The sequence below is a fragment of the Schistocerca piceifrons genome, chromosome 8 (assembly GCF_021461385.2).
Source record: "Schistocerca piceifrons isolate TAMUIC-IGC-003096 chromosome 8, iqSchPice1.1, whole genome shotgun sequence".
Classification (NCBI taxonomy): Eukaryota; Metazoa; Arthropoda; class Insecta; order Orthoptera; family Acrididae; genus Schistocerca; species Schistocerca piceifrons.
Window position 1 is genome coordinate 61957198 of NC_060145.1, and position 1153433 is coordinate 63110630.

Sequence of the window (1153433 nt, forward strand, 5' to 3'; positions counted from 1 at the left end):
TCAATATTTGTCTAGTTCGACAATTGCCACAGGTCTCAGATTATGGCTTCCTTGGAGCTGACTGATGGTATCACCAAACTCCACCCAAATTGAAGAATTCCGACCCATTAGATTGGTAATTAGTTGGTGATCAGTCTTTTTTAAATTTTCTTTTGTATTTCAGGAAGTCTGATTAAAACTAATCAACTCTTTCTGAAAGAAAGAAAAAAAACAGCTCTTTTGACCTCATCAACAATTTTCTGTATTGATTTTTATATTGCTTGTTGCACAACAAGATGCAAAGAATGTGCAAAGCTTGAGACATTTGGAAGGTTCAGAAGCATGGCAGCTGATTTCATGTTGCATTGTCTGTTATAATGGCATTGATTTTAAAATTGGTGTTATATTTTGTGATAACAGCTTTTATTCAGTTACTGATGACGCTGTGGAAGAAGTAAAGAAAATGACTCTTGAAAATCATGAATCACCATCAGAGTGGTAGCTGAAGATGTCGGTATGTGCTTTGGCTCATACCAAGCAATTTTTTTGGATGTTTTGGATAAGAACATGTAGCAGCAGGGTTTGTCCTGAAGTAGTTGAATTTTGATCAAAAACAAGGTCATGCAGACATCCCTCAGGAATTTCTAAATAAAGTCGTGGGTATGGGGAGCCAAGAGTGAAAAAAATTCTACAATTCTGCTCAGATGTGAAGGTTCTTCCCACTGTTTTCTCCAATTACAATGGGATAATGCATCATGAGTTCCTGCCTTATGGTTGTAAGGTCAATAAGGAATGCTACCTGAAAGTTATACACTGTTTGCATGAAGCAATCTGAAGAAAAACCACTCGTGACAAAACCACTCATGAAAACTGCACCACGATAATGCTTCCACTCACCCTCAATATTTGTTCATGATTATTTGACAAAAACAAAACTGTTATGTTGCTTCAGCCACTGTATTTGCCAGTCATGGCCCACCTGAGACTTCTTTATATTCCCGAGGCTGAAGAGAACCATGGAAGGACATTGTTTTGCCACCAATGTTGAGAGAAAAACAGTTTTGCTGAAGGAACTGACCACCGTAATGAAAAATGAGTTCCAGAAATGCTCCCAAAATTGGAAAAAAGTGATGGCACAAGTGTGTGATATCTGAGGAGGACTCCTTTGAAGGGGATAAAGTTGATGCTGACAAATAAATAAAAATTCTTAAAGAAAACCAAAAATTCCCATTACCTTCTGGGCACAACTCATATCTGATGCCATAATTATTTAGTGTGGTTGGCTTTATAACACTGACATATTTACTCAAGGGTTGTCACAAATGAAAATCGTTTGGGGTGACAGCATCACAGAAGAAAATAAATCAAGATCTTTTGTTCAAACAAATTTCGGGCTTGCAGCCGGTCGTCGTTCAATACTTCGCACGATATTTCAACTGGGCACCTGCCAGTCATCTTCAGGTGAATTTTAAAATTCACATCAAATCAAGATCTTGTCCAGAACCACACTGCAGTGGCAGGCTGGACACAGATTTGGACTCGTTTTGACTTCCTGGAAGGAGAACTTCATCTGAAGTCAAAGCAGACTTTACTGAGGATGATTTGCAAGAAACAATTTTCAAATTTATCTAGAAGCAGCATCGACTGAGTACAGTCTTGTTCAGCTTCCTGACCCATACCATTCCAAAGGTGCTGTTGTACACTTGGACTATACACGTCTATTCAAGTTTGGTGATGAGTCAGAACAACGAGAAGTTACCTACTGGCAGTAACAGCATTTTCCTTTTTCTTATCCAGTTTGGTAAAGTGATATCAAATATCACATTAAGCTCATTTAGGTGAAGATGATGTGATTGACTTATGTCCTACAGTGTTGAAAAGTATGCTATATGGAAATATGAAAACTTGTAATGTTTAGATGAACTTGCTATATTGTATAAACTTAAAATGAGGACAAATGTGCCTCCAGTGTATTCTATAATCTATAAATGCATACATAACTGTATAATTTAATTATGTAATAGTCATTATTATTTCTCTTTCCTGTCTCAGACATTATTATTATTATTATTATTATTATTATTATTATTATGCTGAACAGTAACTCCAGTGAGCTTAGCTCGAACAGAGAGTACTGTGTCAAGAAGGAATTGGACTGGATTGCAAACTGAATCAGTAAATGAGTCCAGAGCACTGCTGAATCAGTGCGTGAGCTGAGAGCACAAAGTGTGTGGTCACTCCTGAGTCACCTTGCAATGTACTCTGTGTGTAGTAGAGCAGTAGGAGAGTGGTGAGTGATTACTGGGAAGTAGCTCACCTGCAATCTACTCCGTGTGAAGTCAGGAGCAGTAGGCGAGTGGTGAGAAGAGAGAGCCCTCACGAATCAGTTCTTCTCACAGTGAACTGTCGAGTGAGGCAACATGGCAGTTCCCTGCAAGTTGTCTTTTCAAATTGAGAACAAGAATAAAAGGCAAGATATTGTTTTCTGCATTAAAGAACTCCTCTTTCTCCACTTTCTGTTCTTTTCTTGGCTCTAAAAGCTGCTCACAACAGAAAGGTGTATGAATATGTACATACATGCAGCTTGGCAGATGTTCCTGAATAGAATGGCGTATCTCATAGTGTCTAATTCAGCATGCTGCTTTATACACTGTTAAGGCAGCTGCTTTGGAATCTTCATTTCATCCACTGACATCAATGGGGAGACATTTTAGGTTCAAAGAGCTACCACTCTTTCTTTCCAAGTCACTGATCACTTACTCTGTAGAAGGTTCTAGCTCTTTTTTAATTAGTTCAGGAGAGGAACACCCATCTCTGACTGTAACTGTATTTATTCTGCAGTTCTTTCAAATGGAATTGCTCTAAAACTACACCCAAGAACACATTGGAAATCAGTGGGATGGGGTTGATACTGCTTTGGACAGACTGGGTGCTTCTGGCAATTAGCTATTTAAGTAGCCTCTTACTACACACATTGAGGCGCAAACTATGTCGCATATGATGTCACTGAGTTAGGATTGATGCATCAGTCACATCAATGTTTGAATGCTCCTCTTGCCTGAGTGATTTTCTAAGCTCTAAATTAATACTTTGACAGAGCACTACTATACATCCAGTGCTCGTCATACTACTCAAAGGATGACACAATCTACACACTAGCATGAGGAATATTCTCAGCAATGTGTGTGATGCTGTTCCCAATTGTACATTCTATCTTGCTCTCTTTCTCCTCTCCCCCCCCCCCCCCCCCCCCTCTCTCTCTCTCTCTCTCTCTCTCTCTCTCTCTCTCTCTCTCTCTCTCTCTCTCTTCAAATTGTTTTGTGCAAATCATCCTCAGTAATGTCTGCTTTCACTTCAGATGAAATTCTTCTTCCAGGAAGTCAAAGTGATTCTAGACTGTAATGCAGTTCTGCCACTGTAATGTAGTTCTGGACAAGATCCTGATTTATTTTCTTTTGTGCTACCCTCACCCCAAATGATTTGCAACAACCCATAAGTAAATATGTCAGTGTTGTAAAGCCGATCACACCACTAATTATTATCTGAATAAGATGGAAATTGGTAGATGTGATGTACATGTATAGCAAACAAACAATTACAATTTCATAAAAATCACATGATTTGTTCAAAAGAAACAGCTTCACAGATTGAGCAAGTCAATAACTCATGGGTCCACCTGTGGCCCTTATGCAAGCAGTTATTCAGCTTGGCATTAACTGATAGTTGGATGTCCTCCTGAGGGATATCATGCCAAATTTTGTCCAATTGGCACATTAGATTGTCAGAATCCTGAGCTGGTCGGAGGACCCTGCCCATAATGCTCTGAACATTTTCCATTGAGGGAAGATCCGCTAACCTCACTAGACGAGGGAGCATTTGGTAAGCGTGAAGACGTGCAATAGATCTCTCTGCTGTTTGTGGACAGGTATTAGCCTGCTGAAATGCAAGACTAGGATGGCTTACTGTGAAGGGAAACAAAACGGGGCATAAAATATTGTTGATGTACCATTGTGCTGTAAGGGTGCTATGAATGACAACCAAAGGGCTCCTCCTGTGAAAAGAAATGGGACTCCAGAGGATCACTGCTGGTTGTAGGGCCATTTGGGAGGCAACAGTGAGGTTGGTATCCTGCCACTGTCCAGAGCATCTCCTGACACACCTTCGCTGATCCCTGGTTAGATTAGATTGGATTAATACTAGTTCCATGGATCATGAATACGATATTTCGTAATGATGTGGAACGAGTCAAATTTTCCAATACATGACATAATTAAGTTAATTTAACAACTTGTTTATTTTTTGTTTTTTTATTTTTATTTTTTATCTTTTATTTTTTAATATTTTTTCTTTTTTTCTTAATTTATATCTAAAAATTCCTCTATGGAGTAGAAGGAGTTGTCATTCAGAAATTCTTTTAATTTCTTCTTAAATACTTGTTGGTTATCTGTCAGACTTTTGATACTATTTGGTAAGTGACCAAAGACTTTAGTGCCAGTGTAATTCACCCCTTTCTGTGCCAAAGTTAGATTTAATCTTGAATAGTGAAGATCATCCTTTCTCCTAGTATTGTAGTTATGCACACTGCTATTACTTTTGAATTGGGTTTGGTTGTTAATAACAAATTTCATAAGAGAGTATATATACTGAGAAGCTACTGTGAATATCCCTAGATCCTTAAATAAATGTCTGCAGGATGATCTTGGGTGGACTTCAGCTATTATTCTGATTACACGCTTTTGTGCAATAAATACTTTATTCCTCAGTGGTGAATTACCCCAAAAGATGACGCCATATGAAAGTAATGAGTGAAAATAGGCGTAGTAAGCTAATTTACTAAGATGTTTATCACCAAAATTTGCAATAACCCTAATAGCATAAGTAGCTGAACTCAAACGTTTCAGCAGATCATCAATGTGTTTCTTCCAATTTAATCTCTCATCAATGGACACACCTAAAAATTTGGAATATTCTACCTTAGCTATATGCTTCTGATTAAGGTCTATATTTATTAATGGCGTCATACCATTCACTGTACGGAACTGTATGTACTGTGTCTTATCAAAATTCAGTGAGAGTCCGTTTGCAAGGAACCACTCAGTAATTTTCTGAAAGACAGTATTGACAATTTCATCAGTTAATTCTTGTTTGTCAGGTGTGATTACTCTACTTGTATCATCAGCAAAGAGAACTAACTTTGCCTCTTCATGAATATAGAATGGCAAGTCATTAATATATATTAAGAACAACAAAGGACCCAAGACTGATCCTTGTGGAACCCCATTCTTGATAGTTCCCCAGTTTGAGGAATGTGCTGATCTTTGCATGTTATGAGAACTACTTATTTCAACTTTCTGCACTCTTCCAGTTAGGTACGAATTAAACTATTTGTGCACTGCCCCACTCATGCCACAATACTTGAGCTTGTCTAGCAGAATTTCATGATTTACACAATCAAAAGCCTTTGAGAGATCACAAAAAATCCCAATGGGTGGTGTTCGGTTATTCAGATCATTCAAAATTTGATTGGTGAAAGCATATATGGCATTTTCTGTTGAAAAACCTTTCTGGAGCTCAATTCAAAGTGAGACTCATCACTGAAGGTAATTCTTACCCCAGTCAATGAGATTCCATGCCGAATACAATCTGAAGATGACCTGGACAGTGGTGGGATACCACATATGCACGAGTAATACCATCTGTAGGTCAGCACAGTGAAAGAGATTTCTAAGTGCAAATCAGGCAGAGTTGAGCTTTTTGACTATTTTATCTAAGCATGGGTGCCATCTAAGCTATTCACTTGTAAGCTCAGAAAGTTCACACACAGTGTTTCATTTAGCTTGTGCCTGTGGGCAATTATTATTTGTTTGGAATAACCTAAAGTGAGTTTTGAGACAAAAGAGTTAAACTGTTTGCTATCAACGAGTTGTAAGTCTTTTTCAATATCCTCCTGGCTTTGTGTGGCTCAGATGTATTTGGGCCTTGTGGTTTTCTAGAGATGCTGGTTACAAATATTGTTTTGCTACACAGTTTTATCTCTGTCAGTAACTTGCAACAGATATTATGTCATAAATGTCTAATGCATGAAAATTGCAAAATTTTTGTTTTCAAAGCCAATGTGTTGCCTCTGAGAAGGTTCTGTACTTAAACAGTTATATAAAACTCACAGTGTGAGAATTCTCATCAGCTGGTGCAGTCAGGAACAGTGAAACTCACTGCTTACTTATTAATTTTCGTTTGTGCTTTATTGAAATTAATGTAGTTTCATATGCCACAGTATAGAATTGAATGTATTGTGTTTTATCCAAGTTAAGCAGACCTACCCAATATTTCCAAGAATATATAATTTGTCACTAAATAGCTGAATTACATTCTGCTCACACTAGGAATAACAAAAGTAATTTGAAATTGAGAAAAATAAAGTATATGTAACAAGAATGTGGTTTAGTGCTTTAAAATGTAAAGATCTCATTTACAAGCAATTACACAAAAGCTTTCCATCCTGCAAATGAATTTACAACAAACCGTGATTTCTCTGGAAGAGGTACAGGTAATTTCTGATGTGAAAATAGTTATAAACATCACACAAATATCTTCTTACGGATTCAAAAGTTTTCCTCCAGGCTCCTATGTGCAGCAGCCTCTATTTCCTCAGAACTTTGTGGATGTTACTGTTAAATCAGTACTTTCCATTCTGTAATACTCTACTTGGGATGCCTTTGTTGGGAGCACAGTGTTCTGGGAGATAAAACTCTACACACATCCATGATTTTAGTTCTGTTTGTTGGAATGTCTGCAAAATACTGACTCAAATTATTTACAGAAGAATGTAAAAGTTTGTAGAAGCCATCCACTGTTTTATTAATATTGTTAACACATGACAACAATATGAACACATATACTGGAGATTGTAAGTGAAATTTTTTATGACTATGACTGTGGTTATATGACCTTGCTTTTCTTTTTAACAAGAGTAACTACTCATACCGCAATCTTGAGGAAGGGTGCTGATAACAACACTGATCGGCATCCAACAATTTTAAAGCCGTCCACCCAACCTCATGACCAATCAGTTTTGATTTCAGTGAAATGTAAGAACATGTGAGGCAATACTGACCGTACAACTGATCTTACAAGATAGGTTAAGAAAGGCAAACCTACTTCCATAGCATTTGTACACTTAGAGCAAACTCTTGACAGTGTTGACTCTGACACTCTGAAATTCTGAAGGTAGCAGGGGTAAAGTACAGGGAGTGAAAGTCTTTCTTTAACTGGTACAGAAGCCAGATTGCAGTTTGTAATGCTATTTTTGGGAAACAACATGATTACCATTTTAGTACACAAGACGGCACCTTAATGTTTTGCTATTTATAACCTGAAAGTCGTTTATATGAAGTACACTTATGTATAAATATGGAATGCTCTTGTGAGTTGTACTTGCTTCTAATTAATGTTAATTCATAATATTATGAAAAGGATAGTTCTACTCACCATACAGCAGACATGCTGAGTTGCAGATAGGAACAACAAAAAGACTCTGACACAATAAGCTTTCGGCCATTAAGGCCTTTGTCAAAAATAGATAAAACACACACACACACACACAACCTAGTATTTTTACTATGTGGTGAGCACCAACTACCCTTTTCATGATGATGTTACTTTCCATTCTGGATTTTCCGTTGTTTAATGTTAATTCATGAATGTTTTGGATACAATTCACAAATATTTTGTATATATTCTCATTTCTTTATATACAGGGCTATTACAAATGATTGAAGCGATTTCATAAATTCACTGTAGCTCCATTCATTGACATATGGTCACGACACACTACAGATACGTAGAAAAACTCATAAAGTTTTGTTCGGCTGAAGCCGCACTTCAGGTTTCTGCCGCCAGAGCGCTCGAGAGCACAGTGAGACAAAATGGCGACAGGAGCCAAGAAAGCGTATGTCGTGCTTGAAATGCACTCACATCAGTCAATTATAACAGTGCAACGACACTTCAGGACAAAGTTCAACAAAGATCCACCAACTGCTAACTCCATTCGGCGATGGTATGCGCAGTTTAAAGCTTGTGGATGCCTCTGTAAGGGGAAATCAACGGGTCGGCCTGCAGTGAGCGAAGAAACGGTTGAACGCATGCGGGCAAGTTTCACGTGTAGCCCGCGGAAGTCGACGAATAAAGTGAGCAGGGAGCTAAACGTACCACAGCCGACGGTTTGGAAAATCTTATGGAAAAGGCTAAAGCAGAAGCATTTCTTAAACAGGAGATTGGAAAACCGATGGATCGGTCGTGGTGGAGATCATGATCAACAATTCATATCATGGCCTCCACGCTCTCCCGACTTAACCCCATGCGATTTCTTTCTGTGGGGTTATGTGAAAGATTCAGTGTTTAAACCTCCTCTACCAAGAAACGTGCCAGAACTGCGAGCTCGAATCAACGATGCTTTCGAACTCATTGATGGGGACATGCTGCGCCGAGTGTGGGAGGAACTTGATTATCGGCTTGATGTCTGCCGAATCACTAAAGGGGCACATATCGAACATTTGTAAATGCCTAAAAAAACTTTTTGAGTTTTTGTATGTGTGTGCAAAGCATTGAGAAAATATCTCAAATAATAAAGTTATTGTAGAGCTGTGAAATCGCTTCAATCATTTATAATAACCCTGTATTTTATAGCTTTCGAAAATTTCTTCATTATAATACATCTGTAGCTAATATTTAGAGTGCTGAAACATTTGTGACAGGTATCATGAAAATATGTTACGTAGGTGAAAGTGGTTTGCTTCCATTAAAATGTTGGCATTGAGACTAGTGGAATAACTTTGTGTTGTATTGTATTGTATGTTAACCGGGGACCTAGAAACAATGGAGAGGCTCCGTCCCCGCCACAGCCACAGTTGTCCTCAACCCCACAACTACCACAATCCACTTGACCCCTCCGCCGCCCCACTCCGAACCCAGGGTTATTGTTCAGTTCGGCCCCCAGTGGACGCCCCAGGGAACATCTCACACCAGACGAGTGTAACCCCTATGTTTATGTGGTAGAGTAATGGTGGTGTATGCATACGTGGAGAACTTGTTTGCGCAACAATCGCCGACATAGTGTAACTGAGGCGGAATAGGGGGATCCAGCCTGCATTCGCCGAGGCAGATGGAAAACCACCTATAAACCATCCACAGACTGGCTGGTTCACCGGACCTCGACACAAATCTGCTGGGCGGATTTGTGCCGGGGACCAGGCGCTCCTTCCCGCCCGGAAAGCCGTGTGTTAGACCGCACGGCCAACCGGGCAGGCTCGGAATAACTTTAGTGTAAGGTCTGTGGTTGGTTGGTTATTTGTTTATTCATCCATAGGTCATTTACATAACAATATCAGACATGAGATCTTAATAGAAAAAGGAAAAAAAATTAAAAATTAACTAATGCAAGCGTATAGTAACGTTATCTTACCAACAAATGCTTTTACACTCCTCATTTGTATCACATGTCAGTTCCCACACCACACTACAATGCACTGCATGCACCCCCCCCCCCCCCCTCTCCACACACACACCACACACACACACACACACACACACACACACGTGCGCCAAACAGTGTCCCAAATTCTTCATGTTGTCTCGTTGGTCCATTTGAAAATCCAAGACACCGCCTTTCCACAGTGAATGGGATGTTGAGCTCAAGAAAACTGAAAGAAGTTCAAATTTTCCATCACATATCTTAGGTATAGGATTTCACAGTAAGAGCCATTAAACTATGATAGTTGTCTATTATTAAATGATGTTTTGATTGAGTTTTTAAATATTTGGATCTTAGTTGTCTCTTTAAGCTACATGGAGTAATTTACTGCATAATTTTATTCTCTTGCAGATAATGCAGTATATTTTTTTACTCTTGGTAAAAGTCAGTGCAGTTAGAATCCCAGTTGTTTAAGCAGATCATTACAGGGAGCTCAGTAACTACTTATTATTCTCATTGCCCTTTTCTGTCATTTGAAGACTGTCCATGTTTTGTGGAAGGGATTGCCGAAAAAGATTTCTTGGTTAAAGATGAAACGCATATAGGAACTGAAAGCGACTATAAGACACTGTCTGTTACACCTTGATGAAAGGCTCTAAGGGCACGGGACACTGATGACATTTGTTTTGTTAGTGTATTTGTGAGTTCATTCCACTTCAGGTGACTCTATATTAATTCATAAAAATTTTGTTTTTGCTATACCCTCTACAAAACTTTCATCCACATTTACTTTTACAGAATTATTTTCCTTGTCTAAGCAGAAATTCATGCTGATTATTTTCTTTATATTCAGTATAAGTTTATTCCATGGTGACCAATCATAAACATTCTTTAGGCTTCCATTTGCTTTCTCCGTTAGAAGTTTTGGTGTTAGTTTTTGATCCATGGGAGGATACAGAACAAAAGAGGCCTTATGTCTGAAAATGCATGGTTTCTTTGCTAGAGACCATTTATTCAGTCATACTTTGCTGCATAGACTGTGATCTAATGCGTGCTGTACCATGCAGCTAGCTACAGTATGTATGGTTTCCTCCTAGAGGGTGATACTTTTCCCCATACGTCATGCCCTAGTGCCCTTTCCTGCCATAGTAATTGGTAATGTTGTGTCAGATTCACTTCTCTTGCCGACTAACCTTGTAGTGGATGTGATACAGTGTTGTACACAAGGTTCTGTATTTGAATTGAGGGCTTGCCGATATAGTATTTACTTACAGAAAGGCAAATGGCAAAGGGCAGTGGAGCAAGGTTGTATCAGGAGACCTATCCTCACAGACAACAACCACAACAGTCAGTGTTTGCAACAGTGTTTCACCGTTCGTCTGAGACAGGGTCATTTCAGGAAGCAGAAAATCATGAAGGACGTACTCGAAATGTTCAGACAGCAGACTTGGAGGAAAATGTGATTAACATTGTGGAGGGCAACCACCATGTCAGTACCAGAGCCAGATGACTGTGTGGAACATTCTCCATGACAATTGTTACTACCCTTATCACCTACTGTGTGTGCAGGGCTTGCTAGTGACAGAGTTTCCACGTCAGGAGCAGTTTTATCACTAGTTTGATCATCAGAAAACCACAATTCCAGGATCTGTCTCATCCATCCTATTCACAAATAAGGCCACCTTTACATGGAGTGTTACCTTCACCTTCCATTACAGTCATCTTTGGGGTAGTATGCAGGACCCCTGCGGTATGGTGACAGTGAATCATCAGCATTGGTGTAGCTGGAATGTGTGGGCCGAGATAATTGGCAACTGTATTTTGGGACCAGTCTTCATTTCACGTTGTCTAACAGGCTGGAACTATTGGCGTTTCTTACGGGTGATTTTTCCTCCCCTGTTGGAAGAAGTGCCGTTGGTGTTTCGAAGGGTTTTGTGGCTGTCACATGATGGTGCTCCAGCCCACTTCGCCATTAACATCTGGACGCTTCTCAATCGTGTCTTCTCTGGTCGATGGATCAGACGAGGGTGTCCAGTTGCATGGCCTGCTCATTCATAGGATATCAACCTGTGCAATATCTGGTTATGGGGATGTCTCAAAAGCATTGTGTCTGCAGAGTCCATTCTAGAGCAGCGTATTCATGCTGCCTTCGACACTGTTTGGATGCACCCTGGCTGATGTGAATGTGTGCACGTACACACATGCGTTGAGGCACATGGAAACCATTTTCAACACATACTGAACTGTGGCTGCATGGTACAATACATGTTAGACTGCACTCTCTGTAACAACCTATGATTGAGTAAATGGTTTCTAGCATGGAAACGATGAATTTCTGGACATAAGTTCATCAGACCTTTCTTGTTACATATCCTGTCTTTGATCAGTCCCTAGAGTTTGTACATGGTGGAAAAAATCACCCAGTATATATTGCTATCATCAGCAAAAAGAATTTTTTCTCCATGCCTAACATTGTCCCGAAATTTATTAATGTACATCAGAAACAATATAGATCCTAAGGTGCTGTCTTGAGGGCCTCCTATGTTAATATAATTTGGATCTGATAAATGCTAAATACTAAAAGGTATCAGATAGATTATATAATGGTAAGACAGAGATTTAGGAACCAGGTTTTAAATTGTAAATTTTAAATTGTAAGACATTTCCAGGGGCAGATGTGGACTCTGACCACAATCTATTGGTTATGACCTGTAGATTAAAACTGAAGAAACTGCAAAAAGGTGGGAATTTAAGGAGATGGGACCTGGATAAACTAAAAGAACCAGAGGTTGTACAGAGATTCAGGGAGAGCATAAGGGAGCAATTGACAGGAATGGGGGAAATAAATACAGTAGAAGAAGAATGGGTAGCTTTGAGGGATGAAGTAGTGAAGGCAGCAGAGGATCAAGTAGGTAAAAAGACGAGGGCTAGTAGAAATCCTTGGGTAACAGAAGAAATATTGAATTTAATTGATGAAAGGAGAAAATATAAAAATGCAGTAAGTGAAACAGGCAAAAAGGAATACAAACGTCTCAAAAATGAGATCGTCAGGAAGTGCAAAATGGCTAAGCAGGGATGGCTAGAGGACAAATGTAAGAATGTAGAGGCCTATCTCACTAGGGGTAAGATAGATACCGCCTACAGGAAAATTAAAGAGACCTTTGGAGATAAGAGAACGACTTGTATGAATATCAAGAGCTCAGATGGAAACCCAGTTCTAAGCAAAGAAGGGAAAGCAGAAAGGTGGAAGGAGTATATAGAGGGTCTATACAAGGGTGATGTACTTGAGGACAATATTATGGAAATGGAAGAGGATGTAGATGAAGATGAAATGGGAGATATGATACTGCGTGAAGAGTTTGACAGAGCACTGAAAGACCTGAGTCGAAACAAGACCCCCGGAGTAGACAATATTCCATTGGAACTACTGATGGCCGTGGGAGAGCCAGTCCTGACAAAACTCTACCATCTGGTGAGCAAGATGTATGAAACAGGCGAAATACCCTCAGACTTCAAGAAGAATATAATAATTCCAATCCCAAAGAAAGCAGGTGTTGACAGATGTGAAAATTACCGAACTATCAGCTTAATAAGTCACAGCTGCAAAATACTAACACGAATTCTTTACAGACGAATGGAAAAACTAGTAGAAGCCAACCTCGGGGAAGATCAGTTTGGATTCCGTAGAAACACTGGAACACGTGAGGCAATACTGACCTTACGACTTATCTTAGAAGAAAGATTAAGGAAAGGCAAACCTACGTTTCTAGCATTTGTAGACTTAGAGAAAGCTTTTGACAATGTTGACTGGAATACTCTCTTTCAAATTCTAAAGGTGGCAGGGGTAAAATGCAGGGAGCGAAAAGCTATTTACAATTTGTACAGAAAGCAGATGGCAGTTATAAGAGTCGAGGGACATGAAAGGGAAGCAGTGGTTGGGAAGGGAGTAAGACAGGGTTGTAGCCTCTCCCCGATGTTGTTCAATCTGTATATTGAGCAAGCAGTAAAGGAAACAAAAGAAAAATTCGGAGTAGGTATTAAAATTCATGGAGAAGAAATAAAAACTTTGAGGTTCGCCGATGACATTGTAATTCTGTCAGAGACAGCAAAGGACTTGGAAGAGCAGTTGAACGGAATGGACAGTGTCTTGAAAGGAGGATATAAGATGAACATCAACAAAAGCAAAACAAGGATAATGGAATGTAGTCTAATTAAGTCGGGTGATGCTGATGGAATTAGATTAGGAAATGAGGCACTTAAAGTAGTAAAGGAGTTTTGCTATTTGGGGAGCAAAATAACTGATGATGGTCGAAGTAGAGAGGATATAAAATGTAGGCTGGCAATGGCAAGGAAAGCGTTTCTGAAGAAGAGAAATTTGTTAACATCCAGTATTGATTTAAGTGTCAGGAAGTCATTTCTGAAATTATTCGTATGGAGTGTAGCCATGTATGGAAGTGAAACATGGACGATAAATAGTTTGGACAAGAAGAGAATAGAAGCTTTCGAAATGTGGTGCTACAGAAGAATGCTGAAGATTAGATGGGTAGATCACATAACTAATGAGGAAGTATTGAATAGGATTGGGGAGAAGAGAAGTTTGTGGCACAACTTGACCAGAAGAAGGGATCGGTTGGTAGGACATGTTCTGAGGCATCAAGGGATCACCAATTTAGTATTAGAGGGCAGCGTGGAGGGTAAAAATCGTAGAGGGAGACCAAGAGATGAATACACTAAGCAGATTCAGAAGGATGTAGGTTGCAGTAGGTACTGGGAGATGAAAAAGCTTGCACAGGATAGAGTAGCATGGAGAGCTGCATCAAACCAGTCTCAGGACTGAAGACCACAACAACAACAACAAATGCTTCCATAAAAATTTTGCTTTATTTGAAATCTGTACTACCTCTACCCTTTGTACCCTGTTTTTCATATGTGACTGAAACCAGTCATTGGCAGTTCCTATTGTTCCAGATGATTGTATTGTTTTTAGTAGAATCTGATTGGCAACAGTATCAATGGCCTTTTGGCAACATTAGTTTAGGTTAGATTTCACAATGTTTTGATGCTTTAAAGAATTACTGTGATGATGTGCTGGTGCTACGGCCAGTTCCACCATGTTGCCCAGACAACAATTGTACTGGGATTATGGAACCACCAAATTTATTTCTCCGAAACTACAGTTTTATTAAGATACAGTAATTGCTTTGGAAGTGTCTGTCTGCGTGCTGTGCACTCAAGTTCAGTGAGCTAGTTTTCTTACAGCGACTTGCACTTTTCATTTTGCGACAGGATGTGATTATGCACACAAGGGGCGGAGGTTGCTAGATACCAGGGTCTCCAAAGTTAGGCATGTTATGGAGCACTGAGAGAAATAATGACCGGGGCTGAAAAGAAGTTCAGTGTACATCACCTACAGTGCCACATAAAAGACACCAAATCTAATTTTTGTTTTCTTGTTAGTATTTCACATATATCATAATTTTCATAGTATAGATTTACACCTCTCACAGTGTCAAAGTCGGGTAGTTTGAATGTTGTAGAGTAGCCAGATGGCAGACAACAGCACTTGTTTTCATCCATTTTGTTTACCTTTTATTTTCATTCTAATTTTAGTAGTAGGATGTATAGGGAGTGTGCATGCTGTGTGAGGTGGCAGGAGGAGCTAGCCCTGGTTCATGAATAGCTGAAGATGCTGCTGGCTGCTGTCAGCTGTCTGTGGGCTTCCGCCTGAAGGTGTAGTAGTGGCGGAGAAACTGGTGCTTTGCATGAGACACCTCGGTATGGCTCGTTTCATCCAAGAGCTCTGCTGCCAAGACACCTTAAAGTGCACCCAGTGTGGCGAATCTGTGTTTGCCACAAAGTGAGTGGCCTGTTGTAACACATTCACATGTGAGGACCGGCTATATGGCCTTGCCCATTCATCTTGTGAAAGGACAAGTGGCCACCCCTTCAGCAGGATGTGATTAGGCACACAAGGGGCGGAGGTTGCTAGATACCAGGGTCTCCAAAGTTAGGCATGTTATGGAGCACTGAGAGAAATAATGACCGGGGCTGGAAAGAAGTTCAGTGTACATAAATGATTTGGTGGGCAGCAATCTGCAGTTGTCTGTTGATGATGCTGTGGTGTATGGTAAGTGGTTGATGTTGAGTGACTGTAGGAGGATACAAGATGACTTAGATAAAATTTCTAGATGGTATGATGGATGGCAGCTACCTGTAAAAGTAGAAAAATGTAAGTTAATGCAGATGAGTAGGAGAAACAAACCCGTAATGTTCGGATATAGAATTAGTCCTACTTGATACAGTCACATCATTTAAATATCTGGGTTTAACATTGCAAAACTGTAGCAAATGAAACAAGCATGTGAGGTTTGTAGTAGGGAAGGCAAAAGCTGGACTTCGGTTCATTGGGAGAATTTTAGGGTAGTGATTCACCCGTAAAGGACACAGCATGTAGGACACTGGTACGACCTATTCTTGAGTACTGCTCGAGTGTTTGGTATATGAACCAGAGTGGATTGAAGGAAGACACTGAAGCAATTCAGAGGCAGGCTGCTAGATTTGTTACTAGTAGGTTTAAACATCACGCAAGTGTTACGGAGATGCTTCGGGAACTCAAATGGGAATCCCTGGATGGAAGGTGATGTTCTTTTTGAGTAACACTGTCTAGAAAATGTAGAGAAATTGCATTTGAAGCTGACTGCAGAATGATTCTGTAGCCTCCAATATACATTGCACTTAAGGACCACGAAATTAAAAATATGAGAAATTAGGGCTCATATGGAGATATATAGACAGAAGTTTTTACCTCATTCTGTTTGCGACGGGAACAGGAAAGGAAATGACTAGTAGTGGTACAACACGCTGTAAGATGGATTGCAGAGTATCGATGTATATGTAAGCCCAGTATGCTGGTCATGGACCCTACCAGAATGTGGAGGCGGCCCTGCATGTGACTATCAAGGATGTAGGGTGCAATCATCTTCAAGTTGTAGTTCACGTCAGCACCAATGTTGCTTATCACTTGGGTTCTGAGTGTATACTCAGTTTGTACAGGCAGCTGGCAGAAGTGGTGAAGACTCACGAATTTGCAATATCATACTTGCTTACTTACTTACTTTACGCGATCAGGCCCAATGGACCACACACTGCTTTGAGAGATTGCCTCCACTTCAGCCTGTCTTCAGCTCATTTCTGCCATCCTTCCAGAAGTTCCACTCTCTGAAGGTCTTTGGATATGCAGTCACTCCGTCGAGTTGTAGGTCTTCCTACAGGCCTTCTGCCAGTTGGCTTGGTGTTGAGTACAATTTTCAGCCATCGGTTGTCCTGCATTCGAGCAACATGCCCTGCCCACTGGAGCCATCGTGTCTTCATTATAACCACAATGTTTGGCTCTTTGTAAATATCATACAACTTTGTATTGTAACGAATCCTCCATTTTTCACTCTCATCATCGTAAACTGCTCCAAAAATCTTCCGAAGGACTTTCCTTTCAAATATCATCAGTCTGTTCAGATCTTGCTTGGTTGTACTCCAGGTGGCACATCCATATAGTACTGCTGGCTGTAGGTGTGTTTTGTAGATGTTTATTTTGAAATGTCTTGACAAACTTCTGGTATTGAGGAGAGCATTAAGGCCATAGGCGATAGTTTGAGATCTTCAGATGAACACTTGCCGTTTGATACACAGAGAGTGAAATCAGACTGCATACAGTGTAAAGACACTTTGAATGTCAAAATTTTAACAGTAAATTGCCAAAGCATTCTTAACAAAAAAGTTCCTGAATTTACTGCCCTCCAAGAAAGCTATCATACTCAAATTATATGCTGAACTGAGAGCTGGATGAAACTCAAAAGTAGAAAGCTCCATAATATTTAATGAGGAATAGAACGTGTATCAAAAAGGCAGATGGAGGGGAAGTGTTCATTGCTGTTGACAAAAATATTGTGTCAATCGAGTTTGAACTTGAGTCTGACTGTGAAATTATCTGCACATGAGTAATCAGCCTAGATGAACTCAAGTTACTCATCAGATGTTTTTACTTTCCATTTGATTTTGCTTTAACTGTTATAGAATCATTCACAGAAAGTCTGCACTAAATAGCTTGGAAGTACCCTGATCATGCAATATTAGTTTGAGGTGACTTTAACCCAGCGAGTATAGACTAGTACGTCTATGGATTCATTGCAAGTGGTATGGACAGCTTAAGATTTAAGTGTAGGGAAGTCGTTTCTGAAAGTATTTGTATGGAGTGTAGCCATGTATGAAAGTGAAACATGGTAGTTCAGACAAGAAGAGAATAGAAGCTTTCGAAATGTGGTGCTACAGAAGAATGCTGAAGATTAGATGGATAGATCACATAACTAATGAGGAGGTATTGAATAGAATTGGGGAGAAGAGGAGTTTGTGGCACAACTTGACTAGAAGAAGGGATCAGTTGGTAGGACATGTTCTGAGACATCAAGGGAACACCAATTTAGTATTGGAGGGTAAAAATCACAGAGGGAGACCAAGAGATGAATACACCAAGCAGATTCAGAACGATGTAGGTTGCAGTAGGTACTGGGAGATGTAGAAGCTTGCACAGAATAGAGTAGCATGGAGAGCTGCATCAAACCAGTCTCTGGACTGAAGACCACAACAACAACAGCAACAACAACAATGACCAGACAGTCTTGTGAAGTAGTTCTGAACATGTTTTCTGAAAACTGTATTGAGCAGGTAGCTTAACAACCCACATGCAATGGAAATATTTTAGACCTTGTAGCTGTAAACAAGTTTAACCTTATCAACAGTGTCATTATAAAGAGAGGCATTAGCAATCATGATGTCACCATAGCAACAATGGTTACCAAAGTTAAAAAATATATCAAAGATGCTAGGAGAGTATTTTTATTAGAAAAAGCACCCTTCTTAGGCAATGAGTAGACATTACTTAGTGCCAATATGATGGACATAAATTATGGGCAAAGTTTCTTTCCTGGTGTGCATGCTTCTTTCACCGCTCTTGGGTGTAGTGCCATATCAAATCATTCAAAAGCCACAATATTTTGGCAGACAATTGTTCTGCCAACATCAGAGGGTTTTGATGGAATGAAGTGTCTGCTGCCAGCTTGGGGTTTTTATACAATGCCAGCCCAGACTTCAGGCCTCATCAGCCCTGCACTGAGCTTGGTGGTGAGGGTGCATGTGGCTGATGGTGGAAGGGAGAGTCTCAGTTTCCTTACACCCACTGTCCATGTTGCATCTCTTGTCCAGGTGTTGCGTTTTTCTTTGATGGAGATTAATTTTGGCTCCAATGGCTTGCTCAGTTAGAAACTAGTGACTCTGTTGATTAAATTATTAGTCACATGAAGTTCAATTGCTTCTTTGAAAATGCAATCTGAGATTGAGCGTACCATGTGTACTAGAGTGTTTACCACATTGTTTTTCTGTGAGGGATGGTGGGAGCTGGAGGCATGGAGATATAAATCTATATGTGTTGGCTTGTGGCATGCACTGTGGTCAAGTGAGCTGTCAGGCACTAATCACTCACCCAGTGCAGAGTCACTAGTGACTGGAAGAAAACTCGGGTGTCTGTTGTATATAAGATGGGTAAAAGAACAGACCCGCAAAATTACATTCCAATATACATAACATTGATTTGCTGCATAATTGTTGAGCATACTTTAAGTTTGAATGTCATAAATTTCCCTGAGACGGAAAAGCTTCTATCCACAAATCAGGTCAAATTTAGACAGCATTGCTCATGCAAAATACGGCTTGTCCTTTTCTCATGATATGTCCTGCAAACCATGGATGATGAGTGACGGATATGCTGTATTCCTAGATTCCCAAAAAGCATTTGATGCAGTGCTTGCTGCACCACAGACTGTTGACAAATGTACAAGCATATGGTATAGGTTCCCAGACTCTGATTGATTCAAAGGCTCCTTAAGTCATACAACCCAGTATGTTGTTCTGGACATCGAGTGTTCATCAGAAACAAGGTTATCATCAGGAGTACTTCAGGAAAATGTGGCAGGACCACTCTTGTTCTCTCTCTATACATATAAATGATCTTATGGGTAGGATGAACAGCAACTGCAACTGTTTGTTGGAGATGCTGTAATGTACAGGAAAGTGTCCCTATGGAGTGACTGGAGAAGAAGCACTGGATGACATAAAGAGAATTTCTGTTTGGTGTGACGAATGACAGCTTGCTCTAAATGCAGAAAAATATACATTAATACAGATTAGTATGAAAAACAATCCTGTAATGTTTGAATACACTGTTAGTTTTGTGCTTCTTGATGCAGTCACATTGATTAAGTATCAAGGTGTAAAGTCGAAAAGTGATATGGAATGGAGCAAGAACACATAATGTTGATTGTAGGGAAGGTGAATTGTCAACTTAGATTGGGAGTATTTTAGGAAACTGGGCCAGCCGCTGTGGTCGAGCAGTTCTAGGTGCTTCAGTCCAGAACCGCACTGCTGCCTATGGTCACAGGTTCGAATCCTGCCTTGGGCATGGATGTGTGTGATGTCCTTAGGTTAGTTAGGTTTAAGTAGTTCTAAGTCTAGGGGACTGATGACCTCAGGTGTTAAGTCCCATAGTGCTTAGAGCCTTTTGAACCATTTCAGAAACTGGAACTCATGATTCTACTGCCACAAATATACATTTCACATAAAGACTACATGAACAAGATATGCAGGCATATAGATAGTCTTTTTCTGACACTCCATTTGCAAGTAAAACAGGAAAGAAAAGTAGTGGTACAAGGTACCCTCCACCATGCACCATATGTGGAGTATAAATGTTGATGTAGGTACAGAGATAAATAGGAGGATATACGATGAACATTAACAAAAGCAAAATGAGGATAATGGAATGTAGTCAAATTAAATAAGATGATGCTGAGGGAACTAGATTAGCAAATGAGACACTTAAAGTAGTAAAGGAGTTTTGCTATTTGGGGAGCAAAACAACTGATTATGGGTGAGGTAGAGAGCATATAAAATATAGACTGGCTATGGCAAGGAAAGCATTTCTGAAAAAGAGAAATTTGTTAACATCAAGTATAGATTTAAGTGTCAGGAAGCCTTTTCTGAAAGTATTTGTATGGAGTGTAGCCATGTATGGAAGTGAAACATGGATTATAAACAGTGGAGACAAGAAGAAAATGGAAGCTTTCAAAATGTGGTGCTACAGAAGATTGCTGAAGATTAGATGGGTAGATCACCTAACTAATGAGGAGGTACTGAATAGAATTTGGGAGAAGGGCGTTTTAAGGTATGCGTGATGGTACAGTTCGCGGTGCTGTAAACCGTTCCGTGGCATACAACTCGCAACCACAGTGCGAGCTGATCAGTGTGCCAGTGACAGACGAGGTGGGACAGCAGGAATAGCTGCAGATGCAGCAACAACAGCAGCATCCGGGGCAGCAGCAAGCATACCAGGCTGCACACTACAGCAATAGGAATGTCATGACTGGAAGAAGGGATTATTCAGTAGGACATGTTCTGAGGCATCAAGGGATCACCAATTTAGTTTTGGAAGGAAGTGTGGGGGGTTAAAATCGCAGAGGGAGACCAAGAGATGAGTACACTAAGCAGATTCAGAAGGATGTAACTTGCAGTAGTTATTCAAAGATGAAGAGGCTTTCACAGGATAGTGTACCATGGCAAGCTGCATCAAACCAGTCTCTGGACTGAAGACCACAACAACAATGACAAGCACAGAGAGACAGTGGAAGTTCAAAATCACAAAAACAACTTTTAACAGAAAATAATAAGTATTGAAATTAGACAAGCTGTGGGCCTTAGTGCTATATAAAATAAACAGTGCCAACTGTTCTCCACTACAAAATTCATAACAGACATTGATGCAACTCTCTGATATTTGGTAGCAGTTGGATGATGTCACAAACTGACTGTTGTGTGGATATGTAGTTTGGCTTGCTGAGCTAGTTTGAAATGGTAATTGCTTTTCTTAGTGGTTATAGCCTCTGGTAATGTGTCGAGTATTGGAAGAAGAAATATCAGGCAGAGAAATGTGCCTTGGGCAACAGCCAATTTTCCATAAAACAAAAATAAGCAACAAAGCGTATACTGGTCATGAAAGATTGCACTGAATGAATTCACACTGTTATAGATGAGAATATGCGAGATAACGGACTATGGTGTGCAAATTACTGGACAGAACTGAAATTTAGTGATGCAGTGAGTGCAATATTTGTTTGAAAAGTAAAGAAAAATCAACCTTAGAGCAGGAATGTTACTCAAAGGTGGACTAACCTGTCTATTTGGTTGCAAAGTGACAACTTTTACATGTCCAACAGGAGTAGGTCAAAAATGTAAATTTATCTGTAACCTACTTGAGTTTTGTTAAGTCTATGTAATGTCATAAAAGAACTGTATATTTCACATACTTCTATTTTCTCATCATGAAGGAAAGACAACGGCTCAACTACAGCCAACTGAGGTGTGGCACAATGAACCACACAAACTGAAAATAGTACTTACATGAGCTTCTGAACTCTTTCTCTTCCTACTAGAACTACACACGTTCACCTTCACACATACAGCCACAGACATACCCAAACATACACACCCATGGCTGCTACGAGACTTACTGTTGGTTATTGACAGCAGTTAACTCAGCAGATGGAGGTGGGAAGTAGGTAGGAGGGAGACATGAGGCAAGGAGGGGGGAGCAGGATAGTGCTTGGCAGGTCTTTCAACAGATGAGTGAGCAGCTGCACAACAAAGGAGTTCGGAGGATAGATAATATATGAGGTACAGGGAGGGAGAGGGAAAAAGGAGGGGGGGGGGGGGGGAATTGGAGGTGAGAAAAGCAGAGGAAGGTGAAGATAGGAGAAAAAAGAGGGCCGGAAAAGAAAGAGAGGAGGAGGAGGAGGAGGACAAGGAGAGAATGCCTGCTTTCAGGGGGAGGGGGGGGGGGGGGGAGAAGAGTGGTGTGGGAAGACAGTACGCAATCTGGGTGGAGAAGAAGTGGTGTGGGGGAAGAGTGGTGAGGGAAGACAGTACGCAATCTGGATGGAGAAGAAGTGGTGTGGACAAAGAGAAGGGGAAAGGTAACTGTGGCTGTGGGAAACAGGTTAGCAGAGATTTTGGCCAGGAATATTGTGAGATTGCAGGATATGGTGGACAGACAATTCCCACCTGCATAATTCAGAGAAACTTGTGCCGGAAGGGAGTATCCAAATGGTTTGCATAGTGAAGCAACTGTTGAAGTTACTTGTATTGTGCTGCACAGCATGTTCAGCAACTGGATGATTGAGTTTGGCATTCGCCTCAGTTTATCGTTGGCCTTTCATGTAAGTTGACACTTGGTTACTTGTCATGCCTGCATAGAATGATGCAAAGTAATTGCAGCATAGGTGGTATATAACAAGACTGGAGTGCAGTAGGAAGTGGTATGTTGGTGTACGGGACAGGTCTTGCACCTGGCTTGACCACAAGGGAATGGCCCATAGGATGCGGGATTGGGAGCAATATTGGAAAAAGGATGGACAAGGCATTATACTGTGGGAATGTTGTCTACTCCAGGGGCCTTGTTTCCAGTTCAGTCTTTTATTGCTCTGTCAAATTATTCTCACAGGATCACATCCCCCATCTCATCTTCAGCTTTTTCCTCTTCCCTTTCTATAATATTGCCTTAAAGTTCATCTCCCTTGTATAGCCGCTCTATATACTCCTGTAACATATTCACTTTTCACTCATACATTTTACATGCCAAATAAAATAAAACACATGGTATGTTACAAGAGAAAATAATGACAGTCCAAACTTTAACCAGTGATGTATCACATGTAAACTGCCTGAGTTAGGAAGCTGTAGCGTAACAGGGATATGTGGAACTAGTGAATAGTAGACCTGTCTTTTTGATTCTGCATCTTCAAAGTCCAACCACACCACCCTCCCCTGTCAGACTTTCCTACCTAAAGAACAGTTAATGGCATGTTGCTCACCAGCATGTGAATGCTGAGGATGAATGTGCTAAGAAAATGACATTCTGGGGAAGTTAATAAACCCATAAACAAATCATAGACAAATCTGGTAAAAGCTTGATATATTGCCGGAGCCCAGTGTCCTCCAATTTTTGTGTGTATATATATTACAATAACTGCACAAAGTTCCAGATGCTTTGATCAGAATTCACAGCACTCTCATGAACTTATCTTCAGCCTCTGAGCCCAACACTGTGAGTATAAAGTTACTTGCATCAGAACACTAGAACATTCAATAACAATCATCCATTATTCTACACTGCTTGAAACTGTACCTGCCATATGAGTCTTTTTGCCATACTGCCAGAATTGTTTAGGAAATGATGGCACTTTTTCAACAAACACAAAATAACTGCATTCTCTCACTGTTGCAACCAAATGGTCATCAGTGACAATAAATTCATGACAGTAAGGAAGTACACATTGGAGCAGTAAAGCCACCCAGCTTATATACATGCATTGTAAAAATGGCATCACGACTGGCAAAGCTTTGCGCACTCAAACTTGTCATTAGTCAAAAATATTTATAATCACCAAATAAAGTTACATCCTAAACAACTTGACTTGTAAAGACATTATTTATGCAATATCCTCAAACTTGCAACATGTCACTCGCTTCAGGCTCCAGGCATGTCTTCCCCACTACTGCCCAACTGGAGTGACAATGATGCCACACCTTCGTCTTTAGGAAATGATAATATTTTGGATACTGGAACACCTTCCTTCGATAGCTCTAAGTGATACCCTTGTAGAATGGATATCTGCCAGAATTTTACCCCTCTCCTGACTATTACAATTCCTAACTTAAGAACTGAGAAGGGAGTGAGACAGGGTTATAGTCTATCATCAATGTTATTCAATCTGTATATTGAGCAAGCACTAAAGGAAACAAACGAAAAATTTGGAGTAGGAGTTAAAGTCCAGGGAGAAGACATAAAAACTTTGAGATATGCCAATGACATTGTAATTCTGTCAGAGACAGCAAAAGACTTGGAAGAGCAGTTAAACAGAATGGACAATATCTTGAAAGGAGGATATAAGATGAACATCAACAAAAGCAAAATGAGGAAAATGGAATGTAGTCAAGTTAAACCAGATGATGCTAAGGGAATTAGATTAGAAAATGAGACACTTAAGGTAGTGAGTGAGTTTTGCTATTTGGGACGCAAAATAACTGATCATGGCCAAAGTATGGAGGATATAAAATCTAGAGTGCCAATGGCAAGAAAAGCATTTCTGAAGAAGAAAAATTTGTTATCATCGAGTATAGATTTAAGTGTCAGAAAGTATTTTCTGAAAGTATTTGTATAGAGTGTAGCCATGTATGATAGTGAAACATGGACAATAAACAGTTTAGACAAGAAGAGAATAGAAGCTTTAGAAATGTGGTTCTAGAAAAGAATGCTGAAGATTAGATGGGTAGATCGTGTAACTAATGAGGAGGTACTGAATAGAATTGGGGAGAAGGGAAATTTGTGGTACAACTTGACTAAAAAAAGGGATCAGTTTGTAGGACACAATCTGAGGCATCAAGGGATCACCAGTCACCAATTTAGTACCAGAGGGAAGCGCAGAAAGGGAGGGGGGGGAGTAAAAATTGTAGAGGGATACCAAGAGAAGAAAACAGTAAACAGATTCAGAGGGATGTAGGTTGCAGTAGTTACTCGGAGATGAAGAAGTTTGAACAGGATAGAGTAGTGTGAAGAGATGCATCAAACCAATCTTTGGACTGAAGATCACAACTACTTTATCATGCCCTATTTTTGCTCTGTCTTTTATGGAAGTTGTACTGTTCCACCTGTTTGGAACGAAGGGATGTCACTGCAGCAAAGTATGCAGTATTTTTGCTTAGGAGACAGTTTGTATCGATCCACCAACCTTAAAAACTTTCCCAACATCATGGCTTTACCTGTGTCCCCATGACCTGCATTTCCTCAGCCAACTCTACTCCACTCTGTGATAATGGCCGACCCTTCTCACTTCTGGCACTCACAAATCGCGATTGATCTGCTGGATTTAAACTTGAATATCTCGTAACTTGCTACTCACATCATGTTGCGATCACATCATATCACTCTAATAAAATTCTCTATGCAATTATAGAGGCTAATACTTGCTCAGTACTTTCTTTCATTATTTTAATTCATCCAGTCATGCCTGAGGAGGACAATGAAGATGGACAGTGGACAGACAACAATGCCATGTTTAACTTCTTCCACCTTTCATCTTCCCCTTCTTTGCATTATACTGGTTTTCCATCTGAGCTCTTGATATTTGTACAGCTGCTCCTCTTTTCTCCAGAGGCCTGTAGGTGGTATCTAACTTCCCCCTAGTGAAATATGCTTCTAAATCATTACTTTTGTCCTCTGGCCATTCCCATTTACCCATGTTTCACTTGCTGCATTTTTATATTTTCTCCTTTCATCATTTAAGTTCAGGATCTTCTGTGATAGCCAATGATTTCTGCCATGCCTTGTCTTTTACCCTATTTAATCCACTGTTACCTTCACTATTTTGTAACATCTCAAATACCGACAGTTGGGATCATGGCCAAGCAACCGAAATGAAACCACAGTATCTGGCCAATGCTATGCCAGCTCATCAGAATCAGCAGAAAGGACTTCCATAGTTGATGCTTCCGTGTGAACAGCATCATGCAGACTCCCATCACACGATCTACTGATTATGCCACACCAGGCCATCAACCCTGCTCCAGATGTTTTGACACAGCCTTCATACAGTGGGCCTTCTGCAACTAACAGCATTGGAAATGGGATTGAAACCATCAAGACTAGCCAGTCACAGCTGATCCATCTAATGACACATGCCTCTGTAGGGCCGTGAATTGACAACCGTTGCCTGTGTGTCCATCCTCAGCACAGAGACACTGCCTCACTGCTGCATCACCACCCTGCAGTCATCAGCCATCATACGTCATGGTAAGCTGAATTCAGTATCCAATATTATTTTTATAATTAATCCAAACACAATAAAAAAAACATGGGCATAAGAAACAAACTATTTACTAAGTCACAGTATGACAGCTTAAGTACAATACAGTTTAGAGAGCATACACAAGACTGCCAGCTGGAGCCAGTATATTACTACATGCGAAACATTTGCCTGCCAGGGGCTGCTTGGTATTGGCTGCTGGTGATAGAGTCACTGGACACACGTCGGCAGCCTCTGGAGTGGGTTGGAGCAGCCGAACGGTGCACTGCTCACATGTGCACACGTTTTGACATTTGCTGCGGTAGAGGTGGCAGAGGTGCAACAATGTGCAGGTTACTACAATTTTACTCAACATTGTGACAGTGCTCGACTCTCATGAATTATGGTGCAAATACTTAAAATTTGAAATACTGCATGGTACAGAGCAAGTCAAAAATATAGTTTGCAGACCACTGTCTTGATCAAATTGTTGCCTCATATCAATCATCACCCAGGACTTATCTTTTTCCATGTTTCTAGTTGGTGATCTCTATCATCGTAGGGTTCCTGATCCATTAATTAAATTGTTTCTCTCTGCCATTTGAGTATCATCATACATTTAACTCTTATTAATATGCAGGTGAAGTGATATTCGCTTCTCATGAAAGCAAAATGTAGAAACCAGAATTCTGGAAGATTTTCCTCAACATTATATGCTCCAAATAGTATGTAGTTGAATACCCTTACTTTGAGAAAGGCTTCATCAAATAAGGAGTTAAAAAACACACACACATTGTCACAAGCAGTACTGCATGTTCCGAGAGATCTAGAGTTCTAGACTCTCTAGCCGGATTTTCAGTACTGTTCACATAAATACCAATATTGGAAGTGATATCAATGAAGCAGTACTACCATCTGATATAGCAAAGAGAACAATGCTTTAAATGTGCCCTTATGTTTGTGGAATTCTGGAACATTTCTTACTGGATATTTGATCACATATTCCCCATCGATTGCAATGATGTTTGGATAACTCCCATGCAATTCTTCATTGCATTCTTCAGTTCATTTTCAGTCTGAGGCCCATGTAATAGACAGTGGATTATTTACCCAAACACTGTGCCTCATAATGATAACACCAAACCCTCATCATGTATACTTCAGCTTCATTTGTAACATTCAAATTCTCTCCATTTCAGGATTTCCACGAGATCCGTACTTGTCAAAAAATGAATACCAGAGGCTTTAACAACTTTGCCACAACCACCCACAAAGAACACTTGAAGTGAAACTACTGGAGACGAATGAGCACAGTTCAACCTCAATACCACCAAGATTGAGTGGGAAGAGGAAAGAATCTACTAATAATAAAAGTTCCATTTCTGCATTTGAAAAATGGATAGGTGCTTTCAGAGTAAAATCAAGCCAACCTGAAGAGGCTTAAAGCATAGCAAGGTAGGGGGAGCTCTCTTGCTACAATTCTACTCCATAAATACGATTTTTTACTCTCTTTTTTTTCCATTATGTTTGTAATATGTACACAATATGGGTAATTTCTTATTTAACCTGTAGTTCAAAAAACTTAATTAGTTATTAAATAATGTCATTATTTCTATCAAGAAATAATTAGTTTATGTGAAAACAATTTATTTGAAAGATTACTAAGCAATTTCAATCTCTACATAACACTTGGCATTAAGATTGTCAATGAACAAACAGCTAATTGTTTATAAAATAACATAACTTGGTCAAAAGCCCTAATTTCCCTTTTTTAGGTAAATGTTTTCCTTTTCCTGAGAAGTTATTAACTAGAAACTTATTTGTAATTAACTTTCCACACACCAGAAAATACTTCCATTAGTTTGATTTTTTGACATATTTAATTCCAATAACTAAATCTCTTGATTTTGTTGCCCAAATTTTTCTGACCTATAGAATACCTTTGGTTATTGGAAAAATCTGTTAATAGATAAATTAAGTTTATTAGAAAGAACTTGTAACATTTCTATGAAGCTTGGTAAATCCTCATGGTAGTATACGAGGTGCATTCAAGTTCTAAGGTCTCCGATTTTTTTTCTCCGGACTGGAAAGAGATAGAAACATGCGCATTGTTTTAAAATGAGGCCGTGTTCATTGTCAATACGTCCCAGAGATGGCAGCACCGCCAGCGGCGAGAATGAGAACTGTTTTAAATACTTAAAATGGTGACGTTTTCCTTACTTGAACAGTGTGCAAGCATTCGTTTTCTGAATTTGCGTGGTGTGAAACCAATTGAAATTCATCGACAGTTGAAGGAGACATGTGGTGATGGAGTTATGGATGTGTCAAAAGTGCGTTCGTGGGTGCGATAGTTTAATGAAGGAGAACATCATGTGACAACAAACCGAAACAACCTCGGGCTTGCACAAGCCGGTCTGACGACATGATCGAGAAAGTGGAGAAAATTGTTTTGGGGGATTGCCGAATGACTGTTGAACAGATCGCCTCCAGAGTTGGCATTTCTGTGGGTTCTGTGCACACAATCTTGCATGACAACCTGAAAATGCAAAAAGTGTCATCCAGGTGGGTGCCACGAATGCTGACGGATGACCACATGGCTGCCCGTGTGGCATGTTGCCAAGCAATGTTGACACGCAACGACAGCATGAATGGGACTTTCTTTTCGTCGGTTGTGACAATGGATGAGACATGGATGCCATTTTTCAATCCAGAAACAAAACGCCAGTCAGCTCAATGGAAGCACACAGATTCACCGCCACCAAAAAAATTTTGGGTAACCGCCAGTGCTGAAAAAATGATGGTGTCCATGTTCTGGGACAGCGAGGGCATAATCCTTACCCATTGTGTTCCAAAGGGCACTACGGTAACAGGTGCATCCTACGAAAATGTTTTGAAGAACAAATTCCTTCCTGCACTGCAACAAAAACGTCCGGGAAGGGCTGCACGTGTGCTGTTTCACCAAGACAACGCACCCGCACATCGAGCTACGTTACGCAACAGTTTCTTCATGATAACAACTTTGAAGTGATTCCTCATGCTCCCTACTCACCTGACCTGGCTCCTAGTGACTTTTGGCTTTTTCCAACAATGAAAGTCACTCTCCGTGGCCGCACATTCACCAGCTGTACTGCTATTGCCTCAGCGATTTTCCAGTGGTCAAAACAGACTCCTAAAGAAGCCTCCACCGCTGCCATGGAATCATGGCGTCAGCGTTGTGAAAAATGTGTACGTCTGCAGGGCGTCGAGAAGTAACGCCAGTTTCATCGATTTCGGGTGAGTAGTTAATTAGAAAAAAAATCTGAGGCCTTAGTACTTGAATGCACCTCGTACAGTATAGACACAACATAGCTACTATTATTTTGTTAATTTTCTCATCAAACAAACCATACTTAACCAAACTTGTAATTTTTCTCAGTGTAATTGTGTATCCTTTAAATTTGCTCTCTTTTATGTCAATAACCAATGTGTACATCAATGTTTGAGGTTTATTCTTACATGTGTATATAAATGTGAGTAATGGACAATACCACAGGCAGTCTGTGGTTGGTAATCATTACATCAATGCCACAGTGTCAGAGTTAGCACCCTCCAGTTAACTTGTGAAACTCTCTGTACCAACGTCAGCAAAACTGTGAACACTTACTTGTTGGTCAGTGCGAGTGTAAATGTCTTTATGGAAGTTATTCGAGTCAGCATACTGGTGGGTAATGTGAACAATGATGCTGCAGGTATTTCATTAATAGTATGCAGCTGATTAATGATGAAAAGTGAATAGTTTGAGATGTGGCAATGATCTGCTATCTCATTGGCCACATTCATTTCTTAACACTGAAGTTACATAATCTAGTCAGCAGAATAAGACAAGAAATGATAGTGGAACATATGTTGACTGGTGCGTAACACACTTTAATCTGACCTTTAGATCGGTAGACATCTGGATCTTCATTTTTGGGGAGACAGCGAATTGTAAACCTATTTCAAGCAGTGTTACTGGAGAGTTGGTACTTAGTAACTTGTGTGCAGCCTTATCATATCTAAATTGTGTGTTAGGGAAAAAGACTTTTCTGACATTAAAAGCAGCTAAAAAGATATAAATAGGGGCTTCCAGGCCCTCATTTCTTCACCTTGTGTAGACAATGACAAAATATGAACTGTCACATAAGAAGTGACTTTAATATGTGTTTTGAAGTTATATTTGTAACTATGACAATAATATGAAATGAAATGTCATGTGACTAGGGCCTCCCATTGAGTAGACTGTTCGCCGGTTGCAAGTCTTTCGATTTGACGCCATTTCATGCGACTTGCGCGTCGATGGGGATGAAATGATGATGATTATGACAACACAACACCAAGTCCCTGAGCGGAGAAAATCTCCGACCCAGCCGGGAATCAAACCCGAGCCCTTAGGTTTCGCATTCCGTCACGCTGACCACTCAGCTGCCAGGGGCAGACGACAGTAATATGAAAAGGCTTAGATGAGATTAGATTAGTTTTTCATTCCATAGACCCGTGCTGAGGAGATCCTCGTGGATGTGGAACATGTCAACCTTTTTTTTTTTAGTTTTTTTAGTTTTTGGACAAAAGAGTAGGCCTGACTCCAGAATGCCAGGCTGTGCTTGTATCTGTTGTGAGCAGCAATCTGGGGTGGATGGTAGGGTAAGCAAGAGGAATGGTGCAGAGAGTGGGGGGACGGGGGATAGCAGGGTAGGGGTGGAGGAAGATGATGTGCTGCTTGTGGGAGCATGCAGGGATGTGGTGAAGACAAGATGCACAGTTGGGGGGCTGTGCTTGGACAGGGGGAACAGGAAATGAGAGAGGAGAGACAAAGAAGGTGAAAAGACTAGTAGATGTTTTGATGGAGTAGAAGTCACATGTAGGGCTGAAATGGGGGCAGCAACAGGGTGGGGGACAGGGACTGGTGAAGGTTGAGACAAGTGACATTATGGGACTGTAAGATATATTGCAGGAAGAGTTACCAGCTGCACAGCTCAAAAAAACTGTTGTTTGCTAGTAGGATTCAGATGTCGCAGGCTGTGAAGCAGTCATTGAAGAGAAGAACATTGTACTGGGCGGCATGTTCAGCAACTGGGTGGCTTTCTCTTGGCCACAGGCTGTCAGTGGTCATTCCTGCAGACAGGCAGCTCATTAGTTGTCATGCCCAAGTAGAATGCATTACAGTGGTTGCACCTTAGTTTGTAGATTACATGACTGATTTCACAGATAGCCCTGCCTTTGACTGGATAGGAAAAGGCTGTGACCTGACTGGGGTAGGTAGTGATGAAAGGATGTATGGTACAGGTCTTGGATGAGATGAGCCATAAGGCATGGGGTTGGGAGCAGGGATGGAGTAGGGATGGATAAGGATATTGCGTAGGTTCAGTAGGTGACAGAATACTAGTGTAGAAAGGGTGGTGAGGATGGTGGGTAGGATAGCCCTCATTTCAGGGTATGGAGAGGCAATCAAATTCCTGGCAGAGAAAGTGATTCAGCTGCTCTAATCCTGAGTGGTACTGAGTAATGAGAGACTCCTACGGGGCCGGACAGTGCATAATTGGAGAGACAAGGCACAGGAGATCTGTTTTTGGACAAGGTTGAGAGGGTAATTACATTCTGTGAAGGCCTTAGCAAGACCCTAGTCATATTTGGAGAGGAACTGCTTGCCACTACAGATGCGATGACCACGAGTGACTGACCCGTTTGGAAGAGATGTCTTGGTATGGTGTGGATGGCAGCTGTCGAAGTGGAGGTAATGCTGTTGGTTGGTGGGTTTGACATGGATGGAGGTACTGATTTAGCCATCCTTGAAATGAAGGTCAACATCAGGGAGGATGGATTGTTTGACTGAGAAGGACCAGGTAAAGTGAATGGGGCAGAAGATGTTGACATTCTGGAGAAATGTGGACAGGGTGTTCTCAACCTCTGTCTAGATCATGTAGATGAATTTACCTGATGTTGCTCATAGTTTAGGTAGCTGGTTTACGCACGGCTTTGTTTAAAAAGAATAGCTCAGTGTGGTTATGGGTTGAGCTGCAAATTTTTGCTTTCATGCCCAGCACCTAACTTGCTGCAAATAATCTGCAACTGTGATCCTACAGTCAAATAGTTTATGCATTAGCTAGAATTGTGAATTAATAAAGTCACACAAACAGAAACTAAAGGATTAATTAATAATTTAATAAAAAAGAGTTCTATTATAATGTATATACTTGATGCAGATGACAGAGATTTATGTTCAATAATGTTTATTCAATAATGGACATCCCAAATAAAAGGACAGTGGTCCTACAATAACCACTTAAAATCCAGACAGAAAATACCCTTATCAAATGCACTAGGGTTATGTCGAGAGTGTTACAAGAATCCCCAAAACTAAACAGTCACCAAAGATATGAGAAAACTAAGTCCATTTCATGATCAAAATACGCAGAATGTTCACTAGATCCAGTGTTCGTCATGATTATTTACAAATTTAACACACTGCAGTTGGAAAAAGAGTGTCATAGTGGCCGTTCACCACCCAGAATCAGTTACCAACACACTCAAATAAATATACTATATCAGCAACAAGTCTGCCTTCTTCAAGAACCAACATAAAAAGTGAGCTCTTCACTTGAAAAAATGTCTCTTTCTGCTTTCTGTTGTCTGTAGGCTGTCTCCCACAAAAATACATCTTTCTTAAGTTCTACAGACACGATTTGATTCACCTTGACCACTTCCTGAACTTCACTAATATATTTTGAAAATATTTAAATAAAGAAATGTTATAATCATTCAGTCGCACTCAGATCCTTTACAATAATTATAAATAAAGATTTGTTCATAAATAAATAAGCCAACATTCTCGTGCAAGTGCACTCATTATAAATGACAACAGATGTCATTAAATATTGTATAAACAGTTATTTATGTCTGCTTGACAGAAGCGTCTTTTTGCCCTCTTTTCAAAGGTGGTGTCAGGTGACACATGCTACTGACCACTTATTAGATTACCATGATCTTGTATTAAAATGTGTAATGTATACATTAAATAAATACACAAGTATGACCAGATAAGAGGAATTCATGCTGCATTCATTTGTGGATAACACGATGTTCTGACAAACATTTGCATAATGAAAAGATATTACTCACATAATAAATCAAGAAATAAAATAGATACAGATACGTTGCTTTCAGTGGTGATAGCTATATCATTTGTTGAAATCACATGAAGTGTTTAAAAGTTCAGATGTTCATTGTGAAAATGTTTAGTCACTGAAAAATATTAACTTTCATAATTTTAAAGATACTGAAAATATTGTTGTGTCATTTGATGTGTCTCATTTTTCTGAGATTGCAGATGTATTCAGATTTGCTTTATTATTTGACTGTGATTTATTGTTGAATTTCTAAGAGCTATAAGTAGCCATCTTTCAGCTTGTCTGAAAGTCCACCATTGCTCTTGTATTCCACACTTGCTAAGTGAGCGACCATTGTCCATCCCCCTTCTCAGATTGTCCCCATTTCTGGCCATGCCGCTCATCTTTGCACCTGGCTTGTTGGTACCTGTCACCTAGCTGGGCTGACTGCAGCGTGCGGTGAGCCCTGAACCTGTTAGCGTTCAGCCATACAAAAAATTCACGTTACCCCATACAATTCTAGGCAGCCGATTAGTGTGACTACATACGCACAACATTACAGTGTGCTTCATCCAATTCATATCTGTGTGAGCTGCAACATGTTTGACCATGAGTTTCACTGCATAAAGTGTTCTCGTGAACAATGTTCACATACACCTGGACCAAAAGCCGTGGTGTCCTGTATGACCTCTGGTACAGCCATTACACTTGCAAGGAGATCGTCCTGTGACTTCACAGGAGTCTTGTAAACAATACTCTTCACGTACCCTGACAGGAAGAAGTCCAGAAGTGTTAAATCGAGTGATCGTGATGACCAATGGTGAACGTGCTGATGGACATCATGTGAAAAGTCGGCTGGTGTGCCATCATGTTGGAACACACCGTCCAATCGATAAACAATGGCACATCCTCCAAATACTATGCCAGTATGTCTTGCAGGAAGGCCACATAGCTGTGACCCTTCAGATGCGGCAATAAAATACGTGGGTCATTCAAACAACCATTGATAATATCAGCTCACATATAAATACTGAAATGATGTTGAAATCTATAGGTGTGTGGCATGAGGCTTTTCATCATCCCAAATGTGGCTGTTACTATGGTTCAGCAGACCTGTTTTTGTGAAGTCTGTGAAAAGAATGATCTAAGGAAAGTCTGGAATTTCAACACACTGGTGTAGGAACCACGCGCAGTAATCAACATGTGGCAGAAAATCAGCTGGACCCATTACCTGCACCCTTTGGAGGTGTTGTGGGTAAAGTTGCTGTTCACAGAGAACTCCCAGATGCTACTCTGGGATACATCCACAGAACCTGCAATGTTGCAGGTACTCGTCTACTGGTTATGGTTGGTCAGTTGGAGGACTTCCTCTTCCACATCAACAGTGTGGCACATCAGGCCATGACCCAATTGGCCCTATTAGCCTTGAAGATGCTGGTTTCTTGAAGGTGTTGTCCCAATCTTGCAAAAATGGCATGTAATGGACAGGCATTGTGCTAATTGACCATTCCATCTACTTTCACTGTAAATGAGCAACACATCATTGTACTCAGAAAATGTGTACTCTGCCATTCTGTAATGCTCCGTCTTTCTTGATCACTCAGTAGCACCTGATGTACATGCACTTTAATTTATTGTGTTGTTCTCTGATGACACTTGACATGATGCCACACAAGATATCACGTGACCTGAGACACCAAATTATGTCAATGTGTACTGCCTCCCATTATTTGAAGTCTTTTACCTGCTAAACAACACCTTTCAGACATGAGTTTATTACCAAATATTGCTGTCCTGAGACCCATCTACAACACCTGTAACTGTATTTTAGAAATTTTGAATCGCCCTTTAAAGGAGGGTAGATTATGGGTAACAGGCTGAAGGCATCGGTCCATGAGAGCAGAGGTTCTCGCAGTGGGGCACAGTGATTGGCCACAGTGAAGTGCCCCGAGTGATTGGGTTCATGGACTTTAAAAAGGAGTGTGCTGAGGGGTGAAGGTGTGGAGAGACAGAGAGTGAGAGCGAGAGAGAGAGAGAGAGAGAGAGAGAGAGAGAGAGAGAGAGAGAGAGAGAGAGAGAGAGAGAGAGACTCTGGAGAGAAGTTGTAGGATGGATCTAAGGATTTTGGGTGGGAGATCTTGCTGGGTTTCTGGAATGGGTCACTATGGCTGAGTTGGTATGTGGATGTATCTGACAGCTAGTGGAGACCCTCTACCAGGTAATGCCTGCAATTCATATCCACAGTGGTGGGGTCCATGTTGGCAGGTAGGTTTATAAGGCTGAGATCAGGTTTTAGGTGGTGGAGTCCAGTTCTTTTTTTGTAGTTGTAGTGTTGGTTTCCAAGTTGAGAGATTTGGGCAATGATAGTGAGGAAGCGAGGTTTGGGGTTAGGAAATTCTGAAGTGTTAATGGGGGGTGATTTTAGGGAAGTGGGGGTAGGTCATCATTACATGGAGGAGTGAATTGAGTTAGGCAGGATTCAACATTGGCTCTGGGTTGAGTCTGATTGTTACAGTTGATGGCAAAAAAGTGTTTCTACTGTAAGGACTGGGGGAAGGAGAGAAGGTCTTTAACAAGGCCAGCATAATTACGTTTGGAAGCAGGGCACAATGTAAGGTCTTTGGAAGGACTGATACTTCTGTGGAACTAAGGCTTTTGGAGGACAGGTTCATAACAGTGTTTCAGACCTTATATCTTCTGGATTTTGCATGGTGGGGGGAAGGATCATCTGAGAGTGTGGTAAATGTTGTAGGTCTGAAAGCCACAGTTTGTCAACTGTTAGGGGATACAGGGGAGATTTGTAGACTCATGTAAAGGTGGTAGATAGTGTTAGTCCAAGGCAGGTGTAGGAGGTGAAACTGTTGGAGAGCTTTTTGAGACAGCCCTGGAGGGCAAGAGTTTCAGTGTGAGAAATGGGACTAAGGAATTTGGGATTGAAGAGTAGGATAATTTTATGGATGGAGGGGGGATATTGCAAGGAGGTTTGGGTCTAATTTATATGTTTTTGGAGGACTAGGTTTGTGAGGGCTGTTGGCTAATGGAATGTGAGCAGACAGAAGTCATTGTGGAATGAGGGGTTCCAGCTAAAGATGGGTAATTTGATGGTCAGGCCATTTGGGGTAGATTCCATAAACTAGGCATCAATGTCGGAACAGTATATGGGACTGAGTTCTGGCTAGTGATAAAAAACTTTTCTATATTGGCACAGATGGAAGAAGCAAGAATCCATAGTGAAGGATGAGTGAGTACGTGGGAAAAATCACAAAAAAGATGAAACAATGAGGCATGTGAAAAAAAGGTGAGACCTTAGGGAGCAGGGCCAATAGTAAAAGATGAAAACAAACTAAAAATAATGTAAAAAGAAAAAGAATTAAAAACATGACAATAATTGGATGCTGGTCAGTGGGTGGATATGTGTGAAGAAAGGTGGCAGCAAGTGTAACTGGATTAGGTGGGTCAGTATGTGTGTGCTAGACATAATAAGAGAAAAGAGTACGAGGGTGGGAGTCATTAGGTATGTACTTCAACGAAGTATGTGTGGCACAGAAAGCTTTTTTTTCTCCTAATGCTTCATTAAGGAATTATGAGACTCTGTATCTGCATTTTGTCTTTGTTTTAATGTTGAGGTTGACTTGTGATGGAGGGACACTGCATTTCTGCAAGCTGGGACGACAATAAACATTGAACCACATTTGCTGTACCTGCTGGCTGGGTGGTTTATTCTGTGTCGCTGGTTCCTACCTTGGAGATACAGTGTATGCCATAGAGGAAGAGTAGCTGTGACGACACCTATAATATCACGGGGAACAAGAGAAAACTTGTTATGTGGGTCCACTCAATTGAAACCTGTTAATTAAGACAAAAGGTTTTTGGACTTTGTCCTTATCGATGTTTTCACAGTATTCTGAATAATGTAACAGCTTTTTAATTATCAGTTATTATAAACAAGAGTACAATATATGAGAAATTTTTAATGAGAAGCCTCAAATTTATTTCAAAAGTTGGATGTTGGACTTGTACCCTTAACTTCCAGCAGTAACTGCAGCACTTCGAGAAAATAAGTTTGATCAGAAGAGGATGGCAAGTGTGCTGAAATAGTGATATGAGCAAGCTTGAATAATAGGAAGTCTTAGCTCTCAATCAGACTTTACTTCGCCACTCAATAGCATGGTAAAGAACAGCAGAACATTGCACAGGTAAATTCCAGGATCATTCCTTTGAAAAGAGCATACCCAGTTCCTTTCCCATCCATTCGTTATCTACATGTAAATCTACAAGTCTATTCTGAAATTCAGAGGGTTCATGAAACCTAATTCACACTATTTTTTAATGTTCCACTCTCGAATAGTGCATGGGAAAAAATGAACACTTAAATCTTTCCGTGTGAGCTCTGATCATTTCTCCCTATGAAGGTGCACATCAAAAAAATATTTTCACATTCAGAGGCATATGATGGTGACTGAAATTTTGTGAAAAGATCTCACCGCCGTGAGAAACACCTTTGATTCAATGTTCGCCACCCCAACTCACGTAACGTATCCATGACATTCTCTCCCCTATTTTGCAATAATGAAAAGATGCTGCCCTTCTTTGAACTTTTTTGATTTCTTCTGTCAGTCCAACTACACACCAATATCCCAGAAGAGGACAGACAAGCACGATGTAGGCAGTCTCTTTAGTAGACCTGTTGCACCTTCTAAGTGTTCTGACAGTAAAATGTAGTCTTTGGTTTACCTTCTCCACAACATGTTCCATGTGATCATTCCAATTTAAGCTGTCTGTAATTGTAATTCCTAAGTATTTAATTGAATCTACAGCCTTCAAATTTGTGTGGTTTAATGTGTAACTGAAACTTAGTGGATTCTTTTTACAACTCATGTTGATGATGTCACACATTTCATTATTTAGGGTCAATTGCCACTTTATGCACTATGTAGACATCTTGCTTAAATCATTCTGCAGTTGGATTTGATCTTCTGATGGCTATACTAGATGGTAAATGACAGCATCTTCTGCACACAGTCTAAGATGGCTTCTCAAGATAGTCTCCTAAATTGTTATGCAAATCAGCAACAGCATAGGGTCTATAACACTTCCTTGGGGAATGGCAGATATTATTTCTGTTTTATTTGATGGTTTTCCTTCAGTTACTATGAACTGTGACCTTTCTGACATGAAGTCATGTATCCAGTTGCACAACTGAGACAATACTCCATAGGCGCACAATTTGGTTAGAAGTTGCTTGTGGGGAACAGTATCAAAAGCCTTCTGTAAATCTAGAAATATGGAATCAGTTTTATAGCACTCATGAGAATAAAGAGCTAGCTGTGTTTCACAAGAATGATACTTTCCAAATCCATGCTCACCGTGTGCCAGCAGATCATTTTCCTCGAGGTAATTCATAATCGAACTTGTGCTCTGTCTCTAAGGAATTCGCTGTCAGTGGGATGTTAAACTCTTGTCTTCCTTCCTCCCTTCTTTACAAGCATTTGACAATCCACGTTCAGACCAACTGTTCAAGAAGAATGCCATATGAGCATTGACACAAAAATGAGAAGTAGCCATTTCCAGGCCTTAGTCATAGTTGATAAATAGTAAGATTTTACATAATTCCAATGCTTATTTATAAGGTGCCAGCATGGAGATCTCCTAATTGGGAGGCCAAGAAGGCAAGGATCAACATTGCAGTTTTCTTTTTCAAGTAAAATATTGACAGTGGCCGAAAGAAACTACAGCACGGCTGAACAAGAAGTGATAGCCATCGTATATGGTTTACAAAAGTTTGAGGGGCACTTATTAGGAAATCATACAGTGGTACTGACTAACCATAAGGTGCTTAATTTTCTGAAGAGATGCCAACTACTACATCTTCGGCTGGCCCACTGGGCTTTGTATCTACAACAATTTTAAATGGAAATCAGGTATCTAGATGTTAGAGATAATATTATTGCAGGTGCTCTCTTCTGATTGCTGGCTGAGGGACTGCAGAAGGAGTCTGGTCTAATTTCAGAATGTATACATGTCTTTTATATGAAAGGTGTGAGAAAAAAAAACTTCAGTTTGGTGAATAAGCAGAGAAATGAGTTGAGATCAGAACTAGGATGATTGTCTCAAATATGTCAACTAATATTAGGTTTCCACAAACATCATACAGGAAAGGTTTATTACAACATACAACACTTTATCCTCTTCCACCAAAGAAAAATTTTGTTGCAAATCAGCTTTTGTGGTTCACAGTTTTGCCAAAGAAAACATCATCCATGAACTTCATTGTACCATAGTTTTTGGAAGCTACCATTGGCCTTGCACAACCTACAAGCAATTTTAGTAAATCAGCATTCGTGATTTAGTTACTTATCAGATTTCTAACTAACATATTGTGCTACATGTATTTCTCCCTTAAAAGAGGAGTAGCCCTTTATATTGTCTGCATTTGTCATAAATTAACTCTGTTTTTGGGTTTCCCTGACAACTATAATTAACCTCAAAACATTCTAGAAAACCAGTAGTTTTTACCAAAGATTTTTGTATTGCCTTAATAGAAATCTCATTTTATGTATTTGCTTCAATTAGCAACTTTTTAACTCAACAGATTGAAAGATAATCTGTGGTCTTAATTTAAAGTTATTTGTTCACTGCCTTGTAATACATTGCTGCAACCAAGATGCAGTTTCACTGTGAATGCTGTTCTCAAACAAGGGATGGGTCGGTTGGCGTTCGTAAGCAGCTGGAAATCACCTCGACTGCCATTAAACAGTTGGCAGCTGCTGCGAATTGGTATGTTGGGAGAGCTTCCAAGAGTAATGTACTTGTGATACCTGTACCAGAGGTACCTCAAGTACTATCCTCTCCCTCGGATCCTGTCTTCTCTGCAGAAAGTACAGGATCTGTTATTACTCGTCCACTTGACTGCGAGTGGCATGTCAATGGCAGATCTAGGCATCCTGTACAAGGTGCACGGGGACCACGGAAGACTCAGGGTGTTGTAACGATCCCCTTAACCACAAAGTTTGAGATGCTGTCTAACTAAAACTGAGGCAGTGGGACTCACTTAACCTGTTTTGGGGAAACCCGTTTTGTCCAGTGTCACGAGGAGGCAGTCGCAAAAGGGTAGGTTTCTATTAATTGTCGGCAATTCAAATGTATAGTGAATGATGGTACCCTTAGGGAAATGGCAGCAAGAGGCAGGAAAGGACACCAGGTGCACTCAGTGGTGTATGCCTGGCAGCCTCATTCGACAAGTTGAAGAGACTATTCCAGCAGCCACTGAGGGAACACGGTGCAACCAACTGCAGATTGTGGCGCACATTGGAACAAATGATGCCTGTTGTCTGGGCTCGGATGTCATTCTTGGGTCATTCCAGTGACTGGCAGAGAAGGTTGAGATGACCAGCCTTGTACATGGAGTTTCAACGAAGCTCAGAATTTGCAGCATTGTCCCCAGAACTGATTGTGGCCCTTTGGTTCTGAGTCAAGTGGAAGGACTGAACCAGAGACTTCAAAAGCTCTGTGGCAAGCTAGGTTGCGACTTCCTGGACTTGCACCATAGGGTTAAGAACTGTAGGATCCCACTAAATGGCTTGAGTGAGGTGTGCACTACACATCAGAGGCTGCCACTCAGGTAGCTGACTGTGTGTGGGGTGCACACAAGGGTTTTTAGATTAGGTGACTCTCCATCTATTCCAGGTAATGATGGCTGTAGGAAAACCTGAAGTATCAATGTAAGTTCGAAAGAAATGCCTCCCACAGGTGACAGTATTAAAATCCTAGTGGAAAACTGCTGAAGCTTTCGTCAACAAAATGCCTTTCCTTTTACAAAGGAAAGCCCAGGGAAATTGCCCCCAATTTAATCCTCGTACCACTGAAAAGATGAATGACATAAGCATTGGTGTCAGTGGTGTAGAAAACAACACTCCAGGGCTCGATGGAATTCCTGTCAGATTCTGTAGTGAATTTGTGGTTAAGTTTGTGCCTCTTCTAACAGTATTCTATTGTAGATCCCTCAAACAAAAAACTGTGCCCAGTTCTTGGAAAAAGGCACATGTCACACCTGTCTAGAAGAAGAGTAGTAGAAGTGATCCACAAAACTACCATCCAATATCATTGACAATGATTTGTTGCAGAATCGTAGAACATATTCTGAACTCAAATATAATGAGGTATCTTGAACAGAAAGACCCCCACAATGCCAACCATCAATGATTTCAAAAACATCAGTCATGTGAAACCCAACTAACACTTTTCTCACGGCGTACTGAAAGCTTTGGTCAAGGCAATCGGGTAGATGCTGTATTTATTGATTTCCAAAAAACATTTGCCTCAGTACCACATCTACGCTTATTGTCAAAAGTAGATCATATAGGGTATCAAGCAAGTTTTGTGACTAGAGTGAGGATTTTTTAGGGAGGATGCAGCATATTATCTAGGATGGAGAATGATTGTCAGATGTAGAAGTAACTTCAGATGTGCTCCAGGAAGTGTAGTGGGACCCTTCCTGTACATGTTTTATATTAATGACCTTGCAGACAACACTGATAGTAAAAGCATGCTTTTTGTAGATGATACAGTTATCTATAATGAAGTTCTATCTGAAACAAGCTGCATCAGTATTAAGCAGGAACTTGATGATGTTGCTGTTGTTGTTGTTGTTGTTGTTGTTGTGGTGGTGGTGGTGGTGGTCTTCAGTCCTGAGACTGGTTTGATGCAGCTCTCCATACTACTCTATCCTGTGCAAGCTTCTTCATCTCCCAGTACCTACTGCAGCCTTCCTTCTGAATCTGCTTAATGTATTCATCTCTTAGTCTCCCTCTACAATTTTTACCCTCCAAGCTGCCCTCCAATGCTAAATTTGTGATCCCTTGATGCCTCAGAACATGTCCTACCAACCGATCCCTTCTTCTAATCAAGTTGTGCCACAAGCTCCTCTTCTCCCCAATTCTATTCAATACCTCCTCATTAGTTATGTGATCTACCCACCTTATCTTCAGCATTCTTCTGTAGCACCGCATTTCAAAAGCTTCTATTCTCTTCTTCTCTAAACTATTTATTGTCCATGTTTCACTTCCGTACATGGCCACACTCCATACAAATACTTTCAGAAACGACTTCCTGATACTTAAAACAATACTCGATGCTAACAAATTGCTCTTCTTCAGAAACGCTTTCCTTGCCATTGCCAGTCTACATTTTATATCCTCTCTGCTTCGACAATCATCAGTTATTTTGCTCCCCAAACAGCAAAACTCCTTTACTACTTTAAGTGACTCATTTCCTAATCTAATTCCCTCAGCATCACCTGACTTAATTCGACTACATTCCATTATCCTCATTTTGCTTTTGTTGGTGTTCATCTTATACCCTCCTTTCAAGAAACTGTCCATTCCATTCAACTGCTCTTCCAAGTCCTTTGCTGTCTCCGACAGAATTACAATGTCATCAGTGAACCTCAAAGTTTTTATTTCTTCTCCATGGATTTTAATGCCTACTCTGAACTTTTCTTTTGTTTGCTTTACTGCCTGCTCAATATACAGATTTAATAGCATCAGGGAGAGGCTACAACCCTGTCTCACTCCCTTCCCAACTGCTGCTTCCCTTTCACATCCCTTGACTCTTACAACTGCCATCTGCTTTCTGTACAAATTGTAAATAGCCTTTCGCTCCCTGTATTTTACCCCTGCCAACTTCAGAATTTGAAAGAGAGTATTCCAGTCAACATTGTCAAAAGCTTTCTCTAAGTCTACAAATGCTAGAAACGTAGGTTTGCGTTTCCTTAATCCTTCTTCTAAGATAAGTCGTAGTGTCAGTATTGCCTCACGTGTTCCAAATTTCTATGCAATCCAAACTGATCTTCCCCGAAGTCGGCTTCTACCAGTTTTTCCATTCGTCTGTAAAGAATTCGTGTTAGTATTTTGCAGCTGTGACTTATTAAACTGATAGTTCGGTAATTTTCACATCTGTCAACACCTGCTTTCTTTGGGATTGGAATAATTATATTCTTCTTGAAGTCTGAGGGGATTTCGCGTTTCTCATACATCTTGCTCACCAGATGGTAGAGTTTTGTCAGGACTGGCTCTCCCAAGGCTGTCAGTAGTTCTAATGGAATGTTCTCAACGGCCGGGGCCTTGTTTCGACTCAGGTCTTTCAGTGCTCTGTCAAACTCTTCGCGCAGTATCGTATCTCCCATTTCATCTTCATCTACATCCTCTTCCGTTTCCATAATATTGTCCTCAAGAACATCACCCTTGTATAGACCCTCTATATACTCCTTCCACCTTTCTGCTTTCCCTTCTTTGCTTAGAACTGGATTTCCATCTGAGCTCTTGATATTCATACAAGTGGCTCTTTTTCCTCCAAAGGTCTCTTTAATTTTCCTGTAGGCAGTATCTATCTTACCCCCCTTGAGATAACCCTCTACATCCTTACATTTGTCCTCTAGCCATCCCTGCTTAGCCATTTTGCACTTCCTGTCGATCTCATTTTTGAGACGTTTGTATTCCTTTTTGCCTGCTTCACTTGCTGCATTTTTGTATTTTCTCCTTTCATCAATTAAATTCAGTATCTCTTCTGTTACCCAAGGATTTCTACTAGCCCTCGTCTTTTTACCTACTTGATCCTCTGCTGCCTTCACTACTTCATCCCTCAAAGCTACCCATTCTTCTTCTACTGTATTTTCTTCCCCCATTCCTGTCAATTGTTCCCTTATGCTCTCCCTGGAACTCTGTACAACCTCTGGTTCTTTCAGTTTATCCATATTTCGAAATGGTGCAGAGATTGGCAGCTTGCTTTAAATGTTCAGAAATGTAAAATTATGCACTTCACAAAATAAAAAAAAAACATTGTATCCTTTGACTGTAATATCAATGAGTCACTGTTGGAATTGGCCAACTCATACAAATACCTGGATGGAACACTTTTTAGGGATATGAAATGGAATGATCACATAGGTTCAATGGTGGCTAAAGCAGGTGGTATATTTTGGTTTATTGGTGGAATACTGGGGAAAGGAGATTGCTTACCAATCACTCGTGCAACTGGTTCTAGAATATTGCTCAAGTGTGTGAGACCCAGACCAGATAGGACTAACAGAGGGTATTGAACGTATACAGAGAAGAGATGCCTGAATGCCCACAGGTTTGTGTAGTCTGTGTGAGTGTATCACAGAGATACTGTAGGAACTGAACTAGAAGACTCTTGAAGATAGACGTAAACTATCCCGAGAAAGTCTATTAACAAAGTTTCAAGAACCAGCTTTAAATGGTGACTCTAGGAATATCTTACAACACCCTACATATCACTCACATAGGGATTGTGAGGCCAAGATTAGAATAATCACTGCATGCACAGAGGCATCCAGACAATCATTCTTCCCATCCTCCATATGTGAATAGAACAGGAAGAAACCCTAATAACTCATATAATGGGCATACCCTCTGCCATGCACCTCACTGTTGTTTGCAGAGTATAGTTGTAGATAGTGTTTGTTACATAGAAGTGTTTAATAATAATGATAATATGTGGTATCCGCTCTAAAATGCCTTGTACACAGCCCTTCAAACAGTGCTGCATAGTGACAACAGCCTCACAGCACACTGACTGTCTTACGAAGTTTGTTGTCAACAATACCACAGCTCGGAAACAAGAGTAACATTCACAAATACAATAATAGCAGGAGAAGCGATTTACATCATTCAGCCTTAGTGTAGCACAGTAAGAAGTGTGGTATTTTGCTACAAAAACCTTTGACCATCTGTAATATAGAAATTTAATAGATAATAAAATTAACTTCAGACCCAAACTGAAATCGTATCTGCTTGACAACACCATCTCCTCCATAGAATAATTTCTGAGTGTGTGTAATATGGTGTGCTGGGTTGGTTTGTTTTCTTTTTTTAAGAAAGGGGGAGAAACTGGACATAGTTAAGTACACATCACTGCTTACGTCAAAAATCATGTTGCCTTATTCCCCTCTGAGAATGTGTACTATAACTGTAAAACTGACTCATTGCACATATTAGTTAGCAGTCATAATTATGATCCATGGAACATGCAAATAGTTAACAAACAAACAATGAATTGTGTGTTAAGAGGAGAATATATCAGTGGAAGGCTATGAGGAGGAATCACAGTTTATTTGTAACACAGCTCTTTATTTTATTTCATTACCATTTGCTTTACAGAGTTATGAACATACATTCTTCCAGTGTACCCATGTTCTTGTGTACTCTTGTCTCACTTTTATTCCTTTACTATTTATTGTTCATTTCAATTAATTTTTAAAATTATGTGCACAGATCAAAAGAAATGTTGACATAACCTGTACTTAAAATAATAACTGAAAGAATTGTCAGACCTCACATATGCTGTTCCTTTTTATAACGGAAAGAAATTCTGCTCAAACACATAACCTTTTAGTAAAATATTAATGTTGTGTCAACCTCAGAATCATGAAATTACTTTTACATAAATGTACAAAATTTCTAAAACTAATAGGTTTTTACAGTTATATAAGCTCATTGAACAATCACTAGTATATCCAACTGTAAATTTAGTAATGTATAAAAGGAACTTCCAGTCTCTCTATTTACAAAATATTTTGCAAATCTGTGGGATCAGGAAAAACATGCAAAAGATATATTGCACAAACATACTGTTTTGCTTCTGTAACACATTAATAAGATACCTGCAACAGCAATAAAGAAAGTTTATATTTGTCTTCAGCTAACCTGAGAAATGAACACAGTTACAGAATGTCAGAACTATATTTTACAAATACATAGTACACAATGAGTTACACTGAACTTGTGGATCAAATTAATAAAATGAAAATGAAAAATACAAGTTGAGACTTTGTCGGTAAAAATATGAAATTTTCACCTGCACAGTTTTATACCCTGTCAGACCTGTGGAAACATCCACAATGTCGTACAGAAAACTTGACTAAATATTGGGAGGAAGGTGTAATTTCCAAAGGAGAATAGTGATGTAAAAAGCTTTATTTTTTTCCTTTTTTCTTTCTTTTTTTGCAAAGTGTGCTTCCTAAAAGAGCTGTGTAAATATGTCTGTATTCTGACTGCACCAAGTTTCGTAATACAGCACCTGCACATCATTGTGAGAGGTGGGCTTATCTGTCTACTGACTGCACTGTGAGAGTCAATTAAACTTTTGGTTTAACAAATTAACTGTGGACAGTTTCAATAATTAAATAAAAGAAAGAATACATCTTCAAAGTAATATCTAAACATTCCACAACATTGTTTACATTTGTTAAGAAATTTGCAAAATACTTTTAATGTTGCAATTTTTATGCTGTTTTGACAATAAGAGAGAGAGAAGGGGGGAGGGAAGTGTGGGGGAGGGGTGGGGTGAGGGGGGGGGGATGGGTCAGACAGAAAGAAAGACACTGTCTACTGCCTTCAGTGCACATATTCATTCAACAATTGGTCATTATGATAATGTAGCAGTTAAATGTAGGGTCTGCCACTTTGAATTTTAATGTACAATTTGTATTAAACATTATATTACTCGTATTACAATGAAAGAAGAATGTCTGATAAGATAAGGACTACACAAGTGTGTTTTACTGTAAGCAAGCAGTTACTCATTATGAGAAAAATCTTATTCAGATGGAAGTGCAACAGGATAACACATTCAAGATATGGCAACTCAGCATCATAGCAGCTGGTCAACCAGTTATAATGGCAAACTGTTTGGTATTCTCTTTATTAAACTGAAACAATTTCTCATGAGCCATACAGCCACGATTTTTGAAAGAATTTTACTAAATCGAATAAGTGAAAAGATAGAAAAGGAGCTGAGTGAAGAACAGCATGGGTTTAGGAAAGGAAGGAGCACGATCGACCTGATATTTTCTATCTGCCAACTGATGGAAAAAAGTTGGGAGTATAACAAGAGGGTGATAATGGTTTTTATAGACATAGAAAAGCCATATGACTCAGTTAACAGGGAAAGACTCTGGGATGAACTGAAGAAGATAGATATAGAAGATGGATACATTAATGTTATAAATACAATGTACAGAGGCCAAAATTGTAGAATTAGAACACCATTGGGGAACTCTGAATACTTCGAAATAAGACAAGGACTTAAGCAAGGAAGTATTCTATCTCCTGCACTTTTTAATGTTGTGATGGAGGGAGTGAATAGGGCAGTTAAAGATATAGTAAAAGAAAAAGACAAAAAGATGATTTTTGCAGATGATATGGTAATAAGGGGTGATAAAGAGGTAGATGTACAGTTACAGCTTGATGCATGGAAGGAAATGATGACAAGGTATGGATTAAAAATAAATAAAGATAAGAGTGAAGTAATGGTATCTGGAAGCGAGAAAGGAATCAACGGAAATATTATCTTGAATGGAGAACTCCTCAAAGTGGTAGAAAGTTTCACTTACTTAGGGAGTGAAATATCTAGGGATGGAAGAATAACTAACGAAATTAATAGGAGGTTACAGAAGGGAGGCAATTTCTACCAAACAATAAAACATCTGATTTGGAATAATGAAGTTTCAGAAAGAGCAAAACTCCTTATGTATAAGAATTATTACATCCCTATTGTCACCTATGGTGGAGAAACATGGACAATGACAGAAAGGGACTGGAGCAGACTGCAAGCAGGGGAAATGAAATTTCTCAGAGCAGTTAAGGGAAAAACAAGAATGGACAGAGTAAGGAATGTAGAGATTAGAAAGGACCTCAAACAAAAAAGTATGAGAGAAGAAATTGAAAGAAAGAGATTAAGATGGTATGGGCATGTTAAGAGGATGCATGGGCAGAGACTCCCCAAAATTATGGAAGAACTAAAGATGGATGGGAAAAGACCTAGAGGGCACCCAAGAACACGGTGGAAAATGGGAGTGAGAATGTCTGTAGAAAGGAGAGGTGTGACCTGGCAGCAAGTGGAGGAAGAAAAGTGGTGGGAGGACCAAGCCAAATGGAGAGGACTCGTCAGCACCCAGACCTGGCAGTAGCTGGAGCAGGATTCAGATATAGATAGAATTTCTAAGTTACATGTTGTGTGGAATTATCTTTCAACAGCCTGCATGTAGCACTGAGTGAAGCCAACATGTACGTGCACAGTCTTAGCCAGCAGATTTTATAATTATGCATCTTCTGTTCCATGTGGGTTTGGGGTGCACAATCTATTATAGTGGTATAGCATGTTATCTGGTGGAATATTTACTTCTGTGTAACAGATTTTATTTATATCTCATTAACATGAATGTGGAAGTTGAACTGGATTTTATGAACATACAGTTCCTCAAAGGTTTATTTTCAAGTGACATTGTCAAACAAAACTGAATGTATCTTCTGCCACTTTGTGACCATTACAGTACCATGCAGGTTTCCACGTGGATGTGTTGTCCTTAGCAGTTAATGGGAAAAACAAAGAGGATGTACCATAATTTAGTACGTAATTAAGTTATATGATAACAGGAATATAGGAGGTTATCTAACAGAAAAATCAAACAATGTTTAAATGGAATTCAGTAGTGAAAGGTTCAGTGCATTGTGCCCCTGACACTTTCATTTCTTTGCAATTTCATCTTGTAGAAAAGGGTAACGATGCACTTTCTGTAAGACAAGATATATTATACATGACAAATGTAATTTAGTGTTTATGTAGGATAAAGCAACAGTATTGATGAAAGCCTCAACTATAAGCAATTAATAAGGCACAGACTACTCAAGTAGTCAACATTCATTGTGCCTGAGAGGTGACCTAAAGATAAGGTATCAGTTTGAGTCACCTTTCCTTTCATTTTCTTGGTATTGTAACAACACCTTTTATGAAAATGAGATGTATATGAACTGCTTTAATGTCATATATTGTTACTGTCAAATTAAAATGAGATCAGATGTAACAGTGAAACCTAAACCAATTGATCAAAATAAAAACCAGAAAGTGAATGACAAGAATTAATATTAACTCTTCAACAATTAAGAAGTTACATTATTCCAGTATGGCAGTTTCATTTTATTTCTTCCACAATTTAATCAGTCTGCATTAATTTTACACAATGTATTACACACACACATTCTAATGCTATAAGAAATAAGCATTAGATAAAATAGATATTAATGTATATGAAAAATTTTTTTTAAAAAACTGAGATTATCACAAAGCTACCTACTGCTTTGCTCTTTTCCATGTACACTTAACAAACCCAAGTGTACAGGAATCCGTTTTGTAATTCATAAGATATATTAACAATTTGTGCATTTGAAGAAGGGAAGGAAATAACCATTTTGAAGAAAGTTGAGCTGAATGCATTTTACATAGTTTAGTGACTTTTCTTGTAGTTTTAAAATTGTTTTTACAAATATTTTCAGAATAGCTACAACATGCTAAATAGCAAATTTAGACATACCATGTTTTATGTTTTAGAAATCTTAATTTAAAATCTTGGCACTAGCTTTTGCATGCAGTTAGTTGGCTCGTTTTATTATTTTTAAATCAATTAGCAAAATACTCTATTGGCTAATATAGATAATGCTTCACTGAGAGATCACTTGCTCCTCTTTATTACTGAATGAGAATTTCAAAAGATTTTGTTTTAAGGAAACTCTTAGGTTGATTTTTTGTTAATATATGTTTATTAAATGTATAAATGCTTGTTATATAACTATAGAAACTTAGATTGCAAGTAAAAGCACTAAACTCAAAATTACAAATTAATAAGCAGATTAAAATTAATTTATATGTTAGTACAAATTACAAACTAGAAAAAGAAATAAAACTTCATTTCAATAGCTCTGTATTACAAAGAGTAGTATTAGGGGCCTGATTATGTACAATGCAGCCAGTTTCTCTGTGCCATCTAAATTGTAAATCCATTGAAAAAAGGTTTCGATACGAGGGTCTCTGCTTTGGTGAAATATCAAATCTGTTACAGCTACTGATTGTCTAATTTTCAGTGTTCAGAAGCAACATTTCAACTCATTCAGTACTGCAAAAATCTGCACTTTCCTCCCTTTTCTACAATTCATATTAATAGCTGTGAATACACTGATACAAAAGTATCTTACACCTAAATGTACATTCCACATGCTCACAGATGACTCACATTTTGTACAAGTTTAAAAATATGTAAAAGGAAGATTTTTTTATGCTGATAGCTCATTATACAAAGATACATAATCAGGACCTCAGATACCTATTCAACCATGTTCCTACCCATAATTACATATCAAACTTACACAAAGGATGAAAGTAGGAAATTCTTCAGGTGCAACAAATTAAAAAACTAAATTCACATTCTTGTATGATTAATCCTTGTGATGGAAAACAAAGCACACACAATTTGTGCAACCAGTTAAATATTAATTTTTACAAAGCACTTTATTAGCTACAGCAATAAGTAGCATTATGGCGGCTACATAAGGCATCTAAATGTACTGCAGCGAATTCAACTCTACTACTCTGCTGCAATGCTTGTGATATGTACTGCTCTGCTTGTTTACTACATAACAACGGTGTCACATTGGTTACCTTGTTAGGAATGTATAGCTGAGGAAATATGTTGTGCTGTAGGCAGATTTTGATTGAAGACAGTTGTAACAGTACAAAAGACATAATTTCATTCCCTTTCTTTATATTGTAAAACTTATGATTAAATATCAGAAATCAGTCACGAATATTTTGCAGTTTTACAGTTTCAGTACGTATCTGTTTGTGAGGTGGACCAGCAACAGGCTGAGGAAATTGAAGCAAAAAGGGGGAACACTGGGTGGCAGAAATCTTATGTAAGTGAATTTCTCTAGCAATGTTGCAGTATATAGAAAAATAACTGTGTGAAATATTTCTCTCTGCACTCAGTCCTGTAATGAACATCTTTCTCGATGCCGGGCCACATAAAACTTTATCGCTTGGTAGGCTCCTATTTTAGCAACTTACATTCTGGAAATGCGATGAAGCATGCAAATCTAAATAAAAGTAGTTTCAATTAGAACAGGAAATAGGTCACCCAATCCGGACATAAATGATATTAGGACCTCATACGCCAAGTTCCGATTATAACTTGCAATCTTGGACATCAGCTTTAATTTGTATAAGAATTTGAATGTATATGTAAAGAGATGAATACTTCACAGTATCATTCTGCAGTAACAGGACATAATGACGAGTGCACAAGAACAGGACATAATGACGAGTGCACAAGAGCAGCTGTCTGATGCTATTGAACTACTTTAGCTACCTCAGTTTCACCTGCCAAACCATTATTACAGTCAACACCTGCCTTCCATGTGAAATTATACAAAACATAATGCTTGAAATGAGTATATTTCACACAGCTTATTACTTCTGGTAACCAAGTGCAGCCATATACTAAAAATCAGAAAATATATTCTCTCTCAAAAGTTGGAGATAGCAGAGCTTAGCAACACAATATTTCATCACAGTCTTAGCACTCAGTATGTTACCAACTGAACAGCCACTATACAATCTCCAACCAATATTCAAGTAACTACATCTCCACAAATTACCTTATTTTAATTGTACATTTGGCTGCTTTGTAGGAAGCACCATGTTGACATAACCACAGTACAATAAAGCTAACAACAAGAGTAAAAAAGGTTGCACTGTAATCTGTATCTATAATCATCTTAGCCTGTCTGGTAACTGTAGATAATAGCTCTTTCAGTAATATTTTAGCTGAAAGAACGGAACTAGTTCTGGCAATTTAAAATGAAATAAAGAAACTTGTCTTCGGGCACGAAGAACCAGTCTATTCCTGACAGCGACGAGGAAACTGGTTTACTGTTTTACACACTAGAATCTACAGCTTCTCCACGAAAGTAATTCGCACGTGCATCTCGACTCTCTATAGACTTCACTCGAGGCACATCCATTCAATTAGACCAGTCTTCGAAACTCGACGATCTGCTTTTTAAATTGAAAGCACAATACAGTTACATAACAATTACAATACTTTAACCTGACATTCGCTCGAAATCGGAACACATTAATTCGATGCCACACACCATTTCATACAGAGCTATTATGCAAAAGTTATATTCCGGCTTTTTAATGACTCAGCAGAGCGCAGAAATGTTAAGTTTCCCTACAAAATATCCCAATTTTAATAACAGCTCTCTCAGTTTCTTCATGCAGAGAAACTGGAGAAATGTCAGACCGTTAGGCAGGTTTCTTTAAAGGGCATACAAAACTGACACTACTGTCAAAATTTGTTACCTCTACCGAGGTCACATTCTAGATACAAAACAAAGATTCTCAAGATTTAGGTAGAACCCAGAGAAGCGACGTTCGATATTAAGTAATCGTTTCCTAAGTACAATGCGGCAAACGTCCGTGTGGGTGGACAACAAAATTTCGAGCGCAAGGAAGGTTACTAGCAGTCCGTGCTGCGACATACTCGCTAGGCCCTCGGCAGCTACAGTTAGTGTTTATTTTTCTTCACAGACACCTTCAGTTTGAGCACGTATTATTTCTCACAAACCACAGAATACTCAGAATTTTGGGTCGGTTAATATTTGAATAAGACCATCTCAGGAACCCCACTTTGTACACGCCAGTTCGAACTGCAAAGGTATCTGGTAGAAAAACATTAGAGAACAGACAGCAGAACGCGGTTACGTGGACCCCCTCGTGGCACTCCTGCCGCGCTGCAGGAGGCTACGTATGTGCGCCTGGGCACGCTCGAGGGGAGAGCGCGGCTCGGCGGCATCCGCACCGGTGCCCGGCCGTGACCGTGCCGACGACAGGTGGTGGGGGGGCAGGTGCAGCTGCAGGGGATCACGCAGCCGGCGCAGGTCCGCTTCCAGCTGAGCAATGCTGTCCTTGAGCTGGTTGTAGCGGCCCAGATCCAATCCCACTTTTCGGGCACGCTTGTGTAGGATGATGAGGTGCTGGCGGTCCTTCACATCTGGAAGGAGGTACTCCTGAAAAATAAGCAGAGAGCAAAATAACCCATGTAGAAAAAAGAATGAGGTATGTCTACAGTGTATAAACAAATATAGCTTATTTTTTTGTTTAAAAAGTTACAAATACAGAACACACATTATTAATAGATTCACTGTAATATTGGTTCAACACAAAACTCGATTGTAGTATATACAACATTTCCATCCCTGCTGACACTTGCAGTATTGCAGGTAGGTGCAGTAAGAAAAATCAGGCATGGTGGAGCACACTCACTGTGAGAGGTCTACTAAATAATAATTCCATATTCTCAGATTTCCAAAAAGCAACTGACAGAGTGCCCCACTGCAAAGGTAGGACTGTACAGGGTAGCTTCCCAGATATGCAAGTGGCTCAAAGACTTCCTAACTCTAAAGTCCCAGTAAGTTGTCCTTGATGACGAGTGTTCATCAGAGATAAGGGTATTGTCAGGAGTGCTCCAGGGAAATGTAATAGGGCTGCTGTAATTCTCTATATACATAAATAATATGACAGACAGGATGAGCAGCAATTTACGGGTGTTTGCTGATGATGCTGTGGTGTATGAGAGGGTGGCATTGTTAAGTGACTATAGGAGGATACAAGGTGACTTAAACAAACTTTCTAGTTGGTGTGATGATAGGGTCTTGTTATTGGAAGAATTTTAGGAAAGTTTGTGTTATCTGTAAAGGAGACTGCATGTAGAACACTACTACAGACCATTCTTGAGGGCTGCTTGGGTGTTTGGATCTCCACCAGCAATATTAAATGAAGACATTGAAGCAATTCAGAAGCAGGCTGCTAGATTTGTTACCGGTAGGTTCAATTAACACGCTAGTATTACAGAGATGCTTCGGCAACTTGAATGGCAATCCCTGGAGGAAAGGTAGCATCTTCTTTGAGGAATATCATTCAGAAAATTTAGAGAACCGACATTTGAAACTGACGGCAGAAAACTTCTGCTTTTATCTGTTCAGGGAAGCTACAGAAACTGATAAACAAGACACTAGCTTTAACAAGGAAGAAGAAAGTATCAAAGGATATGGGTCCTGCATTCCCATGCTGAAGCAAATGACCACTGTCAACAGCAAAAGGAGGACTACAGTGGTAATGAAATGGGAAAAGCCCTCGGAAGTTGGCACACCAGCTACATAAACACTGATCAGGCAGAACATTATGACCACTGATCTACTATCAGTATAAATCCATCTAGGCAATAGCAGTGTCACTTGGCAAGGAATGACTACTAGTCAGACACATCACAGTGCATGCAGTATCGGTGAAAATACTGTCCTTGTGTAGAATGGGGAAGGCGTGCGATCTATTTGAGTTCGACCGAAGGCAGACTGCAATGGCTTGGGAGCTTGGCACAAGCATTTCAGGAACTGCATGGTTCGAGGAGGAGGATGAGATTAGTGTTGAATGTACCATCGACAATGAGCTCATTAGAGATGGTTGGGTGTTCGAGGAGTGTTGTGGTGAGTGTCTTCAACATGTGGTGAAACCAAGTCCAGACGTCGCAGGGTTGTGCGGCCACCCCTCATTACAGATGTTGGACATCGTAGATTTGGCAACTGGTAAAACAGGACAGGTGGCAAACTGTGGCGGAACTAACATCAGACTGTAATCCTTGGCAGAGTACAAGTGTGTCCGAATACACAGTGCACCAGACACTTCTAACGATGCACTTTCACTGCTGATGACCCATGTATGTGCCAATGTTGACACTACAACACTGGCAGCTATGACTGCAATAGTGTGCTGCTGTTTAGTAAACACTTTTTATTAATCTTGATGAATTCTCTAGCATTCAGTAGCCTGACTGCAATATTTTGCATGTCTGAACACCACTTGCATCTCTCAACTTTTTGTTTATTTTTCATACAGTAGCCTTAAAACCCGTTTTCAGTGCCCTGTAAAAAAATATTTTATAAACACAGTAATAATTCCTCAGTTGATGTATCAGTTTTTACACCAATCAATAAAATAATTTTGTATTACACTCGGGACTTAGTTAACCCTACTGCTGATACTCTGAGGGGCAGTCTTGAACTTACACAAGATACAGAAGCCAAATTCCCAAAAGATAGCACATGTTAAGGCAACAATGCTTTTTCAGATTTCGCAGCAGCTCAAGGTATTGCTACCCCATTTTAAATGCTGCAATGATACTATAATCATACATTACAGCTGCACCTAGTAAATATCAAAACCTAAGATTCAGAAGAGTCAAGGAAGAACATAAAACACTGGTGTAACACAAATAGGTTGGCTCCAAACTATTTTATGTTGATGTGTCTGAATACTGAGTTGCACAACCAGGCGTTTTTATTTCCTACTCAAATGTATGGATACAGAATCTGTAGAAAATTCCTGACTTCCTCAAACAGTGTGTAAGATGTATAATCAAGTGCAGACTCCTTTTCTGACATACATTTGCGTGGGAATGCTGCAAAAATTTTAGACAAATAAATGTCTTTAAGAGTAAATGCAGCACCTGCATACATATGCATATATTTAGACCTCTGTATTTGAAATAAAGACTTCAAGTTCAATTGTGCATTGTAGAATTCTCTCGTACCTTATTTCTCTGGAAGAAAAAGAAAATTTATTAATCAATACAGATTCTACAATTGTACCATAAAACAGTATCACTAACTAGTCAGCGTCATTAGCTGCAGGTGAGAGTCTGATGGTAAAAGGCCAACAAATGGTTTCTTTGCCATAGTCTCTGAAGTACGTAATGGGCACTTTCTTATTTTTTTAGTGTTATCATTTTCGCATTTACTCCTCCATTACAGCAAAAGTTTCCTCATTATTCTGTAATTTGCTTGGCAACTGGCAGCACTGTCCTCCCACCCACCCCCCTCAACCCTCCCACATACAAATACACCCCAAAAATACATACCTGTCTGGTCAATACAAAGTAGGCATAGGCAGCCATAGCCGTTCCATAGGTCACGAAGTAAGTGACAGGCTCCATGATGTCCCAGGAGTACTCCCACCAGGTGAGCCGTGCCAGGATGCCAAACTGCACTGACATAAGGCCAAGGCCAACCCACGTCAAGATGTTGGTTCGGCGGGAAGCTATCTGTTCCAGTTCCTGTCGCTTCTGTATGGAGCAGAGAACAGAACATTTTTCGTATTTACACAATACCCGTTTTTATTATAAACAGAGAATTTATTTATTGTAGGAATTTGTATTACTAACCCAAAAATATTTCTGAAATGAAAGTGGTGACAAACATTATTGTGTTTATAGATTATATTTTCTGGCCAATATGGGGGACTCCAAATAGAGGGTGCAGAAGAAATAACTCTTGAGTTTTACGCTTATATAACACAACAGTGCAAAATGACAGATCCACACAATTATAGACCTATATCGTTGATGTCAATCTGTTGTAGAATTATAGGACATGTTTTATGATCAAGAATTATGATGTTTGTGGAAAATGAACAGCTACTCTATAAAAATCAACATGGATTCCACAAACAGAGATCGTGCAAAACTCAGCTCGCTCTGTCCTCCACGAGATCCACAGCAAAGTGGACAACGGGGCTCAGGCTGATGCTGTGTGCCTTGATTTCAGTAAGGCATTTGACACTGTCCCGCATTGCCTTTTCATAAAAAAAATACTAGCTTACAGAGTATCAGAGCAGACTTGCGATTGGATTCAAGACTTTCTTGCAGATAGACTCCAACACGTCGCTCTTAATGGAACTAAAACGACAGAGGTAAACATAATATCCAAAGTACCACAAATATATAAATGTTCTAGTAGAAAGCATTGGATGCTCTTTAAGGCTATTCACAGATGATGCAGTTGTTAATACCAAAGTAGTAACACCAGAAGATAGTAACAATTTGCAGAATGACCTGCAGAAAACTGATGAATGGTGCAGACTCTGGTAGTTGACCATGAACATAAAGATATGTAACATATTAAGCATACATAGGAAAAGAAAGCCACTACTGTATAGCTACACTATTGATGACAAACAGCTGGAGACAGAATCTGCCATAAAATATCTAGGCGCAACTATCCAGAGCAACCTTAAGTGGAATGAACACACAAAACAGATAGTGGGAAAAGCAGATACAAGACTCAGATTCATTGGAAGAATCTTAAGGAAATGCAACTCATCCACGAAAGAAGTGGCTTATAAGGCACCTGTCCGCCCGTTTCTTGATTACTGTTCATCTCTCTGGGATCCCTGTGAGGTATTACTGATAGAGGAGATCCAACAAATGGCGGCATGTTTCGTCACAGGATCGTTTAGCTGGTGAGAGAGCGTTACGGAGATGCTAAACAAACTCCACTGGCAGATGTTACAAGACAGACGTTGTGTATCACGGAGAGCAGCACTTTTCAGGAGGAGTCAGACAACATATTACTTACCCCCACATACATCTCGCATATTGACCACGAGGAGAAAATTTGAGAAACTAGGGCCAATACACAGTCTTACTGACCATCATTCTTCCCACGCAATATTCGTGAGTGGAACAGGTTTGGAGAGATCAAATAGTGGTACCGAAAGTACCCTCCACCACACTTCATTAGGTGGCATGCGGAGTATGATGTAGATATAGACAAATGACAATCATAAATTTAATGCACAGTTTGAAAGAGACGTGTTTGCCATTTACAACACACACACACACACACACACACACACACACACACACACACACACTCTTTAGGTTTTGAAAATGATATCATCCAGACCGACAGGAAGTGCAAAATGGCTAAGATAGATGCCACCTACAGGAAAACTAAAGAGACCTTTAGAGAAAAGAGAACCACATGTATGAATATCAAGAGCTCAGAGGGAAAACCAGTCCTGAGCAAAGAATGGAAAGCAGAAAGGTGGAAGGAGTATATAGAGGGTCTATACAAGGGTGATGTGCTTGAGGGCAATATTATAGAAATGGAAGAGGACGTAAATGAAGATGAGAAGGAATATATGTGTAATGAATTTGACAGAGCACTGAATGACCCAAGTTGAAACAAGGCCCCAGGAGTAGACAACATTCCGTCAGAACTACTGATAGCCTTGGGAGAGCCAGCCATACCAAAACTCTACTATCTGGTGAGCAAGATGTGCAAGACAGAGGAAATACCTGCAGACTTCAAGAATAATATAATAATTCCAATCCCAAAGAAAGCAGGCACTGACAGGTGTGGCAATTACTGAACTATCTTTTTAATAAGACACAGTTGCAAAATACTAACATGAATTATATATAGACGAACGGAAGAACGGAAGAACCGGTAGAAGCCAAACTCAGGGAGTATCAGTTTGAATCCTGTAGAAATGTAGAAACATGCGAGGCAATACAGACCCTATGACTTATCTTAGAAGAGTTGTTAAGGAAAGACTAATCTATATTTATAGCAATTGTAGACTTAGAGAAATTGTTTGAAAATGCTGACTGACATATTCTCTTTCAAATTCTGAAGAGGCAGGGGTAAAATACGGGGAGCAAAAGGCTATTTACAATGTGTACAGAAACCAGATGACAATTATAAGATTTGAGGGGCATGAAGGGAAGCAGTGGTTGAGAAGGGAGTGAGACATGGTCGTAGCCTATCCCCAATGTTATTCAATCTGTATAATGAGCAAGCAGTAAAGCAAAAAAAAATTTTGGAGTAGAAATTAAAATCAAGGGAGAAAAAATAAACACATTGAGATTTGCCGATGATATTGTAACTCTGTCAGAGACAGCAAAGGACACGGAAGAGCAGTCAAACGGAATGGACAGTGTCAACATGTACACAAAAAAAGCAGAACTAGAATAATGGAATGTTGTCAAATCAAATCAGGTGCTGCAGACAGAAGCGTGCCTCGTCAGTAAAGACAACGTCATTCCATTCTGCCGTCCACATCCGTCTGTCATCACACCATTGGCGACGGAGACGTCTGTGGTTCTGCGTCAATGGTAGACGAAGCAATGGACGTCTTGCGGACAGACCACTCTGCTGTAAACGGCGTCGAATGGTACGCGCAGACACTGGATGATGCTTTACAGACGCAATGTGCTGTGCTATGGTTTGGGATGTCACTGAGCGATCCGTCACTGCCATGCGCACAATTTGCTTATCAGCACGTGCAGTGGTGCACCGAGGTGAATGCGATCGAACACGTCGGTCCGTCGTACCCTCCTGCATCCAACGGTCACATATCCTCATTACAGTTGTTTGGTTTCGTCCAACACGACTAGCGATTTCTCTGTATGACAATCCACAATCTCGGTAAGCCACTATCCTTCCTCTGTCGAACTCAGATACTTGATCAAAAGATGTTTGCTGTTGTCTACGAGGCATAACTGATCGTCTTGTGAAACAACCACAAGGTAAACACACGTGCCAAACGTACACTCGTCGAAATCGCCAAGCCTTAAATGGCGCTATGAGGTGGTGCCACAGGTGCGCGTGATGTGCATCTGCGCTGAAATTCAAATCAGTTGCATATCTCATCGCTGCAAACTCATGGTGTAAATTTCACTTGATTCGGTTGCTTCCTTCAGGGTGTTGCATTTACGGTGGCCAGCAGTGTATATTTACAATGAATGCCTGACACTGTTACAGGCTGCATAGATTTCCCCTCCACACTTCTGAGACACAGCTCATAACACCTAAATTTAATCTAAAACATCTACAAACTTACATTATTGAACTACAGTGTTCACATGAATAGCAAAATGTGTGCAATACATTACCTGTATCTAAACCTAATGCTAATTAAGTCTGTCTTATAATATGGCATACTGTTGTGTGTGTACCTATATCTAATTGTTTAGTGAAATTAATTAAGTGATTAAAATCTTCATCAGTCCTTCATGTTTGCCAGCTAAATAAATATGTAAACAATAATGATCATGGCATATTCTGGTAGCTAATGCAATGAGCTATCCAATCACACCACACACAGGATCTTTTATCTTTTCATTGCACTGCAGTTATTAATTCTCATACAATTATCACATTTCCATAGCACTGCCCTTACCAGTGTATTACGTATACAGGTCTTCAAACTATGCATTGTGGCTTCAAGAGCCATCATAGCATCGGTTTAAGGTCGTCTCAGTGGTTTCATGAAAATAATAATTTGTTTTATTTGTGTTCTGAGTAAAAGAACAATATGTGAGCTAGTAGTGATTTTTAGCATGCCGACAACTCAGTGTCATTACTGTGGCAGTGTGGTAGATGGCAGTCTAGTATTGTGGAAGGAGGTGCTGAATGATAAAGGTATGCATCACACTGTACCCAGTCTTCACTCGGTTTTAAAAGACAATGACTTTAAGTTGACTGAAGAACTGAAGTCTGTGTTTGTGGATCAGTGATCAGTGATTATTTCTGATGTGCTTTCGAGAAAAAGTTTATCAACAGATGTGGATCAAAGGTATTTTCAGTAGAGAACGTCCCTCACACTTATCACCAAAGAACAAAAGCAATTTATTATATTTCTTCATACTCCACATTTAAATTGAAGTTCATTTCCTCATCACTGCTTAAGTTTTGAAGCTTAGTGAAGCAGGATATCCCCAAGTAGGTAACAATGCCCTATGAATGTTGATATTTCTTGCACCACCCTACTTGCACGAGGCAGAATTTTCAGCATTGGCAGTCATGAACATGAAACATAGGTCGCAAATGAATGTTGGAGATGACAGTGGTAATTTCCAATCAAGTGCTGAGATTTGAAGAACTGATGATGAAGAAGTAAGCTCATCCTTTCCATTGATTTTATTACAAAAATAATGTGTAAAAATACAAAGTTGATTATAATGTATTGTATCAACAGGTGGCCCGCCCGGTTGGCCATGTGGTCTAACGCACGGCTTTCCTGGCGGGAAGGAGCGCCTGGTCCCCGGCACGAATCCGCCCAGCGGATTTGTGTCAAGGTCCGGTGAACCGGCCAGTCTGTGGATGGTTTTTAGGTGGTTTTCCATCTGCCTCAGCGAATGCAGACTGGTTCCCCTTATTCCACCTCAGTTACACTACATTGGCGATTGCTACGCAAACAAGTTCTCCACGTACGCGTACACCACCATTACTCTATCACGCAAACATAGGGGTTACACTCGTCTGGTGTGAGATGTTCCCTGGGGGGGGGTCCACCGGGGGCCAAACTGCACAATAACCCTGGGTTCGGTGTGGGGCGGCGGAGGGGTGAAGTGGACTGCGGTAGTCGTCGTGGAGTTGTGGACCACTGCGGCTGTGGCGGGGACAGAGCCTCTCCGTCGTTTCTAGGTCCCCGGTTAACATACAATACAATACATAAAATCAACAGTTAAGAATGATGTAACTACTCTTTTTTTATTTTTTGGAAACTTTAGTTTATTTACCACATACTTTAATATTAAATGTGAAAGGAGCCATGGGTGTTTATGTTCATTTTAAGGGAACCGTAGATCCAAAAAGTTTGAGCTCTAAAGCATAATACATACAGTGAAGGCCATATTATTCATAATTCTGTGATAACATTGTCTCTAGAAAAGTTTGTCTGGATTTTGTGTAGAACTACTGCTTGTATGTGTATCCTTCCTGTAATACATGAACATAGTGATATTTCACCATCTGTGGCTGCTCAACTGAGTCAGCCATTAAAGACTCGCACTACGGCTGGGATTCCCTGTCAGCCCACTTGTCTTCTGCACTGTCCCTCTCCTCTCTCACTGGACGTGTGCGACGTTCACACTCTGAAGTGCACCCAGGGGTTAGAATTTATGGAGATACCCTAATGTCCTAATTAGCAGCCAGTGATATCTGTACTGTGCACCACTGGCAATGGTTATGCACATTTCCTATGGATGTGCAAACACAAGCAAGAAGTCAGCTGTTACGGGCAACTGAGACTGCAGTCATGTGTGTGAGTTGCGTTTGTGTGTGTGTGTGTGTGTGTGTGTGTGTGTGTGTGTGTGTGTGTGTGTGTGTGTGTGTGTGTGTGCGCGCGTGTGCGCTTATGGGTGTCTATTGCTGACAAAGGCCACTGGCCGAAAGCTTTAAGTGTGAAAATCTTTTTGTTCTGCCTATCTGCGACTCAGCATCTCTGTTATATGGTGAGCAGCAATTTTCCTTCTCTTAATACTGATTCTTCTTGAATGTTACTTAAGTACTGTGTTCAAGTTGTTAATGCTTCTGCGGAATAAAGTTGTGTTTAGTCTAAAGGTCATACGTACTTACACCAAACTACAGCATGACTGGTAAGTGTGGTTGTGTTATCTGCAGTACTTGCTACTCTGGTTGGTCCTCTGTTTATGCTGACTGTGTTATGGAGGACATTTCACGTCAGTTGGTTGAACAGCAAGAATCATTCACCATGGCATTGCAACACCAATCACATGTGTTGGACAATCAAACTCAGATACTTCAATCACTGGCTTCTGTTTTGTCTAGTCGGCACACTCCTCAGGCCATGTTGCCTGTCGCTTTGCCCTCCAGCCCCCATTGTTTATCCACCTCCCTTTTCTACAAACGATGAGTCCACTGAGGAATGGGATGCATACAAAAAATGTCTGTGACAACACTTTCAAGCTTTTGGGATTACTGACGCTATTTTATGCCATGACTTGTTCCTTTCATGGATATTGCCAAGAATGTATCAAGTCCTATGCTAACTCGCCCCTTTTCAGGATCCATCTTCTTTCACGTTTGACCAAATGTCTGAACTTCTGTCAAAATACTGTTGCAAGCACATTCATATCATTGCATCCCGGGTTGAGTTTTACCACTGTAGGAAGCATCCACATCAATCCTATCGAGCTTAAGTGGCTGAACCCCAGGGGTTAAGTTGTCATCATCATCTTGTCTGATGTCCATAATGAGCAGTATGCTGATCAGACAGTGACAGATGCTATCATTCGTTTAGCTCCCCCTGAAGTGCGAGAGCATGTCCTCCAGTGTGAAAATCCATCCCTCTCAAGAGGTTTCAGCTATTGCACAGTTGTTCAAGGTGTCATGAGCTGCAGATAACCAAATTCAATCATGGTGTGAAGTATCAGCAATCCAACTCTCTTTCATTAACCCTGAGGGCCCACAGACTGGTCAAAATGCTCGGCTACCTGTCATAATTGCCACAAAATAAGTCACACTGCTTCTGTTTCTAATGCAAAAATTCAGCACAAAGATCCTGATGCAGATATGGATGTAAACATTGTATCTGCTATTTCTGTTGCACCAAACAAAGTTTTCACTGATGTGTTTTTTTTTTAATTCTGCACATGCAAATGGATACAAGAACTCACTGCAAATGGATACAGGAACTCTGGTAGCCTTGTTAAACTCACAAACTCATACAGATCTGGGCTCCTCCTTGCTTATTCTTGTGTCATGAAAGTTGCTAAATTACAATAAAGAGAGTATTCCATTTCTCAGCCGATTCTCTGCCCTGTGACCTGCAAGTCAGTATCTAGTCACTTACATTTCTTGTTGCAGATAATGTATGTATGGAGAATCTTTTTTGGATTAGATACTTTTAAGTTGTTTGGTTTTTATCATTTCAGATGAAGTGAATTTAGTGTCAGAACAAGTGCCGTATATGTAGCTAGATGCATTATGTTCTGAGTTTTTCTCTTTGTTCTTTCCTGGACTGAGGTGTTTCAATGATTTTCAAGTGCACAATACCATGGAACCTTCTGCTCAGTCTCATTTTTTCCAGATCCGTCCGATCCCAGTGCCACCCAGGGAACAAGACAAAGATTAATTAGATTGCCTCATGGAATCCAGTATTGTTTGGCCTATTGCATCAAGTGAATGGTCTACCCCATTAGTTATAGCAAAGAAACCGTTGGACTGGTAACGCCTCTGTGGCAATTTTAAAAGTTTCTATGGACACACAATGTGTAGTGCATACTTACCGGATACCGCACTAAGATGAACTCTTTGTGAAGTTATCAGGTCGTCAACATTTCTCAGAAATTAACTTGTCGGATGCCTATTTACAATTCCCTTTACATACAGAGTTACAACTTATGTTAGCTGTCAATACCCCTTTTGGACCGTATCAATACTTTCAGTTGTCTTTTGGAGCTGCCAGTGATCCCGCTGTTTTTCAATGTTTTTGTGACAACTTAAACCATCTGTGCCGGTTGTGCAAACTATTTGGATGACATTGTGGTTTCTGGTCCCTCCACTGAGGAGCATCTACATCTACAAAATCTCCGTACTCTTTTTTTTTTTTTTTCTGTCCTCCAAGCGGCCGGGTTGAGATGTAATTTAGAAAAATGTCAATTTTTTTCAACCATCTATCATTTATCTCGGTTTTGAAGTTTCTCATGAGAGTCTCAAACCCCTGCATCAACATATTTCTGCTATTGTGTTGCTTCCACACCCTATGTCAGTCAAAGAAATTCAGGTTTTTCCAGGAAAAGTCACCTACTACCATAAATTTTTGACTGGGGCAGTGACAATCGTCACCCATTACATGCGTTGCTGTACAAAGGGACTCAGTTTGCTGGCTGCTGGCCTGTGAAACCACGTTTTCCACCCTAAGATCATGTTGCATTCTGCGCCCTGCTTAGTGGCATACTAACCAGGCCTCCACTTGGTCCTTGCGATGGCCGCTTCACAGTACAGGATGGAGGTGGTACTGGCTAATAGATATCCCTGTGGCTATGAACAGCCTATTGTTTGCGCCTAAAAAATGCTGACTCCTGCTCAAAACAGGTACTCTCAGATAGAAAAGGAAGCTTTGGCCATTGTATATGCTGTGAAGAAATTCCATGTTTTTCTCTATGGTACCAAATTCCACCTGGTCATCAATCACAAACCATTGATATCAATATTCAGTCCTTCTGTGACATTACCAGATAAAGTGGCACATTGCATTCAACATTGGACTCTTTTCCTTTTGCATCGAACAACGAAATTCATTTCCGCCCTACGAATCAGCACGCAAATGCTGATGCTTTGTCTCACCTGCAGGCCAGCCTGGACCCAAGATTTGATGAGGAGGAATTGTTTTGTTTCCTCATTGATGTCAGCACACAGCAGATGGTTGATGGTTTTCCTGGAACTACAACACAGATCGTGAAGGCATTAGCTTTGGGTCCCATTATGTGGAAGGTCATAACATTCATACAACGTGGTTGGCCAGATTGACCACCTTCTTGTGCATTCGACTCCTCCATAATTATTACATCTTTTGACATCGATTCTTTGTTCACTTGTAGGCATGGATCACATGGCTTCTGAAGTATTGATCCCCTCAGTGCTTTGTTCGGAGTTCTCCATTTATTACATGCAGATCACTGTGGTGTCTCACGCACAAAAGCGTTCACAGTATGTGACATATGAAGCAGATCCCCAGGCATCATTGTCTACTTGGCAAACACCATCACTTGCATGGAACCGTATACATCTACATCAACATCTACATTTACATACATACTCCACAATCCACCATACGGTGCGTGGCAGAGGGTACCTCGTACCACAACTAGCGTTTTCTCTCCCTGTTCCGCTCCCAAACAGAATGAGGGAAAAATGACTGCCTATACACCTCTGTATGAGCCCTAATCTATCTTATCTTATCTTTGTGGTCTTTCCGTGAAATGTAAGTTGGCGGCAGTAAAATTGTGCTGCAGTCAGCCTCAAATGCTGGTTCTCTAAATTTCCTCAGTAGCGATTCACGAAAAGAATGCCTCCTTTCCTCTAGAGACTCCCACCCGAGTTCCTGTAGCATTTCCATAATACTTGCGTAACGATCATACCTACCAGTAACAAATTTAGCAGCCCGCCTCTGAATTGCTTCCATCTCCTCCCCCAATCTGACCTGATAGGGATCCCAAACGCTCAAGCAGTACTCAAGAATAGGTCGCACAAGCGTTCTATAAGCGATCTCCTTTACAGATGAATCACATCTTCCCAGAATTCTACCAATGAACCGAAGACAACCACCTGCATTCCCCACAACTGCCATTACATGCTTGTCCCACTTCATATTGCTCTGCAATGTTATGCCCAAATATTTAATCGACGTGACTGTGTCAAGCGCTACACTACTAATGGAGTATTCAAACATTACAGGATTCTTTTTCCTATTCATCTGCATTAATTTACATTTATCTATATTTAGACTTAGCTGCCATTCTTTACACCAATCACAAATCCTGTCCAAGTCATCTTGTATCATCCTACAGTCACTCAACGACGACACCTTCCCATACACCACAGCATCATCAATAAACAGCCACACATTGCTATCCACCCTATCCAAAAGATCATTTATGTAGATAGAAAACAACAGCGGACCTACCACACTTCCCTGGGGCACTCCAGATGATACCCCCACTTATGATGAACACTCACCATTGAGGACAATGTACTGGGTTCTATTACTTAAGAAGTGAATTTCACTGGCTTCTTTCTCAATGATTATTGGCTGTTTCGTGTTGATGCATATTCTCATTTTCCATATGTTGTTCATTGTGCTTCCATATCCACAACTGCCACCGTTGCAGCCTTGTCCAGAGTTTTTGCACTCAAAAGCTTGCCCACGATGTTAGTGTCCAATAATGGTCCACAATTTTCATCGCAAGAGTTTGCGGCATTTTGCAAATCCTGTGATATCCATCACATCCTCACCCACCATTCCATCCTCTGTCTAATAGTGAGACACAATGTCTAGTGCAAACGTTGAAAATTCAGATGAGACAGAATGTTGCCAACTCTTTGTCCAACATTGCCTTAGATCAGGTTCTCTCATTGTGCCGTTTCACACCATTTGGTGAAATGAGCCCAGTGGAGCAACTCCATTGGTGCCAGCTGAGGACACTGCTACACCTCCTGCATCCTGCACGCGGGCATCAACCTGTGTGGCCACTGCACTTCTTGCAGTGGGTGTGACTGTCTGGGCACATGGTTCCGGACATCATACTAAACAGATTCCGGCTGTCATCACCAGATCCTGGGGGCAGTGTCTCTGCAACATCTGCACAGAGGATGGCCTCTGCTCGAGACATCATGATCAGCTTTGCCTTCGCACGGATGGCAGGCATCCCCTGATGTCACACCTTCACCTCCGAGTCTGTCCACATCAGGCATCACATTACCTGCTGCAAGCGAGGGCATCTGTCTTTGGTAGCTGAACCAGCAGTTCCTCTATTGCTTCCAACACCATCATCAGAGATTCTGTCATTTGTTGGTACCAGTATCATCAGCACCGCGAGTACTGTCACCAGAGCAGATGACCGAGGTTGACATGGAAACAGCCCTGGTGTTGCCATATGGTTAGACTTAGGAAGGTGGGTGCAGAATGTATCTGCACCCAAAGTGCTTCAGACCAGGTTAACCAAGCTACACTTGGCCTCAGTTCTCTATGTGTATTGTTACAGCTCTTAGTGTATGTAATTGGTTCCTGCTGAATGTTACTTAAATGCTGTGTTCGTATCGCTAATGCTTCTGTGGAATAAAGTTGTGTTCGGTTTACTGGTTATGTCTTCTTATGCCTAATTACAACAAGAAGGATAATTTAAGTGTACAACATATTTGTTGTTGAAATTTCTTTTTACAGACGTCATAACTGTATAGTGATTGCAATATTAAAAATACAAATTTCTGATATGTGCATCAATGATTGTAATGGTAAGTTACAAACAGGACTGAAGTACGTATTCCTGGTCATGCAGAACTGAAAATCGGTATTGGTAGTGTAGAATGATCTAAATGTTCTTAGAAGGGAAAAAAGTGTTGTGTATGAGAGACAAAGAAAGACAGTATCTGACATTATATGAACTTTTTTTTATTTTAGTAGGAATGGTTAAAAATGTGGAATGTTGTTGTGTTCCTCCAACTGAAAAGTGTCACTTTCGTACAGACTTCCTGAAAATCATACATTTTGGCAGTGAATGGAAGGACCTTGTGCCATTTTTATTGCGAACAACTACAGCTTATAGGGGGACTTCAATCGAAACAGAAATAAAACAATTAGCTGTTTTACCACAATGTGGTCGACACTGAATAAATGAAATTTTACATTAACAAGTTAGGTTGTCAACCATCTGATGCTGAGTATTCTAGTACATCTATGCAAATTAATAAATTTATGTCGCCCACTGGATTTTTCTGTCTCTATGTGAAGGCTAATTTCAGGAACTACTATATGGATTTAGATACTGTTTTCACTAATAGACTTATTCATGAGAAATGTTTGTGTGTGTAATTTACAATTACAATAATGATGAGTATGTAATACATGGATTGTTACCTGTTCCATACTTATTTGGGGTGTGGAGTGACATCTTGTGGTAACGATGGGAGGTACGAGCTGGTTAGTTACAAAGAAGGCTGTATCTAGTGGCAAAACAGTAAGGTAAACAGTCACTGCAACTCCAGAGAGCAGCAAAGCTGGACCAGAATCTATATGTATTATAAATTTGAGAGTCCACTGTATTTTCCTGTCTCCATGTGAAGGCTAATCTCAGCAACTACTGTAGAAATTTTGATTTATTTTCACTAATAGATATACCGATGAGGAAAGTTTATGCTTACAATTTATTACCGCTATGCCAGGCACGTTTTCTGACTGAAGATGTTTAGCACTACCCATGCGAAGCCTGGGCAGGACATTAGTTGCACTTAACACGTAATCAGACGTGACGGTCAGTTCACTGACATTATCCTCAGAGGCCAAGCTGCACACAAGACTGTAACCAAAAGACCTACATTTCTTGTGTTGGCAAGATGGTGGACAACGGCGACCCCCCCCCCCCTCCACCCACCTCATCCTATAGCCGACTGCTGCTATCAGGATATGTAAAGCCATCTCACTATATTCTAATCTCACTGACAACACATACTTCTGTGCTCACAGGCACGAGAGACTGGTGTTTGGCACCGTAAAACAAACAGTTGCGAGCAGGATACAACTGACAGAAATGAGATGGCACCAGAGTAGGAGCTCAAAACCCGTGGTGAGACCCAACCCTTTGGGCAGCAAGTAGACACAGAATAAGAGAGCACTATCTTTAACTACGTGGACATTCCATTACGATATTTATCAATTTCAACACCTAAATACATAACCGAGGAACATTGCTTCAACCGTCGGAAAGCTGTTTGTCGTCGCGAATATGTGGTCCGGAATTTGCACCACTGTGTTACTCGGCACATAAGCTCACCTGCTCCATCGGTTCCAGCTCGACCTTGAGCTCCTCGAGCTGCGAGCACAGCTCCCTCTCCTTGTGCAGCTGATGCTCCTCCACGTTCAGGGCTTCGTACATCTGGTTCACCAAGTTCCGGACATCTGACAGCCGCTGCAGTTCTTCCTGCAAAACAGAACGTGTGCCTAGTAACCAGGAGACTGTCATCTGCCATGTGTATTTCTGACAACAACTTCAGCAGGTGTAGGAAGAGTTGCTACAAAGCAATGTGAGGGTTGTCAAAGTATTAATTACCACCTCGAAGAAATACAGTTATATGTGGCTCCGTAAACTTTCCCGGCAGAATAGTCGGTTGTATTCGTGTCGGGTCTCCAGCCGGAACATACCATCATCTGGATACATCCGGATGACGATATGTTCCAGCTGGAGACATGACACGAATGTAATACAGTTACATAAATATTTTTTGTATCTTCTTCTCTGCTGAGCCAGCAGCTTGCATAAGGTCATAACAGACATCTTCTTACACTTCAGACAATATTAGCTGAAAACTGTTTGTTTATTGCTGACGACACAAGTTCACAACAAGCTTGTTTCAGCATATGTACCATCTAGATGGAATGACATCCATAAATAATTTTGGTACACAAGTTCTTTTACAGTGATCAGCCAGAACATTATAACCACCTACATCATAGCTGGTACATCCACCTGCGGCACGGATAACAGCGGCATTGTATCGTGGCACAGAAGCAATGAGGACTTAGTAGGTTACTGAAGGGAGTTGGCACCACATCTGTGCACACGAGACACCTAATTCCTGTAAATTTTGGTGGAGGGTTGGGGAAGGGGGGGGGGGGGGGGGGGTGATGAGCTCTGACACCATGTTCAATCACATCCCACACGTGTTCGATTGGGTTTTCAGACCTGGCGAATTGGAGGATCAGCGCATCAACTGGAACTCACCACTGTTTTTCTCAAACCACTCCATCACAATCCAGACCTTGTGAGAAGACACATTTTCTTGTTGAAAATGCCACTGCCATTGGGAAATGATCACCATGAAGGGGTGTACGTGGTCTGCAACTGGTGTACGGTACTCCTCGGCCATCCTTTTGCCTTGCACGATCTCCATGGGACCCTGGGTATTCGTATGAATGTTACCTGGAGCATAATGGAGCTACCGTCAGCTTATCTCCATCCCACAGTACAGGTGTTGAGGAGCTGTTCCCCTGGAAGACAACAGTGTTGAAGACAGTCATCACAGCTCTCCTTGAACACCCAACAATTTGTTCAGATTCTGAAATGCTCATGCCAAGACTCTGGCTCACCACAACCTTCCCTCAGTCAAACACAGATAGATCGAATGCCTTCTCCATTCTACACACAAACAAGACACTCACTGATGCTCTGTGCATCGTGCGTGTGTCCGACTAGTAGTCATCCCTCACCAGGTGATGCTGGTATTGCTTGGATGGGTTTATACCGATAGTAGGTTGGTGGTCATAATATTCTGGCTGATCAGGGTATGTACTGTGTTGTTAACATAGGTCATGTATTTACACTGCCTAGATGAAGTGACATTCATAAATCACGTTAGAACATAAATTCTTTTGTGCACTATGCTGGTATTTTCTGTGCCCTATCTAAGGCACTTTGCTCTGTGTATCACAGTATTCTTCTAGGTAAATTGAATTTTTATGCAATTAATGGCATAGTCAACCAATGGATAATGTCATATCCAACCAAAAGAATGCAGAAAGTTGTACTTAGTAATTCAGTCAACATAGTCTGGGGACGTAATCCCGACTTGAGAGAAATCACATATGGGGCTCACATATGCAGATTAATTTTACTTCTACTATTGTTCCTCACATACACAAATAATCTTCTGCCTAAGACACAACAAGCAGAATTACTTCTTTTTGCAGATGATGCTAGTACAGTAATCAGTCCAATGGTACATACAGGAACAGAAGAAACAGTAAACAATGTTCTTAAAAGTATCATTGACTGGTTTTCTGTGAATTTTAAAAAGACACAGAATATTCAGTTGTGCACTTCTAGGGGTACTACACCAATGATATGTATAATACTTGGTGAAGAAACAAATAAATATAATGGAAGCTTCAAAATTCTTAGGTGTTCATACTGATGAGAATTCAAATTGGAGAAAGCACATTTTGGAACTCCTACAAAACTTAGTTCAGCCTCATTAGGACTTAGAGTCATTACAAACCTTGGGAAGAGACAAATCAGTAAATTGGCATCTTTTCCACATTTTCATTCAATAATGTCGTGCGGCATAATGTCGTGGGTAAGTCATCTTTACGAAAGAAACTCTCTATTGCTCAAAAATATGTTGTAAGAATAATATGTGGTGTCCATCCACCTTCATCTTATAGACATCTGTTTAAGGAGTTGGGGATTCTGACTACTGCTTCACAGCACATTTATTCCCTCATGAAGTGTGTTGTAAATTGTCCACTACAGTTCAAAAGAGGCAGTGATGTACATAACTCCAGGGGAAAAGTGACATTCATTACTCCACATTAAAGTTGTCTTTAGCACACAATGGGTGCACAATACCCCAACTAAAATTTTTGATCATTTGCCCAGCGATATAGGATATCTGACAGACAGCAAAGTAAAATTTGAAAACAAACTGCGAAAGTTTCTCCTTGACAACTTCTTCCATTCTTTGGAGGGATTTCTATTATTGTAATGTGTAAAAGGTGGCGAGCAGTTATTACTAACTCACATCGGCATTGTAATACATAAAAACTTATAAATGTCATCTGGTAGTTTTTTCACAAATTAATTTGTAATGTGAATGTAAAATGGGTTGTACCACATCTTTGTGATTCATCGTACAAAATGGTCCATGGAACGTGAAAATAAGTAACTAATATAGATCACATACTGTATTTACTTTCTGCAGAAATTTCGTGTTATTTTTTGACTGTTGTAAAATGATAGGTCGTACACACAAGGCATCATTGGAATCATCTGTCATTTTGCAACTGTCAGGAAAATAACACGAAATTTCTGTAGAAAGTAAATACCTGACCTTTGTTAACAACGCAGGTACATAAAAGAACTTATGTTCCAAGATGATTTATGGACGTCACTCCATATAGAATCTAGAGGAAACTTGATACAGATGCACATATGCGGGAAAAAGCTTGTCGTGAAATCATGTAGTTAACAAGAATTTAACAATTTGCAGCTATTTTTGTCAAAAGTGCAAGGAAAATATTTTTCTGGGTATAATTTAGTTCTGCCGTTGAAACCACAAGAGAAAGCGTGGTTTTTTTTTTTCACCAGACGCGCTTCGTTTTATTGAGGTATAGCGAAAAAAAGGGAAAAAAGGACACGCATTTCCATGTAGTTTTAACGACGGAACGAAAATACCCTCAGAAATTGTGAAGCAACTACGGACAATATGGCCACACAAATGCAGAACATTTTTTCGTTTGTTTGCAGACGGAAACCTGTAGTCCCGGTAAACGACGAGATCATCTTAGCCCAGTACAAACAGCACTGAAAAGGGGGTTGAGTTGTAAAAGGTGGAGTGAGTTTGATTTTCAGATATGGTGCCTGTATTAACCCAAGTTTCAGATCTCTCCTTTGTACGTTATCCATCATCTCGAGAAAAACCGACAAGAAATGTCACTTTTTTCAGTTTTTTCTCAGTAACTCACTCCCAGTGTATTTTACGCTACAATATGTCATTATCAGTTTTAAAGAGCGATAAATTTCCTGCAAGTTTCATATACAGGGTGTTCGGAAATTCCCATGTACACAATATTTCGAATTGGAACCCATGCCAGGAAACGTACCGCTTCCGTGGTACAGTCGTTTGAAAACATTATTTTTTAGTAGGTACGTATGCAACAGGATTGTCAAGGGGGGTACATCCGATGCCAGTGCCAATGAATAAAGAACCAGCTCCATAGACATTGTTGTGCATGATTTCAAGCCAATGAAGAAAGTACTTAGGCAACTAATGCAGCTGCAAAAACGGCGGGACTTCGATGCTCCATTGCATTTTTCAATGTAGATTCGAATTATACGGCAATGCACCAGAAGTTGAATTCATCATGGAAGAAGACGAGTTCGCCGATCCACTGCGTACTGGTCGAAGTGGTGAACTGTACACGTCTGAGGCAAAACAACACAAATTGTTCAATTTTTAGCTTAAAATCTTGTATATATATCATTAAAATAAACTGTAATTTCTATTTTTAAATTGTAATTTGTTCAAATATACGTATATGTAAAAGAGTTGAAAATTGGTGTTTTTCAGAAGAGTTTATTCCCCAGAAATTACGTGAATCTTCTAAATTACATGCACATATTGCACACATAACGGCTAAGGATGACATTACTTTTAGGAAGACTATTTTTTGAGGATGTGTGGCGTAACAAGTGCTGTATCATTTGAGAGATACAGAGCCGAGAGAGTGTACCAGGGGGTTGCTCCAGTTCATGTCATCATAACGCGCCTATGCGTAGCATACAAATATTACATCATAATCTAAGAACGAAATTAAAAATTAAAGTACTTTTCCAAACTTTGTCAGTGTATACTTCAGTATATTAATGTTTAAACTGTTAAATCTCAGTATGACCAGATGAATATGTTTCCCTAAATAGACGGTAGAAAGCCAAAAATTATTCAGGATGTGCAAATGTATTTCACAATCAACTGTTACGGATCTCAACTTGATGGGTGCAATATTTTCGTCAAAATCAGTGCTTTTACGAAAAACTTAATGCGCTAAATATTAGACTGGAAAGATCTGAATAGGGTAAAGTAGCCTAAATCGCACCACTTTTCATAAAAACTGCTGTAAAAGCCTTAAAATGTTCTATTTTAGTTACATAAATAAACAGAAATGAATATTTGTGTTTTGGGTACAAAAAGCATTTACAAGAAATTTTTGCCATAATATAAAAATTTATTTTTGACAGTTTTGTAAAACTGCAATTGGTGCCATTTGGGCTAATGGTTTCCTAAATTGCTCCACGGGGTACCAAAATCGCTCTGGTTCCTACTATTATGCGGTTTTTGGTTGAAAATTTGTTTTTAAATTTAAGGGTATACTCCATATAATTAATTATTTATTTATTTCACTGAATATCTCACACAAATAGCCTTTAAAATATTCGTAATAATGCTTTGCTGTTATTGAAAAAAAGAAAATAAATTTATCATTGTTCAGATACAGTTTAACTTATGTACAAACTCACACTGAAAGGTCATTTCATGTTTTAGAACACCAGCACAGGTTTCATGAGCCCATTTTCTGCAAATTGAGCATTGCAGCATATCCTCCACCACACTTTCTTCACAAATCAATTTCAACCTGAATATTTTCGAGAGATGATTACGATGAACCAGTGTTATTTTCGTTGCGTCTCTGCTTCTTCCTTTTGAAGGTCCAAGCCCATTAGTTGATTTCAACACTTTTTTTGCAACATGAAGTGATTTTTTGTCCCTAATATCTTGCAATGTATTCGTATGCTTCAAGTCAACATTTCAGCTTTTTGAGCGCCTATCTTTCGTCTTTTTCGTTGTCTGGTAGGCCTAACCGGTTTTGACAAAGGACTCATTTCATGGACGATCACAGCAAGACTTCATGAGGGACTAGTTTGAAGTGGTTGCTATATCTTTGTATTTGCTCCGTTGGAGAGGCCTTCTTCAGCTTCTTGACGCCCATTCTCAGCTCTGTCATTGGGAAGCGTTAGGCACATTGGCGTCTCTTCAGGTTGATTTGTGTTGCTTTTCTGTGAATGGTTAATGGCTGGAACAAAGTCAGCATCGCGACAGACATTTCTGTCTACAGGCCAGATTCCAGGGGTTCTGAAACCATTCATTGCATTGATGAAGGTCGCTGCTCGGATGTACGCTTCGGAAAGCGGAGAACAAACCTCGAACTGAGCCACAGGAGGCTCATTAGCTCGCAGCCATTTCCACAGCGCTTCATGATAATAGGAACGGTGTGTAGTGTGCCCAGCAAGTTTTAAGAGTAAAACACCATGCGATCTTGCAAATTTAATAGCATCAAGATTCATGAAGTGTGTCGAGTGTCCAACCAACACAAGAAGAACTTGCTCTCTGCGATGGTTTCACTTAAGCAATAAAATGCGCCAGCCATTTAATGTGTCTGAAATTTCCACAAGAGCGCCTGGCGGAGCACCAGTTTTCAGGGAAGGATGCATCCTAAGCCTCTTACATATTATGGGGGGGGGGGGGGGGGGGGGGGGCATAACTACCACTAGCACTCGTACAGCAGACAATTGTAGGGTTAGTTCCTCTTTCGGCACTAGAAACACTACCCACTTGATGTTTCCCCTTCTGTGCCAATATCTTAGGAGATTTCTTTTGTACAGTTGAGAAACCCGATTCGTCGACATTGAAAATGGGCTGTCCATTTAGTTTATGCTCCTCTACATTTTTTTCCAGATTGTCAAAAGACTTGTTAACATTTTCTTTATTAAACCCTCCAGCCCTAGCAATAGATACATTTTCAGGCTGTCGTAAAGTTAGTGTCGGATGACGTTTCACAAAAGCGTATAACCATTTCTTACCAGCCATTTTTTTCCTCTTTACTGAATGGATTGTCAAGATGGGGATTAGCCTCAATTATTTGAAAAGCTAACTTCCTTACTTCAGTTATTCGTAAGACCGAACAGATTCTCTTCGAATTCTAAAATGACATTAACAAGTTCTTCTACAGCTGAAAGTGGTAATGCTGTTTGTTTTCCATTCACTGCCCCATTGTTGCCACGGTTGACTCCCCGTATAACTTCACCTTAAATATGTCTTAGAAAAGTTTTCTTTGGTATTTCTTTTTTTTTGTGCAACATTCGTTGTTTTAATTTCCGTTGTTTAAAATCTTCTCTAAAATCCTCCAATGCACGTGTCATACTTTCTGGAGACCACTTCGCAGCCATCGTAATGGAAATCTGCAATGAAGAAGGTGAAATACCTGAATAATACCTGTTATGAAACAACTTTCACGATCACCGCGAAATTATTTTTCTTAGTTTGGCAATATTAGACTCCATAAATGTATTCAAGTATTTAGCCTAAATGGCTTTCATTACTAAGGTTCTTAAATCGCACTGGTGCTATTTAGGCAACTCAGCAGTGGTGCGATTTCGGCAACCACGCCATTTTGTGAGTTTGTCATGCTGTAAGCTAAACAATTTATTGAATGACAATTATAACGATGTCAAAGAGTAGTTAAATATATCTTAATTATATGTAATAGATGTGAATGAAATTATGTTTTGTACCTTAGTTGCAGGCTCCTAACAAAAAGTACACAAATCTTACATTAAAATCGTCACTTTTCTTGTAAACCAAATACAACACAAACTACCGCAGCCACTGAAACCGAACTATTGTCGCATCATGGGAGTGTTCCCTAGTTCAAACTACTTTCGTTAGGTGGTGCGAAAGTATCACCGGTAAATCTAAAAACGTGGTGGTGTGATTTGAAAGCCGTTGGGATACAGGCTACTTTCCCCTACAGCACTTGATTACATCCGTTAAATAATGAAACTATAACAAGTTTCAAGACTTTGATGTAAATACCAATCAATACAAGGTCTCTTACGGATGTAGCTCAGAGGTCATGTTCAACTGTCGGTCCCGTTTTAAAAATTCTAGCCGGCTCGAACTTAATGCAGTCGAGCTAAAACGTTTTCTGTAATTAAAGCCAATCTAAATCCATTCATATAAAAATAACGAAGATTGTAAATTGATTCATAACCGACTTCCTAAATAATAAATGTCAGAGAAAGTGGCCAATTAGATGCTACTACCTCGGTATTCAGCAGATGACGGCAGATGTTCCCTTCGGCCGTCCGCTGTGCCCTTATATACAAAAACGGCCTGAGAACCCATTGACGACCAAGAAGACGAGCCAAACCGAGAAGACAACGAATACACTGCGACTCACCGAACCGCACAATAACCCTGGATTCGGTGCGGGGCGGCGGTGGGGTGAGTGGACTGCTGTAGCCTGTAGTGGGGTTATGAACCACTGAGGGCTACGGCGCGGACGAAGCCTCTCCATCGTTTGTAGGTCCCCGGTTCAATACACACAATATACACAACATACCTGAAAATCTAAATTACTCCACCATTTGCAATCAAAAATGCTATCTCTGTTGGCTTATCTCGCCGCTAGAGGAGCTAAACAAAATGGTGAACTCCATTGACAGAGTGGAGCACCATGCGGTATTTAGTTTTCTGCATTTGAAGGGGAACAACACTGCAATAACCCGTGCTGAGTCAGTGGAAGGGTAAAAGAAGGATGGACCACCGTATGACACGCTTTTATTGTTGTCAGACAACTCCGAATGACGAAGAGTTATGCGCCAGACCACTCCTACGTGAGTAAGTGGTAACCACCAAGGAAGTGGACGCCCTGGTGCTGGAAGACCTGTCGATCACAATCGAGGCGATAGCAGAAAAAGTGAAAATCACTCTCTGAGCAGATCTCAACATCCTTCACGACATTCTGAACACGAAAAATTTCACCGCCCGCTGAATTCTGTGACCGCTCAACCCCATTAAGAGAAGCCTGCCGAACCGAGACATCAGCCGAAGTGTTGCAGCTGTATCAGGCCTATCCAGATGGCTTCTCAAGCTGCCTAATCATTGTGGACGAGTGCTTGGCTTATCACTATGACCCCAAGACAAAAAAGTGAAAGCAAATGGATTCACAACCACGCCGAAAACAACGAGCACCCAGCCATCAGCGCAGTACGAAGAGTCACAGGTTCTTCGGCCTTGAAATTCAGATTCTGTCTCTAAACCAGCTCCCCCCCCCCCTCCCCCGTTTTCTGCTGACATGGTACCCAATGACTTCTTCCTGTTGCGTGGCGGCATTTCCAGAATGATTACTACAGCCAACATCTCTGCCGCGTCAGCCCCTGATGGTGAAAAATGTGTCAAATGGCTCTGAGCACTATGGGACTTAACTGCTGAGGTCATCAGTCCCCTAGAACTTAGAACTACTTAAACCTAACTAACCTAAGGACATCACAACATCCTTGCCCGAGACAGGATTCGAACCTGCGACCGTAGAGCAGTAGCGCGGTTCCGGACTGAGCGCCTAGAACCGCTCGGCCACCGCGGCTGGCTAAAAATGTGTCACATTGAAAGGTGAACACAGACACAAATAGCATCACCAAGTTTCACCGGCAATGGCGCAGCTTGATCATTAAGAGGTGATAATTAAAACATGGTGACTGCCCCTTGCATTCAACGTATCCAACACGACAATAAACAAATAAAATGAAAGCAAAAACGGTCCAAACAAAGATTGTTTTGTTTCCCAAGCCCTGTGTGTTTGCTTACACTACTGAAAATCGTTTGAAAACACATTGTACATAAATCCCAGTGTTCAGTACCAGTTTTTTTTTTTTTTAATGTTTCCGTGTCTCAATATGTAAAAGTGGAACCTTTACGGTACCGCTTTATTGTTCGTGTGCCTGTCCGACTGTTAAGAATCCTTTTTATCAGGAACGAGTACAGGTATCAAGTTCAAATGTATGTCACATATTAGGGTATATGGTCCCATGGCGGTGTAAAAATTTTAAGCTTCTACGTCAATTCAGTCAAAAGATATGACCGTTTATGTTACATATTTTGATACTCGCAAACTGACTCACCAAAACCCACAGAGTACCTCTCGTTGACCTATATTTATGAAATCTGGTAAGAAGCAAGGTTCCAGACTACGACTAAAGGGAAAAATCCGAAATTGTTAATTTGTAATTACATCGACGAAAAAAATTTTCTTTTGTCATTTGTTATCCGACATAAAATTGAAATTAAAACATTCTCTAAAGTCTTTGAATCCTTGGAACGGACGTCTTACCAGTATCAAAGTCTGTAGCAGGCAGAAGTGATAGAGATTCTCGCTTCCAGAAATGTATGAACTGTCTACATTCACAATTAAAACCGCTCAAAAGAGGAAAGGCCGCTGGACCTGATGGGATACCAATTCGATTTTACACAGAGTACGCGAAGGAACTTGACCACCTTCTTGCAGCGGTGTACCGTAGGTCTCTAGAAGAGGATTGGAAAAGGGCACAGGTCATCCCCGTTTTCAAGAAGGGACGTCGAACATATGTGCAGAACTATAGACCTATATCTCTAACGTCCATCAGCTGTAGAATTTTCGAACTCGTATTATGTTCGAGTATAATGACTTTTCTGGAAACGAGAAATCTACTCTGTAGGAATCAGCATGGGTTCCCAAAAAGACGATCGTGTGAAACCCAGCTCGCGCTATTCGTCCACGAGACTCAGAGGGCCATACACACGGGTTCCCAGGTAGATGCCGTGTTTCTTGACTTCCGCAAGGCGTTCGATACAGTTCCCCACAGTCGTTTAATGAACAAAGTAAGAGCATATGGACTATCAGAGCAATTGTGTGATTGGATGATGCGTTCCTAGATAACAGAACGCAGCATGTCATTCTCAATGGAGAGAAGTCTTCCGAAGTAAGAGTGATTTCAGGTGTGCCGCAGGGGAGTGTCGTAGGACCGTTGCTATTCACAATATACATAAATGACCTTGTCGATGACATCGGAAGTTCACTGAGGCTTTTTGCGGATGATGCTGTGGTATATCGAGAGGTTGTAACAATGGGAAATTTTACTGAAATGCAGAAGGATCTGCAGCGAATTGACGCATGGTGCAGGGAATGGCAATTGAATCTCAATGTAGACAAGTGTAATGTGCTGCAAATACATAGAAAGAAAGATCCCATATCATTTAGCTACAATATAGCAAGTCAGCAACTGGAAGCAGTTAATTCCATAAATTATTTGGGAGTACGCATTAGGAGTGATTTAAAATGGAATGATCATATAAAGTTGATCGTCGGTAAAGCAGATGGCAGACTGAGATTCACTGGAAGAATCCTAAGGAAATGCAATCCGAAAACAAAGTAAATAGGTTACAGTACGCTTGTTCGCCCACTGCTTGAATACTGCTCAGCAGTGTGGGATCCGTACCAGATAGGGCTGATAGAGAAGATCCAACCGAGAGCAGCGCGCTTCGTTACAGGATCATTTAGTAATCGCGAAAGCGTTACGGAGATGATAGATAAACTCCAGTGGAAGACTCTGCAGGAGAGACGCTCATTAGCTCGGAACTGCCTTTTGTTGAAGTTTCGAGAACATACCTTCACCATGAGGATAAAATCAGAGAGATTAGAGCCCACACAGAGGCATACCGACACTCCTTCTTTCCGCGAACAATACGAGACTGGAATAGAAGGGAGAACTGATAGAGGTACTCGAGGTACCCTCCGCCACACACCGTCAGGTGGCTTGCGGAGTATGGATGTAGATGTAGAATTAAGTTTTTACGGAATCCTGAGTGCGCGAGTCCTACTGGCACCTGTCTATTTTTTTTAAATTGGACTACTGTTTTCTTTTTTTTTTTTGTTTTTTTGTTTTTTTTGTTTTTGTACCAAGAGACATCTGAGACAAAAGCTGTTTTGTAGATCACAGAAGGCAACACGAAGTAACAGCACAATGGATATGGGAATTCTTATGCTGTTGTGGCAAGCCTCCCGGTAGCTTGTTCCACTACTATACGTTGAGAGAAGCCTATATTATATTATATTAGATTAGATTAGATTTACATCTACACGGACACACTGCAAATCACATTTAAGTGCCTGGCAGAAGGTTCATCGAACCACATTCAGAATTTTCTATTATTCGAATCTCGTATAGCGCGCGGAAAGAACGAGCACCTATTATCTTTCCGTACGAGTTCTGATTTCCCTTATTTCATCGTGGTGATGGTTTCTTCCTATGTAGATCGGCGTCAACAAAATATTTTCGCATTCGGAGGAGAAAGTTGGTGATTGGAATTTCGTGAGAAGATTCCGTCGCAACGAAATGATGTCCAGCCCAAATCCTGTATCATTTCAATGATACTGTCTCCCACATTTCGCGATAATACAAAATGTGCTGCCTTCTTTGAACTTTTTCTATGTACTCCGTCAGTCCTATCTGGTAATGATCCCACACCGCGCAGCAGTATTCTAAAAGAGGACGGACAAGTGTAGTGTAGGCAGTCTCCTTAGTACGAGTAGGTCTGTTGCAGTTTCTAAGTGTCCTGCCAATAAAACCCAGTCTTTGGTTAGCCTTCCCCACAACATTTTCTTTGTGTTCCTTCCAATTTAAGTTGTTCGTAATTGTAACTCCTAGGTAGTTAGTTGATTTTACGGGCTTAGATTTGATTAATTTATCGTGTAACCAGTTTAACGAATTCCTTTTGGCACTCATGTGAATGACCTCACACTTTTCGTTGTTTATGGTCAACTGCCATTTGTCGCACCATTCAGATATCTTTTCTAAATCGTTTTGCAGTTTGTTTCGATCTTCCGATTACTTCATTTGTCGATAAACGACAGCGTCATCTGCAAACAACCTAAGAAGGCTGCTCAGATTGTCTCCCAAATCGTTTATATAGATAAGGAAGCAAATGGCCTCTGACACTTCCCTGGGGAACGCCAGAGATCTCTTTTGTTTTAGTCGATGACTTCCCGTCAGTTAGTACGAACTGTGACCTCTCTCATAGGAAATCACAAAAGTACGCAATTTCACTACAATCCGCTTGTGTTGTACAGTGTCAAAAGCCTTCCGGATATTCAGAAATACGGAATCGATCTGAAATCCCTTGCCAAAAGCACTTAACACTTCATGCGAATAATGCATCCTGTGAGCCACTGTAAAACCAAGTGTAACGACATACTGTGTTTATTTGTGTACATAGCTTAATAATGCACGCTATAAGAAGCAATCTGATGTGCATACCACAAGGCAATAGTAGGGGGGCAAGGGGGGCATCACCCCAGACCAGGACGTCGCGTCAAAGTACCGTTAGCCCTTTGACGTCACAGACACCCCCCCCCCCCCAGACGGCGGCCATGACGTTACATAATGCCACAAGTACCGTTACACCTGTGATGTCACAGACACACTGATTGGGCTCCCACCACAAAGTAGGTCACCCCAAGGGCCAGCGTCACTCCAAAGTAGATCACCCCAGACCAGGACGTCGCCCCAAAATACCGTTATCCAATATGGCGGCCGTGAAGTCACAGACACACCCCCGACATGGTGGCGATGACGTCGCCCCAAAGTAGGTCACCCCAGACCAGGACGTCGCCCCAAAGTACCGTTACCCAAGATGGCGGCCGTGACGTCACAGACACACACCCCCGAGATGACGACGATGACTTCGCCCCAAAGCAGATCACCCCAGACCAGGACGTCGCCCCAAAATACCGTTATCCAAGATGTCGGCCGTGACGTCACAGACACACCCCCTAGATGGTGGCGATGACGTCGCCCCAAAGTAGGTCACCCCAGACCAGGACGTCACCCCAAAGTACTGTTATCCAAAATGGCGGCCGTGACGTCACAGACACACCCCCGAGATGGTGGCGATGACGTCGCCCCAAAGTAGATCACCCCAGCCCAGGACATCGCCCCAAAGTACCGTTACCCAAGATGGCGGCCGTGACGTCAAAGACACACACCCCCGAGATGATGGCGATTACTTCACCCCAAAGTAGGTCACCCCAGACCAGGACGTCGCCTCAAAATACCGTTATCCAAGATGGCGACCGTCACGTCACTGACACACCCCTGAGATGGTGGTGATGACGTCGCCCCAAAGTAGGTCACCCCAGACCAGGATGTCGCCCCAAAATACCGTTATCCAAGATGGCGGCCGTTACGTCACAGACACACCCCCGAGATGGTGGCGATGACGTTGCCCCAAAGTAGGTCACCCCAGACCAGGACGTCACCCCAAAGTACTGTTATCCAAAATGGCGGCTGTGACGTCACAGACACACCCCTGAGATGGTGGTGATGACGTCGCCCCAAAGTAGGTCACCCCAGACCAGGACGTCGCCTCAAAATACTGTTATCCAAGATGGCGGCCGTGAAGTCACAGACACACCCCTGAGATGGTGGTGATGACTTCGCCCCAAAGTAGGTCACCCCAGACCAGGATGTCGCCCCAAAATACCGTTATCCAAGATGGCGGCCGTTACGTCACAGACACACCCCCGAGATGGTGGCGATGACGTTGCCCCAAAGTAGGTCACCCCAGACCAGGACGTCACCCCAAAGTACTGTTATCCAAAATGGCGGCTGTGACGTCACAGACACACCCCCGAGATGGTGGCGATGACGTTGCCCCAAAGTAGGTCACCCCAGACCAGGACGTCGCCCCAAAATACCGTTATCCAAGATGGCGGCCGTTACGTCACAGACACGCCCCCGAGATGGTGGCGATGACGTCGCCCCAAAGTAGGTCACTCCAGACCAGGACGTCACCCCAAAGTACTGTTATCCAAAATGGCGACTGTGACGTCACAGACACACCCCCGAGATGGTGGCGATGACGTCGCCCCAAAGTAGGTCACCCCAGACCAGGATGACGCCTCAAAATACCGTTATCCAAGATGGCGGCCGTCACTTCACAGAGACACCCCTGAGACGGTGGCGATGACGTCGCTCCAAAGTAGGTCACCCCAGACCAGTACGTCACCCCAAAGTAGGCCACCCCAGATGACGTCGGTGACGTCACTGATGACGCACGTGCCACACCTCCTGATGGGAAGTTTGAATCTTGTCAGATTTTCGCGATTGCCACGCCCACCTGGACTTGGAACGAATTGGTTAAAGTCTCCACCATGATGACCAACCGACCGCCACGCCCCCCAACCAACCCATGTTGGCTGTATATATTATTATGATTTTTGGAAAATGTACAACATCAACAGCAAGGATCCCAACATAATTCCCATGGGGAAGTGTGCAGTTAGATCTACAACTATCGATTCAAGACGACACGCTGTGTCCTCGCTACTAAGAAAGCTCACGAGTTTTCTTTGATACCCAATACACCCCACTTTCGCTAATAAACGTTGGATTATTACCGAGTCAAATGTTTCCCGGCAGTCGACAATTACTGCACCCACCTGACTGCCTTGATTCTTGGTTTTCAGGATGTAATGTGACAGATGTGCAAGTTAGACTTCACATGACCGACGTTTTCCGAATCCATGCTGGCTGCTACGGGGGAGGACTTCTGTTCGAAATATCTCATTACATAATTATGAAAAGCTCTGCTTTGAACACGCACAAATTACTTTTTTTTTAACATACAAAAATGTTTCGCTGAAGTTGCACCATAGCCAGTACGTTCATTTATTCTCTTAGTATCACATATTGACGTTTTTGTGGCCGTCTGTCATTTCCAGTTCAGTTCCAATTTGTCATTTTTGTTGCTTCAATTTTTTCATGTCTATAAGTAAAATTCACTGTCTGGCATGCACTGTGTTGTCATGGTTTATTAGATTTACTCTGTTCCATTCTGTCACGCCAGTGCATTTAATCCATTTCACATGTATTCCTCGTGGCAGGCAAGCCAAGGTACTCCACTGAGAATGTTCTCCCAGTGTGTACGATTATGATATATCTCACGTACTAGATTGTACGAATGCATGCTTTCACGACGATATCGTTAATAAAACATTCATGGGTTTCAAGCCGCGTCAAGTGGTTTACTGCCCACGAGCTTTCGGCAGAGATCTCCTCTGCCATTATCAAGTGGATGTCCACTTGACAATGGCACAGGAGATCTCTGCCGAAAGCTCGTGGGGAGTAAACCACTCGACGCGGCTTGAAACCCGAGAATGTTTTATTTACGTACTAAATTTGTTCATTATATTCAGTGTCCAAGTATGGTACAACCTTATAAAGCTCTACATTGACCAGAGAACAACGAGTCGTCTCGTCGTGAAAAGACAAGTAAAACAACGTTGGGGACCGCTGCGATGCTTGTAGGCAGACAGTCCAAGCAGTAACGAGGTAGCATCACTGAACTCCACACTACAGGAACTATTTACGGTCTTAAAAACTTTGCGAATGTTGAAAGCTACGCCAGAATTCAAAAACTCGATGGGAAGATACGCAATAAGGACTGTGATGACGTTCACTGTTAAAGCAACAGAATAACAATAGAACGCAGTACTGTTCCCACTTTTGAGTGGTGAAATCTAGTAATCGCGTGGATGGTAATCTCTTAAACCATCGACAGTCGATGCCATTTTGAAGATCCACGCTGAACGTCGTAAATGAGTCAGTATATAACTCGAACGCTGAGAGTTTTTCTTTTTTTTTATCAGCTCTATTCTATAACAAAGGAGAGCCAACAAGGCCCGTTCCTTTTATTCCAACGAAGAATTATGAATTTTGTAACGGAAAAGGTAGGGAAGCTACGGAATGCAGGAGGCTGCTGAAGACATCGAGACAGCAGAGCAGTTCCAACGATAACATCGGACAGTGAGTACTGCCACCGTACCTTAAGAAGACCTCCGACAAGTGCCCAATTGGTTGCTTGTGTTTTCAAATCACTTAAAGAAGCATTATTTGACTAGAGATACGTTTTTTGCTGTCCTTACATGAGTACGTTGAGAAGTATGTTTGGTAGTGAGTTCAGTAATAATTTTAAATAATGTTTTGCCGTCAATATTGTGATATTTCTGAGGTGAAAATTGTTAATCAAGTTTGGAATAACCAACAATAAACACTGAATCATCGAAGATCGTCAAGAAATCCGAGGGGACGTCGCAAGCGGCGCTATTCCCACATACGCTTTGGGAGAGACTCTGGTGGTAGTGTTCGGAAATGGGTTGGGTTGTTTTGGGGAAGGAGACCAGACAGCGAGGTCATCGGTCTCATCGGATTAGGGAAGGACGGGGAAGGAAGTCGGCCGTGCCCTTTGAAAGGAACCATCCCGTTATTTGCCTGGAGCGATTTAGGGAAATCACGGAAAACCTAAATCAGGATGGCCGGACGCGGGATTGAACCGTCGTTCTCCCGAATGCGAGTCCAGTGTTTAACCACTGCGCCACCTCGCTCGGTGTTCGGAAATCGTAGGTGGAAACATCATCGGTGACAATGGAAGTTTGAGTCAGACCTTCTGATATAATTTAAGTAATCGACCGTCGATTACTGAAGCAAACTGGATTGCGACACCTTCCAACAGAGTCTTTGCCCCGAGCCTAAAACGATATTTTGTAAATTGTATTTTTGTTATACATAAGACGTGTTTTTAATAACAGCACGACATTGCTGATCGTTTGCTGATTCCTTAGATGCCGTACAATCTATCCGAAATCGTATTTCTAGATCCCTTTAAAAAATACATAATTCGAATGTTGAAACCAGATAAATTAATTACCTCATATTTTGCTACCATGACAACTAAAGATCACGATAGGATAATAGGTTTCACAAGAGACCTATTCCTTTGGATAATTACAAAACTGAATCACGTATTGACAAATGGATCAGTTACGCAATATCAAAATTCAATGAAAGGATGTTCTCAGAAGTCAAGTTCATTCAACAAATGTTGGAGGACTAAAGACAAAGCATTACACACACACCTGGGTTCCAACCGAATCAGGTTAAATAACATTAATAAAACAGTAGCCACATTATTAAATTATGCTTAACTTTGGAAACGCTGCCAACTCGCAAAATCTAAGATCTTTCGGAATCAGTATAACGATTCCTTTAAGATGAGACTTTACACATCATTTCAAAGTCACTCTGAAGATCGTTGGCAGAAAGAGTTGTAGAAGGAACAAACGAATCAAATATTGTTGCTGCCAGTTTGTATACATTCTGACTTAATATACAACTAGCTTGGCGCTTGCTACTTCGATCACGTAGACTATATGGTATGCATAGATTTCTTTGTTTTTTCTTAATCGAATTTTTGTATTGTTCACAAATAGCAAAATCTTTTAAACTTTTCGCGCTAATTACGGCCATAAAAACATGATCTTTCCGGAATGTACTTCTGATAAAGAAAGCAATTCTGGTAGCTAGTCTGAGGTCTTTGTTAATCCTGCCTTTTGAGTTCTTGTGATGATATTTCCACAAAAACTTTCATCTCCTTACACATACATCTTTAGAAATCAAATAAATACCAATTTTCATAGATTTATCTTTACGTATGTTTAATATAAGCCCTTAGGGGGTTGTATTTCCGAAAAAGACAATTTTTTTTTTGTCAACCGAGAAGCCAAATACAAATCTTCAGAGATTTAGCGTCTAAAATGCTTTCGTAATGAAATATTTCCGCCAAAGCTTTCATCCACTCTTTTATTCCCTAATGGTTTGTATTAAGAAAAAGCTCTGAAACACACATTTTTTTTAAAAAAAATTCTAACCGAGAAGATAAATGCCAATTTTATGTAGCTTTAAACACGCTTTAGTAGTACTTTAAGAATGATTTATTTTTAAAAACGGTTCATCCATGATTTCACCACCATAGGGATTAAAACTCCAAAACCGCTGAAACTTGTACTTCTTTATTTCCGACCGAGAAACCAAATACCTATTTTCGTAGTTCTAGCTTTAAAATTGCCTTAATGGTGACATATTTTCAAAAAACTTCCATCCCTAACGACACCTACACTCCCACCAGAATTCAAGTTTCTGTCCTTAGCGGTTTGGGCTGGGCGGTGATGAGTGAGTGAGTCACGACATTTCCTTTTATACATAAAGATGACGATCTACTGTTAGTTAAAAGTACTATACGTTTAAATAATGCTTGCTGTCAGGCAGTTCTAAGTGATTTGTTGATGAGGTACACCACTGAGACCTCCAGCCTTTTTTTTGTGTGTGTATGTAGGCCTGCTTAAGTTAAACATGGCCGATGGTTGTTACTGTCACCTCTGTGAACATGCAATTTGAATAAATATTTTGAGTTATTGTTTGGTATGTGGCACACAGCTCCGTTAGCACAACTGGAATCTGGTGCCAATCTTCTGGAATCCATGTTAGGATTTGTGGCGTAATTTACGGGGGCTCAGAATTTAACTGTCTTTAGACATCTAGTGATAGGTGACGCCACAACCTTGAGGTGTACTGATATAAGGTAATGGTTAAGGAGACAGCTCACAAAAGATAAGAACTGTGGGTTCGAGCCCCGATCCGGACAAAATGTTCTAAATTATATTTGGAACATATTCATTTCTTTTCATTTTAGCTGTATTTGAACTCTATCCTCCAAATAAATAAGCTCCGAGTGCCTTAATTAAACTTGCGATCTATAATATATCGTGTGATTATAATTAAACTTTCGCTACTTCAGAAAAATGAGTGAGCGTAGGAGAAATAAACTTCGTGGAAAAATTTTTAAGGACATGCGGAAGAGAAATAGCGAATAAACCTTTGAAAGAAACACATTTTAATTTCCTCTTGAGAGGGGTAACATTAGGTAATTGCGTTCCATGCTTACGTTCCAGGTTGCAACCGTTCCTCAATTTGACGATAATTGCATCCACGACAACCTGGAACCGCACAAGAGATAGCTCTACTGATGCCGGAGAAATCTCAGGTGGAATGTTGGCCACCTCCCTCGCTATTCTCATCTGCAACCTCCAACTTATGTTAGTGTCCCGTTGATAGACCCTGTCGTTCAGGTATCCCCACAAACAGAAACAAATGGTTCAAATGGCTCTGAGCACTATGGGACTCAACTGCTGTGGTCATAAGTCCCCTAGAACGTAGAACTACTTAAACCTAACTAACCTAAGGACATCACACACATCCATGCCCCAGGCAGGGTTCGAACCTGCGACCGTAGCGGTCGTGCGGTCCCAGACTGTAGCGCCTTTAACCGCTCGGCCACTCCGGCCGGTAAAACAGAAACAACATGGGTTCAAATCTGATGATCTTGGTGCCCACACAGTCTCTAACGATCGGCCAAAGATTCGGTTTTCTTCAAACGTGTTACGGAGTAACCGACTGACCTCACCAGCAATGTGAGGTGAAGCTCCATCGTACATCAAAACAATTGAGTCCAAAGGACTTCCCTCCCTTACAGCAAGTATCACATTTTGGCGAAGCACAATATACATAAATGACCTTGTGGATGACATCGGAAGTTCACTGAGGCTTTTTGCGGATGATGCTGTGGTATATCGAGAGGTTGTAACAATGGAAAATTGTACTGAAATGCAGGAGGATCTGCGGCGAATTGACGCATGGTGCAGGGAATGGCAATTGAATCTAAATGTAGACAAGTGAAATGTGCTGCAAATACATAGAAAGAAAGATCCGTTATCATTTAGCTACACTATAGCACGTCAGCAACTGGAAGCAGTTAATTCCATAAATTATCTGGGAGGTAGCAAAGGAAGTAGGTTACAGTACGCTTGTTCGCCCACTGCTTGAATACTGCTCAGCAGTGTGGGATCCGTGCCAGATAGGGTTGATGGAGGAGATAGAGAAGATCCAACGGAGAGCAGCGCGCTTCGTTACAGGATCATTTAGTAATCGTGAAAGCGTTACGGAGAAGATAGATAAACTCCAGTGCAAGACTCTGCAGGAGAGACGCTCAGTAGCTCGGTACGGGCTTTTGTTGAAGTTTCGAGAACATACCTTCACCGAGGAGTCAAGCAGTAGATTGCTCCCTCCTACGTATATCTCGCGAAGAGACCATGAGGATAAAATCGGAGAGATTAGAGCCCACACAGAGGTATACCGACAATCTTTCTTTCCACGAACAATACGAGACTGGAATAGAAGGAAGAACCGATAGAGGTACTCAAGGTACCCTCCGCCACACACCGTCAGATGGCTTGCGGAGTACGGATGTAGATGTAGATGAAGCAGATCACAGTAATGTACGTCGTCCACGCTGCAGATCCTTGGTCCTTGGGTTCAGATTTCGTCAAAGAAACTTGAACGATCCATGAACTGTGCCGTGAAGCCACACCATGCAGAAATGCGTTCACTATGCAGGGAAACCTCGTGGACATTCATTGGTGGTGAAGATTCCCAAATACGAAAATTGTTGATGTTCACTTCTCCAGTGAGCGTGAAGTGTACTTCATCACTCCGCAAAATGTACCAGGGTCACATGTCAACTTCAAACATTGCTAGAAACATAACAGGAAGTCTACTCTGATGTCTGCATCAAGTGGCAAAACTTGGCTGGTAATGTGAAGTTTGTACAGATACCATACCACAACTGTTCACAGCGCTTTTCGGACTTTGGACTGTGGAACGTTTAGCTGTTGTGACACAGTTCGTGTACCGCTTCAAGATTGCACATTGCGTCCAGCATTCTCAGCCAGGCGAACTTAACTTCCCCAACAATTTGTGGCGCAATTGCCTGTCGGCCTCTCCCAGCAGTAGTGGAAGAGATTTGTTTCACAGTATCGAAGATGAAAAATTGCTCGTAGCTCTTAAGGTATGCATTTTCGACCCTATGTTTACTGAGACTTTTTTGCTTCTAGTATCGTGTACTTTCAACTGTATGCGTTTACGCCATTAATTATGATACAACCTGTATATGATGCATTACGACAGAGAAAGCAGCCAGTCACCACTGGAGGTCTCCTATTTTAGTTGTTTTATTTTCGCATTCACGTTTAGCGTTTAGTCAAAAACCTCCCCACATGCGTATTCTGAAGTAGTGTTTCGGTTCTTCACTAGACATAGCCACAGGTTATCTCAAAGTCTTAACTCCATTTGATGATGGAGGATTAAACCTTGAAATGCGTTGTGGATATCATAAACAGTGATTGGTAACAGTAAACTTGTTGTTTCATTCGATGTCAGTACCCAAGCCTGACTTTCTTCGTCGTCATTCCACCTGACAAGGGAACCTCCACATCGCACCCCCCTCAGATTTAGTTATAAGTTGGCACAGCCTTAAAAAACTGAACACAGATCAATTGAGAAAACAGGAAGAAGTTGTGTGGAACTATGCAAAAAATAAGCAAAATATACGAACTGAGTAGTCCTATGTGCAAGATTGGCAACTTCAAGGATAGTTTAAGCTCAGTACCGAGCGAGGTGGCGCAGTGGTTAGCACACTGGACTCGCATTCGGGAGGACGACGGTTCAATCCCGCGTCCGGCCATCCTGATTTAGGTTTTCCGTGATTTCCCTAGATCACTTCAGGCAAATGCCGAGATGGTTCCTTCGAAAGGGCACGGCCGATTTCCTTCCCCATCAATCCCTAATCCGAGCTTGTGCTCCGTCTCTAATCAGCTCGTTGTCGACGGGACGTTAAACGCTAATCTCCTCCTCCTCCTCCTCCTCCTTTAAGCTCAGTAGTGTTGTGGTACCGTGGTTAGCGTGAGCAGCTGCGCAACGAGAGGTCCTTCGTTCAAGTCTTCCCTCGAATGAAAAGTACTTTCTTTATTTTCAGACAATTATTATCTGTCCGTCCGTGTCAATTATTAAAGTTCAGGCACTCACACATAATCAACTTCGCTCTCCAAAATTCCAGAACATGTTCAGATTTGCTTGGACATATGCAGGATTTGACGGTGTACACACGGAAAAAATTGAAAACGTTAAAAACATATGTTTTGACAGAGCACAGGGAAAACTGTGCGACTGTGAAACTGTTGCAATCATTTGTTGCAGTTTATATGAAAAACTCTTATGTTTTCATCACTTTTTTGGGAGTGATTACAACATCCACAAGAAAACCTAAATCGGGCAAGGTAGAAGAATCTTTTTACCCATTCGCCAAGTGTACAAGTTAGGTGGGTCGACAACATATTCCTGTCGTGTGACGCACATGCCGTCACCAGTGTCGTATAGAATATATCAGACGTGTTTTCCTGTGGAGCAATCGGTTGACCTATGTCCTTGCGATCAAATGTTTTCGGTTCCCATTGGCAAATGTTTTCGGTTCCCATTGGAGAGGCACGTCCTTTCGTCTACTAATTGCACAGTTTTGCGGTGCGGTCGCAAAACACAGACACTAAACTTATTACAGTGAACAGAGACGTCAATGAACGAACGGACAGATCATAACTTTGCGAAAATAAAGAAAGTAAACTTTTCACTCGAGGGAAGACTTGAACCAAGGACCTCTCGTTTCTCAGCTGCTCACGCTAACCACAGGACCACGGTGCTCCTAAGCTCACATTATCCTTGATGTTGCCTATCTTGCGCGTGGACAACTCAGTTTGCATATTTCCTTATTTTTTCATAGTTCCACACAACTTCTTCCTGTTTTCTCGATTGATCGATGTTCAGTTTTTCAAGGCCTATCCACTGTGCCAACTTAAAACTAAATCTGTGGGGGGGGGGGGGGGGGGGGTGCGATGGGGAGGTGTAGTGTAGTGTAGTGTAGTGTAGTGCAGTGTAGTGTAGTGTAGTGTAGTATAGTCGGCAGTGTATTAAACTGAAGCTTTCTCAGAAACGTATGCTTTTCACATTTAAAAGAATTTCGAGTGGCTGTAAGGGGGAAAAGTCACAAAATGCTGTTTTGGCTTTAAAGAAATGAGAATTTGCTACCAAGAACCGAGGGATGTGTTTATTCAGTAATCAAATGATGTACAACAGAGCAGTAACTAGTTACTCCCAATGGTGACTTGCAGCAAGACTTGCAAACATTTGCCTCCAACAAGGTTCTGAGGAGACCATGTATACTGTCGCTACACGCCACCGTCTGCACTACATCTGTGCCCAATATCTACTTCGTTCTCTGGGGGAAAAAAATGTGTGATGTGCTATTTTTTGCATAGCTTAATAATATTCTGAGTAAGATTTATGAACTGATCAATAGGGTCCTCCACTGGAGACAGTAACTCTACAATGAGTTGACAAAAGTCATGGGATAGCACTATGTACATCCACAAATGGCGGTAGTATTGCGTACCCAAGGTATAATGGGGCAGTGTTTTAGCGGAGGCGTCATTTGTATTCAGGTGATTCATGTGAAAGTGTGTCCGAATGATTATGGCTGCACGAAGGGAATTAACAGACTTTGGATGCGGAATCGTGGTTAGAGCTAGACGCATAGGATATCCATTCTGTTTCGGAAATCGTTAGGGTATTCAGTACTCTGAGATCCACAGTGACAACAGGGTGCGAAAATATCACATTTCAGGCGTTACCTCTCACCACGAACAACGCAGTGGCTGACGGCTTTCACTTAACAACCAGGAGCAGCAGCGTTTGCATAAACATGTCAGTACTGACAGACAAGCAACACTGCACGAAAGCCGCAGAAATCAATGTGGAACGAACGTATTCGACAGGACGGTGCGGCGAAATCTGACGTTAACGGGGAATGGCAGCAAACGACCGACGCGAGAGCCTTTGCTGACAGCAATATATTGAAATTACAGGGTGATTCAAAACGAATACCACAACTTTAGGAATTTAAAAATCTGCAACGACAAAAGGCAGAGCTAAGCACTATCTGTCGGCGAATTAAGGGAGCTATAAAGTTTCATTTAGCTGTACATTTGTTCGCTTGAGGCGCTGTTGACTAGGCGTCAGCGTCAGTTGATGCTAAGATGGCGACCGCTCAACAGAAAGCTTTTTGTGTTATTGAGTACGGCAGAAGTGAATCGACGACAGTTGTTCAGCGTGCATTTCGAACGAAGTATGGTGTTAAACCTCCTGATAGGTGGTGTATTAAACGTTGGTATAAACAGTTTACAGATAATGGGTGTTTGTGCAAAGGGAAAAGTTCCGGAAGGCCGAGAACGAGTGATGGAAATGTAGCACGCATCCAGCAAGCATTTGTTCGCAGCCCAGGAAAATCGACTCGCAGAGCTAGCAGAGAGCTGCAAATTCCACAATCAACTGTATGGAGAGTCCTACGAAAAAGGTTAGTTATGAAACCTTATCGTCTGAAATTGGTTCAAGCACTGTCTACAGCTGATAAGATTAAAAGAATCGATTTCTGTGATTTTATCCTTGCTCAAATGGAAACAGATGAATCTTTCGTTTCAAAGATTGTGTTTAGTGATGAAGCAACTTTCCACACTAACGGGAAAGTCAACCGTCACACTGTCTGTATATGGGGCACTGAGAATCCGCGGGAAACAACTCAGTATGAACGTGACTCGCCTAAGGTGAACATTTTCTGTGCCATTTCAGCCAATAAAGTTTTTGGTCCCTTTTTCTTCGAAGGTGCTACTGTAACTGGACTACAGTATCTGGAGATGTTAGAGAATTGGCTGTTGCCTCAGCTCGAACAAGAAGCACAACAATTCATATTTCAGCAGGATGGAGCGCCACCACATTGGCACTTATCTGTCCATAACTACCTGAACGTCAACTACCCGAGGCGATGGATCGGCCGCCAGGCAGCCCGTGACAGAGCACTTCATCACTGGCCTCCAAGAAGCCCTGATCTTACCCCCTGCGATTTTTTCTTATGGGGGTATGTTAAGGATATGGTGTTTCGGCCACCTCTCCCAGCCACCATTGATGATTTGAAACGAGAAATAACAGCAGCTATCCAAACTGTTACGCCTGATATGCTACAGAGAGTGTGGAACGAGTTGGAGTATCGGGTTGATATTGCTCGAGTGTCTGGAGGGGCCATATTGAACATCTCTGAACTTGTTTTTGAGTGAAAAAAAACCTTTTTAAATACTCTTTGTAATGATGTATAACAGAAGGTTATATTATGTTTCTTTCATTAAATACACATTTTTAAAGTTGTGGTATTCTTTTTGAATCACCCTGTACAATGAAGTGAACACCCTTGCCTGCTTACAGGCGTTGACATACGTCAACGGGGACAGATGAAAATGTGTGCCCCGACCGGGACTCGAACCCGGGATCTCCTGCTTACATGGTCACCGATGGTATCTGTTCTTTCGGACATGTCCGAAAGAACAGATGCCATCTTAGTATATATATATATATATATATATATATATATATATATATATATATATATAAGGCTCACCGGCCGCTTGACCATCTTCTTCTTCTGTGCGAATGCACAAACAGTGCCCGAACTCTTACGGAAATCGGCAACGCGCCGCGAGTAATGACTATAATGGGCGGTGGCACTACGAACGTAGTGCGTGACAATACTTTGAGAATGTGGGTTTCGCGGGAGGCGTGCCAGAGATAAATCCCTGCAGTCGCGCTATCGTCTGTGTCCTCGGTGGCTCAGATACATAGAGCGTCTGCCATGTAAGCAGGAGATCCTGGGTTCGAGCGCCGGGCGGGGCACACATGTTCATCTGTCCCCGTTGACGTATGTCAACGCCTGTAAGCAGCTAAGGGTGTTCATTTCATTGTAATTTCATTCTAACGAGCTGCATGGTCACCGATGGTATCTGTTCTTTCGGCCATGCCCGAAAGAACAGATACCATCTTAGTATATATAGCAATATATTGGTTGGATCCTAGACGGCTGGAGAACTGTGGCCTGGTATGAGCTGATGGTAGGATTCGAGTGTGGCGCAGACCCCACGAATCCGTCAACAAGGCACTGTAAAGCTGGTGGTGGCTACATTATGGTACGGGCTGCGTTTACATTAAATGGGCCGAGTCCTCTGGTCCAGCTGAACCGATCATTGACTGGAAATGCTATGTTAGGCTACTTGGAGACCATCTGTAGCCGTTCATGTAATTCATATTCTCAAACAACAATGGAATTTTTATGGATGGCAATGCCCCATGTCACCGGGCCACAGCTGTTCGTTACTGGTCTGAAGTACCGGGTGATCAAAAAGTCAGTATAAATTTGAAAACTGATTAAATCACGGAATAATGTAGATAGAGAGGTACAAATTGACACACATGCTTGGAATGACATGGGGTTTTATTAGAACCAAAAAAATACAAACGTTCAAAAAATGTCCGACAGATGGCGCTTCATCTGATCAGAATAGCAATAATTAGCATAACAAAGTAAGACAAAGCAAAGATGATGTTCTTTACAGGAAATGCTCAATATGTCCACCATCGTTCATCAACAATAGCTGTAGTCGAGGAATAATGTTGTTAACAGCACTGTAAAGCATGTCAGGAGTTATGGTGAGGCATTGGCGTCGGATGTTGTCTTTCAGCATCCCTAGAGATGTCGGTCGATCACGATACACTTGCGACTTCAGGTAACCCCAAAGCCAATAATCGCACGGACGGAGGTATGGGGACCTGGGAGGCCAAGCATGAAAGTGGCGGCTGAGCACACGATCATCACCAAACGACGCGCGCAAGAGATTTTCACGCGTCTAGCAATATGGGGTGGAGCGCCATCCTGCATAAACATCGTACGTTCCAGCAGGTGTTTATCAGCTAGGCTGGGGATGATGCGATTCTGTAACATATCGGCGTACCTCTCACCCGTCACGGTAGCAGTTACAAAACCAGAATCACGTATTTCCTCGAAGAAAAAAGGCCCGAAACGGTAGATGTGGTAAATCCAACCCATACCGTGAGTTTCTCGTCGTGCAATGGAGTTTCCACGACAGTTCTAGGATTTTCGGTAGCCCAAATTCTGCAGTCGTTGGCGTTGACAGACCCTCGGAGCGTGAAATGAGCTTCGTCGGTCCAATTGTCATCTTCCACCATCTTTTGAAACGCCCACACCGCAAATGCCCTCCGCTTCCCTAAATCGCCAGGTAGCAGTTCATGATGCCGATGGATTTTGTACGGATAGCATCGGAGGGTACGCCTAAGTGCCAACCAAACAGTAGTGTATGGAATGCCGGTGCGACGTGCGACTGCACGAGCGCTGACTTCCCCGTGCATAGACGAACCCGCTACAGTCTCCATTTCTTCCTGAACTGTCTCAGCAGCATTACGCCTTGTGCTCGGTCGGCCACTACGGGGTGTATCGTCTAAACAACCCGTGGCTTCGAAATCATTTTCGCCACAGCTGCATTTGTCAACGGACCTCTACCCGTTCGAATCCTCTTCCTATGGCCCGTTCGAATCCTCTTCCTATGGCGATAGGATCGTAACGCTGAACTAGCACATTCCCTATTCTGATAATAACGCTTCACTAAAAGCGCCTTTTCAGGTAACGTCAGCATGCTGCGACTGCTGGCGCATCTGATTCTCTCTCTCATTACAGCTCCTTTTATACACGATTGTCATGTGCAGTCACTGACGTTTTGTTGTCCAGGGCCATCTTTCGGACATTTTGTGAACCTAGTTTTTTTGTTCTAATAAAACCCCATGTCATTCCAAGCATGTGTGTCAATCTTTACCTCTCTATCTACATTATTCCGTGGTTTATTAAGTTTTTATATTTATACCGACTTTTTGATCACCCGGTACATTCTAGACAATTACAATTTGGTCACGCCGATCGCGCGACATGGATCCCATCGAACATCGAGAGGTCAGTCCGAGCAAAAAAAATCCTGTACCGCAACTATGCATGGCTATAGCGGCAGCATGGCTCAATATTTCTACAGAGAACTTCCAACAACTTGTTTTGTCCGTGCCCCGTCGAGTTGCTGCACTACGCCAAATGAGGTCCGACACGATATTAGGAGGTATCCCAGGACTTTTGTCATCTCAGATATTCGTGAAACGAAATTAATATCCAATTAATCAACTGGTGTGCTGTGTTACTGGCACAATTCTGACTTTTCATTACCTCTATTTCGCCAGTATTTAGACCGCGCAGCCGGCCCGTGCGCCTCTCGGTGTCGGAATCGCTACCCGCATCGGAGTCGCTATCTGCGTCGGAATGTGTCTCTTCGCTCGACGTGGCCTGCTCCCTCTCACACACCTGCAACAATCCGCGTCTCTCCTCAATCGCCGCGTCTCCCCTCCACCGTCCCGCCTCCCCTCAATCGTCGTCCTCAAACCTCGCGCCCCTCCCTCTCCTCCTCTATCTTCTCGCCGGCGATAGCTGTTTGACAATCTTAGGCCGGTATTACACTATCAAATTGCTTTGTCAAAGATTCGATCAAAGATCTGATCAAATATTCGTCAAATATATTTGACAAAGATCTTTGACGTGGCGCTAAAAAGGGATATTATCACAGTCTAACATAACAGTCGCGACACTGCTGTAAAAGTTGTTACCGTTTGACAGGTGGAGCGACACTAGCGCTCCAAGTGGCAGGTAAGGTGAACGTCAGACGCGTCGTAAGCATAATGTTTGTTTGCATCCATCTCCTAAGTAATTCCCGAATTATTCGAGTTATTTTCTTGCCTCCAAGAGTTTGTGTAGTATCAGAACGCATATATGTTTCTAAAATAAGCGCAAGTATGGACAAAAACCATGAATAGAGTGGCGTGCTACAACACATTCGTGAAGAAACACTTGTGACATTGGACAGAATTGCAGCTTACCACGTTGATATCAAAAGAGTATAAACACACATATTCAAATGTGAGAAGCACAGACATGTACCTCTACATGTAAAAGCGATCGACAGCTCGTTTATCGTTCTGTAGGCCTACTGTGTGTGTCATTGCCGCCTGTTAACACAAGTACGACCTTCACCTCTATATTATTCTAACAAGGGAACCTCGCCATCGCACCCCCCTCGGATTTAGTTATAAGTTGGCACAGTGGATAGGCCTTGAAAAACTGAACACAGATCAATCGAGAAAACAGGAAGAAGTTGTGTGGAACTATGAAAAAAAAGCAAAATATACAAACTGAGTAGTCCATGTGTAAGATAGGCAACATCAAGGATGGAGTAGGCTCAGGAGCGCTGTGGTCCCGTGGTTAGCATTAGCAGCTGCGGAACGAGAGGTCCTTTGTTCAAGCCTTTCCTCCAGTAAAAAGTTTAATTTTTTATTTTCAGACAATTATCAAAGTTCAGGCACTCACACATAATCAACTTCGCTCTCCAAAATTCAAGGACATGTTCAGGTCTGCTTGGACATATGCAGGAGGAGGAGGAGGATATCAGTGTTTAACGTCCCGTCGACAACGAGGTCATTAGAGACGGAGCGCAAGCTCGGGTGAGGGAAGGATGGGGAAGGAAATCGGCCGTGCCCTTTCAAAGGAACCATCCCGGCATTTGCCTGAAGCGATTTAGGGAAATCACGAAAAACCTAAATCAGGATCGCCGGAGACGGGATTGAACCGTCGTCCTCCCGATTGCGAGTCCAGTGTGCTAACCACTGCGCCACCTCGCTCGGTGGACATATGCAGGATTTGACGGTCTACACAAGGAAAAATTTGAAAACGTTAAAAACATATGTTTTGACAGAGCACAGTGAAAACTGTGCGACTGTGAAACTGTTCAACTCATTTGTTGCAGTTTATGTGACAAGCTCTTACGTTTTCATCACTTTTTGGGATTTATTATCATATCCACAAGAAAACCTAAATCAGGCAAGGTAGAAGAATCTTTTTACCCATTCGCCAAGTGTACAAGTTAGGTGGGTCGACAACATATTACTGTCATGTGACGCACATGCCGTCACCAGTGTCGTATGGAATATATCAGACGTGTTTTCCTGTGGAGGAATCGGTTGACCTACGACCTTGCGATCAAATGTTTTCGGTTCCCATATGAGAGGTACATCCTTTCACCTACTAATCGCACGGTTTTGCGGTGCGGTCACAAAACACAGACACTAAACTTATTACAGTGAACAGAGACGTCAATGAACGAACGGACAGATCATAACTTTGCGAAAATAAAGAAAGTACTTTTCACTCGAGGGAAGACTTGAACCAAGGACCTCTCGTTCCGCAGCTGCTCACGCTAACCACGGGACCACGGCGCTCCTGAGCCCACACTATCCTTGATGTTGCCTATCTTGCGCATAGACTACTAAGTTTGTATATTTTGCTTTTTTTTCATAGTTCCACACAACTTCTTCCTGTTTTCTCGACTGATCTGTGTTCAGTTTTTCAAGGCCTATCCACCGTGCCAACTTATAACTAAATCTGAGGGGGGTGCGGTGGGGAGGTTCCCTTGTAAGTGGGACAAGCAACTGCCAAATAGTGGGAGAAATATGCTGAAAACATTATAATGAGCTGATTACATTACATTTCACGAAAAACTACATATTCGAATAATTTTCAAACAATCTGTCTGTAGGCACTTTCCTTGTCCCGTAATAGTTTCGCTCGATCTGTACATTCTGACCCTTCACACGCTTTTATAAGACACGAACAGCTGCACTTATTCTGACCACTTCATCGCCAAAGCAGGTCTGTGTTGATGTTCACACGAATCTGGCGCTGATACATGGAGAGTTGAACTGGCTGCTTCTGTGTCATAGGACTGTTTTACAGCTTTAGATTGAATGTCGAATCTTTGTGGCAGTTTCCTCTTCATTGTCAATTGAGGTGGCTTATTTGGAATGTCAAACAGTGTGGGTACTGCATCCCACACGAGTTTGTTATTGTCTGCGTTCATGAACTGGTTTTGTTCGAAATGTAGCAGACAAAACTTAATATTATTGTACAGGTAAACTGGGTCTTTCTTCATAAGGTCTTCTCGTCTGCTATTAACTAGCCATTTTCTGCTCCTAAAACGAAACATTCATCATTTATACACATATAGTTTGCAAGTGAATCCTGACAATACAGTTTAATAACTTGATGGTATATACCTCTCAGGATCCTTAGGAAACCTAAAAAAAGACAGCTGTGGTGTCTTCTTCCTGTTGTTGCTGCAATTTATTGCGCTACAAACGCTCCCGATGGTAAAAACCATTGTATAAATCAAAATAAATAATCACTATTCGCTTTCACGATCGCGCCGAACTCACAGTTCAACCTACCGGCCGCTTGGGGCGCTGCAGGCAACAAAATCGAGGGGAAGTGTCCCGACTGTTATTACACTGTCATCATATTTTTCGCCAAAGTTCAAGATGGCTGACAACAACAACTTGTTATTAACTGCAACAGTTGCGTGTACCACAATTGCACTGTGTGCATCTGCGGAAGAGAAGCGGGGAAAAAAAAGGAAACGTACCTGGGTGAAGCCGTGGGTTTTACGAAGACACAATATAAGCATTCATCAAAACTTGTTACCTGAGCTTATAGTGGAGGACGTCAAGTCGTACATCAATTACTTAAGCATGGATGAGCATACATTTCTGTATGTGCTCAGTGAAGTGTATCCTCATATCACAATGCACAATACTCACTTAAGAACTGCTATATCTGCAAAAGACAGGCTCACTGTAACACTCCGATTCCTTGCTACAGGAGAGGGTTATGTCAGGACAGGTCTCCAATCTTCTTAATCTATTTTTGTATTCAGGTTGCCTCACGTTGTAAAGCGCCTCATCAGCTTTATACATCTCTATTAATTTTGTAGTTGTCGGCACACACCAATTGTATTTACTGGCAATGTTTATAAAAACTCTACAGATAACAGAAGCTGTAGCGATGCTAGCGCTCCACGTGGTAACATGTCACATTACAGTGAACAGAAGACAAGCGACTTCTTTGATCAAATCTACAGCGAGGTCCCAGATTTGATCAAATATTGGACGACATTTGACAAAATTCCCTATTACACCATCAAATTTCTTTGACATAAATATTTGACAAAGAAATTTGATAGTGTAATACCGGCCTTAAACCTCACAAGCAGCGCAGCAATAGGCGTGCAGACGATGGTAGCACACTGTCACTATCGCCTAGAGGGAACCGCAAGGCTGACACCCTGGATCTTCAAGGCGTCAATGAATTTCGAATACTGTTCTGAGGAGTCGCAAGCTAATGTGTGCTGTTTGACAATCACACGTAATATCGCTGTCTGCCCTGCGCCAGTTCTTGTAATCGCCTCTCCGGAGAGCGCAGTAGCTGAGAATCTTGATTCAGTTTGCGCGATGCGTGCCAAGTGCAATGCCAACGTCACGGCAGCAAAACCAGAGTTAGGTATTTTGATTAAGTAAGTCTTTACCGCTGAAGTAGTTGCTTTACATCAGTGTTGGCTGCTCGGTTTTAAGCGAATTATTTGAGTGGCGAAACTTTCGAACTCGTGAGTCATGCCGGGAGTCAACAATCAGCCGCCACGTGACCCTTGTGCTACCAACAGCGTCAACTTGATCAAATCTGAGTGGGTATTTTAAGTGGAAGAGAGACATATAATCCGTCGGACTAAATTTCACGAGTGGAATTACTTTTCGTTCGCTTATCGTGCTGCAAATTCTTCATCACCCGCGTCACCAACAATCGTGCGCACGCTGGTGAAAACAATTGGTATCACTGCTAAGAGGAATAATTGATAATTTCTGAGAACAGTGCCACCCATCAAAACCTATAATACCCTATTAGAACATGAAATGTTACACGATTGTGCTTCAAATAATCGAACTAACACTTCGACGTCAGCATACTTCTAACAGACTACGTGGTCGACTGCCAATTAATGATTACGGACAGGATATGAAAATATCAGATGTGAACAGTTCGGCGAAATTCACAGAGTTTCGGTAACAGAATATACCTGTATCACACAGGGTAATTTTGGACTTCATTGGGTGAGTGCTTCCCAAACACACGAGTAATAAATGAACTTTACAGGATTGGCTCCAGATGGCGCGACAGCAGCAACAGTATAACAGCCAGTGGGGAAAGAGGCACGGGCAATTTAGGCGAGCGGTCGTAATGTATTCAATCCAAGTGCCTGTGTTTTATGTGACTTCGTGCAGCATCAGTGTGAGAGAATTTATTTAGTTTGATTCACAGAGGTGTTACATCCCGTTTTCATGAGCAGTTATATGGCATTTTGACTGCAATTTCTTATGAGCATACCGATTTCGTATTCAAGTAGCGGACATCTTGATAGCCGGCAAACGGAATTTGTAGGTTCTCCTTCCTCAACCCTGAGTCCGCTTGCCTATTCATTCCTTGAAGCAGAACACATTTTCCCCAGACATCCACCTCATTAAACTAGCGATGCAAAAGTAATCAAAATGGGAAAAAAATTACAGGGTTGGCATAAATGACTTCAAAGCGCTGTTTACCGACAAGTATACGACGTGCAAAGAAGGGTGATACATGAAAAGACAGATTCACTCACCAAGCTTATAAAGTCCGCGTCATGTCTCGCGTGCAAGTTGGATGGCAGATCTGTGACAGCACTCTTCAAGCTGACGGTAGTACATTTTGTGTGTTACGAGGGGCATTCAGTAAGTAATGAAACATATTTTTATCTGAAAGCAGGTTCGTTTTATTCAGAATTCCATTCAGCCATCTTATTTTCACCTCTTTCTACAAAACCCTGTTTTTCAACATAATCTCTGTTCAGTGCGGCAGCCTTACACAAACTTACTGGCAGAGCCAGTATGTCCATGTGATATCATTCTACTGATCGACGTGGGATCCAACATCCTGCTGCATCACTAACCTCCCCATTATCCACGTACTACACTACTGGCCATTAAAATTGCTACGCCAAAAAGAAATGCAGATAGTAAACGGGTATTCATTGGACAAATATATTATACTAGAACTCACATGTGGTTACATTTTCACGCAATTTGGGTGCATAGATCCTGAGAAATCAGTACCCGGATCAACCACCTCTGGCCGTAATAACGGCCTTGATACGCCTGGGCATTGAGTCAAACAGAGCTTGGATGGCGTGTACAGGTACAGCTGCCCATGCAGCTTCAACACGATACCACAGTTCATCAAAAGTAGTGACTGGCGTATTATGAAGAGCCAGTAGCTCATCCACCATTGACCAGACGTTTTCAATTGGTGAGAGATCTGGAGAATGTGCTAGCCAGGGCAGCAGTCGAACATTTTCTGTATCCAGAAAGGCCCGTAGAGGACCTGCAACATGTGGTCGTGCATTATGCTGCTGAAATGTAGGGTTTCGCGGGGGTCGAATGAAGGGTAGAGCCACGGGTCGTAACACATCTGAAATGTAACGTCCACCTTTCAAAGTGCCGTCAATGCGAACAAGAGGTGACCGAGATATGTAACCAATGGCACCCCATACCATCACGCCGCGAGATACGCCAGAATGGCAATGACGAATACACGCTTCCAATGTGCGTTCAGCGCGATGTCGCCAAACACGGATGCGACCATCATGATGCTGTACACAGAACCTGGATTCATCCGAAAAAAAGGACGTTTCGCCATTCGTGCACCCAGGTTCGTCGTTGAGTACACCATCGCAGGCGCTCCTGCCTGTGATGCGGCATCAAGGGTAACCGCAACCATGGTCTCCGAGCTGATAGTCCATGCTGCTGCAAACGTCGTCGAACTGTTCGTGCAGATGGTTGTCGTCTTGCAAACATCCCCATCTGTTGGCTCAGGGATCGAGACGTGGCTGCACGATCCGTTATAGCCATGCGGATAAGATGCCTGTCATCTCGACTGCTAGTGATACGACGCCGTTGTGATCCAGCACAGCGTTCCGTGTTACCCTCCTGAACCCACCGATTCCATATTCTGCTAACAGTCATTGGATCTCGACCAACGCGAGCAGCAATGTAGCGATACGTTTAACCGCAATCGCGATAGGCTACAATCCGACCATTATCAAAGTCGGAAACGTGATGGTACGCATTTCTCCTCCTTACACGAGGCATCACAACAACGTTTCACCAGGAAACGCCGGTCAACTGCTGTTTGTGTATGAGAAATCGGTTGGAAACTTTCCTCATGTCAGCACGTTGTAGGTGTCAGCACCGGCGCCAACCTTGTGTGAATGCTCTGAAAAGCTAATCATTTACATATCACAGCATCTTCTCCCTGTCGGTTAAATTTCGCGTCTGTAGCACGTCATCTTCGTGGTGTAGAAATTTTAATGGCCAATAGTGTATTTCCTGCGGAGTGAATCCTTAATTGGGTCGTAGAGATGGAAGTCGGAAGGTGCGAGAGCCGAGGAACCCACCGGGCACAAACCTTTGAGTACCCCATCTGGTGGACACGTGTCAACACTACCAACAGAGACGTACAGTTGTGCAGCGATGTGTTTGTTAGTGATTCAAATGGTTCAAATGGCTCTGAGCACTAAGGGACTTAACATCTACGGTCATCAGTCCCCTAGAACTTTGAACTACTTCAACCTAACTAACCTAAGGACATCACACACATCCATGCCCGAGGCAGGATTCGAACCTGCGACCGTAGCAGTCGCGCGGCTCCGGACTGAGCGCCTAGAACCGCTAGACCACCGCGACCGGCGTTTGTTAGTGATCCATCGATTACTTCGAATGAGAGTGTCCACACGTTCCAGCACTGCAGGAGTCCCAGCAGTCAGTGTGCGGCCAGCCGGTACGCCGGAGATAGGGCAGGTTTGGGCGACCTTATTCGGATAATGACAGTCGCCTTGCCCAACCTCACTGTGCTTTTGTTCACTTCCAGGTCTCAAAAAAATGGTTCAAATGGCTCTGAGCACTATGGGACTTTACATCTTTGGTCATCAGTCCCCTAGAACTTAGAACTACTTAAACCTAACTAACCTAAGGACAGCACACACATCCATGTCCACGGCAAGGATTCGAACCTGCGACCGTAGCGGTCGCGCGGTTCCGGACTGGAGCGCCTAGAACCGCTAGAACCACCGCGGCCGGCTTCCACGTCTCCGTAGACGTTCTGCAAGCGTCTATAAATATCTGTGCTACTTTAGTTTGCCGCCAAAAGAAACTCAATGACAGCTCTTTGCCTCAGTTGCAGACGCCATTTTGAAGGCTACGTATAGCTAGGGTGACCAGATGCAGTTGTTTAAAAAGGAGGACAAACAGCTTCAAAAGGAGGACAAAGGAAGAAAAAAAGAGGACACATCAAACGGGTCAACTGCAGATGAGGATACCACCCGTCAGCTTTGGACAAGTCACGTGACTGCCGGGAATTACCGGTAAAACTAGTAGTTAACTGTTACTGATGGTCAGGTGGTGGTTAACTGAGCGATACAAAAATAATTAAAAACATTGATTGTGGGACAGTGTGGCGTCAATTGTTTTGTATGTCAACAACAAGAAATTGTTTACAAAGCGAAAAACGTAAGACCATTCACCTTCCTTCATTCGACGCACCACTACCAACATCTACAATTCTAGAAGCAGTTGACGACATGTAAACTGCACTTTAACCTTCCGAATACAAATAAATTGAATGACTATGAAACAATGAAATAAAACCATGACAGTTAATCTGTCGAGTTATTTCTTACCTCCACTGGCCACTGAGACGTACGTTTCAGCTCCACATATCTTACATTCCGCTTCAAATTCATTTCTCCCTTTGTTAAAGCCGGATATTTGCAGGAAATTACATCAGAAAATGGACACTTTCGTTTAGGCATAGCCAAATATTTACGTAACTCACTCGGTTAAAAATTCCACTCACAAATTACACGTGCACTACAGGAAGCCAAGCCAATACAAAGCGTAGATACGAAACGAAAATTTTAAATAATTGATATTTGCATTCGCTTATAGGTAGATCAACGATAACATCGACGATCCTTGTGGCACCTACTAACACCGCCCTTCGTGCGTGTTTATCACGAAGGCTGTGCCAATAGTCAATAGTTAAAGTATTTAAGAAAATAGCAAGAGAACGGGATGAATTGTAAATTTAACTGTATTACGCTCAACTTTGCGAAAAAGCCGGACACTGTAAAAATCCGCCCGGACCCCGGACAAAGAGCTAAAAAGGGAGGACATGTCCGGATTAATCCGGGACGTCTGGTCACCCCTACGTGTAGCACCGCCACCAATCGGAACTACAAGAAACTACAGAGGTTGGTTGACTCGGGGAGGGGACCAAATAACGTGGTCATCGGTTTCATTAGATTAGGGAAGGATGGGGAAAGAAGTCGGCCGTTCCCCTGTAAAGAAACCGTCCCGGCATTTGCCTCAAACGATTTAGGGAAATCACGGAAAAACCTAAATCAGGATGGCCGGGACGCGGCGCTCGGTAAACTGCAGAGGCTGAAGCGGGAATATTCCAACACGTACCACAACAAATTCCCCTTTTTTTTCACCCGAAATTGGTCGAGAAAAAATTTGTTGCATTACTTATAGAACGCCCCTCGCAGAACATGCTAAGTGTTCGTCGGTTACGAGCTTTCATCGTGCATCCGTACGCAAATATGGAAAAGCTGCATCCGGTCACCAGAGCATTTTGCGTTGGTTTTCGCCGGTTTTGTGATACTGGTTGTCTGTGTAATGGGGAAAATCACGGAACGACCGTGTGTCCTCAGAAGAAATCGTGGAGCGCGTCAGAGTGAGAAATTTGCGCCCAGCCGACAAAAACGAATCGTTGGTGCAACTCGTGAACTGGTCATTCCGCAGAAAACAATGTGGAATGTTTCGCAGCGGTGTTTTGCATTTCAAACCGTTTCCGTTTTGCAAACTGTTACGGCACCTGACTTCAGTTGAATGTGCCCGCCGATAGGAGCTCTGTACCCGAATGCAGCAAGCTAAGGAAGATGACGATTTCGCGGGGACATTAATATTCAGCGGCGAGGCGACTTTTCATCTGTCGGGAAATGTGAGCAGTCACAGTGTGAGAGTGCGGGGTACTGAATATCCGTATTTCCAAGTTGATATGAATGGGGCTCTCTAAAAAAGTGAACAGCTTCAGTGCCGTATCCAAGACAAAAGTGTATGGTTCTATGGTTCCGATTTCTTCATCGAGCACAAGGTGATTGGTCCTACGTACCTGGAAATGTTGCAGTTATGTTGTTGTCGCAACTGACTGCTGACTCTTCGAGTGTCAAACTGGACGGGGCTCCACTTCACTGGAGCATAACTGTCCGCACCTCTGTCAACAGAGAACTGTCACGTCGCTGGATAGGCGCGCTGAACTGGTTGATGTTCCTCTGTTCTCATGGCCCCTCCAGGCCGCCACATCATATGTATGTGCTTTCCTCCTTTGAGGCCATGTTAAGGGCAAGTTTGTGGACTCCCAGTGCCAAAAAACTCCGCGAGAGTTACAGGAACGCATCAATGCAGCTGAGACGAACATTACTGAAAACATGGTAGCGAACGTATGGGCGGAACTGGATTACCTTTTGGATGTGTGCCGGGTATCCAAGGGTGCACTCATTGTACCTCACCTGGTGAGTGACGTGTCTTTTCATGTATCGCTCGTCTTTCTACGTCGTCTGCTTTTAAATAAACTCTATTTTGAACCCGACGAATCATTTAGGCTAACATGTATTACTGTACCTCTTTTCTTTGTTTCATTGTCACGGAAAGGTAATTGATACACAGGGTGTTACAAAAAGGTACGGCCAAACTTTTGGGAAACATTCCTCACACGCAAAGAAAGAAAATATGTTATGTGGACACGTGCCCGGAAAACGCTTACTTTCCATGTTAGAGCTCATTTTATAACTTCTCTTCAAATCACATTAATCATGGAATGGAAACACACAGCAACAGAACGTACCAACGTGACTTCAAACACTTTGTTGCAGGAAAATGTTCAAAATGTCCTCCGTTAGCGAGGATACATGCATCCCACCCTCCGTCGCATGGAATCCCTGATGCGCTGATGCAGCCCTGGCGAATGGCGTATTGTGTCACAGCCGTCCATAATACGAGCACGAAGAGTCTCTACATTTGGTACCGGGGTTGCGTAGACAAGAGCTTTCAAATGCCCCCATAAATGAAAGTCAAGAGGGTTGAGGTCAGGAGAGCGTGGAGGGACCATGGAATTGGTCCGCCTCTACCAATCCATCGGTCACCGAATCTGTTGTTGAGAAGCGTACGAACACTTCGGACTGAAATGTGCAGGAGCTCCATCGTGCATGAACCACATGTTGTGTAGTACTTGTAAAGGCACATGTTTCTAGCAGCACAGGTAGAGTATCCCGCATGAAATCATGATAACGTGCTCCATTGAGCGTAGGTGGTAGAACATGGAGTCCAATCAAGACATCACCAACAATGCCTGCCCAAACGTTTATAGAAAATCTGTGTCGATGACGTGATTGCACAATTGCGTGCGGATTCTCGTCAGCCCACACATGTTGATTGTGAAAATTTACAATTTGATCACGTTGGAATGAAGCCCTCATCCGTAAAGAGAACATTTGCACTGAAATGAGGATTGACACATTTTTGGATGAACCATTCGCAGAAGTATACCCGTGGAGGCCAATCAGCTGCTGATAGTGCCTGCAGACCGCTGTACATGGTACGGAAACAAACTGGTTCTCCCGCAGCACTCTCCATACAGTGACGTGGTCAACGTTACCTTGTACAGCGGCAACTTCTCTGACGCTGACATTAGGGTTATCGTCAACTGCACGAAGAATTGCCTCGTCCATTACAGGTGTCCTCGTCGATCTAGGTCTTCCCCAGTCGCGAGTTTATAGGCTGGAATGTTCCGTGCTCCCCTAAGGACGCCGAGCAATTGCTCCAAAAGTCTTCCTGTCGGGACACCTTCGTTCTGGAAATCTGTCTCAATACAAACGTACCGCGTCACGGCTATTGCCCCGTGCTAAATCCAATACATCAAATGGGGCATCTGCCAACTCCGCATTTTTAAACATTGCACTGACTGCAAAACCACGTTTCGTGATGAACACTAACCTGTTGATGCTACGTACTGATGTGCTTGATGCTAGTACTGTAGAGCAATGGGTCGCATGTCAACACAAGCACCGAAGGTCAACATTACCTTCCTTCAACTGGGCCAACTGGCGGTGAATCGAGGAAGTACAGTACGTACTGACGAAACTAAAATGAGCTCTAACATGGAAATTAAGCGTTTCCGGACACATGTCCACATAACATCTTTTCTTTATTTGTGCGTGAGGAATGTTTCCTGAAAGTTTGGCCGTACCTTTTTGTAACACCCTGTATCTTTCCTCAGATCTGATCGACAATTTAACCTCTCCTACCCATGTATGGTGCGCAGTCTCAAATGTAAAAAAAAAAAGAAAAAAAACACCGAGTGGGTGGGTGTTGCATTGTAATAGTCGTCTTCTGGAGCGGTATTTGGCGGAGTGGACCGTAACTGTCAATGCAGCGGTTGAGGGAGGGTTGGCTAAGGTAAACAGTGACCGGGTGGACGCGAGAATTTTCTCCGCGGGTCCATGAAGAAATGACTGAGGAATCAGACAAGACACACTGGGGAGGGGAGGGGGGGGAGGGGGGGTTACAATGAACGAAACATAAGATACCAAAATTGAATTTTCATGGAAACTACGCTACATACAAACGTGATGCGTTAAAACCAAACACCATAAAAATCATATCTATGGTGTGAGCTGCTTGTATCTTAGCATGTTTGTGCGTTAAGTATTAAGAAAGTTACAACTGTTTTTCAAAAAAGGTTCAAATGGCTCTGAGCACTATGGGACTCAACTGCTGAGGTCATTAGTCCCCTAGAACTTAGAACTAGTTAAACCTAACTAACCTAAGGACATCACAAACATCCATGCCCGAGGCAGGATTCGAACCTGCGACCGTAGCGGTCTTGCGGTTCCAGACTGCAGCGCCTTTAACCGCACGGCCACTTCGGCCGGCCTCAACTGTTTTTAATTACGAATATTATGCTGGACAATAGAAAATAATAACAATTACACAGTTGGAGAGATCATATCGCGTGAAGTATCAAATGAAAGTTGTCCACAACAGCAAACACAACAGCCCACTTCCCAAATCCTGATTGTATCTCAAAAGTTGCAGACAGATCGATAAAAGATCGAGATGAAAATATGCCACAGCCATAAATCCTCCGCAAGTCACACGTCATATGAAGGAACCATGAGTTACCTAGTTCCTCCAATAATCATACCAGGTAATGACTACCTACAATTAGCTTTTAGATATACTTTAAATGAGTATTTGTGAAAATGGTCATTAACGAAAGTTATATAAAACATGAATAACAAAATTATCCAGGCGTGACTAGGACTCGCGCGCTCAAGAATTCCGCACAAACTTAATTACGTATACCGACAATTCATGTATTCTGAGAATCGAGAATCTCGGCGATTTTTGTCTGTTATCGACATTAATAGTGACAAGATATCGGTTCAAGGCATTCCACCACTTTAGAGAATGTTTTAATTTCAAGTCTGAAGTCGAGTACCAAGTGACAAAACAGATGTTCTTTTCGTGTGATATAATTACAAATTAAAAATTCTCTCATTTTTACCTTTACTTTTACTGTGAAATCTATTTTCTCCCCACATTTAATGATTCTACATCAAGGGGAAGTAACCTATAGATTTTAATGAGCGAGTTAGCGAGTATCAAAAGACGTGACATGAATGGCAGCATCTCTCGACTGCACTGACTTAAGAAGCTTAACAATTTTTACACCAGCAAAGGACTGTAGACTATAGACATTTCAACTTGATACGTCGACCTGTTTTTGAGAAAAAAAGGGTTTAACAGACGGACGAACAGACAGACAGACTGATAACAAAAACTTTTTCCCTGTGGTATAATTACAAATTGACAATTTTCGAATTTTTTTCCTTTTGCTTGTACAATGAAACCTTACTCCATGCCACATTTCATGATTCTAGATCAACGGGAAGAACCCTGTTGGTCCTGAAGGGTGAGTCTGCGAGTATTACATTTTCTGTAACGCAAATGGCCGTATTTTTTGGCTGCATTGACTTAGTAGCTTCACATTTTTAACATTGCCAAGGGGCCGCAGACGATAATATGTGACATAACTTTCAGACTGATACCTCTACGCGTTCCTGTGAAGAAGGGTTCTAACAGTCGGACAGACAGACGAGAGACATACGGGCAATAAGGTGATCCTATAATGGTTCACGTTTTACCAACTGACATACGGAACCAAGAAAACTAAAACGCAAATGTCAACTGAGATGTATCTAGACGGTAGAAGGACCCTCTTTCTTCAGGCTGGCCCAATGTATTTTGCAATTTTAATGTAATTACCTCCTATTTGTTACAGACGTAAGCACGTTTATGAATTCTGCTAATAACATACGTAAATACTATGTTGTTTTTGCGATGAGAAGTCCCAAATGACCGTAATAATTGTAGGTGTCCCACGAGGGATGGTGAATATTCAGGAATATGACAAGAACGATCATTCTAAGCAAGAGAGCCCAACAAACATGGGCTGAAGAACGCATACCTGAAGACCTATCAGCACTTGTTCTGCTTCGATCCTCTGAAACACATCTCTTCTTCTGCAGGCTCTTTACCTACTATATTTCCAGGGGCGGTAGTACGGACCAAAACAAGAAAAAAACTGTCCAGTAAACATGGGCTGCAAAGTGCATAAGTTACGAGCTATGAGCACTTGTCCATCTTCGTTACTGTGGCACGCATCTTTTTTACTAGGTAAGTGCTCATACTGCTTACGGTATTCATCTCAGAGCCATATTTGCTAGACACTTTTTTCTTGTTTTGGTCCATACTACCTCCTAAAATATGGAAACCAAAGAGCGAACTACCTGAAGTGCCAGCTCCTTCGCATGAAACCCGCATTGACGACATTAACCTCTTAAGGACCGACGTGTTACAGCTGAATATACAGCAAAAACAGTTGCAGTAAGTGTTGGCACAGTTTACAACGTTATCAGTGAAAAGCTCAAGTACAGCAAAACAAGTGGAAGGTGGGTACTTAAAAAGTTGCCGCAAAACACAAGGAAATAAGAGGAGGAGGAGAAGATTATTGTTTAACGTCCCGTCGACAACGAGGTCATTAGAGACGGAGCGCAAGCTCGGGTGAGGGAAGGATGGGGAAGGAAATCGGCCGTGCCCTTTCAACGGAACCATCCCGGCATTTGCCTGAAGCGATTTAGGGAAATCACGGAAAACCTAAATCAGGATGGCCGGAGACGGGATTGAACCGTCGTCCTCCCGAATGCGAGTCCAGTGTGCTAACCACTGCGCCACCTCGCTCGATGGAAATAAGACCCGGAGTGTCTACAGACTTGAAAGAACGCTGTGAAATGTAAGGTGACCCTTTTCCATACAAGATTTTAACGTGTGATGGAACTTGGGTTCATCGTTTTGAGTCCAATAGACAAAGCATGGAAAGGAAGCAAAGGAATTCATAATACAACCATCAGCGGCAAAAGGCATGTTGACCGTCTTTTTAATTATTTGGAAGATCGGCATACAAGAAACAGTCTCTACTACCCAGACATGCAGATGAACAAAATAAAACTAGCAATGAGAGAAAATCGTCGCGGATAAAAAAAGGGTTGATATTTACTAAACGACAATACTCGCCCTCACACTGCCCAGCTGAACCCCGGAAACCACTGGAAAAATGTGTTGGAAGGTGCTGCTTCATCCTCCCTACAGCTCAGATTTCACTTCCTCGGATTTTCATTTCTTTGGTCCACTCAAGGAGGAAAAATGTTCAGCAACAACGAGGAGGCCACAGAATTTGTGGGAAAAGTGGTTCGAACAACAAGACAAATACTTCTTCGCATCATGCATAAAAATTCATTGTTGAGACAACTATATTAATATTGGCCGGGGTGAGAAGTAGTAAAAGTTTCATTTTGTACCAATCCACAGTTTTTTTCTATATCAATTTGTCTCTTTAATTACTGAATGTCCCTGTTAACTGAAGAAGGGACGAAGAGATCAAGAGCAAATGAAGACATTAAAAAGTACACCAACATGTATTGGCTCAAATGGCTCTGAGCACTATGAGACTTAACATTTGAGGTAATCAGTCCCCTAGACTTAGAACTACTTAAACCTAACTAACCTAAGGACATCACACACATCCATGCCCGAGGCAAATTCGAACCTGCGACCGTAGCGGTCGCGCGGTTCCAGACTGAAGCGCCTAGAACCGCTCGGCCAAACCGGACGTCCCAACATGTGTTTGAATATGAAAAAAACGCAGGTTGAAGTTAAATGGGCGTATTAAAAGAAAGGAACAACTTGATTAACGAGACATGTTGTGGAATTCTCTGGAAATCACAGTAAACCAAAAGACGAAACAATACAACGGAACGGCTTACTAAAAAAAAATAAATCAATAAATAAATAGATAAAATAAAAAAGACTTTACAGCTGCCGGGCGATACGGGACAGAGTTGCTGCGTTACGTGAGCAACTCTTGTTTGTACGTCTGTAGCCGTCTGCCAATACACAAGCAACGAGCAGGCGGCTCCGCTATTTTTAACACTGAACTAAAGCTACCGGAGTCACAGAGGCGGTAACACTACGTAGCATCAATTACTCAGTTTACACTCAAAACCACGCCTTGCTTACGTCAAAACGCTTAGCAAAACCAAGCTCTCAGAATCTTTTGATCAACACTTTGTGCAACTTGGGATAAAGAAACACGGAGTTATCGTTGGAGAGTGACTCACCACTCCCAGAGGTCGTGCAGAAGTGTGTGCAGAGACATGCTGTACTTACTTTGGTTAGTCTCTCCTGCCGGGGCGTGTTCACCACGTAGACGCTGTCGTTGACGATGAGTTTGAAGTCGTTTTCCATCAGCACTTCTATGGTGTTGGACGAGGCTATCCGGACGTCATCTGCGCAGATACAGAAAATATGCTGACTCATCTGTTCATCTACGCCGAAAAATTAGCTATACTGAAGATTGGTGGTAGTTGCACCAGCACCAGCAGCATCAACATCAACAGCAACAACACAGGGCGAGTAATGCCACTGGAGCGAAAGCGGACCCCATGCTCAAATGGCTCTAAGCACTGTGGGACTTAACATCTGAGATCATCAGTCCCCTGGACTTAGAACTACTTAAACCAACAACCTAAGGACACCACATACATCCATGCCCGAAGCATGATTCGAACTTGCGACCGTAGCAGCAACGCGGTTCCGGACTGAAGAGCCTAGAACCGCTCGGCCACAACGGCCCGCTCGGATCCCATGTTCTGGTTGGGCTCTGCCTCTGCGACACCCCATCTGGTTCACAGCAGCTCTTCTGCAAAACATGCAGAACTAGCACTCCTGAAAGGAAGAATATTGCGGAGACATGGCTTAGCCACAACCTGGGGTATGTTTCCAGAATGAGATTTTCATTCTGCAGCGGAGTGTGCGCTGATATGAAACTTCCTGGCAGATTAAAACTGTGTGCCGGACCGAGACGCGAACCCGTGACCTTTGCCTTTCGCAGGCAAGTGCTCTACCATCTTCAACTTTCGCAGAAGAGTTTCTGTGAAGTTTGGAAGGTAGGAGACGGGGTACTGGCAGAACTGAAGCTGTGAGGACGGGTCGTGAGTCGTGCTTGGGTAGCTCAGATGGTAGAGCAGTTGCCTGCGAAAGGCAAAGGTCCCAAGTTCGATTCTCAGTCCGGCACACAGTTTTAATCTGCCAGGAAGTTTCAAACGGAAACTTATTGATCACCTCTTATAAAAGTATTTCGTGATTTACACAGTCAAATGTATCTGACAGGTCAGTAAATACAAAATAAACGGGACACTGTGTAATCTACTAGGTCTACAACTTTGCTTCCGCCGTTTTCTCTCGAAGTCCGGGGCTTTGTTGTGAAAAACTTACAACAAAATTATGATTCATAGTACTGCCAATCACTGGCCACTGCATTCCTCCATCTTTTGGATAGCACACGAATCCCGTGGCCGAAGAAATGGGCGTCTTTTGTGGGGATCCATGAATCGATTCCATTTTGCACTTGTTCATATGATCGGAAGTGCTGCTCAAGCCAGACTGTATGCCACTGGCCGAGGAAGGGGGTAGTCAGAGAGAGCAACATATGGAGAATACGGCGGCAGGGATAGGACTTCTCATTTCAACGTTCCATGTATATTTTGACGGGTTTTGCGACTTGGGGTCGAGCACTGACCTGCTGCAAAATTGCCTTTACGTGTCTATCGCTGTATAGTGGGCGTTTGTGTTTCAGTGCTGGGCTCGAACGCATCACCTGCTTTCGATAGTGATGTCCTATGACTGTATCGTCTGTTTCAGTAGCTACGAAAGCGTTCTGTCTTCCACCGCCATGCCAGTCTTCGACATCGAAATCACCGTTCTTAGGCGTTGAAAACTTTCTATGCATGTACTTGCACTAATAGTTCCATTACCATTGGTCTTACCCGCATTTTAAGAGCCTCACCCGCAGATTTCTTCATGTTAAAGCAGAAAATTAAAACTTCCCGCAAATGGCGAGAAATCGGTACGTAAGTTGACGTACTTAATCGAGAATACCCTTATGATGCAATCACAAATCGACTAATATTTTTATGACATTATGTTTACAGATGGCTAAGCTTATTGTATTACACCTATGACCAACCACCTGAACACCACTTGGCGCTACTGCCGCCTATTTCAAAACGACGGAAGCAAAGTTGTAGACCTAATATATTTAAATTGTAAGTAGGCTGTTTAGGTTTTTTAATTGGTAACGCGACGTAGCGCTCTGTATGAAAATCACTGGCTGTGCTGTATGCAGTCTGTGGCTGATTTGCATTGTTGTTTGCTATTGTAGTGTTGGGCAGTTGGCTGTTAACAGCGCGTAGCGTTGCGCAGTTGGAGGTGAGCCGCCCGCAGTGATGGATGTGGGGAGTGAAATGGCGGAGTTTTGAGAGCGGATGATCTGGACGTGTGTCCATCAGAGACAGTAAATTTGTACCACTGTTGGTCATGAACCGCTATATATATTATGACTTTTGAACACTATTAAGGTAAATACATTGTTTGTTCTCTATCGAAATCTTTCATTTGCTAACTATGCCTATCAGCAGTTAGTGCCTTCAGTAGTTTGAATCTTTTATTTAGCTGGCAGTAGTGGCGCTCGCTGTATTGCAGTAGTTCGAGTAACGAAGATTTTTGTGGGGTAAGTGATTTGTGAAAGGTATAGGTTAATGTTAGTCAGGGCCATTCTTTTGTAGGGATTATTGAAAGTCAGATTGCGTTGCGCTAAAAATATTGTGTGTCAGTTTAGTGTTGATCAGAATAAGTAAAGAGAGAAATGTCTGAGTACGTTCAGTTTTGCTCTGCTGTTTGAAAATCAAATAACGTAAGGGGTTTATCAGCACAGTAATTCATTAATTTTTTTAAGGGGACGTTTCATAAAATCTGTCAAGTGTCGTGAGAGTTAATAACTTAAGTGGAGATGGGAGACAGGCGGCAGGACAGTGATGAGTGCAGGGACGTGAACAGTGAATGCAAAGTAGAGGAAGGGTGGTTGGTATTTAGATGGAAAAGGGGCAGAGGGAGGGGGGCGGGGGAGAGGGAGAGGGAGGGAGGGAGAGAGGATATAACAAAGAGCGGATCTTTTTGTCACGGATTTGTTTAGCACACGCTAGAGCACTGTGGTGACGCTACAAAAGAGGCGTACAGACGCAGCAGGCTGGGTACTGACCGAGGCTGGAGACGGCGACGCGGTCGATGCCGTGGTCCTCGTGTCGCAGCATGGCCAGGAAGTCGCCCACCGTGTTGGAGACGGGCCGCAGCGTGAAGCGGCAACGCTCGCGCCGCGACGGTAGCGGCACCGTCACCTGCGGCAGGCCGCGGTAGTACTCCACAGTCACCTCGCCGGCTGCAACACACAGCGGAGGGGGCGCATTTGACTAGGGCGCAGCCAGTGGGGGCAGCCCGGCTAGAGCGGGCACAAAATACCGGCTGCCAGACAACACTCCGTTACAACTACTGACGGCCTTGGGGGAGCCAGTCCTGGCAAAACTCTACCATCTGGTGAGCAAGATGTATGAGACAGACGAAATAACCTCAGACTCCAAGAATAATACAATAATTCCAATCCCAAACAAAGCAGGTGTTGACAGATGTGAAAATCACCGAACAATCAGTTTAATAAGTCACGGGTGCAAAATACTAACGCGAATTCTTTATAGACGAATGGAAAAACTGGCAGAAGCCGACCTCGGGGAAGATCAGTTTGGATTCCGTAGAAATATTGGAACACGTGAAGCAATACTGACCCTACAACTTATTTTAGAAGCTAGATTAAGGAAAGGCAAACCTACGTTTGAAGCATTTGTAGACTTAGAGAAAGCTTTTGACGATGTTGACTGGAATACTCTCTTTCAAATTCTGAAGATGGCAGGGGTAAAATACAGGGAGCGAAAGGCTATTTACAATTTGTACAGAAACCAGATGGTAGTTATAAGAGTCGAAGAGCATGAAGGGGAAGCAATGGCTGGGAAGGGAGTGAGACAGGGTTGTAGCCTCTCCCCGACGCTATTCAATCTGTATATTGAGCAGGCAGTAAAGGAAACAAAAGAAAAGTTCGGAGTAGGTATTAAAATGCACGGAGAAGAAATAAAAACTTTGAGGTTCGCCGATGACATTGTAATTCTGTCAGAGACAGCAAAGGACTTGGAAGAGCAGTTGAACGGAATGGATAGTGTCTTGAAAGGAGGGTATAAGATAAACATCAACAAAAGCAAAACGAGGATAATGGAATGTAGTCGAATCAAGTCGGGTGATGCTGAGGGAATTAGATTAGGAAATGAGACACTTGAAGTAGTAAAGGAGTTTTGCTATTTGGGGAGCAAAATAACTGATGATGGTCGAAATAGAGAGGATATAAAATGTAGACTGGCAATGACAAGGAAACCGTTTCTGAGGAAGAGAAATTTGTTAACATCGAGTATAGATTTAAGTGTCAGGAAATCGTTTCTGAAAGTAATTCTATGGAGCGTAGCCATGTGTGGAAGTGAAACGTGGACGATAAATAGTTTGGACAAGAAGAGAATAGAAGCTTTCGAAATGTGGTGCTACAGAAGAATGCTGAAGATTATATGGGTAGATCACGTAACTAATGAGGAGGTATTATAGGATTGGGGAGAAGAGACGTTTGTGGCACAACATGACTAGCAGAAGGGATCGGTTGGTAGGACATGTTCTGAGGCATCAAGGGATCCCCAATTTAGTATTGGAGGGAAGCGTGGAGGGTAAAAATCGTAGAGGGAGACCAAGAAATGAATACACTAAACAGATTCAGAATGATGTAGGTTGCAGTAGGTACTGGGAGATGAAGAAGCTTGCACAGGATAGAGTAGCATGGAGAGCTGCATCAAACCAGTCCCAGGACTGAAGACCACAACAACAACAACAACAGTACCACAGAAAAATCTCTCTGAGAAAGACTGAGACATCGACGACAACAGCAGCTGTTCTGCGAGCTGAATAGTACGAGGGTCACTCCAAAAGAAATGCACACTATTTTTGTAAAAATAGAGTTTTCATTCTGCATGTGTGAAAGTTTTACAGTGTGTTGATACATCCTTCCCGCTTGTTTTCAAACTTAGTTCAACCTGCCCCCCCCCCCCCCCCCCCCCTTGAGTGGCACCGTCACAGCTTGTCTTCAAGATGGGTGCCACACTTGACGTTCGTCAGAAGCAACGTGCAGTCATAGAACTCCTCTGCTGTGAAAACGAGACAGTGGGAAACATCCGCAAGAGGTTTGAAAAAGGTGTATGGAGATGCTGCTGTAGATCGCAGTACAGTTAGTCGGTGGGCAAGCAGGTTACGTGACGAAAGCAGGCACGGCAATATTGAGGATTCTCCTCGCAGTGGCAGGCCTCGTACTGCACAAGCTGCAGACAATGTGCAGAGAGTTAACGAATTGGTGACTGCTGACAGACGCATCACAGTGAACGAATTGTCACGCTACGTTGGGATAGGAGTACGAAGTGTTTGCAGAATACTGAAAGTGTTGGCGTTAAAAAAGGTTTGTGCCAGGTGGGTTCCTAGGATGCTGTCAGTGGCTCACAAAGAAACAAGACAAATGGTATGCAACGAACTTTTAGAACAGTACGTGAATGGTGGAGATGAATTTATTGGAAGAACTGTGACAGGTGATGAAACATGGCTCCATCATTTTTCACCAGAGACTAAGAGGCAATCAATGGAGTGGCATAATGCAAATTAACCAAGAAAAAAGAATTCAGAACCGCACCTTCTGTTGGAAAAGTTATGGCTACTGTGTTTTTCGATTCCGAAGGACTCTTGCTTGTGGACATCATGCCAAGTGGAATCATCATAAATTCTGATGCATATGTGACAACACTGACTGAGTCGTGTTCGACCACATCGGCAAAAGCAGGATTTTTTGCTGTTACACGACAATGCACGGCCACATGTCACTCAAAAAACCATGGAAGTGATCACAAAACTCGGATGGACAACACTGAAACAGCCGCCTTACAGTCCTGACCTGGCTCCGTGTGACTATCATCTCTTTGGGAAACTGAAAGACTCTCTTCGTGGAACAAGGTTTGAAGGTGATGACTCCATTGTGCATATGCTGCCAAACAGTGGCTCCAACAGGTTTGTCCAAAATTTTACCGTGTTTGGTTCCAAGACGGTGTAAGGCAGTTGAGAGGCATGGAAATTATGCGGAGAAATGAAAATATTGTTCCTAAAGGATGTATCCACACACTGTAAAACTTTGAAACATGTAGAATAAAAGATGGATTTTTTAAAAAAATAGTGTGCATTTCTTTTGGAGTGACCCTTGTACATGTTTAACATACTCTGTGTAACACCGAAAATGCACCTGCTACTGATATGTATCTTTTTTCTGAATTTATGTAAATACACTCCTGGAAATGGAAAAAAGAACACATTGACACCGGTGTGTCAGACCCACCATACTTGCTCCGGACACTGCGAGAGGGCTGTACAAGCAATGATCACACGCACGGCACAGCGGACACACCAGGAACCGCGGTGTTGGCCGTCGAATGGCGCTAGCTGCGCAGCATTTGTGCACCGCCGCCGTCAGTGTCAGCCAGTTTGCCGTGGCATACGGAGCTCCATCGCAGTCTTTAACACTGGTAGCATGCCGCGACAGCGTGGACGTGAACCGTATGTGCAGTTGACGGACTTTGAGCGAGGGCGTATAGTGGGCATGCGGGAGGCCGGGTGGACGTACCGCCGAATTGCTCAACACGTGGGGCGTGAGGTCTCCACAGTACATCGATGTTGTCGCCAGTGGTCGGCGGAAGGTGCACGTGCCCGTCGACCTGGGACCGGACCGCAGCGACGCACGGATGCATGCCAAGACCGTAGGATCCTACGCAGTGCCGTAGGGGACCGCACCGCCACTTCCCAGCAAATTAGGACACTGTTGCTTCTGGGGTATCGGCGAGGACCATTCGCAACCGTCTCCATGAAGCTGGGCTACGGTCCCGCACACCGTTAGGCCGTCTTCCGCTCACGCCCCAACATCGTGCAGCCCGCCTCCAGTGGTGTCGCGACAGGCGTGAATGGAGAGACGAATGGAGACGTGTCGTCTTCAGCGATGAGAGTCGCTTCTGCCTTGGTACCAATGATGGTCGTATGCGTGTTTGGCGCCGTGCAGGTGAGCGCCACAATCAGGACTGCATACGACCGAGGCACACAGGGCCAACACCCGGCATCATGGTGTGGGGAGCGATCTCCTACACTGGCCGTACACCACTGGTGATCGTCGAGGGGACACTGAATAGTGCACGGTACATCCAAACCGTCATCGAACCCATCGTTCTACCATTCCTAGACCGGCAAGGGAACTTGCTGTTCCAACAGGACAATGCACGTCCGCATGTATCCCGTGCCACCCAACGTGCTCTAGAAGGTGTAAGTCAACTACCCTGGCCAGCAAGATCTCCGGATCTGTCCCCCATTGAGCATGTTTGGGACTGGATGAAGCGTCGTCTCACGCGGCCTGCACGTCCAGCACGAACGCTGGTCCAACTGAGGCGCCAGGTGGAAATGGCATGGCAAGCCGTTCCACAGGACTACATCCAGCATCTCTACGATCGTCTCCATGGGAGAATAGCAGCCTGCATTGCTGCGAAAGGTGGATATACACTGTACTAGTGCCGACATTGTGCATGCTCTGTTGCCTGTGTCTATGTGCCTGTGGTTCTGTCAGTGTGATCATGTGATGTATCTGACCCCAGGAATGTGTCAATAAAGTTTCCCCTTCCTGGGACAATGAATTCACGGTGTTCTTATTTCAATTTCCAGGAGTGTATTTGTAATTTAAATGCTTTCTTTTAATAAGTAAGGACATTGCTTCACTGTACGTGTACACTTAGGTAGAAGTCTGTTGACGTTTCATTGTATTTATCTGTGTTTTACTGTTTAAACTCAGGGCGATTGTGTCCTCATTTACCCCAGACATTGTTACCAAGCAGGATCCTTGTTCCTTTCTTTTTCCTAATATGCTAACTGAGTGTCATAAGAAAGAAATTGAATAGTTACAGCCAGTTTGTTAATGAATAATTTCTCTTTTAAGAATTTTAGCCTCAGTCTACTTTCAATTAACTGTTGTACAACAGAGGTTTCAGTATTTGACTAAAAGTAAAGCAATTTCTTTTTTCAAGTTTCAGAATCAATCACTAGAAAAAATCCAAATATAAAGAAACGCACAAATTAAGAGTGCAGAAGTTTTACTTATTTTACATATAGCTTGGAGCACATGGCTGTTTGGTTTGGTTCGTATTCTAGTGTTTAATTCTGTTCAAGCCAGTGAAAAAAAAACCCTCAGTTGTTCAGTCAATAATACGAAATCCAATTTGCAAAATAACTAACGGCAAAGTAAAAAGTGCTGCTTTTTATTTCTTTGATAACGTTATGCTGAGGTCACTGAAAGTCATTGTTCACGTAACGACATTCAGTACTAACATACAGTTTAATTGCATATTTTCAAATCATTACTCGATTGCCTTTTTCAAAGTTTAATGCCAAACATAATGTAAGAGTGACTTCTCAGTTTTCTTTATCATTACATACGCACTTAAAATTAGTGTAAAAAAAATGGCAACCTTACTTGCCACGTCAGTGCTTAATAATACACGTTTTTCTTTCCCATCATCTTGTACAGGATTTTGGGTGTAAATTGCCCTAGTGGGCTGGCGACCGTTAATTACTTCCTTTTCGTTCATTAGTGTAACTTTTGGATTCATGATCAGTGGTACCCCTTTCTGTCCAGTGTTGTTTGTGAGTGTATGAACAAAATAAATTTCATTTTCCAAATTATAGCCCTGTTCGGTTTAATTACGTTTAATTTTAGTAGACTTTCCATCAGAAGGGTCGGTTGTACGCTTTCCTCCTACTCATCGATAGCCTTCCAGAATTAGAAAAAATCCATTAGGTATTCACGCGATCCACGGTCATATTTTATATCGCAAGCAGGGTAGGCCGTTTAGAAAGAGGGAGGTTACAACTGCCGCAAAAAAATTAGTACACTTGGAAGGACGACGTCGATTTTGATCCAGTGATGGCAAATGCCACCTCAGTGATAGTAAGTGCACTGATAATGATTTCAAAATTCGCCCCCCCCCCTCCCCAACAGATAGCATAGTGGCATAGTTACCAGAGCGCTCACTGTTGTGCAAACATGTCAAGCAAGGAGACAACGATGTAATTAACACGCACTTACGCTTCCTACAGCCAACTCAGCGAGTGTCATCATCATCAGTTATCTGCTATATTAGCAGGTCCTTTGCCTCTCCATTTTCTGCGATCCATTGCTTCCTTCTTAAAGCTGCTGTATGTTGTACCGTCCGTCATGTCATCCAGTATCTGGAATCTCTTCCTTCCTCACTTCCTTTTCCCTTCTACATAACCTTCTAAAACTGTTTTTATCAGTCCGTCATTCTTTCTTAATATATGCCCAATCCAATTTCTTTTTCTTCTCTTTATTACATCTAGTAGCTGTCTTTCCTCTCCCACTCTTCTCAGTACCTCTTCATTTTTTACTCTGTCCATCCAACTTATTCTTTCCATCCTCCGCCATGTCCAGATCTCAAAAGCCTCCAGCCTTTCTCTGTCTTTTTTCCTCATAGGCCACGTTTCAGCGCCATATTGAAGAACACTCCATACAAGCCATTTTATGAGTCTCTTTCTGAGTTCTCGGCCCAGACCGCTGCAGAAAATTCTCCTTCTCTTATAAAACGCCTCTTTTGCCATTGCTATCCTTGTTTTAATTTCTGTGGTGCACTTCCAGTCAGTGTCTATCCTGCTTCCAAGATACTTAAAATTTTGCACCTGTTCTAGTGTTTCTCCATTCAGCATAATTTTTATTTCCTTATTTCCTCCTAGTGCCAATACTTTTGTTTTATTTGTGTTAATTTTCATTCCATATTTTTTTCCATTAGTTGCAATGATGTCCGCCAAATCCTGTAATTCTTTTTCCCCTGTGGCTAAAAGGACCATGTCATCAGCAAACCTCAAACACTCTACTCTTCTTCGTCCAATTTCTACTCCTTTGTCATCTAATGAGCATTGGTCAATCATATTTTCCAAGTAGAGGTTGAAAAGAGTAGGTGATAGACAGCATCCTTGTCTTACTCCTTTTCCTAGTCTGATCCAGTTTGTACTTTCTCCTCTCACTTTAACTGAAACTTTTTGATTAAGATATAATGAGTTTATAAGTCTTCTGGTTTTCCAGTCTACTCTCTTTTCGCTCATTATAGTCGCCAGCTTGTCCCAAACCACATTGTCAAATGCCTTTTCTAGATCGATGAAGCACATATATAGGTCTCTTCCTTTTTCAATAAACCTTTTCCCCAAGATTCGTAGGAGCCCTATTGCATCTCTGGTGCCCGTATTCCGTCTAAAGCCGAACTGCTCCTCGCCAAGATTCTCCTCCATTACTTTTTCAAGTCTTTTATTAATTATTTTTAACATCACTTTGGCTGCATGCGAAATGAGGCTGATTGTCCTGTGCTCGCTGCATTTCTTGGTTCCTTGATTTTTCGGTAATGGAATCATTACTGTTGTCAGAAAGTCCTCAGGCCATTCACCACTGTCGTATATTTTATTACATAACCTCAATATTTCTCTTATTCCATCTTGGTTCAAGCATTTTAGTATTTCTCCCGGTATTGTATCTGTACCTATCGCTTTGCCATTTTTCATTGCAGCTATGGCAGACTTTACTTCTTCCATTATGATGGTTGGTCCTTTCTCGTCATCACTTACACTGTTGTGTGATTCAGGCGAGTGTAAAAGGGGTCAAATCGTAGCTTCCACAGTGGCGCGAAGATCCTTTTCGAGAACTGTCACACATGTTGAACATGCTGCGTCATTGTGAAACAGTGCTATCAGTGGTCACGTGAACATTGGCACCCTCGCACTCGAAGTTCTGGGCGTGCACGCAGCCCAGACGCCCGCCAGGTTCGTCGTCTTGTAGGAGCAACAGTGGCAGATCGCACAGCTACCACGGCACAGACAAGAGTGCTTGTGAGCCCAGATGTGTCAACACAAGCTGTTACAAACCGGTTAATAGTTGTGGGACTATGTACAATCATGGACAAAACGAGCGAGACCCCCTCGTCTTTTCGTTATTCTGATCCGCACAGCTTTAATGTCTGCTACACAGCATAACAGGCAAGGCGACCAAGTGCTACCAACATACAGGGCTATTACAAATGATTGAAGCGATTTCATAAATTCACTGTAGCTCCATTCATTGACATATGGTCACGACACACTACAGATACGTAGAAAAACTCATAAAGTTTTGTTCGGCTGAAGCCGCACTTCAGGTTTCTGCCGCCAGAGCGCTCGAGAGCGCAGTGAGACAAAATGGCTACAGGAGCCGAGAAAGCGTATGTCGTGCTTGAAATGCACTCACATCAGTCAGTCATAACAGTGCAACGACACTTCAGGACGAAGTTCAACAAATATCCACCAACTGCTAACTCCATTCGGCGATGGTATGCGCAGTTTAAAGCTTCTGGATGCCTCTGTAAGGGGAAATCAACGGGTCGGCCTGCAGTGAGCGAAGAAACGGTTGAACGCGTGCGGGCAAGTTTCACGCGTAGCCGCGGAAGTCGACGAATAAAGCAAGCAGGGAGCTAAACGTACCACAGCCGACGGTTTGGAAAATCTTACGGAAAAGGCTAAACCAGAAGCATTTCTTAAACAGGAGAATGGAAAACCGATGGATCGGTCGTGGTGGAGATCATGATAAGCAATTCATGTCATGGCCTCCACGCTCTCCCGACTTCACCCCATGCGATTTCTTTCTGTGGGGTTATGTGAAAGATTCAGTGTTTAAACCTCCTCTACCAAGAAACGTGCCAGAACTGCGAGCTCGCATCAACGATGCTTTCGAACTCACTGATGGGGACATGCTGCGCCGAGTGTGGGAGGAACTTGATTATCGGCTAGATGGCTGCCGAATCACTAAAGGGGCACATATCGAACATTTGTGAATGCCTAAAAAAACTTTTTGAGTTTTTGTATGTGTGTGCAAAGCATTGTGAAAATATCTCAAATAATAAAGTTATTGTAGAGCTGTGAAATCGCTTCAATCATTTGTAATAACCCTGGACTACGCACAGGCGTGAAATTGAAAAACTATACGAACTTTGTCAGACTGGTTTCAATAATGTGTATGACTATGCTGATTAGTGTGTTAAACACAACACTTAAATATAACATGTAAATGAAAGAAGAAACGCTAGTTAGTATGAACTGCACTAATAAAAATGAATATCAGTTTATCGAGACAACATAACTGTTTTAGTAAGACAAAGTACCCCAGATCATTACGAATTAGCAAAATATTATGCGTATTCGGCTGCGAAACGGTCTGTGTCAACGTTCAGACCAGTCATACTGGATTACGTTCCTGACCTACCATGAAACGTGCAAATTTAGTAATTGCATGAAGATTCATAACGAAATTCAGTCAAAAATCATTCAGTGCCACACGTAAGTCAATTCAGTTACTGACAGAAGCGGAAAAAGTAATCAGTAAGAAGTATGAAATTCTACAAGATCTTCATATTTACATCCACAGGACGCCAGTACAGAATAAAGGTAGCAATAAAACGTTTGGGGGCGCGTGAATTTCTTAAAATTGCTTACTGCCAATCTACCTGCCTCCATCGAGACTAGAACCGAAAACAAACCAGACCTCCCTTGCAGTAGCAAACACCTTTCACTACGCTAGCAGACAACCCAGGCAAACTGCCCTCTATTATTACCCCAGGAACCGCTACGGTCGCAGGTTCGAATCCTGCCTCGGGCATGGATGTGTGTGATGTCCTTAGCTTAGTTAGGTTTAAGTGGTTCTAAGTTCTAGGGGATTGATGACCTCAGATGTTAAGTCCCATAGTGCCCAGAGCCATTTTTTTACCCCAGACTTGAATAAGCTGGCAATTTCGCAGTGAAAATGGCACAATGATCTGCAGTTTCCGTTGCACAGAGCTTTCTGTACTCAAAAACAAGAATTTTGTACCTTTATGTGACCGCTTATGTGACAATCATTCGGGATGTTTATCGAAATAACAAAATACGGTTATTAGCGAGTAAATTTAGTAGGATAATTCTGCACCACCTGAGGACAAACAGCTACATAGCTGCCAAACGTATTCTACAATGTTTCGATTTCTCCATTAGACTCGCCACAGCCAGAAGACGTTCATTAGCCGAAGTGTTTCTTAAGCTACCTGGCAATGGGAATGCTCGCACTTCTAAAACGCGGTGGCATTAATACTGGGATCTGAATTACCATGTGTATAGGCAAATGTATTTTATTTGCATTCCTGTAAACGTGATTTGGATCGAAAGCATAGCTACGAGTAATATGCTGATGTATCGACTGCAACTAGAACATTTCCAATAAAGAGTAGGGGGGGGGGGGTTATTTATGTGGCCCTGATCTTCAGCAACTGTCGTAGCTATTTTCGTTTTAGGATTTCGTCACCTAAATCGGGAAAAATGGAACCCTACTAGTCTCACTTTCTTGACTGTTTGTCTGTCGGCCTAGCCAGCCCTTAAGACCCGTTTTGCTAATTCGTAACGATCTGGGGTACTTTGTCTTACTAAAACAGTTATGTTATCTCGACAAGCTGACATTTATTTTTATTAGTACAGTTCGTACTGCCGGCCGGTGTGGCCGTGCGGTTCTAGGCGCTTCAGTCTGGAACCGCGTGACCGCTACGGTCGCAGGTTCGAATCCTGCCTCGGGCATGGATGTATGTGATGTCCTTAGCTTAGTTAGGTTTAAGTAGTTCTAAGTTCTAGGGGACTGATGACCACAGATGTTAAGTCCCATAGTGCTCAGAGCCATTTGAACAGTTCATACTAATTAGCGTTTCTTCTTTCATTTATAACTTCTATTTACGTATTGTGTTTAACACACTAATCAGCATTAATATAGTCATACATATGATTGAAACAGTCTGAGAAAATTTGGATAGTTCGTCAATTTCACGGCTGTGCGTAGTATATTGGTAGCACTTGGTCGCCTTGCCTGTTATGCTGTGTAGCAGACTTAAAAGCTGTGCGGATCAGCATAACGAAAAGGCGAGGGGTCTCGCTCGTTTTGTCCACGACTCTACATGCACATCTCTAGCTCGTCTTCGACTCACGTCACAGCGCTGACGTGCACGGTTCGACTGGAGCTACCAGCAGGTCACTCGAGGGATTGAACGGTGAGCCGTGGTCATCAGCGAAGACAGGAGATTCAGCCTGGATGCAAGTGATGGTCGTTTTCGCATATGATGTAGACCTAGTGCATTCATCCAAGACACACAAGCTCCATCCAAGGCTTTATAGTTTTGACTTCCAATAAGCTAGAAATCTTTTTCACCTTTGGTGTTTCTGGAGGGAACGCTAACCAGCCCTCAGTATGTCCAGAACGTTGTCAGACCTGTTCTCGTTCCGTTCTTGCAACAGGAAGGTGGTGTGTTGTTCCAACAGTACGAGGTGCATTCAAGTTCTAAGGCCTCCGATTTTTTTTCTAATTAACTACTCACCCGACATCGATGAAACTGGCGTTACTTCTCGCCGTAATCGCCCTGCAGACGTACACATGTTTCACAATGCTAACGCCATGATTCCATGGCAGCGGCGAAGGCTTCTTTAGGATCTGTTTTGACCACTGGAAAATCGCTGAGGCAACAGCAGCACGGCTGGTGAATGTGCGGCCACGGAGAGTGTCTTTCGTTATTGGAAACACCAAAAGTCACTAGGAGCCAGGTCAGGTGAGTAGGGAGCATGAGGAATCACTTCAAAGTTGTTATCACGAAGAAACTGTTGCGTAACGTTAGTTCGATGTGCGGGTGCGTTGTCTTGGTGAAACAGCACACGCGCAGCCCTTCCCGGACGTTTTTGTTGCAGTGCAGGAAGGAATTTGTTCTTCAAAACATTTTCGTAGGATGCACCTGTTGCCGTAGTGCCCTTTGGAATGCAATGGGTAAGGATTATGCCCTCGCTGTCCCAGAACATGGACACCATCATTTTTTCAGCACTGGCGGTTACCCAAAATTTTTTTGGTGACGGTGAATCTGTGTGCTTCCATTGAGCTGACTGGCGCTTTGTTTCTGGATTGAAAAATGTCATTGGTCGTCCGTCAGCATTCGTGGCACCCACCTGGATGACACCTTTCGCATTTTCAGGTCGTCGTGCAGGATTGTGTACACAGGACCCACAGAAATGCCAACTCTGGAGGCGATCTGTTCAACAGTCATTCGGCGATCCCCCAAAACAGTTCTCTCTACTTTCTCGATCATGTCGTCAGACCGGCTTGTGCGAGCCCGAGGTGGTTTCGGTTTGTTGTCACATGATGTTCTGCCTTCATTAAACTGTCGCACCCACGAACGCACTTTCGACACATCCATAACTCCATCACCACATGTCTCCTTCAACTGTCGATGAATTTCAATTGGTTTCACACCACGCGAATTCAGAAAACGAATTATTGCACGCTGTTCAGGTAAGAAAAACGTCGCCATTTTAAGTATTTAAAACAGTTCTCATTCTCGCTGCTGGCGGTAAAATTCCATCTGCCGTACGGTGCTGCCATCTCTGGGACGTATTGACAATGAACGCGGCCTCATTTTAAAACAATGCGCATGTTTCTATCTCTTTCCAGTCCGGAGAAAAAAAATCGGAGGCCTTGGAACTTGAATGCACCTCGTATAATGCTCGACCACACACTGCCCATGAACCTCAACGTGCAGCAATATCCCTCGCCGGCACGACCTCTAGACTTGCCTCCAGTTGAGTAAGTGTGGGATATGATGGGACGAGAACTGACTTGTGCAACCCGTCAGCCAACAACTAGTACAGAACTGTGTGAACAGGTTGAGCGGGCCTGGCATAACATATCCCAGGGCAGTATTCATCGTCTGTACAATCGGCTGGAAGTCGGAGTCAGTGCCTGCCTTGCCGCTCATGGAGGCTACATCGTGCACCAATACGGGTATTTCAGCATGGTTAGGTACCTGGAACCTCAGAACCGTTTGTGCTACTGACCTGTAACTGTAGCCATCTCATGTAATCTGTGGTGTCACCGCCAGACACCACACTTACCAGGTGGTAGCCTTTAAATCGGCCGCGGTCCGTTAGTATACGTCGGACCCGCGTGTCGCCACTATCAGTGATCGCAGACCGTGCGCCGCCACACGGCAGGTCTAGTCTAGAGAGACTTCCTAGCACTCGCCCCAGTTGTACAGCCGACTTTGCAGAGATGACAGTTTAGCATAGCCTTCAGCTACGTCATTTGCTACGACCTAGCAAGGCGCCATATTCAGTTACTATGAACAGATAATATTGTGAATCATGTACCGTCAAGAGCGACGTTCATCATTAATGGATTAAAGTATCAAACTAATTATGTCCGCTTTCTGAATTCTCATTCCTTGTCATGTTCCAGTCCTCACGTCAGTATAGTTCTTCCCTCTTCACGCCAGCCTGCGTGAGCTAAAACGCGTGCATTTCGGCCTCCACTCGTAACACGGTGTTGGCTCTTCTGCTAACACAAAATAATCCATATGCACTGTAGCAAGAATAAATCTTGGGTGAAATGGAAACCTCTAAAAGATTGTACAAACTTTTCTTCCAGCTGATTTTGGAAAGCTAGTACCACACTATGACAATGATCTGATGCGTAGCGGTGAAGGTGTAGCTAAATGTTGCAAATAAAACATTTTTAATTGGTTTTCACTTCACGACCGATCATAGGTTGAAAAAAATTAGCCCTGGTATATTTTCTTATTACATTTTGAAACCATTCACTTTATGTCTGCTGCAGTGTTTTTCTAAAATTACAAAAATTGTAAGTAGGCTGTTTAGGTTTATATGCTGGTAACGCCACGTAGCGCTCTATATGAAAATCACTGGCTGTGCTGTGTGCAGTCTGCGGCTGGTTGGCATTGTTAGAACATTCGCTATTGTAGTGTTGGGCAGTTGGATGTGAACAGCGCGTACCGTTGCGCAGTTGGAGCTGAGCCGCCAGCAGTGGAGGATGTGGGGAGAGAAATGGCGGAGTTTTGAGAGGGGATGATCAGGACGTGTGTCCATCAGAGACAGTAAATTTGTAAGACTGGATGTCATGAATTGATATAAATGTTATGACTTTTGAACACTATTAAGGTAAATACATTGTTTGTTCTCTATCAAAATCTTTCATTTGCTAACTATGCCTATCAGCAGCTAGTGCCTTCAGTAGTTAGAATCTTTTATTTAGCTGGCAGTATTGGCGCTCGCTGTATTGCAGTAATTCGAGTAACAAAGATTTTTGTGAGGTAAGTGATTCATGAAAGGTATAGCTTATTGTTAGTCAGGGCCATTCTTTTGTAGGGATTATTGAAAGTCAGATTGCGTTGCGCTAAAAATATTGTGTGTCAGTTTAGCGTTGATCAGAATAAGTAAAGAGAGAAATGGCTGAGTACGTTCAGTTCTACTCAGCTGTTTGAAAATCAAATAACGTAAGGGGTTTACCAGCACAGTAATTCATAAATTTTTCTAAGGGGACGTTTCAAATTTAATACAGAAAAGTAGGATTTTTTCCAAATGTGAAAAACAGTTCGAGAGCACAACATGGTTCATGTACCTATGAGCAAATATTCTACTCAGATTTAAAAGTGTTGCAACCGACTAAATCTCGTCAGTATAGTATTTAATAATCTGTGTGTTACGTTATTAATCTACTACACATCAATAATGAATAAGTGAAATAAAATTAAGAAGAAATAAAATCAAAAATCATTTACAAGTTAAAAACATTCTGAAATAGAAGCTACTGGCAACTAACATAAATTTCCATTTTAAAAACAGGGAAAATTGTTAAGACCTTAAAGAAACTCAGTTCGTTTGCAAATGTCATGCGTGCCTTGGTAGAAGTATTTCTGTTTTAAAGAACAAGATGGTGCACTACCCTCGAAGTACGGCTTATTAGCCCACATATTATGTAACTAATTTTAAAGATCTACAGAATTTTATCCATCATAAAGCACTGTAATTGAAGAATGAACGATGTCCTCCAAATGGCATTCATTGTAAGTCTGACACAGGACTTAAATGTGTCGAACTTAGAATATTTACAAAGGCTGACACAAAACACAAACTCATGTCACACAATAACAAAACAGTAGAGAACGCCAGATACTGCCGATGGTGATTTCTAGTTCGCATTTCTTCATGTGATTCTAACATAAGTCACTAGAGGGAAACACCAGAAGGAAACATCTCATATGCTGTATAATTAATTGTTTTAAGAAATATAGCACCACGATTTTATATACTGAATTTTGATGGGAATAAAAGTAAACTCTCTTAAGTCGCAACACGAAGTGCAGCAGGCCAGCGAACATGGTATAAATTACGAGCACTTCTTATACTCTTCTGTAACGGGGCATTAAAAACATTATCTCCCACACGAAATTCAAAAGTCATCAATACAGAAAAGATAAATTCGCAAATGGGTGATCACAACAATCACAATGTCTTCATTCACATAAATGTTTACTATTTAGGACTTAAATTCTGAATTTTTCTTTTTCTTTTACAATTCTTTCAACATTTTAACTCTTAAGGTGCAGCATAAATTACGCTTAAGCTATCGTAACTTCTGTATTTCGTTTGGCAGATGTCATGAGGATATCCTGCCGACGTCAATATATATTTCTTTAAACAATAATCCCTCTGTTGTTTTTAAGTGACCCATTATAGTGGTGTATAAGAAGTGCGCATAAAACTAAATTCTACACGATTATGTCCTAACGAATAATTACTTAATATATGTGGATTATTGTCGAAGGTCAACATATAAGCAGAAATGTAATGTGTAACTGATATGAAAAAAAATCATGTAATCGTAGCAAAATACATATGTTAAATTAATAAAATAGTGTAAAAGTATTAGTTATGAAACGATTTATGACGAAATGTACCTAATACCTGAGCAGCTTTGTAAAATATTTCTAAAGGAATAAATAAACTGTAATTGCATTTCCAGAATTGAAACATTTGAGTTAATTGTTCAAAAAACATAAATAACGGATGGCGATGGCTGTGAGATTTTTGTTTTTGGGTTTATTGTTCATGTATTGCTGTTCTTATGAATTAAAATTACATAATAAAAAGTGCCTTATTTTATAAAAATTACCAACCTGTAGACCATCAAATATTTTCTCAGATAAACATTAATTATGGTTGACTTACTGTCACGAAAGATGCCACAACTCAATAATTCTTTTTGAAATATTTATATTGTGACAGTCAGTCGTGATTAGTCACAATTGATAACTAGTTACGATCAGTCAATGATCGTCTTCACATCACATCTATATCTACATCTACATGGCTACTCTGAAAAGTCCATGGCAGAGGGTTCATCGAACCAGCTTCACGCAAAGTCTGTATTATTCCACCCTCGAAAATCGCGTGGAAGAAAATAACACCTTTCCGTGCGAGCTCTGATTTCCCTTATTTTATTAAGATGATCGCTTCTCCCTACGTAGGTCGACGTCAACAAAATGTTTTCACATTCGAAGTAGGAAGTTGATGATCCCGCCGCAACGAAAAACGCCCTTTTTTTAGTGATGGCCACCCCAAATCCTTTATCATGTCCGTGACACTCTCTAACCTACTTTTAGATAATACAAAACGTGCTGCCCTTCTTTGAACCTTCTCGATGTACCTCGTTAATCCTATTTGTTAAGGACCTCACACTGCGCAGCAGTACTCCAAAAGAGGACGAACAAGCGTAGTGTAGACATCAGATCAGACATCAGAATTATGACTTGTGAAAATTCTTTGAAAATAACAGTCATAAGCTGTACAATATTGCGTGGCATCTACCAATTTGTCTACGCACAGCACTGTATGATGCAAAGTAGGTTTAGTAAAATGCTAGATGCCACAAGTGCGCTGTAATGCCATATAACATCCACGATATATATATATCATTACGAGTGGAATATGAACGTGTGGATAATATTCATTCAATTATGTAATTATTTCTTGAAAAGATGATAATTATGTAAAACAGAGACAATATTTGTCTCACATTCTTTGTTAATCTATGTCATTCTTTTCTTTTCTTTTGTACCCTTTTGTCGTCTTCTTCTGGTGTACATCGCCGACGCAAGACGCGAATCGATTTGAGGTCTGTTAAATGAAAAACATTTAATGTAAAATTATTGTACTTATATGTTCATTTGTTGGTAAAAACAAATAGAGCCAAATGCGTTAAAACTATTTCTGATTATTTATTGAAAATTCACTTCCTCTTTTAATTATAATTTTGTATTAATTGTTTTATCATAGCTGCAAGAAGCGCAGCCATTGTTAGTTGCGATTATATAGCAACTTCGTCTGTACTTCTAGCTGAAAATAGCATGGGTTTGTGTTTAACTAATTTTCAAAACAACTTAATAATTTTTTATTGGTGGCATCAATTTAAATGATTTATTGGGAAAAGGAAAATCTTAATTAAAAAAGAAATGCTCTATCTTTTGTTGGCCACCATCTTACCTTTTATTACAGCAGCAAATTTAAGTTACCTGAAACTGCAAACTTTCAATATTCCGATGTGTAAGAAATAAATGTGCACCGGTGGTACTGAACTCTATTTATAAAAGAAAAAATTAATCGAATCAGACTGCATTTTCTAAGAACAGTGCTGATGGTATTTATTGTTGAACAAGATTTCATTGCTGATGTATGTGGCCAAAATTAAACTATGCACGAATCAAGGAGAAAAATATTTCTGGTAGCATACGTCAGTGTTGTGTGCGGGTGGTATTCTGTGGTTCCTTTTCATGATCAGTTTGCTAAGAATAATTAAATCCATCGAAGACAAAAAAAATTACAAAAGCTCTGATGTACGATCTGTAATTTTAGTGATATGAGCACGGCATACAGTCAACATTATTACACTACGTCAGGTGGAATTCTTGTGCAATTTCAACAAAATAATTATCCAGGAGAAGTTGTAGTTTGAATAATGCATTATATATGTGTATAATATTGTCTGTATCATTTACAAAATCAAATCAATGCAACTGCTATAAAAAAACAGAGTGAATTCAAACCGCAGAATACCATAGAGTATCGTATCATCCATATTCATTGCACTTGTCGATGTTGATGATACACAAAAACCGCCACAGCTATTCCTTTTACTGTACAGCTTATGGCTACGGTCTTATCAGAGAATTTTGATTGAAGATGTTCATTAAATGTAATCGAAACTTGTTATAGCCCAGCAGACGGGCAGTAGACTGCCGATATGATGTGCCGAACGACAGGAATTGTAAAGGCAGGACTATAGGCTGTCAGGCCGTCAGTCTGAAACAGTGGACCATCATAAAAATACGGACTGAAACTTCTTCGCAAGCTTTGTTTATCTACACAAACTTGCAGAAGCCGTTGCTCTGCCACGTTTGCAACAGCTGTGGCAACCCGCGGCTTCTGCGCAGGCGTGATATCGCCACACTGAGACGTGTCGTAGCCATTCCAATATCTACATCTACGCTTCGCACGTCACCGCATGGTGTATGGAGGAGGGTACCTTGCGTGCAACTGTCGTGGAAGCCGCTCTCCCACCACCATTCCTGCTCCAGTTGTGAATGATGCGCGCGAAGATCTACTGTCGCTAGAGCTCCCACATGCAGAGGCGCATTGTCGATCCCACCCATCTGTTCCAAAGGTGTGGTCGCCTCAGACTGCTGTCGCCTGCTGAGCTGTGAGCTTCGTCTTTTATACAAGCTGATAATTGGCCCATTTGTAGACTCGCTAGCTGCAACTTTGCCAGCCGTGCTTGTGAGTAGGCTACAAGTGCTGGACGGCGCCTCTCCTGCCACGCAGTGGCCGCTCTCAGCAGGACCCCCACCACTACCGCTGACCCCACGACTACTGCATCTGGCTACGCATTTATGGGTCAGAGCGCACTGTAGGCTTCCGTGTGTGACCTAATCTGGCTAATTTTACTTTCACGTATGTAAGAGGAAACAACAGATTGGTTGACTCTTCTAGGAAAAGAACGATCTCGGAATTCCACCAGTAAAGCACACTGTGATCCTCAGTGCCTCTCTTTTAGCATCTGCCACTGCAGTTGGCTGAAACCCTCCATTACTTTTATTCTTACTACACGAACCTATAACGAAACGCGCGGCCCTTTCATTGAATATGTGGACACTTGTGGGTTCCTCCTCTAGCCACGCTACCTGGTAAAGGATGGGTTCAAATGGCTCTGAGCACTATGGGACTTAACATCTGAGGTCATCAGTACCCTAGCGGTCGCGCGGTTCCGGACTGAAGCGCCTAGAACCGCTTGGCCACCGCGGCCGACACCTGGTAAAGGACAAACTGTTCTTGACACCAGGCTTTACGGGTTCTCCTGTGACCAGGGGTCAGTGGAATGCACCTTGCAGGTCTCCGGGCGAATTAACTTTGTCTGATCAGTTGTCTGTAGACTATGTGTCTGGAGACAACTGTTCCAGTGGCTGCGGTAAGGTCCCGAGCAAGGCTACTTGCAGTACTCCGTGACCGTCTGCGGGCACTGATGGTGGGATATCGGTCTTCTTGTGGTGTTATATACTGTGGACGTCCCTTACTGTAGCGCCTGGACACGTTTCCTGTCTGTTCGAGTCGTTGCCATAATCTTGAGATGGCAGTTTGTGGCACACGGAGGGCCCGTACTACGACCTGCTGTGATTGACCAGCCTCCAATCGCCCTAGTATTCTACCCCTCATAACGTCATCAATATGTGTTCTTTGAGCCGTTTTCAACACACAGTGACCATTGGCACGTCTGAAAACGTCTGCACACTTACTCGCTGCACCGTTCTCTGACATGCACCAACGCACCTCTGCGTATGTGGACTGCTGCCAGCGCCACCGTGCGGCGACCGCAGGTCAAATGCACTGCATGGTCATACCCCGAGGTGATTTAAACCCGCAAACCGACCACCAGAGCGTTGTTTCACCATGTATCAGCGTTATCCTTAATTTATGAGCATGAGTGTACAAAACTGGCCATTATAATTGCTACAACAAGAAGAAACGCAGATGATAAACGGGTATTCATTGAACCAATATATTATACTATAGCTGACACGTGATTACATTTGCACGGAGTTTGGGTGCATAAATCCTTAGAAATCAGTACCCAGAACAACCACCTCTGGCCGTAACAACGGCCTTGATACGCCTGGGCATTGAGTCAAACACAGCTTGGATGGCGTGTACAGGTACAGCTGGCCATGCAGCTTCAACACGATACTACAGTTCATCAACAGTAGTGACTGGCGTATTGTGACGAGCCAGTTGCTCGGCCACCATTGACAAGACGTTTTCAATTGGTGAGAGATCTGGAGAATGTGCTGGCCAAGCAGCAGTCGAACATTTTCTGTATCCAGAAAGGCCCGTACAGGACCTGCAACATGCGGTCGTGCATTATCCTGTTGAAATGTAGGGTTTCGCAAGGATCGAATGAAGGGTAGATCCACGGGTCGTAACACATCTGAAATGTAACGTCCACTGTTCAAAGCGCCGTCAATGCGAACAAGAGGTGACCGAGATATGTAACCAATGGCACCCCATACCATCACGCCGCGAGATACGCCAGAATGGCGATGACGAATACACGCTTCCAATTTGCGTTCACCGTGGTATCGCCAAACAGAACCTGGATTCATCCCAAAAATTGACGTTTTGGCATTCGTGCACCCAGGTTCGTCGTTGAATACACCATCGCAGGCACTCCTGTCTGTGATGCAGCGTCAAGGGTAACCGCAGCCACGGTCTCCGAGCTAATAGTCCATGCTGCTGCAGACGTCGTCGAACAGTTCGTGCAGATGGTTGTTGTCTCGCAAACGTCCCCATCTGTTGACTCAGGGATCGAGACGTGGCTGCACGATCCGTTACAGCCATGCGGATAAGATGCCTGTCATCTCGACTGCTAGTGATACGAGGCCGTTGGATCCAGCGCGGCGTTCCGTATTACCCTCCTGAACCCACCGATGCATATTCTGCTAACAGTTATTGGATCTCGACCAACGCTAACAGCAATGTCGTGATACGATAAACCGCAATCGCGATAGGCTACAATTCGACCTTTATCAAAGTCGGAAGCGTGATGGTACGCATTTCTCCTCCTTACACGAGGCCTCACAACGACATTTCACCAGGCAATGCCGGTCAACAGCTGTTTGTGTATGATAAATCGGTTGGAAACTTTCCTCATGTCAGCACGTTTTAGGTGTTGCCACCGGCGCCAACCTTGTGTGAATGCTCTGAAAAGCTAATCATTTGCATATCACAGAATCTTCTTCCTGTCGGTTAAATTTCGCGTCTGTAGCTCATCATCTTCGTGGTGTAGCAATTTTAATGGCCAGTAGTGTAGATTCCACACCTGTCTTCTGTATACCATCTCCCCCCCCCCCCCCCAATGGTTCCATCGATTAGTACCAATCATTATTCTTGCCACGTCCAGGTGCACTACATTTCCTTGTGGCCTTATGGCATCAGTAGCGCTAGCAACGAGCGTTGCAAATAATTTCCAAACATGTGTTATATAAATCTAAACATGTGTTATATAAATATCGGATACACGTGGCTTGAGACATGGTGTTTACTACAGTTGTATATGGCAGAATGAAACTGGAAAATAAAAACAAATACGCCTCGACCCAGAATCGAACCCCTGACTTTCTGCAGGCCAAATCGCTATCCACTGTACGAACTGCACAGCACTGATAAAATGTGCTGATAAAGGTAGTTACCGTACTTGTGATTACAGCGTTGCCAGACTGACAATCTTTAACGTCCATTTACTGCCGGAAATATGCGTAGGACGAAATTTTGAGAGACATTTTTGTATTGTTAGTATGTGAGGAATTGGGCTGCGAGGTCCGAGTGCGCGAATTTTACTTCGCCCAATGAGACGACTGCACTTTTGCGGTATTCTATCAATAAAACCATCGTAGGCAGAGAGTAGTGTTTGTTGTGAGCCTACGAGATAATGTCCATGGTTAGAACTCTCGTGGTCTCTCGGTCGCGTTCTCCCTTCCCGAGCAAGGGATCCCGGGTTCGATTCCCGGCGGGGTCAGGGATTCTCACCTGCCTCGAGATGACTGGGTGTTTGTGTTGTCATTGACTGAGCAAAGGTTGGTAATTTGTACGGACGCTGATAACCGCGCAGTTGAGCGCCCCACAAACCAAACATCATCATCATCATCATGGTGCGGACTACAAGTGACAACTTCAAACCGGCATTTATTTTAGCCATATTTCAAGGCACACGTATGCGGGACCAGAGGCATACAGATCATAACAATCCACTTCTTATAGGATGCAATTAGCTGTAACAGTTTTTGAAAATCAGTTCCTCCGTTTCACATAACGCAGTCGTAGTCAGTGCAGTCTCCATCGGTCGCTGGTGGCCGTTCTGGCTTTTACGGTGGGAGGTAGGTAGTAGGGGCATTATAAAGATTTTCACCACATTTTCATGAATTTTTGATAAAGAATTTGGTAAGTAATTATTATCATATGCTATAAATTGCTGTCAGTTTATCTGACTAAACCAGAGGTTGTACAGAGATTCAGGGAGAGCATAAGGGAACAATTGACAGGAATGGGGGAAAGAAATACAGTAGAAGAAGAATGGGTAGCTCTGAGGGATGAAGTTGTGAAGGCAGCAGAGGATCAAGGAGGTAAAAAGACGAGGGCTAGTAGAAATCCTTGGGTAACAGAAGAAATATTAAATTTAATTGATGAAAGAAGAAAATAAAAAATGCAGTAAATGAAGCAGGCAAAAAGGAATACAAACGTCGTAAAAATGAGATAAACAGGAAGTGCAAAATGGCTAAGCAGGCTAAGCAGGTCAGAGGACAAATGTAAGGATGTAGAGGCTTATCTCACTAGGGGTAAGATAGATACTGCCTACAGGAAAATTAAAGAGACCTTTGGAGAAAAGAGAGCCACTTGTATGAATATCAAGAGCTCAGATGGAAATCCAGTTCTAAGCAAAGAAGTGAAAGCAGAAAGGTGGAAGGAGTATATAGAGGGTCTATACAGGGGCGATGTACTCGAGGACAATATTATGGAAATAGAAGAGGATGTAGATGAAGAGGAAATGGGAGGTATGATACTGCGTGAAGAGTTTGACAGAGCACTGGAAGACCTGAGTCGAAACAAGGCCCCGGGAGTAGACAACATTCCGTTAGAACTACTGACGGCCTTGGGAGAGCCAGTCCTGACAAAACTCTACCATCTGGTGAGCAAGATGTATGAGACAGGCGAAATACCCTCAGACTTCAAGAAGAATATAATAATTCCAATCCCAAAGAAAGCAGGTGTTGACAGATGTGAAAATTACCGAACTATCAGTTTAATAAGTCACAGCTGCAAAATACTAACGCTTTTTCTTTACAGACGAATGGAAAAACCGGTAGAAGCCGACTTCGGGGAAGATCAGTTTGGATTCCGTAGAAATGTTGGAACGCGTGAGGCAATACTGACCCTACGACTTATCTTAGAAGAAAGATTAAGGAAAGGCAAACCTACGTTTCTAGCGTTTGTAGACTTAGAGAAAGCTTTTGACAATGTTGACTGGAATACTCTCTTTCAAATTCTAAATGTGGCAGGGGTAAAATACAGGGAGCGAAAGTCTATTTACAATTTGTACAGAAACCAGATGGCAGTTATAAGAGTCGAGGGACATGAAAGGGAAGCAGTGGTTGGGAAGGGAGTGAGACAGGGTTGTAGCCTCTCCCCGATGTTATTCAATCTGTATATTGAGCAAGCAGTAAAGGAAACAAAACAAAAAAAAGTCGGTGTAGGTATTAAAATCCATGGAGAAGAAATACAAACTTTGAGGTTCGCCGATGACATTGTAATTCTGTCAGAGACAGCAAAGGACTTGGAAGAGCAGTTGAACGGAATGGACAGTGTCTTGAAAGGAGGGTATAAGATAAACATCAACAAAAGCAAAACGAGGATAATGGAATGTAGTCGAATTAAGTCGGGTGATGCTGAGGGAATTAGATTAGGAAATGAGACACTTGAAGTAGTAAAGGAGTTTTGCTATTTGGGGAGCAAAATAACTGATGATGGTCGAAGTAGGGAGGATATAAAATGTAGACTGGCAATGGCAAGGAAACCGTTTCTGAGGAAGAGAAATTTGTTAACATCGAGTATAGATTTGTCAGGAAGTCGTTTCTGAAAGCATTTCTATGGAGCGTAGCCATGTGTGGAAGTGAAACATGGACGATAAATAGGTTGGACAAGAAGAGAATAGAAGCTTTCGAAATGTGATGCTACAGAAGAATGCTGAAGATTAGATGGGTATATCACATAACTAATGAGGAGGTATTGAATAGAATTGGGGAGAAGAGGATTTTGTGGGACAACTTGACTAGAAGAAGGGTTGGTAGGACATCTGAGGCATCAAGGGACCACAAATTTAGCATTGGGGAACAGCGTGGAGGGTAAAAATCGTAGAGGGTGACCAAGAGATGAATACATTAAGCAGATTCAGAAGGATGTAGGCTGCAGTAGGTACTGGGAGATGAAGAAGCTTGCACAGGATACAGTAGCATGGAGAGCTGCATCAAGCCAGTCTCAGGACTGAAGACAACAACAACCTAAGATGATGAACATCGAACATACCTTCTTAACACGGAGTTGCCTGCAGATATATTTTCAGGTCTACCATTCACCAACGCAATCGTTGTGCTTGTCAGTAATTTGGTGCGTTTCTCTCTGTGGTACGTAGGGGCACGTTCGGTTGCTCGTGTTGTTATCTGCTTTGTTAGGACAGGTGATGTTTCCACACAGTTTGTCACGTGCAGTACTTGTAGCACACCAATGGTGCGTACTCCCGTGATCGGACACAGGGTTTCACGGTCGTTGGCTCAAGTTTGCCTGTTCCGAGCAGGGTTCTACCTCATCGCGAATCACGCTGCTGCAATGTTTCACTATCTTTCGTTGCAGTATTTACCGCTACCGCCGCTCTGCACTATTAGTGTTTGTTAGTAGTGGGTCCATGGTGGGGCTCTCTCCTAGATGTGGGGATGTGGGCTGCGCCAGCCGGCGGATCTAAGTAGCCCGCCAGAGGGCGGAACTATGCGGCCGCCGGTTCCAGTTGCTTCCGCTGCCGTGAAGGTCGCCCGGCCAGAGACTTCTCGGAAAGAAGCGTGTGTCCGCGTCTCTGGCGTGTGCAGGCGACTGGGGCACACAACACGGCCCCCACGGCACGGCCAGTGTTCAAAACGAAACTAATCTGATACAATCGCCATCCACTGTTCTACAGAGTGTCTTCAAAAAGGACCCCTTCTTCTATCCCGGAGTGTATCGTATTGAGTGCGATAAAAACCAGTAGTGTAAGCATAGAGTAAATATCTCTGGAGTGAGCATTACGTTCTGCGCATGTTGTCAACATTAAACCAGGGTTGTCACGTGTTCTTGGGACTTCGCTGTGCGTGTGTGCTTTCCGCAGGGTTTGAAGTTTATAATATCAAGAGTTTTTGTTGTGTTTCACCGTTTATTGATAGTGTAATAGCGATGGTGAATTACTGTTGTTACTACGGATGCAAAGAAAAATATATGAAGGGGGGATAGTGACTTTTCATGGGTACATACCATGTAGCTCTAATTATAGTTATATTAGTAAGAGACACCGTATATGTTAAAAATTTCGAGACGCGTTATAATTAAGGCTTGATTCTTTAGACCTATTTTTCTACGATTTTATGACTATATAATTGATATTACGGCTCGTACAAAAGGTTACAAACAATCGCTTCCTCTCGTAAATTTGCTAGAGGAACAGGAAAGGAAATGGTTAGTTGTTTCAGCAGGTACTATCCTCCATGCATTTATCAGTGACTTGTCGATTATGTATATAGATTACTCAGTCTACTATTTATTTAATAAACTGGGAGCAAGTACGTAAAATGCGTTAAATAAATACTTCAAAGTGTCACCAGTAAGAAAAATTGTTCTTCAAGTCGCAAAAACGAGAAAATAAATACGCAGAAGTAGTAGGAAAAAAAGGACGAATTGTCAGGGATATAATCGCTAATGTGTCGCAAATTCGGTGTTTTTCGGACACTTGCAAAAGTACTAGCGTACTGTGAACTCGTTTTGCAAGACTATTAGTGCGAAAATGTACGTCAGGCTCTGTAATACTACAAAGTGCCGTATCATACCGAAAACTGCCAAAAATCGAGTCCTTCTGAACTGTGACACCTATCGCAAAGAAGCAGAATGCAATATCACTTGCCCTTAAAAGTTACGTAGCTGGTTTATTCCCCGTATCAAATGGATACTGTTAAAATGTCTGCGCAACGTATCTAAATAATCCACGGCACGCACGAAAAGAATCCGTCTGTACTAGGGATGTAGTGACATTCTAAATATACAGGGCGTTATACGGACAAACACACGACGTCCCGAGAACACGTGACCAGGCCGGCAATGTAAGCTGACAACACAAAATCTGTTCTGCGCATGTGAATGCTCACTCCAGAGATATTTACTCTATGAGTGTAAGAGCAGGTACACTGACCAGTCAGGCAGGAATTTTTATACGAGAATTGTAAATGTAAATGCCTTGTGGCTAGGGCCTCCCGTAGGGTAGACCGTTCTCCTGGTGCAAGTCTTTCGAGTTGACGCCACTTCGGCGACTTCCGTGTCCATGGGAATGAAATGATCATGAGAAGGACAACACAACACCCAGTCGCTGAGCGGAGAAAATCTCCGACCCAGCCGGGAATCGAACCCGGGCCGTTAGGTATGGCATTCCGTCGCGCTGACCACTCAGCTACCAGGAGCGGACATACGAGAATCAAAGAACACAAAGACCAGACCAATTCCAAGACAGCTCTGACAATACATTTGATTCAAAACCAAATGTTCCGGAAGAAATTGAAATCTTACGAAGTCTTCATTCCCATCCTGTCAATAGAATTAATGAGCGAACAAACCTGAATCACACAAATACTTTAGTTAATTATGACATAACCCAGGTAGATTAAGCTGTCCATATAAAGTTATATTTTTCCTTCTTTCTTAAAATGTGCAGGTTCTCTTCTCTCTCAATTTTGCGATGGTTTCGTCTCCTTTCTGCTCTTACTTCCCGCTTTTCTACTTCAAACAAACCGCGCCTGCGCATGGTTCGTGTGTGTCTTCAGTACTCACCGCCAGTACTTACTATTACATAATTTTCCTGTTTGTGTTCCCGGTCAGGCAGCACGAGGCAACGGTTGTTATGAACTTTTTGTTAGTAATTTTACGCTATTTGTGATTTCCCTCTCCCCCCTCCCATTTTATTCCATTTTACATGTTTCATTATTTTGGCAACTTTTGGGGTCCGGTCAAAATGTCCGCTTTTTCGGGTTTTTTTTTTTAGGTCCGTTTTATCCTTTCGAGCCGGCCGCGGTGGCCGTGCGGTTCTAGGCGCTGCAGTCCGGAACCGCGGGACTGCTACGGTCGCAGGTTCGAATCCTGCCTCGGGCATGGATGTGTGTGATGTCTTTAGGTTAGTTAGGTTTAAGTAGTTCTAAGTTCTAGGGGACTGATGACCTAAGATGTTAAGTCCCATAGTGCTCAGAGCCATTTTTTTATCCTTTCGACACGGAACGTTTGGTTTCATGACAGCGGGGTGAGGATGACCTCAGATGATTAAGTGATTTTATTTTTTAGTAACTTCTTGTTCTCTCTTTTAATTTGTCTTAATTGAGAAATTTGAGTCTCACAGTTGCTTATCTGATATTTCAGACTGCAGGATACCCTTCCATTCGCGTGTAACATAATTTTTTTTTTTTTTTACTACAGTTTACACCAGATGATGGAATTTAAGCGTTCCGAAACCGATCGTGTATACAATAAAAGATTATGGATTAAGCAACTGCTATGTGGTTTCCTCATTTTTGCAAAACTTGTAGAGTTGCGGCCGCCCCACAAGAAGAACTATCTTTTCTGGTTTCGGCTCTCGAGGAAGAATGAAATGCCATTCCCCTACAGACATTTCAGAAACCTCACTGAAAGTAGCCCCAGCACTGTTTAGCCGCCATAAAGGCGAAAGGTGAACACACCCCATATTAATGCCTACTAATAGGCGTCCTGATATTTTTATCACATACTAATATTCGTGGTGCCAAACAGATATCTGCGATGACAGTACAATGGTCAATGGTACAGTGTGGTTCAAATGGCTCTGAGCACTATGGGACTCAACTGCTGAGGTCATTAGTCCCCTAGAACTTGGAACTAGTTAAACCTAACTAACCTAAGGACATCACAAACATCCATGCCCGAGGCAGGATTCGAACCTGCGACCGTAGCGGTCTTGCGGTTCCAGACTGCAGCGCCTTTAACCGCACGGCCACTTCGGCCGGCGGTACAGTGTGTAACGCCTTTGGAGTGATGCGGGAAAGCTGGAAGAAAGCAAGAAGAGTAGTGTACTAAGGAGAGGCGCTGTGTTGTGGAAAGGGGCTGTGTTGTGGTCAGCGGCTGCCACGGTCCGCTGGCCCCACGTGTGTGTGTGTGTGTGTGTGTGTGTGTGTGTGTACGCGCGCGCTCAGCTTTCGCAGCTCAGCCCTGCTAACGAGGCAAGCTCTACCACACAAGTGGGTCACCTGAGGGGCACAAGCAGAGGCCGATACTGCCGCAGCCAGCAGCCTCAAGGTCACAGCTCAAAGTCTCCATCTACCATGCGCTCACTATAACGAGACTCTTCGCGAGGTGCCTGGTGCAAGTGGAAGAATCGATAGAAACAGAATGTCTACCAACTTACGTCGCAAACCACGCTTCGTTTAATGCGCCTAATGTAGTAAACACTAGTATTTCAGACTAAATTACACATAACGTTTCACCAATAGTTAATTCAGTGTGTCGCTTGCGCTTTTGTAGACACAGGCGTACTGGACAACTGTCGATGCAGTTAACTCCATCAGCCACCTCGCCGACAGTGTGTAATGCAATAAAAGACAAATTAAAACAATGGTCTGTGTCACTCCTTTTTCAATTCTCCCACGACACACTTACAGCCTCAGCGTACGGTGGTCCAGCGGATTACATTAAATTTTTCATTGCTGGATGTAGCCAGTTGTCTTCATTTCGAAGATGCTCCAGCAGAAAGAACCCAGATATTCGTTAGAAATACACTTAAGCGTCCGCAGCTCGTGGTCGTGCGGTAGCGTTCTCGCTTCCCACGCCCGGGTTCCCGGGTTCGATTCCCGGCGGGGTCAGGGAGTTTCTCTGCCTCGTGATGACTGGGTGTTGTGTGATGTCCTTAGGTTAGTTAGGTTTAAGTATTTCTAAGTTCTGGGGGACTGATGACCATAGCTGTTAAGTCCCATAGTGCTCAGAGCCATTTGAACCATTTGAACACTTAAGTGACAAACGTCATGGGACACCTCCTAACATCGTCTCGTACCTCCTTTTGCCCAGTGTAACGTAGCAATTCGACGGTGCATGGGCTCAACAAGTCGTTCGAAGTCCCCTGCTGAAATATTGAGCCATGCTGCCTATATAGCAGTTCATAATTGCGAAAGTGTTGCCGCTGCAGGATTTTCTGCACGAATTGATCTCTCAGTTGTGGGTCATAAATGTCCGATGGGGCCGGTGTTGGGCGATCTGGGAGGCCAAATCCTTCGCTCGAATTGTCCAGAGTGTTCTTCAAATCAATCGCAAAAAATTATGGCCTGGTGACGCGGCACATCATCGTCTATAAAAATTCCATCAGTGTTTGGGAACATGAAGTCCATGAATGGCTGAAAATGGTCTCCAAGTGCCGGAAATAACCATTTCCGGTCAATGATCGGTTCAGTTAGACCAGAGGACCCAGTCCGTTCCATGTAAACACGGCCCACACCATCATGGAGCCACCACCAACTTGCGCGTGCCTTGTTGACAACTTGGGTCAGTGGCTTCGGGAGGTCAGCGCCACACTCGAACCTAACCATCAGCTCTTACCGACTCATATCGGGACTCATGCGATGACCCCTGTAGTGTCGGTAGCTGGACCGACACCGTGATGTGGATTGCTGAAAAGGAATGCTAAACTAACGCTGTGGCCGATAGTGCACGCTCGGCATAACGCAGACGGGCGTGAAGTCTGGAACATGAGAACTTATGAATGAATAAGAAGAAAAGTATGTAGATGCTTTTTACTTAACTTTTATTGATTCCTTGGAATACATCTCTCTTGAATACTCGTACGCTATAGGCACTGATACAAATGGCTCCTTGCTAGTTCGTAGCCATTAACTTCTGATGGCTATTCTGTCTCTCGGCTAATGAGAGAGAAAGGCTTCATACAACTGGGCGATAGCTAGGTTCGCGTACAACTGGGCGGTAGCTTGGTTCTCGTACAACTGGGGCGAGTCCACTCTCGTATCACGAGACCTGCCTAGGTGGTGGCGCTAGGTCTGCGATCACAGTGGCGACACGCGGGTCCGACATGTACTACATGGACCGCGGCCGATTTAAACTACCACCTAGCAAGTGTGGTGTCTGGCGGTGACACCACAACCCCACGGTTTTCCAGTAGTCTAGGGTCCAAACGATATGATCGCGAGCCCAGGAGAGGAGCCGCAGACGACGTCGTGCTAACCCATTAACGCCAAATTTTGCCCAACTGTCCTAACGGATACTTTCGTAGTAAGTTCTAAATCGATTTCTGTGGGTATTTCACGGCGTTTTGCTTGGCTGTTAGCATTGACAACTCTACGTAAACGACGTTGGTCTCGATCGTTAAGTGATAGCTGTCAGCCACTGTGTTGTCCGTGGTGAGAGGTAATGCCTGAAATTTGGTATTCTCGGCACACTCTTGACACTGAGGGTCTCGGGATATTGAATTCGCTAACGATTTCCGACATGGAATGCCCCATGATTAGATTAGATTAATACTTGTTCCATAGATCATCAATACGACACTTCGTAATGATATGGAAGGTGTCAGGTTAATAAAAGATGTCTGTACAAGATATTACTTTACATAAAATATTGCATGACACTAATGTTTAAGTTGTTTTGTTTTTTTTATTTTTTATTTTTTTCCCCTTAATTTATATCTAAAAATTCAGCCAATGAGTAGAAGGAGTTGTCATCTAGAAATTCTTTTAATTTATTTTTAAATGTTAGTTGGCTATCTGTCAGGCTTTTGATGCTGTTTGGTAGGTGACCAAAGACTTTTGTGGCAGCATAATTTACCCCTTTCTGTGTCAAAGTCAGATTTAACCCTACATAGTGAAGATCATCCTTTCTCCTGGTGTTATAGCTATGCACACTGCTATTACTTTTGAACTGAGTTGGATTATTAACAACAAATTTCATAAGTGAATATATATACTGTGAGGATCCCTAGATCCTTAAATAGATGTCTGCAGGATGACCGTGGGTGGGCTTCAGCAATTATTCTGATTACACGTTTTTGAGCAATGAATACTTTTCTACTCAACGATGAATTACCCCTGAATATGATGCCATACGAAAGCAGTGAATGAAAGTAGGCATAGAAAGCTAATTTACTGAGATTCTTATCACCAAAATTTGCAATAACCCTAATAGCATACGTAGCTGAACTCTGACGTTTCAGCAGACCATCAATGTGTTGCTTCATGCGACTGGCTCACCTACCATTCCGCTTTTAAAGTTCGTTGACTCCCTTCGGGTTGGCACAGTCACGGCGGTAACCTTTTCACATGAATCACCTGAGAACAAATGATAGCTTCGCCAATGCTCTGCCCGTTTATACCTTGTGTACGCGATAATAGCGCCATCTGTACATGTGCATATCGCTGTCCCACGACTTTTGTCACGTCAGTGTATGCATCTTCAACATACACACAGACTGAGACAGACAGACACACACACACACACACACACACACACACACACACACACACACACACACACACACACAACAGACACAAACTATGATGTATCATGCAGCGTAACTTGCTGTGACAGTGCGAGAGAGAGAGAGAGAGAGAGAGAGAGAGACAAAGATATTGTTTATTACTCTGTGGCGGTCAGCGCTCACATAAATATTCTTAGGATATACAGATTTTGTTCTCATTAAGAGTAATTTTTACACGAAGAGAGCCTTTCTTGTGATGTAAGAACCGACGCCATTGCGAGTTTTTGATTCACATTGTAAAATATATGTGTATATGGAAGGAAATCAGTTAATAGAACAATAAAATATTTTTCATTTCAAGAATGTACGTGTTATTCTACACCCAGCGTTTACTTCTATTGTGATTTAATAATAAATACCAGCTTGAGAACAGTTCCGACGGGAGCGTTCAGTTCTAGTGAAATAGTTCGATGATTTCTTCGGAAAAGAAGTCACTTCATGGATCATTCAAATCCACAATTGTACCTGGACATTTCTCAGAACTGAAAGCAATCTGACTGCTATGCAACAGAGCCCCGAAGAATATTTCTCCGTACTTTGGTTACCACTTTCAGCTCAACACGGTATCTGCAGCACTGGAGCAGATTTCTACAACAGCGGAAGTGTGTAATCGCTAACAGTTTCACACATCGCCCTGTGTACGCTGTATGTATTTACCCACAACAGTGAACATACAGTTACTCACACACATAGAAAGACAATACAAGGTGGTGTGGCAAACATTTCAGTATAAAGGTCCTGGAGAGCTAAACAGTAAGTAGCCTGGTAGGAGTAGGAGTAGTAGTAGTAGTAAACAAATTTAATTTTTTTCAAAGGAGCCTTTATAAAACACACACACACACACACACACACACACACACACACACACACACACACACACATGAAGCAACAACACAAACAGTCCAGAATGTCAAATTTCTTCGTGTCTGTGTGTCATATAATAATGAATATGTTTTTTTCACAAGGAACTCTGAGTTCTGCTATATTTCTTCATTGTTGTTTGATATAACGGAAATTAGCGGCAGTTACACCGGGATTGTTACCACCTCAGTGTGTGCGCTTGAGGAGACAATAATACGATGGCAATTAAGTTATTAACTCCGAATTTGTTTTCATATTTTAATATGTTGCCACGATAATTTTTGAACGTTAATGTTTGTCTGTGTTTCCTGTCGTGAGCAGTCGCACTGCGCCGATGGTAACATCATCGTCGGTGCTGCGAGAAATCACAAGCCGATGAGCAGAGCAGAGAAGATCCTGCCGGCGACTTTTGCCCATCTCAGCCCTCAACTGAATTACTCACGAAAAATACTGTAATTGAAAAATAACGAATATAGCATGTAAGGAGATTATGTTTCAGTATGCTGACTGAAGTCTTAATGTCAATACCTGCTCCGCATTTTTGTGTAATGAATTCCATAAGAAATGAAAATTAATTGTACGTGTACGACTTACCATTCAAGAAGTATACAGTTGTTGATTATTCACAATATCAAACAGAAAGTTATCCTAAACTGAAAATTATTGTGGAGAATCGAAAATACAGGGTGATTCAAAAAGAGTACCACAACTTTAGGAATTTAAAACTCTGCAACGGCAAAAGGCAGAGCTAAGCACTATCTGTCGGCGAATTAAGGGAGCTATAAAGTTTCATTTAGTTGTACATTTGTTCGCTTGAGGCGCTGTTGACTAGGCGTCAGCGTCAGTTGATGCTAAGATGGTGCTACTGTAACTGGACTACAGTATCTGGAGATGTTAGAGAATTGGCTGTTCCCTCAGCTCGAACAAGAAGCACAACAATTCATATTTCAGCAGGATGGAGCGCCACCACATTGGCACTTATCTGTCCGTAACTACCTGAACGTCAACTACCCGAGGCGATGGATCGGCCGCCAGGCAGCCCGTGACAGAGCACTTCATCACTGGCCTCCAAGAAGCCCTGATCTTACCCCCTGCGATTTTTTCTTATGGGGGTATGTTAAGGATATGGTGTTTCGGCCATCTCTCCCAGCCACCATCGATGATTTGAAACGAGAAATAACAGCAGCTATCCAAACTGTTACACCTGATATGCTACAGAGAGTGTGGAACGAGTTGGAGTATCGGGTTGATATTGCTCGAGTGTCTGGAGGGGGCCATATTGAACATCTCTGAACTTGTTTTTGAGTGAAAAAAAACCTTTTTAAATACTCTTTGTAATGATGTATAACAGAAGGTTATATTATGTTTCTTTCATTAAATACACATTTTTAAAGTTGTGGTATTCTTTTTGAATCACCCTGTAGTTTGAGACTGATGATTTACGAAAATATGAAACCTCAGACAGAGATTAGTTACGGCGCTGCCCGTTCCAGAGATAGGATTTATCACTGATAATTTGGGATAAGTTACCATCTTCAAAAGGAAAATCGAAGTGCTTTTGTTCAAGATGGAGTCTTTCAACGTTCTAATCTGCTAACTGCTTATCAGAAACTTCCAAAATTTAGTTTTTGTCGACATCCTGGTTAACAGACTTGACATACAGGGTGAAAAGTATTTAAACCGACAAACTCTGGGAGGCTGTAGGGGACATCAAAACAAATATTTTTCCCTAATGTCATTTTTTCCTATGAGGAGTATTTAAACCGGTAGAGGAAGATTTCTCTGGCGGCAAATTAATTAAAGCAACAAACACTTTTCCATTTTTTTATGACCAAGAGACAACACATTAACACAACCCTATTTAAATTACAGTAGATTCTCAACAATGCCTCCATTGACACGTAAACAAAGGTTACACCGTCGGATCATGTTCTGTCTGACAAGGGCAAAAACCCCAGGAGTATCCTGAATTGTTCCTGCTGCTGCTGCTACTATCCGGGCAACCAGATTCTCTTCTGATGCAACAGGAGTTGCGTAAACAAGGTTGTGCATCGTTCCCCACACAAAAAAGTCCAGAGGGCACATATCTGGGGATCGAGCAGGCCATGGTACAGTACCACCCCTGCCAATCCACGTTTCTGGGAACCGTCGGTCCAGGAATCGACGCACACGACGACTGAAATGTGCCGGCGCCCCGTCATGTTGGAACCACATGCGTTGCCTTGTAGGGAGCGGGACGTCTTCAAGCAATTCTGGCAATGCTCTGGCGAGAAAATTGTAATAGTGCCTGCCATTTAATGGCCTAGGTAGCAGATATGGCCCAATTAAACAGTCCCCAACAACACCGACCCACACATTAACGAAGAACCGCACTTGACGAGCGCTAGTTACAGTGGCATGTGGGTTATCCTCACTCCAAAAAAATGGTTCAAATGGCTCTGAGCACTATGCGACTTAACATCTCTGGTCATTAGTCCCCTAGAACTTAGAACTACTTAAACCTAACTAACCTAAGGACATCACACACATCCATGCCCGAGGCAGGATTCGAACCTGCGACCGTAGCAGTCGCGCGGTTCCGGACTGAGCGCCTAGAACCGCTAGACCACCGCGGCCGGCGTATCCTCACTCCAAACATGTGAATTGTGCATGTTGAAGACTCCACCACGCCCGAACGTTGCTTCATCGGTAAACAACACAGAGGATGGAAATGTAGGATGCACTTCACACTCTTCCAGGTACCACTGCGAAAACTGTGCTCTGGGTGGATAATCAACTGGTTCCAGGTTGTGGACACGCTGTAAGTGAAATGGACGTAACAACTGCTCCCGAAGGACTGTTCTTACATTCGTCTGATTCGTCCCCATGTGAAGTGCAATTGCACGAGTGCTGATTGAAGGATCCCGCTTCACATGCTGCATGACAGCTTCCTCAAATTGCAGCGTTCTTACCGTGCGACGGTGCCCCTGTCCAGGTAATGTGCTAAATGACCCGGTCTCACGGAGGCGTTGGTACACAGCAGGAAAAGTCGTATGTTGCGGGATACGGCGATTAGGATATTGTTGTTGATAATCTGCTGTGCAGCTCGTCCGTTGTGGTGCGCTACGTAGTGCGCACCAACCATATCAGTGTACTCACTCCAGGTGTATCGCTCCATTAGTAAACAGAAACATTGCACTACTACATTGGTGGACAGCAGTTGCCTAGAAGTGGAGAGCGTAATACGCCCTCTGACAACTGAAGAGCGTAATACGGCCTCCACCGGTTTAAATAATCCTCACAGGAGAAAATTTGGGAAAAATATTTGTTTTGATGTCCCCTACAACCTCCCAGAGTTTGTCGGTTTAAATACTTTTCACCCTGTAGATTAAATTAAATATTCTATTCTTGTATATTATGCTATTCTTGTATATCAGAACCAGGTGCCGTAATGCCGCATTCGGTGACCGTGACAGGTCATGTGAACGCAAAACCTCACGAGCGATGCCCACAGAACGTCTGAGAGACGAAGAGATACTGGGGTAGCGTCGCGCGGGATTAGCCGAACGGTCTCGGGCGCTGCAGTCATGGACTGTGCGGCTGGTCCCGGCGGAGGTTCGAGTCCTCCCTCGGGCATGGGTGTGTGTGTTTGTCCTTACGATAATTTAGGTTAAGTAGTGTGTAAGTTTAGGGACTAATTACCTTAGCAGTTAAGTCCTATAAGATTTCACACACATTTGAACGTACTGGGGTAGCCATTCACGGACGCTCAACTGAGCTGATTGAGAAAGAGTGCGGAGCAGTGTCCCGCATTCAAGAGCAACCTCGTAGACGACGACAACGAGACGTTGCGTTGCGGTGGTGGCAGCCGCGCGCTGTCTTCGAGGAGACTTTTTGGGGCCCGGTGCTGGTAGACGGGGAGTTATTGCATGAGCGTTGCACCATAACGCTAAGTTCCAGCCAGCTGTCAACAGTTATCATTTCCCGGCGAATTCATTTCTTGTTGACAGTGAAAAGGAGTACTGAGATTCATGACGTAATTAAAAGATAGATAGTAAGAGTAGTTAATGTGTTCTAGTAACCAAATATATATAAACACACGTCAAAAAAAGGGTTCTAGGAGTTACCGGCTCTTTAGATAAAAATGGAATAGAGATACAAAAACAACATTTCAGTTCTCTTTATAGTTCATGAAAACAAAAAATTGCAAGTTGTAAAATAATGATCTAGACTTTCTGAATTTGTTCTCCAGACGGCAGCATACGTTAGTACTTCTAATACCCGGTAACACGTCCTCTTGCATTGATTTATTTTATTTATTTATTTACACGTCAAGTTCCGTAGGACCAAATTGAGGCGCAAATCTCCAAGGTCATGGAACGTGTCAGTACATGAACTTACAACATAAAAGTAATAACAGATAAAAATAAATGTTCATGAACCTGAAAACAAGTCAGTCCACAAGTTTAAGTAAACGCTATCAGCAATACAATAAGAATAAGCTTAATTTTTCAAGGAACTCCTCGACAGAATAGAAGGAGTGACCCATGAGGAGACTCTTCGGTTTCGATTTGAAAGCGCGTGGATTACTGCTAAGATTTTTGAATTCTTGTGGTAGCTTATTGAAAATGAATGCAGCAGTATACTGCACACCATTTTGCACAAGAGTTAAGGAAGTCCGATCCAAATGGAGGTTTGATTTCTGCCGAGTATTAACCGAGTGAAAGCTGCTTATTCTTGGAAATAAACTAATATTGGTAACAAGAAACGACAATAAGGAATATACATATCGAGAGGCCAATGTCAAAATACCCAGACTCTCGAAAAAAATACCCAGACTCTCGAACAGAGGTCGACAAGAGGTTCATGCGGTTCTAGGCGCTGCAGTCAGGAACCGCGGGACTGCTACGGTCGCAGGTTCGAATCCTGCCTCGGGCATGGATGTGTGTGATGTCCTTAGGTTAGTTAAGTTTAAGTAGTTCTAAGTTCTAGGGGACTGATGACCTAAGATATTAAGTCCCATAGTGCTCAGAGCCATTTGAACCATTTTTTTGACAAGAGGTTCGTGAACTCACATCACTTATTGCCCGAACCGCCCGTTTCTGAGCCAAAAATATCCTTCTATAATTGGAAGAGTTACCCCAAAACATAATACCATACGACATAAGTGAATGAAAATAAGCAAAGTAGACTAATTTATGTGTCGAAGTATCACTCACTTTTGATACCGTTCGAATAGTGAAAATGGCAGTATTAAGTCTTTGAACAAGATCCTGATCGTGGGCTTTCCACGACAGCTTACTCTCTATCTGAAATTTGAACTTTTCAGTTTCATTAATCATATGCCCGTTCTGCGAGATTAAAACGTCAGGTTTTGTTGAATTGTGCGTTAGAAACTCTAAAAACTGAGTCTTACTGTGATTTAACGTTAGTTTATTTTCTACAAGCCATGAACTGAGGTCATGTACCCTTGTAGTCGTTGTGGCATTTTGTGCATTAGACCATAAAGACAATCTTGGTTCAGACTGCCCTGCACCTCAACGGCAATTCGGCGTAGATATTTCAGATCATCTCGTCAAAAATCAGTTCTTTTCACTGTATCCCAGGCATGTTCGTTGGGTTCATGTCTGGAGGACATGCTGGACATTGTAATTCAGTCTATTTATGCCCATCTTTTCACAGATGGTTGCACAACCTCAGCTGTTCAGTACTCAATGTCAAATCAAACACTTTTCAAGGCCTCTAAATTTCCATATTGTTATTTTATTGGGCTCCCAGTTTCGGAGCTATATTACACGTCCTCAGGTCCCTTTGATCCAGTCGAAATAGGGGCGAGCATTCAAAGACTGTAGATTTTCTGAGACAGCGATCACTTCAAAGAACAACTCAAATATCTATGCATACTAGTCTTTGAATGCTGGTCCCTATTTCGACTGTACCCGAGGGACCTGAAGATGGAATAATATATCGCCGAAACTTGTAGCCCAATAATATAACAATACGGAAATTTAGACGGCTGAAAGGTGTTTGATTTGACTTCTATTCTAATCTAGCGATTTCGTTATTATTACGGAACGCATTCACAAGATGTGCACGAAGAGCGCGAGAATTGTCATCCATTAAGACGAATCCCTCTCTGAAATGCTGCCGGTATAGTTGCACTATTGGCGGAGGATGTCATCCCTGTGTCGCATAGCCCTTTGATTCCCTTCAGTGACCACCAGAGGCGTACGTAGGCCCCACATAATGCCGCCCCAAAATATGACCGAGTTATCGCCTTGCTGCACTCGCTGGACTGTGTGTCCAAGATGCTCAGGCTGATCAGCCTGCCTCCAGAAACGTCTGCGACGATTGCCTGGTTCAAAATGGATCAAATGGTTCTGAGCACTGTGGGACTTAACTTCTGAGGTCATCAGTCTCCTAGAACTTAGAAGTACTTAAAACTAACTAACCTAAGGACATCACACACATCCACGCCCGAGGCAGGATTCGAACCTGCGACCGTAGCAGTCACGCGGTTCCAAACTGAAGCGCCTAGAATCGGCCGGCTCGATTACCTGGTTCAAGCCATAAAAGAGTCTCATCTGTGAATATAACTTGATGCCAGTTCTGACGAGTCTATTCAGGATGTTGTTGGGCACGTCTGTACCGCGCTGCATGGTCTCTTGGAGTCAAAGTAGGACCTCGCCATGGACGTCGGGAGTGAAGTTGCACATCATGCAGCCTATTGCGCAGAGTTTGGTTCCTCCGAGCCATAAGCCGTAGGTAGCGGTCATCCACTGCAGTAGTAGCCCTTGGGCGGCCTGAGCGAGGCATGTCATTTCCTGAACCTCTGTACTTCTCCATGTCCGAACAACATGGCTTCGGTTCACTTTGAGATGCCTGGAAACTTTCCTTGATGAGAGCCCTCCTTGAGACTACGTAACAATGCAGATGCGATCAAACTTCGGAACTGACCTACGCGTGGCGGAACTACAGACAACACAAGTAGTGTACTTCCTTCCTGGTGTTACGACTGGAACAGATCAGCTGTCTTACCCACTCTGTCACATAGGCACTGCGCAAGATGTGTCATTGATGTAATACACACAATCAACGTTAGGGTTCAGGAGAGCCTGGAACCGAGTTGCTGTAACACTTTTTTTTAGATACCTGCATGTTATAACAGGGACAAGCGCAGATATTTCTATTGGAGGTTAAGGACAGTGAACTGAACATCGTATGTTTTTAAGCTGGTTAGTACGTCCAAATATATGCGTCAAGAGCAAGCCATTAATGCTTATTTTCCCCCGATAGCACGTCAGGTGATGAAGTTTGGACGCAAAATGGTTAGTCTAGGCGTAGACCACTTCGCGGACCAGATGCGACCATGCAGAAGACATCAGTTGGTGACGTGTTTGTGAGAAGACTGTTCGACGCACAGAAAAAAGACCAACACACAGATGTGTGTATATACCGGGTGATCAAAAAGTCAGTATAAAGTTGAAAACTTAATAAACCACGGAATAATGTAGATAGAGAGGTAAAAATTGACACACATGCTTGGAATGACATGGGGTTTTATTAGAACCGAAAAAAAACAAAGTTCACAAAGTGTCCGACGGATGGCGCTGGACAGCAAAACGTCAGTGACTGCGCATGACAATAGTGTATAGAAGGAGCTGTAATAAGAGAAAGAATCAGATGCGCCAGCAGTCGCAGCATGTTGACGTCACCTGAAAAGGCGCTTTTAGTGAAGCTGTATTGTCAGAATCGGGAATGTGCTAGTTCAGCGTTACGATCCTATCGCCATAGGAAGGGGATTGGCTCTGAGCACTATGGGACTCAACTGCTGAGGTCATTAGTCCCCTAGAACGTAGAACTAGTTAAACCTAACTAACCTAAGGACATCACAAACATCCATGCCCTAGGCAGGATTCGAACCTGCGACCGTAGCGGTCTTGAGGAAGGGGATTCGAACGGGTAAAGGTCCGTTGACTAATGCAGCTGTGGCGAGAACGATTTCGAAGTTCGAAGCCACGGGTTGTTTAGACGATAGACCCCGCAGTGGCCGACCGAGCACAAGGCGGAATGCTGCTGAAACAGTTCAGGAAGAAATGGAGACTACAGTGGGTTCGCCTATGCACGGGGAAGTCAGCGCTCGTGCAGTCGCACGCCGCACCGGCATTCCATACACGACTGTTTGGTTGGCACCTAGGCGTACCCTCCGATGCTATCCGTACAAAATCCATCGACATCATGAACTGTTACCTGGCGATTTAGCGAAGCGGAGGCATTTTGCTCGACTACAGCTATTGTTGAGGAATGATGGTGGACATGTTGAGCATTTCCTGTAAAGAACATCATCTTTGCTTTGTCTTACTTTGTTATGCTAATTATTGCTATTCTGATCAGATGAAGCGCCATCTGTCGGACATTTTTTGAACTTTTGTATTTTTTTGGTTCTAATAAAACCCCATGTCATTCCAAGCATGTGTGTCAATTTGTACCTCTCTACCTACATTATTCCGTGCTTTATTCAAGTTTTCAAATTTATACTGACTTTTTGATCACCCGGTATTACGATACCACATATAAATATCTCTGAACTTATACCCTGCATATAGGGCGCTGGCCAGGCACATGACAATGGCGAGACTGAGGGGTTCTGATGAGAGCATGAACCCGTGACTCCGGCAGCTAAGAAAAATCTATGTCTGGGAAGAGGCACGCATACAGCCTCACAATTCACTGGTGTCTTTTCCGCCTAAGTGGCGACAGGTAAATAGCCACATTTTAGTGTGTTACGGTTATTACATTTCAATTTATTCATGCAAAGGTGTCATTCTTTGTACCGTGTGGAGTTAAACTTTTCGGTTGACACGGATCTCCACAGCGCCAGATAACGCGACGCCGAGATGGTCGCCACATCTTATGAGATATCTATTGCTCTTTGTTGAAAAAAAAAGTCTACTCACTGCAATGTAACTCTGCAATGTAATACAATCGAAAATTTAGTGTTTGTCAGTCGGAGAATGCAATCGATTTTTCATTACTTTAAGGCTGGTTACCATACTGTTCGCAATGAGCGTCATTAAAACTTGATAGAATACCATTCATTCAAAGAAAAATCTGTTCGAACAAAAGGTTTATAATTTTCTGAAACAAATGTATTTATTTCATGAAACTAGAATTACAATACCGAAGAAGAAGACGAAGGCAAGAGAAACTTGTGGAAAATAATCGATCTGAAATTTTTCTTGATTACAAATCAAAAAGAATACACTTACAATTTTTCGTAGAAACGAGTGGCAACTGTTTTAAATGACAACTTAAGAAATATTTCTACCTAAGAAAAAAAATCATTTAGGAGTCTTCTGCCTTCTGTATCAACAAAAATGACATTAACTCAAAATTCAAGGAAAAAAAAGGATGCAAATAGCACAAGGGAGTTGTTTAATGCGACCCGCCAAGAATTCTTCCACTGAGCCATATTTTCATCTCAGAGTACTACATTCCCTATTATTTGCTAGATGCATTCCAATCTCTGTCTTCCTCAACAGTTTCTCATCTTCTACGGCTCCCTCTAGTACCAAGGAAGTTATTCCCTGATGTCTTAACAGATGTCCTATCATCCTGTCCCCCCTCCTTGTCAGTGTTTTCCATTCACTCATTTCCTCGCCAATACTGTACAGATCCTCTTCATTTCTTACATTATCAGTCCACATAATTCTCAACATATGTCTGTAGCATCACATCTCAATGCTGTACTCAAACGTACATTTTCAGAAGTTTCTCCCTGAAATTAAGGCCTGTGTTTAATACAAACAGACTACTCTCGACCAGGAACGCCCCTTTGGGAATTCCTAGTCTGCTTTTCATGTCCTCTTTGCTCCGTCCATCATGTGTTATTTTGCTGCCTAGGCAGCAGAATTCCGCAACTTCATCTATTTCGTGATAACCAATCCTCATATTAAGCTTCTCACTGTTCTCATTTCTGCTATTTCTAATTACTTCGTCTTTCTTTGATTTACTCTAAATCGATACTCTGTACTCATTAGACTATTTATTCCATTCAACAGATCCTGTAATTCATCCACACTTCCACTGGGGATAGAAATGCCCTCAGCGAATCTTATCACTGATATCCTTTCACCTAGAATTTTAAGCCCACTTTCGAATTTTTCTATTATTTCCGTTACTGCTTCCTCGATTATAGATTTTCAATCCATGGACTTCGTTCTTGGTCTTCACGTCTTATTAATTCCTCTTGGCTCTTGTACGTTTTGTATAGTACTCGTCTTTCCGTATAGCTTATCCCTATTTTTCTCAGAATTTCGGACATCTTGCACGATTTTACATTGTTCAACTCTTTTTTGCGAGTCGATAAATCCTATGAACGTGTCATGATTTTTCTTTAGTCCTGCTTCCATTGTCAACTGCAGCGTCAAAACTGCCTCTCTCGCAGTTTACCTTTCGGAAAGCCAAATTGATCGTCATCTAACAAATGGTCAGTTTTGTTTTCTATTCCTCTGTAAGTTATTCTTGTCAGCACTTGACGGCTTTCGTTATCTTCGGAATTGTGTGGATTATGTTTTTCCGAATAGTCGTTTTGTTGCCACTTCCCCCGATGACTTTAGAAGTTCTGATTGTATCTTATCTATCCCTTCTACTTATTTGAACGTAATTCTCCAAAAGATCTTTTAAATTCTGATTCTAATACTGGATCCTCTATCTGTTTCCTGTAGTCTCCTTGGTTCAAAATGGCTCTGAGCACTATGGGACTTAACTTCTGAGGTCATCAGTCCCCTAGAACTTAGAACTACTTAAACCTAACTAACCTAAGGACAGCACACATATCCATGCCCGAGGCAGGATTCGAACCTGCGACCGTAGCGGTTGCGTGGTTCCAGACGGAAGCGCCTAGAACCGCTCGGCCACACCGGCTGGCTGTAGTCTCCTATTTCTTCTTCTATCACGTCATCAAACAAGTCTTCCCTTATAGACGCTTTCACTGCACTCCTTCCATCTATTCGCTCTCTCCTCTGCACTGCACTGTAAATGTTACCATCCTTGCATTTAATTTCACCAGAGGTTGTTTTTGCTTTTTCTATATTCTGAGGCAGTCCTTCCGAAAATATGTTTTTCAATTTCTTCACATTATTCATGCAGCCATTTCACCTTAGCTTCCTCTCATTTTGTTTACTTCATTCCTGAGTGACTTGTATTTCCGTATTCCTGAATCCTCCACCCATGAACCATGGGACTTGCCGTTGGTGTGGAGGCTTGCGTGCCTCAGCGATACAGATGGCCGTACCGTAGGTGCAACCACAACGGAGGTATATCTGTTGAGAGGACAGACAACGTGTGGCTCCTGAAGAGGGCCAGCAGCCTTTAAATGCTGATGACGTCCTCTTGGGTAAAATATTCCGGAGGTAAAATAGTCCCCCATTCGGATCTCCGGGCGGGGACTACTCAGGAGGGCGTCGTTATCAGGAGAAAGAGAACTGGCATTCTACGGATCGGAGCGTGGAATGTCAGATCCCTTAATCGGGCAGGTAGGTTAGAAAATATAAAAAGGGAAATGGATAGGTTAAAGTTAGATATAGCGAGAATTAGTGAAGTTCAGTGGCAGGAGGAACAAGACTTTTGGTCAGGTGAATACAGGGTTATAAATACAAAATCAAATAGGGGTAATGCAGGAGTAGGTTTAACAATGAATAAAAAAATAGGAGTGCGGGTAAGCTACTACAAACAGAATAGTGAACGCATTATTATGGCCAAGATAGACACGAAGCCCACGCCAACTACAGTAGTACAAGTTTATATCCAAACTAGCTCTGCAGATGATGAAGAAATTGATGAAATGTATGATGAGATAAAAGAAATTATTCAGGGAGTGAAGGGAGACGAAAATTTAATAGTCATGTGTGACTGGAATTCGAGAGTAGGAAAAGGGAGAGAAGGAAACATAGTAGGTGAATATGGATTGGTGGTAAGAAATGAAAGAGGAAGCCGTCTGGTAGAATTTTGCACAGAGCATAACTTAATCATAGCTAACACTTGGTTCAAGAATCATAAAAGAAGGTTGTATACATGGAAGAATCCTGGAGATACTAGAAGGTATCAGATAGATTATCTAATGGTAAGACAGAGATTTAGGAACCAGGTTTTAAACTGTAAGAAATTCCCAGGGGCAGATGTGGACTCTGACCACAATCAATTGGTTATGAACTGTAGATTAAAACTGAAGAAACTGCAAAAAGGTGGGAATTTAAGGAGATGGGACCTGGATAAACTGACTAAATCAGAGGTTGTACAGAGTTTCAGGGAGAGCATAAGGGAACAACTGACAGGAATGGGGGAAAGAAATACAGTAGAAGAAGAATAGGTAGCTCTGAGGGATGAAGCAGTGAAGGCAGCAGAAGATCAAGTAGGTAAAAAGACGAGGGCTAGTAGAAATCTTTGGGTAACAGAAGAGATACTGAATTTAATTGATAAAAGGAGAAAATATAAAAATGCAGTAAATGAAGCAGGCAAAAAGGAATACAAACGTCTCAAAAATGAGATCGACAGAAAGTGCAAAATGGCTAAGCAGGGATGGCTAGAGGACAAATGTAAGGATCTAGAGGCTTATCTCACTAGGGGTAAGATAGATACTGCCTACAGAAAAATTAAAGAGACCTTTGGAGAAAAGAGAACCACTTGTATGAATATCAAGAGCTGAGACGGAAACCCAGTTCTAAGCAAAGAAGGGAAAGCAGAAAGGTGGATGGAGTATATAGAGGGTCAATACAAGGGCGATGTTCTTGAGGACAATATTATGGAAATGGAAGAAGATGTAGATGAAGATGAAATGGGAGATACGATATTGTGTGAAGAATTTGACAGAGCACTGAAAGACTTAAGTCGAAACAAGGCCCCGGGAGTAGACAACACTCCATTAGAACTACTGACGGCCTTGGGAGAGCCAGTCCTGACAAAACTCTAACATCTGGTGAGCAAGATGTATGAGACAGGCGAAATACCCTCAGACTTCAAGAAGAATATAATAATCCCAATCCCAAAGAAAGCAGGTGTTGACAGATGCGGAAATTACCGAACTATCAGTTTAATAAGTCACAGCTGCAAAATACTAACGCGAATTCATTACAGACGAATGGAAAAACTGGTAGAAGCCGACCTCGGGGAAGATCCATTTGGATTCCGTAGAAATGTTGGAACACGTGAGGCAATACTGACATTACGACTCATCTTAGAAGAAAGATTAAGGAAAGGCAAACCTACGTTTCCAGCATTTGTAGACTTAGCGAAAGCTTTTGACAATGTTGACTGAATACTCTCTTTCAAATTCTAAAAGTGGCAGGGGTAAAATACAGGGAGCGAAAGTCTATTTACAATTTGTACAGAAACCAGATGGCAATTATAAGAGTCGAGGAACATGAAAGGGAAGCAGTAGTTGGAAAGAGAGTGAGACAGGGTTGTAGTCTCTCCCCAATGTTATACAATCTGTATATTGAACAAGCAGTATAGGAAACAAAAGAAAAATTCGGAGTAGGTGTTAAAATCCATGGAGAAGAAATAAAAACTTTGAGGTTCGGCAATGACATTGTAATTCATTCAGAGACAGCAAAGGACTTGGAAGAGCAGTTGAACGGAATGGAAAGTGTCTTGAAAGGAGGATATAAGATGAACATCAACAAAAGGAAAACGAAGATAATGGAATGTAGTCGAATTAAGTCGGGTGACGCTGAGGAAATTAAATTTGGAAATGAGACACTTAAAGTAGTAAAGGAGTTTTGCTATTTGGGGAGCAAAATAACTTATGATGGTCGAAGTAGAGAGGATATAAAATATAGACTGGCAACGACAAGGAAAGCGTTTCTGAAGAAGAGAAATTTGTTAACATCGAGTAGAAATTTAAGTGTCAGGAAGTCGTTTCTGAAAGTGTTTGTATGGAGTGTGGCCATGTATAAATAGTTTGGACAAGAAGAGAACAGAAGCTTTCGAAATCTGGTGCTACAGAAGAAAGTTGAAGACTAGATGGGTAGATCACGTAACTAATGAGGAGGTATTGAATAGGATTGGGGAGAAGAGGAGTTTGTGGCACAGCTTGACAAAAGGGACCGGTTGGTAGGACATGTTCTGAAGCATCAAGGGATCATAAATTTAGTACTGGAGGGCAGCGTGGAGGGTAAAAGTCGTATAGGGAGACCAAGAGATGAATACACTAAGCAGATTCAGAAAGATGTAGGTTGCAGTAAGTACTGGGAGATGAAGAAGCTTGCACAGGATAGAGTACCATGGAGAGCTGCATCAAACCAGTCTCAGGACTGAAGACCACAACAACAACAACAACATTCCTGAATTTCGCTTAACGTTTTTGTACTAGCTTCTGTTGTCGATCAACTGAACAATTTCTTCTGTAACCCATGGTTTCTTCGCAGTTACCGTCCTTTTACCTATGCTTTTCTTTGTAGATTCTATGGTTGCCCTTTTTATAGATGTCCATCCCTCTTAGCTACTAAGCTATTCATCATCATCATCATAGCACTTACGGCCTCAGAGAATTTCACCTTATCTCTTCATTCCTTATACTTCCATATAGCATTTCTTTGCGCATTGATTCTTCCTGACTACTGTCTTAAACTTCAGCCTCCTCTTCAGCACTGCTAAATTGTGATCTGAGTCTGTATCTGCTTCCGGGTACGCATTACAGTCCAATATATGATCTCGGAATCTCTGCCTGACCATGGTGTAATCTAACCGGAATCTTTCCACATCTCCGGGCTGTTTCCAAGTGTACCTACTCCACTTGTGATTCAAAAGAGCATTCGCTATTACTAGCTGAAAGTTATTGAAGAAGTCAATTATTCTGTCTCTTCTCTCATTCGTAATACCAAAACCCATATTCACCCGTAACCCTTTCTTCTACTCCCTTCCCTACACTGCATTCCAGTTGGCCATGATACTAGATTTTCACCTCCCTTTACGTAGTGGATTACTCGTTCAATATCCTCATATACTTTTTCTACGTCTTCATCTTCCGCTTGCGACGTTGACATGTATACCTAACTATTGTTGTCAATGTTGGTTTGCTTTTGATTCTGCTGAGAACAACCATATCACTGAACTGCTCATAACAACTCACTCTCTGCCTACTTTCCTATTTCTAACGAGTCCTACTTGCATTATACTATTTTTTGGCGCTGTTGGTATTACCCTATACTCTTCTGACTATAAATAATTGCCTTCTTTCCATTTCACTTCACTGGCACCTCTGTAGCTACACTACTGGTCATTAAAATTGCTACATCACGAAGATGATGAGCTACAGACGCGAAATTTAACCGACAGGAAGCAGATGTTGTGATATGCAAATGATTAGCTTTTCAGAGAATTCACACAAGGTTGGCGCCGGTGGCGACACCTACAACGTGCTGACATGAGGAAAGTTTCCAAACGATTTCTCATACACAAACAGCTGTTGACCGGCGTTGCCTGATGAAACGTTGTTTTGATGCCTCGTGTAAGGAGGAGAAATGCGTACCATCACGTTTCCGACTTTGATAAAGGTCGGATTGTAGCCTATCGCGATTGCGGTTTATCGTATCGCGATATTGCTGCTCGCGTTGGTCGAGATCCAATGACTGTTAGCAGAATATGGAATCGGTGGGTTCAAGAGAATAAAACGGAACGTCGTGCTGGATGCCAACGGCCTCGTATCACTAGCAGTCGAGATGACAGGCACCTTATCCGCATGACTGTAACGGATCGTGCAGCCACGTCTCGATCCCTGAGTCAAGAGATGGGGACGTTTGCGAAACAACCATCTGCACGAACAGTTCGACGACGTTTGCAGCAGCATGGACTATCAGCTCGGAGACCAAGGCTGCGGTTACCCTTGACGCTGCATCACAGACAGGAGCGCCTGTGATGGTGTACTCAACGACGAACCTGGGTGCACGAATGCCAAAACGTCATTTTTTCGGATGAATCCAGGTTCTGTTTGGCGACATCGCGGTGAACGCACATTGTAATCGTGTATTCGTCCTCGCCATACTGTCGTATCACCCGGCGTGATGGTATGGGGTGCCATTGGTTACACCTCTCGGTCACCTCTTGTTCGCATTGACGGCCTTTGAACAGTGGACGTTATATTTCAGATGTGTTACGACCCGTGGCTCTACCCTTTATTCCATCCCTGCGAAACCCTACATTTGGTTCAAATGGCTCTGAGCACTATGGGACTTAACATCTATGGTCATCAGTCCCCTAGAACTTAGAACTACTTAAACCTAACTAACCTAAGGAAATCACACAACACGCAGTCATCACGAGGCAGAGAAAATCCCTGACCCCGCCGGGAATAGAACCCGGGAACCCGGGCGTGGGAAGCGAGAACGCTACCACACGACCACTAGCTGTGGCAAACCCTACATTTCAGCAGGATAATGCACGACCGCATGTTGCAGGTCCTGTACGGGCCTTTCTGGATACAGAAAATGTTCGACTGCTGCCCGGGCCAGCACATTCTCCAGACCTCTCACCAATTGAAAATGTCTGGTCAATGGTGGCCGAGCAACTGGCTCGTCACAATACGCCAGTCACTACTCTTGATGAACTGTGGTATCGTGTTGAAGCTGCGTGGACAGATGTACCTGTACACGCCATCCAAGCTCTGTTTGACTCAATGGCGAGGCGTATCAAGGCAGTTATTACGGCCAGAGGTGGTTGTTCTGGGTACTGATTTCTCAGGATCTATGCACCCAAATTGCGCGAAAATGTAATCACATGTCAGTTCTAGTATAATATATTTTGGCCAATGAATGCCCGTTTATCATCTGCGTTTCTCCTTGGTGTAGCAATTTTAATGGCCAGTAGTGTAGATTGAGCCTTAGCATTTCCCTTTCCAGCATCCTTATCACGCTCGAAGTTCTGACTTTCTACGCCCCGATTCGAAGAACGTCACCCTTTCGTTGGTTACTCATGTTTTTTCTCACTTGTCACCTCTGCCGTGGCAGTCCCCTCCCTGAGATCCGAGTGGGGAACTAGTCCGGAAGCTTTTGCAATGGGAGACCATCATGACACACTCTCAGTTACATGCCACATGTCTTGTGGGTACATGTTATGCGTCTTTAATGCAGTGGTTTCAGTAGCTTTCCGCATCCTCCTGCCTTTTATCACTGCGGATTATTCCGCCTTTTAGGGGCAGTTTCCCAACTCCAAGGCCAAGAGAGATCCCTGAACTGTTTGCTTCTCCGCCCCCTTTGACAAGGCCTTTGGTGGAATGAGCGTGACGTCTTATGCCGGAAGTCTTCGGCCGCCATTGCTGATGATTTTTATTCAAAGTTTAAGCATTGGTGAGGTTCGAACCCGGGACCCAGGACGTTTTACTTACCAGTAAACTGACGCTACCTCTAGAGCACGGCTACATAAGATACAGCCAGATAAATGTCGACATATCCCTGCAACAGTACGGTAGAGCTCACGCACACGCGATTAACTCGGTGGTACGTGGGCTAATAAAACTGTGCCGTGGCGTACACTAACGAGTGTGAGCTGCTGTTTCGTCAGCCAGATGCTAGCTCGTCACACAGCAGCTGTCTTGTATTGCTCGACCCGGGGAGGCTGCAGATGTTTAATAATTCCTTTAGTCCCATGGGTCGGGGCTTCCGTGACGTCCCGTGGTGATACACTCGCAGTAGCGGTCTGAATCCACGCACTACTAGTAGTAGTAGTAGTAGTAGTAGTAGTAGTAATGGCTAGCAGTAGCATTAGTAGTAGTAGGGACTTGTATTAGTAAGGGCTAGTCGCAGTACTTATTATTATTATTATTTCTCTCCTTTCTCAGACGTTATGTCTGGTTAAAAATGGAAAGTGACGCGGACCTTGATCAAGCGTGACTTGCTTTTAACTGTACGGTATATGTTACATTGCATTTAGGAACTTTCGGGTAATTGAACATGTATCAATAATTACAGATTTCTGTAGTTGTATGTATGCGTTTGGATGTAGCTGTATTGCGTTGATGTACTGGTGGATGTCGTGTTGTATGACTCCTGTAGGTGATAGTATAATTGGTATAATGTCAACTTTATCCTGATGCCACATGTCCTTGACTTCCTCAGCCAGTTGGATGTATTTTTCAATTTTTTCTCCTGTTTTCTTCTGTATATTTGTTGTATTGGGTATGGATATTTCGATTAGTTGTGTTGATTTCTTCTTTTTATTGGTGAGTATGATGTCAGGTTTGTTATGTGGTGTTGTTTTATCTGTTATAATGGTTCTGTTCCAGTATAATTTGTATTCATCATTCTCCAGTACATTTTGTGGTGCATACTTGTATGTGGGAACGTGTTGTTTTATTAGTTTATGTTTATAGCAAGTTGTTGATGTATTATTTTTGCTACATTGTCATGTCCTCTGGTGTATTCTGTATTTGCTAGTATTGTACATCCGCTTGTGATGTGATCTACTGTTTCTATTTGTTGTTTGCAAAGTCTGCATTTATCTGTTGTGGTATTGGGATCTTTAATAATATGCTTGCTGTAATGTCTGGTGTTTATTGTTTGATCCTGTATTGCAATAATGAATCCTTTCGTCTCACTGTATATATTGCCTTTTCTTAGCTACGTGTTGGATGCGTCTTGATCGATGTGTGGCTGTGTTAGATGATACGGGTGCTTGCCATGTAGTTTTTTCTTTTTCCAATTTACGTCCTTTGTATCTGTTGATGTTATGTGATCTAAAGGGTTGTAGAAGTGGTTATGAAATTGCAGTGGTGTAGCCGATGTATTTATATGAGTGATTGCTTTGTGTATTTTTCTAGTTTCTGCTCGTTCTATAAAGAATTTTCTTAAATTGTCTACCTGTCCATAATGTAGGTTTTTTTTATGTCGATAAATCCCCTTCCTTTCTGCTTAATGTGAATCTTTCTGTTGCTGAATGTATGTGATGTATTCCATATTTGTGGCATTGTGATCGTGTAAGTGTATTGAGTGCTTCTAGGTCTGTGTTACTCCATTTCACTGCTCCAAATGAGTAGTTCAATATTGGTATAGCATAAGTATTTATAGCTTTTGTCTTGTTTCTTGCTGTCAATTCTGTTTTCAGTATTTTTGTTAGTCTTTGTCTATATTTTTCTTTTAGTTCTTCTTTAATATTTGTATTATCTATTCCTATTTTTTGTCTGTATCCTAGATATTTATAGGCATCTGTTTTTTCCATCGCTTCTATGCAGTCGCTGTGGTTATCCAATAAGTAATCTTCTTGTTTAGTGTGTTTTCCCTTGACTATGCTATTTTTCTTACATTTGTCTGTTCCATTATTATTATTTTTACTATTATTATTATTATTATTATTATTAGTAGTAGTAGTAGTAGTAGTAGTAGATTAAGTCCTAGCACTTGAAGTGAGGCTCCACGTTGCAGCTTGCGCCATGGGACGCCGAAATGATTTCTGATTGGCCAAAGCAGGTCGCACTCAGATAAATCTCCTGGGGAAACAGCACCGCAGCTATCACCCGCAAAACATGCGAAGTTCCCGACAAGTGTAAATCCTTCCGTTTATTCTGATCTTTTTTTTATTAATGACAGTTCACTCTATTTTAGTGACAATCTGACTACCACCACAGTAGGCCCTCGTTATTTCGGAATCGGATAAATCGAAAACTCGGTTTTAACCCATACTAGCTGTACGGTTCCTGCCGAATCGCATCGATAAATCTACCCCTTAAATTTCGGATAATTTGTATTACAAACTAAAAAAAATTGGTCCCCACCTGACATATTCCGTATCTCACTTTTCGTTTAAACTTAAAAGATATACTATGTAATCAAAAGTATCCGGACACCTGGCTGAAAATGACTTACAAGTTCGTGGCGCCCTCCATTGGTAACGCTGGAATTCAATATGGTGTTGGCCCATCCTTAGCCTTGATGACAGCTTCCACTCTCGCAGGCATACGTTCGGTCAAGTGCTGGAAGGTTCCTTGGGGAATGGCAACCCAGTCTGCACGGAGTTCTGCACTGAGGAGAGGTATCAATGTCGGTCTGTAGGGTCTGGCACAAAGTCGGTGTTCCAAAACGTTCCAAAGGTGTTCTACAGGATTCAGGTCAGGACTCTGTGCAGGCCAGTCCATTACAGGAATGTTATTGTCATGTAATCACTCCGCCACAGGTCGTGCATTATGAACAGGTGCTCGATCGTGTTGAAAGATGCAGTCGCCAACCACGAATTGCTCTTCAACAGTGGGAAGCAAGAAGGTGCTTAAAACATCAATGTAGGCCTGTGACATTGCCACGCAAAACAACAAGGAGTACAAGCCCCCTCCATGAAAAACACGACCACACCATAACACCACCGCCTCCGAATTTTACTGTTGGCACTACAAACGCTGGCAGATGACGCTCACCAAACCCACACCCTGCCATCGGAGCGCCACATTGTGCACCGTGATTCGTCCCTCCACACAACGTTTTTCCACTGTTCAGTCGTCCAAGGTTTACGCCTCTTACATCAAGCGAGGCGCCATTCGGCATTTACCAGCGTGATGTGTGGCTTGTGAGCAGCCGCTCGACCATGAAAACTAAGTTTTCTTACCTCCCGCATAACTGTCATAGTACTTGCAGTGGATCCTGATGCACTTTGGAATTCCTGTGTGATGGTCTGGATAGATGTCTGCCTATTACACATTACGACCCTCTTCAACTGTCGGCGGTCGCTGTCAGTAAACAGACAAGGTCGACCTGTACGCTTTTGTGCTGTACGTGTCCTTTCACGTTTCCACTTCACTATCACATCGGAAACAGTGGACCCAGGGATATTTAGGAGTGTGGAAGTCTCGCCTACAGACATATGGCACAAGTGACACCCAATCACCTGGCCACGTTCGAAGTCCATGAGTTCCTTGGAGCGCCCCATTCTGCTCTATCACGATGTCTAATGACTACTGAGGTCGCTGATATGGAGTACCTGTCAGTAGGTGGCAGCACAATGCACCTAATATGAAAAACGTATGTTCTTGGGGGTGTCCGGATACTTTTGATCACATAATGTATGTACACATGTAGTGCTGGCACTACGGTATTTTCCGTTATGAATTTCCAATTTTTTTCTCAATAATGTACTGTAGTGTAATTTCGCAATAATAGCTTGATCGCTTGCTTCGGCTTAACATCCAAGGGTGAGGGAAGAGAGGGGTTGATCAAGAGACGCACACTGCGCGCGACACGTAACATTCCAGAGCGTTCCCTGTCTCTGTTTGTGAATGGTGATTGTGTTTTTTTTCCTTTCGCTCCATTACTCGCAATATGCCGCCGAAATAGGAAAGAGCTTATGCTGCTCCGACGCTAAAACAGAAGCCACAAATTTTGCATTATGGTCGACAGTGGGCAGAAGACTAAAACACTGGTCGCAGAACATTTTCAGATTCCGAAGTCTGCTCTCTTATCGACAATAAGTGCAAGAAAGAAAATACAGACAAATCTGGCGCTTGAGGACAGCTAGACATGAACAAATGGAGGATTTGCAGTTTCAGTGGTTCTCATACATGCGCTCACAGCAAATCCTGTTATACTTCAAGAAAAGGCTCGTGAAATCACCCAGAAAAAGGGAATTTCTGGGTTTGTGTGTTCTGTGGACTGGCTATGGTTCTTTTCAGAAGAGCCATAAAATCAGTATTGTCTGTTTCTGTGGGGACGCACATAAATGATGAAGATGTCAATGAGTGGGTGCGGCAATTTCAGTCCCATGTCTCTCACTTGCATCACGGAATAGATGTATTTAATATGGATAAAGCCAGCGTTTTCTGTAATTTGATGCTCGGAAAAAAAAAAAGGAACACCACATTTCAAGGGCGAAAGATGTCATGGAGGAAAATGCAGCAGGGAGAGAATCGGTCGTCTTGGGTTGTAATTCAGACGGTTCTGAGATGCTCAAACCATTACTGACTGGAAGTACGAAACTTCAGTCTGCCATGCCACTACAAAAATAACAATAACGCTTGGATGACCAAATCACTCTTCCATTGCTGGTTCTTGAAGGTTCAACAACAAATGGGTGAGAGGAAGAGAAATATTTTGCTAACTTTGGATCACTGCTCGACACATCAATTCGAAGACCTGGAACTTCCGCACATAGGTCTTATTATCAGCTATCACCACCACCCGTCTAGAGGCATTCGATCAAGAAATAATCGCCTCAATGAAGCGTAATAACATGTAAAGAGAAAAGTGAACTCAATAGTTGCATATTTTTACAAGAAAACACGTTAATTCAAACTTCGTTTAACCGAATTGGATATTTTTCGGTCCCTTGAAATTTGTTTAAACGTGGTCTACTACTACTACTACTACTACTACTAGCACTTAGTACTTTCATTCATCCGTACATCACTTTTCCAAGGATATTGGACATGCCATGGTATTACAATTTAAGAACAACAAAGTAACATATTCATATATACAGACACTTACATACTTACACGTGTGGTTCGTCAATATCCCTCTATAGGCGGGGGAGATGCTCAGATCAGATAGAGCATAAGTTGTTAATATTATAATGGGTGTATCAAAAAGAATCATCCGATTTAAGGGAATTATAGCTATTACGTTATTTGAGATATGTGCGTGAACAACGTACTGTTGCAAATAACAAACTCTCGAGTTTCACACGGTTCCCGCCAGGTAGCAGCAGTGCGCGCCCACTTCAGTTCTAGTCAAATGGTGTCAGGATAACAGAAAGCGTTTTTTCTTCTATGTTTTCCGCAATACGGGTCACTAATAACTGTTTCGCGTGACTTCCGCACTAGGTATGGCGTGGAGCATAAGATGTTGGTATGAATAATTCCGAGAAACAGGATGTTTGTGTAAAGCAAATCGCCGAGCCGTCCCCGAGTGTCTGACACAGACGTCGAATGCATCCACCATAGTTTCACAAGGAGTCCGCAGAAATCCGTTCGACATACAGCTCGACAGCTCAGCATGCCCCCGATGTCCGTCTGGCATGTGTTGCGTCCACGTTTACACATGAAACCATACAAAATTCAGCTACTGCAAGCTCTTCGAGAAGGTGACAAACAACAACGTGTGGATTTCTGTAATTTCGTTCTTGGCAAAACAGAGGGTAACAGTTTTCTTCCATGCATAGTGTTTAGTGACGAGGCAACATTCCATTTAAATGGAAAGGTGAGCCGGCCGCGGTGGCCGAGCGGTTCTAGGCGCTTCAGTCCGGAACCGCGCGACTGCTACGGTCGCAGGTTTGAATCCCGCCTCGGGCATGGATGTGTGTGATGTCCTTAGGTTAGTTAGGTTTAAGTAGTTCTAAGTTCTAGGGGACTGATGACCTCAGCTGTTAAGTCCCATAGAGTTCAGAGCGATTTGAACCATTTGGAAAGGTGAACCGTCATAATGTGAGAATATGGGGTACGGAACAACCACATGAAGTTGGACAACATGAGACACTCTCCAAACTTTAATGCGTTTTGTGCAGTTTCACGGGAAAAGGTGTATGGTCCATTTTTCTTTGCCGAGAACACTGTTACAGGAAGCACATATCTCGATATGCTTGAGAACTTTCTTTTCCCATAGTTGGAGACCGATTTAAACGACTTCATTTAACAGGAGGATGGGGCAGCGTCACACTGACATCTGAAAGCGCCGGACTTTTTAAATCAGAGGATTACTGAACGATGGGTCGCTCGCACTGGACCAAATGATTCAGCTTTACATTACTGGCCTCCAAGGACACCGGACCTGACTGTACGTGATTATTTCTTGTGGGGGTTTATAAAAGTCTCTGTTTATGTGCCTCCGTTACCAACAACAATGAATGAACTGAGGCATCGCATAACAGCAGCTGTGGAAGCCAAAACATGCTCGCTGCAGTGGCGGGAAAAATTTGAATACTGCACTGACATATGCCGTTCATCTCAAGGGAGGAATATTGAACACTTATGAAAAGGAATGGAAAAAAAACTTTTTGAGCATGCCGTTCATCCAAAAAACAAAATTCATTGTACATATTTATTAGTTTCAGAAATGTAGACATGCCAAATCGGATGATTTTTTTTGACACACCCTGTACATTTGTAAGTAGGCTGTTTAGGTTTTTATGTCGGTAATGCCACGTAGCGCTCTGTATGAAAATCACTGACTGTGCTGTGTGCAGTCTGTGGCTGATTTGCATTGTTGGAATATTTTTATTGTAGTGTTGGACAGTTGGATGTGAACAGTGCGTAGCGTTGCGCAGTTGGAGGTGAGCCGCCAGCAGTGGTGGATGTGGGGGGAGAGATGGCAGAATTCTGAGAGTGAACGATCTGGACGTGTGTCCACCAGAAAGAGTAAATTTGTAATACTGTAATCATGAACTGATATATATATATATATATATATATATATATATATATGATTACTTTTGGATATTATTAAGGTAAATACGTTGTTTGTTCTCTATCAAAATATTTCATTTGCTAACAGTGCCTATCAGTAGTTAGTGCCTTCAGTAGTTTGAATCTTTTATTTAGCTGGCAGTATTGGCGCTCGCCGTGTTGCAGTAGTTCGAGTAACGAAGATTTTTGTGAGGTAAGTGGTTCATGAAACGTGTAGGTTATTGTCAGTCAGGGCCATTCTTTAGTAGGGATTATTGAAAGTCAGATTGCGTTGCGCTAAAAATATTGTGTGTCAGTTTAGTGTTGATCAGAATAAGTAAAGAGAGAAATGCCTGAGTACGTTCAGTTCTGCTCAGCTGTTTGAAAATCAAATAACGTAAGAAGTTTATCAGCACAGTAATTCATTAATTTTTCTAAGGGGATGTTTCACATTGTAGATCTTTGAGTGTAAGGTTTTGTAAACAAGAAGAAAAATGTGAAAGTCTCATGTGAAGTTATAAAAAAAAAAAATTGTTCAAATGGCTCTGAGCACTATGGGGCTTAACATCGGAGGTCATCAGTCTCCTAGAACTACTTAAACCTAACTAACCTAAGGACATGACACACATCCATGCGCGAGGCAGGATTCGAACCTGCGACAGTAGCGGTCGCGCGGTTCCAGATTGAAGCGCCTAGAACCGCTTTTTTTTTTTTAATCTCATTTTGTTCGTTGTTGTTCGTTGAATCTGATCGGAGCGGATGTCCTAAGACACCCTTTTAAGTTCGTTGTTGATCTATTAACTCAGTTTTTTTATTACAACCCTCTGGCCGAACACGCTGAGCTACCGTGCCGGCAACCGCTCGGCCACATCGGCCGGCGTGACATTATACATCCGCATTTCGATTTATTTTAAAGCATCTTCAGTTGTCACTGTAAGAATGCTGGTTTTTTTCTCTTACACTTTTGTTTGCCAGGATCACGAATAGTTCACACTGTTTACTTACTACCACAAAGTGTTAATTCTTATCGTTACTCGCTGCTTTTTGTTGTTTACGTTATTCTTCCTGTTCTTCCTCATTTACGTCTGAGATTTCAGCACACAGTTCTTTCACTGCAATAAATACATTCACGTTTCTGTGTCCTCTCGCCGTTTCGTGTGTTCAGTGTATCTATGCTATTGTGGGATGCGTTCGTCTTTTGTTTTGGTAGTGGTTGCTATTTCTCTCTCTCTCTCTCTCTCTCTCTCTCTCTCTCTCTCTCTGTGTGTGTGTGTGTGTGTGTGTGTGTGTGTACACAAAAATGTCCTAGTTATTTTGTGTAATTTTTTTTTGTATAAATAATGTCTGGCTGCTGAATGTTTGTCTGGTTATTTATTGTATGTTTCTCCTCTGTTACTGCTCTTTGAATTTCGATGTTCTCTTGTAGGTTTAGGAGATGTTTCTTGTACCGTATCATCATGTCCTTTTCTGTCGCGGTAAGGTGTTCATGGTACAAGCAACCATAAATGTAATAGGTAAACCCCGTATTGTTACAGTGACCGTGAAGATGCTATAGAATAAAATGAAACGTGTTTGGTCTTAGGGACTTTAATTATAGTTGAAAATGACGGCATTTAACCAACAAAACTTGTATACCTGCAACTGTGGAAAAAAATGCCGAAATAAAAAACAGGCAACATTGAATTATAGATTTATTATTGTCATTGACTCGTTTTACGTTTTATACGAAATTCGTTGCCCGAACTGTTACCTGCGTAATCCTGCACTGTGTACTGCTTAGCAGGTACTTTCTACCTGTCTTTTTAAATAACTTTGTTTAAGTAGTCTCCTTGGGATTTTATTGTACACTTTTATTCTTTGCTAGAAAATGCCGTGTTGAGCTTTATGTTAATTCCCCTTAGTCTAGTTTGTCTACAATACTGCAGATGTCGTCACAGTGAAGACAGCCTTATTGCTTTACATTACACGTATGGGGAGGAGTTATGCCTAAATACCTTTAAGGTATCTGTTATTCCAACAAACACGTGCACATTAAACGGACACTTTGCCAGCAAACAACCTGCCGCACAGCTCACCTCTCACCGCGTCACGGCTTCGGCAGCCGAGCTGGCCGTCCATGCTCCCTACCAGCCAACAGGCGTCCGTGTCCGCAAGCAAACTTGCGGAAAAACTTGCTCCGGGTGACGCGGGCCTTGGCGCACAGCGCCCAACACAAAGCCGAGCCCAAAGTCAGTCCGGCGGAAACAATCACAGGCCGCCCGGAACTGGAGGGGGTTCGGGTGCAACTAGCGAGCTGAGGGGACGTGGACAAACACGGCCCGAACGAGGCAACGCAGACACGTGCGGTCATTTACATGCAAATGAAACGTACGGCGCATTAGCGCCAATGAGTTTCGCCTAGTGGAAAACCGCATGCAACTGTTTGCACGGTGTCCTGCCAGGTGCGCCGGGTGTTTGCAGTGTGAGGTGTGACGGAGGCCACTGCACACACGTATAATGGGGTCCGGGTGAGCAGAGTCGAGTGTTGATGCCAGCACCATCTCCTTTTTCTTCTTCTTTTGCCTAAGGCCGGTATTACACTATCAAATTTCTTTGTCAAACATTTGATCAAAGATGTGATCAAATATTCCGTCAAATATATTAAAGGTCAAGATGGCTGACAACAACTTGTTATTAACCGCAGCAGTTGTATATACCGCAATTACATTGTGTGCACATGCGGAAAAGAAGTGGGGGGGGGGGGGGAAGGGAACCATACATACGAGGTTGACAGTCTTAAATTCCTGGGATTACAACTTGATAATAAATTCAGTAGGGAGGAGCACACCACAGAACTGCAGAAACGCCTCAACAAAACTGTATTTGCAATTCGAGTGTTAGCAGACATAGGCAACATAAAAATGAAAAAGCTTGCATACTTTGCCTACTTTCATTCCATAATGTCATATGGTATAATATTTTGGGGTAACTCTTCAAGTCAAACAAAAGTTTTCAGAGTCCAAAAGCGTGTAATATGTATTATTTGTGAAGTAAATACACGGACGTCCTGCAGAAACCTCTTCAAAAAACTGGGAATACTAACTACTGCCTCTCAGTATATTGACTCCTTAATGAAATTTGTCCTAAATAATATATCTCTTTTTCCAACAAACAACTCAGTTCATACATACAATACCGGGAACAAAAATGATCTGCACAAGGACTTAAAAGCACTTACTTCAGTTCAAAAAGGGGTCCACTACTCAGGAACACTCATCTTCAATAGTCTGCCAGCAAACATAAAAAATTTAGTTACAAATAAAGATCAGTTTAAAAGGAGCCTGAAAGATTTACTAGTGGCCAACTCCTACTCCATTGACGAAATTTTTAACAGAAACAAATGATGTATTGTATTTATTCGGACTATTAGTATTGTTATTTCAGCTTAAAAAAAATTGACATGTTCCACATCCACGAGGATCTCCTCAGCATGGATCTATGGAACGAAAAACTAATCTAATCCGGGTGAAGCCGTGGGTTTTACGACGACACGATAAAAGCATTCAACAAAACTTGTTACTTGAGTTTACAGTGGAAGACATCAAGTCGTACATCAATTACTTAAGAATGGATGAGCATACATTTCTGTATGTGCTCAGTGAAGTGTATCCTCATATCACAAAGCACAATATTCACTTAAGAACTGCTACATCTTCAGAAGACAGGTTCACTGTAACACTCCGATTCCTTGCTGCAGGAGAGGGTTATGTTATGTTATTTTATGTTAGGTTAGGTCAGGTCAGGTCTCCGATCGTCTTAATCTATTTTTGTATTCAGGGTGCCTAACTTTGTAAAGCGTCTCATCAGCTTCATACATCTCTATTAATTTTGTAGTTGCCGGCACACACCAATTGTATTTACCGGCAATGTTTATAAAAACACTACAGACGACAGAACGCTGCAGCGATGCTAGCGCTCCATGTGGTAACATGTCACATTGCAGTGAACAGAAAGCAAGAGATTTCTTTGATCAAATCTACTGCGAGGCACTAGATTTAATCAAATATTGGACGACATTTGACAAAGTTCCTATTACACCATCAAATATCTTTGACAAAGAAATTTGCTAGTGTAATACCGGCCTAACCATTAAAGGATGTTGTCGACCATACGACGCATCTTTATTCTATGAACTGAAGTATGAAGTGATTGGTCTGCACTTGGCAATACTGTCCATGGCTTTGTTCGCCCTTTTCGCTTTTGTCCTCGATATTCCCTTCTATCATGCACTGTAAAAGCACAAATTTGATGTTCCGTAATACAAAAAAATAGCTCTGAACACTATGGGACTTAACTTCTAAGGTCATCAGTCCCCTAACTAACCTAAGGACATCACACACATCCATGCCCGAGGCAGGATTCGAACCTGCGACCGTAGTGGTCGCGCGGTTCCAGACTTGTAGCGCCTATAACCGCTCGGCCAACCGGGCCGGCGTTCCGTAATACAGTTTTTCTTCGTTTAAACGTTGTTAATATTTCTCGCTGTTCGTGTTTCTTCGCAATATTTCGGTGTTATTCTTGATTTCTACAGCATTCTGAGGTACATCGATATTTCAAAGGCCTCGACCTTCATTGCTATTGGCATACTTGCTGTCCATCCTTCAAGAACATACAGAAGTAAAAACCAGGTTTAGCATCTTACAAATCTAACTCGAAGATTCGGGTCTACGACTAAACTTGTGAAGATGTAAGTTAACTATGAATAACATCAACGTCTACCGTAGCACGCTCCATCGATATACGAGCACTGATACCCGACGTGTCACCGTCGCTTGACAACACGACGATATTTAGTGGCCACGATACATATTAGTCTACCACAATATTATTGCCACTGGGAGTGAGAGTACGGTGACACACTGACCCACTCGACAGTAGAATAGTAGATGCACAGCTGTCTTGAAATCATTCACAACGCGATGCATTTTCCTAAGTTACCAACGTATTTGTTTACTGCAACATCATCGCGTATTTCCGATAACAGACAAGTGGGGGGGGGGGGGGGGGCACGGCGACGACGACGACGACGACGACGACACAAGTGCCAATAATATCGTGGTCGGGTAGTCTCCTCTGGCGCTATCACGTTGCCACTTATGTCTATATTATCGCTGTTTTCTGTGTTGCCTTCCAACGACCCATACAAATGATCTGTATACGTTTGGACTGCCGCTATCCGCGTATGCCCTATCGACCAGCTACGTAATTGCTTTCCACAGTCTTTTTCATGTCCTTTCTGACGCTGCCGTAGCTCTCGGATTCTTCCCTCTTCACTGGGCATTATTTTATAATTTTCAATTTCATACTGATTTTCACTTATATTCCCACGAATATTTTTATTGTCACACTTTGTTCCTATTAGTGATCCGCACGTTCTGTACAATGAAACCTAAACAATGTCCTATCTAAAAAAAATTTTAAATTTGTGGTAAGATCTTATGGGACCAAGCTGCCTAGGTCCTCGGCCCCTAAGGTTACACACTACTTGATCGAACTTAACTTACGCTATGGACAACATCCACACCCACGCCCGAGGGAGGACTCGAACCTCCGACGGGGTGAGCGGCGCGGTCCGTGACAAGACGCCTTAGACCGCGCGGCTACCCCGCGCGGCAATGTCCTATCTAAACTCGTTTCTACGCTATACCAATTTATACACTGAAGCGCCAAAGAAAATGGTATAGACATTAGGCTTCAAATACAGAGATATATAAACAGGCACAATACGGCGATGCGGTCGGCAACGCCTACATAAGACAACAAGTGTCTGGCGCAGTTGTTAAATCGGTCACTACTGCTACAATGGCAGGTTATGAAGATTTAAGTGAGTCTGAACGTCGTGTTATAGTTGGCGCACGAGCGATGGGACACAGCGATGAAGTGGGGATTTTCCCGTACGACAATTTCACGAGTGTAGCGTGAATATCAGGAATCCAGTAAGACTTCAAATCTCCGACATCGCTGCGGCCGGAAAAAGATCGTGCAAGACCAATTACGACTGAAGAGAATCGTTCAACGTGACAGAAGTACAGCCCTTCCGCAGATTGCTGCAGATTTCAGTGCCGGGCCATCAACAAGTGTCAGCGTGTGAACCATTCAACGAAGCATCATCGATATGGGCTTTCGGAGTCGAAGGCCCACTCCTGTACCATTCGCAAGTGCAAGACACAAAGCTTTAGGCCTCGCCTGGGCCTGTCAACACCTACATTGGACTGTTGATGACCGGAAACATGTTGCCTGGTCGGACGAGTTTCGTTTCAAATTGTATCGAGCGGATGGACTTGTACGGGTATGGAGACAACCTCATGAATTCATGAATCCTGCATGTCAGCAGGGGACTGTTCAAGCTGGTGGGGGCTCTGTAATGGTGTGGGTCGTGTGATACGACTTTCACGGGTGACAACTACATAAGCATCCTATCTGATCACCTGCATCCTTTCATGTCCATTGTGCATTCCGACGGACTTGGGAAATTCCAGCAGGACAGTGCGACACCCCACCCGTCCAGAACTGCTACAGAGTGCCGAGAATTCTTCCGGGTTGTATGACCGTGGTCCATGGAACTCTTCAATCCCTGACATTTCGTCCAAAGCTGTCGACTGCACAGCACAACCAGGAGCACTTCCAAAGATGTCCAACATAGCTTTGGACGAAACGTCAGGGATAGAAAAGTTCCATGGACCACGGCCATACAACCCGGAAGAATTCTCGGCAGCTGAAACATCCGGTCCTGAAAGCCTTTACTGTATGCTACAGAGTGGCTCCATCCACCCGCTCATACTCTTGCGGATTTATGGACAGCCTTGCAGAATTCATGGTGTCAATTCCCTCCGTACTACTTCAGACATTAGGCAGTTCTATGCCACGTCGTGTTGCGGCACGTCCGCGTGCCTGCGGGAGCCCTACGCAATATAAGCAAGTGTACCAGTTTCTTTGGCTCTTCAGCGTACCTTTACACAAGGCTAATTCCTACGAATGACGTGCATGCGGCTACACTGGTACGATATCAGTGATGTGCCATCAGTTTTGTCTTACTGCAAATACCACATCTACGTTGATGACCTCCAGTTCTATCCAGGGTCAATAAGGTAAGTTTATTATCATTCCTTATTGATTTACTTACCTTATTAACCTTCCTATCCCTATAAACTGAGATATGGAAAAATACAAACGAAAAGAATAACATCCGCTACGTTCCTTCGAGATTCGAACCCGGGTTTTCCGATTTCCAGCCAGTTACCCTGGCCGTTGCGCTATCGGTGCTGTCGGCGAAAAGCTTTTACCATGTGGCTGCAGAAGCGGCAGTTGTAAAAGTTTCTTACTTCGATTTCTGAATAAGTATGCATTTTCGGACCCTTCGTTTTAGGTTGTACACAAGCGACCTGCCAAATTTGAGCCGAATCGATTGGCCGTGTCTGAGGCCTTCCCTTGTGAGATGCAGAAGGGAAACGGGTTGCATCGTGTCGGCATCCATCAACCACTCCCTGAGACTTGGCGAGCAGCGCTGCAGGAAGAATGGGAGTTATTGGCTCAACATGAGACTGATGACACCATTCACAGCTCGCCTCGCCGTTTGTCAGGCCGGTATTGCTGCCACAGGTGGTCACACACCATACTGAGCACATTAACCAGTTGTCGGAGTGTGTGCGTGTAAATCCGTTAAGTTAGAAAAAAGGAAGAACATTTTTGTCTGCCGCTATGCACGTTGCAGTTGTTTACGGTTGGTTTGTGAGATTGAAGGGACCAGACTGCGATGGTCATCGATCCCTTCTTCCAGAACTGCAAACAATCACACAGAGTAAAAACGAAGAATGGAGACGACAACAGACGACACAGGACAAGAAAGACGCAGACAGAGATCAGATAAAACGAATTAAAATCACACAGAGTGTGACAGTGGTTGGCCGACCATAGAGATAAAAAAGGAAAAGCCAACCACCGAGAAACAAACTAAAACTCAGTCTAAAATCGTAGGCCAAAGGGCAGGCTCAAAACAAAAAACATAACTAACACTCAGATTACGTGATAAAAAAAACTGCCCGAATAAAACGCAAAACTAAGCCTTCCATGGCAGTGTCATTTGTTAAAAGGGCAGGGAGCGTGTCAGGCAGCACGAACGTCTGCCTGAGCACAGCTAAAAAGGGGCACTCCAACAAAATGCGGACCACCGTCAAAACGGATCCGCAGCGACATAGAGGTGGATCCTCACGTCGCAATAGGTGGCCGTGCGTCAGCCGAGTGTGCCCAATGCGCAGCCGGCAGAGGACAACAGACTCCTTGCGAGAGACCCGCATGGATGACCGCCACACAGTCGTCGTGTCCTTGATAGGACGGAGTTTGTATGGCGTGGTCAGGTTGCGCCATTCAGTGTCCCAAAGTTGGAAAACTTTGCGGTGTAAGATCGCTCGCAAATCAGTCTCCGGGAGGCCAATTTCCAGAGATAGTTTACTGGTGGCCTGTTTGGCCAGGCTGTCAACATGTTCATTGCCGGGTATCCCAACATGGCCCGGGGTCCACACAAAGAGCACAGAGCGGCCGCAACGGGCATGAGTATGGAGGGACTCCTGGACAGCCATCACCAGACGAGAGCGAGGGAAGCACTGACCGACAGCTCGTAAACTGCTCAGGGAGTCGCTACAGATAACGAAGGACTCACCTGAGCAGGAGCGGATATACTCTAGGGCAACGAAAGACGGCGACCAGCTCGGCAGTGAAAACGCCGCAGCCAGCTGGCAATGAATGTTGTTTGTAGTGGTTCCGTAGAGTCAGAGCATAACCGACACGACCAGCAACCATCGAATCGTCAGTGTAAACAACGCCAGATACGTGGCAAGAAGGGAAAGAAAGCGGCGGCGGAAGGCCTCCGGAGGGACTGAGTCCTTCGGGCCCTGTGCCAATTCGAGCCGAAGGCGTGGGCGAGGCACACACCACGGGGGTGTACGCAGAGGGGCCCGGAAAGGAAGTGGAAGAGGGAAAACCCCAAGCCCTGAGAGAAGCTCTCTGACGCGGACCGCGATCGTACAACCCCACCTGGGCCAACGTTCAGGGAGGTGGACGACCGACTGTGGGAACAGAAGACGATAATTAGGATACCCGGGCAAGCTACAAACATGTGCAGCATAGGCGGCCAGTAAACGTTGGCGCCGTAACCGCAGTGGAGGGACACCTGCCTCCACAAGTATGCTGTCCACAGGGCTGGTCCGGAAAGCACCAGTGGCAAGTCGGATCCCGCTGTGAAGGATTGGGTCCAGCACCCGCAACGCAGAAGGGGATGCTGAACCATAAGCCATGCTCCCATAATTCAGACTGGACTGGATTAACGCCTGGTAGAGCCGTAAGAGGGTAGATCGGTCGCCGCCCCAGCTGGTGTGGCTCAAGCATCACAGAGCATTAAGACGCCGCCAAAACATCTGTTTAAGCTGCCGAATATGTGGGAGCCAAGTCAACCGGGCATCAAAAACAAGGCCCAAAAACCGATGTGTCTCCACCACAGCTAGAAGTTCGCCAGCAAGATAAAGCTGCGGCCCATGGTGAACTGTTCGTCAGCGGCAGAAATGCATAACGCAGGTCTTGGCAGCCGAAAACTGGAAGCCATGCGCGACAGCCCAAGACTGCACCTTGCGGATAGCGCCCTGCAGCTGACGTTCAGCAGCTGCAATGCCAATGGAGCTATAGTACAGGCAGAAGTCGTCAGCATACAAGGAAGCTGAGAGAGACGTTCGTGCAGCCGCAGCGAGCCCGTTCATTGCAATTAAAAACAGGCAGACACTTAGGACAGATCCCTGTGGTACCCCGTTCTCCTGAACTCGGGAGGAACTATGGGAGGTTGCGACTCGCACGCGGAATGTACGATGCAGTCGTTTACGTTCTGTGTTGTTTCTACTTTACTATAACCTGGTTATAAATTGCGGCTGTTGCTTTAATTTTGGACACCAGTGTACAACCGGCCGAGTTAAATGGGGCGTCGGATGAAAGGCGACGCACAGTGCGGTGCAGAGTGTGTGTGTGTGTGTGTGTGTGTGTGTGTGTGTGTGTGTGTAGCTTTCCTGTACACAGCACAGGTGGGCAGGTCCCGCTGCACAGCTGCTGCACGCTCACGGGCTGTGTCGGCCCACATTCCCCCTCCCGCTCGCCGGACAGCCTGCGGCTGAGAGCGCGCGGCACGCAGCACACGGCAGACAGAGCCGAGAGCCGCGATGGGCAGCGTACACTCCTCCGGCGCCGAAGAGCCCGCGGACGCGGCCGCCCTCTGCAGGCCCGGCGGCTTCTGGCTGGAGCAGACAGCCGCCGAGAGGCGGCAGCGGCAGCGTCAGCGGCTAGCCAGGTCAGTCCACACCACCACCTGCTGCTCTCCCGCCACCTCTGTCATCCGCAGCAGCCCACTGTACTAAGCTTGTGATTCCGGGTGTTCTGCCGAGCTGTGTTCATCAACATCTGCATGTCTACTCTGCGAATCACACTTAAGTGCCTGGCAGTGGGTTCATCGAACCACCTTCACAATGTTGTTGTGGTCTTCAGCCCTGAGACTGGTTTGATGCAGCTCTCCATGCTACCCTATCCTGTGCAAGCTTCTTCATCTCCCAGTACCTACTGCAACCTACATCCTTCAGAATCTGCTTACTGTATTCATTTCTTGGTCTCCCTCTACGATTTTTATCAAAAATGGTTCAAATGGCTCTGAGCACTATGGGACTCAACTGCTGAGGTCATTAGTCCCCTAGAACTTAGAACTAGTTAAACCTAACTAACCTAAGGACATCACAAACATCCATGACCGAGGCAGGATTCGAACCTGCGACCGTAGCGGTCTTGCGGTTCCGGACTGCAGCGCCTTCAACCGCACGGCCACTTCGGCCGGCGCGATTTTTATCCTCCACGTTGTCCCCCAATGCTAAATTTGTGATCCCTTGATTCCTCAGAACATGTCCTACCAACCGGTCCCTTCTTTTTGTCAAGTTGCGCCAGAAACTCCTCTTCTCCCCAATTCCATTCAATACTTCACCATTAGTTATGTGATCTACCCATCTAACTTTCAGCATTCTTCTGTAGCACCACAGTTCGAAAGCTTCTATTCTCTTCTTGTCTAAACTATTTATCGTCCGTGTTTCACTTCCATACATGGCTACACTCCATACAAGTACTTTCAGAAACGACTTCCTGACACTTAAATCTATACTCGATGTTAACAAATTTCTCTTTTTCAAAAACGCTTTCCTTGTCATTGCCAATCTACATTTTATATCTTCTCTACTTCGACCATCATCAGTTATTTTGCTCCCCAAATAGTAAAACTCCGGTTTTCATGGAGGGGGCTTAAACCCTTTGTTGTTATGCTTGGGCATATAAAAAAAATGGTTCAAATGGCTCTGAGCACTATGGGACTTAACATCTATGGTCATCAGTCCCCTAGAACTTAGAACTACTTAAACCAAACTAACCTAAGGACATTACACAACACCCAGCCATCACGAGGCAGAGAAAATCCCTGACCCCGCCGGGAATCGAACCCGGGAACCCGGGCGTGGGAGCCGGCCGGTGTGGCCGTGCGGTTAAAGGCGCTTCAGTCTGGAACCGCGTGACCGCTACGGTCGCAGGTTCGAATCCTGCCTCGGGCATGGATGTGTGTGATGTCCTTAGGTTAGTTAGATTTAATTAGTTCTAAGTTCTAGGCGACTGATGACCTCAGAAGTTAAGTCGCATAGTGCTCAGAGCCATTTGAACCATTTTTGAACCGGGCGTGGGAAGCGAGAACGCTACCGCACGACCACGAGATGCGGGCGGGAATATCACAGCACAGGCCTACATTGATGTTTTAAGCACCTTCTTGCTTCCCACTGTTGAAGAGCAGTTCGGGGATGGCGATTGTATCTTTAAAAACGATCGAGCACCTGTTCATAATGCAAGGCCTGTGGCGGAGAGGTTACACGACAGTAACATCCCTGTAATGGACTGGCCTGCACAGAGTCCTCGCCTGAATCCTATAGAACACCTCTGGGATGTCTTGGAACGACTTCTTCGTGCTAGGGCTCACCGACCGACATCGATACCTTTCCTCAGTGCAGCACTCCCGTCAAGAAGGGCTGCCATTCCCCAAGAAACCTTCCAACACCTGAATGAAAGTATGCCTGCGAAGGGTAGAAGCTGTCATCAGGGCTAAGGGTGGGCCAACACTGTATTGAATTCCAGCTTTACCGATGAAGGGCGCCACGAACTTTTAAGTCATTTTCACCTACGTGTCCGTATACATTTGATCACTTAGTGTAAGTTAGAGCTGTGGCTTTGAAAAATTAAAATCATGGATTATGTTCACAAAATCACTGCAACAGTCTTCCCCTGTATCAATACACAGCTGAAATCTTTTTAAAAGTGTTTCGAAACAGTCACTGTACCCCTTTTCTGGAACAGCATTTAGTGGTCCAGTGCAACTTTCTTGGCCGTCCTTAATAGCGTTGTATCAGTGTCCGTTCATTGCCAGCTTCAATTTGAACAACTTGAAACTGGCTTGGGCCAAATCCAGCGAATACGGCCGGTGATCCAGACTGTGATCCGTTTGCTGCCCAAAACCTCACGCACGATCTTCATTTTGTGGGCTGGGGTACTGTCGTGGAGGAACAGCCAGGTACCTGCCACTCTGTACTCGGGTCAAATTCGACCCATTCTCGCCCACACACACAAAACCTAACGTTGCCTCGCTGCTCCACCGTCAGACACGTACTTTACATTCGCGACCAGGGCGCATTCTGCAGCGATGCTGATCTTCTATACAGCAGTTGTTGAAACTTCAAGGATGATAACACCGCAGCTCATCATAAGATGACACTGCAGTCTGGAACTATACACATGCAGTCCTAAAGGAGCTCTGATACACTGTGTACGTAGAGAGAAAAGATTTAATAAATATTTTTATCTACTTACTAAACATGACTAAAAGTTACATTTTATGTTTGCATGCAGAAATATATTTCTGTAATTCTTTTGTCGGGGAATGAACTCAATATAAGTTATAATGGCAAAAAGATCTTAATGTGTTATAATTAGAAATTAACTATTTTCGGATTTTTTCCCTTTACTTGTACTGTGGAACGTGTTTCTTGCCAAATTTTATGATTCTGGGCCAGCGGGAGTAGCCTTTAGGTGTTAGTGAGTCAGTCTGCGAGTATCAAAAGATGTGACATAAATGGCCGTATTTTTTAGAAGTTTAAATTTTCCACACCGTTAGGGACCATAGTCTTTCATATGGCCGGCCGGTTGTGCCGAGCGGTTCTAGGCGCTACACTCTGGAACCACACGAACGCTACGGTCGCAGGTTCGAATTCTGCCTCGGGCATCGATGTGTGTGATGTCCTTAGGTTAGTTGGGTTTAAGTAGTTCTAAGTTCTAGGGGACTGATGACCTCAGCAGTCCCATAGTGCTCAGAGCCATTTGAACCATTTGAGACTGGAAAGAAAGCTATGAAAGTGAGGTTAACCCGTTTCTAAACAAGATTTTAAGTGAGATGAAACTTGGGTCCACCACATTGAACCAGTGTCGAAAATATAAAGCATGGACTGGAAGCATGCCAACTCATATGTCCAACAGAAATTCAGAATGCAAGCATCAAGGGGTAAAGCCATGTTGACCTCGTTTTGGGATGTCCAGAGTGTCGTCTTTTGGGATTATTTGGAAGACCTTACAATATACAGCGCCTACTACTCAGAAATGATGACAAACAAAGTAAAGCCAGCAATAAGAGAAAAACGTCGAGGATCTCAGTGAAAAGGCATGACATTGATACATGACATGCTCGCCCTCACACAGCCATTCTGACCCAAGAAAATATTGATAAATAAGTTAGGAGATAGTACCTCATTCTCAGCATAGTCCAAATGTGGTTCCCTCGTATTTTTATTTGTTTGTTCCACTCAAGAAGGCATTACGTGGTAAAAAGTACAGCAACAACGAGGAAGTCAAAGAATTTGTGGTAGTGTGTCTGAAACAACAACACAAAGACTTCTTTGCATAAAGTATAAAAAAACTAGTTTATCGTTGGGACGAGCGTATTAATGTTGGTGGGGATTATGTTGAGAAGTAGTAAAAGTTTCATTTTGGAAAAATAAACACTTTTAGATTTCTGTGCCTCAATCCGTAAAAACGGAACGCTTGTAGGATCTTCGTTGCCTGTCCGACTATTAAGAACGTTCTCAGGATCCGTAGACATATCAAGTTGAAATTTTTATGGCAGATACTAAGGTCTATGGTCTTTTGGAGGTGTAAAACATTTAATCTTCTAAGTCAATGCAGTCAAAAAAACATGGCCAACAAATTAACTAAACCGTTTGTATTGTTGAGGGCCCCCTCACTCGCTCAATATTTATTGCACAGTAATGAGCGTCGCGCATTAAAAATGACAACCTGAGAACAATATTGACTGTTTGCGCAGTATATTGAACAACACTCCGGAGCTTTAGAAATGTTGAAGTTCGATACCGTACTGCCTAAGAGTGCTATTGCGCAATACACACCAGTTCCTACCAAGACCGAGAGAAATTGAAATCGCTGTGAACGAGTTTCCGCAAAGAACTGAAAAAGTAAAGGACAAAAGATCAGAGAGTGGGCTCGAAGATGTACACTCTAAGACAAAAAAACTGTTCGAATGGGACGAAAATCGGTAGATGTGATGTACATACACAGAAAAACAAATGATTACAATTTCAGAAAAAATGGATGATTTGTACAAGAGAAAGAGGTTCACAAAGAGATCAAGCCAATGAGGCGTTGGTCATCTCTGCCCCTTATGCCAGCAGATGCTCGGTTTGGAACTGGTTGATAGTGCTGCTGGGTGTCCTCCTGAGGTTTGGTTCGAATGGCTCTGAGCACTGTGGGACTTAACATCTGAGGTCATCAGTCCCCTAGAACGTGGAACTACTTAAACCTAACTAACCTAAGGACATCACACACATCCATGCCCGAGGCAAGATTTGAACCTGCGACTATAGCCCTCCTGAGGGATATCGAGCCAAATTCTGTCCAACTGGCGCGTTAGATCGTCAAAACGCCGGTATGGTAGAGGGTCCTGCGCTTAATGCTCCAAACGTTCTTAACTGGATAAAGATCCAGCGTCCTTGGTGGCCAAGGAAGGCTTTGGCAAGCACGAAGACAAGCAGTGTGTGGGCGGGCATTATCTTGCTGAAATGTAAGCCTAGAATGGCTTGCCATGAAGGGCATCAAAACGAGGCGTGGAATATCGTCGAAATACCGCTGTACTATAAAGGTGCCGCGGATGACAAGAAAAGTGATCCTGCTATGAAAAGAACTGTCACCCCAGGCCATCTTTCCTGGTTGTCGAGCCGTATGTGGCTACGGGGGGTTTCCTATCGTGGGGTTTCCTACAAGGGTGCAACAGGTAGCGAAGCTGTCCAGAGCAACCGGTTCCCTAATGAGGTGTTTGCGAACTGAGCCTCCCGCACTGCTTGTCTACCCCAGTCGCTCACCCTCAGTGCAGGTGTTGTCGCCGTTTCTCAGACAGCGTCGTCGTCGATCAGCATCAATAATTTCGAAAAGTTCTGGAGTTTCTTCATATATGTTGTACGAAACTAATTATTTGTATTTGGCGGATCTCATTCACAAAAGTACGCTTTTAACGGTATTTGTAAAGTTCTAATAGACAATCTGGTATTTATTGAATTTTTATGTCAACAAAACTGAAATTTTACTTGGTAAATTTCTTACAAACATGGTCATTCGTCCTGTGAAGCTTCCAGAATTTTTGGTGAGGAAGGCGGAATGAGGACTCAGCCAGCTGGTTGCCCACTTTTCTGTCAGAGACTTTTAAACACGAACATATTTGCCTTTATTGTGCTCCAACAGGAGCATTTTTCAGCTGATTATAATGTAGCTCATTTTATAAAGATGAAATTCCAACTAGATGAACTTTTGTGGAGTCATCTATATTAAGCAACGAATTTTATCATCTGTAGACATCAAGAACAACACTCTAGTTATCGAGACTTTATACACCGCATCTAACCATAGGGAAATATTCCGTAATTTTTTTCAGATGAACACGCCCATTGTAGCGTAAATCTTTATCTAATTACTAACTGTAAACACGGCGTTGCCCGGATATTTATTCATCGCAGTTTTATGTCAGTTCATCCCCTCTTCCCTCATCTCTCTTGTCCATTTAGTCCTATCTCGTCTCTCTATCCACCTCCTCCTTCCGCCCATCCGCCTCTCTTTCCATCGCCTCCATCTGCCCCCCTCTCTCCTCCTCTCCATCCATCTTCCCTTCTCTGTCCACCTCCTCCTCCGCTTTTTCTAATAGTACATCAAATTCACAATAACACCCCTAATTTATGTATTTATTACAGAGTTCCATTAGTCATTCATCACCTTCCCCCTTTCTCTGTTTACCTGCTGCTCCCTCTCTCTTTTAATCTGCTTCTTTCACTTCTCTGGATGCACCTCCTCCCCCCTCCCCGCCCCCATCACGTTCTCCTCTCTCCGTATATCTCCTCCTCCGCTCCGTCATGCCATCTCCTCTTTCCCCATCTATGAAAAAATACGTATATCTGCCAACTTTCATGCTGATTAACGAGAAGATGTTGAATTTATTTAAAGGTAGGCCAACCATCCGCCATCCAGCATACGTTGGCTTGTGTAAATGCCTTCACCACGAAAACATACATAAATGAGCCAACTCCCAAGCTGATCAGTCAGATGGTGTGTAATTCTGTTGTAAGGCACCCTCCGCCATACACCGTATGAAACTTCACGTAGACGGCGAGGTTCCCCTTGTTTTGAAGATCAAATGTACAAAATTTCATCAAGATCGGAGCAACACTGTGGCTTTTGTTGAAATCCGTAAGTAAAGTACCCTCCACTATGCACTGAACGAAGTTTTATGTAGACAGTGACCTTCCTCTTGGTTTAGGAAATGTGAATTCATTTTTGTACACCCCGCTCGCTCTATGCCGATTTAGTTGCGAAACATAATAGATTCGAACAACACAAATCATGTAATTATTTCTGTCGTATAAGGGGCAACATAGCTATTAAATAATAGTAACGAGATTACGAGAGCATTCACTTTCAGTGTTACGTAAAGTAACGTTATACCTTGTAAATTATCACGACACAAAATGAAGATGATAAGCAATGTGGGACTTCCTTCCGTTTGCGTTTGAAACTCTCGGAGAAATCCTGTGTGGTGAGGGGGGTGGGAGGGGGCAGCAAGGAGAGCCTCGATTTGTTTTGCCGGCCCGGGCCTCTGACAGGTTTAGTGTGCCACTGCTCGTAGGAAACCACACGCTAGGAAACCCCACGACACCCCGTATGGCGTGCGACCATCAGGTTGGTACCCCACCGCTGTCCTAGGTAACTCCAGGTACGTCTATGCTGGTCATCGGGGCTTAGTTCGATGCGGGACTCATCACTGAATACAATCCTATTCCAGTCAACGAGATTCCAGGCCGAAGACACGTCTGCAGACGCCCCACACAGCGGTGAGCTACTAACCTATCTGTCGCTCGCCATACAGCCTGACAGAGAGGAGTGATGGTCTTCTTTTCATAGCTGGACACCTTTGGTTCTCACCCACCGCACCCTTACAGCACAGCGGTACGTCGACGACATTCTACGCCCCGTCTAGTTGCCCTACATCTACAGGGCAATTACAAATGATTGAAGCGATTTCATAAATTCACTGTAGCTCCATTCATTGACATATGGTCACGACACACTACAGATACGTAGAAAAACTCATAAAGTTTTGTTCGGCTGAAGCCGCACTTCAGGTTTCTGCCGCCAGAGCGCTCGAGAGCGCAGTGAGACAAAATGGCGACAGGAGCCGAGAAAGCGTATGTCGTGCTTGAAATGCACTCACATCAGTCAATCATAACAGTACAACGACACTTCAGGACGAAGTTCAACAAAGATCCACCAACTGCTAACTCCATTCGGCGATGGTATGCGCAGTTTAAAGCTTCTAGATGCCTCTGTAAGGGGAAATCAACGGGTCGGCCTGCAGTGAGCGAAGAAACGGTTGAACGCGTACGGGCAAGTTTCACGCGTAGCCCGCGGAAGTCGACGAATAAAGCAAGCAGGGAGCTAAACGTACCACAGCCGACGGTTTGGAAAATCTTACGGAAAAGGCTAAAGCAGAAGCCTTGCCGTTTACAATTGCTTCAAGCCCTGACACCCGATGACAAAGTCAAACGCTTTGAATTTTCGGCGCGGTTGCAACAGCTCATGGAAGAGGATGCGTTCAGTGCGAAACTTGTTTTCAGTGATGAAGCAACATTTTTTATTAATGGTGAAGTGAACAGACAAAATGTGCGAATCTGGGCGGTAGAGAATCCTCACGCATTCGTGCAGCAAATTCGCAATTCACCAAAAGTTAACGTGTTTTGTGCAATCTCACGGTTTAAAGTTTGTGGCCCCTTTTTCTTCTGCGAAAAAAACGTTACAGGACACGTGTATCTGGACATGCTGGAAAATTGGCTCATGGCACAACTGGAGACCGACAGCGCCGACTTCATCTTTCAACAGGATGGTGCTCCACCACACTTCCATCATGATGTTCGGCATTTCTTAAACAGGAGATTGGAAAACCGATGGATCGGTCGTGGTGGAGATCATGATCAGCAATTCATGTCATGGCCTCCACGCTCTCCCGACTTAACCCCATGCGATTTCTTTCTGTCGGGATATGTGAAAGATTCAGTGTTTGAACCTCCTCTACCAAGAAACGAGCCAGAACTGCGAGCTCGCATCAACGATGCTTTCGAACTCATTGATGGGGACATGCTGCGCCGAGTGTGGGAGAAACTTGATTATCGGCTTGATGTCTGCCGAATCACTAAAGGAGCACATATCGAACATTTGTGAACGCCTAAAAAAACTTTTTGAGTTTTTGTATGTGTGTGCAAAGCATTGTGAAAATATCTCAAATAATAAAGATATTGTAGAGCTGTGAAATCGCTTCAATCATTTGTAATAACCTTGTACATTTATACTCCGCAAGCCACCCAACGGTGTGTGGCGGAGCGCACTTTACGTGCCACTGTCATTACCTGCCTTTTCTGTTCCAGTCGCGTATGGTTCGCGGGAAGAACGACTGCCGGAATGCCTCCGTACGCGCTCGAATCTCTCTAATTTTATATTCGTGATCTCCTCGGGAGGTATAAGTAGGGGGAAGCAATGTATTCGATACCTCATCCAGAAACGCACCCTCTCGAAACCTGGACAGCAAGCTACACCGCGATGCAGAGCGCCTCTCTTGCAGAGTCTGCCACTTGAGTTTGCTAAACATCTCTGTAACGCTATCACGCTTACCAAATAACCCTGTGACGAAACGCCCCGCTCTTCTTTGGATCTTCTCTATCTCCTCCGTCAACCCGATCTGGTACGGATCCCACACTGATGAGCAATACTCAAGTATAGGTCAAACGAGTGTTTTGCAAGCCACCTCCTTTGTTGATGGACTACATTTTCTAAGGACTCTCCCAATGAATCTCAGCCTGGTACCCGCCTTACCAACAATTAATTTTATATGATCATTCCACTTCAGATCGTTCCGCACGCATACTCCCAGATGTTTTACAGAAGTCAATGCTACCAGAGTTTGTTCCGCTATCATATAATCATACAATAAAGGATCCTTCTTTCTATGTATTCGAAATACATTACATTTGTCTATGTTAAGGGTAAGTTGCCACTCCCTGCACCAAGCGCCTATCCACTGCAGGTCTTCCTGCATTTCGCTGCAATTTTCTAATGCTGCAACTTCTCTGTATGCTACAGCATCATCCGCGAAAAGCCGCATGGAACTTCCGACACTATCTACTAGGTCATTTATATATATATTGTGAAAAGCAATGGGCCCATAACACTCCCCTGTGGCACGCCAGAGGTTACTTTAACGTCTGTAGACGTCTCTCCATTGAGAACAACATGCTGTGTTCTGTTTGCTAAAAACTCTTCAATACAGCCACACAGCTGGTCTGAAATTCCGTAGGCTCTTACTTTGTTTATCAGGCGACAGTGCGTAACTGTATCGAACGCCTTCCAGAAGTCAAGGAAAACAGCATCTACCTGTGAGCCTGTATCTAATATTTTCTGGGTCTCATGAACAAATAAAGCGGTTTGGGTCTCACACGATCGCTGTTTCCGGAATCCATGTTGATTCGTACAGAGTAGATTCTGGGTTTCCAGAAACGACATGATACGCGAGAAAAAAACATGTTCTAAAATTGTACAACAGATCGACGTCAGAGATATAGGTCTATAGTTTTGCGCATCTGCTCGACGACCCTTCTTGAAAACTGGGACTATCTGTGCTCTTTTCCAATCATTTGGAACCTTCCGTTCCTCTAGAGACTTGCGGTACACGGCTCCATGGCGAGCCATTCTGAGCTTACTTTTCAGCAGGATAACGCCCGCCTGCACACGGCGGGTGTTTCTGCCGCTTGTCTTCGTGCTCGCTCAACCCTACCTTGGCCTGCAAAGTCTCCGGATTACTCCCCAGCTGAGAACGTTTGGAACGTTGTGGGCAGTCCCCTTCAACCAGCCGGGGAGTTTCACGATCTAACGCTCCAGTTGGACAGAATCAGGGACGATATCCCTCGGAAGGATCCCAACAACTCTGTCATTCAATGTTAAGTCGAATAACTTCTTGTATATGGACCAGAGGTGGAGCAACGCATTACTGTTGTTGTTGTGGTCTTCAGTCCTGAGACTGGTTTGATGCAGCTCACCATGCTACCCTATCCTGTGCAAGCTTCTTCATCTACCAGTACCTACTGCAACCTACATCCTTCTGAATCTGCTTGGTGTATTGATCTCTTGGTCTCCCTCTACGATTTTTACCCTCCACGCTGCCCTCCAATGCTAAATTTGTGATCCCTTGATGCCTCAGAACATGTCCTACCAACCGATCCCTTCTTCTAGTCAAGTTGTGCCACAAACTTCTCTTCTCCCCAATCCTATTCAATACCTCCTCATTAGTTACGTGATCTATCCACCTTATCTTCAGCATTCTTCTGTAACACCACATTTCGAAAGCTTCTATTCTCTTCTTGTCCAAACTGGTTATCGTCCATGTTTCACTTCCATACATGGCTACACTCCATACAAATACTTTCAGAAACGACTTCCTGACACTTAAATCTATACTCGATGTTAACAAATTTCTCTTCTTCAGAAACGCTTTCCTTGCCATTGCCAGTCTACATTTTATATCCTCTCTACTTCGACCATCATCAATTATTTTACTCCGTAATAGCAAAACTCCTTTACTACTTTAAGTGTCTCATTTCCTAATCTAATCCCCTCAGCATCACCCGATTTAATTTGACTACATTCCATTATTCTCGTTTTGCTTTTGTTGATGTTCATCTTATATCCTCCTTTCAAGACACTGTCCATTCCGTTCAACTGCTCTTCGAAGTCCTTTGCTGTCTCTGACAGATTTACAATGTCATCGGCGAACCTCAAAGTTTTTACTTCTTCTCCATGAATTTTAATACCTATGTTGCTCAATTCGTGCTCTTTCTCTTGAACAAATCGAATTTGTCTGAAACTGTAATCATGTGTTTGTCTGTACATGTATATCACATCTACCGATTTCCGTCCCATTCGTATAATTTCTTCGTGGCACGCCTTTTTTCCCCTTTAGAGTGCGTATAAAAGCACTATGTGGTACTAAAATCAGGAAACGCAGGTAAGTCACTGCCTGCATTAGCAAGGGAGACGGGAGATAATGGTGTCATGATAGCTGAAGCCTATATTGTAACAGCTCACAGAATAGTCAAATGAGATCAGGTCAGTTACCCAGTGAGCGTACATGTTTAATTTTCATTCAATAGTTGCCACAGTAAATACATAACACCAACTAACTTTTCATTCAGCGCGGTTGTTTTATTTCGTTTGTAACAGTAATTACAGTTCAGAAATACATAAAAATAGTATATGTACACAATTTATACAGCTCACTAGTGTAATTTGTAATTAGTTTTTACTGTCGTGGTTTACAGATCTTTGCTGTCATTAAATACCACCTGATCCAATGAAATATTCACATAATGCCTCTCGGGCTTACCTTGCTTGTTCTGCATAATTTCTGCTTGTGTTTACCAATGCAAGCATCTTAGTCGCAATACGCGCGAGTTGCGGATCGTCGAGAGCTCTTATATGCAGCTCAACAGTAGAGTGCCGTTCTTGGCATCGCACTTCCGCGCAATGCATTGGAACATTATTGCTGTGTGAACAATATTGAGCGTGATACGACTGCTTTGGATGAATCAATTCCTTTTTACGATTTACATAAACGATCAGGTTGATGGTATTGACAGCGGCCTGAGACTGTTTGGCGATGGTGCTGTAGTCTACAGGAAAGTAGTAACATACGAAAGTTGTGAACAAATCAATGAGGATTTGCAGAAAATAAATGCGTGATGTAATGACTGGCTGTTATCTCTCAATATTAGTAAGTGTAACCTACTGCGTATAACTAGGCGAAAATCCCCATTAATATACGAGTAAAAAATAAATGCCCAGTCTTTGGAAGCGGTAGCGTCCGTCAAGTGTCTGGGTGTGACTATTGGAAATGATCTCAAATGGAATGATCAAATTCCACAAGTAACGGGTAAGGCGAACTCTAGATTGCGGTTTATTGGTAGAATCCTGAAGCGATGCAGTTCTTCAACAAGGAAATAGCTTATAATACGTTAGTTCGTTCAGTGTTGCAGTATTGTTCGTATGCATGGGACCCTTACCAGTTGGGTCTGATTCAAGAGATTGAGAAGGTCCAAAGAAGAGCGGCAAGATTTGTGACTGGTACATTTAGCCATCGCGAGAGCGTTACAAATCTCATAGAAATATTGAAGTGGCACACTACAGATAGACGGCGCGCCAAACAGAAGGGGCTGCTCACTAAATTCCGAAATCCAATCTTCACCGAGGATGTAGAGCATATATTACTACCACCAACTTTCAAATAGCGCAATGATCACCATTCAAAGATAAGGGAAATAAGAGCTCGTACTGAGGCGTTCAGACAGTCGTTTTTCCATCGCGCGATCCGCGAGTGGAACAGAGGGGGAGGGGGGGGGGAATATGACTTTGGCGCGAATTGTGCTCTCCGCCACACACCGCTTGATGGCTAGCGGAGTATATATGTAGATGCAGAAACAATGTAGCCAGCTCTGGGAGAAGAATGTAAGATGAAGGTTCTCCGTAATGGGAAATAATTCCACTTTGTAATTGCTTGCGTAGGGGATAGCCAACATGACTGGATTTTGCTACCCGACCGGCTGCAGAAAACATTCCACTCAACTAAAAGCGCCCATCCCATCCGGACCTGCTGACAACAAGAAACCAGACACGTTCGCAGTCCAAGGAAGTTTAATGAGGTGAGACAGAGGGGGGAACATCTTCCATTACGAAAATGATAACAGAACGAATAACCTTTCCCAAACGTAGGCGCAAACTACCGGAACGAACAGCATCCTGCCATTTACACTTTCTCATGTCTGTAGCGCGCAGAGCTGTATTCACGTTGGCATTCCTAAGTGAAAACTGAAAAACGTGAGCGCACACTTCGAAATTTAAACGAGCAAATTATGACGTTGCCAAAAGTGTGAAATTCTGCTGCTGCTGCTGTTGTTGTTGTTGTTATTGTTGTGGTCTTCAGTCCTGAGACTGGTCTGATGCAGCTCTCCATGCTACTCTATCCTGTGCAAACTTCTTCATCTCCCAGTACTTACTGCAACCTACATCCTTCTGAATCTGCTTATTGTATTTATCCCTTGGTCCCCCGCTACGATTTTTACCCTCCACGATGCCCTCCAGTACTAAATTGGTGATCCCTTGATGCCTCATAACATGTCCTACCAACTGACCCCTTCTTCTAGTCAAGTTGTGCCACAAACTCCTCTTCTCCCCAATCCTATTCAATACCTCCTTATTATTTATGTGATCTACCCATCTAATCTTCAGCATTCTTCTGTAGCACCACATTTCGAAAGCTTCTATTCTCTTCTTGTCCAAACTATTTATCGCCCAAGATTCACTTCCATACATGTCATCGGCGAACCTCAAAGTTTTTATTTCTTCTCCATGGATTTTAATACCTACTCCGAACTTTTTTTTTGTTTCCTTTACTGCTTGGTCAATATACAGATTGAATAGCATCGGGGATAGGCTACAACCCTGTCTCACTCCCTTCCCAACCACTGCTTCTCTTTCATACCCCTCGACTCTTATAACTGCCATCTGCTTTCTGTACAAATTGTAAATAGCCTTCCGCTCCCTGTATTTTACCCCTTCCACCTTCAGAATTTGAGTGAGAGTATTCCACTCAACATTGTCAAAAGCTTTCTCTAAGTCTGCAACGTAGGTTTGCCTTTCCTTAATCTTTCTTCTAAGATAAGTCGTAGGGTCAGTATTGCCTCACGTGTTCCAACATTTCTACGGAATCCAAACTGATCTTCCCCGAGGTCGGCTTCTACCAGTTTTTCCATTCGTCTGTAAAGAATTCGTGTTAGTATTTTGCAGCTGTGACTTATTAAACTGATAGTTCGGTAATTTTCACATCTGTCAACACCTGCTTTCTTTGGGATTGGAATGATTATATTCTTCTTGAAGTCTGAGGGAATTTCGCCTGTCCATAGATCTTGCTCACCAGTTGGTACAGTTTTGTCAGGACTGGCTCTCCCAAGGCTGTCAGTAGTTCTAATGGAATGTTGTCTACTCCTGGGGTCTTGTTTCGACTTAGGTCTTTCAGTGCTCTGTCAAACTCTTGACGCAGTATCGTATCTCCCATTTCATCTTCATCTACTGCTATAGGTTCTAAATCGACGGCATGACTCGTGAGTATCTCAAATTTTGCGACTAGTACTTTCCAAATGATGTATTTCTCTGAATTTTACTTTCTTTGAAGTTTTGCTACGGCGGTTTTCGAAACACTGAATGAAATATATAACTGTAGTAAATCTTATTAGGTGCTTTGTTGTTATTTTTTTTAATTAAAGTTTTAGGCATCTGTGGCATTTTAAAACCTGAGGATATGCAAAGTTATATAGGCTGTTCGAAACAGTATTCCATATTTTGAGAGGTCGACGTATGGACCAAAACAAGACAAAAATGTCCAGTAAGAACGGGCTTTAAAGTGCATACATTAACAGTTATGACAACTTGCTAATCTTCGCTGCTGTGGGACGCACCTCTTGTACTGCTAGCTGTTTTCTATCACGATCTAATCAATGTATAAAACAAATGAGGGCACATTGCTCTGTTATTGTCCATGGCAACTAATCAGTAAACATCTGTTAGTGTTGTTACTGTAAACCGTATTCACAGTTCTGGGCAAGTGCAACGCATACGTTAGTTGTAATGGTACCAATTTGTATTTTTATAAGTTGCTGAAACGCTTCTACATTGCACTTTTATCTTTACGCTTAGCAGCATAATGGTAGCATTAGCAATATAAGGGACACGGGCTCGATGGTTGCTTCCATTGGCTAGACCATGGCACATCATATCTGCCACTTCTCGTATGGAATAATAAGCTTCCACTTTGCTAGCAAGAAACTTACCGATCCACGACCAATGTTTGTGATGCGCATAAAGTTCCTGGTTTGATAGCAGTGTTGCAATGTCTTACTTTTACATTATGTGATAGGCATTATGTATTGTACATGTTGCCAGCTCCAGAATAATCTAGTCATCTCTTGATTTCTCTGTTCAAGAGCTGCTTTCTCTATTCCATTTGCCTGTATCATCTCCCTCAAATACTTGAATTAGTGAACTCTCTTCTCGCCAAATTTAGTTGTGATCTTTTGTGGTGCATATTTTTGGTCTCACGCGTATTCTGTTTTCTCGAAAGAGATCTGCATTCCGATCTTATCAGGCTTCTCTTTCAATACCGCAGTTTGCTTCACTGCGTTTCTGTGTTATTGCTAGTACAGTAGAGTCTCGATAGTTCGAGTTTCCAATAATCCGAGCCTTTTTTTCAAAGGTTACAACAATCTACTTTCTTTTTTTTTTACTGACACGATAAATAATGAAAACATCATTGCAAAAGATAGATAGGGAGAGTACAGCTCAGTGACAAAGCAGACAACAATGCAATCAACACCGACGATTAGCTCGCTGCCCTGTTGCACGAACATCTATTGTCAGTATGGCACGAAATACGCAGGCTGCTACCGATCAAAACTGGGGAGTTCATACGCTGCTGTAGTTCCCAGTACATGTACTGTACAGCGTTGTGTGTCGTTTTGTTTGTTGACTGGGTGTTCAGTTGTACACCTTACAAAGATGAATGTTGTAACAAAAAAGAGGAAATTTGTGCCTTTGCATCTAAAATTAGAAGCACTAAGACGACTTGACAAAGGAGAAACGATAAAAAAACTTGCTCTCGAATATGGTGTCGGTGAAGTTACTGTTGGTGACTGGCGAAGAAACAGAATTAAATTGGAACAGTTTCCTTCACAGAAATGCTCACACGAATCTCTCAGTCGAAGAAGTATAAAGAAGTCAGACTTCGAAAAAACAAGTGAGGCATTGTTCATGTGGTTTAACCAACAGAGACAGAAGGTTGCTCCGATTTCTGGCGCAATCTTGCAAGAAAAGGCTTTGTTTTTCAGAAACCAGCTGCAGGAAGGAGATGACAATTTCGCCGCTAGTGTGGGGTGGCTCGACAAGTGGAAGAAGAAGTATGGAGTGCGTCAACTAGACGTATGTGAAGAAAAACTCTCTGGTGACGCTCAGGCCGTTTCAAAATTTATCGTCGAGTTTAAAAAAATCATAACTGACGAAAATTTGTCTAATGAACAAATATATAACTGTGACGATACTGAGCTAAATTTTAAAACGTTACCAGCGAGAACACTTGCTTCTCGTGAAGCAAAAAGTGCTCCTGGGCACAAAAAAGCAAAGAGCGGCTCACAGTTACGGCAGCTTCAAATGCAACTGGAAACCACAAACTAAAACTAGTTGTGATTGGGAAGTCTGCCAAGGCAAGAGCATTCAAGAATGTATCCGTCTCAGTTCTTCCAGTTGTCTATACACATCCGAATAATGCCTGGATGAATCAGGAAATCTTCAAGTACTCGTTTTCTAGCTCATCTGTACCTGACTGCAAGAATTTTTTAAATGAAAGGGGACTGCCATGCAAAGCAATTTTGCTCATGGATAATGCGTCCTCACATCAAAATGCAGGAGAGCTGCAGTGCGACGGTATCCGCGCCTTGTTTTTCCCACCAAACGTTACCTGTCTCATTCAGCCCATGGCTCGGGGCGTTCTGGAATGTCTAAAAAAAAGTGTCTACGGCGATTGCTACAGTCCGGCATTCCGAAGACAACGAAAGCATTGTAGGAGCTTTGGAGAAAGTGACTTTGAAGGACGTCGTCGTGTACTGGATTAGCGAATCTTGGAGCGAAATAAAGTCTGACACAATTTCTAAGTCATGGAAGAAAATTCTACAGGAAAGTATGCCAGACACAGAAAGTGAAGATTTAGCAGATGAGAACGATCAACCACTATGTAATTTAATCAGAAGATTGCCAAGTGTGAAGAAGTGGAAGTATGCGAGTGGTTAAATTCGGACGAACAGTTGGAAGTGACAGACTCTTCTATAATTCACATGGTTAACATTTCATCGCAGTGTGAGAGTGACGAGGATGACGAGGCAGAGGCTGCACCGATGATGAGTCACACCGATGGCTACGCTGCTCTCGAGGCCGCCATATGCTACGTGGAACAACAGCCTGAGGCGACACCAACTGACATACTGCTCCTGAGACGGTGGCGTGACATTGCCGCGAGGAAACGTGGCAGCTTCGCCAAACAAAAGACACTTCACTATTACTTGTCTAAATAAATAATTATTGTTATTCTGCTAATGCAAATGCATGTGTAAATACTTTTATTTTAATAAAGTTCAGATTTTGACCTGTATTACTTAAAACATCATAATATTTCTTTTTCCCATTTAAATTTCGATAGTCCGAGTTTTCGATAGTTCGAGGTGGTTCCGGTCCCGTTCACCTCGAACTATCGAGACTCTACTGTATTGAGAGATCAGCAGTGAAAGCCAGAGAGCGAATATCTCGTCCTCTGGTTTTCTTTCCTAGCCTGATTGCTTCATAAATTCCCCGTGGCCTCAGTTTTTTCCCATTTCCTGACAATTTTGTCGAATAGTATATTGAACAATAGTTCAACTTATTTCTGTATAAAACATTTTTATATAGACTGACGTGACGAAAGTCATGGTATAGCGGTATGCGCATATACAGATGGCGGTAGCATCGCGCACACAAAATAAAAGGGCATTGTATTTGCGGAGCTGTCATTCGTACTCCGGCCATCCATGTGGAACTGTTTCCGACGTTATTATGGCCGCACGACGGGTTTAACAGACTTTGAAAGCGGAATGGTAGTTGGAGCTAGACACATGGGGCATTTCATTTCGGAAATCGTTAGGGAATTCAGTATTCCGAGATCGGCAGTGTCAAGAGTGTGCTCATAATACCAAATTTCAGGCATTATCTCTCAGAGTTTGATAGAGCACTGAAAGACCTGCGTCGAAACAAGGCCCCGGGAGTAGACAACATTCCATTAGAACTACTGACAGCCTTGGGAGAGCCAGTCCTGACAAAACTCTACCATCTGGTGAGCAAGATGTATGAGACAGGCGGAATACCCTCAGACTTCAAGAAGAATATAATAATTCCAATCCCAAAGAAAGCAGGTGTTGACAGATGTGAAAATTACCGAACTATCAGTTTAATAAGTCACGGCTGCAAAATACTAACGCGAATTCTTTACAGACGAATGGAAAAACTGGTAGAAGCCGACCTCGGGGAAGATCAGTTTGGATTCCGTAGAAATATGGGAACACGTGAGGCAATACTGACCCTACGACTTATTTTAGAAGCTAGATTAAGAAAAGGCAAACATACGTTTCTAGCATTTGTAGACTTAGAGAAAGCTTTTGACAATGTTGACTATAATACTCTCTTTCAAATTCTGAAGGTGGCAGGGGTAAAATACAGGGAGCGAAAGGCTATTTACAACTTGTACAGAAACCAGAAGGCAGTTATAAGAGTCGAGGGAGATGAAAGGGAAGCAGTGGTTGGGAAGGAAGTGAGACAGGGTTGTAGCCTCTCCCCGATATGGTTCAATCTGTACATTGAGCAAACAGTAAAGGAAACAAAAGAAAAATTCGGAGTAGGTATTAAAATCCGTGGAGAAGAAATAAAAACATTAAGGTTCGCCGAAGACATTGTATTTCTGTCAGAGACAGCAAAGGACTTGAAAGAGCAGTTGAACGGACAATGTCTTGAAAGGAGGGTATAAGATGAACATCAACAAAAGCAAAACGAGGATAATGGAATGTAGTTGAATTAAGTCGGGTGATGCTGAGGGAATTAGATTAGGAAATGAGTCACTTAAAGTAGTAAAGGAGTTTTGCTATTTGGGGAGCAAAATAACTGATGATGGTCGAAGTAGAGAGGATATAAAATGTAGACTGGCAGTGGCAAGGAAAGCGTTTCTGAAGAAGAGAAATTTGTTAACATCGAGTATAGATTTAAGTGTCAGGAAGTCGTTTCTAAAAGTATATGTATGGAGTGTAGCCATGTATGGAAGTGAAACATGGATGATAACTAGTTTTGACAAGAAGAGAATAGAAGCTTTCGAAATGTGATGTTACAGAAGAATGCTGAAGATTAGCTGGGTTGATCACATAACTAATGAGGAGGTAATGAATAGGATTGGGGAGAAGAAAAGTTTGTGGCACAACTTCACTAGAAGAAGGGATCGGTTGGTAGGACATGTTCTGAGACATCGAGGGATCACCAATTTAGTATTGGAGGACAGCGTGGAGGGTAAAAATCATAGAGGGAGCCCAAGAGATGAATACACTAAGCAGATTCAGAGGGATGTAGGCCGCAGTAGGTACTGGGAGATGAAGAAGCTTGCACAGGATAGAGTAGCGTGGAGAGCTGCATCAAACCAGCCTCAGGACTGAAGACCACAACAACAACAACCTCTCACCACGGAAAACGGAGTGGCCGACGGCCTTCACTTAACGAGCGAGAGATGCTACGTTTGCGAGGAGTTGTCAATGCTAACATACAAGCAACACTGCAGAAATCGATGAGACGCACGACGAACGTATCCCTTAGGAGAGTGCGACGAAATTTTGTCGTTAATGGGCTATGGCAGCAGACGATAGACACGTGTATCTTTGCTAATAGCACGATATTGCCTTGAGCGCCTCCCACGGGCTCGTCACCATATCGGCTGGACTCTAGACAACTGGAAAACCGTCGACAGGTCAGATGAGTCTCGATTTCAGTTGGGAACAGCTGATGATAGGGTTCGAGCCATGGACCCAAGTTGTCAACAAGGCACCGTGCAAATTGTGGTGGGTGCATAATGGTGTGGGGTGTGTTTCCATAGAACGGATTGGGTCCTCTGGTTCATCTGAACCGATCATTGACTGGAAATGGTTATATTTGGCTATTGGAGACGAATTGCAGTCATTCATGGACTTCATATTCCCAAATAACGATGGAATTTTTATGGATGACAATGTACGAAGTCAACTGGTCACGGTTATTTGCGATTGGTTTGAAGAATATTGTACACAGTTCGAGCGAATGATTTGACCACCCAGATCGCCCGACATGAATCCTGTTATTTACAGGACGTAATAGAGAGGCCAGTATGTGCACAAAGTCCTGCACTGCCAACACTTCAACACTTTCGCAATTATGGACGGCTGCAGAACCAACATGGCTCAGTATTTCTGCAGTGGACTTCCAACGATTTGTGAGTCCATGCGACATTGAGTTGCTGCACTAAGCCGGGCAAAAATAGGACCGACACGATATTAGGAGGTATTGTATGACTTAGGACACCTCAGTGCATATTATTCTTATTATCGTTAAAATCCTAGACGCAACCGTGGTACGTTAAGAAGTAGGCGTGACAACAAATTATTTTTTCCAGTCGAGGGGGGGAGGGGAGGGGGGCGGTAGGAGAGAGGTAAGGGGGAGCAGAAAGTAAGAAATTGTATCCCTGCAGAACCCAACCCTGGATTCGTGCATGCGTATGATTGCATTTATGCACATTTATAGCGAGATGACTGTCGTTACAGGGATTGGTGGGAATGTTGCAAGTACACACATCAAAAAAAGTTTTACATCACGTTGGTTCCGAGAGTTCCGGAACCTGTACAGAAAATTGGAATAGAGATCAATATAAAAATCGTTTCCGTCCTTTTTATTGCTCATGAAAAGCACACATTGCATATTGTACCACCATACAGCGAGACATTCAGAGGTGGTGGTCCAGATTGCTGTACACACCGGTACCTCTAATACTCAGTTAGCACGTCCTCTTGTACTGATGCATGCCTGTATTCGTGGTGGCATACTATCCATAAGTTCAAGGCACTTTTGGTTCACATTGTCCCACTCCTCGACGGTGATTCGGCGTAGATCCATCAGAGTGGTTGGTGGGTCAAGTCGGCCATAAACAGCCCCTTTCAATCTATCCTAGGCACGTTCGATAGGGTTCCTGTCTGGAGAACATGCTGGCCACTCTAGTCGAGCGATGTCGTTATCCTGAAGAAAGTCCTTCACAAGATGTGCACGATGGGGGCGCGAATTGTCGTCCATGAAGACGAATGCCTCGCCAATATGCTGACAATATGGTTGCACTATCGGTCGGAGGATGGCATTCACGTATCCTACAGCCGTTACGGCGCCTTCAATGAGCACGAGCAGCGTACGTCGGCCCCACACAATGGCACTCCAAAACGATTGTCTGGTTGAGGACATTTGTGCAACTCATCGGTGTACAGATTCCCGTATGGAGGACATGGTGATAGACATCCGTGGGGTTGTGAAGCAGTTGAATAGGTTGAAAATAAATAAATCGCCAGGTCTTGATGGGATTACAATTCGGTTTTACAGAGACTACTCTACTGCATTGGCTCCTTACATAGCTTGCATTTATCGCGAATTTCTTGCCCAACGTAAAGTACCGAGCGACTGAAAAAAAGCGCAGGTGACGCCTGTATATAAGAAGGGTAGAAGGACGGACCCTCAAAATTACAGACCAATATCCTTAACATCAGTTTGTTGCAGGATTCTCGAACATATTCTCAGTTCGAATATAATGAATTTCCTTGAGACAGGGAAGTTGCTGCCCATGCATCAGCACGGCTTTAGAAAGCATCGTTCCTGCGAAACGCAACTCGCCCTTTTTTCACATGATATCTTGCGAACCATGGATGAAGGGTATCAGACGGATGCCATATTCCTTGACTTCCGGAAAGCGTTTGACTCGGTGCCTCACTGCAGTCTCCTAACTAAGGTACCAGCATATGGGATTGGTTCCCAAGTATGTAAGTGGCTCGAAGACTTCTAAAGTAATAGAACCCAGTACATTGTCCTCGATGGTGAGTGTTCATCGGAGGTGAGGGTATCATCTGGAGTGCCCCAGGGAAGTGTGGTAGGTCCGCTGTTGTTTTCTATTTACATAAATGATCTTTTGGATAGGGTGGACAGCAATGTGCGGCTGTTTGCTGATGTTGCTGTGGTGTACGGGAAGGTGTCGTCGTTGAGTGACTGTAGGAGGATACAAGATGACTTGTACAGGATTTGTGATTGGTGTAAAGAATGGCAGCTAACTCTAAATATAGATAAATGTAAATTAATGCAGATGAATAGGAAAAAGAATCCTGTAATGTCTGAATACTCCATTAGTAGTGTAGCGCTTGACACAGTCACGTCGATTAAATATTTGGGCGTAACATTACAGAGCGATATGAAGTGAGAGAAGCATGTAATGGCAGTTGTAGAGAAGGCGGATGGTCGTCTTCGGTTCATTGGTAGAATTTTGGGAAGATGTGGTTCATCTGTAAAGGATACCGCTTATAAAACACTAATACGACCTATTCTTGAGTACTGCTCGAGCGTTTGGGAACCCTGTAAGGTCGGATTGAGAGAGGACATAGAAGCAATTCAGAGGCGGGCTACTAGATTTGTTACTGGTAGGTTTGATCATCACGCGAGTGTTACGGAAATGCTTCAGGAACTCGGGTGGGAGTCTCTAGAGGAAAGGAGGTGGTCTTCTCGTGAATCGCTACTGAGGAAATTTAGAGAACCAGCATTCGAGGTTGACTGCAGTACAATTTTACTGCCGCCAACTTACATTTCGCGGAAAGACCACAAAGATAAGAAGAGAGATCAGGGCTCGTACAGAGGCATATAGGCAGTCATTTTTCCCTCGTTCTGTTTGTGAGTGGAACAGGGAGAGAAGATGCTAGTTGTGGTACGTGGTACCCTCCGCCACGCACCGTATGGTGGATTGCGGAGTATGTATGTAGATGTAGATGCCAATCCTGAGCGGTTCATTCGGCATGTTGTTGGCCCCATCTGTACCGCGCTGCACGTGTCGTGGTTGCAAAGATGGACCTCGAGAGTGAAGTTGCGCATCATGCAGCCTATTGCGCGCAGTTTGAGTCGTAACACGACATCCTGTGGCTGCACGTAAAGCATTATTTAACATGGTGGCGTTGCTGTCAGGTTTCCTCCGAGACATAATCCGTAGGTAGCGGTCATCCAATGCAGTAGTAGCCCTTGGGCGGCCTGAGCGAGGCATGTCATCGACAGTTCCTCTCTCTCTGTATCTCCTCCATGTCCGAACAACATCGCTTTGGTTCACTCCGAGACGCCTGGACACTTCCCTTGCTGAGAGCCCTTCCTGGCACAAAGTAACAATGCGGACGCGATCGAACCGCGGTATTGGCCTTCTAGGCATGGTTGAACTACAGACGTGCTGTCTGTAGTTCAACCACTCCTGGACGGTCAATACCGTGAACCTACTTCCTGATGGAACGACTGGAACTGATCGGTTGTCGGACCTCCTCCGTCTAATAGGCGCTGCTCATGCATGGTTGTTTACATCTTTGGGCGGCTTTAATAACATCTTTGAACAGCCAAAGGGACTTTGTCTGTGAAACAATATCGACACTGAACGTCTATCTTCAGGAGTTCTGGGAACTGGGATGACGCGAAACTTTTTTTGACGTGTGTAAATGCACTTCGTGGTGTCGGTGTATGGAGCCCAGCCGAGGCCCGCGTGGGAGATAGGCCGCGGTGCGTACATCGTGTCACGTGACACTGCAGGTGTTACGAGTGCCAGCAGCTCTCTGGCGTGGTGCGAGTAACTTTTACAAACGAGTTTAATAATTCTTGAACGCGCGTTTAAATGCATGCAAGCTCTCGACAGCACACGAGACAGTTAAGACCGTTAGTGGGTACCTTTTCAATTACATATCAATATCCTGTGGTTCTGCACGGACCCGAGTGTTTGCGAAGTGCGGCGGAGTCCGTATTTCTCGTGGGCGGTTTGCCCAGCGGTGCGACGAGAAGCACGCTTTCCGAAAGAGCCTCTCACCCAGCGGCCGCGATTGCGACCGTGACCGGCGAGAGCGCGCGAAACGCCTAGTTAGCGACGCCACGACCACCTGAGCAGGCGCGTGCGCGCGCTCCATATAAACGAAGGAAACGCAGCGCCGGAGTGGGATCCCGCTGCACGCGGTGCCCCTGCGTACGGCGGGTTGCCGCTGCTGCAGGCGAGGCGTAGCTTAAACAAGACTGCTGTTTCCTCCACGGAATCCGCCCATCCCAGCCACATTCCGACCCTCTAGCACGACCCTGCAATGTCTTTCCTTGGGTAGCTTTACTGTTTGTCTTTAATGTAGTCTGAGAAGGACACCCATACAGGGTGTCCAGCGAAGGGGACCCTAATTTTACAATAAAATATCTTCACAACTGAGATCGATAGACTGAAACAAGCCGCACGTTTATTGTGAAAGCTGTAAGAATTTTATACATAAGTTTGCAAATAGTTCGAAAAACGGCTAACAGACGACGCTGTAATCGCAATATGTAGTGCCTATCAAGAGTGAGCCGATGCTCAGAGCGATGAGTTTCACCACTGAAACGTGAAAGCGGATTAGCCTACCGAAGGAAGAGGCTGAAATCATGTATTGCCGGTCGCGGTGGCCGAGCGGTTCTAAGCGCTTCAGTCCGGAACCGCGCGACTGCTACGGTCGCAGGTTCGAATCCTGCCTCGGGCACGGATGTGTGTGATGTCCTTAGGTGAGTTAGGTTTAAGTAGTTCTAAGTCTAAGGGACAGATGTTAAGTCCCACAGTGCTCAGAGCCATTTGAGTGATTTTTGAAGTCATGTATTCCTTTGAACAACGTGCTTTCCTGGTACTGAAATACCACAGGATAGAGTACAGTACTACAGCAACAAGGTGCAGTTTTCAAACACGATTTCATGTTACAAAAGAACCTGGCGCGAAAAACGTTTGCAAGCTCTTCGCCAAATCCCAACGTACAGGCAGCGTGGTTGACGATCTGGAAGAGAACGTTGGCCCGAGGCAAACTGTAATTTCTCCTGAAAATTTCGCCACAATTTCTGTAATTGTCCGTGGGAGGAATTGCAGCAGAGACTGGTTTGAAGAGTTACAGCACGCAGAAAATACAGAGGTAGAGCCTATATGTGTTTCCATTCAAAATCCAAAGCCACGAGGCCACACCTGCACGAGCTACGTGCTGACTTTACGAACCAGACTCTCACAATGACTGATAATGAAGGATTCGATGTTGGCTGCATCAGATTCACAGATGAAGCACACTTTTACCTGAATGGAACAGTGAATAAACGTAACTGGCGAGTTTGGGGTTCCGAAAATCTCCATTTGTGTGAAGCGAAATCATTGTGTTCTCCCAAAGTTACTGTTTGGGCTGCGGTATGCAGTAGAGGCATTATTGGCCCTTTTTTCATGCGAGAAACGATCACTAGTGATCATTACGTTGGAATTTTGGAACAATATGTCGCCACACAGCGTCGGAGGCTCGACCAGGCATTGAGTCGTTCATGCAAGTAGCGGCCACACGACATCGTACTGAAGAGGTGTTTCGCTTCCTTGATGAATACTTGGAGAACAGAGTCATTGCGTTCGATTATGGCAAATTTACTGGCGCACAAATGGACAGGCCTCCGTAGTCGTTCAATGTGACTCCTTCTGACTCCTTTTTCTGGAGCACGTTGAAAGACGCTGTCCGCTGAAACGCAGGAAGAGATTGACTCTGAATCCATTTCCGTTGAGACGCCGCATGATGTCATGGCACATCTCACATTTCATTTTGAGTTTGGGCAGCCTCCGTATTGCGAGTGGTGGACGTTTCGGAAAGACTGCGACATGCCTGCAAAGGGTGCTTCCAGAGGACGAGTTTAATTATGCGACCTGATACTGTACGAACTGTACAGCGTACAGCGCCATTTGTTAGCAACTTTTCGAACTATTTCGAAACTTCCGTATAAAATTCTAAGTTTTTAGTTGCACTCGCGTACAGAACAAAGTTTTCGAGATATTTAATTTGAAAATCGAGGACTCGTCAGCTGGTCACCCTGTACGTACTCGCAGTTTACTGCTAACGGAATTTATTTTATTTATTTACACGTTAAGTTCCGTAGGACCAAATTGAGGAGCAAATCTCCAAGGTCGTGGAACGTGTCAGTACATGAACTTACAACATAAAAGTAATAACAGATAAAAATAAATGTTTATGAACCTGAAAGAAATTCAGTCCATAAGTTTGAGTAAACGCTATCAGCGATACAATAAGAATCAGCTTAATTTTTCAAGGAACTCCTCGACAGAATAGAAGGAGTGACCCATGAGGAAACTCTTCAGTTTCGATTTGAAAGCGCGTGGATTACTTCTAAGATTTTTGAATTCCAGTGGCAGCTTATTGAAAATGGATGCAGCAGTATGCTGCACACCTTTTTGCACAGGAGTTAAGGAAGTCCGATCCAAATGGAGGTTTGATTTCTGCCGAGTATTAACCGAGTGAAAACTGCTTATTCTTGGAAATAAACTAATATTGGTAACAAGAAACGACAATAAGGAATATACATATTGAGAGGCCAATGTCAAAATACCCAGACTCGTGAACAGAGGTCGACAAGAGGTTCGCGAACTCACATCACTTATTGCCCGAACCGCACATTTCTGAGATAAAAATATCCTTCTAGAATGGGAAGAGTTACCCCAAAACATAACACCATACGATATAAGAGAATGAAAATAAGCAAAGTAGACTAATTTACGTGTCGAAGTATCACTGACTTTTGATACCGTTCGAATAGTGAAAATGGCAGTATTAAGTCTTTGAACGAGATCCTGAACGTGGGCTTTCCACGACAGCTTACTATCTATCGGAACACCTAGAAATTTGAACTGTTCAGTTTCACTAATCATATGCCCGTTCTGGGAGATTAAAACGTCAGGTTTTGTTGAATTGTGTGTTAGAAACTGTAAAAACTGAGTCTTACTGTGATTTAACGTTAGTTTATTTTCTACAAGCCATGAACTGAGGTCATGTGCTGCACTACTTGAAACCGAGTCAATGTTGCACATAACATCGTTTACTCGCAAGCTAGTGTCATCAGCAATCAGAAATATTTTAGAGTTACCCATAATACTAGAGGACATATCATTTATATAAATAATGTGTCTAGTTTCCCTCTACATTCCGTACCAGATCGGTCACTCTCTTCCGTATAAAATTCTAAGTTTTTAGTTGCATTCGCGTACAGAATTTAGTTTTCGAAATATTTAATTTTGAAATCTAGGACTCCTTCGCCGGACACCCTGTACAAACTCGCAGTTAACTACTAACGAAATGTGTCTAGTTTGTCTCTACATTCCGTACCAACTGGGTCACTCTGTCTCCAGACAGCAAGGCGATGGACCCGACAGTTTGGTAGGTTATACACAAGAAACAATTAACAAAATCTTAATTTACATAAATTCGACATCACCAATTAAGTCTGAGATAGCATTTCCTTTACGGGAGCCAACAATCCGAAAATACAATTTATCAATGAAAATAGCCCTGTTACACACGGGAAAATTTTGCAACCGGGAAAGCATTACAGAGATAGGAAAGTTTGTTTGCTTCAACCTGTAGCATGTTACGACTGAACGGCAAGATATACTGGAGAAATTATGCAGAAAAAGATTGAGAGTTGTTAAGTAGCCACTAGCGTTGTAGGGATTCTTAGCAAGCAGCGGCATAGACAGTAGCGTCTATGCGAGGTGTGCGTAGTGTCTACTCAGGCGGCACCTGCCGATGCCGTATTCTCGCAACGTGACGGTCTTCACTGAGTCGCAGAGTGCAGCCTTGCTAAGGTATTGGATATCAGAGCATGTCGTTGTCTAGCATGGCGGCAGACTCCTGCGGCAATGTTAACAAAGAACGAATAAACCGCGGTAAACGAACGGGAAACGACTGAGGCAAGACGGGGCAACGAATGAGGGAGGAGGGTGGTGTCTCCGATCATTTCATAACCTTGCTAGTGTACTTCCCGCCTAAAACACAGTCCGCGTTGCCAACCCTGCGGGGAAGCTGCACTGACCTACACCTGTTACGGCTTTATGACGGGGGCGAAGACGTTTTTGGCTGTAGGGTTGCCCCCTTCACGTGGTGCAAACGCGAGGATACGTAGCTTAACGTATCCGTCCGCAGCCGAACGGGCCACAAATAAAATTTGAATGGAATCAGCTTTTCCTTACTGACTTTTTTTTGTTTATAAAAGGGATTTATGTTCATCACACAATTATTTTGAAATCACTTGAGATGTAGCAACATGGGGATGGCTCCACTTGCTTCGTTAAATACATATATTTTTTCTGTTTTTCTATTATGTACGCAATACATATATACTTATACAGTCAGGTCAAAGAGGTACACAGTCAAGTCAAAGTGGTACTCAAGGTACCCTCCGCCACACACCGTCAGGTGGTTTGCGGAGTGTAGATGTAGAAACGTGTGTGAAATCCTAAGGGACCAAACTGCTTAGGTCATGGTCTCTAGACTTACTTAAACTAACTTATGCTAAGAACAACACACACACACACACCCATGCATACACACCCACGCCCGAGGGAGGACTCGAACCTTGTAGGAGGGGCCGCGCAGTCCGTGACATGACGCCTCAAACAGCACGGCCACTCCGCGCGGCATGTTCTGTTTTGTCTGAAGAAGAGTGTACTTTGGTACTCGCAAACTCACTCATCAAAATCTATAGGGTACTTCCTGTTGACGTAGAATCACGACATTTGGTAAGAAGCAAGGTTTCACAATACAAGTAGGAGAAAAAATCCCAAAAAATGTTAATTTTTAATTATATCACAAGAAACAAACTTTTTGTCATTTGTTATCCGACTCTCTGTCTGTCCCTATGTTAAAATTCCTTTTCCTCAGGAACGGGTAGACATATCAAGTAGAAATTTATATCACATACGTAGGTCTACGGTCCCTTGGCGGTGTAAAAATTTTAAGCTTCTACGTCAATGCTGTCAAAAGATGCCGCCATTTATTTCACATGTTTTGGTGCCTGCAAACTCATCAAATTACAACACATACGAAACTACACAAAAACATTAAATTTAAAACTAAACTTTCTCCAAACTTTTGCAATTCCCCGGACTGATATGTTCCTAACATCGATATCGATAACAGGCAAAAATCGTCAAGATTCTAGATTCCCAGGATAGATAAACTTTCTATATACGTTTTTTGTACGGAACCCTGAGAGGGGGAGTCGTACTTTCACTTCGATTTTTTTTATTTCGACAATCATATTCATGCTAAGTATTTGTAAAGAAGGAAAAAACAATGTAATGAGACTCGATACCGAAAGTAACGAGTAACGATTATTCTGTGACGGGACTGTGCCTCTACAGCAGAGAACAATTGTACAAAAGGTAGCCGCTCGTATGGCCGTGGCTGCGTGAAGCCCGCGTCTGCGCTGCCCGGTTGCCTAACCTGCCGGCGCGCTGCCCTCTGCATCGTCTCCGTTCTTCCCAGCAACGCTCTCTCCACTATCATTCCTCTGCCTCACAAATTCCTACGCTTGGGACGCTCGTTCTGTGGCTAACAGATTTCGAAGACTGAAAAATCTTCAAGACTGGCGATGTTTTACAGAAGCTAGAAATTTACCACCGACTTCAATGCGAGATTCTGTCCTGAAATCTACAAAAAGAAGAAAGAAAACATTCAAAGAGATTCTGATCCTGTGTAACGTGCACCAGCGGCAAGACACAATCAATACCTTCACTACGTGATACCACTGGTAATATTACCGATGACAGTGCCACTGAAGCGGAGTTAACAAAAACGATTCTCCGAAATTCCCTGGATGTGTAGGGTGTCGCATTGTCCATCTAGAACTGCCCAAGTCCGTTGGAATGCACAATGGACATGAATGAATGCACGTGATCAGACAGGATACTTACGTAGCTGTCACCCGTCAAACTCGTATCTAGACGTATAGGGATCCTATATCACTCCAACTGCACACACCCCACTCCATTAGAGAACCTCCAGCAGCTTGAACAGTCCTCTGCTGACATGTAGGATTCATGAGGTTGTCTCCATACCCGTACACGTCCATCCGCTCGATACAATTTGAAACTAGAATGAGTTTGGAAGGTAGGAGATGAGGTACTGGCAGAAGTAAAGCTGTGAGTACCGGGCGTGAGTCGTGCTTCGGTAGCTCAGATGGTAGAGCACTTGCCCGCGAAAGGCAAAGGTCCCGAGTTCGAGTCTCGGTCGGGCGCACAGTTTTAATCTGCCAGGAAGTTTCAATTTGAAACTAGACTCGTCCGACCAGGCAACATATTTCTAGTCAACAGTCCAATGTCGATGTTGACGGGCCCAGGAGAGGCGTAAAGCTTTGTATCGTGCAGTCATCAATTGTACACGAGTGGGCCTTCGGCTCCGGAAGCCCATATCGATGATGTTTCGTTGAATGGTTTGCACGCTGACCCTTGTTGATAGCCCAGCACTGAAATCTGCAGCAATCTGCGGAAGGGTTGTACTTCTGTCACGTTGAACGATTCTCTTCAGTCGTAGTTGCAGGATCTTTTTTCGGCCTCACCGATGTCGGAGATTTGATGTTTAACCGGATTCCTGATATTCACGGTACACTCGTGAAAAAGTCATACGGGGTAATCCTCACTTCATCGCTATCTCGGAGGTGCTGTACCCCATCGCTCCTGCGTCGACTATAATACCACATTCAAACTCACTTAAATCGTGACAACTTGCCACTGTAGCAGCAGCAATCGATCTGACAGCTGCGCGAGACACTTGTTGCCGATCGCAGCGCCTGTTTACATATCTGTGTATTTGAATACGCATGCGTATACCAGTTTTTTTGACGCTTCAGCTCCATACGTAGCAATCATATACAACTGCATACTCGGCAGAAGATCCGTACCTAAAATCTGAAAGTTCCACAGCTCACATCAGTACTCAAGAAAGAAAATAAGAGTAATCGGATGAATTACAGACCCATATGACTGGCGTCGATTTAGTGTAGGTTTTAGTAACATATACCGTATTCGAATATTATCTGCTACCCCGAAGAACACGATTTATTGACACGTAGCAAGGATTCAGAAAATATGGATCTTGTAAAATTCAGCTACCTTATTCACACGAAGTAACGAGTGCTATCGACGGGATCTCACATTGAGTCCGTATTTCTAGATTTCCAAAAGGCTTTTGACACAGTTCCTCACAAATGGCTTCCAGTCAGATTGCGCGTCTGTGCAAAATCGTCGCAGTTGTGCGACTGGATTGATGATTTCCTGTCACTTAGGTCACAGTTCGTAGTTATTGACGTAAAGTCATCGGGTAAAACCCAAGTGATATCTGGCCTTACGTAAGGAAGTGTTACATCTCTCTGCTTTTATAAAAATACATAATCCATTTTGGAGCCAATCTGAGCAGCCCTCTTGGACTTTTTGCATACGATGACGTCGTTTACCGTCTAGTAAAGTCATCAGATGATCAAAACGAATTGCAAAATGATGTAGATACAAATCTGTACGTTGCAAAACGTGACAGTTAACTATAAACTATAAACATTCTGGCGGTGTGTGAGCGAGGCACACACGTGACGTCATGCGGTGCCACCAGCCGCTAGAGCTCGCTCTGCCCGCGCCTCCTTCCGAACCTAGCTCGAGGAGTTTCGACGACTCTCATTATTTGCGACACTGTCCCTAAAGATGCTTTTAGTCGCTTCCACAGCGAAGAAACCCTGCCTCGAAAGCTGGCAGAAGTTCCAAAGCGATTCTGGTCGTGCGTGAAGTGCACCAGCGGAAAGACACAATCAGTACTTTTACTGTGCGATAGCAATGGTGATGTTACTGATGAAGTTCCACTGAAGCAAAGTTACTAAACACGGTTCTTGGAAAGTCCTTCACAAAAGAGGACGAAATAAAAATTCCTTAATTCGAGTCAAGAACTGCTGCCAAAGCAAGTAACTTAGAAACAGAAATCCTTGGTGTAGCGACGCAACAAAACTCATTTAATAAATGCAAGTATTTCGGTCCAGAATGTATAACAATTAGGTTGTTTTCAGAGTATGCTGACACAATACCTCCATACCACTCATATACAACTGGTCGCACGACGGAAGATCCGTACCTAGAGACTGGAAAGTGGCGCACATCACACCAATACTCAAGGAAGGAAATAGAAGTAATCCGTTCAATTACATACCCATATCACTGGCGTCGACTTAAGGGAGGTAGGACGTCAAACGGCCGACTTGGAGCAGGAGAGGCATCACAGGACATTTTAATTTCCAGTGTCTATACTTTTACAAATAAATTCATAAAACTTTGTCAGCATGACCAGGAAGGATTCAGGATTCGCACTCGTAGCGGCAGAAGTTCAAAAACATAACAAAAAATCTTTTTACATGTGAAATTTCATCATTTTTTCACTTACTATTGGCTGCATTTGTTGCTATAGGTACACTTTTCTTCATAAGTAAGAGAGACCGTTCGATGAATTTTGCACAGCATACAAACCATACTTACAGGTGTCTGAAACTCTAGAATCTATTTAATTTATGAAAAAATGAATGAGCTGTTACGTTTTAAACTTTATGTTTAGAAAAAAATCAAATTTTGTAGTTATTATCACAATTTTTACCACAGTTTTTAATAGATTTGGAAAATTCTAGAGTTTCATACACCTGTAAGTACGGTTTGTATGCTGTGCAAAATTCATCAAAGCATCTCTCTTACTTGTGAAGAAAAATGTACCTATAGCAACAAATGCAGCCAAAAGTAAGTGAAAAAAAAGATGAAATTCATATCTAAAAAAAAATTGTTTTGGTATGTTTTTGCACTTCCACTCCTATGAGTGTGAATCCTGAATCCTTCCTGGTCATGCTGACAAAGTTTTATGAATTTATTTGTAGAAGTACAGACAGTAGAACATTAAATGTCCTGTGGTGCCTCTCCTGCTCCAAGTCGGCCCGTTTGACGTCCTGTCCCCCTTAAAGCAAGACTTTGGAACATATTCGGTGCTCGAACATTGTGAATTACCTCGGAGAAACGATCTACTGATGCAGTCAGTAAACATTGCTCATGTGCAACACATCTAGGACTTAATCCACACGAGGTGTTAACGACAAAGGATCTCAAATTGAATACATATTTCTAGACTTCCAGAAGGCTTTTGATACCGATCCTCGCAGTTGGCTTCTAGTCAGACTGTGCGCCCATGGAGAATCGTCGCAGTTGTGTCACTGGATTCGTGATTCCCTGCCAGAGGGGTCACAGTTCGAAGTAACTGACGGAAAGTAATGGAGAGAAAGACAAGCGGCAACTGGCGTTCCCCGTTTGCATCTCTAAACACGTAATTCATTTAGGAAACAATCTGAGCAGTCCTCTTAGAATGTTTGCGTGTGATGCCGACGTTTACCGTCTAGTAAAGTCATCAGACGATCAAAACGAATTACAAAATGAATTAGGTAAGACGTCTGTACTATGCAAAAAGTGAAACTTCCTGGCAGATTAAAACTGTGTGCCCAACCGAGACTCGAACTCGGGACCTTTGCCTTTCGCGGGCAAGTGCTCTACCAACTGAGCTACCGAAGCACGACTCACGCACGGTACTCACAGCTTTACTTCTGCCAGTACCTCGTCTCCTACCTTCCAAACTTTACAGAAGCTCTCCTGCGAACCTTGCAGAACTAGCACTCCTGAAAGAAAGGATACTGCGGAGACATGGCTTAGCCACAGCCTGGGGGATGTTTCCAGAATGAGATTTTCACTCTGCAGCGGAGTGTGCGCTGATATGAATCTTCCTGGCAGATTAAAACTGTGTGCCCAACCGAGACTCGAACTCGGGACCTTTGCCTTTCGCGGGCAAGTGCTCTACCAACTGAGCTACCGAAGCACGACTCACGGCCGGTACTCACAGCTTTACTTCTGCCAGTACCTCGTCTCCTACCTTCCAAACTTTACAGAAGCTCTCCTGCGAACCTTGCAGAACTAGCACTCCTGAAAGAAAGGATATTGCGGAGACATGGCTTAGCCACAGCCTGGGGGATGTTTCCAGAATGAGATTTTCACTCTGCAGCGGAGTGGCAGAAGTAAAGCTGTGAGTACCGGGCGTGAGTCGTGCTTCGGTAGCTCAGTTGGTAGAGCACTTGCCCGCGAAAGGCAAAGGTTCCGAGTTCGAGTCTCGGTTGGGCACACAGTTTTAATCTGCCAGGAAGTTTCATATCAGCGCACACTCCGCTGCAGAGTGAAAATCTCATTGTGCAAAAAGTCTCTAAACTATAAAAACCCTGAGATCGTCAACGTGAGTACTAAAAGGAATCAAATTTCGGTTACATGATAAATGACATAAGCCTAAAGGCTGTCAATTCAACTAAATACCTAGGGATAACAGTTATGAACAACATAAACTGGAACGATCACATAGCAAATGTTCTGGGGAGGGCGAACCAAAGACTGCGATTTAGTGGCAGAACCCTTAGAAGATGCAACAGGCCTACTGAAGGGACTGCCTACACTACGCATGTCCGACCTGTTCTGGTGCGCTATATTGGGTCGATAACGGCCTGATAGGATTGACGGAGGACATCGAAAAAGCTCAGAGAAGGGTAGCTCGTTTTGTATTCCCGCGAAATAGGAGAAAGAGTGCAACAAAATGTATACGTGAGTTGTGGTGGCAATCGTTAAAACAGAGCCGTTTCGAATTTCAATCACCTACTTTAGGGGAAACTACAGTCGTAATTTTTCCCGAGGGCATGCAGCTTTACTGTATTTGTACAGAAAGCAGATGGCAGTTATAAGAGTCGAGGGGTATGAAAGAGAAGCAGTGGTTGGGAATGGAGTGAGACAGGGTTGTAGCCTATCCCCGATGTTATTCAATCTGTATATTGAGCAAGCAGTAAAGGAAACAAAAGAAAAGTTCGGAGTAGGCATTAAAATCCATGGAGAAGAAATAAAAACTTTGAGGTTCACTGATGACATTGTAATTCTGTCAGAGACAGCAAAGAACTTGGAAGAGCAGTTGAACGGAATGGACAGTGTCTTGAAAGGAGGGTATAAGATGAACACCAACAAAAGCAAAACGAAGATAATGGAATGTAGTCGAATTAAGTCGGGTGATGCTGAGGGAATTACATTAGGAAATGAGTCACTTACAGTGGTAAAGGAGTTTTGCTATTTGGGGAGCAGAATAACTGATGATTGTCGAAGCAGAGAGGATATAAAATGTAAACTGTCAATGGCAAGGAAAGCGTTTCTGAGGAAGAGAAATTTGTTAACATCGAGTACAGATTTAAATGTCGGGAAGTTGTTTCTGAAAGTACTTGTATGGAGTGTAGCCATGTATGGAAGTGAATCTTGGACGATAAATAGTTTAGACAAGAAGAGAATAGAAGCATTCGAAATCTGGTGCTACAGAAGAATGCTGAAGATTCGACGGATAGAGGAGGTATTGAATAGAATTGGGGAGAAGAGGATTTTGTGGCACAACTTGACCAGAAGAAGCGATCGGTTGGTAGGACATGTTCTGAGACATCTTGGGATCACCAATTTATTACTGGAGGGCAGCGTGGAGGGTAAAAATCGTAGAGGGAGCCCAAGAGATGAATACACAAAGCAGATACAGAAGGATGTAGGCTGTAGTAGGTGCTGGGAGATGAAGATAGAGTAGCATGGAGAGCTGCATCAAACCAATCTCAGGACTGAAGACCACAACAACAACAACAAACTTTTTCCTACGATTGCGAAAATATTTTGTTGATCCCCTCTTAAATAGGAAGATACGATCAGTGTAACGAATCAGAGATCGCAAGGAAAGATTTGAGTGTTTGCTTTTCCGAATGGCTATTCGTGAGTGGAACGGTCGAGAAATAGTCTGAAGTAGTTACGAGCTTAGGTGTGAATTGCAAAAGAATTATGTAGATATAGAGGTTGATGAACAGCCATATCTAAGGGCCGCGCACTATAATTTTTGCTAAAGTGCAGGATAACACGAATAAATTTTGATTCAAACAGAAAGGAAGTCACCAATCAATCGCAATTCAGTCTGTGTTTTATTGCACATCCTGACTTCAGCTACAGTACAGCTATCATTCATGCGTTTGAAGTGAGTCGTTATGGACAGTACTGACTTGTAAATGGACATCATATTCCACTGCTGCAACATGAATATAGCTTACTTTGAACAAAAATAGGGAGCACGCGGCATTTGAAAAGTAAGACGTCAGAAGCTAATACCTAAATCCTGACATTTTGACAAACTAATCAACACAAACTACAATTGTGACAGATTGAACTAATCGGAACTTGGTTCACATGGCTCTGAGCACTATGCGACTTAACTTCTGAGGTCATCAGTCGCCTAGAACTTAGAACTAATTAAACCTAACTAACCTAAGGACATCACACACATCCATGCCCGAGGCAGGATTCGAACCTGCGACCGTAGCGGTCGCTCGGCTCCAGACTGTAGCGCCCAGAACCGCACGGCCACTCCGGCCGGCTAATCGGAACTACAAGAAATTTTCTCGAAGAGGATTCGTAGGCAAGTGACCGTCAGAATGATCGCGGGATCCACGGGTGTAAATAACGTTGCGGCGGTGATCAGGTAATTTCTCCACTCTCAGAGTCCAAAGCAGGCTCGCTCTACCTGTTTGTTTCTAAATTTTTTCACAGGTCTATTCTTCTTCTCTTCTTCAGTAGCGCTACAGCCCTTGGTGAGCCTTGGCTTCTTCAACAATCTTCCTCCACACTTCTCGGTTATTTGCTGCTCTTTTCCACCCCCGGACTCCCATATTGGTGATATCTATTATTACCTCGTCGATCCATCTTCTTCTAGGTCTCCATTTTCGCCTAACTGAATGGATCGTACCTTTCATCATTTTCTTTGGGATTCTATCCTCTGCCATCGTCTCCAAGTGTCCTAGCCATCGTATTCGCTGTGATTTCACAAATTTTACTATGTCCCTGCCCTGTATTAACTCTCGAAAGTCGGCATTGTAGCGTATTCTCCAGCCTTCTTCCTCCGGCTCAGAGGTATGGACGTTGACAGAACACGATAAAAGTGCACTAAGAAGCATTGAGCGGAAAATACTAGGAAAAATCTGTTGGTCACAGGTCTGTTCCAGCACCCATTGTTGCCTTACACACACACACACACACACACACACACACACACACACACACACACAGAGAGAGAGAGAGAGAGAGAGAGAGAGAGAGAGAGAGAGAGAGAGAGAGAGAGATTTCGACAGTCTGCTGGCGCCCGCCTGGTTACGTCACGTCACGTCACACGGCGCCTACTCGATCTGATCTCCCGGGCCCGTGTAACAGTAATCCCGGTGGAAACCCGATAGCCTGAGTGCCGGCCGCGACTCTCGTGACACCACCTGTGCCGTTTGCAAGACGTGACGCGTCTGGCGAACTTGTGGAAATGCCCCATATTGGCAGGCAGTGCCGTGTGGCGCACTGGAGGCAATGTGGTGAAGAGTATCGAGACTGTCAATGTTGACTGGAATACTCTCTTTCAAACTCTGAAGGTGGCAGGGGTAAAATACAGCGAGGGCAAAGACTATTTACAATTTGTACAGAAACCAGATGGCAGTTATAAGAGTCGAGGGACATGAAAGGGAAGCAGTGGTTGGGAAGGGAGTGAGACAGGGTTGTAGCCTATCCCCGATGTTATTCAATGTGTATATTGAGGAAGCAAAAAAGGAAACAAAAGAAAAGTTCGGAGTAGGTATTAAAATCCATGGAGAAGAAATAAAAACTTTAAGGTTCGCCGAAGACACTGTATTTCTGTCAGAGACAGCAAAGGACCTCGAAGAGCAGCTGAACGGAATGGACAGTGTCTTGAAAGGAGGATATAAGATGAACATCAACAAAAGCAAAACGAGGATAATGGAATGTAGTCGAATTAAGTCGGGTGATGCTGAGGGAATTAGATTAGGAAATGAGACACTTAAAGTAGTAAAGGAGTTTTGCTATCTGGGGAGCAAAATAACTGATGATGGTCGAAGTAGAGAGGATATAAAATGTAGACTGGAAATGGCAAGGAAAGCGTTTCTGAAGAAGAAAAATTTGTTAAAATCGAGCATAGATTTAAATATCTGGAAGTCGTTTCTGAAAGTATTTGTATGGAGTGTAGCCATTTATGGAAGTGGAACATGGACGATAAATAGTTTGGACAAGAAGAGAATAGAAGCTTTCGAAATGTGGTGCTACAGAAGAATGCTGAAGATTAGATGGGTAGATCAGAATAGAACTGGGGAGAAGAGGAGCTTGTGGCACAACTTGACTAGAAGAAGGGATCGGTTGGTAGGACATGTTCTGAGACACCGAGGGATCACCAATTTAGTATTTGAGGGCTGCGTGAAGAGTAAAAATCGTAGAGGTAGACCAAGAGATGAATACACTAAGCAGATTTAGAAGGATGTAGGCTGCAGTAGGTACTGGGAGATGAAGAAGTTTGCACAGGATAGAGTAGCATGGAGAGCTGCATCAAACCAGTCTCAGGACTGAAGACAACAACAACAACAACATCAAGACTGTATGAGGTTGAAGCTAACTGTGAACACTATAAGGTCCTGAGGAAGGATCCAACCGGCGGGTCGATGCGTCGATCGCGTATGAAATTTGCAGTGTACCCTCAATGACCGCAAATGTGTGCAGAGGTAGACGACTTCGTGAGATGCCTGTCCTCTATGACGCAGCACTGCTGCGATAATGTCGGGGTATGCAGAGCGTTAGGGGTGGGGGTGGGGGGTGGGTGTTATTAAAGTGCGCGTCATTTACGACGGCGGCCGAGTTTAGGTTCGTTCTACGCATCTGACGTCACACAACGCAGTCAGCCAATGAACAGAGAACGACGTTGCCAGAGCTCGACTGCAGTGCAGAGCACAGACGAGCGTCTTCAGTTTTAGAAACGTTCAGTCATAAATAAAGTAATTGAACGAAAGCAATGTCTTGATAGCAGACTTTCTCTTATAGAACGTTTGGAAAAAGCATTCTTTATACCAATTGCTTCATATTGTATTAATTAATTAAAACAAACAAGCAATAAGCCTCCAATTCAGACGATTGCAAGGAAAGGTGTTTGTATCATTCTCACTAACCGCTTTTTCGCAATAAAGAACAGCGGTAATTGTTTATTTCCTATTGTACTTCGACGAAACGTAATTCATAGTCATACCAGCAGTGTTTGTCGGTATTTTGCGTGATATTTTAAAGTGCTGCGGGAGGTTTATTCAATGAAGAGCTGCGTTAGCGTAATGGTTAAAGTGTTTGGCTGCTAAGCGAAAGGTTGTGAGCTCAAATCTTGTTCGATGCTTAATATTTTATTTATTTAAAAACAATATCGAAGTGTCTTACTTCATGAATTTTATTCGTTTGAATGTAAGTTTTTGAAATTTCTAGTGGCAACTAAAATCGACCATACAGAAAGTATACGCTATGGACTTTTACCTCTGCAAACTCTTCAAAATTTCGTGCAATGGTTTACTACATCTAATGCTGCACAATAACTGCGTTGAACATCGAAACAAAATTAAGTCATTTATGGGGGGAAGGTATCAGTCAAGAAGATGTGTAAAAATCAAATTATTGGGACAAATATTTTTTGTGAAATCGAATGATAAGTGTGTCAAAGCAGTCGGAACACCATGTGTCTGCACAGGCGAGCAGTGCAGTGATGACAAAATCGCGCACAGCCCGAAATGCGGGGAGCACGTCTCTCTAGCAGCGAAAGGGTTAATGCGACCGTGGTGGCTTTACTTGATAAACTGCGCGCTCCCCCCTAAACGTAAGTTTGCGAAGTATACTATAGCGCTGTTCTCCTGGCGCGTGCAACTGGCAACGCAGGAATCTCCCGCTTCTGGCGGGCATACGCGAACCGCCAAGATAAAAGAATTCAACTATACACGCTGTGAGGAGCCCAGCCATGTCTCACGGTCAGTGTCAGTATGAATAAATGTGTGCTAGAGCGAAAACCTCGAGTTGTGTCCTTGCGTGTTTCGTAAGATCACTCACATGGCGATTTTATCTACAAAGCCCCGATGTATCCTCCGATCTTCTTGTCATTCCCTGCCTTACACCTTTTCTCTAGGCCAGGGGCGGCCAAGATTTCGGCTCGCGAGCCTCATCCGAGCACGAGTGACTACCATTACCCCCACTGCCGCGCCGTGCTGTCTGAGCGCGAGGTGGGGGAAGAGGGGAAACTGCGAACGTGCCGCATTTAAATGGTACACCAATCGCACTGCATACAACGTGGTTTTATATTCACATTTATCAACAAGATAGATTAAAAAAAACAATTTTTCCATTACACCATGTAGGTTCCGCCTTTTGTCCTGAAACACTGTTTTTTCTTGTCACCCAAACATGTTTCGCCACCTCTGTGCCATCATCATCAGTGGGCTTTGTTTATTGAAAACTGTAAAAAATTAACATATTTTAGGTTGTAACTGATCTAACAAAGTGAGGCCTATAGAAGGCTTTCGTTCGCTTTTCTTATTACTGTGATTTTATATTACATGGCTTTGCAGGACCATCTGTATGGTAAAAATGGAAATGAGAGTATGGCATCGTTGGCCGGGAGGCCCCTATACGGGGAAGTTCGGCCGCCAAGCGCAAGTCTTATTTCATTCGACGCCACATTTGGCGACTTTCGCGACGTTGATGAGGATGAAATTATGATGAGGACAACACAACACCCAGTCCCCGAGCGGAGAAAATCTCCAACCCAGGGGGAATCTAACCCGGGACCGCTTGCATGGGAGGCGAGCACGTTACCACTCATCCCTTTTTTCTTTTCTTTTTTTTTTTTACTCTTGTTGTTCGATATAGTTCGTTGCGTTTGCTTGGGGCGGACGTCAGAAGACATCCATTCAAGTTGATCGTTGGTTCCTTAACTCAGTTTTTTTTATTACAGAGAGCACGCAGCCCTCTGACCGAACACGCTGAGCTACCGTGCCGGCAGCTAAGCAGGCGCACCTCTGTATCGTGTCCTGTACTGACAGCTTATCATCTGCAAAGCAAACGATGTAAATGTGAATTCCACTGGCGAGTCAACACATCCCTTGATTATTTTTTTAAAAAACGTGATTTTTGCTGTGGCAACATGTTTTGCGTATATATTTGTTATTACTCACTTTTCGTTGTGATTGATCCTCCTCTTTTTGCGTTCTGAGGGCACTGCACACACATATTAAAGAACTTCGTGTAACTTCGTTGTTATAAACGCCTTTTCACTTCGCAAAAGGCGGTAAGCACTGTTTTCTTGTGTTCCAGTATCATGTAATTATTTGTATCGCCCTGAAGACATAACTTTTATCTGGTACAAACCGTCGGCATATGGTCAGACGCTGATAATTTCACAGAGTTTCACACTCAAGTTTTCGCATAATCGTGACTTATTGAGTTCAATAATCTAAAAAAAGTTCTTTCACACATGTATGTCTATAGAAATATTGTAGCACTTTTGCAACCTTATTATGGAGACTTGGAACGCTACCTAAGGAAAGCAATATACACTGCATCGACAGTTTTAATGTAAAAACATTTGATATTAGAACTTGAATTACCTTGCAGGTCAGTCAGTTACATCTGCGCATGCAAACAGGAGCTTTCAACTGAATGTGACAAACGATCTAGAAAACAGCTCGGAAACATATGTGAAATTCTCAGAGTCCCCAAAAAGCTTTATAAAACTATTCTTGAACTTCTTTCAAGGCGACACTGAGTTCTTGAAACCTCGCGTTTTCTTAAACACCAGTGAGCTTAGGGAATTGGACTGTCTTTCTCAGAATGTGGCCCCCTTTTAAATGCATTCCAAAATCAGAAAAAAAGTTAACTTGCAGTGTCTTAGTGTTTGCAGTGTGCAGTCAAGTCCATTTAAAACGCAAAGTCCTCAATCCATTCCGCATGTTCTAATTTTCGCTCCTGCCCTCCTTTTTCCTTCTTAAATTCCAGGATAGCGAGTTTCAAATCCAAAAATCGTTCCCGGCATGCCCCTTGACTTAACCAACGTACTGCGCAGTCATATATGAAGACTCCATACTCTTCGTTCAATTCCACTGAAAGCTGTTGCAACAGCTTTTACTGGAATAATGCGTGCGACATCAGAAATTTTACTATTCGTACTACTAATTTCTTCTCGTGCTCCATGCCTGCAAATTTAGCACAAAGTACTTTTTGATGTACAGAACAATGAATCCTGATCGTCGATCGTTGTAATATTTTGCTGTTTAATTATCAACTAAATCTCTAAATTCTTTCTGTATGGTATTGTGATGATTCACAGCAAATATGCAGTACCTTTCGCTTATGCAAATAGATAATTCTCATCCCTTTCTTCCGTCATTGGCAATCATTTTAAAGGATTGTGATGAAGATCGCTAGACTGCTTCTTTTGGTGCATACAGCCATAGGACCTGTGAACGTTCTTTATACGACGAACAAACAGCAAAGGGTAAACGACGCTGAAGCCAAGATTTTGCCGAACTCAGAGTTGTGCCGAACGAAAAGTGCCACGCCGCAATGCTAGATGAAATGTGGCGCTGTTTCGTGTACTTGCGAGAAGAACCGGGCAAAGTCACAGTGTGAGGGCTCAGTTCAAAGCAGAAAATCATGTCGTTAGTGACGCAGGCAGCCACTGCACCCTTGTCTTTAGTGACAGTGCCGCCAATACATAAACAAATCGTTGTATCTCAGCCCTTTTAATGTCGCTTTCACGTTACCTCAAGTGCGATACGCTTTTGAGGTGCCACTCCAGTTTCTCAAGACAACCCACCTACCATAGCTGCAGTGAATGTATCACCGAGACCAATAACCTGAGTATGAAGTGACTAGATGACAAAAGGTGAACAACAATGGAAGACTCCCAGAGCACATGCAGCAATATGCTCACCCCATACTGAATCCGTCCAAATCAAATTAAAGTAACCACTAAATAGAAATCATAGTCTGTATTTTATATGTGCGCATTAAGAATAGCAAGCGATGCCACTGAAACATTAAATACCGGGTGATCAAAAAGTCAGTATAAATTTGAAAACTGAGTAAATCACGGAATAATGTCGATAGAGAGGTACAAATTGACACACATGCTTGGAATGACATGAACCAAAAATATACAAAAGTTCAAAAAATGTCCAACAGATGGCGCTTGATCTGATCAGAGTAGCAATAATTAGCATAACAAAGTAAGACAAAGCAAAGATGATGTTCTTTACAGGAAATGCTCAATATGTCCACCACCATTCCTCAACAATAGCTGTAGTCGAGGAATAATGTTGTGAACAGCACTGTAAAGCATGTCCGCAGTTATGGCGAGTCATTGGCGTCGGATGTTGTCTTTCAGCATCCCTAGAGATGTTGGTCGATCACGATACACTTGCGACTTCAGGTAACCCCAAAGCCAATAATCGCACGGACGGAGGTCTGGGGACCTGGGAGGCCAAGCTTGACGAAAGTGGCGGCTGAGCACACGATGATCACCAAACGACGTGCGCAAGAGATCTTTCACGCGTCTAGCAATACTTTTTTTTTGTTCTAATAAAACCCCATGTCATTCCAAGCATGTGTGTCAATTTTTACCTCTCTATCCACATTATTCCGTGGTTTGGTTCAAATGGCTCTGAGCACTATGGGACTTAACTTCTGAGGTCATCAGTCCCCTAGAACTTAGAACTACTTAAACCTATCTAACCTAAGGACATCATAAACATCCATGCCCGAGGCAGGATTCGAACCTGCGACCGTAGCGGTCGCGCGGTTCCAAACTGTAGCGCCTAGAACCGCTCGGCTACCACGGCCGGCTATTCCGTGGTTTATTAAGTTTTCAAATTTATACTGACTTTTTGATCGCCCGGTAAAATAAAAATCACCAGAACAGCAGCCACTGTGTAATGCAGCGGGTTCTGTACTGTACAGTGCCGCCACTGTTGTGTATTTAGTGCAGCGTTAGTCACAGGGCGTTGAATAATCAGTAGTCTTAGTTGCTAGCATTTATAATGTTGCCTCTTTGCTGCTGCTGCTGCTGCTGCTGCTGCAAGGACGTGATGCCTGAAATACGTCGCACCTACGAAGATATTACAGAAGAGTTACACAACCAAAGTGCAGTCATTTGATTTATCTATTAATGTGGCGGCTGTGCATCCACGAAAAGAGCCCGTTGAATTGTCCACTGTCTATTACGTTACACGTGTGAGCCGAAGTTCCAGCATGAGCGTTTTACAATTGTTATGGGGGATAGGTCTTGGAATGGCGTGGGTAGCGGAGGGTGTTAACGCACTGCTTTAGAGATCCGTCAAGACGAGCTGGCCAGTCAGCCTCGATGTGGTTTTTAGGCGGTTTGCACATCCAGCTAGATGAAAAGAGGGTCGGTGCCCACTTGCCGCCTCTGTTGCTCGCTACGCAAACATTTAGAAAAAGTTCTCACTCTTGGACATGAGATTTCTCTGGACGGCCACGGCGGGCTGAACTTCTCGCATGCCTCCCAGTGGTCCAACTGCTGACTACCCAGAGCCCCAACCTCTGCACTAACAGAGTTCCAATCGCTTCCCTTCCAGTGCTGGAAGTTCTACCCATCCAGTGTACCAAGTTCCACCCATCCAGTGTCCCAAGCTCCACCCTTCCAGTGTCCCAAGTTCCACCTGTCCAGTGTCCCAAGTTCCACCCTTCCAGTGGCCCCCAACAACTGTCCTCTTAATGTCTCAACTGATTTGTACCTCATTTGGTATAAAGAATGAAGAAGGGTGTGAGCAGACTGTAAGCTGAGCCCGTGAAAATTTGTATGAATCTGGGAAAGACTCAAGCCCTAGCCTTGTGAATGCAGGACATGTCACCTATGGTGTGAGTCATGAAAATCTGCCATACAGCATCAAGCTGCCCTGATGTTCACAGCCATGTTTGTATCATCATTGTGACTGTCTACACCAGTGATAATCAATTTGGTCGTAATGCCCACTAGCAGGTGTTCCAGCTTTCACGGGGTTTTTAAAAACATTTTCATTAACTTTTCATAAACTTTTGACAAACAATTTGGTAAGTAATTATTATTATTATTATTTCTTTCTTATCTCAGACGTTATGCCTGGTCAAAAATGGATTGTGACGCAGACCTTGATCAAGCGTGACTTACTTTTAACTGTACGGTATATGTTATACTGCATTTAGGAACTTTCGGATTATTGATCATGTATCAATAATTACGGATTTCTGTAGTTGTATATATAAGTTTGGATGTAGCTGTATTGCATTGATGTACTGGTGGATATTGTGTGGTATGACTCCTGTAGTTGATAGTATAATTGGTATATGTCAACTTTATCCTGATGCCACATGTCCTTGACTTCCTCAGCCAGTTGGATTTATTTTTCAATTTTTTCTCCTGTTTTCTTTTGTATATTTGTTGTATTGGGTGTGGATATTTCGATTAGTTGTGTTGATTTCTTCTTTTTATTGGTGAGTATGATGTCAGGTTTGTTATGTGGTGTTGTTTCATCTGTTATAATGGTTCTGTTCCAGTATAATTTGTATTCATCATTCTCCAGTACATTTTGTGGTGCATACTTGTATGTGGGAACATGTTTTATAAGTTTATGTTGTAAGGCAAGCTGTTGATGTATTATTTTTGCTACATTGTCATGTCTTCTGGTGTATTCTGTATTTGCTAGTTTGTACATCCGCTTGTGATGTGATCTACTGTTTTTATTTGTTGTTTGCAAAGTCTGCATTTACCTGTTGCGGTATTGGGATCTTTAATAATATGCTTGCTGTAACATCTGGTGTTAATTGTTTGATCCTGTATTGCAATCATGAATCCTTCCGTCTCACTGTATATATTGCCTTTTCTTAGCCATGTGTTGGATGCGTCTTGATCGACGTGTGGCTGTGTTAGAAGATACGGGTGCTTGCCATGTAGTGTTTTCTTTTTCCAATTTACTTTCTTCGTATCTGTTGATGTTATGTGATCTAAAGGGTTGTAGAAGTGGTTATGAAATTGCAGTGGTGTGGCTGATGTATTTATATGATTGATTGCTTTGTGTATTTTGCTAGTTTCTGCTCGTTCTAGAAAGAATTTGCTTAAATTGTCTACCTGTCCATAATGTAGGTTTTTTATGTCGATAAATCCCCTTTCCTCCTTCCTTTCTGCTTAATGTGAATCTTTCTGTTGCTGAATGTATGTGATGTATCCTATATTTGTGGCATTGTGATCGTGTAAGTGTATTGAGTGCTTCTAGATCTGTGTTACTCCATTTCACTACTCCAAATGAGTAGGTCAATATTGGTATAGCATAAGTATTTATAGCTTTCGTCTTGTTTCTTGCTGTCAATTCTGTTTTCAGTATTTTTGTTAGTCTTTCTCTATATTTTTCTTTTAGTTCTTCTTTAATATTTGTATTATCTATTCCTATTTTTTGTCTGTATCCTAGACATTTATAGGCATCTGTTTTTTCCATCGCTTCTATGCAGTCGCTGTGGTTATCCAATATGTAATCTTCTTGTTTAGTGTGTTTTCCCTTGACTATTATTATTATTATTATTATTATTATTATTATTATACGCTTCAACTTGCTGTAACTCTTCTTCATTAATTTTATGAACTAAAGTTACTTCCCTACTTCATAAACCACCATTACTGTGGAACCCGTGGGTGGTTAGAAGATTTTACTAACAGAGATATGAAAGTGGGCAGTAGCTAAAAAAGGATGACTATCCCTGGCTTACACAAACAGGCTATCAACTAAATTAATACTCACTACTTAAACCGGCTGTACAGCGTAAAGTTTCAAACTTTACGAATGCAAAATATAAATAAAACAAATAGTGTTTTACTTCAAGACGAAGCCATGAATCCCATGTTAACCTTTTTCCGCCGCCGATTTCCAAATCACACAGACACTTTGGTAAAAACAGCGTAAGAAACACGAATCCACAACAGCGCACAGGGACATTGCAGTATGACAAATCTTAAGATAGAATTTTGATCCGATATTTTCATATATCACACAAAGTTTTTCAATGTGCGGCAGTGCATAACATCCCACGCAAAAGCACCCAACCTGCATCAGACAAAAGAGATATTCTCTCGAAAGCTAAATCAGTTTTTAACTTCATAACTTTGGAAAATAGCGTAATTCTTTTCCACTAGCTGGAAAACGCAGATACACGTTATTCTGCGCTGTACTTACAATTCCTCACTAGAGACGGCAGGACGAGAGTCTTACCTGAAACAAAGAACAAAATTTAATTTGGAACTATACGAGACATTGAAAGAAAAAAGTTAGTCAATGTTATCAGAAAATGCAAGTAATTTGGAGTGACAGTCAACGTACGGTCGGTCAGCGTCAGCCTACAGCCCTCCCTCTCTCTCTCTCTCTCTCTCTCTCTCTCTCTGAGTGAGTGTGTGTGTGTGTGTGTGTGTGTGTGTGTGTGTGCGTGTGACTCTCAGTCTGTTTATAGATATTTCAAAAAAATCATCCGACTTCACGAAACTATATCTTTGGGCGCTGGTGATCTCCTCATTGAGCGCCTCTAGAACACATGCACACAAGATTATGTTTTCTACATGAATGAAAATAGAAGGTTGGGATAAATTATAGCATATGCCTAGGACTAGAAAGTTTTCATTTTCGAAAGATGCATCCAATCTCACAAGAGTTCACGATTTGATCAAAAGTATCAAGACGCCTATTAGTGGACACTGATGTGGGGTGTATCCACCCTTTGCATTATGACTGCCTGAACTTTGCTGGGAACACTTTCAGTGAGGTGTCTGAGTGTCTGTGGAGGAAGCGGCAGTAAATAGAGTCTACCTGGTCTTCGTTTCCACTTCACAAACACATCACCAACTGCCGACTTGTTGTTGTTGTTGTTGTGGTGGTGGTCTTCAGTCCTGAGACTGGTTTGATGCAGCTCTCCATGCTACTCTATCCTGTGCAAGATGCTTCATCTCTGAGTACTTACTGCAACCTACATCCTTCTGAGTCTGCTTAGTGTATTCATCTCTTGGTCTCCCTCTACGGTTTTTACCCTCCACGCTGCCCTCCAATGCTAAATTTGTGATCCCTTGATGCCTCAGAACATATCCTGCCAACCGGTCCCTTCTTTTTGTCAAGTGGTGCCACAAACTCTTCTCCCCAATTCCATTCAATACCTCCTCATCAGTTACGTGATCTACCCATCTAATCTTAAGCATTCTTCTGTAGCACCACATTTCGAAAGCTTCTATTCTCTTCTTGTCCAAATTATTTATCGTCCATGTTTCACTTCCATACATGGCTACACTCGATACAAATGCTTTCAGAAACGACTTCCTGACACTTAAATCTATACTAGATGTTAACAAATTCCTCTTCTTCAGAAACACTTTCCTTGCCATTGCCAGTCTACATATGATATCCTCTCTGCTTCGACCATCATCAGTTATTTTACTCCCCAAATAGCAAAACTTCTTTACTACTTTAAGTGTCTCATTTCCTAATCTAATTCCGTCAGCATCACCCGACGTAATTCGACTACATTCCATTATCCTCGTCTTGCTTTTGTTGATGCGTTCACTATGCTGTTTGTAGTAGCTTACCCGCGCTCCTATTTTTTTATTCATTATTAAACCTACTCCTGCATTACCCCTATTTGATTTTGTATTTATAACCCTGTATTCACCTGACCAAAAGTCTTGTTCCTCTTGCCACCGAACTTCGCTAATTCCCACTATATCTAACTTTAACCTATCCATTTCCCTTTTTAAATTTTCCAACTTACCTGTCGACTTAGGCAGTTTTAATGGTGCTGAAATGTTGTGATCGATTTGATATTCAGGTGTCATTCAATGACTAGCCTACTTTCGAAGTTATTGTGTCTCCTGACCAGCATATTGCGGTGTTACTGCTCCTCTACAGACAACACAATATTTCCCACCTCTCGTGACACATATTAAGGGGACCACACCGTGGTTCAGGTCGGTTTTCATCATATTCCGATTGATTAACGTTTGATTTAAGTGTTCTGAAAAGTATTTTGCTGGATTTTTTTTCCAGCATTTAAAGAGCATTTTCCTACCACGTGTGTTTATGTGCCACGCCCACTTTTCTGTCACCCACTTTTCTGCATATATTTTAGATCTTTATGTCCCCTACATTGCACGTTAGGGATTTTTTTTAACTCACGAGTCTGTTGGCTATCCTTGGAACACAACGGTCGGTATTCTTTTGTTTCAGCTGTTTGTAAAAAACACGCTTTGAAACATGCGGTTAGTTTTGTTCAACTGTTGATTGCGGGTAGTTGTTATAGAAAACTTGCAGGTATACTTTGGACAGGCAATTTGGAGAAATAAAGGAAATCTGGAGGCAATGAAGAGAGATGTTTGGGCCATATTCTTCCATAAGTTCTCTACAGATGATAAGCCATGTCATCGATTCTGTCCATCAGGAGAAAATTCGTGGTGCAAATACATTAGGGCTCAGGCAACTGGAGAATCTTATTCTCACCAGCATTTTATTCCTGCTGCTGTTACTAAAGCAACTGAACCTATTTTCAGAGACTTGGCTCATCCTGACCTTCTAAGGAAATGTCTGCATGGGGAGACACAGAACGCAAATGAATGTTTCAACAGCATAATTTGGAACCACCTTCCTAAAATTGTATTTGTAGGCATGCATACAATGAGACTAGGAATTCATGATACTGTTATTACAACCAATGGTGGTAATAATGGAAAGTGTTTGGTACTGAGAAACCTGGGAATTAATCCTGGTGAAAATATGATCACTGGGCTGCAACATTCCGATAAAATGAGGACAGCCGATGCAGACAGGTCTGCATCTAATATGGCCGAGAAAAACATCCAGGAAGCTTGAAGACCTGCTAGAGGCCAAAGAAGGGCCATCATATGCAGGAGGACAGTTTTAATTAACTGTAAGTAACAAATTTCAAAGGTTTTTTCTTTAACGTCGATTTCCCACGAACTAAAATTTTCAGTACATATGGCGCATTATATCAGGAACTATCATAGATAAATGAATGAAATTTTCAGAGACTCTGCATAACATGAAAAGCTACCTCTGGTACTACATTCATTAATACACTACTGGCCATTAAAATTGCTACACCAAGAAGAAATGCAGATGATAAACGGGTATTCATTGGACAAATATATTATACTAGAACTGACATGTGATTACATTTTCACGCAATTTGGGTGCATAGATCCTGAGAAATCAGTACCCAGAACAGCCACTTCTGGCCGTAATAACGGCCTTAATACGCCTGGGCATTGAGTCAAACAGAGCTTGGATGGCGTCTACAGGTACAGCTGCCCGTGCAGCTTCAACAAGATACCACAGTTAATCAAGAGTGGTGACTGGCGTATTGTGACGAGCCAGTTGCTCGGCCACCATTGACCAGACGTTTTCAATTGGTGAGGGATCTGGAGAATGTGCTGGCCAGGGCAGCAGTCGAACATCTTCTGTATCCAGAAAGGCCCGTACAGGACCTGCAACTTGCGGTCGTGCATTATCCTGCTGAAATGTAGGGTTTCGCAGGGATCGAATGAAGGCTAGAGCCACGGGTCGTAACACATCTGAAATGTAACGTCCACTGTTCAAAGTGCCGTCAATGCGAACAAGAGGGGACCGAGACGTGTAACCTATAGCACCCCATACCATCACGCCGGGTGATACGCCAGTATGGCGATGACGAATTCACGCTCCCAATGTGCGTTCACCGCGATGTCGCCAAACACGGATGCGACCATCATGATGCTGTAAACAGAACTTGGATTCATCCGAAAAAATGACGTTGTGCTATTCGTGCACCCAGGTTCCTCATTGAGTACACCATCGCAGGTGCTCCTGTCTGTGATGCAGCGTCAAGGGTAACCGCAGCCATGGTCTCCGAGCTGCTGCAAACATCGTCGAACTGTTCGTGCAGATGGTTGTTGTCTTGCAAACGTCCCCATCTGTTGACTCATGGATCGAGACGTGGCTACACGATCCGTTACAGCCATGCGGATAAGATACTTGTCATCTCGACTGCTAGTGATACGAGGCCGTTGGGATCCAGCACGGAGTTCCGTATTATCCTCCTGAACCCACCGATTCCATATTCTGTTAACAGTCATTGGATCTCGACCAACGCGAGCAGCAATGTCGCGATACGATAAACCGCAATCGCGATAGGCTACAATCCGACCTTTATCAAAGTCGGAAACCTGATGGTACGCATTTCTCCTCCTTACACGAGGCAACGCCCGTCAACTGCTGTTTGTGTGTGAGAAATCGGTTGGAAACTTTCCTCATGTCAGCACGTTGTAGGTGTCGCCACCGGCGTCAACCTTGCGTGAATGCTCTGAAAAGCTAATCAAAAATGGCTCTGAGCACTATGCGACTTAACTTCGAGGTCATCAGTCGCCTAGAACTTAGAACTAATTAAACCTAAGGACATCACACACATCCATGCCCGAGGCAGGATTAGAACCTGCGACCATAGCGGTCGTTCGGTTCCAGACTGTAGCGCCTAGAACCGCACGGCCACTCCGGCCGGCAAAAGCTAATCATTTGCATATCACAACATCTTCTTCCTGTCCGCTAAATTTCGCGTCTGTAGCTCGTCATCTTCGTGGTGTAGCAATTTTAATGGCCAGTAGTGTATTCCCCCATTAGGAGGTTCACAAAAAAATATTTTCTGCAGAAAAAACTTAGTATTTTTTGTTAAGAAATTTAAAAAAGTATTTCCTAAAAACTATAAACTGGATAAAGTAGATTTTAGTACAGTTGACTCTATTAGCAACATGTAACATACGGTAAAATTATTAAGGTCCTGCATCAAATAGTTTTTTTTCAGAAATGGGTCAAATACTTGCCTAAATTAACATGGGTTAGATAGGCAGGGTGTGGTCCCCTTAAATTCAGCATTACATAAACGCATCCAGATGATTTTTGACTAGACGGTGTATGTAGATATAGGGGACGCTTGACGAGGAGTTACGTGGAGTCGCGCTTACGTCACGTCACGTGACCGTGTCCTCGCCGGAGAAGATACGGCCCGTAGCTTCCGGCGGCTGTCGGCAGTGCTCAGCCTGCAGTCAAGGCCATGGGAAGCACGGAGGGCGCCTCTGCTCAGCCCACGGCCAGCCAGACATGAACGTCTTTCACGTTCCGGGAACATGTCGCCCACTCTGCTGTGGAGAGCGCACTGCTTTGAAACTTGCTGGCGGACTGAAGCTGTGTCCCGGCCTCTGACTCGTACCCAGAGCCTCCCCATTTGTGAGCAGCCTTCTTACCGTACGTGCTGCCCAGGCAGACTCACCAAACAATCTCTCAGTTTGGGTTCCACCAGGCAAACATCAGTAGAATTTGCTGAGATGTTCTTCCGGGAGAAAACAGATTGTTGACAGACTCGGCATGAACCAAATGGGACTAGAAATGAAACCCACTTCATTTCATTATTCAACTAGCAACCCACCCCAGCTTCGCAGTGAGTACTGCATTCAAACTAATGATACAATATCATCCCTACGATACCAGGGAGAGTCAATATCTTCGTAAACATAAAAATAACATTACACAAATACATGGTCATTAAAACTAAATATTTCGTGTTTAAACAGACACATTCTACATATCTGAATTAGACTGTAACATTTTACTGAAAATTCTGTAAACTTATTTTGTTAATAATTGTAAAGATGTATGAGCGAATGCTATTGTCAGAAATGTACACTCTTTGTTTTATGTGTAACAGCTCTGTTCTGATTTAGTTGTGGGCAGTCTTGATAAGAGATGCAGGTGGAGCTGTGTGCTCTGTGGAACTGCTGAACGTACACGTATTTAATGCTGCCAGATCAAGTATGAAATTTTTTTTAGACATCAGTCTTCTGACTGGTTTGATGCGGCCTGCAACGAATTTCCATCCTGTGCCAAACTTTTCATCTCAGAGCAGCGTTTGCAATCTACGTCCTCAAATATAGTAGTAGTAGTAGTAGTAGCAGCAGCAGCTTTATTCATCTGTAGATCTCTTTTTACTAGCATACAGGACATGTCAAAGTATATACGAGTTTAGACCAATTTAAAATAAGCTAATTCGTATACACATATATTTACAGACTTCTAGTTAGACATAATCATTAGATTTACTCCTGGTATACAATACTTTTTTACAAATAACTTATTAAAGTAATGTAATGCCACAACGTTCACTCATATCTCACTATTAGTCACTGCACACACATTGTTTCGTAACACTTCACTCACTGCGCGCGCGCACACACACACACACACACACACACACACACACACACACACACACACACACACACACACACGCTGGTGATCTCTGGGCCATTTTCTGTACCGCAACTTCCCATTTCCTATCCTGAAAAACTGAGTCAGCATCCCTCCATAATGAGTGAGATGTTGAGCTCAAAAAAAGGAAGAGGTGTTAGTATTGTGCTATGCATAGCTTGGGGGTAAGAATTTCTAGAAAGGAAATAAGAAGGAAAAAAACAAAGTGAGTGTGTTATGTGGAATGTTGGATGTTTTATAATTATTATTATTATTATTATTAATAGTTATTTGTACAAATTTTTTAACAAACCCCTACTCTGCTTTATCTAAGTAACCCTACAATGTATAAAATGTATTGAGTAACAGGTACTTTTTAGCTGACTTTTTAACTAAGTGTATTTTTGAAATTTATTTAATCTCTTTTTACTGCACAGTTTTATCCCTTGGTAGAAAATGGTGTTTTGAGTTTTATCTTTATTTTTTCTTGGTAAATGTAAGTTGAGTCTATCTCTTGTTGCATGGTCATGGACAGAGCTGTTTGTGCAGTAATTACCAATGTTATTTTTGATGTGTATAACTGATTGGTAAATTTATTCACTTGGAGCAGTTAAAATCCCCAGTGTTTTGAACAGATCTTTACAATTTGCTGGATGTATTCCTGTCTCTGTCTTCCTCTACAGTTTTTACCCTCTGTAGTTCCTTCTAGTACCACGCAAATTATTACGTGATGTCTTAACAGATGTCCCACCAATCTGTCTCCTCCTCTTGTCAGTGTTTTCCATATATTGCTATCCTCGCCGGTTCTCCTGAGAACCTCCTCATTCCTTACCTTATCAGTGTACCCAATTTTCAACATTATTGTGTTGCAACACATCTCAAATGTTCCTATTCTCTTCTGCTCCGGTTTTCCCACAGTCCATGTTTCACTACTATACAACGCTGTTCTCCAAAAGTACATTATTACTCACATTAAGCCCTATGTCTGATACTTACAGACTTCTCTCGGCCAGGAATGCCCTTTTTGCCAGTGCTAGTCTGCTTTTTTACATCCTCCTTGCTCCGTCTATTATCATGACTCATTTTATTGCCTAGGTAGCAGAATTCCTTAACTTCATCTACTTCGTGATCAGCAATCCAGATGTTAAATTTCTCGCTGTCCTTATTTCTGCTACTTCTCATTACCTTCGTCTTTCTTCGATTTACTCTCGGTCACCATCCTGTACAAATTAGACTGTTCATTCCGTTCACTAGAACCTGTAATTCTTCGTCAGTTTCTTTCACCTTGAATTTTAATTTTACTGTTGAAACTTTATTTCATTCAGTACTCATGAGAAACCACGTGAATATCCCAATCCATTCATCAGTTAGTGTTTCTTCATACGGGAATAGGGTCCACGACTAGCATCGAAGGATGTAATCAACTAAGATATAACATATTGTTAGAATTTTACATGAGGATGCGTGATTCGATGCAACTTCAAAATAATGATCAGTGTCTGGTTCGATGACAGATGTTGAATACTATGCACTGAAGAGGCGTACTACAACAAGTACTCGTAGAATTGGTCATAATATGTAGTGATGTAGGTTATCTGACAAGAATGGGAGTATTTTTTTTGCTTTTTAAATATATAGTGTTGATGGTAAACACTTAAACATACAGGTCTCCGTTTTGTGTACTTGGATTTGACAAAAATGAAACTAGAATGCAAAAATTTAAAGTAAATGAAAATAAGTTTTCCGAACTGAATATAAATTCGAAGCCTCCTGATCCTTCCAAGCAGACACTTTCTTCGGGCCCTCCTTTGGCACCCTGTCATATTTTAATTGTAGTAAAGTTGATTCAAATAAAATTTAAGGAATTTAAGGATTAACTGCTGCCGCGAGGAGTGGTCGCGCGGTTTGAGGCGTCATGTCACGGATTGCACGGCCGCTCCCGTTGGAGGTTCGAGTCCTCCCCCCGGGCATGGGCGTTTTTTTTGTTCTTAGTATAAGTTAGTTTAAGTTAGCTTAAGTAGTGTGTAAGTCTAGGGACCGATGACCTCAGCAGTCTAGACCCCTAGGAATTCACACACTTTTGAACTTTTTTTTTTTTTTATTAAATGCAAACTCGCTTTAAACAAATTCTGTCAGTCGTTAAAATTAGAGAACACGTATCGTCTTTTTCCCTACTGGACGTGGTTTGAAATTCTTAAAGCCTTATTAACGTCCGATGAAGCAAGGCCGTTGAAATATATTCCTCGTGAATCAGTCTATTCCTTAATGAAAACCGTATCAAACGAAGAGCCTGCACATACAGAAAAAGAAAAGTGGCGCGAGACTTTAAGGTATGATATGGATCGGTAAAGTAACTGTTCACAACGTGACAGTCGTAGACAACTTCACAACTGCCAGTGACCATACTCGACTAAGACGCAAAGTGAAAAACAGATGCAAAGAGAAATATGAATAGTTATCAGGTGGGTAGTCATAAGCTTGCATCATGAAAATTAATTTAGGATAAATAGATACAGCAGGTTACGTTACGCAACAAAAAATATGTTGCAGGTATGAAACGAAATGAAAATTCGAACTGAAAGTGACAGCTGAAAGTAAACAACAGCTATCCACATTAATTGCAAACTTAGCGTTTCACACCCATCGAAGTTCGTTTTGAGAACTCTATGCAGTATGTACCAGACACACTGTAATGTATTTTTACTCTTTCTGCCCATCTAGTACTTGTCTTCCATTGCCCTTAAAAGCCACATCGACTGGCTCTTCTGTTACTTAAGACTGAAATTTATACTATTTTCTTTTCTTTATTTTTGTAACATATGTAATTTTTCTCTTATTATATATCAAGTTCACGCCTTATTATATATAATGTTTCTATTAAATAATTCATTCTTATTTTCACACTTATTTCATTTGCATCTACAGAGTTTCATTTCTTCGCAATAGTCTAGATTTTTCCCCTTCCGTTTAACCCGACTGATAGACATCCGTTTCGTTTGAGGTATACTAACAACAGCAAAAGATTGTTGTTTGGAGAAAAATTACTGTCGCTGGCAACTTACACCGCGCGACTTCACAGACAAGCGCAACTTCACTGACAGCAACGTCAATGTTAACGTCGTGTGGCGTTATCTTTGGCTAGAAACACGGTGACAAAGTTATTGGCTAGCTGCAGTAGCCTACTCGTTGTCGCGACCTGGTTCATGCACTGAACAACACAAATAATAGACAGATTACGCTTCACACTTTTAACATATTCCAAGACAACTAAAAACAGGAGTGAAATACCAGCAGGTCGTTTACGGCGTTTCTGCGAGTGATTCCTGTGGTGTCACCGCCAGACACCACACTTGCTAGGTGGTAGCCTTTAAATCGGCGGCGGTCAATTAGTATACGTCGGACTCGCGTGTCGCCACTGTCAGTGATTGCAGACCGAGCGCCGCCACACGGCAGGTCTAGAGAGACGTTCTAGCACTCGCCCCAGTTGTACAGCCGACATTGCTAGGAATGGTTCACTGACAAATACGCTCTCATTTGCCGAGACGATAGTTAGCATAGCCTTCAGCTACGTCATTTGCTACGACCTAGCAAGGCGCCATTACCAGTTTATATTCAGTGTAATAATGTCTAACAAGAGCGATGATCTCCAATTGTGGAATAAAGTTAAGTATTCCAAGAACTACGTTCTTTTCTTAATAGGATAATTACTTTACCTTGTTCCAGACCTCACGCCAATCTGCATGAGCTTAACGCGTGCCTTTCGGCTACCTCCGAGTGGCTTGGCTGTCTGGCCACGCCACTACAATTCCTTCTCATCCTCACACCCCCATCACTAGGGCAGTAGGGATAGGTTACTCCCACGGTATTTTTTATACAAAAGCTGTGTCACGGATGTGCTACCGGCAGAGTGTCAAATCAAGGTATCATGTAGAATGCCTAGAACATTTTGGCATGGTATTTGATTTAATGTTATACTTTTCCTGGGAAATGTGTTAAATGCCTCCGTATTTTATAAAACGCGAAATGGACAGAAGCAAAGTATAAAATTACAATGAAATTATACGTTCAACTAAAAATTTAGATATGAAACTTCCTGGCAGATCAAAACTGTGTGCCCGACCGAGACTCGAACTCGGGACCTTTGCCTTTCGCGGGCAAGTGCTCTACCATCTGAGCTACCGAAGCACGACTCACGCCCGGTACTCCCAGCTTTACTTCTGCCAGTACCTCGTCTCCTACCTTCCAAACTTTATAGAAGCTCTCCTGCGAACCTAGCAGAACTAGCACTCCTGAAAGAAGGGATATTGCGGAGACATGGCCTAGCCACAGCCTGGGGGATGTTTCCAGAATAAGATTTTCACTCTGCAGCGGAGTGAGCGCTGATATGAAACTTCCTGGCGGATTAAAACCGTGTGCCCGACCGAGACTCGAACTCGGGACCTTTGCCTTTCGCGGGCAAGTGCTCTACCATCTGAACTACCGAATCACGACTCACGTCCGTTACTCACAGCTTTATTTCTGCTAGGAAGTTTCATATTAGCGCACACTCCGCTGCAGAGTGAAAATCTCATTCTGAAAACATCCCCCAGGCTGTGGCTAAGCCATGTCTCCGCAATATCCTTTCTTTCAGGAGTGCTAGTTCTGCTAGGTTCGCAGGAGAGCTTCTGTAAAGTTTGGAAGGTAGGAGACGAGGTACTGGCAGAAGTAAAGCTGTGAGTGCCGGGCGTGAGTCGTGCTTCGGTAGCTCAGTTGGTAGAGCACTTGCCCGCGAAAGGCAAAGGTCCCGAGTTCGAGTCTCGGTCGGGCACACAGTTTTAATCTGCCAGGAAGTTTCATATCAGCGCACACTCCGCTGCAGAGTGAAAGTCTCATTCTGGAAAAATTTAGATATTTAATGAGAGTTGAATAAAAGTACGAAAGTTATCACAATTCTAAGTTCTGAAAATTGCCTGTTCCTGAAGTAGATGTGTTTCAATAACTTTTTTTAACTATTATTAATATGTAATAAAAAATTAAAAAACAGTTTTTAAAGTCATTACAACTGTACAGTGTAATTAGAAATGAATGGGACAAAAAAAAGTACTCCTGTGGCTACAGTACGGACATCATTTCAGAAATTTATGTACAAAATGAAAAGTTAACTCTCACATTTCCTATGCACATATGATAGACGTGGGTTTCATTTGTAAGACGGCAGATGTCTATCCGGATCAGCATTTCCTGCCAGACTCATTCCAAAGTAGCCCGATCAAGGGAATTAATCGCGCCCACCATCCACTGCCTTAGCAGCTGTCAAGTCCTGCGGAAACGGCGGTTCGGAAATGATGCTCCCGCAAGAAAAAATCCTTTTGTGTAATGTCAGGCGATCTGGAGTGCGGGATGGGGCACAACATGAATGGCACATCATTCGGCCCAACACGACCAATCAAGTGCAGCTGAAGTTGTTCGCTGAGGCTCCGACCTGCAGGTAAATGAAGTTTGGTCCCTCTTCTATCAACTAAGGCAAGAGCCACAGAGAAATCATTGGTTATGGCGCAGAAAGCATTAAGTTTCAGAGAATCACCTTAATGTTCAAGGGAGGCATGCGTGTTTTGCGTACTCCATATTCTCAAATTTTGTTTGTTCACTTTGTCACTTAAATGAAATTTCGGCGTACGAATGCTATTCCACCACTTCACTCTCGTCGGATGGGCGCCCTGTGATTCTTTCCCTTGAATATGCAGTGGCGGCTCGAACGTATAAAAATTTTTAAATTCAGATACATATGGCCGGCCGCTGTGGCCGAGCGAGCGGTTCTAGGCGCTTCAGTCTGGAACCGCGCGACCGCTACGGTCGCAGGTTCGAATCCTGCCTCGGGCATGGATGTATGTGATGTCCTTAGGTTAGTTAGGTTTAAGAAGCTCCAAGATCTAGGGGACTGATGACCTCAGATTTCAAGTCCCATAGGGCTCAGATCCATTTGAAGATAAATATGAGAGTGCGAAATTAATAGCATCTCCCATTTAACAGTTATGCTCATCAACATATTTATACAACTTCAGCAGCTGTCAACACTAATACTACTACTATTATTATTAATAATAATAATAATAATATGCATAACGTGTCTGGAAAAACGAAGAACTGTTGAGTGGAATTTTGCTGTTTTGTACACAATAAAGTTCAGTTTATCGCAAGAACGAAATAATATTTAAGCTTTCACAACTCTCCGTTCCGCATTATTGTGTAAGTGAAAGTTTTGGTGCTTTTTTTTCGGACAAATGTACAAGATCCCTAATTCATGTATTAGTTAACGAATTAACTTCTGGGCTGAAAATCAGGCATTCATACTTTGCATCCACGTATTATACATTTCTTTGTTAAATGTTCGCTTGCACCTACGCTTATTTGATTTCGTCACTTACTCAGACAACAGATCTCGTCTGGAATACCCTAGTTTCTTTGCGGCTAACTTTTCCTGGTAATTTTCTTTTCTGTTAGCACTTAAAACATACTCAACAGAGTTCATACTGACACTGCACAGGATTACCGATTCCTGTACCGTAAACAACCAACTTCAAACACAAACTGCCGCTTGCGAAAATGATTACATTCAAGTAGTATGTGGGCCTACAATAGAGATAAACCTGACCCAGATGTGAGAAGCATGAATAAATGCTACAGTCTCACGATAGATGATGATGTGCTTTATGGTTATCAGCGCCTCAAGTCGATTACTCTACGATAAAATTCAAAACTTGATGTACTGTATCTCATTCAGAATCCCACAAATTAAGTTTTTCTATCAATATAACTACAACATATACCGATGTCCGATCTAATTTTACTATGTAGTGAGTGAATTCGCATGTGTGTGGAGTGTGCTACCGCCTAGCCCAGGGCCGGCCAAACGCTGCACAGTGTGCAGACGTGCGGAAGTGCTGCACATGTGCGCACGTGTGCGACAGCGAGCGACAGCGAGCGACAGCGACATCTGTTATTAGACATGTGTCCTAAATGAACGGCGGCGGCTCCACTTCCCTGTTTATGTGGTACAAGCAAGAGCGCAACATATCCGGTCTCGTTTACCCCTGGTGACCGTAACCTTAACCTTAACAGAGAAGTACTGAGAAATGGCAGATACTGTGAAAAAGCAAAGGACGGCAGATCTATGTTCTCGGTCGTTTCGATCAAGCATCAGTGATGAAAATCTCCCGCAATTGCTTGCGTTTGTCAATGAGCCGTGCTTTTGTGTCCGATATTAACTATATCATTTCGCATGACCAGTGATAAACGTGTTTGGATTTATTCCTTTCATAATTAAAAATTATTGTTTAGTAACTGTGCATTATTGCCTCATTCTGCTCCATGTTACATTATTATCAGGAAAACTGGTCATTAAACCGATTGTTGTATACTTACATTTAGGTTTTTTTTTTTAATGTGTGAAGGGCTACGCTCAGTTGAAGTCGATAAAACATTAATCTAATTGTCGGTTATTACGCAGATTTCAGACGGAACTGATGAAAGATATAGCAATAATGGTACAGGTGATCATCTAGAGGTCAGCGAGACAGAAATTATGTGGGTGTAACTGAGGGCACCGAGAATTAGTTATAGGAAACCTTGCATTGATTTAATGTTATTTGAAATCATGAAGTTGGAAGTCGCTAAGTGCTCTCTTTCTTAAATACTAGATCAAAAACATTAGGTGTATTTACGTGCCGTCAGTCAAGCTGCCTTAATAAAAACCCACGGTTGTTAACCGTATTACTTGTCTTACTGGGTTAAACTGCTAACATAAAAGTAGACGTCTCAATGAGTAGACTGTGACAGTATTTTAAATCCTTAATACGCGAAATACCTTCCCATGGTTGGCTTGCAAGCTGTGGAAAGAGCACTAGAATGCGCCGTACAGAGTATCTCAGCAAGTGGATAAAGCGACATCTGTGCGTAGAAACATGCACTACATCAACACTGACGGCTGCGGCGTGCCCGCTGTGACCCGGAAGTTGCACATGTGCAGGAGCACCGCACGCGTGCAGAATTTCTGGCCGGCCCTGGCCTAGCCGGATTTATGCAGTAGAACATAGATAAAAGTCTGCTGCAGAGTGCTACCACCTGGTGGCACTAATGCAAACTTGTAGTTGAGTGGTAAGGACTATCAGTGCACGCAGTGAACCGTGCAAATTTGTTTATCAAATCCGTATGTATTTGGCCCGTAAGGCAATTACGTCACGCCAGTTGCGCATTCGCAGAAGCTCCTTAAAACGTGCGCTAGTGAAGTTGTGCTCGCGTCCCTGATGCCAAGTCTAGAGGAGCAATATGTACCACAACGCGGTAGATTCAGTGCCGTGTGTATCAGAGTACCCCATCTACACTACGTTCAACAGCATTCAAAGAAAAACAACTAATAAACCCGGAAGGTGCCACAAGTTAGGTATTCATATGCTCATGTGCTCTCACACAACAGCCATCACTGGGCTCCTCGAATTGCTCTGCACTTCTAGCAGTGCGGTGACGAGATGGTGCCACTTAACCAAACTTGTTCCTAAAAGGTCTTCCAGCAACGACTATTGATGACGTTCTAGCGTATTTTATGACACAATACGCCTTTGTCTTTCGCGGACGCCACCATTTTGAATACTAACGCGAACGGTGAGCAACAACGGCGAATTTCCATTGTTCCATTGTTGCCATCTTAAATTCTGAGAGTTAGTATCTATGTCAGTCTATATGTATATTTCTGAAATAAAGTCTTTACTCTAGTCACAGGAATACTTCCTTTTCGTCCCATTCATTTTGAATCACCCTGTACAATAAACAATAACTGAATCTAAACTTTCAGTTTTTATGTATTTCGAAGCTGTACGTCTTTTATACTTCGTTTACTGGCGCAGGCACAAAGGAAATAACATTCTGAATTGCAAATAACATCTTTTCCACAGTCTTAACCGTACTCACGTTCCTTATTATTTCTTTATAACGATAGTCTGTTAGAAAGACATTGTGTAAAATCTTTCTTTCATTGTATTTGCACGATCATGAACCACAAGATTTTCACAGACGTCATATGCAGCACCCGTTTCAGTGGAAGCGACACACTGCCAGAACGAACTGGACTAAAACTCTTGCAACCATGGCGTCTGTGGATTTTGTTACTGTCAAGATATTTAAATTATCTTTCCTTCGTATTTTGTCTTAAACATAACAGGCATTCTATTAAGTGTTTTTGGCAAAGTATTCCATAAGATGTATTTCATTCCCTGCCTCATAATTTCTGGTATTCTATGTAAAGCCTAGGCATTCCATAAAATGCCAGATTTCATAATTTGGCCGTGACATATATACTAAATTTAGTTGCAATTGCTCCAGGTGTTCCTGAGTTACACTTCTGTCTCACTCTCCTTTCACTCCACCCAAACTCCTCTAGAAGGTAGGTAGTTCTTACTTTGTGAATAAAACCACCTCTATCGTTTAATAAATTTCTTTATTACACCTTTTCGGCCACTGTCGTCAGCAGGTATCAAAAACTATGAACTTAATAAAAACAGCCGTGTCAGTAGTAAAACCTATGCCTAAATGGGGTGAAAACGAGGTTAGAGAAGTTAGTTGACGCTCTGATTTGGTAGAGGGGTTTTCTACTGACACAAATTTTTTCCCCTTTCTACGTTTCTGATACCTGATGATCCAAGTGGCCGAAATGGCGTAATAAATGAAGAAGTTTATTAAGCCTTCTAAACGATTTTATTCAAAAAATATTCGCAATGATCGCGGACTCTTAGAGGAAATATCTTTCTTTTATTAATTACCACCACACTGCTTACTTCCACGTAGTAAGCGATATGTGTATCAAATTGGTCGTAATTGATGGAAAGGTTCAGGAGGCGATGTGGAACTTAATATAGACACAAAATAAAGAGAAAGTGTGCTCACCTTTCACTACAGGTATGCTTGTGTGTTTTTTTTATTTTATTGTTCTACGAGTACTTACAGCACTACAGGAACATGTCAGCACAACACACAAATGGTACAGTACCCTTTCACAGCGGTTTGACCTGTGAAGGTCAAACGCTATGTGGTGACTATTTGTGGGTGTGTGTAATGTATTTATTCACTTGCACACCGACCTAAGTTGAAAATACTTGGTACGGTGTTACCAGCACCTTAGCATTGACAAGACGACCATAGTGAGGACAAATGGCTCTGAGCACTATGGGAGGTCATCAGTCCCCTAGAACTTAGAACTACTTAAAACTAACTAACATAAGGACATCACACACATCCATGTCCGAGGCAGGATTCGAACCTGCGACGGTAGCGGTCGCGCAGTTCCAGACTGAAGCGCCTAGAACCGCTTGGTCACTTCGGCCGGCCGTAGTGAGAACAGATGTGTGTATTTCTCGTTCAGCACAACCAGTGACGTCATTGTGGCGAAGTTGCCCTGACGACAGCAGCGTCATGTACTAACGACGTCGCCCGTCAGTTGCATACAAAGAGGACGTTTGTTTTCTAGCAAAGAAGCTCTTAACGATGAAAGGCCACTTGGGTGCTGGAAGGCAGGCTCGTAGGCTTGTAGTAAAATCACGGAGCATGATTTTGACATGTTGGTGAGGAATTTTGGGTGCTGCATCCTCGAGAATTTCCCCAAAAGTTGTCCAGTTTTTCTGAGTTTCTGTTGTTACTTTCATTTATAGGAGCATGCGCATTGACAACGCAGGACGCTGTGTTTCCATACTTTCTCTTTTCTGATGGAAACTTAAATCTGATGATGTATTCAGTTATGTTCTTCTTGACTAAAAAGTATGTTCTTAGAATAGTTACGTAAAGCTAATTTTCATTTACCTTATCGTACTGCAGCTTTGTGAATCTACTGGCTGCTCATCTTGGTATCTGGCCTCAGGCAAAGCTAATACGAGGCGTATTCCGAAAGTAAGGTCCGATCGGTCGCGAAATGGAAACCACAGTGAAAATCAAGTGTTTTATTTGCAGTAGTTAGGCACACCTTCCAGCAACGTCTCTACATAGTCGCCGCTTCGTCCGAGACATTTTTCATAGCTTTGTACCAGCTTTCCAATACCCTCGTCATAGAAGGCAGCCGCCTGCACTTTTCACCGATTCTCTAAGATGAACTGCAGTTCGTTGTCTGTGCCAAGACGTTGACTACATAGGCAGAGGTTCATATCAGCAGAGATGAAAATCAGAGGGAGGAAAGTCTGTGCTGTATGGAGGGCGATCAATCGCTTCCCATCCCATCGAAAACGCTGCAGGTGAGTCCTCATTGCCGCTGCAGAGTACGACCCATATCGGTCATGAAGTACGTAATGCATGACAGTTATGCTGTGTGGACTGCATCAAATCAGGCGAAATCTCTCACAGGCCCTCAAACTTGGCGGGAGACACTGTTTTTCTATGCCTCTTTACGTGCTCACTGAAAAGACAGACGTGACGCGATCAACGGTTATAATAGAGACCCTATCCAACACACTTACGCAAAATGAAATTATCATTCTGCAGCGGAGTGTGCGCTGATATGAAACTGCCTGGCAGATTAAAATTGTGAGTCAGACTGAGACTCGAACTCGGGACTTTTGCCTTTCGCGGGCAAGTGCTCTACCAAGTGAGCTATCCAAGCACGACTCACGCCCCGTCCTCACAGCTTTAATTCCGTCAGGCAAAAGTCCCGAGTTTGACTCTCGGTCCGGCACACAGTTTTAATCTGCCAGGAAGTTTCACACTTATGCAGAGCTTTATCGGATTTTCATTGTGGTTTCCATTTCGCGACCGATCGGACCTTACTTTCGGAATACGTTTCGTTTATAGTAATCTATTCCTCTCTCCAAAACATTGGTCAGTTGCTTTTATTTTCCTGTTTTCAGGAGCGTATTGATGTTCAGGGTTCTGACAAGGGAACCTTCCCATCGCACCCCCCTCAGATTTAGTTATAAGTTGGCACAGTGGATAGGCCTTGAAAAACTGAACACAGATCAATCGAGAAAACAGGAAGAAGTTGTGTGGAACTATGAAAAAAATTAACAAATATACAAACTGAGTAGTCCATGCGAACGTAGGCAACATGAAGGAGAATGAGAGCTCAGGAGCGTCGTGGTCCCGTGGTTACCGTGAATAGCTGTGGAACGAGAGGTCCTTGGTTCAAGTCCTCCCTCGACTGAAAATTTTACTTTCTTTATTTTCGCAAAGTTATGATCTGTCCGTTCGTTCTTTGACGTCTCTGTTCACTGCAATAAGTTTAGTGTCTGTGTTTTGCGACCGCACCGCAAAACCGTGCGATTAGTAGACGAAAGGACGTGCCTCTCCAATGGGAACCGAAAACATTTGATCGCAAGGTCATAGGTCAACCGATTCCTACATGATGCTCCAGGCTCTCCTAGAATCTGACAGCCTGTTTGCACCGTTCATGGTGTTGGAGGATTTCCTTTTCTGGTTATCTCCTGGAACGGTTCTTACCGAACGTTGTGTTGGCTGAAGAGCCAACACCGTGTTACTAGAGGAGGCCGAAACACACGCGTTTTGGCTCACGCAGGCTGGCGTGAGGAGGGAAGAACTATTCTGACGTGAGGTCTGGAACATGACAAGGAATTAGAATTCAGAAAGCGGACGGGATTAGTTTCATACTTAACTTTCATCCATTAATGATGAACGTCGCTCTTGACGGTACATGAGTCACAATATTATCTGTTCAGAAGATATGACTTGTAGTAACTGAATATGGCGCCTTGCTAGGTCGTAGCAAATGACGTAGCTGAAGGCTATGCTAAACTGTCGTCTCGGCAAATGAGAGCGTATGTAGACAGTGAACCACCGCTAGCAAAGTCGGCTGTACAACTGGGGCGAGTGCTAGGGAGTCTCTCTAGACTAGACCTGCCGTGTGGCGGCGCTCGGTCTGCAAAAACTGATAGTGGGGACACGCGGGTCCGACGTATACTAACAGACCGCGGCCGATTTAAAGGCTACCACCTAGCAAGTGTGGTGTCTGGCGGTGACACCACACCGAAAGTGTTACCATCATGCCTTAAGTTGAAGATAGTTGAGAGGATTATTACACAAGTAAACAAATACGTCAATGAATACAAAATACAGCACAGTTACAGAACATACGTAAATATTTGTACACCAATTTTCAGTATTTTTTCGGGATGTGTGCGTGCATTGGTACCCTGAGCATACGGCAGGCACGATTCCGAACATAAACCCAGAAATTGTGTGGCCTTCAAACCCTCTCGCACTCATAACAACTGCAGAATGCCTATACAAAATGTAGCGACTAAACAGTACAGCGTGGCGCCGCACGGAGCGCTGAATAGCCTGCCACAGCCTCTCTTTGTATTCTGCCCAAATGGGCAGAACTGATGCGCGACCCGGGTCCGTCAGTCGGGGAAGGGTGGGAGGGAGGGGCGGCATTGAGGGGCGTAGCAGGAACAGCAGGTAGCCAGCAGGTAGAACACGCGACAGCGGCAGTAGCGCGCCGCCATCCGCATCGGCCAGAGCGGGGCTGTGAGCTGTGATCCGTGCACGCCGCGTCACACGGGGGATTCACCGGCGCAGTCGCAGTCAGGTACTGTGGTAAGCACGGGCAGCGAACAGCAACTGACCGACCCTCGTCACTCGCGACTATCTTCAGTAGATGAGTTCAGCCAATCTCTCGCACGCGCTGTACACAGCGTGACATCGTCCTGTTACCAGGCTCTGTACCCGGCTTAGAGCAACAAAGTGATACGATGGGAAAAACAAAGGCAAACAATCGATTCAGTCGGTACTAGATTTACGGACTTGTTGGATTACTGTTCTACATCTACATCCATACTCCGCAAGCCACCTGACGGTGTGTGGCGGAGGGTACCTTGAGTACCTCTATCGGTTCTCCCTTCTGTTCCAGTCTCGTATTGTTTGTGGAAAGAAGGATTGTAGGTATGCTTCTGTGTGGGCTCTAATCTCTCTGGTTTTATCCTCATGGTCTCTTAGCGAGATATAAGTAGGAGGGAGCAATATACTGCTTGACTCTTCGGTGAAGGTATGTTACCGAAACTTTAACAAAAGCCTGTACCGAGCTACTGAGCGTCTCTCCTGCAGAGTCTTCCACAGTTTATCTATCATCTCCGTAACGCTTTCGCTATTACTAAATGTTCCTGTAACGAAGCGCGCTGCTCTGCGTTGGATCTCCTCTATCTCTTCTATCAACCGTATCTGGTACGGATCCCACACCGCTGAGCAGTATTCAAGCAATGGCCGAACAAGTGTACTGTAACCTGCTTCCTTTGTTTTCGGATTGCATTTCCTTAGGACTCTTCCAATGAATCTCAGTCTGGCATCTGCTTTACCGACGATCAACTTTATATGATCATTCCATTTTAAATCACTTCTAATGCGTACTCCCAGATAATTTATGGAATTAACTGCTTCCAGTTGCTGACCTGCTATTTTGTAGCTAAATGATAAGGGATCTATCTTTCTATGTATTCGCAGCACATTACACTTGTCTACATTGAGATTCAATTGCCATTCCCTGCACCATGCGTCAATTCGCTGCAGATCCTCCTGCATTTCAGTACAATTTTCCATTGTTACAACCTCTCGATACACCGCAGCATCATCCGCAAAAAGCCTCAGTGAACTTCCGATGTCATCCACAAGGTCATTTATGTATATTGTGAATAGCAACGGCCGTATGACACTCCCCTTCGGCACACCTGAAATCACTCTTACTTCAGAAGACTTCTCTCCATTGAGAATGACATACTGTTCATTAACTCCTTTCGATTCAAATCAGTCTGTGGGAGCGACCAAATGAACACAATCGATATAGTGTCTTGTTTTTAACATTGACTGAATTATCAAGTGGCCGTGAGGTTTGAGGCGCCACGTCACGAACTGCGCGGCCCCTCCCGCCGGAGGTCCGAGTCCTCCCTCGGCGGTGTGTGTGGGTGTGTGTTGTTCTTAGCATAAGTTGGTTTAAGTAGTATGTAAGTCTAGGGACCGATGACCTCAGCAGCTTGGTCCCAAAGGAATTCACACACATTTGAACATTTGAATCATGAAGTCTTTCTGTTGCTGCTAATGGCCAGACTGAGTATGGTGATTAGGCGGTTTTCCCACACTCCTCTACCCAAATGCTGGGCTGGTTATCCATCCAAATAATACTAACAAATCATGAAAAAATTTTTCATTCGTTTGGATATCAATACGTGTTAAAGCCCAGCTCCCGACGGGTTAATGATTAGAGTCGATGTGCCGGCCAGCCTGTGGAAATGGTTTTTAGGCGGTTTCCCACATCCCACTGGGTGAAAACTGGGCTGGTGCCCAAGTCTCGCTGAGTTTCACAACTCTAACACTACAGACAGACAGACAGTTGGGGTGCACATATTCCGCATCAGGTAGGGCGGGGATAATGGGGTAGTGGCAGGAAGGGCATCCGGCCAGCTCTTAAATTAACCATGTCACATCCGTTAATAACAATGCCGACTCTGTCTCGATGCGGGACAAAGGCACGAGAAAAGGAGATGATGACAAATATTTCTCGCGATAAAATACTTCCAAAAAGTAGCAGTATATGCTTAAGAAGAGAGTGATTGGGTAAAAAAAATTGTCCTCTATGTTTCTACTGACGCCACCTCAGATTTACTGAAAGAGTACAATTATCGGGTGCAAACCAGAGGGAAGAGCTCCTATAAATTGACAATGTAGCACCAGTGATTAAACTTTTAAAAACCACGAAAATATTGATATTTAATTCAAGAAGTACGCAGAATTCCTACGTAAGAAAATGAATACATGAATACTGAAAATTCTTCATTTATAGAAATAAACTTTTTATTTACCTCTCTTTGAAATAAAATATTTGTCTCTAAAAAGAGTTGGCAACCCTACACACGATTCATGTCTGCACAAGTACGCAAGCGAAAACGCCCCTACCGGGAGACTGAGTGAAAACATTCATACAAAGGACGCGACAGTCAAGAGACTTGGCTCAGCTGATTCTCTCACAGTAAGTGTACCACTCAAACCAGAGAGTGAGTGGAAAACACCCACATAACGGACGTGACCGCAGGCACTAGTTCCGTTCGGTTGTTCCTTTCGACTGAAAAAATCGACAGAACGAAAAAACAGTCGGTTGTTAAAACCAGTCGGTTGTCCCATCACTACAAAGTGGGTACAGCTGAAGTGGAAGAGGGCGATGCTGTATGTCTAATGGTGGCAACAGTTGCTGTGTTCTCAGCTCGATAAGTTCGCACTTTCCTTCTCAGTCTGAATTACTGAGTTCACTTTGCACTACATAGTGCTGCGCTTGATCAAAACTCTAAATGGCCCACTACACGATCAAATAAAATGTCAAACTTTACTATGTTTGCCAAACATTTGGCCGTGTACAGTCTTGACGAATTTGTCAAGCAAATAATCGTGTTTAATGTGGTTGCGAGAAATCTTGATTGACGGAAAGTTTGACAAGATGGCGGACTTTGTTTGTATCGATGTTTCGCCGCCTATGTATAGTGAAAAATAGTTTTACTACAATTTATCTTGTCTTATCGTGAGTTTCCACAGAAATGGAAACTATGGTCAAGGATAAAACCAAAACAACACTGACAATTACCGAAATACTAGCGGTGTCGCATCTTTTCCAGTCATACATTACAGAGGAAGAGGTACAGATTAAAATCAATATTCTACTTGTAACAAATAAGCTGGTGTGCAACGAAATTTTTAAAAAAAATCTGAGTTCTCTGGTTCTTCCACGGACGATGTAGGCTGAATGTTTCCCCGTTGAGGTATTTTAATGAACGGTCATTAGAGGGCCAAATAGAAGAGAATAAATTTTTCGCATACTTGTGTTTCCCTTTGTAGTGTGAGGGCGAAGCAACTCTAAGCAAGTTATTAAAAATTTCACTGTCCATCCACAAGAAGTGGATGGAATCATCGCGTTCTGAGAGTAACATTTCCTTTAACAGTATTTCATGTGCACATTTCTCTCTCATGGTCCAGCGTCTTTTACTCTTTCTTCTTTAAACACAGTGTCAGAGTCAAGATTAGAAATGCTTTATATGCATTTCTAGCCATTCCTGCTGGCGTCAAAATACAGCATAACCAGAAAGGTTAAATTGACAAACTTTGTTGGCGCGTGTACAGAATTGTTTGACAAATCCGCGGCTTGACAAAAACGAAATGACAACCAAGATTGACCTTTTACGATGACCTTAACATATTATTTAAAGTTTCATTGTCCAATCGGAGAAAGCTGATGAAATCATCGGGTTCTGAGAGTAATGTTTCCTTTGATGAGTTTCAGGGGCAAATCTCTCTCTAATTGCAAGTCATTCTGCGGACCAGCGTCTTGGTTCCTTCTCCTGCTTTAAACACAGTGACACGGTTTATGCCAGAACTACTTTGTCTGCATTTGTGGCCGTTCTCACTACTGTCAAAATTCGAACACGGCGTCTACTTCAGAGTGAGATTAAACTGACAAACTTTGTTTGTATGTGTACAACACCCAGTCCTTGCACGGAGAAAATTCCCCGACCCAGCCGGGAATCGAACCCGGGCCCAGAGGATTGACAATCCGTCACGCTGTCCATTCAGCTACCGGGGGTGGACTTCAGATGGAAACGTTGCACAGAGATGAAAAGGATGTGATTATGAACGTTCTAGAAGAAACAGAGATTTATCCAAATGGGATTACTCATGCAGAAGAAGTTCTCAGTGAGCCGGTGGAACTGAAAAACAAAAGTTTTTTAAATAATTTCATTGACAGTTTCAAATATTTGAATTTATGCCCTCCGCCCCCCCCCTTTCCATTTTATCTGGGCGCCCCCTCCCTACCCCCATTCGACGATTTTGCTTTACAGAAATTCGGTTGGGAACCATGATGTTTACGGTAGCCGGCTTCTGCTGAGTGCAGACGGGTTGTCGGAAAGCGCCACGAGAGCGAAAGCGACCCACTGACTGCCTTCTTCCCGTTACGCGCTTCAAGGTAGGAAAACTGGCGCATCATTACCTTCTGGAAGTTCCTTTCGGCAGACCGAACTGTCACGGTGACATAGCATAGCGTCTGTGGGGACAGATCCCTCAGTCGGGTGTCGCGTCTGTAGGGGTAGATTCTTAGTCGAGATTTTGGTGGGCTGCTGCTTGCATACGGCAAGCTCGCCTGCGCTCCCGGTCCAGAGCGCGACGGATCTGCAGACTTGCACACTTCTACAGGTTCGTACATCAAATTTCACACTGGAACCCATGTCCGGAAACGGTTCATTTCCGTGTTACGAAGAAAACAAAGAGCTACTCAATAGCACGCTATAGTTTCTTACGTAGCTTACTGTAATGATGGACTACCCACATTCATGAATGGTACGACGGCGCGATGTCACGCGATGTCTTCTGTTTCCATTTCGCTTGTTTTCATGCTTCCTGGTGATGAGTCAGTTGACATTACGGAGACTAGCACTGCAGTAACAGGATGCCTGAGTACACGTTGGCAGAGTGTAACACTGCGCTCGTGCACACGGTACTCTTTAAAGCCTGTACTATAGTAAGTTGACGGGCTTCACCTTATAAGAAAGGATTTTGGTATATATGTTGACCGCGTGTACCTGAATGGAGGCAAAATCAGACTTACACCCATTCAGTAACAACAATGATACGTCAAGCAAGTCTGAAGTGCAACTACACGTTAGGACGGACAAGAAACAACACAGCAGATGCTACCAAATTGTTAATAATACGGTCGCCAGCCTAATTAGGCATTAACTGAGTTTCTTCCCTGTACAAGTTGATGTATGTTCATGCACAACCACACGTAATAACACTGCATAATATGGTAAATTTTAGAACCAGAAAATCTACTGAACTAATAATTTCACTTTCTGTACTAATATGGACAAGCCATAAATACACAACATCACACTATAATGTTTACTACAAACTTTGTACTGTCTATTGATCTGATTAAATTCGGGCATAGGTTACCCTAGAAATAGCACTTTCGAAACACACATACAATGTCAATTTTGAAAAGGGTAAAACACTGATAAATTTAGGTTTTATATTGACTTTAACTTTGCTGGTCAAATCAGTTCAGTACACTTCAGAATTCAAATGAATAGAAAAGAAAAAAAAGGGGGGGGGGAGACCCTGAAACTGTTATGATCACTGTATTGAAAATTTTGATTATTGGAAGCATTAAGCACTCAAGATTTCCAATAGATGAGTTACTACTCTTTTTAGCTTATTTCCTGCTCATTTAATTACCATTATATCTGCCTCAAAATAATTAAACTTCATTACTAAACCAATTTCAACATTATCTTCCAACTTTGTCAGACTTATATTATTTACCTATATATTCATTAGCAACAAAGTTCTTTAAACATCATTCTAACATAGATAGGTCTGCAGGTAATTGTTATTAACATAAACTTTAAATCTTCATTTCGGGACACTCGGATTGCACAACATGTGGAAAGGACCCTGTCTAGGTTAGTTCAAAAAGTGGCTCTGAGCACTATGGGACTTAACTTCTGTGGTCATCAGTCCCCTAGAACTTAGAACTACTTAAACCTAACTAACCTAAGGACATCACACACATCCATGCCCGAGGCAGGATTCGAACCTGCGACCGTAGCAGTCGCGCGGTTCCGGACGGAGCGCCTTAACCGCGAGACCACCGCGGCCGGCTCTAGGTTAGTTGTGAGCATAATTAACTGATAGGACAGTTCTGGTAAAATTTAAGTTGTTATTGAACAGTATGTAACAAAAGTAACACTGGTCCACACGAATACAGTACTAAAAGTTTCAACCTGTTCGTATCGATGAGGCGGTCGGCGGGCGGCGAGATGGCGAGGCGCAGAGCACACATACAAGCACAGCAATGGCTCTTGAAGTATCGGCACTTTACTTCTTCATAGCGTCGCAATACTTTTCCTTTTAGTGCCTATGGAATATTGCCATGCTGTATAGGCGTCGGAAACGGCACATCCGAGGCTCAACGAAATCACGTTTTCCAGGAGAGCCTCCTCGTTCCAGAACGTGTTTCTCAGACCGATGCCCAACTCCGACTACTACTGCTGAGCCCGTTATGCCGTGCAGCGCCCGTGTGCATTTTCCCGCGCTCGCCTGCCATCCACCTTTTACCGCTCCCCTACAGACAGGGTATTCACCAAAGGTTTTGCATTCTCTATATCCTAATACATTGCCTACGTATGGACCAGACGCACAATTACAACTTTAACATCTTACAACAGTTTCAACATTTCTTACATTTCAATTTTGTTATAATATTGCTTGCAATTTGACATAAACATTAATATTCACATGGAAAATTGTTTACAGTTTCTTTAACATAATGACAAGAAAAGAAAAAGAAACGAAATCAGAACATCGATTACGCAAATTTATCAAAATTCAGAAGAAAAAATTATTATATGTACAATAGTATAACGTCGTTGTTGTTACAAGAGTATATCTGTATGTTGTTAATTTACGGTGAAGCTCGCCATAATGGAAGACAAGCTCAACGTCCGTACCACGAGTACTTTCTAAATACTTTGATTCCACTTCATGACATGTTTGCCAAAGTAGAACAACGGCTGCGGGAAAGTGAGATATTCACAAGTGATAGAGCAAACTGTGATGCTCCGAGAAGGCGGCACACTGTCGTATTGGAAAAGGAAGTGATTCATCAAGTTGAAGAGGACCCATGGACGACTACTACAGCCATCGCACGTGGCTTACATGTGTCTCGCTCGTCTGTCTGGGGTTTCAAATGGCTCTGAACACTATGGGACTCAACATCTGAGGTCCTCAGTCCCCTAGACTTAGAACTACTTAAACCTAACTAAACTAAGGTCATCACACACATCCACGCCCGAGGCAGGATTCGAACCTGCTACCGTAGCATCAGCGCGGTTACGGACTGAAGCGCATAGAACCGCTCGGCCACCGCGGCCTGCGGTATATAAGGGGGCTTGCGTAATAGCACCAGATGATGACTGATCACTGAAGAACACGAAGATGCTGGGTACTCGAGTGAGATAGCGACATCAGCAACTGGTTCAAATGGCTCTGAGCACTATGGGACTCAACTGCTGTGGTCATAAGTCCCCTGGAACTTAGAACTACTTAAACCTAACTAACCTAAGGACATCACACACATCCATGCCCGAGGCAGGATTCGAACCTGCGGTCGTGCGGTTCCAGACTGAAGCGCCTTTAACCGCTCGGCCACTCCGGCCGGCCATCAGCAACTGACTGAGTTTTAAAAATGGGGCTCATTGTGGGCCTCCATTTGGCCAACTAGTCGAATCGAGCAATATCCAGATTTGTGGGGCATTCGGACGTAACACGGGCCGCATGATGGACAGCATGGAGAGTTGAGGGCATGAATACTCGTCGTCAAGGTTGCAGGCGACGAAGTCTGACCACCACGATAGAGTATCGGTGTAATGCTCGCCAAGCACACTCTAACACTTCCACGTCTGTGTCTGCCATCGGAGAACAGGTAATGGACTCCGTACAACATTCTGAGTCGTCCGGTACTATTGGTCAGAGTGTAGCAGTAGACGGATTAGGATATTACCGTCGCAGGCTGAGGTTGGGACAGTGCAAACGGTTTGGAGTGCTGGCGTGAGTGGGGAGCATATACTGCCGACGAATGGCATAGCACTGTGCTGAGCAATGGATCGTGGTTCTGCACTACCCAGGATGACAATCTTCAGCGAGTATGACATCGAGCCTGGGAGAGGTTCCATTCCTCCAGTGGAACAGCGGTGCATCCTCTAGCGCCATGATGCGGGAACCCTCTGGTGAGAGCGAGGTGGCGCAGTGGTTAGACACTGGACTCGCATTCAGAAGGACGACGGTTCAATCCCGCGTCCGGCCATCCTGATTTAGGTTTTCCGTGATTTCCCTAAATCACTCCAGGCAAATGCCGGGATGGTTCCTCTGAAAGGGCACGGCCGACTTCCTTCCCCATCCTTCCCTATTCCGATGAGACCGATGACCACGCTGTCTGGTCTCCTTCCCCAAACCAACCAGCCAACCCTCTGGTGAGACTTCTGGTCACGGCTGATAGTGCGTGAGGGAAATCTGACGGCATAACGGTACATCACAGTCACGCTCGCGTGTTACCTCTCATGCGATAGCATCTCGGTGCCATTTTTCAATGCTCGTGTCTATGTACGGGTGGTGCTGTGGTACTGCCGTGGCCCACAAGATCCTCAGATCTGTCCCCCACAGAACTTGTGTGGGTCGAGCTCGAACGTCCACTCCGTCCGAGCGCCAGAATCCAGGATACCGTGGACTAGTTGCAACAGGTGTGGGCCAGCTTACCTCAGGAGAGGCACATCATCTCGATTACACCCTTCCCAACCGACTCAGTAGGCGCTTCCAGACGAGACGGTGTGTAACGTCGTACTGATCACTAGACTCATACTCCTAAGGTCTTTGTAATTGTGACTCCATTTTGTAATCGCCAAAAATAAAATCACATAGCTACTGACTCTGGTGGTTCACTTTTACACGCAGTGTACGACACAAAATGGATCCAGGTCAACACACATTTTAAGTTTTACATACACTCCTGGAAATGGAAAAAAGAACACATTGACACCGGTGTGTCAGACCCACCATACTTGCTCCGGACACTGCGAGAGGGCTGTACAAGCAATGATCACACGCACGGCACAGCGGACACACCAGGAACCGCGGTGTTGGCCGTCGAATGGCGCTAGCTGCGCAGCATTTGTGCACCGCCGCCGTCAGTGTCAGCCAGTTTGCCGTGGCATACGGAGCTCCATCGCAGTCTTTAACACTGGTAGCATGCCGCGACAGCGTGGACGTGAACCGTATGTGCAGTTGACGGACTTTGAGCGAGGGCGTATAGTGGGCATGCGGGAGGCCGGGTGGACGTACCGCCGAATTGCTCAACACGTGGGGCGTGAGGTCTCCACAGTACATCGATGTTGTCGCCAGTGGTCGGCGGAAGGTGCACGTGCCCGTCGACCTGGGACCGGACCGCAGCGACGCACGGATGCACGCCAAGACTGTAGGATCCTACGCAGTGCCGTAGGGGACCGCACCGCCACTTCCCAGCAAATTAGGGACACTGTTGCTCCTGGGGTATCGGCGAGGACCATTCGCAACCGTCTCCATGAAGCTGGGCTACGGTCCCGCACACCGTTAGGCCGTCTTCCGCTCGCGCCCCAACATCGTGCAGCCCGCCTCCAGTGGTGTCGCGACAGGCGTGAATGGAGGGACGAATGGAGACGTGTCGTCTTCAGCGATGAGAGTCGCTTCTGCCTTGGTGCCAATGATGGTCGTATGCGTGTTTGGCGCCGTGCAGGTGAGCGCCACAATCAGGACTGCATACGACCGAGGCACACAGGGCCAACACCCGGCATCATGGTGTGGGGAGCGATCTCCTACACTGGCCGTACACCACTGGTGATCGTCGAGGGGACACTGAATAGTGCACGGTACATCCAAACCGTCATCGAACCCATCGTTCTACCATTCCTAGACCGGCAAGGGAACTTGCTGTTCCAACAGGACAATGCACGTCCGCATGTATCCCGTGCCACCCAACGTGCTCTAGAAGGTGTAAGTCAACTACCCTGGCCAGCAAGATCTCCGGATCTGTCCCCCATTGAGCATGTTTGGGACTGGATGAAGCGTCGTCTCACGCGGTCTGCACGTCCAGCACGAACGCTGGTCCAACTGAGGCGCCAGGTGGAAATGGCATGGCAAGCCGTTCCACAGGACTACATCCAGCATCTCTACGATCGTCTCCATGGGAGAATAGCAGCCTGCATTGCTGCGAAAGGTGGATATACACTGTACTGGTGCCGACATTGTGCATGCTCTGTTGCCTGTGTCTATGTGCCTGTGGTTCTGTCAGTGTGATCATGTGATGTATCTGACCCCAGGAATGTGTCAATAAAGTTTCCCCTTCCTGGGACAATGAATTCACGGTGTTCTTATTTCAATTTCCAGGAGTGTATATAGATTCAACTAACAGTGAAGAAACGTTCCAGAGTTGAAATACAATAGGTTGAACAATTTCTAATAAAATGAGTGATTTTTAGTTACAAATGCACCGTGAGATGGTGGCGATATTCGTTCCCCTTCTCAGACCTCTTGTACCATTTTCAGCCGATCCTCTAGGATTTCATTTTTTCTTTTTTTCCATGTCCACTCACAAAACCCTTTTGGCAGTTGATTCTGCGGACTCTTATAGGATTTAAAGCACCCTGACGCTATCGCTTATTCCCCTACGTAAGGTGATACAGCATCGTAAGTCCTTAATTTCACTCACTATTTCATACGTAGGGCAACCACAGTGGCGCTTTTGCTATGTACTTTAATTATTTTTATTTTAAATTATTTTAATAGCTACTGCATTCTTACTTCAACGTTTTACCGTGTTCTGTTCTAGGTTGGGGATGGACTTAGCTCCCAATATATTTTATCATAGACGGTCGTAAATCCGCGATTTAAAAGTTTTAAATACCTGGATATAAATGTTGGTAATGAGACTATCCGGTTAAATAGAACCTTTAATTGGTTGGTTGGTTGCTTGCTTTGGGGAAGGAGACCAGACTGCGAGGTCATCGGTCTCATCGGATTAGGGAAGGGCGGGGAAGGAAGTCGGCCGTGCCCTTTGAAAAGAACCATCCCGGCATTTGCCTGGAGCGATTTAGGGAAATCACAGAAAACCTAAATCAGGATGGCCGGACGCGGGATTGAACCGTCGTCCTACCGAATGCGAGTCCAGTGTCTAACCACTGCGCAGAACCTTTAATCTTATGACTGTAAGTACACATAGACCTTATTGCTTTTAGTTGTCCGTTTCTTGGGATGGCTGGATTTTGGTAAGTTCTTTTATTAAAATGTGCAAATGTGTGTGAAATCTTATGGGACTTAACTGCTAAGGTCATCAGTCCCTAAGCTTACACACTACTTAACCCAAATTATCCTAAGGACAAACACACACACTCATGCCCGAGGGAGGACTCGAACCTCCGCCGGGAACAGCCGCACAGGTTCTTTTATCCCTTTGGATACAGTGAAGCACCCGATGACACAAATTTACTTTGCGAAACCGGTCGTGTTCTCCAACAAAGAATGCTAACAGTCGCAGCGGTCTTGTTTATTCAAATAACTTAATTTTACCGCCTTCAAGCGAATAAAAACACACGTTGGTGGGAGGGTTCTGTGAACACACATGTGGCACTCTTCCGCGCAAAAGTTAAAGTTAAAAAATGGAAATCCTTTATAACAGACGTCGCTTCGAAACCCAAGTAACATCTAGAACAAGTCAGTGGACAGTACCAGTTGACAGTAAGGTAACAGTACGAACTGCAGGCTTTGCAAAAACCGGCAGCTCACCCAAAAAGTAGTTCGGAAATATATCAGGCCAAGTCGGTGGAAACGTTGTTTCAACAGACAGCAGGCACACAAGAGAAAAGGGATAGCATCAATAAGGAATTATTCGGTTCCATTCAGCAATATACGACATTTTTTTTTTAATTGTGAGTTGTATGGTCTGTTTAAGCTTGGTACAATTCAGATGCTGCGACGAGCATGCAACAGCAAGACACTTAAGAAGTGACACTCTAACAGTTTATCACTGGGTAGTGATGCTTAGGAGGGGGAGGGGGAGAGACTCTGAAGGCCGTGACCTCGTGTTTTGGTTTCTAATTATCAACAATGTGGCTGCACAGAACCTTGGAAGTAAGATTTTTTAAAAAAAATGAAAGAGAACACCGTCCTCCAAGCTGCCAGCTGGCTCGTGAAAGCAGGTCAACCGGCACGGCCGTGCCGCCTTCGTTAAACGTGAATTAGCGTCGCAGCTGCTCAGCTCATCCTGAACGAGATCTCGCATTGTGTTACCAGGGAAGTCGGGTACCGCCAAGGCGACGGCAGTTTCGCAGGCATTCCTCGTCGGTGAAGTGTTCCTGTGTCAGTAACGTTGAGACCCTGTAGAAAACACGGCGCGCTTCATTTTCTTTGGAGGATAAACCAACCGCAAAACAAACGACGGTGATAAGTGATCGTCGGTATCACAGGTTCGGAAGAAATGGTTTATTTTTCGCCCCTTACATTGAATTTACTTTCCTGTCCAGTAGACAACCGTGTCACGAGCTACCGATTTCCTTGGATCTTTAGACATACACCGTCCGTCCAAAAAGCTCGAGATTGGTTTCATTCTTGGCGTATAAAGCCCGTCTCACACGGAGCAAGATTCGCTGTACGTTTCCTTGCTGGCTCGCGCGACGGCTACCTGGCGGGCTCCGTCGTCTGCTAGCGGGCTACCTTTCTGGGAACCTCGTAAGATTTCCAGGATAGGTCCGGTGCTATTTTTCTTGTAAGGTTCCCTGCGTGCTACCTGCGTTGGCCAATCATGAGACGTTTCGTTTGTGACGTCAAACGCGGAAAGCTTGGGCGGGAAGCCTTTGTTGATAGTCGCTTTTCTGCTGTTGTGAGGTGCGGCAGGAAGTTCTTATAATTATTAAATAATGGCACCGCAGTGGTCCAAGGAAGCGACTGAAGCATTGATATGTACTTATAGGGAAGAACAGTGTCTGTATGTCGTGAAAAGCGCAAACTATTATAATAAACACTTGCGTGCAGAAGCACTCGAAAGAGTTGCAAGTGCCGTGTGTCTTGTTCGACCATATAAATCCATTCGCATAAAATTTGAAAAGGATGCACGATCTTTTATCCTATAAAATAAAGTCGTATATAACAGTCATTATTGGTATATTTATAAAGTCAAACAGTAATGAAATGGTGATACTTTTCAAACAAAAGAAGGTGTTACGCGAACTAACCTCAACCCTTGATGAAGCATGAAGAGCACACCTTTTCCAGCGTTCCTCCTCTTAATCCAGTTTTTCGTCCATTCTTTCTTTCTTCTTCTCTCATTAGCATGCATTTCTGCATCGTTTAGCACCAAAACAGCTAATAACGCCAGTTTGCTCTGAACATCTTAACCTGAAGCAGCCATCTTCGTTCGACACAACATGCAGCCAATCAAAACACAACTAGCTGCCGATCTCGCACCATGGGAGAGCTTCGGCATGGAAGATAGCCGGCTGCTTTCCCTGCAAGCCGGCAGGCACGCACGCCATCTCGCAAACTTGCGGCGAACCTTGCTCCGTGTGAGACGGGCTTAAGAGACGTCAGTGCAGTAACTACGCTAGCACTTTAAGTTAACAACAGTAAACAAAAGATGTGCATTCGATCAGTCAGTTGTAACCCAGTATTAGGTAGTGGACGTGCAGCGGTTAGCGTGTCAACGTTATTGTGTTAGAAATCGCAACGGAGCAACGTCTCTGAATCAAGAGTTCAAGATATTCTCCAGAATGTTTTGAAGAAGAAGAAAATTTTATGTGAAGTTTGTGCCACACTCGTTGACTTCCAAACAAAAACGATGACGCCTGCTGCAACTAGATAGAAATGAAAACCGCGCAGACAATTGTTTTTTGGAAACAATCATCAAGGTTGAGAAGATTTTACGAGGGTTGGAACTTTAATAGTGGCAACTATTTATTTACAGCTCGTACAAAATGGATACGTGTTTCAAACTTTTACTGACCTTCAAAGTAGTCATCAGCATTGTAGCATTGTGTATAACCCGTTTCCAGCGATGTGGAAGTCGTAGGATACTCTTAGCAGTGCCAGTTGTGTTGACAGTTCGAGCGGCGCGGTCTATAGCCAGACGAAGTTGTAGCAGTTCTGAAGCGAAGGCCGTGAAGCGTTCCCTTCAGTTTAGAAATCGAGTTGAACTCACGAGGGCTTAAGTCCGGGGAGTGCAGTAGGTGGTATAGCACTTAGCAGCCGCATCAGTCAAACAAATCAGTAACAGCCTGCACTGTACGTGCTTGAGCATTGTCCTGCAAAATGATGGTCAGGTCCTGCAAAAAGTGTCATCAATTCTGCCTCTAAGTTGGTCGTAGGTTGTGTTCCAAAAATGAACAGCATAGAGACAGAAGTGATGACATTTTCTGCAGGACCTGACCATCATTTTGCAGGACAATGCTCAAACACGTACAGTGGAAGCTGTTACTGATTTGTTTGACTGATGCGGCTGCTAAGTGCTATACCACCTACTGCACTCCCCTGACTTAAGCCCTTGTGAGCTCAACTAGATTTCTAAACTGAAGGAAGCACTTCACTGCATTCGCTTCAGAACTGCTACAAATTCGTTGGGCAACAGGCCGCGCCGCTCCCACTGTCAACACAACTGGCACTGCTAAGAGTATCCTACGACTTCCACATCGCTGGCAACGGGTTATACACAATGCTGGTGACTACTCTGAAGGTCAGTAAAACTTTGAAACACGTATATATTTTGTACGAACTGCAAATAAATAGTTGCCACTATTAAAGTTCCATAGCTCGTATGTTATCAGTACGAACCTATCTCAAAACGATAGAGTGCAGAACGCGTCTTCATGGTTTACCAAGATCGAAAAAGGTGTGAAAGTGGTGCGTGAGTAAAACATCGCAAAGGACGTTTCTGAGACTTTCACATAGTTGTACGAAAGTACTGCACGTTGCACTCGAGTTGGGGGGAGGGGGGAGGGGGCGGCGACTGACTAGACCACCTGAAACATTGAAATCACCATCTAAACGTTTCTCTATTTTTTTTTTTTATTTACCCAGTCTCGAAACTTTTTGGATTCACGGGATATGTTTATTGCGTGCATGTGTTATACTTACAATTTTTATTTCACCCTACCCGTTACGGTGGTGGTGGTGGTTAGTGTTTAACGTCCCATCGACAACGAGGTCAGTAGAGACGGAGCGCAAGCTCGGGTTAGGGAAGGATTGGGAAGGAAATCGGCCGTGCCCTTTCAAAGGAACCATCCCGGCATTTGCCTGAAACGATTTAGGGAAATCACGGAAAACCTAAATCAGGATGGCCGGAGACGGGATTGAACCGTCGTCCTCCCGAATGCGAGTCCAGTGTGCTAACCACTGCGCCACCTCGCTCGGTGTTACCCGTTACGGAAATGAATAAATTTACAACTGTGCATAACGGTTCGATGATAAATATCAGAGGGGCAGTCAGACCAAAATGCCCCCTTATTAACGCACAATGCGTTTTGAAGCACTGCGTGCTCATTACGGGGCGGTATTTGCAGTGAACGTACTTCCCTACCTGCTGTTGACGGTTTCTACTGCAATATTACTAGGTTACTACACTGGTTGGAGCAATTTAAAACATGGTTTACAAATACAAGGGTTGGACAAAAATATGGAAACCCCGCGATAAATACGAGATCGAACAAAAACGCAGATGCTAACCAAGCCTGCAGGTTGTGCTGCTGTACACACATCAAAAGAAGTCTTGCATCACCTTAGTTGCGAGAGTTCCGGAACCTGTACAGAAAATTGGAATAGATATCAACTTCAACATCATTTCCGCCCCTTTTATTGCTCATGAAAACCACACATTGCATGTTGTTCCACCATACAGCGAGACCTTCAGAGGTGGTGTTCCAGATTGCTGTACACACCGATACCTCTAATACCCGTAGCACGTCCTCTTGCATTGATGCATTCCAGTATTCGTCGTGGCATACTATCCACAAGTTCATCAAGGCACTGTTGGTCCAGATTGTCCCACTCCTCAACGGCGATTCGGCGTAGATCATTCACAGTGGTTGGTGCGTCACGTCGTCCATAAACAGCCCTTTTCCATCAATCTCAGGCATGTTCAATAGGGTTCATCTCTGGAGAACATGCTGGCCACTCTAATCGAGCGGTGTCGTTATCCCGAAGGAAGTCATTCACAAGATGTGCACGATGGGGACACGAATTGTGGTCCAATAAGATGAATGCCTCGCCAATACGCTGACGATATGGTTGCACTATTGGTCGGACGTACAGCAGAGTACATCGGCCCCACATAATGCCACCCCAAACCAGCAGGGAACCTCCACCTTGCTGCACTCGCTGGACAGTGTGTCTAAGGAGCTCAGCCTGACCGGGTTGCCCCCAAACACGTCTCCGACGCTACGACATTCATCGGTGAAGAGAAAGTGATGCCAATCCTAAGCGGTCCATTCGGCATGTTGTTGGGCTCATCTCTACCGCACTGCACGGTGTCGTGGTTGCGAAGATGGACCTCGCCACGGACGTCAGGAGTGAAGCTGCGCATCATGCAGCCTATTGCGCACAGTTTGAGTCGTAACACGACGTCCTGTGGCTGCATGGAAAGCATTATTCAACATGGTGGCGTTGCTGTCAGGGTTCCTCCGATCCATAATCTGTAGATAGCGGTCAGCCACTGCAGTAGTAGCCTTTGGGCGGCCTGAGCGAGGCATGGCATCGACAGTTCCTGTCTCTCTGTATCTCTTCCATGTCCGAACAACATCGCTTTGGTTCACTCCGAGACGCCTGGACACTTCCCTTGTTGAGAGCCCTTTCTGGCACAAGGTAACAATACGGACGCGATCGAACCACGTATTGACCGTGTAGGCATGGTTGACAACATGAGCCGTGTACCTCCTTCCTGGTGGAATGAATGGAACAGATATGCTGTCGAACGCCCTCCGTCTAATAGGCGCTGCTCATGCATGGTTGTTTACATCTTTGGGCGGTTTTAGTGACATCTCTGAACAGTCAAAGGGACTGTGTCTGTGATACAATATCCACAGTCAACGTCAGTCTTCACGATGTCTGGGAACCGGCGTGATGCAAAACTTTTTTTGACGCTAACGAAGCGCGTGCAATGTCCCTATTGCGTTGAAATTGTCAGTTGTCGTGAAAACGGTGTTCTGTGTAGCTGCGAGTGCATTAGGTCGGAGCTAAGTGAATTCGTAGTCAACTTGCTGGTGCTTGTAACGCGTGCGCTTCCGTAACCGAGACAGCCGGAGTGTTTGCTGTTTCAAGAGGCAGCTAATCGATGGTCTATACCGCGTGTAGGGAAAGCGGAAAAACGTAGTCCGCGAAGTCACAACGCGGACGATAGCGTGTGCTGAGTGATCATGGAAAGCGGTCATTGAAAATGACTGTCTGTGACGAAAAATAAGTGGACGGCAGCTGCAAAAGTCACTGCAAATTACAGGCCGACATTTACTGAACTATTTAAAAAAAAAAACGTTAATTAGTTACCAACTTATGGCGTGCACGCACTTTATTCAATATGTAAACGTCACTACAGATATTCGGATCTAGATCATTCTATGTTCGACATGCTTTCCATCATCGGCGATGAAGTGGCGCAGACGAATAGGGAAATTTTGCATGACCCGCTGAAGTGTCGGAATATCGATGATGTCGATGAGCTTCAGAATGACTGTTTTCAGCTCTGCAATGGTTTTGCTGTACACCCTCTATTTAACAGAGCCCCACAAAAAGGAGTCGCAGATGTTCATATCCGGAGAATATGGCGGCCAATCGAGGTCCATGCCAGTGGTCTCTGGGTACCCCAGAGCCAGAATGCGGTCCCCAAAGTGCTCCTCCAGGACATCAAACACTCTCCTCGATGGGGTCGAGCTCCGTCTTGCATGAACCACATCTTGTCGGAATCAGGGTCACTTTGGATAGTGGGGATGAAGCCATCTTCCAAAACGTCCACGTACCGTTCGGTAGACACCGTGCCATAAAGGAATATCACACCAATTATTCCGCGACTGGACACTGCACACCACAGAGTCACCCGGTGAGTCGAGACTTTTCGTTCGCGAAATGCGGATTCTCAGTCCCCCGAATGTGCCAGTTTCACTTATCGACGAACTAATCCAAATGAAAGTGGGCTTCGCCGCTAAATCAAACCATACCATTCCCATCATGCCCCACGGGCAAGCGCGTAGTCTGAATGTCCTAATGCAAACCGTTCAGCCGGCCGGAGAGTCCGAGCGGTTCTAGACGCTACGGTCTGGAACCACGCGACCGCTACGGTCGCAGGTTCGAACCCTGTCTTGGGCATGGATGTGTGTGATGTCCTTAGGTTAGTTATGTTCAAGTAGTTCTAAGTTCTAGGGGACTGATGACCTCAGAAGTTAAGTCCCATTATGCTCAGAGTCATTTGAACCAGTCAAACCGTTCACAAGTTTAATGCAGCCCAGTAATTGTCATCTTGTAAATGTTCCACTCGCGAAGCCTGTCAGCAGCAAAACAAAACTAAACGAGCTCTACGAGCAGGGAATTGCTCGGCGAGCTCCAATTCCGAAACCACTCATCGGTGACGTCAATGCCCGTAACAGGAAAACGTGGTATCGAAGCCGTTTGGTCGGATGGTCTTGTTTCGCACTGTTTCCAGCTTCGGGCCGAGTTTACGTCCCATGACTGAAACAAAGCTGGGGTTCAGAGATAGGATTGAAGAGTTCCTAGATAACAGAACGCAGCATGTCATTCACAATGGAGAGAAGTCTTCCGAAGTAAGAGTGATTTCAGGTGTGCCGAAGGGGAGTGTCGTAGGACCGTTGCTATTCACAATATACATAAATGACCTTGTGGATGACATCGGGAGTTCACTGAGGCTTTTTGCAGATGATGCTGTGGTATATCGAGAGGTTGTAACAATGGAAAATTGTACTGAAATGCAGGAGGATCTGCAGCGAATTGACGCATGGTGCAGGGAATGGCAATTGAATCTAAATGTAGACAAGTGCGAATACATAGAAAGATAGATCCCTTATCATTTAGCTACAAAATAGCAGGTCAGCTACTGGAAACAGTTAATTCCATAAATTATCTGACAGTACGCATTAGGAGTGATTTAAAATGGAATGATCATATAAAGTTGATCGTCGGTAAAGCAGATGCCAGACTGAGATTCATTGGAAGAGTCCTAAGGAAATGCAATCCGAAAACAAAGGAAGTAGGTTACAGTACGCTTGTTCGCCCACTGCTTGAATACTGCTCGGCAGTGTGGGATCCGTACCAGATAGGGTTGATAGAAGAGATAGAGAAGATCTAACGGAGAGCAGCGCGCTTCGTTACAGGATCATTTAGAAATCGCGAAAGCATTACGGAGATGGTAAAACTCCAGTGGAAGACTTTGCAGGAGAGAGGCTCAGTAGCTAGGTACGGGCTTTTGTTGAAGTTTCGAGAACTTACCTTCACCGAGGAGTCAAGCAGTATGTTGCTCCCTCCTACTTATATCTCGCGAAGGGATTAGAGCCCACACATATGCAAACCGACAATCCTCCTTTCCACGAACAATACGAGACTGGAATAGAAGGGAGAACCGATAGAGGTACTCAAGGTACCCTGCGCCACACACCGTCAGGTGGGTTGCGGAGTATGGATGTAGATGTAGATTCTTTGGACAGTCATATCGTGGTATTCCGTGGGCCCTACGGCTGCCCTGCCAGATCGCAATACTGGCAAGGATTATGTGACCATTTTGGCTGATCACGTCCATCCCGTTTGTTACTCAATGGTGACGCTGCGTTCTCACACGGTCCCTATTCACACAGCTCGCAACGTCGAGGACTGGTTCTGTTAGCGGGAAGGTGCACTGTCGCACCTTCCCTGGTTACCACAGCTACCTATTATCGAGGCTTTGTGATCGACTTTGGATAGATGGGTGCGTCATTGATATTCACCTCCATCAGCATTACCCGAACTTGCCATTATTTTGCAGGAAGAACGGTATAAGATTCCCTTGAAAACCGTACAGGACGTATATTTATCCTTATCGGGAGGGCGGGAAGGTGTTTTGAATGTCAACGGATTTCCTACATCGTGTAAGGCGAAGTAATGTGTTCTTTTTATGGGCTTCTTCCATACTTTTGTCCAACAACAGCGTCCTTCGTGGCAGGCTAAGCCATGGATCTCCAGCGATTCCTTTCGCCCAGTAATGTTGTTCCCACACACCAAGCGAGATAATAATAATAATAATAATAGCAACATACATTCAGCAACAGAAAGATTCACATTAATCAGAAAGGAAGGAGGAAATGGACAGGTAAACAATTTAAGAAAATTCTTTCTAGAACGAGCAGAAACTAGCAAAATACACAAAGCAATCACTCATATAAATACATCGGCTACACCACTGCAATTTCATAACCACTTCTACAACCCTTTAGATCACATAACACCAACAGATACGAAGAAAGTAAATTGGAAAAAGAAAACACTACATGGCAAGCACCCGTATCATCTAGCACAGCCACACATCGAACAAACCACATCCAACACATGGCTAAGGAAAGGCAATATATACAGTGAGACGGAAGGATTCATGATAGCAATACATGATCAAACAATAAACACCAGATATTACACCAAGCATATTATTAAAGATCCCAATACCACAACAGGTAAATGCAGACTTTGCAAACAACAAATAGAAACAGTAGATCACATCGCAAGCGGATGTACAATACTAGCAAATACAGAATACACCAGAGGACATGACAGTGTAGCAAAAATAATTCACCAACAACTCGCCATACAATATAAACTGAATAACACGTTCCCACATACAAGTATGCACCACAAAATGTACTGGAGAATGATGAATACAAATTATACTGGAACAGAACCATTATAACAGATAAAACACCACCACATAACAAACCTGACATCATACTCACCAATAAAAAGAAGAAATTAACACAACTAATCGAAATACCCATACCCAATACAACAAATATACAAAAGAAAACAGGAGAAAAAATTGAAAAATACATCCAACTGGCTGAGGAAGTCAAGGACATGTGGCATTAGGATAAAGTTGACATTATACCAATTATACTACCAACTACAGGAGTCATACAGCACAATATCCACCAGTACATCAACGCAATACAGCTACATCCAAACGTATATATACAACTACAGAAATCTGTAATTATTGATACATGTTCAATTACCCGAAAGTTCCTAAATGCAATGTAACATATACCGTACAGTTAGAAGGAAGTTACGCTTGATCAAGGTCCGCGTCACTTTCCATTTTTAACCAGACATAACGTCTGAGAAAGGAAAGAAATAATAATAATAAATTTGGTTCATCTACATCTACATTTATACTCCGCAAGCCACTCAGCGGTGTGTGGCGGAGGGCAGTTTACGTGCCACTGTCATTACCTCCCTATCCTGTTCCAGTCGCGTATGGTCCGCGGGAAGAACGACTGCCGGAAAGCCTCCGCGAATCTCTCTAATTTTACATTCGTGATCTGCTCGGGAGGTATAAGTAGGGGAAAGCAATATATTCGATACCTCATCCAGAAACGCACCCTCTCGAAACCTGGACAGCAAGCTACACCGCGATGCAGATCGCCTCTCTTGCAGAGTCTCCCACCTGAGTTCGCTAACATCTCCGTAACGCTATCACGCTTATCAAATAACCCTATGACGAAACGCGTCGCTCTTCTTTGGATCTTCTCTACCTCCTCTGTCATCCCGACCTGGTACGGATCCCACGCTGATGAGCAATACTCAAGTATAGGTCGAACGGGTGTTTTGTAAGCCACCTCCTTTGTTGATTGACTACATTTTCTAAGGACTCTCCCAATGAATCACAACCTGCCACCCGCCTTACCAACAATTAATTTTATATGATCATTCCACTTCAAATGTTCCGCACGCATACTCCAAGATATTTTACAGAAGTAACTGCTACAAGTGTTTGTTCTGCTATCATATAGTCATACAATAAAGGATCCTTCTTTCTATGTATTCGCAATACATTACATTTGTCTATGTCAAGGGTCAGTTGCCACTCCCTTCACCAAGTGCCTATTCGCTGCAGATCTTCCTGCATTTCGCTTCAATTTTCTAATGCTGCAACTTCTCTGTATACTACAGCATCATCCGCGAAAAGCCGCATGGAACTTCCGACTCTCTCTACTAGGTCATTTATATATATTGTGAAGAGCAATGGCCCCGTAACACTGGGGCACTGAACGGCGTGGCTATTAGCGCCCGTGTAAATCCCCAATCTTTTCATTTTCGTATGGCCATTTTCTTGAATGATGATGGAATGACGAGGAAAACACAGTCCATGGGCGGAGAAAATCCTTGACCCAGTCGGCAATCGAACCCGGGACCCCGCGATCCAGGGGCAGCAACGCTAGCCACTAGCCCACGAGCTGCGGACACCACATGAAAGAACCTCTGGTTTTATAGTGATTGGAAGTAGTAATAGGAAACTATCAGTGACAATGAAAGTGTTACGCCTCGAGGTGTGTTGGGACGCCTGAAGGATAACCCAACGTAACCGCGAAAGGCATATATTCATGGCTTGCGCTTTGCTTGTATAACATGTCGGGCAACAACGATGACACTAGACTAATTTCGCCTAGGCTCTGGATGAGTTTTCCAGTGGAACATCCTCTCTCTGCGTGTGCCGTGAAACCTCTGGGGACGGAGAGGGAGAGAGAGAGAGAGAGAGAGAGAGAGAGAGAGAGAGAGAGCTGATCTGTTGAGTGCCGTGTTGCAGTTAGAGGGCCCCCTGCTGCGTTCGCCCGTCTCGGATCTCTTGCTCCACGGCTCCTGCTGACTGAAATGTGGGTCTCAGGTTCTGGACCTCTGCTCTTTCGAACATACTGCGCTTCAGTTTCTACCCCGGCGTCCAACTGTGCACACCAAAACAAACAACAGTACACCGGGAAAAATCACCGTATACGTAACATGAATGCTTATTTTTTTGCGTTCTACTCGAAACATAGTGCATAAAAACAGAATGCGAGGAAGATGCCAGCCAATTGTAACGTGCAGCGGTTAGAGCGAAACCTACCTGTTAATACCAGTCGCGGTCGTAAGCAGCCCAGCGTCGTTACAGACAACTACTGAGAAAATTTAGAAAATCGGCATTTGAAGCTGACTGCCGAACCATTCTACTGCCGCCAACATAAATACTGCGCGTAAGAACCACGAAGATAAGATACGAGAAATTAGGGCTTATACAAAGGCATATACCCAAGGAAATTCTGGTCTTACGTAAAATCGGAAAGCGGGTCGAAGGCTTCCATCCAGTCACTCACTGATCTGTCTGGCCTGGCAACGGAAGACAGCAAAACGAGAGCTGAAATTTTAAATTTAGCATTTGAGGAATCTGTCATGCAGGAGGACCGTACAAACATACCACCGTTCGAGTCTCGTACAGATTCCTGTATGGAGGACATAGACATCCCAGGGGTTGCGAAGCAGCTGAATGAGTTGAAAATAAATAAATCGCCAGGTCCTGATGGGATTCCTATTCGGTTTTACAGAGAGTACTCTACTGCATTGGCTCCTTACTTAGCTTGCATTTATCTCGAATCTCTTGCCCAACGTAAAGTCTCGAGCGACTGGAAAAAAGCGCATGTGACGCTTGTATATAAGAAGGGTAGAACGACGGATCCTCAAAATTACAGACCAATATCCTTAACATCGGTTTGTTCCAGGATTCTCGAACATATTTCCTTGAGACAGAGAAGTTGCTGTCCATGCATCATCACGGCTTTAGAAAGCATCGCTCCTGCGAAACGCAACTCACCCTTTTTTCACATGATATCTCGCGAACCATGGATGAAGGGTATCAGACAGATGCCATATTTCTTGACTTCCGGAAAGCGTTTGACTCGGTGCCCCACTGCAGACTCCTAACTAAGGTACGGGCATATGGGATTGGTTCCCAAATATGTGAGAGGCTCGAAGACCTCGTAAGTAATAGATCCCAGTACGTTGTCCTCGATGGTGAGTGTTCATCGGAGGTGAGGGTATCATCTGGAGTGCCCCAGGGAAGCGTGGTAGGAGCGCTGTTGTTTTGTATTTATATAAATGATCTTTTGGATAGGGTGGACAGCAATGTGCGGTTGTTTGCTGATGATGCTGTGGTGTACGGGAAGGTGTCGTCGTTGAGTGACTGTAGGAGGATACAAGGTGACTTAGACAGGATTTGTGAATGGTGTAAAGAATGGCAGCTAACTCTAAATATGATGAATAGGAAAAAGAATCCCGTAATGTTTGAATACTCCATTAGTAGTGTAGCGCTTGACACAGTCACGTCGATTAAATATTTGGGCGTAACACTGCAGAGAGATATGAAGCGGGACAAGCATGTAATGGCAGTTGTGGGGAAGGCGGATAGTCATCTTCGGTTCATTGGTATAATTTTGGGAAGATGTGGTTCATCTCTAAAGGAGACCGCTTATAAAACACTAATACGACCTATTCTTGAGTACTGCCCGAGCGTTTGGGATCCCTATCAGGTCGGATTGAGGGAGGACATAGAAGCAATTCAGAGGCGGGCTGCTAGATTTGTTACATCACGCGAGTGTTACGGAAATGCTTTAGGAACTCGAGTTGTAGTCTCTGGAGGAAAGGAGGCGTTCTTTTCGTGAATCGCTACTGAGGAAATTTAGAGAACCAGCATTTGATGTTGACTGCAGTACAATTTTAATGCCGCCAACTTATATTTCGCGGAAAGACCACAAAGATAAGATAAGAGAGATTAGGGCTCGTACGGAGGGATATAGACAGTCATTTTTCCCTCGTTCTGTTGGGGAGTGGAACAGGGAGAGAAGATGCTAGTTGCGATATCAGGTACCCTCCGCCACGCACCGTATGGTGGATTGCGGAGTATGTATATAGATGTAGATATACTCTGAAGCGCCAAAGAATCTGGTATAGGCATGCGTATTCAAATACAGGGATATCTAAACAGGCAGAACACGGCGCTGCGGTCGCCAACACCTATTAAGACACCAAGTGTCTGGCGCAGTTGTTAGGTCGGCTACTGCTGCTACAATGGCAGGTCATCGAGATTTTAGTGAGTTTGAACATGGTGTCATAATCGCGCACGAGCGATGGGACAGAGCATCTCCGAGGTAGCGATGAAGTGGGGATTTTCCCGTACGACCATTTCACGAGTGTACCGTGAATATCAGGAATTCGGTAAAACATCAAATCTCCGACAACGCTGCTGCCGGAAAAGATACTGCAAGAACGGGACCGACGACGACTGAAGAGAATCGTTCCACGTGACAGAAGTGCAACCCTTCCGCAAATTGCTGCAGATATCACTGCTGGGCCATCAACAAGTGTCAGCGTGCGAACCAGTCAACGAAACATCTACATCTATCTACATCTACATCTATATGGATACTCTGCAAATCACATTTAAGTGCCTGGCGGAGGGTTCATCGAACCACCTTCACAAGTCTCTATTATTCCAATCTCGTATAGCGCGCAGGAAGAATGAACAACTATATCTTTCCGTACAAGCTTTGATTTCCTTTATTTTATCGTGGTGATCGTTCCGCCGTATGTAGGTCGGTGTCAACAAAATGTTTTCGCATTCGGAGCAGAAAGTTGGTGATTGGAATTTCGTGAGAAGATCCCGTCGCAACGAAAAACGCGTTTCTTTTAATGATGTCTATCCCAAATCCTGTATCATTTCTGTGACACTGTCTCCCATATTTCGCGATAATACAAAACGTGCTGCCTTTCTATGAACTTTTTCGATGTACTCAGACAATCCTATCTGGTAAGGATCCCACACCGCGCAAGAGTATTCTAAAAGAGGACGGACAAGCGTAGTGTAGGCAGTCTCCTTAGTAGGTCTGTTGCAGTTTCTAAGTGTCCTGCCAATGAAACGCAGTCTTTGGTTAGCCTTCCCCACAAGATTTTTTGTGTGTTCCTACCAATTTAAATTATTCGTAATTGTAACTCCTAGGTATTTAGTTGAATTTACGGGTTTCAGATTAGACTGATTTACCGTGTAACCGAAGTTTAACGCGTTCTTTTTAGCACTCATGTGGATAACCTCACACTTTTCGTTATTTAAGATCAACCGCCACTTTTAGCACCATTTCGCTATTTCTTCTAAATCGTTTTGCAGTGTGTTTTGATCTTCCGATGACTTTATTAGTCGATAAACGACTGCGTCATCTGCAAACAACCGAAGACGGCTGCTCAGATTGTCTCCCAAATCGTTTATATAGATAAGGAACAGCAAAGGGCCTATAACACTACCTTGCGGAACGCCAGAAATCACTTCTGTTTTACTCTATGACTTTCCGTCAATTACAACGAACTGTGACCTCTCTGACAGGAAATCGCAAATCCAGCCACATAGCTGAGACGATATTCCATAAGCACGCAATTTCACTACGAGCCACTTGTGTGGTACAGTGTCAAAAGCCTTCCGGAAATCCAGAAATACGGAATCGATCGGAAATCCCTTGTCAATAGCACTCAGCACTTCATGTTAATAAAGAGCTAGTTGTGTTTCACAAGAACGATGTTTTCTAAACCCATGTTGACTGTGTGTCAGTAGACCGTTTTCTTCGAGTTAATTCATTACGTTCGAACACAATATATGTTCTAAAAGCCTGCTGCATATCGACGTTAACGATATGGGCCTGTAATTTAGTGGATTACTCCTACTACCTTTGCTGAATATTGGTGTGACCTGTGCAACTTTTCAGTCCTTGGGTACGGATCTTTCGTTGAGCGAACGGTTGTACATGATTGTTCAGTATGGAGCTAATGCATCAGTATACTCCGAAAGGAATCGATCATCGATGTGGGCTTTCGGAGCCGAAGGCCCACTGGTGTACCCTTGACGACTGCACGGCACAAAGATTTACGCTTTGCCTGGGCCCGTCAACACCGATATTGGACTGTTAATGACTGGAAACATGTTGCCTGGTCGGACGAACCTCGTTTGAAATTGCATCGAGCGGATGGGCGTGTATGGGTATGGAGACAACCTCATGAATCCATGGAACCTGCATGTCAGCAGGGGACTGGTCAAGCTAGTGGGGGCTCTGTAATGGCGTGAACCGTGTGCAGCTGGAGTGATATGGGACCCCTGATACGTCTAGATATGATTCTGACAGATATGACTGACGCGTATGTAAGCAGCATGGCATTCCGACGGTCTTGGGTAATTCCAGCAGGTCAATGCGAACCACCACACGTCCAGAATTGCTACAGAGTCGCTCCAGGAACACACTTCTGAGTTTAAACATTTCCGCTGTCCACAAAACTCACAAGACATTAAAATCATTGAGCATATCTGGGATGCCTTGCAACGAGCTGTTCAGACGAGATCTCCACCCCCTCGTACTCTTATGGATTTGTGGACAGCCCTGCAGGAGTCAGGGTGTAATTTTCCTCTAGCACTACTTCAGACATCAGTCGAGTCCATGCCGCTTCGTGTTGCAGCAGTCTTGCGTGCTCACGAGGGCCTACACGTTATTAGGCAGGCGTACTAGATGTAGATATCTATAGGGACAAGCTCTGGTATGTGGTGAACGCAAAAGGGATAGATGAAGAGATAACACGAAAAGTCAGAAAAATGTATGAGGGAAGTGAGAGTTGTGTGAAAGTGGGGAGGGAACGTACTGCATGGTTCAAGCTGGAAAATGGGCTGCGACAAGGAAGTGCACTTTCGCCTTTATTGTTTATTATTGTTATGGATGAAATCCTACAGCAAGTATCAGATGCAATTGGAGATCATAAAATGAAAGCAGTGCTTTTTGCCGATGACCTGATGTTATGGGGAAATTGCGAGAAGGAGGTGCAAGAGCAGTTGGATGTATGGGAGGCAACGGCAGCACAATATGGAATGCATTTCTCTGCAAAGAAAAGTGAAATAATTGTCACAACAAGGAAGAAGAATAGGCCAAATGTGGATATAGCTTGTGGAGGGGAAAAACTACAAGTGGTAGAGAACTTCAAGTACCTGGGAAGCATGATTGAAAGTAAGGGGGGAAACGCAATGGAAATAAATGAAAGGTGCAGAAAAGCAGGGCAGTTCTTCAAATGCATTAGGGGGCTTATTTGGAGCAAGGAGGTGCCACAGAAATCCAAGGGAATTATATACCGAACCTACTTTGTCTCCATATTGGCATACGGAAGTGAGACATGGGTAATGCACAAAAGCGACAAAAGTAGAATACAAGCCAGTGAAATGAAGTTCCAGAGGAGCAGGTTGAGTGTAACAAGACGAGACAGATTGCGAAATGTGTATGTGAGGGAAAGACTAAAGGAGGAACCAGTACACGACAGGATAGAAAAATCAAGACTGCAGTGGTATGGACACATGAAGAGAATGGATGAGGGAAGAATTCCAAAGAGGATGTTTGATCTGCAACTGGAGGGGAAGAGGCCCAGGGGAAGACCAAGAGATAGATGGGTGAAGGGAGTGAAGGAATGTGTGACGAGAAGAGGAGAGAACTGGACGAAGGTGGAAGAGGGGGAATGGTGGAAAGACAGAACACAATGGAGAGGCTTGTGTTCCCGACAGACCCAGCCAGTGGCTGGAAACTGTCCAAGATGATGATGATGACTAGATGTAGAGACCCTCTTTCGCGCGCCTTCAGTTATCAACAGACTGATAAAGTGATACAACTGGAACAGACTGAAGGCGCAGTAATTGGTCGCGGGAGGTGTCCAAGTAGTGGCCGTTGTCTGTCGAATGAACGAGTGGTTGGTGATGTGGGAAGCGTCAGTCTTCGGGAGAAACTGCACCGTGAGCACACTGCGATGCAGGTGGGCGCGGAGAGCTCTGCTGTACGGGAGTGCTTGCCTGTGGCCGAGTGGGTGCGCCAGCTGCCGCAGTGACGCCGTCTACCGTGACCGACCGGAACTAACGGTGCTTCCGGCGCACGGGTGACGCACGCGCTACGTCTATACTCTGCGCAACACCGAAGTGCATGGCAGAGGGTACATCTTATTCCGCCAGTTATTAGGGTGTCTTCCCGCTCCATTCATTTACAGGGGGCGCGATGAACGGTTGCTTGAGCGCATCTGTGCGGTCTGTGATCAGTCTAACTTCCTCTTTTTCAGACCATGATGCAGAAATTTTAGCACTAAAAGGCTTTTGTACTCAAACAAATGTCACATATAATTACAAACTATGTAGCAAAGTTAATCCAACAGCAATAAAGAGTTTTTTAAACCTTGCCAAGGAACAAGGTGGCAGGATGTTTATAGTGGTGATAACATAGATAATTCTTTCCTTAACACATTTCTCATGCTCTTTGAGAGTTGATTTCCATTAGAACGTTCTAAACGGGGTACTAGCAGTAATAGGCAGCCCGGGTGGCTGACTAGTGGGATAAGCATGTCTTGTAGAACAAAGAGGGAATTATATCAAAATCTTAGAAGTGGTCACAATCAAGCTACAGTAGCCCATTACAAACAGTATTGTAAGATGCTTAAAATGTTATTAGGAACGCAAAGAATACGCGGTATGCAAATAGAATAGCTAAATCACAGCATAAAATTAAAACCATATGGTCAGTTGTGAAAGAAGTGTCCGGTCAGCAGCACAGGTTCGACGATATAAAGTTAGTTCGCAGTAAAAATATTTCCGTTACTGATAAATCAGATATATTTACAGCATTTAACAATCATTTTCCGAGTATTGCTGGGGAATTAAATAAAAATTTAGTTTCTACAGGGAATCATATAACTTTCTTGGCAAATGCCTTTCCGAGATTGATGTCTTAGACTAAGGACTCTTATGGTTATGATGCAGTGTCTAGCAGAATATTGAAGTACTGTGCTGCACATGTTAGCCCTGTATTTAGCCATATTTTTAATTTTTCCTTTAGGAATGGTCGGTTTCCCCTGAACGATTAAAGTACTCAGTAGTAAAGGCGCTTTATAAAAAGGAATAAAGGGATAATGTAGATAATTTTAGACCTATTTCTACGCTACCAGTGTTTGCGAAAGCTATTGAAAAGGCTGTGTATGAAAGGTTAATTGATCATTTTATATCACGCGATTTGCTATCAAATGTACAGTTTGGCTTTAGAAGTCGTTTAACAACTGAAAATACTACATTATCTTTCCTCTGTGTGTACTGCATGGGTTAAACAAAAGGTTTAGAACGCATTTTTTTTTATTTAACTAAGGCGTTTGATTGTGCCGATCACAAAATATTCCTCTAAAAGCTGGACCATTATGGAATATAGGGAGTAGCTCACAATTGGTTCACACATTACTTTAGCAACAGACAGTAAAAGGTCATTATTCACAATGTTGATAATATTTGTGATGTGGGGTATGGTCAAGTGGGGGGTGCCCCAGGAATCAGTATTGGGACCACTCATGTTCCTTATTTATATAAATGATATGCCTCTAGTATTACGGGTAACTCTAAAATATTTCTGTTTGCTGATGACATTAGCTAGGTAGTAAACGATGTTGTGTGCAACACTGACCCGGTTTCAAATAGTACACTTCATGACCTTAGTTCATGGCTTGTAGAAAATAAAGTAACGCTAAATCACATTGAGACTCAGTTTGTAAAGTTCCTAATACACAATTCAACAAAACCCAACGTTTTAATTTCACAGAATGGGCATATGATTAGTGGAGCTGGAAAGTTCAAATTTATAGGTATTCAGATAGATAGTAAACTGTCGTGGAAAGCCCACGTTCAGGATCATGTTCAAAGACTTAATGCTGCCATTTTTAATATTCTAACGGTATATGAAGTGAGTGATCGTTCGACACGAAAATTAGTCTACTTAGCTTATTTTCACTCGTTTATGTCGTATGGTATTATATTTTGGGGTAACTCTTCCCATTATAAAAGGGATATATTTTTGGCTCAGAATCGGGAGGGGTCGGGCAATAAGTAGTGTAATTTCGCCGGTCGCTGTGGCCGAGCGGTTCTAGGCGCTTCAGCCCGGAACCGCGCTGTTGTTACGGTCGCAGGTTCGAATCCTCCCTCAGGCATGGATATGTGTGATGTCCTTAGGTTAGTTAGGTTTATTTACTTCTAAGTCTAGGGGACTGATGATATATATTTTACTGTCGTTTCTTGTTGCATATATCAGCTTACCCCTAAGAATAAGCAGCTTTCACTCAGTTAATACTCGACAGAGATCCAACCTACCTTTCGATCGGACTTCCTTAACTCTTGTGCAGAAAGGTGTGCAGTATACTGCTGCGTCCATTTTCAATAAGCTAACATACGAATTCAAACGTCTTAGCAGTAATCCACGCGCTGTCAAATCGAAACCGAAAAGTTTCCTCATGGCTCACTTCTTCTACTCTGTCGATGAGTTCATTGAAAAATTAAGCTGATTCTAGTTGTATTCTTGATTGCGTTTACTTAAACTTATGGACTGACTTTTTTCAGGTTAATAAACATTTATTTTTATCTGTTATTACTTTTATGTTGTAAGTTCATATACTGACACGTTCCATGACCTTGGAGATTTGCTCCTCAATTTGGTTCTACGGAACTTGACGTGTAAACAGATAAATAAATAAAATTTATAGAATCGGGATTTGAAGCTGACTGTCGAACGATTCCACTGCCCCCAACATACATTACGCGTAAGGACCACGAAAACATACGAGAAATTAGGGCTCATACGGAGGTATATAGACAGTCGTTTTTCCTTTGCTCTATTTGCGAGTGGAACGGGAAAGGAAATGATAAGCAGTCGTTCACTATACCCTCCGCCACGCACAATAATGTGGCTTGTGGAGTATCGATTTAGAGGTAGAAATAATAAATTTGATAGCAATAATCTGCGATACGCTGAAAGTGGGACCGACGTCATGTTATTTAGAAGGGATAGGGACATAATAACAAACTCGCCGTCCCTTGCTCCCCACTCTGTCTCCCTCCACACCTGCGACTCACTATGTTTTGCTCGTGTATCATGTCATTTCTGGAAACCCAGAATCTACTCTGTACGAATCAACATGGATTCCGGGAACAGCGATCGTGTGAGACACAACTCGCTTTATTTGTTCATGAGACCAGAAAATATTAGATACAGGCTCCCAGGTAGATGCCATTTTCTTGACTTCCGGAAGGCGTTCGATACAGTTCCGCACTGTCGCCTGATAAACAAAGTGAGAGCCTACGGAATATCAGACCAGCTGTGTGGCTGGATTGAAGAGTTTTAAGCAAACAGAACACAGCATGTTGTTGTCAATGCAGAGACGTCTACAGACGTTAAAATAACCTCTGGCGTGCCACAGGGGAGTGTTATGGGATCATTGCTTTTTACAATAAATATAAATGACCGAGTAGATAGTGGCGGAAGTTCCATGCGGCTTTTCGCGGATGATGCTGTAGTACACAGAGAAGTTGCAGCATTAGAAAATTGCAGCGAAATGCAGGAGGACCTGCAGCGGATAGGCACTAGGTGCAGGGAGTGGCAACTAACCCTTAACATAGACAAATGTAATGTATTGCGAATGCATAGAAAGAAGGATCCTTTATTGTATGATTATATGATAGCGGAACAAACACTGGTAGCAGTTACTTCTGTAAAATATCTGGGAGTATGCGTGCGGAACGATTTGAAATGGAATCATCATATAAAATTAATTGTTGGTAAGGTGGGTACCAGGTTGAGATTCATTGGGAGAGTCCTTAAAAATGTAGCTCATCAACAAAGGAGGTGGCTTACAAAACACTCGTTCGACCTATACTTGAGTATTGCTCATCAGTGTGGGATCCGCACCAGGTCGGGTTGACAGAGGAGATAGAGAAGATCCAAAGAAGGGCGGCGCGTTTCGTCACAGGGTTATGTGGTAAGCGTTACGGAGATGTTTAGCAAACTCAAGTGGCAGACTCTGCAAGAGAGGCGCTCTGCGTCGCGGTGTAGCTTGCTGTCCAGGTTTCGAGAGGGTGCGTTTCTGGATGAGGTATCGAATATATTGCTTCCACCTACTTATACCTCCCGGGGAGATCACGAATGTAAAATTAGAGAGATTCGAGCGCGCACGGAGGCTTTCCGGCAGTCGTTCTTCCCGCGAACCATACGCGACTGGAACAGGAAAGGGAGGTAATGACAGTGGCACGAAAAGTGCCCTCCGCCACACACCGTTTGGTGGCTTGCGGAGTATAAATGTAGATGTAGATGTTACTGGGGGGGGGGGGGAGACTGGTAGTCAGACACAACCGCAGCAGCACCAGAGCACGACCCTCGGAGCACCCTGAGAAGCGGTGGGCGTGACTTGTGGTGTCCACGACTGCAGGGCAGGGACTGCTGGTACCGCCTGTACATCATACTGCGGCAGGTGGTCCAGCCGGCGGGTTGTTTGGCGGAAGCGGCGGCGACACGGCCCAGCGGCCTGCGCCCATTGTGTGCCCCGGCCTCGCTGCTACACTCGCTACACTCTACACACCACACTGGCTGCTCTCACTCCGCCTCAAGGCGCTACTCGTCACACACTGCAGCGCCCGAGGCCGCTAGCCAAGGCCGCAGCTGCAGGAGGCGTGCCAAACAGACACGGCTGCAGGGAAGATGCGGGTGACCTCCTTACACTCGGTTGTCCCACCTCCTCCCTCCCCTCCTCTACCAGCATGGGGTCACACACGACGGATCTCTAGTGTCGACGACACATGTTTCGGTCGCGGGGCCCATGAGAAAGAAGGCCTTGGCGCGTGCTTGGCAGTACGTGACACGGGAGGTGTTACTCGTGCCAGCAGACGTCTCCGGCGGGGAGCGAGTAGCTATTTCAGACGACAACAACGACGACGACGACGACGACGACGCTTATGATGATGACGATGATTTTAAATGAGGGACGTTAAATATCATGGTCACCAGCGCCCTGATGAAAAGCCAGAACGCCAACCCCATGGGTGGCGACGAAGGCTTTCCCCGCATGCAGAGCAGTTTGTTTTATTTATTTATTTATTTATTTATTCACTGTTCCGTGGGACCAAATCAAGGAGAAGCCTCCATGGTCATGGAACGATTCAATACATGAAATTATAACACGATAGTAGAAACAGATAAAATGAAATACAAGAAACGTATTCAGGCGACAATTCGTAAATTTAAATAAAGAAAATCAACAATGTAACACTAGAATTTGCTTAATTTTTCAGCTCTTCAAGGAGCTCCTCGACAGAATAGAAGGAGTGAGCCATGAGGAAACTCTTCAGTTTAGACTTAAAAGTGTTTGGGCTACTGCTAAGATTTTTGAGTTCTTGTGGTAGCTTATTGAAAATGGATGTAGCAGAACAGTGCACTCCTTTCTGCACAAGAGTCAAGGAAGTGCATTCCACATGCAGATTTGATTTCTGCCTAGTATTAACTGAGTGAAAGCTCCTAACTCTTGGGAATCAGCTAATATTGCTAACAACAAACGACATTAAAGAAAATATATACTGTGAGGGCAATGTCAGAATTCCCGGACTATTGAATAGGGGTCGACAAGAGGTTCTCGAACTTACACCACATATACTCAAACAGCCCGTTTTTGAGCCAAAAATACCCTTTTTGAATCAGAAGAATTACCGCAAAAAGTAATACTATATGACATAAGCGTATGAAAATACGCGAAGTAGACTACTTTTCGTGTTGAAGTGTCACTTATTTCAGAGACTGTTCTAATGGTAAATAAAGCAGCATATAGTTTCTGAACAAGATCCTGAACATGGGCTTTCCACAACAGCATACTATCTATCCGAACGCCTCGGAACTTGAACTGTTCCGTCTCGCTTATATATGCCCATTCTGTCTGATCAAAATATCGGTTCTTGTTAAATTTTGAGTTATGAACTATAAAAACTGAGTCTTACTGTGATTTAGCATCAAATTATTTTCCACAAGCCACGAACTTATTTCATGAACTACGTTATTTGATAATGTTTCAATATTACACACAAGATCCTTCACTACCAAGCTGGTGTCATCAGAAAACAGTCTTAAAGTCCGCCTCCCTTCCGCACCAATTTAGGGATGAGGCCTGACTGTTCACAAAACTACACCACTCTGTGTAACACTGAAATAAGGCGAGGATGGTGGGCAGATCTCTATCGAGACTAGGGGCTGCCCAGATATCAGCATATAAGGTACACGCTGCCAAAATACGCTGAACTGAAACCACCAACTTCACACAGCGGCGGACCCTCCAGTCGGGGGAGGAAGATATGTGTTAAAGGGCTGTGTCCGGTGCGCAGTCTCGTAAGCAGAACCTCCTTCCAGCAGTGGGGCTGACGTGAAGTCAGCCAAGCCTGTTTGGTCGAATTGAGCACCGGCTGTTGTTTTCTGTCACCTGCAACCATTCAGTCTCCCACTGATGCATGATGCGTTTGTCAGAAAATGACCTAACGGCGTGCAACGGGTTGGGACATTGATGGACAGCACCTCACGACACGCTTCAAAATGGCTCTGAGCACTATGGGACTAAACATCTGAGGTCATCAGTCCCCTAGAACTTAGAACTACTTAAACCTAACTAAGGACATCACACACATCCATGCCCGAGGCAGGAGTCGAACCTGCGACCGTAGCCGTCTCGCGGTTCCAAACTGAAGCGCCTAGAACCGCACGGCCACACCGGCCGGCCCACGACACGCTTCCTTGGCTGCTTTGTCGGCCGTGTCGTTTCCCTAATCCCGATGTGGTCACGCACCCAGGAAAAATCAACTCCTTGGAAATTGGAAATTTGTGGTAAGGTCTTATGGGACCAAACTACTTAGGTCATGGGTCCCTAAGCCTACACACTACTTAATCGAACTTAAACTGACTTAGGCTATGGACAACACATACACACCCATGCCCGAGGGAGGACTCGAGCCTCCGAAGGGGGGAGCCGCTCTCACCTCTACATCTACATCTACATTTATACTCCGCAAGCCACCAAACGGTGTGCGGCGGAGGACACTTTTCGTGCCACTGTCATTACTTCCCTTTCTGTTCCACTCGTGTATGGTTCGCGGGAAGAACGACTGCCGGAAAGCCTCCGTGCGCACTCGAATCTCTCTAATTTCACATTCGTGATCTCCTCGGGAGGTATAAGTAGGGGGAAACAATATATTCGATACCTCATCCAGAAACGCACCCTCTCGAAACCTGGACTGCAAGCTACACCGCGATGCAGAGAGCCTCTCTTGCAGAGTCTGCCACTTGAATTTGCTAAACATCTCCGTAAAGCTATCACGCTTACCAAATAACCCTGTGACGAAACGCCCCGCTCTTCTTTGGATTTTCTCTATCTCCTCTGTCAACCCGACCTGGTACGGATCCCACACTGATGAGCAATACTCAAGTATAGGTGGAACTAGTGTTTTGTAAGCAACTTCCTTTGTTGATGGACTACATTTTCTAAGGACTCTCCCAATGAATACCAACCTGGCACCCGCATTACCAACAATTAATTTTATATGATCATTCCACTTCAAATCGTTCCCTACGCATACTCCCAGATATTTTAGAGAAGTAACTGCTACCAGTGTTTGTTCTGCTATCATATAATCATACAATAAAGGATCCTTCTTTCTATGCATTCGCAATACATTACATTAGTCTATGTTAAGGGTCAGTTGCCACTCCCTGCACCAACTGCTTATCCGCTGCAGATCTTCCTGCATTACGCTGCAATTTTCTAATGCTGCAACTTCTCTGTATACTACAGCATCATCCGCGAAAAGCCGCATGGAACTTGATAACACTCCCCAGTGGCACGCCAGAGGTTACTTTAACGTCTGTACACGTCTCTCCATTGATAACGACATGCTGTGTTCTGTTTGCTAAAAACTTTTCAATCCAGCCACACAGCTGGTCTGATATTCCGTAGGCTCTTACTTTGTTTATCAGGCGACAGTGCGGAACTGTATCGAACACCTTCCGGAAGTCAAGGAAAATGGCATCTACCTGTGAGCCTGTATCTAATATTTTCTGGGTCTCATGAACAAATAAAGCGGTTTGGGTCTCATACGATCGCTGTTTCCGGAATCCATGATGATTCCTACAGAGTAGATTCTGGGTTTCCAGCGAGCAAAAAACATGTTCTAATATTCTACAACAGATCGATGTTAGAGATATAGGCCTATAGTTTTGCGCAACTGCTCGACGACTCTTCTTGAAAACTGGGGCTACCTGTGCTCTTTTCCAATCATTTGGAACCTTCCGTTCCTCTAGAGACTTGCGGTACACGGCTGTTAGAAGGGGGGCAAGTTCTTTCGCGTACTCTGTGTAGAACCGAATTGGTATCCCGTCAGGTCCAGTGGACTATCCTCTGTTGAGTGATTTCAGTTGCTTTTCTATTCCTTGGACACTTATTTCGATGTCAGCCATTTTTTCGTCCGTGCGAGGATTTAGAGAAGGAACTGCAGTGCGGTCTTCCTCTGTGAAACAGCTTAGGAAAAAGGTGTTGAGTATTTCAGCTTTACGCGTGTCATCCCCTGTTTCAATGCGATCATCATCCCAGAGTGTCTGGATATGCTGTTTCCAGCCACTTACTGATTTAACGCAAGTCCAGAACTTCCTAGGATTTTCTGTCAAGTGTTGGAGCCGCTGTAAGGATTCATGCGTCAGCTAAATCAACTGGTCTACTCGATGCATTTGGTTTGCTTGTAGCGCACTAAGTGAGTCGGAGCAGACGAGAAACCTTGTATGCTGATGTCTGCGAATCCTCTCCAGTGCCATCATGTGTTCATATTTCAGACGAGTTTAGCAACTCTTGACAAAGGTAAGACCTTTAGTGATCTTCGGTGGGCCCTGTACGGAGCCGAGCATTTGCGAAGTGTAGCGTACAAAAAACCGCCTAGTGTGACATCACACGTTCATTGCGAGGGGCCCGTATTCCACAAAGGCACCATTACCGTAGAGAAAACGAAAACATTCAAGTACTTATTGCTTCAGTGGCTCAAGTTTCCTTGGAGATTGAAGGACTATTAGCTGTCACGTTGGGCGGAGTCAGGTTGTCAGTAGAGAAACAGTAACAGCAGACTGGGTTGGCCAGAAGAGTTCGTTGACCTCTAATGTCAACTGTAGTCTGATGAAAATCGCTTGATAGTCGACACTTCACGTGTTGGAGGAGTGTTCCCCCGATAAGAGCGATCTACGCCACGCCAGAACTTTCGCTGTTGCCAAAATGCCACAACGAACGGCCTAATTCCTTCCCTGCCTTTTTTCCTTGTTGTGTTTGGATCCTAAATTTTGGACCCCGCCCTGCCATTTCGCATTTAATCACACATGATAAAGACACCGGCCGCACCGGCCGGCCGATGTGGCCGTGCTGTTCTAAGCGCTTCAGTTTGGAACCGCGTGACCGCTACGGTCGCAGGTTCGAATCCTGCCTCGGGAATGGATGTGTGTGATGTCCTTAGGTTAGTTAGGTTTAAGTAGTTTTAAGTTCTAGGGGACTGATGACCACAGATGTTAAGTCCCATAGTGCTCAGAGCCATTTGAACCATTTTGATAAAGACACCCAAAACAACAAACACAAAACGGCGATAATGAAATTCGCACACTTCGTACAGACCACTAACCAAAGACTGTTGGGTTCTTTCGCACAAGACACGAATCGGCTTCACACGTTCAGCCATCACAGAGATCGGTCTAACAGTAGGTAAACTTTAGACGGGACGGCGTAAAACCGAAGTTCTTCAAGGTAGCAAATGGTCGTTGCAACTGGTTGTATAGATTCTACGAGTAACAACCCTACCACAACAAAGGCCAAAATTAATTATGATTGTAGTGTTGCTCACGCTGCTAAATATTGCATTTTCGCGCAACAACAAAGTTATATTATGTGGCAGGTGTCATTAGAGCACAGTTAATAGAGTCATTTCTTGAAATAATGGATAAACTAGGCACTCATCTTTTCGTGTGTCCCACGCTGGTCTCGTTGTGAACTCATGGCTCAATCGTCGAAAATCTAGGTAGTGATGATTCCAAGCTCGGATGCAAAGAGGCCTAGGTGTTATTCTGCGATATTCAAAAGTTTTATAGATGTGTTTCATAAACCATTCTTGAAGATTAAACTTTTGCAAGTTAAGACAATGGTGATGTAAAAAAGTAATCAGCACTCTGAATTTAAGTTACACTTCTTTTTTATTAATTTTGTTGCAACATCACTTCACAATATAAAATATACTTGAAAATATCTTCCTCACTGTTAAAGTTCACATTTCATAAACTGACTACAATTTGCGTCTTTTCAACATGACGACCAAGACTTGACTCTCTAATAACCGGTTACGCGCCCAAAAAATCAGAGTTACAAGTACGTCAAAGGTCATAGTGACAAAAGAAAGAGTACACATAAGAATAATATCATTGCAATATAAACATATCGATGTATCGAAGTACCTCTACATTAATGAAATCAAATCTGAATGTTGTCACAGAAATACGTTAACTATTTTACAGAAACACAGTAGAATATTGCTGGTATCGAGAGGCTGAGGTGAGGTGCCGTAATTGTTACGTAATTCAAGTACCATTACAAGATACATAAATATATCCGAATGTTTACCAAAGCGCAGTTGTAGCGATGCAGTGTGATACAGAAAGTCGTGAGTTTGAAAATCGTCGGGTGGTAACACACTTTTTTTTCTTAAATTTTTTGTCAAAAAATGTCTGAACCGTAGAAGACGAAGACACATTAAGCCCAGACGGAAAGAAAGCAGAAAACAGGGACTTCGAGAAAGTTCCACAAAATACGCCACAGAGAAACGGAGGTCCTGAACTAAAGATTAAATGTCCTTCGCCATAATGCTATGACGGATAAAAAGCAGCTGGCCGCTGTGGCCGAGAGGTTCTAGGCGCTTCAGTCCGGAACCACGGCATGGATGTGTGTGATGTCCTTAGGTTCGTTAGGTTTAAGTAGTTCTAAGTCTAGGGGACTGATGAACTCAGACGTTACGCCCATAGTGCTTAGAGCCATTTGAACCTTTTTTTTTGGTTATAAAAAGCAAAACACGGTCGACAGCCCTCTCGTCGTTCGCTAAAACGGCCGATAACTCAGACGGCAAACACAAACGAGAACGTAAGCACCACTTAACAAACGGCGATGGCCAGAAAGACAGTACCCAATACGAAGCCTAGTTAACATGATCTCCTCACGGCGAGAGGGCCGAGAGGAGGCCGTCCAAGCTGTTGGGAGAGGCTTAATTCCGAGGAGCTTGTTCCCATGGAGGGAGGACCGGTGGTGATGCGAAAGTGACGCCACCTGCTGACAGACGGTAACACAGAGGGAATGGAAGAACAAGCGGGTGAGGTATGAGGACTGCAGCCTTGGCAGCGGCGTCAGCGGCCTCATTTCCCGTCTGACCGACGTGACCAGGGACCCACAGAAACATCACAGTGGCTCCATCAGTAGTGAGCAATTGACAACTTTCCTGGACCCGCTGCACCAAGGGATGGTCGGTTTACATACAGCACACAGAGGCTCAGGGGAGCACTGAGATTTTTTTTTTTTTTTTTTTTTGGCGGGGTTTTAGGGCGCTCAACTACCAAGATCAGTAGCGCCTAGTCACAAATGGTTCAAATGGCTCTGAGCACTATGGGACTCAACTGCTGAGGTCATTAGTCCCCTAGAACTTAGAACTAGTTAAACCTAACTAACCTAAGGACATCACAAACATCCATGCCCGAGGCAGGATTCGAACCTGCGACCGTAGCGGTCTCGCGGTTCCAGACTGCAGCGCCTTTAACCGCACGGCCACTTCGGCCGGCCTAGTCACAAATGTAAGTGCACATATAATCTGGTAAAACTCAAGGGGGGGGGGGGGGAGGGAACACCAGAAAGTTCTTACAAAGACGCAGATAAAATAATTAAAAGAGTTAGATGTCTTTGGACAAGTCCGTCAAAGTAATAAAACGAAGAACACGAGCAGCTGCTCGAGCGTCATCAGCTAAAATTTCCTGTAGGGTAGAGGGTAGAGACAGGACAACACGAGATTGATTAAAACGGGGACACGACAATAAAACATGGCGCACTGACAATGCATGACCACAAGGGCACTGCGGGGCGGGGTCACCGGATAGCAGATAGCGGTGGCTAAACCGGCAATGCCCAATCCGCAACCTGGCCAAAATGACCACCTCTCGCCGAAATGGTCGGGAGGAGGTTGTCCGAGCTGTTGGGAACGGTTTTATGGCCCGGAGCTTATTTTCTTGAAGTGACGACCAAGTATCCCACCATAATGGCACAAGCCTCTTACAAACAACCCCACTAATGTCAGACGATGGGACACAAAGGGAGGCTGGCCGAGGCAGGAGGACTGCAGCCTTGGCCGCAGCATCAGCAGCCTCATTCCCAGGCACTCCTACGTCGCCTGGAACCCACATAAAGCTAACAGGAGAGCCATCATCAGCAAAAGAATGGAGGGATTGCTGGATCCGTTGCACCAAGGGATGGACCGGATATGGAGCTCCGAGGCTCTGAAGAGCACCGAGTGAATCAGAGCAGGGTACATACGGAGAATGGCGGTGGCGAGCACTGAGAGAGTCGGATCAGATGAAACAATTGAACAGCCTGTGTTGCCGGATACACTGCGTGGCCTGATACAGGGCGAAGAGCTCCACTGTGAACACTTAGCATTGTTCGAGAAGCCGATGCCGAAAAACGTCGGTAGCAATGACGAGGATATACCCGCCACCACGGTCAGTCCGAGAGCCATTAGCGTGCGAAGCTAGGGACTGATGACCATTGCAGTTAAGTCCCATAAGATTTCACACACATTTGAACATTTTGTACGAAGTGGAGCAAACAGAGGTGCGACTGAGGCCCCACCGACGATGTCAAACGTTCTACACTGACGTTATCAACAAACTGGTCTCACGTTGGGAGAAATGTGTTCGTAGCCACGGTGAGTACGTTGAGAAATAAATACATAGACATGCAGAGTAAAGATGTAGAATGTTTATTTTAATTAGAAAGCTTTAACAGTTTTCACATAAAAAATTCGGAGGCATTTTCCAACAAGGCCTCGTATACTTTTCTGTGTTAAATAATCTTGTGTTTTGGGGACCAAACCAATAATTCAGTTGCTTATTATCCAACACTTACTTCGTCACGGTTACGAATCCCGTAAAAGTGCTACACCAATTTGCTGTTAAAGTGATACAGTAAAAGGATGTTATAAGCCTACGTGAAAAGCAGCTGACAGATCAACCATTTTCGTCAGCAATATTTTTTGTTTCTCTGTGCTTGCGCCGCTGTTCTTTTCCAAATGTCCAGCTAGACGCCGTATTGTATTGTATTGTATTGTATTGTATTGTATGTTAACCGGGGACGTAGAAGCTGGCCGTAGTGGCCGTGGGGTTCTAGGCGCTACAGTCTGGAACCGCGAGACCGCTACGGTCGCAGGTTCGAATCCTGCCTCGGGAATGGATATGTGTGTTGTCCTTAGGTTACTTAGGTTTAAGTAGTTCTAAGTTCTAGGGGACTGATGACCTCAGAAGTTGAGTCCCATAGTGCTCAGAGCCATTTGAACCATTTTTGGGGACCTAGAAACGACGGAGAGGCTCCAACCCCTCTGCAGCGGCAGTGGTCCACAACCCCACGACGACTACCGCAGTCAACTTCACGCCTCCGCCGCCCCACACAGAATCCAGGGTTATGGTGCGGTTCGGTCCCCGGTGGACCCCCTAAGGAACGTCTCACACCAGACGAGTGTAACCCCTATGTCTGCGTGGTAGAGCAATGGTGGTGTACGCGTACGTGGAGAACTCGTTTGCGCAGCAATCGCCGACATAGTGTAACTGAGGCGGAATAAGGGGAACCAGCCCGCATTCGCCGAGGCAGATGGAAAATCGCCTAAAAACCATCCACAGACTGGCCGGTTCACCGGACCTCGACACAAATCCGCCGGGTGGATTCGTGCTGGGGACCAGGCGCTCCTTTCGGCCCGGAAAGCCGTGCGTCAGACCGCACGGCCAACCGGGCGGGCGATAGACGCCGTGGTCTACTTGGTGACACCTTGCTCTAATCCCTTTCTCTTTGCAAGGCTATTACACACAACATTCTCTGTTATCTGCCTCGCGTGTTCCAGCCTCTTAGAATTTCTCCCAGTTCGGTACTTCCTGTTCCTAATTAGTAAGGCAGTACATGTTCCGGTAACTTAACCTATCTTCCGGTCTAAATCTCTTCTCTCTCCTGCTCTACTGCTCATACTAACCTCCCGCTTAGTTTTTAACAACAGCGCCTCACTGCCGTTGTGCTACACACACACACACACACACACACACACACACACACACACACACACAATGTTCCCTGTCAGTATATGAGGGCAACAGAGATCGTCTGATAAAGAAATCTCTCTTCGTCTTCGTCAATTAACGTGCTAATATTTCTTACTTCAACGAATCTGTACCGTCATGTTTCCAAGGTAGGACTATTGCTTCACTACCCTTACTGCTGTGTTCTCCCCAATTGTAATGTTCTGTAAGTCACTATATACGCTTCTACTACAGGTTTTCATTTTGACCTTAATTTTGCGTGTTCTTGTGCCACCTCCCCTGCTACAAGCTCCGCCCCATTGACAGTTCTGGTAACATTACCCATCTTCTGGCATAAGTATCTTCTGCTCCACTGTTCCTCCTACCACTTGAGTGAGACACAACTTCTAGTTTGTGCGCCGAGCGGCAGCTTGCTTTGAATATAGAGAAACGTAAGTTAATGCGCACGACTAGGAAAAACAATCATGTAACGTCCGAACACAGCTATAGTAGCTTGCTACTTGACACAATCACATCGATTAAATATATAGGCGTACCGTTGCAAAGCTATATCCAATGGAATTAGCGAATAAGGTCGGCCGGCCGGAGTGGCCGAGCGGTTCTAGGCGCTACGGTCTGGAGCCGAGCGACCGCTACGGTCGCAGGTTCGAATCCTGCCTCGGGCATGGATGTCTGTGATGTTCAAAATGGTTCAAATGGCTCTGAGCACTATGGAACTTAACTTCTAAGGTCATCAGTCCCCTAGAACTTAGAACTACTTAAACCTAACTAACCTAAGGACATCACACACATCCATGCCCGAGGCAGGATTCGAAACTGCGACCGTAGCGGTCGTGCAGTTCCAGACTGTAGCGCCTAGAACCGCTCGGCCACCCCGGCCGGCTATGTGTGTGATGTCCTTAGGTTAGTTAGGTTTAATTAGTTCTAAGTTCTAGGCGACTGATGACCTCAGAAGTTAAGTCGCGTAGTGCTCAGAGCCATGTGAACCATTTTTGAATAAGGTCGGTAGCAGGGAAGCCGAATGCTCGGCTTTGTTTTATTGGGAGAATTTCAGAAAACTGTAGCTCATTTGTAATGGAGACGGCGTCTAGAACGTTAATACGACCCATTCTTTATTACTGTTCGAGTTTTTTGGGATCCCCACCATGTTCAATTAAAGCAGTTAAAAGCTGTGCTGCTAGATTTGTTCTCGGCAGGTTCGATCAACACGCAAATATAACGTGCGCTTCGTGAAAAAGGGGAAGCCCTGGAGGGAAGACGAAGTTCTCTTCGCGAGGTGCTATTGCGGAAATTTAGAGAACTGCCATTTGAAGCCGACTGCGGATCGATTCCAATGCCGCCAACGTACATTTCGCGCAATGACCACGAAGACAAGATGAGAGAAATTAGGGCTCATACTGAGGCATACAGGCAACGGTTTTTCCTTCACTGTGTTTGCGAGTGGAACAGGAAAGGAAATTACTAGTGGTGGTACTGGACACTTTGCGCCATGCACCGTATTAGTGGCTTGAGAAGTGTACATGTAGATGTAGATGTAGAAAATCTACATTTATACTCCACAAGCCAGCAAGCCACCTTCCCCTCCTTCCACCCTCCCCTCCTCCCCCTGTCACCCTTTCCTGACTCTTCGTGAGCGGTGCGGGGAAGAATGAGTGTCGGTAATCCGGTTCAAGAAGTCTAATGTCTCTGATTTTCTCGTCGTGGTCATTTCGTTAGATGTTTGCGGGAGAAGTATAAGGGGTTCAAATGGCTCTGAGCACTGTGGGACTTAACATCTGAGGTCATCAGTCCCCTAGAACTGAGAACTACTTAAATCTAACTAACTATCTATAAGCATAATGAAGCTAATACGGAATCCTCAGTGCGTGAGCCCTGCCCACACTTGGAAAATTTGGTTTTGTTTTTTCCCCGACAGCGATGTGTATTTTTAATTATTGAATGTACCTAGTAGATGTAAAACTAGCATCATCAGGTACAAGAACAGAAAATCCGGACCGGGCGTTATATTCAGCCGGACATTTTGCCGTAAAAGCTGGAATACGTGTTTTTAAGTCAGTTCAGTACTTTCAGCCGTTCGTTAATAATCAGTTACAGTCATTTTCTGAGAGATCAACCTTAAATGTGCTTAAACTAAGAAAGATTTTTAATCAATAAACAGCCTTATAATTTGGTAAGTATGATAGCGGTTAGAAAGTCATTCGAACTGCTCAGTGTTCTTTCTAAGATAACCTTACATCAAAATAAACTAGTAGTTCTTCAATAAACATATAACCTGTCCTTGTGTGACAGAAGACGTAAAGCTATTCAATAACTTTCGTCATTTCAATTAGTCTTGTACAGAAATAACAATAATCTGTAGTTAGGTATTAATGTTTCTCATCTGAACCAACATTAACAAGCACGTTAGTTTTTTTGGAAAAGATTTCGTGCAACTCTCGACAAGATAATTTTAAATTACACAACAACCTCCTGTTTGTAATTGCGTCGGCGTGCAATTTATTCCGCTTCTATGTCCACTGGCCACTGATGAATGGTTCAAATGGCTCTAAGCACTAAGGGAATTGACATCTGAGGTCATCAGTCCCCTAGACTTAGAAACTACTTAAACCTAACTAACCTAAGGACATCACACACATCCATGCCCGAGGCAGGATTCGAACCTGCGACCGCAGCAGACGCGCGGTTCCAGACTGAGGCGCCTAGAACCGCTCGGCCACAACAGCCGGCAAGTTTAAGGGGAAATGAAAAAGTTTCCGGTTGAGAGTATTGCTGCAGCGAATATGCAAACCAACACTTGGGAAAACCGTGAGTGTGGCCTTCGAGCGGAAACTTTTCTATCACCCCTTATGATTTGTACACTGGCTGTTGTTTTGCACGTACTCCCACGGTATTTTAACAGTTGTATCCTCCCCACAAAATTTTCAAAGACAATATTTAAATGTTAATGAGAATAGAGCCCAAGTGTAACCTCCCCGTAAAAATATGAAAATGAAAAGAATTGAATAGAATTGCAAATAGTGCCAAATGTTAGCTTCCCACAGTAATAAAAAATCAATGATAATAAAAATGTGCATAAATGTCAAGTCCCCATAAAATTAAAGTTAAGATGAACCTGATAAATTTTATAAGGGCAGCTGCGCTGACCTTAGGCCCTGTGCAATAATTAACCTGAAAAATTGATTCTGCGAGGAAAAGAATAGGAAATATTGTTTCAATTAGAATGATTCTTTTCTTAAAAACGATTGCTTTGAAAACAAAATTATTGTTGGGGCATTTCTTGAACAAATTAATTACAATTAATATACATTACATTATCAGATGTGCGCAATGCTGCTTCATTACCTTATTTAACAATATACCTCGTCCCGAACCTTGACCAGAGACCCATGTCGACGCCCGCCAACTCCTCACACACAACTCCGACTCGCAACTGCCAACTCGCAACTTAACCACATGCTCTCGCGACTCGCTACGTACAACAACTGCACTCACGCGCGGTCAAGCGCAGACTAGCAACGATAAAAAACTCTCTGGTCAGAGATTCTGTCATGCCTCGCCATCGCTGGTACTGAATACGTACGCGTTTCACAGTGCACCTCTCCGTGATACACATGCCTTGTGTTGTAGCTTCTGCCACTGGAGTCAGTTTCACAAGCACCTCTGTTATGCTGTCGCGCTTACTGAAAAACGAAATGATCTAAAGCAGGGGTCTCCAAACTTTTTAGTCCGCGGGCCACATTGACTCCTCCACGAAGTCATAAGGGCCAAGATCTACCTAGTGGGATTAAAGCACCCTAGCACTCCATGATCGTAATGTAAGGCTAAAGGAAAGATGAAACCGCAAAAATCTAAGGTTGTGGGAATACCTAGCAGTAAAACGAACTGCGATTATTATTTACTTACATAATTTTGATTGGTGGGCGTACCTGACCGAAATTCTGGCGTATTTTATTCTGGCGAATTTCACCGACAAAAAAGTATGTCACTGCACATTCTTCACGAAAGCGTCCTGCAAAGTTACCGAAATCTCAAAATCATTGTTAGCAACACTATTACTGCAAGCCGTAACAGAGGTAGTGTATGTCAACCCATTGTTATTTCAAGAGGCGCAACAACAAGTTTAGTTATGTAGTCTCGTAGCGAGTAGCAGAGCCAGAGCATATATGTGATAGTTCTGTTGCGTGATTTGTGTCTATGTTGCGAGTGTCTCACTAGTTTTTTTTAGTGTTTTATGCGCTGTACTAGTAGGTGAGACGACGAAATGTGGGACAATTCAAAGTTTGAATTCGAAGAGACAAGGAAACCTAAAAATCTAAATACGTATACCACAACTTGAGTAGTTTTTCACTGTATTTTTTAGTGGAACTACAGTGTAATTGTGAGTATTTAATTTAGTAATTAAAATACCTTAAAATAAATGCATTGCAGTTTGTTTAGGCAGACTACTCCCTAGTTTTATTAGTATTAAATAGCACAATTTTATTTTCAGGTTACAATCTTTTGTGAAGTTCTGTGCAAATATGGAAAAGAAACGAAAGGTTGACAGTGAATGTAGAATTTTTAAAGAGCAGTGGGGATGTCAATATTTCGTGGTGGAGTCAAGCAACAAGCCAATGTGTATTATTTGGATAGCCACAAGTTTAACCATGACCTTCCGCTTTGTAAAGATAGAACTCCGACAATGTCGCGGTGTATTGGTCGCGATAGGCCTCGAAACTCAATTGTTGGCAGTATAGGTACCACCTCGAATATTTGGCGGGCCGGATACCGGGGATGTCCGGCCAGCTAACGCGGGCCGGTTTGCAGGCCCTCGCGGTCCTGTTTCGGCCCGCGGGCCGTAGTATGGAGACCCCTGATCTAAAGGCGTTATTGGGGCTGTTCGGCCGCTTGGTCCAAGCCTTCGTATGTGGCTGCACTTGGGCGATTTGCGGGTCGATGAAGATGAGATGGAATGAAACGACTAGGATAACACAAACACCCTGACTAGGGCATCACGAACACACAAGCTCCGAGCGGCCACGAATCGAGCTCAGGACGCCGCAAATTTGAGGCAGTGCGCAGCTACCGACGCCTCTAGAAGACTCTTTTCACGCCTCTGGAAGGCCTCCTAATTTTTTCCCGCTCTTAATGAGGTAGCTCTCGCTCTCGCTCTCTCTCTCTTTCTCTCTCTCTCTCTCTCTCTCTCTCTCTCTCTCTGACAGGGCGCCTGCCTGTCAGAGGCGGCAAACGTGTTTGTCCGAGTGTGAGGGGGGGGGGGGGGGGGCATAATTGCCTGCGTTTCGTTTCTCTCCGCATAAGTGGAAAGGCTGTTACAGACAAGAGCCTGTAATGAGGGGACGTCTATCTGAGTGCATCTCAGTCACTTCTTTTCTTCTTTCACTTAGTCATCTTTACGGTATTCGGAAGTCGTCTCCCTCTCTCCTCCCCCCTCCTCACTCTCTCTCTTTCTTTCTTTTCCTCTTCTAAAAAGTGTAGCTCATGTTTTGCTGCCCAGGTATCACTGTACCTTTCTTTTACCTTTAGCACACGTCCGTAATTGCAAAAAATGGTTCAAGTGGCTCTGAGCACTGTGTGACTTAACATCTGAGGTCATCAGTCCCCTAAGAACTACTTAAACCTAACTAACCTAAGAACATCACACACGTCCATGCCCGAGGCAGGATTCGAACCTGCGACCGTAGCGGTCGCGCGGTTCCAGACTGAAGCGCCTAGAACCGCTCGGCCACCAGCGGCCGGCCCGTAATTGCACTCTGAAATTTGATGTAGTAGTTTAATTTCCGTCCCTGACTCAAGAAGTACGGTCAGACATTCCTCCTCCTCTCCCCCCCCCCCTCCCCCCGCCGCCAGACGTACTAATATCTACTATATCAGTTCTTGATCTTTAGGACTTTTCACGCTGCCTATTTCGAACATGATTTTGGTCAAGTAGCAAGAGTAGCGCACACAAATCATTCAAACAGCTGACTGGGAAACTTTGTCGTGAGGACAAAAAAGCTCAATTACTTTCGCTTATCAACATTGGCTGACGCTGCTCTTGAAGTACGTGCTGGATCGCTGACAAGGAGCTACGTGGTGGTTGGCCAGCGCTTCACTGTACAGAATAAAGCTCTACACAGGGCAAGTAAGGTCAGCTAGCCTGCGGCGGTCACATTGGCCTATCGCGCTGCTGCTAATACGCTGTAGTGTTTTTAGCCGTTTTTATTCAAGAAGCGATCTCAGGTGTGTGACGCATTGCTAAAGTACAGCACAAGTGTCAAACTGAATGTCTCAAATTTTCAACAACAAAAAATAGAAGCATAATGAGCTCAAAAAATATATTTTCCGACAAGGTCAAACTCCAGTACTCGTCATGCTAACATTTATTTACACGAACAGCAACAGATTTCGTTGTTTATATTACAGCGGCAAGTCCAAATATTTAGCGGTGTCGTAATTATCTGTAGCTTTTCATATCGAAGCCTGAGAAGGAGAAAAAAGGTAACCAGTTTTAGGTCGCAAAACACCGTTTTTACGAGGTAAATTCAAAGTTGCGGGACAGACATCAGAATTCTGAAGCACTTCCCATGACAATTTAAAAAGAGACTAGAGGAGACAAACCATATACTGATACAGCTGCCAGGCTTCTCGGGCAGCTAAGTTTAGACAACAGAGCAGGATGCAGATTTTCTGCAGCAAGGTATTTTATTACATAGCTTTAATAATTGCTCATTTATTATCAAGACATGGTCACAGTACATTATACTCTGTTGTATGTACTAAGAATTTTGTATTTTTGACAAGGATTTCTGAGTCTAGCAAAGTATTGTGCAAAACAAATGCATTATGGGGAATGGGGAAAACGATTAACAATAACCTTCTAGCAGCTGTATCACACCACAGGATGAAGCACTCACAACATCCTTGCTTGACAGCTAACAGAACACACGTGCATATCTTGACTACAGAAATTGAGGCGCTGGGATAAAAACCGCGACTTATCATTTTTGAGGTATGTGAGGTATTACTGTAGTTTTTCTTTTCACACGATTCTGCATCTGTTGGTTCTAAAGCAGTGTTGCAATTTCGTTTCGTGCAATGAGAGGACTTGTCACAGAGACAAGTGGTACGAAAGAAACTAACACGTGATGGCAGCAGTGTAGCAGGATACAATAAACAGCTGTGAGATTTCAAAATGGCTGCGGTGATGGAACCGTCAGATGTGTCCGGAGACGATTTACAGGAATTTAGAAGGAAGAAACGACGCCCTGAATAGTGGAAGAGAAATGTGATAAAACAACAGAAGGTGATGGTTTGGGAGCATACCAACTGGATAGGAAACCTTGTTGCTAAAGGGGAAACAGGAGCAGATTGCACGTAAATAGTCATCTTCTTTACATAAAAAACTGACAAAAATGTCGCAACACCAAAAAATAATTAATCAAGAGTAATTAAATTCCGGGAATACATCTGTCTACGTAAAATCTTTTTAAGTGATTAACGTTGCAAGATCGCAGGTTAATGTAAGCGAGAGATAAGCCACTGAAATGTGAAATGCTGGTACATTAAAAAAAAAAAAAATGTTGAGTGCTGAGTCTGCAAGTAATGATCGAAAGGATCGATTTGTTAAAGAGATGTCTACGGATACCGGTGACTGTATGCTGGCCCCTATTTCGATTGTACAAAAGGTGGGATCCTTCCTACACATAAGTCACGGGAGCTTGTGTGTGGAGGGGGCTGAAGATGGCGCGGTGTACGCTGAAACTGGTAGCAAAAATAAAATAAAACTGGAAATTTAGACGGCTGAAGGTGTTGTGATTTGTCATTTTGACTCTCTCATGTTACAAGCCAAGGCACTAAAATGGATATTAACTTACATTACATCGTCTATTTTGATATGAATTGTTTAATTGTGAATGTTAAAGTAACAGAAATGTCTCAGAACATGTTGAAATGACTAAAAACAATATCTAGTTTGAAAATGTATTTTTTTTTAGTCACATGATGTTTATGATAAAATGAGTGTTGTTTAAATCAAAATGGGATATATCAGTCATTTCATATTACCATTTTCTGCCGTTTGCCTTTATTCTACGATTACAGTTTTTGAGATAATGTTGTATTCTTCCTGATGAGCATATGGGAGTAGCTGTAAGGTTTGGAAATAATACTATTCACGATCATACAGTTTTTTTCAATACGTCTCAAAACTACTGTTGAGTGATATGTACTACTCCTGATATGAACACCTCAGTTGATATGTCTGTACTCATGCTCTGAACTTTCTGCATATATCGCGCTACCTACATATGCTACTTGCACACAGTAAACTAGTGTGTAGAGCTGCACCAAACTAGTCTTCGGACTGAAGATCACAAGAACAACACTACCATTAAAATGCATAGGGCATTATGTACGTCATTCACCGATCACATGATGTACTGCATAGGCTCTTGGACGATGTGCCACTGCATGTGCGTCGAAACATGGTTCCAGCGAGTTTGGTAACAGTGCGTAGGTCGTGGTGGTCTGATTACTTGGCCTGCACATTTCCTCGACTTGAATCTGCTAGACTGCTAACTGCCAGGTCACATGAAATCTTAATTTACGAGGGCCCTGGGGCATCTGATGAATACCTACTGGCGTGGGTTTGGGCTGTGGCCTATGCTGGAGGATCAGGTACCATATCTTTCTTGACGTCGGTGGTCGTCACACTGACCCCTACTGGAAGTGGTCCCAGATGACAAGCGGCAGGAGTCACACAGCAAGCGTGTAGCGGGAAAGTTGTACGTTTCCGCACATGAGCTTCTGTGCTAAACTTGACAGTCTCCCCAGAATGAAATTTTCACTCTGCAGTGGAGTGTGCGCTGCTATGAAACTTCCTGGCAGATTAAAACTGTGTGTCGGACCGAGACTATAACTCAGGACCTTCGCATTTTGTAGGCAAGTGCTCTACCATCTGAGCTACCCTAGCACAACTCACGACCCGTCCTTACAGCATCAATTCCGCCAGTACCTCGTCTCCTACCTTCCAAACTTCACAGGTGGTCGGCAGGAGAGCTTCTGTAAAGTTTGGAAGGTAGGAGACGAGGTACTGGCAGAAGTAAAGCTGTGAGGACGGGGTGTGAGTCGTGCTTGGGTAGCTCAGTTGGTAGAGCACTTGCCTACAAAATGCGAAGGTCCCGAGTCCGAGTCTCGGTCCGGCACACAGTTTTAATCTGCCAGGAAGTTTCATATCAGCGCACACTCCGCTGCAGGGTGAAAATCTCATTCTGGATTTCGTACTAGTATTGCAAAAATTATGTCCTGTTCCATTTGCATATCTGACGAAGGAACAGACACACACTAGCATGTGTGTCCCGGCATACGTGCTGATGTATCTTACCTTATTCTGATGATCCGTAAGCGAAAAGTACGATGGATCCAAATGAACATTTTATATACTTCCAAAGCCTTGCAAACGCGAAAATATTTCGTTGACACCCAGATACATAGGGATAAATGATCACAGTAGTGAAATAAAAGGATCAGACCTCGCACGGAAGATTCAAGTGTTCGTTTTTTCAGCGAGTTGTTCGTGACTGGAACAGTAGAGAAGTAGCTTAAAGGTGGTTCGATGAATACTCTGCCGGCCGTGTAAGTGTGAACTATAGGGCATTCAGGTAGAGGGAGATGTAGAAATCAAAGTCAGTAAACGCAAAGGTGTCAATTCACGAACTACAGTGTGGCAGATTTTTTATTATGCATACGATGACGAAGAAACGATGACGACGATGAAAGTAATGCAACGAGTCATAAAAGACACACAATGGCTGTCAGAGGCTCGTTAAGCTACGACGTCCATGAAACAATTCGATGTGTTAGCTAGCACACACAGCGTCAGTATGTAAGAAGTTTAACCTTAATAATCCAAACCAGAACAGTGCAATCCAATCATCTGCAAACAACGAGCAAATTTCGCGAGTTGTAAATGCGCTGAACTGTACATCACGTTCGGCCAGAGCGTTCAGATATGACTCCGCGGTACGCGAAGCAGGCTTTTATCAACGAGGGAAATTTTTTAAGAGCTGAAAAGCTTGCAATCGGCAGAGGGAGGTAGGAAAATGCAGCGAACCGCGTTCTGTTCTTTCATCCGCGCTTAACGAGCTCTGAACTGGGACTGGGTGATGGAGAAGGGAAGAGAGAGAGAGAGAGAGAGAGAGAGAGAGAGAGAGAGAGAGAGCTGGGAACAGAAATTACAGCTCCATATAGAACTCCAGCCTCCAGCCTTACTGTGCAAACGTCGATACCAGCGGGAGGGGGTGGGATGAGGGGGGTGGGAGGGGTGCCTGGAGCTCTCAGAAATTAGGCGATGCGCGAAAGGGGAGGTCAGACTGAGAACCAAGAAAGCGGAAAATTGTACCAGTCTGGGTGAAGCGCGTCGTTTCATTTCATAAGAGCTGCCGGACAAATGGCAGTCGACGGCATGGCTATCTCTTCGGTAGAAAAGCCACGGCTGCATTAAACAAGCGGAATTAGTTGGAAAGCTTTCCGCTTAATATCACGCTGCAGTCTTTCTTTCCTTCCTTTTCCTCTTTATCTTAAGGTGCGTCTGCTGTCTATCGTTAACTGCAGTGTCAAAAATTTTGCGAAGCAACCAGAACGGCAGGAGGAAGCGAAATGACACATCACGGTTTGAGATGGTATGTAATATTTCAGTGATTACATAATGGAGTCAAATGTGTTCTATGACACAAGGATTAACAACGCTGTGCCTCTCCAAAACACTGGAAGAATGGAACCTTTCCTCAGCTCACCGCCACAATCGCCAAGCTAGTTAGTTAGTTAGATAGATACACGTTGCATACATCATGTGAACGATCCTTTTATCGAAAGATGTAGAACGAGTCAGTTTACAGGATATTTATACATGATTAGTGTTAACATTAATGAACACTTTATTATTTTCAATCCTAGACATCCAACTATACTTAATTTTATTTATTTTTCAATTTTTTACTTTTTTCCTGGCTACCAGTTGTCGAGTAGGAATTCGTCAACGGAATAGGAGTATTTGTCCAGGAGAAATGATTTAGATTTAAAACCTGTTTCGCTACCTGTCAGACATTTTGTGTTATTGGGAAAATGATCAAAAAATTTTATTGCTACATACGGAGCTCCTTTCTGTGCCATGACAGCTTTAACAATGGGTATTAGAGGTCTAGCGTTGTAGGTATGGACATCAGCGTTCTTCTCAAATTGTGATGGATTATTTATTGCGAATTTCATAAGCGAAAATATGTATCGTGACGGCGGAGTTAAAATGCCTAGTTCCTTGAAGAGATAGCTTCATGACCTTCGTGTGTGAACACCACATACGTCCTTTGTTTTCGGACTGCATTTCCTTAGGATTCTTCCAATGAATCTCAGTCTGGCATCTGCTTTACCGACGATTAATTTTATATGGTCATTCCATTTTAGATCACTCCTAATGCCTTCCTACTGATCACTTTTATGCGATCAATACTTTCTTTCTAAGTGATGAGTTGCCCAAGAAAATTATACCACAAGGGGTTATTGAGTGGAAACAGGCAAAATATGTCATGAGGTTGATACGTTTGTTTGCAAGATTAGCAATTATACGAGGAGCAAAAGTACCTGAACTTAACTCTCTGAAAAGCTCAGTAATATGCTTGTTCCATTTCAAGATTTCGTGAATTACCCAAAAATTTTGAGCATTTTGCCTTACTTAATGACTCCTGCTCTTCAATTATATCAATTGTCGGTATTACTGTTTGTTGTGCAGATCTAAATGTAGTGAGCTTTTTTTTTTTTAATTTAGAGAGAGTTCATTCTCTGAGAACCACTCGATAATTCTTTGGTGAATATAATTTACTAACTCTTCTGTTGCTTTTCTTCTAATGGGATTTATTATAACACTCGTATCGTCTGCAAAAAGCACAAATTTTGCTAGTTGACGGTTACATGGGAGGTTATTCACGTATATAAGGAATAAGAGAAGAGCCAAAGTTGAACCCTGTGGGTCTCCATTCGTGATGAGCTTTTGTTTTTTAGAATTTTTGTAACTGTATTAATTTCGGTGAAGCGTGTTGGCGCTAGTTCTGACTGCTTAAAATTTTGCAGAATGGCATTATTAATATATCCCCTTGCTTGTCCTGCTGAACCATTCAATCCTACATTTGCTGCTACGTTTAGAACGTGATTCTTACAAGTACTTGCAACTTGTTAATTATCAGTCGCAACATTGTCATTTACTTTAATTGCTTTATTCTTATTTCCGGTCTCGAAAACTGACATTCGGCCAGGAGAGCGGTGTGCTGACCATATGTCCCTCCATATCCGCATCCAGTGACGCCTATGAGCTGAGGATGACACGGCGGCCGGTCAGTACCGCTGGGCCTTCGTGGCCTGTTTGGGAGGAGTTTTTAGTTTAGTTTTAGTTTTATTCTTATTATATGCAACATTTATTTCTGTCAGGACCTGCATATTTCTGGGCACTTTAATGACTTTCCTTAAAATACTACACTATTTTTTTCACAGTGCTAGTGCGTAACCGCGATTTATCATTCAATACAGTGCTACTCGATTCACCAGCAGCCCATGCTTCGCAGTCGCATCGCCACTCCAAACACAGCTGTCTGTGTTGTGACGTCGCCGGCACTATACGCCTGGGACGGCAGTTACCTGGTCTGCCTGCTGCTAATCTCCGACTAATGGTGCGAGGTGACAAAGAATGATTCAGGGAGCCCATTAACTGTTCTCGAACGGCAGGCGCAGATATAAAGGGTTTATGTTGTAATGGCTGCATAATCCTGTGAGCTTCCCTTGTGCTGGACAGACTTTATCAAAAGGAATCTTGCCAACAAGTGAGGCTGCCCTCGCTTTCCCATGAAGTGCAACATCGGGCCAACGTCACATCAGAATGCCACAAAGACCCAGGTATTGCACGACTCGACCATCTGGCAAATGGACACCCAGAATGAGATCCCTTTCAGACTCTGTCAGATACTCATAATAAAATTTTCCTCGAGATATTTGAGTCTCATCTTTATCTTAGGTTAATGATGGAAAGTGAAGACATGAATTAAAATTAGTTCCACGGCCTCTTGCTTCCGAGGCAGGAATGCCAGACATAACAACAGCGCAGCACTATAGCTATCACTGCTGCACTGACTGCTCCCCAACACAAACATCAGTTCACACCTTCTGTTTATTTTCCACTTCTTAGACCTTCATTACTGCAGGAGAGCCTCGGCGATAGTGACGATCTAAGAAGGGGAAAATAAACTGAAGATGTGAACTAAAGTTCGTGTTGGGGAGGACATAGGACTTGGGCAGTCCGTGCAGCAATGTTAGCTATAGTGCTGCGGCGGTGTAATTTGCTAGCACTCCTGCCTTGGAAGCAAGGAGACCTAGGTTGAAGCCCCAGCTGTGGCACAAATTTTAATCCGGTTTCCATCATTACCGTAAATACTCATAACCCTGTCTCACTTGAGTATGCAGTATGTCCATGTCCTTCACAGTAATCGCTGAACATCTTACGCTTGTCCAGAAAGTAAGTTCCGATCGGTCGCGAAATGGACACCACAATGAAAACCCAATGAAGCCTTGTGCAGATGTGTTGGGTAGTGCCTCTAGTATGACTGTCGATCGCATCAAGACGCTCTTTTCAGTTGTGAGCGCACTGTGAGTGAGTAAAGCTGCCTAGAACAACGATGTCTCCCGCCAAGAAGGAGTGCCCGCTGAGAGGCTTCGCCTTAATGAATGCAGCCCACCTAACACAACTGCCACGCACTCTCTTCTTCATGTCAATTCTCAGCCGCACTCTGCAGGGGCAGTGAAGACGATCCTGCGGCCTTATCGATGAGAAGTGTTCGATCACCCATAACACAGCCCTAATTAGCTCGTCCTGAGTATCATCTCTGTTCACATGAAACGCTGGATATGAAGAAAACACGTGGGCGCAGGCTACGCGCTATAGACCAGCGTAGAGAATTATCGGGAAGCACAGGCGGCTGCTTTCTATGACGATGGTGTTGGAAGTTTGGTATAACGCTCCGACAAACGTCTAAGTCGAGGCGGCGGCTATGTAGAGAAGTATCTGGAAAGTGTAGCTAACTCTTGCTAGTAAAATGTTTCTGATTTTCACTGTGGTTTCCATTTAGCGACCGATCGGAACTTAATTTCTGGACAACCCTTGTATAGTCTACCAGGCCTGATAACAACATTGAACTCTGCATCAGATGAGACAGACAGAATCACAGATTTAGATCCGCCCTGCCGGTTCTGCGGCTGTTACAGCGTCGAATACGGAGGGACACACGTCTCATTTGCTACAACAAAAACGAGCACAACAGCTGCGTCCAGGCACAGCCGACAAATTAGATGTCGCATCTGTGTGTGGTAAATGTTTTCTCGCAGTCAGCTCTACTTTCGAAGCGACCTTTAGCCACAGACACTCCGATTCTGTGCAGTCAGCCGCTTGTACACGTCGATCAACGACACACGTCGGACCAAAGTTCGGCTGTCATCCATTTGTGACTGTTAAAAATTATGCTTTCACCTGTATTTTATAGTACTCTATGCGGATTAAACAGCAGAGAACAAACTTTATACCGGTCCAGAAACAAACTTACCACGAATACTTTCAGTTTCAGACCATTCCCTTCCTGTGACAAGTACAGAACCGGAGTAACGGGATACCCAAGGTTTTACAGATTTTGTAAAATAAGGGAACGCAAGAAAACACTTCTTGAAGGTATAAAAGGTAAAAGGTCACCTTATAGTATAAGCTAATGTAACTTACATGAAAAATGTCTTAAAACTGTACTTTTATATTGTTTCAAGAAATACTAGCGAATTTCCTGATCTGTCCCACCCACAGAGCAGAACCGGATAAGGTAATGTCTTGTGAAGTTATTGTGTAATCGTTGAAATTACTGCTTAAAATTATTATGAGTATCACCTTCCAACTAAGACATAAAGTTATTTTATGAACAATGTAGACTGTGAAATAAGGTATCTTCGAAAAATTCGTTGTGAAGAAAAAGAAAATATTTTAACGTCATTTTGAAAAATGTACAGTTACTATTAATGCTTAATAATCTTGAAACTAATAACTAGCAGTCTTTCTGGCGGTATTCACAAAAAAACTTTCTTCCTCCTCCTCACTGTCTATTCCAACATACGGATTGTCCGCCCACGTGACACACTTCTAGTATGCGACCCAGCTCTCAGACAGGAGGATAAGTCCTCACAGTACAGCTATTCAGTTTCATCTCCCTCTGATTATCTCTCCCCAACCATTTTCTTCGTTTTATTCTTCTTAAGGTCTGTCATCGCCTCTCTTTCCTTGTTTTTGTGTGCGTTTATTTATTTTTAGTTTTTCTTTCTTTCTTCTATGCTTGCAACACCATTCTGCAGTTCATTCCTGTAACGATAATCCATTAATACGACAGCTGCTCTGCACTGAAAATATTTTTAAACTTCCCATCTGATTCGAGAACCCTTCGAACACATTTTTACACTTCCCATCTAATTTGCCAACTCTGTGGTCAGATTATTTGAAGCTTTACAAACATATCCTTCCAACACTCATCTGGTTATCTCAAACTCCTTGTTGTTGTTGTTGTTGTTGTTGTTGTTGTTGTTGTGGGCTTCAGTCCTGAGACTGGTTTGATGGAGCTCTCCATGTTACCCTATCCTGTGCAAGCTTCATCTCTGAGCAACCTACATCCTCCTGAATCTGTTGAGTGTATTCATCTCTTGGTCTCCCTCTACGATTTTTCCCTCCACGCTTCCCTCCAATACTAAACTGACGATCCCTTGATGCCTCAGAACGTGTCCTACCAACCGATCCCTTCTTCTACTCACGTTGAGCCACAAATTCCTCTTCTCCTCAATTCTTTCAGTATCTCCTCATTAGTTACGAGATCTACCCATCTAATTTTCAGCATTCTTCTGTAGCACCACATTTCTCTTCTTGTCTAAACTACTTATCGTCCATGTTTCACTTCCATACACGGCTACACTCCATACAAATACTTTTAGAAAAGACTTCCTGACAATTAAATCAAAACTCGATGTTAACAAATATTTCTTTTTCAGAAACGCTTTCGTTGCCAGTGCAGGTATATATTATATATCCTACTTCGAGCATCATCAGTTATATTTCCCCCCAAATAGCAAAACACAATTACTACTTTAAGTGTCTCATTTCCTAATCTAATTCCCTCAGCATCACTTTATTTAATTTGACTACATTCTGATATCCTTGACTTTTGCTTTTGTCAACATTCATCTTATACCCTCCTTTCAAGACACTGTCCATTCCGTTCAACTTCTCTTCCACGTCCTTTGCTGTCTCTGGCAGAATTACAACGCCGTCGGCAAACCTCATAGTTTCTATTTCTTCTCCATGGATTTTAGTTCCTACGCCAAATTTCTCCTTTTGTTTCCTTTACTGCTTGCTCAATATACAGATTGAATAACACCGGGGAGAGGCTACAACCCTGTCTCACTCCCTTCTCAACCACTGCTTGCCTTTCGTTCAAATGGCTCTGAGCACTATGGGACTTAACATCTATGGTCATCAGTCCCCTAGAACTTAGAAGTACTTAAACCTAACTAACCTAAGGACATCACACACATCCATGCCCGAGGCAGGATTCGAACCTGCGACCGTAGCAGTCGCGCGGCTCCGGACTGAGCGCTTAGAACCGCTAGACCACCGCGGCCGGCTTGCCTTTCGTGCCCCTCGACTCTCGTGAGTGCCATCTGGTTTGTGTGCAAATTGTAAATAGCCTTTCAAAATGGTTCAAATGGCTCTGAGCACTATGGGACTTAACATCTGAGGTCATCAGTCCCCTAGAACTTAGAACTACTTAAACCGAACTATCCTAAGCACATCACACACACCCATGCCTGAGGCAGGATTCGAACCTGCGGCCGTGGCGGTCGCGCGGTTCCAGACTGAAGCGCCTAGAACCGCTCGGTCACTACGGCCGGTTAAATAGCCTTTCACTCCCTATGTTTGACCCCTGCCAACTTCAGAATTTGAAAGAGAATATTGCAGTCAACACTGTTAGAAGTTTTCTCCAAGTCTACAAATGTTAGAAACGTACTTTTGCCTTTCCTTAATCTGTCTTCTAAGATAAGTCGCAGGGTCAGTATTGCCTCACGTGTTCCAATATTTCTACGGAATCCAAACTGATCTTCCCCGAGGTCGGCTTCTGCCAGTTTTTCCATTCGTCTGTAAAGAATTAATGTTAGTATTTTGCAGCCGTGACTTATTAAACGCATTGTTCGATAATTTACAGACCTGTCAACATCTGCTACCTTTGGGATTGGAATTATTATATTCTTCTTGAAGTCTGAGGGTATTCCATCTGTCTCATACATCTCGCTCACCAGGTGGTAGAGGTTTGTTACGGCTGGCTGTCTCAAGGCTATCAGTAGTTCTAAACTCATTATATCCTTTAAAAATGCTATTTTCAGGAGATAAAACGGCTGAAACTGACGTTTCCATTGATTTAACAGCCAATTTCTGTCTACCTGTCTTTCTACTATAATTGTGATACATTGGGAAAAGCAATAAAAAAGCATATGGTTCTAAACACACTTGCATTCAAAACTAAAGGAGCATAACGAGACACTACCCCATTCTGGCCAGTCCTGTGCCGCCCGAAAAGTGGTTTTCAGGTTAACAAACTTCTACGGGGCATAATATCTGACGGATTTAAACGTATTGGGTGACTACCGCATAGCGAATTTCATGCACTTTAAGATTACAAGTAATTTAAGAGTGGACAGTTAACAATTAACGGTCTAGCTCGCCGAAAGTTATAAAAGCGCAAATGGAAATGTGAAAGGCAACCCATCACTTACATGTTGCACCCCGAACTAAGTTAAAAAGGTTAGCGCGCCTTCCCTTCCACTCACAGACGTCGTTACATGCCACCACAAGAGGCTGCAGCAATCTGCAGTCTAGAAAAGGGCACAATGCCATCGTGCGTCCTGCTGCTTTCTGCAGGGGTTCCCCTACGTGACAAAAAGCACTGCTCCGGGTGACAACGACAAAGCGCTTAAGTTTGCTGTTGTTCACATGCGACAAGAGCGACTACGGTCGCAAGTGTCGGCTTATGAAGCTTGTTTACTGACACACAGAAACACACTCCATTTACACTGCTCGGCGCCGGATTAATGCGCCCTCATTTTACGCGGGAGAAACGATCGCGCGGCCTAATAATGGATGGCAGTGTGTATGACGCTGCGTTCTACTCGTGGGGCTTAACGTAAATCTCTATCGACGACCCACGCTTCAGTTCAGTCGACACAGGCAACGCCCCGTCATCTGACAAAAACTGTCGGTTTATATTTGAAAAATAATAGCAGACTTAACGCCGGACACCACGTTCGAATGGGCGAATTTTACAACACCGCACTAACTGTAGCGGTAACGTGTCTCCAAAATGTATTGCAATTTCTCTGCTAACTGGCCGCACGCAGAGATTGTGGTGTCACCGCCAGACACCACACTTGCTAGGTGGTAGCCTTTAAATCGGCCGCGGTCCGTTAGTATACGTCGGACCCGCGTGTCGCCACTATCAGTGATTGCAGACCGAGCGCCGACACACGGCAGGTCTAGTCTAGAGAGAGACTCCCTAGCACTCGCCCCAGTTTTACAGCCGACTTTGCTAGCGATGGTTCACTGTTTACATACGCTCTCATTTGCAGAGACGACAGTTTAGCCTAGCCTTCAGCTACGTCATTTGGTACGACCTAGCAAGGCGCCATGTTCAGTTACTATAATTACTATCTTCAAGAATGTATTCTGAACAGATAATATTGTGAATCATGTACCGTCAAGAGCGACGTTCATCATTAATGGATTAAAGTTAAGTATCAAACTAATTACGTCCGCTTTCTGAATTCTCATTCCTTGTCATGTTCCAGACTTCACGTCAGTATAGTTCTTCCCTCCTCACGCCAGCCTGCGTGAGCTAAAGCGAGTGCATTTCGGCCTCCACTCGTAACACGGCGTTGGCTCTTCTGCTAACACAAAATGTACACTGAAGCGCCAAAGAAACTGGTATAGGTACGCGTATTCAAATACAGGGATGTGTAAACAGGCGGAATATGGCGCTGCGGTCTGCAACGCCTATATAAGACAACAAGTGTCTGAAGCAGTTTTTAGGTGGGTTACTGCTGCTACAATGGCAGGTAATCAAGATTTAAATGAGTCTGAACGTGGTGTTATAGTCGGCGCCCAAGCGATGGGACACAGTATCTCCGAAGTAGCGATGAAGTGGAGACTGTCCCGTACGACAATTTCACGAGTATACCGTGAATATAAGGAATCCGGTAAAACCTCAAATCTCCGATATCGCTGCGGCTGGAAAAAGACCCTGCACGGACGAGACCAACGACGACTAAAGAGAATCGTTGAACATGACAAAAGTGTAACCCTTCCGCAAATTGCTGCAGATTGCAATGCTGGGCCATCAACAAGTGTCAGCGTGCGAACTATTCAACGAAACATAATCGATATGTGCTTTCGGAGACAAAAGCGCACTCGAATACCCATGATGACTGCACGACTCAAAGCTTTACGCCTCGCCTGGGCCCGTCAACAGCGACGTTGGACAGCTGATGACTGGAAAAATGTTGCCTGCTCGGATGAGTTTCACTTCAAATTGTATCGAGTGGATGGACGTGTACGGGTATGGAGACAACCTCATGAATCCGTGGACCCTCCATGTGAGCAGGAGACTGTTCACGCTGGTGGAGGGTCTGTAAGGGTGTGGGGCACGTGCAGTTGGAGTGATACGGGACCCCTGATACGTCTAAAGACGACTCTGACAGGTGACACGTAAGTAAGCATCATGTCTGATCACCTGCATTTCACGAGTGTACCGTGAATATCAGGTATCCGGTAAAACATCACATCTCCGACATCGCTGCGGCCGGAAAATATCCTGCTAGAACGGGACCAACGACGACTGAACAGAATCGTTCAACGTGACAGGAGTGTAACGCTTCCGCAAATTGCTGCAGATTTCAGTGCTGGGCCATCAACAAGTGACAGCACGTGAAACATTCAACGAAACAGTGTCGATATAGGCTTTCGGAGCCGAAGGTACACTCGTGTACCTTTGATGACACAATGCTCTACGCCTCGCCAGGGCCATCAAGATCATCATCATCATCATCATCATCATCATCATCATCATCATCATCATCATCATCAACAACAACATCAACATTGGACTGTTGATGACTGTAGATATGTTGCCTGATCTGACGAGTCTCGTTTCAAATTGTATCGAGCGGATGGAGGTGTAGGGGTGTGGAGACAACCTCATGAATCTATGGACCTTGAATGTCACCAGGGGTCTGTTCCAGCTGGTGGAGTTTCTGTAATGGGCGTATGTAGTTGGGTTGATATGGGGCCCCTGATACGTCTAGATACGACTCTGACAGGAAACACGTACGTAAGCGTCCTGTCTGATCATCTGCATCCATTCATGTCCACTGAGCATTTCGACGGACTTGGGCAATTCCAGCAGGACAATGCGACACCCCACACGCCCAGAATTGCTACAGAGTGACTCCAGGAACACTCTTGGGAGATTAAACACTCCCGCTGGCCGCTGAACTCCCCAGACTTGAACATTACTGAGAATATCTGGGATGCCTTGCAACGTGCTGTTCAGAAGAGATCTCCACCCTCTCTTACTCTTACGGATTTCTGGACAGCCCTGCAGCATTCATGGTGTCAGTTCCCTCCAGCACTACTTCAGACAATAGTCGAGTCCATACCACGTCGTGTAGTGGAACTTCTGCGTGCTCGTGGGGGCCCTACACGATGTTAGGTAGGCGTACCAGTTTCTTTCGCTCTTCAGTGTAGCTGCCGCCCGCAATAATTTTAGTAATTAAAGAGTGCAATTAAAATGTCACTGGACAAAATACGGTGACTGGTCGAGTGAGCGGGGTGGTTTATGATAACGACATGTAGCATAAAAGTAGTATAAAAGTAGTAGCGACTCTGTAGGAATCAGCATGGGTTTCTAAAAAGACGATCGTGTGAAACCCAGCTCGCCCTATTCGTCCACGAGACTCAGAGGGTCATAAACACGGGTTCCCAGGTAGATGCTGTGTTTCTTGACTTCCGCAAGGCGTTCAATACAGTTCCCCTCAGTCGTTTAATGAACAAAGTAAGAGCATACGGACTATCATACCAATTGTGTGATTGGATTGAAGAGTTCCTAGATAACAGAACGCAGCATGCCATTCTCAATGGAGAGAAGTCCTCCGAATTAAGACTGATTTCAGGGGAGTGTCGTAGGACCGTTGTTATTCACAATATACATAAATGACCTTGTGAATGACATCGGAAGTTCACTGAGGCTTTTTGCAGATGATGCTGTGGTGTATCGAGAGGTTGTAACAATGGAAAATTGTACTGAAATTCAGGAGGATCTGCAGCGAATTGACGCATGGTGCAGGGAATGGCAATTGAATCTCAATGTAGACAAGTGTAACGTGCTGCGAATATATAGAAAGAAAGATCCCATATCATTTAGCTACAATATAGCAGGTCAGCAACTGGAAGCAGTTAATTCCATAAATTATCTGGGAGTACGCATTAGGAGTGATTTAAAATGGAATGATCATATAAAGTTGATCGTCGGTAATGCAGATGCCAGACTGAGATTCATTGGAAGAAGCCTAAGGAAATGCAGTCTGAAAATAAAGGAAGTAGGTTACAGTACGCTTGTTCGCTCACTGCTTGAATACTGCTCAGCAGTGTGGGATCCGTACCAGATAGGGTTGATAGAAGAGAGAGAGAAGATCCAACGGAGCAGCGCGCTTCGTTACAGGCTCATTTAGTAATCGCGAAAGCGTTATGGAGATGATAGATAAACTCCAGTGGAAGACTCTGCAGGACAGACGCTCAGTAGCTCGGTACGGACTTTTGTTGAAGTTTCGAGAACATACCTTAACCGAGGAGTCGAGCAGTATATTGCTGCCTCCTACGTATATCTCGCTAAGAGACCATGAGGATAAAATCAGAGAAATTAGAGCCCACAAAGAGGCATACCGACAATCCTCCTTTCCACGAACAATACGAGACTGGAATAGAAGGGAGAACCGATAGAGGTACTCAAGGTACCCTCCGCCACACACCGTCAGGTGGCTTGCGGAGTATGGATGTAGATGCGTCCCGTTTGCTCAAAGGAGGTCTTGTAACAAAACTTCAGTTTCGCAGAAAGAGAAGCACTTACTACTGATTTTAAGGTCTAGTCTATGGGGCTAATCACTCGTACAGTATTAAGAACCACTCATTCCAAAATCTACCATTAAAATAAGCTTCTCTGCCTGGAAGTCAGCGTTCGCAGACTTTCACGAATCGCTGTTTCACAGGACAACGTTCAGATTCCTTTTCTCAAACTTTAGTAAGACATACGCTCGCGTAACAAAGAAAGATTTCTCGCCATTACCGGAATGATTCGGAATGGCTTCCACACATACGGGATTGTGTCACTCTAAACTACTGTTCTCGGAAGACTGAATGTACGCCAAGCTTATCGAAACGAAATTACTTCGGCGAACAATCGTCAGAGAAGCTGTTTCCACACTGGTTGACAAAAGGAATGGGTACTGTTTTTCACTGTAACGTGCTTTATCTCGGCCAAGCTCCCCGGCAATTGCAGCCGCGCCTGGGCCAAGTTCCGAGGAATCCACTATCGGCAACGCGCAACAACCACAGGGCTGGCACCTCGACTTCCGCTAGCGCCGTGAACGTTGCGGAAGGCAAACGGTGACTGCCTCTTCTCTGGGATTCGGCTGCCTTGCCTGTCGCCGTTGAGCGAGTACCGACTGCGGCGCCCTTGCAGTTCAGGGTGTATACATGGACAAGGAAAAAAAATTCCTCCCAGTTTCCCGGTTGAAAATATACTTTCTCCCGGTTGAAAATACTCTTTTTCCGTGTTAAGTGACAGTACACTTTTCCTCGGCACTGTAAAACTAATCAATCCTTAGAATGTTCACGATTTTCTACACAGACGTAGAATTTGCCGGCACTATAGAAAACGAAACCCAGGGGGGGAAAAAAACCACGTTTTGGAAAGATCTGTGATGTGCAGCAACATGTACGCTGCATTTTTTTCTTGTTACGGAGGTATAACTTCGAATTCCACCAAACACTGCATGTTACTTTCCGAAGCAATGAAATCGAAATTGCGACGCTTTTGTAAGCCAGTCATAGCTCATGTCACGTGATATCGCCAGCTGATGACAGCATAGGACACGTGTTGTATTCAACCAATAGCAAGATCACTCTTAAGTAGCGCGAACACTCAAAAAAGAAAAGTTAATGGTGGAAATCAATAGACATAGTGTTGCTACAAGAAAAACAAAGCTTTCACAAATAATATTCGTCTCGAAGATTAATAAGCTGCAAGAGAAGCTAAGCTTCTACATATAATGCTGATCTTTTTGCGCGTGTTATCCTTTAAGAAACATCACACAAATGTGCGAGTAAAATTTTTAATAACGACGTAAATGTCTGACCTTCTGGGCTCGAAATTCTTCTAGATGGTCGTCCTCAAAGAGTAGATTTTTGAATGAGAGTCAAACGCTCTCTGATCTAAGAAATGCATCGTACATTCTCGCACATAGTTCATCTTGCGTAAAAGGAAATTTACTTTGAAAGTAACACTTTTCAAACCACCATTCCCAATATTTTCCCGTGACCTGCTAGAAATTGGTTCGTTTCAGCAGTTGCCAGAGAGCGCCAGATAGCAGGGGTCACTGCGCCTGCGCAGCTACGATGACGCAGGAAGCCCGCATGTTCGTACGTGTAAAACATTAAAAGATCTTGCATTATGTCATAAAAGAAACAGGACATCAAAGGCTAAAAATGGTTCAAATGGCTCTGAGCACTATGGGACTTAACATCTATGATCATCAGTCCCCTAGAACTTAGAACTACTTAAACCTAACTAACCTAAGGGCATCACACAACACCCAGTCATCACGAGGCAGAGAAAATCCCTGACCCAGCCGGGAATCGAACCGGGGAACCCGGGCGTGGGAAGCGAGAACGCTACCGCACGACCACGAGCTGCGGACCATCAAAGGCTACTTCAAGAGAATCGGAATTTCGTGAACAATACTAAAATGCATAATTCGGCTTAAAGTGCACAATCGTATGTCCAGGTTGGGATGTAAATTTTCTTGAGTGCCAGTACTCTTATTATCTCATGTTTGGTTCATTATTATGGCATAATGCCATACGAGCTAGAAAATGGAAAACGTGCACTTGAAATGCAGCGAACAGTTGAAACTAGCCAACAGTGTTAAATTAAACACTTCGTTTCAAATAAATTGACTGCCTTAGCGCAAAAGATTAATGAAAGCAAAATCTTTTTAGCAAACAGGCAAAAATAACTTCATTGTTCTGCAAGGCGATTAATGCTTAACTGTCAGAAAGGTGGAAATAAAACCTGAAACTAATAACATATTTTAGCCTTCCGTAATTATGCGAACGTATTTCAATTCATTTGGTATCTCCCGGCCACAGAAATACTTTTTGTTTTAATTTAATGTGAGAGCAATAACCGAAGAGGAAACAGCAAAATCACTAAACGTAAACACAGGTCACATGGACACTACCCACCTCCCCACTACAACTCAGACTGCTCTGTGCATCAGCCCCGGATCTACGATTTCCAAACAGGAGCAATTTAGATAGTGGCGCCAAGCCACACATCTGTAGCCAGAAGCGGGAGAAGGTACTACCCCAGATCACATAAGATCTTACGTGATCTGGGGTACTACTCACACGCGACTCAACTGCGCACGCGCAAGAGCCCGCTTGCATCTGCTTAAATGAGTCTAATGTAAACAGCTGACACGTTACGCTCATCGGAGCCAATTTGTTTTTAGGATGCACTGCATATTCTTCCTAAAGCGTTTGACACACTTTGGTTGGCAGACGCTTGTATGAGCACAGTGTGTTGTTGCTGTATACGGCGCATTTCCTTTGCGACTTAAGCCTTATTTTCCTTTTTTTTCTCTCTCGTTCATGTTTTATTGCTTCAGTGTTATTCTGCAAAAGTGGTATACAGTAATATCCTTCGTTAGAGTATTGGTTCTTATCAGTCTGAATCACAAAAACTTAACAGATAACTAAAACAATCAAAAATTCCCGGAATTCTAAAAAATTCCCGGGTTTTTCCCGGTTTTCTCCCGGTCGAAAAAATTCCCGGGTTTTTCCCGAATCTCCCGGCTGTCCCGTGTCGTATACACCCTGAGTGTCGGTACTGTCGAGGGTGTTTGCTGAGTGGAGGCACTCTGTCTGGGAACCGCAGCTACGAGGCAGACTAGTCCTACAGAATCCAAAATGGAAATTTCTGCACGCTTTACTTCCGATGTGACCAGGGAACGCCAGGAATTCGAAGTTCCACAGTAGTTAACTTGGTGTGCCCTATCTGTTTTAATGGCGTATTACTCTGTTATCCCAATGTTTCCTTGACGGCAGTTCCCATCACTGGTAAATGGTTATTAATGGTTGGTTGATTTGTGGGAGGAGACCAAACAGCGAAGTCATCAGTCCCGTGAGCTTACGGAAGGGTGGGGAAGGAATTCGCCCGTGACCTTTCAACGGAACCATCCCGGCATTTGCCTGAAGCGACTTACGGAAATCACGGAAAACCTGCCGGCCGGGGTGGCCGAGCGGTTCTAGGCGCTACAGTCTGGAACCGCGCGACCGCTACGGTCGCAGGTTCGAATCCTGCCTCGGGCATGGATGTGTGTGATGTCCTTAGATTAGTTAGGTTTAAGTAGTTCTAAGTTCCAGGGGACTGATGACCTCAGAAGTCCCTTAGTGCTCAGACCCATTTGAACCAACCACGGAAAACCTAAATCATGATAGCCGGACGAGGGTTTGAACCGTCGTCCTCCCGAATGCGAATCCAGTGTGCTAACCACCGCGCCACCTCGTCCGGTGGTTATTAACAGGTCAATGGTTATCTGCAGAGTGATTTGCAAACAGAAACTGGAGGAAGCTAGCCAGTGTGGAAGTCTGCAGTCAACTGCAAGTTTCGTGTGCCACAAAATTTTTCTGTGGTCGTCACCCAATTAAAAATCAAATTGGGAAAATTTAATATATGAACTGAATTCATCACTGAACTGGTAAGCATAACTCACGTGTTAATGCTAATAAAAAGATCCAAGTGAATATATGGAATCAGCATATGGGAACAATTTAAATACAAACGTTAAATCAAATAATTCCAAGTAAGTAGGAGCTTAAGCCTCAACAAAGAGAATAAGATAGACAAAAGTCTACAAATATAAGGCCTGCCTTTTGCGCTTCGGAAACGCTAGGTAGGAGGTATTAAAAATAATCATACAAAATGGGCCGGGTTTGTGTGAGAAAAAAAAATGGTTCAAATGGCTCTGAGCACTATGGGACTTAACTTCTGAGGTCATCAGTCCCCTAGTACTTAGAACTACTCAATTATTGTGATGTTATACAATAATTTTAACAGGAAAGAAGAAGGCTTGAAGCTAGATAAGATATGGCGATCGACTCTGTACCAAAGATGTGACAATCGACTACCTTCGATCGAGAGTAATGACGCCAGCCAGAGATAGTTTTACTGTCGACAACACGTGACGAGTGGTGGCGCCCTCTACGCGCTCTATATAAACAGGACCTCCGCAGCCAGTCGTAGACTCACCTCAGATGATGTTGCCCGCAGCTGGCAACGAAACGTCAGGGAGAAGTATTTCGACTATTGGACCACGGCCTCTCAGCCCGGAAGTTTTAATTACGGAATGCATAAGTTCGGAATAATGTTCACCAATGTGCAGTCTTCTATAGTAGAAGTCCCCTGCGCAGAAAACAGCACGCACGTCGTGAATCCGTTATCTTGAGGCTGCAATAAACTGCTAGCAACAAGCTAGTATTGTGTACATACTTAAATTTTGATTTACTTTGTTTGAAACGGATGCTACTTGCTTTTTATTAGCAGAATACGAGAAACTGCTCGGTTTTAGTCCACTTTGTGAATCACAAATAATTTCCATTCGCCACACTTTCACAGAGAATAAACAAAATAATTAACTGCGTGTTTGCGTAATTACTATCAAATTAGTTCTCAATTACACGTCCAAAAACCCAGAGATTGCTAAAACCATCTCATCCGCCCTCCACATTAGGCGCGACCCGAAAATACCCGAAGTGCTTCGTCTGCCTTTTCGTTTAGCAGTTGTTTATTATTCTGCTGATAATTAGCATTTTTGAAATAATGGAATGATAGCCTGCTATTGAGAAATGCATTTACATGAGACGAAAGTAAATTCACTGTTTAGTTTTTCTAATATTACTAACAAAAGTTTAGCATTCTGGGGACTACTTCCGAACACAGCATCCAATCACGAGGAAGGACCACAATTTAGGCGGTCTTTCTCACGATACACGTACCGAATATACCATCTGTCACCTGTACCTCACACCAAATTACGTCATCTTCCAACAGTTGCTTTGTCAACTGCTCTAACAAGGGAACCTCCCCATCGCACCCCCCTCAGATTTAGTTATAAGTTGGTACAGTGGATAGGCCTTGAAAAACTGAACACAGATCAATCGAGAAAACAGGAAGAAGTTGTGTGGAACTATGAAAAAAATAAGCAAAATATACAAACTGAGTAGTCAATGTGCAATATAGGCAACATAAAGGATAGGGTGAGCTCAGGAGCGCCGTGGTCCCGTGGTTAGCGTGAGCAGCTGCGGAACGAAAGGGGCTTTGGTTGGTCTTCCGTTTAATTTTTTATTTTCAGACAATTTTAGTGTGGGAGTAGACGTGATTACCATTCCTCCAAGTTGTACACCTCTTGTGCAACCGTTAGATGTGTTTGGTTTTCGGCAAGTGAAATAGTTTGTGAAAAGATTCTATGATTTTGCGAAGCTGCACAGGTACACAGAGCAGTATTGTTTACGTGATCGTGTGTCAATTATCAGAGTTCAGGCACTCACACATAATCAACTTCGCTGTACAAAATTCCAGGACAAGTTCAGATTTGCTTGGACATATGCGGGATTTGACGGCCTACACACGGAAAAATTTGAAAACGTTAAAAACATATGTTTTGACAGAGCACAGGGAAAACTGTGCGACTGTTGCATTCATTTGTTGCAGTTTATGCGACAAACTCTTATATTTTCATCACTTTTTTGGGAGTGATTATCACATACACAAGAAAAACCTAATTCGGGCAAGGTAGAAGAATCTTTTTACCCATTCGCCAAGTGTACAAGTTAGGTGGGTCGACAACATATTCCTGTCACGTGACGCACATGCCGTCACCAGTGTCGTATAGAATATATCTGCCGTGTTTTCCCGTGGAGGGATCGGTTGACCTTTGACCTTGCGATCAAATGTTTTCGGTTCCCATTGGAGAGGCACGTCCTTTCTTCTACTAATCGCACGGTTTTGCGGTGCGGTCGCAAAACACAGACACTAAACTTATTACGGTAAACAGAGACATCAATGAACGAACGGACATATCATAACTTTGCGAAAATAAAGAAAGTAAACTTTTCACTCGAGAGAAGACTTGAACCAAGGACCTCTCGTTCCACAGCTAACCACGGGACCACGGCGCTCCTAAGCTCATCCTATCCTTGATGGTGCCTATCTTGCGCATAGACTACTCAGTTTGTATATTTTGCTTATTTTTTTCATAGTTCCACACAACTTCTTCCTGTTTTCTCGATTGGTCTGTGTTCAGTTTTTCAAGGCCTATCCACTGTGCCAACTTATAACTAAATCTGCGGCGGGTGCGATGGGGAGGTTCCCTTGTAAGAAGAGCTTCTTCTAGCTGAATATGATGACTGTAAAGCCAGGGCCCCTGCAGTTGAAGGAGAAGGTTATCATGATCTTGCAGGAACTTGTGTGAACAGCTTGGATTTCTTTGATGGCGGGTGACGTGCGAGGTTTCCGCTATCGGCTCTGCCGTTTGCCCTCAGGCTGTCGGAATGTTGCCGGTCGGCATCATACTGCCGCACGATAATGCCTGCCCTCACACTACCAATCTGACCAAAACTACGCTTCGGCGGTTTGCTTCGAAAGCACTGCAACATCTTCTGTAGAGCTTGGACCTTCCACCGCGTGATTTTCACATATTTGACGACATGAAGAAAGACATGAGTGGACATTAGTTTCAGTTGGACAATTAGGGGCGAGAGTGGGTGCAGTTGTTGACCTGTCAGCGGCCGATCGCTTTCTACGAAACTTTTATTGATCGTCTAGTCTCTCAGTGGAATAAAAGTCTTGACGTGTGTGTTGAATGGAAGCATTCCAAGGTACCGTTGCTGCGGGTGTTCAGTTTTCGTTCGACTGCTCCTGGTACAGCGAGACTTAGGAGGCGCCGTATTTTGTTGCAGAGAACAGCAGCAACAGCAGCAGGCGGAGGTTGAGCTGCAGGAGGTTGGGCAGCTGCAGGAGGCGGGACAGCAGCTGCACCTGCAGCGCCGCAGACAGCTGATCCCCAGGGCGAGACTCGCCACCAGCTGGGCCAGCCGCCACCAGCGCCACCACCACCATCACCACCACCTGCACGACCAGTACCAGTACCACCTCCAGGGGTGAGTGCTGCAGCCCGTACGCATCCTCCCATCTCAAAACATTCCTGTTTTATCACAACTACATGTGCAGTGTCTGTTCTTTGGGAAATGTCCGAAAGAATGGACAGTGGAATGCAGGCACGTTTTTGAAGGAAGCACTTCAAAAACGAATTCACATCCAGAAACGTAAACGTATGGCCCCAGTATGCCGATATCGATTATTTTTGAGAGTTGCATATGGGGCCTGAAGATGTTGTTGTTGTTGTTGTTGTGGTCTTCAGTCCTGAGACTGGTTTGATGCAGCTCTCCATGCTACCCTATCCTGTGCAATCTTCTTCATCTCCCAGTACGTACTGCAGCATACATCCTTCTGAATCCGCTTAGTGTATTCATCTCTTGGTCTACCCTCCACGCTGCCCTCCAATACTAAACTGGTGATCCCTTGATGCCTCAGAACGTGTCCTACCAACCGATCCCTTCTTCTAGTCAAGTTGTGCCACAAACTCATCTTCTCTCCAATTCTATTCAATACGTCCTCATTAGTTATGTGATCTACCCATCTAATCTTCAGCATTCTTCTGTAGCACCACATTTCGAAAACTTCTATTCTCTTCTTGTCCAACCTATTTATCGTCCATGTTTCACTTCCATACATGGCTACACTCCATACAAATACTTTCAGAAACGACTTCTTGACATTTAAATCAATACTCGATGTTAACAAATCTCTCTTCTTCAGAAACGCTTTCCTTTCCATTGCCAGTCTACATTTTATATCCTCTCTACTTCGACCATCATCAGTTATTTTGCTCCCCAAATAGCAAAACTTCTTTACTACTTTAAGTGTCTCATTTCATAATCTAATTCCCTCAGCCTCACCCGACTTAATTCGACTACATTGCACTATCCTCGTTTTGCTTTGAAGACACTGTCCATTCCGTTCAACTGCTCTTCCAAGTCCTTTGCTGTCTCTGACAGAATTACAATGTCATCGGCGAAACTCGAAGTTTTTATTTCTTCTCCATGGATTTTAATACCTACTCAAATTTTTCTTTTGTTTCCTTTACTGCTTACTCAATATACAGCTTGAATAACATCGGGGAGACTACAACCCTGTCTCACTCCCTTCCCAACCACTGCTTCCCTTCCGTGCCCCTCGACTCTTATAACTGCCATCTGGTTTCTGTACAAATTGTAAATAGCCTTTCGCTCCCTGTATTTTATCCCTGCCACCTTTAGAATTTAAAAGAGAGTATTCCAGTCAAAATTGTCAAAAGCGGCCTGAAGGTAACGCAAGGAGTTGCCGAAACTGCTAGCGAAAATAAAATAGCTTCCTAATTGCGCTGCTGTTTGGCGAATTTCATTGTTAAATATTTCACCAGCCGCTGTCCCATGGCCACAATGGATCAACAGAGACTTGTCAAAACCTTTCTCAAATTCTAAAATTGCTACAAACGTAGGTTTTTCTTTGTGCAGGTAAGTCGATAGCCAGTATGGCATTGTCCAATCTTATAAAACACTACCTGATCAGAAATATCCGGACACCTATTAGTAGATATTAATATGGGGTATGTCCACCCTTTGCGTTTATGACGCCTTGATCCCTGTGGAGGACGCATTCAGTGGAGTGTCTGAAAGTGCGTAGAGGAGTGGCAGACATTCTTCCTCAAGTACCTAAACCAGAGAAGCTAGTGATGATGGACGCTGTGTTATGTAGCGAAGTCGACGCTGTAACTTTTTCCAGCAATTTTCCGTTAAGTTCAAGTATGGATTCTGGGCAGGCAAATCCATTGCGAGAATGTTATTGTCCATGAAACATTGTCGCAAAAATTATGCTTCATGATACGATGTGTGGTGTGCGTACTGTAAGACCTTCAGTACACACACCATCAGATTATTTGACTTGTCGCTCTAATGAAGTAGGCGAGTGTCAGCAATATGTCTCGTAGTCTTATTGTGGCGTGTTTATCTTCTGCCGTTAGGTCAGATGATAGAAATGGCACTTGCACGTTTAGAGTAGCAGATTGACGGTGACCAACTTTAAACAGAACTTGATTAATTTTCACACACATTTGTTAAAATAATAAAAAGCATAGATATTACGTAACTTGATTCTGGATGCTGTTTACAATTGGCAATCTGAAGTTCCTTTGGTCTTGGTACGTTAATCTTATTCTCACATATCTCTGATACTTGACAAAGTGTCTATACATTTATCTTCATGGCTATGTACAGGAATATGGTAACATTATTACGCGCAGACGGAAACTTGACTATAGACTGGTACAGACTAATGCAGACTAGTACAGACTAATGCAGACTGACTAATCGGAGGTCTGTATACTCGTTGTAATACCTCGAGCGTTCAGGTATCACTGCGCGAGTGTGATCCGCGAGGAGAAAAGGTTCTACGTTAGCAGCAATCTCATTGGCTGCGTTACATACGTATACGTGGATCGGCGGAAGCAGAATTTGGTCCGTCTCTAAGGCAGCACCATCTCGCAGTGCGGAGACGGACGAGCGCTGCGCCTGCGCTGTTGTGCTTAGCGGGGCGCGCTCTAGTCGGAAAGCTGTGTACGCGCTGACTACGCGGAACTATGTACACAACACGATGCATTGTCATGCTGATACAATAAATGGACTTCGAACTTTTCCCCTACTGTACGTGGTACACAATGCTATAAAGTGTTCTCATATCCTTCCACGTTTAGTGTTTTCTGAAGCACAGTAAGGGGACCACCCCCTAACCACGAGAAACACCCTCCTATCGTATCAGCACTTCTTCCGGTCTACACTATAGGCACTTCGCATGATGGCAGGTAAAGTTCTGTAGGTGCTCGCCTAACGCAAAGCCTTCCATCGGTTTGCTACGTGGTATAAACTGATTCACGACTCCAAATCGCTTGTTTCCAGTCATTCAAGGCGAGGGACTGATGGTCCTGCAGTTTGGACCCCTTTCTCATCAAACAAACCAACCAATCGGCAAACTAGTCAACCAACCAACAAACCAACCAAGCAACCAACCATCAATCCATGGCGCCAAGGCGTAACACTTTACATCGCCTCAGGCGCTGCCTAGCATTTTCACTACAGAAATGTGTGGCTTATGGTGAGTTCTCGACCACTGTAGCCCAACTTCCAAAGCACAGTCATCGTGTCAGCTGGACCGCTGCTACCATTTTGGAACTCACGAGTGATTCCTTCTGTTGGTTTCACGCGATTTTTTTACAACAATCCTCCTGAATGCTCGACGATCTGGATGATTTTGGTTTAGCTGTGGCTGTTCGTTCGCGTTTCCAATCCAGAATCACATTACCAACAGTCGACTAGGCGAACTTTATACGTGTTGAAATGTTCCTGATGGATTTGTTACTAGTGTGACATGCAGTCACTAGTTCATGTTCGAAGTCGCTGACATCTCCTGACCGAACCATGGTGCTGTTACTGCTTTTTAGGATTTTGTACCTCAATGAGTACAAACGGAACTCTTATAACATCACTCTGTTGTCCGTCTATCTGTGTGCCTGGCCGACTGTTAAAAGCTCCTTTTCTCTGGAACGGACGGAAGCATCAAGTTGAAATTTATTCACTGAGGTGAATGACTCTTTGCCAGAGTAAAATATAGAAACTTCTAAGTAATTCCATTCAAAAGATGCCGCCATTTATCTCACACATTTTAGAAAATGTACAGAGTACTTCCCGTTGGTCTAGAATCACGAAATTTGGCAAAAACGAATGTTTTATAGTACAACAGAAGGAAAAAATCCGAAAGCGGCAAATTTCTAATAACATCACACGAATAAAAATTGTTTGTCGTTTCTTATCTGACTCTGTTCGTCCATCGCTTAAGACCCCTTTTTCTGGGCAGACGTATCAAGTTGAAATTTACGCTACATACTACAGCCTAAAGTCCCTCGGCGGTGTGAAAAATCGAAGTTTCTAAGTCAACCCAGTCGAAAGACACGGTCATTTGTGTTAAATATTTTCATTCTAGCAAACGCATTCACCAAGACATATAGGGTCTTTTCCGTTGGACTGGAATGATGAAATTTGGGAAAACGCAAGGCTTCACGGTACAAGTAAAGGAAAAAAAACCGAAAACCGTTAATTTTTAATTATCTGACACGAAAAAAGAATTTCTTTTGTCCCTGGTTATCCGATGTCAAATTTGAAATTAAAGCAATCGGTAGCTCTGCTTTCAGGCTGACTGTGTCGCAATGGCAAAAGCCATACATCAGGGGAGGAATCACTGTACTGCTCACATGACGCGTTTCAGAATTTATTCATCGTCTGATATCCAGGAGCGACTACTGCGCGTATATACGGCATTTCCGGTTGTATGTGAAACAAACATTCACAGAGTAGTTCAAATGGCTCTAGGCACTATGGGACTTAACATCTGAGGTCATCAGCCCCTAGACGTAGAACTACTTAAACCTAACTAACCTAACATCACACACATTCATGCCCGAGGCAGGATTCGAACCTGCGATCGTAGTAGCAGCGCGGTTCCGGACTTAAGCCCCTAGAACCGCTCGGCCACAGCGGCCGGCGCAGATTAGTTACGTGCGGTAATCGCTCATGGATATCTCATGATGGATAAATTCCGAAACTCGTCATATCAGCAATAAAGTCAGTCCTTGCCTGATGTTTGACTTTTACCATTGCGACCTCGTCAGACTGAATGAGGAACTACTGATTATTATAGTTATGGTCGCCTGTATCCTACATGACTTTGTGTCACATTTATATTATTGAAATTAAGCCCTCATCGGAAATCTTGGACTCGCCGGGTCCGATATCTTGCCAGTATCAATGTCGAAACAGGCAAAAATGGTCGTGATTCTTGATTCCCGGAGTCGATGAAGTCCGTTTACGTAGTTAAGTTTATACGAAACACTAAGTGCAGGAGTCCTACTCGCAACTAGCCAGTAATTTTAACCTTAAAACACAATACTCCCAGCGTCCTTTTATACTGGTGGGTCAGACAATCGTGACATCCATTGGTCAGTTCCACGTTACATAAGGCGTCCCGCCATTGCTGATGAGATGGACATAGACATCCGTCATCGTTATCCCCCCGCCCCTGGTTCACAATGACAAAAAATTAGCTTTCATAAATGTAAAATCACGTTAAAAGGGTGTAGTATAGTCGGGTTAGGTCTAACGATAGAGTAGAAACGAAGCTATTTTATTTTTTTACGTGAGGGCTGTTAGGGGAAGGCGCGAGGATTGTGGGCTGTTGATATTTTTAAAAATATCGGGTATCCAATACATCGATATTTATATAGTATCATTATGCGGTTGCCGACATGTCGAAGAAAAGTGTCGAAGAAAAGTGTCGATGTATCATTATATCGACAGAACAAATATCGAAGACCCGGCCTATAAAAATATCGGATGCACATTGTAAATATGCCGCCGGTTCTAGAGCTGTATATTTAAGTAATTGATTTATTACTAGATATTCTGTACATCAACAAGCTAGTAGCCTGCTTATCTCCCTTAGAGCAAGAATTGAAACAAAAACGATGCGCATTCAGGCTTGGCGATATCGATTATGTTAACAATGGTAACTGAATGTAAGTGGCACAATAATATATCCGATGGGTCCGTCGTTCGGTTTCGTCACGTACTGGATTTGTGCAGAACACTTCATGTTGACTTCCCTGTTTTTTTCATTTTTGCAAATGCCAGAGACCTAGCAGTTTTAGTGTCAAAATTACATGGTGAAGTTAAACCATCCAGTTTCTGTTAACAGATTACATCAACATTTCCCCTCACGCGTCTTCGCCCACAACAAAGACCAATTTGTCATTTATATTTTTGTTCATCATTTCCAGCAGCTGTTTTTGAAGAATGTCGGTGAGAAGAAATAGCATACTTGTTGCGATAAAACTTTCTAGTGCAATTGGTGCTATTTTTTCTCATCGGAAATCTTGTTGTCCCATTCACACCGCCACTCCCCAATGCAGTCAGACTACTTCTCTGTGCCACCTTTAAATCTACATCTACATGATTACTCTGCAATACACATTCAAGTGCTTGGCAGAGGGTTCATCGAACCACAATCATACTATCTCTCTACCATTCCACTCCCGAACAGCGCGCGGGAAAAACGAACACCTAAACCTTTCTGTTCGAGCTCTGATTTCTCTTATTTTATTTTGATGATCATTCCTACCTATGTAGGTTGGGCTCAACAAAATATTTTTGCATTCGGAAGAGAAAGTTGGTGACTGAATTTTCGTAAATAGATCTCACCGCAACGAAAAACGTCTTTGCTGTAATGACTTCCATCCCAACTCGGGTATCATATCTGCCACACACTCTCTCCTATTTCGTTATAATACAAAACGATCTGCCCTTTTTTGCACCCTTTCGATGTCCTCCGTCAACCCCGCCTGGTAAGGATCCCACACCGCGCAACAATATTCTAACAGAGGACGAACGAGTGTAGTATAAGCTGTCTCTTTAGTGGACTTGTTGCATCTTCTAAGTGTCCTGCCAATGGAACGCAACCATCGGCTCGCCTTCCCCACAATATTATCTACGTGGTCTTTCCAACTGAAGTTGTTCGTAATTTTTACACCCAGGTACTTTGCTGAATTGACAGCCTTGAGAATTGTACTATTTATCGAGTAATCGAATTCCAACGGATTTCTTTTGGAACTCATGTGGATCACCTCACACTTTTCGTTATTTAGCGTCAACTGCCACCTGACACACCATACGGCAATCTTTTCTAAATCGCTTTGCAACTGATACTGGTCTTCGGATGACCTTACTAGACGGTAAATTACAGCATCATCTGCGAACAACCTAAGAGAACTGCTCAGATTGTCACCCAGGTCATTTATATAGGTCAGGAACAGCAGAGGTCCCAGGACACTTCCCTGGGAAACACCTGATATCACTTCAGTTTCACTCGATGGTTTGCCGCTTATTACTACGAACTGCGACCTTCCTGACACAGTCAAAGAGAAATACTGAAAGCGATGAAAGCTCAAAAGTAGTAAGACTCTTTCAGTGGAAGGAAAATTATATCCTACTACATTTGCAACATAATAGTTTCAAATATTTACCGAACATTGCGAAAAAATATAACATAAAATAAAAATATTGTCCCTCGATATTGCAGTTTTGATATCTAAATCGATATATCGGGGAGAAATATGTATGTATAACGATGTCATTTGCGTGAAATATCGGTACATCGATATTTTATCAATAGCCCTAGTTAAAGAAGCCGTGAGAGGCGACATGTAGCGGTGTCGAATTTAGAAATCTTGCCGTGATATACCAGGTGTACAGATATGAAACGAGCGTTAAGATACAAATGTGTCGATAGGGAACATTTGTTGTGAACGAGCCTTAATTTTTTTGTTTCGTTGGTATGACATCTGTCAAAGATATTTACTATACATCAAGTCACGGAACAAACAACATCATATGTTTTCATCGTGTTAACAATGTCGAATTTTGTACCAGAAAGTGATGATTTGCGGAAAGCATTAATTTTTTGTTTTCATTTGAAAAAAAAGTGCTGCAGAGTCGCATCGAATGCTTGTCGAGGCATATGGTGATCATGCTCTATCAGAATCAACATGTAAAAGATGGTTTCAACGATTCAGAAATAATGATTTTGATGTAAGAAATGAAGAACGTGGAAGACCACCAAAAAAGTTCGAAGACGCTGAATTGCAAGTAATATTGGATGAAGATGATACTCTGAGTCAGAAGCAAATGGCAGCAACGCTAAATGTTGCACAACAAACAATTTGAAAGCTATGGGAAAGATCCAAAAGTGTGGAAAATGGGTGCCACATGAATTGAATGAAAGACAGATGAAAAACCGAAAAACCATTTTGCTTCAAAGACATGAAAGATAATCAGTTTTGCATCGAATTGCTACTGGCGATGAAAAATGGATTTATTTTAAGAATCCTAAACGGGAAAAATCATGGGTTAATCCGGGACAACCATCAACATCGACTGCAAAACCAGATCGATTCGGCAAGAAGACAATGCTCTGTGTTTGGTGGGATCAGAAAGGTGTGGTGTTCCATGAGCTCCTGAACCCGGTGAAACTGTGAATACTAGTCGCTACAGACAACAAACGATCAATCTGAATTATGCATTGATCGAAAAAAGACCAGAATTGGCGAGAAGAGATGGCAAAGAAATTTTTTACAGGACAATGCACCTGTACACAAAGCAAAACTGGTTCAGGAAAGAATCAAAACACTTGGCTGGGAGCTGCTACCCCAGCCGCCGTATTCACCAGACTTGGCCCCTTCCGACTACCATTTGTTTTCATCAATAGGACACGCTTTGGCTGAGGGACACTTCGATTCCTACGAAGAAGTCGAAAATTGGGATTGACGGAGGACATCGAAAGGGTGCAAAAAAGGGCAGCTCGTTTTGTATTATCACGTAGTAGGGGAGAGAGTGTGGCAGATATGATACGCGAGTTGGGATGGAAGTCATTACAGCAGCGAGATCTATTTACGAAATTTCAGTCACCAACTTTCTCTTCCGGATGCGAAAATATTTTCTTGAGCCCAACCTACATAGGTAGGAATGATCATCAAAATAAAATAAGAGAAATCAGAGCTCGAACAGAAAGGTTTAGGTGTTCGTTTTTCCCGCGCGCTGTTCGGGAGTGGAATGGTAGAGAGATAGTATGATTGTGTGTTCGACGAACCCTCTCCCAAGCACTTAAATGTGAATGCAGAGTAGTCACGTAGATGTAGATGTAGACTGGGTGTCTGATTGGTTTGCTTCAAAAGACGAACATTTCTATTGGCGTGTTGTCCACAAATTGCCAGAAAGGTGGTCAAAATGTGTAGAAAGCAATGGTCAGTACTTTGAATAAAATATTTTTACTTTTCAATTCAAACTTAGTGTTTCATGTTCACAAAAAAAAAACGGTCATTTCATACCGATACACCCGGTTCATCAACCTTGTGATATCGACAAACTGTGTGGTGCAACGCTCTGACCTCACCTGTTCGACACGTCTTTTCCCTCGTAATCTAAACGATGTCGACACAGACAGCGAGACCCGGCGAACGCAACTGACTCGCGGAACGTAGACGAGATAAGAGCGGCCGCTGAGTGCCCAGACACAGGTCGGCTACCAGCTGACCTCTGGACAGGACAGCGGCCTGGGAGTGCGCTTTGCTGTCGGCAGACGCGACAAGGTGGACGAGGTCGGCTCCGCTGGACGCACACACGCGGTCTGGGAGCGAGGCACACGTCTGACGTCGCTCGGTGCCAACAGCCTATGCGCTAGCGTCCGTCGCCTGCCCTCTCGCCTCGCAGCCGCTTCCTTTCGTCGCCTGACAGATCACTTGCAAACAAGCCTAGCCCGTGGAGTTTCGACGAAGCTCACAATTTGCATCATTGTCGCTAATGCCGCTTTCACTAGTTTCTAGAACCAAAAGATATCGGAAGTTGGCAGAAAACTCAAAGAGATTCTGCTCTGTAAGTACAACAGCGGCAAGACACGATCATTACTGAACTGCGCAATACCAATGGTAATACACGGTTGCGCTACGGTCGCAGGTTCGAATCCTGCCTCGGGCATGGATGTGTGTGCTGTCCTTAGGTTAGTTAGGTTTAAGTAGTTATAAGTTCTAGGCGACTGATGACCAAAGATGTAAAGTCCCATAGTGCTCAGAGCCATTTGAACCATTTTGTAATACACGGTTGGATTGGGTTGTTTGGGGGAGGAGACAAGACAGGTCATCAGACTCATCGGATTAGGGAAGGACGAGGAAGGAAGTCGGCCGTACACTTTGAAAGGAACCATCTCGGCATTTGCCTGGAGCGATTTAAGGCAATCGCGGAAAACCTAAATCAGGATGGCCGGACGCGGGATTGAACCGTCGCCCTCCCGAATGCGAGTCCAGTGTGCTAGCCAAAGCGCCACCTCGCTCAGTAATAAACGATGTTTCAAAATATATATATATTTCGAACGCAGCTATCTACACTACTGACCATTAAAATTGCTACTCCAAGAAGAAATGCAGATGATAAACGCGTATTCATTGGACAAATATATTATACTAGAACTCACATGTGATTACATTTTCACGCAGTTTGGGTGCGTAGACCCTGAGAAATCAGTACCCAGAACAACCACTTCTGGCCGTAATAACGGCCTTGATACGCCTGGGCATTGAGTCAAACAGAGCTTGGATGGCGTGTACAGGTACAGCTGCCCGTGCAGCTTCAACACGATACCACAGTTCATCAAGAGTGGTGACTGGCGTATTGTGACAAGCCAGTTGCTCGGCCACCATTGACCAGACGTTTTCAATTGGTGAGAGATCTGCAGAATGTGCTGGCCAGGGCAGCAGTCGAACATTTTCTGTATCCAGAAAGGCCCGTACAGGACCTGCAACTTGCGGTCGTGCATTATCCTGCTGAAATGTAGGGTTTCGCAGGGATCGAATGGAGGGTAGAGCCACGGGTCGTAACACATCTGAAATGTAACGTCCACTGTTCAAAGTGCCGTCAATGCGAACAAGAGGTGACGGAGACGTGTAACCAATGGCACCCCATACCATCACGCCGGGTGATACGCCAGTATGGCGATGTCGAATACACGCTTCCTATGTGCGCTCACCGCGATGACGCCAAACACGGATGCGACCATCATGACGCTGTAAACAGAACCTGGATTCATCCGAAAAAATGACGTTTTGCCATTCGTGCATCCAGGTTCGTCGTCGAGCACACCATCGCAGGCGCTCCTGTCTGTGATGCAGCGTCAAGGGTAACCGCAGCCATGGTCTCCGAGCTGATAGTCCATGCTGCTGCAAACGTCGTCGAACTGTTCGTGCAGATGGTTGTCGTCTTGCAAACGTCCCCATCTGTTAACTCAGGGATCGAGACGTGGCTGCACGATCCGTTACAACCATGCGGATAAGATGCCTGTCATCTCGACTGCTAGTGATACGAGGCCGTTGGGATCCAGCACGGCGTTCCGTATTACCCTCCTGAACCCACCGATTCCATATTCTGCTAACAGTCATTGGATCTCGACCAACGCGAGCAGCAATGTCGCGATACGATAAACCGCAATCGCGATAGGCTACAATCCCGCCTTTATCAAAGTGGGAAACGTGATGGTACGCATTTCTCGTCCTTACACGAGGCATCACAAGAACGTTTCACCAGGCAACGCCGGTCAACTGCTGTTTGTGTATGAGAAATCGGTTGGAAACTTTCCTCATGCCAGCACGTTGTAGGTGTCGCCACTGGCGCCAACCTTGTGTGAATGCTCTGAAAAGCTAATCATTTGCATATCGCAGCATCTTCTTCGTGTCGGTTAAATTTCGCTTCTGCAGCACGTCATCTTCGTGGTGTAGCAATTTTAATGGCCAGTAGTGTATTAAACTGTAAGACATACAACTATGAAACTTGGGACACTTATTTACGAGTCCCTCAAGTTTAGATTGCAGATATGTCCTTCAACAGCGACACGAACAGTATATCACATCGATAGTCGAATTCCTCCCGTACTTGGGTAAGCACGTATGGTGTTATGGCAGTACGGATTCGATTCTCCTACTCTTCTAGGTTCTGTGGTAATGTTGGTGCATAAACGTTATCCTTAATGACGAAGTCACAGAGCGTCAAATCCGGTGACAGTGGACGCCAGCTGGAAAGTGCCGTGTCGCCGGCTGTTTGACGGCGATCCAATGGCTCGGCAGAGTTTGATTCATTCATTTGGCGACTCCAGTGAAGGGGTGCCCCGTCTTGTTGACGAATGAAACTGTCCTCGTTCGTCATGACACTACTGACCGTTAACCGTGTTTCTATCAAAGAAGAATGGGCCGTAAACGGATGAATGGAATATCGCAAAAACATATTGACTTTCGGTGAATCCTGTACATGTTCGGTGCGTGCATGTGGGTTGTGTGTGTCCAGAATTCTAACACTGCTTGTTTACTTTCCCACTAAGGTGGAAAATTTCTACATTACTGAACACGATGCGTTGTGCGTGAGAGTTATCATTGTCAATAAGGATCAGAAACTCGTCAGAAAATGCCAGACGGTTGCGTTTGTCGTCGGGACGTAGAGCCTGTAACAGTTGTACCTTGTAATGCTTCATAATCAGTCGTCGTCTCAAAAACACGCCACATTATTGTTTTAGCCGGTTGTAGCGCCCGACTGACACGGCGAGTTAATTTTGTAGGACTATGTTGGAAAGCGGTTTGAATTCGTACGACATTTTCATCGGAAATGCCGGCCGGTGTGGCCAAGCGGTTCCAGGAGCGTCAGTCTGGAACCACGCGACCGCTACGGTCGCAGGTTCGAATCCTGCCTCGGGGATGGATGTGTGTGATGTCTTTAGGGTAGTTAGGTTTAAGTAGTTCTAATTTCTAGGGGACTGATGACCTCAGATGTTAAGTCCCATAGTGCTCAGAGCCATTTTTTTTCATCGGAAATATGGAGGAGGCGAGTAATCTTTCCTTCACATACACATCCTGCATCTACAAGCTAACGATACCATCTGCGAATTTGCCATTCATTCGGAGGGGCAGTTTTGTACCTAAGCCTGAAACGTCTTATCACTGTAATCACGGATTTACACTTCCCCAACTCGAGAACACAAAAATGATTTCTGCAGCAATTTATGATGGTAACCAAGCAAATAGAAGACAACCGTCGTCTGTTGTTGTTGTTGTTGTCTTCAGTCCTGAGACAGGTTCGATGCAGCTCTCCATGCTACTCTATCCTGTGCAAGCTGCTTCATCTCCCAGTTCTTACTGCAACCTACATGCTTCTGAATCTGCTTAGTGTATTCATCTCTTGGTCTCCCTCTACGATTTTTACCCTCCACGCTGCCCTCCAATGCTAAATTTGTGATCCCTTGATGCACCCAGAACATGTCCTACCAACCGGTCCCTTCTTCCTGTCAAGTTGTGCCACAAGCTCCTCTTCTCCCCAATTCTATTCAATACCTCCTCATTAGTTATGTGATCTACCCTATTCAATACCTCCTCATTAGTTATGTGATCTACCCATCTAATCTTCAGCATTCTTCTGTAGCACCACATTTCGAAAGCTTCTATTCTCTTCTTCTCCAAACTATTTATCGTCCATGTTTCACTTCCATACATGGCTACACTCCATACAAATAGTTTCAGAAACGACTTCTTCACAATTAAATCAATACTCGATGTTCACAAATTTCTCTTCTTCAGAAACGCTTTCCTTGCCATTGCCAGTCTACATTTTATATCCTCTCTACTTCGACCACCATCAGTTATTTTGCTCCCCAAATAGCAAAACTCCTTTACTACTTTAAGTGTCTCATTTCCTAATCTAATTCCCTCAGCATCACCCGACTTAATTCGACTACATTCCATTATCCTCGTTTTGCTTTTGTTGATGTTTATCTTATATCCTTTCAAAACACTGTCCATTCCGTTCAACTGCTCTTCCAAGTGCTTGCTGTCTCTGACAGAATTACAATGTCATCGTGGAACCTCAACGTTTTTATTTCTTTGCCATGGACCGCCATCTAGCGCCAACGAATATAAACGAAACAATGTAGTCGTTCCTCTAATAACAGGAGCCGTGGGGCAGCAGTCTATAGTTTCGCAATATAATACTTTCTAACACATACATTGTTTTTGGAACACCCTGAATTACAGATAATAGTACCACTAAAGCAGAGTTACTAAACACGGTTTTCCTGTACCAAAGAAGACGAAGTTAATATTCCAGAATTTGAATGAACAGCAGCTGGTTCAAATGGCTCTGAGCACTATGGGACTTAACATCTGAGGTCATCAGTCCCCTAGACTTAGAACTACGTAAACCTAACTAACCTAAGGTCATCACACACATCCATGCCCGAGGCAGGATTCGAACGTGCGACCGTAGCAGCCGCGTGGTTCCGGACTAAAGCGCCTAGAACCGGTCCGCCACAGCGGCCGGCCAACAGGAGCTGCTAAGATGAGTAACTTAGATCTCTTCGGTGTGGCGAAGCAGTATAAGTCACTTACAAAGTCAGGTTCCTTTTGGAGTATGCTGCTACAATAAATTAATACTTAACACTCATATATAGCCCCTCGCTTGTCGAAAGATCCATACCAAAGACTGGAAAGCTCCACAGGTCACACCAACACTGAAGAAGGGAAATAGAAGTAATCGGATGTATTACAGACCCATATCGCTGGCTTAAATTTACAGTTGCGTTTTTGAACACATACTGTACTAGAAGATTATGAATTAGCTCGAAAAAATTGACACAATCAGCACGGATTCAGAAAATACTGTTCCTGTGAAACACAGCTTGCACTTCATTCACACGAAGTAACTAGTGCTATCGACGGGTTCGCATATCGGTCCCATATTTCTAGGTTTTAAAGGACTTTATGCTGTTCCCCAGAAGCAGATCGTAATCAAACTGTGTCACAAGGTTGGTTGGTTGGTTTTGGGGAAGGAGACCAGACAGCGTGGTCATCGGTCTCATCGGATTAGGGAAGGATGGGGAAGGAAGTCGGCCGTGCCCTTTCAGAGGAACCATCCCGGCATTTGCCTGGAGCGATTTAGGGAAATCACGGAAAACCTAAATCAGGATGGCCGGACGCGGGATTGAACCGTCGTCCTCCCGAATGCGAGTCCAGTGTCTAACCACTGCGCCACCCCGCTCGGTGTGTCACAAGGTATGTGTGTGGTGCGAAAAGTGATAATTGACTTTAAACAATAAAAAGTGTGAGGTAATCCGCGTGAGTACTGAAAGCAATTTGTTAAATTTCGGTTACACGATAAATCATGTAATTCAACTACAATGAAGAGCCAATGAAACTGGTACACCTGTCTAATGTCGTGGAGGGCCCCCGTGAGCACGCAGAAGCGCCACAACACGACGTGGCATGGACTCGACAAATGTCTGACGTAGTGCTGGAGGGAACTGACACCATGACCATGAATCCTGCAGGCCTGTCCATAGATCCGTAATAGAACGTGGGGTTGGAGATTTCTTCTTTACCGTACGTTGCAAGGCATCCCAGATGTGCTCAATAATGTTCGTATCTGGGGATAGTGGTGGCCAGCGGAAGTGTTTATACCCAGAAGAGTGTTCCTGGAGCCACTTTGTAGCAATTCTGGACGTGTAGGGTGTCGCACTGTCCTGCTGGTATTGCCTCAGTCCGTCGGAATGCACAATGGACGTGAATGGATGCAGGTGATCAGACAGGATGCTTACGTACAGGTCACCTGTCAGAGTCTTATCCAGACATATCAGGGTTCCCGTATCACATAAACTGCACACGCCCCACACTATTACAGAGCCTCCACCAGCTTGAACAGTCCCCTGTTGACATGTACGGTCCATGGGTTCATGAGGTTGTCTCCATACCCGTACCAATCCGCTCGATACAATTTGAAACGAGACTCGTCCGAAAAGGCATCAACAGTCCAATATCGGTGTTGACGGACCCAGGAAAGGCGTAAAGCTTTGTGTCGTGCAGTCATCAAGGGCACACGAGTGGGCCTTCGGCTCCAAAAGCCCATATCGATGATATTTCGTTGAATGGTTCGCACACTGACACTTATAGAACACTTCTTAATGGTCCAGCACTGAAATTTGCGGAAGGGTTGCACTTTTGTCACACTGAACAATTCTCTTCGGTCGTCGTTGGCCCTGTTCTTGTAAAATCTTTTTCCGGCCGCAGCGATGTCGGAGATTTGATGTTTCACCGGATTCGTGATATTCACGGTACACTCGCGAAATGGTCGTACGGGAAAATCCCAACTTAATCGCTGCCTCGGAGATGGCTGTGTACCATCGCTTAACATCACGTTCAAATTTACTTAAATTTTGATAAGCTGCCACCGTAGCAGCAGTAACCGTTCTAACAACTGCGTCAGACACTTATTGTCTTATATAGGCGTTGCCGACCGCAGCGCCGTACTCTGACTGTTTACATGTATCTGTATTTGAATACGCATGCCTATACCAGTTTCTTTAGCGCTTCAGTGTAAATACCTACGGATTACAGTTACGAACAAATTAAATTCGGACCATGACACAGAAAATGTTATTGGGAAGGCGAACTTAAGACTGCACTTTACTGGCGTAACATTTAGAGGATAGCACTGTTGCGCGGTATGGGTTCCGCATCAGATAGGACTGATGGAGGACATCGTGAAAGTTCAAAGAAGGGCAGTCCGCTTTTTACTATCAACAAATAGCAAATAGGGGAGAGAGAGAGAGAGAGAGAGAGAGAGAGAGAGAGAGAGAGAGAGAGCGCGTCGCGGACATGATAAGCGGATTGGAGTGGCACTCACTAAAACAAAGGCGTTTTACGCTGCAGCGAGATCTTTTCACGAAATTATGATCACCGACGTTCTCCTCCGAATATGGAAATACTTTGTAGACGCGCCCATCTACATATGGAGATAATAAAGTAAGAGAAATCGGAGCCCGCACGAAAAATAGTCTGGAGGTTGTTCGAGGAGGAGGAGGAGATTAACGTCCCGTCGACAACGAGGTCATTAGAGACGGAGCGCAAGCTCGGGTGAGGGAACGATGGGGAAGGAAATCGGCCGTGCCCTTTCAAAGGAACCATCCCGGGATTTGCCTGAAGCGATTTAGGGAAATCACGGAAAACCTAAATCAGGATGGCCGGAGACGGGATTGAACCGTCGTCCTCCCGAATGCGAGTCCAGTGTGCTAACCACTGCGCCACCTCACTCGGTAGGTTGTTCGATGAGCCCTTTGCCAGGCACTTAAGTGTGAACTGCAGGGTCGTCATGTAGATGTAAAAACGACCGTGTTCTCTGGTTCTGATTGGAGGTTAAATGACTGTTCCACTCATCGCCAGCTTCAGCTGATGGAGCTGTCTGAAGATGACCTTCAACAGGCCGAAACCGGTCATTTTAATAAAGTAACCATCTCGATCAAGACCGTTTTTTCACTGATTTCATATATAGAGTACAAGATCGCTGTTTTCAAAAATATGTTACCAGAATTTCTGCATGCCTGTCAGTTTCTGAGAAACTGTATTATTTTTTACTGGTTAGAGCCTTTCTTTTGCTATTAAATCTCTCTACTGTGGTCGTAATAAACCTCTGGTGTTATTTACCCGTGTTTTATCACTGCTTATCAAACGTCTCCCCGTGGGAGATACAGTAAGGAAAACTTCATTCTTACAAACAATGTGGATTTCTCGGCTCGAGATTACTCTACGTGGCTTCTCCCTTCGGAAACCCTCCCACCACGGCATGAATATGGGGGCCAGTTACCTGTCTTCGTTCTGCGATTGGAAAATCTAGTAATAACCTCGGGAAAATCACTTGTCCGTCGCTTTCAGCAACTGTGGCTGCGGAGAGCCACAGATCATGCAGCACCTACCGCATTGTCAACTGCGGCTTGCATTATGCACAAAAAAGGTCTTCCGCCGTCGATTCCGAGCGCAATTGAAATTATAGGAGTTTGGTGAACAGTAGTATAACTTCATTCTTTCCTCAGTTTGCTTTTACGGTAATAACCATGTCAAGACAATAGTTATAGAGTGTACAATCATTCCCAGTAAAGAGCCAGACTTTGAAGGACTATTAAGAACCTGTTAAGAGGAGGTAGGGGGGGGGGGGAGGGGGGGGGAGAAATATTACTCTACAAGCTCCGAGGCATATGAGGTACTCTAAACATATCAATAGGCAAGACAATTAGGAATTGAGTCTGTATGTGAAATGATTTGATCACAAACAAAAATCACCACAGGTGTAGATCAGGAGTCTCCAAACTACGGCCCGCGGGCCGAAACCGGTCCGCGTTAGCTGGCCTGACATCCCCGGTATCCGGCCCGCCAAATATTTGAGGTGCTACCTAGACTGCCAACAATTGAGTTTCGAGGCCTATCGCGACCAATACACCGCGACATTGTCGGAGCTCTATCTTTACAAAGCGGAAGGTCATGGTTAAACTTGTGGCTATCCAAATAATACACATTGGTTTGTTGCTTGACTCCACCACGAAAACCGAGCGAGGTGGCGCAGTGGTTAGACACCGGACTCGCATTCGGGAGGACGACGGTTCAATCCCGCCTCCGGCCATCCTGATTTAGGTTTTCCGCGATTTCCCTAAATCGCTCCAGGCAAATGCCAGAATGGTTCCTTTCAAAGGGCACGGCCGACTTCCTCCCCCATCCTTCACTAATCCGATGAGACCGATAACCTCGCTGTCTGGTCTTCTTCCCCAAAACAACCCAACCCACCACGAAATACTGACATCCCCACTGCTCTTTAAAAATTCTACATTCATTGTGCTATTTAATACTAATAAAGGGAGTAGTCTGCCTAAACAAACTGCAATGAATTTATTTTTAAGGTACTTTAATTACTAAATTAAACACAATTACACTGTAGTTCCACTAAAAAATACAGTGAAAAAATACTCAAGCTGTGCTATACGTAATTCGATTTTCAGATTTTCCTTGTCTCTTCGAATTCAAACTTTGAATTGTCGACGGCCGCGGTGGTCTCGCGGTTAATGCGTTCAGTCCGGAACCGCGCGACTATTACGGTCGCAGGTTCGAATCCTGCCTCGGGCATGGATGTGTGTGATGTCCTTAGGTTAGTTAGGTTTAAGTAGTTCTAAGTTCTAGGGGACTGATGACCACAGAAGTTAAGTCCCATAGTGCTCAGAGCCATTTGAACCATTTTTGAATTGTTCCACACTTCGTCGTCTCACCTACTAGTACAGAGCATAAAACACTAAAAAAACTCGTGAGACACTAGCAACATAGACACAATCACGCAACAGAACTATCAAATATATGCTCTGGCTCCGCTACTCGCTACGAGACTACATAACTGAACTTATTGTTGCGCCGCTTGAAATAACAATGCGTTGACATACACTACCTCTGTTACGTCTTGCAGTAATAGTGTTGTTAACAATGATTTTGAGATTTCGTTAACTTTGCAGGACGCTTTCGTGAAGAATGTGCAGTGACATAATTTTTTGTCGGTGAAATTCGCCAGAATAAAATACGCCAGAATTTCAGTCAGGTACGCCCACCAATCAAAATATAAAAATCGCAGTTCGTTTTACTGCTAGGTATTCCCACAACCTTAGATTTTTGCAGTTTCATCTTTCCTTTAGCCTTACATTACGGTGATCATGGAGTACTAGGGTGCTTTAATCCCACTAGGTAGATCTTGGCCCTTATGACTTCGTGGAGGAGTCAGTGTGGCCCGCGGACTAAAAAGTTTGGAGACCCCTGGTGCAGATAATCTGCGTTATGTAATGCTTGCGGTTGACGGAGGGCAGGAGCATACACTTTCCGGCCAGGAAGTTCAGAGACTTATTTTATTTCTGGCGCATAAGCGAAGTCAGCGCAGTAACTACTGTGACAGATTGAGCTAACAACTTTAAGAAACAGGTGTCATTCGACCAGGCACTTGTCAGCAGTCAGAGATAAGCAGCAGACGTGTGGCCGTAGTGCCTCCGTGTTTTTGTGTCACGGAGCAACGAGCAGTGATTCCGTTTCACTTTTGGTCGGTAAAACTGCTTCGGAGTCATGTGTTTCTACGAAAAAGGTTTATGGCGATAATAGTTTAAGTCGTGCAAGAGTGTCTCAGTCGTTTAAACGTTTTAAAGGACACACGTCGCTCGAGGACGAGAGGTCAGGCAGTCCATATGGAAACACTGAGAAAATTTGTGATCGTTTGAAAACCGACCGTCAGTCCCTCATGCCAACTATCGCTGAAGAACTGTACATTTCTGACTCGAGTGTTCAAAGCAAAAAAAAAAAAAAAAAAAAAAAAAAAAGTTCAGATGGCTCTGAGCACCATGGGACTTAACTTCTGAGGTCATCAGTCCCCTAGAACGTAGAACTACTTAAACCTAACTAACCTAAGGACATCACACACATCCATGCCCGAGGCAGGATTCGAACCTGCGACCGTAGCGGTCACGCGGTTCCAGACTGAAGCGCCTAGAACCGCACGGTCACACCGGCCGGCTTCAAGACAATCTCCAGAATTTTTTGAAGAAGAGAAACATGCATGGAAAAAGCGTTCCACACTACTTGACTATCGAACAAAGACAAAGACGCACGCCTGCCACTACTTGATTGGAATGAAAAACGAGGCAGTTCCTTTCTCAAAGAAATCCTCACGGGTGACAAGACATGATGTTATCAATACGATCCTGCCACAAAACGACAACGTGCAGAATGGGCCTCCGATGGTTCGCCTAGGACTTGAAGAAGGTGCGAAAGACAAAATCGAAAGTTAAGACAATGCTCGTCGCCTTTTTTGACGCTCACGGCATTCGTTCCCGTTGGCGCTACTGAAAATTCCCAGTACTTTGTGTGTGTCATGGATCGGTTTTGGAAGGCGATTCAGAAGGTTCGTCCGCAACAATGGTAGGGGAAGGATTTCTTCTTGCTCAAAGACAATGCGCCCGCTCACTCAGCTACCGTGTCTGGCGAAAAAACAAGTGCCACTCTCAGTCACCTCCCATATTCACCCACTTTGGCACCGAGTGACTGTGTTTTATTCCTGAAAGTAAAAAATCATGTCGATGGTCAACGTTCAGACGACATTATTGACTTAGGATACAGTGTCACGCACGGGTTGTTTATATTCAGAAGGAAGAACTTTTCGGACAGTTTTAAGTGACTGTATAACCGTGCTGAGCGTTGTACTCGACAGGACACACTGAGATGACAAAAGTCGTGGACACACCTCCTAGTACCAGTGTAGTGCAGCAACTCAGCGTCGCATGGACTCAACAATTCGCTGGAAGTCCTCTACAGAAATACTGAGCAATGCTGCCTCTATAGCCCTCCATAATTGCAAAGTGTTGCCGTTGCAGAATTTTGTGCACGAACTGACCTCTCCATTATGTCCCGTATACGTTCGAGGGGTTCACTTCGGGTGATCTGGGTGACCGAACCATTCGCTCGAATTATCCAGAACGTTCTTCAAACCAACTCGGAACAACTGTGCCCCGGTGACATGGCGCGTTGTCATCCATAAAAATTCAATCGTTGTTTGGCTGCAAATGAACTCCAATTAGCTGAATATAACCGTTTCTAGTCGATGATCGGTTCATTTGGAACAGTCGCCCCAATCCATTCCATGCAAACACAGCAGAGACCATTATGGAGCACCATCAGCTTGCACAGCGCCCTGTTGACAACTTGGATTCACAGCTTCGTGGGGTCTGCGCCACATTCTAATCCTACCTTCAGCTCTGAGCAACTGCAATAGAACCTCACCTGACCAGGTCACAGTTTTCCAGTCGTCTAGGGTCCAATCGATGTGGTCACGAGCCCCGAGAAGCGTTTAAGGCAATGTCGTGCTGTTAGCACAGGCATTTGCGTCGGTTGTCTGCTTCCATAGCCCATTAACGCCAAATTTCGCCGCACTGTCTGAACGCATACCTTCGCCGTACGTCCCACATTCATTTCTGCGGTTATTTGAGGCAGTATTGCTTGTCTGTTAGCACTGACAACTCTATGCAAACGTCGCTGCTTTCGATCGTTAAGAGAAGGCCGTCGCCCACTGTTTTGTCCGTGGTGAGAGGTAATGCCTGAAATTTGGTATTCTCGGTGCAACCTTTAGATTAGATTGGATTTACTTTCCTTCCAATTGGTCCATAGTGAGGAGGTCCTCCAGGATGTAGAACATGTCAGAAAAACAATAATACATGACAAATATATACAAGTGAAACAAATAAGCTAATGTGTCCCTCCACAGGTCCCAAGTGGAATGATTACTTTTTTTTAATGAACACTATATGAAAGAATCATTTTATAAACACTCATTTACTAAGATCGCATCAATGCAATGAATTTAATATTTAAAAAATTTATTTATAAGGTAATAAACATATAACAGAACTACTACAATACTTATTTACAATAAACACAATACTGCACTGAAATGGTGCAGAAGTCAGATCAGTTGGTTCTACTGAGAAATTCATCAATGGAGAAGAAGGAGTTGGCGACCAACAAATCTTTTAGGCTTCTCTTAAACTGAATTTCATTGGTTGTTAAGCTTTTTATGGCTGCTGGCAAGTTATTAAAAATGTGTGTTCCTGAATAATGCACACCTTTTTCTGCTAGACTAAGTGACTTTAAATCCTTGTGAAGATTATTCTTATTTCTAGTACTGATTCCATGAATTGAGCTGTTGGTTTGAAAAAGTGATATATTTTTAATGACAAATTTCATTAAGGAATAAATATATTGGGAAGCAGTAGTTAGTAACTCTAGTTCCCTAAACAGGCTTATGCAGGGTGTTCCTGAGTTCACACCACATATAACTCTTACTGCACGTTTTTGTGTCGGAAAAACTTTACCTTCGCTTGATGAATTACCCCAAAAAATAATCGCATGTGGCATTATGTAGTGAAAGTAAGCCTTGTATGCCAGCTTTTTCATTTTTATATCACCTATGTCTGACACAATTCGCATTGCAAATAGAGATCTGTTAAGACGCTTCAGCAGTTCTGTGGTGTGCTCCTCCCAGTTGAATTTATTATCAAGCTGTAATCCCAAGAATTTAACACTGTTCACTTCTTCTATCTGCTTGTCATCGTATGCAAGGCATATACTCGTGGGACACCCCTTACAAGTTCTGAAATGCATCTAGTGTGTTTTTTCAAAGTTTAGTGACAAAGAATTGGGTAGGAACCAGTGATTAATGTCCACAAATATTTTACTAGCCGATCTTTCTAAGACTACACTTGATTTGGTATTTATTGCAATGTTTGTATCATCGGCAGACAAAACAAACTTGGCATCTGGTAATGTCACTGATGAAAGGTCATAGATATACACAAGAAAAGTAAGGGCCGTAAGATGGAACCTTGTGGAACCCCTCATGTAATTAATTCCCTATATATATGGCTCTGAGCACTATGGGACTTAACATCTGAGGTCATCAGTCCCCTAGAACTGAGAAATACTTAAACCTAACTAACCTAAGCACATCACACACATCCATTCCCGAGGCAGGATTCGAACCTGCGACCGTAGCAGTCACGCGGTTCCGGACTGACGCGCCTAGAACCGCACGGCCACCGCGGCCGGCGGCAAGACCCAGTCAATACCTTCGCTGCGCAGTGCCGATGGTACTGTTACCGACGACTGTGCCGCTAAAGCGGAGTTATTGAACGCAGTTTTCCGAAATTCCTTCACCAGGGAAGACGAATAGAATATTCCAGAATTTGAAACACGAACAGCTGCTAGCATGAGTTTCTTAGGGGTTGCGAAGCAACTCAAATCGCTTGATACGGACAAGTCTTCAGGTCCAGGTTGTATACCGATTAGGTTCCTTTCAGATTACGCTGATACAATAGCTCCCTACTTAGCAATCATATACAACCCATCGCTCACCGATAGATCTGCACCTACAGATTGGAAAATTGCACAGGTCGCACCATTGTTTAAGAAGGGCAGTAGGAGTAATCCATCGAACTACAGACCTATATCACTGACGTCGGTTTGCAGTAGGGTTTTGGAACATATACTGTATTCAAACATTATGAATCACCTCGAAGGGAACGATCTATTGATACTTAATCAGCATGGTTTCAGAAAACATCGTTCTTGTGCAACGCAGCTAGCTCTTTATTCGCACGAAGTAATGGCCGCTATCGACAGGGGATCTCAAGTTGATTCCGTATTTCTAGATTTCCGGAAAGCTTTTGACACCGTTCCTCACAAGCGACTTCTAATCAAGCTGCGGCCCTATGGGGCATCGTCTCAGTTGTGCGACTGGATTCGTGATTTCCTGTCAGGAAGGTCGCAGTTCGTAGTAATAGTCGGCAAATCATCGAGTAAAACTGAAGTGATATCAGGTGTTCCCCAGGGAAGCATCCTGGGACCTCTGCTGTTACTGATCTATAGAAATGACCTGAGTGACAATCTGAGCGGTTCTCTTAGGTTGTTCGCAGATGATGCTGTAATTTACCGTCTAGTAAGGTCATCCGAAGACCAGTATCAGTTGCAAAGCGATTTAGAAAAGATTGCTGTATGGTGTGGCAGGTGGCTGTTGACGCAAAATAACTGAAAGTGTGAGGTGATCCACATGAGCTCCAAAAGAAATCCGTTGGAATTAGATTACTCGATAAATAGTACAATTCTCAAGGCTGTCAATTCAACTAAGTACCTGGGTGTTAAAATTACGAACAACTTCAGTTGGAAAGACCACATAGATAATATTGTGGGGAAGGCGAGCCAATGGTTGCGTTTCATTGGCAGGACACTTAGAAGATGCAACAAGTCCACTAAAGAGACAGCTTACACTACACTCGTTCGTCCTCTGTTAGAACATTGCTGCGCGGTGTGGGATCCTTACCAGGTGGGATTGACGGATGACATTGAAAGGGTGCAAAAAAGGGCAGCCCGTTTTGTATTATCAAGTAATAGGGGAGAGAGTGTGGCAGATATGATACGCGAGTTGGGATGGAAGTCATTACAGCAAAGACGTTTTTCGTCGCGGCGAGATCTATTTACGAAATTTCAGTCACCAACTTTCTCTTCCGAATGCGAAAATATTTTGTTGAGCCCAACCTACATAGGTAGGAATGATCATCAAAATAAAATAAGAGAAATCAGAGATCGAACAGAAAGGTTTAGGTGTTCGTTTTTCCCGCGCGCTGTTCGGGAGTGGAGTGGTAGAGAGATAGTATGATTGTGGTTCGATGAACCCTCTGCCAAGCACTTAAATGTGAATTGCAGAGTAATCATGTAAATGTAGATGTAGATGTGGCTGTACAGGTACGAACATCCCTTGGAGGCTCGTCTTCACTCATTCCTTTTAAATATTTTGTGACTAAAGCCCTTCTGGTCTGTTATTTATTTTATAAGTGACCTGTAAGTACTGTCTCCGTCTTGTATTGTTAGTCAGTACTTACACTTTTTTATATAAAATAAATTTTCCTTCCCATAAATTTGTAATTATGTTATAGACCACTTTAAATGTCTAAATTCTGATGAAGGCACTCAGAAAAGTGTTGAAACCTGGTTAATAAGACTAAAAAATTGTAACCGAGGGCTCATTTCTTTCAACTTTCCCAAGCATCTTTGTTACGCATTCGTATGGCCTATACCAACCTGTAACGACTTTGGTAGTGCGGCTCTCAATCCGCCCATTGTCTTCCGTCATGCCTACTCGAAAAAAGCTTTTAAACGCTGCGGCAACACTCCGGAAATGGTTGTACTAGCGTCTCGTTTGCGATGTCCTTTGCCTCGAAAACGTACGAGTTTTGTGCTTCCTTGCGCGTAGCTGGTTCGGGATTCAATTCCCTGACAGGTCATCCTGATTTTTGTTTTCCATACTCTCCACAAACCACACATTTAAGAAACAGCGTAAACAGGAAATCTTTCAGTAGCGTACACAAGTGCTGATAGAAAATAAATGGCGATAGAGTCAGTTAAGGAGGAAACATTAACTGTAGTGAAAGAACTACTTACAACTCGGCGGCTCGCCATGTGCTGGCGATTAAGCTGCGACTTACCTGAAAAGAGAAAGAAAACAGGTCAAAAACTCGCCAGAAACAAATCTACGAATAATGTAGCAATGTACGAACGTTCAGTGTAACGGACAGTGCAAGTAACACCAAGAGAGGATGTTCGGCATGTATCTGGGAATTCAGAAGTCGCCACAGCTCTGGCAAATACCCGCGTCGGTGGTAATTACCAATAGAGCAGTGTTCTCGTAGCAACACACCGCCAGTACAGCCACAACTGAGTCGGAGCTTCCCCTTAGCCGCCTCTTGAGGCGTTGTTCATACACTACTGAACACCAACGGCATTAGACCAATTTGCTTGAAAGTTTCTGTTTTTCCTCTACACCAGGAATTAACGCAATCCGTCCCACTACGCTATGATAAACTCAGCAAGTCGTTAACCTCGAACTGTACTGGCAGAATGCTGCTACAACCGAAATACGAAGAAAACAAAAATGCCCTTATTGGGATTTCAAGCAACATTTCCCTACTGGAAATTATTCGTGCTCTCTCTCTCTCTCTCTCTCTCTCTCTCTCTCTCTCTCCCCCCTCCCCCCATGTGTGTGTGTGTGTGTGTGTGTGTGTGTGTGTGTGTGTGTGTGTGTGTGTGTGTGGTTGTATACCACCCCCCTGCTTCCCGGGATTTGCGAAATTACTAGTTGACAATGTCCGTGAAATATGAATTTTGACCCGCGTCGGGATAAGGCATCCGAATCCGAAGTAAATAATGATTATTCCGCGGGAAACAGGAGACGTTATAACTTGATCGTTATTGAATGAGTAATTTCATTCAATAACGATCGGTAAATGAAATAATGGAAACAATTTGGAAATACATTTTGCCAGTGGAAATTTTGCCGAAAGAAATGATTAAGTTATAAAAGCAATTAAAAAATCGGTCGCCAGGTCAACTGATGAGCAACAGTACTGTTGAGTACGTGAATAATTGTGTCAGAAATAAAGTTTACCTGTTTGTAGCGCAGCAGGTGGAACAAGTGCTGTGTCAGGCTCAGTAGTCATATAAAATAATGTCATAACAATCTAACTACACTTAAACATCAATGGTTAACTTTCAATAAGTATTTTGAGAACTATTTTGTTCATAATTTGTGAGCTAAGTGCAATGCTAACAACACAGATAATTATCTATGGAGATTTTGAATAATGGACTGTCATTCTGTCTTTAAAATTAGATAATTTGCACAGTTTAATCTACTGATAATGAAATATATTGTCAATAATTGATTAACTATGTTAATTGGGGGGATTGTCAGGTGGAATAAGCTTTATAGTTTCATGAAATATCCTTGAACTAACTTCAGCTGAATATGCATTGAAATAAATCTTAATAATCAAATTTATTACTTCAATCTATTATTAAGTTACTACGGTTGGTGTAAGCTTATTAAGTGCAACAATTAACTACGATAACCAGTCTGAATTTTACTCTTCACCGTCTATGCAAATAACTTGATAATTAACATATTTTCTCTTGATAATGGCGTGACACACTCGGTTCAATAAGGTAAGGATTGGAAGGAACCTACTTGGTGTTATTGTCGGGTGGAATGTAACTGCAACACTTCGATTATAAAGTGTTTGTTATTAATTGTTCAACTTCAGAGAAAAGCACAGTCACTGGCAAGCCTTCTACAATTTTATCCTACGTAAATTACGTAGATCTTGCTTCCCTCGTTGTCGGCGGATCGACGAAAGTCCACGGCAGCGACACAATGTGGCAGCGGGCTTTTACTGTTGCGACTTGGGCCCACAGTGCGCTTCACATTTAAGCCCTCGTTTCTTCAGCACTGTGCCCATTAATCCATAACAACTTGCCCGGCCATGCTTCCAGATATGCCGACCATTACTTTCCCGACGTACTTAGATCCACACACTAGCCGTTAGATGTAACACAGCTAGGACTAGCAGCACTCGACTGTACGTCTTACTCCGAGCACGGCGTCACTGCTACTACTGCCCGCTGGCGCGCTCCCGCGCCCAGAGGCGCGACAAAACAATCTTTCTGACTAAATATGCCCTGACTTGTCAGTGTTAAATATTACATAATTTAAACATAGTATTTACGATACATATGTACACTAGACGATACGTCGTATACAAACTGCTTCATGTGTTAAGTAAGCGAAAAAATTCATAGCAAGGACTGCGTTGTAGCGTCACAGTGTGTGTGTAATTTTTTTTTTTTTTTTTTTTTTTTTTTTTTTTTTTTTTTTTTTTTTTTTTTTGATGAATCTCAACGTTAACGCTGTAAGCGAGTTTCTAACCGCAAAAACACGTGCCTCCATTTCGAAGAGTTCGTCCACACATACACATGGAGCACCCTCTGCTGCAGAATGATAATGGCCAGGCCACACACGAGTGCAATAATCCAAAGCCTTGAGTTCTCCGTCACCGGTCATCGCCGGCCGGAGTGGTCGAGCGGTTCTAGGCGCTACAGTCTGGAACCGCGTGGCCGCTACGGTCGCAGGTTCGAATCCTGCCTCGGGCATGGATGTGTGTGTTGTCCTTAGGTTAGTTAGGTTTAAGTAGTTCTAAGTTCTAGGGGACTGATGACCACAGTAGTTAAGTCCCATAGTGCTCAGAGCCATTTGAACCATCACCGGTCATCCTCTACACAGTTCCGACTTGTCCCATCCGATTTTCATCTTCTTCCAAAACTTGAACGACACCTTCGAGGACTTCACTTTGATAATGATGAAGCGGTACAAGCAGAGGTGAGATTGTGGCTTTGTGGCTTCGACAACAAAGTCAAACGTTCTACACTGATGGTATCAACAAACTGGTCTCTCCTTGGGAGAATTGCCTTTCTCGCCACATTGACTGTAATGAGAAATAAATATGTAGACATGAATAATATTTTCGTGGAATGTTCATGTAGTTTGTTTTATTTAAAAAGCTTTAAGTGTTTTACATGGAAATTTCGGAGGGATTACTTTTGGGCACACACTCTTAATTTATTAATGACGAAAGCAAAATTTATAGCGTATGTTGTTGTCAAAGGTCTTTTGATAAATTCTCTAGACTCCTGAGAGCGGAAAGAATAGATACATTCATTTGCTCGGGAAAATATACACATACAAACACAACACATCAGACAGTATCTACCGGGTGATCAAAAAGTCAGTATAAATTTTAAAACTGAATAAATCACGGAATAATGCACATAGAGAGGTACAAATTGACACACATGCTTGGAATGACATGGGGTTTTATTAGAACCAAAAGAATTCAAACATTCAAAATATGTCCTACAGATGGCGCTTCATCTGATCAGAACAGCAATAATTAGCATAACAAAGTAAGACAAAGCAAAGATGATGTTCTTTACAGGAAATGCTCAATATGCCCACCATCATTCCTCATCAATAGCTGTAGTCGAGGAATAATGTTGTGAACAGCACTATAAAGCATGTTCGGAGTTACGGTGAGGCATTGGCGTCGGATGTTTTCTTTCAGCATCCCTAGAGATGTCGCTCGATCACGATACATTTGCGACTTCAGCTAACCCCAAAGCCAGTAATCGCACGGACTGAGGTCTGGAGACCTGGGAGGCCAAGCATGACTAAAGTGGTGGCTGAGCACACGATCACCACGAAACGACGCGCGCAAGAGATCTTTCACGCGTCTAGCAATAGGGGGGTGGTTCTAATAAAACCCCATGTCATTACAAGCATGTGTGTCAATTTTTACCTCTCAATCTACATTATGCTGCGGTTTATTAAGTTCCCAAATTTATACTGACTTTTTGATCCCCCGGTATATCTCTTTCGACCAAGACCTAACAAAAAATTCCTGGTGTCGTATTCTTGTTCTTCGAATTCAGTTTAGTTGGGACTGACAATTTTTGTAAAGGGTAGAGACAACTTTGATGTTTTCGTCGACCAGTTTTTACAGACTCGCGTCCAAGCATCGGCGCCTCGGATGAAACCGCCAATGTGCTGTCCGCAGGTGGCCGGAGGCAGAGGAGCGTCGCGCGCCCGTGGACTGGGGCAGCGGCAGGGACACGCCAGCCTCCAGCGGCAGCGGCAGTGGGGCGGCCAGCCTCGTGGGCGGCGGGGGCGGCACGTACCGCGTGCTGGGGCGGCGCCTCAGCTGGCAGCAGCAGCAGCGCAGGCACCGCTCCGTGGGCGACCTCAGCGGACCCTCGAGGTCGCTGCCGCTGCCGCTGGACGCGGACTTCCGCAGCATCCCGGACCTGAGCGCCGGCGCCGGCTGGCGCAGCGAGGCCCACCTCTGCCCGCAGCCGACCCCGCCGCCCACGCCGCCCCCGGCCCAGCTGCGGCGGGCCAGGGCCAAGCGTCTCCACCGACAGTTCGGTCTCTACCAGGTCACCCCGGCCGACAACAACTTCGACTACCTGCGCAGGTACGCCTACTCCGCTCTCCTTTGCTTTACTTTTCTTTCCTTCGTAATCGAACAGGCTGCTAACACGGGTTGACAATTATTGAACTATATGAAAAAAAACGTTAATTAGTTACAAACTACGGCGTTCACACACTTTATTCAACACGTAAGCGTTACTAAAGATATTCGGACATAGGTTATGATACACTACAGGCCATTAAAATTGCTACACCACGAAGAAATGCAGATGATACACGGGTATTCATTGCAGGAATATATTGTACTAGAACGTACATATGATTACATTTTCACCCAATTTCGGTGCATAGATCCTGAGAAATCAGTACCCAGAACAACCATCTCTGGCCGTATGATACGCCTGGGCATTGAGTCAAACAGAGCTTCGATGGCATGTACAGGTACAGCTGCCCATGCAGCTTCAACACGATACCACAGTTCATCAAGAGTAGTGACTGGCGTATTGTGACGAGCCAGTTGTTCGGCCACCATTGACCAGACTTTTTCAGTTGGTGAGAGATCTCGAGAATGTGCTGGCCAGGGCAGCAGTCCAACATTTTCTGTATCCAGAAAGGCCCGTACAGGACCTGCAACATGCAGTCGTGCATTTTCCTGCTGAAATGTAGGGTTTCGCAGGGATCTAACGGAGGGTAGAGCCACGGGTCGTAACACATCTGAAATGTAACGCCCACTGTTCAAAGTGCCGTCAATGCCAACAAGAGGTGACCGAGACGTGTAACCAATGGCACCCCATACCATCACGCCGGGTGATACGCCAGTATGGCGATGCCGAATACACGCTTCCAACGTGCGTTCACCGCGATGTCGCCAAACACGGATGCGACCATCATGATGCTGTAAACAGAACCTGGATTGATCCGAAAAAATTACGTTTTGCCAGTCGTGCACCCAGGTTTGTGATGCAGCGTCAAGGGTAACCGCAGCCATGGTCTCCGAGCTGATAGTCCATGCTGCTCCAAACGTCGTCGAACTGTTCGTGCAGATGGTTATTGTCCTGCAAACGTCCCCATCTGTTGACTCAGGGATAGAGACGCGGCTGCACGATCCGTTACAGCCATATGGATAAGATGCCTGTCATCTCGACTTCTAGTGATGCGAGGCCGTTGGGATCCAGCACGGAGTTCCGTATTACCCTCCTGAACCCACCGATTCTATATTCTGTTAACAGTCATTGGATCTCGACCAACGCGAGCAGCAATGCCGCGATACGATAAACCCCAATCGCGATAAGCTACAATCCGATCTTTATCAAAGTCGGAAACGTGATGGTACGCATTTCTCCTCCTTACACGAGGCATCACAACAACGTTTCACCAGGCAACGCCAGTCAACTGCTGTTTGTGTATGAGAAATCGGTTGGAAACTTTCCTCATGCCAGCACGTTGCAGGTGTCGCCACCGGCGCCAACCTTGTGTGAATGCTCTGAAAAGCTAATCATTTGCATATCACAGCATCTTCTTCCTGTCGGTTAAATTTCTCGTCTGTAGCACGCCATTTTCGTGGTGTAGCAATTTTAATGGCCAGTAGTGTATGTTTGATTTGCCTGCCATCATTGGCGATGATGTGGCGCAGGCGAATAGAGAAAGTCTGCATGACACGCTGAAGCGTTGGAACATTGATGTAGTCGACGATCTCCTGAAGGGCTGTTTTCATCTCAGCAATGGTTTTGGGGTTATTGCTGTACACCTTGTCTTTAATTTAGCCCCACAAAAAGGTGTCGCACGTGTTCAGATCCGGAGAACATGGCGACCAACCGAGGCCCATGCCAGTGGCCTCTGGGTACCTCTGAGCCGGAATGCGGTCCTGAAAGCGCTCCTCCACGACATCAAACACTCTCCTGCTTCGATGGGGTCGAGCTCCGTCTTGCATGAACCACAAGTTGTCGAAATCAGAGTCACTTTTGATAAAGGGGATGAAATCATCTTCGAAAACCTTCACGTACTGTTCAGTAGTCATCGTCCCATTAATGAATATCACACAGATTATTCCGTGACTGGACGTTGCACACCACACAGTCACCCGCGGAGGGCGAAGAGACTTCTCGATCTCGAAATGCGGATTCTCAGTCCCCCAAATGCGCCAGTTTTGCTTACTGACGAACCCATCCAAATGAAAGTGGGCTGCGTGGCTAAACCAACCCACATCCACATCACATCAAATTCGTCAATTCACTGGGCAATAGTGTTGGCGAAACACTACTTCTGTTCCATGGCCCTAGGGCTAATGGCTGATGGGACTGAGTTTTGTATGGTAAATATGAAGGTCTTCAACAACAATTTGTCGCAGTATCTCCCGGCTGATTGTGCAGCTTTCCTGATCGATTTCCTGGTCTGGTTTTAAACACAGCGCTTGTCTTCTCGATGTTTTCAGGCGTTTTCACCCATTTTGGATGACCGACAATGTCAACACTGTCATTACGAACACTACCCGTTCTCTCAAACTTCCGAATCAAATTCTTGAATGTCATCAGACTTGGACCGATTGCTTTCAGCTTGAACTCGGTCACAAACTCCCTTTGAGCCGCAATAGGGCTGTTATTGCTTGCATGGTAGGACTTCACAAGCGTTCTACGTTCAGGCACATTTTCACGTGTAAATGGACGACAACAACAAGCCACGTGCGTACACGCGGACTAATTCACATCATGCCCCGCGGCCAAGCATCCAGTTTGAACGTCCTAACGCAAACCTGTCAGAAGTTACGATGATTGTATTTCATATAGTTCGATAACAATCACGCTGTACACAGTTTTGACCTGCACGTCAGTAGGTGACAGGAAAAGTTTGTTCCTCGACCGTGGCCTTTACCACCCACCTGAAGCTTCAGCACAGACTGTTCTTTCCTCCGCTACACTGTCACAATAGATGTAGCCCACTAAAATAACAATTTTGTTGTAGTGGCCATTTTAACAACACCTGAATGTATAATGCGATAGTTTACGAGAGAAACGCCCTTTGCATGCTCCACATCAATTTTTTTTTTATTTTGCTTGTGCACCCAGACGCGTCTCCCCTTTTTAACAAGGTATCATCAGTGGCGTGTACTGGGGTATCATCAGTGGGGTGCACTGGAATATTAGAAGATTTTTTTCGTTGTCAGATATATACATTTACAAGCACTCCACGGAATTATTTTTTACAACCAAATGGAAAGGTACTTACAGATCAGTGGGTAATTCATTATTTGTAAACCAAGCAACTTTCCTTCAGTTGGAAAATCGGTTGAAAGCTTCCAATTTTTCGTGTAGCCACACTATTTTCGTAACATAACACTGTAACTGCCATTTTCTGTGTCTGGTGTACCACTTGGTAAGTGCTGCCAACTTTCCATGTTTTTTTCTTTCATTTGTCTTTTATTAGACTATATATATCTTGATGTAAGTTCGCTCTATTACACAGGGTAGTTCACTAATCGTGACCGGGCCAAATATCTCACGAAATAAGCGTCAACCAAAAAAACTACAAAGAACGAAAGTTTTCTACCTTGAAGGGGGAAACCAGATGGCGCTATGGTTGTCCCGCTAGATGGCGCTGTCATATGTCAAACGGATATCAACTGCGTTTTTAAATAGGAAACCCCATTTTTTATTACATATTCGTGTAGTACGTAAAGAAATATGAATGTTTGTGTTGGGCCACTTTTTTCTCTTTGTGATAGATGGCGCTGTTATAGTCACAGACATATGGCTCACAATTATAGACGAACAGTTGGTAACAGGTAGGTTTTTTTAAAATTAAAATACAGAACGTAGGTACGTTTGAACATTTTATTTCGGTTGTTCCAATGTGATACATGTATCTTTGTGAACTTGTCATTTCTGAGAACGCATGCTGTTACAGCGTGATTACCGGTAAATACCACACTAATGCAATAAATGCTCAATGCATTTGGTAATACGTGTAACGACATTCCTCTCAACAGCGAGTAGTTCGCCTTCCGTAATGTTCGCACATGCAATGACAACGCGCCGACGCATGTTGTCAGGCGTTGTCGGTGGATCACGATAGCAAATATCCTTCAACTTCCCCCACAGAAAGAAATCCGGGGACGTCAGATCCGGTGAACGTGCGGGCCACGGTATGGTGCTTCGACGACCAATCCACCTGTCATGGACTATGCTACTCAACATTAGGCACCCGACATTTTCCCATTGCTTACATCCACCGATAGTTATGCCGATAGGGAAAGACCTGTACGGGACGCACTAGTGTGGAGGGCTATATCAAACAAGTCATCGGACAGAAAACAACAACAAGAACAGTAACAATAAGAGGGGGGGGGGGGGGGGGGAGCAGAGTAATAGTGTACGCTGGTGTGTCAGGTTCCACAGCAGTGGGGAGGTGGCGTCTGCCGGCGGCGTGGACGAGGCTCGCCTGCCGCCCCCCGACGACTGCTCGGCCACGTCCGCCTCCACGTCCGCCTCCACCTACAGCGGCAGCGGCAGAAGCGACCTCTTGGACCCTGCGGAGGAGGAGGAGGAGGAGGAGGAGGGGCAGCAGAGCGCCTGGTGCGCCTCCAAGGCCGCCGCCAGGGGGCAGGACTGCGGCAGCGGCAGCAGCAGAGCCCTCAGCAGAGCCGCGAGCAGCGCCAGTAGCAGCGGCAGCAGCAGCGGAGCCGCGGGTCACTACGCGGTGCAATCCTCAGACGGCGAGCAGCAGGACGCCAGCGGCGGCTACGTCACCGTCTGCCAGGTGCGTGCTCCCCGTGTTACCCTGCTGTGCCACACGTCGCCCAGGATCTCAGCGGATCAAGCTCTGCGAGTTCTTCCCTCGACCACTATCGCGGTACCTGTGCGCGTGCTTCATCGCGACGCAACTTCTCGTCGGTCCTTGTCAGCATCGAATTTTCTTATTAGGAGAAGACAGAAGGAGCGATGTTCTCCTTCCTAAAAACATTCTAAGGCAAGGATCGCGCGAGTATTTCTTCATTTAAATCAACCGACAGACTTTGCTGTCATCTTCAGGTCTTAAAGAATCTTTTGGTCATGAAACCTGTTCATTTAAAGTTGAACCTCGCGCCAAATTGAAATTTTTGAATGTTTAGAATATGCCCAGCTTATGTATACTGTGTTTTAGTGACGTAACAATCATCTCTGAGTGGTTTTAGCCATTGCCACAAGGTGCTTTATGTTTTTAAATAGTCTACTAAGGACATTGTAATTCTGTCAGAGACAGCAAAGGACTTAGAAGAGCAGTTGAACGGAATGGACAGTGTCTTGAAAGGAGGATATAAGATGGACATCAACACAGGCAAAACAAGGATAATGGAATGTAGTCGAATTAAGTCGGGTGATACTGAAGGAATTAGATTAGGAAATAAGACACTTAAAGTAGTAAAGGAGTTTTGCTGTTTGAGGAGCAAAATAACTGATGATGGTCGAGCCGGCCAGAGTGGCCGAGCGGTTCTAGGCGCTACAGTCTGGAACCGCGCGACCGCTACGGTTGCAGGTTCGAATCCTGCCTCGGGCATGGATGTGTGTGATGTCCGTAGGTTAGTTACGTTTAAGTAGTTCTAAGTTCTAGGGGACTGATGACCTCAGAAGTTAAGTCCCATAGTGCTCAGAAACATTTGAACCATTTGATGATGGTCGAAGTAGAGAGGATATAAAATGTAAGCTGGCAATGGCAAGGAAAGCGTTTCTGAAGAAGAGAAGTTTGTTAACATCAAGTAGAGTCGTTTCTGAAAGTATTTGTATGGAGTGTAGCCATGTATGGAAGTGAAACGTGGACGATAAATAGTTCAGACAAGAAGAGAGTGGAAGCTTTCGAAATGTGGTGCTACAGAAGAATGCTGAAGATTAGATGGGTAGATCACATAACTAATGAGGAGATATTGAATAGGACTGGGGAGAAGAGAAGTTTGTGGCACAACTTGACTAGAAGAAGGGATCGGTTCGTAGGACATGTTCTGAGGCATCAAGGGATCACCAATTTGGTATTGGAGGGCATCGTGGAGGGTAAAAATCGTAGAGGGAGACCAAGAGATGAATACACTAAACAGATAGAGAAGGATGTAGGTTGCAGTAGGTACTGGGAGATAAAGAAGCTTGTACAGCATAGGGTAGCATGGAGAGCTGCATCAAACCAGTCTCAGGACTGAAGACCACCACAACAACAAGGACAAACTTTCCATAATGTGCTGTTTTTTATCCACATAACAACACTGGCGGAGGTCCAACTTATAATGCAAACGTTTCGCAAGAAAAATATTTTTTAAGACCTGATCGTGACAGCAAAGTCTCTCGAAACCGGGTAATTTATATACCGAAATATTTATACGATCTTAGCTTTAAAATGTTTTTAGCTTGTCAGCATCCTCTGCAAGTGAACCCGCTGTTCGTTTGGTAGCCCCTCTCTTCTTCTACTTCATAACCTTCTATTCGTGGTGGCCAACTGCCTCAAGTCTTCCCGTACTAGGACACCGTCTGTCGCGGACCGCTCTGAACAGATTCCTCGCCACTCGAGCCGGCTGGTGTTCACCTCTCCACGTCACTCACCACTGCTGTCCGTCCGGTGGTGTTTGTTGTTGTTGTTGTTGTTGTTGTGGTCTCTGCCCTATTTCCTGAGTGACAACGTGCCTGCAACTTCGGGAATCGCACCTGGAACCTTCCCTCCACTGCAGAATCGAACAGCAACTTTGGTGTTCCAAATTGTTGAGCCTTTTTTGGCCACTTGTTGACCTATTGCCTCTTGGCCTTCGTCTCAGGATCTTCGGCCGACGTTCGTTTAACGATTTTCCCGATGCTTCAACAGCACGAGCGGCTGTCTCTATCGAAGGTTCATCCTCTGGTTCGCCACCAGCAGTGATGGGTAAACCTTTGACAATGCCAGCCCTAAGTGCTCCCGAAACGTCACAAAAAATCGTTAAAAAATGTCGGTGGAAGAGCCTGACACAAAAGCCTAGAGGCAATACGTTAAGGGGGGTAGGACGTCAAACGGGCCGACTTGGAGCAGGAGAGGTACCACGCGACATTTTAATTTCCACTGTCTATACTTTGGCAAATAAAAATCATAAAACTTTGTCAACACGACCAGGAAGGATTCAGTATTCAAACTCATAGCAATGTAAGTTCAAAAGTATAACAAAATAATTTTTTTTACGTGTGAAATTTCATCATTTTTTCACTTACTATTGGCTGCATTTGTTGCTAAAGGTACACTTTTCTTCACAAGTAAGAGAGATTCTTCGATGAATTTTGCACAGCATACAAACCATACCTACAGGTGTATGAAACTCTAGAATTTATTTAATTAATGAAAAAATGAATGAACTGTTACATTTCAAACTTCATGTTTAGAAAAAACTCAAGTTTTATGGTTAATTACCTCAATTTTTAGCACAGTTTTTAATAGATTTGGAAAATTCTAGAGTTTCATACACCTGTAAGTATGGTTTGTATGCTGTGCAAAATTCATCGAAGAATCTCCCTTACTTATCAAGGAAAGTGTACCTATAGCAACGAATGCAGCCAATAGTAAGTGAAAAAATGATGACATTTCACATGTAAAAAAAATATATTTTGTTATATTTTTTGAACTTGCACTGCTATGAGTGTGAATCCTGAAACCTTCCTGGTCATGCTGACAAAGTTTCATGAATTTATTGGTAAAAGTATAGACAGTGGAAATTAAAATGTCCTGTGGTGCCTCTCCTGCTCCAAGTCGCCCCCCCCCCCCTTAACTCTGCAGGTGTCAGTCCTTGTAACTTTACGTCTATGGAGACTGCAAAAGTCGTCGCACAGCAGACTATTTGACCGCGCTCCTGCCTTCCACATTCAAGTTTCTTCCAATTTCCCATAAATCAGTCAAGGTGAATGCTGCGATGTTTCTCTGAAGAAGACACTGCCCCTTTATTGCGCCATCGTCGCCTCCAGCCCCAGCTTTTGCTCTTTAATTACCGAACTAGTCGTCGACGGGGCGTTAATGCTTATTCTTTGTCCTCAATGTTAGAAACTGTGCTTGCTTTCTTGCTCACTTGCGTGTCTACCCTGCAACGAGGCGTCGACAATGAGATCACTACTTTCCGATTAAAACATGTGATACAGTAAAAGCAATGGAGTCTTTGTGTCGACGAGAGTGGAAAAGAGCAAGCAACAGCAGTCGCAGTAATACATCGTCAATCTTCAGCGTCAAATAGCAGATTCATTAGAAATTAAAAATCTGCTCGTCGATAAAGAGACGCATATAGTCATAAATGATATCGCTGGTGAATTTCCCACCTGTAGTGCGCCTATATCCAAGTTTTCTACTGCTTATGTACAATTGAAGAGGCTAAGACATTCGGTATTGTTACTCGGTGCGAGAGAGATCACAGCACGGTAAGAGAAGCAGACACGGCGCTTGCGTTCCTCCGAGTATTCAGTGTTTTCGCAGGCGCGGGTTTCTGAAGGTCAGTGCGCAGACTCGGAATACGTACTGCTGGGTGGGCGTGGTCGTCGCTTCCCCCGCTGTCGCGCAGGCCTGTACAAACGCCAGCGGGGCGCTCTCACTTACCTTACGTGTTTTGTTTCTATATTACGCGCGTTCCAATGCGTCACTTCTCCAACTGCCGTTCAGAATTCTTACCACCGATGTAAGGTTGCGTTTCAACATCCATTGTTTCAACACAGAATGTTGCTCCAGCCCAGCATATGAGCGTTAACTACCCTGGTATGTCCATACAGCCAGAAAATTTTCTGCGGTTTCCGCCTGAAACACTTGCACGCGTAAGTTCGCTATCTTCAGTCCGGAACCACGTGGCTGCTACGGTCGCAGGTTCGAATCCTGCTTTGGGCATGGATGTGTGTGATGTCCTTAGGTTAGTTAGGTTTACGTAGTTCTAAGTCTAGGGGACTGATGACCTCAGATGTTAAGTCCCATAGTGCTTAGAGCCATTTGAACCACTTTTGAAGACATAAAATTACTAAATAAGCAGCAACCAGTCGCAAAATCATGTTTTCTTTATTTACTTTTCCAAATCGATTTCAACTGATTAACAGCCATCATCGGTGCTACAAATACAAGAATAAAAACAATTAACAACAGTGACCAAATGAATAAATGTACATAAAGCAACGTAAAACCAATTAAATGTACATAGACGCATTAAATCATTTAAAATGCACATACAACTTTACCTTTCAACGTATATGTTCCATGAGTAGTAACAGTGTCTTAAGCACAGGTCAAACCTAAAGTGATACATAGAGAATTGACTATGACAACGAGAAACCATACGGGGGTGCTGCAAAGCAAACCCGCCCTCTATGCGAAAAGATACAGCTAAAATAAAAATGAGAAGAAGAAATGACATACAAAGTGCGGTAAAATATAATGATAAAATACTGAAAAATTTAAAAAATGGATACATTGACAAAGATTCTGTCAACCATAAAGTACAGTTATATACGCCAAAAAGCGATTGTACAAATTAGTAAAAAAGGAACAAACATAGGTGAGAAGCACATCATAGAAAAATTTTTAAAAACTTTTTTAAAAAATTTAAAATTATTTATCATATTATCGAAGAGCAAAAGTTAATCATAATGCCAAAACGTAAAAACGGTGTTGGCATCCATCTAGCGTACAGTTAATGATATTCAGGAAGATGGGATTTTTTTCGGCAGATGGCGCCACATTGCTGAATGCACATATAAAGTAAACTAAGTTGAGATAAGAAAATTACGGACACGAACGAAACAAACGTATTAAGGAAACAAGACAAAATGCAGAAATAAAGTGCTAGCACACTTCATACGTGGGAAAATTAATACAGGCTTGATAGGATGAACTGAGAACTCGTAAGGGCTCTTACAGTGTGCTCATATATCATGAGACATAAATACACCATATGTCTGTTGGTGCAGCCGACGAAGACGGCAAAAGCCCAGTTTAAAGAGCGTTAACGGAAACTTAGTCACAATAACATAATTAATATCATTAATCTATTTGTCTCCCCCCCCCCCCCACCTTTCACTCTTCCCTTTTACTAATTTGGACAATCGCTTTTTGGCGTATATAACTGTACTATGTGGTTGACAAAGTCTTTGTGAATGGATACATTTTTGTAAATTTTTCAGTATTTTATCATTATATTTTACCGCACTTTGTATGTCATTTCTTCTTCTCATTTTTCTTTTAGCTGTATCTTTTCGCATAGAGGGCGGGTTTGCTTAGCAGCGCCCCCGTATAGTTTCTCCTTGTCATAGTCAATTTTCTATGTATCACTTTAGGTTTGACCTGTGCTTAAGACACTGTTACTACTCAGGGAACATATACGTTGAAAGGTAAAGTTGTATGTGCATTTTAAATGGTTTAATGCGTCTATGTACATTTAATTGATTTTGCTTTCTGTACATTTATTCATTTGGTCACTGTTTTTAATTAATTTTATTCTTGTATTTGTAGCACCGATGATGGCTGTTAATCAGTTGAAATCGATTTGGAAAAGTAAACAAAGAAAACATGATTTTGCGACTGGTTGCTGCTTATTTGGTAATTTTATGGTTTACGGCCACTGCACAACTTGGGAACCATATGGAGCCCACCATTCAGATTTTTGAATACTTCTTAATATCGTGTCAGACCTCGTTTCGCTCTGCGGAGTGCAGGATCTCGATGAGCCATGGACTCCACAAGTCGTTGGAAGTCCCCTGCAGAAATATTTAGCCCTGCTGCCTCCATAGCCGTCTATAATCGAGAAAGGGTTGCCGATGCAGTACTTTGTGCACGAACTGACCTCCCGATTATGTCCCATAAATGGTCTATGGAATTCGTGTCGGGCGATCTGGGTGACCAAATCATTCGCTCGAACTGTTCAGAATGTGACATGGCGTAGTGTCATTCATAAAAATTACAACGTTGTTTAGGAACATGAAGTCCATGAATGGCTGCAAATGGTCTCCAAGCAGCCGAACGTAATCTTTTCAGGTCAGTGATCGGTTCAGTTGGACCAGAGCACCCTGAACATTCCATGTAAACACTGCCCACATCATAACAGAGCCACCACCAGCTTGCACGTGGATTGTTGACAGCTTGTGTTCATGGCTTCGCGTGGTCTGCGTCACACCCGATCTCTACCATCAACTCTGAAATCGGGACTCATCTGACCAGTACACGGTTTTCCAGTCGTCTAATGTGCAACCGATTTGGTCACAAGCTCAGGGGAGCCGATGCCATAGCCCATTAACGCCAAATCGTCCTAACGGATACATTCGTTGTAGATGCCACATTGATTTCTGCGGTCACTTCACGCAGTGTTGCTTGTCTGTTAGCACTGACAACTCTACGCAAACGCCACTGCTCTCGCTCGCTAAGTGAAGACCGCCGGCCACTGCGTTGCTCGTGGTGAGAGGTAATGCCTCCAGTTTGGTATACTAGGCACACTCGTGACGCTGTGTATTTCGGAATATTGAACTGCTAAACGATTTCCGAAATGATAATTAATTGAAACCGTCAGCTGCCGACAGGTATACCTCAATGGGGACAGCTGAAAATGTGTGCCCCGACCGGGACTCGAACCCGGGATCTGCTGCTTACATGGCAGACGCTCTATCCATCTGAGCCACCGAGGACACAGATGAATAGCGGGGCTGCAGGGACTTTTCCCTTGCACGCTTCCCGTGAGACCCACATTCGCAACTGTCCAAAATCTATATACGTAATGTATGAGGTGCATTCAAGTTCTAAGGCCTCCGATTTTTTTTCTAATTAACTACTCACCCGAAATCGATGAAACTGGCGTTACTTCTCGACGTAATCGCCCTGCAGACGTACACATTTTTCACAACGCTGACGCCATGATTCCATGGCAGCGGCGAAGGCTTCTTTAGGAGTCTGTTTTGACCACTGGAAAATCGCTGAGGCAATAGCAGCACAGCTGGTGAATGTGCGGCCACGGAGAGTGTCTTTCGTTGTTGGAAAGAGCCAAAAGTCACTAGGAGCCAGGTCAGGTGAGTAGGGAGCATGAGGAATCACTTCAAAGTTGTTATCACGAAGAAACTGTTGCGTAACGTTAGCTCGATGTGCGGGTGCATTGCCTTGGTGAAACAGCACATGCGCAGCCCTTCCCGGACGTTTTTGTTGCAGTGCAGGAAGGATTTTGTTTTTCAAAACATTTTCGTAGGATGCAACTGTTACCGTAGTGCCCTTTGGAACGCAATGGGTAATGATTACGCCCTCGCTGTCCCAGAACATGGACACCATCATTTTTTCAGCACTGGCGGTTACCCGAAATTTTTTTGGTGGCGGTGAATCTGTGTGCTTCCATTGAGCTGACTGGCGCTTTGTTTCTGGATTCAAAAATGGCATCCACGTCTCATCCATTGTCACAACCGACGAAACGAAAGTCCCATTCATGCTGTCGTTGCGCGTCAACATTGCTTGGCAACACGCCACACGGGCAGCCATGTGGTCGTCCGTCAGCATTCGTGGCACCCACCTGGATGACACTTTTCGCATTTTCAGGTCGTCATGCAGGATTGTGTGCACAGAACCCACAGAAATGCCAACTCTGGAGGCGACCTGTTCAACAGTCATTCGGCGATCCCCAAAAACAATTCTCTCCACTTTCTCGATCATGTCGTCAGACCGGCTTGTGCGAGCCCGAGGTTGTTTCGGTTTGTTGTCACACAATGTTCTGCCTTCATTAAACTGTCGCACCCACGAACGCACTTTTGACACATCCATAACTCCATCACCACATGTCTCCTTCAACTGTCGATGAATTTCAATTGGTTTCACACCACACAAATTCAGAAAACGAATGATTGCACGCTGTTCAAGTAAGGAAAACGTCGCCATTTTAAGTATTTAAAACAGTTCTCATTCTCGCCGCTGGCGGTAAAATTCCATCTGCCGTACGGTGCTGCCATCTCTGGGATGTATTGACAATGAACACGGCCTCATTTTAAAACAATGCGCATGTTTCTATCTCTTTTCAGTCCAGAGAAATAAATCGGAGGCCTTAGAACTTGAATGCACCTCATACCTAAAAGATATTTGCCCATCCACTCATTACTCGTGGACACTAAGGTGACGATTCCCGTAAGAGTTTGGGCAACCTGTGCGCATTCGCACAGATTAAGGTCAATGGCTGGGTAGCATATATATATATATATATATATATATATATATATATATATATATATATATATATATATATATATATATATATATATATATATACTGGGTGATCAAAAAGTCAGTATAAATTTGAAAACTTAATAAACCATGGAATAATGTAGATAGAGAGGTAAAAGTTGACACACATGCTTGGAATGACAAGGGGTTTTATTAGAACAAAAAAAAAAATCAAAGTACTGCTAGAGGCGCGAATGATCTCTTGCGCGCGTTGTTTGGTGATGACCGTGTGCTCAGCCGCCACTTTCGTCATGCTTGGCCTCCCAGGTCCCCAGACCTCAGTCCGTGCGATTATTGGCTTTGGGGTTACCTGAAGTCGCAAGTATATTGTGATCGAACGACATCTCTAGGGATGCTGAAAGACAACATCCGACGCCACTGCCTCGCCGTAGCTCCAGACATTCTTTACAGTGCTGTTCGCAACATTATTCCTCGACTACAGCTATTGTTGAGGAATGATGGTGGAAATATTGAGCATTTACCGTAAAGAACATCATCTTTGCTTTGTCTTACTTTGTAATGCTAATTATTGCTATTTTGATCAGATGAAGCGCCATCTGTCGGACATTTTTTGAACTTTTTATTTTTTTGGTTCTAGTAAAACCCCATGCCATTCCAAGCATGTGTGTCAACTTGTACCTCTCTATCTACATTATTCCGTGATTTATTCAGTTTTCAAAGTTATACTGACTTTTTGATCACATGGTATATATGAAGACAGTAACTGTTCTCGAAAGAACACATAGCATTGATGACCGTGAAGCTTCTCTAGAATAAATGATAATTAATTGAAACCCTCAGCTGCTGACAGGTGTCTGTACACATTTTCAGCTGTCCCTATCGAGGTATATCAACGACACCTGTCGGCAGCTGAGGGTTTCAATTAATTATCATTTATTCTAGACAAGCTGCACGGTCAACAATGGTATGTGTTCTTTCGAGAACAGTTCCTATCTTCATATAGAGACTTCTGAAATGGAATATCCCAAACGTATAGCTCCAACTACCATTCTGCGTTCAAAGTCTGTTACTTTCCGTCGAGCGCCCAAAAACACATCGGAAACCTTTTCACATGAATCACCTGAGTACAAATGGCAGCTCCGCCAATGAAAAGCCCTTTTACACTCTGTGTACGCGATAGTACTGCCATCTGTATACATGGATATCGCTATCCACACTTTTCTCACCAGAATGTAAGTTCGTTAATATCTAGCCGTAGCACAACACAACACACAGTTCGTGTAAGTCCAACACATTTCGATGAAACACAGGCCGTAATCACAGTCCGCACTATCACAGTTCGTACCTGCAAATGCTAATTATACAGTGGCAGATCAAACTTATCCGGACATACAGCGTATTACAAAAAGGTACGGCCAAACTTTCAGGAAACATTCCTCACACACAAATAAAAAAAAAAAAAGATGTTATGTGGACATGTGTCCGCAAACGCTTAATTTCCATGTTAGAGCTCATTTTAGTTTCGTCAGTATGTACTGTACTTCCTCGATTCACAGCCATTGGCCCAATTGAAGGAAGGTAATGTTGACTTCGGTGCTTGTGTTGACATGCGACTCATTGCTCTACAGTACTAGCATCAAGCACATCAGTACGTAGCAACAACAGGTTAGTGTTCATCACGAACGAGGTTTTGCAGTCAGTGCAATGTTTACAAATGCGGAGTTGGCAGATGCCCATTTGATGTATGGATTAGCACCGGGCAATAGCCGTGGCGCGGTACGTTTGTATCGAGACAGATTTCCAGAACGAAGGTGTCCCGACAGGAAGACGTTCGAAGCAATTGATCGGCGTCTTAGGGAGCACGGAACGTTCCAGCCTATGACTCGCAACTGGGGAAGACCTAGAACAACGAGGACACCTGCAATGGACGAGGCAATTCTTCGTGCCGTTGACGATAACCCTAATGTCAGCGTCAGAGAAGTTGCTGCTGTACAAGATAACGTTGACCACGTCACTATATGGAGAGTGTTGACCACATCACTGTATGGAGAGTGCTACGGGAGAACCAGTTGTTTCCGTACCATGTACAGCGTGTGCAGGCACTATCAGCAGCTGATTGGCCTCCACGGGTACACTTCTGCGAATGGTTCATCCAACAATTTGTCAATCCTCATTTCAGTGCGAATGTTCTCTTTACGGATGAGGCTTCATTCCAACGTGATCAAATTGTAAATTTTCACAATCGACATGTGTGGGCTGACGAGAAACGGCACGCAATTGTGCAATCACGTCATCAACACAGATTTTCTGTGAACGTTTGGGAAGGCATTGTTGGTGATGTCTTGATTGGGCCCCATGTTCTTCCACCTACGCTAAATGGAGCACGTTATCAAGATTTCATACGGGATACTCTACCTGTGCTGCTAGAACATGTGCCTTTACAAGTACGACACAACATGTGGTTCATGTACGCTTCTCAACAACAGATTCGGTGACCGGTGAATTGGTAGAGGCGGACCAATTCCATGGACTCCACGCTCTCCTGACCCCAGCCCTCTTGACTTTCATTTATGGGGGCATTTGAAAGCTCTTGTCTACGCAACCGCGGTACCAAATGTAGAGACTCTTCGTGCTCGTATTGTGGACGGTTGTGATACAATACGCCATTCTCCAGGGCTGCTTCAGCGCATCAGGGATTCCATGCGACGGAGTGTGGATGCATGTATCCTCGCTAACGGAGGACATTTTGAACATTTCCTGTGACAAAGTGTTTGAAGTCACGCTGGTACGTTCTGTTGCTGTGTGTTTCCATTCCATGATTAATGTGATTTGAAGAGAAGTAATAAAATGAGCTCTAACATGGAAAGTAAGCGTTTCCGGACACATGTTCACATACCATATTTTCTTTCTTTGTGTGTGTGGAATGTTTCCTGAAAGTTTGGCCGCACCTTTTTGTAACAGCCTGTATATTAGTGGTCACTTTTGTTGGGGGTGTCCCTCTCCCGCTGTTACTTAAAACGTTAAACCAGAAGCTGGTTTTGTAGCAGCAGCAGCTTATCGCGATGGCACTTTCAGAACCTGCAGGCGGACAGCGACTCTGAAGCAGAGCCAGAACCAGCAGCAGAGGCAGCAGAAGGGCATGAGGCCGCCGGCGGAGGCTGCTGCACTCTGACCAGGAGCAGGGCGAGAACCAGGAGCTCTGCCAGCAGAAGCAGAAGTAGCAGCAGCAGCAGGGGGCAGCGCGGGACAGCCGACCGCTGCGGCGGCGGAGCTCAGCAGCAGCCGCAACAACAACAACAACAACAACAACAACAAGACGCAGAAGACATGTCGCGCCGGCCACAGGTACATGTACACACACTCGCACAGCAACAACCACCACCGGGGAAGATGTTATCTGCACGGCGGAGATGCCAGCCCACTTAGACCAAGGGTTCTCAAACGTATTACGTGGCACCCCCTCCTTCTGAAACATGAATTACCCTCTTCCTCTCCGAGTCTTCTCCTTTGTCACAATTCTCATACTTGGCACGAAAACGGCCCACGATGTACAGGGCGAACATTAATAAAACCGACAGACAGCAGGGACGAACACCTGACTGGAAATGAAGGAAAGGAAGCCCTATGAACATGTTTCCGAAAACGCACGGAGTATGTGCAACGACAATAAATCGTCCCGAACGTAATACAGAGCTACATCGCATCCTTGTCACAACAGATGTTCGAGGTGGCCTCCATGGGTGAACCGAGATTTATTTTCAAAGAATATTCTTAAGAATTTATTTTATTTACTAGCGATTCATCAAGAACATTAACACATTTAATCACACTATGTAAGCATGGAAGTAGTTGCCAGGGAGTAACTTATGAAATCATAACCAAATTCCTTTTACCACATGGGAATTTTATTCACTTTAATACTGCCTACAAGCTTTTTTCCCTAAAGAAACAGATTACAAAATATAATCAGAAAGCACCCTCTAAATATCAAAGTTACAATTTATTCAGAGGCAGAAAGAAACAAGTTTTGACTGTATAGCTTTCGGGCAGAGAACCTTGCTACTCCCTTTTGACATGGCCGTAGTTACGACCGCTCACAACAGCCTCTGAAAAACTACACTGGTGCAAATTTGCAACACACCAGGTAACTAAACTAAGAGTTTTAACAATTTACACAAACAAACTATGCACCCCCCGTAGGAGGGATGGAAATGGTACAAAACACTAACAATTAAAATATTAACCTTGCCACCGAAGGTGCAACTTGGTTCAAAAAAATGGCTCTGAGCACTATGAGACTTAACTGCTGAGGACATCAGTCCCCTACAACTTAGAACTACTTAAACCTAACTAACCTAAGGACAACACACACATCCATGCCCGAAGCAGGATTCGAACATGCGACCGTAGCGGTCGCGCGGTTCCAGACTGTAGCGCCTAGAACCGCTCGGCCACTCAGGCCGGCAAGGTGAAACTCGATTTTAACTTCTAAGAATAGTCTTACGATGAAAGGGTGGCAACTTCATATACTACAATGATCATTTGAATAAAAGCCCATGAAATGCAATGTTATATAAAATGCTACAAGGTTGGCCAAACAATAGTTAAGATGCTCTACAGTACACAGATACCGCCTCTCAAGATCATAGGCAATAATATTAAAGTTTCCAAAGGTAAAAACATATTTCAGGTATTAGGCCGTTACACTCCAAGCAATAAATTCGTTAACACACCAAATCCGACAAACATGACAGAGGCAGCTACTAACGCACGGTAGATTGATAGGGAGATTACCGAACAACACGAACCGCAGGTTGCTCTAACCCGCCCCTACTCCACAAGGGAAAAACAGACCACCCAATTTATAAACAACCACCTTCCCGCGGGTGGGCAAACGGAGAAGAATGTTGGGACGACCCCAAAGCAAAACGGCTCATGACCTCACCAAGAAAACAAGTAGAATTTAAGAAGAATAAATCAAACAACATATCACCAATCACTTAACTTCTATTAAACTGCGATTTCTCGAGAAGACCTTGCGCAGCACCCTGAAATCGCTCTCCCAAACTGTCCGCTGCCAGCCCCTTCAACGGACGCAGAAAGTAATTGCTTTGGTTACATAGAAGCGCAGAATTTACGCGATTAAGTAATTCTTATTACTTGTAAAATTCAGTTTATATTCTGTAAGGGTATAAAATACGCTGTGGACTAACACTGAATGATGTGCGGGTCTAACCAACAAAACAAAAAACAAAAAAAAAGACAAAAAAGGAATAAAAAACGAAGGGAAATCTTCGGCTCCCATTTTCTCTATTACACATTCAATTATGTTTCTTCCCTACCAATTCTACCGCTATACCTTTTACTACGTTATTTATGTAGTGTAGCGAAGCTGCCGAACAACAGTCTTGGCAGAGCGCAACTCTCATCGTAACACGTGCGGTGTGTGCTGGGCGCAGGTGCTGCGGGTGACGGATTCTGCCAACTCGGTGCTGACGCCGCGCAGGTCCCCGGGCACGCCCCCGACGCCGCCCCCGGCGCCGGCCGTCGTCGCGACGCTCACCACGTGCCCCGCGGCGGCGGCGCCGCCTCTCGACGCCAAGGCGATGCGCCTCCACCAAGAGGCCGCGCTCTCTGACGCCTCCTTCAGGCAAGTAGCCACCAGCCGGCAGTCACGGTCTGTCCTGCAGAGAGCTTAAGCACAGCCTTCTAGATACAGGGTGTTTCAAAAATGACCGGTATATATGAAACGGCAATAAAAACTAAACGAGCAGCGATAGAAATACACCGTTTGTTGCAATATGCTTGGGACAACAGTACATTTTCAGGCGGACAGACTTTCGAAATTACAGTAGTTACAATTTTCAACAACAGATGGCGCTGCAAGTGATGTGAAAGATATAGAAGACAACGCAGTCTGTGGGTGCGCCATTCTGTACGTCGTCTTTCTGCTGTAAGCGTGTGCTGTTCACAACGTGCAAGTGTGCTGTAGACAACATGGTTTATTCCTTAGAACAGAGGATTTTTCTGGTGTTGGAATTCCACCGCCTAGAACACAGTATTGTTGCAACAAGACGAAGTTTTCAACGGAGGTTTAATGTAACCAAAGGACCGAAAAGCGATACAATAAAGGATCTGTTTGAAAAATTTCAACGGACTGGGAACGTGACGGATGAACGTGCAGGAAAGGTAGGGCGACCGCGTACGGCAACCACAGAGGGCAACGCGCAGCTAGTGCAGCAGGTGATCCAACAGCGGCCTCGGGTTTCCGTTCGCCGTGTTGCAGCTGCGGTCCAAATGACGCCAACGTCCACGTATCGTCTCATGCGCCATAGTTTACACCTCGATCCATACAGAATTCAAACGCGGCAACCCCTCAGCGCCGCTACCATTGCCGCACGAGAGACATTCGCTAACGATATAGTGCACAGGATTGATGACGGCGATATGCACGTGGGCAGCATTTGGTTTACTGACGAAGCTTATTTTTACCTGGACGGCTTCGTCAATAAACAGAACTGGCGCATATGGGGAACCGAAAAGCCCCATGTTACAGTCGCATCGTCCCTGCAACCTCAAAAAGTACTGGTCTGGGCCGCCATTTCTTCCAAAGGAATCATTGGCCCATTTTTCAGATCCGAAACGATTACTGCATCACGCTATCTGGACATTCTTCGTGAATTTGTGGCGGTACAAACTGCCTTAGACGACACTGCGAACACCTCGTGGTTTATGCAAGATGGTGCCAGGCCACATCGCACGGCCGACGTCTTTAATTTCCTGAATGAATATTTCGCTGATCGTGTGATTGCTTTGGGCTATCCGAAACATACAGGAGGCGGTGTGGATTGGCCTCCCTATTCGCCAGACATGAACCCCTGTGACTTCTTTCTGTGGGGACACTTGAAAGACCAGGTGTACCGCCAGAATCCAGAAACAATTGAACAGCTGAAGCAGTAGATCTCATCTGCATGTGAAGCCATTCCGCCAGACACGTTGTCAAAGGTTTCGGGTAATTTCATTCAGAGACTACGCCATATTATTGCTACGCATGGTGGATATGTGGAAAATATCGCACTGTAGAGTTTCCCAGACCGCAGCGCCATCTGTTGTTGAAAATTGTAACTACTGTAATTTCGAAAGTTTGTCTGCCTGAAAATGTACTGTTGTCCCAAGCATATTGCAACAAACTGTGTATTTCTATCGCTGCTCGTTTAGTTTTTATTGCCGTTTCAAATATACCGGTCATTTTTGAAACACCCTGTACGAGGCCTACGTACAGCGGCCATATTGGCACGTGACGTCACAAACTGTTGGCCATCTTCAGTCGGCAATCCTGTTGGCGTGTATGCTGTGTTGAAAGTGTGTGACACGTGAAAGTGGTATACAGGGTATTACAAAAAGGTACGGCCAAACTTTCAGGAAACATTCCTCACACACAAATAAAGAAAAGATGTTGTGTGGACATGTGTCCGGAAACGCTTAATTTCCATGTTAGAGCTCATTTTAGTTTCGTCAGTACGTACTGTACTTCCTCGATTCACCGCCAGTTGGCCCAATTGAAGGAAGGTAATGTTGACTTCGGTGCTTGTGTTGACAAGCGACTCATTGCTCTACAGTACTAGCATTAAGCACATCAGTACGTGGCATCAACAGGTTAGTGTTCATCACGAATGTGGTTTTGCAGTCAGTGCAATGTTTACATCTCTCTCATTAAAACTCTCAAGACCAGGTACACTAGAAACTCCGCTACCACCCCTTACTATAGCAACGGTCAACCATCCATTTCCATGTGAGAAAGTGTCGTATATATTCAAGCTAAAATTAAGAGAACATCCAAGGAATACACAAGGTCCATCGACGAGGGCGTGGGCTGCAACACTCTTCACTGGAATGCGATTTTCCTTGTCTCCTGAAGTTATTGTAAGTTCTATATTTTCTATGGTTTTGTAGACTGTTGTGCGGGTACGAAGATACCTCCTGTAGGGCATGTTGGTGGCGTTCAATGCAGTTGCCTGTGCAGCAGCAAGACACAGACTGAGCGTAAAGCGCGAACGGAGTCGTTTATATACTGTGTGAGGACTTTGGCCTTAGATAAGGACTTAGCGTTTTCGCAGTGGCCAGCGGAACGTTATCCCGGACGCGTGCTGTAGTCTCTTTAGCAGCACGCGTCTCCGCTGGCGCGCCGCCAACACCAAACGATAAGAGTGTTTACATAACAAAACTGTGGCATCCTTGAGCCTTCGGTTCTAGATGTACCCTTGTCCGGTTAGTGGCTGACGCTACAGATCTTCATTTATGAAAATACATGTCCGCATAACATATTTTCTTTCTTTGTGTGTGAGGAACGTTTCCTGAAAGTTTGGCCGTACCTTTTTGTAACACCCTGTATATTTCATACAGTATTCGGCTACAGTTCTTCGAAGTATGGGATACAAGTGCTGCTTTCCCTTCTGCCAGGGAAATTATAAATCCCGAAAAGGTATGAAAGTGCACATGTTTCGATTTCCCAAATGTGTGAAGTTGAGAAATCGCTGAATTGCAGCTATTCCCAGACAGGAATTAGTGTCTACGCATCATTCAAGGGTAAGTAAATAACAAAAAAAATTTGAAGCGTGTTATTTGTTTCGATTGCACCACATTTGCCAATTGTTTTTAAAAGCAGTTATGTATCATGTACCAGTATCATTTCTTTCTTAATTCTGGACCATTGCTCCGAGGTTAATACGAAGCTGGCTGTGAAATGTCTCTCATATTTCCAACTATTGTCACACAGAATAGTTATATTAATTAGTGTGAGTCGAAAATGTTTAGTATTCCTCATCATTCCTACCAGGTTATTGAGTTTCCAGTACTATTATTTGGAAGAGCTACAGAATGATTTTGTTCAGTTTTACGTATACAGCTATTCGGAAATAATTTCAATTTGAGTAAACTACCTTAGAAAATTGCTTCAATGAATTCAGTGTTCGACAGATTAAGCAGTATAGAGAGCAGAATTTCGAGGTAAGTGCATTATGATTAAATTAACAGCACTCTGTGACACGAATTTCAATCAAGGATATAGGAGAAACAATCTTTTCATGTTTAAGGTTCTAAAGTTCTGGAGAAACATGAAAATAAAATATTTTTTCGGGCTTTTTGATTTCTTAAACATCATGTCAGAAGATGCTCCATTTCGTCGAATGATTTGAGTTTTGTGTGAGGTCAGCAAATTTTGAAGTGGAGAGGAAAATTCACGAAAATAACCAGCGAAACAAATTCTTAAACTCTGTAAGAGCTCCAGCTGCTTTATTTAAAACCCAAAACGTCTGCTTGTTGTTGTATTTTGCCGATTTATTACTGCAAGAAAGCATAGCTCCTGAGGTAAAAGACAGAATTTAAAATCACAGTTTGTATTCAAGCCTAGAAACGCGTATTTAAGGCAAATCGTCAAAACAATTTCACATCTTGAAATAACATATGGCAGTTTGTTCAGTTACTTTACGCAATGATATAAATTTCCATACTTTCATTACAAGGGCACGTAGAAGAGGAAAGCACGAGAATCCCTATGTGGTTTCAGCTCTAAAACTCGTAAAGTTCGTATAGATGGAGAGTGCTTAAAAGGAGCGTTCCGATACAGACCCGGCCATCAGTATGTGACGTCACAAGCGTGCGCGCAGGCCTGTAGTCTAGGTGGTGTTGGCTTAAGCCGCCGTATCACGGGACGAGGAGCTGGTGACGTCACAGCGTGGAGTTCGAGGCCCACGAGAAACACAGACCGCGATGCGTACGCCACAGCACGTGACACTGCACGTCTTACGTGTGCCAGTAGCCATATCCGGCGGGGAGCGAGTAACTGTTTCAGACGACTTTAATAATTCTTGACTACGCGTTTAAATTTACCTCTCCGTCGAGAATACCGATATTATGCAGATTCTGACTCGTATGGTGAGCATACATGCATTATGACATTTATGTACCGCAACTGTGTGATGCATGTTTGCTAATTTTAGGTAACTGTCAATCCCGCCTCAGTAGGTCAGACTTGAGAATGAGCTAATCGCCAAAATACAGATGGGTCAAAAAAAAAATGTATCCACTGTTTAAAAGTCCTTAACTGGCAAACTAATTGACGGAGTTGTCTCATCTTTGGTAATGTAATAGTTTGTAGTTCCGGCAGTCGCCACACAAGCGTTGTATTGCGTTGTTTTGTTTTGTCAGATGACAGTCGCCAGATAGTCAGTGTTTTGTTCTTAGTTGCACCTAGTTACTGGAGTAAACATGGCTGGCGCATGGCTTATATTCGATGAAAGGAAGTCAGTTTTGGAGTGGTATTTTAAGTACAAAAACATTAATCAGGTTCAACGGCAATGGCGAAATCAGTATCAAACAGAGCCACCGACACGTTTAACGATTCGTCGCATTCGAGACAAATTTGAAGCCGAAGGCTGTGTTAAACTATCTGGACGACCTGTAACAGAAACAAGTCCAGCTAACTCCCGTCGTGTTTTACAATTCACTCGCTCACCACAGAAGTCTGTGAGACAGTTGAAACGTCCCCTTAGAAAAATTAGTGAATTATTGTGCTGATAAACCCCTTACGTTATTTGATTTTCAAACAGCTGAGCAGAACTGAACATACTCAGACATTTCGCTCTTTACTTTTTCTGATCAACACTAAACTAACACACAATATTTTTAGCGCAACGCAATCTGACCTTCAATAATCCCTACAAAAGAATGGCCCTGACCAACAATAACCTATACTGCCAGCTAAATAAAAGATTCCAACTACTGAAGACACTAACTACTGATAGGCACAGTCACCAAATGAAAGATTTTGATAAAGAACAAACAATGTATTTACCTTAATAGTGTTCAAAAGTTATGTATCTCAGTTCGTGACATCCAGTCTTACAAATTTACTGTCTCTGATGGACACACGTCCAGATCATCCGCTCTCAAAACTCCGCCATCTCTCTCCCCACATCCACCACTGCTGGCGTCTCACCTCCAACTGGGCAACGCTACGCGCTGTTCACATCCAACTGCCCAACACTAGAATATTCCAACAATGCAAACCAGCCACAGACTGCACACAGCACAGTCAGTGATTTTCATACAGAGCGCTACGTGGCGTTACCAACATAAAAACCAAAACAGCCTACTTACACAGTGTGTCTGTGAAACTGGAGTGAGTCGCTCAAGTGTTCGGCGAATTTTGAAGACAGCAAAGTGGATGTGCTACATCCCACGATTGCTACATGCAATGAACGAGGACGGCCCAAATCGTAGAATGGAGTACTGCGAGTGGTTTACTAACATGATGCGCAACGATGAAGAGTTTGTAGAGACGATTGTGTGGTCTGATGAGGCACAGTTCAAACACAATGGTACAGTAAATCGCCACAATTGCATCTACTGGGCCGCCGAAAATCCGAACGTTCATGTAGACAAAGCCCGTGAATCTGCCAGGAGTAAATGTGTGGTGTGGGTTGTCTTACCGGGGCTTGATTGGGCCATTCTTCTTTGACGGCACAGTTACCGGTGAGGTGTACCTTCAGAAGCTTCAGACATCCATTTTACCTGCCATCCCAGACTTGTATGGAGACGGAAGAGTTTACTTTCAACAGGATGGTGCCCCAGCCCACTGCCAAAATCGTGTTGGGGCGTATCTCGACGAAAATCTACCAGGAAGATGGATAGGCCGTAGAGGTACTGTGCAGTATCCACCACGTTCCCCAGACCTAACTCCTCTGGACTTTTACCTGCGGGGAACACTAAAGGACGTCATTTATCGACAAAAGCCACGCACATTGGATGAACTTCGAGAATCCATCGTACATTCATGTGCAAATATCAAACTATTGCTGCAGTTCGGCGGCATTGTTTGAGCGTGGATGTTAATGGTGACCATTTCGAACACCTACAGTGATATCTTTAAGTTGGACTTTAAGCTACACTTTCACCAAAAATGAGACAATTCCGTCAATTAGTTTGCAAGTTATGGACTTTTAAAAAGTGGATACATTTTTTTGGATCCCTGTGTATATGTACTGCACCTGTGACACATTTGTAATGAACACTTCATGAAGTAAAAGTGTTAGCTGTCCTACATCAACAGAACGCTGAAACTCCAAAATTCTAAATACTGTTTGATTCATTTGACGTGCGGTAGCGTTCTCGCTTCCCACGCCCGGGTTCCCGGGTTCGATTCCCGGCGGGGTCAGGGATTTTCTCTGCCTCGTGATGACTGGGTGTTGTGTGATGTCCTTAGGTTAGTTAGGTTTAAGTAGTTCTAAGTTCTAGGGGACTGATGACCATAGATGTTAAGTCCCATAGTGCTCAGAGCCATTTGAACCATTTTTGATTAATTTGTAAACATATATTTTTTTCTAGCAAATTAACTTATATATTTGAAACGTCTGCACGAAACTTTTGCTACTCTTACAATTGTCAGGAGTATGAAGAATTTACGATACAACCACTTTGAATTTTCCTTTCGTCATTAATAAACTCAGTTATTATTGCTTGTTCCTACATTCTGTTACTGTAGTACGATTTTTATCGTAAAAGGAATCATCCCTCGTATCCTCCCCTCCACCGTCCATGTGCCCAGCTGCACAGCAGATACGCCTCACAACACACACTATTTTGGCGCTGACGGGCAAACGAAGCGACAACTTGTGACGCGCAAGACTTCGTACAGGAATAAAACCCCAGGGGCGCTGCTGTTGACTCACTTGCCATGAGTAGTCTACTGAGAAAACAAATGGGCTTAGAGCCGACCTCACACGGGACGAGAAAGTTGACGGCGTGCATGCAGACGTGAAATCCAACCGCACGTGATACAGCGCCCGCGTCACACGGGACGGGCCGGTTAACGTGATTTGCGACTGCAGCTCTCGCCAGGAGCACTTGTCGGCTGTACCTGGCTAGCCAACCATACAGTTGCATTACGAAAATGGTCGAGCGTAAAACTCCTACGTTTGCTCTGTCAAAACGCACATTTCCTGCCCTGCCCATATGTTAGTCACTTTATGCTGTTTGTAGTATACATAAATAAAAACTTTAATATCCATGAATGTGTTATAAGAGGAAAACACGCCAGGGTAGCCGAGAGCGCTAATGCGCTGCTTCGGGTAGGCGCGCCACCCGGTGGATTCACGACGAGGGCCAGTATGCCGGCCAGCCTGAATGTGGTTTTTAGGCGGTTTTCCACATCCCACTAGGTGAATACCGCGCTGGTCCCCAAGTTCCGCCTCAGTTACACGACTCACAGACATTTGAAAACGTTCGCACTATTTCATGACTTCCACTAGACGCAGACAGCTGGAGTACACTGCTTCCATGCCAGGGGGTTCGGGGTGGTGACAGGAAGGGCATCCGGCCACCCTCTGCCATTAACACTGCCAAATCCGTCATAACAAAGCCGACCCCGCGTTGGAGCGGGACAAAGGCCCCGAGAAAGGAAGGAAGAAAGAAACAAAGATGTTATAAGAGAAAAACAAAGTTCCATATCTAGTCAGTGAAGACATCGGTTTAGGAAAGTTCACAATATCGAACGAGTCGTTCCTGAGAGGTAGCGCACTTATGCTCACGTAACATCGTATATTACAGAAAATGTTTCAATTAATCTAATATCAAAGTCCCACAACCTTTTATAAAACGCGAATTCGCCAGGTGTGAGAAGGACTCACGCACTGAGGGTTCCGTACAGATTTAATTATGTATGTAGGCAGTTCATCCATTCTGGGAACCGAGAATCTCAACGATTTTTGTCTGTTACCGCTACATTCATCGTGGCAAGATGTCGGTCCCATGAAATCCAAGACTTTCGAGAATTTTATTAATTTTAAGTTTGAAGTCTGATAACAAAAGAGAAAGAAATATTTTTCTCTTGAGATATATTTACAAATTAAGTTTTCTGATGTTTTTCCTTTGCTTGTAGTGTGACACCTCGCTTCTTGCCAAATTTCATCATTCTACGTCAACTGGAGGTAGAGGTGCCCTATAGGTCTCAATGAGTGAAAATGCGGTTATCAAAATATTTGACATAAATGGCCGTATCTTCTAATTGCACTGACTTAGAAGCTTCAATTTTTTTACATCGCCAAGGGACCGTAGACCTCAGTAAATGACGTAAATTTTAACTTGACACGTCAATCTGTTCCTGAGAAAAGGATTTTTTAACAATCGGGTGGACAGACAGAGAGCAAGTGACCCTATGGTTTCCGTTTTTACTGATTCCGCTATGGAGCCCTGCAAAGCAGCAAGATGCGAGCCCGCTACACATTCCTTCATAACTTTTCGTTACTGGGCGCTTCTATCCACTATGCTACGCTGAACACACAACTGCCTGAAGCCTTTTGTTGCCAATATGCTATTAACTAACATTTCATTATAACAAATCGTACCAAGAACCATGCGTTGATGATTAATCTGTAATGCCCCTTTGTCTTAAAATGGCATGATTTCGTAACAAGCAAGTTATTGTACGAAAATAACTATATACGAATATTCTTTAACCACCAACATGACATTTCCCGTCCTTTTATTACAACAAAATGCACCAATAACGATGTGTTTCTGAGAGACACTAAACATTCTGATTCTTTAAAACAAGCTATAAGAATAGGACATAACCCAGCAAATATGCCCTTCAACTGGAAACGACGGAATCCCGTAAGGTGTCTTCCCAGGTTCTGCTTGTGACGCAGAGAGTCCTTGCTTCTCAGTGGCTGAAACTTCCGTAACATGTTGTCGAAACATCGCACAACTTACTCTGTGTTCCACGGGCGGCAATGCCCCCTCAACGCGAAATAACTGTAAATGACGTCACAAAACTTTTACAGCTCCACTTGAACATGAGCTTAATGGCCCTTTACACGCTCATATTTGTCTGAGCAGACCATGTTCGCAATGACTGTCTGCGCATCTGGTCTTCAGTGTTCATTGCGATGCGTACACCATCCAACACAATGCAACTTTCGCACAGTCCTGAATCAGTGGACCGAGAGAGGAGAGTATTTTCTGGCCATGACCAAATTAATTAAATTTGCTTATATTATTCTGTCTAGTGCTATTATTTCGGATCTTAGAAAATGAAACAGGTCAGTTCGGAGAGGATGCACAAAGGGGTGGCTTCTAATTCGTGCAGCGCTTCCGTCTGTTAATCTTTTGAAGAGCTAAATATTGAAAAAGAGGACTGGGTTACCTACCTAGGACGGAGAGACATTCTTTGTGTTATTACGGTGTATTACACCGTACATAACGAGAAATGACACTCTACTGTGCTAATGGATGAAGTGGTTAGGGAAAACTTATGGTAACATTGAGGTGCTTGGTAAGTGGCAGGAGTTACGCTTTTCAGAAATTTTCTGCTTCGATAGCACCTCCACGGTTGAGCCACACCATTCCGGAAACACGTAGTGGCGTATTTGAAGTACTAAAGCAATTCTTTTGGTCTGCACACCCGGGCTGCTTCGCTTCAAGCGTTGCCGAACTTCGCAGAGGCCGAACGCATAACAGAGACAAATTTTTCGGTCGGTGATTCATTCACACGCAACGATTTGTCTGTGTAAATACGGTCTGTACATATAAGTCGGTGCGAATATCTGAGCGTGTAAAGGGTCCTTAACTCTACCCGTGTGTGCGGCCTGCTTAACAGCACAGCAAAGCCCAAACTGCCGCTGTGCCCTTCGAAACAAACGGGTTGTTGTTGTTGTTGTTGTTGTTGTTGTTGTGGTCTTCAGTCCTGAGATTTGTTTGATGCAGCTCTCCATGCTACTCCATACTGTGCAAGCTTCTTCATCTCCCAGTACCTACTGCAACTTATATCCTTCTGAATCTGCTTAGTGTGTTCATCTCTTGGTCTCCCTCCGCGATTTTTACCCTCCACGCTGCCCTCCAATGCTAAATTTGTTATCCCTTGATGCCTCAGAACATGTCCTACCAACCGGTCCCTTCTTCTTGTCAAGTTGTGCCACAAACTCCTCTTCTCGCCAATTCTATTCAATACGTCCTCATTAGTTATGTGATCTACCCATCTAATCTTCAGCATTCTTCTGTAGCACCACATTTCGAAAGCTTCTATTCTCTTCTTGTCCAAACTATTTAACGTCCATGTTTCACTTCCATACATGGCCACACTCCATACAAACACTTTCAGAAACGACTTCCTGACACTTAAATCTATACTCGATGTTAACAAATTTCTCTTCTTCAGAATCGCCTTCCTTGCCATTGCCAGTCTACATTTTATATCCTTTCTACTTCGACCATCATCAGCAAAACTCCTTTGCTACTTTAAGCTTCTCAGTTCCTAATCTAATTCCTGCAGCATGACCCAATTTAACTGGACTACATTCCATTATCCCCGTTTTGCTTTTGTTGATGTTCATCTTATACCCTCCTTTCAAGACTGTCCATTCCGTTCAACTGCTCTTCCAAGTCCTTTACTGTCTCTGACAGAATTACAATGTCATCAGTGAACCTCAAAGTTTTTATTTCTTCTCCATGGATTTTAATGCCTACTCCGAATTTATCTTTTGTTTCCTTTATTGCTTGCTCAATATACAGATTGAATAACATCGGGTATAGGCTACAACCCTGTCTCACTCCCTTCCCAACCACTGCTTCCCTTTCGTGTCCCTCGACTCCTGTAACTGCCATCTGGTTTCTGTACAAATTGTAAATAGCCTTTCGCTCCTTGTATTTTACCCCTGCCACATTTAGAATTTGATAGAGAGTATTTCAGTCAACATTGTCAAAAGCTTTCTCTAACAACGGGAGGCCACGACGTTTGGAACGCAGATTTACTGTAAACTTCGTACACTCGTAGTACTCCATTAGGACAACAAAGTGTGTAAGCAGTAGCGCGTACTTCTCAAGCGTTATTGAGCAAATCGCAAGATAATTTCGGTCGTCGAATATATATATATATATATATATATATATATATATATATATATATATATATATATATATATATATGTATGTGTGTGTGTGTGTGTGTGTGTGTGTGTGTGTGTGTGCGTGGCCATTTTAACCACGAAGCGGCTGCAGCCGAGTGGTGACGCACGGTAGCTCAGCGTGTTCGGTCAGAGCGTTAGCTACCATTTACAATAAAAAAAAAGTGAACGAATGGATCATCGACAAACTGAATCGGTGTCATTGCACGTCCGCCCTGAAAAAATTCAACGAACAATATAGAACAATTTTTTTTAAGTGTTTGGCATTCAAGCCGCTGGATCGAGTTGCGTTCGTCTGTTTTTTTATTACCAACACAGTCATTTTCTTTATTATTTATATTACAACTGATATAATGGGGAAAGTACGTGTAATATGTAATCGAATGGAATTTTATTAAATTTACAATGTTATTTGGCAGTCTACTAATTTTTATTATCACAAATAATGTAATATTCATAACTATCGACTAGTAAACGACCAAATGCACAAAGTCATACTAAAAATGTATGCTTGTCTGTGATTTGAGATATCCCTTATACCTGGAAGGAGCCAGAAACGACTTGTTACCTCCACGTTTTTACCGGCACAGACGGTTTTCGAAAGAGGTACAACTACAAAATTGTTGAGGCTTTCGTGGCCACTTGTTGACAAACTGCCTATTGGCTTCTGTCTCGGGTTCTTCGCCCGACGTTCATCTAATGATTTTTCTGACGTTTTGCCAGCACGAGTGGCTTGCATTGTCAAAGCTTCACCCTCCATTGCCATCGACAGTTCACCGCCGGCAATGGAGGGTGAAGCTTTGACAATGCCAGCCACTCGTGCTGACGAAACGTCAGAAAAATCATTAGATGAACGTCGGCCGAAGAACCCGGGACAGAAGCCAATAGGCAGTTTGTCGATGTACAACTAATCGTCGCTTTCGACATTACGAGTACAAGTTGCAGGATGATATTTTTCCTAAAAACATGGAAAAAATAAAGTTAAACGGCACCAACTCCATTGAATAAATGCTATGTTTCCGCATACGCAAGGTCTTTTGACGTTTTCTGTGGAAAAACAAACCTTGTTAACATTTTCAAAAACCTCTCTTTCAGACGATAGTTTGAAAGCAAACCATGTATAACGCAGTATTTCCTTAAAAATCAGCGCTGATAATTGGTTATGCAGTATCGAGTGTATTTTAATAGCGTCGTACTTTTAAAAAAAAAACATTTTGTTTTACATTGTTCGCTGAATTTGTTCAGGGCGGACGTCCGATTACAGCCGTTCAGTTTGTTCGTTCATCTGTTCGCTCAGTTATTTTATTAAAAAGGGAAGCTAACGCTCTGACCGAACACGCTGTTTTTTATTTTTTTTAATCTCATTTTGTTCGTTTTTGATCGTTGTATCTGCTCGGGGCGGACGTCGCAAGACACCCGTTTCAGTTCGTCGTTGATCCGTTAACTCAGTTTATTATTATTATTATTATTATTATTATTATTATTATTATTACTATTATTACAGAGCGAACACGCTGAGGCACCGTGCCGTCACCACTCGGCTGCACCCGCTTCGTGGTTAAAATGGCCACGCACAGATATATATACATATTCGACGACCAAAATTATCTTGCGATTTGCTCAATAACGCTTGAGAAGTACGCGCTACTGCTTACACACTTTGTTGTCCTCATGTAGAACTACGAGTGTAGGAATCTTACAGTAAATCCGCGTTCCAAACGTCGTGGCCTCCCCTTGTAAGTCTACAAATGCTGAAAACGTAGGTTTGCCTTTCCTTAATCTTTCTTCTAAGATAAGTGGTAGGGTCAGTATTGCCTCACGTGTTCCAACATTTCTACGGAATCCAAACTGATCTTCCCCGAGGTCGGGTTCTACCAGTTTTTCCATTCGTCTGTAAAGAATTCGCGTTAGTATTTTGCAGCTGTGACTTATTAAACTGATTGTTCGGTAATTTTCACATCTGTCAACACCTGCTTTCTTTGGGATTGGAATTCTTATATCCTTGAAACTTCCCGACAGTTTAAAACTGTGCGCCGGACCGAGACTCTAACTCGGGACCTTTGCCTTTCGCGGGCAAGTGCTCTACCATCTGAGCTACCCAAGCACGACTCACAGTTTTACTTCTGCCAGTACCTCGTCTCCTACTTTCCAAACTTTACAGAAGCTCTCTTGCGAACCTTGCAGAACTAGCACTCCTGAAAGGAAGGATACGGCGGAGACATGGCTTAGCCACAGCCTTGGGGATGTTTCCAGAATGAGATTTTCACTCTGCAGCGGAGTGCGCGCTGATATGAAACTTCCTGACAGATTTAAACTGTGTGCCGGAGCGTATACAGGGTAAGTAAAACCTGTGCTTGCGCAACTGCTTACACGGATTTCGTATTGTGGAAGTCGCGCGAGAAGTACAGGGTGATTCAAAAAGAATACCACAACTTTAGGAATTTAAAACTCTGCAACGACAAAAGGCAGAGCTAAGCACTATCTGTCGGCGAATTAAGGGAGCTATAAAGTTTCATTTAGTTGTACATTTGTTCGCTTGAGGCGCTGTTGACTAGGCGTCAGCGTCAGTTGATGCTAAGATGGCGACCGCTCAACAGAAAGCTTTCCACACTAACGGGAAAGTCAACCGTCACAATGTCTGTATATGGGGCACTGAGAATCCGCGGGAAACAACTCAGTATGAACGTGACTCGCCTAAGGTGAACGTTTTCTGTGCCATTTCAGCCAATAGAGTTTTTGGTCCCTTTTTCTTCGAAGGTGCTACTGTAACTGGACTACAGTATCTGGAGATGCTAGAGAATTGGCTGTTCCCTCAGATCGAAGAAGAAGCACAACAATTCATATTTCAGCACGATGGAGCGCCACCACATTGGCACTTATCTGTCCGTAACTACCTGAACGTCAACTACCCGAGGCGATGGATCGGCCGCCAGGCAGCCCGTGACAGAGCACTTCATCACTGGCCTCCAAGAAGCCCTGATCTTACCCCCTGCGATTTTTTCTTATGGGGGTATGTAAAGGATATGGTGTTTCGGCCACCTCTCCCAGCCACCATTGATGATTTGAAACGAGAAATAACAGCAGCTATCCAAGCTGTTACGCCTGATATGCTACAGAGAGTGTGGAACGAGTTGGAGCATCGGGTTGATATTGCTCGAGTGTCTGGAGGGGGCCATATTGAACATCTCTGAACTTGTTTTTGAGTGAAAAAAAACCTTTTTAAATACTCTTTGTAATGATGTATAACAGAAGGTTATATTATGTTTCTTTCATTAAATACACATTTTTAAAGTTGTGGTATTCTTTTTGAATCACCCTGTATTATTACCGCCCCTTCCACCTCATATCGACGTGCGCGCGCACTGACGTGTGATGACGTATGTGCACGCAGGGCGCTGAGCTGCAAGGACGGCGAGTCTCCCGCGCACGCGCAGTCGCAGTGCCACTCGCTGGAGCGCGGCGCGCGCTTCGGACTGCACAGGTCGGTGCCGGGGCGGCTGGACGCGCACAGCCAGGGCGACCACGACCAGGGGGGGACGGACAGCCAGCAGCAGCAGGAGCCTCTGGAGGCGGCGCTGGACGGGCTGGCGCGCTACCTGCAGTCCAACAGGCAGGGGCTGCGCGACCTGCTGCTCACCAGCGGCCTCGTCGTCGTCGAGCCGCTGCCGGCGCGCGCGCGCACCTGCCGCATCGCCGGCGCCACCGTCAAGGCCGCCTCCGCGCACGGGCCGCCTCCGCCGGGGGCGGCTGCGGGAGACGGGGGCGGCGCCGCCGTGGAGCGCGCCAAGAGCTACACCATCCCGCGCACGCTACGCTTCTTCCACCCCAAGCGGCACAACAGGTCAGCGCACACCCTACACGTCTCTCTCTCTCTCTCTCTCTCTCTCTCTACTACTACTACTGCTGCTACTACACGTGTGCCCGCAGGGAGCTGCTGGACGAGGAGCTGCCAGACCCGGACACGGTGCGCCGCGTGCGGCAGGTGTTCGAGGCGACGCTGGCCGCCGGGGGCGGCCTCGGAGGCGGAGGCGCCGCCCCGACGCCCCCTGCCTCCGTGAGGCGAGCGCTGTCCGCCCCTGGCCGCCGCTGGACGGACTGCGGCAGCGTCTCGTCCGGAGTCTCCAGTGACCTCAGCAGCTCGTACGAGGCGCGCAGCTCCAGGGGGTCGGACTCTGACCGCGGCAGCGGCGACGACGATGACGACGACGAAGACGTGAGTAGAGAGCAGAAATCGCAGTGGAGTAGGGGAGGGGGGCAGGGCACTCAGGCTGTGCTCCCTTCACACACCACACACTGGGCGCCTTCTAAGGTCGAGGTTACTGAACAACGGAGTCTCAGTCCCCACAGATCACGCCACAAATCCGGCATTCGGATTTCATAACACGATGTATCAATAAAACTGGATGCAGTCCAATCCAAAACGTTTGCTCCCAGAGTTCATTTACGCTGGCCCCGAGTTCCATCTACCGAGCAATAAGTCAAAAAGCGTCTCCACAGAGTTACATTTATTATGCAGAGGTCATATACACTGTCACAATATCAACAGCCATCGGCCACGTTTTTGCACGGTCGCCATTCTAATTTTGGGAGGTCACAGTGACCTGCCTCTACATCAGCTTTTACTGAACTGCATGTGTCGTTTCTTCAAAATCTGCATACAGCGTGATTCAGCTGCCCCTACCGCTGAGTTTTATGCAACCTGTAACACCTTCAAATACCTTGCACAAGATAATCATATTCTCTCGCTCGCCATGCACAAACTATTGATCCTACAGGAAAAATGAACAGGACCTTTTTCTAAGAAATTTAATGTAGTTTAATTTCGCTCTGGGACGTGTTTTCAATAGAGGCCGCAGTTTTACGATTAATCAAGAAATGCGTACAAAAGTGACCTTAGAACGCGTTTTTCTTGAGCAATTTGAAAACTATGGCCTCCAGCGAGAAAGTATCCTGGTGTAAAATGTAACTCCGTTAAATTAGCTGTGAAGTTTGGAAGGTAGGAGACGAGGTACTGGCGGAAGTAAAGCTGTGAGGACGGGGCGTGAGTCGTGCTTGGGTAGTTCAGTTGGTAGAGCACTTGCCAGCAAAAGGCAAAGGTTCCAAGTTCGAGTTTGGGTCCGGCACACAGTTTTAATCTGCCAGGAAGTTTCGACAATGTTGTTGTTTGAAGAAAAAAAAAATTAAAACTTTGGTACATAAAAGATCAGTCTCATTACTTTTCTCAGGCAGCTCGTTCTCCATGCCTCTTACTACATTGGCGGGTCTGCCTCTCGTGACGCCAGTAGCGCTGTCCAGATACTTTTGACCAGATTTATATATCATCTACGATCTAACAATGGAATGGTCAGACTTGTCATGTCGAAACCTGTGTTGCTTTTTTTACCACTGTGAGTTAACATTGCAAGAAGTCTGTATGCAGAATTTTAGTTGCTGACATAACCTGGAAGTCTGTAAACAATTTTATGAAGTAAGACATTATTGTCGCATGGTTTCCGCGCTTATAACTGCCTCTTGTACAACACTGACCTCTATCGCTACGTTATAAAATGGCTCTGAGCCTATGGGACTTAACATCTGTGGTCATCAGTCCCCTAGAACTTAGAACTACTTAAACCTAACTAACCTAAGGACATCACACACATCCATGCCCGAGGCAGGATTCGAACCTGCGACCGTAGCGGTCACGCGGTTCCAGATTGAAGCGCCTAGAACCGCACGGCCACACCGGCCGGCTATCGCTACGTTATACCCACGCCGCTCTCTTGCCACAACAATGACATGCGGTTCAAGATTGAAGCGCCTAGAACCGCACGGCCACACCGGCCGGCTATCGCTACGTTATACCCACGCCGCTCTCTTGCCACAACAGTGAGAGAGCTGATTCCCCCAGTGAAAGCGATCGCATGATAATTAATCATTCGTTGACAAATATGGCTGATATGTTATCTACAACATTCTTTCCAAATTGCTCTGAAATAGACACAGATAAATATACGGTTTAGAACACGTCCAAATTTTATTTCTTGTAATTACCGCAAAAATGCGAAATATTGATACAATGTTCAAAACATAGGTTTTTTGTGCACCAAGAACATACAAGCAAAGACGACATATGACAGCCCCGCGAATCACAGACGTTGTTAGATGTCCGTAGACAAAACTGGGCTGGTGTTAGGAATGAATCAGGCCTAGTATCAGTATATTTCGAGGAGTGCCACGCATATTTAATCAAATTCTGAAACCGTGGGGAGGAAAAATGATAATGTACTACCGATTGCAGCTTGAGAATATTGTCACGGTGATAGACAGGAAATTGCAGTGATCTGCACACAATTTTCTCTGTTAGTTTTCTATTAAATGCCTTCCACCGACGGAAAAATTCTCTGTCTAAAGGTTGAATTACGTTCGTCGTGCCGGGTGGAATCTGAAGTATGTCTACTTCTTTGTCAGGGTGGGCTCGAAGTACAGCTTTTAATGAATCAGACCTTTTATGACCTGACCACGAATCTAGAAGGAGAAGAGATTTGTTCCCGCAGAACGGAAGAAAAGTATAACGCATGAAAAGTGTAACGTTTTCATTTCCCATTTTTCCAGACTTCGATGCGTCTACCACAAGATTGTTTGCGTAGAACATTGTTCTTTTGACACGTGGTCCAAAACGTCCAGTTGGTTCTTGAAGACACACATATAGTTTAGGCAGCAATGAACCATCCAGACTAATTATGGGCATTATAGTGTATGAATGGGTGAGTGTAATCGTGGACTGAGCAATCGCCTCAATATGTTTTTCCCCTTCGAATAACAGTGTTCTTTTCGCACGCACTTCTTTTTGAAAACCTGACTGATCTGCATTGTACACGTACGATTCACTAAAACTAGCGATCTTATTTTTTGCATTCGTAAGAAAAGCTATTATTTCGATTTGTGTCACTTGATTTTCCGACCTGTTTCTCGATACAAATTTTGTTATTTTTCTTGCCACAATTTTATGTGATCTTTTGAAGCGACTAATCCAACTTTGAGAAGCTGTAAATTCTTTAGCGCCTATCGCGTTGGCAATCTCTAACGCACAATCACGCAAAGTTGTATCGCTGACACTAAATGACTCTTGTCTGGCATCGGTAAATAGCTCAAAAACTCGCGCATTTATCTCCGTCGCAATTTCCAGTCGACTCTTACGTCGTCCATCGACTTCCTTTTACCATCTATACAATTCACGTTCAGAACGGACAAAGCGATACTTCTTTTGAACAGTACTGACACGTAGGCGTTTCTTACCACTTTCGTTCAACCAATACGTCACCGCTTTTTCTTTGTCTGATAAGGTACTTGTAGTTGCTGTTGTTACTTTCGGAGATAATTGATGATGGTACGTGGCACTATTACTCGAAGAGTCTTCATGAGTGCAACTTTCGTCGGTGCCTTCGCCGTCTGTAGATTCACAATTTGCAATATCGAGAGTTTCAGTTGTTTCTAGCCACATGTCTGCGCCATTTACATGGTCGTCTAGGAATTTAACAACCATGTCGCACAACTCATAGTCTTCACGCGTGTTTTCTGTTGATTGCTTCATTTGGCGTCTGTTGTATACCTCCATGACAAGCAATAAAACATTTACAGGGTTCGCCATCACCTGTGAGGGGAGATTGAATGATCACCGTTCAGTGGCTTGCGGAGTATAGATGAACATGTACAGAACATCTTTCACATCCCTAACCAGTTTCAGGATGGTATGTTTCGAAATACGTTGTTGTTGTTGTTGTTGTTGTTGTTGTCTTCAGTCCTGAGACTGGTTTGATGCAGCTCTCCATGCTACTCTATCCTGTACAAGCTTCATCATCTCCCAGTACTTACTGCAACCTACATCATTCTGAATCTGCTTAGTGTATTCATCTCTTGGTCTCCCTCTGCGATTTTTACCCTCCACGCTGCCCTCCAATGCTAAATTTGTGATCCCTTGATGCCTCAGAACATGTCCTACCAACCGATCCCTTCTTCTGGTCAAGTTGTGCCACAAACTCCTCTTCTCCCCAATTCTGTTCAATGCCTCCTCATTAGTTATGTGATCTACCCATCTAATCTTCAGCACACAAAATAGCTTCATACATCGGCTGCTGAGCTTAAACTTTTTTAAACACGCACATTAGAAAAGATAAATATTCCCCTCTTGCAACTGGAAGGAGAAAGTTTGTAAGATAAAAAAAATTTATTTGATAAAACAAGTGTGTCTCTTTTGCCTCTTCTTCTGTCTCCCACCCCCTCCACCAACGCGTACAATCGCAAGATATTTCATTAACATTCAGTGCTCCTCACCCCATAGTCAACCAAGGTAGCTAAAGAAGAGCACCAATATGTTCACAGTTTCTTGTAAAAGCAACCCAGTACAAACGTAACTTCCTCAGATTTGCAAATGAGGTAAAGAAGCACGAATTCTGTTGCTGCTGGACCATGATGTTGTATTTGTATGTCAACCCTTAAAACAGGTGGAAATTTAAGTTCAGGAGTACACTATTTGTTAAGAAGTGTAATGAACTGCACAATTAATTGATTGCAGAAGTCTCTCAGAACAATGTGTGTCGGTCAACTACCGCCAATAGTTTCACATTTTCCTGTGTCAGAGAGGGAGACACCACCATTATGCCTGCAACAGACCTGGCGTTCGCCGTGCCTAGGTGGCGTGACGTCACGAACAAGCGCCGAGGCCTTCCTTTGAGTCGGCGTTGTCGCGACTCGCCATTTCCAGGAGTGGTCAGCCGTCACTGCAAGCGCCAAGCAGAAAATACAGCCATGTTCGTGATTTTTTTTTTTAGGTGACTTCCAGTTCATGTCAGCAGCTACAATTTTGCATACGGACCATTTGCACAGTTAAATAACAGTGCTAAAAAAAGCGATACATGTTTCGGCATGACAAGTCTGACCATTCCCTTGTAAGATAAAGCGCACGTCTGTTCCGGCGATGTGCGAGCAGGCTGGTATTTCTTTGGGCCTAACACGCAGCCGTGTGGCACTGTGGACAGGAGGAGGACGCGGGCCGCGGCGGCAGCCCCGCTGGAGAGGCGCGCGTGTCTGGAGAGGTGCTGGAGCGCATCCGCGCGCGCGGCCTCAGCGTCACCTACTACGGAGGGCGGGTGGTGGCGCGCACCCCCGCGCCGCCCCCGGTCGCCGCAGTGCTCAGCGAGATCGGCGGCGGCGGCGGCGGCGCGGGCTTCCGCCTCGTCAAGAGCCACAGCTGCGGCTCCAGGCTGCAGCTGGCGGCCGACGTGGGCAGCAGCCCCAGTCCCAGCGGCGACGGGCTGGTCTTCACCTCCACCCTGGGAGACGTCTCGCTGCGGCCGCCGCCGGCCCAGGAGGAGCAGAAGAGCAGGAAGAGCGGCAAGGAGGCGGCCGACAGCCGGCTGGCCGCCTACTGCGGCGGGGGCGTGGCCGCCCAGCCCCGGCGCTACCCCGACATGGAGTTCGAGGAGTTCCAGGTGCTGGAGGACGGCGCTGGAGTCCAGGGCCAGAGGGGCGCCGTCTGCGGGGCCGCCTGACACCGAGCGCGCGCCCTAGGTTAGCTGGCGTGGGCTCCACACGTGTTCCCGGCTACCTGTCACTTGTACCTGCAGGCACGTGGCGTCCCAACACCGTGGTGTCCCCTTTACTTGGTAGGCTCGCTAACTACTTCACAAAATCAGTTGACCACATCACAGCGGCAGATGTTATACATTGTACATTCCAGTTGTTGTTGTTGTGGTCTTCAGTCCTGAGACTGGTTTGATGCAGCTCTCCATGCTACTCTATCCTGTGCAAGCTTCTCCATCTCCCACTACGTACTACAGCCTACATTTTTCTGAATCTGCTTAGTGTATTCATCTCTTGGTCTCCCTCTACGATTTTTACCCTCCACGCTAAATTGGTGATCCCTTGACGGCTCAGAACATGTCTTACCAACCGATCCCTTCTTCTAGTCAAGTTGTGCCACAAACTCCTCTTCTCCCCAATTCTATTCAATACCTCTTCATTAGTTATGTGATCTACCCATCTAATCTTCAGCATTCTTCTGTAACACCACATTTGGAAAGCTTCTATTCTCTTCTTGTCCCAACTATTCATCGTCCATGTTTCACTTCCATACATGGCTACACTCCATACAAATACTTTCAGAAAAGACTTCCTGACACTTAAATCTATACTCGATGTTAACAAATTTCTCCTCTTCAGAAACGCTTTCCTTGCCATTGCCAGTCTACATTTTATATCCTCTCTACTTCGACCATCATCAGTTATTTTGCTCCCTAAACAGCAAAACTCCTTTACTACTTTAAGTGTCTCATTTCCTAATCTAATTCCCTCAGCATAACTCGACTACATTCCATTATCCTCGTTTTGCTTTTGTTGATGTTCATCTTGTATCCTCCTTTCGACACACAGTCCCTTCCGTTCAACTGCTCTTCCAAGTCCTTTGCTGTCTCTGACAGAATTACAATGTCATCGGCGAACCTCAAAGTTTTTATTTCTTCTCCATGGATTTTAATACCTACTCCGAATTTTTCTTTTGTTTCCTATACTGCTTGCTCAATATACTGATTGAATAACATCGGGGAGAGGCTACAACCCTGTCCCACTCCCTCCCCAACCACTGCTTCCCTTTCATGTCCCTCGACTCTTTTTAACTGCCATCTGGTTTCTGTACAAATTGTAAATAGCCTTTCGCTCCCTGTATTTCCAGTTAGTGATCGCAAAACTTCTTTGCATCAGGTAATTAATTTCAGTCCGTAATGAGCTTTTAAGGTCTTGACTGTCACTGTACATCTCTCTATGACCACTATCTTACTCTAGAACAATACGCTTAAGTCTACTCAGGAATTTCTTAATAAAGGAATGCCAAATAACTGATTCTCTCCACAGACTGAAAATGTCAACTTGACAGTTCTCGATACGGCAGCAGAATGAAAATATTTTTAAATGTCCATCTGTTTCTTTCCTTCGCTATCGACACTGGCGACAGTGGGATTTTGCTGCAGGGCCTACGTTCTTCTCGGCCTGGGTTCGTGCAGCTACTTGCTCTCGCGACGCTAATGCGATCGTCGTCACACAACGAAGACGTAAGCCGTCCCTCGAGATGATCCAAAATATACAACAAATCCGCACGACAGTTACCCTCTACTAAATACTAAGTCACCATGTCGTCATTATAGTTCGCGAGAACCATTCACCAGAAACGTAGGCTTAGGATCGTGCTCACTCTTCTGGAGTGATACGTGAACACCACCCTGTGCAGGTACAGCTGACAGGTAAACAGGAACCTGTGTGGCGTGGCGTGCCGCCCTTTTAGACAGCAGGAGACTGATGGCCCTAGTGCCGAGGGCACGGCAGGGCTACCATCAACACGCAAGTAGGCGCGGTCGGCACACCGTTGCGCCCATCAACAAACTGAGCTCCACGTCGACAGCTTGCAGACGCGCACTTCAAGCTTGTAAATACACATCTAATGTTAAATCTCTATCTGGTAAGCAGTGTTCACCAAAGTCCTATCGTAGCAGCATCGTCTCTGGAGTGCAACCTTTTGCTCTGGATTCCTTCTTTTCATTACTTTCGACTCACATTCTGTACCGCACACTGTAGTAAATACAATGCAGCCCCCCAAGCACATAAATATTCCTGGGGCTGTGTAGCTGTGTCTGTGTGACTGGGCAGCCATCGTAGCGTCAACGGGACAGAGTCGAGAACTTGAAACCAAAGACTGCTCTTTCCAAAGACAACAAAAGTCCCCCGTGTTGTTGAGAACATCACCAGTTGCCGTTACGAGGCAGATCCCTAAAAAATGACGAGTGACAGCTTCGTATTTCCGCAAGCACTACATGGCAGACCGCACGTAAAAAATCTGGTTCGAAAAGCATGCAACTCGTTTCATCACTGCACAGTGCTCAAATGCGCCGTATTACTAAATGGAAACAGAGCTATACCGGTTGTGAAGATTAGGCATGGATCAAGTCAGATACTGCTACTGCATGTCCTTGTCAGGTTTGGAAGAAGTGAGGTCAAGAATGTGTGAAGTACTGTAATACAGCAGCAAACTAAAGCAAAGAATGAGTGAGTGAGACAGAGAAAGAGAGATTACACAGAGTGTAACGGTGTAAGTGCAGGTATTTCTGTTGGTGGCTGAGGACGGTGTATGGAACAACATCAATATTTATGTCATGTGCAGACTAATAACTATAGCTATTACAACTTGTATGTTTTTAGGTTCGGTAGTATCTCTTCGTAGGTGTGGCACAAGCAAGCCATTAATGTCTATTTTCCCCTGGGCAGCAGGTCAGGCAGCAAAATGTGGATTCGTGGAGGCAGAAGGGTAGCCTATACTGACAATTATGGTGCAGTTAAGACCGTGCAGAAAACATCAGGTCGTAAAGTTTGTGATGCGTTTTCGGGAAGATTGCTCGATTCAGATAAAAAGAACGGACACACTGATGTTTATACATATTAAATTATACCTGTTACACCCTGTATATGTGGGACAGGGAAAGGGGGGGAGCAGCGAGCCCTCGGCATGTGTAATGTCCGAGAGACACGCGGGCTGAAGGGCTGACTCCCAGACAAGGAGATGAGGGCTAGTGTGTAGCAGCAGGGTCCGTGAGGTTCTGTCTACCTGTAATTGTATCTTGTATCTACAATATGTATGTAATTTAGAGCAATAAAGACATGTACCCCACGCAAATGTGACTACGATGTTTTACAGCAAATCCCTTCGTGCGTGTGTGTGTGTGTGTGTGTGTGTGTGTGTGTGTGTGTGTGTGTGCGTGCAATAAAGACATGTACCCCACGCAAATGTGACTACGATGTTTTACAGCAAATCCCTTCGTGTGTGTGTGTGTGTGTGTGTGTGTGTGTGTGTGTGTGTGTGTGTGTGTGTGCGTGTAATAAAGACATGTACCCCACGCAAATGTGACTACGATGTTTTACAGCAAATCCCTTCGTGCGTGTGTGTGTGTGTGTGTGTGTGTGCGTGCGTGCAATAAAGACATGTGCCCCACGCAAATGTGACTACGATGTTTTACAGCAAATCCCTTCGTGTGTGTGTGTGTGTGTGTGTGTGTGTGTGTGTGTGTGTGTGTGTGTGTCTCATCTCGCCAGACACCCACTGGAGGAGCTACTTGGAAGCGCCAAATGGATACAACAGAGATCGCCTCCCATACAGGCAGTCAAACTGTGTACACATCTTACAAATGAATGGACCAATCCGACATGTCGTAACCCACACTTACATTTTTCGCACAGGAAGAATAGACCGAAAGAAATGTAGTTTCGGCTGCTGCGGCGCACTGCAAATACGTTTTTTTTTAAATGTTAAAGTTACTCATTCTTTCCTCACGAAGAACCACGTATAACAGCAGTTCTTACAGCCCTTCGTGTCTAGTGCGCGAATAGGCAAATTAGCAGACGCACCGCTTAGCGTAAAGCCTAAAGTGCACACATGTGAATTTTATGCACTTAAACCATACCAAAAATGTCTCACATCATTAAGTTTTTGAATAGCTCGCGGTTTATATGAACAGCTAAATTGTTACAGATGTAATTATTACGCAAATGGCTAGCAGAGGAAAGAAAATCAAGGCAGTGTATGGTATTACATCAATAGCGATCTCAATTTGATCACAGTACATATTGTATTACACTTCCTGTAGCATATTACTTACAATAATTTTTGAATAATGTATATTTTACTAATACCGGAACAGTTCCTGGTTGATTTCAGGTAGTTGTCACAAAAAATGCGCAGTGTCTATTGCGTGAAGGGAAAAAAATTCCTTACGCGAGGCACTCCTGATAAAGGAAAAATTAATTGCATTGAGACACTTCACAGTCATTAGTAGTTTTGTTTAGACGTAACTAGAAATGAGTAGGAAATAGTCGTGGCCGTTGTTTTGAATGTTGTGCTGCAGACGATGCATATTTGACCAAATTCGTAAAAATTGGTGATGCAAACTAACAATGCAGGAGTGACTGACGTTTAACAATACGGTCTGCTGAAATACCTGAAATGACAACGTGCTATAGGAAATTATATTGTCCAACAAGTTTCTGAAGAGTGCTGTAAGCTGTTGAAAATTTCTTTATAGAGAGATTGGCTTACACTATCATTTCCTGGTGGTATCCGAATTTCTTTTCGTCGTCGTCCTAAAGACAGAAGCATCATTATGCCCTGGCCAAGAGTCCAACAAAAGCGATGAATTTACTTTTTTGCAAATGGTAAGAATACCTTTCAAATGAAACATTAAATATTGTTCTTTCCCAATTTTTCTTCAGCTTTTGCCGTTTCGATTACAAAACTTTTGCAAGTAAACTGGAACTTAAAAAAAAATTGGGTCCTGGTAAGTCTTGCCTGTCTGAAAACAGAGATAAAGCTGCGGGAACAGCAATCCACTGATACTTATCATTGTCATTGTTGTGTACGAATGAGCCATAGCATTCAATCGACTGCACAAGCAACTCTTGTCTTGTTTTCACTTGAAATGAAAAACTGAAAACTGCAATTTGCACGAAACCTGACTGATTGGCTTTATACACAGAGGATAACAAGAAGCTTCGTCTTATGTCAGTGACGAATTTCTTTATAGTATTACCTATCAATTACATATTTACGCATTTATTTGAGGTAAACTTCGTAATTTCTTTTCTGTATAATTTCGTGAATTTGTTTAACCTGATCGCAAAAGCATGGAAATCAGTAATGTTTCTATCATTTGGAATGGAATTCAGAGTTGCTAGTCTTGTAGATCCCCCTCGGTAACGGTACATTTACTCTTATCAGCAGTTCTAAATCTTTCGAATAGTTTCTCTTTCACACTTTTGCGAGTCTCATATTGGCGCTTATTTTGTACTTAGAGTAAATCTTTCCTCCATTTATACAACACATGTCCAGGTTTTACGAAACGAAACAAGCGTTGGAAAAAAAGGGGTTCAAATGGCTCTGAGCACTATGGGATTTAAGATCGGAGGTCATCAGTCCCCTACAACTTAGAACTAATTAAACCTAACTAACCTAAGGACATCACACACATACACTCCTGGAAATGGAAAAAAGAACACATTGACACCGATGTGTCAGACCCACCATACTTGCTCCGGACACTGCGAGAGGGCTGTACAAGCAATGATCACACGCACGGCACAGCGGACACACCAGGAACCGCGGTGTTGGCCGTCGAATGGCGCTCGCTGCGCAGCATTTGTGCACCGCCGCCGTCAGTGTCAGCCAGTTTGCCGTGGCATACGGAGCTCCATCGCAGTCTTTAACACTGGTAGCATGCCGCGACAGCGTGGACGTGAACCGTATGTGCAGTTGACGGACTTTGAGCGAGGGCGTATAGTGGGCATGCGGGAGGCCGGGTGGACGTACCGCCGAATTGCTCAACACGTGGGGCGTGAGGTCTCCACAGTACATCGACGTTGTCGCCAGTGGTCGGCGGAAGGTGCACGTGCCCGTCGACCTGGGACCGGACCGCAGCGACGCACGGATGCACGCCAAGACCGTAGGATCCTACGCAGTGCCGTAGGGGACCGCACCGCCACTTCCCAGCAAATTAGGGACACTGTTGCTCCTGGGGTATCGGCGAGGACCATTCACAACCGTCTCCATGAAGCTGGGCTACGGTCCCGCACACCGTTAGGCCGTCTTCCGCTCACGCCCCAACATCGTGCAGCCCGCCTCCAGTGGTGTCGCGACAGGCGTGAATGGAGGGACGAATGGAGACGTGTCGTCTTCAGCGATGAGAGTCGCTTCTGCCTTGGTGCCAATGATGGTCGTATGCGTGTTTGGCGCCGTGCAGGTGAGCGCCACAATCAGGACTGCATACGACCGAGGCACACAGGGCCAACAACCGGCATCATGGTGTGGGGAGCGATCTCCTACACTGGCCGTACACCACTGGTGATCGTCGAGGGGACACTGAATAGTGCACGGTACATCCAAACCGTCATCGAACCCATCGTTCTACCATTCCTAGACCGGCAAGGGAACTTGCTGTTCCAACAGGACAATGCACGTCCGCATGTATCCCGTGCCACCCAACGTGCTCTAGAAGGTGTAAGTCAACTACCCTGGCCAGCAAGATCTCCGGATCTGTCCCCCATTGAGCATGTTTGGGACTGGATGAAGCGTCGTCTCACGCGGTCTGCACGTCCAGCACGAACGCTGGTCCAACTGAGGCGCCAGGTGGAAATGGCATGGCAAGCCGTTCCACAGGACTACATCCAGCATCTCTACGATCGTCTCCATGGGAGAATAGCAGCCTGCATTGCTGCGAAAGGTGGATATACACTGTACTAGTGCCGACATTGTGCATGCTCTGTTGCCTGTGTCTATGTGCCTGTGGTTCTGTCAGTGTGATCATGTGAGGTATCTGACCCCAGGAATGTGTCAATAAAGTTTCCCCTTCCTGGGACAATGAATTCACGGTGTTCTTATTTCAATTTCCAGGAGTGTACATGCCCGAGGCAGGATTCGAACCTGCGACCGTAGCAGTCGCGTGGATCCAGGTTAAAGCGCCTAGAACCGCTCGGCCACGTCGGCCGGCACCGGCTTTGCACACTGCTTAAGTTCAGGCGTTTTCTCCCTCCTTAGTTGGACCAAAAACTTTACAGCCATTTCTTTCTCACTGAAAACTACTACTGTACTTGTTTTCTTTGGGCGTGTAAGGTACCCCATTTTTGTTCTGGACATTAATTATCACGCCAACGTTCGAACTACGTTTCACGGAATCGTCAGAGTTATTTGCTGTTACTTCTAATGTTGCCACAATTTCTAAGCAAAAGTCGACGTCATTCAAACAAATGTACAAGACATTAATTAATAAATAACACACAAGCAAATGATTTCGACTGCATACCAGCTTCTACTTATTTTATCTGCCGGCCGTGGTGGCCGTGGGATTCTAGGCGCTTCAGTCTGGAACCGCGTGACCGCTGCGGTCGCAGGTTCGAATCCTGCCTCGGGCATGGATGTGTGTGATGTGCTTAGGTTAGTTAGGTTTACGTAGTTCTAAGTTCTAGCGGACTGATTACCTCACATGTGCTCAGAGCCATTTGAACCATTAGCCATATTTTATCTTATCAAGGGTGAAAATATTAACTGGATTCCACATTGCTGTGAAACTCTGGAACCTGCACAAAGAAAGATGCTATTAGCAAGCGTATACGAAGAAATTACATGTAAAATTAATTCAGTTTTATCTCCGTTGTTAATACTTAGTGATACCTCAAAGTCAAATGCTAATTATTATAGATTCTAAATGAGTCGCACATTCGCGCGAATAGTAGCTGTCAACAATTTATTGTGCCAGAGAAACGATCAACGGTTACTGAAATCCACTTTACTAATTTCGAACGCGTTATGCTACGTTATCTGTTTATAGCTATGGCAGGGGTGTACATTTCTCCAGTCGCATGGTAAGCTGCGATATTGCCAATTGTCAACATTTCGTAAAACATAATTTCAGTGTGTCTTAGCAGGTAAAATTTTGACTTCGTGTTTCTTTCCGTGTATAATAAAACTTCAGGGCGGGTTTTGTCATGTCGGATTAGAGATTCCCTTGTTACGTAAGTAAACAGAGGTATAGACTGGCAAACGTAGGAAAAGCATTCCTGAAAAAGAAAAACATGCTAACGTCAAACACAGATTTGTGTTAGAACTATTTCTGAAAGAATTCTGGAAGGAAGGCGGGGAAGTGTTTTGATGTTACATATGCGATTATGCCTTAATTATATAGCTGAAATGAGTCACTTGGGCAAAACATATTAAGTAATATAGTAAAGTGGAGAGCTGTTGTATCTTCAATAAATCAACGGATAAATTTTGGGAATATCTATCTGAAACCTTTTTGCTTCCAGTGGAGGCAAGTAATTTGAGGGTGAGGCACCATGCTACGATTAAACTCCTTAACAAAGAAGAAGAAAAACGTCTGACCACCAATACATACGACACACACAGCAAGGAACAAAAGGGGAATCGGAGAAACGTGAACCTGGTCTGACATCTCACAGCGAACAACTTTGACGAGAAAATTTACCATGATTCGAACAATGCTGAATACATAAGCAAGACGCAGTGTTCACCAAGTAGCAGAATTTAATAAAAAAAGTAGTCGTTTTGTGACATTTCTCCAGCGGACCAACCACACGGCGTCTTCTCCTCTCCAACGGCAGGCGCCTAGAGCTAACAGAAATGGAGACGCTCAATTATCGAACAGCCCGACACATGCCTCTACGGTCACGCTGCCCATTTCTGTTAGCTCCAGGCGCCTGTTCTCTGAAGTGCCAAAAAGGCTGAACGAAGCTGAGCAGCTGTGTCCCCTGTTTTCCTAATCGCCCCAGAATGTCGAACAAAGGCGAACAGGCAGAGATAAAGACCTCACTCTTCAAGTGGTTGAAAGTTAATATTCGACAAGGTGTGTCAGAATCACTCGCAACAGCCAACAGCCGAAGCATAACAGTGAAACTCGGAGATGGTTTACGTGAGATGCCATAAAGCATATAGAAATTGTTAAATAGCACTAGAACAGAGGTGTACAGACTTGCTGTTACCGCGGGCCGCAAATTTCTCAGTTGCTTAAGTCAGTGGAAAAAAAGCGTAATTTGTTCTCTTCATTTGTTTCACATACCGGGTGATCAAAAAGACAGTATAAATTTGAAAACTGAATAAATCACGGAATAATGTAGATAGAGAGGTACAATTTGACACAAATGCTTGGAATGACATGGGGTTTTATTAGAACCAAAAAAATAGGAAAGTCCAAAAAATGTCCGACAGATGGCGCTTCATCTGATCAGAATAGCAATAATTAGCATAACAAAGTAAGACAAAGCAAAGATGATTTTCTTTACAGGAACTGCTCAATATGTCCACCATCATTCCTCAACAATAACTGTAGTCGAGGAATAATGCTGTGAACAGCACTGTAAAGCATGTCCGGATTTATGGTGAGGCATTGGCGTCGGATGTTTTCTTTCAGCATCCCTAGAGATGTCGGTCGATCACGATACACTTGTGACTTCAGGCAACCCCAAAGCCAATAATCGCACGAACTGAGGTCTGGGGACCTGGGAGGCCAAGCATGACGGAAGTGGCGGCTGTGCACACGATCATCACCAAACGACGCGCGCGAGAGATCTTTCACGCGTCTAGCAATATGGGGTGATTCTAATAAAACCCCTTGTCATTCCAAGTATGTGTGTCAATTTCTACCTTTCTATCTACATTATTCCGTGGTTTATTAAGTTTTCAAATTTATACTGACTTTTTGATCACCCGGTATATTAACCTGCTGGTATAAGCCATTTCGTCATTTCGTATCCTTCCCGGTAGGCAATGAAAGATGTCAAAAAAAATAAAATAAATGATAGAAAGAATGTTGAGGGGCGGGCTGTGGGCCACGGTTTATGTATCCCTGCTCTGGAGTGTAGCCTTGTAGGGAAGTGAAACCTGAGCGACAAACAGTACAGACAAGAACGGAATGGGAGCTTTTGAAATGTGCTACTTCGGAAGAATGCTAGATTATATCGGTACGTCGAGTTTAAGAATTCGTTCACGCAGGAGAATCATACTAATATACAGTCGTCTGATCACCATACACACGTCCGTATGGAGGACATAGTAATAGGTATCCCTGGCGTAGAAAACCAACTGAAAGAGTTGATAACACACAATCCGCCAGGTCTGGGTGGAATCACAATTCATTTTTACGAAGAATACTCTACGGCATTGGACCCTTACTTGCGTGCACCGCGAACCTCTCGCCTAGCGCAAAGTTCCAAGCGACTGGAAAACAGCGCAGGTGACTCGTGTATATAAGAAGGGTAAAAGAACGGACCTGCAAAATTACAGCCCGACATCCTTAACATCAGTTTGCTGCAGAATTCTTGAACATAACCTCACTTCGAATATAGTAAAGTTCCTCGAGATGGGAAACACACTGTCCACGATTCAGAGCGGTTTTAAAATGCATGGCTCGTGCGAAATTCAGGTTGCCTTATTCTTACATGTCGAGTGAACCAGATTTCAGAAAAGTATTTGACAGTATGCCCCACTGTGAACTGTTAACGAAGGCACGAGCGTACGGAATAGGTGCCCAAGTACGTAAGTGCCTCGAAAACTTCTTCAGTTAACTGAACCCAATACATTTTCCTCACTGGCGAATGTTCATCAGAGACAAGGGTATCGTCAGGAATGCTCCAGGGAAGTGTGATAGGATGCTGTTACTATACAGGGTGTTACAAAAAGGTACGGCCAAACTTTCAGGAAACATTCCTCACACACAAATAAAGAAAACGTGTTATGTGGACATGTGTCCGGAAACGCTTACTTCCAATTTAGAGCTCATTTTATTACTTCTCTTCAAATCACATTAATCATGGAATGGAAACACACAGCAACAGAACGTACGACCGTGACTTCAAACACTTTGTTGCAGGAAATGTTCAAAATGTCCTCCGTTAGCGAGGATACATGCATCCACCCTCCGTCGCATGGAATCTCTGATGCGCTGATGCAGCCCTAGAGAATGGCGTATTGTATCACAGCCGTCCACAATACGAGCACGAAGAGTCTCTACATTTGGTACCGGGGTTGCGTAGACAAGAGATTTCAAATGCCCCCATAAATGAAAGTCAAGAGGGTTGAGGTCAGGAGAGCGTGGAGGCCATGGAATGGGTCCGCCTCTACCAATCCATCGGTCACCGAATCTGTTGTTGAGAAGCGTACGAACACTTCGACTGAAATGTGCAGGAGCTCCATCGTGCATGAACCACATGTTGCGTCGTACTTGTAAAGGCACATGTTCTAGCAGCACAGGTAGAGTATCCCGTATGAAATCATGATAACGTGCTCCATTGAGCGTAGGTGGAAGAACATGGGGCCCAATCAAGACATCACCAACAATGCCTGCCCAAACCTTCACAGAAAATCTGTGTTGATGACGTGATTGCACAATTGCGTGCGGATTCTCGTCAGCCCACACATGTCGATTGTGAAAATTTACAATTTGATCACGTTGGAATGAAGCCTCATCCGTAAAGAGAACATTTGCACTGAAATGAGGATTGACACATTGTTGGATGAACCATTCGCAGAAGTGTACCCGTGGAGGCTAATCAGCTGCTGATAGTGCCTGCACACGCTGTACATCGTACGGAAACAACTGGTTCTCCCGTAGCACTCTCCATACAGTGACGTGGTCAACGTTACTTTGTACAGCAGCAACTTCTCTGACGCTGACACTAGGGTTATCGTCAACTGCACGAAGAATTGCCTCGTCCATTGCAGGTGTCCTCGTCGTTCTAGGTCTTCCCCAGTCGCGAGTCATAGGCTGGAATGTTCCGTGCTCCCTAAGACGCCGATCAATTGCTTCGAACGTCTTCCTGTCGGGACACCTTCGTTCTGGAAATCTGTCTCGATACAAACGTACCAGGCCACGGCTAGTGCCCCGTGCTAATCCATACATCAAATGGGCATCTGCCAACTCCGCATTTGTAAACATAGCTCTGACTGCAAAACCACGTTTGTGATGAACACTAACCTGTTGATGCTACGTACTGACGTGCTTGATGCTAGTACTGTAGAGCAATGAGTCGCATTTCAACACAAGCAACGAAGTCAACATTACCTTCCCTCAATTGGGCCAACTGGCAGTGAATCGAGGAAGTACAGTGCATACTGACGAAACTAAAATGAGCTCTAACATGGAAATTAAGCGTTTCCGGACACATGTCCACATAACATCTTTTCTTTATTTGTGTGTGAGGAATGTTTCCTGAAAGTTTGGCCGTACCTTTTTGTAACACCCTGTATAAACAATGACATAGACGAATAAATATATTTATAAGCATGCTGCTACGGTTTTTCCGTGTCACTGTGGAGTACTTATGGCCCGATGCGATTAATAGTAATCAACCACTTTGACCTCCAATAACTCTTGTACGATTCACGTTACATGCCTGTAATTCATACCAATTTAGGTTTACACTAACAGCTTTCTAAAGACACGTCGATCGTCAAAATCGGATGAACCGTTTAGATTTTGAAAATTCGTTGTCGCATGTTACTTGTATAATTTATCGTCAGATACGTAACTTGAAACTAATAAAGATATTGAAAACCTGGTTACACCATCAGAATCGCCGTGCAAATAATGGTAAGGTACTTGTTTCTTTTTGAGGTATCACGATTCATCTGGCTACTATTAATTTCAATACGAACTGTGAAATGTCTGCCATTAAGGTTTCACAAAGTCGGCCATTTTGGCACTCCCGGCATGTCTCCTTCATCGACACAGCGTCACCACGGAATTCCCAGCCACGCGGCCCTATGCACCACGTGGTCCGGCCGTTGTGCGGCATCACGCACTTGCTGACGTGCCGCGTCCAGCCCAGCTGCCAGAGCGGTGCCCGCCAACTGTGAACTTAGAATATTTCCAGGGCGCCACAAGTCGCCCGTTACCTCACAAACTGCGACAGACACTTGTTTTATACTGTATAGGCGTTGCCGACCGCGCTGCCGTATTCTGCCTGTGTACCTGCCTCTGTATTTCTTTGGCCCTGTAGTGTATATTATGTACACTACTGGCCATTAAAATTGCTACACCAAAAAGAAATGCAGATGATAATCGGGTATTCGTTGGACAAATATATTATACTAGAACTGACGTGTGATTACATTTTCACGCAATTTGGGTGCATAGATCCTGAGAAATCAGTACCCAGAATAACCACCTCTGGCCGTAATAACGGAGTTGAAACGCCTGGGCATTGAGTCAAACAGAGCTTGGATGGCGTGTACAGGTACAGCTGCCCATGGAGCTTCAACACGACACCACAGTTCATCCAGAGTAGTGACTGGCGTATTGTGACGAGCCAGTTGCTCGGCCACCATTGACCAGACGTTTTCAGTTGGTGAGACATCTGGAGAATGTGCTGGCCAGGGCAGCAGCAGAACATTTCCTGTATCCAGAAAGGCCCGTACAGGACCTGTAACATTCGGTCGTGCATTATCCTGCTGATATGTGGGGTTTCGCAGGGGGTCGAACGAAGGGCAGAGCCACGGGTCGTAACACATCTGAAATGTAACGTCCACTGTTCAAAGTGCCGTCAATGCGAACAAGAGGTGCCCGAGACGAGTAACCAATGGCATCCCATACCATCACGCCAGGTGATACGCCAGTATGGCGATGACGAATACATGCTTCCAACGTGCGTTCACCGCGATGTCGCCAAACACGGATGCGACCATCATGATGCTGTAAACAGATCCTGGATTCATCCGAAAAAATGACGCTTTGCCATTCGTCCACCCAGGTTCCTCGCTGAGTACACCATCGTAGGCGCTCCTGTCTGTGATGCAGCGACGGTAACCGCAGCCATGGTCTCCGAGCTGTTAGTCCATGCTGTTGCAAACGTCGTCGAACTGTTCGTGCAGATGGTTGTTGTCTTGCAAACGTCCCCATCTGTTGACTCAGGGATCGAGACGTGGCTGCACGATCCGTTACAGCCATGCAGATAAGATGCCTGTCATCTCGACTGCTAGTGATACGAGGCCGTTGGGATCCAGCGCGGCTTTCCGTATTATCCTCCTGAACCACCGAGTCCATATTCTGCTAACAGTCGTCGGATCTCGACCAACGCGAGCAGCAATGTCGCGATACGATAAGCCGCTATCGCGATAGGCTACAATCCGACCTTTATCAAAGTCGGAAACGTGATGGTACGCATTTCTCGTCCTTACACGAGGCATCACAACAACGTTTCACCAGGCAACACCGATCAACTGGTGTTTGTGTATGGGTAATCGGTTGGAAACTTTCCTCATCTCAGCACGTTGTAGGGGTCGCCACCGGTGCCAACCTTGTGTGAATGCTCCGAAAGGCTAATCATTTGCATATCAGAGCATCTTCTTCCTGTCGGTTAAATTTCGCGTGTGTAGCACGTCATCTTCGTGGTGTAGCAATTTTAATGGCCAGTAGTGTATGTACCCACGATAGGCAACAGAGTGGAACTGTAACAAAGGCTCTTCAGACATCGTGAAACAGGTACTGTAGCGCCGATGTCAATTCTACGTCTCACGAACAGCGACTTTGTCGGTATACCCGGTAAGTGTCTGCGCAATCTACGCTGGTTGTTGTGGGTGCTAGTACGTCCAATGGTTCAAATGGCTCTGAGCACTATGGGACTTAACTGCTGTGGTCATCAGTCCCCTAGAACTTAGAACTACTTAAACCTAACTAACCTAAGCACATCACACACATCCATGCCCGAGGCAGGATTCGAACCTGCGCCCGTAGTAGTCGCACGGTTCCGGACTGCGCGCCTAGAACCGCGAGACCACCGCGGCGGGCAGTACGTCCAATGCAATGCACTACTGTCCACTTGGTGTATGTGAAGGGTCGCTGAGAAGGCCAGTGGGCTCTTAGACAGTGGTGTACAGAACGCGCATTGGCGCTGGTGTCGCGTCCCCACAATGAACGTGATAGAAACCGCCATTTGCAGGGAAACAATGCGTAAACATTGTTCGTTCGTGTGCCGCTTTTAATTGTAACAGTAGGAATGGAAGCAAAGACGAAGACGGAAACAATGTTACGTTTCACAGGATAGTCATTCCTGGTTGTTTGTCACTTTCTATTACTTATATATAGTATTTTCATGGAGAAATAATACATCATGAGCGTTTGTTTTTGCTTAGATTTCCCCTTACAAATGATTTTCTAAATCGGAAATGGATTGTTGCTACTCGGAGAGAGAAGTTCCAACCGACAGCAAATCATTTGCTGTGCTCTCTTCATTTTGAAGAGAACTGTTACATGGAAAATTATGTAAATAGACGTCAACTGAAGGACGATGCTATACCGACACTATTTGGATTTCCAGCTCATTTGCAAAAGGTATAGTGTTTGCAAAGCCAATTAATGCAAATGCTAAATGTAGGTGACAGCAGATTGTTCTATAGATTGACCTGATGTCTATATTTACACCTTATACTGTATCTAATAAACTTTCTGCTACAAAAATTGCAAGCTACATAGGGAAAAAATTGCATTGTTAGATGACAAAGGTACTTATATTGTATTTGCACATAAATTACTAAGAATACTAACAGGGTTAATGTACTAAGTTGAACTGAATGAGGAACTAGGCACATGATAGGTACTTAGATTTTTAATCAAATATATATTACGTATGAATCAGAGGTAGGCCGAATAATTGCGTTTAGATACTTAACATGTGTTGTCAGGTGGTGTTTATACTTCGTAAATGGTCAAATATTTGATCAAATATTGCAAAACGCAACCACTTTCAGAGGTGCTAACGGTGTTAAAAACTAATGTGCGAATGAAATTCCTACGGTATTTAAAATCATATGGGTTATTACAATTAATCATACAAAAATTCGAGTGTAGACAATACTGTGTTAAACAAAAGTAACCGTGCAAAATGTACACAGTAGTCGGCAAAAAGAAAACAGGACCTGACAGGAAAATTATGTGAATTAAATAATAATCATACTGTCTGCTACTTTAAAAGTTTCATGTAATTATCTAATGCAAATAGCTCGATGTAAACTCGCTCCACCTTGTCAGGAAAGAGCCTTACATTCTTAAATTTCGCATCTCTATGCAGATGTATTTCGGAAATTAGTAAACTTCATTCACTTAAGTATACTTTTAAAATAGACTCGAATACTCAGTATTTTTTTAAACAAACATGTGTTTAATTTGTGCTTCAAATGGCTCTTGTTGCGACTCATATACTTCAAATCACAGCCCCAGCACTGGGATTCATCCTTGGAAATGGCAGCGATCAGCTGCTTCAATTGAGGGACAGTTGCCTCGCTTCTCCGCTACGGCGTGGTAAGGGCTTGAGCCGGGGCTGTCCCACTCAGCTGTCTGTGGGCGCGCGCGCCAGCTGCAGGTGACCGCATGCTGTGACGTCACCAGGGGCTTGCGGCCAAGGCCGGGCCGCGGGGAAGCACGAGGCATGGAGATGCGACGGGCGCGGCTCGGATCCACTGGCTCTCCAGCTGGATACTTGTCCGTCACAGCAAAAGGAAGGAACTCTGTCCACAGTCTGTTTCCTACTATTTTAGCATGTCATCTCCCTCACTCCTTCCTCGAATCGTAAGCTCACCGAACACTCTATTAAGTCATATGTGTACTGTTCCATTAAGTTTCGGGTGTGCAGCCGCAAGAAATCTCCTTCTAATATTTCGGCTGTATACCGTCCAGCCATCTTCAGAGTGAGTCGCAAGACTGCCGCTCGAGTGCCACATATGCTTCCTGCCATATGTGGGTAGCCTCTCATCAAAAATACGACGGATTCTCGGCAGACACAAAGTAAAAGTGATTTTTCGTCCTCCACCCAAGACAGCTGCACCCATGGGCTCCGTCAAAGATGATTTGCTGCTCCGAAAATCTGGAGTTTACAAAATTCCATGCGAATGTGGCCTTTCTTACATCGGACAAACAACTCGCACTGTCCAAGAAAGATGAACAGAACACCTGAGGTACACACGACTTTTACAACCTAACAAGTCGGCAATGGCAGAGCACTGTATTGATAATGGTCACAGTATATTGTATGATAACGTCGAAATTTTGGCAACTACATCATCCTTTTGGGACTCGATAGTGAAGGAGGCAATTGAAATTCGCTTGACGACGAATTTAATTAATAGAGACAGTGGTTTCTGTTGTGTCTTGTCAAGACAGCCAAGCCACTATGAGGAAGCCGAAAGGCACGCGTTTGAGCTCACGCAGGCTGGCGTGAAGTCTGGAACAGGTCAGGGATGTGAGACTAGCAAAAATAGTACGTATCTGTTGGAATACTTAACTTTAATCCATAATTGGTGAACATCGCTCTTGACGGTACATGTTTTACAGCATCAATAGTAACTGGTAATGGCGCCTTGCTAGGTCGTAGCAAATGACGTAGCTGAAGGCTATGCTAAATATCGTCTCGGCAAATGAGAGTGTAATTTGTCAGTGAACCATCGCTAGCAAAGTCGGCTGTCTAACTGGGGCGAGTGCTAGGAAGTCTCTCTAGACCTGCCGTGTGGCGGCGCTCGGTCTGCAATCACTGATAGTGCCGACACGCGGGTCCGACGTATACTAACGGACCGCGGCCGATTTAAAGGCTACCACCTAGCAAGTGTGGTGTCTGGCGGTGACACCACAGTTTCAATCTTGATAAATCATGGAATCCGGCACTTGCTGTAATAAACTCACAAAGACGTCGTCACAGTGCAGCTCACAATGATGTATCGATATGCCAACACAGATCGACTGCGGAGTCATAGATAAAACTCGCGCATTATGCACGTCTCTGCCGCCGACCAACGTCTCTGGCGCATTTGCATCTGTGGCCGCATGCGCAGCCGCGCGGTACACGAGTGTAAAGGGACGAAGCGAGCACTGGAGCAGCAGTCTTGCGACTCACTCTGAAGATGGCTGGACGGTATACAGCCGAAATATTAGAAGAAGAAGAAGAAGACGAAGAAGAAGATTTCTTGCGGCTGCACACCCGAAACTTAATGGAACAGTTTTTGCGCCGCCAAAACCTGTACTGTTCGGTTGGACTTTCTCCTTGTGTGTTAAAATTATGCTTACTTGCAGTCACATTCCCCACTGTCTAAAACAGGGCTGCCTTGCCCCTGACGTAATTGTCTCCGTAGGTTCTAATTCCTGTGCACACAGTACTACTGAAATTGCTCAGGCTTTCCAGGAATATTTGTCATGAAAGTCAGTAAATTACGTAACAGATAGTATTTTTCACTACAGATATTTCGTTCGTTCCAAGCAAGTGTCAATTCGTGACGTCATCATCCAGACACGAGTTGACAGCAATCTGAATCCGTTTTAGCAGACTAATAGTTTCTTTCACGGGATAAAATTTTATGGATTATGAAATACAAGTTCTTGAAGTTTATTTAGAACAGGAAATGTTTACTTAGTAATTGCATGCCATAATTTATCTGTTTAATATAAAGGTGTTTTTATTTTTGTTTGCATGTAAAAAGTGCGAATTATGTGCGGCTTTTACTCTTAGACGAGTTACCACTTAGAGTGCTAAAGGTGCGCGTGTACAGTTCGATGACGTGAGCGGTGAATTTCATTTTGTGATTTTGAGGCGAATAGAGACAAATGCAGTTTCATTTAGACTTTACGTGAGACAGACACATCACTTTATTACAAAGAGTCGTTTAGCCCATCAGGGAAAATTGAAACCTGCGCGCTCGATTCGAAACTCGTTACACGCTAGCGCTTGATTGACCTTTCCATTAAATCGCGTATAATAATTGCAAACGTGAGTGGACTTAATGCACGAAGTTTGAAATTACTCTTCGAGATAAATACTGATTTTTGATAAAAACGACCCGATAATTTATTCAAAATATCGAGATTCTGTTTTAATTAGGACACATACCATCTTTTTTGATCACGTTGCTTAGCAACACTGTAATGGGAATCAATTAATTAATTAGAACGATTTGCGACGTAGTAAGTCCCATTACACATACAAACTGTTACAAGGAATTTGCTGATCGAATGAGAGTACAAGAGCGTTATTTTGTAGAATTGATATTAAACCAGCGGTTTGAAAAATTAAATTATCTACTGTTGTGTAACTTCATTGATATTACGTTTCACTGACGAACACTATTCTTACTGATAAATGAACATAAATTGCAAGTAGATCTTGAATACTCACCAATACTGCCACGCAGCAGTTAACATCACAGCCAGTAATAAATGCCAATATAACTGAACGGGCATTACTTCATTAAAACAGAGCAATCAGCTTCCAATTCTAGGATAAACTGTACCAAGGGGAATCATTAAAATCTTGTGGAAGTGTAACAAGGTTTATCTGAACATTTCTATCATACACCATTATTTCACATTAACTGGATAGATTATTAGTCGGAAACGAATTCACCCACAACAGATTGTCCCACGTCACTACTAAACTTTTATCGTGACTCCTCACAAGAGATCTCCAGAAACCGGGATCAAAAAACAAGAAAAGAAGAGACATCGGTACACAGTCTCAGTCCCCCCCCCCACCACCACCACCACCCTCGCTCTCTCTCTCTCTCTCTCTCTCTCTCTCTCTCTCCCTCACACACACACACACACACACACACACACACACACACACACACACACACACACAGAGAGAGAGAGAGAGAGAGAGAGAGACACACACACACACACACACACACACACACACACACACACACACACACACAGAGAGAGAGAGAGAGAGAGAGAGAGAGAGAGAGAGAGTGTGTTTATTATAATGTATAACATTGGACCGGATTGCTACACAACGTTAGGTCAAACGCGAGAGGGGGGAACGGGAATCACGCGCATAATCACAACAAACCACAACAAGACCTTTTTTTGGTGTAGTGTCACTTTTTCAGCTATGTCTATTTTAAAAATTACAGTGAGAGATTAGTGCCACTGTTATCCACAAGGATAGGAAAAGATGCTGCGTTTCACATACCAGGAAATAGATTTGATCGTGATAAACCTAAGGTCCAACATGATACAAGTATTGGACAGACGGCGCCTAAGCAAATACAGGTAGATCCCTTTATACGCTGGTGTCGTTACTCTCGTTTTCGCATATACGTGTTTTTAGTTTTGGCTTACGCTATATTAAAATGACAATAGAGGCAGCTGCAGCAGATGAAGTTGGCGCTGAGGGTTTTAAAAAGAGGGTTAAAGAAATTTACACAAAAAGACTACGCCGTTTTGCAAATTTTCAACCTTACGAAATCGACTTATTTGGAAACGAACGTCCATTTAAGGCTGCCAAGGACTGATGCACTCTTCTTTTCGGAGGAAATATTGCAGGGATTACAAATTAAAGTCCCTTATTACTTACCACTCTCATAACCCCTGGGGCATCAAAGGGTTGTGACAAGAGAAGGTTGGGATGGAGTAAAATAGAGGCTGGAAAACTTCTGTTGTTTTCAGTAACTTTTCTGTTAATGAAATAAATACAGAACTGGACGTCTATTGTGGGAAAGAAAAATTCCATTTCAAAATTCTTATCCTCTTTCGTAACGTTTCCAGTCAGCCTGCGGCGGCGCGGTTCTTTCCGTCCCTTTACGACGGACCTGCACCTACCTGTGAACATTGTCTCAGCAGATCATCAGTAGGAAAGCCGAGTGAAACCTACTGTACTTCGACGTGAACCAGGCTGCAATTAGTCACTAATCTACGTTTCGGGAGAAAGTTTTCATATGAAATGAAAGGTCGGAAATTTTGTCCTCGATTAATATATTCTGAAACTTAGGTGAACAAGCATCACTGCCAAGCCCGTGCTAGTCTTAACACAGTCACTCACAATCCCTTTCACTCTCGTTAGCAAGTTTGTGGTGTTGCATTTCCCGGAAACGTAATAGCTACAAAAATACTGATTGTTCGAGATCGATAATGCTCACCAAATATTAAGTCTGTCGGTACCAAATGCAGTCACAGTTTTTAGCCACCGACCTGCTCAATACGCCACGCGGAATATATGTGTTTTCTCGTCACAAAATTCACTTAAAAATTCCGAAATTTCTACACACGCATCGGAATAATTATGCCGGCATTTTACCACACATCTGATGTATGGAACACTGCTAGATCCGGCAACTTATCGTTTCCATCGGAACTACTACTACTACTATTACTACTACTACTACACGTCCGAACCGTTTCATGGCTAGGGTCCCACTCTCCTCTAGAATACTCTCAGTCTTCTCTACCAGCAGAGAAAGGCGCGCGAAGAACATTGCTTTACCATTGGTCAGTTCACTCAACAGCCAATAGCAAAACAACATTTCCCGCGTCAATCCGCGCTTTTCATCAATAACTAATCGCAAAATAGTAAACCTAACGACTGCACTTTTTACCGACGTAATTATCTAATATGCTCAAGTTTTGCTTATGCATAAAGTTATTTACTATTGTTATTTATACCTGAATTAACTTTCTCTTTACCATAAACTTACTTTAAAAATCTATTCTACAAAAATCCCCTTTGTTCATATCCATACTACACTGAAATGTTCCCTCACTAAATCCTACTACACAACTCGTTAAACAATTATCTTCATATTAACCTTAAACCACACTCACGCATCATCCATACTACTAAAACACATTTATAACATTTTACATACACAAAAGGACATAATAACACTTTGTGAAAATACTAGAACAGTTTATGAAAAACATTCTATTACTTTAGTGCACTCTAGTCCCCGAGGTCGGCTTCTACCACTTTTTCCATTCGTCTGTAAAGAATTCGCGTTAGTATTTTGCAGCTGTGACTTATTAAACTGATAGTTCGGTAATTTTCACATCTGTCAACACCTGCTTTCTTTGGGATTGGAATTATTATATTCTTCTTAAAGCCTGTCTCATACATCTAGCTGTAGTAGGAAAGAATAATAAATAATAAATACTAAGCAGCTAAAAGGAATTAACTGTTCGTTGAAATCATCATCGAAAAGTATCCCTGCACCTGCGGAGCGCGGAAACTACGGCACCTTGCTATGTAGCAAAGAGATACCACTGCAAATGCTCGGAGTGTGCAGGGCAGCCGGCCGGTGTGGCCGAGCGGTTAAAGGCGCTACAGTCTGGAACCGCACGACCGCTACGGTCGCAGGTTCGAATCCTGCCTCGGGCATGGGTGTGTGTGATGTCCTTAGGTTAGTTAGGTTTAAGTAGTTCTAAGTTCTAGGCGACTGACGACCTCAGAAGTTAAGTCGCATAGTGCTCAGAGCCATTTTTTCTGTGCAGGGCAGCAGGAGACAGTCAAATAACGTCGCCACCCTTCGGAACAAACAGGCGGCCTCGCACAGAGCTCAAGGTGGGAATGTGTTTCTGAGCAGGGGCCGTGTTATTTTGCGCGAGGCTACTGAACTGCCGATGATACAAGTATAGCTATCACACCCAACAGACAAGAATTAACTGGTGAAATTGTAAAAGATGTTTTTCAAAAAAATCATTAAGTCGTTCTTTACAAATAGGCTCCCATTAAACTTTGACAAAACACAGTACATACAGTTCCACACAGTAAATGGACTGACACCATTAGTAAATATAGACTTCGATCAGAGATCGGTATCTAAGGTAGAATATTGAAAATTTCTAGGTGTATGCATTGATGAGGGGTCGAACTGGAAAACACACACTGAAGATCTGCTAAAACGTTTGAGTTCAGCTACTTATGCTAATAGGTTCATTGCAAATTTTGGCGTTATACATCTCAGTAAATTATCTTACCACGCCTATTTTCATTCTCTGCTTTCGTATGGCATCATATTCTGGGGTAACTCATCATTGAGTAAAAGAGTGTTCATTGCACAAAAGCGTGTAATCAGAATAATTGCTGGAGCTTATCCAAGATCATCCTGCAGACACTTATTTAAAGAGCTAGAGATCTTCACTGTAGCCTCACAATATATATATATTCACTTACGAAATTTGTTATTAACAATCCGAACGAATTCAAAAGTAACAGCAGTGTACGTGGTTACAACACTAGGAGAAAGGATGATCTTCACTACTCAAGGTTAAATCTAACTTTGGCTCAGAAGGGGGTAAATTATGCTGCCGTAAAAGTATTTGGTCACTTACCTAATAGCATCAAAAGTCTGACAGATAGCCATATAGCATTTAAAAGGAAATTAAAAGAATTTCTGAATGGTAACTCCTTCTACTCATTATATGAATTTTTGGATATAGTAAGTGGGTAATTCCCGCCCGCCCCCCCCCCCCCCACAAAAAAGATTAAAAATATTACGTATGTGTAATGTAATCTCTTGTATGGACACCTTTTATTAACCTGACACGTTCCACATCATTACGAAGTGTCGTATTCATAATCTATGGAACAAGTACTAATCTAACCTAATGTTACAGACTCATACTTCCTCTTCCTCCCGTATCTACACCATTAACAATGACACCTCAGCGCAAATGCAATTCCTATACTCTTTTCCATCTCGTGAGCTGTACTATAATCCGTTCATCATAAGAATAAACCTGAGGTAAACAAACACAAACGCGATGATTGGTCAGAAGCCGTAGCACATGTACACTGGTGTTGTTACGCTCTTGACAGTAGGTCCTACTTATGTATTAGATATCTTATTACTAAGTTACGTTAAACGAAACTTTAAGATATTCAAATGTTTTAACAGCCATCGACGTGTTTCTTAATCACGCTTTAGGTGCGTAGCTTTTATTTCAAAAATCGTGTACAGTCACAGCCTCTGCAGTGTTGTGGTCTGACTGTCGCGCTGTTAACACGCAGTATAAAATTGGCTGGGGCTGCTTTCTGTTCTGTAGTGAAACATTCGCGTGGAACACGGTTAAAAAGTGCTGAGAAATAGGCTGTTCTTGATGTTTTTCATAAATTTACGGAGATAATCGGCTTAGAAGTTTTCCCAGCGTTGTATGTAGTGCACTTGAAATTCGTTCTCACATTGAATGTGTAGCGCAGTTGCTAGCTTGATGTATTATAAACCCAATGCGGTTATGCGTGCGTTGGTTGACATCTCAAAAGTGTCAGTTTTTTTCACGTTCAATTTGAAATACCCACATCTCGTAGTTCTACAACTCACTACCATTTTTTATGAATACTGAACGTCTTCTTGATTCTAATTACATATTGGACGCTAAATTCCTGTTTCCATTTCAAATACGAATTCTTAATTATCGATGTTTTATGAAAGACTGTTGGTAAAAGTTTAGAAATGCTTCAAATGGCTCTGAGCACTATGGGACTCAACTTCTGAGGTCATCAGTCCCCTAGAACTTAGAACTACTTAAACCTAACTAACCTAAGGACATCACATACATCCATGCCCGAGGCAGGATCCGAACCTGCGACCGTAGAGTCGCGCGGTTCCAGACTGTAGCGCCTAGAAGCGCTCGGCCACTTCGGCCGGCTCGTAAAAGTTGTTCATATTAAGAATACATAACAATGTAATTTTTTAAGACACAAATCAAAAACCAAATCCTGTTTATCTGGACTATGTCCATCGTTTTATACCACAGAGGTAGATTAGTATCGTAGAAACATGAGAAACAATCATTTTCACAACATCAAGCACATCATACAAATGATGCATTTTCACATTTGCCATTTTACCATTACAATATGAACCCAACAGAACTGATCTGGAGCCAAGCTGCGGGATTTGGCATGAGAAGCAGCAAGACTGTTAAGCTGCCACACTGTACTGGAACTCAGGCTAAAAAGGATAACATGTTGCGGTTTTCGTCTAGTCGTCTAAGGAGCGTATTGTGGGAGATTTGCAGTGTATTATCCCATTCTGCTTACAAATTAAATGACATTCGAAGCTCTATTGCTCCTCTGCTCGTCTCTTTTTACGCGTGAACTGCAGGTGGCCCCGTCACTGCAGGCTATCTGTACCAGCTGACCGGCCAGTGCTGTCCAGGTTAAATGCGCCGCTACAGCTGTTGTCCCGTATTATCGCTAATGTGCGCGTAACGCACAGCACAAAACGTACCCTTATTATCGCACTTGACAGTACTCGAGACAGCTTGGCTGCAGTCCCACGTGAAACGGAAATCCAACGAGGTTCCAGCAAACGCGGAAGAATACATAGTGAAATGTTTACATCAGGTTTGCCGGCCGCTGTGGCCGAGCAGTTGTAGGTGCTTCAGTCCGGAACCGCGCTGCCGCTACGGTGGCAGGTTCGAACCTGTCTCGGCTATGGATGTGTATGATGTCCTTAGGTTAGTTAGGTTTAAGTAGTTCTAAGTCTAGGGGACTGATGACCTCAGATGTTAAGTCCCATAGGGCTTAGAGCGAATTCAACCATTTTTTTTACATCAAGTTTATTCTTATGATGAACGGATTGTATCTACAGTAACCACGCATGCAGGGTGCGACATCACAAGTGTCTCACAGCTTCCATACCCAGGCTAACGACGTTAGTCTCACAGGGAAGCTGTTCAAAGCGACAACCGCCATTCAGAATGGAACTTGAGTCCCGCCACAGGCAGCACACGTCGACTCGCCTCTGGTATTACCTCCTCTCTTTTGCCCAAAGTGGAGACTGTACTAGTTAATGATTACATTAAAAAGGGAATCTCCCCATCGCACCCCCCCCCCCCCCCCCGATTTAGTTATAAGTTGGCACTGTGGATAGGCCTTGAAAAACTGAACACAGATCAATAGAGAAAACAGGAAGAAGTTGTGTGGAACTATGGAAAAAATAAGCAAAATATACAAACTGAGAAGTCCATTTGCAAGATAGGCAACATCAAGGACATGTGAGCTTAGGAGCGCCATGGTCCCGTGGTTAGCGTGAGCAGCGGCGGAACGAGAGGTCCTTGGTTCAAGGCTACCTTCGAGTGAAAACTTTAATTTTTTGTTTTCAGACAATTATTATCTGTCCGTCCGTCCGTCCGATGTGAGGTAACTGCGCCGTAGTATTGGGACGCTACACCTAAACCGAAAAATTTGAAAACGCTAAAAACATATGTTTTGACAGAGCACAGGGAAAACTGTGCGACTGTGAAACTGTTGCATTCATTTATTGCAGTTTACGTGACAAACTTTCATGTTTTCATCACTCTTTTGGGAGTGATTATCACATCAACAAGAAAACCTAAATCGGGCAAGGTAGAAGAATCTTTTTACCATTCGCCAAGTGTACAAGTTAGGTGGGTCGACAACATATTCCTGTCATGTGACGCACATGCCGTCACCAGTGTCGTATATAATATATCAGACGTGTTTTCCTGTGGAGGAATCGGTTGACCTAAGACCTTGCGATCAAATGTTTTCGGTTCCTCATTGAATGCCGGCACGGTAACTCAGCGTGTTCGGTCAGAGGGTTAGCTGCCCTCTGTAATAAAAAAACTGAGTTAATGGATCAACAACGAACTAAAATGGGTATCTTGCGACGTCCGCACCGAGCAGATGAAACGAACAAAAACGAACAAAATGGGATTAAAAAAAAATTGGAGAGGCAGGTCCTTTCGTCTACTAAATCGCACGGTTTTGCGGTGCGGTCGCAAAACACAGACACTAAACTTATTACAGTGAACAGAGACGTGAATGAACGCACGGACAGATCATAACTTTGCGAAAATAAAAAAAGTAAACTTTTCACTCGAGGGAAGACTTGAACCAAGGACCTCTGGTTCCACAGTTGCACACGCTAACCACGGGACCACGGCGCTCCTGAGTTCGCTTCATCCTTGATGTTGCTTATCTTGCGCATGGGCTACTCAGTTGTAAATTTTGCTTATTTTTTCCATAGTTCCACACAACTTCTTCCTGTTTTCTCGATTGATCTGTGTTCAGTTTTTCAAGGCCTATCCACTGTGCCAACTTCTAACTAAATCTGAGGGGAGTGCGATGGGGAGCTTCCCTTGTAAGTGGCGGGTTGACATGGAGCTTATTACACGATTATATCGAAACCTGCATAACCACTGAATCCTCACATCCCTGGCCGGACAGCACGGGGCAACTAATCGACTACTCAGTCGCACACACTGTCACGGATCAGGGCTACCACTAAAGGTGCAACGTGTATGGCACAGGCTTGTGACCGGGCCATGGCGTGGACCACTCTTCCACAGGTCTGCCGCCACTGCGTGTTCGTTTTAACAGATAGTCTCAAGTGCAGCATCGTACAAAAACTTACTTGATTGAGAAGTAGCGGCTCCGGTGTCGTAAACCGACATACGGCCGTGAGAGCGGTGTGGTGACCACATGCCCCTCCACATCCGCATCCAGTGACGCCTGTGGGCTGAAGATGGCACGGCGGCCGGCCGGCATAGTTGGGCCTTTTCGGGCGGAGTTTATCTTTTTTGCCGCCCTGTTCTGAGTAAGGCTACCAAGAAAATTGTATGTGCGGCCACTGCGTGGGGTGGAATTTAACATAGAGATTGTCAACATTTCTATGAATGTCACCTCATCGTGACTGAGCGACCACACGTAGGAACACTGCTACGTCGAATCACTGTTGTAGCCCCAATGTGCTGAAGAAAAAAAATGTATGTTTTCATACCTACACATCCGTCAAAAAAGTTCCAAATTTTACTCCCGCCGTATAAGCGACAGCAACGCAGTAACTACGGCGGCAGCGTGAACTGACAATTGTAAACTACAGACGTGTGGCCGTAGCGTGTCAACGTTGTTGCGTCACAAATCACAATGGACCAACATGTCTAAGACGTTCTCCAGAGTGCTTCAAAGAATAGAAAACTGTGTGCAAAGCGCATCCCGCACACCTAGATTCCCGAACAACATTTCGTGGACGTCTGCAGCGATTTGACCGAAATGTAAAATGCGGGCAATTCCTTCCTGGGACAAATCACCACAGGTGACGAAAGGTGGTGTCATCAATACGAACCTTCCACAAAACGACGAAGTGCAGAAATTCACATGAAGAGTCAACGCTTTGACGACGTAACCGACATTTAATCCAATGTGACGCGCGATGTAAACAGGATGCAAAAGACGAACTTTCCTGACAGCCTGAGCTGGTTGTTATCACGTTTGTACTCAGGTGGGGGGGGGGGGGGGGGCGCAAGACTATATGCAGCACCTGAAGCATTAAAACCGCCATTTTAACTTTTCTCTACTTTTTTAATATTCCTATCTGTGACGCGTTAGGAGTCTGAATAAATTTTCTTAAACTCTAGTTTGTGCTGAAGAACAGATCACAAATACGAAATCGTACATCACTTGGAATGAAGGATTGAGTGTAAAGTAAAGAGATACCAGTTAGTACTTCAAATAAAGACATCTACCGCTATAAAGCAGTCCTTGCTCTTAAAATACTTTTTTTTTCCGAACAGTTTACGGGAATGCAGCCTGGTGACATCGTCGACAACCACCGATATTTCGGCAGGAGATCATTCCGTCATTTTCAAGGCAAAATTGCAGTAAGTCGTGTACAATGTAATTTAAAACTTCGGTTTTTAGAGCAATTCCGGGTACAGATGTTATTGTATCATTATACCGGCATTCACCATAATCGATAAACAAGCCGCCAAGTCGTTGCTAGCCTGTTTACAATGACGGCGGCTTTGCAGAAACGAGCTGGCGCAGGAATTACTGGCGTGAGTCACACATGCAGACGCTGGCCGCGCCACCTGTAAACAGCCTTCCGCACTCGCGGCCGCCGTAATCTTCCACAGTGGACTTCCGCCTCGCAGCGGTCGAGGAAAAACACCGCCTCCTCTCCGACTAACAGGCAGCAGGAAGACGCCGCCGTCAAATGACGCCACGGCTGTAAAAAGTTACTGCCCTGGCACCTTCAACAAATTTTGTTCTTACAGTGCACAAATCGTCTCGTAACTTCAGTGCACTGATATTCCTGTCGTTTCCTTCACATTACTGCTGACACTTAACGCCAAACAACACCAACACGATTTTTATGCCGCTATTAAACTCTTTGACGCAAGGAGACGTCTTTCGCAACTTCAGAGTTAGCTGGTCATATAAACGTAATTCGGACTTGAAGGGACGTGATAAGTTACGGCAAGAAGCGCCAACCGTGCTGAGTTCTTACACATTAGTAAGAAATAATAGACTCTGCGCTACGGTGCGGCTATCAGACAATGAATTAGCTACTACCTTAGTTTATCCGGCCGCCTATCGTGGCTTAGGACGACCTTGTTCAAGGAATAGCTGTTTACACGTAAGTGCTTAACATGCAGCAAACTGAAAGTCATTGGCAAGACTGAGACAATAAATGGAGCGAAAACTGCGGAATACAAAACGAACTTAAGCGGACTGTCAGCAGTTGGGAATGCCTTAGACCTCAGCGCCTACAGCTAAAGCGGTCTTATCCTCTCAAAATTTTCCTGAAATGCGTAAAGAATATGCCTTGACGGTTCTTCTGGAAAGGACTCCACCGATTTCCTGTCCCGAGTGCAATCCGTGTCTGAGTCAATAGACACTGCTTACACCACGCTTGTCCGCTCTATCCTGGACTATTGCTGTGCGGTGCGGGATCCGTATCAGGAGGGACTAATGGATGACATCGAGAAAGTTCAAAGAAGGGCAGCTCGTTTTTTATTACCGCGAAATAGGGGAGATAGTGCCACACACAAGATACGTGACAATCATTGAATCAAAGGCGTTTTTCGTTGCGACGGGATCTCCTCATGAAATTTCTATCACCAGTTTTCTCCTCCGATTGCGAAAACATTCTGTTGGCACCCACCTACATTGGGAGAAATGATTATCACGATAAAATAAGAGAAATCAAGGCTCGCACAGAAAAATTTAAGTGCTTGTTTATCCCGCGAGCTGTTCGACTGGAACGGTAGAGAGACAGCTTGTAGGTGGTTCATTGAACCCGCTGCCAGGCACTTTTTTGTGAATAGCAGAGTAATCACGTAGACGCAGACGTTGTGCATTTTTCCCTTAACTGAGTACTCGTCCCAGAAACTCCATCACCATCAAATTCGATCACTTGCTAATGTGGCCTCTTTCAGTCGGCACGCAACGCAGGATCCCAGCTTCCTTGAGCTTCCTGCTGCCAATTCAATCCGGCTGTCTAAGTATGTTTACGTCCCTGTCCCATGGTCTCCTCTTGGTCTTTTTCGGTAACTTGGTCTCCAAACTCGTACCTGTTTTGACCACTGCCATCATTTCTCCGAGCGACGTGACCAGCCCAATGCCATTTATAGGTTTTCACTCCTTCCATTGTGCTACTGTCCTATGCTGTCCGTCTAATATCAGCTGCTTCCTTTCGGTTTTTGTGTAGCCCAACATCGATCTTTCCATTCCTCTTTGGGTTACTATTAGTTTTCTCACAAACAATTCATTTAATATCTGTATCTCACAGCCGTAAGTTATTACTGGCAGTATACATGGGTCAAAAACTATTTTCTTCAGCTCAGCCGACATCTTAGCCTCCGAAACTAAAAAATATCTTCCATAAGCTCACCAGACGAATTTCATACATCGAAATATTTCCTATTTTAGGTCTCCTTTCATAATTACAAACTGACCCAGACAGCCATAATACACGACTCTTCGCAGTTGCGTACTCTCAAGAGATATATTTCTCTCCTGGTCATGCTGATAAAGTTTTATGGATTTATTTGTAAAAGTATAGACCTTAGAAAATAAAACGTCCTGTGGTGCCTCTCCTGCTCCAAGTCGGCCCGTTTGACGTCCTACCCCCCTTAAAGCATCTCTCAACAGCGTTCTATCATTGCATTACTTCACAAGTATTAACGACCAGCAGAATAATAAATGGTTGCTAAACGAAAAGGCAGACGAAGCACTTCGGACCGCGCGTAACTTGGATGGCGGGCGAAGTGGTTCGGCTGTAAGATCAGAGCTGGTTCGGCAGTCTTGGAGGACAGACATTTCTGCCGCGGTCGGTGTCAGTTAAGATCTGATTAGCAATTTCTGGTTATTTGGACATGCAAATGAGAATAGTGAGATAGTAAGTACAGTAATATGCAGTTCATTATTTTGTTGAAGAATGGGGGTTATTTGTGACTACAAAGTTGAATGTAACTGTGCAGTTTCTCGTGTTCCGCTAATAAAGAGCGAGTGGCATCCCGCATAAACAAACTAATTGGAGATTTAATTATTTCTTAAATACCTGTTTCTCGCTAAGAGTTTATTACAGCTTCAAGACAACGAATTCACGACCTACGTGCTGTTTGCTGCGCAGGGGCAACAACTTGAGAAGACTGTAGGATGGTGAACATTAATAAGAACTTAATGTATTCTAATCAGAGCGGAGGAGGCAAATAGGCACCTCGCGTGTACTGCAGTCTTAGTGCAAACGACATCAGTGACAGAGGAGGTATGAAGGAGAGAAACTGTCGAGGGAAGGGGTTTATCTCTCATACGTATACATTCTCTCTCTCTCTCTCTCTCTCTCTCTCTCTCTCTCTCTCTCTCTCAGCTTGTCGTAGCCTCCACGCGACGCTGGGATCGCCGAAAATTTTCCTAGATCAGACGTCGCCCTCTGAGAACCACAGAATCTCCCGTAACTGATCACTCCGCGAATAGCCCATTCACAGCTGCACGTTAAGCGCTCTCTCCTTCTGGCCACGAAAATGGAATCCTATCGCACTTTTACGTCCCGAAAAGACCATGATGAGAAATAGAGAGTATTAATTTTAATTTTAATAATCAACAGCCTCAGTCGCACCGTTTACCTAGGATTTACCTAGGTTTCAGTCGGGATAACCCAACCTTCTTCAGAATAACAGTAACTACCATTTATCGATAGTGGACATCGTCAAGCTAAAACTACAAATCCATAAATTATCGTCAGACTGTAAAACTTATCTGGAACTGCTTCGGCCCCATTTCGCGACCGTGATGCGGCAGCCACGAGCGCTGTACTGGAACTAGGTAAACGGTGTGCAACTGAGGCTGTTGATTATTAAAATTAATATTTATACAGTTGCTGACAGGGCCGCGAAATGTTGAACATATTTAAATATAGAGTAATTACAGTTTACGCCTGGGCTTTCCGTCACTAGTTGCCCGGCCATCACGTACAGATGGAACGGTGGGGACGGATAGACTGGAATCAGACGTAGCGGAGTGTGGAAGTAGTAGCAGATATAGCTGCAGCGACTGGACAGCATGTTGGTGCCGGAACAGATGAACGCTTCGGTCACGTGGGAGGGATGCCGTCAGGTACACAGCCCAAGGACGCAAGCGGCACGATGGGATGGGTTAGCATCCTCTAGCTTCGCACGATGCTTACGCGAGCTTAGACAATGTTATAATTATAAGCGCAGCTCCTGTAATACTTCAGCCTTTTATAGTACTGGGGAAAATTGTTACACCATGAAGTAAGGATTGGACAGTATGAAGCTGATAACAAATGCACTACTACAGGTACTAATGTAATTACCGCAGGCAGCTACTTATGTTTTATGTTCTTCATTTACAATGCATAACTAATTTCGAGTGGCTGACAACTAATTTTCAGATGCTATGGATTTGTGTTAATCTAATTACCGTAATGAATGTACTGGCCTTTGCGAATCATGTAGGATTAATCGCTGAAAATGCTGACGACCTGAAAGTTCTGACAAGTAAGCTATTTCGTAAAGCTAACGATGTTGCTTTAGAGGTAAGTGACGTGAAAACAAAATGCATGAGGGTGGGAAGAAATTACAAGACAAAAACACAGGGGACCTTACTGATTGATAACCATGTGCTTCAAGAAGCAAAAGAGTCATGGATCGCAATGAATAACAGAAATTATGAGAAATAATAGAAGCGAGAATAAAATCGCATCCAGAGCATGACATTCACTCAATAAACTACCATCATCCAAAATTTTATCAAGAGGATCTAAAATAAGGTTATATAAAACCACAATCACTGCAGTATTACTATACGGAGAAGAAATATGGAGAATTAATTTATTTTATTATTTTTTTTATTTGTCCTATCCAAGACATCACTATTACTAAATCTTAAAGATTACAATAAAGAGAAAACATAAAGCAATACAATACATGGTAGCGAGAGACGTGAAGACAAAATAAAGTAAAATACAAAAACACAGAAAACAATGTTCATTTAAAAGAGCTGGTATGATTCTGTCTCGGATTACAATCTTTACATCCCATGCGAAGCCCGGTACGTTGCAGCTTGTACGGCCTTGACATTTGCTGTTGGTAGGTCGTGTATCGTGCAAGGTTCGCCAAATTTCCTGCAGACTAGTACGTGTTGTGGGTCTACATTCGTAGAGCTTGTATGTACTGATATAGACTATTTCTTCAGGTTTACTTTGCATCGTGGTACACCCGACCTTAATCTGTTCAAGGCTTTCCAGATCGTGTATGGAAATTCGAAGCAGTCTGTAGGTTCTTCCTTCGCGCTATTCCCTGTTCTTCCTGGTTCCCAGTTTCGCCACAGTTCTCCTCGACGTGCTTTAGACGGTAAAGGGATTGGATCAGTTGTTTGGTTCAAATGGCTTTGAGCACTATAGGACTTAACTTCTGAGGTCGTCAGTCCCCTAGAACTTAGTACTACTTAAAAATAACTAACCTAAGGACATCACACACATCCATGACCGTAGCGGTCGCGCGGTTCCAGACTGTAGCGCCTAGAACCGCTCGGCCACTCCGGCCGGCAGTTGTTTGTAGAAAACTCTTCTTTGATATAAGTCTTTTAGGTTAGGGGTAGTGTCCATACATTGGACTGCTGGGATCTGTTTGTGGTTTTTGTTTCTCGATTTCTGCATCTGCTGTTCTTCTGATGTCTGGAGGGGCTATGTCCATACGTTGGTGCCGCTGGTTTGTGGAAGCTGGGCGGAGGCAGTCTGTAATGATGCATCCTGTCTCATTCATTTGTTTGTTTTGCATGGGTGGATTTTTGCCACCCAGATGCCGAGTACTCCGCAGCGGAGAAACATAACGCTAGAGCTGACGTACGGAGAACTGTGGGTTGTGCTCCCCACCTACTACTTCTAAGCTTAAGAATGATGATGTTCCTGGCACTCACTTTTATTTTATGTCCAAACAGTGATTCTTGAAGGTGAGAGGGCGGTCGAATTTGACTCCAAGATGTGTCGCAGTGAGAGAGGCGCTGTCCCCACCAGGTTATGTTGAGTTTTCTCCTGGTCTCTCTACTACGTAGGTGAAAAGCGCAGACCCGGGTTTTTGCTGGTTTTGGCTTGAGGTGGTTAACGTCGTAGTCACATTCTCAAGCACTGTTGAGAGTTTTGTTTCCACCTCTTCAAATGTTTTGGTCTGAGCGGCAGTGACTGTATCATATGGGTAGCAGAAGGAGCGAGCATCTGTACTAATTAGCTGGTCACTGGTCCATTTTTCTAGGTCCGCCCTCTGCAGTGTAACAAAGTGGCGTCTGGTCTGCAGCAGGCACTGGATGAATTGCGCCAGTCGTAATCCTTCGTGGTGTTACAAATTTTTGACATTAGCTTATTATTGTTAATGGTGTCACAGGCGACTGTTAGGTTGATAAAAGGTGCACCTGTGATTTGTTTCCGTCCGTAGCCATCTTCTATGTACTGTGTGAGGTTCAAATTCTGTCCACAGCATGACTCAGGGCAGAACCCTGCTTATGGTCTACACGCGCGGAGATGCGGTTGAGGGTCTTTCTTTCTAGTACTTTATAAAGCTGGTAGAGGAAGGAAATAGGCCGAAAATTTTTGGGATCTGTGGGGCTCCATCCAGGTTTTGGTATTGCTACTATCTTTGCCTTACGCCAGATCTTGGATATGGAGAAAAGGTAAACATACAGGGAGAAAAACAAAGGTTTTCGAAAATTAAATCCTGCAGAACATATTTGTATCAGTTTATGAGGGAGGAGAACGGCGAAGAAGAATAAACAGAGAGCTCAAGCATTTGTATAATGAGCCAGATATGATTGCGGAAGCCTAGACAAGGAGGCTGATATGGGCTGGGCACATCTATAGCATAGAAGATCGATCAAGACTGACGGAAGTGTTGGAGAAGAAACCCGCAGGGCGAAGACCTTTGGGCAGGCCGAAAATATGATGGAGAAACCAGGTGGCCAAGGATCTTCAGATACTTGGAGCAAGGGAAGACGATACCAAGGACAGGGTGCTGTGGAGGACGCTGCTTCACGAGCCCAAAAACCAGCTGCGGTTTGTGGGGCCAGGAGTGTAAGAGTAAACACCGCAACCAGAAACTTCAGGTTGTCGTCGTCGTGTGTTTACAACGTATATTTTCCAGTACGTAACAATTATTCTTCACATGCTCGGAATATATGTACCTCTCTCCCCTTAATGAAAATGGAAATGCATTGTGGCTAGGGCCTCCCGTCGGGTAGACCGTTCGCCTGGTGCAAGACTTTCGAGATGACGCCACTTCGGCGACTTGCATGTCGATGGGGATGAAATGATGATGATGATGATGATGATGATGATGATGACAACACAACACCCAGTCGCTGAGCGCATAAATCTCCGACCCAGCCGGGAACCGAACCCGGGCCGTTAGGTAAGACATTCCGTCGCGCTGACCACTCAGCTAACAGGGGCGGACTCTCCCCCAATAAAGTTGTCCAAAGGACTCGAGCTAATGGTCATCCACCTCTCGAGCTAATGGTCATCCACCTAGAAGCAAATAGGGCTAAAGCGTCAGTCTCTATAAATTACAGTGTAACAACAACTGTGAAAAACAAACGCGTCACATGTTCTCAGGTGTACGGTTCAGAAACGTTGCATAACCACTGGCCAATACGACAAAGAATGCTGTCCGATAGCGTTGCAGTCACGTCACGCGGTAAGACAAGTATACAGGGTGAGCATTTATAAAACTGACGAACTGCAGGGACAGATTCGTGACTGGAAACTGAGTAAAAACGGTCATATTAACGTGTGTCCGGAAGATTATCGCTGTCACGATAGATGGCGCCGACGAATAAAGGTCCTCTGGCCACTTACTAACTATTCCTTCTGTGATGCAGGCTGTGCGATTGACGCAACGTACTGCCGGCCATCCACGTGGAGCACGTGCTGATCTCACCGCGGACTTCTAGACTGAGCCACACGCAACTGATTTCAGCAACGTGTACGGGCCTGAAGATGGCGTTGACGCAACGCCGAAACTAGTAGCGAAGTAAATAAAAAATCGTAAGTACAGCTGGAGGAATTGCATTTTAATAAAATTAATTAAATTCGAATTTCAGTTGCTTCCGGCTTGAAACGTCTTCGCAGCAAGAAACTGTTATTCGACAAAGATTTCGACGACGCTACGATGATGGTTTTAACTAAAGGACTGAACTTTGCACCCATGCCGAAGGTTTTACCAATACCAGCTTTCATCAGTGCCGCAGCCGTAGGAGTACCTTCGATACTGTGAAACAAACCTCTTGTACTGCAATGTCTTTGCTTTCCGTATTTTGAGAGGTGGTAAAACAAGAACAAAATATTCGGTAACCATGGACTCAGAAGTGGAACACATCTCTTCTACTAAACAAGTGCTCACAGGTCTTAAGGTATTCATTTTAGAGCCAACGTTTAATAGACTTTTTTTGCTTTGAATGATCGTTCCTGTCATGTCCCTGAATATTGACCATTCATCCTGGAACAACGTGTATATATTATGAAGCTAATATGCCCAACAGTTTGAAGAGGTTGTTACAACGTGAATACGATCAGCACCATACACTGCCCTCCGTAAGTTTGGAAACAGCATGCTACGTATTACAACAGAGCAAGATGGAAGTGATCTATGTGACTTACTGGTTAGAATACGGAATAGCAAGCTCAAATAAACGTTAATAAAGACACGTACAGTATTGTACACTTAATTATTGTACATATACGTACGTATTGGAACATACTATTATTGCTCCGTTTTATGTAAACCGACGTTACCTGTCCAAGCAGTTTTACTATACACGCGAGGTGGCAGGAGTAGACCGCATGGCTATGTAGAGGTACGTTATTTAAATTTCTGTTTACTTGTAGCTGCGTTTGCATAAAAGTATAACACGCCACGAAAGTAATTGAAAATGGCCCCACAGTGCCAGTTTCCTCATTAATCACGGGTAATGATAATCACTTAGCACCAAGAAGGCAATAGTGTCCTACAAACAGCAAAGAAACTGATGATTTCCATCAGCGGAATTGTCGAAACCATACACCGGCATCGAAGAACAGGCTCCTATGGAGATTGTGCTCGTTCAGGAGCACCCAGGAAAATATCAGAACACCAGGAAAAGTATTTAGTAGTGACCAGTAGACGTAACAGATTAAAAACTGTCCGTGAATTGACTGCTGAACTAAACGCAACGAGTGATACACCGGAGGGTGAGTCAATAGTGAGGCGACGCCTGGCAGACAACAACCTCCGAGGTTATGTAGCAACAAGGAAACCACTGCTGTGCCTTTTTAACAAGAAGAAAAGGCTTCAGTGGGCTAAGACACACCAACATTGGACAGCGGGGGATTGGGAATGAGTCTTATTCACTGATGAATCCAAGTTCGAAATATTTGGAAGTAAACGCTATCAATTTGTACGCCGTTACCCCATGAACGCTTGAATCCTCAGCGCGTAATTCCAACTGTAAAGCATGGAGGGGGTTTAGTGATGGTATTCGGATCCTTTGGAGATTTGGTGAAAATAGATAGAAAAATGAATCAAAAGGATTACCATGCCATTCTCCAGCGACATGCTAAGACATCTGGTTTGCGTCTGATGTGCAAAGGGTTTGTCTTGCAGCAAGCCAACGACCCGAAACATACGTCTCGCTTGTGTCAGAACTATGTGAAGTCTCCAGAGGTTCGTAAAATGTTGAAAAACACGGAATGGCCGACCCAATCCCCTCATTGTAACCCAATCGAGCTGCTATGGGATGAATTGGACAGGAGGATCCGAAAATGGGAGCTCATGAGTGGGTCACAATTGTGGGAGGCCCTGCAGCAAGAATGGAGATTAATTCCAACTGAAACCTGGGCAGACCTGACGCAGCGCATGCCGAGAGTGTGCAAGGCAGTGACGAAAGCGAAGGCTGGCTATTTTCAGGAATCGAAAATTTAGTTGTTGTGTCTTCCTGTGTATTTTTAGAGCTTAATAAACATTTGGAAAACAACAAAATGCATTTTTATACTATATTTCCTATCCATTCTCTATAATTACTAGGTGTTTCCAAACTTATGGAGGGTAGTTTACATTCTTGCTGTTGTTGTTGTTGTTGTTGTTGTTGTTCTTCTTCTTCTTCTAATATACGAGGTTTGTCCGGAAAATACGTATAAAACTTGAATAACAACTTTATTTTACAATTATTCAGGTATTACAATATGGTCTCCTTCAAACTACTCGCCCTGAGACGCGACACACTTCTGCCAACGCCGTTTCCACTGTTGATAACATTGCTGAAAGTCTTCAGTTGTGATGTTGTTCAGTTGCCGTGTCGTTTCCGCCTTGATGGCTTCCACATCTCCCAAGTGCCACCCCCGAAGCACCATTTTGCATTTCGGGAACATTAAGAAGTCACACGGGGCTAAATCGGGTGAATAAGGCGGGTGGTCTGTCACGGTGATTGAGCTTCGGGCCAAAAACTCGCGCACAACGAGCGACGTGTGAGCGGGCGCATTGTCTTGATGAAGGATCCATCTGCCCCCTTTTGCCAACTCCGGTCGAACTCGGGCCACGCGAGCTCTGAGACGTGTCAGAACTTCAGCGTAAAAATTTCCGTTCACTCTCTGGCCGGGAGGGACAAATTCCTTGAGAATAATGCCCCTAGAATCAAAGAAAACAATCAACATTGTCTTCCCATTGGACCTTGATTTTCGCGACTTTTTTGTTCTCGGTTCTCCTGCTAGTTTCCATTCCTTGCTTTGAGATTTGAGCTCCACATCGAATTCATAAAAACAGGACTCGTCTCCAGTGATGACTCGGTTGAGAAAGTCCCCTCGTTCCTCTGCTTCCAACCAATCCCCACAGCACTCAACCCTCTTTGCTTTCTGTTCTGGCGTCAAGAGCTTCGGTACGATTTTCGCACACAATTTCTTCATTTCAAGTTTTTGTGTCAGGATTTCAGGAACGATTGTTTTGGGGGTTGACAGCTCGTCAGCAATCATTCTGACCGTCAATCTACGGTCTTTAAGAACACAAGCCCAAATTCGTTCTACATTTGCATCGGAACTCGATGTCGACGGGCGTCCTGGGCGAGGGTCATCGTTCACTTCTTCTCGGCCATCCCGGAACCTTTTAACCACTTGTTCACGGTTGGTTCCTTCAGAGAATTGTCTCCGTAAACCTGTTTCAAACACTCCAGAATCTCACGGCCATTCTTGCCTAGCTTTGCAAGAGACTTGATGTTGACGCGCTGTTCCTCAATCAGAGAGAGCTCCATGCTATCAACAAGCTGCCGCACACTCCCACCTTCACGCAGAGTGCTCTGACTCGAACTGAGCGTTGATGGGATTGATTACAGCAGTAGTCCCACCTGGCGGTGACTGCAACTTGTAACATAAAGACATTATTCAACTTTTATACGTATTTTCCGGGCAAACCTTGTATAAGGAGGCTGATTGTTTCCAAGACTAGCAATTACACGAATAAAAAAAGCAGCTCACTAGAACGCTTCGTCCAGTTCAAGTTTTCATCAAAAGATATCGCAACTTTTCGTTACTTCAAGGGCATAACTTTACATTTATGCACGGAAACCAAAGTCGTTTTCCAGTTATTGCACGTTCCGAGATGTTCCTTCCAAGAGTGTGTTGGCGCTAGGCCGGTGGACGCCCAGAGCAGGCACACCTAGCAAGCAACCAGCCCGCGTCTGCTTGCGTCACCTCGGCTTTGTCGTGGCGGCCTGGCCTTGGTTACTTCGCTCGAATGCGTCGAATGATTTCTCTCAGGATCTGCGCAGTTCGCACTCGATTTCCAGGCCCTTGTACACAGGTAGTGATTCACAGCTTCTGCCCGCGCAGCCTCTGTAGCGTCTGGCGGGGTTCCGCTCCCGGAGGCCACGAACTGGAGCGCCGTGAGGTGCCCGAGACAAACCACGCGGCGGTCTGCTCAGCGGGCTTCCTCCGAAACGTTTGTTGGTGGACCTGAATACCCTCTATGCACTGTTACACATCCGCTGAGGCGACAGAAGTCATGGGGTACCTACTAATATCCTGTCAGACCTCCTTCGCTCGGCATAGTGCAGAAACTCGGCGTGGTATAGACGCATCAAGTCGTCGGAAGTATCCTGCAGAAATACTGAACCTTGCTACCTCTACTGCCGCCCATAATTACGAAAGCGTTGCTGGCGCAGGATCTTAAGCACAGAGTGACTTCTCCATTATATCCCATAAATGTTTCGATAGCATTCATGTCGGGCGATCTGGGTCGCCAAATGATTCGTTCGAATTGTCCAGAATATCCTTCAAACCAATCGCGAACAATTGTGGCCCAGTGACATGGCACGCTGTCATCCATAAAAATCCATCATTTCGGAACATGATGTCTGTCACGTAATCTCCACCGCACACCCTTTTTACTTTATATGCAGTTTATATGGCATAATATTTTAATTAATTTTATATTGCTTATTGTTGCGAGCACGACAGATAAAATACCATTCTTACTTTTAGTTTTTGCAGTTGAAAATATTTTCACTTCATGCACTTTGACCTATTATGTGGGAATATGCACAATACTGAAAGATTTCCTGCTGTGGACGTACGATCTTTAATTTGCAAACTATTTTTATACAGGGTGAAAAGTATTTAAACCGACAAACTCTGGGAGGTTGTAGGGGACATCAAAACAAATATTTTTCCCTAATGTCATTTTTTCCTATGAGGAGTATTTAAACCGGTAGAGGAAGATTTATCTGGAGGCAAATTAATTAAACCAACAAACACTTTTCCATTTTTTATGACCAAGAGACAACACATTAACACAACCCAATCTCAATTACAGTAGATTTTCAAAAATGGTTCCATTGACACGTAAACAAACGTTAAACCGTCGGATCATGTTCTGTCTTGACACGGGCAAAAACCCCAGGAGTATCTTGAATTGTTCCTGCTGCTGCTACTATCCGGGCAACCAGATCCTCTTCTGATGCGGCAGTAGTTGCCTAAACAAGGTTGCGCATATCTCCCCACACAAAAAAGTGCAGAGGGGACAAATCTGGGGAAGGCCGTGATACAGGACCACCTCTGCCAATCCACGTTTCTGGGAACCGTCGGTCCAGGAATCGACGCACACGACGACTGAAATGTGCCGACGCCCCGTCATGTTGGAACCACATGTGTTGTCTTGCAACGAGCGGGACGTTTTCCAGCAACTTCTTCACATTGCAGCGTTCTTGTCGTGCGACGGCGTACCTATCCAGGTAAACTGCTAAATGACCCGGTCTCACGCAGACGTTGGTACACAGCAGCAAAGGTCGTATGATGCGGGATACGGCGATTAGGATATTGTTGTTGATAAACCCGCTGTGCAGCTCGTCCGTTGTGGTGCGGTACGTAGTACTCACCAACCATATCAGTGTACTCACTACAGGTGTATCGATCCATTAGTAAACAGAGACAGTGCACTGCTACACTGGTGGACAGCAGTTGCCTACATCTGAAGAGCGTAATACGCCCTCTAACAACCGTAATACGGCCTCTAACAACTGAAGAGCGTAATATGACCTCCACTGGTTTAAATAATCCTCATAGGAAAAAATGACAATATGGAAAATATTTGTTTTGATGTCCCCTACAACCTCCCAGAGATTGTCGGTTTAAGTACTTTTCACCCTGTATAACACTGATGTGGCTCGTTAGATATGGAACATGGTATCATTACTGTAACTAATTATGGAATAAAAAAATGCCCTTCGCTACTTTCATCTCTTGAATCCACTGAAAATTACTCTGATTACCTGTACGGAAGTTACCGTATGTTATGTTCGCTAAACGTAAAAGCTGCAGTGCGTTTTTAATATATGATCACTACTAACTGCCACGACTAACATGAGTGCATGAAACTAAAAAAAGATGAAATTTGATTTTTATGTTATTAGCCAGACCAGTTTTTGCACAACAGTCTTTGACTACACACAAGTAAAATTTTATCACTCACGAATTATTTACGTAACTGATAACATAACAGCAGCTGCCCATGTCCACCTGAAAATGACACAATAAAATCCACAATTTCCCTCTCAAGTCTCCAGGAAGCTGAAAGAGATAATTTTAATGTTACCTGCCCGCTATATTGCGGGAATACTGCTTTCATTCAATTAAATTTGAATTTGCCGTAGCAGTGGTTCCCGCGATCGCTCTGGGTCATGAAAAATTCCGAATATGCTGAAAACGGCTAAGAATGAAATCTTGGGCAAGCTAGCAATAAATTATAACAGGTAATAATTTTAACAATTTCTATATTCAAAAAATCAACATAAATTGAAACTACACACCTTTTACAATTATCAACCTCCAATGGCGTCTTTCTCGATCAAAGGACAAACCTAACCGTTCAAGCGAGCATCACAGGCTCTTACAACTTCAACGGTTACAAGAAGACAGAGACAATAATGTTTTAACCTCCACTATTTATAGGCAATTTAATATGCATCTTTGTAATTATATCTAATTATCATTGTCTGTTGCCGGCCAGGTTGACCGAGCGGTTCTAGGCGCTTCAGTCCGGAACCGCGCAAGTGCTACGGTCGCAGACTCGAATCCTACCTTTGGCATGGATGTGTATGATGTCCTTATGTTAGTCAGGTTTAATTAGTCCTAAGTTCTAGGGGACTGATGACCTCAGATCTTAAGTCCCATAGTGCTCAGAGCCATATGAAACAAACAAATACCGAACAATACTAGTTATTCGGAACCAGAATGCTGGTATCGGTTTTTCCCGTCCCTAGAAGAATTACCGCGTAAGTTCCAGCGACCGACTGACGCTGGACAGACCTCGCAGGTGCCCTAGGCGGAGCCTGCAAAGGGTCAATTAGCGGGCGAGCACGGCGGAGGAAGGCCAAGCGCTGCTCGCGGAGTGTTCTTTTGCACCGGAGTTCGAACTGGGCCCCTCCAGGAGGAACGGCACAGCGCAGTGCAAGAAGAAGCGACTCGCACAGCACACGCGTGTGAGGACGAGGCTGGACACACTTGTATAGCGCGGCCGCGGCCTCGCGTCGTGGTGACGTAAGCGCCTTTGTTTAGAGGCGTAATGAGCTGGCTGCTGGCCGCTCTGCCTGGGTCGTTTCCGGCCCTTGTCTCACTGCCCCTGTGCTTACCTCCAGGGACTGGCGGAACGCCGTGCACGTCACCGCCGGCAGGTGCATCGTCCCTTGGGTAGCGAATTCAATAAATTATGGATAGAGTATAGAAAAAGTTACACCAAAAATTAACAAACAATATTTTTAAAGTGCACTACTGGCCATTAAAATTGCTACACCATGAAGAAATGCAGATGATAAACGGGTATTCATTGGTTAGGTATATTATACTAGAACTGACATGTGATTACATGTTCACGCAATTTGGTGCATAGATCCTGAGAAATCAGTACCCAGAACAACCACATTTGGCCGTAATAACGGTCTTGATACTGGCCATTGAGCCAAACAGAGCTTGGATGGCGTGTACAGGTACAGCTGCCCATGCAGCTTCAACGCGATACCACAGTTCATCAAGAGTAGTGACTCGCGTATCGTGACGAGCCAGTTGCTCGTCCACCATTGACCAGACGTTTTCAATTGGTGAGGGATCTGGAGAATGTGCTGGCCAGGGCAACAGCCGAACATCTTCTGTATCCAGAAAGGCCCGCACAGGACCTGTAACATGCGACCGTGCATTATTCTGTTGAAATGTAAGGTTTCGCAGATATCTAATGAATGGTAGAGCCACGGGTCGTAACACATCTGAAATGTAACGTCCACTGTTCAAAGTGCCGTCGGTGCGAACAAGACGTGACCGAGACGTGTAACCAATGGCACCCCCTACAATCACGCCGGGTGATACGCCGGTATGACGATGACGAATACACGCTTCCAATATGCGTTCACCGTGATGTCGCCATACACGGATGCGACCATCATGATGCTGTAAACAGAACATGGATTCATCCGAAAAAATGACGTTCTGCCATTCGTGCACCCAGGTTCGTCGTTGAGTACACTATCGCAGGCGCTCCTGTCCGTGATGCAGCGTCAAGGGTAACCCCAGCCATGGTTTCCGAGCTGATAGTCGGTGCTGCTGCAAACGTCGTCGAACTGTTCGTGCAGTTGGTTCTTGTCTTGCAAACGTCCCCATCTGTTGACTCAGGGGTCGAGACGTGGCTCCACAACTCGTTACAGCCGTGCGGATAAGATGCCTGTCATCTCGACTGCTAGTGATACGAGGCACTGAAGCGCATATTCTGCTAACAGTCATTGGATCTCGACCATCGCCAGCAGCAATGTCTCGATACGATAAACCGCAATCGCGATAGGCTACAATCCGACCTTTATCGAAGTCGGAAACGTGATGGTACGCATTTCTCCTTCTTACAAGAGGCATCACAACAACGTTTCGCCAGGCAACGCCGGTCAACTGATGTTTGTGTATGAGAAATCGGGTGGAAACTTTCCTCATGTCCGCACGTTGTAGGTGTCGCCACCGACGCCAACCTTTTGTGAATGCTCTGAAAAGCTAATCATTTGCATATCACAGCATCTTTTTCCTGTCGGTTAAATTTCGCGTCTGTAGCACGTCATCTTCGTGGTGTAGCAATGTTAATGACCAGTAGTGTATAAAAATGAATGAATTCCGAAGTTTTTGTGTAATTGTGTCAGATTATGGAACACAGTCAAAGACATGTAGATGCAAGCAGACACATTAGATTCGTTCCATTCTAAATAGTATGTAAATGCACTGAAGCGCCAAAGAACCAGGTATAGGAATGCGTATTCAAATACAGAGAGATGTAAACAGGCAGAATACGGCGCTGCGGTCGGCAACGCCTATATAACACAAGTGTCTGGCGCAGTTGTATCGGTACCTGGTGCTACAGTGCCAGGTTATCAAGATTTAACTGAGTTTCAACGTGGTGTTATAGTACGGATACAGCATCTCCAAGGTAGCGATGAAGTGGGGATTTTCCCGTACGACCATTTCACAAGTGTACCGTGAATATCAGGAATCCGGTAAAATATCAAATCTCCGACATCCGATGACTGAAAAGAATGATTCGATGTGACAGAAGTGCAACCTGTCCGGAAATTGCTGCACATTTCAAGGCTGCGCCATCAACAAGCGAATGGGTGCAAACCATTCAACGAAACATCATCGATATGGGCTTTCGGAGGCGAAGGTCCACTCGTACCCTCGGTGACTGCACGACCGGATTCTTCACGCCTCGCTTGGGCCCGTCAACACCGACATTAAACTATTGATCACTGAAAACATGTTGCCTAGTCGGACGAGCCTGGTTTCAAATTGGATCGAGCGGACGGACGTGTGCGGGTAGAGAGATAACTTCATAAATACACTCCTGGAAACGGAAAAAAGAACACATTGACACCGGTGTGTCAGACCCACCATACTTGCTCCGGACACTGCGAGAGGGCTGTACAAGCAATGATCACACGCACGGCACAGCGGACACACCAGGAACCGCGGTGTTGGCCGTCGAATGGCGCTAGCTGCGCAGCATTTGTGCACCGCCGCCGTCAGTGTCAGCCAGTTTGCCGTGGCATACGGAGCTCCATCGCAGTCTTTAACACTGGTAGCATGCCGCGACAGCGTGGACGTGAACCGTATGTGCAGTTGACGGACTTTGAGCGAGGGCGTATAGTGGGCATGCAGGAGGCCGGGTGGACGTACCGCCGAATTGCTCAACACGTGGGGCGTGAGGTCTCCACAGTACATCGATGTTGTCGCCAGTGGTCGGCGGAAGGTGCACGTGCCCGTCGACCTGGGACCGGACCGCAGCGACGCACGGATGCACGCCAAGACCGTAGGATCCTACGCAGTGCCGTAGGGGACCGCACCGCCACTTCCCAGCAAATTAGGGACACTGTTGCTCCTGGGGTATCGGCGAGGACCATTCGCAACCGTCTGCATGAAGCTGGGCTACGGTCCCGCACACCGTTAGGCCGTCTTCCGCTCACGCCCCAACATCGTGCAGCCCGCCTCCAGTGGTGTCGCGACAGGCGTGAATGGAGGGACGAATGGAGACGTGTCGTCTTCAGCGATGAGAGTCGCTTCTGCCTTGGTGCCAATGATGGTCGTATGCGTGTTTGGCGCCGTGCAGGTGAGCGCCACAATCAGGACTGCATACGACCGAGGCACACAGGGCCAACACCCGGCATCATGGCGTGGGGAGCGATCTCCTACACTGGCCGTACACCACTGGTGATCGTCGAGGGGACACTGAATAGTGCACGGTACATCCAAACCGTCATCGAACCCATCGTTCTACCATTCCTAGACCGGCAAGGGAACTTGCTGTTCCAACAGGACAATACACGTCCACATGTATCCCGTGCCACCCAACGTGCTCTAGAAGGTGTAAGTCAACTATCCTGGCCAGCAAGATCTCCGGATCTGTCCCCCATTGAGCATGTTTGGGACTGGATGAAGCGTCGTCTCACGCGGTCTGCACGTCCAGCACGAACGCTGGTCCAACTGAGGCGCCAGGTGGAAATGGCATGGCAAGCCGTTCCACAGGACTACATCCAGCATCTCTACGATCGTCTGCATGGGAGAATAGCAGCCTGCATTGCTGCGAAAGGTGGATATACACTGTACTAGTGCCGACATTGTGCATGCTCTGTTACCTAACACTACTTATTGGTTCTTTGGGCTATTAGACCCATCTAAACTAATAAGCAGAATCCTGAAACTTTAAATTACGATATCCTTTTTTCCGTTATCTGATTTTCATCTACATCCAAATCATATCCTGCAAGCCAAGTAAAGAAGTGTGGCAGAGGGTACTTCTGGTACCACTAACAGATCCCCCCTTTATCCTGTTCCACTCGCGAATGGCGCGTGGGAAGAATGAGTGTCGAAAATCCTCTGTATTGGCTATAATTTCTAGAATTTTCTGTCCTGGTCATTTCGCGACATATATGTGCGAGGAAGTAATATATTATCTGACTCTTCCCCGGAAGTGCTCTTTCGAAATTTCAATAGTGAGTCCCTACGTATTGTATCACGCCTCTCTTGTAACGTCTGCCAGTGGAACGAGTTGATCGTTTCGGCAACGCTCTCACGCCGACTAAACGACCTTGCGACGAAACGCGCCGCTCCTCGTTGGATCCTCTCTGCCTCTTTTATCAGTCCTACCTGCTAAGGATTCCATATTGATGAACAATACTCAAGAATCGGTCGGACAAGCACCTTATAAGCCACTTCGTAAGATTTTGATGTCATAAACCCTATACTTGCCTGTGAAAAAACCAAGAAATCTTGGAGTTTAACCAAATAAGACAGACAGACACTATGGTTTTACAGTTTTATCATCAGTACAGATGTCTATATGTCTATTTCCCAGCATAGTCACTTAACGACAAACACAGCTCTCACAGTTTGTTGATAATGTTACTGTAGTATATCTGACTTTGTTGCGGAGCCACAACCTGACCTCTGCTTCCATCGCTTCATCACTAACAAAGTCAAGTCCTCGAGCGTGTTCTTTATGTTTGAATGTACATGATTCTGGACTCCGGCCTCTGTCACATACTCTGAGCTCAGCAAGAACGTTTCCTTCATTACGACCACGAACGACACAACAGCGCACATTATTACCGTCGATACACTTATCTCCGTACACAGATTTCATTCTTCTAAGGATTTCAGTGACAGGCACGTTTTTTGCGGTTAGAATCTCCATTACAGTACGAATTTTCTCACGCACTTACATAGTTACGTTGCACACACAGCCATGTTACGTGCAACAATTCCGAGTCCTCTAGCGGCAGAGGACTGGAACTTGAGTCAGCGAAGCGGGGACAGCCGACCGAGCAACATGCACGACACGTAATACCTCAATCGATATTGTGAAGACAATAAAAATGTCGGAGTCATTACTTTTCAGCACGCACTCGTGCATAACTGAAGGACTCATTCGCAAATGTTCCTTTCAAAGACCCTAGCTGCGACAGTCCTCAAGGTTGTGGATCAAGTCAAAGATTTTCTATATTTTTTAAGTTACGCATTTATTGCCCGCCCGGTTGCCCGTGCGGTCTGACGCACGGCTTTCTGGGCGGGAAGGAGCGTCTGGTCCCCGGCACGAATCCGCCCGGTGAACCGGCCAGTCTGTGGATGGTTTTTAGGCGGCTTTCCATCTGCCTCGGCGAATGCCGGCTGGTTCCCCTGATTCCGCCTCAGCTGCTCTATGTCGGCGATTGCTGCGCAAGCCGGCCGCGGTAGCCGAGCGGTTCTAGGCGCTTCAGTCCGGAACCGCGCTGCTGCTGCGGTCGCAGTTTCGAATCCTGCCTCGGGCATTGACGTGTGTGATGTCGTTAGGTTTAAGTAGTTCTAAGTTTAGGGGACTGATGACCTCAGCTGTTAAGTCCCATAGTACTTAGAGCCATTTGAGCCATTGCTGCGCAAACAAGTTCTCCACGTACGCGTGCACCACCATTATTCTAGCACGCAAACGTAGGGGTTACACTCGTCTAGTGTGAGACATTCCCTGGGGGTCCACCGAAGGCCGAACTGCACAATAACCCTGGGTTCGGTGTGGGGCGGTGGACGGGTGAATTGGACTGCGGTAGTCGTCGTGGGGTTGTGGACCACTGCGGCTGCGACGGGGACGGAGCCTCTCCGTCTTTTCTAGGTCCCCGGTTAACAAAAAAAATGGCTCTGAGCACTATGGGACTCAACTGCTGTGGTCATAAGTCCCCTAGAACTTAGAACTACTTAAACCTAACTAACCTAAGGACATCACACACATCCATGCCCGAGGCAGGATTCGAACCTGCGACCGTAGCGGTCGTGCGGTTCCAGACTGTAGCGCCTTTAACCGCTCGGCCACTCTGGCCGACCCCCGGTTAACATACAATACACATTAAAAAGCTTACTAAAATATAAATGTAAATATGTGACGGCTTGTCTCCACTCCTCTTCAACCTTGTCTTAGACAAAGTCATCCGAGAATGGGAAAAAGAACTGAAGAATCAAAATTACTGGAAGCCTATACAACTAGGAAGATCTAAAGATGGTATTAAAATTTCATGCTTGGCATTTGCAGATGACGTGGCCATTCTAGCAGAAAACGAGACCACAGCAATTGAACAGATAGACATTCTCAAAGAATGCGCCGAAAAAGTTGGGCTACAAATTTCCTTCCAAAAAACCAAATTCATCTGCTCAAAATTTGAAACTCAAAAACTGACTACAAAATATGGACAAATTGAGAGAGTTCCATTCTTTAAATACTTAGGCGAGGTCCTAGAACCCACAGGGGGAGAGAAAACTGCACAAAAAGTTCGACTGCAAAAACTGAGAAGAGCATACTGGAAAACCCACAACATCTACAATAAAAAGTGTCTCTCCATTCACTCAAAAATACGACACTACAATACAGTAATCAAGCCCGAAGCACTATATGCCAGCGAAACACTCACACTCCATAGAAAAGGCGACCTGGAAGGCATCCTGAAAGAGGAACGCAAAATTATCAGAAAGATTCTTGGCCCAAAAAGAACGGAAGATGGATACAGGTTACAGTCTCGGAAAACTACAGAAAAATTATCTAACCTCGCCGCAGACATCCGGAAAAGAAGACTAAAATTTTACGGTCATATCCACAGACTCCCAACACCCAGACTCTCCCACAAAATTTTAATATACATTGAAAAATTGAAAACCATACCCTGGATGCAAGAAACCAAAACAGATCTAGCAAATGCACAAATAAATTCTTCAGAAGTTATAAACAGAAATGTATACAGGCAAAAAATCAATAGTTGGAAAGTACAACCCGATAATGAAGTTTGCAAGAGACAGGGGACAAAATAGACATAGGAAAGAAAGAGAATTCATGGGGAAAGAATGAGAGAAGTTTGGAGAATTAAAAAATTGAATCGGAAAAGCTTTGCGTGATCCGTATGGGTCCAATCGCACATAATAATAATAAATGTAAATATAGTAAAGCGAATAAGATATCCATCATTATTGCAGTCGAACACCGTAAAAGCAGAAACAGTTTTCAAGGTCTGCTGCCGACTCAAGGCGTTTTTATCCACTGCCATCTCTACAATCGTCGTTCGCAGTTTTCTTCGCACACCTTCGAGAGTCGATAGTAAAGATAATGCAACATTTTACGCTCGTCCATTTCGGAAGTAAAATCCGTATGACTCGCGCATAAGACGAAGTCGACAATTAGCACCGTTTCCATTTGATCTTGACAGATCATAAGCGACTCTGACCCTCACACTACTAATGCGACTCTGTAACTCCAAGATAGGAGCGAACAAATATTAGCTGTCCTATCTTTTCCTTGTTACTGCGTTCCTTAACTCTGAGTCATAAAATGAACCTCGACGTCGTAAAGAAGAAAAAAAAAACCAACTTACCTGACCTTTGGTTTTGACAGAGGTAAGACAGGTACTGAACTTAAAACTCTTTTGATTTTTTGCATACATTTTTAAGAAATTTACCTAACACAATATGTGAAAAAATTAGATTATAGATGAATATGTTTTCTTCGTGGCTGCTGTAAGGAGAGAACGGATTAGATGCAAGATGAGTTGGCGGTCAGGAGTTTCCGGTACTCAGAGAATAGCAGACAAAGTCGGAGAAAACTGGTTAACTCGCGATGAAGACTCCGTATCTCGTGGCAGCTAAAATACTCACAGTCGCCGTAAGATTTCCTGGAAACACTTTCAGAATGAAAAGGTTGAACAACAGTGGTACTATTTTATCTTGTGACTAACAAACCGGTCGCTTAGGGAACGTCTTGAACATACCAACTGACAGCGAAATATTTCGCGTCGTTCGGACCGTGTTAGTAGCAGATTCGCCCAGTGATATTAATTCGCTAAGAAATCACTATGCACTGTATTGCTAAACACACTAATAGTCTTTATGAAGGTCCGGGGATTCAACACAGAGTAAAAGTTCGTAAACGATATATACTTTCTTTTTCACAAATTAAATTTTTTATTCTTGATGATTGCGGTTACTAGTTGAGTCTCCGTTGCACTTTAAAATTACTTGTATATGCAAACTTATCTGATCTCAAAAAAAAAGTCCAATCGGCATTCCTTATCTCCAACAATTTTCCGCAGCAAAGAGCGTTGTCGTCACTGCAAAGAGTGTTGTCTCAATTACGGTAGCGCATCACCTCTGGTACTCGCAGCCGGAATATTACAATAATATTACGTAAGAACTGCCCCAGAAAATACCTAAATCAATCACAAACGCCACACGAACACAATATTTCGGGTACAGAATGTTGTTTCGCTGAACTGTGATGGCTCGTATCAAACCGTCTGGTGAAGAAATTATCGTTTCAAATCAGTCACAAACGCCACACCAACACAATAATTCGGGTACAGAATGTTGTTTCGCTGAACTGTGATGGCTCCTATCAAACCGTCTGGTGAAGAAATTATCATTTCAAATCAGTCACAAACGCCACACCAACACAATATTCCGGGTACAGAATGTTGTTTCGCTGAACTGTGATGGCTCCTATCAAACCGTCTGGTGACGAAATTATCGTTTCATCGCGAGAGCTACCGAAGACTCATGGGAAAGGGTTTGTCAGAATGTGGAGTTGAAGGAGGAAATATTCGTCGAACGCTAGCACCATTACTGAAAAGGAACACTTCACTCAGTCATTTTCATGTATCAATCAAGCGTATCTTACTAGTCATAGCTCATACGACATACAACTGAAACAGCGAGAGTTATATGCGGTTTTTTAACTCTCTTGCCGATTTTGAATTTTCACAACGTTTGCCATCGCCGTCAGCTGCCGGTGTCTCCATGCAGTGACGTCACTCAGAGAAGTCCAACCTCAAATCGTGCAGGGATGTATTTAAGCTACACAATCCAACGGAAAGGCTAATTAGCTAATTGGGTAATTAGGCAGAGATTGGTTGGTTTGTGGATTTAGGCAGAGATTCATAATCAAGTCGATGATTATGAAGACCAATACCAACAAAGCTACGAAAGTTTAGCGTGTTGTCTTTATGGTATGAAGTAGGTTGATGCGGTACAGATGCAAGAAAATACTAGCAACTGCCAGAGCTTAGAACTTAAACACGGGCACCAGAGTAAAAAACCTCCCGAACAGGTCAAAGATGAGGACTGTGTGTTGAATGACTTAATTTTCCACCTAAAATGACATCAATCTGAAGGTGGCGTAAAGGGAAAGTGGTTTGTTACCCAAAGTAGAAAAGGAGAAGCGTTGAAGGTTACGAAAACTTAACCTAACCTAACCTAACCCAACCCTTATTATTACAGCTACACAGTTCTAAACGGACAAAGGAATCACAGATACTCCTGACACACACTTGGCAGTGAAGAAATAGGTCTACCGACTTGGCTACTTCTGTGACTTGCTGATCAGGCGAACCAAATGGCCATAACACGAAATCAGCTTTAGACAAGATGGACGCAGCAGAAATGAGCTGTGAATGTAATGGCGTGTCCAGAGCGACCAGCAGCTAACGCGCTGAAGCGACAACCTCTGACGTCAACATCGCAGTCAACGCGCCGGTTTCCGGCGGCATCTGCAACCGTGACTCCGGAGATTGAGTCGCCATCAGGTTCTGCCGCGAGTGGCTCAAACAACAGAAGAGCGATTTTACGCTCCTGCCGTGTCGCAAGGAGACTTCGCGTCGAAGCATTACGACTGCCTTCTCGGAACGTGCATTTTCTTCGCGCAGACAACAGGACGAGACACGGAGGTGACGTCACGGCTACGGGGCCACAAAGGTCACGGCGACCCCGTGGACCCCTGTACCCCTCAATTCTTCCGTCAGCGCCTCGGCTGACATCTTGCCGACTCGTCGGCCGATAGATTTTCGATGTGGAACGGTGCTGTATGAAAGGCAGCGTGTGGCTCAGACAGTCTGACAGAAGCCTGACCCACAGGCGTTGGTTTGACCTTGACCGACACTGATGACCCACATCTAGAACATTAAGACCACTGCCAACCGCGACGCTAAATACGCCTCGCGTCGACGTGGTAACGAATGTACAGGGTGTTCATCAAATCCTTAAGATCTTATTTCTCAGAAATAATGGATGCATTTATGTAACACTGTACTTTAAGAACAGAAAGCAGAAGGTAATTCTCCGCAGTATTGAGAGTGGAAGTGATGTTCAATCCCAATGGGGCACTGTTAAGAGGGCCGTTCCCCAAGGGTCGGTGCTGGAGCCACTGCTGTTTCTTATTTATATAAATGATATGCCTTCTAGTATTACAGGTGATTCAAAAATATTTCTGTCTGCTGATGACACCAGCTTGGTAGTGAAGGATCTTGTGTGTAATATTGAAACATTATCAAATAATGTAGTTCATGAAACAAGTTCGTGGCTTGTGGAAAATAATTTGATGCTAAATCACAGTAAGACTCGGTTTTTACAGTTTCTAACTCACAATTCAACAAGAACCGATATTTTGATCAGACAGAATAGGCATATTATAAGTGAGACGGAACAGTTCAAGTTCCTAGGCGTTCGGGTAGATAGTAAGCTGTTGCGGAAAGCCCACGTTCAGGATCTTGCTCGGAAACTAAATGCTCCTTTATTTACCGTTAGAACAGTATCTGAAATAAGTGACAGTTCAACACGAAAAGTAGTCTACTTCGCATATTTTCATGCGCTTATGTCATATGGTATTATTTTTTGGGGTAATTCTTCTGATTCAAAAAGGGTATTTTTGGCTCAAAAACGGGCTGTTCGAGCTATGTGTGGTGTAAGTTCGAGAACCTCTTGTCGACACCTATTCAATAGTCTGGGAATTCTGACATTGCCCTCACAGTATATATTTTCTTTAATGTCGTTTGTTGTTAGCAATATTAGCTGATTCCCAGGAATTAGCAGCTTTCACTCAGTTAATACTAGGCAGAAATCAAATCTGCATGTGGAAGGCACTTCCTTGACTCTTGTGCAGAAAGGAGTGCACTATTCTGCTGTATCCATTTTCAATAAGCTACTACAAGAACTCAAAAATCTTAGCAGCAGCCCAAACTCTTTTAAGTCTAAACTGAAGAGTTTCCTCATGGCTCACTCCTTCTATTCTGTCGAGGAGTTCCTCGAAGAGCTGAAAAATTAAGCAAATTCCAGTGTTACATTGTTGATTTTCTTTATTTAAACTTACGAATTGTCGCCTGAATATGTTTCTTATATTTCATTTTATCTGTTTTTACTATCGTATTATAATTTCATGTATTGACTCGTTCCATGACCATGGAGGCTTCTCCTTAATTTGGTCCCACGAACAATAAAAAAATAAATAAATATAGAAAATAAAAAAAACACCCATATATCTGTATTGCTAATCCATACAGGACGTTTCTCCCAAGGGTCATCAGGCGCATTTTCCCTGGTGCTTCGGCAGATATTTGCATTTCGTTTTTGCATTCTGTAGCTGGAGACAGGCCAAAGATAGAGCGCTCATTACGTCTTTCAAGACGGTAAGCGTCTATTTGTTTCCCGTTATGAACGGAATGCTTTTAAAATCGGAATTTTACGTGGCCATTCGATAGATTGGTCCCAGATTTTTCTAGTGCAAATATCTGTTTTACCGATATGTATTAACAGGGACATCAAAACTCTAAGAATACTCAGTACACCAGCAGCGAAAGGCTTGCGTTGATGCATGCGGCGCTGCTGAGTCGCTGTAATTCTTCATGTTTTACTGACCCTGTTAATACATTCCGATTAAACAAATATCCAGCTAGACTAATCTGGGACCTCTTTGCCGAATGGCTACGTAAAATTTCGCTTTAAAAACTATTTTGTTCGTTGTTGTTGTTGTGGTCTTCAGTCATGAGTTTGGTTTGATGCAGGTCTACATGCTACTCTATCCTGTGCAAGCTCCTTCATCTCCCAATACCTACTGCAACCTACATCCTTCTGAATCTGCTTAGTGTATTCATCTCTTGGTCTCCCTCTACGATTTTTACCCTCCACGCTGACCTCCAATACTGAATTGGTGATCCCTCGATGTCTCAGAACATGTCCTACCAACCGATCCCTTCTTCTAGTCAAGTTGTGCCACAAACTTCTCTTCTCCCCAATCCTATTCAATACCTTCTCATTAGTTACGTGATCTACCCACCTAATCTTCAACATTGTTCTGTAGCACCACATTTCGAAAGCTGCTATTCTCTTCTTGTCCAAACTATTTATCGTCCATGTTTCACTTCCATATATGGCTACACTCCATACAAATACTTTCAGAAACTACTTCCTGACAGTTAAATCTATACTCGATGTTAACAAATTTCTTCAGAAACGCTTTCCTTGCCATTGCAGGCCGGCCGCTAGGGGCCGAGCGGTTCTAGACGCTTCAGTCTGGAACCGCGCGACCGCTACGGTCGCAGGTTCGAATCCTGCCTCGGGCATGGATGTGTGTGATGTCCTTAGGTTAGTTAGGTTTAAGTAGTTCTAAGTTCTAGGGGACTGATGACCTTAGAGGTTAAGACCCTTAGTGCTCAGAGCCATTGCCAGTCTACATTTTATATCCTCTCTACTTCGACCATCATCAGTTATTTTGCTCCCCAAATAGCCAAACTCCTTTACTACTTTAAGTGGCTCATTTCCTAATCTAATTCCCTCAGCATCACCCGACTTAATTTGACCACATTCCATTATCCTCGTTTTGCTTTTGTTGATGTTCATCGTATCCCCTCCTTTCAAGACACTGTCCATTCCGTTCAACTGCTCTTCCAAGTCCTTTGCTGTCTCTGACAGAATTACAATGTCATCGGCGAACCTCAAAGTTTGTATTACTTCTCCCTGGATTTTAATTCCTACTCCAAATTTTTCTTTTGTTTCCTTTACTGCTTGCTCAATATACAGATTGAATAACATCGGGAAGAGGCTACAACCCTGTATCACTCCCTTCCCAACCACTGCTTCCCTTTCATGTCCCTCGACTCTTATAACTGCCATCTGGTTTCTGTACAAATGTTCGTAATGGGAAACAAACCGACGCTTACCGTCACATTACAGACGTAATGAGCGTTATTTGTTTGGGCCGACTCCAGCTACACAGGGCAAAAATAAAATTACAAATATCTGTTGAAACACCAGGGAAACTGCGCCTGCAGGACCTTAGGAGAGACACCCTGTATACACATTTTAATCGCACTTCAACACGGCCTCCGTCCATTACGAAACATCGCTTGTATCACTGAAGCGCAGACCTAAATTTGTTCTGAAGCATATCTTGTAAAGCAGCCGGCGCTCCGTCTCGGTTCCGAGTTCTTATATCCTGAAGAACGCTTACTTTTGTTTTGTAGTCCTTTGACTTTATGTACCCACGAAGCGAAGGATCCAAGGGAATTTCTCATCAGTAAACAACATCTGGCGTTCGGTGTGTCCAGCTTCTATCAAATCTTAACACGCAGCTTGGCGAGCACGTAATTTGTGAAGCATCTGAATCTAGTACGGACTTCTTTCGACTGCGTATTTGATACACTGAACAGTCTCTTGCGGTACAGGAGGTCTCCTGGAACGTGATTCTTCGCGAACACTTCCAATTCTTTGGAAATTGTTGGAAGAACAGCATATTTGCTCTTGTCGCTGCTGGCTTGTGAAATATTCCAGTGAACTCGTTGCACCTCCAGATAAACTGTGCAATAATGCACTAACAACAACGACACATTCTTTTACGTAAGAATTTTTCTTGATTATTCTGGGCAAAAAGGCGATAGGCCTACGTTACCACGAGCGTATAATATAATTAAGTATTATGTAAAACTATAAAGTATTTGTTAGAAACGGATCGAGACATCATGGCCACCTCGTATTTAAACGGAGGCGAATGGGGAATCATCTTGGCAACGATACGGGTCGCGAAAGGGAACTAACGTAAGCAGCGACAAGGTGAAATACAGGGTTATCACAAATGATTGAAGCTATTTCACAGCTCTACAATAACTTCATTATTTGAGATATTTTCACAATGCTTTGCACACACATACAAAAACTCAAAAAGTTTTTTTAGGCATTCACAAATGTTCGATATGTGCCCCTTTAGTGATTCGGCAGACATCAAGCCGATAATCAAGTTCCTCCCACACTCGGCGCAGCATGTCCCCATCAATGAGTTCGAAAGCATCGTTGATGCGAGCTCGCAGTTCTGGCACGTTTCTTGGTAGAGGAGGTTTAAACACTGAATCTTTCACATAACCCCACAGAAAGAAATTGCATGGGGTTAAGTCGGGAGAGCGTGGAGGCCATGACATGAATTGCTGATCATGATCTCCACCACGACCGATCCATCGGTTTTCCAATCTCCTGTTTAAGAAATGCTGAACATCATGATGGAAGTGCGGTGGAGCACCATCCTGTTGAAAGATGAAGTTGGCGCTGTCGGTCTCCAGTTGTGGCATGAGCCAATTTTCCAGCATGTCCAGATACACGTGTCCTGTAACGTATTTTTCGCAGAAGAAAAAGGGGCCGTAAACTTTAAACCATGAGATTGCACAAAACACGTTAACTTTTGGTGAATTGCGAATTTGCTGCACGAATGCGTGAGGATTCTCTACCGCCCAGATTCGCACATTGTGTCTGTTCACTTCACCATTAAGAAAAAATGTTGCTTCATCACTGAAAACAAGTTTCGCACTGAACGCATCCTCTTCCATGAGCTGTTGCAACCGCGCCGAAAATTCAAAGCGTTTGACTTTGTCATCGGGTGTCAGGGCTTGTAGCAATTGTAAACGGTAAGGCTTCTGCTTTAGCCTTTTCCGTAAGACTTTCCAAACCGTCGGCTGTGGTACGTTTAGCTCCCTCCTTGCTTTATTCGTCGACTTCCGCGGGCTACACGTGAAACTTGCCCGCACGCGTTCAACCGTTTCTTCGCTCACTGCAGGCCGACCCTTTGATTTCCCCTTACAGAGGCATCCAGAAGCTTTAAACTGCGCATACCATCGCCGAATGGAGTTAGCAGTTGGTGGATCTTTGTTGAACTTCGTCCTGAAGTGTCGTTGCACTGTTATGACTGACTGATGTGAGTGCATTTCAAGCACGACATACGCTTTCTCGGCTCCTGTCGCCATTTTGTCTCACTGCGCTCTCGAGCGCTCTGGCGGCAGAAACCTGAAGTGCGGCTTCAGCCGAACAAAACTTTATGAGTTTTTCTACGTATCTGTAGTGTGTCGTGACCATATGTCAATGAATGGAGCTACAGTGAATTTATGAAATCGCTTCAATCATTTGTAATAGCCCGGTACCTCGAGGAAAACTACACTCCTGGAAATTGAAATAAGAACACCGTGAATTCATTGTCCCAGGAAGGGGAAACTTTATTGACACATTCCTGGGATCAGATACATCACATGATCACACTGACAGAACCACAGGCACATAGACACAGGCAACAGAGCATGCACAATGTCGGCACTAGTACAGTGTATATCCACCTTTCGCAGCAATGCAGGCTGCTATTCTCCCATGGAGACGATCGTAGAGATGCTGGATGTAGTCCTGTGGAACGGCTTGCCATGCCATTTCCACCTGGCGCCTCAGTTGGACCAGCGTTCGTGCTGGACGTGCAGACCGCGTGAGACGACGCTTCATCCAGTCCCAAACATGCTCAATGGGGGACAGATCCGGAGATCTTGCTGGCCAGGGTACTTGACTTACACCTTCTAGAGCACGTTGGGTGGCACGGGATACATGCGGACGTGCATTGTCCTGTTGGAACAGCAAGTTCCCTTGCCGGTCTAGGAATGGTAGAACGATGGGTTCGATGACGGTTTGGATGTACCTTGCACTATTCAGTGTCCCCTCGACGATCACCAGTGGTGTATGGCCAGTGTAGGAGATCGCTCCCCACACCATGATGCCGGGTGTTGGCCCTGTGTGCCTCGGTCGTATGCAGTCCTGATTGTGGCGCTCACCTGCACGGCGCCAAACACGCATACGACCATCATTGGCACCAAGGCAGAAGCGACTCTCATCGCTGAAGACGACACGTCTCCATTCGTCCCTCCATTCACGCCTGTCGCGACACCACTGGAGGCGGGCTGCACGATGTTGGGGCGTGAGCGGAAGACGGCCTAACGGTGTACGGGACCGTAGCCCAGCTTCATGGAGACGGTTGTGAATGGTCCTCGCCGATACCCCAGCAGCAACAGTGTCCCTAATTTGCTGGGAAGTGGCGGTGCGGTCCCCTACGGCACTGCGTAGGATCCTACGGTCTTGGCGTGCATCCGTGCGTCGCTGCGGTCCGGTCCCAGGTCGACGGGCACGTGCACCTTCCGCCGACCACTGGCGACAACATCGATGTACTGTGGAGACCTCACGCCCCACGTGTTGAGCAATTCGGCGGTACGTCCACCCGGCCTCCCGCATGCCCACTATACGCCCTCGTTCAAAGTCCGTCAACTGCACATACGGTTCACGTCCACGCTGTCGCGGCATGCTACCAGTGTTAAAGACTGCGATGGAGCTCCGTATGCCACGGCAAACTGGCTGACACTGACGGCGGCGGTGCACAAATGCTGCGCAGCTAGCGCCATTCGACGGCCAACACCGCGGTTCCTGGTGTGTCCGCTGTGCCGTGCGTGTGATCATTGCTTGTACAGCCCTCTCGCAGTGTCCGGAGCAAGTATGGTGGGTCTGACACACCGGTGTCAATGTGTTCTTTTTTCCATTTCCAGGAGTGTATTTACTGACACACAGCCAGCATCCCTTCCCGCGCCCGGGTTCGATTCCCGGCGGGGTCAGGGATTCTCTCTGCCTCGTGATGACTGGGTGTTGTGTGATGTCCTTAGGTTAGTTTGGTTTAAGTAGTTCTAAGTTCTAGGGGACAGATGACCATAGCTGTTAAGTCCCATAGTGCTCAGAGTCATTTGATTTGAACAGCCAGTATAGGCCCAGAAAATATCGTTCTTGTGAAACACGAGTGGCCCGTTATCCACACGAAGTAATGAGTGCTATTGACAGTGGACCTCAAGTTGATTCCGTATTTCCACATTTCCAGAAGGAATTTGACACCGTTCCTCACAAGCGACTCCTAATCAAATTGCGTGCTTAAGGATTATCATCTCAGTTGTGTGACTGGATTCCTGTCAGAAAGGGTACAGTTCGTGGTAAGAGATAGAAAGCTATCGAGTGAAACAGAAGAGTTATCAGGTGTTTCCCAAAGAAGAGTTGTAGACCCTCTGCTTTTCCTGACCTATATAAAAGATTTGGAAGGAAATACGAATAGCCGTCTCGGATTGTTTGCAGATGATGCAGTCGCTTACCGCCTAGTAAAGTCAACAGAAGATCAACACGTATTGCAAAATGATAATACAAGACGTCTGCATGGTGCGAAAGTCGCAATGGCGGCGAAAAATAAAAAGCACCAAGTTCTCACATGAGTACTAAAAAGAATTCGTTAAATTTCGGTTACACGATAAATAATACATTTTTAAATTTTGTCGATTCAACGAAATACTTAAGAACAACAATTACGAACATCATCTCATGGAAAATGTTGTGGGGACGGAGACCCAAAGAAGGCATTTTGTTGGCAGAATACTTAGAAGATGCAACAGGACTGCTAAAGAAACTGCCTAAACAACACTTGTCCGTCCTGTCATGGAGTAGTGCTGTGTGGTATGGGATCCTTACCTGATAAGACTGAAATTGGATATCTAGAGAGTTCAATGAAGGGTATCTCGTTTTGTACCAGGTGTACCGGTATGAAATGAGCGTTAAGATACAAATGTGACGATAGGGAACATTCGTTGTGAACGAGCCTTAATTTTTTTTTGTTTGGTTGGTATGACATCTGTCAAAGATATTTAGTATACATCAAGTCACGGAACAAACATCATATGTTTTCATCGTGTTAACAATGTCAAATTTTGTACCAGAAAGTGATGTTTTGCGGAAAGTATTAATTTTTTGTTCTCATTTGAGGAAAAGTGCTGCACAGTCGCAATGCTTGTCGAGGCAAATGGTGATCATGCTCTATCAGAAGCAACATGCAAAAGATGGTTTCAACAGTTCAGAAATAATAATTTTTATGTAAGAAGTGAGGAACGTGGAAGACCACAAAAAGGTTGGAAGACGCCGAATTGCAAGCAATATTGGATGAAGATGATACTTTGAGTCAGACGCAAATGGCAGCAATGCTAAATGTTGTACATCAAACAGTTTCTGGCCATTTGAAAGCTATGGGAAAGATCCAAAAGTGTGAAAAATGGGTGCCACATAAATTGAATGAAAGACAGATGGAAAACCGAAAAACGATTTGTAAAATTTTGCTTCAAAGACACGAAAGAAAATCAATTTTGCATCGAATTGCTACTGGCGATGAAAAATGGATTTATTTTAAGAATCCTAAGCGGGAAAAAACATGGATTAATCCTGGACAACCATCAACATCGACTGCAAAACCAGATCGATTCGGCAAGAAGACAATGCTCTGTGTTTGGTGGGATCAGAAAGGTCTGCTGTATCACGACTTTCTAATACCCCGTGAAACTGTGAATACTAATAGCTACAGACAACAAATGATCAATTTGAACTATGCATTGATCGAAAAAAGACCAGAATGGGCGAGAAGACACGGCAAAGTAATTTTTTTACAGGACAATGCACCTGCACACAAAGCAAAACTGATTCAGGATACAATCAAAATACTTGGCTGGGAGCTGCTACCCCACGCGCCGTATTCACCATTATTCCGACTACCATTTGTTTTCATCAATGGGACACGCATTGGCTGAGGAACACTTCGATTCCTACGAAGAAGTCGAAAATTGGGTGTCTGATTGGTTTGCTTCAAAAGACGAACATTTCTATAGGCGTGGTGTCCACAAACTGCCAGAAAGGTGGTCAAAATGTATAGAAAGCAATGGTTAGTACTTTGAATAAAATGTTTTTACTTTTCAATTCAAAATTTGTGTTTCATTTTCACAAAAAACGCTGATTTCATACCGGTACACCTGGTATTACCGTGAAGCAGGAGGGAGAGTGTCACGCATATAATACGCGAGCTCTGGTGACCAGGCCTTTTTCGTTGCGGCGGGATTGTTTCATAAAATTTCAGTCACCGACTTCCTCCTCCGAATGCGAAAATAGTTTGTTGGCTTCCACCCACACAGACAGAAATGACCATCGTAATAAAATAAGGCACCAGAAATCGCATAGGAACATTTACGTGTTCCTTTTTCCCACGTCCCGTTCAAGTGTGGAATGATCGAGAAACAGTCAACGTGATTCTGTAAACTGTATCTGAAGCTCTTGGATGTAAACTGCACAGTAGTGATGTAGCGATAGATGTAGATTTAAGTGTGGGACGTCTACACCTCATCACAGAACGTGCAGATCTGAGGCTTGCCCACTCTGTCAAGCAGGACGGGTCACGATCTCTGGCAGACCTGACGACGAAATTCTACGCTGGTGGAGACACAAGTGTTTCAAAGAACTCCGTTCAGTGCACACTGTTGAACACGGGGCTCTGCAACATACGACCCATACGTGTTCCCATTTTGCCCCAGAGTCTTGGTCAGTTACGACTGCATTGGGCACAGGATCATGGAGCCAGAACCGTGGAACCGTGAGAAGGTATCACCCGTACAGTTAAATCACATTTCTCACTACACAAGGTCGATGGTTACTTCCGGGTACGCTATCGTCCAAAGGAACTGCAGCTCGGAACGTGCACTGCGCCGCAAACGCAAGCCAGTGGTTGTATAAGGGGCATTCAAATGAAACCCGGTCACTAGTGTAAAGTACCGGTAACGATTTTGTTAACTCAAAAATTTAGTACTAAACATACTCAAAGATAGTCACCAAATCTGTTGGCACATTTATCCCATTGCGACACTAGCGGGTCAATTCCATCCTTGAAGAAGCTACACTACTGGCCATTAAAATTGCTACACCACGAAGATGACGTGCTACACACGCGAAATTTAACCGACAGGAAGAAGATGCTGTGATATGCAAATGATTAGTTTTTCACAGCATTCGCACAAGGTTGAAGCCGGTGGCGACACCTACAACGTGCTGACGTGACGAAAGTTTCAAACCGATTTCTCATACACAAACAGCAGTTGACCGGCGATGCCTGGTGTAAGGAGGAGAAATGCGTACCATCACGTTTCCGACTTTGATAAAGGTCGGATTGTTGCCTATGGCGATTGCGGTTTATCGTATAGCGACACTGATGCTCGCGTTGGTCGAGATCCAATGACTGTTAGCAGAATATGGAATCGGTGGGTTCAGGAGGGTAATACGGAACGCCGTGCTGGATCCAATCGGCCTCATATCACTAGCAGTCGAGATGACAGGCATCTTATCCGCATGGCTGTAACGGATCGTGCAGCCACGTCTCGATCCCTGAGTCAACAGATGGGGACGTTTGCAAGACAACAATCATCTGCACGAACAGTTCGACGAGGTTTGCAGCATGGACTACCAGCTAGGAGACAACGGCTGCGGTTACCCTTGACGCTGCATCACAGACAGGAGCGCCTGCGATGGTGTACTCAACGACGAACCTGGGTGCACGAATGGCAAAACGTCATTTTTTCGGATGAATCCAGGTTCTGTTTACAGCATCATGTTGGTCGCATCCGTGTTTGGAGACATCGCGGTGAACGCACATTGGAAGCGTGTATTTGTCATCGCCATACTGGCGTATCACCCGGCGTAATGATATGGGGTGCCATTGGTTCCACGTCTCGGTCACCTTTTGTTTGCAATGACGGCACTTTGAACAGTGGACGTTACATTTCAGATGGGTGACGACCCGTGGCTCTACCCTTCATTCGAACCCTACATTTCAGCAAAAAAATGGTTCAAATGGCTCTGAGCATCTATGGTCATCAGTCCCCTAGAACTTAGAACTACTTAAACCTAACTAACCTAAGGACATCACACAACACCCAATCATCACGAGGCAGAGAAAATCCCTGACCCCGCCGGGAATCGAACCCGGGAACCCGGGTGCGGGAAGCGAGAACGCAACCGCACGACCACGAGCTGCGGACACACTTCAGCAGGATAATGCACGACCGCATGTTGCAGGTCCTGTACGCGACTTTCTGGATACAGAAAATGTTCGACTGCTGCCCTGGCCAGCACATTCTCCAGATCTCTCACCAATTGAAAACGTCTGGTCAATGGTGGCCGAGCAACTGGCTCGTCACAATACGCCAGTCAGTACTTTTGATGAACTGTGATATCCTGTTGAAGCTGCATGGGCAACTGTACCTGTACACGCCATCCAAGCTCTGTTTGACTCAATGACCAGGCGTATCAAGGCCGTTATTACGGCCAGAGGTGGTTGTTCTGGGTACTGATTTCTCAGGATCTATGCACCCAAATTGCGTGAAAATGTAATCACATGTCAGTTCTAGTATAATATATTTGTTTATTTATTGTTCTGTGGGACCAAATTAAGGAGAAGTCTCCATGGTCATGGAACGAGTCAATACATGACATTATAACGCGATATTAGAAACAGATAAAATGTAATATAAAAAAACATATTCAGGTGACAAGTCGTAAGTTTAGATGAAGAAAATCAACAATGTAACACTGGAATTTGCTTAATTTTTTAGCTCTTCCAGGAGCTCCTCGACAGAATAGAAGGAGTGAGCCATGAGGAAACTCTTCAGTTTAGACTTAAAAGAGTTTGGGCTACTGCTAAGATTTTTGAGTTCTTGTGGTAGCTTATTGAAATGGATGCAGCAGATTACTGCACTCCTTTCTGCACAAGAGTCAAGGAAGTGCATTCTACATGCAGATTTGATTTCTGCCTAGTATTAACTGAGTGAAAGCTGCTAACTCTTGGGAATAAGCTAATATTGGTAACAACAAACGACATTAAAGAAAATATATACTGTGAGGGCAACGTCAGATTTTTGAATAGGGGTCGACAAGAGGTTCTCGAACGTACACCACATATAGCTCGAACAGCACGTTTTTGAGCCAAAAATACCCTTTTTGAATCAGAAGAATTACCCCAAAAAATAATACCATACGACATAAGCGTATGAAAATATGCGAAGTAGACTACTTTTCGTGTTGAAGTGTCACGTATTTCAGATACTGTTCTAATGGTAAATAAAGCAGCATTTAGCTTCTGAACAAGATCCTGGACATGGGCTTTCCACAACAGCTTACCATCTATCCGAACACCTAGGAACTTGAACTGTTCCGTCTCGCTTATAATATGCCTATTCTGTCTGATCAAAATATCGGTTCTTGTTGAATTGTGAGTTAGAAACTGTAAAAACTGAGTCTTACTGTGATTTAGCATCAAATTATTTTCCACAAGCCACGAACTTATTTCATGAACTACATTATTTGTTACTGTTTCAATATTACACACAAGATCCTTCACTACCAAGCTGGTGTCATCAGCAAACAGAAATATTTTTGAATCACCTGTAATACTAGAAGGCATATCATTTATATAAATAAGAAACAGCAGTGGCCCCAGCACCGACCCGTGGGGAACGCCCCACTTAACAGTGCCCCATTGGGACTGAACATCACTACCACTCTCAATATTGCGGAGAATTACCCTCTGCTTTCTGTTCTTAAAGTAAGAGGCGAACCAATTGTTAGCTACTCCCCTTACTCCATAATGGTCCAACTTCTGCAGTAATATTTTGTGGCCAACACAGTCAAAAGCCTTCGTTAAATCAAAGAAAACACCAAGCGTTCGCAACCTTTTATTTAATCCGTCCAAAACCTCACAGAGAAAAGAGAATATAGCATTTTCAGTTGTTAAACCATTTCTAAAACCAAACTGAACATTTGACAGCAAATTATGTGAATTTAAATGCTCCAGTAACCTTGTATATACAACCTTCTCGATAACTTTAGCAAACACCGATGGCATAGAAATAGGTCTAAAATTGTCAACATTATCAATGTCTCCCTTTTTATAAAGTGGCTTCACTACCGAGTACTTTAATCGGTCAGGAAACCGACCACTCCTAAAGGAAAAGTTACAGATATGGCTGAGAACTGGGCTAACATACATAGAACAATACTTCAGTATTCTGCTAGATACCCCGTCATATCCATGAGAGTTCTTGGTCTTTAGTGATTTAATTATTAACTCAATCTCCCTCTTGTCAGTATCATGGAGGAGCATTTCAGGTAACAGTCTCGGAACACTTTTTTCTAAGAGCGCTATATGATTCCCTGTTGGGACTAGGTTTCTATTTAGTTCACCTGCTATATTCAGAAAGTGATTATTAAATACTGTACATATATGCGACTTATCAGTAACACGGACATTCCCACTACGCAATGATTCTATATCCTCGACCTGTCTCTGCAGACCAGCAACTTCCTTTACGACTGACCATATGGTTTTAATTTTATTCTGAGACTTGGCTATTCTCTCTGCATACCACATACTTTTTGCCTTCCTAATAACATTTTTAAGCACCTTACAATACTGTTTGTAATGGGCTGCTGCATTTAGATTTTGACTGTTTCTAACGTTTTGATATAATTGCCACTTTGTTCTACAAGATATTCTTATCCCTCTAGTCAGCCACCCAGGTTGCCTGTTTGTGCTAGTTCCCTGTTTTAAACGTTCTAACGGAAAGCAACTTTCAAAGAGCATGAGAAAAGTCTTGAGAAAAGCATTATATTTATCGTCTACTGTATCAGCGCTATAAACATCTTGCCACTCTTGTTCCTTTATAAGGTTTACAAAGGTCTCTACAGCAACTGGATCAGCTTTCTTGAAGAGCTGATGACTATATTTAACACGTGTTGCAGCACAAAAATCTTTTAAAGTTAAAATTTGTGCATCATGATCTGAAAGGCCATTCACCTTTTTGCTAACAGAATGCCCTTCTAGTAATGATGAATGAACAAAAATGTTGTCTATGGTTGTTCTACTGTTCCCTTGCACTCTCGTTGGAAAGAATACGGTTTGCATAAGATTATATCAATTAAAGAGGTCTACCAGCATCCTCTTCCTTGCACAATCACTTATACAATTAATACTGAAGTCACCACATATAACTAACTTTTTGTATTTCCAATCAAGTGAATCAAGAACCTCCTCTAGCTTTAGCAAAAATGTTGTGAAATCGGAGTCTGGGGATCTATAAATAACAACAGTTAGAAGTTTAGCTCCGTTAAATTTAACCACACCTGCACAACATTCAAACACCTTTTCAGTGCAGTACTTTGAAACATCAATTGACTCAAATGGGATGTCGTTTTTCACATACATGGCTACTCCCCCACACCGCAAAGAGCTCCTCGAAAAGCTGCCAGCCAACCTGTATCCTGGTAAAGGAAGCCTCTGAATTCTTATTCTCACTCATGTTAAAATTTTACTTTTTCTAAGTTCCGCTACTACAATAAGAAGATGTTAAAAACCTGACTACAATAATCACAAACTTACTCTACAAGGGAAGTAACTACTATTATTAACAGTATTAATAAACAACAAATGAGAATATAACAAAAGACTAATACAGAAAGAGAATCAAACGTCTAATGACACAGCTGAAAACAGTTCCCTAAAGGTTCTTCTGAAATTATTTCACCAGAAAACACCAAGAACACCGGTTGAAGACTACTAAAGTTCCTAAATAAACCACTATACACAAACAATTAATTAGTACTTAGCTTTCGATCCGCTGCTACAGCTGCAACTGCACACACTTCACGTAGCATATCGTACAAAAGTGAAGTAGGTTACAAGCAGCGGATCGTACAGTATGTACCATTCCCGTGGGAGAGTCCACCAATTGTACTGAACTTCCTTCTTCTGATTGGTCGGCACATTCGGGTGTTAGGCGCCAAAACGCCTAACTCCTCTTATTAATCATTTGTACACTTTTCATTGTTATTAACCCAGTTTTCAGTATGACAATCTCTCATGGTTACCCTGCGAGTCTACCGTTGTTGTTTATTAAATTTCACTAGTTTTGAGAAACATAAGAGTAACGATATTACAATCGAAGTGGTTTGCACACCTTCGCGTCGCTTTGGTGCGCCTGGGAGACGAAGTACTTCGGCTGCGCTAGTCAGACATTTCGGGTGTTCCTTAGAGCCGGACATGTAGCTCTGTTTCGGACGGACAAGTCGTACTCTATATCGTAAGTTGTCAGAAAAGTTACCGTACTTTTGAGAAAGCTATGTCAAGTGTCGTAGATGGCAGTGTAAAAAGTGATTACTTAAAATATAAACAATCAAAATACATTATTAAGAAGTGTCGCCTACCATCATTGTCAGTACTACAGATCTTGCCCTCTGTAGATGCGGAGACGAACCTGGAGAGGTGGCATCCCACAAAAAAAAAAAAGCACAAACGCAGGTTCAAGTTCGAGATGACAGCATAGCAGCCTCCGCCGAAGAAGATCCCACGACCGACGAGCTGTCTTCTGCGCTGGGGACACAACTTTGGAAGACGTCAGGTTAGTGGAAAGAACGGTTAGCGACTCTTATTCAATCTCTACAGATCTCTCCAACTTGCAAGATCCGATTTCCAACACGACAACGAATTATTTATATTACCCTCGGAAACATACCAAGGATTTGTCGCCTCCATTCGGAGCAGAATCGCTGCTATTTTGCCCTACAAACGTGGACCCACGCCCTATTAAGCAGATGGTAGTAATGTTTTGGCTAATCTATGTTTTCCTCTCTATATCTGCTATTGCTCCGAGACACCGGTCCGCCAGTGTGTACCGTGCCGGCCATCTAGGACAAGTTTTCTATGCGAACTTGGTAAAACAGTCAGGAACACTAGTGGCTACCAGCTCAACTGAAAGCACAACCAAGTTGCACATACAACAGTTCAATAAAGAGAATTGCTGTGTCTAAAGAGAGACGAAGACTACAAAAGTGACTCAGAACGTTACGAAAACAGTATAAAAAAACAGAGCTGCGCTGTCACAAAATCTACACCGCAGGGAGCGTAAGGATAAGGGCACGGAAAGCGTCTTGAAGAGTCTGAAATGAAATGGTTTACATGGTGTTCAGCGCGTCCTATTGGAAGATAACTAGTACTCATGTAGGTGAGACTATTCTCTCAATGGCGCAAGTATTGTTCTAGACAGCTGCCGTATACTAGAATACCTACTTGCCATACGACTATTCGCGGACGTAGACGTTTGTAGGCAGGGAAGTGGCAACGCTATAAAAAGATAGCTAAACACGGGATGATGTATGGAGGAGTTATGCTTGGTACAGGGGCTGGCGATAAACCCCCAACATACATAAATGTTACTTACTGCGCCCCAGTACGGCAAAGACATGTAATTGTTCCATTACTCTACTGCTGATCGTTCGCTGGAAGTGACAAACTTGCCTATTTACGAGTATGCGCCCGGGGCGACATAAAATGGAACGACCGCGTAAAACTATTTGGAGGAAAAGCAAACGACTGGCTGAGACCCAGTGCAAGGATCCTAAAGAAATTTAACTCACCCACGAACGAAGTAGCTTCCAAAACCTCCGTGCAGTCATACAAGATCTGCAGTTTCCAGCGGAAAAAGTATCGCTTCAGCAATATTAAGAAGGCACGGTATCGAGACAGTATTTACTCCAATAAGAAAGTTGTGGGAGTGTTTGACAACTGCAAAGGACATACACACGATCAACGCTTGTCATGGCAGGAAATACAGGATTTCTTGCACATGCGATCAAGTGTACATACCATTAAAATACAAAAAAATTGAAAAATCGGTCGTTTCGAGAAATGGTTTGTAAGAAATAAGGTCGATTATAAAAAGATCTGATGCGCCACATTCGCTGTACATGACTTTGTGCGTCATTGAAACGCGCGTCAAATGTTTCACTAAACTATTTTATTTCTTACTTTTACACGAACTATTTCACAGAACATTTGGCCGATTTTCTTTCAATTTATTTTTAATTTTCAAGTTTGTTCAGAAACCACGATCTTATTGACACTTCATTTGCTTACATAGCGTCTATTCGAAATATCCTGAACTTAGTTCCTGATTCGAAGGAGGCCATTTTAAAAATAAAATATGACATCACTGCGACTTTTAAACGCAAAATGAAGAAATGAACTTTTTCATACTTCTTTTACTAGCAGTATCTGTTCGTGGAATAGATCAATTTCTTTGCCCCCAAATCGCAAAGTTGTTTTTTGTTAATTACCCTGAATACTTTCACGCAAGTATTTTTGCAAAATTTACCTATTTCCTGCTGTTCGTTTGGTTAAGAAAATTGGACGGAAAATAATTGTACGATTTTCCCTCGTTTTCCTTAATTACCATGATTACTTTAAAGCAATTTTTCTGCAGAACTATGCTTCACGCTGGTTAGTTTGATACCACATTTGTCCATTTCCCCCTCATAGTTTGACTATGCAAATTCGGACAATAACCTATGGCGTAACTTATAGATAGTCTTGTTTTCTTTCCGCTCGTACACTGGACCGAAAGGAAGTATCAGCATGCGGCTTGAACAACACAAAAGCAATTGTCCGTGCAACATGCGTAAATCGGCTGCAGCAGAACATGCACTGCGGCCCGGGTCTCACGTAATTCCATTCTCTTACACTTCGGCTTTACCGAGGTCCGATCACTGCTGTGCTAGGTGTACAGAGTGGTGAAAAGAACATAAACAACTTTGACGTAACAGGAGGATTTAAATGAGCTGAGTAGTTGGCCTTGGTGCTAATTACAGTAAACAATGCCAACTTTTCCGCAGTGCAAGCTCCATAATACAGACGTTCCGCGGTTACGTGCAAATAATTTTGTCTGAGGAGCTTCTTCATCTTCGAAAATCAAGTAATGAAGGCTTTATAGCCTCTGAGGATGACTCCAGCACTAGCAGGCGAAATGGTAGGCACAGAAATGTCCCTCAGACCGCGACCTACTGCCCATACAACTAAAGTCACCTAGGGTGCAACTACACGTTCTGTGCCTCTCATTTCGTTCTCGTTTGTCGATGTCTGCCAACCGCCATGTACGAGGCTGAGCATTCTACCCAATAGCGGCGACACAGAGTAGTAAGTCACCTTCCGGAGTTGCCGTCTCAGATATCTCTCGACAATGTTTGATCCAGCCCCTACCAATGTACGACCCTCGACATTTCTTTCCCATCCGGCTACAGCAACTGCAAATACACTCCTGGAAATGGAAAAAAGAACACATTGACACCGGTGTGTCAGACCCACCATACTTGCTCCGGACACTGCGAGAGGGCTGTACAAGCAATGATCACACGCGCGGCACAGCGGACACACCAGGAACCGCGGTGTTGGCCGTCGAATGGCGCTAGCTGCGCAGCATTTGTGCACCGCCGCCGTCAGTGTCAGCCAGTTTGCCGTGGCATACGGAGCTCCATCGCAGTCTTTAACACTGGTAGCATGCCGCGACAGCGTGGACGTGAACCGTATGTGCAGTTGACGGACTTTGAGCGAGGGCGTATAGTGGGCATGCGGGAGGCCGGGTGGACGTACCGCCGAATTGCTCAACACGTGGGGCGTGAGGTCTCCACAGTACATCGATGTTGTCGCCAGTGGTCGGCGGAAAGTGCACGTGCCCGTCGACCTGGGACCGGACCGCAGCGACGCACGGATGCACGCCAAGACCGTAGGATCCTACGCAGTGCCGTAGGGGACCGCACCGCCACTTCCCAGCAAATTAGGGACACTGTTGCTCCTGGGGTATCGGCGAGGACCATTCGCAACCGTCTCCATGAAGCTGGGCTACGGTCCCGCACACCGTTAGGCCGTCTTCCGCTCACGCCCCAACATCGTGCAGCCCGCCTCCAGTGGTGTCGCGACAGGCGTGAATGGAGGGACGAATGGAGACGTGTCGTCTTCAGCGATGAGAGTCGCTTCTGCCTTGGTGCCAATGATGGTCGTATGCGTGTTTGGCGCCGTGCAGGTGAGCGCCACAATCAGGACTGCATACGACCGAGGCACACAGGGCCAACACCCGGCATCATGGTGTGGGGAGCGATCTCCTACACTGGCCGTACACCACTGGTGATCGTCGAGGGGACACTGAATAGTGCACGGTACATCCAAACCGTCATCGAACCCATCGTTCTACCATTCCTAGATCGGCAAGGGAACTTGCTGTTCCAACAGGACAATGCACGTCCGCATGTATCCCGTGCCACCCAACGTGCTCTAGAAGGTGTAAGTCAACTACCCTGGCCAGCAAGATCTCCGGATCTGTCCCCCATTGAGCATGTTTGGGACTGGATGAAGCGTCGTCTCACGCGGTCTGCACGTCCAGCACGAACGCTGGTCCAACTGAGGCGCCAGGTGGAAATGGCATGGCAAGCCGTTCCACAGGACTACATCCAGCATCTCTACGATCGTCTCCATGGGAGAATAGCAGCCTGCATTGCTGCGAAAGGTGGATATACAGTGTACTAGTGCCGACATTGTGCATGCTCTGTTGCCTGTGTCTATGTGCCTGTGGTTCTGTCAGTGTGATCATGTGATGTATCTGACCCCAGGAGTGTGTCAATAAAGTTTCCCCTTCCTGGGACAATGAATTCACGGTGTTCTTATTTCAATTTCCAGGAGTGTATTTTCATTCAATACACTGCTTAAGTCTAAAGTGTCTCTCTGATCGTCCCCAATACCTCGTTGCATTTCTATCTCGAGCAGATACAGGCCTGTTTTGCATTTACAATTTACTGGCTGACAACTACAATTACTCAACAGCCATCTGCAGTAAGTAGTCTACCTGTTTATGTCGTAACCATATCCACCTAAGAGCAATTCTTGTGTAAGCGACTAGAATTTAGCATCTGAAAGAGCCCTGAGATAGAGATATGTAACACCTAGTAGTGCTGTGTCTAAAGGTCGTATTGTATGCCACTGGTTGCAGTGTAAGAGACTTCTACAAACCCCTGCAGTGTTCCATTAGCCGGCCAACACTTGAGGCACTTACGAATTCAGCTTACCCTTGGGGGTAGGCTACACTCACTCGCTCAGTCTCTACCCAAAAAGCGTGCACAGTGGTAATGACGTCAAACCAAACATTTCTTAAACACTACACCTATGTGATCAAGTGTAGTAGAGTATCGACAGAGGCTGTTGTAGTGGTACAAGCAGCAATAAGATAAAGGATGGTGAAGTAGTAAAAAGAAAGAGAAACGGCGTAAGTAGAACTTAAGATGAAAAAGACGAATGGCATGACAAAAAGAAATGAAATAAGTGGCACAACTGGAGAGACGCTTAAGCAGTTAGCCGACCGCGGTGGCCGAGCGGTTCTAGGCGCTTCAGTCCGGAACCGCGCGACTGCTACGGTCGCAGGTTCGAATCCTGCCTCGGGCATGGATGTGTGTGATGTCCTTAGGTTGTTAGGTTTAAGTAGTTCTAAGTTCTAGGGGACTGATGACCTCAGATGTTAAGTCCCATAGTGTTCAGAGCTATTTGAACCATTTGCGCAAGCAGTTAAGTAAAGGGAGGCAACGGTGTAAGAAATCAAGAAGACTGCTTTGCAGCTGCTACCACACCGTTGGCAGAAATCTATCTGAATGCTTCTCCATGTGGGTAGCTACAGTAGAAGGATACCGAAAAAAGAAGTGGTGTTATACGTGCATACAGCCAAGATATTCGACATGAAACATCGCATACTACAGTTAATGGTGGATGGCATCTTGTTATATTAATTTAATGGCTCGCTTACGAAGAGCTAAACCTCATTGCCTTTAAAAAGCAATTTTCAGTATTTAATCGTAAACTATTTACAAAGTGCTCCAATTGGAAAGGTTATATGACAAGAATGCTCTCTGTAACTCCTACTCTTCAAAATATACATCGAAGAAGCAACGACGGAAATAAAAGGAAGATTCAAGAGCGGAATTAATATTTAGGGTGAAAGACTATCAATAATAGGATTCGCTGATGACATGGCTATTCTCAGTGAAAATGCAGAACAACAAGGGGAGATACTGAATAGAATAAACAGTCTAATGAATACAGAATACGGACAAGAGTACATCGAATAAACGCGAAAGTAATCAGGAGGACATACGTGACCAGAGGTAAACTTCACACAAAAATTCGGGATCACGAAATAGTCGCAGTTAAGGATGTCTGCTACCATCTAAACAAAATGGCGCATGGCAGACGAAGGAGGGTGTAACACCCCAAATATAGAACCCACAATTACCACCCTTTTGTTGCAAAAGAAATAGCAAAATTAGCCATCCTGACAGTGACGGCAGCTTCTGATAACAAAATTTACACTATTGTTAGTTTGATTAACAGGGATGTTATATAAATACTAATGATTGTCATAAAGAAAGGACTGAATGAAAGAATACCATGTGATACAAAAAAGAAACTTTAAAGAAAGAATTCAAAAATTATTATTTACGAAGATTAAAGCCCAGACTATAAATCGACCAAACGTAACATTTATCCTAGAACAGAGTTGTAGTCGCATCGAGATGTATGTTCGCTGTGACTACAATGTACCTCGGCAATGGAGATGTTAACTTTACTTCTCTCTTGTACTCTGGCAACAGTAGTACGCTTGTTAAGCGCTACTAGATTGTTTTAAAACCGATCTGAAGTTTAAAGTTTTACGACACAGACTGGAAATACTACTCAGAAATCGGACTACAGTAGGATCATCTTTACCGTTAGACAAATAACGGGATTTTTACGTATGTGAAAGAAAAATGAATCGTGCGATTACTGATTTGTGATGAGACTTATCCTTCGTGATACTTAATAGTCACGAATATCTAAGGAATGATCGCCGACATAAACTCGGTTATTAGACTTGGGTAGGCTACAACTAAACGCAATCACGAAGAAATTACAATTTCTCCGTCTTGTCAGAAGTTGACGTCAAGGTCAGAATTACTGATGTTAACTTACGCAATACCCTGAATGACATATCGGTGTGTGCGCTCGGCTTAGGGACAAACAATAATTACGAAAGACAATAAACCTTAATTCAAATTAATTCTTCTTGTCGCCTACATTATTTAATGGACATTTCAAAAAATGATTCAAATGGCTCTGAAGACTATGGGACTTAACTACTGTGGTCATCAGTGCCCTAGAACTTAGAACTACTTAAACCTAACTAACCTAAGGAAACCATACACATCCATGCCCGAGGCAGGATTCGAATCTGAGTCCGAAGCGGTCGCGCGGTTCCAGACTGTAGCGCCTAGAACCGCTCGGCCACTCCGGCCGGCAATGGACATTTAAAGCATATTTGTGGAATTGACTGAGTCTTCGGATAACATAAAAGTGCCAAGTGAATTAGTGATAATTTAAATGTGAACAGCAATAACTGTACAACAAAATTACGACGCATTGCTCAATGGTATGTTATCTCTGGAATTACGTCGTGTACTTGTAGAATACCCGACGTAGCGACGCCTTAACGACGGAATAATAACTAACAACTTAATATCCTCGCAAAATTCATAATGTGGCCTCGGCTTGGGTGATGGAATGATGATTGAAGACACTATTTTTTAACATTCGAGTAACCATTCTCAACCCGGGCATACGAACTATAGTCACAAAGTTCGCGTAAACTGGAGGGTCTGTCGCGAACACGCAACGGACTTTGGCTATTTCAGGTCAATGGAGGCATCGCGTTATCGAGTGGTGCAGTCGCTACATTTATAAGTGAAGTAGATCGACAGACAATGAACACAACTGCTTTCATTACAAGCAAGGGCGGCGCACACACTCCAGTGTGCTGCTCCATCGAGACAGTCATATCATTTTCCAGATACAATATCTGAAAATAACGAAACGACGCGAGGAGTTTGTTCGTTTTCTAACAATTACAGATTGGCGTTGTGGTGATCGACGGCCGCCGTCCCACGTCATCTCGACTGGGACAACCATCACCATCGAGACGAGAGAGAACAGCGCCACAATGGGGAACATAAAAAGCAAGCCAATGCACACAAATAGGGTATTCTTGATCAAAAAAAACCTACAGGTACCAAACTTAGTCTTTGAGGTGAGGAAGAAATTTCTGAGAATGAACGTTTGGAGCACTGCATAGCATGGTAAAGAACGTGGACTGTGGGAAACCCGGAAAAGGAGAGAGTCGAACGTTTCATATGTGAGGCTATAGCAGGAAGTTGAAAATTACGTGCACAGATAAGACTGAAAATGAGAAGGTTTTGCACAGGACCGGCGAAGAGGGGGACATGTGGAAAGCATTGTCAGGAAGGAGGGACGGGGTGATAAGACATGTATTAAGACAACACGGGATAACTTCCATGGTACATGAGGGAAATATAGAGGGTAAAAACTGTATGTTGTTGTGGTCTTCAGTCCAGAGATTGGTTTGATGCAGCTCTCCATGCTACTCTATCCTGTGCGAACCTCTTCATCTCCGAACAACTACCGCAGCCTAAACCCTTCTGAATCTGCTTAGTGTATTCATCCCTCAGTCTCCTTATGCTATTTTTATCCTCCATACTTCCTTCCAATACTAAATTGGTGATCCCTCGGTGCCTCAGAACGTGTCCTACCACCCGATCCCTCCTTTTAGTCAAGTTGTGCCACAAACTCCTCTTCCCCCCAATTCTATTCAATACCTCCTCAGTAGTTATGTTATCTACCCATCTAATCTGCAGCCTTCATCTGTAGCACCACATTTCTAAAGCTTCTATTCTCGTCTTGTCTAAACTATTTATGGTCCATGTGTTACTTCTATACGTGGCTACACTCCATACAAATAATTTCAGAAAGGATTTCCTGAAACTTAAATCTATACTCCTGTTAACAAATTTCTCTTCTCCAGAAACGCTTTCCTTACCACACACAGCCAGTCCACATTTTATATCCTCTCTATTTTGGCCACCATCACTTATTTTTCTTCCCAATTAGCAAAACTCGTCTACTACTTTAAGTGTCTGATTCCCTAATATAATTCCCTCAGCATCACCTGATTTAATGCTTCTACATTCCATCATCCTCGTTTTACTTTTGTTGATGCTCATCTTATATCCTCCTTTCAAGACATTGTCCAATCCGTTCAGCTGCTCTTCGAGGTGATTTACTGTCTCTGAGAGAATTACAATGTCATCGGAAAATCACAAAATTGTATTTCTTCTCTATTGATTTTAATTCATACTCCAAATTTTTCTTGTTCAATATGCGGAATGAATAACATCGGGGATAGGCTGCAACCCTGTCTAACTCCCTTCCCAACCACTGCTTCCCTTCAGTGCACCTCGGTTCTTATAACTGCTATCTGGTTTCTGCATAAATGGTAAATAGCCTTTCGCTCCCTGTATTTTACCCCTGCCACCTTCAGAATTTGAAAGAGAGTATTCCAGCCAACATTGTCAAAAGCTTCCTCTAAGTCTACAAATGCTATAAACATAGATTTACCTTTCGTTAATCTATCTTCTGGGATAACTTGTAGAGTCGGCATTGCCTCGGCTGTTCAAAACTGACCTTCCCCGAGATCGGCTTCTACCGGTTTTCCATTCGTCTGTAAGGAATTCATGTTAGCATTTTGCAACCGTGACTTATGAAATTGATAGTTTCGTAATATTCTCACCTGTCAACATCTACTTTCTTTGGGATTGGAATTATTATATTCCTCCTAAAGCCGGAGGGTATGTCGCCTGTCTCTTTCACCTTGCTCACCAGATGGAAGAGTTTTGTCTTAGCTGGCTCATCTAAGGCTATCAGTAGCTCTAATAATGGAACAATGTCTACTCCCAGAGCCTTGTTAAAAAACGAAAAATGTTCAACTGTGTGTGAAATCTTATGGGACTTAACTGGTAAGATCAACAGTCCCTAAGCTTACACCCTACTTAACCTAAACTATCCTAAGGACAAACACACACACCCAAGGCCGAGGGAGGACTCGAACCTCCGCCGGGACCAGCTGCAAAGTCCATGACTGCAGCGCCCTAGACCGCTCGGCTAAGGCCTTGTTTCGACTTCCGTCTTTCAGTGCTGTGTCAAATTCTTCACGCAGTCTCATATCTTACATTTCATCTTCATATACGTCCTCTTTCATTTCCGTAATATTGCCCTCAAGTACATCGACCTTGTATAGACCCTCAATATACTCCTTCCACCTTTCTGCTTTCGCTTCTTTGCTAGGACTGGTTTTCCATCTGCGCTCTCGATGTTCATACAGGTGATTCTCCTTTCTCCAAAGGCCTCGCTAATTTCCCTGTAGGCAGTATCTATCTTACCCCTAGCAATTAATGCTTATACATCCTTACATTTGTTCTCTAGCCATCCCTGCTTAGCCATTTTGCACTTCCTCTCGATCTCATTTTTGAGACGTTTGCAATCCTTTTCGCCTGCTTCATTTACTGCATTTTTACATTTTCTCCTTGTATCAATTAAATTCAATATATCTTCTGTTACCCAAGGATTTCTACTAGCCTTCGTATTTTTACCTACTTGATCCTCTGCTGCCTTCATCTCTCAAAGCTACCCTTTCTTCTCCTAACGTATTTCTTTCCCCCGTTCTTGTCAGTCATCCCCTAATGCTCTGTTACTCTCTACAACCTACGGTTTTTCGGTTTAATCAGGATCCATCTCCTTAAATTCCCACCTTTTTGCAGTTCCTTTAGTTTTAATCTATAGTCCATAAACAATAAATTGTGGTCAGAGTCCACATCTACCATTGGAAATGTCTTACAAATTAAAACCTGGTTTCTAAATCTCTGTCGTACCATTATATAATCTGTCTGAAACCTTCCAGTGTCTCCCGGCATCTTCCACGTATACAACCTTCTTTTATGATTCTTGAACCAAGTTTAGCTATGATTAAGTTATGCTCTGTCCAAAATTCTACCAGGCGGCTTCCTCTTTCATTTATTACCCCCATTCCATATTCACCTACTACGTTTCCTTCTCTTCCTTTTCCTACTATCGAATTCCAGTCCTCCATGACTATTAAATTTTCGTCTCCCTAAACTATCTGAATAACTTCTTTTATAGCATGACATATTTCTCCAATCTCTTCATCATCTACGGATCTAGTTGGCATATAAAGTTGTACAAAGGCTATGGTATGCATGGACTTCGTGTCTAACTTGGCTACGATAATGCATTTACTACGCTGTTCGTAGTAGCTTATCCGTGTTCCTATTTTCTTCCATTTATTATTAAACCTACTCCTGCATTACTCCTATCTGATTTTGTATTTGTAAACCTGTATTCACCTGAGCAAAAGTCTTGTTCCTCCTGCCACCGAGCTTGACTAATTCCCACTGTATCTAACTTTAACCTATCCATTTCTCTTTTTAAATTTTCTAACCTACCTTCCCATTAAGAGATCTGACATTTCGTGCTCTGATCCGTAGAACGCCAGTTTTGTTTCTCCTGATAAGATGTCGTCCTAAGTAGTCCCCGCCCGCCTGCCGTTGTGGCCGAGCGGTTCTAGGATCTTCAGTCCGGAACCGCGCTGCTGCTACGGTCGGAGGTTCGAATCCTGCCTCGGGCATGGACGTGCGTGATGTCCTTAGGTTAGTTAGGTTTAGGTAGTTCTAAGTCTAGGGGACTGATGACCTCAGATGTTAAGTCCCTTAGTGCTTGGAGCCATTTGAACCATTTTGAAGTCCCGCCCCGAGATCCGAATGGGGGACTAGTTTACTCCGGAATATTTTACCCAAGAGGACGCCATCATTTAACGATAAAGCTGCATGCCCTTGGGAAAAATTACGGCTGCAGTTTCCCCTTGCTTTTAGTCGTTCGCAGTACGAGCACAGCAAGGCCGTTTTGGTTGATGTCACAAGGCCAGATCAGTCAGTCATCCAGACTGTTGCCGCTGCAACTACTGACAAGGCAGCCGCCCCTCTTCAGGAACCACACGTTTTTCTGGTCTCTCAACACATACCCTTTCGTTGTGGTTACATCTATGGTACGGGTATCTGTATCGCTGAACCGCAGGCAAGCCTCCTCACCAACGGCAAGGTCCATAGTTCATGGGAGGGGGGGGGGAGGGGGAGGGGGAGAGGAGAGAGAGATTAGAATATACCCAACAAATAATTGAAGGCATTGGATGCAAGTGCTAATAAATGAAACGGCTAGAAATAACAAGTTGCGTATCATATTACTAAACATGAGCAACACCCGAATATTATTGCTGTACTATGTTTTCGAAAATCAACCTGTAGGTTTAGTTCCGAAATGGGATCAGAAATTAAGTAGTTTTATCAGCTGTTGCAAGTAGGACGCAGTAAGAAGTGACTGAACTGTGCTTTTACATTCGTCATCCATTCGTATCTTCACACAGCTTATCAAGTGAACTTCTCAAGCAAGCATTGTGATTAAAAGACGAAGAATTGCTGGGGACCGAAAAATAAAAGAATGCACAGCTTTGCGTGCTGCTCAGATCGGCGACGTGGGCGTCGGCGTGGCTAAATCTAAACCTAAATCCACAACTCCATGTACTTCCTACCATCAGCCGCTATATGCTCGGCATTAGCAATCAAGCAGGCATGCGTTAACGTACCGTTTCTGTGTAAACATTTGCGAAGTCTGTGTTCTATACGCGAATGGGGTATTAAAACACAAGTGTAGTGTTTGTGTTAAATATTGTAGCGCCACGACAATGTACCGAGTGGCGGCTAACATTGTTAGCACATAGTAACATACTGTAGCTAAATGCAGCTTACTTTACTAGCACACGATACATTGCAATTGCGTCAACAAGTAAATTTCCGAAAGTCATTCGACACTGTGCCACATTGTCGCTAACAAGCATAAAACACTATCACCCGTAGAATCTTCAAAGATATGAGATTACTGTTGTTGTTGTTGTTGTCTTCAGTCCTGAGACTGGTTTGATGCAGCTCTCCATGCTGTTCTATCCTGTGCAAGCTTCTTGATCTCCCAGTACTTACTGCAGCCTACATCCCTCTGAATATGCTTAGTATATTCATCTCTTGGTCTCCCTCTACGATTTTTACCCTCCACGCTGCCCTCCAATACTAAATTGGTGATCCCTTGATGCCTCAGAACATGTCCTACCTACCGATCCCTTCTTCTAGTCAAGTTGTGCCACAAACTCCTTTTCTCCCCAATTCTACTTAATACCTCCTCATTAGTTATGTGATCTACCCATCTAATCTTCAGCATTCTTCTGTAGCACCACATTTCGAAAGCTTCTATTCTCTTCTTGTCCAAACTATTTATCGTCCATGTTTCACTTCCATACATGGCTACACTCCATAAGAATACTTTCAGAAAAGACTTCCTGACACTTAAATCTATACTCGATGTTAACAAATTTCTCTTCTTCAGAAACGCTTTCCTTGCCATTGCCAGTCTACATTTTATATCCTCTCTACTTCGACCATCATCAGTTATTTTGCTCCCCAAATAACAAAACTCCTTTACTACTTTAAGTGTCTCATTTCCTAATCTAATTCCCTCAGCATCACCCGACTTCATTCGACTACATTCCATTATCCTCGTTTTGCTTTTGTTGATGTTCATCTTATATCCTCCTTTCAAGACACTATCCATTCCGTTCAACTGCTCTTCCAAGTCCTTTGCTGTCTCTGACAGAATTACAATGTCATCGGCGAACCTCAAAGTTTTTATTTCTTGTCCATGGATTTTAATACCTACTCCGAATTTTTCTTTTGAGATTACCCGGAATAATTTTTTCAAGTAATAGAATGCAATACGCTATATTGAACGGAGAATGTCCAGCATAAGCGAAAGCAACAAACATCGTGTGTGCCACAGGGAAGCGTTTTATCAAACAGTGTGAGCGGCACTACAGGGTTTTTCACCAACGATGCTGCTGCCCGCAGAAAGGTATGGAGAGTTGCCAGTTTTTAAGGAGACGCGGAAGGCCTCTGACAAAATGTGTTACTGGTGCAAGCATTGGCACTGGGACAGTTCGCCTCACAAGTCTTCAGACATTTCATGCCTTTGTATTAGTTTTCTTTCAAGTTAGGTTGGAACGCGATACGCATTATTGTGTCTCCTAATTAGGGCATACGAAGATGTCACAGTTGAGAAGCGGCGACCGACCGATGCCACAGACAGGCGGAAAACGCTACGACTGGTACAGCGGGTCGTCCTGTGGCACAGAGCTGTGTGGTGGGGCCAATAGAGGTCGTGAGGGAAGCACTGAACGACGGCAGATGCCCGCTGTTCAACACCCAAAGCGATGATAGTAACAAATAGCTGTGTCAGCAAATGGCCACAAATGAGGACCGAAGCACAAATATCCTCGTACGCTTATTGCTTATTTTTATACCACTGTTTTGAAGTGTCTTCAAAGAGCTGATACGCCAAAATCAAAAGTGCAGAAGGTCTCACGAACGCTTACGGAAATATTCAACTGAAATCTAGTGTATTGCGAAGTCCATCGGCTCTAGAGCCTCGCAGGGGTAACTCAGCGTACCACTTCTGTTTCAGGAACACGTGCGAGTATTTATAGCAAAGGTGAGCGCCTAGATCTCTTGGTTGTCATACCACGTGGCATTTAATATGACGTCGTATGAGTACAGCATCTATGAGTCACAACTAAAATCAGTCAACCTTTACGTGGGTGTAATAATTTTTAAGTATATGAAGTGGAATGAACACACAGGTTCAGTCGCATGTAAAGTAGGTTGCAGACCCTGGTTCATTGGTGGTGTACTGGGAAAAAGCAATGATCCGACAAAGGATTGCTTACAACACACTGGTGCGATCCGTCCTAGAAAACAGCTTAATACAAAATTGTTAGGGCTTTCCTGGCCACTTGTTGACAAACTTCCTGTTGGCTTCTGTCTCGGGCTCTTCGGCCGACGTTCGTCTGCTGATTTTTCTGACGTTTCACCAGCACATGTGGCTGGTACTGTCAAAGCTTCGCCCTTCAGTCCACCACCAGCAATGAAGGGTGAAGCTTTGACAATGGTAGCCACATGTGCTGGTGAAACGTCAGAAAAATCATAAGACGAACGTCGGCCGAAGAGCCCGAGACAGAAGCCAACAGGCAGTTTGTCAATACAGCTTAAGTTTGCCGCGGCCCTTACAAATATAAATAGCTGGGGATATTGGACGTGTGCAAAGAAGGACAACATGAACGGTAAGAGCGCTGTCGAAATGCTGATCAATGTGATCTGGGAGGTGCTTGAAGAGAGAGGAAGTCTGCAAAAACCTGCAAATCAAGTTCCAAGGAAACAGTTATGTGAGGAATCCAGGTGTATATATAGGGTCATACGTAAGTACCTCGAGGGTTTCAGAAGAGGACTACGCGAAAACTGCAAACTATACAGAAAACAGACACACATCAGTTGGCAGCGCATCTCTCTAAGTTTTTAGCCCACCCAAGTGCTCAGTATGGGCACTGGGCACCATTCGTGATGCGGCAGACGTCAATACATTATTGCTATTCAGTCAAGTCAAAGTAATCCAATCAAAGAACCAAAAATAAGGAAAAAACCGTAAAGTGGCAAATTTTTGTACAGTGGTAGGTGGGAATGTCATGAACAACATACTGTAACTCCTGACCAGTGGGGTGTGAGCTTTGGGGGGGGGGGGGAGGGGGGGGCGGCTTTTAAAGGTAACTTTTTATATTTTTTGTGGAATAACTCGAAGACAGCGGTTCCTAAGGAAAATGTTTCTCAGTACAAGATTAAACTACATTGACTTTCCTACGAAATTTTTCCGCGTTGCAAGGGATGGAAAGTAGCGCATTATCAAAAACAGTGCTTTAATGGTATAAAATTAATATTTACTTTTACATGAAGTGGGTTAAGAACCAGTATTAAATGTGTGCACCATGTCTAACCCCAGTAGAGCCGTATCAAGGGATAAATTAAGTTCTGGTAGCATAACGCGGCGGAGCGTAGGGGCGCGGAGGAAGGTACGTCGCCAGATTGTGTTCATGCACCTCCCTCCTCCGTAAGTCTGCGAACTGAACAGCGTGCAGCTTATTCCCCGCTCTACCCCACAACGTCACAAGAAGCAACTGCAAAGTGTTTCACAAAGTTAGAACGACCCTCCGCAGCCGCTTTCTGAAGCATCGGCAACGCAACGAGAAAACGTGCTCGGAGATGTTTATTTTCCACAAAGTGCATAGATTACGGATGTGAGTTACTAAAAATACGAGTGCAAGAAACACATATGGGGACATTCTACATACAAATCTGCACACTTTGTAGTATTCTTCTCGAAAGGCTACTTTCCCCGCCAGGAGCGCTACTCACTTTTAATTATGCAGACAAACTCTACCCCCCTTCCTCCGCCCCCAAGGCAAGATTCGTTTAGTTATGTGCTGGGATACATTTTCACAAGGAACCTAGGTTTTCGAGTTACTGAAAAAATGGGGAAGTGCCCTTTAAATGTCACCCTCGACCCTTCCCCGTCACAACGCTCACATCCCACTGGTCCCACTTTTTAGTACGTTGTTCACGACACTTCCTCCTGCCACTGACTACATGATTTTTCCCCTATTCCGCCTTTTTTGGTCTTCGTTGGCTGGGCCATAGCAGCAACGACAAAAACCGGTCTGTTCATTGTGTTGCCTATCTGCACCTGCGAACTAATACGATGCGACAATACGGAGCAGATGATTGGTCTGACCTGCCTCGTAGTGGCGTGCTACTGCGCCATGGGGCATATTAAGTATCGAAATTCTGAGAGCTGCTCTATAAACACATGAGCGTCATTTTCACGCTTCCGTACCTCAATCGGTAAAAACGGAACCCTTTGTTGCCCGTTTGTCTATTTGTCTGTCTGTCCGACTGTTAAGACCCGTTTTTGTCTGGAACGGCGGGAGGTGTCTAGTTGAAATTTATATTAAATACTAAGGTCCATGTTTCCTTAGCGGTTTTACCGAGCGAGGTGGCGCAGTGCTTAGACACTGGACTCGCATTCGGGAGGACGACGGTTCAATCCCGTCTCCAGCCATCCTGATTTAGGTTTTCCGTGATTTCCCTAAATCGCTCCAGGCAAATGCCGGGATGGTTCCTTTCAAAGGGCACGGCCGACTTCCTTCCTCGTCCTTCCCTAATCCGATGAGACCGATGACCCCCGAAACAACCAACCAACCTTAGCGGTTTAAAAAATTTAAGCTTCTAAGTCAGCGCAGCCGAAAGATACGGCCATATATGGCATATATTTTGATGCTCGCAAACTCAGTCATGAAAGCCAGTAGATGAACTATCTCTATATCTGTTGCGCCTGGTGGTCTAGTTCCGTATGGCTTGTAGTTTCGGCACAGTCATCTTCTGAAACCCCAGGGGTACTTACGAATAGCCCCATACTACAGTCTTACAAGTACCGATCCCATAAGGCACGCTAAGACAAAATTCGACGACCTGCAACGTGCACAGAGGCATTGAAACAGTCATTCTACCCGTACGGCACGCGTGAATGTCCCGGGTAGGAATCCTAACTTGAAGACGCAATAGGAAGCGTCCACTAGGATGCACTTCACAGCGATTTGCAGAGCAGACTACAAGTGCTTATTTTATGTGGGACAAGAAAACTAAACTGGTATGTTGCAACAACCAGCTCAGGAATCACTACAAGTAAGTGCTTTATCCACACATGGGCTTTCTGTGTTGAGTGACAGTCAGAGCAATTCTATGTTGGCGCCAGCAAAGCCTGGGGATAAAGTGGTTCGACAGGTTTGTGACCAAACAGAGAAGCAACAAGTAGAGCCCCTCTTATGATAACGACAAATGAAAGGTAACGTCATACCAATGAGAAAGAGTCCGACAGCACGTTCCGCCGCTTCCTTTGGACACAAAATTGAAAATATAAAATAGTATCCAAAGCTCAATAAAAGCCCCAAAATCCAAGATCCAAATTTCAAGTCCCACTGGAATAGCATCACTTGAATGGTAGCAAATGTATAGAAAAGAGATCCAGTATAAAGTGACTTAATGTTTTGAAAACGGAAAGAAAAGAACTAGAATCAATTAGTTTCAAATTAAAATAATAGTAGATCGCAAAGTAGTGTACTTATAGATCGCGGAATGAGTGAACTCAAAGAATACTCCCTGCGAGTACTCTTTGAGGACACTGCGTCATACAGAAGAGAAAAGTCATTGTTAATGTGCTGCTAGCGCTTGCTGGATCATGCCGTATCTCAACGTGTGTTCTTGTACGTAGGCGCGGCCAGATAGTTTTTTCTGCATTTTTGGAAATTTTGCGATCTCCTAGGAATCATTGGGGGAAGTGGCAACAGAACGACTATTCACGTTGGTGTGTAGAATATTTGAGTCTGGCGATATACCATCTGACTTTCGGAAAAGCATCATCCACACAATCCCTAAGACGGAAAGAGCTGACAAGTGCGAGAATTATCGAACAGCTCATGCGTCGAAGCTGCTTACAAGAATAATATACAGAAGAATGGAAAACAAAATTGAGAATGCGCTAGGTGACGATCAGTTTGGCTTTAAGAAAAGTAAAGGGACGAGAGAGGCAATTCTGACGTTACGGCTAATAATGGAAGCAAGGCTAAAGAAAAATCAGGACACTTTCATAGGATTTGTCGACCTGGAAAAAGCGTTCGACAATATAAAATGGTGCAAGCTGTTCGAGATTCTGAAAAAAGTAGGGGTAATCTATAGGGAGAGACGGGTCATATACATTATGTACAACAACCAAGACGGAATAATAAGAGTGGACGATCAAGAACGAAGTGCTCGTATTAAGAAGGGTGTAAGACAAGGCTGTAGCCTTTCGCCCTTACTCTTCAATCTGCACATCGAGGAAGCAATGATGGAAATAAAAGAAAGGTTCAGGAGTGGAATTAAAATACAAGGTGAAAGGATATCAATGATACGATTCGCTGATGACATTGCTATCCTGAGTGAAAGTGAAGAAGAATTAAATGATCTGCTGAACGGAATGAACAGTCTAATGAGTACACAGTATGGTTTGAGAGTAAATCGGAGAAAGACGAAGGTAATGAGCAGTAGTAGAAATGAGAACAGCGAGAAACTTAACATCAGGATTGATGGTCACGAAGTCAATCAAGTTAAGGAATTCTGCTACGTAGGCAGTAAAATAACCAATGACGGACGGAGCAAGGAGGACATCAAAAGCAGACTCGCTATGGCAAAAAAGGCATTTCTGGCCAAGAGACGTCTACTAATATCAAATACCGGCCTTAATTTGAGGAAGAAATTTCTGAGGATGTACGTCTGGAGTACAGCATTGTATGGTAGTGAAACATGGACTGTGGGAAAACCGAAACAAAAGAGAATCGAAGCATTTGAGATGTGGTGCTATAGACGAATGTTGAAAATTAGGTGGACTGATAAGATAAAGAATGAGGAGGTTCTACGCAGAATCGGAGACGAAGGGGATATGTGGAAAACACTGATAAGGAGAAGGGACAGGATGATAGGACATCTGCTAAGACATGAGGGAACGACTTCCATGGTACTAGAGGGAGCTGTAGAGGGCAAAAACTGTGTAGGAAGGCAGAGATTGGAATACGTCAAGCAAATAATTGAGAACGTAGGTTGCAAGTGCTACTCTGAGATGAAGAGGTTAGCACAGGAAAGGAATTCGTGGCGGGCCGCATCAAACCAGTCAGTAGACTGATGACAAAAAAAAATCATTAACCTTGCAGTAGATAGATCAGCAACCTTGAGTATATCTTTACGTAAAGCCAAGACAGGAAAAGACCCGAACTTGTCTTAATTGATTATCATACAGGGAAGACTGAACTTTGTCCAAAACTGTTAGTAATTTACCGACATATGAAGTGAACATTGGTATTGAATTGTGAGAAAGTACTGAAGTTTCGTTAAAGTAGGAAAAGTTACTTCCTTAATACAATGATAGGACGTGAATAGTATAGAATAAACCAGCATATAGTGGATTCACTGTGTGACATTTCTTTCAACCCTTTTAATATTGTGTGTTTAAGAAATATTTATTTGTGCGACGACATAGATTAATAAGAGAGCGCAGCATACATAAATATTCTTTGCCGCGTTAGACAGTTATTGTACCGATTCGAACTATTAAGCTTACGTAAACTGAAAACTTTAGGGGAGAAACTATTGCCGTACATGGACTGTAGCCATAATTAGCACAAGGATAGCCACTGGTGTGCAACTACAGGTAGCTGTGCTCGAACACGTCGGGGAGCAAATAATTATTTGAACTGGTCTGTATCATTGATACGCACTCGGCGTGAATACAGTGCAGCAGGACAGATTTTTTTCTGTGTAATGTTCCTTATAAGAATATATATATATATATATATATATATATATATATATATATATATATATATATATATATATATTTATTCTACCGCTAGTTGGTTGGAGCATGAATTTCATCAACGAACATTTCCAATATATCTTAAGGGGCTCCGGAACGCCCTATACTTGCAATGTTAAAGTAACGCTTATAAATTACATCTTTCCTCACAAAGTATTTCAGGTAGGAAGTTGAACTTTTTACAGATTATTTATTGGAATATGGGCTACAACTTAACACAGGGATTTTACAAAATTTTTGTTCAGTTATTAAAGATGATTTTTTTTTTCAATTGTCCACGCCCGGGTTCCCGGGTTCGATTCCCGGCGGGGTCACGGATTTTCTCTGCCTCGTGATGGCTGGGTGTTGTGTGCTGTCCTTAGGTTAGTTAGGTTTAAGTAGTTCTAAGTTCTAGGGGACTGATGACCATAGATGTTAACTCCCATAGTGCTCAGAGCCATTTGAACCATTTGAATTTTTTCAATTGTAATGAAAATTCACAACATTTTTTTTTGCAATTTTTTATTTATATATTCAAAAATATACAGTTTTTTTGGAAAAAGGCTGTGTTAAATTATGCAGAAGGTACTGTGTAACATTTACTGAAAGTTTGAAACAAATATGTTTGGAAGATCCTTACAAAGGAACCTCCCCATCGCACCCCCCTCAGATTTAGTTATAAGTTGGCACAGTGGATAGGCCTTGAAAAACTGAACACAGATCAATCGAGAAAACAGGAAGAAGTTGTGTGGAACTATGAAAAAAAATAAGCAAAATATAGAAACTGAGTAGTCCATGCGGAACATAGGCAACAACAACAAGATTGTGGGCTCAGGAGCGCCGTGGTCCTGTGGTTAGTGTGAGCAGTTACGGAGCGAGAGGTCCTTATTTCAAGTCTTCCCTCGGGTGATAATTTTAATTTTTTTATTTTCAGACAGTTATTATCTGTCCGTTCGTCTGTCCGATGCGAGATAACTGCGCCGTAGTATGCGGACGCTACACCTAAACAAACATCGAAACACACGACGTCAGTCGACTACAGCGTACGGAAGAGAGAATATTCCTGCTAACGAGGCTCCCTGGCTGGCAGTTGACTGTTCGCTACTTTTGACGAGAGTGCATTAAATACGTGAGGTGTATTCCGCGGGCAGTGTGAGTCCAGCAAATACAGCTCGCGACTTCATTGGAGAGGCACCTCATTTCGTCTATTAATCGCACTATTTTGCGGTGCGGTCGCAAAACACAGACACTAAACTTATTACAGTGAACATTGGCGTCAATGAACGAACGGACAGATCATAACTTTGCGAAAATAAAGAAAGTAAACTTTTCACTCAAGGGAAGCCTTGAACCAAGGACTACTCGATGCGCAGTTGCTCACGCTAACCACGGGACCACGGTGCTCCTGAACTTACACTATCCTTGATGTTGCCCATCTTGCGCATGGACTACTCAGTTTCTATATTTTGCTTATTTTTTTCATAGTTCCACACAACTTCTTCCTGTTTACTCGATTGATCTGTGTTCAGTTTTTCAAGGCCTATCCACTGTGCCAACTTATAAATAAATCTGAGGGGGGTGCGATGGGGAGGTTCCCTTGTTAGAAAACATGTAATTAGTATGAGAAAATAAATGTTTTGGGAATCGAGCGACAAAGATTGGATTAACTTTTTAGTGCATTCCAGGTCCATAGGATGGATTATCTTCATCCTCTGCAAACTCCTCCTCCAGCTTCCTCTTGTTCCTCCTCCTGTTTACTCTTGCTTGTATTTCTAGACTCTTTACAGCCCTGTCTGCAGCCCGAAGGCGTTCCTTGTCTAAAGCAAGCATCTCTCGTACCATGTTAGAACCTATCTTGATTCCCATATTTCTAAATACCTTGCACCTTACAATGTTGCCATCATTGAAAGTCGCAACAGCATCATACACACCAAAGTGAAGTGTTTCTATTCCAACAAATACAGTCTTGGGGATTCTCGACCATATAACACTATTTACACTTTCATTGGGGTTTTGAGTTTTTCCGTGAATACACTTTTTCAACAGTTCAGGTGCTGCTAAGTCTCTGAAAATAGGTTTTATCACCTCCATTACTGCATGAGGCAGACTATGCTTATGAGTGTACACTTCACCAGTTAGCAATCCTTTGTTATATTTACACCAACTGTCTTCTCCTTTGGGACACAAGCTATGTTGGGGATTTTCATCGGTTGAAGAAGTATGAAAAAAAAAGAGCCCAAACAGCCTTCTTCATTTCGTCGACACTTTGTGTATTTTGCCTAATAGCCATTCCATAATAGTTCTGTATTTTGTCAGTTACACTGTCAATTACCCTTCCCTTCCCATCCAACCCTTTACCATCACTGAGTTTTTGTCTTTTGTACGAAGCCTTCAGTCGCCGAAGTCTTGTTCCCATTCGCTTCTGTACGTGTCCAATACACTCAAATTTCTGCACTACAACATCATCACCATAGGGCTTCAGTCCTTGAACATGTTTGAAACTTTTAAAATCACCGTCACCAAGGTAATTAACATATCGCACTTTATCACACGCCTCAGAACGCTGGAATATACTGGCAACACCAGCCACTTCCATTCCTCCACTACTGCCACTATAGTTAGCTTTGCAATTATTTTCATGTGTACCTTTATATTTTTGTGGACATCTAAAATACTTTGATATTACTGCTACATCTAAAACTTTCCCTGTATACGTACTGGTGGCAGATACTACACCATGAAGAGATGTGTGTCCCCGTTTATGCCAGGTACCATCGAACGCTGCAATCAAATCTCTGTTACCATTATTTTCCATTACTGCCTCTTCCACAGCGTTCTTCATAAATTCTATACAGACATCTTCTACATTAGACCCTATTAATTTATTATAGGTCGTAAACTTGGTTGGGGGATTTGGAAGATTCATGATGCCACAGAAAATTGCACCTGCAGTGGCACCCTTACCAACTGAACGCAAGGAATAAACAAATCTAATGTTGTGTTCGTAGATTTTGCTACCATTTTCTTCAGTTGCAGTTACCGCAACACTGTTCCAAAAGGTGATCATGTATGAACACTTATCACATTTCAGTTGTATTTCACTAGCACGCCCTACGTGCTTTATTATGGAGAGTTCCAGACCAACTTCACTACAATGAATACATCTTACACAGTTTGAAAAAATTCCTTTGAGAACCGACATATCAAATATTTCATTCACATCCGATTCGCCCATAAAACATTCATAGTTTTCACTCATTGAACCAAGCTGCTTCTGTGAAGTATTTTCTTTCCCACTTTGACTGCTATGGGCAGGTGTACTTGAGAGGTTAGGTTCACTCACTTGGTTATCGTCTTTATTGTTTACAGTAATAACACATACCTTTGGCTTTCCAACATTTCTCCTTTTCTTAAAAGCCTTCAGAGGATTTCTAATAACTTTACTTTTACTCATTATTATACTTCAACAAAACAGAGACTCAAGAAACAGAATTAATTACGAATATTTTCGAGATAACGACAGAGTAAATAAACATGAAACAATCGACAATCACACCAGCGATATATATTGAACCATCACAGGTTAGCCACAACACATACTTTATCTCAAATCACTAAAATGTACCTGATGAACACGGACGTTAATAATAACACCATTTGACAGCAGTTTAACAGCGCCACAGTGGGTCACGCCCATGTAGAACACATTTCAAAAAAAATTTAAAAATAGTTGTAGTCTTCGGAATTGAATCAATTATATATCTATTAAAAGGTAATAGTCTGCAGATTCAGAAAACGCAAAAAAGTAAAAATTGAACTTTTCATGATTTTGAGCCTTTCCGGAGCCCCTTAAGAGGAGCAGTTACAAGCATCAGATGAAGATGGTGAACTACACTCATACATTAGATATTTAAGGTTAATATTAAGAGTGAGTATGACAGGGCATGAAAACGTCAAGTTGGTATCAGGGAAAGCATGGTGATTACTGGAGTGTGTGGAACATACATAAAAGGAAGCGAATACGAGACATTAGTGCGATCAGATGCACACTACTGCTCCAGCATTTGGAATCCTTATCAGGTAGGCATCACAGCAGACGTTCGATGAACCTTCTACCAGGCACTTCACTGCGAATCGCAGAGTAAAGATATAGATGTAGAATTTAGAATCATAAGTCTAGGATCCTAATAGATTGGTGCTGCCTATGTGAAGATATAACAGAGATACAGTTGGAAAGTAAATGTGATCTGCAAGAAAAGCGACGTTTAGGCGAAGCCCTGCAGGGTAAATTTAGTGTTTCAGAATTCGAGGAAGATTCTACAGGTAGGCACCGTGCGAGTAAGATGAAAGAGATAAGGGTGCGTACCGGATAGAGTTCATAAACGTAGCGAGTATGTGTCTAATGCTGAGGGTTGCATATTTTACGAATCAAGGCGCCGCTGTTAGTGCTACATTGGCTTCTTCTTTCCCGGTAGGGTTCTGCGAAAATGACAAATGACGAGTCTGAGAACGTGGCCACTGTGGTTGCTTCCTATTGGTCGATTTGTTCTCTCCTACTGAAGTGTGCAGGTTTGAAAGACTAGTCGTGACGAAATACGGAAGCTGAATGCACGATCGTGCCGTTGCAAAGAGCCACCGACAAGACGAAAATCACCGATTCTCGGGATCAGATGGCCTCTAACGAAGCTGTGTTTGTGCAACTGTGGACGGTGTGAGACGAAAATTAAGTGACGCACTTTATACAACTGCACATGGGCTCCACGAGACGAAGAGTGATCTCCTCTGAAAGTTCTATTCTATACTTCACGCTTCAGACAAAAATATACGAAGATCGTCCAAGGCAAAGACGATGGTTGTATTCTGGATTATTCCTTCTCCATTAAGAGAAAGCATATTAGCTCAGTCAAGCAAAAACAGGGTGCACGCAACTTCAATTTGTAGGCTAATAGCGATTTCTCTAAATTATCATTCAGTTCTGTAACGTTTTCGAAGGCTGCTGCAAATTTACGATGGCTATTCGGAAAGTAAGGAAAGATAGGTCGCGAAATGGAAACCACCGTGTAAATCAAAACCGTTTTATTTGCAGCAGTTAGCTACAACTTCCAGCTACTAATTTCCACGGTCGCCGATCCGACTTGGACGTTTTTCGCAGCGTTATACCAAGTTTCCAATACTCTCGTTATAGAAGGCAGCCGCCAGCGCTCTCCGCCAATTCTCTACGCTGGCCTACAGCTTGTTGTCTGTGCCAAAATGTTGCCTTCATAGCAGAGATGAAACTCAAAGGGAGACAATTACGGGCTGTACTGTGGGTAATCAAAGATTTCCAATTGAAAACGATTCCGGAGCATCTTCATTGCCCCTTCATTCTTGCGGCTGAGAATTGTCTTGAAGAAGAAAGCGCACGACAATTATGTAATGTCAGCTGCGTAGCTTCAGGCGAAATTTCTCACCAGGCCCTCGTACTTGGCGGGCGACACTATTGTTCTAGATATCTTTATGTTCTCCCTGTGTGCTCAGAACTAAAAAGAATGACGTAACGCAATCGACGGGCATACTTAGAGCCACTGTCTAACACACCTGTGCAAAACTTAATCGGATTTCCACTGTGGTTTCCATTTCGCGACCGACAGTTCCTTACTTTCCCAATAACCCTCGTATTTTAATACTTGACCACGATTTAGGGAACACACTTCATCCTAGTATTCCGTTTTCTTGTAATGTTGTCACAGACTCAGTAACGCGTCGAAAGTGTGTGTATATACATCAACGAAATTCTTAGAAATTCTCTGGACAGAGGTTAAATACAGACATGCTCATAAATTAAGGATAATGCTGATACATGGTGAAACAACGCTCTGGTGAGCGGCTTGTGGGTTTAAATCACCTCGGGGTATGACCATGTGGTGCATTTGACCTGCGGTCGTCGCACGGGGGCGCTAGCAGCAGTCCACATTAGAGATGGGGGATCCGCTCTTGAACTAATTCATAGAGTTGAATCTTTCAAAGGAGTGAACAATTAGTGATTCAGAAAAAAAGAACGGTAGCTCCAAACGTTTCCCACGGCAGAGAGAGAGAGAGAGAGAGAGAGAGAGAGAGAGAGAGAGAGAGAGACGGAGCATATCAGCAGCACCACTGCTGGTCAGAGCACAGTGCACGCCACACAACACAGCCAGCGCCGGCCTCTGCCCTGCTTCTACCTTGGCTGCCTGCATTGTGCAGTGCCCCATTGGATTTTGTGTTTCACATATGCCGTGCCGTCTCTGTGCGTCGTCTGCCGCGTGCAGCCAGTGTCTGGCGCAGCTTAACTTCGCATCGCACTCTGTCGGCGATCGTTTCAGTCGCACGTCCTGCCCTCTGGGCAGTTGATGCGAGCAACAGGACAGAGAGCCACCTAGCGGATAACATAAGGAACTACTTGCAACAACCTGCTCGCAAGAGAACGGACGATTTGTCTCGGAGCGGGTGAGTTCACCGCTCCCCCCACCCTCGGAACTCGCCCGCTCAACGCTCACCCCACCGTTCTCGACTCTAGCCAGAGCGTTGAGCAAAGCGACTCAGGTGTCACTCTGGTCTCTGCGGTCTCAGCTCACGCAGTAATACAGCTCGCTGCTCGACCTGCTCGACTCAGCGCCTCTGCATCGGAGTTCGTCCCTACTGGATATTGTTCTTCGTAGTAATACCGCTATGTATATTACATTATTATGTTATGTATACATCAATTGTTTTTATTTTATTTTTATTTGTTTAAACTGAATAGATTAGGTTCCTGATGACTCCTCTTACTATAGGATTTTTATTATGGACACTCTTTAATTACGAGCGAACCGATAAACGTATCGCAAAATGTGATACACCAATATTTTCCTTGTTTTATTCTGCGTAAGGCTATATGCAGCACTTTCGTTTTACAGTCAAATTTATATTTTTTTTTCTTATTCTGGTACGGATTTTGCGATTTTAGACGTCTTCGGAAGGAAACGTTCACATTAAAAATATATGGCTTGCGATGTATTTGTATGAGGTTAATGAAATTTTAATACATTATAGCCAAATATATTGTTAATGTAAATCTCAAGTTACAACATTTTCCGATCACCCAAAAAACCACAATAGTGCAAAATAAATCAATAATCATAAACTTTGTCATATCGTGGAAATTTCAATAAACAATACAAAATTCTTACTCATTATGTGTGTTACTTCAAAATAGGATCAAATAATATCAAAATACAGGTATAATACTGGAATAAACCAAGTTTAAAGGGCAATGTGCCTTCCATTTATTTTCTATTGTAAATGAGTGGTGAGTCATGAAAAAGAGCTAATTCATTTCAGGGAGTGAACAGTTCTGATCCAATCTCTGAAAAGAACAGTTTTGCCCATCTCTAGTCCACATACGCAGAGGTGTGTTGGTGGATTTCAAAGTACGGCGCAGCGAGTAAGTGTGCAAACGTTTTCAGACGAGCTAATGGTGACAGTGTGTTGAAAATGGCTCAAAGAACACATATTAATGACACTATAAGTGTTAGAATACTAGGGCGACTGGAGGCTGGTGAAAAACAGCAGGTCGTAGCAAAGGCCCTCCGTGTGCCACAAAGTGTGATCTCAAGATTATGGCAACGATTCCAGCAGACAGGAAACGTGTCCAGGCGCTACAGTACGGGGCGTCCACAGTGTACAAAACCACAAGGAAACCAATATCTCACCATCAGTGCCCGCAGACGACAACGGGGTACGGCAGGTAGCCTTGCTCGGGACCTTACCGCAGCCACTGGAACAGTTATCTCCAGACACACAGTCTACAGACGACTGAACAGACACGGTTTATTCGCTCGGAGATCTGCAAGGTGCATTCCACTGACCCCCCCCCCCCCCCCCCCCCCGTCACAGGAGAGCCCGTAAAGCCTAGTGTCAAGAACACTGTACACGGTCATTGGAACAGTGGTCCCAGGGTATGTTCACGGACGAGTTCAAGTATAGTCTGAACAGTGATTATCGCCGGGTTTTCATTTGGCGTGAACCAGGAACCAGATACCAACCCCTCAATGTCCTTGAAAGGGACATGTATGGAGGTCGTGATTGATGGTGTGGGGTGGGATTATGATTGGTGCACGTACACCCCTGCACGTCTTTGACAGAGGAACTGTAACAGGTCAGGTGCATCGGGACGTCATTTTGCACCAGTATGTCCGCCTTTTCAGGGGTGCAGTGGGTTCCACCTTCCTCCTGATGGATGATAACGCACGGCCCCACCGAGCTGCCTTCGTGGAGGAGTACCTTGAAAGGATATCAGGCGAACGGAATGGCCTGCCTGTTCTCCAGTCCTAAACCCATCGAGCACGTCTGGGATGCTCTCGGTCGACATATCGCTGCACGTCTTCAAACCCCTACGACACTTCAGGCGCTCCGACAGGCACTGGTGCAAGAATGGCAGGCTATACCCCAGCAGCTGCTCGACCATCTAATCCAGAGTATGCCAACCCATTGTGCGGCCTGTGTACGTGTGCATGGTGATCATATCCCATACTGATGTCGGGGTACATGCACAGGAACAGTGGCGTTTTGTAGCACACGTGTTTCGGGACGGTTTTCTCAACTTATCACTAATACCGTGGACTTACAGATCTGTGTCGTGTGTGTTCCCTATGTGCCTATGCTATTAGCACCAGTTTCGTGTAGCGACACGTTGTGTGGCACCACATTCTGCAATTATCCTTAATTTTCGAGCATGAGTGTGTAAGGGGCGATCAAAAAGTTTCCGTTCGGAGGTTGTGCGATCCAGAATCAATGCCCTAATAAGGCAAATTGCCTTGAGCATTGCGGCAAACATCCCACCGACGTAACAGGTTGAAGATACCCGTTTGGTAAAATACCGTGTCTTCTTGCGTGAAGAAGTCCGTAGCTGCCTGCTGCACATCCTTGTCCGACAAGAATCATCGACCCTTCAAGGGCTTTTTAAAGGGACCGTAGGCGTGATAACCGCATGGTGAGAGACCAGTGTTATAGGGTGGGCGCTCGAGTCTCTCCCACTGGAGTTGCCGTAACTTTTGCGTTACGGCATTAGCGCTATGTGGACGCCTTGTGTCGAATAGCGATCAGCACAGAACTTCGCGCACGTCTCCACAAGGGTGGTGTGCGACAGGTGCATGTCTACCGGTGTTTGTCCTTCGGCTGGCAAGAAATCAACAACAGTGCGTAGGTTCTGTTTGGACGCATTTGGTAGTAACGTCGTCATAGTCCGCTTTTTCGGTTTTACTGAAAACGTGTCAAGACGACACGAACGCCACACTAGTCCCTCGCCTACATGTCGGTGCTTAAGAGATGAATACACTAAGCAGATTCAGAAAGATGTAGGTTGCAGTAGGTACTGGGAGATGAAAAAGCTTGCACAGGATAGAGTAGCATGGAGAGCTGCATCAAACCAGTCTCATGACTGAAGACCACAACAACAACATACAACGGAACTGGAGTCGTGCTACGTTGCACATACGCTGCAGCGACACCATCAAAGCGAAAATTTTTGATCGTCCCTTATATTAAAGTAAATTTACAGCAGTCTTCGAAACAGTTTATACATACGTCGGTACATACAAACACGCAACCTCACGCAAGCACGCACACAATATATATACTACATTATTCGCTGCTAAGTCATGGCATTGTTTTGACATACGAGCGCAGTTCGATAAGTAATGCAACACACTTTTTTTCTCGGCCAATTTTGGTTGAAAAAACCGAAAATTTCTTGTGGAATATTTTCAAACATTCCCGCTTCGTCTCGTATAGTTTCATTGACTTCCGACAGGTGGCAGCGCTGTACGGAGCTGTTAAAATGGCGTCTGTAACGGATGTGCGTTGCAGACAACGGGCAGTGATCGAGTTTCTTTTGGCGGAAAACCAGGGCATCTCAGATATTCATAGGCGCTTGCAGAATGTCTACGGTGATCTGGCAGTGGACAAAAGCACGGTGAGTCGTTGGGCAAAGCGTGTGTCATCATCGCCGCAAGGTCAAGCAAGACTGTCTGATCTCCCGCGTGCGGGCCGGCCGTGCACAGCTGTGACTCCTGCAATGGCGGAGCGTGCGAACACACTCGTTCGAGATGATCGACGGATCACCATCAAACAACTCAGTGCTCAACTTGACATCTCTGTTGGTAGTGCTGTCACAATTGTTCACCAGTTGGGATATTCAAAGGTTTGTTTCCGCTGGGTCCCTCGTTGTCTAACCGAACACCATAAAGAGCAAAGGAGAACCATCTGTGCGGAATTGCTTGCTCGTCATGTGGCTGAGGGTGACAATTTCTTGTCAAAGATTGTTACAAGCGATGAAACATGGGTTCATCACTTCGAACCTGAAACAAAACGGCAATCAATGGAGTGGCGCCACACCCACTCCCCTACCAAGAAAAAGTTTAAAGCCATACCCTCCGTCGGTAAAGTCATGGTTACAGTCTTCTGGGACGCTGAAGGGGTTATTCTGTTCGATGTCCTTCCCCGTGCTCAAACGATCAACTCTGAAGTGTATTGTGCTACTCTTCAGAAATTGAAGAAAAGACTTCAGCGTGTTCGTAGGCACAAAAATCTGAACGAACTTCTCCTTCTTCATGACAACGCAAGACCTCACACAAGTCTTCGCACCCGAGAGGAGCTCACAAAACTTCAGTGGACTGTTCTTCCTCATGCACCCTACAGCCCCGATCTCGCACCGTCGGATTTCCATATGTTTGGCCCAATGAAGGACGCAATCCGTGGGAGGCACTACGCGGATGATGAAGAAGTTATTGATGCAGTACGACGTTGGCTCCGACTTCGACCAGTGGAATGGTACCGTGCAGGCATACAGGCCCTCATTTCAAGGTGGCGTAAGGCCGTAGCATTGAATGGAGATTACGTTGAAAAATAGTGTTGTGTAGCTAAAAGATTGGGGAATAACCTGGTGTATTTCAATGCTGAATAAAACAACCCCTGTTTCAGAAAAAAAAGTGTTGCATTACTTATTGAACTGCCCTCGTATATAACAGTCGTCGTGCCAAACATTGCGTATGTAGCAGCGGTACCACGAGTCTGTTTACATTTGCGAACTCTTATACTCTCTCTCATTTCTGCGATAGTACAGTCCACTCGTACCCAACAACAGACTCAGGTGACGAGTTGTTTTTTTTTTTTTTTTTTTTTTTTTCCTTAAGTTGCGGGCAGCGTGGTGGACAGAGGAGGCAAGTCTCGGAGCGCATGCAGACGGTGAGTTCGAAGATGACGTCACAGGACCCGCAAGCGAGTGCAGAGGCATGTAGACGGCCGTTTTGTTTCTCGCTGAGTACGTTCTACATCTACATCCACGTGATTACTCTGCTTTTCACAATAAAGTGCCTGGCAGAGGGTTTAATGAACCACCTTCAAGCTGTCTCTCTACGGTTCCACTCTCGAACGGCACGCGGGAAAAACGACCACTTAAATTTTTCTGTGCGAGCCCTGATTTCTCTTATTTTATCGTGATGATCATTCCTCCCCATGTAGGTGGGTGCCAACAGAATGTTTTCGCAATCTGCGGAGAAAACTGGTGATTGGAATTTCATGAGAAGATCCCGTCGCAACAAAAAACGCCTTAGTTTTAATGATTGACACTCCAATTCCGGTATCATGTCTGTGACACTATCTCCCCTATTTCAGGATAATACAAAACGGGCTGCCCTTCTTTGTACTTTTTCGATGTCATCCGTCAGTCCTACCTGATGCGGATCCCACACCGCACTGAAATATTCCAGAATAGGGCGGACAAGAGTGGTGTAAGAAGTCTCTTTGGTAGACCTGTTGCACCTTTTAAGTGTTCTACCAATGAATCGCAGTCTTTGGTTTGCTCTACCCACAATATTATTTATGTGATCGTTCCAATTTAGGTTATTTGTGACTGTAATCCCTAAGTATTTAGTTGAATTTACAGTCTTCAGATCTGTGTGACTTACCGCGTAATCGAAATTTAGCTGATTTCTTTTAGTACTCATGCGAGTAACTTCACACTTTTGCTTATTCAGGGTCAATTGCCACTTTTCGCACCATACAGATATCTTATCAAAATCATTTTGCAAGTCGTTTTGATCATCTGATGACTTTACAAGGCAAACAATCTAAGACGGCTATTCAGATTGTATATATACTAAAATGGTATCTGTTCTTTCGGACATGTCCGAAAGAACAGATACCATCTTAGCATATATATAGTTCAGACTCACCGGCCACTTGACCATCTTCTTCTTCTGTGCGAATGCACAAACAGTGCCGGAACTCTAACGGAAATCGGCAACGCGCCGCGAGTAATGAGTATAATGGGCGGGGGCACTACGAATGTAGTGCGGGACAATACGTTGAGAATGTGGGTTTCGCAGGAGGCGTGCCAGAGATAAATCCCTGCAGTCGCGCTATCCTCTGTTTGCTCGGTGGCTCAGATGGACAGAGCGTCTGCCATGTAAGCAGGAGATCCCGGGTTCGAGTCCCGGTCGGGGCACATATTTTCATCTGTCCCTGTTGACGTATGTCAACGCCTGTAAGCAGCTAACGGTGTTCATTTCATTGTGATTTTATTCAGATTGTCTCCTATGTCGTTAATATAGATCAGGAACAATAGAGAGCCTATAACTCTTGGGGAACGACGGATATTACTTCTGTTTTACTCGATGACTTCCATCTATTACTACGAACTGTGACCTTTCTGACAGGAAATCACGAATCCAGTCGCAAAACTGAGGCGATACTCCGAAGGCACGCAGTTTCGTTAGAAGACGCTTGTGAGGAACGGTGTCGAAAGCCTTCTGGAAATCTAAAAATATGGAATCAATTTGACATCCCCTGTCGATAGCACTTACTACTTCATGAGTATAAAGAGCTAGTTGTGTTTCACAAGAACGATATTTTCTGAAACCGTACTGACTATGTGTCAATAAATCGTTTGCTTCCAGGTACTTAGTCCGCAGCTCGTGGTCGTGCGGTAGCGTTCTCGCTTCCCGCGCCCGGGTTACCGGGTTCGATTCCCGGCAGGGGCAGGGATTTTCTCTGCCTCGTGATGACTGGGTGTTGTGTGATGTCCTTAGGTTAGTTAGGTTTAAGTAGTTCTAAGTTCTAGGGGACTGATGACCATAGATGTTACGTCCCATAGTGCTCAGAGCCATTTGAAGCCTTCCAGGTACTTAATAATGTTCGAATACAGTATACGTTAATGTAGGACAGAATGCGGCTATAATCGGTGCGAAGTTCCCTCCGCCAAAAGCGGACAGTGTAGATGTAGATCTGTACGTTTAACTACAGACATACCGTGGGAGTCTGACGTTTGGGAAGCGCCACCGGCGAGGTCGTACCGGCAGTGGGTTTCTCACGCGCCATCGTGTCAAGGGCGCGTCATGAGAGATACGGCGGCCAATCCATGCAACGCCAGAGGCAACAGCCGTCGCGGTCGCCGTCAGCTGCTGTCGCGAAATGTTTATGCAGCCCCCCCCCCCCTCCTTCTTGCAGCGGTGTACCGTAGGTCTCTAGAAGAGCGTAGCGTTCCAGAACATTGGAAAAGAGCACAGGTCAGCCCCGTTTTCAAGAAGGGACGTCGAACAGATGTGCAGAACGATAGACGTATATCTCTAAGGTCGATCAGTTGTAGAATTTTGAAACACGTATTATGTTCGAGTGTAATGACTTTTCTGGAGACTAGAAATCTACTCTGTAGGAATCAGCATGGGCTTCGAAAAAGACGATCGTGTGAAACCCAGCTCGAGCTATTCGTCCACGAGACTCAGAGGGCCATAGACACGTGTTCCCCGGTAGATGCCGTGTTTTTTGACTTCCGCAAGGCGTTCGATACAGTTCCCCACAGTCGTTTAATGAACAAAGTAAGAGCATATGGACTATCAGATCAATTGTGTGATTGGATTGAAGAGTTCCTAGATAACAGAACGCAGCATGTCATTCTCAATGGAGAGAAGTCCTCCGAAGTAAGAGTGATTTCAGGTGTGCCGCAGGGGAGTGTCGTAGGTCCATTGCTATTCAAAATATACATAAATGACCTTTTGGATGACACCGGTAGTTCACTGAGGCTTTTTGCGGATGGTGCTGTGGTATATCGAGAGATTGTAACAATGGAAAATTGTATTGAAATGCAGGAGGATCTGCAGCGAATTGACGCATGGTGCAGGGAATGGCAATTGAATCTCAATGTAGACAAGTGTAATGTGCTGAGAATACATAGAAAGAAAGATCCCTTATCATTTAGCTACAATATAGCAGGTCAGCAACTGGAAGCAGTTAATTCCAAAATTATCTGGGAGTACGCATTAGGAGTGATTTAAAATGGAATGCTCATATAAAGTGGATCATCTGTAAAGCAGATGCCAGACTGAGATTCATTGGAAGAATCCTAAGGAAATGCAATCCGAAAACGAAGGAAGTAGGTTACAGTACACTTATTCGCCCACTGCTTGAATACTGCTCAGCAGTGTGGGATCCGTACCAGATAGGGTTGATGGAAGAGAGAGAGAAGATCCAACGGAGAGCAGCGCGCTTCGTTACGGGATCATTTAGTAAACGCGAAAGCGTTGCGGAGATGATAGATAAACTCCAGTGGAAGACTCTACAGGAGAGACGCTCAGTAGCTCGGTACGCGCTTTTGTTGAAGCTTCGAGAACATACCTTCACCGAGGAGTCAAGAAGCAGTATATTGCTCCCTCCTACGTATATCTCGCGAAGAGACCATGAGGATAAAATCAAAGAGATTAGAGCCCACACAGAGGCACACCGACAATCCTTCGTTCCACGAACAATACGAGACTGGAATAGAAGGGAGAACCGATAAGGTACTGCAGGTGCCCTCCGCCACACACCGTGAAGTGGCTTGCGGAGTATGGATGTAGATGTAGAACAATACCACTTACAATGATCAGCCAGAACGTTACTATCATATACCTAACAGTTGGAATGTCCGTCTTTGGCATGGACGTGCCGTGTCGTGGCATGGAAGCAATGAGCCCTTGGTAGGTCGCTGGAGAGAGCGTGCACCATATCTACACATACAAGTCACCCACATTCCGTAATTTTCGGGGAGGGGGGAGGAGGGGATGAATTCTGACGCCACGTTCAATCCCAACTCCATGTGTTTCATCGGGTGCAGATCAGGCAGGTTGGATGGCTAGCACATCAATTGGAACTCGCCAATGTGTTCCACGAACCACTCCATCACACTCCTGGTATTCTGACATGGCGCATTGTCTTGCTGGAAAATGCCACTGCCGTTGGGCAACTTCATCGTCATGAGAGGGTGTAAGTGATCTGCAACCACTGTACGGTACGTCTTGGCCGTCATGGTGCTTTGCACGAGCTCCACTGGACGCATGAATGCCCACGTGAGCGTTCCCCAGGGCACAATGCAGCCACCGCCAGGTTGTTTCCGTCCCACCGTACAGATGTAAACGAGTTGATCCTGTGGAAGACGACGGATTCGCGCCCTCCCATTGGCACGATGTAGAAGGTATCGGGATTCATCAGGACGTGCAATGCTCTGCCACTGTGCCAACGTCCAGTGTCCAGCGTCGATGGTCACGTACCCATTTCAGTCGTATTGGCTTATGTCGTAATGTTAACATTGGCACATGCGTGGGTCGTCGGCCGCGCAGCCCCATCGTCAAATGTGTTCGGTACAATATGTGTGCAGACACACTTGTACTCTGCCTAGCATTAAAGTCAGACGTTAGTTCTGCCGCAGTTTGCAACCTACGACGTCCGACATCTGTAATGAGGCGATAATTAAATCAAGACCCTACGCTGTCGACAGGCGTTGATATACATCAACGGGGACAGTTGAAAATCTGTGCCCCGACCAGGACTCGAACCCGGGATCTCCTGCTTACATGGCAGACGCTCTATCCATCTGAGCCACCGAGAGCACAGAGGATAGTGCGACTGTAGGGATTTATCCCTTGCACGCTCCTCGTGAGACCCACATTCCCAACTTAATGTCCACACAATACATTTCATTCTAAGAGAGCTGCATGGTCACCGATGGTATCTGTTCTTCGGACATGTCCGAAAGAACAGATTTCATCTTCATATAGTGAAGGCTAACCGGCCATTGAGTTCCTTCTTCTGTGCGGATGCACACATATTGCCCGAACTCTTACGGGACTCGGTAAGATTGTCTGCCGCGAGTAATGAGTGTAATGGTTCAAATGGCTCTGAGCACTATGGGACTCAACATCTGAGGTCATCAGTCCCCTAGAACTTAGAACTACTTAAACCTAACTAACCTAAGGACATCACACACATCCATGCCCGAGGCAGGATTCGAACCTGCGACCGTAGCGGTCGCGCCGTTCCAGACTGAAGCGCCTAGAACCGCTCGGCCACGCCGGCCGGCAATGAGTGTAATGATCAGGGGCACTACGAATGTAGTGTGTGGGCATTAAGTTGGAAATGTGGGTCTCACGGGGAGCATGCAAGGGATAAATCCCTGCAGTCGCACTATCCTCTGTGCCCTCGGTGGCTCAGGTTGATAGAGTATCTGCCATGTAAGCAGGAGATTCCGGGTTCGAGTCCCAGCCGGGGTACACATTTTCAACTCTCACCGTTGATGTATATCAACGCCTGTCGACAGCGCAGGGTCTTGATTTAATTATCATTTCATTCTAGAGCGCTTCATGGTCACTGATGGTATCTGTTCATTCGGACATGCCCGAAAGAACAGATACCATCTTCATATATCTATACTGAGGGGTGACCGTCCAGCCCCACCACATCTGGGCGTGGTTCCACATTGGTTTCGAGACGTGTTGAAGACACTCACCACAGCCTCCTCGAACACTCCACTTTTTTTTCTTTTTTTTTCCCACTAGCTGCTTATATTTTATGACCCACCGTCTAACTTCTTATGGTGGGTCGTATGTTGCCACTTAGCCGCTGTGACTGGGTCCGGGGTCCGGAGTGACTGAAAGTAACACCACCCCGGCTCCCGTCCCCAATCACACCGTTGCCCGTGTCCCGCCACGTGGAGGCGGGCTCTATTTGTTTGGATCCATTTGATATCTTTTTTTTGTGCAGCATTAAAAAAACTTATAACTAATACAAAATCAAGTAAGATAATAATAAACAAAACGAAATTAAATATTTAGAAAGAAAGAAGGGAGAGAACTGAATAGAGAAGGGATAGGTATAATATTGCCCGCCACCTGGTTGTGGGCGGCGGCCCGGGTCTTGGAATGACCCTCAAGACGCTGGCCGTCGCTCACCATGCCTTTAACATCTACCATCCTGAAAACTAACTTAACTAGAAGAGATTAGAGTACGCTAAAGCTAGACTAAGACCTCCATGTCCAGCCTGCTAAACTATTTACGATATACAATAGAGAGGTAACTGATTTTGTGCTTGGCTCAAAGTTGCTAATGAAAGGGTACTTGTGGTAAAAGTAATAAGGTAATGACGCTAACGGTTTGTGTTGAGCCTACAAGGCTCCTAGTATAGTACATCAGGCGCAAGCACCTCCCGGCCCCGCCGACAACACGACCTGAACACCCGACAAGTCGTGCAGTTTCCGAAATATGCGTGCCGAGCCTCCGGGCCTTCACAATCTACCCACTGTCAAACTCGGATAGACCGCGCGCCTTCCACATTCTACACACGGGCAACACTATTACTGATACACAAACAGCGTGCGTGTCTGATTAGCAGTCATTCCTCGTCAGGTCAGGGATTTTCACCTGCCTTGAGATGTTGTGTTGTCATTATTTCATCATCACTCATGAAAGAGGCGAGATTGGACTGAGCAAAGGTTGGGAATTTGTACGGGCGATGATAACCGCGCAGTTGAGCGCCCACAAACCAGACATCATCATCCTCGTCAGGTGACGCTGCTATCGCTTGGACGGGCTTACGTTGATAGCGAGTCGGTTCAAAAATGGTTCAAATGGCTCTGAGCACTATAGGACTTGACTACTGACGTCATCAGTCCCCTAGAACTTAGGACTACTTAAACCTAACTAACCTAAGGCCATCACATACATCCATACCCGAGGCATTATTCGAACCTGCGACCGTAGCGGTCGCGCGGTTCCAGATTGTAGCGCCTAGAACCGCTCGGCCACCCCGGCCGGCTAGCGGGTCGGTGGCCACAGCGTTCTGTCTGATCATTGTTTTTATTGATCAGAATCTCGCGATCCAGTCATGGAAAAGCTTTCACCAGAAAAGCAGAATTCGGACCAGGCTGCGGTTGCTGCGATCAGGAGCTCGCACTAACGCCTTACCTAGGGACCGGTCTTCAACAGAAACTGGAAATCCCCACGGTATTTACACTCCTGGAAATGGAAAAAAGAACACATTGACACCGGTGTGTCAGACCCACCATACTTGCTCCGGACACTGCGAGAGGGCTGTACAAGCAATGATCACACGCACGGCACAGCGGACACACCAGGAACCGCGGTGTTGGCCGTCGAATGGCGCTAGCTGCGCAGCATTTGTGCACCGCCGCCGTCAGTGTCAGCCAGTTTGCCGTGGCATACGGAGCTCCATCGCAGTCTTTAACACTGGTAGCATGCCGCGACAGCGTGGACGTGAACCGTATGTGCAGTTGACGGACTTTGAGCGAGGGCGTATAGTGGGCATGCGGGAGGCCGGGTGGACGTACCGCCGAATTGCTCAACACGTGGGGCGTGAGGTCTCCACAGTACATCGATGTTGTCGCCAGTGGTCGGCGGAAGGTGCACGTGCCCGTCGACCTGGGACCGGACCGCAGCGACGCACGGATGCACGCCAAGACCGTAGGATCCTACGCAGTGCCGTAGGGGACCGCACCGCCACTTCTCAGCAAATTAGGGACACTGTTGCTCCTGGGGTATCGGCGAGGACCATTCGCAACCGTCTCCATGAAGCTGGGCTACGGTCCCGCACACCGTTAGGCCGTCTTCCGCTCACGCCCCAACATCGTGCAGCCCGCCTCCAGTGGTGTCGCGACAGGCGTGAATGGAGGGACGAATGGAGACGTGTCGTCTTCAGCGATGAGAGTCGCTTCTGCCTTGGTGCCAATGATGGTCGTATGCGTGTTTGGCGCCGTGGAGGTGAGCGCCACAATCAGGACTGCATACGACCGAGGCACACAGGGCCAACACCCGGCATCATGGTGTGGGGAGCGATCTCCTACACTGGCCGTACACCACTGGTGATCATCGAGGGGACACTAAATAGTGCACGGTACATCCAAACCGTCATCGAACCCATCGTTCTACCATTCCTAGACCGACAAGGGAACTTGCTGTTCCAACAGGACAATGCACGTCCGCATGTATCCCGTGCCACCCAACGTGCTCTAGAAGGTGTAAGTCAACTACCTTGGCCAGCAAGATCTCCGGATCTGTCCCCCATTGAGCATGTTTGGCACTGGATGAAGCGTCGTCTCACGCGGTCTGCACGTCCAGCACGAACGCTGGTCCAACTGAGGCGCCAGGTGGAAATGGCATGGCAAGCCGTTCCACAGGACTACATCCAGCATCTCTACGATCGTCTCCATGGGAGAATAGCAGCCTGCATTGCTGTGAAAGGTGGATATACACTGCACTAGTGCCGACATCGTGCATGCTCTGTTGCCTGTGTCTATGTGCCTGTGGTTCTGTCAGTGTGATCATGTGATGTATCTGACCCCAGGAATGTGTCAATAATGTTTCCCCTTCCTGGGACAATGAATTCACGGTGTTCTTATTTCAATTTCCAGGAGTGTATTTTCCAGTGGGCACGTAATGCATACACTACGTCGATTCAAAATTTGGACATCTTATTCATGCAACATTTCACTAAACTTCGTTATTCACAGAACAGTTTACCGAAAGACGATGACAATAGTGTATATAGCTCACGCAGAAACACTTTATTTAAAAAATACTGATAACTTTACGACACCTCTAAATCATGTGCAAGCCAAAATTCAACTGTGTTAAAAGTGCGTTCGTTTTAAAACTGCCATAGATTATCTTTAGCACACATTTTCCTGTTTAATACACACTGCAGGAAAGCTTGGAGAGACATATTGGTCACATTCACCGCTTATAAATAAACGCGCGTCTCATCCACAAGTATTCATTATATTTCTTCAATCCTTACACGTTTCAGCGTCAAGTAATTTCAAAACTTAATGAAAAGAAAAAGGGTACATTGAGAAAAACATGAACAACAAATGGTTCAAATGGCTCTGAGCACTATGGGACTTAACAGCTGAGGTCATCAGTCCCCTAGAACTTAGAACTACTTAAACCAAACTAACCTAAGGACATCACACATATTCATGCCCGAGGCAGGATTCGAACCTGCGACCGGCATGAACAACATCAAATGAACACAGTATGTTCACACACACTACACTGTGTACGATATGTACACAGCAGAATAAGCACATACTGCAATTCTATTGGTACCAACTACACCGTCAAAGTTAGTCACATGAAGTGAAAACTGGTTTAAGTGTGGCCACGGAACGTTGAAGAGAACACTCTGCAAGATGGCGACAACGCACAAAAATGGCATTCTTTTACAACGAATATACATGTTCTGTACTTGCCAAAATAGTAATTGTACATTTTACAATCATATTAGCACAATAATGTGTGGTTCATGGTGTGGGTTCTTGTAGTCATGTCCTAGTTCATGAACCACGGGCAACGTATGAGTGGCCAAGTAAGTGGTCCCGACAGGCGGGATACCAGTTCCTTTGGAATAAGGCTGGGCATCTCGGACATATTCTGAGTCGTGGTCACCTTTGTGCTCAGACGGCAAAGACTACCAAATCCACCGGTTAGTCCCTCAACCGTTGGGGGTAAAACTCAATGGGACCCGGGGCAAGTAAGGCTAGCAACCTGCTTCCCTGGTACTTTAAATATGATGCTGGCAACAATCAGAGCAAAATGCCTCTGACCTTTGGAGGTGACGGAGTCCCACCTCTAACTGACAAACCAGGGACTCCTAAGACACGACGTGGCAAACAAATGGTCATGAGATGGGGAGCTATTAATATCAATGGGGGCTACTCTGGGAAGAAGGTAGAGCTGGCAGAGGCTGCAAGTAAGATGGGGCTGGACGTTTTAGCTGTTAGTGACATTCGAGTAAGGGGTGAGAAAGAAGAGGAAGTGGGAGAATACAAGGTCTACCTGTCAGGAGTCAAAGCAGCAATAGCACAATTGGGGTGTAGGGCTTTACATCAGGAAAGAAATGGAACCCAGCGTAGTTGCAATAAGGTATGTAAACGAACGACTGATGTGGATAGATTTGACAGTGTCTAGCAAGAAAATTAGGATTGTGTCAATATATTCGCACTGTGAAGGGACAGATCAAGATAAGATGGATAGTTTTTATGAGCCACTCAGTGATATAGTTGTTAGAGTAAAGGAAAAGGACAGTGTTCTGATCATGAGTGATTTTAATGCCAGGATTGGAAACCGAACAGAAGGGTATGAAAAGGTTATGGGTAAATTTGGAGAGGATATGGAGGCCAACAGGAACGGGAAACAACTCTTGGATTTCTGTGCCAGTATGGGCTTAGTAATCACAAACTCCTTTTTTAAACATAAGAACATTCACCGGTATACTTGGGAAGGCAGGGGAACCAGATCTGTCATTGACTATATAATAACAGATCAGGAATTCAGGAAGGCTGTGAGGGACACACGTGTATTCAGGGGATTCTTTGATGACACTGATCATTATTTAATCTGCAGTGAAATTGGGATTGTGAGGCCGAAAGTGCAGGAGGTCAGGTCCATATGTAGGAGGATAAGAGTGGAGAAACTTCAGGATAGGGAAATCAGGCACAGGTACATAACAATGATCTCAGAAAGGTACCAGTTAGTTGAATGTAGTCAATTACAGTCATTGGAAAAGGAATGGACAAGGTACAGGGACACAGTACTAGAAGTAGCTAAAGAATGTCTTGGAACAGTAGTTTGTAAAGGTAAAATGAAGCAAACAGCTTGGTGGAATGACACAGTCAAGGCAGCCTGTAAAAGGAAAAAGAAGGCGTATCAAAAATGGCTACATACTAGAACTCAGGTAGACAGAGAAAGTTATGTTGAAGAAAGAAACAAAGCCAAACAGATAATTGCAGCATCCAAGAAGAAATCATGGGAAGACTTTGGAAACAGGTTGGAGACTATGGGTCAAGCTGTGGAACACCATTTTGGAGTGTAATTAGCGATCTTCGAAAGGGAGGTAAGAAGGAAATGACAAGTATTTTGGACAGGTCAGGAAAACTGCTGGTGAATCCTGTGGATTGCTTGGCCAGATGGAGGGAATATTTTGAAGAGTTGCTCAATGTAGGTGAAAATACGATCAGTAATGTTTCAGATTTCGAAGTGCAATGGGATAGGAATGATGATGGAAATAGAATCACATTTGAGGAAGTGGAGAAAATGGTCAATAGATTGCAGTGCAATAAAGCAGCTGGGGTGGATGAAATTAAGTCGGAACTCATCAAATACAGTGGAATGTCAGGTCTTAAATGGCTACACAGGATAACTGAAATGGCCTGGGAGTCGGGACAGGTTCCATCAGACTGGACAAAAGCAGTAATCACACCAATCTTTAAACATGGAAACAGAAAAGATTGTAACTACAGAGGTATCTCTTTAATCAGCGTTGTGGGTAAAATCTTCTCAGGTATTGTTGAAAGGAAAGTGCGAGTATTAGTTGAGGACCAATTGGATGAAAATCATTGTGGGTTTAGGCCTCTTAGAGATTGTCAGGACCAAATCTTTAGCTTACGGCAAATAATGGAGAAGTGTTACGAGTGGAACAGGGAATTGTATCTATGCTTTATAGATCTAGAAAAGGCATATGACCGGGTTCCTAGGAGGAAGCTATTGTCTGTTCTACGAGATTATGGAATAGGAGGCAAACTTTTGCAAGCAATTAAAGGTCTTTACATGGATAGTCAGGCAGCAGTTACAGTTGACGGTAAATTGAGTTCATGGTTCAGAGTAGTTTCAGGAGTAAGACAAGGCTGCAACCTGTCTCCACTGTTGTTCATATTATTTATGGATCATATGTTGAAAACAATAGACTGGCTGGGTGAGATTAAGATATGTGAACACAAAATAAGCAGTCTTGCATATGCGGATGACTTAGTTGTGATGGCAGATTCGATTGAAAGTTTGGAAAGTAATATTTCAGAGCTAGATCAGAAATGTAAGGACTATGGTATGAAGATTAGCATCTCCAAAAAGAAAGTAATGTCAGTGGGAAAGAAATATAAACGGATTGGGTGCCAAATAGGAGGAACAAAGTTAGAACAGGTGGACGGTTTCAAGTACTTAGGATGCATATTCTCACAGGATGGCAACATAGTGAAAGAACTGGAAGCGAGGTGTAGCAAAGCTAATGCAGTGAGCGCTCAGCTACGATCTACTCTCTTCTGCAAGAAGGAAGTCAGTACCAAGACAAATTTATCTGTGCACCGTTCAATCTTTCGACCAACTTTGTTGTATGGGAGCGAAAGCTGGGTGGATTCAGGTTACCTTATCAACAAGGTTGAGGTTACGGATATGAAAGTAGGTAGGATGATTGCAGGTACTAGTAGATGGGAACCAATGGCAAGAGGGTGTCCACAATGAGGAAATCAAAGAAAAACTGGGAATGAACTCTATAGATATAGCAGTCAGGGCGAACAGGTTTAGATGGTGGGGTCATGTTACACGCATGGGAGAAGTAAGGTTACCCAAGAGACTCATGGGTTCAGCAGTAGAGGGTAGGAGGAGTCGGAGCAGACCAAGGAGAAGGTACCTGGATTCGGTTGAGAACGATTTTGAAGCAATAGGCTTAACATCAGACACACTGAATAGGGGATCATGGAGGAATTATATACGGGGGCCTATGCTCCGGACTGAACGCTGAAAGGCATAATCCGTCTCAAATGATGATGATGATGATGATTAGCACAATAATGTATATGCATACACTTCGTGTCTATGGAAGAACAAAAGATATTGCATGAAACAGACATTTTGCTATCGATTACCTCTTGTGCAAATTACGCACAAAATAGAAAAAAAAATATAAATGCTATGGAAAGTATAAAATCATCTATAAACAGAGGAGAAGTCAGTCTATATGACAGGTGGGAAGCACTATGGGTGTTCCAGGAGAACTTTAGGAATGTTGTTGCTGTCGCCTTCAGTCCTGAGACTGGTTTGATGCAGCTCTCCATGCTAGTCTATCCTGTGCAAGCTTCTTCATCTCCCAGTACTTACTGCAACCTACGTTCTTCTGAATCTGCCTAGTGTATTCATTTCTTGGTCTCCCTCTACGATTTTTACCCTCCACGCTACCCTCCAATGCTAAATTTGTGATACCTTCACGCCTGAGAACATGTCCTACCATCCGGTCCCTTCTTCTTGTCAATTTGTGCTACAAACTCCTCTTCTCCCCAATTCTATTCAATACCTTCTCATTAGTTATGTTATCTACCCATCTAATCTTGAGCATTCTTCTGTAGCACCACATTTCGAAAGCTTCTATTCTCTTTTTGTCTAAACTATTTATCGTCCATTTTTCACTTCCATACATGGCTACACTCCATACAAATACTTTCAGAAACGACTTCCTGACACTGAAATCTATACTCGATGTTAACAAATTTCTCTTCTTCAGAAACGCTTTCCTTGCCATTGCCAGTCTACATTTTATATCCTCTCTACTTCGACCTTCATCAGTTATTTTGCTCCCCAAATAGCAAAACTCCTTTACTACTTTAAGTGTCTCATTTCCTAATTCCCTCAGCATCACCTGATTTAATTCGACTACATTCCATTATCCTTGTTTTGCTTTTGTTGATGTTCATCTTATATCCTCCTTTCAAGACGCTATCCATTCCATTCAACTGCTCTTCCAAGTCCTTTGCTGTCTCTGACAGAATTACAATGTCATCGGCGAACCTCAAAGTTTTTATTTCTTCTCCGTGGATTTTAATACCTACTCCGAATTTTTCTTTTGTTTCCTTTACTGCTTGCTCAACTTTAGGAAGCCCCGTTAAAATTCTATCTCTCATACATACTCTTATACAACTACTGCTAAAACAAATTTACTTCACTGCCTGTAGCACATTTGTATTCTTCGTTTTTTTCTGTATTTTATGATAACATGTAAAATATAATAGCCCTGTATTTGTCCGTTTGTAATTTCTGTAATACGCGCGTCTATAAAAGAGGAGCATGCGCAAAGCAGTAGTCAGTCAGTGCCCAGTAACCGACAGCTTGGCGATGACCCTGTAACGTAAACATGTAAGTCAGTCAGCCAGCCAGCAGGTCATCGGAACTCACTTCGAAGCGGGACTCTGCACCGTAGACTGTTCTACCCCAGTCAACATGGTTCCAGGTGGAAGACGTCTCTGGACACTCCTCGAACAGAGGTGGCGTACCAATCTGACTGTCACCCGCTATCCAGGCCGACAACCAGAGGTTATGGACTGGGGTTTCATTTCATTCCATAGGAGGACCCCTCTGTTTGTCATCCGAGGCACACCTACAGCACAGCGGTACGTCGACGATATTCTAGGTGCCGTTTCTTTGGCCTTCATGGCAAGCCATCGTGGGGTTATATTTCCACAAGATAATGCCCACCCACAGACGGCGAGAGTTTCTATTGCGTGTCTTCATGGTTGGCAAATCCTGCCTTGACCAGCAAGGTCACCGGGTCTCTTCCCACTTGAGAACGTTCGGAGCATTATGGGCAGTGCCCTCCAGACAGATGTGCATTTTGACAGTCTAAACGCACCAATTGGATAGAATTTGGCACCATATGCCTCAGAAGGGCAACCAACAACTGTGTCAATCAGTGCAAGGCCGAATAACTGCTTGCATAAGGGACGGAAGTCGACCAACGGCCGGCCAGAGTGGCCGAGCGCTTCTAGGCACTCAGTCAGGAATCGCGCGACCGCTACGGTCGCAGGTTCGAATCCTGCCTCGGGCATGGATGTGTGTGATGTCATTAGGTTAGTTAGGTTTAAGTAATTGTAAGTTCTAGGGGACTGATGACCTCAGAAGTAAAGTCCCATAGTGTTCAAAGCCATTTAAACCATTTCGACCAACGTGTTATAGACTTTTTCAATTTGGGAAGCTTTCTCTCCTCAATAAATCGTCCATTTTTTCTGAAATTGTATTGACTCGTCTGTCTATACACGTACACTACACCCACCGATTTTCGTCGGGTACGGATAATTCCTTAGTGCTACGTCTTTTTTGTTTGTTTGTTTAGAGTATATGTAGGCCTTTTGCATCCTATGTTTCGAAGCCATTATGGTCACAGCGTGTGTCTGGACAGATAGCTGTCTCTGATTTGCTCATTGATTTAACAGAAGACCAAAACTTGTTAGTATTTCTGTCAGGTCGGATAAAATTTTAATTTCGAATGCTTCACGAACCACGTCCACATGTTAATAAAGCAGCAGCTGTAGTGAACTGCATTCGGTGAACGTCTCACTGCCTTGGGGGACATTCTGGTGCGCATTGAACTGAGCGTTTCTCGCCCTTACTTTTAGGTTGGTGCTAAAGTTCTTAGCGTTTTTCCGTAATTGTAATAAACACAACAGATACATATAACACAGACTCTATAACGGAGTCATCAATAATAGACTACTGGCCATTAAAATTGCTACACCAAGAATGAATGCAGATGATAAACGGGTATTCATTGGACAAATATATTATACTAGAACTGACATGTGATTACATTTTCACGCAGTTTGGGTTCATAGATCCTGAGAAATCAGTACCCAGAACAACCACCTCTGGCCGTAACAACGGCCTTGATACGCCTGGGCATTGAGTCAAACAGAGCATGGATGGCGTGTACCGTACAGCTGCCCATGCAGCTTCAACAGGATACCACAGTTCATCGAGAGTAGTGACTGGCGTATAGTAACGAGCCAGTTGCTCGGCCACCATTGACCAGACGTTTTCAATTGGTGAGAGATCTGGAGAATCTGCTGGACAGGGCAGCATTCGAACATTTTCTGTATCCAGAAAGCCCCGTACAGCACCTGCAACATGCGGTCGTGCATTATCCTGCTGAAATGTAGAGTGTTGCAGGGATCGAATGAAGGGTAGAACCACGGGTCGTACACATCTGAAATATAACTTCCACTGTTCAAAGTGCCGCCAATGCGAACAAGAGGTGACAGAGACGTGTAACCAATGGCACTCCATACCATCACGCCGGGTGATGTGCCAGTATGGCGATAACGAATACACGCTTCCAACGTGTGTTCACCGCGATGTCGCCAAACACGGATGCGACCATCATGATGCTGTAAACAGAACCTGGACTCATCCGAAAAAATGACGCTTTGCCATTCGTGCACCCACGTTTGTCGTTGAGTACACCATCGCAGGCGCTCCTGTCTGTGATGCAGCGTCAAGGGTAACCGCAGCCATGTCTCCGAGCTGATAGTCCATGCTGCTGCAAACGTCGTCGAACTGTTCGTGCAGATGGTTGTTGTCTTGGAAACGTCCCCATCTGTTGACTCAGGGATCGAGACGTGGCTGCACGATCCGTTACAGCCATGCGGATAAGATGCCTGTCATCTCGACTGCTTGTGATACGAGACCGTTGGGATCCAGCACGGAGTTCCGTATTACCCTCCTGAACCCACCGATTCCATATTCTGCTAACAGTCATTGGATCTCGACCAACGCGAGCAGCAGTGTCGCGATACGATAAAGCGCAATCGCGATAGGCTACAATCCGACCTTTATCAAAGTCGGATACGTGATGGTACGCATTTCTCCTCCTTACACGAAGCATTACAACAACGTTTCACCAGGCAACGCCGGTCAACTGCTGTTTGTGTATGAGAAATCGGTTGGAAACTTTCCTCATGTCAGCACTTTTAGGTGTCGCCACTGGCGCCAACCTTGTCTGAATGCTCTGTAAAGCTAATCATTTGCACATCACAGCATCCTCTTCCTGTCGGTTAAATTTCGCGTCTGTAGCACGTCATCTTCGTGGTGTAGCAATTTTAATGGCCAGCAGTGTATATTCTCCTTCACTATTTGCAGTAGCCGTCTGCCAATACTGGGGTAACTTCTCGATTTCGCGACTGTAGAAATTATGTGCTTTTGAGGCGAAGAACTCGTCGAGTCATCTGAGCGTATTTTCGTCTGGAAGAAAACTTACTAGAAGGTTGTTCGGCAGACGGCGGAATAGGTGAAAATCTGAGGGCGAAGATCAGGCGAATAAGGTGGGTATCCTCTATACTGCTTTTTGTCCGTGTATGAGAATGCGGGCGGGTGTCATCGTTGAGTAGCATTTCACGATGTCATCCTGGTCGTTGTTCTCGGACTGCGTCTGCAAGGCGTCTCAGTTGTTGACAGTAAATGTCAGCAGTGACGGTTACAGCTCAGGGAAACAATTCGTAACGCACCACACCGCCGCTGTTCCACTTGATGTGTAACATTATCTTTTGTGGATTCTCGCAGGTCTTCCTGACGAGGCGTTGCTGCTTTGTTTCGACTCAACCACTCCTTTCTTGTCCTGATGTTAGCACAAAGACAATGTTTCTCGTCACGATTCAGTACTGGAATTTTCGGTGTTCTTCACGAACCAACTGGTGGCGAGCAAGCAGGTATGCACATATGGCCACACGCTGATTTTTGTGATTTTGGAATAGAGCATGCGGTATCCAATTTTTGGAACCTTCCCGGTTGCCTGCAAAGGTCACACAATGGTGGAATATTCGAAGTTCATCACATTTGCCAGTTCTCCAGCGCACTAATAGGGATCATTGTGGATTAATACGTTTGACTGATCTTCATCAAACCCCGAAGGTCTTCCTGAACGTGGAGACCCACTAATGTCAAAGCGACCCTCCTTAAAACGAGAAAACCGTTTTCTTGCCGTGCTCTGTCCAGTGGCTTTATCCCCATACACGATGCATATGTTCCTGGCTGCCCCCGCTGCTGTCACCCCTCTATTGAAAGCAAACAGGGGAATACGTCGGAAATGTTCCCATTTCCCCACTTGCCACTCCATTTCCTAGTGTCCACAGCTCCACTCACTATCTACAAACGACAGTGTATATACTCAAACAGTAACAGTGAGATACAAATAAAAAAATAACAATTGATACATAAACCCATAGCAGCCGAAATACCAACGAGAAAAACACAAATCCTACGAACTTAGGCACCTACATAACACAATAACCGTGACCGCACTACCTCCACTGCCTCACCTCTGGATGAATTGCGGCTGCGCCGCCCGTCACCGGCGCAGTCTGGCCACGAACTCTGCGCGGTCGCACGGTTGGCTGCTGCACAGCCAGAAACCACAAGTCAAGGTCGCGGTTCTGCGAGTTCAGTGGGCGCGAAACGAAAATACGAGGGCGGCCTTCAAAGGTGCGTGCTTACGCAGGTCGTCTGTGTTTCAGTGATGCCTTTCGCAAGAAAATAATTGGACAGTATCTCTGCTGAAAATGAAGTCTGTGAAGATATACTATGGGTCAACGTCACAATATATACATGCCGGGACCACATGCTACAACATATCCTCTGAACAGAGTGGATGTTCTAATAACTTGTGCTTCAAATATATCTGTTGTCCCACTGCCAGAGAAATGGTGCAGCGAGCTGATGACACATGATTTACTTCAAGTCTGCCAGCCTCTAGTTCCGTATCTTTTTCATCTTCGATGGACGCTCAATAAGTAACGCAACATTTTCTTTATCAAAAAAATTGTTCAAACGGCTCTGAGCACTATGGGACTTAACATCTGTGGTCATCAGTCCCCTACAACTTAGAACTACTTAAACCTAACTAACCTAAGGACATCACACACATCCATGCCCGAGGCAGGATTCGAACCTGCGACCGCAGCGGCCGCGTGGTTCCAGACTGTAGCGCCTAGAACCGCACGGCCACTCCGACCGGCTGTGCTGGATCCCAACGGCCTCCCATCACTAGCAGTCGAGATGACAGGCATCTTATCCTCATGGCTGTAACGGATCGTGCAGCCACGTCTCGATCCCTGAGACAACAGATGGGGACGTTTGCAAGACAACAACCATTTGCACAAACGGTTCGACCACGTTTGCAGCAGCATGGACTCATGGACTATTAGCTCGGTGACCGTGGCTGCAGTTACCCTTGACGCTGCATCCAGACAGGAGCGCCTGCGATGGTGTACTCAATGACGAACCTGGGTGCACGAATGGCAAAACGTCATTTTTTCGGATGAATCCAGGTTCTGTTTACAGCATCATGATGGTCGCATCCGTATTTGGTGTCATCGCGGTGAACGCACATTGGAAGCGTGTATTCGTCATCGCCTTACTGGCGTATCACCCGGCGTGATGGTATGGGGTGCCATTGGTTACACGTCTTGGTCACCTCTTGTTCGCATTGACGGCACTTTGAACAGTGGACGTTACATTTCAGATGTGTTACGACCCGTGGCTCTACTCTTCATTCGATCCCTACGAAACCCTACATTTCAGCAGGATAATTCAGGACCGCATGTTGCAGGTCCTGTACGGTCCTTTCTGGATACAGAAAATGTTCGACTGCTGCCCTGGCCAGCACATTTTCCAGATCTCTCACCAATTGAAAACGTCTGGTCAATGGTGGCCGAGCAACTGGTCCGTCACAATACGCCAGTCACTACTCTTGATGAACTGTGGTATCGTGTTGAAGCTGCATGGGCAGCTGTACCTGTACACGCCATCCAAGCTCTGTTTGACTCAATGCCCAGGCGTATCAAGGCTGTTGTTACGGCCAGAGGTGGTTGTTCTGGGTACTGATTTCTCAGGATCTATGCTCCCAAATTGCGTGAAAATGTAATCACATGTGAGTTCTAGTATAATATATTTGTCCAATGTATACCCGTTCATCATCTGCATTTCTTTTTGGTGTAGTAATTTTAATGGTCAGTAGTGTATTCAACAGGTTTTTTTTCAGCATTTTCACTGTGATCGACTAGAATAATTTAACGGATAAAAATAATCTATTTAGAAATGCACCGGCCGTATTCTTTCAGGCGGATGAATTCAAATTTTTAATTTTTTGTGGACTACCACTGCTCTCCAGCTACAAAAATGATAGCTTCTAGTTTAGATGACTGTAAATCAGCGAAATAAACATTGCATCTGAAAAGGATATACTGCGATACAACGAATAATATTTTCAACGGTCATTGATCTGTGAAGTTAAAGGAAATGAACGATTATGAAACTACATTGATGTCTTTGTTCATTATTTATGTAGAACGATGTAATGTACAAAAAGCCTATTCCTAGCTTATAATGTTTACTATGCTGTTGGAGAGAACATTGAAAGAAATTGTGTAGAAATGCGCTTTCCGCTTGTGGAATTTTCCGTCACGCTCTCGCAGACATTATTTCAATAATGTCAAAACATAAAATTAATCGGATGAACACAGTATTACATCGTGTCAGCGCTCAGTTTTTCTTCACGTGTAAGTGACGTCTTTCGACTCTATTTGCAAACAAATAAACAACTAAATCACCTTTTCAGATTCTACACTGATGGTAAATGGTTGATTTGAAAACAGTGAATCACTTCATTGCCAAAGTTTTCTTTCCCCGTTGCTAGTCAAAGCCGTACACGAAAATGTAAATGTAACAGACATTTTTTATTTTACATTTTACTCGATTGTGATTTATAAGGCGCTCTGACATGGATTCGAGCCACAGATATGAAGTCGCAGGTTCTGGTCTCTAATATATTTCAAATCAGTAAGCCACCGCCTCCGATTATTTAAAGAATCGAAGTTCCTTGTATGAAACAGCTTCAAACGTCTGATTACAAATGAGTTAATGTATCGCATATTTGATGTTAAGCCGGGTAATTTGCACTCCGTTTTTCAGCGAAAGTTAGATTTTCACGCATGTCAATGTTTATGACGTCATGTCTCCGAAACTGTGAGTGGTACAATGATATCACTTTGCAGATACTTTCAGTGGTATATGTGGACAGTGTCTGAAAAATGTATTGCGAATAGAATTTGGAGTAAAGAATTTATTTATTAAAACGCCATGTCTGATGCGGCAGTTTTACGGCATGAACAGCAGAAAAGTAATAACCGATAAACTTGTTTGCTTTCATCATTTTGTGTGTGGTATTAGCGAGAAAGTGTTTCTTAAAGTCTTGAGAGTGTGTTTACTGTTTGTTGGAAGTCGGTAAGTTGCATGTGCTCTGGGTTACTTGTGCGGCGTGAGCTAAAATGTCTCAAGACACTTAGACAACAGTTGCCCTACAGTGTTGAATGTTTAACACAAGCTCTTACCTCGTAATGAGTAGCTAATGACAGCATTTTAAATCCAGCCGGTAATTATGCGAAAAATTGAAAAACAAATTTTTGTTGCCACTGGATGCCTTTAGATAAGCAACATGGAAATGGGATGTACAAAGATGGTATCTGTTCTTTCGGACATGTCCGAAAGAACAGATACCATCGGTGAACATGCAGCTGACTTAGAATGAAATGATGATTAAATCAAGACCCTAAGCTGTCGACAGCCGTTGATATACATCAACGAGGGAATGTGGGTCTCATGGGGAGCGTGCAAGGGATAAATCCCTGCAGTCGCAGTGCTTGGTTCATGTTTGAGCTAGGAACACGGAGTAAAATGTTTTTGCTTTAGCCCGGACCGTTCGTACAATCATTCGAACGCCTGCCTTACTGCAGCTATTAGCTATGTTGTAGTATATTAAGCAAGCTTTGAACGACTAACCGGACCTGGCACCCATGTAAATTGTACGAATCGATTAATTCCTTTTGCAAAATATCTTAATTGGGCTGAAATTAAAGATCAGCTAAAGTAACTATTTTTGTATCCACCGTTCGAATCTTACGTGCAAAAATAGTCACCCTCGTTCGGACCTTACTGCAAAAACATAGACGCTTAACTGTGTATTTGAGTGAGAAAGATGGTTTTATACGATTTCTTAACAAGCACAGAGTTTTAGTCGCCATTACGTGTTGTGACCATAGTGTTCATTTGTTTTGCGGTGTGTTTGTTTAGGATGTGGCGCGCGGGTTTGAAGTGTTCTACATCTACATCCATACTCCGCAAGCTACCTGACGGTGTGTGGCGGAGGGTACGGTGAGAAGTATTCAAGCAGTGGACGAACAAGTGTACTGTAACCTGCTTCCTATGTTTTCCGACTTCATTTCCTTAGGATTCTTCCAATGAATCTCAGTCTGGCATCTGCTTTACCAACGATTAATTTTATATGGTCATTCCATTTTAAATCACTCCTAATGCCTACTCCCAGATAATTTATAGAATTAAGTGCTTCCAGTTGCTGACCTGCTATATTGTAGCTAAATGTTAAAGAATCTTTCTTTCTATGTATTCCCAGCACATTACACTTGTCTACATTGAGATTCAATTGCAATTCCCTGCACCACGCGTCATTTCGTTGCAGATCCTCCCGCATTTCAGTACAATTATCCATTGTTACTGCCTCTCGATATACTACAGTATCATCCACAAAAAGCCTCAGTGAATTTCTAATGTTATCCACAAGGTCATTTATATATATTGTGAATAGCAACGGTCCTACGACACTCCCCTGCGGCACAACTAAAGAAATGTTCAAATGTGTGTGAAATCTTATGGGACTTAACTGCTAAGGTCACCAGTCCCTAAACTTACACACTACTTAACCTAAATTATCCTAAGGACAAACACACACACACTCATGCCCGAGGGAGGACTTGAACCTCCGCCGGGACCAGCCGCACAATCCATGACTGCAGCGCCTTGGACCGCTCGGCTAATCCCGCGCGACGCGGCACAACTGAAATCACTCTTACTTCGGAAGACTTTTCTCCATTGAGAATGACACGCTGCGTTCTGTTATCTAGGAACTCTTCTATCCAATCACACAATTGGTCTGATAGTCCATATGCTCTTACTTTGTCCATAAACGACTGTGGGGAACTGTATCAAAGGCCTTGCGAAAGTCAAGAAACACGGCATCTACCTGGGAACACGTGTCTATGGCCCTCTGAGCCTCGTGGACGAATAGCGCGAGCTGGGTTTCACACGATCGTCTTTTTCGAAACCCATGCTGATTCCTACAGAGTAGATTTCTAGTCTCCAGAAAAGTCGTTACACTCGAACATAATACGTGTTTCAAAATTCTACAACTGATCGACGTTAGAGATATAGGTCTATAGTTCTGCACATCTATTCGACGTCCCTTCTTGAAAACGGGGATGACCTGTGCCCTTTTCCAATCTCTTGGAACGCTACGCTGTTCTAGAGACCTACGGTACACCGCTGCTAGAAGAGGGCAAGTTCCTTCGCGTAATCTGTATAAAATCGAACTGGAACCCATCAGGTCCAGCGGCCTTTCCTCTTTTGAGTGATTTTAATTGTTTGTCTATCCCTCTGTCGTCTATTTCGGTATCTACCATTTTGTCATCTGTACGACAATCTAGAGAAGGAACTACAGTGCAGTCTTCCTCTGTGAAACAGCTCTGGAAAAAGACATTTAGTATTTTGGCCTTTAGTCTGTCATCCTCTGTTTCAGTACCATTTTGGTCACAGAGTGTCTGGACATTTTGTTTTGATCCACCTACCGCTTTGACATAAGACCAAAATTTCTTAGGGTTTTCTTCCAAGTCAGTACATAGAACTTTACTTTCGAATTCATTGAACGCCTCTCGCATAGCCCTCCTCACACTACATTTCGCTTCGCGTAATTTTTGTTTGTCTGCAAGGCTTTGGCTATGTTTATGTTTGCTGTGAAGTTCCCTTTGCTTCCGCAGCAGTTTTCCAACTCGGTTGTTGTACCACGGTGGCTCTTTTCCATCGCTCTTTTCTATCTCTTACGATCTTGCTTGGCACATACTCATCTAACGCATATTGTACGATGGTTTTGAACTTTGTCCACTGATCCTCAGAACACTATCTGTACTTGAGACAAAACTTTTGTGTTGAGCCGTCAGGTACTCTGTAATCTGCTTTTAGTCAATTTTGGTAAACAGAAAAATCTTCCTACCTTTTTTAATATTTCTATTTACGGCTGAAACCATCGATGCAGTAACCGCTTTATGATCGCTGATTCCCTGTTCTGCGTTAACTGTTTCAAATAGTTCGGGTCTGTTTGTCACCAGAAGGTCTAATATGTTATCGCCACGAGTCGGTTCTCTGTTTAACTGCTCAAGGTAGTTTTCAGATAAAGCACTTTAAAAAAATTCACTGGATTCTTTGTCCCTGCCAGCCGTTATGAACGTTTGAGTCTCCCAGTCTATATCCGGCAAATTAAAATCTCCACCCAGAACTATAACATGGTGGGACTTCACTGCAGAGGTCATCAGTCCCCTAGAACTTAGAACAACTTAAAGCTAACTAACCTAAGAACATCACACACATCCATGCCCGAGGCAGGATTCGAACCTGCGACCGTAGCAGTCGCGCGGTTCGAGACTGTAGCGCCTAGAGCCGCTCGGCCACCCCGGCCGGCTCTGTGTGTGTGTGTGTGTGTGTGTGTGTGTGTGTGTGTGTGTGTGTGTGTGGCATCTCGGCTTCCAGAGTCCAGATGGCCCATCAGAAATCGATACCTGTACCCTACTGCGTGTGACTCCAGTTATCAGCGCAACCTAAGCCACGTCGCCCCCCGGTACCGGCTCCCGCTCAATTATAAAGTGCGTGCAAATGAGCTGAGGCGACTCTCCGTAATGGTGCGGTGGCCGGTGATAAGCCCGCTCAAGGTCGCGCCCAGCAGAGCGCTGGCGGAGGCAGTGGGAGCTTCCAGGTGGTGACGAGGCCGTGTGTCGTAACCCAGGCGGTCCCTGGCCTGGCCTCAACGGGCCGCAGCCGCAGCTGGTGGACTTCATGAATGGCGAACGCAGAAAGCGAGACCAGTTGTCTGGGCGGTGGTTCGCGCTGTTACAGCTCACCCGCAGCACAGACAGGCTCCTACAGTACTGAACTCCGTCCCGCTCACATCCCACCCACCACCAACACACCTGGAGTGGAGCGTTTTGCGTCATTGGCCGGGAGGCCCCTTACGAGGCAGGTCCGGCCGACTTGGTGCGGGTCTTATTACACTACTGCCCATTAAAATTGCTACATCAAGAAGAAATGCAGATGATAAACACGAATTCATTGGACAAATATATTATACTAGAACTGACATGTGATTACATTTTCACGCAATTTGGGTGCAAAGATCCTGAGAAATCAGTACCCAGAACAACCACCTCTGGCCGTAATAACGGCCTTGATACGCCAGTCAAACAGAGCTTGGATTGCGTGTACAGGTACATGCAGCTTCAACACGATACCACAGGTCATCAAGAGTAGTCACTTGCGTATTGTGACGAGCCAGTTGCTCAGCCACCATTGACCAGACGTTTCCAATTGGTGAGAGATGTGGAGAATGTGCTGGCCAGGGCAGGAGTCGAACATTTTCTGTATCCAGAAAGGCCCGCACAGGACCTGCAACATGCGGTCCTGCATTATCCTGCTGAAATGTAATGTTTCCCAGGGATCGAATGAAGGGTACAGCCACGTGTCGTAACACATCTGAAATGTAACGTCCACTATTCAAAGTGCCGTCACTGCGAACAAGAGATGACCGAGACGTGTAACCAATGGCACCCCATACCATCACGCCGGGTGATACGCCAGTATGGCGATGACGAATACACGCTTCCAATGTGCGTTCACGGATGCGACCATCATGATGCTGTAAACAGAACCTGGATTCATCCGAAAAAATGACGTTTTGCCACTTGTGCACCCAGGTTTGTCGTCGAGTACACCATCGCAGGCGCTCCTGTCTGTGATGCAGCGTCAAGGGTAACCGTAGCCATGGTCTCCGAGCTGCTGCAAATGTCGTCGAACTGTTCGTGGAGATGGTTGTTGTCTTGGAAACGTCCCCATCTGTTGACTCAGGGATCGAGACGTGTCTGTACGATCCGTTACAGCCATGCGGATGAGATGCCTGTCATCTCGACCGCTAGTTATACGAGGCCGTTGGGATCCAGCACGGCGTTCCGTATAACCCTACTGAACCCACCGATTCCATATTCTACTAACAGTCGTTGGATATCGATCAACGCGAGCAGCAATGTCGCGATACGATAAACCGCAATCGCGATAGGCTACAAACCGACCTTTATCAAAGTCGGAAACTTGATGGTACGCATTTCTCCTCCCTACACGAGGCATCACAACAACGTTTCACCAGGAAACGTCGGTCAACTGCTGTTTGTGTATGAGAAATCGGTTGGAAACTTTCCTCATGTCAGCACGTTATAGGTTTCGCCACCGGCGCCAATCTTGTGTGAATGCTCTGAAAAGCTAATCATTTGCATATCACAGCACCTTCTTCCTGTCGGTTAAATTTCGCGTCTGTAACACGTCATCTTCGTGGTGTAGCAATTTTAATGGCCAGTAGTGTACATTCGACGCCACATTGGGCGACCTGCGCGGCAGATGAGGATGAAATGATGATGAAGACAGCACAACACTCAGTTCCTGAGCGGAGAAAATTCCCAACCCAGCCGGGAATCGAACCCGGGCCTAAAGCCCAACGAAAAAAGAGGTCTGACCATGCCAGAAGACAAACCTTCAGAAACCGGTCGTGCAATAAAAGAGACTAATTACATACAAAGGAAGTGGAGTTTTTATTCCAGTAATAGTTTATTCCGAAGATAGCAGGAGGCGACAACTGCGAGAACTATCACACAATCAGCTTAACAACTTATGCGTTGAAGTCGGTGAAAGGAATAATGTACAGAGATGGAAAGCCGGCCGGAGTGGCCGAGCGGTTCTAGACGCTACAGTCTGGAACCGCGCGCCCGCTACGGTTGCAGGTTCGAATCCTGCCTCGGGCATGGATGTGTGTGGTGCCCTTAGGTTACTTAGGTTTAAATAGTTCTAAGTAGGGGACTGATGACCTCAGAAGCTAAGTCCCATAGTGCTCAGAGCCATGTGAACCAGAAATGGAAATGAAAACTGAGGATTCGTTAGATGACGACCAGAGGTGCAATTCTAACGTAGCGGTTGATAGTGGACGGAAGATTGAAAAGAAATCGTCACACGTTCATTAGATTTGTCGACCTGGAAAAAGCGTTCGACAATGTCAGATGGTGCAAGACGTTCGGAATTCTGAGAAAAAGAGAGGTAAGCTATAGGAAAAGACGGGTAATATACAATATGTGCAAGAACCAAGAGGGAACAGTAAGGCTGGAAGACCAAGAACGAAGTGCTCGGATTGAAAAGGGTGTAAGATAGGGATGTAGTCTTTCGTCCCTACTATTCAATTTATTCATCGAAGAATCAATAATGGAATGAAAGTAACTTTCAAGAGAGGAATTAAAATTCGATGTGTAAAGATATCTATGGTAAGATTTGCTGATGAGATGGTCATTCTCAGTGAAAGTCAAGAAGAGTTACAGGATGTGTCGCATGGAATTAACAGTATAATGAGTACAGGTGATCAGGAAGTAGATGAAGTTGAGGAACTCTGATTAGACAGTTAAATAACCCAGGACGAACGGAGGAAAGAGGACGTGAAAAAGCAGACGAGCACTGGCAAGAGGGGCATTCCTGGTCAATAAAAATCTACTAGTATCAAACATAGGCCTTAATTTGAGGAAGAATTTTCTGAGAATGTACGTTTCGAGCGCAGCACTGTATGGTAGTGAGACATGGACTGTGCGAAAAGCGGAACAGAAGAGAATCGAAACCTTCGAGACGTGGTGCTACGAAAGACTGTTGAAAATTAGCTGGACTGGTAAGGAATGAGGTGGTTTTCCACAGAATCGGCTAGGAAAGGAAGATATGCAAAACACTAACAAGAAGATGGAATAGAATGATAGTGCATCTGTTAAGACATCAGGGAATAACTTCCATGGTACTACAGGGAACTGTAGGAGGTAAAAACTGTACAGGAAGGCAGAGAGTGGAATACTTCAAGCAAATAATCGAAGACGTAGGTTGCAACTGCTACTCTGAGATGAAGAGATTGACTTGGGCGAGGAATTCGTGGCCGGCCGCATCGAACCAGTCAGAAGCCTGAAACTCAAATAAATAATATGTTTAGCTGTGCTCGATTGACAATCATTTTGTTATTTTGAGCCCGGCTTTGGTCGCTCGCTCCAGCTGTACCGAACACCCTATTTGCATTCACAATGCTGGCGAAGTAGGCGGTGACGTTGAGGCGTAGCGCCTTCGCATCGCTCCTGCCACTTGTTAGGACGATATCTTATAGGCATGAGTCATCGACAGATGTCACCAGCTGACATGGACCTGAGTTACAGAGCTGCACGTAGTTGTACTAGTAGGCGGCAGAGGTCAGCAGTTGACGGACAGTGCTAGCAGTCGTAGTCAAAATAATGTTGTAAACTTACGTTTGATTAATATTTAATGTATTTGCATAATTATAATTGTTTTATATGTGTAGTAATTAGCAGTGTGAGTGTTGTATGAGTGAAGAAGAACAGAAGTGAATGAAAATTGTTTTGTTTATACACGAAGTACCAGTTAAACTATACAGGGGATTTACTATAATTCAATGTGCAGTGAGTTTATGGTACTAATAAATAGTGAGTAGAACACAAATTAATTGGTAATTTCAGTGGGAGTAATTTTATATTTGATACTTTTCGAAATTTATTTATTTAGCAATAGCCATAGAAAGAAATGTTTTACTGTGATTGGTCATTGAAGGAAAGGGCGGGTTAGCGCGGGATAATACTGCAACCTGATTTGCTGTTTGTGATATCAGCCAATCAGAAAAATGCAGGCTCGCGCCAATCTATGCTGGGAACAAAGCCTTTGGTGTGATCTGGGGAGGTCGGGGCTGAGATTTCGAACTAGTAACATCTCATTGAAAGCAGCTCCGACGAAAGTACTGTAAAATCGCGGAAAAATGCTAATTACGAGTTCGCGAAGTAGTACAAAGTGTATTTACGTGAACGGTATAGTGGAAGTCGTGTGGAATTTCGGACGGAATATCAAAATTACTGCTTTTGACTGTTCGTTAAAACCGCGTGGCGTGTTGTGCGATCTAAGACTGGAGCGGGTATTACGTGTAGAGCAGAGCGTACAACATTTGAGCGAGCATTTTCATAACTAAACGATCCGGTGAACTCTACTAACTTCGGTAACGGGGGTAAGTAGCATAAACTGGCTACGTGTGTGATTGTGGTGTGCGTGTGAACTTTACATTGTGTTACCACTTAGTACGGACTTGGCAGTGTTAACTGTGTTCTTTATCGTAAAAATACACCTGAAAATTTACATTGCCAAGTTTAAACTTATATTTCAGTAGGCCGCTATTACATTATCAAATTTCTTTGTCCAATATCTTTGTCAAAGATATTTGATGGTGTAATAGGGACTTTGTCAAATGTCGTCCAATATTTGATCAAATCTAGGGCCTCGCTGTAGATTTGATCAAAGAAATCGCTTGTCTTCTGTTCACTGCAATGTGAAATGTTACCACATGGAGCGCTAGCATCGCTGCAGCGTTCTGTCGTCTGTACTGTTTTTATAACCATTGCCTGTAAATACAATTGGTGTGTGCCGACAACTACAAAATTAATAGAGATGTCTGAAGCTGATGAGGCGCTTTACAACGTGAGGCACCCTCAATGCAAAAATAGATTAAGAAGATTGGAGACCTGACCTGACCTGATCTAGCCTAACATAACCCTCTCCTCTCTCCTGTAGCAAGGAATGGGAGTGTTAAGTGAGCCTGTCTTCTGAAGATGTAGCAGTTCTTAAGTGAATATTGTGCTTTGTGATATGAGGATACACTTCACTGAGCACATACAGAAATGTATGCTCATCCATTCTTAAGTAATTGATGTACGACTTGACGTCTTCCACTATAAGCTCACGTAACAAGTTTTGTTGAATGCTTTTATCGTGTCGTCGTAAAACCCACGGCTTCACCCAGATTAGATTAGATTAGTTTTTCGTTCCATAGATCTGTGCTGAGGAGAGCCTCGTGGATGTGGAACATGTCAATTTTTTTAAGCTGAAATAACAATACTAATAGTATGAATAAATATACTACATCATTTGTTTCTATTAAAATTTACGCCAATGGAGTATCCTCGGAGTTGGCCACTAAAAAGTCTTTCAGGCTCCTTTTCAACTGATCTTTATTTATAACTAATTTTTTTATGTTTGCTGGCAAATTATTGAAGATGAGTGTTCCTGAGTAGTGGACCCCTTTTTGAACTAAAGTAAGTGCTTTTAAGTCCTTGTGCAGATCATTTTTGTTCCCGGTATTGTATGTATGAACTGAGTTGTTCGTTGGAAAAAGAGATATATTATTTACGACAAATTTCATTAAGGAGTAAATATACTGAGAGGCAGTAGTTAGTATACCCACTTCTTTGTCCGCAGCTCGTGGTCGTGCGGTAGCGTTCTCGCTTCCCACGCCCGGGTTCCCGGGTTCGATTCCCGGCGGGGTCAGGGATTTTCTCTGCCTCGTGATGACTGGGTGTTGTGTGCTGTCCTTAGGTTAGTTAGGTTTAAGTAGTTCTAAGTTCTAGGGGACTGATGACCATAGCTGTTAAGTCCCATAGTGCTCAGAACCATTTGAACCATTTTTGAACCCAGTTCTTTGAAGAGGTTTCTGCAGGACGTCCGTGAATTTACTCCACAAATAACACGTATTACACACTTTTGGACTCTGAAAACTTTTGTTTGACTTGAAGATTTACCCCAAAATATTATCCCATATGACATTATGGAATGAAAGTAGGCAAAGTATGCAAGCTTTTTCGTTTTTATGTTGCCTATGTCTGCTAACACTCGAACTGCAAATACACATTTCTTAAGGCGATTCTGCTGTTCTCTGGTGTGCTCCTCACAACTGAATGTATCATCAAGTTGTAATACCAGGAATTTAAGACTGTCAACCTCTTATGTATGGTTCCTTTTTTCCCCCACTTCTTTTCCGCATGTGCACACAATGCAATTGCGGTACGTGCAACAGCTGCGGTTAATAACAAGTTGTTGTTGTCAGCCGTCTTGAACTTTGACGAAAAATTTGATGACAGTGTAATACCCCTTCTAGCGCTACGTCAAAGATCTTTGTCAAATATATTTGACGGAATATTTGATCACATCTTTGATTAAATCTTCGACAAAGAAATTTGATAGTGTAATACCGGCCGTAGCTAGCCACATCCCGTTTACCGAACAATTCTATGTATGTTGCGACCTGCAATACACAGTAGTGGTCTAGTATTTTCTACTACAGCTTTTTGCTAGACCAGGGCTTCCCAACCTTTTCAGCTGGCGGACCCCTTCTTCAGTCGAAAATCCATGGCGGAACCCTAGTCAGTCAAGAGCACAGTAAATTTAAATTTCAGAGCGAAACGCATGGGAACTGAAAGCTTCTTAATGCTAGTGCCATGTTCCCAGTGACCCTCCCCTTCTCCCCGAAGTATCAATGGTCTTTGGTTTAGAGATGAATGAAAACGACTTGAAATTAACGATCCAATTTGAATTCCCACTTTATCCAGACACTTACTAGTGGATTTACTCCCTTTGTTCAACACACTATAGCCTTATTAAAATTATTTGGTAATTGAAATTTCACACGATGGAGCTGTCTTCCTCCAAGAGCAATCAACGTCACGTCCAAACTGTTCGCTGTTGAAAAGCTGCCGCTTATGGTCTGTTCGCTTCCACTATTTGGCTACTGTTGTGTAAGGAGCATGCATATTTCGTAACAGTCGTGTGTGTGTGTGTGTGTGTGTGTGTGTGTGTGTGTTTGTGTGTGTCGTTTTTCGTGAAATCCGAAGATAAATGTTCAAATGTATGTAAAGTCTTCCTTTGACTTCCTTTGTTGTGAAGGCGATGGAGAAACTGCACCATTCTTCAATGATCCTGACTTCAGCCACCGATCCATGTTTGAAGTAATCAACTGGTTAAAAATCGACTTATGAAATAGGTAGTGCACTGACAAAGTAAGTTTAACATTTAATGATGCCTGGGGCCGCATACGTGCCAGCGAGCGCTGTGATTGGTCGACAAAGCTCGCTCCGCGCACGCGTAAAAGGTTTCACCGCATCTAGCGCCGTGAGCCGGGGCACAAATGACCCCCGTACTGTTGCTAAACAGTCGATCAGAGAAGCAGCATTCCCCGGCACTAAATTGTGTACACGTTCTCGCTTAGGACTCGCAAAGGCTGTTTGGCGATACGACCTGAAGTAAAAGTGCACATGTTTTTCACACGAAAAAAAAGTTATGAATTTGATTTTCACATTTTTATTCAATAATTTTACTCATTATTTTACACGATTTGGTGGAAGGTGGCCGCGGACCCCCTAGAAAGCGCCGGCGGACCCCTAAGGGGTCCGCGGACCACAGGTTGGGAAGCCCTGAGCTAGACAAATAAACATTGCTGGACACTGGCAGGGCGGTAAAAAGAAACGTGCCGCGCCGCAACGTGACACGGAGGGCAACGGGGCCCACGCAGTGTCGCTTTGGAGTACAATTTATATGTGGTGGAATGAATTACATTGCTAGCTGTTACACGCCAGGATTCAGTGGCTACGGACATGTAATCGTGGAATAAGGTCGTGAGACTCTTTTTCTGAAGACTGCTCAATAACAGGGCGAGCCAAGACTGCCCCTGGACAGACGGCCGGTCGAGCACGAGACGTTAGTGGCTCCTGCAGGAAAAACGCCAGTCCGCTGCCGCCTCAGTGGGCTGCCCGACTACCCGAAAGACGAGCCCGGCGGCATCAAGAAGACTAACCCCTCACCGAAGAACAGTGACACGCTTTTTCTGTGCGCCAGCGCGTCTCGTTGGGAGAATCCTCTTCATCAGCGAGTAGCGGTGATGTATGGACCGGGGCTTTTGAAGACCCTGCTCTTACAGTTCACGACGCGTAATTTGTCACCAAGCGCGGGGAGGGGGAACTGGAGGAGGGATGGAGCTGCGTGTCGCGCAATTAATCAGCAGGCGAGGAAAACTTTGGTCTGATGGCTGGCGTCGCCTGGAGCCAGCAGCTACCTATCTACCTGCTTCCGGAACTCGGCCGCTAGCGTGAACTTTGGAGTAATCAATAGCCAAGTAGCCTACCTGGTGACTTTATAATGGCAGGCGGGGGCTATCAAACACTGCCGCACTTAGCGCCCGCCGGAGAGAGCGAAGACACTGAGGATCACGTTGGCGAGAGGGGCCGAAAACGGATGACGTCAGCGCGCGCGCACGTGCGTGCGTGCGTCTGTCTCGTTTATGGACTTTCAAAGTCGGAGTCATCAGCGTCCGTACGGAAACTGTAGGAACGGTTGTGGTTAAAACGACTAAAATGTCATAAGCCAAGTAAAAGTAAGTCTTATACCGCACGACCGTTACGGTCGCAGGTTCGAATCCTGCCTCCCGCATGGATGTGTGTGATGTCCTTAGGTTAGTTAAGTTTAAGTATTTCTAAGTTCTAGGGGGATTGATGACCTCAGAAGTTAAGTATCATAGTGCTCAGAGCCATTTGAACCATTCTCCCAACATCACTGACTGTCACTTCCACATCACAGAATGTAACACCCTTTAGCATAGCGTAAAACTGGCACAATATTCCGAACCTGTCAATTGAAAGACGAGTAGTACAAAAAGAAGGGCAAAATTATAACGCAGGGACATGTGGCAGGCTAATAACCTACAAAAAACACGGATGAGCCCACAATCTTGAAAACGAATTAAGAACTTGTCCCTAAAATTCCAATGTTTCACTCAGTTATTAACTGAATTTAAAGAAATTAAAATGCTTTCATAATTTACTCATTAAAGGGGGTAGTAGGACCTCAAACGGGCCGACCTGTAGCAGGAGAGGCACCACAGGACATTTTAATTTCAACTGTATATACTTTTACAAATAAATTCATAAAACTTTGTCACCATGACCAGGAAGGATTCAGGATTCACACTCATCGTAGTGAACGTTCAAAAACATAACAAAATAATTTTTTTTACATGTGAAATTTCATGATATTTTCAGTTACTATTGCCTGCATTTGTTGCTACAGGTACACTTTCCTTCATAAGTAAGAGAGATTCTTCGGCATACAAACCACACCTACAGATGTATGAAACTCTAGAATTTGTTTAATTTCTGAAAAATCAATGAGCTGTTACATTTTAAACTTAATGTTGAGAAAAAACTCAAATTTTTTACTTAATTATCTCAATCTTTACCACAGTTTTTATAGATTTGGAAAATTCTACATTTTTATAGTAAGTATGGTTTGTGTGCTGTCCACAATTCATCGAAAAATCTCTCTTACTTATGAAGAAAAGTTGGGTTGGGTTGTTGGGGGGGGGGGGGGGGGGGGGAAAGAGACCAAACTACGAGGTCATCGGTCTCATCGTATTTTGAAGGACGGGGACGGAAGTCTGCCGTGCCCTTTCAAAGGAGCCATCCCGGAATTTCCCTGGAACGATTTAGGGAAATCATGGGAAACCTAAATCAGGACGGCCGGACGCAGGATTGAAGCGTCGTCCTCCCGAGTGCGAGTCCAGTGTGAAGAAAAGTCAACCTATAGCAACAAATGCAGTCCATAGTAAGTGAAAAAAATGATGAAATTTCACATGTAAAAAAATTATTTTCTTATGTTTTTGAACTTCCACTGCTATGAGTATGAATAGTGAATCCTTCTTCGTTATGCTGAAAAAGTTTAATGAATTTATTTGTAAAAGTGTCGACTATGGAAATTAAAACGTCCTGTTGTGCCTCTCCTGCTCCAAGTCGGCCCGTTTGACGTCCTAGCCCCCTTAAGGGCTTTAATGTTATGATAAAGGGCTAACACAGTAAGCCAAGTGTTAACAGTTAGAAATTGTCTATGCGTCTTGGAGCAACATAACTGTTTAGCATCATCCAGAATTTGAGAAGGAGAGCACATAGCAACTTCCGATAAACTTTACACATAATTTCAAATTCTCACCAAGTTTTTTCACGCTGACATCCCTGCCCACCTACCCTCCCCCACTAAAGAATGAAGAGAAAAAAGTTTATCGCTTACTACATTTTCGATGTTCACGCCTCTTTAATACTAACGGTATTCTCAATAGATTTTGCAGACTGTCAGCACGTACACGAAAGAACGTACGCTGATAAGCCAAAACATCATGACCACTGCACATCGCGATGTCGGATGCCGTCTGGTGGCGTTGCGGGCACGTGACGCGGAAACAAAAGTACCGGGTGATCAAAAAGTCAGTATAAATTTGAAAACTGAATAAATCACGGAATAATGTAGATAGAGACGTACAAAGTGACACACATGCTTGGAATGACATGGGGTTTTATTAGAACAAAAAAAAAGTTCAAAAAATGTCCGACAGATGGCGCTTCATCTGATCAGAATAGCAATAATTAGCCTAACAAAGTAAGACAAAGCAAAGATTATGTTCTTTACAGGAAATGCTCAATATGTCCACCATCATTCCTCAAAACAATAGCTGTAGTCGAGGAATAATGTTGTGAACAGCACTGTAAAGCATGTCCGGAGTTATGGTGAGGCATTGGCGTCGGATGTTGCCTTTCAGCATCCCTAGAGATGTCGGTCGATCACGATACACTTCCGACTGCACGTAACCCCAAAGCCAATAATCGCACGAACTGAGGTCTGGGGACCTGGGAGGCCAAGCATGACGAAAGTGGCGGCTGAGCACACGATCACCACCAAACGACGCGCGCAAGAGTTCTTTAACGTGCCTAGCAATATGCGGTGGTTCTAATAAAACCCCATGTCATTCCAAGCATATGTGTCAATTTTTACCTCTCTATCTACATTACTCCGTGGTTTATTAAGTTTTCAAATTTATACTGACTTTTTGATCACCCGGTACGTAAGCGGAGCAGACACAGACAGGTGATCACGCTAGCGAAGATATCGGCTGCAAATGGAAAATCCGTTGAGATAAGTGACTTTGACAAAGAGTAGATTATTATTATTATTATTATTATTATTATTATTACGTCATAGAGCCTGTGAATGAGTATCTCGAAAACGGCGAAACTGGTAGAGTGTTCACGTGCTACTATCGTGACCCTCTCCGGAAAGAGGTAGGAGAGTGGAAATACCATTAGACGTTAAATGTTTGGACGTCCACGACTGTTCACAAAACACGGGGTCGGAGGCTTGTCTGCTCTGTACAATAGGACAAATGGTGATCTGTGGCATTTCTACCGACAGAGCACAATGCTGGTGCACCCACAAGTGTCTCAGAGCACACCGTTCATCTTACATAGTTGAACATGGAGCTCCGCAGCAGACCATCCCTACATGTTCATATGTTTATCAAACGAGACCGTCAATTACGTTTGCAGTGGGCACGAGATCATCGGGATTCGATCGTCGATCAATGGAAACGTGTCGGCTCTTCTGTGATTCACATTTTTTCTACACTAGGTCTGAGGTCACCTCCACAAACGCCGTCATCGAGGTGAACGGCGGCCCGAAATGTGCAGCGCGCCACGGACACAGGCTGATGGGACCAGTATTATGCTATGAGAGACATTCTCCTGCGCTGTCACGGGATCTGCGGCAGTAATCGAAGACACGCTAACGGCTGTGAACCACCTGCATCCCTTCATGCTTCATGTCTTCCTCGACGGGGATGTCACCTTTGTTCAAATGTGTGTGAAATCTTATGGGACTGCCAAGGTCATCAGTCCCGAAGCTTACACACTACTTAACTTAAATTAGCCTAAGGACAAACACACACACCCATGCCCAAGGGAGGACTCGAACCTCCGCAGTGGACCAGCCGCACAGTCCATGACTGCAGCGCCTAGACGGCTCGGATAATCCCGCGCGGCGATTTTTGTTTTTTTTTTTTTGTTTGGGGTTTAAGGGCGCTCAACTACTGAGGTCATTAGCGCCCAGTCACAATTGTTAGAGGACATAGAATCTAGTAAAAGTCAAGGGGGGGGGACACCAAAAAGTTCTTACAAAGATGCAGATAAAATAAGTGAAAGAGTTAGATGTCTTCGGACAAGCCAGTCAAAGCAATGAAACGAAGAACACGAGCAGCTGCTCGAGCGTCATCAGCTAAAATATCCTGTAAAGTAGATGGCAGAGACAGGACAACACGAGATTGACTAAAACGGGGACACGACAATAAAACATGGCGCACTGTTAATGCATGACCACAAGGGCACTGCGGGGCTGGGACACCGGAGAGCAGGTAGCGGTGGCTAAACCGGCAATGCCCAATCCGCAACCTGGTCAGAAGGACCTCTTCTCGCCGAGATGGTCGGGAGGAGGTTGTCCCAGCAGTTGGGAACGGTTTTACTGCCCGGAGCTTGTTTCCTTGAAGTGATGACCAAGTATCCCACCACAATGACACAAGCCTCTTACAAACAACCCCCACTAACGTCAGATGACGGGACACAATGGGAGGCTGGCCGAGGCAGGAGGACTGCAGCCTTGCCTGCAGCATCAGCAGCCTCATTCCCAGGCACTCCTACATGGCCGGGAACCCACAGAAAGCTGACAGGAGAGCCATCATCAGCAAAAGAATGGAGGAACTGCTTGATCCGTTGCACTAAGGGATGGACCGGATATGGAGCTCCAAGGCTCTGAAGAGCACTGAGTGAATCAGAGCAGAGTACAAACGATGAATGGCGGTGGGCATACTGAACGGCCTGATGGAGAGCAAAAAGCTCGGCCGTAAAGCTGGAACACTGGTCGAGGAGCCGGTATTTAAAGGTGACGTACCCGACGACAAAGGCACAGCCGACACCATCGTCAGTTTTGGAGCCATCAGTGTAAATAAAGGTGTGACTGGCAAGTCGCGCACGAAGTTCGACAAACCGTGAGCAATACACTGCAGCCGGAGTACCCTCCTTCGGGAGCGAGCTGAGGTCGAGATAAATATGAACCGAAGCCTGGAGCCAAGGTGGTGTCGGGCTCTCACCCTCTCTGAAGGTGGTAGGGAGGGCAAAATCCAATTGTCGAAGCAGGCGACGAAAGCGGACTCCAGGGGGCAGCAGGGCAGACACATACAACCCATACTGACGGTCGAGAGAATCGGCGAAGAATGACTGATAAGAGGGGTGGTCGGGCATTGACAACAGCCGGCAGGCATACCGACAAAGCAGTACGTCGCGCCGGTAGGTCAATGGTAATTCGGCAGCTTCAGCATAAAGACTCTTGACGGGACTAGTGTAGGATGCTCCAGTCGCAAGACGTAACCCCCAATGGTGGATGGAGCTGAGACGGCGTAAGAGGGATGGCCGAGCAGACTAGTAGACGAGGCTCCCATAATCCAGCTTCGATCGGACTATGGACCGATACAAGCGAAGCAGGACAGTGCGATCCGCTCCCCAAGATGAACCACTAAGAACTCAGAGGACATTAAGGGAACGTGTACAACGGGCAGCCAAATAAGAGACGTGCGGAGACCAACAAAGTTTTCTGTCCAGTGTGAGCCCTAGAAACTTAGTTGTTTCCACGAATGGGAGAACAACGGGACCGAGATGTAAGGATGGCGGAAGGAACGCTTTATATCGCCAAAAGTTGATGCAAACCGTCTTCTCTTCAGAGAACCGGAAGCCATTTGCCACACTCTATGAGTATAGGCTGTCTAGACAACGCTGAAGGCAGCGCTCCAGGAGGCATGTTCTCTGGGCACTGCAGTAGATCGCGAAGTCATCGACAAAAAGAGAGCCTGAGACATTAGGTGGAATGCAATCCATAATTGGATTGATCGCTATGGCAAAAGGGGCTACGCTCAAGACGGAGCGCTGACGCACTCCGTTCTCCTGGAGGAAGACGTCGGACAATACGGAACCCACACGTACCCTAAACTTTCGATCCGTTAAAAAGGAATCAATAAAAAGGGGCAGGCGACCGCGTAGGCCCCACCTGTGCGTAGTGCGGAGGATACCTCCTCTCAAACAGGTATCATAAGCCTTCTCCAAATCGAAGAACACGGCTACCGTTTGGCGCTTTCGCAAAAAGTTGGTCATGATGATTGTCGACAAGGTCACAAGGTGGTCAACAGCGGAGCGGCCGCGACGAAAGCCGCATTGAACATTAGTAAGTAGCCGTCGAGATTCAAGAATCCAAACAAACTGAGCGTTAACCATGCGCTCCATCACCTTACAGACACAGCTTGTAAGAGAAATGGGGCGGTAACTAGAAGGAAGGTGTCTATCCTTCCTGGGTTTGGGTAGAGGAACAACGACGGCGTCACGCCAACGCATGGGGACTTGACCTTCGGTCCACACGCGATTGTAGGTACGAAGAAGGAAGCTTTTGCCTGCCGGAGAAAGGTGTGCCAGCATCTGAACGTGAATGGCATCTGGCCCTGGAGCAGAGGACCGGGACAGTGCAAGTGCACGTTCGAGTTCCCGCATAGTAAAGGGGGCATTATAAGTTTCCAGATTCAGCGAGTGGAAGGAAGGTCGCCGAGCCTCTTCTGCCTCTTTCCTGGGAAGGAAGGCAGGGTGGTAATGGGCGGAGCTTGAAACCTCCGCGAAAAAGCGGCCGAAGGCATTGGAGACATCCACAGGATGAACAAGGACCTCATTACCTGAAGTCAGGCCAGGTACCGAGGAGTGAGCCTTAATGCCCGACAGTCGGCGCAGGCCACCCCAGACGACAGGAGAGGGAGTAAAACTGTTAAAGGAGCTGGTGAAAGAGGCCCAACAAGCTTTTTTGCTGTCTTTGATGACTCTACGGCATTGCGCTCGGAGTCGTTTGTATCCAATACAATTCGCCAACGTAGGATGGCGGCGAAAGGTGCGTAAAGCACGTCGTCGAGCACGGATAGCGTCTCTACAAGCCTCATTCCACCAGGGGACGGAAACGCGACGTGAAGAAGAGGTAGTACGAGGAATGGAACGTTCGGCGGCATTGATGATAACAGCCGTGAGGTATTCGACCTGACTGTCACAACTGAGAAAATCGTGGTCCGGAAAGGTCGCCAGGGAGGAGTAAAGTCCCCAGTCAGCTTTCAGTATGTTCCAGCTCAAAGGACGTGGGGATGGGGTGTGGTGCAGGAGACGAACGACACAGGGGAAGTGGTCGCTCGAATAGGTGTCAGAAAGGACATACCATTCGAACCGACAGGCAAGAGTGGTAGAACAGATCGAGAGTTCCAAGTGGGAGTAGGTATGAGTAGAGTGCGAGAGGAAAGTCGGGGCACCAGTATTGAGGCAGACAAGATTAAGATGGTTGAAGACATCCGCCAAGAGGGAGCCTCTCTGACAGGATGCAGGAGAGCCCCAAAGGGGATGATGGGCATTGAAGTCGCCAAACAATAAAAACGGCGTAGGAAGCTGAACAATCAGGTGCATCATGTCGGCCCGACTAACTGCGGATGACGATGGAGTGTAGACGGTACAAACAGAAAAAGTAAAGGCAGAAACAGTAATACGGACAGCTATTGCTTGGAGTCGGGTGGTCAATGGGATGGGATGGTAATAGACATCGTCCCGAACGAGCAACATGGCCCCACCATGAACTGTAATACCGTCCACAGGGGTGAGATCAGACCGCTCCGAGGTATAGTGGGTAAAAGCAATACGGTCAGATGGGCGCAACTTGGTTTCCTGGAGACCAAGGACGAGCGGACAGTGCAGGCAGAGGAGCAGTTGTAATTCCTCCCGATTAGATCGAATACCTCTTATGTTCCAATGTAACAAAGCCATTGCTAGTCAGAAAAAAGGGGGAAACGGGTGAAGAGCTGGTCACCTCGACGGCCGCGGAGAGCCAGGTTTCGAGGGAACAACGCTACAACCGGCGGGAGGCGGATCCTGTTCCATCGAGTCGTCGCCAGCTGCGGCCACCTTCCCGGGTTGCATAGGAGGGGCAGCATAATTCGCCGACGAGAGGCCAGCTGAGCGCCTGGCAGCAGAGCGTCCCGGCGAAACCGAGGACGGCCGAAAGCAGCAACTCAAGGATGGAGCGTCAGACGAAACGCGCCGGGGTGGAGAGGAGGATAAAGACTTCTTCTTGGAGGCCTTCTTGGAAGTCCGATGAGGCACGGGGATGGTGGGCTGGACCCGAAGAAGGTCCTCACGCACGGGGTCCGTTTTGGAACGCCGGACCTCAGAAGCCGGGGTCCGGAACGTTTCCCCGATAGACGCCTGAGAAGAGGATCACTTCTCAGGCGGCAGAGGGGGAGGAGGAGGAAGGGTAGCCCCTGGGGCAGGGGCTGTGAGGGAGGAGGATTTGGAAGGGAGGGATTTGGGAGGCGGAGGCAGAGACCCGGATGGGGTGAGGAGGTGGAGGGGGGACAGGAGAGGGGTGAGGATACTGTGGAAGGAGTGGACATGACTCAGGCAAACGAAGTTGTCAACGTCACGGGATGGAGGCGGTCATACTTCTTCCTGGCCTCAGAATAAGAGAGACGATCCAAAGTTTTTAATTCTTGAATCTTCTTCTCCATATGATACGTGGGGCAGTCTAAATATCTAGGCGAGTGGATGCCAGGACAATTGACGCACCGAGGTGGTGGGGTGCATGTATGTTCCTCACGAAGAGGACGTCCACAATCGCCACAAAGGGGCTCAGCCTCACACCGTGACGACATGTGCCCAAAGCGCAAACACTGAAAGCAGAGCATAGGAGACAGGACGTAAGGTCGCACGTCGCACCGGTAGCACATCACCTTTACCTTCTCTGGGAGAACGTCCCCCTCGAAGGCGAGGATAAAGGCCCCGGTGTCGATGCAACGGTCTTTGGGGCCGCGCTGGACTCGCCGGACGAAATGCACGCCTCGGCGCTCCAGGTTGGCCCTGAGCTCCTCATCAGATTGCAGCAGGAGGTCCCGATGAAAAATAACCCCCTGCATTCTATTCAGTGCCAGATGCGGGACAATGGACACTGGGATGTCCCCTAGTCGGTCGCACGCCTGGAGAGCCGCCGACTGTGTGGCGGAGGTGGTCTTTATAAGAACGGACCCCGAACGCATTTTACTGAGAGCCTCGATTTCCCTGAAGATGTCCTCGATGTTCTGGACAAAGAACATGGGCTTGGAGGTGGCGAACGTCCCCCCATCGGTCCGAGAACAGACTAAATAGCGGGGGAAGTACTTCGCCCCAGGGAGTGGCCAAGGTGGAAAGGGCAGGAGAACCAGAACCAGAGACAGTACCTTTCTTTTTAAAAGACTCGGCCGCAGATCGACCTGATACATGTTGACGTTTCATCTGCGAAACGTCCGCCCCGATACCACCCACTCCGACCAGGGGCTCTCCCCACGGGCGCCACCCAGCCTCAGCAAGGGCCACTTGGCAGGATGACCGTTGCCGGGAGTCCTGATGCCCCAAGGAGACGGGCATCTACTCCTTGGCCGACGTGGGGAGGGTGCAGCTCAGGTATCGGCAGTACGATCCCTGTGTTGTCAGGGGGCTACAACCTAGAGGGTACATGACGACCCCACCACAATGGGCTGGCTACCGTGCTGGAGACGGGCATCTACTCCTTGGCCGACGTGGGGAGGGTGCAGCTCAGGTATCGGCAGTACGATCCCTGTGTTGTCAGGGGGCTACAACCTAGAGGGTACATGACGACCCCACCACAACGGGCTGGCTACCGTGCTGGATTTCGGGTGCCATGGAAAGTCCATCATGATCGTAGGTGCAGATGGGGACGCACTATGGGCGTAACTTGTACAACCCATCAGGTGTTTAGGCCCAATTTCAGGAATAGTGGGTGTGGTTACAACGCCGTTACAATGCTGAGTGCCAAGGTCTTAGTGCACTGAGGACCAGTGGTACACCACGTAAGGCGTCCTTCCCCAAAAGGCTCGTACTTCTGTAGAATTTTGAAAAATGGAGGCCAACCCCAAACGGGACCATCACATGGAAGGCCGAAACGGTTGAAACTCCTTTTAGTCGCCTCTTACGACAGGCAGGAATACCTCGGGCCTATTCTTACCCGGACCGGCAGGGGGGCCGCGCGGCGATGTCATCTTTCAGCAGTATAATTGTTAACCATGGTGCAGTAGTTTGAGGAGCACTAGTATGAACTCACGTTGATGTCTCGGTGACGTAAATCCCATGGAACGCACCTGGATCGCTATCGGATGCCGTCTCCGCGTTCGAAAATCAGCAAGTTACATGACTTCTGCGCAGATATCTACTGCCCCATACCTCCACAAACCTAGCAACGAAGTATCGGATCCCTGACTCATAGAATCAGTGATGTGCTTCGTTTCAAAGACGGACAAAGAAACTATCATGCAGGTGGTCGTAATGTTCTAGCTTATCGATGTACCCTCAAAATTATACAGGGTGTTACAAAAAGGTACGGCCAAACTTTCACGAAACATTCCTCACACACAAATAAATAAAAGAAGTTATGTGGACATGTGTCCGGAAACGCTCAATGTCCATGTTAGAGCTCATTTTAGTTTCGTTAGTATGTACTGTACTTCCTCAATTCACCGCCAGTTGGCCCAATTGAAGGAAGGTAATGTTGACTTCGGTGCCTGTGTTGACATGCGACTCATTGCTCTACAGTATTAGCATCAAGCACATCAGTACGTAGCATCAACAGGATAGTGTTCATAACGAACGTGGTTTTGCAGTCGGTGCAATGTTTACTAATGCGGAGTTGGCAGATGCCCATTTGATGTATGGATTAGTACGAGGCAATAGCCGTGGCGCGGTACGTTTGTATCGAGACAGATTTCCAGAACGAAGGTGTCCCGACAGGAAGACGTTCGAAGCAATTGATCGGCGTCTTAGGGAGCACGGAACATTCCAGCCTATGACTCGCGACTGGGGAAGACCTAGAACGACGAGGACACCTGCAATGGACGAGGCAATTCTTCGTGCAGTCGACGATAACCCTAATGCCAGCGTCAGAGAAGTTGCTGTTGTACAAGGTAACGTCGACCACGTCACTGTATGGAGAGAGCTACGGGAGAACCAGTTGTTTCCGTACCATGTAAAGCGTGTGCAGGCACTATCAGCAGCAGATTGGCCTCCACGGGTACACATCTGCGAATGGTTCATCCAACAATGTGTCAATCATTTCAGTGCAAATGTTCTCTTTACGGATGAGGCTTCATTCCAACGTGATCAAATTGTAAATTTTCACAATCGACATGTGTGGGCTGACGAGAATCTGCTGGCAATTGTGCAATTACGTCATCAACACAAATTTTCTGTGAACGTTTGGGAAGGCATTGTTGGTGATGTCTTTGATTGGGCCCCATGTTCTTCCAACTACGCTCAATGGAGCACGTTATCATGATTTCATATGGGATACTGTACCTGTGCTGCTAGAACATGCGCCTTTACATGTACGACACGACATGTGGTTCATGCACGATGGAGCTCCTGCACATTTCAGTCGAAGTGTTCATACGCTTCTCAACAACAGGTTCGGTGACCGATGGATTGGTAGAGGCGGACCACTTCCATGGCCTCCACGCTCTCCTGACCTCAACCATCTTGACTTTCAGTTATGGGGGCATTTGAAAGCCTTTGTCTACGCAACCCCGGTACCAAATATAGAGACTCTTCGTGCTCGTATTGTGGACGGCTGTGATACAACACGCCATTCTCCAGGGCTGCATCAGCTCATCAGGGATTCCATGCGACGGAGGTTGGATGCGTGTATCCTCGCTAACGGAGGACATTTTGAACATTTCCTGTAACAAAGTGTTTGAAGTCACGCTGGTACGTTCTGTTGCTGTGTGTTTCCATTCCATGATTAATGTGATTTGAAGAGAAGTAACAAAATGAGCTCTAACATGGAAAGTAAGCGTTTCCGGACACATGTCCACATAACATATTTTCTTTCTTTGTGTGTGAGGAATGTTTGCTGAAAGTTTGGCCGTACCTTTTTGTAACACCCTGTATAATTGTGCGACTCATAGTTCGGAAGATATGATACAGTTATACAGGACGTGGCTGCCATACAGAGAGGAAAGAGACGGTGCGCACAAATGAGGTTGCTGGCGCTAAACAGCCGATAGGCAAACGCGAAGTGTTGGGGCGCTGCGTCACCGCTTTGCAAACAACGTCTAGGAGGCGCTAACGCGACGAAGCGACATTGCTAGCACTCTGACGTAAGTCACGGACGCCGGGATATTCAGGCGCTGGGTGTTCACTTTACTCAAGTTGAGAATTACGAGCAGGAGTAATCGTTAAAAGAAAAGCGAAGAAGACAACTGCTCCGTTTCCTAGAGACAGGACTTTAGCTTTCGTGTTCTCTGACTGTAAGGCCAGTCGTGGAACGACACTCAACACGTCAGAGCGTCTAGTGCGGCATTCAGCCACGGGAACAATGTACACGCAAACGTCGATGGTGGGCGATCACGGCTGTGGACTGTTAAAGGCGAAATGGCACACGTGTCGTTCACAGAAGTTTACTCAAATTAATAGTGGAGCGTAAGTACTGTCGGCAAATCTACGCTATCGAAAGTGTACGGACACTCCCATATATTGCGAAACTGACCACCGGATGTCACGAGTGGCGGACTCGTCGGTATTAAAGGAAGCAGGAAGAATTGTAGCGTCAGTAGGGAAGCACTAAGCGAAGAACTGGTCCGTCTTGAGAACTAACTAACTTTGAACGGGAACTAGTCATTTGATATCATCTGCGTGAAACTCACGGCCTTTTCAGCTCTTCTAAAGTTGCCCAAATCGACTGTGGGTGACGTGCCTGAAGTGGAAAGGCGAAGGAAAAGGTAAGGTAAACCTGTACCAGGCAGGCCTCATGTTTGTGTCAGTTATTAAGTGTTAAGTTCCACAAGTATACACCACTGCAAACGTGCTAATGTACAGCACGTTTATAGGGATTATGTTAAGACAGATCCTTGTAACAGTTTGTGTTTTACGTTTGGCCGCACTGTCGTGTTTGACGAAAATTATTTTTAATCCATTGATGTATACTGTGGAAGTATCACAGCATTAAAAACCTTTTTGATCCCCCTCCCCCCCCCCCCCTTGCCCATCCTACAGGCTGGCTGTATATACAGGGTTTTATCGAAAGCGCCGGCCGCGGTGGGGGAGCGGCTCTAGGCGCTCAGTCCGGAACTGCGCGACTGCTACGGTCGCAGGTTCGAATCCTGCCTCGGGCATGGATGTGTGTGATGTCCTTAGGTTAGTTAGGTTTAAGTAGTTCTAAGTTCTAGGGGACTGATGACCTCAGAAGTTAAGTCCCATAGTGCTCAGAGCCATTTGAACCATTTTGAGCCATTATCGAAAGAGCGTGCAAAAATGTAACAGGACGTAGAGAATGCTCCACTGAACAATATGAGGTAGGGAAGCTTGGGTCGGAGAAGCCAGCTTAAGGGAAAGTTCACTATGTTTTGGTTCAAAAAATCTATTTTTTAAAAAAATGCATTTTTGGATCCATAAAAGTGTTTAGAATCCACCCCTAAAACGGTTTTTCCGAATGTTGTTGTTGTTGTTGTTGTGGTCTTCAGTCCTGAGACTGGTTTGATACAGCTCTCCATGCTACTCTATCCTGTGCAAGCTTCTTCATCTCCCAGTACCTACTGCAACCTACATCCTTCTGAATCTGCTAAGTGTATTCATCTCTTGGTCTCCCCCTATGATTTTTCCCCTCCACGCTGCCCTCCAATACTAAATTGGTGATCCCTTGATGCCTCAGAACATGTCCTACCAACCGATCCCTTCTTCTGGTCAAGTTGTGCCACAAACTTCTCTTCTCCCAAATCCTATTCAATACTTCCTCATTAGTTATGTGATCTACCCATCTAATCTTCAGCATTCTTCTGTAACACCACATTTCGAAAGCTTCTATTCTCTTCTTGTCCAAACTATTTACCGTCCATGTTTCACTTCCATACATGGCTACACTCCATACGAATACTTTCAGAAATAACTTCCTGACACTTAAATCTATACTCGATGTTAACAAATTTCTCTTCTTCAGAAACGCTTTCCTTGCCATTGCCAGTGTACATTTTATATCCTCTCTACTTCGACCATCATCAGTTATTTTGCTCCCCAAATAGCAAAACTCCTTTACTACTTTAAGTGTCTCATTTCCTAATCTAATACCCTCAGCATCACCCGACTTAATTCGACTACATTCCATTATCCTCGTTTTGCTTTTGTTGATGTTCATCTTATATCCTCCCTTCAAGACACAATCCATTCCGTTCAACTGCTCTTCCAAGTCCTTTGCTGTCTCTGACAGAATTACAATGTCATCGGCGAACCTCAAAGTTTTTATTTCTTCTCCATGGATTTTAATACCTACTCCAAATTTTTCCGAATACGGAGCGGAAATGTTTGTTATTCGCGGTTGAACAAAAAAAAATGCACCTGATTGAAATCGGCCTTTTTTACGCACCAGTTTATTTCTTTCGGAGGACGAGTTATTGAACCGGTGCTTGGGAGGAAACACACAAAATTCAAATGAGAGTTTGAATGCTTGTGTTTGGAAGTTAGCCCCCAAGCATCTACATTCTGGTGCGAAGACTGTGGAGATTGCGACTTTCCTGGCAATGAGCAGCTTCAACGAAGGCTATTCAGCAAATCTGAAGACCATGACAACGATGGACGTCACCCTGGGACTCTATTCGATGCACTTCGCCAAGCCTTCGGACGACCACCGGATTCGAGCGGCCGAAAACCGCTTGTCACCGGCCGTACGAGGGCTCTGGAGCAGCGCAGGATGGCCCAGATCGAGCAGAACGCCCTCTATGAGGAAGAGGAAGAACTAGTTTATGGACCCGGAATAGCAGATTGAACGTAAGTTGCATAATATTGCATTTATATGTAGTCAAAACTTCAAACGCGTTTTTTTCGAAATGACTTTTTTTATTGCGCGGTATGGTAACTTCAAATCTACTGCACCGATTGACATGATTCTTTGTTTCCGACGAAGCTAACTAAATTGTCTAGGAGTTGTACTACTTTTATTCCGATCCATCAGCTATAAATATTTTTACTTGGCCGACGAAGTCCAAAAATCGATGAAAAATCCCTATTTTTTCAAATGGCAGCCATTTTGTTTCCTATGGCCAAAATAAGCGAGGTAAAACTCCTAAAGAATCTTATATATTTCGCTAACGTCAACTCAATTTTGATTTCAGACGAGCCGGCTGACCTGTGACATACCGCGCGTGGAGGTCTACATCGAAATTTTGTTTCGTTCCGACGGCACTTCCACCTTTGCGCTTCGACATTTCCGGGCAAAAAAAATTCCAGTTTGTAGAGGAAATATCAATAAACATTTTGAGCAAATTTGACATTGATATCTATAACACATCCCGAGAAAAAATTCTCAAAGAACATGCTTTTTTCGGGCCAAAGATAGTACACCTCCCCTTAAGGAGATATGGAAGTAAACTTGTCTACCGCTTTGTCTACCATTCGTGTTCTCCACCTTATTTATAACGAACATGCGTGTGAGTTTACACATAATGGCCGTTTGTTTACATGTACATTCTTTCCTGAAAGGAAACAAAGAAGATGGGCCTGATTACTAAAAGTCATGATGCAGGTTTTGTTTACTTTACTTGTCCATAAGTTGGCTCTGTTGTATGGTATTTACATTGTCCAATGACAGAACATGCTATCAATCAACGAAAGACCAATTCATTACTCATTGCTATTCAAAGACGTACAGCTCAATACGATGGAGCAGTTGTTCAAATAGCTCTGAGCACTATGGGACTTAACATCTGAGGTCATCAGTCCCCTAGAACTTAGAACTACTTAAACCTAACTAACCTAAGGACATCACACACATCCATGCCCGAGGCAGGGATTCGAACCTGCGACCGTAGCGGTCGCGGGGTTCCAGACTGTAGCGCCTAGAACCGCTCGGCTACTCGGGCCGGCCGATGGAGCAGTACAGGTAGAGTTTCTCAGAAGTCACTGACCTGCACCCTGTGTTTGGGGAAATACGCTGCAATGCTCTCGCTGCTGAAAGACTGTACAGGGAACGATTTCTTAACAAGCATCATCTGTCACGACGAGTGTTATTTCTCTTGAACGAAGAATGCGGGAGACTGGTTCACAGGAAAGAAGAAACGAGGGACCTGACAACACGAGGACCACTAGCACACCCCGTTCTGGAGATGTTCGCCGATGCCATGCTTGCACTGGCGTTGATGGCCGTCAGTTTCAGCACCTTTTGTAAGATGCAGTACAGATGGCACGTTCATTGTGTCAATGATAATCTTTGCAGGTAATTGTAACCAACGTAAATAAAAAAAAGTAGGCAGTAATGCGATTTTATTCGTGTATCTCCTTAAGCTGGCGTCTCTGAGCCTAGGTCCTCTACCTCAAATCGTTCAACGAAGCATCCTCTATGTCCTGTTTTTCACGCTCTTACGGAACCTCTTTTTTTACCTTAAAGTTTTCTCCTGTGAAGGTTTATTTATTGATTTATTTAACCTGGCAAGATTAGGACCATCAGGCCCTCTCTTACATCTAACCAGGCATTCTACTTATTTTACTTTCATATGTTTTAGTAGTCATGTTGAACTACATCTAGTACAAAAAGTGGATAAACAATTACAACGGCACATTTGGAAAAATACATACGTGTACAGATTATATTCGTAGATGATAAGTACTGCTATAATTAGACATTACGATAGAGACAGATTTTAGGTAGGAGTGCTAGCAGCATAGGGTACGAGGGAGACTGATGGTGGAGAGAGGAGAATAGGGACATGATGAAACATAATTAAGGAAATATAAAGGAAAAGAAGATTGCGGAGCTAATGGAGATATTTGAAGAGGAAGAAGAGGAAGGAGCAAGATAGGAGACACTAGCTTTGCTACTTGACAGAGGGGAGTATTGGTTCAAAAATGGTTCAAATGGCTCTGAGCACTATGGGACTTAACATCTGAGGTCATCAGTCCCGTAGAACTTAGATCTACTCAAACCTAACTAACCTAAGGACATCACACACACATCCATGCTCGAGGCAGCATTCGAACCTGCGACCGTAGCACTCGCGCGATTCCGGACTGCAGCGCCTAGAACCGCGTGGCCACCCCGGTCGGCGGGGAGTATTGGCCTTGTACATTAATTTAGTGGAAAACGTTATGAAGATGATAGCAGGAAATGCTTCAACTTCTCCTTAAAAGCTGGAGGGGATTGAATTTTGCGCAAGGTAAGGGGCAGGTTGTTCCAGAGACGGACAGCGGTAACTGAGGAGTAGTTAGAAAAAGTTTTTGTTTTGTGAGTGGGCACAGTTAGGATACCAAATAACAGTGACCTCGTGTTTCGATTATGATGGCATGAAAGGTGTTTAATCACTGAAGCAAGGTACTGAGGTGCTTGCCCGACGAGGAGCCGGTGAAGTAGACATCGAGTGTGGTAGTCACGCAATTTGTCCGGCCGCAGCTACCCTAACTGGGAGTATGAAGCAGTAACATGATCATATCGGCGAATGTTGCATGTGTAACGCACACAGGCAGTCGTGGTTAGTTCTAACCGTCTTTTGTTTTCACTACTCACGCCTTGTTGAATTACATCACAATAGTGGAGGTTCGGTAGAATGAGTGCTTGCACTAGCAGGCGTTTCACGTCCTGTGGAAATACGTTCCGAAACTTTTTGAGAGCGTAGAGGCAAGCGGACGTCCTCCGGAACACTGCGACTGTATTTTGCCCAGTTGAGATGCTCATCCAAAGTTACACCAAAGTTCTTAACTGTTTTCTTATATGGTACTGGAATACCATCGTGCGGAACAGGAGGCAGCCGTTCGCGGAATCTGAACTTATCAATTTCTGATGAGCTATTAAGATTACTTGTGTCTTTTTTGCATTGCACAAGACGGTTGTTAAGACTGAAATCGATACTAAGTATACAGGGTGTTATAAAAAGGTACGGCCAAACTTTCATGAAACATTACTCACACACAAATAAAGAAAAGATGTTATGTGGACATGTGTCCGGAAACGCTTGATTTCCATGTTAGAGCTCATTTTAGTTTCGTCAGTATGTACTGTACTTCCTCGATTCACCGCCAGTTGGCCCAATTGAAGGAAGGTAATGTTGACTTCGGTGCTTGTGTTGACATGCGACTCATTGCTCTACAGTATTAGCATCAAGCACATCAGTACGTAGCATCAACAAGTTAGTGTTCATCACGAACGTGGTTTTGCAGTCAGTGCAATGTTTATAAATGCGGAGTTGGCAGATGCCCATTTGATGTATGGATTAGCACTGGGCAATTGCCGTGGAGCGGTACGTTTGTATCGAGACAAATTTCCAGAACGAAGGTGTCCCGACAGGAAGACGTTCGAAGCAATTGATCGGTGTCTTAGGGAGCACGGAACATTCCAGCCTATGACTCGCGACTAGGGAAGACCTAGAACGACGAGGACACCTGCAATGGACGAGGCAATCCTTCGTGCAGTCGACGATAACCCTAATGTCAGCGTCAGAGAAATTGCTGTTGTACAAGGTAAAGTTGACCACGTCACTGTATGGAGAGTGCTACGGGAGAACCAGTTGTTCCCGTACCATGTACAGCGTGTGCAGGCACTATCAACACCTGATTGGCCCCCATGGGTACACTTCTGCGAATGGTTCATCCAACAATGTGTCAATCCTCATTTCAGTGCAAATGTTCTCTTTACGGATAAGGCTTCATTCCAACGTGATCAAATTGTAAATTTTCACAATCAACATGTGTGCGCTGACGAGAATCCGCACGCAATTGTGCATTCACGTCATCAACACGGATTTTCTGTGAACGTTTGGGCAGGCATTGTTGGTGATGTCTTTGATTGGGCCCATGTTCTTCCACCTACGCTCAATGGAGCACGTTATCATGATTTCATACGGGATACTCTACCTGTGCTGCTAGAACATGTGCCTTTACAAGTACGACACAACATGTGGTTCATGCACGATGGAGCTCCTGCACATTTCAGTAGAAGTGTTCGTACGCTTCTCAACAACGGATTCGGTGACCGATGGATTGGTAGTTTGGGACCAATGCCATGGCCTCCACGCTCTCCTGTCCTCAACCCTCTTGACTTTCATTTATGGGGACATTTGAAAGCTCTTGTCTACGCAACCCCGGTACCAAATTTAGAGACTCTTCGTGCTCATATTGTGGACGGCTGTGATACAATACGCCATTCTCCAGGGCTGCATCAGCGCATCAGGGATTCCATGCGACGGAGGGTGGATGAATGTATCCTCGCTAACGGAGGACATTTTGAACATTTCCTGTAACAAAGTGTTTGAAGTCACGCTGGTACGTTCTGTTGCTGTGTGTTTCCATTCCATGATTAATGTGATTTGAAGAGAAGGAATAAAATGAGCTCTAACATGGAAAGTAAGCGTTTCCGGACACATGTCCACATAACATATTTTCTTTCTTTGTGTGTGAGGAATGTTTCCTGAAAGTTTGGCCGTACCTTTTTGTAACACCCTGTGGAATTGTACAGCTGATGGCGCAAATATTTTTTTTGTCAATATACTTAGCAGCCAATAGCCGTAGACAGTCATGTAAGGAAAGTTTTATAGACTTCATATACCGCCGGACAGGTCTGGTCGAGCACTGCGTAGGGTAGTAGGGTAGTTGTAAAAAAAAATCGTAAGAAATCAGCGGAAAGAGTCACTCGTGAATTCCCAAGTGCTACCAGCAGTCCAGCTGGGGCAATGACCATTCGCAGCGTCTTAAAAAGAAATCGCTATAGTGGTCCAACAGCTCATTATAATCCACACATTTCTGCAGTCAATACTACGCGACGCTGCAGGTGGTGTAAAGTGCGACACCAGTGGAAAATGGAAACAACTGATTTAGAATGAGGAGTTACGCTATGCCCTGTGGCAATTCAATGAAACGATTTGTGGTCTCCTGACCTTCATTGCTGACATATTCCGCCCTCACAATCATATTCCGCACATCAAGACGCTTCATTCGAACCTGAACTCGATAACATAAAGTCAATGTTGTATGAATTCATGTAAACGATATGCAAATAACAAGTAAGCGCACCGTGGTTGAAATACTCGAGGCTGGCGTACACACATACATTCCAGACACGACGGTCACAGGAGCTTTTAGTTCGAGATAGGTAGACCACACACCGGGAGGCCGTTCCCTTCAGAGGACGACCCAGCCTATGTCGGCCGTGGAGCCCGTGGAGCGGACAGCGTGGGCCCGAGTGAAAAGGGGGAACGAACCCGTGTTCGGCTTAAAAGCAAATTCCGCTACATTGTGTGGGAGCGGCCAGCCTATGCATTCTTTACACATAGCATGCAGTTTCAGAGATTTTCACAGTGAGACAGCAAACACCAAACGCCAATGCTACAGGTTTCCGGACTGGTCGCCTTAAACGAAACGTCATTCTCCCGTTTTAGAAGAGCAATGCTGATTGGCAGGCGACATTTCTGACGCCTTGAGCTGAAGATATACCCCTTCACGCCTGGTGTGGTGGGGGGGGGGGGGGGGGGTCCGTTGCTGCTCTTGGAGCGAGGAACAAATCTCTCCTCAGTATTTCACTGGGAGAGCACCTCTGTCGAGAGCGAATCGAAGTGCTACTCTATATTGAGTCCTAGCGATTAAGCGTTGTTCACTGTGTTGGCCGACACACTTATTGTGCAGTGTGAACGGACGGAGTTATAGTTAAACGCCTGGAAGCGAATTTTGAGTGACATCACGGTGGCCTGATTATCTGACCGGTGTACCACGCCAATAGTTAGACTAGGGGCGAATAGGAATCCTTGCCTTCATCAAGGCATAGGGAGAGTTTGATTGGCGAAGGTCAATCCAGAAAGAACGAGAGTTATCTTATTTGGCAGCAGCGAGCGGCGCAGACAGCAGTCTTCGCAACTTACTGTATTGTGCGCTACAGCTATTACGAGCCCCATATTTCCTCCACAACAGTACACTTCACTGCATTTCACACGCGACAGCCTCGACTGTACCTAGGTACATTCTAAAGGATAATTATTCAAGTTGAGTAGGCGCGCCTCTCAGCCATTCTGCCAAGTCAACAATCATCTTAAACTTTGTATACAAATTTCATTAGCGAATCCTATCCTTGAGAGGTAACTTCACATTCCGAAAAGAACCAGGATATAACTTCTTCAATTCATAACTAAATGTGCCATTGTGATTTCTCAGAATTTATGCAAAATAAATAATAATTTTCGTTAGTTTCATGTTTTTCTTACACTAACTAGTACAACTCCAGTACCCAAGTATCCCACTAGTTACGTAAGAAATTCTGTGAATTTTTGTGTCATTTCCTTACAGCGGACGACTCCAGAAGATATTTATTGCTGAAAGTTTTTCAGGCATTTCTCTTTAGAACGTTAGGAGCGTCTGTCTGACTTCTATAGTAGTGTGGGGGTGGAAATTACATCTTGCAGGAGCCACAGGGTAAAGGGTAGATCTCAGATTAATCCGTTGCGCAGAATAACAGATCAACCCCGTTCACCTCAGAATGTGTAGCGTCAACAGCGAAATACAGAGGCCGTGGTATTACAGTAGGGAGGGGGGGAGGGGCTGTACATGATTAGGCGTTTAAGAAAATGCTAAATGCCGGAGGATATGAACACGTTTCGCAGCATTGTGTACATTGCACAGTAGAGGGACAATGCGGAGATGACTGTGTCAGCATGGCGACGTATCCTGTTACAGAGCAACATCTGTGAGGCAGTGGTTTGTGGACAATAACATTCCTGAAACGGACTAATCTGCCCAGAGTTCGGACCTGAAACCAATGGAACACCTTTGGGATGAGTCAGAACGACGACTTCGCTTCATATTTCAGTGTCCAACAGCACTACCTTGTCTAGTTTCGGTTCTTGAATAAGAAATGACTGTCATTCCTCCACAGATATTCAGAAACGTCATTGAAAGGTGAAGGGTGACCACACGCCCCCATGTTATTGTTCACTAATAGGTGTCTGGATACTTTTGAGTAAGCAGTGTACATTCAGTTCTCTCCAGATTACCTGACAATAATTTGGAGCAAAAGGTAAAGATAATCATTTCGTGGTCGATGCTCTTTCCTTGCTTACGTTTGCTTCCTAATAAATAAGAAGTAAATGTGGTTCTGCCTTGAGCAAACACAATTTTTCTTGTTTTACTACCCATACGTGTTTCGGAGAAATTTCTCCATGTTCAGTGGGTTTTATTTATTATCTGTCGAACAGTATGCACAGGATTTAGGCGTTATGCTTTTTATCAGTTACTTGATGTTACAGTATTCACATTACTGTAAGTATTGACAGAAATGTTAACATGATGAACGTAGCACAGCTACACTTATTGCCTTCCAGTATGTCTTCTGCAATGAATAAGCGTTTATCATTGCTTTGTTACGTAACTTCTCACAACTTTATAATGCGTAAAATGATATTATTTTTCTTCTATGGCGCTACTATCATTATATTACGTTGTTTTATAAACGAAGATTGGCTATGTTACTCTTTGAGTAGCGTTTTTTATATAAGAGTAATAGATTTTGAAAAATGTGTTGGAATGTATGATCTACAAAAACTAAGTACACACATTTACATACACAGTCTTCTTCTCCTCCCGAACCAACATATCATAAAGGCTAATCACAATCAGCACACATTCGAATACATTATTCGAAAAATAGTACTGTAACGTAAACACTGGTAGTCAGAGTGAAACAGAGAATCTTTGTTTGCAGAACAACAAAGTATAAAGCTGCTGCGAATTTTTCCGGGTTGTATGGCCGTGGTCCATGGAACTCTTCAATCCCTGACGTTTCGTCCAAGGTTACGTTGGACATCTTCGGAGATGCTCTTGGTTGTGCCGAGTCTTTCCAACAACCAGGAGCGCCTCCGAAGATGTCCAACGTAGCCTTGGACGAAACGTCAGGGATTGAAGAGTTCCTTGGACCATGGCCATATAACCCGGAAAAATTCTCAGCAGCTGAAGCATCCGGTCGTGAAAGCCTTCATTGTATGAACAAAGTATAAAGACAACAGTGCTATAGAAGAAAAACAATATCATTTTAGGCCTTAAAAAGTTGGTGAGAAGCTACGTAACAAAACAATGATAAACGCTTATTAATTGCAGATGACGTACTGGGTGGCAATAGTTATAGCTGTGCTGCGAATACCAAACAGACTTATGAACACCAATATGTAACTTTAAGGTATATATTTACTCGTCATGTTAATATTTCTGTCAATACGTACGGTAATGTGAATATTGTAATATCAAACAAGTGATAAATATCATAATCCCCAAGTCGTATGTTTATTGTCTACCAGATAATAAATAAAACTCACTGAAGATCAAGAAACTTCCCCGAATCATGTACGGGTAGTAAAACAAGAAAAATTGCGTTTGCTCAAGGCAGAACCACATTTCCGTATTACATAAAAGGTAAAGAATTACGGAGAAAGTGAACCAGAGGAGACGCTAACGTAGCAAACAAGGTCTTCAATACTGCAAACTGCATAATCCGACGACATAAACAAGCTGGGATAAATGGATCGATACGTAATGCGTGGGCTATTGCATGAAGAGGTACGCGGCGCAGAATATGAAGAGAGTGGAGACGGAAGGTCTGGTGCCGCAGCGGCATTCACTTCCGTAGCCGACGTGACGGGGAGGAGTCTGGAAGCTGGAGCTGGAGGCGGCTTTTGATTCACGGCACAGCGCCGGAGTTTCCAGGTCACAGCGCGACCGCTGGACAGCTTCCAGAAGCCATCGCGCGCAGGCGGCGCCACTACCGCTTCCGACGGCCGTTCCACGCAACTGTTACTGCCTGGAGGCGGAAGCCGCTGCCCGCAAGCACCACCGCCCACTGGCCGATGAACCCTCTGAGGGCGGAAAACCAAACACTCGCCGCTACTGCTGGCTGCAGGGGATGCGAGCGAAAATGTTCGTATCATCTTGTCTCCATGACAGTGACGGCAGGTGACTCGAAACATCAGTTAACCAATACGGATAGTCTTTGAGAAAAAAATGAAAACGCGCGGGTAGGACTCGCGCAATGAGTTTTCCGTACAAACTTGTTTATGTATACAGAGTGAACATTAATACAACCTACAAACTGCAGGGGCAGATTCCTGACTAGAAGTGGAAGAAAGGATGTCCTATGAACATGTTTCCGGAAGTGCACCGTAGCCACGGTAGATGGTGCTGATTGCATGCTGTGTCTGTAGCCCACAGATGACGATAATGCAGACAGAATGAGATTTTTCACTCTGCAATGGAGTTTGCGCTGATATGAAACTTCGTAGCAGATTAAAACTGTGTGCCGGACCGACACTCGAACTCGGGACCTTTGCCTTTCGCTCGCAAGTGCTCTACCATCTGAGCTACCCAAGCACCACTCACGTCCCGTACTCACAGCTCTACTTCTGCCAGTACCTCGTCTCCTACCTTCCAAACTTTACGGAAGCTCTCCTGCGAACCTTGTTGAACTAGCACTACTGAAAGAAAGGATATTGCGGAGACATGGCTCAGCCACAGCCTGAGGGATGTTTCCAGAAGGTTTTTTTCACTTTGCAGCGGAGTGTGCGCTGATATGAAACTTCCTGGCAGATGAAAACTGTGTGCCGGACCGAGACTCGAACTCGTCCGGTCGGTCCGGCACACAGTTTTAATCTGCCAGGAAGTTTCAGACTGATGATGCCAGTTCTGGTAAAGGTTGCTTCGTCGGTAAAGAGGCCTAATGACAGAAATCGCGTAACTGCCATGGTCTGGTGCAAAAACCATCGACAAAATCCTTCCTGTAGAGGGATATACACTGCTGGCAATCCTTGCATTCTCTGGATATGATAGGGACAATAGCGATTGCCATGCAAGATACGCACAACCGTACTTTGACTTACACCATGTAGGCGGGCCACTTTCTTGGAGTTTGTACTAGGCTTCGTCTCAGTATCCTGTAGAATCCAGTCCTCCATATCTGGTGTACGCACAATCCGCAGCCTCGTCTGTCTGAAAGGACCCATCTACATGAATACTCTGCAAATGACATTTAAGTGCCTGGCAGAGGGTTCATCGAACCACCATCACAATTCTCTACTATTCCAATCTCGTATAGTGCGCGGAAAGAATGAACACCTATATCTTTCCGTACGAGCTCTGATTTCCCTTATTTTATCGTAGTGATCGTTCCGCCATATGTAGGTCGGTGTCAACAAAATATTTTCGCATTCGGAGGAGAAAGTTGGTGATTGGAATTTCGTGAGAAGATTCCGTCGCAACGAAAAACGGCTTTCTTTTAATGACTTCCAGCCCAAATCCTGTATCATTTCTGTGACACTATCTCCCGTATTTCAATATAATACAAAACGTGCTGCCCTTCTTTGAACTTTTTCGATGTACTCCGTCAGTCCTACCTGGTAAGGATCCCACACCGCGCAGCAGTATTCTAAAAGAGGTCGGACAAGCGTAGTGTAGCCAATCTCCTTAGTAGGTCTGTTACATTTTCTAAGTGTCCTGCCAATAAAAAGCAGCCTTTGGTTAGCCTTCCCCACAACAATTTCCATGTGTTCTTCCCAATTTAAGTTGTTCGCAATTGTAATACCTAGGAATTTAGTTGAATATACGGCTTTTAGATTAGACTGATTTATCGTGTAACCGAAGTTTAACGAGTTCATTTTAGCACTCACGTGGATGACCTCACACTTTACGTTATTTAAGGTCAACTACCACTTTTCGCACCATTCCGATTTTTCTTCTAAATCGTTTTGCAGTTTGTTTTGATCTTCTGATGACTTTATTAGTCGATAAACGGAAGCGTCATCTGGAAACAACCGAAGACGGCTGCTCAGATAGTCTCCCAAATCGTTTATATAGGTAAGGAACAGCTAACGGCCTATAACACTACTTTGGGGAACGCCAGAAATCACTTCTGTTTTACTCGATGACTTTCCGTCAGTTACTACGAACTGTGATCTCTCTGACAGGAAATCGCAAATCCAGTCACATAAATGAGACGATATTCCATAAGCACGCAATTTTAATACGAGCCGCTTGAGTGGTACAGTGTCAAAAACCTTCCGGAAATCCAGGAATACGGACTCGATCTGAAATCCCTTGTCAATAGCACTCAACACTTCATGCGAATAAAGAGCGAGTTGTGTTTCACAGGAACGATGTTTTCTAAACCCATGTTGACTGTGATCACACAAACGCCAAAACTGGCTTGAAATGTTGTGTGATGTCGTTGGTGTCTGTAAGGGTGCTTGTTTTGGTATAGCCGTGCTGCATCTCGACCATTTACTTGACCGTACACAAACACCGTCTCGGCTTCTTCCCGATACGAATACCGGATTATTCTGGTGCTTACAGCACGCTGTGTCAATGATACTGCCCGCAACTCACAAGGAACGCACGGTACATGGTCAGAGGAACTTTCATCCGTCAGCGCCATCTACCGTGGCAACGATGCGTTTCCAGACATGTTCATGGGACCTTTTCTCCTCGATTTGCACTCAGGAATACGTCCCTGCAGTTTGTCGGTTTTATTATGTTCACCTTGCATGGACGGTTCATTCAGTTTGTGAATCGAGAAGCTCGAAGACTTTTGCCGGTTATCGACATCGACGCTGCCAAGATATTGGTCCCTGGAATTGTAAGATTTTCGAGACTGGTTTTGTTTCAAGTTTGAAGTAGGACATCAAATGGCAAAAGAATTTTTTTTTCATGTGGTTTAATTACAAACTGACAATTACCTGATTATTTTCCTTTACTTGTACTGTGAAACTTTTCTTCTTTCCAAATGCCAAGATTCTACGACGACGGAACTTACCTTGAGGTTTTAATGAGTGAGTCTGCGAGTGTCAAAATATGTAACATACATGGCTGTAGCTTCTGGATGCAGTGATTTAGGAGCTTAAAATCTTTTACACCATCAAACGACTTTAGACCTCGGTATGCGACAAATTTCAACTTGATACGTTCACGCGTTCCGTCCAAACAGACGGCGAGACAGACAGACAATCGAATAACAAATGTGAAAAAAAATTTGTGTGATATAATTACAAATTAACAATTTCGGACTTTTCCCTTTACTTCCACTGTGAAACTTTTCTTCTTACCAAATTTCATGCTTCTAAACCAAAGGGAAGTACCGTGCAGGTTTTGACGAGTGAATTAGCGAGTATTTTTGCATTGACTTAGAAGCTTACATTTATTACACAATCGGTGACTATAGCCCTAAGTATGTGACTTAAATTTCAGTTCGGTACGTCTAATCGTCCCTGAGAAAAAGGAGGCTTAACAGACCGACGGACAATCACGTAACATACGACAATTTTTTTTTTCGTATGATGTTATTACAAATTCACAGTTTTCGATTTTTTCTTTACTTGTACAGTGAAACCTTGCTTCTTGCCAGATTTCATGATTCTAGGCCAATAGCAAGTACCCTACAGGTTTTGATGAGCGAGTTTGCGAATATCGAAATGTGTGACACAAATGGCCGTACATTTTGACTGCATTGACGTAGAAGGTAACACATCAAGAGACGACAGGGCTTAGTAAGTGGCATAAATTTCAACTCGATACGTTTACCCGCTCCTGAGAAAAAGGCAGTCAGTCTGATAACAAAGGACAAAACATTGGAAATTGAAATAATTTTCGGATTTTTTCGTTTGGAACATTGCTTTTTGGCAAATTACATGATTGTAGGTCAACAGGAAGTACTCTATAGGTTTTGATGGGTGAGTTTGCGAGTGTCAAAATATTTGACATAAATGATTATATCTTTGGATTGCATCGACTCAAAAACTTCGCTTTTGTACATCGCCAAGGAGTCCTAGACCTTACTGCGTAACATATTTCAATTTGATATTTCTCCCCTTTCCCGAGAAAAAGGGCTTTGGACAGTCAGACAGTCAGATACCTAAATTGATAGAGAGATGGATTACGAAGTGATCCTGTAAGAGTTCCTTTTTTAACGACTGAGGTATGGGACCCTAAAAAAGGGTATAAGATGAACACAAAACGAACGTAAAAGAAGGATAACGGAGCGTAGTCGAAGTAAACCAGGCGATGCTGAGCGATAAAATCCTGGCGGGGTTCCGCATCCCAAATATGCTCACTGAAACGATTAGAGTATATATAGAGTGAATCGAGAGCGTTACAAAGAACTGGCAGAGAATACTCCCATCCTTTCCCCATAAGAACTCGATGAAGACAGGGAGATGCACTATCACGCGTACTCTTTAATCTGACAACACTGGGGAATGTCGTGTGTGTGTGTGTGTGTGTGTGTGTGTGTGTGTGTGTGTGTGTGTGTGAGAGAGAGAGAGAGAGAGAGAGAGAGAGAGAGAGAGAGAGAGAGACTGTAATGTCCTACGAATGAAAGGGGACAGGTTTCAGATATTGGCTTACGCAGAAGGCATAGTGCAAGTGAGTGAGTACGACCAAGATCTTGCTGAGTTGGACAAAAGGTTTGTCGCAGCAGCAACTAAAGCAGGTCTACTCATCAAAAAACAAAAAACAGAACATACGCAGGTAGGCAGAACTAATAATACAAACAACATTTCACAGTTAACGGAGCCACGTTCAAGTCCCTGGGAAGTTGGTATAACTGTTATAACGAAATACGCACTGCTATAACTGAAAGAATTTTTGCTGGCAACAGATATCTAAATGCCCTCAGAGATTCTTTAAAGTCTACAGCTGTATTACTAAAGATATATGATGCCGTTGTACGCCCCCCTTGTCCTTTGTAACGCTATTTTTTATTTTTTGTAATCGAAAACTCCAAATAGCATACCACGGTATAAGCTTATTCTATCGTCGTGCTATACGAAAAGAAATAGCAGACACAACAGAAGATTCAGAGAGGTCTAAGAACAGTTATCTTGTAACTCGTAGTAAATAATTTATCTCTTTTTTTTGTAGACAAAAGGTTTAATGTCTGTTTTATCGTATATTATTGTTTCGTTGGATGTCGGCTAGACTGGACGTGAATTATATGAATTGTTTTCTTAAATGAATAATAATCCGTTTCAAAAGTGACTGCGTCGGAAAACGTATTCAGAATTACCTTATGTAAAAATTAATAAGAGGCACAATCAAGTGATGTTAAATGTGGCCGTCTTTAAAAAGGAATCAGTTCGTTTCGTGCGATTATTCGAATGTCATTTGGCCCCAGTTTAATAACTATTTTAAAAACGGAACCTGCAAAATTAAGAGACTAAGGCTGAATATTACATTACATGACATTTTCAGTGAAAATATTGTTTAATAGTCTAGCCGTCGCGCAGTTATTAAACGGATCGATTCCATAAAGATTATGAGCCTAGCTGAAATTTTCTCCTTCCATTGAAAGGGAATGAAAACCCCATTGACATTTAATGGAGGAATAACCGCTACACTCATTGCACTTAGACTTTTAGTGAAGCCAAAGATTAATTTATTTTTTTCTTTAATATGGTTTGCTCAAGCTGTCACACTTTCTAATTGAGGAAGGGTGGGAGTATTGATTCATTGGACATTAATTAAAATGGAGATGCAAAAGCTTTAACATTTGGAAGAAATGTGATGATGAGAATCTGGGGCCCAGTGAGAGACGGAGGTACGTGGAGAGCGAGAAAGAATAATGAAATTTATGACATCATGAACCACTACTAACTACTGCTAAATTAGCAATACACCGATGACGTTACTCCTGCGACAGTATTTTAAATTTTGGCCGTGACTGTGTATAATGGAATGATATTGGATTGTTTTTCGTCTCTCGATAGACACCTATTGAAAGGAAACAATATCAAAACAAACGCGAATCGAACCAAGGATACTAGTAATAAACTGCAATTACGCAAAAGGAAACAGTCGCCAGCCTAATTAGGCGAAGTTGTACCACGTACTAGCACGATTCATAAAGAAAGTTGACTATTGTGATTGAATTTACTTGATACTGAACTTACGTTTTGCGGATAAGACACCAAGCAGTAGCGCAATTTATCAAATTATGTGGCGTTATTTTAGCATGAACAACACAGAAGAAATATTAAGCGTTTTTGCAACAGCTGGGTCTGAAAGAACGCTATCTGTATATTAAAGCAGAAAGCTAATGATCTTTGTAAGTAAATGATTTATTGATGGTGGGGCGCTACTGACTTGGACATGTAGGTTCTTTTATCAGTTTAATTGCTGGGAAATACTATAGTATTTCTGGTGATTCTTATTTGTATTCTCAAGGAGCATTCACTTCCTTATGCTACTTAGCTCAAACAGGATGTGTGGTACGGCTTGGATGTAGTGTCCTTTTAATAGCTGCAGCTATTCGCTTACTATAGTACACACTAGTTATAAAAGTGAAAATTTTACTTCTAGAGTACTGTTACTGTTATATGAAATTTAAATCTGGCTCAATTATAGGCATGGGGACGCAGACACTAATCTATCAGTAGACTTAGATTTTAATCAGAACACAATATGAGGAACACATTTAACTACATACACATCACATTATAAAAACTGTTACTTCCAAACCTGCACAGTAGTTAATCCTTAGGCCGGCCCTTCAAAGCCTACAGGCCACTATCACAGATTTTGCAGCTAACTGTAATACTGAATTGAGATTTCAATAAAAACACTCTTTAAGCTGAATACTTGATATCTTTTCTTGGCGATTGTACTTTTGTGATAAACACGAGTACCACTTCAAAACTTATCCTCACTGAATAATTCTGAAATTTACTACTCCACAAAGTTTATTAACTGTAGTGAAAATTTACTCAAATGGCTTTCCAGCTCACTAAAATAGGAAATATCGTAGCACTTGGGATAAGACCCTGCCTAGGTAAATGATTAAGGATAAATACAGGTGCTCATCACAAAGTTTAAAGAACACAAACTGATTATTGAAGAAACCTCATATAACTGGTAGACGCAGTTATACAGTACTCAACTGATTCTTTGAGATGAAGGTGGTCAGTCTCCCGTGGCTATTCAAAGAAAGGCGCCAAAAGTATCCACGGCTATTGTTGTGATACAAGCTCTGAAAAGTCTCTTCTTAGCGTCGGGTTTTCATAGTACAGAACTAACCAAAGTATTCTATGAATAATAAGCCAAATTATGTCCACGTTCGAGACTATACAATACAATCTTCCTTTTCTTCTTGCCCCGCTCAGTTCAGAAGATGCGAACACTTTGCCTGGCTAGCCACCACCTAGCTCTTGACACAAAAGAGTCTTTCAGTTGGAGCGCCAGATCCACCTTTTCTGTTCACGCCAAGACAGTTTTGTTACAGAATGGTTTCCCCTCCATGTTTTACACAATCACAAACCTACATGTCCTATGCATTGACCAATATTACAAGTAAAGTTTCATTTAGATTCTTTCACTGCATATTACTTCTGAAGTTATAATCATAGATTACTAAATGAAAAGCACCAGTTTGCTTTTGTTCTATAATACTACTTTTATTGTTAACCGGTTTTCGGCTTACAAGGCCATCTTCAGACATTTACTGATTATTATCACCAAAGAAGTTAAATGTTAGCAGACAACGTTGGAAGAGAAGGAACACATCTAGACTGATGTAGAAACATACAGTAAGTAACATCTTTGCAGTGAAAAAGTAAAAACTGAACTGTACATGAATAACAATTGATTAGACAGGAAACCTTTAGCACAAAATAGGAATAGCATACCTACATAACAGTATCTATCAATAAACAAAACTAATAAAATAAAATAAAATAAAATTAGTACTAGACAAGGTTTCATCAGGAGGTATGAAACAGGGAGAGTGATACACAACAAATTAAAAGAAGAGACAGTTATCAATGTAAATGCAGAATACATAAGGAACTTAAGCAATATCAGTAAGATAAACAGAAATAAATAAATGCAAGAAAACGGAGGTGTTTGAGGTAACCTACAGTCTAAGAGTGTGGTGATACTGCATTTTAACATTAACATTATAATCAAAGCAGTGGCTGTGTAACACTTTTCATTAAAGAAATGAGCAAAGTAAAATATGAACAGTATTTGATATTGCATAAGTTCCTTATGTATTCTGCATTTACATTGACAACTGTCTCTTCTTTTAATTTGTGGTGTATCACTCTCCCTGTTTCATTCCTCCTGATGAAGCCTTGTCTAGTACTAATTTTATTTTATTTTATTAGTTTTGTTTATTAATAGATACTGTTATGTAGGCATGCTATTCCTATTTTGTGCTAAAAGTTTTCCTGTCTACTCCATTGTTATTCATGTACAGTTCAGTTTTTACTTTTTCATTGCAAGCGGATTGGATTGCAAGCGGAGACTAAAGCTCGCACGTAGTGATAAAAGGTGTGTAGGGTTCAGGAAACAACTAAAGAGACTTGCAAGGGCTAGAGTAGCATGGAGAGCTGCATCAAACCAGTCTCCAGACTGCAGACCGCAACAAGAACTTAATGCATCATTTTCAGTAGGCATAAAGTTACAGTAGTTTAACAAATATGCATAAGAAATACCCTGTGCCAATGATGAAACAGAAGTAGCTTACTGAAACAATCCATTTATGAAAAGCACTAACAACACTGCGCGAGATACTTCTCGTCGATGAATTCTTTTTTTCTTCCGTAAAAGACTAAATTTTCGACTATTGCACATAATGCTGTATCGTGGCTTTAGGTTCTCGCTTCCCGCTTTTGAAATTTTAGAGATTCTAGAAAGGTCCTTGTGATTTTTATCCATCTTGCGATAGTGAAATCACAAAATGGTCAATCACAAAGGCGTATTTAGGGTGGCGCAAAATAGGCGTTACGAAGTTTTTGTCTTCTGCAACATAATATGAGGGGGTAGATTCTGGTTACGAAATTTGTGCTGTAGCAAACAGTCTGGAATTTAATAGAAAGGATTTTCGAAGTGTTTTTCCTCCTGCGACAGTGAGTGTGCCGAGTCCTGAATTGATCTCCGATGAATGACTGAAGATCACAATTTTCGACTGCACGGATCTTCCTGGTAATTGCAGTACGATGGTCCTGGAGTGTTGCAGATGCATCGTCCGAGACACTGTCCTTTAGATAATCAAAAAAGAAATAAACATTGAAACATGTATGTAACGCAGCAGCGATGGCGAGGCATTGCAGCATCTCTGACCAGAGGGTCTGCGCTTGACCGCGCGAGTGTTGCGAGCAGTTCGCTAGTTGTCTCTATGCAGATCAGTACTCTGTCTGTAGTCGTGGCAGTCTGTAGCTCGATTTAGTTACGAGCAGTCGGTCAGTAGTAGTCATGTAGTGCAGTACGCTAATAGTCGTCATGCAGAGCAGTCGGTCAGTAGTAGCAGCCCAGTGCGGTTGTGTGATGTAGGCGGTCGGCAACACTGGTCAAGATGGTCAATAAGGTATACTGTTAAATAATTTAATCATTAGATAATGTAAACATTTATTTATTGTAATTATTCTCCAACAAGTCCCTCAATAATAATTTTTATTTCAAAAGCATTTTCTCAAAAATTTAATTTTTTATTGAACTAAAGATTTCGTTGCACTTCCCATTTCATTCCACTTCTTTTGAAGAAAAATTTCACTAAAATCACAAAAAAAGAGAATATTATTATTTGCAATGCAGTTCCTCCAAGCGGTGCGCAACAACAAGAGCAGAAATGTGACATCCATTTATTCTGAGGTAAGACTTTAATTCTGATTGTTTTACACAGGGCCAAAGACCGATATTTCGGTTTAATTAAATTTTCTTATCACTGAATGGACTTTAATTTTTCATGAGGAATTTATATTTGAGTCAGATTGCGAATTTCACATTTTTGTTGCCATTGTCAGTACATTTCATTGTGGGCAGGTTACGCTTAGCGCAATGTCCATTGGCATTCTTAAATAATATTTCTGTCTTGTAAATTTTTGTGGGGAGGTTACACTTGGCGACCCTGCCAGGATCGTATTTCGTTGAGAGTCTTTTGAAAAACAGTCAGATATCTGCTCTTATTTGCTTAGATATAATTAGGATTTGGCACTACGCTTTTACTAATCTTGTGACTTTATTTCTACAGGTCAACGGCAATTCGTTGCTCTGTTGTATTTGTGTGTTGCTTTTGCATTGTGCTTATTTATTTTGGAAAAATTTTGACTATTGTAAAAATGCCGCGAAAGACTGTGAATAGTGTATCGCGAGGTATTTTGAATGAAATTACCGACTTAAACAGCGTGACCGATAGTAATTGTGACACGCAGTGTAATGATGACAATCCTGCGTTCACTAACAGTCAGTGCATTCCAACCACTAGTGATGACTTTTACCCTGATAATGAACAAACGAACTCAATTGTCTCGTTTGTTAATTTGACGACAATTGATGACGCAGAACGCTCTATTGTAATGAGCGCTGCCCGGCTTAACACACCCGATTTGGAAAACTCAAGTAACGAACAGACAAATTTATCTAATGAAAATGAACAGATCACACAAAGTACGACGGATTTATTTAATTCCGAAATAGTGTCTGACAGTGTACATCCGACTGATAATCCTTTGTGTAAATTACGGAATGACCAAATGGTCACACAGAGCGTGACAATTGCATGTACTCCATCACAGAGCACTGAGAATGCAACTGCTACTTTTGATTTGAATCAATTTATGGCGATAATGCTACAGTTTAAGAACGACCTTACTGTAAATTGGAAACAACTTAGTGAAGAATTCAAACAACTTACGAAAAAACAAGACGACTTTTACAAACAACTTAGCGAAACAATGAATGAAAGTTTCAAACTGACGAACGAAAAACAAGACAACCTTAACGAACGGAACAGACAAGTTAGTGAACAGAATACAGCTGTTACCGTGCAATGCCAGGACATTAAAGAACAATTACGTGTGGATACTAAGACTTGTGCTAATAACAGTAATGAAGAAGTTGGCACTGTTGCACAAGAATTAAGTAGGACACGTGTAGACACAACAGAATCACATAAAGACGAAGTTGATGCAGTCACTGAACAATGTTCAGCAAACGTAACACTGATACACGAAATTAATGCAGTCACTGAACAATGCCCTAAAAACGCAGTACAGATTCGCGACGAAGTTAATTTAGAGTCAGTGGAAGTTTCACACACTGTGAATACGGAAATTGTTAATAAAAGTGAACGACACAACAACCAAATTGACGAAAGTATTAAAGTAACAGAGTTGAAAACTATTTCAGTCACCAATACGTCACAGAATCCGCCACATTGCGAACATTTGTCTGACTCACGCAGCGCGTATAACTTAAGCAATTTATTGAGACTACGAGACGTAAAATCCGAAAAGCCACGCGACTTGAAATCCGAAATGACGCAGACGAACAGATTCACACACAAACCTGAACGTGTTCTCAAATTCAGTAACGAGAACGTTGATAATAAGCAATTTGTATTTGTAAGAAAATGTAAAGAATTTAATAACGACAGAACACAGGTACACGCTTTGAGCTGTATACGACAATTTATCTTTGTACATTCACCGCTATTGCCTGTAATGCAGAAGCTAGCTTTGAACCTGATGCGACAATTTGCTATTGCATTTTCATCAGCGTTGCGCGTAATGAGGAAACTTGAATTAACGTGCTTACAACAATTTACTTTTGGAATTTTACCGCTATTGCTTGCAACGCAAAAGCTAAAATTTATTTGCAGTGCGTAATTGACCTCAGGGGATTCATTACGCTTTAATGAATATGTGCCGTAGCGAGCATAGGGCCCCGAGCTGTAGTAGTGCTGTTTCATCTTTAGTTTTCTGCACTGCTGCCTTCTCTTCTACTATCCTTTATATCTATCAAAACTGCTCTTTAACTATTGCTCTACCTAGTATTAAGAAACATGTAATGAAAACCGGATATGACAAATATTTTACCGAATGTGACAATATTCAGTAGGCACTCCCGTAATGACAACTACCGCCGTAATTTTAGTAACAGATAAAATCGTAATCATCAGTATGTGTAAAATTATTAGTAACAGTAACTACATTTTTGTAACAATAGATGTTTTTCACCGCAACAGCATGAAACTCAGCCGCTTAGCATACCTAACCAACAATGCAGTCTACAAGGTCAACCAAACTTTAATGTTTCGCCGCGTGCACGTATAGTCCCAGCTTCAACAAATAGTAACGCATGGCAGCAAAGAAATAACTATGTACAGACAACACACTATTTCAACTCGCATCGCAATGCGCCGTATAGAAATTACTATCAGGACAGACGTAAAAAAAAAATAACGAGCACAATTTTCAGCGTACATTTAATAACAGTCGATCTTTTCAGCAGCAAGAACATCAGCAACAACATATTATGATGAATGAAACAGACAATAGGTGTCATCTATAGCGTAACACGTCAGTAAGAAACAACAGAACAGTTCATATAGTGGATATGCCACAGCATCCTCCCGTAAAATAAATAACGGCACCTACGATAGATTTTAACCAGATACAGCACAGATTGCATATTACAGTAACGCAAACATTACTTTTGACACGCAGAATTTTGTTCACGAGAATGTTATTTGAAACATGCTTTGTTGAATGCTCCACTTTTATCGCACCCAGATCTTACTAGAAATTTTTCCATTGCTACCGACAGTTCCAACACCGCTTTAGGCGTACATATTTTCCAGGAAATTGAAGAAGATGGTTCAATAGTAATTAAAAACATCGCATTTGCAAGTCGCATTCTGTCACCTGCTGAGCGAAATTATTCTGTTACAGAACTTGAAACATTATGTGTTGTATGGGCTTTCACGAGATTTAGGCATTTTCTTTATGGCAGACATACCACCGTTTACACAGACCGCAGAGCGATAAAATTTTTACTTTTGGCCAAATTCACTCACGATAGATTAAGTAGATGGAAACTGTATTTACAGGAATTTAATTTTACAATAGTTCACATTCCCGGCACACAAAATGTTATAGCAGATGCACTATCGCGTTCTCTCAGCAACAATCAGCAAGACGTAGCAACCAACTTCTGCAAAGCAAATTTCAGTGTCGTGTACATTCAGCAAGTTGCATTTGAAAACTTTATTTCATCGTCATTACAGGACATAGCACAAGAGCAAAATAAAGACAATGTGTGGAAAGAAATTAAACACCTTTGGCAAGATAAGAATAATGTTACGATTAGAAACCATTACACAGTGCGCAATGACATTCTGTTTCGCCGCTCTCATGCTGACAGCAACAATTGGTTATTATGCATTCCTGACGAACTGATTAACAAATTAATTTGGTACACTCATTTAAGCTACGCACATTACGGAGCAAGAAAATGTTTTCTTATACTGAGACAGAACTGTTATTTTACTAATATGGAGAAACGTATACGACGAGTTTTAGCGTCTTGTAAAATTTGCCAGAAAGCTAAATCAGACACCACTTCACATATTCCTCCATTATATCCCATTATACCTGTTAAATTAAGACATATGGCCGCAGTAGATATTTTTGGTCCGATTCCGAGAACTAACAGAGGGTTTTGCTACATCTTTGTCGCTGTTGAGCTCACTTCAAAATTTGTTACTTTCACTCCATTACGCAAAGCTACTGCTAAAACTGTTTCGAAAGCATTTGTAAAACATTTTCTATCTCATGTAGGGCATGTAATGAAAGTAATTTCTGACAATGGATCTCAATTTCGTAGTAGCGTATGGACACGCATGTTACGAGCCAGAAACATTTCTCCGATTTATATATCCAAGTACCACGCTTCTTCGAACCCTTGTGAAAGATTAATGAAAGAAATTGGTAAACTGTGCCGAATATACTGCCACAAAAGGCATATTGATTGGGACACACACATATTCTCATTCCAAGATGTAATTAATTCCATTCCAAATGAATCCACTATGCTATCTCCGTCTGTTATACTGAAAAATGCCGAACCACCTAACAAAATTAAAGAATTAATAACATTTCCTACATCTCGTCGATTACGACACCACGAAATAATTGACATTGCGCTGAACAACATCAAACGTGCCGCAGAGCGCCGGAGAAGACAGCAAAAACAGGTTTGTACACGCCGCGACTTTCACGTTGGACAGAAGATACTAATACGTACACACTATTTATCCAGCAAATTAAAAGGTAAGTGCAGTAAATTTGAACTTCTATACGCAGGTCCATATCGGATTCGCAGCATCCCTCACCCCAATGTTGTACACGTCGAAACTTTGAGAACCAGAAAATCGAAAGGCAATCACCATATCTCAAACATTAAACCGTTTATTGAATGAAGACACTTTATGATTCAACACACTATGATGCCATTTACTAATGCAATTATTTCACCTGACTAATTACTGATGATTATCGTATTTTTTCTTGGCAAGTGCCCGGCAAGGTAAGGTTAGCAGGTCGCTTTTCTTGTCGTTACACATCAGACCGTGCACATTTTCCATTTTTTTTGTGTATTTGATTGTATTCCATTTTTGTTTGTATGCACTGTGCAATAGTTAAGATATAACACACACCAGTCGACTTGACTTTTTTTTTTTTTGCCTTATGACATCTCAACATTGTGACTGTTTTACATTTTTTTTTTTTTTTTGCTGCTGCTTTGTGATATTCTCTGTACATTTTCGCATCTGAACACTGTCAATGTCTTTGACATATTACGTTTTCTGTCATGTTATGCTGTATGCTTAATTGTGTCACAATAAACCAGTCATTATTTAGTGGGTATATGATTTAAATGCAAGACATTAATCTTTGTTCATGAATTTCAGAAAGAAATGATGCGTGTAAGAAATAAATTCAACAGAAATGGGAATTTCACCTAGGGAATAAACAAAAGAAGATGCAATAACTTTATGAGGAAGAGTAAATGGATCAGGATTGGCAGGCATTAACAAGAATATACTATACTCATCATAGAATAGCAGTCTTAACTAATTTTTTCTTTCAGAATACAAGGTAATTGATGCAGGCTGTCAGACTGAACTACACATCTTAGTTTTAGTGATGAAATATGCTAGAGATAAGGAATAGTTGTGTAATGAGTAATGAAGTGATTTTTTGCAGATGATAATGAATACTGATGAATAATGATGAAGGAAATGGTATTATGAATAATGAAGTTTTTCTTTACAGGTGATGATAATAGTGAAGTTATGATGATATGGATAATGAAGTTTTCTTTACAGATGAGGATAATGTTGAAGTTATGTATTTATGCTACGTAGTTATTTAAGTATTTGTTGCAGTTTGCTTTGACAGCAGGTGTTACATTGCGTAGTAGGATGACAGAAAGTTTTGGAAAGGACAGCTATGGAACACATTTTTATACACACTTCACTGCCTGTTAATTCGAAGTTCACTACTTTTCAGCATAGTGTGCGTTTCTTCTTTCAGGTCAATAATCCGTTTTTGTATTTTTTCCAGGAGAAGCTTTTCATGATACTTACTAAACCTGTTAGTTATTATACCTGTTCTAGTACTTGCATTTTTATTTTTTACCCATTTGTGTTTATCATTTATAAATGTGATCACATATAATGCCTTGTTCCATAATCTTGCTACAGTTGACTCATGACGAATGACGTTACCTATCCTCATTTGCAGCAATAGGTCAAAAGCAAATAGTGTTATGCCTCAGCAATTAATTATCGATCCCAACGCAATGCATTGCTAACAAAAAAATGTATTACCAGTCCCAAGTAGTGATACCAGTTTGAGAAAATTCTGAATAATACTGATTAGCTCTGAATAGTATGTCACTTGAGTAATGACTTCTTAATGAGACAAAAAAAAAGTATATATTTAAGATAATGCTTTGTCACTAGCTAATAACTGCCACTGTTTATTGTAATGAGACTACTTATAATGCCCATGATTATTAATGCTATGACTGTAATTAACTGATTTTAATAATGACTTTGTAATGATCTGAATACTACTGAAGGAGAAACACTGTTTATTGTAATGAGACTACTTATAATGCCTGTGATTATTAATGCTATGTAATTAACTGATTTTTAATAATGACTTCGTAATAATCTGAATAATACTGAATGATGATTCTATTCAATACTTGCTGGCCACTGAGTGCCAATAATTAATGTCACTTGAAGAATTGTTATTAATTATGCCATTAATTAGCCCTTTTTTTCCATGTTGAGTTTTCATGTTTTGGTTAATGGCCAATGAGTGCCAATAATTTGTATCACTCAATGTATTATGTTAATGCTAGGCCAATAATTGACTCTCCTTTTCAACTAAGACTTCTGATGAACATTATTCTGTCATACTAAATATACTTTGTAACTGGCCAAGGACCGCCACTGTTTATTGTAATACGATTACCCATGATGCCAGCTAATGATTCTTAATAGATTGGAATGACACATAATTAATTAACTATGCTACTGTTTAATAATGCTTTGTAATTAGGAGAAGACTAATGATTCTTACTATATTGAAATGACAAATGATGCTATGCTCTGTAATTAGAAGGCTAATGAATCTTAATGACTGTTTAATAATGCTTTATAATTAGGAAAAGGCTAATGATTCTTACTATTGGAATGACAAATGATTAATTAACGACAACTGATTAATTAACTGTAATTAGGAGAAGGTTAATGATTCTTAATTACACTCTGTAACTGAAAAGAATGCGATTATTTAATAATGCTTTGTAACCAGGAAAAGAAGGCTACTGATTCCATGTAAAACAATTCATGAACATTTTTCTGTAATACTACATACTTGGTACAGAAATGTTCAATAACTGGGCTATGAATGCCACAAACTACTAATTAAGTATGTAATTGTCAATATTATGTGACTTGATGTCCTTCACCTCATGAGCTAACTACCCTGAATTACTGCAATGTCCATTTTGTCCTGTTTATCCCAGTGATCATGGAGCACTATTTTTGGTTTTGCACTAATTCTACGTTGGTGTGCCTTGTAAGAGCATGGTGTTGACACGACATGCTGTCCACCACCGTGAGCGATGAAGACATTATTATGGTCCCACTGTTTGGTGTACCTAATGTACTGCCAAAATGAAAACATGGAACATTACTACGACAGTTCAGTGTCTTGGCTACACTGATAAATACTGATGGGAAAAGAACTTCAAGTTGTGTCACTTGGTGTTGTACTTCTGTGGAAAGATATGGACTTTCAGAACAGCTGTGTGCAATCTAAAGTACTACAACCATGATGCAATCCTTCCCTTTCCTATCCTAATTCTTGTCACATAGTGAAAATCATTATTTTGGTAACATCATTTATGTTCATGGCTATACAATTTTTTTCGATTCGCTGAACTCCAGTGCGAGTACACTTATGTCACTGGTCGACATGATGTTTGCCATTATGTTTATTTGTTGTGAAAATGCTTAAGACATTTTTCAGTGCGTGTGCACTTTGGACATGATTTTTTTTTTTTTGCCATTATGTTTATTTATTGCGAAAATACTAAAGACATTTTTTTTTATTTGTTCTGAAGTACAGTATATGTACACTCTTGTCTTTTATATTGTATATACATTTTTATTGTAATGATATGTTCTGAACTACAGTGCATGTGCACTTATGTTAGGTGTTAATATGTTTTCTACTGAACTTCAGTGCCTGTGCACTTTTCTCATTTTTCAATATGATTTGTACTATTCTGTATATTCAATACTTCAATGCGTATGCACTTATGTCATTTGTTACTAATTGTATATACATTTCATCATTTGCTGATATGTTCTCAACTGCAGTGCATGTGCACTCATGTCACTTTTCAACATAATATTTTTTGCCAGTCTGTTCATTTGTTCTGAATATGCTAAAGAATTTTTTCAGTGCCTGTGCACTTTGTTATCTGTCAAATAATTTGTACATACTTTTTTCTGATTTGTTACTATGTTTTGTACTCACATTTTGTCTTTGTCTGATATATTTTGTACTTAGTGCGTGTGCACAACATTTACTTTATGTACTACATCTAAATATTCTGTAAATTGTAGAAGTTTATTAATTAGGAAAAAATTTTGCCGCGATTGGCAAGTCCAAATGACTCACCATCGCTGCCAAATTTTTGCCCCCCCAGTGGAGGGTTATGAAACATGTATGTAACGCAGCAGCGATGGCGAGGCATTGCAGCATCTCTGACCAGAGGGTCTGCGCTTGACCGCGCGAGTGTTGCGAGCAGTTCGCTAGTTGTCTCTATGCAGATCAGTACTCTGTCTGTAGTCGTGGCAGTCTGTAGCTCGATTTAGTTACGAGCAGTCGGTCAGTAGTAGTCATGTAGTGCAGTACGCTAATAGTCGTCATGCAGAGCAGTCGGTCAGTAGTAGCAGCCCAGTGCGGTTGTGTGATGTAGGCGGTCGGCAACACTGGTCAAGATGGTCAATAAGGTATACTGTTAAATAATTTAATCATTAGATAATGTAAACATTTATTTATTGTAATTATTCTCCAACAAGTCCCTCAATAATAATTTTTATTTCAAAAGCATTTTCTCAAAAATTTAATTTTTTATTGAACTAAAGATTTCGTTGCACTTCCCATTTCATTCCACTTCTTTTGAAGAAAAATTTCACTAAAATCACAAAAAAAGAGAATATTATTATTTGCAATGCAGTTCCTCCAAGCGGTGCGCAACAACAAGAGCAGAAATGTGACATCCATTTATTCTGAGGTAAGACTTTAATTCTGATTGTTTTACACAGGGCCAAAGACCGATATTTCGGTTTAATTAAATTTTCTTATCACTGAATGGACTTTAATTTTTCATGAGGAATTTATATTTGAGTCAGATTGCGAATTTCACATTTTTGTTGCCATTGTCAGTACATTTCATTGTGGGCAGGTTACGCTTAGCGCAATGTCCATTGGCATTCTTAAATAATATTTCTGTCTTGTAAATTTTTGTGGGGAGGTTACAACATACGGGTTGAGGTCGGGGCTCTAAGGGGTCCATTCCACACCATGTCCAGAAGCTTGAAAGTGGGGATTATACTGAACGTGATCCTTAACGACTGTTCCGTTTTCTGATGCCTGTCATCTCATTTCCAGAAGAATATCGTTGCTTCACGTCATTGACCTTCAAAGGTATGGCACAGTTTAATAAGTGTGCTGGAAAAGGTTAAGTTTCTGTTTCATTATACTCAGAGACAGAGTCGTGATATCGTGAGATTGCTGAACGTCTTCTTCATGTGATGGGCTTCTCGCGGAATAGGGTTGTTCGCACTCGTTCCACGTTCTCCAGGAATTCAGCTGACGCTGGTCGTCCTGAGCGGCCCTTTCTTGAGTCATGTAGGGATCCAACCTTTTCAAAAAGTTTCATCAACCTGTACAAAAAAACAGGGAAAACACTACACAAAATCCGTGACACAGGGTGCTTAAGTTTTGTCATCGCAATTGGACTTCCCTTCAGCACTGTAATCTCACGGACAAGTGGCGATTCTAGCTGGTGCTATTCTTGAATCAAATATGCTGTTGAATAAGCGTCTCACTATACCAGTACATCCAGAATTCGTGTAAAATGCCTTGACGATAAAGAAAAGCTGTGTCATTGTTCGTGCTTCCATTCTGAAAAGTGAGGCGTTTTTGTGTGTGCTACAGAATTTTCAGAGCTACAACAATATCACAAGGAGACACTCTTATGCCACACTGTTAAACCACAGTAGACAAACACTTTATAACACCTATTTTGCGCCATCCTGTAAGTAGTTCGCCGGCCGGGGTGGCCGAGCGGTTCTAGGTGCTACAGTCTGGAACCGCGCGACCGCTACGGTCGCAGGTTCGAATCCTGCCTGGGGCATGGATGTGTGTGATGTCCTTAGGTTAGTTAGGTTTAAGCAGTGCTAAGTTCTAGGGGACTGATGACCTCAGACGTTAAGTCCCATAGTGCTCAGAGCCATTTCCATGTATGACTTTCCATGATGTCGGAGTCCGACGTAGTATCGGAGCAAAGGAAACGACCCCCCCCCCCCTTTTTTTTTATCTGATCTCATGACGACTGCTTGGACAGAAATTGCTGTAAATAAAACTTTGAACATCGCTGCTAAGGTTCAGTGACCGTGTCAGAATTATATTGTAACAAATAAGCCCTCGGTCACAAATATTAAGTCAAAAATTGACCTGGTTTCGACGCTACTATGAGCGTCGTCTTCAGAATTAGACTAACTGTACTAAAACATTAGGAATATAGCACATTAATAGCTCCCTCCCTGACACAGGAAAATGTGAAACTATTGGCGGTAGTTGACCAACACACCTTGTTCTGAGAGATTTCTGCAATCAATTAATTGTGCAATTCATTACACTTCTTAACAAATAGCGTACTCCTGAACTTAAATTTCCACCTGTTTTAAGGATTGACATACAAAAAGAACTTCATGGTACAGCAGCAACAGAATTCGTGCTTCTTTACCTCATTTGCAAATCTGAGGAAGTTACGTTTGTACTGGGTTGCTTTTACAAGAAACTGTGAACATATTGGTGCTCTTCTTTAGGTACCTTGGTTGACTATGGGGTGAGGAGCACTGAACGTTAATGAAAAATTTTGCGATTGTACGCGTTGGGGGAGAGTGTGGGGGACAGAAGAAGAGGCAAACAGAGATACTTGCTTTATCAAATAAATTTTTTTTATCTTATAAAGTTTCTCCTTTCAGTTGCAAGAGGGGAATATTTATCTTTTCTAACGTGCATGTTTAAAAAAGTTTAAGCTCAGCAGTATTTTCGATGTATGAATCTATTTTGTTTCCTGTTTAGAACTCCTTTCGTTGAAAACGACTGTGGTCTAATGACTGGCAACAGTTGCACATTTACACATGTAAATTAGTTCACAATCCAGTGACGATGTCAAACGAAAATAAATAAATAAATAAATAAAAGAAACGAGCTCATTGTAGGGGGGTTGGGGTAAGTTTCGATAACAAAATGGATCAAGTAAATATAGTTACTTGAATGTAGAATTTTCGAAGCTTGCTATGGGGCAAAGCGTCTTCTCATATTGATCTACGTGTGATTCGTCAGGATTCATTAATACAGAACTATGATCTTCATTTGTAGCTTTACGATAGTAAGAAAATCTTTCACCTAAATAAAACTGCAGAATCCAAAACAATACCAACCATTTTGTCCAAAAATAAGAGATTTATAGTGATAAGCACGCCCAGGCGTTTCTGCCTGCAACAGACCTGGCGTTCGCCGTGCCTAGCTGACGTGACGTCACCAAAAGCGCCGAGGCCTTCCTTTGAGTCGGTGTTGCAGAACACCGCCACTGGCTCTCCAAATCATTGAACTCGGCCACCTGGACTGACGAGTTGTTGCAAGTCAGAGATTCAGCAAAGCGATACGTCCTGCTTGCCATCGGGGCATCTCATCTCGCCTCTCTGGCACGGGATCAATGGGGCCTCGCCCTTGATACATCTACCGATGTGTCCCAGCGGCCAACGACACGGTAACCTAGTGTATGGCGCCGAGAGCCCCCGTCTGTTGGCCCCGTCTGTCTCTGGCCGACTGCTCTAGGGTGCCAAGCCGTCTACATCTACATGGATACTCTGCAAATCACATTTAAGTGCCTGTCGGAGGGTTCATCGAACCACCTTCTCAGTTCTCTAATATTCCAATCTCGTATAGCGCGCGGAAAGAATGAACACCTATATCTTTCCGTACGAGCTCTGATTTCCCTTATTTTATCGTGGTGATCGTTTCTCCCTATGTAGGTTGGTGTCAACAAAATATTTTCGCATTCGGAGGAGAAAGTTGGTGATTGGAATTTCGTGAGAAGATTCCGTCGCAACGAAAAACGCCTTTCTTTTAATGATTTCCAGCCCAAATCCTGTATCATTTCTGTGACACTCTCTCCCATATATCGCGATAATACAAAAACGTGCTGCCTTTTTCGATGTACTCCGTCAGTCCTACCTGGTAAGTATCCTACACCGCGCAGCAGTATTCTAAAAGAGGACGGACAAGCGTAGTGTAGGCAGTCTCCTTAGTAGGTCTGTTGCATTTTCTAAGTGTCCTGCCAGTAAAACGTAGTCTTTGGTTAGCCTTCCCCACAAGATTTTCTGTGTGTTCTTTCCAATTTAAGTTGTTCGCAATTGTAATACCTAGGTACTTAGTTGAATATACGGCTTTTAGATTAGACTGATTTATCGTGTAACCGAAGTTTAACGACTTCCTTTTAGCACTCATGTGGATGACCTCAAAATTTTCGTTATTTAGGGTCAACTGCCACTTTTCGCACCATTGAGATATTTTTTCTAAATCGTTTTGGAGTGTGTTTTGATCTTCTGATGACTTTATTAGTCGATAAACGACAGCGTCATCTGCAAACAACCGAAGATGGCTGCTCAGATTGTCTCCCAAATCGTTTACACTACCTTGAGGAACGCCTGAAATCACTTCTCTTTTACTCGATTACTTTCCGTCAATTACTACGAACTGTGACCTCTCTGACAGTAAATCGCAAATCCAGTCACATAACTGAGACGATATTCCACAAGCATGCAATTTCACTATGAACCGCTTGTGTGGTACAGTGGCAAAAGCCTTCCGGAAATCCAAGAATACGGACTCGATCTGAAATCCCTTGTCAATAGTTCTCAGCACTTCATGTGAATAAAGAGCTAGTTGTGTTTCACAGGAACGATGTTTTCTAACCCGATGTTGACTGTGCGTCAATAGACCGTTTCCTTCGAGGTAATTCTTAATGTTCGAACACATAATCCTGCTGCATATCGACGTTAACGATATGGGCCTGTAATTTAGTGGATTACTCCTACTACCTTTCTTGAATATTGGTGTGACCTGTGCAACTTTCCATTCTTTGGGTACGGATCTTTCGTCGAGCGAACGGTTGTATATGATTGTTAAGTATGGAGCTGATGCATCAGCATACTCCGAAAGGTTCAAATGGCTCTGAGCACTATGGGACTCAACTGCTGAGGTCATCAGTCCCCTAGAACTTAGAACTAGTTAAACCTAACTAACCTAAGGACATCACAAACATCCATGCCCGAGGCAGGATTCGAACCTGCGACCGTAGCGGTCTTGCGGTTCCAGACTGCAGCGCCTTTAACCGCACGGTACTCCGAAAGGAACCTAATTGGTATACAGTCTGGACCAGAAGACTTGCTTTTATTAAGTGATGTGAGTTGGTTCACTACACCGAGGATATTTACTTCTACGTTACTCATGTTGGCAGCTGTTCTCGATTCGAATTCTGGAATATTTACTTCGGCTTCTTTTGTGAAGTCCTCACACGGTACCTGAAAGCATTCGTGGATGAGGATCTGGTCCAGTTTTGTGATGTCACAGCGTGGAATCTAACGTTCCACAGCATTCCGTAGCTTGAAAGAGTGAATAAGACAAAGATTTTCGGTTCGTGCGAAGGAACGTGGCCAATGAGGTGCAAGAGAGCGTTTACGTCAACAAGCAAAAGTTGGGACACGCCATATTTGAATCCCGTATTTTGTGGGTTTTGCCTTATAAGTTAAGTCCTAGGCATTTACTCTGTTTTTAGACACCACCACACTGATGGTCAGCCGAGCGAGGTGGCGCAGTGGTTAGCACACTGGACTCGCATTCGGGAGGACGACGGTACAATCCCGTCTCCGGCCATCCTGATTTAGGTTTTCCGTGATTTCCCTAAATCGTTTCAGGCAAATGCCGGGATGGTTCCTTTGAAAGGGCACGGTCGATTTCCTTCCCAATCCTTCCTTAAACCGAGCTTACGCTCCGTCTCTAATGACCTCGTTGTCGACGGGACGTTAAACACTAACCACCACCACCACCACCACTGATGGTCTCTCGAAAACGCGTCGTTATTGGTAGGATTTGTCGTTGTAAAATGATGAACATCATATTGGTCGTTAAAGTTCTTTCGTGTCCAGTTGTTCTCGTGTTTTAAGTCGGTATTAGGAAAGTATACAGTGTCAGGACAGCGGCGCACTGAATACTTATCACAAATACGTTGCTCTTGGTACGATTTCTTGTGCTTAAGTGGCAGTTAACGTGTCGGCGATTAAAGCATTGAGGCGCTTATAGCAAAAAGACAAGGTCACATGTTAAACAAGTGCAACATAGTGTAGTGGATCCATACGCAGAGTTACGATGTGAAGTTAGTTCATATTCTGCGCGCGCGCGCACACACACACACACACACACACACACACACACACACACACACACACACACACAACTCACTTCCGTGTTTTCTAAAAGGGTGTGGCAGTTTATCAGTTTATTAGAAATATGTTCTATAATATTCGATGTTATGTGAACATAAGAGCATTTTGACATAAAGGTTTTTTGGGAGTGGTACCGTGCCAAAACGTATAAAACCACTGCTGCTGGATGATATCCAACGTTCCGACCACATTTGCAGCGGCCTTCTTCTGGGTCTACTGGTGCGTTCTAGCTATGCATTGTTGGCCGAAACGTTGGTTTTCATCCAGCAGCAGAAGTTTTATACATTATGACGCTGAACCATACCCAGAAAACAGAACATTTATCAGTTTTGAATGAAATAATGGATGCTGTTTCGGCCATCACCCACGTTCTCCTCCTCCTCCTCCTCCTCCTCCTCCTCCTCCTCCTTCTTCACGTCACGCAGTAGGCCTCTTGCCTGTTCCGATCACAGTACAGCCATCTCTTCCGTGGTCTAGCAACTCGTTTCCCTTTTACTCTGTAGTCCAGTGCTTGTTTCGATAGACTTTCTTCTGGCATCCGTTCGGTATGTTCTAGCCTTTTACTCTCTTTTGTTTTGTTAATATATTAACCGAATAAATTTCCAACTCGACTTCAGTTTCTTCATTCCTTATCCGAGCCTCCCGCATGCAGCCTCTCCTGCTCCTCATGAACTTCATTTATTCCTTTCGGAATTTCCGCTGTTTGTTGAAACACGTGTAGCCACTAATTTATACAATTTTATTTTTCTTTTCCTTCAGTCCTTTGTTTTCTAGCAGTTCTTTGTATTATACCTCACATCACCAAGAAAGCTATTTATTTATGCTGTGTGTCATTTGCAACCTTGTAGCTAAAGTTGCAACCTAAGAAGGTAAAATGCGAAACTTGTTACAAATACAGTATGACAAATTAACACTATTTTGTAATGTAAATAGTATTTACAATTGAAGCGATGATCTTAGTGCTCTTGTGAGGAATATCAAAATTGTAGTACTTGCATATCTGGTGTACATAATATATTGATCCTCGCAGTTCATATTCGCGCTCTTGCAAAATTATTTGGTGGTCAACGAACACCATGGGTTTTTCCATTCATCTGGTCTTACTTTAATGCCTCTGCGAACATTGTCCAACAATGTCGTCAACCTATATACACTCCTGGAAATGGAAAAAAGAACACATTGACACCGGTGTGTCAGACCCACCATACTTGCTCCGGACACTGCGAGAGGGCTGTACAAGCAATGATCACACGCACGGCACAGCGCACACACCAGGAACCGCGGTGTTGGCCGTCGAATGGCGCTAGCTGCGCAGCATTTGTGCACCGCCGCCGTCAGTGTCAGCCAGTTTGCCGTGGCATACGGAGCTCCATCGCAGTCTTTAACACTGGTAGCATGCCGCGACAGCGTGGACGTGAACCGTATGTGCAGCTGACGGACTTTGAGCGAGGGCGTATAGTGGGCATGCGGGAGGCCGGGTGGACGTACCGCCGAATTGCTCAACACGTGGGGCGTGAGGTCTCCACAGTACATCGATGTTGTCGCCAGTGGTCGGCGGAAGGTGCACGTGACCGTCGACCTGGGACCGGACCGCAGCGACGCACGGATGCACGCCAAGACCGTAGGATCCTACGCAGTGCCGTAGGGGACCGCACCGCCAGTTCCCAGCAAATTAGGGACACTGTTGCTCCTGGGGTATCGGCGAGGACTATTCGCAACCGTCTCCATGAAGCTGGGCTACGGTCCCGCACACCGTTAGGCCGTCTTCCGCTCACGCCCCAACATCGTGCAGCCCGCCTCCAGTGGTGTCGCGACAGGCGTGAATGGAGGGACGAATGGAGACGTGTCGTCTTCAGCGATGAGAGTCGCTTCTGCCTTGGTGCCAATGATGGTCGTATGCGTGTTTGGCGCCGTGCAGGTGAGCGCCACAATCAGGACTGCATACGACCGAGGCACACAGGGCCAACACCCGGCATCATGGTGTGGGGAGCGATCTCCTACACTGGCCGTACACCACTGGTGATCGTCGAGGGGACACTGAATAGTGCACGGTACATCCAAACCGTCATCGAACCCATCGTTCTACCATTCCTAGACCGGCAAGGGAACTTGCTGTTCCAACAGGACAATGCACGTCCGCATGTATCCCATGCCACCCAACGTGCTCTAGAAGGTGTAAGTCAACTACCCTGGCCAGCAAGATCTCCGGATCTGTCCCCCATTGAGCGTGTTTGGGACTGGATGAAGCGTCGTCTCACGCGGTCTGCACGTCCAGCACGAACGCTGGTCCAAGTGAGGCGCCAGGTGGAAATGGCATGGCAAGCCGTTCCACAGGACTACATCCAGCATCTCTACGATCGTCTCCATGGGAGAATAGCAGCCTGCATTGCTGCGAAAGGTGGATATACACTGTACTAGTGCCGACATTGTGCATGCTCTGTTGCCTGTGTCTATGTGCCTGTGGTTCTGTCAGTGTGATCATGTGATGTATCTGACCCCAGGAATGTGTCAATAAAGTTTCCCCTTCCTGGGACAATGAATTCACGGTGTTCTTATTTCAATTTCCAGGAGTGTATTAAATAAATCTGGAAAACGTAATCTGTACCTCGCAGCTAACGAAAATTCATCACTAATAGTTGAAATTCCCGTCAAAGTACAGTGAACATAACTCTTAACCGAAACATACCGCTCTAATATACAAGACAGAAAATTTGACAAAATTTATTCGAGTTTAAGATTAAGGTTTGAATGTTACTTTTTGAGGTGTTTATGAAGGAGAGGTTCAGTGCTGCTGAACTACTTACAAATATTCAGGAGGGCGACCCCCATGTGAGTAACCAACGTCAGACTTACCTGAAAAAAGTGAAAAAAAAGATTAGTAAAAATCTCTTCTAAAAAAAAAGGCTAATGGCAATGTATTATGTTGAAGTACATAACATAATATAAGCGTGGTTACACGAGAGAAACATGCAGTTTTTACAGAAACGTGAGTACCAAGAGACGTGAAGAAAATTAAGGTCTAGGGAATTTGTCGTCCAGAACCGGCTCTCGTATGTACTCTTACAGCGTTAGTTTGACTCCTAATTTATCAATTTACGAGACAAAATATGACCCCTGATCCACGCACGAGGGGTTGGCGACACTGGAAGCAAAGTGCAGGGCTAATCAGCCCTCAGCGTCAGCGATCGGACTGCCTGCTGGACACCAACCACCCGCCACCAGCTTCCTATTACCACGTATCCACTGACAACCTATAACACCACAGTATGCTACTGCTATACCATAACTATAAAGTTAGAGACAGGTTGTGAAATAAAACTATCTTGTTAAAGCAATTATGGTATAACGCAACAGAGCAGTGTTACCCTCTGAGAGGAATTTTGTTATATTGACAGCGTTGTACCTAACGGAAGTGGCTTATAGGAAGTGAAAGTCAGAATTACTTAAATATTCATCAGTAACAAATATTTTACCTAGCTACACTGTTTAAAGAATAAAGGAAACCGTCGCCAGCCTAATTAGGCAAGAGAATGATTAACATTCTTGTTTAAGAAAACAGTTATTAGTAACTTTAACGGACAAACACAACCTATATTTTACGTCACACAAGTGCAATGAACTCTGACACCTGCATATGTTCACGGTTTAAGATTGGAAGCTGACAGAGCAGGCCAGACTATTTGCATGAATATAACAGATAACGGAACACACTATTACTTTCAAGGCTTATTCAAACCGAATAAGCTTTATAACATTACTATTAACATTCACTGCAGAATGTTAAATTGGACATAGGTTAAGTCTCTCTCAGTTAAATACTTTACTACTTAAAATGAAAATTAATTGGAATCCACTAACAGGTTGCTTCTCACTATCTTTTGAATAAGGAAATTATTGCTTTCATAAATAATCTCCCCGTTACTTGTTAACTAGCATTAGCACAACAGACAAACAGTGGATCCTGTTATACTATTAATATGCACTTCCAATACACAAGAGATACAAACACTTAGCAAACATGAATATAAAACTATCCACTATCGCAGTTTTCCACTTTTACTACAGTGAAACATAATGTTGCCAAATTTGCAAGAAACTGACTCACCTTTTTAAAATATACTACAGGTAGCACTATTATAAACCTCAGTTTTAAGAGCTTTTAACCTTTAAAAGAAACTGCAAATTGTCTTTATTACCATAGTCCTCTACTTTCAAGTAAATGATTAAATAGGTGACTTAGAAACTCCACAAAACTTTAAATTAGACTGTTTCCATCCCTGGGAGGCTTTCACAAGCCTACATTTACTACCTCCCACAATTTCACTAAATCCACAGCAAATCTGAACACTCCCTTCTTACAGAAGATCAAACAACATTATTCAATGTTCTGAGGCTTTCATTTTTTTTTCACAAACTAGGACACTCGGTAATCACAGTTTAAATGGAGGGGAACCTGAGAGGTGTTGTGATAGGGAAAAATTCGAGGTAGGTACATGAATATAATTATAAGTTACCTTATATTTGAGCACACTAACACATCCAATAAGCTGATCCTTCACTGTACATTATTATAGTATTCTGTTACAGTGATTGCGCAATGTGGTAGCAACTGCATGTTGGTAGGTGAATTTGCAGGCTGAATTGCTGCACTCTGTCCCTTCTTGGTGGCGATGATAGATACCAATTCCAGAATAGTTCCAGCCATTTATCCATCCATCCGAGGCATTGGTAAGCGGCAGGATAAGCCTCTCTCGGAACCAGCACAATATATAACTTTTACTTAGGCAGTGTACAGTTTGGTACCTCGTCCCCGACAGATTCTTGGTTCCACCTTTTCTACCTAGGCCAACCACAATTTGCGCGCGTTACACAGTTCCGTTCCCGAGGGGAACCACTCTATCTTTCCATACAGAATAACTAAGAATCCTAAGTGAAGGTCAGCAGTATACATAACAAAGAACAATCATTTTAAACAAAACATATAATTTGCACATATAGTTAGTTCTGAACAAAATTATTTAAACAAATTCCAAATATATACAGTAAGTTTTGTCTCCCTCCAATTGGGACAAAGAATTTAAATGACAGATATACTACATTGCAGAGAATCAAACCACGACATCAAAGTTTTAACAAAGAAAGGAGTATACAATCTTGTGTTATCGATTCAAACACATTTACAGAAGCTCAAAGATGTAACATTAAATAAAACCAAAGACAAAAATAAATCTATAGAGTATTAGAGCAATGGTGTTACAAACCCACAAAGTACCGCAACTTAATAAGTTTCCTTTAATTCACGTCTATGGTCACAATCTTTTCTGTTTAACAGATTACCAGTATCTGTCTTTAATGACCATCATCAGATCTGTTTCATAAAAACAAAGTCCTAATGTACTGCAGCCATAGGACTTTGTTTTTACGAAACAGATCTGATGATGGTCATTAAAGGCCGAAACAGGTAATCTGTTAAACAGAAAAGATTGTGACCATAGACGTAAATTAAAGGAAACTTATTACATATACGGGTCACTGTGTTTTTTTTTGCGACGATGTCGCAGCTTGTGAAACCGCAACTTAATGCAAGATATGAGAATCACAAACGACATAAAAACAGATATCTCTTCACTTTCCAAGAAAACTACCGCAACGCGAAGCACTAACGTGACATAATATATATTGGACACCAGTACTATACAAAATCATCGAACAAATCACATAAAAAGACCAGTTCATCCATCTCTCTCTCTCTCTCTCTCTCTCTCTCTCTCTCGCGACCCCTTTCAAACACTTCCCCTCCCCAACCAATTCCAACTCACCGTTTACATCTACAACTACTGCACTACTACTTCATTTCATTTACATATTTTTTAAAAAAATACAAATTGTAATGTTGTTGCATTAATTTGTTCTGAAAGCGGTGCTGATATTCAAGACAATAAAAGCGGGTTAAAAGCTGTGAGTTATCTGGGGAAGTTAACCTTGCATTACTGAGCAACTGTTTCACCAGGTATCCAGTCTAGCTTACCAAATTCCCAACCAGACTAACATTAATTATAATCTTTCAGTAGTCATCTTACGATAACCGGTGATATATATATGAAAAGACAATTTAAATAAAAAGAAATAAATGAGTTTATATTTGGACATTTATTTTAACATTGATCATTATTCCGTTAAAATTTCAGCATATTAAACTTGATTCATAAATAAACTGGTGCCATATTTAGGATTGTGAAAATGTGAGTTTGTAATCTTACGGAACACATCAAATATGGAGCCAAGATTGGGAGACTGCACACAACACTGCATTCATAAAATAACACACGAATAATGTTGAAACATATGCAAAAGGAAATTAACCATAACCAACCGATTAATTTTCACCCAAAGAAGTTACGTTTGTAGCGCAATCCTGTCCATCATGAAATTACCACACACTGGTATACTAAATTCATACTAACTCTCTGTGAAATCTTCCCAAAAAGAATAGCTGAGGCCTACTTTAATGATTACACTACATGCTTCACGTGGTCAACTTGGTTTACACAAAGGGTGTAACTCCGCAATAATTTTGATAATTAAAATAAATTACATCGAAGCGCAATTTACAAAAGAAAAACCTCGAACTGGTTACTATCGTCTTACTATTAACCTGATGGGTCAAACAATTGTATAAGCACAAGGTACTGGTCTCACTAAGTACAACCCACGTGAGTTGAACATAAGGAAAGTTGCTATATTGAAAAGTATTGTCAAGACGAGACGTTATAATCTCACGCACATTCGCATTTAAAATTGATGATCTTAGTTAGAGTTACGGACCATCAACATGTGGTTCCACTTTACTCACAAAGTAGTGACAAAGCAACTACTGGAAGATATTCTGAACTTCACACTCGAATTACTCTGCGTTACAATTTAAGATAACATAAGATATTTTAGATCTAAACCTGAAATAAAGGTGATTAAATTTTCAGTTAGGCTGAACTTAAGAAATCCATTGTCCTACGGACTTAGCAGAGACGCGCTTAGCCGGAGATCTTACCACTTCAGACGCTCGCCACGGTCCCACAGCAACTGCCTACTGCCCAGTGTGCTTCCTGAGGGTGGCTCACAAAGACAAACGGAAGTGGCCAGAGGGGCAGCTTCCTATACCAACATGACAACGGACGGACAGAACCATACTAAGGATAGAAACCTCTATGCTTTTAGAAAGCGTAGCTACCTGTTCCGACGTTGGTCCTACTGTTCTCTAGCAGACAGGCTTGTCTGCTACCATCGAGCATGCAACTAGAAATACATTTGCTCATTCATCCTCTCACACAGAAGGGAATGGGGATGACAGTATCTTATCATATACAGTATATAAAAGAAAGCGGATGTAGGCTCCGTATGAGACTGTGTGACATGAATTACATATAAACTGTGTGACAGATCGTTCTTGATTATGTGTAAAAGTAACACGTTCCACTGCTCAGTCTCCTCCCAGATAGTCAGAAACACCACAGTAAATTTAGAAATGGAATGTATGCCATAAGTGACAACAGTTTTAAAAAATTAACATGAAAGGAATCCAACAGACAGCTTTCAAAATTAATATGATTACAGTGACTGATCATGAGGGACTTTCAATAAGTAATGCAACACATTTTTTTTCTGAAAGCAGGTTGGTTTTATCCAGGATTCCAATACACCATATTATTCCCCACTCTTTTGGCTACAGTAGCCTATTTTTCTACATTATCTCCGTTAAGTGCGACGGCCTTACGCCACCTTACTGGGATGACTTGTATGCCCAGGTGGTACAGCTCTATTGGTCGACGTCGGAGCCAACGCCTTGGCCCCATTAATAACCACCCCCCCCCCCTCGCATCATCCACGTACTGCTTCCCGCGGAGTGTATCCTTCATGGGGCCAAACAGATGGAAGCCGCAACAAGGGAGGTCCCGGCTGTAGGGTGGTTGAAGAACAGTCAAATGAAGTTTTGTGAGCTCCTCTCTGTGCCTTGTTATGGAGAAGGAGAATTTCGATTGCATCCATCTGTCACCTCGATCGAGGGTGTCCTCACGTTCGAACATTCCAGGGATCACAGCTCTTGGCAACCGGCCGTCAAACGGGAGATCGGAGAGGTTTGCATGACATTGTCGCGAAGATGACATACGCCTCGCTGTGCTTTTGTTCACTGTCAGGTCTCCGCAGACATTTTGCAGGCGCCTAGGAATATCTGCGAAGTTCTGGTTTGCTGCCAAAAGAAACTCAATGACAGCTCTCTGCGTGGAACGCAACCCCGTCACAGACGCCACTTTGAAAGCCACGTACAGCGCCGCCAGCTATCGGAACTTCATGAAATCACAGGATCTGAAGTGGTAATATTTGACGACGTCCCATAGCAAAATCACCATTTTTTGAAGCGAAATTGGCTGAGAAGAAAATGTGTTGCATTACTGATTGAACGCCCCTGGTATACATATGACAAACCACATACGAAGAGAACATCTTAAGCCCTTGGCCAACAATCACGAGAGAGACTCGTGGCATGGAAGTTGGGCCATAAGCAATAATCACAAACCTGCCTCCTGTTATTTGTTGCGGACTGTTGTTGTTGTTCTTGTTCTGGTCTTCAGTCCTGCGACTGGTTTGATGCAGCTCTCCATGCTACTCTATCCTATGCAAGCTTCTTCATCACCCAGTACCTAGTGCAACCTACATCCTCCTTAATCTGTTTAGTGTATTCCTCTCTCAGTCTCCCTCTAAGATTTTTAGCCTCCACGCTGCCCTCCAATACTAAATTGGTGATCCCTTGATGCCTCAGAATATGCCCTACCAGCCGATCCCTTCTTCTAGTCAAGTTGTGCCACAAACTCATCTTCTCCCCAATCCTATTCAATACCTCCTCATTAGTTATGTGATCTACCCATCTAATCTTCAGCATTCTTCTGTCGCATCACATTTCGAAAGCTCCTATTCTCTTCTTGTCTAAACTATTTCTTTTCTTCAGAAACGCTTTCCTTGACATTGCCAGTCTACATTTTTATCCTCTCTACTTCAACCATCATCAGTTATTTTGCTCCCCAAATAGCAAAACTCCTTTGCTACTTTAAGTGCCTCATTTCCTAATCTAATTCCCTCAGCATCACCCGACTTAATTAGACTACATTCCATTATCCTTGTTTTGCTTTTGTTGATGTTCATCTTATATCCTCCTTTCAAGACACTGTCCATTCCATTCAACTGCTCTTCCAAGTCCTTTGCTGTCTCTGACAGAATTACAATGTCATCGGCGAACCTCAAAGTTTTTATTTCTTCTCCATGAATTTTAATACCTACTCCGAATTTTTCTTTGTTTCCTTTACTGCTTGCTCAATATACAGATTGAACAACATCGGGGAGAGGCTACAACCCTGTCTTACTCCCTTCCCAACCACTGCTTCACTTTCATGTCCCTCGACTCTTATAGCTGCCATCTGGTTTCTGTACAAATTGTAAATAGCCTTTCGCTCCCTGTATTTTACGCCTGCCACCTTCAGAATTTGAAAGAGAGTACTCCAGTCAACGTTGCCAAAATCTTGCGGACTATACGCAAAAAAAAAGAGCCTGCCTCGTGGCATGTCATTCCTGACAAACAACACAACGTGTCGGACACGTGGTTCAACATTTATCGATATTCCCTTACCTCAGCTGCCTGTATTCCCTCGTTGCGTTCACACGTGTCGATTATAGTTCCGTAAAGGAATTAAACAACCCATGTGCATATGATGTCTAATACTGAGGACAGCCGCGACCCAGTACGGAAACGTCCAAGAAGATTAATATTGAAAATGACACCGATGATGAAGACAATATCAGTCATGAGGCCAATGGGTTTGGAAAGAAGAAAATAACAAGCAAGAAATCCGGGAGGACACAGATCCCTGAATTTATCTTTTTAAATTTTATTTTACTTCTGAGTGGTCAACCTTCTGGCTTGTTTGATGCGACACGCCGCGAATTTCTGTCCTGCGCTAACATGTTCATCTCAGATTTGCACTTGCACCCTAGGTCCTCAATTATTTGTTGGACCGCTGGACAAGAGAACGGATTCTGTAGCGGTTAGGGGGGGAAGTACAAAAGAGTTAGACCTTTTTATGCAATGTGCGATAAAGTATTTTGGAATAATGGTGTCACGGGGAAGACGGTAAGCAGAACAAACAATGACAAATGACACAACAAGAATGAAAACTGATGAGCCATAGATTCCTGTCAGTTACAATGAAATTAAGATATAATTTGCATTATGCATAACAATGGCTCAATTCGGATGTACTGGTCTAGAAGAACCATCGGAGAAACACCGATACTCAGGAAAACTGTGCCACTGAAAGGATTTTTACAAAACATTAGGTTTTTACGTTTTTCAAATAATGATGGGACTGATCTGATGGATAAATTATGTAAAGTCACACATACGATAAACTGATTTACTAAAAAATAAAGATACGTTTATTTAATGTAGAGTTATCGCTGTCGGGAATTAATCCCACGAACAGGGCGAGATTTGGGATAAAATTTGGTGAACTCAGCAAGTCAGCATCGGAGTATTGCCATAATCTTAAAATATATTGAGGAAACGATAACACAGATTGCTGTGTCGTCGGGACAAGACACAGCCAGGGCAAAAGCACCACAGGCGCAAAGAAGAGAGCTGGTGCCAGTACCATAGTGACTCGCGAGTTCCACCAGCGACACGGGCGACGCTGAGGACGAAGATATCGACTTGGCCTCGGCCAATTACCGGCCGAGTACAATCCGCCAGTGACTGGACGTCAACGGACAGACGAAAACAGAAGAGCATGTCTGAAAGAACAGATACCATCTTCATATATATATAAAATGGTGTTACAAAAGGTACGGCCAAACTTTCATGAAACATTCCTCACACCCAAAGAAAGAAAATATGTTATGTGGACATGTGTCCGGAAATGCTTAATTTCCATGTTAGAGCTCGATTTATTACTGCTCTTCAAATCACATTAATCATGGAATGGAAACACACAGCAACAGAACGTACCAGCGTGACTTCAAACACTTTGTTACAGGAAATATTCAAAATGTCCTCCGTTAGCGAGGATACATGCATCCACCCTCCGCCGCATGGAATCCCTGATACGCTGGTGCAGCCCTGGAGAATGGCGTATTGTATCACAGCCGTCCACAATACGAGCACGAAGAGTCTCTAGATTTGGTACCGGGGTTGCGTAGACAAGAGCTTTCAAATGCCCCCATAAATGAAAGTCAAGAGGGTTGAGGTCAGGAGAGCGTGGAAGCGATGGAATTGGTCCGCCTCTACCAATCCACCGGTCACCGAATCTGTTGTTGAGAAGCGTACGAAAACTTCGACTGAAATGTGCAGAAGCTCCATCGTGCATGAACCACATGTTGTGTCGTACTTGTAAAGGCACATGTTCTAGCAGCACAGATAGATTATCCCGTATGAAATCATGATAACGTGCTCCATTGAGGGTAGGTGGAAGAACATGGGGCCCAATCGAGACATCACCAACAATGCCTGCCAAAACGTTCACAGAAAATCTGTGTTAATGACGTGATTGCACAATTGCGTGCGGATTCTCGTCAGCCCACACATGCCGATTGTGAAAATTTACAATTTGATCACGTTGGAATGAAGCCTCATCCGTAAAGAGAACATTTGCACTGAAATGAGGATTGACACATTGTTGGATGAACCATTCGCAGAAGTGTACCCGTGGACGCCTGTCAGTTGCTGATAGTGCCTCCACACGCTGTACATGGTACGGAAACAACTGGTTCTCCCGTAGCACTCTCCATACAGTGACGTGGTCAACGTTACCTCGTACAGCGGCAACTTCTCTGACGCTGACATTAGGGTTATCGTCAACTGCACGAAGAATTGCCTCGTCCATTGCAGGTGTCCTCGTCGTTGTAGGTCTTCCCCAGTCGCGAGTCATAGGCTGGAATGTTCCGTGCTCCCTAAGACGCCGATCAATTGCTTCGAACGTCTTCCTGTCGGGACACCTTCGTTCTGGAAATCTGTCTCGATACAAACGTACCGCGCCACGGCTATTGCCCCGTGCTAATCCATACATCAAATGGGCATCTGCCAACTCCAGATTGGTAAACATTGCACTGGTTGCAAAACCACGTTCTTGATGAACACTAACCTGTTGATGCTACGTACTGATGTGTTTGATGCTAGTACTGTAGAGCAATCAGTCGCATGTCAACACAAGCACCGATGTCAATATTACCTTCCTTCAATTGGACCAACTGGCGGTGAATCGAAGAAGTACAGTACATACTGACGAAACTAAAATGAGCTCTAACATAGAAATTAAGCGTTTCCGGACACATATCCACATAACATATTTTCTTTATTTGTGTGTGAGGAATGTTTCCTGAAAGTTTGGACGTACCTTTTTGTAACATCCTGTATATGAACATAAGAACCCAGATGGGATGCGAGCACTACGCAAAGAAGGAAAAGGTGAAACGTGGAAGGATTGTACAGGGAGTCTATACAAAGGGGCACACTTGAGGATAATTCTATAGAAAGCAAGAGATATGTGTGAAACAAAATTGAGAGAAGTGATAAACAAGTAACTGGGGACCAGTGTGCGTTTGCTGCTTCTCGTCAGCCTGTGAGAGATAAGGCGTCGTGTCGTGGCGATATCAGCGGGGGTGGGAGGGAGAGGGAGAGGGAGAGGGGAGGAGAGAGAGAGAGAGAGAGAGAGAGAGAGAGAGAGAGAGAGAGACCGGAAATGACGAGCAGCAAAGCAGATAGGGTGCGCCTAATGGCGGCAGTGATTCACGGGGGCGGACACCCACACCCCCACCCCCACCCTCAGCAGCACCGCGGTGGCCGCCTGCCAGGCTGCATTAGCTATGCAGGCTGGCACCGCATCTGCCCCCGCCTCCTCCAGACGCCGAAAATTACCGTAGAGATCGTCTAAAAACGCGAGCAGGACGCCAGGGGGCAAATTCTGCCAGGCGAACCAACCACTCTCATGATATCGTATCGCGCGATTCCCGCAATGCTCCTACTAGGCTACAGCTCGCTATCTTCAGGTGGAACCTCCCCAAAGGTAGGTTATTACTACTGCACAGGCGATCCCGTGAACACGAGAGCCATCCGAGGCTCTCTCAAAAAAATGCACGGACTTGTCTAACTTCGAGGGCTGTGTGCGTGGAAATGACGCCACTTTTGTTGTACTACCACCGCACTCGGAGAAAGAAGCCATTCAGTACGGAAAACGTATAACAGTTAGTGAAGAAATTCAACTGGAGCATACAGAATGATCACTGAGTCCCACTGCCTCTTAAGTACACTACTGGCCATTAAAGTTGCTACACCACGAAGATGAAGTGCTACAGACGCGAAATTTAAGCAACAGGAAGAAGATGCTGTGATATGCAAGTGATTAGCTTTTCAGAGCATTCACACAAGGTTGGCGCCGGTGGCGACACCTACAATATGCTGACATGAGGAAAGTTTCCAACCGATTTCTCATACACAAACAGCAGTTGACGGGCATTGCCTGGTGAAACGTTGTCGTGATGCCTCGTGTAAGGAGGAGAAATGCGTACCATCACGTTTCCGACTTTGATAAAGGTCGCATTGTAGCCTATCGCGATTGTGGTTTATCGTATCGCGACATTGCTGCCCGCGTTGGCCGAGATCCAATGGCTATTAGCAGAATATGGAATCGGTGGGTTCAGGAGGGTAATACGGAACGCCGTGCTGGAACCCAACGGCCTATCAGTCGAGATGACAGGCATCTTATCCGCATGGCTGTAACGGATCGTGCAGCCACGTCTCGATCCCTGAGTCAACAGATGGGGACGTTTGCAAGACAACAACCATCTGCACGAACAGTTCGACGACGTTTGCAGCAGCATTGACTACCAGCTCGGAGACCATGGCTGCGGTTACCCTTGACGCTACATCACAGACAGGAGCGCCTGCGATGGTGTACTCAACGACGAAGCTGGGTGCACGAATGGCAAAGATGAGTCCAGGTTCTGTTCACAGCATCATGATGGTCGCATCCGTGTTTGGTGTCATCGCGGTCAACGCACATTGGAAGCGTGTATTCGCATCGCCAGACTGGCGTATCACCCGGCGTGATGGTATGGGGTGCCATGTGCTACACGTCTCGGTCACCTCTTGTTCGCATTGACGGCACTTTGAACAGTGGACGTTACATTTTAGATGTGTTGCGACCCATGGCTCTACCCTCCATTCGACCCCTGCGAAACCCTACATTTCAGCAGGATAATGCACGACCGCATGTTGCAGGTCCTGTACGCGCCTTTCTGGATACAGAAAATGTTCGACTGCTGCACTGGCCAGCACATTCTCCAGATCGCTCACCAACTGAAAACGTGTGGTCAATGGTGGGTGAGTAACTGGCTCGTCGCAGTACGCCAGTCACTACTCTTGATGAACTGTAGTATCGTGTTAAAGCTGCATGGGCAGCTGTACCCGTACACGCCATCCAAGCTCTGTTTGACTCAATGGCCAGGCGTATCAAGACCGTTATTACGGCCAGAGGTGGTTGTTCTGCGTACTGATTTCGCAGGATCTATGCACCCAAATTGCGTGAAAATGTAATCACATGTCAGTTCTAGTATAATGTATTTATCCAATGAATACCCGTTTATCATCTGCATTTCTTCTTGGTGTAGCAATTTTAATGGCCAGTAGTGTATTACACAGATGTAATAGACTTCTGTTTATTACTATTGCACGTGCTGATACACATCTAAATTATGGCTGATGAATCAACTAACACTGTGGGGGGACGGATCGTATGGACTCACGAACTACCCCGTAATGGACAAAACAAAGAGACGTACTCAGCATGATTTCACTGTAATGCTTCAGAAACCAAAACCAACAAAACCATAGTAGGAGAAAAAGCTCTTTGCAGCGGGTACCGTAAAAGATAAGTGCCACTGAGGACGACCACCAACATGACTGGAAACGTGTGTGGCGGCTGCGGCGTCTGTTGAACATTCGTCAAAAAAAGTCCATTCTTAAGCGTCACAGGAAGTGGGAGTTCCAGACTCGACATTACAAAAATATATGAAGAATGATTTGAAGTTAAAGGCATTTAAAGATTCGTTTCCAAACGAACTGAATGATAATAACACACAAATCGTCATCAGGACTGTGGGCGAATACTCGAAGTGAAGTTTTTACAAGTCTTTCTTCAACGGGGAAACTGTTTTAGCGGATGACTGTGTAATATATCGCAACCCACTTGTCTGCAACCCACTTCGTAGATCCTTATTTCTTTGACTGCGCTGCGAATCGCATTGAGAATCTCACCATGTTATGTGATTGATTTATTCCACATCTGCAAGACTGGAGACGCCTCGGTCGTGCATGGTTCCAGCAGGATGGAGCATCAGACCATTATGCTATTGCCGTTAGCGACTATCTCAGTGAGGTATTTCCTGATAAATGAATTGGACGTGGTGTAGTCCCATAAGGAGGAGGATTACAATGCAGGCTTATTTTCAGGCTGTCGATCGCTGACTTTTTATTTCAGAATCGGTTTGGGTAATGGTTCAAATGGCTCTGAGCAATATGGGACTCAACATCTGTGGTCATCAGTCCCCTAGAACTTAGAACTACTTAAACCTAACTAACCTAAGGACATCACACACATCCATGCCCGAGGCAGGATTCGAACCTGCGACCGTAGCGGTCACGCGGTTCCAGGCTGACGCGCCTAGAACCGCACGGCCACACCGGCCGGCTCGGTTTGGGTAATGTCGACCACCTCCAGATCATATGTAGTTACAGAGTAACCCGTCGCAATGGAACTATAAATTCATTAACACCCCACAACCTAGACAACTGATCTAATGAATCGTACGATACCAGTTTTAGACCAGGTCTCAAATCAAGCATCGATACACGAATAACGTAAATTTCAGGTTTGTTTACCAAGTTCGACAACCAACATAAAGTCACAAGATAAGAAGCATCTTATTAATTACACACTAAAACAGTCCAAGTGCGTAATTTTAAAGAACATTTGTATACTAAAAACATGTAAGTTAATTTCAGTTATTAATTTTTATTTTCAAAGAAACCACGTGTATGTACGAATTTCCAAATTTAGTTGCGTAATACATTCAGAAATATTTTATTGTTCAGTAGTTAACATACGATTGCCTGATTGTAAAAAAGTACGTAAATTCACTCAAAATTTTGTCACATGCATAAAATGCAATTTTGTAATGGTTCACATGGCTCTGAGCACTATGTGACTTAAAATCTGAGGTCATCAGTCCCCTATGACTTAGAACTACTTAAACGTAACTAACCTAAGGACATCACACACATCCATGCCCGAAGCAGGATTCGAACCTGCGACCGTAGGAGTCGCGCGGTTCCGGCTTGAAGCGCCTAGAACCGCTCGGCCACCGCGGACGGCAAAGTGGTTCCGGTGCAGAACTTTGTGCACGAACGCATCTCTCGATTATGTCCCATAAATGTTCGATGGGATTCATATTGGGCGATTTGGGTGACCAAATCATTTGCTAGAGCTGTTCAGAGCGTCCTTCAAACCAATTGCCAATAACTGTGATCCGATGAAATGGCGCAGTTTCATCCATATAAATCCCATCGTTGTTTGGGCACATAAATGAATGACTGCAATTGACCTCCAAGTAGCCGGCAGTAACCATTTCCAGTCAATGATCGGTTTAGCTGGACTATAGGACCCAGTCCATTACGTGGAAACGCAACCCACACCATTACGCAGCAAACATCAAATTGCTCAGTGCCTTGTTGACATCTTGGGTCCATAGTTTCGTGAGGTCTGCGCCATAATCGAACCCTACCACCTGCTATTAGCAACTGAAACCGGGACTCATCTGAGCAGGCCACGCTTCTCCAACAGTCTAGGGTCCAGCCGATATGGTCACGAGGGCGGGAGAGGCCTCGCAGGTGATGTCGTGCTGTTATGTTAGCAAAGGCACTCGCGTCGGTCTTCTGCCGCCATAGCCTACTAGTGCCAAATTTTGCCACACTATCCTAATGGATACTTCCGTCGTAGGTCCCAGATTATTTTCTGTGGTTATTTCACACAGTGTTGCTTGTCTGCTACCACTGACAATTCTACGCAAACGACGTTGGTCTCGGTCGCTAAGTGAGAACTGTCAGCCACTGTGTTGTCCATGTTGAGAGGTAATGCCTGAAATTTGGTATTCTCGGCACACTCTTAGCACCGTGCACCTCTGAATATTGAATTCCCTGATGATTTTCTAAATGTAATTTCCCATGCGTCTAGGTCCAACCACTATTCCGCGTTCAGCATCAGCTAATTCCCGTCGCGTGGTCACAATAACGTCGAAAACCTTTTCACATGAATCAGTACTTGAGTGCAAATTACAGCTTCGCCAATGCAGTGCCCTTTTATATCTTGTGTACGCGACTCTACCACCATCTGTATATGTACGTGTTACTATCCTACCACTTTTGTTACCTCAGTGTATAGCTGGAGGAGGCATACTTCGGAACGTTACAAAATTATGTTGTAAACTAGGAAGTTGCGATGTCGGCAGCTCATCAATGCTGACATCGATGACCGAGAATAATCAACCCCAAAATATCGATGTCATTAATACCAACGTTAAGTGATGAATTTATAAAATGGCGTAAAAAGCAACATACAAATACATCTGATACACTTATTAATCAATACACGCAGCAACAACTAACATTACATACTGACAACTTTTTGTTCACATAGCTTGAGAAACAACATTTTGAAACAACATTTTTGAGAGAAGTTTCTATTTCAGTCTCTTTGGTGTGTTGATAGAGAGCATATCCGACTTTTAAGAAGTCTTTCAGAACGTGTGGCTATATTGCTCCAACACATCAGCGCAGCTTTTTGCAGTTATGAATACGTAGTACGGACGATGTAATTCCGTTCTTCTAATGCATCTTGTTCAAGATCTAGAAGGCGATCTTTCAGACAGTATCTGAACTTTGACTGTATTCCAGTTTGCGTTCCAGTCTGCAAATTATTCTTTTCTTGCGCTACTTTATAATGTTCTCCCCATAAATCAAATTTAGTCTCTCTGTTTTCCAATAATATACTGACGTATTGTCCGCCATAATAGAGTCGTTTCAGCAGTTGTTAGCAAATCGTTGATGATTGTGACTGCGTTCGAACATGCTAAGGCATCTTGAATATGAATGTTCTTGAATCGAAGACCGAGAAACGTTGGTATGGCTAATATGCGAACATTTTGAGTTGTTAGTAAGCGCTTTTTGGCTTTTGTTACGCTGTTAGTCTTCAGACACTATCCAATAGTCTGTGTTGATTGCTTGTCTACTATTGAAATTACTTTACTACCATCAACCCCCTTTTACCAGAAAATACCACTTCTAAGAATGTCAAAGCCGACTGTGGGCTCTACAATATTCTGCCGCTGTTTGCACGAATGGTGCACTAGCATGGCATGATATTATTAATCACTGAACACAGGTGCAAAAATCTTTCAGTCATGTAGAACGTTGAATTCCATCTGGTGGATGGTTCTTGAAGTCTGTTGTGATCTTCATTCTTCTCTTATGGCATCACCTGTTGCTACACTTTGAACCAGATTACAAATCTTTTCACAGCAATAATCAACTCAGGCCGTTTGTCTTTTCAACAGATTTATTTTTAGCTTTGCTACCACACAGAGCGAACACCATCTACGTTTTCTTTTCCAATAGCTATTTCTACACTTGTAACCATTGCACTCACGTCATTATAATCATTATAAGACATGTTTAGAAAAAAATCCTTTAAATTATGAAAAAAATATTTACGCTGGTAACAAGTAGCCTTGCATCTTGTTCCTTTTTTTCCCAGCGTCTAAGGTCGAATTTCATATTTCATATGGATGTAACACTGTTTCAGAGACTTCTGTACGGACATTGAAATATCGATTTTTAAACTGTCAACATCGATATTTTTAAAGATATGCCCATCGAACATTGCGGTTCTGAATTTCAAATGGCTCAAATGGTTCAAATGGCTCTGAACACTGAGGGACTTAACATCTGAGGTCATCAGTCCCCTAGAAGTTAGAACTACTCAAACCTAACTAACCTAAGGACACCACACATATCCATGCCCGAGGCAGGATTCGAACCTGCGACCGTAGCGCCTAGAACCGCTTGGCCACAGTGGCTGGCAATTTCATGCGCTTGATACGCTGGGAATAATGAGAAATAGTGGCCTGGCTGCAACAGCTGGGACCGACAAATCCGGCAGCCCTTCAGGCTTGACCCAAGTCGAGAAAGCCGAACTCTTACGTTAGATCTCAAGTGCCTACAACGATGTACCGCCCTTAAGGAAAATCACGAAAAGGCACTGTTTCTCTGGACACGCCGCTGCCGTCGTATTTACTTGGCCGCCTCCTCAGACGCCTTATCGCCCAGGAAGGAAAAGTACGCCACCCAGTGGTCGATCCGGCGCCTCGCACTGTTGCCCGCAAAATGGTTCAAATGGCTCTGAGCACTATGGGACTCAACTGCTGTGGTCATAAGTCCCCTAGAACTTAGAACTACTTAAACCTAACGACAGCACACAACACCCAGCCATCACGAGGCAGAGAAAATCCCTGACCCCGCCGGGAATCGAACCCGGGAACCCGGGCGTGGGAAGCGAGAACGCTACCGCACGACCACGAGATGCGGGCACTGTTGCCCGCATATCGTGTCCTGCGTGAAGCTGCTTGTTGGATGTGAGTGTACATCGCGGTAACTGCGAATGGGTTGTACGCTAACGCCTGTGACACTTGTTGTACCAAGACCGGCATGGTCTTTGTCATGGACGTTGAACCACAGTATACGCCGGGTGGCTATAATTAAAATTCAGCTACTCACGGCCTATTATAGGCTGAAATTATCGTATGGCAGCGAAACTTGGTAGATATGCTAATGCGTTAATGAGGAACCTATTTACGCTGAAAAAATTAGTTCCAATTTTGGCCACCAGGTGCAAATTTGGCACTGTACACTGTTTGTGAGCTGTATGACATCCATGCTGTCAGTACGGCTGTCAGGAAGAGAGACCGTGCGCTGTTGGTCACACAAGATCTGAAGAGAGACCCAATATCACTAAATGGTTCAAAGAAGATGGTAATGAAATTCGAAAACACGGGTGAGTTTGTTGCGGCACCTGGAAGACGAAGACGTCCTATTGCGGAGGAAATTATTGACGAGGTTGCTGTTGCTGAGACTGACCACACAGTTCGTGCCCTGGATAGTGCCAGAGCACGTGCAGGGCCAGGAGAATTGTTCATCCCATGGTCAACAAATGTTCAGATGTGTGAAATCTTATGGAACTTAACTGCGAAGGTCATCAGTCCCTAAGCTTACACACTACTTAATCTAAATTATCCTGAGAACAAACACACACACACACACACACACACACACACACACACCCGAGGGAAGACTCGAACCTCCGCCGGGACAAGCCGAACAGTCCATGAATGCAGCGCATGGTCAACAATTCGGAAAGTTTTGCCATCGACATTTCAGTGGTGGTTGTTGTTGTTGTTGTTGTTGTGGTCTTCAGTCCTGAGACTGGTTTGATGCAGCTCTCCATGCTACTCTATCCTGTGCAAGCTTCTTCATCTCCCAATGCCTACTGCAACCTGCATCCTTCTCAATCTGCTAAGTGTATTCATCTCTTGGTCTCCCTCTACGATTTTTACCCTCCACGCTGCCCTCCAATACTAAATTGGTGATCGCTTGATGCCTCAGAACATGTCCTACCAGCCGATCCCTTCTTCTAGTCAAGTTGTGCCACAAACTCCTCTTCTCCCCAATTCTGTTCAATACCTCCTCATTAGTTAAGTGATCTACCCATCTAATCTTCAGCATTCTTCTGTAGTACCACATTTCGAAAGCTTCTATTCTCTTCTTGTCTAAACTATTTATCGTCCACGTTTCACTTCCATCATCAGTTATTTTGCTCCCCAAATAGCAAAACTCCTTTACTACTTTAAAGTGTCCCATTTCCTAATTTAATTCCCTCAGCATCACCCGACTTAATTAGACTACATTCCATTATCCTTGTTTTGCTTTTGTTGATGTTCATCTTATACCCTCCTTTCAAGACACTGTCCATTCCGTTCAACTGCTCGTTCAAGTCCTTTGCTCTGTATGACAGAATTACAATGTCATCGGCGGACCTCAAAGTTTTGATTTCTTCTCCATGGATTTTAATACCTACTCCGAACTTTTCTTTTGATTCCTTTACTGCTCGCTCAATATACAGATTGAATAGCATCGGGGAGAGGCTACAACCCTGTCTCACCCCCTTCCCAACCACTGCTTCGCTTTCATGTCCCTCGACTCTTATAACTGCCATCTGGTTTCTGTACAAGTTGTAAATAGCCTTTCGCTCTCTGTATTTTACCCCTGCCACCTTCAGAGTTTGAAAGAGAGTATTCCAGTCAACATCGTCAAAAGCTTTCTCTAAGCCTACAAATGCTAGAAACGTAGGTTTGCCTTTCCTTAATCTTTCTTCTAAGATAAATTGTAGGGTCAGTATTGCCTCACGTGTTCCAACATTTCTACGGAATCCAAACTGATCTTCCCCGAGGTCGGCTTCTACCAGTTTTTCCATTCGTCTGTAAAGAATTCGCGTATTTCACACAAGAGGACGCCATCATCATTTAATCATACAGTAAATCTGCATGCCCTCGGGAAAAATTACGGTTGTAGTTTCCCATTGCTTTCAGCCGTTCGCAGCAGTACCAGCACAGCAAGGCCGTTTTGGTTAGTGTTACAAGGCCAGGTGAGTCAATCATCCAGACTGTTGCCCCTGCAACTACTGAAAAGGCTGCTGCCCCTCTTCAGGAACCACACGTTTGTCTGGCCTCTCAACAGATACCCCTCCGTTATGGTTGCACCTACGGTACGGCTATCTGTATCGTTGAGGCACGCAAGCCTCCCCACCAACGGCAAGGTCCATGGTTCATTAGGGGGGGGGGGGGGGGGGTTCAGTGGTACCCGTACAAAACCCAGATGGTGCAGCAGCTGAAACCTCACGATTCGCAGAAACGTTCTGAATTTACTCTTCGGTTTCTGCCGTGGACAGACATGTAACCGGGAAATATTCTATAGACTGACTAGTCACCTAGAACTGGCGAATTTGGGGTAGCCCTAAAGCGCATGTTGTGCACGAAGAGCCACTGCACGCGCCGTACGTAACTGTGCGCTGAGGATTCACAAGCACCTTCAGTCCCGATCCGTTCTTCTTTGAAAAGAGTACACCCAGAGGGCCTGTCAGTTGTACCGCAACGTCTCCCTGTACAGCATGTGAGTCTTGCTTTGGAAGAGCGCAGCTATGTGGAAATCAGTTTTTTCATGCTGGATGGGAAGCACCTTGTGTCGCTCGTCCAGGGAAAGATCTGCTCATTGCAACCTTCCACGAACGTGTTATTACCAGAGGTTTTGATCACATCGTTCTAATGATTCAGCATCTCTATGACGTCTCCGGTGCTTGAGCCGTGCCGGCTCGTATCGATTGATCGTCCGGGTCGGCATGGTGTGATCTTTGTGATCGGCCGTTTGACGTGGCTTTTGGCCGCGACGGGCGTGTGGCGCTAGAGAGGGACAGCCGGAGAACCGCGCGGTGCGTGAGAATCGGAGACGAGCGTGGTTGAGCATGCTGGGGCACGACGCAGAGGTTGTGGTGTGTTTGACACGTTTGCAAGACCGAACCTGGCTTGTAGTGTGGGAACTGGACTCGGCCATATTACCCAAATCGAGTCGTGCGGCCCTGATTTTGATCTGTAAAGGATTTCATAAAAGATTTGGTGAGAATTGCTTGTCATGATTTTGGTGCGCATATTATACTGATCCTTGCTTCCCAAGTATCGGCACCATGACCGGAAACTGTTGTCTTGCCAACCAAAAGATCCCCTCTGTTTGGTGCTGTTTAAGTAAACACGTGTTATTGTGTTTGGTTAAAGGTCTATCTGGACTTTGTGATGTGATACAGTCCGAGCAAGCGAGGTGTATTAATTGGTACTGTTGCTGTTCGGAGTGACGGACGGCGTAAGCCGGTATGGTGAAACTGTAATATTTTTCCTGGTACAGTGAGCTGTGTGGACGTTGTTATAGTTGGTTCAAAGCACAGGCGTAACACTGAATCTGTAGGTTCTGTGTTATCTAATTGCATTACTTGTTCTCTCGTAAACAGCGAAATGGTAGCCTTACTTGACTGTTTAAGTTTATCAGTATCCTGTTAAGGGGTAATTTAAGTGAGCTCCCCGGTATCAGCGAGTGTATGTTAACCTACTAGTGTAGTTTAAATTCCTAAGCTGACTTGGTATTATGCTATTCGCCCTCGTCCTTTAAGGTTACGTCAAAGGCGTTAGTTATTGATTCACCCTTGACTATTTTATTTCAATGTTCGTGAAATAGGTTCAAAATGGTTCAAATGGCTCTGAGCACTATGGGACTCAACTGCTGAGGTCATTAGTCCCCTAGAACTTAGAACTAGTTAAACCTAACTAACCTAAGGACATCACAAACATCCATGCCCGAGGCAGGATTCGAACCTGCGACCGTAGCGGTCTTGCGGTTCCAGACTGCAGCGCCTTTAACCGCACGGCCACTTCGGCCGGCCGTGAAATAGGCTATCATTTTATACATCGTAGTTATTTTACGTTTGAGGAATTAATGTTTGCCGTTTTCTCTCCCCCCATTGCTCTGAAATTGTATAGTAGAACGGGCTCTAAGACCTTTTTTCAGCGTGTTATAGCGCGGCACCCTGTCCAGCTCGCCCCCTTGCTGTGGGTTCTTGGTCTAGCCGCCTCTGGTCTGGGTCCAGTGGGCCCCCCTTCTGCTACTTGAATTAGCCCGTTCCTATGTGACGTCACCTGTTTTGAAAATGTGTCACGAAGGGGCGTATCTGTTTGCATTTTATTTTGCGTTAAAAAAAATTGTGATATAGCTTATTGGTTAAAGTTTATCTCATTATTGTAGTCTCCTTTTGGGAGCTTTACTGTGTACAGGATTCAATTAACTTGCGAGTCACTTTAATGGTTGTTTAAAGATTAATGTTGTTGTTGTTTTTGTTGTTGTTTGAATAGGGCGGTTGCCCGTGCTTGTAAGGATTTTTGCTAACTTACCTTGTCACAAAAATTTTAAAGATGAAATTTTATTTTGCCAAAGAAAAGTTTAATAAAAGTGTTGTTGTTATAAACTGAGAATATTGCCTATGTGGCCCAGCCTTCCTGCTCATCAGCAATTGCCTGATTAGGGTGAACTGACCACCACAGTGCTCATATTGAACAAATTTTGTAAGCAGCGTTTAGTAGTAAAATCAACATTATGCGTTTCTCACTTGTTTGAGGCTTTCTGATCACGTCCCATTCCAAATCCATTACATATGGAAACGTTTCTATACTTCTTCCTTGCGTTCTCAGCGCCAGATTTAGACCTGGTGGCCAAAATTGGAACTAATTTGTTTCAGAGTAAATTGGTTCCGAATTAACGCATTCGCATATCTACCAAGTCTCCCCGCCGTACGATCATTACGGCCGTCACTGGACTTCCGTGAGTAGGTGCACTTACAGTGCGCACGACACCAGGCACAAAATTCAATATGGCGTGTATAGCGTCCCCAGTGCTATATTACGAAAAGACTTAAAAAATAGTATTTATAAAGAAGAGACATTTAAAAATTGAATAATATATTTTTATCATGTAGCCGTAAAACAATAATTTCTCTGTGGAGAAATGCAAGAAAATGCAATGCAAAGAAATAATTTATAACAAAATGATCTAAAGAGACGACAAGATACGCTCTTTTGTTAATTTTTTTAGTCGACTTCACTTCTTCACTTGTCTTGATGATTTACAGACGGACATCTTGCGCATGCTGGCAAGTGTAAGCATATTTGTATGAGTTAAGCATATAATATACTGATTTAATATTATTGTGCACTTTTAATTTGTAAGAGGTGATCCCGATTTCATGTCCGCCTTCCTTGAATTCACCTGCATTCAAGTAATTTACGGTTCAACAATCGCAGCGGCCGATGCAGCCAACGACGCCATTACGTGGCGATATTAACTTATGAAAAATTAGCGAAAGCGGAAAACTCGCCCGCACGAAGTTGCAGAAATACGTAGCTTCAAGATTTTTATTTTCAGTACCATAGCCGAGACCCAGAGCCAGGACTCCGACTAAAATACAATGGTTAACAGAGGAAAGAAAAATACTCTCGCGCGTGTGTGGGCCGCAATTGTAATTAATAACTAAAGATCTTTTGCTTTAAAGTGAGCTGACTAGCCGAGGATATTAATATGAAAAGTTTATTACATTGATCAACTTGTATGCTCATGTTTTAAGATTCAGCGAGTCTAACATTCATTAACGTAACAAATAATTTGAGTTTAATATTGTTAAAACGTCAGGGAAGCATTTAATCGTAAAATCGAAATAAAATGAAATATCATTTTTATTAAGGCCCACCACGTAAGTCAGCAACAATCAAAAAATAATAACAATAATAATAATATATTAAATTACGACGGCCGACGGACGCGAGACGTGACTGCTAAACACGCTGCAATCGCGGCTCGTAGGACATCGAGGCGTGAAATCGGAAAGACGCCACGGGTGTGTCCTGCGAGGCTGGGTCTCTTTCAGCGTCCACACGGCAGCTATTGGAGGGAAGCAATCAACAATAGTACGATCATCCATAGCCTCGACCTGTTCCACGAACGACGCGGAGAACCTATCCGAGGAAGGCTCACAGATCACTTACTAGAAGTGGTTGGGCATTGTCTTGCTGAAATACGACACGAGGAGCTGGCGAAAGGAGTGGATTGTGGGAAGCATGCAGTTTCTAGGGCTCTGAAAAACCTCACTCACCGCCTTCACACGTGACACCGTGGAATGACTCGACAAGGACTTTGCCAGCCTGATCAAAAACATGCACGTTGCAATCGACCACAGTGGTGTGGGCGAAGTTGAGTTGAACAATTTGATCTAGGACTCTTGTGGTATACCCGGCCAGGGCACTACCACAAATTGGCCTGCGTAAGTCACTTAAGCAAAAAGTGCATGAGCGCCGAGGGAGACTTTACACAGGTCATCGGAAATTCCCGTTACCGACTTCTAGGACTTGTAGATGGGAGTGAGTAAATAACATCCTGAATGGGAACTCGTGTTCGGAAATGTCATCCAACAACGCTACAGGGCGTCAGAGTTGTAGGTACCAGCGCCTGTAAATGTATGTATATATAGGGTGATTCCGTCATGATGTTACAAGCTTTCTAGAGAGAAGGATAAATCTATCAGTTTGAGTTGAGGGTCCCTGTACGAGAAACGAACGAGTCTAAAGTTATCAGCGATAGCCGGCCAGTGTGGCCGAGCGGTTCTAGGCACTTCAGTCCGGAACCGCGCTGCTGCTACGGTCGCAGGTTCGAATCCTGCCGCGGGCATGGATGTGTGTGATGTCCCTAGGTTAGTTAGGTTTAAGTAGTTCTAAGTATAGGGGACTGATGATCTCAGATGTTAAGTCTCATAGTGCTCAGAGCCATTTGAACCATTTTTATAAGCGATAACCTTTCTGATACTTCCGGCAGTGGAATACGTGTGCTGGCACAGTCGTTGCTAACACTGTAGGGTAGGCAACGTTTAGAGGCGGCAGTATGTATCGAAGCACAGAAAAAATGTCCACGAAAGATGGACTCTAAAATGCATACCTGAGGAGCTACTGGCACCTGCTAATCTTCGCTACTGTGAAAACACACCATCTGTATTCAAGAAGCACTCACAGCTCTTAAGGTACGCACTTTAGAACCCGTGTTTATTAGACATTTTTTCTCATTTTGGTCCATACTACCACCTCCGAAAGTTGCCTGCCCTACAATCTTAGCTATTAAAGTACACGTATTTCATTGACAGGGATATCAGAACGATTGTCGCTTACAGCTTTCGACTTGTTCGTTTCCGGTACAGGGACCCTTATCTCAAATTGATACATTCATCCCTCTCCATCATCCTAGAAAGTTTGTAACATCACCTTGTATTTACAAAAATTTACAGGCGCAGGCACCTGTATCTCTAACGTCCTGTAGCGTCGTTGGATGACGTTTCTGCAGATTGTTATTCAGAAAATTATGTACTCGCTCCCCTCTACAATTCCTAGAAGTTTGTAACGTGAATTTCCGAACATCCTGTATAAGCCCTCACACTCTAAAGCCATCGGCTTAGTCGGTCACACTTTTGGTATTTTTGTTTTTCGTTAATATCAGTAATTTAAAATCTTCTGTGAGAGTAATGAAAGAAAAAACACTCTTGTAGCTGTTATGCAAAAACTACTTACGTTTACAGTTCTGTCTGCAATTCACCTTACGAGCGTCTCATATGCAAAAAGGCCAGAGAAACAAAACGATTTCATCAATGTTTCGCTGTTAAAATTCACAAAATTTTTAGGTACAATTAACAGGAATGCGAATTTTACAATTCGTAGGTGCAATATCAATAGAAATTTATGCATTACGCAGCATTTTCTGAAGGTATTTGTCTGAAGTGGAAAGTGGAGGATAAGTAGATGAAACATTCCCGAATAAATTCTGTCGATTGTTAAAAACCGAGGAGCAGCCTAACTTTAATTTTGAAGTGCCTGTGACCAAATAGATGAGTGCTATTCGGGTTTAGTTGCTTCGGGAGTCGTTTCTAATCAGAATGTGGCTGCTAAGCAATGTTATACACAATGAAGAGGGGTTTTTGCAACGATCGTGGTCAAGATATTTTGCACTGTTTGATCGGCATATTCTCTTTAGACACAATTTGAAGCAGACACTACTGTCGTCTATCGCTTCTAATTGCGGCTACTCTCAACACAGGTATTTCGTCATGCGTTATAACTATAATTAGCACATTAACGATCTTCAATGCAATCCAGTGTGCTGTCGGCGTCAACATTTATTTTCAAAGACTCTATAAACTTTTTGGACAACTGGTGATATCACTTGTCACGATTCGCTATAATATTTTACTAAGGGTGAACCCACTCAGACGGTATTACGCCACGAGTCGCTCCCGGTCCAGTCCAATCTACCGACTTATCACGTACACTCACTTGGCGCTCGCGACACTTGACAATCGATTCTGCCTGCTGTTGCTCTGGATGGGTCTACCTCTGAGTAAGGGACAGTCGACCACTTACACAGTTCAGAGTAGAAGAGAATGTCATTATTTGAGATGTGGTGCTGTAGAAGAATGCTTAAGGTTAGAACAACAGGTCGAATAACAAATGAGGTGGTAGTGAATCGAATTGAGGAAAAAATAAATTTATGGCAGAAATCAACTAAAAGAAGCGGTCTGTTGATAGGACACATCCTGAGGCATATAAGATTGCTGAGCTTGGTAATGGAAGGAAGTGTGGAGGGCAAAAATTGTAGTGGGAGACCAAGGCATGAACACAGTAAGCAGGTTCAAATTTGCGCAGGCTGGAGTAGTTATTCAGAGAGGAAGGGGCCAGTACAGGATGGAACTAGTATGGAAGCTGCATCAAACCTGTCTTCGGACTGAAGACTACTACAACAACAATAACAAGCGCAAGAACAAGTGTGTTTAATATTCAAGGACGATTTTAACTAGAAAAAGAAATTAACTTGGAACGGTTAAGATAAGTTTACAGGAAAGCGTAATAACGCGAAAGAATACTCAAAATCTCTCTGGCAGCATATGCGCTGTAGCTGCGGTGAATTTCGAAGGCCAATTTGTCGTTATTTTCCGGCTTGGTAGAGCGCAAGTGACATATACAGGGTGTTACAAAAAGGTACGGCCAAACTTTCAGGAAACATTCCTCACACACAAAGAAAGAAAATGTGTTATGTGGACATGTGTCCGGAAACGCTTACTTTCCATGTTAGAGCTCATTTTATTCCTTCTCTTCAAATCACATTAATCATGGAATGGAAACACACAGCAACAGAACGTACCAGCGTGACTTCAAACACTTTGTTACAGGAAATGTTCAAAATGTCCTCTGTTGCCGAGGATACATGCATCCACCCTCCGTCGCATGGAATCCCTGATGCGCTGATGCAGCCCTGGAGAATGGCGTATTATATCACAGCCGTCCACAATATGAGCACGAAGAGTCTCTAAATTTGGTAGTGGGATTGCGTAGACAAGGGCTTTCAAATGCCCCCATAAATGAAAGTCAAGAGGGTTGAGGTCAGGAGAGCGTGGAGGCCATGGAATTGGTCCCAAACTACTAATCCATCGGTCACCGAATCTGTTGTTGAGAAGCGTACGAACACTTCGACTTAAATGTGCAGGAGCTGCATCGTGCATGAACCACATGTTGTGTCGTACTTGTAAAGGCACATGTTCTAGCAGCACAGGTAGAGTATCCCGTACGAAATCATGACAACGTGCTCTATTGAGCGCAGGTGGAAGAACATGGGGCCCAATCAAAGACATCACCAACAATGCCTGCCCAAATGTTCACAGAAAAACTGTGTTGATGACGTGATTGCACAACTGCGTGCGGATTCTCGTCAGCCCACACATGTTGATTGTGAAAATTTACAATTTGATCACGTTGGAATGAAGCCTCGTCCGTAAAGAGAACATTTGCACTGAGATGAGGATTGACACATAGTTGGATGAACCACTCGCAGAAGTGTACCCGTGGAGGCCAATCAGCTGCTGATAGTGCCTGCACACGCTGTACATGGTACGGAAACAACTGGTTCTCCCGTAGCACTCTCCATACAGCGACGTGGTCAACGTTACCTTGTACAGCAGCAACTCCTCTGACGCTGACATTAGGGTTATCGTCAACTGCACGAAGAATTGCCTGGTCCATTGCAGGTGTCCTCGTCGTTGTAGGTCTTCCCCAGTCGCGAGTCATAGGCTGGAATGTTCCGTGCTCCCTAAGACGCCGATCAATTGCTTCGGACGTCTTCCTGTCGGGACATCTTCGTTCTGGAAATCTGTCTCGATACAAGCGTACCGCGCCACAGCTATTGCTCCGTGCTAATCCATACATCAAATGGGCATCTGCTAACTTCGCATTTGTATACACTGCACTGACTGCAAAACCACGTTCGTGATGAACACTAACCTGTTGATGCTGCGTACTGGTGTGCTTGATGCTAGTACTGTAGAGCAATGAGTCGCATGTCAACACAAGCACCGAAGTCAACATTACCTTCCTTCAATTGGGCCAACTGGCGGTGAATCGAGGAAGTACAGTACATACTGACGAAACTAAAATGAGCTTTAACATGGAAATTATGCGTTTCCGGACACATATCCACATAACATCTTTTCTTTATTTGTGTGTGAGGAATGTTTCCTGAAAGTTTGGCCGTACCTTTTTGTAACACCCTGTTCATGAACATGAGAACCCAGATGGGATGCGAGCACTACGCAAAGAAGGGAAAGGTGAAACGTGGAAGGATTATATAGGGAGTCTATGCAAAGGGGCACACTTGAGGATAATTCTATAGAAAGCAATAGAAATGTTGTGAAACAAAATAAAAAGAGTGATAAACAAGTAACTGGCGACCAGTGTGTGTTTGCTGCTTCTTGTCAACCTGCGAGAGATAAGGTGTCGTGTCGTGCCGATATTAGCGGGGGTGGGAGGGGGAGGGAGAGGGAGAGGGAGAGGGGAGGAGAGAGAGAGAGAGAGAGAGAGAGAGAGAGAGAGAGAGAGAGAGAGAGACCGGAAATGACGAGCAGCAAAGCAGATAGGGTGCGCCTAATGGCGGCAGTGATTCACGGGGGCGGACACCCACACCCCCACCCCCATCCTCAGCAGCACCGCGGTGGCCGCCTGCCAGGCTGCATTAGCTATGCAGGCTAGCACCGCATCTGCCCCCGCCTGCTCCAGACGCCGAAAATTACCGTAGAGATCGTCTAAAAACGCGAGCAGGACGCCAGGGGGCAAATTCTGCCAGGCGAACCAACCACTCTCATGATATCGTATCGCGCGATTCCCGCATTGCTCCTACGAGGCTACAGCTCGCTATCTTCAGGTGGAAGCTCCCCAAAGGTAGGTTGTTACTACTGCACAGTGCGATCCCGTGAACACGAGAGCCATCCGAGGCTCTCTCAAAAAATGCACGGACTTGTCTAACTTCGAGGGCTGTGTGCGTGGAAATGGCGCCAGTTTTGTTTTACTACCACCGCACTCGGAGAAAGAAGGCATTTAGTACGGAAAACGTATAACAGTTTGTGAAGAAATTCAACTGGAGCGTACAGAATGATCACTGACCAGGAAAGTACTTGGGCTCGAACAAACAGATCTGTATGAACGTTTGGTTACTGGGCCTTTATGTACCTCTGAGGAAGTACAGTACATACTGACGAAACTAAAATGAGCTTTAACATGGAAATTAAGCGTTTCCGGACACATGTGCACATAACATTTTTTCTTTATTTGTGTGTGAGGATAGTTTCCTGTAAGTTTGGCCGTACCTTTCTGTAACACCCTGTATAAAACTCTTCATCTCTTCTTCCTCTCCACTACCGTGCTACGCTGTAAACAGTTTCTGTTCACATCCTGCATACTGTGGAAAGCAATGTTTCTGTAACACCACCTTGGGATACGCACCAAGCAACGAGGCATGTTCAGAAAATAAACGCACTAGATTTTTATATATATATATTTTGAGAAAGAGTATTTGAAAAAAATTACAGGATATTGTTGACACACTTGCTGACTGATTTTCCACACAAGCGCCATCCCGCTCAATGCATGTGGTGAGCGGTGCACCACCTAGAAGAACACTCACGCTTGCCGCTTCCGCCATTTCAGAACCTCTTCCCGCACCAGCTCGTCAGTTGAAAATTTAATTCCACTCGTGTCTGCCTTGAGGGAGGTGAAAAGATGATAAGCTGAAGGTGCCAAGTCAGGGGAATACGGACAGTGGTTCAAAACATTCCAACGAAATGAATACAGAAGCGCCTTGGTGGCTACGGCTGTGTGAGGACAAAGCTCATTCCTCTCCTCAGCATTCCCCTCCTTTTGTTTCGAATGCTCCTTTTGACTTTTTTAGCGTCTCACAATATCGTTGGGTATTGCTGCTCTCCCGGTGAAGCAGATATTCGACCAAAATGATGCCGATTATTTCTTTTTTGCCCGAAATTGTGGTTTTGAATTTTTTGGCAGAGGGGGAATTGGTGTGACACCACCGTGGCGACTGTCTTTTTGTAACAGGCGTGTAATGAGCCACCCGAGTTTCATCTCCAGTCACGATAATGCTCGGAAGGGAAACTCCCCATCGCATCCCCATCTGATTTAGTGGTAAGATGGTACGGTGGATGGCCCATCAAAAACTGAACACAGAACAGGCATGAAAACAAGGCGAAGGTGTACTGAAATCTGAAAAGAGCAAAATAGAAACAGTAAACGGTCAAAGCACAATAAGTACAGTACAGAGCAGCTTGGAAGAGCTATGACGCCCTGGTAAATTGGTCACGATACTGGCTGCTGAGCGCGCAAGCCGTATTCAAAGCTCACTCGCGCCAATTTATTTATTTATTTTTTTGCTGTTCTATTCAAATTTGTGTCTGTGTAATGTGTAACGTCCGTTTGCAACAGTGAGATATAAGGAAGGGACATGTAATTGATTCTGCACAGCTACTCTATTAGCAACCGAAAGGAAGTTGCTTTCGAATGGGAACCGCAAACGTTTGATGACAAGGTGACAAGTCAATCAAATCTTCCACCAGAAAACGCGTCACGGCATTGGTGTGAGTATGCGTGTCATATGATACGAATCTCTTATCGAAGCATGTAATTTGTACGGCTGGTGAGTGAGATATACCTCGTTGCCCGATTTAGGTGTTCGTGTGAATGTGACAGTGATCACTCCCAAGGAAACGATGAAAGCATAACAGTTTGTCACATAAGCTGCAACAAATGACCGCAAAAATTTCACAATCACACGTTTCTCTGTACTCAGTCAAAACACATGTTTTTGATGCTGCGTTCCGTTTTGGAATCCTTTGTTGTAACGAAGTTCATACCCGTTTATTTGTTGTTTTCATTTCTGTGAGACGTCTATGTGGTATATAGCCTGCTCTCACTATTCATCACATTTACTTGCGAGGGTAACGTATTCTTACCACAAGACTCAGATTCTATAGCCACTGGATAGTATGAAAACTGCCAAGATTGCAGAAAGAGAACAAATATTCCAATGGCCTGACGTACAGTTCATAATGTTGTGAGAAAAAAAAAGTGGCACAGGAGAGTTTTGAAACCAGCTCGTTCGCCTTGCAGTCTGTTACCGTGATCACTGACCCACGACGCCGTGGCTCTTCATGTTTACGCGATGTTGCACTTGTTGAGACTAGACCGTTCACAGTTTCTATTTTTTTTTTTACCATAGTTCAGTACACGTTCTTCCTGTTTTCATGCTTGACCTGTGTTCAGCTTTTGACGGGTTATCCACTGGACCATCTTACCACTAAACCTGAGAGGGTGGGGGGGGGGGGGGGTGCGATTGGGAGCTTCCCTTGTCAGAAAATCCTCACTTTCCAATTCAAGTTGCTCAAGAACCTCGTGGGTGCTACTGGCCCGATTTTTCTTGTGTTGCCCTGTCAGCCGTTTTGGTACCAATCTTGTGCATAATTTCCGTATTCCAACGTTTCTGCGAGTGTCTCACATAAGACAGTTTCGAGGAATAGTGCAAACATCGCAGAAATTTCGTCCACTGTCAATCGGCGGTCTTTATAAACAGTTTTCTCATTTTTTTGCACCAACTCTTCAGACAGAATGGAAGATCATCTACTCCTCTGTTCGTCATCAACATTTGGTTCAAATGGCTCTGAGCACTATGGGACTCAACTGCTGAGGTCATTAGTCCCCTAGAACTTAGAACTAGTTAAACCTAACTAACCTAAGGACATCACAAATATCCATGCCCGAGGCAGGATTCGAACCTGCGACCGTAGCGGTCTTGCGGTTCCAGACTGCAGCGTCTTTAACCGCATGGCCACTTCGGCCGGCTATCAACATTTGTTCTGCCTCCTCTAAACTTCTTATACCACTTAATCACAGCCGGCCGCGGTGGCCGTGCGGTTCTAGGCGCTTCAGTCCGGAACCGCGGGACTGCTACGGTCGCAGGTTCGAATCCTGCCCCGGGCATGGATGTGTGTGATGTCCTTAGGTTAGTTAGGTTTAAGTAGTTCTAAGTTCTAGGGGACTCATGACCTGAGATGTTAAGTCCCATAGTGTTCAGGGCCATTTGAACCATTTTGAACTTAATCACACTCGTTCTGTTCATAACACTTTCGCCGTAAACCGTTACGATTCGATTCGTGAAAAAACTTCGGCTGGTGTTATTCCTTCTGCAAGTAACCACACCACATGGCTCGCACATGACGGCATTTTATACAGACATCTTTCACACAATTGGACACTAAAACGCGAGTTTACGTACTACCGTGTCCCTGCGATGTTCGTCAACCACTCAGTGTTACCAACCCTCAAAAAACAGAAAACCACAGCGCGATACTTACTTTCTAAATACGCCTCGTACTTTTGCGTCTGAAGAGTTCTCTCCGTCAACAGTGACATCCTGTGTTATGTTTGCAAGGAACTCTTGATTCCAGTCACAAAGCTGGTCTCATTCCATACGATCGTATTTTGTTCAGTAGGTGGCGGTGCGCAACTGCATCGAACGTCTTCTGGAAATCAACGAACACGACATCTAGCAGGGCGCCGGTATCTACCTCACTCTGACGGCCGTTGTGGCCGAGCGGTTCTAGGCGCTTCAGTCCGGAGCCGCGCTGCTGCTACGGTCACAGGTTCGGCATGGATGTGTGTGATGTCTTTAGGTTAGTTAGGTTTAAGTAGTTCTAAGTGTAGGGGACTGATGACCTCAGATGTTAAGTCCCATAGTGCTTAGAGCCATTTGAACTAATCTACCTCACTCTGGGTCTCGTGGACGTCCAGCGCGAGTTGGATTTCACACGAGTGTTGTTTGCGTACTAAATGCCGATTCCTACAGAAAAGAGTTTTCGGTCTGCGAGCGTAAACCGTAATGTAAAATTTTACATCAAAATGACGTCAGTAATACGGTCATGTAGTTGAGCTGCTAGAAGAGGAGCAAACCCGATCCTATGTGGAATCATATTGTAACGCTGGAAACGCATATCCTCCTATTTCCATCTATTGTACTATTATTTTTTTCCCTTGTTTTGTTACCTCAAGATATGACATTTCTGTCTCTTTGTATATTGTAATTGTTTTACTGTTTGTATATATATATATATATATATATATATATATATATATATATGAATTTATGTCGATGTATAATTGGTTTGTCTTGTGAATATTATTTATATTTTACGCTGGGTCTTGCCTAGGGAAAACTGCTATCGAACGATTACATCGATAGGTCGTGTGAAGAATCAAAGTGTGTAGGATCTTTGGTAGTGTTAACTCTGTCGCGTGGAGCGCGGGGAGAGAGAGGGTCTGGCTGGAGTAGCGAGTGGAGCAGGTGTGTTGTGTGTAGCTCCCGCGAGTTGCCGCGCTTTCGGGGTTTGGCAGCATGTAATTGCGCTCGACTAGCGGTAATAGTTTCTGACATGGTGTCGCGGACGGGAAGCATTAGCTGGCGCACATCAAGAGCCCGTTTCGTCTGGTGACCGTGTCGAGAAGAAGGCGCGCCAACATCCAGCTTCTGCAACAGCGACGGCCGACAATGAGTGACTGTCGCCACCTCCTCGATCGACGGCTTCAAACCTTCAATCAACCAACAAGGAAGACTGGAAGCACGTAAAGTTTTAGAACTGTATGGCAGACCTCAGCTTTTCAAACTTTTAAAATTGTTGCATCACAAAATTACAGCTACTTAGCATGAATCTTTGTTGCTCATTGTCCCAATTGCATTACCAAGCAGGGTCCCTTCCTTTTCCGAAATGAACCCGAGTGTCATTGAAATTCAAACGCTAGCATAATTCCATTTCACTGCTTTAATTTCAAAGTTCAGTTTAAGTATTCATAGCTGGCTACAATACTTAGATTACACAAGCACAAATTAAGAGTGCGAGTTTTGTTACCGTATTTTAGCTTACCTGTGACTGCAGCTCAGCTTGGTACGTACTAAATTTTACTATTGTTAATTGTTCAGAATCATTTAATTTAAGTTCAAAGCTAAATCTCTTATTTCTAAATTGCGTAGATTCAAGTAGCTTTTGAAATGATTGTTGAAGTAGCCCAAGACTAACCGTATTTTACTGAATTTCGATGTGCTTAAGAAAGAAAGCTTCTTATTAATTTCAGTCACTAAATTAACTTTCAGTTTTCCGGTTTTATTAATTCTTTTGCTAAATTAAGTCAGAGTGCAGCGAAAGTTATTACTTCTGACAAACTTTCAGTTTTCACACTACACGTGTCAACCTTCAGTTGCCACGCTTCTAGTGCTATTTTTCAGTTACTATAGTAATTGTCCTTAGGACTGGCGACCGTAATTTCCCCCAAATCTCAAATATCTAATTACCGCTAGTTAATTGTTAATGTAACGGCCGCACATTTACTTTCTTTATTAACTTTACCCCTTTTCAAAATTAATTTCCACCAGTTTCATTTGCATTTTTCCTTTCATTTAGATGTAACCCTTTCCTTCCTCTTTACCGACAGATTAACTTCGGTGACGATTGCTTTTCTCAAGTTTCCATTAGGTACACGCGGTTTAATTTTTCACTGTCATTAAGGTCGATAAGTGAGGGGGAGGTTACAATATTTTTATCCTCCAAGGTCCAGGGCCCTTTCCCATGTTGAGCGATTTCATTCGACTCCCGTGACGCCAACTTGATTACGGTGTAATTGTGCTAACACCACTTCTCCGAACAGGTGACACGTGACTTGGCTGTGGCGTGCGCGTGTGACGTATCCCCAGCAAGCGCCTGGAGCAGACGGCAAGGTGGTTAGCGAGTGCCTGCTACTTGCCGGTTGTGTAAGACCGGGCTGGAGTTTCTACAAACAGCGGCCGCTGCAAGCAGACCTGAGGAGGAAACAGTGTGCAGGGTGCACAGTATGGCTGAGCAAGAGATCACCTCTCATAGAAATCACCAGTGACTGGAAAGTCACAGTTTTTACAGTAAGGAGTAAGTACTCAGCATCTGGCTGCTATTTCAGTCACAACCAGAAGCCAAAAATAACGACTTTAAGCAGCATTATAACGTTCAACACCGTGTGCCATCAGCTGTCCAACATTCCTTCTCCGTTCTATGAACCTTGTGTCCTACGCTATCGATATTTAACCTACCTATTGTCGGAGACCTCGGGGAAGATCAGTTTGGATTCCGTAGAAATATTGGAACACGTGAGTCAATACTGACCCTACGACTTATCTTAGAAGCTAGATTAAGGAAAGGCAAACCTACGTTTCTAACATTTGTAGACTTAGAGAAAGTTTTTGACAATGTTGACTGGAATACTCTCTTTCGAATTCTGAAGGTGACAGGGGTAAAATACAGGGAGCGAAATGCTATTTACAATTTGTACAGAAACCAGATGGCAGTTGTAAGTGTTGAGGGGCATGAAATGGAAGCAGTGGTTGGGAAGGGAGTGAGACAGGGTTGTAGCCTCTCCCCGATGCTATTCAATCTGTATATTGAGTAAGCAGTAAAGGAAACAAAAGAAAAATTTGGAGTCGGTATTAAAATCCATGGAGAAGAAATAAAAACTTTGAGGTTCGCCGATGACATTGTAATTCTGTCAGAGACAGCAAAGGACTTGGAAGAGCAGTTGAACGGAATGGACAGTGTCTTGAAAGGAGGATATAAGGTGAAAATCAAGAAAAGCAAAACGAGGATAATGGAATGTAGTCGAATTAAGTCGGGTGATGCAGAGGGAATTAGATTAGGAAATGAGACACTTAAAGTAGTAAAGGAGTTCTGCTATTTAGGGAGCAAAGTAACTGATGATAGTCGAAGTAGAGAGGATATAAAATGTAGACTGGCAATGGCAAGGAAAGCGTTTCTGAAGAAGAGAAGTATATATTTTAGTGTCAGGAAGTCGTTTCTGAAAGTATTTGTATGGACTGTAGCCATGAATGGAAGTGAAACGTGGACGATAAACAGTTTGGACAAGAAGAGAATAGAAGCTTTCGAAATGTGGTGCTACAGAAGAATGCTGAAGATTAGATGAGTAGATCACATAACTAATGAGGAGGTATTGAATAGAACTTGGGAGAAGAGAAATTCGTGGCACAACTTGACTAGAAGAAGGGACTGGTAAGTAGGACATGTTCTAAGGCATTAAGGGGTCACCAATTTAGTATTGGAGGGCAGCGTGGAGGGTAAAAATCGTGGAGGGAGACAAAGAGATGAATACAGTAAACAGATACAGAAGGATGTAGGTTGCAGTAGGTACTGGGAGATGAAGAAGCTTGCATAGGATAGAGTAGCATGGAGAGCTGCATCAAACCAGTCTCAGGACTGAAGACCACAACAACAACATCGTCGAAGAAGTGAACCTAGAAGTTAATTTGCTCTGAGAAAAATTTCCACTTAGTGGTTCACCTGGCAGCAGCACAGAAATGTATGGCTAGGCGTGCGATATTTGGTCGTCCCCCTCCCCTCCCCCCAGAAATCTTGCATGTCCTGACAACCCGACGTTTTAATTAGGTAAAAATTTGGTTGTGACTTGGCTAACCCAATGAATGTATAAGCCATATAAAGTTTGCGACAACACACTAACCTTTAGCGAAGCCTAATATTTATACTGTGGGTCAAATTTTTTCGATCACATGTCCAAGCCATAAATTTATGGTTAATACAGGGATTTAGTTTTGATTATTCTATCATATCACCGTCCTATTAATAAAACAAGTATAAACATGTAAAGACTTAGCTCCTGTTTCGTGTATTTGATTAGTAATTTGCATAGAGGAGCGCTGATGAGTATCCACAACAAGACAGACGTACCCTTACATAAGACGGTTCCACTGGAATAGTCCTCATTCCTTCAGCGTAACAATCAGTTCGCAATAATTTGCAGTACACTGTCTGCATCTCGATGGGTGTTTGTCTACCTATTCAGGTTCATACCATAATACTTGCTAATGAGATGAAAGTAGGAGACTGGAATGTTCTTTTCACAGATGAGTCCCGATTTGGTTTGGGTAATGATTCTCGACGGATTCGCATCTAGAGGGCACGTGGAACACGATTCCGGGATCCAAACATTGTGGAAAGAGACCGATCTCGAGGAGGGTCCCTAATTGTGTGGACAGGGATTACGTTGACCACTCGAACACCTCTTCATGACATTGTATGAGTAAATCGCCAAGGTTTAACTGCTGTCAGGAACCGGATCGGTTGGTAGGACATGTTTTGAGGCATCGAGGGATCACAAATTTAGCATTGGAGGGCAGCGTGGAGGGTAAAAATCGTAGAGGGAGACCAAGAGATGAATACACTAAGCAGATTCAGAAGGATGTAGGTTGCAGTAGGTACTGGGAGATGAAGAAGCTTGCACAGGATAGAGTAGCATGGAGAGCTGCATCAAACCAGTCTCAGGACTGAAGACCACAACAACAACAACAGGAACCGCGAGGAGATCTTGGGATGTCATGCGCGGTTGTTGCGAGGTGCTGTGGGCCCAGACTTCGTATTGATGGACGATAATGCTCGACCTCATAGAGCACGGGTGGTTGGTTGTTTTTGGAAACCGAAGATAGTGCAAGCGTGGCGTGGCCTGCTCGCTCTCCCGATTTGAATCCTATACCGTCCCCAGTGAAATACTAAGAAAAGACTTAAAAACAGTATTTACAAAGAAGGGACATTTAGAAATTGAATAATAAGTGGACACTAGCCGCTCAGGCTAACCTGTATTTTTCTCATGTATCCGTATTGTAAAAATTTCTCTGTGTAAGTTTCTAGGGCAAAGAAATATAAACACGCACTCGAAACAAAATGATCTAAAGGGACAAGATGCGCTCTTTTGTTAATTTTTTAGTCGTCTTCACTTCTTCTCTTGTCTTGGTTGCGTGTAGACGGACATCTTGCGAGTGCTGGCAAATGTAAGCATATTTGTACTAATTAAGGAGATAATATATTGATTTAATATTACTGTTCACTTTTTATTTGTAAGAGGTGATCCCCCGATTTCATGCCCGCCTTCCTTTGAATTAACCTGAATTCGAGTGATTTACAGTGCAACAATCGCAGCGGCCGATGCAGCCAACGACGCCATTACGTGGCGATAATAACTTATAAAAATTAGCGGAAGCGAAAAACTCGCCCGCTGTTAACATAATATACATTTTTCTCCACAGCCGCCCGACGTTGCACAAAATACGTAGCTTTAAGATCCTTATTTTCAGTACAACAGCCGAGAGCCAGAACCAGCACTCCGACTACAATGCAATGGTTAACGGAGGTAAGAAAAAATACGCTCGCGGATGTGTGGGCCGCGATTGTAATTAATAACTAAAGATTTTTTGCTTTAAAGTGTCCTGACTAGCCGAGGAAATTAATATGAAAAGTTTATTCCATTGCTCAACTTATATGCTCTTGTTTTAATATTCAGCGAGTCTTACAGTCATTAACGTAACAAATAATTTCCACTGAAGATTAATATTGTTAAAAAAAAGAGACAACTTCACAAAAGCATTTAATTGTAAACCAAAATTGAATGAAATATCATTTTGATTAAGGCCCACCACGTAAGTCGGCAACAATCATCTTTACCAATCGATTTGTGTAGTAAATAATGAATTAAATTAAGACGGCCGACGGACGCGAGAATCCCATAGAGTGTGTCTGGGATGCTCTAGCGAGACGGGTTGCATTATGTCAGCATCCGACAATCACTCTCCATGACTTGTGAACAGCTCTGCAGGAAGAATGGGCGTTATTGCCTCAACAAGAGATTGATGACATCATTCACAGCACGTCCCGTCGTTGTCAGATCTGTATTGGTGCCATACTGAGCCCATTAACTGGTTGTCTGAATGTGTGTGGTAAAAACGAACATTTTTGTCTACCGTTGTACATGTTGCAGTTGATTACGTTCTGTATTCTTTACATTGTTTCTATTTTACTATCACCAGTTTATATTGTTTTGTGGCAGAATAAAAGCAACCTTGCAAAATTTTCGTTTGTTGCTTTAATTTTGGACACCAGTGTAGTGGCCCTGCATCAGGAAAGCTATTCTAGTAGGACAATAGCTACGAAAGTCGGCGTAGTCCGCTCTACAGCGGTGTATACATTGCAGCGGATGAAGCAAACCGGTGCCAATGCAAGTCCTTCGCAGCCCGTGTAACATCATACATGGGAGATCAGCGCACATGTGTACAGAGCAAACGTCAGAGGACTCGCACTGCACCTGAAATTCGCGAGGAAGTATACACTGCTGGCCACCGTAAATGCAACACCCAGAAGGAAGCATCCGAATCAAGTGAAATTTACACCATGCATTTGCTGCGATGAGATATGCAACTGATTAGAATTTCAGCGCAGACGCACATCACGCGCGCCTGTGACGCCACCTCATAGCGCCATTTAAGGCTTGGCGATTTCGACGAGTGTACGTTCGGCACGTGTGTTTACCTTGTGGTTGTTTCACAATACGATCAGTTATGCCCCGTAGACAACAGCGAACATCTTTTGATCAAGTATCCGAGTTCGACAGAGGAAGGATAGTGGCTTACCGAGATTGTGGATTATCATACAGAGAAATCGCTAGTCGTGTTGGACGAAACCAAACAACTGTAATGCGGATATGTGACCATTGGATGCAGGAGGGTACGACGGACCGACGTGGTCGATCGCATTCACCTCGGTGCACCACTGCACGTGCTGATAGGCAAATTGTGCGCATGGCAGTGACGGATCGCTCAGTGACATCCCGAACCATAGCACAGCACATTGCGTCTGTAACGCATCATCCAGTGTCTGCGCGTACAATTCGACGCCGTTTACAGCAGAGTGGTCCGTCCGCAAGACGTCCATTGCTTCGTCTACCATTGACACAGAACCACAGACGTCTCCGTCGCCAATGGTGTGATGACAGACGGATGTGGACGGCAGAATGGAATGACGTTGTCTTTACTGACGAGGCACGCTTCTGTCTGCAGCACCACGATGGTCGGATTCGAGTGTGGAGACACCGTGGAGAGAGGATGCTGGACAGCTGCATTATGCACCGCCACACTGGTCTTGCACCGCGTATTATGGTATGGGGCGGTATTGGATATTACTCTCGCACGCCTCTAGTACGCATTGCCGGTACATTAAATAGCCGGCGCTACACATCCGAGGTGCTGGAGCCAGTTGTCCTTCCTTACCTTCAGGGCTCGGCCACAGCCATATTTCAACAGGATAATGCGCGACCACACGTGGCACGCATTGTCCAAAGGTTCTTCGTCAATAACCAGATTGAATTGCTTCCCTGGCCGGCTCGCTCTCCGGATCTTTCGCCGATAGAAAACATGTGGTCCATGGTTGCTCAACGAGTGACCCAGATTACATCCCCAGCTGCCACACCAGATGATCTTCGGCAACGTGTGGAAGCTGCTTGGGCTGCTGTACCCCAGGAACACATCCAACGTCTCTTTGACTCAATGCCGAGACGTGTGGCAGTGGTGATCTCCAACAATGGCGGCTACTCTGGCTACTGATTCTGGCAGGAACCACATGTCACAGACGTCTGTAAACGTAATCATTTGATACTTGGTCAACATGTTATCTACTAAATAAATTTTGTTGTGCTATCTCTTGTCTTTCTTGGTGTTGCATTTACGGTGGCCAGCAGTGTAGTATGTGCGCAGCTCCAATCTCTCTCTCTCTCAACAGTGCAACGCCGTCTTCGTGAACAAGGTTAAAAGGGCTGCACTGCGGCCATAAACCGTTTATTACGCCAACAAAATGAGGTGAGATGATTGCGTTGCGGGCAGAAACATTAAACTTGAGCTTGGTGCAGTGGTCCAAGATGTTATTTACGGACGAACCTAAGACTGAAGTATATGGAAACTATCTTCGAATGTTTGTTCGTCGACTTAGTGGAGAATGTATGAAAAGTAAGCGTGTGGCGCAAACGGTGAATCGTGGTGGAGAGTCAGTTATGGTATGGGGATGTTTTACGAGTAATCAAGTCGGTAATCTTGTGAGAATTAACCCAACATTAAAGAAGGAAGAATATCACAGTGTGCTGATCAACAACGCAGTTCCTTCCGGCAAGAGACTTACTGGTCAAAGAGAAATGTGGGGAACCAAAGATTTTTTCCGCCGAGTTAGTAACCCAACTTACATCCTACTGAATTCATATGGGATGAACTTTAAGTGGGATGGAAGAAAACTGAGATCATCTACTACTGAAGATCTAGGGAATAATTTACAGACGTACTGCAATGCAATATCTGCAAAAACAATATTAAATCTTGAAACACTATTAAATCTGATCCCTAGAACGCCAAGAGTTTGTGCAACTGTTCTGGCAGCAAGGGTGGATACTTCGAAGAGGCTAAAATCTACATCATATTGTACTGGAATTAATGACAGAGACAGAAAATATTTATTTTGTTCGTCTATTTAGTTTGTACGATGTGTTTGTGGATTGAAATAGAGTATACTTTTTAGTATAGGAGATGGAAAACATTTGACCGGTAGTGTATGTTCACACCATACCGGTATGCATGCGAACGCATGTGTGCCTAATAAGTTGCAAAACGCCGCGCGTAAAAACGAGTAAGGTGCAGTTTTGCTTATTCTAGAATTCAGAACAACTGTATAAGGTGAAATGAAAAGTTTAATGCCACAATTTTTCTCACAAAATTACACGCTTTTACACACTTTTCAACTCGACAACATAAAAACATCGCAATGGATAATGCATCTTGCCAACATCAAAAACTGAAATAATTTTATACACAACAATGTTAAATATTAACTCGCTGAAAGAACATTAATCCTAAACACAATATTATGAAAGTTTAATTGGAAGTTTCTTTACAAAATTGCTCCTACACATACGTTATGATGTTGGTCAGTACTAAGAAAGTCGTCCGACTCAAGTTCAAAGTTCGGTACGATTTAGGATGACAATCAAGTCTACGGTGGATGGTTAGCTAAGTGACAAATTTGAGGGCAACATTACCCAAGGTCACTCGAGTTTACAGTGGGCGTAAGCTGGTGGACCAACAAAGTTTACACCTCTGGGTGTGGTATTTACCTTAAGCTACGACGTGCTGCCAACTGCAAGGCTGATCTCTCCCACTGAAATTCCTACAAAACTAATCTGGCCTTTGCTGAACTTTTCAGCAGAAACTTTCCCTACGTTTCTCGATATGTGAGAAAACATGTACTCAGCCCTAGTCTTAGTATGTGGCGATATACACGCGCATGGTTGGGGCAGCATGCATATTATAGTGCCCTCTCAGTTCTTGCAAGAACAATTAACTAATTTGGCTGATTCGTTTCTCCGCAGTTGGAGCTAAATGTTGTTACAGCTAATTTCTAGCTGAAATGCAGCTGCTGTGAAAGCAGTGTCCACACAAATTTCTTCTCTGCGTCATGCAGAGCATTAAGCACTCCATCCTGCACTTGACGCCAGTTTAGAGAAGATTTCTCTAAAATTTCTCTCTTGTCCTACTCATGGCAGAACTGCCTCCCTCCACTTGGGTTCCTTCTTCTTCCACGTCATGGCCCTTTCCGACCAATAGGAGAGTTCCTCTTATTTTGTAGAAACTCTCTCTGCCAGTCTGTCAAACTGCATCGAAACTTCAGTATTTTTCTCCTTCCTACTGCGTTTCCGCCAATCGTACATTTTGTTCCCCTTTCTAGATGCCAAAAGTACATTGACATTTCCATGTGTTGCACCTGCTGGACGAAATGCGTCATTGGCTTTTGTTCGTATCCCATTGGAATTCCGAAATGCAGATTTCTTTTACTCTGTCCCTTGTGCAGATGTGCCACTACATGCGTCCTCTGTCCTGAATCACCTATCCCAGGGTCGTTGACCTTCCTCCTGCCACCCCTTTAAGTGGTTTCCATTGTATCCCCCACAGCGCACCTTCGCTATGCCATTGTACGGCTGGCTTTTCAAAACTAAAAGCGACATGTGTTCCACCTTCCGATCAAAGACATGCATTATATAGGAATTGTGTATTAATTACCGTCGATTGGTTGTCATCGCTTTTTGCATTCCATACCGACAGGTAAACGTTCTCATAACCACCGAATTACGTTAGGCATCTTCACCATCTCATTGCGATGTATAAAGGTCTAATGTAACGTGCAAATCTGACCATTTATTCTGCCACCTTACAAACGGGATTTTTCAGTGCTCATAGCTCGTGCTCTTTTGGTGGTATGGTCAAGTGTTTCGGATAGCTCTTAAGCAAGGGGCCATTTGTATACGCAACAGAAGGAGTGTCTTAGTGTCACTATCCCACAGTACAGGCTTCCATCTGTTGAGGCAAATGGAGCAAATCGTTTGGTTCTTTTTGCATTTGATGCAACCTACTGTCAGCTTGATGGGACTTATGGAGACACCGTTAGTTCATGGGCAATTCCCCAGAAAACACAAAAAAAAGTTTTCTTTTTACTATATTTTCGCTGTCACCAGCAGACCAAATACCAGCTGAGGATTCCAAGACAGCTATGCACATCAAATGAAATTGTTACGATATATTTCTGAGACCCCAATCTCGAAAAACCTAAAATTGTTTTCATATCTCTATCTGTTTTCGAGATTCACAGTTATCCTATAAACATGCTCTGACTAGCCCTCTTCCTTATGCTGTGTGATGCTGTTGGTCAAATGTTTGCCGAGAGCAAAAACATGACTACCTATAAATAGCATAATGAATTTTTGTGCGAAATTTCATAGCCAAAACAAGAGAGGGAAATGCACAAACAAGTTTTCCAAAAAATGATTTAATTCCCTGAAAGTCATCAGGGAAATTAAGCAAAACTTTGCTAGCGATTTGAGGGAAATCTGAAATATTTCACGAACCTTTGCTGCTGGATATGTAAATGAAGTGTCAAAAAAATCAAATCACAGCATAAATGGGAAGTTCTCCGATTCCTCTTGATGTATATGCTCTTAATAATAATAGAATGCCAACTGATATTTAAATATATTATACTCTTACACCATGCTTTCGGAACAAAACTTTAAAATAAAAAATAATTTGAAAAATCATCAATTGTTTTGTGAAATGATGTGTCCGAAAGAATGAAACGAAATACATTAGAGAAACATTTGCCTCCCTTTGAACGTTGTTCGAAATCATACATAGGCAAATGAGCTCTAATTGAGAATTTAAGGCTTTGTGTTTAAGTTACAGACTCTGAAATTTAACGAGTACTAGAGGACATTTGTGTGGTGCAATTATACTCAGTGATCTCCTTACGATACTAACGTACCAGCATCTCAGTTGGTGCACAAAATTTTGAGCATCATTCAAAGATGCGTCAGATGTTTCTCTAAGTTATTTTATTTCTTAATTTTAAACAAATCCTTTCAGAAAACATTTGTCTGTCCTTTCAAAATTTTTATCTATTTGTAGTTTTTTAAGTGTAAATAATGGGTGTTGCTGGAAATGTAAGAAATCAGCAACGCTACGGTGCAGAGTCTCAATTTTGTTTCAAATGGGCAAATACAGTTCCGTTTTTCACTTCTCCTACGTCAGCTACCAACATTAACCTCAGTTACCCATAAATAAGTATTCTAGTACCGGATATCCCAGAGACAAACTTATTGAAAGGCCATTCTATTTTTCACGTTGGTTGTATTACGATCACAGTCATTAATTTCACGCCATCAGCTAATTTCAGAGATGATCCACTTTCAACTGCTACTCCTAAAGTTGTCCATTGTTGTTGTTTTTGCTGTTGTTGCTGGCAGTGGTGGTGATGGTGGTGTCTTCAGTCCGAAGGCTGGTTTAATGCAGCTCTCAATGCCATTCTACTCTGTGGAAGCCTCTTTATCTCTGAATAGCTACTGCAAGCTGCATGTAACGTAGTTCTTGATCGAATATAGTACGACGGCCATTATACAGAGTCAGTGAGGAGGAAAGGTTCATGCTTTGAGGGGTGATACTATTGGTGATTCTGAACAATAAACTTCAAATGAATACATGAAGTTTTCTTAACCGTATCCGACCTAAAGCTATTTGATAATCACTGGCGTCAGTCGTATGTGCTACTTCACCAGCACTCACACGCCAATACAACCAAAGCGACATTAGGTGTCAGTACCACAGTGCTTGCACCAGTCTCCTACAGTGTTGTTACGTGTACAGTCCAAACAATTGTAAGTAGGCTGTTCAGGTTTTTATGTTGGTAACGCCACGTAGCGCTCTGCATGAAAATCACCACTGACTGTGCTGTGTGCAGTCTGTGGTTGATTTGCATTGTTGGAATATTTGCTATTGGAGTTTGGGCAGTTGCATGTGAACAGCGCGTAGCGTTGCGCCGTTGGAGGTGAGCCGCCAGCAGTGGTGGCTGCGGAAAGAGAGATGGCGGAATTTTGAGAGCGGACGATCTGGACGTGTGTCCGTCAGAAAAAGGAAATTTGTAAGACTGGATGCCATGAACTGATTTATATATTATGACTTTTGAACACTATTAAGGTAAATACATTGTTTGTTCTCCATCAAAGTGGCCGAGCGGTTAAAGGCGCTACAGTCTGGAACCACACGACCGCTACGGTCGCAGGTTCGAATCCTGCCTCGGGCATGGATGTGTGTGATGTCGTTAGGTTAGTTAGGTTTAAGTAGTTCTAAGTTCTAGGGGACTTATGACCACAGCAGTTGAGTCCCATAGTGCTCAGAGCCATTTTTCTCCATCAAAATCTTTCATTTGCTAACTATGCCTATCAGTAGTTAGAATCTTTTATTTAGCTGGCAGTATTGGCGCTCGCTATATTGCAGTAGTTCGAGTAACGAAGATTTTTTTGAGGTAATTGATTCATGAAAGGTATAGGTTTTTGTTAGCCAGGGCCATTCTTTTGTAGGGATTATTGAAAGTCAGATTGCGTTGCGCTAAAAATATTGTGTGTCAGCTTAGTGCTCATCAGAATAAGTAAAGAGAGAAATGTCTGAGTACGTTCAGTTTAGCTCAGCTGTTTGAAAATCAAATAACGTAGAGGTTTTCCAGCACTGTCATTTATAAAATTTTTCTAAGGGGACGTTACACAATATGCACCAGTGTAGTGAAAATTCCACAGGTCTTCACACATGCGATTATGGTGACATGATCTTTGTCTAGGTGTTTTGCAATTTAAACAGGTCTATTGGGAGTCTGTTATTTGCATTTCTGGAATTTGTACATACTTTGGATGTCTCATAACTAAGCGACAATTTTGTTTCGGTTATTATACGCGCGCAGTCTTTTGTCAGAGTAGCTCTGTCGTTGGAAGATGCGTTTGTTTTGTGATCGCTGATTGGCAGCGAGGATCGCGGGAGTTCTGTCGTTAGAGTAGTAACGAGACAGACCTCGAGCAGAGGACTCGTGGCAATGTAGACGTAAAGTTACGTGCATCTGTGATAAGTAAAATGATTTCTGTTTGAATATTGTGCGCGTAGTTAAGATTCATTGTTAAACGAGACATCCATATGTGGGAACTTCAGATTTTTCATTAAAGATTGTGTAATTTTCACTGTCAGGTATTTTTTATGTTTATCAATTAATTGTCTCACTTCTGTGAGACTAAGAGTTTGATATCAATGTTGCCTTTGTCAGTGTTTAAGAGTGTTAAAACTTTAATTCCATACAATTAATAATACATCAGATGGTTTAAAAACAGCTTGTTAAAGGAATATTTCACCTAAGAACACTGTCTACATCCTCGATCCAAATAATTTATTTAGAGGAGTGTCTCACTCAGTGACGTGTATAATATAGTTTACTTGTTGTCTGGAGCATTGCACTAAGCCGCCAGCAACTATAGTTAGAAATTTGCAGCTTGCGCACAGAGAACAGCATTTCCAAGCTGTTACATTACGATGTAAGATCTTTTCATTTCAGAATCAGTTTGCTACGAAAATTATGAACGCACAGGGATCATTTTATGAACAGTATTATTAGGCAGATCATTAACGTACATGGACCATTTTGTTTCATCAAGGAGATTAATAGTAAAGTTCAGGATTTAATTAGTTTACACATTTTTCAGAAAGATTATAAAACCGGACCAAGTTCATGTTGCATTCTCGCGCGCGCGCGCACACACACACACACACACACACACACACACACACACACACATTCCCGAGGGAGGACTCGAACCTCCTCCGGGACCAGCCGCAAAAATTAGAACTTTCCAACCAAACCAGTACGTGTTCCAAATCAAACCAGAATAGCTTCCAAAGGAAACTTTCGCAATGAGCATTCCAGAGCCGCTGTTCGTGAATACGAACGATTATTTCTTAATCGTCGAGTTCCGAATAGCTGGGTATTTAGTAGGGTGTTCGACAGAATGTGTGAGCGTTGTACGCTCCCTAGCGAATATATTGTATCTGAACGTCCCATCGAACAATATCTCAGTGAAGTTGACGACGCAACCCAGCTACCAGCTCTAGAAGAATTGCTGCACACCTTGGTATTCTCAGACACGAGGGATGCGCACAGTCCATGAGCAGGGTCTGCATTTGTAATATCTGCATGTAGGAGATGATGCCAAGCGAAACGAACTGCCAGTGTCAGTAAACGCTTTATTCCAGGTGTTCTGTTCACTGACGAGTCAACATTTACCCGCAACGGCATCATTAACAGGCAGAAATTTCACGTACGGACAGATGAAAATCTGCATGCTACCGCGGAAACAAATTTTCGACGACCTTTCTCAGCGAACATGTGGTGCGGTATTATTTATGACCAACTGATTGGCAAATTTTGTTTTTGGATAACCGTCTTAATTAGATACTATATCTTGATTCCCTTCAATATTTGATGCCAGAATACTTAGAAGACATTGCTTTGGCGACAAGACGTCGTATGTACTTTCATCACGACGGAGCTCCTGGACATTCTGTACGGCCAGTGACACAGTACGTCAGCGAAACGTATCCTGGGCAATGGATAGGTCCTCGTGGAGTCATTTCTTGACCACCGAGGTCACTCGACCTTACTCCATCAGTTTACAGTTTGTGGGGTTGGCTTAAGAGCGGAGCCTAGAAGCGGAGAGTGTGCACGAAGCTGGAACTTCTCGCTCGAATTTTTACATGCGTGTGCTCCAGTAAAGCACCGTACTAATCAGCTCAGATGACCAGCACAACAGGTAGCTGCAAAATGCACTGCAGTTGACAGTGGACCTTTTGAACATCTTTTGTGAAGAAGTGTACACAATTAAACAAAACATTAGATCACAGTGTTTCATTTAGTATGGTCTCAAAAAATGGTTCAAATAGCTCTGAGCACTATGGGACTTAATATCTGAGATCATCAGTCCCCTAGAACTTCGAACAACTTAAACCTAACTAACCTAAGGACACACGCACATCCATGCCCGAGGCAGGGTTCGAACCTGCGATCGTAGTGGGCGTGCGGTTCCAGACTGAAGCGCCTAGAACCGAACGGTCACACTGGCCGGGAGCATGGTCTCCATTTGTTCATTAGTTTACTCGGAAACTATTAACAAACAGACGTATTTTCACATGACACTTTAATTTAGAATGACTAATATTGTGTAACCCCTCAATCCATGTACCTTTCCTCCTGACTCATCCTGCATACGAGGGTCGCCCAGGAGGTACACTACTGACGTTCCACAGGCGCGAAATTTAACCGACAGGAAGAAGATGCTGTGATATGCAAATGATTATCTTTTCAGAGCATGCACACAAGGTTGGCGCCGGTGGCGACACCTACAACGTGCTGACACGAGGAAAGAAACCGATTTCTCATACACAAACAGCAGTTGACCGGCGTTGCCTGGTGAAACGTTGTTGTGATGCCTCGTGTAAGGAGGGGAAATGCGTACCATCACGTTTCCGACTTTGATAAAGGTCGGATTGTAGCCTATCGCGATTGCGGTTTATCGTATGGCGACATTGTTGCTCGAGTTGGTCGAGATCCAATGACTGTTAGCAGAATATGGAATCGCTGGGTTCAGGAGGGTAATACGGAACGCCGTGCTGGATCCCAACCGCCTCGTATCACTAGCAGTCGAAATGACAGGCATCTTATCCGCATGGCTGTAACGGACCGTGCAGCCACGTCTCTATCGCTGAGTCAACAAATGGGGACGTCTGCAAGACAACAACCATCTGCACGAACAGTTCGACGGCGTTTGCCGCATCGTGGACTATCAGCTCGGAAACCACGGGGCTGCGGTTACCCTTGACGCTGCATCACAGACAGGAGCGCCTGCGATGGTGTACTCAACGACAAACCTGGGTACACGAATGGTGCCGGCACGGTAGCTCAGCGTGTTCGGTCAGAGAGCTGGTTGGCCTCTGTAATAAAAGAACTGACTGGAAGGAACAACAAACGAACTTTAACCGATGTCATGTGACGTCCGCAACGACCAAACCCAACGATCAACAACGAACAAAAATGAAAGAAAAAGGCAAAACGTCATTTTTCGGATGAATCCAGGTTTTGTTTACAGCATCATGATGATCGCATCCGTGTTTGGCGTCATCGCGGTGAACGCACATTGGAAGCGTGTATTCGTCATCGCCATTCTGGCGTATCACCCGCCGTGATGGTATGTAGTGCCATTGGTTACACGTCTCGGTCACCTCTTGTTCGCATTAACGGCACTTTGAACAGTGGACGTTACATTTCAGATGTGTTACGACCCGTGGCTCTACCCTTCATTCGAACCCTACATTTCAGCAGGATAATGCACGACCGCATGTTGCAGGTCCTGTACGGGCCTTTCTGGATACAGAGAATGTTCGACTGCTGCCCTGGCCAGCACATTCTCCAGATCTCTCACCAACTGAAAACGTCTGTTCAATGGTGGAGGAGCAACTGGCTCGTCACAATACGCCAGTCACTACTCTTGATGAACTGTGGTTTCGTGTTGAAGCTGCGTGGCCAGCTGGACCTGTACACGCCATCCAAGCTCTGATTGACTCAATGCCCAGGCGTATCAAGGCCGTTATTACGGCCTGAGGTGGTTGTTCTGGGTACTGATTTCTCAGGATCTATGACCCCAAATTGCGTGAAAATGTCATCACATGTCAGTTCTAGTATAATATATTTGTCCAATGAATACCCGTTTATCATCTGCTTTTTTTCTTGGTGTAGCAATTTTAATGGCCAGTAGGATAACAGCCCACATTTTTTTTTCCTTCAAAAATTATTTATTCGACAGTACGAAATTTACATACAGGAAAGAATGATGTTTCACTTAAACACCCCACTTTTCCATATAAACTGCTTCCAGTTCTGTTGCCTTCTTCCAGCGAGATGCGTGGACGAGTATGCCCTGTCGGCACCAGTCCATGTTCTGGCCACGGAGCCATTTCTTTATTGCACGGATCACCAAATCGTCGGTGATATAAATGGAGCGTCACAATAGCTGTGTCAATGAAACACCTGGTTTTCCTCGTCTGGAAAGCCGAGTAAAAATTTCAAGCACTCCCCGAGAAGGGGCTTGTCCGATGTAACCCGCACAAGTCTCTCCTTCAAGTAGTGTACAACTACACTCGTTCAGAGGGCGATAAACAACAGCAGGGATGATCGCACACATCCTCCTCCACCTCCTCCTACTCCACACCGCCAGCTTTAGTGTTCTGGTCTGGCCCGCAGCGCACTGTACTTGGTGGGGCCCGGAATACGTTTCAACTGAGGCTGCGCCTGGAGTTGCCCCGGGGACGTGAATTGGAACCGCGATTACCCGAGGTGGAAATTCACATCACGCGCGGCGGTGATCCGATTTTCCGTCGGCCCACCGCAGATAGCACCCCCTGGGGCGACAGCGCTGGGAGCGGGGGTAGGGAGACGGTGCCGTGCTCCGGTCGTAATATTCTGCTGCCTTATCGCCAGGGTCCTCGTATTAATTACTGGACGGGTCAACTACGCAAGCCACTGTGCATGGACAGACTATTTATCTCTGCAGACGACTTAATCTCTTTTACTTATTCTCATGGTTCCTCCGAGGGGCGCACGAAAAGGGCGACGTAATTGTTACTTACAAGGAAAGTATTTGGTCGCGAACAAACATGTTTACAAGGCAGTCCCGTGAGGGACCACTTAGAAGTCCCTTATTGCACCGGTGATACTCGTACACTACTAGCCATTAAAATTGCTACACCAACAAGAAATGCAAATGATAAACGGGTATTCATTAGACAAATTTACTAGAACTGACAAGTGATTACATTTTCATCCAATTTGGGTGCATAGATCCTGAGAAATCAGTACCCAGAACAACCACCTCTGACCGTAATAACGGCCTTGATACGCCTGGGCATTGAGACAAACATAGTTTGGATGGTCTGTACAGGTACAGCTGCCCATGTAGCTTCAAAACGATAGCACAGTTTATCAGGAGTAGTGACTGGCATATTGTGACGAGCCAGTAGCTCGGCCACCATTGACCAGAAGTATTCAATTGGTGAGAGATATGGAGAATGTGCTGGCCAGGGCAGCAGTCGAACAGTTCCTGTATCCAGAAAGGCCCGTACAGGACCTGCAACATGCGGTCGTGCATTATCCTGCTGAAATGTACGGTTTCGCAGGGATCGAATGAAGGGTAGAGCCACGGGTCGTAACACATCTGAAATGTAACGTCAACTGTTCAAAGTGTCGTCATTGCGAACAAGAGGTGACCGAGACGTGTGACTAGTGGCACCCCATACCATCATGCCGGCATCACAAAAACGTTTCACCAGGCAACGCCGGTTAACTGCTATTTGTGTATGAGAAATCGGTTGGAAACTTTCCTAATGCCAGCAAGTTGTAGGTGTCGCCAACGGCGCCAACCTTGTGTGAATACTCTGAAAAGTTATCATTTGCATATCAGAGCATCTTCTTCCTGTCGGTTAAATTACGCGTCTGTAGCACGTCATCTTCGTGGTGTAGAAATTTTAATGTATATCTGCAAAACTCTCCAGTCGTCCATTAGAGGCCGTCGGGCACGCGATGCCGAATTCAGTCTTTGCCTGCCGGTATGTGAAGCTGCATATTTTGTGAAGTTCCATTTGCATACTCTGTGAAGCTGCACACGAGGTCTGTTGAAAAAATTCCTGAACATTCAAAATTTCGCGCCAATGGTGTGTTGGAAAGATATGCGGTTGGCGTCCCTGCACAAGCCTGTGTTTAATGTGTAACTGCCGGAAATTTCGTTTTTGTATGTCTGTTAGATAATGTTCAGTGCTGTATTCAAAAAAATGGTTCAAATGGCTCTGAGCACTATGGGACTCAACTGCTGTGGTCATAAGTCCCCTAGAACTTAGAACTACTTAAACCTAACTAACCTAAGGACAGCACACAACACCCAGCCATCACGAGGTAGAGAAAATCCCTGACCCCGCCGGGAATCGAACCCGGGAACCCGGGCGTGGGAAGCGAGAACGCTACCGCACTGCTGTATTCAGAAGAACGTTGTGTCGCGAATTTCGAGACGGCAGATAAGCAAAGGGTCTGCATTAAATTTTGCGTGAAACTCTCGCAAACCGTTACAGATACATACCAAATGATGCAGGAAGTCTACGGTGATGACTGCTTAAGCCGTACTCGCTGTTACGAATGGTTCACACGGTTTAAGAATGGACGCCCTTCGATGTCTATCGACGACGCTCGTGTCAGGAACCTGTGCTTGCCAATCGAAGACTGCCCGAGAGGGTACGGAAGTATGTTATAACCTGACGTGTTGTGATGCCTGCGAGAAAATGTGAGAAGAAACGGCCTGAAATGTGGCGAGACAATTCGTGGTTCTTTCATCACGATAACGCACCCGCACATTCACCCCTGATGATGCGTGACTTTTGCACAAAAAATGAAATACTGGCCATTAAAATTGTTACACCAAGAAGAAATGCAGATGATAAATGGGTATTCATTGGAAAAATATATTATACTAGAACTGACATGTGATTATATTTCGCCGCGCGCGATTAGCCGAGCGGACTACGGCGCTGCAGTCGTGGACTGTGCGGCTGGTCCCGGCGGAGGTTCGAGTGCTCCCTCGGGCATGGGTGTGTGTGTTTGTCCTTAGGATAATTTAGGTTCAGTAGTGTGTATGCTTAGGGACTGATGACCTTAGTAGTTAAGCCCAATAAGATTTCACACACATTTGAACATTTTGATTACATTTTCACGCAATTTGGGTGCATAGATCCTCAGAAAGTAGTACCCAGAACAACCACCTCTGGCCGTAATAACGACCTCGATACACCTGGGCATTGAGTCAAACGGAGCTTGGACGGCGTGTACAGGTCCAGCTGCCCATGCAGCTTCCACACGATACCACAGTTCATCAAGAGTAGTGACTGACGTAGTGTGACGAGCCAGTTGCTGGGCCACCATTACCAGACGTTTTCAGTTGGTGAGAGAGCTGGACAATGTGCTGGCCAGGGCAGCAGTCGAACATTTTCTGTATCCAGAAAGGCCCGTACAGGACCTGCAACATGCGGTCGTGCATTATCCTGCCGAAATGTAGGGTTCGAATGAATGGTAGAGCCACGGGTCGTAACACATCTGAAATGTAACGGCCACTGTTCAAAGTGCCGTCAATGCTAACAAGAGGTGACCGAGACGTGGAACCAATGGCACCCCACACCATCACGTCGGGTGATACGCCAGTATGGATCTCAACTAATGCGAGCAGCAATGTCGCGATACGATAAACCGCAATCGCGATGCGCTACAATCCGACCTTTATCAAAGTCGGAAACGTGATGGTACGCATTTCTCCTCCTTACACGAGGCATCACAACAACGTTTCACCAGGCAACGCCGGTCAACTGATGTTTTTGTATGAGAAATCGGTTGGAAACTTTCCTCATGTCAGCACGTTGTAGGTGTCGCCACCGGCGCCAACCTTTTGTGAATGCTCTGAAAAGCTAATCATTTGCATATCACAGCATCTTCTTCCTGTCGGTTAAATTTCACGTCTGTACTCGTGGTGTAGCAATTTCAATGACCAGTAGTGTATTTCCAATGCTGAAAACTCCGTTGAAAGGACGAAGAATGTTATCACGTTTTAGAAAATGATCCTGTTGTAACACTAATACATAATTATAATGCTAGTGAATCTAATGACGCAACACCCTACTGCAAGCGGTAGCAATAGGCAAGTTCGAGAAGAGGCAATGGAAGCAGTGAAAGTGAATTCCAAGCTTCTCCTGATAAGAAGTTCAAAGTCGAAAGTGTTATCACGGTGTTTGATGACAACACTCGACAGAATATATACAATGACCCTAAACTGCAGCTTAAAAGCAATATTGAAAGCGTATTGGACTATGAGGCAAAGAAAACATGAGGAAATACTGTTTTCAAAGGAAATCGTACGCTGCAGTACAAGATCAATACGCAGCGTATAATCACCAAGTTTGATGAAATGCGAGAATTCGGTTTTTCCATTCATTATTGGCATTTACGACACTGGGCATGGGACGTAGCCAAAATTTCGGGTGCACAAACCCTTACAGAGACAAGGGGATTTATTATTAATTTGAAAAATTAGTTTAGACTAATATCACAGCGTGTTATGATGCTGCAACCACGGAAATATGCCGGCCGGTGTGGCCGTGCGGTTCTAGGCACTTCGATCCGGTACCGCGTGACCGCTACGGTCGCAGGTTCGAATCCTGCCTCGGGCATGGATGTGTGTGATGTCCTTAGGTTAGTTAGGTGTAAGTAGTTCTGAGTTCTAGGGGACTGATGACCTCAGATGTTAAGTCCCATAGTGCTCAGAGCCATTTGACGAAAATACAAGGACGACGAAGAAGAGATGATTCAAAGAGAGCAAACATTTGTTCCTTATCACGACAGAAAACACTGAAATGGGTTCGGTACGGAACTGCGATCAGAGTCAGTTCAATTATGAGCTATTTGCCGAAAGAACGCTATGGGAGAGAAACACTGTCTGAACGTCAGTCAGTTAAAAGCGCAACACACAGCTACACACGGACAATTGGTAGACAATCTTTATATATGCTTCTAAGAACCAAATGGAAAATTTAGACTAGGTGTGTCAAGGGAAAAAGAAAATCAGTCTCCCCCAAATGTCTTCGTAGGTGCAAGCACAGGGGATACGTGACGAAAGAATATCTGAAAACGTTTTTTCTGAACAAGTCTACTGGAAGCCTCTGGATGAAAAGATGCAGTTCTCAAAATCATTCCACCTGAAACTAAAAAATATGCACATCATCTGGACGTGTATTTCTTCATATAGTATAAAATATGTGGCAAGAAAACAACAGATTTTCTTCAACTACGTTCCAGGAACATGCAACCAAACTTACACGATAGCTTCTTTATCATGAACATGCATTCCGTCATTTACAGTCAATTATATGTGGAAGTATATAGACCAACGCAATGTTATGAGTGGCAGAACGCTATCTGCGATTTTGGTGAACCTATGGACAACTTCACAAGTATCATTGGCATGGCGTTTACCTTAAAAAAATGGTTTAAACGACTCTGAGCACTATGGGACTTAACTGCTGTGGTCATCAGTCCCCTAGAACTTAGAACTACTTAAACCTAACTAACCTAAGGACATCACACACATCCATGCTCGAGGCAGGATTCGAACCTGCGACCGTAGCGGTCGCGCTGTTCCAGACTGTAGCGCCTAGAACCGCTCGGCCACTCCGGCCGAGCATCAGCCTAGGATCGCTCTAAGATACACTGAATTTTTCCAGAACTCTTGAAAAACAAAAAACATCAAAGTCTTTCATTTTACGTGTTCGTGCCATTTCATTTCGCTTCTTAGTATTACCTCAAAACACTTACTTATATGTTGTAATGTGCTCCATAAGAATCTTATTACTGAGTACTTTCGGATCAACGCTCTGCTTTATTGGCATAATTTTATTTTATCGGCATTTAAAAAGCGCTAGAGGATTTCATGACGTGTGATCTCGAGGTTCCTATTCGACCAACTAAGATTCTGTTCAGATTTAATGTGCACGTTTGCTAAACGATCAGAGACAGATATAGAGATTCCTAGGTCACAAGATTTAATATTTTCTGCCTAAGAGCCTCTTAATGGCTCAAATGGCTCTGAGCACTATAGGACTTAACATCTAGGGCCATCAGTCCCCTAGAACTTAGAACTACTTAAACCTAACTAACCTAAGGACAGCACACAACACCCAGCCATCACGAGGCAGAGAAAATCCCTGACCCCGCCGGGAATCGAACCCGGGAACCCGGGCGTGGGAAGCGAGAACGCTACCGCACGACCACGAGATGCGGGCTAAGAGCCTCTTAAGAGAAGGGCAGAATTTTATCACTACAACCTTTCAAAAATTTTGGCCTCGTTTGAAACGCAGCAATCCAGTGAATAGTCATGGTGCATCTGTATAACTTGACAAGAAGGTTGAACATCTTGTACCGCGCACACTCTGTACGTTTTCTGTCATTATACTCAGTATGTTTGCTCTGAGCGGGAATTGTCACGGCAAAATTGCGTGAGTAGCATGAGCTGTTCACGTAATTCCCGTACGAATTCTCATTCGTAACCTTATTCATCCGTAGCTGATCTGCGACACTAATTCAGTCACGTTTATTTGAAAAACTCTACCACCTACAAGTGATATAAGTATGAGTAGCCGCCTTAGGTTTTTTGCAGAGGACGCTGTCGTTTGGTAAACTTATGAGAAGACAAAAAACAATTGCATAACGATTTAGAAAAGATATCACAATGGTGCGAAAATTGGTACTTGATCCGAAATAACGAAAAATGTCAGGTCATCCACATGAGTGCTAAAATGTATCCGTTGAACTTCGGTTACAAAATAAATCAATCAAATCTAAAAGTTATAAATTCAACTAAATGCCTAGGATTTACAATTGCGAACAATTTAAATTGGAAATAACACACAAAAAATGTTGAGGTGAAGGCAAACAAAATACTGCGTTTTACAGGCAGAACATTTAGAACATGTAACAGATCCACTACATAGTCTGCCTACACTACGCTTATCCGTCCTCTTTTTTAGAATACTGCCGCGTGGTCTGGGATCCTTACCAGATACGATTAACGGAGTACATCGAGAAAGTTGACAGAAAGACAGCACGTTTTGTATTATCGCGAGATAGGGGTGCGACTGGTACGCGCATGATACAGGATTTGGTACGGACACCATTAAAACAAAGGCGTTTATCGTTGTGGCGGGCACTTCTCAATTATAAACTTTCAACTCCAAATGCAAAAACATTTTGTTGACATCGACCTGCGTAGGGAGAAACGATCATCATAATAAAATAAGGTAAATCATAGCTCGCACGGAAATATACAGGTGTTCGTTTTTTCTGCTCGCTTTTCCGAAAGTGGAAAAATAGAGAATTATTGTGAAGGCGGTTCGATGACAACTCTGCCAGGCACTTAAATGTGACTTGCAGAGTCTCCATATAGATGTAAATGAAGTTGCACATGCTATAAAGAAGCTGCGAGAAGCAAGTTCGCAAATTGACGGGTTCGTAACACCACTACGTGAAGCGACGAAGTTACTCAGTCTGAGAGAAACTTTATCACGGTAAAAAAAAAAAAAAAAAAAAAAAAAAAATTGTTGACGACTTTGAATGCCTCTTGGGACAAAAAATTGAATCAAATCACATTAAACTGTCAATGTGTACGACGCAAACTTTCAACTATCAAGTCTAGTTTTGCAAGTTTATCACTATTATTGACTCAAATAACAGCACTCAAACTGGGCCAGAATGTTTGTGGTAGTGGTCGTAAGTCCATATGGGACCAAACTGCTGAGGTCATCAGTCCCTAGACTTACACACGGCTTAATCCAATTTAAACTAACCACGCTAAAGACAACACACACATACCCATGCCCGAGGGAGGACTCTAACCTCCGACGGGGGAAGCCGCGAGAACCGTGGCAAGGCGGCCAAGACCGCGTGGCTACCCCGCGCGGCCAGAATGTTTGTGATCTAGGATTATGTATACCTTCCTCTGATAGGTTAGCAAACCTGGACTCGACATTTGACAAAATATCTGGCACGTTTCAGTTGCGATGATCGCTAAATCTATTGACACAGATTTACCTCGCTGCCTCTAAATCACACTAAATGGAAATTAAAATTTTTGTTTTAAATCCAAAAACTTTTGGTTAGTTTTTACCGTTATTGTTACTGATATCGACTGAAACAACAAGTTTACTGTTACTAGTCGCAATCTGCTTCCACTACACGTTTCACAAGTTTAAGCATCCAACATTTGGATTTATGTCAATTAATACGACATGTTTGTGTTGGGATAACCTAGACAAGGAAACGTAGTGGGTGAATATGGATTGGGGGAGAGAAATGAAAGAGGAAGCCGTCTGGTACAATTTTGCACAGAGCATAACTTAATCATAGCTGACACTTGGTTCAAGAATAATAAAAGAAGGTTGTATACATGGAAGAATCCTGCAGATACTAGAAGGTATCAGATAGATTATATAATGGTAAGACAGATATTTAGGAACCAGGTTTTAAATTGTAAGACATTTCCAGGGGCAGATGTGGACTCTGACCACAATCTATTGGTTATGAACTTTAGATTAAAATTGAAGAAACTGCAAAAAGGTGGGAATTTAAGGAGATGGGACCTGGATAAACTGACTAAACCAGAGGTTGTCCAGAGTTTCAGGGAGAGCATAAGGGAACAATTGACAGGAATGGGGGAAAGAAATACAGTAGAAGAAGAATGGGTAGCTATGAGGGATGAAGTAGTGAAGGCAGCAGAGGAACAAGTAGGTAAAAAGACGAGGGCTACTAGAAATCCTTGGGTAACAGAAGAAATATTGAACTTAATTGATGAAAGGAGAAAATATAAAAATGCAGTAAATGAAGCAGGCAAAAGGGAATACAAACGACAGGGAGTGTAAAATGGCTAAGCAGGGATGGCAAGAGGACAAATGTAAGGATGTAGAGGCTTATCTCATGAGGGGTAAGATAGATACTGCCTACAGGAAAATTAAAGAGACCTTTGAAGAAAAGAGAGCCACTTGTATGAATATCAAGAGCTCAGATGGAAACCCAGTTCTAAGCAAAGAAGGGAAAGCAGAAAGGTGGAAGGAGTATATAGAGGGTTTATACAAGGGCGATGTACTTGAGGACAATATTATGGAAATGGAAGAGGATGTAGATGAAGACGAAATGGGAGATAAGATACTGCGTGAAGAGTTTGACAGAGCACTGAAAGACCTGAGTCGAAACAAGGCCCCGGGAGTAGACAACATTCCATTGGAACTACTGACGGCCTTGGCAGAGCCAGTCCTGACAAAACTCTACCATCTGGTGAGCAAGATATATGGAACAGGCGAAATACCCTTCAAGAAGAATATAATAATTCCAATCCCAAAGAAAGCAGGTGTTGACAGATGTGAAAATTACCGAACTATCAGTTTAATAAGTCACAGCTGCAAAATTCTTTACAGACGAATGGAAAAACTGGTAGAAGCCGACCTCGGCGAAGATCAGTTTGGATTCCACAGAAATTTTGGAATTTATCTTAGAAAATAGATTAAGGAAAGGCAAACCTACATTTGTAGCATTTGTGGACTTAGAGAAAGCTTTTGACAATATTGACTGGAATACTCTCTTTAAAATTCTAAAGGTGGCAGGGGTAAAATACAGTGAGGGAAAGGCTATTTACAATTTGTACAGAAACCAGATGGCAGTTGTAAGAGTCGAGGGGCATGAAAGGGAAGCAGTGGTTGGGAAGGGAGTGAGACAGGGTTGTAGCCTCTCCCCAGTGTTATTCAATCTGTATATTGAGCAAGCGGTAAAGGAAACAAAAGAAAAATTCGGAGTAGGTATTAAAACGCATGGAGAAGAAATAAGAACTTTGAGGTTCGCCGATGACATTGTAATTCTGTCAGAAACAGCAAAGGACTTGGAGTAGCAGTTGAACGGATAGGACAGTGTCTTGAGAGGAGGAATAAGATGAACATCAACAGAAGCAAAACGAGGATAATGGAATGTAGTCGAATTAAGTCGGGTGATGCTGAGGGAATTAGATTAGGAAATGAGACACTTAAAGTAGTAAAGGAGTTTTGCTATTTGGGGAGCAAAATAACTGATGATGGTCGAAGTAAAGAGGATATAAAATGTAGACTGGCAATGGCAAGGAAGGCGTTTCTGAAGAAGAGAAATTTGTTAACATCGAGTATAGATTTAAGTGTCAGGAAGTCATTTCTGAAAGTATTTGTATGGAGTGTAGCCATGCATGGAAGTGAAACATGGACGGTAAATAGTTTGGACAAGAAGCGAATAGAAGCTTTCGAAATGTGGTGCTACAGAAGAATGCTGAATATTGGATGGGTAGATCACATAACTAATGAGGAGGTATTGAATAGAATTGGGGAGGAGTTTGTGGCACAACTTGACAAGAAGAAGGGACCGGTTGGTAGGACATGTTCTGAGGCATCAAGGGATCACATATTTAGCATTGGAGGGCAGCGTGGAGAGTAAAAATCGTAGAGGGAGACCAAGAGATGAATACACTAAGCAGATTGCAGTCTCAAAAAGTACTGGGAGATGAAGAAGCTTGCACAGGATAGGGTAGCATGGAGAGCTGCATCAAACCAGTCTCAGGACTGAAGACAACAACAACAACAACAACAACAACCTACGCCACTGTGTGATAGATGCTTATAGTCGTCTGCTTGGTCTTCTGCTAGTAGACAGTGCCACAGGTTGTCCCTAGCCGTAAACACATCGCATACACGTCGTATAAATTCATATAAATCCACTTAATGATGAAGGTTTAAACCTCTGAAACGTGTAGTGGAGATAAAGTAAATTGTGGCTAATAACAGTAAACTTGTAAGAGCTGAGTTTATTCGAGCGTATACAGTGTTCAAATAACCTAGGGAATGCTGCAGGGTAATGCCGTTGACAACGGTTTCACAAGGAGCACACCCTGCCATTTTCAAGAGAAACCTGCACCAGGTAAGTGCTGTGCAAGGGAATTTAAAACCTTCCTCGGGTTGCAGAGAAATTCCGTACAAATCACACACACACACACACACACACACACACACATACGCGCGCGCGCGTGCACACACACAGTAAACACTAGTTCCATCACACAACCAAAGATGTCCGACGTCAGAAACGATCAATAATGAAACGCAACAACTGACAGGTGAGGTAGAATTATCTGTGTCCCTCACAAGGGAGAGAGCAGAATTCCAGGCAGAGTTTAAACAAAAACCTCAGTCTCTATTTGTAAAGTTACCTGCCAATTCAATTTTAACGCTTCCTTATTAACACTCTCCCAATAGCTGGAAGTGCATGCCAGAATCTCCGTGTTGTTGCACTCCACAGGATAACCAGTGCCAAGACAACGTTCTTCAGTAGCGGATTTGCGCGGCTATTGTAAGCGTGTGTGGCGCTCATGCTTAGTACACCCGTCTTACACAGTCCTGATAGTCCGACCAACATACGACACCCCACAACTTCAAGTAATACGGCAGCCATCCGTCTTACGCAAATCGAGATCATCCTTGGTGGAACCTGAAATAATCCTAATTTTGTCATATGGTGGTCGAAACACATATTTCACATCATATTTCCCCAATATACGACCAATCCTGTTGGAAATGCTCCCTAAGGCAGGCAACGAGGCCACAGGCTCTGGTGCTGCCTCCATTTTATCATCACTCACCCGGTGCACAGTTGGCCTTTAGCGCAATGTCCATTCTGACGAAAGGTGACCTCAAGCTGGATTATCTCAGCTGACAAACACTCAGGGTCTGAAATGACGTGGGTGCTGTGAGCCAAGGTACGAAGTACCCTTTCACATTGAACCGCGTGGTGTCAATTATCAGTCTGCAGATACAAGTCAGTTTGAGTAGGCTTCTATACACGGAATGTCTGTAAAACGTGGATCAAATTCTCACTGCTCACTGCCATGAAGCCAAACAACAAAAGTAGCGTCTACATATTTGAATGAAAAAAATTACGCAGGTTTCAAAGCCGAGTCTACCATAAACAAATTGGCAATAACAGGAGACAACGGGCTTCCCATCGGGAGTTCATCTGTCTGCTCATAGTACTTGTCATTGAATGAAAAGTAAGTGGGAGTCAACACATGTCGAAATAGGTTAGTTAATTCAACACCACACCTAACCTCGATCAACCATAACAGAGAACGCGAGTGAAGAGAGAGAGCACATCACTTACTGGAATATCACTTACTGTTACGTATTAGCTCTAAGTGACGTAAGAAACCCGCCGGGTTCGTAACATGATACTCACACCGACGTACCAGCGGGGTCAACAGAATAGCGAGGTGTTTTCTACACAATATGTAGGAGCGCCAACGTAATTCACAATCGGTTCAATAGGAATCCCTTGCTTGTGGTCCTTCGAAACGCCATATAATCTGGGGGGGGGGGGGGGGGGGGCGGGCGGGAGAACACGACAGAAATTAAAACTCTTGATCGTCTCCTGTGACAAGGAACTTTTCTTCAGGAAGCGGGTAACGTTTCTCCCAACACTTTTTGTGTGGTCAGCACCGATACTGCGATACGCTGAATCAGACAGTAAATATTGCATCTTTCGAACGTAATCCTGCTTGTGCAAAACAACTGTAGCGTTGTATCGGGATCAACTCTAAGTGATTGTAAAGAAGCCTTCTGGCGGCCGGTGTGGCCGAGCGGTTCTAGGTCCTTCAGTCCGGAACCGCGCTGTTGCTACGGTCGCAGGTTCGAATCCTGCCTCGGGCATGGATGTGTGTGATGTCCTTAGGTTAGTTAGGTTTAAGTAGTTCTAAGTATAGGGGACTGATGACCTCAGATGTTAAGTCCCATACTGCTCAGAGCCATTTGAACCATTTTTTAAGCCTTCTGAGCTGCTGTTACATTACTCTTGGGTGAACGTACCCCAGTCAACACACGACATAGCTCCCTCCTAGCCTCCTCTGCAACATTAGGATGTAGTTTAAAAAGAACTTTTTCTATAGAATTAATAAAAATCAATCGCTGACAAACGCCTGGGCGTCGGTGCAAAATTTAAACATTTCCGTAGAACGGATAAAGTCACGTCGTCAAAAGTGAGATTTATCACAGAACGTCGAGATATAGTATTACACTCCTAGCGACAGTAACGTTCAAACGTTGTCAACGCCACCCGGCAGTATTCCCGTAAGTTATCTGAGCAGTAAATTCGTTGATTCAATCGAAAGTTTTCTGCATTTGCCTACTATCGTCCATCAAAGACTCTTTCCTGTGTACAACAGTACCATTAGTTCGCGGCAGGAAGAGCATCTGGCCCCACTCTACCACCAATATTGCCCAGTCCAGACGACTCCGTGAAGACACGGGGTAAGTAAGAGTAGGAAGAATAAGAAAAAGAAGAGATAAATTATGATATGTTGGTTGGTTGGTTGGTTGTTTTGGGGAAGACCAGACAGCGAGGTCATCGGTCTCATCGGATGAGGGAATGACAGGGAAGGAAGTCGGCCGTGCCCTTTGAAAGAAACCATCCCGGCATTTGCCTGGAGCGATTTAGGGAAATCACGGAAAACCTAAATCAGGATGGCCGGACGCGGGATTGAACCGTCGTCCTCCCGAATGCGAGTCCAGTGTCGAACCACTGCGCCACCTCGCTCGGTAAATTATGATATGTAATAGTAACGATGCACCATAACACTGCTAATGATGTGAATGTTTTTGCGCGAACAAACAATTTTACTGGTTTACCCTCTCACCGATTTTCCTGAAATATGGCGACCGTGACTGTAGGTTGAACTTCTTATAGCAACCAGTAAGCACTGCAATATTAAGAGTGACTATTCTATAACGTTAAGAGAAGCTTGATGGATCGGCCATTTCTTGGCAATGTTAAACCGACTTGCCAAAGTGGAAGGGCGGATGTGAGCTCCGTCGGTGTCTTTCCGAGAGATCGTCTCTCAGGCGAGCGAATGTGTCGAGACACTAAAAGAGTTATGTCCATGACGAAATACAGTCGGAGAAGATAGGCTGGGTCGATGAACATAAGTGACTACGTGGTAGATATCGAGAAGCCAGCAGAGAAGAGTACGCGAAGTAGATGGACCGTTGTCCAAAAGTGGGTGATGACGTAACTATTTGGACCGCAATCGTGAGAGAGAGAGAATGGCAAAGACAAAGAGAGGATCTTTCCTCCTAGACGGAGACTGCCCACGTCAAAAAGTTTAACTATAATATTTTGACTTTCCATCGTAATGGATAGTGGGAACGCATCAGTGTGATGAATTGCAACTACAAACACATCAGCCTCTAGCTGCAAGGATGGTTTTTAATTTATTTACTGCCTAACCGATTTCTGGACTGCCAAAATCACCTTCAGATGCTGCCGACCCCTGAGGTGTCATTTTTTTTTGTGGTGTTGTTGACACAGGTCTTGGACGTTTGCTGATCGGCGTCGAGTGCCAGTTGTGACCACGAAAAACTAATACCAAACATCGATTAGATGTAATTACAAGGAACTCTCAAGATGCGGCGTTAGCTTAATTATTTCATTGGCGGGATGCTAAATGTAACTTCTTCGGTTGGAAACTGTTACTTGAGGCACGGAAAACTTATGCAGAATAGAGGCACTCTGTCCTCTTCCGAATCTTCGGATCCTGCTCTCTGTTGGGGCATTTCCATCAGGAGACTTTGCCTTGCAGACTTGAGGTTGAGACATAATCTTAGGACGATGCAGCAGCGGCATGCAAATAAGCGCACTTAGCGAGCCACCGGCACCACCCCAGCCAACACATTCACACATCAGTTACTGCGAGATTGACGTGCACCGCCAGGAGTACAGGTCGCGATGAATCAGTAAACCTCCGTAAGATCACGGTTAGCTTCGACTTGGCTGCTGGATCAGGCACAGTTGCACAATAAGTACACTTCTACTCCGAACATAATAAACAATCCGGTTCTCAAATCGCGGATTTTGTTCAGTGAATTTTAATATGTTAGGAAGCTCAATTTACCATCATATACTTCGTATCTCAAACTTTGCCAACGACAGTTCGTTCAAAAAATTTCTTCATTCGTTATTGACGTTTATAATATCAGGAGTAAGTTTTTACACACTTATTTGACATAGCCTGAAAATGCATTACTATGAATAAAGTCGGGGCTTTATTTTACCTTTGAATTTTATTTCATAGTCAGTCTTTTTTTATGATTAGTGACATTTTCTGATTACCTCCACCCAATGAGCCATTTGCTGGGCTGAAAATTAGTGTTTATTAATTCTGTTGTGCACAATTTCATTAGCAGTGTTTCACTTGGCACAGATCTTGGTGGGCAATTAGCCAGAATCATTATTCTCCCGGCAGTTATGTAATTTGTCAGTCAAGGCAATTACGTTACGAACTTCGGAAGATCGCTTTGAAATAGTCAGTGGTTAATTTGTCTTGCAGATTTATTTACGGTTAACATAAATGAACGAGTTCATACGAGTAATTTCTTTTTCATACGAATAACTTCATAAACCTGGTTGCAAAAGTAAGTAGAGCATTTCATTCTTGTTCTGAAATAGATGGTGTTATTTCTGGGAATATTTCAGCAATGATTTTCAAATTTCAATCTTAAAAAAGTTATTTCTAAAATTTGCCACTTCAGTTCTGGCGACCAATTTCTTTAAATGATTTTCAGAAGGAAACTGTATAAGGTAGAGGTTTGTACTGGTTCCTGTCCCAGTTGTGAATTCTGACACTGTTATTTAGTGGAGAATGCTGAGTTATCACAACGATAACTATTGTCAAGGGGAAAAGTCCTAGTGAAAAGTGATTGATCCGTCGTACTATGATCGAATGAAATCCACTAAGCCGCGCGGGATTAGCCGAGCGGTCTAAGGCGCTGCAGTCATGGACAGTGCGGCTTGTACCGGCGGAGGTTCGAGTCCTCCCTCGGGCACGGGTGTGTGTGTTTGTCCTTAGGATAATTTAGGTTAAGTAGTGTTTAAGCTTAGGGACTGATGACCTTAGCAGTTAAGTCCCATAAGATTTCACACAGATTTGATTTGATTTTGAAATCCACTAAATGCTTCGCATAACAGACAGCATGTGCAATAGTCGAACATGTATGAAAACACGTTTGCCTTGCATTCAGAATTAGTATCAGTGAACCACATTCTCAGATGAGCAGAACTTCAGCAGAAGTAACTCTCAAAAGCGTCAATGTGAAGCTTTTTCAGCCTTTTCCGGTGCATAGCTTACGTTACAGTAGCGTCCGAAGGTCATAGCAAAGTCACACAAATGAACATACCAACAGGTAAAAAATTCAGGTACTTCGAGAATAAAAATAGAATGGTCGTTAGAAGTAGACCGATGGAGAGGAAATCAATGAAGATGCAGACTTGGAACGGCATCAGTGAATGCCGGTCAGAAATGCTAGGCTCGCAATGTAATGAGTGTGTCGTCACTGCTGCAACAGAAATTCTCATTAGTCGCTGCACATTAATTACTTTTGCGGATTCGGCAATTCTGACCGGCTTTCGCCGAGATACCATTCCACGTCATTGCCCCTTTATTGATCTGCCATCCATTTCATTCCGGCAAATCTAATTCGGTAGATGTATAGTAAATGCAGCGAGAAAGAGGGGAAGGCAAGGTCCTCCGCCAACTCCGTTCTCCCAGAGCTGCCGTATACCCCGTGGGAGAACCTCCACCACTAGTCTCAAACCGAAAGCTGGTCTGTTCCCCCAACTTTTTAGCGCCGCTGTTCCTACCCACAAGTAAACGGATCAGAGTGGTCAGGCGTTTGAAAAAGAGACGTGACGCTAATGGGAAGAGAACTACTGGGCATTAGTAAGTTGTGCAAAACTCTTTCTAGGCGACCTGAAGTAATTCTTTGCCTTTTTGCCGACGTGTATTAGGGTTCCACGAGGCGCGTACGATAAAGAGCGAATAAGCGGTGGGGGGGGGGGGGGTGGTGAGGGCAAATCGTGAAAATGGGAAGGGGGGAAGGGGTACTGAGAAAAGGGGAATTAAATTCCAACCCGGTGTGCGAACCACGATGACTCGTTGCTTGCCGATCGATCAATTACCTATCGATCTGTGGCGCCTTGGCTGGTGGCGGTCGACTGTCAATGGCCTAGGGCTTAATAGGAAATTCTCCGACTTCTGCGTGCTTTGAAGGTATCAAAAATGGTTCAAATGGCTCTGAGCACTATGCGACTTAATATCTGAGGTCATCAGTCCCCTAGAACTTAGAACTACTTAAACCTAACTAACCTAAGGACATCACACACATCCATGCCCGAGGCAGGATTCGAATCTGCGACCGTAGCGTTCGCTCGGTTCCAGACTGTAGCGCCTAGAAGTGCACGGCCACTCCGGCCGGCCTTTGAAGGTATCCTAAAAGAGGCATGCACACGTTCAATATTTATTAAACAATACTAGTTTGTCATACAGTCAATATATAGAAGCGATCTCACACCACCAATGATACTGACAAAAACTGTCAGTTGACAACGCGGTTTTACAGTGTTAATGTCGAACACCCAAAAGTAATTGTGTGCCGCAGCTATATTAGATATAGCTTGCAAGCAACAGAAAATAAGAGTAAATGGGTCAGAGATCGGTTGAAAAAAGAAGCCAGTGGTCGCATGTTAATTTACGGAATGAAATCAGAACCATGGACTCGAAAAATTTCGTAAATTATTTTCCTATGAAGCCTGCATCAAACAAGTTATTAAAGCTGATACGAGATAAAATTAAGCAAAATCCAATTTACGGGTGTCCATTTTATTGCATGGACGAGGGACTTCAGCCGATTATGATATACTAGAAGAAGTACCACCACAGCTGTAACCTGAGAATGTCTTTATTCTATCACACGACTAGTTTCGATGGCACATTACCGCCATCAGCAGGTCCCACACTGCCAAAAGAGTATTTGATTCCTCTGGCGCGTTTACTGATGAAAGCGAGCACAAGTGTGCTAGTAACAAGGATCCCATAGTAAATGCACCAAGAAATCAAATACTCTTTTGGCAGTGGTGGGGCCTGAAGATAGCGGTACTGTGCCACCGAAACTAGTCGTGCTATAAAGACATTCTCAAGATACAGCTGTGATGGTACTCTCTCATATGAGGCAAAATACGTTGATGATTCAAATGGTCCAAATGGCTCTGAGCACTGATAAATGCATAGTGCTGCAGAACATCTAAAAATTAGACGAAGATCATCAGTGTCAGAAGCAGAAAAACATCGATGTGCTAGCAGACCGCATTTCCCGATGTAAGCGAGAAATCAGCTGAAAAATCGCCGTCAGTACAGCTCAACCTATTCTTAACGAACTGTTTTTCGATCTAAAAAGCAAATCAAAATGTAAATATCTTAATTACAGACCACCGGTGATGCTTCCCCTCAATAAAGCAAAATGCGTCTGGTGAAAAAAATCACGCATTTTTGTAGTTGCAACGACACAACAAAAATACCCTCACGAATTCTAAAGCAAGTACGGACACTTTGGCCACACAAATGAAGAACTTACCATATCAGCCTCCACCAAGAATTAGCTGGCACGCATTGTATGCGTCGCACTGAATTCTGCGATGGGCTCAACGTCAGAGTCAGAGTGATGACACATTTGTTAATTCGATTTTCTTTACTGACGAGGCTACATTCACGAACCATTGAAATGTTAATTTGCATAACAAGTATTATTGGGCAACTACAAATCCATGTTGGTAACGGCAAGTTGCACACCAAAAACCGAGATCGTTGAATGTAGGGTGTGGAACTCTGGAGGACAGAATTATAGGCCCCTATTTCATCGAAGAAAATCCTAATGGTAGAAAGTACACCACATTCCTGCAAGAAGCTTTAGGAACAAGGAACACAACGTGGTACCAACACGATGGGTGTCCGGCCGGCCGGAGTGGCTGAGCGGTTCTAGGCGCTACAGTCTGGAACCGCGCGACCGCTACGGTCGCAGGTTCGAATCCTGCCTCGGGCATGGATGTATGTGATGTCCTTAGGTTAGTTAGGTTTAAGTGATTCTAAGTTCTAGGGGACTGATGACCTCACAAGTTAAAGTGCTCAGAGCCATTTGAACCATTTTTGAACGATGGGTGTCCGGCACATTTTTTGCTGATGGCTAGAATTGAGTTGCAGAGTCAATTGCATACCGTTGGATTGGACGCGGAGGAGATGTGTCGTGGCCGGCTCGTAAAAGACATTGTTTATAAAGACGTTCCAACTACATCTGAAGATATGCGAAAGAGAATTGTCAGAGCATGTGCTTCGATAAGTGCCAGTGTGACAAGGAATACCACTCAATCTAAGATAAGAAGATGGCAGCACTGCATTGATACCAATGGTTATCACTTCGAACACCTTCTGGACGCTCATGCTACCTTTGTGACCTTCGTTGACCTTCAAAGACCTTACTGTTACACATCATTGGATTCGTCTCGACAGCCGCTATCAGAAAATAAGTACCAAACAATAGCACTCCATTTGAAAAAACAAAGCTGACCTTCATATCTCTGAAGAGACCCCAAATAGCAACAAAGAACCAACGTCATATTATGGACCCCGTTGTCCCATGCTACATTTGTCCCACTAACTTTTCAGCTCCTATCATAGTTTCGGAGTTATTCTTGGTGGCAAAGTTAGTGACTCAGCCTGCACAAGGAGAGAAAAGACTAATTGGGGGCCATTCTAGCGAAAATAAGGACTGACATAAGCGACTTTCACAAAGGAAACCGCGAAGCTGGTCGGATGTTCGCCTGCTACTGCCTTGCGCATCTACAGAATCTGGTTAAAGGATGGTGAAAACACAAGTAGGTGAGAAGGGGTATCTGACATCCATGCCTCGTCATAGACTGTATGGGGTGTAGGCTTGCTAGTTCTGCAAATCGGGATACGCAGCAACCTGCAACAGACCTCACGACAGGGTAAAATATGCCGGTGTAGGTACAAGCTGAACGGAATGGACATTGAAAGGAGGATATAAGACGAACAACAACGAAAGAAAAAAAGAGGATAATGGAATATAGTCAAATTAAATCAGGTGATGCTGAGGGAATGGGATTAGCAAATGAGGCACTTAAAGTAGTAAATGAGTTTTGTTGTTTGGGAAGCAAAACAACTGATGGTGGTCGAAGTAGAGAGGATATGAAATGTAGACAGGCAATGGCAAGGAAAGCGTTTCTGAAGAAGAGAAATCTGTTAACATCGAGCATAGATTTAAGTTTCATGAAGTCTTTTCTGGAAGTATTTGTATGGAGTGTAGCCATGTATGGAAGTGAAACGTGGACGATAAATAGTCTGGACAAGAAGAGAATAGAAGCTTTCGAAAGGTGGTGCTACAGAAGAATGCTGAAGATTAGGTGGGTAGATCACGTAATGCGGAGGTACTGAAAAGAATTGGGTAGAAAAGGAATTTGTGGCACAACTTGACTAGAAGAAGGGATCGGTTGGTAGGACACGTTCTGAAGTATCAAGGGATCACCAATTTAGTATTTGAGGGAAGCGTGGAGAGTAAAAATCGTAGAGGGAGACCAAGAGATGAATACACTAAGCAGATTCAGAAGGATGTAGATTGCAGTAGGTACTGGGAGATGAAGAAGCTTGCACAGGACAGAGTAGCATGGAGAGCTGCATCAAACCAGTCTCAGGACTGAAGACCACAACAACAAACAACAACAGGTAGAAGTGTTTCGGAGCACATCTCCCAGCATCATTGTTGAACATAGGGTTCTGCAACAGACGAACCCTGGGTATCCCCACGCTGACCAAACGACACCGTCGTTTACGATTAGAGAGAGACGGGACCATCGAGACTGGGCCGTGGCTCAGTGACAAAGAGTCGCCTGGTTGGAGGAATCACATTTATTGCTACACCAGGTCGATGGTTGTGTCTGGAAACACCAGGAAGAAGGCTGCTCGAAACATGCACCGCCCAGCAGACGCGGGCCGATGTGGGGTCAATACTATTGTATGAAGGGACGTACACCTAGGCTTATATGAGATCTGGGATAGTAATCAAAGGCGCCATCACAGCTGTGGACTATGTCAACATTATTGCTCACCAACTGCTTCCCATCTTTAGACTTTAGATGATTAGATTAATACTAGTTCCATGGATCATGAATACGATATTTCGTAATGATGTGGAACGAGTCAAATTTTCCAATATATGACATAATTAAGTTAATTTAACAACATAATTAAGTTAATATAACAACTTTTTTATAATTTTTTTGTTTGGTTTTTTCCTTTTTTTCTTAATTTCTATCTAAAAATTCCTCTATGGAGTAGAAGGAGTTGTCATTCAGAAGTTCTTTTAATTTCTTCTTAAATACTTGTTGGTTATCTGTCAGACTTTTGATACTATTTGGTAAGCGACCAAAGACTATAGTGGCAGTATAATTCACCACTTTCTGTGCCAAAGTTAGATTTAATCTTGAATAGTGAAGATCATCCTTTCTCCTAGTATTGTAGTTATGCACACTGCTATTACTTTTGAATTGGGTTTGGTTGTTAATAACAAATTTCATAAGAGAGTATATATACTGAGAAGCTACTGTGAATATCCCTAGATCCTTAAATAAATGTCTGCAGGATGATCTTGGGTGGACTCCAGCTATTATTCTGACTACACGCTTTTGTGCAATAAATACTTTATTCCTCAGTGATGAATTACCCCAAAATATTATGCCATACGCAAGCAATGAGTTAAAATAGGCGTAGTAAGCTAATTTAGTAAGATGTTTATCACCAAAATTTGCAATGACCCTTATTGCATAAGTAGCTGAACTCAAACGTTTCAACAGATCATCAATGTGTTTCTTCCAATTTAATCTCTCCTCAATGGACACACCTAAAAATTTTGAATATTCTACCTTAGCTATACGCTTCTGATTAAGGTCTATATTTATTAATGGCGTCATACCATTTACTGTACGGAACTGTATGTACTGTGTCTTATCAAAATTCAGTGAGAGTCCGTTTACAAGGAACCACATAGTAATTTTCTGAAAGACATTATTGACAATTTCATTAGTTAATTCTTGTTTGTCAGGTGTGATTACTATACTTGTATCATCAGCAAAGAGAACTAACCTTGCCTCTTCTTGAATATAGAATGGCAAGTCATTAATATATATTAAGAACAACAAAGGACCCAAGATCGACCCTTGTGGAACCCCATTCTTAATAGTTCCCCAGTTTGAGGAATGTGCTGATCTTTGCACATTATGAGAACTACTTATTTCAACTTTCTGCACTCTTCCAGTTAGGTACGAATTAAACCATTTGTGCACTGTCCCACTCATGCCACAATACTTTAGCTTGTCTAGCAGAATTTCATGAGTTACACAATCAAAAGCCTTTGAGAGATCACAAAAAATCCCAATGGGTGGTGTTCGGTTATTCAGACCATTCAAAATTTCATTGGTGAAAGCATATATGGCATTTTCTGTTGAAAAACCTTTCTGGAAACCAAACTGACATTTTATTAGTACTTCATTTTTACAGATACGTGAAGCTACTCTTCCATGACGTCTTCCCCTGTGGCGATGGCATCTCGAAGTAAGTGTTCTTGTCAGTAGGCCACAATCGTGCTATACTAGTCTACGGAGCAGGGTAATGAGCTCACATCGATGTCGTGGGCACTGTTCCGACGAGAGGCACATCAATGAATGATCCCCCCTCTGACTCGCGCTGGTGGCGCCATCGGGAGTCGCAAAGGGAAGGCGTGCGCAGACAGTGCGAAGTCTGCTGGTGGAGGCTGGAGCGGCGACACAGTGATGTCTCTGTGGTATCGATAGCAACGATGTCACGGAATAGTTTCTCAAGTTGGCACTACGAGAGACACAGACGACAGCGCCCTCCAGCCGGACCTGTCGAAGTCTACGAGCTCCGCGACTGCTTCACCCCATTTTGATCAGGTGCAGCCAGCCAGGACACTTCGCTTCAGCATCGCACCTACGTGCAAAGATATGTAACAGTTTATCACCTTATTTTTGCACCAGTAAACCACGTTCTTGCAGTACCGACTTGTATTATCTTTTCCCGTTCCTACCCACGGGCCGCCTCCCAGGTGGCGTACAAAAGTCCCGGTATATGAACAGGGCTGGCTCGTTAAAATAATTTTCTGGCTGTCACTGTTTAGGGTTGTGGAATATGCCTGTGCTTACCAGGATTGGGGGGTTTAATCTGCAATCTTACAGCTGTGATCTTAAACGGAGAAGACTGAAGATTATTGAGCTTCCGTACACGAGTAAGACAACGCTATATTCGTAGCCACTAAAGGATTGATTTGGTAAGTCAACTGGAACACTCCTACATCCAGTAGGTACGCTGTGTTTATAAGAGGGTGAGTCAAATGAAAACCTTAAATATTTTCTTAAGTATTATTTATTGTGCAGAAGTGGTACAAAGCTGTATCACTTTTCAACATAATCTCCCCCACGCTCAATGTAAGTCCTCCAGCGCTTACAAAGTGTATAAAATCCTTTAGAAAAAAATTCATTTGGTAGTCCGCGCAACCACTCATGCACCGCGTGCCGTACCTCTTCATCAGAACGGAACTTCTTTCCTCCCATTGCGTCTCTGAGTGGTCCAAGCATACAGAAATCACTCGGGGCAAGGTCTGCTGAGTATGGTGGATCAGGAAGACACTCAAAATGCAGGTCTGTGATTGTTGCAACTGTTTTACGGGCAGTGTGGGGCCTTGCACTGTCATGTTGCTAAAGGACACCTGCTGACAGCAATCCACGTCGCTTTGATTTGATTGCAGGCTGCAGATGATTTTTTAGGAAATCTGTGTATGATGCACTGGTGACAGTTGTCTCTCTAGGCATGTAATGCTCCAAACTGACGCCTTTCTCGTCCCAAAAGACAGTCGGCATAACATTCCCTGCTGATGGTTCTGTTAGAAACTTCTTTGGTTTTCGTGATGAGGAAGGGCGCCATACCTTGCTCGCTCTCTTCGTTTCCGGTTGGTGGAAATGAACCCAGGTTTCGTCCCCAGTAACGATTCTTGCAACGAAGCCATCACCTTCTCGTTCAAAGCGCCGAAGAAGTTCTTCACAAGCATCAACACGTCGTTCTCTCATTTCAGGAGTCAGCTGCCGTGGCACCCATCTTGCAGACACTTTGTGAAACTGGAGCACATCATGCATAATGTGGTGTGCTGACCCATGACTAATCTGTAAACACGCTGCAATGTCATTCAGTGTCACTCGGCAGTTTTCCTTCACTATGGCTTCAACTGCTGCAATGTTCTGTGGCCACAACTCGATGTACCTGACCTGGACGAGGAGCATCTTCCACTGCAGTCACACCATTTGCGAACTTCCTACTCCATTCGTAAACTTGCTGCTGTGACAAACATGCATCACCGTACTGAACCTTCATTCGTCGATGAATTTCAATAGGTTTCACACCTTCACTACGCAAAATCCGAATAACAGATCACTGTTCTTCCCTGGTGCAAGTCGCAAGTGGGGCGGCCATCTTTATACTGATACTGCGACAGTATGTGTGCATCTGCACTATGTTGCCACCTACAGGCCATTCTGCACGTTGTTTGTAACACGCTTACCAACTTAGAGGATAACGGCGAGAAATTTCGATTTGTTATTACAAATTTAAGATTTTCATTTGACTCACCCTCGTAAATGCAGGGCACCTGGTGGCTTAAGTTGCTGGTGTATTAGAAGAGGAGGAATTATTCACTCAATAAATATTAACGGCGACACAAGTGTGATGTCGAGTAACTGACAGTATGTTATGTTATACTGTGTCACCTACTAATGTTCTCATCTCTCCATTGTCTCTCTGAAACTCATACTATTGCTTATAGTTCTTGGTCTGATAGGGCACATGCTACCGTGCATGGGGAAAAGTACTGACAGTCCGAAAACTTTTATTACTTGTTGGCATAAGAACACGGAAATTTCTAAAGGACTGCTGCTAGCTCTACGGTCGCATGTTCGAATCCTGCCACAGGCATGGATGTGTGTGATGTCATTAGGTTAGTTAGGTTTAAGTAGTTCTAAGTTCTAGGGGACTGACGACCACAGATGTTGAGTCCCATAGTGCTCAGAGCCATTTGAACTATTTTTTGCTGCTAGCTTCCGAGGGGTCTGATTTAATACTGTATGTTACGTATGCACGAGCTTATCTGAATGTGAATGTATTAATACTGCATCAGTGTTTAACAGATTATGGGCATCGCCTTGTGATTACTATAATGAGTGAAACTGAGAATTAGGAAATCGTTGTTAACGCTGTCATCGCCATTAACTTCTAACGTCGGAATCGCGGTGGCTATCAGTTTTAAGCCTTTTACTTAGCAAGTGTTAATTACTGTTCTTCTCAGATTGCGTAAAAAAAATGTCTGACGTGTAAGATGTTGGATGGGCATTGGGGCGTAGAATGTTGTAACCCTTAATCGCGCAGGTAGGTCAGAAGATTTAAAAAGGGAAATGGTTGTGTTCAAGTCACATATAGTGGCAGTTGGTGAAGATCGATGGCTGGATGAATAGGACTTACGCTCTGGTGAATACACGGGTATAAATACAAAATCAAATAGGGGTAATGAGGAGAGGTTAAAATGAATAAGAAAATAGGAGTGCCAGTAAGCTACTATGAACAGCATACTGAACGCATTATTGTAGCCAAGATACACACGAAGCCCATGCCCACTGCAACAGTACAAGTTTATGTGACAACTAGCTCCGCTGATGATAAAGAGTTTGAAGAAATTTATGACGACAGAAATTATACAGATAATTAAGAGAGACGAAAATTTGTGAAGGGGATTAGATTTCAACAGCAGGGAAAGGAAGAGAAGGAAAAATTGTAGATTAAGTTGGACTGGGGAAAGGGATGAAACAGGAAGCCGTCTGACAGAATTTTACACAGAGCATAGTTTAATCATCGCTAACACGTGATTTAAAAATCATGAAAGAAGTTTGTATACGTGGAAGAGACCAAGAGACACCAGAAGGTTTCAGGTTGATCGATTAATGGTAAGACAGTGATTTCGGAACCAGATTTTAGATTAAAAGACATTTCCAGGATCACAGTTTATTGGTTATGAACTGCAGATTAAACCGGAAGAAAATGCGAAAAGGTGGGAAATTAAGGGGACTGGACCTAGATAAGTTGAAAGAACGAGACGTTGTTAAAAGCTTCAGTGGGAGCAATAGGCAATGATTGACTAGAACAGGGGAAAGGAATACAGTAGAAGACGAGTGGGTAGTTTTGAGAGATGAAATAGTGAAGGCAGCATAATACCAAATTGATAAAAAAAACTTGGCCTAGCAGAAATCCTTGGATATCACAGTAGATATCGAATTTAATTGATGAGAGAAATAAGAAAAAATGCAGCAGATGAAGCACCCACAAGGGATTACCAACGACTAAAACATCAGACTGACAGGAAGTGAAAAATGGCTAAGCAGGAATGGCTTGAGGGCAGGAAAATTAAAGAAGCCTTTGGAGAAAAGAGAAGCAACTATATGAATATTAAGAGCTCAGATGGAGAACCAGTGCTAAGCAAAGAAAAGATAGGAGGAGTTATAGAGGACCTAAACAAGGGGGTTGAACTTCAAGGCACTATTGTTCAGAGGGAAGAGGACGTAGGCGACGATAAGATCGGAGAGAAGATGCTGCGAGAAGAAATTAACCGAGCGCTAAAGGTAGTAGGGCTAAAATGCATGGAGCGAGAGGGTATTTACGACTTGTACAAAAACCAGATGGCAGTTACGAGTCGAGGTGCATGAGAGGGACGCAGTGGTTGAGAAGGGAGTGATGCAGGGTTGTAGCATATCCTCGACGCTAGTCAATCTGTACACGGAGTATGCAGTACACGAAACCAAAGAAGAATTTGGCGTAGGAATTAAAACTCAGGGAGAAGAAATGAAAACACTGAAGTTCGCCGATGACACTGTAATTCTGTTAAGAGACAGCAAAGGACTTGGAAGAGCAGTTGAACGGAATGGACAGTGTCTTGAAAGGAAGAGCTAAGATGACCATCAACAAAAGCAAAATAAGGATAATGGAATGTAGTCGAATTATATCAGGTGAAGCTAAGGGAATCAGATTAGGAAACGAGGCACTTAAAGTAGTACACGAGTATTTCTATTTGGGCAACAAAATAATTGTGACGGCCAGAGCAGAGGGGATATAAAATGTAGATTGGCAAAGGCAAAAGAAGCATTCCTAACGAAGAGAAATTTGTTAACACCTATTATACACTACCGGCCATTAAAATTGCTACACCACGAAGATGACGTGCTACAGACGCGAAATTTATCCGACAGGAAGAACAAGTTGTGATATGCAAATGATTAGCTTTTCAGAGCATTCACACAAGGTTGGCGCCGGTGGCGACACCTACAACGTGCTGGCATGAGGAAAGTTTCCAACCGATTTCTCATACACAAACAGCAGCTGACCTGCGTCGCCTGGTGAAAAGTTGTTGTGATGCCTCGTGTGAGGAGGAGAAATGCGTACCATCACGTTTCCGACTTTGATAAAGGTCGGATTGTAGCCTATCGCGATTGCGGTTTATCGTATCGCGACATTGCTGCTCGCGTTGGTCAAGATCCAATGACTGTTAGCAGAATATGGAATCGGTGGGTTCAGGAGGGTAATACGGAACGTCGTGCTGGATCCCAACGGCCTCGTATCACTAGCAGTCGACATGACAGGCATCTTATCCGCATGGCTGTAACGGATCGTGCAGCCACGTCTCGATCCCTGAGTCAACAGATGGGGACGTTAGCAAGACAACAACCATCTGCACGAATAGTTCGACGAAGTTTGCAGCAGCATGGACTATCAGCTCGGAGACCATGGCTGCGGTTACCCTTGTCGCTGCATCACAGGAGCGCCTGCGATGATGTACTCAACGACGAACCTGGGTGGACGAACGCCAAAACGTCATTTTTTCGGATGAATCCAGGTTCTGTTTACAGCATCATGATGGTCGCATCCGTATTTGGCGACATCGCGGTGAACGCACATTGGAAGCGTGTATTCGTCATCGCCATACTGGCTTATCACCCGGCGTAATTGTAGGGGGTGCCATTGGTTACACGTCTCGGTCACCTCTTGTTCGCACTGATGGCACTTTGAACAGTGGACGTTACATTTCAGATGTGTTACGACCCGTGGCTCTACCCTTCATTCGAACCCTACATTTCAGCAGGATAATGCACGATCGCCTATTGCAGGTCCTGCACGGGCCTTTTTGGATATAGAAAACGTTCGACTGCTGTCCTCGCCAGCACATTCTTCATATCTCTCACCAATTGAAAACGTCTAGTCAATGGTGGCCGAGCAACTGGCTCGTCACAATATGCCATTCACTGCTCTTGATGAACTGTGGTATCGTGTTGAAGCTGCATGGGCAGCTGTACCTGTACACGCTATCCAAGCTCTGTTTGACCCAATGCCCAGGCGTATCAAGGCCGTTATTACGGCCAGAGGTGGTTATTATGGGTACTGATTTCTCAGGATCTACGCACCCAAACTGCGTGAAAATGTAATCACATGTGAGTTCTAGTATAATATATTTGTCCAATGAATACCCGTTTATCATCTGCATTTCTCCTTGGTGTAGTAATTTTAATGGCCAGTTGTGTAGCTGTAAGTGTTAGGACGTTTTTGTGAAAGTATTTGTATGGGTTGTAGACACGTATGTGAATGAAACGTAGACAATTAACATTTTAGACAAGAAAAGAATAGAGGTTTCTGAAATGTGGTGCTACACAAGAACGATGAATATTAGATGCGTAGTTAATTAACTAATGAAGAGGTAGTGAATAGAAATGGAGAGGAAAGAAATTTGTGGCACAACTTGGGTAAAAGGTAGGACACATTCTGAGATATCAAAAGATTTAGTATTGGCGGGAAATGGGAGGAGGGGGAGGGGCGGTAAGAATCGCTGGGGAGACCAAGATATGAATAAAGTAAGCACATTCCGTAGGATGTAGGTTGCAGTAGTCAATCGGAGATAGGTTCAAATGGCTCTGAGCACTATGGGACTTAACTTGTGAGGTCATCAGTCCTCTATAACTTAGAACTAATTAAACCTAACTAACCTAAGGACATCACACACATCCATGCCCGAGGCAGGATTCTAACCTGCGACCGTAGCGGTCGCGCGGTTCCAGACTGTAGCGCCTAGAACCGCTCGGCCACCCAGGCCGGCTCGGAGGTAGGCTTGCACAGGATAGAACAACAACAGCAGCAATTATTTTCTTTTCCTTCCTTCTTTTCCCCTACTTCATTCTCCTGTACGTATATCTTTGACAGTTTGGAAAATTTTTTGTTTTACAGTATAAAATGTAACTTTTTTGCTTGATTTATATTGGTACACGAATCTCTTTGATGAAGTATGCAAAGTTTCATTTTATGTTTGATCCTCTGCGCAACGCTTTTCTGAAATGCATCATCTGTAAAACTGAATGTGATATGCAATGTAAATGAACTGTAATGCCAGAGTGACATCGATAGCTGACAGTCGAACACCAATAGTAGTGCGCAGTTTCGTGGCGTGGACGCGCGTTTATGTTGTGTAATTCTGCTCGACAGAAGCCCATGAAAATTTATGCCCGAATTCTTACAGGTCTATTTCGGTGATTGCATTTAAATTTCGACGTGCACATTACGAAACAAAATGTTAGACAGCGTGAATACCGTGAGCTTGGCGTTGCTGTAAACAGCAGTGACAACGTACACGCGAATGGACAGTGAATGTCGTCGCTAGAACCAAACTTTTTGCATGTAATTGAGTAGCATAAATTAATGTACTTCAAAGTTATTGTCTTGTTTGCAACTCAATGAACTGCCGCGCGCGCGTTGAAACGTTAACAGTCGGGGTGGACATTTTCAAACTGTTTATGATGTATGGAGCTGGTTTCGCCGGAACTTGAATCCGCGACGTCATTGCCAAATGCGGATGAGCTGTAGTATAGCGACTGGCGAATCAATGTGATTTTTCTGCTGCCTCAAAAGTGTGCACGGGGCACTGATAACGAATTCGTCTGTGTAAGTGGCGTTATTGTCGCGCACATACGAAACTGAATCTGCACAACTTCGATTACGCCTGGAAAATCGTACACCGAGGAAGGGGGATATATCCGCAGCAGTTTCATGACTGAAGGATCGACTTCAATTGCGCCGTGACCATGTGACGAACCGCTGTTGACGTCTCATCGCAACCCCCCGCCCAACCCACCCACACACGCGTAGAGAGAGAGAGAGAGAGAGAGAGAGAGAGAGAGAGAGAGAGAGATAGTGTGTGTGTGTGTGTGTGTGTGTGTGTGTGTGTGAGAGAGAGAGAGAGAGAGAGAGAGAGAGAGAGAGTTGGGTTGGGTTGTTTGGGGGAGGAGACCAGACAGCAAGGTCATCGGTCTCATCGGATTAGGGAAGGACGGGGAAGGAAGTCGGCCGTGCCCTTTCAAAGGAACTATCCCGGCATTTGCCTGAGGTGATTTAGGGAAATCACGGAAAACCTAAATCAGGATGGCCGGACGCAGGATTGAACCGTCGTCCTCCCAAATGCGCGAGTCCAGTATGAGAGAGAGAGAGAGAGAGAGAGAGAGAGAGAAAGGACTAAAGCATTTCATAAAGCTTCAACTGTAACTTCTTTTTCTTTTGTGATCAACTTTTATTAATATTTGAGTTCTTTAAATAAATGCAATATCTGTAAGGCGTGTTCGCAGTCAGTATTGACATTGCTGATTCCATCCTTAACAGTCGTTCTTATTATTTACCTTCTCTGTCTTGATCGTTTATTGCATTGTAGCTGTTTTTGGATGATTTTTAACATATGCTTTTGAAGAGAGGTGTTTCATGCAAGTGTGCAGTGCGTCGATTATGCAAATTTTCGTGTTTTGTTGAGTTGCACGGTGTACCGTCTAAGTTACGGCGTCCGCCATTAGATTCAGAGAGCCCACCAATCCTAGCAAAGCTACTCGTTCGCTACTGGTCCAAGGCAGGCTGTCAGCTACGTAAAGTGTGTATACATTCAGTAGGATGTCATATCACCGGATACTCGTGACCAAGTGCCAGATTATTTGTGTGGTGTGCGTACTGTAAGACCTTCGGTACACACACCATCATATTATTTGACTTGTCGCTCTAACGAAGTAGGCGAGTGTCAGCAATATGTCTCGTGGTCTTATCGTGGCGTGTTTATCTTCTGCCGTTAGGTCAGACGATAGAAATGCGCCGGCCGGAGTGGCCGTGCGGTTCTAGGCGCTAGGGTCTGGAACCGAGCGACCGCTACAGTCGCAGGTTCGAATCCTGCCTCGGGCATGGATGTGTGTGATGTCCTTAGGTTAGTTAGGTTTAATTAGTTCTAAGTTCTAGGCGACTGATGACCTCAGAAGTTAAGTTGTATAGTACTCAGAGCCATTTGAACGATAGAAATGCCACTTGCACGCTTAGAGTAGCAGATTGACGGTGACCAACTTTAAACAGAACTTGATTATTTTTCACACATATTTATTAAAATAATAAAAAGCATAGACATTATGTAACTTGATTCTGGATGCTGTTTACAATTGACAATCTGAAATTCCTTTGGTCTTGGTACGTTAATCTTATTCACACATATCTCTGATACTTGACAAAGTGTCTATTCATTTATCTTCATGGCTACGTACAGGAATATGGTAATCTTATTAGGCGCAGACTGAAACTTGACTATAGACTGGTACAGACAAATGTAGAACTCGTACAGACTGGTACAGACTAATGCAGACTGGTATAGACTGATGCAGACTGAGTAATCGGAGGTCTGTACACTCGTTATAATACCTCGCACGTTCATATATCACTGCGCGAGTGTGATCCGCGAGGAGAAAAGGTTCTACGTTAGCAGCAGTCTCATTGGCTGCGTTACATATTAATACATGGATCGGCGGAAGCAGAATTTGGTCCGTCTCTAAGGCAGCGCCATCTCGTAGTGCGGAGACGGACGAGCGCTGCTCCTGTGCTGTTGTGCTTAGCGGGGCGCGCTCTAGTGGGAAAGTTGTGTACGCACTGACTACGCGGAACTATGTACACAACAATTTAGTTCTCACAGTCACTCACTCATGTTAAGTAAAAAAGACAACACCTTCAAAGACTAGAGATAGGACATTAACATTCACAGGAGATGTACATTAGTGTGTTCTGCAGAAATGATTAGCATATCAGTCACCTCGGTTGCGCATGTGTCCTGTTGCCTAGTAGGCAAAGTGGCCAGCAATGGAACCTGATTATCTGTTCAATACGTGATGGCATAGACGCGTACAAGGCAGTAACGGCGTCCTGTGGTATAGCCACCCATGCTCCATTCACCTGGTTCCAAGATTCATCTGTGTTGGTTGGTTTGGGTCACAGCACTGCACCCGTTGCTTCAAATATCGCACACATTACCGACTGACGACAAGTTTGGTGATCCGGCGGGCCAGGGTAAAAAGCTAACATCCTGCAACAGCAAGAAGGCACGTGTTCGTACAGCAACATGTGACTGCTCATTGTCTTGCTGAAAAATGGCATCTGGGATGTTATGGGGTGTGGCTACGGGTCGCAGGATGTCATTCACGTAGATCACACTGGACACACGCCCTGGACACGCATCAGCTGTGATCTGTGGTTGTACTCAACAGTAATCCGTACCGTAAGGTCTCGAGTTGACGATGTACGTCTTGTGCGAATGCAGTCAGTGTGATGCCACTACCCCTGTCTGCGGCGAACCAAAATGCGGCCGTCATTTTCAAACGAAGAGAACCTGGATTCGTCCGAAAACACTATATAATGCCATTCCTGTCCACAGTTACGTCATTCCATACTCCATTGCCGACTAGCGTGTTTCAGCACATTCGTCAAAGGTAGACGTAGACGACGAGCACGTAAACCGTGCCGTAATAAAAGGTGACGGACTAGCACCCCTGACAGTATACGACGTATTACACTGTTTCACCAGAGCCGAGGAAGACGCAGATCTGTCCCGCAATGCCATTGTAATGAGATATCTTCTCGGGGCGTGGTCTGAATCGTGCGACCTGACACATCTCGTCTTGTGCCACGGTCTTCCGTGAACCATTCGGGCCGGCCGATGTGGCCAAGCGGTTCTACGCGCTTCAGTCCGGAACCACGCTGCTACTAAGGTCGCAGGTTCGAATCCTGCCTCGGGCATGGATGTGTGTGATGTCCTTAGGTTAGTTAGGTTTAAGTAGTTCCAAGTTCTAAGGGACTGATGACCTCCGATGTTAAGTCCCATAGTGCTCAGAGCCTTTTTATTTGCAATCATTTCCGTAATTATTTTCCGAATTATTTACGGGAATTTGTTTGCTTGAAGTTTCTTACCAAACTTTGGCGAGGTCACTTTAGTTACCTCTGGCAGTACAGCAGGTTATTTTGAGTTACAATAATCAAAATTCACGGGTAGAATTATGCGAAGTATATCTCTGAGAACCGAAGTTACTAACCTCACGCTGCCCCTGCACTGCTTTCGGGTATCCTTCAAAAATCAGCTCCACAGACTCGCTTTAAACTCGCCAGCGGTTCCTCTAACGTCATCTCCGTAGTCATTGTCTCTGCACCCTCAGAGGCTCGAATCGCTAGTTCGCCGCTGTCTACTAAACTGGTAACTCGTCCCTTGAGTCTGTTGTTGGCCAGAAGTGGACTGCACCAGGGTAGGAAGGGAAGCACCTACAGAAGCTCGCAAGTATTGCTGACAATTCGCTGCATTGCCTCTACATACGCAAACAGTGAGCATGACTATTATGTACCAATACAATGAGTAATCGGTTACCATAACACAGCTACAGTGTCATTATCTCCTACTGCGACGCAGAAGTTGGAAATTTGGCTCTATGTTACCTGCAACCTTCCTCTGTAATCGTTTAAATGCGTGTCGCCGTGGGATACCCGCAGACTCGCCCATGCAGCAAGGTGTCGACACATGCGAAAGAAAGACTAGGGCACAGAAGTTGATGTGAGAGGTATGGTGGTTAATGATGTCACATAGGCGCCAAATTTCACCACAATTCTGCCCAACACCATGGTGGGCGTGAAACACCATGGGAAGGTCGCTACTTCCACCCCTTCCCCCGCTCTTACCCGCCTATCACTCTTACATTTAACGCTTCTGCGATGGAGGTCAGAATCGCAACACCCAGCGTTGAAACCAAGCTGTTTTCCTCGGGTTCGTCGCCCACGAATCCTTAAAGAAGGGCTGAATCGTCCAAGGGTCGAGGGAGGCGGCGTAGTATCAACAGCGACCAGTGTTGTCGAGAATATCGTCCTGCTCCTCGTCGCACTGCGAACTGTCCTTTTACACCGCAAAATGTCGGAATCAACGTCCCAACCGAAGTGGTGCTTCATTGACGCTGTCTAAGCCACGCGCTGAGACCTTTGTCGAATCTGGGCGGTGGTTGGTCTGAAATGTTTTCCTCGGCCACCCGTAAGAAAACTGGGCGATTTCAACTTTGGGCGTCGCTGTTCTAACCTCCATGGCAGAAGCGTCAAGGTGTGAAATTGTAGGACTTCCTATTGGGGTAGTGGCCGTCATTAAACATAAATAAAATGTATTAGTTTGACAGTGATGGGTAACTACCCCTGATTACTGAATCAAATAACTTGTATTTATTGTAAATTATCTCACGATAGAAATTAGATCATATTGAACAAATCATAAATGAAAACAAATTAAACAAATTGTACACTGTTCTTAGATATACTACACTGGTAAGATTGGCTCTCAGCTCTTAATGTTAAGTTGATGCGAAGTTAGATTTAATTATGCCCCTGGATAAAGAAATGGTAAATGCAATCTGACTGCGTTCCTATAATCTCAATGTTAAGTTGATGCGAAGTTAGATTTAATTATGCCCCTGGATAAGCAATGGTGTCTGAAATAATATGCACTTCGGACACCACCACCAAGAAACAAACCAAACAACATGCAAAAAGACAAATAACCAAAACGAATCGTAAGCAAAACTGCATGGATGCTCGGTGGATGGCAAGAACACGATCCAACAACTATTTCTGAACTTTACTGCCACTGCTGCAAGTTTTATAATACCGTCTACCAGCGTGCTGGCTCCGTCGATACTGCTGGGGCGACGACTGCAGCTGCGTAGTCGCTGAATTAAGATAAGTCTCTCAAATATCTTGAGCAGAATAAACTACTCTGAAACTACTAATACCACAAGCCCTATATTTCCTCTAAATGGAATACAACGCTTTCAAGACTGGCTCAACAACCTTTAAGGTGCAGCCCGGTGTGTCTTGTACTAACGTGCAATCCCAGTATGATAGCTCTGTGCACTGGTTGACTACGTTCAATGGTGACTGCCAGCCTATAAGGCGGAATTAACTGCAATTATAATGGTAGTCAATGCAATGCCTATCGTGGACGCCGATGTCCTACTGTAGCTGCAGACTCTAGATCATACACAGCACAGTCTTCAGAGTGTAAGTCCCTGTCTCAGAGCTACCGCACTTTGCGACTGTCCACTTTCACAGCACAAGACGCTCTCCACTGCCTCACTCTGCACGATGCTCTTGCGACAATCTTGCAGCCAAACTCTAATCAGCCAATCCCGACGCTGCAAAGGCCTCCCACATCTCCCTCACGGAGTGATACAATTTCTCCACCTATCCAAAAACTCCTCTGTTCAAACAGCGGGCGTTGACCCTCAGCGTTTCCCACACTTTCTTATGAACTGCCCAACCAGAGCTCAGCCCATTTCCCGCTAAAACAGCGGGCGACTGGGCGGCGCCAGCGCGTACGTTGGACGCTCTCTGTCTGCTCGACATTTCCCCTCTCTCTCTCATCTGGCACCCGGCGGCGTTCCTTTTGATGCTTGCAGGTCAGTGGCCTCATCCCCTGGGACACCCGGCCCCTGCACAATGCTCTTCCGGCGCTCGCCGGCCTTCGCCTCCCTGGCTGCGCCCTTCCACTCCTCGCCTCCAGTGGCAAATTTACTTTGCTTACACCTACAGCATGCAACTAAATATTATCATTACCAAAGCCCGTATTATTTCAGACATGTGTTTAATCATCACGTATCTCTCTTTCCAATCCACCCAATAAGACCAATTAACCACTATATGTGTTTATTTACTTCAAACATGCAGAATAATCTGCGAAATGAACGCCACCAATGAAAGCCACCTTCCAAAATGTGTCTAAGAGGGGGTGTGACAAACTTCCCATCATCTGATACGTCCACAGTGGCGTTTTGCAGAGTTGCGGCGAAATTTGGTGCCAATATGACGTCATTAACCCACCATACCCCTCACATGAACTTCTGAGCTCTGGCCTCTTATTTCACACGTATGTCGACTCCTTGCTGTCTGGAGCGTCACCGAGCCCGAGGGTGACATCGCAGAGCGCCAAGCTTTTGGACCATTACAGAGTATGGTTTAAGGGGAGACGTTGATGAGAAACACACACTATTTCAAAAATGCACCAAATCCACAGTTTTGGAGATGCGGCAATGAAATTTTGTACCACGCTTTACATGAAAGAAACACATTTACATAGAAAATCAAATGGCTCTGAGCACTATGGGATTGAACTTCTGAAGTCATCAGTCCCCTAGAACAGGGGTCTCAAAACTTTTTAGTCCGCAGGCCATATTGACTCCTCCACGAAGTCATAAGGGCCAAGATCTACCTAGTGGGATTAAAGCACCCTAGCACTCCACGATCACCGTAATGTAAGGCTAAAGGAAAGATGAAGTCGCAAAAATCTAAGGTTGTGGGAACAACGATTTTTATTTAATTACATAATTTTCATTGGTGGACGTACCTGACCGAAATTCTGGCGTATTTTATTCTGGCGAATTTCACCGACAAAAAAGTATGTCACTGCACATTCTTCACGAAAGCGTCCCGCAAAGTTAACGAAATCTCAAAATCATTTGTTAGCAACACTATTACTGCAAGACGCAACAGAGGTAGAGTATGTCAACGCATTGTTAATTCAAGCGGCGCAACAATAAGTTTAGTTATGTAGTCTTGTAGCGAGAAGCAGAGCCAATGTCGCAGTGTATTGGTCGCGATAGGCCTCGAAATTCAATTGTTGGCAGTATAGGTACCACCTCAAATATTTGGCGGGCCAGATACCGGGGATGTCTGGCAAGCTAACGCGGGCCGTAGTTTGGAGACCCCTACCCTAGAACTTAGAACTACTTACACCTAACTAACCTAAGGACATCACACACATCCATGCCTGAGGCAGGATTCGAACCTGCGATTGATTTTATATATTCAACTTTGGGTTTGAAAGAAATTTGAAGTTTTATTTTCAAAAATTAATGTGTGTTCCCTTTTTCTCAGAAAGTATTCAAGAGATTTCTACAAAACTTTCTCTGTTTCATCTCTTTACATGTACGCTTATCTCATGAGGTTTTTGGAATAGGTCAAATAGGAGAATTTTCATAATTTTTTAGTTATAATTCCAAAAGTACAATTTTAAATTCATACAAAATTCCAAGCACTTTGCCCCATATCTCTGCTTGCAATCAGAATTTCCAAATTTGCTCTTGAGACAACGTTTATTACGTTTACAGAAGTATGTGTACAAAATTTCATAACTCTAGCATTCATAGAATCTGAGGAAAAGGTACATAAACTTTGAAAAACAAATTTTTCAGGAAACGCAATTTAAAGTTCAACCTAACTTTTTTCCTTATGTCACTTCTTCAGAAGGCACCACATTTGTACGCTAGGTCGTCTTTCCCTTCAAGGTTTCTCTTTTGGTTTCTTGTTCTCTGTCTTCTGTCCTTTACCAGGTCTTCAACTGACTTTTTGACTGCAGAGACGCGCTGTAAATCTATTTTCTCACAATGTCTTGAGTAAAATTTCCCATCTTGAAGCCCATTCTTTCTAATACTTTCATCCCCCCGACGTTCCCACCATTAAATATAATAACTGCATCATAAGTTGCAATTCTGACAACTGTAGCAGATGCAAATGTGTTTTTAGGACATCGTTTCCATATGAGTTTATAAGATACGGAACAGAGTCAAAGATGAACTATAAAATCAAAGTGTATGTATCACGGCCTTCTAGATATATCCCGCACACGTTTGGTTGAAAGTAATACACAGGATCGTCGTTTACTGAGCTGGTGTTGAAGTGCTACTTCAAAGCGTGGGCGTGGCAGAGAGGCCGCGTCACACGTATGTAGGGGTCTAAAACGTTTTTGAAGACTTTTGTAAATTTATTTAAATGTTTAGTTTCTATTCGAAAGCTGTCTTAATACAATTGCTTTGACGTACACGTAGTTTCTACACGTAGCAAGATATGTGAGGACAGTACAATAAAACAGGACTCGAGGATGAATTGTATTCTTTAAACAGCGATAAATTATTAAAATATATTTGTATCAATCTTCAAAAAAGCTTAAGTGAATAATAAGCTATCAGCCAGTACACGGCTGTCTTTTCTCATCCTGGATATTGAATAAACAAGGATACAACAATTCTGTTTGCTCTGCACAAACTCTGTTATGTTTCTCTTAGGAAGCATCCATTTTCTAGACGGCACTCTTAATCTTAAGAATCATATTTGCAATATTATACGCTGCGTGTTTATTACAGCCTCCACTCTCACAAAATACATCTTCGTCTACCTCTCCATCTACATGGATACTGCAAAAATTACACTTAAGTGCCCGGCAGACGGTTCATCGAACCATCTTCACAATAATTCTCCATTATTCCACCATCGAACAGCGCGCAGAAAAAACCAAAGCCTGTATCTTTCCGTGCGACCTCTCATTTCCCTTATTTTATTATGATCATCATTTCTCCCCATGTAGATCGCCGTCAACAAAATATTTTCGAATTTGGAGGAGAAAACTGGTAACTGAAATCTGGTGAGAAGATTCCGCCGCAACAAAAATGCCTTTGTTTAAATGATGACCACCCCAAATCCTGTATCATGTAATTACCCTCCCCTATTTCACAAGAACACAAAACTTGCTGCCCTTCTTTCAACTTTCTCGATGTACTCCGTTACTCCCATCAGATAAGGATCCCACACCGCTCAGCAGTACTCCAAAACAGGAGGGACAAGTGTGATGTAGGCAATCTCTTTAGTTGACCTGTTGCATCTTCTAAGTGTTCCGCCAGTAAATAGTCTGTGCTTCGCGTTCCCCAAAACATTTTCTGTGCGTTCTTTCCGATTTACGTTGTTCGTAATTGTAATTCTTTGGTATTTAACTGAATTTACGGCCTTTAGATTTGATTGATTTATCGTGTAACTGATGTTTAACGGATCCCTCTTACCTCCCATGTGGATGATCTCTCACTTTCCATTATTTGGGATCAACTGCCAATTTTCGCACCATACACATACCTTATCTAAAAGCGTTTTGCAATTGGTTTTGATCTTTTGATGACATTACTACATGATAAACGACAGTATCATCTGCAAATAACCTAAGACGGCTGCTCAGATTGTCTCCTAAATCATTTATATTGATAACGAACAGCAGAGGGCCTGTAATACTACGTCGGTGAACGCCCGAAATCATTTCTGTTTTACTCGATGATTTTCCATCATTTACCACGAACTGCCTCCTCTTTGACAGGAATCAAGTCACATTACTGAGACGATATTCCATGAGCATGTAATTTCACTACAAGCCGCTTGTGTGGTAAGAAATCATCTGTTCCCATCCCGACAATCGGTCATTTTCGCCCTGTTGGTGCTGCCTTACAACAGCAACATCGCGCACTCAAACTTCATTACTACGGTACGACTAGTCTTTAACTCCTGCACGCTTCAGTAAAGCCCGTTTTTTACGAGCTACTTGTACTGGTGAAAACCGGGTTCTCGAAATGGGTGCACCTTTCATGCCTGCGTGTAAATAAGCAACCAATCACGACACGAATGTCTCTAGGACATAACCATTTATAGACTGTGGATTTCTAAATTTCCGAGTATGCTGCACACACCGCATGCGCCGAAACAAGAGAATAAGTGGGCGCCTGCTAAAAAAAAAAAATGTTCAAATGTGTGTGAAATCTTATGGGACTTAACTGCTAAGGTCATCAGTCCCTAAGCTTACACACTACTTAACCTAAATTATCCTAAGGACAAACACACACACCCATGCCCGAGGGAGGACTCGAACCTCCGCCGGACTACCTGCACAGTCCATGACTGTAGCGCCACAGACCGCTCGGCTAATCCCGCGCGGCTCGCCTCAGTAAGCATTATCTGTGTTAATTATTTCTTTCCGCTGCAAGGAGCGCAGCCATTGATGATAGCGATTTGTATCGCGTTTTTGTCTCTGTTTTCCTTAGAAAGAAATCAAATGTTTGCTTGATGAGGTCTAAATAGTGCACAATACGAAAGTAGAGTTTATAGAGTTTAATAAGCATTTCAAATATTTACTTATTTGCTCTAACAACAGAAGGTCTCTATCAATTGTCTGCCGCCATCTTAACAATTATCTCTGCGGCAAATTCAAATTACGCAACTCTGCAGACATAAATGCCGAAGGTAATACAAATGTGTAAAAATAAATGTGCACCGGTGGTTCCGAACATTTTTAATGAAAATGATTGGAATCAGATTGGTTCTTTAAAAACAGTGCTCATAGCACGATCCTTATAAGAAACTTTTCTAGGTGATGTATGGAACCGAAATTAATTACACACGAGTTGCGAAGAATATTGCTTCAGGTAACATTTCTCAGTGTTGTGCGCGGCTGATATTCGGTGGTTTTAATGATCATTTTGCTGAAGATAAGTGTTTCCATCATAATCAATACTTGTATAGAATCTGTTGTATGACCTGTGATTTAGTGACACTTACACAACTTACAGACAACACTTTAACACAACGTTAACTTGGAGTTCTTTAGCAACTTGACCAAATCTTTAGCCGGGAGAAAATTTATTTACTAATTACTCAATGTAATGAAATAAGATTATCATTTTCATTTACAAATTAGTTGAATACCATTCCATAAATAACCGGAACAGTTCAACTAAGTTTGTGCCTCACTGCTTTTTTCTTGTTTTTTGGTGGTGTCCTAGAACTATCATCAGATGGGAATCAGTGAAACAAAACAAGGCGGAACCCTCGCAGGTTTACAACAACGAGGTGCAGCGGAGTGTTATTAGATTTCTGTTAGCTGCAGGGTTGAAACCAATCGAAATTTACCGTCGGATGGCTGTGCAAATTGGTGAAAGTTGTTCGAGTGTAACGCTATTGTACGAGTGGGCAGATAAATTCAAATTGGGTGGAACAAGTGTTCAAGGTTGGCCACGCCCAGGACGCTCTGTCCGTGCAATCGCGCGGAACAACACTGCGAGAGGTGATGAGCTGATACGGGAAAAAAGGTGTACTACGGTGAGTGACATTGCGGCAACTATGAGCATTGGTGTAGGGTCAGCCCACCGTACAGTTCACGACGTACTGGTGCACAAGAAAGTGTGTGTGCTAGGTGGGTTCCAAAATATCAGACATCAGAAATGAAAGAAAGGCGCAGGGGGGACGTGAAGTTCGTCTGTTTGTACTACTCCTCGTATTCACCGGAACTGGCACCTTCAGATTATCACATTTTTAATTCACTGAAAGAAGCTCTTAGTTACTGAAGGTTCACTGATGATGAAGTGCCTATCTGGTTATGCACACGCCCCCAAGAATCCTTTGCACATGGAATTGAGAAGCTAGTCCAGTGCTGGCATAAAGGCACAGAACTTGAGGAGGATTACCTTGAGAAAGAAGTAAGTGTTGTATTCCATTCTCTAATACAGGGCTTCCCAACCTTTTCAGTTGGTGGACCCCTTCTTCAGTCGAAAATCCATGGCGGACACCTAGTCAGTGAAGAGCACAGTAACTTTAAATTTCAGAGAGAAACCCATGGGAACTGAAAGCTTCTTAATGCTAGTTCCATGTTCCCAATGACACCTCCCCCCCCCCCCTCCCCAAAGTATCAATAGTCTTTGATTTAGAGATGAACGAAAACAACTTGAAGGTCAAAAATCGACTTATGAAATAGGTAGTGCCAAGGGCGTACCCAGGATCTGAACTAGGGAGGGGGGGGGGGGGGTCCGGTTATACTAGTCTCAGGAAACAAGGACTCGAGACAACATACAGCACTTCTTATTAAATAAAACTGTAAACCAGTGAAAAACTGCTTTTAATAAACATTTTAAATACAAGAATGCACTTGTACAATCCGAGAAAACATGCAGCATTTCTTATTAAATAAAACAGTTAACTAGTGAAAAACTGCGAATATCTTCGAGGGGGGGGGGGGGGCAGCTGCCCCTTGCTGGGTACGCACATGGGTAGTGCAATGACAAAGCAAGTTTAACATTTAATGATGCCTGAGGCCGCATACGTGCCAGCGAGCGCTGTGATTGGTCGACAAAGCTCACTCCGCGCATGCGTAAAAGGTTTCACGCATCTATCGCCGTGAGCCGTCGCACACACGACCCCCGTATTGTTGCGAAACAGTGGATCAGAGAAGCCGCATCCTCGGCACTAAACTGTGTATGCGTTCTCACTTAGGAACCGCAAAGGCTGCTTGGGAATACGACCTAAAGTAAAAGTACACATGTTTTTCAACGAAAAAAATTGTGATGAATTTCATTTTCATATTTTACACGATTTGGTGAAGGGTGGCCGCGGACCCCCTAGAAAGAGCCGGCGGACCCCTAAGGGGTCCCCGGACCACACGTTGGGAAGCCCTGCTCTAATAGATTCTTTAAAAAATCCGTACTGTTATTGAATGACTCTTGTCTCTTGTATGTAATTCTAGCGGGTAGCAGGTAGTCGATACAGTAACAAACCTAGTCAGAAGGTCCTTTCCTAGCTATTAAGCATCACTGCGGCACTGTCTTCAGATTTCAACCAGGACTCTAACTCAGACCCCTGCGTTTCGCGGTCAATAGTGTAACCAACTGAGCTATCCAGCGCAACTCACGACCTATCCGTAAAACTTTAATTTGCCAGGAAATTTCAAAACAGCTCACACTCCTCTCGGCAGAGAAGATTTATTCCGTCCTTAAAATTTTTCCCTAATATTCACGAAACGTCGTCCAACGCACGCTAATAACACACAATATCAGTGGTACACGTCTGCGAGGGGCGTTCAATAAACAATGCAACAAATTTTTTTCTGAAAGCAGGTTGGATTCATTCAGGACTCCAATAACCATATTATTCCCCACTCCCTTGGCTGCTAAACCCTATTTTTCAACATGATCTACGTTCGAGGCGGCGGCTTTAAGCCGCATTACTGGGACGGCCTTCATATCCGCATGGTACCACTCTACTGGTCAATGTCGGAGCCCACGTCTTGTTGCACTAATAACCTCCCAATCAAGCACGTACGGCTTCCCGCGGAGTGCTTCCTTCATTGGGCCAAACGGATCGAAGTTGGAACATGCGAGATACGGGCTGTCGGGAGGGTGAGGTAGAATAGTGAAATGAAATCAGTGATCTCGTCTCGGGTGCGCAGGCTTGTGCAAGGTCCTGTATTTTCGTGGAGAAGGTGAAGTTCGTTTGTATTTTTGTGGTGAGAAACGCGCTAAAGTCGTTTCTTCAATTTCCTGAGGGTAGCGCAATACAGTTCTGAGTTGATTGTTCCATCAGGGAGGACACCAAACGGAATAACCACTCCAGAATAACAGAAGACCGTCGCCGTGATTTCAGCGACTGAGGGTGCCGTTTTGAACTTTTTATTCGGAGGAGAGGTGGAGAGGCGCCACTCCATGTTTTGCCGTTCTCTGTCCGGACGAGGTGGTTAAACCGGTTTGTGTTTTCCGACGACAATCAGCCTGGTAACGCGCCAGCAGTTCCGCTCAGAAGGTCCTTCGTTGCTCTTTATGGTCTCCCGTTAGGCGGCGAGGAAAACAGCGATAACACACCTTCGAGTGCCCCCAGTGGGGACAAGTGTGTCAGCACTACCAACAGAGGCGTTCAGTTGTGCAGCGAGGTGTCTGATTGTGATCCGTCGATCACCTCGAGTGAGTGTGTCCGCACGTTCCAGCACTGCAGGAGTCACAGCAGTGTGCCGCCAGCCGTCACGCCGGAGATAGGACAGGTTCCCGTGACCTTGTAGCGATAATTATATTCGCCCCGCCCAGCGACTCACCGTGCTTTTGTTCACGGACCCGTATCCGTAGACATTCTGCAAGCGCATACGAAGATCTGCGACGCTCTGGTTTTCCACCAAAAGAAAATGATAGCTGTCTGCTTGGAACGTACCTCCTTTATAGACACCATTTTGAAGGCAAACGTATAGCACTGCCACCTGTCGGAAATTAATGGAACTAAAAGGGGCTGAAGCGGGAGTGAGCCACGATGTCCCACGACAAATTTTATATTTTTTGCAACAGAGAAAGACTGAGAAAAAACATTTGTGGCATTACCTGCACTACTGGCCATTAAAATTGCTACACCACGAAGATGACGTGCTACACACGCGAAATTTAACCGACAGGAAGAAGATGCTGTGATATGCAAATGATTAGCTTTTCAGAGCATTCACACAAGGTTGCCGCCGGTGGCGACACCTACAACGTGATGATACGAGGAAAGTTTCCAACCGATTTATCATACACAAACAGCAGTTGACCGGGGTTGCCTGATGAAACGTCGTTGTGATGCCTCGTGTAAAGAAGAGAAATGCGTACCATCACGTTTCCGACTTTGATGCAGGTCGGATGGTAGCCTATCGAGATTGAGGTTTATCGTATAGCGACATTGCTGCTCGCGTTTGTAGAGATCCAATGACTGTTAGAAGAATAGGGAATCGATGGGTTCAGGAGGGTAATACGGAACGCCGTGCTGGATCCCAACGGCCTCGTATCACTAGCTCGGAGACCGTGGCTGCAGTTACCCTTGACGCTGCATCACAGACAGGAGCGCCTGCGATGGTGTACTCAACGACGAACCTGTGTGCACGAATGGCAAATCGTCATTTTTTAGGATGAATCCAGGTTCTGTTTACAGCATCATGATGGTCGCACCCGTGTTTGGCGACATCGCAGTGAACACACATTGAAAGCGTGTATTCGTCATCGCCATACTGGAGTATCACCCGGCGTGATGGTATGAGGTGCCATTGGTTACACGTCTCGGTCACCTCTTGTTCGCAATGACGGCACTTTGAGCAGTGGACGTTACATTTCAAATGTGTTACGACCCGTGGCTCTACCTTTCATTCGAACCCTACATTTCACCAGGATAATGCACGACCGCATGTTGTAGGTCCTGTACGGGTCTTTCTGGATACAGAAAATGTTCGACTGCTGCCCTGGCCAGCACATTCTCCAGATCTCTCACCAACTGAAAACGTGTAGTCAATGGTGACCGAGCAACTGGCTCGTCACAATACGCCAGTCATTAGTCTTGATGAACTGTGGTATCGTGTTGAAGCTGCATGGACAGCTGTACCTGTACACGCCATCTAAGCTCTGTTTCACTCGATGCCCAGGCTTATCAAGGCCGTTATTACGGCCAGAGGTGGTTGTTCTGGGTACTATTTCTCAGGATCTATGCACCCAAATTGGGTTAAAATGTAATCACATGTCAGTTCTAGTATAATATATTTGTCCAATGAATACCCGTTTATCATCTGCGTTTCTTCTTGGTGCAGCAATTTTAATGGCCAGTAGTGTACTAATCGGACTACGTACGTTACTCGTTCGCCGAGAAGAGTGTTGGGTCACGAAGCGGCACGGTAGCTACCAAACGTATTGGGGGTTCTGTCCGATAAAGAACAAAAGCAGCATTCAGCTTCATAAATTTTACGGATCCGAGATCGGTTTGAAAGGCTGAGGGGGAGGAGGAGATGTGGGGGCGGGGGCGGGGGAGGAGATAATGCCTGAATATAGGGCTTCGCCTGGGCGTAATACGAGCTGCTGTCATTGGCGGAGAACAGATGGAGCCGAGCTCAACAGAGGAGAGGCTCAGCGGCAAAGGCGACGCAATCACCTCGCAGCCGATTACAGACACATCGGCAGCGCAGACTCAAAGGGAGTGCGCAGGGAGCGCTCCACAGAAGGGGAGGGGGGAGTGATCAGCGGCACGCGGCGACATCAAAGGGCAGGGTGGGGCGGAGGGGGGGGGGGTATGGGGTGCCAATCAAAACGCAATAACCTCTGGCCCACCCTGCCTGCGCCTTATCAGAAACAAGACCGGCGACGCAGTTATGACGTCTGCACTGCGCTTGGTGTATTTGCCCAGATGGGATAGGTACCAATCAACACGACATTAACGTGGGTATCCACTCACGGACAAGTACTGTTGGGATCACCATTTGTGACAGTTCGAAGCGCCTAACACTTGCGTCGAGATGGGAAAAAAATGTCACCGCCTTTCTAGTAGCTAGTAAGAGCCGCTGGAGAAACGCACGGCGTTACAGACCTACTTCAATGAAGTCAGTTTGCTGCTGTAGGGTTACGGAACGTAGCGTGTGGCAAGCGGATACAGGTCGGTCAAGTGTCACTTGCACACGTGTGACAGCACCGTGAATAGCTGCGTGGATGCGTGGTTTCTGGCGATACATAGCGAGATCATACACTTTGACGGCCTTGCTATGCAGTCACGCATGGCACGCAATTTTTAAATGACGAGGACGATGTGACGCCATCTTTTATAGACATAGTTGAAAATGAGCCACGCTCTACACTAGTTGCGCTTAACCCATTAGCGCCGGAATTAATTTTTTCGTGATTTTTTTTTAAATTGCGTTATTATGTCTGTAAAAGGCATAAATTACACAACAGAGTTGTCTCGCCGAAAGTCATTACCGCCATTAGCGAGATATTTGATGTTGCCATATGGCAACGCAAGACGCTTTCACTACCTAAATTTATATGGACTACAACTTCAACTAAAATAAGTAGGTTATTGAAATTTATTATTACATATACAAGTTTTGTGCAAATTCATTATTCAGTCTTCATCATACAACTGATACTTTATAACACAGTACAATTAATAATCAAAAATCAATCCTTGAACTCAGCATTATTTTACATGAAGTGGAATATAACAGTCAATACACAGTCCCACGTTACACTTTGAACACATTGTTCTCACAATAGATTTACAGTCCTTGTGTGCACACCTTATCTTCTTCTTTCCTTCCGTGTGCTGGATGAGGTGGTCAGCCTTATCAAACCTAACTGAATCTGATATGCGGCTGTCGGAACATGCCCTTGATGCAGATGGTCTCCCGGCTCCTTTTCGTAAAGCTTGGTGTCTTTGCAAGTACACTGTTGCTACTTCTCTCTTGAAATCAAGCTGAGAAATAATTTGGTTTCTTGATTTATTATACAAAATCCTACTGTTTTGTATGGCGACATCTAACATCCATGTAAAGAGACACCAGTACCATTTCTTGCTTCTTATTACAATGCGATAGGATGCTAGATTCTGATCCATCTGATCAGTACCTCCCATATATGTATTATATTTGGCTACCAGTTTTGGTCTGGGAATCATTATATTTCGCTTTTTTAGTTGCAAGAATCTCTTAACTTGGCCAACTTCTTGTGCACCACATGAAGAAGAGATCATTGTGACAACTGAGTTGTCCAGCCACCACACATACACAATCTTCATCTGTGTCTACATTCGGATCTGGAGGCTCAACAAACACATCACCTTCAATATAGTCATTATAAAGAATCTCCAGCGCCTCAGCAAGCGAGAAACCTCTTCTAAAACAAAAAAGAGAAAATTCGTCCTTTTACTGAGTACAAGCGCCAAGCGTTGCCATATGGCAACACCGACGTTCAAACGGCCGAAATGAACGCAATTTATTTCACAGCAAGCAGTAGCCTCCAAAGAATATATATTTGAGTATTTAAAGCACAACCATACTTAAAAACCAAATTATACATCGTAAGTTACTGTGTAAAACATACTTACTCGAACTTATACTCAATTTTTCTTCGTCATTCAGCAAACAACTAGTTCCAACACTGCTTACGCCGCAGAATTTAAATGTAGTGTTAAAACTGTTGCATTGTAGTGATCTTTACACTCTTGCAGAACGGAATCCAGTACTGCCAACACTCTTGCTTCGTTGATGTCGTGGAATCAACGATTTTTAAAAAGTGTTACAAACGTTGCCATATGGCAACGCACGGCGGTAATGGGTTGATAATGCATAATTTTAGAACTCAGCCTTGTGGAACGACATCTTTCTTCCACCTTACTGAAGCTATGGTGTACACCTAGATGACACTGAATGATTAAATACTTATCTCAAAATAAGATACTTCATCAGTCGCCATGTAGATATCACAGATCATGCTTTTTTTCAGTTCACGAATCAGATTACACAAATTTTAAATGGCAGGATACTGACAACTGTTATTTCCCGCGATTTATCGGAAGCATTTGATCGTGCAATTGTCAATATTCTCCTAGAGGAGCTCAAATACTGTGGTACCAGAAATCCTGCTGGTAATTGACTTTTCATTCTAACTAGAAAAACGCCAGTGTGTTGCATTTAAGAAACTCACGTTGGGGACACAAGGAAGCAGCTTTTTTGAGCATGGGCAATCATGACTACAGGTGTACCATAGAGACCGATTTTGTGTCTGTTCTTGTTTTGTTACAAATAAATGATCGTCCATCGTATATCCAAGATGCAGCAGTAATTTGCAAACGATGCAGGTATTACAACGTGGGCGGAATGGAGTAACTTCGACACTTGATAACGTAAAGAACATTTCACTGAAAATTAATAACTGGTTCTCTGCAGACAGACAGTCACTGAATTTATATAGACACAATATATGCAATTCATTAGTGCGCAGAGTTTGAATACACCATTAGAAATAATGTGCAAGGGTGAAAAATGGAGTATTGTAAATTGTTAGTTGTTTATACTGACAAGAACCAGAACTGTAAGTCACATTTTACGGGCCATCTTAAACGTATATGACGTCGACCCGAAGAGTTTCGAGACTGGATAAATAAAAAGGAGAGAAAAGTTAAGATGGTGGTTTTAATGCTAATGGTGTTCGACCACGTGCTCCCCTCCCCCTCCCTCCCCCAAAAAAAGCGCCCCACTTGAGTACAAAGAACAGAACGTCTGCCCAACCATGAGAAACTCTCTGAAAAGTCCAATTAAAGTCCAATTATGGAATGTTGCTCAAATCGCGCGTCACATTGGCTTGGGCGTGGTTACATCGTCAAAGCATTCACCCCTCATGTGCATTTCTTCGCTCTGTCGTTCTGTAGAATGTTTGTATTTATAACGCCAAGCTTCCTCGCCCGTAATGAGTTTTCCAGAAAAGAACTGTTAACGCTTTTATTTAGATCAAGTCAGTGCGGGACATAGTTTTCCACAATTTTCTCTTCTTCAAAAGTTTGTGGAGAATGTTTTAAACACTTGATTTACAGGTTTTGCTCTATTGCGATTTGTGGCACAATAGCTTTGACACACTACGGCCACACGTCTGCTGCTTAACACTGGCTGTTCACAGATGACAGGTCGAATGCACGTCTGTTTTTTGTAATCGTTACTTCAAGCTGCCTCCGTGGTTACTGCGCTGACTTCACTTCACTGTAGGGATGTAATTAGTCATGGAGTTTTTTCTTCTTTTTTTTTTCATTCAATGGACGGTGTAAGTTCTGCAACTTTTCCATTACGGATAACAACAGGCAATGGAGATTAAACTGTTATAAACTTGACTTACTCTTCATCTTTTATTTACGAATGCCTTATGGAATCATATTCTGGGCTAAATCATCAACTGGTGAAACCTGTTTGTTGGACAGAAGCGAGTGATAAGGAAAAATGTGTCGTGCTCACCGAACAACCTCTTGTAGACAGCCTTGTAAACAGTTAGATACAATGACAGCAGCCTGACAGTACATTATTCCCTTGTGAAATTTGTTGCCAGCAGTCAGTCACCGATTGCAAACAACAGCGACACCAATAAATATAATACTACGAGAAGAACTGACTTACAGAAATCATTACTCACAAGGAGACTATCAGACCAGTTAAACACAGATTTTTAGAGTGTCTTAGGAATGTTGTATAGGGACTTATCATGAGTATCTGGTTAGCGGCTGTTTATGCGATGGCCCATAGTTTCCAAGAAAATCTTTGTCGAAGTTTTACGCGTGTCCCCTATACTTGTAACGTTAGAGATGTTACAACAAAGCGAAAGTAGTGCAGCGGCAAAGGTTCCCGGCTATCACGCTGATTGTAAAGAGTTCAAATACAGACCGTGTGACGTTTTTCTTTTATTTTTTATCAGTTTCATCGTACAGAATATCACGCAGAAGTAACATATACGTCACGTAAAATTATTCAAAAACAGTCATTTTTGCTGTAGTAATTTTATTAACATATCTATAATTACAGGAGACTTTCTTCAAACGTGTATACCGCTTGTGGTTCGTAGTTACAATGTCATATATTCCGATAACGTGACGTTGATTCGAGGAGAGGGCAGACTGAAATCATTGCAGAGAATAGAAAAGTAAGCACTTACATCGTAAAAATTATCTCACGCAAATGTATTCCACTTTGCAAACCCTGTGATGTTTAGTTTTACTGGCACGTTAAAATTTTCACGAAAAGAATTCGAACTGCTCCCAACTACCCGAAGTCTGGTAAAGAAAGCGCTTTGAGGAAAATTTCCATAAAAAAAGTTTTTTAAGAAATTCTGCTTCAGTTTAATGCATATGCTTTCACAGGAAAGACCCAATACGCTCATTTCGCATCGAAGTTGATCGAAGAAAAAACTATCTTTCCGAATTTAACGAACTGTGTTTTTCGGCCCAGCTTCTCAAGAATCCCTGTGCAAACAAGGCAGTAGCTTTCAATAAATGTCCGTGGTACTCTACGAATTTGCGTTTCGGTTGCTTCAGCGACAAAACTATGCGAAATTGTGTTATAGCGCAGAAAATAAAGCAAGCGATAGCGAGGAAAGCAATTCTGTGATCTATTCTGTAACTAACGGAATACACATTTGAAAAAGTTTGCTGTAATGATTGATTTAATAATGAAAATACTACGGCGAAAATATCTATTTCTGAATAATTTTGTGTTACAGACCACTTAATGGTATTACCAGAATGAGATTTTCACTCTGCAGCGGAGTGTACGCTGATATGAAACTTCCTGGCAAATTAAATCTGTGTACCGGACCGAGACTCGAACTCAGGACCTTTACTTTTCACGGGCAAGTGCTCTACCGACTGAGCTACCCAAGCACGACTCACGACTCGTCGCCTCAGTTTCAGTTCTACCAGTACCTCGTCTCCTACCTTCCAACCTTCACAGAGCTCCGCCCCGATAGCTGAGTGGTCAGCGTGACGGACTGCCGTCCTACGGGCCCGGGTTCGATTCCCGGCTGGGTCGGGGATTTTCTCCGCTCAGGGACTGGGTGCTGCGCTGTCTTCATCATCATTTCATCCCCATCCGGCGTGCAAGTCGCCCAATGTGGCATCCAACGTAATAAGATCTGCACCGAGGCTGTCGGACCTGCCCCGCAAGGGGCCTCCCAGCCAATGACGTCACACGCTCATTTCCATTTACCTTTACAGAAGCTCTTCTGCGTACCCTACAGAACTAGCACTCCTGGGAGAAAGATATTGCGTAAGGCAGACGGTGTACAGCTCGTCCCTAGGACATTTGGGAGCCAATCCTATCAGCAGAGCCGTACATTTGCCCCCCCCCCCTGTTTTATTAAAGCAGAGCAGTTACGTCGTAACTATTTGATCACAAGTATCTGGACACCCCTACATAATGTGAAATTGAGCACCAGATGTCACTAGAGGAGAACTTTACAAGTACGGGCAGTACCCATAAGACATCGAAATCGATTTTATCGGAAACTAGGGGCCGTGTTATGAACAGCCGCTAGCCAGATACTGAGAAAGAGTCCCTCCAAACAGATATTATGTCGCCTTGTCAGCTTAACCCTTTCGTGAGCCGTGGGGAACATGCTTCCCACTACAATGTACTCGCTCCTAGTCCCGTGGCATTCACAGTTCCGACCTCTGTGCGGTGCTACCACCTAGTGAACAGTATAGGGTACTGTTTCCAATCGGAAGTTCCCGCCGTTTTTGCTGTACCTTCGCGCAGAGGCATTGTATAGCTGAGTGTTGCTCTGTAGAGGAACCTTTCAGGGCTGTTTGCGTGACATTTTGTGATTTTTGCCTCAAAGCTACAGAGTAAGGTAAATACTTTTGATTTACCCAAATTTATGAAGGAAAACGTAAAATTGGAACCAGGAGAATTCCAGTTTGAAACAAAAGGAGCCATTTCTGCAGTAAAATGGATGGATAACCGTCCAGTCACTTTCCTGTCCTCAATTCATGACCAATGAGAAACAGCCACAGTGAAAAGGAAAAACAAGGATGGTACTAGTACAGAGATTTCTTGTCCTGAAGTTGTGGCAGAATACAACAAAATAATGGGTGCTGTCGATAAGTTTGATCAATTACGAGAAAGGTATGCTATTGGCAGACGTTCTGCAAAATGGTGGCACAGAATATTTTATTTCCTGGTGGACGTTGCTGCAGTGAACAGAGTGGACAGTATGATCAGCTCACATACAGGATCCATCTAGCCAGACAATTGATCGCTGGCTTCTCATCCCAAAAAAGGCGTGGACAAAAACCTGTCTTTCTGGCAAAAAGTACTTGAAGATTTTCGTCATGTGGCTGTAGGGGAGCATCAACCCATTTTAAGAGAAACCTACTGGACGTGCCGTCATTGTAGTACCAAAGCTGCAGAAAAGCGCACTCGCTGTGTTTGTACATATTGTCAAATACCACTTGCATAGACCTGTGTTTCAGAAATTTTCGTGGCAAGTAATTGTGAACAATCATTGTAACAAGAGAAGTAAATTTATCAAATAAATATGACATATATTGAAAAAGTTTTTGTCATTTAACTCCAAGGAAGGGCAGTGGGAAGAATACTTCGCACCTTCTTGTGTGACCTCACTTTCACAGTTGGAGCAAATTTGATATTCTGTATACCTATCTGTTAACTACTCTCCATTCAACTACTCTCCATTCATTTAAAAAAAACTGCTCAATAATTTTGCCCACCAAAAGGTTAAGTGGGGTACAGTGTGAAGTACTGAGCCCTAATAATCTTTGACAGTGATGTACAGAGTTAACCTGAAGGACAAAGTGTCCACGGAAGACGCAGACAGTTGGCTGAGCACTCACCGGCAGTGGGCGGCTCCGGGCTGGGCGTGTCGGTGAGCAGGCCCGACGTCCTCGGCTTGTCCAGCGAGCTGAGCCGCCGGCAGTGGTGCAGCCGCCGCGCCCAGCTCGCCTGCAACACGCAACACACCAGGGTAACGCCGGTCATCCAAACAGCAGGCGAATGCACGGAGCAGCAGCAGCCGGAGCTATGGAGAAACCAATGGTGGAACTGCACTTAACATACAGGGTGTTACAAAAAGGTACGGCCAAACTTTCAGGAAACATTCCTCACACACAAAGAAAGAAAATATGTTATGTGGACATGTGTCCGGAAACGCTTAATTTCCTTGTTAGAGCTCATTTTAGTTTCGTCGGGAATGTACTGTACTTCCTCGATTCACCGCCAGTTGGCCCAACTGAAGGAAGGTAATGTTGACTTCGGTGCTTGTGTTGACATGCGACTCATTGCTCTACAGTACTAACATCAAGCACATCAGTACGTAGCATCAACAGGTTAGTGTTCATCACGAACGTGGTTTTCCAGTCAGCGCAATGTTTACAAATGCGGAGTTGGCAGATGCCCATTTGATGTATGGATTAGCACGGGGCAATAGCCGTGGCGCGGTACGTTTGTATCGAGACAGATTTCCAGAACGAAGTTGTCCGGACAGGAAGACGTTCGAAGCAATTGATCGGCGTCTTAGGGAGCACGGAACATTCCAGCCTATGACTCGCGACAGGGGAAGACCTAGAACGACGAGGACACCTGCAATGGACGAGGCAATTCTTCGTGCAGTTGACGATAACCCGAATGTCAGCGTCAGAGAAGTTGCTGCTGTACAAGGTAACGTTGACCACGTCACCGTATGGAGAGTGCTACGAGAGAACCAGTTGTTTCCGTACCATGTACAGCGTGTGCAGGCACTATCAGCAGCTGATTGGCCTCCACGGGTACACTTCTGCAAATGGTTCATCCAACAATGTGTCAATCCTCGTTTCAGTGCAAATGTTCTCTTTAGGGATGAGGCTTCATTCCAACGTGATCAAATTGTAAATTTTCACAATCAACATGTATGGGCTGACGAGAATCCGCACCCAATTGTGCAATCACGTCATCAACACAGATTTTCTGTGAAGGTCTGGGCAGGCATTGTTGGTGATGTCTTGATTGGGTCCCATGTTCTTCCATCTACGCTCAGTGGAGCACGTTATCATGATTTCATACGGGATACTCTACCTGTGCTGCTAGAACATGTGCCTTTACAAGTACGACACAACATGTGGTTCATGCGCGATGGAGCTCCTGCACATTTCAGTCGAAGTGTTCGTACACTTCTCAACAACAGATTCGGTGACCGATGGATTGGTAGAGGCGGAACAATTCCATGGCCTCCACGCTCTCCTGACCTCAACCCTCTTGACTTTCATTTATGGGGGCATTTGAAAGCTCTTGTCTACGCAACTCCGGTAGCAAATGTAGAGACTCTTCGTGCTCGTATTGTGGACGGCTGTGATACAATACGCCATTCTCCAGGACTGCATCAGGGATTCCATGCGACGGAGGGTGGATGCATGTATCCTCCTCGCTAACGGAGGACATTTTGAACATTTCCTGTAACAAAGTGTTTGAAGTCACGCTGGTACGCTCTGTTGCTGTGTGTTTCCATTCCATGATTAATGTGATTTGAAGAGAAGTAATAAAATGAGCTCTAACATGGAAAGTAAGCGTTTCCGAACACATGCCCACATAACATATTTTCTTTCTTTGTGTGTGAGGAATGTTTCCTGAAAGTTTGGCCGTACCTTTTTGTAACACCCTGTATGGTTAATGTTCGCTGAGCGGTCGAGGACGTGCTTACAGCAATGTGCATGATTACTCTGCAATTCACAATTCTCTGGCAGAGGGTTCATCGAACCACCTTCAAGCTATTTCTCTAGCGCTCTATTCCGGAATGGCGAGCGGGAAAAACGAGCATTAAAACCTTTCCGCGCGAGCTCTGATCTATCATACTTATTACGATGATAATTTCTCCCTGTGCGCCACAAAAATATTTCCATACTCTGAGGAGAAAGTTAGTGATTGAAATCTCGTGAGAAGTCCTGTCGCAGCGAAGAACGCCTTTGTTTAAATGAGTACAAGCCCAATTCGTGTATCATATCCGTGACATATATCAAGTAGGTAAAAATACAAGGGCTCATAGAACTCCTTGGGTAACAGAAGAAATATTGAATTTAATTGATGAAAGGAGAAAATAAAAACATGCTGTAAATAAGCAGCCAAAAAGGAATACAAACGTCTCAAAAATGAGATTGACAGGAAGTGAAAAATGGCTAAGCAGGGATGGCTTGAGGACAAATGTAAGGCTTATCCGTGGAGAAGTAATAAAAACTTTGAGGTTTGCCGATGACATTGTAATTCTGTCAGGGACAGCAAAGGACTTGGAAGAGCAGTTGAACGGAATGGATAGTGTCTTGAAAGGAGGATATAAGATGAACATCAACAAAAGCAAAACGAGGACCATGGAATGTAGTCGAATTAAGTTGGGTGATGCTGAGGGAATTAGATTAGGATATGAGACACTTAAAGCAGTAAAGGAGTTTTGCCATTTGGGGAGCAAAATAACTGATGATGGTCGAAGTAGGGAGGATATAATGTAAACTGGCAATGGCAAGGAAAGCGTTTCTGAAGAAGAGAAATTTGTTAACATCGAATATAGAGTTAAGTGTCAGGAAGTCATTTCTGAAAGTATTTGTATGGAGTGTAGCCATGTATGGAAGTGAAACATGGACGATAAATAGTTTGGACAAGAAGAGAATAGAAGCTTTTGAAATGTGGTGCTACAGAAGAATGCTGAAGATTAGATGGGTGGATCACATAATTAATGAGGAAGTATTGAATAGGATTGGGAAGAAGTCTGTGACACAACTTGACTAGAAGAAGAGATCGGTTGATAGGACATGTTCTGAGGCATCAAGGGCTCACCAATTTGGTATTGGAGAGCAGTGTGGAGGGTAAAAATCGTAGAGGTAGACCAAGAGATGAATACACTAAGCAGATTCAGAAGGACGTAGGATGCAGTAGGTACTGGGAGATGAAGAAGCTTGCACAGGATAGAGTAGCATGGAGAGCTGCATCAAACCAGTCTCAGGACTGATGACCACAACAACATCCGTGACACTATCTCCTTTATTTCGCAATAACACAAAACGAGCTGCCCTTTCTTAAACTTTTTCTAAGTTCTCCGTCAGTCCTATCTGATGCAGATCTCACACTGTGCAGCAATACTCCGGAAGAGGCTATACAAGCGTAGTGGCCGGCAGCGGTGGCCGAGCGGTTCTAGGCGCTTCAGTCCGGAACGGCGCGACTGCTACGGTCGCAGGTTCGAATCCTGCCTCGGGCATGGATGTGTGTGATGTCCTTAGGTTAGTTAGATTTAAGTAGTTCTAAGTTCTAGGGGACTGATGTCCTCAGATGTTAAGTCCCATAGTGCTCAGAGCTATTTGACCCATTTTGAACAAGCGTAGTGTCTCTTCAGTACATTTGTTGCATCTCCAAAGTGATCTGATAAGAAAACGCAGCCTTTGGTTCGCCTTCCCCACGACGTTTCCTGTGTGATCGTTCCACTTTCAGTTATTCGTAATTGTAATCCCTAAGTATTTTGTTATTAGTAAATCGATTTATTAATCTGTGGTGAACGCTGATTACAATATGAAGGAAGGTGCGTTAGAAGCACAAATAGGCCGATGTTAATGCGATATACATGGCGAACATTAATAAAACTAACAAACTGATTTCTGACTGACAATGGAGGAAGAAAGGTCCTATGGGCAGGTGTCCCAAAATGGATGGTCATGCATGTCGCACCATGTATTGCTTAGTTATTAAACAGGACTGATGACAGAAGTCCCTTAGTTGTGATGGTTTGGTGCAAAAAGCGTCGACATAATCCTTACCGAAGAGGTAAATCCATTGCTGATAATCCTTGCACTCGTTGAAGGTGAAAGCGGTAGTAGCGTTTGCCATGCAGAATACACATAATCTGCCATTGGCTTCCACCATGATAGCGGGACCACTTGCCTGGAATTTGTACTATGGTTCGTCTCAATATCCTGTCGATCCCGGATCTAGAAATCTTGTGTACACACAGGTCGCCGCCTCCCTGCACGTTCGTCTTTCTGAAAGGTCCCATGATCACACAAACACCTAAAACAGGCTTGAAATGTTGTTGATGTGACTCTTGTCTGTCACGGTATTTGTTTTGGTGTAGCCGTGCTGCCCCTCGACCATTTCCATCTTCTTGGCCGTACACAAACACCATCTCGGCTTGTTTCCGACATGAATATCGGACCATTCTGTTGCTTACAGTACGCTCCGTCAATCACACAGCCTGCAACACACAAGGAACACACGGCGGAACTTTCATTCGTCAGCACCATTTACTGTGGCAACTATGCATTTACGCAGACATGTTCGTCGGACCTTTTTTGCTCCATTTCTAGTCAGCAATCAGTCCCTGCAGTTTTTCGATTTTATTAACGTTCAGCCTGTACAATTAAAATGATACGAATTGGTGTCAGCAAACACGCCATGACGTAACTTGTCAATTAGAAAATATATTTTAGTTATAGAATCATTGGTGTACGAACGGCGGTCCATTTGCATCTAAGTCAAAAGTTGTACGAAGTGTGTGGCTTGGTGGGGAGCTGTTCAAGCTCTCGTTAGCTGAAGGGTCATGACGCTGGGGGATGTCGGTGGTGGAAGAGGCGCTCTAGGGAGCAGGGTGGGCGAAAATAGGGGTCAACATTTCGGGAGAGTTTTTCTGCCATCGGAGAGCACGGCAGAATGCTGTGATTGAATTTATGTAGAAACTCTTCAGATCGCTTATCGGACCTAGGTAACGGGGATTCTAACAATGTAGGTGAAGAAACGTATGTGTTGAGCACACGTGTAAGTAGGCTGCTTAGGTTTTTATGTTGGTAACGCCACGTAGCGCTCTGTATGAAAATCACTGGCGGTGCTGTGTGCAGTCTGTGGCTGGTTGGCATTGTTGGAATACTCGCTATTGTAGTGTTGGGCAGTTGGATGTGAACAGCGCGTTGCGTTGCGCAGTTGGAGGTTGTAACGTACCCTCTCTGTTATTGTTTTTGTTTTTTTGTTATTGTTTTTTTGTTATTGTAGTTGTAGAGAGATGAAATTATTGTAGCGATTTGCTTAGTAAGCCGTACTTAGGAATTTTTTGACATTAAATGGAGCCTGAAACTTGCGTAATAAATACTTCGCGTGAAGTGCGATTTGCGGCATAAACAAAAATTAATTGCGGAGATGCAATCCACAGAGTATTAACAGAAAAGCTTTAGAACAATGCGGACGACTGACTAGACACGTTCAGAGGGTACGTACATTCGCGTACAAGTGGTTGCGATCTGATGAGAAAGATCTATCTTAATTTTTTTTTGTGTAAAATAATTACGTCGTAACACACTCGGAGATTGCGAATGTACAATCAGGGTAGGGGCACGTACTTTCTATCATACCCCGTGGCCTGGGTAAAAGAATTGCAATTATTTAAATTTAAGAATATTTCTTTTTCAATCGGACTCCTATTTTTATACGAAAAGGAAGATTGCAGATTCTGAATGTCTCGGCAAAAACACATCGAAATTAATCTTAGCGGCCTCCAAAGGAAAGTAGTGAGCACAATCGCGTACCTCTATTGTTGAGCAGCGCCGTCGTAAAGATCGTCGCCTCCATCTAAAATTCGCCTTCTCGAATTAACAGAATAATTTGTAGTCCATTGGTATGGGATTTAGGCTTGATCTTGACAGAAATTATAAAACAAATTTTTCATTATTTAACACCTTCATTTAACACACACATAGACATGAAACTATACAGTACGTCTTTTACGCCAGCACAACAGAACAAAAAGGTAGTTAAAACTAGAAGTAACAAAAGAATCTCGAAATTAGTCCTTTGTCTGTCAATGATAAAGTTTTTTAGAGTATTCCTCTGGTATGACAGTCGAACAAATTTTCTTCTTGTATCTTTGAGGTTAAATTACAACATTTTTTTGTTCTTTTTCAAGGTGAGCCGCGGGCAGTGGTGGATGTGGGGAGAGAGATGGCAAAATTTTGAGAATAGATGATCTGGACGTGTGTCCATCAGAAACAGTAAATTTGTATTACTGGATATCATGAACAGATATATATTATGACTTTTGAACACTATTAAGGTAAGTACATTGTTCGTTCTCTATCAAAATCCTTCATTTACCAACTATGCCGATCAGTAGTTAGTGCCTTCAGTAGTTAGAATCTTTTATTTAGCTGGCAATAGTGGCGCTCGCTGTATTGCAGTAGTTCGAGTAGCGAAGATTTTTGTGAGGCAAGTGATTCATGAAAGGTATAGGTTATTGTTAGTCAGGGCCATTCTTTTGTAGGGATTATTGAAAGTCAGACTGCGTTGCGCTAAAAATATTGTGTGTCAGTTTAGTGTTGATCAGAATAAGTAAAGAGAGAAATGTCTGAGTACGTTCAGTTCTGCTCAGCTGTTTGAAAATCAAATAACGTAAGAGGTTTATCAGCACAGTAATTCATTAATTTTTCTAAGGGGATGTTTCATATGGCGACCCTGTCAGGATTCGAACCTGGAATCTTCTGAGCAGAACTGAACGTACTCAGACATTTCTCTTTTTACTTATTCTGATCAGCACTAAACTGACACACAATATTTTTTACGCAACGCAATCTGACTTTCAATAATCCCTACAAAAGAATGGCCCTGACTAACAATAACCTATACCTTTCATGAATCACTTACCTCACAAAAATCTTCGTTACTCGAACTACTGCAATACAGCGAACGCCAATAGTGCCAGCTAAATAAAAGGTTCTAACTACTGAAGGCACTAACTACTGATCGGCATAGTTAGCAAATGAAAGATTTTGATAGAGTACAAACAATGAATTTACCTCAATAGTGTTCAAAAGTCATAATACATGTATCAGTTCATGACATCCAGCCTTACAAATTTCTTTTTTCTGACGGACACACGTTCAGATCGTCCGCTCTCAAAATTCTGCCATCTCTCTCCCCACATCCACCACTGCCGGCGGCTCACCTCCAACTGCGCAACGCTACGCGCTGCTCACATCCAACTGCTCAACACTACAATAGCGAGTATTCCAACAATGCCAACCAGCCACAGACTGCACCGTCAGTGATTTTCATACAGAGCGCTACATGGCGTTACCAACATAAAAAACTATACAGCCAACTTACACACGTCGTGGCTTCATCTGAGTGGTCATTCTGTCATCTTTCGCGTCATACTAGACAGTTCAGGGGCTGTGATATATTTCGATTATTAACTTCATTTTCGTGTAAACTGTGCCGACCATTGTGGCCGAGCGGTTCTAGGCGCTTCAGTCTGGAAGCGCGCGACCGCTACGGTCGTAGGTTCGAATCCTGCCTCGGGCATGGATGTGTGTGATGTCCTTAGGTTGTTAGTTTTAAGTAGTTCTAAGAGACTGATGACCTCAGATGTTAAGTCCCATAGTGCTCAGAGCCATTTGAACCATTTGTAAAACTGTTTGTAGGACCACCATTCAGTAGGAGTTTGTACCTAACTGAAAAAAAAAAATCTGTTCTTAAAAGTTAAATTTGCAGTTATGCCTATATTTATAACAAATGTTTTGCTACTTTCATATGTTCATTAATTTAAAATTCGCAAAACTTGCTTACCGTCAATTATTCGACTGCAGGTTGAACTTTCAATAAAATATTTTGCTAATATAGCAGCAAGGCGTAAGGCAGACGATGTACAGCTCCTCCCTAGGACATTTGGGAGCCAACCTTTTCAGAGCCGTACATTCCCCCCCCTCCCCCTCCCGTTTTATTAAAGCATAGCAGTTACGTCGTAACTATTTGAACAGTAGTATCCGGACACCCCTACATACTACGAAATTGAGCACTTGTTGTCACTAGAGACGAATCCGCCAATATAAAAGGTGGTCAGGAGACCTCAGTGACCAGTCACTGGACTCAGCTGAGTAAGCAGCATTTCTATCGTTCAAGAGCTGACCAAGTCGACCACTGGTGATGTGACTGTGAAGTCGAAATGCGAAGTGACAAGCACAGCTAAACCAAGAGCAGGCAGACCCGGTGTACTGAGGGACAGATGCCATTCAGTATTGGACAGGGTTGTTGCAAAAAAAAAAAAAAAAAAAAAAAAAAAAAATCCCAATAAATCACTCGTGAGTTCCAAAGTGGTACAAGCAGTCCACAGTGCAGACTGTGTGTAGGGAATTAAAAAGAATGGGGAACAATGGTCGAGCAGAGAGGGCGAAGTCGGAGGAGACGGGCGGCAGTCTAGTGGGGTGCAGGACGCGAGTTTTCAGCTCTCTGGGCCGAGGTGGAAAAGAGGTGTATTACGAAAAGTCTGTAGTCAGGGGTCAGTAAAGTTGTTCTGTCTGTGTTGAAGGTGCAGGAAGTTTTCAGAGGTTTGTTACCGTGCGCATTTGTGGTAATCGTCTTTATCGTTTACCTGTTTTGAAGGCGGGTGTTGCTGTGTACACGGACTGTTCAGGAAGAGGTTGCCTAGCAACTAGCTAGTTGGAATGTGGAACTGGCGAGCATTATTAGGAGATAATAAACTGCGTTTTACTCAAAGTTCTTGTTGTGGAGTAGTTGTGTGTTTCCTTATCGTCGTTAACTACAAACTGTGAACTTGTGTTGTTTACAGAGATTATGGTAGAAGCCGGTTGGCGGTGGTGTAGTAATTGGCTGCGGTGTTCCTTGCCGAATCCAGTGGTCGGACTTGGGAGCTTTAGGAAAGTAATCGGATGGCTACAGGGCACTGAGTACTGGCATAGAGGAAGTAACCACACAACTGAAAACAATTAGGGGAGCCTGACTTCGGGAGTCTACCACACTCCACTGAGCAATAATTGGACTGTTTATGGAGGCAAATTACACCTTTATCTTCCACAAGTTAAGTGCATAACGAAACATCTCAAAAATCGTTGGATGTCCCTTGTAGAAATATTGAGCCATGCTGCGTATGTAGTTGTACATAATTCCGAAATTGCTGCCGTTGCAGGATTTTGTGAATTGTGCGCGAACTGACCTCTCCATTACGCCCCATAAATGTTCGATGGAATTCATGTCGGGTTACCTGGGTAGCCAAACCATCCGCTCGAACTGTCCAGAATGTTCTTCAAACCAGTCGCCAACAATTGTGGCCCTACGACATGGCGGTTTGTCATCCATAAAAACTTCGTTCTTGATGGGAACATGACGTCCATAAATGGCTGCAAATAGCCCCAAGTAGCTGAACACAACCATTTCCAGTCAATGATCCTTGTAAACACAGCCTATACTGTTCCATTACGAGCTTGCACAGTGCCTTGTGAACAACTTGGGTTGGTGGGGTCTATGCCACACTCGAACCCTACCATCGGTTCTTACCAACTGAAATCGGGACTCATCAGAGAAGAGCACGGTTTCTCAGTTGTCTAGGTTCAACTGATATGGTCATGAGCCCAGGAGACATCGAGCGAGGTGGCGCAGTGGACAGCACACTGGACTCGTATTTGGGAGGACGACGGTTCAATCCCGCGTCCGGCCATCCTGATTTAGGTTTTCCAAGATTTCCCTAAATCGCTTCAGGCAAATGCCAGGATGGTTCCTCTGAAAGGGGACGGCCGACTTCCTTCCCTGTCCTTCCCTAATCCGATGAGACCGATGACCTCGCTGTCTGGTCTCTTCCCCCAAAAACCAGAGCCCAGGAGAGGCGCCCCAGGCGATGTCGTACTGTTTAGCAAAGGCACTCGTATCGTTTGTCTGAGTCTATAACTGTTTGAACGTCCAATTTTGCCGCACTGTCCTAGAGGATGTCGCACACCCAACATCGATTTCTGCGGTTTTTCACGCAGTGTTGCCTGTCTGTTAGTACTGACAACTCTAACGCAAACGCCGCTGCTCTCGGTCGGTAAGGGAAAGCCGTTGGCCACTACAAAGCCCGTGGTGAAAGGTAACACCCAAAATTTTGTATTCTCGGCACAGTCCTGGCACTGTGGATCTCGGAATATTGAATTCCCTAACGATTTCCGAAGTGGAATGTCCGATGCGCCTATCTCCAGCTACCATTCCGCGTTCAGAGCCTGTTAATCCCCGTCGTGAGGGCGTAAACACGTCGGAAACCTTTGCACATGAATCACCTAAGTACAAATGATGGCGCTGCTTTTCTTTTCCTTATTGTGATTTCATTCCCCTGCCCAATATGGACAGAGGAGGGCTGTCAGCAGCACAATCAGCCGCTCTTCAGCCGAGTGACACGACAACTAAAACAAGAATAAAATGATACATACATAAGGCGATAAAAAAGGGGAACATAAAACAGAGGAAGGGGAGGAAATGGAGGTAAAAATACACTGACATGGAGACGTTCATGGGGGACAGTTAAAAAAGTCCCCAGAAAGTTAAAAAACACAGTTGGCGATTCTTAAAACACAGAGAAGACACTGAATGCGCATGCACAGGTTAAAAGTCGGCCACAGTATTCAAAACACTCCGGAACAACACACGTAAAACCCACTTGGAGCACACACGACGAAGAATAAAACTGCCAGGTGGGACCTGCCGAGGGAAGGGTCAGAGAGGGTGGAAAAGGATGGGACAGCAAGGGGCAGCAGGGGAAGCGGCGGGATGAAGAGATGAGGGGCGTCAGTGGGTACACTAAGAGGCAGGAGACACGTGGGGCAGGAGATGAAGAGGGAAGACAAGGCAGGAGGAAGTGCAGAGACACTGAAAAGGGGCACAAGAGAGGGGGGGAATAGGAGGGGGAAGCCGCTCAGGAGGAGGGAAGGGGGAGGAGAGGGAGCCCTGATGAGGAGGCAGGAAGATGGAGTTAGACTTGGTAGGAAGGGTAGATGGATATCTCTCCCAACGCACTGCCCTTTTATACCTTGTGTACGCCATACTGCCGCCATCTGTATTTGCTCACATCGCTATTTCATGTCTTTTATCACCGCGTTGTTCTTCCACACTATTGTTCGCTCGAACGTCTACTTGTGTATTCTAATGTGTGTTTTAGGTATTTGATGGTGGCCGAGACCAGCAAATAAAAGCACACCGTAAACAGGGCTATCTGTGGAAGAATGATATCTATCGGAATCTTTATACTGGCTGAGGACGCACTGGTAATAATACTGACTGAAGTTATTGGTGTTTCCCACAAGTGGCCGGCTTCTCCACGGGAAGCGAAATGGTGCGCCGCACTGTTTGTTGTGATGCGATAGCGAGCCGCTCCTGGCAGAGATTAGGGAATCGGTTTCTCGCGTGTGTCTCGACTGTTACGGACCGCTTATCCGGGAACGCTGTCTGCACGTCGCGACCGCCGTCTTTTCCTCCGCCACCGCACACACGCTGCTGCCCGGGACTTACGCGAACGCGCGTAGGTTCTGGACACAGATCAGAGAACCTGCTTACAAACAGAGTGTAACTTAGGTGAATCTGCGCGAGATTGGCTGATCAGCTGCAACGCCATGTCTCGTCCACGTTCCTCTCTCTCGATTCGTATTTTCTGGTGTTGGAATATTGTTTCCAAGACGTGTGAAGACGATTGATGTGTCTTTCAGTCATTTTCGGGTTAGTTATGTAGGGGAAGTTGGGGTACATAATCGGGTAGCCAAGCAGAAAGCTAGATAACAATGACAGTTTTCATAGCTGGGACTTCAAATTTATTTCAGTGAAAGGTATATAAGGCATGAAGAACATGCATGAGCTATCAGTACTTACTTTTGATAGTTTAAAGCCAAAGAAACTGGTACACCAGCCCAATATCGTGTAAAAATGGTTCAAATGGCTCTGAGCACTATGGGACTTATCTTCTAAGGTCATCAGTCCCCTAGAATTAGAACTACTTAAATCTAACTAACCTAAGGACATCACACACATCCATGCCCGAGGCAGGATTCGAACCTGCGACTTCCAAACTGTAGCGCCTAGAACCGCTCGGCCACTCCGGCCTGCTAATATCGTGTAGGACCCCCGCTAGCACGCAGAAGTGTGGCAACACGACTTGGCATCGACTCGACTAATGTCTCAAGTAGTGCCGGAGGGAGCTGACACCATGAATCGTACAGCGCTGTCCATTAATCCGTACGAGTACAAGGTGATAGAGATCTTTCTGAACAGCACGTTGCAAGGCATCCCAGATGTGCTCAATAGTGTTTATGTCGGGGGAGTTTAGTGGGCAGCGGAAGTGTTTAAACTCAGAAGAGTGTTCCTGGAGCCGCACTGTCGCAATTATGGATGTATGGGATGTCGCACTGTCCTGCTGGAATTTCCCAAGTCCATTGGAATGCACAATGGACACGAATGTATGCAGGTGATCAGACAGGATGCTTACTTGCATGTCATCTGTGAAAGTCGCATCTAGACGTATCAGGGCTCCCATACCACTCCAACTGCATACGCCCACACCACTACAGAGCCTCCACCAGCTAAAACAGTCCCCTTCTGACATGCGGGGTCCATGGATTCATTAGATTGTCTCCATACCCGTACACGTCCATCCGCTCGAAACAGTTTGAAACGAGACCCGTCCGACCACGCAACATGTATCCGGTCATAAACAGTCCAAAGTCGGTGTCAATGGGCCCAGGAGAGGCGTAAACCTTTGTGTCGTACACTTGTGAAGGGTACAAGAGTGGCCTTCGTCTCCGAAAGCCCATATCGATGCTGTTTCGTTGAATGGTTCGCACGCTGACACTTGTTAATGGTGCATTGAAATCCGCAGCAGTTTGCGGAAGGGTTGCACTTCTGTCACGTTGAACGATTCTCTTCAATCGTCGTTGGTCCCGTTCTTGCAAGATCTTTTTCCGGCCGCACCGGTGTCGGAGATCTGATGTTTTATCGGATTCCTGACATTCGCGGTGCATTCGTGAAATGGTCGTACGGGAAAATCCCCACTTCATCGCTACCTCGGATTTGCTGTGTGCTATCGCTTGTGCGCCGACTATAACATCATGTTCAAACTCACTGAAATCTTGATTCCTGCCATTGTATTGTATTGTACTGTAACCGATCTAACAACTGCTCCAGACGCTTGTCCTATATAGGCATTGCCGACCGCAGCGCCGTATTCAGCTTGTTTACATACTTGAATACGTATGCTTATACCAGTTTGTTTGGCGCTTCAACATATGTGTAATTCAGAACTGTGCAAAATACTGGCATACCCATAGCTTGGGGTAAAAGCCGGTACGCAGTTTCCCTGCTGAGGTATGGGACACACAGATACTCATGTAAGTCACCTTCAGTTCGCTCTGTACAGTCCTTACGGGCCCGACCGAATCATCTGATTTGCTTGTTACAAGTTGGTCTCGTTGCAACCGAGTGATGTGGCGCAGTGTTTAGCACACTGGACTCGCATTCTGGAGGACGACGGTTCAAACCCGCGTTCGGCCATCCTGATTTAGGATGGGTATTCTTTTGGTTAATTATAGTCTGCGTGCACCATTTCATGTGCTGTAGTCAATTGTTTGTGAAACACGAAAGAACCTGCAATCGTTTTAATATTACGAAGTCCGAAAATCAATTTAATACTAATTTCCACAAGGAAATATATTTAAATTCATGGCCAGTAACAAATTTTGAGAAAATATTTGCCCTCCAAGCCAAAACTGTGGTCCGTTGCTACTTTCAGAAGAAATTTCTCTAACTTTCGTAAAAGTTCTGAATTAAGTCAGTCACTTAATGAAAGAGCCCCCAGTTTCTTTTAACGTTGCCGCCATTTTAATATAAAAATAGTTCACAACCCGAAGTTGCCTTCCATATTAATTGCAAGTAAAATAATTAAATCCCAAATAACGGGCGATGACGTTAAGAAACCCTGCGATGTTTGTTTTTATCATCAGGTAAAAAATTTGATCATAAAGCTGCAAAACTGCGCTTATCTCATCGAGAGAGGAAAAGAAATCACATTCCCAGAAGGCTGTATCAAAATACATTCCACTGTCAGTATCTGTTAAAATCAAGGGTTGTAATTACATGACAGTTCATCACACATATATACACATTAAACAAAATTTGACTACATGATAATACATTCAGGTTCAGGAGAGAAAAAAAAACATAACACCTTGAGAGACTGGAGACAGAACCTTCATAAAATGGTTCAAATGGCTCTGAGCACTATGGGATTTAACATCTGAGGTCATCAGTCCACTAGAACTACTTAAACCTAACTAACCTAACTAACATCCATGCCCGAGGCAGGATTCGAACCTGCGACCGCAGCAGTCGCTCGGCTCCAGACTGTAGCGCCTAGAACCGCACGGTGATCTGGTGGACCAGAGCGAAAGACTGACACCTTGTGACACCGAGAAGGCACGTGTTCGTGGTGCAACATGTGGTCGTGCATTGTCTTGCTGAAAAATGGCGTCTGGCGTGTTGTGAAGAAAGGGTATGGCTACAGCTCGCAGGATGTCATTCCAGTGGATCACACTGATCAAAGGGCCCTGGAATCGCGCCAGCTGTGATTTGTTGTTGTACCGAGTGGCACCCCACACCATAAGGTCTTGAGCTGGCGCTGTATGTCTTGTGCGAATGCAGCCACTGTGATGCCGCTCCCCCTGTCTGCGGCGACCCAAAATGTGGCCATAATTTTCAAACAAACAGGATCTGGATTCGTCCGAAAACACTACCTGATGGCATTTTTGTCCCCAGTGACGTCATTCCATACACCATTGCCGTCTAGCATGTTTCTGCACATTCGTCAAAGGTAGGAGCAGCAGTGGACGAAGCTCACGTAAGCCATACAGTAATAAACGGCGACGAACTGTCACCCCTGATATGTACGGTATGTTACACTGTTCCACCGTTGCGCCTGGGCAGAGGAGGACGCAGATCTGTCCTGCAGTGCCATTCGCATGAGGTGTCGATCTTCTCGGGGCGTGGTCCGCGCTGTGCCATCTCGTCATGTACTACAGCCTTCCGTGAACCATTAGGCACACACGTCTTGCACTGCCGAAACACTTCGTCCCACACGAGTAGCAATTTCCCGGATGGATGCATCACATTCTCTCATGCCAATAATGCGTCCTCTTTCAAACTCACTGATTTGACGGTACGGTTTGTGCATATGAGTGTCCAAGGCATCTTGGACGTCTGCTCAATTCACACTGATACATTACTTTTCGTTTATAGCGACAACGACAGCCGCAGGAACATTTTACAGGTAGGTGGCGTTGCGCCGCGATATCTATGTTGACCTTGAGCACGCGGGCCGACATGGTTCAAATGTTAATCATTGGCAAGATGGTTCAAATGGCTCTGAGCACTATGTGAATTAACATCTGTGGTCATCAGTCTCCTAGAACTTAGAACTACTTAAACCTAACTAACCTAAGGACATCACACACATCCATGCCCGAGGCAGGATTCGAGCCTGCGACTGAAGCGGTCGCGCGGTTCCAGACTGAAGCGCCTAGAACCGCACGGCCACACCGGCCGGCGAAACGCGGACAATACGGCGCTTTTGGGGATAGCCACTGTGCTGGGTAACACGTGGGGAAGAGGGGAATATCGTTTGCCTAGGGGCGTTCTGACCTACTCGATCATTGGGTGGATCTCAGTGGAGGGATTTCGGCGATGAAGAGCGTTCGACATTGGCCGAAACTGAGCATTCTTCCGCCGCGTTTTCGTACGTGCGGGGGACGGGAGAATTGTGGAGAGGATGGACTTCGCCTTCAGCCATCGAGCGCTACGGACTTGGAGACGGCGTCTTGGCCATCGTCTTCGAAGGGAGATATACGGTCTGTATCGCAGCACTGCAACAACGCGTGTTCCGTGCAGAGTTCTGCGGTTAGAGCTCTTTGTGTGCTCAGAAGCGAGATTTTCACCGACGCTTGACCACTTACAACAAGTTACCTAATACTCTTGACCTGGTAGTTATTCATGCGAGGTGCCGAGTATTTATCAACGCAGCTGCCGGTAATAGGGGCGCGTAATTGCAAATTGTTAATGTGCCATTCTCAGGAGTGTGTGTGGGTGGACAAAGAAATTCACTTTTTTTTTTTGTAAATTTTGTCAGTTGTAGGGGATATCAAATTAAAATGCCAATATTACAATCGAATTATCGACTTCATTGTAGTTTAGTATTTACCCTGACCCAGTAAGCTTTACATGTACTCGAGTCACTGCACAGCTTGCCCAGACTGGAAGGAAAGAAGGTTTGCGATGTCAGCGACGGACAAATAAGCTTACAAAGTAACTTGTGCCCTGTCGTTCGTATCTCACAAGGAGACGGCACGACCGTGGGGTCGGGGATTTGTCCGCAATTTTGTGTGGTGAAAGAGGGCCTCTAGCACCTCATGTGGTTCAAATATTAGGACGCACTACTCGGAAAATCCTGAGAAAAATCGATCCAAAATTTCTTGGTTGCCTTATGAGCATAACACGTTAATACATTGTCGTGCCGCCGCATGGCCTACACGGTTAGCAGTCGGACCCTTACGCTAGAGGTCTCGGGTTCGATTCCTCCTCCGGCACTTTTTCTCCTTCTGTTGCTTGCAAAATTGCAGCGCATTGTTACAGGAGAATCGTGAAATTAATTGTATAAAAATTCATTCTATAATTCACCATCAATTATCGTCACCAATATTCCGAGACATGATTTAATATGCCTGGTTTGCCTCAAAATTGTCAGAAACTCGAAACATTTTCGTAAATGTTAATGGGGCATGTTTTTGTACAGATTTATTGCAAACGCCCTGTGATTGTAAAAAATCCGCTTTTATATGTTGCGCAAGATGTCGCAAAAATTATTGCTTTGTTTGTTTTTACGATAATTACCACTGCGGTTCTTGTTTATAATTGTTATATGTATAAAAATTGAATGTTTCCCAATCGACTTTGTTATTCTGATTAAAAAGGCAATGTTTCTCCTCATATACTTTACAAAGAAAAATGGAAAACCCACCGCCATGAATTGTGTTGTTGGACAAAAAGAAAATAACTTTTATTCAATAATGTAACTAATTTGTTAAAGATAATGTAGGTTTGGGAAACTTTCTGAATAATTGGTGGAATAACCAAAGAAAATGAAACAGAAGGGAAAAAAAATGCCAGGGAAGGAATCGAACACGAGACCTCTACCGTAATGATCCGAGCCCTAAACACCGAGGCCAGACGGCGGCTCAGCAGTGTACTAACATTTTGTGCTCATAAGGCATCTAAGAAACTTTGGATCGATTTTTCCCGGGATTTTCCGGGTAGTGCGTCCTAATATTTCAACCGCGTGAGGTGTTAGGGGTCCTCTTTCACCACACAAAATTGCGGACAAATCCCCGACCCCACGGTCGTGCCGTCTCCTTGTCAGAGGTATCTGTTAGTGGGTTAATGGCGGGAAGTGTTGGAGAGAACAAATAAAAGGACGTTATGGAATCAGCCAGCTATGGGTCGATCAGAATTAAAACTTCGATAACGATTCTACAGAATTATATACCGAGCACTATCAAAAGCTACGAGGCCATAACAGTAAACAACGAAGTCCCTCGTCTAAAGCCGATACACGGCAACGGGATGCTTACGAAATGGACGTTCCAGTTACGACACGAAGCAGTACAGCGGCGAGGTACGGAGGCAGCTTTGTACCACGCTGCTACGGATCAACATCAACAGCGGCGCGTTCCCCTGCTGCACTCGTGCACTTGTTCGGAGAAGAGCCGCCACCCCATTAAGCTATAACTATTTACGACTTCCACTACAATGGCATGGTCCGTGCAGCCCTCCACATCCTATCCAGGACACCGCCTGCCGCATCCATTTAACTGCCTCTCAGGGTTTCCACACAACAACGTGTCTCGTAATTGACAGCTACAAGGGTCGAACACTCGCATCAAATCGGACGCAGAGATTCGCTATAGAATAACAGAGTTAACTCAGTCCATCCCAACACAGCCAAATCCCTTCCTTTTGGCTCCACCTATGTAACCGCGTAACACTCATTTTACTCGTGATACTTATCTCCTGCATATATGACGATTCTGTATAAATACTGTTGAGTCCTGCCTAGTAGTCGAATATGGTGTGCTTAGGAAACCTGCTTTCTCGTATCGCTAGACAGCAATTCAAGCGAATCTACATCTACATGATTTCTCTGCAATTCAGATTTAAATGCTTGGCAGAGGGTTCATCGAACCACAATCATACTACCTCTCTACCATTCCACTCCCGAACAGCGCGCGGGAAAAACGAACACCTAAATCTTTCTGTTCGAGCTCTGATTTCTCTTATTTTATTTTGATGATCATTCCTACCTATGTAGGTTGGGCTCAACAAAATATTTTCGCATTCGGAAGAGAAAGTTGGTGACTGAAATTTCGTAAATAGATCTCCCCACGACGAAAAACATCTTTGCTTTAATGACTTCGATCCCAACTCGCGTATCATATCTGCCACACTCTCTCCACTACTACGTGATAATACAAAACGAGCTGCCCTTTTTTGCACCCTTTCGATGTCCTCCGTCGATCCCACCTGGTAAGGATCCCACACCGCGCAGCAATATTCTAACAGAGGACGAACGAGTGTAGTGTAAGCTGTCTCTTTAGTGGGCTTGTTGCATCTTCTAAGTGTCCTGCCAATGAAACGCAACCTTTGGCTCGCCTTCCCCACAATATTATCTATGTGGTCTTTCCAACTGAAGTTGTTCGTAATTTTAAAACCCAGGTATTTAGTTGAATTGACAGCCTTGAGAATTGTACTATTTATCGAGTACTCGAATTCCAACGGATTTCTTTTGGAACTCATGTGGATCACCTCACACTTTTCGTTATTCAGCGTCAACTGCCACCTGCCACACTATACAACAATCTTTTCTAAATCGCTTTGCAACTGATACTGGTCTTCGGATGACCTTACTAGACGGTAAATTACAGCATCATCTGCGAACAACCTAAGAGAACTGCTCAGATTGTCACCCAGTTCGTTTATATAGATCAGGAACAGCAGAGGTCCCAGGACGCTTCCCTGGGGAACACCCGATATCACTTCAGATTTGCCGTCTATTACTACGAACTGCGACCTTCCTGACAGGAAATCACGAATCCAGTTGCACAACTGAGACGATACCCCACAGGCCCGCAGCTTGATTAGAAGTCGCTTGTGAGGAACGGTGTCAAAAGCTTTCCGGAAATCTAGAAATACGGAATCAACTTGAGAGCCCCTGTCGATAGCGGCCATTACTTCGTGCGAATAAAGAGCTAGCTGCATTGCACAAGAACGATGTTTTCTGAAACCATGCTGATTACGTATCAATAGATCGTTCCCTTCGAGGTGATTCATAATGATTGAATACAGTATATGCTCCAGAACCCTACTGCAAACCGACGTCAATGATATAGGTCTGTAGTTCGATGGATTACTCCTAATACCCTTCTTAAACACTGGTGCGTCCTGCGCAATTTTCCAATCTGTAGGTACAGATCTATCGGTGAGCGATGGGTTGTATATGATTGCTAAGTAGGGAGCTATTGTATCAGCGTAATCTGAAAGGAACCTAATCGGTATACAATCTGGACCTGAAGACTTGTCCGTATCAAGTGATTTGAGTTGCTTCGCAACCCCTAAGAAACTCATTCTAGCAGCTGTTCGTGTTTCAAATTCTGGAATATTCCATTCGTCTTCCCTGGTGAAGGAATTTCGGAAAACTGCGTTTAATAACTCCGCTTTAGCGGCACAGTCGTCGGTAACAGTACCATCGGCACTGCGCAGAGAATGTATTGACTGCGTCTTGCCGCTTGTGTACTTTACAAACGAACCGTATTAATGAGTTCTATTACAAAAAAGTAAATGACAATACTAAATGGACACAAGGAGTAGAGGAGTTGGATGCCTTCCTGACACATTTAAACAGCATTAATCCGAAAATCCAATTTACTATGGAGACTGAAAGGAATGGGCAACTGAATTTCGTGGATGTGTCTGTGATTAAACGACGGGACGGAACGCTGGGCCATAAGGTGTATAGAAAGGCCACTCATACTGATCGTTATGTGCATAAAGATTCAGACCACCACCCTAGACAAAAAAGAGGTGTAATGAAAACCTTGGTAGACAGGGAGTACAAAATTTGTGAACCTGTTTATTTAAAGATGAGATTGAACATCTACGGTCAACTTTCGTGAAGAATGGCTATTCAACAAGGATATAGGTCGAGCACTTCGCTCTAGGCAGAGAATCAGGAGCAACGACGAACAACAGTCGCCCAAGGGCAAAGTTTTTCTTCCGTTCATTAGTAAGGTCACAGATCGCATTGGGAAAGTTTTATGCAAGTATGGGGTGGAAACTATTTTCAGACCCACCATGAAAATAAAAGAATTTTTAAGGTTGGCAAAAGATGCACGACACCCTTTGGCTACACCGCGGGTATATAAAATTCCTTGTAGTGTGGACAGGTTTACATCGGTACCACAAAGAGAAATGTTAACACCCGTATTGTTGAGCGTAAGAGGAATTGTCGCCTGGGCCACACGGATAAATCGGCCGTAGCGGAACATGTTTACCAGGAAGGTGACCATGAAATAAAATTCAGCGAGATGAGCGTCATATCAAAAACCTCGCATTATTATGCACGCATGTGTAGAGAGGCTATCAAGATTGATAAACACCGTAATAATTTTAGCAGGAAAGACGAAGGTGTTAAACTGGATAAAATTTGGATGTCAGCGTTGCACCGCAAGCGTGACGATCGATTACTTTCAATCGAGAATGTTGGCATTATCAGAGACAATCTCACAGCCGACGCCACGTGATCGACAGTGGCGCCATCTGTACTGCCTATACAGGGTGTTACAAAAAGGTACGGCCAAACTTTCAGCAAACATTCCTCACACACAAATAAAGAAAAGATGTTATGTGGACATGTGTCCGGAAACGCTCAATTTCCATGTTAGAGCTCATTTTAGTTTCGTCAGTACGTACTGTACTTCCTCGATTCACCGCCAGTTGGCCCAATTGAAGGAAGGTAATGTTGATTTCGGTGCTTGTGTTGACATGCGATCTCATTGCTCTACAGTACTAGCATCAAGCACATCAGTACGTAGCATCAACAGGTTAGTGTTCATCACGAGCGTGGTTTTGCAGTCAGTGCAATGTTTACAAATGCAGAGTTGGCAGATGCCCATTTGATGTATGGATTAGCACGGGGCAATGGCCGTGGCGCGGTACGTTTGTATCGAGACAGATTTACACAACGAAGGTGTCCCGACAGGAAGACGTTCGAAGCAATTGAACGGCGTCTTAGGGAGCACGGAACATTCCAGCCTATGACTCGCGACTGGGGAAGACCTAGAACGACGAGGAAACCTGCAATGGACGAGGCAATTCTTCGTGCAGTTGACGATAATCCTAATGTCAGCGTCAGAGAAGTTGCTGCTGTACAATGTAACGTTGACCACGTCACTGTATGGAGAGTGCTACGGGAGAACCAGTTGTTTCCGTACCATGTACAGCGTGTGCAGGCACTGTCAGCAGCTGTTTGGCCTCCACGGGTACACTTCTGCGAATGGTTTGTAACGTGCGCGTGCGGCCCACAATACTCATTAAAGCCTGTACTATGGTAAGTGACTGGGGTTTACCTTACGAGACAGAATTTTTGTATAGATATTGACCGCGTGTACCTGAATGGTGGCAAATCAGACTTACACCCACTCTGTAATAACAATGATACGTCAAGCAAGTCCGAAATGCAACTACACGTCAGGACGGACAAAAAGCAACACAGAAGATGCTACCAATTTGTTAATAATACGGTCGCCAGCCTAATTAGGCATTAACTGAGTTTCTTCCCCGTACAAGTTGGTGTATATTCATGCAAAACAACACGTAGTAACACTGCATAATATAGTAAATTTTAGAACCAGAAAATCTATTGAACTGGTAGTTTCACTTTCTGTAGTGATATGGAAAAACCATGAATACATAACACTATACTATAATGTATACTACAAAACTTCGTACTGTCTATTGATCTGTTTAAAATCGGGCATAGGTAACCCTAGAAATAGCACTTTCGAGCCACACACAAAATGTCAATTTTGATAAAGATAAAACACTGATAAATTTTGACTTATATATTGACTTTAACTTTTGCTGGTCAGACCAATGTGGAACACTTCAGATTTCAAATGAATAAAAGGGGGGAGGGGGACCCTGAAACTGTTATGATTACTATATAAAAAAATTGATTACTGAAATTATCATGCGTTCAAGATTTCCAGTATATGAGTTACTACTCTTTTTATCTTATTTACTGCTCATTTAAATACCTTTATATCTGTCTCGAAATAATTAAACTTCATTACTATATCAATATTAAAGTTATCTTTCAACTTCGTTAGACCTTCATTATTCATATACTGGTTCATTAACAAAACAGTTCTTTAAACACCATTCTAACATAGTTAGGTGTGCAAGTAATTATTATTAACACAAAATTTAATTTTTCATTTTGGGACACTTGGATTGCACAACATTTGGAAAGGACCCTATCTAGGTTAGTTGTGAGGATAATTCAATGATAGGAAAGTTCTGGTAAAATTTAAGTTGTTATTGAATAGTTCACTCTCTGGTCCATACGAATACAGTACTAAAAATTTCAACCTGCTTGTATCGATGCGGCGGTCGGCGGGCGGCGAGATGGCGAGGCACAGAGCACACATGCAACCCCAACTATGGCTCTTGACGTATCGGCACTTTAATCTTCTTAGCGTCGCAATACTTTTCCATTTAGTGCCTATGGAATTTTGCCATGCTGTGTGGGCGTTGGAACGGTATACCCGAGGCTCAACGAAACTACGTCTTCCAGGAGTGGCTCCTCGCTCCAGAACGTGTTGCTCAGACCAATGCCAAACTCCAACTACAACTGCTGAGCCCGTTGTGCCGTGCAGTGCCCACGTGCATTTTCCCGCGCTCGCCTGTCATCCACCTTTTGCCGTTCCCTTACAGACAGGGTATTCACCCGAGGTTTTACATTATACATATCCTAACACATTGCCTGCGTATGGACCAGACGCACAGTTACAATTTTAAACATCTTGCAACAGTTTCAACATTTGTTACATTTCAATTCTATTACAATACTGCTTGACATTTGACATAAATATTAATATTAACATTGAAATTTGTTTACAGTTTTCTTAACACAATGACATGAAAAAAAAAGGAATGAAAGCAGAACATTAATTACACAAGTTTTTCGAAAAATCAGAAGAAAAAATTATTGTATGTACAATAGTACAGCGTTGTTGTTGTTACAGGTTCATCCGACAATGTGTCAATCCTCATTTCAGTGCAAATGTTCTCTTTACGGATGAGGCTTCATTCCAACGAGATCAAATTGTAAATTTTCACAATCAACATGTGTGGACTGACGAGAATCCGCATGCAATTGTGCAATCAAGTCATCAACACAGATTTTCTGTGAACGTTTGGGCAGGCATTGTTGGTGATGTCTTGATTGGGCCCCATGTTCTTCCACCTACGCTCAATGGAGCACGTTATCATGATTTCATACGGCATACTCTACCAGTGCTGCTAGAACATGTGCATGTACAAGTACAACACAACATGTGGTTCATGCACGATGGAGCTCCTGCACATTTCAGTCGAAGTGTTCGTACGCTTCTCAACAACAGATTCGGTGACCGACGGATTGGTAGAGGCGGACCCATTCCATGGCCTCCACGCTCTCCTGACCTCAACCGGCTTGACTTTCATTTATAGGGGTATTTGAAAGCTCTTGTCTACGCAACCCCGGTACCAAATGTAGAGACTCTTCGTGCTTGTATTGCGGACGGCTGTGATACAATGCGCCATTCTCCAGGGCTGCATCAGCGCATCAGGGATTCAATGCGACGGAGGCTGGATGCATGTATCCTCACTAACGGAGGACATTTTGAACATTTCCTGTCACGAAGTGTTTGAAGTCACGCTGGTATGTTCTGTTGCTGTGTGTTTCTATTCCATGATTAATGTGATTTGAAGAGAAGTAATAAAATGAGCTCTAACATGGAAAGTATGCGTTTCCGGACACATGTCCACATAACATATTTTCTTTCTTTGTGTGTGAGGAATATTTCCTGAAAGTTTGGCCGTACCTTTTTGTAGCACCCTGTGTAATCGTCGCTGTACCTCCGAGGATGTCTCCCGCAGTCGGAGACGAAACGTCAGGGGAGAGTTTTATACTTCGACCACGGCCTATCAGCCCGGAAGTTTTAAGTGAAGACAATACCGGCCGTGAAAGCTTACATTGTATGACAATACTTAACTTTGAATATTACACAGATGTGTCGCAAGCAAAGGGCGACAGACAAAATAACCGTTTCTTCTGTGTAACTATTCCAAGTTTGAGCTACATAGATTGAACGAGCAAACTAATGAACTCTGACGTTGGTCTTGAAGCTTTTGTTCGACTCGGCCGCCGCGCTGATGTCCTCTTCACGTAGAGGCTACATAGTGTGTTTTCGGACGAATCCAGATTCCGTTTGTTTGAAAATGGTAGACTGTATTTAAAGTGTTTAGCATTGCAAAGTAATCGTATTCGATACGGCGTAAAGTCAAGCGCCGGCACGCCAGTCGGGAACGTGAGACCAGAGAGGGTAACCGCGGCATGTTGCGTTGTCGTCCTGGAGAGAGGTCGACCAGCGTGCGATTGGCTGCCGTCTTCTTCACAGATCGCAGCATGTCATTCTCAATGGAGAGAAGTCTTCCGAAGTAAGTGTGATTTCAGTGTGCCACAGGGGAGTGTCGTAGGACCGTTGCTATTCACAATATACATAAATGACCTTGTGGATGACATCGGAAGTTCACTGAGGCTTTTTGCGGATGATGCGGTGGTATATCGAGAGGTTGTAACAATGGAAAATTGTACTGAAATGCCGGAGGATCTGCAGCGAATTGACGCATGGTGCAGGGAATGGCAATTGAATCTCAATGTAGACAAGTGTAATGTGCTGCGAATACATAGAAAGAAAGATCCCTTATCATTTAGCTACAATATAGCAGATCAGCAACTGGAAGCAGTTAATTCCATAAATTATCTGGGAGTAGGCATTAGGAGTGATTTAAAATGGAGGATCATATAAAGTTGATCGTCGGTGAAGCAGATGGCAGACTGAGATTCATTGGAAGAATCCTAAGGAAATGCAGTCCGAAAACAAAGGAAGTAGGTTACAGTACGCTTGTTCGCCCACTGCTTGAAATACTGCTCAGCAGTGTGGGATCCGTACCAGATAGGGTTGATAGAAGAGATAGAGAGGATCCAACGGAGAGCAGCGCGCTTCGTTACAGGATCATTTAGTAATCGCGAAAGCGTTACGGAGGTGATAAATAAACTCCAGTGGAAAACTCTGCAGGAGAGACGCTAAGTAGCTCGGTACGGGCTTTTGTTGAAGTTTCGAGAACATACCTTCATCGAGGAGTCAAGCAGTTATTGGTCCCTCCTACGTATATCTCGCGAAGAAACCATGAGGATAAAATCAGAGAGATTAGAGCCCACACAGAGGCATACCGACAATCCTACTTTCCACGAACAATGCGAGACTGGAATAGAAGGGAGAACCTATAGAGGTACTCAGGGTACCCTCCGCCACACACCGTCAGGTGGCTAGCGGAGTATGGATGTAGATGTAGATTGCTCTCTGCCCTCTCGCTCCCGACTGTCGTGCCGCCGCATGACTTTACGCCGTATCATATACATTTACTTCGCAATACTAGACAGTTTAAATACTGTCTACCACTACAATAACAAGCCTCGACAAAGCAGCGGAGTACCCAAGGAATTTAGAATCTATGAAGACTTCCTAACTCTGAGGACGCGAGGCCAGCGACTTATGCACTCTGCCGTATGTGTGCGATCAAAACATTGTGAGTAGCGTGTGCGTATTGTAGTATTTTTCATTGACATACGAAAATCTAAAATTGTGGAAAAATGGTAACTCGTGTTACTTGCGGGTGCATAAACAGGACAAACTGTCAACAAAGTTCCTAACTTGTGTGGCCATAGTGTCTGTAGGTCAAAGACAAAGTGTGGAAAGGTTATGTTGGCAACACTACAAAACACAAACCACAACACATACTTAGAAGCAAAAAAACAAACAGAATACAGTGGTGTGCATAAAAGTGTGCTGTAAAAACATAAGAAATGCATGGTGCTGCAGAACAACTAAAAATCATCAGTGTCTAACGCAGAAAAACAACGATGTGCTAGCAGACGGCATTTCCCGATGCAAGCGAGAAATCAACCGAAAATCACCGTGAGTACAAATTGACTTATTCTTAAGGCCGGTATTACACTATAAAATTTCTTTGTCAAATATCTTTCTCCAATATCTTTGTCAAAGATATTTGATGGTGAAATAGGGAACTTTGTCAAATGTCGTCCAATATTTGATCAAATCTAGGGCCTCGCTGCAGATTTGATCAAAGAAGTCGCTTGTCTTCTGTTCACTGCAATGAGACATGTTACCACATGGAGCGCTAGCATCGCTGCATTCTGTCGTCTGTAGTGTTTTTATAAACATTGCGGGTAAACACGATTGGTGTGTGCCGACAACTACAAAATTAATAGGGATGTATGAAGCTGATGAGGTGCTTTACAACGTGAGGTACGCTGAATACAAAAATAGATTACGATGATTGGAGACTTGACCTGACCTAACCTAACATAACCCTCTCCTGTAGCAAGGAATCTGAGTGTTACAGTGAGCCTGTCTTCTGCAGATGTACCAGTTCTTAAGTGAATATTGCGCTTTGTGATATGAGGATACACTTCACTGAGCACATACAGAAATGAATGCTCATCCATTCTTAAGTAATTGATGTACGACTTGACGTCCTTCACTATAAGCTCACGTAACAAGTTTTGTTGAATGCTTTTATCGTGTCGTCGTAAAACCCACGGCTTCACCCAGGTGTGTTTCCTTCCCCCCCCCCCACCCCACCCCCCCGCTTCTCTTCCGCATATGCACTCAGTGCAATTGTGGTACATACAAATGCTGCGGTTAATAACAAGTTGTTGTTGTCAGCCATCTTGAACTTTGACGAAAAATATGATGACAGTGTAATACCCCTTCTAGTTCTACGTCAAAGATCTTTGCCAAATATATTTGACGGAATATTTGATCACACCTTTGATCAAAGATGTTTTTCGATCTGCAAGCAAATCAAAATGTAACTTAATTACAGATCATTGATGATGCTTTACCTCAATAATCTGGTAAAAAAAAACGCATTTTTGTAGTTGCAACGACAGAACAAAAATACCATCGAGAATGTCAACAAAATGTTTTGCAAAGGTGTTGAAAGGCTCATAAAAATGGTAAATCGAGTGAGACCAGACATGTGCATGTTGCTGCATCACGACAACGTTCCATGTCACACGGTCACTTCCATCACGAAATTTTTGACCTAAAAAGGTGTTCGTGTTGTTCCTCAGCCCCCCTAGTCACCTGATCCGAGACATTGTGACTTTATTCTTTCCCCGAAATTGAAGACTGTGTTAAAAGGATCTCATGTCTCTGGGGAACATTCACATGTGACGGAAATGTTAAAGGCCCTACCAGTTGAAACTTTTCAGTGCTGCTACAAAGATTGGGACCAACGACTCTGCCGATGTGTATCTGCCGTAGGGAAGTGCTTTGAAGGGGACAACGTTATTGTTTGAAAAAATAAAAACTTTGGTAGATACAAAATCAATGTCATTACTTTTCTCACACACCTCGTACAGAACATCATGCGTTCATTCCCACAACGTCCAAGGACCCACCTAACTTTCGTCGATGTAAATGAGCTTTCTCTTTTGCTCTCTTAATTTACTGTCTCTTATCGACTATTTGCATTGTCAGTCAGTTATGTTCGCGTTCTCTAAAAGGCACTCACTTAAAGGTCTCACTTTGTCTTGTGCAAAACATTTCTGTGCCAAGAAAAATAGATACTTGTGTTTCACATCAATAATTTTTGACGAAAGCAGAAGCCCTCCATCGTTTGTCGAAATACCGGTTTTGCAAAGCTGTCTGTGATGATGAATTTCCTTCCATAATTCTTACAGCTCTTTCATGTCGATTCCAGTAAACTATGTGGTTTATTTTGGCGTTCCTTTCTAATGTGTTCTGTCAACCCTTTCAATGTTGACTGGATACGTGTGTCCCACTAAAGTACTATGCAGTTTTGAACGTTGACACATCGAAACTGAACCGCTGATCAAACTGATACAGGAATGCGTATTCAAATACAGAGAAATGTAAACACGCAGCATACGGCACTGTGGTCGGAAACGATTATACAAGAGAAGAAAGTTGGGTTGGGTTGTTTGGGGAAGGAGACCAGACAGCAAGGTCATCGGTCTCATCGGATTAGGGAAGGACAAGGAAGGAAGTCGGCCGTGCCCTTTCAAAGGAACCATCCCGGCATTTGCCTGGAGCGATTTAGGGAAATCGGAGAAAGATCCTGTGTGAACGGGACCAACGACGACTGAAGAGAATCGTTCAACGTGACAGAAGTGCAACCCTTCCGCAAATTGCTGCAGATTTCAATGCTGGGCCATCAACAAGCGTCAGAGTGAAAACCATTCAACGAAACAGCATCGATATGGGCTTTCGGAGACGAACACCCACTCGTGTACACTTGGTGACTGCACAACATAAAACCTTAAACCTCACCTGGGCCCGTGGACACCGACATTGAACTGTTGATGACTGGAAACAGGTTGCCTGGTCGGGCGAGTCTCGTTTCAAATTGTATCCAGCGGATGGACGTGTATGGGTATGAAAACATCCTCATGAATCCACGGACTATGCATGTCAGCAGGGGACTGTTCAAGCTGGTACAGGCTCTTTAATGGTGTGGGGCGTGTGGAATTGGAGTGATATGGGACCCCTGATACGTCTAGATACGACTCGTGCGTAAGCATCCTGTCTGATCACCTGCATCCGTCTGTCTTCACGGGCTATTGACACACAGTCAACACGGCTATAGAATATATCGTTCTTGTGAAATACAACTAGCTCTTTACTCCCACGAAGTGCTGAGTGCTGACGACAAGGGATTTCAAATTGATTCCGTATTTCTAGATTTCGGGAAAGCTTTTGACACTGTACCATACAAACGGCTTGTAATCAAATTGCGTGCTAATGGAATAAGGTCTCAGTTATGCGATAGTATTCGTGATTTCCTGTCAGAGAGGTCACAGTTCGTAGTGATCGACGGAAAGTTATCGAGTAAAACAGAAGTGATTTCTGGCGTCCACCAAGTTAGTGTTATAGGCCCTCTTTTGATCCTTATCTATATAAACGATTTAGGAGACAATTTGAAGAGCAGTCTTTGTTTGTAGATTATCCTGTTGTTTATCGTGTAATGAAATCATCAGAAGTGCAAAACAATTTGCTACACAATTCAGAGATGATGTGTGTCTGAGGCGAAAACTGGAAATTGACCCTAAATAATGAATAGTGTGAGGGTATCTACATGAGTACAAAAAGAAATCCGTTAAACGTCTGTTACATGATAAAGCAATCAAATCTAAAGGCCGTAAATTCAGTTAAAGAGTTAGGAATTACAATTACGAACAACTTAAATTAGAAAGAAAACAAAGAAAACGTTGGAAGTAAGGTAAACCAACGACTGCGTTTTATTGGTAAAACACTTAAGTGTCAAGCAGTATATTGCTCCCTCCTACGTATATCTCGCGAAGAGACCAAGAGGTTAAAATCAGAGGGATTAGAGCCCACACAGAGGCATACCGACAATCCTTCTCTCCACCAACAATACGAGACTGGAATAGAAGGGAGAACCGATAGAGGTACTCAAGGTACCCTTCGCCACACACCGTCAGGTGGCTTGCGGAGTATGGATGTAGATGTAACAGATCTACTAAAAAGATTACCTATACTACGCTTGTCCGTCTGCTTTTGGAGTACAGCTGCGCGGTGTGCGATCCTTACCATGTAGGACTGACGGAGTACATCGAAGAAGTTCAAAGAAGGGCAGCACTTTAGTATTATCGCGAAGTACGGAAAAGAGTGTAACTGAAATGATACAGGATTTGGGATGGACATAACTAACACAAAGGCGTTTCTCGTTGCGGAGGAATCTTCTCAGGAAATTCCAACCACCAACTTTCTCCTCCGAATGCCAAAATATTTTGTTGACGCCGACCTACACAGCTTGAAACGATCACCATGATAAAATAAGGAAAATCAGAGCTCGCATTGAAAGATATAGGTATTCGTTCTTTCCGCGCACTATGCGAGGTTGGAATAATTGAGAATTGTGAAGGTGGTTCAATGAACCCTCTGCCAGGAACTTAAATATGATTTGCAGAGTATCCATGTAGATGTAGATGTAGACTGACGCTCGTAAGTAAAATTACACGAATACAATCGGCGCAAATCACCGCACGATATAGGACGCTGCTAGACCGGAAATGGAAAGGCTCTGAGCACTACGGGACTTAACATCTGAGGTCATCAGTCCCCTAGACTTAGAACTACTTACACCTAACTAACCTAAGGACATCACACACATCCATGCCCGAGGTAGGATTCGAACCTGCGACCGTAGCGGTCGCGCGGTTCCAGACTGAAGCGCCTAGAACCCCTCGGCCACACCGGCCGGCTCTGGAAATGGACAACTGATGTTTGGGGTTCTCCCAGGAACGGCCACTGCTTCCGCCAATAGCGCTCCTCGTTCAGGACTTTACCGTCTGACTATGACGTCTCTCCAAAGAAGCAGTGGAAACTGGGCCTGATTACCTCCGGTTCCTGTCATTTGCACTGTAAATATACCGATATCACGTCATATTCGAACTGTTTGATGCAGTTCTGCAAAAAATACAGAATAAAATTATATCACAAAATTTGCGGCTGGATTAGGTCCCTCTGGCCCTTAAGAACGATTCGCCCCTGACGCCAACCGTCCACTCGTCAACAGCGTCTCTAAAGCTACAGCGAGAGTATCCTCTACCAGGTCCGACTTGCCTAGCGGCTAAACGGCGCCACTGAGCAACATACGGCGAATTTTTACGGGTCCAGCATAGTATCAGTTAAACAGCAGCAATAGGCTCTGAAACATGTGAGGAACTTTGATCCGGTGAGAGGCTGGGCCATGACCTCAGGGTTGCTTTGATGTCTCGTAAGAGAGGATTTGGAAAGGGGGTAGGGAGGGAAGTGAGAGAGACCCATGGCGTGGTTGGTTGCTTTATGCGTCATGTCTACAAACTCTAACAGAAATCGTAATCTGTACATGAGACATGAAATAGGAAGAGTTAAAAAAAGCCGGTACAGCAGTAGTGATAAGCAAGTACAATGTGTAATGACCGCAAATTTAAGCACTGATGTGCCTGCTTTATTGTCATCTAGGCGACTTCCAATTAATCATTATACAAACAATAATGGTCATTAGTCTTATCGTGCTGTCCACGACATCCTGTACACTTACAGCAACAATACCACCATCAGCTGTGGACCTTAGTTTTATTTAATTGCAGGCGGTTTCGGTAACACATTTGCATCATCTTCTGGCCCCAAAATGGTTTGCAATTAAATTAACACTGTAAGACGTCATGGTCTCCTGACCTTCATTGCTTACATGTTCCTCCCTCACAATCATGTTCTGCACATCAAGACGCTTCATTCGAACCCAAACTCGATAAGATAAAGTCAGTGTTGTATGAATTCATGTAAACAATATGCAATTGACAAGTGAGCGCACTGTGGTTGAAATACTCGATGCTGGCGTGCACACGTACATTCCAGACACGACCGTCACAGAGGCTTTTAGTTCGGGAGAGAGGCCAACACAACGGGACGCCAGGCCCTTCAGAGGACGACCCAGCCCATGTCGGCCGGTGACCGCCCGTAGCGGACGGCGTGGGCCCGAGTGGAAAGGGGGGAACAACCCCGTGTTTGGCTTACAAGCAAATTCCGCTACATTGTGTGGGAGCAGCCAGCCTACGCATTCTTTACACATAGCATGCAGTTTCAGAGATTTTCACAGGGAGACAGCATACGCCAAACGCCAATGCTACAAGTTTCCGGGTTGGTCGCCTTAAACGAAACGTCATTCTCCCGTTTTAAAAGAGCAACGCTGATTGGCAGACGATATTTCTGACGCCTTGAGCTCAAGGAATAATGGAAGAGACCGAAAGATATACTCCTTCACGTCTGGCGTGGAGAGGCGGTTCCGTTGTCGCTCTTGCAGCGAGAACACGTAAAGAGAGCGTGTGCGCTCGTACGTGGACTCAAAAGAGAGAGGAACAAGTCTCTCCTCAGTACTTTACTGGGAGAGCACCTCTGTCGAGAGCGAATCGAAGTGCTACTCTATACGGAGTCCTTGCGATTAAGCGTTGTTCACTGTGTTGGCTGACACACTTATTGTGCGGTGTGAACGGACAACAATAGTTAAACGCCTCCGAGCGAATTTTGAGTGGCATCGCGGTGGACTGGTTATCTGACCAGTGTACCACGCCAATAGTTAGACTAGGGGCGAATAGGGATCCTTGACTTCATCAAGACATAGGTAGAGTTTGATTGGCGAAGGTCAATCCAGACAGAACGAGAGTTATCTTATTTGTCAGCAGCGAGCGGCACAGACAGCAGTCATCGCAGCTTACGGTACTGTGCGCTACAGCTATTGCAAGCCCCATATTTCCTCCCAACAGTACACTTCACTGCATTTCACATGCGACAGCCTCGACTGTACCTAGCAACATTCTAAAGGATAATTATTCAAGTTGAGTAGGCATGCCTCTCAGCCATTCTGCCAAGTTAACAACCATCTCAAACTTTGTGTAGAAATTTCATTAGCGAACCCTATCCTTGAAAGGTAACTTCACATTCCGAAAAGAACGAGGATATAACTTCTTCAATTCATAACTAAAGGTGTCATTGTGATTTCTCAGAATTTTTGCAAAATAAATAATAACTTTCGTTAGTTCCATGTTTTTCTTACACTAACTAGCACTACTCCAGTACCCAAGTATCCCACTAGTTACATAAGAAATTTTGTGAATTTTTGTGTCATTTCCTTACAGCGGACAACTCCAGAAGACATTTATTGCTGAAAGTTTTTCAGGCATTTCTCTTTAGAACGTTAGGAGCGTCTGTCTGAGTTCTGTAGTAGTGTGGGGGCGGAAATTGCATCTTGCAGGAGCCACAGGGTAAAGGGTACATCTCAGATTAATCCGTTGCGCAGAATAACAGAATAATAGATCAACCCCACACCTCAGTACACACAGCTGCTGCTGTTATTGTTGCCACATATAAATAAAACAGACGCTGTCCCATTATCCATTAGAAATCCGTTAGAAGACAGATGTACAGAAACTGGACAGCTACAACTCTGACTGGCAATAAAATAGACAAATCGTCTTGTCTTGCAGATTTAAGATCCGAACACGCAGTGCAAATAGCCCAACTCGACTGGGAAAATAATTCACTGGTATTTCATTTTGACGTTTAATCACTGCAAGATACTTTGTATGCGTTTTAATTCAAACGTGAGAGCATATCAAAAATCACGTTTTCACTTATTTATGACATGTGCATCGTTCTCCATGCAGCGGTAGGGAGTGGAGGGAGCTTTTTGAGCGAAGTGATGTGGCGCGGAGGGGGGAGGAGAGGGAGCAGGCAAGAGAAAGGGACGGAGGGGGAGGGGGGGGAGGGGGGGAGGGAGGGAGGGAGGGAGGGAGGGAGGGAGGGAATTTCAGATGTTTGAGACTATAGTTGCAGTCACGAACAATGATCGTCGAGTTTAGCTTAGTTCTGCTCGCCTATCCCACGCATTGACCGACAGGCAATGAGCGTTCGATATTGTTCTGAGCGCTCTCTGCGAGTGTCGTAGCCGGTGCGGGCATTAATCGTGTTCGTAGCGAGCTCTTTCAATAATTTTTCTTCCATTTTTTCCGAGTTGTCAAAGTTGGTGGTGTGGGAAGATAAGCAAGCGAGAGACGTAATTTGCAGAAAACACGATTTCTTCGCGCGCCAAGTACCGCAACTGTCGCTCGGAACCGGCAACAACGCAATACTCATCCGTGCCTCGACATGAGCGAAACACCATCGTTCCTCAACCGGACTTCAGTTACGTGTTAACTTTACACGCTGTAATTTGAGAAGCCATTGGCAACGGTAGGCTGATGGGAGGGTGATTAGGGTTTAAAGTCCCGTAGGCTGCGTAGTCGGTGGAGACTGAGCACAGGCTGTGACAGAACGACAACGGTTTAAGTAGTGAGTCAATGATTTGAGACTTTTTTTCTAAGATTCCCCGTATACTGATACTTTGTCTCTTCTAATTATTACTCTCGCCGAACTCGGCTTGTACTGCATATCGCATGTACGAACACGAACACAAAACAATGAAGTATGGCGCCTGCAGAACGGTGGTGTCGGGTACGGGGCAGAGCAGGGGGGCTTGCATCCAACATTAAGTCGGAGACCCTCGTGAATGAGGACGAAAGTTTCAAATCCAGTAGCGGTTTGCGAATAATTGCAGCGGCGCAGGAAAACAGGCTGCAGTAGAGGGTGTAGCGGTCGTCGGGAGTAGAAAGAACCAGGTTATACTCACGATAGTGAGATCTGGAGCACAGCACCAGGTACTTATAAATAACCTAAAAGTACTCCAAAATAAATTATCTTGGAATAACAGCAGACGCTCATGGTTCATCAGGAGCCCACACACTCATCGTAATACTAACATCCCATTCATCTCAGCCACCATTGCGAAAAACACTCACTTCTTCATACTTCAGCACGGACACTTTATCCCTTCTCTCACTTCAGAAATCGTTCCACAAATATTGTGAAAATGTTTTTAACCTGCCAGTGTAGAATGTAACAAAATTTGCAGAATGGCGTGCAGATGACTGATGAACAGCGTATGCTCTGGTAGTTGAGCTTTAACATAAACGAATGTAGTACATTGCGCAAACGTAGGCATAGAAATCCGCTACTGTACAGCTACACTACTGCTGACAAATTTCTGGAAATAGTATCTGCAGTAAAATATCTATGAGTAATTATCCAGAGGGACCTTAAGTGGAATGAGCAGGAAAAGTAGATGCCAGACAGTCATGGGGACAATCTTAAGGAAATTAACTCATCGACGAAGGAAGTGGCTTATAGGACGGTTGTTCGACCAGTTCTTGAGTAATGTTTATCAACTTCGGATCCTCACTAGGCAGGGCTGATGGAAGAGAGAGAGAAGATCCAATGAAGAGCTACCAGTTTCGTCACGGGATCGTTCAATTGCCGCGAGAGCGTTACACAGACGCTCAAAAAACTCCACTGTCAAACGTTACAAGAGTGGCGTTGGGCATCACGGAGAGGTTTACTTTTGAAATTTCGAGCGAGCATTTTCCGGGAAGAGTCGGACAACACATATTCCTTCTAACATACAAGGGGCGTGCAATACGTACTGCAACAAACTTTTTTCTTGTCTTACTTCGGTTGAAAAAATTTGGAATTTGTTGCGGAGCATTGTGGAAAATTAGCACTTCAGCCCGTATGGATCAAAAATGGCTCTAAGCACTCCACCAGACTTAGAACTACTTAAACCTAACTAAGGATATCACACACATCCATGTCCTAGAAATGTCTTTTTCCAAACCTGTTTCACAGGGGAAGACTGCACTGTAGTTCCTTCTCTAGATTGTCGCACAGATGACAAAATGGTAGATATCGAAACAGACGACAGGGGGATAGAGAAACAATTAAAATCGCTCAAAAGAGGAAAGGCCGCTGGACCTGATAGGATACCAGTTCGATTTTACACAGAGTACGCGAAGGAACTTGGCCCCCTTCCTGCAGCGGTGTACCGTAGGTCTCTAGAAGAGCGTAGCGTTCCAAAGGATTGGAAAAGAGCACAGGTCATCCCAGTTTTCAAGAAGGGACGTCAAACAGATGTGCAGAACTATAGACCTACATCTCTAACGTTGATCAGTTGCAGAATTTTGGAACACGTATTATGTTCGAGTATTATGACTTTTCTGGAGACTAGAAATCTACTCTGTAGGAATCAGCATGGGTTTCGAAAAAGACGATCGTGTGAAACTCAGCTCGCGCTATTCGTCCACGAGACTCAGAGGACCATAGACACGGGTTGCCAGGAAGATTCCGTGTTTCTTGACTTCCGCAAGGCGTTCGATACACTTCCCCACAGTCGTTTAATGAACAAAGTAAGAGCATATGGACTATCAGACCAATTATGTGATTGGATTGAAGAGTTCCTAGATAACAGAACGCAGCATGTCATTCTCAATGGAGAGGAGTCTTCCGAAGTAAGAGTAATTTCAGGTGTGCCGCAGGGGAGTGTTGTAGGACCGTTGCTATTCACAATATACATAAATGACCTTGTGGATGACATCGGAAGTTCACTGAGGCTTTTGCGGATGATGCTGTGGAATATCGAGAGGTTGTAACAGTGGAAAATTGTACTGAAATGCAGGAGGATTTGCGGCGAATTGACGCATGGTGCAGGGAATGGCAATTGAATCACAATGTAGACAATTGTAATGTGCTGCGAATACATAGAAAGAAAGATCCCTTATCATTTAGCTACAATATAGCAGGTCAGCAACTGGAAGCAGTTAATTCCATAAATTATCTGGGAGTACGCATTAGGAGTGATTTAAAATGGAATGATGATATAAAGTTGATAGTCGGTAAAGCAGATGCCAGACTGAGATTCAGTGGAAGAATCCTAAGGAAATGCAATCCGAAAATAAAGTAAATAGGTTACAGTACGCTTGTTCGCCCACTGCTTGAGTACTGCTCAGCAGTGTGGGATACGTACCAGATAGGGTTGATGGAAGAGATAGAGAAGATCCAACGGAGAGCAGCGCGCTTCGTTACAGGATCATTCAGTAATCGCGAAAGCGTTACGGAGGTGACAGATAAACTCCAGTGGAAGACTCTGCAGGAGAGACGCTCAGTAGCTCGGTGCGGGCTTTTGTTGAAGTTTCGAGAACATACCTTCACCGAGGAGTCAAGCAGCATATTGCTCCCTCCTACGTATATCTCGCGAAGAGACCATGATGATAAAATCAGAGAGATTAGAGCCCACACAGAGGCATACCGACAATCCTCCTTCCCACAAACAATACGAGACTGGAATAGAAGGGAGAACCGATAGAGGTACTAAAGGTACCCTCCGCCACACACCGTCAGGTGGCTTGCGGAGTATGGATGTAGATGTAGAGCCGCTCGGCCACAGCGACCCTTCAAAACTGCGTCTGTAACGCAGGTGTTCCAAGTACAGAGCTGCTACTGGGTTTCTTTTGGCGGAAACCGGAGCATCGCAGATATTCACAACCGCCTGCTGACTGTTTACTGGGACCTGTCAGTGGACAAAAGCACGGTGAGCCGTTGGGCGAAACGTCTACCATCACAGCAACAAGGTCGGCCGTCCGATGTACCGCGTGCCGGCCGCGCGCAGCTGTGGTTCCTGCAACGCCGGAACGTGCGGACACTCTCATTCGAGGTGATCACAGGCTACAATCAAAGACCTCGCTGCTCAACTCGACTCGGCGGCTCTGTTGTCAGTGCTGACACAACCGCCCACCAGCTGAGGGACTCAAGGTGTGAGCGCCCGTTGGGTCTTGCCACCCAGCAGGAGACCATGAAGAGAAACGAAAGACCATCTGTGAAGAGTTGTTTGCGCTTTAAGAGGCTTATCGCAACGATTGTTATCGATCATCGTCACATGCGATGAAATACGGATTCATCACTTCGAACCGGAAACAAAACCGCAATCAATGGAGTGGCGCCATACCACCTCTCCTCCGAAGAAAAGTTTTAAAACCGCTCCCTCAGCCGGTAAAGTCATGGCGACGTTCTTCTAGGACCCTGAAGGGGCTATTTTGTTTCATATCCTCGGTCATCGACACTGATGGAAACTGAAGAAACGACTTCGGTATATCAGTCTCCACAAAATTTCAAATGAACTTTTGCTTCCCCATGACAACGCAACAAAGTGGCGCACCTGGGAGGGGCTCAAGAAACTTCAGTGGACTGATCTTCCTCATTCGTCCTACAGCCCTGATCTCTAACCTTCCTGCTCGTGGTCGTACGGTAGCGTTCTCGCTTCCCACGCCCGGGTTCCCGGGTTCGATTCCCAGCGGGGTCAGGGATTTTCTCTTCCTCGTGATGACTGGGTGTTGTGTGATGTCCTTAGGTTAGTTAGGTTTAAGTAGTTCTAAGTTCTAGGGGACTGATGACCTAAGATGTTAAGTCCTATAGTGCTCAGAGCCATTTGAACCATTTTCTAACCTTCCAACTTCCATCCGATTGGCCCAATGAAGGAAACACTCAATCCACGGGAAGGAATACGTGGATGGTGAGGAGAATACTGTTGCAGCAAGATGTTGGCCCCGAAGTCGACCAGTAGAGTAGAGTTTTGCCATGCGAACATATAGGCCCCCTGCAATAAGGTAGCGTAAGGGCGTCGCATTGAAACGAGATTATGTTGGAAAATAGGTGTTTGTAGCCAAAGAAATGCGGAATAATATGGTGTTTTAGAATCCCGAATAAAACCAACCTGCTTTCAGAAAATAAATGGGTTGCATAACTTACTGAACGCCCCTAGTACATCCCGCTAAATGACCACGACGAGAAAATTCGGGAAATTAGAAATATAATACAAAGATTTACCGATAGTAATTTTTCGCACGCGCCATTAGCTTGTGGAACAGTGGAAGGGGGATCAGTTAATGGTACCAGAAGTACCCTTCACCAACACCAATAGGTGGCTGGTGGAGTAGGATGTACAGCAGGGGGTCTCCAAACTACGGCCCCCGGGCCGAAACCGAACCGCGTTAGCTGGCCGGACATCCCTGGTATCCGGCCCGCCAAATATTTGAGGTGGTACCTATACTGCCAACAATTGAGTTTCGACGCCTATCACGACCAATACTCCGCGACATTGTCGCAGCTCTATCTTTACAAAGCGGAAAGTCATGGTTAAACTTGTGGCTATCGACATAATACACATTGGTTTGTTGCTTGATTCCACCACGAAATATTGACATCCCCACTGCTCTTTAAAGATTCTACATTCACTGTCAACCTTTCGTTTCTTTTCCATATTTGCACAGAACTTCACAAAATATTGTAACCTGAAAATAAAATTGTGCTATTTAATACTAATAAAACTAGGGAGTAGTCTGCCTAAACAAACTGCAATGAATTTATTTTAAGGTACTTTAATTACTAAATTAAATACTCACCTTTACACTGTAGTTCCACTAAAAAATAGTCAAAAAATACTCAAGCTGTGCTATACGTATTTCGATTTTCAGATTTTCCTTATCTCTTCGAATTCAAACTTTGAATTGTCCCACACTTCGTCGTCTCACCTACTAGTACAGCGCATAAAACACTAAAAAAACTCGTGAGACACTCGCAACATAGACACAATCACGTAACAGAACTATCAAATATATCCTCTGGCTCTGCTACTCGCTACGAGACTACATAACTAAACTTATTGTTGCACCGCTTGAAATAACAATGGGTTGACATACACTACCTCTGTTACGTCTTGCAGTAATAGCGTTGCTAACAATGATTTTGAGATTTCGTTAACTTTGCAGGACGCTTTCGTGAAGAATGTGCAATGACATACTTTTTTGTCGGTGAAATTTGCCAGAATAAAATACGCCAGAATTTCGGTCATGTGCGTCCACCAATCAAAATTATGTAATTAAATAAAAATTGCAGTTCGTTTTACTGCTAGGTATTCCCACAACCTTAGATTTTTGCAGTTTCATCTTCCCTTTAGCCTTACATTACGGTGATCATGGAGTGCTAGGGTGCTTTAATCCCACTAGGTAGATCTTGGCCCTTATGACTTCGTGGAGGAGTCAATGTGGCCCGCGGGCGAAAACGTTTGGAGACCCCTGATGTAGAGATACATGTCGAACATACGCTAAACGAATAAAAAATAATGGGAAATACCTGACGGTGCATGTGCCGAGCATGCAGGAGACCACAGCAGCAGAAGACGAGCCGATCAGCCATTCAAACGTCGTGCACAAAATGAGATCACAAGCTCTGTCAGGACCCCGTGAAACAGCCGTCAACGCTACGGATTCACCTTAATCACTCGTTTACCTCGAGAGACTCTGCAAGCCGCGCCTGCTCTGCCCCGGTCCTCCAGACAGAGCTCGTAGTGAGGGGCACGGCAGAGGGTGCTGCAGCACAAAGCGGCCGAGGCGACCCCGCCTGCGGGTTCTGCCCCACAAAGAAACCCGGCCCGCAGGTTTCCCGCTACAAAGAAACCCGCCTCGGCCCGAGAGCCGGCAGTTAGCGCAGGCTCTCAGCCCCGGGCGTCCTGCTATACAAGACCCCCCCACCCCTCCCACTGCGACTGTCACCGCGACCTCCTTACTGCACAGTGGTACAAAAGCTGCAGGCTACCATCTCCTGGCCAAGACCGCAGTCTGTCTCTTCCAGCAGTGCCCGTGTCCCGCACTCTACAACACCGGCACCATTATCCTCTAGCACAGCGTTCCCAAACTTGATAAATTTACCCCCTGAGGGGGTGAAATATAACTTTATTAAAGGTAAAAACGAAAGGTTTCAATTCTATTTCAATCACGGAACAAAATTATTTTTTTAAAAAATCATTACTTACACCAATATTTCGGAAGTCTATAATAATGATTACAAAAGTTATCAATAATTAATTTTCAGGATGAAGAAAAATTTCCGCTACCAGTCACAATAAAATAAATACCTCAAAGTTCAAGAACAGAAGATTGAAATAGTAAAAGAATTCAAATACCTCGGAGAATGGATTAGTTGGAATGCTGGGGAAAGCAAAGCAATGGAATCCAGAAAAAATAAACCTGAATTGGCCTTCCAACTAACAAAAAATACATACAACAAAAAATCCCTTTCATGGGGGTCCAAAATTACACATTACAAGACAGTGTATGCAGCAGAAACACTTAACATGAATTTCAAAGGCCAAATGGAGAAACTCGAGCTAAAGGAAAGAAAAAAATTAAGAAAAATCATTGGGCCAAAATTTCAAGACAATAAGATTATATACATCAAAAATGAAACTCTCTACAAGAAAATTGAAAAACTTTCAGATACTATGCGAAAAAGGAGAATAAATTTTTATGGTCATCTTCTCAGCATGAATTCCAACAGATTAACTAAACAAATTTTTGACTCCTTCCGTAACCGAAAAACGAAGCCAAACTGGTTTAAAGAAACCGAGAAAGACCTAGTGGAATTAAAGATTTCAGAAAATTCACTTACTGATCTAACTGCTAAATTAATTTCTAAAGATGAAAACATAAGGTTCCAAGACAAATTCACACAAAAGTCCAAACCCTTCATCTCGGAAGAAGAGAGGAGAAGAAGATCAGAAAGAATGAAGAAATACTGGGCCCTAAGAAAAGAACAACGCACAAAGAAATGATTGATCCAGCGTACCCCAAAGAGGGTGAAACGAAAGAAGAAGAAGAAAATATTTATTCGTCACAAACCTAATTCGGGCTTCTGCCCATTCTCAGGTATTTATACATTCATATACACGTTTGTATTTCTGGATATCGATAAAGATGAAGTATCCTCATTATAATTATGCTGTGGTGACAGTTTACGTCAAAGAAAGTTCTCTGACCAAACCCTACATGTTTGTATGTAAACACAGTGCATATCACGAGTTCACGACACAGTAGTGAAATATGTAGCTAAATTTCAAGAACACTGAAACATGGACGTTAAATGGTAACAAATGAGCAACAGAGTGGAAAAACTGTCACCACACAATAATAATAAGAAAGCAGATGGCAGTTGTAAGATACGAGGGACATGAAAGAGAAGCAGTGGTTGGGAAGGGAGTGAGACAGGGTTGTAGCCTCTCCCCGATGCTATTCAAGCTGTATATTGAGCAAGCAGTAAAGGAATCAAAAGAAAAGTTCGGAGTAGGTATTAAAATCCATGGAGAAGAAATAAAAACATTGAGGTTCGCCGATGACATTGTAATTCTGTCAGAGACAGCAAAGGACTTGGAAGAGCAGTTGAACGGAATGGACAGTGTCTTGAAAGGAGGGTACAAGATGAACATCAACAAAAGCAAAACCAGGATAATGGAATGTAGTCGAATTAAGTCGGGTGATGCTGAGGAAATTAGATTAGGAAATGAAACACTTAAAGTAGTAAAGGAGTTTTGCTATTTGGGGAGCAAAATAACTGATGATGGTAGAAGTAGAGAGGATATAAAATGTAGACTGGCAATGGCAAGGAAAGCGTTTCTGAAGAAGAGAAATTTGTTAATATCGAGTATAGAATTAAGTGTCAGGAAGTCGTTTCTGAAAGTATTTGTATGGAGTGTAGCCATGTGTGGAAGTGAAACATGGACGATAAATAGTTTAGACAAGAAGAGAATAAAAGCTTTCGAAATGTGGTGCTACAGAAGAATGCTGAAGATTAGATGGGTAGATCACATAACTAATGAGGAGGTATTGAATCTAATTGGGGAGATGAGGAGTTTGTGGCACCATTTGACTAGAAGAAGGGATCGGTTGGTAGGACATGTTCTGAGGCATCAAGGGATCACCAATTTAGCATTGGAGGGCAGCGTGGAGGGTAAAAATCGTAGAGGGAGACCAAGAGACGAATACACTAAGCAGATTCAGAAGGACGTAGGCTGCAATAGGTACTGGGAGATGAAGAAGCTTGCACAGGATAGAGTAGCATGGAGAGCTGCATCAAACCAGTCTCAGGACTGAAGACCACAACAACAACAACAACAACAACAACAACAACTTCATCTTTATTGATCTTCATCAATATAAAGATGTACATGAATGTGTAAACACCTGAGGATAGGCACAAACCCGAAACTGGTCGCGTGATGAATAAATAATGTTTTTATTGTGACTGGTACCGTAAATTTTTCTACACCCTGTAAAAGAACAGTCACGGAGTTCAACAGCATCCACTATGGATTTACTTAGTATTTTGAGCTTTTCCTCATTACAGAGAGTTATCTCCAACATAATAATTTATCTATCAGGGCACCCAGTCCATCGGATGATCTGGCTTCTCAAATGTGTACTGTTTCCGATTCACTTAGTGCCCTCCAGCGGTTCTGTTTGCTACAGATATACCACCCCTTAGTACAACGAATCCAAGAATGCCTTCATTCGCTCCCTGATGATGGAGCCAACGTGATCTTCATGTGGGTCCCTGGTCACATTGGAGTGTCGGGGGATGAAGCTGCTGATGCTGCTGCCAAGCCTGCACTCCGACTGCCTGGGCCTTTTAGCTGTTGATCTCTGTGTTGCTGCACTTACGAACGTTTGTCCCTCTGGTATGAACGCTGGTCTTCTCTATATGGGAACGAACTCCGGGAACTGAAACACCGTGGACGACTTCCTCTCGCCCCGAGGAGATGCTTTTAGCTCGCCTGCGTGTTGGGCACTGTCGTTTCAGTCACCGTCATTTGTTCAGTGGAGATCCTGCACCAATCTGCGCTTGCTGCAGCCGACGATTGACAGTGCGCCATTTTCTGACCCAATGGTGATTTCATGCCCGTTTACGTTTTAATGTACGTTTGACGTATGAATTATTAAGTATTTTAGCAGATGGAATGACACAGTCAAGGCAGCCTGTAAAAGGAAAAAGAAGGCGTATCAAAAATGGCTACGTACTGGAACTCTGGTACACAGAGAAAGTTATGTTGAAGAAAGAAACGAAGCCAAACAGATAATTACAGCATCCAAGAAGAAATCTTGGGAAGACTTTGGAAACAGGTTGGAGACTATGGGTCAAGCTGCTGGAAAACCATTCTGGAGTGTAATTAGCGATCTTCGAAAGGGAGGTAAGAAGGAAATGACAAGTATTTTGGACGGATCAGGAAAACTGCTGGTGAATCCTGTGGATGCCTTGGGCAGATGGAGGGAATATTTTGAAGAGTTGCTCAATGTAGGTGAAAATACGATCAGTAGTGTTTCAGATTTCGAGGTAGAATGGGAAAGGAATGATGATGGAAATAGGATCACATTTGAGGAAGTGGAGAAAATGGTCAATCAGATTGCAGTGCAATAAAGCAGCTGGGGTGGATGAAATTAAGTCGGAACTCATCAAATACAGTGGAATGTCAGGTCTTAAATGGCTACACAGGATAATTGAAATGGCCTGGGAGTCGGGTCAGGTTCCATCAGACTGGACAAAAGCAGTAATCACACCAATCTTTAAACATGGAAACAGAAAAGATTGTAACAACTACAGAGGTATATCTTTAATCAGCGTTGTGGGTAAAATCTTCTCAGGTATTGTTGAAAGGAAAGTGCGAGTATTAGTTGAGAACCAATTGGATGAAAATCAGTGTGAGTTTAGGCCTCTTAGAGGTTGTCAGGACCAGATCTTTAGCTTACGGCAAATAATGGAGAAGTGTTATGAGTGGAACAGGGAATTGTATCTATGCTTTATAGATCTAGAAAAGGCATATGGCCGGGTTCCTAGGAGGAAGCTATTGTCTGTTCTACGAGATTATGGAATAGGAGGCAAAGGTCTTTACATGGATAGTGAGGCAGCAGTTAGAGTTGACGGTAAATTGAGTTCATGGTTCAGAGTAGTTTCAGGGTTAAGACAAGGCTGCAACCTGTCTCCACTGTTCATATTATTTATGGATCATATGTTGAAAACAATAGAGTGGCTGGGTGAGATTAAGATATGTGAACACACAATAAGCAGTCTTGCACATGCGGATGACTTAGTTGTGATGGCAGATTCGATTGAAAGTTTGGAAAGTAATATTTCAGAGCTAGATCAGAAATGTAAGGACTATGGTATGAAGATTAGCATCTCCAAAACGAAAGTAATGTCAGTGGGAAAGAAATATAAACGGATTAGTTGCCAAATAGGAGGAACAAAGTTAGAACAGGTGGACGGTTTCAAGTACTTAGGATGCATATTCTCACAGGATGGCAACATAGTGAAAGAACTGGAAGCGAGTTGTAGCAAAGCTAATGCAGTGAGTGCTCAGCTACGATCTACTCTCTTCTGCAAGAAGGAAGTCAGTACCAAGACTGTTATCCGTGCACCGTTCAATCTTTCGACCAACTTTGTTGTATGGGAGCGAAAGCTGGGTGGATTCAGGTTACCTTATCAACAAGGTTGAGGTTACGGATATGAAAGTAGCTAGGATGATTGCAGGTACTAGTAGATGGGAACAATGGCAGGAGGGTGTCCACAATGAGGAAATCAAAGAAAAACTGGGAATGAACTCTATAGATGTAGCAGTCAGGGCGAACAGGCTTAGATGGTGGGGTCATGTTACACGCATGGGAGAAGCAAGGTTACTTAAGAGACTCATTGGTTCCGCAGTAGAGGGTAGGAGGAGTCGGGGCAGACCAAGGAGAAGGTACCTGGATTCGGTTAAGAATGATTTTGAAGTAACAGGTTTAACATCAGAAGAGGCACCAATGTTAGCACTGAATAGGGGATCATGGAGGAATTTTATAAGGGGGCTATGCTCCAGACTGAACGCTGAAAGGCATAATCAGTCTTAAATGATGATGATGATGATGATGATAGGAACTGTTTCTTGGGGATGGTTTATAGGTCTCTTAACTGTGCATTTTTAATCTCATCCATGCTTGTAAAACCGCTGTCCTTTAATGCCTGCTTTGAAATGATTATACCACTTGTATGCCCTTGGTTCACTTATAACAGGCTCACCAAAAGCAATATTTAACATACACTTTATTCCATTCATATAACAAAATTTAATACAGATTCTCTAATCTATTACATACAAAACAAATAATCGTTGATGCTACCAAAACACATGTAACATTTTTGACAGCTGCAACACAAAGAGTGTTTAAAAAGTAAGCAGAAATTTACAATTTTTTATGTCGTATTAGTCCGATTTGCACCACTTTTTTTGTCGCTGTCTTCGTAAACATGTCTCAAAAGTATGTGTACAATGTTATTCATAGCCGGCCGGAGTGGCCGAGCGGTTCTAGGCGCTACAGTCTGGAACCGCGCGACCGCTACGGTCGCAGGTTCGAATCCTGCCTCGGGCATGGATGTGTGTGATGTCCTTAGGTTAGTTAGGTTTAAGTAGTTCTAAGTTCTAGGGGACTGGTGACCTCAGATATTAAGTCGCATAGTGCTCAGAGCTATTTCAACCAATTATGGGACATAGTCGAGAGGTCTGTTCGAGCACAGATTTGTGCACCAGTAAAACTTCCGCAATTATGGAGTGCTATACAGGCAGCATGGCTAAATATTTCTGCAAGGGACTTCCAACGACTTGCTGAGTTTATGTCACGTCGAGTTAGAGCACTACACGGGGCGAAAGGATGGTTGAGCCAATAACCGGCAACAACGCTGTCTACGTCACAAGCAGGACTTACGAGACGTCATATTGTATTTTGTCGTTTTCAGTCGAATCCCATATTTGGTGGATAAGTTACGTTCTGCGAACAGATGCTGCTTCAGAGCACCAGTACATTTAGGATCTCTCGAGAACGCGTCGCTACCGGTAGGACTGGGCGCAGCAAAATGACGTGTAACGTCCTACTGGTATTGGTGCTTAAAGAATTTTCGTATCTCGTTATTTTGATATTATAGCTTGTTTGTTACGAAAGGCTATGGCACACTGAATATTCATCAAAAACACTTCGTGGTGCGATGAGTTATGATTAACTAACAGTTAATAACGTATTGGCGATTAAAGCCTTCAGAAGATCGTAATATAAAGTACACGGCCGAATGTCACACGAGTTCAGTGTAGCGTAGTGGATAGAAGAGTTATGCGTCTCACTGCATACACAATTTTATTATTCACCTTGGCATTTTTTACAATTTTGTGGGACTTCCTTACTAATTTAACAGAAATACTTTCTGTAATACTTACGCTATGTAAATAGAACTGCGCGCTCTCTCATGGCAGAATATTTTCGACTCTGTGAACTATCAGCTGATGTCCTTACTGACTGCACCTGGAACTTTCCTTTTTGCTTTACAACATGTTATATCGAACGTTTTCCTTTATGAGCGCTTGCTGAAAGGTAATGCCTCCGAATTTCTTATGTGAAAACTCTTAAAGGCTTTTAAAATGAAACAGACATTGTTAACATCCTACAGCTCTATTCTTTATGTCTTGCCAGCACAGCCACCCTGGTGACGAACACATTTCTCCCAACGAGAGACCAGTTGGTTGATACCATCGCTGTGGAATGTTTGACTTCGCTGACGGGGCCACAACCTCACCTCTCCTTGGACCGCTTCCATCACTGTCAAAGTGAAGTCCTTGAAGGTGGTCTTTAAGTTGTGGAAACAGATGAAAATCGCATTGGTTCAAAAATGGTTCAAATGGCTCTGAGCACTATGCGACGTAACTTCTGAGGTCATCAGTCGCCTAGAACTTACAACTAATTAAACCTAACTAATCTAAAGACATGACACACATCCATGCCCGAGGCAGGATTCGAACCTGCGACCGTAGCGGTCGCCCGGCTCGAGACTGTAGGGCCTAGAACCGCTCGGCCACTCCGGCCGGCCAAAATCGCATTGTACCAGGTCGGTACTGTGTAGAGGGTGATCGATGACAGTGATCCCAAGGGGCTGATTGGCTCCAGATGTCACAGTGCTCGCGTGTGGTCTGTTTTTCACATGCCAAAGGACAGGTTGCTGCATGTGTGGGGGAACTCTTCGAATTCTAAACTCAATTATAGCATGCCGTTCCTCACGCTCGGTCCAGACAGATTATTGCGAGCACCTGTCAACAGCTTGAATAACCAAATTTAACAGCGCCGACCGCTGTAAGACACGCAAGAAGAGACCCAGCGGGGGTCTCGAAGGTACAGACAGTGACGTGGGGCCGCGCTGAATACACTGCCGTGGACACCTGCGCCAGATTTCTCGTCTGAAGATCATTGGCGCGAAGAGCCCGATCGGAGTGGTACCACATACACTCGATTGCATTTTAATTCAGGGAGTTTAATGGCCAGGGGGCTACGGTAAACTCAACCTAGTTACCAGAATGAGATTTTCACTCTGCAGCGGAATGTGCGCTGATATGAAATTTCCTGGCAGATTAAAACTGTGTGCCGGACCGAGACTCGAACTCGGGACCTTTGCCTTTCGCCGGTAAGTGCTCTACCATCTGAGCTACCAAAGAACGACTCACGCCCCGTCCTCACAGCTTCACTTCTGCCAGTATCTAGTGTCCTACCTTCCAAACTTCACAGAAGCTCTCCGGCGAACCTACAGAACTAGCACTCCTGGACGAAAGGATATTGCGGAGACATACAAGCGCACACTCCGCTGCAGAGTGAAAATCTCATTCTGGAACATCCCACAGGCTGTGGCTAAGCCATGTCTCCGCAGTATCCTTTTTTCCAGGAGTTCTAGTTCTGCAGGTTCGCCGGAGAACTTCTGTGAAGTTTGGAAGGTAGGAGACGAGATACTGGCAGAAGTGAAGCTATGAGGACGGGGCGTGAGTCGTGCTTGGGTAGGTCAGATGGTAGAGCACTTGCCCGCGAAAAGCAAAGGTCACGAGTTCGAGTCCCGGTCCGACACACAATTTTAATCTGCCAGGAAGTTTCATCCTAGTTATGCACGAGCCACGCACGTACTCTGCAAGCTATTTGACATTGCAGTGTGTCCTGCTGCTGGATGCCACCGTGCCGAGGAGATACAGACTGCATGTAGGGGTGGGCTTCATTCCCAAGGATACATGCATACCTGTGTTGATCCATAGTGCCTTCCAGGGTGACAAGATCATCGACGGAAAGTCACGAAAAAAGTCCTCACACAATAACGCTCCCTCCTCCGACCTGGACCATTGCGACGACTGTTGCAGGATGTATGCTTTCAGACGTTTCACATACGATGGAGCAAAAAACGTGATTGATTTGAAAAGGCCACCTATCGACACCCAGTGGACGTCCAAATGCGGTACTGACGCGGAAATTCGAGACTTCGTCGCCGATGAACAACAGTCACCCATGTCAGAAATGTGCAAACAAACAGTTACAGTTATCTGTACGCGCTGTAATGGTTGGTTTTAGCATTTCTGTCATTCTTTCCCGCATTTTCGGAAATGTAATTTTTTTGCTATGTTACGATGATTCGAAAATGAGTCCCGGCCCGAAACGAGTCTCAGAGCGAATAAAAAAAAGTGAAATTTGCAACACCGGCTGGATTTCGTTGTACAGAGCTCCTGTGTTGTCTGTTGCAATACACAAAAGTCAGAAAATTATACCGATCTTGAATTTCTTGTTCTCGTACATAATGGCTCAGCTCGTTGTTCTTTAAGTTGTACGGCTTTTTGCGGATGATGCTGTAGCATATCGAGAGGTTGTAACAATGGAAAATTGTACTGAAATGCAGGAGGATCTGGAACGAACTGACGCATGGTGTAGGAAATGGCAATCGAATCTCAATGCAGACAAGTGTAATGTGCTGCGAATACACAGAAAGAAAGATCCTTTATCATTTAACTACAGGTCAGCAACTGGGAGCAGTTAATTCCATAAATTATCTGGGAGTAGGCATCAGGAGTGATTTAAAATGGAATGATCATATACAGTTGATCGTCGGTAATGCAGATGCCAGACAGATTAATTGGAAGGATCCTAAGGAAATGCAGTCCGAAAACAAAGAAAGTTGGCTGCAGTACACTTGTTCGCCCAATGCTTGAATACTGCTCACCGGTGTGGGATCCGTACCAGATAGGGTTGATAGAAGAGAGAGAGAGAAATCCCAGCGGAGAGCAGCAGTGCTCAGAGCCATTTGAACCATTTTTTTGAGATCTTTATGAATGGTCACCATACGATTGTGGGCGTAGAGGGGCTCCACTTAATATTTTCCCAACAGCGCCTGCCCACACACAACCCCGTAACTACTGGTCTCCCCATGCGTGCCTTGCCGACTGCTCGTCTACCGGCCACTTTACTCTGTGTGCATTACAACCCGACGCATGCAGAGGATCAGACAGTAGCTTGTCGTATTATAAACGTCCTGGGGTGGGGAGGGGGAATCGCCTCACTACCTGCCTGAAACCTTTTGCTGTTGGCAGGCGAGATGCTTCGCCTTGGGTGCTTTGCTGCAAACTCCAAACCTTTCGTTGATCTCTCTCCGCGGTCTTCACGTCCAGTCACGTGCCAGGGGCGTGACTGCTCTACCCCAGAGTGAAGTGGCGGCTTTGGACGGTATGACTGCACACGGGTTGTTGTTGTTGTTGTTGTTGTGGTGGTGGTGGTGGTGGTGGTAAAAAAATGGTTCAAATGGCTCTGAGCACTGTGGGACTCAACTGCTGAGGTCATTAGTCCCCTAGAACTTAGAACTAGTTAAACCTAACTAACCTAAGGACATCACAAACATCCATGCCCGAGGCAGGATTCGAACCTGCGACCGTAGCGGTCCTGCGTTTCCAGACTGCAGCGCCTTTAACCGCACGGCCACTTCGGCCGGCGGTGGTGGTGTTAGTGATGGGGTTGTCGAGTGATTAAGTCATGTTACAACAAGACTAGTACAGATCGCTTCCCTTATCATTTAGCTACAATATAGCAGGTCAGAAACTGGAAGCAGTTAATTCCATATATTATCTGGGAGTACGCATTAGGAGTGATTTAAAATGGAATGATCATATCAAGCTGATCGTCGGTAAAGCAGATGCCACACTGAGACTCATTGGAAGAATCCTAAGGAAATGCAATCAGAAAACAAAGGAAGTAGATTACAGTACACTCGTTCGCCCACTGCTTGAATACTGCTCAGCAGTGTGCGATCCGTACCAGATAGGGTTGATGGAAGAGAGCAGCGCGGTTCGATACAGGATCATTTAGTAACCGCGAAAGCGTTACGGAGATGATAGATAAACTCCAGTGGAAGACTCTGCAGGAGAGACGCTCAGTAGCTCGGTACAGGCTTTTGTTAAAGTTTCGGCAACATACCTTCACCGAAGAGTCAAGCAGTATATTGCTCCCTCCTACGTATATCTCGCGAAGAGACCATGAGGATAAAATCAGAGAGATTAGAGCCCACACAGAGGCACACCGACAATGTTTCTTTCCACGAACAAAACGAGACTGGAATACAAGGGAGAACCGATAGAGGTACTCAAGGTATCGTCCGCCACACACCGGTCAGGTGGCTTGTGGAGTATGGATGTAGATGTTCTCAGAAGAGGCCAACGTCCTCATGTGTTTTACGAACAAAATATTTTCTCTGTTATCTGGTGCGCGGGGTAGCCGGTCGGTCAAGGGCACCTTACCGCGGTTCGCGCGGCTGCCCCCGTCTGAGGTTCGAGTCGTCCCTCGGGCATGGGCGCACGCTTGGCGGTGCGACCAGAAATTTTCTGTCCCGCTCATGGCCACGAGCACTAACATATATGACATGTGCTGCGTGCGCGCGACCTTGAGCGGGACTGGTCGCACCGCCACGGGTATCTAGTTTTACTTAGACCCGCGGTGCGCTATAATTCACTTCCGTTGCGCGATATGACCTTGAACGCTGCGCGACGGGACTTTTTCTTTAGTTTTTATTGGCGATTCGTGTTAGAATGTGTACTCAGGGTTGTGTGTGTGTGTGTGTGTGTGTGTGTGTGTGTGTGTGTGTGTGTGTGTGCGTGTGTGTGTGTGTGTTTGTTTTGTCCTTAGCGAACTACAGACCTATATCATTGACGTCGGTTTGCAGTAGGGTTTTGGAGCATATACTGTATTTAAACATTATGAATCACCTCGAAGGGAACGATCTATTGATACTTAATCAGCATGGTTTCAGAAAACATCGTTCTTGTGCAACGCAGCTAGCTCTTTATTCGCACGAAGTAATGACCGCTATCGACAGGGGATCTCAGGTTGATTCCGTATTTCTGGATTTCCGGAAACCTTTTGACACCGTTCCTCACAAGCGACTTCTAATCAAGCTGCGGTCCTACGGGGTATCGTCTCAGTTGTGCGACTGGATTCGTGATTTCCTGTCAGGAAGGTGGCAGTTCGTAGTAATAGACGGCACATCATCGAGTAAAACTGAAGTGATATCAGGTGTTCCCAGGGAAGCGTCCTGGGACCTCTGCTGTTCCTGATCTATATAAATGATCTGGGTGACAATCTGAGCAGTTCTCTTAGGTGGTTCGCAGATGCTGCTGTAATTTACCGTCTAGTAAGGTCATCCGAATACCAGTATCAGTTGCAAAGCGATTTAGAAAAGACTGCTGTATTGTGTGCCAGGTGGCAGTTGACACTAAATAACGAAAAGCGTGCGGTGATCCACATGAGTTCCAAAAGAAATCCGTTGGAATTCGATTACTCGATAAATAGTACAGTTTTCAAGGCTGTCAATTCAACTAAGTACCTGGGTGTTAAAATTACGAACAACTTCAGTTGGAAAGACCACACAGGTAATATTGTGGGGAAGGCGAGCCAAAGGTTGCGTTTCATTGGCAGGACACTTAGAAGATGCAACAAGTCCACTAAAGAGACAGCTTACACTACACTCGTTCGTCCTCTGTTAGAATATTGCTGCGCGGTGTGGGATCCTTACCAGGTGGGATTGACGGAGGACATCGAAAGGGTGCAAAAAAGGGCAGCTCGTTTTGTATTATCACGTAATAGGGGAGAGAGTATGGCAGATATGATACGCGAGTTGGGATGGAAGTCATTACAGCAAAGTCGTTTTTCGTCGCGGCGAGATCTATTTACCAAATTTCAGTCGCCAACTTTCTCTTTCGAATGCGAAAATATTTTATTGAGCCCAACCTACATAGGTAGGAACGATCATCAAAATAAAATAAGAGAAATCAGAGCTCGAACAGAAAGGTTTAGGTGTTCGTTTTTCCCGCGCGCTGTTCGGGAGTGGAATGGTAGAGCGATAGTATGATTGTGGTTCGATGAACCCTCTGCCAAGCACTTTAATGTGAATTGGAGAGTAGTCATGTAGATGTAGAGGAAGTTAGTTTAAGTTAGATTAAGTAGTGTGTAAGCCTAGGGACCGATGACCTCAGCAGTTTGGTCCCACAGGTACTTACCATCACCGCACACTGTTATCAGTGATTCGGCGTAATGCATTCACGAAACAATCATAACAATAATTACGTTCTGTTGACTTTCGCAACAATGCAGTTGGATGAACTTTTAAATGAAACACTTTTTTGACATCCGATTTCCTGTATTTCACCACGATCAAGCTCATAGCGACTGCTGAACTTAAAAACTTTCATACATAGGCGCATCTTTACGAGTCCACATTACACGGTTACAACGGAGACGCGTCCCAGAATTGCCTCCCCCACGCCAGTTCTCCATGAAATCATCGCACAAACCCACTCCCACCAACTAACTTCAAAGAAGGTAAGAAATATGTTACATTTCCAATCTTTCAAAGAGTTTATGGATGTCAGTGCAGTCAAACTGCGGTAAACTTCATGTAGAAAATATTATTCGAACTACAAACATGTTTTATAATGAATGAACTATGTCGTAATCATAAATACAATTTGAAACTTTCTGGCAGATTAAAACTGTGTGCCGGACCGAGACTCGAACTCGGGACCTTTGCCTTCCGCGGGCAAGTGCTCTACCAACTGAGCTACCCAAGCACGACTCACGCCCCGTCCTCACAGCTTTACTTCTGCCAGTACCTCGCCTCCTACATTCCAAACTTCACAGAAGCTCTCCTGCAAACCTTGCAGAACTAGCACTCCTGGAAGAAAGGATATTGCGGAGGCATGGTTTAGCCACAGCCTGGGGGTTGTTTCTAGAATGACGGGGCGTGAGTCGTGCTAGGGTAGCTCAGTTGGTAGATCACTTGCCTGCGAAAGGCAAAGGTCCCGAGTTCGAGTCTCGGTCCAGCACACAGTTTTAATCTGCCAGGAAGTTTCATATCAACGCACACTCCGCTGTAGAGCGAAAATTTCGTTCTATAAATACAATTTATTTAACTAATTTTTAGTAATTTGTGTAATGCCAAAACTAAGTTTATTTGTCGATAACTGGTAAAACTAGCAAATCTGATTTCATGGGCTAATTAAAGTTTTCAGAGAGAAAGTTATAGTATGAAGAAACGTATTTCCGAAATATAATGGGAAAAAATTAATGTGATCAATAAAATTTCGACTGATAGTCGCCATGTATCGTAACAGTCATGAAAATTTTTCGTTTAGAAAGTACGTTATGCAAATTTCAGACAAAAAAAATTTGAAAAAAAAAATGGTATCGTCACCCACTGCTGAATACATGTCACAAAGGCAAAGATTCGTTTTAGGTTCTCGTGGGATAAGCAGCTTTCCGCAGATAGCATACAGGCACGCTAAGAATTGGTTTCCGCCTAGTAGGGTGTTTCACTTCTTCTCCAGACAGTGTGTGTGTAGAATACAACTTCAACAACAAAACCCTCATGAGAACAGAGGAATATCGTTGTGGCCGGAGTATTAAAACCTGCTGTGGTGCACACAGCAACGGTCGTCAGGCGCGAACAGGCAGACGCGAATTCCTGCCGGGCAGTAATGCAGTTTGAGCTGTCGGCCGCACGCCGCTACACGTTCCGTTGCGATGTGATGTGATGTGATTTACGGTTCCACAGTCCATTCATCCGCCAGCAGTAGCCGCAGCCAATGATCGCGTTTCAGCCCGCGGCCCGCTTTTCAATTTCCTCGTTTTTATTACTTCTTTTATTGTAACCGAAGGCCGCGAACGACAGACATTTTTATTCGAAAAATAAGCGTAATGTATTTCAGTGGCGTAACTTGATGAACGGCGTGTCCGTCCGGCCTGAAAAAATATTTCCATCGCCGCTTGGCGCACCAACTCCAGGGACTGCGAGTACTTGTATTACGGGTCACGCAGGGCGCGCCCGAAAGCTCTTCTCAGCGAGCTAGAAATGGCCCGACGGCAACCGCACGCCGAGGGCCGACTTCTCATTGCCGTTCTGTCACTCCAGCCTCGAAGTAGAAACGGTAGGTGTTCTCCACGTGAGCGCCGTATCTCGGACGGATATATGAAAACTGCGCTCAGTGAAATTTGCGCCCCCTTGAAAAATGTGATCTCTGCGCTTCTGGAACCTACCTGCCCACAAACAAGGGAACATTCACAGGTGTTAATAAACTAACTTCATGAAACTTGGCGGTTATGTAGGCGGGTCAAAATAACGAAACATGTATTTTTTACTTTCTTCCCTATTCCAATTGTAAGGGGTAAAACATGCCTTCAAGGTAAATTGGCATATTAGAATTAGGGGGAATATTTTCGGAACAATGATGTACAGGGTCAAAACTTTCGGGTCAAATCAAAACAGGTGATAGTGGGTCCACAACCGATAATATTTAGATAGTCATCCCATAGCTTGAAACGCATTTTCACTGTACACTACTGGCCATTAAAACTGCTACGCAAGCCGGGTGATACGCCAGTATGGCGATGACGAATACACGCTTCACCGCGATGTCGCCAAACACGGATGCGACCATCATGATGCTGTGCACAGAACCTGGTTCATCCGAAAAAATGACGTTTTGCCATTCGTGCACCCAGATTCGTCGTTCAGTACACCATCGCAGGCGCTTCTGTCTGTGATGCAGCGTCAACGGTAACCGCAGCCGCGGTCTCCGAGCTAATAGTCCATGCTGCTGCAAACGTCGTCGATCTGTTCGTGCAGATGGTTGTCTTGCAAATGTTCCCATCTGTTGACTCAGGGATCGAGACGTGGCTGCACGATCCGTTACAGCCATGCGGATAAGATGCCTGTCATCTCGACTGCTAGTGATACGAGGCCGTTGGGATCCAGCACGGCGTTCCGTATTACCCTCCTGAACCCATCGATTCCATATTCTGCTAACAGTCATTGGATCTCGACCAACGCGAGCAGCAATGTCGCGATACGATAAACCGCAATCGCGATAGGCTACAATCCGACCTTTATCAAAGTCGGAAACGTGATGGTACGCATTTCTCCTCCTTACACGAGGTAGCACAACAACGTTTCACCAGGCAACGCCGGTCAACTGCTGTTTGTGTATGAGAAATCGGTTGGAAACTTTCCTCATGTCAGCAAGTTGTAGGTGTCGCCACCGGCGCCAACCTTGTGTGAATGCTCTGAAAAGCTAATCATTTGCATTATCACATCATCATCTTGCGGTCGGTTAAATTTCGCGTCTGTAGCACGTCGTCTTCATGGTGTAACAATTTTAATGGCCACTAGTGTATTATGGACATACAGCGTACACCGCGTAAGAATAACATAGCTTTTAACAAGATGGCTAGCAATTCTTTCTTATTACTGTGACCATTTTCGACAGATCTACGCTGGCATCATCGGATCCCTGACACTTTTTATTTAACGAATCCTCACTATGTGACTTTCAATATTTCAACAAACATGCACAACCAATAATGTTACAAGATCCGATAGTGAAAACGTACATCTGTTGAAAGATGTCATAGTATAAGAAAGAATTGCCTGCGATCTTGGTCAGCTTGAGTCTTCAAGAATAATATAAATTCCAGATTGCCCCCAAGCTGAAGCAGTGTCAAACATACGAGTATATCCCATAATAAATGTTCAAAGCGACGACAGCCAGTCCCAATGGATGTGCTGAAACAGCGCGTGCAGTTCCGCCGCACTTTCGTAAAGATCCCAGGTATCTAACGGTGCACTGAAACAGCGACAGATAAACACCGTGCACCCCTGACCACCAAACAGAAATACTGGACAGAACTTAGCTCATAGCACGGGTGTCATGTGACGACCACAAGCATCGCACCACCGTCGAACAAATGTGCAGAACTATAGACCTACATCTCTAACGTCGATCAGTTGTAGAATTTTGGAACACGTATTATGTTCGAGTATAATGACTTTTCTGGAGACTAAAAATCTGCTCTGTCGGAATCAGCATGGGTTTCGAAAAAAACGATCGTGCGAAACCCAGCTCGCGCTAATCGTCCACGAGACTCAGAGGGCCATAGACACGGGTTCACAGGTAGGTGCCGTGTTTCTTGACTTCCGCAAGGCGTTTGATACAGTTCCCCCAAGGTCGTTAGATGAACAAAGTAAGAGCATGTGGACTATCAGGCCAATTGTTTGATTGGATTGAAGAGTTCCTAGATAACAGAACGCAGCAAGTCATTCTCAATGGAGAGAAGTCTTCCGAAGTAAGAGTGATTTCAGGTGTGCCGCAGGGGAGTGTAGTAGGACCGTTGCTATTAACAGTATATATAAATCGGAAGTTCACTGATGCTTTTTTCGGATGATGCTGTAGTATATCGAGAGGTTGAACAATGGAAAATTGTACTGAAATGCAGGAGGATCTGCAACGAATTGACGCATGGTGCAGGGAATGGCAATGGAATCTCAATGTAGACAAGTGTAATGTGATGCGAATACACAGAAAGAAAGATCCTTTATCATTTTAGCTACAGGTCAGCAACTAGGAGCAGTTATTTGCGTAAATTATCTGGGAGTGGGCATTAGGAATGATTTAAAATAGAATGACCATATAAAATTAATCGTCGGTAAAGAAGACGCCAACTGAGATTCATTGGAAGAATCCTAAGGAAATGCAGTCCGAAAACAAAGGAAGTTGGTTGCAGTATACTTGTTCGCCCACTGCTTGAATACTGCTCACCGGTGTGGGATCCGTACCATATAGGGTTGATAGAAGAGAGAGAGAGAAGATCCAACATGGAACATGGAACAGCATTCACGCAATGAGACGCGTGATCCCTCGTCGTTGGTTCCCCATGCGGATTCGAACTGGTGCTGGCATACCTTCCCGACCCGGAAGCGGTCACGACTATACGGGTGAGTTTAGTTATGGAACATTCATTTCAGCGCATTCTACTGCAGCGGCTCCTTCTCGCGCTAACATCTTTAGGCGGTGAGGAACAGTTACGTTGTAACACAGCACCATAATAGACAGGTACGATTGTGGCTTTCGCGGAAAAGTGAAAGCTGGTAGCTAGAACAACCCATTGTCAACACAATCCCCTGCTATACCCGCAGGACAGGACAGATAGTTTAATTTGTGGAAAGGGGCCAAAATGAGTGGCTGTCAGTTGCGCCCGAACTTACTACATTATTCATTTGATAAACATTAAAAGAGTAAAGAAAACATTAAAAACAGAGCAAGCCAAACATCAATTTTAGAACTTAATTCCCCGCTAAATTCGCCATTCAATCTCACACCTCAAGCGCAAAACAATTTTAATTTAAAACCGGCTGAAGGCCAATCACTTAAGACTCAAAAACAAGAATTTGTATTCTATAAGGCAGAAGGCCTCGTGTTAAAACATTTCTCTAAATTAGGCTGAAGGCCAAACAATCTCACGCCTTAAGGGCAGAACAACTTTAATTTAAAATCGGCTCGAAGCCATAAATAAACAAACAACAAGGACAAATAAGAAAAGGCAGCACATCAAACGGCGCTCAGAAGTTTCCAAGGGTCGGCCTGGAATTCAAAAACTAACGCTGAGAGGTGGCATGAGCTCCCTCTCATACTTCTATCTTACTCTGAGTAATTCGATTTTCCTCTCTAATTGCATGCGATGAAAAGTTGCTGTTCCTTCACACGCGGACTTCCCCCGCAGCGTCTCTCGGCACCCGGGTGGTCCGGCGACAGGCGGGGACTGCTGATCTTGGAAGGGTTAAGCCGACGGGTGTGAGGGAGTCGAGTGGATGCTTTCCAGACGCCGACATTGTCATAGAGCGGGAGCGACACGCCCACAGGGGCCTGAAGGAGCGGCTGGGCTAGAGATTCCGTTACTTCGCAGAAACTTAGTGAAAACGCTTTCTGATGGGCTACCAGCGAGGCGTGGGAATGACTTGTGTTCCCAGGCAGTCTTGGCGGGCAAATTCCCGCGTTTTCTGCAAAATCGTAACTGTGATTGGCTTGCTCAGGGCATAGCTCCATGACGTAGCAAAATCGGCGGAATGGTTGTGCTTCGGCAATAGAGTGGAATTTTCCGCCAGTTTTCGAGTTGCTGATTGAAACGTATAACCACAGCCACTGTCGTGGGGGCAGGAATGTTGTGTGTTCGGTTTGTACGGGTGCTCTTGAGAGTCGTCTCTCGCCCTTTGGTCGGGGTAGGTTACAAGACTGAGCTCTCGCTGCTCCGGACAGCCTGCCTTCCGTTGGCTGTCTAATATACTTTCATTTAATTGTAACTGTTTGACGAAGTTGCTGACTGTATCGGAGTTACTGTGTGACTTTGCTTGATAAAATCAATCACTATACTGCCAGTGATTGTGTGGCGAGCCTTCTTTGTCTCCATCAGAGGCGCATTTGTATTGATAGGAAGTCTTTAGTCTGGAACAACCAGACCAGGATAATTTGCTTCGGGCTATACTCGCGACATCATCATCACCATGACGGGACGTCGAAGCAACCAGCCATCGCCTTCGGTACGCCAGATCGTGTCCTTGCAGTTAAGAAGACAGTTTGGTAATGCATGTCCACAGCACCGGCAGATTAGGGAATTTTGCTGTGTGATAATCAGAGCTCAGCAGAGCGCGCCTGTTCCCGTCTTTTCTTACGTGGTTCTGTCTTGGATGTTCATTGTCTGAATTCTCACTACTGTAGCAGCAATTAATGTTGGGTTGACTGGGTGTTTCTCTTAAGATTTGAGTTGCAAGGAACTGGCTCCACATACCACTTGGTCATAAACGTCACACGCTAGTTTATGGACAACTTCACCTTCACAGCATTTATTTTAGTACCTAATTTGACGTATTGTAAGTGTTTCATGTGTTTTGTTTATTACTTCGAGTTTAGCCATAATAAATCACATTGTTATTTTGGATAAAACTTTCATTCTGTGGATCGGTAAAGCAACCCTTTCATTTCTCACTACATTAATGAAACTTTCCTTTATCAAATTAAGTTATTGCAGGTGCCAAACTCTTTTCTACTCCACTTGCAGGGTCGATAACAGTCAGTTCGCGTTTCTTCTTAATCCATGTGCAACAGCAAAAGTCGGAGTTAGAAAAGGGGGGGGGCTTAGAGCATCATTTTCATATGAAGATCTGGAAGAATTTAGTGTTAAATACACTGCTACCCCCGGTACCTCGCAACGCTCGCTTAGGTGTGACAGGAAGTCAACCCAACAATTCTCAATCCGACGGCAACCCAACCGACAAACAGCCAAGGGACCAAGCGACAGGATAAATTCCGCTCCACCCGACCAACAAACAACAGGGAGTTCAATGGAACAACGCAGAAGGTATCGGCGTCCACAACGAATTACACATTCAGTTGTCAAACTACACGCCGTGCTGGACGGCCACAACACGACGAGGAAAATACACTGCCTGAATTTACGTGAAAGCGCAGGGCAGGTAACCGGAACGTCAACGGCCACATGGCAGAAGATTCCGCTGGTGAACTTCAATTCAAAAATAATCAAGTTAAGTTGAACTCCACAGGGGGACGGCTAGAACTTTGCCAACTTGAAAACACGTTGTTGCTCGCGGGAATGTCTCAACAGCCCACAACGAAAATCAAACGACACAATGTGAACAGTTGGGGCTGGTTGGAAGATAAGGTAAAGACTAAACTTTCGTGTCCGGGATCAATGAGCCACGGACCTCGTAGCAATGGGAACAGCCCGTCACACTCCGACCATTACGTGGACGCCGCCAGCGACCTGGCGAGACAACCGCCATGGAGACTTCCTCGCTGCTCCACGCCAACCGACCAACTGTCCACACACGGCAAAGCCGGAAACTATAAGCGCGAGGCCAAAGATAGTACAAGGGTGCGAATATCGATACACGCAACTGCTGCTGCCACTCACGGAGAGAGGATGACAGCATAATCGCGATAACCGCGGGAGACTAATCACAGAATAGCAACGACGGTTTAATGCAAAGCATAATACGAGTCAGCCACGGCTCAACAAACGGTCAGATAAAAAGAAGAGCAAACACTCTGTCGGTGTTGAACAGCATGCGAGTAGAGGAGTACCGAGGGTCGGTGTGACACCTGAAGTTTCAAACTTAGCAGACCAGGTTATTACACACGAAATAGGACGAGTGATTGAATTGAGACGCTGCAACTGGCAGAATAAAGATCAGAGGGACCATCTCGGCTTTTGCCTGGAGCGACTTAGGGAAATCCCAGGAAACCTAAATCAGGTTGGCCGGACGCGGATTTGAACCGTCGTCCTCCGGAACGGGAGTCAGTGAGCTAACCAATGCGCCACCTCGGTCTGTGGCTTGGAGGACCAGGTCGGACACGGTGCAGTTCTCCAATAAATAACACGTCTTGACGCTAAGGTGACAGGCCTGTGCACTTTCGCAGAGTGGCAAAGCAATAAGTTAATTACACGTACCTAGTCAAAACGGTACGCCATACTGAGACTCGAACTAGGATAGGTATCCTCTGCAGGCAGCGTGTTGTTAGTTGTGCGATACTAATAAGCTACTTACAAGGGAACCTCCCCATCGCACCCCCCCCGGATTTAGTTATAAGTTGCCACAGTGGATAGGCCTTGAAAAACTGAACACAGATCAATCGAGAAAACAGGAAGAAGTTGTGTGGAACTATGAAAAAAATAAGCAAAATATACAAACTGAGTAATCCATGTGCAAGATAGGCAACAAAAGGACCGACGGCGTACAGGAGCGCCGTGGTCCCGTGGTTAGCGTGAGCAGCTGCGGAGTCAGAGGTCCTTGGTTCAAGTCTTCCTTCCAGCAAAAATATTAATTTTTTATTTTCAGACAATTATGAAAGTCAGGCACTCACACATAATCAACTTCGCTCTCCAAAATTCCAGAACATGTTCAGATTTGCTTGGACATATGCAGGATTTGACGGTCTACACGCGGAAAAATTTGAAAACGTAAAAAACATATGTTTTGACAGAGCACAGGGAAAAGTGTGCGAGTGTGAGACTTTTGGATTCATTTGTTGCAGTTTATGTGACAAACTCTTATGTTTTCATCACTTTTTTGGGAGTAATTATCACATCCACAAGAAAACCTAAATCGGGCAACGAAGAAGAATCTTTTTATCCATTCGCCACGTGTACAAGTTAGGTGGGTCGACAACATATTCCTGTCATGTGACGCACATGCCGTCACCAGTGTCGTATAGAATATATCAGACGTGTTTTCCTTTGGAGGATTCGGTTGACCTATGACCTTGCGATCAAAAGTTTTCGGTTCCCTTTGGAGAGGCACGTCCTTTCGTCTACTAATCGCACGGTTTTGCGGTGCGGCCGCAAAACACAGACACTAAACTTATTACAGTGAACAGAGACGTCGATGAACGAATGGATTGATCATAACTTTGCTAAAATAAAGAAAAATTTTTCGCTTGAGGGGAGACTTGAATCAAGGACCTCTCGTTCAGCAGCTGCTCACGCTAACCACGGGACCACGACGCTCCTAATCTCGGAACGTCCATGATGTTGCCTATCTTCGCGTGGACTACTCAGTTTGTATATTTTGCTTATTCTTTTATAGTTGCACACAACTTCTTCCTGTTTTCTCGATTGATCTGTGTTCGGTTTTTCAAGGCCTATCCACTGTGCCAACTTACAACTAAATCTGAGGGGGGTGCGATGGGGAGGTTCCCTTGTTAGAGGCCAAACCTCTGCCACAGATTCACTCGTACAGAGACACACCCCTGCCTCCCATTATCACGTCGGACCTCGCTTTGCCCAGAATGGTGCACCAACTCGACGTGGCATGGACTCAACAAGTCGCTCGGAGTCCCTGCAGAAATACTGAACCATGCTGCCTCTACAGCCGTCCGTGACTGCCCTCTCGATTATGTCCCATGAATGTTCGACAAGTTTCATGTTTCGTGATCTGGGTGGCCAAACCATATATGGACGCTCTGATGACATGGAGCACTGTCGTCCATAAAAATGATCTCCACGAATGGCTGCAAATGGTCCCCAAGCAGCCGACCATAAACATTTCCAGTCAACGATCGGTTCAGCTGGACCAGAGGTCCCAACCCATTCCATGTAAACGCAGCCCACACCATTACGGAGCCGCCATCAACTTGCACACTCGAATCATACCGTCAGCTCTTACCAACTGAAATCGGGACACATTTGACCAGGCCACGATTTTCCAGTCGTCTAGGGTCTAAGAGATGTAGCCACGAGCCCAGGACAGGCGCCGCAGGCGTCGTCATGCAGTTAGAAAAGTCACTTGCGTCGGTCGTCCGCTGCCACAGCCCACTAACGCCAGATTGCGCCGCAGTGTCCTAACGGATACGTTCGTCGCACGTCCCACATTCACTTACGCTGTTATTTCACGCAAGGTTGCTTGTCTGTTAGCACTGACAACTCTGTGTAAACGCGACTCCTCTCGGTCGTTAAGTGAAGGCCTTCAGCCACTGCTTTGTCAGTGAGTATAGGTAATGGCTTTAGTTTCTTATTCTCGGCACACTCTTGACCTTGTAGATCTCAAAGTATTGAATTTCATAATGATTTCCGAAATGGAACGGCCAAAGCGTGTGGCTCCAAATATCATTCCGTTTAAAAAGTCTGTTAGTTCCCGACGTATGGCCATAATCAAATCAGAAACATTTCCACTTGAATCAACTCAGAATAAATGTCAGCTCCGCCAATGTACTACCGTTTTATACGTTGTGTAGCTATGCTAGTGCCAAATGTGTATGTGCTTATCGCTATCCCACAACTTTTGTCACTTTAGTGTTTATTTCAGGTGGATACATGAAAGCTGAGCCCAATGAAATTTGCACCCATACAGGAATCCTGCTGCCGGAAGTAAGGCGGCGCCACGGTTCTGCATAATTTTTTATCATACGCCATACTACAGAAGGATATTGCACTTTTCCGACTTGTTTTAACGTGTAGACCCCGGTTTCCCTTGTTTTACGATACATACTCGATGATGTTGTTGTTGTGGTCTTCAGTCCTGAGACTGGTTTGATGCAGCTCTCCATGCTACCCTATCCTGTGCAAGTTTCTTCATCTCTCAGTACCTACTGCAACCTACATCCTTCTGAATCTGCTTAGTGTACTCGGTACTATGTTGAAAAAGCGTGTCACGATTTGCAACCTTAAATAATTTTTCTTGGTTATTCTGTATGTTATTATATTATATAAAGAATATCTTACTTAAGAAACAATTTTATACTGTTCATATACCACTTGGCAATAAATCAATGTTATGCAGAATTATTAACAATTTTTTTCATGTTGTAAAGATGAGCCAGACAGTAGGGGATTTTACCTTATTTTATTATCTTTCAAAAGGTAACTTAGTTTTCTTGTTACGGCCGAACATCGGCCGGCAGTGTTGGCTGCCTGTAAATTTTCTCGTCCCACGACATGGCAACAGGAAGTCAGCACCAAGGAAGGCTACCTCGACCACACGCCTCCCTCGTGTAACGCCACCCAGGCGTCGCTGACCACTCTGTCTCTTCTCTCTTTTTGTCCTCTTCCGTAAGAGGGGGTGTTGGTGGAGGTTATTATCGCCTGTGGACATTTCCTCCTCTTTTCTCGTGTGATGTTATATATGCTGTTCTTTTGTTATTTGCTATTTGTTGATAGTTGTTATTTATCTTATTCTGCTACTGCAGGAGTAGCGACTTTGGTCTTTTGTATTTGTCCCTTTGCTGTTCATATTGCCCAAGGGTGTTGATTAGTTCGTTTTGTGAGTTTCGCGCAGTGGCGTATAAAGCTTCTGCCAGGACACGGAAACGTGTTGATAATAGCTCGATGTCTGCAGCTTCATGCAGGTCCGCCGCGGGGAAGCGCGTGGGGTGTGTAAGGCACGTCTTAACGCTCTATTCTGTACCTTCTGTAAGCGATCTACCGTCGATCTGGCTGCGTAGCCCCATACAGGGCACGCATATTCCAGTATCGGTCGAATTAGACTTCTGTAGATCGCTACTCCTGTTGCGGGGTCGAGGGAACTGGTGCTGTTTAATACAGGGTACAGAACCTGCATCCTGGCGTGAGCCTTTCTGTGAAGTTCCTCTATGTGACATTTCCATGTCAGGCGCCTGTCAAGTGTGACACCGAGGTACCTCGCAGAATTTCTCCATGGCTGGTTCTGCCCCTGCAATCGCAGCAGTTGGTATGGCCGTCTTGGAGGTCGGCGTTTTCCATAGCGTCTGGTGAGCAGCATGGCTTGCGTTTTGTCTGAATTGATTGTGATGCGCCACTGCTTGGCCCAGTTTTCCGTCCTGTTTAGGGCGGTTTGCAGACGCCTTATAACTAGGTTCCTGTTCGTCAAGCGGGAGAAGAATGCAGTGTCATCTGCGTATTGTGCAGTGTGTACATGCTGAGTCGTAGGGATGTCAGCAGTGTAGACATTGTAGAGGACGGGTCCCAGGACCGAACCTTGGGGCACGCCTGCACTGATTCTTCTCCTGGTCGACAGGGATTCATCGATTTTAACTGAGAAAGTCCTACCGAAAAGATAGTTTTTTTACGATTTTGACGATCTTTCCGGGGAAGCCTTGGGTGTACATCTTAAGTAGTACCCCGGTGTGCCAGACTGAGTCAAAGGCTTTTGCTACGTCTAACAAGACAAGCCCGCAGTAGCCCTTTCGGTTGAAGCTCTCTGTGGCTGCTTCAACTACCCTCATGATTTGCTGGGGGGCGGAGTATCTTTGCCTAAAGCCGAATTGGAATTTCGACAGAATCTGCTCTCTTGTGATATGGTCCTGTATGGGGGTAAGTAGGAGGCGCTCGTAGTCACTGACCAAGCCACGCTCTGGAAAGTTCCACTGCCGCCCCCGTGGGTTTCTCGGTCCCGACCAATCAGGGCGGAGGAAGCTGCGTGGCGCGTTGGATGTACCCGTCCACCCGTCGCCGGGCCCGCTCTCCCAGACGCGCGCCCTGTAGCAGTGAAGATCTCGCGCTTCTCCCGGTGCTGCGGCACTGTGGACTTCGTTTCGCAGCCGGCATGCCGCTCGAACTTGCCCGACTGGCAGACACCAACTTTCGTTAGCTTCGCGAACTATGTTTCGCCAAACTCTACACTCTGGCTCGCCCTCGCCTCCCTAGGCCCCACTATGTGACCCTTTACAAGGCAAAAGTGGTCAATAAAAGACCTATTGCCTGAAGTCTTTTAATGAATCCTTCACGCCCAACACCTTCCCATCCGACCATCTTGCACAATGTTTTAAAGTCACATGCAGAGGACATGCACGTATACCTCTAGGACTGGGAAGAGAAGCTATGTACCGTTTATATCTATTTGTTAATAATCCTGGCTTTTACTTGTTACGATAATGAATTTTATATAATGCATAATACGTGTCAAAAACTACATGTAACTGAAACAGCATTTACTACCACTAAATAAAACTGTAAACTGTCCATGGAGAAAAATAAGACTACTAAAACAAACTTATTTAAAAATGCAATTAAAGAAGTACTTTTTAAGTAATACATTCTGTACTGTGCCGGCCGTTGTGGCCGTGCGGTTCTAGGCGCTTCAGTCTGGAACCGCGTGACCACTACGGTCGCAGGTTCGAATCCTGCCTCGGGCATGGATGTGTGTGATGTCCTTAGGTTAGTTAGGTTTAAGTAGTTCTAAGTTCTAGGGGACTGATGACCTCAAATGTTAAGTCCCATAGTGCTCAGAGCCATTTGAACCATTCTGTACTGTGAAGGATTATTGGAAACACAAGCAAACATAGACTAGTTAACAAATCGCACGCAGAACCATTGCATTAAGTCTGCACAATTATTTGGAATATGCATTACATGAAATCGCTGTCCATCAAAGACAAATTGGCACTACCACACAGTCGTTCTTATAGAAGAAGCACTCTACACAACGGTGACGTCATAGATATCGAGTAAATTGAAAGAAAAATACCGAGAAAAATATTTTGATCCAAAATTCAAGATGATATCAAGATGCTCAAAAACTGAGAAGAACTATAGTCGTCTGAGCAATTCACCTCAGTTGCACAGAACAGAAGTACGAAATTCCACGGTCATACTGTAGAACGAATGCTCCACTATCACTGAACCACGAAAATCTTCCAAATCATCAATGGAACCCGACAATCCATACTGCATTGGCTAGCAGACACCCAATGTGGCCACATAGAAATCTATGTTGATCCACTGGCAGCTACGGACTACAAGTACATAAAGGCAGAAAATCAATAGAACTAACTTCATGCCCAAGAACACAACAGGAAGGAATTTGAAACTTAAAAAATGCTTGGACGCAAGAAAGAAGACAGGTCCAAAGCGCTAAGATGAGGAAGTTTTGGGATGATAAGAAGAATAAGAAAGCCAGGGCTAAGTAACGATACCACATGCTCCTTCACAAAACACTTTCACAATGTGTTTTTTCCCTTCTTTTTGCCTTCTCTGGTGAAACTTACTCCCAAAGCTATACAATGTATAAGGTGACACCTTATCCTATTACTGAACTCTGCATCTCACGCATCATAAAGGGATGCTGAGTCAGTTTTTCATGCTAGCAAATTAGATGTATGTATGCAGACTGAAGCGACGAATGAAGATTTGTATTAAGCCGGGGATTCGAACCCGAGTCTCCTGCCCACTATGTGTGCAAAGCCACTGTGCCATGGCGGCGTAGTGGTTAGCGCATCTGCCTAGCGAGCAGGAGGCACAGGTTAGAGTCCCAGCCGTGGTACAAATTTTCATTCGCCACTTCAGTCTGCGTACATACATCACAGATGTTTGAGACTTGAAAGGGTCTGTGGAACCTCATACATTCATTTCTTTACAGCAAAGTAGAAATTGCAGCGCACGAAGTGGAAACCAGGCATTGTCAGTATGGTCCAGATAGTGTGTGTAATGTATCATTATGAAACAATGTGTGTACAATGTTATGAAGAACCAAGCAGTCTTGGCTACATCGAAGACTGCTTGTTTCTTCACATCACACATACTGGTTGCTGCATCAACGCCGAATTGAATCGAAAAAGGTTCTGGGTACGGTGTGTGTAGTGGGTGCAGTGACTGGAAGTGAGAAATGAATGAACAGTGTAGCGCTAGGCTTTTACATTACTAGGCAACCTTTTGCAAAACAATATTGTACACTAGGGATAAACCGAATGAGGCAACACTATTTTAAACAGAGTGTCCGTATATTTGGGCAAGTAGAGACACCAGTCTTCATCCAGCCATCCTAATTTAGGTTCCCTGTGGTTTCCCGAAATTAATTCGGGTGAATGTCGGGATGTTTCCTACTTCATGGCCGCGGCCGACTACCAGTCTCATCCCTGTCAAACTAGACGTCTAAGTGTGTAAACGCCAGTATATATCAACTACGTTATTTTCGTTGTTCTCAAAATGAAATATTAGAACATGTCCAACATCTTTGTAAAAGTGATGTACGAATGAATACATGGTGTGTTCCAGTTCCGCTAGGACTGTGGCCATAAAAAATATAAGTTATGGATTATGTTCACAAAACTAATGTATTTATTCAAAATAGTCTCTCCCTGAATCAATACACAGCTGAAACAGATTTAAAAGTGTTTTGAAACAGTCTCTGCGGTCCTATTTTTGAACTGGTTTTTGCACTGCAGTAAAATTTTCTTGGACGATATTAACTCTGTCGTAAAGGTGTCCTTTCACTGTCAGCTTCAATTAGGGTAACAAGAAGTCGGCTAGGACCAAATACGACGAATATGGTGGCTGATCCTGGAGTGGGATTCGTTTGCTGGCCAAAAACTCGTGTACGATCTTCATACGGTGGGCTGGGGTGGTGGTGTGGAGGGCGAAAACTAACCTGCCTCTCGGTATTTGGCTGAAATTCGACGAATTGTGGTCATAAACACACAAGCTTAACACAAACTTGATGTTGCCCCCTGCTCCAGTGCCAATTTCCGACGAGTTTCGACACTTACTGTTACGTTAGCGACAGGATACCTGCAGCAGCGATGCCAGCGCTTTGACTTTCCATACAGCTGTTGTAGAAACTTACAATGACCGCAGCGCCACAACTCGTCACGAGATAGCGTTGCAGTTTCGAATTTCACAACAATGCCTAACGGAACTGGGACACATTAGGACTGGTTGTGCTATTCGAAACTACTACTAGTAGTAGTATTTTATATTATTTAATTTAAAGTGTACTTTCATAACTAGAAGGGAAAAGATTTTTAAATTTCGAGTCTATAATTTGGTTTTTATGTTTCTCCCGCAGTTTCTCAACATCTTCTCATTTTTATGATAGCATCTGACAGAAAATAAAATAAAATGCGATCACCTCCGACTGCAAAAATTTTGCCATTACGATTCCTGCTCAAGATCTCTAGCAGTCGTCTCGTCTACCTGCCAGTCAAGTTGGTAAACAGAGGGCTTAATGGACATTTCCTTGACCTTTTCTAGCCGCAAATGCGACTGGGCGCAATTTAAAGGACACCGTTTCACGTACCTCGAGCTCTGTTCTGTGTCGCGCACATAGTCTTAACTCAGTATAAAAAGGTACTACCAGAAAGAGTGCCAGTTACGCAAGGAGACACTATGAAGACAAACTACACGCGCCCACAGCTCCGGGAATGAGCTGCGATAAATGTCGCTGGAAGAGGTTCTGACTGAAGGGAGGATCTTCCTTTGTGAAATAGTTTCAGATGATGGAATTCATTATTTTGCTCATCCGTGTGCCAATCGCCATTTCTGTGCCAGTATGACATTTCTTAAAAAAATTATTGTTAATAATTTGTGTTACACTGCCAATAATCATTTCATTTTTTTACCTGGCTTTACACGCCTCTTGACATCTGCTGGTACTGATGTAAAAACCTTAGTGGGATTGGTATCCGAATTTCTCCACATTGAATGTGTGGTAATTTCTCTGAGTTTGTACTTTTTGCTTCTCTTTACTCGTACTGGCTCACCATACCTACAGCGCTATACCACACGCCACTAACTCTTTCTCCCAGTCATCGACTCTCTTTCTCCCAGTCATCGACTCAGTACTTGATAGCAGAGATGGGGGATCCGCTCCTGAACTAATTCATAGAGTTGAATCTTGGAGTAAACAATCAGTGATTCAGAAAAAAGAACGGTAGCTCCAAACGTTTCCCACAGCACAGAGAGAGAGAGAGAGAGAGAGAGAGAGAGAGAGAGAGAGTCGGAGTAGACCAGCGGGGCCTCTGCTGGTCAGAGCACAGTGCACGCCACACAACACAGCCAGCGCCGGCCTCTACCCTGCTTCTGCCTTGGCTGCCTGCATTGTGCAGTGCCCCTTAGCATAGCACTCTGTCGGCGATCGTTTCAGTCGCACGTCCTGCCCTCTGGGCAGTTGATGCGAGCAACAGGACAGAGAGCCTCCTAGCGGAGAACATAAGAACTACTTGCAACAACCTGCTCGCAAGAGAACGGACAATTTGTCTCCGAGCGGGTGAGTGGTGGCAGTTCACCGCTCCCCCCACCCTCGGAACTCGCCCGCTCAACGCTCACCCCACCGTTCTCCACTCTAGCCAGAGCGTTGAGCAAAGCAACTCAGGTGTCACTCTGGTCTCTGCGGTCTTAGCTCACGCAGTAATACAGCTCGCGTCTCGACCTGCTTGACTCAGCGCCTCTGCATCGGAATTCGTCTCTACTGGATATTGTTCTTCGTAGTAATACCGTTATGTATATTACATAATTATGTTATGTACACATCATTTGTTTTTATTTTATTTTTATTTGTTTAAACTGATCAGATTAGGTTCCTGACGGCTCCTCTTACTATAGGATTTTTTATTATGGTCACTCAAATTTACACTTTAATTACGAGCGAACCGATAAACGTATAGCAAAAGTGATACACCAATATTTTCCTTGTTTTATTCTGCGGAAGGCTATATGCAGAACTTTGGTCTTACAGTCAAATTTATATATTTTTTTCTTATTTTAGTACGGATTTTGCGATTTTAGGCGTCTTCGAAAGGAAATGTTCACTTTAAAAATATATGGCTTGCGATGTATTTGTACGAGGTTAATGAAATTTTAATACATTATAGCCAAATATATTGTTAATGTAAATCTCAAGTTACAACATTTTCCGATCACCCAAAAAACCACGATAGTGCAAAATATATCATTAATCAAAAACTTTGTCGTATCATGGAAATTTCAATAAACAATACAAAATTCTTACTCATTATCTGTGTTACTTCAAAATAGGATGAAATAAGATCAAAATACAGGTATAGTACTGAAATAAACCAAGTTTAAAGGGCAATGTGCCTTCCATTTATTTTCTGTTGTGAATGAGTGGTGAGTCATGAAAAAGAGCTAGTTCATTTCAGGGAGTGAACAGTTCTGATCCGATCTCTGAAAAGAACAGTTTTGCCCATGTCTACTTGATAGTACACTGGAAGAAAATAACGTCAAATCACCTCCATTACGACTTTGCCCAAAGTGGCCAGGCCGGATTTCCATTCTCCACGTCTACGTACGATGTAAAACTTGAAAGATTTATTTTCCGCTGTCGTCGAGTCGTTTGGTGCAGAATTAGGGTTATGAATGCTGGGTATTAGACAGGAGGGTAATATTTCCGCATCATTCTTCTGGGCTGTTCATCGCATCAAGTTGCAAATTGCTGCACTAATGATTCGGCCACTATTGCAACTACCTTCTTCGGTGTGCATGATTAGACTGTTGGGCTGAACTTCGCTTTAAAATAAAATCTGTTCCCCAGAAGTTAAAAATTACACAAAAACAATACAGAAAGAAGACAACATCAAATAGAATAATTTTTATTTAAAGTAAGCAGCACTGACCCAAAAATAAGGAAGTCGCTTCTGGCCCTGCCTCCGTGGAAAGAAGCGCGCTGTAGAAGAGAAGAAAATGCAAGTCTAACCAACATCGAGGAAACATTATAAATTCAAAAGAAAGGTACAGCAGAAGTGGAAGAGGTAGAATATGCTGTGGTGATGGGAGAAGTAAGCAGAAAACTTTTACTAGGCGACAGCTACGCAAGGTGAAACATTCGTTAAGCCGTTCGTGCGGCGACGGACACACAGAGAACTTTGCACAAATCTCAGATTTCCAACGTTTATTACGGCTGGATTTTTTGTTCTAGCACAGGCGGTGAAGGAATGAAGAACCACTCTTAATGAACCAAATGACTAAAACTACTTGGAAACGTAATGCTCGCTAGTGCACTTGGCTACGACGGAAAACTGTAAGCGCAAGGATGTACGAGTAAAATGGCCATACGAGACTATGAGCAACTGCAGCATCATTAGCAAGGCGTCTTCATTCAAAATCGCTCTCCGACGTCTCTATCCTGTGGTGGCGGTCTAATTTTCGCCCTGCATTTTTCTCCCTTCAGGCTTCGAATCGCGGCACGCAGCAGGCTCTGAGCTCTGTTTTTATCAGGACGTTGTTCGAACGGCGAATGGCCACCCGTTTGAAAGAGAACTCCGCATAATAACTCTGGACGCAGGGAACTGCTTTGGAGTACGCGCGCTGCGTAGGCCTGCTGAAGAGGGCAGAGGGCACGTTGTTTGAGCCACAAAAACAACAGGGGAGTTTCAAAACAGACGGCGGTAGCAGCAGCAGCAGCAACTACTCAATATCCGTGCTTGAGGGTTCAAAAACGGCAGCTGCCCAACTTCACGAACTCAACAGGCGCAGCAAACGCGTGCCGGGCGGCGAAAAGCGTCCGCCTTTGTTTGCGACGGTAAGTGAAACCTGACAAAAGAAAAAAAAATGCTTCTGAAACGGTCTTTTTATAGTTGCAACTGCGCCTCTAAAAAGGTCTCGGGAACAGCTGATATTACGTGATTGACTGATACATTCTGCCGCACTGGCTGCCATTGCATGGATTTAAATATCCCTTCATTTCGTTTCCATTACTACGCAGTTGAGAGAGTTAGTTTGTTGGGGCTCTGAGATGCAAAACTCACATAAACGCCCACAATATGACTTAGAAGGTCGTTTATAGAGAAAGCACTGTTTGATTCTTAAAGCTGCTTAACAAGTAAGAAGCCTAAACGGCACTAGCAGTCGGGTAAAGCTATTATGTTGGTGCATAAGTTCATAGTGTCTTTCCATAAGTTTAACAAACACAACAGACACACACATAACAGAGGCTCTAACGTAACGTATTCTCCTTCATTATTTACAACAGTCTGCCAACGCCGTGGTAACTTTTCGATTCCGCGATTGCAGAAATCAGGTTGTTTTTCAGACGAAGAACACGTCGAGCCGTGTTCGGAGGGCATCGTCATCCGGAAAGGAAGTTCCTTGAAGGTTCTTCGACAGAGAGCGGAAAATGTGAAAATCCGAGGGCACAAGTTCAGGTGAATAAGGTGGGTGCGGAATGACTTCCCAAGCCAAATACTGTATAGAGTTTTTTGTCAATCTAGCAGAATGCAGGAGGGCGTTATCGTTGAGTAGTTATCACTTCACGCAGTCTTCCTTGTGGTTTCCAGAATGAGATTTTCACTCTGCAGCGGAGTGTGCGCTGATATGAAACTTCCTCGCAGATTAAAACTGTGTGCCGGACCGAGTCTCGAACTCGGGACCTTTGCCGTTCGCGGGCAAATGCTCTACCAATGAGGTACCGAAGTACGACTCACGCCCCGTCCTCACAGCTTTACTTCTGCCAGTACCTCGTCTCCTACCTTCCAAACTTTACAGAAGCTCTCCTGCGAACCTTGCAGAACTAGTAGACGAGGTACTGGCAGAAGTAAAGCTGCGAGGAGGGGGCGTGAGTCGTGCTTCGGTAGCTCAGTTGGTAGAGCACTTGCCCGCGAAAGGCAAAGGTCCCGAGTTCGAGTCTCGGTCCGGCACACAGTTTTAATCTGCCAGGAAGTTCCTTGGAGTTCTTCTCGAACTGCATCTGCAAGAAATCTCAGTTATCGACCATAAATGCCAGCAGTGATGTTTACACCTCGGGGAAGCATTTTGTATTACACAACAAAGTCGCTGTTCCAGCAGATGTATAATATCGTCTTTTGTGGATGCGCGCAGGCCTTTGTACTTGAAATTGTTGCTTCATTTTGGCTCAACCATTCCTTTCTTTTCATAATGTTAGTATGAAGACACCATTTCTAGTTATCAGTAACAATACAGAGTAGGAATGGTCGCTGTTGTTCACGAGCCAATTGATGACGAGCAATCAATAAGGCCACCGGCTGATATTTGTGATTTTGGATTGGAGCATGCGGTACCCAAACACTCGACTTTCGAATCTTTTCTGTTGCATGCGAATGCCGTACTATGGTGAAATGATCACAGTCAATCACATCTGCCTGTTCTCCAGTACACTGACGTCAGTCATGTGGATTAGCGCGTTTAAACGACGTTCATCAAACCGCGGCCTTCCTGAACGTGGAGAGTCGCTAATGTTAAAATGATACTCCTTAAGTAAAACGAGAAAACCATTTTCTTGCCAATGGCGTTATTCCCATGCACTGCACAAATGTTTCCGCCTACACTGCTGTCACCCCTCTACTGAACTCAGACGGAAGAATATGTAAGAAACGTTCCCATTTCTCCACTTCGTACTACATTTTCTAGTGTCCAAAGCTCCCCTCATAATCTCCAAATGACAATATGCTAACTCAAATAGCAAGAGTGAACTGCAACTAAAAATGACAGTCGATACATAGATCCATAGTAGGCGGAATACCAACATGCTAAACAAAAACGCTACGAACTTGCGCATCAACCTAACATAGTGAATAGTGACAGTGAACCCGGAACGCTAGTTAAAATGCAAAAAAATAAAAAAAATAATGGAAACGTAATATGAAAAATTACAACAACCCTTCTCTTTCTTAGGTGTACTTGGGCAAGAGCTTCTAAGACAAACTGTGTCCACGGGTCGGAAATTAAATCTCCTTTGAGATGCTGCTACGGCTAGGAAAGACAAGAAGCTCTACAGTCTTTGCTGTATTGCTAAAACCTTGGATAGCTCAGATGACACTCGCAGATTAAAGCGTAAGCGATTAAAAAACTGACTGCTGGTTAGAAAGTGCCGCACCGTTAGTAGTTCGTTACAGTGAGGACAAAGTGTTGCGGGGTGAAATAATTTTGGAAAGTTTTGAATATTTCAGTTCTCTGCGTGGCATGTCATACTACTGCTGTTCGAGATACACTTAATGTCATGTCTCTGTCAAGTGCGACCAAACCCTTTGCGTGTTTACTAAAGCAAGATTTAATGCAAGCTTGCACTGTAACACTAACTTGTCCATTTTGATGAGTTATACAATACTGGCCATTAAAATTGCTACAGCAAGAAGAAATGCAGATGATAAATGGGTATTCATTGGACAAATATATTATACTAGAACTGACATGTGATTACATTTTCACGCAATTTGGGTGCATAGATCCTGAGAAATCAGTACCCAGAACAACTATCTCTGGCCGTAATAACGGCCTTGATACGCCTGGGCATTGGGTCAAACAGAGCTCGGATGGCGTGTACAGGTACAGCAGCCCATGCAGTTTCAACACGATACCACAGTTCGTCAATAGTAGTGACTGGCGTATTGTGACAAGCCAGCAACATGCAACCTGAAACATGCGGTCGTGCGTTATCCTGCTGAAATGTAGGGTTTCGCAGGGATCGAATGAAGGGTAGAGCCACGGGTCGTAACAAATCTTAAATGTAACGTCCACTGTTCAAAGTGCCGTCAATGCGAATAAGAGGTGACCGAGACGTGTAACCAATGACACCCCATACCATCACGCCGGGTGATACGCCAGTATGGCGATGACGAATACACGCTTCCAATGTGCGTGCACCGCGATGTCGTCAAACACGCATTCGACCATCATGATGCTGTAAACAGAACCTGGATTCATCCGAAAAAATGACGTTTTGCCATTCGTGCACCCAGGTCCGTCGTTGAGTACACCATGGCAGGCGCTCCTGTCTGTGATGCAGCGTCATGGGTAACCGCAGCCATGGTCTCTGAGCTGATAGTCCTCGATGCTGCAAACGTCGTCGAACTGCTCGTACAGATGGTTGTTGTCTTGCAAACGTACCCATCTGTTGACTCAGTTATAGAGACGTGGCTGCACGATCCGTTACAGCCATGCGGATAAGATGCCTGTCATCTCTACTGCTAGTGATACGAGACGTTGGGATCCAGCACGGCGTTACGTATTACCCTCCTGAACCCACCGATTCCATATTCTGCTAACAGTTATTGGATCTCGACCAACGCGAGCAGCAGTGTCGCGATACGATAAACCGCAATCGCGATAGGTTATAATCCGACCTTTATCAAAGCCGGAAACCTGGTGGTACGCATTTGTCCACCTTACCAGAGGCACCACAACAACTTTTCATCAGGCAATGCCGGTCAACTGCTGTTTGTGTATGAGATATCGGTTGGAAAGTTTCCTCATGTCAACACGTTGTAGGTGTCGCCACCGGCGCCAACCTTGAGTGAACGCTCTGAAAAGCTAATCATTTGCATATTACAGCATCTCCTTCCTGTCGGTTAAATTTCGCGTCTGTAGCACGTCATCTTCGTGGCGTAGCAATTTTAATGGCCAGTAGTGCATTATGCAAGAATTTCAAGATGGTATCGCAGTCGACACTGCTCAGTAATGGAAACAGACTAACGCCTTCCTGGCCAGAGTATGAAACACTTCACCGAAGTATTTAAGGTTTGGGAATAATATTATCGAAGAGAAGTCCACTGAAGTGCATGTATTTTGTTTAATTTATGTACAAAACACAAGTGGGTCCTGTCACTCTACACACAATATAATAATTAAACTTTCGATACTTGAACAAAAGCAGACGAAAAACTATTTACCGTATGAGTGCCCAACTTCATAGCAATGATGTTCAGACTATGCGCTGCAGAATTTGCGTTGTTAGTGGTGTTGGCGTCATCACTTGACGCCAGGCGCCACTGCTGATTCGGCGACGTAAGGAGGAACTCGGAACCCAGGGACCAAGGACATGCAGCGTTAACCGTGAGTACCAGACGGTACTGTGATCTGATTCGCCAAGCTGTAAGTCCTGCGCTACGGGAAACAGATGCTTCGGACTCTCCTGCTTTGACGCACGTTGGAGCTCGACTTCAAAATGCTCGTGAGGTCGCCCGGTTACACCGTTAACACATTTGGGGAAAACAGTCATTGGCCGATCGGTTCAAACTGAGTGGCTACCAAGATTATCAGATTTAAACCGTGTGGTTTCTGTATGTGGGGTTACTTGAAAGACAATGTTTACCGCACTGGAGGTTGAAAATGAGCATAGCGAGGGAGATAGACAACATCCCAGCTGAGATGTTTCGGGCGGCAGCAGCAGAACAATACTAATGCGGTTCCAGGCTGTCTTTGACGCAGAAGGTCGTCATATAGGGCAACGTTTATAGCCTAGAACGTAAACATGGAAAACAATCAACAAATATTACGCTATCATGTGGAATTTAAAATTTGTGTCTTTCAATGGTTTAATCGTTATTGCTCTTCGGCCTGTCCTTATACATGTTTTCACAAAGATTCGTCAAAGTGATATTTTAATCCAAACACTGGCAGCCAGTGTGGCAGGATGTTCTCATTCAGACAATTTATGATGGGCGGGAGACCTGTCGCAACTAAAATATTCAAAACTTGTATTTTTCATTTCGCTTGTTAACGAGAGTTGCATAGCACTGCGTTGGTGGAGAAGATGCTATTGCATAACGTTTCGAAATTAAGCGAAAGCACAGGCTGCAGCGCAGTGGGGAGTGAAAACCCTGTGGACTGCCAACCAGTGGAAACACGTCACGAGTTCCGGATTGTGTGCTTACTTATAGGTAGCTTCAGCCACAACACTGGCTTGCAGTTCTAGAGCACACGATGTTAATTCCTCAATAGGGCGCTCATACTTATTATGGCTTCCTGTGGACGCTAAAGTAACAGAACAGAGAGATAGTGGAAAGTGGTCTACTAACCTGTCTTAACTGTAGCATCCCTGGCATGAGTTCTACTAATCAGTCTTAGGAAACTGCAGCATTCCTGAAAGGAGTTCTACTAACCAGGTTTAAGTTAGCTTCACTGACAGCGAGGTGTCGACTGGGACACGCAGTCGGTAGATGTTCGTGAGCACCTGGAACTGACGTCACGAAGGACTAGCAAATTGGTTGCAAACACAGAAATTCATTTCAGGAGGCGAATCGGAAGACATTTGTAAGATCATGCTCGAGGTTTACAGTTTTTTATCGTGTCCTCACGACAGTATCATGTCTTCATATCACGTCCTCACAACAGTAGACAGACCCACTGCTAGGATCGTGTCATGTCACAACAACCCTTTCGAAAGACTAACAGAGTTACTCAGGAAATGTAAATGGAAATCGACATCCCTATTGCGAAACCCTGTTGGCGTAATTTAAAGATCCTTTGTTTGACGAAGAAGTCAGTTCTTTTACTTCAACAAATATTTCAGGTAGTGATCATAAGCACTGTGCAAGACATGCTGGACAACGTACAGAGGCAAACTGGGCGTTTTTTTCCCTTGCTCTGTATACGTATACAATAGGAACGGCAGTGGCTGATACTGTTCCGAATTACCCTCCCCCACGCACTTACGGTGGCTTGCTGAGTGTGAAAGTAGACTACCTTATCAAGAGTGTCCGGAAACGAAACCTATTAATGGAAATTAGAGCGGAGTGCGTCCACCCTTCGCCTTTATGATGGCTTGAACTCTGCTCAGAGCAGTTTGAATGTCTGCAGAAGAATGACAGCACATTCTTCCTGAAGAGCGGAAACCCGATGGTTGTCATACTACTCGCTAAGCTCTGTAGTGAAGTCGACGTTCTAATTCATCCCTAAGGTACTGCATTGAGTTCAGGTCGGATTAAAGACCAAGCCAGTCCATTTCTGGAATGTTGCTGTCCACAAAACGTTACTTCACAGATGTGGCTTTATGAGAGATTCGATTGTCATGCTCGTACCATCAGTCACCGTCTCTGAAATGTTTCTCTACTGCACGCAGACCACAATTCTGTAAATGGTGATGATGTTTGGTTTGTGGGGTATTCAACTCTGCAGTCATCAGCGCCCAAACGAAGTCCCACTTTGCACACAGTCCAATTTCCACGCAGTCCAATTTGCACACAGTCCAATTTGCACACAGTCCAATTTGCACACAGTCCAATTTGCACACAGTCCAATTTGCACACAGTCCAATTTGCACACAGTCCTATTTGCACACAGTCCTATTTGCACACAGTCCTATTTGCACACAGTCCTATTTGCACACAGTCCTATTTGCACACAGTCCTATTTGCACACAGTCCTATTTGCACACAGTCCTATTTGCACACAGTCCTATTTGCACACAGTCCTATTTGCACACAGTCCTATTTGCACACAGTCCTATTTGCACACAGTCCTATTTGCACACAGTCCTATTTGCACACAGTCCTATTTAGCCACTGTCACTAATGATGATGATGATGATGATGAAATGATGATGAAAACACAAATACCCAGTCCCTAGGCAGAGAAAATACCCAACCCAGCCGGGAATCGAACCCGGGAACCCTTGATCCAGCGGGAGCAACGACAATGCTGTAAAGTGGGTAGGTATACTTTCGCACTATCATTTCCTCAGGCATAGTAACGAGATCACGCCCTAACCACAAAAAACACTAATACGTCTTATTATCACCTACTTAATACTTTTCTATTGGCACGACAAGTGATGGCAGGTAGCGTTCTGCAGGCTTCCGACAAACACACTCGTTTCGATCCGATTGCCACTGCGTGTAGCGTCCGTTATTCACAGATACAGATTACTCGTTTCTAGTCATCCGCTATCCAGTGACGTCGCTGTTCACACCGCCTTGTGGGTAGCTAAGCATCCACATCAGCAATTTGTGACTTGCGAGGAGATGCTGGTCCATCGTACACCATTCTTTTTAGCACCTTACGCACAGTGATCGTTCTAGCTGGACTGCTGGTATCACCTTGGAACTCACGCGTGATTCCTTCTGCTGATTATGTGCGATTTTTTACAACCGCTTACCACGATACCTCGACGGCCATGCCCATCAGTACAAGAGGTGTTTGTTTAGCTGTGGTAGTTCCTTCGTATTTCCACTTCACAGTGACGTAACCAACAGTCGACTTGGGTAGCTTTTGAAGAATTGAAATGTGTCTGGTGGATTCGTTACTCAGGTGACATCCAATCACCGGTCTACGCTCGAGGTCCCCGAGATCTCCTCCACCACCTATACCGCTTCTCTGCTGACAGCACAATACTCCCCTCCTCCTTTTCTACTCGGGGGCTAGAGAGCCTGTATAGGGAGAGAGTGGCCAACCGGACGATACGGCGGCCATTTTTCTGCCAAACTGCGGGCGGGACTTTTGGATGGCCAGTAGTGGAGTAGTGGAGTACACACTCACCGAATCAAAAGCACAAGACAATATGGCGAAATCATTCGTGAAATGCCTTTCTTTACAGCTATAATATACTCATAGTAGCCTACTACGTACAGCACAGGAAAATTTGATACAGTGGTTGTAAAAATTGTTCGTTACTTGCATTTATCTCCTTTAAAGTTCGTTTCTAGACATATTGAAATGAAAGTAACGTAAAGGAAAAAAAATATATAGCATTTGTTTTGTATCGGAAGTGCATAATGCTAATAATTTAACGTACCTGTATTACGTCAGATGAATGAAAGTCGTAAGCAGTTGTTTACTTGTGACATGCAAAAAGTGTGAGACGTATTTGTACATCTTGCCACGTCTTCAAACTTCTTGCATGTCACAAGTAAACAACTGCTTAAGACTTTCTTTCATACTGAATACCTTTCATAGATAACAAACGAAAAAGATTGCAAAAATCAGGTACTGTCAAATGCAGGCTACTGTAATAACGACCAAATATAACAAGAAAACTGCCGTATCCCTTCTACCCCACAGTAAGTAGGCCTATTAAAAACTGTCTTCAAGAGTACCTACAATTATTTACTACGAATAATGTTCCAGCAACCACTACAACTGCGGAAAACGTGCTTACAACTTGCCTGCGTCACCGTTTCCAGCAAGGACTGTCAGTTATTGCCTTCAGAAAAGCTTTTGATGCTACCAGTATGCACGAACTGTTAAAGAAATAAGAGCTAAAAACGATATACAACTAAATCGAACACGCATGCACAACGCATAACAAGTCTCTCAATGATTCAAATACCTTTTAATCGTTTCCAAAAGTCCTCAGAACTTCAATTCAACTCAAAAGCACGGCGAACATAGTAGGCGCGAGAGATGTTTGGCAGAAAAATGGCGCCAAAGCTAATCAACCAATCACGGGCAACTTCAGCTATGGCCACACTCTTTGTATACAGGCTCTCTATCGGGGGTCCACCTCCGGTGACATTTATTGGTCAATTCCGCAATACATGGGGGTGTTCTGATACATTTGACGAGACAGTGTATGCGCAGATCGAACTGTTTATAAACTACCAACATGTACGCTAACTGCCCGCAGAACGGTTCTTGCATGTTTCTGCTATCTCACACCTACAGAACAACCGATCTGTTCCTGCGGTGGCTCTTAACGTGTAACGCGGGATTGATTACAATTGCCAGTGAAGTGTGTCAGCGTAAAGAGGCGAATACAGTACATCAGACAGGGATCCCTTTACGTTTGCAAGCTCCCCTGTAACCAGTACGGAGTTGTCTGTCGCGCGGTTAAAAGGGCAGCTGTGCAGTGTAGTAGCCCTCCTCACTTACAAAGGAAACCGTCGCTGCTTTTATGTCGGAAAACAGCCAGCAGGTACCACTGAAGCCTTTGGCACAGCGGAAATAACGCCTCACTCAAAGAGACGATTTTAGCCGTCTTTTCTTTTTTTTCTCTCTCTCTCCACTTTGTCCACGCTGCAGGCTCCCCGAACTACACTCGACATTTAAAACCGCTCACTCGCACGGGAACCGAACGAACTGGCGGCGAATGTATCCGAATCCACTGTGCTTTGAGGACAGGGATTCTGGATCCGTGCTTTGGGCAGATGTTCAGCGTTAATCTCCACTAAATGTGAACGTCATCAAGTGATCGGTGGCTAGTTTGTCTCCGAGGAGGATTGATTATGTGGTATAATGGGACCAAAGTACTTTGGTTATCTGTCCTTCCACACTGGGTACGCCAGAAACGTGGGAGAAATCACTCAGTTTAAACTGGTGGCGGGGGAGGGGTGGGGTGAGGGTAGGGAAGTAAAGGAAAACTGGAATAGGGCAGCCGTAAGAGATGTTAAGTATAAATTACCAAGAATATTTATAAAACTGTTTTGGTTCCGAAAATATTGCTTTAATGACGTTTCGCCTTTGTAGGGCTCATCATGTTATCCACAAAAATAAAGGGAACATATTAGCGTATCATGTACCGACGGAAAAAATCGAATCACCAAAAAAAACAATTGATGTAGAGTAAAGAAATTTTGGGAACACATTTGTCTAGGTAACATATTTAAGTGTTTGATATTGCAAGATCAGAAGTTAATATAAGCGTGAGATAAGCCATTGAAAATGTGAAATACTGGTCCATTAATAACCGGTATAATAAACACAATGTTAAAAGAAAGTATGCAAAAGTGGTAGCATGTGTTATACAAGTGCCGGATGACAGTTTGTGGGGGTGGAGTTTCTAACGATTCATGCTGAATGTTACTTAAGTTTCTTCTGCCAGTCCATTGATGAATGAATGGGAAATTTTCATACTTCACAAAATTTATTCGCATTAATTGACATCCGAACTGCACACTCGTCATGTAAACAAAACACAGACAGACTTCACTGATCTCTTTGACTTCCGAAAGTAACTTGAAAACTGACTTGTCGCAGCATCGCTCCATTGCTTTATACAGAATTTTAACAATAGCTTCCAAAATAAAGCATTATTCATTTTGTACAATTTTGATGTTACAATTAAAATTTACAAAACGAAAAGAAACTGATGTTACAGCCGAATAAGATCCTTTATAGTAATATCTTTAGTTTTCACATATGAAAATCATTCTGAACTTTAATTACAATAATGTCTCTCATATTATTTTAGTTACGTAATTAATTACAGTTTGGATTTGGTTACTAACATGTAATGACAGTACAGAGCTCCAATTAAATACATATAACGTACAAATAAGACCTCAAATTCTGGAAATTGGAAAACTGTGAGATGTAAACAAATGGAGAGTTAATTAAAAATGTAATCACAAAGAATATTAATTACAGAGGAAGACACAAAACTAAATAACAAATTAAAATAAATCGCTTGGTAATAACTTTTAGGCTGTTTCTCAAGGTAGTGAGGTCTAAGGTTACTGGATTTTTAGATTACAATTTTGTTAATTAGAAGCACTGGTTTTTCATTCTAACATCTCTGCAGTCTCTGATTATTTATTTCTAAGGACTTATTACTTCAATTTCTTGATTAGTTGCTTAATTTAGTTGCTGTTGTTGTGATCTTCAGTCCTGAGACTGTTTTGATGCAGCTCTCCATGCTACCCTATTCTGTGCAAGCTTCTTCATCTCGCAGTACTTACTGCAACCTACATCCCTCTGAATCTGCTTAGTGTATTCATCTCTTGGTCTCCCTCTACGATTTTTACCCTCCACGCTGCCCTCCAATGCTAAACTTGTGATCCCTTGATGCCTCAGAACTTGTCCTACCAACCGGTCCCTTCTTCTTGTCAAGTTGTGCCACAAACTCCTCTTCTCCCCAATTCTATTCAATACCTCATCATTAGTTATGTGATCTACCCAACTAATCTTCAGCATTCTTCTGTAGCACCACATTTCGAAAGCTTCTATTCTCTTCTTGTCCAAACTATTTATCGTCCACGTTTCACTCCCATACATCGCTACACTCCATACAAACACTTTCAGAAACGACTTCCTGACAGTTAAATCTATACTCGATGTTAACAAATTTCTCTTCTTCAGAAACGCTTTCCTTGATATTGCCAGTCTACATTTTATATCCTCTCTTCTTCGACCATCATCAGTTATTTTGCTCCCCAAATAACAAAACTCATTTACTACTTTAAGTGTCGCATTTCCTAATTTAATTCCCTCAGCATCACCCGACTTAATTCGACTACATTCCATTATCCTCGTTTTGCTATTGTTGATGTTCATCTTATGTCTAGTTTATGTACATAATTTTGTCAATGACAACAATCCACCGGTAATTATGACAACGGACGTTCTTCCAGAACATTCTACACGTTTTCGCAATGAATATCAAGTTTTTTATCAAATATGACAGAATGATATATATACCGGGTGATCAAAAAGTCAGTATAACTGAATAAATCACGGAATAATGTAGATAGAGAGGTACAAATTGACACAAATGCTTGGAATGACGTGGGGTTTTATTAGAACCAAAAAAATACAAACGTTCCCAAAATGTCCGACAGATGGCGCTTCATCTGATCAGAATAGCAATAATTAGCATAACAAAGTAAGACAAAGCAAAGATGATGTTCTTTACAGGGAACGCTCAATATGTCCACCATCGTTCCTCAACAATAGCTGTAATCGAGGAATAATGTTGTGAACAGCACTGTAAAGCATGTCCGGAGTTATGGTGAGGCGTTGGTGTCGGATGTTGTCTTTCAGCATCCCTAGAGATGTCGGTCGATCACGATACACTTGCGACTTCAGGTAACCCGAAAGCCAATAATCGCACGGACTGAGGTCTGGGGACCTGGGAGGCCTAGCATGACGAAAGTGGCGGCTGAGCACACGATCATCACCAAACAACGCGCGCAAAAGTTCTTTCACGCGTCCAGCAATATGGTTTTTTTTGTTCTAATAAAACCCCATGTCATTCCAAGCATGCGTGTCAATTTTTACCTCCCTATCTACATTATTCCGTGGTTTATTAAGTTTTCAAATTTATACTGAGTTTTTGATCACCCTGTATATATAGATACACATACAAGGGCTTAGAAAGCACTGAATTGTCTGGTAACTATCCGGATGCATATGAGAAAGGTGGTATCGGACATTTCATGTGTGTCCTGGGGGAGTCTGTACCGTTATAAGTTCCATGCCTGTTGCACTTTGCCGGTCAATACAGGGACGGTTAATGCTGTTTGTGGGCGACACTGGAGTTGCCGCCAGATGATGTGCCATACACGCTCGACTGGAAACAGATTTGCTGATCGAGCCGGCCAAGGCAACATGCCGACGCTCTGTAGAGCATGTCTTGTAACAACAACTGTGTGTGGGCGAGCGTTATTCTGTTGGATAACCCCTGTGGAATGTTCTTCACGAATGGCAGCACAAGACAGGTCGAGTCACCAGACTGACGCAGAAATTTGCAGAGAGAATGCGTGGGTTAACAACGAGAGTGCTTCTAGTGTCGTACGAAATGCACCCCAGACCATAACTCCATGAGTAGATCTAGTGTGTCTACCACGGACACTGGTTGGTTGCAGGTCCTCAACCGGACGCCTCCTAACCAACACATTGGGATCGGTGGCACTGAGGCAGAACCAGTTTTCAGCAGAAAACACAACAGGCCTCAACCTGACCTCCAATGAGCTCTCACTTGACACCACTGAAATCGCAAATGGCGGTGCTTTAGGCTCAGTGGAATGCTCGCTGCTGTGCGTCTGGTTGGTTGGTTCGTTGGTTTAAAGATTAAAGGGACCAAACTGCAAAGGTCATCGGTCCCTTGTTTCATAAAAACACAGAGCATATTGAAACCATCCACCAGTCAGGCTAAGCACTAAAATAAAAATTCCGGGGGAAGAAAAACCCCAGGGTCAACAGTAAGGCAACATGGAAAACTGAGCACAGCAACAAAAACAACATATAGAAAAAAAGGCAGAAAGAATTAAATCTGTACAGCAGAGGACCGTGGCTGGCTGATCACTCTGCAACAAGTTAAAACCTCCAGCCTAAAAGATTAGGGTGGAGTCGAATTACAACACAAAACTAAGTAAAATATACAGCACAAAAGAGAGTGACGCAATAAAATTAGATGGACCTATAAAAGACACTTGCGCGAATAAAATTTAAAACCCGATCTGCCACAGAGACATTGTCACCTAAAAGAGATGATAAATCACCCAGGAGATTAAAAGATCGCCTGAGGGCGGTTAAAAGAGGACATTCCAACAACATATGGGCCACCGTCATGTTTGCACCACAGCGACAATGAGGGGGGTCCTCTCGACGCAGCAAATGACCATGCGTCAACCAAGAGTGACCAATGCGGAGCCTACAGAGAACAACAGAATCCCTGTGAGAGGCCCGCATGGAGGAACCCCACACAGTCGTGGTCTCCTATACTCGCCGCAGCTTGTTGGGTGCAGACAGAGTGCGCCATTCGTCTCCCCACATCCCAAAGACCCGACGGCGCAACACCGATCGGAGATCAGTTGCCGGGAGGCCGATCTCCAGCGTCAGTTTGCGGGTAGCCTTTTTGGCTAACTTGTCGGCGATTTCGTTTCCCGCTATCCCAACGTGTCCCGGGGTCCATATGAACACCACCGAACGACCACGCTGTTCAAGAGCGTGAACGGACTCCTGGATGGCAACAACAATGGGATGGCGTGGGTAGCACTGGTCAAGAGCCTGCAGACTACTGAGAGAGCGTCTGGATCGGAGCTGTCCATGAAGTAACGGATTTGTAACAGTTCGTTCTATCATTTTGGTGCCAACTGCTGCTCAAATTGCTGCTGCAGACGCAGTACGATGCACCAGAGACATACGCTGAACACGATGGTCTTCCGCCCAATACGTTTCCGTGAGAAAGTCAAATACCTCGGTGTCTGGCTGGACCGGAAATTACTCTGGGTGGACCACATACAACACATGACGAACCGAGCAAGCGCGAGGCTGAAACAGCTCTACCCTATGCTCAACAGGCGTAGCACACTGAACAGAAGGGTGTCGAGGTCCATGTACATGACACTTATTCGACCCCTGATGACGTACGCAGCTCCTGTCTGGGGATACGTGCCCGTCCAGACCGTACATTCTTGTGACCACCGCTGCCGACAATCATGTATAGTGGCTGCATTCCTGCCAAGGCCAAGCGCAGAAGGAACACCCAGCTTCTCGTAGCCCTATTAAACGACTCCATTAAAACTCAGTGACAGACTGCACGCAGAGTGGCTGAGCCTTGGTTGGAGAAATGGCGTGTTATAGTAAACGCCGACAAGTGCGAAGCCGTTCTGTTCACTAGAAGACCGAAGCAACTGCGCAAACACCGATACTGCAGACCAATACTTCTACATGCACGCCCAATACGTTTCCGTAAGAAAGTCAAATACCTCGGTGTCTGGCTGGACCGTAAATTACTCTGGGTGGACCACATACAACACAAGACCAACCGAGCAAGCGCGAGGCTCAAACAGCTCTATCCTATGCTCAACAGGCGTAGCACACTGAACAGAAGGGTGTCGAGGTCCATGTACATGACACTTATTCGGCCCCTGATTACGTACGCCGCTCCTGTCTGGGGATACGCTGCGCCTACACGCCTGCGCCGTCTACAGCCCATAAAAAACAAAGTACTCAAAATCATAAGAAATGCTCCACGATACACACGCATCGCGGACCTTCACCGGGAATACCGACTTGAGACTCTCACGGAGGTAATACATAAAAAAATGGTTCAAATGGCTCTGAGCACTATACAACTTAACGTCTGAGGTCATCAGTCCCCTAGAACTTAGAACTACTTAAACCTAACTAACCTAAGGACATCACACACATCCATGCCCGAGGCAGGATTCAAACCTGCCACCGTAGCGGTCGCTCGGTTCCAAACTGTAGCGCCCAGAACCGCACGGCCACTCCGGCCGGCTGGTAATCCATAAACTCACCACAAGCCTATACAGAAACTCCAGACATTCGCAGAACCCGTTTATTCTGAATCTGGGGAACTACGACCACAACCATAGATGGAAACATAAAAGACCAAAAGACATAATTGTAAGGACCTAACATCTATGGCCAAGCACACGCAAACACAACAGCACAGGTGAGCCCCTGTTAATTAGACGCCATTATTGGATATCCAGCTGTAACACACTGCCGAATAACTGGCACCACGCAGGGAAGCCGTACCGTACACTGCATGCAGACAAGCTCCACACATCCCCCACACAGTGAGATGTCTATGGCCGATCTCCCACTACTGTATAACGATCTTGATTGTTCCAGGAATGTAGCGGCTGCAGCAACTGGGATATATCGTCATCGCTGGCCACGGTAATGATGCATGATACCCATACTAACAAACCCAACCTTGCGTGAACTATCGCTGTTAGTAAGCCACTACTGCTCTTACTACCCATCCCACTGTCGCAGAGGTTTTTTTTTCCCACGGTGCGAGCCTTGGCACTTTTTTCCCTCTGCTCTTCAAATCGCTACCCTCACTCGCGTTTCGTCCACTATCACCTGATGGACCGTGTTAATGCGTAGTCTTACCCAGACGCACGGATAACATCACAGCCCAGCATCCTGTGATCCACTTAATGGATAGCTAACATGTTGATGGAGGTGACAGTAGAACTTTTTGTCTGGCCACCACGCTGGTGCGGGCGTGGAGGGGCGCCATCTCTATAGCTGTTAATAATGGCGTCTTTCTCACTTTAAAGGCACTCTTGCCGTCTATCATCATCTCACTACCTCCTATCTCAAAGCTACTTAACGCTCACGACAGTGATAACGCGTATTCAAGACAGGCCTGATTTGCATCCTCATAGAGATGCTACTAGTGCCACTTATGCGACTGTCACCAAATACGAACAGACATCATCTCTGAGATGTAGAAACACGCCCACCAACTTCCGTTTATGTGCGCCCAACTCCTTGGAGATGCGATTCTTTTTTCCGTCAATATATCTAAAGAAATTGTAACGAACCGCTGATTCAGAGATATTCTTTTTGAACTACTGTGCTCTGGAATAAGCAGACGTCCAGGTCGAGCTAACCAACCATGTGCCCAGACAAGGATCACTAAATGATAAGCAAACCTGCAACTTAATCTTAGAATTGTTATTATAAATATTACTTACGGTGTGAACGTTGTTTATGAGTGCTATTTGCTTACGTTCCAGCTACCTAAACTCTCCGCGGCTCTCAATCTTAGTCTGAACCGTATACATGCTCGACGTTTTCTGCTGTGATAGATGGTTTTCAATGCACTATATTTAGTGAAGCAAGATGTGTTCAGTTTCGTAACTGTGGTCCTATCGCAGCACGATTGCACCTTCCGTCATGACTGTATCGGTGGTATTGCTTCGTGTTTTAACAGCTGGACTTTGCAGTACGTCATTTTTTTTAAGCTTCGGTTATCAATTCGTGTTCATTGTGTACGCACACAAGCCAGTTAGCTTGATCTCGACGTATGCTTATTCCACAACATAGCAGTTCTAAGAATCCAGAATGAGATTTTCACTCTGTAGCGGAGTGTGCGCTGATATGAAACTTTCCCGGCAGATTAAAACTGTTGCCGGACCGAGACGCGAACTCGGGATCTTGGCCTTCCACGGGCAAGTGCTCTACCAACTGAGCTACCCATGCACGACTCACGCCCCGTCCTCACAGCTTTACTTCTGCCAGTACCTCGTCTCGTACCTTCCAAACATGGTAGGACTACTATTTTTCCTTTATTCTTTTTGTAGGTAATCTGATGATGCCCTACAAAGGAGTAACGCGTCATTAAAGCAATATTTTCGCAAGGAAGACTGTTTTATTCAAAAGTTATCTTTATACGGTTACTGTACAAGTCGGCCATATGGAGTGGGAGATGTTTTAATTATTAAGAATGTCGGGGAGGAGGGTAGCATAAAATTGGCATATAACATCAGTAACAGATGTTAAGAATAAATTATTGAGAGTCTCGATTGCGGAGGGGAGAAAGGGTGTGTGGGGCGGTAGAAAATAACGGGGCCCCCTATCTAAGGGCAGCTGGAGGTCCCCTGAGGGACTCTGCTTCCCCACCCATCAGCTAACAGAAGACCCTAACAACGAAGGCTTCAGTTAAAAGTATGCGACCCACTCGGAGGGAAAACTTGTTTCGCCGCCTAAAGATTACCAGCAGCTCGATTCAGGAAGTGACTCGGCCAGCTGCGATGCTCTCCGTGTATCAGCGATGGTGCGGCTCTTCAACAAGACCGCCAGGGTGTGCTCTAGCTGCAACCAGGAGCAACAGCTTGTCGCAGGACTTATCCTTGGGGCTGCACCATTACGGAGACGCCAAGGTATTGTGGATTCACGGTGAGATGATCTAATAGACCGCCACACAGTCGTCAACTCTTTTACAGTCCGTAACTTATTGGTTTCCGGCTGTCCAAAACCACTAACCGTCGGTGACACAGCATCGTCCGCATGTCGAATCCAGGTATACAGAGCAACCTCCTCAGTGAGCCGATCAAAGAGTTCATTCCCCAGGATCCCACTGTGATTACAGACGCTGAGGAATGCTGCAAGGGTCGGCCGGAGTGGCCAAGCGGTTCTAGGCACTACAGTCTGGAGCCGAGCGACCGCTACGGTCGCAGGTTCGAATCCTGCCTCGGGCATGGATGTGTGTGGTGTCCTTAGGTTAGTTAGGTTTAATTAGCTCTAAGTTCTAGGCGACTGATGACCTTAGAAGTTAAGTCGCATAGTGCTCAGAGCCATAAGAACCAGCCTTCGGGATTTCGCGTTCTTCTGAACTTCGCATGCTTTTTCCGTTGCCTCTGCAACAGCGTTCGGACCTGCTTGGGTGGCGGAGGGGTGGGGAGGGGAGAGTGAAACTTCAAAAATCTTCAATGGAAGTCCCCGTTTTTTTTTATTGCACATTACGATTCCACGGAAAACCTACACACGTTTTGTCTGAAGCATTTTGTCCGCTTCGCTACAGATGACCCTGTACGGACGAATAGAAATGGGTACACGGTCGTCATTTACGACAGGCTACTCAGTGGTCCTCGAATAGCCAACGGCACGTGGGACCCCACCTGCATGCTGCGAAGTTAGGACAAGTCAGAATTTCATAACTTCTAATTGGAAACCCCATTCTCGGCGTTGTATTCGTCTGATATAACGCGTCACCGTGGCCGTATAGCGAACTACGATGTATCTTGAAAGGCAGTACACTGCGACGGGAGCCCACGTACTGTGCAGACGTAGAGCAGATGGCGGCCCTAAACATTCCAAAACTTGCGCAGTGTTTATTGCCTACCTGTCATATGGAGAACAGACGTTCAAGCGGACGATGAACGTTGCAACCACAGAAGTAAATACGTGAAACGATCCTGATTTAGGGAGAATGTAGGAGAAATGTTGCCTTGTACGCCAAGCGTTTTCCAGAGATATCTCGCTCTCGTTCGTTCTTTTACAAGACTGTGAACGGCTTTATGTCTGTTGGCAGCATACAGACCGGCAAGGGCAAACGAAGCAGACGTGTTACAAGATAAGCTAATGAAAGAGCTGTACTATCGGCAGTGCACCACAATCTACCGATAAGGGCTCGACAATTACGTCACGATTCTGATATGTCTGTAGGTAGTATTGTCTTAATACAGCTTCGTCATTAGTATCATCCATATCATGTGTCACTGCATGAAGAACTTCGCGGCACCGATTTCCATACTCGGGTGGTGCTTTCTGAACGAGCACGTGAGCAAATGCAGACAACAGACGCATTCTTTGCCGAGATACTACGAGGGCTACTCGAAAAGGGTGCGAAATGGAAACCGCAGTGAAAATCCGATGAAGCTTTGCACAGATGTGTTGGGCAGTGCCTCTAGTGTGCCCGTCGATAGCGTCACGTCGCTCTTTTCAGTTCTGAGCGCACAGTGAGCCTAGATAATAGTGTCTTCCACCAAGTACGAGGCAGTGGAATGAGATTTCGCCCGATGTCATGCAGCCCACATGCCACAGCTGTCATGCATTGCCTTTTGCATGACAAATCTCAGGCGCACTCTGAAGGGGTAATGAAGATTCTCCTGCAGCGTTTTCCATGGGACATGTCTGATCACCCACAATAGAGCCGGTAATTGGCTCTCCCTGAGTTTCATCTCTGCTCACGCGAACCGCTAGCTTTGAAGACAACGTTCTGTCACAGACAACGAGTTGTAGACCGGCTTAGAGAATTGGCAGGAAGCACAGGTGGCTTCCTTCTATGACAAGGGTACTGAGAAGTTGGTCACGCTACGATAAATGTCTAAATCGGAATGGCGACTAAATAGATAAATAGCTAGAAGGTGTGGCTAACTGTTGCAAATAAAACATTTTTGATTTTCACAGTGGTTTCCACCATTTTGCGACCGATTGGACCTTACTTTCCAAATAGGATTCGAATTTTACGATGAGTCTTCACTCAAAAACCATGGTAAAAAAATGGTTCAAATGGCTCTGAGCACTATGGGACTCAACTGCTGTGGTCATCAGTCCCCTAGAACTTAGAACTACTTAAACCTAACTAACCTAAGGATCACACACATCCATGCCCGAGGCAGGATTCGAACCTGCGACCACAGCAACCATGGTAACGTTAACCGGCATACGTGTATTACTGGAGCTAGACAAGAGCCACTGGTTACGGCAAGTTGCCCATCAACGCTCTCTGTCGGTTAACGTATGGTGTTGCATCGTGGAGAATAAACTCATTGGTGTGTATTTTATCGACAGCACTTCGAATGGACGCAAATATCGATCGCTTTTGGAACAGGAGCTACCGGTACTACTGCAGGATGTTGCCCTGGACGTTCAACAACGTGTGGGGTTTCAGCATGACGCCTTCCCAGGGTATTGCGCAAATTGAAGCACGGGAGGTATTAGACTGTATTTATACTGCTCGGTGGATCGTCAGAGGCGGCTCTATTAATTGGCCCGCTAGGTCGCCGGATTTCCTTTTGTGAGGATATTTACAAGATAAGGCGTTTCAGTAACTACCAACAGACCGTAAAGACATGGTCGACCGCGCCAGAAACGCCTTTCCTGACGATCCGGCAAATTTCTGTACTGCGTACGACCATTTGAAAAGCGGATCACTAAGTGTATTCAGTTGGCAGTACTACATTTGAACACTTACTCTAATCGGAAAAGCAGAGTAGCGTTCGCCTCGAGCCACGGCCACGCTGGCGCGTGAAGTGGTCCAATGTTTGATACGTCGGAGGAAAATAACGCTACGAATGAGGTTTCCAATTAGAAGTTATGAAATATTGGCCTGTCCTACAGTCGCAGCATGGAGAGGGTGTCTCAAGTGCCACTGGATACTGAAGGGCCATCGGTTAGTATGTCGTAAATTACGATTGTGTACCCATTTATATTTCCCCGATTACAATGCCACCTATGCCAAAACGAAGAAAATGCATCAGACAAAACTTATGCAGATTTTGTCGTAGAATCTTAATCTGCAATACAGAACGGGGGCTCCCATTGAAGACTTCAAAGTCACCCCACGCCAGCCACCTGTGGGGTGGGGTAGGTGGGTCGAGTGTGGTATCACTGGATGACCCCCCATCGAGATAAACAAATCGGAATTATACGAGGGTAATCCCAAAAGTAAGGTCTCCTATTTTTTTTAATAAGTACATGGACCTGTTTAGTTCTACAATGGTTTACATACAGGGTGTTTCAAAAATGACCGGTATATTTGAAACGGCAATAAAAACTAAACGAGCAGCGATAGAAATACACCGTTTGTTGCAATATGCTTGGGACAACAGTACATTTTCAGGCGGACAAACTTTAGAAATTACAGTAGTTACAATTTTCAACAACAGATGGCGCTGCAAGTGATGTGAAAGATATAGAAGACAACGCAGTCTGTGGGTGCGCCATTCTGTACGTCGTCTTTCTGCTGTAAGCGTGTGCTGTTCACAACGTGCAAGTGTGCTGTAGACAACATGGTTTATTCCTTAGAACAGAGGATTTTTCTGGTGTTGGAATTCCACCGCCTAGAACACAGTGTTGTTGCAACAAGACGAAGTTTTCAACGGAGGTTTAATGTAACCAAAGGACCGAAAAGCGATACAATAAAGGATCTGTTTGAAAAATTTCAACGGACTGGGAACATGACGGATGAACGTGATGGAAAGGTAGGGCGACTGCGTACGGCAACCACAGAGGGCAACGCGCAGCTAGTGCAGCAGGTGATCCAACAGCGGCCTCGGCTTTCCGTTCGCCGTGTTGCAGCTGCGGTCCAAATGACGCCAACGTCCACGTATCGTCTCATGCGCCAGAGTTTACACCTCTATCCATACAAAATTCAAATGCGGCAACCCCTCAGCGCCGCTACCATTGCTGCACGAGAGACATTCGCTAACGATATAGTGCACAGGATTGATGACGGCGATATGCATGTGGGCAGCGTTTGGTTTACTGACGAAGCTTATTTTTGCCTGGACGGCTTCGTCAATAAACAGAACTGGCGCATATGGGGAACAGAAAAGCCCCATGTTGCAGTCCCATCGTCCCTGCATCCTCAAAAAGTACTGGTCTGGGCCGCCATTTCTTCCAAAGGAATCATTGGCCCATTTTTCAGATCCGAAACGATTACTGCATCACGCTATCTGGACATTCTTCGTGAATTTGTGGCGGTACAAACTGCCTTAGACGACACTGCGAACACCTCGTGGTTTATGCAAGATGGTGCCCGGCCACATCGCACGGCCGACGTCTTTAATTTCCTGAATGAATATTTCGATGATCGTGTGATTGCTTTGGGCTATCCGAAACATACAGGAGGCGGCGTGGATTGGCCTCCCTATTCGCCAGACATGAACCCCTGTGACTTCTTTCTGTGGGGACACTTGAAAGACCAGGTGTACCGCCAGAATCCAGAAACAATTGAACAGCTGAAGCAGTACATCTCATCTGCATGTGAAGCCATTCCGCCAGACACGTTGTCAAAGGTTTCGGGTAATTTCATTCAGAGACTACGCCATATTATTGCTACGCATGGTGGATATGTGGAAAATATCGTACTATAGAGTTTCCCAGACCGCAGCGCCATCTGTTGTTGAAAATTGTAACTACTGTAATTTCGAAAGTTTGTCTGCCTGAAAATGTACTGTTGTCCCAAGCATATTGCAACAAACGGTGTATTTCTATCGCTGCTCGTTTAGTTTTTATTGCCGTTTCAAATATACCGGTCATTTTTGAAACACCCTGTAAGTTTACAGCTCGAACATTTAGCTATTTTTTGACATAATCAGCATTTCTGTGGATGCATTTTTGTAGACGCTGTGGCAGTCTTTGTATGCCCATGTCATACCAGCTCGCCGCCATGTTGTTCAGAAAGTTATGAACCTCTTCTTTCACCTCGTCGTCGGAGCTGAATCGCTTTCTGGCCAAATGTTCTTTTAACCTAGGGAACAGGTGATAGTCACTGGGCGCCAAGTCAGGACTGTAGGGTGGGTGAGTGATTATATTCCACAGAAACTGTTGCAGGAGAGCAACGGTTTGCCGAGCGATGTGTGGGCGAGCGTTGTCCTGGAGAATGTGCACGCCCTTGCACAACATTCCTCTTCTCCGGTTCTGATTTGCCCGTTTGAGTTTTTTCAGAGTCTCACAGTACCTCTCAGCGTTAATTTTGGTCCCAGCGATTCAGCTCTGACGACAAGGTGAAAGAAGAGGTTCGTAACTTTCTGAATTGCATGGCGGCGAGCTGGTATGACATGGTCATACGAAAACTACCACAGCGTCTACAAATATGCATCCACAGAAATGGTGATTATATCAAAAAATAGCTAAATGTTCAAGCTGTAAACTTATGTAAACCATTGAAAAATAAACAGGTCTATGTACTTATAAAAAAATAGGAGACATTACTTTTGGGATTACCCTCGTTACTTGTTTCTGATTCGATGTGTAGTTTTCGAGATATTTCAATGTATTCTGTTAAAATCAATACCCTGTACATCGAATATCGCACTAGACTTACCTGGGTCTGCTCTATCGAATGGAAACGTAAAATACTGTTTAAAACCGTTTTGTTTATCACAGGAAACAAACAATTTCCGTCGACACTGGGCGTCAAATGGAAGACGCGATTAGCAGTGTTTGTTTGGGTTGCTCCCAGCTACAGGATGCAAAAATAAAAATGCAAATATCTGTCGAAACACTAGAGAAAATGCGCTTGAGGACTCTTGGGAGGCACGCACTGTATGTTTGAAAGCCTATGTATGAGAAGTCTAGACCGGAGAGATGACGTCATGGAGAACAAGTCTTGTTAAAGACAACATGTTCATGTTCATTGACGCTTCTTGGAGACGCTAGCTTTCATTTTAGTGACTTCGCTGGACCTGGGACACCAAGATTTCACCAACCTACCATGTCTGCTAATCAGGTGTGCTGAATATGCTTACTACTTATCCTAGTAGATAAATTTTCATCATGGAAACCTTAATAACAAGTGTCTTTAAACGGAGAAACACGTTTTAGAAGCTTGTCCTATCACGTTTCACATGGACCCAATGACTAGCTTGCAGGCAAAACGAAGTGCGTATGAACGCTGCATAGTGTCTATGTCTTGCCGCCTCTGAGGAACAAAACCAATTGTAAACGTGCCTAGCATAGCCAGGAAGCGTCATGATCCGCATGAGACGATCTATCTTTCCTAGACGTTTCAATGCAAAGACTTTGGAACACCTTGTTGTAACTATTAGACTTATTCTGAATAGACATTAATTTTAAAATAAATGGAAGTTGCAGCAAAGCGGAAAAAACTCCAAGAAGAGACAACAGGTGACGACAACTCAAGTTTTGCTTTAGGAAAGGTACAAGGCCCAGAGAGGCAGTTCCGATGATGGGTTTGAAAATTACAGCAAGACTGAAGAAAAGCAAGACACATTCTTAGGTTTTGTCGACTTGGAAAAAGCGTTAGACAATGTAAAATTGAGCAAGATATCCATAATTCTGACAAAACCAACAGTTAGCTATAGGAACAGACGGGTAATGTACAACATGTACAAGAACCAAGAGCGAACAATAAGAGTGAAAGACCAAGAACAAAGAATTAAGATTAAAAAGAGTAAGACGGGAATGATGTCTTTTACCCCAATTGTTCAATCTATACATCGAAGAAGAAATGATGGAAATAAAAGAAAGATTCCAGAACGGAATTTAAATTCAAGGTGAAAGGATATCAATGAGCTGAGTGGTCAGCACGACAGAATGTCAATCCTAAGGGCCCGGATTCGATTCCCGGCTGGGCCGGAGATTTTCTACGTTCAGAGACTGGGTGTTGTGTTGTCCTAATCATCATCATTCCAAACCCCTCGACGCGCAAGTCGCCGACGTGGCGTCAAATCGAAAGACTTGCACCAGGCGAACGGTCTACCCGATGGAAGGCTCCAGTCACACGACATTGTTATTATTTATCACATGCGCTGAGGACGTCGCTATCCTTAGTGAAAGTAAAGAAGAATTACATGATTTGTTGAATGGTATGAAAAGTCTAACGAGTACAGAATACGGATTGAGAGTAAGTCGAAGAAAGACGAAAGTACTGAGAAGTAGCAGAATGAGGACAGCGGGAAACTTAACATCAGGATTGATGGTCATGAAGTAGATGGAGTTAAGGAATTCTACTATCCTGGCAACAAAATAACCAATGACGGACGGAGCAAGGAGGACATCAAAAGCAGGCTATCACTGCCAAAAAGGGCATTTCTGGCCAAGAGAAGTCTACTAGTATCACACATAGGCCTTAATTTGAGGAAGAAATTTCTGAGAACGCACGTTTGGAGCACTGCATTGTATCGTAATTAAACACGGAGTGTGGGAAAACCGGAACACAATCGAAACATCTCGTACTGCAGAATAATGTTGAAAATTAGATGGATTGATAAGGTAAGGAATGTGGACGGTTTCCGCAGAATCGGCGAGGAAAGTAATATATGGAAAACACTGGCAAGTAAATGGGAGAGGATAATAGGACATCTGTTAGGACATCAAGGAATAACTTCTGTGGTAATAGAGGTTGCTGTAGAGGGTTAAAGCTGTAGAGGAGGACAGAGTTAGGAATACATCCAGCAAATAACTGAGGACGTACGTTGCACGTGCTACTCTGAGATGAAAACATTGGCACAGGAGATGAGTTCGTGGCGAGCTGCATGAAACCAGCCAGGAAAAAAAAGAATAGAGTGTATGACAGTTTCGAAGGAGGCACCGAAATACAAGGAAACTGATTACAGAAGAATAAAAAAGGCTGCAAAATTTAAATATCTACTGTAATAATAGAACCAAATGCTTTGGACAAAGACGCTAACTTAGAAAGGGCAAGGAAAATGAGGACTTTTCAACTATAAAAAAAAAACTGTAAATCAAATATATTTGCATAAATGCAAAGCTCAAGTACTACAACATTGCTATTAGACGAGAATACCTTTCGTTTAAAACAACCAAACATTTACGTGAAACAGTAAAGGAGGAAAGGAAAATAATCGGGAAAATCTTAGGACTAAAATATGATAATGGGAAATAGAAATTAAGAAGTAATGAAGCCGTTTATGAAAAAAATAGAACGAATATTAGGCACAGTGAGAAAGAGAAGAGCTTGTGACAGCTCATTTAGTGTGACTCTAGATTGTAGATGAAGTTAAGCTCTACACTGGTCATGCGTCAGAGGACGGGAGATCTACTGGGTAACGGGATTCCGGCGATAGAGAGCGTGGCAGGTCGCATAACAAGCGATGCGCCTTCGGGACGCTGGACGCAGCGAATTCAGGCAGTTTTCAGTAATGTTCGCCACGTCGCCTTGCGACCCCTAGAGTCGTTATGGAATCATAGCGGATGCGGGAACTGCGAGGCTGTTTTGTAAACATAGAACGGAGGGCCCTCCGCAGCTGCCAAACGCCGGACACAGTCAACCTTTGGAGCCTCTGGGAACTCCGAGCATATTTTGTAAAACCCGGAATGGAGATGTGTCCGCAGCTACCGAGTGTTACTTTCCTATTGACTGTAATAAGTGTGATTCTCAGGCCACTGTTATACCGGGAAATTCATCTGTGAGGATAGAGAGAGGCACTGGGGTACAAGCAAACTGAATGACCAATGAGAGCTCGTCGTCGTCGTTGTTTATGAGACAGCCAATCACAGAGCAGAGAGACCACGATTTCTGTCGGGGTATAGGAGAGGAAAAAGCATTGAGGGCAGTGGAAGGCGGTTCAGAATTTGGGCCGGTAGCGTAAAGTGTAAAGTGCGAAATGTGACGCAGTGGCAGCGGTGTGAAGAGTTGGAAGCAGCCTGAAAGAATAAGGTAGTTGATCAGCCTAAACCGGTGGAGAACGGAGGTGTGCACCATTAAATGTCAAAGGTAAAGTGCAGTAGTAAACTTTCTATAATTTACTTTTAGGGTGGTAGCAGGTAATTCTAATCGGTCAAATACTGGAACACAGGTAGTTTGTGGATTTTACGAGCTGTCGGGAAGGGCTGGTTATGTCTAAGGGTGTCACAGAGGCTAGATTAAACCTTAGGTTTCGTTGTGAAAAGAAGGAGCATTTATTAGAGAATAGGAGTAGATGTACACTACAGGCCATTAAAATTGCTACACCAAGAAGAAATGCAGATGATAAACGGGTATTCATTGGACAAATATATTATACTAGAACTGACATGTGATTACATTTTCACGCAATTTGGGTGCATAGATCCTGAGAAATTAGTACCCAGAACAACTACCTCTGGCCGTAATAACAGCCTTGATACGCCTGGGCATTGAGTCAAACAGAGCTTGGATGGCGTGTAAAGGTACAGCTGTCCATGCAGCTTCAACATGATACCACAGTTCATCAAGAGTAGTGACTGGCGTATTGTGACGAGCCAGTTGCTCGGCCACCATTGGTCAGACGTTTTCAATTGGTGAGAGATCTGGAGAATGTGCTGGCCAGGGCAGCAGATGAACATTTTGTGTGTCCAGAAAGGCCCGTACACGACCTGCAACATGCGGTCGTGCGTTATCCTGCTCAAATGTAGGGTTTCGCAGGGATAGGAATGAAGGGTAGAGCCACGGGTCGTAATACATCTGAAATGTAACGTCCACTGTTCAAAGTGCCGTCAATGCGAACAAGAGGTGACCGAGACGTGTAACCAATGGCACCCCATAACATCACGCCGGGTGATACGCCAGTATGGCGATGACGAATACACGCTTCCAATGTGCGTTCTCCGCGATGTCGCCAAACACGGGTGCGACCATCACGATGCTGTAAACAGAACCTCGATTCATCCAAAAAAATTACGTTTTGCCATTCGTGCACCCAGGTTCGTCGTTGAGTACACCATCGCAGGCGCTCCTGTCTGTGATGCAGCGTCATGGGTAACCGCAGCCATGATCTCTGAGCTGATAGTCCTCGATGCTGCAAACGTCGTCGAACTGTTCGTACAGATGGTTGTTGTCTTGCAAACGTCCCCATCTGTTGACTCAGGGATCGAGACGTGGCTGCAAGATCCGTTACAGACATGCGGTTAAGATGCCTGTCATCTCTACTGCTAGTGATACGAGGCCTTTGGGATCCAGCACGGCGTTCCATATTAGCCTCCAGAACCCACCGATTCCATATTCTGCTATCAGTCATTGGATCTCGACCAACGCGAGCAGCAATGTCGCGTTACGTTAAACCGCAATCGCGATGGGCTACAATCCGACAATTATCAAAGTCGGAAGCGTGATGGTACGCATTTCTCTTCCTTACACGAGGCATCCCAACAACGTTTCACCAGGCAACGCCGGTCAACTGCTGTTTGTATATGTGAAATCGGTTGGAAAGTTTTCTCATGTCAGCACGTTGTAGGTGTCGCCACCGGCGCCAACCTTGTGTGAATGCTCTGAAAAGCTAATCATTTGCATATCACAGCATCATCTTCCTGTCGGTTAAATTTCGCGTCTGTAGCAAGTCATCTTTGTGGTGTAGCAATTTTAATGGCCAGTAGTATAACATTACTTTCCAAAATGTAAAAGGATGGAAACGTTTATTAAAGGATGTGCTGAAAATGGTTTAACTTTTAATTTATATTACCATGTACCTCTAACAGTTAGTCTCTTCACTTGTAAGTTTTATAGCACTCACGTCATTTAGTTTTTAATATCTGCCATAATCTTTGTGTGATGTTAGGCTACGTTATTATATGCTTGTCTGTATTTATCGAATGGTTTCAGTACGGTTAGACGATCCTTGTTACTGGACACCGGATCTTGCGACTGTCAGATGGTCACTGATTTCTATTTAGGATAATTCCTATACTCTCACGAGGTGAACCTTTTGTAGCGATTCTGGCGACCCAAATAGGATGGAGTTATCGACGTTGGGAGGATAGGTAATAAAGGCTGTTGACAGCAATTAACTTGATTCAAGCAGCACACTTAAGGGTTGTGAATTGCAAGTTGTATTCTATGTACACCGAAAAAGACTAGGGAAAGAATAACAAAAAGAAATTTTAACTTTTTTGACAGAAACCCAAGAACATGAATGATTTGGATCGAAGAAGTTAAACAGACCTAAGGGAAAATGAAAAAACGGATGAAGAATTACAAGACAGAGAAACGTTCAGAGCAAAAGTAAAATGTTTCAAGGACTCCCAGAAAAAAACAAAGAGGACAGGCGCAGTATGGACAGAGGAAAGAAGAGAATAACATAGGGAAAGATGAAAAACTACTGGAGAGAAAGAAAGAAGGGCGACAAGAAAGAAGACACAAGTTATTTCAAAGTGGTCCTTAATAGGCCAAATAAATAAAAAATATAAAAAAATAATTTTACAGCATTCGTCAAAAGTATTACAAAAATAAATGTTAACCTGCACAACTCACTAATGGCCCGTAACCGATAGTTGCCATGACCAAAACAATACACAAATATGCCACTTCTTGGTCGCATGGACACAACACTGATTTTGCTCTGTCTCTCGTATTCATCTGATTGAACAAACATGTTTTCTCATGGCGGAGATGGAATAAACAAGAATACAACCATTTTGTTTGCACTGGACGAACTTCGTATTTTTTCGTCCCAAGCACTGACTAAAGCATCTACCGCTTTTCCTGACATCACATTTCCTCTTATGGAGCATACTTGCAATAACTGTATACACTGCATCACTGATTTTTCCCCCTTGCGTCTTCCACAGTCTCACAAAACACAGCTTCGTTAGAGGCCTTGTGGTCGTGGCACTTGGTCGCTTTCGGCCTGTCGGTGCTATTTTACAACAGCAAAATCGTGCAATCAAACATCCGTATTACGTCATGACTTGCCTCACGCTCCAGCGCACTTCTTCAGTAAGAGGGAATGAGACGACAAGCATGAAGCGACCGCAGTGCTACAGTTCACAGACTCACCGTACTCGCGAAACTACAGTGGGAGGGAAGAAAGCCAATACGGCCCCGACGTAACAGCGGCGCCTGTATTTCTTAAGTATGCAACCCTTAACATTATAAGTGCTCACTCCGCTTCCGATCTCTAGTACGAGATCAGCAGTGAGTGATCCTCAGTGATAAGTAAAGCTGTTCAGGTGGTACAGAAGCTTTGAAAGAATTTGAAAGTCGTCCTCATAAATGGGCGCAGAATTCATACCAATCGTTTTCCAGTCAGCTAGGGTAGGGGAGTCCTGCAGTTTAATGAGTATGAACATTCATGCCACGCAAGAGTTCTCAGATAGCGGAGGTTGTAGCTAGATAGATGGAGGAGGTGTTTGATAAAAGTGACAGACATGGCAAGATTTAATTGAAGCCAACAATTTCGTATTTGTTGCTGTAAAACTTGACCTCAACCCATGTCTTTATTAATTTCAACTGGCTCAGATCAATCATTGCCATCTGAATCCTCCAAAAATTTATGTAAATGAGAATTTTAAGTGTGATATTTGTGTGTGTCTCTTCACCAAGTGGCTATGAACTGTGTTCCTGTTTTTGTCGCCGGCCGCGGTGGCCGAGCGGTTCTAGGCGCTACAGTCTGGAACCACGCGACCGCTACGGTCGCAGGTTCGAATCCTGCCTTGGGCATGGATGTGTGTGATGTCCTTAGGTTAGTTAGGTTTAAGTAGTTCTAAGTTCTAGGGGACTGATGACCTCAGAAGTTAAGCCCCATAGTGCTCAAAGCCATTTGATCCATTTTGAACCTGTTTTTGTCCTTGTGGGCATTATCGGAAATTGTTGGTAGGAGACAGTTAGAGGCGACGTGTGAACCGTTAGCAGAGTAGTTAAATTATTACAGAGCAGTTATTTGTGGTATGGAAGTAGCGTCAATTTTAACAGTGTCTAGTGAGTTAAAGCGACCCCTATTTAAAATGATTTTGCACTGCTTGAAAAAAAAAAAAAGTGAAGCACTCAGAAGAGGAGAAGTTGATGAAACAAAACTTTATGAGATGAGGGGGTACGTACGTTGTTTTAGTGATTATAAAATGAAATAAAATTTACAAAGAATTTGCAATGAACCCACTTATCATATGACCAGAATGCATGCTCTGATTTGGTTGGGAAGGGTGTCAGAAAGCAATTGCATTCACTCCTCATGAAAGTTGACCCACGACTACTGTAAATGGCCCCTGACATCCTCGACAGTGGCACTGGGAAGCAGTTGACAACCGAGCTTCTGTAGAGACACTTGTTATGTGAGTACGAGTAATGTCCAGTTGGAATATAGCATCACGCTACTGTCACATGAGAGGTAATACATGAGGACGAAGTATGTCTGTGACGTAGCATTGCGCACTCAGTGTTCGTTCAATCACTACTTTCCATGACCTGAAGTCACACCTGAAGGCTCTGTACACCCTGACACCACAAGTAACTCTGCTGTGCCTCTCCAAATCGTGGGAAGAATGAGACCTCTTGCCATATCGTCGCCGTACTCCCCGACGACGGCCATCTGGCGTAGGGTTCACTGCTGAACACAGCACGAAGCCATTCGCTAGCAGTCCATGCTTCCCAGTCAGGTCACCACTCCAAAGGCAGTGGTCTGTGCTGTGGTGTTAACAATAGCCTACGTGTACTCTAGTTATTTCTAAGTCCGACTGCTGCTAGTCTGCGACCAATGGTGTGTGATGACAGAATGAAGGAGGGATTCCAATGATCTTGGATAGCAGGCGCAGATGCGAAGGAATTACAATATGCTTGGTGCACGATACGCCGATTCTCCCTTGCAGAGGTCACACATGATCGACCGGAACGTTGACAACGAATTTTCTGACCCTCACGTTCCCATGCAGTCCAACATAGGGCCACTGAGTGTCTTACAGATCTGGATATTGCACAATTCGAACAGTCGGCCAAACGGAGGCTCGCAATGAGCACCCTTTCAAACTTTGTCAGATGCTGATAATGCTGTCTCTCTCAAGTCCGCAGCACGTCTCTGTTCTTCTCAGTGATGACTCAAAATCTGACTCTCTTCACGTCCTTTGTATATCCTACCAGGCCTGATAACAACACTAGATGTGGACGACACTAGATGTGGACAACACTAAATGTGGACAACACTAAATGTGGACAACACTAAATGTGGACAACACTAAATGTGGACAACACTAAATGTGGACAACACTAAATGTGGACAACACTAAATGTGGACAACACTAAATGTGGACAACAGTAATACGTTCTGAAGGCCATTCTACCAGTCTCAGAGAATTGCAGTTCTAATCATTTACATACTGCGCATCTGTACGAAGTTACATTTCCTTTCCCGTCACGTCTTCTGAATGGCTACAAAGTTTTTCGCGGCGCAGACCTTGTATAAAGAGTTCTCGCTTTGCTTGCGCGTCAAATATGAAAAAATTACAAGCTTTCGATGACTGCTTCCACCATTATCTTCAGGGGCTAAAACTGACTTTCGTGAACTGGCGAGGGTCCCACTTGTGTACTCACAGGACGGCATCTGACTGGCTGAGGCCCACGGGAAAGACAGGCTGCGGCGCGGATGCCACAGCACGTGACACTGCAGGTCTTACGAGTGCCAGCAGCCGCTCAGGTGGGGAGCTAGTAACTACTGCAGACGAGTTTAATAATTCTTCAATGCACCTTTAAATGCTTGCAAGTTCTGGATGGCACACGACAAAATGAAGACCTTTAGCGGGTACGGCCTCAATTACATACTGATTTCCTGTGGTCCATGCACAGGGCAGAACGTTCGCGAAGTGGGCGAACAAGCCGACTAGTGTGACGTCACAAATTATTTACAAGGCCCATATATCTCGTCGGCCCATGATTGGCTCTATTACGTCATGGTGTCACAACAGAAACGGTGCACACTGAGGTGGCGCCCTCTACGTCCACAGATTTTGTTTGCGCTTTCTGTCCATCCTTGCTAACAACGCCATCCCTCTCATGGGGTGGCAGGTAAACTGTGAGAGGTCTCTGTGTTAAGTGCACGCTTCCATGCATTGCTAAGTACATAGCCGGTATCTCTATTGAAGTTGTTTTCACCAAGTCTAATTTCAACTGCATCTCTGATCACAGAGTCTCCATAGTTCGATGCGTGAGCAACTATTCTCGTTGTTCAAACAGAATCGGTTGATAATTTTAACTGGCTGTGCTCTGCCACCGCTGATTTATCCGAATACCTGTATTTAAGACGACGCTCATGCTCGACGTAGTGATCGGCAGCAGTCCATACAGACTGGCCTACGTAACTGTTGCCACACTCGCAAGGAATGTTATGAGTTCTTGGGGCTCTCAAGCCGAGGCTACCCTTGACTGGTCGCAACGTATCTTTAATTTTTCTGGGTGGCCGGAAGACTGGTCTGATTTCATGCCTATTTCGGACGCTTCCTACCTTGCTGCTTGTTGCACCGCAGAATGGAAGCCGCGCTTAATGTTGGTCCTCTTGGCTTGTTTGAACGGCGCCGTGTCTTAGTTTCCTCGACAGCGTTGTCTAGTATCACGGACAGAATGAAGTGGTTTACATGGCTCTAAGCACTATGGGACTTAACATCTGGGTCATCAGTCCCCTAGAACTTAGAACTACTTGGACCTAACTAACCTAAGGACAGCACACACATCCATGCCCGAGGCAGGATTCGAACCTGCGACCGTAGCAGCAGCGCGGTTCCGGACTGAAGCGCCAGAACCGCTCGGCCACAGGGCCGGCACGGACAGATGTTTAGCCTCTGAGCCATGTGGTCCTTGACCGAAAAAGTCCTGTCTCTGCGTACTAAGGTGTTCAACATAGCTCTCTCCTGAACTGGATACTGAAAGCTACGCCCATTGAGAAATGTATCTGTACGCATTGATTTCCTGTATACAGAATGGCCGAGTCGTGCGTCTGACTTCTGTTTGACCAACACTGCACTGTAAACATTATGTTAGGATATATAGTACTCACATGTTCAACCAATCGCTGCAGCGCCATGTGGTCACATTAAAAATGTATCAACATCTCTGAGCAAGCATTAAGGCCGGAAAGGAGCACTGTTTGACGCGGCAAGTAAGCGGAGAACTTTTTACGCACTGTCTTCCGAGCGCTTCCATATTTTGATCAGGCATTGTGTAAGAGTAGCGCGGCTGTCTGACATGCACAGGACCCGGCTTCGATTCCTTCGCAGACCGACTATACCGTGTGCACTCTTCTATCTGATGCGAAATGAGGAGCTACTTGACCGAGTAGCGACCAGGTCACGACAACCGACAACGGCCGAGAGAGGAGTGTGCTGACCCCAGCCTCAAGCCACATCCAATGACGGCACTGGCGGAGGATAGCACGGCGGTCAGCCGGTACCCACCAAGGCCTGCGGATGGAGTTTTACGTAGTGTACACTCTTAAGTGCAGCAGTGCAGAGAACTGAGACGGTCTGCAGTAAAAGTTTCCCAGTTAACCTTCCTATCAATAAGTGGAGTAGATTTGTCTCTAGCGGCGCACATCGCAAAGAATGGGTGTATTTCGGCAGCGGCTGGATGTGGTACTTCGCTTGACGCTACGTAAGCTCCGGTGACACCAACGTTTCGCCGTGCGTGCGGCAGTGCAGGCGACTTCCGTTGTAATGCGAGTGCAGACTCTGGAAACTCCTATTGCACACCCACCATTAAAGCATGTAAGTAGGCTGTTTTGTTTTTTATATTGGTAACGCCATGTAGCGCTCTGTATGAAAATCACTGGCTGTGCTGTGTGCATTCTGTGGCTGGTTAGCATTGTTGTAATATTCGCTATTGTAGTGTTGGGCAGTTGGCTGTCAACAGCGCGTAGCGTTGGGCAGTTGGAGGTGAGCCGCCAGCAGTGGTGGATGTGGGGAAGTGAGATGGCGGATTTTTGAGAGCGGATGATGTGGACGTGTGTCCATCAGAAACAGTACATTTGTAAGAATGGATGTAATGAACCGCTATATATATATTATGACTTTTGAACAATATTAAAGTAAATACATTGTTTGTTCTTTATCAAAATCTTTCTTTTGCTAATTGTGCCTATCAGTAGTTAGTGCCTTCAGTAGTCTGAATCTTTTATTTAGCTGGCAGTAGTGGCGCTCGCTGTATGGCAGTAGTTCGAGTAACGAAGATTTTTGTGAGGTAAGTGATTTGTGAAACGTATAGGTTAGTGTTAGTTAGGGCCATTCTTTTGTAGGGATTATTGAAAGTCAGATTGCGTTTCGCTAAAAATATTGTGTATCAGTTAAAGCACAGTCATGTATTATTGTTCGAAGGGGACGTTTCAAGCAGAGTGTCGGGGAGGAAGCGTCCACTCAGGGCTAGGTGCTGCAAGCAGTGTTGGCGGGGAGGCTGGATTTCCGCCCTTGTTCCGGAGGCTGAAACCGGGGCTGCGAAAGCCGAGGTCGCTTGCGTTGTCCCACACTCCTACGGCGCAGCGCAGGGGGTGCGGTTGAGGCACTCCACTTAAGCCGATAAACGGGTATCATCCCCTAATTAGTTACGTATATATAACAAGTACCTTACCATTATTTGCACGACGATTCTGATGGTGTAACCAGATTTTCAATATCTTTATTAGTTTAAAGTTTAGTATCTGACGATAAATTATACAAGTAACACGCGGCAACTAATTTCCAAAATCTAAACGGTTCATCCGATTTTGACGATCGACGTGTCTTTAGAAAGCTGTTAGTGTAAACCTAAATTGGTATCAATTACAGGCATTTAACTTGAATCGTACAAGAGTTATTGGAGGTCATAGTGGTTGATTACTATTAATCGCGTCAGGCCAAAAGTACTCCACAGGGACACGGAAAAACCGTAGCAGCATGCTTATAAATATATTTATTCGTCTATGTCTTTGTTTATACAGGGTGTTACACAAAAGGTACGGCCAAACTTTCGGGAAACATTCCTCACACACAAATAAAGAAAAGATGTTACGTGGACAAGTGTCCGGAAACGCTTAATTTCCATGTTAGAGCTCATTTTAGTTTCGTCAGTATCTACTCTACTTCCTCGATTCACCGCCAGTTGGCCCAAATGAAGGAAGGTAATGTTGACTTCGGTGCTTGTGTTGACATGCGACTCATTGCTCTACAGTACGTGGCATCAAGAGGTTAGTGTTCATCACGAACGTGGTTTTGCAGTCAGAGCTATGTTTACAAATGCGGAGTTGGCAGATGCCCATTTGATATATGGATTAGCACGGGGCAATAGCCGTGGCGAGGTACGTTTGTATCGAGACATTCAGATTTCCAGAGCGAAGGTGTCCCGACAGGAAGACGTTCGAAGCAATTGATCGGCGTCTTAGGGAACACGGAATATTCCAGCCTATGACTCGCGACTGGGGAAGACCTAGAATGACGAGGACACCTGCAATGGACGAGGCAATTTTTCGAGCAGTTGACGATAACCCTAATGTCAGCGTCACAGAAGTTGCTACTGTACAAGGTAACGTTCACCACGTCACTGTATGGAGAGTGCTACGGGAGAACCAGTTGTTTCCGTACCATGTACAGCGTGTGCAAGCACTATCAGCAACTGATTGGCCTCGACGGGTACACTTCTGCGAATGGTTCATCCAACAATGTGTCAATACTCATTTCAGTGCAAATGTTCTCTTTACGGATGAGGCTTCATTCCAACGTGATCAAATTGTAAATTTTCACAATCAACATGTGTGGGCTGACGAGAATCCGCACGCAATTGTGCAATCACGTCATCAACACAGATTTTCTGTGAACGTTTGGGTAGGCATTGTTGGTGATGTCTTGATTGGGCCCCATGTTCTTCCACCTACGCTCAATGGAGCACGTTATCATGATTTCATACGGGATACTCTACCTGTGCTGCTAGAACATGTGCCTTTACAAGTACGACACAACATGTGGTTCATGCACGATGGAGCTCCTGCACATTTCAGTCGAAGTGTTCGTACGCTTCTCAACAACAGATTCGGTGACCGATGGATTGGTAGAGGCGGACCAATTCCATGGCCTCCACGCTCTCCTGACCTCAACCCTCTTGACTTTCATTTATGGGGGCATTTGAAAGCTCTTGTCTACGCAACCCCGGTACCAAATGTAGAGACTCTTCGTGCTCGTATTGTGGACGGCTGTGATACAATACGCCATTCTCTAGGGCTTCATCAGCGCATCAGGGATTCCATGTGACGGAGGGTGAATGCATGTATCCTCACTAACGGAGGGCATTTTGAACATTTCCTGTAACAAAGTGTTTGAAGTCACGCTGGTACGTTCTGTTGCTGTGTGTTTCCATTCCATGATTAATGTGATTTGAAGAGAAGTAATAAAATGAGCTCTAACATGGAAAGTAAGCGTTTCCGGACACATGTCCACATAACATATTTTTTTTCTTTGTGTTTGAGGAATGTTTCCTGAAAGTTTGGCCGTACCTCTTTGTAATACCCTGTATAGAGCCCCGATCTGATTCCAATGGTCCGTTGACAATACGACGTGTTACAAACACTCCAAAGAGTATCAAGTGCCGTGACATGCGTGTGGGCAGTCGCACCAGGCGAGAAACAAAGCATGTGTCCAATAGAAATCAGTAAGCTGCATCTCAAGTAACATATTCCGGGACTTTTTACACATAATTTTTTTCCGTAGTACTTAAAAATTCAATCGCGGATTAAACCATTAAAGAAATTTCAGAGAGGAAAGAAGCTTTACACTAATATTAATCTGTGTAGGTATCAGACAGGTTGTGTAAACGCTACTGACACTAATGTTTACGCGACCTATCAATGTGATTTATGATATTGGCTAAATTATGGTTATTTTACACAAAACAATAACACATCGTTATGTTTGGTATTCTAATGAGTCTTCTATGAGAAACGTGCATTTTTGTCCAACTGATGTACTGCTTTTTTTTTTTCAGGGACGACGGTTGTAAAAGCCGACACCGGCAAAGAATGTGTACAGCTAGTGGCTATAAAAATGCTTTTCTTCATAATAATAATTTCTGACATACGAAGGAAGCGAAATCTGGAAACAGATTTGGGCTGCTGAAAATTTTGACAGGAGTTAAGCATTTACTCCAGATGGCGGCGACTATAAGAAATGACTCATGCTCGAAAGGAGCGCCTTCTTGTTCGTGTGAGGCTCACGAATACAGATGGCCTTCCGTTCCGAAGGTTGAGACTTTGCCGGGGTATGGAACCACTGGGGAAGAAAAAGGAAGCGGCCAGTTTTTATGTCGCAGCAGGTGAGCACTAGCTGCTTGTGCGCCCAGCAGGTTGGCACCGGCGCTATTTTCTTAAGTCCGCTGCCGCTGCCGCATCCAGACATTTGGTGAGATGATCTTGGCACTACTATCAGCTGTTGCAGTGACAGTGTGTTTACTATAGGCATTCTCCGCCAAAGCTGTGGTACAGTTGATTGGTTCAAATGGCTCTGAGCACTATGGGACTTAACATCTATGGTCATCAGTTCCCTAGAACTTAGAACTACTTAAACCTAACTAACCTAAGGACATCACACAACACCCAGTCATCACGAGGCAGAGAAAATCCCTGACCCCGCCGGGAATCGAACCCGGGAACCCGGGCGCAAAGTACAGTTGATTGTTAATTACTTTGAACGGAGTGTAGTAACGTTCCCGATCGCGATCGCAGATTCGTTCTCTTGATGATGGGGAGCACTTCGCGATACTTCGGCAGAGCAGTGGCGCCAGCCATGCTATAAGATTCATTAAAGTCTCCCCCTTGCTATCCACATATCTGCTTCTCATGGTTGAGCAGTCTGTCTCCGATGTGTTACTAGTTGTGTGTGTGTGTGTGTGTGTGTGTGTGTGTGTGTGTGTGTGTGTGTGTGTGTGTTTTCCATGTTTCCCCAGTATCGAAACAAGTCAGAGCCCCCCTGCAAGTGTAGACGTAGTTGATACCTTCCACGATCCGATACTGAAACTTGAAATCGGAGTGGTCTGTTCATGTATCTCTCGACTGCAAACTGGGCCAAGTTGTTTACACTAAAGCCGCTTGGGATTACGGGGGCTGTGCCAGACAGTTTAGGTGTGGTAGCGCATCCGTATGTTCCAAATGCTTTGGCTAGACTGGAGTACTAGCAGACACGGCGGTAACTAACAATTTCGCCGTTATCTGTGTCTAAACGCAGGGAGAGGTTGCACAGTGTACTGCGTTGCCAGGTATTCCGTTTCTTAACGAACTGTTCCATATTTCAGCCCCGTATTCGGTGTTCGGTACCGAAGTATGACTGGTTCGGTATTTCTAGAACTCCACCTACATCAGTAAATTTCCAAAACGAAGTCAACAGCTGTTGCCAGCTGGTGCGTGCTGCATTTGTGACTGACTGATCACTGTCCATCTCTTTCTTGCCCTGCACTCATCTGCCGCCGCCCGCACCAGCCAGTCTACGCCACCAGGCATCAGTTTAACCTCAGAGTTGAACAAGTTGCGTATTAACTTTATTGTCTGCAGTGTCTAAGTTCCAAATTGGTAGCCCAATAAAATAATAGTTTGGAAATTAGACAGCTGGAAAATGTTTGATTTGACGTCCTTCACGCTCTCTTCGCTAGAAGCACACTGAGTGTCGTCGATAAGGTTAAGGCAGAATTATGCATTCGTTGTAATTTAAAGTTTCCAATAAGCGACGATTTTTATCAAGAAATTAAGAGTGACAAAAAATTTTTGAAAGCTGTAACTAGAAATAATAAATATAATTTTTAACGTTTGCTAAGTGTTTTTATTGTGTCCGTCCTCAGCCCTCAGACCAGCAAACCCTTTCGCCAGGCGATGCTCGGCAGTTTTATCAGTTTAATCTGGCTACCATAACTGCATATCTTCAAACCCTTGGCTCACGCTGCGCCAGTGTCACAGGCGCCTTACGCCTACTACTGATCAGAAATCGGAAGAAAACATCGCAAAATGTACAATACACTGTAAGAACTTAGTGGTTCTTTGTCAGTGAAAGTGTAATCGGAAAAGGATTAGCAGTACAATTGAACTGTGTGAATCACGAAAATAAGACGAAATCCATCACTTGCAACTGCATGTTTTTTTTTTCTTCTAAACAAATATGCTTCGCCTATTCGGTTATTCATGAGAGGCTTTACCAGTGGTCTGTAATATAAAGGAAATGTTTTACTTGTATATATTTTGTTAGGAGATCTTTAGTGATCAGTGGCAGCTTATTTTAATTATCTAAGTATTTACAAATAAATGGTTGTAATTTGTCACTTACTTTCACTTTTTATGGTTTCAGTATATTTCAATTTTTTTATGGCTAAGCACACATACCACCCCCCCCCCCCCCCCCACACACGATCCACCGTCCTTCCATTCTCACCCTAACACCAAATCCTCTCCTAACCTCCCATAATAGATCAATCACCTACACAGGAAGCGAGCAGAACATTGCGCAGCGTGCAACAGTATAAGTTATGCGTAGTGGAATGTATAAATGTGACCCACAACTTCAAAACTTGTATTGTGTGGATCTAGTACCTTCAGAACAACACACTGGTACATGAAGAGGATAGAGAAATGAAAGTAAGTGTGAAATCATAACGATTAATTTGTAAATACTTTGTAATTAAAATAAGCTGCCAATAATCACTGCAGATCTGCCAACAAAACATATATGATTAAATAATTTCCTTTGTATTACAGGCCACGGATGAAGCCCAACAAACTGGCGGAACATGTTTGGTTAGAAATAAATAAAATATTCATTTGCGAAGGACGACATGTTTTTTTATCTACATCAGAAACACAACTGAAGTAACAGCCGAGGCAGAATGGCTGCAAATATTAACAATAATAAAATTGAAATCTTGCAGCGGCAGAGAAAAATTCATTGGTAAAGAGGCAGCAACGAATAATGAAGGAACTCTTACCCTCGCTTATTAAACTTTAAGTTCACGAATGGAGCGCCTGTCAACTTTTTAAGCAGCGAAGTTTATGTACTATATATTCATTACCTTGCAAACCTCTTGAATATTGAATTATATCAACTATAGTGGATAGAAAAAGGCTACCAAACGAGAGAGAGAGAGAGAGAGAGAGAGAGAGAGAGAGAGAGAGAGAGAGAGAGAGAGAGAACTGGCGTAGAAGTGGAAACGTGGGGCACTGTATGCTTATTAGATAACTCTGTATAAACTGAGAAAAGTCTGCCGAGTTCGCCGTGAGTTTCACGTACCAAGTTCACGCTATGGTATTGGGGAATGCCGACAGCAATCTCTGTTTTGCACCGGGAGTACCGTTGTCTAACAACTAACATACGACAAAATTATGGCAAATCTCTCTGGTTAAACTGCAAGCCGCGGATGGGTATTTAGTTGAACTAATTGAAAACCACTGATAAACAATTCTTCCTCTTGTCGCACTGGGTTCTAAAACTGTGTTTATCCTGAAAGCAGCACGAACGTTTCTGCCTCTTACTTTTTGCAAACGGGAGAAACTAACTTTTTTAGGCTGATCAAGGTGTGAGGGAATGATTCCTTCTAATCACAAATCGAAAGGGTAGAAGAAAGAGGGAAGAATGTAGCTCGGAATTCTGGTATCAGTGTAAAAGGTATGAACTTGGCACGCATACGCAACATAATTCAGTAAGAGTGAGATACCAAGCAAACTAATCTCCATCTGGTATTAAAGACACACATGCCGAGTTCCAGATTATTTCGGATTTAAGTTGGGATTGTCTACTCGTATTTTATTAATTGATAAATAATTAAGGAAAGAAAATTTGACAGAGCTCTGAAAGACCTAAGTCGAAACAAGACCCCACGAGTAGAGTAGATGACATTCCGTCAGAACTGATAGCCTTTGGATAACCAGACAAGACAAAATTATTCCATCTGGTGTGCAAGATGGACGAGACAGGCGAAATACCCTCAGACTTCAAGAAGAATCTAATAACTGTAATTCCAAAGAAAGCAGGTGCTGACATGTGTGAAAATTACCGAACTATCAGTTTCATAAGTCATGGTTGAAAAATGTTAACACGCATTCCTCACAGAACAATGAAAAAACTGGTCGAAGCTGACCACGGGGAAGATAAATTTGGATTTCAGAGCAATGTGAGAACACGCGAAGAAATACCGACCCCAAGACTTACCTTAGAAGATAGGTTAAGGAAATTTGAACCTACTTAGAGAAAACTTTTGACAATGTTGACTGGACTACTCTCTTTGAAATTCTGAAGGTAACAGGGATAATATACAGAGAGCGAAATGCTATTTACAACTTGTACAGAAACCAGACGACAGTTATAAGAGTCGAAGTGCGTGGAAGGCAAGCAGTGGTTCAGAATGGAGTGAGACAGGGTTGCAGGCTATCCCCGATGTTATTCAATCTGTATAATAAGCATGCAGTAAAGGAAACAAAAGAAAAGTTTGGAGTAGGAATTAAAGTTTGGAATAGGAATAAAAACTTTCAAGTTTGCGAATGACAACGAAATTCTCTCAGAGTCAGGAAAGGGCTTGGAAGAGCTGTTGAACGGAATGGACAGTGTTCAAAGCAGGCTATAGCGTGAACATCAAATAAGCAAGACAAGTATAGTGGAGTGTGGTCGAATTAAGTCAGGTGGTGCTGAGGGAATTAGATTAACAAACGAGACACTAAGTACGGTAGCAGATGAGTTTTGTTATTTGGACAGTAAAATAAATGGTGATGGCTGAGGTAGAAACGATAAAATGAAGACAGACAATGGGAAGGAAAGCATTCCTGGTGAACAGAAATTTGTTAACATTCACTATAGATTTAAATCTTAGGAAGTCTTTACTGAAGGCATTCGTCTGGACTGTAGCCTTATATGGAAGTGAAACATGGACGATAAACAGTTTAGACAAGAAGAGAATACAAGCTTTTGAAATGTGGTGCTACAGAAGAATGCTGAAGGATATATGGATAAATTACGTAACTAATAAGGAGGTACTGAATAGAATTGGGAGAAGAAAATTCATGGCACAACCTGACTAAAAGAAGGGATCGGTTGATAGGACACATTCTGAAAGGGATCGGTTGATAGGGCACATTCTGAAAGGGATCGGTTGATAGGACACATTCTGAGACGTCAAGAGATCACCAATTTAGTATTGGAGGGAGGTGTGTGTGTGTGTGGGGTGGGGGGGGAGAGGTAAAATCGTAGAGGGAATCCAAGAGATTAATACAGTACGCAGATTCAGAATGATGTAGTTTGCAGTAGTTATTCAGAGATGAAGAGGCTTCCACTGGGTAGAGTAGCATGGAGAACTGCTTCAAACCAGCCTTCGGACTGAAGACCACAACAAAAACAAATAATAAAACTTTTGTGTGGGTCAATATTTAAAACAACCCTGAACTAATCCCAAGTTTGGTACGAAAAAGCGTAGGTAAGAAACGGTAATTTACTAGAAACAATATTGTGCTCATCGGTAAACCGTTTGGTGCAATCGACAGAAAGCACAGCGCACGACGTAGGGACGCTAAAGCCCAGTTTACACGACGACATCGGGTTGCGCCACTTCTTGTGTGGAATGAGTTGCACGCAAATGGTTTCGTACTTGACTGTAGACACGGCGAAACAAATATACACTTCAGTTTCGTCGTTTTGTGGGTTACTGAGTCGTGTTTGAAATGAAAGTTTTGGCAGCTGCACGTCAAACGAGTTGCGATGGAGCTAAAGCTTGTTGCGTGGAATCGCAGCATAAGAAAAAAATAAGAAACGTGTTTCGATTCGTGACAGGATGAAGAAAAGACGTCAGCTCGGTTGCTCAGCATTCTTGCTGAAATAATTTGTAATGGAAGACCAAAGAAGTTCTTTTAATTATCATAGAATGCCACCAGAACTGTTCACGTTTCTTCTAAATAGAGTTAATTATGAAATAAAGAATAAAGGTACTGTAATGCATGAAGCACTTCGCCAGAACTGAAATTACGTATCACATTGAGTGCCTTACAATCGATAACAGTCAACATGCTATAAGATGCGGATTTAGCTGGCGATGGCACTTTTTCATTAACACCAGTAATAATTATTAACATTAACAGCAGTAATTATTCGAACAGCCCGCATTAAGAAAATAATGGTTTGCAAACTACTGTCTCGAAGTTCTGTACAGTGGCAAACATATGTGATTGGGGAGCACTGCTGCGACGTTTTAAACAGATGAATATTGGATAAAGAATGTAGCTTCTTTATTTGTGTAGCCTTCCCTCCTGTCAACAATATTCCCTAAAAAAAAAAAAAGATTCGGCCAACTCGAACGATGGGATTTTAGTCTTGTAGACGAGAGCATTTCCAAAGCTAGAATTACATTTCCCTGCATTTTTCTTGTTGTATATGTGCTTCTAATTCAATAAATTTTGCCCTGCAGCTCAAATATTTTCAAACTTTCTGTGTTCTGATCGCACGTGAAGGTCTCAGGAGCAGCAATATATTCCTTATTTTTCTAATCAGCGTCACTGAAATCCCACAAACACCCGAACACTATTCTTCGTTCTCCACTGCATATTTCAAATTTTTACACTCTACGAACACACACAACCTCAAAACTCATGCAACTAGTGTCGCCAAAGTTGGAACACGCCGAAAGTGTTTAGTTTCACCGAAGAGTTGCGCAAACGCGCGGCGCGCTTGCGCAGTGGCCGGTAGCGCAGTTGCGTGCAACCTAGTGTCGTCGTGTAAACTAGGCTTAAGATTGCTAGTGGCGACACCACAGTAGCGTCAGCAGTAGGCCAACACAAACCGAGAGTGTGAACGCAGGAGGCAACGACGACGAAAGATAAGGGAGTAATGCACATATATTCAGTTTGTGAACAACTTTTAGACAAAATACTATGGGCTTAAGGTCGGCGTGACTACTGAATAAGAAAATTATGGAATACGTTTTATTTCTAACCAAGTATAGTCGTTTACCAAGATGAAGAGCTGCTTCAAACCAGTCTTCGGACTGAAGACCACAACAAAAACAAATATTAAAGGTAACAGAGAGCGACTAATACACGTGTGTAACAATGTACTTCTTCAGAGTAGAACATAAAATGGTTCAAATGGCTCTGACCACTATGGGACTTAACTTCTGAGGTCATCAGTCCCCTATAACGTAGAACTACTTAAACCTAACTAACCTAAGGACATCACGCACATCCATGCCCGAGGCAGGATTCGAACCTGCGTCCGTAGCGGTAGCGCGGTTCCAGACTATAGCGCCTAGAACCGCTCGGCCACCCCGGCCGGAAGTAGAACATACAAAAGGGCAATGTTTCACGATAAAGACTCTGGAATTTCTATGAAAAAAACTTGAAGTTTGCATGCAGCACATTCTTTCAATAACACTGCTATTTGGGGAGCAAAATAACTGATGATGGTCGAAGTAGAGAGGATAAAAAATGTAGACTGGCAATGGCAAGGAAAGCGTTTCTGAAGAAGAGAAATTTGTTAACGTCGAATATAGATTTAAGTGTCAGGAAGTCGTTTCTGAAAGTATTTGTATGGAGTGTAGCCATGTATGGAAGTGAAACGTGGACGATAAATAGTTTGGACAAGAAGAGAATACAAGCTTTCGAAATGTGGTGCTACAGAAGAATGCTGAAGATTAGATGGGTAGATCACATAACTAATGAGGGACCGAGCGATGTTGCGCAGTGGTTAGGCACTGGACTCGCATTCGGGAGGACGACGGTTCAATCCCGCATCCGGTCATCCTGATTTTGGTTTTCCGTGATTTCCATAAACCGCTCCAGGCAAATGCCGGGATGGTTCCTTTCCAAGGGCACGGACGACTTCCTTCCCCGTCCTTCCCTAATCCGATGAGACCGATGACCTCGCTGTCTGGTCTCCTTTCCCAAACAACCAACCAACCAACTAATGAGGAGGTATTGAATAGAATTGGAGAGAAAAGGAATTTTTGGCACAACGTGACTAGAAGATGGGATCGGTTGATAGGGCATATTCTGGGCATCAAGGGATCACCAATTTAGTATTGGAGGGCAGCGTGGAGGGTAAAAAAATGGTTCAAATGGCACTGAGCACTATGGGACTTAACTTCTAAGGTCATTAGTCCCCGAGAAGTTAGAACTACTTAAACCTAACTAACTTACGGACATCACACACACCCATGCCCGAGGCTGGATTCGAACCTGCGACCGTAGCAGTCGCGCGGTTACAGACTGTAGCGCCTAGAACCGCTCGGCCACATCGGCCGGCTGGAGGGTAAAAATCGCAGAGGGAGACCAAGAGATGAATACACTACACAGATTCAGAAGGATGTAGGTTGCAGTAGGTACTGGGAGATGGAGAAGCTTGCACAGGATAGAGCAGCATGGAGAGCTGGATCAAACCAGTCTCTGGACTGAAGACCACAACCACAACAACAACAACAACAACAACAACAACACTGCATGGCAGTCACCATAGGAATGCGTATAAAAATCCGTTGCACATATAAACATTTAAAAATATAGCCGTTGAAAGTTCAAAAACACTCAAAACACAAGAGTAGATACTTTATGTTGAGTCCTCGCCAATGGACGCAACCGGAGGTGGCACGCTGAGGCAGTTTCCGACTGGCGCCGCAGGCAACCACAAGCTCCACGCCTCCGCCAATGAGATGTTCAAAAAAATGTTCAAATGTGTGTGAAATCTTATGGGACATAACTGCTAAGGTCATCAGTCCCTAAAGCTTGCACACTACTTAACCTAAATTATCCTAAGGATGAACACACACACCATGCCCGAGGGAGGACTCGAAGCCGGCCGGAGTGGACGTGCGGTTCTAGGCGCTACAGTCTGGAGCCGAGCGACCCTACGGTCGCAGGTTCGAATCCTGCCTCGGGCATGGATGTGTGTGATGTCCTTAGGTTAGTTAGGTTTAATTAGTTCTAAGTTCTAGGCGACTGGTGACCTCAGAAGTTAAGTCCCATAGTGCTCAGAGTCATTTGAACCATTTGAGGACTCGAACCTCCACCGGGACCAGCCGCGCAGTCCATGACTGCAGCGCCTTAGACCGCTCGGCTAATCCCGCGCGGCACTTGGCTTTCAGGGCCAGGATTTTAACAGAAAGAAACAGTATAAACAGTTATAACGAAAGGGTAACCCATGCCAGGATCAGTCACATTATTCGCCTAAATAAATGGTGGGTTACTCGGCATCATCTAATAGACTAAATCCCCATAACACATCTCTAAGACACTCCGTGAGTGCCAAGTCATTTGTTTTCTAAGCACTGCCAGTGATGTACCAGTTCATCTACGGGTGACATATCTGAATAACTGTTGTTGCTGCATTATCTTTCACAGATAAGAACGAAGCGGACTACCATCTGTACATGATACGAACCTTGTGATGATACTGCCGTTGCAATGTACATTTATCTTGGAACATTTCAAGTCACATTCACGCTCTGTTGCTTGCAGCTGGTCCTTTCGCTGGATCATTAGGTTTGTCATGTCGCCGACTATGCGTAGCATCATGTCACACAATGGGTCGCAGTGTATGTCGTACAGCTCAACGACCGAAGTATACAGGAAACGCGGCGTAACTATTAGTTGCAACGTGGTTTTTAATGTGTTTCAATAGCGCAAAGCGTGTAACTTACTTTCGAAAAAGGCCAACAATATCTCGTGAACTGAATGTGACTGACTAGAGGAGGAATGTAGCACTGTGTTTACATGGGGGCTCTCAAAGCTGTATTTCGTGAACTGATTTCAGGATAATACCGCTTAGGGCTGGTCATCTAACACACTAGTACCGAATCTGGACATCCGTTTGTAGCTGCCGGATTTTAGTTCCGGTGTAAACGCACAACCGTTTCTGAAACGTGCTTCGTTTGTCAGATTACTTCCTTTTTATAATCAGCCGGCCGAAGTGGCCGCGCGGTTCTGGCGCTGCAGTCTGGAGCCGCGAGACCGCTACGGTCGCAGGTTCGAATCCTGCCTCGGGCATGGATGTGTGTGATGTCCTTAGGTTAGTTAGGTTTAACTAGTTCTAGGTTCTAGGGGACTAATGACCTCAGCAGTTGAGTCCCATAGTGCTCAGAGCCATTTGAACCATTTTTTTTTAATAATCATTTTGGGCTAATCTGGAATGAGTGTCTTCATGCATGACGGACAAGTTTCAAATATTAGACTCAGCATGAACCTGGCTACGTCTCACATATGAATGAAGGAAAACATCCACTTTGCTGACTAAATCAGAAACAGGGACAATTAATTTCCAGATGCCATGTCTAATTGGTCTAGCAAAACCGCTTCAGGCCTTAACACGTAAACAGAACAGCGAAAAACGGTTTCCAAAATTCGGTTTTGGTCTATCGGAAATTGTGTCACATGTAAACGTAGATACGTACTCATGTGATACTGTCAGGTTGACAGTAGCACCAACTTTGAAATATTTTCGTAATATGATTAGACAAAATCAAACATGTATTCAGCCGCATAGAGACTGGCTTACACACAGTACTTTTTCGGCAATCACAAAGGAACCTCGTGGAACATAACTAACCACTAGTAAATCAATGTGTAGAGAACGGGTTAAAGATAACTGAGTGCTTCGGATGAAGCACTTTCTGTCGATGTGTGTCAAATCTAACAGGGACTTTCGCAGTACAGGAAAGCTCGGCCGATTCAACAGACTACATTGTAAAGCAAATGTCCAAGGAGAAAAATATTATGAAATTTTCTTACTTGGCCGGGTCTCCTGCTTCAGCAAGGAAACATTCTGAGCCACAAATTGTCACTACAGATGTCATGCCCATGTTTATAATAAAAATACTGCGACAGAGTGATAAAATGTCGAGCTCGATATGAGAATAGAACCTGATATAAAAACCTTAATAATGATTTACAGCGTCAAAGTACGCACTAATTTCCTTAAAATTTGTTTGATATATATATATATGACTGCCGTTGCAGCTCTCGTCTTTGCTTGTAAAATGAATAAACGTTTTGATGACACCAGCGTTCCACAATTTTTCAAAATGAAATCCACGCTAGTTTGGAATTACTGTCACACCGCACCATACTCTGAGCTTCCTGCTTGTACCACGTAGCATAATAATAAGTAATTTAAGAACTTATTACAGTTGTACACAATTTTTTTTAAAGCGCCGCTGTGGGCAGAGCAGCATGTTCACCCGCCTACCGTACTACGTTACCTGTGCACGGCACGCAGCTGCTGTCAGGTTCTGTACGGTGGACTGCGGAACTCACCCGCCCGAGTCCCAGGCGCCGAGCGCACTGCAGCGTACGTACCTGTAAGCAAAACAAAAGGCGCTGTAGTAACAACAGTGCTAAATGTTTGTTAAACAAAATTACCGTATGCTCGCGCAGCGTCCGAGTTTTTCTGCAACCCGATGTGCTATGCAAATTTAACTCTTGTGTCAATTCCGACTGCCCTATGTCGGACATACCACAGCATCCCGACGAGGAATACACAGAGAATGAATAGAAAAGCAGCCACGTGGGACGTGTTCCATTTCTAAAATCCTGAAGCCCATCAACGTTCCTACGGTACAGTCAAATGGCATCAAACAACACGCACCAAGTTAAAAACTAAAGGAATAAAACAGTGTTCCTGGGACAGCTAATAAGTTCGCGTTACAGTTCAGCTTCGCGGAAGATGTATGTATGCTGTAGTTCCCACAAGGTACAGAAGAATATCTTTCCGCTTGCCCCTCCTAAGTCTACGTCATTGGCTAATCTCTGCATTCTCGTTTGTGACTGCACCACACTGCCAGGAATACAGTGATAAGTCAGCGTGAGTATAAATTAGTTATTCAAAAGTAACCTTTAATTATGAAAAAGGCAAATAACTTACAGATATGCAGCAATGAATGCCCATTACGTTAAAATTTTATTTGGTTGGTTGGTTGGTTTGGGGGAAGAGACCAAACAGCGAGGTCATCGGTCTCATCGGATTAGGGAAGGACGGAGAAGGAAGTCGGCCGTGCCCTTTCAAAGGAACCATCCCGGCATTAGCCTGGAGTGATTTGGGGAAATCACGGAAAACCTAAATCAGGATGGCCGGACGCGGGATTGAACCGTCGTCCTGCCGAATGCGAGTCCAGTGTGCTAGCCACTGCGCCACCTCACTCGGTAAAATTTTTATTTACAAGTGTTCGATGTGGCTGTTGTTGTTGTGGTCTTCAGTCCTGAGACTGGTTTGATGCAGCTCTCCATGCTACTCTATCCTGTGCAAGCTGCTTCATCTCCCAGTACCTACTGCAACCTACATCCTTCTGAATCTGCTTAGTGTATTCATCTCTTGGTCTCCCTCTACGATTTTTACCCTCCATGCTGCCCTCCAGTACTAAATTGGTGATCCCTTGATGCCTCAGAACATGTCCTGCCAACCGATCCCGTCTTTTAGTCAAGTTGTGCCACAAACTCCTCTTCTCCCCAATTCTGTTCAATACCTCATCATTAGTTATGTGATCTACCCATCTAATCTTCAGCATTCTTCTGTAGCACCACATTTCGAAAGCTTCTATTCTCTTCTTGTCTAAACTATTTATCGTCCATGTTTCACTTCCATACATGGCTACATTCCATACAAATACTTTCCGAAACTACTTCCTGACACTTAAATCTATACTCGATGTTAACAAATTTCTCTTCTTCAGAAACGCTTTCCTTGCCATTGCCAGTCTACATTTTATATCCTCTCTACTTCGGCCATCATCAGTTATTTTGCTCCCTAAATAGCAAAACTTCTTTACTACTTTAACTGTCTCATTTCCTAATCTAATTCCCTCAGCATCACCCGACTTAAGTCGACTACATTCCATTATCCTCGTTTTGCTTTTGTTGATGTTCATCTTATACCCTCCTTTCAAGGCAATGTCGATGTGGCTACCTTTTGTAAAACGACGAAGTCTCGTCTGCAGTCATTTTCCTGCAAATTTTGATGGATGGTGGCAACTGCTGCCGGCCGGTGTGGCCGAGGGGTTCTAGGCGCTTCAGTCTGGAACCGCACGACTGCGACGGTCGCAGGTTCGAATCCTGCCTTGGGCATGGATGTGTGTGGTGTCCTTAGGTTAATTAGGTTTAAGTAGTTCTAAGTCTAGGGGACTGATGACGTCAGATGTTAAGTTCCATAGTGCTCAGAGCCATTTTTTGTAAACTGCTTGTGTTACCCACTGTCGCAGCTCGTCGAAGTTTCCCGAATGCGGAGGAACAACCGCTCTGTCTTTAATGTAACCCCATACACAGAATACATTAAATGAATTCGCAATTGCGAATGAGGACAACCATCAGCTGTAGAATGGAATGACGACAATGAAAACATGTGGCGAACCGGGACTCGAACTAGGATTTCCCGCGTATAGCTAGCGGTCACCTTACCATTTGGTTATCCGTGTACCACTCAAGGCCATATCAAGACTTCCACATGTCGTCAACCATGAGTACTCGCCGCACTGCCTGTTCCTTTGGTGAGTCATGCATGTTCAAAGAAGCGGTGCATCGTAATCGTAATAACACAGGGGTTGGGTTGTTTGGGGGGAAGAGACCAAACAGCGAGATCATCGGTCTCATCGGATTAGGAAAGGATGGGGAAAGAAGTTGGCCGTGCCATTTCAAAGGAACCATACCAGCATTTGCCTGAAGCGATTTAGGGAAATCACGGAAAACCTAAATCAGGATGGCCGGACGCGGGAAATAACAGGCACTGCAATATCGTGCCATACACAGAAGTCCACAGGGATTAAATCACGATATTGCGGTGGCCAGGATATCATCCCACCACGTCCAATTAAAAGTCGGCACATTTCCTGCAGACATACGCGACAATTTCATGATGATAACGTAGTGGAGCAGCATCTTGCTGGTATATAAATTCTTTGCCCATATCTTGTAACTTGTAAGCGTATTGTGATATCGCTGGCTTGGCAGCGGAGTATCTTTGCGGGCAGCGTTTTTGCACAGTCGAGCGCGGGACACGGAACTATTATGTTGTGTTCTGTGTTGCTCTGCATGTGAGAGGCATTGTTAATGTGGAAGTTGAAGTGTTGCTACAAGTGCTATTACAGTAAAGTGATGAAATATGGAAATGGTTCAGAGGAAAGTGCGTCAAGAAGTAATTAAAAATGAGCAGTGCCGCCGATAACATATTGTGTATCATCTCGTTGCGTGTCGTACCGTACAGTGTCAATCATCCACGCAGTGTTCGGTCTCCCAGAATGAACTGATGTGAATCAGTAAAAATTAGTTACTATAAGAGAGTGCAGTCAAGTGCCAGTGACTTGTAGCGAGCGTGAGAACGTGAGTTCGATCATTGCGTTCCGCATTATCAACAATCAGCCGCGCCGCGACGGTTACGCGCACGCTCGTACAACTGAGAACTGTGAACTGTAAATTTAACTTCGTGAACAGCGTTAAAATTTATTACTAGTCTCAAGGAGGACTGCTACAAAATATCTGTGTATGCGTGACGAGCGTAGAACTTTCGTGCGATCATTCATCTTCCGCATCATCAACCCGTGTCCTGTCGGTTACGCGTACGCTCGTCCGACTGATATTGTGGACTGTTAATCATCCATTAATTGGGATAACACTTCTGAATTAGGATGTAAACAGTGCAACCTGCGACTTTCTTTTATCGTCTCAGAATATAGTTGTTCATACCAGACGTAGAACAGTGTTGTGTTTTGACGTTGAGTGGCTCGCTTAACTCGCTTGCGTATTTCGATAGATAATTTCAGGCAAGTCAGCTGTGGAGCAGAATAGTACGGCCGCCGCGAGATTACCAGGTACGTGGTGTGGACAGGGCACACGGTCAAGCAACAGTCCGAAACGACAAACAGTTAAAAGGTGGTAACCCCACCCATTTGTACTCCCGGGCGTGTTAGATATTCAAGCTTGTCTATGTACGATATGGCAGTTACATTTGACTCGGAAAAAAAGAAAGTACCGTAAATCTTTTTACAGCGCTAAAAAACATTTACCTTAGCCAAGTCCTGTAAGTGTTCGATTACGCGACGTGGTGTCTGCTCTCCCCATATCCAGGTATTATGCTGATTCACTTTACTGCAGGTGTGGAAAGTGGTTTCGTTACTGAACACAACTTTATTAAGAAAATTATCTTTCTGAATTGTGTTAAACATTTCTACACAAAACTCCGCTCGTTTTTCTTCCTCACTTTTAAAGCTTGTAACAGTTTCAGTTTGTAGGGTCTGAATGACAGGTGTTTCCTAATACCTACCACACTGTAACACTAGGCATGTTCAATTCCAAGTTGGCACGCCTTGTTGATTTAACTAGACGGCGAATGTAAAACTGTCCAACTAGCTAAATTGGCAGTGTGGCTGTAGCTGCCAGAGGCTGCAGTCATGTGCGTGTGAGTTGCGAGCGGGCGTATGTGCGCGTGGGTGAATGTGTCGTCTATTTTCGACAAAGGCGTTTTGACCGAAAGCTTACATTGTGACAGTATTTTTGTTCTGCCTATTGCGACTCAGCATCTCCGCTTTATGATGAGTAGCAACTTTCCTTTTCATAATGTTGTTACATTCCATCCTGGATTTTCCATTCTATGATTTGAACTTGATAAATTGCTGCATCAGAGTGCGGCCCGACCCTGACCCGGGGTCCTATGTAATACGCAGCCAGTTTCGGTGTAACAATTGTGCCAATTATAGACAGTTTGTCTTTGGGTACTTTGCTTGTGATATTCAGACCTGAATTGCTTCTGAACTGTAGTAGCGGATCTGGGTTCATGAAAACAAAAACAACACTGAGCACGCTTCGCTCTATTGTAAGATTCCATGTGATGGAAAAACTCATTTGTGCATGACACATAGCGGGAACGAAAGGAACTAACGCCGTTACACGGAAATAAAACTTGAAGATATACTGCATTCACTGCTGTAGCAAACATTTCTGTAACTGATTTATCATTTTAAAAATTAAAAGTTCCTTTTGTATAACTGATTTATACACACTGTATTTACACTACTGGCTATTAAAACTGCTACACCAAGAACAAATGCAGATGATAAACGGGTATTCATTGGACAAATATATTATACTAGAACTGACATGTGATTGCATTTTCACGCAATTTGGGTGCATAGATCCAGAGAATTCAGTACCCAGGACAACCACCTCTGGCCGTAATAACGGTCTTGATACGCCTGGGCATTAAGTCAAACAGAACTTGGATGGCGTGTACAGGTACAGCTGCCCATGCAGCTTTAACACGATACCACAGTTCATCAAGAGTAGTGACTGGCGTATTGTGACGGGCCAGTTGCTCGGCCACCATTGATCAGACGTTTTCAATTGGTGAGAGATCTGGAGAATGTGCTGGCCAGGGCAGCGGTCGAACATTTTCTGTATCCAGAAAGGGCCACACAGGACCTGCAACATGCGATAGTGGATTATCCTGCTGAAATGTAGGGTTTCGCAGGGATCGAATGAAGGGTAGAGCCACGGGTCGTAACACATCTGAAATGTAACGTCCACTGTTCAAAGTGCCGTCAATGCGAACAAGAGGTGGCCGAGACGTGCAACCAATGGCACTCCATACCATCACGCCGGGTGATACGCCAGTATGGCGATGACGAATACACGCTTCCAATGTGCGTTCACCGCCATGTCGCCAAACACGGATGTGACCATCATGATGCTGTGCACAGAGCCTGGTTCATCCGAAAAAATGACGTTTTGGTCATTCGTGAACCCAGGTTCATCGTTGAGTACACCATCGTAGACACTCCTGTCTGTGATGCAGGTTCATGGGTAATCGCAGCCACGGTCTCCGAGCTGATGGTCCATGCTGCTGCAAACGACGTCGAACCGTTCGTGCAGATAGTTGTTGTCTTACAAAGGTCCCCATCTGTTGACTCAGGGATCGAGACGTGGCTGCACCATCCGTTACAGCCATGCGGATAAGACGCCTGCCATCTCGACTGCTAGTGATACGAGGCCGTTGGGATCCAGTACGGCGTTCCGTATTACCCACCGGAACCCACCGATTCCATATTCTGCTAACAGTCTTTGGATCTCGACCAACGCGAGCAGCAATGTCACGATGCGATAAACCGCAATCGCGATAGGCTGCAGTCCGACCTTTATCAAAGTCAGAAACGTGATGGTACGCATTTCTCCTCCTTACACGAGGCATCACAACAACGTTTCACCAGGCAGCGCCGGTCAACTGCTGTTTGTGTATGAGAAATTGGTTGGAAAGTTTCCTCATGTCAGCACGTTGTAGGTGTCGCCACTGGCGCCAACCTTGTGTGTATGCTCTGAAAAGCTAATCATTTGCGTATCACAGCATCTTCTTCCTGTCTGCTAAATTTGGCATCTGTAGCACGTCATCTTTGTTGTGTAGCAATTTTAATGGCCAGTAGTGTACTACAGGCGTACAGGGAGATAAAATCTCCTCTTTTCCATTAACGTAAGAGAAAGAAAGCTTTTAACAACTCATCTTCCTGTCAGTACGAGTTGCGTGCGGCAATCCATTTAATGAGTTTAATTACGAGGACACGTTAACTTAAACTAATTTTGGTAATATGTTTCCCAAGCAAGTAACGCCGTCAGAGCGTCGGGAAATTGCCCTACTTCGTAAATTTAGGGCCAAGGCAAAGCGTCAGTATGGCTGAAAACTTCATTAGATTCGTTCCGTGCGGCTCAGCATATGACCCACCCTCTTCTTCGACGTGTTGTTGGGTTCCGAGGCTACTTTAAAATTCTACTTGGCGCGCAGTATTTCCACTAGTGACCCGTTTGTCTTCTTGATACGTGTTCGTCCCCTATTCTCCACCCAGACCGCTGCCTTAAGCTCCTGAAGAACAATAAGATGCCGGCTCTCGCCTATATTGCGGGCTTCCGCCTGGTAAGGCATGCCCTCTGCTCCTTGTACGTGCACCCGCTACCAAGTCCGCCCAACTAGAAACCCCGCTAGTTCCACTAGCACGCCCGTATCCTACGGTACAGTTAAAAAAACCGAGGCACATTAACCTTGCCGTCTTCGATATCGTTCTTGTAATTCGGACCAATCTTGGCTGAGGTTACATCACCAGTTCCACTGCAATAGACACATCCAACTGCGCACTAAATGCTAAGCATGAAGTCGTATCCGAAATTTCCATAAATTACGACGACACAGCTTTGACACTAATATGGTGTGGCGTTTCTGTTGTCGGAATACATGTTTCTTACTGCTCTCAACGACAGTCTATCTTGTCCAATCATTTTTACATTTGCATCATTACTACACCTTTCATTCACTTGAATCAGCTGTCTGCAATCAAGCATCTCTCCCTCTCTCTACAATGTTTACCTTCAGCACTTCCCTCTGTTATCAAAAAAGGTACCTTTACATGTCTGATAGCGTGTCCGTCAATAGATCTACTCTTTTATCAAGTTGGATATACATTTCTTTTCTTCTCGATTCAGTCCAGGAAGGAGAGAAGATCAGAGTTTGTACTGTCGACAGCCCGGACATTAGAGGCGAAGTAAAAGCTCGCACTGCGAAACTATAACGAAGGAAACCAGCCGTGCCCTTTTCAAAGGAAGTGATTTACGGAAATCGCGGAGAACAAAGATCGGATGGCCGAACGGGGATTCGAACCGTCGTCCTCCCACAGGCGAGTCCACTGTGCTAAGCACTGCACCACCTCGTTCGATCAATTCAGATCAGTAGTTCTTCGTTAGTAATATGATGTACCAATCTTCCAGCAATGTCATACAGTATCCCATTTTGAAGCTTCTATTCGCTTTGTGTCTGCAATGTTTTTTATAACGCTATAGACGATGGGTTAGTAATCACAATATTCTGTTTTAAGAAATGCTGGATTTAACACACACACACACACACACACACACACACACACACACACACACACACACCGCACGTACCGGAAATACAGTTACACCATTCCAGTTCCACACATGCACACTTCCAATCCCAGGTGAAATCACGATTTAGATCCAGCCACGATACTGCATCGTGACTTTCCAATGAAATATAGGAAGGCATTTAAATCGAACTGCAGTTGAACAGCGATTCGAACTGACTAACTTGTTACGGCGTAAAGTCAAACACCGGCACGCCAGTCGGGAACGATAGAGAAGAGATGGCTGTGACAAGACGTTAGCCAATCGCTCGCTGACCGACCCCCTCCAGGACGACAGCAGCACCCCCTATGCGAAAAGGGCATAAGCGCAGCGCCAGACTGGTTGCGGCCCAGTTGAAGAGTAGTTTCAATACTAGCAACTTGGTTAAAAGCGTCAACTCTAATCACTTACTTGTACGGTGTATGTAACACAGACTTGTGATTGTTTATAATAAAGAAGATTCATTATTTCATATGTCGCCCTTTGCTTGCGACACATCTGTATAATCGCCACGTTAAGTATTGTAACCTTTTCCTTTTGTAATAAAACTCTTTAATACGATGAAGATGAAATGGGAGATATGATACTGCGTGAAGAGTTTGACAGAGCACTGAAAGACCAAAGTCTAAACAAGGCCCCGGGAGTAGACAACATTCCATTAGAACTACTGACAGCCTTGGGAGAGCCAATCCTGACAAAACTCTACCATCTGGTGAGCAAGACGTACGAGACAGGCGACATTCCCTCAGACTTCAAGAAGAATATAATAATTCCAATCCCAAAGAAAGCAGGTGTTGACAGATGTGAAAATTACCGAACTATCAGTTTAATAAGCCACAGCTGCAAAATACTAACGCGAATTCTTTAGAGACGAATGGAAAAACTGGTAGAAGCCGACCTCGGGGAAGATCAGTTTGGATTCCATAGAAATGTTGGAACACGTGAGGCAATACTGACCCTACGACTTATCTTAGAAGAAAGATTAAGGAAAGGCAAACCCACGTTTCTAGCATTTGTAGACTTAGAGAAAGCTTTTGACAGTGTTGACTGGAATACTCTCTTTCAAATTCTGAGGGTGGCAGGGGTAAAATACAGGGAGCGAAAGGCTATTTACAATTTGTACAGAAAGCAGATGGCAGTTATAAGAGTCGAGGGGTATGAAAGAGAAGCAGTGGTTGGGAAGGGGGTGAGACAGGGTTGTATCCTCTCCCCGATGCTATTCAATCTGTATGTAGAACAAGTAGTAAAGGGAACAAAAGAAGAGTTTGGAGTAGGTATTAAAAGCCATGGATAAGAAATAAAAACTTTGAGGTTCGCCGGTGACATTGTAATTCTGTCAGAGACAGCAAAGGACTTGGAAGAGCAGTTGAACGGAATAGACAGTGTCTTGAAAGGATGGTATAAGATGAACATCAACAAAAGCAAAACGAAGATAATGGAATGTAGTCAAATTAAACCGGATGATGCTGAGGGAATTAGATTAGGAAATGAGACACTTAAAGTAGTAAAGGAGTTTTGCTATTTGGGAAGCAAAATAACTGATGATAGTCGAAATAGAGAGGATATAAAATGTAGACTGGCAATGGCAAGGAAAGCGTTTCTGAAGAAGAGAAATTCGTTAACATCGAGTATAGATTTAAATGTCAGGAAGTCGTTTCTGAAAGTATTTGTATGGAGTGTAGCCATGTATAGAAGCGAAACATGGACGATAAATAGTTTAGACAAGAAGAGAATAGAAGCTTTCGAAATGTGGTGCTACAGAAGAATGCTGAAGATTAGATGGGTGGATCACATAACTAATGAGGAGGTATTGAATAGAATTGGGGAGAAGAGGAGTTTGTGGCACAACTTGCCCAGAAGAAGGGATCGGTTGGTAGGATATGTTCTGAGGCATCAAGGGATCACCAATTTAGTACTGGAGGGCAGCGTGGAGGTTAAAAATCGTAGAGGGAGACCAAGAGATGAATACACTAAGCAGATTCAGAAGGATGTAGACTGGAGTAGGTACTGGGAGATGAAGAAGCTTGCACAGGATACAGTAGCATGGAGAGCTGCATCAAACCAGTCTCAGAACTGAAGACCACAACAACAACAACAACAACAACAACAATACGATTTGTTTGAATGTTGTCTAGCAATCCGATAAAGTAGGTTTCCTAGACACCCCACATTTGACGACTAGGCTGGATTTAACATAACTAATCATTTTGAGGGTTTGTAACTTGATAGTAGTGAACAAACTTATAGCTGGAATGGCAAACGACAGCGATCGGGTTCAGGTTTGTTCTGCTCACCTTCGTCGCGCATTCTCCTGCGTTCAGTAGTGTTCTCAGTGCTCTGCTGTGAATGACGTACCAATGCGAGCACTAAACGTGATCGTAGCGAGCTATTCAGTCCATTTTTACTCCATTTGTTACGAGCTGTCATGGCTGGTGATGGTGGTAAGCGATTAATTCTACACAAGCAAGGGACTTAATTTGCATGATATACACTTTCGTCAAACGCAAAGCATGCGTACGCGTGCATTTTTTTGTTCTTTTTTCGTCTTTCATTCCAACCCCGGATGGGGGAAGGCGGGCACATGGAGAACGTAATGTCCTTTGGTGCCTTATATTAGCTTATTTAATGCTGTTGTGGCTCTCTTTATTTTGTTCATTGGGGATCCTTATTTCTACTCGTCTGAAATCTGTTTAGTTATCTTGAAGATCTATTTTATTTTGCTCTAGCGATTCTGTCTGTGTGGGAGGGTGTGTTTATCCTGGCATTCGCCCTTGTGCTGAGGGAAATCTCCCTAAAACACTAGCAAGGGTGCATGTTGTGCTGTTGTAGTGTCTCTCTTTGGTGTTTCTTATGTGTTGTTTCTTGTGTTGTTGCGTCGTATATTGTGTCCTCTTTTGCTTCTGTTAGATGTTCTATTCTGTTTTCTTCTATGTCCGAGTCGTTGAGGTTTGCTGTTGTCGGTATGTCTGTAACTTTCATGCATGTCTTGATGATTTTCAGGGGATTCGGATATTTTATTTTCGGAGAGTTATATTCTCGATGTGTTTCTTCAAGTAATTTTGTAGTGGCGGTTCTGTTTGTGTATCGGTTTGCCCCTGTTTTGGCCGTTAGTTGAATCCAGCGTTGGCTTATTGGTTTTATTTGTGTCAGTCGATATACTTGATCGTTTCTGGTCCGGTAATTCAGCTTAGTGGCGGTTCTGAGTATTTTTCTTTGTGTCGCCATAATTTTTTCTGTGTTTGTTTTGTTTGCTAGCCAGACTGGGACAGCATATTCCATGATGGGACGTATGAAAGATTTGTATGTATAAACTATTGTGTCGTTATTTGCTCCGTTTGTTCTCCCTCTGAGTAGTTTAAGGAGGTTGAGGCTCGTGTTTGCTTTGGCTGTTATGTTTTTGGTGTTTTCGTTCCAATTTAGGTATCTATCCATTGTTATGCCTAGGTATATAGCTGCATTCCCTGCCTTTATTGTTTGGCCCCATAGTGTCACTTGGCCGTCTTTGGGCTTCTGTTTGTTGTTGTTGTTTTGAGATGCCCTGTTGTGGCAACCACCGCTTCGACTCGGCAACGGTGCAACCCCCGTCCGTTTTTCGCCCTGCGCGAATAGCCACCGTTCGTGGGTCGGACTACAGTAACAACAATCAAATCTCACGACACCAGTGTAAAGTTTATTAATTCGGCGCAGAGGATCGCAACTCTAATTCCGACATTGCCACAGCAGGGGACTGCTCGCTGGCGTGACCAGCCGTAGTCTTGAGGCCATCACTTGCACGTTTCACCCGCGGACCACAGAGAGCAGATGTTTCACCCACCGCGGCGCCAGACTGGACTAACGTTTGCGTGCAGTTGCGAGACGGATACAGCGCTTTCCCATCGCCACAGACCGTCAGCGCTCGCTAAATTCTAACAACACAGTTTGGCTACAAAGACGTAGCAACTACCCCACCAGTGCAATTGATGGCTCCCTAATCTGGACGTCGAACTGCATCTGTCTCAGTGCACCGTGAAAGGTCTCTGTTGGATTCCTTTCATGTTAATTTCTTAAATCTGTTGTCATGTACGGCATAAATTCCTCTTCTAAATATACTGTGGTGTTTCTGACTCTATCTGGGAGGAGACTGAGTAGTGGAACGCGTTACTTTTACACATAAACGAGAACGATCTGTCACACTACTACACTTTAAAACACAGTTTATATGTAATTCATGTCACACAGTCTCATACGGAACCTACATCCGCTTTCTTTTATACAGGGTGTTACAAAAAGGTACGGCCAATCTTTCAGGAAACATTCCTCACACACAAATAAAGAAAATATGTTATGTGGACATGTGTCCGGAAACTCTTAATTTCCATGTTAGAGCTCATTTTAGTTTCGTCAGTATGTACTGTACTTCCTCGATTCACCGCCAGTTGGCCCAATTGAAGGAAGGTAATGTTGACTTCGGTGCTTGTGTTGACATGCGACTCATTGCTCTACAGTACTAGCACCAAGCACATCAGTACGTAGCATCAACAGGTTAGTGTTCGTCACGAACGTGGTTTTGCAGTCAGTGCAATGTTTACAAATGCGGAGTTGGCAGATCCCCATTTGATGTATGGATTAGCACGGGGCAATAGTCGTGGCGCGGTACGTTTGTATCGAGACAGATTTCCAGAACGAAGGTGTCCCGACAGGAAGACGCTCGAAGCAATTGATAGGCGTCTTAGGGAGCACGGAACATTCCAGCCTATGACTCGCGACTGGGGAAGACCTAGTACGACGAGGACACCTGCAGTGGATGAGGTAATTCTTCGTGCAGCTGACGACAACCCTAATGTCAGCGTCGGAGAAGTTGCTGCTGTACAAGGTAACGTTGACCACGTCACTGTATGGAGAGTGCTACGGGTGAACCAGTTGTTTCCGTACCATGTACAGCGTGTGCAGGCACTGTCAGCAGCTGATTGGCCTCCACAGGTACACTTCTTCGAATGGCTCATCCAACAATGTACGTTCTGTTGCTGTGTGTTTCCATTCCATGATTAATGTGATTTGAAGAGAAGTAATAAAATGAGCGCTAACATGGAAAGTAAGCGTTTCCGGACACATGTCCACATAACATCTTTTCTTTATTTGTGTGTGAGGAATGTTTCTTGAAATTTTGGCCGTACCTTTTTGTAACACCCTGTATACTGTATATGATAAGATACTGTCATCGCCCTTCTCTTCTGTGTGAAAATATGAATGAGTAAATGTACTTTTAGTTGCATGCTCGATGGTAGAAGACAAGCCGGTCTGCTAGAGACAGTAGGACCAACGTCGGAACAGGTAGCTACGCTTTCTAAAAGCAAAGAGGTTTCTATTCTTAGTGTGGTCCTGTCCGTCCCTTGTCATATTGATATAGGAAGCTGCCTCTCTGGTCACTTCCGTTTATATCTGTGAAGCACCCTTGGTAGGGGCCCACGGCAGTCTGTCCGCGGCGAGCGTCTGAAGTGGTAAGATCTCCGGCTAAGTGCACTCTGCTAAGTCTGTAGGACAACGGATTTCTTAAGCTCAGCCTAACTGAAAATTTTAGCTACAATATAGCAGGTCAGCAACTGGAAGCAGTTAATTCCATAAATTATCTGGGAGTACGCATTAGGAGTGATTTAAAATGGAATGATCATATAAAGTTGATCGTCGGTAAAGCAGATGCCAGACTGAGATTCATTGGAAGAATCCTAAGGAAATGCAATCCGAAAACAAAGGAAGTAGGTTACAGTACGCTTGTTCGCCCACTGCTTGAATACTGCTCAGCAGTGTGGGATTCGTATCAGATAGGGTTTATAGAAGAGATAGAGAAGATCCAACGGAGAGCAGCGCGCTTCGTTACAGGATCATTCGGTAGACGCGAAAGCGTTACGGAGATGATATATAAACTCCAGTGGAAGACTCTGCAGGAGAGACGCTCAGTAGCTCGGTACGGTCTTTTGTTGAAGTTTCGAGAACATACCTTCACCGAGGAGTCAAGCAGTATATTGCTCTCTCCTACGTATATCTTGCGAAGAGACCATGAGGATAAAATCAGAGAGATTAGAGCCCACACAGAGGCATACCGACAATCCTCCTTCCCACGAACAATACGAGACTGGAATAGAAGGGAGAACCGATAGAGGTACTCAAAGTACCCTCCGCCACACACCGTCAGGTGGCTTGCGGACTATGGATGTAGATGTAGTCAGCTTGTAAGCGGAATTTTTCTGACGTCGCCAGTTCGTGGATGGCCTTCTCTTGTCTCGAAGGATCGATGTCGGGTTACCTTGCAAATCTGCAGAAAACTTGCTGTCAGCGTAGGTGCATGTCTGCCTACCTTAGACATTCATGGAGGAAACCAAACAATAACAAGCAATAAACTTTGATTCCGAGAATTATTCTCTCCAAAGAACTTGCTGTCACGTTCGCTGCGGAGCAAATGGAGCATTTCTAGACTTCGGGGAGGGCTAAGCGGGAAGTTCCTGGCGGGTTGGCAGCCGGGTGGCAGCCAGCGCAGAGACCGTCGTCCGACTTTAACGCCGTGAATTATTCCGGCCGGCTTCTCTCCGAAATAGCTGCGGAGTGGGCTGCCACCAAAGTCCTTCAGCCACCAGCACACGGGGGCACGAGCTGAGAGAGAGGAAAGGAACCCAGCGCGAGTCAGTCATTGATGCGGGCCTGTGGAACGCAGCAGTAACAGAAAGGGTCTACTAAAGAAACTGCTTACACTACGCCTGTCCGCCCTATTCTGGAGTACTGCTGTCCGGTGTGGGACCCGCATCAGGTGGGACTGACGGACGACATCGAAAAAGTTCAAAAAAGGGCGGCTCGTTTTGTTCTATCGCGAAATGGGGGAGATAGTGCCACAGACATGATACGTGAATTGGAGTGGCAATCATTAAAACAAAGGAGGTTTTCGCTACGTATCTTCTCGTGAAATTTCTATCACCAGTTTTCTCCTCCCATTGCGAAACATTCTGTTGGCACCTACCTATATAGGGAGAAATGATCGTCACGATAAAATAAATCAGAACTCGCACAGAAAAATTTAAGTCCTCGTTTTTGTCGCGCGCCGTTCGAGAGTGGAACGTGTAAGACCTCCGATTTTACCCCGACCTGATCTGATCGAATAGCAGCCCAATATTTATTATTAACATGACCGTCAACCTAATGGGGCTGGTAATCGGAATTGACTGCTACGGAAGTTGTTACTTTCCAGTTCGTCATGTTCAATACTATGATACTGAATGTATGGTAATAAGGAACACCAACAGACTTTACTAATACGAACTTATATTCTTCTCAAAACACAAAAGGGAGACAGCCACTGCCTTCGTCACACATATCTAATTACGGCTAATCTCAGCATAGGTTTTCTTCACTTGTCATTATCGTCACACGCTAATCCATCAGTGCATCCAACACTGCAATCCTAGGTTAGGCCGGCGCATTAGACGCAAAACTAAATATCGGCACTAGTAACGTCACTGACCACTTTTATAAAGATACTTCATCACTTTCCCGGTATTTATTTATTATTTATGGGTCTAACCACGGCGATGGTGACACCCTTCTCGGTTAAAAACCCTGTATTCCAATAATGGCTTCCACACACACACACACCATTCCCGCCAACCGCTCTGGCGCATCTCGACATCGCTCTTGCAACACGTCACAATCGATTGTTCGCCCTATCGACCTGTGCCAAGTGCAAGGTTATAGTAAGGTCCTACGGACCCCTTACAAACGGTAGAGAAAAAAAAAGTGTTGGATTATCTATTGAAGGGTCCTCGTACTAACAAAATTATGTTACGAAACTTTTTGTCATTTGAGTTACCAAAAACTAGGAATGGCGGCTATCGCTCACAGAACCGGTTTTGTCTCCAGTTTAACCTGACGCTAAAAAACCATTCAAAATAGTCGGTTTCTACAATACAGTTTCGGTTTTATATTGCTATTATTTTCAGCAATAAACGTGAACCCCGAACAAAGACTGAAAAAATCTAATGAAGGTGGAAGAGTAGGAGATCTCGATTATGGGCCCGGGGATGGCGAGAGAAAAAGGTCAGAAACTGATGACTTTCCCGTAACATCAGTTTCCGACGGAGTGAATTTTTCGCCCTGAGGCAATCACAAAATTAAGGTTTCAGTTATCATCCCAAGTTCATGTTAAGTCAATAAAGTTATATGTATATTAATCATATTAACCTTCTTTCCCAAGGAACATTGTGGAAGTTCTCTCTTTATACAATCCAGCAAAATTTCTTGTGCCTCGTCCACTTTTTTATTTTTTAAACCAAATGGAGCACTCCACTTTACTGCTACCGCGCTTAGTAAAATAGTTCCAAACTAGGAATGGTCCTCTTCTGCAATACAGCCGATGTGCGAGGACGACAACGAGAAACTGCCGTATAGACCAGGTGTGGGAAAGTCTGGCATACTGCACGTGCAGTACTGCTGTCTAACAGGCCACGTCGAAGGGCAACATGTACATTTTTGTCCAGGCGGTACTGTACCCACTCTTACGAGGTGCATTCAAGTTCTAAGGCCTCCGATTTGTTTTTCTCCAGACTGGAAAGAGATAGAAACATGCGCATTGTTTTAAAATGAGGCCGCGTTCATTGTCAATACGTCCCAGAGATGGCAGCACCGTACGGCAGATGGAATTTTACCGCCAGCAGCGAGAATGAGAACTGTTTTAATTACTTAAAATGGCGACGTTTTCCTTACTTGAACAGTGTGCAATCATTCGTTTTCTGAATTTGCGTGGTGTGAAACCAATTGAAATTCATCAACAGTTGAAGGAGACATGTGGTGATGGAGTTATGGATGTGTCGAAAGTGCGTTCGTGGGTGCGACAGTTTAATGAAGGCAGAACATCGTGTGACAACAAACCGAAACAACCTCGGGCTCGCACAAGCCGGTCTGACGACATGATCGAGAAAGTGGACAGAATTGTTTTGGGGGATCGCCGAATGACTGTTGAACAGATCGCCTCCACAGTTGGCATTTCTGTGGGTTCTGTGCACACAATCCTGCATGACGACCTGAAAATGCGAAAAGTGTCATCCAGGTGGGTGCCACGAATGCTGACGGACGACCACACGGCTGCCCGTGTGGCATGTTCCCAAGCAATGTTGACGCGCAATGACAGCATGAATGGGACTTTCTTTTCGTCGGTTGTGACAATGGATGAGACGTGGATGCCATTTTTCAATCCAGAAACAAAGCGCCAGTCAGCTCAATGGAAGCACACAGATTCACCGCCATCAAAAAAATTTCGGGTAACCACCAGTGCTGAAAAAATGTTGGTGTCCATGTTCTGGGACAGGGAGGGCGTAATCCTTACCTATTGCGTTCCAAAGGGCACTATGGTAACAGGTGCATCCTACGAAAATGTTTTGAAGAACAAATTCCTTCCTGCACTGCAACAAAAACGTCCGGGAAGGGCTGCGCGTGTGCTGTTTCACCAAGACAACGCACCCGCACATCGAGCTAACGTTACGCAACAGTTTCTTCGTGATAACTACTTTGAAGTGATTCCTCATGCTCCCTACTCACCTGACCTGGCTCCTAGTGACTTTTGGCTTTTTCCAACAATGATAGACACTCTCCGTGGCCGCACATTCACCAGCCGTACTGCTATTGCCTCAGCGATTTTCCAGTAGTCAAAACAGACTCCTAAGGAAGCCTTCGCCGCTGCCAAGGAATCATGGCGTCAGCGTTGTGAAAAATGTGTACGACTGCAGGGCGATTACGTCGAGAAGTAACGCCAGTTTCATCGATTTCGGGTGAGTAGTTAATCAGAAAAAAAATTGGAGGCCTTAGAACTTGAATGCACCTCGTATGTCATGTGTTAGTTGCTTGTTTGTAACTGTCGGCGTTGTTACGATAATTGCATTGACCGATTTTATGTTTCTGTAATAACACAACATTTCAAAGCAATGGAAACTTTGCAAATATGCAGTACACTTTCTTTCAAACAAAAAATGTTTTATTTGAAAGCTAAACATTTTAGCACTGCTGCAATGGCAAATTGATATGCATGTTTTTTTTACCAAGTTATTCGAAAAAACTGAGAAAAACCTGTTATAACCGAGACCAAGCAAATACCGGAGAGTACCGGTTAGTCAGAACTAACATACCGGTATAGGTTTTAACCGGTCGGTTTTTCTCCATCTCTACTGAAAACACTAACCTTAGGTTCCGACAAGTAATCGCCTTTACAGACGAGAACACATCACTTCCGTTGCGTTGGCACAGTTTACGTGGCCAGATACACCAGTTAGCCGATATACTGACCAGTGCCAGTTAATCGTTACCTGTGAGTAACTACACTACTACAGTGTAACAGCTACGGTGATAAATAACAGCGGGAACATTTTAACGCTGGTGGAGTGCGGAGGGATACCGGCTGTGCATTCGTAAAATTTTATTTAAAACTATTACAGAGCAAAACTAAAAATACCACCTACAGAAAAGTAACATTAACAGCGATCGAAAAGTTGTAATGTAGCAGATTTTGCACCTTACATGATGCTAAATCAGTACTAATACACCAAATAATAATTGATGACTGGCCAACAGGTAGGAGAGAATGGACACAGAAAAGGAAGTTGTGTGTGTCATGTCAGACTAACGAGATGGGCTCAGAGGCTGGAACACGGCCGGAACCCCTAAGGAAGGTGTTCATGTCATGTCAAACTAACGGAATGACCGCGGCCGGTTCCCTTTGTCGGTTGGCACTTCAGACCACGAAGGACGTTGGGAGAGGCTGGGCCATCACAACAAGAAGCGAGAAGGAGCTATATGCGAAAGAGAGAAAGACGATCTCGCGCCACAGTGGAAAATTTGCGGAAGACTGTGACGGTATTGGCGCAGAGCGCGTAGAGATACGTGTTAAAAGTTGGGCGGCAACAGTAACCGCGGGAGAATTCTGTGTCGTGGTTGGGTACAAACGCGCACGGATACGTGGAAGTCTGTGTCGTGATTGGCTACCAACGCGCACGGATCCATGCGGCGAAGAACGGCCAGGTTTGCAAAAACTCTGAAGGAGGACTCTGGGGTCGGCTGTGGAGGAGAGCAGTCGCGGTGTCTGGCTGCCCTGCTTGGAGAGCGTGGAGAGAACTAGGTTGGAGAAGCTACCGGCATTGAGTCCAGTGGTTACTCTCCAAGTCTGAATAGTTTAGAGCATACGACTCCACATACGTAGCATTATCTGTTCCTCTGAGGAGAGAAACAGATTTGTACTAACTTGTGGTGTTGATATGCAATCTGAAGTGTACCTTTGCTGCCGCGCACTTGAGTTGACCAAACTACGCTTGGCATATGTGCAAGTAGCTCGAGTATTGACTAGTGACGGACTCCGCAACTGAACACTTGCGTACAGGAGTTTACGGACGCAAACCACGTCCACGTTGGAGATTAAAGCCAAGCTCGCTCACGGGAAAGACGGCATCACGACGTTGGCTGGGCCGACCGTCGTAATCATCACGGAGAATTACGGTGATATTAGCAATCATCAGCCAAAGTAGGGCACTGCAATTCTAAATGAGTTCGTATTCCGCTAGCTCTTTGACTGGCGCTCTCTGAGTCTGTGTCCGTTCAGGCAGAACTTCAATAGAGTCACTTGCGGGTTCAGTGTTGACTTACGTAGTTAGGAAAAGAGGATGCATTGTGCCAATGATAGGCTAGTTAGGTTAGCGAGTGTATTGGATTATCATGTTAGGCTAGAAATATTGCTCATCCTGTTCTCCAGTACTAAACTGGCGATTCTTGATGCCTCAGAACGTGTCCTACCAACCGATCCCTTCTTCTAGTCAAGTTGTGCCACAAACTCATCTTCTCCCCAATTCTATTTAATACGTCCTCATTAGTTATGTGATCTACCCATCTAATCTTCAGCATTCTTCTGTAGCACCACATTTCGAAAGCTTCTATTCTCTTCTTGCCCAAACTATTTATCGTCCATGTTTCACTTCCATACATTGCTACACTCCATACAAATACTTTAAGAAACGACTTCCTGACACTTAAATCTATATTCGATGTTAACAAATTTCTCTTCTTCAGAAACGCTTTCCTTGCCATTGCCAGTCTACATTTTATATCCTCTCTACTTCGACCATCATCACCTTTGCTACTTTAAGTGTCTCATTTCCTAATCTAATTCCCTCAGCATCACCCGATTTAATTCGGCTACATTCCATTATCCTCGTTTTGCTTTTGTTGATGTTCATCTTATACCCTCCTTTCAAGACACTGTCCATTCCGTTCAACTGCTCTTCCAAGTCCTTTGCTGTTTCTGTCAGAATTACAATGTCATCGGCGAACCTCAAAGTTTTTATTTCCCCTCCATGGATTTTAATACCTACTCCGAACTTTTATTTTGTTTCCTTTACTGCTACCTCAATATACAGATTGAATAACATCGGAGAGAGGCTAAAACCCTGTCTCACTCCCTTCCTAACCACTGCTTCCCTTTCATGCCCCTCGACTCTTATAACTGCCATCTGGTTTCTGTACAAATTGTAAATAGCCTTTCGCTCCCTGTATTTTACCCCTGCCACCTTAAGAATATGAAAGAAGTATTGTAATCAACATTGTCAAAAGCTTTCTCTAAGTCTACAAATGCTAGAAACGTAGGTTTGCCTTTCCTTAATCTTTCTTCTAGGATAAGTTGTAGAGTCAGTACTGCCTCACGTGTACCAACATTTCTACGGAATCGAAACTGATCTTCCCCGAGGTCGTCTTCTATCAGTTTTTCCATTCGTCTGTGAAGAATTCGCGTTAGTATTTTGCAGCTGTGACTTATTAAACTGATAGTTCGGTAATTTTCACATCTGTCCACACCTGCTTTCTTTGGGATTGGAATTATTACATTCTTCTTGAAGTCTGAGGGTATTTCGCCTGTCTCTAAGACTACCAATAAATATTTTTCAAGATATCGATGATTTCACAATAAACCCCCGTACGTTGCAAAGTAACAGTTTAGCGCACCCCTGCTGCACAGTAAAGCGCAGTGCAGTGAAGTATAGTGGGGAGGGCGTGCACCACGCCCCCCTCCCCCGCAGTGGTACCCCCCGGGGACACGACTGCAGCATCGACCGCCAGAGACGGCCCTGACTACCACTGCGCGCCGTTTCCAATTACTGCCCCCTAATGACTAATTCTCGCCGAGGGTTGAGGGGGTGCGAGCAAGGGGTGTGGGAGTAGGGGGTTGGGGTGGGAACGGCGCCGCTGGGTGACTGGGCGAACGACCTCATCACCAGTGTCCAGCCTGCCCCTGGAGACTCCAGAGAGCCACGCGATTACCGCCCCGCAACACGCTGTTCACCAGCCTCGTACAAGACGACACCGGGGACGGCGGCTGGCTCTGATGCTCGCTTTGCCGGCCATGCTTATTTGGAACGCTCGGTTTCCACTTCAATGGAAACGTCGTCATGTGTGTACCCTGGAAGAAAGGCCTCCTGCAGCAGCTACTGGAAAGGAGGGGAGGAAGGAAGGAAAATCAGCGGTTAAAGACCCGTCAACGATGACGTCATTAGAAACTAAGCACAAGTTGTGATTAAAGGCGAGAGGGATCTCGGTCGGCCGGCCGAGGTGGCCGAGCGGTTTTAGGCGCTACAGTCTGGATCCGCACGACCGCTACGGTCGCAGGTTCAAATCCTGCCTCGGGCATGGATGTGTGTGATGTCCTTAGGTTAGTTAGGTTTAAGTAGTTCTAAGTCCTAGGGGACTCATGACCTCAGAAGTTGAGTCCCATTGTGCTCAGAGCCATTTGAACCATTTGAACTCGGTCGCGTACGGCCAGAAAAAAGGGAAAAAGTGAGATAGTGTTAATACTTTCATCCTTCTTTACCTCCTCTGCATTACTGCAGATGACGTGTCACTGAGCACATTTGTACTGTGCATGCAGTACACGTGAGGCGCCTAGTCGTTTCCACTGCCCTGTGTGGAATACATAAGTTCTTGTACACTTCACTAACCTGCTGTCTTCATGATGATGATGTCCCCAGCGCAGAAAACAGCACGCAAGTCGTGGATTCTTTTCGTTAAGGCTGAAATTAACTTGGCAAGGAACTGCTGCTACGAAAAACTTAACTCATTTGGGATGCCACTCGCGTTTTTATTGATATAGACACGAGAAACTATTCTTGATCACAACTTATTGAACATATATTTCCACAGTCATTATATCTGGCTAAAATAACATGAAATTCATCCTGCCACAGACAACATGTCTGTCTACTGGAACCGTCAGAACTGGAGAATAAAATTACATGAATCAAATACTACTATTACAGACAACATGTCTGTACCTAGCGACGGTCGGAACTGTAGTAAATAAAATTGCATTAAACAAATACTGCTGTAACAGACAACATGTCTGTATACTGGAACGGTCAGAACTGGAGAGCCGGACTGCCCGAGACACTTCGTGCGCCAAGCCAGCAAGGCGTGACCCGAACGCCACCGAAGTGGGCGGTAATATCGCCAGTCTTTTGTTTTAGTAATACTTTGATTTTAATAATTTTGAAATGACTGACTGATTGCTGCCTGTTGAGAGATGTTTATTTAAAAAATGAAGTAATTTGTATGACAGGTTTAATTAATAATAGCAACTAAACTTTCACGTTTTGGCGCCCTACCGCCGAACACAGCAGCCAATCACAGAGCAGCAACATCATGCAGGCGGTCTTTCTCACGGAAATGGTACCGAATCTAACATCTGTCACCGGTACCTCATCCCACACTGCGTCATCTCTATGCTTCTTGCATCTCCACTGCCCTGGGAATAGCTTCCTGGAGCGTAATACGATGGCTGAATAAGCCAGAAATATTACACGCGTTCTCTTCAATGGACTCGTGATGACATCCCCCTTTAACTAAGAGGGAAAACCATGCGATAACTGTCTGGATGGAAAGAGAACGGTTTTCATTTCCGTTGCTGACACACGGAGTTCTCTCTGTACGTAGAGTCCACGCCGGATACGGTGGCCGACACGGAGTGTTCAGTTTTCGTCCGAAGCGCTCGGCTAGTTCATTCCTATGTTCGAGATGGGAGGCGAACATTGCTTGCCCGTTTTCGGCCGGTAGGTGACACGTTGCGATGACAGAATCGAAGTGCAAGACCTTTCTCAGACGATTCTACAGTAATTAATCGATTAAAAAAACCACTTTTGCATTAATTATAGCTTCATATCTCAGTTTCATGACGACGTACCCAACATTCCATTAATGCCTATAGTTATTGCGGTATTTGCATTTAAGTAAGACACTGCACGAAATTCGACATTTCCAATGTAAAACAGGGGTCACAATGATTTTGCGTTGGCTGCATAGTACATGTTACTGTATATGAAATGTAGCTAACATATTAACGTGTTCTTTAGACTTGAGTGGACGTGTCTGTCACCAACTTCGAGAAAACTGATCTGACGCAACACACTCATTTGCGATCGCGCGTGCTAGCGATAAAGCTAGAATGAAATATCCACAAAGTTCCTCATAATGTATAAACGTTTTGAGATACCAAAACGAGATTTTGGCAAAGGTTACGATGCAGAGAGAAGAGTATTTTTTCCGTGTAGTAGTTGTACAAAATTTCATTATGTCCTGTGTTATGCCACTAAATTCAGACTTTTCTGATGTAAGAATGTAAGTTTGAAGGGCCATCTATAGCTGGGGAAACGAGGAATGGTGTGGGTTTTGGAACAACCTAAGTGAAGACATTTCACGTTAATTTTTGTACAAAGGATATGTTTTTCTTTCATAACTGCATCTGCACAACATGTTAGTAAGGTGACTTCGTTTAAACTCCGCTTTGCTTTGGCAAAAGAAGCAAATTTTAATATGGCAAGAAGAGAAATGTAGGTTTTCCTCAAAATTTGCCACTCATGGGGCTTTTCTGAAAGTTGCAAATCGTTAACAAACAAAGTAAAAATTGTGATTCTTGAGTTTCTCCTGGCGTATTTCATAATCAAAATACCCACGGGTGTACCGCCGGTCTACAGTGTCCAACGGGCACAATATTTCGGCGATCATAGATGTCGGCGATCATACATGTCGCCATCATCAGGTGAACTGACGGACTGAGCTCCTGTGAACGTGCCGGCACGGAGATCCGTACGCTATGGCTGCTCAGAGGGAACTGGTTTCGGTCGCGGCGGCGGCCGATCTAAATACCCTCCGCCCGCGGCGCGCACCCTCCGCTGTCCGCGCCCCGCGCCACGGTCGCGCGGTGGAACAGATTGGGACGGCGTCTGAGGTGTCGGAGAGATGGCTCTGTCCGCCGTGGTCGTCACCACTATACGTTTGCTCGATTTACTCTTGATTAACCCAATCGCTGGTTCCCAAGCCTTGCTAAGATTATAGCCACGGTCACGGTTTATGAGGTGGTCACTGGTGCGAATTTCGATTGTCTCTCTAACAACGCTGTCCCAGTATCTCGACGTCTGTACCAGAATCCTCGTGCGTTCATACTCCATAGCGTGATTTTTCGACAAACAATGTTCAGCGACCGCCGACTTGCTCGGATACATCAGTCGAAAGTGCCTCTGGTGTTCACGGCATCGATCCTCGACAGTACGCATCGTCTGACCAATATACGACTTGCCACATTGACACGGAATCTGGTACACGCCGGGCTTCCTCAAACCGAGGTCATCTTTGGCGCTCCCCACCAGTGCACGAGTTTTATTCGGAGGACAAAACACAGTTCCGACCCGGTGTTTCTTCTTCTTTCCCCGAGAGTGCGCCTGTATATGGAATAAACGCAGTGCCTACCTCCTCCCTCGTGATATCATCCATCTCCACAGGTTGTGCTGTAGTGGTTGGGCGGAGAGCACGTTGAATCTGCCACTCTGAGTACCCATTTTTTCGAAATACAGTTCTCAGATGTTCCAATTCCTGGGGTAGACTCTCTGCGTCAGAGTTTTAAGTACCCCATTCCTCTGTGAAGGGTGGTGGCAGCTGTCTGCGTGCAAATATAGATCAGTATGCGTTGTCTTCAGATACACTCCATGACCTAGGGTGCCGTCAGCCCTTCTCTTGACCAAGACGTCAAGGAAAGGTAATTTACCCTCCGTTTCAGTCTCCATAGTGAATTTGATGTTGGGGTGTATGGAGTTTAGATGTGTAAGGAAGTCAAGGAGTTTATCCATACCATGTGGCCAGATGACGAACGTGTCGTCCACGTAACGGAAAAATCAAGTAGGTTTCCATTCGGATGACGAAAGTGCTTCCTCGTCGAAGTTCTCCATGTACAACTTTGCTACCACCGGTGAGAGTGGGCTACCTGATGATTTTACTAGACGGTAAATTACAGCGTCATTTGCAAAAAATCTAAGGGGGCCGCTCAGATTATCACGTAGACCATTTATAAAAATCAGGAACAGCAGAGGGCCTATGAAACTACCTTACGGAACGCCAGATATCACTTCTGTTCTACTCATGATTTACCGTCTATCACTACGAAATGTGACCTCTCTGAGAGGAAATTACGAATCCAGTCACACAACTGAGACGATACGCCATATGCACGCAATTTGATTTATAGTTGCTTGTGAGGAACGGTATCAAAAGCCTTCTGGAAATCTAGGAATATGGAATCGATCTGAGATCCCTTGTCGACAGCACTCATTACTTCATGGGAATAAAGAGCTAGCTGTGTTGCACAAGAAAGATATTTTCTGAATCCGTGTTGGTTATGTATCAAATGGCTCTGAGCACTATGGGACTTAACATTTATGGTCATCAGTCCCCTAGAACTTAGAACTACTTAAACCTAACTAACCTACGGACATCACACAACACCCAGTCATCACGAGTCAGAGAAAATCCCTGACCCCGCCGGGAATCGAATCCGGGGAATATTTGTGGCTAAGACGTCAAGTGTGATTTCGCAACCATTTACAACTAACTGTGGCCACTGTTGTTTACAATAAAAACGCTTTGTTCAGGAGATGGGTGCTTCTCGGCGTGTTCTTAAGTCGCGGTTTCTTGGACTTAATTCCCTGATCCGCGGCCGCAACAGTGCCTTAGCTCCCAAATGCCCAACTGAGATGAAGATAGTATCTTTTTATCATGGATGTCAAGAAGACTCCTGTCTTTCCTTTCCCCTGGAACATGAGAAATTTAGTTCCTCTCAGTGGTATTCCATTCGGTCAATCTTATGTATTACCTTCCATTCTAGACACTGTGCACGGTGCGTCAACCAATAGTAAACGATCGTTCAAATTCTGTAGCAACCTCAGATGGTTGGTAGATGTTTATACACCATATCAGGGCAACTTTTGCTGCATTCCCTCCTATTTTCAGGCATCGAGACAATTTTACAGTCGTCACATTGGCTACAAGCTTTCTGCCGCCCTTTCAAACGGAGTATGGGCTGAGGACAGAGAATCTGGTACTATTATTCGTTTCCTGGGAGTCGTTCCGAGCCAACTATCATTCACTTCCTAGTTGTCGCTCCGTGGTGGCGGTGCAGTATGAAGTGCCGCATTTTGCTACAAGAGAATTTGCCTGACATCTTACCAGAGTCCGTACACTGATCAGCTCGCGATTATCTGGTTGTTTGTGCATCTTGGATGAGAAACTCACTGAGTTATTTCTCTCGTTAATTTGAAAGTGCAAGGTGTGTAGATGAGGAGTCATGGTTTTCTTGTTCTTTCAGTAGAAGTCCACATTATTAGCTTCAGATTTTTCGCGTTAATTTTCTGTGTTTGGGTTCTCCAAGTGAGATTCAGTGTGGTTTATAAATTAGAATAAAAGTTTAGTAACTTGTGATGTTGACTCCCATTTGTGAACACTGCTTCCTACAACTTCTCCCACGACTGGATGAGAAATGTAATCAGGAGTACAGTAAAGTGGTGTTTCACAATGTGATGGTGTTACCTTTGTGTGAAGTGGCCAAATTCTCAATCAAATGTTGCATAACATGCTAAGCTTTTTAATGTGGTGATAATTTGGTAGCGCTCGTAGGTTTTCATTTTTACACTACTGGCCATTAAAATTGCTACACCACGAAGATGATGTGCTACAGACGCGAAATTTAACCGACAGGAAGATGATGCTGTGATATGCAAATGATTACTTTTCAGAGCATTCACACTAGGTTGGCGCCGGTGGCGACACCTACAACGAGCTGACATGAGGAAAGTTTCCAACCGTTTTCTCATATACAAACAGCTGTTGACCGGCATTGCCTGGTGAAACGTTGTTGTGATGCCTCGTGTAAGGAGGAGAAATGTGTACCATCATGTTTCCGACTTTGATAAAGGTCGGATTGTAGCCTATCGCGATTGCGGTTTATCGTATCACGACATTGCTGCTCGCGTTGGTCGAGATCCAATGACTGTTAGCAGAATATGGAATCGGTGGGTTCAGGAGGGTAACACGGAACGCCGTGCTGGATCCCAACGGCCTCGTATCACTAGCAGTCGAGATGACAGGCATCTTATCCGCATGGCTGTAACGGATTGTGCAGCCACGTCTCGATCCCTGAGTCAACAGATGGGGACGTTTGCAGAACAACAACCATCTGCACGAACAGTTCGACGACGTTTGCAGCAGCATGGACTACCAGCTCGGCGACCATGGCTGCTGTTACCCTTGACTTTGCATCACAGACAGGAGCGCCTGCGATGGTGTACTCAACGACGAACCTGGGTGCACGAATGGCAAAACGTCATTTTTTCGGACGAATCCAGGTTCTGTTTACAGCATCATGATGGTGGCATCCGTGTTTGGTGACATCGCGGTGAACGCACATTGGAAGCGTGTATTCGCCATCGCGATACTGGCGTATCACCCGGCGTGATGCTATGGGGTGCCATTGGTTACACGTCTCGGTCACCTCTTGTTCGCATTGACGGTACTTTGAACAGTGGACGTTACATTTCAGATGTGTTACGACCCGTGGCTCTACCCTTCATTCGATCCCTACAAAACCCTACATTTCAGCAGGATAATGCACGACCGCATGTTGCAGGTCCTGTACGGGCTTTTCTGGATACAGAGAATGTTGGACTGCTGGCCTAGTCAGCACATTCTCCAGATCTCTCACCAATTGAAAACGTCTGGTCAATGGTGGCCGAGCAACTGGCTCGTCACAACACGCCATCACTACTCTTAATGAACTGTGGTATCAAGTTGGAGGTGCATGGGCAGCTGTACCTGTACACGCCATCCAAGCTGTGTTCGACTCAAGGCACAGGGTTATCAAGACCGTTATTACGGCCAGAGGTGATTGGTCTGAGTACTGATTTCTCAGTATCTATGTATCCAAATTGCGTGAAAATGTAATCACATGTCAGTTCTAGTATAATATATTTGTCCAATGAATACCCGTTTATCATCTGCAATTCTTCTTGGTGTAGCAATTTTTTATGGACAGTAGTGTACATATGCAGATTAGTTTCACCAGGTACTAGCCATGCACTGTTACGGTCGGCGGTCGTCGACAGCTAATCCTGCCCTACCAAGAAGCCGCTGCCCACGCCCGTCTATTATGGCGGCGGCGGTGGTCCCCCTTCCCCCGCTTTCCATCGCCTGCCAGAGGTCCTCAGCTAACGACACCACAGCTCGCTCGCACTCAAGCCCGTGCCCCAAAGGCACGTTGAGTCGGATCGCCTACGGAAGCTGGGACATGGAGTACTCTGCGTATCGGGAATAAAATCTGGACGCAGTCTCACAGCTTACTGATGTCATTACGTAATTTAATACAGGCTGGTCCAGGGGTGTGGAACCACCTTTCCAAAACAGAAGCAAGTTGACTAACAGGAACGTAAAGTTAAGTAGTGAGACATGGACGACGGGGGAAAACTTGTGAGGCTACGTTACCGACATGGAGGTCATTCTGGAAGCTACCAACTTGGATGCCACCCGTAATTTTCAGATCTAAAAGTGGTCATGTGACGTACAAAACAGAGTGTTACACGAGAAAAACAATGGCGTCATTCGTTTCAGCACAACGTTATTCACTCTCGAGCTACGACCAACATTTCTTCCTTAAAAATGATGTGACAGCTGATGGCGTTAACACGAGGACAAAACATTGAAATCAGCCTGATATCAGGGGAGCAGCCATGTTATATCAGAGGAATTCAACCCACGTCATCCAGACCAACAACGCTTTATCCACAGTGCGGTAGTGCAACTTTTGCCAAAATTCCGTGGTGGTGGTGGTGGTTAGTGTTTAACGTCCCGTCGACAACGAGGTCAGTAGAGACGGAGCACAAGCTCGGGTTAGGGAAGGATTGGGAAGGAAATCGGCCGTGCCCTTTCAAAGGAATCATCCCGGCATTTGCCTGAAACGATTTAGGGAAATCACGGAAAACCTAAATCAGGGTGGCCGGAGACGGGATTGAACCGTCGTCCTCCCGAATGAGAGTCCAGTGTGCTAACCACTGCGCCATCTCGCTCGGTAAAATTCCGTGAAACTGGTTCCGTCGCAAACACTGGTAGTTGGACAGTAGGTAACGGCTACGTATGAAGCAACATCAGCCGCTGTTCTGGCATCGTTCAATGAGAGCCAAGTGCAGCATTCGCGCATATTGCAGCCAACCGTAGTCAGCCGTAAATCAATAATTAGAACTTTGGCCAAACATGAATGGCACCTTTAGAAAATGTAAATTTTACAACAAGTCACCGACGATCCAGGTCGTCGGCATCAATCTGCAGAATGGGTGACACACAAGTTGGACGAAAACAGCACTTTCTCCGAACGAGAGAGCCATACAAAAACTGGACATGGAATGGTAGGAAGGACTGACACGGAGACAGCAGTTGAGCAGTCTCGTGCGCTATGATCCTTGCTATGAGAATAACTGACACTAATTGTATCTGTCGGGTTGCCTGAAATGTGCGGGCGGAACGGCCTGATTGCCTAACTTGAACCTTTTTTTGTTTTCTTTTTTAATTATGGGACTTAACAGATGAGGTCATCAGTCCCCAAGAAATTAGAACTACTTAAACCTAACTAACCTGAGGACATCACACACATCCATGCCCGAGGCAGGATTCGAACCTGCGACCATAGCGGTCGCGCGATTCCAGACTGAAGCGCCTAGAACTGCTCGGCCACTCTGGCTGGCACTTGAATGTTAATCGACTCGGAAACGACGCAACGTATCGATTTTTTAACGTTTTCTTAACAATTATTTGTCAGCACAATCTACCCCGTAAAACCCTTACAAGCCTTTCAGAATGTTTGACCACAATGTGTGTGTGTGTGTGTGTGTGTGTGTGTGTGTGTGTGTGTGTAAATACGTCACATACACGTGCGGAGGCGAAGCAACGGGAAAAAGGGTAATTAATGATGAAATCTGAAGGCAATGTTTTTAATTTTTGCTAATATCCGGAGAGCGTGAAGGAACATTTATTGTAACAAGGACAGTAGGTCAGGCTAGACCCCTCCCCCCCCCCCCCCGGCCTACCCCGTATTATCTACAAATTTAGCACACAACTAAACTGTAGAATGAAAGACTTTTCTTTGAACACTTTTATTTTTAAAATGATGAACGATGAATGATATTAAGTGTGTGTGTGTGTGTGTGTGTGTGTGTGTGTGTGTGTGTGTGTGTGTTAGAATGAATGACAAAGGAATTCGTGGTACATCGCAAGTGCTACCCACAACTTCTTCTCAGACCTAGTAGATAGTGTCGGAAGTTCCATGCGGCTTTTCGCGGATGATGCTGTAGTATACAGAGAAGTTGCAGCATTAGAAAATTGCAGCGAAATGCAGGAAGATCTGCAGCGGATAGGCACTTGGTGCAGGGAGTGGCAACTGACCCTTAACATAGAGAAATGTAATGTATTGCGAATATATAGAAAGAAGGATCCTTTATTGTATAATTATATGATAGCGGAACAAACACTGGTAGCAGTTACTTCTGTAAAATATCTGCGAGTATGCGTGCGGAACGATTTGAAGTGGAATGATCATATAAAATTATTTGTTGGTAAGGCGGGTACCAGGTTGAGATTCATTGGGAGAGTGCTTGGAAAATGTAGTCCATCAACAGAGGAGGTGGCTTACAAAACACTCGTTCGACCTATACTTGAGTATTGCTCATCAGTGTGGGATCCGTACCAGATCGGTCTGACGGAGGAGATAGAGAAGATCCAAAGAAGAGCGGCGCGTTTCGTCACAGGGTTATTTGGTAACCGTGATAGCGTTACGGAGATGTTTAATAAACTCAAGTGGCAGACTCTGCAAGAGAGGCGCTCTGCATCGCGGTGTAGATTGCCCCCAGGTTTCGAGAGGGTGGGTTTCTGGATGAGGTATCGAATATATTGCTTCCCCCTACTTATACCTCCCGAGGAGATCACGAATGTAAAATTAGAGAGATTAGAGCGCGCACGGAGGCTTTCAGACAGTGGTTCTTCCCGCGAACCATACGCGACTGGAACAGGAAAGGAAGGTAATGACCGTGGCACGTAAAGTGCCCTCCGCCACACACCGTTGGGTGACTTGCGGAGTATAAATGTAGATGTAAAAGGAAGCTAATTATAGTACCCGTGGTCTAGGGGTGCCGGCACGGTAGCTCAGCGTGTTCGGTCAGAGAGCTGCGCGCTCTCTGTAATAAAAAAAGGAATCAACGATCAACTTGAACAGATGTCTTGTGACGTCCGCCCAGAACAAACGCAACGAACTGTATCGAACAAAATGAATTAATAAAAACAATAAAAAATCACAATTTAAAAAAATAAAAAAATAAAAAATCCCGGTCCGGCACACATTTAAAAAAAAAAAAAAGGGGTAGCGTCTTTGATTCATAATCAAAACGTCTTCGGTCCCGGGTTCGATCCCCGCCACTGCCTAAATTTTGATAAATAATCAGCATTGGCGGCCGAAGACTTCCGGCACAAGAAGTCAGCCTCATTCTGCCAACGGCCTTGTCAAAGAGAACGGAGGAGAGGATAGAGGTTCAGGGCACACTCTTGTCCTAGGGGTGGGAAATTGCCCCTAAAGGCGGAAGAATCAGCAATGATCAACGACATGAGGATGCAGAAGGCAATAGAAACCACTGCATTAAAGACACGTAACGTATATCCACAGGACATGTGGCCTGTAATTGAAGAAGTGTTATGATGATCTCTCCATTGGCAAAAGATTCCGGAGTAGTCCCCCATTCGGATCTCCGGGAGGGGACTGCCAAGGGGGAGGTTACCATGAGAAAAAGACTGAATAATCAACGAAAGGATAACGTTCTACGAGTCGGGACGTGGAATGTCAGAAGCTTGAACGTGGTAGGGAAACTAGAAAATCTGAAAAGGGAAATGCAAAGGCTCAATTTAGATATAGTAGGGGCCAGTGAAGTGAAGTGAAGTGGAAGGAAGACAAGGATTTCTGGTCAGATGAGTATCGGGTAATATCAACAGCAGCAGAAAATAGTATAACAGGTGTAGGATTCGTTATGAATAGGAAAGTAGGGCAGAGGGTGTGCTACTGTGAACAGTTCAGTGACCGGGTTGTTCTAATCAGAATCGACAGCAGACAAACACCAACAACGATAGTTCAGGTATACATGCCGACGTCGCAAGCTGAAGATGAACAGATACAGGAAGTGTATGAGGATATTGAAAGGGTAATGCAGTATGTAAAGGGGGACGAAAATCTAATAGTCATGGGCGACTGGAATGCAGTTGTACGGGAAGGAGTAGAAGAAAAGGTTACAGGAGAATATGGGCTTGGGACAAGGAATGAAAGAGGAGAAAGACTAATTGAGTTCTGTGACAAGTTTCAGCTAGTAATAGCAAATACCCTGTTCAAGAATCACAAGAGGAGGAGGTATACTTGGAAAAGGCCGCGAGATACGGGAAGATTTCAATTAGATTACATCGTGGTCAGAAAGAAATTCCGAAATCAGATACTCGATTGTAAGGCGTACCCAGGAGCAGATATAGACTCAGATCACAATATAGTAGTGATGAAGAGTAGGCTGAAGATCAAGACATTAGTCAGGAAGAATCAATACGCAAAGAAGTGGGATACGGAAGTACTAAGGAATGACGAGATACGTTTGAAGTTCTCAAACGCTATAGATACAGTAATAAGGAATAGCGCAGTAGGTAGTACAGTTAAAGAGGAATGGACATCTCTAAAAAGGGCCATCGCAGAAGTTGGGAAGGAAAACATAGGAACAAAGAAGGTAGCTGCGAAGAAACCATGGGTAACAGAAGAAATACTTCAGTTGATTGATGAAAGGAGGAAGTACAAACATGTTCGGGGAAAATCAGGAATACAGAAATACAAGTCGCTGAGGAATGAAATAAATAGGAAGTGCAGGGAAGCTAAGACGAAATGGCTGCAGGAAAAATGTGAAGACATCGGAAAAGATATGATTGTCGGAAGGACAGACTCAGCATACAGGAAAGTCAAAACAACCTTTGGTGAGATTAAAAGCAACGGTGGTATCATTAAGAGTGCAACGGGAATTCCACTGTTAAATGCAGAGGAGAGAGCAGATAGGTGGAAAGAATACACTGAAAGCCTCTATGAGGGTGAAGATTTGTCTGATGTGATAGAAGAAGAAACAGGGGTCCATTTAGAAGAGATAGGGGATCCAGTATTAGAAGCGGAATTTAAAAGAGCTTTGGAGAACTTACGGTCAAATAAGGCATAAGGGATAGATAACATTCCATCAGAATTTCTAAAATCATTGGGGGAAGTGGCAACAAAACGACTACTCACGTTGGTGTGTAGAATATATGAGTCTGGCGATATACCATCTGACCTTCGGAAAAGCAACATCCACACAATTCCGAAGACGGCAAGAGCTGACAAGTGCGAGAATTATCGCACAATCACCTTAACAGCTCATGCATCGAAACTGCTTACAAGAATAATATACAGAAGGATGGAAAAGAAAATTGAGATTGCGCTAGGTGACGATCAGTTTGGCTTTAGGAAAAGTAAAGGGACGAGAGAGGCAATTCTGACGTTACGGCTAATAATGGAAGCAAGGCTAAAGAAAAATCAAGACACTTTCATAGGATTTGTCGACCTGGAAAAAGCGTTCGACAATATAAAATGGTGCAAGCTGTTCGAGATTCTGAAAAAAGTAGGGGTAAGCTATAGGGAGAGACGGGTCATATACAATATGTACAACAACCAAGAGGGAATAATAAGAGTGGACGATCGAGAACGAAGTGCTCGTATTAAGAAGGGTGTAAGACAAGGCTGTAGCCTTTCGCCCCTACTCTTCAATCTGTACATCGAGGAAGCAATGATGGAAATAAAAGAAAGGTTCAGGAGTGGAATTAAAATACATGGTGAAGGGATATCAATGATACGATTCGCTGATGACATTGCTATGCTGAGTGAAAGTGAAGAAGAATTAAATGATCTGCTGAACGGAATGAACAGTCTAATGAGTACACAGTATGGTTTGAGAGTAAATCGGAGAAAGACGAAGGTAATGAGAAGTAGTAGAAATGAGAACAGCGAGAAACCTAACATCAGGATTGATGGTCACGAAGTCAATGAAGTTAAGGACTTCTGCTACCTAGGCAGTAAAATAACCAATGACGGACGGAGGAAGGAAGACATCAAAAGCAGACTCGCTATGGCAAAAAAGGCATTTCTGGCCAAGAGAAGTCTACTAATATCAAATACCGGCCTTAATTTGAGGAAGAAATTTCTGAGGATGTACGTCTGGAGTACAGCATTGTATGGTAGTGAAACATGGACTGTGGGAAAACCGGAACAGAAGAGAATCGAAGCATTTGAGATGTGGTGCTATAGACGAATGTTGAGAATTAGGTGGACAGATAAGGTAAGGAATGAGCAGGTTCTACGCAAAATCGGAGACGAAAGGAATATGTGGAAAACACCGATAAGGAGAAGGGACAGGATGATAGGACATCTGCTAAGACATGAGGGAACGACTTCCATGGTACTAGAGAGAGTTGCAGAGGGCAAAAACTGTAGAGGAAGACATTGATTGGAATATGTCAAGCAAATAATTGAGGACGTAGGTTGCAAGTGCAACTCTGAGATGAAGAGGTTAGCACAGGAAAGCAATTCGTGGCGGGCCGCATCAAACCAGTCAGTAGACTGATGACAAAAAAAAAATAAAAAAGAAAAAAAATATAGACCGTGAGGATAAACACTTGTTACAAAACACGCTTCCCCAGCATTATTCCTTTCCATTGCGGCACTTGCGTGACTTACACACTGCAACTCCATTTAAAAATAACAAAGTTAATATTGTGCACAATATTTACCGTTCCTAAATCACTTAATTGCTGAATTCATTACTTATGAACTGGTAGAAATCGGACGACTTCACGCTGTTAATGCTCTGTGTCTAACCAACGTAACAACGACAGTATCAATAATAATAATAATAACAAAACTGTGAACACCACTATAATAGCCATTATCAAGTTACTGTTATGTCGTGATGTCAATTAATTCATTTGCCTGTTTCGAAGAGAGTAATTTCTGGACTACTGCAGGCGCTATCTACAACATGGAGAAGACATTCTCTTGAGATATTTAGCACTTTTACGTATGTGTCTTACTTTTATCGCCAGCGATGCACGGGATGAAGCTCAACATATTTGTGTAATGGGTGGACCATGTGTGGAACCTGTAATCTCCGGCGCATTAATGCTACTAATTCAGAAGAAGTAATTATTGATGATGTGGTGTGCGTACTGTAAGACCTTCGGTACACACACCATCAGATTATTTGACTTGTCGCTCTAACGAAGTAGGCGAGTGTCAGCAATATGTCTCGTGGTCTTATCGTGGCGTGTTTATCTTCTGCCACTAGGTCAGACGATAGAAATGCCACTTGCACGCTTAGAGTAGCAGATTGACGGTGACCAACTTTAAACAGAACTTGATTAATTTTCACACACATTTATTAAAATAATAAAAAGCATAGACATTACGTTACTTGATTCTGGATGCTGTTTACAATTGACAATCTGAAGTTCGTTTGGTCTTGGTACGTTAATCTTATTCTCACATATCTCTGATACTTGACAAAGTCTCTGTACATTTATCTTCATGGCTATGTACTGGAATATGGTAATCTTATTAGGCTCAGACTGAAACTTGACTATAGACTGGTACAGACAAATGTAGAACTCGTAGAGACTGGTATAGACTAATGCAGACTGACTAATCGGAGGTCTGTACACTGGTTATAATTCCTCGAGCGTTCAGGTATCACTGCGCGAGTGTGATTCGCGAGGAGAAAAGGTTCTACGTTAGCAGCAATCTCATTGGCTGCGTTACATATTAATACGTGGATCGGCGGAAGCAGAATTTGGTCCATCTCTAAGACAGCGCCATCTCGTAGTGCGGAGACGGGCGAACGCTGCGCCTGCGCTGTTATGCTTAGCGGGGCGCGCTCTAGTGGGAAAGTTGTGTACGCGCTGACTACGCGGAACTATGTACACAACAGATGATGTACATAATCATTATTAGGGTCTTACAAAATTGTGCTAATAGCAATGATGCCGCGTGTGGGGTAGCCGCGACGTCTAATGCGCGGCGGATGTTCGAGTCCTCGCTTGGCCATGTGTCTGTATGTTGTCCTTAGCGTAAGTTAGTTTAAGTTAGATTAAGCAGTGTGTGCGCCTAGGGACCGATGAACTCAGCAGTTTGGTCCCATAGGAACTTACCACACATTTCCAAAATAATAACAATGATCTTTTGAAAATAATTTAGTTTCGTGACTGAAACAGAATCGAATCGTTTAGCTTTTATCGCTCAGAAGAATTCATTTTACCCCCTCAGGGGGTAATTACCCCCGGGTTGGACACCGCTAGAATAGACGGACAAAACCGCACTGCTAAGACCCACACATATACATTCACTCATAGACCAAGTTCGGCGCGTTCATCGCTGGATTTGGTTTTGTGCCAGTAGCGTCACTACGGGCTGTTTCTGTCCTGTGGTTATACAATGAAGGCTTTCACGACCGGATGGTACTGTTGTCGATACTTCTTCCGGGTTATATGGCCGTGGTCCATGGAATTCTTCTATTCCTAGCGTTTCGTCCAATACTACGATGGACATCCTCAGAGGTATGGCTGGTCCTGCTGAGTCGTACCAACTGACGAGTCGGGCGTCGGAGAGCGGCCTAAATACCGAGGGAAGTGGGCGTGGTCTAGCTTGCACATAGTAGCAGAGAGAAAACTAGTCAAAGATAAAATGTAACTACCGATAATAGTCCGTCATAGATAAAAATCACTTATCGATTCTGTAACGCCACTGTCCATATCTCGCTTAATTTCAAAGCCTCTTCTTTTCTATTAAAATTATCTTCATGTTTATAAATTTCAATAGCCTCTCTATACAGTCGTCGATAATAGTTCGTGGTAGCACTTAAAACTGTAGTTTCACAAAACTTAACTACATGGTCACCTGACTGAAGTTCATGTTCGCAACGGCCGATTTATCTATTTTTCCCAGTCGGCAAAGACTTTTATGCTCCTTTACCCTCGTATTCACACTTATTTTCGTAGTACCAATAGAGAACTTTCCACAAGTACACGGAATTTTATACACACCGCTAGATGATAATGGTGGCCTTCTATCTTTAACAGAACGAAGTACTTGTCCTATTTTTCTGGTAGGTTTGAATACCGGTTTCACTTTATGTTTCAGCAAAATTTTGCCGATTCGATATGTAACCTTACTAATGAAAGGTAAAGACACCGTGTTCTTCCATTGCTGTGTACCATCCTTGTCCTTTGGCCTGCTGTAATTAGGTCTTTTAATAGAAAAGAAGAGGCCTTGAAATTAAGAGAGATATGGACAGTGGCGTTACAGAATCGGTAAGTGATTTTTATCTATGACGGACTATTATCGATAGTTACATTTTATCTTTGACTAGTTTTCTCTCTGATACTATGTGCAAGCTAGACCACGCCCACTTTCCTCGATATTTAGGCCGCTCTCCGACGCCCGACTCGTCAGTTGGTACGACTCAGCAGGACCAGCCATACCTCTGAGGATGTCCAACGTAGTATTGGACGAAACGTTAGGAATAGAAGAATTCCATGGACCACGGCCATATAACCCGGAAGAATTATCAACTGTCCTGTGGTTGTCTGAAAAATTTTGCTCCATTCCGCTGACCTTATTATGAATTTTGTTTCCTCCATTCTGTGCTTTTTATACCTCGTTTGCTTCAAGATGGCCACCACTACTTTCGCTATTTAAATTACCACTCGGTTGCGTGATAATGCCCAAGGAGGTGGAATTAGGTAATCGACAATGAAACAAAACGTGTTTGTTTCAGGCAAAAAATAGCCTTACGCAGCAAAGTAACTATTTGTAGTATCGTTCCCAGAACCGTTCGCGGTCCTGTGGTTTGGAGCCGAGTGGAAGGCTTAAACCAGAGGCTCAGACGATTCTGCGAAGATCTGGGGTGCAAATTTCTCGACCTCCGCTATCGGGTGGAGAAATGTAGGGTCCCCCTGAATAGGTCAGGCGTGCACTACACGCCGGAAGCGGCTACAAGGGTAGCGGAGTACGTGTGGAGTGCACATGTGGGTTTTTTAGGCTAGAGAATTCCCTTCCTAGGCTCGATCAGACGCCTCCTGAGACGCGGCGAGGTAGGAGTAGGCAAAATGCAACAGGGAATAACAATATTAATGTGCTAATAGTAAACTGCAGGAGCGTCTATAGAAACGTCCCAGAACTGCTCTCATTAATAAACGGTCATAACGCCCATATAGTACTAGGGACAGAAAGTTGGCTGAAACCAGACGTAAACAGTAATGAAATCCTAAACTCTGATTGGAATGTATACCGCAGAGACAGGCTGGACAGTGAAGGGGGAGGCGTGTTTATAGCGATAAGAAGTGCAATAGTATCGAAGGAAAGTGACGGAGATCCGAAATGTGAAATGATTTGGGTGAAGGTCACGGTTAAAGCAGGCTCAGACATGGTAATTGGATGTCTTTATAGGCCCCCTGGCTCTGCAGCTGTTGTGGCTGAGCACCTGAAGGATAATTTGGAAAATATTTCGAGTAGAACCACCATGTTATAGTTCTGGGTGGAGATTTTAATTTGCCGGATATAGACTGGGAGACTCAAACGTTCATAACGGGCGGCAGGGACAAAGAATCCAGTGAAATTTTTTTAAGTGCTTTATCTGAAAACTACCTTGAGCAGTCAAACAGAGAACCGACTCGTGGCGATAACATATTAGACCTTCTGCTGACAAACAGACACGAGCTATTTGAAACAGTTAACGCAGAACAGGGAATCAGCGATCACAAAGCGGTTACGGCATCGATGATTTCAGCCGTAAATAGAAATATTAAAAAAGGTAGGAAGATTTTTCTGTTTGGCAAAAGTGACAAAAAGCAGATTACAGAGTACCTGGCGGCTCAACACAAAAGTTTTGTCTCAAGTACAGATAGTGTTGAGGATCAGTGGACAAAGTTCAAAACCATCGTACAATAAGCGTTAGATGAGTATGTGCCAAGCAAGATCGTAAGAGATAGAAAAGAGCCACCGTGGTACAACAACCGAGTTATAAAACTGCTGCGGAAGCAAAGGGAACTTCACAGCAAACATAAACATAGCCAAAGCCTTGCAGACAAACAAAAATTACGCGAAGCGAAATGTAGTGTGATGAGGGCTATGCGAGAGGCGTTCAATGAATTCGAAAGTAAAGTTCTATGTACTGACTTGGCAGAAAATCCTAATTTTGGTCTTATGTCAAAGCGGTAGGTGGATCAAAACAAAATGTCCAGACACTCTGTGACCAAAATGGTACAGAAACAAAGGATGACAGACTAAAGGCCGAAATACTAAATGTCTTTTTCCAAAGCTGTTTCAGAGAGGAAGACTGCACTGTAGTTCCTTCTCTAGATTGTCGCACGAATGACAAAATGGTAGATATCGAAATAGACGACAGAGGGATAGAGAAACAATTAAAATCGCTCAAAAGAGGTAAGGCCGCTGGACCTGATGGGATACCAGTTCTATTTTACACAGAGTACGCGAAGGAACTTGCCCAGCGGTGTACCGTAGGTCTCTAGAAGAGCGTAGCGTTCCAAGAGATTGGAAAAGGGCACAGGTCATCCCCGTTTTCAAGAAGGGACGTGGAACAGATGTGCAGCACTATAGACCTATATCTCTAACGTCGATCAGTTGTAGAATTTTGGAAGACGTATTATGTTCGAGTATAATGACTTTTCTGGAGACTAGAAATCTACTCTGCAGGAATCAGCATGGGTTTCGAAAAAGACGGTCGTGTGAAACCCAGCTCGCGCTATTCGTCCACGAGACTCAGAGGGCCATTGACACGGGTTCCCAGGTAGATGCCGTGTTTCTTGACTTCCGCAAGGCGTTCGATACAGTTCCCCACAGTCGTTTAATGAACAAAGTAAGACATATGGACTATCAGACCAATTGTGTGATTGGATTGAGGAGTTCCTAGATAACAAAACGCAGCATGTCATTCTCAATGGAGAGAAGTCTTCCGAAGTAAGAGTGATTTCAGGTGTGCCGCAGGGGAGTGTCATAGGACCGTTGCTGTTCACAATATACGTAAATGACCTGGTGTATGACATCGGAAGTTCACTGAGGCTTTTTAAAGATGATGCTGTGGTGTATCGAGAGGTTGTAACAATGGAAAATTGTACTGAAGTGCAGGAGGATCTGCAGCGAATTGACGCATGGTGCAGGGAATGGCAATTAAATCTCAATGTAGACAAGTGTAATGTGCTGCGAATACATAGAAAGATAGATCCCTTATCATTTAGCTACAAAATAGCAGGTCAGCAACTGGAAGCAGTTAATTCCATAAATTATCTGGGAGTACGCATTAGGAGTGATTTAAAATGGAATGATCACATAAAGTTGATCGTCGGTAAAGCTGATGCAAGACTGAGATTCATTGGAAGAATCCTAAGGAAATGCAATCAGAAAACAAAGGAAGTAGGTTACAGTACACTCGTTCGCCCACTGCTCGAATACTGCTCAGCGGTGTAGGATCCGTACCAGATGGGGTTGATAGAAGAGAGAGAGAAGATCCAACGGAGAGCAGCGCGCTTCGTTACAGGATCATTTAGTAATCGCGAAAGCGTTACGGAGATGATAGATAAACTCCAGTGGAAGACTCTACAGGAGAGACGCTCAGTAGCTCGGTACGGGCTTTTGTTGAAGTTTCGAGAACATACCTTCACCGAAGAGTCAAGCAGTATATTGCTCCCTCCTACGTATATCTCGCGAAGAGACCATGAGGATAAAATCAGAGAGATTAGAGCCCACACAGAAGCATACCGACAATCCTTCTTTCCACGAACAATACGAGACTGGAATAGAAGGCAGAACCGATAGAGGTACTCAGGGTACCCTCCGCCACACACCGTCAGGTGGCTTGCGGAGTATGGATGTAGATGGATGTAGATGTAGATACGAGAAACTGGTGGGCCGATCTGCCAGTTTGTTTACAAGCGACGTTAAACGGTTGCCGTCGCTGACGGCAACGCGCCAGCAGGTTCCTCCTCCAGCACTGCCGCTCGCCTGTCAGCGAAAACACTCCTCCCTCCCTCCCCCCTTCAACTGCTCGGGTAGTCTGATATAAAATTCAATTACGGCGCGGCTGAGGTCGACCGCGGTGTCGATCCCCGCGGCAGCCGGCGCCATATTTAAAATGCAAATTGCAGTTTGTCCCCGCGTCTTCGGCAGCTCCCGTTCTTACCTCGCGAAGCCAGGTAAGGCAGACGGGGCGATACTCTGGAAGCTGAGCCCCTTCTCGTCCAGCTGGGCGTTTCGGCCCCAAAGGTCATACCACGCGATGAACGGTGCTTTCTTTTAAATTTTCTTTCAGACGGTTGTAACACTCCTGTCTGCTACTGCTATACCATAACCTTAAAGTAGGAGGCAGGTCGTGAAATAAAACTATCTAGTTATAGCAATTACGGTATAAAGCAACAGAGCAGTGTTACCCTCTGAGAGTAATTTGATGTCGACTGTGATATACTTGACGGAGGTGGCGTATCGGAAGCGAAAGTCAGAAATACGTAAATATTTAAACAGTAATAAATAATATTTAACCTATCCACACTGTTTAATGGATAAAGAAAACGGTCGCCAGCCTAATTAGGCAAGAGAAAGATTAACGTTCATGTTTAAGAAAGTAGGTATGAGTAACTTCAACGGAAAAACACAGCCTATATTTTGCCACACGCGAGTGCAACAATCTCTGACACCTGCATATGTTCACAGTCAAAATTGGAAGCTAACAGAGCAGAACAAACTATTTGCATAAATATAACAGATAACGAAACACACTATTACTTTCAGGGCTTATTCAAACTAAATGGTCTTTATAACATTACTATTAATATTCACTGCAGAATCATTAAATGGACATGGGTTCAGTATTACTGTTCAAATATTTTCCTAGCTGACATAAAATTATAGATGCAGCTCACTGCATAATTATGAATTGGTCACAGGTTAAATATCTCTCAAATAAATACTATTCTATTTAGAATGATAGTTAAATGGAATTCACTAACGGGTTACTTCTCACTGTCTTTTGAATAAAGAAATAATGGTATTCATAGTGGTCTTCCCGCTACTTGTTACCTAGCATTAGCACAATAGACAAACTGTGGATCCTGTTATACTATTAATATGCACATCCAATACACAAGAGATACAAATACTTAGCAATTTTTGAACATATAATTTTCTACTATTGCAGTTTTCCACTTTTACTACAGTGAAACACAATGTTGACAAAATTGCAAGAAACTGACTCACCTTTTAAAATTTACTACAGGCAGCAATGTGATCGTTTACTAAGCAAAACTTTGTAAGCCTCAGTTTTATGAACTTTTAATCTTTAAAAGAAACAGCAAATTGTTTTTATTACCACAGTCTTATACTTGCAAGTAAATGATTAAATAGGTGACTTTGAAACTCCACAAAACTATAAATCGGGCTATTTCCATCACTTGGAGGCTTTCACAAAACTACATTTACTACCTCCCATAATTTCATGAAATCCACAGTAAACCTGAATACTCTCTTATTACCAAAGATCAAACGACATTATTTAATGTTTTCAGGCTTTCATTTTTTCCACAAACTAGGATACTCGGTAATCATAGTTCAAATGGAGAGGAACCTGAAAGGTGTTGTAATAGGGAAAATATCAAGGTAGGTACATGAATTCAGTTATAAGGTACCTTATATTTGTGCACACTAAAACATCCTTCACTGTACATTATTGTATTATTCCGATATAGTGATTGCGCAATGTGGTGGCAACTGCATGTTGGTAGGTGGATTTGCAGGCAGAACTGCTTGACTCTGTCCCTTCTTGGTGGCGATGATGGATACCAATTCCAAAATCGTTCCAGCTATTTATCCATCCATCCGAGGCATTGGAAAGTGGCAGCAAAAGCCTCTCTCGGAACCAGCACAATAGACAACTTTTACATGGCACTGCACAGTTTGGTAGCTCGTCCCCAACTGACTCTTGGTTCCACCTTTTCTACCTAGCCAACCACAATTTGCGCGCGCTACACAGTTCCGTTTCCGAGGGGAACTACCACACCTTTTACATACAAACTAATTAAAAAACCCTAAGTGATGGTCAGCAGTTTACATAACAGCAAACAATCATTTTAAGCAAAACACATCATTTGCACATATAGGTAGTGCTAAAAAAATTATTTAACACAAATTCCAAATGTATACAGTAAGTTTTGTCTTCCTCAAATTGAGACAAAGAATTTAAATGACAGATATACTACATTGCATAGAATCAAACCATGACATCAAAGTTTTTACAAAGAAAGGAGTATACAATTTTGTGTTATCTATTCAATCAAACACATTTACAGAAGCTCAAGGATGTAACATTAAATAAAAGAAAAGGCAAAATAAATTAGTAGGGTATTAGAGCTATGGTGTTGCACTGTCTGCTTTCCACACGGATAAGATAGCACAATAAGACAACCTTACGAACAGCACCATCGAAAAACACCTTCAGAATTTCTATTAAAAGATACTACTTGAGTTATCAGCTTGAATGTTAATTTCGAGAGTTAAAAACACATTTTAGCGCGAAACAAATACCAAAGGAATAATCGTAGAATTAGACGATAAACTCCAAGGGGCGTTCAATGCGACAGCCTTACTCCACTTTATTGGGAGAGCTTGCATGCCCACTTGGTACTACTCTTCTGGTCGAAACGGGGCCAACGTTTTGCTGCATCAGTAACCTTACCATCATCCACATACGGCTAGCGCATCCTTCATTGGGCGAAACGAATTTAAGTATGAAGGTGTGAGATCTGGTCTGTAGAGTGGATGAGGAAGAACAGTCCAATGAAATTTTGTGAGCTTCTCTAGGGTGCGCAGACGTGTGTGAGGCCTTACATTATCATGGAGAAAGAAAAGTTTGTTCGCATTTTTGTGGTGACGAACATGCTGCAGTCGTTTCTTCAGTTTCCTGAGGGTAGCACAATACACTTCCTAGTTGATCGTTGTACAATGACAGACGACATCAAACAGAATAACGCCTTCAGAAGACCATCGCCGTGATTTTACCGGCTGGGGGTGGGCTTTGAACTTTTTCTTCGGACGAGAGAGATGGTAGGCGCCACTCCATGGATTACCGTTTTGTTTGCGGTTCGATGTTATGAACACAGGTTTCATCGCTTGTGACAATTTTCCACAAAAAATTATCAGGATCAGCCTCTTAACAGACGGTTCGTCGATTCACCCCAAAGGGTGGACGAGTGTGTCTGCACTACCAGCAGAGATGTCCAGTTGTGCGGCGAGTTGTTTGACTGTGATCCGTCGATCACCTCGAATGGGTCTGTCTGCATATTCCGACACTGCAGGAGTCACAGCTAGTATTAGGGCAAAGTATGTGCCACCTCAATCTCCATTGTTGCCAAATTTATTCAAGGTGGCGGATCAAAGATGGCGGCGATAAATATGGCAATGTCGCAATGACGTCAATTTTGGCGGGAAGATAAGTCAATTGTGCTACCTCCACTTACCTAACCCCCCCTCCTCCATGAATATGGCGGGAAGTTCAAATTCCATCAGGACAATGCAACACACCATGGCTACCTCCACTAACCTAAGAAAATGGCAGGAAAATAGGTCACTTGGGCTACCTCCACTAACCTAAGTCATCCAACCACCACCTCTTCCTAGGAACTGGCAGGGAAAGGACTGTGCTGGATAGGATGGACATAATTCTTTATTTAAACAATTAGAGGCACTACTATCATCAAGTGTGTTCACCAAGGAGTCCAGAGTCCAACTGACCTAGTACACAGTACCGCCACCAGAGGGCACTGTCGCCCCTCCTGTGGCATAATCCAAGATGGCGGTCTGGAGGGAGAAAATGGCAGGAGAAGGAGTCAGCCTGTATAGGATAGGATGGAGTATGTCTTTATTTAAACAGTCTTTATTTAAACAATTTGAGGCAGTACTGACATCCAGCGTGTCAACCATGTGGTCTGGAGTCCAACTGACCTAGTACACAGGACTGTCACCGGAGGGCACTGTCACCCCTCCTGTGATGTAATCCATGGCGGTCGAGGGTGGGGGTAAAATGGTGGGAACCAACAGGTACCCTTAATCCAGTCATGTGTCAGACTTCAGCCAATAGGATGGTGGTAACTGGTAACGTCATTGGAGGGGATACAGTTTAGGCTCTGCAGCTCTGGGACCTCAGTCTTGCTCAGTCAGCCAGCAGCAGCAGAAGAAGAAGAAGAAGAAAAAGAAGAACCATGAAGTGTCAACAGCAGTTGCAATCCAACACAGCCCTGCAGAACACGAGGAAACGAAAAAGTAAGTATCCCATATCACATCTTTCTCTGTGGTTAGCATCATCATCATCATCATCATCATCATCATCATCATTATTATTATTTCTTCTTTCTCCTCTCGGATGTTATGTCTGGTCAAAAATGGAAAGCGACACGGACCTTTATCAAGTGTGACTTCCTTTTAACTGTACGGTATATGTTATATTGCATTTAGGAACTTTTGGGTAATTGAACATGTATCAATAATTACGGATTTCTGTAGTTGTATGTATAAGTTTGGATGTAGCTGTATTGCATTGATGTACTGGTGGATATTGTGTGGTATGACTCCTGTAGTTTATAGTATAATTGAAATAATGTCAACTTTATCCTGATGACACATGTCCTTGACTTCCTCAGCCAGTTGGACGTATTTTTAAATTTTTTCTCCTGTTTTCTTCTGTATATTTGTTGTATTGGGTATGGATATTTCAATTACTTGTGTTAATTTCTTCTTTTTATTGGTGAGTATGATGTCAGGTTTGTTATGTGGTGGTGTTTTATCTGTTATATGGTTGTGTTCCAGTATAATTTGTGTTAATCATTCTCCAGTACATTTTGTGGTGCATACTTGTATGTGGGAACATGTCGTTTTATAAGTTTATGTTGTAAGGCAAGCTGTTGATGTATAATTTTTGCTGCATTGTCATGTCTTCTGGTGTATTCTGTATTTGCTAGTATTGTACATCCACTTGTGATGTGATCTACTGTTTCTATTTGTTGTTTGCAAAGTCTGCATTTACCTGTTGTGGTATTGGGATCTTTAATAATATGCTTGCTGTAATATCTGGTGTTTATTGTTTGATCCTGTATTGCAATCATGAATCCTTCCATCTCACTGTATATATTGCCTTTTCTTAGCCATTTGTTGGATGTGTCTTGATCGGTGTGTGGCTGTGTTAGATGATACGGGTGCTTGCCATGTAGTGTTTTCTTTTTCCAAATTACTTTCTTGGTATCTGTTGATGTTATGTGACCTAAAAGGTTGTAGAAGTGGTTATGAAATTGCAGTGGTGTAGCCGATGTATTTATATGAGTGATTGCTTTGTGTATTTTGCTAGTTTCTGCTCGTTCTAGAAAGAATTTTCTTAAATTGTCTACCTGTCCGTAATGTAGGCTTTTATGTCGATAAATCCTCTTCCTCCTTCCTTTCTGCTTAATGTGAATCTTTCTGTTGCTGAATTATGTAATGTATTCTATATTTGTGGCATTGTGATCGTGTAAGTGTATTGAGTGCTTCTAGGTCTGTGTTACTCCATTTCACTACTCCAAATGAGTAGGTCAATATTGGTATAGCATAAGTATTTATAGCTTTTGTCTTGTTTCTTGCTGTCAATTCTGTTTTCAGTATTTTTGTTAGTCTTTGTCTATATTTTCCTTTTAGTTCTTCTTTAATATTTGTATTATCTATTCCTATTTTTTGTCTGTATCCTAGATATTTATAGGCATCTGTTTTTTCCATCGCTCCTATGCAGTCGCTGTGGTTATCCAATATGTAATCTTCTTGTTTAGTGTGTTTTCCCTTGACTGTGCTATTTTTCTTACATTTGTCTGTTCCAAAAGCCATATTTATATCATTGCTGAATACTTCTGTTATCATTAGTAATTGGTTGAGTTGTTGATTTGTTGCTGCTAGTAGTTTTAAATCATCCATATATAGCAAATGTGTGATTTTGTGTGGGTATGTTCCAGTAATATTGTATCCATAATTTGTATTATTTAGAATGTTGGATAGTGGGTTCAGAGCAAGGCGGAACCAGAAAGGACTTAATGAGTCTCCTTGGTATATTCCACGCTTAATCTGTATTGACTGTGATATTATTTGAATTTGTTTGTATATTAAGTGTGGTTTTCCAATTTTTCATTACTATGTTTAGGAACTGTATCAATTTAGGATCTACTTTGTATATTTCCAATATTTGTAGTAACCATGAGTGGGGTACACTATCAAAAGCTTTTTGGTAATCAATGTATGCGTAGTGTAGCGACCTTTGTTTAGTTTTAGCTTGGTATGTCACCTCTGTATCTATTATCAGTTGCTCTTTACATCCTCGTGCTCCTTTGCAACAGCCTTTTTGTTCTTCATTTATAATTTTGTTCTGTGTTGTATGTGTCATTAATTTCTGTGTAATGACTAAAGTTAATATTTTGTATATTGTTGGTAGGCTTGTTATGGGGCGATATTTTGCTGGGTTTACTGAGTTCGCTTGATCTTTAGGTTTCAGATAAGTTATTCCATGTGTAAGTGTATCAGGGAATGTGTATGGGTCTGCAATGTAACTGTTAAATAATTTAGTTAGATGTGAATGTGTTGAGGTGAACTTCTGTAGCCAGAAATTTGCTATTTTATCTTTTCCAGGGGCTTTCAAATTGTGAGTAGAATTAATTGCTTGGGTGACTTCGTGTTGCAAAATTATCACTTCAGGCATTTGTGGTATCATCTTGTACGTGTATGTTTCTGCTTGTATCCACCGTGCATGTCTGTTATGTTGTACCGGGTTTGACCATATGGTGCTCCAGAAGTGTTGCATATCTGTTATGTTTGGTGGATTGTCTAAATTAATGTGTGTGTTATCTATTGTCTGGTAAAATTTCTTTTGGTTTGTGTTGAATGTTTGGTTTTGTTTCCTTCTGTTTTCACTTTTTTTGTATCTTCTGAGTCGTTTGGCCAATGCTTGTAATTTCTGCTTCTTTCCATCTAACTGCTCTATCGCTTCTTGTTGTGAGATTTTACCTAACATTTTTCGTTTTTTGTCAGATATTTCATTTCTTATAAATTGTGTTAGCTGTCCGATGTCTTTTCTCAGTTTTTCTCTTCTGATCTGTAGCCTGTGTTGCCATGCTGGTTTTGTGGGTTTCTTCTGAGTCTTGGTTGGTTCTGATCTCTGACTAGTGTGTATATTTAGTGTAGTGAGTGCTCCTGTATAAATCAGTAGTTGTAATTCTTCCATAGTTGTGTTTTCATTTATTTTGTTGTGTATGATTGTGTTGATAGTTGTTATTGTTGTTTCGACTTGTGGGTTATTTGGTGGGTTATTTGGTGGTCTACGCAAGAATGGTCTAATGTCTGTGTTTGCGTCTCTGTATTCCATATATGTCAGCTGAAATTTTTCTTCTATATCTAACATGTGTGTCACTTCGTGTTCTATTTGTGCTTGTTCTGGTTGCTGTCTTAAGATTTCGTTTTCCTCTGACTGTTTAATTGATGCGTGTTGTTCTTTGTTAGTTTGCTCTGGAACGTTTGAGTCCATTACTGCACATTATTTTGTTCTAGTATTTGTTGTACTTGTTGTTTGATGTTTTCTAATTCTGACTGGGGTATCCTGTTATTTTTTATTATTACACGGATCTGATCAGCTAGTCGTTGTTCTGTTAAAAACTTTAATTCTGGGTATTTGGTAATAAATGTTGTGTATACTTGTGATCTGTATCCAGTTGTGTTTGTTGCTTGGTAATAACAGAACATGAGGTGTCGGTTAACTTCATCTGACCATCTCATCCTCTGTCTTTGTTTTCCTTCTAGAGTGGTTGCAGGAAGCATATCCTGCAAAACACCTCTATTTGGATTTAAATCATTTTCTGTATGGCTAGCAGTGTCGTTACCATTTTGAGCGGGCATAGGGTTCAAGCGTCGTCCCCGACCATGACAGCGCTTGTCCAAGGCTTCATTAGTTCTGTCCTGAACCAACTAATCACATTAAAAGGGGGGTTAGACCACCCTAGACCTGTGGCAGCAACAATCTCCAGCACGTCAGAACCTGTAGCGACCACATGGGATCCTTTAGTGCACATAGCCCACTTGCTGGAGCAGGACATAGAGCTGCTGTTGTCTTCCCCATTCACCGATTTTTGTATTGAGGGCACACAAAATGCTGTTGCTGGTCTTAAACAACAACAAGATGGATGACAGTACTGGTCAGCAACATATGACCCATCCCAGCAGAACATCCCTGAGCTAGTGCAGCCACAGAGTGCAGATGCTGTGGATAAGAAGGCATGGAGTGTACCCATGCTTCTCAGAACAACATACAACTTAACCGCCGGGGAACAAAACGTGTAAACATTGGTATATAAGCACATCATGTCTGGGGCTTGCATAAGAGAAAAGAAATTGAAAATGCATCGAAGGGTGTTGTAGTGCCAATTTCTGTGTTCGACTGGGACGAAATATGTCATGCAGAGCGCTACATCAATCAGCAGATGACTACCGAGTATTATCCTACTCGTTCTCCCCCAGACATTCTCCTTACTGATGTCACACTATCTATTACAACAGTGTACGATGACTGTGCACTATGTATGAAATCGAGTGACAACTGTGTTTATCTAAGGCATGCCTTGGTTGTGAAGTTCTACAGTCTTGATACTGCACTATGTCTTGCTTTGGAGAGATGGAACCGCAGGTTGCCAAGTACAGACTCTGCATATAATGATGTTGCAGAATTCCCATGTGTGCAGAGTGTACATGTTGCCGGTTTAAAGCAGTACCTTTGTTTGCACATGAATGCTGAAACGAAAGAGAAACAGATTAAATGTGCATGTGAAAAACCTGAATACTGTGAGGTATCCATTGGCTTCAGGGAGGTGTGTGCGGAATTTATTGCATTTCAAAAAGCTTTGTTTGGGAAATACTGTACAGGTGTGAAGAAGAAGATACAGAAAGAGTCCGATGATTTTCTTGAAATACTATATCCTATGTATGATATTTAGATAAATAAATAATGTATGTATATATAATCTCAAACTGTGTTTCTGTTTTATTTCATGCCTCTCTCATTATAGTCAAAGTATTATGCTTATTAATACTGTAACAGATGATGCTTCATTAGGATCATCAGGAAGAATGCAGTCGGTGTTATTCTGGGCTATTTTCGTGAACAGGTCCTGTTATGATTGCAAGGGATAGAAAGCAGTCCATCAGATTTCTGTAGCGCGAGGTGTGATGTCAGTATCCACAGATTTCACGCACGTGGGCTAGATGCGGCTCGCATGTCCTGTTAGGATCGTGAGGGAGATAAAGGAGTCGATCAGACTTCTAGAGTATGAGCTGTGGTGTCAGTATCTACAGGTTCCATGTGCGTGGGCTAGACGTGTCTCGCATGTCCCATTAGAATTGTGAGGCAGAGAAAGCAGTCGAACAGATTTCTACAGCGCGACCTGTGAGGTCAGTATCCACAGGAAGAGAGAGGTTCTTCGTGAGCAATGGTAAACACGTGCACGCATGGCCCAGAGGATGACTTGGCACTTATTTAGATAGACATGTAACGTCAGTATAATACTCGAAGAACTTTAACTGTAGACATTACTTTCACATACCATCGGCAGTGGCGTGACCTGTCATTTTTCACCCCTCCAGACCGCCATATTGGATTACGTCACAGGAGGGTGCGGCAGTGCCCTCTGGTGGCAGTACTGTGTACTAGGCCAGTTTGACTCTAGACCTCAAGTTGGACACACTGGATGACAGTACTGCCCCACATTGTTTAAATAAAGATTGTTTAAACAAAGAGATATGTCCATCCTATCCCACACAGGCTGAATCCTTTTCCTGCCAATTCAAAAAGGAAGAGGTGGCGGTCAGATGACTTAGGTTAGAGAAGGTAGCCCAAGTGCCCTTTTTTCCCGCCATTTCCTTAGGTTAGTGGAGGTAGTTGTAGTGTGTTGCATTGTCCTGATGAAATTTGAAGTTCCCGCAATTTTCTACAGGAGTGGAGGGGGTTTCAGTTAGTGGAGGTAGCTCAAGTGACATATCTTCCTGCCAAAATCTGAACTTCCCACCATGATGTCATTGCGACATTGTCATATCTATCGTCGCCATCTCGAATCAATTTGGCAAGAATGGAGAGTGGGAGAGTGGCTGACACATACTTTGCCCTAATACTACAGCTGTGTGCGGCCCAACGGCAGGTGGGAGATCGTACAGGTTTGCACGGCCTTGTGTCGATGATGACAGACGTCTCGGCCAACGACTTTATCGTACTTTTGTTCACTCCTAGGTCTCCGTAGACATTCTACAAGCGCCTATAAATACGTACGATACACTAGTTTTCCCTCCAAGGATAGTCACTGATAGCTCTCTGTTCGTAATGCACGTCCGTTACAGACGCCATTTAGAAGGTGACACATAGCGCCGCCACCTATCACAACTTCATGGAACCAGACGGGCTGAAACAGGAATATTCCACGACGTCCTACAGCAAATTTCGCACTTTTGCAACAGAACTAGCCGAGAAACAAGTATTGCATTAATTAATGAACGTCCCTAGTAAAATAACTGTACACGTTTAACTCTCATTTCGTTTAACTTTATTCCTTTTAAGTTTCATCTGCAAGAAACGACGAGATTAGGCTGCATTTTCTGATACAGTGACAATAAATCTGTTATTTTTCACAACTCAAAGCCAGCATCGCATCAGCGCGAGTCACGTGTAGCTTTTATAATACGTACAGATGCGTAATTTTGTCGGTTTTGCAACGGCAGTCCGAGTCTATATAAGGGCAGCGGCCGTGTTAGCCTTGGTGAGCTCGGATTGATACGGCGACGACTTCGGCCGCATGCTGAAGGGCGGTATTCATTCCCGATTGAACTGTTTCAAATTTTTCGGGTGACGAGTCTATGGACTTTTAAAATTTTTGCACAAGTTTTCTAGAGTTGCGCTCGTGAACTTTTAACTCTGCACAGCAGAGTGGTTAAACAGTTCTGACATTTCCACATAGCTTCGTCGACATTAAGTCTGTACCGCAGCGGCGTGTCTAAAGACTTCTGAAATTTCTGAATGGATTCGTGGACTTCTAAAAGCTATTCGCAACTGATTTTGCGACCCTTAGCTTTAAAAGGCAACGTGATGTGGCGGACGTAGTGCAGCTTTTGTCGAGCTCGTTTATCAACCTGTCTTTTGTCCCTCGTGGTATTAAGCAAGGACTGAATAAACGTTTCCACTGCTAAACGGCACCCAGATTGTTTCAATGACACCCACTCATTTCATCAGCCATAATCCTGCCCGTAATTTAATAAAATTATGGGAAGTTGACAGGCTGCCGGAGTGACCAAGCGGTTCTAGGCGCTACAGTCTCGAACCGCGCGACCGCTACGGTCGCAGGTTCGAATCTTGCCTCGGGCATGGATGTGTGTGACGTCCTTAGGTTAGTTCGGTTTAGGTAGTTCTAAGTCCTAGGGGATGATGACCTCAGCAGTTAAGTCCCATAGCGCTCAGAGCCATTTGAACCATATTTGGAAGTTGACAGGACAATAACAGGGTTTGCGACGGATGTGGCGCATTCGGGGGGATGACGTCTCAAACCCGCGTCCGGCCGTCCTCATTAAGGTTTTCCTTGATTTCCCTAAATCGCTGCAGGCAAATTCCGAGATGGTTCTTTTGAGCTGGCACGGCCGACTTCCTTCCCCATCCTTGCCTAATCCGATGGGACCGATGAGCTCGCTGTTTGGTCCCCTCTCTCAAAATCAACAATCCAGCATACCAACGGGTGTGTGACTGTCCCCTAGCAACATACGATTCCAACAAAATTTAGAAATCTTTTAAACTCGAAAACAGAACGAGGGAAGAACGAGTGCGTACATGCCTCCATGCGAACCCCAATTTCTCCTATCCTATCTGCGTCGTTACCCGCAATGGATGTTGGCGACAATAGAACCGTTCGGAAATCAGCTTCAAATGCCGGTTCTCTAAATTTTCTGAAAAATTTTCCTCCAAATTTTCCAATTTGACTTCCCGACTAGTCTTCGTAACACTTACGTGTTGTTCGAACCTACCGGTAACAAATCTGGCAGCCAACCTCTGAACTGCCTCGATGTCTTCCTTTAATCCTACCGCGTCGGATCCCAAACACTAGAGCAGTACTGAAGAATAGGTCACACTAGTGTCCTATACGCTGCCTCCGTTACAGCTGGACCAAAAAAATTCTCCCAATAAATCGATGTCAACCACTCGCCTTCTCTACCACAGTCCTCATATGCTCGTTCCATTGCCCTGCAGTGTTAATCCCGGGCATTTAAACGACGAGACAGTGTCAAGCAGGAAGCTATTAATGCTGTATCCGAACATTACGTGTGTGTTTTTCCTACTGATTTGCATTAACTTATATTTTTGTACAATTAGGTCTAGCCGCCATTTATGACACCAAATAGACATTTTGTCCAAGTCATCTTGTATAGTCATACAATCACTAAACCTTTGCACCTTACCATACACCCCTGCAACGTCAGCAAACAACCGCAGACTGTTGCCCACCCTCTCCGCCAGGTCATATATATATATATATATATATATATATATATATATATATATATATATATATATATGGTGCTACAAAAAGATACGGCCAAACTTCCAGGAAACATTCCTCATACACAAAGAAAGAAAATATGTTATGTGGACATGTGTCCGGAAATGCTTACTTTCCATGTTAGAGCTCATTTTATTACTTCTCTTCAAATCACATTAATCATGGAATGGAAACACACAGCAACAGAACGTAGCAGCGTGACTTCAAACACCTTGTCACAGGAAATGTTCAAAATGTCCTCCGTTAGCGAGGATACATGCATCACCCTCCGTCGCATGGAATCCCTGATGCGCTGATGCAGCCCTGGAGAATGGCGTATTGTATCACAGCCGTCCACAATATGAGCACGAAGAGTCTCTACATTTGGTGCCGGGGTTGCGTACACAAGAACTTTCAAATGCCCCCATAAATGAAAGTCAAGAGGGTTGAGGTCAGGAGAGCGTGGAGGCCATGGAATTGGTCCGCCTCTACCAATCCATCGGTCACCGAATCTGTTGTTGAGAAGCGTACGAGCACTTCGTCTGAAATGTGCAGGAGCTCCATTGTACATGAACCACATGTTGTGTCGTATTTGTAAAGGCACATGTTCTAGCAGCACACATAGAGAATCCCGCATGAAATCATGATAACGTGCTCCACTGAGCGTAGGTGGAAGAACATGGGGCCCAATCGAGACATCACCAACAATGCCTGCCCAAACGTTCACAGAAAATCTGTGTTGATGACGTGACTGCACAACTGCGTGCGGATTCTCGTCAGCCCACACATGTCGATTGCGAAAATTTACAATTTGATCATGTTGGAATGAAGCCTCACCCGTAAAGAGAACATTTGCACTGAAATGAGGATTGACACATTGTCGGATGAACCATTCGCAGAAGTGTACCCGTGGAGGCCAATCAGCTGGCCATAGTGCCTGCACACACTGTACATGGTACGGAAACAACTGGTTCTCCCGTAGCACTCTCCATACAGTGACGTGGTCAACGTCACCTTGTACAGCAGCAACTTCTCTGACGCTGACATTAGGGTTATAGTCAACCGCACGAAGAATTGCCTTGTCCATTGCAGGTGTCCTCGTCGTTCTAGGTCTTCCCCGGTCGCGAGTCATAGGCTGGAATGTTCCGTGCTCCCTAAGACGCCGATCAATTGCTTCGAACGTCTTCCTGTCGGGACAACTTCATTCTGGAAATCTGTCTCGATACAAACGTACCGCGCCACGGGTATTGCCCCGTGCTAAACCATACATCAAATGGGCATCTGCCAACTCCGCATTTGTAAACATTGCACTGACTGCAAAACCACGTTCGTGATGAACACTAACCTGTTGATGCTACGTACTGATGTGCTTGATGCTAGTACTGTACAGCAATGAGTCGCATGTCAACACAAGCACCGAAGCCAACATTACCTTCCTTCAATTGGGCCAACTGTAGGTGAATCGAGGAAGTAAAGCACATACTGACGAAACTAAAATGAGCTCTAACATGGAAATTAAGCGTTTCCGGACACATGTCCACATAACATCTTTTCTTTATTTGTGTGTGAGGAATGTTTCCTGAAAGTTTGGCCGTACCTTTTTGTAACATCCTATATATATATATATAAAAAACAACTGCGGCCCAGTCACACTTCCCTGGGACACTCCTGAGGATACTATTGTCTCAAATTAACACTCGCCGCCGAGGACAGTATACTGGGCTCTATAACTTAAGAAGTCCTCGTACCATTCAGTTTTCTGTGAACCAGTTCCACATGCTCGTACCCTCCTTAGTGGTCTGCAATGGGGCACCGTCTGAGATGCTTTCCGGAAATCTGGAAGTATGGAATCTGTCTTTTGCACTTCATCCAAAGTTCGTAGTATCCCTCTAAACTAAGTGATCAGCTTTATTTACGAAACGCAGAAAGCGGAAGGGAACCGCAGATCGTGCTTTTATGCCCGAATGTCCGAACGTCAGTAATCCCGGTCCAGGCCGTCACCTGTCAGGCTCCAGTAAACGCTTCGCGCTGTTGCTGGGACGCTGGACCGTCACCGGCGCTGCAGTACCAGCCGCACAGCTGATGTACGGAACGGGAAGTTGCGGGGGCGGGGGTGGGTGTCGCTGAATGTTTATTGCGGCGCCCGCGGTTTTAATTAACCCGGGATTCGGGCGGTGATTGCGGCCGCGTGCCGCTGACGTGCCGCCAGAATTATTACGCTTCGGGCTTTGCTTTTTATTATTTTTGTCCCGATTTCCCCGGTGTTCTCCCTGGAGCCGGCCCCATTTTATTTTTGAATTAATCGCGGAAATGAGTGCAATGCATCACCGATATGGACACGACACGGCGCTACGGGGTTAATCCCTCCGCAGTCCGAGACTCTGTATTTAACTCAGTCCTGCGCGCCCTAAACGGCAGAATCCGGGATTAGCCCAGGACGGAATAGAGTTGTTTAGCTTTTTATACTTGGCGTCCCTGCGAAGATCTCGTTTCGCAGCCAGATTCCAAGCGAAACGAGCATCTGTATTTCTCGTTTCTGGGTCATGTACAGTGATGTACAAAGCTTAATGACGAAAGTAACTTGCGCGTGGTGACCTGCGTCACTTCTAACATTGTTATCGATATGACCTAGAATTGTCTCATTTAACTTCTTTGGTGGTTTTTATTCAGCGTGACTTCTGTATCACCGAACTCTTTGTTGTAACATCCGTGTAAATGATTCATTCGTTATTTGTGACTATTTACGTAATTGTGATTGATCTACGGATGTAATTTTAAAAAAAGTAATATGATGTAAAAGAATGAAAAATGTTAAAAATTTACTTGTAATAATGGTTCAGGCTTACGCGAAGTAGCTTTGTTGTAATCCAAAACTTGAAGTACCTCCGCAACGGATCTGGATAGGCGGGAATAGAAAAGGTGGATCTGGTGGTCGAATTGCAAGGCTCCTTTGGGGCAGGAGTCTCTCGGTGGCTAGCAGGCGAAGTGTGTTATAACAATACCTCCACTAACAGTTAATTAGTTCAAAAATTATCACGTCGCGCTCTCAAAGTATGATCTTTTTATTGCGCAACTAAAAGCTCTTTAATGTGGCAGGTATTGCTACATCAATTGATTACAGTCACTGAAGAAAATTAACAATAATATCACTTATCTTGCATTTCCAATCCAACGACGATCTCGCTCTAGCTTTGGCTCGTAATTAAAAATGTTGTCTAGGTAGCGTGACTACCGCTGTTGGTGTGAAAGGCATTCGGATGTTAATTACGGCAACTTGAAGAACTTACGAAGACAATCTTTCAGGATTAATTTGATGATTTATGTTTTTCATTGCAATGTGCTTCATATCTTTTTAAACAATGGTCACTTGAAAATAATTCTTCACACTCACTTTTCACAGAAATTCGCATTTATTAAACTTCTTATACTTTCGCATGTTCAAAACATTACTCCACCATACAATTTCTCAGCCGTTACTGCTCTTAATAAAACTCACAATAGTTTCCATTGTCCACAACTCAGACTCATCTTTTCCATTTCCAACACAAAGTCAAGACTGTTCATATTATTCAACACAAAAACTTGACTACTCTGTACACTTCCGCGCCAAAAGTCACAAGCCAGCCTCAAAGATAACAATAATTACAAAGATATTTACACTAGATATTATATCGATTTCAACATCTCAAAATTTCGACGTACCTATTAAAAAAAATGAAACCAAATTTGAATAGAGTGAAAAATATTGGACATTACGTAGTAAAATATTCATTAATCTACGGTATCGAAAAATTGGGTTGGCGGGTGGTAATGGTTTCGCAAATAAAGAACCATTACAGTGTGCATCTTGTGAACCGGACGAGGTGAGAAGAATCGAAGATTATATATTATAGCCTCGGATGTGGATGTAATTCTGCTTATCATTAACGGCTAAAATGTTTCTCCTTTCACATACTTCTCATTACATCCGTAGCAACGACAGTACAACAACGCAGATCTTACTAAAACTCAAACGTGAAGAAACGTATGCAAAACAAGGCGAATACGTGTAATATGCAAGTTTCGCAAGACAAGCAGTGTCGTCCCAGAATAACGTGATTAGCCCAGTTTGATGTTGAGAGCATGCGCAGTAGGCTGTGCTCACTGTATATACTCTATGTGTGGCACAGCCCGGGGACCCGGCCCACAGCGAAGTGGCCAAGCGGTTCTAGGCGCTACAGTCTGGAACCGCGCGACCGCTGCGGTCGTAGGTTCGAATCATGCCTCGGGCATGGATGTGTGTGATATCCTTAGGTTAGTTAGGTATAAGTAGTTCTAAGTTCTAGGGGACTGATGACCTCACATGTTAAGTCCCATAGTGCTCAGAGCCATTTGAAACATTTTTGTTCCGTTAGGTCTGGATGGAACTCTGGACAGGACAATCCATTTCAGGTATGTTATTGTGCACAAAAAATGCCGATTTATGACAGGAAGCAATGTCATGTTGATACAATCGGACATCGTCTCCGAACTGTTAGTCTGCTATAATCAGTACACAATGCTGTAAAATACATTCATATCCTTCCACATTTAGCGTTTTTTAAGCAACCTAACCACGAAAAAATACGCGTACCGTACCACCACCTCCTCGGTCTATTACTGTTGACTCTGCACCGGCAACCGAAGTGAATATTCCATCGTTTTATGTTTTCCTTCTCTTTCTCCGAAGGATGACCACAGCACATGCCAAAACTGTACAGAACAACTTTATCTGTTGAAACGTCTTGTCAGATTTAAACTGTGTGCCCGACCGAGACTCGAACTCGGGACCTTTGCCTTTCGCGGGCAAGTGCTCTACCAACTGAGCTATCCAAGCACGACTCACGCCCCGTCCGCACAGCTTTACTTCTGCCAGTACCTCGTCTCCTACCTTCCAAACTTTACAGAAGCTCTCCTGAACATTTGCCCGCGAAAGGCAAAGGTCCCGAGTTCGAGTCTCGGTCCGGCAAACAGTTTTAATCTGCCACGAAGTTTCATATCAGCGCACACTCCGCTGCAGAGTGAAAATATCATTCTGGAACTTTATCTGTTTGTAACTTTGTTAAATGTTTTTGTATTACCATCGTAGACAGAAGCCGGGATTTAGAGGCTACACCAGGAAACATGTTGCTTCATTAAATAATTTAAGTAATCAACAAACGAAAAAATGGCTGACATTGAAATAAGCGCCCAAGGAATAGAAAAGCGACTGGAATCACTCAACAGAGGAAAGTCCACTGGACCTGACGGGATACCAATTCGATTCTACACAGACTACGCAAAAGAACTTGCCCCCTTCTAACAGCCGTGTACCGCAAGTCTCTAGAGAAACGGAAGGTTCCAAATGATTGGAAAAGAGCACAGGTAGTCCCAGTCTTCAAGAAGGGTCGCCGAGCAGATGTGCAAAACTATAGACCTATATCTCTGACTTCGATCTGTTGTAGAATTTTAGAACATGTTTTTTGCTCGCGTATCATGTCGTTTTTGGGAACCGAGAATCTACTCTGTAGGAATCAACACGGAATCCGGAAACACCGATCGTGTGATATCCAACTCGCTTTATTTGTTCATGAGACCCAGAAAATATTAGATACAGGCTCCCAGGTAGATGCTATTTTCCTTAACTTCCGGAAGGCGTGCGATACAGTTCCGGACTGTCGCCTGATAAACAAAGTAAGAGCCTACGGAATATCAGTCCAGCTGGGTGGCTGGATTGAAAAGTTTTTAGCAAACAGAACACAGCATGTCGTTATCAATGGAGAGACGTCTACAGACGTTAAAGTAACCTCTGGCGTGCCACAGGGGAGTGTTATGGGACCATTGCTTTTCACAATATATATAAATGACTTAGTAGATAGTGTCGGAAGTTCCATGCGGCTTTTCGCGGATGATGCTGCAGTATACAGAGAAGTTGCAGCATTAGAAAATTGTAGCGAAATGCAGGAAGATATGCAGCGGATAGGCACTTGGTGCAGGGAGTGGCAACTGACCCTTAACATAGACAAATGTAATGTATTGCGAATACATAGAAAGAAGGATCCTTTATTGTATGATTATATGATAGCGGAACAAACACTGGTAGCAGTTACTTCTGTAAAATATCTGGGAGTATGCGTGCGGGACGATTTGAAATGGAATGATCATATAAAATTAATTGTTGGTAAGGCGGGTACCAGGTTGAGATTTATTGGGAGAGTGCTTAGAAAATGTAGTCCATCAACAAAGGAGGTGGCTTACAAAACACTCGTTCGACCTATACTTGAGTATTGCTCATCAGTGTGGGATCCGTACCAGATCGGGTTGACGGAGGAGATAGAGAAAATCCGAAGAAGAGCGGCTAATTTCGTCACAGAGTTATTTACTAACCGTGACAGCGTTACGGAGATGTTTAGAAAACTCAAGTGGCAGACTCTGAAAGAGAGGCGCTCTGCATCGCGGTGTAGCTAGCTGTCCAGGTTTCGAGAGGGTGCGTTTTTTGGATGAGGTATCGAATATATTGCTTCTCCCTACTTATACCTCCCGAGAAGATCACGAGTGTAAAATTAGAGAGATTCGCGCGCGCACGGAGGCTTTCAGACAGTCGTTCTTCCCGCGATCCATACGCGACTGGAACAGAAAAGGGAGGTAATGACAGTGGCACGTAAAGTGCCCTCCGCCACACACCGTTGGGTGGCTTGCGGAGTATAAATGTAGATGTAGATTTTGTGACTAACTGCGGTTCCTGAAAAACCTTTTCGTATTTTGAAACAGTCACGGTCGATTAACAGTGAATATCTTCAACCAACTACGTATCAGTCCCACAGAGATCGTGCAGACAAAACGAACAGAGCACGGGGCCATACAAACAGTCATTCATTCCGCCTTGAAAACCGAACGGAGCGCCAAAGACGTAATACAGGGTGAGTTCAAAAGGACTTTACCACTTTGGAACGATATAGAAATTTATTCAGATAGCTTATGGAATCGGTAGATGTGTCATTTAAGAGCTAACAGCCCAAGTTTGATTCACGTAGTGCATCAGTACCCCCATTTGCCACCAGGAGCGCCAGCTTAGTACACAGTTAAAATGGCTACTTTCACTGGTGCGGAGCATGCTCGCTGTGTGTTTTCGTTTCATGAAACGAATTCTGCAACAACTGTTAGGCGTAAATTTCTTACGAAAGATGTTGAAGAGAGTCCAAGTAGGCCTAAAATTTATTTGAGACTGGTTGTTCACTGCGACATGATGAGCTACCATGTTGCCTGCGTGTTGATGATTATGTCTATCAGGTTGGGCAGAGTTTTGCTGGCAGTCCACAAAAATCAACTCGACGTGTGTCTCCCAGGACTGGCATTCCACAAAAGGCTGTCTGACAAGCGCTGCGTAGACGTTTACACTTGAAACCCTACGGATTCACAATGGCGCAGCACAATACTGATGCAGATACTGTTGCTCGTGGGGAATTCTGTAGGGAAAGGCTGCATTCGATAGAGGACGACGAGACAATCCTGGACACAGTAATCGTCAGAGTTGAGTCAACATTTCATATGAGTGCCGTGCTAAACACCCACAACAGCAGAATATGGGGCAGCGAAAATCCACCTGCAACCCTGGAACACGTTCGCGACACCCCAAAGTTAATGTTTTGTGCCGTTTGTGAACTGAAAGTGTACAGTCCTTTCTTCCTCACGGAGAAAACTATCACTAGTACTGTGTATCTGGATATTGTAATGTCTCTTGCAGCGATCTCTCCGCGATATTTTCAGAAATTTTATAAATTATATAACTCAGTACATATCTCGAAATATCCCTTCTTATCTCACCGATTATCAATGCAAAGTAGTTTCAAGCCCAATTATTCCTTAGAGCGTCCATTTACTCCATGGAATAGCTTCTCTGCTATCTATGTTTTCTCTTAGGAAAAGAATGAAGGAATTCTTGCCAATTAGTCGTGAAAGGAGGAGGATGTATATGTATGTATTATTGGGCTAGTCGCCATCTTGATGAGATTCTGGGTGAGAAGGAATTTAATACATGAACTAAACTAAAGTAAGTGTGTTCGCGTATTATTTAACTGATTATTATCGACAGTGTCTGCTTACTGCGCTGTGTTCACGGGATCAGTGGGGAAAGTCTGATTTACACTGGACGAACCTGCCGTTTTGTATGCTCAAGATATCCAGTTATTTCAAATAAATAGGCTAACACGGTCTTACCAGCACATCTCCGGTCTTCCCCATGTGATCACCGAAAGTTAATAATTATTACAAATGTTTCCAGGAGATCGACTGACAATTTTCGTCGCACCGAGACTTCGAAATTGCTTCACTGCCTTATGGAATTTAGGTTAAGCTCAATTTAATCAGGATAGAACAGTATTGAATTGTGTGAATGTGATAAGCCTGCTTTGTGAATGAAAATTCCCTTAATATACGCATGTTTTTACTATCCTGATCAGTGAAGCTAAATCAGGCCGGTGTGAGAGAGGTTTTTAAATTTCAGATCACACAAAAAAATATTAAAATATGCTTGAAAACTTTCAAATTCCACAGATCAATGAACATGACCGAGACGGGATGGTTTAGTATCAGCAAGACGGTGCGCCACCTCATTTCCTCACGGAAGTTCGAGGTCTCCTCGATATTAACTTCCCAGAGCTGTGGATTGGCCGTGAAGAGCCATTCGCATGGTCACCCCGCTTCCCAGATTTGACACCTCTGGATTTCTTTCTCTGGGGTTTCATTACAGACCGTATGTCTGTTCCTATCCTAGCAAACAATTTAGCCGACTTGAAAGACCGAGTCTACGATGCCGTTACAAAAATTACGCCCGATTTTCTACAAAGAATGTGGGAAGAAATTTATTACCGGTGGGATGTTTGTCGCATCACAAATGGTAGTCATGTCTAACCAAAATGACACTTGACACTTAAGTGAAACTTGAGGTTGTTTGCTACAAAATGACACATGTACCGATTCTGTAAGTTATCATAAGGGGAGACGGTGGCAGTCTTGCTCTGATATTTTTGTAAATCCCTACCTCTGTAATTTTTTGTTCAATCTCACTGACATTTTGCACACTTATGTATAGGGATCCAATATACTACAAATAATTTTTACAGAATTGTTAATAAAATTTTAATGCTGTGAGAGAATTTTGAATTTTTTGTTACATAATTATTTTAAGGTGCACTTCTTCATTATTTCCAGGCAAATTTGGAAAGTTTTTTCTATGATAAAGTAATCTACACTAATAACGTACAATTAAGTGCAGTAACTTTTAGGTAAATTATTTCTATTATTTCTACTATATTTTGGGTTTTCGTTATGTTATCAGCGTATAACTGTTTATAATGTCTAGATTAAACTTTGTTCCACTTAAGTAGTTCTTCCATGGAAAAGAATAGGTGTGCCAAATTTCATCGAAATCCTTCCAATAGTTTCTCATGAATGTGTTCCTGAAAGAAGAAAACCTTAAGTTGCGGAAAAGTAGTTTTAAAGTTTGGATGAAATGTTTTAAAAATATTTTTGTCATAACTTAGCTAAAACTGGCCATATCCATATTCCAGTTCTTCCTCATTACCCTCTGCAGCTCTTTTAGCTCTTATGCTCCTTTGCCTAGCAATTTTTTCTACATTCTGTACTGAAGTCTCCTCCTTCGCGATTCGTTGCTCATCGATGATCCGCAGTATCTGCTCACTGAAGACTCCAGGTGTAAAGCCCTACTTTCTGAGGATGTGAAGTCTTGCAAACATTCCCATCATTAAACACTGCTGCAGCTTCCAAATCGGAAATCTTCACTACGAAATTGGAGACAAACACAGTCTTTGGACATCTCTTCCGAATAAGAGTACTGAAACTTTCATCAGGATTTTGCGCTTTGCCATGCGGCCGGCTATTTGTCTAACAGTTCTGGTGAGGCCGGTGCACGAGAAGTTGGCTTAATAGTCACTGCAACCTCGTAAGGAAGGTTGTTTTTGTGGCTGTAAACTTCCCCTCTTTCCTTGTTTTTCAGAAATTTGCACCATTCATTAGAACATAGGCTTTGTTGACGCGTAGTATCTATCGACAAGTAATGAAACCAAATGTGTCATACTGTCTCCCGCATACTACCCAAACCTGTGAGGTTATTTCTAATTTCAGCACCATAATAGACTTGCAGACTGTCAGTACAGTGAAAATATTTAAATGGCCATGAGAATATGTAATCTCTGCAGATTCGACAGACTGACGACCGCCAGGTTCTGAGCAGCTGCTTCAACCTTTCGTATTTTCTTTTTCCTGTAGCAGTTCCTTGTACTTTTGTACTGTGTTGTACACAAAAAAAATCACAGCCTTCTAAAGCTATATTTTCCAGTTTCACTGCGTACCTCGAAAAGTGGGCATGGCATACTTGTCATGTTGGAAATAGTTGTGGTAGCAGGGAATGTCTGCACCAAAGTATTGTTGGCAAGAGAGACTGCAAATTGATATGATTTTAAAAAGGGCGGGAGAGACCGCGTATGGATATACATTTTAAGAAAAGAGCGGGAAAGATCGCGCATTGATACATTTTGTAATGGTAGCAGGGATTGTCTGCACGAGAAAGCATTGTTGGGAGCAGAGAGAGCACTTTGGCGTTCGTAGGAAGTCAGTAGTAAGCGAGATGTGAAGCGAGTCGGTGGCAGGTCTGAAGCGAGAGGTTGAGAGGAGTAGTGTGCCTGCCAGCCACCAGCTATGATTTACAAGAGATTATAAACGGATGTACAGAGACAACAACTAACTATTATCATAAGAGGAACTAATATTATTGAATTATTTTCTTTGCGAAACTCAAGACTACTGAAGGTATGTTTGCGCAATGCTAGTTGTAAGATTATTGTAAAAAGTAAGTCCCATTTGAACGTTTGTAAAATTATTTCATTGCCAACAGTAAATATTTGAACCGTTTTCAGAATATAATTAATTTTTGCCATCAATGTTGCATTACTGATTATAATCCATCCCAAAAAACCTTCGACGTGAAACTTTGCAAAAATTTTATTGTTGTCAAGAAAAAGTGTAACTATGAATTACTTAACTTCAGTCAAATTAATTAAAGAATAACGTAGCTTTGCTATTAAAGAATAACGTCATATTTGGTTATAAATACAGCCACTTATTATGACAGCCCACCAGCAGTTACTAGAGTATAGTAAACCAGAGTAAGTATATTCATGTCGCAGTTTGATGTAGCAGTCAGATGGCGATCCGGTAACAGTAAAAAAGGTAAGGAACAGTTTTGGGTTATTGCAGATAACGACTGAGGGCCACGACGACGACACATTCTATGTTTCGTCGAAATAATCGGAAAATCACTTTTAATAAGCAGCAATTAAATTTGTATGCGAAGATTGAGAAAGAGAATAAATTTCAAAGCGAAGATTTCATTTGTTATTATTAAGCAAGAGATAGAAATCCTAAGGAAAGGTTTCATAGGTTATTGTAGAAGGGGAGGTTGAGTAACAAATGAGATATAGAGGAGACGGGAAGGTTCGAACATTTAAAGTTCGAATTTCAAAGAAAACAATTGGGATAATAATGTCAATTAGATTTATTTTCAAATAAACAAATAAAAAAATTTTGATTTTTTCATGATTTCCGCCACCGTCTCGTCTAAATAAGTTTCTGTATCGCTTCACAGTTAAAGTCGTTTTTGATTCACCCTGTATATTGTACGACAGAAGATTCCCTCTGGGACGCAGTTGGGAGAGTAAAGCAGTCGATGGCGGCTGTGCTGCGCCGTGCCGTGCGAGTAGCGGCGGTGGCGGGGGCGGCGTCGGAGGCGGACGCCGCTCGTCTCCGGCCGGAGGCGGACGCGGCGTTCCGGAAAGCAGGAGGCCGAGCGCCGCCCCCGCAGCCGCAGCGCCGCGCCGTGACGGTCGGGACGCAGCGGCGTACACCGCAGCCTGCCGGCGTCCACCTACCCCCTGCCTACTGTTCACGGGGTCCGTGTTTACACGTGTAGTGCGTCTGTCACTGTCGCAGCTGCTCCATAGCGTATAAATATCTAAGGCGTGTCAACACGCGGATGCGCAGAGCGAACATCTGCTGCAGCTCAAGTTGAGGCGTAGCGCCGTATAAAGATCCTCCCTTGGAGGCGGTTAAGTGGGAGATGTGTCTCAGATCTGGATAGTGACAGATGGTGATGCGAGACTGGACGCGCACGTAGTTTATGTATCAGCCGATAGAGGACAGTATTGGATAGGGGACTATGATTTTAGTTTCAATTGTGCCCACTAGAGTGCACTAAAGTAATAGAATGTTTTTCATAAACTCTTCTAGTATTTTCATAAAGTGTTATTATGTCTTTTTGTGTATGTAAAATGTGATAAATGTGTTTTAGCAGTATGAATGATGCGTGAGTGCGGTTTAAGGTTAATATGAAGATAATTGTTTAAGGATTTATGTAGTAGGATTTTGTGGGGGAACATTTCGAAGAAGTATGGATATGGACAAAGGGGATTTTTGTAGAATAGATTTGTAAAGTAAGTTTATGGTAAAGTGGAAGTTAATTCAGGTATAAATGACAATAGTAAATAACTTTATGCAAAAGCAAAACTTCAGCGTATTAGATAATTACGTCGGTAAAAAGTACAGTCGTTAGGTTTACTATTTTGCCATTGGTTGTGGATGAAAAGCGCGGACTGACGCGGAGACTGTTGTTATGCTATTGGCTGTTGAGTAAACTGACCAATGGGAAATCAGTATTCTTCGCGCGCCTTATCTCTGCTGGTAGAGACGACTTAAGAGTATTCTAGAAAGAGTCGAAGCCTAGCCATGAAAGAGATCGAACGTGTGCAGTAGTAGTTCCGGCGGAAATGATAAGTTGCCGGATCTAGCAGTGTTTCGCATATCAAAAGTGTTGGAAAGTGACGGCATAATTATGCTGATGTGTGTGTGTGTGTAGAAATTTCGGAATTTTTAAGTGAATTTTGTGACGAGATAAGACATATATTCCGCGTGGCGTATTGAGCAGGTCGGTGGCTAAAAACTGTGACTGCATTTGGTACCGACAGACTTAATATTTCGCGTGCATTATCTATCAAAAACAATCAGTATTTTTGTAACTATTACGTTTTCGGGAAATGCAACACCATAAACTTGCTAACGTGAGTGAAAGAGCTTGTGAGTGACTGTGTTAAGACTAGCATCGGCTTGGCAGCGATACTTGTTCATCTAAGTTTCAGAATATATTGAGGACAAAATTTCCAAACTTTCATTTGTGTGAAAACTTTCTCCCGAAACGTAGATTAGTGACTTAAATGGCAGCCTAGTTCACGTCGAAGTACAGTAGGTTTCACTCGGCTTTCCTACTGATGATCTGCTGAGACAATGTTCACAGGTAGGTGCAGGTTCGTCGTGAAGGGACGGAAAGACCCGCGCCGCCGCAAAGTCACGTGATTTTAGGACGGCGCTTTTCAGCACGTATAGTGCTTAGCGTATTTTGAGTGTCATTACTTCGCCGCTACAGATAAATCACCTTCAGATGTACCGTGAATCTTTGTATATGCGTTTTACAGACATCTTAACAATTTCATGTCAGGAACAGAAGTTGGATTAAAGATGGCATTAATTGGCCGGGATATCCCATTCGGGGTTCTGCCGCCGTATTTCAAGTGCTTTTAGATGACGTCACTTCCGCGACTTGCGTGATTATGATGATGAAGGACACACAACACCAAGTCCCCTGCCGGAAATCGAACCCGGGCCCCATTGCGTGGTAGGCGGTAACGCTACGCTGCGCTACGGAGGCGGACGGATTAAAGATGTGAAGACCAATAACACTGTGCTTTTTCGCCACAGTATCGTAGCACAGATCCCGTTTTATTTGTTTTTTTTTTTCGGTAGCGGGATAAGAACCCAGAGCCAATTATATTGTTTTACTTTTGCTATTGCACTTAATCATATTGTCGAATCTCTGTTCCAGTTAATTATGTTAGAGTGACACTGTCGACAGCGTCGAAGTGTCAAGAAAAAACAACGAATTTAGAACTCTGGAACTGTTACAGCAAAGTCGGTAAACGATTTGCACCATCTGCTTCTCCATATGCTATAGGTTGTCTGAAGATGACTGATAGAAACGAAAAAGGTGATCTACATTTATTTTATCGGCTGCGAGAAAGCTTTCAAAAAGAGTCAACTGGAGTATGCAGCTGAGAATTTTAAAAGAGGTTGGTATATAAACTTTGAAAAAAAAAGGTTAATATAAGCAAAATGCGGAAATTTTACTTTTTTACATAAAGCAAAAAGTGACAGGATTGGGACTGAGGAGAAGAAAGCTGTGACCACTGCGAGGAGTCTACAGGAACGATCCTTATTGTCGCCGAAAATGTTCAACATTTCAAATGGTTCAAATGGCTCTGAGCACTATGGGACTTAACATCTCTGGTCATCAGTCCCCTAGAACTTAGAACTACTTAAACCTAACTAACCTAAGGACAGCACACACATCCATGCCCGAGGCAGGATTCGAACCTGCGACCGTAGCAGTCGCGCGGTTCGGGACTGAGCGCCTGAACCGCTAGACCACCGCGGCCGGCTGTTCAACATTTATAGACAGTAATTGATAGATAAGGGCGAAGAGTGCGAAAGACGCATTGTTATTGGACGAGACAGGATAAAGACTTTAAAATACGCTAATGATGAAGCAGTGCTGGCGCAACTAGAACACCTACACCAGATGATGATGATGATGACGACGATGATGAGTATTGTAGTAACGGACGAGGAGAATGTAATGAAGATAAGAACAGGAAAGACAACGAAAAAAATACGCAAGTATAATCCTTCCTGTACTTGGGAAGATTAATGTCATGGAACTGAAGCTATACAGAAGAAACAAGGAGAAGGATATCTGCGGGAAAGAGAGCATCTGTAAAGTTGAAGCAGTTACAACAGGTAGACGAATTCTAATGGAGGTGAGGGGAAGACCGCTAAATGCTATGGTCAGAATGTCGTGTTATACAGCAGTGGATCACGAGCATTTTAAAAAGAGAGGGCCGCCGCTGTGGCCGAGCTGTTCTAGGCGCTTCAGTCCGGAATCGCGCTCCTCCTACGGTCGCAGGTTCGAATCCTGCCTCGGGCATGTATGTGTGTGATGTCCTTAGGTCAGTGCGGTTTAAGTAGTTCCAAGTCTAGGGGGCTGATGACCTCCTCAGATGTTAAGTCCCATAGAGCTTAGAGCCAATTGAATCATTTGAAAAAGAGAGAAGGAATATTTAGAAAGTACTGAAATGCTGCTATGGAGAAGAATGCTTACAGTGAAGTGGACTGACCGTCTTTAGAATGAAGAAATAATGGAGAAAATAGGGGAAGAAAGGAGATGATTGAAAGTAATCAGAAAGACGAAAAAAATCTTTGCTGGGACATACACAGCGTAGTATTTGTCTGGAACGAGGGAGAAGTGGAAGGAATGACAGAGAGAGAGAGAGAGAGAGAGAGAGAGAGAGAGAGAGAGAGAGATGAGAAGAGAAATGGAATGATGGACGGCATTAAAAGAGGACCACCTTACAAGAAGAAGAAAGCAATTAATGCACAATATGAAGAACACTGCTCCTATCACGCTCCTCTGGAGTGCAAGAGGTACTTCAGTGCTTGTAAATGACTCTGCTCCGCGTCAGGAAAATTTCTATCCATCCGCAAACCTGGTTAAATAAGCCATGGTGACGTATCTTCTCTAAAATACATCGATGAGGCTATGAATCAAAATCTCGTTTTTAAACGCTATATATAAAAAAAAAAGCACCAACTTGGTTCCCTCTGCCCATAGCACTGAACACATCGTGTGTGAGGAGAACAACTCACGTTTCACGTGGTTGATGATCCCGGGACCACTGCCGATTTCTTCTACTTAGACCCTAATGTTGCAGTCCTCTGCTAAAAATACTTGTGAGTGATTCACGATGGTCAAAATTTGAATTTCTTCACCATGTTGCTATGGTAAGTAAATAGTAGAAATCTGTTCAAAAATGGTTCAAATGGCTCTGAGCACTATGGGACTTAACATCGGAGGTCATCAGTCCCCTAGAACTTAGAATTAATTAAACCTAACTAACCTAAAGACATCACACACATCCACGCCCGAGGCAGGATTCGAACCTGCGACCGTAGCGGTCGCGCGGTTCCAGACTGAAGCGCCGAGAACCGCTCGGCCACAACGGTCGGCGTATAAATCTGTGCTGTGTCTGCTAAAACCTCGGATGTTCACATGACAAAGGTGCATTAAAGTGTAAGGAATTAAAAAATTTATATTAGATTAGGAAGTGGCGCACCGTTAGCGGTTCGTTACAGTGAGAGCAAAGTGGTGTGGTGTCGCCGCTTAACAGTTGACGGATGGCTGAAAAGACACTACCCGATGCGTAGCCTAGCTTAAGGACATGACGTGTATAAGGCTTCGTAATCATTTCAGAAAGTCGTAACTCGAAAACTATTAAAGACAGATAATTGTGATTTGCTGTATAACGTTTAGCGGCTGTGAGAGTGTTTTTTCCCTTTGTCCTTTGTTGCAGATTTTCGTGCACAAAATGGCAACAGACCAGGGGAAGGATCAAATGTATATTCAAACCAGTGAAAAAGGTACTGCGGAATTATCGACGCCAGTACGGGAGGGCATCAGCATAAAAAACAAGCATAATGAGGTGGTAAAAAAATTTAGAGAGGCATGCAATGTGAGAGAACTTCCTCGAAGTGGTCGTCCCAATTTATCTCAAGCTCGTGATGGCGGAGTGCAGCATTCAACACAGCCCCCAGAAGACAATTCGTCGTGCAACACGAGTATTTCAGGAAGCCAGGTTAGCTGTCCATAAGGTTTTACATAAGCGGTTAGATCTTTTTTGCAAGTGGTCCAAGCATTGCAGTCAAACGATTGCCCAGCGCGCTATGCATTCGCGTGTTCCAGGCTGGCCTTCATACAAGCTGGTAATGACTGAAATAGCGCCTGTTTCCAGATGAAGCAACGTTCCACATTTCTGAACATGAGAATCGCCGCAACATGAAGATTTGCAGCTCCGAAATTCCAGGTAACTACACGTGAGCACATCCGTGGTGGTCTAAAGATAGATGTTTGACGTGGTCAAAGGCACGATAGAGTGATAGGCCCATTTTTCATCGTAGAGGAATCGTAACGGGAGATGTTTACCTGGATATGCTCGAACAGTTCCTGCTACCACGTACCGAAGAGCTGCAACCGTCCTCCATCTTCCAGCATGATGGTGCACCCCTCATTGGAGTTTTAACGTGCATGTTGTGCTGAACGGGTCATTTCCAGAGCTCTTGATGGTCCCATCACATGCCGACAACCCCCCTATCCACCTGTTTTCTGCCGATATCAGGCCATTACACTTCTTTTTGTACCCGCTTCCACAGCCGAGGTCGCTAACACACGCTAGTCTGGTAGCACTCGACTTGAAGGTACGCCGCTTCGAATCATTGTGGTGGATGAAAGTTTAACCACCAGTATTTGGCCGGCAAGGGCAGGAGAAGTGGTAGCGGAAAGTTTCTGATCACCAGTTTGCGCCAGTGTCTTGGTTTAAACACCAAACCTCCCCGCAGTGTCTTATGAAGGAAGAGCAAGTGACACTGTAGATGGTGATCCGTCCGTCGGATGGGGACGTTCAGCTCTGTGCCCCCTCCCCCCTACCATGGTGCGAGGAGTAGGCTATGCGACAGTACCGGGTTTCACCGTCCCCCTTCTCTCATCGTCTCCAACACGAACGCGACACTACACTTCACATACGCCATTACTATCACCTCCACTTAACAGTTACACTTACATACACAGTTTACACTTCGCGACGAGAAGTTGCCTGTGGGCGCGAATGATATGGAAGACCTTTCCAATGACCTTTCCAATTAGGCGGCTGAACCCGTCCTTCCGGATCTTCCAGCATTCCTGCCAAACGGTTTTACTTCTGAAACTTCCTGGCAGATTAAAACTGTGTGCCCGACCGAGACTCGAACTCGGGACCTATGCCTTTCGCGGGCAAGTGCTCTACCAACTGAGCTACCGAAGCACGACTCACGCCCGGTACCCACAGCTTTACTTCTGCCAGTACCTCGTCTCCTACCTTCCAAACTTTACAGAAGCTCTCCTGCGAACCTTGCAGAACTAGCACTCCTGAAAGAAAGGATATTGCGGAGACATGGCTTAGCCACAGCCTGGGGGATGTTTCCAGAATGAGATTTTCACTCTGCAGCGGAGTGTGCGCTGATATGAAACTTTCTGGCAGATTAAAACTGTGTGCCCGACCGAGACTCGAACTCGGGACCTATGCCTTTCGCGGGCAAGTGCTCTACCAACTGAGCTACCGAAGCACGACTCACGCCAGGAAGTTTCATATCAGCGCACACTCCGCTGCAGAGTGATAATCTCATTCTGGAAACATCCCCCAGGCTGTGGCTAAGCCATGTCTCCGCAATATCCTTTCCTTCAGGAGTGCTAGTTCTGCAAGGTTCGCAGGAGAGCTTCTGTAAAGTTTGGAAGGTAGGAGACGAGGTACTGGCAGAAGTAAAGCTGTGGGTACCGGGCGTGAGTCGTGCTTCGGTAGCTCAGTTGGTAGAGCACTTGCCCGCGAAAGGCATAGGTCCCGAGTTCGAGTCTCGGTCGGGCACAAAGTCTTAATCTGCCAGGAAGTTTCATATCAGCGTACACTCCGCTGCAGAGTGAAAATCTCATTCTGGTTTTACTTCTTTTTGTTGGGTTACACCAAGGATCGCATGTACATACAGTCTATGACACTGCTGCCCTTCGTGAACGAATCAAAATGGTTCAAATGGCTCTGAGCACTATGGGACTCAACATCTGTGGTCATCAATCCCCTAGAACTTAGAACTACTTAAACCTAACTAACCTAAGGACATCACACACATCCATGCCCGAGGCAGGATTCGAACCTGCGACCGTATCGGTCACGCAGTTCCAGACTGAAGCGCCTAGAACCGCACGGCCACACCGGCCGGCCGTGAACGAATGACTGAAGCAACAAGAATTTCTGGTGTCGCAACACTGCACCATGTTCTACGAGCGACGAGTGGAATACGTATTGCAATTGTGGCGTAACAGGAAAAAAATGAGAGCTGATACAAGTTTTACAATAAAAAACTGTGCTCATCTCTGATACTTCCGATGTTATGTTTTTTTAAATTGATACCGGGATTTCTCAGACACCTTGTTAGTAACGTCCAAGGCGACAGAATTGCGAAATTGCTTGGGTCGTAAGAGTAGCATCCACGGAAGCATCAGCAGCCTCATTCCCTGACGCGTCAAGGTTGGTTGGCTGGTTGTTTGTGGCAAGAGACCAAACAGCGAGGTCATCGGTCTCATCGGATTAGGGAAGGATGGGGAAGGAAGTCAGCCGTGCCCTTTCAAAGGAACCATCCCAGCATTTGTCTGGAGCGATTTAGGGAAATCACGGAAAACCTAAATCAGGATGGCCTGACGCGGGATTGAACCGTCGTCCTCCCGAATGCGAGTCCAGTGTGCTAACCACTGCGCCACCTCGCTCGGTGACACGTCAGGGAACCCATACGAATGATATATTGGCACCAGCATCAGTGAGATAGTGAAGACATTCCTGGATTCGTTGTACTAAACGGTGGCCGGCCGCGGTGGTCTCGCGGTTCTAGGCGCTCAGTCCGGAACCGCGCGACTGCTACGGTCGCAGGTTCGAATCCTGCCTCGGGCATGGATGTGTGTGATGTCCTTAGGTTAGTTAGGTTTAAGTAGTTCTAAGTTCTAGGGGACTGATGACCATAGCTGTTAAGTCCCATAGTGCTCAGAGCCATTTGAACTAAACGGTGGCTTTGGAGAGCACTTTCACCGTTTCCAGCGTTCTGCAGGGCGTTGAGGACATCACCGACAAACTTTGACAGAGAGAGGATAATTTTTTATTAAGTAACGTATAGTCCTTAAAGCGTCCGTAAGATCTCTTTATTATTATTAGGCACATTCTGCCAGTAATTTACATGAATGGATCGAACAATCCGCCCTGTGACTCAGTATGTGCTGCATACCTTCGTATCAATGCTCGTCCAACACTGAGGAGCACGACAGGATTGTGCTAGGGTTGGTGGAATACGATAGTGATTCGGGAAATGAGCTCAGCAATCAGTGGCAATTAGAGTAATGTAAACTGTAGACTTGAAATGTTCCCAAATAAAATAATCAAGGGGCATCACGTCAGGCGCAGCACCACAGATCCTCCTCGCCCTGTCGCACGTTCCCCAGAATCGACAGTTGTCTGTGCTCGTGCGTCAACACTGAACTGTGCTGGGGCTCCATGTTGCTGGAACCAGAAGCATCTGCGCACAGCAAGCGCAAATAGGGAAGCAGTTCCGGAAGTGTGGTCTGCTGGAACTGTCAGTAAGCTGGACCTGTTGACCTACGTGACAGAGTTACATGTCCTAGCAGATGATAATCCACAATTACCGACAACTTGATAACGGAGAACTTTTTTTGGTGCGATCTAACAGCAACGGCACGCGGGTTCTCACAGTCTGAGGTGTGTGTGTTCCTGCTGCAAACCCTTTCAGACCCACAGGCTACAACTGTGAACATTAAATTTTACCGTCTCTCAGTTGAAACAGAAATATTTTTCGTCAGTGGAAATCTCATGTACACATTTGTGAATGTTCAATCTTTTTATCAACTGCTGCCAACTCTGGGGCTTCACAATAAAAATATCAAATAGTCAATGTAGCAGTACAAAGCAGCTTGCTGCGCGGGGTAGCAGCGCGGTCTGGAGCGCCTTGTCACGGCTCGCGCGGCTGCCCCCGTCGGAGGTTCGAGTCCTCCCTCGGGCGTGGGTGCGTATGTTGTCTTTATCGTAAGTTAGTTAAGTTAGATTACGTAATGTGCTTACGGACCGATGACCTCAGCAGTTTGGTCCCCTATGCTCTTACAACAAATTTCCAAAGCAGCTTGTGACAGCCGGAATATGGTGAAGTGGTTGGTTAGCTACATTCCAGTGTATAAATGAATATTATTGTTATATTGCATGGTAATTATTAAATGGCCATTTTATTTACTACAACACTGAATGTTTCAAAATGAGTTATTTTTGTCCCTAAAAAGAAGCCAAGTGTATAAAGTATATTTTGAAAACGGCTACATATTTTCGTCTAAATCTTGCATCTAAAATCATTAAAAAAATCGCCTAAGGGCATTACAGCATAAAAGAAACATTTTCTTCCTCCAAAAAACATTAAAGTCACTTATAAAGAACGCTTTATCTTTAAGTAAAAGGCAACATCATCCACTGTTTGGTGTTCGAAACACTGCACAGACGGCATACTATGTGGGTGATCAGCTGCCCTTCAAACCTGCCCCTTTTAAGTGGTACGCGTGTAGGTGGTATTCGTGCAATACTCTCCAAAAGCATACGTGACCTGTTCCATTAGCACAGGAGTGTTGCCTGAAGGTTGAGGGCCACATCTAGGGGTCACTTCACCCTGAAGTTCCCCGCTTCTCGTAGGCACCCGTGAACTGCAGCGAAAGTACTGTGGTGTTGGTGTCTTCGCCTCACCGTAAAACAGTCGTGTCAGTGAGATCATCAAATCCAATACTCCGTTTCATTGAGTACTAACTGCAGGAAAACGTGAGTTCAGGTCTTGTAAGACGCACTCAACTTGACATACAGTTTCCTAATAACACAAGGTGCGTGATACGACTAGTATGATCCCACAGAATATACCACCACCACGAGCCGCGCAGAACGTCGCTAGATGGCGGTGCGCATCATGACCACGCGCGCAACTCGTAAACGGTGTACCAAAAATTAAATATGTTCCGTAACATAAAATCATCGTCTCTCTGTGATTTACCATCCCTGAAAGTCAGTCAGTGAGGTCTTTAAACATCCTATATACCTGGCGAGCACACCATACCATACTTGTATTCTTTGTCCAGTAATCGACGCCTGATATGAGGACAATCTTTGGCAAGTCCTAAAGGGTAGTTTGGGTGATGATGTTTCGCAGTCTCGGCCATTAAGCGCTCAGAACGGCCTGGTGCCGGTAACGCATGCACAGCGTTCAAATGGGACAAAGGCGCAAGTAGATGGGGGAGAGACTTGCTTTCTGGCGTTTCTTGTTCGGATCTTCTTGCATGGTTATTCGTGTGCAGCTCTGTGCGGACGCGTTCTTACAAAGGGAAGGCCTCAGACACGGCCAACCGATTCGGCTCATATTTGGCAGGTTAGTTGTGTAAAACCTAAAATGAAAGACCATAAGATATTTTGGGTCAACACCCCGCCCCCTCCCGTGTTAGAGAAAATCACCCCTGAAAAAGTTCATGACGTGCAATTGACTCAGAATTAGCGAGATCGATAGATAATTGAAAACCGAGCATTTTTAATCATTGTGTAGTGGGTCCGCAAACTCACATTTTTTTAGAAAACAAGGAAAGAAACGATTTCGACCGCGCTTTTGTACCCGTGAGGTATACTCCTCCAACGAAAGCGCCGCAGGCGAAGCGACTAAGGCATTTGGCTGGGAAGCCGAGAACCTGTTTCTATTCCCTGACGCATGCTGCAGTTTTTGTTTCCTTTTTTCATCCGTATATTTCGCATTGAAATTAGCAAGAATAGGGTTAATAAGCTAAATAAACAAATAAGGAATAATAATAATAATATGGTAGGCAAATAAATTTCTCAAACGTTTCGGGTTAGTAAAGAATCGAAATTGTAAGCCTCGCTGTATGAAAATAATTCCGAGTAAAGGCGCTGCGAAATCGAGCATTCGACGCACGATATCGCGTAAGGTTCAAAATGGTTCAAATGGCTGTGAGCACTATGGGACTTAACATGTGAAGTCGTCAGTCCCCTAGACTCAGAGCTACTTAAACCTAACTAAACTAAGGACATCACACTCATCCATGCCCGAGGCAGGATTCTAACCTGCGACCGTAGCAGCAGCGCGGTTCCGGACTGAAGCGCCTAGAACCGCTCGGCCACAAGCGGCCGGCTGCGTATGGGGCAAGAGCGAACCATTGTCACAGTTGGTGGTATAAAGAAAATAACACATTCTTACACGGCGAAATAGTCCGTTACAGCGTCTAGAAAACACTGCCCAAAGTTTTCTCGTGCTTCTAAGAAACTAATGTTTCATTCGGTCCTCCAGGTATAGAAGAGCTCTATCATTTAATTGACTCTTTAATAAATGTTTACGTCACATGCTCCAAACACGGGAAATTACGTATTTTCAAATCACACGTTGATGGAGTGGACAAATTAATACCGCAACGTGTGATGTGGTGGTGGTGGTGGTGGTGTGTTGGGGCTTATCGGCGCTCAACATCGAGGTCATCAGCGCCCTGACACACATTAAAAGGAACGAATGTGGACAGACCTAAGAAAAGATGCATGTTTACAGATAACAAGGGTCAACCGACATGCACGGCAGAAGTAATAGCGCCAAGCTGCACATGTGTGTGCCAACCATGTGATATTTATTTTTATCGCCAAGTTTAACATTTCATTTCGAGGCTTCAAAATTGCACTCTGCTTCCGGAAATCCGCCGGTTATTGCACAGCCGCCGGACGCAGTAACGATTCACAGCACAATTCAGTAACAACTTCTAGCACCGATTTTTCAGGCAATGTTATCTTATGAGTGGTACGTATCAAAATTAAGCCCCAAAAGATAAATATTTGAAAATTTAAACCAAGTCTGTATTCCGCCGAATCTTCGGAAGAAGACTGCATGCATTAGATGTTCTTGGTGCCGCGAGTATATCTACTTCCAATGGTGTTATGACAAGTGCCATCCACCTACTTGTTCCAAGGAAACTGAGGATATGTAACAGAGCGAGGGATGAGCCATTGTAAAGCGACTAAGATTACGTTTTTAATTTTTCACTAATCCAAGTCGTTTATGAAGTTATCTACTTTGTTACGACACATGTTGATTTACTTACTTTACTAACCTTACTCTTCCTACAAACTTCCAAACGACAAAAAATACAAATAAAAAAACGTGTAGAATGCATCGGAGAACCGATCATATATACTCTGTTCCGCGGCCAGGTGGCTTGGTCGCTACGCCAGGGCAATTTCTTTTAAACAGTGTTTATTTGATGGGACATAAGCTGTAGTTGTAAAACATTCTTTCCCCGATTTCTAGGAAAATGAGCATTTGCGCACCCCATATACAATGGCGAAAAACGCTAAATTTTCAATTATATATCGATCCCATCAATTCTGAGTTGATTGTGCTTCACGAACTTCAGAAGTGCTTTTCTCAAAAACGTTGGAGTGTTGAGCAAAGTACCTTAAGAGTTTTCCATTTAAGGTCGTACACACATGACCTGCCAAATATGAGGCGAATGGATTGGCTGTGTCTGAGGCCTTCCTATTGTTAGTGGAGAAGACAGATGTGCGAACTTGCCACGAGATTGCTTTCTGCATGTTCCTGTTACCAGCTACGAGTCACAGTGAACTATTAGTTTTTTTTATCTTGAAACTCTTCCATTGGTCCGCATTTGCACAAAACAAAAACGACAAATGGGAGTGTGGGTCCACCTTGAAGCAATACAATTTTGTTGTTTATTTATTCCCAACGTAGCTTCAGCGACAAATATCGCAATCATCAGTGTGTTATTTGATTCTCATTAACTATACGTCACAGCATGGTTTTACAATTGTTAACGCAGTTTCGGGCATATTTTCTGCGTTTTTTCCCCAATTTTCTCGGCGTACATCAAGTCGTTCGTTGGACGGCTTGCAGCTATTTTTAGTCATAGAGAAACATAACTTTCGCACCTTGAGAGTCTAAGCACAGCGCAGCTTCGCGCATTAATTCAGTACAACGGTCTCAGGTCTGCGACGAGCCATTACGAACAGTGGGTTTAAACATGCTTTATTTCGTGAAATGCTCAGCCTTGTTCAACGAGGGCCAGAAATCGGTATCGTAGGCGAGCTACATAAACCACATTCTCATCCATGTAATTACTAGTTCATTTGGTAGGATTCTTGTGGGATCACGTATGAATAATTACATTCTTCCTTGTACTATGAGCTGCGTTTTTGAGCTGAAGTTGAGAGTATCTGTACTCGGCAAGCCACTTTGCGGTGTGTGGCGGAGGGTACTTCGTGTACCAGTGTCGCTCTCCCCCCTCCCCCCTTTTTTTTCTGTTCCAGTCGCGAATAGTTGACTGGAAGATCGATTGTCGGTTAGCCTACATGTGGGCTCGAATCTGTCTAATGTTATCTTCACGATCTTTTCGCGAGACGTATGTAGGGGGAAGCAATACTGTGGTGTGGGTACTGTAAGACCTTCAGCACACACACCATCAGATTATTTGACTTGTCGCTCTAACGAAGTAGGCAAGTGTCAGCAATATGTCTCGTGGTCTTATCATGGCGTGATTATCTTCTGCCGTTAGGTCAGACGATAGAAATGCCACTTGCACGCTTAGAGTAGCAGATTGACGGTAACCAACTTTAAACAGAACTTGATTAATTTTCACACACATTTATTAAAATAATAATAATCATAAACCTTACTTAACTTGGTTCTGGAAGCTATTTACAATTGACAATCTGAAGTTCCTTTGGTACTGGTACATCAATCTTATTCTCACATATATCTCTGATACTTGACAAAGGCTATGTACAGGAATATGGTAATATTATTAGGTGCAGACTGAAACTTGACTATAGACTGGTGCAGACAAATGCAGACTGACTCATCAGAGGTCTGTACACTCACTATAATACCTCGTGCGTTCATGTATCACTGCTCGAGTGTGATCCGCGAGGAGAAAAGGTTCTACGTTAGCAGCAATCTCATTGCCTGCGTTACATATTAATATGCGGATCGGCGGAAGCAGAATTTGGTCCGTCTCTAAGGCAGCGCCATCTCGTAGTGCGGAGACGGACGAGTGCTACGCCTGCGCTGTTGTGCTTAGCGGGGCGCGCTCTAGAGGGTAAGTTGTGTATGCGCTGACTACGCGGAACTATGTACACAACAAACACATTGGATGACTACTCTACGAGCGTACGCTTTCGGAACTTCAACAATAAACGACACTGTGACGCGGAACGCCTCTCTTGCAGATTCCACCACTGGAGTTGGATAAACACCTCTGTCACGGTTGTGTAATTACTAAATGAAATGGTAACGAAATGCGCTGTTCTTCTTTGTATCTTCTCTATTTCCTGTTCCAGTCCCATCAGGTACGGATCCCACACTGACGAGCAATATTCAAGTAATCCGAATTGGCCTCCTCAACGACCGCTCAGCGAACATTGCTGGGTATGGGCCCCTGCAGCAGACACCCACGCTGACTGCTGTTCTTCAGCGATGACGACTGGAATTTGCACGCCAATACCGCAACTGGACGCCATCTGGGTAGGGACACGTGGTCTTTTCAGATAAATCGCGTTTTACGCACCATCAGTCAGGTAGCTGTTGGCAAGTAGGGCGTGAAACGTCTGACAGCAAACACCCTGCACTCTGCACCACCCTGCACCCTACACCAGGCTGGAGGAGGGAGCGGAATCTTTTCGTGGCGTTCCCTGGGTCATGTCATCACTATGGAAGGCATAATGGAAAAACTAAATTGTGCATCTTTCGAAAATGATACACTACTGGCCATTAAAATTGCTACACCAAGAAGAAATGCAGATGATAAACGTGTATCCATTGGACAGATATATTATACTAGAACTGACATCTGATTACATTTTCACGCAATTTGGGTGCTTAGATCCTGTGAAATCAGTACCCAGAACAACCATCCCTGGCCGTAATAACGCCCTTGATACGCCTGGTCATTAAGTCAAACAGAGCTTGGATGGCGTGTAGAGGTACAGCTACCCATGCAGCTTCAACACGATACCACAGTTCATCAAGAGTAGTGAATGGCGTATTGTGACGAGCCAGTTGCTCGGCCACCTTTGACCAGACGTTTGCAATTGGTGAGAGATCTGGAGAATGTGCTGGCCAGGGCAGCAGTCCGACATTCTCTGTATCCAGAAAAGCCCGTACAGGACCTGCAACATGCGGTCGTGCATTATCATGCTGAAATGTAGGGTTTCGCAGGGATCGAACGAAGGGTGGAGCCACGGGTCGTAACACATCTGAACTGTAACGTCCACTGTTCAAAGTGCCGTCAATGCGAACAAAGGGTGACCGAGACGTGTAACCAACGGCACCCTATACCATCATGCCGGGTAACACGCCAGTATGGCGATGGCGAATACACGCTTCCAATGTGCGTTCACCGCGATGTCGCCAAACACGGATGCGACCGTCATGATGCTGTAAACAGAACCTGGATTCATCCGAAAAAATGATGATTTGTCATTCGTGAAACCAGGTTCGTCGTTGAGTACACCATCGCAGGCGCTCCTGTCTGTGATGCAGCGTCAAGGGTAACCGCAGCCATGGTCTCAGAGCTGACAGTCCATGCTGCTGCAAACGTCGTCGAACTGTTCGTGCAGATGGTTGTTGTCTTGCAAACGTCCCCATCTGTTGACTCCGGGATGGAGATGTGGCTGCACGATCCGTTACAGCCGTCCGGATAAGATGCCTGTCATCTCGACTACTAGTGATACGAGGCCGTTGGGATCCAGCACGGCGTTCCGTATTACCCTCCTGAACCCACCGATTCCATATTCTGCTAACAGTCATTGGATCTCGACCAACGCTAGCAGCAATGTCGCGATACGATAAACCTCAATCGCGATAGGCTACAATCCGACCTTTATCAAAGTCGGAAACGTGATGGTACGCATTTCTCCTCCTTACACGAGGCATCACAACAACGTTTCACCAGGCAACGCCGGTCAACTGCTGTTTGTGTATGAGAAATCGGTTGGAAAGTTTCCTCATGTCAGCACGTTGTAGGTGTCGCCACCGGCGCCAGCCTTGCGTGAATGCTCTGACAAGCTAATCATTTGCATATCACAGCATCTTCTTCCTGTCGGTTAAAATTCGCGTCTGTAGCACGTCATCTTCGTGGTGTAACAATTTTAATGGCCAGTAGTGTAAATAAATGCAATCTGCCGTCGTTTCCTTTCTAGCCTTATTAGAGCAGAGCCAGATATCAGCTTGTAACTAGCCATTGTCAATGCTAGAAGTCAGCGCGTAGTATACAAAAATTACAACCGATGACATAACCTATACCGTTTGTACATTCAATTACATACTAGGATTTCGGAACTGTTACACTGGTATGTATCTGAATGTACAAAAATGTACAGGAGATATGGATTATGTCAATTTTAGCATACTATGGTCTGACTATGTACTTCTTGTACTTTTAGCACTGATAATGGCTAATTACTAGCCGAAATCTGCATCCGCTCAATCAAAGCTAGAACAGGAACGGCGACTGATAGATGCTCCTTACCAGTTTGAATGTTCATCACAGTCGTGGAGCGCATTCCTCTTGTCCTAACGCAAGGTAATTTCATGAAGTACTGTCTGTATCTATCCTTGGGGACCATGTCCACCCCCAAATGTAGTTTGTTTTCGTCAGCACTACGGCATCTACTGGCAGGACAGTGCAACGTGTCACGCAGCTGGCAGTGTACGTGCGTGCTTCGAAGAGCGCCAGGATGAGATTAACGTACTCTCTTGGTCATCAGACGTCCCCTATTAAAACCCAGTCAAGAATCCGTGAAATCACTTCGATCGAGCTGTTCGCGCCACGGACCCTCAGCCGAGATCCCCAGTGCAGGTGAGCACGCGCACTGTAGCCGCCATCGTTCCACATACCTGTCGGTACATCCCTGACCATCACTGACTCTCCCCAAATTACCTGGTCAGCCAGGCTTGTGACAGGTGGTCACATTAATGTCCCTGGACAGAGTATTAAATTTTGTCGACAGTTATTCTGCGTTGGTGGTGTGTCTTCCGTGTTACTGTTTTCTTACGACCTCCATTTGCTCTCCCTCTAATTTTCAATCCTCTTCGTATCATGTACCTAACTTATGTCTTATTCTACAGGGCGTCCCAAAATAATGTATACACTCTTTAGAACTGAATTAAAAGGGATATAAGTTCAGAGACAGCAAAGGACTTGGAAGAGCAGTTGAACGGAATGGACAGTGTCTTGAAAGGAGGATATAAGATGAACATCAACAAAAGCAAAACGAGGATAATGGAATGTAGTCAAATTAAATCGGGTGATGCTGAGGGGATTAGATTAGGAAATGAGACACTTAAAGTAGGAGTTTTGCTATTTAGGGAGTACAATAACTGATAATGGTCGAAGTAGAGAGGATATAAAATGTAGACTGGCAATGGCAAGGAAATCGTTTCTGAAGAAGAGAAATTTGTTAACATCGAGTATAGATTTAAGTGTCAGGAAGTCGTTTCTGAAAGTATTTGTATGGAGTGTAGCCATGTATGGAAGTGAAACATGGACGATAACCAGTTTGGACAAGAAGAGAATAGAAGCTTTCGAAATGTGGTGCTACAGAAGAATGCTGAAGATAAGGTGGGTAGCTCACGTAACTAATGAGGAGGTATTGAATAGGATTGGGGAGAAGAGGAGTTGGTGGCACAACTTGACTAGAAGAAGGGATCGGTTGGTAGGACATGTTCTGAGGCATCAAGGGATCACCAATTTAGTATCGGAGGGCAGCGTGGAGGGTAAAAATCGTAGAGGTAGACCAAGAGATGAATACACTAAGCAGATTCAGAAGGATGTAGGTTGCAGTAGTAACTGGGAGATGAAGAAGCTTGCACAGGATAGAATAGCATGGAGAGCTGCATCAAACCAGTCTCAGGACTGAAGACCACAACAACAACAAAGTTCAGTGCAGTTGTCTTAAGGTCCAGCTAAAGTCGGTAAATGTTCAAAATGACCTCCTTCCGCAGCAGTACACCGTCGACAACGACTTACAACAGAGCGCCATCCCTACTGTATATTTCCTAAGGTATAGCATCATAGGCTTGCACAATTTGTTGTTTAATATCATCCGATGTTTGTGGTCCTGCAGTGTAAACTGCGTTTTTGAGAGTACCCCACAGATAGAAGTCCGGCGGAATTAAATCACGAGATCGCGCTGGAAAATCCACAGTCCCTCTTCGTCCTTGCCATCTGTCAGGAAATGTAGCCTAGAGAAAGGCCCTCAGATCAGTGTGAAAGTGAGGTGACGTCCCGTCCTGCTGAAAATCGTGAAGACCAGGAATTATAATACGCAACATTTCTTGGTAAGAGTCACCTCTGACAATGTTTTCAGAGAAGTGCGGTCAGATTAACCCTCTAGAAGATAGGCGACACCAGGCTGATACTCCTGATGGATTAACACGCCTTTCCTAGGTAACTTCAACCGACCAAAGAATAAGATCTTGGAAACATTGCTCTCAATTCGGCTATTGCGATCATCCTCGTTAGGAGCATGGAGAAGTCTTGGAATGTAACGCTTACTTTCCAGAGCCCGCAAAATGCTTTGACCACTGCTTTTTGCAGATCTCAGTCCCACGAGGTTATTGCTTCACAGATTTCTCCGGGCACTGTGCGTACGCCTTGATCACTGCATCAACACTGTCATTGTCTGTTTAAAATCTCTTTCTTTCGTAATGTACTTTCTTCATATCCTGCACCGTTTCTTCGACGTCCAACGTATTGAGCCGTGTGTCGGCTCTCAACATATATTGCGCTGTAAAGATTGTTCTGAGTCCTTCCATTCCATCGTTAATTGATTCTTTCATATTTATCGTTATGCTGCGTACGATTCTGTTGAGATTTCCCTCTGGCGGCGTGTCTGGTCTTATCGATCTTCGAGTCGTTGCTTCCTGTTAGCCTTGTGTAAGAGAGTAAGATCTTTGGGGGGATGGTGTAGTGGGACGAAATTAAGCGTCACCCATCCACCAATGTCAGCCCAGTTTGCAGGTGACTATAAGTTTAATTTAGTTTTGTTTATGTATTTTTCTTAATATTTGTAATAGCTGTGAATTATCTAAAAGTTTTGTATTTTTTTATGTGTTTCATGTACGGAGAGGGCGGCGCAACGAACGGAGACAGCATCTTCGTTGCCGCGACCAGAGAGGAAATTGCTGGCCGCTATACGTCGCGGGTCGACAGCCAAGGAGCAACAGAAGATCCTGGAACCGAGTTGTTGCGTCGTGCTTCTAAAATATTAAAAATGAATTTTTTATACTCTTTTTGTACAACAATGACGTCATATAGAGCTTAATATTATAGAAAAGTCAGTCACTGTCTCTCAACGGTCAAGTTCACATCTGTATGTGTAGGAAGCTAATACAATAGTGTATGCTACTAAAGTTGAAACACGTGTTCTGAGGATTTATTTATGAAGAATTATGTGAACGGATTAATAATATATTTGACAAGATTCGTGATTCTTACAGCGTTCACCGAAACTTTGAATCTCAAAAGTTTATTTAATGTGTGATTCTGATATCGATTAGATCAAGATAACGTGTGTCGATATAATTTCTGAGGAGAAACAAACGAAATTTAAAATCGAAAAAGTTTACGAAAACCAATTGGCCCAAGTGATGTAATTCTTTGCATACGACTCAACTGATGTTTTACAGTTTCGTTCAAGAACCATTCTATGACAATTTAAAAAGCATATAAATCATTTTTGAAGTGGGTTGTAACTGACGTAGGTGACGAAGTCTGCACATGGTCATATATCAAACGAAAATCGGTTATAAAAAAAAAACTTACGTCGTTACACTACAATGGCCGGTTGGTTGCCTAGCGGTGACGAATCGGTCGGTCGGTTTTTAAAATCGGGAATTAGAGAATGTCGTACGACGAGACCGCGGCGTGGCGTGGCGGTGGAGAGTTGGCTGTTGTTCCGAGAAGCCGCGTGGTCTATCCTGGCGGTGCGAGACGTGTGGGGCGAGTTGACGGGGACAAGGCTGTAAGCTCTTGCTGTGAACACCCGGGGGCCACGGCTGTGGTTCCGAGTCACTACTTGGTGGGAGCGGCAACGGATGCCTTTAAATTTTCCGTCTGGACGCGGGAATGATGGACTAGTAACCGGCCTAACCTAAGGAGTGGTATTTCGCCGCCGTGGGTGCAGAGAAGACGAGGGCTCCGGTGACAGAGCGCGTGGCTGCGCGACTGTGCCCAGTTGGGTACGCTGGCGACGTGGACACGGTCGGGTGTGAAAACCTTTGCATCGGAGTTCACCTGCTGTTTCTCTGATAAATTGCACGTTAAGTTGGTTAAAGGTTTTTATGTTAATTGAAGAATTTTGGTTTGTGCAACCAGCGTCTTTTCTGCCTTGTGGCCTCCTGCGTTCGGGTTTCCTGTCCCCATCGCTGATGTATTTATAGACAGTGATTTTTTCTGCTTCTTATTAGTACTGCCTGGGAGGAAGCGTATTTTTGGGCAGGGGTTATGGTTCCTGATTTGATTCCTCCTCCTCCCCTGGCCTCGCGTGAGGTCGATGTGATTGCTGAATGTGACGCGTTGTGGGTCTGTTGGTCCGCTTCTAGCCTGAGCATCCTTCGGGAGACAAGTGTGGCCGCGCTTACACCCGGTCGGTTAATTATTTCTATCCCAGGACATTTTGGTGGCAGGACGTGGTATTAAAATCGTTAGTTATTGTAAAATGTTAAATGGTTGTATTTTACTCTAATTGTTTTTGGCCACTGTTTAAAAAGGTTAAGTTTGCATTTCATTGGTGGGTTTAAATTACGTGGCTTTAAAATTGTTAGTTATTGTAAAAGGTGAATGACTGTATCTTTACTTTGATTGTTTTAATCTACTTGGCATCCTTTGAAAATGCTAGTTCTGCCTCCCTGTTAGCCAGCCCTTGTAATTTAATATCTTGTTGTGCCAAAATTTAAAAGATGTGGCTCCCTACATGTTCGGTAGAGAAATTGTATGCAAATTGGTGTTCTGTTTCATTACTTGGAAAGTTTTAATTTTGTTATTAAATGCTTTAGCAGAGTCTGTTTTAAGTAAAATGGCTTGGCTATTAACAGTAAAGTTAAGTTTTTAATTTCATTACTTGGAAAATTTTGATTTGTTATCAAATGTTTTATCAAAGCCGGTTTTAAGGAAAATGGCTTGGTCGTAAACTGTAAAGTAAATTGTTTTGAAAAGGCACTCATGGCTCATTTTTTTTTTTTTTTATCTGTTCCTGGTCGTCCGCATCTCGTGGTCGTGCGGCAGCGTTCTCGCTTCCCACGCCCGGGTTCCCGGGTTCGATTCCCGGCGGGGTCAGGGATTTTCTCTGCCTCGTGACGGCTGGGTGTTGTGTGATGTCCTTAGGTTAGTTAGGTTTAAGTAGTTCTAAGTTCTAGGGGACTGATGACTATAGATGTTAAGTCCCATAGTGCTCAGAGCCATTTGAACCATTTTGTTCCTGGTCAAGTGGTAAAGAAATGACTTTTAATGGTGGGAGTAATCAATAAAGGAATTGTAAATTGCAACTCGACAGTAACCAACTAATTTTGTCCCCGTTTCCCAACTGGGGGTCTTCCTTGATTAATCGTAACAACCGTCTCACTCATCTTGGATTCTCGTAATTGTTACCCTTGTTGGTGGTGGCGTTCCAAACTCAATCCTCCAACGTCGTCGTACCTCACTCACAATCTCTTTTTTCTAGTTACACTATTTCCGTTAGCGCCATATTCTTTTACAGTCCTGATACAAAAGAAAGCGCTGTTATGTTTTATACCTCTTCCGAACTATTACCCGCAAAAATTGTATTTCTAACTTCTTTAATTAAAGAGAGATTCACTTTCAAAGAGTGTATACATTATTGTATGAATTATTTTGGGACGCCCATGTATTTCAGCCAGTCTCGTGTCCATATTTCACGCTGGTGACGCATTACTTTAGTGCTAATAAGGGGACCTACCGCGCAGGGCCCCACGGCAGTTCTGCTGGGAGACACGCCAGACAGAACCAGCCTCCTCCGCTACCTGGCATCTAGCTGAGTGTGGCAGCTCTGACGGCAGAGCGGCCGCCGCGAGTTTCTGCCTGCAGGCCTGCCAACCTGACGACGCTGCCACGGCGGCTTCTGGCCGCTGCCGCACGAGGACGCCAGCGGAACTGCAAAGCCCTACCTGCCCCTCACCCGTACCTACAATCGCACCAAAAAGTATTAGCACACGTGCGTATTTATCGTTGCTGGTTACAAACCTCGCACCTTCCGGTACACAGAACATGTACGAGCTGCCTCACATGCCACACATTACAATTCTGCCCACAGTGCCTACCACTGACAAGGAAATGCAGTGTTAAGGGCAAACATGTATCTCCTCTGCACACAAAAAGTATTGGCACAGAGCGTGGTTTCTCGGTATATTGCTGGGTTTTCAGGTACAGGGACACCATCTGCTGACGCAAGAGACACTGCGTGTTGTTGACGGCCCAGTCGCTAGTTGCTGTATTGCGCGATAGTGGTCAGCATGGCGCCGAAGAAGAAGGAACATTCAGTGGCGTTGCGTGAGAGAGTGGTATTGCCCCATTCACAAGGGACAAGCTATCGACAAATCGGAGCAGAGGTGTCTGTTAGCTACACCACGGTAAGAGCCATGAGTCACACATATAAAGAGACTGGAAAAACGGTGAATAACTGGCCGTCCAAAAGTGCTTACAATCCGAGAGCGTCGCCGTTATCGCACTTGTTCGGAAGGAACCTGCTACAAGTGCAGCAACTATTGCTGAGGTTGTTCAGACAACGTCCGACAAGACGGTTAATGTTGAAACTATACGAAATGTGTTGAATGAGGCTGACATGCACGGACGTTCTCCCAGGAAAAAGACATACATATCGGAAATTAACCGGCAGGAACGCCTGCAGATTGCCAAGGACAGCATCAGCAAGCCGATGGAGTTTTGGAACCCTGTGATATTTAGCGACGAATCGAAGTTAAATGTGTTCGGATTTGATGCAAGAAAGAAAGTCTGGCGCAAGCCGAGTACGCACCTCGACATCAAACACATGCATCCCACAGTCGAACACGGTGGGGGCGGTATCATGGTCTGGGGCTGTATGGCGGCGTCCGGCAATGGAAATCCAGCTGTAATCCAAGGTACAATGGATCACACGAGATACATCGACGTGTTGCGAGGTAAGTTACACGGTAGTGCTCAGACATTGAGCCTTACTGGGGTGTTTCACTTCCAGCAAGACAACGACCCAAAACATACCGCCATGAAAACCCGGGAGTGGTTACTGTACAATGCCCCCAGAAGGGGTCTCTCATCACCTCAGAGCCCTGATTTGAACCCCATTGAGAACCTGTGGGCTCATCTTGACACACAAGTCAGAAAAAGGCGTCCGTCCGGTAAAAACGACTTGGAGAACGTGCTCCTGGAGGAATGATCGAAGATTACCCCTGATGTCACCCGGAATTTAATACAAAGCATTCCTAGGCGTTTACGTGCTGTTATAGACGCTGAAGGGATACACACTAGCTATTAGAAGATCAACATCAATGAAGAAGACGAACACACTGTCCGATTCACACGCGTGTGCCAATACTTTTTGGGATGCAGAAGAGCAATGTTTATTTTCATAACACTGTATGTTACTTTACGGACAGGTGATTCGGACATATTTGTAACCTATGTAATGTAAGGTGGGACGTGTCTGGGTTCTGTTCTGAAAAATATGTTTCGTTTAACCTACAACCACTAAAATGTAACGGTGCCAATACTTTTCGGTGCGATTGTAGTTTTCTCCACCTACGAGAGCGCTTTGGATAGTTTTGACACCGAATCTTTCACCTGTGAGAGTCAATGAGATCAGCAACTTGGGACATTCCATCTCAGAACTATTCGAAACGCGAACTGGAAAAAAAAGTGTTGGCAATTACGAGGGTCATAAATGAGGCTCAGTTCGACGAATAATCGTCCCCACAATACAGTCACGCTCAAACTACTTACAATGACGCACTTTCTGGACTCTGGCTGGCTGGAGATCGCGGAAATTGTCGATCTTCAATTTCCTCACAGCCTGTTCCTGATGCTCCACTCCAACCGCAGACAAAGTACGTTTACTGTCCGGGATATGTAATTTTCCTCGAAACCTGCTTCCAGACCGAAATAGCACAGTTACATCTCCTGCAGCAGCAAGTGATGCATCAGACACGGTAGTATTATGTTAAGAAAGAAGATATGAAACCAAAGGAGGAAGGTTTCCGACTTCTTGTCTAAAACATTTGTAAATTTAATTTCAGGTTTTTTTTTCGAATAAAAACTGAAAACCACTACTTTGTATCTTTACAGTTACAAATGATATTGTAAATATCACTGTAGACAACAAATAATTAGCTACTGAGTACACAGATCACGAAAATCTTTTAATCTGGTGAGATCACTTTCCGTAAGACCGCGGCTCGTGGACTTGCGGCATCGTTCTCGCTTCCCGCGCACGGGGTCCTGGGTTCAATTCCCGGCGGGGTCGGGGGTTTTCTCTGGCTAGAGATGACTGGGTGTTGTGTGTCCATCATCATTTCATCCTCATTCACTCGCAAGTCGCCGTAGTGGCGTTAAAGAACTTGCGGAGCGGCGGCCTGACCGCCCCGCAAGGGGTCTCCCGGCCACCAATGCCATACGCTCGTTATCCATTACTTTCCGTAAAACAGAGATCTGCACTACCTCGTCTAATAAACAGAATGACAACCTCAGGATACTGAAAAATTTAGCACTGTAATTTCTTAAATCCTTATAAAGCGTATCAAATAACCCCCTTAATGTCACGATTAGCAGTGAAAGGATGTGCCCAGGCCGGCCGCAGTGGCCGGGCGGTTCTAGGCGCTACAGTCTGGAAGCACGCGACCGCTACGGTCGCAGGTTCGAATCCTGCCTCGGGCAGGGACGTGTGTGATGTCCTTAGTTTGGTTAGGTTTAAGTAGTTCTAAGTTCTATTGAGCAAGCAATAAAGGAAACAAAAGAAAAGTTCGGAGTAGGTATTAAAATCCATGGAGAAGAAATAAAAACTTTTGAGGTTCGCCGATGACATTGTAATTCTGTCAGAGACAGCAAAGGACCTGGAAGGGCAGTTGAACGGAATGGACAGTGTCTTGAAAGGGGGGTATAAGATGAACATCAACAAAAGCAAAACGAGGATAATGGAATGTAGTCGAATTAAGTCGGGTGATGCTGAGGGAGTTAGATTAGGAAATGAGACACTTAAAGTAGTAAAGGAGTTTTGCTATTTGGGTAGCAAAATAACTGATGATGGTCGAAGTAGAGAGGATATAAAATGTGGACTGGCAATGGCAAGGAAGGAGTTTCTGAAGAAGAGAAATTTGTTAACATCGAGTATAGATTTAAGTGTCAGGAAGTCGTTTCTTAAAGTACTTGTATGGAGTGTAGCCATGTATGGAAGTGAAACATGGACGATAAATAGTTTGGACAAGAAGAGAATAGAAGCTTTCGAAATGTGGTGCTATAGAAAAATGCTGAAATTAGATGGGTAGATCACATAACTAAAGGCGAGGTATTGAATAGAATTGGGGAGAAGAGGAGCATGTGGCACAACTTCACTAGAAGAAGGGATCGGTTGGTAGGACATGTTCTGAGACATCGAGGGATCACCAATTTAGTATTGGTGGGCAGAGTGGAGGGTAAAAATCGTAGAGAGAGACCAAGAGATGAATACGCTAAGCAGATTCAGAGGAATGTAGGCTGCAGTAGGTACTGGAAGATGAAGAAGCTTGCACAGGATAAGTAGCATGGAGAGCTGCATCAAACCAGTCTCAGGACTGAAGACCACAACAACAACAAGAACAAGTTCTAGGGGACTGATGACCTCAGATGTTAAGTCCCATAGTGCTCAGATGCATTTGAACCATTGATGTGCCCAGAACCTGTATTTCTGCATTCCCATTTAATGTCGAACTTGCATACAATGCTTGAAGCTCTTCTACAGAGTGGGGACTGAAGGCATTCCTCTGGCCTCTCTGCTCGCGCCTCATGCTGCCAGACCCGAGCGCTGCCAGGAGAGAGGTCAGCAGACCTACCGTGGTGTCCCAGTGCGGTAGGGGCCTAAAGCCATCGCTGGCAGAGTGGTCCAGCCGGCGGCTGACTGCTGACTCGCGCAGCCACACCTCTCATCGCTGGTCGGCTGACGCTTTCCGCTCCCCCCTTCTCGCGCACTGAGTGGCGACGCGCCGCGGGGTGGCTCGCAAAAAACCTGCGCCGCGATAAGCCGAGAGCAGCCACCCCTCCCCCCCCCCCCCCCCCCCCAGTGGCTGCCCGGCGTCGACGCCAGGCAGATGAGTTCTCGGCGCGCAGGTGTCAGGGGCGGACGACCAAATTACATTCCGGCCGCCCGCCGACGCCGGCCCAGACATCTCGCCTGCGCCCTCTGGAATTATTTACAGTCGGCATAACTCCTCGAGAACAGTCAGCACTCGCCTAACAAGAAAAGTCTCTCGAAACTTTAGCACGTCTGCCCGGCCGTGTACACAACTCGAAGGCCACCTCCTACATCCGGCGACAGGAATCTCTAAATCTGTTGTATGCTCTGACTCCCTCAGTGCGTAAGCTCGCCCTGGTTCGTTAAATTCTGAATACTGTAAGGCAGTCATGTCGTTTAGGATTTTGCATGCTATCGATGAGCAAGTCAGTTACGTTACTGTTAAACAATCTTTGGTCGTGTTGTGGCACAGTATTTACACCTGCGCAGTCATACATTCTTAGTCGAAGTGTAGTAGGTGACGGACGTATTCTGGAGTGCTGTGTTGCCTTCTGATTCTGTTAGATCAAGAAAGATTTATTGTGAAGGACAGCAGTGATGTCAGTGGAAAGCACTAAGGAAAAAAGGGAAAGCAGAAAGGTGGAAGGAGTAGGTCCCCATGAACCATGGACCTTGCCGTTGGTGCGGAGGCTTGCGTGCCTCAACGATATAGATAGCCGTACCGTAGGTGCAACCACAACGGAGGGGTATCTGTTGAGAGGCCAGACAAACGTGTGGTTCCTGAAGAGGGGCAGCGGCCTTTTCAGTAGTTGCAGGGGCAACAGTCTGAATGAATGACTGTTTGCGGCCGTTGCCGTTAATTTTTCTGGAGCAGCCACATGTGCAGCAGCATGTTAGGGTGATGTTTTATAGCCTCAATGGAATAAAACCTCAAAGTCCTTCTCAGACGCACAGCCGAAGGCCATCCTGATCTGGCCTTGCTGTGCTGGTACTGCGAACGGCTGAAAGCAAGGGGAAACTATAGCCGTAATTTTTCCCGAGGGCATGCAGCTTTACTGCACGATTAAATGATGATGGCGTCCTCTAGGGTAAAATGTTCCGGAGGTAAAATAGTCCCCCATTCTGATCTCCAGGCGGGGACTACTCAAGAGGACGTCGTTATCAGGAGAAAGAAAACTGGCATTCTACGGATCGGAGCGTGGAATGTCAGATCCCTTAATCGGGCATGTAGGTTAGAAAACTTAAAAAGGGAAATGAATAGGTTAAAGTTAGATATAGTGGGAATTAGCGAAGTTCGGTGGCAGGAGGAACAAGACTTTTGGTCAGGTGAATACAGGGTTATAAATATAAAATCAAATAGGGGTAATGCAGGAGTAGGTTTGGTAATGAATAAAAAAATAGGAGTGCGGGTAAGCTACTATGAACAGCATAGCGAACGCATTATTGTGGCCAAGACAGACACGAAGCCCACGCACTCTACAGTAGTACAAGTTTATATGCCCACTAGCTCTGCAGATGATGAAGAAATTGATGAAATGTATGATGAGATAAAAGAGATTATTCAGGTAGTGAAGGGAGACAAAAATTTAATAGTCATGGGTGACTGGAATTCGAGAGTAGGAAAAGGGAGAGAAGGAAACATAGTGGGTGAATATGGGTTGAGGGAGAGAAATGAAAGAGGAAGCCGTCTGGTAGAATTTTGCACAGAGCATAACTTTATCATAGCTAACACTTGTTTCAATAATCATAAAAGAAGGTTGTATACATGGAAGAAACCTGGAGATACTAGAAGGTATCAGATAGATTATAAAATGGTAAGACAGATATTTAGAAACCAGGTTATAAATTGTAAGACATTTCCAGGGGCAGAGGTGGACTCTGACCACAATCTATGGTTACGAACTGTAGATTAAAACTGAAGAAACTGCAAAAAGGTAGGAACTTAAGGGGATGGGACCTGGATAAACTGACTAAACCAGAGGTTGTACAGAGATTCAGAGAGGGCGCAAGGGAACAATTGACAGGAATGGGGGACAGAAATACAGTAGAAGAAGAATGGGTAGCTCTGAGGGATGAAGCAGTGAAGGCAGCAGATGATCAAGTACGTAATAAGGCGAGGGCTAATAGAAATCCTTAGGTGACAGAAGAAATACTGAATTTAATTTATGAAAGGAGAAAATACAAAAATGCAGTAAATGAAGCAGGCAAAAAGGAATACAAACGTGTCAAAAATGAGATCGACATGAAGTGCAAAATGGCTAAGCAGGGATGGCTAGAGGACAAATGTAAGGATGCAGAGGCTTATCTCACTAGGGGTAAGATAGATACTGCCTACAGGAAAATTAAAGAGCCTTTGGAGAAAAGAGAACCACTTGTATGATTATCAAGAGCTCAGATGGAAATCCAGTTCTAAGCAAAGAAGGGAAAGCAGAAAGGTGGAAGGAATATATAGAGGGTCTGTAGAAGGGCGATGTACTTGAGGACAATATTATTGAAATGGAAGAGGATGTAGATGTAGATGAAGATGAAATGGGAAATATGATACTGCGTGAAGAGTTTGACAGAGCACTGAAAGACCAAAGCCGAAACAAGGCCCCGGGAGTAGACAACATTCTATTAGAACAACTGACAGCCTTGGGAGAGCCAGTCCTGACAAAACTCTACCATCTGGTGAGCAAGATGTATGAGACAGGCGAAATACCCACAGACTTCAAGAAGAATATAATAATTCCAATCCCAAAGAAAGCAGGCTTTGACAGATGTGAAAATTACCGAACTATCAGTTTAATAAGTCACAGCTGCAAAATACTAACGCGAATTCTTTACAGACGAATGGAAGAACTGGTAGAAGCCGACGTCGGGGAACATGAGTTTGGATTCAGTAGAATTACTGGAACACGTGAGGCAATACTGACTCTACACCTTATCTTAGAAGCTAGATTAAGGCAAGGCAAACCTACGTTTCTAGCATTTGTAGACTAAGAGAAACCTTGACAATGTTGACTGGAATACTCTCTTTCAAATTCTAAAGGTGGCAGGGGTAAAATAGAGGGAGCGAAAGATGGTTCAAATGGCTCTGATCACAATGGGACTTAACATCTGTGGTCATCAGTCCCCTAGAACATAGAACTACTTAAATCTAACTAACCTAAGGACATCACACACATCCATGCCCGAGGCAGGATTCGAACTTGCGACCGTAGCAGTCGCGCGGTTGCGGACTGAGCGCCTAGAACCGCGAGACCACCGCGGCCGGCGGGAGAGAAAGGCTATTTACAATTTGTACAGAAACCAGATGGCAGTTATAAGGGTCGAAAGGCATGAAAGGGAAGCAGTGGTTGGGAAGGGAGTCAGACAGGGTTATAGCCTCTCCCCGATGTTATTCAATCTGTGTATTGAGCAAGCAGTAAAGGAAACAAAAGAAAAATTCGATTAGGAAATGAGACACTTAAAGTGGTAAAGCGGTTTTGCTATTTGGGGAGCAAAATAACTGATGATGGTCGAAGTAGACTGGCAATGGCAAGGAAAGCGTTTCTGAAGAAGAGAAATTTGTTAACATCGAGTATAGATTTAAGTGTCAGGAAGTCGTTTCTGAAAGTATTTGTGTGGAGTGTAGCCATGTATGGAAGTGAAACATGAACAAGAAGAGAATAGAAGCTTTCGAAATGTGGTGCTACAGAAGAGTGCTGAAGATTAGATGTGTAGATCACATAACTAATAAGAAGGTATTGAATAGAATTGGGGAGAAGAGAAGTTTGTGGCACAACTTGACTAGAAGAAGGGATCGGTTGGTAGGACACGTTTTGAGGCATCAGGGGATCACCAATTTAGTACTGGAGGGCAGCGTGGAGGGTAAAAATCGTAGAGGGAGACCAAGAGATGAATACACTAAGCAGATTGAGAAGGATGTAGGTTGCAATAGGTACTGGGAGATGAAGAAGCTTGCACTGGATAGAGTAGCAAGGAGAGCTGCATCAAACCAGTCTCAGGACTGAAGACAACAACAACAACAACAACAACAGATGGCGAAAGATTTATTGTAAAGGACAGGAAGGATGAATATGATGTATACACTGGAAAGCGAAATGAAGTAAATAAGTTTGAATAAGACTGCAGCATTGCGCACCTAATTTGTAGAAATGATTACAGTACTGGTGAACCGCTTTTTTTCCCTCCTCCTCTCGCATCACCACGTGAACCGCTTGGCGCTTTGTCTTCTTGTCTTCCGGCTTGCTCGTCTCTGAGAAGGAGCGAGGGGGAACGGCACGTAGAGTTTCGGTAAGCGTGACAAAATTCCGACAGGTATGTAGTGTACTGGCATTCAAAGTTCAAAAGATTGGTTTTACGTCGAGAAAATCGAACAACATTGAATATGTCAAACTGCGGTTTATTGATCCCTCTGAAATAAAACTGCAGTCACTCTGCATCCACTCATCTTAAATAGTGTGATTTCTCGTACAACTGTAATTGTGCTGAATGATTCATGCAGCAACGGAATCAATAAGCTACTCCGTATTGCCGATTATTTCAAAATTCAATATTTTAATACTTAGCACGGGTGAGTCTTTAAATCGCCGCTAATTATTTACGTACCACACTATTATCTATCGCGCGGCTATTCAAATCTGCGTGTTTTCAGTTAATTCGGCAAAGTCAATCGCACACAATGCGTCTGAGCTTTCCTATACCAAAGTGTTATTTGTGTTCTCTCTGTGACTTTAAACTACTCTCGTCGACGTTATCACGCGGCAGAACTGGATTAATGTAACAGTCACACACTGTAGCACTTTTCCCTAGAAATAATGCGGACAAATCACGAAGACCAATTGTTGATTCACGCACACGTCTTCGTCCAACAAAACAGAATGAAGAAAAAGCGCTCTCCCCTCTGTCCACGGAATAAACGCGGCACTTACATCTCACCTTCCTCCGACGTGGAAATCCAAAACACTTCAATAAAGGTATCTACGCACTTCAAAGCCAGACAAATGTCAAAACAAATATTCTACTGTATATGGAATTATATCCCGTAATTAAATCACCACGTTGCAAAAATTTAATTCCGAGATCGACCACTTTGCAAGCAAGAGCCAATCTGATGTTTCGGCACCTATATCGAGTGCAGTTAAACTCTTTCTCGAAATTCATGTTAAATGGATAAACTCAAACTTTTATTGATTAGGGGACGGCACATTCAGTCACGTGATACTGGGAACTAGTTAACTTGGTTCCTTTGCTCAGAGCTGAGAGGAAAACCATTCCACTTCCCTGAGTCACGCATTAAGATATTAACTTATTAAGCTGTTTGCTTTTTATAGAATTCTGTGTTAATACTGAAACCTTTTTAAAGCATTGTTCACTTTGTTGCACAGTTTGTTACGTGTGAAGATCACGCGACGTTGTACTATGTCTTTTTGAATATATACTTCATTCTATTATAGCTGTCTTGGGATATCATTTCATACGAATAGTTACTGTCCCGACCTCACTGTTTATCTTCACGCATTGACACATGTGGTACGCAACAGTTCGAATATTTTATTTAGAAACAGAAATCTAGCTTACCCGCAGCCTGCTTGATGTTTGCTGTTGTGCTTTCGAGAAACCTGCAACAATGTTGTCAAGTCGTGAGTTAAGTGGAAATTTTGATTAGGGCCAGATAACTGTTTTACTTCAGTTGCGCATTTAATATAAAGACGAGTTGAAATCAGATCAGTTTAGTCCAATTCAAAGTAGGTTCTGCTTATTCAAAGATTAGCATACGAGTTTTAAGTTGGATAACAGTTTCCGGGCACACAGTTTTGGTAATAGGTAGACTTTTTTTATAGAAAGTAGGTAATTCTGCGGTAAATTTCAGACAGAAGTGAATATAGTGGGGAGTTTACAATACATGTAAGAATTCTGGAAACATCCCCCAGGCTGTGGCTAAGCCATATCTCCGCAATATCCTTTCTTTCAGGAGTGCTAGTTCTGCATGGTTCGCAGAAGAGCTTCTGTAAAGTTTGGAAGGTAGGAGACAGGATACTGGCAGAAGTAAAGCTGTGAGTACCGGGCGTGAGTCGTGCTTCGGTAGCTCAGATGGTAGAGCACTTACCCGCGAAAGGCAAAGGTCCTGAGTTCGAGTCTCGGTCGGGCACACGGTTTTAATCTGCCAGGAAGTTTCATATCAGCGCACACTCCGCTGCAGAGTGAAAATCTCATTCTGGAAACATCCCCCAGGCTGTGGCTAAGCCATGTCTCTGCAATATCCTTTCTTTCAGGAGTGCTAGTTCTGCATAGTTCGCAGAAGAGCTTCTGTAAAGTTTGGAAGGTAGGAGACAGGATACTGGCAGAAGTAAAGCTGTGAGTACCGGGCGTGAGTCGTGCTTCGGTAGCTCAGATGGTAGAGCACTTACCCGCGAAAGGCAAAGGTCCCGAGTTTCGGTCGGGCACACGGTTTTAATCTGCCAGGAAGTTTCATATCAGCGCACACTCCGCTGCAGAGTGAAAATCTCATTCTGGAAACATCCCCCAGGCTGTGGCTAAGCCATGTCTCTGCAATATCCTTTCTTTCAGGAGTGCTAGTTCTGCATAGTTCGCAGAAGAGCTTCTGTAAAGTTTGGAAGGTAGGAGACAGGATACTGGCAGAAGTAAAGCTGTGAGTACCGGGCGTGAGTCGTGCTTCGGTAGCTCAGATGGTAGAGCACTTGCCCGCGAAAGGCAAAGGTCCCGAGTTCGAGTCTCGGTCGGGCACACGGTTTTAATCTGCCAGGAAGTTTCATGTAAGAATGTCTTCAACAAGAATGTCCTGTCTAAAATGCCCTCTTATAACATGAAAGGCTTTGGCGCATCACGAAAGAATTATGCAAATGGGTCACAAATTGCGAATTTTTAAAATTTTCCCGGCGAACTGAATATTCAAATTTCAGGCTTGCAGCCGGTCGTCGTTTAATTCCTTAGAGATGTGTGGACGACACTTTCAGTGTGTTTCTTCACCACCTTAACTACACTCATAACAACATTCGATTCACCGTGGAAATAGGCAAAGATGTTTTGTCTGCCTTTCTTGGACGTCTTCGTTGGAACAAGGAATGGTGGCTCTCTGGGTCATTCAGTTTATCGTGAGCCCACTCACATGTAATGAGCTGTGTTTGCAAACGTCAAGCTGTCATCACCCGCTGCAAACTATGACGGTGCTTAAAACACTCGTACACAGAGTGTCCTGATCATTTGACTACATAGTTCACCCATCTAAAGACAGTGTTTAGAAAAAAATGGATATTCCACCCAACAGATTAACAAGACACTGTCAGTTGAAATCAAGAATCAGGAAGTGGAACAGGAGGAGAAAACACCGGCAAATTCTTTAGCTTTTCTTCCTGTTGTCAGCAACATTTCGCTTAAAGTAGCAAGAATCGCCTGAAAATTTCAAGTGAGAGTGATTTTGCATCCACCATCTAAGATTGCATACCTTTTGGGGTCGGTGAGGGATGACTTGTTATTGCGGAAGGCCAGAATTTACTAAAGACTTTGTCAGTGTGGTATGGCACACACAGGTCAGACCACCCACTGTGAAAGAACACTGCAGTGAACATCAACGTTGCACTCGCCTTTTGTACCAACCAAGTCCGCTATCGCCGAACACTGTATTTCCACCGGACATTCAAAGGAGTATGATAGAACTGCGATTCTGACCACAGCTACTTATTTTTGGGACTCCATTATTAAAGAATCCGTGGAAATACGTCTAGCGGAAAATTTGATGAGCCGTGATAGGCGCTACCACTGAAACAGTGCGTGGAACCCCGTCACCCCACGATTTGTTCTAACCGAAGACGACCGAGTGCGTCAACGGCCGCGAACACAGAGTACAGATGTGTTCCGCGGTTCCACCAGTGAGGGCGCTGACGACCGGAGATATGGTCCGACAGGAACCCTCGGGCAACTTGAATTGTGACGCAAGCGCGGAATACTCGCAGCGTGCTATGTAGGGCGGAACGGAACAAGTCGTCTTCTGGCGTGACAAGTTTATAGCCCTCCGCCCTTGGTAGCTGAGTGGTCAGCTCGACAGAATGTCATTCCTAAGAGACCTGGTTCGATTCCCGGAAGGGTCGGAGATTTTCTCCGCCCAGGGACTGGGTGTTGTGTTGTCCTAATCATCATCATCATCATCATCATCATCATCATCTCAACCCCATCGACGCGCAAGTCGCCGAAGTGGCGTCAGATCGAAAGACTTGCACCCGGCGAACGGTCTACCCGACGGGAGGCCCTAGTCACACGACATTTTTAGCTTATAGTCGAACTAGTCGGTCAAATACGTCTTTCCGACTGTTACATCGAGCTAATTGATAGCTTTCTGCACGTCAGGCGTCTCTTTGTACAAACAGATAGAAAGAAGTCATCACTGGAATCCCACAGGGAGCGCTGATGTCGTCATGCCTATTTAATTTTTATATTAACATTCCCACCATTCAACACGTCACCGCCAGTCTGTACGCCGATGACATGGACTTCCTAACCTCTGGAGGAACATCGAACAATCTGTCATCAGGATACAGCGAAAACTTGACATCACCGAACAGTGGGCAAAGTGCAATATAATCACCCTAAACTCTACGAAAACTGCAGCAATACTGATTCCGAAGAAACGGTCGCAACTGAGGATGCGACTTGCCTTCAATGGACAGCCAGTACCCTGGACTACGACAACGACCTACCTGGGAGTGATACTGGATGAAGGGTTGACTTTTACCCCACACATACATCACAGAAAATTGAATGGTATGAAGATGATCCGCGCACAATGACTGGAGAAAAATACGTCGCCGAGAAGATAAAAGACCACGCAACTCGCTTTTTTCACAAATTAGACGAGTATCGGGGAAATGTCCGCCAACTTGCGAACGTAGGCGAGGCCCTTCTACGACATCGGCACAAATACAAGGTATGGTTCAAATAGCTCTGAGCACTATGGGACTTAACATCGGGGGTCATCAATCCCCTAGAACTTAGAACTACTTAAGCCTAACTAACCTAAGGACATCACACACATCCATGCCCGAGGCAGGATTCGAACCTGCGACCGTAGCGGTCGCGCGGTTCCGGACTGAAGCGCCTAGAACCGCTCGGCCACCGCGGCCGGCCAAATAAAGGTATCTCGAGCCATTACTACACTCACACAGGACCGTCAAAGATGATGCGATGTTCAGTTATTCGGTTTCAACAGTTAATGTCAGTCACTCGTACGACGACCTAACCAACACCCTTAAAGCACTCAAGGACCCACAGAGAGTACTAGTCTCTTTGCAAACGAATACGAAATAAAGTGAAACTATAAGATTTACCATACCTTGCCATCCCAGGAGAGAAAATCGCCAAGGCGATTAGGTTATGCTAGGTTAGAACACAACATGGTCTTCGTCAGTCTTCGATGGCTATCCTGAAGATGACTGGCAGGCGCTCAGTCGAAATATCTTGCAATGAATTAAACTACAACCCGCTGCAAGCCCGAAACCTGTTTGGTCACACATTGATATTCATGCAGGTATCGACGGAAAATGCAAAACTGTAAGCATTGGCGGCAGGTGGATGAATTTGTGACGCTGCAGCGCAATTTCACTGTGCAGCTGGCAAGAATAGTAGATAGGTGACAAGTAGATACCAGGACGTAAAGCGTTTTGTGAACTTCATTCCTTGTACTCGGTTCTACAGTAACTATGCCTCGCAGACAGGCGCGTGAACAATATACGAAGGTTTTAGCGTATGAGAGAGGACCTGTTGTTGGGCTCAAAGAAGCCGGTTGGAGTAATAGGCAAATCGCTCGGCCTTCGAGTAGGAACGATGCCTCTATTCGACGATACTGGCAGGAATAGGTTGTAAGACGTGTATATTTCTGTTTTCTATTGTCAAACCACAATTTATGAAAGATGTTTATACTTTATTAATAGGATTAAGTAGGAATAATTAATATTTGTCATGTTGGAAATAATTGTGGTAGCAGGGAGTATCTACACCAAAGTATTGTTAATGTAATTTTAAAAAGGGCGGGAGAAAGCGCGTACGGATATATTTTAAGAAAAGAGCGGGAAAGACCGCGCATTGATACATTTTGTAATGGTAGCAGGGATTGTCTGCACCAGAAAGCATTCCTGGCAGGAGGAAGGGCACTTTAGCGTTCGTAGGAAGTCAGTAGTAAGCGAGATGTGAAGCGAGTCGGTAGCAGGTCTGAAGCGAGAGGTTGAGAGGAGCAGTGTGCCTGCCAGCCACCAGCTATGATTTACAAGAGATTATAAACGGATGTACAGAGACATCAACTAACTATTATCAAAAGAGGAACTAATATTATTGAATTATTTTCTTTGCGAAACTCAAGACTACTGAAGGCATGTTTGCGCAATGCTAGTTGTAAGATTATTGTAAAAAGTAAGTCCCATTTGAACGTTTGTAAAATCATTTCATTACCAACAGTAAATATTTGAAGCGTTTTCAGAATATAATTAATTTTTGCCAGCAATGTTGCATTACTGATTATAATCCATCCCAAAAACCATCAACATAAACTTTGCAAAAATTTTATTTTGTCAAGAAAAAGTGTAACTATGAATTACGTAACGTCAGTCAAATTAATTAAAGAATAACGCCAGCTTTGCTAATAAAGCATAACGTCAGCTTTGGTAATAAATACAGCCACTTATTATGTCAGCCCACCAGCAGTTAATAGAGTATAGTAAACCAGAGTAAGTATATTCGTGTCGCAGTTCGATGTAGCAGTCAGATGGCGATCCAGTAACAGTAAAAAAGGTAAGGAACAGTTTTGGGTTACTGCAGATAACGACTGAGGGCCACACGACGACGACACATTCTATGTTTCGCCGAAGTAATCAGAAAATCACTTGTAAAAAGCAGCAATTAAATTTGTTTGCGAAGACTGAGAAAGAGAAAAAGTTTCAAAGGGAAGATTTCATTTGTTATTATTAAGCAAGAGAAAGAAATCCTAAGGAAAGGTTTCATAGTTTATTGGAAAAGCGAAGGTTATCATTAACAAAAGAGGTATAGAGGAGACGGGAAGGTTTCAAGGTGAACCACGGCCGGACGCAAGTGTCAAGAAGGAAGCGGTCGACGAGAGAGACGACACAACGAGAGGACCGAACATTCATCGGAGAAGCGTTCAGAGCAACGGAGCGTCATTATCATCGATCTGACGCGCAATTTGTGCTTCACTGAGAGAGTCCATGGCGCCCTCTTGCACCGATTACCATTGACCATTGAACACCCACACGCCCGTTTGCAACGGTGTCGGGCGCACTTGGCATGGAATCTCATTCACTGGAGTAAAATTGTCTTCAGTGGTGAGTCTCTCTTCCACCTGAGTCCCGACGAACAGCGAAGGTGTGTCTGTAGACGCCCCAGACTGTGGCGGGACACCAACATGAGTGTCGCCATGACAACCAGGAGCGATCTGGGATGCTATTTCTTTTGACAGCACGACCCCTTCGGTTGCCATCCACGTTACCCTTACAGCACAGCGGTACGTCGACGATATTTTATGTCCCGTTTGTTGCCTTTCATGGCTAGCAATCCGGTACTTACATTTCTGCAAAATAATGCCCGCCCGCACACGGCGAGAGATTCCACTGATTATATCCTCGTTTGCCAAACCCTACCTTGTTTGCCAAACCCTACCTTGGCCATCAAGGGTGGATCTCTGCCCAGTTGAGAACATTTTGATCACTATGGTAAGGATTTTTGGCGATCTAACGGGCTAATTGGACAGAACTTGGCACTATATTCCTGTCTCTCTGGAATCGTGTAGCCCAGTGTGTCGCTGCTAGGCCGAGTTTCTACATGCAACTGAAATGACGCTACTGTAAGTGGCGTGACGGCTGAAACGGCAGTGGCGCCGTCTGCTGTAGCTTCCATATGCTCCTGTCAAGATTTTAATGGCACAGTTTTTAATATGGTTTCATTTTAAATTATTCGTACAACGCTCGTGTCGGAACCAGGACAGAGTAAAGAGTTGAATAAGAAAAAAGAAAGTGCTGAATATGGAAATGGATATCACACAGAAGTAACACAGTGGCATTAATCAAACCTACAATGGACGTAGCACTCATAAACGAAGACCAAACAGTGAACAACTTTCGAATAACGAAAGTAATTTTCGAATACTTACTGTGCTCTATTAAAAAGTCGCGTTAGAGATACAGTACTGACACAAGAGAGCTCCGATATTTAACGTCTGGCGATTACATGTAATCCGTCCAGTATATATACATCATCTAATCAGACTTAACCGGACGCCTATTTGCGGACATTAATATGGCTATGCCCACCGTTTGCCTTTATGAAGGTTTGAATTCTGCTACAGACAGTTTCAGTGAGCTGTTTGAATGTCTGGCGGGTAATGGGAACCCATTATTCCCCAAGGAGCCGAAACTGTAGAAGGTAGTAATGTTGGACGCTGCGGTCTGGAGCGAACTCTACGTTCTAACGCATCCCAAAAGTGTTCTATTTCAGAAATATTATTGTCCATAAACCACTGCCTCACAGAAGCTGTTCTATGACTGAGGTCATTGTTACGCTGATATTGTTCTACTATACACAACACAACATGCCCTAAAATGTATTCCCATCCTTGCGCATCTAGCGTTTTATTAAGCTTAATAAACGGACCACACTCTCATATCGTAACAGCACCTTCTCCGTGGAAAAGAAGCTTGTAACCACTGAAAGACAGTCCTACGTACAGTACAACCATGTGTTATTAACTGACGGAACGTCCACCTGATAATGGAGTTATATTTCGGTGATCACGAAGTGAACAGTAAAAAATAATAAACGTAACTGGACACAGTAAGTAATTAGCTGCTTTAATCGGTATTCAATTCGGTGAAGCCGAACTTAAAACATTCCCATCTTAAGTTTCACTTTGTTCATTTGTATGCCTAAAGTATGCTCGACATTACATACGCAATGGTTCGCGCACTGATCACTTTAGTTATGGTCTTGCCTTTCTGTGTTACAGTTAGGGACAGGAAAATTCGCGATAACGATAACGCGAAAAATAACACGATATTAATGGTTTTCCACCGACATAAGCGAAATCGAAGATTTTTACGAGTTTTCACGAAAACTGTAATTTTGCAGTGAAAATTTTTATTACGCTGTGAACAGCAGTAACTAACATTTTGACTTCTAGTCTCCTCAAACCTGAGGTTGGTGTATAATCTTAATATGACAGTTCATTTCCCATGTAACGAAATTTGATGTGAAGTCGAAAACAGCACAGAAACTGGAAAAAGTAACAGCGAATTTGTCAGAAAAAGAGAGTCGAATCTGTCAAAAAAAGAACGCCGAATTTGTCAAAAAAGAACACCAAATATGGCAAACAACTAAATTTGGTAAAAAATGGCATGAATCTGCAAAAAAAGCATGAAAAACCACTGAATTTGGAAAAAAACTACTACTTTGGCAAAAAAGTGATACCAAATGTGGCAAAAAATAACACCAAATATGGATAAAATAACACCCCATTCGGCAATAGTAACTACTAATTCGGCAATAGTAACTACTAATTTGGCAAGAAATAAGTAATCTGATAAAAAATGACGCCATACTTGGGGAAAAAGTAACACAAAATGTGGCGAAAAAATAACGCCGGACGTTGTCATAAAATAAAACGATTTTTTCCTGACCCTAATTATAACGCACGGTTAGATAGCAACAGCAGAAGACGAGAAATATCAGCTTTTACCGGCTGCGTAACTAGATCCATAGGACGCTTTCATTTGGTGACGTTTGTATTTGCGAATGGGAATCCCGCGTCTTTTTTTTTCTTTTTTTTTTTGCCTCTCTGACAGCAGACGCGCTAACCGAGAGGCGCTCCGCTTCGGCGCGTGTGTTAGACCGACACTACTTGTTCCCAGCGGCGGACGAAGATAAACGACGGCGCACTCGCTAGCGTTTAAGCCCAGCCCTGTACTGAGGGAAGCTCCACAGCGCCGTGAAATTCGCCCTCAGCAGCTTCCAGCGGTTCACCTTTGTCGATGTTACAGTTCCGCTAGCGGCCTTTTTCCTGGCTTATAGAGAAAACTTTCATCTCCGCTCTGTAACTCATTTGGTAGCGCATGTAGGAGCGTCGTAACGGTCCAGTTACAAACTTTTTTTTTTTTTACTTCTCCGCCAAAATACTGATTTCAGCTGTAAAGACAAATTTCTAAACTAGTGCTGAGTGATGGGAAAAACGCAAAAAGTTGGAAAAAATGTATTTAGTAACGATTTAGGGAAAAAAATTGTTTCATGTTCACTGCTAAGAACGTTCCTGCCACCACCCAGTTGTGCGTTCCGGAGATGGGAGCACCCACGAGACTTACATGGAGGAGCGGAACCATGGTCTTTCAAGCAGACTAACTTTCAAAAAAAGCGCTCTTGCAAGAAATAAGCGCTAGCAATCGACCCCGCGCGAAAATTTTGGCCATATTTCTGACCAGCGGGAAGTATTCCTATAGAAGCACAAAAAAGACGAATATGCTCCTCTCTAAAAGACTCTGATTAAACATGGAGTACCAGCTGCCTCATTCTACTTCCACAGCGCCTTTAAAAACTTTCCCGAAAACTTTGGCATGCGAGAACAATCGCGCTCTTTTTAACATGCAACTTGTCTCTCACTCCCGCAAACTATCGTAACTGCAACCCGCCACAGCCACTAGACTACAGTTGGAAGTCGCTCTTACCCATCCACTCCCACTTGCCACTCCCACTCACTCATACGGCACAACTCGTTGTCATTATCCCTTTGTGTCTCTCAAATAGCCACTGTCTTCTCTCTCTCTCTCAGCCACAGACTCGTGCGCTCTGTCCTACTACTACTGTCTCCTGTCATTCTCAACGTCTCGTTCTTGCTCTCTCTTCTACCTACATCTACATCTACATTTATACTCCGCAAGCCACCCACCGGTGTATGGCGGAGGGCACTTTACGTGCCACTGTCATACCTCCCTTTCCTGTTCCAGTCGCGTATGGTTCGCGGGAAGAACGACTGCTGGAAAGCCTCCGTGCGCGCTCGAATCTCTCTAATTTTACATTCGTGATCTTCTCGGGAGGTATAAGTAGGGAGAAGTAATATATTCGATACCTCATCCAGAAACGCACCGTCTCAAAACCTGGACAGCAAGCTACACCGCGACGCAGAGCGCCTCTCTTGCAGAGTCTGCCACTTGAGTTTGCTAAACATCTCCGTAACGCTATCACGGTTACCAAATAACCCTGTGACGAAACGCGCCGCTCTTCTTTGGATCTTCTCTATCTCCTCCGTCAACCCGACCTGGTACGGATACCACACTGATGAGCAATACTCAAGTATAGGTCGAACGAGTGTTTTGTAAGCCACCTCCTTTGTTGATGGACTACATTTCCTAAGGACTCTCCCAATGAATCTGAAGCTGGTACCCGCTTTACCAACAATTAATTTTATATGATCATTCCACTTCAAATCGCTCCGCACGCGTACTCCCAGATATTTATAGAAGTATCTGCTACCAGTGTTTGTTCCGCTATAATATAACCATACAATAAAGAATCCTTCTTTCTATGTATTCGCAATACATTACATTTGTCTATATTAAGGGTCAGTTGCCACTCCCTGCACCAAGTGCCTATCCGCTGCAGATCTTCCTGCATTTCGCTACAATTTTCTAATGCTGCAACTTCTCTGTATACAACAGCATCATCCGCGAAAAGCCGCATGGAACTTCCGACACTATCTACAAGGTCATTTATATATATTGTGAAAAGCAATGGTCCCATAACACTCCCCTGTGGCACGCCAGAGGTTACTTTAACGTCTGTAGACGTCTCTCCATTGAGAACAACATGCTGTGTTCTGTTTGCTAAAAACTCTTCAATCAAACCACACAGCTAGTCTGATATTCCGTGGCTCTTTCTTTGTTTATCAGGCGACAGTGCGGAACTGTATCGAACGCTTTCCGGAAGTCAAGGAAAATGGCATCTGCCTGGGAGCCTGCATCTAATATTTTCTGGGTCTCATGAACAAATAAAGCGAGTTGGGTCTCACACGATCGCTGTTTCCGGATTCCATGTTGATTCCTACAGAGTAGATTCTGGGTTTCCAGAAACGACATGATACTCGAGAAATGCATTCCTGCACACTGCTGCTGTCTCTTCTCGCTGTCACTATCACTCTCTTCCTCCTTGTCATTTCCAAACACTCTGTGACATCTCACTATAAGTGGCTCTCAACCACTTCCATTTTATCCTGCCCTTTATTCCTGACCCGTTGGTACTGTCTCCTTCACTCTCACCATAAAAAAATAACTATATTCGCATGCCAAAAATTTTGGGAAAATTTTTAAAGATGCTTAGGAAGGTAGAATGAGGCAGCTGGTATCCCAATTTTCAGTGAGAGTCTTTTAGACAGAAGCATATTCGCCTTCTTAGTGCTACGATAGGAGCATTTATCCGTTCTTTCCCTGCCACAGCAGGGCATGCCACTCATATGAAAAGAACTTGATGGGTCACTAAAAATATTGGTAGTTTAGTTATGTGAAATAGAAATAACGAAAAACTATATAATTTTACACTTCAGAACGAATTTTGTGGCACAAAAATTTTCCATGTGTTTCAGCACTACAATATGTGGTTCCCAGAAACCTTCCGACTATAAAGGAGACACTTTGCAGCATTTTCCCCCGTACTGCATCGCTGCATGAACTACGTTTTTGCTATGACCTGATTTTACTTGAGTCTTCTGTGTGTGGATATAAAGTAACTGTGAACCTCTGTATCTCGGAAACTGATAAAGAAATCAATAAAATGTTGAAGGTTGTTCGAGATCGTAAAATCGCTATGGATAGCTGTCTCTGAGACCGCTGTTCTGTTTTGGTTCGAAATTATGGTAAAAAAACTGTTTTGTGGTTTTCTGTGGAACCGCCAATAAACTAATGGTGCCTCCATAACCCCTTTAGGGCCCACTGCAGACCACAGCAAATGTAAAAACAACCAAACGATTTGCTCCATTCGCCCGAGGAGGAGGAAGTGTGTAATATTCATATTTTGATCCTGTACTGTAGGGTAGTGACAGTAAGTCGATCCTTCTGTTGGTTATACAAATGATCCATAGCCCAAAGGATATGCGAGAAAACTTGATCCTATCTATCACCAATAGAACTCGAGGTATGAGCCCGGAAAGAGTCCGGTTTTTACCCGCGGCGCCTTGGAACATATTAGGTGGCACATGCTGTCGCATTCGTACCGATATACTCCAGATGTGACCCTCTACATCCACATAACTATTCTGCAATTCACAATTAAGTGCCTGACAGCCGGCACATCGAAACACTTTCAAGCTATGTCTCTACCGTTCCACTGTCGAACAGCGCTCGGCAGAAACGAACACTTAAATCTTTACGTGTTGTTATGGTACTTGAATTACGTAACCATTGCGGCACCTCACCTCAACCTCTCGATACCAGCAATATTGTACTGTATTTCTGTAAAATAGTTAACATATTTCTGTAACAAAATTCAGATTTGATTTCATTAATGTAGAGGTACTTCGATACATCGACATGTACATATTGCAATGATATTATTTTTATGTGTATTCTTTCTTTAGTCACTGTGATCTTTGACGTACTTGTAACTCAGATTTTTTTAGGTGCGTAAGCGGTTATTAGAGAGTCAAGCTTTGGTCGTCATGTTGAAAAGACGCAAATTGTAGTCAGTTTATGAAATGTGAACTTTAACAGTGAGGAATATTTTTTCAAGTATGTTTTATATTGTGAAGTGATGTTGCAACAAAAGTAATAAAAAAGAAGTGTAACTTAAATTCGGAGTGCTGATTACTTTTTCACATCACCATTGTCTTAACTTGCAAAAGTTTAATCTTCAAGAATGGTTTATGAAACACATCTCTAAAACTTTTGAATATGGCAAAATAACACGTAGACCTCTTGGAATCATCACTACCTTGATTTTCGACGATTGAGCCATGAGTTCACAACGAGACCAGCGTGGGAAACACGAAAAGATAAGTGCCTAGTTTATCCATTATTTCATGAAATGACTTTAATAACTGTGCTCTAATGACACCTGCCACATATTATAACTTTGTAGTTGCCCGAAAATGCAATACTTAGCAGCGTGAGAAACACTACAATCATAATTAATTTTCGACCTTTGTTGTGGTAGGGTTGTTAGAACGTGGGTGCTCTTGCCGGGATAGGCAGCACCAAATATTCTAAAATTAATTATGACTGTAGTGTTGCTCACGCTACTAAATATTGTATTTTCAGACAACAACAAAGTTATATTATGTGGCAGGTGTCATTAGAGCACAGTTAATAAAGTTATTTCACGAAATAATGGATAAACTAGGTACTCATCTTTTCGTGTTTCCCACGCTGGTCTCGTTGTGAACCCATGGCTCAATCGTCGAAAATCTAGGTAGTGATGATTCCAAGCTCGGATGAAAAGAGGTCTAGGTGTTATTCTGCGATATTCAAGAGTTTTATAGATGTGTTTCATAAACCATTCTTGAAGATCAATCTTTTGCAAGTTAGGGCAATGGTGATGTAAAAAAGTAATCAGCACTCCGAATTTAAGTTACACTTCTTTTTTATTACTTTTGTTGTAACATCACGTAACTCGTTCCAAAACATCACTTCACAATATGAAACATACTTGAAGATATCTTCCTGACTGTTAAAGTTCACATTTCATAAACTGACTACAATCTGCGTCTTTACATGACGACCAAAGCATGACTCTCTAATAACCGCTTACGCACCCAAAAATCAGAGTTACAAGTACGTCAAAGATCATAGTGACAAAAGAAAGAATACACATAAGAATAATATCATTGCAATATAAACATGTCGATGTATCAAAGTACCTCTACATTAATGAAATCAAATCTGAATGTTGTTACAGAAATATGTTAACTATTTTACAGAAACACAGTGGAATATTGATGGTATCGAGAGGTTGATGTGAGGTGCCGCAATTGTTACGTAATTCAAGTACCATTACAGTGTCTGCTGTTATCTCTCTTATTTTATTACAAGGTTCGTTTCTCCCTACGTAGGTAGGCGTCAACAAAATATTTTCGCATTTCGTGGAGAAAGTTGGTGATGAAAATTTTGCGAAAAGTTCCTACCGCAAAGAAAGACACCTTTGCTTTAATGCATGCCAACCCAACTCACGTATCATATTCGTCACTCTCTCGCTCCTCTGCAAGTACCGCTTTAAAACTTAGGTAGTTCTTTGTCGCTCGCACCGCCCCACTGCAAGCCGCTTAATGCCCGAGCACGAAGTACTGCACGGTGGAGTGAGTCAGAACGTTGTACGTAACGGTTTTAGCGTTGGTAACATGCTTTGTTCTTTGTGCCAAGTACACTCTTTCTAAACTGTAGCTGGCGGCTGGCATCTCTTTCCTTTGAATATTTTTGTGTTGCTCTTCACAAACGCAGTGAAAATGAATGAAACGAATGAGAATCATTAAAGAATCAGCGTAGCGCTATTTAATTATTAACAAAGCAACTGTGAGTAATTTCCTTTGAATTTTAAAGCTGGCTCTGTAAAAGTGAACAACATTTGCAGGAAAAGCCCTGTTCTTCAACGTAACTGGCATTATTAAATTATACAGGGTGTTACAAAAAGGTACGGCCAAACTTTCAGGAAACATTCCTCACACACAAATAAAGAAAATATGTTATGTGGACATGTGTCCGGAAACGCTTAATTTCCATGTTAGAGCTCATTTTAGTTTCGTCAGTATGTACTGAACTTCCTCGATTCACCGCCAGTTGGCCCAGTTGAAAGAAGGTAATGTTGACTTCGGCGCTTGTGTTGACATGCGACTCATTGCTCTACAGTACTAGCATCAAGCACATCAGTACGTAGCATCAACAGGTTAGTGTTCATCACGAACGTGGTTTTGCGGTCAGTACAATGTTTACAAATGCGGAGTTGGCAGATGCCCATTTGCACGGGCAATAGCCGTGGCGCTGTACGTTTGTATCGAGACAGATTTCCAGAACGAAGGTGTCCCGACAGGAAGACGTTCGAAGCAATTGATCGGCGGCTTAGGGAGCACGGAACATTCCAGCCTATGACTCGCGACTGGGGAAGACCTAGAACGACGAGGACACCTGCAATGGACGAGGCAATTCTTCGTGCAGTTGACGATAACCCTAATGTTAGCGTCAGAGAAGTTGCTGCTGTACAAGGTAACCACGTCACTGTATGGAGAGTGCTACGGGAGAACCAGTTGTTACCGTACGATGTACAGCGTGTGCAGGCACTATCAGCAGCTGATTGGCCTCCACGGGTACACTTCTGCGAATGGTTCATCCAACAATGTGTCAATCCTCATTTCAGTGCAAATGTTCTCTTTACGGATGAGGCTTCATTCCAACGTGATCAAATTGTAAATTTTCACAATCGACATGTGTAGGCTGACGAGAATCCGCACGCAATTGTGCAATCACGTCATCAACACAGATTGTCTGTGAACGTTTTGGCAGGCATTGTTGGTGATGTCTTGATTGGGCCCCATGTTCTTCCACCTACGCTCAGTGGAGCACGTTATCACGATTTCATACGGGATACTCTACCTGTGCTGCTAGAACATGTGCCTTTACAAGTACGACACAACATGTGGTTCATGCACGATGGAGCTCCTGCACATTTCAGTCGAAGTGTTCGTACGCTTCTCAACAACAGATTCGGTGACCGATGGATTGGTAGAGGCGGACCAATTCCATGGCCTCCACGCTCTCCTGACCTCAACCTTCTTGACTTTCATTTATGGGGGCATTTGAAAGCTCTTGTCTACGCAACTCCGGTAGCAAATGTAGAGACTCTTCGTGCTCGTATTGTGGACGGCTGTGATACAATACGCCATTCTCCAGGGCTGCATCAGCGCATCAGGGATTCCATGCGATGGAGGGTGGATGCATGTATCCTCGCTAACGGAGGACATTTTGAACATTTCCTGTAACAAAGTGTTTGAAGTCACGCTGATACGTTCTGTTGCTGTGTGTTTCCATTCCATGATCAATGTGATTTGAAGAGAAGTAATAAAATGAGCTCTAACATGGAAAGTAAGCGTTTCCGGACACATGTCCACATAACATATTTTCTTTCTTTGTGTGTGAGGAATGTTTCCTGCAAGTTTGGCCGTACCTTTTTGTAACACCCTGTATAGTGGAAATCATTAACTTTAATTTATACCTATTGTTCACTTGCTGAGGTTCATTAATTTTAATTTCGAGGCGTATGCGCTTCAAGAAAGAAAAAAAAATCTATGATGTTTCAAAAAGGAATTCCCCGAACAGGATGGTAATTGGTAGCTGTGATGTACATGTGAAGACAAACAAACGACTATAATTTCAAAAAAAAATTGGCATATTTATTCAAGTGAAAGAAACTGAGCACGTCAGTAACGCTTTCGTGCACCTCTGGTCCTTATGCAAGCAGTTATTCGCTTTGGCACTGATTGACAAAGTTGTTGGATGTTGTCCTGAGGGATACTGTGACAAATTCTGGCCAGCTGGCGCGTCAGATCGTCAAAACAGCGACATGGTTGGAGGGCTTTGCCCATGATGCTCTTAATGTTCTCAGCTCTGCGGGGGGACGGGGTGGCGATGGGAATTCAGCAACCTTGCTGGTGAAGGTAGGGTTTGGCAAACACGAAGAGGAGGAGGAACACTCACCGCGTGTGGTCGGTCATTATCTTGCTGAAATGTAAGCCAAGAATGTCTTGTCATGAAGGATAACAAAACGGGGCGTAGAATATCGTCGGCGTACCATGTGCAGTAAGGGTGATGCGAATGAAAACCAAGAGGATACTGTTATGAAAACAAATAACCTACCCTTCGCTATACGTCATGTGGTAGCTTGCTGAGAACAAATTTAGGCACCGGCTGGGATCTAGACTCTGAGGCTGTCTCTCGAGCGAACCATGAGGAAGCACGTATTACCGACAAGCTCGCAACAAGACGTGTTTGATTAATGACCAAGGTCAGTTCTCCACGCCACACAACGATATGTGAAAGCGAGACGTTCATTGCAGGAGGAGACTAAACGTCACGCAGAAAATTGTGTGCAACCTCGCGCTCTAGAGTACATCTCACAAAAATGCCATGATTGAAAGTCTGCGCTTTGTGAAATAAAGACCAGTAACGGGCGACTCTTCCCTGTGTAACACTAAGGCTATGTACGCAGATCTTTTATTTTTATTTTTTTCTGATCTATCTGTGCTGTATTCAATGCGCATATAATCGAGTCGCCAAGTTTGAGGTGCCATCTCGTGGTCGTTTACGTAATTCGTCGAAATCATCATATTCAGATTTTGTTTTATGTTTATACATGTACAATCGTTTGTCATGGAAGTATATAACGCAATGAAATTCTTTATACTGAAAAGCTTTGTAAACAACACTTACTTTGTGAGGGGTCAACAGGGCATTGTAGTAGTTTTGTAATAACTGTGTTGCGTCACGGATGCGTGGCAACAGGAATGGTTTGAGACAAGACAGATATGTGACGAAGTGCTAAGTATCTGTAAACAGGCAGTACGAAGAGGATTATATTCGTGGAACATATGTCCCCATCATTACCCAATCAGTAATGTGGTCAAACAGAAGTGTGGATTTGCTCGCTGACGAAACAGGAAGTAATCGTAACATTTTTCTGCGTGTCGACAGCTACGCAAACGTGCTGAAGAACTGCTACGCCTCAGTTAGGCTACACATTGTTTTGTACACTCAATAACTTCATACACACCATAATTGAGATTTCAGTGTTTCAAACGAATTTTCGTTGTGTTTTTGTCAGTGTGAAATATTTTTTTCCGAACTGTATCTGTTTCTCTGTCTCGAATCATAATCATGAATTAAGCGCCACTGTTGCGAAACTCGAAACTCCTCCCGCACAGGTCATTAACACCCAAAGGAACCGACTGGCCGCCGTGTCATCCTCAACCCACAGGTGTTGCGTCACGGCTCATTACTTCTTTACCTCTTGTCCTGCCAGTGTCCAGCAATGTTCATTTGTCTAGCTAAAAGCTGTAGTAGAAAATACTAGACCACTACTGTCTGTTGCAGGTCGCAACATACATAGAATTGTCTGCTAAACGGGATATGGCTAGCTACTGAAATAAAAGTTTTAACTTGGCAATGTAAATTTTCAGGTGTATTTTTACGATAAAGATCACATTTAATACTGCCAAGTCCGTACTAAGTGGCAACACAATGTAAAGTTCACATACACACCACAATCACACACGTAGCCAGTTTATGCTATTTACACCCGTTACCGAAGTTAATAGAGTCCACCGGATCGTTTAGTTATGAAAATGCTCGCTCAAATGTTGTGCACTCTGCTCTACACGTAATACCTGTTCCAGTCTTATATCGCACAACACGCCACGTGGGTGTAACTAACAGTTAAAAGCAATAATTTTGATATTCCGTCCGAAATTCCACACGACTTTCACTATACCGTTCACTTAAATACACTTTGTACTACTTCGCGAACTCGTAATTAGCATTTTTCCGCGATTTTACAGTACTTTCGTCGGAGCTGCTTTCAATGAGATGTTACTAGTTCGAACCCTCAGCCCCGATCTCCCTAGATAACACCAAAGGCTTTGTTCCCAGCATAGATTGGCGTGAGCCTACATTTTTCTGATTGGCTGATGTCACCAACAGCAAATCAGGTTGCAGTATTATCCCGCGCTAACCCGCGCTTTACTTCAATGGCCAAACATAGTAAAACATTTCTTTCTATGGCAATTGCTAAACAAATAAATTTAGAAAAGTATCAAATATAAAATTACTCCTTCTGAAATTACCGATTAATTTGTGTTCTACTCACGATTTATTAGTACCATAAACTGACTGCACATTTAATTATAGTAAATCCTCTGTATAGTTTAACTGGTACTTCGTGAATAAACAAAACTATTTTCATTTACTTCTGTTCTTCTTCACTCATACAACACTCACACTGCTAATTACTACACATATAAAACAACTATAATTATGCAAATACATTAAATATTACACAAACATAAGTTTACAACATAGTTTTGACTACGACTGATAGCACTGTCCGTCAACTGCTGACCTCTGCCGCCTACTAGTACAACTACGTGCAGCTCTGTAACTCAGGTCCATGTCAGCTGATGACATCTGTCGATGACTCATGCCTATAACGATATCGTCCTAACAAGTGGCAGGAGCGATGCGAAGGCGCTACGCCTCAACGTCACTGGATGCTCATGTGGAGGGGCACGTGGTCATCAGCCCCCCTCTCCCGACCGTATGTCAGTTTCCGAGACCGGAGCCGCTACTTCTCAATCATGTAGCTCCTGAGTTTGCCTCAGAAGGGCTGAGTGCACCCCGCTGGCCAACAGCCACTGTCACTTCAGCAAAACCGATTTACATAATTAGTGGCTCAAAAAATATGTAAGAAGTTATGTTGCTTTTCACCTGGCAACTTGTACAGAGAAATTGAAATATACACTACTGGCCATTACAATTGCTACACCACGAAGATGACGTGCTACAGACGCGAAATTTAACCGACACGAAGATGATGCTGTGATATGCAAATGATTAGCTTTTCAGAGAATTCACACAAGTTTGTCACCGGGGGCGACACCTACAACGTGCTGACATGAGGAAACTTTCCAACCGATTTCTCATACACAAACAGCAGCTAAAAAGGTAGAGCTGGCAAAGGCTGCAGGTAAGATGGGGCTGGACGTTTTAGCTGTTAGTGACATTCGGGTAAGGGGGTGAGAAAGAAGAGGAAGTGGGAATGGGGTGTAGGGCTTTACATCAGGAAAGAAATGGAACCCAGCGTAGTTGCAATAAAGTATGTAAACGAGCGACTGATATGGATAGATTTGATAGTGTCTAGCAAGCAAATTAGGATTGTGTCAGTATATTCGCATTGTGAAGGGACAGATCAAGATAAGATGGATAGTTTTTATGAGGCACTCAGTGATGTAGTTGTTAGAGTAAAGGACAAGGACAGTGTTCTGCTCAAGGATGATTTTAACGCCAGGATTGGAAATCGAACAGAAGGGTATGAAAAGGTTATGGGTAAATTTGGAGAGGATATGGAGGCCAACAGGAACGGGAAACAACTCTTGGGTTTCTGTGCCAGTATGGGCTTAGTAATCACAAACTCCTTTTTTAAACATAAGAACATACACCGGTATACTTGGGAAGGCAGGGGAAATAGATCTGACATTGACTATATAACAACAGATCAGGAATTCAGGAAGGCTGTTAGGGACACACGTGTATTCAGGGGATTCTTTGATGACACTGATCATTATTTAATCTGCAGTGAAATTGGGATCGTGAGGCCGAAAGTGCAGGAGGTCAGGTCCATATGTAGGAGGATAAGAGTGGAGAAACTTCAGGATAAGGAAATCAGGCACAAGTACGTAACAGCGATCTCAGAAAGGTACCAGTTAGTTGAATGTAGTCAATTACAGTCATTGGAAAAGGAATGGACAAGGTACAGGGACACAGTACTAGAAGTGGCTAAAGAATGTCTTGGAACAGTAGTGTGTAAAAGTAGGATGAAGCAAACAGCTTGGTGGAATACCACAGTCAAGGCAGCCTGTAAAAGGAAAAAGAAGGCGTATCAAAAATGGCTACATACTAGAACTCAGGTAGACAGAGAAAGTTATGTTGAAGAAAGAAACAAAGCCAAACAGATAATTGCAGCATCCAAGAAGAAATCTTGGGAAGACTTTGGAAACAGGCTGCAGACTATGGGCCAAGCTGCTGGAAAACCATTCTGGAGTGTAATTAGCAGTCTTCGAAAGGGAGGTAAGAAGGAAATGACAAGTATTTTGGACAGGTCAGGAAAACTGCTGGTGAATCCTGTGGATGCCTTCGGCAGATGGAGGGAATATTTTGAAGCCTTGCTCAATGTAGGTGAAAATACGATCAGTAATGTTTCAGATTTCGAGGTAGAATGGGATAGGAATGATGATGGAAATAGAATCACATTTGAGGAAGTGGAGAAAATGGTCAATAGGTTGCAGTGCAATAAAGCAGCTGGGGTGGATGAAATTAAGTCGGAACTCATCAAATACAGTGGAATGTCAGGTCTTAAATGGCTACACAGGATAATTGAAATGGCCTGGCAGTCGGGACAGGTCCCATCAGACTGGACAAAAGCAGTAATCATACCAATCTTTAAACATGGAAACAGAAAAGATTGTTACAACTACAGAGGTATCTCTTTAATCAGCGTTGTGGGTAAAATCTTCTCAGGTATTGTTGAAAGGAATGTGCGAGTATTAGTTGAAGACCAATTGGATGAAAATCAGTGTGGGTTTAGGCCTCTTAGAGGTTGTCAAGACCAGATCCTTAGCTTACGGCAAATAATGGAGAAGTGTTACGAGTGGAACAGGGAATTGTATCTATGCATTACAGATCTAGAAAAGGCATATGACCGGGTTCCTAGGAGGAAGCTATTGTCTGTTCTACGAGATTATGGAATAGGAGGCAAACTTTTGCAAGCAATTAAAGGTCTTTACATGGATAGTCAGGCAGCAGTTAGAGTTGACGGTAAATTGAGTTCATGGTTCAGAGTAGTTTCAGGGGTAAGACAAGGCTGCAACCTGTCTCCACTGTTGTTCATATTATTTATGGATCATATGTTGAAAACAATGGACTGGCTGGGTGAGATTAAGATATGTAAACACAAAATAAGCAGTCTTGCATATGCGGATGACTTAGTTGTGATGGCAGATTCGATTGAAAGTTTGCAAAGTAATTTCAGAGCTAGATCAGAAATGTAAGGACTATGGTATGAAGATTAGCATTTCCAAAACGAAAGTAATGTCAGTGGGAAAGAAATATAAACGGATTGAGTGCCAAACAGGACGAACAAAGTTAGAACAGGGGGACGGTTTCAAGCACTTAGGGTGCATATTCTCACAGGATGGCAACATAGTGAAAGAACTGGAAGCGACGTGTAGCAAGGCTAATGCAGTGAGCGCTCAGCTACGATCTACTCTCTTCTGCAAGAAGGAAGTCAGTACCAAGACTAAGTTATCTGTGCACCGTTCAATCTTTCGACCAACTTTGTTGTAAGGGAGGGGAGCGAAAGCTGGGTGGATTCAGGTTACTTTATCAACAAGGTTGAAGTTACGGATATGAAAGTAGCTAGGATGATTGCAGGTACTAGCAGATGGGAACAATGGCAGGACGGTGTCCACAATGAGGAAATAAAAAAAAAAAACTGGGAATGAACTCTATAGATGTAGAAGTCAGGGCGAACAGGCTTAGATGGTGGGGTCATGTTACACGCATGGGAGAAGCAAGGTTACCCAAGAGACTCATGGGTTCAGCAGTTGAGGGTAGGAGGATTCGGGGCAGACCAAGGAGAAGGTACCTGGATACGGTTAAGAAAGATTTTGAAGTAATAGGTTTAACATCAGAAGAGGCACCAATGTTAGCACTGAATAGGGGATCATGGAGGAATTTCATAAGGGGACTATGCTCCAGACTGAACGCTGAAAGGCATAATCAGTCTTAAATGATGATGATGATGATGATGATGATGATGATGATGATGAAACAGCAGTTGACCGGCGTTGCCGGGTGAAAAGTTGTTGTGATGCCTCGTGTAAGGAGGAGAAATGCTTACCATCACGTTTCCGACTTTGATAGAGGTCGGATTGTAGCCTATCGCGATTGCGGTTTATCGTATCACGACATTGCTGCTCGCGTTGGTTGAGATCCAATGACTGTTAGCAGAATGGATTCAGGAGGGTAATACGGAACGCCGTGGTGGATCCCAACGGCCTCGTATCACTAGCAGTCGAGATGACAGGCATCTTATCCGCATTGCTGTAACGGATCGTGCAGCCCCGTCTCGATCCCTGAGTCAACAGATGGGGACGTTTGCAAGACAACAACCATCTGCACGAACAGTTCGACGACGTTTGCAGCAGCATGAACTATCAGCTCGGAGACCATGGCTGCGGTTACCCTTGACGTTTCATCACAGACAGGAGCGCCTGCGATGGTGTAGTCAACGACGAACCTGGAAGCACGAATGGCAAAACGTCTTTTTTTCGGATGAATCCAGGTTCTGTTTACAGCATCATGATAGTCGCATCCGTGTTTGGCGACATCGCGGTGAACGCACATTGGAAGCGTGTATTCGTCATCGCCATACTGGCGTATCACCCGGCGTGATGGTATGGGGTGCCATTGGTTACACGTCTCTGTCACCTCTTGTTCGCATCGACGGCACTTTGAACTGTGGACGTTACATTTCAGATGTGTTACGATCCGTGCCTCTACCCTTCATTCGATCCCTGCGGAACCATACATTTCAGGAGGATAATGCACGACCGCATGTTGCAGGTCCTGTACGGGCCTTTCTGGATACAGAAAATGTTCGACTGCTGCCCTGGCCGGCACATTTTCCAGATCTCTCACTAACTGAAAACGTCTGGTCAATGGTGGCCGAGCTACTGGGTCGTCACAATACGCCAGTCACTACTCTTGATGAACTGTGGTATCGTGTTGAAGCTGCATGGGCAACTGTACCTGTACACGCCATCCAAGCTCTGTTTGACTCAATGCCCAGGCGTATTAAGGCCGTTATTACGGCCAGAGGTGGTTTTTCTGGGTACTGATTTCTCAGGATCTATGCACCAAATTTGCGTGAAGATGTAATCACATGTCATTTTGCATTTCTTCTTGGTGTAGCAATTTTAATGGCCAGTAGTGTATTTTTTGTGTTGCATTGCTCTTCCATAGACGACATTATTCTAATTAAGTAAATTGAAGGTGGAGGTGGGAGAAAGGAAAGGAAAGGAACTAATGATATTAGCTTCATTGGGACTTTATGTGTAGTTAACGGCGATAAGTTAAACTGTATGCTGGATAGGGACTCGAACTACGGATATCGTAGTTGCGTTAAGCACTGCGTCAGCCGGACACAGCATTTATCGCAAACGCGCACTCCATCTCGGCACGCACGCCGCCTGACCCACACTCGCGCCCAGCGCCAACTATACGCAAGTCTCCGTCCCTGTCCTCCACACTCGCTAGCATTTTAACATTCCCGATGGGGTCGGACGGTACTGTACATCCGCATTGAAGGTTGTGGATTCATAACCCATCGTGGCGATTCAGTTATATGAATGCGTGGTGCCTGTTCCTTCGAACATGACGGAATGAACATACAGCACACATTCACATAACTGTTCTTATATTTTGCGATCCGTGTAGTACGACTGCGAGCATATGAATACACTGTGCTGTGCTGACATACGAGGTTTGTCCGCAAGATACGTATAAAAGTTGGATAATGTCTTCATGTTACAGATTGCAGTCACCGCCAGGTGGGACTACTGCTGTAATCATGCCGTCGGCATGGAGCTCTCTGATTGAGGAACAGCGCGTCAACATCAAGTTTCTTGCAAAGCTAGGCAAGAATGGCCGTGAGATTTTTGAGTGTTTGAAACAGGTTTACCGAGACAATTCTCTGAAGGAACCAAACGTGAACAAGTGGCTAAAAAGGTTCCGGGATGGCCGAGAAGAAGTGTACGATGACCGTCGCCCAGGACGTCCGTCGACATCGAGTTCCGATGCAAATGTCGAACGAATTCGGGCTTGTGTTCTTAAAGACCGTAGACTGACAGTCAGAATGATTGCTGACGAGCTGTCAATCCCCAAAACAATCGTTCCTGAAATCCTGACAAAAAACTTGAAATGAAGAAATTGTGTGCGAAAATCGTACCGAAACTCTTGACACCAGAACAGAAAGCAAAGAGGGTTGAGTGCTGTGGGGATTGGTTGGAAGCAGAGGAACGAGGGGACTTTCTCAACCGAGTCATCACTGGAGACGAGTCCTGGTTTTACGAATTCGATGTGGAGCTCAAATCTCAAAGCAAGGAATGGAAACTAGTAGGAGAACCGAGAACAGAAAAGTCGCGAAAATCAAGATCCAATGGGAAGACAATGTTGATTGTTTTCTTTGATTCCAGGGGCATTATTCACAAGGAATTTGTCCCTCCCGGCCAGAGTGTGAACGGAAATTTTTACGCGGAAGTTCTGACACGTCTCAGAGCTCGTGTGGCCCGAGTTCGACCGGAGTTGGCAAAAGGGGGCAGGTGGATCCTTCATCACGACAATGCGCCCGCTCACACGTCGCTCGTTGTGCGCGAGTTTTTGGTCCGAAGCTCAATCACCGTGACAGACCACCCGCCTTATTCACCCGATTTAGCCCCGTGTGACTTCTTCACGTTCCCGAAATGCAAAATGGTGCTTCGGGGGCGGCACCTGGGAGATGTGGAAGCCATCAAGGCGGAAACGACACGGCAATTGAACAACATCACAACTGAAGACTTTCAGCAATGTTATCAACTGTGGAAATGGCGTTGGCAGAAGTGTATCGCGTCTCAGGGCGAGTAGTTTGAAGGAGACCATATTGTAATACCTGAATAATTGTAAAACAAAGCTATTATTCAACTTTTATACGTATTTTCCGGACAAACCTCGTAAATAAAAGAGTGAATGTGTTTCCATTCGTTTAGTACAAATTTTTGGTAGGATGTTATGGGACCAAACTGCATAGGTCATCGGTCCCTAAGCTTACACACTACTTAAATTTACTTACGCTACGGACAACACGCACATCCATGCCCGAAGGAGGACTCGAAACTCTGACGGGGGGAGCTGCGCGGACCGTGAAAAGATGCCCAAGACCGCTCGGCTACCCCGCGCAGCAGTATTCTTTTAGTCTTATCGCCACAGTCCATCTGCTGCGATGCTGCTGCATTATGAGTAAATCAGCTTTGTGGGTAGGCGTTGCAATAACTCGAGCTCACATACGTTAAATTTTTTGCGAAGTGCTTTACAAAATTTATTTGCTTTGTTTTTATATGTTTGTGTGTAACATAAGATAATTTTGCACAATTTTTCTGTTTTCTTGTGTGATTACGTATTAATGAAAGTCGTGGACACAACCAGCCCGAATAACAACTCGATTACTTCCGATAATTGAACTTTTGGGTTAGACAGAGAATCAAAAGGTGTGTCGCTGTTCTGCTTTAACTGGAATTTTCGACACACAAGCGCTGGCAAAAGCTCACAATATTTAACCTTTGAGGCGGTTAATGTTACCTCAACACAGTCTCTTTGTTGTTGTTGTTGTTGTTGTTGTGGTCTTCAGTCCTGAGACTGGTTTGATGCAGCTCTCCATGCTACTCTTTTTTTTTTTGTTGCGCTAACTGTATGTTTTAATAAAAATTTGAAAATCAGGTAGCGCAATACAGTGGTGTAAGTATTTATTGCATCACCAGTTATTACTTCTTAATTCTGTCCTTGGTGGCTGTTTGCTTCAGGTTACACGAGTGCATTGTTGTTAAATCGTCATTTACATGTTCTTGCCTTTATTGTTTCACTTCCTATCACATTATTCCCAACAACATACAACTCCTTGTTGCCACTCTCGTCATCTACAATGAAGCTGTTTCAAAGGACATTGTAAGTAAGGTTCCAATATCACTGTCCAAAATATTTGTTGATTTGTACGACAGCTGTTTCGGAACATTTCTATTGTCTACGTTGTCCTGACGTGTGTGTAGTATCTGGTGTGACTGTATGTGGTGACTCTTCTCATTATATTTCACGTGAAATTCTAAAATATCGATTTCATGTCGATTTTGTTCTGTTTTATAAAGTGTAGCGTATTATTGTCATGTAACACTGCAAATATTTCCTGCAATTTTTGACAGTTCACATCATGGTTGTTGAAAATCTATGGTGCGAATTATCAAAAAAATCAAAGGTAATATTTACAATATTATATCAAAATATTACGCCACACTTTTTAAAACAGCATAAAATCTACATAAAATAGATATTTTACAATTTCACGTGAAATATAATGAGAACAGTCACCAGATACAGTCATATCAGATGTTATATATAGGTCAGGACAACGTAAACATACTTCAAAATGGAAATCTTCCGAAACAGCTACCATAATAATCAATAAATTTTTTAAGCGGTGACACTGGTACCTTACTTACAATGTCCTTCCAAGAAGTATATTTCACTGCAGGCCCAATCATCAAGAAGCTTTTTTCATATAGTAATTTTGTGGTCAGACTCTGAAGTAAAAAATGGACAGGTCATTGGAATTAACGCCGAAGAAGAAAGCTGTTATGCTAATGCGTCAGTTGGTTTCAGCAGAAGACAGATATCCTCTAGGATAAGTTTTAACTAGTGTACAATTTCGAAGTTACTGAAAAAAGTACAGAGTGAAATGGAATGTTGATCGTGAGACGTGAAGGGTTAGAGAAAGGGCGTCTATTGTCAAGACAAGACACTGAAAAGACTTTCTCTCATGGCTCGTCACCAAGTCATCAGTTGAACTACAGCGAGACTGGGAAAAAACCTGTGACGTCTCAGTAACAAGTAGAACTTTTAGACTGCTGGAATCTGGACGCGCCGCCCGTCGGCCTAAAAAGAAGCCTCTATTGACAAAAACAATGAGGCAACAGTGGCCAAAATGGGCAAAAGCACGTGTGACATGACCGTAGGAGATTTGCAACACAGTAATTTTTTCAGATGAGTCAAATTTAATCTGCGTAGCGCCGATGGTAAAGTGTTCGTGCTTCGCCGAATAGCTGAAGAACTCTCGCTTTCGCTTGTAACACAAACAGTCAAACATCCAGCAGACTAGAATGAAATTTCCATCTACAGCGGAGTGTGCGCTGATATGAAACTTCTGGCAGATTAAAACTGTGTGCCGGACCGAGACTCGGACTCGGGACCTTTGCCTTTCGCGGGCAAGTGCTCTACCAACAGAGCTACCCAAGCACGACTCACACCCCGTCTTCACAGCTTTAATTCCGCTAGTACCTCGTCTCCTACCTTCCAAACTTCACAGAAGTTCTCCTGCGAAACTTGCAGAACTAGCTCGGGTAGCTCAGTCGGTAGAGCACTTGCCCGCGAAAGGCAAAGGTCCCGGATTCGAGTCTCGGTCCGGCACACAGTCTTAATCTGTCAGTAAGTTTCATCCAGCAGATTAGATGGTCTGGGTATGCATTTCTGCTCACGGGGTAGGTCGTCTGGAATTCATAAATGGCACAGTCAATGCAAATGTATACATCAGCATCCTTGAAAGGGAGCTTATAACCACAATAAGAGATTAGTTTGGAGGTGTCTCCAGTTGCATTTCCCAGGATGATTCTGCTCTTTGCCACAGTGCTTTGAAGGTAAGTCCTGTGATAAATGTTTGCATTACACATGAAGCAGATAACACTCCAGCTTAACTGTTACGCACTTACACACGTCAGGTAAAAACTTTACTAAAACAAAATTGAATTAATGCGTTGTAACTGCCTGGAAGTGGCCCCGTCTCAAACCTACTGAGAACTGTTGGAGGCTTACGGGCAATGCTGTTGCAAGAAGGAAGCCACAAAGTAGACAGGAACTTTTGGAGAGATTTGTGCGTGTGTGTTTTTTGAACTGGGTGAGGAATACATTAGAAAGTTAATTCTCTCAATGCCTACGCGATGCAAAGCGGCAATTAAGGCACGCGCAGGACCGACCAAGTAATAAACGGCAACAGTGGATTCAGCGACGAGATAACGGTGTCTATAAGAAACTCTGAATACTGTGTATTGTGTTGTAAAATTAATATTCTGCGTTTCTTCCGAGATTAACATCCTTAGTTCAGAAGAAAAATTAGATCAAATGGCATAAGCACTTCCATACGGTTCCTTATGAAAGTGTTAAAATTTAGGTAGCAGCTAATTTTACAGAAATAAATCAAGAGAATGAAATAAAATTGATACGAATTATTGTGTGTATTTGCTTCCCAAATGAAAAGAAGGAAATAAAGCCAGTTTACCCACGATATTCAACGATAATAGCAAAAATATTGAATTCCACCGTTGAACCTTATACATTGCTCGGCAGTTGTTCCGAAACTCTAGCGGTCCCCTAGCTGACTTAAATATGCGAATGTGCTGAGCGTGTTCACAACGTTGGGTGAGCAGATAGTGCCGCCAAGTGCACCTTAGATAGCTGTAATAGTGCTGTTAGGGACGGGAATAGGTGGGGGGAGGGGGGAGGAAAGCGTACCGGACAGGACAGGACACGGGCTGCGAGGTTTGTGGCACGTCGACGTCCTTATTCACGGGGTGCGGTGGACCCGTGCTGTAATTACAACACAGGCGGGACACCGGGGAGGGGGTTGGCCACAGGGAGACCGCTCCACCCCCCATTCTCTCTCTCTCTCTCTCTCTCTCTCTCTCTCTCTCTCTCTCTCTCTCTCTCGTCAGCTGAGATAATACGCGGGACTTGAATTGCCCTGTGAGTGTCCTGTGCTGCCTCGTGCAAACACAACACAACACTGTACAGTACAGCCAGAGCCTTATCTTGTTTTATACTGCTAGAAGAAACGTCGCACGTCTAGCTTGGCTTAAATCATGATTGGAGATGGCGGTTTTAATAGATCTAAGAGAATGTTCCTATGAATGACTGTCGTCTATGCACTGCCATACACCCTAAATCAGTAAGCGTCAACCTTTCTTGCTCAAGGCCCAATACTTGAACCGATATTTTTATTAACCCTGGACACTAAAGAGGGGGAAATGTAGTAATCTAGGGGTAATTGGTAATAGAGATAAATTAGTACATTACGAGGCCGCAGTAGCCTAGTTATAGGAAGAGAGCGGTAAGTTGGCTGTTGGCTCACAAGCGATGCTTGTTAAAAGTTGGCACTATTCGCAATACTACGTGTCGATTTTTCTGTGTCTGAGACTGTTGCGACCCCAAAGTGGCGACGTAACTGCCTGACGTAGTGGTGTTGTATTATCTATGTGAGGCGATGATTAATTGATTAATAACAGTAATTGGACTTATTTTTAAATGCATTATGAGCCACGATTACGAATGTTTACTTAACGTTTTTCTTCTACTCACTGTGTTTTATTACAAAAGTTTTACTTTAATTTCATATTACTTGCTACAAATATATAGGCTACAGGGTGTACATAAAGTCCAGGAACACTTACAATTGCCGGCCGGTGTGGCCGTGCGGTTCTAGGCTCATCAGTCTGGAACCGCGTGACCGCTACGGTCGCAGGTTCGAATCCTGCCTCGGGCATGGGTGTGTGTGATGTCCTTAGCTTGGTTAGGTTTAAGTAGTTCTAAGTTCTAGGGGACTGATGACCACACATGTTAAGTCCCATAGCGCTCAGAACCATTTGAACCAACACTTTCAATTATTTATTGCACAGGAACTAAACATTGTACAGATGTCATATATACTGAATTTTGAAGAAAAAGGTTTTTTTAACAACATTCGATATGCGAACCATGACTGACCCGGCAGACGTCTGTACGGTACTCGATTTCTTGCCATACTCGTGCCAGCATGGCATCGTCGACTGTGGCAGTCGCTTCCCGTATTCTCTCCCGGAGCTCTGCTGCTACATCACGTGGTAGAGGCGGTACATACACCAGATCTTTCATGTGTCACCACAGAAGAAAGTCACACGGAGTGCGATCTGGTGATCGAGGAGGCCATTACGCCAAACAGCTGTCCCCTTCTGTAGGACGGCCGATCCATCGATGTGGCAGCTCCGTGTTCAGGTACCCATGAACTTCACGATCAAAATGGGGTGGAGCCCCATCCTGCTGAATGTAGAACGGAGAATACACTTGCTGTATCTGAGATTCAGAGTCATAAAAATTTTTTTGAAGGACATCATCTTTTCGCCAGCGACTTTTATAAGTTTTTATAACACTATTGCAATTTCGGCCTTAGGTCATTATGAAGTGCTTAAAGCCATAATATCAGCACTTCATAATGGCCTAAGGCCGAAATTGCAATAGTGTGACAACAGTCACTGGCGCAAAGATGATGTCCTTCAAAAAAGATGAACGGAGAGTCCGATTGCGTTTGAGGCATCAGCCATTGCTGCAACATGCCCAAGTAGGAATATCCAGTGACAGTGCTCTCGGCGAAGAAGAATGGCCCGTACAGTTTTCGACGTGACAAGGCAGAAATAACATTTACCTTTGGGGAATCACGCTCAAATTCTATGCATTCGTGTGGATGCTTTGTACCCCAGATTCGGCAATTATGCCTATTAACTTTCCCATTAGTGTGAAATGTACACTACTGGCCATTAAAATTGCTACACCACGAAGATGACGTGAAATTTAACCGACAGGAAGAAGATGCTGTGATATGCAAATGATTAGCTTTTCAGAGCATTCACACAAGGTTGGCGCCGGTGGCGACACCTACAACGTGCTGACATGAGGACTGTTTCCAACCGATTACTCATATACAAACAGCAGTTGACCGGCGTTGCCTAATGAAACGTTGTTGCGATGCCTCGTGTAAGGAGGAGAAATGCTTACCATCACGTTTCCGACTTTGATAAAGGTCGGATTGTAGCCTATCGCGATTGTAGTTCATCGTATCGCGACACTGCTGCTCGTGTTGGTCGAGATCCAGTGACTGTTAGCAGAATATGGAATCGGTGGGTTCAGGAGGGTAATAGGGAAAACCGTGCTGGATCCCAACGGCCTCGTATCACTAGCAGTCGAGATGACAGGCATCTTATCCGCAAGGCTGTAACGGATCGTGCAGCCAAGTCCCGATCCCTGAGTCAAGAGATGGGAACGTTTGCAAGGCAACTGCCATCTGCACGAACAGTTCGACGACGTTTGCAGCAGCATCGACTATCAGCTCAAAGATCGTGGCTGCGGGTACCCTTGACGCTGCAACACAGACAGGAGCGCCTGCGATGGTGTACTCAACGACGAACCTGGGTGCACGAATGGCAAAACGTCATTTTTTTTTCGGATGAATCCAGGTTCTGTTTACAACATAATGATGGTCGCATCCGTGTTTGGCGACATCGCGGTGAACGCACATTGGAAGCGTGTATTCGCCATCGCCATACTGGCGTATCACTCGGCGTGATGGTATTGGGTGCCATTTGTTACACGTCTCGGTCACCTATTGTTCGCATTGACGGCACTTTGAGCAGTGGACGTTACATTTCAGACGTGTTAGGACCCGTGGCTCTACCTTTCATTTGATCCCTGCGAAACCCTGCAGTTTAGCAGGATAATGCACGACCGCATGTTGCAGGTCCTGTACGGGCCTTTCTGGATACAGAAAACGTTCGACTGCTGCCCTGGCCGGCACATTCTCCAGATCTCTCACCAATTGAAAACGTCTGGTCAATGGTGGCCGAGCAAATGGCTCGTCACAATACGCCAGTCACTATTCTTGATGAACTGTGGTATCGCGTTGAAACTGCATGGGCAGCTGTACCTGTACACGCCATCCAAGCTCTGTTTGACTCAATGCCCAACCGAATCAAGGCCGTTATTACGGCCAGAGGTGGTTGTTGTGGGTACTGATTTCTCAGGATGTATGCACCAAAATTGCGTGAAGATGTAATCACATGTCAGTTCTAGTATAATATATTTGTCCAATGAATACACGTTTATCATCTACTTTTGTTGTTGGTGTAGCAATTTTAATGTCCAGTAGTGTACTATAGTAATTTGTTCGCTAATGTTGGCAAGCCGCGTCAAAACGATGCATGTGAATGAGACAAATACCTTATTACTACTGAGCTGTATGGAAACAGCATACTTCCAGGAAGAGCTCGATTTTCCTGCTTACTGTTGGTCTGCGTCTTGGTCATGGCACACAAGCAGACACCAATGGTGCTTTGTGGACTGAAATGATGCGAATGAATCCAGACACTCTTTGGAATTCAACCCACATCATCTTGACACTGTAGGTGGAATACGGGATACAGCGCCACAACCGTAACGTATTCTCTGAAAAGAAGTACTGAAAGCCATGGATCAAGGCAGTGAAGTAGAAGCAGTATTTCTTGACTTCCGAAAAAGCATTTGACTGGGCACCACACCTATGCTTATTACAAAAGTACAGCTGTATCAGGTGAAATTTGACTGGCTTGAGGATTTCTTGGTATGGAGGATACAGCGTGTTATCTTAGATGGAGATTCATCTATTGATGCCCCAGAAAAGTGTGCTGAGAGGTTTGCTGTTCACGTTGTATGTTAATGACCTTGCAGGCTGCAGTGTGTGGCCGGCCGAAGTGGCCGTGCGGTTAAAGGCGCTGCAGTCTGGAACCGCAAGACCGCTACGGTCGCAGGTTCGAATCCTGCCTCGGGCATGGATGTTTGTGATGTCCTTAGGTTAGTTAGGTTTAACTAGTTCTAAGTTCTAGGGGACTAATGACCTCAGCAGTTCAGTCCCATAGTGCTCAGAGCCATTTTTTTTTTTTTTTTTTGCAGTGTGTGGCTGTTGCCTGAAGTTCTAGCCACACGCAACACAACACTGCCCTGCGGGTTGCCGCCCCACCAGGTGCCTGCAGCCCGCGTACCTCAACTTCAGTGCGACATTCGCTGCAGCAACGCGGGTGACGCGATCACCGGACACTTCCGGCAGTAGCTCGCACGCGCGGACACACGTGACGCGGGGTACTTCCTGGTATTCATATGCCGGACAGGCTGTACAGAACCGCTGCCTGAAGCTCCCCGATAGTCTGAAGCCGCCCGCGGATTCGCGTGCAAATCCGAGTGCTATACGACCAGTCTCCGATACTGCACATCAGGACCAATAGTATGCTGGTACAACTACCACGACCGATTCCGACCTTGCCTACAGCAGTGAAACCGATTGTGACTGTGTTTCGTCTTGCACCTTCCTGCAACTATATTCAATGAGTAACGTTACTTCTAATAGACCAGGACGATTTCTTACGTTCCTTTCATTGACAATCCGTTTTCTGTTGTTCATGTTTTCTCGCTAGCTTTTTCGTAGAAATAAACTTTTGTTCATCTTTTTTTTTTTTTTTTTTTTTTTTTTTTTTTTTTTTTTTTTTTTTTTTTTTTTGTAGAAATCACTTTTGTTCATTGCTACCTTGGCACGTTCTTGCTTCTGCGTGCACCATGCCACAACGAGATACTTGACAGACGATATTAATGGCAACCTCAGATTTTTCATAGATGATGCAGTTATCTAGAATGAAGTACTGTCTGAAAAAAAAGCTGCACGAATATTCAATCGGTTCTTGGAAAGACTTGAAAGTGGAGCAAAGATTGGTAATTTTCCGTAAATGTTCAGAGACGGTATCTTTACAGTTAACAAAACGGAAAAACGTAGTGCGAGGGTAATTCCAAAAGTAAGGTCTACTATTTTTTTTATAAGTACGTAGACCTGTTGCTTTCTACAATGGTTTACATCAGTTTACAGCTTCAAAATTTAGCTATTTTTCAAGATAACCACGGTTTCTGTCGATGCATTTTTGTAGACGCTACGGCAGTTTTTGTATGCCCATGTCATACCAGCTCGCCGCCATACTGCGAAGAAGAATGCCACCACTGGCGTGATTGTTGCTTGGTCTCAGGTGTGAAGTGGTGTGCCCAGGTTTCGTCACCCGTGACAACTGAGTCTAGAAAGTTGTCCTGTTCGGCTGCAAGGTGGTGAAGAAATGCGCGGGAAGCTTCAACTCGTTGCCGCATGTGGTCCTCAGTCAGCAAGCGTGGCACCCATCTTGCGCACACCTTCCGGCAGTTCAATGTTTCCGTTAAAATTCTGTGAGCGGTGCTTCGGGGAACCTCAGGAACCAACGTGCAGAGATCATCCAGGGCGATTCGCCAATCTTCACGCATGCTTTGCTCAACCTTCGACACTGTCTCCTCAGAAATTGACGGTCTCCCACGCGTTTGTTCGTCGTGAATTTCGGTCCGACCAGATGCAAACACTCTACACCACTTACGAACATTTTTGACATCCATGCATGACTCAGCGTACACTTCCATCAACTGGCGATGGATTTCAATCGGCGCAGTGCCCTTTGCGTTCAAAAACCGAATAACTGCGCGCAGTTCGCACTTGGCGGTAACATCCAAAGGGAACTTCATTCCCAATGGCTGCCAAGACTTAGCGCCTCAGCGCGGCGTGCGCATGTTTACACACAGCGCATGAAGCACTCTTCATAACAGCGTTACCAACTGCCACACAAACAGAGCTCTGTATTTATATAAAAAAAACAAAAAAAACAAGAGACCTTACTTTTGGGACTACCCTCGTATCCCATGACTAAGGTCACAACTGGAATCGGTAAACTGATACATACTTCGGGTGTTACATTTCGTGGGGATACGAAATGGAACGATCGCATTGGCTCAGTTGCAGGTAAAACAGGCAGCAGTCTTCAGATTATTGGTAGAACACTGAGGAAACACAATTCAGAAACGAGACTGCTCACAAATCGCTCTCCGAATATTGCTCTAATATGTCGGACCCGTAGCACATGGAACTAACAGGGGATATTAAACGTATGCAGAGAATGGAAGCACGACTGGTCACACGTTTCATCGCGAGAGAAGTTGAAGGAACGGATCTGACAGACAGACAGAAAGCGTACTTATAAAGTTTCTACTACCGTTTTTAACTACTGAATCTGCGAGTATACTATCGGTCCCTAAGTATCGATCCAATATGGATCGTGGTGACAAGATTAGATTAACTGCAGCGCCCACAAAGGCTTTTAAAAATCATTTTTCCTGCGCTCCGTACGGAAACTGAATGGGAGGGAGCGCTAATAACTGATAGGATGGGAAGAGCCCACTGCAATGTAGGTATGCACGTACAGTACCTGCAGTTTGGCATCAGGCTCATTCCAGTCACATGCATCTCAAGGAGTTGCGCTTTTCACCATCTTCTTCTTTCGATGGCAGGTAGAAAGAAAGAAAGTGTCATAGCCATGTTAACTGCGGGGTTACACTCTGCGTGCGAGGAGTTACGTCCACTCTTCTCATCAGCAAGCTCGCCGACCACTGCCGCTGTATTACGTAGCCCGTATCCCAATCGCATCAGATAATGTAGTAGCTGTAGCTGAGCTGTGGCTGGCTCTGAGCACTACGGGACTTAACATCTGTGGTCATCAGTCCCCTAGAACTTAGAACTACTTAAACCTAACTAACCTAAGGACATCACACACATCCATGCCCGAGGCAGGATTCGAACCTGCGACCGTAGCGGTCTCGTGGTTCCAGACGGCAGCGCCAGAACCGCGCGGCCACTTCGGCCGGCAGCTGAGCTGTGGTCACGGAGGAAATGTAAGAGGAAGTGCATGGCAGTGTAAAATGTGGTGTTCCTCTACGTTTAAAAGATACATAAAACCAATCGTATTATCTGATATATATATTAAATCTGAGTTCACACAAACCTGTAGACACGTTATCACTGGGTAAATATGTATAGATCACTGGAGTCCTACCGCCATTAGGGACTGATTTCTGCATATTGTCATTCAGAGAACAGGACTCTCATTCTATAAAAACGTGACATAGATCCTAGAAAGATACAAATTATTCTCCATCCGTGAGCACTATGAAAAGGTATCACAGGAATATGTCTATCTGCACTGCACTGTGAAACACCAATTATTGACGACACAGACAAACCTCACATTTTCGAAAGTCGTGCAAAGATATCTTTAGACGCATATCATTTTGCACCGTAAAGTTATACAACTATGTAGCAATGGTGACTATTAGATATGACATGTGTGCGCAATTTATTCGCATCTCTAAATTAATAATGGCAAGCGTTAGTGGACAAGAGGTGTTCAGTAGGTAATGCAACACTTTTTTTCTGAAAGCAGGTTGGTTTCAATCAAGATTCAATTACAACATATTATTCCGTACTCATTTGGCTACCAAACTCTATCTTTCATCATGATCTCCGTCCAATGCGACGCTCTTACGCCACGTTACAGTGTTGGTCTGTATGCACGCATGCTACCATTCCACTGGCCGACGTCGGAGCCAAACTCACGCGGAGTGCATCCCCGTTATTGGGCCAACAGATGGAAGTCGGAAAATCCGGGCTGTAGGGTGGATGAGGAAGAATAGCCCAACGAAGTTTTGAGACTTCTCTCTGGTGCGCAGAATTTTGTGAGACCTCGCATTGTCATGGAGAAGGAGAAGGTCGTTGCATTTTGTAGGGACGAACACGCTGAAGTCGTTTCTTCAGTTAGTAAGACGTCGTGGTCTCCTGACCTTCACTGCTTACATATTCCGCCCTCACAATCATATTCCGCACATGAAGACGCTTCATTCAAACCCAAACTCGATAAGATAAAGTCAATGTTGTATGAATTCAGGTAAACGATATGCAAATAACTAATAAATAGCAGGTGCGCATCGTGGTTGAAATACTCGAGGCTGCTGTACGCACATACATTCCAGACACGACGGTCACAGGAGCTTTTAGTTCGAGAGAGGCAATCGCACGCCAGGAGGCCAGTCCCAACCCATCTACGTCGGCCGGTGGACGTCCGTGGAGCAGACAGCGTTCGCCCGAGGGAAAGGAGGAACGACCCGTGTTCGGCTTAAAAGCAAATTCTGCTACATTGTGTGGGAGCGGCCAGCCTACGCATTCTTTACACATAGCACGCAGTTTCAGAGATTTTCACAGGTAGACAGCAAACGCCAATACTACAGATTTCCGGATTGGTCGCCTTAAACGAAACGTCTTTCTCCCGTTTTAGAAGAGCAAAGCTGATTGACACAATATTTCTGATGCCTTGAGCTGAAGGAGTAATGGAAGAGACCGAAAGATATACCCCTTCACGTCTCTGGCAAGGAGAGGCGCCGTTCCATTGTCGCTCTTGGAGCGAGGAACAAGTCTCTCCTCAGTACTTCACTGGGAGAGCACCTCTGTCGAGAGCGAATCGAAGTGCTACTCTATATTGAGTCCTTGCGGTTGAGTGTTGTTCACTGTGTTGGCCGACACACTTATTGTGCGGTGTTAACAGTCAGAGTTATAGTTAAACGCCTGCGAGCGAATTTTTGAGTGGCATCACGGTGGACCAGTTATCTGACCGGTGTACCACGCCAATAGTTAGACTAGGGGCGAATAGGAATCCTTGACTTCATTAAGGCATAGGGAGAGTTTGATTGGCGATGGTCAATCCAGATAGAACGAGAGTTATCTTATTTGTCAGCAGCGAGCGGCGCAGACAGCAGTCATCGCAGCTTACGGTACTGGCCGCTACAGCTATTGCAAGCCCCATATTTCCTACCAACAGTACACTTCACTGCAATTCACATGCGACAGCCTCGACCGTACCTAGCAACATTCTAAAGGATAATTATTCAAGTTGAGTAGGCGCGCCTCTCAGTCATTCTGCCAAGTCAACAACAATCTTAAACTTTGTATAGAAATTTCATTAGCGAATACTGTCCTTGAGAGGTAACTTCACATTCCGAAAAGAACGAGAATATAACTTGTTCAATTCATAACTGACAGTGCCATTGTGATGTCTCAGAATTTTTGCAAAATAAATAATAATTTTCGTTAGTTTCATGTTTTTCTTACACTAACTAGCACTACTCCAGTACCCAAGTATCCCACTAGTTACGTAAGAAATTTTGTGAATTTTTGTGTCATTTCCTTACAGCAGACGACTCCAGAAGATATTTATTGCTGAAAGTTTTTCAGGCATTTCTCTTTAGAACGTTAAGAACGTCTGTCTGACTTCTGTAGTAGTGTGGGGGTGGAAATTGCATCTTGCAGGAGCCACAGGGTAAAGGGTACATCTCAGATTAATCCGTTGTGCAGAATAGCAGAATCTCAGATCAACGCCATACTCACAAGTTACCTGAGGGTTCCACAATACATTTCAGAGTTCTTCGTTGAACCATAAGGGAGGACATAAAATAACCTGTTCAGAGGCCAGAAGATCGTCGCCATGATTTTCCCGGATAAAGGGCGCTTTTGAACTTTCTTCGGAGGGGAGGTGGTGTGGCGTCGCTCCATGGATTGCCTTTTTGTTTCCGGTTCAAAGTGATTAACCTAAGGTTTATCGCCTGTAACGCTGATCGAGAAAAAATTGTCACGATCAGCCTCGTAACGTGCAACCAATGCCGCACTGAAGATCCTTCGCTGCTCTTTATGGCCTCCTGCTAGGAGGCGAGGAACCCAGCGCGCACACGCCTTTGAGAACCCCAGCTGGTGGACGTAGATGTCAGCACTACCAACAGGCACTTCCAGTTGTGTAGCGAGGCGTCTGATTGTGTTGCGTCGATCACCTCGAATGAGAGTGTCCGCACGTTCCAGCACTGCGGGAGTCTCAGCCGCGTGCGGCCGGCACGCGGGAGATCGGAGAGGTTTGCGGGACCTTGTTGCCATGACGGGCAAACGCCTCGCCCAACTCTCACCGTGCTTTCGTTCGCTGCCAGGTCTCCGCACACATTCTGAAGCGCCTACGAATATCTGAGATGCTCTGGTTTTCTGGCGGAAGAAATTCAGTTACAGCTCAATGTTAAAAAATATATCGGCTCAACCACTTGTTTATAGTGTAAAACACTAAGATTGACGCGTTTCGGAAGTCAAGCTTCCATCATCAGAATAATACAAAGTAAAAGAACCTGTTAAAACTTGCTAAAATGGAACTTGCACAAGGCACAATAAAATTGATAATAAAATTAAAACATCGTGGCTACTCCCCTTGTCGCAGCCGTGTCTTCCAAGGTGCATCTCCACATAGTCGTCAAAATATAAAAAACCCTAAAATGTCGCCTATAGTGTTCAACATCTAACCACATTGCTCTCTCCTCTATCGACATTTTAGGGTTTTTTATATTTTGACGACTATGTGGAGATGCACCTTGGAAGACACGGCTGCAACAAGAGAAGTAGCCACGATGTTTTAATTTTATCATCAATTTTATTGTGACTAGTGCATGTTCCATTTTAGCGAGTTTTAACTGGTTCTTTCATTTTTTGTTATTCTGATGATGGAAGCTTTACTTCCGAAGCGCGTCAATGTTAGTGTTTTACACTATAAACAAGTGGTTGAGCCGATATATTTTGTAACATTGACATTCACAACCACGACCTCTCATCCAGTATGGATAAAATCAAAGTTCAGTTACAGCTCTCTGCTTGGAACGCAACTCTGTAACAGGCGCCATTTTGAAGGCTATGGGTAGCGCTGCCACCAATCGGAACTTCATGGAACTATACGGGCTGCTGAAGAGCGAATATTCCTCATCTTTTCAACCGAAATTTCCCGAGAAAAAATAAGTGTTTTATTACGTATTGAACGCCCCTCGTAGAAGTCGAGTTAAAAAAAAATGGTTCAAATGGCTCTGAGCACTATGGGACTTAACTTCTGAGGTCATCAGTTCCCTAGAACTTAGAACTACTTAAACCTATCCTAAGAACATTACACACACATCCATGCCAGAGGCAGGATTCGAACCTGCGACGCTAGCGGTCGCACGGTTCCAGACTGTAGCGCCTAGAACCGCTCGGCCACCCCGCCGGCAAGTCGAGTTAACAGCAGCGAAGATGCTACTTGGAACCATTCGCGGTGGGTTGTTTTGGGTGTACTCTAACAGAACTTCCCCTAATGGCACCAGCCCGAGGGCTGCAGATATTCGTTGTGTGTTCCGTAGTAGCTCTCAGCAGTACTTGAAGTAACGTTATCGACGGAAGCGCCAGTCTGAGCTTAGTAGACACGCGAAATAAGCTAAGGTAACACAGAAACGGCTGCTCTTGGCAAAGAAAGTACGCGATGTAGGCAGCGGACTTTACGCAGAAGTTCTGGATACCAGGAAACGGTCGATGGACTATGGACATCTAACAACACAGATTCAAGGGACCGGGCATGTCGGACGTCATGAAGAGTAGCTAATGAACCATGAACTGTCAGTCCTGAGTTAAATAATAGTTAATGATTGTCACCTCATCTCGCATCACACATCCGTGATTCTCTCTCCGATTTCGCGATGAAACAAAACGAGCTGCCCGTTCTTTTAACATTTTCGATGTGCTCAGCCTACTCTATCTAGTAAGAACGCAATATCACACAGAGGATAGAGAAGAGTAGTGTATGGAGCGTCTTTAGCAGACCCATTGAATTTTCTAAGTTTTCTGCCAGTAAGTGGCAGTCTTTGGTTTGGCTTCGTCACATTATCTATGCGGTCGTTCCGGTTTAAGTTGTTCGCAATTGTCGTTCCTAGGTATTTAATTGGATTCGCAGCCTTTATGTTTGTCTGATCTATCACGTAACCGAAATTTAGCTGATTCCTTTTAATACTCATGTGGATAACTTCACAATTTCCGCTATTTCGTTTTAATTTGCAATTTTCGCGCCATACAGATATCTTATCTAAACGATTTTGCAATTATTTTTGATATTCTTATTACTTTAAAAGACGATAAATGACAGTGTCATCTGCAAACAGTCTAAGAAGATTGCTCAAATTGTCTCCTAAATCAGAGCAGAGATACTGGAACACTCCCCTGGGGAACGCTAGATACCAGTCCTGTTTTACACAATGACTTTCCGTCAGTTACCAAGAACTGTGACCTTAGTGACACTAAATCACGAATCTAGTCTTACGGCTAAGACCATTCCTCAATTGGCACGCAATCTGATTAGAAGTCGCTTGTGAGAAACTGGATCCAAACCCTTTCGGAAATCTAGAAATGTGGAATCAATCGGAGATCCCTCCCCATAGCACTTTTTACTTCATGAGAATAATAACGAACGATATTTTCTGAATCCGTGTTGCGTGTCAAGAGAGAGATTTCCTCGAGGTAATGACTGCCTGCTGACGTCTTGAAATGGATCGCAGGACGGAATCAGAGGCAAGTGTTCTGCTGCTTTGATTATGATCGCACAGCGGTCTTGCATGTACGAAGCTTTCATGAACGCTCTGGATAGTTATTCAAATCCTCAAGTGGAAGGAAGGAATGGCGATTCGTGTTTAACGTCCCGTCTACCGTGAGATCATCAGAGACAGAGCACAAACTCTGTTTTAAGAATGGAGAAGGAAACTGGCCGTGCCCTTTCGGAGGAACCATTCCGGCATTGGCCCACAGCGATTTAGGAATCCATGCAAAACCTAAATCGGGATGCCCTGATGGAGATTCGAACTGTCGTCCTCCCGGATGGGGATTTGAACTGTCATCCTGCTGGATGCGAATGCTAACCGTCAAGTGGAGTTGTTCTCGTTTCGCCAGTGTCGGAGGTGGAAGTAAGTATCTGAATCGCTCGGCCGACTGCTGTGTCTGCTTGTGGCTACTGTGTGACGTCTTTCTGTTAAGGGTGGATATTAAAGTGAAAGGAAGGCGCAGGGAGCCATGCCGGCAGCACCAGAACACCACAAACTGCTTCCACGTGCCACCTACAGCCTCGCTAAATCGGACGTCACGGGCCACCGCCGAAACTTTGACACGTCATCACAAAGTTTGAACAGTATTTCAGCATTTATTTCAGGAAAACGGCACCGTACTTGCTTTCCCTTCCTGAGAGAGCCAGTCTGTATGTGGCGCACTGTTGATTAGGATTTGGACCTTTGTTATTGTCTGTCGTAGCAAACCAATGTACAGGGTGATTCAAAAAGAATACCACAACTTTGGGAATTTAAAACTCTGCAACGACAAAAGGCAGAGCTAAGCACTATCTGTCGGCGAATTAAGGGAGCTATAAAGTTTCATTTAGTTGTACATTTGTTCGCTTGAGGCGCTGTTGACTAGGCGTCAGCGTCAGTTGATGCTAAGATGGCGACCGCTCAACAGAAAGCTTTTTGTGTTATTGAGTACGGCAGAAGTGAATCGACGACAGTTGTTCAGCGTGGGGCACTGAGAATCCGCGGGAAACAACTCAGCATGAACGTGACTCGCCTAAGGTGAACGTTTTCTGTGCCAATTCAGCCAATAAAGTTTTTGGTCCCTTTTTCTTCGAAGGTGCTACTGTAACTGGACTACAGTATCTGGAGATGTTAGAGAATTGGCTGTTCCATCAGCTCGAACAAGAAGCACAACAATTCATATTTCAGCAGGATGGAGTGCCACCACATTGGCACTTATCTGTCCGTAACTACCTGAACGTCAACTACCCGAGGCGATGGATCGGCCGCCAGGCAGCCCGTGACAGAGCACTTCATCACTGGCCTCCAAGAAGCCCTGATCTTACCCCCTGCGATTTTTTCTTATGGGGGTATGTTAAGGATATGGTGTTTCGGCCACCTCTCCCAGCCACCATTGATGATTTGAAACGAGAAATAACAGCAGCTATCCAAACTGTTACGCCTGATATGCTACAGAGAGTGTGGAACGAGTTGGAGTATCGGGTTGATATTGCTCGTGTGTCTGGAGGGGGCCATATTGAACATCTCTGAACTTGTTTTTGAGTGAAAAAACCTTCTTAAATACTCTTTGTAACGATGTATAACAGAAGGTTATATTATGTTTCTTTCATTAAATACACATTTTTAAAGTTGAGGTATTCTTTTTGAATCACCCTGTATTTTGCTTGACGCGAAAAACAGTAACAAGTCAAATAGGCATAAGTAACAGGATACACGACGTCACTGCTCACATAACGTTTTAAATTCACCTGACGTTTACTTGTTTTATTATATAACGTTGCTTCTTTAGAGCACAATGTAAGATATATTCTTTCCTTATTTATACTGTTCATCTCTACGCTTTGATTTCTTATATACAGCAGAGTCAGCTCCACTTGAAAATGACCAGGGTGTGAAAGCTGAGATTCAGACTTAATAAAGTTGTTATTAGCGACTGGGCCGGCTCGACATCTATACTGATGATACAGCTGTAAAACTGCCGTGTCTATCTGTGTGTCTTTAAACACGCTAACCTCCAAAACTTATAGACGAATTTTCAAGGGGCTTTCGTAGGCAACTTGGGCACAGTTTGGAGCACTGTATACGCTTTAGTTCATCAAAATCGGATCACGCAAAAAAAGAAAAAAAAAGAAAGAAAAGAGTATCGTGATTCAAAGTTTTAGTAAAACGTTCTTGTCTGTCTGAACACCCTAATCTCCAAAACTACTAGACGGATTTTTATGGGGGTTTTCACTTGTAACTTCAACGTAGCTAGCGTCAGACTATGCGCAAATATAGGAAAAAATCGGATCACCGAAAAAAGATATTCATGCATAATAAAAATTTCTACATGTATGAATGTTCTACCATCTCCTCCGAAACAGCTGGACCGATTTCAACCATACGTGGTACACATACCACTTACTGTGTAGAAAGAATAGCTTTGGGGGTCAGAACCACCTACCTAGCAACGGTATGGGGATGTAAAAGAAGTGCAGGCCACGAGGCGCAAATACCCAGATTTTATTTACCTAGTATTTGAGAACGAGAGCACATAGTGACTTGCAATAAACTTTACACATAATTTCAAACCTTAACGAAACGTTGTCTCGCCGACAACCCCCCAAAAATGGTGAAAGAAAAGAAGTTTATCGCTTGCTACATTTTCGCTGTTCATTCAGTAAAACCGCCGTATCTGGCATGACGTCATGACCTTTACATTTATTGCTTGTTTGCTAATACCTTTATTCAAAACATATTTAGCAGACAGTATCCACATGTGCTGCTGAATATAAAGACAAAACTATATCACTGTACGACATGTAGTTCAGGAGGTATGAGGGAGGGAGGAGATGGACAGAGAGATGGAGAGGGAGAGGGGAGAGGAGGAGATAGACATGGAAAGGAACGAGGAGGAGATGAACAGAGAGAGAAACAGGCGGACAGAGAGAAAGGGGGGGGGGGGGTGTAGCAAATGGACAGTGTGCTGGCGTAAACTGTCGCCAGCACACTAGGCCGCAAAGAGGTTGCGAGAAGATCGATAGAGGCCAAAGACAGACTCGCAGGAAACGCGCCGCCACTGCCAAAAATTTGAAATTTGTGGCAAGTTCATATGGGACCAAACTTCTAAGGTCATAGGTCCCTAGGCTTACACACTACTTAATCTAACGACAACACACATACACCCATGCCCCTGGGAAGTCTCGAACGTCCGACGGGGGGAGCGGCGTTAACCGTGGCAATGCGCCACACACCACACGGCTACCCCGCGAGGCCGCCAGTGCCATCTCGACAGCCAGTACTTAGATCGCCGCCGCAGACCAGAGGGCCCAGTCAGTTCCAGTCAGCCATCCAGTGAGTCAACGAGTCGAGACATCAGTCACAGCCCACTGGGAGTCGCAGTCGCAGTTACCTCGGCCTCTAGCTCAGAGTCAGAGTCAGCGACCAGAGTAGCATACATAGTGGGACTTGTTCTTCACCAGCAGTGAGGCTAACGTGAACTAGAGCGGAAGAGCTTGAGTTAAGTAACTTTCTATTCTTATGAATAAAGAACCCAGTAAATATATGCGTGCCGTTTGTGTTATAGAAAGAGACCAGCCACCAAACAACATCCTCCCTTTGCTTCCCATGGTACAGCTCTACAGAGACAACGAGACGACACAAAAGACAGAAAGGATGGGGGGGGGGGGGTAGTAGATGGGCAGAGACGAGGGGGAGTAGCGGATGGACAGAGAAAGAAGGTGCAGAAAGGGTACAGAAATGGGGAGTGGAGGAGATAGAGAGAGGGGGAAGGAGGAGACGCAGATACGGAACTGAAATACGTAACAGGGCAACGTCGGATTCTCAACTAATTAATAAGTCCGTTTCTGTCCAGAAAGATATCATCCATTACAAAGTCTGGAGCTTCGGTGGTAGAATCACCTTCCGGTAAATTACCCTCAAATGAAAATTAACAGGTTGGGCTACTAATTAAAAAGCCATTATCAACGGAATGTGACCTCTTGAACGAGTTTAAGACGGTTATCAGACATCCAACCCATCCGAGGTTCAAAATCGTCGTCGCTCACCAGGGGAGACGCCATCGCAGCGACCTTCGTGGCTCTCACTCTTCGCGTGACAGAAACGCCAGAAAGCCGGCCGGACACGGAGGCGGTGTGGATGGCGTGGCAATCAACTTTACGGCACTAATATCTGCCGGAAGTGCTGCCTGCACTGTTCCGAGTTATTAATGGCAGAGCTCTATTGTTGGTGCCTCGAAATAGCTACTGCAGTCGCGTCGTCTAACTATAGCAGCACCGAGCTACCTACTGCGTTTCCCTATTAACGCGCCATTTCCCTGGCGCCATCCGGCGTAATTTCCGAGGAGCTTAATTGCTTGTTCGACTGCCGTAACTGGCGAGTGACTGTTTTCGCTGAGCCAACAGGTGCAAGCGAGATGGCGCCCAAGCACGCAGATAAATTGAATATCGGTAAAAGCGATCCGCGTACCTGAAACTTATCGCACTCACGAGATCTTAAAACGGCCCGCTGCAGACAATTTTCCTATACATCTACATTTATACTCCGCAAGCCACCCAACGGTGTGTGGCGGAGGGCACTTTACGTGCCACTGTCATTACCTCCCTTTCCTGTTCCAGTCGCGTATGGTTCGCGGGAAGAACGACTGTCTGAAAGCCTCCGCGCGCGCTCTAATCTCTCTAATTTTACATTCGTGATCTCCTCGGGAGGTATAAGTAGGGGGAAGCAATATATTCGATACCTCATCCAGAAACGCACCCTCTCGAAACCTGGCGAGCAAGCTACACCGCGATGCAGAGCGCCTCTCTTGCAGAGTCTGCCACTTGAGTTCGCTAAACATCTCCGTAAAGCTGTCACGCTTACCAAATAACCCTATGACGAAACGCGTCGCTCTTCTTTGGATCTTCTCTACCTCCTCTGTCATCCCGACTTGGTACGGATCCCACACTGATGAGCAATACTGAAGTATAGGTCGAACGAGTGTTTTGTAAGCCACCTCCTTTGTTGATGGACTACATTTTCTAAGCACTCTCCCAATGAATCTCAACCTGGTACCCGCCTTACCAACAATTAATTTTATATGATCATTCCACTTCAAATCGTTCCGCACGCATACTCCCAGATATTTTACAGAAGTAACTGCTACCAGTGTTTGTTCCGCTACCATATAATCATACAATAAAGGATCCTTCTTTCTATGTATTCGCAATACATTACATTTGTCTATGTTAAGGGACAGTTGCCACTCCCTGCACCAAGTGCCTATCCTCTGCAGATCTTCCTGCATTTCGCTACAATTTTCTAATGCTGCAACTTCTCTGTATACTACAGCATCATCCGCGAAAAGCCGCATGGAACTTCCGACACTATCAACTAGGTCATTTATATATATTGTGAAAAGCAATGGTCCCATAACACTCCCCTGTGGCACGCCAGAGGTTACAAATCTGCGAAAACTGGAAATTCCTCCGACATCGTGTTTTGATTTTCCAGGCGTGTTATTTCAGCATCACACTCCACAGGTGACACTTCGCAATCTTTCGGGACGACCAGACGTACCATTATTTCCGTGTTCTCTCTCGCGGTGTACAACTGAAATAGCAAGAATTCTTTTCAGGTTCATACGTCCTCATTCTGTCTCTTGTATTCCTATATGCAAGGTGCATCTACAAGGTTAAATATCTGTGAGAAAGTAATGTTATGTTTCTTCAACAGGTGGCAGCAGTGGCAAGGAAGTAACTGCAACATGGCGGACGTGTGTTTGAGCTTTGAAGCGCGGAAGCAGATAATTAAGTGGTACTGGAAGTTTGAGAATGTAGCTGCGGTTCGAAGACAGAGGAGAAGTGAGTATGGTACAGAATCACCTTCAAGGTTAACAATTACACGTCTACGAGACAAATTCGAAATTCATGGAAGAGTGTGTGATGCGCATAAAGGTCGATCAGGGAGACCTCGTACAGCTACAAGTGATGATTCCACAACTGCGGTCTTGAAACTGTTTCAGCGTTCGCCTCAAAAATCTTCAAGGCAAGCGGCACGTGAGAGTAATGTAAGTGCTAGTAGTGTGCTACGTATTCTGAAGAAAGGCAAGTATCGTGTGTACATTCCAAGGCTGGTGCAACGGCTAAGTGACGACGATCCAGATCGAAGGTTAGAATTTTGTGAATGGGTTCAGGAGATGGTAGGACGTGAACCGGGATTTATGGGTAGCATAATTTGGTCGGATGAAGCCCAATTCAAACTCAATGGAACTTCAATAGGCACAATTGTGTGCACTGGGCTGAATATAATCCTCACATTACAGTTGAAACGGCTGTGAATTTGCCTGATGTAAATGTGTGGAGTGGTTTGTCTGCAAGGGGACTCATTGGGCCTTTCCGCTTTGAAGGCACTGTTACAGGAGAAACGTACCTAACAATGCTTGCTGACTCCATATTCCCTGCCATTCGTGCATTATACGGTAACGATGAGTTTTATTTCCAACAAGATGGCGCCCCGCCGCACTATCATAGGGACATACGATCATACCTGGATCACAATGTGCCAGACCAGTGGATAGGACGCAGGGGACCAAGCGAGTTTCCTACCCGCTCTAAAGACCTCACGCCGCTGGATTTCTTCTTATGGCGCACAGTAAAAGATGAGGTGTACAAACGTAAACCACGTAACCTGGACACACTTTGGAATGAGATTCAGGCGGTTTGCGCAGAAATCTCATTGGACACTTTGGTACGATGTACGGAATAAGTGGTGACTCGTACTCAGAAATGTATTGATGCTGAAGGCCACCAGTTTTAACATTAATCACATTTGCAAAGTACATTTATTTTTCCAATAGGACTTAAAGCTTTCCATTTCCAGAAATTTAACATTGTAGAACGGGAAATAAATTTTCTATGACGCTTCAAAGTGTGCATATATTTATTTGACGCACCCTGTATATTAAAGCCCTTTAGTTTAGAGGATACATGGAAGAAAGTGGTATGGAGGGGATTTTCTACTTGTTCACTCACTTCTCAACTTAATCTGACTTCATGACAATGTTATTGACCTTTAGGTCTTGCCTTCAGAACAAGTTCAAGTTTAAAGTGGAGTACGAACAATCCTCAAACTATCATCATCGTATAACGAGTGATAATACACTAAAAAATAAAACCGAGGCACCACAAAGAAATTATCCGAATGACATGGAAATCGGTATACGTGATGTACATGTACAGGGAACAAAATTATTACAGTTTCAAAAAAATGGTTCAAATGGCTCTGAGCACTATGGGACTTAACATCTGTGGTCGTCAGTCGCCTAGAACTTACAACTACTTAAACCTAACTAACCTAAGGACATCACACACATCCATGCCCGAGACAGGATTCGAACCTGCGACCGTAGCGGTCACGCGGTTCCAGACTGAAGCGCCTAGAACCGCACGGCCACACCGGCCGGCAAATTACAGTTTCAGATTTATTCAAGAGGAAGAGCAACTCAATGTGCTCGTCCTTATGCAAGCAGTTATTTGGCCTGGCATTGACAGATATGGTTGTTGGATGTATCGTGGCAAATTCTCGACATAAAAGTTTTCTGGGTTTGGTACCGCGTCATAATGTAAAAACTACCGCTGCTATAGAAAAGCCAAAGTTTCGTCCACGATTGCAGCGGCCTTCTTCTGGGTCTAATGGTGCGTTCCAGCTATGCAGTGTCCTTTATATTTTGTTGTTAGTGTTCACTGCGCATGCCATTACGTCATAATTTTAAAAAGGTAGTTTGTTTATTGGTCACTTAAGGAAGAAGGAGAGGGAACTTTATTTTAATAGGTTATTGCGGTGGAGGGAGAATGTGACCTCTGTTGTCCATTAACTCTTGCGTTATGTGCCATGATTGGTGGCCACCGTCGAATGAGAAGTTTGCTGCTGTTTACCAACTGCTGGACGTCGGCCGCAGTTAGTCGGCGGTAGTACTGGCCAGCGTACGAACAATTATTCTGCTTGGACATGCAGTCGCCGACGGGGAAGTTGTCGAACATGGAGGGATGCAGGTGGTCCGCGATAGTGTTTACGTGGTTGTCATGGTGACGTCGGTTACTACCATAGGTCCCATGGAAAACCGGGTGAATGTCCGCCATAGCATAATATTGTCTTCACCAGCCGGCGTCCGTTCCGCGGTGGATGCGTCGAGCAGCCGTTCCCGTAGGCGATGGCGTACCCTGAGAAGGCTACCAACCAGGGGGGAGAACAAACCGTGCGACCAGACAACACTTTTCTAGTTTTCCACAGTCCGGTCTCGATGATCCAGTTGGGTTGGGTTGTTGTGGGGGAAGAGACCAAACAGCGAGGTCATCGGTCTCATCGGATTAGGGAAATCGGCCGTGCCCTTTGAAAGGAACCATTCCAGCATTTGCCTGGAGCGATTTAGGGAAATCACGGAAAACCTAAATCAGGATGGCCGGACGCGGGATTGAACCGTCGTCCTCCCGAATGCGATGATCCAGTCTCCACTGCAGAAGTAACTGAAGGTGTTGTTGGGTGACCATAAGAATACATAGTTGTCTGTTGCCTAGCCCAATGTTCAACAGCATGAACTGAGCGGTGTGTGCGGAAATACAGAGTGTATCAAAAAGCATCAGCCGATTTAAAAAGAAATTATAACTATTATGTTATTTGAGATACGTGCGTGAACAGATGCTGTTGGAAAGAGCAAACTCTCGAGTTTGAAACGATTCCCGCAAGGTAGCAGCAATATGCGTCCACTTCAGTTCTGGTAAAAATGATGTCGGGACAACAGAAATCGTTTAGTGATCTACGTTTTGCGCAGTGCGGGTCAGTAATAACTGTTCAGCGTGACTTTCGTACTAGGTATGTCGCGGATGCTCCTACAGCACAGAGCATTAGACGATGGCATGAGCAATTACGAGAAACAGGTTGTTTGTGTAAAGGCAAATCGCCGGACCGTCCCCGAGTGTCTGACACAGACGTCGAAAGCATACGCCACAGTTTCACAAGGGATCCGTCCGCTGTGAGCTCGACCTGCCCCCGATGTCCGTCTGCCGCGTGTTGCGTCGACGCTTACACATGAAACCGAACAAAATTCCGCTACTGCAAGCTCTTCGTGAAGGTGACAAACAACAATGTGTACCGAGCGAGGTGGCGCAGTGGTTACACACTGGACTCGCATTCGGAAGGACGACGGTTCAATCCCGCGTCCGGCCATCCTGATTCAGGTTTTCCGTGATTTCCCTAAATCACTCCAGGCAAATGCCGGGATGGTTCCCCTGAAAGGGCACGGCCGACTTCCTTCCCCACCCTTCCCTAATCCGATGAGACCGATGACCACGCTGTCTGGTCTCCTTTCCCAAACCAACCAACCAACCAACAACAATGTGTGGAGATCTGTAATTTCGTTCTTGACAAGATGGAGGATGACAGTTCTCTTCCACGCTTAGTGCTCAGTGTCGAGGCAACATTCCATTTAAATGGAAGGGTGGAGGAGGAGGAGGATATTAGTGTTTAACGTCCCGTCGACAACGAGGTCATTAGAGACGGAGCGCAAGCTCGGATGAGGGAAGGATGGGGAAGGAAATCGGCCGTGCCCTTTCAAAGGAACTGTTGTGACTTGGCAAGACAGCCAAGTCACAATGAGAGGAAGCCGAAAGGCACGCGTTAAGCTCACGCAGATTGGCGTGAGGTCTGGAACAGTTAAGGGAATTAATAGTAGCAAATAAAGTACGTAGTTGATGTAATACTTAACTTTAATCCATAATTGTAGAACATTGCTCGTGATTGTACATGTTATAACCACAATATAATATCAAATGCTATGGCGCCTTGCTAGGTCGTAGCAAATGACGTAGCTGAAGGCTATGCTACTATCGTCTCGGCAAATGAGAGCGTAGTTGTCAGTGATCCATCTCCGGCTAAGTCGGCTGTACAACTGGGGCGAGTGCTAGTAAGTCTCTCTAGACCTGCCGTGTGGCGGCGCTCGGTCTGCAATCACTGACAGTGGCGACACGCGGGTCCGGCGTATACTAATGGACCGCGGCCGATTTAAAGGCTACCACCTAGCAAGTGTGGTGTCTAGCGGTGACACCACAGGAACCATCCCGGCATTTGCCTGAAGCGATTTAGGGAAATCACGGAAAACCTAAATCAGGATGGCTGGAGACGGGATTGAACCGTCGTCCTCCCGAATGCGAGTCCAGTGTGCTAACCACTGCGCCACCTCGCTCGGTAATGGGGTACGGAACAACCACATGAAGTTGTACAATATGAGAGCGTCTCCCCAAAATTTAATGTGTTTTGTGCAGTTTCACGGGAAAAGGTGTTGGTCCGTTTTTCTCTGCCGAGAACTCCGTTAGAGGAAGCACATATCTCGATATGCTTGAAAACTTTTTTTCTCCACAGTTGGAGACTTAGTCATTTACCAACAGCATGGGACACCGCCCCACTGGCATCTGGAAGTGCGGAAATTTATAATCAGAGGATTACTGAACGATGGATCGGCCGCACTGGACCAAATGATTCAGCTTTATATTACTGGCCTCCAAGGTTACCGGACCCGTCGAAATATGATTAATTCTTGTGGGGGTTTATAAAAGACTGTTTAGGTGGCTCCATTACCAACAACAATGAATGAAGTGGCTCTGAGCACTATGGGACTTAACATCTGTGGTCCTCAGTCCCCTAGAACTTAGAACTACTTAAACCTAACTAACCTAAGGACAACACACACATCCATGCCCGAGGCAGGATTCGAACCTGCGACCGTAGCAGTCGCGCGGTTCCGGACTGAGCGCCTAGAACCGCTAGACCACCGCGGCCAATGAATGAAGTGAGACATCGCATAACATCAGGTGTGGAAGCTGTAACTAAACACATGCTCGCTGCAGTGTGGGAACAATTTGAATACCGTACTGACATATGCATCTCAAGGGGGGCATATTGAACACCTATGAAAAGGTATGAAAAAAAAAATCTTTTTGAGTTTCCCGCTCATCAAAAAAAAAAACTTATTCTATATGTTTATTAGTTTCAGAAATGTCGACGTGCCAAACCGGATGATTCCATTTGATACACCCTGTACTTTCATTTGCACCAGCGTTGTATTTTCTCTTGTCATACCTACTTCCACGGTATGTCGCGAGGCGTGTATGTGCATTACATTGACGGCTACTCGTGGTTTCACACCATCCTTCAACCACGACAACCACGATGGTCACGAGCTTCGCCGTTACTACATGACCGTTCTCGTCATCTCCGCTCCGCTCCACTTCCATACGTTTCTTACCGCGGCACGAGCCCGGAATATCGAGATTGGCAGTGGATATCACGTTTTGACTCATCAAAGTAGTTTTGTCATTTTTAATTTAGTAGTGTTAAATTTTTTCGGAAAATTACATTCAGTTCAGAGCTCATAAACAAGTGCGTATTTAAATACAACCTTCTGTTTGGACTCGCATTCGGGAGGACGACGGTTCAATCCCGCGTCCGGCCATCCTGATTTAGGTTTTCCGTGATTTCCCTAAATCAATCCAGGCAAATGCCGGGATGGTTCCTCTGAAAGGGCACGGCCGACTTCCTTCCCTAATCCGATGAGACCGATGACCACGCTGTCTGGTCTCCTTCCCCAACCAACCAACCAACCTTCTGTCAAACTTTCGAATCAAACAGTAAAGAACTTTCGGAGACAACGCCTGTCCTGTGCTACAAAGAGCGTTCAAAATGTTTTGCACAGTCGTCTCTCATTTTTTTTATTTTCTGCAGGAGGAAATGAAATTTTTTGTGAATATACTTGGAACATTTAGCTATAAGTTGGTATACAAAAGTATTTTCTTTTATTTACAGGTGAGCCATAATGGACCGTGAAGTAGATGTCAGGTTACGACAACGGTCGGTGATGGAGTTCCTCTTCAAGACCGGCGATGACTCTGCCACATCGATTCACAGGAAGTTGCTTCCTGTTTATGGGGAGGACACAGCGGATCGCAGCAGTATCCAGCGGTGGTTGCAGAGGTTTAAAGAAGGTGATTTCTCTCTACTGGACATCGACGGCAGCGAGTGATGTGAATAAGGAGAGCATTGATCAAACCATCCAAAGTGACAGATGTGTGACGACACGACAGCTTGCTGCGACGTGCCGTCAAGACCCACAGACCAAAGCTTCAGGGTCAGCTCATCGGGCTACACCGGGGCAATGTCAAACCCCATATAGCCCTTTTGATGCAGGAGGAATTGAGGCAAATGTGTTTGAAATTTGTTCCTCATCCTACCTACAGTCTAGACTTGGCTCCGTATATTTCTGAAGGCCCACCTGTACGGTAAAAGATTTTATACTGAGAAAGACCTTATTCCCTGTGTCACGCGATGGTGTAAATGTCAATCCCCAGAATTTTACCAAAGTGCATTTACATCATGGAAAGAACGTTGGGTCAGATGCGTTACAGCTGATTGAGGCTACATTGAGTAGGCTCAATGTATAGCTAAATGTTCCAAGAATGTTCACAAAAAATTTCATTCTCCTGCAAAAAATAAAAAAATTAGATACGACTGTGCAAAACTTTTTGAACGCCCTTTATACATAACACAAGGCGCCTCAGTACGCATAGAATAACACATTCGTATTCGAACTTGTGTCATAATTCAAAGCAATGGGAGAAGACCTTTAGGGAACATACAATTTTGAACAAACGAACATTTAAATTTTTATTTATACAGATTTAGGCTTTTCAACCACTTAGAACGAAACGCGTCCGGACAGCAGCGCGCATTAGCACGCCACTTTCGGGATTCGGGGAGTTGCTCCGGTCCCACATCGTATCCGCCCGGCGGATTAACAACGTGGCTAGATGTGGTTTTTAGGCGGTTTCCCCACATCCGATTAGGTGAATATAGGGCTGCTCTTCACGTTTAGCCTCAGTTACACGATTTTATGGAGCGATCGGAATATTGGAAATAACAAGACTGCCGTGACAGAAGAGGTGGAGGAATGTTACAGAATGTTTTATGAGGTCTGCCGTAGCTCCGAACTACAATGAAGCAAAACCAAAAGACAGAAGAGAAATGATAAGAAAGGCACAACAGCAAGAAGAGAAAAGTTAGACGAATGTTAAAGAAGAGCAGGCGCAGGAAATGAATCACATGAATAAGAATGAGGAGGAGGAGAAGGAAGGAGGCAGAAAAGCATCGACAAAGGAAAGACGGGGAGGAGACGATGGGAGTCGCCAGCGTAGAGCTGACACCCTCGGTACTGCTGCTCTCATCTTGTACTTTCCCCTCTTTGGGGAAGTGTGAGGTGGGAGTTGGGAGTCTGTAGCCTTTCGGCTTTTACTCCCCTGTGAATGTGTGTGTGTGATTTTTCTTTAGGTTTTTGGTGTCTGTGATTTTGTGATGATTGTTCTGTCTGTGTCTGGTACTTGCCTGAGGTAGGCGAGATGATTGGTGTTATAAGGAACAGGATTAGGGATTGGGTGTTGGGATTTTCTCTTCGACTTAATCGTCGAAGATCGTCATAGGGCGTTTATGCTTATCGCGGGACATGTCATACCGACCTAGGGAGTGGATGAGGGCGATTCCTGATCTGGAAGAACCTTCATAGAAAGCCCTTGCCAGACCTTGGAAGCGCTCTCTCAAGAGTGGGATTTCAGCTGCGGCGTGCAGGTCATCTATGGGGAATCCAAGGGGTAAGTGCAATGCCCTCCTGAGGGCGCGGTTCTGCAGCCTCTGAAGTTTGTCCAGGTACTGCTTTGCCGCGTATCCCCAGACAGGGCACGCATATTCCATGACTGGCCGGATCAGGGCCAGGTACACGTTTACTGCTACTGGGCATGGAAGGGAGCTGGTTGAGTTCAGGATAGGGTATAGGATGGACATTCTGGCGCAGACCTTCCTGTGGACCTCGTCTATGTGGGGTTTCCACGTAAGACGAGAGTCCAAGGTTACGCCAAGGTACTTTGCGGTTCTGCACCAGGGGAGTAGGGTTCCATTTAGGTGAAGATGGAGGAGGGGACGTTGAGGAGGTTCGCGCCTTCCGAGCCTGCGGGTAATCAGCATTGCCTGTGTCTTCTCAGAATTGATGGTGATGCGCCAGCGACGGGCCCAAGTTTCTGTGGCATCTAAAACCTTTTGTAGCCTACGGATGACCAGGTCCTTGTTCGCACCCTCGGTAGCGGGCTCGACCTTGAACTGGCCCGCCGTAGCGAGCATTGCTCTGGAAAGATTCGCGGACGGCAGTCGGCTATCCCGGCAGTTTTAAAGGGACCGCAATGGCAGCTGGTCTTCGCCGTGAACGCCGTTCCACTGGCCGCAGCGCGACGAAGTCCGTGGCAGTATCGGATGTACTCCGGAAACGTTCCTTTCGTCCGCGCTCTCAGAGCTTCCGTGGGTCAGGCGAAATCACACTCGCTGGCGCGAGTCTTTAGCAGGGATGTGAGTAATTAGAATTTTTGCTTACAAATGTAATCATTGTTCCTTCTCGCTTGGCGGGATGAGTAGTTGCAAGGAAAAAGTCGTGTGACTCGTATGTGAAAATATACATGTTTTGTTCAAATGGTTCAAATGGCTCTGAGCACTATGGGACTTAACTTCTGAGGTCGTCAATCCCCTAGAACTTACAAGGGAACCTCCCCATCGCACCCCCCTCAGATTTAGTTATAAGTTGGCACAGTGTATAGGCCTTGAAAAACTGAACACATATCACTCGAGAAAACAGGAAGAAGTTGTGTGGAACTATGAAAAAAATAAGCAAAATATACAAACTGAGTAGTCTATGCGCAAGATATGCAACAGCAAGGAGAATATGAGCTCAGGAGCGCCGTGGTCCCGTGGTTAGCGAGAGCAGCTACGGAACGAGAGGTCCTAGGTTCAAGTCTTCCCTCGAATGGAAAGTTTAATTTTTTATTTTCAGGTTATGTGACATCACTTTTTTGGGAGTGATTATCACATCCACAAGAAAACCTAAATCGGGCAAGGTAGAAGAATCTTTTTACCCATTCGCTAAGTGTACAAGCTAGGTGGGTCGACAACATATTCCTGTCATGTGACGCACATGCCGTCACCAGTGTCGTATATAATATATCAGACGTGTTTTCCTGTGGAGGAATCGGTTGACCTATGACCTTGCGATCAAATGTTTTCGGTTCCCATTGGAGAGGCACGTCCTTTCGTCTACTAATCGCACGGTTTTGCGGTACGGTCGCAAAACACAGACACTAAAATTATTACAGTGAACAGAGACGTAAATGAACGAACGGACGGATCATAACTTTGCGAGAATAAAGAAGGTAAAATTTTTAGTCGAGTGAAGACTTGAACCAAGGACCTCTCGTCCCACAGCTACTCACGCTAACCACGGGACCACGGCGCTCCTGAGCTCACAGAATCCTTGATGTGACATATCTTCCGCATGGACTACTCAGTTTGTATATTTTGCTTATTTTTTTCATAGTTCCACACAACTTCTTCCTGTTTTCTCGACTGATCTGTGTTCAGTTTTTCTCAATGTTCCAAACTCAATAACTGAAATGTCTGGTGCATTCTGACCTCACTCAAAAAGTTTCCAAGATCTGACCTCTGGACTGGAAGACATTGAGGTGGCAAAAAAACATGGTACAGCGATATACATACATACGGATGATGGTAGTATCGCCTACACAAGGTGTATAGAGGACAGTCCATTGGCGGGGGTATCATTTGTACTCAGGTGATTATGGCCGTACGACGGGAATTAAGAGATTGGTGAACGCAGAATGGCAGTTGGAGTTAGACGCATGGGAGGTTCCATTCCGGAAATCGTTAGAAAATTGTTTACTGTGAGATCTACAGTGTCAAGAGTGTACGGCGAGAATATCGAATTTCTGGCATTATCTGTCATCGCGGACAACGCAGTGGCCGACGGTCTTAAGTTAACGACCGATAGCAGCAGCGTTTACGTAGGTTGTCAGTGCTAACACGGAAGCAACACTGCGTGTAATAACCACAGAAATCAATGTGGGACGTCCGACGAACGTATTCGTTAGGACACTACGGCGAAATTGGGCGTTAATGGGCTATGAATGCAGACGAGCGACGCGACTGCCTGCGCTCACAGCTCGGAATCGCCTGCACCGCCTTTCCTGCCCTCGTGAACATTTCATTTGGATCCTAGACGACTGGGAAGCGGTGACCAGATGTGTCTCGATTTCAGTTGGTAAGAGCTGGTAGTAGGGTTCGAGTGTGGTTCAGACCCCACGAAGCCATGGATCAAGTTGTCAACAAGGCACTGTGCAAGCTGGTGATGGCTCATAATGGTGTGGGCTGTGTTTACGTGGAATAGATTGGGCTCTCTGGGCCAAATGAACCGATTATTGACTGAAAATCGTTATGTTCGGCTACTTTGAGACGATTTGAAGTCATTCACAGAGTTCATCTTTCCAAACAACGTTGGGATTTTTTTGATTGACAATGCATCATGTCATCGGGCCACAATTGTTCGTGATTGGTTTGCAGAACAACTTGACAATTCGAGCGAAAGATTTGGCCACCCACAAACATTTATGGGAGATAACTGAGAGGTCAGTTCGTGCACTAATTCCTCTACCGGCAACGTTTTTGCAATTATGGAGACAGTGCGGCTCAATATTTCTGCGGAGCGGCTCAATATTTCTGCAGGGAACTTCCAACGACATGAGACCATGACAGGTCGCTTTGCTGCACTACGCCGAGCAAAGGACGCGCGACACGATGTCGGGAGGTATATCATGACTTTTGTCACCTCCATGTATATTCGCCGCTGACAGTTCAGCAATGGCTACCAGGGAATTCCGCCAATAATCACCATACGGAACAGGAGTACAGCTTCAAGTCAATACGGTAGGGGTAGGGGGGGGGAGGGGGGAGATCACTCAAGAGTGTGGAACACTCAAAATTCACGAAAACAAATATCATTTAATCGCTTCAATTAAATCCTCGCAGTGTCCGTCTCGATAATCAAACGTCACTGTCCGACTAGTTACTTGGGTGCAGAATCTAATTTGAAGCGTCTGCCCATTTGCTAAACGAGACGAGGCAATTTTCAATAAAAGCCACCACTGATAAAACTAACTACACATTTTCGTCAAGTTTGCGGACACACTGGAACTAACTGGATTTATAGTGAGCTTCTTTGGACTATGACTGTTGTCCCTAGATTCCCGTGTATGAAGAAATCGTTGAATTTCCGGGATTGCAAAAGTTCGATGGATCAAAAACTGTGAAATAATACATGTTCACAGTTTTTACTGCTGTATTCTTAAACACTTCAAACAACTGACTGACAAAATAATTTCGATCTGTTTCCATGAGCTACAAATTCCAACTATATATAAAACATGGATATCCTTTACATACGAATCATACGACTTTCCCTTTGCAACTACTCTTCACGCCAAGCGAGAAAGAAAAACGATTACATTTGTAAGAAGAAAAAATATAATAACTCACATCGCTGGTAAAGACAGTATTTAAATTCGCCGATATAGCCTATATTCTTTATGTAAAGATTAACAGAATTCACAGGAAATGGTGTCCGTAACTTCATAAAATTTGCAGTTAAGCCTCTATTCACATCGAATGTGAAGATAATTGCTTAAAATATGACTTTTATACACAAATAGTATTGTATGAGGTGACTAAAATATGAAATTGTTGATACACACCGGAATCAGAGAGTTCATAATGTACACTGATTACATCACAATCTAAAAAACCGGAATGACTCAACCATAAATCCACATCCGCCCACGGGAATGCACTTTCGATTTCACTCGGGTTTCCATAATGCAAGAAATAATTCGGTTGATCTCGAATAGTCACGTTCTCCAGACTTAATTACCCGACGTGAACAAAACCTGCACCACAGAGAGTACACTTCTGCACTCCGCGGGGGACGCCGGGCGACTCCTCGTATTCGCAAGCTGTGAGAACGATCCACAAAATTATTTAACATACAGGCCTTTTAGCCAACCAGAGCCGAACCATCCCCGATAACTCCACTAGTTAGCAGGCCGCTTCCTCAATTCGGGGACACGCACCGGACTCTGATCGCATTCACTCGGGGGATTAACGACGAGGGCCGGTGCGCTGGCCAGCCTGGATGTGATTTTTAGGCGGTTTTCCACATCCGACTGGGTGAATACTCGCCCGGTCCTCAAGTTCCGCCTCAGTTACACTATGTGCAAACACTCAGAATGCGTTCGCACACTTTCACACGGGTAACACCACGCGTAGACAGTGGGGCCCCACACAAATTCTGCAGTGGGAGAACGGGGGGAGGAGAAGGTGGCGATAGGAAGGGCAACTGAGCCTCTAGCACAGACGTAACCAAATCCAATAATTAATATCTTGACGATCTACATCTACATGTACATAGATACTCCGCAAGCCACTGCACGGTGCGTGTCGGAGGGTATCCTGTACCACTACTAGGTATCTCCTTTCAAGTTCCACTCGCAAATGAGCCCTAATTTCCCTTATCTTATCTTCGTGGTCCTTACGCGCAACGTATGTTGGTGGCAGTAGAACAGTTCGGCAGTCAACTTGAAATGCCGGCTCTCTAAATTTTCTCAGTAATTTTTCTCGAAAAGAACATCGCCTTCTCTCCAGGGAGTCCCTTTTGAGTTCCCAAAGCACATGTGTAACACTTGCGTGTTGTTTCAATCTACCAGTAACAAATCCAGCAGTCCGTTTCTGGATTGCTTTGATGTCTTCCTTCAATCCGATCTGGTACGGATCCCAAAAACTGGAGCAGTGCTCAAGAATAGGTCACACCAGCGTCCTATATGCGGTTTCCTTTACAGGTGAACCACTCTTTCTCTAAAATTCTCCAGATAAACCAATGTCGACCATTCGCCTCACATACCACAGTTCGAAATGGTTCAAATGGCTCTGAGTACTATGCGACTTAACTTCTGAGGCCATCACTCGCCTAGAACTTAGAACTAATTAAATCTAACTAACCTAAGGACATCACACACATCCATGCCCGAGGCAGGATTCGAACCTGCGACCGTAGCGGCCACGCGGTTCCAGGCTGAAGCGCCTAGAACCGCTCGGCCACAACGGCCGGCCCTACCACAGTTCTCACATGCTTGTTGCATCACCTATCGCTTTGCAACGATACGTCCAGATATCTGAACGACTTAAATGTGTCAAGCAGGACACTAGGAATACTGTATCCGAACATTACACGTTTATCTTCCTACTCATCTGCATTAACTTACATTTTCACACATTTAGGGCTAGCTGCCACTCATCACACCAACTAGAAATTTGGTACGAGTCATCTTGTGTCCTCCTACAATCACGCAACGACGACAGCTTCCCGTGAACCACAGCATCATCAATAACAAACCGCAGATTGCTGCCCACTCTCTGCGCCAGATCATTTATGTATACAGAAAATAATAGCGATCCTATCACACTTTCGTGTGACACTCCTGACGATATCCTTGTCTCTGATAAACGCTCGCCGTCGACGACAACATACTGGGTTCTATTATTTAAGATGTCTTCGAGCCACTCACATATCTGTGAACTTACTCCATACGCTCGTACCTTCGTTAACAGCATGAAATGGGGCACTGTGTCAAATGGTTTCCGGAAATCTAGGAATATGGAGTCTGAAACTTCCTGGCAGATTAAAACTGTGTGCCCAACCGAGACTCGAATTCGGGACCTTTGCCTTTCGCGGGCAAGTGCTCTGCCATCTGAGCTACCGAAGCACGACTCACACCGGACCTCACAGCTTTACTTCTGCCAGTATCTCGTCTCCTACCTTCCAAACTTTACAGAAGCTCTCCTGCGAACCTTGCAGAACTACCTGTTGCCCTTCATCTATAGTTCACGGTATATCATGTGAGAAGAATACAAGCAGAGTTTCACACAAGCGATGCTTTCTAAAACCATGATGACTCGTGGACATCGGCTTCACGGTTTCAAGAAAGTTTATTATATTCGAACTGAGAATATGTTCAAGGAATCTGCAGCAAATCGAAGTTAGGAATATCGGTCTGTAACTCTGCGGGTCCGTTCTTTTACCCTCCTTATATAGTGGAGTCGTCTGCGGTTTTTTCCAGTCGCTTGAGACTTTGTGCTGGTCGAACTAAGTAAGGGACCAATGCCGTAGAGTGCTCTTTGTTAAATCGAACGAGGTATAGCAGAAAATCCAGAAAACGAGGAGGAGGAGGAGGCTATCAGAATTAGGGACAGAATGTAGGCAGTTTCACTGGCCATTCTCTGCTCCCATTTCCAGAGTTTCTTTAAGGTTCTGCTTCCTGCCATCGTTTCAAAGGTTTCTCGGCAAGGCATGTTCCACAACACTGGCCGTAATGCGGGAATTACTCGCATCTGCAGTCAGCCTTGTCGGCTCCGACCACCACCCATTTACGAGGATTAGGGAAGGAGCAGTCCATCACCATCCCCCTTGTAATAGTACTTGAATTACGTAACCATTACGGCACCTCACCTCAACCTCTCGGTACCAGCAATATTCTACTGTGCTCCTGTAAAATAGTTAACATATTTCTGTGACAACATTCAGATTTGATTTCATTAATGTAGAGGTACTTCGATACATCGATATGTATATACTGCAATGATATTATTCTTATGTATATTCTTTCTTTTGTCACTATGATCTTTGACGTACTTGTAACTCTGATTTTTGGGCGCGTAAGCGGTTATTAGAGAGTCAAACTTTGGTCGTCATGTTAAAAATACGCAAATTGTAGTCAGTTTATGAAATGTGAACTTTAACAGTGAGGAAGATATTTTCGAGTACGTTTTATATTGTGAAGTGATGTTTTGGAACGAGTTACGTGATATTGCAAAAAAAATAAAAAAGAAGTGTAACTTACATTCAGAGTGCTGATTACTTTTTTACATCACCATTGTCCTAACTTGCAAAAGTTTAATTTTCAAGAATGGTTTATGAAACACATCTATAAAACTTTTGAATATCGCAGACTAACACCTAGGCCTCTTTGCATCCGAGCTTGGAATCGTCACTACCTAGATTTTCGACGATTGAGCCATGAGTTCACAACGAGACCAGCGTGGGAAACACGAAAAGATGAGTGCCTAGTTTATACATTATTTCAAGAAATGACTTTCTTAACTGTGCTCTAATGACACCTGCTACATAATATAACTTTGTTGTTGCCCGAAAATGCAATATTTAGCAGCGTGAGCAACACTACAATCATAATTAATTTTGGACCTTTGTTGTGGTAGGGTTGTCCTAGTGGCCACAATAGTGGCCAGAACTAGCACTCAGATGTGTTCCGGACAGGAAACGATACCCTTATAACCTCCCACGTCTTTACTGCGTGTTTCCCTCTCAGGCGACTGAATGCCGTCTTCAAACGTCACGCACAGTTAAACGGACGGCTCCGGGTTTCATGGCCAGGAGATAAACAGCGGAGCATGCAAAGGTAGGGCGGTTCCCCTTGTACAGGCGACGAGGAAGACCTAATAGGCGGTAATTAAGTGGAGCCCCGAAGCGAGGGTGGGATTATGGCACAGCGTGAGGGGGGATACGCGTTCCACCGGCTCAGCAAGAACCGCTGGTTGGGGGGGGGGGGGGAGGGGGAGGGAGCTAATTATAACCACACGTGTCTGCCGCCTTGCCGTGCCCCCAGTACATTATGATGCCACGCCAGCTACTGCAGCCGAGTAAGCGAGAGGGTGTGTGTTGCGGAAGGCATTTATCGCGAACCTTTCGCCCAGCACGAAGTCCCACGCAACTCGAAGAAAGTGCCGGTAACTCCTGTATAAAGACGGGTAAAAGAATGGACTCGAAAAATTACAGACCAATATCCCAAACATCTGTTTACTGCAGAAGCCTTGAACATCTCATTTGAAATACAACGAATTTTCTTGAGACCGAGAAGCTTATGTCCAGGAATCAGCATTGTTTTAGAAAGCATCGTGCGAAAATCAGCTTGCCCTTTTCTCACGATATACTGCGAACTCTGCATGAAGGAGAACAGGCAGATTCTATACTTCAAGTCGGCCGCTGTGACCAAGCGATTCTAGGCGCTTGAGTCTGGAAACGCGCTGCTGTGACGGTCGCAGGTTCGAATCCTGCCTCGGGCATGGATGTGTGTGATGTCCTTAGGTTTGTTAGGTTTAAGTAGTTCTAATTTCTAGGGGACTGATGACCTCAAATGTTAAGTCCCGTAGTGCTCAGAGCCATTTTAACCATTTTGAACCTTATTTCAAGATTTCCGGAAAGCGTTTGACACGCTGGCCTGTTGCAGGCTGTTAAAGATGCTATGAGCATATCGAATAAGTTCTCAGATAAGTGAGTGGGTCAAAGACTTAAGTTACAGAACCCTGTATGTTGTCCTCGATGGCGATTATTCGTCGTAGACGATGGTAACATGAGGAGTGCTCCAAGGAAGTGTGGTAGGCCCGTACACAGGGTGGCCGGCCGTCTGCGGTTGTTTACTGATAATGTTGTGGTGTACAGAAAGATGTCGAAGTCGAGTGATTTTAGGAAGATACAAAATGAATTAGACACAATTTCTAGTTGGTTTGATGAATGGCAACCGGCTCAATGTAGAAAACCTTAGGTTAATGCGGATGAGTAGGAAAAACAAACCCGTAATGTTCGGGTACACCATTACTAACGTCCTGCTTGACACAGTCACGTTGTTTAAATATCCGGGCACATCGTTGCAAAGCGATATGCAACGGAACGAGCGTGTAAGGATGTAGTCAGGAAGGCGAATGGTCAGCTTCGGTTCATTGGAAGAATTTTAACAAAGTGATGCACCTGTAAAGGAGACTGCTTATACGACGCTAGTGCGACCTATTCTTGAGTACTTAGGTGTTTGGGATCCATACCAGGTGAGGTAGCGGAGCGGTTCTAGGCGCTACAGTCCGGAACTGCGCGACCGCTACGGTCGCAGGTTCGAATCCTGCCTCGAGCATGGATGTGTGTGATGGTTCAAATGGCTCTGAGCACTATGGGACTCAACTTCTGAGGTCATTAGTCCCCTAGAACTCAGAACTAGTTAAACCTAACTAACCTAAACACATCACACACATCCATGCCCGAGGCAGGATTCGAACCTGCGACTGTAGCGGTCACGCGGTTCCAGACTTGTGTGTGATGTCCTTAGGTTAGTTAGGTTTAAGTAGTTCTAAGTTCTAGGGGACTGATGGCCACAGCAGGTAAGTCCCATAGTGCTCAGAGCCATTTGAAGCAGGTGAGGTTGAAGGAAGACATCGAAGCGATTCAGAGGCTGGCTGCTAGATTTGTTACCTGTAGGTTCGAACAACACGCAAGTGTTGGCGTTTGAGGCTGACTGTATAACGATTCTAATGCCTCGAGCATACGTTGCGCCCAAGGAGAACGAAGATAACGAAAGAGAAATCAGGGCTCATGCGGACGGATATAGACTTCTATTTGCGAGTGGAAGCGGAAAGGAAGTGACTGGTACAGGGTAGCCTCTGCCACGCACCGTACAGTGGATTGTCGAGTATCGATATGGACGTATGTGTAGGTGTAGAAACTCTCCAACTATGCGACCAAAATATTATTGCACTTGACTTCCCGTGGCCGTTACCGGAAGCACGCGGTGACGTTACAGCGAACAAGCTCAGCGGTAACTGAGAAAAACGCACAGCACCGTGGAAGATTTCGAGACAGTTGTGCTTGCAGTATCACGTGGTTGAGCCTGTGCTCGTGAAATATCACGATAAGCCGAAGGAAGCGTCGTTACTCGCAGACGTAGTAACTTTGTGGTCGACTAATAGCAGTATGAGTAACAAAACGATTGACAACTAGCTGCTTACAGTCTAGATCGTCGGGTTTTAGGGGGTGGACGGTTTCTCTACTGAGAAGGTGAATTCTGGTAAGCCGGAAACTGGCACGAGAACCCAGCAGGCCAGCCTGCGACTGGGGCGGGACGCAGGTTAACACTTGCGCACAACAGCAGTGGCGCCAGTGGAAAACATTGGGAGACCGCTACTCCGGAAGCGGAAAACGACTCCCGTTCTAAGCTCGGCACACTATTGCAGATGGTCAATATTCATACTGAGGAACTATAGGACTACAGGAGGCGGACAAGTAACAGGAAAATATACAGTTGTTGTTGTTGTTGTCTTCAGTCCTGAGACTGGTTTGATGCAGCTCTCCATGCTACTCTATCCTGTGCAAGCCTCTTCATCTCCCAGTACTTACTGCAACATACATCCTTCTGAATCTGTTTAGTGTATTCATCTCTTGGTCTCCCTCTACGATTTTTACCCTCCACGCTGCCCTCCAATGCTAAATTGGTGATCCCTTGATGCCTCAGAACATGTCCTACCAACCGATCCCTTCTTCTAGTCAAGTTGTGCCACAAGCTCCTCTTCTCCCCAATTCTATTCAATACCTCCTCATTAGTTATGTGATCTACCCATCTAATCTTCAGCATTCTTCTGTAGCACCACATTTCGAAAGCTTCTATTCTCTTCTTGTCCAAACTATTTATCGTCCATGTTTCATTTCCATACATGGCTACACTCCATACAAATACTTTCAAAAACGACTTCCTGACCCTTAAATCTATACTCGATGTTAACAAATTTCTCTTCTTCAGAAATGCTTTCCTTGCCATTGCCAGTCTACATTTTATATCCTCTCTACTTCGACCATCATCAGTTCAAAAATGGTTCACATGGCTCTGAGCACTATGGGACTTTACTTCTGAGGTCATCAGTCCCCTAGAACTTAGAACTACTTAAACCTAACTAACCTAAGGACATCACACACATCCATGCCCGAGGCAGGATTCGAACCTGCGACCGTAGCGGTCACGCGGTTCCAGACTGTAGCGCCTTTAGTAACACTTACATAGCATTTACGGTCAATATTCTCACAAAATACCCGTGATTTTGACGTAATTCAAGCTTAAAAATCACTAAATATCATGATCTGGTCACGTGATCGAAAACGCTCTGTTATTGGTTGATGCTCCGGTTTACGTCACAGACTAGGAGTAAGAAGGAGTATTACATCTGTTATACGAGCGTTAGCCGAAATTAATAGGTTTTTACGTACTTTTTCTGCAGAGAATTTAGCTATTTACTGATGGAAAACGCAATTACAGCTTTGAAGCAACACTGGAAAGGAATTTTGTGAACGCTGATATTGGATGTCTTGGGAAAGTTGACGCGTTTACGCTCCACCCATTTAGAGCGGCTGTAAGCGCAAAGACGGATATTCTTTTCCCTGCTCCCTGCAACACCATTAAACTCATCCATTAAATTTCGGGCATGCAGCCGCGCAAACAAAATTTCCTTCACTGATATTTCGGCCGCGTATCGTCCGGCCATCCTCAGAGTGAGTCACAAGACTGACGACAAGATGCCAAGCGCGGCCTTACATGCTCCACCGCAGCTGTACTGCGCGTACGGGTCACAGATGCTGGTCGGCGGCAGAGACATACGCTAACACATGCGACGCCTGTGGCGAAGGCGTACAGACATTCGATTCGCTTATCGATGTATGATCGGCGGCGGTGACACCATGACGACTTCTCTGCAGTTTAATTACCCCAAGAGCCGGATTCCATGGTTTGGCCAAATTAAAGCCATTATTTCTATTTATTAAATTATTAGCTAATCTAGTCTCTATAGCTTCCTTGAAGAGAGATTCCCAAAAAGAAGAGGTGGATGTTAAAATCTTCACATCACTGTAATTCATGGAATGCGCTGTATCAATACAATGTTTGGCCACAGCTGACTTGTCTGGCTGTAATAAGCGTGTGTATCTTCGATGCTCCACACACGTCTCATGAACGGTGCGTGTTGTTTGACCTATGTACGATTTCTCACAATTTCCGCAGGGAATCTGATACACACCCGCTTTATGAAGCTGTAAATCGTCCTTTACAGAGCCAAGTAAAGCTGCAAACTTCGTGGGGGGGCCGGAAGATCACCTTAACATAGTGTTTCTCAAGAATACGGCCTATCTTCGAGGAAAGAGCACCCACATAGGGCAAAAACGTACTAGATCTGAAGGAATTACTATCTTCTTCCCCATCACATACCTGCATTTTAGGTTTTTCATCTAATGCTCTATGAATTTGTTGCGGAGAAAATCCATTCGATTTAAAAACGCTCTTGAGGTATGTGAGTTCTTCTAGTAAATTGTCTTCATCAGATATACCGTGCGTCCGATGCACTAAGGTCTTAAAGACACCTATGGTCTGTGAAGGGTGATGGCGGCTACTGGCATGAGGATATAGATTTGTGTGTGTTGGTTTCCGATATACGGCATGTTCTAAAGTGCCATCACATTTACGGCGAACGACAATATACAAAAAGGGGAGGCAGCCGTCTTTTTCTATTTCCATAGTAAATTTAATGCTAGCATGGATGTAATTCATCCATCCCATGGAGCCATACCACGAATGCGTCGTCCACGTACCTCCAGAAGACCGTTGGTTTAAAACTTGCTGAGTCCAGTGTCTTGTCCTCGAAGTCTTCCATGAATAAATTAGCTACCAGAGGGGAGAGGGGGCTTCCCATGGCAACACTATCGATTTGCCCATATAATTAACCATTAAACTGAAAATAAGATGATAAAAGCACATGTTCAAATAAGGCCGTAATGTTCTTATCAAAATGTTGGCCAATAAGAGATAAAGAGTCCTTTACAGGTACCTTGGTGTATAATGATACCACGTCAAAACTAACAAGAACATCCGTACTATTTAGCCTAACGAGCACACTATTGGTTCAGCAACGTATTTTTACGCGGAATATTTAGCTTCCTTATTAAAACCATTGGTAGGAAAATGTAGTCACCACATTCGTAATTCTACGGATTTTATTCAGAGACTTAGCAATGTCAGGTTAACCCTGCCGTGGGCCAGCGTAGAGATTGGAGTCTTGCATTTGGACTCTTTGCAAGAGACAATCGTCCCGGTGTACGTGGCGAATCGCGACGATACTTAGTCACAACATCGGCTAAGAGTTTTAATTATATTAACGCCCTATCACACACTCTGTTGCATAACTGGCCGAGGCGGCTTCATGCTATCATCGCTGTGCCAGGCTGCATTCTTTTTAGGTCATCCCTCGTATTTCATTGTTAGGGCTGGTACAAAGCGCCACTACTTTACTGGACGAGATAGTCCCCATGCAGCGCAGCCAACAGCGAAAGGACGGGCCGGCAGGCCAGAGGTGAAGAAGGAAATACTGGGAGCAGGTAGCGGAGTTTGTGAGCGACCCCAGGGGCAGCCACGTGGAGGCCTTGCCTATCGACCAGCCGCGGTGGCCGGCCTACCTTAGGCCACTGTCACACCAGCGACTTCCTCGTCTCAAGTCGACTACTCGCGGCAAGTGAGTCTACCGCAGCGCCCCTGGCGTTTTATTCCCGTACTCAGTGCCGCCTGCCTGGAGTGGTCGTTTCCCTTTACAACTTACAAGGGAACCTCCCCATCGCGACCCCCTCAGATTTAGTTATAAGTTGGCACAGTGGATAGGCCTTGAAAAACTGAACACAGATCAATCGAGAAAACAGTAAGAAGTTGTGTGGAACTATGAAAAGAATAAGCAAAATATACAAACTGAGTAGTCCATGAGGAAGACAGGTAACATCAAGGATAACTTGAGCGCAGCAGCGCCGAGGTCCCGTGGTTAGCGTGAGCAAGTGCGGAGCTAGAGGTCCTTGGTTCAAGTCTTCCCTCGACTGAAAAGTTTTCTTTCTTTATTTTCGCAAAGTTATGATCTGTCCGTTCGTTCATTGACGTCTCTGTACACTGTAATAAGTTTAGTGTCTGTGTTTTGCGACCGCACCGCAAACTTACAGTTCGGAAAATATTCATTGACCTTGTTATTGAAGTCGCGAGCTATATTTGCTGGATTCACATTGCCTACAGAATACATCTCACGTATTTAATGCACTCTCGTCCAAAGCAGCGAACAGTCAACTGCCAGCCAGGGAGCCTCGTTAGCAGGAATACTCTCTCTTCCGTGCGCTGTAGTCGACTGACGTCGTGTGTTTCGATGTTTGTTTAGGTGTAGCGTCCCCATGCTACGGCGCAATTACCTCGCATCGGGCGTACGGACAGACAGATAATAACTATCTGAAAATAAAATGTTAAACTCTTCACTCGATGGAGGACTTGAACCAAGGACCTCTCGGTCCGCAGCTGCTCACGCTAACCACGGGACCACGGCGCTCCTGAGCTCACACTACCCTTGATGTTGCCTATCTTGCATATGGACTACTCAGTTTGTATATTTTGCTTATTCTTTTCATAGTTCCACACAACTTCTTACTGTTTTCTCGATTGATCTGTGTTCAGTTTTTCAAGGCCTATCCACTGTGACAACTTATAACTAAATCTGAGAGGGGTGCGATGGGGATGTTCCCTTGTCAGCACCAGAGCGGTGAAAACCAAGTTACGAGGGGTCATCCTATTTACGAAAAATTCTAAATATGGTAACAAAACGTAGGAAGAAGCACTGATACATAGTTTAACTCGCAAGTTCTCCACACTCTTGAGAACTGAAAGAATAGGAAACGTGCCATCCAACCATTTCGACACACACACACCTTTCATGAAGAGTTCACTACAGATCTGTCACAGTTGCAATACACGTATCCTGGCGGTTAGTTTCGAACCGACTGGTTTATTCTCGAGGTGGATATACTGAGGCTGCTCGGACACTATCTACAGTTGCCGTCACGGTGACGGTAGACAAATGTCACAGTATACATATGATCACTATACAGGGTGTTACAAAAAGGTACCGCCAAACTTTCAGGAAACATTCCTCACACACAAATAAAGAAACGATGTTATGTGGACAAGTGTCCGGAAACGCGTAATTTCCATATTAGAGCTCATTTTAGTTTCGTCAGTATGTACTGTACTTCCTCGATTCACCGCCAGTTGGCCCAATTGAAAGAAGGTAATGTTGACTTCGGTGCTTGTGTTGGCATGCGACTCATTGCTCTACAGTACTAGCATCAAGCACATCAGTACGTAGCATCAACAGGTTAGTGTTAATCATGAACGTGGTTTTGCAGTCAGTGCAATGTTTACAAGTGCGGAGTTGGCAGATCCCCATTTGATGTATGGATTAGCACGGGGCAATAGCCGTGACGCGGTACGTTTGTATCGAGACAGTTTTCCAGAACGAAGGTGTCCCGACAGGAAGACGTTCGAAGCAATTGATCGGCGTCTTAGGGAGCACGGAACATTCCAGCCTATGACTAGCGACTGGGGAAGACCTAGAACGACGAGGACACCTGCAATAGCCGAGGCAATTCGTCGTGCAGTTGACGATAACCCTAATATCAGCGTCAGAGAAGTAGTTGGTGTACAAGGTAACGTTGGCCATGTCACTGTATGGAGAGGGCTGCGGGAGAACCAGTTGTTTCCGTACCATGTACAGCGTGTGCAGGCACTATCAGCAGCTGATTGGCCTCCACGGGTACACTTCTGCGAATGTTTCATCCAACAATGTGTCAATCCTCATTTCAGTGCAAATGTTCTCCTTACGGATGAGGCTTCATTCCAACGTGATCAAATTGTAAATTTTCACAATCAACATGTGTGGGCTGACGAGAATCCGCACGCAATTGTGCAATCATGTCATCAACACAGATTTTCTGTGAACGTTTTGGCAGGCATTGTTGGTGATGTCTCGGTTGGGCCCCATGTTCTTCCACCTACCCTCAATGGAGCACGTTATCACGATTTCATACGGGATACTCTACGTGTGCTGCTAGAACATGTGCCTTTACAAGTACGACACAACATGTGGTTCATGCACGATGGAGCTCCTACACATTTCAGTCGAAGTGTTTGTACGCTTCTCAACAACAGATTCGGTGACCGATGGATTGGTAGAGGCGGGCCAATTCCATGGCCTCCACGCTCTCCTGACCTCAACCCTCTTGACTTTCATTTATGGGGGCATTTGAAAGCTCTTGTCTACGCAACCCCGGCACCAAATGTAGCTACTGTTCGTGCTCGTATTATGGACGTCTGTGATACAATACGCCATTCTCCAGGGCTGCATCAGCACATCAGGGATTCCATGCGACGGAGGGTGGATACATGTATCCTCGCTAACGGAGGACATTTTGAACATTTCCTGTAACAAAGTGTTTGAAGTCACGCTGGTACGTTCTGTTGCTGTGTGTTTCCATTCCATGATTAATGTGATTTGAAGAGAAGTAATAAAATGAGCTCTAACATGGAAATTACGCATTTCCGGACACATGTCCACATAACATATTTTCTTTCTTTGTGTGTGAGGAATGTTTCCTGAAAGTTTGGCCGTACCTTTTTGTAGCATCCTTTATAAGTCAAAAACTGTTTGGTTCTGAGCTATGAAGTGAGTACTTTCATGGTCTGTGTCCGTAATGCGACCACCGCCGCCTCGCGTAAGTCGTGGCCTAATTGCGGGGAGGTGGGGGTTTCTCGCTCGTGTGGAACTCCATGTGACGTGACACTACCGCACTGGTCATCGGGGTTCAGCTGCAAGCGGTACTCATCACTGAAGACAATTCTACTCCAATCAGTGAGAATTCAACCCGATGAAGTTTTTGCCAACGCCCCGGACAGCTGTGCGATACCAACCTGTCGCCCACCAACCATGAATGATGGTGTGGGGTGTCATTTTCTCTCGACAGCAGGACCCGTTTGGTAGCTATCCGCGGTGCCCTTACAGCACAGCGGTACATCGACGATATTCTACGACCCATTTCGTTGGCCTTCATGGCCAGCCATCCTGGGTTTACATTCCAGCAAGATAATGCCCGCCTGCACATGGCACTGCTTGCCTTCGTGCATACCAAACCCTACTTTCGCGAGCTACGTCGCCGGATCTCACCCAAAATGAGAAAGTTTGGAGCCTTGTAGGCAGGGTCCACCAACCATTTCATGACTGTGACGATATAACGCGCCAGCTGAACGAAATCTGCACGATATCCTTCAGGAGGACATCCGACAACTCCATCAATCACTGCCAAGCCGAAAAACTGCTTGCGTAAGGGTCGAAGGTGGACCAACGCGTTATTGACTTCCTCAATTTGTGAAACTCTTTCTCTTGGACAAATCAAAACTTTTTTCTGAAATTGTAATCATTTGTCCGTCTGTACATGTGCATCACATCTTCCGTCCCATTCCGACAATCCCTTCGTGCTGAGTCGTTCTTTTTGTCTTACAGTGTTCAATTATAAACTGTACTGCAATTTTGTGCTAGTACAGACCTTATTTGAAGATTTACTCACACAAAAATTATTACATTAATCCATCATAGGTTGAAAGGTGGCTACACTGAGTCACAGCGCCAGAGATTGCGCCAAAGATTATTATTCCGCCGCCTCCACTGGTGCAGTAGTAGTTCAGAGGTTGCCGAGTGCAAGACTTGTTGAGAGGATGTCGAGAGCAGTACTAGTTCAGAGGATGTCGAGTGCAGTTGTTGTGCTGTTGGGCGAGAGAGTAGATGCTGCTCGGTTGGTGTAATGTATTGATGGAAGATGTTGCAATGATCACAGTGTATTTTTCGTCAATATATACTCAGGTAAAAAAAAAAAGTATTACAAATTTCTTTAATGACAATGCCTCTTGGTCACAGTTACAGTCAACAAAGCATCTCACTCGTGTTCATGTATTAGACTTGTAATTCTGGTTTCTATGTGAAATTATAGTACTTATGGTTTTTCAATTAGTTCATTGTAAATGGTGTTTAAAATATCTTGTCGTATTGAGGAAGAACCGTGCCAGATACATGTACGTTGAGTCACACTACCACACACAGAACAGTTACACTTGTGCTCTGTTGTTTCGTAGTTTTTATAGTTGCAGGGGACTTAATTAATCAATTGTGTTAATGGAAATTCCTTGTCATTCTTTATTTTTATTTTATGCAGTCAGATTGCGTGCTAATACTAGCCAGGGCCAACCGGTTACAAGACATCGTAACCGGTCACACAGCTACTAAAATTATTGCATCTTTCTCTATTTTTTTAATTAGGCCCCCATGTAAGGTCGACGCTACGTACTTGGTGACGGTATTCTGCTTCTAAGATTGTTGTCGTTAATTAAAAAACTAGACAAACGAAGAAGAAGGTGAACCATGAAATATCCTCTAACAACGTTGTCGGAGAGATGGAACCGATTTACTGGCCATTCATTCCATGCGCTAATGGCAATAGGAAAAGGAAACTGTGCTGAATGCAATTTCGAAGATACAGCGCATAATACAGTTAACGGTGGAAATGACGCAAGAGAATAGGAATAAAGGAGACTATACTGAAGTGATAAAACTTATGGGATACCGATATGCACATATAAAATCGGCGCTAGTATCGGGTATATAGGGTATGAAAGGACAGTGTATTGGTGGAGCTGTCATTTGTAGTCAAGTGATTCTGTGGTGTCACCGCCAGATACCACACTTGCTAGGTGGTAGCCTTTAAATCGGCCGCGGTCCGCTAGTATACGTCGGACCCGCGTGTCGCCACTATCAGTGATTGCAGACCGAGCGCCGCCACACGGCAGGTCTAGAGAGATTTCCTAGCACTCGCCCCAGTTGTACAGCCGACTTTGCTAGCGATGGTTCACTGACAAATTACGCACTCATTTGCCGAGACGATAGTTAGCATAGCCTTCAGCTACGTCATTTGCTACGACCTAGCAAGGCGCCATTATCTTTTGCTATTTATCTTGTGATGCATGTACCGTCAGACCGATGTTCACCAATTATGGATTAAAGTTAAGTATTCCAGAAGCTACGTACCTTTTTTCCTAGTCTCTATTCCTTTAACTGTTCCATACCTCACGCCAGCCTGCGTGAGCTTAAACGCGTGCCTTTCGGCGTCCTCTCATTGTGGCTTGGCTCTCTTGCCAAATCACAACAGATTCACGTGAAAAAGTGACCGACGTAATTATGCCCGCACGACGGGAATCAACACACTTTGAACGCGATGTAGTGGTTGAAGTTAGACCCACGAGACATTCCATTTCGAAATTTGTTAGGGAATTCAATATTCCGAGATTCACAGTGTCAAGCGTGAGCAGAGAGTACCAAATGTCAGGCATCACCTCTCACCACGGACAACGCATTGGCCGACGGTTTTCATTTAGCGACTAAGAGCAGCGGCGTTTGCTTAGAGTTGTCGGTGCTAACAGACAAGCAACATTTCGTGAAATAACTGTAGCAATCAATGTGGTACATAGGACGAACGTATCCGTCACGACAGTATGGCTAAATTTTGCATTAGCAGGCTACAGCAGTAGACGAACGACGCGAGTACCTCTGCTAAAATGGACCATAGAGGGAGTATGGCTCAATATTTCTGCAGATGACGCCCAGCGACTTGTTGAGTCCACGCAATGTCGAATTACTGCACTATGCGGGGAAAAAGGAGGTCCGATACGAGATTATGAAGTATCCCACGACTTTTGCCACCTCAGTGTAAACTAGGCACGGGAGGCGCAGCATGCTGCGCTAGTGTCAGTCCTAGTCGAGGGAAAGGGAAATTTTATCAAAATTCAATGAAGGCGCGGTTGGTCGATGAAATCTGGGGCCACTGGCAGAGTGTGGTAACAGTTGACAGCCAGCGGGCCAGGCAAGGTAAACATGGCACTCGCGGGCGCGGAGCTGCGACGGCGGTACTGCACGCACGATTTGTTTTGAGTGGAGCAACAACGAGGCAGGAAAGTGCAGCGTTGCTTTATGTTACTGCGATGTATGAGGCGGGGCACTAGGCCAGAGCCAAAAGTGCCGATTTGTAAGTGGCTGACATGTGGGAATTTATCCCTGCCATAGTTTCCTCTCTCTCTCACACACACTACGTCAGAAGCGAGGGAGAACCCATATATAAATAGGTGGGCAATTTTAGCTTGGGACAGAGTGTGCCAGGTTAGTCGAACACCGGGACGTACCTGCGCTGGTCTTCGCTTATAGAGGCCAGTCTCGCAGCAATTTTATAAGTATTCTGCATAAACTTGTATTCTGTTTTATATGTACTTGTTCGATCTATATTATGCCTCTGAGGGGCACAACACCAGGGCAGGACGGAATGGCAGCCTGGAACTTGGAGATCGCACGGTGTGGCTAAAAGAGGGCAGTGACAGCTGTCTGCAGAGGGCCAGGAGGGGCCCGGTTCCACTCTAGTCTACAGGTCACGTTTGCTTCCCACCTGGTGTACCGGGGTCCGGGCGAGGCGTACGCTGCGGGAAGCACAGCAGTGCTACTAACAGTGCCAGTGGCGGGTGTTGTTATCTGGCAAGCAAGTTGTGGCGCAGCATCCAGGAGGGTGCGGGTTCGAGTCTGGTCCTGTCCTGGGAGCAGTGGTGGCCCGAGGGCTGTGGGTGACCAGTTTTTTTTTTTATCAAATGCTTCGATTCTCTTCTGTTCCAGTTTTCCCACAGTCCATGTTTCACTACCATACAATGCTGTACTCCAGACGTACATCCTCAGAAATTTCTTCCTCAAATTAAGGCTGGTATTTGATATTAGTAGACTTCTCTTGGCCAGAAATGCCTTTTTTGCCATATCGAGTCTGCTTTTGATGTCCTCCTTTCTCCGTCCGTCATTGGTTATTTTACTGCCTAGGTAGCAGAATTCCTGAACTTCATTGACTTCGTGACCATCAATCCTGATGTTAAGTTTCTCGCTGCTCTCATTTCTACTACTGCTCATTACCTTCGTCTTTCTCCGATTTACTCTCAAACCATACTGTGTACTCATTAGACTGTTCATTCCGTTCAGCAGATCATTTAATTCTTCTTCACTTTCACTCAGGATAGCAATGTCATCAGCGAATCGTATCATTGATATCCTTTCACCTTGTATTTTAATTCCAGTCCTGAACCTTTCTTTTATTTCCATCATTGCTTCCTCGATGTACATATTGAAGAGTAGCGGTGAAAGGCTACAGCCTTGTTTTACACCCTTCTTAATACGAGCACTTTGTTCTTGATCGTCCACTCTTATTATTCCCTCTTGGTTGTTGTACATATTGCATATGACCCGTCTCTCCCTACAGCTTACCCCTACTTTTTTCAGAATCTCGAACAGCTTGCACCATTTTATATTGTGGAACGCTTTTTCCAGGTCGATAAATCCTATGAAAGTGTCTTGATTTTTCTTTAGCCTTGCTTCCATTATTAGCTGTAACGTCAGAATTGCCTCTCTCGTCCCTTTACTTTTCCTAAAGCCAAACTGATTGTCACCTAGCGCATTCTCAATTTTCTTTTCCATTCTTCTGTATAATATTCTTGTAAGCAGCTTCGATGCATGAGCTGTTAAGCTGATTGTGCGAGAATTCTCGCACTTGTCAGCTCTTACCATCTTCGGAATTGGTGACCAGTACACCCACCTTTGTCCCATGGTTGGACACAGCAGGCCAAATGGGGTGCAGGGCGGTGAGGACCAGGGACTGTAGCAGTCTCTGGAATCGTGGGCAGTAGCGCGGAGCAAGTCGCAACGTATCAGCAGGCGGCGACCAAGAGAGCGCAGCCGACTTCCAGCAGGGCGGCCTTGATGACGACAGCAGCAGTGTCAGCATACCAGGAGTGTGCTGAGCCAGCTGGACTCAAGGGACAGCGTGCGGACGGCACGCTGACACTACACTTCACCCATCGAGTACTGTAAATTATCGGAACAAGCAAATGCTACCAAATACTGCTGTATCACTCTGCTCTGCCCCTTGACACTCTCGAACTTGCTCGGCCTCCTGACAAAATACAGTGCGGTGGGTCCTGGCTTCGCTCGACCATCTGGAGAACCGGGTTTGACCTGCCAACTCCACAACAATCTTGCAAAAGTAGAGCCTGCCTTCAGTCACCACCAGGAAATACAGGTAAACAATCGTTTTGACATGGGCGCTATGATGCAACGAAATGCAATGACTAAGAGCGCTGGGTCACTCCCTTACATTAAAAATAAAATGCTGAATATTGTTTCTTGTATGTAGTTAACAGTACAAGCAATCAAAGCTTGTCAAAATATTATGAAGCTTTAAGTCCAACTGACTGTTCAACATGTTGTGTATACTGTCTTTTTTTTTGTATCTTGACTGTCAGCTGCTGCAGGGTGCCCTGCGCGTAGAATAGCTTGCACATTATAGCGCAGTATTACCAGCGAATTGACTTCAAACTGAACATTCCATCACTGTTCTATTCTCAGTCCTTTGTCGCTTTAATACAAATAATAACTTGTGTCAAATTTACAATCCTCACAATCGTAATTATTTTCAGAAACTGTGGCATTTAAAAGTATAATATTAATTACACAGTTCATTTTAATAGTTTGAAACCTAAGATACACTATCTGATCAAAAGTATCCGGACACCCCCAGAAACATACGTTTTTCATATCCGGTGCATTGTGATGCCACCTACTACTGCCATGTACTCCATACCAGCGACCTCAGTAGTCATTAGACGTCGTGAGGGAGCAGAATGGGGCGCTCCGTGGAACTCACGGACTTCGAATGTGCGGATGTGGTCAGGTGATTGGGTGACACTTGTCATACGTCTGTATGCGAGATTTCCACACTCCTTCACATCCCTTGGTCCACTGTTTGTGATGCAATAGTGAAGTGGAAACGTGAAAGGACACATGCAGTACAAAAGCGTACAGGCAACGTCGTCTGTTGGCTGACAGACACTGTCGACAATTGAAGGAGGTCGTAATGTGTAATACGTAGACATCTATCCATCAATTCCAAACTGCAGTAGGATCCACTGCAAGTGCTATGACAGTTAGGCGGGAGGTGAGTTAACTTGAATTTCATGGGCGAGCAGCTGCTCATAAGCCACACTTCACGCTGGTAAATGCCAAACAACGCCTCGCTTGGTGTAAGGAGCGTAAACATTGGATGATTGAACAGTGGAAAAACGTTGTGTGGAGTGGCGAATCACGGTACACAATGTGGCTATCCGATGGCAGGGTGTGGGTATGGCGACGTACGGTGAACAACATCTGCCAGTGTGTGTAGTGCCCACAGTAAAATTCGAAGGCGGTGGTGTTATGGTGTGGTCGTGTTTTTCCATGAAGGGTTTTGTTTTGTGTGGCGCGATCACAGCACGGGCCTACATTGATGTTTTAAACACCTTCTTGCTTCCCACTGTTGAAGAGCAATTCGGGGTTGGAGACTTCCTCTTTCAACACGATCGAGCACCTGTTCATAATGCACGGCCAGTGGCGGAGTGGTTACACGACAATAACATCCCTGTAATGGACTGGCCTGCACAGAGTCCTGACCTGAATCCTACAGAATCCCTTTGGGATGTTTTGGAACGCCGACATCGTGCCAGGCCTCACCGACCGACATCGATACCTCTCCTCAGTGCAGCACACCGAGAAGAATGGACTGCCATTCCCCAAGAACCTTCCAGCACCTGATTGAAGGTATACCTGCGAGATTGGAAGTTGTCATCAAGGCTAAGGGTAGGCCAACACCATACTGAATTCCAGCATTACCGATGGAGGGCGCCACGAATTTTCAGCCAGGTGTCCGGAAACTTTTGATCGCATAGTGTACATGCATTGGTCGCCTTCGTTTTTCCAATTGCTGACATAAATTTTGCTAACCGAAAGTTCATAAACCAAGCAATAGATTTCAATAATTAATTACATAAAAGCTTAAAGATGGTTGCCCATACATGACAGTAGAATGAATAATGCTTGCTTCCATCCCGCACTTTTAAGTACACAGCACAATTAAGAGAACTGATATTTAATTCACAGTAAATTTCATAATTAGTAATACTGAAATTAGCTGTTTCAGAGCTTGGCAACCATAAGAACCTAGTCACAATTATAGTTTCAGAAGGGTTTAATAACGTGAGTCGTAAACATCTCTTCTCCTGTGCCTGCAATAAGCTTTTAAATTGGCGAATGTAACCATGGTATGAAACCTGTACCGATGGTAGGACATGTTACATTTGAGGCAGTGTATAGTGAGTGAAATATACGATCGAGATTCTGCACCCACCATTATTCCTAGTCGACTGCCTTCACTGTCCAACAACAGTCCAGTTAGTGCACATCTGATTCAGATTAGAAAAAACAGCAATAATAATAATAATAATAATAATAATAATAATCATATATCGTTTTTTGCCAAAGTAAATACAATGGAAAAGGAAAATGCTTTATGTTTGATGAGAACTTTTACGATTTGTTTGAGGAGGAGAAGGAGGAGGAGGAGGGGGGGGGAGGAGGGGGGGAGGAGGCGGGGGGAGGCGGAGGGGGAGGAGGAGGGGGGAGGAGGGGGAGGTGGAGGAAGGGGAGGCAGAGGAGAAGGAGGAGGGGGAGGATGAGGGGGAGGAGGAGGGAGGAGGAGGAGGCAGAGGGGGGAGGGGGAGGGGGAAGAGGAGGAGTGGGAGCATGAGGGGGAGGAGGAGGAGGAGAAGGGGAGGAGTGGGAGGAGGGGATGGGGGGAGGGGGAGAGGAGGGGGAGGAGGAGGGGGAGGAAGAGGGGGGAAGGAGGGGAGGAGGGGAAAGGAGGGGGAGGAGGAGGAGGGGGAGGAGGAGGAGGAGGGGGAGGAGGGGGAGGAGGAGGAGGGGGGAGGAGGAGGAGGGGGAGGAGGAGGTAGAGGAGGGGGGAGGAGGAGGAGGAGGTAGAGGAGGGGGGAGGAGGAGGAGAGGGGAGGAGGAGGAGGTGGAGGTGGAGGAGGACCTTGATGACATACTTGGAGTTTCACCACCCATATGCCTACAATACTACGGAGTTCGTTTTTTTCAAAATGCGAAAACCCTACAATCAGAACAGTTTTGTGGCTTCTCAGAGCTTGTGCTTCTACGTTTTTTTTTTCACACAGAGTGGTCACAACTTAGTGACAAAAATGAGGCTGGACAGGGGCTTGCATTGTTGTAGGACGCAGTGACTGAACACTGCATCACTGCTTTGTGCAGTATGAGATGGCCAGCACGAGATGCCTGCATAAGGCACTTATGTGTGAAGATGGGAATCAGATGTGCTGAATCACCAAACAAGTTGAAGTACTGAACTCATCTTCCTGACAAGTGGGACCACGTAATTGTACAAGTGTTGTCACGAAAACTGGAACAGGCGAAACAGTTTGTGTGTCACGACAGAGAACAAGCTTATTGCATGACCAATGGCAGTTATCAAATCTACCACCGAACGTGGCTTTCCGTGCCCCACGTAATATCTCTAGACTGCGATAGGACACTTGAGTTATTCTTTAATTAACTGACCTGGTACGATTGGCCTCCAGATGAAATGGCACACTGCAACTTCGCAACACGCACCTGCAACAGGAAAGAAGGAAAATTCATGCATAAAGCTCTCCAGCGATTTCAGACACGGCCTGTGGTAAAAGACAGTGCCACGTACTGATGTTCATGTGGTATATTAATGACCTCGCAGACAATTTTAGGAATCCTAAACTTCACGCACATGATACAATTATCCATAATGAACTATTTGTGAAAAGCTGGAACCGCGTTCCCAACTGTATGGCTTTAAAACGAGCACTCATTGCCCTCCTTCCTCCCCTAAGCGTGCTTAAAGCATCATATTCTATTCCTACCAGTGTTGTTATTCGATCTTGTCGGCATGATCGCACGGAGAACATGTAGAGTGATGACAGATTAAGAACAGCCTGGGATAACAAAACTCTATTGAAACAGCAGGGGACAGCAGACGTTCTCGCCAACTGCAGTGCAATGGCTTGTCATACCAGACGTCTCGCCAGCAATGCTTAATGTCCTGTACCATAAAGTCATAGTGAAAGCCGGTAGTGTCAGGCATCCCTCAGGGTTCGATATTAGGTCCTATACTGTTTTCATTGTACGTAAATGATGTGTCATCAGTTTTCCCCTACTGTAGGTACCACAAGTACGCTGATGACCTCCAGTTGTATTTAACAGTGTGGGCAAAACCAATAACCTAAAGAAAACTATCGAGGATCTCGGTACCGACCTGTGTGCACTGTCGAAGAGGGTGAACGATGTAGGGTTAACAGTCAGCCCATCCAAAACCGAGGCGGCACTGGTTGATCATTCTAAGCTCACTAGCCCGAAATATCGTGAATCCCTACCATCTCTAACACTAAATGGAACAAATATCAACTTCCCAACTTCAGCAAAGATTCTACGAGTAATTACAGATGAAAATCTAAATTGGGCCGAGCACGTAACTAAGAAGGCATCAGCATCTCTTTAGCTTCCAATTACTGAATACGGCGATGTTATGATGCAAGATCTTTTGTAACGCCCCCTTAGAAAAATTATGAATGACCTATGCTATAGACTTGGCCACTGTTTCTATGTTTCGATATAGTGTATCGATACGTGGAACTGTTTCAGTGTTTCGGAACGGCTACGGTTCGCTGTTTCGAAACAGTGGTGTTTCATTCCACCCCTGTCTCGGATAACTGGACCAGATTCGGTCTCGAGCCAGACACAGAAACTGTATCATTGTTTCAAAATAAGGCTGTTTCAGTCCACCAGTGCTTGGAACGGACTAATTGTATCGAAACAGTGATGTTTCATTCCCCTCTGTGTCGGACGAGATTCGGCTCGGCACAGGTACTGAAACACATTTAACATACCACTTCATGAAACACTTTCAAGAGTGTCAAAATCTTTTTGATAAGCAACAGCATGAAGCTTAAGATATCCGAAAATAAAGCTTCGTTTCTATCTGACTGCCATATTCCGAAATGGCGTAACATCTGCTTTATAAAAACTAAACAAGCAATGAAACAACGCATACTATTCACATTCAAAATAATAAATATGTGAAAATCATTCAGTTAATTTACACTTTTTGATAACATACGCTTCTCTGTTCATGTACAGTAATCATATTAAGAAACGTAACATTTTGAATAAAAAAAGGCGTAGAGTGACAGTTATTAGACATATACATAAATTGCAAGCAATCTGTTTGATATATCACTGATAGTGTAATGGTGAACGGGAAGGACTAGGAAGCATGGTGAATTTATAGTAACGGTTCGAAACACCTTGAAAGACAAAATTTTTTTCTGTTACATTTTGTTGTTTATTCGAATTATTTGGCGTTATTTGTGAGTCTATAGTCACTGTGCCTATTATCTTCAATGATTCCCTTTGTGTGCATGGAAATTAGCAGGATGGGTATATTACCCATACTAACGGAATGTAGGAATCCCAGTAGCATATCCGTCGTTTCTGCAGTTTGCTCCCACCTCTAGCTCCGTTCGTGGTGGCTCTTCTGTCTTCAGCTATGGCTGTCCTCAGCCAATTGAAAAGTATGAAAGTCACACGACGCGAAAGAAGCGAATTTGCTGCAGAAATACGAAACTGCCAAGACCCCCAAGTGAATATTTCATAGTTTCTGCGATATGATTAGCGCTCTCGCACCTCATTTGTGTATATGTGGACATACTTATACAGTAGACAGTCAAGATGATAAAATGTGTAGGTTTATTAGATTATAAAACACAAACTGCTTCACTGTTTCGAAACAGCGTATCGAAACATTACATTGTACTGTTTCATTTGTTTCGAAACAGTTACGTGTTTCAGTTTGCCCATCTCTACTAAGCTAGTAAACTTCTACGTTATTTGATACAAAGACAGCTGAGTAAAACTGAACGTACTCAGACAGTTCTCTCTTTACTTATTCTGATCAACACTAAACTGACACTCAACATTTTTAGCGCAACTCCTACAAAAGAATGGCCCTGATTAACAATAACCTATACCTCTCATGAATCACTTACCTCACAAAAATCTTCATTACTCGAACTACTGCAATACAGCGAGCGCCAATACTGACAGCTAAATAAAAGACTCTGACTACTGAAGGCACTAAGTACTGATAGGCACAGTTAGCAAACGAAAGATTTTGATAGAGAACAACGTATTTACCTTAATAATGTACAAAAGTCATCATATATATATATATATATATATATATATATATATATATATATATATATATATATATCTCAATTCACGACATCCATCTTTACAAATTTCCTTTTTCTGGTGGACACACGTCCAGATCGTCCGCTTATAGTCACCTCTCAAATCTCTGGCATCTCTCTCTCTCCACATCCACCACTGCTGGCAGTTCACTTCCAACTGCCCAACGCTACGCGCTGTTCACATCCAACTGCGTAACACTACACAAGCGAATATTTCAACAGTGAGTCCAACCAGCCACAGACTGCATACAGCGCAGTTTGTGATTTTCATACAGAGCGCTACGTGGCGTTACCAACATAAAAACCTAAACAGCCTACTTGCACTTTCTCAGGAAAGCTCCCGGCTCTTGGAACTGCTTATGAATGCCTGTTGTATCTGTGATGTTGGAGTCTCTGATCATATTTCACTATTATATGCACAGCTGTCCTGGCTGCATGCAGACAAGCGCGGAGATCTTCATACCATCTGTCTTCTCTACTGCTTATCAACGGCCACTGTCTGTCGTGTCTCTTCTCGTACCGGAACAACACGGAAGATACACCTGTTCCAATCGCAGCAAAATCCTTTCTGTTCCACACCATCGCTCAGCCACTTTCTCGAAGTCCTTCTCAGTAGCAGGAATCCGACGCTGGAATAACCTACCGACCTCCTGCCTTATATTACAGATCTGCAAAACATTTCCAGGCTCACAAGACACTTAATGACATATGTAATAAAGTAACAACAAGGATTGCCATTGTTGCTGTACGCACTCGTTACCCGTGCTCTTTGCAACCTAATCTTTCTCATTTTCCAGCATTCTTAGCCGATGCAATCTCCTCGAATTTCCTTTTCCCCAGAAGTCGCTATATCAGAAAACATCTATTTCGTGCACCCATAAATTATTCTTATTTACCATTACTGTTATTATTGTTATTATCATAACCACTATTTTTATTGTTACTATTTTCACTTTGCGTACTAGCAGCTGCAATAGTACAAGTCCAGAGAGTATTAACTTTATTAGTTCTTAGTATAATCTAGTGACACTGCCACTTCAGACACTCAGATCATTGTAATACTATTGGTCATATTAAAAACTGTTATTTCTTAGGTAACCATGATGTAAAAATAGTACTGCACGTGTGAAAAAACCCTGGTCCGATGTAAGATGCAGTCTGATGGCCCTAACCAGATCAAGTTAAATAAATAAATAAATATTCCAAACAGGTATAATTTGGTAATTATCATAATGATAGAATTCATACAAGATAAGACAGTAACATCGGTGGAAAAAGTGCCCTGATGTGATATCGCATATCGTGCTTACCGGACCGGGAGACAATACTCTGTCAATGAAGATAATCTGTTCGCACAAGTTATTAGGCGAGAAATAAAACGAGCTAGCGACGGAGATACGGTCTAACGACTGCACACGGCCCTGTAACGATGCAGATTAGCGGCTGCATACAAGCATCGATGGTCTGGCTGCGATTGCAATTACGAGTGGCCATCGTAATTTCAGATGGTCAGATTGCCGCAACTAGCGGGCAACAAGATCACGTATTGATCCTCCGAATAATCGGTTGTACCAGGTCGAGTCACTGGTAGCTGTAAGAGTCAGTTGAACTATCTCGACATGGTAATTAGACGGTAGGACCATGAGATACCGACGCTGACTGTAGGAGCCTCGGAGAAAGACTACACTGCAAAAAAAATAGGCCCCGAATGAGGCATAGCTCTTACTGTGGGGGAATATTTAACATATCGGGTCTCGGAGAAAACGGCCGACTTCTCGTAGCCATCCTAACAGTAGTTATTTTCACAATCTGGGACTGGCTGCAAAGTTAAGTTAGGTCGGCTAGCACTGGCTCCCTGTAACGATGATTATCGCTTCTCTGGCAATCTTGGTGCATCTATGCGCGAAGGACCGTTCAAACTAGTCACAGAGAGCTCCTGGCAACGAAAAATTCCATCTTGGCGAAAATTACGAGCCCAGAATATACAGGGTGAACATTTGAAACTTCTACGTTTTTACTTACAATTCTGAATGCAACTGAACCTTCGTAAACTGCTGGGTGAAACTGAACCTACTGTCTCTTCACTTGTTTTTATCATTTCAACACTGACCTACAGACTTTTCCCTGACGAATACAACTCAAACTTATTCTATTCATTTATTTTCCACAATATTCAAGCTCAACGCACTCTGACTGCAAATAATTAACACAAAAGAATGGCCGTGAATTAGAAGAAATCGTAACAATAACCCATACATTTCATAAATCACTTACCTCAAAGAAAATCATTACACGAACTACAGCAATAACAGCAAGCAGCAACTACAGCTAGCTAAATAAAATGATTCTAACTGCTGTAGGCTCTAACTACTAATAGGCATGTGGTTAGCAAAGGAAAGATTTGGTTGCAGAGCAAACAATGTATTTAGCAGATTTTACCGTAACCAGTTCCAAGACTTATATAATCATCAATAATTCCATTATCCAAACATTAGCAGATACGTCAATCATCATTTTACAATCCATTTCCAACCAACAGTAAGTCTTCATGACGGTCACACGGCCAAAACCGTCCGCTTGTTCACTGCTAATCTCCAACACTGCTAACTATTAACTTACAACTGCGAGTCCGACCAGCCACATAGTCTCTTAGAGAGGGTAACGAGCGCTGTCAGTGATACTAATGCGGTCTATAGCGCTGCCAACATACAAACATATAAACAGACTACTTACACATTAATGAAACCCCTGCAGGATCTGGCACGATACACTGCCTCAAACATGCTGTCCTTTGTTCAGTCTGATCTTCGTATTATTTCAGAGTGGTTCAAAAATTGGCAACTTGCTTTAAATATTCAGAAATATATAACTGTGTACTTCATAAAGCATGCAGTCTACTGTCCTATGACTACAACGTGAATAAGTCACAAACGGAATGAATCAACTCGTACGAATACCTGGGTGTAACAGTTTGTAGGGAAAGAAACTGACTGTTGCGGCTGTCTGTCCGTGGCGTTCCAAACTCTCGGCAGCTCATGACCACACGTTTTCAGTGGGCGAGAGATCTGGAGAACGGTCTTGCCAGGTGACCATCAAAAACTGCAGTGACTTCAGCGTAATTATTGTCTTTGAATAAAATTGCCCTTTTCCGATCGTGTCGCCGCATATTGTTCTGAGTTACCTCCTGAACTATACTGTGGCAGTTTCTTCTGTGTATGGTCCAATTTTCATCGAACTATTCTACTCGGTAGTGACACATTGTGCGGAAGTTTCTTTCGTCCTTAAGTTTTGCACAGCAGTGTACGTTGCCTCTCTCTCTCTCTCTCTCTCTCTCTCTGTGCGTGTGTGTGTGCGCACATCTACTGGCAATCTCCCAACAGTCGTCAGCCGCAAATTCTCTGGTTTTTCGTCAGTTGTTTGCAGTTTCATTTTTAAAAGTGTCTTACTGGAGTCAGTACTTCTGTATGTGTTCTGCGATGCCCAATCTCAAAGGAAAACTTACGTAGCTCACTGTCTCAGACACAATGTTTTTATTGTGTCATTTTATCCGGCCATTCCATAGAGTGGGCAATTTGCAGTTTAATGAAGTGATGAAGAACAGGGTAAAAACGAAGAATAACCAATACTCCAGCAACTGGCGAGGGAATACGACACTACAGTAGTTGACAGTGTCACCTTCTTCATTGTCCTGGATTCGCAAGTGGTCCCACAACCACCCAATTAACAATTAAATCGCTTTCAGTTGTTATGTTTGAACTGTGTGCTTTTGTCAACTGGCGCGTTCTGACCTCAAAACTAAATAAAAATGTCTTTTGTCGTAATCGAACGCCTTCAGGAAATGGTGCTCTGTACCACTAGTGAAACAGCCAGTGGAGTAGTAGGGAAAAGCGAGAAGTGGTCAGCATGAGTGGCTGGTAGCAGCACGGGTGGAGAGGAGACAGTGGGGGTGAGGGAGGAGGCTGGGGTACAGCGAGGGAATGGGGAGGGAGAGTCACAGCAAGTGGTGGGGGACCATCTGCAGCTGTGACTGCGACTTACAAACTGCAGTCACCTGCGACACACCACAGACTGCTCTTCAGCGTGCCACATGAGCGGGCACATGCATATGACATCTTCTCACCACAAATTCAACACATCATGTGTACTAGCGTCAAAGTCACCAACAGCACAAGCTGCAAGTGAGGGTGTGAAGTTGGCAGCAGAGAGATCCCTCGAAGCTGTCCCTGCCAGGCACGAAAACCATCTTATCTCACATTGCAGGGCAAATCTCTCATTCTTCCAACAGGTGTAAACTACTCAGCATCATGTAGCCTCCCTTCCGCACCATGGCATTGACCCCAACAGACAACTGAAAAGCTGTGAAGTGATGCAGATCCGTGACCGCTGAACCATAGTTCGCAGTTAAGGACATTACTGGGAGACAGGTCTAGGCTGGGCACAAACTGATGGTATCCCATCACCTGCGTATTGCCCTATGTGAACAAATGGTTCCTTGCGGTGAGATGGTAGCTGCATAACTGTATACACTATCTGATCAGAATTATCCAGACACCTCCTGTATTCCAGAATTGACCACAAGATGTCACGAGACGTGCACCTGCCAGTGTAAAAGGAGGTGGTGAGTATTGAAGTGTTGTGCTGCGAGTAGAGAAGCAGTGCCGCAAGAGTAGGCCGGTCATGAGAGGCCAGAGATGACTTCAGTCATGTGCTGCTCACTGGATGTCAGCTCATTAATAGTCCATCCGAGACCTTTCAACCCTTCTGAAGCTGTCCAAGTCGTCTGCTGGTGAGGTTATTGTGAAGTGGAAACACGAAGGAACAAACAAAACTAAAGAAACAGGGACATTCGAGCATTGCAGAAGATAGCTACAAAAAATCGCTTGAAATCAGCAGAAGGACTCACTCGTCAGTTAGTCCGCTTAGCACAACGACAGTGAGAATGGAGTTAAAGAGGGTGGGGTACAACTGTGGACTAGATCCTAATACAATACACATTTCTGTGGTCAATGGTAAGCTGCACTTGAGATGGTGTGAAGAGTGTCACTACAGAACAGTGGATGACTGGAAACGAGAGATTTGGAATGATGAATCGCACTGTAACCTGCGGCAATCTGATGAAAGGGCACGGGTACGGTGAATGTCGGAACATCAGTGACCTGCAGAGACTATTTTTGTGGTTAGGGTGCAGTCACCTTGTTGCACAAACCCATCAAAGGGCTCAAGAAACTGACAAACAAATTGGAATTTTCTAGAATTCTTTGCCAGTTTCGGGACTCTTCCTTCTTATGCTACTTCATTCTCGGAAAGTTACCTGAGAAAACTGGATATTTATACAGGGTGTTACAAAAAGGTACGGCCAAACTTTCAGGAAACATTCCTCACACACAAAGAAAGAAAATATGTTATGTGGACATGTGTCCGTAAACGCTTCCTTTCCATGTTAGAGCTCATTTTATTACTTCTCTTCAAATCACATTAATCATGGAATGGAAACACACAGCAACAGAACGTACCAGCGTGACTTCAAACACTTTGTTACAGGAAATGTTCAAAATGTCCTCTGTTAGCGAGGATACATGCATCCTCCCTCCGTCGTATGGAATCCCTGATGCGCTGATGCAGCCCTGGAGAATGGCGTATTGTATCACAGTCGTCCACAATACGAGCATGAAGACACTCTACATTTGGTACCGGGGTTGCGTAGACAAGAGCTTTCAAATGCCCCCATAAATGAAAGTCAAGAGGGTTGAGCTCAGGAGAGCGTGGAGGCCATGGAATTGGTCCGCCTCTACCAATCCAACGGTCACCGAATCTGTTGTTGAGAAGCGTACGAACACTTCGAATGAAATGTGCAGGAGCTCCATCGTGCATGAACCACATGTTGTGTCGTACTTGTAAAGGCACATGTTCTAGCAGCACAGGTAGAGTATCCCGTATGAAATCAAGATAACATGCTCCATTGAGCGTAGGTGGAAGAACATGGGGCCCAATCAAGACATCGCCAACAATACCTGCCCAAACGTTCACAGAAAATCTGTGTTGATGACGTGATTGCACAATTGTGTGCGAATTCTCGTCAATTGGGCCAACTGGCGGCGAATCGAGGAAGTACAGTACATATTGACGAAACTAAAATGAGCTCTAACATGGAAACTAAGCGTTTCCCGACACATGTCCACATAACATCTTTTCTTTATTTGCGTGTGAGGAATGTTTCCTGAAAGTTTGGCCGTACCTTTTTGTAACACCCTGTATATGAACTGCACAGAGAGAGAGATAAAAATCAAATCACCAACAACTTTCGCTACCTGACGTCGAGAGAAATTCACAGTTAGAAATTAATAACATAATTAATAATGGAAGTAAGGTCATTGGCACGCTCAGTTCAGTGCTGTGGAGGAGAACATCCATCACGAAAATGTGACAGAATATCCTAGGCTACAACAAGAGTCCTGTTGGCGTACAATGGAAGGTCCGCAAATTCCATGCATCACCGATAATTCACAGCCGCCGTGTAACTACGCTGAGTCCCAAAAGTAGCGATTTATTTTCATTAGACAGTTTAATACAGATTGTATATACAACATGAGCGTATATGAGGCATTACAAATCATAAGTTCAACGTGGCCACCCTGCGTATCTACAGACGGTGATTATGTTTTCACCGTAGCTCGGAACAAGTGCCGCAGTTGACCAGATGTAACGCGCTTAACCAAATCCTTACTCCGACCTTGCAGGGTCCTGATTTTAGCCCTGTACGCATGGAAGTTAGAGCTTGTCAGGATAAATGATACCCATTACCATTTGTTCTGCAAAAAAGAATGGTCCATAAACCTTAGTTTTGGTCATCGCTAGCCATACGTTCAGTGTAGGGGTGTGTCTCTCCAACACTTGCACTCATGAGAATTGTTGTCTGCCACATCCGGTTGTTGTGACGATTCACAAAACCACAAGTGTGAAATATGGCCTCGTATGACCAGACGAGGTATATAACAAGTTTTCCTTTTCCACGGCTTCCAAAAAGTCAGCACAAATTTTCACAAAGGCGGCATAATCTCCCTCCTCCAGACGATGCATTCATTACCTGGATGCGATATGCCGCCTTTCTCACCGTAAGACAAAGAGTACGCTACACTGTAGATCGTGCGAATTTGTTGATGAAAAGTCTGTTATTTGTTCTTGTTGCTTGCTCTTTTGCGTATCGTCCACGGAGCAGCTCATGTATCTCCCCGAATGTTTCACCACCAAGTTTTCAGGGAACAATGGCCATGCTTTCTTGTGTGTGTGTGTGTGTGTGTGTGTGTGTGTGTGGTTTGAGGTTTACGGGCGCTAAACAGCGTGGTCATCAGCGCCCAAACGCATAAAAACAGGAACACATGCAGTGAAGGGACTAAGACGAACAGCGAACAAGGAGAACGGCTAAAAGACACAGACCTGACGCAGTACCAAATCTTCACATACGGAGGCAAAACAACAGGAGAAGGAACACACTAAAAAGGAAAGGAAACACAAGGAAAAGAGAACAGAAACCGAAGGGAAACAAGGAGGTAATCGTGACTGGCTGACCTCTTACCTAAAACCTGGGTGAGCCAGTCACCCAGCAGCACATTAAAACCCTCTCCCTAAAAGCCGAGGCAACAAATTGGACAGGACACAAAACCGTAAGACCTTAACTACAGTCGTTGCGTCATCTTGCAAAATAGAGGGCAGATCCGGTGGCAAGGGAACCACCGCCCTCTGGTCAGAGAATAAAAGACAGTCAAGTAAAATGTGGCGGACAGTAATCTGGACGCCACAAGCACTGCAGATTGGGGGGTCCTCCCGCCGGAGTAAAAAACCATGCGTTAAGGGACTGTGCCCGATGCGGAGGCGAGTGAGGAGAACCTCATCCCGCCTGCATGACTGGTAGGACGTACGCCATGGCCCCGTGGTGGCCTTGACCAGACGCAGCTTATTTTCACCGACTGCCAGCCACTCCTCTTCCCACTGACGCATAACGCGAAAACGCAGGAGCGAGGTAACAGCATGGAGGGGGACGGCACATTCAACAACGTGAGGGAGGGAACATGCATCTTTGGCAGCCACATCCGCCAGTTCGTTTCCCCTAATACCCACGTGCCCCGGCACCCAGCAGAAGGAAACCTCCTTCCCCTGCCGTTGCAGGTGGAGTAGGGCATCATGGATGTTCTGGACGACCGTATCCGCTGGGTACAAGTGTTGCATGGTCTGAAGGGCACTCAGGGAGTCGGAACAGATGAGGAACTTAAGACTGGGAACACATCTCATCTGCTCCAATGCCCGCAAGATCGCAAACAATTCGGCATCAAAGATGGTAAACGCCGCAGGAAGCCGTAACTTGACGACGCGATCCATGCTTTCTTCTAGGGAAAACATATAATCCGTGCGAGTGTGCGAAATTTGTAAAGTAAGCGGAGGGTGACGCTCGCAGAATATAGTCGCGTGATGGAGCAAGTGTGAACATTGTGCCAAAACATTACAGCCACCTGCTTAATAGCTTGCTTGTCAGTCTTTCGAAAGAAATACATCAATGATGCTGCTTATCAGGGATCCGACCGTTTGTTGGTATGTTTCTGGAGGTATGTGGCATTAGATGCCTACGTGCGGGTCATGTAATTCGCGTAAGTAACAGGCGGCTGATTAGCGATGATAGCGCCAGAAAGCGAAGCAGATAAGTTCCATAGCGAGGCATCAACGCGAGTTCAGTATAATGCTTCTTAAACCGCTGTAGCACGGTTCTGGCTTCGAGAAACGGACAGTTTTACCGCTGAAAGATGACATCGCTGTCGGGGAAGGCATCGAGCATGAAGGGATACAGGTGCTTCGCAGCTGTCAGTGTGTCTTCGATTATTATCACAGGTCCCATGCAAGCGCAGGAGATTGTCTGCCACAGCATAATACTGCTGCCACCAGCCTGTGTCCGTGGCGCGCAGGACGTTTCGAGCCGCCGTTCTCCTCGATGACGGCATTTGTGGAGACGACCATCGACCTAGTGCAGCGAAAACGTGATTCACTCGGAGAGCCGACACGTTTCCATCGACAGACCGTCGAATTCCGATGGCCCCGCGCCCACTGCAATCGTAATTGAGGATGTCGTTGGGTCAACAAGTGAACACATAGGGATGGCCTGCTGCGGAGCTCCCTGTTCAACAATGCACGATGAACGGTGTGTTCCGAAACACTCGTGCGTGCACCAGCATTGTACTCTTTCGGCAGAGATGCCACAGATCACCATCTGTCCTACTTTACAGAGCAGACACGCCTGTGCACCCCAAGTTCCGTAAAGATTCGTGGACGTCCAACCATTTAGCGCCCACTGGTAGTTTCACTGCCCTACATCTTTCCGTAGATGCTCACGACAGTAGCACGTGACATTCGACCAGCTTTGCCCTTTTCGAGATACTCGTTCACAGGCTCTGCATAATAATAATAATAATTTTTGTTTTTTTTTCTTTCGAATAACCCATTTGGAGGGTACGATGAATCAACTTTGGCTACTCTTCATTGTATTAGATTTCTTCAGTTTCCAAATTTCCTTCATCCTTTTAGAGTGTTGTTCCCTTTCTTCTTGAGTCCACTTTCGTCTAGTTATTTTCTTTCTCTCCTGAAATTCTGCCTTTTGAACTGCCTTTCTGAAATGTGTTCTGTTTTCTATTGTGTCTATTGTAACTCCAGTATTTTCAATGTCCTTTACAGACTCTATGAACCATGCTGGCATGGATTTGTAGCTATTGATTAATGTGAATATCCGCTTGGTTAGTCTGTTGTTATCCATTCTGAATATATGTCCAAAAAACTGTAGTCTCCTCTTCCTCATTAAATCAGTTAGTTTCTCCGTTTTCAGATATACAGGGTGATTCAAAAAGAATACCACAACTTTAAAAATGTGTATTTATTGAAAGAAACATAATATAACCTTCTGTTATACATCACTACAAAGAGTATTTAAAAAGGTTTTTTTTCACTCAAAAACAAGTTCAGAGATGTTCAATATGGCCCCCTCTAGACACACGAGCAATATCAACCCGATACTCCAACTCGTTCCACACTCTCTGTAGCATATCAGGCGTAACAGTTTGGATAGCTGCTGTTATTTCTCGTTTCAAATCATCAATGGTGGCTGGGAGAGGTGGCCGAAACACCATATCCTTAACATACCCCCATAAGAAAAAATCGCAGGGGGTAAGATCAGGGCTTCTTGGAGGCCAGTGATGAAGTGCTCTGTCACGGGCTGCCTGGCGGCCGATCCATCGCCTCGGGTAGTTGACGTTCAGCTAGTCACGGACAGGTAAGTGCCAATGTGGTGGTGCTCCATCCTGCTGAAATACGAATTGTTGTGCTTCTTGTTCGAGCTGAGGGAACAGTCAATTCTCTAACATCTCCAGATACTGTAGTCCAGTTACAGTAGCACCTTCGAAGAAAAAGGGACCAAAAACTTTATTGGCTGAAATGGCGAACAAATGTACAACTAAATGAAACTTTATAGCTCCCTTAATTCGCCGACAGATAGTGCTTAGCTCTGCCTTTTGTCGTTGCAGAGTTTTAAGTTCCTAAAGTTGTGGTATTCTTTTTGAATCACCCTGTAGCTCTCTCTTTGGCCTTAACCCGTATTCAGCATTATCGTTTCTTTTAGCTCCCAGTATTTTCCTTAAAATTCTTCTTTCGACCTTCTCTAGTTTCTCAAGATCTCCATTTCTTGTTAGTTTAAGTGTTTCTGCCGCATAGAGAGCTTCAGGTCTGGCCACTGTTTGGTAGTGTCTTAATTTCGTGTTCCAGGACAAGGATTTTTTATTATAAACGTTTTTGGTCATATGAAACACTCTTTCCATTTTGTGCACTCTAGTTTCTATAGCTATCTTTTCTTTGGCATTGTATGTAATCCACTCTCCTAGGTATTTAAAGGAATCTGTTTTGTGTATTGTGTTGTTGTCAACTGCAATATTTTGAGGAGCATCACAGATGTTTGTCATAAACTTTGTTTTTTCATAGGATATTTGTAGCCCTACTTTGGCTGCTTGTTTCTGTAGCTCTCTTATTTGTTCTTGGGCATTATCTAGTGAATCTGTAATCAATGCCATGTCATCTGCGAAGGCTAAACAGTCGACAGTGATCTTGTTTGGATTTCTCCCTGGTTGAATCCCTTTAGTATTGATGGCCTTCCTCCATTCTCGAACTACCTTCTCCAAGACACAATTGAAAAGAGAGATGACAGACCATCTCCCTGTCGAACACCTGACTTTATTTCAAACGATTTTGAGAGCTCTCCCCTAAATTTTAATAATAATAATAATAATAATAATAATAATCAGCGCTTTGTCAATGTCGCTTATCTCAATGGATTTCCCCATCTGCAGCCCATATCTTCGCTAGGGCGATCCCCCACCCATGTCTGCTCCGCTTACACACTGTAGTTGCCGTGTCACGTGCCTGAACGCCACCAGGCGGCATCCAACGTCCCGGTGGGCAGTGGACTAACATTTTGGCTGATCGGTGTATCGCTTAGTAAGCGTATTGTGATATCGCTGGCTTAGTTGCGGAGAGCGGGCAGCCGCGTCTGCAGTGTCGAGCTCGGGACACGGAACTGTTATGTTGTCGGTAGTTCTGCATGTGAGAGGCATTGTTAGTATGGAAGTTAAGTGTTGCTACAAGTGCTATTACAGTAAAGTGATAGTATATGCAAATGATTCAGAGGAAAGTGCGTCAGGAAGTAGTTAAAAAATGAGCCGCCGATAACCTATTTGTGTATCCTCTCGCTGCGTGTCGTACCGTACGGTATCAATCATCCGCGCCGCGTTCGGTCTCTAACAAGGGAATCTCCTCATCGCACCCCCCTCAGATTTAGTTATCAGTTGGCACAGTGGATAGGCGTTGAAAAACTGAACACAGATCAATCGAGAAAACAGGAAGAAGTTGTGTGGAACTATGAAAAAATAAGCAAAATATACAAACTGAGTAGTCCATGCGCAGGATAAGCAACATCAAGGATGGTGTGAGCTCAAGAGCGCCGTGGTCCCGTGGTTAGCGTAAGCAGCTGCGGAACGAGAGGGCCTTGGTTCAAGTCTTCTCTCGAGTGAAAAGTTTAAATTTTTATTTTCAGACAATTATCAGAATTCAGGCACTCACACATAATCAACTTCGCTCTCCAAAATTCCAGGACATGTTCAGATTTGCTTGGACATATGCAGGATTTGACGGTCTACACACGGAAAAATTTGAAAACGTTAAAAACATATGTTTTGACAGAGCACAGGGAAAACTGTGCGACTGTGAAACTGTTGCAATCATTTGTTGCAGTTTATGTGACACACTCCTATGTTTTCATCACTTTTTTGGGAGTGATTATCACATCCACAAGAAAACCTAAATCGGGCAAGGTAGAAGAATCTTTTTACCCATTCGCCAAGTGTGCAAGTTAGGTGGGTCGACAACATATTCCTGTCATGTGACGCACATGCCGTCACCAGTGTCGTATAGAATATATCAGACGTGTTTTCCTGGCTCAAATGTTTTCGGTTCCCATTCGAGAGGCACGTCCTTTCGTATACTAATCGCACGGTTTTGCGGTGCGGTCGCAAAACACAGACACTAAACTTATTACAGTGAACAGAGACGACAATGAACGAACGGACAGATCATAACTTTGCGAAAATAAAGAAAGTAAACTTTTCACTCGAGGGAAGACTTGAACCAAGGACCTCTCGCTCCGTAGCTGTTCACGCTAACCACGGGACCAAGGCCTTCCTGTGCTCACCTCATCCTTGATGTTGCCTATGTTGCCCATGAACTACTCAGTTTGTATATTTTGCTTATTTTTTCATAGTTCCACACAACTTCAAAAATGGTTCACATGGCTCTGAGCACTACGGGACTTAACATCTGTGGTCATCAGTCCCATAGAACTTATAACTACTTAAACCTAACTAACCTAAGGACATCACACACATCCATGCCCCGAGGCAGGATTCGAACCTGCGACCGTAGCAGTGACGCGGTTCCGGACTGAGCGCCTAGAACCGCTAGACCACCGCGGCCGGCCCACACAACTTCTTTCTGTTTTCTCGATTGATCTGTGTTTAGTTTTTCAAGGCCTATCCACTGTGCCAAATTATAACTAAATCTGAGGGGGGTGAGATGGGGAGGTTCCCTTGTAAGAATGAACTAATGTGAATCAGCAAAAATTAGTTACCATAAAAGAGTGCAAACAAGTGCCAGCGTCTTGTAGCGAGCGTGAGAACGTGCGTTCGGTCATCGCGTACGCTCGTCTGATATTGTTGTAATCCTCCATTAATTGGGATAAGCACTTATGACTTAGAATGTAGGCAGTGGAACATGTGATTTCTTATCGTCTCAGAATATAGATGTTCATACCAGACGTAGGACAGTGTTGTGCTTGACATTGAGTGGCTCCCCTAAACCCGCTTGCATATTTAGAGAGATAATTTCAGGCAAGCCAGCAGCATTGTGGAGCAGAACAGTACGACCGCCGCGGGATTGTCAGGTACGTGGTGTGGACAGGACGCACGGTCCGAAACGACAACCAGTTAAAGGTACCCCACCCATTTGTACCCCCGGGCGTGTTACATCTTCCTGCTGCGTCCAAGCGGGAGGTTTCTACTCGCACCCAGTGTTTATATGGCGCGTTCCGTGGAGTCCAGCTCCGAGAAGCGCATTAAGACGGAAGCAAGCCCGAGAGCATTAACATTCTCACACGACTCCAGGGGCTATGAAATCTTTATTCCATGACTTTCACACAGGAAAATTATTTTTATGAGAACCTTATGTAAAAAACTGTCCTTTCGATCTCACCAGAGATTGGTTTTGAACTTTTACATGGTGGATATGGTATGTTTGTGTTCACCACACCGAGCGAGGGAGCGCAGTGGTTAGCACACTGGACTCGCATTCGGGAGGACGGCGGTTCAATCCCGCGTCCGGCCACCCTGATTTAGGTTTTCCGTGATTTCCCTAGATCACTTCAGGCAAGTGCTGGGATGGTTCCTTCGGAAGGGCGCGGCCGATTTCCTTCCCCTTTCTTCCGTAATCCGAGCTTATGCTCCGTCTCTAATGACCTCGATGTCGAAGGGACGTTAAACACTAATCTCCTCCTCCTCCTCCTGTTCACCACAGTGTCTGTTATCCTGGGTAACAACACTTACTGACACTCCTCGGAGTCATACGACAACGGTTGAATACTGTGTTCTTTTATTATTACCTAATCTGTGGTTTTCTTTTTTGTTTTTGTTAGCGAATTCTAACAACCCTACCACAACAAAGGTCAAAAATTAATTATGATTGTAGTGTTGTTCACGCTGCTAAATATTGCATTTTCGGGCAACAGCGAAATTATATTATGTGGCAGGTGTCATTAGAGCACAGTTAATAAAGTCATTTCTTGAAATAATGGATAAACTAGGCACTCATATTTTCGTGTTTCCCACGCTGGTCTCGTTGTGAACTCATGGCTCAATCGTCGAAAATCTAGGTAGTGATGAATCCAAGCTCTGATGCGAAGAGGCCTAGGTGTTAGTCTGCGATATTCGAAAGTTTTATAGATGTGTTTCATAAACCATTCTTGAAGATTAAACTTTTGCAAGTTACGACAATGGTGATGTAAAAAAGTAATCAGCACTCCGAATTTAAGTTACACTTCCTTTTTATTACTTTTGTTGCAATATCACGTAACTCGTTCCAAAACATCACTTCACAACATAAAACATACTTGAAAATATCTTCCTCAGTGTTAAAGTTCACATTTCATAAACTGACTACAATTTGCGTCTTCTTAACATGAAGACAAAAGCTCGACACTCTAATAACCGCATACGCGCCCAAAAATCAGAGTTACAAGTACGTCAAAGATCATAGTGACAAAAGAAAGAATACACATAAATGGCTCTGAGCACTAGGGGACTCAACTGCTGAGGTCATTAGTCCCCTAGAACTTAGAACTACTTAAACCTAACTAACCTAAGGACATCACAAACATCCATGCCCGAGGCAGGATTCGAACCTGCGACCGTAGCGGTCTTGCGGTTCCAGACTGCAGCGCCTTTAACCGCACGGCCACTTCGGCCGGCAAAGAATACACATAAGAATAATATAATTGCAATATATACATATCGATGTATCGAAGTACCTTTACATTAATGAAATCAAATCTGAATGTTGTCACAGAAATGTGTTAACTATTTTACAGAAACACAGTAGAATATTGCTGGTATCGAGAGGTTGAGGTGAGGTGCCGTAATGGTTACGTAATTCAAGTACCATTACAGAATTCAGAAAATGCTTTTCTATGGTGAAACGTGTAAATATGTTTGTAAAAAAACAAATTTGTTATTTATTAGAAGAATAAGTTAACAAAAACTTTGTGCTAATACACTGGTTAGATTATGCTGAGTGGCTTATCACTTCCCCCTGCTTCCTCCTATCAACATCTCACACACCTGTGAAATAGGAATTGACTACACCAATGTTTTTTAAAAAAATGAAGTCATTTTTCGAAGATGATGAAGTCTTACGCAATTTTACGCCCTACTTGTGCGTGGCAGCCCGCACCAGCCGCGCCATTACGTTACTGGCAGTGCAACTCTGCGTTTCCTGCGGCCATCCGGCCCAACTTGTCTCATTAGCGTTTCCGCTGGACGGCGAAATGGCTGACGGATTCTCCCAGCCAGCTGGCGCTCGGTGCGTCTGGAAATTACGCGCATTCCGCGAACTCCTCTAACGGCGACGATGCGGACGTGACGGAGGCTGCGGCGGACGGATATTCCGATGCCCTTCGCCAGGGCGCGCGATGGTCCACGAGCGGTGCACCTCTTAACTCTTTCAAGGGCGGCGGTTATCGATGTAAACCACGGCGCCTGGTGGCCAAATAGGGCAGCAGGTCTCGTTGCTAGTCGGACAATTAACTGAGATAGTTCTCCAAAGATGGCAAGGTATTAGATATCACGCATTTCGCTTTCGTATTGTCGCTACATTACAAATTGTTTGTTGGCTTGCCGCATTTTCGCGGTTTAGTTGGTGTACGTTCTGCAGATCAGATCTGGCACATATATACTACTTTTACTTTCAAGTAAGTATTTTCGTATTTAAAACTAGTTTCACGCTAATGAACTTATGCGCAACAGTTACGTGAAACAAGTTTGTTTATTTCGCTGAATTCTCTCATTTATCGAGACCTGAAGGGCGACCTGTTCAATTGTTAAAAACCAGTCAACAGCCGAGATCGCATAATTTTTTTTTTTTTTTAATTTAAGACAAACCGTTTCAACAGACTATGCTTTCATCTTCAGGTCTTACAATATTTTGCTGTAGAACACGTTCATTTTACGCTGACCTCAGGCGCATTACATCAAGTGAATAAAAATGTCAGATGATGAAAGGTTTGTCGTCGCTAAAATATTTAAAAACATAAAGCGCCTTGTGGAACAGGCTACGTCCATATACATACTGCTCACAGTTGCTTGTTGCATCATACAAACACGGTACACAATAGCATAACTGTTTACTTATTCTGGGCATATTCTAAACAGTTTAGAATGCGTGAGGTCAGCGTAAAATGAACATGTTTTACAAAGAGAGATTTTAAGAACTGAAGATGACAGCATAGTCTGTTGAAACGGGTTGTCCTAAAAAATTTTATCCGATCTCGGCTGTTGAATCGTTCTTAACAATTTATTTATTTCATATTTTCGTTACTTCGCTCTACGTTAGCGCTGGTAACCACAGCGCAACCGGGAAACAACTTCCCTCCAGTATGGCTAAAAGGTGTCTTAATGAAGACGAAATTTGAAAACTTCTGTTCGAGGACCTTCCATCAGACTCAGACAGTGGAAGTAAGTTTGTTTGAAGATACATAATCACCCAACATACGAATTCGTCTGTGATAATATTCTGTTATCATAATCCGAAGAGAGTAGGAATGAATCAGATGATAATTTACCAAAACTTAATCTCACTTCTAGCTCAACGAAGCAGTACACGAGGGACAAGCCTGTGAAAAGAGGCTATGAAATATGGATGCTGTGCGATGAATCTCCATATAATTTCAAGTTCCAAATTTATACTGGAATATCAGCTAAAGAGATGTCTGAAATGGGACTGGGTGCACGGGTAGTGACAGATCTATCTGAAGAACTTCATAGTTAAAATCATATTGCTTTCATGGATAATTTGTTTGCGTCTCATAATCTCTTCGTCCTATTAAAAAATCCAGAAAATGTTTGTAGTTGGAACTGTGAGCCCTTGCAGTTGGAACTGTGAACCCTAAATGTAAAATCCTCCTACACTAAAGGAAGATAAAAGGATGAAAGGAGGGTACTTCGACAGTAGAGTCAGCAATCATGGTGCAGCATTTTACAAGTGGATGGGCAAACGAGCTACGAACGTGATCTCCACTATGCATGATTACAGTGACACGACAAGTGTAAACACGTACGAAAAACATGGATCGACTACTGTCGTGGCCTGTCCCCACGTACTGAATGACTGTAACAGAATCACGAATTTCGTTGTCAATTTCGATCGTCTAAAAGGAGACTATGGTCGTGATTGCATACGTAAAATATGGTGTCATACGCTTTTTCCCACTTTATTGCTGTCTGTAGTGAATGCATTTATCATCCACGAAGAAACTGAGATGCAGCACTTAACGAATAAAGACTTATGAACGATAATGCACTCCTCAGAGTTTACTTACAATGGAAATAAATTCTTTCACTAGATTTAGGGGTGGGAGGGGAGGGTGAGGGGCGTTGCCAAATGTCATGTCGCTCGCGTGGAAAAATATTCTCGAACCTGCTGCAACGCGTCAGGAGAGCTTAAAATGTAATCTTGCGTGACTGTTAATCTACTGCAGTACGTACCTACATTAATAAACGGCTAACCCTTGGCACGGCCACCTGGTCGCATTTGCACATACCCTACATAACAGCTTCCAATGGGAATAAAAATTTGATTTTTAATATTTCATATCATTCTTCACCGAATTAAAAGATTTAAAATGCTGTCATATTCTACTCATTCACATGTATAACATTAACTGAATTTTCCGTTGGTGCTTGGCAGAACCCGATAATAATAATATTAAAAAGGAAAACACTAATGTTCTGCAGAATTATATTTATCAGGTCACGGACCAACATTCGGCTTCTCAGGCCTTTTTCAGATGACAACTGAATGTCGCAAACACAGATAAACATGATGTGTGGCTTTTACAGATGTCATTTGTACAGAAGATACGAAAATGACTAAGTGTTTACATAACAAAATATTACAATAATTTCGTTTACTAGAAAGAGGGGTGAACGAAGTTTTTATGTTGGGGTACAGACGACAAATGACGAGGAATAAAATGAATTTAGAGTTTGAATCCAGTATTTGTAAGGAAAACTTAATTTAACAAGGGGGAAAACGAAAAGTGAGTCTGATCGTTTAATACTAGGCCAGCATTCTTGTCATGTGTTCGTTGACTTCCATTATTTCCAGCAGGGTCGTCCTTCTGATTTTTCTGATGGAATGTAAATCTTCACTTTCTATATCGTATGGAGGGTTTTCTGCCGGCCGGAGTGGCTTTGCGGTTCTAGGCGCTACAGTCTGGAACCGAGCGACCGTTACGGTCGCACGTTCGAATCCTGCCTCGGGCATGGATGTGTGTGATGTCCTTAGGTTAGTTAGGTTTAATTAGTTCTAAGTTCTAGGCGACTGATGACCTCAGAAGTTAAGTCGCATAGTGCTCAGAGACATTTTTTGATGGTTTTCTGGAAGATCACGAGCAAATGTAGAATTTTTCTTTAATCGTATATTAAAGGTTTAACACAGTTAGGTAAGTATTACAGTTGGAAACTGCGTGCGTGTCTTGAGGCAGTCCAACACACGGCGTGCAAATTACCCAGACTTCCTCTTGTTGTTGTTATTGTTGTTGTCTTCAGTCCGAAGACTGGCTTGATGCAGCTCTCCATGCTACTATCTCCTGTGCAAACCTCTTCATCTCCGAGTAACTATTGCAACTCACATCCTTTTGAATCTACTTACTGTATTCATCTCTTTATCTCCCTCTACGATTCCACCCTCCCCCGCCCCCCTCCACACACACACACACACACACACACACACACACACACACACACACACAACTTCCCTCCGATACTAAATTGGTGATCCTTTGATGTGTCAGAAAGTGTCCTACAACCGATCCTTTCTTCTAGTCAGATCGTGCCACAAATTTCTTCTCTCTCCAATTCTACTCAGTAACTCATTAATTACGTGATCTACCCATCTAATTTTCAGCATTTTACTGCAGCACCACATCTCCAAAGACTATTATCTTCTTGCCTAAACCGTTTACCTTCCATGTTTCGCTCTCATACACGGCTACACTCCATACAAACAGCTTCAGAAAAACCTTTCTAACACTTAAATGTATATACGCTGTTAACAAATTTTTCTTCTTCACAAATACGTTTCTTTCCGTTGCCCGTATACATTTCATATACACTCTACTTTAGCCATCATCAGTTATTTTGCTGCCCAAATACCAAAACTCATCTACTACTTTGAGTGTCTCGTTTCCTAATCTGCTCACCCCAGCATCACCTACTTTAATTCGACTACATTCCATTATCCTTGTTTTGCTTGTGCTGATGTCCATCTTATAAACTCCTTTCATGACTGTCCATTCCGATCAACTGCTCTTCCAAGTCCTTTGCGATGTCTTTGGCAAGCCTCAAAAATTTTATTGCTTCTCCGTGAACTGTAATTCCTATTCCAAAGTTTTCTTTGGTTTCATTTACTTCTTGTTCAATGTACAGATCGAATGAAGTCGGGGACAGGCTGCAACCCTGTCTCATTCCCTTCTCAGACACTGCTTCCCTTTCATGCCCCGCGTCTCATCTAACTGCCGTCTGATTTCTGTAGAAGTTGTAAATAGCCTTTCGTTCCCTGTATTTTATCCCTGACACCTTCAGGATTTCAAAGAAAGCACTCCATTCACATTGTCAACAGCTTTCTCTAAGTCTACATATGCTATAAACGTAGGTTTGCCTTCCCTTAATCTGTTTTCTATAATAAGTCGCAGGGTCAGTACTGTCTCGCGTGTTCCTATATTTCTCCGGAATCAAAACTGATCTTCACCGAGGTCGGGTTCTACTAGTTTTCCATTTTTCTCCAAAGAAGACTTTTATTCATCCAGAATTTGCTAATGATAACACTTAGCGCTTCCAATAAAATTACATGTAGTTTCAAACCTTTTCTAAACCTTTTCTCTCTTACATGTTTAATGACAAGTATTTAACATATCAACTCATTTGTAAAGTAGCCGGAAGTCTGAAGCTGTTTTATAAATGAGAGTTCGAATCTTTAAGGAATAAGTGTCGGGATTACTGGTCAGAACAAAACGCGGTAGTAATGAAGACCAGACTGACATACTGAAACCGTAGTTGTGTACAGAATATAGGTTGATTCTTTCAAAGAAGAAGATAGTAACATTCCAACTAAATTACGTGGCATTTTCGACGTAAATAAAATGTAACTACAACTACCAAAACTTAAATATTTGTTTACATTGTGTTCGATAGTTGTGAAGGGCAGTTAAGCTTAAATAGGTCGTTTCTAACTTCTGTTTCACCGTAAGGCAGCACCATCCCCAGAATATTTCGCCACAAGCGGCAATAAACAGCCAAAAACCTATGTAAATTTCAACAAATGTGCCTCATGATGTGAACAACCGGCTGATGATGAACGTGTCGGTTCAAGACCGGTTACGGCGCTATTTACGTAAATAAACAGCATTCTCAATAGTGGACGGTTGGTGTCGTCTTTTTGAAAATCAACCTATAAAGAATAAAGAAACAGAGAATGATACAAGCTATGAAAGAAATATCGACACATATGTGAGACAGGGGAATTTCTCCAGCATTTTGAGTTCTGGGCCGTGCAAAGACGCTGACGGTGGTTCAGCAAACCGAAAAATGGTTCAAATGGCTCTGAGCACTACGGGACTTAACATCTTAGGTCATCAGTCCCCTAGAACTTAGAACTACTTAAACCTAACTAACCTAAGGACATTACACACATCCTTGCCCGAAGCAGGATTCTAACCTGCGACCGTAGCAGTCCCGCGGTTCCGGACTGCAGCGCCTAGAACCGCACGGCCACCGCGGCCGGCCAGCAAACCGAAGGTAGCACTTTAGAGACAAGGGATTAATTCAGACTGAACAGGTGACAATAGGTCCAGCAGTGCCTCGATAAGAACAACGAACAGTACTCGTGTCTTAGAAATAAAACAGCCAATGGCAGGTGACTCACATGTTAACAATGTTGTTCTCCATCTGCCCTCCTTACAACCAGATTCACGACCTCGTTCCATCTTTAATCTCCAAGGACGGATACACGTTTGCATGCTCAGCAGTTCTAATGGAGTCTGCTAACTGATCGAAGATTGTGTAGGCAGATGATTTCGTCTATTAGGGAGACGATGGTGATCAAAATGTAGTAAAACCTCGAATTTCGTTTTGTTGCTATTTAAGATGGAAACTTTTGTTACCGTTATTTACTACTTACCAATAACCTAATCGATAAGATTTTAACTTGCAACAGTCTGCTCCCTACAATATAACGAACTTTAAAAAAAATATTAATCAAGGACTTAAAATATACTCCCACATACATTCACATTGTACTTCATCACAGTAACAGGGAAAAACGTTGACTTTTAATCTAAGGTTTTGCTAGCGTGGTCACACAAAACGGATAAAGCAAGAAAAGCGTGTAGCGTTTGGAGACATCAAATGAAGCTATTAAAAGCAAAAGAAAAGTAATACAGGAAATGTATCGGAATGGGAGTAGCTGCCAAGCTGGTGGTGAACACGAAGACTTGCAATCGGTGCAATATAGTTCTGTTTACGTTTGTACAAAATATTTTTATATTTGAAATGCCTGTGTGTAGTGATCATGGTAGTGAGAAGTGAACATACAATGTTAAGCGACTTGCAGTACTGATGGACAATACCTGGAGGTTGTAAAAAAAATTTGAATCATAAGAGTCGTTGATGATAGTATAGCTCTACCGCAACCGGTCGTCCAATAAAATGCTTTTTTGGCGATCTTGGCTTGTGTAGTTTTCCTCAGTTGTCGGAAGTTTTTATTATCTCCCAGAACTTTGTTTCGATTTCCGAATTTCTCTTTTCTTTCGTTCATAGGATCTTTAATGTACAGACTGAATTAAATCACAGATAGGGCAGCAGTAGCTGAAAAGAGTCGCATCCTATGTCCTTCGACTCATAACTTCAGTCTATTTTCTGTACGAGTTCTAAATAAACTTTCGCTCCTTGTATTTTACGCCTGCTGCCTTCAGAATATCAAAGAGTGCATTTCAGTGAACATTCTCAAAAGTGTTCTCTAAATCTACAAACGCACAGAGGTAGGTTTGTCTTTCTTCAGCCTATCTTCCACGACAAATGGCTGGGTCGGTGTCATCTCGCATGTACCTACATTGCTCCGGAGCCCAAACTGATTTACTCTGAGGTCAGATTCTACCAGTTCTTCATGTTTCCCTAAATAACTCGTGGCAGTATCTTGCAACCATAACTAATTAAGCTCACAGTCCGGTTAGATTGACACCTGCCAGGATATGCCCTTCTTAGAATAGAAAATCTTCTTTAAGTCTGGGCTATTTCGAATGTCTCATTCATATGCCTTGCACACCCGGTGGAATAGCTTTATAGTCGTTGCCTCTACCAAGCATGTCAATAACTCCGAGGGAATGGCATCTGCTCCAGGACCCTTGGCATATGCATTCCCTTTAAAATGCTAGACGAAGCTGCGCTGAATATTCCTCCGGTGAGCTTTAGTGACTAGCGTGCCCGGATTCTACCCTGGAGACTGGGATTCGACTGCTGGTGTCAGAAACACGTTACATCCATGCGCTGCCTTGACTGAGGCTATGCATAGATACTACTAAGCATCTGTCGCCGGACAAATTGTTTATAATACATAGGTAGGAGCGAGATAAAGCATGATGCTCTCGACCAGAATTACGTCGCACCTCGCTTTCGGGAGGAGTTTCTAAAGAACCAGTAAAAGCTCGATGTTCTCAAACTTCAAGTCACGCCTCAGGATCGTCATTGGATTCCTGCGACAGTATAATCTCCATCTTTTAGCAGTTTCTGTGTATTGAGACAGACTCTATCGTTTTCTATGCATTTCAATCAAAATGTAATAACTAGACCCCCAAATCACAAAGCGAGCTCAATAAACTCGCTTTTCCCGAGTTTTCGTTGAGTTTTTTATGCACAAAGAGAGGTTAGGAAATCTGCACATCCTATCCAAGTAATTTTCAATGCGACAGGGTCCGGCGTTGCGGTGAATTTTTTGAATGATTTCTTGAAGCCTTCAGCTGCCATTTTCTTTATTTCCTGTACGATTGTACAATTTCAGCCTAAGGCCATTTTCAAGTATCTAAAACGAAAGTTTCAGACGTTGAATACATTATTGACACTTGTGATTTTGATTAGAAACATTTTGATAACAGATTATGTCATATACGACATTATGCCAAACTCATAAATTTGTTCGAGGTGTTCACGCTAATTTAGGAGCACGTTACTTTCGAGCAGTTGTTGCAAAGCTCTTATATATGACGTACTTAACACTAGGAAGATTATAATTATTTTACAGAATTTTGCTACTTAAGCTGCATATGCTTTTGTTCTCAGTTATGTTTAATTATCGTTCATCATTGGCGTAAATATTTGTTCTGTTATTGTAGGAGCACGTCATTTTTGAATAGTTGGTACAAAAATCTTATATATCACATTTATCAGAGTATTCTAAGGAGATAGTACTGAGAACCAGGAGAGTCTAGTAAAAACCGCTTTATGATCGCTTGATGTTTCGCATTACAGTTATATTTATTAATGAGTGTAGCGATATTTTACATTCTATGCTTCTGTGACGCTTCACCCTAAAACTAGTCGAAAGTTGTCTACGAATTTCCAATTTCGCAGGTCTTTTTGCTCATTTAAAACTTTGTCTGACTGATCTTTTAGATGTATGTAGATTTCAGTTTCTTCCATTACATTCATGACTCTTTCTTTCTGTAGCTTATGTAATATTTGAAGTTATCCATCTTATATTAGGTATTTTGTGGTTGGTGTCTTAAGTGAGCAGCATATGCGGATGGATTATTGTCGCTTGTTGCCCTGTGTTCTTTACCTCGTGTACTCAATTTCTTCCTGTTTGTCTCATTAGAATACTGTGATAAATGTGATATACAAGATCTTTGTACCAACTATTCAAAAATGACGTGCTCTTACAATAACAGAACAAGTATTTAACAGTTATTTTAAAGAAATTACATACGGTCATTTTAACACCAATGATGAATGATAATTAAACATAACTGAGAACAAAAGCATATGCAGGTTAAGTAGCAAAACTCTGTAAAATAATTATAATCTTCCTAGTGTTAAGTACGTTATATATAAGGGCTTTGCAACAACTGCTCGAAAGTAAAGTGCTCCTAAAATAGCGTGAACACCTCGAACAAATTTATGAGCATGACATGATGTCATAGGAGCAACGACGTATATGACATAATCTGTTACCAAAACGCCGGCCGATGTGGCCGAGCGGTTCTAGGCGCATCAGTCTGGAACCGCGCGACCGCTACGGTCGCAGGTTCGAATCCTGCCTCGGGCATGGGTGTGTGTGTGTGATGTCCTTAGGTTGGTTAGGTTTAAGTAGTTCTAGGGAACTGATGACCTGAGATGTTAAGTCCCATAGTGCTCAGAGCCATTTGAACCACTTGTTACCAAAAATCATCCGTATAGTAAGTTAAAATGCGCCTAGTTTATCTCCAGATATGATTTGTTCCTACCTCAAAATCACAAGTGTCACTAATGTAGCCAATGTATGAAACTTCGGGTTTAGATACTTGAAAATGGCCTAAGGCTGAAATTGTACAATCGTACAGGAAATAAAGTAAATGGCAGCTGAAGGCTTCAAGAAATCATTCAAAAAATAAATAAATAAAATAAAATAAATAAAAATAATAAAAAAAGGAACCAAGTAAATTCAATGTTAGTCTATATTCGTATACATACGATCGCGGCAATTCAGTCACTGACGTAAACTTCCGAAAATACACTCATGTTCTAAAAAGCAGAGCACCTTGAATGACTAGAGACAGGACGTTCATATTCACAGGATATGTACATTAATTAGCATGAAACTTCCTGGCAGATTAAAACTGTGTGCCCGACCGAGACTCGAACTCGGGACCTTTGCGTTTCGCGGGCAAGTGCTCTACCATCTGAGCTACCGAAGCACGACTCACGCCCGGTACTCACAGCTTTACTTCTGCCAGTACCTCGTCTCCTACCTTGTGAGTACCGGGCGTGAGTCGTGCTTCGGTAGCTCAGATGGCAGAGCACTTGCCCGCGAAAGGCAAAGGTCCCGAGTTCGAGTCTCGGTCGGGCACACAGTTTTAATCTGCCAGGAAGTTTCATATCAGCGCACACTCCGCTGCAGAGTGAAATCTCATTCTGGATTAATTAGCATGTTCTGCAGTAGTTATTAGCATGCCAATCACCTCGCTTCACAAAGTGTCCCGTAGCCTAGTAGGCACACAGCCCGCCATGGGCCTGATAAAGTGTTCCGAGCGTGATGACATCGACGCTTATAATGCGTGAACGGTGTCCTGTGGTATAGCCATCCATGCTGCATTCACCTGTTTTCAAAATTGATCTGTGGTGGTCGTGGGTCACAGCGCTGCACCCATCGTTTCACCACACCCTACACGTTTTCGATTGGCGACAGGTCTGGTGAACATTCGGGACAAGGCAAAACGCTGACATCCTGCGACACCAAGAACGCAGGTGTTCGTGCAACAGCATATGGTCGTGCATTGTCTTGCTGAAAAATGACGTCTGGGGTGTTGCGCAGAAAGGGTATGGCTACTGGTCGTAGGATGTCATTCACGTAGGTCACACTGGTCACAGTGCCCTGGACAAGCACCAATTGTTATTTATGGTCGTACCCAATAGCACCCCACACCGTCAGGCGTCGAGTTGGCGCTATGTGTCTTGTGCGAATGCAATCACTGCGACGGCACTCCGACTGTCTCCGGCGAACCAAAATGCGCCATCATTATCGAACAAACAGAACCTGGATTCGCCCGAAAACACCATCTGATGCTGTTTCTGTCCACAGTGACGTCGTTCTGTACACCACTGCCACCTAGCATGGTTCTACATATTCGTCGAAGGTAGCCGGAGAAGTGGAAGACGCGCACGTTAGCCATGCCGTAATAAACGGCGACGGTCTGTCGACCGTGGTAGTGTACGGTGTGCTACACTGTTCCACTGTTGCGTCAGAACAAAGGAGGGCGAAAACCTGTCCTGTAATCCCATTAACATCAGGTGTTGATCTTCTCGGTGGCAGGTGTACGTGGTGCGACGTGACCCATCTCGTCGTGTACTATCGCCCTCAGTCAACCGTTCTGCGCACAGTCGTTGTACTGCCGAAACACTTAAACTACTGGCCATTAAAATTGCTACACCAACAAGAAATGCAGATGATAAACGGGTATTCATTGGACAAATATATTATACTACAATTGGCATGTGATTACAATTTCACGCAATTTGGGTGCATAGATCCTGAGAAATCAATACCCAGAACAACCACCTCTGGCCGTAAAAACGGCCTTGATAGGCCTGGGCATTGAGTCAAACAGAGCGTGGATGCCGTGTACAGGTACAGCTGCCCATGCAGCTTCAACACGATACCACAGTTCATCAACAGTAGTGACTGGCGTATTGTGACGAGCCAGTTGCTCCGCCGCCATTGACCAGACGTTTTCAATTGGTGATTGAACTGGAGGATGTGCTGACCAGGGCAGCAGTCGAACATTTTCTGTATCCAGAAACGCCCGTACAGGACCTGCAACATGCGGTCGTACATTATCCTGCTGAAATGTAGGGTTTCGCAGGGATCGAATGAAGGGTAGAGCCACGGATCGTAACACATCTGAAATGTAACGTCCACTGTTCAAAGTGCCGTCAATGCGAACAAGAGGTGACCGAGACGTGTAACCAATGGCACCCCCTACCATCACGCCGGGTGATACACCAGTATGGCGATGACGAATACACGCTTCCAATGTGCGTTCACCGCGATGTTGCCAAACACGGATGCGACCATTATGATGCTGTAAACAGAACGTGGATTCATCCGAAAAAAATGACGTTTTGCCATTCGTGCACCCAGGTTCGTCGTTGAGTACACCATCGCAGGCGCTCCTGTCTGTGACGCAGCGTCAAAGGTAACCGCATCCATGGTCTCCGAGCTGATAGTCCATGCTGCTGAAAACGTCGTCTAACTGTTCGTGCAGATGGTTGTTGTCTTGCAAACGTCCCCATCTGTTGACTCACGGATCGAGATGTGGCTGCACAATCCGTTACAGCCATGCGGATAAGATGCCTGTCATCTCGACTGCTAGTGATACGAGGCCGCTGGGATCCAGCACGGCGTTCCGTATTACCCTCCTGAACCCGCCGATTCCATATTCTCCTGACAGTCATTGGATCTCGACCAATGCGAGCAGCAATGTCGCGAAACGATAACCCGCAATCGCGATAGGCTTTATCAAACTCGGAAACGTGATGGTCGCATTTCTCCTCTTTACACGAGGCATTACAACAACGATTCACCAGGCAACGCAGGTTAGCTGCTGTTTGTGTATGAGAAATCGGTTGGAAACTTTCCTCAGGTCCGCACGTTGTAGGTGTCGCCACCGGCGCCAACCTTGTGTGAATGCTCTGAAGAGCTTATCATTTGCATATCACAGAATCTTCTTCCTGTCGGTTAAATTTCGCGTCTGTAGCACGTCATCTTCGTGGTGTAGCAATTGTAATGGCCAGTAGTGTAGTACCCTAAGAGCAGCAATTTCCCGGATGGATGAGCCACCTTCTCTCACGCCAATAACGCGGCCTCTTTCAAGTTCACCGATTTGACGGTGCGGTTCGCGCAAACTTCTGCGAGGCACCCTGCACGTCTGCTTCAGTCACACTGATCCATTACCTTCGGTTTCTAGCGACAACAAGAGCCACAGGCACATTCTACCGATGGATGGTGTTGCGCTGCGATACCGATGTTGACTTGGAACCCGCGGGGCCGACGTGGTTCAAATGCTAATCATTTCTGCAGAACACACTAACGTACGAGTCCTGTGAATATGAATGTCCTATCTCTAGTTATTCAATGTGTTCTGCTTTTTTTTCTAAACATAGGTGTTATGTTATGTTATGTTAACCGGGGACCTAGAAACGACGGAGAGGCTCCGTCCCCGCAGCAGCCGCAGTGGTCCGCAACCCCACGACGACTACCGCAGTCCACTTCAACCCTCCGCCGCCCCACACCGAACCCAGGATTATTGTGCGGTTCGGCCCCCGGTGGATCCCCCATTGAACGTCTCACACCACACGAGTGTAACCCCTATCTTTGTGTGGTAGAGTAATGCCGTCGGCACACGGGCCGTGCTGTCGAACATCAACGTAGCGCGTGCCAAGTTCAACGTGCTCCTGAACGCTCAGAAATAACGAGACTTGTGCATATGGTACGTGGGCCCCAATGTGGTATACGCGATCACAACGCACTCCAGCGGCAGTTGCGGGATGTTTCTAGCTCGTAAATCACACTGTTTACGAGAAGGGCGCGCATAATATTCCCACGTTAGCTGTATTAAAAAGTACAGGGTTATTACAAATGATTGAAGCGATTTCACAGCTCTACAATAACTTTATTATTTGAGATATTTTCACAATGCTTTGCACACACATACAAAAACTCAAAAAGTTTTTTTTGGCATTCACAAATGTTCGATATGCGCCCCTTTACTGATTCGGCAGACATCAAGCCGATAATCAAGTTCCTCCCATACTCGGCGCAGCATGTCCCCAACAATGAATTCGAAAGCATCGTTGATGCGAGCTCGCAGTTCTGGCACGTTTCTTGGTAGAGGAGGTTTAAACACTGAATCTTTCACATAACCCCACAGAAAGAAATCGCATGGGGTTAAGTCGGGAGAGCGTGGAGGCCATGACATGCATTGCTGATCATGATCTCCACCACGACCGATCCATCGGTTTTCCAATCTCCTGTTTAAGAAATGCCGAACATCGTGATGGAAGTGCGGTGGAGCACCATCCTGTTGAAAGATGAAGTCGGCGCTGTCGGTCTCCAGTTGTGGCATGAGCCAATTTTCCAGCATGTCCAGATACACGTGTCCTGTAACGTTTTTTTCGCAGAAGAAAAAGGGACCGTAAACTTTAAACCGTGAGATTGCACGAAACACGTTAACTTTTGGTGAATTGCGAATTTGCTGCACGAATGCGTGAGGATTCTCCACCGCCCAGATTCGCACATTTGTCTGTTCACTTCACCATTAAGAAAAAATGTTGCTTCATCACTGAAAACAAGTTTCGCACTGAACGCATCCTCTTCCATGAGCTGTTGCAACCGCGCCGAAAATTCAAAGCGTTTGACTTTGTCATCGGGTGTCAGGGCTTGTAGCAATTGTAAACGGTAAGGCTTCTGCTTTAGCCTTTTCCGTAAGATTTTCCAAACCGTCGGCTGTGGTACGTTTAGCTCCCTGCTTGCTTTATTCGTCGACTTCCGCGGGCTACGCGTGAAACTTGCCCGCACGCGTTCAACCGTTTCTTCGCTCACTGCAGGCCGACCCGTTGATTTCCCCTTACAGAGGCATCCAGAAGCTTTAAACTGCGCATAGCATCGCCGAATGGAGTTAGCAGTTGGTGGATCTTTGTTGAACTTCGTCCTGAAGTGTCGTTGCACTGTTATGACTGACTGATGTGAGTGCATTTCAAGCACGACATACGCTTTCTCGGCTCCTGTCGCAATTTTGTCTGACTGCGCTCTCGAGCGCTCTGGCGGCGGAAACCTGAAGTGCGGCTTCAGCCGAACAAAACTTTATGAGTTTTTCTACGTATCTGTAGTGTGTCGTGACCATATGTCAATGAATGGAGCTACAGTGAATTTATGAAATCGCTTCAATCATTTGTAATAGCCCTGTACATTTCCTCCATCGTCCACGAGAAGGAAAGTACATGTCTAATCAATAAGGACACAGGCTTATAAAAGTTCCATTACAAACAGTGCGATACAAATTTGCAATACTTCTCCACATAAGATAAACATTATTTCATCATTCCCACATTTTAGTAAAACCCTAAGGTCAACGTGATTTGATCACTGTTCTTACCCAGTAGCAGAATCTTTGCAACATGTGAATTACGAAGCATAAAAGAAAAAGAAGAAAAATATCTTTATACAAGTAGCGCAAGCTGTCCTATAGATTAAGCCAATCGAACGAATTCACCCTTCAAGAAAAGGTCAACTATTTAAGTAACATCAAATATTATTGTATATACTTATATTAAACTAATAATGAAGTATCAGAACCTAATAAAAACGCAAATGTTGGGAAAAAAATTTAGTAGTGTAGAGTCGCGAACCACCACTGCACGCTGATCCTGTATGCGTATCAATGACGCTACTCACTCCGTTAAACCAACACCATCATTTTAATACTCAATCATAGCATGTTAGCTCTTGCTGAAAACATTAATCGTAGATACATTACTAATTGAAATTTAATTATAACAAATTGTACCAAGAACAATGCGTTTTTGGTGGATCTTCAGTGTGTCGCTGCCTTCAAATACTATACTCTCATAATACGGAAGTTACAATAATTATTTTGCCAAGAATATGATGTTTCTCATTATTTTCTCGGAACGAATCACACAGTTAACAACGGGTTTCGCAGTGATTCTAAATTTGCTGGTGCCCAGAAACGGCATATACACGTATAGGCTTGAAATGAATGCTAATATGGCGCCTCACAACTCTGTACTGAAGGAAGACTGCGTGCATGTGACGTAGGTGGCGTTGTGCCATCTCATTGGTCAAAGCTCAGACGCACGCTCAGAACATCTGACATGCTAGATACTGCTCTGCACGTTCGGAAAGACTCCCGAACGTGCTTTTCCACACTATGACGTCAGAAACTCGGCACGTTCAACGCTCGGTTGCAAGGTCCGTGTGCCGACGGCTTAATGGTGGTTTACGTGTACGTGGAGAACTTGTTTGCGCAGCAATCGCCGACATAGTGTACCTGAGGCGGAAGAAGGGGAATCAGTCCGCATTTGCCGAGGCAGATGGAACACCGCCTGAAAACCATCCACAGACTGGCCGGCTCACCGGATCTCGACGCAAATCCGCCGGGCGGACTCGTGCTGGGGACCGGCGCTCCTTCCCGCCCGGAAAGCCGTGAGTCAGACCGCACGGCAAAGTGTACTTTTGCCACTGAGGTACAAAAATTAACTGCGCCATCCATCTGTTGTTTGGTGTAATATGAAATTAGCTACACAATCTATTCGTTCTTTGTTGTACTACGCCGTGACGATCGAGTCAATGTGGTAAACATCAGAACCACTAATTGTACCCTGAGCAGGTCCCTAAAACTTCAATTTTTTTTTTTTTCGTGATCCGATTTTGATGAAATGAAGTCTATATCTTATCACAAGCTACATTCAAGTTGCCTGTGAAGACCCCACGAAAATTCTGCTAGTAGCTTATCAGATTGGCGTGTTCAAACAGACAAACAAAGTTCTTAACAACAGTCTTATTTTATTGTGTTCTACTGCCTACATCACTCGTAGTCAGTTTCTGGCAAATATTTTCAGTGTACAGCCACGACGGTTTTACAGTTTTATTTTTTATATAGATTTTAATAGACGTTTGTTCTTGTCTCTCACATGCTGCCCTAAGTTATTCTGTTTCCGATATGCTGTTGTAATGACATTCGCCGGCCGCGGTGGCCGTGCGGTTCTGGCGCTGCAGTCCGGAACCGCGGGACTGCTACGGTCGCAGGTTCGAATCCTGCCTCGGGCATGGGTGTGTGTGATGTCCTTAGGTTAGTTAGGTTTAAGTATTTCTAAGTTCTAGGGGCTTATGACCTAAGATGTTGAGTCCCATAGTGCTCAGAGCCATTCGAACCATTTTTTTAATGACACATTCCTACGCAGAGACATACAATACCTTTAAAGGCTGCGTCAAAGATTAAATTGAGAGGGATGTAGAATATAATCTCTGTAACGTTCATATTGGATTCTCTTTTGTTTCATACTCCAAGAAGGAGTTAAGAGACAGTTTCGATTGTTACCTTGTAGGGGATGGACGTAATTTTTGGTGTGTGCTGAAAGGCAGCCATCTTGTTAGTACTTATGGTTTGTGCGACGAGCAGAGCAAGCCTTATTGTGTTGTGAATAAAAAATAGTGAGAAGTATCTAAGTTTTACGAGAGTTATTTAAAGCGATGTAGCATTGTATTCCTTGTGTTCCACCGTCTTCGTGAAGTGAACCGATGTCGACTCAGGAAGATACACACGGTCAACAAAGAGAAGAACATCAATGGCAATTAATGAATTAATACTGTGGCAGAAGGACGAACTCTACGTCTAAGGTGAGAACTCTGAACAAATCAACAATGGCGTAGAATTCAAAAATGTAGCCCGCATCTCGTGGTCGTGCGGTAGCGCTCTCGCTTCCCACGCCCGGGTTCCCGGGTTCGATTCCCGGCGGGGTCAGGGATTTTCTCTGCCTCGTGATGGCTGGGTGTTGTGTGTTGTCCTTAGGTTAGTTAGGCTTAAGTAGTTCTAAGTTCTAGGGGACTGATGACCATAGATGTTAAGTCCCATAGTGCTCAGAGCCATTTTTTTTTCAAAAATGTAATTAATCGGAATGGTAAATTATATTACAGGCACATTTCACACAGCACTAAATTTGTCCGCATTCAAGCCGGTCAATACAGTCCGCAAAAAAGCTTTTCAAAAATTCTAAATTTAGTTCCATATCCATAATTTTTTCTCTTTTCAAAACAATCAATAAATTTAATTTTTTTATTTCGCCACACTGTCCTGTGACGTAAAAGTGGTAAGCGTACAAGTAGGCCACTTTCTTACAACCACGAAATTCTATAGCCGGGGCAAAATCGCTTGCTGCAGCCTTTTATGTTGGGCACCTAATTTATTGGCGAACATAACACCTGGCTGTTCTAATTTCGCTTAAAATGGCTTCCCTTCGGGCATTGCTGTGCTAATAAAAAGGCGACAATGCTGTCCGAAGCGGAGCGGACACGATCGATGGTAGGTGGTGAGAAGGCGGGGGAGGGGGGGGGGGGAAGAGTGGCCGGGTTTGCTGGGACGGGGGATGGGGAGGGAAGGCTGGCTAATTAACTGGCAGATAATGAACTCCCCAGAAGGCTGGCCGCCCAGTTATTCCAGGAACGGAAAAGTCCGCGGCGGCGACATCGGGACGGGACGCGCTGCGCTCATTTAAAATGAAGCGGGAGCGTCTCCGAACGGACGAGGTATTTCCCCTCCAAATCACTGCAGCCCTTATAGTATTACACTCTCAGGGGAGTTAACAAGCTGTTATTGTGAAGTTACCTCCAGCCTCGCTCCCCCCCCCCCCCCCCCCTCAACCCTTGCTCTTTTTGTCGCGGCAGACACCAAACACGATCCATTCTGCGAAAAAGCGCCTACCTTGTTAATCGAGATGGCAATCGCACGACGTTAGGTGCCTCTGTCCTCATAACCACCTGGTTTGGATCGCGGGAACGAGTATCTATTTTGTTCACCTCTCGCCTCGTCGAAAGCCCACAGAATACTCCATACAGACGAAGGAGACGTTGCGACCTCGGGTCATGCTGTGGCCACTGGCACGTCCGACGACTTAGTGGTGGGAACAGCCGAATGAAAACCACTAATTCGATTGCAGTTTTAGGTATCTACATCTACATCTACATCTACACTCCGCAAGCCACCCAACGGTGTGTGGCGGAGGGCACTTTACGTGCCACTGTCATTACCTCCCTTTCCGGTTCCAGTCGCGTATGGTTCCCGGGAAGAACGACTGCCGGACAGCCTCCGTGCGTGCTCGAATCTCTCTAATTTTACGTTCGTGATCTCCTCGGGACGTATAAGTAGGGGGAAGCAATATATTCTATACCTCATCCAGAAACGCACCCTCTCGAAACATGGACAGCAAGCTACACCGCGATGCAGAGCGCCTCTTTTGCAGTCTGCCACTTGAGTTTGCTAAACATCTCCGTAACGCTATCATGCTTACCAAATAACCCTGTGACCAAACGCGCCGCTCTTCTTTGGATCTTCTCTATCTCCTCCGTCAGACCGATCTGGTACCGATCCCACACTGATGAGCAATACTCAAGTATACGTCGAACGAGTGTTTTTTTAAGCCACCTCCTTTGTTGATGGACTGCATTTTCTAAGGACTCTCCCAATGAATCCCAACCTGGCACCCGCCTTACCAACAATTAATTTTATATGATCATTCCATTTCAAATCGTTCCGTACGCACACTCCCAGTTATTTTACAGAAGTAACTGCTACCAGTGTTTGTTCCGCTATCATATAATCATACAATAAAGGATCCTTCCTTCTATGTATTCGCAATACATTACACTTGTCTATGTTAAGGGTCAGTTGCCGCTCCCTGCACCAGGTGCCTGTACGCTGCAGATCTTCCTGCATTTCGCTGCAATTTTCTAATGCTGCAACTTCTCTGTATACTACAGCATTATCCGCGAAAACCTGCATGGCTTATGCATTCAGTCTTCAGTCTATGGGAGCGACCGAATGAAAAATGTCGATGCGGTCGGATGCATTCAGTTCCGAGCGGGAACATTCGATCTTTTCGCTATTGTTAAATCATTGTTGTTGACGGCACTCCGCAGTCGCCTGTTGCCATTGTCATGGCCGTTCCAATATTTACTTTTTGTTGCGTTGCAATGATTAGCTTTTAGTTCAGTTTTGCGTCCACGTTCATAAATAGACGTTTACCTAACAGTGAACTTCGTATCAAAATGAGGAAGCGCTCAGTGGCGAGGCAATGGATGAAGTCGTATGACTGGATAAAAAACTAATCATCAAGATAAATTCAATGCGGTGTACTGTTTCTGTGAGACTAATTCATATTCTGAAACTATATTAATTAAAGAAATTAAAAGAAAATTAACGAATGATGACAATTTTTTCTCGTAAAACAAAACAAAAAATTCCTTCCGAAATGTGACAATTTGTTTAAAAAGGAAGTGATTAAACTGTCAAATTTTTTTTTATGTGTACCTTAGATCACTTCAGCATTTACTGAAATAGAATTATCGGTGATGGGTGCAACCAATCAGGAAGAGAGGCAGGGTTTCAATACATTTAAATAAAAGAGTAACTGGTAATTTATTTGAATATAAATTTATAATGTACCACCAATTTTTAGTCTTTTAAAACGAACCAAAATCCATGTTCAGTGCCAGAAGCGCAAAAATTTCAAATTTAAATAAAGAAACACACAAATTTTGAACATACTTTATTTTTAGAGATTTACTTCTTATTCGTCTCTGTTTGAAATAAAATACGTTATTTTTCTCTAAAAGTGTTCAAGAAAGGCTGAAAAAGTGTGTAGATGGAACCACGCAAACCGGAGGACTGAGTGAAAACATTTATATAACTGTAAATTTTAAAATTTTCCCGGCCAATTGACTGTTCAAACAAATTTCGGGCTTGCAGTCGGTTGTCGTTCAATACTTCGCACGATATTTCAACTGGGCACCTGCCAGTCATCTTCAGGTGAGCCGTCGCCTACTGGCAACAACTGTCAGAGGATTGTGTCAGTCAGCTGTCTCACATTAAGCGGAAACACTCAGACCCGGAGAGTTGAGTGGAAGCATCCATTCACCTGGAGCGGCCGCGGCGACTAGTTTCATTCGTTGTTTAATTCGACAGAAAAAGCCTACTGAACTGACACACACCTGACCAACCGATCGGTTGTTAAAACCCTGATTAGTGGCGAGGGCAAAAAAATCTAATATATAATGGAAGCTGGTTAATAATTGCCGCTTGAATAATTAAAGAGAGGAAAATTTGTAAGAATAGTTGGAAAAAAATTGTATGGTACACATATCTTGAGTGAACTTTAACTGGCAGTAATATCAACAGACCCTCAATATTTAATACACATATTCAGCATTTAAAATTATGTACGTCTTTTTCTTGTTACCGCCATTGTGCATAGAGTTTGGTATGACAATACTGGTTCCAGATCGCCCATTTTCTGCTCGCGCAAATTATTCTGGTCTGCTTCGATCCTCTTGATGCAGGAGTCTCAGCACGTCGCGGAATGATGAGCAGACGGGTGTGGTCGCCGTGAATGTACTAATAAACTTTCCTGTCTCGATAACTTTCTGTAACAGCTTTTAATGTACAATTGGAATAGACATTTTTTTAACATCTACATCTACATGGTTACTCTGAAATTCACACTTAAGTACCTGGCAGAGGGTTCATCGAAACATTTTCATACTACTTCTTTACCATTCCACTTTCGAATGGCGCGTGGGAAAAAGGAACACTTAAATCTCTCCGTACGAGCTCTGATTTCTCTTATTTTATTATGATGATGGGTGTCAACAAAATATTTTCGCATTACGAAGAGAGCGTTGGAGATTGAAATTTCGTAAATAGATCTCGCTGCAAAGAAAACCGCCTTTGTTTCAGTGACTGCCACTCCAACTCGCGTATAAAATCAGTGACACTCTCACCCCTATTGCGCGATAACACGAAACGGGCTACCCTTCTTTGCTCTTTTTCGATGTCCTCCGTCAATCCTACCTGGTAATGATCCCAGCAGAGGACGGACAAGCGTAATGTAAGCTGTCTCTTTAGTGGGATTGTCGCATCTTCTAAGTGTCCTGCCAACAAAGCGCAGTCTTCATTTCGCCTTCCCCACAATATTATCTATGTGGTCTTTCCAAGTTGCTCGTAATTGTAATTCCTAGGTATTTAGTCGAATTGACAGCCCTTAGATTTGTGCGATTTATCGTATACCCAAAATTTATCGGATTTCTTATAGTACCCAAGTGGATGACCTATCACTTTTCTTTGTTTAGTGCTAACTGCCACTTTTCGCACCATACAGAAATTCTCTCTAGATCATTTTGTAATCGGAATTGATAGTCTGATGATTTTACTAGACGGTAAATTACAGCATCCTCTGCAAAAAATCTGAGGGGGCTGCTCAGATTATCACCTAGATTATTTATGTAAATCAGGAACAGCAGAGGGCCTATGACACTACCTGCGGAACGCCAGACATCACTTCTGTTCTACTCGATGATTTACCGTCCATCACTACGAACTGTGACGTCTCCGAGAGGAAATCGCACAAATGAGACGATACTCCATATGCACGCAATTTGATTAATAGTCGCTTGTGAGGAACGGTATCAAAACCCTTCTGGAAATCTAGGCTTATGGAATAGATCTGAGCTCCCTTGTCGACAGCATTCACACACAAGAACGATATATTCTAAATCCGTGATCGTTATGTATCAATAAGTCATTTTCTTGAAGGTGATTCATAATTTTCGAGTACAGTATATGATCCAAAATCCTACAGCAAATTGAGGTCAGTGATATGGGTCTGCAATTCAATGGGTTACTCCTATTTCCTTTCTTGAATATTGGTGTGACCTGTACTACATTCCAGTCTTTAGGAACAGACCTTTCGTCAAGTGAGCCGTTGTGTATGCTTGCTAAGAAAGGCGTTATTGTGTCTGCATACTCTGAAAGGAACCTGAAGACTTGCCTTTCTTAAGTGATTTAAGTCGTTTCACGCATTATAACAGCTGTTCTGGTTTCGAATTCTGGAATACTTACTTCGTCTTCTTTTGTGTAGGAATTACGGAAAACTGTATTTAGTGACTCCGCTTTAGTGGCACTATCATCGGTAACATTTCCATCGCTATCGCGCAGTGACAGTATTGACTGTTTTTTTTTTTTTTTGCCACTGGTGTACTTCACATATGAACAGAATCTCTTTGGGTTTTCTACCATATTTTGAGGCAATGTTTCATTGTGGAAACTATTAAAAGTATCTCGCATTGACGTCCGCACAAAATTTCGAGCTTCCGTGAAACTTAGCCAGTCTTGGGGATTTTGCGTTCTTCTGAATTTGGCATGCTTTTTTCGCTGCTTCTGCAACAGTGTTCTGATGTGTTTTGTGTACCATGATGGATCAGTCCCGTCTCTTATTAACTTATGCGGTATGAATATATCTATTGCTGTCGATGCTGTATCTTTGAATTTGAGCCATATCTGGTCTACACTTCCATCATTAGCTTGGAAGGAATGGAGACTCTGTCTTAGGAAGGCATCAAGCGAATTTTTATCTGCTGTTTATTTTTAGTGGTTTTGGTTGATATGGTTCTGAGTCTCGCTACAATGACCTTATTGTGACTAAGAGGTCAAGTGTGTTTTCGCAACCATTTACGATTCGTGTGGGCTCATGAACTAATTGTTCAATGTAATTCTCAGAGAAAGCATTTAGTACAATTTCGGAACATGTATTTTTCGCCAACAAATAGAGGGTAGATTGAAGTCTCCACCAATTATAACTGTATGAGTGGGGTACTTATTTGTAATGAGATTCAAGTTTTCTTTGAACCGCAACAATGTTAACTCTACGGAACTCGCCATACGTCTACCCGCTACCAATTATCACTGTTCTACAAAAAAAAAAAAATTCTATTTCTGATAAAAATATTGTGATCCTAGTTGTATTTTGAGTGCTGAATTGAAAACTGTTTTTGGTTTTTTTCTGTCAGGGATAGTTTATGAGTAATCGCAATTTTATTTCTCTTTTCAGTTTCTGATATAGTGCAGCAAACGTGAGGTGAAATTCGACAAACAAATGCACATCTTTATGATGTTATAAGTTCATCACATTAATGGAGAGTGGGATCTAACATGTAACACAGTAACCTTTGTGTATACACTTTGAAGCATTTATTTGACATGAGAAATTACAGAAAATTGACAAACAATGAGCCACTGCCTTGTAATGCACATCACTTTTTTCTCTTGTATTGTGAATATTTCTTCTCTCGAATGATATTCCAGCAATAATCTGCTAACATAGAAGGTACCCACTTCCCTTCATAGCGCCTTTCTATGGTAGAATAAATGTCTGTATGGAATCTTTCCCCTTGTTCATCCGATACGTCACTACAACTCTCTGTGAAGTAGTCCAGATGAGAGTCCATCATATGTACCTTCAAAGACATATTGCACCCCAAATCCTGATATGCTTTGATCATATCCTTCACCATTGCTTTGTAGTTAGTAGCTCTTCTTCTTCCGAGGAAGTTTTCCGACACCATCTTGAAACAATCCCATGCGGTTTTTTCTTTATCAGTTAAACATGCTTCAAAATTTGCATCTTTTTGCAGCTCCCTGATTTGTGGGCCCACAAATACACCTTCCTTTATTTTTGCAGCTGAAAGACGGCGGAATTTGGTAGCTAGATATGCAAAACCCACAGCATGTTGCATCCATGGCCTTCACGAATTGTTTCATCAGGCCAAGTTTGATGTGAAGCGGTGGAAGTAGTATATATTCAGGAGCTACCAGACTTTCACGTTGTACATTCTTTTCGCCAACTTTCCATCTTCGCCTAGGCCATTTCTTTTTCACGTAGTGAGAATTTCGGTCTCGACTATCCCACTCGCAAAGAAAACAGGCATATTTTGTGTAGCCTTGTTGCATTCCCAGTACCATAGCAATTACCTTGAAATCTGCACATATTTTCCATTTGTGTTCATTGTATTTTAATGAATTTAGCATACTTTTTACGAATTCGTAATTCTCTTTTGTCACAAAACACCCTTCAGACTTGTTTCCGATGCATTTATGAAAAGTCTACACTCCTGTGAAATATAAGTGAAGTTCAGCGCTTTCATCAGGCCAGCAACGTCATTGCAAAATGTCAGTGCTTCGTCAGTTGAAAAATAAGAAATAAAGGCATGTTCTCTGTGCCTGAACACACTGATTTTAGTACTTTGGTGCAGTAGATTATACTCTTGTAATCTTGAACCAAGCAGCTGCGCCTTTTGTTTACTTGGTCCTAGATCACGTACTAAATCATTTAAATCTGCCTGTGTTAACAAATGTGGCGATGACTCACTTGTGCAGTGATATAAAGAATCATCATCTGTGATTTCTTCAGTACTACTTATTTCACTGTCACTCGGAATTTGAACTCGAGCCCTTGAAGGTACTGGAAGGTTGTCGGAATGCTGCACTGGTATTCTCGCTGACGGCAGATCTGGGTAAACAATGTGCCTCTTCGACTTTTTGCTTGTAAAACCCTGAATTTTTGTTAGACAGAAATAACAACCAGTAACATGGTCCTTAGGCTCCCTCCACACCATGGGAACAGCAAACAACGCCACATTCTCTTTACCTTTCCACCACTGAATTAGTTTGCAGTAACATGTAGCACAACAGAAATGTGGTGCCCATTATTTATCTTGGTCTCCTACCTCTACTCCAAAGTAATGTTTGTATGCTTTCTTTATGACTGAAGAAATTTGCTTCCTATTTCTGGCAAAAGTGAACTTCCCACAGATGTAGCAGAAGTTGTCCGACTTATATCGACATCCGCGACGACGTGGCATTTCCGCAAATTTAAAAATACCACTTCGGTAATACACCTGTATTAAATTAATAGCAGGGAACTAGAGGAACGCTGATGTGTAAAAACAAGCAGTCGTTTTACCTTCAGCACCAGGCTCAATCAGTTTACACACAGGAACTAAAAAATTCAACCGTGCTCGGAAATGTGACAGACAGTTACTTGTCAGCCAAAACACCCACTCGTTAAGACTGACACAAATTGCGGCTAACACAACTGTTGTAAACTCGATGCACCTGCCCCTAGGAGGCGTGAAGCTTTACCGCCGAGGCAGCGACCGGTTGTCGCCGTTCGAGTTTATGAGATGTTTCAGATGGTCTTAATGTCATAGGTGTGGCGGATGATAACCTAATGATGTCCGATTCTTCCCACCTGCTGTTGCACAGGAAATTATCGCGTTCTATCACTACTGGATGCGGCAACGTACCCGTATTCCTCTATAACGTCTCTGTGTTTGCCATGAATTGTGAATATACATATATATACATATTACATAAAAAGTATCCCTGACAACGATATTTTGTTTACATATTTGAATTTCCCACGGTAAAATGGTTTAGAAGCACATACTTAAATATCAGAAATAGAAGCCATGTCGAACAGTGTTATAGGGGCAAACCGATGAATATAAAGAAATTAAAAAATTGAAGAGAATATATATATATATATATATATATATATATATATATATATATATTATATGAAAAGAACGAGGAAGAAAATAATAATAATAATAATATGATACATTACGGCCTGCAGGTTGTCCGTTCACTAACCAACGTCACGGGACACCCGTGGTGGCAACATGCTTGTGCGTATTACGTCACGCTGAGTGGCTAATCTAGAGGAGCCGGCATTGAGTTTCATCCTCTTCTTTCTATTCCACCGTTAGAAATTCCCTCCCCCTCCCCTGACCATACAACACACGCCTTGCGTCGATTCGCCTATGACGACCGTTAGCACCTAATTTTAATTCTCGTACAAATCATTAAGGAAGGGGAATGAATTAAAACACTGCTGGGCGGACATGCGAAAAACAGAACCAAGTGATTAGCCTTGTGCTAATGTGTGTAAAAATCTGTTATAGAAAGGGGATACGAAGAACGCCACGTAGTATCCAGAAGTGCTGGAGGAAATGTAGTACCTGGTCGTGTCTTGCGTGTTCACCTGCAGCGGGACCAGGGAGGTGATACCGGCAGCCACGGAACTTGGGACGCCATTGCTGCTGAACAGGAATTATGGAAGCGATTTGTGTGTCGAGCTTGTATTCCTGAATAACTAACGGAGCATTTCTATTCTGTGCCGGGCCAAGTCTGAATGCTAATCTGGAATAGATTATATGAACCTAGTGAGGGAATATACCTCACACCGACAGTAATATTGTTTTGTAGAATATACATGAAATACGATTAATAGTTTGAAGTTACAAGTGGAGGTCACGACGTTGGGATCACGGATTTACTTCAAACTTTGTACACCTTTAGTGGGCCACTAAAACAATGTAATGTGCAAGAAGTAAGGTGCACTACTCGGGGAATTCCGAGAACACCGCAAGAGAAGTTTTAGGCGTCTATTATGTAACTGATGCATGTGTAGGTAAGTCGTAAGGGGTCGACAGAAGCGTCCGATCCCACGCGTCGGCTTTGACCCGTGACGTATGGGTGTTGTGTGGGACGTCATGACGGCGCGGTGTTTGGTTTGGGAGTGTGGCGTGTTTGTAGATGTCGTCGTGTTGTGGTTTGTTGTGCTCTCTGGTGGTATTTTCAGGGTTTACGTTTGTGTGGTGTAATGGGCTCAGTTTGTTTTTGCTCATTATCCAGAATTGTTCGAGTGTCGGCTGTGTTTGTAGTGGAATTCGTTTCAGTGAGTTAACGATTTTGTGTGAAGGTTAATTTAGTGTTGTTCGCTGTACATCGTGTGGTAATTTTTGTAAAATTAATCGGTATAAATTTAACTGTGCGCAGGTCAAGGGAAGTGTTCGATCCCAATGTGTGGCTGTGTATGTTGATATTGGTATCGGGAGATGTTTTTGAGCTATATAGGCCAAGGGAAGTGCTTGATCCTAATTTATGGGATCGGGAGCTGATGTTGAACTATATAGGTCAAGGGAAGTGTCCGATTCCAGATGATATTGTGTTTAGTGGTATTTGGGGAGTTTTGTAATGTCTGTTTTTTTTCGTCGTTTTGTGTGGTTTTGTATGGTGGTGGGTGTCTAAATTTGTTTATATTTAGTTTGCCCCCACCCAAAAACACCCCATTTCCCGCGCTTGTCCCGTTAGTGTCATTAGCCTTTTTGTGGAAAGGGTGTGTGTGTGTGTGTGTGTGTGTGTGTGTGTGTGTGTGTGTGTGTGTGTGCGCGCGCGTGTGTGTGTGTGTATGTGTTTTTCGATGTATTTTCGTCCTCATAATGTATACGTACCGACTTTATATGCGCCATATTGGAATCGTGGTTTATGGTCGTTTCCGCCATATTTGTGACGTCATGGGTCAAAGCAGGCGGGCGGGATCGGACGCTTCCGTATTTCCGTCGTAAGAAGTCGTTGTGGACAGGCGGTTAACCTTCGGCTTTGCAAGAGGGTCGTGGACGAGCCAACGGTCACATTTTTTAATTTGTATGACATTTTAGAGGTGATACAATGACAAAAAAAATACCATGGGCATTTTCGTGAAGTTGTAGTGAATTTCATTCGTTATTTGACTATTTACTATTTATAATTAAATTTTGAATGACGAGGGACGTGTTTGGAAAACCTAAGTCAAACTTCGATAAATAATGATGTGAATGTCGTTATTCACAAAAGTAATGCGCAGTTACTCGTCGGATGTGCTCTCGACATCACTCTGCGCAGGATGGTACGCCTATTTGTCATACACACATGGAATGCATAAATTGTAACTTCATGCAAATACGCGTGTTTTTTTTTCCATTATATTATCTTTCAAATGTCATATAAATTAAATAATACGACCAGTGATGAAAAAAAGAATAGATTAATAATTACTTTTGAGCGTGAGTCGAACAGTCACCTCATACACATTCGTCTTACGAAACTCTATAACGCTGATCGTTTGATCACTATGAACTCTAACTTCCGGCACCTATGCACAGATACATAAGCAATGTACCAGACGCGTAAAATTTCTCCTGAGATTTTCTCGGCACTACCAGAGTAGCGTAGCTTACTCGAATCTTAATGTTGCTGGGCCTACTGAAGGCGTACAAAGTTTGAAGTAAATCTGTGAGCCCAACGTCCTGGTCTCTCATTGTTAGTTACGCAACAAAATGAATTGTGATTACTGATTCCAGTTTAGTAAACAATGCAAGATTTTTATTTACTGTGCAAGCAATAATTACGAACAGTGCACAACAATTACTCTTTGGATGCGCTGCAAACGCGGAGAGAACTGGAACTTGAGATTACGTGTAGGTACGAACGTAAGTTGATCAACGCCCGCCCGGCTAGTCGTGCTGCCTAACGCACAGCTTCCTGAGCGGGACCGACACGAATCAGCCCGGCGGATTAGTGTCGGGGTCCGGTGTGCCGGCCCGCCTGTGGATGGTTTTTAAGGCGGTTTTCCATCTGCCTCGGCGAATGCGAGCTGGTTCACCTTACTCCGCCTCAGTTACGCTATGTGGGCGATTGCTGCGCAAACAAGTTCTCCACGTACGCGTACACCGTAATTACTCTACCACACAAACATTGGGGTTAAACTCGTCTGGAATGCGTCGTTCCCCAAGGAGGGAGGGCGGAAGGGGGGGGGAAGGGGGAGGGAGTCCACTGGGGGGCAGAAACGCACAATAACCCTGTGTTCGGTGTGGGGCGGCGGTGGGATGAGTGGTACTAACCCAGCTACGTCAAAGGGCGCTTCTACAGGCTGTTTCACAATGTAGTATCGCCCCTGCCGCGGCGCGCGCTTTAAATCTGTGGAGATGCCGTGTACAGATACGTCTCGGCTGTGTTCATTTTCAGACAAATGTATTAAGACCATAAGGAATGCAAAAAACGATAGCTTCTTCCGAAACAACATTATAGAGTAAATAATATTAAGATATGAATGTTCATGTGAATGTACTGATGTTCCTCTATTGCTATTCGTAAAACGAACCCCCATATAATGCAATCAATCTGTAGAATTTGAGGCTAGTTCTTACTTTGTGTTTCTACGAGAGGGTAGAAGTTTTCTTTGAAGGACTGCATTGAAACTTAACAATTTTTGCAACACGATAAGTGGTTAAAAAGTAAGCATAAATTTCTAATTTTGCGTGTTGTATTAGTCCGATGTGCACCACTTTTTTGTCACTGTCTTCGTAAACATGTCTCAAAAGTATGTGTACAATGTTATGCATATTGGGTATTTACTCTGTTGTCAGCTGTCAAAAAGGTTACATGTGTTTTGGTAGCAGCAAAGATTATTTGTTTTGTATAAAAATAGATTAGAGAATCTGTATTAAATTTTGTTATAGAAATGGAATGAAGTTTATGAAATTTTTAGAAATGTTGAATATTCCTTTTGGTGAGCCTGTTATAAGTGAACCAAGGGCATACAAGTGGTATAAACATTTCAAAACACGGCTTAAAGGACAGCGGTTTTACGAGCATGGATGAGATTAAAAATGCACAGTTAAGAGACCTGTAAACTAGCCCGAAGAAACAGTTCCTAAAGAATTTCGGGAATTGGAAAAAGCACTGGCACAAGTATGTAGTATGTAATGGGGAATATTTTGAAGAGGATAACATTGCTGTAGATTAACAAATAAAGTTCTTACCAAAAATTGAAAATTAATACGTGAACGCACATCGTATTTCAAGCTTTTTGCTTAGAAGTCCAGAATTGACGTACATGTTTCGAAGAAAATTTCAGCAGTGTTTAGAATAGCTATTGCGCACAAATTCCAAGCAATATGTCTCAGAATCATGTGAATAGCGACCGAGATAGAGATTTAGTGTTCCATAAGCATCAAAGGTTTTACTTTATTTTGAAACTGTCTATAACGATCGGTTTCCTCCCCAAGATTATTAGTTTTCCTTCGTGGCGATTCCACTAAACCATGCGGGTTATTTTGGCGTTCCTTCCTTATGCGTCCTATTGGAAGAGGCTGACGTTTGCATAAATTGCAGCCCTTTGATTGGGACTGGTAATATTAGCCAACAGTTCTTTTTGTGCCACCTCTTTAACACACGCTGTAATAACGTTAGTGACGATAGAACGCTCGTTACTCCGCAAATACCCCCTTTTCTTCGTCTTTGCCGGCCGCGGTGGTCTCGCGGTTCTAGGCGCGCAGTCCGGAACCGTGCGACTGCTACGGTCGCAGGTTCGAATCCTGCCTCGGGCATGGATGTGTGTGATGTCCTTAGGTTAGTTAGGTTTAAGTAGTTCTAAGTTCTAGGGGACTGGTGACCACAGCTGTTAAGTCCCATAGTGCTCAGAGCCATTTGAGCCATTTGAACCATTTTTTCTTCGTCTTGTGCACATTTTCTTGCAATGCTAGACGATTATCCATCACTTACGGATATGGAAGTATATCAGCAAGTATCAAAGTTAACTGACACTGGCAACTAAGATCGTATGAACAGAAACGACGTTTATCACTGCACGTCGATCTACACCGCTAGACAAGTAACGGGCAACAGATTTTGGGTGCCCCTGTAGTCCGGTGGCAGCGTTCTTCCGGGAAAAGCCACTTCCCCCACCAAAAGCGCTAGGGCGGGGACGAAGCCTCTCCTTCAGTCACATTACTATTTAGGGCCATCAGTCTAACAAAATACTGCACCCTTAAGAGGATTTAAATATCAGACCAATTATGGGAGTTCTCGCTTCAGCCAAGGACTTTTAACAGTTTCAGAAGCGCTGACGATTCTGAATGTGAGCAAAAGAGACAGCATAAGAACATTCGTTAACCTTGCCCCGTCACGCGGAACCGCCACAGCCAACATCCTATAATAAAGGACACACAGCCATAATAAACAGGTACACTGACGGACAGAGATACGCCGGAAAAATTCACAGAAACTAGAGTCACCGAGAAGTACGTAGTTTACGAAACCCTCGTTCGAGAAATACTCGATAGAGTGGAAAGAGAAGATCCAAAGAAGAGCAGTGCGTTTCGTTACAGGTTCATTTAGTAGGGCTTAAAGCGTCACAGAGATGTTTCATCCTCCTCCAGTGGCATACGCCATAAGAGACGTTCACCTATGTGTGGTTTAGTGTTAAAATTCCGAGGGCGTACATCCAAGAAGAGTCAGCCACTTTACTGCTTCGTCCTACGAATATCACGTGCAAAAACTGTGAAGGTGAAATTAGAAAGATTCGAACCTAAGGTCTGGCCACACGTATCCGAGCCGTGTCGGCAGCGATCGCCGGAAGAGTGTCGCAGCTGCTCCAGCCTGTTCCTCTGGCAACCACACAGACCCGAGGCTCGTCCGTGTTCTTGTTGTTCGTTGTAGTGACTACGAAGTGGTGGTCTGTGCTTCTCCTTGCGAAAGTTGAAAATATGTTCGGTAATTTTTGTAACTCTCAACGAACACTTATATCGCTTGCTTTAGAGGAAGAAGAAAATGAAGATAAGATACGAGAAATTAGGGCTCATACGGAGTCATATAGACAGTCGTTTATCCCTCTCTCTCTTTTCGAGTGGAACAGGCAAGAAAATCACTATTAGTGGCAAAGAGTACCCTCCGCCACGCACCGTACATTGGCTTGCGAGGTATCTACGTAGATGTACATGAAAAAAAAGAAATATGTGAATCCACAGTGCCTGAAAAACGATATCAGTACAGTGAGACTAATGGATGACGAGACAAAGTTCTATGATTATTTTAAAATGACGCAGGATTATTTTAAACAAACTAGAATCAAAACTGAGAAAAAAACCCTTTCTCGAGACGATCAGTTTCACCCAAAGGACACCTGTGTTTTTTTAAGGCAAGTTAAAAAATAAGATAAATAAAAAAAGAGATATGAAAAACGTACGAACTTCTTCTCTTAGTCTTGCGACATCCATTTTCTGTACACAAAACTGTGTTCCACAGAAGCACACCCTACAAGACAATTCCACCGTGGTGTCGTCCGTCACGTGAAAAATTAAACACAACAAATTACGCCCGGCCCGCTTTCGTCTCGCAGACGCTCCGCGAACACGGCCCGGTCATGCCTGGACCGCTAGATTTACTGTGGCGGCCGTTACTCGGACGTGTCTCCGCACGGACACGGCCTGGACACATGTGACCGGATCCTTGCATGGAGGTTTACTACGAACCGTTCTCGACTGGTACAGGAAAGAAGATGATGATTCCATGAAGTTTCAGGATTGCAGCCGGATGAAGTAGACTTCCTGCCACGATATTTCGGCTAACAACCATTCAGCCATCTTCAGGAGTGTGTTTTGCACTGGACGTTGTTAGTTCACGTCTCCGCCTTTATACCAAACTTTATTGTTCGTACGTCGGCAATATTTCGTCGAAATTAGGCGGAATCTTAAGGAAACGTCATGTCAATCTAATCTCTTGCCCACCTACAAAGACTTGTACTCTTTCGGTTCGGCAAAGGACGATGTGGGGTTGCGGAAGGCTGGAATCTACCGAAAAAATGGTTCAAATGGCTCTAAGCACTATGGCAATTAACATTTGAGGTCATCTGTCCCCTACACTTCGAACTACGTAAACCTAACTAACCTAAAGACATCACACACATCCATGCCCGAGGCAGGATTCGAAACTGCGACCGTAGCAGCCGCGTGGTTCCGGACTGAAGCGCTTAGAACCGCTCGGACACAGTGGCCGGCTAAACAGAATACCTTGTCACTGTGGCAAAGCCTACATTGGTTAGACGACATGCACAGTGCGTGAAAGATTCGTCGAACGTAATCGCCACACTCGCCTATCGCAGCCCAGGAAGTCAGCCATAGCCGAACATTCTCTCTCCACAGGACATTTCGTGGATTACTCTTGGCCTCTACGAGATCCTTCGGGAATTCAGTAATCGAGGAATCGGTGGAAATAAGTTTAGCACAAGGTCTTATTAATCGAGATGGCGGCTTCCGTCTTGATAAGATGTGGGAACCGGTGATTCCTTTAATTTCTTCAGAAAGGAAACATTTTATGACCAATGGAACGTCTAAACTCCGCCAGTGCCCATTCCGACAGAGAGCCCTCATGTATTATCACATTACGCATACGCCTGCGCGCCATAGTTGGAGCAGTATTCGAAGAGAGCGCGAACTCGACAGAGGTCGCTCGTGTAGCGACTGAGTTTGCAAATGTGTCCTCGTGCCTAATTTTGGAATAAAGGTAGAGACGTTAAATTAGCAGCATCCTGAATATCAAGAGCTCGGATGGAAACCCAGTTCGAAGCAAAGAAGGGAAAGCAGAAAGGTGGAAGGAGTATATAGAGGGTCTATACAGGGGCGATGTTCTTGAGGACTTGTCGAAGGGACTAAGTAGACAATATTTTGAACTGCAATTCAGGTCCAGAAACTTTCCGTTTCCATGCTACAGCCGTTTGAAAACATGCTCGCTAGGGGGTAGGCAACAGGGTAGTCATTATGGGATGGGGGGAGCGGTACTTACGTCTGATCGGCTCATGTCCATCCTGGCTCTCTGACTTGGTTCGAGTCTCATTCACGTGTCTGTGAGTGTAAGAGTAACATGGTTGAGTACACGTTTGCAGAATACTCCGACATGACGCTTCTGTATGGCGAAGCTCACGGTACTGGGAGAACCGCTCGTCACCTTTATCAAGATTGTTATCCACGAGGTCCGACGACTTCATCGCATATCCTTTCCGCCACAATCACGCAACGGCTTCGAGAAAGGGGTTACCTTCACCGTCAGCCGGTGAGACAGTGGTGCTCCAAGAATTGGAAACCGCAAACAAGAGTGCTTCAACAAACTGATTACGGTTCGTTTTTGTATATTTCGTTATTAAGTGGAACTGTAGAACACGTGATGTACTGAGTCACGCCTAATAAATTACTGTACAATTCATCGCGTTACCAATACAGTTCCAAACGGATGACATGGATTTCAAACTAAAATATTATCTACTCAGTCCCCCCAACAACTCCCAGAATTATGTAAGGGGAATTTTAGAACACCCCGTAGATCACAGAGCACTTTTCCGTCACGTGACGGCGCAATATCTTTTGCCGGTGTACCATTAGTCTCCAGTCTCTCAAAAGGAAGTGTGTCGTTTACATGGATATCTCTCTTCTTTTCTTCATTACGTTACAAATAAGTGGGCACCTGGATCACCCCCACATCCTTGTTCCATCGTTTCACCGGTGGTGTGTGACTGAAAAGAGTGAATGTGAGTTTCGTGAGAGTAGGCAGTAGCTTTCTGCTAATGTACTTTCGTCTGCTTCTCCAGTTTTGCCAAGGGCTTTAGGCGAAGTAGAAAGTGAGAGAGGTGTAGCTTGATCACCAGAGCTGGTACAGCAGCACAGAAAAGAGTGAGGTTGGCAGGTATGACGTCTCCCATCTCCACCACAGGGATGGCGGAGGCGGTAGACTGGGGGCTGAAATGATTACTGTTCTGCTGGACCCTGTGAATGCGGACTGATAGGTGGTCAGTCCACGGTTGGAGATATTTGAAATGTTTACTGCGAGAATTTTAATCATTTTTATTGCGATGCCTTTGGTATTCACGAGTAATCATGCTAGTTATCGTGGGAATAATTTCATGTGAAGATTTAATATCATTCTTAAGTTTAGCAGTAAGAATAGTTTGGGTATACGTGAGCTAGGTTCGTTGTGTAGGGAGACGGAAAAAAGACTATCTACCCTACCAGTAGTGTAGCGGATTCATTCTCAGTGTAAAGGGTCAGTTTATTAAACGAAGTTACGAGAGGCGCGATACTGAATTTTATATCGTTCACGAGGTTTTTGGAACTTTAAAGACGGTGGCCTTGTGCAGCCACACTGTCACGCGGTCCACGGCATAATCTAAGCCCATTCTCTGTTAACCTACAGTAAATGTGTGCACCTTCAGAGCGTGATCTTTGAATAACATGCATTCCCAATTTTTACTGAATTTTTCTGTTGTAAATCGACTTCAGGTTTCTCACCCAGGTGTGAGGACAGTAAAGCTTATTGCGTCATTAGTCAATCAGTAAACTGATCTCAATTTGTAGTGCGGAATATGTATTTGCTTAGTTAAGTTATTTTGTGATTCAAGAACTGTGCACTTCAGAGCACTTTCTCTGTGTGTGGAAACTGGTCCCATGATATCGTTCTTTTATTAGTTTTCCAACAACTGCTCACACCATCAGTATTCGTGGATCGTTTGTATGCTTTACTAAATTTCCGTAAATTTTGTCGAAGCTACAACCGGGGGTTTTGTTTGTGTGTGTTGTGCCACGAGCGACCACGTGTTGATCAGCCCATGTTCTACCTCACGTCTCAAGCCAAGAGAGTCTCCGCTGAATAGTCATTGTGTTTTCTGGTAGTCTTGGTTGTAATAAGGCGGTGTTATTTTAGTGTGTTGGTGCGTTATGATACTAGCGGGTGTGCGATCGCTCCATTCCATTTCCTAATTCCTGTTCCCTTTGGTTTCCCAACCAACCAACGTTATTGTTCGAGCTGGTGTCCTGATGTGTTTCACTGAATCTTCGTGTAAATTAGAGGACCACACCAAGCTATTAATTTGTGAATGCAGCTGTTTGGGCCGTACTTCGTCCATGTTTAATCTGATTGTTTAATAAATCATTCGGACCATATGCTGAAAAATAATTCACGATTTCTGTATTGCTATCCAATTCACTTTTCCCCAGTGTACTTATAGAACACTGAATTAAAAAAAAAAAAAAATAAATTCTTCAAATGGCTCTGAGCACTATGGGACTTAACTTCCGAGGTCATCGGTCCCCTAGAACTCAGAACTACTTAAACCTAAGGACAGCACACACATCCATGCCCGAGGCAGGATTCGAACCTGCGACCGTAGCGGTCGCGCGGTTCCAGACTATACCGCCTAGAACCTCTCGGCCACTCCGGCCGGCAATGAATTGAAAAGCTCACTAGTAAATAATAAGTTCTGCTCTGTCTCCGTAGTTAACATGTTGGATGTAAAAGATAGTTATCCATTGAGCTTTCGTTTTAAATGATTATCACAAGCAAGCAGTGAGTGGGACTAAAGTTAAATCTTAAAAGGAGAGGAGCTCTTTCTAAACTGAAATAACCATTTTAAACTGCCATCCATTTACACGCTTTAATAGTAACATACGTTTCAAAATAAGGGGAAAGAATGACACGAAACAAAGAGATGTTTTATACAAACGATTACAATTGAAAAGGGAATCTTGTTCCTGTGTGTAACAATCGCATCCATCCTCCACCTACTTGATTTCAACTTCACTTTTTGGAGATGTACGAATAGTTTCTTCCCGAACAGCTGCCTGACACCACTTTGTGTCGACTATCTGGGTTTGGTTAAGCTGAAACGTTCCCTTTGAAAATTAATGAATGACTGCGCTGGTAAACTTCTGCGTTGTTTGATTTTCAAACAGCTGGGCAAAACTCAGTGTACTCAGACAGTTTTCTCTTTACTTAATCTGATCAACACTAAACTGACACACAATATTTTCAGCGCAACGCAATCTTTCAATCATCCCTACAAAAGAATGGCATTGACTAACTTACTTTACTTTTTACTTTTTCGTGTCCGGAAACTACAATTTGTTTGCCCAATATTGGGCAATGTCCAATGCTTCTTCTTTAGCCAGCCATAGATCGTCGAGGGTGCATCTGTGCGGGCAGGCAGGGCATTGTAGGAGATGTTCCATGTCCTGTCGAGTGCCGCAGTCGCATTTGTCGTCATTTTCGTCCAACAAACCCCATTTGATCAGATTAGATTTCACAGGAACCACTCCAGTTCTGATGCGGTTAAGCATTCTCCAGGTTTTCCAATCACCAGAAACGCCGCTTGGTGGGTCCTCTCTTAGTGGATAGTAGATGGGGGGCTCATTTAAGGCGCAACTTAGGAAACGGCGTCTGGATTTGAGTCTGCTGGGGCCACACTCTAGGCCAAATATTGAGTGACGAGCATCAAAGGTTCGTTTTAGCTTCTCGGTATGCTCATGGGCTTTCCTACGTGAGTCAGGATTTGTGAAACCTGCGGCCCTGTAAAGATTTTCTATGGGGGTAGGTTTCATGCAGCCTGTCACTATCCCGCATGTTTCATTCGAGCTAATATCTACCTTTTTTGCGTGGGCGGATCTGCACCATACCGGGCAGGCATATTCGGCAGTTGAGAAGCACAAAGCTTGGGCTGAAGTTCTGACCACGGTAGGTTTGGCACCCCATTTGCTGTTGGACAGCTTTCTTATTAGGGAATTTCGTGCTTCTACTTTTTTGCGTGTTTTTTCGGAATGATATTTGTATGTCAATGTTCTGTCCAGCACGACGCCAAGGTAGGTGGGAGTATCTGTGTGTTCTAGTAATGTCCCATCCTAGGTAACATTGAGCCTGTACTTTGCCTGCCTCGAGTTCAGATGGAATGCACTCACTAGAGTTTGGAGGGATTGGATTTTAGAGAATTCTTTTTGTAGTAGGTTGACATTGTAGAAAGGGCGGTTTTTAGTTTCTCCTCGATGGCTTCAAACCTGTTGCCTTGAACTGTTATTGCCAGATCGTCTGCATATACAAAAGTTTTGGTTTTGTCTGGAGTTGGTTGGTCATTTGTATATATGTTGAATAGGATTGGCACCAACATGCTCCCTTGGGCGAGCCCATTTTTCTGATTCCGCCATCGACTCTTTTTTCCCCTCAAGCATTACGAAACACTGTCTATTTTGGAGCAGGGATTCGATTATCTATCAGGGTCTCGTAGGTTTTATGCAGTAGTGTCGGGTGATCTACTCTATCATAGGCGGAACTTAGGTCGACTAGTGCCAGCCCGGTGATTACTTTATTCTCAAACCCATCCTCGATATGTTCCGTCAATGCTAGAATTTGACTGGTACAGGACTTTCCAGGTCTAAAACCTACTTGGTGTGGAATTAGCTTCGAGTCAACGATCTTCTCTATTCTGTTGAGGATCAATCTTTCGTAGAGCTTAAACAGGTGGCAGAGAAGGGTTATGGGTCGATAGCTCTTCGGAGAGACTGGGTCCTTCCCGGGTTTAAGGAGAGCCACCACTTTTGACTTCCTCCACAGTTTCGGGATTTGAAAGGTTTCACGGCACACGTTAAAAAGTCCAAGTATCCAGTCCCTGGCGCCAAGGCCGAAGTTTTTAATGTTCCACGCAAATATCATCAAACCCAGCGGCTTTCCCATTCTTCATGGTATTTATGCCATTGTTCAACTCTCTCATGGTAAATGGTTTCTGGAAGTTGCTGTTTTCCGTTGGCAGTAGGCGTGTGATTTTAGTTTTCTGACGTTTGGAGTTGAACTTGCGTTTAGAAGGAGTTGGTTGGCCACCTGGTTTGGAGTTACGTTGGCTGGGGCCTTGCTTCGCCATGGGTCACCATCCAGTTTCTTAATCAGGTTCCAGGCTATTTTGCCCTGACTAACAATAAGCTATACCTTTCATAAATCACTTACCTCACAAAAATCTTCGTTACTCGAACTACTGAAGTACAGCGAGCGCCAATACTGCCAGCTAAATAAAAGATTCTAACTACTGAAGGCACTAACCACTGACAGGCATAGTTAGCAAATGAAAGATTTTGATAGAGAACAAACAATGTATTTACCTTAATAATGTTCAAAACTAATCACACACACACACACACACACACACACACACACACACACACACACACGTATATAATCAATTTATGACATCCATCTTTACAAACTTCCTTTTTCTGGCTGACACGTCCAGATCGTCCGCTCAAAACTCCGGCATCTCTCTCCACATCCACCACTGCTGGCGGCTCACCTCCAACTGCATAACGCTACGTTATGTTCACAACGAACAGCCCAACAGTACACAAGCGAATATTCCAACAATGAGTCCAACCAGCCACAGACTGCACACAGCGCAGTCAGCGATTTTCATACAGAGTACTACGTGGCGTTACCAACATAAAAACCTAAACAGCCTACTTACATAGAAACAGTCTACTTACAACGCCCTTGTTTGTCAAGCTAAATCATCAAGAAATGTCAGCAAAGGTAACACGATAAATCCTCATATGCTAGAATGCCGTCCGACGTTCAGCGGTCGAAACACAATATAGTATAGAGATGTAATACCTATGTGGCTCTCAAACATAATTACGCAGCATCACCTGAACTTCAGTTGTGATAATATGGACTGTCTGTGCGTATTGCAATGGAGCAGTGAAGTGTTGAAACAGACTAAAACAGCAAGCGTGAGAGTGGCATCCAAACCTTAGTACCCAAAGCTCGTCTTAATTTTGGCAAAAGTCCAGCTTTTGTGGTTGTTTTCAAAGGAAGTAGCGTCGTGCGTCTGCTTAGGCCCCGTCGTTCTACTGCCCTACTTCTCCCACAAGTTCGACTCTCGGGCTCCTCTGCTGGGAACAGCCTGCTCCATATAAGGGCAAAGAACCGGCCGTAAATAACCAGAGGCGGAAGGAGCAGCCACGCCTAGGATGTGGTCCCGGCGCCCGGGAAGTGGGCGTTAGTTGCAGTCGCCGGATTAAGTCTCCGGCCGCAATTAATCTTCATTACCGCTGCCGGTAATACACAGAAATATTACCGCTCCGCAGAAATTCGTTCTCTTCGGAACTTTTAATTGGAAGTTGATTTAAGACTGCACAAGAAGGGCGGGAACGTGCCTGGTGTCTCAAGCACAACACGTGCATAGTGCATACCAATACCTGTGCGTCCGAGTGGAAACTCCACCGGGCGATCTTACTATTAGCGATGTTACTATTAAGTGCACCGACCAAATAAACAACTAACCTGTTAAACGCACCTACCAAAGAAAAAAGTACGAACTTAGGTTGAGAATTTGACAGGTTAAAGAATATCTGTACTCACGCTTCGGCGAAAAAACAACGACGCTGAAATAACGTGCCTAGTAGTTTCACACGAATCTGCCGTAATATCGTACAGCCAACAGGCATCTCCTCCTTCAAGGTGGTGGTGGTTGTTGTGGTTTTCAGTACCGAGACTGGTTTGATGCAGATCTCCATGCTGCTCTATCCTGTGCAAGCTTCTTCCTCTCCCAGTACCTACTGCAGCCTACATCCTTCTGAATCTGCTTAGTGTATTCATCTCTTGGTCTCCCTCGACGATTTTTACCCTCCACTCTGCCCTCCAGTACTAAATTGGTGATCCCTTGATGCCTCAGAACATGTCCTATCAACCGATCCCTTCTTCTAGTCAAGTTGTGCCACAAGCTCCTCTTCTCCCCAATTCTATTCAATACCTCCTCATTAGTTATGTGATCTACCCATCTAATCTTCAACTTTCTTCTGAAGCATCACATTTCCAAAGCCTCTATTCTCTTCTTGTATAAACTATTTATCGTCCATGTTTCACTTCCATACATGGCTACACTCCATACAAATACTTTCAGAAAAGACTTCCTGACGCTTAAATCTATACTCGATGTTAACAAATTCCTCTTCTTCAGAAACACTTTCCTTGCCATTGCCAGTCCACATTTTATATCCTCTCTACTTCGAACATGATGTTATTTTGCTCCCCAAATAGCTAAACTCCTTTACTACTTTAAGTGTCTCATTTCCTAATCTAATTACCTCAGCCTCACCCGACTTAATTCGACTACATTCCATTATCCTTGTTTTGCTTTTGTTGATGTTCATCTGATACCCTCCTTTCAAGACACTGTCCATTCCGTTCAACTGCTCTTCCAAGTCCTTTGCTGTTTCTGACAGAATTACAATGTCATCGGCGAACCTCAAAGTTTTTATTTCTTCTCCATGGATTTTAATACCTACTCCGTATTTTTGTATTTTTCTTTTGTTTCCTTTACTGCTACCTCAATATACAGATTGAATAGCATCGGGGAGAGGCTACAACCCTGTCTCACTCCCTTCCCAACCACTGCTTCCCTTTCATGTTCCTCGACTCTTATAACTGCCATTTGGTTTAAATAGCCTTTCGCTCCCTGTATTTTACCCCTGCCACCTTTAGAATTTGAAAGAGAGTATTCTAATCAACATTGTCAAAAGCTTTCTCTACGTCTACAAATGCTAGAAACGTAGGTTTGCCTTTCCTTTATCTTTCTTCTAAGATAAGTCGTAGGGTTAGTATTGTCTCACGTGTTCCAATATTTCTACGGAATCCGAACTGATCTTCCTTGAGGTCGGCTTCTACCAGTTTTTCCATTCGCCTGTAAAGAATTCGTGTTAGTATTTTGCAGCTGTGACTTATTAAACTGAGCCGGCCGAAGTGGCCGTGCGGTTAAAGGCGCTGCAGTCTGGAACCGCAAGACCGCTACGGTCGCAGGTTCGAATCCTGCCTCGGGCATGGATGTTTGTGATGTCCTTAGGTTAGTTAGGTTTAACTAGTTCTAAGTTCTAGGGGACTAATGACCTCAGCAGTTGAGTCCCATAGTGCTCAGAGCCATTTTTATTAAACTGATAGTTCGGTAATTTTCGTATCTGTCAACACCTGCTTTCTTTGGGATTGGAATTATTATATTCTTCTTGAAGTCTGAGGGAATTTCGCCTGTCTCATACATCTTGCTCACCAGATGGTAGAGTTTTGTCAGGACTGGCTCGCCCAAGGTTGTCAGTAGTTCCAATGGAATGTTGTCTACTCCCGGGGCCTTGTTTCGACTTAGGTCTTTCAGTGCTCTGTCAAACTCTTCACGCAGATATGGAGATATCGGACACAAAACGATGATGAACCTAACTGTTACAGGTATGCTCACGCTGACCGGCACCCAGCACAGCCGCCGAGTAACGCCACAGCACAACGACAAAGGTATCGACCTGCATGATACCCGCTACTAACAAAGCCTACCCTTGCATGTCTTGTCGCAGGCAGCAAGAAAACCGTTAGTGCTCTTACAACCCGACTCAACTATTGCAGAGGTTTTTTTCCCTTGGTTCTAGCCTTGACACTTTTTTCCCCCCTGCCCTTCAAACCGCTGAACTTCGTTCAACTTTCGACCCAACCTATCTCCAGATGAGAGCGTATTAATGGTCAACCTTAACCAGACGTACGCAAACATCGCAGTACCCACATCCTGCGAGACCTCACTTTAGTGAAAAGTGGTTCGAATGGCCCAAGCACTATGGGACTTAACATCTGAGGTCATCAGTCCCATAGACTTAGAATTACTTAAACCTAACTAACCTAAGGACATCACACACTTTCATGGCCGTGGTAGGATTGCAACCTGCGACCGTAGCAACAGCGCGGTTTCGGACTGAAGCGCCTACAACCACTCGTCCACAGCGGATGGCTCACTTTAGTGAAAACTAACACTTATGCAGAGATGGCACAAGACCTTTTGTGTTGGCCAGCATGCGGCTGTGGACGTGGAGGGGCTCCACCTCCATCTTTTGAAGGCTATTTGTATTCCTGTTAATTAAAATAACAGGTAACAGCTATTAGGAGCAGTGTGTGTTTTTGGATGATTAGTACCTCCAAGAACATGTGGCCAGAGCAAGCCATTGACGTTCATTTCCCCCTGGGCATGAGCTGAGGTGTTGAAGTATGGATGCATGGATGCAAAATGGGTTGTCTATATGGGCAGGTGTACTCCACTTAGTGGTGCAGTAACGACTGTGCAGCAAACATCAGCAAGTTAAGTATGTGACGTGTTTGCAGGAAGGCTGTTAGCTACAACTCAGTTTCCAGGTAATCATATGATGTATGTGTTCTAAGAGGACAACGTTAGATATTTAGTGGGATTATTGTCAGTGTTATTTGCGTGTTTGCAAAATTGGAACTGTGTATTTAAATGGTTTGTTTTGCATCTGTTTCATATCGTGGGAGAGCGCAATGACATGACCACCGTAGCATTTCCGGCGCAGCCTCTAAACAGACAGCTGGCCCTATTGTTCACGTGGCGAAGGCTATCGCGCTGTAGAAGATGCTGTCGGCGTAAGTGTGTTATCGTCCACTGATTTAAATGAAATAAACGTATTTAATGGTATGTAAAAAAATAAAAACTGCACGATCAGTGTTGTAAATAAAAATGTAATGGAGATTAGTACAGTTCTTGTCTTGACTGCTTATGATCAACATGGATGTTATTATTAAGACTACGTTCAAATAAAGCACAGTGACGGAAATGGAAAACAGTTTATTTATCCATCGAGATATGTAAAGCCAATGTCTATGTGGGAGTCGTAGACGGAATTTGCACATGATTTCCTCAGGAGCACACTGATTTTTTCACGACTTAGTTTTGCTTAAAATACTGGAATTACTGACGTTCGAAGTGAGTCAGAAAACGCTGTTTAAAGGCAAGAGCTGAGAAAATACCCCGAAAATCAGCGTTTGAGAAGCAACGTAGATTTCATAAAACTGATGTTACCAAAATGATTGATTTCCCAGCTTGCAGAAAAGAAGTCCGCAACGGTCAAGCTGAATTATTATACGTCCCTGATTGAAAGTTTTTGTCAATTGGGTATTGGGTAGATCTCTAATGATGTTGTCTTTTTAAATAATAACATCTAAAAGGAAGGTGCGGCGCCTATATATATATATATATATATATATATATATATATATATATATATATATATATATATATATATACACTACTGGCCATTAAAATTTCTACACCACGAAGATGACGTGCTACAGACGCGAAATTTAACCGACAGGAAGAAGATGCTGTGATATGCAAATGAATAGCTTTTCAGAGCATTCACACAAGGTTGGCGCCGGTGGCGACACCTACAACGTGCTGACATGGGGAAAGTTTCCAACCGATTTCTCATACACAAGCAGCAGTTGACCGGCGTTGCCTGGTGAAACGTTGTTGTGATGCCTCGTGTAAGGAGGAAAAACGCGTACCATCACCTTTCCGACTTGGATAAAGGTCGGATTGTAGCCTATCGCGATTGCGGTTTATCGTATCGCGACATTGCTGCTCGCGTTGGTTCAGATCCAATGACTATTAGCAGAATATGCAATCGGTAGGTTCAGGAAAGTAATACGTAACGCCGTGCTGGATCCCAACGGCCTCGTACCACTAGCAGTCGATATGACAGGCATCGTATCCTCATGGCTGTAACGGATCGTGCAGCCACGTCTCGATCCCTGAGTCAACAGATGGGGACGTTTGCAAGACAACAACCATCTGCACGAACAGTTAGACGACGTTTGCAGCAGCATGGACTATCAGCTCGGAGACCGTGGCTGCAGTTACCCTTGACGCTGCATCACAGACAGGAGCGCCTGCGATGGTGTGCTCAAGGATGAACCTGGGTGCACGAATGGCAAAATGTCATTTTTTCGGATGAATACAGGTTCTGTATACAGCATCATGATGGTCGCATCCGTGATTGGCGACATCGCGGTGAACGCACATTGGAAGCCTGTATTCGTCATCGCCATACTGGCGTATCACCCGGCGTGATGGTATGGGGTGCCATTGGTTACACGTCTCGGTCACCTCTTGTTCGCATTGACAGCACTTTGAACAGTGGACGTTACATTTCAGATGTGTCACGACCCGTGGCTCTACCCTTCATTCGATCCCTGCGAAACCCTACATTTCAGCAGTATAATGCACGACTGCATGTTGCAGGTCCTGTACGGGACTTTCTGGATACAGAATATGTTCGACTGCTGCCCTGGCCAGCACATTCTCCAGATCTCTCTTATCACATTTACTAGGGTGAACTAACGAATCTAAAAATGTACTACTCCTAATAGTCGTACTAATTAGTCTGCAACGAAGTAAATACTGATGTAATGTCGTTCAGTATATTGTACTCTCAGTTTGGATTCCGTAGAAATATTGAAACACGTGAGGCAATACTGATCCTACGACTTATCTTAGAGAATAGATTAAGGAAAGGCAAGCCTACGTTTCTAGCATTTGTAGACTTAGAGAAAGCTTTTGACAATGTTTACTGGAATACTCTCTTTCAAATTCTGAAGGTGGCAGGGGTAAAATACAGGGAGCGAAAGGCTATTTACAATTTGTACAGAAAGCAGATGGGAGTTATAAGAGTCGAGGGGCATGAAAGGGAAGCAGTGGTTGGGAAGGGAGTGAGACAGGTTGTACCCTCTGCCCAATGTTATTCAATCTGTATATTGAGCAAGCAGTAAAGGAAACAAAAGAAAAATACGGAGTAGGTATTAAAATCCATGGAGAAGAAATAAAAACTTTGTGGTTCGCCGATGACACTGAAATTCTGTCAGAGACAGCAAAGGACTTGGCAGAGGAGTTGAAAGGAATGGACAGTGTCCCGAAAGAAGGATAAAAGATGAACATCAACAAAAGCAAAACGAGGATAATGGAATGTAGTGGAATTAAGTCGGGTGATGCTGAGGGAATTAGATTAGGAAATGAGACACTTAAAGTAGTAAAGGAGTTTTGCTATTTGGGGAGCAAAATAACTGATGATGGTTGAAGGAGAGGATATACAATGTAGACTGGCAATGGTAAACAAAGTGTGCTGAAGAAGAGAAATTTGTTAACATCGAGTATAGATTTAAGTGTCAGGAAGTCGTTTCTGAAAGTATTTGTATGGAGTGTAACCATGTAACGAAGTGAAACGTGGACGATAAATAGTTTAGATAAGAAGAGAATAGAAGCTTTCGAAATGTGGTGCTACAGAAGAATGCTGAAGACTAGATGGGTAGATCACATAACTAATGAGAAGGTATTGAACAGAATTGGGGAGAAGACGAGTTTGTGGCACAACTTGACTAGAAGAAGGGATCGGTTGGTAGGGCATATTCTGAGAAATCGAGGGATCACCAATGTAGTATTGGAGGGCAGCGTGGAGGGTAAAAATCGTAGAGGGAGACCAAGCGATGATTACACTAAACAGATTCAGAAGGATGTAGGTTGCAGTAGGTACTGGGAGATGAAGGAGGTTGCACAGGATAGAGTAGCGTGTAGGGCTGCATCAAACCAGTCTCAGGACTGAAGACCACAACAACATATTGTACTCAGTCACTTACACCCCCTAAAATATATATATATATACACGTCAAAAAAATTAGCCATTACGTTAAATTAACACACACTGATCGTTTTGGAGCTATGTAGAACAGGTGCCACAGTACATGGCTCTGAGCACTATGGGACTTAACATCTGCGGTCATCAGTCCCCTAGAACTTAGAACTACTTAAACCTAACTAACCTAAGGACGTCACACACATCCGTGCCCGAGGCGGGATTCGAACCTTCGACCGTAGCGGTCACGCGGTTCCAAACTGAAGCGCCTAGAACCGCACAGCCCCACCGACCGGCTGGTGCCACAGTACAGTGTGTATTATAATTAATGGAGCAGACGCATACAAGTGAAAGTACACCATACTAGAAGCGGAAAAGTGTCATACACATGGGCTGCAAAACGCATACCTTAAGACCTATGAGCGCTTATTTATCTTCGCTACTGTGAAACATCTCTTTTACTGAACAAGTGCTCATAGCTCTCAAGGTATGCACTTCAAGGCCCAAATTTACTGGGCCTCTTTTCCTTGTTTTGGTCCATAGTACTTCCACCCAAAATATGGAAAGTAAAGAACTTGCATCAGAAGAGATTTTTTTTTTTTTTTTCACAGTAACGAAGATGAAGAAGTGATCATAGCTCTTACGTGATGCGTTTTAGAGCCCACGTTTACTGATATTTTTTGTTTTGTTTTTAGTATCGTGTACTTTCAGCTGTATACATTTACGCCATTTATTATGATACACTTGCACGTACGCGTACGTGAACTTTATACTTATTTGCCTATTATCATGTGGGGCAGAATGTTTGATATAACTTTTCTTTTCCTACCCCTAAAGGCATAAAGGTGTGCCCGAGTTCTGACCCACTGTAGAGTCACTGTTTTCAGGCAAATAAGCTCGCTGAACAAAAAAATTTGTCAGTCCAGTGCGCGTGCTCTGCTCCTACGTGAGCATAAGACAATAGTAGTCAGTGAGACATTTATGTTTCAAGCGGACATCGTGCGAAGCATTGCTAAATGTAGGGACGTGACAGAGTGACAAGAAGAGGCAATCATGTTTGGCTGTGCCTATGGCCATACGAGAGGTGTGTAAAGTTGCTGGATTTGTTGGTGTTTCGCGGCGGACTATTCAACGTGTCTACAAGCTGTGGTGTAACGAAGGTGGCCACGAAATACGACAACACAACTGTGGTCGGAAAAAGACCCTGACAAAGGGATAGAAGATGCATTTCACGGCTAGTGAGTCAAACTTGCTTCCAAATCCGACAGGAATTACTGCAGGCCGTGACTGAAGGTCCATCCCAAGCTGTTAGCAAGAGAACACTGGGACGGGAACCGCATGCGATGAACATTTGGAGTTGCTCTCCGGGTAAGAGACCATTGCTCACACACGCACATAAAGGCGACACCAGTGAAGTTCATCACGCTGGAAGAGCACCTCGACTGGCTTACAAAATCAGCTCACTTGAACCCTATACAAAATCCGTGGGACACGATGCAACGACGGGTAAAATTCCGACATCAGCATCCTCGCAATTTGGTGGAGTTGCGCGATCAAATCCCCCCGAGTGGCTTCAGCTGGATGCGATGTACCTGCACAACCTTGCCGACTGACGTTCTAACCGAATACAGACGATTATCAAGTCCAAAGGTGGAATTACACGGTTTTAAATTATGCTTGTAATGATTTCTCTAGGGGGATTTTTTTTTTTCGGGTGAGCTTACCATGTGAACAGGTGGTGGGCAGAGGTAATCTCGATTTTGGAATATTTACATTTCCAGTATTTGCCTTTTGAACGAGGGAAACCTCTGGAAAACCTTGGTCATGGACTTTGCGGCTGGTCCCGGCGGAGGTTCGAGTCCTCCCTCGGGCATGTGTGTGTGTGTTTGTCCTTAGGATAATTTAGGTTAAGTAGTGTGTAAGCTTAGGGACTATGACCTTAGCAGTTAAGTCTCATACGATTTCACACACATTTGAACATATTGAACCTTGGTCAGAATACGGAGATTCAATTTTTTTATGGGGTGTTTTGATACGTATCACAAAAAAACTAACTTCAGACAACCTGTTTAGCCAGTCGCTGAGAGGACGCTAGATACCGACATCGCCATTTAGTTAAGATACGGTACACAAAGGCTGCGTCATATTACCTGAAAAAAGATGGCGGTTATCGCTGAAACTACCTGTCTTCGGTTATATCTTCTTTTTTCAGGCCAGTTTAACGTGACTGTTAAAACCGCTCAGAATTCTGAAATAACCGATTTTTGTTTTTTATACCCATTATTTCCTATAATAAACGTATCAATCGAACAGAGATTGAAAAATTTTGATTCTCCCAGTATAAAGATACATAGAATCAAAATACTAAATTAAATATGCTGATAAAAGAAAACTTAGTGTGTCCACCACTGCCGCGTGGGGTAGCCGCGCTGTATTGGGCGCCTTGTCACGGATCGCGCGGCTGCCCCCGTCGGAGGTTCTAGTTCTCCCTCGGGAATGGACGTGAGTGTTGTTGGCGTAAGTTAAAGTTAGATTAAGTAGTGTGTAAGTCTAGGGACCCATGACCTCAGCTGTTTAGTCCCACAGCAACTTATCACAAATTTCCAAATTTTTCCACCATTCGCTGCTTTTCTCGAAAAGTGATAAGCGTTTTAAAACCACGAGAAACGACCAGTATTCTCCTTTCTGAAACTCTGCTCGGAACTCATGTAATCGGTGATTAGATCACTATTTGGGCAAATAGTCAGTGGTACAGGGCCAAAGTAGGGCAAAAGAAGTCTGTTTTTCGTTTTAATTTGGCCATTTTCGAAGTCTACAAGCAGATAAAGGCACATTATGTAAACACCAGCAGCAGATGAACTACTTTCTATTTTTATTGTGTACTACGAAGTAATTGTTAGTGTTTTTAATTTATTACAGTTACCATAATTTTCTTCCTCTTTCATTATTTCATAGAAACGGTAGACAAATCTTTAATCTTTGAAAGCAAATGAAGCACTTATCCAGAGTAGGATTGATGCCACTCCGCAGTACAATGCATGCCTAGCGACGACAGTGAGAAGCCTCAAGTGGGGAAGTTACCCCATGATGAATAAAATGAAATTTTCTGAGGGAGAAAAACTAAACGATGCGAGTCTGTTTCAGTCATGAAACTAAATTATTTTAAAAATCATTTCTATTATCAGAATTTTGTAAGACTGTTGTGCTGATTATGTAAGTTATCAATAAATACTTTTTCTCGATTAGTAGTATTAATGCGATGGAGGTTACAGGTTCCTCACGTAGTCATTACACAAATATGTTGGGCTTTGTCCCAGATGATAGGGAGAAATGTACGTAACAAATGACAAATACCTCAAGAAAATGTCTTCTCCAAGTTGTAGATAGTATCTGCAGTAGTCGAGAAATTGCTTCATTACTCGCTTGGAAACAGATAAATGAATTAATTGACACCGTGACACAGCAGTAACTACGTAAGTGCTACTATAATGCTGTACAACGTATTATTATTGTTTCTTTCCTTTCTCAGACGTTATGTCTGGTTAAAAATGGAAAGTGACGCGGACCCTGATCAAGCGTGACTTCCTTTTAACTGTACGGTATGTGTTACGTTGCATTTAGGAACTTTCGGGTAACTGAACACGTATCAATAATTACAGATTTCTGTAGTTGTATATATATGTTTGGATGTAGTTGTATTGCGTTGATGTACTGGTGGATATTGTGTGGTATGACTCCTATAGTTGATAGAATAATTGGTATAATGTTAACTTGATCCTGATGCCACATGTCCTTGACTTCCTCAGCCAGTTGGATGTATTTTTCAATTTTTTCTCCTGTTTTCTTTTGTATATTTGTTGTATTGGGTATGGATATTTCGATTAGTTGTGTTAATTTCTTCTTTTTATTGGTGAGTGTGATGTCGGGTTTGTTATGTGGTGTTGTTTTATCTGTTATAATGGTTCTGTTCCAGTATAGTTTGTATTCATCATTCTTCAGTACATTTTGTGGTGCATACTTGTATGTGGGAACGTGTTGTTTTATTAGTTTATGTTGTATGGCAAGTTGTTGATGTATTATTTGTGCTACATTATCATGTCTTCTGGGGTATTCTGTATTTGCTAGTATTGTACATCCGCTTGTGATGTGATCTACTGTTTCTATTTGTTGTTTGCAAAGTCTGCATTTATCTGTTGTGGTATTGGGATCTTTAATAATATGCTTGCTGTAATATCTGGTATTTATTGATTGATCCTGTATTGCAATCTGTAACCTCCCCCTCACTTATCGACCTTAATGACAGTGAAAAATTAAACCGCGTGTACCTAATGGAAATTTGGGAAAAGCAATCGTCACCGAAGTTAATCTGTCGGTAAAGAGGGAGGAAAGGGTTACATCTAAATGAAAGGAAAAATGCAAATGAAACTGGTGGAAATTAATTTTGAAAAGGGGTTAAGTTAATAAAGAAAGTAAATGTGCGGCCGTTACGTTAACAATTAACTGGCGTTAATTATATATTTGAGATTTGGGGAAAATTACGGTCGCCAGTCCTATGGACAACTACTATAATAACTGAAAATGAAAGAGTAATGCACATATAATTAGCACTAAAAGCGTGGCAACTGAAGGTTGACACGTGTTGTGTGAAAACTGAATGTTTGTCAGAAGTAATAAATTTCGCTACACTCTGACTTAATTTAGCAAAAGAATTAATAAAACCGGAAAATTGAAAGATACTTTAGTGACTGAAATTAATAGTGAACTTTGTTTCTGAAGCACTACGAAATTCAATAAATAAGGTTAGTCTTGGGCTACCTCAACAATCATTTCAAAAGCTACTTGAATCTACGCAATTTAGAAACAAGAGATTTAACTTTGAACTTGAATTAAATGATTCTGAACAATTAACAATAGTAAAATTTAGTACGTACCAAGCTGAGCTGCTGTCACAGGTAAGCTAAAATATGCTAACAAAACTCGCACTCTTAATTTGTGCTCGTGTAACCTAAATATTGTAGCCAGCTATGAATGCTTTAACTTAACTTTGAAATTAAAGCAGTGAAATCTAATTATATTATTTTAATGCTGGCGTTTGAATTTCAACGACACTCGGGTTCATTTCGGAAAAGTAACGGACCCTGCTTGGCAATGCAATTGGGACAATGAGCAACAAAGGTTCATGCTAAGTTGCTGTAATTTTGCGAGGCAAATGGAACAATTTGAAAAGCTGAGGTCTGCCATACAGTTCTGAAACTTTACGTGCTTTTAGTCTTCCTTGTTGGTTGATTGAAGGTTTGCAGTCGTCGATCGGGGAGGTGGCGACAGTCACTCTTTGTCGGCCGTCGCTGTTGCAGAAGCTGGATGTTGGCGCGCCTTCTTCTCGACACGGTCACCAGGCGAAACGGGCTCTTGATGTGCGACAGCTAATGCTTCCCGTCCACGACACCGTGTCAGAAACTATCATAGCAAGTCGAGCGCAATTACATGCTGCCAAACCCCGAAAGCGCGGCAACTCGCGGGAGCGTCACACAACACACCTGCTCCACTGCTACTCCAGCCAGACTCCGACTGTTCTGCCCGCGCTCCACGCGGCAGAGTTAACACTACCAAAGATCCTACACACTTTGTTTCTTCACACGACCTATCGATGTAATCGTTCGATAGCAGTTTTCCCTAGGCAAGACCCAGCGTAAAAATACAAATAATATTTACGAAACAAACCAATTATACATCGACATAAATGCATAAATATATATATACAAATAGTAAAACAATTACAATATGTAAAGACACAGAAATGTCATATATTCAGGTAACAAAAATAAGGAAAACAAATTATAGTACAATAGATGGAAATAGGAGGATATGCATTTCCGGCGTTACAAATCATGAATCCTTCCGTCTCACTGTAGATATTGCCTTTTCTTAGCCATGTGTTGGATGCGTCTTGATCGATGTGTGGCTGTGTTAGATGATACGGGTGCTTGCCATGTAGTGTTTTCTTTTTCCAATTTACTTCCTTTGTATTTGTTGATGTTATATGATCTAAAGGGTTGTAGAAGTGGTTATGAAATTGCAATGGTGTAGCCGATGTATTTATATGAGTGACTGCTTTGTGTATTTTGCTAGTTTCTGCTCGTTCTATAAAGAATTTTCTTAAATTGTCTACCTGTCCATAATGTAGGTTTTTTATGCCGATAAATCCTCTTCCTCCTTCCTTTCTGCTTAATGTGAATCTTTCTATTGCTGAATGTATGTGATGTATTCTATATTTGTGGCAGTGTCATCGTGTAAGTGTATTAAGTGCTTATTATTATTATTATTATTATTATTATCATAACTGTTTAGTGCCTATGGTCATACACAAAGCATTAACAGCCTGAAGTCTTGCAATTTCTGCCAGTTTAGTACTAGTAACGAGTGCAGCAATCAACTGATTTACGATCAGTGAGTATAATGCACACATTTTAACTTGGTTTATTTGAAATGGGGTTGCAGCGTGCAGGTCACGTAAGTGCCACAATAGAGAGGAGTAATGTTGAGAAAATATGTTTTGTAACAAGTGTCTACCCTCCATGTGGATAGTTTGCTTTTCTTATCCGAGGAGGAGTTGTGGGTAACATTTGCAACGCACCACGAATTCTTTCGCCATTCCTTCTAACACACACACACACACACACACACACACACACACACACACACACACAAACTAAATACCATTCATCTTTCATAATTTTTAAAATAAAAGTGTACGGCGATAAGTCTTTCATTCTACAGTTTAGGTAGGTGCTGTAAGGTAGTGATAATGTAGGGGCAGGTGGCAACTGAAGGCAGGGGGGAGAGGGGGGAGAGGGTGGGGGGGGGGGAGAGGGGGGAGAGTGGGAGTACTACCTAATGTCTGACTGCACTCAGGTGTAAGGGTCGAAGAAAGGTTGGGAGCCACTAGTATTGACTACACGGGCCAACACTTGCACACTGCACGCACACACGTATCTTAACACACGACACACGGCAACTTAAATGCTGCTGTATCAGCAACGCTTTACTATTTCCTCGCTTCTGTCGGAATTGCTAATGAAGTATCAGTGATCGCCTTCCCCGTTTTCTGTTACGACACAGTACTTCAAACCAATGCAAATTTTACGAACAAAAATCGCTCCTTTTTTCTAAGAAAGACGCTTTATTTAAAAATGAAAAATTTTGGCAGAGCTGCTACGGCTATTCGGTATTTCGGTTCTTTACTTGGTTATTAATGAAAAAAATATCTGTTATAACGGAGACCAAACAAGTACCGAAAGAGGCCGGTTGTACAGACCTACACTACTGGCCATTAAAATTGCTACACCACGAAGATGACGTGCTACAGACGCGAAATTTAACAGACAGGAAGAACATGCTGTGATATGAAAATTAGCTTTTCAGAGCATTTACACAAGGGTGGCGCCGGTGGTGACATCTACAACGTGCTGATATGAGGAAAGTTTCCAACCGATTTCTCATACACAAACAGCAGTTGACCGGCGTTGCCTGGTGAAACGTTGTTGTGATACCTCGTGTAAGGAGGAGAAATGCGTACCATCACGTTTCCGACTTGGATAAAGGTCGGATTGTAGCCTATCGCGATTGCGGTTTATCGTATCGCGACTTTGCTGCTCACGCTGGTCGAGATCCAATGACTGTTAGCGGAATATGGAATCGGTGGATTGAGGAGGGGTATACGGAACGCCGAGCTGGATCCCAACAGCCTCGTATCACCAGCAGTCGAGATGACAGGCATCTTATCCGCATGGCTGTAACGGATCGTGCAGCCATGTCTCTATCCCTGAGTCAAAAGATGGGGACGTTTGCAAGACAACAACCATCTACACGAACAGTTCGACAGTGTTAGCAGCAGCATGGACTATCAGCTCGGAGACCATGGCTGCAGTTACCCTTGACGCTGCATCACAGACAGGAGCGCCTGCGATAGTGTAGTCAACGACGAACCCGGGTGCACGAATGGCAAAACGTCATTTTTTCAGATGAATCCAGGTTCTGTTTACACCATCATGATGGTCGCATCCGTGTTTGGCGACATCGCGGTGAACGCACATTGGAAGCGTATGTTCGTCATCGCCATACTGGCGTATCACTCGGCGTGATGGTATTGGATGCCATTTGTTACACGTCTCGGTCACCTATTGTTCGCATTGACGGCACTTTGAACAGTGGACGTCACATTTCAGATGTGTTACCACCCGTGGCTCCACCCTTCATTCGATCCCTGCGAAACCCTACATTTCAGCAGGATAATGCACGACCGCATGTTGCAGGTCCTGTACGGGCCTTTCTGGACACAGAAAATGTTCGACTGCTCCCCTGGCCAGCACATTGTCCAGATCTCTCACCAATTGAAAACGCCCGGTCAATGGTGGCCGAGCAACTGGCTCGTCACAATATGCCAGTCACTACTCTTGATGAATTGTGCTATCGTGTTGAAGCTGCATGGGCAGCTGTACCTGTACACGCCATCGAAGCTCTGTTTGACTCAATGGCCAGGCGTATCAAGGCCGTTATTACGGCCAAAGGTGGTTGTTGTGGGTACTGATTTCTCAGGATCTATGCACCCAAATTGGGTGAAAATGTAATCACATGTCAGCTCTAGTATAATACATTTGTCCAATGAATATCCGTTTATCATCTGCATTTCTTCTTGGTGTAGCAATTTTAACACTTTGAGGACTGAGCGCGAGTGTAGACGTTCAACCGGCTGGTACCGAGCGATTTCAGTTTTTTCTGAATTTTCTACAGCAGATTTTATACCACAGAAAATAGATCGCTCTTCTGCATTTAAAAACTACGTCCATTCCCTTCAGAGTACTGCAAAGAAATAAACATTTACGTTAGTGACAAGGGTTGTATATTAATTTGAGAGTATGCTGTTTTCATAGTGAAAAAAAAAAAAAAAAAAAAAAGAAAAAGGGTTTTAGGACCTCTAAAGAACATAGGATTGAAGATGTTAGTTTTAAATGAATAACTGTTGAAATATGAACTTTTATTTTATTAATAATCACACAGTTACATTGGCTTTTGTATGAAATATTTCGAAACATTTTGGGAAACAAAGCCCTACGTCTCAGGTTTCACAATAATATCGCGTGTCTTTCCTTGAAACTTTACCATATCTGGCCTTGCTTGTTTCTGCGCATACTTTGCACCTTCTCTGAGGCCACTTAGACAATTTGGTGAGTGGAATTAATTTTGGAAAACGTCTTCCGCTTAGTCTGTTGATGGGTGAACTATTCTGAGAAGTGCATGAGTCTAAGAGGCCACCTTTGTGAACTAAGTTCTCTGCTAACTCTGTAATGTATTCAACCAGATGTTTGCCTGTATTTCGCGACGTTTTGTACAAAATGTATGAATTTACAGTCATGAGCATGAAAATGTGAAAGAAAACTTTTTTCCACCACTTTATTTGTTTTCGTTCAAAAGGATAGTACGCCATTAGCTGGTCGCTATGATCCATACAAGCTTTTTTACTATTGTACTCCAAAACACAGTCTGGCTTCATTTATTCCACCATTCCAAATTTAGTTTTTACACTGACATTTGTTGCCGTCATTTTATGCTTTGTTGTCAAAAGAAAAACGTCTCTGTTGTCGTTCCATTTTACAAACAGTAAGTGATCTCGTCTGCGAAACGAAAGTTCATTTTTTTTCAATTTCTGGCCAACAAGATCCCCTGCTAGTCCTTTTCTATTTTTCTGCACTGTACCAACTGCCTCAGTTCTTTTCCCAACACAAATAATCCAGTAAATCAGGACTGGTGTAAAAGCGGTCCATGTATAATGTGTGACCTTTATTATAAAACGAATCTGTCTACAATGTGTAAAATGCTGTTATCGGCATCAGACTGTCTCCCAGAATAAATTTCACAGTTCAGGACGTACCCACTTTCACTTAGCATAAAAAATTTTACGCCATATTTATTAGGCTTATTTTTCATACATACTCTAATACTCAGTCTACCACGAAAAGGGCAAATTCCTTCATCTATAGTAATATTTTCGCCTGGCTTGTAAGCCTTTCTACTTTGGGCCACGCATCTGTCGAATATAGGTCTTACCTTATGAATAGGATTGTGACCTACCTGGTTTTTAGGAATATATGTTGCGTTATCTACGAGATGTAACATTCGTAGAATGTTGGTCAAGAATTTTAATAAAAAAATTCTATCCTGCAACTGTTTTTGGCTGCCATCCTTTATTGTGAAGAATTTTAACAGTTGCTGCTGCAGCCATGTTTAAAATCTTGAAATTCGTAGAATTGACAAAAATCTATCTCTTGGCAGACACTTTGCCGCAAATGAGGACTGCAACACGGGATTTGTTGACCAGCTGTCAGACAGTTTTGGTTTCTTGACTAGGCACATATGCAAAATAATACCAAAAAATTTATACAGTTCTCTGAGTTTCACTGTTGTCTACTTGCGCCACACTGACTGAGGCTTGAGTTTTCCTGTAGCACTTAGTGTCTCTATAGTCATTCCAGCGTAGCAGTTTGTCTCTCGTTTGATCAGTCTCACCAGTTCTTCATCGAGAAAGAACGTGAAAGAATCAAACACTGAAGAATGTTGGTCCATCGCATCCTGAATTCCACAGGATTTAGAAAAAACAGGAAGCTGGGGAGTGATTCTATCGTCATCTGTCCACTGGCCAGAAGAATATGGCAAATTGCAATGAGCAGTTGTGTTTGTCGTGACAACGATGTCAACAGCCTCATCTTCAGGTACTCCTGACGGTTCAGCGTCCGAGGGATCGTTTTCATCTATAAGAAAATTCGTAAAAAAATTTTTTCTTACCAGGAGTCAAACCACAGAATTACGGAAAATTCGGACAAAAAATAGCTTACCATCACTAATGTCAAAATCTGCAATTTCTTCATCTAATTCTGAACCACTATTGTTCAATAAAAACTCTATTTCTTCATCTCGCAAGGCCATGACGAAAATAAGGCGCAAAGCTACCAGCCGACAACAGTCTAACGTTTCGAACTGCCGCCCGCCTGTTTTAAGTCGAGCGTGAGCGCGGCATAGCAAATGTCTCAAAAATATACTCCTGTACCACATCCAACAGTGACATATGCTGCCATCTACAATTTTTTCTTGGTACTAGGATAACCAGTGAGTACTTTTAAACCTACAGAATATGAAAGCCATGCGCTGGGAGTCGTTAACATCGCTGATAATCGGCCGACGTAGGAGCTACGCCTATTGTCTTTTTGGGGTACTGTCAGCCCGACGTAGGAGCTACGTCGCTCGTCTCGAAAGTGTTATTGGCCAGTAGTGTGAAATACCGGTACGCAGTCAACCGGTCGGTTTTTTTCTCCTCCCTATGTGAAAGCGCACTTGGTCGCCGAGTGCAGGCTCAGAGAGCAGCCTACTGGAGAACGCGCCAAGGGCTGCTCAGGTCGTTTCCGACTACGACTGCTGTGCGGAGAGAGGGCTGCGGCTTTCAGAGCGATCTTTCCTCTCCATGGCCTGCAGGGGCTGTGGACCTCCTCGCGGCCAGCAGGGCAGCTCGTCTGCGGATTACCTCGCGCCTGAGAGCCTCGACGGCCCACCGTAAAGTCAGCGCTGCGTGGCAGGCTCGGCACGTCATAAAGTCCTGCTGCAGGCTGCTGGACACTGGCTGGAGCGACACCCCCGGGATAACAAGGCCGTCCAGCAGTGTTAGTGACGTCATACTAAGCGGCCCATAGCCGACGCAGCAGTCAACGGACACCTCCGTACAGACGCGCCTGATGCTAACCATCTTCTGTCCGTCATACAGAAAGGAGCGAACTATAATTCGAACCAAAGACCAAATTATATGTATTCTTGTAAACAGCATAAAGGTTCATAACGAAATACCGATTACATATACGGGCAGGAATAGGTTCTAGAACTCCTCTGAAAAGTGTTTATCTTCAGTACCAGAATGAACATCAAATTGTCAGGTTTTCTAAATAGAAAAGCACTTTGTTTGTAACAGACAGCGATAATGAGACTTGCAGTTGGTGATTTCTACGTGGAAAATCTGTAGAGAGATTGAAAATGGCAAGTAAAGAGAGCCTCAGCCTTTTGCTCACATTCTTACATGTAATGCACTTGGTTGTTTTTCATTTCCTTACCTTTCATAACAGTTTTAATGTTGTTTCAAGAGGTGTATCTTCAATAGCAGAGTGAACTTCAAATTGTCAGGCTTTTCTTAAAGGAAAGAGCAGTCCCTTAGTATCACAGTGCAAGACAGAATATTGTGTTCAGTGATGTCTATGTTAAAAGGAGAATATTTGATATCTATCTTTTGTTTCCATTCTTTATTACTGGGGATACACTTGTAAAAATTCTTGAAAAGAGCTGTCACCATGAACATATGAGTAAATTCACAATAGTCATGTCTTTTTTGAGATAAAGCGAACTCTTGTTACCTTATTGTAAACGAAAATTGTGAGGGTTTTGCTATGTATGACAGTGTTTAAGATAACTTACTTTCAGTGTAATAGCTTGAAAATGTTAAGTCCTGCTGTCAGTTGGCATTTGTCACCACCTGTATGCGAGCTTTAAAGCTAAATAGTGTTCTGACAATTATAAAATAGTGGCAAAGTTCCTCAATCGAATAACTTATTCCTGCCCCTATATGTAATCGGTATTTCGTTATGAACCTTTATTCTGTTTACAAGAATATATATAATTTGGTCTTTGGTTCGAATTATAGTTCGCTCCTTTCTGTATGACGGACAGAAGATCGTTAGCATCAGGCGCGTCTGTACGGAGGTGTCCGTGGAGTGCTGCGTCGGCTATGGGCCGCTTAATGTGACGTCACTAACACTGCTGGACGGCCTTGTTATCCCGGGGGTGTCGGTTGGAGCGCCCATCCGCGAGGCGACGGGGGAAACGTCTGCAAGGGGTCGCGAGTGGAGCACCCGTAAACCCGCCGGCAGAAGGACCCTGCATTCCAACGTTGAGCGTTGAACCAACACCGACTCAAAGGAAGGCCTCGGCGCTAGTTCGTGACGTCACGTCAGCTGGGCACGGCCAGCGCCAGGTCTGTTGCAGGCATACTCATAATGGTGGTGTCTCCCTCTCTAACACAGGAAAATGTGAAACTATTCGCGGTAGTTGACCAACACACATTGTTCTGAAAGATTTCTGCAATCAATTAATCGTGCAATTCATTACACTTTGTAAGTAGGCTTATTGGCAACGTTACGTAGCGCTCTGTATGAAAATCACTGGCTGTGCTGTGTGCAGTCTGTGGTTAGTTTGCATTGATGTCTGCCATTGTAGTGTTGGGCAGCTGGATGTGAACAGCGCGTAGCGTTGCGCAGTTGGAGGTGAGCCGCCAGCAGTGGTGGATGTGGGGAGAGAGATGGCGGAGTTTTGAAATTTGTAAGACTGGATGTCATGAACTGCTATATATATTATGACTTTTGAACACTAGTAAGGTAAATAAATTGTTTGTTCTCTATGAAAATCTTTCATTTGCTAACTATGCCTATTAGTAGTTAGTGCCTTCAGTAGTTTGAATCTTTTATTTAGCTGTCAGTAGTGGCGCTCGCTGTATTGCAGTAGCTCGAGTAACGAAGATTTTTAGTGAGGTAAGTGATTTGTGAAACGTATAGATTAATGTTAGTCAGGGCCATTATTTTGTAGGGATTTTTGAAAGTCAGATTGCGTTGCGCTAAAAATATTGTGTCAGTTTAAGCACAGTCCTGTATAATTGTTCAAAGGGGACGTTTCATATCGCGGTAGTTGACCAACACACATTGTTCTGAGAGATTTCTGCAGTCAATTAATTGTGCAATTCATTACACTTCTTAACAAATACTATACTCCTGAACTTAAATTTCCACCTGTTTTAAGGACTGACATACAAAAACGACTTCATGGTCCAGCAGCAACAGAATTCGTGCTTCTTTGCCTTGTTTGTAAATCGGAGGAAGTTACGTTTGTACAGGGTTGCTTCTTCAAGAAACTGTGAACATATTGGTGCTCTTCTTTAGGTATCTTGGTTGACTATGGGGTGAGGAGCACTGAACGTTAATGAAAAATCTTGCGATTGTACACGTTGGTGGAGGGGGTGGGGCACAGAAGAAGAGGCAAAAGAGAGATACTTGTTTTATCAAATAATTTTTTTTTTTATCTTATAAAGTTTCTCCTTTCAGTTGCAAGAGGGGAATATTTATCTTCTCTAATGCGTATGTTTAAAAAAGTTAAAGCTCAGCAGTATTTTCGATCTAAGAAGATATTTTATTTCCTGTTCAGAATTCCTTTCGTTGAAAACGACTGTAATCTAATGACTAGCAACAGTTGGACATTTACACATGTAAATTAGTTCACATTTCCAATGACGAAGTCAAACAAAAACAAATAAAAGAAACGAGTTCATTGTAAGGGGGTTGGGGTAAGTTTCGATAACAAAATGGATCAAGTAAATATAGTTTCTTGAATGTAAAATTTCCGAAGATTGCAATGGCGCAAAGCATCTTCTCATGTTCATCTACGTTTGTTTCGACGGGTTTCAGTAATACAGAACTGTGATCTTCATTTGCAGCTTTACGATAGTAAGAAAATCTTTCATCTAAATAAAACTGCAGAATCCAAAACAATACTAAACAGTTTGTCCAAACAGACCTGGCGTTCGCCGTGCCTAGCTGACGTGACGTCACCATCAAGCGCCGAGGCCTTCCTTTGAGTCGGTGTTGGTTGAATGCGTCGAATTTCTGACGTCATGCCGGGGAAGAAGCACGCTGGGGAGTCTTTCCGAACGTACAGAGCAATATATAACATGACAGATATTTTTAACGTGCGTTTGAACTTCGACCAACGAAATGGAAAAATGGAACAGCACGACCTACGCTACTTGCACGCCACCTCTTCGTTGCAGAGTCGCGAGACGCCATATTGGCTTTCAACTGAAGCCCAAATGTATACATTATGAATCACCTCGAAGGGAACGATCCATTGATACGTAATCAGCATGGTTTCAGAAAACATCGTTCTGGTGCAACGCAGCTAGCTCTTTATTCGCACGAAGTAATGGCCGCTATCGACAGTGGATCTCAAGTTGATTCCGTATTTCTAGATTTCCGGAAAGCTTTTGACACCGTTCCTCACAAGCGACTTGTGCGACTGGATTCGTGATTTCCTGTCAAGAAAGTCGCAGTTCGTAGTAATAGACGGCAAATCATCGAGTAAAACTGAAGTGATATCCGGTGTTCACCAGGGAAGCGTCCTGGGACCTCTGCTGTTCCTGATCTATATAAATGACCTGGGTGACAATCTGAGCAGTTCTCTTAGGTTGTTCGCAGATGATGCTGTAATTTACCGTCTAGTAAGGTCATCCGAAGACCAGTATCAGTTGCAAAGCGATTTAGAAAAGATTGCTGTATGGTGTGGCGGGTGGCAGTTGACGCTAAATAACGAAAAGTGTGAGGTGATCCACATGAGTTCCAAAAGAAATCCGTTTGAATTCGATTACTCGATAAATAGTACAATTCTCAAGGCTGTCAATTCAACTAAGTACATGGGTGTTAAAATTACGAACAACTTCAGTTGGAAAGACCGCACAGATAATATTGTGGGGAAGGCGAACCAAAGGTTGCGTTTCATTGGCAGGACATTTAGAAGATGCAACAAGTCCACTAAAGAGACATCTCACACTACACTCGTTCGTCCTGTGTTAGAATACTGCTTCGCAGTGTGGGATCCTTAGCAGGTGGGATTGACGGAGGACATCGAAAGGGTGCAAAAAAAGGGCAGCTCATTTCTATTATCACGTAATAGGGGAGAGAGTGTGGCAGATATGATACGCGAGTTGGGATTAAAGTCATTAAAGCAAAGACGTTTTTCGTCGCGGCGAGATCTATTTACGAAATTTCAGTAACCAACTTTCTCTTCCGAATGCGAAAATATTTTGTTGAGCCCAACCTACATAGGTAGGTATGATCATCAAAATAAAATAAGAGAAATCAGAGCTCGAACAGAAAGGTTTAGGCGTTCGTTTTTCCCGCGCGCTGTTCGGGAGTGGAATGGTAGAGAGATAGTGTGATTGTGGTTCGATGAACCCTCTGCCAAGCACTTAAATGTGAATTGCAGAGTAATCATGCAGATGTAGATGCAGCTTCTAAGCATCAGAAAATTGAGGATCAAAGCAGCCGGGGGAAGGAGAGAGAAAATTAAGTTAATCTATGGGGAAAAAAGTATTCCGAAGTTGCAGGTTCAATTCCGAAAATTAATGGCTATATACTGATATAATATTGAAACCGCCAGAGAGAATTGTAATGGTTGGTTCAAATGGCTCTGAGCACTATGGGACTTAACATCTATGGTCATCAGTCCCCTAGAACGTAGAACTACTTAAACCTAACTAACCGAAGGACATCACACACATCCATGCCCGAGGCAGGATTAGAACCTGCGACCGTAGCGGTCATGTGGTTCCAAACTGCAGCGCCTACAACCGATCGATCACCCCGGCCGGCACTTTAGATTTAAAGGACACCATATTTATTAGGACTATAGCTATTGTTAACAAACGAGTCTCCCTGAAATCCTCAAGGTTGCCTGTAGAGTTGTGCAACATAGCAAATCACAGCTGCCCATAGCTACTGTGGTACAATAGGATGGTTTACTGTCGATCGGTCTATGTATCGATTTGCATTGCCTCGGCTGCAAAAGATCGACTGTCGGTAGCCAAGGGGCTGGTGTGGCATTTGTGATTTCCAGCTTGTCTTGAGGCTTGCGAGAGGTCGCCAGTACCTTTGTGGTCATTTTATAGGTGTACGTTGATTAATAGCCACATTAAAGTTACTAGGATAAACCGTGGAAGTATGAGCCAGAACTGATGTTCATATACGAAAATTTTGCGAAATGAACAAATGTCAAATAAAATGAAGGGGTAGACTAAAATTCAAGTTCATTAAAAAAAAGAAAGAAAGAAAAAAAAAACAATATTAGACTTTGAGCAGTTCAGGTGTGCACTGAGTTCGTCGCCTGTTCCCCTCCACGACTTAAACTGGGACCAACGACGTCTAGACATAAGCATTCACTTTTATACAAGTGACTAAAACAAGTGAAGTGTACCACAACAGATTCTGGGGCCTGCAATTGTTATTTACCATGTCGAAAAACGAAAATAGTCTCACTATGCTGGACTTTCACTAGGATGGTTTCCCAACTTATGTGATCTTTTTCGGTGCAACTTAATACATGAAATTTATGCTAATTAATACTTTAAGAGATAGAAAGCGAGAGTGTGAACCCCCGTCGGTACCTAGGTCGATTTAGTAACCAAAGAATTTTAATATGTTACTAAAATATATTATTTGTTAAACGTAGTTTCGGATTTTGCCTCAATACGTCTACCATCACAGGGGTATTTCAAGGACTCGACCCGACACTGTTCGTGCGTATTATTAATGTTTACCTACACATCTTCACAAAAAGAGGAACTCAGTCTCTAACTAATGTTGTGAATCAAGTAATTAAACCACAACCCGTTTCGGGGAGGAGCGTCCTGTAGAATAACGGAATTCGCTTGTCCCGACTAAGTGCAGTGAGCATGTTTAAGGCTTCACCGCAGCACAAATGGTTCAAATGGCTCTGAGCACTATGGGACTCAACTGCTGTGGTCATCAGTCCCCTAGAACTTAGAACTACTTAAACCTAACTAACCTAAGGACAGCACACAACATCCATGCCCGAGGCAGGATTCGAACCTGCGACCGTAGCAGTAGCACGGTTCCGGACTGCGCGCCTAGAACCGCGGGACCACCACGGCCGGCCCGTCAGCACACTGCTTGCTTAACCCACATGTAATCGTGGGAATATGTAGCAGGAACTGGCGTTCCTCTGTCAAAATTTTGCCAGATGAACAACCGTCGGATAAACCAAGGGAGTCAACTCAAATTCGTTTTAAAAAGAATACTATCGAGACACTTAAAGTTGTATAGAAGTTTTGCTATTTGGGGAGCAAAATAACTGATGATGGTCGAAGTAGAGAGGATATAAAATGTAGACTGGCAATGGCAAGGACAGCGTTTCTTAAGAAGAGAAATTTGTTAACATCGAGTGTTGATTTAAGTGTCAGGAAGTCGTTTCTGAAAGTATTTGTATGGAGTGTAGCCATGTATCGAAGTGATACATGGACGATAAATAGTTTGGACAAGAAGAGAATAGAAGCTTTCGAAATGTGGTGCTATATATGAATGCTGAAGATTAGATGGGTAGATCATATAACTAATGAGGAGGTATTGAATAGAATTGGGGAGAAGAGAATTTTGTGGGACAACTTGACTAGAAGAAGGGATCGGTTGGAAGGACATGTTCTGAGGCATCAAGGGATCACCAATGTAGTACTGGAGGGCAGCGTGGAGGGTAAAAATCGTAGAGGGAGACCAAGAGCAGATTCAGCAGGATGTAGGCTGCAGTAGGTGTGGGAGATGATGAATCTTGCACAGGGTAGAGTAGCATGGAGAGCTGCATCAAACCAGTCTCAGGACTGAAGACCACAACAACAACAACAACAACAACAACAACTATCGATACGAACAATATGACTCTTTGAGCAGTCAGCTGTGCACTGAATTCGGTCCTGTTACCCTGCACGACGTAAACTGGAGCAAAAGAAGTCTAGAGGTTGTGATAAACCTTTTGCATTTCCTTTATGTTTTCGTCTTCCTTAAAGGCAAAGAGACAAGATGAAGCGATAGCCCATCATAGAGCCTATGCCTACCGTCATGTATTTTTTTTGACTTTCAGTTGTTAATAAACAGAGGATTTTTTCTGGTACCGGTAGGAGGAAGGAGGGATTCGCGCTCAGCTAGTGAAAGAGTGAGAAGCACGTCAATTTTTTAGCGAGTAATTGTAGACCGCCATTTTGGGGTCGCTATGAATAAGTGAGGAGTGTGGATTTCATATGTGCACCGTTTAGAAAAATGCAGTATTGTTTTATTAACAGAAAGGTCGTGTGAGTTGTTATTTCAAATAGTACAATAATTACAATAACTGAAGCCCACCTGTGTACTTTGGAAAATTACGAAGATCCGATAAGCTTAATAGGAACACGGTCAAGACTTCAAAGGTGAACGCGGCGACCAAACGTAGTATTATAAAGAATGGTAAGCACAAATCTACAGCGGAGAAAGAAACTACTCCGCCCTGCAAAATAATATGAACTAATACGGACTTATTTCCAGGCATAGCTCAGCTTATTGTGCTTGTCATTCACGCCGAAAAATTAATCTCATTAATTCAATACATTTTAAAAAGCCACGCATTTTATTATCATCTATTCCATTATTTTATTATACTATAAAGTGGCGACAGGTGACAGGCACGATACGCAGTGGGCAAAACTGTGAGTACTAGTATTGTTAGGAAAATGAATATACATGTATGTTAAGCCGGCCGCGGTGGTCTCGCGGTTAAGGCGCTCAGTCCGGAACCGCGCGACTGCTACGGTCGCAGGTTCGAATCCTGCCTCGGGTATGGATGTGTGTGATGTCCTTAGGTTAGTTAGGTTTAAGTAGTTCTAAGTTCTAGGGGACTGATGACCACAGAAGTTAAGTCCCATAGTGCTCAGAGCCATTTGAACCATGTATGTTAACGATTTCTTTATGTTCCATGTACGCTGATGATGTGACGGAGACGATGATGTGGTACTGAAGAAATGCTATAAAAAGGAAATAATAAATAAATTAGAAGGAAAAAAGGCGACAATACCAAGAGCACACAACAAAGCACAATAGAGGAAGTACGATTTACAAGACAACAATCAGGTAGGACTGCGCAATGCATATAGAGAATGCGTTCCTAGTAGACCTATTAGAAAATCCATCCACCTATTTCCTAAATTCCAGAACCTAAAGCTTCAGATATCAACGCTATTGTAGTCAAGTGGAGATAATGACATTTCTTTATTAGTATAGAAAGTATATTGACTAAAGAATAGCTGAGACTATAATTACATACAACTGTATATGCATTTTTTTCGCGTGAGAAGTAGCGCGGAAGTAAAATCTTAAAAAAGAAAATTTTTATTCTGATAACTGCAGTGGTATAAGGATTTCTATAATGGAGGGTCAAAACAATAAGGAAATGTCATTCGAAAATCATAATGCGAATGTAGTGGATGTTCATTTGCAAAATGCAACAATGAGTGGTTTGGAACTGTTTAACGGTGATTATTTGGATGCTGGGCGCGACATCCCATTGTTGCATTCGACGCCCGTGAATACAGAACATTTAATTACAAGCAATACGTTAATTACAGTAGACGTAACTAATGGCACCTCGAGGCCAGAGAATATTTTAAATGAGAGCAGTACGCGTAGTACGTACACAGATGCTGGCAGGCGTAGGCCGGAAGTGAATACGGAAGATATGCAAGCCTTATTTCGAGCCTTAACAGAATCCATACAAACAAGCATGAATGCAATGAAAGCAGACATAAATTCAAAAATGTCGGGCTTAGAGACTAAAATGTCAAGTTTACAAACGATACAAGCAGACATGACCACAGTAAAGTCCGAGATCGAGAAGGTTAATACAAACATGACACACATTTCAGACGACGTAAAAAATTTGCGCACAGAACTCAATAGTCTGGACACGAAGTTCACACAGCAGATTTCACAAATCTCCACGGAGGTGGATAGTAAAATTAATGAACAAGTACAAATTTCGGTTCACGATATGGGTGAGTAATTAAAAGGCATAGTGGGCGAAAAATTTGAAACACTAACACACACGTATCGACAGGAGCTATCCGGAATTAGAGAAACCCAAGAGAATTTACAGGCAATGCAAAAGAATACGCAGGTCAACTTAGACAATGTACAATCAGATGTAGCGAAACTACATTCTTTCTGTAACGACTTGCCAGAAAATGTAGAAAAAAATCACATTGGAGGTAGGATTACTCAAGTTAGAACACAAGAGGATTAACTCAGACATTGTGCACCTTTATGAATTGGTAAAGAGCAATGCAAAGGACGACAATACAACGTTCGCAGAAAATTGCGTACGTGAACAGCGTACCTATGTGGAAGCGGTAAAGGAAGTAATGGGGGACAAGGAAGAAGAAATCTTAAAACGCGTAGAACATGATATCGGGCAGTTGGAACAACGGTTAAGAGACGAAATAGTTAACAAACAAAGTACGGTAATATCATCGCCTGGGGCGGTAAGCGGAGCGATAAACAGCCATCCGCCAGTGGGAGGAATCAGTGGCGCGGACAACAATGCCCAACCCACGCCGCGCGACCGCATGTCGACGCGCGACGCGAGCAGCGGGCAAAACTTTGCTGAAACAAATATACCATCACCGCAGGGAAATGCTGTTCCGCCGTGCTGGACAGCGTTGTTAATGGATGAGAGCTTAATAAAACATCGACAGTTTCCCGTATTCTCAAATGAGAAAAAGCGAACGCACCCAGTAGTGTTTGTCCGAGCCTTTAGAAACGTACTGCCCAGAACTTGGACAGAAGCTCAAAAAATTAAATATGTAGTAGGACACACCGAGGGTGATGCCCTTTTGTGGGCTACGAAGATGTCAGAACTTTGCGAGACATATGAGCAGTTTGAGAATGCATTTTTAGATAAATACTGGTCAACAGCTATCCAGGAGAGGTTAAGACGAGAGGTATTTAACCCAGTACCATATCATTCAAAATTCGGGGGGCTAAGAAGCTATTTTGAAAAATACCTAAACAAGACCCGTTACTGGAATAATCCGATATCTCATGTCGATGTACTGAAAATCTTAAAGAACAAGTTACCTGCAAATGTTAGGGAAAAATTAATAACTGTTCCCGAATATGATCTCGAGTATTTTCTTTCAGTGCTCGACTCAATAGATCTGATTCATGAGGATGGGCAAGCCACACCTAGTTATCGTAACGGTAATGGGCACAACCCAAACGGGAAGAACTACGGTAACGGCAACGGCTTTGGAAATTATAACGGTCGTGTGCGTATGAATGAATGGCATCCGTATGTACCGCCGCGCCACAACGGAAATCCGTACAATCGGTCTACCTACCAGCCACAGAGTGGCCGAGGGTCGTACGAAACTAAATATCAGCCCTATAGGTACGGTAATGGCAGAGACAATAGAAACTCGAGGGAAAACTTCGACAATGGGCGACAAGGAAATGCAAATTACCAGGAACGGAATATGCAACACAGGGGTCCGAGAGATAACAGGCAGCCCGTACAGTCAAATCGAAACAACCGGGACACGAACTGGCGAGCACGCGAACATACAGTAAACACAGTAGAAGTGACGGCAGAAAATGAAACAATACCTTTACCGGCCCCAGGAAATAATAATCGAGCGTGACTAGAGGAAGAAGGTAATGAACTGTCAGTGTGCCACAGTACTAATATGAGCGACTTGAACACTAAAGCGAACAGGAACGGAAAGGAGGAAGCAGACACTGAAACAAACCTACACATACAGCATATCCGGAATCTATTTTTAAGGTATGATAAGGGCGCAGAAATGAAAGAAGACTTGTTTAACGAAGAGAAAGAAACAACACGCAAGGTAAGTGAAATTATTCAAGCAATAATAAAGGTAAAGGTGGGAAACATAGATGTACTAGTTGTTTTGGATACTGGCGCGTCGACAAGCCTGATGTCTACTAGCTTGTTCAAAGAGATAGCGAGGGAAGTAAATGTTCCCACACTACCTGTAGAGAACTGTAAGATCGTAACGGCGACGGGAAGTAAATCTAAAGTTATAAAATTACAGGCCAGCATACCCATTGCAGTGTACTTTCTTGTTGGTAGACAAACTTATAGTGAACTGTATGCTTGGTATGGAGGTGTTCAGAAGATATGGGATAAAAATAGGTATTGGCAGCGGGGAATGCCAGTTTCATGTAGGGGAGCGCACGCTGACTATGGACTTAATAAGAACTACAATGACAAATCAGGTTAGGCCGATACCAGACATTAATGTTAAATTTGTCTACCCTCAACCCATAATGGTAAAGGAGATGGAACTTGATGACTCTGGTAGGGAGATCCTCGATGAGCAAATAGTAGACAGTAAAATAAATAAATCCACTTGTCTTAACAATGAACAGCGAAGTGAACTGACAAAATTACTCTTCAAATATCATAACATTTTTCGTAAACAACGTAGTGTTATTAAGGGATCTGAATATAAAATGGAAGTATACCCGCATGAAACTTATTGTAGAACGTCTTATGGCACCCCTTGGGCAAAGAAAGAGGCAGTAAGAAAGGAAATAGAGCGTATGATTAGTTGGAGGGTTATTGAAACATCGCACTCACCTTACTGCAGTCCGATTCTCGCAGTTGGTAAAACTGACGGAACGGTGCGGTTGGTGTTAGACGCGAGGGAAATAAACAAAATCATCGTTCCTCTAAGAACAAGGCCAGAGAATCTAGAAGAGCAGTTATTAAAGTTCCATGGCGTTAAGTATTTAACATCCCTGGATTTGAAAGCTTCGTACTGGCAAATTTTATTACATGAAGAGAGTAGAAAGTATACAGCTTTCATAAATGCCGGGAGGAGCTACCAATTTAGGGTGCTGCCTTTCGGATTAAATGTGAGCGCTGGTGTATTTATTGAAGCATTAGACAGGGTTCTTGGACCGGAACTGCTTAGCCAGGTTACACTCTACGTTGATGATTTATTAATTGCAACTCAAACATGGGATGAACATTTATGTATTTTGGAAAGGATTTTGCAAAAATTTGATGAATACAATGTCACAGTTAACTTTAAAAAGTCTGAATTCGGAAAGGAAAAAATAAAATTCTTAGGGCATATTATTTCACCAGTAGGAATTCTACCTGACCCCAGTAAACTAGATGCGATACGGAATTTCCCAACACCCTATACTAAGAAACAATTAAAAGGTTTTCTAGGTATGGCCTCGTTTTTCAGGAAGTTCCTGCCACAACAATTGTTGAACAGTAGTTCACTATTAAACTTACTGCGTAAAAACCACAGTTGGTTGTGGACTAAAGAATGTGAAAATGATTTTCAGCAGATTAAGCAGGCGCTGATTAACGCGCCTATCCTGAAACACCCAAATATGGAATTGGATTTTTGTTTAAGCACCGATGCTAGTCATCAGGGGCTCGGTGCGTGCCTGTTTCAAATAATAACAAAGGATGGTAAGGAAGAAGTCAATGTAATCAGTTTTGCCAGTAGAAGCCTCACAGAATGTGAAAGATCTTATTCCGTAACTGAGCTAGAAGCATTAGCAGTAGTTTGGGCGTTTCGTAAATTTCAATATTACCTTTGGGGAAAACATATCAAAGTTTACTGTGATCATCAAGCCTTGTCTTTTCTTGTGACGTGCAAGTTGTTACATAAGAGAATAGCGAGGTGGTGCCTGTATGTCCAAGAGTTTGATTTTGAGATAGTGTACATAAAAGGGGAACAGAATGTTTTGGCAGATGCACTATCACGGTTACCTCAAGGTCTTACCGATTTCCACGAGTTAGAGGAACAAACATCAGACTTCAAGGTCCTTTTAATAGAGGATGGAACTTTTAAACCATATTATAATAAAATGTGCAAAAACATGCAACGTTTACAGGAAGAAGACCCGAGATGGAGCAAGGTAAGGAAAAAATTGCAAGCTAGAACACACGAACGTTTAGAGCAGTATTACATTATACATAATGGCGTCCTCTTTCACAGAAGAGATCGACGAATGGATAAGTGGTGTGTGTGCATACCTCAGGAATACGTGGAAAACTTAATTCAACACACGCACCGCACATGGGGGCACTATGGAGTGCTGAAGTGTGCCGCCAAAATTTCTACGTATTGTTATTTCCCTGATATGAGGCGACGTATAGAGCAAGTAATCAGACGCTGTGCGGTGTGTCAAAAGGTCAAACATCAGAATAGGACCTGTCTTAACGCACTAAACCCAATAATACCAAAGCAACCAAGAGATCTTGTATCTATTGACGCCGCAGGTCCTTATCCCCAAGCCCGCGGCGGAGTTAAATACATCGTAGCCCTGTATGATGTTTTTAGTAAGTATCTCCAGCTGTACGCAGTTAAAACAGTTAGGTCAGGGCCAATTATAAGGCGAATTCTGCAAGACTACATACCACGCATCGGGAAACCAAAGGCAGTCCTAACTGATAACGCCTCAAATTTTACATGTGACCAATGGAAATCATTTTTAAAATCACAAAACATACGTCATATTTTAGTATCCAAGTTCCACCCGGAAGCAAGTCCCGTCGAACGGTGCTTCCGTGAATTTAATAGGTTTATCCGCACATATATACCACAGAACCAAAGGAAATGGATAGAATACCTGGATCCGTTTCAGCACATAGTAAATCACCTACCACACACATCCACAGGGCACACACCGGCCGAACTAACGTTTGAAAAGATGGAGCTAGATGAATGGGCAAAACCGATACCTAAATTAAGGCACAAAGACGTAATCTTAGAAGAGAAAGTACGGCGAGCGCTAATAACATTGGAAGAGCAATCTCAGATAAGGAAAGGAATTTACGACAGGAAATTGAAAAACGTAACAGAATTCCAGATTGGACAGGAGGTACTACTAAGAACGCATCCGAAATCATCGAAATTAAAGGCATTGAATAGAAAATGGCAATTGTTATATGTTGGTCCGTATATCATTGTTGACAAGCCACATCCGGGGTGCTACTTGATAGGAAATATAAAAAATGGTAAAATAAAAGGCATGTATCCACATAAAGATTTGCGGAAATTTATTAAATGAAAATTCAAATCTCATTCTGTCCTTATCTGTTGCATCAGTAAAACGCAAGAAGGTAGGAGGTTTGTCGCTCTTTGACGAATAAACCGACTGGCGCTCGGTTCCTCTCCAGCTAGGGGGTACAATATTTATATTTCCGGTGCCCTCTCCCTCTTCTACTATCCTGCTTAATCAATAAGGAATGTTCAATCTTCTTTTACTATCTAACATGCAGAGAGTGAGATTCAGCCTAGTGAAAATAAACTTTTCTTGTATTTTGATATTGTACTTTCTTAAGACTTAATTCACAGCGCGCGAGCTTTAAGCGAGAGGCAAGAGCGATGGGGTATACTGAGCCGTGCTGCCGCGCTTAAAGCAGAGCGTACTTCAACAATTATATACGGAGCGGCTTAACAGCTGATCGTAGGGGCCAAGTAGGCAAAAAGCAAGGTTGAGTTCAGTGTCCCCTGTACGATGCGCAAAGACACACTGCGCACCGCGACGGAAACCATTCTAGAATTTAAGTGAATCGGCATCCACACCGCCTAACCAGCTGGACAAAATAGGAGCAATAGGAAATAGAGTACCTATCAGCTAGTTACTCTGACGTAGATGAGCAACACAAACTAAACGAACAGAGACATTTATTCCTAAGTCGGTGACTATACTGTAAAGAGCATTAATGTTAAGAGTAAATCATTAGTTTAAGCATATGCAGCTTTAAGAAAATGAGCACATGGACGCAAGTAAGCTATAAGGAGAGTAGAATACGCTAAATTTGTAAACTCAACATATTCTATTGAATGTACATAGCTAGGAATAAGTATAAGTATTCGAAGTAGAAGAGAATATATACAGGAAATGACCTATCCGACTATATACAACAGGGCTAAGACAAGTTGAAAAAGGAAGTAACAAAATGTACACTTGAAAGAACGCGATTAGCACATAACTTAAGAACTAAGCGACTTACATACAACACATACGCGAGCGACGATGTGAAAGGTAGAATGAGACATAAACATAGAAAAATGCGTGTGACTGAGACGTGCGTGTGACTGAGACATAAACTATAAAATAACATATCGTAGAACTACACTTCTTTACAGACAACATTAGAAGTAGTGAGCTTAATGTACAGGGAGAATACATATCCACAAATTTGTTATTACAGAGCTCACCTATGTTAGTTGCTATTAATTACACGATACCTTATAGTATAAGCAGCAAAATAAAGCTGTAAACATGAATTGAACAACACGCGGGAGATAAGCTAAGTAAATACAAACACCAACCAATACGCACACAACGAAATTGCATGAACTTAAAACAAAAGAACTGAGGTAAGTACTGTATGTTTACAAAAGCGATATGGAGAAATAAATGAAATTTCACTGCTGGATAATATTTTGAAGTAGAGAGAGTGAAAGGTTTTATTAGATTCGATTGAAGGTATTAATTAGTTAATCTACGTTTGTGGTGACTTACCGTGCATGGAGTGAATCTAGGAAGAGAATGAAAGTGTATTAGAGTAATACGAGTTTATTTATATTTGTGGGAAGAAATAAATAGTGCGGTGGTTCTAGTGTGAGAACCCGGTAGGTAGTACATGAGTATAAATGGCGATTTATGTGGAATATTTTTAATGAATAATTATATGGGTATACGGCGATGAATATGAAGATTAATGTTACAAGGGTACCTAGGAAAGGGCCACGAAGCTGACGTAAGAAAGAATACACTATATAGTTTTAAGTCTTAGAATGAATGGTTGTATGAGTGGGGAAAGCAAAGTATGATGATGCATGTACGGTAAGTAATTATGAAAACGAACATCACGAAGAAGCAGTGAGTAGTATAGGAGAAACAGTGAAGTCGATAGTAACAATGGTACATGATAAACATTTAAAACACACCACAGCACAGTGATTTGCTACACAGACATCAGAATGTAAAACAACCTAGTATGAAAAATATTTCCTTAGCGACTAACTGTTACAGCTCGAGAAACTATAAGGTTAATATAAATGAAAATATGATACACGATTCGTATGAGGAATGAACACAAAATGCAGTGAAACAATATTTTCTACACTGAGTTCTTGCACGCAGAAGCGAAAGCATCATTTTAGCACTTGCGCGTTCTTATCTATCGGTAATGAATTATGAGTGGAGCAACACATGACAAAAATACGGTAAAATTATCGGGCACACGTCACAAAGGTAAACATGTACATGTCGTCGAATCAATAAGGCAGAAATATGGCTTGAAATATATATTCACGAATGTGGAATATTACGACGATTAACAAGCAGTGATGAAGTCAGGTTTGTCAAGTGATAAAACATTCCCCACACTCGCTCACAAACGAGCATTTGTAAATATTATACATAGTATGAAGATTTATCAAATGCCAAGGATAGAATAAGTACACTAACGACGCACTACAAATAGCAATCCTAGAAGCAGCTTGATCTCTGAAGCAGACCTTAGCAAATCCTGTTTTCCATGTAGTGGGTAGTGCTGGAACGTATTTTCTATGTGTATTTTTGATGCTAAAAAGACGCAGGAGGTTGGACCTGCAAGTCAAGAGAAAAACAAAAATTCAGAACAAATGAGAGATTCCTTCTAATTTACTTATTAGTGTGTAAGATGGATGATGCCTAACATGGAACCCATATAGGAAATATGAATGTGACTTGTACATTTATGTGTCAACTTTACTATTGCCAATGTCGATGTCTATGAAAATATGTATGTAGTATTTTCTATTGTAGTTGTGGATGTAAAAACGCGCAGGAGGTCGGTCCTGCAAGACAATAACAAGAAAGAGCAAACATTCAGAACAAATGCAAGATTCCTTCTAATATACTTATTGCTGTGTCAGATGCTGCTTAACATAGAGTCCATATACGAAATGTGAATGTGAATTGGACATTTATTTGCCAACTATATAATTGTTAATGTCGATGTCCATATAAAATGTATGTATGTACTCTTTTCTTCTTTTCTATGTGTATTTGTGGACGTAAAAACGCGCAGGAGGTCGGTCCTGCAAGACAAGAATAGAAAATGCGAATGTTCAGAATAAATGAAAGATACTTCCTGATTTACGTATTAGTGTGTAAGAGGGTGCATGTCATGGAGTCCGTATATGAAATGTGGATGTGAATTGTAAATTTATGTGTCAACTCTATTATTGTCAATGTTTATGTCTATGTATGTACTATTATCAATTTTATACTTGAAGAAGAACAACTTATGTATGTATGTGAAGTGCAACGCGACTGACGAGTAAAATACACGCACGTGTGAAGTGGTACAAAAATATTAAGGCGTAATAATATTGAAAATAACGGCTCAGCCGTAATATGAGTAAACGCTGCGGTCTAGCAAAGTGAATACAGAGAGTGTGATGCGTGTGCGACGGAGATATCAGAGGAAATCAGTATGACCACGAGTTGAGGTGCGAGAACCGCTAACTATAATGCACGACGGAAGATAATGCCGTATCCTGCAGTGCGGCTCTTACCTTCAGTGTCACTGGCCGAAATCCTCGCCCAGGCGCGAGATGAGGTATTGGTGTTCTTCGGTTGAGCGTTGGAGCTGAATCCGTCGTATCGAGTCTCCGGACTGGAGGGCATATACAACACCGACTTCACGAGCCTGGAGCGACATTACAGTGTGGGCGCGGGCAGTGCTGCTGCTCACGTGGCGTTTGCGTCACTGAGTAGGGCGCGTTAAACAATGAGCTGCTGCTGGCCGTAAGTGCAGCGAACAATGAGATAACGTGTGTCGAAAGGGCAGCTTATCAGTGAGACTAATGAACCAAACACCAAGGAGAAAAACAATTATTAAAATATGGTGAAAGGACAATGTAAGAAATGTAACATTTTCCTCCTGATAATACTGCTTAATAAATGTAAGGAGAAATAAGAGACTACGACGTTAGCACGCCATGGACGTGCGATATGTAATATGAATATATGTGAATGTAATTACGTGATATAAGTATATGTGAATGTATTTATATGTATGAATTTGTAATTGCCGAGAAAATGAGCTTTGTAGATATACTTGTAGTAGCATAAGGGTATTAAAACTCCATTGACGTGCACCAAGTGACTGAACTATGAGCCCCAAGGTTAATAAGACTACTGTATACTGTCTCCCTAAATAAAGAGACTTATTTCCGACAGTATACAGTAGGGGGGCATTTGTGATAAACCTTTTGCATTTCCTTTATGTTTTCGTCTTCCTTAAAGGCAAAGAGACAAGATGAAGCGGTAGCCCATCATAGAGCCTATGCCTACCGTCATGTATTTTTTTTTGACTTTCAGTTGTTAATAAACAGAGGATTTTTTCTGGTACCGGTAGGAGGAAGGAGGGATTCGCGCTCAGCTAGTTAAAGAGTGAGAAGCACGTCAATTTTTTAGCGAGTAATTGTAGACCGCCATTTTGGGGTCGCTATGAATAAGTGAGGAGTGTGGATTTCATATGTGCACCGTTTAGAAAAATACAGTATTGTTTTATTAACAGAAAGGTCGTGTGAGTTGTTATTTCAAATAGTACAATAATTACAATAACTGAAGCCCACCTGTGTACTTTGGAAAATTACGAAGATCCGATAAGCTTAATAGGAACACGGTCAAGACTTCAAAGGTGAACGCGGCGACCAAACGTAGTATTATAAAGAATGGTAAGCACAAATCTACAGCGGAGAAAGAAACTACTCCGCCCTGCAAAATAATATGAAGTAATACGGACTTATTTCCAGGCATAGCTCAGCTTATTGTGCTTGTCATTCACGCCAAAAAATTAATCTCATTAATTCAATACATTTTAAAAAGCCACGCATTTTATTATCATCTATTCCATTATTTTATTATACTATAAGGTACAGATTCACCTTTATGAAAGTGACTGAGGAAGTAAAGTGTACCCATCACAACGGGGGGGGGCTTGCACTTTTTATTTGCTATGTTGAAAAAGGGAAACAGTCTTACTATGCACAAGTCTAATCAGGAGGGTTTCGCAAATGCACTGACCTGTCTTATTTGGTGTAATTTAGCATTTTTAATTTCCGTTGCGCAATACTTCAAAAGAGATAAGGCAAGAGTGTAATGTGCCGTCGATACATATTCAGTTTTGTTACCACAGAATCTTAATTCGTTTATATTACATATCATATTTTTGACACTATAGATTCACATGTAAAACGTAGTTCACATGACAGCCCAATATGTCTACCATCACAGCGGTATTAAGAGAGCTCGATACGACACCGTTTGTAAACTTTGTTACTGACTTTGTACACACCTTCACAATCATTGGGACTCAGTGTCGAATTGATATTAACCCCTTTCGGGGATGAACCCCGTACCATCGTGTGGTTTAACCGAACTCGCTCTTCTACATTATATGCAGTGAGCATGTTTAATGCTTCACTGACAAAACACTGCTGACAAGAAACGGGTGATTTACCACACGCCACTCACTATACAGCTCAGACCAAGACCTCCCAGTGAAGTAAATGGACGAAAGGTTAACACGTCAGCTGTCCGCCGCTGACAAAAGAACCTCCCCATCGTACCCCCCTCAGATTTAGTTATAAGTTGGCACAGTGGATAGACCTTGAAAAACTGAACAAAGATCACTCAAGAAAACAAGAAGAAGTTGTGTGGAACTATGAAAAAAATAAGCAAAACATACAAACTGACTAGTCCATGCCGAAGATAGGAAACATCAACGTTAATATCAGCTCAAGAGCGCCGTGGTCTCGTGGTTAGCGTGAGCAACTGCGGAACGAGAGAGAGATGTTAAATTTTTTATTTTCAGACAATTATTTCGCGAAGCAGCACAAGTACACAGAGCAGTTTTGTTTACGTGATCGTGTGTAAATTATCAAAGTTCGGGCACTCACGCATAATCAACTTCGCTCTCTAAAATTCCAGGACATGTTCAGATTTGCTTGGACATATACAGGATTTGACGGTCTACACACGGAAACATTTGAAAACGTTAAAACATATGTTTTGACAGAGCACAGGGAAAACTGTGCGACTGTGAAACTGTTGCATTCATTTGTTGCAGTTTATGTGACAAACTCTTATGTTTTCATCACTTTTTTGGGAGTGATTATCACATCCAGAAGAAAACTTAAATCGGGCAAGGTAGAAGAATCTTTTTACCCATTCGCCAAGTGTACAAGTTAGGTGGGTCGACAACATATTCCTGTCATGCCGTCATCAGTGTCGTATAGAATATACCAGACGTGTTTTCCTGTCTAGGAATCGCACGGTTTTGCGGTGCGGTCGCAAAACACAGACACTCATCTTATTACAGTGAACAGAGACGTCAATGAACGAACGGACAGATCATAACTTTGCGAAAATAAAGAAAGTAAACTTTTCACTCGAGGTATGACTTGAACCAAGGACCCCTCGTTCCACAGGGGCTCACACTAACCACGGGACCACGGCGCTCCTGTCCTCACAGTACCCTTGATGTTGCCTATCCTGCGCATAGACTACTCAGTTTGTATATTTTGCTTATTTTTTCATAGTTCCACACAACTTCTTCTTGTTTTCTCGAGTGATCTGTGTTCAGTTTTTCAAGGCCTATCCACTGTGCCAACTTATAACTAAATCTGAGGGGGGTGCGATGGGGAGGTTCCCTTGTCAGAAGGAAACATTTCCGATACCACTGTCAACACCAGATTTCTGTGCCGTCAGTACCGGCTGTACGTCAACACACCGAGTACTGTACATCCCGGTTCTTCACGACGCGGATGCGGCAGGTAAAGAAAACCGCGAGTAATGCCGAGATCCAAAAGAGCAACACGGCGAGTTCTGGGTGCCGGGAACATGTTGCAAGTCTTCAGTTCGTCCACTCGAGATGCGCAATGCCCAGTGTTGCCCTACGTATTCAGTAACTGTGACCTTTCTGTGCACTGTCAAAAAAAATCGTTTTATGAGGACTGTCGGTGGGCGCACATAAAATGTGCACTGTTTCTTGCAGGACAAGACACGCAGTAAATAACAGTAATGACAAATTTACGAATAATGTTTTTTTTCTTTACTGAGAGATGTGTAACCTATGCTGAATTGTACATCGTAGATACCTTCGACCGTTGTTGGTTGTTTACTGTTTGTGCCGATGCTTTTCCCTTTATTACACCGAATAATAGCAGAGCAATAATCAGGCCAAGGCAAAGAATGTTACAGTACCATGAAGGTCTCTCAGAATAAGAAACGGAATGAACTACTGGCTGGAAGCGCAATGCGAAACAGTTGCGTAGAAGAACAGTGATGCAACATAGTTTGCCAGCTCGTGGAATGGTGGATCAGCACTCCATGCTGTCCTTCACCTATGTCCGTGAAAAGAAGTGCATTTCCCCACGACATTTTGAATGCAAACGATAAAATGGGGAATGTCGTGGTGAAATTTCCGTGTGTGTGTGTGTGTGTGTGTGTGTGTGTGTGTGTGTGTGTGTGTGTGTGTGTGTGTTCGCTACGTATTTGTTTATTGTGATTCAATGAAACGTTGTACAGAAAAATGGGATCGTCAGCCGCTCTGTTCTCCTGGTGACCGACACATGGTGACCCAAAATTTGAAGGTCAAAATTCTACACTGGCTAAAAACCGTACAGTTTTCCAGGGTGGCTCTCAGGCACGGGAGAAGCACTAGTAGCCATTACGTGTAGGTTGTACAGAGAGAGAGAGTGCGAGTGCGTGAGAGAGAGAGAGTACTGATTTAATCAATTAATTTAAAATTCAATCGTAGATTCATACAAAAGTGGAAATTACGGGTCCAATGGCCGCTCGTCGTAATCACGGTTCAAATGGTTCAAATGGCTCTGAGCACTAGAGGACTTAACATCGGACTCATCAGTACCCTACAACTTAGAACTACTTAAACCTAACTAACCTAAGGACATCACACACATCCATGCCCGAGGCAGGATTCGAACCTGCGACCGTAGCGGTCGCAGGATTCGAACCTGCGACCGTAGCGGTCGCGCGGTTCCAGACTGAAGCGCCAAGAACCGCTCGGCTACACCGGCCGGCAATCACGGTTCGACTGGTTGCATATTAAACGAGTTTCCCCTCTTAAATCAATTTTCCTCAATATTATAGGCCTACCGGTATGTTGCGGAAGTTCAGGACCATCTGCTGCCAAAGTCAGAATAAATCTGTGATACCGGCAAAGCAAGTTATTAAAAAAATATCCCGAGATGGCATGGACAGTTATAAGGGAAATGCTTAATTTTGTCCACTACTGCCGGTGTTTCTTCCGTGACTGCATTATTTTTGTAAAATAAAGAACAACGCCTTCGATGACAATCTTGATTTCCTTTCAATGCACGATGCGTTTCGAATCCTGGGGGGCTGATCTTCAAGTGCTTTGAATGTCTACATCAATTTTGTTCCGATTTAGGTTAATACTTGTCCTCGTAAGATAAGGATGATATATTACGAAGTGGCACATTGTGAACATAAATTTACAAAACTAAGACAAACCAAAAAGTTACTTATCCAGTACTGGAAACAGCAAGTTACTTTTAGATTTGTCCTAGTTTTGTAAATTTATATTCCAATATTCCGCTTTGTAATATACTCTCGTAATCTCACTACGACATGTATTATTCTAAATCAGAAACAAATCGTTGTAGACTTTCAAAGCACCTGAAGATAAGCCACCAGGGCTCGAAACGCTTCGTGCATTGAAATGAATACACGATTGTAACTGAAGGCGGTTTTCTTTATTTTAGAAAAGAAAAACTGTTGGTTCGAATTCGCTCTGTGGTCACGCTATCATGGAAGAACAAGTTTTATCTCGGCGCCGTCGATTTGGCGCCGCAAAGGAATACTTTGCCACTTGTGAATACAACTAGCGGAGACATGCCTTCCAGTCCACTATTACGCATTGTCTAGTCTGGTCTGCTTGATGTTGATCGCTCGTGAACTATCACTACTCGTAAGGATTAGAATATAAGTGCTGATGTTGCTTTGTCAATAAAACCGAAAAGCTATGTTGAAGAGCTTATTCAACTTGCAGTACGCTTAAGACATAGAGAATCAGAAATAATAGCAGGTTCACCAAGCTGAGCACGGTCCTTATTGTCTACGCAGTGCTTTAGTTACCCAGAGAGTTATTAATGCAGTCCCTGATGGTTTCCTACGAGTAACTCCTGTAGGGTACCGCAATATTCATATGACAATTACGGAAGTTCTAGAATTTAACTGACTACCCATACGATGCTGATTCATTATGCCAAATTACCATTACTTTATTTTAAAAATGGTCATCATTGGTCAAATGTTTGAGCGGAGCAAAAACAAGACACCCCATAAATTACACTACGTATTTTTGTAAGAATTTTCATAGACAAACGAAGTCTGGGAAATAAACAAGCAGGATACCGAACTTGCCAGCGTAAGGTCTACTTTTGCAAAAAAATAATTAATTGCTCGTAAGCAATCAGGGTAATTAAGAAAAGCTTAATCAAAGAGTTAATGGAAAATTGAAATATTTCACGAACAGCTGCTGCTAGCTAGGTAAATGAAGTGTCACAAACTTCATCTCTTCAAGGCCTAGAAAGAGCAGCAGGTGCTGTCGTTTGTAGTGTGTACGATATATCATGACAAACACTGGTACGTTCCTCTGAGCGACGTCAGGCAAGAGGAAGTACATACTATAAATTTGTATTATAGATTTTAAATGAGTTAATGTACTGAAACTTTTGTTTTGTATTTGGTTCACGACCCACGATTGAGTTCGGCAAGGTGTCTCAATGCTGTTATCATGAAGTGGCAGCGGATGTGCCGTACACTAGGTGCTGTTGGGGTTCACCTGTCAGCCAGATTCCGGCAACGACCTACAAAATTTTGTCGAAACTGAATTTAATTATTAAAAATGTTTTGCTAATAAATGAACATAAAATTGTATTCACTGTTGTATCTGATGTCTGACTTAACATTAAAAAGTTGTGTTATATCAGAACTGTATATGTTGGTGACTGGTTGTACGTAGTAAGTTCTGAGAAGATATGTTAGGATAGTTCATTTGCGATAATTAGTTGATACGGCATGAATGAAGATTAGACAGGCAACCTTAAATGATAGCTCAGAAGGAGGCGGCACGACCCTGGGGTCCGGGATTTGCCCGAAATTGTGTGTGGTGAAAGAGGACCCCTAACACCTCACGTGGTTAAAATATTAGGACGCACTACTAGGAAAATCCCGAGAAAAATCGATCCAAAGTTTCTTAAGTGCCTTATGAGTATAAACTGTTAGTCCATTGCAGAGCCGCCGTCTGGCCTACACGGTTACCAGTCGGACCCTTACACCACAGGTCTCGGGTTCGATTCCTCCTCTGGCACTTTTTTTTCTTCTGTTGCTTGCAAAATTGCAGCGCACTGTTACAGGAGAATCGTGAAATTAATTCCCGGGAAGACTGTATAAAAATTCATTCTATAAATCACCATCAGTTATCGTCACCAATATTCCGAGACATGATTCAATATGCCTGGTTTGGCTCACAATTATCAGAAACTCAAAACATTTTCGTAAATGTTAATGGGGCATATTTTTGTACAGATTTATTGCAAACGCCCTGTGATTGTAAAAAATCCGCTTTTATATGTTGCGCAGGATGTCGCCTAAATTATTGTTTTGTTTTTACGATAATTACCACTGCGGTTCTTGTTTATAATTATTATATTATAAAAATTGAATGTTTCCCAATCGAATTTGTTATTCTGATTAAAAACCCAATGATCCTCCTTATATAATTTACAATGAAAAATGGAAAACCCACCGTCATGAATTGTGTTGTTGGACAAAAAGAAAATAATTTTTATTCAATAATATAACTAATTTGGCAAACTTTCTGAATAATTGGTGGACTAACAAAAGAAAATGAAACAGAAGAAAAAAAAGTACCAGAGTAGGAATAGAACCTGAGACCTCTGGCGTAAGAGTCCAAGCCCTAAACATCTATGCCAGACGGCGGCTCGGCAATGGACTAACATTTTATACTCATAAGGCACCTAAGACTCTTTGGATCGATTTTTCCCGGGATTTTCCGGGTAGTGCATCCTAATATTTTAACCACGTGAGGTGTTAGGGGGTCCTCTTTCACCACACAAAATTCCGGGCAAATCCCCGACCCCCACGCTCGTGCCGTCTCCTTGTCAGTGGAACTCACTAGAAACTTAAATTGACAGTTAAATGACAAGAAGTGTTCTTACGCTCAGAACAGAATGGGAAGTGTAGCAATATCTCTGGCAGTCAATATAGCGAAGATTTAGACTGATTATTTTGCACTTCAGTATACAACACATACTGAACGCTAATGAAGTTTTACGACGTGCAGATGCTTGTTCAACCACTTTGATAATGATCTGATGGTTAGAGGAAAATTAGTGAACGACATTAGTACAATTGTGTATTTAGTGCCTGTGAGTCACGCGGACTGAACCGAACAGAATTACAGGGGTATTACAAATGATTGAAGCGATTTCATAAATTCACTGTAGCTCCATTGATTGACATATGGTAACGACACACTACAGATACGTAGAAAAACTCATAAAGTTTTGTTCGGCTGAAGCCACACTTCAGGTTTCTGCCGCCAGAGCGCTCGAGAGCGCAGTGAGACAAAATGGCGAAAGGAGCCGAGAAAGCGTGTCGTGCTTGAAATGCACTCACATCAGTCAGTCATAACAGTGCAACGACACTTCAGGACGAAGTTCAACAAAGATCCACCAACTGCTAACTCCATTCGGCGATGGTATGCGCAGTTTAAAGCTTCTGGATGCCTCTGTAAGGGAAAATCAACGGGTCGGCCTGCAGTGAGCGAAGAAACGGTTGAACGCGTGCGGGCAAGTTTCACGCGTAGCCCGCGGAAGTCGACGAATAAAGCAAGCAGGGAGCTAAACGTGCCATAGGATGGTGCTCCACCGCACTTCCATCATGATGTTCGGCATTTCTTAAACAGGAGATTGGAAAACCGATGGATAGGTCGTAGTGGAGATCATGATCAGCAATTCATGTCATGGCCTCCACGCTCTCCCGACTTAACCCCATGCGATTTCTTTCTGTGGGGTTATGTGAAAGATTCAGTGTTTAAACCTCCTCTACCAAGAAACGTGCCAGAACTGCGAGCTCGCATCAACGATGCTTTCAAACTCATTGATGGGGACATGCTGCGTCGAGTGTGGAAGGAACTTGATTATCGGCTTGATGTCTTCCGAATCACTAAAGGGGCACATATCGAACATTTGTGAATGCCTAAAAAAACTTTTTGAGTTTTTGTATGTGTGTGCAAAGCATTGTGAAAATATCTCAAATAATAAAGTTATTGTAGAGCTGTGAAATCGCTTCAATCATTTGTAATAACCCTGTATTAATGGCACTTCCGTGATGTTAAAGAAATTATACGATAACAGACTTTTAGTAGATTGCTGGTGCCTTACAAGCCAGTTAATATCTGAGGATATTTGAACACACATTCATCCGATTCTCAACAAGAGTGTTATCTTGGACTGAGCTTCATAGCTGACGTGAACATAGATATTTAGACTGTATTGGTGAGGTGAAGTTAATGGTACCATTTGAAGTGTCTTATTTAAACGGTTGTGTACCCAAGGCAAAGTGCATCGTTAAATATTTTCGTTACAAAAGTGCATGAAAGAGAACACTGACATCAGAGATTATCGTGTTGTTGAAACATCGATATACGATGTCTTCTTTTGTTTCACGATATCGCCAACTTTTTCCAGGAACGTAATTCAACATTATGCGTCCAAACTGTCGAAGAGTCTACTCCTGGTAACCGAAAAGAACTGTATTTAAATAGAGGAAGGTTTGACTTTTATGGATGTCATGGCGGGTTGGTCGGAGTCCTGGTTATACTACGACCTGCACCGGTGGCGTGGCAACACACGGTCACATCAGAAACTACACGAGAAATAGAAGTAATTATCCGTTAATTAATTCGTCGCAGACAGCCTGTAGTTGACTTTAGGAGAGGAAGAACAGCGAGCATTTTATTCAAAACCAATAATACCGATGTGGAACCTGTAACAAGATGCTCGATATGCTGGACAAGAAACTGAACAGTAAACTTGTTTCATTTCATACCGATATCTATATAATTACAACTTCGGTTATTAAAAATTTACCCGCATAAGTTAACAAAAAATTAAATCATGTATTAGGAAAGTTGGCGGACACTGCCATCCTATTAAAAAAGTGTGACCAACAGAAGCAGGTGGTAAACAGTAAGATATTGTTTAAGGCATTCTAGCTATGCCGCCCATGATGTGAGCAGGTAGTAATCATAAATGCTTGATTTTTCTTAAGAAAATGATCTAAAGTTTAATTTTTAATAATGAAATGATAGTTTGAACAGAGGAAATGTGTAATTAGATACTGTGCATTATTTTGTGTATATTGTGCTGCTCGAGGTATTATAATCAAATTCTGTGATCGTTACTGTGATAAATGATTTTGGACTGTATCTTATACAGGACTGACTATGATAAAGATTTTTTTCAACATTTTGGTTTAGATTAATAAATGAGGAAGCATCCAGTGTATTGAGACATTACTGGGGCGTTGTAGCAGCAGTATCAGCAGCCACTCCAAACTTCATTGTTTAAAATCGCTTGTTGGAAGCCGCGACCTACAGAGAAGAAATTTAGTGGAGAGATCGAGACAGGTTTCCAAGACATAAGGTAAGCAAGCCTCCAACTGGCCGTCTTGGGAAGATTAGAGTGCAGTTTAGTAGAATTTACCTTGGCGGCTCATCCAAAGTAGTCCTCCGCACTCAACCTTCCGCACTGAATTTACGGAGTTAGCGTGGCCGACGCACCAATGCGTCACGGCAAGAACTCTAATGTAACAATTATTAAGAAGGTTGGGGTGGCGTGACCAGAGTATATAAAATTTTTGAAGTGCGAACACCTAGGCAGTAGCGTACATAGCCTGCAATTGTGTACGCGGCCCTGCATGAATTTCAAATTGCGATAAAAACAATGAGGAATCCGGCACGTGGGACAGCCAAGCCTGAAGGCGTCGGCACACGGGCCGTGCTTTCCAACGGCGAGCGTGCCGAGTTCAGCGTGTTGGTGAAAGCTCAGAAACGACGCTACTTGTACATACAGCACGTGTGCCGTATCATAGTGTACCACTATCGCAGCGCGCTCCAGTGGCAGTTATCGGCTGTGACTGGCTCGAAAATCACTCTATTTACGAAATGAACGGACGTAAAATTCCTGCGTTAGCTGTACGAATACGCATATTTCCTCCCTTCTCCATATGCTTATCACGCCTTTCTATCTGTAGTACACATAAATAAGAACTACAATGTCTACGCACATGTTACAAGGCAAAACGAGAAGTACCTTGCCCAATTAATAAGAAAATCGACTTATAAAAGTTCCATTAGAAATAGTGCGATACAAATTTACAGTAGCTCCTCACACAATATAAAAAATTATTTCATCATTTTCACTTTTTAGTAAAATACTAAGGTCGTTGTTACTTGACCGCCGTTCCTATTCAGCAGCAGAAACTGTACAGGTGAAACACAAAACTTAAAACAAGTGCAAAATATCTTACTGGGAATAGTCTGAGCCGCCTTGTAGATCAAGCCAATCGAACAAACTCACTGCTCAGAAAGGGCGCACTTATATTTACGTACATCAAATATCACAGAATATACTTTTATCAAACTGATAAAGAAGTATCAGAACCTATTAGATATCGCGAAGGCTAGTCAAAAAGATAGATGCAGTGAGACGCGAACCAGCAACATATCCCCCAGCACCTTACAGTTCTATGAGTCTGCTTCCTGCGCTATACCGCCCACGACTGTTATACGACCATACTTTGAATCTTACCGTCTCCTGAAAGTTTTAATCGTAGTTATGTCGCCACTGACACTTAATTCTAACAAATTGTACTAAGAACACAGTATTTCTGATGGATCTTCAGTGTTCCGTCGCCTTGAAACAGCATACTTTCATAATACGCAAATTACAATAATACTTTAACCAGGAATAGAACGTTTCCCATCATTTTATTATTACTAATCATGCAAATAACAGCGGATTTTCGAGAGGTCCTCAATTTTCTGATGCGTAAAAAACGGCTTATATACGTATGTGCCTGAACTGGAAGCCAAAATAGCTTCCCGCGACAAAGTACTCAAGACGTACGTGGTATTCTTCCAACTCATTGGTCAAAGTTCAAACGCTAGATATTGAGCCGCACGTTCGGAAAGACTCCCCAACGTGCTTTTTTTAGCGCCGTGACGTCATAAACTCGGAGCGTTTTAATGCACGGTCAACGGGACGACGGCTTAGAAACTAAAACGTGGCTGACACCAACTATACAGTCATTCCAGTGTTGTTCTCAGTGACGCTGGGCTATAACGAAACCTAATAATCTCCTCTAACGCACTCAGAGTAGTTCCAGTTGATTACGCCCAACTTCTCGCAGACAATTCTAGTGTATTTACGACTACACCCGCTTTCAATTGCCAGCTTACTCGGAACGGCTTTCTCCAAATGAAAAGAGTTTTAAGCTGCCCGACCGTCCGTGACTCCGTCTCTTGACAAGATTTCTACGGACGACTGCGAGCTCGGACATGCTGCATTAAGCTGAGCAGTCGGCGGCCGTCGCGTAACTTAACGGCGAATCTCGACTAATTCGCCAAAGTGAAGCGACGCGACGCAGCGGAGTTTCTTTTGCCTTCTGACAATAATTTGAATAGACAAGTTCCCTGCGTTACACCACTTGAAGCAAAATACTCGCCCGTCTGCAAGGACCGGAATAGAAGTAATGAAAAGGATCTAATTGGGCCGTCACTCAGTCCCAGCAAATTAAATTAAGCAGAGACAACGAAAACGCCGCGCCGGAGGCGGCAGAAATTTACGCCTCGAGACGTCCTGTTCGCCGCCGAAAAGTTGAAGTTTCTAACAAAAATAAATACCGTCAGTTCCGACGGAATTCTGGCAAAATCTGAGCATCCAGAAAAAAAAAGATGAAACTGGCCTCACTCAAGCTGGAAGGCCGTCATAAAACAAAAGCAATAAGCGTACTATGCAAACATCAAATAATACAAGAATATTTTTATCTACAATTTTAGGAGGGCGGCCTAGTCATTGAGTATTCTGCCTTATTCCAGTACCACTGAAGTATCATGGTGCTGCCATCTGGCCGTAGAATGAAGAGGTCACAGCTACCCAAAGTATTGCAGGTAATGTATAGTGTCTACACACAAACGCCATTTTTGAGGCGATTTAAAAAACAGTAAATCTTTCTTTCATGGTTTCATGGAGGTATGTTCCGTTTCTGTAACTAAATGAAAGGCAGTTTTATGTTGTTGCCACACACGTTTCGCTTCTTTTATTTATGAGCATCTTCAGTGGCGATTTCCGACGTTGCCAGTCTCTGTGTGTGGCTCTGGAGATGTGTTTACTCGGTCCCCGTACCCAGACAGCCGATTTACGGCCATTTTTTCAACAAAAAGTATCACAACACTTCATTTGCAATTTTCCACACAATGGAAAGTGTAGATTTAGTGTTGTGATACATATGTCTTGTCTTGTCTTGTGACAGCCAGAGCGAGAGCACCAGCAGCAGCGAGTACTGTTTGTATAAAGCGTTTATTTTGCATTTTGTTTACGACCATCCACTAAGGAAGGGATTCTATTTGTGTTTATCTGCTCTGCATAGTAACTAACAGTTCTTGATAAAACTTTACGTAGTTTTCGTGTTAGATTTCTTAGTGTTTTCTTGATCGTTTAGAACAGAAAGCGCCCTAAAACCGTCTTTTGTTTGTTTCGCGGCCGTTAGCCACTAGTCACTTGAATCAGCAGTTGTCTTGTGACAGCCAGAGCGAGAGCACCAGCAGCAGCGAGTACTGTTTGTATAAAGCGTTTTTGTACTTATTTGCTGCGCTTAGCTTTTAAATAGTTTTTCTGGGAAAACCTAGCGTAATTTTCGCGTCTCGTATTTCAGTGAGTGTTTCTTGATTATCAGAGTAGCTCATCAGAAGATTATCTTGGGAATTTGTCACCGTATAGAGTAGGGTAAACATAGTCATGTGTAGGGACTGTGGTTGTTGTGAGCGGACGCAAGGAGAATTGGCCACTCTTCGGGGGCAGGTGGAGGCTTTGTCTGTTAGGCTCATCGAGCTCGAGGCGCAGGCGTCGGCTCGTAGTGGCGTTGGGGCAACTGTGGTGAGACCTATGCCTACTTCGGTGGCCTTATAATCACATGGAACCCCTGATGTCGCTGCGTCTTCCGGCAGTGAGCATCTTACCGGTCAGCCATCACTCCAGGGTGAATGGCGGACAGTGGTGGGCTCGCGCGTGCCTGGTCGAAAGGCGAAGGTGGGATCTGGCCGCGTGGCAGCTGCCTTACCCCTTTCCAACAGGTACGGGGTGCTTCCTAGTGGTGATGACATCGTTTCCGAGCCACCACAGGATGCCTCGCCTGTTGGGCCAGTGGCCGATTCTCCGGCAAGGTCCCGACAGTCACAGAGGGCGGCGGGCCTATTAGTTATAGGGAGCTCCAACGTTAGGCGGGTTATGGAGCCCCTCAGGAAAATAGCGGGTAGGTCGGGGAAGAATGCCAGTGTGCACTCGGTGTGCTTGCCGGGGGGTCTCGTCCGTAATGTGGAGGAGGCCCTTCCGGCAGCTATTGAACGCACTGGGTGTGACCGGCTGCAGATAGTAGCACATGTCGGAACGAATGACGCCTGCCGCTTGGGTTCTGAGGCCATCCTTGGTTCCTTCCGGCGGCTGGCTGATTTGGTGAAGACAACCAGCATCGCACGCGGAGTGCAAGCTGAGCTTAATATCTGCAGCATAGTGCCCAGAGTCGATCGCGGTCCTCTGGTTTGGAGCCGTGTGGAGGGTCTAAACCAGAGGCTCAGACGACTCTGCGACTATAATGGTTGCAAATTCATCGACCTCCGTTATTGGGTGGAGAACTGTAGGGCCCCCCTAGACAGGTCAGGCGTGCACTACACACCGGAAGCAGCTACTAGGGTAGCAGAGTACGTGTGGCGTGCACACGGGGGTTTTTTAGGTTAGAGGGACCCCCCCCTTGGGCGAAACGATAAAATACCTGACGGCTTACCAGAGAGGACATTATCATCGTTGATAAAGAACGTCCGTCCTCAGAGACCAAAAACAGGAAAAGTTAACGTAATATTGGTAAACTGCAGGAGTATCCAGGGCAAGGTTCCTGAATTAGTATCTCTTATTGAAGGAAATAGTGCGCATATAGTATTAGGAACGGAAAGTTGGTTAAAACCGGAAGCGAACAGTAACGAAATCCTAGACACAGAATGGAATATATACCGCAAGGATAGGATAAACGCCAATGGTGGAGAAGTATTTATAGCAGTAAAGAATTCAATAATATCCAGTGAAGTTATTAGCGAATGCGAATGTGAAATAATCTGGGTTAAGTTAAGTATCAAAGGTGGGTCAGATATGATAGTCGGATGCTTCTATAGACCACCTGCATCAGCAACCGTAGTAGTTGAGCGCCTCAGAGAGAACCTGCAGAACGTCGTGAAGAAGTTTCGTGATCATACTATTGTAATAGGGGGAGACTTCAATCTACCAGGTATAGAATGGGATAGTCACACAATCAGAACTGGAGCCAGGGACAGAGACTCTTGTGACATTATCCTGACTGCCTTGTCCGAGAATTACTTCGAGCAGATAGTTAGAGAACCAACTCGTGAAGCTAACGTTTTAGACCTCATAGCAACAAATAGACCGGAACTTTTCGACTCCGTGAATGTAGAAGAGGGTATCAGTGATCATAAGTCAGTGGTTGCATCAATGACTACAAGTGTAATAAGAAATGCCAAGAAAGGAAGGAAAATATATTTGCTTAACAAGAGTGATAGGGCACAAATCGCAGAATATCTGAGTGACCACCATCAAACGTTCATTTCTGAGGAAGAGGATGTGGAACAAAAATGGAAAAAATTCAGAAACATCGTCCAGTACGCCTTAGATAAGTTCGTACCGACTAAGGTCCAAAGCGAGGGGAAAGATCCACCGTGGTATAACAATCATGTACGAAAGGTACTACGGAAACAAAGAAAGCTTCACCATAGGTTTAAGAGTAGTCGAATCATAGCTGATAAGGAAAAGCTGAACGAAGCGAAAAAGAGCGTAAAGAGAGCAATGAGAGAAGCATTCAACGAATTCGAACATAAAACATTGGCAAACAATCTAAACAAGAACCCTAAAAAGTTTTGGTCATATGTAAAATCGGTAAGCGGATCTAAATCTCCTATTCAGTCACTCGTTGACCACGATGGCAGTGAAACAGAGGACGACCGAAGAAAGGCAGAAATACTGAATTCAGTGTTCCGAAACTGTTTCCAAAATGGAAAATATTGAAATAAACGATATTGGAATTGAAAAACAACTGCTATCACTTAGTAGCGGAAAAGCATCCGGACCAGACGAGATACCCTTAAGATTCTACAGTGATTATGCTAAAGAACTTGCCCCCTTTCTATCAGCAATTTATCGTAGATCGCTGGAAGAACGTAAAGTACCTAGCGACTGGAAGAAAGCGCAGGTCGTTCCCATTTTCAAGAAGGGTCATAAATCAGATGCGAATAATTATAGGCCTATTTCGCTTACGTCAATCTGTTGTAGAATAATGGAACATGTTTTGTGTTCTCGTATTATGACGTTCTCAGATAATACAAATCTCCTTCATCATAACCAACATGGATTCCGCAAACAGAGATCATGTGAAACTCAGCTCGCCCTATTTGCCCAAGAAATTCACAGTGCCGTAGACACTGGCGAGCAGATTGATGCCGTATTCCTGGACTTCAGGAAGGCATTTGATACGGTTCCGCACTTACGTTTAGTGAAAAAAATACGAGCTTACGGAATATCGGACCAGGTTTGTGATTGGATTCAGGATTTCCTAGAAGAAAGAACACAACATGTCATTCTTAACGGTTCAAAATTTGCAGATGTAGAGGTAATTTCGGGAGTACCGCAGGGAAGCGTGATAGGACCTTTATTGTATACAATATACATAAATGACTTAGGTGACAACATCGGTAGCTCCGTGAGGCTATTTGCAGATGACACGGTTGTCTACAAGAAAGTAGCAACATCAGAAGACTCGTACGCACTCCAGGAGGACCTGCAGAGGATTAATGCATGGTGCGACAGCTGGCAGCTTTCCATAAACGTAGATAAATGTAATATAATGCGCATACATAGGGGCAGAAATCCATTCCAGTACGATTATGCCATAGGTGGTAAATCATTGGAAGCGGTAACGACCGTAAAATACTTAGGAGTTACTATCCGGAGCGATCTGAAGTGGAATGATCACATAAAACAAATAGTGGGAAAAGCAGGCGCCAGGTTGAGATTCATAGGAAGAATTCTAAGAAAATGTGACTCATCGACGAAAGAAGTAGCCTACAAAACGCTTGTTCGTCCGATTCTTGAGTATTGCTCATCAGTATGGGACCCTTACCAGGTTGGATTAATAGAAGAGATAGACATGATCCAGCGAAAAGCAGCGCGATTCGTCATGGGGACATTTAGTCAGCGCGAGAGCGTTACGGAGATGCTGAACAAGCTCCAGTGGCGGACACTTCAAGAAAGGCGTTACGCAATACGGAGAGGTTTATTATCGAAATTACGAGAGAGCACATTCCGGGAAGAGATGGGCAACATATTACTACCGCCCACATATATCTCGCGTAATGATCACAACGAAAAGATCCGAGAAATTAGAGCAAATACGGAGACTTACAAGCAGTCGTTCTTCCCACGCACAATTCGTGAATGGAACAGGGAAGGGGGGGATCAGATAGTGGTACAATAAGTACCCTCCGCCACACACCGTAAGGTGGCTCGCGGAGTATAGATGTAGATGTAGATGTGTGAAAAAACGCCGGAAATCCGCCACACGGAGCACGGCGACTGAATAAACGCACCTTCGGGACCACACAGACTGACTAGCAACATTGGAAATCGCCACTGAAGATGCTTCATAAATACACGAAGCGAAACGTGTGTGGCAACAAAACAAATGGTTGAAATGGCTATGAGCACTATGGGACTTAACTTCTGAGGTTATCAGTCCCCTAGAACTTAGAACTACTTAACCCTAATTAACCTAAGGACATCTCACACATCCATGCCCGAGGCAGGATTCGAACCTGCGACCGTAGCGGTCGCAAGGTTCCAGACTGTAGCGCCTAGAACCGATCGGCCAGGCAACAAAACAAACAGCCTTTCATTTAGTTGCAAAAACGGAACATACCTCCATGAATTTTGAAGCAACTAACGAAGACGATATCTTTCTTTGTTTCAAGTACGATTTGCGCGTTTTCAGTGTTTAATTACTGTGGGTCCAGTTCAAGAAAAGGCACAAACTGCTTTGGTGCGCACAGTATAAATCCATTGTTATGGCGCAGAGGCAGTTTCGTTCTGTTTCCAAGAAAGTAGCACCATAGGCCAAGAGGATACAATATGGCACTGGCAGTTTCTAGATACTGGCAGCATTCTAAAGTGGCATGTGAGGGTAGGCGTGTCTCTGAAGAAGAAGTTGAGAATGTTCGCCTAGGGTTCTTGCGAAGTCCACGAAAATGAATTCGTCAGGCTTCACAGGAAATCAGAAACCACGTGCAGCTATTCAGGAGGTTCTCAAAAACCGGTTGCGTCTGTATACATAGAAGGTGTAGATACTGTAGGCCATAAAGCGCGATGAGAAGCAACTGCTATATGGATTTGCACGTGAAATGCCCAACCGAATCGACCGGAATCCTGGTTTCTCGTCGTGTAATGTTATCTGATGAAGCCACATTTCATGTCTCTGGAACTGTGAATAAACATTACCTTTGCATTTTAGGGTCACAGAATCCATATAGGATCAGGGAAAAGGTGCGATATGGCCCGAAAGTGAAATTTGGTGTGACCTGCCAATGAAGTGTTGTTGTAAGTATGGGTGAAAAAACGCCGAAAATCGGCCACCTGGAGCATGGAGACCGAATAAACGCACCTCCAGGGCCCCACAGACGGACTAGCAACATTGGAAATCGCTACTTGCCGAGGCGACTGTCACAGCAAACGAGGTACCTAGACATGCTGAGATTGTTCGCTTTTCACCACGTTAGACACTTGCAACCAAACCTTTGGTCAAGATTTTAAACAAGGCTGAAACAGCAACTGTTGAAAATCTTCGTGGTAAATGATAACACCCAAACAGTTGCAGGATAAAAATTTATTAAAATCCTTAACCACGGTTTGGGTTTATCTAAATATACCTTCATCAGAAGCAAAATACACCTGAACAGGAAAGCAGCGTCATTAGTAAAAACTTAGCACCATAACTGAGAAAGAAATAACACTTATAGCTTAAGTAACCGTAAAATTACCTAAGTATTACAAGCACAAGAACTTTTAGTGCCGGCCGGAGTGGCCGTGCGGTTCTAGGCGTTACAGTCTGGAACCGAGCGACCGCAACGGTCGCAGGTTCGAATCCTGCCTCGGGCATGGATGTGTGTGATGTCCTTAGGTTAGTTAGCTTTAATTAGTTCTAAGTTCTAGGCGACTGATAACCTCAGAAGTTAAGTCGCATAGTGCTCAAAGCCATTTCAACCATTTTGAACTTTTAGTCACTTGCTAAAATCAAATCCTGCAGTGGAGATACATAAAACAATCGTGTAAAGGCGCCGTCAGTAATTAAAACATCATCTCCATTTATACAACATAATTATGAAGAGAAGGTCGATGCGAACGCGGCATAGCATCAGAACTTCGCCTGTGAACTAGCGTGAAGAGGCTGTGGAAGCCCTAGGGCAGACAGTTTCACATACTAGCGAAAACAACCAAAATGTTATAGTAAAACGAAACCATCTGTCGTCGTGAATACAAGACAACAGAATCATTTAACCACACATGCACATCGAAAGCTGCGAACAGCAAACCTCAGAAATACGTAAAATCCCAACAAAACAGGAAAGGCGCATCTCACGAGAATCAGCAGGCAAGAAAACTAACTTCTAGTCAGCCAGACTATACAAAAAAAGATTAGTCAAGTGTATTACTGCAGGAGAAGTGTACTGTGAAGGCGACTGAAGATTTGTGCTTAAAATTTGAATAAATAACTTAAAAAATAAATACTGCATATTTCGGGGGACAACACGACCTCCATATAAGACGTAATACAAACTTTAGTCAAAGATATATAATTTTACCGTATGCCGCTTCCTATAAGACTATCGTCAAACTATCAACGGTCTGTAAATTTACTTTAGAACAGTGGTGATCTGGATAATAATACGCGCACTGATTCAGCTAATGACCTTCAGTGCTTATGAAAGCGTCGTACTGGCTATTTAGATTTTATGACATACCCGTTCTGCACTGCTGAACAACTGGTACGGTTGCACACGACATAAAGCAAAAGCCTCCTTCAGCATTTTTACCGTTTTGCCTGCAGAAGCACGTGGCGCAGAGCGAACTCTCATGTACAGCTACCATGTGTTATTGTACATTGTACTGTAAGTGTGATCGGCGTAAAATTTTTAAAAGTGTGTTTCTAACGATGGAATCAACGATAAGAAGGAAATACGAAGCAAGATAAAACAGGCTAAGGAATCGAACAATTGTGCCGCAGCAAGAGCTTTGGAAGTGACAGAGTCGATGGTAAGACACTGGCGGAAGAATGAAGATGCTATTAAAAAATGCCAAAGAAAAAGGGTTCTGTGAGGAGAAGAATAGCTTGCTGGCCAGAGACAGAAAACAGAACAGAATTGTTATGTTGCTACAATACATATGATTGGTATTTATACACTGAAGTGGGCGCGAGCCAATCCAAAGTATGGCAAAGAATTGACAAAAAAAATCTGATAACTTGGCAAAAAACAAAAAATGTGTAGAGATTACCTAAAGATTTTTACCACAAAGTTACGAGTTTTCCTAAGTTTGTTATTCGTATGAGGCAAAAATAGTATAACTTTCAACTATCTCATATTGGAAATATGGATGAAACACTGATGAACTTAGATACGATGAACAACAGGAGTGCTAGTTCTGCAAGGTTCGTAGAAGAGCTTCTGTGAAGTTTGGAAGGTAGGAGAGGAGGTACTGGCAGAATTGAAGCTGTGAGGACGGGTCGTGAGTCGTGCTTCGGTAGCTCAGTTGGTAGAGCAGTTGCCCGCGAAAGGCAAAGGTCCCGAGTTCGAGTCTCGGTCCGGCACACAGTTTGAATCTGCCAGGAAGTTTCGTGTCAGCGCACACTCCGCTGCAGAGTGAAAATCTCATTCTGGAATAGAACTGTGGAAACAAAAGGCGTAAAAACTGTTCAAGACAGAAGTACAGGCCATGAAAACACCAGGTTTACAGTAGTATTAACATGCATTGCAGACGCAACAAAGTTAAAAATCTATGGTCACCACTCCTAAAATAAAATTTCACCAAGTATTTTTGTACATTTTTACGAAAAAAGACGGATGGATGAGAATGGTGTGCCAGAGGTGACGAGGTGCTCTACGAAATCGCCCAAGTTTGTTGGTGTGGCAGTCACGTAACTGAGACTACCAAAAATCACATGGGACGAAGCAGTACTAACATTGCTGTTGTTCCGAGTGGTTTGTCTTCGATGCTACAAGCTTTTAGAGGTCTCCCTGAATAAACCATTCAAAGAACACATGCGTGAACAACGGAACAATTGGATGATGAGTGGAGTAAAGTCGTATACCAAAGGCGGAGCTATGCGGGCTGCATCACTTGATGTTTTGTATCATTTCGTTATCAAATCATGGGAGCGAAAAGTGAAAGTGGAAACAGTAATCAAATCCCTCAAGAAGTGTGGGCTTTTCAATGCTATGGATGGTACTCGGGACGATTTGTTATGACACACTTACGACGAAGCGGAAATCGATTTAAAAGATGCAGAAAGGGACCCTTATGATGAGCTTCTCAACAACGAAGGTGAAGTACTTGAGGAGCTGCTTTCCTTAGATGATGACTGAGGATTTTGCAGCGTTGTAACCGCATTAGTGAGTGATTTGTTTTATTTTATAATGGTTTTAATTTACATAAATTTCAGTCTATGTTTCATAACTGTCGTATAAGGTTCGCCGATGACATTGTAATTCTGTCACAGACAGCAAAGCACTTGGAAGAGCAGTTGAATGGAATGGAAAGTGTCTTGAAAGGAGGATATAAGATGAACATCAACAAAAGCAAAGCGAGGATGTAGTCGAATTAAGTCGGGTGATGCTGAGGTAATTAGGTTAGGAAATGAGACACTTAAAGTAGTAGATGAGTTTTGCTACGTGGCGACAAAATAACTGATGACGGTTGAAGTAGAGAGGATATAAAATGTAGACTGGCAATGGCAAGGAAAGCGTTTACGAAGAAGAGAAATTTGTTAACATCGAGTATAGATTTAAGTGTCAGGAAGTCATTCCTGAAAGTATTTGTATGGAGTGTAGCCATGTATGGAAGTGAAACATGGACGGTAAATAGTTTGGACAAGAAGAGAATAGAAGCTTTCCAAATGTGGTGCTACAGAAGAATGCTGAAGATTAGATGGGTAGATCACATAAGTAATGAGGAGATATTGGACAGAATTTGGGAGAAGAGGAGTTTGTGGCACAACTTGACGAGAAGAAGGGATCGGTTGGTAGAACATGTTCTGAGGCATCAAGGGATCACAAATTTAGTATTGGAGGGCAGCGTGGAGGGTACAAATCGTAGAGGGAGACCAAGAGATGAATACACTAAGCAGATTCAGAAGGATGTAGGCTGGAGTAGGTACTGGGAGATGAAGAAGCTTGCACAGGATAGAGTAGCATGGAGAGCTGCATCAAACCAGTCTCAGGACTGAAGACCACAACAACAACAACAAGGCGACTTAAATTTTGGGTGCCTTGTTTCTATGCTTCAACTATCGTCTTATCTGCCGAAATGTAGAGCAAGTTCGGTTTCTCTCAGGTACCTCTCAAACTCCTGCAGTGATAAACAAGCTGTCACCTCACTTGTCAGTAAAACGTCTTTGTCCTTGACGGGTTTATTCTTTTTCTTCCCTGGCCGTGTATATTAGACTTCTATTACAGGAGACGGAAGTATGAAGAGTGTCCCAAAATACAGCCCTCTCCTGTATAATTAAAAATGCAGCAATCACTGTGCCTTTGCGTACGAAAATACGTTGTACTGTTGACAGAGCGCGGTAATGCTGGAGGTGTGTTTCGTGAGCAGGATAAACAAGTGGACGCGAAGTGGAAGGCGGCGAGGCCCGTGGGCTGCTGGCAATGAGAGACGCATTAGCAGTGAAGCAGACGCCGAGCGTCGCGACGGCGTATTTCGAGTCGCGACTGCCATCTGGGGCTGGAAGCAGCGGCTGGGGTGGAACAAAGAGCGGAGAAATGTCTCATTAAAAGAAAGCAGCAGCCGCAAATTATCTGGGGAGGCGGGTCCAGGGAGGGCAACCAGAGGAAAAGAAAGCAAGGCCCAGCACAGCCGCCTACAGAAGTCTCAACACGCAGATTCACACGCTCCTCCGCCTTCAGCACAGGCATACTTGTGACTGCCACTGTTTAAGTTCTTACGAAAAGCAATTAAGAAAGAAACAGTATCTCGTACAAATCGTTTTATTGCTTTTCAGATCGTTCGGTTTAAAATTTCTTAAGTTTTCCTTTCCTTCTAATGAATTCTGGAACATTCTTTGTACTTCGATGCTGGTACCCTTAAAAACCTCGGATGAAAAATGATGCCGGCCAGGGTGGCCGAGCGGTTCTAGGCGCTACAGTCTGGAAACGCGCGACCGCTACGGTCGCAGGTTCGAATCCTGCCTGGGGCATGGATGTGTGTGATGTCCTTAGGTTAGTTAGGTTTAAGTAGTTCTAAGTTCTAGGGGACTGATGACCTCAGAATTTAAGTCCCATAGTGCTCAGAGCCACTTAAACCATTTTGAAAAATTATGCTGTAATTAAGGTTGTTCTTCCTGATTTTATCCGTGAGTTGTGACAAACTATTTTTTGTGTGCCATAAGATTCTATAAACCAGTAGTTGCGAAAGTCCAGACTGCTATAACAAATTAAACTTTGAATGTAATTAAGTATTATGCTGAAAAATATCTATATCCTTGAACTCTACGTGTTTGAGATGCTGGAATGATTACGTTGTTCTTTTGCATAAAAGAAAGAGAGATTCGCTGAGAGTCTTTCTTGCTAACCCACATCTTGTACTGTCACTATAAAAATAAGATACGTATTTCTGTACCTCTACGTTACTTGTGAATAATAACGATAACACTAGGTTGAAAAGAGTTATTATTTTATTGAACATGTACCTTAACGCCGGCCGGAGTGGCCATGCGGTTCTAGGTGCTACAGTCTGGAACCGCGTGACCGCTACGGTCGCAGGTTCGAATCCTGCCTCGGACATGGATGTGTGTGATGTCCTTAGGTTAGTTAGGTTTAAGTAGTTCTGGGGGACTGATGACCACAGCAGTTAAGTCCCATAGTGCTGAGAGCCATTTGAACCATTTTTTGTACCTTAACCATGCCTAATTAGCTGTAAAATTTTATTTTATATTTCAACAGCTTACTTCCACTGGGAAGCTAAATGTTGGTAGTGCATCAATTACGCGCCATCAGCGAGATGTCACATGCATATTTTGCATACTTTGTGTTAGTATGTGCAGTTTAAATTATCTTATATACAAAGTCCGACCATTCTTGCTGCTCACTGCGTCTTATTTTGTCGCACTGTTCTGCATATTATCACGGCCCACTATCACCCTCCTACAGCGATATCTCCGCTTGGTTTCATCATAATACGAAATTTAACAGATAACAAAGGTCAGGGTAAGATTCTGGGTGGAGTTTTGTTTCAGTTCAATCCTAACTGCAAACTAACCATGATTATTTTTACTCCCGCTGCAGCCTTTGTCATTATTCCACGTCCGAACAATTAGCATTCTGAGGTAAAATGCAATCTAGCATTCTGTCTTTACTCTGATACCCTTGTGGGATAAATCACACAGCGTACTAAAAAAAAAAAAAAAAAAGCCGTAATTGTCTTGGAAGTGCTTTGCGAATGAGCCACTTTTGTTGACTACAGTCCGTCTTAAAACACGCAAACAGGTTACTGCTGCTCTTGGCTTTTCAGAATATATTCAAGTTTCGTCTTCTGTTACTGTGTTATACACGATTTTACGAAATGTTTTGATTATTTCCCCTAAACCAAAGTCTGAATGAAATGAATGAGTACAGTTCAAATACCTAACTAACCTAAAGACATCACTCACATCCATGCCCGAGTCAGGATTCGAACCTATGACCGTACCGGTCGCGCGGTTCCAGACTAAAGCGCCTAGAACCGCTCGGCCAATGAGTACAGTCAGCGTGACTAATTATAAGAAACAGATAATCAAACAGCATTGTAGAATGTGGTGCAAAACTTAACCACATATTACGGAGAACGTTTACGCTGAGGTGACAAGTCATGGGGTAGCGATACGAAGGTACTAACACGTACTGGAGTTATAAACGGGCAGTGCATTGGCGGATCTGTTATATGTACTCAGGTGGCTCATGTGAAAAAATTCCTAACCTGATTATGGCCGCAAGACGGGAATTAACAGACTTTGAACGCGGAAAGGTAGTTGAAACTAGGGGCCTAGGACATTCCATTTCAGAAATCGTTACCGAATACAATATTCCGAGACCCACAGTGTCAAGACTGGGCCGAGAATACAATACAGGGTGATTCAAAAAGAATACCACAACTTTAAAAATGTGTATTTAATGAAAGAAACATAATATAACCTTCTGTTATACATCATTACAAACAGTATTTAAAAAGGTTTTTTTTCACTCAAAAACAAGTTCAGAGATGTTCAATATGGCCCCCACCAGACACACGAGCAATATCAACCCGATACTCCAACTCGGTCCACACTCTCTGTAGCATATCAGGCGTAACAGTTTGGATAGCTGCTGTTATTTCTCGTTTCAAATCATCAATGGTGGCTGGGAGAGGGGGCCGAAACACCATATCGTTAACATACCCCCATAAGAAAAAATCGCAGGGGGTAAGATCAGGGCTTCTTGGAGGCCAGTGATGAAGTGCTCTGTCACGGGCTGCCTGGCGGCCGATCCATCGCGTCGGGTAGTTGACGTTCAGGTAGTTACGGACAGATAAGTGCCAATGTGTAGTCCAGTTGCAGTACAGTACAGTTACAGTAGCACCTTCGAAGAAAAAGGGACCAAAAACTTTATTGGCTGAAATGGCACAGAAAAAGTTCACCTTAGGCGAGTCACGTTCATACTGAGTTCTTTCCCGCGGATTCTCAGTGCCCCATATACAGACATTGTGACGGGTGACTTTCCCGTTAGTGTGGAAAGTTGCTTCATCACTAAACACAATCTTTGAAACGAAAGCTTCATCTGTTTCCATTTGAGCAAGGATAAAATCACAGAAATCGATTCTTTTAATCTTATCAGCTGCAGACAGTGCTTGAACCAATTTCAGACGATAAGGTTTCATAACTAACCTTTTTCGTAGAACTCTCCATACAGTTGATTGTGGAATTTGCAGCGCTCTGCTAGCTCTGCGAGTCGATTTTCCTGGGCTGCGAACAAATGCTTGCTGGATGCGTGCTACATTTTCATCACTCGTTCTCGGCCTTCCAGAACTTTTCCCTTTGCACAAACACCCATTCTCTGTAAACTGTTTATACCAACGTTTAATACACCACCTATCAGGAGGTTTAACACCATACTTCGTTCGAAATGCACGCTGAACAACTGTCGTCGATTCACTTCTGCCGTACTCAATAACTAAAAAAGCTTTCTGTTGAGCGGTCGCCATCTTAGCATCAACTGACGCTGACGCCTAGTCAACAGCGCCTCAAGCGAACAAATGTACAACTAAATGAAACTTTATAGCTCCCTCAATTCGCCGACAGATAGTGCTTAGCTCTGCCTTTTGTCGTTGCAGAGTTTTAAATTCCTAAAGTTGTGGTATTCTTTTTGAATCACCCTGTATTTCAGGAATCGCCTCTCACCACGGACAACGCAGTCGCCGAAGACCTTCACTTAACGACCGCAGCGTTTGCTGCGGCGAAATTTGGTGTTACTGGGCTGTGGTACCAAACGGCCAACGCAAGTGCCTTTGCTAACAGCTGGACATCGCCTGCAGCGACTCACCTGGGCTCGTGACCATATGGGTTGGACCCTAGACGACTGGGAAACTATGGCCTGGTCAGATGAGTCTCTGTTTCCGTTGGTGAGAGATGTTGGTAGGGTTCGAGTGTGACGCAGAGCCAGCGAAGCCACGAGGCACTGTGGAAGCCGGCAGTGGTTCCAAAATTGTGTGGGCTTCGTTTACATGGAATGGACTGCGTTCTCTGTCCAACTGGATGGCTGTAGAGACAGGATGGCTCAAATACTTCTTTAAGTAGTTGAGTCCATGTCACGTCTTGTTGCTGCACTACGCGGAGCAAAAGTAGACCGAGACGATGTTAGGAGGTCTCCCATGAGTTTTGTCACCTAAGTGTATATTGTATGTTTTCAACGTTCAACTGTCGATGTAAGACGTGTATATTTCTATTGTCTATTGTCAAACCACAATTTATGAAAGATGTTTATATTTTATTAATAGGATTAAGCAGGAATAATTAATATTTGTAATGTTGGAAATAATTGTGGTAGCAGGGAATGTCTGCATCAGAGTATTGTTGGCAAGAGAGACCGCAAATTGATATAATTTTAAAAAGGGCGGCAGAGACCGCGTATGGATACATTTTAAGAAAAGAGCGGGAAAGACCGCGCATTGATACATTGTGTAATGGTAGCAGGGATTGTCTGCACCAGAAAGCATTGTTGGCGGGAGATACCGCACTTCGGCGTTCGTAGGAAGTCAGTAGTAAGCGAGATGTGAAGCGAGTCGGTGACAGGTCTGAAGCGACTGGATGAGAGGAGCGGTGTGCCTGCCAGCCACTAGCTATGATTTACAAGAGATTATAAACGGATGTACAGAGACATCAGCTAACTATTATCATAAGAGGAATTATTTTCTTTGCGAAACTCAAGACTACTGAAGGTATGTTTGCGCAATGCTAGTTGTAAGCTTACTGTAAAAAGTAAGTCCCATTTGAAAGTTTGTAAAATCATTTCATTACCAGCAGTAAATATTTGAAGAAACGTTTACAGATAATAATTTTTGCCAGCAATGTTGCACTACTGATTATAATCCAGCCCAAAAATCATCAACGTAAAACTTTGCAAAAATTTTATTGTTGTCAAGAAAAAGTGTAACTATGAATTACGTAACGTCAGTCAAATTAATTAAAGAATAACGTCAGCTTTGCCATTAATGAATAACGTCAGCTTCGGTAATAAATAAAGCCACTTATTATGACAGCGCACCAGCAGTTAATAAAGTATAGTAAAGCAGAGTAAGTATCTTTAAGTCGCAGTTTAATGTAGCAGTCAGATGGCGATCCAGTAACAGTAAAAAAGGTAAGGAACAGTTTTGGGTTATTGCAGATAACGACTGAGGGCCATGACGACGACACATTCCATGTTTCGTCAAAATAATCAGAAAATCACTTTTAATAAGCAGCAATTAAATTTGTATGCGAAGGTTGAGAAAGAGAATTAATTTCAAAGGGAAGAGTTCATTTGTTATTATTAAGCAAGAGATAGAAATCCTAAGGAAAGGTTTCATAGGTTACTGTAGAAGGGAAGGTTGCGTAAAAAAAAAAAAAAAAAGAGATATCGAGGAGACGGACGGGAAGGCTCCATCGTTTTTGATTCTCTGTATTCTTTCCTCAGTTTTTTCCATAATTACATTCTGTCAGACCTACATAAATTTGGATAATACCAGCAGAAAGAGCAGCTTATTTCCTGTGTCACTGAAATGCCACTTTTATAGGTGCAGTAACTGTTCACGACATTATTTACGTGAAAACTTATTTCATTTTAAGATTGTGAGCAAGCTATTCATCCAAAAATTTATTATGAGATATCATTTTCATCAGCAGCTCAGCACCCATCCTTCATTGTCTCTAGATATAAGACAGTGAATAAAGATAAAAAAAGCTGTGATTTGGACTGGTGAAAGAAGTAACAAGTTGCTCGTTGCAACTGAAGAAAAACCGGGGTATCGGCCGTTAAAAGCAGGAGACGTCTTGGCCTGGATTCAGACTCGCAACGTTTGAAGACGCGAGATCTGTGTCACTCAGGGTGGTGATTTGGGCGCTTGACTATCGGACCTAGAAATTTTCGCGTCTCTGGACACTTGCACTTCCAATTATTTTCCTGTGAGTCGCAACTTCGACTCTTTTTTAGCTACGAATAGTTACAAGCAGTACCTGCGACTATGTAAATTATTGTTGATTTTCAAGCCATTATATGGGAAGGTTAGAGTCACATTAAGGTCAAAATAACGGCACCAATTAGGTCTTCACCGGTCCACGATTGAAGGTACGGAGTTCACTGATAAGTAGTGGCAATTTTGGTAAGTACAGTAACCTCGTTTTTGTGTGACACATTTTATACGCTATACCCATCTATAGAACCTAAGAAAATTAACTTCTGGTTACAGAAATCAATGAGAGTTACCCAAATTTTATTCAGAGGGGCAGACAGCGACCAGTGCAATCACGACCCTATGAGGTAGAAAAGAGTCAAAGAGATTATCTGACGGTCGCGTTGAGAAGAATTTTTACTGTACCTCCACAGAGTAACAAATGGTTCAAATGGCTCTAGGCACCATGCGACTTAACATCTGAGGTCATCAGTCCGCTAGACTTAAACCTACTTAAACCTAACTAACCTAAGCACATCACACACATCCATGCCCGAGGTAGGATTCGAACCTGCGACTGTAGCAGCAGCGTGGTTCCGGACAGAAGCGCCTAGAGCCACAGAGTAACTCGAAACTGTTTTAGAGCTTCGGCAACGCCACGCAATCCATCGGGAAAAGGTTTCTTCCACAGCTAAATGTTCAAGCAAAATCATACGTACTGCTTTCTTCGATATTCCGAAGAATGCCTTGATCTCATTGTAAGTCACATGGTGATCCTACAGATTACATATACCAATGGAGTGCACCTAGTATAACGTGTACGTCGCCAACATCAAAATGGGTTTGTTCCGTGACTTCAACATAGCGCTGTTTGTTTACATTTTACGCTACACCCGGAACTTTAGTATTACGTGTATTTGTCCTGTATTGACACATTTATAATACATTACTCAGAGGTGCCTTATATGTTGAAAAATGTCGAGACACACTTTCATACAGAGATAATACAGGGTGATTCAAAAACAATACCACAACTTCAGGAATTTAAAACTCTGCAACGACAAAAGGCAGAGCTAAGCACTATCTGTCGGCGAATTAAGGGAGCTATAAAGTTTGATTTAGTTGTACATTTGTTCGCTTGAGGCGCTGTTGACTAGGCGTCAGCGTCAGTTGATGCTAAGATGGCGACCGTTCAACAGAAAGCTTTTTGTGTTGTGAGTACGGCAGAAGTGAATCGACGACAGTTGTTCAGCGTGCATTTCGAACGAAGTACGGTGTTAAACCTCCTGATAGGTGGTGTATTAAACGTTGGTATAAACAGTTTACAGAGAATGGGTGTTTGTGCAAAGGGAAAAGTTCTGGACGGCCGAGAACGAGTGATGAAAATGTAGCACGCATCCAGCAAGCATTTGTTCGCAGCCCAGGAAAATCGACTCGCAGAGCTAGCAGAGCTGCAAATTCCACAATCAACTGTATGGAGAGTCCTCCGAAAAAGGTTAGTTATGAAACCTTATCGTCTGAAATTGGTTCAAGCACTGTCTGCAGCTGATAAGATTAAAAGAATCGATTTCTGTGATTTTATCCTTGCTCAAATGGAAACAGAGGAATCTTTCGTTTCAAAGATTGTGTTTAGTGATGAAGCAACTTTCAACACTAACGGGAAAGTCAACCGTCACAATGTCTGTATATGGGGCACTGAGAATCCGCGGGAAAGAACTCAGTATGAACGTGACTCGCCTAAGGTGAACGTTTTCTGTGCCATTTCAGCCAATTCAGTTTTTGGTCCCTTTTTCTTCGAAGGTGCTACTGTAACAGGACTACAGTATTTGGAGATGTTAGAGAATTGGCTGTTCTCTCAGCTCGAACAAGAAGCACAACAATTCATATTTCAGCAGGATGGAGCGCCACCTCATTGGCACTTATCTGTCTGTAACTACCTGAACGTCAACTACCCGAGGCGATGGATCGGCCGCCAGGCAGCCCGTGACAGAGCACTTCATCACTGGCCTCCAAGAAGCCGTGATCTTATCCCCTGCGATTTTTTCTTATGGGGGTATGTTAAGGATATGGTGTTTCGGCCACCTCTCCCTGCCACCATTGATGATTTGAAACGAGAAATAACAGCAGCTATCCAAACTGTTACGCCTGATATGCTACAGAGAGTGTGGAACGAGTTGGAGTATCGGGTTGATATTGCTCGAGTGTCTGGAAGGGGCCATATTGAACATCTCTGAACTTGTTTTTGAGTGAAAAAAACCTTTTTAAATACTCTTTGTAATGATGTATAACAGAAGGTTATATTATGTTTCTTTCATTAAATACACATTTTTAAAGTTGTGGTATTCTTTTTGAATCACCCTGTACAGTAGGCCACTGTGTAGCCATATATTCTGCCTGACCAGAAAACTGTAACTTCGTATATGTACATACACTGATGGAAAACAAATAGCAACACCAAAAAGTAACATGTCTGCAAAAAAATATTTTTCGAAAATTGTTTGAAATTTGATAACTGACTTTCATGTATCGTACTTTTCAGCGCTGATTTCAAAAATGTAATCCATTCTTTTCTGTCACATCAGGTTTTCTACAAAAAAGGGAGTATTTTTGGGTATAACAACAAAATTTAAGCAATTTATCACATTTTTTCCAACGTTGTAAAATTTTATTTTATTTATAAATCATGTTCTAAACTACTTTCCCAGTACACTTCTATTTCTCTTTAAGCTCATAAGTCCTTATAATAACGCTTTCGCTTTCTGCCAAAGCTTATTTTATTGCTTTTCCGGCTGTGGACTCGTTGAAGATCATCTCTTTTTCTCATCTAGCAGTAGTCCGCTGTGCTGACGTTCCATCTTCCTTGATGAACATGAGGAACAGGGCGATTGGCTGATTCAGTGTTAGGGTAAGAAATATCCTTTTTGTTTTTCAAAATGAAAGCTCGTACGTTCCAAGAACAAAAATAGCAGTCATCACTATGATTTTTGGGCTCCCTCCAAACCATTGGTATTCCAAAACGTAAGGACTGCTTTTTACGCTGAAACCATTGTTTCAGTTCTTCAACACACACTGAACGAACTTTGCGTGGGGCCCAAGGCTTATCTTGATAGCCTAACTTTATACCAAAATAGGTGAAATACACTTTTTCAACAAAATCGGAAATGTTTCTTTGTTGCTTTCAACGGTATAGTTACCACAAATGTAGGAGAAGCAATCTGGCGAGTTTATACATCCTCTGGTAGCCATTGTCCATAAAACAACTTCACAAAACAAGAGACCAGTCACTACTTTAAAGCACTAGCAACAACAACACGTGAACAGCACAGAGTGAAGAGGTACTGTGAACTGAAGGACAATACCAGAAGCTCACTGCTTGGTGATGGCGGGGAAGGGGCAGCGTGACAGACTGGTACTGACATGAAAATACTGCTGGTTTCCCCTAATTACTCTTTATTTTACGTGTATCTAGTATATAAAACGGCTAAATAACAGTTTACGGAGATCCTAAAAACCAAAATTCAAACCCACCAGAGTGGTGAAATATCGAAATAGCTAAAATTAGACAAGCGGTTTGTGAGATAAATACGTGACGGAAGTTTTTCATTATTTTTTCCGAAATCAGCGTTGAAAACACTATAAAAATCACTTGATAAATTTGAAACAATTTCTGTGTCGCACACCTGTGTAATTAATGTAAATGAAACTTCGGAAATACCTTTGTCTAGGTAACATATTTAAGCGATTAACATTGCAAGACCACACGTTAACGTAAAAGCGAGATAAGCCATTGCAAATGCGAAATTCTGGTACATTAAAAACCGATGTAACCACAAGAATGTTGAATGGAAGCTTGCAAACGTGCATTCATTGTCTTGTACAGGCGCCAGATGTCTGTTTGTGGGACGGCGTTCCATACCTGTTGCACTTGGGCGGTCAATACTGGGGCGGTTGGGTCCGGTTGCGGATGATGCTGGAGTTGTCCGATGATGTCGCATATGTACTCCACTGGAGACAGATCTGGTGATCGAGCAGGCCAAGGCAACATGTCGATGATCTGTGTAGCATGTTGGGTTACATCAGCGATATGAGGGTAAGCGTTATCCCGTTGGAAAACCCCTGTGGAATGCTGTTCTTCAATGGCAGCACAACAGATATAATCAGTAGTGGCCGAGCGGTTCTAGGCGCTGCAGTCTGGAACCGCGCGACCGGTACGGTCGCAGGTTCGAATCCTGCCTCGGGCATGGATGTGTGTGATGTCCTTAGGTTAGTTAGGTTTAAGTAGTTCTAAGTTCTAGGGGACTGATGACCTCAGAAGTTAAGTCCCATAGTGGTCAGAGCCATTTGAACCAATCTTATGGGACTTAACTGCTAAGGTCATCAGTCCCTAAGCTTCCACACTACTTAACCTAAATTATCCTAAGGTCAAACACACACACCCATGCCCGGGGGAGGACTCGAACCTCCGATGGGACCAGCCGCACAGCCCATGACTGCAGCGCCCTAGGCCGCTCGGCTAATCCCGCGCGGCGAGTCAGTAGACTTACGAACAAATTTCCAGGCAGGGTGCGTGGGACAGACACGCGAGTGCTCGTGCTGTCATACGAAATCGCCCTTCCAGGTGTAGGTCCAATGTGTGTAGCACTCAGATGAGTTACTAACAGGCCCTCAACTGGTCTCCTAACCAACACACGGCCACGACTGACACCAAGGCAGAACCAGCTTTCAACAGAAACCGCACCAACCTCCACCCTGCGCTCCAATGAGCTCTCGCTTGACACAACTAAAGTCGTAAACGGCGGTGGTTGGTGGGTCTGTGTAACGGACGCTGCAGGGCGTCTCACTCGGACCTATGTTTGAAGTAATCGATTTGTAACAGTTTGTTCTGTCACTCTGGTGACAACTGCTGCTCAAATTGCTGCTGCAGATGACGTACAATGTCACAGAGCCATAGGCTGAACACGATGGCGGTGCCACGTTGTCGTACAGGTCCCGGTCTTCTATCGACCATACATTTTCGTGACCACCGTTGCCAGCAGTCACCTACAGTTGAAACGTCCCCTTGGAAAAATTTATGAATTACTGTGCTGATAAACCCCTACGCTATCTGATTTCAAACAGCTGAGTAAAACTGAACGTACTCAGACATTACTCTCTTTACTTATTCTGATCATCACTAAACTGACACACAATATTTTTAGCGCAACGCAATCCCTACAAAAGAATGGCCCTGACTAACAATAATCTATACCTTTCATCAATCACTTACCTCACAAAAATTTTCGTTGCCCGAACTACTGCAGTACAGAGAGCGCCAATACTGCCAGCTAAATAAAAGATTCTAACTACTGAAGGCACTAACTAGTGATGGGCATAGTTAGCAAATGAAATATTTTGATAGAGAACGAACAATGTATTTACCTTAACAGTGTTCAAAAGTCATAATATTTATATCAGTTCATGACATCCAGTCTTACAAATTTACTGTCTCTGCTGGACACACGTCCAGATCATCCGCTCTCAAAACTCCGCCATCTCTCTCCCCACATCCACCACTGCCGGCGGCTCACCTCCAACTGCGCAACGCTACGCGCTGTTCACATACAGCTGCCCAACACTACAATAGCGACTATTTCAACAATGTCAACCAGCCACAGACTTCACACAGCACAGTCAGTGATTTTCATACAGAGCGCCACGTGGCGTTACCAACATTAAAAACCTAAACAGCCTACTTCACAGTGGCAACATTCCTGCCACGTCTTTCGTCAGCATCGAAGAAAGTACTTCCAGCTTATCACAGCCCTACTAAATAGCCTCTTTAAAACTCTGTGTGACGTGTCTTTGTCGCCTTAAAGGCATTCTTGTCTAACGTCATCCCAAAGGTAACTAACGTTCGCAACTGTTACAGTGTGTATTTAAAGCAAAACCTGACTTGCATCCTGATAGTGGCGATGCTAGCGCCACTCTTATGCAAGTGGCGCGAAATTTGAGGAGACAAACACGCCTATCAACTTCCGTTTACATCGCACAACTCCTCCTTAGTGTTGCGATGTGTTTTTTCCGTCAGTGGGTCATAGGCAGGACCGTACGTATTTAGACTTGCGAATCTCTGTGACAGTTAGACTGGCCACGAGAGTGCATTAGTGTTGTTCGTGTTTAATGTTGTTACCGGGCGTGCTAGGGTCAGGCATTGTGTGATCACTGTGAGGAAGACTGGTGGGGATCAGCGTTATCAGGGCCTGGGAGTTTTAAAGGGGGGGGGGTCTCACTGTAGGTCCCCATTCGGTCCGCCGCTCGAATCGTGCTGCATCCAGATTTGTGGGGTTTTCGGATCGGCCAGTGGTCCGATGTTGGACTGGGCGGAAATCTGAGGGCAGACACTCTCGTCATCGAGGTTCTAAACCACCACGTCTGGCACCGCAAGGGAGGATCGTCGTGTAGTGCACCAAGCACATCCTAACACCGTCTCATCTGCACCTGGCGTCCTGTGTTGTTCTGCACCATTGGTCGAAGCCTAGATGCGGAACGACTGTCCCGTGCGTAGGCTACTGAAATGGACCACTGAAACCTGGGCTACAGTTCCTGTGAGTTGCACAATCAAACACACAACTTTATTTTTCTAAGAACCACTTGTTTGCAATTGCATGCTTTTTTTAAATTTTTTACCTTCTAATTTTAATTGCTTTTAAGCCAGGCCTTCAGCCGTTCTTGTTTTTGGTGTGGTTTTGGGCCTTCAGCCCATAAAGCATCGCAAGTGTTCTTTAACTAGGCCTTCAGTCATATCGCCTAATTGCGATCTATTAAAGCAATGTGTAAATAAGTGGTGCTTAGAAAAATAATGTGTTCGGTTGTGCAACTCGCAGTAACTGTTTACGGCCCCATCCACAATAGTAACCTTATCCTGTGCACACTCTGAGTACCTAACAACCAGGTTTCAAATGGTAGCAGAGCGTGGTTACGATCCACGGCCCTCTGGATTATGGGCCCAGACTTTTTTTTTTTCTCCTTGTAAGGAGAGGTGAGACAGGTAGCCAAGAGTTGAAGTTAAATAATCGGATGGCAACCCAAACTAGGGACGGCCCAAGGACCGATCAACAATATAACCAATTCCCTTCCATCTGACCAATGGCCCAACGATGCAAAATATTGGCCGAGGACGAGGATGTGAACAGCACTACGTCTTCAGAAATTGCCGAGGGAACAATAACCACTCTAAGCAAAATGTAACCAAACAACTTAAAAGGCTGTCGAACTACACAACGTTCCAGACAGCATCAACACGACGAGGAAAGACACACTGCCGGAAAACTATGCAAACGACCAGGGCAGGTAACTGGGGCGTTAACGGCCGCAGGGCAGAGAATACCGCCGGTGCACATCACTGGCAAGTAACACTTTTTTTTCCACTAGCTGCTTATATTTTATGACCCACCGTCTAATTTCTTATGGTGGGTCGTATGTTGCCACTTAGCCGCTGTGACTGGGTCCGGGGTCCGCAGTGACTGAAAGTAACACCACCCCGGCTTCCGTCCCCACTCACACCGTTGCCCGTGTCCCGCCACGTGGAGGCGGGCTCTATTTGTTTAGATCCATTTGATATCTTTTTTTTTGTGCAGCATTAGAAAACTTATAACTAATACAAAATCAAGTAAGATATTAATAAACAAAACGAAATTAAATAAGTAACAGTCAATTTAATAATTAATCACAATATACGAAGACGGCTGCAAGGTTTCGCTGGTTCCAACACATATGTTGCTGCTAGCCCGAACGGCCAAATAAACGAAGAGATGTCACAATAGTTGAGGTTCCGTAACAGGTTAACTGATCACTCAACTTCAGCGTCCAGGGTCGGTGGGCAAAGAACTTCGTCGCTCTCGCAGCTATCGCCTCACGATCCGACAGCGCGTGCACACCGCCAGCGGCCCTGGTCTGGCCCCACATTGCCGAGACCCTCGATGCTCCGTCCCAACTGACTGACTACTACACACACCACCCCAACCCGGAAATACTAGCGGTCATGAAAGTACTAGTATCGATAAGCGCTGCTGCTGCCGCCATTCAAGGAGGCAAGCGAGCAACTTCGTTACGCCAGTAATTAAGGAAGAAACAAGACGCCACTCGATGCCAAGAACAAACGGCATGTACGCTAGCTGCACACGGCTCAACCACGAAACCACGACACAAAAGACTGGCTTTGGAGAGGTGGCGCAACCGCGAAGCATCGACTGCTAATGAACAGTGTAGCACTGCGTTCAGTGATGAATAGTGGTTCTGCACTATCATGGACTACCATGGTCGGCGAGTATCGCAACGACCTCAACACAGGTCCATTCTCCCAATGTTTTGGAGACGAACAGTAGTGTCAACGTGTAGTGGGTCATCAAATATAATTTCCAGTTTCGGCTGTTTGCGCTTGATGGAATTTTGACGGCGCAATGGTACGTCAAACACATCTTGCGTCCTCGTGTGTTACCTCTTACTAGACATTACCGTCCTTTGATTTTCAACAGGTCGGTTCGCTTCCACCCATGCCAAATGTCTCTGTGAACCGTCAGCATGATGTTGAAGGATTCCCATGGCCGGGAAGATCCCCAGAACTATTCTTGATACAACATATACGGGTCCACCTCAGACGTCAACTCTCTCCCAGTGCCAGTCTTCAGCATATCACAGACAAAATCTGAAACAGTTCTGGGAAAGCTTGTCTCGGGAGAGAATAAAACGGCTTTTTTTACACCCTTCACAAACAAATCAGTGCATACACTATATGATCAGAAGTATCCGGTCAACCCAAAAATATACGTTTTTCATGTTAGGTGCATTGTGCTGCCACCTGCTGCCAGGTACTCCATATCAGCGACCTCAGTAGTCATTAGACATCGAGAGAGAGAGAGAACAATGGGGTGCTCCGCGGAACTCACGGACTTCGGACGTGGTCAGGTGATAGGGTGTCACTTCTATCATACGTCACTACGCGAGGTTTCCACACTCCTAAACACCCCTTGGTCCACTGTTTCCGATGTGATAGTGAAGTGGAAACATGAAGGAACACGAGCACAAAAGCGTAAAGGCCGACCTCGTCTGTTGACTGACAGAGACCGCCGACAGTTGAAGAGGGTCGTAATGTGTAATAGGCAGACATCTATCCAGACCATCACACACGAATTCCAAACTGCATCAGGATGCACTGCAAGTACTATGGCAGTTAGGCGGGAGGTGAGAAAACGTCGATTTCATGGTCGAGCAGCTGCTCATAAGCTATACATCACGCCGGTAAATGCCAAACGACGCCTCGCTTGGTGCAAGGAGAATAAACATTGGACGACTGAACAGTGGAAAAACGTTGTGTGGAGTGACGAATCACGGTACACAATGTGGCGATCCGATAGCAGGGTGTGGGTATGGCGAATGCCCGGTGAAAGTCATCCTGCCAGCGTGTGTAGTGCCAACAGTAAAATTCGGAGGCGGTGGTGTTATGGTGTGTTCGGGTTTTTTTTGCGTGTCACTATCACAGCACAGACCTACATTGATGTTTTAAGCACCGTCTCGCTTCCCACTGTTGTAAAGCAACTCGGGGATGGCGATTGCATCTTTCAACACGATCGAGCACCTGTTCATAAAGTACAGTCTGTGGCGGAGTGGTTACAGGACAATAACATCCTGTAATGGACTAGCCTGCACAGAATCCTGACCTGAATCCAACGGAACACCTTTGGGACGTTTTGGAACGCCGACTTTGTGCCAGACGTCACCGACCAACATCGATCTCTCTCTCCTCAGCGCAGCACTCCGTGAAGAATGGGCTGCCATTCCGCAAGAAACCTTGCAGCACCTGATTGAACGTATGCCTGCGAGAGTGGAAGCCGTCATCACGGCTAAGGGAGGGCCAACACCGTATTGAATTCCAGCATTACCGATGCAGGGCACCACGAACTTTTGACTCATTTTCAGCGAAGTGTCCGGATACTTTTGATCACATAGTGTACATCCAGATCTGAGGGGATGCATAGCCGTACTGGTAAGTGGGCACATACTACCGTGTTCTTCGTAAATTTAACTCGATGTTGCAATCACTGAAATAACATCACGTATCCTGTCAACCGATGTAGTTTGATTTCATTTTTTGCTTTCCGTCCAGGGGCTTCATTTTTTTGCCACACATTGTATTTACGAAGCATGTGTTCGAAAAAATCGGCAGTCTAAGAGCGTGCTGACAGTCAATCCCTTGAACGTATAAACTATTCGAGTTATGATGCGATTCTTTAACTTACGCAGCTTAAGTGATAACAAAATAGTTTACGGCTGAACGACGGGACGCCAGATAGCAACATTTCGGCTGGCGGCCACGTTGCAATCATCAGGTGCACTGGTGAACCGATTGCCTGCGAGCTGCCACAGGACTTCCCTGTCTCTCTCCTGCGCCCCCCGACCTGGCGCATTTCCTCACCACTACCGTAAGTAGTGACTGTGTGCGGTCCGCGCTCAGGCTTAGGCAAGGTGTAAGTAGGCTGTTTATGTTTTCGCTATGTAAGTAGGCTGTTTATGTTTTCTTATTGGCAACGTTACGTAGCGCTCAATATGAAAATCACTGGCTGTGCTGTGTGCAGTCTGTGGCTGCTTTGCATTGTTGTAATACTCGCCATTGTAGTGTTAGGCAGCTGGCTGTGAACAGCGCGTAGCGTTGCGCAGTTGGAGGTGAGCCGCCAGCAGTGGTGGATGTGGGGAGAGAGATGGCGGAGGTTTCCAATTTGTCATGAACTGATATATATATTATGACTTGTGATGATATTAAGGTAAATACATTGTTTGTTCTCTATTAATATCTTTCATTTGCTAACTATCCCTATCAGTAGTTAGTGCCTTTAGTAGTTTGAATCTTTTATTTAGCTGGCAGTAGTGGCGCTTGCTGTATGTCGCGACATATGAAACGTGCCCTTTGAACATTTATACAGGACTGTCCTTAACCTGACACACAATATTTTGTTAGCGCAACGCAATCTGACTTTCAAAATTCCCTACAAAAGAATGGCCCTGACTAACATTAAACTATACCTTTCACAAATCACTAAATCACTTACCTCACAAAAATCTTCGCTGGTCAAGCTACTGCAATACAGCAAGCGCCACTACTGCCAGCTAAATAAAAGATTCAAACTACTAAAGGCACTAACTACTGATAGGGATAGTTAGCAAATGAAAGATATTAATAGAGAACAAACAATGTATTTACCTTAATATCATCACAAGTCATAATATATATATCAGTTCATGACAAATTGGAAACCTCCGCCATCTCTCTCCCCACATCCACCACTGCTGGCGGCTCACCTCCAACTGCGCAACGCTACGCGCTGTTCACAGCCAACTGCCTAACACTACAATGGCGAGTATTACAACAATGCAAAGCAGCCACAGACTGCACACAGCACAGCCAGTGATTTTCATATTGAGCGCTACGTAACGTTGCCAATAAGAAAACATAAACAGCCTACTTACATAGCGAAAACATAAACAGCCTACTTACAAAGGGTACAGAATCTCTCCCCCCCCCCCCCCCCCTCTCCCTTCGCTCCGTCCAACCGACAATTCGCTGTGTTCTAAGTTCGCGCGTTAATTCTCACTCCATAGTTATTCCTACTCTGGGGGCAAATAGAGGGTGATCAAAAAGTCAGTATAAATTTGAAAACTGAATAAATTACGGAATAATGTAGATAGAGGGGTACAAATTGACACACATGCCTGGAATGACATGGGGCTTTAATTAAAACAAAAAAAATACAAAAGTTCACAAAATGTCCGACAGATGGCGCTTCATCTTATCAGAATGGCAATAATTAGCATAACAAAGTACGACAAAGCAGAGATGTTCTTTGCAGGAAATGCTCAATATGTCCACCATCATGCCTCAACAATAACTGTAGTCGAGGAATAATGTTGTGAACAGCACTGTAAAGCATGTCCGGAGTTATGGTGAGGCATTGGCGTCGGATGTTGTCTTTCAGCATCCCTAGAGATGTCGTTCGATCACGATACACTTGCGACTTCAGGTAACCCCAAAGCCAATAATCGCACGAACTGAGGTCTGGGGACCTGGGAGACCAAGCATGACGAAAGTGGCGGCTGAGCACACGATCATCACCAATCGACTCGCCCAACATATCTTTCACGCGTCTAGCAAATTTTTTTGATTCTAATAAAACCCCATGTCATTACAAGCATTATTCCGTGGTTTATTAAGTTTTCAATTTTATACTTGTGGTGTCACAGCCAGACACCACACTTGCTAGGTGGTAGCCTTTAAATCGGCCGCGGTCCATTAGTATACGTCGGACCCGCGTGTCGCCACTATCAGTGATTGCAGACCGAACGCCGCCACACGGCAGGTCTAGAGAGACGTCTTAGCACTCGCCCCAGTTGTACAGCCGACGTTGCTATGAAAGGTTCACTGAGAATTACGCTCTCATTTGCCGAGACGATAGTTAGCATAGCCTTCAGCTAAGTCAATTGCTACGACCTAGCAAGGCGCCATTTATCCTTTGCTATGTATCTAATGAAGCATGTACAGTAACAAGACCAACGTTCACCAATTGTGGATTAAAGTTAAGTATTCCAGCAGCTACGTACTTTTCTTTATAGCATTCATTACGTATCCTGTTTCAGACATCACGCCAGCCTGCGTGAGTTAAAGCGCGTGCCTTTCGGTTACCCGTCACTGTCGACTGGCTGTCTTGCCAGTCCACAACAATACTGAGTTTTTGATCACCCGGTATTTTCAATCGTCGTCTGTGAGGCATCGCTGTTATTTTAGAACAACAACAGATTTTCGCCGAACCTCACGAAACACACAGCTTATGGTAGCACTAGCACGACGAAATTCTGCAGACCAGCTATAAAGATTCTTTTCTGAAGGTGACTGATTAGCGAAAGTTGAACGAAGATATTCTAAGCTTTATTGTTAAGGTTGACCTTTGCGACAATCTTAAGATATACTCGGAAAAATCGACGTACCAAAAAGGAATTATCCGAATGGGTTGGAAATCAGTAGCTGTGATGTACATGTACAAACAAATGATTAGAACTTCAGAAAAATTGGATGATTTATTAAAGAGAATTGTCTTCACAAATTTAGCGAGTCAATAACGAGTTGGTCCATCTCTGACCCTTACGCAATCAGTTTTTTCGGCTTGGCATAGATTAACAGAGTTGTTGGAGTCCTCCTGAGCGATACCGTGGCAATTTATGTCCAACTGGCTCGTCAGATCGTTAACATCCTGACAACACGCACACACAGAAATCTATGCGGATGGAATACATCCAAACAAATACTTCTCATCGCGATGTTCGTTTTATGGCGATTGTCGACGTGGAACGTAAGTTCACTTTTCCTTACAAAGTAGCTGTTTTGCAATGTAATTCATCAGATTCAAATGAACTGTTTACAAACACGCGCATTAACAAAAGAGAAGTGTGAGTTTCAAAAACTGTTCTCATTTGGTGATTGAAATGAGTTGCCTGTAATTGAAACTACTTATCGGATTTCTGTGGGCTTACTCAATAAATTTCGAAATAAATCACAAACACGGTTTTATGAATGTTTATCAAACATTACACTACATTTCACTAGAATAAGTAGTCTTTTATGAGATGAAAGCGATGATAATAATAATAATAATAATAATAATAATAATAATAATGTGATGTGATATTATTTGAATTTGTTTGGATATTAAGTGTGGTTTCCCAATTTTTCATTACTATGTTTAGGAACTGTATCAATTTAGGATCTACTTTGTATATTTCCAATATTTGTAGTAACCATGAGTGGGGTACTATCAAAAGCTTTTTGGTAATCAATGTATGCGTAGTGTAGCGACCTTTGTTTAGTTTTAGCTTGATATGTCACCTCTGCATCTGTTATCAGTTGCTCTTTACATCCTCGTGCTCCTCTGCAGCAGCCTTTTTGTTCTTCATTTATAATTTTGTTCTGTGTTGCATGTGTCATTAATTTCTGTGTAATGACCGAAGTTAATATTTTGTATATTGATGGTAGGCATGTTATGGGGCGATATTTTGCTGGGTTTGCTGTGCCTGCTTGATCTTTAGGTTTTAGATAAGTTATTCCTTCTGGAAGTGTATCAGGGACTGTGTACGGGTCTGCAATGTAACTGTTAAATAATTTAGTTAGATGTGAATGTGTTGAGGTGAACTTCTTTAGCCAGAAACTTGCTATTTTATCTTTTCCAGGGGCTTTCCAATTGTGCTGGAATTAATTGCTCGGGTTACTTCATGTTGCAAAATTATCACTTCAGGCATTTGTGGTATCATCTTGTATGTGTCTCGTTCTGCTTGTATCCACCGTGCATGTCTGTTATGGTTCAAATGGCTCTGAGCACTATGGGACTCAACTGCTGAGGTCATTAGTCCCCTAGAACTTAGAACTAGTTAAACCTCACTAACCTAAGGACATCACAAACATCCATGCCCGAGGCAGGATTCGAACCTGCGACCGTAGCAGCCTTGCGGTTCCAGACTGCAGCGCCTTTAACCGCACGGCCACTTCGGCCGGCGCATGTCTGTTATGTTGTACCGGATTTGACCATATGTTGCTCCAAAAGTGTTCCATGTCTGTTATGTTTGGTGGATTGTCTATTTTAATGTGTGTGTTACCTACTGTCTGATAAAATTTCTTTTGGTTTGTGTTGAATGTTTGGTTTTGATTCCTTCTATTTTCACTTTTCTTGTATCTTCTTAGTTGTAACTCTTCCATAGTTGTATTTTCATTTATTTTGTTGTGTATGATTGTGTTGATAGTTGTTATTGTTGTTTCGACTAGTGGCTTATTTGGTAGTCTATGCAAGAATGGTCTAATGTCTGTATTTGTGGAAAGAAATAATGATGTACAACCCGAAAAACATGGTATTTATACCCGAGTCCATCAATATTTTTGGACCACATAATTATATTAACGGACAGCCTCTAAGTATTGACAGGAGCGAAAAACTTTAGTTACATAACATACACCGAATTAAACTATTATTAGCTGCAACGTTCAATGTAATCCTGTATTTGATACAAGAACATTAATCACAGTCATCGACTGTACTACGTTTGTTGTTCTGTACTATAATTTTTCAAGGTCATTATCATGAGTGTGTGTGATGTCCTTAGGTTAGTTAGGTTTAAGTAGTTCTAAGTTCTAGGGGACTGATGACCTCAGAAGTTAAGTCCCATAGTGCTCAGAGCCAAGGTCATTATCCTTTTTAATTACACTTTTAACTTTAACACACCACGTCTGTTCTTCGAGTGACACAGGTAGGCTTGCGCGTTGCATTAAAATTCTGCGATCAGACTGCCTGCACAATAACCAGTTACCTACACGGTATCCGGGGGCAGTTAAAGCCATTTGAACCGTCTTAGCACAGGTTGTCAGTTCGTACGATGGAAAGGATAAAATTAGTTGTGAGTTGTTTCACGCGGCCCCTGTAAGCAAAAGGAGAAGCATCGCGATTTATTGCGAGAACTATTGGTGTCAGCGTAACGACCTATATGTCTTTCCCTCTTAAGTCTGAGAAAAAACGAGCAAACTATACAGAAACATGAGGGTGCGCGGTATTAATGGCGGAAATCCATCAGCTGCCCGATGTGCATTAAAATTTCCAGCCGGGGACAGCGGGCGCGTAACCGGCTGAAGTGCATTTCCAATTCTCTCAACGCGAGCGAATAAACGCCGCGAGATTCAATTCGGGCTGCTCAGTTATTTTTTTTCCTTTTTTCTGGTCCTCTTCCAGTAGCGCGCATGATAGAATAAAATATAGCAGCAAAAACTGAAATAAAAAAAGCAGCTATCGAATAATGTCGCGTCGTTCGAGCAGAGCCGGCGATATCCGACACGGCAGCCCAGACGTAACACGCTATGCCACTCAGCTGGGGCGTGGAGAGCTCCCACCCGAGCAATCCAGACAATCTCGTTCCAGTTCGTGCTGTCTGGCGACTGATATACCACTTGCACCTCTCGATATATTAAAAGTCAGAGAGCGCGTGATATAACGACTTCGTGTTTTGTTTTGTGTTTACTTTTATGAACATCGCACACTGACCGACAACATCTACATCGACATACATATTCCGCAAGCCACGGCACGGTGCGTGGCGGAGGGTACCCTGTACGCTATTAGACAGTTTCCTTTTGGGTTCCATCCACAAATAGAGCCAGGGAAAAACAACTGCCTATATGCTTCCCTAAGAGCCGTGATTTCTCTCGTCTTAGTGGTACTTACGCGAATGGAGACGTTTTGCAGTCAGCTTCAAATGCCGATTGTCTAAAGTTTCTCGATATTGTTCCTCGAAAACATCGCCTTCCCTACAGGAATTCCCATTTGAGTTCCTCAAGCATTTTCGCAATGCCTGCATGTTATTCAATTATAATGGTAAGAAATGTAGCAGCCCTCCTCTGAATTGCTACGACTTCCTCTAATCGGAGCTGGCGCGAATCCCAAACACTCAAGCACTAAATAAGAATGGGTCGAACTAATGTTCTACACTGAAGCGCCAAAGAAACTGGTATAGGCATGCGTATTCAAATACAGAGATACGTAAACAGGCAGAATACGGCGCTACGGTCGGCAACGCCTATATAAGACATAGTCCAGTGAAACTGTCAAAAAAAAAAGCCTGTACCTTGCAAAAGGTGGGGTAGAAGATTTTATTTTTTTAACTCGTTCATATTGTTGGAAAGGTTAGAAAACCAAGTTTTGCCAACAAAATTTCTCTTGGGAAAACTTTCTGCAGTCAAAAAACTTCGAAAATTTCGGACTTCTTTCAGTTTTTTCAAAATATCTCAGTTTCATTTGCTCCTATCGCTTTGATGTCTATTTTCTTTATTAAAGAGCACAAAATTCTCTACAAATTTGATTCTTACCTTTTTTTCTACTCCCAGTATCTAAGGTGCTACAGCGCATCAAAAAATACCAATTTTTCAAATTTCGAGCAAAGAATAGTTGGTGACAATTTCCACGATGTAAAGTTCCGTAGAAAAGATAAAGTTGTGACTCTCCTTTCTGCGTTCAATTCTGTAAAAGCTGGAAGCACTAAAATTACTCCTGTTGATCCTTTAACTCTTTTCCAAAGGATTTGTTTAATGAAACAAAGCGAAGAAGAGTTAAAAGCCTTTCTGAAGTATGAACTTGCTCCTTACCCAATGTCCCTATTCTCAGAAAAAGGCATGCGAAAAGGAACAAAATCTTCATTCTACAATGCCTTCGTTCCAGTGGAAGATGTGAAGTCAGTTGGACCGAGTAAATTTTTTGTCATTGATGGAGAGGGTACCTTATCCACAAAGTGACTTGGACTCGAAACGTTTGCTTCAAGTCAATGGCCGGTATCCATGTGAGGGAGACAAATGTAGCACAAAGAGTGCTGAGAGGATTCGTGGGTCCAAACAACATTCTTCGGTTGACGTTGTGGTTGAATCAGAGATGGTGAACCAAGTCCCTCAGGACAAGTTCTTGTACAACGAACGAAACAAGATGCGTTTGATCACACTTCTTAAAATGGGATTTCTGGAGTGTAGCATTGAAGTGCACCAGGCACAAGAAGATGCTGACGTTATAATTGTAACATCTGCCATTTCAAGAACCAAAGATTTTGGAAGTGTTGTCATTGTAGGAGAAGATGTTGACCTGCTTGTGCTCATGACCGGTTTGGGGCAAGACATTGAAAACTTATTTTTCTTAAAGCCAGGAAGAGGAAATGCAGAAGAGAAGTGGTTTTCCACTGCATCTTACAAGTTTGACGGTGAATATATTCTGTTCACTCACGCCTTTAGCAGATGTGATACAACATCCGCTTTTTTTGGTCAAAGAAAAATTAAGTGCTGCAATATTGTTGCGAAAAATGAACGCCTAACCTCAGCGCTTTCACGTTCAATAAACCACATGCTACCCGTGAAGAAATAATAACTGCAGGAGAACAGGTTACTATCGCATTGTATAGTGGAGGTGTCAGCAGTTCCCACACACTAGACCATTTGCGGTGACAGCTATTCGCCAAGTCCGCCACAAAAAGCAAACTGAATCTTGCACGGTTGCCAGCTACACAAGATGCTGCACATCATCATTCGTTGCGGACTTACCAACAAGTCCAAAGTTGGATGGGAAACTGGGAACCTCCTGAGAAATGGGGCTGGATTCACAGTGACCACGGTCCAATACCCGTTATAATGAGCCAAGATCCAGCACCTGAAGCACTTCTTCACATTGTTTCATGTTCATGCAAGCTGAACTGTGGCGGAGCGTGGTCCTGCAGAAAAACGGGTTTGAAATGTTCTTCAATTTGCAAGAAATGTATTGGGGTCAACTGTGAAAACGTTCCAAAATTTTTATATGAAGACAGTGAAGAAGATGTTATGGAGGATGTTGAGGAAACCGCTGACGAAACCAACGAACTTGCTGAGGCTGACACGCTGTTTAAACAAGAGATCAATCTGGGATCAACTGTATGTACAGACCCTGAATCCGTAACTCAAGGTATTTCTGGTGACACTGAGGAACCTGGCCCATCAAAACGTTGGAAGTGATGCTCATATCTGACTCAAGTGTGATTAAGTGCAATATTACAAGTATTACACACCCAGAACTGTCAACATTTTTTAGTAACTGACAATGCATTTCAATTGTAATAAAGCTACTTTTTTTAATGTCAACTGTGTGGCTTTTATACACAAGAATAATTACCTACCTAATTAAGTTGCCTATTGCAGCTAATAATAGTTCAGTTTCCTGAGACAATTTATTTTGTGTGCGTGTGTATGTGTGTGTGCGCGTGTTGGTGTGTGTGTGTGTGTGTGTGTGTCTCTTATTGATGTATTTTTATATTTATAGTTTTACAAATACCAGGGCTGAGGTGGCCCATAGTGAACTTCAGGTAGTGATGTAAGAATCACAATAGTTGGGTGCCCAGCAATCATGTTGCATACATTGAATACCTGAAAGTGAGGTGGTAAATTCCAACTTATAACATTATGTGTAATGTATTTAAACTACGCAAACAGAAACTGAAAAAATAGTGTTAAAAAATAAGGTATCTTGCCACTATGCTCAAAATTTGAAAAACTTGTATTTTTTGAGGCACTGTAGCGCCTTAGATATTGGGAGTAGAAAAAAATGGCAAGAATCAAATATGTAGAGAATTTTGTGCTCTTTAAAAAAGAAAATAGACGTTAAAGCGGTAGGAGCAAATGAAACTGAGATATTTTGAAAAAACTGAAAAAAGTGCGAAATTTTCGAAGTTTTTTGACTGCAGAAAGTTTTCCCAAGCGAAATTTTGTTGGCAAAACTCGGTTTTCTAATCTTTCCAACCATATGAACGAGTTGAAAAATTAAACTCTTCTACCCCACCTTTTGCAAGGTATATCTACTATTTGACTGGACTAACAAGTGTCTGCCGCATTGTTAGATCGGTTACTGCTGCTACAATGGAGGTTATCAAGATTTACGTGAGTCTGAACGTAGTATTACAGTAAGTGCACAAGCGATGGGACACAGCGTTTCCGAGGTAGCGATGAAGTTGGGATTTTCACGTACGACCACTTCACGGATATACCGCGAATATCAGGAATCCGGTAAAACAACAAATATTCGACATTGCTGCGTCCGGAAAAAGCTCCTACAAGAAGGGGACACCGACGACTGAAGAGAATCTTTCACCGCGACAGAAAGGCAACCATTCCGCAAATTGCTGCAGATTTCAATGCTGGGCTATCAACAAGTGTCAGCATGCGAAACAGTCACCGAAACATCATCGATATGGGCTATTGAATCCGAAGGCCCATTCATGTACCGTTGATGACCGCACGACACAAAGCTTTGTGCTTCGCCTGGGCCCGTCAACACCGACACTGGATTGTTGACGACTGGAAACATGTTGCCTGGTCGGGCGAGTATCGTTTCAAAGTGTATCGAACGGATGGCCGTGCACAGGTGTGGAGGAAACCTCATGAATCCATGGACCCTGCATGTCAGCAGCGCACTGTTCAAGCTGGTGAAAGCTCTGTAATGGTGTAGGGCACGTGCAGTTGGACTGTTTGGGACCTTTGACACATCTAGATACGATTCTGACAAGTGACACATACATAAACATCCTGTCTGATCCATTCATGCCCATAGTACATTCCGACGGACTTGGGCAACTCCAGCAGGACACTGCTACACCTCACACGTCCAGAATTGCTACAGAATGGCTCCAGGAACACTCTTCCGAGTTTAAACACTTCAACTGGCCACCAAATTCCACAGACATGAACATGATTGAGCATATCTGGCATGCTTTGTAACGTGCTGTTCAGAAGAGATCTCCATCCCCTCGTACTGTTACTGATTTATGGATAGCCCTGCAGGATTCATGGTGTAAATTCCCTCCAGCAGTACTTCAGACACTAGTCGAGTCCATGCCACGTTGTGTAACGTCACTTCTGCGAGCTCGCGGTGGCCCTGCATGGTATGAAGGAGGTGACCAGTTTCTTTGTCTCTTCATTGTATATGCGGCATCCTTTCCTGCTGAACCAAAGATTCCTAAAATTCTCCCAACAAACCGAAGTCGATCATTTACTTTCCTTATCACTATCCTCACATGGTTGTTCCATTACATATCACTCTACATCACTACAGCCAGATATTTAAAGGACATGCCAGTGTCAAGCAAGATGCTGTATTCTAACATTAAGAATTTGTTGTCCCTACTCATCCGCACTGACTTACATTTTCTGCCCTTAGAACTAGCTGCTATTCATCATACAAATTCGAAATTTTAAGTCATCTTGTATTTGTATCCTCCTACATTCACTAAACAACGACACCTTCCCATGCACTACAGAATCTGATGTTTACCCTGTGCACCAGATATATATATATATATATATATATATATATATATATATATATATATATATAGTGTTACAAAAAGGTACAGCCAAACTTTCAGGAAACATTCCTCACACACAAATAAAGAAAAGATGTTATGTGGACATGTGTCCGGAAACGCTTAATTTCCATGTTAGAGCTCATTTTAGTTTCGTCAGTATGTACCGTACTTCCTCAATTCACCACCAGTTGGCCCAATTGAAGGAAGGTAATGTTGACTTCGGTGCTTGTGTTGACATGCGACTCATTGCTCTACAGTACTAGCATCAAGCACATCAGTACGTAGCATCAACAGGTTAGTGTTCATCACGAACGTGGTTTTGCAGTCAGTGCAATGTTTACAAATGCGGAGTTGGCAGATGCCCATTTGATGTACGGATTAGCACGGGGCAGTAGCCGTGGCGCGGTACGTTTGTATCGAGACAGATTTCCAGAACGAAGGTGTCCCGACAGGAAGACGTCCGAAGCAATTGATCGGCGGCTTAGGGAGCACGGAACATTCCAGCCTATGACTCGCGACTGGGGAAGACCTAGAACGACGAGGACACCTGCAATGTACGAGGCAATTCTTCGTGCAGTTGACGATAACCCTAATGTCAGCATCAGAGAAGTTGCTACTGTACAAGGTAACGTTGACCACGTCACTGTATGGAGAGTGCTACGGGAGAACCAGTTGTTTCCGTACCATGTACAGCGTGTGCGGACACTATCAGCAGCTGATTGGCCTCCACGGGTACACTTCTGCGAATGGTTCATCCAACAATGTGTCAATCCTTATTTCAGTGCCAATGTTCTCTTTATGGATGAGGCTTCATTCCAACGTGATCAATTTGTAAATTTTCACAATCGACATGTGTGGGCTGACGAGAATCCGCTCGCAATTGTGCAATCACGTCATCAACACAGATTTTCTGTGAACGTTTGGGCAGGCATTGTTGGTGATGTCTTGATTGGGCCCCATGTTCTTCCACCTACGCTCAATGGAGGACGTTATCATGATTTCATACGGGATACTCTACCTGTGCTGCTAGAACATGTGCCTTTACAAGTAGGACACAACATGCACGATGGAGCTCCTGCACATTTCAGTCTAAGTGTTCGTATGCTTCTCAACTACAGATCCGGTGGCCGATGGATTGGTAGAGGCGGACCAATTCCATGGCCTCTACGCTCCCTTGACCTCAACCCTGTTGACTTTCATTTATGGGGGCATTTGAAAGCTCTTGTCTACGAAACTCCGGTAGCAAATGTAGAGACTCTTCGTGCTCGTATTGTGGACGGCTGTGACACAATACGTCATTCTCCAGGGCTGCATCAGGGATTCCATTCAGAGGAACCTACCCCGTGATTGATAATACACGATTTACTCTACTTAATTTATTTGTTTGTATATCTCCGTTATCAGAGAATCTTTTTAGAGTTATAATTCTCAAGATTTATAATTATAAAATATTTCAGGTCAAGGTGCAGCTTATAGGAGGGTTGATGCATGTATCCTCGCTAACGGAGGACATTTTGAGCATTTCCTGTATCAAAGTGTTTGAAGTCCCCAGGTACGTTTTGTTGCTGTGTGTTTCCATTTGAAGAGAAGTAATAAAATGGGCTCTAACATGGAAAGTAAGCGTTTCCCGACACATGTCCACATAACATATTTTCTTTCTTTGTGTGCAAGGAATGTTTCAGAGAGAGAGAGAGAGAGACACAGAGAGGGAGAGAGAGAGACAGAGAGGGAGAGAGAGAGACAGAGAGGGGGAGAGAGATAGGAAGGGAGAGAGGGAAAGGGGGGAGCCAGAGGGGGGCAGCAAGAGAGGGGGGCGAGGGAGAGAGGGAGAGAGAGATTGGAAGGGAGAGAGAGATTGGAAGGGAGAGAGAGATAGGAAGGGAGAGAGGGAAAGGGTGGAGCCAGAGGGGGGCGAGGGCGATAGAGGTGGGAGAGGGGGCGAGGGGTGGAGAGGGGGGCGAGGGCGAGAGAGGTGGGAGAGGGGGCGAGGGGTGGGGAGGGGGGCGAGGGCGAGAGAGGGGATCGTGGGGTGGAGAGGGGGGCGAGGGCGAGAGAGGGGATCGTGGGAGGGGGTCGAGGGCGAGAGAGGGGCTCGAGGGAGGGGGTCGAGGGCGAGAGAGGGAGGGACGGAGAGAGGGCGGGTGGGAGAGGGGAGCAGAGAGAGGGAGGGAGGAAGAGAGGGAGGGAGGGAGAGAGGGGTGGGGGGAGGGAGGAAGGGAGCGAGGGCCAGGGGGAGGGAGGGAGAGAGGGGCGGAGGGAGGGAGGGAGGGAGGGAGGGAGAGAGGGAGAGAGGGGCGTGGAGAGGGAGGGAGGAAGGGAGGGAAAGAGGGCCGTGGGGAGGGAGGGAGGGAGGTAGAGAGAGGCATGGGGAGGGAGGGAGGTAGAGAGGGGCGTGGGGAGGGAGGGTGGGAGGGAGGGAGAGAAGGGCGTGGGGAGGGAGGGAGGGAGGGAGGGGCGGGGAGAGGGAGGGAGGGAGAGAGAGGTGGGGGGGGGAGGGAGGGAGAGAGGGGCGGGGGGAGGGAGGGAGGGAGGTTGGGGGAGAGGGGTGAGAGGGGTGAGAGGGGAGAGAGGGGTGAGAGGGGAGAGAGGGGTGAGAGGGGTGAGAGGGGTGAGAGGGGTGAGAGGGGTGAGAGGGGGGAGAGGGTGAGAGGGGGGAGAGGGGAGAGGGGGGAGAGGGGGAGAGGGGGGAGAGGGGGGAGAGGGGGGCAGAGGGTGAGAGGGGGGAGAGGGGGCAGAGGGTGAGAGGGGGCAGAGGGTGAGAGGGGGCAGAGGGTGAGAGGGGGCAGAGGGTGAGAGGGGGCAGAGGGTGAGAGGGGGGAGAGGGTGAGAGGGGGGAGAGGGTGAGAGGGGGGAGAGGGTGAGAGGGGGGAGAGGGTGAGAGGGGGAGAGGGTGAGAGGGGGGAGAGGGTGAGAGGGAGAGAGGGGGAGAGGGGGAGAGGGGGAGAGGGAGAGAGGGGGGAGGGGGGAGGGGGGAGAGGGAGAGAGGGGGGAGAGGGAGAGAGGGGGAGAGGGGGGAGAGGGAGAGAGGGGGGAGAAGGAGAGAGGGAGAGAGGGAGAGAGGGGGGAGAGGGAGAGAGGGAGAGAGGGGGGAGAGGGAGAGAGGGAGAGAGGGGGGAGAGGGAGAGAGGGAGAGAATAACAGTGGTGCTGCCACAATTCCCTGGGGCATGAGCGTGTGTGCGTGCGTGTGTGTGTGTGTGTGTGTGTGTGTGTGTGTGTGTGTGTGTGTGTGTAGAATCTGAAATGGGACAGTGTTATACCAATAGGGTGAAATAATTTATCTCTACGATAGGTAACGAGTGAAAATTTGGCGAGAGGAAAGATGACAAAGAATTCAAAGGAAAATATCTATTAGGTGCACCGAGAGCAATGATCAATATTCAGGGATAGGGCAGGAACAATCACTGGAAGCGAAAAAGTATTAGCAAATATGGGTTCTAAAGTGCATACCGTAACGGCTATTACCAATACTACTACATCGATACTGTGATACAAAACTCTTATACTGCAAGCTCTTTGCTTGTCATGTTTTGCGAGTGGATGGTATGGGCCAAAACAATAAAAAAATTGTCTAGTAAACGTGGGCTGTAAAATGCACGCTTTGGAAGTTATGAGCACTTTTTCAGTAGAAAAGCTGGGCTTCACAGTCGCGAAAAGTAACAACTACTTATACCTCTTAAGGTATCAATTTTACAGCCCTTGTTTACTTGACAATTTTTTTATTGTTTTAGCCCATACCATCCACTCGCAAAACATGACAAGCAAAGAGCTTGCAGTACGAGATATTTGTTTCACATTATCGAAGATGAAATAGTACTTACAGCTCTTATGGCATGCCTTTGAGCCCATCTTTACAATAAATTTTTGCATAGAATGAGCGATCCCGTCCTATCCGTAAACACTGCCCATTCCTCCTGAGACGTGCTATATTTATTATTTAACGGCTAAAGCGGGCCGACCGTTGTAACCGAACGGTTCTAGATGCTTCAGTCCGGAACCGCGTTGCTCCTACGGTAGCAGCTTCGAATCCTGCCTCGGGCATGGATGTGTGTGATGTCCTTAGGTTAGTTAGGTTCAAGTAGTTCTAAGTCTAGTGGACTGATGACCTCAGATGTTAAGTTCCATAGTGCTTAGAGCCATTAGAACTTTTTTTTTTCGTTCTGGCTAACGCGGGTCACTGCCACTGCCGAAGGCTGTCTAGTCAACGGCTTACGGAGGCAAGAAACATTTGATTTTCGTAATTTCATTCAATTACTGACGGAATTTAAAAATTTAAAATCCCGTCACAATGCACTCATGAAGAACTATAAACTCATATTTCACGTTTAAGACCGTAAGTCTAGTATTACAGTTACAAACAGTGTGTATGTCATGAGGCAGCGTAGCTTACGGCGCGCAAATTACACGGACTATATTCGTAAAATATTTGAGAAAGTGCTTTCGCGAGTTGCAAAAGACCTTACAACACGAAATTTCAAACCTTTACAAAACTAGTTCAGTCTGACACACTTTACAAAAGGACGAAAGGCAAAAAAATTATTGCTAACCACATATGCGATGTTATGCACTAACGCTTAGCATCAGGCTTGACGTTTATGTTTATTACTTCATTGTTGCCTATTCTATTCTCAACACGTTTTGCAAACAGTATTCGCATGCACCACTGAAAGTACATGCGTGAAAATCTATACCCGTCCGATGTTTTTCTTCTGTACACTAAGCAGGCAGTACAGGAATCCGAAGAAAATTAGGAATTAAAGTCCAGGGATAAGAAATGAAAATTCTGACGTTTGCTTTTGACAATGTAATTGTCAGACAAAGCGAAGGACTAGGAAGAGCAGTTGAATAGAACGGAAAGCGTCTTGAAAGGAGAATATAAGATGAACATCAACAAAAGGCAATTGAAGATAATGGAATGTAGCCGAATTAAGTCACATGATGCTGATGGAATTAGATTAAGAAACAAGACACTTTCAGTAGTAGGTGACTTCTGTTATTTCGGCAGTGGAATAACTGATGATGGCCGAAGTAAAGAGAATATAAAATGTAGACTGGCAATGGCAAGAAAAGCGCTTCTGAAAAAGAGAAATTTGCAAACATCGAACATAAATTTAAGTGTCAGGAAGTTCTTTCTGAAAGTATTTGTATGGAGTGTTGCTGTGTACGTAAGTGAAACACGGATGATAAAAGGTTTAGACAAGAGGAGAATAGACGCTTTTGAAATGTGGTGCTGCAGAAGAACGCTGAAGGTTAGATGGCTAGGTAATTAATGAGGAGGTACTGGGGAGAACAGAAATTAGTGGTTCAAATGGCTCTAAGCACTATGGGACTTAACATCTGAGGTCATCAGTCCCCTAGACTTAGAACTACTTAAACGAAACTGACCTAAGGACATCACACACATCCATGACCGAGGCAGGATTCGAACCTGCGACCGTAGCGGTCGCGCGGTTTCAGACTGAAGCGCCTAGAACCCATATTGATTTCTGAGGTTATTTCACGCATTATTGCATGTGCGTTAGCACTGACAACTCTACGCAAACGAGGCTGCTCTCGATCGTTAATCGTTAAGTGAAGGTCCGTCGACCACTGGTTGTCCGTGTTGAGAGGTAATACCTGAAATTTGGTATCCTCATCGTAGTCTTGGCAGTGTAGATCTCGGAATAGTGAATTTCCTAAGGACTTCCGAAGTGGAATGTCCCATGCATCTAGCTTCAAGGACCATTTCGCTTTCAAAGTCTGTTAATTCCAGTCATGTGGATAAAATCACGTCGGAAACCTTTTCGCATGAATCACCTGACTAAAAATGACATTCGGCCAATGCACTGCCCTTGTGTACCTTGTGCACGCGAAACTACTGCCATCGCATCTATGCACATCGCTATCGCATGACTTTGTCGCCTCAGGGCAGTAAGCTTTTGAACAGTCGCTCCCCCTGCATGGATTGCCTGTTCTTTCTAAACCTCAGTGTAGTTTCAGACATTTCCTACGTTTTTTTCTCGCGCATGTGCTTAACGCAAGAAAGGTAACACATTAACTCCAGATGGCAGTTATAAGAGTCGAGGGACATGAAAGGGAAGCAGTGGTTGGGAAGGGAGTGAGACAGGGTTGTAGCCTATCCCCGATGTTATTCAATCTGTATATTCGGCTAGTAGTAAAGGAAACTAAAGAACAATTCGGAGTAGGTATTAAAATCCATGGAGAAGAAATAAAAACTTTGTGGTTCGCCGATGACATTGTAATTGTCAGAAACAGCAAAGGACTTGGAAGAGCAGTTGAACGGAATGGACAGTGTCTTGAAAGGAGGATATAAGATGAACATCAACAAAAGAAAAATGAGGATAATGGAATGTAGTGAATTAAGTCGGGTGATGCTAAGGGAATTAGATTAGGAAATGAGACACTTAAAGTAGTAAAGGAGTTTTGCTATTTGGGGAGCAAAATAACTCAAGATGCTCGAAGCAGAGAGGATATAAAATGTAGACTGGCAATGACAAGGAAAGCGTTTCTGAAGAAGAGAAATTTGTTAACATCGAGTATAGATTAAAGTGTTAGAAAGTCGTTTCTGAAAGTATTTGTATGGAGTGTAGCCATGTATGGAAGTGAAACATGGACGATAAATAGTTTAGACTAGAAGAGAATAGAACCTTTCGAAATGTGGTGCTACAGAAGAATGCTGAAGATTAGATGGTTAGATCATATAACTAATGAGGAGGTATTGAATAGGATTGGGGAGAAGAGAAGTTTGTGGCACAACTTGACAAGAAGAAGGGACCGGTTGGTAGGACATGTTCTGAGGCATCAAGGGATCACCAGTTTAGCATTGGAGGGCAGCGTGGCAGGTAAAAATCGTAGAGGAGACCAAGAGAGGAATACAGTAAACAGATTCAGAAGGATGTAGGTTGCAGTAGGTACTGGAAGATGAAGAAGCTTGCACAGGATGCAGTAGCATGGAGAGCTGCATCAAACCAGTCTCAGGACTGAAAACAACAACAACAACAACAACAACAACTCCTTTGTCAAGTAAATGCACGGGAGTGCAGTTCCTTACCGTTAAGGTAACTGGTCGCTAAAGCAGGAAATCCTGTATTCCGTCCAGGTCTCATACAAGTTTTCATTAATTATGACACATCCATGGTAACAAACGTTATTTGTGTGTAGGACTAGGTGGCATCTGTTTCGTGCACTCACTGGAACGGCCGCAGAGTCTGGAGACGTGTTCTTTCTGACGTCATATCAAGTATCACAGATGACAAGAAACGTGACCTCAAGAGGATCCTGCAGTGAGGTGGCCACGACTTGAGTGGAGTGCTCCTTTCGGTCTACAGCGACAGCGGTGGCGCCTCCGTGCCTGGCCTCACAATAAGTACGGGAGAGGGGTCCCTGTCGAACGGACTTGTCCCCACCGCCGTCTTGAAGGCGGACGCCGTCTGCCGCTCGAAAGGCCTCTTTCCTGTCATCATCATCAGACTTTGCTCCCTTTGACTTAGAAGACTTTGGGCGTTTATGACGGCGGTATAACGAGGGCAATATTTCGTCTGAGGGCGCCTGGGTTCATTCAGAGGCACTTCTTCGGATGTCATCGATCGCGTGCGTCCTAAAGCTACGAAATCTCTCTCTCTCTCTCTCTCTCTCTCTCTCTCTCTCTCTCTCTCTCTCTCTCTTTGTGTGTGTGTGTGTGTGTGTGTGTGTGTGTGTGTGTGTGTGTGTGTGTGTGTGTGTGTATTTGTTTCGTTTTTTATATTAATGCATCGTCGGTGGATTTAATCTGCAACAGCACAGTTTCGTTTTTACTTGCAATACTTCCTTACTAAATAAGCTGAAAATGATTTAATATGGAAAGCGAAACGCGTCTGGAACCAAGAAATATACGAGGGGCATCCTGGAAGTTACCCTTTTTTTTATTAAAAAAAAAACGTCGCACACAGTTTATCATGCTGAACTAATTTTATTGCAACAGTACATTGTTTTTGTTACTTCTTCATACAGTCTCTACGTTCCTCCAATCAGTTTTGGTAACGTGGGTCAAGTTTTTCCAATCCAGTGTTGCACCAGGTTGGGTCCAGCGCTCGTAACCAGCTGTTCATTGTTGGTGTGACTTCATAATCGGTGTCGAAGTGCTTACTTCCAGGATGGCCTTTTACTTGGGGGAACATGCGAAACTCGCTAGAGCCAAGATCTGGTGAATATGGTGGATGCTGAAACACTTCCTAGTTGAATCTTCGATGACAACGCCGAACGATTTTAATGTTCATACAGAGGTGAACTCCCGATGGGTATCGACAACGTATAGTCGTTCTGCAGCAAAAAGAAATGCAGAGATGAGGTTTGGCCAGGTTATATTCAAGAAGCATGATCCTTAACCAAGAAGTCGGTTTCAGCTGTAAATGGCTGTAGTCAATGTACTTCCCTAAGATTCCATCGATTCCATGTTTCCACATACACTATGTGATCAAAAGTATCCGGACACCGCCAAAAACATACGTTTCTCATATTAGGTGCATTGTGCTGCCACCTAGTGCCAGGTACTCCATATCAGCGACCTCAGTAGTCATTACACATCGTGAGAGAGCAGAATGGGGCGCTCCGCTGAACTCACGGACTTCGAACGTGGTCAGGTGACTGGGTGTCATACGTCTGTACGCGACATTTCCACACTCCTAAACATCTCTAGGTCCACTGTTTCCGATGTGTGATAGTGAAGTGGATACGTGAAAGGACACGTACAGCACAAAAGCGTACCGGCCGACCTCGTCTGTTGACTGACAGAGACCGCCGACAGTTGAAGAGGTTCGTAGTGTGTAACAGGCAGACGTCTATCCTGACCATCACATAGCAATTCCAAACTGCAGCAGGATCCACTGGAAGAACTATGACAATTATGCGGGAGGTGAGAAAACTTGGATTTCATGGTCGAGCAGCTGCTCATAAGCCACTCATCACGCCGGCAAATGCCAAATGACGCATCGTTTGGTGAAAGAAGCGTAAACATTGGACGACTGAACAGTGGAAAAACGTTGTGTGCAGTGACGAATCACGGTACACAATGTGACGATGCGATGGCAGTACTCCCTGAAGAAGGCTATGGGTGGGCAAACACCATATTGAATTCCAGCATTACCGATGCAGGTCGCCACGAACTTGTAAGTAATTTTCAGCCAGGTGTCCGAATACCTTTGATCACATAGTGTATTTCAACCTTAGGATTTATTTTCATTTCGTTCGCAACATTGCGCCAAAATAATCAAGTTTTCCTGCAGGTGTCTACAATCGCATTAGGACCATCCTGCTTACGTCACCATTAAAAAAAAAATCCATGGTTGGAGACTTATAGGACATTACTTAAGACAGTCTAAATACACACACCAAGTATTACAACACGATCACTACAAGATTCTTACACAAAAATAGCTACCATGTAAACAGTGGACTGGTAGCAGGTGTACTACACTGAAACCACACATGGAATCACTACAGCATCCTCAAATATCACAAAAACTAAATCCTAAAAGAAAAAAATCGAATCTGTCTGTTTTCATGTGACTATTCCAAATATACTTCCGATTATTTTACTGCTTTCCCAGACAAAGAAACTTACCATCGCCAAACACCCTAAGATGGATATTTCAAACTAGAATATTCCATCCGCGACAGCTCTAAGTGCTATACTACTGTCGAGTGGCAGACTGCGAGCTGAAATAACATTCAACGTATGAAGCAGAACTGAAGTTAACGAAATGATCGCAGACAGCCCGCACAGAAAGGATAGCTGTGTCGTGCAGAGGATAGGCATCGGTAAACCTCGACGTTTCCACGATTGAACTCATCGTCATGGACCAGTTTGTACCCTATACGTTATCAAAACTATCCTTTCACGTTCACTTTTTTTCCAGTTTCATGTAATAAACACATTCAGCTCCAGTACGCCCCAGTTCTTCTCACTTATCATGTATTCCGCCCGTCTCAAATCACATGTCTAGTGGTAATGCAGCTGCTTATAATGTTATCCAATATTAAAGCTTGTAGGTCGGTTACCTTTTTCCGCTACAGCAGTTTCCAGTGAACATATCTTCCTGCGCCTTACCTGCAACAAACAGAAGGCGCGATTACACAGTCTGTGTTAAGCAAAAACCTTAGGAGCACATTTAAAGAAACTTTCCCTACCTAGATGACGGGAAGAATCCTAAGATTTAATGTCAGAGAACACAGAAACTGTCCAGGTCAACAGCCACTACACAATATGTTGTACACCATGAGATGTAAGTAATGCACGATTTCCAGCAGTCCAATTTTATGAGAAGTGTATCATCACGTACCATACTCTGATTGTCTTGTTTATTTATGAGGATTAAATAATACAGCAGTGAAAGACGCATAGAACTAACACCAAAGCAGAAGAAAATTTCATTGCACAGACTGACAACCTGTAGGAAAATAACAAAGAACGCGCAGAAAGACGTTACGATTGTTAATAGGTTTTTCAGAGGCCGATACCAGTCACCACAAATTTGTAGACTATCTAAGTTGTTCAATGAAGCAACTAGTTTCGATACACATAGCCCATCTTGACGGACAAATCTACTCACTCTTTTCTTCATTAATGCCTTTTCAAGTTTATGGTTTTGCAACTTTAGTACTAAAGTATAAGAGCTTTACATTAAAGATCACGTTTCGTTACGAAAATAGCCCGACCATGTGCCTAGTGCGGAAACGTGTCTCTTATACATTGAAAGTATTGAAGTTCCTTAATTGAAGGATGAAAAAGGTCACCTTGACATGATAAAAGTACAAGTCAAATTACTCTTGTTTTATTGTTCGTTTTGCTCGTAATACACTTCCCTAATAGCGCCTACGCTCATCCAGTCTCGTTAAACAGTTGTGTCTGTTGACAGTATTAGGAAAAGGATAAGATTGCTGTTCACGATAACGATGACCCGTCGAGTTGCAGACAGGCACACAGAAAAGACTGTTAACACAATTGCTACGTTTCGTTTCCACGTTACTTACAAACATATTGATTAATCACGGAAGCCTTCTCGCCGGCCGGAGTGGCCGAGCGGTTCTAGGCGCTACAGTCTAGAATCGCGCGACCGCTACGGTCGCAGGTTCGAATCCTGCCTCGGGCATGGATGTGTGTGATGTCCTTAGGTTAGTTAGGTCTAAGTTCTAGGGGACTGATGGCCACAGATGTTAAGTCCCATAGTGCTCAGAGCCATTTGAAACCTTGAAAGCCACAACGCACACAAAAAAAACTGTCGTCCGAGGGAAATAAAAGAAAGCAAGCCCGACACATACTGGGTAGTAACATTTCCCTAATATTAACAATTTTGTACACAGAATGGTCATTGTTCTCAAACAAAATATTCATAACATTGTTTGGGAAGCTCACTGCCCTTAGAGTTTTGGGCAATTTTAGAATCGTCGAAAATGTCTTTCACGAGGTCATCATCTATATGATCTACTGTTGACAAGGATAGTGTGTGCTCAGCAAATGCTGTCGCCAATTTTATTTCAGCAACTTTGGATTCCCCTTCGAGCTTATGACTTGCGATGCTTGCAGTGGGTTCATGCCCCACAATGAAAACACTGACTGTTTATTAAATTGTGACACTCGACTTTTGTGTGAATCGCGATTTGCGTGTTTCGAAAGTTGCTTCTTCCAGTACACAAACTAAAACCACACACCCTGGAACGAACACGGTAACTGTCCTTGTGAGCGGCAATTTACCACCCTTTAAACTCTTCTCTCTTTTGCCACACTTCTCTAAATTTCTGTTTTCGGCTTCGACTGTCACTATTTTGTAACTCTGTACATTGGCTGTAGCTGTTTGTTTAATAATATCTGTTTCTATCTGTAATTCCTCTTCCTTGAAGGTCTGTTTCATTGCATATAAGTACGCTCTTGTGTGTTGGGCTAGACGGAGGGTGGTAGCTGTTATAATACTGTCTGGGCGTGTATCGTTTCTGTAACTGTAATAAATAGCATAGTGCTCAGCTGTTGTATTGTAACTAATTTCTTAATAATTTTGACGCTTTCTAAAGCCTAACTGTTAAACCATGTAGTTTGAAACAATTTTAATTTAAATTTTTTGTGTCCGCAGCTCGTGGACGTGCGGTAGCGTTCTCGCTTACCGCGCCCGGGTTCGATTCTCGGTGGGGTCAGGGATTTTCTCTGCTTCGTCGTGACTGGGTGTTGTGTGATGTCCTTGGGTTAGTTAGGTTTAAGTAGTTCTAAGTTCTAGGGGACTGATGACCATAGATGTTAAGTCCTATAGTGCTCAGAGCCATTTGAACCATTTTTAAAATTTTTCGTAACAGATTTGAATACGAGCAGCTGGTCTATAACGGGTCATTTGGAAATAAAGAAAAGTTGTCAGGAGATCGACTTTGGACAGTCTTTTTACAAAAACATTTAAGAGAACTACACATATGTATCGAAGTCGTTCTTTACAGTCTTGGCATGTACCTTGCTCATCGTTACCCATATGAAGTAGATGTCTCCTTGTGGTGTGTTCAGAAGACATCCATTACACTCGTATATGAACAAAGATGACCACACCTCACGTCAAGAGTGGATCGAAGAATTTCAATATCTGTGTGTATTTTTGTATTACCATTGTAGCATGGAGATGGAAATTTACATGTCGAAAAATTGTATTTCATTAAATAATTTAGGTAAGTCAACTAATTTTATGATTGGTTGCGGTCCCTGAAAAACCTTTTCATATTATTGAAACAGTCACATGCATTTCACAGTCTGTACAATTTGAAAACGTTAAAACTGTACTCATCGCCAGTATACAGAGTATATCAAAAGAATCATCCGATTTACAGAAAATCATAACTATAATGTTATTTGAGGTACTTGCCTCAACAATGTACATCTACATTTATACTCCGCAAACTACCCAACGGTTTGTGGCGGAGGGCACTATACGTGCCACGGTCATTACCTCCCTTTCCTGTTCCAGTCGCCGGCCGGAGTGGCCGTGCGGTTCTAGGCGCTACAGTCTGGAGCCGAGCGGCCGCTGCGGTCGCAGGTTCGAATCCTGCCTCGGGCATGGATGTGTGTGATGTCCTTAGGTTAGTTAGGTTTAATTAATTCTAAGTTCTAGGCGACTGATGACCTCAGAAGTTAAGTCGCATAGTGCTCAGAGCCACTTGAACCATTTTGAACCTGTTCCAGTCGCGTATGGTTCGCGGGAAGAACGACTGGCGGAAAGCCTCCGTGCGCGTTCGAGTCTCTCTAATTTTACATTCGTGACCTCCTCGGGAGGTATAAGTAGGGGGAAGCAATATATTCGATACCTCATCCAGAAACGCACCCTCTCGAAACCTCGACAGCAAGCTACACCGCGATGCAGAGCACCTCTCTTGCGGAGTCTGCCACTTGAGTTGGCTAAACATCTCCGTAACGCTATCACGCTTACCAAATAACCCTGTGACGAAACGAGGCGCTCTTCTTTGGATCTTCTCTATCTCCTCTGTCAACCCGACCTGGTACGGATCCCACACTGATGATACTCAATTATAGGTCGAACGAGTGTTTTGTAAGCCACCTCCTTTGTTGATGGACTACATTTTCTGAGGGCTCTCCCAATGAATCTCAATCTGGCACCCGCCTTACCAACAATTAATTTTATATGATCATTCCACTTCAAATCGTTCCGCACGCATACTCCCAGATATTTTACAGAAGTAACTGCTACCAGTGTTTGTTCCGCTATCATATAATCATACAATAAAGGATCCTTCTGTCTATGTATTCGCAATACATTACATTTGTTTATGTTAAGGGACAGTTGCCACTCCCTTAACCAAATGCCTATCCTCTGCAGATCTTCCTGCATTTCGCTGCAATTTTCTAATGCTGCAACTTCTCTTTTTGCAGGAAGCACTGATCTCAATATGCTTGAGAACTTTCTTTTCCCACAGTTCTACATCTACATCCATACTCCGCAAGCCACCTGACCGTGTGTGGCGGAGGGTACCTTGAGTACCTCTATCGAGTCTCCCTTCTATTCCAGTCTCGTATTGTTCGTGGAAAGAAGGATTGTAGGTATGCTTCTGTGTGGACTCTAATCTCTCTGATTTTATCCTCATGGTATCTTCGCGAGATATACGTAGGAGGGAGCAATATACTGCTTCACTCCTCGGTGAAGGTATGTTCTCGACACTTCAACAAAAGCCCGTACCGAGCTACTGAGCGTCTCTCCTGCAGAGTCTTCCACTGGAGTTTATCATCTCCGTAACGCTTTCGCGATTACTATGTGATCCTGTAACGAAGCGCGCTGCTCTCCGTTGGATCTTCTCTATCTCTTCTGTCAACCCTATCTGGTACGGATCCCACACTGCTAAGCAATATTCAAGCAATGGGGGAACAAGTGTACTGTAACCTGCTTCCTTTGTTTTCGGATTGCATTTCCTTAGGAGTCTTCCAATGAATCTCAGTCTGGCATCTGCTTTACCGACGATTAACTTTATATGATCATTCCATTTTAAATCACTCCTAATGCGTACTCCCAGATAATTTATGGAATTAACTACTTCCAGTTCCTGACCTGTTAAATTGTAGCTAAATGATAAGGGATCTTTCTTTCTATGTATTCGCAGCACATTATACTTGTCCACATTGAGATTCAATTGCCATTCCCTGCACCATGCGTCAATTCGCTGCAGATCCTCCTGCATTTCAGTACAATTTTCCATTGTTATAAACTCTCGATATACCACAGCATCATCCGCAAAGAGCTTCAGTGAACTTCCGATGTCATCCACAAGGTCATTTATGTATATTGTGAATAGCAACGGTCATACGACACTCCCCTGCGGCACACCTGAAATCACTCTTACTTCGGAAGACTTCTCTCCATTGAGATTGACATGCTGCGTTCTGTTATCTAGGAACTCTTCAATCTAATCACACAATTGGTCTGATAGTCCATATGCTCGCACTTTGTTCGTTAAACGACTGTGGGGAACTGTATCGAACGCCTTGCGGAAGTCAACAAACACGGCATCTACCTGGGAACCCGTGTCTATGGCCCTCTGAGTCTCGTGGACGAATAGCGCAGTTGGAGAGTAATTCGAACGACTGGATGGGGCACCGCCACACTGGCATCTGCAAGTGCGGGATTTTTAAAGCAAATAATTACTGAACGACGGATCGGTCGCACTGGACAAAATGATTCAGCCTTACAAATTGGTTCATATGGCTCTGAGCACTATGGGACTTAACATCTATGGTCATCAGTCCCCTAGGACTTAGAACTACTTAAACCTAACTAACCTAAGGACATCACACAACACCCAGTCATCACGAGGCAGAGAAAATCCCTGACCCCGCCGGGAATCGAACCCGGGAAGCCGGGCGTGGGAAGCGAGAACGCTACCGCACGACCACGAGCTGCGGACTCAGCCTTACATTACTGGCATCCAAGGTCACCGGACCCGACTCTATGTGATACTTTCTTGTGGGGGTTTATAAAAGACTCTGTTTATGTGCCTCCATTACCAACAACAATGAATGAACTGAGACATCACATAACATCAGCTGTGGAAGCTGTAACTAAAGGCATGCTCGCTGCAGTGTGGGAATAATTTGAATACCACACTGACATATGCCGCGCATCTCAAAGGGGGGCATATTGAACACCTATCGAAAGATATGAAAAGGAAACTTTTTGAGTTTCCCGTTTACCAAAAAACAAAATTCATTGTATATGTTTATTGGTTTCAGAAATATAGACGTGCCAAATCGGATGATTCCTTTTGATATACCCTTTATTTATCCAAAATTACATACACTTTAGCAACCAGACTTCCATCTCTGTGCGAATACAAACACCAGATAGAAACCCAAAGCAGTAAATACTAGATTTAACACCGCATTCGCGGATGAATATTCTAAGATCGAATCAGAGTTTGACAGCAGCACAAACTGACGAACAGGTGACACACAAACAAGCGCGCTCGGTATTGAAAAACACCTTTATCTACCGAAAAGGACACGGCATTCTGCTAGCTTTTACACGGAAACGCCGCTGAATCAGGTCATTTCCTGGTTCATACTTATTGATAACGATCTCTTTACCCGCGGCTACTCTCTCATACGCATATGTCACGTATATTGTTCACATTTATGTCCAATTCTTTGCTATTTTACACCACGCAACTCCCGAGAGGATGTTAAATTTATCTGCGGTATTCAGGCCTGTGGCGCGATATTTGGTCCCGCAACACGTCGACCAAATATTGGCGCTCTGCAGTGCCCGTTATCGCGACCTAGTTGTTACGCCGAACAGCACAAATAAGAAGCGAACAGGACTTCATTTGAAGCATTCCAAATGAACTAAACAAGGAAAAATACCAACAGGTCGAGTTGGAACATTTTTATATATCCCCACGGTTTTCAGTCATGTATGCAGCAAATTTGGTTTAAATTGCTCCAGCTGTTGCTAAGTGATGGTTTTGTGTCACTCATTATAACCCGCACCCTCAGCCGTAGAGATGCTAGGGGGATCTCATTGTCACAGTAAGGTAAGAAAAAACACAGAAGTTCACCTGTGTAACGTAGTGTTGGAAAAAATGTTCATCTTGTGAATACACTACCGTTGAACATTTGGTAAAAATTACAGTGGACCGCCACTCCCCTTTGCATTTTTCGTAGTTAGCGTACGATATATGTGCATGATACATATCAAAATATTCGTCGGGGCCGTATCCATAATTTATGTCTTCTAAATTTTCTGAATTGTATGAAAGAAAAAAAAAACAATTTTGAACGGGGAATTCAAGCAAGTTTCCCTCCTTCATATATGACGAAAAAATTGGAATGTAAAGCTAATAGACAGGGGAATAACAAGTGTAATGAATTTAAAGCTGAAGTACAGAAATACCGTATTTCTTATCAGCTGTAGTAGTCTAGAGTTCTATTATACAATATATAGTAAGTGAAGGTATACTGTGCAGGAGTGAAGGTAGATAATACGTGCTCAATTACAAATTTATACTATTGTGCATTATACAAGTCAAATTTCATGTGGTCTAGTGACTTTTGTGTAATCCGTAAACTTATCGTAGAAAATTATTTTAGTCCCATGCGATTCCGTTTTGAACAAGTTTTACTGTACATCCATAGCTTGAGAGACAAGGTTCTTAGAGTGAAGTACAAACATCGCTCAACACACGGCACATACAGCTGAGTGTTAATGGCTACTTTTCGAAGTGCGAACCTCCGCTTATATATGGCCCATGGCGTTGAATTTTTAATGCTACTTTTCATCTACATCATACTTCGCAATATATATATATATATATATTATATATATATGCTAAAAGCCTCAAGGCAAGGGTGAATAGACAAACATAAACAAGACACAATATAAACGGCTGAAGGCCGCCAATAAAATTTTCAAGATTTTAAAATAAATTACCATAACCTTTCAAATGCAGAAGTCCGCAATTTTTTTTTTTAACAAGGATTTAAATGGCTGAAGGCCCACAGTTGATTTTGCAAAACTCAAAATACATAAAATCCAGTAAAAGCAAGAATTTTTTAAATCATTAGCTATGACAGATTATAAACAGACAATTAAACACCGGTGAAAAGGACAATAAAGAAAACGGGACTCAGCAGCCTCCAGGGAGGTCGGTCTGCCCTCGTTCACTTAGGTGAGACAGGTGGTGAGCCTAACTACACTTGATCCGTCGGAACCCAACCAGGGAACAGCCACGGACCGACCGACAACACGACTTGCTTGCCACCGATCGTTACATCAGAACTCAAACACAAAAAGTTACGAACGTGATTATCCACAATGAAATATGTATTCAGCTGTGAAAACTACACACCATGTTGGACAGCGACAACAGGCGAGGAAAGCATGCTGCCTGAAATTACGTTAGTGGCCAGGACAGGTAACCGGTACACTAACGGCCACAAGGCAGAAAATTCCGCTGGTGCACTCGAATTGTAGCCAACCAGTACAGTTAATTGCACCACATGGCGGCTACGTTGCAGCAATAGGAGCACTCTGTGTTGCCCACAGGAAAACCTCCCCAACAGCGAACCACTGAAACGATCCACACAACATGAATGGACGTGGCTTGGGTAGTTGAAAACACTACTCAACTTTTACGTCCTGGGTCGGCGAACCACGAAGCTCGTTGCGACCGGACAGCTCCACCCACGCTCCGACACTGCTCAGGGGCCGCCAGCGGACCCAGCCGACTGCACCGCGCGAAGGTAACTTCCCTGGTCCACAGCAACCGACCGACTCCTTCAGAATGCCGACAACATCTAAAATAGTCGTCAGTGAAAATAACGCCAGCTACACACACACACACAATCTGACAAACACTTGCACGAAGACCTGAACGATACCCAACAGTAACTAAGCACGCACGAAGAAAAATCCGGAGCCGATGCGCGCGCGCGAGGCAGGGATTCGAACCTGCGACCGCAGCGGTCGCGCGTTTCCAGACTGAAGCGCCTAGAACCGTTCGGCCACTCCGGCCGGCTTTTCATTATTCGTACAAGGATCCACATTACGACTCACGTTAGGTTACCAACGGTGTCTGCAAAAATATGTTTTACGATTAATGGTGGCCTCACAGTCTCCATATCTACATCTGTACATCATATACAGACCGCGGGAAGAATGATTCTCTGAATGCCTCTGTGCGGGCAGTAATTATTGTAATCTTAGCCTCGCGATCCCTGTGTGAGCGATATGTAGGGTGTTGTAATATATTCCTGGAGTAGTAATTAAAGCCGGTTCTGGAGACTTTGTTAATCGATTTTCTCGGGATAGTTTACGTCTATCTTCAAGAGTCTTCCAGTTCAGTATCTCTGTGACACTCTCCCACAGATTAAACAAACCTGTAACCATTCGCGTTTCCTTTCTCTGAATACGTACAGTATTCCCTGTTAGTCCTATCTGGTACGGGTCCCACCACACCTGAGCAATACTATAGAACCTAATGCACGAGTGATTTTTAAGTAATCTCCTTTGTAGACCGATTGTACTTCTCCAGCAGTCTACCGATAGACCGAAGTCTACCACCTGCTTTACCTACAACTGAACCTATATGATCATTCCATTTCATATCCCTACAAAGTGCTACACCCAGGTATTTGTATGTGTCGGCCAATTCCAACAGTGAATCACTGATGTAGTCACAGGATACTACGATTTTGATTTTGTAAAGTGCACAATTTAACATTTCTCAACATTTAACGCAAGTTGCCTATTTTGCATCACTCTGAAATCTTATCAAGATCTGACTGAATATTTATGCAGCTTCTTTCAGACAGGACTTCATTATAGATCTGCCATACACAAAGGGTAATCCTCTTTCTTGTCTATGAAATGTTGCGTTTTTCTCTCATTCAGTTGCAGGAGAAATAGCCTGGATGACTAGTATAAATTCTGCACGTGGAAGCCTTTGTCAGCTTAGTTCGAGTTCTCTCGTACTCGTAACGTACTTTGACAAATACCTTTGGAAGGGATTTTTACCTTACGTCATTAGGAACGAAATATTCAGTGGAACTTGACTGCCAAATTGTGCCTTCAGCGCCGTTCCGAAGAGCCGGCAGCTATTAGACAAGTCGTTAGCGTAGCGCTTGCCAGTACGGCAGTTGAGAAGATTTAAGACGCCCCCGGGAGCGCGGAATGGCCAATAAAACGGCGCTATAGGTGACGGACGGTCCCGGGGATCAGCGACCCACGGACTGCACGAGGGCTGCAACACGCGTCAGCATCCCACCCCCTCACCTCCAAACAGGCCCGCTTCCAGTCTCTCGTACGCCATCCAATAACTTTCTACGGTCGTCTGAGGGATTTCTACGCGAGTTTCACGAGGCACCAATGACTGCGTGCAAGTACCTACACGCTTGCCGCCAGCAGTTTCCTAGCTTGCGCTGCAGAAACAGCAAAACAATCACTTCGTATTTTTAAAGCAAGAAGCGAGCTGTAGAAACAGCTTCACGTCGCATCGGGTAACAGTGGGACACTATGCTTCTCTGTTTACAGCCCTCGAGCTCACTGCATAAGATTAAAAAATTGTACGGGAGAGTGAGGCAAATGAATAAATAATATGCCCGTGTCGAACAGTCACAAAAAACGTGGCCACGAGACAGCGTATCGGAAAAAACAACAAGATGAAAGCCGGCCGGGGTGGCCGAGCGGTTCTAGGCGCTACAGTCTGGAACCGCGGGACCGCTACGGTCGCAGGTTCGAATCCTGCCTCGGGCATGGATGTGTGTCACGTCCTTAGGTTAGTTAGGTTTAAGTGGTTCTAAGTTCTAGGGGACTGATGACCATAGATGGTAAGTCCCGTAGTGCTCAGAGCCATTTGAACCATTTGATTTCGACTTTTTTTTCCCTTTATTGTTATTTTAATACCTAAACAAGCAGGTAGGCTGTCAGCGGCATGCTACGCCGCTCTTCAACCATAGTGTTGACAATAACAGAACACAGAATGGAGAATCAGAATGAAAAGAGTGACGTGCAAAAAAGAGTGGTCACAAATACACAAAAAACACGGAGACGTTCACACTCGACGCTAAAGACACTGAAAACACGTTGACACGGCGCACAGAACGCTGGTGAATCCGATGGCACAAGCGAACGTAGAAGCGGGACGGCGGACACTAAAAAACACAAAACGACGGCACACACACGAGACACTGATGGCGATGATCTCCGGCGCGCGAATGTTCACTGAGCGTGTGCTTGATTTCGACGTGTGTCAGGTCATTATCAGTGCTAAAACAAATACAAGAGTATATATGACAATGTGATTTACAAAAGTTGTAAGTCCATCACATCGTTGTCTTTTAATGTTAACATTACCAGTGCGGAATTGTAGTACTTGTTCGTGCTCGAGTGAATGCTTACACAATTCAACTAGTACTGTCGTAAAATTATGCTTTGGTTTCACAGTACACATCGGTTATTCGTATGGCGCCCTCTATGAGCTGCGCCTGAAGTTTACAGTTTTGACATTTTTTGTAATATTTATGTTGTATAGTAACTAAGTAGTAACATGAAATTATTATGAGTAAAACTACGTAAAATCACAATTCTTACTTTTTCTCAAGTCTGTAATGTGCTAGATGTTTAAAATTACTATGGCACGTAACAGTGCCGGTTTACGCCTCATGGGCTAAAGTTAATTATAAAACTGATATGGATACGTAAAGTACGTTATAGGAAGTATTGCATATTTTGTCGTGTTGGGACCTGTCCTAAGTTAATTAGTTGTTACTTGAAAAAAATTACAACGTGAACTTTATTTACAAAATGCACTTTGTTGGCGCTAGTAGCGCTTGTAAGCATCATTTCAATATGTCGCACTTAGTGGCCGACAAATAAGAACAACATGATAAAGCGTGATCTTTTGAAAAATGACAGTTTTACGTATTACCTGTTGCTAATAGTTACCCTCATCAGTTTGTGTGTTATTGTAATGCAATAAGTTATGTAAATATAGTGTTATGAAAGTGGTACTCGTTTAGATCTTATGCAAGTGGCTGCTACATAATGGCGTGAAGTTGCGACTGATCTTTGAGACCCCCTGGGTCGAATTTTTCACTGCTTTCAAGTAGACAGTTTTCAAACAATTCCCAGAAATGGGCATTTTTTATTATGACCTCATCATTGATCAGGTTACACTTACAAGGGAACCTCCCCATCGCACCCCCCTCAGATTTAGTTATAAGTTGGCACAGTGGATAGGCCTTGATAAACTGAACACAGATCAATTGAGAAAACAGGAAGAAATTGTGTGGAACTGTGAAAAAATAAGCAAAATATACAAACTGAGTAGTCCATGTGCCATATAGGCAATAACAAGGAGAACGTGAGCTCAGGAGCGCCGTGGTCCCGTAGTAGAGTGAGCAGCTGCAGAAGGAGAGGTTCTTGGTTCAAGTCTTCCCACGAGTGAAAATTTTACTTTCTTTATTTTTGCATAGTTATTATCTGTCCGTTCGTTCATTGACGTCTCTGTTCACTGTAATAAGTTTAGTGTCTGTGTTTTGCGACCGCATCACAAAACCGTGCGATTAGTAGACGAAAGGACGTGCCTCTCCAATCGGAACCGAAAACATTTGATCGCAAGGTCATAGGTCAACCGATTCCTCCACAGGAAAACACATCTGATATATTCTATACGACACTGGTGACGGCATGTGTGTCAAATGACAGGAATATGTTGTCGACCCACCAACTTGTACACTTTGCGAATGGGTAAAAAGATTCTTCTACCTTGCCCGATTTAGGTTTTCTTGTGGATGTGATAATCACTCCCAAAAAAGTGATGAAAACATAGGAGTTTGTCACATAAACTGAAAATAAAAAATTAAAGTTTTCACTCGAGGGAAGATTTGAACCAAGGACCTTTCGTTCCGCAGCTGCTCACGTTACCACGAGACCACAGCGCTTCTGTGATCTCAGTATCCTTGATGTTGCCTATCTTCCCATGAACTACTCAGTTTGTATATTTTGCTTATTTTTTCACAGTTCCACACAACTTCTTCCTGTTTTCTCAATTGATCTGTGTTCAGTTTTTCAAGGCCTATCCACTGTGCCAACTTATAACTAAAACTGAGGGGGGTGCGATGGGGAGGTTCCCTTGTTAGCATTTCTTTTGTGGCAAAAGTGAGAAAAAGTAAGAATTGCAATTTTACATAGTTTTACTCATAATAATTTCATGTTACTACTTAGCTACTATACGACATAAATATTACAAAAAAATGTCGTCAAAACTGTAAACTTCAGGCGCAGCTCATAGAGGGCGCCATACGAAAAACCCATGTGTACTGTGAAACCAACGCATAATTTTACGACAGTACTAGTTGAACTGTGTAAGCATTCACTTGAGCACGAACAACTGCTACAATTCCGCACTGGTAATGTTAACATTAAAAGACAACGATGGGATGGACTTCTAACTTTTGTAAATCACATTGTAATATATACTCTTGTATTTGTTTTAGCACTGATAATGACCTGACACAGGTCGAAATCTGATCTGCGTTGTGACTATAAATGTCATATCAAAGCAACTTAATTCTACGACTGATTGCTGCTCTATCTAACCCAATATAACCACAGTCGTTGCGTGCACCCACCCCATGGAGGGCAACCTGAGTTACCTTAGTGCTCTCCAAGTTACAATAAATTTAATGCAGGGGGATCGAGTACATGGTGAACGTGTCTATACTCCACCTTCAGGGAGAGTTCACAACGTGCACCGGGGCGAAATGAGTATCAGTCGCACTGTTTTGCATTGCCGAGTTCGCAGAGGCGCGACGCAGGATGTACAGCAAATTTCATTTTTGACAAAAGTAAGGTAAGTGAGAATACTGTGTGGCGTGCTGTAAATGAGTAATTTTCCTTACTAACATGCAATATGATATGCTGTACTGTAATTAATTTAACATAATTTCATTTTCGTGTGCACGAGAGCGGCCCTGTGGCCGCGTCCACACCGGACGTGCAGCGCAGACCCTAATGTAAGTCGGCTGTTTAGGTTTTTATGTTGTTAACGCCACGTAGCGCCCTGTATGAAAATCACTGACTGTGCTGTGTGCAGTCTGTGGCTGGTTTGCATTGCTGGTTCGACTCACTGTTGGAATATTCGCAATTATGCTTATCCATTGCGGATATTTTAGAACCGTGACTGTATATTGAGTGTAAATAAGTTATACAGAACTGCAACCAGTCAGTTTTTTGAATAATTGTGTTTTATTCCATGAACCGGTTTTCGAACCTTTTCAGGTTCATATTCAGATGGTTTCAGGAATTACATCATTGTGCCTTCAGCGCCGTTCCGAAGAGCCGGCAGCTATTAGACAAGTCGTTAGCGTAGCGCTTGCCAGTACGGCAGTTGAGAAGATTTAAGACGCCCCCGGGAGCGCGGAATGGCCAATAAAACGGCGCTATAGGTGACGGACGGTCCCGGGGATCAGCGACCCACGGACTGCACGAGGGCTGCAACACGCGTCAGCATCCCACCCCCTCACCTCCAAACAGGCCCGCTTCCAGTCTCTCGTACGCCATCCAATAACTTTCTACGGTCGTCTGAGGGATTTCTACGCGAGTTTCACGAGGCACCAATGACTGCGTGCAAGTACCTACACGCTTGCCGCCAGCAGTTTCCTAGCTTGCGCTGCAGAAACAGCAAAACAATCACTTCGTATTTTTAAAGCAAGAAGCGAGCTGTAGAAACAGCTTCACGTCGCATCGGGTAACAGTGGGACACTATGCTTCTCTGTTTACAGCCCTCGAGCTCACTGCATAAGATTAAAAAATTGTACGGGAGAGTGAGGCAAATGAATAAATAATATGCCCGTGTCGAACAGTCACAAAAAACGTGGCCACGAGACAGCGTATCGGAAAAAACAACAAGATGAAAGCCGGCCGGGGTGGCCGAGCGGTTCTAGGCGCTACAGTCTGGAACCGCGGGACCGCTACGGTCGCAGGTTCGAATCCTGCCTCGGGCATGGATGTGTGTCACGTCCTTAGGTTAGTTAGGTTTAAGTGGTTCTAAGTTCTAGGGGACTGATGACCATAGATGGTAAGTCCCGTAGTGCTCAGAGCCATTTGAACCATTTGATTTCGACTTTTTTTTCCCTTTATTGTTATTTTAATACCTAAACAAGCAGGTAGGCTGTCAGCGGCATGCTACGCCGCTCTTCAACCATAGTGTTGACAATAACAGAACACAGAATGGAGAATCAGAATGAAAAGAGTGACGTGCAAAAAAGAGTGGTCACAAATACACAAAAAACACGGAGACGTTCACACTCGACGCTAAAGACACTGAAAACACGTTGACACGGCGCACAGAACGCTGGTGAATCCGATGGCACAAGCGAACGTAGAAGCGGGACGGCGGACACTAAAAAACACAAAACGACGGCACACACACGAGACACTGATGGCGATGATCTCCGGCGCGCGAATGTTCACTGAGCGTGTGCTTGATTTCGACGTGTGTCAGGTCATTATCAGTGCTAAAACAAATACAAGAGTATATATGACAATGTGATTTACAAAAGTTGTAAGTCCATCACATCGTTGTCTTTTAATGTTAACATTACCAGTGCGGAATTGTAGTACTTGTTCGTGCTCGAGTGAATGCTTACACAATTCAACTAGTACTGTCGTAAAATTATGCTTTGGTTTCACAGTACACATCGGTTATTCGTATGGCGCCCTCTATGAGCTGCGCCTGAAGTTTACAGTTTTGACATTTTTTGTAATATTTATGTTGTATAGTAACTAAGTAGTAACATGAAATTATTATGAGTAAAACTACGTAAAATCACAATTCTTACTTTTTCTCAAGTCTGTAATGTGCTAGATGTTTAAAATTACTATGGCACGTAACAGTGCCGGTTTACGCCTCATGGGCTAAAGTTAATTATAAAACTGATATGGATACGTAAAGTACGTTATAGGAAGTATTGCATATTTTGTCGTGTTGGGACCTGTCCTAAGTTAATTAGTTGTTACTTGAAAAAAATTACAACGTGAACTTTATTTACAAAATGCACTTTGTTGGCGCTAGTAGCGCTTGTAAGCATCATTTCAATATGTCGCACTTAGTGGCCGACAAATAAGAACAACATGATAAAGCGTGATCTTTTGAAAAATGACAGTTTTACGTATTACCTGTTGCTAATAGTTACCCTCATCAGTTTGTGTGTTATTGTAATGCAATAAGTTATGTAAATATAGTGTTATGAAAGTGGTACTCGTTTAGATCTTATGCAAGTGGCTGCTACATAATGGCGTGAAGTTGCGACTGATCTTTGAGACCCCCTGGGTCGAATTTTTCACTGCTTTCAAGTAGACAGTTTTCAAACAATTCCCAGAAATGGGCATTTTTTATTATGACCTCATCATTGATCAGGTTACACTTACAAGGGAACCTCCCCATCGCACCCCCCTCAGATTTAGTTATAAGTTGGCACAGTGGATAGGCCTTGATAAACTGAACACAGATCAATTGAGAAAACAGGAAGAAATTGTGTGGAACTGTGAAAAAATAAGCAAAATATACAAACTGAGTAGTCCATGTGCCATATAGGCAATAACAAGGAGAACGTGAGCTCAGGAGCGCCGTGGTCCCGTAGTAGAGTGAGCAGCTGCAGAAGGAGAGGTTCTTGGTTCAAGTCTTCCCACGAGTGAAAATTTTACTTTCTTTATTTTTGCATAGTTATTATCTGTCCGTTCGTTCATTGACGTCTCTGTTCACTGTAATAAGTTTAGTGTCTGTGTTTTGCGACCGCATCACAAAACCGTGCGATTAGTAGACGAAAGGACGTGCCTCTCCAATCGGAACCGAAAACATTTGATCGCAAGGTCATAGGTCAACCGATTCCTCCACAGGAAAACACATCTGATATATTCTATACGACACTGGTGACGGCATGTGTGTCAAATGACAGGAATATGTTGTCGACCCACCAACTTGTACACTTTGCGAATGGGTAAAAAGATTCTTCTACCTTGCCCGATTTAGGTTTTCTTGTGGATGTGATAATCACTCCCAAAAAAGTGATGAAAACATAGGAGTTTGTCACATAAACTGAAAATAAAAAATTAAAGTTTTCACTCGAGGGAAGATTTGAACCAAGGACCTTTCGTTCCGCAGCTGCTCACGTTACCACGAGACCACAGCGCTTCTGTGATCTCAGTATCCTTGATGTTGCCTATCTTCCCATGAACTACTCAGTTTGTATATTTTGCTTATTTTTTCACAGTTCCACACAACTTCTTCCTGTTTTCTCAATTGATCTGTGTTCAGTTTTTCAAGGCCTATCCACTGTGCCAACTTATAACTAAAACTGAGGGGGGTGCGATGGGGAGGTTCCCTTGTTAGCATTTCTTTTGTGGCAAAAGTGAGAAAAAGTAAGAATTGCAATTTTACATAGTTTTACTCATAATAATTTCATGTTACTACTTAGCTACTATACGACATAAATATTACAAAAAAATGTCGTCAAAACTGTAAACTTCAGGCGCAGCTCATAGAGGGCGCCATACGAAAAACCCATGTGTACTGTGAAACCAACGCATAATTTTACGACAGTACTAGTTGAACTGTGTAAGCATTCACTTGAGCACGAACAACTGCTACAATTCCGCACTGGTAATGTTAACATTAAAAGACAACGATGGGATGGACTTCTAACTTTTGTAAATCACATTGTAATATATACTCTTGTATTTGTTTTAGCACTGATAATGACCTGACACAGGTCGAAATCTGATCTGCGTTGTGACTATAAATGTCATATCAAAGCAACTTAATTCTACGACTGATTGCTGCTCTATCTAACCCAATATAACCACAGTCGTTGCGTGCACCCACCCCATGGAGGGCAACCTGAGTTACCTTAGTGCTCTCCAAGTTACAATAAATTTAATGCAGGGGGATCGAGTACATGGTGAACGTGTCTATACTCCACCTTCAGGGAGAGTTCACAACGTGCACCGGGGCGAAATGAGTATCAGTCGCACTGTTTTGCATTGCCGAGTTCGCAGAGGCGCGACGCAGGATGTACAGCAAATTTCATTTTTGACAAAAGTAAGGTAAGTGAGAATACTGTGTGGCGTGCTGTAAATGAGTAATTTTCCTTACTAACATGCAATATGATATGCTGTACTGTAATTAATTTAACATAATTTCATTTTCGTGTGCACGAGAGCGGCCCTGTGGCCGCGTCCACACCGGACGTGCAGCGCAGACCCTAATGTAAGTCGGCTGTTTAGGTTTTTATGTTGTTAACGCCACGTAGCGCCCTGTATGAAAATCACTGACTGTGCTGTGTGCAGTCTGTGGCTGGTTTGCATTGCTGGTTCGACTCACTGTTGGAATATTCGCAATTATGCTTATCCATTGCCGATATTTTAGAACCGTGACTGTATATTGAGTGTAAATAAGTTATACAGAACTGCAACCAGTCAGTTTTTTGAATAATTGTGTTTTATTCCATGAACCGGTTTTCGAACCTTTTCAGGTTCATATTCAGATGGTTTCAGGAATTACATCATTACTGGTAGCATAATGGCAGAAAGAATTTTCACACTTTAATGTATCGCCATGACTATAGCTTATCTGTCGATATGGATGCTGAAACGTCCCCTTAGAAAAATTATAATTGACTGTGCTTGCCGGCCGAAGTGGCCGTGCGGTTAAAGGCGCTGCAGTCTGGAACCGCAAGACCGCTACGGTCGCAGGTTCGAATCCTGCCTCGGGCATGGATGTTTGTGATGTCCTTAGGTTAGTTAGGTTTAACTAGTTCTAAGTTCTAGGGGACTAATGACCTCAGCAGTTGAGTCCCATAGTGCTCAGAGCCATTTGAACCATTTGACTGTGCTTAAACTGACACACAATATTTTTAGCGGAACGCAATCTGACTTTCAAGAATCCCTACAAAAGAATGGCCCTGACTAACAATAACCTATACGTTTCATGAGTCACTTACCTCACAAAAATCTTCGTTACTCGAACTACTGTAATACAGCGAGCGCCAATACTGCCAGCTAAATAAAAGATTCTAACTACTGATAGGCATAGTTAGCAAATGAAAGATTTTGATAGAGAACAAACAATGTATTTACCTTAATGTGTTCAAAAGTCATAATATATGTATCAGTTCATGACATCCAGTCTTACAAATTTACTGTCTCTGATGGACACACGTCCAGATCATCAGCCCTCAAAACTCCGCCATCTCTCTCTCCACATCCACCACTGCTGGCGGCTCACCTCCAACTGCGCAACGCTACGCGCTGTTAACAGCCAACTGCCCAACACTACAATAGTAAATTCCAACAATGCGAACCAGCCACAGACTGCACACAGCACAGTCAGTGATTTTCATACAGGGTTATTACAAATGATTGAAGCGATTTCACAGCTCTACAATAACTTTATTATTTGAGATATTTTCACGATGCTTTGCACTCACATACAAAAACTCAAAAAGTTTTTTTAGGCATTCACAAATGTTCGATACGTGCCCCTTTAGTGATTCGACAGACATCAAGCCGATAATCAAGTTCCTCCCACACTCGGCGCAGCATGTCCCCATCAATGAGTTCGAAAGCATCGTTGATGCGAGCTCGCAGTTCTGGCACGTTTCTTGGTAGAGGAGGTTTAAACACTGAATCTTTCATATAACCCCACAGAAAGAAATCGCATGGGGTTAAGTCGGGAGAGCGTGGAGGCCATGACATGAATTGCTGATCATGATCTCCACCACGAACGATCCATCGCTTTCCCAATCTCCTATTTAAGAAATGGCGAACATCATGATGGAAGTGTAGCAATTGTAAACGGTAAGGCTTCTGCTTTAGCCTTTTCCGTAAGATTTACCAAACCGTCGGCTGTGGTACGTTTAGCTCCCTGCCTGCTTTATTCGTCGACTTCCGCGGGCTACGCGTGAAACTTGCCCGCACGCGCTCAACCGTTTCTTCGCTCACTGCAGGCCGACCCGTTGATTTCCCCTTACAGAGGCATCCAGAAGCTTTAAACTGCGCATACCATCGCCGAATGGAGTTAGCAGTTGGTGGATCTTTGTTGAACTTCGTCCTGAAGTGTCGTTGCACTGTTATGACTGACTGATGTGAGTGCATTTCAAGCACGACATACGCTTTCTCGGCTCCTGTCGCCATTTTGTCTCACTGCGCTCTCGAGTGCTCTGGTGGCAGAAACCTGAAGTGCGGCTTCAGCCGAACAAAACTTTATGAGTTTTTCTACGTATCTGTAGTGTGTCGTGACCATGTGTCAATGAATGGAGCTACAGTGAATTTATGAAATCGCTTCAATCATTTGTAATATCCCTGTATAGAGCGCTACATGGCATTACCAACATAAAAACCTAAACAGCCTACTTACAATGTAAATTTAGTTTTTGCTTACTGCGACAGTGTAGGCGGCTTTTTTCGGTTAGTGGAGGCAGACAGATGGACACTAACCGAAAAAGGCGCCTATACTGTCGCAGTAAGTAAGAACTAAATTTACATCCATATCGACAGATAAGCTATAGTCATGGCGATACATTAAAGTGTGACCCATCTTTCTGCCATAGAGCCAGCACCCAGCATTATGCTACCAGTAATGATGTAACTGCCTGAAACCATCTGAAGATGAACCTGAAAAGATTCGAAAACCGGTTCATGGAATAAAACATAATTATTCAAAAAAGTGACTGGTTGCAGTTCTATATAACTTATTTACATTTTATATTCGCTATTGTAGTGTTGGGCAGTTGGATGTGAGCAGCGCGTAGCGTTGGGTGATTGGAGGTGAGCCGCCAGCAGCGGTGGATGTGGAGAGAGAGATGCCAGAGTTTGAGCGGACGTGTGTCCGTCAAAAAAAGTTATATATATAACTTTTGAACGCTATTAAGGTAAACACACTGTTTGTTCTCCATCAAAATCTTTCATTTGCTAACTATGCCTATCAGTAGTTAGTGCCTTCAGTAGTTAGAATCTTGTATTTAGCTGGCAGTATTGGCGCTCGCTGTATTGCAGTAGTTCGAGTAACGAAGATTTTTGTGAGGTAAGTGATTCATGAAAGGTATAGATTAATGTTAGTCAGGGCCATTCTTTTGTAGGGATTATTGAGTCAGATTGCGTTGCGCAAAAAATATTGTGTGTCAGTTTAGTGACGATCAGACTAAGTGAAGAGAGAACTGTCTGAGTACGTTTAGTTTTGCTCAGCTGTTTGAATAACACACGAGTTTTTCCAGCACTGTCATTCTCAATTTTTTCAAAGGGAACGTTTCACTAGGAGAGCGCTGCGCGCCGCTCTGCACATCGACGAGGATCAGCGAACAAGATGGGCGCAGTGTCGGTAAAACAAAGACAACGGTTCGTTCCTGTGGGCTGTATGTCGACCG

At 43.8% G+C, this 1153433-nt stretch overlaps 1 protein-coding gene and 5 non-coding genes across 6 annotated transcripts; 2 read left to right on the forward strand and 4 right to left on the reverse strand.

The window, feature by feature from the left end:
• Positions 1-48376: 48376 nt before the first annotated feature.
• LOC124712077 (calcium uniporter protein, mitochondrial) lies at positions 48377-680008 on the reverse strand. Its single transcript, XM_047242372.1, has 6 exons — positions 679864-680008; positions 117596-117772; positions 114667-114785; positions 69556-69702; positions 56335-56538; positions 48377-53428 (listed from the first exon to the last, which is right to left on the reverse strand). The coding sequence occupies exons 1-6, from the start codon at positions 680006-680008 to the stop codon at positions 53120-53122; spliced, it is 1101 nt and encodes a 366-aa protein (XP_047098328.1). The 3' UTR covers positions 48377-53119.
• Positions 494947-495019, forward strand: Trnat-ugu. The gene has a single exon. It is a non-coding gene; the product is annotated as a tRNA-Thr (tRNA).
• Trnat-ugu lies at positions 498360-498434 on the reverse strand. Its single transcript has one exon. It is a non-coding gene; the product is annotated as a tRNA-Thr (tRNA).
• Positions 680009-733406: 53398 nt separating the features above from the next.
• On the reverse strand, positions 733407-733481 carry Trnap-cgg. Its single transcript has one exon. It is a non-coding gene; the product is annotated as a tRNA-Pro (tRNA).
• A 126293-nt stretch (positions 733482-859774) lies between these two features.
• Positions 859775-859847, reverse strand: Trnas-cga. Its single transcript has one exon. It is a non-coding gene; the product is annotated as a tRNA-Ser (tRNA).
• Positions 859848-1093446: 233599 nt separating this feature from the next.
• On the forward strand, positions 1093447-1093523 carry Trnas-cga. The gene has a single exon. It is a non-coding gene; the product is annotated as a tRNA-Ser (tRNA).
• The last annotated feature ends 59910 nt before the right edge of the window (positions 1093524-1153433 follow it).

Coding starts and splice junctions, on each gene's coding strand:
- LOC124712077 (XM_047242372.1), bottom strand. CDS start 680,008: ATGACCGGCGTTACCCTGGTGTGTTGCGTGTTGCAGGCGAGCTGGGCG. Junction 69,703..114,666: donor GGCAGGAGAGACTAACCAAA/GTAAGTACAGCA, acceptor TCTGTTTTGCAG/GAAGAACTGCAGCGGCTGTC. Junction 53,429..56,334: donor ACTTTGTATTGACCAGACAG/GTATGTATTTTT, acceptor CTTATTTTTCAG/GAGTACCTCCTTCCAGATGT.